General features: G+C 39.3%; 3 protein-coding genes across 3 annotated transcripts; all 3 read right to left on the reverse strand.

Moving 5' to 3' along the window:
- Nucleotides 1-367,588: 367,588 nt before the first annotated feature.
- ABCA13 (ATP binding cassette subfamily A member 13) lies at nucleotides 367,589-940,464 on the reverse strand. The gene is given in 71 exon segments (XM_064290236.1): nucleotides 367,589-367,709; nucleotides 368,315-368,452; nucleotides 369,829-369,934; nucleotides 399,934-400,026; nucleotides 403,930-404,033; nucleotides 406,644-406,778; nucleotides 418,390-418,540; nucleotides 455,248-455,357; nucleotides 458,165-458,357; nucleotides 463,043-463,296; nucleotides 469,597-469,753; nucleotides 475,290-475,405; nucleotides 486,283-486,460; nucleotides 488,027-488,081; nucleotides 512,411-512,519; nucleotides 516,574-516,661; nucleotides 518,451-518,569; nucleotides 524,305-524,374; nucleotides 529,106-529,195; nucleotides 553,654-553,887; nucleotides 602,603-602,724; nucleotides 629,622-629,852; nucleotides 632,775-632,932; nucleotides 638,535-638,731; nucleotides 649,852-650,070; nucleotides 654,976-655,156; nucleotides 656,259-656,390; nucleotides 676,937-677,068; nucleotides 678,619-678,688; nucleotides 680,571-680,900; nucleotides 693,346-693,460; nucleotides 707,885-708,191; nucleotides 710,012-710,188; nucleotides 725,640-725,730; nucleotides 728,121-728,234; nucleotides 765,699-765,838; nucleotides 769,355-769,532; nucleotides 770,497-770,661; nucleotides 774,493-774,687; nucleotides 781,021-781,142; nucleotides 781,883-781,962; nucleotides 784,105-784,268; nucleotides 790,238-790,356; nucleotides 794,859-794,968; nucleotides 800,479-800,826; nucleotides 800,874-800,995; nucleotides 800,997-801,335; nucleotides 802,351-802,664; nucleotides 802,667-802,783; nucleotides 802,786-802,863; nucleotides 802,866-802,968; nucleotides 802,970-803,295; nucleotides 803,298-803,356; nucleotides 807,662-812,428; nucleotides 817,924-818,038; nucleotides 837,172-837,311; nucleotides 837,936-838,141; nucleotides 840,510-840,686; nucleotides 840,930-841,030; nucleotides 841,869-841,996; nucleotides 849,460-849,659; nucleotides 851,346-851,510; nucleotides 853,108-853,241; nucleotides 861,337-861,467; nucleotides 876,105-876,268; nucleotides 879,883-879,911; nucleotides 885,452-885,597; nucleotides 893,059-893,067; nucleotides 901,938-902,061; nucleotides 902,881-902,974; nucleotides 940,396-940,464. Coding segments are annotated over 71 exon segments (15,150 nt in total). The 3' UTR covers nucleotides 367,589-367,613.
- Nucleotides 940,465-976,914: 36,450 nt separating this feature from the next.
- On the reverse strand, nucleotides 976,915-1,018,929 carry UPP1 (uridine phosphorylase 1). The gene is made up of 9 exons (XM_003407084.4): nucleotides 1,018,631-1,018,929; nucleotides 1,006,914-1,007,020; nucleotides 1,005,933-1,005,999; nucleotides 996,134-996,251; nucleotides 994,630-994,788; nucleotides 992,578-992,692; nucleotides 983,060-983,269; nucleotides 982,638-982,784; nucleotides 976,915-980,887 (listed from the first exon to the last, which is right to left on the reverse strand). The coding sequence occupies exons 3-9, from the start codon at nucleotides 1,005,977-1,005,979 to the stop codon at nucleotides 980,748-980,750; spliced, it is 936 nt and encodes a 311-aa protein (XP_003407132.2). The 5' UTR covers nucleotides 1,005,980-1,005,999; nucleotides 1,006,914-1,007,020; nucleotides 1,018,631-1,018,929; the 3' UTR covers nucleotides 976,915-980,747.
- Nucleotides 1,018,930-1,043,127: 24,198 nt separating this feature from the next.
- Nucleotides 1,043,128-1,070,452, reverse strand: C8H7orf57 (chromosome 8 C7orf57 homolog). The gene is made up of 9 exons (XM_023544205.2): nucleotides 1,070,251-1,070,452; nucleotides 1,069,805-1,069,877; nucleotides 1,064,612-1,064,797; nucleotides 1,059,527-1,059,635; nucleotides 1,055,904-1,056,060; nucleotides 1,050,007-1,050,104; nucleotides 1,047,100-1,047,317; nucleotides 1,046,428-1,046,442; nucleotides 1,043,128-1,044,301 (listed from the first exon to the last, which is right to left on the reverse strand). Exons 2-9 carry the CDS (start codon nucleotides 1,069,857-1,069,859, stop codon nucleotides 1,044,255-1,044,257), a joined length of 885 nt encoding a protein of 294 aa, XP_023399973.2. The 5' UTR covers nucleotides 1,069,860-1,069,877; nucleotides 1,070,251-1,070,452; the 3' UTR covers nucleotides 1,043,128-1,044,254.
- Nucleotides 1,070,453-1,124,372: the final 53,920 nt, after the last annotated feature.

The raw sequence follows: 1,124,372 nt of genomic DNA on the forward strand, positions 1-1,124,372 counted from the left end.
TTAATTAGGTTGTTTGTTTACTTATTGTTGAGTTTGAGTGTTTTTTCTATATGCAAATCATTTGTTAGATATGTGATTGATTGCCGTATGTTCTTCCAGTTTGTAGATTATCTTTTTATTTTCTTAACAGTGCTGTTGACAGAACAGTTTTTTTTTTTTTTTTTTTTTAATGACATCTAATTTATGTATGTTTTCTTTCATGGATTGTGCTTGTTATATGTATATAAGAAATCTTTGCCTAACCTAGCTCACATAGACTGCCTCCCATGCTTTCTTTTAAAATTTATAGTTTCACATTTTGCATATGAAATTAAATTCTAGAATCCTGTTTGAATTAATTTCTTGAAAAGTTTGAGGTATAGATCAAGATTTGTGTATTTGCTTATAAATGACTAATTGTTCTAGCAAACATTTGTTAGAAAGATAATACTTTCTTCATCAAATTGTCTTTGCATCTCTTTCAAAAATCAATTCCTTTTCAACTTCACTTCATCCCAAAGGAATCGGAAGGAATTAGAATTCCCAAAGGAATTTGCACGCAACAAAGAGCAGTGACACTTTAATAAGCCCAAGTCCCAAGAGGCAGTTTTATTGGCTAGGATCTAAAAACCTCCTACATTGGAGTGTCAGCCTGCGATTGCTGCACTTTCAATCCAAAGGGAGTGGCCTAGGAGAGAAAGGACCAGATAGACTCCAGCTCTTGGCTCTCTCTCAGTCTGACAAGATAAGTTGGCTCAAGAGCTTTATCCAAGAGAGCTTCAATTGAATAATTACCAAACCAAACCAAACTGGTTGCCATGAACTCAATTCCAGCCCACATTGACAGAGAAGAACTTCCCCATAGGGCTTCCAAAGAGTAGGTGGTAGATTTGAACTGTCAAACCTCTCTAATACAGCTCACAGACCTCTGGTGGCACAGTGGTCATAAGAACCACTGGTGGCACGGTGGTTAAGCTCCTGGCTGCTACCCAAGGTCTTTGGTTTGAATCCACCAGCTGCTCTGCAGGAGAAAGATATGGCAGTCTGCTTCTGTAAAGATTCCAAAACAAACCAAACCTGTCGCCATACAGTCGATTTCGATTCATAGTGGCCTTATGGAACAGAATAGAATTGCCCCATAGGGGTCACTATGAGTCGAAATTGACTTGAAGGCAACTAACAACAATAGCAACAATCTAGGCTTTAAGGAAAAATAATTTCTGTTTTGTTTTGCCTCTTGATTTTAGTTTAGATAAGAAGCTTTCTATGTGGTGCAGTCAAGCTCACCAGGGTTTTATACTTGGCTTCTTCATCAGTCAGTCATTATATCCTGGGCATATATTTCCTTCAGGTACCTGATAGGGAGGATTAGCTAGTCTAGAGGAGGATCCCTGTTTTAGATCACTTGCCCAATCTGTCTACCTCATTTCAATACCATTGCAGTAGTTGCTCCAACTATCTGCTGTTTTCTGTATTCCTCTATACGACACTGATGGGACCTAGTCATCCTGGTCATCCTGGAGTTTATACACTGCCTCTAAGCTGCTCAGAGCCCTCCTTTAGTCTGCAAAGAAGATGCATTGTTACTGTCACATTAGGGATGTAATACACAGACTTTGATTCAAATCACAGCTCTGCTGACCTTGAGTATGCCACTTAAATAAACTCTTTGAGCTTTTATCCCCACATCTATAAGGAAAATACAATTCTCTATATCACCTAGTAGTGTAGATCAAATAAACAAATGAATTTAAAAGCATCTAATGCCTATTCTGTGAAATAGGGGACAAGGAGGTGGGGTGGGGGGGCAAATGTTCTGAGATCAGATGAGGCCGGGCCTGCTAGACATTCTAGCCTGTAGTTGAAAACTCATGATGCTTATTGACTTACTGGAAGCTCTGAAGATTTCTCAGGTAACTAAATACCAATAGTTTTATTTAAACAGAGAACACCAACTAACTGGGAGTTGGGACCATTTTTCTTATTTACCCAGACCCAGTGCCATTGAGTCGATTCTATTTTTCTTTAATGTCTGATAAAGCCAGTGTCCCACGTTTTCTCTTTTGAGCAACTCTTTGCAGGGCTATAGGGTCAATTTTAGCACCCCTCTACTAGCTCATAGATACACAATGGCTCACACAGATCCTCCTGAGCAATAAGCCAAAATGTTTTGCCTTCTCTTCCTTTACCAGCCTGTCCACCGGGAAGCTTAGAGTCCTCTGGGGGCTCTTAAAAATGCAGTCTTTGAGTCAGTCTGCCTCCTCGCTCCTCCAGCCCATTGCTAATCTCCACTAATCTGCAAGGTGTTGGTGATTAGCACAGTAATTATCTTAGCAACAGGATGGCAGCTGGGAAAGCATCTGAGCTTCCAAGCTGTTTTTATGAAAATTCTGCCCGAGAAGGTGTTGAGAGAGAAGGCAGGAAAAACATGATTGGGCCAAAAGTTGAACACGTGCCTTCCCAAATGCCATATGGCTTTGTTGAGTCATTCATTATACAGTGTTGGATGATTCACCATGGATCAGCTTTTCTGGTTAACAAGCCATTTCCTTACATTTCCTTCCTTCCCACTTGTGTCTCCGGATATTTTTACCCAATTTCCCAAAATTAACAAATATTTATTGAGTCCTAGATGAGGACATTTTGGAGGATAGAGAGCAAGGGTAGTATTTATCTTGCCCCTCAGAACTAAAATTTTAACAGCTCTCACGATAGACTTATAAATTTTGTTGTTGTTAGTTGCCGTTGAGTTAGTTGTGACTCATAGCGACCCTGTGCACAACAGAATGAAACACCGCCTGGTCCTGTGCCATCCTTACAATCACGGTTATGCTTGAGCCCATTGTTGCAGCCACTGTGTCAATCCACCTCCTTGAGGGTCTTCCTCTTTTCCCCTGATCCCTGACTTTGGGAAGCACGATGTCCTTCTCCAAGGACTGATCTCTCCTGACAACGTCCAAAGTATGTAAGATGCCGTCTCGCCATCCTTGCTTCTAGGGAGCATTCTGGTTGTACTTCTTCCAAGGCAGATTTGTTCCTTTTTTGGCAGTTCATTTATACTTATAAATAGGTATAATCAAATGATAACATTAATGAATATCCTGACAGAGGCTCAGGGAAACAGCTAGGAAGGTGAGGGAAAGACAGGTATTATTTCTTCATGGAAAAATGTGAAAAGCTTCATAGAAAGTGTGGGCTTGGACCATGGCCGCGGGAATTCTCTATTAGACTGAGCGTGGCACATGAATTTCTCACTGGAGCTTCTCCAGCATGTAGCACAGCACCTGGGACCACTGCAGATGTCTAAAAAGTTTTGGGCTTTGTTTTTAAATGTCCAGAATCTTGAACAGTAAGTTTCCCAACATGGAGAGGAAGGCCTTTGAGGTAGAAAAAAAATCCTTAAAAAAAAAAAAGAGCGTAAAGCGCATAGCCCTTAAAGTGGCCTTAGGGCTCTAGACCTGGGTCTGACTCCCTACTATAAAACCTTCTAACTTTGTAACCATGGTTGAGACATATGATCTCTTTATGTATCAGTGCCCTCAATTAGAAGATAGAGACAATAAAATTAACTTATAGTTTCTACTAGCCATGCCCTAAACCCCAAACTCTGTGAAAACCACCCCAGGTGTGGAGGTGGCTTTGTAACAAAACATACGCATGTTTGATTCCAACTTTACAATTTACTTTTCATGTGACATCAGTGAAGTTATTTAATCTTTCTGAGATATACTTTATCTTAGCCATAAAACAAACAAACAAATAAAAAAAACAGGTATAACAATATCTGGTTTGCTGATTAAACTTGATGAGAAACATAAGAATCTAGTAGGGCATGAAGTATTAGGCTTGTAACCAAAGTTAGTTCCTTCCTGGCTAGGCTTTTCCCCAGTTGCACTCAGTTAGTGGTATGCTTTTCTTGTTTTCTGGTGTTGCCTTTGGGGGAGGGGTAATGGGTTGTTAAATTTTGGATGAGAATGAGATATAGAGAAGTTCTTCAGGATTAAACTTGTATTCTAAACCTAGTTCTATATATATATGTGTGTGTGTGTGTGTGTGTGTGTGTATGTAGTTATGTGATCTGGGGCATGTATTCTACGTGATTCAGTTCCTAAGTAGAACTGTTACAGTTATCAAATGCATGTTGAGAAAGCTTGAAGAAATCTTCAGGCATATATGGAGATGAGGGGTCCATAAGTATGGGCTTTCTTCTCTGCATCATCCTTTCCTTGAGGAACACTTTCTTTCAGGATGTCATCTGCCTGAGCTCCAGGAAACTGAATTGGCAAGTGAAGTTCCCTTCATTTGTATAGAGATATGGTTTTTCTCTGAATGTTTAACTGGGACAAAAGTAAATATCTCCTAATTTGGTTCAAAAAGTAAATTGGAACATTCCAATGGCCATCTGAAGCACAGCATAAGGGAGATTGGAGCTCTTGCTGTGGATTCCACCCTGTGCCCCTGCTATAGTATTGTCTACCAGTTAAGTGAAATCATATTAAGTCCTTTTCTTTGTTTCTGTAGAATAGTTTCAGAATTGCATCTCTACTTCACAGACAAGAATAATTGGTGGCCATTTTTTTTAACATGAAAAAGATGATCTTAATAAAACAATAAAAAGTATTCTACTACACAAATCTATATACACATATCTTTATATGTTTAATTCATTCACATAAAGCAGATGTGAACATATCTTCCTTAAGATGTGGGAAGTTTTTCTCATGAGAACCAAAAATAGAAAGGGGAATTTTAAATTGAAAACTGGGACATGAGCTCCAAATTAGATAATGGCAAGTAAGAATCATAGGACGTGAGGGCTAAAAGAGTCGTTAGTGGGTATCTATCCAATTTCTGCACTTTGAGGGCACTGAAATTCAACGAGTTAAGATTTTGATCTGAGGTTATAAAGCAATGCAATAACACAACAAGGACAAGAATCTAGGTCCTTTGCTCATCAGCCTCTGGTGCCCAATTAACCCTTCATTAAAGTGACCTTGAATGTCCTCCACTGTCACCTCATAAAAGCCTATGCCCAATTCACTTTCCCAGCCAGAGCTCCCAAGAGAGAAGTTTGGTTATAAAATATTCATTATATATATATTTTTTTTAACTGACAAGAAACACTGAAGGAATTCCATTATTCAACAGTGTAAGTATTAACAACAATTGGCTATGATTTTGCTTGCTCATGGCTAAATTTACATGTGGTTATTTAAGTCCAAATTCCCACCCCATGTGGGACACCCTTTGACTTTCCTTCTTTGACAAGGTTAATCTAATCCTTTCTGTCTCTGCCAGTGACAGATTCCTGTCACTCTAACTCCACTCTTGTATTGCTGCAGCCTTCTCACTGACCTCCCTGTCACAATCTGTTTTTTGTTTGTTTGTTTATTTGTTTTTATATTAGTCCATACTGGTGGCATAGTGGTTAAGAGCTTGAATGCTAACCAAAGGGTCAGCAATTCAAATCTACCAGCTGCTCCTTGGAAACTCTATGGGGCAGTTCTCCTCCGTTCTATAGGGTCGCTATGAATTGGAATCGACTTGACGGCAATGAGTTTATACTCAAAACCATCACCAGAGAAACATTTTGCTACAATAATGCATCTGCTTTTCCCATCCCTGCTCAATGGTAGAATAATGTCCATCAACAGATGAATTGATAAACAAAATGTGGATTATCTATACAATGGACTATTACTCAGCCATAAAGAGAAACAAAGTCCTGAAACACACTACGACATAAATAAAACTTGAAAACATTACGCTGAGTGAAATAAGGCAGTCACAAAACATCAAATATTGTGTGATCCTGCTTGTATGAAATATCCAGAATAGGCAAATGTATGGAGACCAAAGTTAATTAGTGGTTACCAGGGGAGGGGAAGGGGAGGGAGAGGAGAGTCATTGCTTAGGGGGCACTGAGTTTCTGTTAAGAGTGATGAAGACTTCGAAAATGGATCATGGAGATGGTTGTACAACGTGATGACTGTAATTAATGTCTCTGAGTTTTACATGTAAAAACATGTTGAAATGGCAAACATTTTGTTACATACATATTTACCACAATAAACAAAGGCGGTATCTTTTTCAGGATTAAACACAAAATGTTTTGGCTAGGCTGACGTAGCTTAAGTCCTTTAAGATACAGTGCCTAACTCACATTCTACCTTTTTTCTTGACACTTCTCCCATTGCAACTGAACAAGTAGCCACTAAAGAAAATGTCATCTCTAAATACGCTCATTCAAGTCTCTGGGCTTTGGTCTGTCAAAACTGACTTCTCCTCCTTTAAACCAGTTGCCTTCCAGTCGATTCTCATATGAGCCTGGTGACTCCATGTGTCAGAGCATGACTATGCTCCACCAGATTTTCAATGGCTGATTTTTTTTTAGAAGTAGATTGCCAGGCCGTTTTTAGGATCAAACTGCTGATTAACAGCTGAGATTACTGGCCATTTTTGCCACCCAAGGACTCCTATCCACCTTTATCACCTGACAAATCCCCACTTATTATTCAAAATCTTTCTGAGATGTCATTTTTCAGAAACTACTCTTGGTGTTCCTTTGCAGAAGAGCCATTCCTGGGCTCGGTGCTCAGGCTGGGTCCAAGAATCAGCAAGAACCCTTTTATAGAGCAGTCTGTGAGGCCAGAGATTGCAGACCACCTAGCCGTGGTAGACAAGGGAATGCTTAAGGAAGGAAGGAGGGAAGAAAGGAAGGAATAAATCTTTTTTTAAAAATAATATTTTATTGTGTTTTCAGTGAAGGTTTACACAGCAGTTTAGGTTCCCATTAAACAATTTCCACACAAGTTGTTCAGTAACATTGGTTACATTCTTCACAATGTGTGAACACTCTCATTATTTCCGTTCTGGTTGTTCTGTTAAGGAACAAATCTTTTATTTTGGCGTTGGTGTGGGAAACGGTTGGGACACCTCTGGTAAGGTTGATACCGGAATATTCTTTCTGCTCACACTTTGGAGGAAAAAAAAAATCCTGTTGTGTAATGCCAGTTTGATCTCTTCCACTGCAATAGTTTTTCTAGAGATGCATCATTTTTTAAAGTGGGTTATTCCATGCCAAAAATAAAACATGAAATGGTCATAGGCCTAAAGCTTTCATGTTTAACAACCTCTAAAATATCTCAGAAGGGCAGAGCTAAGAGCCTAAAGTCCTCTTCAGAAAAGCTTGTGAAGAAGGTAGTGCTAGAGTTCTGGCTGACGTGGGTAAACTGCTACCTTGAGATTTATTACTAAGCCCTTGTGAAACAGAAAACCAGATAGAATAAGTAAATGAATTGTGAAGAAATAGATCGGTAACAGCCTCATTTGTAGAACACACGTTTGTTTTTAAATTGTACTAAAATCTCATTTTTGTCAGAAGGCTTATGCTACCGTAAGGGCAAATACAAAATCTAAAAAGGAAAAGTAATAATTTTCATGATAAAAAAAAAGTAAGTAAAGAAATCCCTCCCCTCTTTTCTTAGAGAATTTTCTTTTGGAAATTTTTGTTGTAATTTTTTTTCTCTGTCCTGTCCCTATGAAATGTATGCAAATCTTTTTAAAAGCTAAATGAGCCTCTTGACAGTTTTACAGTCCAGGATTCTGTTTTTCTTAAGAACAGGGGAGCCATCTCTTTGAAATGTAAACATCAAGAAAGGTGTCCTTTGTTGCCTTCAATCAGCTCCAACTCACTGACCCTATGTACAACAGAACAAAACATTGCTTGGTCCTGAGTCATCTTCACAATTGTTGATACGCTTAAGCCGTTGTTGCAGCCACTGTGTATTTTGAGTGCCTTCCCATCTAGAAGGCTAACAGTACTATATTGGGCAATAGTCTATTGTGAGCTATAGGGTTTTCATTGGCTAATTTTGGTAAGCAAATGGCCAGACCTTTCTTCCTAGTCTGCCTTAGTTTGGACACTGCTGCAACCTGTCCACCATGGATTACCCTGATGGTATTTGAAATTAAATATCAGTGACATAGCTTCCAACATCACAGCAACATGCAAGCCACCACAGTATGACAAACAGAGATGACAGAAGGGGTGGTGGAGAAAGAAGGTAACTCTCCTATTCCCCCTTCTCAGTGAGAGGGTGAGAGTTTAACCTAGGTACCTGGCTCCAAGTGGTAAAACTACCTGCTTGTCATAGAGATGAGAAGTTCTCTGGATAAAGACAATCAGGTAACACAGGTGCCACTCCAATTACCAAAGGAATGTAGAAGAACTCTGTGTGACAGATGGTACTGTCCAATCCTCTTGTTGAGGACTACATACAGTTTATCTTGAGGACATTTATGTAAGGGTTATACCCAGCTTGGCTATATAAAAGGGTGAGATTTCCTTCTGTATTTACAATCTCTTTAGCAGAGTACCTGTGATGCACATCACAAAAAAAACAGTCTGGTTTAATTCCTACTCTATAACAAAACCTTTTTTCCCCCTCTACCTTTGTGGAGAGGTTTTCTGGGTTAGCAGGAGATAATTTTTTTTTTAAACTATTTTCTGAAAACAACATGCAAACTCCTACTCCTATATTTTAATAGTCTAGGAGATTATAAAAATATTATCTCTAAGTTTATTATACAATTAAAAAAATGCATTGATGTTACATGCTATCTTTCACAATATTTCAAAAAGGATGGGCCTTAGAATTCCCATGGTGCTGTAGGTATTTGTTTGCATGCTTGTTTTCCATAAAAATAGAATATATTTCAGCAAATCAATTGTATCAGGCATGTGGAGTGTGACTTTGCATGAAATTTATAAGAAAGATAATTAAAAAGTATTTTCTATTCATCCAACAAAATTCTGGAGTATCTATTATGTGCCAAAGATTGTGCTAGAAAATATCTCTTATTCTTTCTTACAGCAAATGTAAATATTTTACAAGTAAATATTGTTAAGATATTTAAATTTCCAATTTTTTAATAACAATAAGAATGGTCAAAGTCAAAATTCTAGTTACCTATTTACTTATTACTATAAATATATATATATATAATCCTGATTCCTTTTCTTACAAAGAATAATTTTCCTTGAAGTTTAGGACCGAGGCTTTTCAAGTGTATCAACTATTTCATTTGTCTACATCAAGAAGCTTTCGGAACTACAGTGAATTTTCAGGCTTCCATGACATCATTTAACTAATGGATAAACCAGTGTGTTACATGATGCTGTGATGAAACGATTTAATCAATGAGCCTATTATAATAACATTACAAAGCTTAGATGATGGAACACAAAGGGTCAGATTGTCAAATCAAATCAAATGAATCAGAAATCTTATCCAGGGTCAAACTTTACTGATAGTTTCAAGGATGCAAACATTCAAGAGGCACAGACAAAGCACAGAGAGGTTCTAGAACATCCTGCATGGCTACCAGGCACTTCCTTCCCATATTGGATATAGGCTTTAAATAGATTCCTGAACCACCTCACAACCATAGTAAGTGCTTCCATTATGAAATATCTTTGTTTTATAGATTCAGAGAGTTGTATGGCTTAGATGATTTTCCTTGGAGAATCAGGCCACAAAAATCCATAAATTGATGAACTTTTTCTCATGAACAACCCTAATCCAGGAGTACTCGACTGTTACTGTTCCAGAGAAAAGGATTCTTCTTCTATCAAGTATCATTAGTCTATTTGCTAAGAGGTCAAATTACCAAACTGTCTCTATGGCAAGATACCAAAAGAGACCTACATAAATGGAAAAACATACAATGATCATTGATAGGAAGACTCAACATCGTGAAAATGTCAGTTCTACCCAAAGTGATCTACAGATGCAATGCAATTTTGATCCAAATACCAATAGCATTCTTTAATGAAATGGAAAAACTAATCACCAACTTCATATGGAAAGGAAAGAGGCCCTAGATAAGCTGAGCATTATTGAAGAAAAAGAACAGAGTAGAAGGCCTCACACTACCTGATCTCAGAATCTACTATACAGCCACTGTAGTCAAAACAGCCTGGAACTGGTACAAAGACTGGGACATAGACCAAGGGAACAGAATAGAGAACCCAGATGTAAATCCATCCACCTTTGATCAGCTAATCTTTGACAAAGGATCAAAGTCCATTAAATGGGTAAAAGACAATCTTTTTAACAAATGGTGATGGCAAAGCTGGTGCCCACCTATCAAAAAAAAAAAAAAAGAGGACCCATACATCACACCACACACAAAAACTGACTCAAAATACATCAAAGGCCTAAATATAAAACCTAAAATGATAAAGATCTTGGAAGAAAAAATAGGGACAACACTAGGGGCCCTAATACATGACATAAATAGGATACAAACCATAACTAACGATGCACAAACACCACAAGGTAAGCCAGGTAACCAGGAGCAACTAAATGCTCATCAAAAGACTTCACCAAAAGAATAAAAGGTGAACTGACAAACTGGGAAATTTTTTGGCTAGAACACTTCAGTCGATGTTCTAATCTCTAAAATCTATAGAGTACGTCAACATCTCAATAACAAAGACAAATAACCCAATTAAAAAATGGGCAAAGTTGATGAACAGGCACTTCCCCAAAGAAGATATTCAGGCAGCTAACAGACACCTGAGGAAATGCTTGAGATCATTAGCCATTGGAGAAATGCAGATCAAAAGTACAGTGAGATACCATCTCACCCCAATGTCAGAGGCACTAATCAAAAAAACAGGAAACAAATATTGGAAACCTTATGGGGAGATTAGAACTCTTATGCACTACTGGCGGGTATGTAAGATGGTATGAACGCTATGGAAAACTACGTGGCACCTCCATAAAAAGCTAAAAATAGAAATACCATATGATCCATCAATCCCACTACTAGGAATATATCCTAGAGAAATAAGAACTGTCATCACATGAACAGACATATGCACAGCCATATTCATTGCAGCATTATCCACAATAGTAAACAGATGGAAACAACCTAAGTGCCCATCAACAGATGAATGGATAAACAAATTATGGTATATACACACAATGGAATACTACAAAATGATAAAGAACAACGATGAATCCGTGAAACATCTCACAACATGGATGAATCTGGAGGGCATTATGCTGGGTGAAATAAGTCAAACACAAAATGACAAATATTGTATGAGACCACTATTATAAAAACCCAAGAAAAGACTTGTATACAGAAAAAAAACCAAAAAACAATCTTTGATGGTTATGGGTGGGGAGAGGTGGAGAGAAGGAATCACTAGACAGCAAACAAGTGTTAACTTTATGGAAGGGAAAGGCATTGGTCTGTTTTCATTGTGGAAAGGATAGCGTTTCATTCTTACTGGGATAGACACTCTGGATACAGATTTGCCTTCCCTTCATGCAATGCTCCTGAAAAAACTACCATCCATGGACTTTCAGGATGCCTTTTCCACTGTCATGATATCTACCTCACACAGCATTACCTTGGATCAAGAGACTCAACTTAACAGCAAATGAAGTGTAGCAATGGACCTACACTCATGCAATTCACTGGTCTTACCCATGTTCCTCATTATCCTGAAACAGTTGACTTGATAGAATGATGGAATGGCCTACTAAAGCCACAATTCCAGTGCCAGCTACGTGACAGTACTTTGCATGGTTGAAGCAATGTTCTCCAGGTGCCTGTATATGCTCTAACCCAGCATCTCTCCCCTAGCCAGGATTCACCATACCAGAAATCAAAGGGTGAAATATGGGAGTGGCTTGACTCTCAAAATTTTTGCTTCTTGTCCCCATGACCCTATTCTCTGTGAGTCTACAGGTCTTAGTTTCAAAGTAGGAATGCTTTCATCTGGAAAAACAGCATGGATTCCATTGAACTGAAAGTTAATAATGCCAGCTGGGCACCTTGGGCTTCTCAAGTCTCTGGATCAACAGACAAAAAAGGGAGTTACCGTATTGGCTGGTGTGATTGATCCTGACTACCAAAGGAAGCACTGGTGGCATAGTGGTTAAGAGCTCGGCTGCTAACCAAAAAGTCAGCAGTTTGAATTCTTGAGGCGCTCCTTGGAAGCTCAATGGGGCAGTTCTACTCTGTCTTATAGGGTCACTATGAGTAGGAATCGACTTGACTTTTTTTTTTTTTTTGGAACCAAGGGGAAGTTGGACTGATGTTGCATAATGGAGGTAAAGAAGAATGTCTGGAATACAGAGGATCTCCCCAGCCCTCAGCCCCAGTAACTCAGTCCTTCAAGGTGTTTGGATGTGCCTAGGAAACTTCTATAACATAACATTGGTTAAGTTGTGCTGACTTCCCCTAGATTGATATCTATTCCAATTAGGCATTCTGGAACCCACTATAGGATGGGTTCAGGGACCCACTGGACTCATCGTGAGATGAACCTGAGCTAAGACTCCATTAATAACCTGACCTTCATATGCTTCCACTCTGAATGGTGGGCCACAATGACGTCTTGAGTCTCCTGGAATTAGTGTCTGTTCAGTCAGTATCCAGTAATCCCTGAAAAGTCTGGTTATTTTCTTTCCTCCAATGAACAGTCACTCTCATAAAGGGCAATACATCCCTTTGGGGAAGGCTTGGGGAAAAATTTACAGTATAAATTTTTGGCAGTGTAGTGGGATCCTTCCTCAGGGGAGTCTGGCCCCCCCTTCATTCAAGGAATTGTGGGTCTTTAAACTCGCTCAAATCTGGGAATTGATTGAGGCTGCGTTAGTCTCTATTCTGGCAATTCAAGTAAGACTTCCATTCACTTGACCTAGAATTCATCTGCTTGTACAGATCAAGTAAATATTTAGTAGATTTCCTTCTATTTCACTCCTAGCGACAACAGGACTAAGGAGCCAACACCACAAGCCCACACAACTCACACTATTCTGGTTATTGCTTTTACTCCACTGTGCATTATGGTAACCATGCCCACCTTGTCTTTGTCAATTGAGTGCCACCAATTTGTCCCTACTGCCATGAGATCCAATAGGCCCCATTGTTGTTAGGGGTCTTAATTCAGTTAGGGCAGTCCCCACTGTCAAATCTGACTTACATAGCAATCGCAGCATTTTCCAAGGACATTGGGGCTCCCTTCACAAGTTTGTTCCTCACCATTGTAGTGAAAGGTATGTCCTCTGACCACTCCACGTGTGGGTTGGTGGGACTAACCTGCTAAGTCCACTCTCACATGTTAATTTCCCTAAGCCTTTGGATACCTTCTTCTACCATAAAACAATGCAAGTGTGACACTTTGACTTGATTTAGTGTAAAAAACACAAAGTAGGCCACCACTTAATCTATGCTTCAGTGAACCAACTAGATAAAGTATTACATCCTTTTTGAACCTCTCTAGCTGAAACATTGAATGAAGGATCGGTATTAGTGGACCCACATCAATAAACTCAGACTGACCCAACTTTATGTTCCTGGCACCATTATCCCACACTGTTAGTAGCCATTCCCACACATATTCCTGAGGTTTTTGTTTGTACATATTAGACAAGTCAAGCAGTTCTTTTAGAATGATTTTGTGGCTTTAGTGGTATAGCCTGCTGTTCTGGAATTTTGCCTCCAGAGTTTCTAGAGTTTTGCCTAAGGACATTTATCAAATTAATACTTAATTTAATGCTTTAACATTATCTACTGATGATTTAGTAATTTGAAAGCTTTTCTGCGTATCATAAAATCTCTGCTGAAACATATTTTGTTTTTGAAAAGAAATGCATTCTTCACATTTATTAATATTTTATTTTTAGTATTTTAAAAGAGCTTCACTTCCAATTTCTTGAACTGTTGATTTTTAAACAGCTAATTCCATTCGGATAAATTTATTAGTGATCAATGTTAAATGGTGCAATTGATTTAAAAATATGATGCAAAAACTACATGGAGATATATTTTTAATCATTTGATTTTTGCCAAAGATACCAAAACAATTCAATGGGTAAAGGGTAGGTTTATCAACAAATGATGCTGAAATAATCAGATATCTACAAGCAAAGTAAAGAATTTAGAGCTTTACCTCTCATCATGCACAAAATTTAACTCAAAATGGATCATAGATCTAAAGTAAGTTAAAATTATAAATTTTTAGGGGAAAATCTTTGTGATCTTGGTTTGGGCAAAAAGTTCTTATAAATTACTCCAAAAGCATGATCCATAAAAGAATAAATTAATAAATTTGACTTCATAAAAAATAGAAAACTTTGTACTTCAAAAAACACCATTAAGAAAATAATAAAACAAGTCACAAAGTGGGAGAAAACATTTGTAAGTCATGTGTTTGATAAAGGGCTTATATCCAGAATATATAAAGAGCTCTTATTTTTCAATAATAACAAAACAAATAATTCAATTAAAAAATGGACAAAATGTTTCAAAAGACATTTCACCAAAGAAGTTATGTGAACAATAAATGAATATATAAAAAATAATTGTCTGTTCCGTCATTTCCTTAGACTCAGGCAGACATGGCTCCAGCAGCATGCTTGTCCACTTCCCACTTTTGCTTTTTTGAATATATGCCAAACAAAACTTTCTGCTTAAAAAAAAAACAAAAAAAACTCAAAATCATTAATCATTAGGGAAGTTCAAAGTAAATCAGAACGATATACCACTATACATCCATTAGAATCACTATAATAAAACAGACAAAGCCAAGTGTTGAAAAAGATGCAGAGAAATAAGAACCTTGTGCATGGCTGGTGGAAATATAAAATGATATAGCCACTTTGAAAGCAGTCTGGCATTAAAAAAAAAGGTAAACATAAACTTGTCATCCTTTTTCCGTTATTGTGACCCTACAGGACAGAGTAGAATTGCCCTATAGGGCTTCCAAGGCTGTAATCATTATAGAATTAGACTGCTACATTTTTCTCCAGTGGGGCAGCTGGTGGGTTCTAAGGGATGATCTTTCAGTTAGCAGCTGAGTGCTTAACCACTGGGCCAGCAGGATACTTTAATCATACAGCCTAGCAATTCTCCTCCCAGGAATCTATTGAAGGGAAATGGTAACACAGGTCCACAGGAAAGTATGTATGTAAATACTCATAGCAGTACTATTCATAATTGCCAAAAAATGCCAAACAAACCAAACATTCATTAACTGGTGAATTAATAAACTAAAACGTTATAAATCCATTTCATTGAGTGCTATTCGGTAATTAAAGGGCTATATACTACAACATGGATGAACCACAAAAACATATTGCTGAGTCAAAGAAGCCAGATACAACTACTACATAATTGTATGAATCCATTCATATAAAATGTCTAGAAAAGACAAAATGTTAAGGACAGAAAACAGATCTGTGCATGCCTAGGGCTGTAGGTGGGAGCAAGGATTTACTGTACATGGGCACAAGCAAATTTTCTGAGATTATGAAAATGTTCACAACTGGATTTTAGAGATGGTTTCACAACTCTATAAACTTACTGAAAGTTATTGAATTGTATACTGAAAATCAGAAAATTTTTTGATTAATTATACTCAAAACTTTAAAAAAAAAATACTGTATGTTTATCTTAGTAGAATTCTACTTTCTCTTCTCTCCCAGGCTTTCAGTGTCTCCATTTCTACCAGATTCTTCTCACTGGTGGTATTCAAACATTCTCCAATCTCTTGATCTTCAAAAATACCCTTCCCTTCCCATGCCTGTCTACTCTCTCTCACCTGACCTCTGAACTTTGTAGTCAAACCACCCTTTCTCATCTTTACTCTCATGCACCCCTGAATATATGCCTGTCTGGCTTCCGCCTCTACCATTTCACTATTTTTGTTTGTTTAGTTTTTAAACCACCAATGACTTTCTTGTCATCGAATTAAATGGATCTCCTAAGCCTTTAACTTTTGTAAACTCAGCGTACTTTCTGACACTGTTGACCCTTCTTTCTCCAAAACCTCCTTCTCACTTGGGTTCCTTTACACCAGATGTTTTTTTCTTGTACATTTCCAGCAAGTATATTGGAATCATTGAATGTTCCTCTGTGGCTCATGATTTTAATAGTAGTGGAGTCTGTGTCTGAGGCTGCTCCTATTCTCTTTCTCACTCTCCATGTATGACATCATCCCTGACGCCTACTCTGCCTCTTTATTGCCCTTTCCCATTTTCATGAATGGCCTCACTCTCTAGTCAGGTGCCCAAATCGGAAACCTGACGTCATCCTGAATTTCCCCTCTTCCTTGTTGCTCCACAGCAAGACAATCACTAAATCTGGCTACTCTATCTTCTAAATATTTATTTCGTGATCACAGTTCTCTCTTGTCTTAACTACCTCTCCGTTCCCAGTTTTGGAGTTTCCTTCCTCTTGTCTCTACCTCCAATCATTCGTCACATCAGCATAACTGGTCCATCACATTTGGGACAAAACCCCCCTCTTTGTGACCCCAAAGCTCGATGTGCTGTTCCTGTTATTGCGTGTCTCATACAATCACATACTTTTCAGTTTTGGTGCCTTTTTTTTACCCCTTAGACTGTAAGATCTGTGAGAGCAGAGAGTACCACCCAGTTGTCATCAAATTCCAACTCAATCATAGCAACCCTATGTGTATGAAGTAGAACTGTAATCCATAGTGTTTTCTAGGTTGTGAACTTTAGGAAGCAGATCACTAGATCTTTCTTCTGAGGTACCTCTGGGAAGGTTGGACCTTCTACCTTTTGGTGAATCGTTCCATTATTACCCCATGTGGCAGTATTTCAGGGAATGAATAAATGCATTTTTTAAAAATAAGGGTCTTAATTTTAAGCTCAACGTTAGTCAACAGAGTGATTTGATCAAAAACAAAAAGTTTTACTGAGAATAGAGGCTGAACAGAAAACATACCTGCAGAATAAGTCAACAGTTCTAGCCTTGCCAGATAACTTCAAGCCTGGTCTAATCGAGAGTCCTCACAACAACACAAACAAACCCATTTAGGGGACAGTGATGTGTGTTCTCCACACCACATTAAATGAGGGAAATACAATGGAGGTATGGAAACATTCCAAAATATTTTTAAGGCTCTCATATGGATAAAATATAATTTCTTTTATTTTCCACAAGGTCTCTGAAAAAAGCAATCTGGGGATGTTAATGGCATATTGGTTTTTAAGAAGTTCTTTATGTCAGAGAAAGATCCCTAAAGATGGAATAGCATTATATTGACTTTAGTAACTACAAGTGTTCAAGGTTACAACTTGGTAAAATACTGACAAAAGTTTTAAACATTGTATTGAAGTGTTAAACATTATATTGAATTGAAGTTTCATACATTATATTAAAGAAGCCCTGGTGGTGCGGTGGTTAAGAGCTATGGTGATCTACAGCTGCTGGCCAAAAGATCGGCAGTTTGAACCCACCAGCTGCTCCTTGGAAATTCGATGGGGGCAGTCCTACTCTGTCCTATAGGGTTGCTATGAGTCGGAGTCAACTCAACGGCAATGGGTTGGGTATTGAAGTGTTGACCTAGGTGACTCAAACTTTCTTTAGGTCAAGAAAGCCTATGACAAAGCAGGAAAATATAATTAAGTACAGATCAATAGTTAAGTAATGAAGCAACCAGAAATATGAACTATTAACATAATCCCAATTTGCCTTAAAAAATTAAACTTAGATTTTATGGTTAGCAAACAATAAACTTTGTAATGCCAATACATGAAGCTTGCATATGTGATTTATAATTTAGCGGAAACCTAAGAAGAATTCCTCATTACCTCAGAGAATCAACCCAATTAAAATAAATATGGATTTTAACAAGAGCTACACAGTCAGTTAGACATAAGAAGGCCTGTTCTAACTAATAAAAAATAAATGAGGAAACTAACAAAATGTACTTTGGAATTAACTGCTGTCAAAGTGGTCCCCAATTCCTGGCAACCTCACGTATTACAGAGTAGAACTGCTTCATAGGATTTTCTTGGCTGTACTTTTTATGAGAGTGGTTTGCCAGGTTTTTGTTGTTGTTGTTTTTTGCAGAACCCCTGGGTGGGTTTGAATGCTAAAATTTTGGTCTGCAGCCTGTTGCAAACCATTTTTGCCACACAGACTCCTTTCCTGACCATAGAGATAAATAATATGGAAAAAGAGAAATACTTAATAATACTATACCATGAACAAAATAATTCATGGATGATGCCAAAAGAGATTAGTATGCACAGATCTTTTCATAGGGGTGCTTAGTGTTGAGTAGGGAAGGAGCTTGTAGCTAAAGTGACATCGATGTAGAGTATAACACAAGACAAAAAGTGCTTAGAGTCAAACAGGTGGGGTGCTTTGGGAATGCTGAAGAGAGAGAAAATGCTTCCCTTTAAAGAGAACCGGGACTGACATCTAGTAGGGATTCTACTTCCTAACCCTCTTCCGGGACTCTCGAATACTGGCAGTCCACTTGCATGTGGATGAGAACTAAGGCTTTAGAGCCTGAGTCTTAAACCAAGAAAGATCCTAAATTTTCCATTCAGATTCTCTATTGTTCCTCAGTGTTGAAGATAGGAAGAAAAGAAAGGAAGAAATGAGAGTTAATCATTTTTATGTGAAGTAGGGGTTGCTTGGGCTCCCACAGGCTTTGAGTAGGAGATTATCCCAGAAAATGAACAGTCACGGCTCTTGCAGTTTCTATTTTAATAAGGATTTGGTCAATTACTGTTGACAAGCTCATGAATATGACAATAGGCTCAGTCTCCTGTTGCCTCCAACTCCGCAGATATGCAATAGTCTTCAGTGTGCATTTATCTCCAGGGTTCTCTATTCCAAGACCCTGAACCATCTTCCTGCAACATAAGTTAAATTCCCAAGGTATCCATATTAAACCCCTGTTGCTTGTATTTCCTTTCTATTACCCTTCAACACTTGGTCATTTTTATCTGATGAGCATACTCACCACTGGGTTTGCAAGTACAAAATTGACGTTATTCATTTCTACCCACAATTTATTAACTCTGCTACAGTCTCTGATATAAAGGGCTTGTGTGTGTTTCCTGAATTTGCTGGTCCCTTTGAGATTTATTTCGAGGCACTTTGTGACCCTGTAACTTTGAAAAGCCTTGTAGAAAACAGGGTTTATTATTAGAGCTACAACCAGCAGGGTGGCTTTAGTTATGGGCTTGGAAGCATTTCTATGACAGATTCCTTTTTTTTACTTATTTTTGTGAACTAGACCTCAGCTTAAAATTTAACAAGCAAGCAGAGAGTTTGTGTTAACAAAATATCATTCCATGAGATTGTCTTTTCTGAGGTAAAGTAACAACAGACCTTTTAAAAAACACCAACAGAGACCTGATAGGTTCATCATTCCTTAACATATTAAAAAAATAATTATAATTTCCTAAGGATCAGTGTAAGGAAATGATGGCAAAGAATGATGATGACAAGGGCTTCTTGACAATGACAGTCTGGAGTCTTAATTTTTGCAGGTGTGCTGTCATTTCCTTTCCTTCTATAATGTCATCTTTGGAGTTATTTTAGACATGCAGCAGTTAAATTGAAAATCAGCTCTTGCTGATGCCTATGAGCTGTTTACCTAGGAAGTGCACACACATTGTTCATTAAGCCAACAGGCAACGCTTTAACTGTTCATTAATGTTCAGATCCTATGAGGTTGGCCAGCTTGGACAAAGACATCATAAGGCCGTTGCATCGCAATCAGTATAATGCTATTTTAAGAGTTCCTGGGTGGTGCAAACTGTTAAGCTCTTTACTTCTAGCCAAAAGGTTGGCAGTTCGAACCCACCCAGATGTACCTCAGAATACAGTCCTAGGGATCTGCTTCTGAAATGTCACTGCACTGAAAAACCTATGAAGGAGTTCTAGTCTACTCTGCACACAAGGGATCACCATTGGTCAGAATGGACTTGTCAGCAACTGACAACAATAAATGCTATTTTATCAATGCTGGGGATATGTACCATTTTCCCAGTTAGTATGGAAATATAGCTTTCTTTTGCTCATCCAATAGCACTGATATCTAATGGTGAATTATTTGACGACAACGGAATGAAATAAAACAAGAAAAAAATTGACTTCTTCCTTTAATTTTATAGAAGAAATGTATTGGCATAGACATTTATGATTATGAGTCAGAAGTCCTAGACCCCAGTCTCAGCAATTAGTCAAATTATTAAGTGCACTGAATTCATCTATTGAGCAGGGGAGTGACTTTGCACTCAGTTGATCCCATTAAGACATTGGAGGAGAAAATGTTCTGCTGCTCAGGTCAGGACTCTCAAGGAATCAGGAGTTCCCAGAGTCACCACTGGCCTTAAAGTCCTGCATCCAGAAACTCATTTAATCATGCATCCAGAGCTGACTAATACAACAGTTGCCCAGTATGTTAAAAAATAACTGAAAGCCATAGATATGCTCCTAGTATCTGAGAGTTCCCAATGAGAATTATTTATTTTGTGCCTTCATTCTCATGATAATGATAAAAGATTTAAAAGCATATAAAGCCACCATACAATGTAATTAAAAAAAAAAAAATCCATTGCTATTGAGTCGGTTCTGGTGAACGTATAGGACAGAGTAGAACTGGCCCATGGGGTTTCCAAGGCCGCAGATCTTTATGAAAGCAGACTACCACATCTTTCTCCCATGGAGTGGCTGGTGGGTTTGAACTGCTGACCTTTCAATTAGCAGCCAAGAGCTTAACCACTGAGCCACAAGGGCTCCTATACAATGTAGTACCGTTGAATAATTACATTCCTTATATTTGATGTGTGTTTCTGATCAAATCTGTTAAAAATTATTTTAATCGTAAGGTACTAAGGAATAAAGAACTAAGGTTGACTTAATACATAAATAGCATTTTTCTGTTACAGATTGAATTGTGCCCCCCCAAAATATTTGTCAACTCGGCTAGGCCATGATTCCCAGTATTGCATGATTGTCCACCGTTTTGTCACCTGATGTGATTTTCCTATGTGTTGTAAGTCCTACCTCTATAATGTTAACCGGAGCCTTGGCAGCGCAGTAGTTAAGAGATCTGCTCCTAACAAAAAGGTTGGCTGTAGGAATCCACCAGTCACTCCTTGGAAACCTTATGGAGCAGTTCTACTCTGTCTTATAGGGTCACTATGAGTCAGAATTACTCTATGGTGACAGGTTTATGATGTTAATGAGGTGGGATTAGTGGCAGTTATGTTAATGATGCAGGACTCAATCTAAAAGATTATATTGTGTTTTAAAAGAGAGAGATGAGCAAAGACACAGGGGGACCTCATACTACCCAGAAACAAGAGCCAGGAGAATAGTGCATCCTTTGGACCTGGGGTACCTGCACTGAGAAGGTCCTTTACCAGGGAAGACTTATGACAAGGACCTTTCCCCAGAGCTGACAAAGAAAGCCTTCCCCTGGAGCTAGCGCATTGAATTTGGACTTCTAGCCTTCTAGGCTATGAGAGAATAAACTTCTTTTTGTTGAAGCCACCCACTTGTGATATTTCTGTTATAGTAACCCTAGATAACAAGACATGTACCAAATAATGTATGCTGCTCAAATAAATGTTTCACATCTCTTAATCCAACAAATATTTTTAGAGTGTTTTCTCTGTATCAGGCGTTCCTCTGTACCTCACACTAGAGAAAGAGAGTTGAATGAGAAAGACATGGTTCCTGCACACAGGGAATATAAATCCTCATGAACCAGAAAAAGAGGTACCAAATGAACTAATGCATTGATAAATTGATTAATTAATTAAAAATAAAACCCTAAAACCAAACCCAGTGCCGTCGAGTCGACTCCAACTCATAGCGACCCTATAGGACGGAGTAGAACCGCCCCACAGAGTTTCCAAGGAGCACCTGGTGGATTTGAACTGCTGACCCTTTGGTTAGCAGCTGTAGCACTTAACCATTACGCCACCAAGGTTTCCAAAAATAAAAATAGAAGATAATTATATGAGCTAAGCAGCAAATTAAAATACTGTTGTTGTGAGGAAGAGAGGGACTGGACAGCTAGTTGAGATTGTATGGTTAGGAAAATTGACTCTAATATCTAGATGGTAAGAAGGAATTGTAGCAGTGTGAAGTCAATGTCATGGGAAAGAGTATGCCAAGTTGGGAACACCTCCTAGGGTGAACCCCTTACAGCAGAAACACAAAACTCACACCACAAATATGCTGTGGCTACAGTATTGATGGCTAGCCCATGCCTGGTATGGAAAGAAATCGGGGCAATAGCTAAGCCCAGAACATGCAGAACTATGTAAATTCATGGCCAGGAGATGGGATTTTGTGCTAAATTCAATGGGAATCCCTCCAATAGTTTTAAATGTGGAAAAGGTATGGATTGATATTCATGTGTGAATGATAATCCAGGCTATTATGAAGATTAAGTATGTAGAGAGTCAAATGAACCAGTTAGGCTGCTGTTGCTGTGATCTAGGTGAATTAGGATGAAGACAAACTACTACAACAAAAGAAGTGGAAGTAGTGATTTGGAAGTAGGGTTGATGAATTTCTAAGAGATTGGAAATGGAAGCTATAGAAAAGATAGGGATCAAGGTTAATATCAGGTGGTTGATGTGAACAGCTAGGCAGATGGCAGTGCTCATTATTGAGATGAGGAAAGAGAAAGAGGGATCAAGAAATCAAGAGTTCTGTTTTGACCATGGATAATTTTAAGATGGAAACCCTGGTGGTATAATAGTTAAGAGTTTGGTTGCTAACCAAAAGGTCAGGAGTTCGAATCCACCAGGAACTCCTTGGAAACCCTATGAGGCAGTTCTACTCTGTTCTATAGGGTCGCTATGAGTCAGAATCAACTCAAGAGCAACAAATTTTTTATTAGGTCTGCAAGTAGAAATAACAAGTAAATGAGAGTATTTCAGTCTGAAGATGTAGAGTTAAACATATACAGATTGTGTGAGGCTCCTTGGGATTCAGTAAGATAATATAAGGAGAGAAAGAATGAAAAATGGCCTAAGACTAAATGGTCCTGTAGCACTCTCACTGTTTCAGTCAAGCTGAGTGGCTTAGGTAAGATACCTAATACTACTGAGAAGGAGAGGCCTATGACGTGGGAAGAAAATTAGTCAAGTATGACACCACTGAAGACAAGAATAGAAAGTGCTTTAAGAAATAGAAAGAAGGTCTAGGGTGATAAGAATAGAGAAGTAAACATTGAGTTTGTCAATGTGGATATCACTCACCACCTTGATGAGAACAGTGTCATAAGAGTATGCTGAAAAGCAAAGGTTAAGTGAGTAAGCAGAGACAGCAAAAATAGAATCATGGTTTTAAGAAGTTTTTTCTATGGGAAAGTAAAATAAGGCAATAAATAGAGATGGAGAGTTGTGGATTTAAGAAGGATCTCTTTCTTTTGTTCATTTGTTTGTTTTAACACTGAGATATAAAGCAAGTTATGTATGCAGAAGAGAATGATCCAGAGGAGAGGGAAAAATATGTGCTGCATGATGAATCAAGCCCAAGTCCCTTGCCTTCGAGTCTATTCCAACTCATGCAACCCCACAGGAAAGAGTAGAACTGCCCCATAGGGTTTCCAAGGAGCAGGTGCTGGATTCAAACTGCCACCTTTTAGGTTAGCGTCGAACTCTTAACCACTGTGCCACCAGAGCTTCCCATGATGAAGAGAGGGAAATTGAAGAAGCAATGTCTTGATAAGACCAAAGGATTAGAAACCCAGGCAAAAGCAGAAGGGTTGACATTGGATAGGAACTGGGACACTTCAGAGCTACAGTGAGCTATGGCTACTAAGCAAAAGTTGGACGGTCGGAATCCACCAGCCTCTGCTTCTAAACCCTTTGGGGCAGTTCTGTTCTGTCCTATAGGGTAGCTATGAGTCAGAACAGACTCAGCAGCACTGGGTTTCGTTTGGTTTTTAGTTTGGGACACTTTATCCAGATTATCTAGGATGAAAAAGCAGAGAATATGGAAACAGATGCAGGTGAGTTGATAGTTACTGTGCCTGGAAGGCTTTATCCTGGTTGTTTCCAATTTCTCAATTTAGTCTGCTCATAATAATTGTGAATATTGATGTGTACAAGTGTGTGTGTTTGGTAGTGGCTGTTGATGGCAGTGTGTAGAAGGGTTGAGAAGATAGCATGAATTAGACGTTCTAAAGAATGGAATTGTGGTGTTGGCGAATAGTATTGAATATACCATGGACTGCCAAAAGAACTAACAAATTTGTCTTGAAAGAAGTACAACCAGAATGCTCCTTAGAAGCAAGGATGGAGAGACTGCATCTTATATACTTTGTACATGTCGCCAGGAGGGATCAGTCCCTGGAGAAGGACATCATGCTTGGTAAAGTACAGGGTCAGTGGAAAAGAGGAAGACCCTCAATGAGGTGGCTTGACACATGGCTGCAACAATGGGCTCAAGCATAACAACAATTGTAGGGATGGTGCAGGACCAGGCAGTGGTTTGTTCTGTTGTGCGTAGGGTCGTTATGAGTCAGAATCGACTCAACGACACCTAAAAACAACAATAAAGAATGGAAAAGCTACCAAAAGAATATGGTAGGATTGTTGAGCAGCATCGGAAGCCTTTTTGAGATTTGTGAGCACGAATTTATAGCGAAATAAGATAGCAAGTTGTTTATGTATTTTCTTCTGGTGGTATTCAGGAGAATTAGAGAAAAACTGAGTGGCTGAGTTTCACTGAAGATTGAACCTTGCTAGTCAAGTATGTCAGAGAAAAAGAGTGGCTGAAATTCAACGTGAGAAAACAGGTGTGAGAATTGATTTACACTACACACATGGCAAACACAGAAAACTCAAAAAGCCCACAGTAGAGAAGGTTCACATTCGCATTGCAAATAGGAATTTAGTTTCTGAAAATCATACCACACTGTATTTAATTGAAGTGAATTAAAATTTAAATTTAGTTTGTAAATACATCTGACTTTGTAGATTTAATATGGCTATAAACATGAGTGGTTTATACACAGGTTTACATCTAAATATGTTGAGGCAGTTCTCTCAGCTATGAAAGAATTCATCCATTTCTTAAGTTTGAGAAAATTGCTGTAAGATGATGGCTCGTGCCAACCAGACTAACAAAAATCCCAGTATTTTTATGAAAGGTACACAGCATAATTGTTAATTAAAGTGCCTGGGACTAATGTGTTCTCCGTAGCTAGAAACATTACAGGAGAAGATCAATTAAAAGCAGGTGTTTCCGTTAAGGACATGGACTCAGAGTGAGGGGAGTCTATTGCTCTTACTGGACAGTCATTAGGCCTGTTGGGGCATCTCCACAAAAAGAGGCTGACCATCCAAGTGCCATAATACTCTTTTTCAACTGGTCTGAATATTTTCTCTTTTATTTTTAGAGACATTGTGGCCTATTTTTGTTCTTTAAGTCATATCTTCTTCCCCTTAGATTACAAGAAAACTCATGGTGATTAAGGAGGGTTAAGAGATTTTTCCAAATTTACCATTTCCTAAGTGTTAAAACTGGGATCCCACCTTATGACTATTTATAATTACAAAATGTGTCCCTTTTCTTTCATATACGTACCCCACAGCAACACAGAAGTACATCATTAAATGCGAAGAGATGAGATCTTATCCCTGTTTGGGAAGCATTTGTCCTTAGGGAGGTGAAGGAGAAAATGGTTTCATTACATGATCTAATCTTCATCTTTGTGCTCTTACAAGAGATGCACAAAGTTCATCACTAACAGTGAGAAACCATCCAAGATAAACCTGGACCCTCCTGATTTCCTGATTCAAGGGATCTTGTTAAGCTCTATATCGTCTGCTCCCTCATATCTGACAAACACCCAGATTTCATAAACATTTCACCTCCAAAAGTCTAATTATACCCCACTTACCAAAGGAGATTTTAAAATTTCTCAGATTAAGAGTAGAAAAAAATCTCAAAGAAAATGTTACAGACACGAAGTGTCCTTCCTTTGTAAGATCCTCAACACTTTAGTGCTGGTGGATTGGATTTGAAGTCAGACAGATCAATCAACCACTTTCTGGTTTTGCAACTCTGGTTGATATTCCCTAATTTTCTCATCCCTAACATGCAGACAATAAGAGGTAAAGAGCTTAGCATAGTACCTGATACCTTTAACCCCAGAATCTCAGAAAATATTAAAGACTACTTATTTAAATAATTCTCCAGTAATTATAATCATAAACACATAGCTAAAAAAACCTTGGGAGTTTTATAGTCAAGATTCGTGTTTCCAGATGAGGAAAGTGAAAGAATGTTCCTAAGCCTATGTATTGAAACTTTGGGGTAGAACGGGGACTAGAAAGAAGCAGGGTGTGCTAGAATCAAGGCCATGGTCTTCCCTACCTTCCAAAGCAAAGCCCTGCCTCCCCTACTGATAACCCAAAGCTTCTGGGGAAAAGTACGCTTGTCAGATCGTTCCTGATGCCACCAGAGCACCCATCAAAGGGCAATGACTCAGCCCATTCCTGAGAGCTAAGTGCTCACCACAACAGAAGGAAGGCAAAGAGCAGTAGAGAAAGAAGATTAGACCCACCCAACATCCACTGGCGGTGATGCAGCGCTGCACACCGGTTCAGTGATCTCAGTGATGTCCTCATCAGACGCCTGTCCTCCCAGCTTGTCCTCCAAGCAAGCATCACCTTTGGTCATCAAGTTTCCCTTCTATTGAAAGACTAAGGTAGAATTTATGTATCTGGGTCCATGATCACAGCAGATTTTTTTTTCTTTCAGTTGGGTTACTCCATAAATAAGGCTACATCCGCTGATTTCAGCCTCTAAATAGAAGTCTTGTGTTTAGACTAAAAATAGTTAATTCACACGCAGTGCAAAAAAATCCTGGATCCTGGCATTTATTTTGAAATTATCCTTTTCTGAGTTGGCTGGGCTTTAATTTGATTATTGTTCTGTAGGGAAATGTAGAAGAAAACATTCTTCATATCTAATGGAACTGTCATCGAAATGAAACTTGCATTGTTTTAAAAATGTAAAGAAAATGTATTGCATATATTCAGAATGAACTCTAGCAAGAAGAATCAGAAAATTCACCCGAGTATTGATTGGGTTTTACCGATTTACAGGTTGATTGTTCAGAGCAATTTTCTGCCAAGTTAGCGTTTACCTGCTTCTATGGCCAGAGTTGTTAAATGGGAAAAGATTTGATGATTCTGGCCCACTGGAGTGAAACATAAATAAAAATTGCAGTTTAGAGATCGTTTATATCTTTGAAGGTCTCCTGGAAAAACACCCTTTGGGGGTACCAGGATCCTTCAAGCAGATGTTACCTTGAAAGGAAGCTCTTTTCCCTTTGGACGCCAACCACACTGCTGCTAAATTTGTGGCAATCTCTAGTCCCTGAGTCATAAGCAGTGTGATCTAACTTTGTTCAAGTGCAGCAATTTTAATTTAGAAACAAATGCTATCCGTGTATTAAAAAAGTGTGATGGTCTTTTGGTGATACATGTTAAAAGAGTGGGTCAATTACTTATGAGTTAAGTCAAGCCCCCACCCACTCAACCCCATATGAATTCTAAATTCTCTTGAGGCATTTTGATATATCAGGTCATGCAAGCAAGCCATGTCATTGTTGCCACATCTGCAAGGACCATTTTTCCACCACTGACCTCGTGAGGTAGACCCAGCCCGCCTTAGGATACCACAGGTACCAAGGGCATTGCTCATTAAGCTCCATGTCAAGAGCTAGAACGATGCATCACCCTTCTTCACACTGAGCAGGAGTCTGGAGGTCAGCAGTAGGGAACATTGACATTTAGAGCTCGGCTTCTAACCAAAGCAGTTTGAATCCACCAGCCACTCCTTGGAAACCTTATGGCAGAGTTCTCCTCTGTCCTACAGGGTCTCTGTGAGTCAGAATTGACTTGATGGCAATGTGTTTGGGTTTTTTTGTTTTTTATTATTTGGTTTTGGGTAGTTTATGTTCTCTGTGTAAGGTCTATCAGTAAGAGAAGAAGAAACACTTGAAACCAGGAATTCAGTCCTAAGTCAGAAGAAAGCCATGATCAATCTACACTTCCTGCATTTTTATTTTGAGTAAAGTAAACCACACGAGGGCAAGAGGTCCTGGTTCGGATTGGCCTAAAATTTTGCCTACAGACCTTTGTCTCAACCTAACACAGCTGCAATGGAGCTTCTGGAACAAAAGGCAGGAGCATCATTACCCTTCAGTTGATTTTGCCTTGATTTACTGTAACAAACTGAGCTAGTTTACTGGGTCTTTGTCACTCAAAGCCATGTGCCACTCAGATCCGTGCCTTAATATTTAGGCTGTACAAGTAGTTAACTTATCAGCCATATAAAATCATGACTATTTGGACTTCTATATTCCCTTTTATTTCTGTTTACAAATGAGTCATTCTTCTTAGCGTCACTTTCCTTCTCTGTTTCCCTCACTCAATCTGTAACACTTTGGCAAATAGAGGCATAGCAATCATTACACAGTAAGAATATATATATATTTTTATCCAATACCCTACACCAGAGCCTCAATTTCAGCTGGCAATTTCCCAGCTATTTCAGGTGACAGCTTTGCCAAGTATCTCTTCAAGGCACAGCATGAATTGCAATTGTTTAAGCCTTGAATCACTTTTGCACTGCCTGCCACCCGGATGTGAACCCAGTGATTTCATTTCTATTTATTTATTTTGTGTGTGTGTGTGTGTGTGTGTGCATGTGTGCATGTGTGTATGGGTGGGAAGAGATTTGGAGAGATATGGCTGTTTAAACACAGAGTAAGATCTCTGGAGTGAGTTTCCCTGAGCTGGAACGCCAATTCTGCCCTTTATTTATTTTTTTAAACTGGGATAACATTGGAAATGTTACTTAAAGTTCTTTTCCTCATCTCAAAAAATGGATTGTCTTCTGGAGTAAATGATTGGTTGTTTCTTTCCAAAGCCCTTAGAACAATGCCTAGGACACAATGCACATTATAATAATCCTTGTCAAATAAATGTGCCACCACAGCTGTAACCTAGCCATTGACAGGTCATGTGCAGCTTATGTCAAATACAAACATGCACTGGGCAATGACAAACAGGCAAGGGCAATGGGGGAGTGGGACCAGAACTAAGTCTGAACTCAACTCCACTGAAGCAGAGATTGCAGCAAAGTACTGGGAAAGCACTGGAGGAGGTTAAGAGGGTTGATCAATGGGATGGCAGAGTGACTTACTAAGTGTGCAGTTAGGACCATTTGGATGCATTCTTTTCCTGAGATTAGGCCACCTGCATCCAATAAGGACCTAAGGAAGGGAGAGGGAGGTAAAAAATGCCCTGGTTAAATACCTGTATAATGTAAAGGTCAGGGTGAGAGGGCAGTCAGGGGCCTAGAGTTAGGGAGAAGCTCTTCTAGAGTTTAGTCAAGTTAAACAACATAACCCAGGATATCCCCAACCTGGAACAGAACCCTAACTTGCACATGCTCCTTGGAGCCTGCACAGCATATGCAAGTTGTCTCAGAGGTGGTCCTGAGGTCCCAAGCAGCCACAAGACTACCCGGATGAGGCCCACCCACCAGTAGCATCAACCCCTCTACAGATGCTGCGTCCATCTAATCTGAGAAAGCCACACACACACAAGACACTTACAAAGTGTTGGCAAATCGCTCACAGATAACAGCAAACACAGTAACAGTTCCAAGGTGAAGGGTCCATCCTGGCTTGGAAAGCTGTCTGGACCGAAATGAAGACTCTCCTACACACACCTCCACTTTGCACTGTAGGCGAGGGACCCCAAAGTCCCTCCCATAACCAGCCTTATACTCCAGGGGCTACATGACTCACTGCACAGTTTTTGGACTACCTGAGGAAGAGGTATGATTAGACATATACGTAGCAGTCAGAATGTTCTCTCTTTAGCCCTGCTAGTTATCTGGACAGCACATCAGGCTTGCGGGGTGGGGGCTAGGGAGAGGGATTGCTTGTTCCCCAAGCCTAGAGATGCAAGCCAGGGTGGGGGTGGGGGTGGGCGAACAGGGGGCACTAAAGCCGGTGGGCTGTCCAAAGGACTGCCTCCTCCCAGAGCCTGTCCATTATGTTATATGACACTCAGAAAATGGCTTCTATGAATTTCTGTAATCAAAATGAATAAAATCCAAATCGGAGCTCCTTTTTTATTTTAAAATATAATCTCTTCATTTTCAAATAGCTCTCTGCAAAACGTATTCTTAATTTCGAAAGTACTACAAGCACAAAACCTCACATAGAATAAAATGACAAGGGAAAACTCCGGCCCATCAGCACCCAGTTCCATTTTGCAGAGGGAACCACTGTCGACATAATTTCCCAGGTAGTTTCTGTGTCTAGTAAACATGCTTTGTTGTGTTCTGTTTTTAAAGAAGAGGGATCATACTGTACTGAATGTTCTACAAAATTTTTCACCTTCAAGCACTAGATAAAAGCCGAAGGGAAATCAGGAGAAAGACATGTAATCTTCACAACAAAGAAATATGGCTGAGGCTGCCAATCTCACGGCAATCAGGCAGAAAGTAGGGGTCTGGGAGAGAGAGAGTCCAGAGAAATACCTACTGTGCGTTTTTAACAAGCCTGAAATCACCAGTTCTGGGTAGGAGTTTTTGTTAAATTGGTAAAAGCTGAAATCAAAAGTTAAACGACTGTTAGGGGAATTACAGTCTGTGTGTGATCCCACGAAAGCTGATTTTGTTTTGAGTTGTTTTTCTTTGCCTCTTTCTTTGCTCAGACTCCTGCATGGATAGAACCCTGCTGGTGCACTGTAGGATGGTAGCATGTTTAAGTAACTGACTTTGAGTTCCTCATCTGACAGAGAGCAGTTTCTGGGTTCACTTCAGGGTCACTGATTTGGAGGCCTATCCCTCTTCCCTGGCACTGACTCTGAACCCCCAGAGAGCCTCCCCCATTTCCCCTGTGCTCACCCTCTAGCCCTCCTCACAGAGACCTTCTGCCTGAGAATTGGCCAAAATTAGAAACTTTGAGAATGGAGAATTTGCCTATTCCGACATTTCTCACGACTCAGTTACTATAGTTTACAAGGCCTCAAAAGTGCACTGGGAGTCCCCAAGGGCAGTGACTTAGAAGACACGAATCCAAATTGGAGATCTGCTATTTACCAGCTACATGGGCTTGAAAATTTGCTCATCCTCCCCCTGCCTTGCCTCTGTTTCATCAGCTGTAAAATGGTGATAATACTGCCTGCTTGAAGTTCAACAGTGTTTTGAGCTTCAGATGACTAAAATGTATTAACATGTTATTAATCCTTACTGTAGTAACAGACTTAGAGGGAGTTATTTACAGCCTCAAAGTATTGCCCCCCAAATGCTTATTCACCTTTTCTCCTGGGCTGACAGGTGGAACGGGACGCATCTGTGGTCCCTTGGCCTCAGCCTCAAGCTGTTTCCTCTGCACGGCTTGCTGCCTCATGAAATGTGCCGGGTGAATAGCGCAGCGCCTCTGGTCTGCACCAAGACTTCAAAGGCCACAAGATCCCGTCTTACAAACTGTGTCCTGAGGCTTTACCACCCCCAATATTTTATATCATCCACCCACATTCTTCACTCCTTATTCCTTCCAATATTTAGTGCCTACAGTGTCCTTTGCAAGTTGCAAGCAAATGGAAAGTAATGGACTCTCTTCCATGTGATTCGACAAGATTTGATGATATTCGATGCAACTCGAGGCAATTCAACACAATTCATCTCTATTCTCTTCTTCTACTGTCTCTATTCCACCCTTCGCTCCCCTACCCTATGCTACCCCACATTACCCTACTCTTGTCTACTCATCTAGGCTACTAGCCTAGGGGAATAGTCTAGACTACTAGTCTAGTTTACTCTAGTCTACTATAGTCCACCGTAGTCTACCCTACCCAAACTTACCCTACCTTACTCCATTTTTTACTCCATTCTAATCTAGTCCACTGCTTCCGATTCAAAGCCATTCAATGTGATTGGACGGCATTTGATGGGAATCGACGGGATTCGACAGGTATCGAAGCGATTCCACACGATTTGACACGATTAGAGGCAATCCGACAGGATTCAACGTGATTCGACAAGATTCCACGGGATTCCATGCCATTCGACTTGATTCGACCCAATTTGACGGCACTCGACTTTGTTTGAAGGGATTCAATGCAACATGACGCAGATTGACACGATTCAACCAATTTAATGAGATGCGATGGGATGTGACAGGAATCGACCCGATCAGACGCCAGTCGAAGCCATTTGACGTGATTCAATGGAATTCAACAGGTTTGGAACCAACTTGAAGTGATTCGATGCCATGGATGCGATTTGACAGGAATCGAAGCATTTCGACGTGTTGTGATGGAACTCCATACGATTTGACACGATTCAACAGGATTCGACAAGAATCGACAGGGTTCAACGGGGTTTGAAGAGATTCGTCGTGATTTGATGGAATTCAATGCGATTCAAAGGGGTGTGATGGGATTCGACGCGATTGGATGGAATTCGATGGGATTCGATGCGATTTGTTGGAATTTGTTGGGATTCAATGGCATTCAAGGAGATTCGTTCGAGCTGATTCGATCCGGTTGGAATCGGATGGAAGCAGTTAGATTCACTTGGAATAGGAGGGATGAGGTTGGATCAGGTTGGATCCAGATGGAACCGATAGCAACCGGTTGGAACTGGATGGAACGGGATGGATCCAGTTGGAACCGGATGGAACCAACTGGAACGTGTTGGATCTGGTTGGAAGTGTTTGGAGACAGATGGATACGGTTGGAGCTGGATGGATCCGGTTGGAAGCGTGTGGATCCGGATGGAAATGGTTGGAACCAGGTAGTTCCAGAATGAACCGGTTGGAACCAGATGGATCCAGTTGGAACCGGTTGGATCCAGCTGGAACCAGTTGAAACCTGATGGATCCGGCTCGATTACGAATGGACCCGGTTGGAAGCTCATTGATCTGGAAGGAGCGGGTTGGACCCGAACGGATCCAGTTGGATCCGGATAGTTCCGGAAGAAACCTGTTGGAACCAGATAGATCCAGTTGGAACCGGCTGGAACCAGTTGGATTCTGCTACAACCAGTTGGAACCTGATGGATCCAGCTGGGTCCACATGGAACCAGTTGGAATCGGGTGGATCCGTTTGGATCCAGGTGAAACCAGTTGAAAGTTGATTGATCTGGCTGGATCCGGATGGATCCGGTTGAAAGCTGATTGATCCGGATGGAACCAGTTGGAACCAGATCGATCCGGTTGGATCCAGCTGGAACCAGTTGAAACCTGATGGATCTGGCTCGATACGGATGGATCCGGTTGGAAGCTCATTGATCTGGAAGGAGCGGGTTGGACCCGAATGGATCCAGTTGGATCCGGATAGTTCCAGAAGAAACCTGTTGGAACCAGATAGATCCAGTTGGAACCGGCTGGAACCAGTTGGATTCTGCTACAACCAGTTGAAACCTGATGGATCCAGCTGGGTCCACATGGAACCAGTTGGAAATGGGTGGATCCGTTTGGATCCAGCTGGAACCAGTTGAAAGCTGATTGATCCAGCTGGATCCGGTTGGAAGCTGATTGATCCAGATGGAACCGGCTGGAACCAGATCGATCTGGATGGAACCGGTTGGAACTGGATAGTTTCGGAAGGAACGGGTGGAACCTGATGGGTCCAGTTCAAACCAGCTGGAACCGGTTGGATTCTGCTAGAACCAGTTCAAACCTGATGGATCTGGCTGGGTCCACATGGAACCAGTTGGAACCGGACGGATCCGGTTCCAATCTGTTGGATCCGGTTGGAACCAGATGGGAAAGTTTGGAACCTGATGGATCCGGTTGGAACCGATTGGGACTGGTTGGATCCAGGTGTATCTGTTTAGAACTGGTTGAATCCATTCGGATGTGACTGGAACCTTTTATGTCTGGCTGGATCCGGTTCTATTCGGCTAGATCTGCTTCTATCCACCTGGATTCGATTGGATCCACTTGGATAGAGTTAGGCCCGGTTGGCTCTGGCTTGATCCGCTTGGGTCTAGTTAGATCTGGTTTGATCTGGTTATGCCCCGCTTGATCTGGTCATATCCAGCTTGGTCTGACTGGGTCCCATTTGATCCTTGCCTTGCCTTGCTCCAGTCAGGTCCTTTCGGCTCCATTCGGCTCGAATCGTGTGGATTCAGCTTGATTAGGCTCGATTCGGCTGGATTCGGCTCCATTCAGGTTGATTCAGCTCAGTTAGGCTCCATTCGACTCACGTTGGCTCTATTAAGGGAGGGCTGGGCGGAAGCATTAGAGATTTGTTTTACAACAAGGATACCAGTCATACGGATGTGGCGTTCAGTTTGCTTGGAGGTTACCTTCCAGAGCACCTGACCTTGGCTCCCACAGTGTGAGGCCAGCAAATCACAGGTGGGCATACCTGTGCACAGGGCAAAGGGTTTGATACAATGAGGTGCTTATCCTGAAGAGGGAAAGGCTTTTACCACTCCCAGGGAGAAAGGATCAGCCACAAACAAGTCTGGAGAAAAACAGTTTTTGGAGGAACTTAGGAATCACTCAGTACGGTTTGTCTGAAGGTGGGCAATGCCTGCCTTCAGATCCATCTAAGGATCACTATGGTTATTCTGGTGGCTGTTCGTCTATTTTCAAATTACAAACGCCTCATTTTGACTGGGCTTTCCTGCAATCCCTACTCCGTTGAGTGTGCCCCATCCAGCAAGTGGCCTAAGGTGAAGAAAACAAAAGATTGCCCCGGGGGAGCTGAGAGCCCAAGACGTTTCACCAGTCCGAGGTTGGGGTTTTGTCAGCATGAAGCTCCTGACGGGTATATTTCCTCTCTTGCCTCCTAGCTCCCCGCACTGCTGTCATTATTTCTAATTTCAATGGCTAGACACCTTGCCAAATCCCAAATTAACCCTCCTGCTGGTAAATCACCATCCCTCTCTCCGTATACCCAGGGCAGGCCCACTGAAGAATATCCCTTGGTTCTCCCTGAAAACAGCATTCCTTTCTGTTTGTGCCCACCTGTGCTCTCTCTTCCATCTGTTCTTCTTTCATTCTGCAGGGAGATTTTACTCACCTTCAGTGAACGTGTCAGTGAACATCCAGTAATAACCAATTGCTCTGGAACCGATTCTGACTCCCAGTAACCCAGTGTGTGTCAGAGCAGAACTATGTCCCGTAGGGTTTCCAATGGCTGATTTTTCCATAGATAACCAGGACTTTCTTCTGAGGTACCACTAGGTGGACTCAAACCTCCAACCTTTCCAGTAGTACCTGAATGTGTTAATGGTTTGCACCACCTACAAACTCCTATGCCATAATTGCTTCCCCTGTTTAGCTTTCCTGGATACTATTTCCCTCCTTCAGGATCCCCATTAAGCCCACAGTCCCAAAGATATTGCTCTGTGACAGCACTTAGGACAAGTTTGTCAGTGTTATCATTTCAGTACCTCCCACTCACTCATTCATCTGCCGGTTTCCCTTCACAGCCACATGTGGGTCGGGAACAGTCCCTGTAACACACAAGAAATGTTGAATGAGAGTATGAAAGCCTGAAGACGTGCATCAGTGAGTTGTCATAGCCCCTTCTGCTCTGTGAAGTCATTGGCCACAAGGAACAGTTGTCTCAGTGCCCAGCAGAGTAACTGCCCGTAATAAGTTCTCTATCCCTGTCTTCTGAAAGAGTGACAGAAATGAGAGAGTTGTTGTTTGTAACTGCAACAAGGGGCTTCCCAGCCTTGTGCGTATCTCAAATCCAATAGTCAAATGAGACAATCAATTGCTTCTTCTATGGCGTGTTACACCTGATCGACTTGTCTGTCCCATCCATCGTGAGGGCTCGCCTCAGGCTAGATCGTCTGTGCTGCTTTTGTTTTATGATTTAGCCCAGAAAATCTAACATTTATTCTTTTAAAGATGAATTTGTTAAATGGCATTCTGTACAACTTAGCAAATACTTTAAATATCTGCATTGGTGGATAAAGTGGCTAATGTCAGTTTGGAGTATTAATCAATAGTTCCCTTGGATAATATAAAAATATACACAAAAGTAACCAGATAGCCCCCTCCCTCCCCAGGGCTTAATTACTATCCTTGCATAATTAAATAATCACGGGTCAAAGGCTTGAACACTCAAATGTTCTTGAAAATGAAAAAATATACTTAAACTGATGTTTATTTACAATAAATATTTGGGCACTGTTTTACAAAGTTACAGGAGTTCAAGGTATGTATTATTTTGAAATTGAACAGCAGGTTTCTAATTAAAGGGAAATAAAAATACAATGTAAATCTAATTTCTGGACCAAAAGAAGTCACTTATTCTTCTATCAATCATTTAAAATTATTTATTCAAAGTTTTGGTTTATGTATTTTAAGAATAATACCATTTAGTAAATAATAGAATGTGAATTTAAAATAACTTAAATACAATGAGGCTTCCAATATTTGAGGGATTTGTTTTTTCATGAATAACATTTTCAAAATATTGATCAAATATAAAAGTTACAATGTTATATAACATATAAGGATGAACCAAAAGGAAATGGTGTTTTTTGAGACCAAACGTGATTGAATATTAAAAGTAGCAGATAGTACAACCTGAAAGTATATGAATTCAAATAGTCTACAAGCTATTATAATGTGCTAGACATGTGTAAAGAGCTAGATATAGAAAACCAAAAGGGAAGAAGATGCTTGGCATTCCTCAAGCTGAAAGAACTGGAGAAAAAATTCAAGCCTCGAGTTGTAATAGTGAAGGATTCAATCAGGAAAATACTAAACAAAACAGGAAGCATCAAAAGAAGATGCAAGGAATACATACAGTCATTATACTAAAAATAATTGGTCAATGTTCAACCTTTTCAAGAGGTAGCATATGGTCAGAAACCAATGCTACTGAAGGAAGAAATCCAAGCTGCACTGAAGGCATTAATGAAAAACAAGGCCCCAGGAATTGATGGAATATCAATTGAGATGTTTCAAGAAAGGTGATCCAACCAAATGTGGAAATTATCAAACAATATCATTAATATCACAAGCAAAATTTTGTTGAAGATCATTGAAAAGTGGCTGCAGCAGTCCACCGACAGGGAAGTGCAGGAAATTCAGGCCAGATTCAGAAGAGGACTCGAAACTAGGGATACTGTTGCTGATGTCAGATGGATCCTGGCTGAAAGCAGAGAATACCTGAAAGGTGTTTATCTGTGTTTTATTGGCTATGCAAAGGGATTCCACTGTATGGCTCATAATAAATTATGGATAGCATTGCAAATAATGAGAATTCTCGAACACTCAATTGTGCTCCTGAGGAACCTGTACATAGATCAAGAGGCAGTTGTTCAGATGGAGTAAGGGGACACTAAGTGCTTTAAAGTCAGGAAAGGTGTGCATCAGGGTTGCATCCTTTTACCATAATTACTCAAACTGTACGCTGAGCAAATAGAATCTGAGACCACAGCTTTCAGTATGGACTACACCTCAACATAAAGAAAACAGAAATCCTCACAACTGGACCAGTGAGCAACATCATGATAAACAGAGAAAGGACTGAAGTTGTCAAAGATTTCTTTTACTTGGATCGAAATCAACACCACGGAAGCAGCAGTCAAGAAGCCAGAAGACACATTGCATTTGGCAAATCTGTTACAAAGGACCTCCTTAAAGTGTTGGAAGGCAAAGATGTCACCTTGAAAACTAAGGTGTGCGTGACCCAAACCATGGTATTTTTAATCACATCACAGGCATGCTAAAGCTAGAATGAATAAGGAAGATCAAAGAGGAATTGACGACTTTAAACTGTGGTGTTGGTAGAGAATACTGAATATACCATGGACTGCCAAAAGAAGGAACGAGTCTGTCTTAGATGAAGTACAACCAGAATGCTCCTTCGAAGCAAGGATGGCGAGACTATGTCTGACATACTTTGAACATGTTGTCAGAAGGGATCAGTCCCTGGAGAAGGACATCATGCTTGATAAAGAACAGGGTCAGCGGAAAAGAAGAAGACCCTCAATGAGATGGATTGGCACAGTGGCTGCAACAGTGGGCTCAGGCACAGCAACAATTGTGAGGGTGGTACAGAACCGGGCACTGTTTTGTTCTGTGGTACATAGGGTCACTATGAGTTGGAACCAACTCAATGGCACCTAACAAAAACAAGTTGTTAACACTAAGGACAGTAAATTATTTCATTACAACGTTGTTGTTGTTAGTTGTTGTTGAGTTGATTCTGACTCACGGCAGCATTATATTAGGAATCAGGAGAATTACAATTATGCTAAACACTATGACTGTGATCATGGGCAAGTTACATTTTTCCTTGACCTCAGCTTTCCCATTTAGAAAATTTGGAAAAGCAAATATAAAATATCTTATTTCTGTCTCAATTTTGAAATTCTTTAATTAGATTTGGAAAATTTTTCTTGCTATTAAAAATATTTGCCCTAGGATGTGAGTAAACAATTACCAAGGAGTCAATTCCAACTCATGGTGACACCATGTGTGTCAGAGTACAACTGTGCGCCTTAGGGTTTTCAGTGGCTAATTTTTCAGAAGTATATCTCCAGGCCTTTCCTCCAAGGCACCTCTGGGTGAACTGGCACTTCCAATCTTTTGGTTAGTAACTGTTATGGGTTGAATTGTGTCCCCCAAAAGGGTGTGTCAACTTGTCTAGGCCATGATTTCCAGTATTGTGTTGTTGTCCACCGTTTTGCCACCTGATGTGATTATCATATGTGTTATAAATCCTAATTTCTATGTCAATGGGAGCCCTGGTGGTGCAGTGGTTAAGAGTTCAGCTGCTAAACAAAAAAAATGCAGTTTGAATCCACCATCTGCTCCTTGGAAATTCTATGGGGCAGTTCTACTTTGTCATGCAGGGTAGCTATGAGTAGGAATTGACCCAATGGCCACAAGGTTTATCCTGTTAATGTTACGATGTTAGAGCCAGTTGTGTTAATGAGGCAGGGTTAGAGACAGTTATGGTAATGAGGCAGGACTCAATCTACAGGATTAGGTTGTATATTGAGTCAATTTCTTTTGAGACATAAAAGAGAGAATTGAGGAGAGAGGAGGGGGAAACCTCATACCACCAAAAAAGAAGAGCATAGAGTGGAGCGTGCATTTTGAATCTGTGGTCCCTATGCTGAGAAGCTTCTAGACCTGGGGAAGATTGATAACAAGGACCTTCCCCCAGAGCCAACGGAGAGACAAAGCCTTCCCCTGGAGCTGGTGCATTGAATTCAGACGTCTAGCCTCCTAAACTGTGAGGGAATAAATATCTGTTTGTTAAGCCATCGCTCACAGTATTTCTACTACAGCAGCAGTGGATAACTAAGACAGTAACCTAGCACGTTAGGTATTTGTGCCACCCAGGGATTCCAAGAAGTCAGTAGAACTCTTGATTTTTGCTATAAACGTTTATCAATGTAATTAATAAAGCATATTCAATCATTAATTCAGCAAATATTTACTGAGTACCTACTATGTTCCTGGCACTTTCCAGTCACTGAGGGTATATAAAACAGACAATGGTACTGCACTCCTGAAGCTGACAGTGAGTGAGGCAGATAATAAAAAAACAAGGAAAATATACAGTATACTATAGAAGTGAGGGGAGCCCTGCTAACCAAAATGTCAGCAGTTTGACTCTACCAGCTGCTCCTTGGCAACCCTATGGGGCAGTTCTACTCTGTCTTACAGGGTTGCTCTGAGTCGAAATCAACTGTACACAATAAGTTTGGTTTTTTTTTTTTGTTTCATAGAAGTAAGGGGGAGAAAGAGTAGTGAAGGGGAGAAGGAGCCCTTGGGTGGGGCAGGGTGCCAGGTTAAATAGGATGAATATTAAAATCTCATTGAAATGTTGCCATTACAATATCAGATGGGAATGTCTATATCTAAAAGCCCCCTCCGACAGTGACTTAAACAAACAGGGGGTTATTTTTGTAACATAATAAGCAACAAAGAAATAAGTACTCCCTGACATTGACTCAGCTGCACAAAGATACCATTAAGTACTCAGACTTTCCATCTTTCCCTGTCCTATGTTTAGAAGATTTACTTTTCCTCCTAATATTTATGACCTCATGGTCATGAAAAAGCTGCTGCTCTGCTAGACATCATAAATAGGGAGCAGCAACGGTAAACTCTCTTCTCCTTTCTGAACCACCCCACCACTCTACAGTTGACTTTTTCTTACATGACATTGATCAGAACAATCACAGGCTAACCTTGTCTTCAAGAGCACTGGAGAAAAAAGGAATATTTGGAGTAAGGTTATTGTAACTGGTCTCATACAATCAATTCAGTTTTTGATGTTAGTTATGTTGCAACCTTAAATAAAAAATTCTGTTAAGAAAGAAAAAAAGAGGAGCGACTGCTGGATCTCACCCACAAATCCCTCATATTTTCTTTGGTCTAGGAGAAGAGCAGCCCTATGATATCTCTAAGCTAAAAGAGGACTACAGAGAGTCTCCTTCCATTAAATATTCCATACTCTTCTCCCTTCCTTTTCTCACGTATCTAGCGATTTTGTTGTTGTTGCTGTTCCTAGTTCCTAAATTCACAGAAGCTCCCTGACTGTGAAATCCCAGCTAGAGACATCCTCCTCAAAGACTCAACGGGTCTTTATTTTTGATCTGCAAAGAATTTTCTTGTTTACGAGTACAAATTATTATTTTGTATCTTTTTGCACATTTCTACGTGCTCTGATTTGAAAAGAGAATCTTTGGTATGCTCAAGCCATAATTTTGAACCAAAGTCTCCTGAGGATGTATTTTATTTCTATCAGAACTCCTCCTCTTCGTGGAAGAAGGGAGCTTTTATTAAAGGTATGGGGCCAATAAGAGTCACCATGTTATTATAACATGTTCCGGAGAAGGCTCTGAGTAGAACTTTCTGGGAGGAAGGAACTGTTCATCCATGTCATCCAGTACAGCAGACACCAGCCATGTGTGGCTTCTGGGTACTTGAAATTACTTTTTGGTGGGTAAAGCACTGGACAGCACAGTTATAGGGTTTCAAATGTCTCTTTAATGTTGAGAATGAAAAATGTGTTTGGAGTTTAATACTCAGCATGTTTATCCAATGATTAGCTTTTTTCCATTCCCCTTGCTGCTGGAGCACAAGGGTAAAGAAGTTTGGAGGATAATGGTTCTGTGAATGCTTACCTCCTGTAAGTTTTAACCAGAGACTCCCTTTTGGTGCATCTACTTGCCAAATCCCACCCAATTTAAAAGACACTCTAAAAAAGGGAATGAGTGATCAGTCACCGTTCCCCACTGATAGGTGTTAAATTGTGTCCACCTCAAATACATGTTGAATTCCTAATCCCTTCCCTGACGGCTCCATGGTTAAGACTTTGGCTGTTAAAAAAAAAGACCGGCAGTTCAAATTCACCTGCTGCTCCTTAGAAACCCTATAGGGCAGTTCTACTCTCCTGTGGGGTCTTTATGAGTCGGAATCAATGGGACAGCAATGGGTACTTGTGAACGAGATTTTGTTTGGAAATAGTGTCTTTAAAGATGTTATCAGTTAACATGAAGTCATACTGGGATCAAACCAGAAAAACGAACCCATCGCCATTGAGTCAATTCCAACTCATTATTTCTCAGAGTCCTCAGAAGGAGTCAGCAGAGCCCATACCCTGATTCCAGCCTCCAGAACTGTGAAACAACAAATTTCTGTTCTTATAAGTCACCCAACTTGTGGCACTTTGTTATGTCAGCCATGGGAAGTCAGAATTGAGGTGCCCCATGCTGAGAGCTGAGAAGACTTCTCAGCACATGCAGGCCTCTGGTGCCTCAGGCTTTTCTGGTACATCTGCCCGATATAATCAGTGTATTTGAGAATTCTTTTTCTGTTTTTTGGTAATAATATGCCTTCAAAGAATGATTCTTGACTTCAAACCTCAGCCACTTAGTTGGGTTTCCATCTGCTTACGTCCCACTGGCTCTCTTTTGGGGGACCTGAAACAGCACTCTGGGCTGGTACCACTCAGCCAGTTACCAGACAGAATAGCCAAACTGCTTGTCAATTATTAAAATACTTGCCAATAAATTGCCTCTGTCTCAAACCCCATCGCATGCTCCTTAGCTGCCCTGACTGTTCCAGTTGAAACCCCAGGCGTGCCTCCACCCACCATCAATCAATCAATCAATGGCTGATATCTGTTGTGATTGATTGGTGCCCTTTCAGCCCCTGCTGCTTGGGGAAAACACCTTCCGCCAGCTTGGGGAGCCTTCCCCCTCCCTGCCTTCTCCTCTTCCCCAATGACTCAAATTATTAACAGCTTTGAATACCTCAGGGTTTATCCTGCCTTGGTTATGAAAGTTTTCTCTGAAAGGCATTTATTTTCTTAAGAAATCATGTTACACTTCCAATTCTTCTGATAACTTTCTTGAAAACATTCCAATAGCACTGTAGCTATTTTCCAAGAACGGAAATGAGCCTGCAGGCACATTTGCTTCTCTGTTCCCTGTCTACCCACATTTGTCTATAATTTAGAATAGAATGAGAGCTACTAGCTAATATTCACTGCCAGTGGCAGAGTAAATATGCACAAACTTTGTGGAAGATTTGCCAATAATTATCAGGTCCTTGAAAATGATTATGCCTTTCAAACCATTAATTTGACCTTACTAATTCTTAGAAATTAAGTATATCTATCTAAAAGGCTTTTTTACAGTCACGATATCAGGAAACAACCTAGATGTTCAACAGTAGGAAAACGCTTATGTAAACTATAGTTAATCCTTGCCATTGGATAATATTTTTTTCAGTAAAATGCATTTTAACATATTTTAATGTCATGGGAAAAATACATATAATGAGGTAAATTCAGAATAAATTGGAGGAATTTAAAAGAGAGATGGCAAAAACACTTAATAGACAATAGATAAGTGGTAACTTTAGTGAAGGGGAAGCCAGCACAACTGTACAAGGCAAGCCCATGGTAGCTCCATAGAAACTTGGACCTGAGGGACTGAATTGCTGGGCTGAGGGCTATGGGGACCATGGTCTCAGGGAACCTCTAGCTCAATTGGCATACAGAGTTCATGAGGACTATGTTCTATATTCTACTTCGATGAGTCGCATCTGGGGTCTTAAAAGCCTATAAGTGGTCTCACCCCTTCGGGAGCAAGGAAGAATGCAGAAAACTAAAGACGTAAGGGAAAGATTAGTCCAAAGGACTAATGGACCACATCTACCACAGCCTCCACCAGACTGAGTCCAGTACAACTAGATGGTGCCCCATTACCGCCACTGACTGCTCTGACAGGTATAACAATACAGGGTCCCAGACAGAGGTGGAGAAAAATGTAGAGCAAAATTCCAACTCAAAAAGAAAGACCAGACTTGCTGGCCCAACATAGACTGGAGAAACCTGAGCGTATGGCCCCCGGACACCCTTTCAGCTCAGTAATGAGGCCACTCCTGAGGTTCACTCTTCAGCCAAACATTAAACAGTCCCATGGAACAAAACAAGACTAAAGGGGTGCAGCAGCCCTGAGGCAAGGACTGGAAGGTAGGACGGAACAGGACAGCTGGTAATAGGGAACCCAGGGTTAAGAAAGTAGAGTGTTGACATGTTGTGGGATTGTTAACCAATGTCATACAACAATGCGTGTACTGTTTGATAAAAAATTAGTCTGTTCTGTAAGTCTTCATCTAAAGTTCAATTAAAAAAAAGTTAAAAAAATAAAAATCAATATAAAAGATGGCAAATTAATGTCAAAAATATTAATAGTGATTTCTAGTAGAACATGAGATCAAGGACTTTTTCTTTTCTGTATGTTTTCATTCTTTACAAATTTCATAGTATACACACATCACTTTTTGAATCAGAAAACATGTTTAATACATACGTAGGTGTATGTGCGCATGTGTGTGTGTGTGTACACACATACAATAATCAACAGGCATGAAGAAGCTAATGAGATAAGCTGAACAGGCCATTAGGTAACTACTGAAAATGACCCTTTTGAAAAATTTGTGAAAATGTTCATAAAGTTATCCCAAATGAGTAGTCAGAATATGAAATTGTAACTAGGATGTCCTCTCACCTTTATTCAATTTAGCAAAGGATCTGAAATTTCAACAAAGAAAAATATGTTAAGAAAACAAAAGATGACCGACATTACATTATTGAAGGCTAAATAGAGGGGGTTAAGTTCTTCTTTCTACTTTGTCAGTGTTTTCCACATTGTTTTAAATAAATGTACACTTGTTTTAGAACTAAACATGACTGTCACAAGGCAGGCAGGACCCTTTCCTTACAGTATGGCGATAGCTCTAATCCTGTGGATGTCCACGTTCTCTCAGTGATGGGTGAAGAATAGTGTATACTACTGCCTGCTTTTTCAATAAACAAAAAAAACCAAACCCATTGCCATCAAGTAGATTCTGACTCATAGTGACTTTATAGGCCAGAGTAGAACTGTCTCATACGGTTTCTAAGGAGCAACTTAATCAATAAGCTCTCCAACACACTTTCCAATATGCTAGGCAGACTGTACAAACTCTTGCTTTCTCTGGTTAGTTTGAAATTAGGGCAAAAGAGTCTTAAAATATAAATGTGTCTATTTCGATGGTTTGGAATTTTCATCAATATTGAATATTTAAACAAACCGTTTTTACAAGGTTGTACGCATGAGGCTTCCTTTTCCCTTAGTCAAATGTATTTTTCAGAACACAAAATGAGTTTGCTAACATGGTTGTAGAATCTGACTTTTTCACTTTATTGCTTCTGAAGAGCAAAAAAGAATAGAAGCACTCTTGGGGGCACGTATATCTCCTAAAATAAGCCTTATCGGGCAAAATCTACTAAATAATAAAACGTGTCCATGTAAACTTTTTCTCCCTTTTTCCCTAATGGTCTTCTTCAGTGTTCCACTTTCTCAGCTTGAAAGAAGCTTTAAAAAAATCCTGAGTTTAATGTTTCCCTCCCCTATTTGGAGAAAAGAAACAGTTTTGTTTTGTATTTTTTAGATTAGCCTCTCAATCCCTGACAGCTAGCTGTTTCTGGGCGAAAACACCATCATCTCACACATGGATGTTCTGATCTCTTACATGTTCAGAATTCTCACAAACTCTGCTGTGATTCTTCACATCAATGGGAATACAGATTGCCAGTGAGGAGGCTGAAGTCCTTTGAAGCAATCAACCCAGGCCTTCTCTTCATGTGAGAAAACAGCAATTCCACAGAGCAGATAATACCAAGGCTAGAAAATGTAAATGTCTTCAGAGGATGGGCAGGAAGTCTGCAGGGACTGACCTGTGACTGGCGTAAAACACAGAGGTGGTTGACGTTGCTGGGAGCTGGGGCTCACAGGGAGGACAGATTCCCCTGAAGGCATTCACATTCTCCTTAGAGACTTCTCATCCTTCACTCTGAAATATAAAATTCAATGAAAAAAGGGACCAACCATTTGACTTAGAGTCAAGGCTGACTCATGGGGACCCCATGTGTGTCAGAGTAGAACTGTGCTCCATAGTGATTTCAGTGGCGGATGTTTCAGAAGAAGATTACCAGGCCTTTCTTATGAGGCAACTCTGGGTGGACTCGAACATCCAACCTTTCTGTTAGCAATGAGCACATTAACTGTTTACACTACCTAGGGACTCACGAGAGTAGAGGTATACAGGGCTCTATGATGGAGACCTGTGTCCAACAGATACATTGGATTTTAAACAGAAATTATATGTATTTTTAGACAGGGTTTATCTCTGGAGATATCCTAATTATATTATTTTGAGGCAAAAAAAAAAAAAGAAGACAACTGTTCTCTCACGAAGGTAAGTTTTCTTGTAGCTGTTGTTATTCTTATAAATAACTGAATCGTCATTGAAGGAAACCACCCACAAAATAATATTCAGATTATCATTGCAAACTCATCCTCTAAGAACATTTCTAATGGTTTTCTTCTGTCTATCCAAATCAGATTTCAACAGATTGGAGGCATTCATGTTAATTCCTAAATCTCACTTTCTGGAAATCTCTGGGGCAAGAGTTTGGGAGGGAAATAAACCCAGATAAAAAGTAAGCGCAAGTAGTGCTCGAAAGGGGTAAAAAAAGCTTTAAATTTTAAGTGACAAGATGGAGAGAACATAATAAGAAAGAAGAGAGACAAAATTTATTTCCTTGTACATAATACCAAAGAGCTATTTGCAAAGGAAAGCGTCTTGGCATATAGGAAGTCACATTCGTTTACAGTCAGGGGTGATTTAAACCCTTTGTCGGGGTGAGGCCTATGGCCTCTTATAAGGTAAAAAGGAAAAGCGTAGCCAAACAAAGGTGCCAAAGGTTTGCCTCAGTGAAGCCTGGAAGGGGGAATGACAAGGAAGGAGATAAGCACGTGATAGCAAAATCAAATGGACAGACATCACGTTCATATTTACCACACTCAGAAGCACCACACTTCAAGTAAAAATGAGATCGTGGTGGGGACTGCAGCTAAAAAGCATTTGATAATTGGTGACTAAGTCAGTAAGTTAGACCTTATGCATTTTATTAAGCGGATTTTCCTTGTACAAGCACTTTTGTTTAAAAGATGGAAACTAGGTACCTAACAGAAAAAGAGAGATTGTATTTTTCATAGTGATTATGCTGCCCGTGAATGATATGATTGTCCTCTGTGGCTCTTTTGACTTCAATCTCATCCACCTTGTAAATATAAAAAACACACCCTTTTCTATCTCATTAGGAACGATTACAGATGTTTGTTTTACCACTATGCAGGCTGTAGTAAAGAGGGAAAAAACAAAGAGAAAGGAGTGCTCTGGACAGATGACCCTAGACAGCACAAGGTGTCAATTACACAGATGTCTACCTGGCTGTGCCATCTCACAGTAGAGTAGGCCTCAGTGCCATGCTAGCCTACAAAATAAAGCTTAAACAAAACAAACAAAAAACCCATTGCCATTAAGTCGATTCCGACTCATAGCGACCCTATAGAACAGACTAGAACTTCCCCATAGAGTTTCCAAGGAGCAGCTGGTGAATTTGAACTGCCAACCTTTTGGTTAGCAGTTAAGCTCTTAACTACCGTGCCACCAGAGCTTCAAATTTAGGGTGAAAAAAAGAGGTCCCATAGTGACAACAGCTTAATGTCTATGTAAAGACATGCAATGAATTAACCAATCATTTACTCAGTCACCAAATATTCATTGTGTACCTAGTATACTCTTGGCTTGCACTAGGGATTAAGAAAAAACCTCAAAAATGAAACAGTTGGTGTTGAGTTGATTCCAACTCATGGCAACCCCATGTGTCAGAGTAGAGCTGTGCTTCACAGAGTTTTCAACGCTGTGACCTTTCAGAAGCAAAAGGCCAGGTCTTTTGTCCAAGGAGCCTTTGGGTAGGTTCAAACTACCAACCTTTTAGTTAGTATTCCAGTTCTTAACTGTTTGTGCCACCCAGGGGCTCCTCCACTAAAGATAGAAATATGAAAACCAATCTCTCTCTCACACACATTCGGAATCTTTTATGTGCCAGGCGTTAGAAGAGGTACTGGAAAAAAAAAATCTACTTTCAGGGCACTCATGGTCTTGTGTGGCAACTTCCCAGGGCAGCCATCTCTCCTCACCCTAAAATGGTTGCAACCTCCCATGCATCTGGGCCATTCTGATCCCACATAAGGCGGTGTCTTCACTGGGAAGTGGTGCCTAACCAGCTTCCCACTCCAGAGACTGGGTTGGTGTTCCTTGCCTGGGATCCAAGAGCAAATGCCATATTTTATTAAGATTTTGTTTGTATTGTCTGTTCCTTACACAAGACCATAGGAGCCTTTTTGTTGGTACCCAAAATACCTCTCTTAGTGCCTGGCACACAAGAGGCTCTCAATACGAGTTAAATCTTGGGCACTGGTTAGGGCATTACCTCAACTGTGCACAGCCCCCACTGAGCATGGACAAGGCAAGAAATAACCATCATCTATCAAAACGACCACACCCAAGTCATTTGGATTTGAACTGCCCACATTGCACAATACCAAGGGAGCACTTATATTTAATGGGGTGATGTATACATTTAATTCTCCTCCTACTCAGTATACTTCTTGGTCACTTCTTTCTACCTTAGCTGAAATATATTTCAAGAAGAAAAATTCATTTTTATCTTCATACCAGAAAACAAAGTAAGGAAAAGAAATAGACCTTTGCACGTCTAAGGCAGCATGACAGAGCAGAAAGAACACAGACTTCAAGTTCAGATGGACAGGGTTACAACTCCCAACTCCACCCTGAATGGTATGTGACTTGCAGCATGTTACTCAATCAGTGAGCTCCAGTGTCCTAATCTGGGAAGCAGGGGACCATAGTGCCTTTTTTTCAGGGTCATTGTAAAGATTTAATAAAATAATAGGAGGTTGGTTAGTGGCATGTTGCAGACACTAAATCAGTAAGAGTGGCCATGGTGACTCTTGAAAAATTAGGTTCATGGGGATATGGGACCACCTCTTAGAGAAAATCATTATAGTTTAAGAAATCTAGCCCACTGGTTGGAGAGCTGTAGTTGGAGAGACCTCCAGAGCAGGGACAAAGTGAGGCTATGCCTGTTTTTATACTAACCTAGCCTCCCTGAAATGATAGTTAAACAAAGGGGGTACACTTCTTTACTGTTAGAGCCCTTTCTGAAAGAGCTGCTCTCAAGGAGTAAAATGAGTTCTCTTGCTGGACCCAGAGGAAGAAAAACACTGGCATTCACAGTTTGTAGTCTGGCGTTCAGAGGTCAGCCATACCCAGTTGGGTTGTCAGCATCATGGGCACTGGTGCTGTTAACTACCAGGAAAGAGCACAGTTCCTACATTCAGGGACCAAGAGAGAACCAACCTCAGAGCTGAGAGCCTTGAGAGCTGATGGCCTCTATCTCAGTGGCCCTGAAAGATAGCTTGGAGGTATATCTCAAGGGGTGGAGGTCGTGAGATCTTAGATCATTGACAGGAGCTTAAGAATGCTTCCAAGGAGTTGTATGCTACTAGAGGATAGATAACCAACCAAACAAGTAAACAGACAAACAAAATATGTAATATAATACAAAGTTCATGAAGAATAAGTGAACGGGGGGTGTTATTTTAGATCAGGTGGTTAGGGAAGCCATTGTTAAAGCAGAGACCTTGACTAACCTGACAGCCTGGACTTAAAGTCTTTTTTTAATAGGTTCATATAATATATTTACACTTGGAGTAAACCTAGAATAAATTTACACCTCTTTTGTTTGTTTGTTTTTTTGAAAAAGTTGTTGTTAGCTGCCCTCAAGCCTCTTGTCCTAGTCCATGTTAGTCTGGGAGCCCTGCTGAAACCTGTTCAGCATCACTGTAACATTCAAACCACCACTGACAGATGGTGGCTGCATGTGAAGTGCACTGACTGGAAATCAAACTCAGGTCCCTTTTCATGGAAAGCAAGAATTCAACCAATGAACCTCCAGTGTTGTTGCTGTTAGGTGCCATTGAGTCGGTTCTGAGTAGAGCAACACAGTGAAATGCTGCCAGGTCCTGCACCATCCTCACAATCATTGTTATGCTTGAGCCCATTGTTGCAGCCACTGTGTCAATCCATCTTGTTGAGGGTCCTCCTCTTTTTCACTGACCCTGTACTTTACCAAGCATGATGTCCTTCTCCAGGGACTAGTCTTTCCTGATTGATAACCTGTCTAAAATATGTGAGATAAATTCTCACCATCCTTGCTTTTATGGAGCATTCTATGGCTGCATTTCTTCCAAAACAGATTTGTTCATTCTCCGGGTAGTCCATGGTATATTCAATATTCCTTACCAACACCATAATTCAAAGTCATCAATTTTTTGGTCTTCCTTATTCGTTATCTAGTTTTCACACTCATAGGAGGTGATTGAAAAGATTATGGTTTGGGTCAGGTGCACCTTTGTTCTCAAAGTAATGTCTTTGCTTTTCTGCTCCACGTGTCTGTCAGTTTGTCATACTGTGGTGGCTTATGTGTTGCTGTGATCCTGGAAGCTATGCCACCAGTATTTCAAATACCAGCAGGGTCAACTATGGAGAACAGGTTTCAGTGGAACTTCCAGACTAAGGCTAGGAAGAAGGACCTGAAAAAAAAATGGCCAGTGAAAACCTTATGAGTAGTAGTGAAACCACCAATATTCCCTTGAAAATGTTAGTGTTACAGTATTAAGGTATTGGTGAAAAACAAGGCTCCAGGAACTGATGGAGTACTGACTGAGATGCTTCAACAAATAGATGCAACACTGGAAGTGTGGACTCATCTATGCCAAGAAAGTTTGAAGATAGCTACCTGGCCAAATGACTGGAAGATATCTATATTCATGCCATTCCAAAGATAAATGGTGATTCAACAGAGTGCAGAAATTATCAAAAAATATAATAAATACTACATGGGTACTGTGTGGTTTAAAAGTGGAAAGGGTGTGAGCCAGGGCTGTATTCTTTCATTCTGCTTATTCAATCTGTATGCTGAGCAAATAATCCAAGAAATTGGGCCATATGAAGAATACAGCATCAGAATTGGAGGAAGACTCACTAACAACCTGTGATATGCAGATGACACAAACTTGCCTTGCCAAAAATGAAGACAATTTGAAGCACTTACAGATGAAGATCAAAGAATACAGTCTTCAGTATGGATTATACGTCAACCTAAAGAAAACAAAAATATTCACAACTGAATCAATGAGCAACATCACGATAAATGGAGAAAATACCAAAGTTGCCAATGATTTCATTTCACTTGGGTCCACAATCAACACCCATGAAAGCAACAGTCAAAAAAATCAAATGACATATTGCATAGGGCATGAGCTGAAAAAGATCTCTTTAAAACCTTAAAAAGCAAAGAGGTCACTTTGATGACTAAGGTATGCCTGACCCAAGCCATGGTATTTTCAGTCTCCTCCTATATGCATGCCAAAACTGGACAATGAAAAAGGAAGACTAATGAAGAATTGACACATTTGAATTATGGTGCTGGTGAAGAATATTGAATACACCATGGACTGCCCGAAGAAGGAACAAACCTGTCTTGGAAGATATACAGCCAGAATGCTCCTTAGAAGAGAGGATGGTGAGACTTTGTTTCACTTACTTTGGAAATGTTAACAGGAAGGACCAATCTCTGGAGAAGAATTGCATGCTTGGTAGAGTGGAGGGTCAGTGAAAAAGAGGAAGGCCCTCAGTGTGATGTACTGACACAATGGCTACATCAGTGGGCTCAAATATACCTACTCTTGTGAGGATGGCGTAGGACCAGGCAACATTTTGTTCTATTATATATATACTAGGAGGGGGTTGCTGCTCAAGGATGTGTGGGTGTTCAGCTTTAGTGGATGCTACCAAAGAGTTTTCTGAAGGGTTTTGATCTGCTTGCTCTCCCATCACCCACATATGAGAACGCCTGTTGTTTACCATCCTTACCAATTTTTAGAATTGTGAGGCTTTCTGATTTGTACCAATAAGGTGATTTTCAGCGTGCTTTTAATATTCTCCTTCTTTTACATCTTCCCTTCTCCATGGTTATAGCTACTCTTATACCTTTCTTTCTGCCCTAGGCCACACCCCTTACTCTTCTCCCTATCCATAACTGTCCCCAACTCTGTCTGATCAGAGAAGGATCTGATGAACAAATATTGCTATAATATTCACAACTGAAAATTGCTTAATGAGCTGTTTTCTCTCCAGGTGTTGGGTAGAACAACTATGCTGCCCATCTAGTACAGATAAAGTCAGGTGCTAGGCTGCTGAATGTGGATGCAAAATTACCCATATTCCATTTATATAAACTCTTTGTCTTTTATTTTCCATATTGTATGCATTAAGTGCCTCATTCCTTTTATTTTTCTCTGTGATAATTAGATTATTGTTGTTACCCTTGACGTCACAATCCTTCTAAATGCTGGTGACAAAAAATATTCAGTGAATAATAAGAAGAAAAGTGTTTTTATTTTCCTGCAACAACAGAAAGCATACGCTCTTCCTTTTTGCATCCTAAAACTGAACTTGCAAATATTATTTTACCAAAGGAGTCTTACAGCAACCTGTGAGTCAGGGATTGAATTATGTCCCCCCAAAAATGTGTGTATCAATTTGGCTGGGCCATGATTCCCAGTATTGTATGATTTTCTTACATGTTGTAAATCCAGTCTCTATGATGTTAATGAGGGAGGATGGGCAGGAGCTGTGTTAGTGAGGCAGGAATCAGTCTGCACAACTGGATTGTGTCTTGAGACAATCTCTTGGGATACAAAAGAAAGAAGTGAGCAGAGAGACAGGGGACCTCATACCACCAAGAAAGCAGGGCCAGGAGCAGAGCATGTTCTTTGGATCTGTGGTCCCTGTGCAGAGAAGCTTCTAGTCTGGAGGAAGATTGATGAGAAGGCTGACAGAGAGAGAAAGCCTTCCCCTGGAGCTGACGCCCTGAATTTGGACTTTTAGCCTACTTTACTGTGAGAAAATAAACTTCTCTTTATTAAAGCCATACACTTGTGGTATTTCTGTTATAGCAGCATTAGTTATCTAAGACACTGTACAACAGATATGGCTGCTAAGTTCTGTGAAAATAAATTTTATCTCCAAAATTTTTGCCATTTTTTGAATAATTTATGACCCATGAAACTATGTGAATTTTTATTGCTGTGCTCTAAATATAAAAATAGGTTTTGCTGTTGTTGTTCTTTATCATTTCTCTTATCTCCCATATGGCTCTGCTGGATTTCTTAAAGAAACAGTTTAAGACTTTTACCGCTTAATTGACCATCAGTGACTTCCTGTGATAAATAACCGTATATAAAACACTGTAAAAATAGAAGTCATAAAATATTACTAAAAAAGTTGAAAACGAGCACTGTTTAGAATAAAATATTTGAACTATATTACAAATGATTAAAAGTCATTGATTTATGAAGCTCTCTTAGAGCTCAATTAAAATAATCTTATAGTAAGAAAAAAATTGGCAAAGGACTTGAAAAGGCAATTTACAAAAAAATAAATAGCCAATATGAAAAATCCTTTAACCATAACAGTAAACAAAGAAACTCAAATTAAAAATGACTGAGCACCAATTTTAAGAATTCATCATATCAGAAAATATTAGAAAAAATGAAGTAGGATTAGCAAAAGAGCAGATAATCAGATATTCATAAAGTAAATATTCACAAACAACTGATAACAGATTAAAATCTCCCTTACTGACAAGGCAGAAGAGCACTGAATTTTCACCTCTGGAATTATTAACAGATGACAAACTCTTTGCCCTGATTTATTTCCCCAGTGGGCAGTTGCATACTTTGTCCCTCTTTTGGGGAAGGTTTGACTCCAACTCTCACTAATCCTTCAGGGCAGAAATACTTGAAGAAGGAAAGTTATGTCAACCACCCCTTGACTAATTTTTTACAACAGCTTTACTGAGACATAATTCATGTGCCATAAAATTCACCCTTTTAAATCGTACAATTTAGTGGCTTTTAATACAATCATCTGTCAGTTTGTTGTCCTGTGGTGGCTTGCATGTTGCTATGATGCTGGAAGCTATATCAATGGTATTCTAAATACCAGCAGGGTCACCCATGGATGGTAGACAGGTTTAAATGGAGTTTCCAGACTAAGGCAGACTAGGAAGAAAATCCTGGTGATCTACTTTCAAAAATTAGTCAATGAAAACCCTATGCATCACAAAATACTGTCTGAGATTTTGACTTACTTTGGAGCAATTGTTGGAGAAGGACATCGTGTTTGGTAAAGTGAGGTAAACTCTCAATGAGATGGACTGACAAAATGGCCACAGTAAGAGACTCAAATATAACAACGATCATGAAGATGGTGCAGGACCAGACAAAGTTGCGTTCTGTTATACATAAAGCCACCATGAGTCAGAGCCAACTGGATGGCAATTCACAATAACAGTGTGTTCACATTTGAGAAACCAACACCACTATCTAATTTTGGAAAATTTAAATTCACCCAAAATGAACCTCTACCATTACTCCCTAGGTTTCTCATGATTCCCAAAGATTTAGATCATTAAAAAATAATTCAAAAATTAAAAGCAAACAAAGCAAAACTTATTCTCCTAATAGGGAGAATAATCAGAAACAACAAACAATATTTTCAGACCCCCATGACTTCAGATATCAGACTTATCAGAAACAGAATAGAAAATGAATATGCCTGACATGTTCAAAATATAAAATAAATAACTGAAAACTACAGGAAGCAATAAGAGACTATTATCAGTTGCTTTGAGCTTTGCAAATGTCTTTTCTGGAGTGTCTCTTAAATCTGTCTAGATCCAGGGAGAGACCACCTACATCGACTCTTGTCTGGATGCCCTCAGTAGGTGAGCCAGCCCCAGGCATCCCTACAGCAGACATAAATGATTCCTTTACCCTACGATGGCGTTCCATACTCTTTATTTGTCAGCTCACATGCCTATCATAAAGGTATGAAGGCTGCTTTAGAACATTACTCGAAAGTTAATGAATAGGTACATAGTAGTCTACCCTATTGATGTACCATGTTTGAGGTTGTCTTCAGTTTTTCATCATTAGAAATAAAAACAGAAGAGTTTTATGAATATGTATTGGCTATTCACAACTTTCCAGAATAAAGTCTTAATATTGGAATTATCAAATCAAAAGAGGTAAAACTTTTTGAGACTCCTAACACCAAATTTCTTCTAGAATGGCAATACCAATTTATATATCCTCTCATGGGAGTATTTGAGACTGCTGATTTTTCCACACCTTTCCTAGCACTGACAAATAACATTAAAAAACGTTCTTAATATGATTGTTTCCATTTGCTATTTTTAACTCCTAAGCCAAAAATAAAACAACAACAATAACAAAACTTTCATATGTTTATTATTTATTTGAATTTGCTCTTTTGTAGACTATTTCTAGGTCTTATTTGTCTGTTTTATTTCCGGGAATTTGTATTTTCTTATTAATGCACATGAACTCTTAATATTTTCAGCATATTCCCCCACAAAATGCATTTGTTCTCATCATCATACAAATTTTAATTTTTGTTGTTTTCTTCATGTACAAGTATATTTTTTCAAAATGTTTTGTTTTAATCTATCCACTTAGCTTTGTCATTTCTTTTATATGGATTTTTTAAAGAATATTTTGACCCATCTGAAAAGTATTAGTTTCAGTTTCCTCTTAATTCTTTTGTGACATCCATTTTTTTTTTAATTTGACTTTTATTTCAGCATGTATTTATTTTGGTGGCAAAATAGTAAAATTTTCTTGATAAAAAAAATTCCCCCAACACCATTTATTAAATCTTTTGCTCTTTCACCATTGATTTAAAATGCTCATTTATCAGTCATTAATTTTTATGCACACTAGGTTATTTTTCTGTGCTTTATATTCTTACTATTGATCTTGCGAAATGATCTCATTGTTTCAGGTACTGATGCGACTTAAATACATTTGATTACAGTAAAGGCTGTGAAAGACAGGACCTGTGTAGGGCAGAAACCTATCAGAGAAGGAAAACTCAATGTTTTCCACTAACAGAGTGATAGAAAAATGGCAAGACTGCACCCTGCGGAGGCAGAAAATGCATCTTGTAAGTCAAGATCCCTCATCACTTTCCTATATCAAGTATTTCCTAGTTATGTTTGGTTCTTTTTTCGTAAGGATTACAAATAAACAGAGAACAAAGAAGCAGATATTTGGAAAACAGGACAAGAAGTTGTTAGAATATTAAAAAAGATATAATATATAGCGCACTCCGAACTTCCATACGGCCATTTGCTGACCTACTTCCAATCAGTGCTTAGGCAAGTGAGATCCATTATAATTCCGGGGCTGTCAAGGAGCACCTTCTGCTCTGATTTGTAGCTGAAGCTCAAAGCTGCCTTTCATCTCTGCCACCTCACTCCGTGCATGCAAAAGAGGAAGATTGCTCCAGAGAATCGGCAACTCACCCAAGGGCAAAGAAAGGCTTTGTAGAAGTTTCCAACCCCCATGCAAATCCTGCAATTACAGCTGAACTCAAGATAGCAGATAGATTTTCATCTTCCAAATTTTACTTAGAGAGCTATGCGATACTATGCAAATTGTTTAGGATGAAAAACAATTTGAAGGCCGGTGGACTGGGAAGGGCCCAGCCATAGAGACTGCAGGCATTAGAGAGAGTTATTGACCAGGGCCAAGGCCTCTGAAGTGTTCTAAGGCAGCCCAAATCAACTTTTTACCTTTTGACAGTTTTAACTATCCAATCACTATATCTCAACTTTTTAGATGTTTTCAAATGCTTACCATGGAAGCGTATGTTCTGTTCAAAAGGCCACCAAGAAAAAAAAAAAAAATTTTTCATTTGTTCATACAGCAAATGTTTTAAGATCCACAAACAAAAATGATAATTCAATATAAAATAATATAAGTGAACGGTAGCTTTCATTGTGATATAATGGTACTAAAAGTTTGCTTATATAAGTCAGGTAGAAACACTTGGATGTTAATGAAAACTGACAGGAACAACACAGTGCCTGAAGGCACATCAGGTGAAAAAGCATGGGGTGTTTGACACTTTTCTAGACCAAAGGAAACCCTGAGTGATTCTGGGAAGAGAAGTAGCAGAATCAGGAGAGCCAGTTAAAAGACTACTCTGGCAGATTTGCATCAAATGAATTGGAGCAGGGGAGGTCAGAGGCAAGACAGTTAAAAGGCTGTGGGAATGAATCCACAGTGATAGCCGTGGATGTGCTCCAGAGCCCAACCTCTCAGACCCTATTAGGACATTGGCTACTCAGTTAGGCTGAACATCAGTGTCCGGAGCATCCTGAGGTTTGTATAAGTACCAATACTTGGTTTTTGCCCTCAGCCTTCTAATTCAAAAAGTCTAGGATATGGCCCTAAGTGGTGCAAACAGTTATGTCCTTGACAACTATCTGAATGGTTGGTAGTTAGAACACACCCAGAGACACCTTGGAAGACAGGCCTGGTGAGCTGCTTCTGAAAGGTCACAGCCTTGGAAACCCTATGGAGCAGTTCTATTCTGCATGCATGGGGTCGCCATGAGTAGAGATTAACTAAATGACAACAAACAACAACAGGATATGGCCCAAGGACCGACACTTCAAAGATCAGCTTCTCCATGAAATTCTGAAGTTCGGCCATGTTGTGACAGGCTGGTCTGGAACAATTTGGTCCTTCCTGAAAGTATATTATCAATCACATTAAATGCATTTTGTATTATTTTCATGTACACAAAGTTTGCCATTTTAACATATCAGGTTGTGATGGTAGTAAGTTACCTCAATAAACACTGTTGGAAAAGCCTGAGGGGAAAATTAAAGAGATACTTAACTGATAAAAACCAGTTGCTGTCGAATTGATTCCAACTTATGGCGACCCAATGTGTGTCACAGTAGAACTGTGCTCCATGGGGTTTTCAATGGCTAATTTGTCAGAAGTAGACCTCCAGGCCTTTTTCCCAAGATGCCTCTGGGTAGACTCCAACCACCAAACTTTCAGTTAGCAGCCAAGCTCATTAACCATTTACAACACTCACCCACCCAACCACACACACACACACACACACACTACTTTGATGCACATCTTTGAGAGCCTTCTTCTCAACCCGCCACATAAACACACATATCAGATTGTAGTTAGTAATTGGGACTCATTTTTCTGGGTTTTTCTAGAACTGAATGCCCTACTTGATGCATGGAAACATTTTAGACAATCAAAAGGATTTTATCACTTGAGTGATAAAATGGCAATACATGAGCAAGGTAGTAAAATTTAGTGTTAGTTCTTTATGTAATTCACCATAGTTTTTTTGGAAATAGAGAGGTTGTGATTGCATGGGGAAGCTGTTTTTTTTTTTTTTTTTTCCTCCCTCTCAAATGAAAATCACTCTGCACCTTGGAGTATTTTGTACTAAAACCATGTTTAGCTCTCTATCTATAATCCACAGAATTTAGGGTTACCCCTAGATATCCAGGGAAATCTAAGTGGCCTGGCTTACAGTCTTCCACATGACTTCATCTCCTGCATCCACGTCACCTAATACTGGGACTTAAAGTCCCTTGTCTTTCTCTGTTCTCACAGTCTTTAGAAGATGGATCTTTGGTACTGTGTCCCTGAAAATGCTTGACCATCAAAGTCTTAAACTAATTCTAGAATCTGATTCCTTTCCTGACAATTTAAGTTTCCTTTTCTCTCATGTCCTTGTTCCCTTCACATATATTCTTTTTTAAACATCGTCATTATCTCTAGTTTTAGCCTTCCCTGGTGTGCTACCAGGCCTCAAGTGTCCTTCTGATTTCATGTTCTTGTCCAACCAGTCCAGATGAAACTCCCAAAAAAAGTTTGTTAACTCCAATTCCCTCTTCCTCTTACCCTTTGCCAAAGGCACCCTACAGATTTTTACCCTTGGTTAAATCTCTTTTTCATATTCCCACTTCCACACAAGGAAACTGGTCCTGCCTTGTGAAGCACTATTTTTCATATTCCAAGTACATTGTTGATATATATCAAAGAATCAGTTGATGGAGTACACAGTGATTTCATTACTAGTATAGCTTCTGATCATTTTTATATAGCTTCTGATCATATTGGGTCCACACATCATTAGTCCTGATATTAGCACAACTAGAATCATTTATTTCCAAGATGAATGAAAGTCCCTACCTAGAGCAATGAAAGATTAAATCATGCATATTCATGAGGAAAACTGACTACTCCCAAATACTTAACTGGTTTCCTTTATGCTTCTATAATAAAAATAACAAAAAGTTCAGGGAATAAGGTCAAGCCCAGGTTTACTATCATTATCGGGTGTGAACACAGATCTTTGCTATCTATATGGTCTGAGAATATGGCTTAGCTGCATCTGAAATTGGGAATATTAATATTTATATAACTACATAAAGCCCTGATGGCCCAGTGGTTAAAAGCTCAGCTGCTAACGAAAAGGCTGGCAGTTCAAAGCCACCGACTGCTCCTTGGAAATTCTATGGGGCAGTTCTACTCTGTCCTATAGGGTCACTATGAGTTGGAATCGACTTGATGGCTATGGGTTTTTTATATAACATCATTGTGAAGACAAGATAATGTCACATGTATATAATTCTACATTATGATGCACAGCATTACATATGGCATATAAAAAAAACCAAACCTGTTGCAGTCAAGTCAGTTCCCACTCATAGCGGCCCTATAGGACACAGTAGAAATGCCCCACAGAGTTTCCAAGGAGCAAGTCGTGGATTTGAACTGCTGACCTCTTGGTTAGCAGTCTTAGCACTTAACCACTATGCCACCAGGATTTCCATATGGCATATGGTAGGTGCTTAATACACAATTTCCTTCCCTTCCTCTGAGATAAGCAGTTGCCATTAAGTGAATTCCAACTCATGATGATCCATGTGTGTTAAGATAGAGCTGTGCTCCACAGAGTTTTCAATGGCTGATTTTTTTGGAAGTAGATCAGCAGGTCTTTCTTCAGAGGCATGTCTGGATGGACTCAAACCTCCAACCTTTCAGTTATCAGCCAAGTGTGTTACCCATTTGCACCACTGGGGGACTCCTCCCCTAAGGTAGTTCTTTTCAAATGATTCTTGTTTCATAAAGTTGGAGAAATGAATTTATTCTTAGGCATATTATTTTTTTGTAGATGAATATAGAATTCTGGATTAGCATTTTGTTGTTGTTGTTTTTTTTCTTTTTTTTCTTTTAACATTGTAATTTTTGGCTTTATTCCTCTATAACTAGTATTTTTTTTCCCTCTGTCTATAATATTTTCTTTTGTCCTTGATTTCAATAGTTTGAACATGATGTTGCCAAATGTCTGTGTATGTGTGTGTATGTGCGTGTGTGTGTATGCGTGTGGTGTTAATATTGCTTGCTGTCTCTTAGGTCTGTGGTTGGTGGTTTAGAAAAGTTATCAGTCATTATTTCTTCAAGTATTTTTTTTCTTCCCCTTTCTTTTTTGACTTTCTGGGATTTCAATTATGCATATGTTCTACCATTTGATATTGTCGCACATTTCTTGAATGTTCTGTTTGTTTTTTCATTCTTTTTATTCCAGTTTCAGAAGTTTTTCTAACACTGTTTTCAAATTCAGATTCTTCCCTCACGTATGTTGACTCTACTGATGAGTCAATCAAAGGCATTCTACATTTCTGTTATGTTTTGTGTTTTGTTTTGGTTATTTTTTGTTTTCTGGCATTTCTCGTTGATTCTTTCTTATAATTTCCATCATTATTGAAATTACCTGTTGGCTTTTCATGCTGTCTACATTTTTCCATTTGTTGTTGTTAGGTGCCATTGAGTTGGTTCTGACTCATAGTGACCCCGTGTATGCTAGAATGAAATACTGCCCGGTCCTGTGCCATCCTCACAATTGTTAGGCTCGAGTCCATTCTTGCAACCACTGTTTCAGTCCATCTCATTGAGGGTCTTCTTCTTTTTCGCTGACCTTCTAGTTTACCAAGCATGACGCCCTTCTCCAGGGACTGGTCCCTCCTGATAACGTGCTCAAATTATGTGAGACATAGTCTCACCATCCTTGTTTCTCATGAACATTCTGGCTGTACTTCTTCCAAGACAGATTTGTTCCTTCTTTTGACAGTCCACAGTATATTCAATATTCTTTGCCAATGCCGCAATTCAAAGGAGTCAATTCTGCTTCAGTTTTCCTTATTCATCCTACAGCTTTCCCATGCATATGAGAGGATTGAAAACACCATGGCTTGGGTCAAGCATACCTGAGTCTTCAAGGTGACGTCTTTGTTTTTTTTAACATTTTAAAGATGTCTTTAGCAGCAGATTTGCCCAGTGCAATGGATCTTTTGATTTCTTGACTGCTGCTTCCATGGGTATTGATTGTGGATCCAAGTAGGATGAAATCCTTGACAACTGCAATCTGTTCTCTGTTTATCATGATGTTGCTCATTGGCTCAGTTGTGAGGATTTTGTCTCCTTTATGTTGAAGTTTAATCCATACTGAAGGTTGTGGTCTTTGATCTTCATCAACAAGTGCTTCAAGTCCTCTTCACTTTCAGCAAGCAAGTTTGTGTCATCTGCATAACGCAGGCTGTTGATGAATCTTCCTCCAATCCTGATGTCCTGTTCTCCTTCATATATTCCAGCTTCTTGGATTATTTGCTCAGCATACATACTGAATAAGTGTAGTGAAAGGACACAACCCTGATGCATACCTTTCCTGATTATAAACCATGCAGTATCCCATTGTTCCACTAGAACAACTGCCTCTTGATCTAGGTACAGGTTCCTCATGAGCACAGTTAAGTGTTTTGGAATTCTCATTCTTCTCAATGCTATCCATAATTAGGTATGATCCACAGAGTTGAATGCCTTTGCATAGTCAATAATACACAGGTAAACGTCTTTCTGATATTCTCTGCTTTCAGCCAGGATCCATCTTACATCAGCAACAATATCCCTGGTTTCACGTCCTCTTCTGAATCTGGCTTGAACTTCTTGCAGTATCCTGTCGCTGTACTGCTGCAGCCACTTTTGAGAGCTCTCCAGCAAAATTTTACTTGTATAGGATATTAATGATATTGTTCAGTAATTTCTGCATTTGGTTGGATCACCTTTTTTGGGACTAGGCATAAACATGAATATCTTCCAGTCAGCTGGCCAGGCAGCTGTCTTCCAAATTTCTTGGCATAGAGAGGTGAGCACTCCCAGCACTGCATCCATTTGTTAAAACATCTCAGTTGGTATTCCATCAATTCCTGGACCCTTGTTTTTTGCCAATGCCTTCAGTGTAGCTTCAACTTCTTCCTTCAGTACCATCAGATCCTGATCATATGCTACTTCCTGAAATGGTGAATGTTTACCAATTCTTTTTGGTATCTTTGGATGCTTCCTGCTTTGTTGAAGATTTTCCCTGTAGAACCCTTCACCATTGAAACTCTAGGCTTGAATATTTTCTTCAGATCTTTCAACTTGAGAAACGCCAAGGGAGATCTTCCCTTTTAGCTTTCTATCTCCAGATCTTTGCACATTTCATTGTAATATTTTACTTTGTCTTCCCCTGTTGCCCCTTCAAATCTTCTGTTCAGCTCTTTTGCTTCATCATTTCTTCCGTTCCCTTTAGCTACTCGACGTTCAAGAGCAAGTTTTAGAGTCTCTTCTGATATCCATTTTGGTCTTCTCTTTCTTTCCTGTCTTTTTAATGACCTCTTGCTTTCTCCAGGTATGATGTCCTCGATATCATTCCACAACATCTTTGGTCTTCAGTCATTAGTGTTCAACACGTCAAATCTATTCTTGAGATGGTCTCTAAATTCAGGTAGGATATACTCAAGGTCGTACTTTGGCTCTCGTGGACCTGTTCTAATTTTTTTCAGTTTCAGCTTGAACCTGCATATGAGCAATTGATGGTGTGTTCTGCAGTCGGCCCCTGGCCTTGTCCTGACTGATGATATTGAGCTTTCCATTGTCTCTTTTCACAGATGTAGTTGATTTGATTCCTGTGTGTTCCATCTGGCAAGGTCCACATGTATACTTGCCATTTATGTTAGTAAAAAAAGGTATTTGCAATGGAGAAGTAGTTAGTCTTGCAAATGTCTATCACGTGATCTCTAGCATTGTTTCTATCACCAAGACCATATTTTCCAACTACTGATTCTTTTTCTTTGTTTCCAACTTTCACATTCTAACAACCAGTAATTGTCAATGCATTCTGATTGCATGTTTGATCAATCTCAGACTGCAGAAGTTGGTAAAAATCTTCAATTTCTTCCTTTTTGGTGTTAGTGGTTGGTGCTTAAATTTGAATAATAATGGTATTAACTGGTCTGTCTTGTAGGCATATGGATATTATCCTATCACTGACAACAGTGTACTTCAGGATAGATCTTGAAGTGTTCTTTTTGACAATGATTCCAACACCATTCCTCTTCAAGTTGTCATACCCTTTGTAGTAGACCATATGATTGTTCAATTCGAAATGGCCCATACCAGTCCATTTCAGCTCACTAATGCCTAGGATATTGATCTTTATGTGTTCTATTTCAATTTGATGGTTTCCAATTTTCCTAGATTCATACTTCATATATTCCATGTTTCAATTACTAATGGATGTTTGCAGCTGTTTCTTCTCATTTTGAGTCTTGCCACATCAGCAAATGAAGGTCCCAAGAGCTTGACTCCATTGATGTCGTTAAGGTAGACTCCACTTTGAGGAGGCAACTCTTCCCCAGTCGCCTTTTGAGTGCCTTCCAACCTGAGGAGCTCATCTTCCAGCACTATGTAAGACAGTGTTCTGCTGCTATTCATGAGGTTTTCACTGGCTAATTAAAATATTGAGTATATAGTTATTTTAAATTTCATTCAATAATTCCAAAATCTGTATCATATCTGAGTCTGCTTTTGATGATTGCTTTGTCATTTTGGAGTTTTTTTTCCCCCTCTTTGATATGCTTCATAATATTTTGGTGCAGGCCAGACATGTTGTGCAGAACAGGTGATGAGGAGCTAAATTTTTTGATGGTAGGAGAAAAACACAAGCTCTCTTATGTGAGGCTTTAAAAATGGAGACATGCTGATCTAGTCAGAAGCTGAGCTGTGTTTGAAGTTTGCTTACACTGTACGCAACAGAAATTCCTGACTGATCTATTGTTACCTTCTTTTTAAATCCCCATGCTGTGGGAAAATATGAGCTTCTGCCCAAAATTGGGACTCCTTAGGCCTTCCTTAGGCTCCTCTTTTTCCTGATGTCTGCAGTGCCCATGTATGGCTATTCAAGATACCCTCAGGCATGGAATGCTGAAGGCTGTTTCTTGCTGGAATTCAGATCAATTTCAGAAATGCATTCACTAGAGTAACTTCCAAATAATAAAACATTTTGACATTTGAAAGGAAAATTTCAAGTATTTGGGTATGTGTGTGTGTGCACATTGAGATTGAGGGAATATTTGTCATAACCTAGTAATTAAGTCTCTTCAATTATTTTCACTGAAAATGGAAGTCTCATCCCTACAATTTTTACCAGTCTGTCATCCCTAGCTTCTAATCTAAACTCTTCGTCTACTTGGCTCCCCCCTCATTAATGAATGTCAGCTAACTAAATGACATCAAAGCAAATCTAACAGACTTTTAAAGTGAACTATATACCATGCATACTTGCCATGCATGATCTAAAGTGTCTATTACATGCACGCTGTTCCAAGAGAGGGGGACTGGTATATGCCATGTTATAGCTTGTATAGAGGTTCATCTTCATAAATATTTATCTTGATAGTTCTTCCATGGCTCTGAGTATGTCTAATTTTGTGACAAAGTACATAAACTAACATTCAACCTTTGTCAGTATCTGTTTTTCACTTTTTTAAAACAAACAAGTGTGTTCACAAATATTAATTGTGAAGACATCTATTGACCCATGAGTAAATTTCTGAAAGGCTGAAAGAGAACCTTGACATTATACTATCCAAGCTTTAGAATCTTCTTGTTTGCAAAGAACTGAATTTTGGCAGTTCACACTGTCTATTTTAATACAGTCACGTAAAATAAGGGAAAGTCAGATCAGAAGTAACAGTGTTAGGTACTGTCATTTATTGCTCAGTGTAACTATCACTTTAAAAAAAAAAATTCTAATTTCAAAATCAGGAGGCAATTTCAATTAGACGAAACACATTGAAGCCACACAAGTCAAGAGTAGATGATGTGTGGTTAAATGAAGGGCTGTTGACCCCAGAGCCTATGCAGGTGAGGTGCCATTTATATCCTATTAAAACTTTAAATACTCACCCATAAAGAGAAATGAAGTCCCAATACATGCCTTAACATGTATGAACCTCGAAAATCTTATGTTGAATGAAGTAAGTCATTCACAAAAGGATAAGTATTGTATGATCTCACGTAAAATGAAAAGGATAGGCAAATATATAGAGACTAAAGTTTACTAGTGGTTACCAGGTACAGGAAGGAGAGGGAAAGGGGAACCCATTGTTTGGGAAGCAGTAAGTTTTGTTTTTTTATGGTGATGAAAAATTTGTCAACCATCATAAGGTGATAGTCACACAACATGGTTGATATAATTGATATCACTAAATTCTAACACCTGAAAAATGTTGCATTAGCAAACAAGTTATATATATTTTTGCAGTGATTATAAAAAAATAAAACTTTAAAGAGGTTTACCATAACTACCAAGAAAAATGGAGGGGAACAACTATTCATAACGCATCCTATTTTCATGGATAGAACATCTGAGTTTCATTTGCAAGACCTACCCATGGTCATGGGCAAGTCAGAGGCAAAGGAGTCAGGCACAGTGAGGCCATACACCCCTTTCAGAACCATCCCTTACTTCTATCTTCCTCATCTCCTTTCTGTAGCCTTATTTAACTGTTCACACATCCCCAAGAACCCAACCTCTTTCAGTTTCATGCATTTAGAAATACTGTTGTTTTCCCAGAAAATTTTCTACCTTTCTCTTTCTAAAGAATTCCTACTCAAACATACTACCTTGCTAAAGTGCCATCTTTTTTCTAAAGACAAACAGTGGCTATTTACGTTTTCACCAGGGCTTCTTACAAGTTCTTTCTGGTTTAACCCCTGCTGACAATTTGCCTTTATAACAGTTTCCCAGGTGATGCTAATGATGCTGGTTAGGGACCAAATCTGAGAAGCATTAGTAGAGTAAAAAACAAAACCAAATCCATTGCTGTTATGTCAATTCCAACACATAGCAGACCGTGTAGGACGGAGTATTCGCTTTGGTGCCCCATAGGGTTTCCAAGAAGCAGCTGGTAGATTTGAACGGCCAACCTTTTTGGTTAGCAGCCATAGCTCTTAACCACTGCACCACCAGGGCTCCATTAGTAGTGTAGCAGTTCTCGATATTTATTATACATAAGAATTCCTGGGGATCTTGTTAAACTGTAGATTTTAATTCAGTATATCTGGGTGGAAATGCAAATTCTCTGCAGGGGTTCAAACTGGAACAAACCGGTTCAAAGCCCTGGCTCTCACAGAGGCAATTTCTTCTTTCCAAGTGTTTTCCTGTTTTGTTCAACCATACCTACTTGAAGTCAGTGTTATGACTATTCATTGTACATGTCTGCACTCCCAGCTCACAGCCCAGAACACAAAAGGAGCTTGAAAAGTATTTGGATGGGAGGAAAATTAGATGCTAATCACAGTAGGCATTGACAAGAGTATCCATGTGCCGAGACATTTATCAACAATTCATTTTACTATTATTTTCTTCTTTAAATCCCCCATGTGTTAATGAGAAGCACTTCGGTTAAGTACTTAATAAACAAGCAATTACTCAATAAGCACTTAAGGGGTCGCTCTGTTATTGTCTCTAACATAAAGTGATGTAGGGAAAGGTACAAATCAGACCTCACCATTTATAGATCATGCATGACAAGCTGCTAGAGATTATTTCAAAATATAGACATCATTAAGTCCTGACCTGTTTTAATTAATTGCTAACCTGTTTAGCAATTGTGTACTTCACTAAATGACTTGGAAGTTACAAATGAAATATTAATATAAATAACTCCTCCTTAAAAAAAAAAAGTTAACACCTATGATGACGCCACACAGAGTTGGATTGACAAATGTCCTCTTGGTTTGTTTATGCACAAGTTTTTCAACTTGTTCACACTAAAATGCATGTCTGGAAGAGGCTAAGGCTCTGCTGCAAGCAAACCTGCCGTGGTCTATCATAATACATTCACTTTTCTCACAGCTGAACATCCTTAATCCTACTCAGATCATCAGTTAATCTGATGGACGTCCTGGATCCTCTGCAAATCAGTTCTCCCATCCAGTGGGACTTGCAGCAAATCAGAATCTAGTGGTTCACCACAGCTGTTAGTCTCCAGGACCTCTTCCTCCATCTCTGAATATGACATTGTAAAGAGATTAGACCTAGAAGTCAGACATATAGGGGCTCAAGCTCTGGCTCCATGATTCAGCACCTGGGGATATGGTGCTGTTTTCTCATCTTCTCTGGGACTAGGTTTCTTTCTTATAGAATTGGTGTAGCAGTACCTTATAATATTGCCAAGCTTTTATTTTTATTTGTTTATACTGAGAATATCCTCAGCAAAACACTTAATTTAATATTTTGGTTTAGTCATTTTCTTTTTTAATATTTTGTTTTTATCAAAATAACATGTATGAATTTTAAAGGTAAAACAAGGCAGATGAAGTAAAAAGCATTTCCTCATTCCAGTTCCTCCCACTGCCAATTCCCATTGCTGTGGGCAACGGCTTTAATCTTTAGCCTTTTCTTCTGGCTATTATGTATACTCATATTTCTAAACAATAGGCTTATACAATGCCTTCTCATTTTTCAGTTTTAAGAATTGCTTATTGACTTGCTACTATAGAAAATGAGGATTTAACTGTTGGACACCAGGTACACCACACACACAAACACATTTCATCTCCTGCTGTCTTCCCAGTAGTGTAGTTTTGAATTAGACTGATATTCTGTTACATTTCTATGATTAAATGAATATGATTCACATAGTAATGCAGTATATCTTGAGTGCAATTGCTTCTTATACACATTTTTATCTCTGCTTCCCACATTTTTTTTTTTTGGCGTAGTGGTTAAGTGCTATGGCTGCTAACCAAAGGGTCGGCAGTTTGAATCTGCCAGGTGCTCCTCGGAAACTCTGTGGGGCAGTTCTACCCTGTCCTATAGAGTCGCTACAAGATTGCTATGCATCGGAATCAACTCGACTGCACTGGGTTTTTTTTTTCCCCACATTTTCAGTTTTTTTTTTTTTTTTTTCTTTATTCTTAGCCTCTATATTGCTTTATTGATGAGTCACAGTCTAAATTTTAGCTTCCTTGAAGACTGACCAGTGTCTTTTCCTTGGGATGTCAGTGGGCAAGGTCGGGAGTGAGTCCCAGGAAATGTAGCCAGGATACTCGGCAGGACCATGGTATGAGCCAGGTACAGGGTTTCCACTAGGTGTATGGTCAGGAAGAGTGGGCTTCTCTCTATGTCTAGCTTCATATCTCACCATTGCCTCCAAGTTATCTTCCCTCCAAACCCTTTGTTGAGTTTTTCGTTTCTGCTCTTCTACTTTCAATTTTTCAGCCTGTTTTTTGCTCTTCAAAACAAAGGAGCTGGAAACCATAGCCTGTGGGGGGAATCTAACCCATTACCTGATCTGAAAATAAAATTTTGTTGGAACACAGCTACCTGTACTCATTAAGTATTACGCAAAGCTGTTTTCTCACTTCAACAGCAGAGTTGAGGAGTTGCACCAGAGAATGTATGACCTGAAAATTTTAAATATTTACTATCTGGCTCTTTAAGCCAAAAGTTTAAACACTTCTCTATGGATATCAGTAATATTTTTAGCACATTGTTCTCTCTGAAAAGTCTCTGTTTACTCCAAGTTACTTTTTTTTTTTTTTTGGTAATTGTTGCTATATTGCATGTCAGATAGTTTTTCTCAGATATCTGCTAATCCTTGTTAGTAAACACCATCTTTCTGCTCATACTTCAGAAAATGGACTGGAAGCAGGTAAAACTGCAACAACCAAGAGTCACATCCCTCTTTCCCCTTCCTTCTACTCTTCCTTTGCCTGGCACTACCACAGTAAAAAAAAAATTTGCATTTTTTCAGAGAGAATGACATCACTTTCAATCGATTGACAATGAAGTTGCTAAAAGTATGAAGTTAGTTAAATAAATTTGCATAAAAGTGAGACAGAAAAATCTGATCAATCAAGATATCACATTAACAAATTCTAACTATTTTTGTATTAATAAAATTAGGACACAAAAATATTCCTTTTTGTCATTTGTAAAGTGTGTGTTCTTACTCATGTGTTACTCCTACCCAATTATGTTTTGTATGTAATAAAATATTTTTAAAGGAAAAAGCTTTATATTTTAGCTGTCTTCCCTCTTCCCTTCCACTGCTTTTTGAATGAGGGATCCACATTTTCACTTTGCACTGGGTCTTGAAAATTATATAGCCAGCCGTTGTAGCACATATAGAAAATTTATTTTTCAGAAAAGTTTTCCTTTATAAAGAAAAGTGAAGACTTTCACTTCCCAGAAAGCAGAGCAGATATGCTTTTCCCTATTCCTCCTAATAAGTACAAGTAAAAGCAAACATAAGAAGACTCTGAAAGGTGGTGAGGAGAAGGTGAGGAACAAAAAGCTGGTGAGTTCCCTGGCATCTCAGCTATCTACTGCTGCTATGAAAGAGATACCACAAGTGGGTGGCTTTAACAAACAGATATTTATTATGTCACAGTTTAGGAGGCTAGAAGTCTGAATTCAGGGGACCTAGGGAGTCTTTCCCTTTCTATCAGTTCAGGAGGAAGGTCCTTGTCTCTTTTCAGCTTCTGTTCCTCAGTTCCTTGGCAAGCTCCTTGTGACATGGCACCTGTCTTCCCCCATCTCTGTTTCCTTCCTTCTGAGCTTGATCTGCTCCTTTTATATGTCAAAAATGATTACCATAAGACACACCCTATACTGGTGTGGCCTCATTAACAAAACAATAACAAAAAAAAATCCTACTCCCAAATGGGATTATATCCACAGGTATAACCAAAACTGTTGCCATCGAGTAGAATCCAACTCATAAGAACCCTATAGGACAGAGTAGAACTGCCCCACAGGGTTTTCAAGGAGCAGATGGTGGATTTGAACTTCCGACCTGTTGGTTAGCAGGCTGAGGTCTTAACCACCATGCTGCCAGGGCTCCAGCCACTAGGTTATGATTTACAACACATATTTTGGGGAGACACAATTTAATCCATGATACCTGGGTTTTCTTTTTGCCTCATATAGCCTAGACTTGGAACTGAAGGAGCCAGTAACTCAAAATCCCAGGAGGTGCAGACAAAAAAAAAAAAAAAACCTACAAAAGCCTACTCTCTCTAACCAAAGTACAAGGAAACGGGCAGTCTAGGAAAACAAAAATCTTCAAGAAAATACTCTAGAAAGAATGAAGAAAGAGAATGGAGGTTTAAAAAAAAGTACTGTAAAGAAATAACGTTAGAAAACTTCTTAAATTTGGTAAGAGATGTCGACTTACAGATTCAAGAATCTGAGTGAATCTGAAACAGAAAAGAAAGAAATTGATGCCAAGACACATCACAGTGAAATGTAGAATACTACTTAGAATGTACTCAGCAATAAAATTGATTAGTAATACACTCAACAGCCAGTGCTGATTTTTAAAAAATCCCAAAAGTTTACATATTTTATGATTCCATTTATATAACATTCTTAAAAAGACAGCATTATAAAAATGGAGAACAGATTATGGGTTTTCAAAATTTGAGGAGGGGCTACTGATGGGAGGGAAGTGGGAAGAGAATAGGAGATATCATTATGGGATGGAAATTTCCTGTATCTTCACAGTATAAAAATTAGTATCTCACTTGTAATATTGTTCTACACTTTTTTAAAAATAATTTTTATTGTGCTTTAAGTGAAAGTTTTCAAATCAAGTCAGTTTGTCACATATAAGCTTATATACACCTTACTCCATACTCCCACTTACTCTCGCCCTAATGAGTCAGCCACTCCCTCCTCCCAGTCTCTCTTTTCATGACCGTTTTGCCAGCTTCTAACACTCTCAACCCTCCCATCTTGCCTCCAGACAGGAGATGCCAACACAGTCTCAAGTGTCCACCTGATACAAGTAGCTCACTCTTCATCAACATCTCTCTCCAACCCATTGTCCAGTCCCTTCCATGTCTGATGAGTTGTCTTTGGGAATGGTTCCTGTCCTGGGCCAACAGAAGGTTTGGGGACCATGACCGCTGGTCTCAGTCAGACCATTAAGTCTGGCCTTTTTATGAGAATTTGGAGTCTGCATCCCACATTTCTTCTGCACCCTCAGGGGTTCTCTGTCGTGCTCCCTGTCAGGGAAGTCGTTGGTTGTGGCCGGGCACCATCTAGTTCTTCTGGTCTCAGGATGATGTAAGTCTCTGGTTCTTGTGGCCCTTTCTGTCTCTTGGGCTCATAGTTATCGTGTGACCTTGGTGTTCTTCATTCTCCTTTGATCCAGGTGGGTTGAGACCAATTCATGCATCTTAGACGGCCGCTTGTTAGCATTTAAGACACCAGATGCCACACTTCAAAGTGGGATGCAGAATGTTTTCATAATAGAATTATTTTGCCAATTAGCTTAGAAGTCACCTTAAGCCATAGTCCCCAAACCCCCGCCCTTGCTCTGCTGACGTTCGAAGCATTCAGTTTATCCCAGAAACTTCTTTGCTTTTTGTCCAGTCCAATTGAACTGACCTTCCATGTATTGAGTATTGTCTTTCCCTTCACCTAAAGTAGTTCTTATCTACTAACTAATCAGTAAGTAACCCTCTCCCACCCTCCCTCCCTCCCCCCTCTCATAACCACAAAAGAATGTGTTCTTCTCAGTTTATACTATTTCTCAAGATCTTATAATAGTGGTCTTATACAGTATTTGTGCTTTTGCATCTCACTGATTTCACTCAGCATAATGCCTTTCGGGTTCCTCCATGTTATGAAATGTTTCACAGATTCCTCACTATTCTTTATCGATGCGTAGTATTTCATTGTGTGAATATACCATAATTCATTTAACCATTCATCCATTGATGGACTCCTTGGTTGCTTCCAGCTTTTTGCTATTGTAAACAATGCTGCATTAAACATGGGTGTGCATATATCTGTTCGTGTAAAGGCTCTTATTTCTCTAGGGTATATTCCGAGGAGTGGGATTTCTGGGTTGTATGGTAGTTCTATTTCTAACTTTTTAAGAAAACGCCAGATAGATTTCCAAAGTGGTTGTACCATTTGACATTCCCACCAGCAGTGTATAAGAGTTCCAATCTCTCCACAGCCTTTCCAACATTTATTATTTTGTGTTTTTTGGGTTAATGCCAGCCTTGTTGGAGTGAGATGAAATCTCATCGTAGTTTTAATTTGCATTCCTCTAATGGCTAATGATCGAGAGCATTTTCTCATGTATCTGTTAGCTGCCTGAATATCTTCTTTAGTGAAGTGCATGTTCATGTCCTTTGCCCACTTTTTGATTGGGTTGTTTGTCTTTTTGTGGTTGAGTTTTAACAGAATCATATAGATTTTAGAGATCAGGAGCTGGTTGGAAATCCATAGCTGAAAATTTTTTCCCAATCCGTAGGGGGTCTTTTTACTCTTTTGGTGAAGTCTTTAGATGAGCATAGGTGTTTGATTTTTAGGAGCTCCCAGTTATCTGGTTTCTCTTTGTCATTTTTGGTAATGTTTTGTATTCTGTTTATGCCTAGTATTAGGGCTCCTAAGGTTGTCCCTATTTTTCCTTCCATGATCTTTATCGTTTTAGTCTTTATGTTTAGGTCTTTGATCCACTCGGAGTTAGTTTTTGTGCATGGTGTGAGGTATGGGTCCTGTTTCATTTTTTTGCAAATGGATATCCAGTTATGCCAGCACCATTTGTTAAAAAGACTGTCTTTTCCCCAATTAACTGACATTGGGCCTTTGTCAAATATCAGCTGCTCATATGTGAGTGGATTTATATCTGGGTTCTCAATTCTGTTCCATTGGTCTGTGTGCCTGTTGTTGTTCTGTTTTGACTACTGTGGCTGTATAATATGTTCTAAAATCAGGTAGAGTGAGGCTTCCCACTTTCTTCTTTTTCAGTAATGCTTTACTTACCTGAGGCTTCTTTCCCTTCCATATGAAGTTGGTGATTTGTTTCTCCATCACATTAAAAAATGTCATTGGAATTTGGATCGGAAGTGCATTGTATGTATAGATGGCTTTTGGTAGAATAGACATTTTTACTGTGTTAAGTCTTTCTATCCATGAGCAAGGCATGTTTTTCCACTTATATAGGTCCTTTTTAGTTTCTTGCACTAGTACTTTGTAGTTTTCTTTGTATAGGTCTTTTACATCTTTGGTAAGATTTATTCCTAAGTATTTTATCTTCTTGGGGCCTACTGTGAATGGTATTGATTTGGTGATTTCCTCTTCAGTGTTCTTTTTGTTGATGTAGAGGAATCCAAGTGATTTTTGTATGTTTATCTTGTAACCTGAGACTCTGCCGAACTCTTCTATTAGCTTCAGTAGTTTTCTGGAGGATTCCTTAGGGTTTTCTGTGTATAAGATCATGTCATCTGCAAATAGAGATAATTGTACTTTTTCCTTGCCAGTCTGGATGCCCTTTATTTCTTTGTCTAGCCTAATTTCTCTGGCTAGGACCTCTAGCATAATGTTGAATAATAGTAGTGATAAAGGGCATCCTTGTCTGGTTCCTGATCTCAAGGGAAATGCTTTCAGGCTCTCTCCATTTAGAATGATGTTTGCTGTGAGCTTTGTATAGGTGCCCTTTGTTATGTTGAGGAATTTTCCTTCAATTCCTATTTTGCTGAGAGTTTTTATCATGAATGGGTGTTGGACTTCATCAAATGCCTTTTCTGCATCAATCGATAAGATCATGTGGTTTTTGTCTTTTGTTTTATTTATATGGTGGATTACATTAATGGTTTTTCTAATATTGAACCAACCTTGCATACCTGGTATAAATCCCACTTGGTCATGGTGGATTATTTTTTTGATATGTTGTTGAATTCTACTGGCTAGAATTTAGTTGAGGATTTTTGCATCTATGTTCATGAGGGATATAGGTCTGTAATTTTCTTTTTTAGTGATGTCTTTACCTGGTTTTGGTATCAGGGATATGGTGGCTTCATGGAATGAGTTAGGTAGTATTCCATCATTTTCTGTGCTTTGAAATACCCTTAATAGTAGTGGTGTTAACTCTTCTCTGAAAGTTTGATAGAACTCTGCAGTGAAGCCGTCCGGGCCAGGGCTTTATTTTGTTGGGTGTTTTTTGATTACCTTTTTAATCTCTTTTTTTTGTTATGGGTCTATTTAGTTGTTCTATTTCTGATTGTGTTAGTTTAGGTAGGTAGTGTTTTTCTGGGAATTCATCCATTTCTTCTAGGTTTGCAAATTTGTTAGAGTACAATTTTTCATAATAATCTGATATGATTCTTTTAATTTCAGCTGGGTCTGTTGTGATATGGCCCATCCCATTTCTTATTCGGGTTATTTGTTTCCTTTCCTGTATTTCTTTAGTCAGTCTGGCCAATAGTTTATCAACTTTGTTAATTTTTTCAAAGAACCAGCTTTTGGCTTTGTTAATTCTTTCAATTGTTTTTCTGTTCTCTAATTCATTTATTTCTGCTCTAATTTTTATGATTCGTTTTCTTCTGGTGCCTGATGGATTCTTTTGTTGCTCACTTTCTATTTGTTCAAGTTGTAGGGACAGTGCTCTGATTTTTGCCCTTTCATCTTTATATATGTGTTCATTTATTGATATAAATTGACCTCTGAGCACTGCTTTTGCTGTGTCCCAGAGGTTTTGATAGGAAGTGTTTTCATTCTCGTTGCATTCTATTAATTTCTTTCTTGCCTCCTTAATGTCTTCTATAACCCAGTCTTTTTTGAGCAGGGTATTGTTCAGTTTCCAAGTATTTAATTTATTTTCCCTGATTTTTCTGTTATTGATTTCCACTTTTATGGCCTTGTGGTCTGAGAAGATGCTTTGTAATATTTCGATGTTTTGGATTCTGCAAAGGTTTGTTTTATGACCTAATATGTGATCTATTCTAGAGAATGTTCCATGTGTGCTAGAAAAAAAAGTATACTTTGCAGCTGTTGGGTGGAGTGTTCTGTATAAGTCTATGAGGTCAAGTTGGTTGATTGTAGCAATTAGGTCTTCCGTGTCTCTATTGAGCTTCTTACTGGAAGTCCTGTCCTTCTCCGAAAGTGGTGTGTTGAAGTCTCCGACCATAGTTGTGGAGGTGTCTATCTCACTTTTCAGTTCTGTTAAAGTTTGTTTTATGTATCTTGCAGCCCTGTCACTGGTGCATAAATATTTAATATGGGTACATCTTCCTCGTCAATTGTCTCTTTAATCATTATGTAGTGTCCTTCTTTATCGTTTGTGGTGGATTTAACTTTAAAGTCTATTTTGTCAGAATTTAATATTGCTATTCCTGCTCTTTTTTGCTTGTTATTTGCTTGGTATATTTTTTTCCATCCTTTGAGTTTTAGTTTGTTTGTGTCTCTAATCTAAGGTGTGTCTCTTGTAGGCAGCATATGGATGGATCGTGTTTCTTTATCCAGTCTGAGACTCTCTGTCTGTCTATTGGTGCATTTAGTCCATTTTCATTCAGCGTAATTATAGATAAGTATGTGTTTTTGTTTTTTTTTTTTATGTGTTTAGTGCTGTCATTTTGATGCCTTTTTGTGTGCACTGCAGGCTCCAAAACCAGTCGCTGCCTCCCAGTGACTTCTCCTCCTGTCAGCTGCATCACTGCACTGCCTGAGTGCACTGGCTGGGCTTCCCCCAAGGTCACTTCTGGGGCCTAGGGCTGCATCCTGTGTTTGTGCTGTCTCAGGATGCCATGCTTAGCTCCCCTGCACCCAGTCCAAAGCCCGGCGCCAAGGTTTTCTGACTGGGACGCTGGCTCCAGGCTCTGAAAACAGTCGTTGCTTCCCCGTGGTTGATTGTTCTCAGTCTCTGTCACTCAGGTCAACTCTTTAGATCTGTGTTTGATGGTCAGGGTTCATAGATTGTCATGTATGTGATCGATTCACTTGTTTTTCCAAGTCTTCATTGCAAGAGGGATCCGAGGTAGCTTCTACCTAGGCAGCCATCTTTGCCCCCCTCTACACTTTTTCAATATGTTACCATTAGGGTGAATTGTATAAAGGTCTATGGGACATTCTCTGTATTTTTCTTAGAGCTGCATAGAACTCTACAATTATCTCAAAAATGTTTAATTAAAAAATAAATAAAGTGGTGCAGAGAGCAGTTTCAGAAATATACTTAGCATTTTCACCCCAAATATAAATCAAGTTCAAGTGAATTCAGTAAAAATTTTAGCAAAGTTTAACTAGTAGAGAAATACACAAAGAATTTTACCTTAATGTTGAGTAGATAGTCAGTTTCAGAGCTGTTCAAAGATGGAATGGACCACATATAAAGAATGTGGTTTCCGGGCCAGGGACGGTTCAGGTGCAGACTGAGGAACAGTATGCCAGATTTGTTGAAGAGAGTGATATTCATGTTTCAGATAAGGGTCTAGATTAAATTGCCCTTAAAGTCCCTTACAAGTTCTTTTGTTTTGATCTTAACCAACATGGCCATGGTGGTCTTGTCACAGTAAAGTCACCTCAGTTGAGCATGTTGTGGATGAGGGAATCACTTTAAAGGCTCCAAGGCCAGCTTTGTGAATTTACAGAACAAAGGTGATAGAATAACTAGTAGCGAAGAAAAGACCTGGTCACCAAAGGGAAAGAGAAGGATAAGCCAAAGTAGCATAATATTGAGAACATATTTGGAAAATATTGAGAGAAAAAGGAAGAGAAATTGGGGACAGATGATACACTTTGATGAACAGAGTTTTGATAAAATAGGTGATACAAAAGAATTTTAATGAAGTTTTGCTTTATGGTCTAAATGGATCACACATTCGTCATGACATTTAGCACTTACAGGGACATTCCGATTGTTTCTCTGTTATTTTTGGGTGAGTGAATGAGGGTTTCTTCTGGCTGTGGAAAGAGGCACAGTGAGTCACGAGGCTTCTCCAGCACAAATGGACATTTAAGGAGATAGATACAGAGCTATAGCTCCTCCCGTTCTACCTCCATCTTTCTAAAAGAGTGGTACTGAAAATTAAAAGCAATTGTCAGCGTGTGATCAAACCACTGAATAGTTCAAGGATCTTCAAACACTTTTATTCTAGATATAAAATCTCCTTTAAAAGATATATTTATTTGTATTTTTTCTTATCAGATAAAAGATGTCATTAATAATGAACCAAATTAAGAAAATAACCCATATGTTGAGCACCTACTATTTTATCTATCATTTCCCCTCCCCTATCCCATCTCCTAGCTGCTCCCATAGAAATGAGGCCAGTTAGAAGCTTCACAGTGCACTGACCATCAACTCATATTAAATTAATAAACATGTTTCTAGGCAATAGTCACAGGATCAGCTATCAGAAAAAAAATGTAAAAAGCAAAAACAGCAACATACTTGTAAGTGTTGTATATACTGACTTTGCGTGTTCTAAAGGTGTTTTCTAATTAGCTGAACATTTTCAGACTACGTCTGTAACACAAATGTTTTTAAACTTCAAGTTCAACATTTTTATTATAATTGGACCTCACGAAGGCAAGCAGAAATGTATTTGGAAGAGGTGGATACCACTGCAGACCTTGTTAGGCTATTATATTTTATTAGACTAGAAAATGCACAAGTAATGCTAAAGCCTAAGCAGAGGAAGTGGAATGTTTACTGAGCACTGTGACCTTACTTGGAAACCCTGGTGGTGCAGAGGTTAAGAGTTTGGCTGCTAACCAAAAGGTTGGCAGTTCAAATCTGCCTGGTGCTCCTTGGAAACCCTATGGGGCAGTTCTACTCTGTCATATAGTGTCACTATGAGTCGGAATCCACTCGACAGCAACGGGTAACAGGTGATCTTACATAGTTTTTTTTTGTGATTATTCTAGCAGCTTCTACATTGTTTTCTGAATACTCTAATTTTCACCACAGGACTATTTTATTTGAAGTTAGCTGTACAATATCTGTTTTCTCAATGGTTTCTAATATTTGTTATGCATCACTTGTCATTGGCATGAAGGGCATGCAGCTTAGTAAAGCTGTTCACAAGTCTTAAAGAGCTTAGTTTTTGATTATTATGCTGGATTAAAAAATATAAATCTGGTGTTTTAAAATTGCCTCAATGCAAAGGCCCCTAGGACATTATGCATTTAGTTAAGTGTCATAACTGGTTAATAAGCCTTAACCTCCTAAATTAACCCAATGGAATTGAAGAAGATGGAAGAATCACACGGGTGAAACCTTCACATTACTTCACATTTTATGACAGATATCATGCTGGGATTTGTCTATTTTCTCTATATGATGAATTATTTCTTGTGTAACAATTATTAGAAACCATATGGCCATCTAACGTTATATTATTTCAATTAAATTCACTCATAACTCTTGTAATTTTCGGAGTCAATATTCCTTATTCTTTGATTTAAAAGTATTTTTATGTCACATCCATTCAAAAGGAAAAGGATATATAAAAAGATGAGATGGTAAATTAAATTTATTACCATAACATCTCTTTTTATATGGAACTATACAAGGCAAATGCTCCAGTGACCAAAAAAAAAAAAAAACGCAAGTGCTCTGGAAGTCATCAAAATCAATGGTGCAGATACAATATTATATTAGAGAGAGGATGGTCCTGCTCTGCTTATGTAAGGCTACATTTGCGTGCTGTGTTTAGTTCTTGATGTCACACTGGCAATGAGTACAGACAAAATGCTGAGTTTTCAGAAAAACATAGCCCTGGAACTAAAAGAACTAATACTATTCATCCAGTTGATTCACTGAACAAATATATATTAAATGTATCCTCTGTACCAGGTACCAGGCAAGGTGTTCAGCATATAACAGTAAGACAAGGTCTCTGTGCTCAGGTGTGCCCTTATCCAATGGGAGAGATGCACGTGTGAACAGATAATTACAATAAAGTGGTCCCACAGACAGTGCTATTAGTTTGTGCCAAGGAAGGAGCGCAAAGAAAGGAGACCAAACCCAGACTTTTGAAGTCATGAAATGTTTCCTAGAACTGGTGACATTTGGGTAAAGGCTGGAAGGATGATTGTGGGCCATAGCAGAATATGTGGGGAGAATATTTATTCCAGGCAGAGGGAACAGAATGAGTATAGACCCCAAGGAAAGTGTATCTTTTGGGGGTAAGCTCATGGTTGAAGCTCAGATGAAAAGGAATGGAGAAAGAAAGGCTGTAGAGGTAATACCATGGTTGATGCTGTCCTATTTCTCTCCTCAGCAGCAGAAACAGGGAGTGATGGTACTGCTGGTAGGGAGCAGGGGATGGCAGGCAGCTTTACCATAAAAATTCAGAGGAGAAATGGGACTTAATATATTTTTAGGGTAGAGAATCTCTTCTTGTTAGTTACATTGAGTTGGCTCCAACTCATGGAAAACTTAGGTTTAACAGGATGAAACTTTGCCCAGTAATGGACCATACTCATGTTCTTTGGTATGTTTGAGCCCATTGGCATAGTCACCATGTCAACTCATCTCATAAAAAATTTCCCTTATATTTGCTTATCCTCTACTTTACCACACATGATGTCCTTTTCTAGTGATTGTTTTTTCCTGAACCCTGGGGGCATAGTGGTTAAGAGCTATGGCTGCTAACCAAAAGGTCTACAATTCAAAATCTGCCAGGCACTCCTTGGAAACTGTATGGAGTAGTTCTGGTCTATCCTATACGGTCTCTATGAGTTGGAGTCAACTTGATGGCAAAGGGTTTGTTTGTTTGTTTGTTTTTGGTGTCCAAAGTAAGCAAGACAAAGTATTAACATCCTAACTTCTAAGGAGCATTCTGGCTGTACTTTCTCCAAAATGGATTTGTTCATCCTTCTGGTAGTCCGTGGACTATTCAATATTCCTTCATCACTGCCACAATTTGAATGTGTCAATTCTTACTCAATCTTTCTTTTTCATTGTCCATATTTTCCATGAATATGAGGTGATTGAAAAGACTATGGTTTGGGTGAGGCGCACATTAGTCATCAAAGTGAAATTTCTGGTTTTTAGCACTTTAAAGAGGTCTTTTGCAGCAGAGTTCCCCAATGGAATACATTCTTTGATTTTTTTACTGTTGCTTCCATGGGCATTGATTGTTGATCCAAGCAGAAAGAAATACTTTACAATTTGAATTTCTTCACCATTTATCATGATTTTTCTTATTGGTCCAGTTGTGATGGGGTAAAAAAAGATGAAGCTTAGGGCTTAGGAAAGCAGAAAGAACTAAACAAATTGAAGAATAAAGAACTTATGGGGAGAAAGGAGAATCGTATCAAATGGGACATTTGGTGGCCTAAAGAATATCCACCTGGAGCTCACATAAGTAAGGGCAGTGGGAGCTTCCACATTTGTGTGAATCAAGCATATAGAATAGTTTTGTTTTCTACTGCTCCTTGATTTGTTAAACTTTGGTTGACCCTGAAGACACTTAGTAGATTGTTATTTAAGCCTTCTTCCATTTGTCTGTGGATATTGCCTTCAGCTCAAATGGTTGTCAAAGTGGTAACTAGTTTGAAGTGGGGAATAAAACTTTCTCTATACCCAACACTCTCCATGTAGATATAAAAAAAAAAAAAACCTGTTGCCATCTAGTCAATTCCAACTCATAGCAACCCTATAGGACAGAGTAGAACTCCCTCATAGGGTTTCCAAGGAGCGGCTGGTGGATTCAAACTGCCGACCTTTTGGTTATCAGCCAAACTCTTAATCACTATACTGCCAGGGTTCCATGTAGACTAGAGTTAAAAAATAAAGATAGCAGGTGAGAAAAAGGTATTCAACAACAGAAAAGGAATAACCTGGCTAAGACAAATAAAGCCCTTTGATCTTCTCTCACTAGAGAAGTAGCCATAGATACACTTAGGGATCAAAAGGGCCTATTCCATGGCTTACCTAAATGATTAAGAGCCAGTCAGATCATTGTGTTGCAAAATACAGAGAAATCTCAGACTAGGCAAAAAATAAAAGGGCATTTGGAAAGGAAATGATAGAATAGTCTCCCACAGAACTCAAGGATGGGAAGATCTCTTGAGAAGCAGATGCCAGTAACTAGAAGTCAGGATAAAAATATAGATCAATGTCCCCATTTCCATCATTTGGTACCACATGACCATTCATTGTTGTTTCTCTTTGGGCTTCTGTTTTATGCTTTTATTTTTCTTGGAAGCCTGGCTTTCTCTGCTCACTTTACACCTGTATCAACTAAATCTGCCCCAGATCAAATTTTACATGAACATTCCACCCAAGGGTCCAACAGAGAAGAACTAAGGGCTCTCAGACCGTGCCTCCTTCATATGAAAGAGGATTTGATTGGCCCTACCTGGATGAGGTGCCCACATCTTATCCAATCAACTATATTTAGGAAGGTTTTTAATTGAAAAGATGGCTACAAAGGGCCAGCAGTAGAGAAGGAAGACAACTTCAGAAAGTTGGATGAACTCATGTTGAATTTTATATCCTTCAGCAACAAACAAGTATAAACAGCAGATTTGCAATCATTTGTTCCTAGATCAATTAGTAAAGAATAAAGAAATGCAGCAAAAATGAAACTTTCCATTATATATCTTCAGAGGCAGTGTGTTTGCGCCCCACCAAAGATTGTTATTGAAACAAAAACTGTAAAAATAAAATACAGCACACGCATTTGATAGAGATATTGTTGGAGAGAGGCAAGCATTGGAACAATGGTGAAAGAGATGACTTTTAAGGTTCCCCTCAACCTGAATATTTATGATATGCCAGAAGCTTGAAATTTTTAAAGCCAAACATGAATCCTTACTATTGCCTTTTTCTTTTTTGGTCTTCCCTTCTCCTGATCAATTCCTGATGCATTTATTTTTAGCAATTTCATGAACTCTATCTAAGAACCTAGGAATCTAACCTGGGAATTTAGGTAGACACTACCACAGTAGAAAATCTTTGGAACAATTTCACCAAAAAGGAAGAGCAGAAAGAAACTATTTTAATGCATAGTCCCCTCGGGAGTAATTCATCTGTCCTATTCTCTATGCTCTGTTTTGGAAGAAGTGCAGCTGGAATGCTCCTTGGAGGTGAGGATGGCAAGACTTTGTCTTATGTACTTTGAACATGTCATCAAGAGGGTCCAATCCCTGAAGAAGGGCATTGTACCTGGTAAAGTAGAGTGTCAGAGAAAAAGAGGAAGACCTTCAAGGAGATGTGTTGCCACAGTGGCTGCAACAATGGGCTCAAGCATAACAACATTGTAAGAATGGCACAGGACTGGGCAGTGTTTCATTCTGTTGTGCATAAAGTCACTATGAGTTGGAACCGACTCAACAACTCCTAACAACAACATTCTCTATTCTTTCCTCTGCCGTTCAGAAGTTAAGGACATGGCTCTGTACAGCTCTCTTGGGTTATGAAGGGGCCTTGTCTGATTCGGTATGAAAGGAGAGCTGCATATTGGCCTTGGAGTGACACTGATGTGGCTGTAAAATCCCTCACCTGCCACTTATCCATGTGTGACCATCTACAACATACTACTTAGCTTCTCCAAGCCTTTGCTTTGGAAAATTAACCTGGAATAGAAAAAAAAAGGAAATGCCATTTATTTAGTTCTGCGTTCCCATTTTTTAATGTTTCTAAGTTTGAGGTATTTGGGAAAGTTAGTAAAAGGGCAATATTTCAACATCAACTTATCCCCAAGCAGAAGTGAGTTTCAGCACTAAATGGTTACAGTCTCCAATCTCTAAATGCATTCTAAATGGATGTCTCAAAAAGAGTTTCACTTGGTAATAAAATCTCACTCGAAGTCGCACCTGCTGTTCGGTTTTATTTTCCAGGGACTGAGAAAAGTTTAAGGTCCAGGCGGTTGCTATGAGAAGAGTGGCATGATTTATTTATCTCAGTCTTTGGGCTTGAAGAAGTAAAAGGAGCAGCAGAAAAGCGGGTACCAGAAAAGGCTTTGAAAATGCACTTGCAAGTGAGATCACAGGAAGGTTGGAAGATACATCCATCATACTTAGTATTTTTGAAATACACACAGGAGGCACCTGCCTCAACATTCAGCTTCTCCACAACAAATGATATCAGTCATGAGGCTTCTTGAATTCAGGCTACTACGTACATGACACCAGCAATAGGAATGCTATGTGGATTCAGATGCATGGATGTGACATGGAAATAAACACGTTGGAAGAATTGACAAGATTAAAAGGGTAATGAGTACCTAACTCATCACTTGTTAAATAGCATGTGCTCAATAGACATATGTTAAGTGGGTGAAAAATAATTAACCAATTCATCCTGTTCTGCTTCTATGAAAACATTTAAGTAAAAGTGTTGGAAAAAATTAAAACATGGGTTTCCATTTTTCAAGTCCAGTAGAGAAGAAAATGGTATAAAATGGAATTGAAATCAATTAAAAACGCACTTGGTTACAAGTAACAGAAAAGCTGGCTAAAAGTGGCCTAAACAATATGGGATTATTCTTTCCCATAACAAGAATTCTGTAGGGAAGCAACTGCTCTGAGTTGGCATTTCTATGATTTGGGGCATTTATGGTCAGCAAAGTCCTGTTGAAACTCCAGGCACCACAGTCAAAGAGAAGATACCAGAAGTGGTACACAGGGCAGGAGCATTCTTCCTATAGCTTCTCTTGATTACAGAAAAGCAGTGGGTGTCTGTATATCCTCACTCAATACTCATTCTGTCCTCTACATTTGGACCTGAATGATATTTCTAAAGTATAAAAACTGTGCTAGCAATTAATCTGATATATATTAACTGACTTTTCTCTTGCTCAGAGTGTAAGGCCTATGAAATATGTGGGTGGAATGTCGATGCTGTTGCATGAAGGGTGAGGAGGGGGAGAAAAAGAGATCCAAATTGATTGAAGAAGAGATTCAAAAGGGGTAAATATCCCATTTGATTAAAAATAAATGAATTAACATACTTTTTAATTTAAATAGTAAAAAACCAAGAATATGGTGGCCTATAGCAGAAGAAAAAAAATTTAAGGAAAGATGCCAGTTTATCCCAATATTTTACATTGATGAGGTAAGGTGTCAACAACAGAGACAAGTACATATTTGAGGGCAGTTCGGAGAGTGCAGAATTGTAGAAAGAAGAAAACCAAAGAATTCGTTGCCATCGAGTCAATTCCAACTCATAGCAACCCTACAGGACAGAATAGAACTGCCCCACAGGATATCCAAGGAGGGGATGGTGGATTCGAACTGCTGACCTTTTCGTTAACAGACAAGCTCATAATCAATGTGCCACCAGGGGTTCATAGAAAGAATAAAAACAAATCAAACCAAACCCATCACCATCAAGTCAATTCTGACTCATAGTGACCCTATAAGACAGAGTAGAACTTCCCCATAGGGTTTCCAAGGAGCAGCTGGTGAATTTGAACTGCCGACCTTTTGGTTAGCAGCCATAGCTCTTAACCCCTACTCCACCAGGATTTCCATAGAAAGGATAGATGAGCTAAACTGAGATCCTGAAGAAAATAAAAATTCAACTGCACTAGATTAGTGAGTAAGCAAACACTGCCAGTAGAAAAGAAGACCATAAAAGACTTTCTATCCATTCAGTCATCCTCAGAGAAGCAAAGGATGTACACAGAGATACTGGCACAGGAAAATTCGGCTTCCCCATATACTTTATTTAGTGACTCCACGATTATCATATCTTATTTCCTATTACTTAGGCTTTTACTTGGTTTACTTTTTTGTAAGAGTTTTGGCAAGATGTTTGCCAGATGTAGCTTACCTGCATTTTAACCTGTTTCCAAAAACATTGAATTTGCCAACAAAGGAAAACTGCAATAATGACTCTTTTATCCGAGAATCTGTGGAAAGTTGCCCCAAGTGCAGCTGAACACATCAAATGCTGCACAGAATTCTTCATGCGATTCCTACAATTCAAATACATGCCAAATTGTGTTGTTCATTTTTTTCCTGATCATGAAAAAAGAATATTCTTGTAGAAGAACTGGAAAATACAGTAATATCAAAAGAAGAACGTAAAATTAATCTCAACACCCAAAGTTGTGATTGTATATCCTTGTTTTTACTTAAATATATGCCATGAAACCCTGGTGACATAGTGGTTAAGTGCTACAGCTGCTAACCAAGAGGTCCGCAGTTCGAATCCGCCAGGCACTCCTTGGAAACTCTATCGGGCAATTCTACTCTGTCCTATAGGGTCGCTATGAGTTGGAACCGACTTGACAGCAATGGGTTTTATATGCCATGAATATTTCCTATGTCATAGTTTTTTTTTTTTTTTTTGGAACAGCTTTATTAAAATATAATTCACCCATTGAAGTGAACACTTCAATGACTTTTAGAATATTCACGAATTTGTACAACCATCACCACAATTGATTTTAGAATATTTTCATCATCTCAAAAAGAAACCCCTTGCCTTTTAGCTATCACCTCCCAAACCCCTCATTTACCCCACCGTTAACAAAGCACTAATCTTTCTGTCTCTACAAATTTGTCTATTCTGGACATTTCATATAACAAAACCAAACCCATTACATCTCAATTCCAACTCATAGCAACACTACAGGGCAGAGTAGAACTGCCCTATAGGGTTTCCAAGGAGCAGCTGATGATTCGAACTGCTGACATTTTGGTTAGCAGCCCAGCTCATAACCACTATGCCACCAGGGCCCCATTCTGGACATTTCATATAAATGAAATTATATTATATGTGGTCTTTGTGACTGGGTTCTTCATTTAGCATAATATTTTCAGGGTCCATTCCTGCTGTAGCACATATTAATACTTGATTCTTTTTAATGGCTGAATAAGATTCCATTTTATGTATATACAATATTTTGTCCTTCCAGTCATTAAATGATGGAAATAATAGCCTTTGGCTATTATGAATAATGCAGCTATGAACACTTGTGTACAAGTTTTTATGTCATCATATGTTTTCATTTCTGTTTGATATGCATCTAGGAGTACAATGGCTGTGCCAAATGGTAATTCTGTTTTTAACTTTTTGTGAGTTACTGGATTGTTTTCCATAGTGGTTGCATCATTTCACATTCACACCAACAGTGTATAAGTGTTCCGATTTCTCCACATCTTCATGCGCACTAGTTATCTAAATTTTTGATTCTACCAATGCTAGTGGGTATGCAGTAGTATCTCATTGAGGTTATGATTTGCATAACCCTGATGGCTAATGGTGTAGAACATCTTTTTCATCCATATGTTTTGATTGATGATTTGTGTATATTCATTGGAGAAATACCTATTCAGATCCTTTGCCCATTTTTAATTGGGATATTTGTCCCTTTATTACTGAACTTCATGAGTTCTTTGTATATTCCATACACAAATTCCTTAGTAGATTTTTTTTTTTTTGCAATTTTTCTCATTCCATCTTTTCTCTTAATAATGTTCTTTGAAGCATAGAGGTTTTTAATTTCAATGAAGTCTAAGTTTTATATGTGTGTGTGTGTGTATCCCTAAGATGCCAGTGCCGAATCTGAGGTTTATCTCTGCTTTTGTTATCACTGTTGTTTTAAAGCCTTTATAGTTTTAGCTCTTACATTTGGCTCTTCCAACCACTTTGTGTTAATTTTTGTATACAGTGTGATGAAGTGAGGGTCCAATTTCATTATTTTGCAATTAGCTATCCAGTTGTCCCAGCACCATCTATTTTACACAGTCTATTTTCTCATTTAAATACCTTGACAGACAAGTCAAAAATCAGTTGATCATAAATATAAAGGTTTATTTTTGGACTCTTAATTGTATTCTACTGATCTATATTACTATCCTTATGTTAGTACTACAATATCTTGATAATTATTGTATTGTATTAAATTTTGAAATTGAGAACAGTAAGTCATTCAGCTTTGTTCTTCTCTTTCAAGATTGCTTTAGTTATTTCATCATGAGTAGAACTGGCTCGACAGCAACTAACAACAAGTACAACAAAGTTCCATATGAATTTTAGAATTAATTTACAGAGTTCTAAATTTCTCTCAAAGGATTGCTTTAGATTTATCCTATACCTTTGCTATGCTGTGTCTTCATTTTTATTCACTTGAAAATATTTTCTAATTTGCCTGTGAGTTATTCTTGTAACTATTTGCTACATAGGGTGTGCTTTTTAATTTCTATGTAGATGAACTTTCCAAATTTATTTTTATTATCAATTTCTAAGGCTTTCCCATTATATTCAGAGAACATACTTCATATTTTTTAAATACTTTAAAACACATTGACATTTGTTTCACGGCCTGGCATATGGTCTATCTTGGAAAATGTCAGATGAGTTCTTGACCAGTTGCCATGAAGTCAATTCCTACTTACGGTGATCACAGGTATGTCAGAGTAGAACTGTGCTCCACACTGTTTTCAGTGGCTGAATTTTCAGAAGAAGATCACCAGGACTTCCTTCTGACGCTCCTCTGGGTGGACTGGAACTTGCAGCTTTTCAGTTAACAGTAGAGTGCATTAACTGTTTGTACTACCCAGGAGCTCCATGTGCACTTTAGTAGAGTGTATATTCTGCTGTTGTTGGGTGGACTGTTCTACAGATATATGTTGGGTCTACTTGGTGTATAGTGCTGTTCAAGTCTTCTATTTCCCTGTTTACTTTCTACCTAATTGTCTCCCATTATTAAAAAGGAATACTGATAACACGTGTGAGGAACGTGCTTCTTTGTTCAATCAATTATACAAGACTAAATGGGCAACACCTGTACAAAAGCAAAGGCCAAGACAGGAAAGGTTAGAAAAATTGGACAAATGGACACAGGGAACCCGGAGTGGAAAGGGAAAGGGAAGAGGGCAGACACAATTTGGGAATTGCAAGCAATGTCACAAAACAATTTCTGTATAAATTTTTGAGTGAAAAACTAATTTGTGCTGTAAACTTTCACCTAAAGCACAATAAAATTAAAAAAGGGGGGGTATTGATGTCACCAATATTATTGTAGAACTAGCTATTTTCCCTTCATTTCTTTTAATTTTACTTATATTTTGGGGCTCAGTTGTTATGTGCATATATGTTTAAAATTGTTATATAAGTTTACTGAACTGACCCTTTTATCAATACATAATGTCTTTCTTTGTCTCTTGGAACAATTTTGGCTTAAAGACTATTTTGTCTTATATAAGTACAGCTGTTTCAGCTTTCTCATGCTTGCTATTGCATGATATACCTTTTTGTGCACTTTTACTTTCAATATGGAGCCCTGGTGGCACAGTGGTCAAGAGTTCAGGCTGCTAATCAAAATGTTGGCAGTTCTTATCCAATAGCCGTTCCTTGGAAACTCCATGAGGCAGTTCTTCTCTGTCCTACAGGGTCACTATGAGGTAGAATGAACTCAATGGCAATGAGTCTGGTTTTTGGTTTATTTTCAATATATTTACAGCTTTGAATCTAAAGTGTGCTTCCTATAGACAGCATGTAGCTGGATTCTTATTTTAGCAAATATGACAATCTGTCTTTTTTTTTAATTTTATTGTGTTTTAGGTGAAATTTTACAGCACATATTAGTTTTTATTCAAAAAATGTATACACGAATTGCTTTGTGACATTTGTTTCAATCCCCACAATGTGTCACCACTCTCCCCCTTTCCCTTTCCACCGAGTTTTCCGTGTTCATTTGTCCGATGCTCCTGTCCCTTCCTGCCTTCTTCTCTTAGTTTTGGGGGAGGTGTTGCTCATTTGGTCTAGTATATTTGGTTGAACTAAGAAGTATGTCCCTCACATGTGTTACTGTTTATTTCACAGGCCTATTTAATCTTTGGTTGAAAGGTAGGCTATGGGAGTGGAATTAATTCTGAGTTAGTAGGGTGTCCAGGGACCATATTCTCAGGGGTTCCTTTAGTCACTGTCAGACCAGTAGTCTGGTCTTTTTTTGTGAATTTGAATTTTGTTCTAAATTTTTCTCCCACTCTGTTCTGTACCTTCTGCTGTGATCCCTGTCAGCGTGGTCAGTGGTGGTAGCCGGGCACCATCTAATTGTTCTGGGCTCAGGCTGATGGAGGCTGTGCTTTATGTAATCCATTAGTCCTTTGAACTAATATTTTTCTTGTGTCTTTGGTTTTCTTCATTCTCTTTTGCTCTGTTCATAATGGGACCAGTAGATGTATGTTAGATGGCTGCTCACAAGCTTTTAAGATCCCAGATTCTACTTACCAAAGTAGAGTGTAGAACATTCTCTTTATGAACTAAGTTATGCCAATTGACCTAGATGTCCCCCACAAATCCACGATCCCCAGCCATCAGCCCCAGTCTCTCAAACACCTCAATCTCTCAAGATGTTTGAATGTATCTAGGAAGCTTATTTGACTTTGCGTTGGTCAAATTGTGCTGACTTGCCCTGTATCATGTGTTGTCTTTCCCTATACCAACGTTAAAACTTTGTTTTAAAATTTTTATCTCATTGATATTCTCTTTTTTTGTGATATCAGCATATCTTCCTTTACTTCTTTATTCATGGATGCTTTAGATCTTTGGACATATTTATAATGGCTACTTTGAAGTCTTTGTCTATCAAATCCAACATCTGATCACTCTCAAAAGTAGCTTCTGTTGCCTACATTTTTTCTAATATATGGGTTGTTGTACTTACCTTTGTTCTCATAACTTTTTGTCAGCAACCGGGCATTTTAAATGATATCTTGTAGCAATTCTGGGTACTCTGCCCCTTCCTCTGGGGTTTGTTGTTTTTCTTCACTTGTTTACTTTTGTTGTGACTGTTAGAATATTTAGTGATGTCTATCTCCCTCGCACAGTGTGAAGCCTCTGTTGTTGCTCCTCAGAGGATTCAGCCTTAGGAAAGAGCCAGTTCTTTTTCTTGTCTGTTTGTTTGCTTTTGTAAAGGAAGGTTTTTTTGTTTCTTTGTTTTTGTTTTTTAAATTGTGCTTCAAGTGAAACTTTGCAGCTCAAGTTAGTTTCTCAACAAAAATTCATACACACGGACTTCTGCCCAACATCTTGCCATAGACAGAAGCACCACACTGTTGCTCTACAGCAAAGACCCAAAAAACTAAGTAAAACAGAGACAAACATTCCTGGAACCTGAAATGTCAAATGAAGAGATAACTCAGCCAAGCACCAAATGGAATAAGAAATTGACAGAGAACAGACAGTGAGGAGAGATATGTGTGGAAGGCCCCACCAGCTAACATAGCACAGATACGCCATCTCGGGCTCCTGTCAGGGATCAGTAGACAGAGAGCACAGGGAAGCAGCTTTGTGGAACTCCCAGCAGGAGACAGAGCACCCAGTAACCAGTGATACATGTTTCCCCACCCCTCATTCTCTCCCCACTGTTCTACCTCTGAATTTCCTGGCTGGCTGCGGTGGCTCAGAAGGTCGGGAAGTGCAGCGTCCATGCTACTTGGATTCACCCCACCACATCAGAGATCAGTGGCAGGGAGTATGGGAAAGCACTTTCATAAAGTTCCCAGCAGGAGACAGAGCATCTAGTAATAAGTGATATAAGCTTTCTTAACCTCCCCTCCTTCTTCCTCCCTCCTTCAGTCTCCTCTGCTTCCTGCCAACAGCAATTTCTTGGCCAGGAGACAACCGTTTTAGCCTCAGGCTGCTTGGATTTGCCCTGCCCACACTGGCCAGGCCCCTGAGCTGGTGTTGGTTCTTTCTGTCTCTTTTGGTTTCTTCTATGCTTCCTACCACATCCCCTTCCTTTCTCTGGAACACCTGGCTCCATGTGCCATTTTTGTTTCTTTTTGAAAGGCTGTAAAGCCATGCTTGACTGGGATCCCTGAGGTTTTTTTTTTTTTTTTTTTTGCCTTCTTTTACTTTTTTCTGTTTTGTTTGTTTTCCTTTTCTTTTCACAGCTTGGGATCCCCTTCTAGCTGCACTGCACTACCCAGCTTAGGAGCCACTCCCCCAATCTGCACAGCCATGTAGGTGGGATCCCTAGGGGCATTTCTTTTCTTTTCTTTCTTTCTTTTCTCTTCTCCTCCCTTTTTTCTTCTCTGTCTGTCTTCATTTCTCAATTTTCATCTCTCTATACTTATCTTCTTTTCCTGTCTCCTGAATACCTGGTGCTGTGGGACAGCTATACTCACTTTAGCCAGACTATGCTGTGCAGCCTGGGAGCCACTTCCCCAGTCTTAGCAGCCCACCAGTGGGACTCTGGGACTCCTGGAGGCTTTTCTTTTTTTCTTCTCCAAATTTCTATCTAGATTTTTCTTTCTTTCTTTTTTCTCTCCCCCCCCCAACCTTCTTGCTTTTCTCCATTTGTCGGTTTCTCATCTCTCCACTCTTAGAACTCTTTTTTTTCTCTTTCTTTGCTTGTTTGCTTTTGACTCCTGTTTCTCTCTCCTCTCTCCCCTCTTTCCCATATCCCTATTAGCTCCACACATCACAACCTTCCCCTCTTTCCTGCCTACCTGTACTATGTACTGAACATCACACCTGTAAGCAAGACAAATACAGCCTGCTGGAACCTGCCCAGCACTGATTCCTGGACTGCCCTTTTGGCCCTAGTATGTGCCACAAACAATCCATCCCATCCCCTCTCCTTCAGCTAGACCTTTCCTGCTGCACCAAAGCTGATTGACTGGCCCTGCCCATTGGACAAGGAGATGGAAAGTATCTTGGCTACAGACAGCCAAACAACAAAGAACACAGAGCCATCCTGCTCATACATAACCAAATAAAACAAAAAAAAGGAAGATGAAACAAACAAATCTACAATCAAGAAACAAAGAAAATAACTACTGAAGGTCCCAAAGACAGCAGACAATATCAAAACATAAAAAAACAGGACAGGATGGTTCCAGTAGGTGTCCAAAATAAAACACCAGATGACTTTCCAGTAGAAAAAAAAGGCACTAGAACTATCTGACAGGGAATTCAAATATCTATTATTCAGGGTAATGCAAAAGTTGAAACAAAAAAGCAGAAAAAATGAGGAAAAAATAGAGAAATTTATAGAAGAGGCAGACAAATTCATGGAAAATCCAGACCCAAAAAATGAAATAATTCAGGAAAGTAATACAGGAACAAAATCCCAAAATAAATTCACAACTAGAAATCATACAAAAACAACAATTAGAAATCTAAAAGGTAAACAACAAAATTTCAGAAACGGACAGTGTCATAGAAGGGCTGAGGAGCAGGTTCGAAATGATGGAAGACAGAATCAGAGAAATTGAAGACAAACAGTTGGATACCATTCCGTTTGAGGAAAAATCAGAAAAAAGAACAAAGAAAAATGAAGAAACCCTGATAATCATGTGGGGTACAATTAAAAGCAAAAATTTGTGAGTGATCAGAGTTCCAGAACAGGGAGAGAAAACAGAAAACACAGAGAGGATCATTGAAGAATTACTGGCAGAAAACTTCCCTAATATGATGAATGAAGAAAAGCTGACCATCTGAGAAGCTCAAAGAATGCCATATAGGATAGACCCCAAAAGGAATACACTAAGGCATATCATAATCACACTTGCTAAAACCAAAGGCAAAGAAAAAGTCCTGCGAGCAGCTTGAGAAAAACAAAAAGTCACATACAGAGGAGAAACATTAAAAAAAAGACTAAGCTCTGATTATTTGGCAGAAAACATACGGGGAAGAAGGCAATGGGATGGCATACATAAAACCCTGGAAAAAAAAAATTGCCAACCAAGAATAATATATTCTGCAAAACTTTCATTCAAATATGATGGTGAAATTAGGACATTTCCAGATAAACAGAAATTAAGGGAATATACAGAAACCAAACTAAACCTACAAGAATTATTAAAGGGAGTCCTATGGTCTGAGAACAGCCAGCAGCCTGAATCTAGGATGCAAGGTTGTACCAGGCACATACCAACATAGGAAATGAGCTCTCAAGGACTATGCAAAATCAAAACAGCTGCACCAGGGAACCAGAGAGGTTAATCTGTAAATGACAATAACGTCGGAACAATAAAAGAGGGAATAAGCAGTATAGGTATAGAACTTTCTAATGGAGAGGAAGACAAGGTGATACAAAGTAATAAAAGACTGGTTCAAACCCAGGAAGATAAGAGTAAATTTCAAGGTAACCACAAAGAAAGTTAACAAACCTACTCACCAAAATAAAGAAAAACATAAAGTCTCAATAAGAACAAAATCTACAAAAACAAACAAATGAAAAAGAAATCCACAAACAAAAGGAACTCAGCATGGGAGAATAAGAGGAACAAAGAAAATTTTAGCACCACAAAAAAAAAGCACTATAAAATGACAGCAATAAACTCACACCTGTGTCAATAACTATACTAACTGTAAATGGCCTAAATGTACCTGTAAAGAGACAGAGAATGACAGAATGGATAAAAAAAAAAAAAAAAGGATCCATCCATATGCTGTCTATGAGAGACACACCTTAAAAAAAAACATGTAAATGTATTAAAAATCAAAGGATGGAAAAAAAATTCAAAGCAAATAACTATCAAAAAAGAGCAGGAGTCAGGATACAAATGTCAGATAAGACAGATTTTAAAACAAAATCCACCATAAAAGACAAAGAATGGCATTACATAATGATTAAAGGAATGATCCAACATGAAGACTTAAACATAATAAACAACTGTGGACCCAATGACAGCATTCCAAAATACATAAAACAAACTCTAACAGCACTGAAAACAGAAATCGACAATTTCACAATAACAGTAGGAGACTTCAACACAACACTGTCAGTAAAGGATGGAACATCTGGAAAGAAAATCAGCAAAGATACAGAAGAGCTAAAGAGCATAATCAGCCAACTTGATCTCATAGACATATATAGAACTCTCCACCCAAAAGCTGCAAAGTGCACATTCTTTTCCAAAGCACATGGAATGTTCTCCAGAATAGACCACAGAGCAACCCTCAACAAAATCTAAAACACTGATAATAAAAAGTATCTTCTCTGACCACAACTCCATCAAAGTAGAAATTAACAACAGGAAGAGTAGGTGAAAAAAATCAATTACATGGAACCTGAATAACACCCTGCTTAAAAAAAATAAATAAAAATAAAGTGCAATAGAAGAAATCAAAGATGGAATCAAAAATTTCCTAGAATCAAATGAAAATGAAAACACATCATACCAAAACCTTTGGGACACATCAAAGGCAGCCCTCAGAAGCCAATTTATAGCAGTAGATGCATATAGAAAAAAGAAAAAAGGGACAAAATCAAAACATTAGTTACACAACTTGAACAAATAGAAAGAGAACAGCAAAAGAAGCCCACAGCCACCAGAAGGAAGGAAATAATAAAGATCACAGCAGAAATAAATGAAATAGAGAATAGAAAAACAATAGAAAGAATCAACAAAACCAAAAGTTGTTTCTTTGAAAGAATCAACAAAATCGACAAACCACTGGTGAAACTGACAAAACGAAAACAGGAGAGAACACAGATAACCCAAATAAGAAATGAAATGTGGGACATTACAACAGACCCAACTGAAATAAAAAGTATCATAACGGAGTGTTACGAAGAACTTCACTCCAAAAACTTTGAAAACCTAGAGGAAATGGACAAATTTCTAGAGACACACTACTTACCCAGACTAACACAAAATGAGGTTGAAAATCTGAACAGACCCATAGCAAGAGATTGAAAGGGTAAAAAAAAAAAAACAAAAAAAACTCCCAACCAAAAAAAGCCCTGGCCCTGATGGCTTCACTGGAGAATTCTACCAAGTATTCAGAGAAGAGCTTACACCACTTCTACTCAAACTATTTCAGAACATAGAAAAGGAAGTGATACTTCTAAATTCATCCTATGAAGCCAGCATAACCGTGATACCAAAACCAGGCAAAGACTCCACAAAAAAAAGAAAATTACAGACCAATATCTCTCATGAATATAGATGAAAAAATTTTCAAAAAAATTCTAGCCAAGGGAGGTGGGGCCAAGAAGGCTGACTAGGTAGACGCTACCGCAGATCCCTCTGGCAACAAAGACTTGAAAAAACAAGTGAATCGATCACATACATAACAATCTACGAACCCTAACCATCAAACACAGAACTAAAGAGTTCCCCTGAGTGACAAGAGAGCAGAAAGTCGTGCCCTGAAGCACCAACCGCTTCTGGAACCAGCTTCCTGCACCACAGCCTTGAGCCCTCACGGTTCTCTGATGCCAGAGAGGTGGGGCTGATTGAGACTTACTGAGACCGGGCAAGAACAGGACACAGCCTTAACCCCTAACCCCCTGGAGTAACCTCGGCAGAGACTCAGCCAGCACAAGCAGGCTGCACACTGACGAGGCTGACGAGAACGAGCAACCACGGGGAAGCAATGACTATTTTCAGAGCCTGGAGTCTGGGTCCCAGTCAGAAAACCTTGATGCCAGGCTTTGGACTAAGCGCAGAGGAGCTGAGCACGGCTTCCTGAGATGGCACAAGCACGGGACACAGCTCTAGCCCCCTGAAGTAACCTTGGGGGAAACCCAGCCAGCGCACGCAGGCTGCACAATGATGTGGCTGACAGGAGGAGAAATCATCAGGAAACAGCGACTGCTTTTGGAGCCTGGAGTGCATTGTCCCAGCCAGAAAACCTTGGCGCTGGGCTTTGGACTAAGAGCAGAGGAGTTGATCACGGCTTCCTGAGATGGCACAAGCATGGGACACAGGTCTGACCCTTGTGGGCAATCTCTACCCAGCCAGCCCACACAGGCTACACGCCCCTCAGGAATCTCAGATAAAACAGTCATCACCAAGCAAAATAAGTAACTTTTTCTATATTGCGCTGGTGTGCTACTCTCGCCTATCTATCTGATCCCTCCCTTCCCTGCCCCAGGCAGCTTCATTAACATTGGAATTTCCTAGGCCAGAGAGTGAAGTGCTCTCTGGGTTTTGTTTTTTTTTCCCCCAACCCATTCTCCTGGCCTGAGATAAGCAGCAACTAACAACCCAGGGTGAAAAAAATCCTTCTCTGACTTCCCTAAACAGGAATAAAAATACAGAACTAGCTCAAGCCAAGCATATGAGATTCAGTCTTTGGCTTTCAGCCCTACAGGGAACAGGGTGGCTATTATAATGCAAAGGTAATTCTGATAGAGATCTGACTGTAATTGTTTTAGCAGAGCAGTGAAAAGGCAAGTTTTCGAGGTCTAATTCCTCTCTACCTTTTAAACAGAGCCCTCACTGATCCACAGCAGGGAACTGAGGGCTGAAGCTCCACCCAAACCACCTAGCCACCTGCTAAAGGGGTCTGAGGATAGTGGCGCCTACGAATCTTTAGAGGTACAAACATTGGGTGCATAATGTACAGCTGCAGAGCCCACCCACCAAAGTGCTCTAGAAATAGAGACACACCTACCTTACTGGCACGTGGGGGAAGGCTGTCACCATCCTGCCCTCATTGGACTGTGACCCCCCCTGCCGCTACTAGAATGTGGTGCACACAACAATTACAACTACTCCTCTAAGTTAATAGGTGACAGTCTACATCACACACTTGGTGACCCAAAATCAGAACACCTAAGCTGATTCTATTCAAGAATAGTGAATAGACTCTTAGGCTTCTATATCTTGTAACAGCTCAAACCAGCTGATAATAGGACATAAGTGATTCAAAGGCTACAACAATAAAGACAGCACAATCTAGTAGCCCATCTGGGTATGCTGAAACAAAACAAAAGAAGAAGATAAGACTCAGTGAGCAAATACAAAATAAATCATTACAATATCTTATAGACGGCTTGGAGGCAGCAGTCGATATCAAATCACATAAAGAAGCAGACCTTGATGCTTCTACAACTCCCCAAATTAAAGAATCAAAATCTTTCCCAAACGAAGATACAATCCTGGAATTGTCAGATGCAGAACATAAAAAACTAATACACAGAAAGCTTCAAGACATGAGGGATGACCTCAGAAATGAAATGAGGCAATCGACAGAAAAAGCCAAGGAACACACTGATAAAGCAGTTAAAGAAATCAAAAAGATTATTCAAGAACATAGTGGAAAAATTAATAACCTGCAAGAATCCATAGAAAGACAGCATTCAGAAGTCCAAAAGATTAACAGTAAAATTGCAGAATTAGACACCACAATAGGAAGCCAGAGGAGGAGATTCAAGGAATTGGAATGCAGAGTGGGAGAGTTGGAAAAAAGGGAATTGACACCAATATAGTTGAAGAAAAATCAGATAAAAGAATTTTTAAAAAAGGAGAAAACCTAAGAATCATGTGGGACTCTATCAAGAATAACTTGCGCATGATTGGAGTTTCAGAACAGGGAAGGAGAACAGAAAATGCAGAGAGGATAGTCGAAGATCTGTTGGCAGAAAACTTCCCTGGCGTCATGAAAGACAAAAGTATATCTATCCAAGATGCTCATCTAACCCCATAAAAGATTGATCCAAAAAGAAAATCACCAAGGTATATTATCACCAAATGTGCAAAGATATAGAGAAAATTTTAAAAGCAGCCAGGGGTAAAGAATAGTCACCTAAAAAGAAAAATCAATAAGTTCAGACTACTTGGCGGAAACCATGCAGGCAAGAAGGCAATGGGATGACATATATAGAACACTGAAGGAGAAAAACTGCCAGCCAAGAATCACGTATCCAACAAAACTCTATCTCAAATATGAAGGTGAAATTAAAGCATTTACAGATAAACACAAGCTTAGAGAATTTGCAAAAACCAAAACAAAGCTACAAGAATTACTAAATGAAATTCTTCAGTCAGAAAATCAATAATATCAGATACCAACAAAACACAAGGTCACAGAACAGAACATCCTAATATCAGCTCAAACAGGGAAATCAAAAAACATAAGATTAATCTAAAAAAGAAAAAAATGCTTAAAACAGGGAATCATTGAAGTCATTATGTAAAAGATTTCAATAATCAAAAAAGAGGGACTAAATACAGGAGGCATAGATCTTCCATAAGGAGAGGAAAACAAGGCAATACAGGATGATACAAGTTAAGTTTTCACTTAGAAAACTAAGGGTAAATATTAAGGTAACCACAAAGAGGTCTAACAATTTCATACTTCAAAATAAAAACCAAGAAAAACATAATGACTCAGCAAAAATAAATTCAACTACCATTGAAACGAGGAACACACAATTTACAAAGAAAAACTTCTCAGCACAAAACAGTAAATGGAAAAATGAAATTGTCAACAACACACACAAAAAGGCATCAAAATAAGAGCACTAAACTCATACTTATCTATAATTACACTAAATGTAAATGGACTAAATGCACCAATAAAGAGACAGAGAGTCTCAGATTGGATAAAAAAAACACGATCCTTCTATATGCTGCCTACGAGAGACACACCTTAGATTTAGAGACACAAACTAAAACTCAAAGGATGGAAAAAAAATATATCAAGCAAACAACAGTCAAAAAAGAGCAGGAGTGGCAATATTAATTTCTGACAAAATAGACTTCAAAGTTAAATCCACCACAAAGGATAAAGAAGGACACTACTTAATGATTAAAGGAACAATTTGCCAGGAAGATATAACCATGTTAAATATTTATGCACCCAATGACAGGGCTGCAAGATACATAAAACGAAGTTCAACAGAATTGAAAACTGAGATAGACACCTCCACAATTATAGCAGGAGGCTTCAGCACACCACTTTTGGAGAAGGATAGGACTTCCAGTAAGAAGCTCAATAGAGACACAGAACACCTAATTACAGCAATCAACCAACTTGACCTCACAGACTTATACAGAGCACTCCACCCAACAGCTGTAAAGTATACTATTTTTTTCTAGTGCGCATGGAACATTCTTTAGAATAGATCACATATTAGGGCAGAAAACAAACCTTTGCAAAATCCAATACATCAAAATATTACAAAGCACCTTCTCAGACCATAAGGCCATAAAAGTAGAAATCAATAACAGAAAAATTGGGGAAATGAAATCAAATACTTGGAAATTGAACAATACCCTGCTCAAAAAAGACTGAGTTATAGAAGACATTAAGGAGGGAATAAAGAAATTCATAGAATGCAACGACACTGAAAACACTCCCAATCAAAACCTCTGGGACACAGCAAAATCAGTGCTCAGGGGTCAATTTATACTGAAAAATGCACACATACATAAAGAAGAAAGAGCCAAAATCAGAGAACTGTCCCTACAACATGAACAAATAGAAAGCGAGCAACAAAAGAATCTGCAAGGAACCAGAAGAAAACAAATAATAAAAATTAGAGCAGAATTAAATGAATTAGAGAACAGAAAAACAATTGAAAGAATTAGCAAAGCCAAAAGATGGTTCTTTGAAAAATTTAACAAAATTGATAAACCATTGGCCAGGCTGACTAAAGAAATACAGGAAAGGAAACGAATAACCTGAATAAGAAACGAGATGGCCCATATCACAACAAACCCAACTGAAAATAAAAGAATCCTATCAGATTACTACAAAAAATTGTACTCTAACAAATTTGCAAACCTAGAAGAAATGGATGAATTCCTAGAAACACACTACCTCCCCTAAACTAACACAATCAAAAGTAGAACAACTAAATAGACCCATAACAAAAAAAGAGATTGAAAAGGTAATCAAAAAACTCCCAACAACAACAACAACAAAAAACCTTTGCCCAGACGGCTTCACTGTGGAGTTCTACCAAACTTTCAGAGAAGAGTTAACACCACTACTACTAAAGGTATTTCAAAGCATAGAAAAGGTTGGAATACTACCTAACTCATTCTATGAAGCCAGCATATCCCTGATAACAAAACCAGGTAAAGACACCACAAAAAAAGAAAACTACAGGCCTATATCCTTCATGAACATAGATGCAAAAATCCTCAACAAGTTCTAGCCAATAGAATTCAACAACATATCAAAAAAATAATCCACCACAACCAAGTGGGATTTATACCAGGTATGCAAGGTTGGTTCAATATTAGAAAAACAATTAAATTTTTTTTTAATCCACAATATAAATAAAACAAAAGACAAAAACCACATGATCTTATCAATTGATGCAGAAAAGAAATTTGACAAAGTCTAACACCCACTGATGATAAAAACTCTCAGCAAAATAGGAATACAAGGAAAATTCCTCAACATAATAAAGGGCTTCTTATACAAAGACAATGGCCAACATTGTTCTAAATGGAGAGAGCCTGAAAGCATTTCCCTTAAGAACGGGAACCAGACAAGGATGCCGTTTATCATCACTCTTATTCAACATTGTGCTGGAGGTCCTAGCCAGAGCAATTAGGCTAGACAAAGAAATAAAGGGCATCCAGATTGGCAAGGAAGAAGTAAAATTATCTCTATTTGCAGATGACATGATCTTATACACAGAAAACCCTAAGGAGTTCTCAAGAAAACTACTGAAACTAATGGAAGAGTTCGGCATTATTTCAGGTTACAAGATAAACATACAAAAATCAGTTAGATTCCTCTACATCAGCAAAAATAAGACGGAAGAGAAAATCACCAAATCAATACCATTCACAGTAGCCCCCAAGAAGATAAAATAATTAGGAATAAGTCTTACCAATATGTAAAAGACCTATACAAAGAAAATTAGAAAGTACTACTACAAGAAACTGAAAGGGACCTACAAAAGTGGAAAACATACCTTGCTCACGGATAGGAACACTTAACATAGTGAAAATGTCTATTTTACCAAAAGCCTTCTATACATACAATGCACTTCCGATCCAAATTCCAATAACATTTTTTAATGTGATGGAGAAACAAATCACCAACTTCATATGGAAGGGAAAGAAGCCTTGGATAAGTAAAGCATTACTGAAAAAGAAGAACAAACTGGGAGGCTTCACTCTACCTGATTTTAGAATATATTATACAGCCACAGTAGTCAAAACAGCCTGGTACTGGTACAACAACAGGCACATAGACCAATGGAACAGAATTGAGAACCCAGATATAAACCCATCCACATATGAAAAAAAATTTTTTTTTTTTAATCCACATATGAGCAGCTGATATTTGACAAAGGCCCAATGTCAGTTAATTGGGGAAAAGGTAGTCTTTTTAGCAAATGGTGCTGGCATAACTGGATACCCATTTGCAAAAAAATGAAACAAGACCCATACCTCACACCATGCACAAAAACTAACTCCAAGTGGATCAAAGACTAAAACGATAAAGATCATGGAAGAAAAAATAGGGACAACCCTAGGAGCCCTAATACAAGGCATAAACAGAATACAAAACGTTACCAAAAATGACGAAGAGAAACCAGATAACTGGGAGCTCCTAAAAATCAAACACCTATGCTCATCTAAAGACTTCACCAAAAGAGTAAAAAGACCTCCTACAGACTGGGAAAAAATTTTCAGCTATGACATCTCCGACCAGCTCCTGATCTCTCAAATCTATATGATTCTGTTAAAACTCAACCACAAAAAGTCACACAACCCAATTAAAAATTGGGCAAAGGATATGAACATGCAGTTCGCTAAAGAAGACATTTAGGCAGCTAACAGATACATGAGAAAATGCTCTTAATCATTAGCCATTAGAGAAATGCAGATTAAAACTACGATGAGGGGGGCGGGGCCAAGATGGCGGACTAGGTGGACGCTACCGCGGATCCCTCTTGCAACAAAGACTTGGAAAAACAAGTGAATCGATCACATACATAACAATCAACGAACCCTGAACAACAAACACAGATTTAGAGACGGAGAACGAACAAATAAGGTGAGGCAGCGATTGTTTTCAGAGCCTGGAGCCAGCATACCAGTCAGGTTACCTTCGGCGCCCGATTTGGGGCAGAGCCCAGGGGGGCAGATGGCACAAACAAGGGGCCCATCCCTAACCCCCGAACTCACTCCGGGAGGGGGCCCAGCCTGTTCGCGCCGGCAGCGTGGAGGGGCAGCCGGTAGGAAAAGTCCCCGGGAGGCAGTGACAGGTCTTGGAGCGGGGAGAGCAGTGTCCCAGCCGGGGAGCCGTCCCGCTGGGATTTTGGCGGGGCGCGGGCGCAGGGAGCAGCTCCATCTCCCTGAACTGACCCCGGGGGGGGGCCCAGCCGGTTCGCATGGGCGGCGTGGCAAAGCATCTGGTGGGAGAAGTCCCCGGGAGACAGCGACTGGTCTTGGAGTGGGGAGAGCTGCGTCCCAGTCGGGACGCGCAGTCGCGGTGCAGACGCAGGGAGCTGCTCCGCTCTCCGGAGTTGACACCGGGGGGGAGCCCAACCGGTTCGCGAGGGTGGCATGGTGACGCGGCTGGCAGGACAGGGAGTCCCCAGGAGGCAGCGACTGATTTTGGAGTCGGGAGTGCACCGTCCCAGTAGGGGAACCTTAATCTTGGGCGTGGGGCTGATAGCGGAGGATCTGACTGTGACTCTAGTGGGCCAGACCCCCCGGGGGCAAACTCCATACAGCCAGCACACATAGGCGATGCCCCCAACGGAAATCTCAGATATAATAGTCATTCCAAGGAAGACTCGACAGCCAACTCTGGCTATAGTCTGAGGTGCTACTCTCCTATCTCTCTGATCCCTCCCCCACCCTCCCCAGGCGGCTTCATTAACATCCGAATAGCCTGAGCCAGAGGGAGAACTCTGATAGGGATCTGAATGCATTTTTTTTTAGTGGATTTTCTGGAAAAACTAGTTTCCCAGTGATGGCTCGGAGACAGCAGTCCATATCAAACCACATAAAGCAGCAGACCATGACAGCTTCTCCAACCCCACAAACAAAAGAATCAAGATCTTTCCCAAATGAAGATACAATCCTGGAATTATCAGATACAGAATATAAAAAACTAATTTACAGAATGCTTCAAGACATCACAAATGAAATAAGGCAAACTGCAGAAAAAGCCAAGGAACACACTGATAAAACTGTTGAAGAACTCAAAAAGATTATTCAAGAACATACTGGAAAAATTAATAAGTTGCAAGAAGCCATAGAGTGACAGCATGTAGAAATCCAAAAGATTAACAATAAAATAACAGAATTAGACAGCGCAATAGAAAGTCAGAGGAGCAGACTCGAGCAATTAGAATGCAGACTGGGACATCTGGAGGACCAGGGAATCAACACCAACATAGCTGAAAAAAAAATCAGATAAAAGAATTTAAAAAAATGAAGAAACCCTAAGAATCATGTGGGACTCTATCAAGAAGGATAACTTGCAGGTGATTGGAGTCCCAGAATAGGGAGGGGGGACAGAAAACACGGAGAAAATAGTTGAAGAACTCCTGACACAAAACTTCCCTGACATCATGAAAGATGAAAGGATATCTATCCAAGATGCTCATCGAACCCCATTTAAGATTGATCCAAAAAGAAAAACACCAAGACATATTATCATCAAACTCGCCAAAACCAAAGATAAACAGAAAATTTTAAAAGCAGCCAGGGAGAAAAGAAAGGTTTCCTTCAAGGGAGAATCAATAAGAATATGTTCTGACTACTCAGCAGAAACCATGCAGGCAAGAAGGGTTTGGGACAACATATACAGAGCACTGAAGGAGAAAAACTGCCAGCCAAGGATCATATATCCAGCAAAACTCTCTGTGAAATATGAAGGCGAAATTAAGATATTTACAGACAAACACAAGTTTAGAGAATTTGCAAAAACCAAACCAAAGCTACAAGAAATACTAAAGGATATTGTTTGGTCAGAAAACCAATAATATCAGGTACCAGCACAATACAAGGTCACAAAACAGAATGTCCTGATATCAACTCAAATAGGGAAATCACAAAAACAAACAAATTAAGATTCATTAAATAAATAAATAAATAAAATAATACACATAACAGGGAATCATGGAAGTCAATAGGTAAAAGATCACAATAATCAAAAAGAGGGACTAAATACAGGAGGAATTGAACTGCCAGATGGAGAGTGATACAAGGCGATATAGAACAATACAAGTTAGGTTTTTACTTAGAAAAATAGGGGTAAATAATAAGGTAACCACAAAAAGGTATAACAGCTCCATAACTCAAGATAAGAGCCAAGAAAAACGTAACGACTCAACTAACATAAAGTCAAACATTATGAAAATGAGGATCTCACAATTTACTAAGAAAAACACCTCAGCACAAAAAAGTATGTGGAAAAATGAAATTGTCAACAACACACATGAAAAGGCATCAAAATGACAGCACTAAAAACTTATTTATCTATAATTACGCTGAATGTAAATGGACTAAATACACCAATAAACAGACAGAGAATCACGGACTGGATAAAGAAACATGATCCATCTATATGCTGCCTACAAGAGACACACCTTAGACTTAGAGACACAAACAAACTAAAACTCAAAGGATGGAAAAAAATATATCAAGCAAACAATAAGCAAAAAAGAAGAGGAGTAGCAATATTAATTTCTGACAAAATAGACTTTAGACTTAAATCCACCACAAAGGATAAAGAAGGACACTATATAATGATAAAAGGGACAATTGATCAGGAAGACATAACCATATTAAATATTTATGCACCCAATGACAGGGCTGCAAGATACATAAACCAAATTTTAATAGAATTGAAAAGTGAGATAGACACCTCCACAATTATAGTAGGAAGACTTCAACACACCACTTTCGGAGAAGGACAGGACATCCGGTAAGAAGCTCAATAGAGACATGGAAGACCTACTTACAACAATCAACCAACTTGACCTCATTGACTTATACAGAAAACTCCACCCAACTGCTGCAAAATATACTTTTTTTTCTAGCGCACATGGAACATTCTCTAGAAGAGACCACATATTAGGTCATAAAACAAACCTTTGCAGAGTCCAAAACATCGAAATATTACAAAGCATCTTCTCAGACCACAAGGCAATAAAACTAGAAATCAATAACAGAAAAACTAGGGAAAAGAAATCAAATACTTGGAAAATGAACAATACCCTCCTGAAAAAAGACTGGGTTATAGAAGAGATCAAGGAGGGAATAAGAAAATTCATAGAATGCAACGAGAATGAAAATACTTCCTATCAAAACCTCTGGGACACAGCAAAAGCAGTACTCAGAGGCCAATTTATATCAATAAATGCACACATACAAAAAGAAGAAAGAGCCAAAATCAGAGAACTGTCCCGACAACTTGAACAAATAGAAAGTGAGCAAAAAAAGAACCCATCAGGCACCAGAAGAAAACAAAAAATAAAAATTAGAGCTGAGGAGGCGGAGCCAAGATGGCGGACTAGGCAGACGCTACCTCGGATCCCTCTTACAACAAAGACATGGAAAAACAAGTGAATCCATCACATACATAACAATCTACGAACCCTGAACAACAAACACAGATTTAGAGACGGAGAACGAACTAATACGGGGAAGCAGCGATCGTTTCCACAGCCTGGAGCCAGCATACCAGTCAGGTACGAAACAAGCACAGAGAGCTGCTCCACCCCCCTGAATTAACCCCGGGAGGGGGACCAGCCAGTTCCACGGGCGGCGTGGGACGCAGCCGGTAGGAGAAGTCCCCGGGAGGCAGTGACTGGTCTTGGAGCAGAAAGAGCAGTGTCCAAGCCGGGGAACCGTCCCGCAGGGATTTGGACTGGACGCAAGTACAGCATAAACACGGAGAGTTGCTCCACCCCCCTGAACTAACCCCGGGAAGAGGACCAGCTGGGTCGCGCGGGCAACGTGGGACTCAGCCGGTAGGAGAAGTCCCTGGGAGGCAGCGACTGATTTTGGAGTCGAGAGTGCACCGTCCCAGTAGGGGAGCCTTGACGCTGGGCGTGGGGCTGGAAGCGGAGGATCTGACCGTGACTCCAGCGGGCCAAACCCCCCGGGGGCAATCTCCACACAGCCAGCACACATAGTCGACGCGCCCGCGGGAATCTCAGATATAATAGTCATTCCAAGCAAGACAAGCAACTCTGGCTATACTCTGAGGTGCTATTCTCCTATCTCTCTGTTCCCTTCCCCACCCTCCCCAGGCGGCTTCATTAACATCTGAATAGCCTGAGCCAGAGGGAGAACTCTGATAGGGATCTGACTGCATTTTTTTTTTAGCGGATTTTCCGGAAAAACTAGTTTCCCAGTGATGGCTCAGAGACAACAATCCATATCAAACCACTTAAAGAAGCAGACCGTGACAGCTTCTCCAACCCCCCAAACAAAAGAATCAAAATCTTTCCCAAATGAAGATACAATCTTGGAATTATCAGATACAGAATATAAAAAACTAATTTACAGAATGCTTAATGATATCACGAATGAAATTAGGATAACTGCAGAAAAAGCCAAGGAACACACTGATAAAACTGTTGAAGAACTCAAAAAGATTATTCAAGAACATACTGGAAAAATTAATAAGTTGCAAGAATCCATAGAGAGACAGCATGTAGAAATCCAAAAGATTAACAATAAAATAACAGAATTAGACAACGCACTAGGAAGTCAGAGGAGCAGACTCGAGCAATTAGAATGCAGACTGGGACATCTGGAGGACCAGGGAATCAACACCAACATAGCTGAAAAAAAATCAGATAAAAGAATTTAAAAAAATGAAGAAACCCTAAGAATTATGTGGGACTCTATCAAGAAGGATAACCTGCGGGTGATTGGAGTCCCAGAACAGGGAGGGGGGACAGAAAACACGGAGAAAATAGTTGAAGAACTCCTGACACAAAACTTCCCTGACATCATGAAAGACGAAAGGATATCTATCCAAGATGCTCATCGAACCCCATTTAAGATTGATCCAAAAAGAAAAACACCAAGACATATTATCATCAAACTCGCCAAAACCAAAGATAAACAGAAAATTTTAAAAGCAGCCAGGGAGAAAAGAAAGGTTTCCTTCAAGGGAGAATCAATAAGAATATGTTCTGACTACTCAGCAGAAACCATGCAGGCAAGAAGGGAATGGGACGACATATACAGAGCACTGAAGGAGAAAAACTGCCAGCCAAGGATCATATATCCAGCAAAACTCTCTCTGAAATATGAAGGCGAAATTAAGATATTTACAGACAAACACAAGTTTAGAGAATTTGCAAAAACCAAACCAAAGCTACAAGAAATACTAAAGGATATTGTTTGGTCAGAGAACCAATAATATCAGATATCAGCACAACACAAGGTCACAAAATAGAACGTCCTGATATCAACTCAAATAGGGAAATCACAAAAACAAACAAATTAAGATTAATTAAAAAAAATACACATAACGGGGAATCATGGAAGTCAATAGGTAAAAGATCACAATAATCAAAAAGAGGGACTAAATACAGGAGGCATTGAACTGCCATATGGAGAGTGATACAAGGCGATATAGAACAATACAAGTTAGGTTTTTACTTAGAAAAATAGGGGTAAATAATAAGGTAACCACAAAAAGGTATAACAACTCTATAACTCAAGATAAAAACCAAGAAAAACGTAACGACTCAACTAACATAAAGTCAAGCACTATGAAAATGAGGATCTCACAATTTACTAAGAAAAACGCCTCAGCACAAAAAAGTATGTGGAAAAATGAAATTGTCAACAACACACATAAAAAGGCATCAAAATGACAGCACTAAAAACTTATTTATCTATAATTACCCTGAATGTAAATGGACTAAATACACCAATAAAGAGACAGAGAGTCACAGACTGGATAAAGAAATATGATCCATCTATATGCTGCCTACAAGAGACACACCTTAGACTTAGAGACACAAACAAACTAAAACTCAAAGGATGGAAAAAAGTATATCAAGCAAACAACAAGCAAAAAAGAAGAGGAGTAGCAATATTAATTTCTAACAAAATAGACTTTAGACTTAAATCCACCACAAAGGATAAAGAAGGACACTATATAATGATAAAAGGGACAATTGATCAGGAAGACATAACCATATTAAATATTTATGCACCCAATGACAGGGCTGCAACATTCATAAATCAAATTTTAACAGAATTGAAAAGCGAGATAGATACCTCCACAATTATAGTAGGAGACTTCAACACACCACTTTTGGAGAAGGACAGGACATCCAGTAAGAAGCTCAACAGAGACACGGAAGATCTAATTACAGCAATCAACCAACTTGACCTCATTGACTTATACAGAACTCTCCACCCAACTGCTGCAAAATATACTTTTTTTTCTAGCGCACATGGAACATTCTCTAGAAGAGACCACATATTAGGTCATAAAACAAACCTTTGCAGAGTCCAAAACATCGAAATATTACAAAGCATCTTCTCAGACCACAAGGCAATAAAACTAGAGATCAATAACAGAAAAACGAGGGAAAAGAAATCAAATACTTGGAAAATGAACAATACCCTCCTGAAAAAAGTCTGGGTTATAGAAGACATCAAGGAGGGAATAAGGAAATTCATAGAAAGCAACGAGAATGAAAATACTTCCTGTGAAAACCTCTGGGACACAGTAAAAGCAGTACTCAGAGGTCAATTTATATCAATAAATGCACACATACAAAAAGAAGAAAGAGCCAAAATCAGAGAACTGTCCCTACAACTTGAACAAATAGAAACTGAGCAACAAAAGAATCCATCAGGCACCAGAAGAAAACAAATAATAAAAATTAGAGCTGAACTAAATGAATTAGAGAACAGAAAAACAATTGAAAGAATTAACAAAGCCAAAAGCTGGTTCTTTGAAAAAAATAACAAAATTAATAAACCACTGGCTAGACTGACTAAAGAAATACAGGAAAGGAAACAAATAACCCGAATAAGAAATGAGAAGGACCACATCACAACAGAACCAAATGAAATTAAAAGAATCATTTCAGATTATTACGAAAAATTGTACTCTAACAAATTTGAAAACCTAGAAGAAATGGATGAATTCCTGGAAAAACACTACCTACCTAAAGTAACACATTCAGAAGTAGAACAACTAAATAGACCCATAACAAAAAAAGAGATTGAAACGGTAATCAAAAAACTCCCAACAAAAAAAAGCCCTGGCCCCGACGGCTTCACTGCAGAGTTCTACCAAACTTTCAGAGAAGAGTTAACACCACTACTACTGAAGGTATTCCAAAGCATAGAAAATGATGGAATACTACCCAACTCATACTATGAAGCCACCATCTCCCTGATACCAAAACCAGGTAAAGACATTACAAAAAAAGAAAATTATAGACCTATATCCCTCATGAACATAGATGCAAAAATCCTCAACAAAATTCTAGCCAATAGAATCCAACAACACATCAAAAAAAATAATTCATCATGATCAAGTGGGATTTATACCAGGTATGCAAGGCTGGTTTAATATCAGAAAAACCATTAATGTAATCCATCACATAAATAAAACAAAAGACAAAAACCACATGATCTTATCAATTGATGCAGAAAAGGCATTTGACAAAGTCCAACACCCATTCATGATAAAAACTCTTACCAAAATAGGAATTGAAGGAAAATTCCTCAACATAATAAAGGTCATCTATGCAAAGCCAACAGCCAATATCACTCTAAATGGAGAGAACCTGAAAGCATTTCCCTTGAGAACGGGAACCAGACAAGGATGCCCTTTATCACCGCTCTTATTCAACATCGTGTTGGAATTCTTAGCCAGGGCAATTAGGCTAGACAAAGAAATAAAAGGTATCCGGATTGACAAGGAAGAAGTAAAGTTATCACTATTTGCAGATGACAAGATTATATACACAGAAAACCCTAAGGAATCCTCCAGAAAACTACTGAAACTAATAGAAGAGTTTGGCAGAGTCTCAGGTTATAAAATAAACATACAAAAATCACTTGGATTCCTCTACATCAACAAAAAGAACACCGAAGAGGAAATCACCAAATCAATACCATTCACAGTAGCCCCCAAGAAGATAAAATACTTAGGAATAAATCTTACCAAGGATGTAAAAGACCTATACAAAGAAAACTACAAAGCTCTACTACAAGAAATTCAAAAGGACATGCTTAAGTGGAAAAACATACCCTGCTCATGGATAGGAAGACTTAACATAGTAAAAATGTCTATTCTACCAAAAGCCATCTATACATTTAACGCACTTCCGATCCAAATTCCAATGCCATATTTTAAGGAGATAGAGAAACAAATCACCAATTTCATATGGAAGGGAAAGAAGCCCCAGATAAGCAAATCATTACTGAAAAAGAAGAAGAAAGTGGGAGGCCTCACCTTACCTGACTTTAGAACCTATTATACAGCCACAGTAGTCAAAACAGCCTGGTATTGGTACAACAACAGACACATAGACCAATGGAACAGAATTGAGAACACAGACATAGATCCATCCACATATGAGCAGCTGATATTTGACAAAGGACCAGTGTCAATTAATTGGGGAAAAGATAGCCTTTTTAACAAATGGTGCTGGCATAACTGGATATCCATTTGCAAAAAAATGAAACAGGACCCATACCTCACACCATGCACAAAAACTAACTCCAAGTGGATCAAAGACCTAAACATAAAGACTAAAACGATAAAGATCATGGAAGAAAAAATAGGGACAACACTAGGAGCCCTAGTACAAGGTATAAACAGAATACAAAACATTACCAAAAATGATGAAGAGAAACCCGATAACTGGGAGCTCCTAAAAATCAAACACCTATGCTCATCTAAAGACTTCTCCAAAAGAGTAAAAAGACCACCTACAGATTGGGAAAGAATTTTCAGCTATGACATCTCCGACCGGTGCCTGATCTCTAAAATCTACATGATTCTGTCAAAACTCAACCACAAAAAGACAAACAACCCAATCAAGAAGTGGGCAAAGGATATGAACACACATTTCACTAAAGAAGATATTCAGGCAGCCAACAGATACATGAGAAAATGCTCCTGATCATTAGCCATTAGAGAAATGCAAATTAAAACTACGATGAGATTCCATCTCACACCAGCAAGGCTGTCATTAATCCAAAAAACACAAAATAATAAATGTTGGAGAGGCTGCGGAGAGATTGGAACTCTCATACACTGCTGGTGGGAATGTAAAATGGTACAACCACTTTGGAAATCTACCTGGCGTTATCTTAAACAGTTAAAAATAGAACTACCATACAACCCAGAAATCCCACTCCTAGGAATATACCCTAGAGATACAAGAGCCTTCATACAAACAGATATATGCACATCCATGTTTATTGCAGCTCTGTTTACAATAGCAAAAAGTTGGAAGCAACCAAGGTGTTGAATGAATGGGTAAATAAATTGTGGTATATTCACACAATGGAATACTACACATCGATAAAGAACAGTGACGAATCTGTGAAACATTTCATAACATGGAGGAACCTGGAAGGCATTATGCTGAGCGAAATTAGTCAGAGGCAAAAGGACAAATACTGTATAAGACCACTATTATAAGATCTTGAGAAATAGTAAACCTGAGAAGAACACATACTTTTGTGGTTACGAGGGGGGGAGGGAGGGAGGGTGGGAGAGGGTTTTTTATTGATTAATCAGTAGATAAGAACTGCTTTAGGTGAAGGGAAAGACAACACTCAATACATGGAAGGTCAGCTCAATTGGACTGGACCAAAAGCAAAGAAGTTTCCAGGATAAAATGAATGCTTCAAAGGTCAGCGGAGCAAGTGTGGGGGTCTGGGGAACATGGTTTGCGGGGACTTCTAAGTCAATTGGCAAAATAGTTGTATTATGAAATCATTCTGCATCCCACTTTGAAAAGTGGCGTCTGGGGTCTTAAATGCTAACAAGCAGCCATCTAAGATACATCAATTGGTCTCAACCCACCTGGAGCAAAGGAAAATGAAGAACACCAAGGCCACACGACACCTAAGAGCCCAAGAGACAGAAAGGGCCACATGAACCAGAGACCTACATCATCCTGAGACCAGAAGAACTAGTTGGTGCCCGGCCACAATCGATGACTGCCCTGACAGGGAGCACAGCAGAAGACCCCTGAGGGAGCAGGAGATCAGTGGGATACAGACACCAAATTCTCATAAAAAGACCAAACTTAATGGTCTGACTGAGACTGGAGGAATCCCGGCGGCCATGCTCCCCAGACCTTCTGTCGGCACAGGACAGGAACCATCCCCAAAGACAACTCATCAGAAATGAAAGGGACTGGTCAGCGGGTGGGAGAGAGACGCTGATGAAGACTGAGCTAATTATATCAGGTGGACACTTGAGATTGTGTTGGCAACTCTTGTCTGGAGGGGGGATGGGAGGATAGAGAGAGAGGCAAGCAGGCAAAATTGTCAAGAAAGGAGAGACTGAAAGGGCTGACTCAAGAGGGGGAGAGCAAGTGGGAGTAGGGAGTGAGATGTATGTAAACTTATATGTGACAGACTGATTGGATTTGTACACGTTCACTTGAAGGTTAATAAAAGTTAAAAAAGAAAAAATTAGAGCTGAACTAAATGAATTAGAGAACAGAAAAACCATTGAAAGAATTAACAAAGCCAAAAGCTGGTTCTTCGAAAAAATTAACAAAATTGATAAACCATTGGCTAGACTGACTAAAGAAATACAGGAAAGGAAACAAATAACCTGAGTAAGAAACGAGAAGGACCACATCACAACAGAACCAAATGAAATTAAAAGAATCATTTCAGATTATTACGAAAAATTGTACTCTAACAAATTTGAAAACCTAGAAGAAATGGATGAATTCCTGGAAAAACACTACCTACCTAAACTAACACATTCAGAAGTAGAACAACTAAATAGACCCATAACGAAAAAAGAGATTGAAATGGTAATCAAAAAAACTTCCAACAAAAAAAAGCCCTGGCCCCGACGGCTTCACTGCAGAGTTCTACCAAACTTTCAGAGAAGAGTTAACACCACTACTACTAAAGGTATTTCAAAGCATAGAAAATGACGGAATACTACCCAACTCATACTATGAAGCCACCATCTCCCTGATACCAAAACCAGGTAAAGACATTACAAAAAGAGAAAATTATAGACCTATATCCCTCATGAACATAGATGCAAAAATCCTCAACAAAATTCTAGCCAATAGAATCGAAAATAAACATCAAAAAAATAATTCACCATGATCAAGTGGGATTTATACCAGGTATGCAAGGCTGGTTTAATATCAGAAAAACCATTAATGTAATCCATCACATAAATAAAACAAAAGATAAAAACCACATGATCTTATCAATTGATGCACAAAAGGCATTTGACAATGTCCAACACCCATTTATGATGAAAACTCTTACCAAAATAGGAATTGAAGGAAAATTCCTCAACATAATAAAGGGCATCTATGCAAAGCCAACAGCCAACATCACTCTAAATGGAGAGAACCTGAAAGCATTTCCCTTGAGAACGGGAACCAGACAAGGATGCCCTTTATCACCGCTCTTATTCAACATCGTGTTGGAATTCTTAGCCAGGGCAATTAGGCTAGACAAAGAAATAAAAGGTATCCGGATTGGCAAGGAGGAAGTAAAGTTATCACTATTTGCAGATGACATGAGCTTATACACAGAAAACCCTAAGGAATCCTCCAGAAAACTACTGAAACTAATAGAAGAGTTTGGCAGAGTCTCAGGTTATAAAATAAACATACAAAAATCACTTGGATTCCTCTACATCAACAAAAAGAACACCGAAGAGGAAATCACCAAATCAATACCATTCACAGTAGCCCCCAAGAAGATAAAATACTTAGGAATAAATCTTACCAAGGATGTAAAAGACCTATACAAAGAAAACTACAAAGCACTACTACAAGAAACTCAAAAGGACATACTTAAGTGGAAAAACATACCTTGCTCATGGATAGGAAGACTTAACATAGTAAAAATGTCTATTCTACCAAAAGCCATCTATACATATAACGCACTTCCGATCCAAATTCCAATGTCATATTTTAAGGGGATAGAGAAACAAATCACCAATTTCATATGCAAGGAAAAGAAGCCCCGGATAAGCAAAGCATTACTGAAAAAGAAGAAGAAAGTGGGAGGCCTCACTCTACCTGATTTCAGAAGCTATTATACAGCCACAGTAGTCAAAACAGCCTGGTACTGGTACAACAACAGGCACACAGACCAATGGAACAGAATTGAGAACCCAGATATAAATCCATCCACATATGAGCAGCTGATATTTGACAAAGGCCCAGTGTCAGTTAATTGGGGAAAAGATAGTCTTTTTAACAAATGGTGCTGGCATAACTGGATATCCATTTGCAAAAAAATGAAAGAGGACCCATACCTCACACCATGCGCAAAAACTAACTCCAAGTGGATTAAAGACCTAAACATAAAGACTAAAACAATAAAGATCATGGAAGAAAAAATACGGACAACACTAGGAGTCCTAATACAAGGCATAAACAGAATACAAAACATTACCAAAAATGATGAAGAGAAACCCGATAACTGGGAGCTCCTAAAAATCAAACACCTATGCTCATCTAAAGACTTCTCCAAAAGAGTAAAAAGACCACCTACAGACTGGGAAAGAATTTTCAGCTATGACATCTCATTCCAGCGCCTGATCTCTAAAATCTACATGATTCTGTCAAAACTCAACCACAAAAAGACAAACAACCCAATCAAAAAGTGGGCAAAGGATATGAACACACATTTCACTAAAGAAGATATTCAGGCAGCCAACAGATACATGAGAAAATGCTCTCGATCATTAGCCATTAGAGAAATGCAAATTAAAACTACAATGAGATTCCATCTCACACCAACAAGGCTGGCATTAATCCAAAAAACACAAAATAATAAATGTTGGAGAGGCTGCGGAGAGATTGGAACTCTTACACACTGCTGGTGGGAATGTAAAATGGTACAACCACTTTGGAAATCTATCTGGCGTTATCTTAAACAGTTAGAAATAGAACTACCATAAAACCCAGAAATCCCACTCCTAGGAATATACCCCAGAGATACAAGAGCCTTCATACAAACAGATATATGCACACCCATGTTTATTGCAGCTCTGTTTATAATAGCAAAAAGCTAGAAGCAACCAAGGTGTCCATCAACGGATGAATGGGTAAATAAATTGTGGTATATTCACACAATGGAATACTACGCATCGATAAAGAACAGTGACGAATCTCTGAAACATTTCATAAGATGGAGGAACCTGGAAGGCATTATGCTGAGTGAAATTAGAGGCAAAAAGACAAATATTGTATAAGACCACTATTATAAGATCTTGAGAAATAGTAAAAAATGAGAAGAACACATACTTTTGCGGTTACGAAGCGGGGAGGGAGGGAGGGAGGGAGAGGGTTTTTTATTGATTAATCAGTAGATAAGAACTGCTTTGGGTGAAGGGAAAGACAACACTCAATACATGGAAGGTCAGCTCAATTGGACTGGACCAAAAGCAAAGAAGTTTCCAGGATAAAATGAATGCTTCAAAGGTCAGCGGAGCAGGGGCTGGGGTCTGGGGAACATGGTTTAAGGGGACTTCTAAGTCAATGGGCAAAATAATTCTATTATGAAAACATTCTGCATCCCACTTTGAAATGTGGCATCTGGGGTCTTAAATGCTAACAAGCGGCCATCTAAGATGCAACAATTGGTCTCAACCCACCTGGAGCAAAGGAGAATGAAGAACACCAAGGTCACACGACAACTAAGAGCCCAAGAGACAGAAAGGGCCACATGAACCAGAGACCTACATCATCCTGAGACCAGAAGAACTAGTTGGTGCCCGGCCACAATCGATGACTGCCCTGACAGGGAGCACAACAGAGAACTCCTGAGGGAGCAGGAGATCGTGGGATGCAGGCCCCAAATTCTCATAAAAAGACCATACTTGATGGTCTGACTGAGACTAGAGGAATCCCGGCGGCAATGCTCCCCAGACCTTCTGTCGGCACAGGACAGGAACCATCCCCGAAGACAACTCATCAGACATGAAAGGGACTGGTCAGCGGGTGGGAGAGAGATGCTGATGAAGAGTGAGCTAATTAAATCAGGTGGACACTTAAGAGTGTGTTGACAACTCTTGTCTGGAGGGGGGATGGGAGGATAGAGAGAGAGGGAAGCTGGTAAAATTGTCATGAAAGGAGAGACTGAAAGGACTGACTCAATAGGGGGAGAGCAAGTGGGAGTAGGGAGTTAGATGTATGTAAACTTATATGTGACGGACTGATTGGATTTGTAAACGTTCACTTGAAGCTTAATAAAAGTTAATTAAAAAAAAAAAAAAACTAAGATGAGATTCCATCTCACTCCAACAAGGCTGGCATTAATTCAAAAAACACAAAATAATAAATGTTGGAGAGGCTGTGAAGAGATTGGAATACTTATACACTGCTGGTGGGAATGCCAAATGGTACAACCACTTTAGAAATCGATTTGATGCTTCCTTAAAAAGCTAGAAATAGAACTACCATACGACCCAGAAATCCCATTCCTCGGAATATATCTAGAGAAATAAGAGCCTTTGCACAAACAGATACATGCATACCCATGTTTATTGCAGCACTGTTTACAATAGCAAAAAGCTGGAAGCAACCAAAGTGTCCATCAACAGATGAATGGATAAATGAACTATGGTATATTCACACAATGGAATACTACGCATCGATAAAGAACAATGATGAATCTGTGAAACATTTCATTACATGGAGGAACCTGGAAGGCATTATGCTGAGTGAAATTAGTCAGATGCAAAAGGACAAATACTGTATAAGACCAATATTATAAGAACTTGAGAAATAGTTTAAACTGAGAGAACACATTCTTTTTTGGTTACAAAAGGGTGGAGGGAGGGAGGGTGGGACAGGGTTATTTACTGATTAAATAGTAGATAAGAACTACTTTAGGTGAAGGGAAGGACAACACTTAATACAGGGGAGGTCAGCACAACTGGGCTGGACCAAAAGCAAACAAGTTTCCTGAACAAAATGAATACTTCGAAGGTCAGCAGAGCAAGGCAGGGATTTGGGGACTCTGGCTTCAGGGGACATCTAAGACAATTGGCAAAATAAACTGTATTAAGAAAACATTCTGTATCCCACTATGAAGTATGGCATCTGGGGTCTTAAATGCTAACAAGCGGCCATCTAAGATGCATCAATTGGTCTCAACCCACCTGGAGCAAAGGGGAATGAAGAACACCAAGGTCACAAGATAATTATGAGCCCAAGAGACAGACAGGGCCACATGAACCAGAGACTACATTATCCTGAGATCAGAAGAACTAGATGGTGCCCGGCCACCACCAATGACTGCCCTGAAAGGGAACACAACAGAGAACCCCCGAGGGAGCAGGAGAACAGTGGGATGCGGACCCCAAATTCTCATAAAAAGACCAGACTTAATGATCTGACTAAGACTAGAAGAATCCTGGTGGTCATGGTCCCCAAGCCTTTGTTGGCCCAGGACAGGAACCATTTCCGAAGCCAGCTCAGCAGACATGAATTGGACTGGACAGTTGGTTGGAGAGAGATGCTGATGAGGAGTGAGCTACTTGCATCAGGTGGACACATTGAGACTATGTTGGAATCTCCTGTCTGGAGGGGAGATGGGAGGGTAGAGGGGGTTAGAAACTGGCAAAACAGTCATGAAAGGAGAGACTGGAAAGAGGGAGATGGCTGACTCATTAGGAGGAGAGTAAGTGGGAGTATGTAGTAAGGTGTATATAAGTTTATATGTGAGAGACTGACTTGATTTGCAAACTTTCACTTAAAGCACAATAAAAATTATTTAAAAAAAAGTTCTAGCCAATAGACATCATATAAAAAAAATAATATACATGACTAAGTAGGATTCATACCAGATATGCAAGGATGGTTCAACACTAGAAAATCAATCAATGTAATCCACCACATAAATTAAAGGATTGAAAAAAATCACATGATCATCTCAACCAATGCAGGAAAGGCATTCCACAAAGTCCAACACCCTTACTGATAAAAACCCTTAATAAAATAGGTATAGAAGGTAAATTTCTCAACCTAATAAAGGGCATCTATGCAAAGGCAGTGGCCAACATCGTTCTCAATAAAGAGAGGCTGAAAACATTCCCCTTGAGAACAGGAACAAGGCAAGGATGCCCTTTATTACCACTTCTATTTAACATTGTGTTGGAAGTCTTAGATAGAGCAATAAGGCAAGAAACAGAACTAAAGGCATCCGAATTGGTAATGAAGTGGTTAAACTGTCCCTCTTTGTGGATGATATGATACTATACTTAGAAAATCCGGAAGACTCAATGAGAAAACTACTAGAACTAATAGAAAGATTCAGCAGACTAGCAGGATACAAGATAAACATACAAAAATCGGTTGGATTCCTATATACCAATAAAGAGAATGATGAAAAGGAAATCAGGAAAACAATACCATTTATAATAGCCTCTAAAAAAATAAAATACTTGGGAATAAATCTAACCAGGGGCGTAAAAGAGCTATACAAAGAAAACTACAAAACGGTACCGCAAGAAACCAAAAGAAATCTACATAAATAGAAAAACATAACCATGCTTATAGAGAGGTAGACATGACATTGTGAGAATGACAATTGTACCCAAAGTGATTTACAAATACAATGCAATACCGATCCAAATACCCACAACATTCTTTAAAAAAATGGAAAAACTTGTCATTAACTTTATGTGGAAAGGGAAGAGGCCCCAGATAAGTAAAGCACTACTGAAGAAGGATAAAGAAGGAAGACCTGCACTACCTGATCTCAGAACCTACTACAAGGCTACGGTAGTCAAACCAGCCTGGTACTAGTACAATGACAGATACATTGACCAATGGAACAGAACTGAGAACTCAGATGTAAATCCATCCTTCAATGGTCACCTGATCTTTGACAAGGGCCCACAGTCCATCAAATTGAGAAAAGGTAGTCTTTTTAACAAATGGTGCTGGCAAAACTGATTGTCCATCAGCAAAAAAGTGAAATAGGACCCATACCTCACACCATATATAAAAACTAACTCAAAATGGATCAAAGATCTAAATATAAAGGCAAAAACTATAAAGTTCATAGAAGAAAAAATAGAATCAATGCTAGAGGCCCTAATACACAGCATTAACAGGATACAAACCACAGCCAACAACACACAAACCTCAGGAGATAAGCTAGATAACTGGGATCTTCTAAAAATTAAACACTTACGCTCATCAAAAGACTTCACCAAAAGAATAAAGAGAACCTACAGACTGGGGAAAAAATTTGGCTATTACGGATCAGACAAAGGTCTAATCTCTAAAAGATACTAGAAAATCCAACACCTCTACAACAAAAAGGCAAATAATCCAGTTAAAAAATGGGCAAAGGAAATGAACAGACACTTCACCAAAGAAGACATTTAAGCGGCCAACAGACACATGAGGAAATGCTCACGCTCTCTAGCTGTCAGAGAAATGCGAATCAAAACCACAATGAGATACCATCTCACCCCGGCATTGCTGGCACAAATCAAAATACCAGAAAGTAACAAATGTTGGAGAGGCTGCGGGGAGATAGGAACTCTTATGCACTGCTGGTGGGAATGCAAAATGATACAACCATTTTGGAACACAATATGGCACTTCCTTAGAAAGCTAGAAATAGAAATACTGTATGATCCAGCAAATCCCACTCCTGGGAATATATCCTAGAGAAATAAGAGTGGTCATGAACACCCATGTTCACTGCAGCATTGTCACAATAGCAAAAAGATGGAAACAACCTAGACGCCCATCAACAGATGAATGGATAAACAAACTATGGTACATAAACACAATGGTGTATTATGCAACACTAAAGAACAATGATGAATCTATGAATGGATGCATCTGGAGGGCATTAATGCTGAGTGAAATAAGTTAATCACAAAAGGACAAGTATTGTATGAGATCACTACTCTAAAAACTCATGAAAAGGTTTACATACAAAAAGAACCAATCTTTGATGGTTATGAGGGAGGAGAAGGGTAGATATGGAAAAACACTTAATAGACAAGAGATAAGCTTTAACTTTGGTGAAGGGTAAGACAGTGCACAATACTGGTGAAGCCAGAACAGCCTGTACAAGGCAGCACCATGGTAGCCCTGTAGACTCATCCAAACTCCCTGAGGGACCAAATTGCTGGGCTGAGGGCTATGGGGACCATGGTCTCAGGGAACACCTAGCTCAATTGGCATAACAGAGTTTATGAACAAAATTTCCTACATTCTACTTTGGTGAGTAGCGTCTGGGGTCTTAAAAGCCTGTGAGTGGGCATCTAGGATACTCCACTGATCTCACCCCTTTGGGAGCAAGGAAGAACAAAGAAAACTAAAGATACAAGGGAAAGATTTGTCCAAAGGACTAATGGACCACATCTAACACAGCATCCACCATACTGAGTCCAGTACAACTAGATGGTGCCCAGCTACCACCGCTGACTGCTCTGACAGGGATCACAATAGAGGGCCCTGAACAGAGCTGAAGAAAAACGTAGAACAAAATTCTAACTCCAAAAGAAAGACCGTGCTTGCTGTCCTGAAAGAGACTGGGAAAACCCAGAGAGTGTGGCCCCCACACACCCTTTCAGCTCAGTAATGAGGCCACTCCTGTGGTTTACCCCTTAGCCAAAGACCGAACAGACCCATGAAACAAAACAAGACTAAAGGGGCACATCAGCCCTGGGGCGGGGACTGGAAGGTAGGAGGAACAGGAAAGCCTGTAATAGTGAACCCAGGATTGAGAAAGGAGAGTGTAAACATGTTGTGGAGTTGTTAACCAATGTCATAGAACAATGTGTGTACTAACTCTTTGATGAGAAAATAGTTTGTTCTGTAAACCTTCATCTAAAAAAAAGTTCAATAAAAATAAGTAAAAAAAAGAAAAGAAAAAAACTATACTCTGCAGGATCAACAGAAAAAAAAAATGTACACACATTGTTAGGTGACCCTAGTTGCTCTCCCTATAATGTGACAGCACAGTCCTCCTTTCCACCCTGTGCTTCCCACATCCATTCAACCAGGTCCTGTCTCTTTCTGCCTTCTTTATCTTGCCTCCGGGCTGGAGCTAAGAAGCACGCTTTTCACAAGTATCATTTTGTCTTATAGTGCAGTCCAATCTTTGTCTGAAGAGTTGGCTTCGGGAATGGTTTTAGTTTAGGGTTAACAGATAGTCTGGCGGCCATGTCTTCCGGGGTCCCTCCGGTCTCAATCAGACCATTAAGTCTGGTCTTTTTACTAGAATTTGAGTTCTGTACCCCACTTTTCTTCTGCTCCATTAGGGACTCTCTGTTGTGTTCCCTGTCAGGGTGGTCATTGGTTGTACCTGGGCACCATCTATTTCTGGTCTCAGGCTGATGGAGCCTCTGGTTTATGTGGCCTTTTCTGTCTCTTGGGCTAATATTTTCCTTGTGTCTTTGGTGTTCATTCTCCTTTTCTCCAGTGGGTTGGAACCAATTGATGCAACTTAGACAGCCACTTGCAAGCTTTTAAGACCCCAGATGCCACTCACCAAAGCGGGGTGCAGAACATTTTCTTAATAAAGTTTGTTATGCCAATTGACCTAGAAGTCACATGAAATCATGGTCTCCAGACACCCGCCCCTGCTACTCTGTCCCACGAACTATTTGCTTGTATTCAGGAAACTTCTTAGCTTTTGGTTTAGTCCAGTGTGCCGATTTCCCCTGTATTGTGTGTTGTCCTTCCCTTCACCAAAGATAATTCTTGTCTACTTTTTTTATGTAGTTAGTGAATAGCCTTCTCCCTTCCTTCCCACCTTTGTAACCATCAAAGAATGTTTTCTTCTGTGTTTAAATCTTTGTTTGAGTTCCTATCATAGTGGCCTCATCCAATATTTGTCCTTTTGCGACTTACTAATTTTACTCAGCATAATACCTTCCAGATTCATCCATGCCATGAGAGGTTTTGTGGATTCATTGCTGTTCTTTATCATTGTGTATATTGCATTGTGTGACCATACCATAATTTATCAATTCGTCCATTGATGGGCATCTAAATTGTTTCCATCTTTTTGCTGTTGTGAACAGTATAAGCCTGTTCTGAACTGTACAAATCTGGAGTAGAGTTTCCATCTCTAACGTGAGATGGGAGAGTAAGAGATGGTTTTTGGCACAATTACCATAGACTTGCAGTTGTTACCAAATTTTAATAGATTTTCTTGGATAAATGTGTCTTCGTTTGCTGTATGCCCTTAAAGCCATTCCTAGGAATGTTAAAAAAAAATTGTTTTTATTAATAATTTTCACAAGTTTCACTTGTGAGTGGCTCCACAGAGCTCCTCACGTCGTCACGCCAGAAGTGGAACTCTGTTGTAATTTTCAATAGCTGTGAACATCTTCTCTGTATGGATGTATCATATATTAAGTAACCACTACACTGCTTTTAAACACTTTTCACTAGTGCAAATATTCTTTAATGATTATCACTTTTTTTTTTTTTGGTGTAATTTATTTCCCCACAAGAAACTCATAGCAGTTAAATCAATGGCAAAAATGTATGTTTAATGCATATTGAAATTTACGTCTAGTAAAGACATTGAACCACATCTTGGCCAATAGTAGGTATGTATTTTTAGAAACTCCAAATACTTGAAAAAGGGTATTATGCATGTAACTTTTGACATTTGAGTATTAATGGTATTGGATTTTTATATGCCTATTGATCACTTTTCTTTTATATGTTGCTTTTGGTATATAGTGCTTTCCTTGAGCTATAAGGGCATGCATGTTATTTTTACAAATTCATATTAATGTTGATATAATTACTAATTTATCATGCACCATATATAAAAACACATTTCCTACTTTTTCGTTTATCTTTCAAGCAAAGGCTTTTACATTTGGAAGTATTTTTTATTACTCAAATCTATACATTTTATTTATTGTGTGTGTTTTTTAGGCTGTGATACATTTTCTTATCCAACTTTAGAGCAATTGTTTTCCTATGCTTTCTTCTAGTTGTTTTATTATTTATTTTTTAACATTTAATCAATTTCAAACATATTATCTTAACATTCACCACTTATTACGAACATGTTGTTGCTGCTGTTAGGTGACGTCAAATCAATTTCAACTCACAGCAAACCCATGTGACAGAGTAGAACTGCCCCAAAGGGTTTTCTAGGCTGTTATCTGTATGGGAAAAGATCACGTAGAATTAACTAACAACAGTAATATTAACTTATCAAAAATTAAATAAAATAAAATACTTTCAGATGCATCTGATTTTCTCTCAAATTGAGTGACAGTGTTATCTTTTATTTTCTTTAATTTTTGCTTTCTTCTTTATCTTTACCTCCATAGAGAGGGATGTTAACATAATAATGCAAAGTGGCTTTGCTATCATGATGAATGTTTTTTATAGAAAGCACTGCACTCTGAGCAGGGTAGTATTTGGCATCTCAGGCTTCAACCTCAAAAGGCAAGTACAGTTATATCTTCTCAGTCTTAGTTCCAAGGGCTAACATATCTCATGAGCCTTGGCTGTAAGAGAGCTTGCCAAGACAGGTTAGACCCTAGGGTGAGTGTGTGGTTGCTAATTGCCATCAAATTGATACCAATTCATGAAGACCCCATGTGTGCAAAATAGAACTTACTCCATAGGGTTTTCAAGGGTGTGATATTTTAGAAGTAGATTGCCAGGTCTGTCTTCCAAGGTGCTACTGGATGTGTTCAAACTGCCAAACTTATGGCTAGTAGTCAAGCACTTAACCATATATGCCACTCAGAGACTTCTAGGTGAGTGTAGGAGTGTCTAAAAGAATGGAAAGCATTAGGGAAGAGTTTTAGGCATCCATCTACAGCAAATGCTTTCTGGACAAATAAGGAAACAGATCTGGACTCCAAGGGTTTCCTGGTTGACCATAAATAAGATTGCGTTGTTAGGTAGTGAACTATGGTGGCACATTCTTACTGATGTTCAAGAGTAAAGGGGTAGGGATTAGACATACTGTGATGGACATTCCTGTTTTTGACCAAAATCTAGTTCCTCTTGAATTTTTGCTCACTGACACTTCCTCTTTTGCTCATTTACTTGATGTTAATGTAGACATGCGACTTGTTTTAACCAGTGAAACATGAACACGAGCGATATGTCTCCCTTCTGAGTGGAGGCATTTCAATTCTGGCACTCATGTCTTTGGCCTGATTTACTCCTACAGGAAAAATGTGTTAGTGAGGAGTTACCATAGACAGAGGCTGGCTTGCTGAGTTAGCAATCAGAGCACAGCTGCACAGCACCCTTGCCCATATCCACTGGTCTTTTCTAGAGCACTAAATCAATGTCTGTGCACTACACTACTGAGATTTGAGGTTGTTACTACAACATGTACAAATATTCCTAGATACCACTTTTTTCCAAAGATATGGGAAGTAGCTAAAATAATTTTCTACTATTCATGTGCTAGAAAGCAAAATTGCTACCAACGTGTATTACCAATCACAAGACTCCGAAAACAGATTTTGAGCTGGTTTCCATGCTTATTCACACAGTCCCTTTCATCTGCTTGTGGAGTAGGTGCTCCAGTGAAACATTTTGAGAGGCATTGATATACAGATCCCTGTGAGGGCTACAGGACAAGAATTACTGCTCCTAATTTACAGACAAGGAAACTAAGACTCAAAAAGTTTAAGCGACTGACCCAAAATTATAAAATCAATACATGGTGGAGCACAGATTTTACTGAGGCTTGAGGCACGAGTACATCAGGACGAAAAAATGATGTATCTTGATTTCTATTACCTGGTCATCAGTTTCATTATGATAAAAAATAGATAAAAAATATCCTTGTTTCAGAGGTTTATGATCCTGTGGTAACTCAAAAATATTTAAAGAAAAATTAGGTTACCTTTGAACATAAGAATACTTGTCTTGCTGCACTTTTCTTCTGAATCATGTAGTGAGCAGTCCTCAGTGGATACCAAGCAAATCTGACACTTTGTAGCTGAAATCCTGCTTGACCAACAGGTTTCACAGCATCTCAGGACCAGGAATAGGCCATTTATCTCTAAAGTCATGACCCTGAATTTCAAAACCCAAAACCAACCCAATATTAGGAAGCTATTTTATATGCATGGTACAGAGAGCATCCTTTCCCAAAAGATTCAAACGCTGGGAGAGATCCAGTTTATTATTCGGGAAGTGGATTCAAGCAGAGAGGAATGAGGCCAAGCCAGGATTTATTGTCCCAGGAAATGTCTGCAGGTGTTCTCTTTACAAGGCTATTCTCTTCATGTCTCATGCAGTACAAGGCTTGAGCTGCCTGGCTATTGCCCATTTCTTAAGAATTTGGAAGCTTCCATTCAATTTCAAATGACTGTCTCCTATATTATGCAGAAAAAAAATTATCTTTGACCTTTAAATTGACATGCCATCACCCATTATGGCTCTTATAAATAAAATAAAATAAAAAAACCTGTTGCTGTAGAGTCAATTCTGACTCATAACGACCCTACAGGACAGAGTAGAACTGCCCCACACGGTTTCCAAGGAGCACCTGGTGGATTCGAACTGCCGACCTTTTGGTCAGCATCCATAGCCATTAACCACTATGTCACCAGGCTTTCCAATAACAATAAAAGGAAAGTAAAAATAGGAAAGCATGCAGTAGAAAGACCTAAGACACTTGTGTGGTTGGAAGAATGTTTTTAATAATATATTTTTCTCTTACACTTGCATTTGAATTACTTCTATAATTAATGCCATCGCCCCTCTGTCAGTTTGTTGTACTGTGGTAGCTTGTGTGTTGCTGTGATGCTGAAGCTATGCTATCAGCAGGGTCACTAATAGTAGGCAGGTTTCAATAGAGCTTTGAGACTAAGACTAGGAAAGAAGGCCTAGTGATCTACTCCCAAAAATCATCCAATGAAGACCCTATGCATCACACCAGAACATTCTGTGATACAGTACTGGAACAGAACCCCTTATGTTGGAAAACACTCAAAATATACACTGTCTGTAGTAATGAACTTGAGCATGCCAACAATCGCAAAGATAACACAGAACTGGGCAATGTTTTGTTCTGTTGTACATAGGGTCACCATGCATTGGAGCCAACTTGACAGCCCCTACCAAAAACAACAACAACAAAAAAATAATAGAGTTAATCCTCTATTATTGGTTAATTTAATCAAATGGCAGATCTAGATTTCTGATTTTATAAATTTTATTCCTTAATTGCTATAATCATTATTAAAATTAATAGACTTAAAATTTTCATAATGGACACAATTTTTTAAATGAAGTATTGTTCCTCAAATTTCTCTTTTCCTTTGGCCTTCATGACAACCACTCTTTTAGTTCTTATAACTTTTGGTCATTGCTTGTCAGCTTCTTTTGCAGATTCCTTTTTCTTGACATAGTACATAAATATCAGTATTTCCAGTACCAAATTTCTTTTCACTTTATGCACTATCCTTTGTTTTTCTTATTTAAGAATATGGATTGAATTACTATCTTTATGATGATAATTCCCAAATATTTAACTCATTCAGATTTCTCTTCTGAGTTTCATAGCGTATGACCAACTTCCTCCTGGGAAGCTGCAATTTGTGTTTTAGAGGCACCTCAAACCCTACATATGTCTAAAGCTAAACTCATTTCATTTTCTTTAGGAATTCTTGTCCACCAACAGCCATCAAGAACCCTAAGACATAAATGTGGAACTCATCCTTTTTGTCTCCTTTTACTTACCAACCAAAAAACCAAATCCATTGCCATAGAGTCAATTCCAAACTGTAGCAACCCTGTAAGACAGAGTAGAACTGCCCTATATAGTTTCTAAGGAGTGGCTGGTGGATTCGAACTGTCAAGCTCTTGATTAACAGCTGAATGCTTAACCACTGTGCTACCAGGGCTCCTTTGACCTACTACCACCCCCAAACTAAGGAGCCTTGGAGGTACAATGGTTAAGAGCTTGGCTGCTAATGCACCAGCAGCTCCACAAGAAGGAAGACCTGGCAATCTGCTTCCATAAAAAATACAGTCTAGGAAAACTTACAAGGGAGTTCTACTCTGTCTTACAGGATCACTATGAGTTGGAATTGACTCAACAACAACAACCCCCAACTGGACACTAAACCTTGAAAATTTTGCCTCCTAAGTTTCCCTTGATTCTATCCTCATTGCAAATGTCCACAGTCTAGGACATCATCATGTCTCAGTGGACTACAAGCTAACAGCTTGCTATCTTATCTCCATAATTATCCTATTTCCAGGAATTCTACACAGTGAATCAGAGTATTTTTTAAAAACCAAATCTGAATATGCCAACATCCTATTTTAAATCCCTTGTAAATTCCCATTAGAGAACAAAATTCAAACTCCTTCCTATATCCTTCAAAGAGCTTCATGATCTATTGCCAACTCAGCTTTCCAGCCTTATCTGTCATTACTGTATCCCTAACATTTTATGGCCCAGACATATCAAACTCTTCAGTGTCCTCAAATGTGTCATGTACTCTCTCATCTTTGGGCATTTGCATAAGATACTCAGTTTCCTTTCCTGGCTAATTCTAGCTCAACCTTCATATATCAGCTTAAATATCACCTTTTCAGGTAGATCTTTCTTAACCAATAAAGACAGGAGAGAAAAAAAAGACCGAAGTGGATGTCAGAAGAGACTCTGAAACTTGCTCTTGAACATAGGGTAGCAAAGGAAAAGGAAGAAATGATGAAGTAAAGCAGCTGAATAGAAGATTTCAATGGGTGGCCTGAGAAGACAAGGTAAAGTATAATGACAAATGCAAAGACCTGGAGCTATAAAACCAAAAGAGAAGGACACACACCGCATTTCTGAAGTTGAAAGAACTGAAGAAAAAATTCGAGCCTAAAGTTGCAATACTGAAGGATTCTACTGGGAAAATATTAAATGACACAGAAAGTATCAAAAGAAGATGGAAGCAAACCACTAAATCGTGGTACCAGAAAGAAATGGTCAACATTCAACCATCTCAGGAGTTGGCATATAATCAAAAACCAATGGTACTGAAGGAAGAAATCCAAGCTTTACTGAGGAAAAAAAAAAAAAAAAGCATTGGCAAAAAAACAAGGCCCAGGAATTGAAAAACTACCGATTAAGATGTTTCGACAAACAAATGCAGCTATGGAAGTACTCACTCATCTATGCCAAGAAATTTAGAAGACAGTGACCTAGCCAAATGATTGGCAGAGATCCATATTCCAAAGTCAGGTGATTCAGCAGAATGTGGGAATTATTGAACAATATCAATAATATCACTCACAAGTAAAATTTTGCTGGAGATCGTTTAAAAGCAGGTAGTAGCATCAGTACATTGACAGGGAAGTGCCAGAAATTCAAGTCACATTCAGAAGATGACATGGAACCAGGGATATCATTGCTGATGTCAGATGGATCATGGCTGAAAGCGGAGAATAGCAGAAGGATGTTTACCTGTGTTTTATTGACTATGCAAAGGCATTTGACAAATTATGGATAACATTGTGAAAAACGAGAATTTCATAGCACTTAACTGTGCTTATGCAGAATATGTACTTGGACCATCGGCAGTTGTTCAAACACAATGAGGGGATACTGCGTGGTTTAAAGTGAGGAAAGGTGTATGTCAGGGTTGTATCCTTTCACCATACTTATTTAACCTGTTGCCTACATGTCTGTCAGTTTGTCGTACTGTGGGGCTTGCATGTTGCTGTGATGCTGGAAGCTATGCCACCAGTATTCAGATACCAGCAGGGACACCCATGGAGGACAGGTTTCAGCTGAGCTCCCAGACTAAGACAGATTAGGAAGAAGGACTCAGTAGTCTTCTCCTGAAAAGAATTAGCCAGCGAAAACCTTATGAATAGCAGCAGAACATTGTCTGATATAGTACCAGAAGATGAGCCCTCCATGTTGAAAGGCACTGAAAAGACGACTGGGGAAGAGAGACCTCCTCAATGTAGAGTCAACCTTAATGATATGGATGGAGTAAAGCTTTTGGGACCCTCATTTGCTGATGTGGCATGACTCAAAATGAGAAGAAACAGCTGCAAACATCTGTTAGTAACCAGAACAAGGAATGAATGAAGTATGAATCTATGAATATTGGAAATCCTCAAAAATGAAATGGAATATATAAACATCGATATCCTAGGCATTACTGAACTGAAATGCACTGGTATTGACCATTTTGAATTGGACAATCATATAGTCTACTATGCTGGGAATGACAACTTGAAGAGGAACGGTGTTGCATGCATCATCAAAAAGAACATTTCAAGATTCTGAAGTACAATGCTGTCAGAAAAAAAAAATTGGATAATATCCATATGCTTACAAGTACGACCAGTTAATACAACTATTATTCAAATTTATGCACCAACCACTAAGGCCAAAGATGAAGTAACTGAAAATATTTACCAGCTTTTGCAGTCTGAAATTGATTGAACATGCAATCAGGATGCATTGATAATTACTGGTGATTGTAATGAGAAAGACGGAAACAAAGAAGAATCTGTAGTTGGAAAATACGGCCTTGGTGATAGAAATGATGCCAGAAATCATGATTGACTTTTGCAAGACCAATGACTTCTTCATTGCAATACCCTTTTTTTAACCAGCATAAATGGCAACTATACACATGCACCACACCAGGTGGAATACACAGGAATTAAACTGACTACATCTGTGGAAAGAGATGATGGAAAAGCTCAATACCATTAGTCAGAACAAGGCAAGGGGTCGACTGTGGAACAGACCATCAATTGCTCATATGCAAGTTCAAGCTGAAACTGAAGAAAATCAGAGCAAGTCCACGAGAGCCAAATTATGACCTTGACTACATCCCACCTGAATTTGGAAAGTATCTGAAGAATAGATTTGACACATTGAACACTAGTGACCGAAGACCAGACAAGTAGTGGAATGACATCAAGGACATCATACATGAAGAAAGCAAGAGGTCATTGAAAAGACAGGAAAGAAAGAAAAGACCTAGGTAGATGTCTGAAACTTGCTCTTGAGCATCAAGCAGCTAAAGCAAAAGGAAGACAAGAACTGAAAAGAAGATTTCAAAAGGTGGCTGGAAAAGACAAAGTGAAGTATTATAATGACATGTGCGAAGAGCTGGAGATAGAAAACCAAAGGGGAGAACACACTTGGTGTTTCTCAATCTGAAAGAACTAAAGAAAAATTCAAGCCTCGAGTTGCAGTAGTGAAGGATTCTATGGGAAAAATATTAAACGACCGAGGAAGCATCAAAAGAAGATGGAAGGAATACACAAACTCATTATACCAAAAAGAATTAGTTAATTTTCAAACATTTCAAGAGGTAGCATACAATCAGGAACTGATGATATTGAAGGAAGAAATCCAAGCTGCTCTGAAGACATTGGCAAAAAACAAGGCTCCAGGAATCAACAGAATATCATTTGAGATGTTTCAACAAACGGATGCAGTGCCGGAAGTGCTCACTCATCTGCGCCAAGAAATTTGGAAGACAGCTACCTGATCAACCTATTGGAAAAGATCCATCTTTATGCCTATTCCCAAGAAAGGTGATCCAACCAAATGCTGAAATTATCGAACAATATCATTAATATCACATGCAAACAAAATTTTGCTGAAGATCATTCAAAAGTGGCTGCAGCAGCATATCAACAGGGAACTGCCAGAAATTCAGTCCAAATTCAGAAGAGGACATGGAACCAGGGTTATCATTGCTGATGTTAGATGGATCCTGGCTAAAGCAGGAATACCAGAAGGATGTTTATCTGTGTTTCATTGACTACACAAAGGTATTCGACTGTGTGAACCATGACAAATTATGAATAACATTGCAAAGAATAGGAATTCTAGAACACTTAATTGTGCTCATGAGGAACCTGTACACAGACCAAGATGCAGTTGATTGGACAAAACAAGTGGATACTGAGTGGTTTAAAGTCACAAAAAGTGTGCATCAAGGTTGTGTCCTTTCACCATACCTATTCAATCTGTATGCTGAGCAAATAATACAAGAAGCTGGATTATATGAAGAAGAACGGGGCATCAGGATTGGAGGAAGACTCATTAACAACCTGTGTTATGCAGATGACACAACCTTGATTGCTGCAAGTGAAGAGGACTTGAAGCACTTACTGATGATGATCAAAGACCACAGCCTTCAGTATGGATTGCACCTCAACATAAAGAAAACAAAAATCCTCACAACTGGACCAATGAGCAACATCATGATAAATGGAGAAAAGATTGAAGTGGTCAAGGATTTCATTTTACTTGTATCCATAATCAACACCCATGCAAGCAGCAGTCAAGAAATCAAAAGACGCGTTGCACTGAGCAAATCTGCTGCAAAATATCTCTATCTTTGAAGACTAAGGTGTACCTGACCCAAGTCATGGTGTTTTCAATTGCCTCATATGCATGTGAAAGCTGGACAATGAATAAGCAAGACCGAAGAAGAATTAACACCTTTGAATTGTGATGTTGGCAAAGAATATTGAATACACATGGACTGCCAAAAGAACGAACAAATCTGTCTTGGAAGAAGCACACCCAGAATACTCCTTAGAAGCAAGGGTGGTGAGACTGGGTCTTACACACTTTAGACATGTTGTCAGGAGGAATCAGTCACTGGAGAAGGATGTCATGCTTGGTAAAGTAGAGGGTCAGTGAAAAAGAGGAAGCACCTCAACCAGATGGATTGACACAGTGGCTGCAACAGTGGGCTCAAGCATAACAAGGATTGTAAGGATAGTGCAGGACCAGGCAGTATTTTGTTCTGTGGTATAAAGGGTTGCTATGAGTTGGAACCGACTTGGCAGCACCTAACAACAACAACAACACATTCAATCTGTATGCTGAGCAAATAATTTGAGAAGCTAGACTATAGAAAGAACGTGGCATCAGGATTGGAGAAAAACTCATTAACAACCTGCCATATGCAGATGACACAGCCTTGTTTACAGAAAGTGAAGAGTACCTGAAGCTTAGCCTTCAGTATGGGCTATACTTCAACATAAAGAAAACAAAAGTCCTCACTACTGGACCAATAATCAACATCATTATAAACTGATAAAAGATTGAGGTTGTCAAGGATTTCATTTTACTTGTTTCCACGATCAACACCCACGGAAGCAGCAGTCAAGAAATAAAAGAGGCATTGCATTGGAAAAATCTACTGCAGAAGATCTCTTTAGTGTGAAAAAGGAAAAATGTCACCTTAAGAACTAAGATGCACCAGACCTAAGCCATGACATTTTCAATTACCTCATATGCATGCGAAAGCTGGACGATGAATGAGGAAGGCCAGAGAAGAATTAATGCCTTTAAATTATAGTGTTGTGGAAGAATATTGAATATACCATGGACTGTGAGAAGAAGGAACAGATCTGTCTTGGAAGAAGTATGACCAGAGTGTTTCTTGGAAGCAATGACAGCAAGACTTTGTCTCATATATTTTAGACAGGTTATCAAGAGGGACCAGTCCCTGGAGAAGGACATCATGCTTGTTAAAGTGGAGGATCAGAGAAAAAGAGGAAGACCCTCAATGAGACGAACTGACAAGATGGCTGCAATAATGAGCTCTAGCATAACAAGGATTGTGAGGATGGCATAGGACTGGGTAGTGTTTCGTTCTATTGTAAGTAGTGTCATTTAGGGTCTGAAGCAACTAGATGGCACCTAACTAAAACACATCTTGATTATTGTCATTTGCTTATACTTATCACATGCTATTGTAATTACCAGCTTAACTGTTGAATTTTCTGTTAATATATAAAATATATGAGAGGAGGAGTCACTTCTCACACTTTCATGTACCACATGGTACATAAAGCCAAAACCCATTGCCGTGGAGTCGATTCTGACACATAGCAACCCAATAGGACAGAGTAGAACTGCCTATTAGGGTTTCCAAGGAGTGGCTGGTGGATTCAAACTACCAACCTTTTGGTTAGCAGCTGAGCTCTTAATCAGTATGCCGCCAAGGCTCCATAGTCAACTCATTTTTTGTTGAAAGAATAAATGGGTAAAATTACTAATCCTTGAATTTATGAGATACATTTAGCTGTCATGAGGAATTAAAGTTAATTTATGGTAGTGCTATTCACCTATCTCTATGTAACAAACATCCCAAAACTTTGTTCCTTAAAACAAACCAAAAAACCAAACCAAATCCATTGTCTTTGAGTTGATTTCTACTAATAGCCACCGTTCAGGGCAGAGTATAATCGCCCCATAGTGTTTCCAAGGAGCGGCTGGTAGATTCAAACTGCTGACTTTTTGGTTAGCAGGGGAGTTCTTAAGCGCTGTGCCACCAAGGCTCCATCTTTAAACAACAAACATTTATTGTCTCACTGTTTCTGTGGCTCAGGATTCTAGGAGTACATTAGCTGGATAGTTCGGTCTCAGAGTCTCTTACAAGGCTGCAATGAAGATGTCAGCAGGTACTGCGGTCTCATCTGAAGGTCCTAATGGGGAAGATCTGCTTCTAAGCTCACACAAGTGATTGTAGGCAGAATTTGGTTACTCAGGGGTTGTCGGTTAGAGGTCACCCCTATTCCTTGCCTTGTTAGCATCTCTGGGGCAAATCACAATATGGCAGCTGGTTTCCCTCAAATTGAGTGAGCAAGAGAGTAAGAGGTATTCCAAGAAAAAAGCTGGAGTCTTTTTGTAACCTGATCATGAAAGTGGCATCCCATAATTTCTACTGTATTCTATCCCTTAGAAGTGAGTCCCTAAATTCAGCCCACACTGAAGAGGAGGACATTACATACAAGTGTTAACAGTAGAAAGTGGAGCCATCTTTGAGGCTGTTTATCTCAGCTACCATTGCATTCTGTTCATCATTTTCTTATGTAGGGTCTTCACTTGTAAATTTTAAGTATGCTTGATTTCTCTTTTTTTTCTCTTCTCTCTTTTCCAGTTTTTGCTATTATTATAAAGTCATTAAGTTTTCTTTTTTCCTTCCTTCCTTCCTTCCTTCCTTCCTTCCTTCCTTCCTTCCTTCCTTCCTTCCTTCCTTCCTTCCTTCCTTCCTTCCTTCCTTCCTTCCTTCCTCCCTCCCTCCCTCCCTCCCTCCCTCCCTTCCTTCCTTCTTCTTTCCTTCCTTCTTTTCTCCCTTTCTTCCTTTTTGTATTGCCTTATTTTTTAGCTTCCCTAATGCTTTTTTTAATGCTAGTATAAATGGAAGAATTGGTAGTTTAAAAAAATTGAAACACATAATTGTGTTTTCCTTGTTGGTATCATACTTCCAGACTTCATTACATGAGCCCAGGCTTTTCTGAACTTCTAAAGTTTTTAGATGTGGTGGATGAGAGTTTCCAGCATAACACAGCCCAAAATTTACTTAATACTATTACCCTAGTGTGTCTGGTAGGGTCACTTAGATCTAAAAGCACCCTTGAATTTTTCTAATCATAAAGAGGCAAGAGGAGAATGTTTTAGTGCACATCAGACTGATGATGAGTTGATTAGTTTGGATCAGTACCCAGGTACCCCAGATCAGGTAGCGGTATAACGGTATTACACACAGCAGGTGCTCTAGCATTGAAGTTTCAGACCCCTTGGGAATCCCTTCTCAAGCCACACTCCAATCAGAAATAAAGCATTTTTCATTTCACCACACTTGCACAGGAAGCTACACTTTAAACTAGAGCTCAGAATTCTCAGACTAGAGAAAATACAAGTTTAAACAAACAGAAAGCATAAGAATAGTGGGTATTTTCGGAGGCTATTTGGTGGAAGCAGGAATCTTCTAATAAGAATTGATAAAGAAGATAATTAAGAGGAGGATTGGCTAAGTCCTTATGCAACAACTTAAGTAAGGTCCCTAACACGCACAAGCGCACGCGCGCACACACACACACACACACACACACACCCTGAGCAGACATTATGGGCATAAGAACAATGTAGATCACTGGGATAAGAAACTGCAGAATTTCAAACATGTGGAAGGAAAGGGAGTCTTCAATTAGAATCTGGGACTTTGCCTACAGCCTGCCCTGAAGAGTGCATTTTCACCAGCTCCTATATGAAGAACTGTAACTGATAAAAGGAGTGACTCCACTTCATGTTCTTCGTAGTTGAATGTAAATATTTATGCTTAAGATAACGGTTTAATAAAATGAATGTCACTAACAGCCTGGTGCGAGATTATTCACTTCTGAGACTTCCACCAGTCGCTTACTTATATGTTAACGGCACACTTCCAGTTTTGTTTTATATACACAAATGAGAAAATGAGGCAAGTAGACTCACTCCGGCACTTGTGGCCAAAGTTTTTGATTTCAGAAGGTAAAATGAATAAGCATCCCTTTTTGTAGAATGCCTTCTGTCCTAGGTGTAATTTTGTCCACATGAGCTGGTCATTACAGATGCACACTCACAAATTCCATTACTTGCTGACTGAATCTCCAGTACATTTTAAAATTTAATTTTATGCATACCCATTGGTTAAAATGACCATAGTATATTCTTAGAATTAATAAAATACCAGAGAAAAACACTTGCGTTTTAAATAAATACTGTTAAGGTGATGTGGTTACAGATAATTTAATTTCAATTGTATCTCTGATGTGTGGTATGACACAGCATGGGATGAAATGAAGCAAAATTGCTTGAAAGCTGGCCAGGTCCCCTGGTTAGATAAATAAACTGACTCAAGTCTGATGGTTTCATTTCAGGTTCTTAACAAAATTTTGATTAAAACACCATGCAAAGAAAATTTTATTTTGATGGAAAAATAGTGCTCTTAAAGTGTTTTTGTAGTATTTCTACTTCTTATTTTGTTAAAGGTTATCCCATCTCTTATTCCCACACCTCAGTTTCTAGCTATGTCATTCTTCTGAAAATCCAAGCAGAGGTTTAAAACAGCAGTGTTGCATTTTTATCACTTGTGTTTGCACACTTTTCTTGATTCAAGAAGTTTTGATGCTGGAGAGGATGTGTCTTAGTTATAAATTCTGCCCTCTCATATTGTAAATGAGGCAATTAAGGCCAAGGGGTTAAAAACTAAATAAAAAAAAAAAAAAACTTACCCAAAGTCTTATACCATTGTTATGGATTGAATTGTGATCCCCAAAAAATGTGTATCAATTTGGCTAGGCCATGATTCCCAGTATTGTGTTATTGTCTACCATTTTGTCATTTGAGTTGACTTTTCTACGAATTGTAAAATCATACCTTTATGATGTTAATGAGACAGGATTAGAGCGAGTTATGTTAATGAGGCAGGACTCAATCTACAAGATTAGGTTTTGTTTTAAATCAATATGTTTGAAATATAAAAGAGAGAAGTAAGCGGAAAGACTATCAGAAAGACAGGAGGACCTCATATCACCAAGAAAGAAGCACCAGAAGCATAGTGCATCCTTTGAACCGGGGGTCCCTGTGCTGAGAAGCTCCTTGACCAGTGAAAGATTGATGACAAGGACCTTCCTCCAGAGCTGACAGAGAGAAAAAGCCTTCCTCTGGAGGTAGTTCCCTGAATTTGGACTTCTAGTCTACTAGACTATGAGAGACTACATTTCTCTTTGCTAAAGCCATCTATTTGTAATATTTCTCTTACAGCAGCACTAGATAACTAAGACAAACATCTTGCTTCTGAGGCAGTATGCTAGGGTCTTCCCAGTACAAAAGGGGAGGCCTAAGGCAGCATCTTCCAATTTATATTTATTCATATGACAGCAGCACAAGAACCTATTTTCCCCAAAATTCTTTGTCTTGTGCCTCCTAGAGTACTTGACCCTCCAAAGACCTCTGTGGATTTGGCCAAGAGTTTAGCCATCATTCAGCAGTGCTTTTTTGAGAAAACAAATCCCCAGCAGGGGCTCACCCTCAGTCACAAGGAGTGCTGATATAAAACAGAACACAGAATATGAACAGAATGAACAAGTAGGACTTCATAGAAGGAGTAAATTGTGTTGGCTCACCAAACTGCTCACTCTCTAGGCTATTGTCCAAAACATTGGATTTTTAAATAATTATGCAATTAGGTCATCACTTGGGGTAATTGTGTTTTGGGGGAGGGTAATTAGAGAACAATCTCATCTTTATGATTAGTGTTCACAAGGAAATTCAACCCTTTCATTTCTTAATAGAGCGATAAAGAATCGTTGGTTATATTATGCAAGATTGGTGTCAGTACAAGGGCCCATCAGATGGGGAAAACATTAGGGAAAGCATTGGAAATTATTCTGACCTGAGAGGTTTTGACCTCAATACCTTGCCCTGTATGATTCTGACAGGAATAGAGTGAGCAAAGCATTCTAGCAGCAAGTCACACGCTGCCAGGCTGACAAAGAATGTCCTCTCCCTGGAGTATAAGAGGGAGACAGGAATGGTGTTTTATCTCAGCCTTTTTCTTTTTCTTCATCCCATATTTCAAGGCTTCACCCCTCTGGGTGAAAATCTTCTTTATTCATCTTATGTTCAGAAAACTGTTCAAAGTAATTTGAAGTATCTGCCTCTGTGAAGCCCAGTAGCATAAACAGTCGTAGTATGAAACACACTGTGTTTCATAGAATTGGGATCAGATAGTCAAATTCTCTCGTTTAGTCTTGAATTCATTCTACAGCACTTCCTAAGGGAATATCTGGGGAATCCTGGAATCTCTTCAATAATGGAGCAAAAATGGACTCATTCTATCATTTCAGTGCAATCTATTTCTCTGTAGCTTCTCCCAGGTGGGACTAGTTCTGGTTCTTAGGTATGCATCAGATATGAATCAATTCATCAGAGATTTGAGAAAATTATTTGGTCTCCCACCAGTCTTCTCCAACCTAAGGACTCCCTAGCTTTAAGGACTGAGATTGTTAACTAACCTCCTTAACTACATTCTGTTTTGTGTCATAAACTATTTTTATGGTATTGACTTTTGGAAAGAGGACCTAGAGTGGGGTGGGGATGAGGATTTGATTTTTAATTTTGTATCTTTGTGTATTGTTTGCATTTTCTAATTTTAATCATTTATTTAGTTTGTCTTAAATGTGTGTATTATTCAGAAAGTGGGATTAAGGACTGTATATTGTTTTGTGACCCTGTGTGTGTGTGTTTTGTGTATCAAAAACATCTACTGAAAGGCATATTAAATAAATGATTTTCCTCTGGAATAAACTGGCAATTGACTTGATTTTAGTGATCTCTGTGATTATAATTTAATGTCACCATATTAAGGAAACATTGCAAAAGGGTATTTGGAAGGCACCATACCGGCATCCAGTAACTGATTCATATTTGACAGCCATAGTTAAAGGATATGTAGCTGTATTCTTGGCCTTAACTTGAAAGAATAACTTAAGCCCTGGTGGTGCAGTGGTTAAGAGCTTGGCTGCCAACCAAAAGGTCAGCAGTTCAAATCCACAAGTCGCTCCTTGGAAACCCTATAGGGAAGTTATACTCTGTCCTATAGGGTTGCTATGAGTCAGAATCAACTCAACAGCAACGTTTTTTTGTGTTTTTTATACTGTTTTGGGATCTGGATTTCAAATATGAATTCCTCTTTGTGACTCTATAACTTCATTTATAAAGTGAGATAATCCATATGCTTGTTTTGAGCCCAGAAATTTAAAGATTTTATAAATTATAAGGAACCCATCAGCTCAATTTGTCATAGTCTTTATTAAAGATGATTAATAAATTAATCAGATTTCCAGACAATGCTAGAGTAGATGAGGTAATTAACATTTGAGATGATAACAACATAGTTAAAATGAGTTTTCTAATCAGAAAAATAAAATGGTCTCCTAAGAATTGAAGAAAATTTAACAAGGGAAACAAGAATGCGAGAAAAAGGGCACTACACCAGAAGCCTGGTGATACTGCTGTTTGCAATCTGAATTCTTCCACTGAGTTCTCAATGTGAACTTGGCCCAGTCACGCACCATCTTTGGGTCTCATTTTTCTTATTTTACAATGAGAATTATAAGAATTACACAAGATTAAAATATGGCAAAATGATTGGCTAGATAAAAGCAAAGAAAAAGTTGTATAGATAGTAGAATAGTTATAGGTGATGGAAAATTTCATACGAGTCAATATTTTTGTTGATTTAAGAAAGAAAACAAGTTATTTCAGGAATTATTCAAAAGGAGGTTACTGGGAGGGTGGAGAAAGGTGGTTAAGTGAGTGGACATTCCCATTTACTCCTCCAGCAACTAACCCACTGAACAATGAACAAGAACAAGCACAGAGTGAGATCTCAGAACTATGGACGGAAGCAGAGGCATTGGAGAGTTAGAATGAGTCCAGAAGAGGAGGAGAGGAAGAGAGGATAGTGTACAAGCTGTGAGAACCTACCCACTAACATCAGGAGAACTTGCTCATTACAGCCATTTTGACATGGGACTGGGCAACACCCCAAACAGGGAACAGAAAAAGGGAGTTAACCTGAGGAAGCTGTAGACTGACTTTTTTGAGATGGTGCAAATTGACCTTGGGAGTTCATAGACCACACAATAGGGAAGAGGAGAAGGAAGATGGTGGTGCTGCCAGAGACTCCTGTTGAATTTCGTTGAGGCTTGAGATGGACAGGCACTAGAACCAGGAGGAACAACTGTAAGGGCAACAGAGTGAGGAGAATGCTTCAGATTGAAAATTGACACAGAGGGAAATTTCTGGCTCCCTTCACACAACAGGGCACCATGGGAAAGCCTATGCAGGGGCACCCTTGAGGAAAGGACATAGAGAGCCCCCCACCTTTGTCACAGGAAAACCAAACCCTGCCACTTACATCAGCATCTGCAACCAGGTAAAAGCCCCTCCCATGCATGCATATTGAATTTCAGAGATAAAGTACCCAGAACTCCTGAATCAGCAATAAAAAAAAAAAAAAAAGGAAAGAATGAAAACCTAAGGATAAGAGTGTCCTATAGTGATTCTCAGGAGAAGCCCATTGCTGCTGGGTCGATTCTGACTCATAGTGGCCCTGTGGGGAGGAGTTGCACTGCCCTCGGTGTTCCCAGGACTGTGAGTCTTTACAGAGGCAGACTGCCACATCTTTCTTTCACAGAGTCGCTGGTGGGTACTATCCCCAGCCTTTCATTTGGCAGTCAGGTGCTTGAACACTGAGCCACCAGGGCACCCAGTCAAATAATTTTCCTACAAAAACCAGAATACAAAATTTAAAGTAAAAAAAAATAATAAGAAGAAAATGGCCCAAGTTCTACAAAAATTAATGAAAAACACAAAAAATAATAAGACAAGAAGGAAAACTCAAATGCAAAACATGAAGAAGAGAAAGTTTCTCCTATGGAGGTCAGGCTAAAGCGAATAATTGATAATTTTCCTATCATGCTAAATATGTTTAAAGAAAGCAAAAAGTACACAGAAATCAAGCTAACAGAGATTAGGAAACAAATGGAGAAACACAATGAAAGACTCAACAAGGAAATTGAAAACATAAAAAAAAAGAGAGAGAAAACACTATTGGAACTGAGGAATAAAACAACTGAATCAGAAAAGGCAAAAGAAACATTCAACAATAGAGTTGAACAGACAGAGATAGAGTAAATGAACCAGAAGACAAAATAACTGAACTTACCAAGTTTCAAAAGAAACAAGAAAAATGAACAAACCAAAAGGAAATATGGGATTTAATTAAGAAATCTAACATTAGAATTATTGGAATCCCCAGGAACCATGACAAAAATAAAGGCACAGAAACAAGTTTCCAAGAGATAATTTCCCAGACCAGAGCAGAGAACCAAGCCAGTAAATACAGGAAGCTACATGAACTCCAATTAAAAGAGAAACAAAATGATCAACTCAGCAAAACATCCTAATAAAATTCTTGAAAACCAAAGACGAGAGAAGTCTGAAAGCAGCAAGAAAAAAATGCAATATGATATACCAAAGGCCTTTCATAAGAATCAGGTGGATTTCTCCCCAGAAACTCTAGAGGCCAGAAGACAATGGAGAGACATATATGAAATACTGAACAAAAACAACTGCCAACCAAGAATTTTTTTACCCAGAAAAATTGTCATTCAAAAACATGGGGGAAATATTTTCCCCATTGCTGTCTTATTTCAGACTTTTCAAAATTATTTGGATTATAGTTAGCATCTAGTTGTTTTTCCCATTTTGATGTTTTTCCAATTTACTAATTGTGATGGACAAGACTGTGTGTCAGCTTGGCTGAGCCATGATTCTCAGTGTTTTGGCAGTTGTAATCACTTCCCTGTTGAGACTCGATACATTATCACCCCCACAATAGGATCTTCTGTGAGTGGTACCAGTGGGCGGCAAGGCCTGTAGCTGCTAAACCACCCCCTCAGCCTCCTTCTCTTCACCCTCTGTCACCTAGCTCCTTCCTGCTCACCTTGCCAGGGCTTTTGCATGTTCTAGATCCTGCAGCTGGCTCCTGTTCTTCTGACCTCCAGTTCTTGGCACTTGAGGTGGCAGCTTGCCGAACAATCTTGAGATCCATCCATCTTCACTGCCTGCTACAGTGCTGCTCTCCAGCCTACCAATCTTGGGTTCGCCAGCCCTTGCGGCTACATGAATAAGGAGAATCCTCTTTCCTGTTCCACAGACTTGGGACTTGGTACATTACAGCCTCTAAAAACTGCATGAGCCATTTCCTTTACATAAATCTCTCTCTCTCTCTTTATGTGTGTGTATATATATATATATATACACCCTTTACTGGTTTTGCTTCTCTAGAGAACAGAATCTAAGACACTAATAAAAATGTATCAAACATGAAAAAAAAGTGGGGGAAATCAAGACATTCCTAAACAAATAGAAGCTCTGGAATTTGACCAGACCAGCTTTGCAAGTATTACTCAAGGGAGTACTCCATATGGAAAGGCAAGAACACTAAATAAGTATTTATATCTACACCAAACCAAAACCAAACCCAGTGCCGTCGAGTCAATTCCAACTCATAGCAGCCCTGTATCTATAAAAAAAATTTTTTTTTCCCCATAGGGAAAAAAAGAAAAAGAAAAACTCAGAGAGAGACATCTCAAAAAAAAACCTCAATAACACAGGCAATCATAAGGACCAAATACATGATATTTTCAGGGAATAACCTCAATAATTAAATCCTGCAAACAATAAAACATCAAGTTGGTAAGAAATAAGCAAAAAGTAAACTTTCCAAATGTAGGTTGTATATTGATATTAAAGGGGACACACCAACAAATATGAGAGAGGGAGAAGCATTTCAGAAATACATTTATTATGTTATTATGTTAAGGTTGTGTACTAACTACTGTTCATATGTTAAACATCATTGCAATTGTAAGTTGTGTAATGTAATATATGTAGTAATCACTAAGAAACCACAAAGAGACCTAAAAATAATGACACTAAAAGACATATGCACAGCTATGTTCATTGCTGCTTTATTCACAATAGCAAATAAATGGAAACAACCGAAATGTCCATCAAAGGATGGATAAGCAAATTTTAGTACACACATACAATGGAATACTATGAAATCATAAGAACAATGATGAGTCTGTGAAACATATAGTAACATGGATGGCCCTTGAGAACATAATGCTAAGTGAAGTAAGTCAAGCATATAAGGACAAATATTGTGTGAGCCTTCATTTATAAGCAAACAAGAATAGATATATACACATAGAGAGAGAGAGACCAGCGTTCATTGATGATTATCAGGGAGAGGAAGGGGGAAGTGGAAAGTATGCTTTAGATCATAGAGACTTGTTATTATTTTGTTTTATTTTGATGATGGGAAAAATGGCACTAAACGTGGATGTAGGGAGCACAGCACAACCAAAGTAAAAATGGATATAGACAAACTGGTATATGGGTAGGTACATTTGTGTACACAGGTGAGAGTGGATAGAAGTATCTATACTCATTGTCGTAGAGTTGATAATGGCCCATAGGGACCCTATAGGACAGAGTAGAACTCCGCATAGGGCTTCCAAGGAGCAGCTGGTGGATTTGAACTGCTGATGTTTTGATTAGCAGCCGAGCTCTTAACCACTGCCACCGGGGCTACTAGGTATGAAAATACAAATATATAGGTGCAGGCATATATATTCATTGAAGACACAAATACAAGTACACAGATATAACCAAACACCTTCTAAGATTGGTTTTCTAAGTTTGAAAGCTTAGGGCCATAATTTCATGGGACAACTCAGTCAATTGCCATAAGTAAAGTGAGTAGCATCTGGAGTCTTAAAAGAAGCTTGCAAGCAGCCATCTAAGACATAACTACGGGTCTCTATTCACCATGAGCAAAACAGTAAGTAGGCAACCAAAAGCTCAGAGAAGAAACAAGTCTACAGGAGCCACAACCTCATCTACCCTGAGACCAAAAAAACTAGATGGTGCCTGGCTACCTTTCTCACTGGGATCACAATAGATGGTTCCAAATAGACTGGGAGAAAAATGTGGAACAGAACTCAAATCCTTACTAAAAATTAAACAAACAAACAAAAAAATACAGACAAATGGGAACAGTAGAAAACAGAGGACTCCCTGAGACTATTGCCCTGAGATGCTCTTTAAACCTAGAACCAAGTCTATTCCCTGAGATCACCCTTTCGTGAAATAACAGAGTGTCACACAAAATAAAGGATATTACACATAAGATCAGTGCCCTACTTAAAAACCATCAGTATGATATAAAAGGTCAACAATTACTCAAAAGCAAAGATGAGATGATTAGGGGTCAGGGAAACTAGAGTAGTGAAATTGAAAAAAACAGAACACAATTGTCTTAGTCATCTCGGCTGCTGTAACAGAAATAACACAAATGAATGGCTTCAACCAACAGAAGTTAATTCTCTCACGGTCTAGCAGGCTAGAAGTCCAAATTCAGGGTGTCAGCTCCAGGGGGAGGTTTCTCTCTCTGTCAACTCTGGAGGAAGGTCCTTGTTATCAATCTTCCCAGGTAGAGGAGCTTCTCAGCGAAGGAACACCAGGTCCAATGAAGTGCTATTTTCCTGGCTTTTGTTTCTTTGTGGTACGAGGGCCCTATGTCTCTCCGCTGGCTTCTTTCTTTTATATCTCAAAAGAAATTGACTTAAGACACGACCTAATCTTGCAGATTGAGTGCCGCCTTAACATAACTGCTGCTAAACCGACCTCATTGACATCAACACATACGGAAATCACATCAGCTGACAGAATGGTGAACGTTCACACAATATCGGGAATCCATGTCAACAATTACAGAGAATATTGACATATTTTTATAAATGTAACTAATTTTACTGACCAATTTATGTAAAAATTATCATACGGGAACCTAACTTGCTGTGTAAACTGTCACCGAGTTTCAATAAGATAAAAAAAATAGATGATTGATTCATTTTCTCTCAGCTAAATTTTAGAATTTCTAGATATATCAAATTCTTTTTTCTTCAAGTATCTCAAATTCCACTTACCTAAAATCAAATCCAGCATGTCCCTAACCTAAATTTTCTTCTCTACCGTAATTCTCTTTTTAGCATTTGGCATTAAAAGTCACTCTGGAGAGAAACCTGGTAGTAATTCACCATTCTTAAAGTTCTTTGCACTTCCTAAATCATCTGAGTTTTTCTGCCTAAGCATGTCTATAACCTATCCCCATCTCAACAGCCGTATTGCTATCCTCTCATTTCTGATCTTCATCTTCTACTTACCTTAGAAATACTAATTTATTCTCTTTTCTCTTCTCCATTCTACCAATTAATGTATCCTCCACCTTATCATCCATAGATATAGATAGCTACACAATGACTTTGCTAAAATGTCCATTGTTTTAGAGTAATTCCAAACAATATGCCATTCCAAGATCCTTCTCAAAGAAAATTGTTTCATTTATCTCTTCCATTTCAGTGTCTAATAAATGTTAGGTGCTCAACAAATACTTTTTTTAACTATCAGACTCAATAACATGATCCTACTATACCTCTTGAAGTTTTCCTGGTGGCACAGTGGTTAAAGCATTCGGCTGCTAGCCGAAAGGTTGGTGGTTTGAACCCACCAGCTGCTACGAAGGAGAAAAATGTGGCAGTCGGCTTCCTAGAGATTTATACTTGGAAAGCCTGAGGTACATTTTATTCTGTCTTATAGGGTTGCTTTGAGTTAGAACTGACTCGACTGCGATGGATGTACTATACCTCTTTGGTCTCATATCTGACATGCTAAAACCAGCACTAAAACCAATTGCCGTCATGTGGACTCTGACTTATGGCGACCCCATGTTTGTCGGAATAGAACTGTGCTCCATAGAGTTTTCAATGGATGATTTTTGGGAAGTAAATTGCCAGGAAAAATTTTTTTTTTTTTCCAATGCACCTCTCTCTGGACTAGAAACTTCAACCTTTCACAGTTAGCAACTGAGCAAGTTAGTAGTTTGCATCACCCAGAAAATTTCCTCATATGCTAAAAAGGCAAAGTAAATTCCTCACTTCCCTTTATCTCATTACATTGTACCAGGTCTGGGGACATTCAAACTTGGAAGAAATGTTTGTGGCCTAAGAAGAAATCTACTTTAGATTGTAACAAGTTGAAGGAAGGAGAATTGCTTGTTTGTTTCATTAATGAAACAATAATGAGAATTATGAAAAAGAAAAAAAAAAAAACTACCATAAAGAGATTGAGGAAAGAAAAGTAAATTTCAAATTTACTAGTATAAATTTGGCCAAAATATTCTCTTACCTTTTTAATATCTACCCATAGTGAAGCCCCTATTATTTTTCATAATATTATCTCTTGTCTTTCTCTTTTTCTTTACTCAACCTCTTTGTTGTGGGTTTTTTTTTTTTTTCATTATTTCTTTCTATTGTGTTATTTCCTTTCTTTTGCTTCTTTTGTGTTCATTAAAATATTTTCCTTCCTTCTTTAGATGGAAGACCTTCAACCTTTGATCTTTTCTAATATATGTGTTTATGGTTGTAATTGTTCTACTTATGGTTTTAGCTGGGATAAAGGGAAAAATCCAAAAGGTGGGCTCTTGGACTAGGCCACACTCTTCTCAAGGGAGCAAGAGTGACTCCATCTTGACCCATATATGCCTAAAATTCTAATTCTGCTTTACTGTATGACGAAGTAGAAATTTTTGAGAGACACCACTACTCTCTTTTTTCTGAAATTGTGGTTTTGCTTGCCTTGCCTGTACAGCTGTCTCAGGAACAGAACAAATTGTGATTAAGCTTAAGTATGTAGAGACATTTGCTCATGGTTAGAGTAAGATGATGTTAAATAGAGACATAAACCCCAAAACAAAACCAAAACCAAAAAATAAAAGCGCACCCAGTGCAGTCGAGTCGATTCCGACTCATAGCAACCCTGGAGGACAGAGTAGAACTGCCTCATAGCGTTTCCAAGGAGTGCCTGGTGGATTTGAATTGCCAGCCTTTTGGTTAGTAGCCGTAGCACTTAACCACTAGGCCACCAGGGTTTCCAAAATAGAGACATACTTAGGGCTTTTCTGTATCAAAGCCCTTTTCCTCCCCTTGGGCATTCTAGTATGTGGTATTTTCACCTGTAATCGTTCTATTCCTTTAACAAATTCTTTGCTTTTATATTTCAACAGAGTCTGCCAGTATAATGCAGACCATCTCTGTAAATTAACCTAGTTTAACACAGGATGCAAGTGTCTAGATTATCTAATGTTTTAGGAAACATGTGACTTTAGTGGTTCACCGATTTTCAGAAGATATCCCTTACCATGCTTATAACTTTTCATACCTTTGTTCCAGCCAACCCAAATGTCAACCAATCAGAAGTATTTTAGCTGTACCTCTAGCTACCTACAGCAATGCCTGCCAATGAAGTTAGCGTTAGCTGTACTTCAGCTGTCTCTGGTTTTTGTCTTCATAAACCCTTGTTGTTCTGTGCCTCAGTAGAGCAGTCTATCTTACCCAGTAGGTTTCACTGCCTCTCCAACTTAAGCTGTTTGTACTCTCAATAAATCTCACTTTAATTTGAAGATTTTTCAGTGTGCGTTTTACTCTTGGACAGCTGTATCTCACGTTTGGTTTTTAATATTTGCATCGTTATTCAAATATTTTCTAATTTCTACTACTTTTATCATTTGATGCATGAGTTATCACAAGTGAATATTTTAATTTCTTAATTTATGCCATAAAACATTTTGTGCATTTATTAAAAGAAGTATATGTGCTCCTTTAAAAAAATCACCTATATGAGAAGAAACAGTTAACATTTATTTAAAACAAAAATGAGAATATGGGGGCGCAGGCAAACAAGATTAATGGAAATGGAGCTACCAGAACAGAAATAATGAGAATGTTCATGCATTGTGAAGAATGTAACCAATGTCACCAAATAACTTGTGTAGAAATTGTTGAATGGGCACCTAAACTGCTGTGTAACCCTTCACAATAAAATATTAAAAAAAAAAAGTACCCTGAAGCTGGTTAGTGCGGTATTCAGTGCACATTAATGACATGAAATACGTTAAAGTTTGTTAATGATGTTGTTGTTAACTGTTGCTAAAGAAATCTGTCCTTGATTATATCAGTTACTGAAAAATATGTGTTGAAAATCTCTCACAGTAATTCGAACGTTTTTGTTCCTTTTTTATTTCAGCCAAATTTGTCTTCATGTATTATGTGTTATACAGTGAATAAAAATCTAGAAATGTCATGATGAGATTAAACTTTTTTATTATAAAATATTCCTTTTATAGCTAGCTTTTTTTTAAATTTGATGTTTCTTCTGTGTGATATTAAAATACTTATAATTGTTTTGTTAGAGTTTGCATTTTATGGTTGTTCCCATCTTTTTCCTTTCAGCCCTTTTATATCCTCATATTCACGTGTATCTCCTATAAGAAACATGTAACTGGACTTTGTTTTAACTTTATCCTATTTGAGGAATTATGTCTTTGAGTATTAAATCTATTCATATTTAATGTAATTCCTGATATATTTGGGTTTAATCTATTGTTTTAATATTTATTTCAATTTGTCCTTCCTATTCTATGTTCTTTTTAACGTATGCTCTTGTGTGTGCTTTTTATTCTAATAATTGTAATTTTGAATTATTTTCTTTCCCCTCTATTAGCTTGATAGATAGGCATTCCCTTATTTATTTTTTTGTGATTTCCCTGAAAAATACTACACATCCTTGCTTTTTTTAATGTTAATATATATTACTATTTGTCTTAGCATCTTAGGGCTGCTGAAGTGTAATGCCACAAAGAACAGAAATTTATTATCTCAAAGTTCTGGAGGCAAGGAGTCCAAATCAGGTCATTGGCCATGTTGATTCTTCCTGTAGGCTCCACCCCTCCATCCCAGCTTCTGGTAGCTCCTGGCAATCCTTGGTTTGTAGATGCGTCTTTGCATGGTGTCTTAACCCTGTATTTTCTCTGTGTCTGTTCTCTGCTTTTATAAAACACTTCTCAGAAAAGATTAGGGCCCACTCTACTCTGATATGACCTCATGTGAACCTAACTGATAACATCTTCGAAGAAAGATCCTATATCCAAACAAAGTCACATTCACAGGTAGAGTGGTTAGAGATTCAACTTATCTTTTTGGGAGACACAATTCAATTCTTAGCGCTATTTTATCAGTTTCTCAAACACTGTAAGGATCTTAGAATATTAACTCTATTTACCCTCTCTCTCTCAATGCTATACTCGATATTTTGTTTTATGCGTTATCTGTGTATTTTAACCATGTAAGTCTTTATTTTTAATTGTAGTATATATGAATGCATGTTACATAAATATTAGCGTACACAAATGATATATTCAATCCATAAGATGAATGCTGATTTACTCACACATGTAATACTTCATTATTTAATGAAATCTGAGATCATTTCCATATGAATGAAGGAAATCTTTAGTTTCTCTACTGAGGGTCTATTTGTGATGAAATTTCTCAATTTTTGTCTCTCTGAAAATGTATTTATTTTGATTTCATTGTCAGCATATATCTTTGCCTGAATATTCATTTTTCAGTTTGATGTTCCTTCCTCTACCTCCTACATGAATTTTGAGATATCATTCCATTGTCTCCTGTTTATCATTGATCTTGGGGATGAATCAACTACGTCTTATTTTTGCTCTTTGGAAAGTTATCTCATTTTCTCTAGCTGCGTTAAGGATAGTCTTTTAGTCTCTTGTTTTCAACTTTTTTTTTTTTTTATTTCTGCCTATGTGTTTTCTTTGTATGTATCTTTCCAAAACTTCTTAGTGATTCTCAAATATGTAACTTGACAACTTTAAGCAGTTTTAGAAAATTCTCAACCAGTATCTCTTCAACGGCTGTTTTGGTCTCATTACCATTATTCTGGGTTGCTTCAGGGATCCTAATTATACTTAATAACATTCACTATCTATGACATACTTCTTATGATTATTTCTGAATCTTTTATCATTTTTATTCTTTATGTATTGGTCTGAATATTTTCTTCTGACTCATCTTGTAGCTCACTGATTTTTTGGTTATTTATTTATAATCTGTGTCTTATATCTCCATTATCAGGCTCCCCATGTATATATGTTTTATTGTAGTTTCTCTTGTTTTCTGTCATATGGTTTTGTCTTCTCATATAACTATTTTTATTAAGTGCTAGATATTATATATGGCATCTTGTACAGGTGATGCAAGACTTTGGATGATGTCTTCTTCTTCTAGGGACGTTTAGGATCCAGATAACCTTAATTCAATAATGGATAAAAGCTATCCCAAGCTGAGTTTCAGCTCTTCTGAGGCCTAGCATTTAATGTTCACCCTAACTCTAAGGTTGTCATTTTGTGGAGCCAAACACAAAACTAAGGGCTAACCAAGATTCATCCTCCTTTGTGGTCCTTGAACTCCAGCTTTTGTCCACCTATGTCTGTGACTCTGTTGAAATCTCTGTCTGCTTGACTTCTCAACATCTCAGTCAAACTTTGCAAATCAGAAAACATTCTAGTTTTAAAGAGGCCCCAAATGCCATGGAAAACAAAACTTGGTGTTTTAAAATCGATTCCAACTCACAAAGACCCTGTAGTAGAATTGCCTCATATGGTTTCCAAGGCTGTAACCTTTACACGTAATTTTTTCATGAATTGTCTTGATGCAGGGTATCTTAGTTTTGTAGTGCTTCTGTATCAACAGCAACAACAACAACAAAATGCCACAAGTAGGCAGCTTTATAGAACAGACCTTTATTTTCTCACAGTTTTGGAAGCTAGAAGTCCAAATCAAGATATTTGCTGTAGGGAATGGTCCTTCCTTGTTGGTAGACCTTGGCAATCATTGACATTCTCGGGCTTCTGAACAGTACCTTATACAGTTTCTACCCCTTACGTGTGTGTGTGTGTGTGTCTATATTCTGCTCTGTTTATAAGACACAACTCTGAAAGGATTAGGCTTAGGACTCATCCTACTTCAATATGGCCTTATTAACATAGCATAAGGAGATCCCTGTTTCCAAACAGGGACATATTTATAGATATAAGGTTTAGGACTCCAACGTATATTTTCAGGGGACACAATTGAATCCGTAACACAAGGGCAATACCATAGAACTGTTACAGCTTACACTTTCGGAATAATGGGCTGACAATTCCAAGGTTAGTGTGGGAGGGAAAGAGAAATCACATAGGTTAGAGAGGTGCTAGGAGCCAAATTCTTTCAGTAATCCTCTAAGGAAATTACTATTTTACATTTTTAAAGACAAGGACCCAAGGTTCAGAGAGACTGTGCAAATTGTGTTAAGTTTACCCAGGTAAATATGGTAGAATTGAAACTAACATCTGTGCTTCCATGAGACCAAGCACATATTCTTTCACTATGCCAGTTTTCTTCCACCACATTCCCTCGGACTGTAGTTTTAGCACCAATGTATAACACTAAAGTTGTTCAAGTGCTCCTGTGCCCATTGTTGTTGTTGTTGTTGTTAGGTGCCATAGAGTTGGTTCCAGCTCATAGTGACCCTATGCACAACAGAACGAAACACGGCCCAGTCCTGTGCCATCCTTACAATTGTTGTTATGCTTGAGCTCATTGTTGCAGCCACTGTGTCAATTCACCTTGTTGAGGGTCTTCCTCTTTTCCACTGACCCTGTACTCTGCCAAGCATGATGTCTTTCTCCAGGGACTGATCCCACCTGACAACACATCCAAAGTATATAAGACACAGTCTCACCATCCTTGCCTCTAAGGAGCATTCTGGCCACACTTCTTCCAAGACAGATTTGTTCGTTCTTTTGGCAGTACATAATATATTCAATATTCTTCGCCAACACCACAATTCAAATGTGTCAATTCTTCTTCAGTCTTCCTTATTCATTGTCCAGCTTTCACATGCAGATCACAAGATTGAAAATACCATGGCTTGGGTCAGGCACACCTTAGTCTTCAGGGTGATATCTTTGCTCTTCAACACTTTGAAGAGGTCCTTTGCGGCAGATTTGCCCAACGCAATGCATGTTTTGATTTCTTGACTGCTGCTTCCATGGCTGTTGATTGTCCATCCAAGTAAAATGAAATCCTTGACAACTTCTATCTTTTTTCTGTTTATCGTGATGTTGCTCATTGGTCCAGTTGTGGGGATTTTTGTTTTCTTTATGTTGAAAAAAAAAAAATTTTTTTTTTTTTTTTTATGTTGAGGTGTAATCCATACTGAAGGCTGTGGTCTTTGATCTTTATTAGTAAGTGCTTCAAGTCCTGTTCCCTTTCAGCAAGCAAGGTTATGTCATCTGAATAACACAGGTTGTTAATGAGTCTTCCTCCAATGCTGATGCACCATTCTTCTTCATATAGTCCAGTTTCTTGGATTATTTGTTCAGCATACAGATTAAATAGTTATGGTGAAAGAATACAACCCTGACACACACCTTTCCTGACTTTAAACCAATCAGTATCCCTTTGTTCTGTCCAAACAACTGCCTCTTGATCTACGTAAAGGTACCTCATGAGCACAATTAAGTGTTTTGGAGTTCCCATTCTTTGCAGTGTTGTCCATAGTTTGTTATGATCCACACAGTCCAATGCCTTTGCACAGTCAATAAAACACAGGTAAACATCCTTCTGGTATCCTCTGCTTTCAGCCAGGATCCATCTGACATCAGCAATGATATCCCTGGTTCCACATTCTCTTCTAAAACTGGCCTGAATTTCTGGCAGTTCCCTGTCAATATACTGCTGCAGCCATTTTTGTATGATCTTCAGCAAAATTTTGCTTGCGTGTGATATTAATGATATTGTTCTATAATTTCCACATTTGATTGGATCACCTTTCTTGGGAATAGGCATAAATATGGATCTCTTCCAGTCAGTTGGACAGGAAGCCGTCTTCCATATTTCTTGGCATAGACGAGTGAGCACCTCCAGTGCTGCATCTCTTTGTTGAAACATCTCAATTGATATTCCATTAATTCCTGGAGCCTTGTTTTTTGTCAATGCCTTCAGAGCAGCTTGGACTTCTTCCTTCAGTACCATCAGTTCCTGATCATATGTCACCTCTTGAAATGGTTAAATATCAATTAATTCTTTTTAGTATAATGACTCCGTGTATTCCTTTCATCTTCTTTTGATGCTTCCTGCATCATTTAATATTTTCCCCATGGAATCCTTCACTATTGCAACTCGAGGCTTGAATTTTTTCTCCAGTTCTTTCAGCTTGAGAAATGCCAAATGTGTTCTTCCCTTTTGGTTTTCCATCTCCAGCTCTTTGCACATGTCATTATAATACTTTACTTTGTCTTCTGGAGAGGCCCTTTGAAATCTTCTGTTCAGTTCTTTTACTTCATCAGTTCTTCCTTTTGCTTTAGCTGCTCAATGCTCAAGCGCAAGCTTCAGAGTCTCCTCTGACATCCATCTTGGTCTTTTCTTTCTTTCCTGTCTTTTCAGTGATCTCTTGCATTCTTCATGGATGATGTCCTTAATGTCATTCCACAACTCGTCTGGTCTGCAGTCACTAGTGTTCAATGCATCAAATCTATTCTTGAAATGGTCTCAAATTCAGGTGGGATATACTCAAGGTCATATTTTGGCTCTCGTGGACTTGCTCTGATTTTCTTCAGTTTCAGCTTGAACTTGCATATGAGCAATTGATGGTCTGTTCCACAGTCGGCCCAGGCCTCATTCTGACTGATGAGATCGAGCTTTTCCATCGTCTCTTTCCACAGATGTAGTCAATTTGATTTCTGTGTGTTCCATCTGGCGAGGTCCATGCGTATAGTCACCGTTTATGTTGGTGAAAGAAGGTATTTGCAATGAAGTCATCGGTCTTGCAAAATTCTATCATTCGATCTCCAGCATTGTTTCTATCACCAAGGCCATATTTTCCGACTACTGATCCTTCTTCTTTGTTTCCAACTTTCGCATTCCAATCGCCAGTAATTATCAATGCATGTTGATTGCACGTTCAATCAATTTCAGAGTGTAGCAGCTGATAAAAATCTTCTATTTCTTCATCTTTGGCCCTAGTGGTTGGTGTGTAAATTTGAATAATAGTTATATTAACTGGTCTTGCCTGTAGGCATATGGATATTTTCTTATCAGTGACAGCGTTGTACTTCAGGATAGATCTTGAAACGTCCTTTTTGACAATGAATGCAACACCATTCCTCTTCGAGTTGCCATTCCCAGCATAGTAGGTAATATGATTGTCGGATCCAAAACGGCCAATACCAGTCTATTTCAGCTCACTAATGCCTGGGATATTGATGTTTATGTGTTCCATTTCATTTTTGATGATTTCCAATTTTCCTAGATTCATACTTTGTACATTCCAGGTTCCGATTATTAATGGATGTTTGCAGCTGTTTCTTCTCATTTTAAGTCATCCCACATCAGCAAATGAAAGTCCCAAAAGCTTTACTCCATCCACATCATTAAGGTCGGCTCTACTTTGAGGAGACAGCTCTTCCCCAGTCATCTTTTGAGTGCCTTCCAACCTGGGGCTCATCTTCCAGCCCTATATCAGACAATGTTCCTCTGCTATTCATAAGGTTTTCACTGGCTAATGCTTTTCAGAAGTAGGCTGCCAGGACCTTCTTCCTAGTCTGTCTTGGTCTGGAAGCTCAGCTGAAACCCATCCTCCATGGGTGACCCTGCTGGTATCTGAATACTGGTGGCATAGCTTCCAGCATCACAGCAACACAGAAGCCCCCACAGTACGACAAACTGACAGACATGTGGGGGCCTGTGCCCATACCCAATAGCAATGACCCTCTGCAGTTCTCTGTGATTTCATCATTTCTATAATCCTTCTGTAAATGTCTATGATTTTAAAACTTACCACAAATGATTGATGGCATTATACAGCAGCACAGTACTTGCATCTCCCTCTCAAAATAAGAGTGTGTTTGTTTATGGAATAATGTAAGCTATTGACGAGGATCATTAATCAATCAGAATTGAGATACAGTCCCTGCAAGAAAGGATCTTTTCCTCTGTTGTTCTCCTAGGTAATGTGTTTAGGAAGGCAATTCTTTCCCTTATATCTGCATACTGTTTTATATTAGAAGAAGCTTAACAAGTCATTTCCTTGAAAAGGAGTTTCTTGATGAATTCATATTTAGGTGAACATTTAAAAATATTCCTTTCGTCTATATAGTGTTTCTGTAACTTAAACTATGATATGAGGGTATTGGATAATTGAAAAGGCATTTTACAATGGAAAGTATTGTATTTCAGTTTCAAATGCTAAGAACCCAGATATATGTAGGATTTTTGCTACCTCACTGGTAATACTATATAGATCATCAGTTCAAAAAAAATCGCCAGTAAGCAAAATGGCCAAAATGAGATAATTGAAGTCAAACTTTCAAAACTGAGGGCTAAGAACATATTTCCAGACTTACTACTTTTAGTTCTTCTGATTATTACCCCAGTCCATGTTCTGCTATATGGATTGTCAAAATAATGGAAGGGCCTGAAAATATCTTGTGAGCTAGGAATGAAATTCATAATTCTACGAGGCAAACCGGTTTTACCTTATCTGTTAACAATTCATTAGTTTAGAAGATATTTATTGAGCACCAACACTACACTGGGCTCCCTGGGCGGTGCAAATGGTTAAGCAGTTGATTACTAGCTGAAGGCTTGGCATTTGAACTTACCCACAGGTGCCTCAAAGGACAGGCCTGGCAATCTGCTTCTGAAAGGTCACAGCCTTGAGAATTCTATGGAGCAGTTCACCATGAGTTAAAAATGACTCAACAATAACTAACAATTATAACAACAAAAGCAAACTTTATGCTGGTAATTTGTCTAGGCATTGGTAGCAGTAGTGAAAGGAGCCCTGGTGGTGCACTGATTGAGTGCTTGGCTACTAACTGAAAGGTCAGCAGTTGAAACTCACCAGTGCTATGTGGAAGAAGAATGTGGCAATCTGCTTCTATAAAGATTACAGCTTAGGAAACCCTATGAGGCAGTTCTACTCTGTCCTATAGGGTCACTATGAGTCAGAATCAATTCAACAGCAGACAACAACAAGAAGTAGTAATGAAGTAATGAAAAAAACAAGCAGACAAAATTTCTGACATTATGAAGATTGTAATGTAGTGTGAGGAAACAGACAATAACATGTGAGCAAACAAATGAAGTAATTTTAGATAGTGACACAGAGTTTGAAGAGAATAAAATTGTTCCCTATAGGATAAAGAGTGATCAAGAGTGTTTAGTTGGGAAGTTCATGAAAACACCCTCTGAGAAGATGACATTGACAGTATTACTTTGGGATAGCAATTGGTCATGGTTGCAAAAACAGTGAGTTCCTTATAGTAATAGTGGTGCCAAGTATTTTCAGAGAGTGCTTTTTTGTGTGGGAAATGAACAATAGAAAGGATTATAAATCATTTCTCTTAGCACATCTAGGACATTTATATTGTGTAGGCATGACATTCCATTCCATTTAATATTTGTGGGTTAACCCAAAAGTTGGGTAAACGATTTTAAATCACAATTTTTTTTTTTTTGGTAGAGTATTTAAGACTGAGCTTGGATTTATTTTGTTAAGAGAGCTGCAGGTTCCATTCCGTAGCGGTCATTATTATGTCAACGCACCTGCTGTTAGAATATGCTATGATAGCACCATTGCCACCAAAGTTCTAGTCTATCCTCTCCCCTCATATAAATCAGTGTCAGACTAATGAGTACTATTCATTTGATAAATAAACTCATAATCACTACTCCCTCCAGAATCACTCTGACGTTAAATTGGTATTTGTACTGACAAAAGAAAAGGTTCATTTTTCACAAAAGCATAACATTACTACAGAATGTATTCAACAAACCAGGAGAATCACTCAGCTGAGGCTGGGAGAAAAGGTCAAGGCAATAAAATAAATTTGAGGAGAATCTGGAGGTACTCATCAAGCTGCACTTGGGATGTCTTCTTGACCTTTATATGCAAGACCTTGTTGTTTCTAAGACTGTGGCCTATTGTGCGTAATGTTTTGAATGTGAGGTCAAGAAATTAGGAATGTAACATGCGTATGCACTGCCAATTTCTATATTTCCCTCTGCCTCTTTAAAATATTAGTAAAAATAGCTAACATGCATTGACTTCTGTGCTAGACACTATTTAAGAGATCACTCTCTCTTTCTCAATAGATACAGATGATGATGTGGACACACACCCACACATTCACTTCTTAACCCATTTTAAAGAAAAGGAAATACAGGAAAGGAAATTAAATCATAGATAACCTTTATGGATCATCAGTAATAATAATTATGTTGTCATACATTAAATGATAAATAGCATCTAATAAATTATGCTAGAACTATCATGTTAGGGGGCTGACCATGTGAAGTTAGCTTAAGAGTGCTAAATAATTTTCCTCCATATTGGAAGCACATTGACAATAACTTAAATGTGCATAACAAGAAATAGTGATACAGGATGTTGTTTAATAATAATCAAAATGAATGTAAGAAGAGATAGCTACCAAAGTTGGTTTTGGGAGGAAGACTCCAGAGTGGGACAGTTTGGAATGTGAATTTTAGTTAATATTTTAGCACAGCTGTGATAGTAATAGTTGACGATGTATACCATTTGAATGCATTACTTTCATAAAAATAAAACTGAATTAACAAAATACCTTCCTACCTGAGTCCCTACTCTTATGTGTCTGCACCCACACTCATATTCTTTCCTGCTGCTTCAGTGGCACAGCTGTGTCTTATAACCATCTACTTACCTCCTCAGGAGCTGCATCTTCTTCCTCTTTGGGGCTCTCAAAATGCTCCCACTCAGTGGTTCACATATTTTAGCACACGAATCCATACAAGTTTTTTCTATGAACAAAATTCTTCCCCATCTCTACATTCTCATTTAGCCAATACCCTGTCTATTCTATTCCCTTCACAGCCACAGTAGAGTACACCACCTTTCTCTGCACTTCCTCATCTTCCATCTTCTTACTCTACTCTTCATCAGTGTCCTTCTTTCTATTCCCTCCCATGCTTGCTGAGTCATCCAGGTTAGTGTACTGGATGAGCAACTGAGCTGTAGTATTAGAGGCCTGGGGTTCAGCCCTTTTTTTTTTTTTTTTTCAGTCACGTAGGCGAAGTACTTAAACTTCCCAGGAATCAGGGTATGTATGAGTTTGTATTTGGCTTCCTTACTCAACGGATGTTTGCGAGGTTTATCTCCTTACTGTTTCTGGCAGCATTCCTTTCCCCTATTAGGTGACATTTCATTGAATATTGCACAATTTATTTATTTATTTATACTCCTGCCCATGCATCTTTGGTTTGGGATAGCTTTATTGATATATTTTTCTTAATACCAATGTTGCTGCTCTAACCCTCTTGTACATTTTCCAAGGGTAAATACGCTAATATTTCTATAGGGTAATATGCTATGCCTGGAAACGTTACACCTTAGATCATGTACATTTTAGACTCAGATAATGCCAAAAAGACTCTAGAGTGATTGTAACAAATTTCTCTCCCAAGAATTCCTCTTGCCAACATCTAATATGTCAGAATTATTAATTTCTCCCAAACATGTGTGTGTCAGTCTTAACTAATTTATATATGTAAATCCCTAATTAAAAATGAGGAAAACGTTATTTCATATGGTTTTTATCATCATAACATTTGTTACATCAACTTTGTTTCTTGGAATCCCTGTGCTCATCTGGTCCAGGTAGGGATGACCATAAAAGAAAGTTGGAAAGTGGAAATGAAGCAGTAGAATCAGACCATTCAATTATACTGTTTACTAGTCATCCGTTGGTCAGAAAAGCAGTGAGATACTGTCAAAACCGTCACATACTGTAAAAAATGTGAAAGTGAAAAGTGAAGTGTCATTTTTCTCTCCTGGATGAAAATTCTTCAGGAACATACATCACAGCTGGAGGCCAAATGAGAGTGATAACAGTGTTTACCAAGAATAAAGGAGGGAAAATATGATGTGTTTGTGGATTTCACTTAACATATGGGTGGATTATTTTGTAACTTTAGTTATGTCAGTCTTCTTAATGACTGCTGAGTTAGGTGATAAATGGCACATAGGCAATAAATGTGAAAATTAAATGGATATGAACATGTTCACAGTTATTATTACATGAAAGAAAACAGGTTATAAACAGCATGGACAGCATGATCCCAATTTTGTGAAAATATACTTAAGTATAATAATAAGTTTTATAATTGTAATAACATTATAATTATAACATTTATAAATATATATAATAACATATTAATAAATTTCTAGAAATAAATGTCAAGAATTTTTGGTAGATAAATGTACTCTGAATTTTGTTATGTTATGAGTTTTATTTGCTTCTTTATGCAAAATTTCCCAGAATGAACATTTATGGCTCCTTAATAAGATAAATAGCCAACAAAGTGAAATTCTAAGGCCGATAAAGGAGCCATTGCCCTCTTGCCAGCTGCAGGGGTAACTTCTTCAGGTCCGGTTCTAGATTTAGGATGTCGGGAAGAATTCTGAAGGAGGGGAGGGAGAGTATTTAGGAATAATGTGATCAAAACAGAGCACTTGCAATTATGTTGTGTTGTGTGTGTGTGCATACACGTGGGTGTATACATAAAAATGGCAATAGTAGTTATCTAAGGAGGTGCGTTTGTGAGTGGTTTTTTTTGCATTATTTTCATGTTCCTTTTTTTTTTTTTAAGAATTATCTTCCATAAATTTGATCAGCTGTTAATGTATATGTGCTGGGATATTTGTGTTGTTGGTGTCCGTATAATCACGGACACTATCTCTGCAGCACGGACTTAGGAGCGTTTCATGTCTTCAGTAGCATCCTTAGCAAATGCATCCATCACAGGGCAACATAAGCCAATCATTAAAATCACTAGGATGATTTAATCGGTTATGGAAAAATCTGGTTAATTTACAGATTTAAAGCAGTAAAGAGCTTTCCAATATTCAAGGAAGTAAGTGTAATAGTTGAAGTTTATGATAATTTTTTAAAAAATGTAGGTGTATAGGAGACAATAAAAGATTATTGTGTAAGGATTCATTCATTCATTCATTAAGCAAATAATGAGTACTTACTGTGTGCCAGGCACTAGTCTCGACTTGAGGATGCAGCAAAGAATACAATAAACAAAATGACAGCCTTCTGAATGTTTTATCTTTTGAGAGGGAAACAATAAACAAAAATAGTATACTAACCAGTTGCCATTGAGTCAACTTTGAGTCATGGCAACCTCACTGTGTCAGAGCAGAACTGTGCTCCACAGGATTTTGAAAGGCTGATTTTTTTTCGGAAGTAGATCTCAAGGCCTTTCTTCGAAGACACCTCTGGGTGGATTCAAACCTCCAACGTTTTGGATAGCAACTAAGTACGTTAATCGTTTATACCACCCAGGAACTCCTAGAAGGTGATGAATGCTAGGAAAAAAATGCTATACAAAAATAAAGACTGGACAGAGTAACAGTATTTGGGGACAGAGGTTTGCAATTTTAGACATGTTTTTTTTTTTTTTAATGAGGCAAGGCATTATATAGAAAGTTATATTTTATCAAAGAAGTGAAGGAGGAGAAGAAATGAGCCATACAGATATTTGAGAGAAGAACATTAAAGGCAGAGGGAAGAGCGAGTATAAAGACCTTGAGGCAGAAACATGTCTAGCCTGTTAACAAGAGAGCAAGGGGGGTTGGGACAGCGGACTGTTAGAGAACTCTGTAGGACCTTATAGTATCCTGTTAAGACTTTGAATCTTGAGTTAAATGGAGAAGAAAAACACAAAATGTGGTGTATTTTATGTGCTTCATGTTATGCTAAAATATATACAAAATCTAGGCTTTTATTTTTTTCCTTCTTAGAAGGAGGAAGTAGAGAGTTTGGGACCTCATATTTATGTTTTATGTAGTATTGGTCAACTTCAGTGTCCACGTGAAACACATCAATTAAAATTTCAGTCTTCTTTACCAGCTTCATATGGAAGGGAAAGAAGCCTTGGATAAGTAAAACATTACTGAAAAAGAAGAAGAAAGTGGGAGGCCTCACTCTACCTGATTTTAGAACATATTGTACATCCACAGTAGTCAAAACAGCCTGGTACTGGTACAACAACAGGCACATAGACCAATGGAACAGAATTGAGAACCCAGATATAAATCCATCCACATATGAGCACCTGATATTTGACAAAGGCCCAGTGTCAGTTAATTGTGGAAAAAATAGCCTTTTTAACAAATGGTGCTGGCATAACTGGATATCCATTTGCAAAAAAAAATGAAAGAGGACCCATACCTCACAGCATGCACAAAAACTAACTCCAAGTGGATCAAAGACCTAAACATAAAGACTAAAATGATAAAAATCATAGAGGAAAAAATAGGGACAATGTTAGAAGCCCTAATACAAGGCATAAACAGAATACAAAACATTACCAAAAATGACGAAGAGAAACCAGATAACCGGGAGCTCCTAAAAATCAAACACCTATGCTCATCTAAAGACTTCACCAAAAGAGTAAAAACACCACCTACAGATTGGGAAAGAATTTTCAGCTATGACATCTCCGACAAGCACCTGATTTCTAAATCTATAAGATTCTGCTAAAACTCAACCACAAAAAGACAAACAACCCAATCAAAAAGTGGGCAAAGGATATGAACACACATTTCACTAAAGAAGATATTCAGGCAGCTAACAGATACATGAGAAAATGCTCTCGATCATTAGCCATTAGAGAAATGGAAATTAAAAGTACAATGAGATTCCATCTCACTTCAACACGGCTGGCATTAATCCAAAAACACAAAATAATAAAATTTGGAGAGGCTGTGGAGAGATTGGAACTCTTATACACTGCTGGTGGGAATGTAAAATGGTACAACCACTTTGAAAATCTATCTGGCATTTTCTTAAAAAGTTAGAAGTAGACCATACAACCCAGAAATCCCACTCCTCGGAATATACCCTAGAGAAAAAAGAGGCTCTACACGAACAGATATATGCACACCCATGTTTATTGCAGCACTGTTTACAATCGCAAAAAGCTGGAAGCAACCAAGGTGTCCATCAACAGATGAACGGTTAAATAAATTATGGTGTATTCACATAATGAAATACCACACATAGATAAAGAACAGTCATGAATCTGTGAAACACTTCATAACATGGAGGAACCTGGAAGGCATTATGCTGAGTGAAATTAGTCAGAAGCAAAAGGACAAATATTGTATAAGACCACTATTATAAGATCTTGAGAAATAGTATAAACTGAGAAGAACACATACTTTTGTGGTTACGAGAGGGGGGAAGGAGGGAGGGTGGGAGAGGGTTATTTACTGATTAGTTAGTAGATAAGAACTACTTTAGGTGAAGGGAAGGACAATACTCGATACACAGAAGGTCAGCTCAACTGCACTGGACCAAAAGCAAAGAAGTTTCTGGGATAAACTGAATGCTTCGAAGGTCAGCAGAACAAGGGCGGGGGTTTAGGGACTATGGCTTAAGGGGACTTCTAAGTCAATTGGCAAAATAAATGCTATTATGAAAACATTCTGTATCCCACTTTGAAGTGTGGTGTCTGAAGTCTTAAATGCTAACAAGCGGCCATCTAAGATGCATCAATTGGTCTCAACCCACCCGGATCAAAGGAGAATGAAGAACACCAAGGACACAAGGTGATTACGAGCCCAAGAGATACAAAGGGCCACATGAACTAGAGACTTACATCATCCTGAGACCAGAAGAACTAGATGGTGCCCGGCCACAACCAATGACTGCCCTGACAGGGAGCACAACAGAGAACCCATGAGGGAGCAGAACAGTGGGATGCAGACCCCAAATTCTCATAAAAAGACCAGACTTAATGGTCTGACTGAGACTAGAAGAATCCCAGCGGTCATGGTCCCCAAACTTCTGTTGGCCCAGGACAGGAACCATTCCCGAAGACAACTCATCAGACACGGAAGGGACTGGACAATGGGTTGGAGAGAGATGCTGATGAAGAGTGAGCTATTTCTATCAGGTGGACACTTGAGACTGTGTTGGCATCTCCTGTCTGGAGGGGAGATGGGAGAGTAGAGAGGATTAGAAACTGGCAAAAAGGTCATGAAAAGAGAGACTGGAGGGAGGGAGCGGGCTGACTCATTAGGGGGAGAGTAAATGGGAGTGTGTAGTAAGGTGTGTATAGGCTTATGTGTGACAGACTGACTTGATTTGTAAACTTTCACCTAAAGCACAATAAAAATTATTTAAAAAAAATTTCAGTCTGCTAATATTCTTGTCCTTCTCAAATACAATAACTTTCACCTATGAATTATTTCAACGTCTTACTCTTGGGTCACAGCCTTTGAATTCAGGAAGGTTTGGGTTTTAGTATTGATTCCTCCACTTACTAGATTGTGACCTTTTCTAGATGCTGTCTTCCCATCTGTAAAATTAAGATAATAATAGCATCTTGTTGTTGTTACATGCTGTCAAGTTGGTTCTGACTCATAGTCACCCTATGTACAACAAAATAAAACACTGTCTGGCCCTGCATTATTCTCACAATTGTTGCTATGCTCAAGCCCATTGTTGCAGCCACTGTGTCAATCCATCTCTTTGAAGGTCTTCTTTTTCACTGACCCTCTACTTTACCAAACATGATGTCCTTCTCCAGGGACTGATTCCTCCTGACAACATGTCCAATGTTCCTTGCTTCCAAGGAGCATTCTGGTTGTACTTCTTCCAAGACAGATTTGTTCTTTCTTTTGGCATTCCATGGTATATTTAATATTCTTTGCCAACACCACAATTCAAAGGTGTCAATTCTTCTTTGATCTTCCTTATTCATTATCCAGCTTTCGTATGCACATGAGGTGATTGAAAACACCATGGCTTGAGTCAGGCACACCTTAGTCCTCAAGGTGACATCTTTGCTTTTTAATACTTTAAAGAGATCCCTTGCAGTCGATTTGCCCAGTGCAATGCATCTTTTTGATTTCTTGACTGCTGCTTCCATGGGTGTTGGGTGTTGATTGTGGACCCAAGTAAAATGAAATCCTCCATAACCTCAATCTTTTCTCCGTTTGTCATGATGCTGCTTATTGGTCCAGTTGTGAGGATTTTTGTTTTCTTTATTTTGCAGTGTAATGCATACTGAAGGCTGTGGTCTTTGATCTTCATCAGTAAGTGTTTCAAATCCTCATCACTTTCAGCAAACAAGGCTGTATCATCCGCATAACGCCGGTGGTTAGTAAGGCTTCCTCCAATCCTGATGCCCCACTCTTCTTGATGTAATGCAGCTTCCTGGGTTATTTGCTCAACATGCAGATTGAATAGGTGTGGTGAAAAGATACAATCCTGACACACACCTTTCCTGACTTTAAACCACACAGTATCCCTTTGTTCTGTTTGAACAACTGCCTCTTGAGCTATGTACAGATTCTTCATGAGATTCCCTTTATCTGCAATGTTATCCATAATTTGTTATGATCCACACAGTTGAATGCCTTAGCATAGTCAATAAAACACAGGCAAATATCCCTGGTTCTGTGTCCTCTTCTAAATCTGGCTTGAATTACTGGGAGTTCCCTGTCGATATACTGCTGCAGCCACTTTTGAATGATCTTCAGCAAAATTTTGCTTGAGTGTGGTATTGATACTGTTCTATAATTTCCACATTCGGTTGGATCATCTTTCTTTGGAATAGGCATAAATATAGATCTCCTTCAGCTGGTTGGTCAGGTAACTCTCTTCCAAATTTCTTGGCATAGGCAAGTGAGCACTTTCAGTGCTGCATCCATTTGTTGAAATATCTCAATTGGTATTCCATCAGTTTCTGGAGCTTTGTTTTTTGCCAATGACTTCAGTGCAGCTTAGACGTCGTCCTTCAGTATCATTGGTTCCTGATCATATGTTACCTCCTGAAATGGTTGAACGCTGACCAATTCTTTCTGGTATAGTGACTCTGTGTATTTTTTCCATCCTCTTTTGATGCTTCCTGTATTATTTAATATTTTCCCCATAGAGCCCTTCAGTATTGCAACTCGAGGCTTGAAATTTTTCTTCAGTTCTTTCAGCTTGAGAAATACCAAGTGTGTTCTTCCCTTTTGGTTTTCTATTTCCATGTCTTTGCACATGTCATTATAACACATTACTTTTTCTTCTTGAGCCACTGTTTGAAATCTTCTGTTCAGCTCTTTTATTTCATCATTTTTCCTTTTGCTTTAGCTACTTGACATTCAAAAGCAAGCTTCAGAGTCTCTTCTGGCATCCATTGAGGTCTTTTCTTTCTCCCCTGTCTTTTTAATGGCATCTTGCTTTCTTCGTGTGTGATGCCCTTGATTTCATTCCACAACTCATCTGGTCTTCAGTCTTTAGTGTTCAACACATCAGATCTATGGGTGAGGTGAATACAATGTGGTTTAAAGTCAGGAAAGGTGTGCATCAGGATTATATCCTTTCACCATGCTTATTCAATCTGTATGCTGAGCAAGTAATCCAAGAAGCTGGACTATATGAAAAAGAACATTGCATCAGGATTGGAGGAAGACTCATTAACAACCTGCATTATGTAGATGACACAACCTTGCTTGCTGAAAGTGAAGAGGACTTGAGGCACTTACTGACGAAAATCAAAGACTACATCCTTCAGTATGGATTATACCTCAACATAAAGCAAAGAAAAATCCTCACAGCTGAACCAATAGGCAACATCATGATAAATGGAAAACATACTGAAGTTGTCAAGGATTTCATTTTATTTGGATCCACAGTCAACACCACGGAAGCAGCAGTCAAGAAATCAAAAGACACATTGCACTGGGCAAATCTGCTTCAAAAGACCTCCTTAAAGTGTTGAAAAGCAAAGATGTCACCTTGAAGACTAAGGTGTGCCTGACCCAAGCCATGGTGTTTTCAATCACCTCCTATGCATGTGAAAGCTGGGCAATGAATAAAGAGGACTGAAGAAGAATTGACATCTATTAATTGTGGTTTTAATGAAAAATATTGAACATACCATGGACTGCAAAAGAAAGAACAAATCTGTCTTGGAAGAAATACAGCCAGAATTCTCCTTAGAAACAAAGATGGTGAGACTTCATCACACACGCTTTGGACATGACATCACATCAGTTCATGGAGAAGGATATCATGCTTGGTAAAGTACAGGGTCAGCAAAAGAGAGGAAAACCCTCATGAGATGGATTGACACAGTGGTGCAAGAATGGGCTCAAGCATAGCAATAGTTTTGAGGAAGGTGCAGGACTGGGCAGTGTTGCATTCTGTTGTACATTAAAAAAAAAGTACACAGTGTTGCTATTAGTTGGAACAGACTGGAAGGCACCTAACAACAACAACATCATAAAGCATCCATATTTTATCTCACTCTGTCCTTTAAATTCACTTTACGGTACTAGTCCTGCCCCTGGTTTGGGTAAAACTTTGGGCAGGCAGCATAGATTTCCGCTCCTTCTTTGGTAACACTTACAGTTCTCTGATAACTTTACGTGAATGTTCAGTGTCTTGTAATGCTCAAAACTTCATTCTTGTTTTAATGTAAATACTTCTCAACATCCCACAATAGAAGTTTGCTTTTGTTGGGATAGGGGAATTGTAGTCAATGAGGAGGGTGCAGTCAGCTTCTCTTTTTCTCAACTAGTGCCCTATTCTTCTTCCACAAGTGTGTTAACCTTGTTAAAAATTAAAAAAAAAAAAAAAAAAGAAAACCTCAGGTATTTTGTTTAGGTGTTATTCTGGGGTCAGAATTCGTCATATCTCAGTTCATTTCTCTTGATCTGTTTTTTGTTTTAGCTAATTTACAGAAAGGGATAATTACTCTGGAGAAAGAATTAGGCATTTCTATATCCCCCAAATAATACTCCATCAAAATAACCAGTAAAACCAGCTAGTTGTTTTTCTTGATTAGTACAGGCAGTCTCTGGATTACAAAGGAGATCAGTTCCTAAGTCTGTCTTTAAGTCTAATTTGTAGGTAAACTGGAACAGGTACATATGGTTCTTATTTCGTGTCAGTTAGTTAAATGTTGGAGCCATGGTGGCATGCTGGCTAAGAGCTCAGCTGCTAACCAAAAGGTCTACAATTCAAATCCACCAGTCACTCCTTAGAAACCCTATGGAGCAGTTAGTTCTACTCTGTCCTATAGAGTAGCTATGAGTCAGAATCGACTCAACGGTGTTTGTGGTTTTTCTTTTTTTTTGGTTTATGTGTATAAAACACTTAAGAAACATGTCCAAAACGCACATTGTTTTCATAAGCATCACAAAGTAGTGTATGTGTGTCCATTATTATGAACCACTATATGTATTTAACTCAAATTTTTAATGTAACAGGCTTTATGCCAGTCTGTTCTTAAGTACAAATTGTCCATAAGTCAGATGTTAAGAACCCGGGACTGTGTGTATCATGGCATTGATCAAACATCAGGAATCCCTGGACTTGGCAGGTATTTGAACCAAGCTCTTTACCTTGCAAGTTCCAAAGATATCTCCTTTGTAGTTCCCTTGACATGAGTGAACTTCACCCATATTTCAGCTTGTCGTTTACATATTGTTCCAGTGCATTCAGTGGCCCACCCCGATCTTATTTATGCCGAGAGAGTAAACAGCCTTGTATTTCTCCTCATATTAGGGGAAGCAGTTTTTCAGCATTATGTATGATATTAGCCATAGAATTTTTGTAAATGCCTTTTATCTGGTTGAAGGTGTTCCTTCGTATTAATATTTTGCTGAGTTTTTCAAGAATAGACGTTGAATTTTATCAATATATAATCATACGTTTTTTCTCTTTTTTAGTTTGTTTATATTGTGAATTATATGTATATATATTTTAATATCAAACCCAAAATTCATTTCTGTAATCAACCCCACCTTGGTCATGATAAATTATCCTCTTACAATATTGCTGCGTTCGATTTGCTAAAGTTTGGTTTCAAATTTTGCATCTACTTTCAGGCGATATGTTGATCTGTGGTAGTCATTTCTTGAGATGTCTTTTTTTCTGATTTTGGTATCAACATAATGCTAGCCTCATAGAATGAGTTGGAGAATGTTTTATATTCTTTAATTTTCTGACAGATTTTACATGGAATTGGAAGTATTTCTTCTTTAACTGTTTGATGGAATTCACCATTAAAGTCACTTGGCCTGCAATTTTATTAGTAAGAAAGTTTTTAACTACAAACTCAATTTGTTCAATGCATAGGACTACTCAGGTTATCTACCCTTGAATGAGCTTTTGTAGGTGCTTTCAAAGAATTTGTATATTTCATCTAAATTTTGAAAATTATTGGTACAAAGTTTTTCACAATATTCTGTTATCATCCTCTTAATATCTATACAATCTCTAACAATGCCACACTTTAATGCCTGATATTAGTAATTTGTATTTATTTTTTTCCTGATAAGTCTGATTTGAGGTTTGTCAGTTTTACCGTTCTTATCAAATAACTAATATTTGATTTTATTGATTCTTTCTGTTGTTTTCCATTTTTTTTAAATTTTTCTAGCGACTATTTTGTTTTTAAATCACTCTTCTCTTTTGAGTTTCTGTGGTCATTGGCTGAGACATTTAGTATTTTCCAGCATAGGTGTTTACTGCTATAAAATTCCCTTTATGTACCGATTTTAGTGATATCACACGAATTATTATAAGTTGTGTATTAATTTTCATTCATTCCAAAATACTTTCTAATTTCTGCTTTGATTTATTATTTGATCCCTGGGTTATTTGGAGAAGTGTTACGTAGTTTTCAAATATTTGGGAATTTTCCAGGGATTTTTCTATTATTGATACTAATTTAATTCCGCTGTGGTCAGAAGACAAGCTTTCTATGACTTGAATCCTTTTGTATTTATTGAGATTTGTTTAGAAAGCAAATTATTGTCTATCATGGTAAGTGTTCCTATGCATTGAGATGAATGCGTATTCTGCTGTTCTGGGGTAGAATATTATATAGGTGACAGGTCAGGTCAGGTCAAGTTCGCTAATGTTACTCAAGTCTACCACATATTTGTTGAGTTTTTGTCTAATTTTTCTACAAATTATTGACAGAGGGTATTGAAAACTCTGACTATACTGTGGATTTGTCTATTTCTCCTTGAAGCTGTATTAGATTTTGGTTATATATTTTGAAGATTTGTTATCAGGGACATAAATGTTTAATATTCCTATGTCTTCTTGATTAATTAATCCCTTTATTATGAAATGGACTTCTTTATCCAAGATAATGTTCTAAACTCTGAAATATACTACTAAAAAAGCCATTTTACCTTTCCTTTTACTGATGTTAGTATATCTTTTTCATTTTTTTATTTTTACTTTTTAGTCTATTTAACATCACATTTTTTAATTATACATTTTCTGTTTCATTTTGGATAGCTTCTTTTGCTATGCTTTCAAGTTTCTAATCGACTTTTAAACTCACGCACTTTTTTTGTTTTTGTTTTTCTATTTACAATCTGGAAATATAATTAATTTCTGTCTCTACTTAACTTTTTAAGAATATGTAATATAGTTATAACAACTATTTTTATATTTTTTTCTGCAAATTATAATATTTGTGTCAGTTTTGGGTCTGTTCCATTTGATTGATTATTCTCCTTTTTATGGGTTATGATTTTTTCCATGCCTGATCATCTTTGATTGGATACTAGTCATTGTAAATTTTATCTTGTTGGAAGCATGGTATTTTTGTATGATAGAATTTCACATTGGATGCAGTTAAATGACTTGGAAAAAATTGATTCTTTTGAGTGTTTCTTATCTTGCTTGTTAGCTGGTCTAGAGAAATGTTGAATCTAGGGCTAGTTATTCCTCACTTCTGAGGCAAGACTTTCCTGAATTTTCTACCCAACACACTGAGAATTATGGATTTTTTCAGTCAGGCTGATACGAACAGACATTTTTCCCAGCCCTCCTTGTGTGCTGTTATCCCTAAACCGTTAGCTTTGTTGTTGTTTTTGTTTCCTTGATCTTGGGTAGTTTCCTTATAAAAAAATTTTTTTATAGGCAGGCACTAATCAGTGCTCTACTGAATACTTAGAGAATCTTCTGAAGATTTCTGGGGGTTTCTCTCTGTGAAACTCTTTCTTCTCAGAGGTTATTTTCTGTGAACTCTAGCCATTTTGCTCTCCCAAGACTATCAGACTCATGTCTTGAGTTCAGCTTTGAATCGACATCTAGCTGCTATCAATATCCATTATTTATGAAGCCCTTGGTGGATGTGTGACTGTGTGTGAGGGAGAAAATGTGTCCATCTGAACGGTTACATTTCTCAGCTTACTCTATAGCTAGATGTGGTTAATAAGATGAAGGTCTAAGCTATTGGTCACACTCTTTAGAAAGCTCCAGATAACTACTCAGAGAAAGCCTCCTGCTCTCAGTGCTGGTCTCCACCTAGTGACCCCTTATACACTGAAGACAAAAAACTTTATCCTAGCAGGAAGCTAGAGATTTCCAAAGAGTGAAACCAATGATCTTCATCTTATTAACCATGTCTAGCTATAAGGTAAGCTAAGAAATGTAATCTTCAGATGGGCACGTTCTCGCTCTCTGTCACACACACACACACACACACACACAAACAAGCACACATACACACATACATCCACCATGGGTTCCATAAATAATGGATATTGTGTAGTAACTAGCTGTCATTTCAAAACTTATATATAATTTTTGAAAACTTTTATATAAGACACTGGCATATAAATAACATCATTGAGGTTATTTTTAATTAAACTTTTATGCTAAAATGGTATATCTCAGAACATTAAAACTGTGGGACTTTGAAAGAGAGAGCCTGTTTAGTTCTGAATTGATGTGCCTAGCTCAGGGTTAGCTATTCAACAGATCCTTAGTAAATGGTGAGTGAAGACCTAACAATCACCCTGTGCTTTACACCAAACCTCTTACAGTAGTCATAATTCAAATGTTGTAAGAATTAGATAAGGTCAGGATGACTACCTGGTAACTGCCATCAAATTTCACCACAAACCTAACTTTGGTTTGGAGCAAGATCCATAAAAACTATGAAAGATTTAATTAAGATAATAAAAAAAGAAAAGATATTTAACTTCTCATATTCTCATAAATTTGTTGCAATACCTGAAGGCAAGCTGGTCTCTTTTTCCACCAGGTATGATCCTTTGAATGGAATTTAAAAAAATAAAGAGATTGTTTTCCTAGAAAAAGAACAAAACGTACAGGTGTAAGACAGAGTTGGGGCTTAAGTTTCTGGATAAAGTTTTAGAAATTCATACAAGATTTAATCAATATGAGTGAGGAGGAAAAAATTTTCTCTATCTTTATCTGGTAGGTGATCTGAGTGTTTTACAGGTTGCCTTTCAACAATCTCACAAACCTGAATCTTAGCACACAAATGCTTTACATTGTAGTCCTTTATGTGAACTAAGAGTGAAGAAATGAATGACACATATATTATTTCCTTATTTGAAATCTGTGTATATGTGCACAATATCACACATGCACACACATACTCCAACAAACCAGTTAGTTATGAGATACTGCACTTTACGTAAAATGAGTATCTCAATGACTGCAATTTCAAAATGACCCTTTTTATATGCTGTTAATCTTTTGCTCGTTAACATGCACAAAGATACTCTTCATCTTTTCTCCAATGGTGATATCATATATTTATATAATTATGTCTTATCCATGTAATTATGTCATATCTATATGATTTGAGACTAGAAAGGACATGGCCCATCAACATCTCAATTAAAGAACATACTTCCCAAAGCATAGACAGATGTGTGTATAATAAGTAGAAGTGTATGCACACACAGAATCAGTTAATACGTGCTACAACTATTATATTCCCACCTTAACAAAACACATTTTAGGCCCTCCTGATATTGAAATATCCCTTATAAATGTTGTTCAGACATTTGCATACATGGATGTCTCTGCCTGCAGGTTTGTTTACCCGGAGATGAGCTAATGTCTGTAGCAATCCATCACTCAGAGTCCCAACAGGAAATAGGTACACAAATGTGGAGAACTGGAGAGCTGGTGAGTAGCTGAAGGGGATATAAGGGTCAAGAAGTATTTCAGTGTTCTTGTTTATAGGGAGATAAGTAAGCCCATGTGTGATTGCTCAGTTGTACGTCAAAAAGATAAGACAAGATCATTAGCTGAGAGTGAAGTGGTAAGAAGAAATTTAAGAACTTTGAGGAAAGAAGATAAAATATGAAATAAAGATCTCAGAGAGCAGATGAGCAAGTAACTAAGTTTATAGCAGTTCTTATAACAATAAACTCAAATTAAAAAATCTCAAAATAACTTCCCCGTAGTGTAAGAAAATTTAACTGAAATGTATTATTCTGTATGAAAGCAAGACAACATTTAAGAGTTTTCTCAAAATACATTTCCAAGGTGACTTTGATGAAATCTAGCCATTAATATCATTGTGAAATTTTTGTTTTTTTATTTGAAGTTAATTTATTCACTCAGGAAGTTTACATTGGGCCATGTTCTGCTGCTAGAAGTGCACTAGTTATAGACAACAAGACCAACTCTTCCCTTTCATGGAGCTTTGTTGATTGCCATGAAGGGTTTGAAACCTGAGTGGGAGTTGAGGTTTGGGTCAGGTAGGAGCTATGCAAGGTTTTGTGAGTCATCATTATGAGTAAACAGAGACGAAAGATCAATAAGTTTGGTCTGTTTATTCACTGAAAAAGTATTATTTTCAGCATGTGTCCTTTCATGTGTTGGCTAGAAACTAGGGAGAAGTCAGGCTAGACCCTGGGAACACAAGACCAGAATAAGACAAGTCCAAGGTCCAATAAATACAGTCACCATAAAGTTAAGCACAGGGTTTGATGACAGCACAGATAACTGGCGTAGAGGTGATCCAGGAAGGCTTCTGAATGGAGTGATATTGAGCTGAGTTGTAACAACTAGCTATAACCATGCAGAAGGAGAGTGATGGTATTGAGGGTTGAGGGTCTAGCATATGCAGTCGCTCAGAGGCATCACAGAAGCTGCAGAGAAGGATGCCTCTATGTGCGTGCGTGTGTGTGTGTGTGTGTGTGTGTGTGTGTAGAAGATGATGCAGAAACTTCTCACCCTGTTCATAAACAGTTCTAATCCTTATATTGTGTTTCTTCCTACCATGTGCCCTTCTTTAGATTCCAGAGCCACACACACACACAAATTCTAAGCCCTCTCTGAATATTGTTGTTAGGTGCCATCGAGTCAGTTTCAACTCTTAGTGACCCTATGTACAACAAAATGAAACACTGCCCAGTCCTGCGACACCCTCAAAATTGTTTTTTTGTGTGAGCCCATTGTTTCAGCCACTGTATCAGTCCACCTCATTGAGGGTTTTCCTCTTTTTCCCTGACCCTCTGCTTTACCAAGCACGATGTCTTTTTCCAGGGACTGGTCCCTTCTGATAATGTGTCCAAAGTTTGTGAGATGAAGTTTCACCATTTTTGCTTCTAAGGCATATTCCGGATGTACTTCCTACAAGACAGATTTGTTCATTCTTTTGGCCGTCCATGGTATATGCAAAATTCTTCACCAACACCATAACTCAAAGATGTCAATTCTTCTTCCATCCTTGTCCAGCTTTCACAGGCGTATGAATAGCTCTTTCGTAATGCAAAAAAAAAAAAAAAAAAGTGTCAAAGAACTGTAGCCAAGAGACAGTTGCACTCAAGCATGTGGTCTCTGGATCCAGCCTGTTGGGATTTGAAACTCATTTTTTCACTAACTGTGTGGAATCAGGCAAGTCATTTCACCTTTCTGAGTCTCAGGTTTCCCCTTCTGTAAACATGGATAAGAAAGATAACTATTTTATAGGTTCTGAGGATTAAATATGATAATCACTATTCCTGGCACATAGTAAGATTTAACAAGCATTAGGTCTTGTGTTATTAAGACCCAAAGTTTTGACTTCATACCATACAAATTGAATAAATACATGTTCATAAATTTGAACTGACTTCCTCAAGGTCACAAGTTTCCCCCAGTCCAAGTTCACAACAGTTCTATAGTGTCATTGTATGCCCCAAGAGTTTAAGCCAAATATCTTCTGCTCCTTCAAATATTCTCTCTGTGAGTAAACGAAAGTCCCCTTAATCCTCTGGTTCTCCCCAGGATGTGGTACTGCTTGTCAAAGTTGTCCTTAACAAGTTTCCAGGGTGGAGACCTATATCACAGAAGCCACCAGCCAAGGCAGTATAAAGTGTCCCAGTATCTGATATCCCCTCCTGTAATGACACTGCACCCCAGTACATCTTCCAAATGGAACTTCCCTGCATGATCAAGCAGGTTGGAAATAAAAGATGAGGAGAAGATGGATCCAAATAACTTAACTATTAAGAGGTGATGGAAGAAAAAATGTATTATTTTTAGGAATAAAATATTTCTTTAATGGACTAGTGGGAAAGAATAATATATTGGAATTTGCCACTCTGTAAAATAGATTTCAGAGCAGTTATTAAAAAATAGATTGTTTGGAATATAGGCACAAACTAGCTTGTAACTAAGAGAAAAGTTTGAATAATAACAAATATCCAATTAAAAATATGGCCTTGCAAATATTACAAAAACATGTAACCTTGTAAACTGATTGCTAGAGCCCCTCCCATGACCTCGGAAGGGCCTGTAGAATTGTAGTTCAAGCTTCATTAACTTCAGAGTAAATCCTAGTTTGGTTATACGTATTTGCTAATGAATTCATTGACTCTACTCTTAACTGTGTAGTGTAGCTCCTTGAACACTATAATTTCTCATTCCTGTCCTAGTTCCTTAATGCTGCTGTAACAAAAATATCTCAAGTGGGTGTTTTAAAGAACAGAAAGTCATTTTCTCACAGTTTAAGAGGCTAGAAGTCCAAATTCAGTGAACCAGCTCTAGAAGGCTCCCTGTCGTCTCTGGAGGGAGATCTCTTTCGGTTTCTGTAGACCCATGTTCCTGGATTCCTTAGTGATCTTCACGTGGCATGCATCTTGCTTGCTTTCCAGTGCCTAATCTACACTGATATGGCCTATTAACATAACAAAGAAAATCCTGTTCCCAAATGGGATTACATCCTTCCGTATAGTGGTTAGGACCTCAACACACACACACACAGACACACACAGACACACACATACACGCACACACACGTATACTTTTTTTTTTTTTGAGGGGGTACAATTCAACCCATAACAATTTCTAATTAAAAAAAATTTTTTTTTAATTTTTACTGTGCTTTAAGTGAAAGTTTACAAATCAAGTCAGTCTCTCACACAAAAACTTATATATACCATGTTACATACTCCCAATTGTTCTCCCTCTAGTGAGACAGTCTGCTCCCTCCCTCCACTCTCTCTTTTCATGTCCATTTGGCCAGCTTCTAATCCCTTCTACCCTCTCATCTTCCCTCCAGACGGGAGATGCCAACATAGTCTCAAGTGTCCGCCTGATCCAAGGAGCTCACTCCTCACCAGTATCCCTCTCCATCCCATTGTCCAGTCCAATCCCTGTCTGAAGAGTTGGCCTTGGAATTGTTCCTGTCCTGGGAATCAAATGGTTTTGAATGGAATGTCTTACATCTTCATCATGGTACAGCCACAATCTATCAACTTTGGATCTTGGCATATTCCCTTTTCATACGCCTGTTGTCCTTAGTTACTATGGAGTTGGCTCTGACTCATAGAGACCTTATTTATAACAGGATAAAATGTTTCCTGGTCCTGCACCATCTTCATGATTTTTGGTATGTTTGAGTCCATTGTTTGCTTCCAATCTAGGAGGCTCAACTTTTAGCACTATATTGGATAGTATTCTATTGTGACCCATAAGGTTTTAGTTGGATAATTTTTGGAAGTAGATATCCAGGCCTTTTTTCCTAGCCTGTGTTAGTCCAGAAGCACCACTGAAATCTTCCCACCATGGATGCCCCAGCTGGTATTTGAAATACCAGTGGCACAGCTTCTAGCATCATAGCAACACACAAGTCCCCACAGAATGGCAGACTGACAGACTGGTAGTGGTTCATATGCCTGGGCCTGCATTTTGCTTTGATCCAAGCAAGGGTGCTGACTCTGGTCAGGTTTCTTATCTCGTTGTCTAGAAGCTCTTCTAGTCTCAAGCAGTCAAGGTTATCAACCCCACTCCCATCCCCTTTAGTGCCTTGTTATCTATGTTTGGGTCTTGGGTTTATTTTTTCTACTTGAGTTTTCTATACACTGCCTGGCACCAGCAGAGGACACTAGCAATAATACAGTCAGTTAATTGATAAATAAATAAAAAGAAATGTCTACACTGCTTAAAATTTTGGTGAGCAAGCTTCTTAACAACCAGATTTTAAGGCATATAAGAAAGCTGAGAAGAGAGCCAACTCATTAACTTAGGAAGTATTTATTGAGAATATATGAAGTACGTTAATTTGTGATAAGTTCCTGGAACACATAGCTGCATAAGATGATATGGTTCTGCTATCTTGAAATATAAAGTCCAGTAGACAAAGCAGATAATAATGAAAGCAGTAATTAATTACAATTATTAATACCTGCCATGAACAAAATAAAGGCAGAGCATTCTGTAAATAGGGTAGTCAGAGAGAGAGAACTAATACTTGTTGAATCACTGCTACAATTTTGGCAAGCTAAATACATTTAAGTATCATTCTACCCAAAGAGTTAGGTATTGCTATCTCCATTTTATATGGAAAATAAAAAGGTGCATGTAATTCATCCCATAGTAAAAAAAACTACTTAGTTTTAGAGCCCCAAATGGAAAAGGACTTGTCCTAAAATAAAGCATTAGATCTCAAAAGAGCAAGCACAGAGTAGAAGAGTTTTGATCTATCATAGGGTACTTTATTTGCTCTTCTGGCAGCCACAATTAGAACTTTTGACAGTCATCCAATATGGCAGTCATGGTCACACTGAAATAGTCCCGTGAGGCTTAAAAATGTCCCTTAATGAGAGCTGAAAGACGTGACTAATTAGACCATAGGATTCTGCTGGGGCATTTCTTGCCAAGGGGGGGACTTGACCTTCTGAAACACTGTAGAGTATGACCTGTTTTTAATCTCTCACGGGGTGGAGAGAGCAATGGTTCTCAGGTACTTTGGGAACATAAAGTGTAAAGCGCAGGGGTCAGGATTTTTCTGGGAAACCCAGATATTTGTTCTATCTAATGAAATTTTCAATTGGATACAACAACACATTTGTTTTTTGTACCTGAAGAAATTAAGTTGTTACCTTCTGAAAGCTGATATTAAATATCAGCTTACTGATGCATATGGTCCCAGTGTATCAGCCCAAACCTTTTGTCAAGTATTGCACCCTAGGTTTTAACCCCTAGCTTTAGAGCTCTAATAAACCAGCATTAAAATTCTTAGTTCTAGAACACACGTGGTCCCAAGATTTGGATAAGTGATTGTGGACCTGAATTAATGACACCAGAAGATTGAGGTTCTTTCCTGAAGCACATGCTGACTTTGTTTTGAAACTCTCTACATTTACACAGTTTAAAATATCACAGATTTTGGTTATAGTGGGAAAGGTAGGATTTCAAAACGTAAACTTAACATTGTCTGAATTTCCTCCTGTAGATCCACCTTATAAAATATTTCTTCTGCTACTTTAGGTAATGCACCCTGCTGCTAACAGAGAAGTTGGAAATTTAAGTCCACTCAGAGGTCCCTTGGACAAAAGGACTGGCAACTTCCTTCTGAAAGATCAGCCATTGAAGACCCTATGGCGCACAGTTCTACTCTGTTCCTACATGAGGTTGCCATGAGTTGGTGTCAACTTGATGGCAACTGTTTTCTTAGGGGTCAGTGACAGTGCAGTGAAAGAGTTTTCACCTTTAATTTGGGAGACCTGGGTTCAATTCCCAGCCAATGTACCTCATGTACGGTCACCACCAGTCTGTGAGTGTTTATTTGTGGGTTGTTATGATGTTGATCAGGTTTTAGCAGAGCTTCCAGACTAAGACAGGCTAGAAAGAAAGGTCTGGTACTCCCAAAAATCAACCAATGAAAGCTCTATGGATAGTAGTGGCCTGATTCCCAAAAGATCCTGGTGGTGGTGCAGGACTATGCAACATTTTGTTCTGTTGTGCATGGGGTCACCATGAGTCAAGGCTGCCTCCATGGCTGCTAAGAACATAACAACCGATACGTTTAAGTTTTTAAACTGTATGTATGTCCTCTTCCTAATTTCTGGGACCTGTTAATGTGCTACCTTACATGGCAAACGAGAGTTTGCAGATGTGATTACGATAAAACCTGGGAGTGAGAAGATTATCCTGGATTATACAGTGGGTCCAGTGTAATCTCATTGGTCCTTAAAATCACAAAACCTATGTCAGCAAAGTTATAAGATATGACTACAAAAGAAGCATCAGAGAGACACAATGTTGCTGCTTTGAAGATAGAGGAAAGGGGCCATGGGCCAAGGAAAGTGAGCAGCTTCCGGGTACTAGAAAAGGCAAAAAAAAAAAAAAAAGAAAGAAAAAGCAGATTCTCCTATAAAGCCATGTTATGGACTAAACTTTGTCCACCCAAAATGTGTGTCAACTTGGCTAGGCCATGATTCCCAGTATTGTATGCTTATCCACCGTTTTGTGATCTGATGTGATTATCCTATTGTTATAAATCCTAACTTCTATGATGTTAAAGAGACAGGATTAGAGGCAGTTATGTTAATGCGGCAGGAGTCAATCTACAGGATTAGGTTTCATCTTCAGTCAATCTCTTCTGAGATATGAAAGAGGGAAGTTAGCAGAGAGACGGAGAGACCTCCTACCACCAAAAGAGTAGTGCCAGGAGCAGAAGGTATACTTTTGATGGAGGTTCCCTATGCTGAGAAGCTTATAGACCAGGGGAAGATTTTTTACAAGGACCCTCCCCCCAGAACCAACACAGAGAAAGAATTCTCCTGGAGCTGGCACCCCGAATTCAGAATTCTAGCCTCCTAGACTGTGAGAGAATAAATGTCCTTTTATTAAAGCCATCCGCTTGTGGCGTTTCTGTTATGACAGCACTAGATATCTAAGACAAGCTACCAGAAAAAACCCAGCTGGGCCGATACCTTGATTTTACCCCAGTCAGACCTATTTTGAAAATCTGAACTACAGAACTGTGTTGTGAGGTGCCATCCAGTTGGTTCCAACTCATAGCAACCCTATGTACAACAGAACAAAACACTGCCCTTTCTGGTGCCATCCTCACAATAGTTATGCTTCAGCCCATGATTGCAGCCACCGTGTCAATCCATCTCATTGAAGGTCTTCCACCTTTTGCACTGACTGTGTACCAAGCATGATGTCCTTCTCCAGGGACTGGTCCCTCCTGATAACATGTCCAAATTATGTGAGACGAAGTCTCTCCATCCTTGCTTCCAAGAAGCACTCTGGCTGTACTTCTTCTAAGACAGACTTGTTCATTCTTCTGCCAGTTCATGGTATATTCAATCTTCTTGCCCAAAGCCATAATTCAAAGGGGTCAATTCTTCCGTGCCCTTCCATATTCATTGTCCAGCTTTTGCATGCATATGAGGCAATTGAAAACACCATGGCTTGGGTCAGGTGCACCTTAGTCTTCAAAATGACATCCTTGCTTTTCAACATGTTAAAGAGGTCTTTTGCAGCAGATTTGCCCAATGCAATGCATCATTTGATTTCTTGACTGCTGCTTCCAGGGTCATTGTGGATCCAAGTAAAATGAATTCCTTCATAATTTCAATATTTTTTTCATTTATCCTGATGTTGCTATTGGTCCAGCTGTGAGGATTTTTGTTTTCTTTATGTTTTTGGGTATCATCCATACTGACAGCTGTAGTCTTTGATCTTCATCAGTAAGTGCTTCAAGTCTTCTTCGCTTTCAGTAAGCAATGTTTTATCATCTGCGTGTGGAAGTTAATGAGCCTTCCTCCAATCCTGATGCTGAGTTCTTCTTCATATACTCCAGCTTCTCTGATTATTTGCTCAGCATACAGACTGAATAAATACGGTAAAAGGATACAACCTGGATGTACAACTTTCCTGGCTTTAAACCACACAGTATCTATGTGTCTCTTGATCTACGTATAGGTTCCTCATGAGCACAATTAAGTGCTCTGGAATTCTTATTCTTCACAATGTTATCCATAATTTGTTATGATCCACTCAGTCAAATGCCTTTGCATAGTCAATAAAACACGGGTAAACATCTTTCTGGTATTCTCTCCTTTCAACCAGGATCCATCTGACACCAACAATGACAGCTCCCATTCCACTTCCTCTTCTGAATCCGGCTTGAATTTCCGGCAGTTCCCAGTTGATGTGCTGCTGCAACCCCTTTTAAATAACCGTCAACAGAATTTTACTTGTGATGATATTAATGGTATTGTTTGATAATTTCCACATTCTTTTGGATCATCTTTCTTTGGAATGGCTACAAATAAGGATCTCTTCCAGTTTGTTGGCCAGGTAGATAATAAATTTGTATTATGTCACTAAATTTGTAGTACTTGGTTAAATCAATAATAGAAAACTAGTGCAATGGAGTTTTTTTATTTTGTGGCCAACAGTAAGCTCATTTCTATTCATCTTCCTTTTTCAAAATAAGTAAGTCCAATAATGAGAAATTTCAGTTAACAGCATTTCATACCATACTTCAAAATCCATATCTCACCGTAATCTATGAAAAATTATACTTATTCTAAGAAGATTAACTAATGATTTTTAGCATGTAGCCAGTTAATTGCAAGAGTGAAGAGAAAGTAACAGGCAATAAATACAGTTTCCAACGTTTTGTTTTGTTTCTGAAAAGATGAGGAAATTAGCAATCAACTGGCAGACTGGAAAGTGGAGTGAATCCTGTACATATTTTGAGTTAATGTGTTAATTTTTTCTTTTTTCAGTTAGCTTGATCCAGGAATTCTTAGGGGAAATATAAAATGTATACTTAATGATCAATATAGGTTACTGTATAGATCAAATGGAAAGAGTGCTCACTCATTTTTTCAGATGTTCTCAACAATCCCGGGGGAAGTCACTACATGAGAATTTAGCATAGCTTTGCCTTGTTTTCTATTCTACATGAAACATCATTTAAGAGCCTAGTAAAATATGATAGATGATACTTGAAAGAAGAAGTAGGGTGCAAAATTGTCTGTATATGTGCTGCCATTTATAAAAAAAATACAAATAAAAATACTGGTAGAAAAAAGTACCCAAATATTAACAATGACAATTCATGGTAATGTTATTATATTCTACTTTTTTCTTTTAAGATTTTGCCTCTCTTTGATCTCATATATTTCCCAGTTGTCTACAATTAAATATAAAACTACAAAGTAGAAACTGGAGGAGGGAAGACCAGGAGTATTTTTTCCAGAAATCTAACGTCAGCTCCACAGTAGAAAAACTAATGATGTAGATCAAAATATTGAAGGAGAATGACAATATGATTACACTCAGATAGCTCATTATCTAGCATATATTAAACGACTTAATATTCACAGAAGTTCTATGATGTATGCACTCTTAATATCATTATTTTACACATAGTGAGACTGAAACACAGGTTGTTTAAGTAACTTACCTGAGTTCCCCCATCTAGTTGTTGTATCAAGGTTGAAATTCAAACTCAGGGAAAGTAGCTCCAGATGTCTGTGTATGACAAAATACTGCATATGTTCAAAAAAATGAAAATAACTGTATTGAAATATAAGAGTGAACATCTTTAATCTAATGTAATATTTTTAATATGTAAATGTATATATATATACACATCTGTATCTATATTTAGATCTAAGGAGTAAAATAGCAGACATCATAATCAATGAAGAACTCTGAAAACTGATATAAAAATGCTGATATCACCATACTTCTGTTCAACAATGGATGTGTACAGAGGGGTCTCAGAGAGTGCAATGAGAAAAAAATTAAAATATTCTAAAGAAAGGTAGGATTATAAGTAGAGGGACAATTCTGTCATGTTGGAGTTAAAAACCAATAAGCAAACATTAATTGCCTTTCTGAACTCTAGCGATGAACAAAAGTCATTTTTGAAAATAACTATAATTACAACAGTAAAAAAAATTAAAGACATCTAGAGGTCAATCTAACAAGATCTTTAAATGGTTTTTTAAAGGTGATTTAAGTATATAGTAGAGAGACGTATTCATGGAAAGGAAATCTGAGGATGATAAAAGTGTCAATTGTGTGTGTATGTGTGTGTATGTGCAGAGCTTGAACACAGGATTCCACCATTCATGTGGTAGAAAAGCAGAGATAATCCTAATGAAAAAAAGGCCATAAGACAGTGGTGTTTTGGCACACAAATAGACATATAGATCAAAAGAAAGAATATAATTCCCTAGAACAGATTTACGTATTGAAATCAGTTGTAATGTGTAAGTAAGTTAGGATTGCAGATTTGTGGGAAAAGGATTGGCAAGTCAGTAACTGGCACTGGAATAACTGCTTTTCCATATGCAACAAATAAAATTAACAATCTACAGGTGAATGCATCAACATAACTGAATAAAAAAATACTTAGTTTAAAATCTATTTACAGAAGAATCCAGAGTACAATGCTATTTATACAAAGTTTAAAACAAGATGAAAGTTGAAGGAAGTTTATTATTGTCAGAAAAGATGCTATTAGTAAACAAGAAGAAAAAGCTAGAATGGACACAGTGTTGCTGGATTAGAGTCTAAGATATCAGTATGGATTTCTGTTTGTTTTAAAATACATACAGATACAGAGGTAAATCGTATATGCATACACAAAATTTCTGTACCCTGTTCACTGAAAGGAATCAGAAATGTGACATTCCGGTAGCCAGGTACACAGCCAGCACCCAGGTCTTGGTTCCTGTATACCATTCTTCAATAAAAGGAACCAGGGATCCTTGGAAAAATGATTGATTTTAGGATTCAGTCAGAGAAGGAAATACAAGATGAACCTGGAGCACGTTTTGGTGCCAAAAAGTTAAGAATACAAAAAAAAAAAAAGAGTGTCAAAAAGACACAGGAGCCAATATGGAAGAGAGCCTCCAGGGGCCAAAGCTGGAGCAATTTCAGTAAAAAAATAAGTAAAAATAGTATTGAATTGTAACCCCAAAACTGAAAAAAAATTCACGATTCATATCGATACTGATAAATAATTAACTATATAATAAATGGGGAAGAAGAGCATATCTTCATTAGAGATTTCCAAATAATACATATAGATGGAATGAGAGAACAAAAACATCATTTTTATAACAACAGAGCAATAATTGCTTTGGGAAATATCCACCAGTGAATGGTAAAAATCAGTGGGCAAAACTCTAAGCAGAAACAGATTATTCACACAGCCTCAAAGTATCTCCCCCCAAAATATTTATTAATGAGGTGATTGCTGTAGGGTCATTATGAGTAGGAATTGACTAGATGGCAACTTTTTTTTTTTTTTGGTGTAGATAACTTTTGTCCACAAATTGTGATATTCTTCCCTCCAGTAGGTGTAGCTGAATTCCCCTGCCTTTGAGTATGAGCTAGACTTAACGGCTTGGGTCTAACAACAAAAATTTAGCATGGGAAAAGCAGAAACTTTTACTGGGGAAAAAAACTCTTAAGTGAACAAGGTTAATATTACAGAGTATAAAGTTATGCTGATATCATGTATTCATGTAACGAGAAAATGTTCTGGATTGAATTGTTTCCCCCAAAATATATGCTATAAAACCTAACCACGTGCTCTGGTGAAGAAGTGGTTAAGTGCTCAGCTGCTAACCAAAAGGCCAATGGGTTGAACCCACCAGCCGCACCATGGGAGAAAGATGCGGCAGTCTGCTTCTTTAAAGATTCTCATTTCTGTCGAGTTTGTAAAGATCGCAGCCTTGGAAACCCTATGGGGCAGTCAACTTAATGGCAATTTGTGTTTGATTTTGTACGTGTGGTTATAATCCCACTTGGGAATGGGTTTTCTTCATTGTTTTAATGAGGCAGCATTAGTATAAGGTGTGTCTTAAATTAATCTCTTTTAAGATGTAAATGCAAAGATGGGGGAAGATAGAAGCCAAGCCACATGAAGATTGCTGAGGAACAAAGACCTTCCTCTAGAACCAACAGAGAGAGAAAGACTTCCCCTAGAGTTGGCACTCTAAATTTGTACTTCTAGCCTCCTAAACAATGAGAAAATAAATTTCCATGTGTTAAAGCCACCCACTTGTGGTATTTCTGTTATAGCAGCACTAGACAACAAAGACGGAAAGATACCTCATCTCTGTAATATTTTCCCCCAAATCCATAACCGCAGTTGAACTGAGGAACCATCAGCCAAACCCAAATTGAGGAACATTTTACAAATTTGCTGACTAGCACTCTTAAAACACTTCAAGGTCATTAAAAACAAGGAAAAACCGAGAAATTTTCACAGATTGGTAAAGAATAGAAAACATGACCATGAAACACAACATGGCCTTTGAGATTGGACAATAGTGTAAAAACTGGTGAAATTCAAATTAAGTCTGTATTTTAGTTAGTAGTATTGTACCAACGTTAATTTTCTTAGTTTTGATAAACGAATGCACTATGTTTATAGAATCTAAAATTTGAAGAAGGTTGGGTCAGATAGCTCAGTTTCTCCTGAAGGAACTAGAGTCTTCAGCTGAGAGGCATGATGCAAGAGCAAAGTGTATAAAGAGTAGGGAAGTTTGTGACACTTGAACAGGTTAGTGAACACGAGCTATGTTCTGCATGCATTAGTAAGGACAGTCATGTTACTAGTGCTGATAGGAAGATATGAGGATAACTGCAGAGCTAATAAGAATGAATTTGTAAATATTAAAAGTTTAGGGGTTGGGCGTGGAGATTAGAATGTTAATGTCTAAAGTTTTAGAGATTTTGGCAAATAAATACTTTAATAATTGTTTTAGTCATCTAGTGCTGGTATAACAGAAATACCACACATGGATGGTTTTCAACAAAGTGAAATCTATTCTCTCACAGCCTAAGAGGCTAGAAGTCTGAATTCAGGGTGTCAGCTCCAGGGGAAGGAAACTCTGGAGGAAGGTCCTTGTCATCAATCTTTCTCTGGTTGAGGACCTTCTCAGCATAGTGTTCTTGGGTCCAAAGGGCTCACTATGCTCCCGGTGCTTCTTTCTTGGTGGTATGAGGTCCCCACCTCTCTCTGCTTGCTTCTCTCTTTTATATCTCAAAAGAGATTGACTTAAAATACAACCCAATCTTGTAGATTGAGTTCTGCCTCATTAATATAACTGCCTTTAATTCTGCCTCATTAACATCATAGAGAAAATCATATCAGATGACAAAATGGTAGACAATCACACAATACTGGGAATCATGCCTTGCCAAGTTGACATACATTTTGGGGGGACACGATTCAACCCATAACAATAATCAAAGAAAATTTTAAGTAAATCTTTAAGGAAATATTTTCATTTGATGAACATTTAAAAAAAAATGTATGATACTCAAGATTTGAAATATTATGGGAATTAGGTGATCTTATGCCAGAAACAAGAGGATTTTTTTCTTATTGCCTCTACACCATGAGAACCTGTAGGGTTCCTGGAGGTAAAACTCACAGAATCTGGAGGTCTCCAACAATGCAGTCCCCAGATGTTTCTCACTCTCACATTAGTCTACACTCAGTCTCAAGCAATCCATCAAAATTACTGTTTAAGTGTCTCTACCAGTTTATGTCTCCAGTGGCTTCTGCTCTGGTTGAACTCATCTAGTATTTGATTCCCTGGACTTGCCTGTGAGTCCAGACTGTGGAATGGTGGTTTCTTCTTTGACCTCAATTTTCAGACGGGTCCAAGAAAAGTTATTGATTTTCTTGTTTTAATAATGAGTGTGACTTCCAAATTCCTTACCTGTCAGAGACGAAACTGAAAGTTCTTGTAACCACCTTTTAACAGCAAGAAAAATAGAACTCACTGAAACACTGTTCAGCCTTTAAGTGATGAACAGAATTATCATTGCTGACTTGGAAAGATGTCTACAACATATGGTTAAATGCACTGTATCACATGATTTCATAATATAAATGCATAAGCGAAGGAATATGGGGCGAAACGGAAAACTGTGGTAGTTAGTGGTCAGATAATAAAGAGGGAAGTACTTATTTATTTATTCTTTCAACTAGTATTTATGCTTGGGGCAAAAAAAAAATGGGAATTTGCTAATTCCAAGAATTCTCAAATTTTGCTGTCATTAAGCATAACCCATTGCGTTTTGGAGGCCTAAATATTCACCCAAAACCCTGGAAAATGTGTATGGTAAAAAGAAATAAACCAGCTCGGTGTCCATTACTCAGTTCAATATATGCTACCATTCTTATGTCTAAAAATCTTCAGACCAATTTACAAAGAAAGGTAAAAAAAAAAAAGGAACAAAAAACAGAAGACCTAATACACGTTGCCATTGAATCAATTCCGACTCACAGCGACCCTATGAGGCAAGAAAGAAATGCCTCATGAAGTTTCCAAGGAATGCCTGGTTAGCAGCTGTAGCTCTTAACCGCTACGCCACAAGGGTTTCCAAAGACCTAATAGGAAATTAAAATGTATTCAGCTACCATGTGCCCCGTTGAGTATTTCTTCTGAAATTTAATCAAGGATATATCATTTATCCAAGATAAAGAAGCTCAAGCATTTCAAACAGATCCAGATACACATTGATTTTCCATTAATATTGGTGGTGGTGGTCGTTAACTGCCATCAATTTGGGTCAGACTTGTGGTGACCCCAAGTACAACACAATGAAAAGTTATCTGGTCCTGTGCCATCTTCACAATTCTTGCTATGCTTAAGTCCGTTGTGACCACTTTGTATTTTGAGTGCCTTCTAAGCTACTGGGCTCATCTCCCAGCACTATAAGACAAGAAATAGCAAATCCTTGGTGGTACAAAGGAGCTACAATATCATCAATAAACACCCTAAGTTTCCATATATCTCTTTGTCTGTCTGTTTGTGTATACTTTTGGGATGATGGGGTACATATGGTACTTATTTGTTTAGAAACTCAAATAATTACCCCAACCTATTCCCATATGTAAGTTATTACAGTTATTAAGCTATTGCCTCTAAGCTCCAAACATACCCCACTAAACTATGTTTTGTGATGTTGGGGTTGGGCTCTGCAAACCACATTTCTGCTTTCCAGCTCTGTCCCTGTTGAGTTCTGCAAAGAAAACACTAGAAGGGGCTGTAAGGCTAGGTGAGGGAGAAGTGAAAGGCCCCTTCCTACTTTATTCCATTTGTAATCCCCATTGCATCTGTAACCCATCTTCACCCAGGAGCTTCAGTTCCTTTTGGTTCTTGCTGTTGTTAGGTGCCGCCGAGTCAGTTCTAACTCATAGCAACGCTATGTACAACATCTCATTGAGGGTCTTCCTCTTTTTTACTGACCTTCTACTTTACCAAGCGTGAAGTTCTTCTCCAGGGACTAGTCTCTCCTGATAACGTGTCCAAAGTATGTGAGATGAAGTCTCACAGTCCTCACTTTTGGTAGCAGCAGACAAATAGTATTGAAGATTTTTTCAACATTTGTAGAACCAGCTTTCTCACACCCTCCTCAGAGATACCAGTAATGGCCAGGTTAATGCCCTTTCCTCAGAAGTCAGGTTCCTAGGCTCATGGGGCACCTCTTATGGGTTCAGAGGTAGTTTCTCCTCAGAAGGGCATTTTTGCTTGTCTGTGGTACCCTACCTCTACACTTCTAAGGTTTCTTTTTGTCCTTATTTTGCTTAGCCCTAGGTGTAATAATGGTTTCCTGAAGTTTCAACCTCCCTGATACCTTATAGTTCATTCTTTTTATTTTTTCCTGAAATGGATGCAAATTTTATAAGTATTGTGTATTTCTAGTAAAAGGAGCTGAATATTTCATCCAATTTTTTAAAAATAATATTTTATTGCATTTTTAGTGAAAGTGTACACGACAAGTTAGGTTTCCATTTAAAAATTACTAAACATATTGTTCAGAGACATTGGTTACATTTTTCACAAAGTGTTAACATTCTCATTAATTCCTTTCTGGGTGTTTCACTTCCAGTAATCTGGCTTCCCTGTCCCCTTATACATTCATCTTTGCTCTACAGTAATTGTTGACCATTTGATCTCATATAGATGATTTTTTTAAAGGTGAGTAGTACTCACTGGTGATATTCTTTATTTTATGAGCCAATCTGTTACTTAGCTAAAAGTGCCTTTGGAGGATATTTTCCATTCAAGGTTTAAAGGGTATCTCAGGACAATAGTTTTGGGAAGTTCTCTAGTCTCAACCAGTCCAGTAAATCTGGACTTTTTAAGAATTTGAGTTCTGTTCCACATTTTTCTCCCTTTCTGTCAGGATCCCTCCGTAGTGTCCTTGATCAGAATGATCATTAGTGGTAGCCAGGCACCTTCTAGTTCTTCTGGTTTCAGGGTAAATGAGGCTGTGGTTCCCATAGACTGTTAGTTAGTCCGGTAGACCAATTTCTTATCTAAGTCATTGGTTTCCTTCTTTCTCTTTTGCTCCATCTGAGATGAGGCTGTTAGCTATATCTTAGATGGCTACTTGAAAATTTTTAAGACCCCAGATGCTGCTTACCAAACTGAAATGTAGAATGCAAACTTTGTGAACTATGTCAGTTTACCAAGTTGTCTCATGAGACTGTGATCCTAAGGCTTCAAACCCAGAAATCCAGTCCCATGGATGTTTGGTTATATCTTAGAAGTATCTGTGACTGTGCCCCCTATATGCTTTATTATATATATGAACATACATGCATGCAGTCACACATATAAATGCATATAGATATATAAAAATATATATATATATAAAAATATACACCCTTGTATACACACTATACACACATATGCATACATATGTAACTGCACATATATTTTTGGTTGTTGTTGATGTAAAATTATACATTTTCTAGCATTTAACAAAAACTTCCGTGTGTGTGTGTGTGTATGTGTGTACTTTTTTAGGGTTCATCCTTTATTCATTCAGTAGTCAGCATCTTTATACCTAATTAAAAATTCTAAATATTAAATTCTGTTCAAATTACTGAGAGGTTATCCTTCTTCTCACTGATAGACCAAAAATCAATAAATATATTCAATGATATTAAATGATTAATTTTCTATATAATTAAAAGAAGAATATCTCTAATAGAATTTGAATCCAGATGGCTGAACCAACTTATATGTAACAGAATGTCAAGAGTCCAAGAGATAGTGGGCATAAAGAAACATATTACCTACTGTTAATAACTGCAATAACAGATACCTTTAAGAAACAGGAAATAAAGGTTTAAACCCAGTAGTATTAAAATTAAGTTGCATTTCCCATCTATTCTATAAACAAAATCTTGATAATTAAGATTACTGTATTTTTATGCAAATGACCCACGCCTTCTACATTTCTTTGCCATCTGCTCCCTCTCTGAAAGGTATTGTTGTAAGCACCACTACGCCAATTTTTTTTTACATGCTGCTGTTAAAAAAAAAAAAAAAAATTAGCATACATCGCTTCAAAAAATACGTCATCGGGGGAGCGAGTGGTTGGCAAACAAATGCATAATAGAAAGGTAATGACAGACATGTTCTAATACATAGCTGGGGGTTATAAATTGGCACACGTTTCTTAGAAGAGATATGTGACATAGATTTCAAGAGCCACAAAAGTTCTCAAAGCCAGCATTCTCACTTCTGGAAATTCACCTTAAGAGTATTTTGCCAAAAAAAAGAATAAAATTTATTGTTATAGCATTTTGTGTAAACGAAAAGTTGGAAATAAGGCAAAACATCAACAATAACATGCAATGAATTTATAAAAAGTAAAGTGTTTTTCATTGGCCTAGTAAAATATTATGTGTTTGTTGAAATAAATGATTTTAAAAACTATGTATAAACATGAGAAAATATTTATGTTATTATAGAGTAATTGAAAAAGAATACAAAATGATAACCCTGCTATGGTTATAAATATGTAAAACTTACATATGCATTTATAAAAAGATACAGAATAAAAAAGAAAAACAAAAAGAAAGAAGAGGATTATGAAGTAAATCTTTTATTTTTTTTTAATTGGAATTATATTGTTTTTAATGTTGATGTAATAAAGTATAAAATTTTATTATAATTTTACAGTTTTATTTTTCTTCAAGTGACTTTGTAAGGGCTAATTTTGGTGCATAATGCAGTTTGAATTTTGGAAAAATTACACAAGAAATACTCAGAGTTAGTCCGTGTTAGCATGAAAAAAATAATTGACAAATACAGGATTTCTGGGGTTTTTTGGAAAGAGTCAAGGAAAAGCTTTAGTAAGGGTCAGGAAATAAGTAGCTACTTTCAGCATATGTACCCATTGTGAAATTTACCCTGACTAGTCATTAAATAAGGAGTCCTCGTGGTGCAATGGCTTGGCTAGCTTAAAGTTCAGCATTTTGAACCTATCAGCTGGTTTAAACCCACCAGGAGAAAAGACCTGGTGATCTGCTCCCATAAAAATTAAACCAGAACAAACAAAACTATGGCCATTGAGGCAGTTCTAACTCATAGAGACCCTGTAGACAGGGTAGAACTGGCATAGGATTTCCAAGGAGCAGCTGATAGATTGAAATGGCTGACCTTTTGGTTTGCAGCTATAGCTCTTAGAGCCACTAAGCCACCAGGGCTGCCCCATGAAGATTACAGCCTAGGAAATCCTGTGGGACAGTTCCACCCTGTCCTTTAGGGTTGCTGTGAGTTGAAATTGACTGGAGGGCACAGAACAACAACAATTCATCAAATAAGGAGCCCTGCTGGTATAAACAGTTAAGCGCTTGTTTGCCGACAAAAAGGTTGTCAGTTTGAATCCATTCAGTGGCTCCACTAAAGAAAGACCTGGCAATCTGCCAAGAAAACTCTATGGGGCACTTTGACTTGCTAGCATCTAGCAACAATATTCTTCAAATATAGCCAAGTTTTGAGTGAGGCACATACAGCCCTGAAAATACTATTTTCCTGTCAATTTTTGTATAATTTCTGTGCACCATTTGTTCGACTTTATAAATGGTTAATTTAGAAACAGTGATATTTTTCCAAGATTGCCTAAAGCAAGGAAGGGTTAAGTCATCAAATAATGAGTTACGTTTTTGGTGGTAAGTAGAGAAGCAAGAACTGAATACTAAAGCGAAAGGTGATATAGACGCATAAAAGCACCACAGAAATTCCACTTTCTGTGACTCTGTTTACACCCTGACTCCTCCATGCTCTGGACGTGGTTTTAGCTGTATCTACTTTAGCTGTTGGATTGACACAGTGACTGCAGCAATGAACTCAAGCATAACAACGATTGTAAGGATGGCTCAGGACCGGGCAGTGTTTCATTCTGTTGTGCATAGGGTCACTGTGAGTCGGAACCGATTCGACGGCACCTAACAACAACAACAAACTGCAGCTGTAAAAATAGTAAAAACCAAACCCGTTGCCATCGAGTCTATTGCAACTTATAACAACGCTATAAGAGAGGGTAGAACTGCTCCACAGGGTTTCCAAGGACTGGCTGGTGGATTTGAACTGCCAATCTTGTGGCTAGCAGTCGAGCTCTTAACCACTATACCACCAGAGCTCCATAAAATTAATAGATCCTTAAAAAAGCTCCTCTTGTGGTACTAGGTTTTTCTGAATTATGTCTAGGCCTAGAACAGTATACTTGTTATTATCTAAGTAGCTGGCATAATTCACTAGAAACATTGAACATTAAAGATGAAATGATGACATCATTTATATAGAGGTTTTAGCTAAGGAATTGTGACGTGAGAAAGGAAAGAAGACAAATCATACAAAAAATGTAATTTGGCATTCAGTACCACTTGTCATCAAGTTATTTCTGATTCATGGCGACCCAATGTATGTCAGAGTAGAACTGTGCTCCATCAGGTTTCAGTGGCTGGTTTTTTGGAAGCCCCAGACCTTTTTTCTATGGTGCCTGCAGGTGGATTCCAACCTCCAAGCTTTTGGTTTGCAGGCAAGAATGTTAACTGTTTGCACCCCCCCCCCGGGACTCTGGACATTGAATACTCCCTTAAAATGTAGTAGATTATATCTCAAAAGAGCAGTAGAACATAGTGGTTGTAGTGGATTGTATTATCGTTCAAGTAATTTCCTTCTGCCCTTGAGGGTGGATTTTACTTCCTGACTCAGTGACTTCAGGCTCGTATCTGAATTGCTCTGCTCAATGAAATGTGAGGGGTATTTATGTGAGCCACTACCGAGCAGAACCTCTCAGAGACATGGAGCCTTTTGTTTCCTCTGCTATGAGACAAACTGTGTCCCAGATCAGGGCTGCTCATTCAGTCAGAGTCCCCCAGTGAAAGACACGCGGAGAGCTATAGATGGCCCACGGTGGACATGCAGCAGGAGTGAGGAACGGAATTTGTTCTGTGAGCCAGAGATTTGCGGGTGTTTTATTATGGCAGCATTACTTACCCTAAACTGACGCATGAGGTCCTGAAGAACATACACTCTGACAGAGACTCCCTGTCACCAACTAGCTTGAAGAAGAAACCATATTTTGAGGCCTTAGTTTCCTCATTAAGAAGACATGATAAGAGGCGGGGCCAAGACGGTGGACTAGGTAGACGCTACCTCGGATCCCTCTTGCAACAAAGACTCGGAAAAACAAGTGAATCGATCACATACATAACAATCTACGAACCCTGAACAACAAACACAGATTTAGAGATGGAGAACGAACAAATACGGGGAAGCAGCAATTGTTTTCAGAGCCTGGAGCCAGCGTACCAGTCAGGTAAACTTTGGCGCCCGATTTGGGGCAGAGCCCAGGGGAGCAGACGGCACAAACAAGGGGCCCATCCCTAGCCCCCGAGCTCACTCCGGAAGGGGGCCCAGACAGTTCGCATGGGTGGCGTGGCGACGCAGCCAGTGGGAGAAGTCCCCGGGAGGCAGTGATGGGTCTTGGAGTGGGGAGAGCAGTGTCCCAGCCAGGGAACCGTCCCGCCGGAATTTTGACTGGGCAAAGGCACGGCATAGGCATGGAGAGCTGCTCCACCTCCCTGAACTAACCCTGGGAGGGGGCCCAGCCGGTTCGCGTGGGCTGTGTGGCGATGCAGCCGGTGGGAGAAGTCCCCAGGAGGCAGCAACTGGTCTTGGAGCGGAGAGAGCAGCGTCCCAGCCGGGACACGCGGTCATGGCACAAGCACGGGGAGCTGCTCCACTCACCTGAACTAACCCCGGGAGGGGGCCCAGCTGGTTCGCAGGGGCAGCATGGCGACGCGACTGGCAGGAGGAGAAGGCTCCGGGAGGCAGCAACTGATTTTGGAGTCGAGAGTGCACCGTCCCAGCAGGGGAACCTTAATGTCGGGAGTGGGGCTGGCATCGGAGGATCTGACCGTGACTCCAGCGGGCCAGACCCCCCAGGGGCAATCTCCACACAGCCAGCACACATAGGCGACACGCCCCGCGGGAATCTCAGATATAATAGTCATTCCAAGCAAGACAAGCAACTCTGGCTATATTCTGAGGTGCTACTCTCCTATCTCTCTGATCCCTCCCCCACCCTCACCAGGTGGCTCTATTAACATCCGAATAGCCTGAGCCAGAGGGAGAACTCTGATAGGGATCTGAATGCATTTTTTTTTTTAGCGGATTTTCTGGAAAAACTAGTTTCCCAGTGATGGCTCGAAGACAGCAGTCCATATCAAACCACATAAAGAAGCAGACCATGACAGCTTCTTCAACCCCCCAAACAAAAGAATCAAAATCTTTCCCAAATGAAGGTACAATCCTGGAATTATCAGATACAGAATATAAAAAACTAATTTACAGAATGCTTCTAGACATCACAAATGAAATAAGGCAAACTGCAGAAAAACCCAAGGAACACACTGATAAAACTGTTGAAGAACTCAAAAAGATTATTCAAGAACATAGTGGAAAAATTAATAAGTTGCAAGGATCCATACAGAGACAGCATGTAGAAATCCAAAAGATTAACAATAAAATTACAGAATTAGACAACGCAATAGGAAGTCAGAGGAGCAGACTCCAGCAATTAGAATGCAGACTGGGACATCTAGAGGACCAGGGAATCAACACCAACATAGCTGAAAAAAAATCAGATAAAAGAATTAAAAAAAATGAAGAAACCCTAAGAATCATGTGGGACTCTATCAAGAAGGATAACCTGCGGGTGATTGGAGTCCCAGAACAGGGAGGGGGGACAGAAAACACAGAGAAAATAGTTGAAGAACTCCTGACACAAAACTTCCCTGACATCATGAAAGACGAAACGATATCTATCCAAGATGCTCATCGAACCCCATTTAAGATTGATCCAAAAAGAAAAACACCAAGACATATTATCATCAAACTCGCCAAAACCAAAGATAAAGAGAAAATTTTAAAAGCAGCCAGGGAGAAAAGAAAGGTTTCCTTCAAGGGAGAATCAATAAGAATAAGTTCAGACTACTCAGCAGAAACCATGCAGGCAAGAAGGGAATGGGACGACATATACAGAGCACTGAAGGAGAAAAACTGCCAGCCAAGGATCATATATCCAGCAAAACTCTCTCTGAAATATGAAGGCGAAATTAAGATATTTACAGATAAACGAAATTTAGAGAATTTGCAAAAACCAAACCAAAGCTACAAGAAATACTAAAGGATATTGTTTGGTCAGAAAACCAATAATATCAGGTACCAGCACAACACAAGGTCCTGATATCAACTCAAATAGGGAAATCACAAAAACAAACAAATTAAGATTAATTAAAAAAAAAAAATAATACACATAACAGGGAATCATGGAAGTCAATAGGTAAAAGATCACAATAATCAAAAAGAGGGACTAAATACAGGAGGCATTGAACTGCCATATGGAGAGTGATACAAGGCGATATAGAACGACACAAGTTAGGTTTTTACTTAGAAAAATAGGGGTAAATAATAAGGTAACCACAAAAAGGTATAACAACTCCGTAACTCAAGATAAAAGCCAAGAAAAACGTAACGACTCAACTAACATAAAGTCAAACACTATGAAAATGAGGATCTCACAATTTACTAAGAAAAACGTCTCAGCACAAAAAAGTATGTAGAAAAATGAAATTGCCAACAACACACATGAAAAGGCATCAAAATGACAGCACTAAAAACTTACTTATCTATAATTACGCTGAATGTAAATGGACTAAATGCACCAATAAAGAGACAGAGAGTCACGGACTGGATAAAGAAACACGATCCATCTATATGCTGCCTACAAGAGACACACCTTAGACTTAGAGACACCTTAGACTTAGAGACACAAACAAACTAAAACTCAAAGGATGGAAAAAAGTATATCAAGCAAACAATAAGCAAAAAAGAAGAGGAGTAGCAATATTAATTTCTGACAAAATAGACTTTAGACTTAAATCCACCACAAAGGATAAAGAAGGACACTATATAATGATAAAAGGGACAATTGATCAGGAAGACATAACCATATTAAATATTTACGCACCCAATGACAGGGCTGCAAGATACATAAATCAAATTTTAACAGAATTGAAAAGTGAGATAGACACCTCCACAATTATAGTAGGAGACTTCAACACACCACTTTCGGAGAAGGACAGGACATCCAGTAAGAAGCTCAATAGAGACACGGAAGACCTACTTACAACAATCAACCAACTTGACCTCATTGACTTATACAGAACTCTCCACCCAACTGCTGCAAAGTATACTTTTTTTTCTAGCGCACATGGAACATTCTCTAGAATAGACCACATATTAGGTCATAAAACAAACCTTTGCAGAGTCCAAAACATCGAAATATTACAAAGCATCTTCTCAGACCACAAGGCAATAAAACTAGAAATCAATAACAGAAAACTAGGGAAAAGACATCAAATACTTGGAAAATGAACAATACCCTCCTGAAAAAAGACTGGGTTATAGAAGACATCAAGGAGGGAATAAGGAAATTCATAGAATGCAACGAGAATGAAAATACTTCCTATCAAAACCTCTGGGACACAGCAAAAGCAGTGCTCAGAGGCCAATTTATATCGATAAATGCACACATACAAAAAGAAGAAAGAGCCAAAAGCAGAGAACTGTCCCTACAACTTGAACAAATAGAAAGTGAGCCACAAAAGAATCCATCAGGTACCAGAAGAAAACAAATAATAAAAATTAGAGCTGAACTAAATGAATTAGAGAACAGAAAAACAATTGAAAGAATTAACAAAGCCAAAAGCTGGTTCTTTGAAAAAATTAACAAAATTGATAAACCATTGGCTAGACTGACTAAAGAAAAACAGGAAAGGAAACAAATAACCCGAATAAGAAACGAGAAGGACCACATCACAACAGAACCAAATGAAATTAAAAGAATCATTTCAGATTACTACGAAAAATTGTACTCTAACAAATTTGAAAACCTAGAAGAAATGGATGAATTCCTGGAAAAACACTACCTACCTAAACTAACACATTCAGAAGTAGAACAACTAAATAGACCCATGAAAAAAAAGAGATTGAAACGGTAATCAAAAAACTTCCAAGAAAAAAAGTCCTGGCCCAGATGGCTTCACTGCAGAGTTCTACCAAACTTTCAGAGAAGAGTTAACATTTCAAAGCATAGAAAATGACGGAATACTACCCAGCTCATTCTATGAAGCCACCATCTCCCTGATACCAAAACCAGGTAAAGACATTACAAAAAAAGAAAATTACAGACCTATATCCCTCATGAACATAGATGCCAAAATCCTCAACAAAATTCTAGCCAATAGAATCCAACAACACATCAAAAAAATAATTCACCATGATTAAGTGGGATTTATACCAGGTATGGCTGGTTTTTTTATGGCTGGTTTAATATCAGAAAAACCATTAACGTAATCCATCACATAAATAAAACAAAAGACAAAAACCACATGATCCTATCAATTGATGCAGAAAAGGCATTTGACAAAGTCCAACACCCATTTATGATAAAAACTCTTACCAAAATAGGAATTGAAGGAAAATTCCTCAACATAATAAAGGGCATCTATGCAAAGCCAACAGCCAATATCACTCTAAATGGAGAGAACCTGAAAGCATTTCCCTTGAGAACGGGAACCAGACAAGGATGCCCTTTATCACCGCTCTTATTCAACATTGTACTTGAAGTCCTAGCCAGGGCAATTAGGCTAGACAAAGAAATAAAGGGTATCCGGATTGGCAAGGAGGAAGTAAAGTTATCACTATTTGCAGATGACATGATCTTATACACAGAAAACCCCAAGGAATCCTCCAGAAAACTACTGAAAGTAATAGAAGAGTTTGGCAGAGTCTCAGGTTATAAGATAAACATACAAAAATCAGTTGGATTCCTCTACATCAACAAAAAGAACACCGAAGAGGAAATAACCAAATCAATACCATTCATAGTAGCCCCCAAGAAGATAAGATACTTAGGAATAAATCTTACCAAGGATGTAAAAGACCTATACAAAGAAAACTACAAAGCTCTACTACAAGAAATTCAAAAGGACATACTTAAGTGGAAAAACATACCTTGCTCATGGATAGGAAGACTTAACATAGTAAAAATGTCTATTCTACCAAAAGCCATCTATACATATAACGCACTTCCGATCCCAATTCCAATGTCATATTTTAAGGGGATAGAAAAACAAATCACCAATTTCATATGGAAGGGAAAGAAGCCCCGGATAAGCAAGGCATTACTGAAAAAGAAGAAGAAAGTGGGAGGCCTCACTCTACCTGATTTCAGAAGCTATTATACAGCCACAGTAGTCAAAACAGCCTGGTACTGGTACAACAACAGGCACATCGACCAATGGAACAGAATTGAGAACCCAGATATAAATCCATACACGTATGAGCAGCTGATATTTGACAAAGGACCAGTGTCAGTTAATTGGGGAAAAGATAGTCTTTTTAACAAATGGTGCTGGCATAACTGGATATCCATTTGCAAAAAAATGAAACAGGACCCATACCTCACACCATGCACAAAAACTAACTCCAAGTGGATCAAAGACCTAAACATAAAGACTAAAACGATAAAGATTATGGAAGAAAAAATAGGGACAACCCTAGGAGCCCTAATACAAGGCATAAACAGAATACAAAACATTACCAAAAATGATGAAGAAAAACCCGATATCTGGGAGCTCCTAAAAATCAAACACCTATGCTCATCTAAAGACTTCACCAAAAGAGTAAAAAGACCACCTACAGACTGGGAAAGAATTTTCAGCTATGACATCTCAGACCAGCGCCTGATCTCTAAAATCTACATGATTCTGTCAAAACTCAACCACAAAAAGACCAACAACCCAATCAAGAAGTGGGCAAAGGATATGAACACACATTTCACTAAAGAAGATATTCAGGCAGCCAAGAGATACATGAGAAAATGCTCTCGATCATTAGCCATTAGAGAAATGCAAATTAAAACTATGATGAGATTCCATCTCACACCAACAAGGCTGGTATTAATCCAAAAAACACAAAATAATAAATGTTGGAGAGGCTGCGGAGAGATTGGGACTCTTATACACTGCTGGTGGGAATGTAAAATGGTACAACCACTTTGGAAATCTATCTGGCGTTATCTTAAACAGTTAGAAATAGAACTACCATACAACCCAGAAATCCCACTCCTCGGAATATACCCTAGAGATACAAGAGCCTTCACAGAAATAGATATATGCACACCCATGTTTATTGCAGCTCTGTTTACAATAGCAAAAAGCTGGAAGCAACCAAGGTGTCCATCAACGGATGAATGGGTAAATAAATTGTGGTATATTCACACAATGGAATACTACGCATCGATAAAGAACAGTGACGAATCTGTGAAACATTTCATAACATGGAGGAACCTGGAAGGCATTATGCTGAGCGAAAATAGTCAGAGGCAAAAGGACAAATATTGTATAAGACCTCTATTATAAGATCTTGAGAAACAGTAAAACCTGAGAAGAACACATACTTTTGTGGTTACGAAGGGGGGAGGGAGGGAGGGAGGGAGAGGGTTTTTTATTGATTAATCAGTAGATAAGAACTGCTTTGGCTGAAGGGAAAGACAACACTCAATACATGGAAGGTCAGCTCAATTGGACTGGACCAAAAGCAAAGAAGTTTCCGGGATAAAATGAATGCTTCAAAGGTCAGCGGAGCAAGGGCGGGGGTCTGGGGAACATGGTTTGAGGGGACTTCTAAGTCAATTGGCAAAATAATTCTATTATGAAAACATTCTGCATCCCACTTTGAAATGTGGCGTCTGGGGTCTTAAATGCTAACAAGCAGCCATCTAAGATGCATCAATTGGTCTCAACCCACCTGGAGCAAAGGAAAATGAAGAACACCAAGGTCACACGACAACTAAGAGCCCAAGAGACAGAAAGGGCCGCATGAACCAGAGACCTACATCATCCTGAGACCAGAAGAACTAGTTGGTGCCCGGCCACAATCGACGACTGCCCTGACAGGGAGCACAACAGAGAACTCCTGAGGGAACAGGAGATCAGTGGGATGCAGACCCCAAATTCTCATAAAAAGACCAGACTTAATGGTCTGAGTGAGACTAGAGGAATCCTGGCGGCCATGGTCCCCAGACCTTCTGTTGGCACAGGACAGGAACCATCCCCGAAGACAACTCATCAGACATGAAAGGGACTGGTCAGCGGGTGGGAGAGAGATGCTGATGAAGAGTGAGCTAATTATATCAGGTGGTCACTTGAGAGTGTGTTGGCAACTCTTGTCTGGAGGGGGGATGGGAGGATAGAGAGAGAGGGAAGCTGACAAAATTGTCACGAAAGGAGAGACTGAAAGGGCTGACTCAATAGTGGGAGAGCAAGTGGGAGTACGGAGAAAGATGTATGTAAACTTATATGTGACAGACTGATTGGATTTGTAAACGTTCACTTGAAGCTTAATAAAAGTTAATAAAAAAAAAAAAAGAAGACATGATAAAAATAATAGTATCTACCTCATAGTGTTCTCGAAAGGAATAGTACCCAGAACATCATAAGCACTATCCTTTGCATCATTTTTAATTTCATTTTTTGCATCCATGCCCTGCCTAATTATTTTATTGATTGAATGAAGAAATAAATGTTTTTCTTTTAGTATACATCTTTGACACCACCAGACATCATCGGTTGGTTGTACCATGGGGACTTTGAGGGTATTTTGATCTAGGAAGCTATACCAACAGTATTTCCAATACCAGCAGGGTTACCCACGGTGGACATGTTTCAGCAGAGCTTTTAGACTAAGACAGACTAGGAAGAAAGGCCTGGCAATCTACTTGCAAAAATTAGCCAATAAAAACTCCATAGGTCACAAAAGAATATTATCCTGTATAATAGCGCTGGAAGATGAGCCCCTTAGGTTGGAAGGCATTGAAAGTACACAATGGCCACAACAGTGGACTTCAAAGGACTTCAGTCTTCAACAATTGAAAGATGGTGAAGAACTAGACAATGTTTTGTTCTGTTGTGCAACTCAGTGGCAACTATCGACAACAATAATGTCTTTGATATACACATATTTCATCACTTTTTATTGCAGTTATTTCTGTGATATAAAACTAATGTGTTTTCTGATAAGGTGACAAGGTACAAGGAATTTTTGCTGTGAGAAATTCTTATGTTTGTATAAATTCACAGGTATTTTTTAAAAATGTGAATTAACATAATATGCTTTAATATTCATCTAGAAGATATCCTTTAAAAGGCAGATAGAAATTTTTTAAACCTTGCAAATAAAGTGTACGTATAGAAATCAGCTAATGATCAAAATATTAGAGGATAAAAAGTACACCAAAAACTGTGCTTCCAAAACAAATCTATGCAATAAAATTCCATATGATCCATCAAAACTGTGTATTTGTTCTGAGGGACAATTGTTATGGTAGCTTTAAAGGGCATGTAGGACACTTTCTGATGCCTCAGTATTTTGGAACATGGCCCAAGTTTAGTGATCAGCCATGTTACTGAAAACCCGTGGAAGTAAGTTGTTAACTGTCCATAGCCACATAAAACCTGATGAAACACTGGTTCATTAACAATCCTACAATGGCATCTCTTATCGTCTGAAAATCTGTAACTGTGCCTGTCATTTGGTCTTCATTATTTCCAGATGTGATAGGCAAAATAATGACTCCCCCCCAAAGATGCCCATGTCATTCCTGTACCTGTGAATATACTACCTTGCATAGCAAAAGGGGGTTTGCTGACATAATGAAGGTCAAGGATTTGAGATGGAGAGATTATATTATCCTGGATTATCCAGGTGGGCCTAACCTAATCAAACATGTCTACAGAAGAACTTTCCCAGCTGAGGTCATGATCGGAGAGGGAGGTGTGCCTATAGAATAGTGCCTAAAGAGATGTAGTACTGTTGAATGTGAAGATAGAGGAAAGGGCCATCAGCCAAGGAATGTGGGCAGCCTCTAAGGTCTAGAAAAGGCAAAGTCATGGAACTTCTCTTACAGCCCTCAGAAAGGAACATAGCCTTGCTGGCACCTTGGCTTTAGCCCAATGACACCAATATCAGACTTCTAGCGTACAGATTGCAAAATAATGAATTTGTATTGTTTTAACTCGTAAGTTTCGATAATTTGTTACAGCAACAATAGAAAACTAACACACCCAGTACCAATCTTTAACACTACTTAAGTGGTTGTTTCCATTTTGGATTTGATACACACACACACAAACACATTATTTGAGGATAATTGGGCCTCACCTAAGCACCAATTCTAAGCATTATCTTTGTGATTAATTTTTTGAAACGTGCAACCACATGCTATCAGTGTGGTTCTGATGCCACGTTCCAATTCTCCTTCACTAGAGATTGGTGAAAAGCCTAAAAGTAGGAAGTTCAGCTTAAGAGGAGGCCTGATAGACATTTGTCTCAAAATTCATTTGCAGGTAGAACTTGCTCTGCTGAGCAACTAGTTAACTCATATGTTATAAACAGTCATATTTTGATAACAGTACCCTGAGGTAATCCAAATACCTCCCCGAAAAGATCTCTCTTTTATAAAGATATTTTCTTCATTTTGTCATCATATTATCCTCTGAAGTCAGTGAAGTCTTAGATGCAAACCTGGATAAATCAATGTGATTAAGGTAGAGTGGCGAGTGCTATGTATGAAGTTTAGGTGGGACTTTTAGTTTTAAAAAAAGGGTTGGTCATTGACTTGTACTTGGGCAACTGGGATCTTGAATACCTGGTGGCCCTCAGTGACCCTAGCCCCTCAATAAGAGACAAGGCTGTCTCCAACTGGTCCCATGAGAAGGAAGGACTCCGAGGCTGCCTAAAGCAATGGAACGTGCCTAGGTTGCTACCATGGGGGCTTACTGGTAAAAGTGAGCTTGCTCTTTCCAGCCTGTGAGGGGTTTGGGGATGTCAGAGCCACTCCATTCTCTGTTCTCCAGTTTCCACTATCAACTGTCAATGTGCATGGCATCCTGCCTACTGTATTGACAAACTTCCTGATCCCACTTCTCGAACTGGAAAATCCATCCTAAGTTAGATCCTATATTCTGTGAGGGATTGCATTGCCCATTTCCTCAGGCGTGTTCAGAAGTAAATCTGTGCTCTCACTCCAGCAGCTGCACTGTATTTGATGGTAAAATTTTGTAGGTTGACTTTATTTATGTTTCATAATTTTTTAAAAACATCTATTGAATTATAATACATATGCAGAAAAAGTCCAGCTTTCATGATGGCACAGCTCAATGAATTTTCATGAATTCATCCTTTTTTATCTGTCCTTTATTTTTTCCCCTTATTAAAATAGTTTTGTATTGTATGCATCTCTCTTGCGTGCTCCAAAATTTTTTTTTTTGGAGAAATAGAGGTGAATGTGTGCATGCCAGCCTATACCCTTGCCAGGGAAGGACCAAAGGACAAGCCTCAGATTGATGATCCAAGGTTATATTCCTTTCCTATCCTATGTCTATTTTTTATCTTTCTTCCTCTGAATCTGTTAAACGAATGAATTACTTTCCAATTTCTTCCACAATGGGCACTTTTTTTCTATTAAAAAGAATGTGAATATTCATGGGTCATGGAAACCTTTCTCCCTCCCTCCTTTCCTCTCTCCCTTATCCTTACCTCTTATGTTTTCTCATAATTTGTGTTCCCACTTAACTGTGTCTTGCACTGGATCTAATTTTATGGTTCCCCACAGAATCATCTTGTAGCCTTTGCTATTGAATTTCTTGAGAGAAAGCGAATCTGGCTAAGAACATTCTCCCCTGTGCATAGGAACATAGTCCTTTGGTCACCGGCTAACCTTCAGATTGTTCAGCCTTAAGACAAGAAACAAACCCTGCTATAATCATCTGGGGTTGGGGGAAATATAGTATGCACGGACGAAGTACGCTCACTGTCCATCAGTAATTTCTCTTGGAACAGGATGAGGGCAGTGTAGACACATTGGCATCTCCGTCTTACCTCTTTGGCGATGTAGACAATAGCTGGGTTCCTCTAGTCTGTGAGTTCATGAATGGAATCATACACGCTACATCTGATATTCCACTCTGTCTTGTCCCTTGGCGTCAGGTCTCTGAAATATGTAGCCTCCTGACTTCAGTGTACTATATTTGATGAGTCAAACAATATGTGTTCAAGTTGTGCTCCATATTTGCCAGGATCTGTAAAGGGTCAAAAGGTAAGTTCCAGGTGTTTTGCCTGAGATTGCACTGATTGATGGTCACTGGTACAACCAGAATTAAAAATTCTTGATGCTTTGCCTTTTTTATGATTTTTCCACTCTTCCATATTCTCTACCACGCTCCATAATCTTATTGTTATATTTTCATCTGAAAATTACCTAAAACTTCAGAGCAATGTGGATAACTACTTTTATTCTCTCGTATTTACAGTGACCTCGATAGAAAAGTAAGGCATTTATAGTAATTCAACATATAACTTTAGTTGGAATGTACTGTTTCATGCCATATAATTCAGTTCTAATTAATATCTATGCTAGTTTACTATGGAGACTTGGTGGCACAGTGGTTAAGAGCTCGGCTGCTAACCAAAAGGTCAACGGTTCAAACCCACCACCTGCTCCTTGGAAACTCTATGGGGCAGCTCTACTTTGTCCAGTACAGTTTTTTATGAGTTGGAATTGACTAAACAGCAACAGTTTTGGTTTGGTTTTTAGTTTAGTCTCACATGTTTTAACCTTTTCTCCCCTAAGCTAGTAAGTTCATGGGAAGCCTGATGTAATCATATAACAAGTTCCCATTCAATATTTTGATTTAATGATTGATAAAAGAAATATGAATATCAACAATAATGTAATAATATAATAATAACAGTGATATAATTATTATTTTTATGAGAAATACGGAATAAAAATATTAATCACTAAGATAAAGGAGACAGAGAGAGAGCAATTAAATGGTGAATAGAGGTAAACAATCAAACGTAACATTTCGCTAACAAGGGCTATTCCCATAGGCATCTTCTTTAATTAAAAATATACTTACAAATTAACCCATTTACAATATTTAATATGTGTTATAGGCGTTCCTCTATGGGGCAGTTCTACTCTGTCCTATAGGGTTGCTATGAGTCAGAATCGACTCGACGGCACTGGGTTTTGGTTATAATTAATAAATTAATATTTCTCCAAAAATGACTTTAGTCAAGATACTTACATTATCTTTTTGCATACAGTGTGTGAATATGTGTCTATTTAACGTATATATAAGTGTGTTTCAACAAACAGATGCAGCTCTGGAGGTACTCACTCATCTATGCAAATAAATTTGAAAGACAGCTATTGAGCCAACTGACTAGAAGAGATCTATGTTTGTGCCCGTTCCAAAGAAAGGTGATTCAACAGAATGCACAAATTATCAAACAATATCATTAATATCACACGCAAGTAAAATTTTATCAAAGATAATTCAAAAATAGCTGTAGAAGTACATCAACAGGGAACTGCCTAAAATTCAAGCCAGATTCAGAGGAAGATGTGGAATGAGGGATATCATTGCTGATGTCAGATGGATTTTGTCTGAGAGCAGAGAATACCAGAAAGATGTTTACCTGTGTTTTATCCATCATGCAAAGGTATTCAACTGTTTGGGTCATAACAAATTATGAACAACATTGTGAAGAACTGGAATTCCAGAACACTTAATTGTGTTCATGAGAAACCTGTACATAGACCAAGAGGCAGTCTTTAGAACAGAACAAGGGGATACTGCATGGTTTAAAATCAGGAAAGGTACGCCTCAAGGTTGTGTACTTTCACCATATTCAATTGTATGCTGAGCAAATAATTGGGGAAGCTGGACTATATGAAGAAGAACTTTGGCATCAGGATTGGTGGAAGACTCATTAGCAATCTGTGATATGCAAATGACACAATCTTGCCTGCTGAAAATGAAGAGTACTTGAAGCGCTGATGAAGATCAAAGACCACAGCCTGCAGTATGGATTATACTTCAATATAAAGAAAATGAAGTTCCTCATAACTGGATCAATAAACCATGTCATAATAATGGAGAAAAGATTGATTGTCAAGGGTTTCATTTTACTTGGATCCACAGTCAACACTCATGGAAGCAGCAGTCAAGAAATCAAATGACATATTGCACCGGGCAAATGTGGTGCAAAAGACCTCTTTAAAGTGTTGAAAAGCAAAGACGTCACTTTGAGGACTAAGGTGCACCTGACTCAAGCCATGGGGTTTTCAATCGTCTCATAGGCATATGAAAGCTGGACAATGAATAAAGATGACCAAAGAAGAGATGGTGCCTTTGAATATGGTGTTGGTGATGAATGTTGAATATACCATGGACTGCGAGAAGAACGAACAAGTCTGTCTTGAAAGAAGTATAGCCAGAGTGCTTCTTAGAAGCGAGGATGGCAAGACTTCCTCTCAGGTACTTTGAATGTGTTATGAGGAGGGACCAGCCCCTGGAGAAGGATATCATAATTGGTAACTTAGAAGGTCAGTGAAAAAGAGGAAGAACCTCAACAAGATCGGTTGGCACAGTGGCTACAACAAGGGCCTCAAACATAGCAACGATTATAAAGATGGTCCAGGACCCAGCAGTGTTTCATTCTGTTGTATATGAGGTCAGTAGAAGTTGGAACAGACTCAATGGAACCTAACCACAACAACATAAATGTGTTTATGAATAAGAATATAATATCAGTATTTATACATTTATATTTGTCTGTTATCTATTATAATAGGCTTAATCTGCACAATATTGAAGTATTCAAGACAGATAGTCATCAGCTTCAAACGAATGCCAAAAATAATAATAAGATAAATGCTTATTAGAAACATTTGATCTTTATCGATTGAAGTTTAAGCAAGTATTGGCAATCAATCTCTTATTGGGAGAGAATTTCTCCCAGCAATAAGTAAGGGAAATGGCCTAGTCTGGGTTCTCTAGAAGATTGAAACCAGTGAAGCACATATAAATATACATAGAGAGAAATTTACTTCAAGGGAATGGCTCACTCAATTGTGGAGGCTGGCAAGTCCCAATTCCATGCATCAGGTGACAGGCTGAACATCTCTGCTTACTGATGTGCTTGCAGGTGCTGACTCCAACGTTTGCAGGTCAGACAGCAGACTTTGGCTTCAGACACACTTGTGCTGGAGTTTTACCTCTAACAACTCGCTCAAGTTACTTATCCTCCCTGATCTTCAGCTGTAAACCCAGACTGCTGTGTCAGTTTAATGAATTAATGCACTCAGCAGGACCTAGCATTAAATGTGCCATGTTATAGGTGGTTAAGAGCATTGAGTCCGCGCTCTATCCCGGAGGGGATAAAGAGAATAAAGGGAAGTAAATGGGTGGATATAATGAAGCAACCATTTGTCGTCTCTCCCAAACAATGCCTTTTCCACCCCAAAACGAAAAAATCCACTGCCGTCGAGTCGATTCTGACTCATAGTGACCCTATAGGACAGAGTAGAACTGCCCCATAAAGTCTCTAAAGAGCGCCTGGCAGATTGGAACTGCCAACCTCTTGGTTAGCAGCTGTAACACTTAATGACTTCAACACCAGCATTTCCCCTTGAAACAATCATGTAGGTAGGCCCTTTAAGACTCTTCCTCTCACAAACACCTCCCATGGCTCCCCTCTAGGCACCTCAGAGCTTGAGTAAGCTCCTTCCCGGCTCACCTGATTTCAAGTTTCAGCTTCTATTTTGGCTGGGTGTCTTGATTTGTAGCACTGAGTTTACTTCCTTTCTTGAAAAAGAAAAACTTCTCATCAGTTCTTCTAGTACATAGCTTCCAGGATTGTCTTCCATTTTAAGATAGGTACTCGCCTATTATCTCTTGTCAGAAGAGGAAAATGTACAAACCTGAAGCACAAATTTTAAATCAAACTGAGTCCAGGCATTTGCAAAAGGTAGACTTGTACTTCATTGGATTATCTGCCACTTTATCTCATGCATGCTGTGGAAATAATTAATATGCATTTTTGTTGGAAAAGGAGTTGAGAGAATATAACTATATATTCATTTTTGCATCTTTTGTAATTTTAATAATTTCTATATTCATCATATCTGTGAAAATGTCCAGCTGCCTATCTCCTACTAAATGTATTTCACCATCCCATCTCTTACATAATTTACTGTTTGATTTGGTATAAGGCATTATATTTATGAAGCAAAACATTGAAGACAATGTTGCATGCATCATGTAATGAAACAACTGGAAAATTATTAGTTATCATTTTATACCCTAACAAGGAGCAAACATGTTTAAAAATGACCAAATTTAACACTGACAAAGTTACAGAAAAACAAAATATTTCTTTATTTCACCATCATTATAAAGCCTCCTACTAGCAAGGGGAGGCAATTTAGAAGCTGTAAGAATATTAATGACCTTGGAATCCATAATCCCATTCAAGGACATTTGTAGAAAGAATTTCATGACAAAGGAAACCGAATAGACCAAGAGGAGCATAGCAACATCATATTGAACATGAAACGGAAGCTGGAAGTAATCTTAGCACTCATAGAACAGTCAAGGAAATTATCATATATTGAGCCATTAAAATTATTTTAAGGAAGATACATGAAAACATATTTAATAAAGAATATTGTGTAATAAAAATGAAACCCAAAATTGAAAAAGCAAAAACTACCATTATGTGAAATGATTAAATTTGTTTATGGCTTGGAATGAAAGCTAAAAATAGAGGAGCTGTGGCACATTTTACTTTTTTCTTAAAATTCTACTTAAATAAAGGAAATATATCTTTAAGATTACAACATATGCAATGTCATTCCCCAATAATTATTAACACACCATACCACACACACACACACACACACCTAATATATTTACAGAGACTTTTGATACTGCTGGAGATTCTCCTAAGTTAAGAATACATTTCCATTGTCTTCCATACCTACTTTGTTTAAAAGACCTCTCGGACAGAGACTATTAACATTGAACCAGAAACGTTAGAAAAGCTGCACTGAACAACATGTACCAATAGAACTGTAAATTAAACAGTGTGCTACCCTTGCTTCCCACCCAGACACATTAGAAGTGTGAACCCAGCCTATGGATTAGAGAAAGAAGGAAAAGGTATCCACACAGTCCTGCTCATACTGCAGCAGCTGAAGAACAGCAGGCCACATGCTGCTCTTTCTCAAATGTTTGTTCAAATAGAGCCCACATTTCTGTTCTAACTGTTCCCCATGTCAGACCTCTCGAATGTTTTCAGAAGATCTTTGTCTTGGAGTCATAATATTTAATTGATGGAAAAGGGACTCTATTATAACCATTTGTAGTAAAGCCAGAGTTAGTCAAAGAGTTTGTCTAAATGATTTGCATTGCTAAGCGCCATGTATGCATTTTAATGCATTTAAATAAGAAAATAATCTCCATACTGCTTTCTTGGTTTGACATAATGCATGGCAATTACTGCACTTAAAGGAGACCACTGTAAAACAGGCAGCTAAAGGACAACTTATTTATGCACTCAGAGATCAAGTCACTTAAAAACAGCCTATTGTTTAATATTTAAAAGAACAGAAAGCCAAACAGTCCCTACACCACACCATATCCCCTTTATGAGGCCCCATGGAATAAACGTTTCAGTTCTCTGCTTCAGGGAAGTGATGCTTTTACACAACAGTTTGTTCCTAGAGGTAGGAAGCTCCACTAACTGGCCATGTTTTCCCCTTTATGTCGACTGTTAAGGAGCTTAGAAATAGAGTGATAACTGAATTCTAGAAATGCTACGTGACTTTTATGCTATGCATTTTGTGTGTCACTGTGACCCTGCCATTTCTTTTTGTTTTCGTCTTCATCTGGATTTCCTCCAGTTTTGCCTTGATTCCATTATTCTCTATGCATTTCTTTTTTTTTTTTCTGCTTTTAAAAATTTTGTTGTTGTTGAGGATATACACAGCAGAACATACACCAATTCAACAGTTCCTACATGTACAATTCAGTGACATTGATTACGTTCATCGAATTGTGCAACCATTCTCGCCCTCCTTTTCTGAGTTGTTCCTCTCTTATTAACATAAGCTCACTGCCCCCTTAGGTTTCTATGCATCTTTTAAGTTGCTGTCGTTACTTTGATCCCATATAGATAGCTCTTCAAAGAGTATAATGCTCAAGGCAGCCTTTTTTGTTTACTGGTTAAGCTAGACAATTGTTTGGTTTTAAGGAGACTTCAGGGGATATTTTTGATTTAAGATTTAAAAATTATCTCATGACAACAGTTTTAGGTGTTTATCCAGCCTTCATGGCTCCAAAGGGTCTGGATTACATGAGAATTTGAAATTATGTTCTGCATTTTACCCCTTTTGATCAGTATTATTCTGCAGAATCTTTGATCAAAATGTTCAGTAATGGTAGCCAGACAACATTCAGTTGTTCTGGTCTCATGGCAAAGGAAGCAGTTGTTCAAGGAGGCAATTCGCCACACATTCCATCTCCTCATTTCTTTTAACCATCTCAATCATGTCCGTCTTCCCGCACTTGACCCTGATCAGATTCAAACCTCTTCCAAGTATAAATTGAGCCTCTAAAGACCACAGCTTGGAAGATGTTGGGAGCTACCTCATGACTCATGGAGGCAACAAGAGATTGTGTTTTCTCATTTGCTTTCTGCCGAGCATGCCAGGGACATAACTTTCCTGATCCAGCTCCAATCATAATCATTTCGGTTACATGCTTTTATTCTCAAAGCTATTACTGTTCTGAAGGCTCCACAGTTATTTTTTCCTTTCTTAGTCAGTAAAATTCTCTCTCAGGGAAAAAAAAAAAAATTTGTCAGCATTTTATGGAGATGATTCTTATCATTACAATTTAATTATTCAACGGTGGCATTCTCAAGAACTAGCGAAGTGTCAACCATGGAAATATGGGCTGTAAGGTGTCTGCTGTCTCAACCTGCCTCCCTCACCTTTAGCTTCTCACCTGTGACCTTGCTCTGGTTGCCTCCCTTGTGGCTGGGGCTATGGATTGGCTACAGGCCTGTTGCCTTCCTCTGGCCAGATGGTTATGCTTGTCATGAGGCCTCAAACTTGGTGCTTTATAGCATAAAACTGGGTCTCCAATATGTAGATTTAATTGCCTTTTATCATGCCCTTAAAGAAGACTAAAACTGGAATGCCCTGCCAAGTTCTACTGTCTCAGGAATCTAAACTGGTTTGGATCCTGGGCAGTATATCTTTGCTTCCTTCCCATCCTTGGCAATACTCCCAGACAGAAATGACATGCAAACATAATAGCAGGAGTGAAGTGTGACCACACAATGCCTGTCCCTTCCTACTCTGTCCCTTGCTTCTCAACGACCGTGACTATATAGCAAAAGCAATAAGACCTGACTTCTCCCCAAAATATGGTCACATGCCTACAAATACCCAAAGTACAATAATTCTAAGCCCTCATCTATCAAAAAACTACAAATTCTGTTTCTGGGGGTCTCAACCTCAACTATTTCTGAGAATTATTTCCTAGATGATGCTACAGAAAGGTGGTCTAGGACTCATACTCAACAAATTACTGGTTATAGGTCCATACCTGGACAAATGCAAAAAGGGGGACGAAGTTTTTTAGTAACTTTTATATTCATTGTACAGGGTAATTGTATGTATGTTGAATCTAATTATAAATAGTCAGGGTTAGTATTATGTATTTTTGTCTTCTTAATTATTTTCTAGTACTTTACTGTATTTTTTTTTTAATATTAATCCACCATATGTTAAGGGGAAAAATAAAGGTAAAAGGTTTCTCACCACAGATCATTTGCGGAACACTATGGTGCCCTTGTGGCACAGTGGTTAAGAACTCGACTGCTAACCAAAATGTCAGCAGTTCAAATCCACAAGCCACTCCTTGGAAACCCTGTGGAACAGTTCTACTCTGTCCTATAGGGTCACTATGAGTTGTAATAGACTTGTCAGCAATGGGTTTACCTTAGGGTGATTGCCTTTTTATCAGGAAATCAGTCTTCTTTCTCACCTGTTCTCTGCTGGGATACTGGGAATTCAGGCGATGCCTTGAGGCCAGACATCAGTGTACTCCAGAGAGCCCCACCTACCCTAACCATAGTGGCCACAGGTTTGATGAGAGCTATGTGAAAACCTTGCAGTCTCTATTTCTGGGAGGGCAGCAGGTGATATGTTAGTGCTACTCCTCCCACCTCAGGGAAAGCATCTAGTTCTGATCTCTTTTATCACTAAAGGCTTCTCTTCACCTGTGTAAGTATTTACATTTATAAATGTGAAGAAATCCAAGTTTCATCTGTAATATCCACTAGAGGATGAAGAGCATAACCAGTAACACTGTCCTAGACCCTTACCTTCATTAGGCCAAACAATCTCATATACAGATAATTAGCATATCTATGTTTTTTTTTTGTTTTTAGTTTTTTGCTAAAACATGCACAATTGCAATATGTTGTCTCAAAATTATGTGACATAGATGTTATTTTTTTCTCAAATATTTATGAAGGAAGTAGAATAAAAAAGTCTAAGTAGTCAGTTAACGTTCAATAAATTGGCAAAGCCAAGACATAAATATATGGTACCGAATGTAAAATGCCATGCTCTTTCCAAAACCTCTGGGTGCCGTTATTTATGTTCAATCTGTGTGCAACTGCTCATTTGATAACTCCACTCAGATGTGGAATGATTGACATTTCAAACTCAACATGTTTTTAATATTTCCCTCACCTCCAATGCCACCATCTGCTTTCTCTGCCTTTCGCCTCATCACAGGAAATGACACCCACACCATTGACTTTTCATTTGTTCAAGCCCAAATTTAGAAACCAAGCTTGCTTTCGGCTTTTTCCCATTCTCCTGTGGCCCTCTTCCCTGCATGTCCTCTTTTTTTTTAATGTAAGTGAGATCCTGGATTTTAAAATTTCATCAGCTTCCTATTGCTCTTATAATAAGATTTGGGTTTCTTTCCCATGGCCTACAAGGTCCTTCTAGTCCATCAAGCTCATCTCCCATTCCTTCTCACTGTGTTCTAGCCACACCATTTTCTCTCTGTGCCTACGACTTGTCCAACTTGCTGCTGAGTCTGTGCCTTTGTGTTTCTCTCTCTAGTCCTTTATGTCACTTACTCTACTGTGTCTTTTAGGTCTCAGCTCAACTGTCACCACCTCCAAGAGACTTTTTATAGCTCTTTTGTCTATTATTTCAAGCTTCTTTGTTTCCTGGGTCACTCACTGTATTAGATGATAATTTCCATGAGAGCAGGAATTACAACTAATTTTTCCATGAGCTCAGGGTAAAATCTGCTGCTATTGAGTCAATTCTGACTCCTAATGACCCATAGGGTTTCCAAGGCTGTAATATTATGGACACATACTGCCGCATTCTTCTCCCACAGAGCAGTCTGTAGGTTAGAACCACCAACCTTTCTGTTAGCATCTGAGTGAGTAACTACTGCTCCACGAGGACTCTTGGGCCTCAGAGTAGATAGTCAATAAACACTTGTTGTAATGGGTTCTGATATTTGTCAGTGTATTATTTGTATGGGTCTGGATCCTAACAGGGTAATGAGAGTGGGAGGAAACAGTTAAACTCCTCTCTCCTCTGCCTGCAACATTCTGAAGCAGTCGTTTTTCATGCATACCTGGCAGAGTTAAGGGAGGGAAATCTGATGGCCAGGAGTGAGTTAGGTACCAAATGGGTACTTGAAATGTAGAAACCTATCAGTCAAAGTATGCTGGAGGCTCCTCTTGATTCCAGAAAATGAAAAGTTTATGAGTTCCATGTCTTAAAACCTTTAAAAACCTTAGGGTATTTTTTGAATTATGGTTTTAAAATAACAGGGTAATTTTAACTCACTGATTAAGTCAGAAATGTTGCACAAGTAACCATGTTAGCTGTGGCCTCTGTATTGAATGAAACATGAATTTAAACCCTATTTCAGCAACTCAACCTGTAGACATTTAACTGCTGCTGCTATCAAGTAAACTTTGCTTTGCCACAGGGCATTATGAACACTCCTAAGTTTTGAAGGGGAAATGACACCATAAACCAGAAAAGGTAAATCACAGAATACTTATGAGATAGGAGTTTAACAGCTCCTAAACAGAGAACAGGAAAATTATGACATTTTAATGAAAAAAGCAGTCAGATTTTTTTCCTCTCACCTATAAAGTAAAATATAATAAAGGATACCTATTTAATTTTCACACTTGTACCACAAAGACAGATCATATGTCAATAATGTTTATTCACTTCATTCCATTTTTAAAGGCTTATAAAAATATTATTAACATCTTCTAAGCACAGAATCATGTGAAAATGAATGATATTTTCAGGTTTTAGATTTTTTGTTTGTTATACAGGACTTACTGTAAATCTAGAATAAATCTGACACCCCAGACCCTCGATTTGATTGACAACTAAGTAAACTGTGAGGATCAGAGAGGTTTCCAAATATGGACATAGAGGTAGTGACTTCTGCACCTGGGTGGCAAGGAAGGACGTGCTTCAGGGGCAGAGTTAGGCAGGCCTAGGCCTGGAATTACAGGAAAAAGAACTACGTTTATTTTAGATTAGTCAGGGAACAGCAATTTCCTACAAAAAGTTTGATGGCCTTCCTTTCCTCTTTTCATGAACATTTGTGGAACGCCCACAAAGCCCCAGGATTTGTGCTAGACACTGAAAATAAACATGATAGGACATGCTGTCTGCTTGAAAGAGCACACATTCAGATGGGCAACTAAACACACAGATTTCAATTACACATGTTCTGGTAAGCAGACCAGGTTATTTGGAGCAACGCTTCTGATGAGAACTTCCAAAATGGTTGTCAAAATATGTTTCAAAATGCTTACTGAAGGCATTGGAGTGCTAGTAAAATATTAAAGAGTTAACCAGACAACATCCAGAAGAAGCCAAAGGCTCAGGAAACTACCACCAGCATTTGGAGTTACTTTTCCCTGTGGCACTGGATGTCTGAGAGACAAGCAGCTGAATGGTGATTTCATACCTCGGAAGTTCAGGGGGACAGAATTTGAGGTAATTCAGAATCTCAACGGAAAGGTGCCTGGTGACCCTCCCACACTTACAGTTTAAACTCTCAAAAGAACTACATTCTAGATGTAAGGGTAAACCAGAAAAAAGAGCCCCTCAGAGGGAGAGAAACTTAGCTTCAAATTATCTTACCTCCTGGAAGCTGACTGCAGTGATTGTTGTTAGGAGCCATTGAGTTGGCTCTGACTCATGGTGACCTTATGTATAACAAAATAAAACACTGTCTGGTCCTGCACCATCCTCACAATCATTGGTATGTTTGAGCCTATCATTGCAGCCATGGTGTCAATCCATCTCATGGAGGGTTTCCCTCATTTCCATTTACCCTACACTTTACCAAACATGATGTCCTTTTCTAGCTGTTGTTCTTTCCTGAAAAAGTCTTGCAATCCTCACTTCTAAGGAACATTGTGGCTATACTTCTGAGATTGATTTGCTTATTGTTCTGCCAGTCCATAAAATATTCAATATTCTTCTCCAATACCACAATTCAAATGTGTCAATATTCCTTTGACATTCTTTTTTCATTCAGATTGCAATTTCTCCCAGGTGACTGACAAAATAAAAGTAAATCCTCTCTGGCAAAAGCTAGCATCAATCTAGGCTTGAAAGTATTCTTTACAAACAATATTGCAAATATGCAGATTATGGAATTTGATTAGAAATAACAAGACAACTTGAATTAAACCTAAGGAAAAAAAACTATAAGAAGACATATATTGGAGGTCATAAATAAGAGCTATTAGATAACAACCTTAAGATAACCATATTACCATTTTTAATAAGATCAAAGAAAAGAGTGTTAATTTTAGCAGAGAACTGGAAATTATATAAAGGAAGCAGATAACAAATTATAGAACTAATAAAAATTATAAGTTCATTAAATGAAGTTAGTTCATTTAATGAATTTAGCAACAGATTAAATGCAAGTAAAGAGAAAAGCAGTGAACTAGATGATTGGTCAAAAGAAATTATTTGTAATGAATCATGGAGAGACAAAAGTAGGAAAAATACAGAAGAGAAAGTAAGAGATACAAAGGATTCAGTGAGAAGGGCTAACCTGCATGTATTCTAAGTTCCAGAAGTAAAAGAAAGAGAGAATTGGATGAAAATAATATTAGAAAAACTAATGACTTTCTAGAAATATACCAAGCCACTGTTTCAAATAGACTTAAGGAAGCAGGATAAAATGAGAAAAAACAAACAGACAAAAAAAAAAAAAAAAAAACTTACCTAGGTTTATTACATTAAAAACACTGAAAAGCAAAGACAAAAATATATTATAAAAGTAAGCAAAACAACAAAAAGACAAACAACCCAATCAAAAAATGGGCAAAAAACTTGAACAGATAGTTCACAAAGTAAGATATCCAAACGGTCAAGGAGCACTTTAAAGGATGTACAATGGCATTAGTCATTAAAAAAGTACAAATCATAACTACCATGAGAAACCACCTCAGCCCTATTAGAATGGTAATGATAAAGAAAGGTTGGGGGTGGTGGTGGGAACAATAGATGTTGTTGAGGTTGTAGAGAAACTGGAAACTTCATTGACTGCTAATGGGGATACAAGATGATACAGCCACTGTGAAAAACTTTGGTAGTTTCTCAAAAAGTTGAACATAGAACTACCATATGACCGAGCAATCCTGATTGATCCTAGGTATATATACCCAGAAGAAAAGAAAGCAGAAATGCACACACAAGCCTGTAGATTAATGTTCACTGCAGCATTGTAGCTATTGTTCATTCACAATAGCCAAAAAGAGGAAACAACCAAAATGTCCATCAACAGATGAATGGATAAACAAAATGTGGCATATACACACAATGTAATGCTATTTAGCCATAACAGAAATAAAGTCCTGTGCCATGGGTGAACCTTGAAAACATGCTGAGCAAAATAAGTCAGTCATAAAAGGACAAATCCTGTATGATCTCAATTATCTGAAATATATAGAAACTAAAGATTATTTGTGGCTACCAGGGGTGGGAAAGAGGGGGGAAAGTGGGTTGCTTAGGGGACATTGAGTTTATGTTAATGGTGGTGTAATTATTTGAAAAGGATGGCAGGAATGGTTGTATAACTTGAAGAATGTAATCAATATCACTGAACTGTACACATAGAAATTGCTGAGGTGGCATTTGTTTTATTGTCTATATTTTACCACAATTTAAAAAATGTACACAAAAAAAAGGTAACCAGAAAAAAACAGCAAAATTTGGACTGGCAGTTGCAGAAACAATGGAATGTAGGAAAAAATAAAATGACATTTTCAAGTGCTGAAATAAAGTAACTTCAACTTAGAATTCTATACGTAGTGAAAATGACTTTATAAATTAAATGAAATAAAATACTTCCAGAGACAAATGTAATTTGTCACCAGAGACCTACGCTAAAATAATTAATAAAGGGTAGAATATTTTAAAGGCAGAAGAGAATGATCATGGATGAAAATTAAGATGCAGGAAAGAATGAGGCCAACAAAAGTGTCAATATATAGAACAATATAAATGAACATTTGTAAAGCAAGAATACTAGTGTCATGTTGTATTTGCTTTATTTATTATTATTGTGATTTAATATATATTATACTACATTATGGAGTCCTGGTTGTACAGTAGTTAAGAGCTCAGTTGCTAACCAAAATGTTGGCAGTTCCAACCCACCAGCCACTCTTTGGAAATCCTATGGGGCAGTTCTACTTTGTCCTATCAGGTCGCTGTGAGGTGGAATAGACTTGATGGCAATGAGTTTCCTTTTTTTTTTTTTAGCAACACTATGGATTCTTGGTGGTGCAGTGGTTAAGAGCTCAACTGACAACCAAAAGGTCAGCAGATCGAACCTACCAGCTGCTCCTTGGAACGCTATGAGGCAGTTCTACTCTGTCCCATAGGGTCGTTATGAGTCAGACTCGACAGCAACAGTTTTTTGTTTTATGCTATATTATATAAAATTACACTAGAGTAAAAAGAATTACTGCAGGAAAAAGATTAAAGAACCAATTAATACAGAGCCTGATGAATGTAAGGTACATATTCTATCTCACAGTAACTACTAAAGAATAGTGAAAGAGTATAAGGAGCTTAGCTAATAGAGTGAAAAACAGAATAATTAAAACCATAAACCAAAAGAAAGCAAGAAAGGAGGTGGAAAGGAAGATAGAAGAGGCAGGACATTAATATAAATATATCATTTAGAAGATTAAAGATATATTTAAACTCCAAACTTTCAATGATTCTAATTTAATAAATGTACTAAATGCTGTAGTTAAAAGACAATGACTTCCAAACTGAGATTTAAAAAGTTCTAATTTTTTAAGAAAGACTTATAAAACATAAGAATATAAAAAAAAAGAATATGGAGATACTAAAAAACAAACAAACAAACAAACAAAAAGTATAGAAAAAAAATACCACTCAAACTTTGGCCAAAAAAACTACTGAAAGAGAATTCAACTAAGTTATCAGAAATTTAAAATAATGCTAAACTACACTTAAAAACACATCCTAAAAATACATAAGACAAAAAATGACAGAACTAAAATGAGAAATAGACAAATTCACAATCTATTGTCATTTTAATATACATACCTGCAGGCTTACATCTTTCCTTTCTAACTTAGAACATGAGATCTCAACATACAGAAGTAATGCAAAGTTTCAAGGAGGCTCTATTACAATTCTAGCACAAGTAGATGACTTTTACTAAGAAATAATACTAAGTTATAAAATGCTGGTGTTTTCTTGCTGACAGTGTTAAGAGAAGCCCTTTTATGAAGGGTGAAATGGTTTCTCCCCTTTTCCTGGGATTCTTTAGGAGGCAATTTCCTCTCAACAATGGTATCTTCTTTTAACTCCTTACTCTCTTCTCCCAGAAAGAGCAGGTTCTTGCCTTATTGGTGAGCTCAGGAGAGAAGCTGAGCATGCACGGATTTGCTGCTTCCTCTTTTTTTTTCCTTTGGAGTCTGCTCCTCCTAAGTATCCTGCACTCTGGCTACTTGTGCAGGTCAGACATTTTTCAAGGGCAAGGCTCCATCTACTTGTTGAGGTCATTGTTAAGAAACCACACACCTACACTGTATGTTCCAAAGTCAGCTTTATATGTAATAGATTTTCTTGGTTCATCAATGGCCTACTCTTTTATGAGCTAGCCTAGATCAAATACACCTGCAATGTTCACCTATCTTTCTTAGGTCTGGAATGACCAAGCTTTTCTCTCACAGATATTCAAATAAAGTTTTCTGAATAACACCAATAAAAAATAAACAATCAAATTTAACTGATTCAAAGTCGCAGGGTAGGTGGAGCATGGAAGAAAAAGAGCAGAATCAGTACAATGAATGGGGGCAGTAACAGCTTTTAATTACAGTCTAATCAAAATTCCCTTAAAGTTTTTCCAATTTTATGAAACCCGGAGACCAGGTCAGGATGAAGGAATAGCCAGACACTTCTGGAGATCCTTCTTACAAGAAAGAACAGAAAAAAAAGTGAAACGATTATATTTATGAAATTCTAGGAGCCCTGAACATCAAAGGCAAAATTAGAAAATGGACTGAGTGACAGGGGGAGGGAGAGACAGTTCAGAAATGGAGAGGAGTTACCAAAGCTGAATTGCTGGGATCCCTCAGGCACCATTCCCAGGAGCAATTACAGAGGGCTGGTAGTAGCATTCAGCCACAGTTTCCTGAGGAGAAGCAGCCAGCCTCACAGCCGACTCATACCTCCAGAACCAGAGAAGAACGGCGCTCGCAGCAAAAGCTAAGTATTTGTGTATATTTTACCACACCCCCTGCACCCAAGCCAGCTTCAGTGGCTGTCAATTTCCCTGGCCCTGTTGAGCTCCTGGAGCCATTCTCCTGGCCTTGGAGAAGGAATAATAATAAATTCACAATTAGGGGAAAAGACAATTTGCAAGCTCCACTAATCTGGGGAGCTCAGGACAGAAACAGGTCTTGTCCAGGCATAAATGGTCCATGGACTTTGAATACCTTTCCCCTCTGCATAGACCTGTGTGGGCCTATTGCAGGAGAATAGGCCCTTGTCAGCAGATGGCAACCATTTCAGCTGTGTGGTGGAGAGGTGCTTGTTTGATATTTGACACTGCTTTGCCTATTAAACAGGGTCCTCTCCTACCCACATCAGGGACTGAAGGACTGGTGGCTCCACTCAAATCACTGAGCCACCCACAAGAGGGGTCCAAGGATAACTGGTACCTCCCAGCCCTTACAAACAAAAACATTAAGAGTTCATGGTCTGTCTTCAGAACCCACCTGCCTGTATGCTGTAGGGAACAGGGATGCACTTTCCTCAAAGACACTCAGGGGAAGGTTGTCAGCCCCCTGCCTACTTCAGAGTGTGACCCCCTGCTGCAACCAGATACCAGTACCTACACCAATCACCCCTGCCCCTCTAAGACTGTAGGACAGAGCCTGTAGCACACACAGGATGACCAACCACTTGGACACCTGAGCTGAATTCATACAAAAAAATTGAATGGACTGCTAGACTAATATACCTGATAACAGCTCTAACCATTTGGTGACAGGTTGTCAGCTTCAAAGGTGAAAATAATCAAAATAGCTCACTCAAGCAACACATTTAGGCATATCAAAACAAAACAAAGCAAGAAGGTAGGGTAAAGTAAGCAAAGAAAAAATAAACTAATACAATAACCTATAGACTGCTCAGAGACTACAGTTAATATCAAGTCACATAAACAAAGAGACCATGATCACCTCAATAAGCTCTCAAAAAAAAGAATCAAGGGATCTTCTGGATGAAGGTGCCTCCCTGGAATTATCAGATGCAGAATTCAAAAGATTAATATACAGAACTGTTCAGGACATCAGGAATGGAGATTAGGAAGGAGATCAGGCAATACACAGAACAAGCCAAGGAACACACAGATAAAGTAGATGAAGAAATTAAAAAGGTTATTTAAGAACATAATGAAAAATTTAATAAGCTGCAAGAATCCATAGAGAGACAGCAATCAGAAATTCAGATTAATGATAAAATTACAAAATTACACAACTCAATAGAAAGAGGACCAGAATTAAGCAAGTGGAAGGCTGAATTGAGACTGAAGATAAAGCACTTGGCACCAATATATTTGAAGAAAAATCAGATTAAAAAAATTAAAAAAAAAGAAAAGAAAACTTAAGAATCATGTGGGACTCTATCAAGAGAAATAACCTACCAGTGATTGGAGTACCAGAACACAGAGGGATAACAGAAAATACAGAGAGAATTGTTGAAGATTTGTTGGTAGAAAACTTCCCCAATATTGTGAAAGATGAGAAGATATCTATCTAAGATGATCATCAAACTCCACATAAGGTAGATTTTAAAAGAAAGTCACCAAGGCATATTATAATCAAACTTGCCAAAACCAAAGATATAGAGAGAATGTTAAAAACAGCTAGAGAGAAATGAAAAGACACTTAACAAAAAAGAGTCAAAAAGAATAAGCTTGGACTACCCAGCAGAAACCATGCAGGCAAGAAGGATATGAAAAGATTTATGTAAAGCCTTGGAGGAAAAAAATTGCCAGCCAAGAATCATATATCCAGCAAAACTGTCTCTCAAATATGAAGGTGAAATTAGAACATTTCCAGATAAACAGAAGTTTAGGGAATTCTTAAAAACCAAACCAAAACTACAAGAAATACTACAGGGAGTTCTTTGTTTGGAAAATCAATAATATCAGGTATAAGCCCAAGACTAGAACATGGGACAGAGCAATCAGATGTTAACCCAGACAGAGAAATCACAAAAATAAATCAAGATAAAAAAGATGCTCAAAAAAGGGAAACAGCGATGTTTTTATGTAAGAGAAAACAACATTAAAACAATAAAGAGGGACTAAAAAATGTAGTCATAGATCTTTCATATGGAGAGGAAGACAAGCCAATATAAAGAAATAAAAGTTATATTTAAATTTAGAAAAATAGAGGTAAATATTAAGGTAACCACAAAGCAGACTAACTATCCTACACAACAAAATAAAATACAAGAAAGAAATAGAGACTCAGCAGAAACAAAATCAACAATGAAGAAGAGGAAGAGACAATATATAAAGGTAAACTACTCAGTACAAAAAATTAAGTGGGAAAAAGAAACTATCAACAACACACAAAAAAGACATCAAAATGATAGCACTACACTCATAAAAAGCTGAAAGTAAATGGACTAAATGCACCAATAGAGAGACAGAGAGTGGCAGAATGGATTAAAAAAAACAAGATCCGTCTACATACTGCGAACAAGAGACACACCTAAGACTTAGAGACACAAACAAACAAACTCAAAGGATGGGAAAAAATACATCAAGCAAACAACAATCAGAAAGGGCAGGAGTGGCAATATTAATTTCTGACAAAATAGACTTTAAAGTTAAATCCACCACATAGAATAAGGAAGGACACTATGTAATGATTAAAGGGACAGTACACCAGGAATATATAGCCATATTAAATGTTTATGCAACAAATGACAGGACTGCAAGATACATAAAACAAACTCTAACAGCATTGAAATATGACATAGACAGCAGCACAGTTGTAGTAGGAGAATTCAATACACCACTTTTGGCGAAGGTCAGGACACGTAGTAAGAAGCTCAATAAAGACACGGAACATCTAAATGCCACAATCAACCAACTTCACCTCATAGACATATAGAGAGCACTGCACCCAACAGCAGCCAAGTATTTCTAGTGCACATGGTACACTGTCTAGAATAGACCACATATTAGGTCATAAAGCAAACCTTAGCAGAATCCAAAATATCAAAATATTACAAAGCATTTTCTCTGACCATAAGGCCATAAAAGTGGAAATCAATAACAAAAAAAGCAGAGAAAAGAAATCAAACACTTGGAAACTGAACAATTCCCTGCTCAAAAATGACTGGCTTATAGAAGACATTAAGGATGGGATAAAGAAATTCATAGAATCCAATGAGAATGAAAACACTTCCTATCAGAACCTTTGGGACACAGCAAAAGCAGTGCACAGAGGTCAATTTATATCAATAAATGTACATGTACAAAAAGAAGAAAGGGCCAAAATCAAAGAATTATCCCTACAACTTGAACAAATAGAAAGAGACCAACAAAAGAAACCCTCAGGCATCAGAAGAAAGCAAATAATAAAAATTAGAGCAGAATTAAATGAAATAGAAAACAGAAAAACAATTGAAAGAGTTAACAAGATCAAAAGCTGGTTCTTTGAAAAAATTAACAAAATTGATAAACCTTTTGCCAAACTGACAAAAGAAAAACAGGAGAGGAAGAAAATAATCCGAACAAGAAATAAGATGAGCAATATTACAATAGGCCCAACTGTAATTAAAAGAATCCTATCAGATTATTATGAAAAATTGTACACTAACAAATTTGAAAACCTAGAAGAAATGGATGAATTCCTAGAAACACACTACCTATCTAACTTAACACAGAGTTAGAACAACTAAATAGACACATAACAAAAGAAGAGATTGAAAAGGTAATCAAAAAACTCCCAACAACGAAAAGACCTGGCCCAGATGGATTCACTGCAGAGTTCTACCAAATTTTCAGAGAAGAGTAAACTCCACTACTACTAAAGGTATATCTGAGCATAGAATAGTATGGAATACTTCCAAACTCATTCTATGAAGCCAGCATATCCCTGATACGAAAACCAGGTAAAGACACCACAAAAAAAGAAAATTACAGGCCTATATCCTTCATGACCTTAGATGAAAAAATCCTCAACAAAATTCTAGCCAATAGAATTCAACAACATATAAAAAAAAAAAAAAAAAATTCACCATGACCAAGTGGAATTCATTTATGCAGGGATGGTTCAGCATTAAAAAAAAAAAAAAAAATTCAGCATTAGGAAAACAATATTGGGATGGGATCATATAAATAAAACAAAAGTCAAAAATCACATGATTTTATCAATTGATGCAGAAAATGCATTTGACAAAGTTCAATGCCCATTCATGATAAAAGCTGTTCAGCAAAATAGGAATGGAAGAAAAATTCCTCAGTATACAAAAAGGAATTTATACAAAGCCAATAGACCAACATCATCCTAAATGGAGACAGTCTGAAAGCATTCCCCTTGAGTTTGGGAACCAGACAAGAATGCCCTTTATCACTACTCTTCTTCAATATTGTTTTGGAGGTCCCAGCCAGAGCAATTAGGCTAGATAAAGAAATAAAGAGCTTCCAGATTGATAAGGAAGAAGTAATAGTATCTCTATTTGCAGATGACATGATCTTATACACAGAAAACCCTAAAGAATCCTCAAGAAAACTACTGGAACTGATAGAGGAGTTCAGAAGACTATCAGGGTGCAAGATAAACATATGAAGATCAGTTGGATTCATCTACACCAACAAAAAGAACATCGAGGAGGAAATCACCAAATCAATGCCATTTACAATAGCCCCCAAGAAGATAAAATACTTAGGAATAAACCTTACCAGAGATGTACAAAGAGAACTATAAGACACTACTGCGAGAAACCAAAAGAGACCTACATAAGTGGAAGAACATACCTTGCTCATGGATAGGAAGACTCAAAATTATAAAAATGTCTATTCTACTAAAAGTGATCTAAAGATACAAGACAATTCCTATCTAAATTCCAAGGACACTTTTTAATGAGATGGAGAAACAAATCACCAACTTCATATGGAAGGGAAAGAGGCCCTGGATAAGTAAAGCATTACTGAAAAAGAAGAAGAAAGTGGGAGGCCTCACTCTACCTGATTTTAGAACTGATTCTACTGCCACAGTAGTCGAAACAGCCTGGAACTGGTACAACAGATACATGGACCAATGGAACAGAATTGAGAACCCAGACATAAATCCATCCACATACAAACAGCTGATATTTGGCAAAGGCCCAAAGTCAGTTAACAGGGGAAAAGATGCCTCTTTAACAAATGGTGCTGGCATAACTGGATATCCATCTGCATAAAAATGAAACAAGACCCATACCTCACACCATGCACAAAAATGAACTCAAAATGGATCAAAGACCTAAACATAAAATCTAAAATGATAAAGATCATGGAAGAAAAACAGGGACAACATTAGGAGTTCTAATACGTGGCATAAAGGGTACACAAAACAGTACTAACAATGCAGAAGAAAAACTAGATAACTGGGAGCTCCTAAAAACCAAATATGCTCATCCAAAAGATTACCTACAGACTGGGAAAAAGTTTTTTAGCTATGACATTTCCAATCAGCGTCTGATCTCTAAAATCTACATGAGACTGCAAAAACTCAGGTACAAAAAGACAACTCAATTAAAAAATGGGCAAAGGATATGAACAGGCAGTTCACTAAAGAAGACATTTAGGTAGCTAACAGATACATGAGGAAATGCTCATGATCATTTGCCATTAGAGAAATGCAAATCAAAACTACAATGAGATTCCATCTCACTCCAGCAAGGCTGGCATTAATCCAAAAAACACAAAATAATAAATGTTGGAGAGGTTGTAGAGAGACTGGAACACTTATACACTGCCGGTGGGAATGTAAAATGGTACTAGCACTTTGGAAATTGATTTGGCACTCCCTTAAAAAACTAGAAACACAACTACCATACGTTCCTGCAATCCCACTCCTTGGAATATATCCTAGAGAAATAAGAGCCTTTACATGAACAGATACATGCACACCTATGTTCACTGCAGCACTGTTTACAAAGCAAAAAGATGGAAGCAACCAAGGTGCCCATCGATGGATGACTGGATTAATAAATTATGGTATAGTCATACAATGGAATACTATGCATCAGTAAAGAAGAATGATGAATCCATGAAACACTACATAACATGAAGGAATCTGGAAGTCATTATGCTGAGTGAAATTAGTCAGTTGTAAAAGAGCATATTTTGTATGAGATCACTATTATAAGAACTCAAGAAATAGTTTAAACAGAAGAAAATATTCTTTTGTGGTTACAATAGAGGGGAGGGAGAGAAGGAGAAGGGTTTTCACTAATTAGATAGTAGATAAGAACTATTTTAGGTGAAGGGAAAGACAACACACAATATAGGATAGGTCAGCACAACTGGATTAAACCAAAAGCAGTTTCCTGAGTAAACTAAACGCTTTGAAGGCCAGAGTAGCAGGGGTGGGGGTTTGAGGACCACGGTTTCAGGGGACATCTAAGTCAATTGGCATAAAAAAATCTGTTAAGAAAACATTCTGCATCCCACTTTGGAGAGTTGATTCTGGGATCAAAAATGTTAACAAGCAGCCATCTAAGATGCATCAGTGGGTCTCAACCCACCTACAGCAAAGGAGAATGAAGAACACCAAAGGCAGAAGGTAATTATGAGCCTAAGAGACAGAAAGGACCACATAAACCAGAGACTACATCAGCCTGAGAGCAGAAGAACTAGATGGTGTCCGGCTATAACTGATGACCGCCATGACAGGGGACACAACAGAGAACCCCTGAGGGAGCAGTAGAGCAATGGGATGCAGACCCCAAAATCTCGTAGAAAGACCAGACTTAATGGTCTGACTGAGACTGGAAGGACCCCAGAGGTCACTGTCCCAAGACCTTCTTTTAGCCCAAGACTCGAAACATTCCTAAAGACAACTCTTCAGACAGGGATTGGACTGGACTATGGGATAAAAAAAATGATTCTGGTGAAGAATGAGCTTCTTGGATCAAGTAGACACATGAGACTATGTTGGCATCTCCTGTCTGGAACAGAGATGAGAGGGTAGAGGGGGTCCGAAGCTGGTCGAATGGACACGAAAATAGAGAGTGGTGGGAAGGAGTGTGCTGTCTCATTAGGGGGAGAGCAATTTGTATATAACCAGGTGTATATAAGTTTTTGTGAGAGACACTGACTTGACTTGTAAACTTTCACTTAAAGCACAATAAAAATTAAAAAAAAAAAAGAAAGAAAGAAATCCTTGTACGGTTAGATGTCATCCCCCATACCAAACTGTTTTTAAGACAACATTAAAGGAGAAAATGTAGCTAGTTGTCAAAATTAACTAAAGCTTGACCTTCTGGAACATATGCCTCCTTTGGTCACTTTTCAGCCTCTGATAAAAATATCACCCACATTTCCTAGGACACAGCTGGTATCAGGAATTTGAAGCCAAGTTTAAAGCCCATTTTCCCTTAAATGTTCCCTTTAAGAAGTCCTCCCCTTTGATCCTTGAGTTTGTTTCTCTTGCTCTGGATTGTGCATCTGGCTCATCATCCGCTGACCCCCCGTTCTTGTGACTTGAGTCAGCACCCTGCCATATTTCCTGCTGATCTTGGGATTTGTTGGTGCCTGCAGCTATGTGAGTCAGCAGCTTGCCATCTGACCTTCCAATCTTGGACTTCTCAGCCCCTGCAGCTGCATGAGTCAGCAGAAGCCTGCAGCCTGACACCTGACCCACGGACTTAGGACTTGCCAGCTTCTACAACTGTATGAGCCATTTCCTTGAGATAAATATCTCTCTTTATATATTCATATACATACCCTTCACTGGTTTTGCTTCTCTAGAGAACCCAGCCTAAAACATACAGCCAGATTAGTTTCCCTGTCACCATGTTCAGCCTGGTCTTAGGTCCAGTTTTTGTTCCCTTGTTGACTATTTGTCTCAATTTGTTGAAACCATCTACAGTATCTAATTCCTGAAAATCAGGGTAGGGCTCAGGTCAAACTCTCAAACATGGATATAGCACAAAGCTATTTCTTGGGAAAGTCAAACTCACATATCTAACTCACGTGTTTAAATTCTCCTTGCCTTTTTTTAGAAGTATGAAATTTTTTTAATGCAAAATCATCTCCTGAACTTCCCAGAGTAGATACATCTGCAGAGAGTGATTGGTTTTTAATCTGTCAACGGTATGGAATGTTAAATTGTTGGTTCCATGCAGGCCAGGATTCTGTCTACAATCTTTCTGCACAGTAAATAGTATTGCTCTAGTATATTAAGGTTTGCTTGTGGTAAATTTGAACAGTATGTCAGATAATTGGAAACCCTGGTGGCATAGTGGTTAAGTTCTATGGCTGCTAACCCTGAGGTCGGCAGTTCAAATCCGCCAGGCGCTCCTTGGAAACTCTATGGGGCAGTTCTACTCTGTCCTATAGGGTCTCTATGAGTCGGAATCAACTCGGCGGCAGTGAGTTTGGTTTTGGTGGGTCAGATAACTCAGGGAGATGTTAAGTGAAGAGTGGGACTGAGACTGAATCTTAAAATAGAACTGTGAATTTTAGGAATTGTTTGCATAATGCATGTATACTAACAATGGAAGTTAATACATCATCATAGAAATAAATGTAGACCAAGGCAAAAAGTGAGTGAGGAAAGACCCCTTGTAATAGATCCATTTAGAAGCCCCAAGGAAGAAGACGACTAGAAAATGGTGTTAAAGAGATAAAAGGAGAAACTGAGTGGTGTAAAAAAAAAGGAAACACAGGGAAGCTTGCAAGAAGAGTCACAATTTATGAAATATTTTCTCTTTGTCAGGATTGTACTAAAGGCTCTACATACACGATCCCCTGGGATCCTCACAGGAATATATCTATATATTTGTTTACCCTCTCTCTTTTTAAAAAAAAATTTAATTTACTTTGCTGTTGTTATTGAGAATATACATAGCAAAACCATACACCAACTCAACAGTTTCTACGTGTACAATTCAGTAACATTGGTTACATCCTTCAAGTTGTGCAACCATTCTCACCCTCCTTTCCTGAATTGTTTCTCCCCATTAACATAAACTCACTCTCCCCTAAAGTTTCTATCTAATCTTTAGAGTTGCTGTTGTCAGTTTGATCCCATATAGATAGTTCTTAACAGAGCATAATGCTGAAGGTAGACAAGGTGGGGATTGGTAATACCATTGTACGATGAGGACAGCTGAGGCTTATGAAGCCTAAATAACTTGTCTAATTTCATGAAGCTAAAAGTGGTGAAGCCAAAGCTTCAATCCAGATTCAAAACATAATGCTTAAATGACTACCCAAAACAATGTTTCAGGAGAAGCTTTTCCTTCCCTGCCCAATGGTATAGAAAGAGAACATTAAGGAGCAGTCCATTAACTGTGAAATGTTGGTGACCTTGATGACCCATAGGTGTATAGTTTCGGCAGGCAGAAAGCTAATCTCTATAAAATGAGGAGTAAATGTAAGGTGATTATAAGAAATGAGAAAAATGGATTGCTTAACTTATTCTGGTGAGCAAGAGTTTAAGAAAGACAGTAGGGTAACTAGAGGATTTACAACCTTTTGTGCGTAGAGAAGCTTTGAGTGTGTTTTCAGGCTGTTATGTATTGAATTTTGTCCCTGAAAAATCTGTACCTGCATATGTGACCCTGTTTGTAAACTGAGTTTTCTTGTTATATTAATGAGGTCAAAAAAGTATAGGGTGGGAAGTAAACCTAATCATTCTGACTTATTAAAATAGCAGAATAGACATGTACAGGGGGAAGGCAGGTGTTAAGGAGCAAAAAGGAATATATAAGAAAGCTAAAGAACATCATAAAAATGCCAACTACCAGAGTTAACAGCAAGGCAGAACCTCCCCCTATAGCCACACCTTAAATTTGGACTTCTAACCTCCTGTTTTTTAATCTCCTGAACTGTGAGAAAATAAATTTATGTTCTTTAAAGCCACTCATTTGTGGGGTTTTTGTTGTTCTTAAAGCAGCACTAAGTAACTAAGACAGAATTTGTTGCCAAGAGTGGGGTGCTGCTTTAACAAATATCTAAAATGTGAAAGGAGCTTTGCAATTGAGTAACAGGTAGAGACAGGAGGAATCTTGCTTGACCTAAGAGCCTAGGTTGCCTTTAAGAGACTGTCAGTACAGTTATGAACAATAAGAGCAATTCTGGGGAGGGCGTTGAAAGAATTGAGAGCTGTGGGGAAAGCTTGTATTGTCATGAACGGAATGTTGCTAGAAATTTGGATGTTAAATATGTTTCTGGGAGGCTTTAAAAGGAAATTAATATGCTGTTGGACATTGATGATCCTTGATATAAAGTGGCAAAAAAACTTGCCTGAATTAAGTTTGAATGTTTTGTGGAAGATAGAGCTTGTAAATGATGAACTCTGATATTTAGCTGAGAATATTTCTAAGCAAAATTTTGAAGATGCAGCATGGTTTCTCATTGTTGCTTATAGTAAAATGTGGGAAGAAAGAAATTGAGAAATAAATTGTACCAAAAAAAAAGCAGAACTAAATATTTGGAAAATTTTATTGTAAAAGCTAAGTGGGCATGCCCTGGAAAGGACACCAAGACTGTGAGTACACAACCATTTGTTAAAAGCAATAGGCCTTTGATTGACGGATCTAATCAACTATCTCAGCAAACACCCTGTCAGCTTAGACTGAAAGGGACAGGGAAGTGAAGAAATAAAGAAAGCTGTATGCCTACTAGAAATCTACTGGCAGGAAACAGCCCAAAGGATCTACTTGGTTGCAAACATCTGTTTTCCTCAAAAAAAAAAAGGGACCATCCTGGGAGCAGGTCAGAGACCAGCAGAACTACTGGAAGGGGAGCAGGGGGCAGGAACGCCTCTTCCTTGATTTCAAAGTGTGGAACTACCACCTAGGTTTCAAAGAATGGTGTGGATGCCACATTGATTTGAGAGGGTGGGGATGCCATTATGGTATTCCAGAAGAATGGGACCTTGACACAAAGGTGAGGGGGTGGGGCTGCTTTGTTTGTGGGCTGGAAGCATGGGACCTCCAGGGTTGAGGGGATGGAATCAACGTTCCAGCTGACTAGGAGAATATGATGGCTTAAATTCTGAGGGCATAGGGCTAAGATTCCAGTCAACTTGGCTAGGCCATTATTCCCAGTATTGTGTGATTGTCCACCATTCTGTCACCTGATATGATTTTCTTATGTCTTGTGGATCCCACCTCTATGAAGCAGGATTAGGGTCAGTTATGTTAATGAGGTAGGGCTCAATCTACAAGATTAGGTTGTGTTTTAAGCTAATCTCTTTTGAAATATAAAAGAGAGACATGAGCAGAGAGACATGGGAACCTCATACTACCAAGAAAGCAACACCGGGAGCACAGCACACTCTTTGGACCCAAGATTCCTGTGCCGAGAAGCTACTATACCAGGGTAAGACTGATGACAAGGACCTTCTCCAAGAACTGACAGAGACAGAAAGCCTTCCCCTAAAACTGGCACCTTGAATTTGGACTTCTAGCTTCCTAAACTATGACAGAATAAATTTCTGTTTGTTAAAGCCATCCACTTGTGATATAGTGGCACTAGACGACTAAGAAAATGACCAATGCTCAGAGTCTGAAGGGTGGGGCCATTGCCCAGATGTGCTTGGAAAACAGGGTTTTTTAAAGCCTTGAGGGCTAATGAGATTTTTCTTACTGGGTTTTGTACTTGCTTGGTGTTCATGACTCCTTTTTTCCTTCTTATTTCTCCCTTCTGGAATGGGAAGGTCTACCCCATTCCTGTTTCATCATTGTATTTTGGAAGCAGTTAACTTGTATTTTATGTTTCACAGGTCCATAGATGGAAGCTAATTTTGTCCTAGGATGGAATACATACTGAGTCTCAAACATTACTGATTTAAATGAATCAGATGATGCAATTTTGAACTTAGAGTTGATATTAGAATGGGTTAATACTTTTGGGATGATGTGATAGAATAAATGTTTTGCACGTGGGAAGGACAAGAATTCTGGGGAGCCAATAGATGAAATGTTATGGATTGAATTGTGTCCCTGAAAACATGTATTAAAGTCCTGACCATCTGTATCTGTGAGTAGGGTTTTTATTTTGTTATGTTAATGAGGCCATACCAGTGTAGGGTGGCTCCTAAACCTAATCACTTCTGACCTATAAAAAGAGCAGAACAGACACAGGGACACACACACAAAAAAGAGAGATGCTAAGGAATGTCAAGGAAAGCCAAGGTATTCCTGGCACTACCAACAAGGAAGGAATGCCTGGCTTCCTGAACGGTGAGAAAAAAAGTTTCTGTTCTTTAAAGCCAGCCACCCACTTGCATTTTTTGTTACACCGGCAGTAGGTAACTAAGACACAGACTGAGGGAAAGAACCTACGAAGAAAGAGTATAAGTGAAAGAAACTCTGATAGCAGGTACAATTTAGGAGGAGGTCAGGTCTTTTAAAGGAAGACGAGCATCATAAATTTGGCAACAGGAGAAAAAGTGGATGGATGCTTTTTTTTTTCTCACAAACCCCCTTTCATCATCAAAGAAAACCAATGATGGATTCGATCAGAAGAGCAAGTATTTTTCAGTGTAGGCAGGGTACTGAAATAGAATGACTTGGTCAAAGCACTTATTTACCTCTAAGGTAACCCTATTGCATCCAACAGCAGTTAGCAAGAAAGCCCAGGTCCACGCTCTTCAGTCTGCAGAAGCAAGCAAGGGACAAGCCACAGGTTTCAGGGTCATGATAGAAGGCGATCCTTCGTACAAGAGCATTCAAGTTACGGTGCCTGATTGATTTCATGTAGAACTGAAATTATCAAGCCATTCTGAGTTGGAGAGAAGTAAATCTGAAAAAGACTAAGTCATAAGATTTTAGTCTTCTCTCTACAGCTGGAGGTGAGGAGGGTGGGAATCAATCTTCATGTTAAGAAAACGTGCTTTGATCAGGCACTGCGAAGCTCTCTCTTCTCCCTCCTTCTGAATAGCTATTATGCTGGCAAGTTACCAATTTTCAGGAACTTTAGTAAAACTTGACAAGCCCTTTGTGACATTTGTTGTAACCACCTAGTTGTGTTTCCAGTACAATCTTTGAGAAAATTCAATATGATACTCGAGATTAGAAGGCTTTCATTTTGTCAAGTTGTTCAATATTTCCAGTGCACAGTTGGGAAATCATTCAGGAGATGGCATACATAAAAGGACTTCGCATGTCCTTTGAAGTGAGTGCATTCCAGGCAACTTTATTTCATCCCCCACTCCCCCACTGCTTTGTAATCTTCGCTCTCGACATTTCCTTCACTTCATTCTTTATTTCAATTTTCTTTCTTCACCGCAATATCCTCTGGTGATGTGAGCAAAATAGCATGCACTTATGCCTATAGGTTCCACTTAAAAACTTCCTTTACTGCTTAGAATATTCTTCTTCTTTCATCCAGAATTTTTCCTGTCACTTTCAATCTTTGGTTTTTCCTCTAAACTACCACCACTCTGCTTAGGAAAGGCTGTTCTGTTACTGCAGAAAATGAAGCTTAGCCTTTTATATTATATGCATTATAAAATAGATATTAATTGTTATGGATTGAATTGTGCCCCCAAAAAATATCTGTCAACTTGGCTAGGTCATGATTCCCAGTATTGTATGATTGTCTACCATTTTGTCATTTGATGTAATTTCCCTGTGTGTTGTAAATCCTATCACTATGATGTAATGAATGGATTAGTGGTAGTTACATTGGTGAGATCTACAAGATTAGATAGTGTCTTAGGCCAATCTCTTTTGAGATATAAAAGAGAGAATTGAGGCGGGGGCCAAGATGGCGGACTAGGTGGACGCTACCGCGGATCCCTCTTGCAACAAAGACTCAGAAAAACAAGGGAATCGATCACATACATAACAATCTACGAACTCTGAACAACAAGCACAGACTTAGAGACGGAAAACGAACAAATACGGGCAGACAGCGACTGTTTTCAGAACTAGGAGCCAGCGCACCAGGCAGGTGACCTTCGGAGCTCGATCTGGGGCACAGCCCAGGGGGGCAGATGGCACAGAAAGGGGGCCCACCCCTTCCCCACCGAACCCATCCCGGGAGGAAGTCTAGCAGGTTGGCGCGGGCGGCGTAGGGGCGCAGCCGGAGGGAGAAGCACCCGGGAGGCAGTGACTGATCTGGGAGGGGGGAGAACAGCGTCCCAGCTGGGGTGCCGTCCCGCCGGGAGTCAGGCGAGAAGCCGACGGGGCGCGAGCGGGGGGGGTCAACTATAGTTCCCTAAAGTGACCCCAGGGCGGGGCCCACACGTTCGTGCGGGAGGACGCACACCCAGTCCGCGCGTGTGGCACGGCACACCAGAGGGAGAAATCCCCGGAAGTGTCTGGTCTCAAAACAGGGAAAGCAGCATCCTAGACGGGGAGCCATTCCGCTGGGATCTGGGCGCGCGCACGCGCGGGCGGGGCATGAGCGCGGGGTCCATTTTTATTACCCTGAATTGACCCAGGGGGCGGGACCACCTGGTCGTGCGAGTGACGCCCTCCCAGTTTGCACGAGAGGTGTGGCACACCGGAAGGAGAAGTCCCCGGGAGGAACTGATTGGTCCCGAAGCGCAGAAAGTAGCGTCCCAGACGGGGTGCCGTCCTGCCGGGGCTTGGGCGCACGCACGAGCGGGGCGTGAGCGCAGAGTCCATTTTTATTGCCCTGAATTGACCCAGGGGGCGGGCCCACCTGGCCGTGCAGGTGACGCCAAACCAGTTCGCACGAGAGGTGTGGCGCTCCGGAAGGAGAAGTCCCGGGGAGGAAGTGACTGGTTCCCGAACAGGGAAAGCAGCGTCTCAACCCGGAAGTCATCCCGCTGGGATTTGGGTGCGCGCACAGGTGGGGCGTGACCGCGGGACCTAATTATAATCGCCTGAATAGACCCCGGGGGCGGGCCCACCCGTTCGTGTGGGAAACGTCCACCCAGTGCCCACTAGCGGTGCCGCGCACCGGAGGAAGTCCCCAGGAGGAAGTGACTGGTTTCCGAGCAAGGAAAGCAGTGTCCTAGCCAGGGACCCGTCCAGCCCGGATTTTGGCGAACGGGGGGGGGGAGCGTGAACGTGGTGTTCAGCTCTATATTCTGTGGTGCTACACTCCTAGCTCTCAGATCCCTCCCCCACCCTCCCCAGGCGACCCCATTAACATCGGAATACCCGGAGCCAGAGAGAGAATTCAGATAGGGATCTGACTGCATTTTTTTTTAGCTGACTACTTGGAAAATCTAGTTTCCCAGTGATGGCTTGGAGACAACAGTCCATATCAAACCACATAAAGAAACAGACGATGACAGCTTCCCCAACCCCACAAACAAAAGAATCAAAATCTTTCCCAAATGAAGATACAATCCTGGAATTATCAGATACAGAATATAAAAAACTAATTTACAGAATGCTTAAAGATATCACAAATGAAATTAGGATAAATGCAGAAAAAGCCAAGGAACACACTGATAAAACTGTTGAAGAACTCAAAAAGATTATTCAAGAACATAGTGGAAAAATTAACAAGTTGTAAGAATCCATGGAGAGACAGCATGTAGAAATCCAAAAGATTAACAATAAAATTACAGAATTTGACAACGCAATAGAAAGTCAGAGGAGCAGACTCGAACAATTAGAATGCAGACTGGGACATCTGGAGGACCAGGGAATCAACACCAACATAGCTGAAAAAAATCAGATAAAAGAATTAAAAAAAATGAAGAAACCCTAAGAATCATGTGGGACTCTATCAAGAAGGATAACTTGCGAGTGATTGGAGTCCCAGAACAGGGAGGGGGGACAGAAAACACAGAGAAAATAGTTGAAGAACTCCTGACACAAAACTTCCCTGACATCATGAAAGAAGAAAGGATATCTATCCAAGATGCTCATCGAACCCCATTTAAGATTGATCCAAAAAGAAAAACACCAAGACATATCATCATCAAACTTGCCAAAACCAAAGACAAACAGAAAATTTTAAAAGCAGCCAGGGAGAAAAGAAAGGTTTCCTTCAAGGGAGAATCAATAAGAATAAGTTCAGACTACTCAGCAGAAACCATGCAGGCAAGAAGGGAATGGGACGACATATACAGAGCACTAAACGAGAAAAACTGCCAACCAAGGATCATATATCCAGCAAAACTCTCTCTGAAATATGAAGGAGAAATTAAGATATTTACAGATAAACACAAGTTTAGAGAATTTGCAAAAACTAAACCAAGACTGCAAGAAATGCTAAAGGAGATTGTTTGGCTGGATGACCAATAATATCAGGTACCAGCACAATACAAGGTCACAAAACAGAACGTCCTGATATCAACGCAACTCAAACAGGGAAAGCACAAAAACAAACAAATTAAGACTAATTCTAAAAAATAAATAAATAAACAAAATAATACACACAATAGGAAATCATGGAAATCAATAGATAAACGATCAAAATAATCAAAAAGAGGGACTAAATATAGGAGGCATTGAACTGCCAGATGGAGAGTGATACAAGGCGAAATAGAAGGGTACAAGTTAGGTTTTTACTTAGAAAAATAGGGGTAAATAAAAAGGTAACCACAAAAAGGAATATCAATTCCATAACTCAAGAAAAAAGCCAAGAAAAACGTAACGACTCAATAAACACAAAGGTAAAGATTTTGAAAATGAGGATCTCACAAGCTACTAAGAAAAACGTCTCAGCACAAAAAAGCATGTGGAAAAATGAAATGGCCAACAACACACATGAAAAGGCATCAAAATGACAGCACTAAAAACTTACTTATCTATAATTACGCTGAATGTAAATGGACTAAATGCACCAATAAAGAGACAGAGAGTCACGGACTGGATAAAAAAACACGATCCATCTATATGCTGCCTACAAGAGACACACCTTAGACTTAGAGACACAAACAAACTAAAACTCAAAGGATGGAAAAAAAATATATCAAGCAAACAATAAGCAAAAAAGAAGAGGCGTAGCAATATTAATTTCTGACAAAATAGACTTTAGACTTAAACACGCCACAAAGGATAAAGAAGGACACTATATAATGATAAAAGGGACAATTGATCAGGAAGACATAACCATATTAAATATTTATGCACCCAATGACAGGGCTGCAAGATACATAAATCAAATTTTAACAGAATTGAAAAGTGAGATAGACACCTCCACATATATAGTAGGAGACTTCAACACACCACTTTCGGAGAAGAACAGGACATCCAGTAAGAAGCTCAATAGAGACACGGAAGACCTACTTACAACAATCAACCAACTTGACCTCATTGACTTATACAGAACTCTCCACCCAACTGCTGCAAAATATACTTTTTTTTCTAGCGCACATGGAACATTCTCTAGAAGAGACCACATATTAGGTGATAAAACAAATCTTTGCAAAATCCAAAACATCGAAATATTACAAAGCATCTTCTCAGACCACAAGGCAATGAAGCTAGAAATCAATAACAGAAAAACTAGGGAAAAGAAATCAAATACTTGGAAAATGAACAATACCCTCCTGAAAAAAGACTGGGTTATAGAAGACATCAAGGAGGGAATAAGGAAATTCTTAGAAAGCAACGAGAATGAAAATACTTCCTATCAAAACCTCTGGGACACAGCAAAAGCAGTGCTCAGAGGCCAGTTTATGTCGATAAATGCACACATACAAAAAGAAGAAAGAGCCAAAATCAGAGAACTGTCCCGACAACTTGAACAAATAGAAAGTGAGCAACAAAAGAATCCATCAGGCACCCGAATAAAACAAATAATAAAAATTAGAGCTGAACTAAATGAATTAGAGAACAGAAAAACAATTGAAAGAATTAACAAAGCCAAAAGCTGGTTCTTTGAAAAAATTAACAAAATTGATAAACCATTGGCTAGACTGACTAAAGAAAAACAGGAAAGGAAACAAATAACCCGAATAAGAAACGAGAAGGACCACATCACAACAGAACCAAATGAAATCAAAAGAATCATATCAGATTACTACATAAAATTGTACTCTAACAAATTTGAAAACCTAGAAGAAATGGATAAATTCTTGGAACAATACTACTTACCTAAACTAACACATTCAGAAGTAGAACAACTAAATAGACCCATAACAAAAAAAGAGATTGAAACGGTAATCAAAAAACTCCCAACAAAAAAAAGTCCTGGCCCAGATGGCTTCACTGCAGAGTTCTACCAAACCTTCAGAGAAGACTTAACACCATTACTATTGAAGGTATTTCAAAGTATAGAAAAAGACGGAATACTACCCAACTCATTCTATGAAGCTACCATCTCCCTGATACCAAAACCAGGTAAAGACATTACAAAAAAAGAAAATTTTAGACCTATATCCCTCATGAACATAGATGCAAAAATCCTTAACAAAATTCTAGCCAATAGAATCCAACAACACATCAAAAAAATAATTCACCCTGATCAAGTGGGATTTGTACCAGGTATGCAAGGCTGATTTAATATCAGAAAAACCATTAATGTAATCCATCACATAAATAAAACAAAAGACAAAAACCACATGATCTTATCAATTGATGCAGAAAAGGCATTTGACAAAGTCCAACACCCATTCATGATAAAAACTCTCACCAAAATAGGAATTGAAGGAAAATTCCTCAACATAATAAAGGGCATATATGCAAAGCCAACGGTCAATATCACTCTAAATGGAGAGAACCTGAAAGCATTTCCCTTGAGAACGGGAACCAGACAAGGATGCCCTTTATCACCGCTCTTATTCAACATCGTACTTGAAGTCCTAGCCAGGGCAATTAGGCTAGACAAAGAAATAAAGGGTATCCAGATTGGTAAGGAGGAAGTAAAGCTATCACTATTTGCAGATGACATGATCGTATACATGGAAAACCCTAAGAAATCCTCCAGAAAACTACTGAAACTAATAGAAGAGTTTGGAAGAGTCTCAGGATATAAAATAAACATACAAAAATCACTTGGATTCCTCTACACCAACAAAAAGAACACCGAAGAGGAAATAACCAAATCAATACCATTCACAGTAGCCCCCAAGAAGATAAAATACTTAGGAATAAATCTTACCAAGGATGTAAAAGACCTGTACAAAGAAAACTATAAAACTCTGCTACAAGAAATTCAAAAGGACACACTTAAATGGAAAAACATACCCTGCTCATGGATAGGAAGACTTAACATAGTAAAAATGTCTATTCTACCAAAAGCCATTTATACATACAATGCACTTCCAATCCAAATACCAATGTCATACTTTAAGGGAATAGAGAAACAAATCACTAATTTCATATGGAAAGGAAAGTACCCCCGGATAAGCAAAACATTACTGAAAAAGAAGAAGAAAGTGGGAGGCCTCACCCTACCTGATTTCAGAACCTATTATATAGCTACAGTAGTCGAAACAGCCTGGTACTGGTACAACAACAGGCACATAGACCAATGGAACAGAATTGAGAATCCAGATATAAATCCATCCATTTATGAGCAGCTGATATTTGACAAAGGACCAGTGTCAGTCAATTGGGGAAATAATAGTCTTTTTAACAAATGGTGCTGGCATACCTGGATATCCATTTGCAAAAGAATGAAACAGGACCCATACCTCACACCATGCACAAAAACTAACTCCAAGTGGATCAAAGACCTAAACATAAAGACTAAAACGATAAAAATCATGGAAGAAAAAATAGGATCTACCCTAGGAGCCCTAATACAGGGCATAAACAGAATACAAAACATTACCAAAAATGATGAAGAGAAACCAGATAACTGGGAGCTCCTAAAAATCAAACACCTATGCTCATCTAAAGACTTCACCAAAAGAGTAAAAAGACCACCTACAGACTGGGAAAGAATATTCAGCTATGACATCTCAGACCAGCGCCTGATCTCTAAAATCTACATGATTCTGTCAAAAATCAACCACAAAAAGACAAACAACCCAATCAAGAAGTGGGCAAAGGATATGAACACACATTTCACTAAGGAAGATATTCAGGCAGCCAAGAGATACATGAGAAAATGCTCTCGATCATTAGCCATTAGAGAAATGCAAATTAAAACTACGATGAGATTCCATCTCACACCAACTAGACTGGCATTAATTCAAAAAACACAAAATAATAAATGTTGGAGAGGCTGCGGAGAGACTGGAACTCTCATACACTGCTGGTGGGATTGTAAAATGGTACAACCACTTTGGAAATCCATCTGGCGTTATCTTAAACAGTTAGAAATAGAACTACCATACAACCCAGAAATCCCACTCCTCGGAATATACCCTAAAAATACAAGACCCTTCACACAAACAGATATATGCACACCCATGTTTATTGCAGCTCTGTTTACAATAGCAAAAAGCTGGAAGCTACCAAGATGTCCATCAACGGACGAATGGGTAAATAAATTGTGGTATATTCACACAATGGAATACTACGCATCGATAAAGAACAGTGACGAATCTCTGAAACATTTCATAACATGGAGGAATCTGGAAGGCATTATGCTGAGCGAAATGAGTCAGTTGCAAAAGGACAAATATTGTATAAGACCACTATTATAAGATCTTGAGAAATAGAAAAAACGGAAAAGAACACATACTTTTGTGGTTACAAAGGGGGGAGGGAGGGAGGGAGGGAGAGGGCTTTTTATTGATCAATCTGTAGATGGGAACTGCTTTGGGTGAAGGGAAAGACAACACTCAAAACAAGGAAGGTCAGCCTAATTGGACAGGATTAAAAGTAAAGAGGTTTCCGAGATAAAATGAAAGCTTCAAAGGATAGCGAAGCAGGGGCTGGGGTCTGGGGAACTTGGTTTGAGAGGACTTCTAAATCAATGGGCAAAACAATTCTATTATGAAAACACTCTGCATCCCACTTTGAACTGTGGCACCTGGGGTCCTAAATGCCAACAAGCAGCCATCTAAAATACATTAATTGATCTCAACCCACCAGGAGCAAAGGCAAAGGAAGAGCACCAAGGTCACACGACAACTAAGAACCCAAGAGACAGAAAGGGCCACTTGAACCAGAGACCTACAATATCCTGAGACCAGAAGAACTAGTTGGTGCCCGGCCACAATCGATGTCTGCCCTGTCAAGGAACACAACAGACAACTCCTGAGGGAGCAGGAGACCAATGGGACGCAGACCCCAAATTCTCATTAAAAGACCACACCTAATGGTATGATTGCGACTAGAGGAATCCCAGAGACAATGCTCCCCAGAACTTCTGATGGCACAGGACAGGAACCATCCCCGAAGACAAATCATCAGGCATGAAAAGGACTGGTCAGTGGGGGGGAGAGAGATACTGATGAAGAGTGAGCTAATTAAATCAGGTGGACACGGGAGAGTGTGTTGGCAACTCTTGACTGGAGGGGGGATGGGAAGATAGAGAGAGAGGGAAGAAAGTAAAATTGGCACGAAACGAGAGACTGTAAGGGCTGACTCAATAGGGGGAGAGCAAGTGGGAGAAGGGAGTAAGATGTATGTAAACCTACATGTGACAGACTGATTGGAATGGTAAATGTTCACTTGAAGCTTAATAAAAATTTAAAAAAAAAAAAAAAAGAGAGAATTGAGCAGGGAAACAGTGGAGCCTCATATCATCAAGAAAGCAGTGTCGGGAGCAGAGCATGTCCTTTGGACCCATGGCTCCTGCACTGAGAAGCTCCTATTCCAGGGGAAGATTAATGACAAGTACCTTCATCTGGAGCTGACAGAGAGAGAAAGGCTTCCCCTGGAGCTGATGCCCTGAATTTGGATTTCTGGCCTACTGGACTGTGAGAAAATAAAATTTCTCTTTGTTAAAGCCATCTCTTTGTGGTATTTCTGTTACAGTAGCACTAGATGACTAAGATAATTATAAATTTACTTTTAATGGATGTGACCTTGAACAAGGTACTTAAATTCTCTGAGACCAAATTGTCTTATCAATCAAATAGATGGAATATTATCTACTCACACAGATGTTTTAAGAATTATGTGATAACATGTAAATCACTGTCTGGAATACAGTAAGCAGGAAACAGTTGTTGAATATTGTCTTCCTTCATTTTCTTTCTTACAATATGCTCTCAATTCAGTAGAAAATAGCCTTATTCTGTCATATCAAATATAAGTAATATCTTAGTCATCTAGTGCTGCTTTAACAGAAATACCACAAGTAGATGGCTTTAACAAACAGAAATTTATTCTCTCATAGTTTAGGAGGCTAGAAGTCTGAATTCAGGGCTCCAGCTCTAGGGGAAGAATTTTTCTGTCTGTCAGCTCTGAGGGAAAATTCTTAATCTTCTTTCAACATCTGCCAGCTTGGCATTCCTTGGACACCTCCATGTGTCTTGGTGTCAATCTTCTCCTGGGTCTAGGAGGTTCTCAGCACAAGGACCCCAGGTCCAAAGGACGTGCTCCACTCCCAGTTCTTCTTTCTTGGTGATACTGAGGTCTATCTCCCTATGCTTGCTTCTGTCTTCTTTTATCTCTTGTAAGATAAAAGGTGATACAGACCACATCACAAGGGAATTCCCTTTCCATCAGGACTGTGACTTGAGTAAGGGTGATGCATCTCACCCTAATCTCCTTACAACTGATTGGCTGATCACATCATAGGGAATGATTACATCATTACACAACTGCCAAGTTACATCATTACATAAATGCCAAACCACTGAGAATCATGGCCCAGCCAAGTTGGCACGTATTTTTTGGGGACACAATACAATCCATGGCAAGTAGTGAATTCCGTGGAGTATTAAATATCTAGAGAAAAATAAATGACTAGTAAGAACTGAATCCAAATCCTTGGTATCCTTTACTTGGGCTTCTTGGTACTAATATATAATTTTGTGCTTACGTGTGTCTTCCATTCTGAATAGTACCTTTGTATCTGTAGCACACTTGATGCAGTGGCTAAAACATTTGTGCTCATTCAATGCCTGTTGAATGAGTTAGTGAATAAATGTGTGACTAATTGAATAAACAGGTAAATATATTACCGATGTGCTGTGAAGTTTTTTCAGTGTATAAAACAAACCAAAAAAACCCCACTGTTGTCCAACCCTGTGGTACAGAGTAGAGCTGTCCCATAGGATTTCCAAGACAGAAGCAGGAGGCCACATCTTTCTCTTCAAAGCAGTTGGTAGGTTCAAACCACCGGCCTTTCGGTTAACAACTAAGTGCTTTAATCGCTGCACCACCTGGGTTCCTTTCATTGTACAACCCACTAAAAAACAGTATACCCCACCCCAATCCTGCCTATACTCCGAAGTATTTTTCTACCCACTTGGAGTCTTTGTAGATTTAAAATTCTAAAATCCGAGCCCTGAGCTTTGGACTCTGAATACATGGAGATAGTTCTAAGAGGCCTTGGTTCCTCTTCAGTTGCATTATGATGGGCAAGGCACCCACTCTCTCTTAGCACTGGTTTCTTTACAGATAAAATCTGTGTCTCTCAGTGGGACTGGAAAGAACAAATTAGGTAACAGTTATGGAAGCATTTTTAGAACCTCAAAGCACTTTAGCACTTTAAGTGCTTTTTCCATTTCTTCATCAGGATACCTCAAACTCAGCATGTGTAAACCTGAACTCATGGTGTTTCTCATGAATATTCTTCACTTCCATGTCCCCTACAGTTACCAGCAGTACCACTTACGGAGTCTCCCATGCCAGAGTGTCAGAGTGGCCATAGACTCTCCCTCTTTCTGGAGCTCTGCATCAAGCCAATAAGCAAAGTCTGTTGATTTTATTTGTTTAAGACTCAATCTTATCCTTTCCTTGTTTTTGTTTTTATTTTATGTTCGTAGCTTCATGACCAAGTATAGAGCTTGTCACGTGAATGTATGAATATATTTCATATCTATTATTTGTTTGTTTTGTGGTACTTCTACTTTGTTTTGGAAAAAAAAAAGGATTTTGGAATTTACATACAATAGAGTAGAATGAATAGGTAAGGACTTTACATCAAAGATAAAAATGAGGGTAAAATTACATAAAAATATATATTATACATATAATATATAAGCATATATACATATACACACACACACACATATACACACAGGCTAGGAATAACAGAAATTTAAAATGTACTTATCAACCATTTCCCCTACTTTGCTAATAGAACACTCTGTTTTTTTCATTTACCTCCTCCACTAAGCCACGTATGTAGGAGACAGACCTAGACCTCCAGTTTCAGGAGTGATGAATTCTAATAAGTCTAGGTCAGTCTTGGTAATCCCATTCCTCTTTGCTGGCTGTTGGGTTGGGAAAAGACATATGACACAATTTGGCCACAGGCATGAGAAGCCTGATGTCAGTCTACTCTTTTTCTCTTCTTCCACTCAACATTATCATGTCTTCTTGTGACAGATATACCTTTAGAAACCATCTCACATCCTTGAGGAGAAAGCCAATGATAAAGTCAACATTCTGAAGAGGAAAATAAACAGATGGAAACAACTTGGTTCTTTGCAAGCCACTGAATTAACCAGCACTAGAATTAATCGTGGAGCCCTTGTGGCGCAGTGGCTAAGAGCTCAACTGCTGACCAAAATGTCAGTGGCAGTTCTACCAGCCACTCCTTGGAAACCCTGTGGGCCAGTTCTACTCTGTCCTATAGAGTTGCTATGAGTCAAAATCAACTTGATGGCAATGGTGTGGCGTTTTTTTTTTTTTTTTTTTTGGTTTAGAATTAAAGGTGAGGCATTGGTTGTTAAGTGGTAGAATTATCTCCTTCCCTAAAATAGGTTTGGGTTTGATTCCTGGCCAGTGCCCTTCATGTTCACTCACCACCCATCTGTTACTGAAAGCTTGTGTGTTGCTATGATGCTGAACAGGTTTCAATGGAGGTTCTAGGCTAAGATGGTCTAGGAAGAAAGGCTTGGTGATCTATTTCCAAAAAATCAATTAATGAAGACCCTATGGATTACAATGGCTCATAACCAGGCAGCATTTCATTCCCTTGTACGTGGGATCACCATGAGTCAGTCTGACTCAACAACAGCTAACAACAGCAACAGAATTAATGAACACATAGCTCTGCACTGCTTTTGTAAGATAACACTTTTCCCTTATTTTTTTATTATTTTTTCATATCAGTTGAGTAGGAGTTTTCCAGGGGCTAATTCTGTTATCTAAAGTTAATAACCAAAAATACATATGATAATACCCTGAACTATTAAGGATATTAATCACAAGCCTGGCTAAAACAAAGATGGGAATTCAATGTCCATAAGACGAAAACAGGCCATTTGTTAAGAAAAATAACAGCTTTTTGGTGCTAAGACAAAGAAACCAACAAACTGAAAAAGAAGTTCTTCCTGTGGGCCCTTATGAAGGGAACTGTTGTTATAAATTGAATTGTGTCCCCAAAAATATAGGTTGTAAATCCTGGCCTCTGCCTGTGGCTACGATCCCATTTGTGAATGGGTTGTTATGTTAATGACACAGGATTAGAATATACCTTGAGTCAGTTTCTTCTGAGACGTAAAAGAGATTAAACAAGTAAGCCAGAGAAGCAGAGATGAGGGAAGAGAGATACCAAGCCACATGAAGACTGCCCAGGAGCAGAAGCTCGAAGAGACAAGGACTTTACTCGAGAGCTGACAGAGAAAATCTTCCTCTAGAGCCAGCACCCTGAATTCAGGCTTCTAGGGAGCTCTTGTGGCACAGTGGTTAAGAGCTCCGGCTGCTAACCAAAAGGTTGGCAGTTTGAGTCCACCAGCCACTCCTTGGAAACCCTATGGGGCATTTCTACTCTGTGCCATAGGGTCACTATGAGTCGAAACCATCTGTTTGGAGCCAGAATTGACTCTACGGGACCTAACACCAACAACGACAGCCACCTAAACTCCGAGAAAATAAATTTCTGTTTGTTAAAGCCACCCACTTGTGGTATTTCTGTTATAGCAGCACTAGATAACTAAGACAGGAACAAAAAGTTTTATATACCTGTGTTTATTAAAGTCCCTAAATTGGAGCCAGTGACACCATTTAGCAACATCACTTCAACAAAGGCCTATAACCCTGTTATGAGGATTGTCTTAGCTGTCTGGTGAAGTGGATAGCTCCAGGGATAATTAATATTCAGGACACTTGGATTCTAGCGGAATGAACAGGATGTATATCTCGCAGTACCTGAATAAGGTTTTTACTGTAGGCAAGTTATTTACTAGCAAATGGCTAGCTACGAGTTTGAGGCTACATTTCCTGGCCAGAATTCATGTATCATTTACTTATTCTGTATTGTCCCCAGAGTCTGGCACTTAACAGGTACTTAACATATTTCTTGAAATTTTAATTGTGAAGATTAGACACTAGTTTGAATAATTAACTTTTTCTCATCCTTCTTATCTCAACACAAATGTCACTTCCTTTACCCTACTCCTCTAAATGAGGTCAAGTCCATAGTTGAAAGACTCTAGAGCACTTTTCTAGAACCTGTCTTCATAGATCTTTCTCTGTTTGCAATGCTTAGTTAATTGATCTCTGTCCTCCCCACATCCCACCCCCCCAGCAGCCCCAGCACTGACCAGTGTCCTTACATTGCCTCCAGATCCAGCCCATTGCCCTGGCTCTGTGGTTTTCAATAAATATTTTTTTGAGATAATCTGAGAAAATTTTTAAGGAGTAATAATAAAAACAGTTGCTGTCCAGTCACTTCTAACTCATGATGACCCCATGTGTGTCAGAGTAGAACTGCAATCCATAGGGTTTTCAAGACAGATTGCTAGGCTTTTCTTCATAGATACATCTGGGTGGTTCAAACTGCCAATTTTTCAGTTAGTAGTCGAGCACTTAACAGTAGTCACCATCCAGGGACTCCTTTGTTAAGGAACAGATGTGTATAATGCAGGTGCAAAATGGCTAAGAGTGGAGGTAAGAGTGGGGGCTGGAAGCCTGAGTAGGCCAGAAGACAGAACTTAGCAGTTTCCTTTTCCTAGCACTAACTGTGGCTGGGCTCAACATCTACAGAGATTTTCGTTAGGCAAGACTTGGGCTCTCGTAGGTTTATTCTTTTCCCTAAAATAGCGTGATAGTCCATTTTCCCTAAGTGAATACTTGTGATATTTCTTTTCCAGTTTCCACACCTAACTGGAGTCAAAGACTCATTGTACTTTCAGCTTTATCACTCGTTTTTCACGTTGACATCAATGACAGTAGAAATAGCTACCACCATTTGCATATGTTCCTGGTGCGCAGACACTCCATACTCCTGCATCTCATTCCTACACCAGCATCGTAAGGCAGCTGTTACTTTCTTCACTTCTCAGTGAAGAAGCCGAGGCACCAGTGGAACTGGTCAAGATCACACAGGTACTAAAGGTGGAGCCATGATTTCAATCCAAATGTCTTTGATCCAAAGTTTGTGTTCATCTACTATTGGTTTCATTCATGATAGCATCTCTATCTTATTTTTGAGTCAACAGTTTTAAATGCATTTCTTTTATAATAATTATTTCCATTTTATTCCTTCTATTCCTTTCCTTCCTCCTATAACTATTCCAAGGACGTTATGTTAGCCCAATTATCAGGGTTTCCTAATTTTAGCTGCTTCTCCAATATTTGTGTCATGGGTTTTGGTGCACTGTTAATGCCAGCCTAAACTCACATGAGGCAGCCCTGACCCTGAGCAATTTGCTCAGCTCTGTCCACACCAACGTCCCGACTGTAACATTTGCTCAAAAGAGGTGAACACTACAAAGGGCAAACGTTTCAGTTCCTCCTAGAAGACTGTCAGTTGCTTATGAACGTTAGTCACCAGATCAAAATGTTCATGGTTTCTTTCTATAATGAAAATGGGGGGGAAAAAACCCATAGAAAATGAATCTTTCTGAAATCGACCTCCTGAAACACTGCAGCTTATAAGGTTATCGTGCCATGTGGCATTGCATGATCTGAAGTAGAGAAAGGAATGATGACTGCAATTAGGCCTGGACTTTCTCATACCAATTTTAACAAAAACATCTCAGAGGTAACTATAAATTTTCTGTTTAATATCTGTAACTATTGCAGTGAAATCTCCTGTGTTGGCTGGGGAACAATTGAATACCCAGACAATGCTCGTTACATGAATTTAGCACTCACCTTAATTGGGCAATCCAGTATTGCAGTAATTCCAAAGTGGCACTAATTATCCAATATGGGTAATTAGGATACACAAATATTGCTGTCTTTATTGTTGTTTTGTAACATTTGTGAAACTTGGGCTCTTAAAAATCCCTGTGAAAACACAGGATTGAACTAATATTAATAATACCTTGAATTATCATAATAATGAAATAAACATATCAAGTATTTTATAAAATAAAACATTTCTATATACTGTTTCTGAATCAAATGTCACAGCATTCCTGTGTGAAATGTGTAGGGCCGTTATACAATTGTCTCATTTTATAAGGAGGAAACAAAAGGAGAATCTACTGTTTTAAGAAGTATGGTCAGGTGAGTGACACAAACTCTGTTGTTTTGGTTTACCTGTTAGTTTTGTATCACTCCGTGCCTTTTTCCCAATTTAGAAACCTCCTTTTTTATAGTATGGTAAAAGGTACAAAGTCTTCCTTTGCAGAATAGCAATGCATTCTGAGACCCTGTCTTCAAGAAAGGCAATCTCCGAAAGGCCATTTCTAGTATTTCTGAGCAGGTCGTAAGGGAAGGAGACTAACGTAAATATAGTGTATTAGTTTCATTACTGTTTGACAAATTACCACAAACTTAGTGGCTTAAATAACACAAATTTATTATCTCACAGTTTTGGAGGTTAGAAGTCTAAAATATGTTTCCCTGGGTTCCATTTTTTAAAGTTAGCAGCACAGAATCTTCAAATCTCTCTCTGATTCTTTTGTCTCCCTCTTTCACTTATAAAGGTCCAACGGAATATTCTACGATAGTCACTTCATCTCGGGATCCTTGACCACATCTGCAGAGTTCCTTTTGCAAAGTTTTCGGAATTAAGATACAGACATTATTCAGGGACCATTATGGAGCCCTGGTGGCTCTGTGGCTAAGAGCTCTGCTGCTGATCAAAAACTTGGCAGTTCAAATCTACCAGCTGCTCCTTGGAAACTCTATGGGGCAGTTCTACTCTGTCTATAGGGTTGCTGTGAGTTGGAATCAACTCGATGACAACAGGATTTTATTATTATTATTACTGATATTCTGTATAGTAACTCAAAACTATATTAAATTTACTGGTGTATAAACATCATTTATCACTAGAAAGTGATATCTCTATGTGATTACATACTTCTTAGATTTGGATGGCTATATGTGTAAATCAGAATCCAAAATAATGAGAGCAAGCTTTGAGCTGGGGCGGGGGTGGAAAGGGCAGCCAGCATTATCTCTGACCTTATTCAATTTACATCATCATTTTGAACAAGGCAACAGAAAACCATCTTCAAATTTGTAGTTACAGCGAAGCTTGGAAAGATCACAAACCCTGCTAATATGTGGATTTTGAAAGTTCTCCAAAGGCTTAACTAATGGGTTTAATCTAGTAGGATAACATTCAATATGCATTAATGTAAAATCCCACACCTGGGTCCAAAAAGGAAATGATGTATAAGTACAGGCTGAGGGAGATGTAATTCTGTATCAATGTCTAAATACAACAAGCAAACAAACAAACAGAACGCCTTAGGGTTTTCTCTTTTTTTTTTTAACAATCAGCTCAGTGTGATTCAAGATAGAAAACAACCAATCAGGTTTTGATAGTTGGATATATGACTCTTCCGGTTGTTTTTACACATTTATTCAATTCTCACAATAACTTGCTGTGTTAAGCTTTGTTCTCTCCACTTGACAGATAAATCTGGGGCTCAGAAATGTAAAGACATGAGCCATGTATCTAATCAATCACTCAGTGCCCTCGATCCTCCCACAGAGGCAGCAGAATCAGTTTCGTCTCCTGCCATATACTTGACCTTTACACCAAAACTGTACTGAAGGAATGTACCCTAGGGGAGTAGACTCCTTCTTCTAGTGCCTTAGACTTGAGGTCTCTTAGTGCCTTAGTGGTAAGGCATATGATTAACTATATAACTGCATGTTGGCAAGATCTAATCTTAGATTCCAGAAGGGGGTAAGGGAAGGGGGTAAGGGAGAATGTTTTTCCTTTGACACCATTAAAGCTGAGGATAATGACCCCTATATAGTGAAGCACCATGAACCCAGGCTGCATCAAGAACCATTTTCTTGTTTCTCCTCTTCCCCTTTCCCTGTGCACCCAAGCATGTAAAACCGTTCAGTCCAAAGTATATATAAACCCTGGGTCCCTTTGCTTTGATACCTCACACACAATGCACCCAGGGTGTGTGTTTAGGCGACTAAACGTCTCTTGCTTGCACAGGAGGGAGCCTTTTGGGGGAATCTGGCTCATGATAAACCCTACTGTGTTTATCGTCATTCTGATTTCTAACTAAGTAATACAGACCCGTGACCACACCAGTAAGCAGTGTAATTACATGTTGTGATCTAAAGAACCTTACACTGTCTGATTTATTTTCCCAGTACATTACACTTCCCAATGCATTTGCTCTGAGAAGTGATTGCTAAAATACCTATTTCAAATTTTTATTAAAGCAATAGACATATGGAAGCATTCAATTATAGGGAAGAAAACCACCTTCTGGTAATTCAATAAAGAATAGTTTACAGCATCACTGTCCAGTAAAATGTTCCATTGTAATGCAAATATTCTATATCTTTGCTGTCCAATATAACACCCACTGTAGGAGCCCACTGGGTTTTCTTTGTAGGATCCCTGGAGCCTAGTGTTGTAGTGGTTAAGAGCTATGGCTGCTAATCAAAAGGCAGCAGTTCGAATCCACCAACTGCTTCTTGGAAGCCCTATGGGACTGCTCTACTCTGTCCAGTAGGGTCTCTGTGAGTCAGAATCAACTCCATGGCAATGGGTTTGGTTTGGTTAGGTAGGGGCCCTGGTGGCACAATGGTTAAGTGCTCAGCTTCTAACAGAAAGGTTGGCGGTTCAAACCCCATAGCCGCTCCATAGGAGAAAGATGTGTCAGTCTGCTCCAGTAAAGATTACAGTCTTGGAAACCTAATGGGGCAGTTGTACTCAGTCAAATATGGTTGTTACGTGTAGGAATTCATCTTGATGGAGATGGATTTTTTCGGTTTAGCCACATGTAGCTACTGAGTCCTTGAAATGTGCTATAATTTATTACATTGGACAGTACAGTTCTAGAGTAAGATATTCTAGTGTAAGTTTGGACTAAAAGTCTATTTTTCGATCTCCAATATTCTAAGTTCTACAAGTTCAAGAAACTTAAGGGTGATGGTTCTGGGCAGAACAATTTTTACTAGGGTCGCCTTAACCACAAGGCAATCAAACAAAAATTAGAAGAAGTTAGAAGGATGATTATTCTACTAAATTACAATAACAAAAAATCTCTTCATCTCTGAGTTAAAATGAGGCAGTAGAGAGACATGACAGGTCTAGAAAATGCAGCATTTGAACTATGAGAGAACTCCTCACTTCTTTCTGGGGTAATCTCTTACATTCATCATTTAAGTGGAGGGATTCACCTGCAGGTTAACTGTGGAAATAAATTGGCTCCAAACCATTCCAAATCCCAAGTAATTGGAACTATCCATCCAATTTTAGCTTGGGCAAATATAAGTAGATTTAATTCATTTCTGGTTTTTACTACTATAAAATTATAACTAGGCAGTTTCAGATTTGGCCAAGATACAGTGAGCACACTCCACTATACTTCTTCCACTAACTGCAACTAAGGACCCTGGATAAAACACATAAAGCCACTATGAGAAGAGTCTGAAAGATGTGGGTGGGTGTGAGAGAGGAGGACTGGCTAGGGACCTCAGGATTTGAGGAAGAGCCTGGCAGTAAGGTCTGGGGAGTTTTTGTTTGCATTTTTTTTCTTTCCTTTTTTGCTTTCTATATATCCCAGTCTATGTGCCAGAGCACTCCACAGCCCAGAGGAAAAAATGAAAGCAAATACAGAGAATAAAAATGCCCAAATAAAAGCCTATTCTTGCCAGAATATCCACTATATTCAAGATAAAAGCCATGAAAGAAGTGCTGTCCCCTTGTCTCTGATTCAGCAACAAAGGATACAGTTGAAGGGAATAAGGCTGTCAGCTATCCCCACCAGCACTTAGCAAAGATAAGCAGAGGTGCTGTCCCCACTCCTCCTCATCTACACAGTAGCCAGAGAGACTCTGTGGCAGGATGATTCTTACTATTCCTGCCCTGCCTTAGGCAAATGCCAGCAAGTAAGCAGTGTCTCTTTTTCACCCAAGTGAAGAGTAGGGGAGGACAGAAAAGGAATCCAGATAGAGGAATTTCTTAACTTTGTATATGAAGTTCATCCTAAATGCTCAGAATCAAGAAACACATTGAAAGTTTAAAGAACTGAACTGCAGTGTGGCACGCAGCCTAAGTTTCAGCTTTATCTTTGGGTAGTACTAAGTGAACACAACAAAATAATACTGCAAAGGTTTTGAAAACTAAATTGACATTCAAATCTCAGTCCACAAAAGTGGACAACAGTGTTCTATCTAAACTACATGTATCAGTGGCCTGATAAAATAAAAGATTAAAATAGGGTTTTCTTTTCTTATGTTAATGAGGTCATGCTAGAGTAGGGTGGGTCCTAAACCTAATTATTTCTAAGTGGTGTCTCATAAAAAGAGCAGCATAGATTCAGAAGCACACACACAGAGGGAAGACACATGCCAAGAATGCCAAGGACCTTTCAGGGCTACTGGCAAGGAATTACCTCCCCACTCCCTCACCCTCCCAAACCTAGAGCCATGAATCAGAATCAACTCGACACCAATGGGTTTGGTTTGGAAACAGGCTATGATTTCAGGCTTTTAATTTCCTTAAATGTGAGAAAATAAATTTATGCTTTTTAATGCCAGCCAGTTGTGATATTTTTTGTTACTGTAACACTAGGTAACTAAAAGTGCAACTCTGAAACAAAAAATACATATATATGCATATATATATATATATAGATGAAGAAATTACAGCTGAAAATTTCCCAAATTTAGCAAAAGAGCAATACCTAAAGATTCAAGAAGCTGAGCAAACCCGAAACAGGATAAATCCAAAGAAATCAATGCCCAAGACAGCATAATAAATTTCCAGAAATTAAAAACAAACAAAAAATCTGGAGGGAGCCTTGACTTGAATTTCTCATAGTATACAAAAATTAACTCAAAAAGAATCATATATCTACACACAAAATACAAAACCTTTGGGAGAAAACATAAGACCTAGGATTAGATAAGGAGTTTTTAGATAAAGCACTAAAGCATCATATATAAAAGAATAAAAAGTTGATAAATTGGACTTTATCAAAATTAAAAATGTTAGCTCTATGAAAGGAATTGTTAAGTAAATTAAAAAATCACAAAATGGAAGAAAATATTTGTAATATACATATCAGACAGAGGACTTTTTTCCAGAAAATATGAAGAATTCTCTGAACTCAATCATAAAGGAACATATTTTCAATTAGATAGTGGGCAAAAGGTTTAAATAGACACCTCACCAGAAAGAACATAAGGATGGCAAATGAACTCATGAAAAGATGTTTAGCATCATTAACCATTAGAGAAATGCAAACTAAAACCACCATAATATACTTCTACACATCTACTAAATGACTAAAATAAAATTACTGACAATAACAAGTGCTGACAAAGATGTGGAACAACTAGATTTCTCATACGATATTTTTTGGGAATGTAAAACTTTACAACCATATGAAATACAGTTTAGCAGTTTTTAATAAAGTTAAACATCCACTTGCCGTATGACTCCTGAGTCATATGCCACTCAGGGCTATTTATACTAGAGAAATGAAAACATGTTCACACAAAAACCTGTACATGAATGTAGCTTTATTTGCAATAACCAAAGCTGAAGACAAACTAAATGTTCTTCAATGGACGAAGGATAAAAAAAACCTATGGTACATTCATACAATTAAACGCTACTCTGCAATAAATAAAAGAATGAACTATTGATCTATGCAGCAAATTGAATGGCTCTTAAGGATATCATTCTGAGTAAAACAGATTTAATCTCAAAAGTTCACATACTGTATGATTTTATGTATATAACCGTCTTAGTTATCTATTTCTGTTATAACAGAAACACCACAAGTGGAAGGCTTTTAACAAAGAGAAATTTATTTTCTCACGGTCTAATAGGACAGAAGTCCAAATTCAGGGTGTCAGCTCCAGAGGAATCTTTCTTTCTGGGTTGGCTTTGGAGGGAGAACCTTGTCATCAATATTTCCCCAGACTAGGAGCTTCTCTACACAGGGAACCTGGGTCCAAAGGACATGCTCCTAGTGCTTCTTTCTTGGTGTATGAGGTCCCCCTGTCTAATCGCTTCTCTCTTTTACATCTCGAAAGAGATTGGCTTAAAATACAATCTAATCTTGAGGTTGTCATCAGCATAACTGCCAATAATCCATCTGACGAAGATCATAGTGACAGGATTTACAACACATAGGAAAATCACATCAGATGACAAAATAGTGGGCAATCACACAGTACTGGGAATCATAGCCTAGACAAAGTGATACACATATTTTTGGGCAACACAATTCAGCCCATGACAACGACATTATTGAATGACAAAATTATAGCAGTGGCAAACATTAGCGGCTGCCAGGGGTTAGAATTGGGCAGAGGATAATTATAACATTTTTATAGTCCCATCAACATTTATGAGGAAAAGTACAGGAGTTTTTTGGGGGGAGGGGGCTTGGGAATGTTCTATAAAATGATCATGTTGACAGTTACATAAATCTATACATGTGATAAAATTCATAGAACTATACACCAAATTAAAAAAAAAAATGAGTATATATAAAAAATTGGTAGAATTTGAATAAGGTCTGTAGTTTACCTAATAGCACTATTCCAATTTCACTACCTTGTCTTTAGTAGTTGTGTTGCAATTATACACAACATTATTTGGGGAAGGTTGAGTGAAAGGTGCATAGAACTCAATGTTATTTTGTGAGTCTTTGTAAGTCTGAAAGTATTTCAAAAGAAAAAACCTAAATGTTATACTAGGCAATTGATGTTTAGAAAAAAATGATGAAGTACATAACAACTGAGTAAATGAGAAATGCCTCACACCAATAAAAACACTTAAATAATTTGGGAAACATTTTTGTTTTGTTATCTTCACCAAGTAGGTAGGGAAATAACTCATCAAAATAAACCAACACCTTTGCATGTAGGTGGACATAATTTTCAGTAGACTCTGGAATATTTTTTCAAATATTTTTCTATGAAAATTTTCAAACACACAGAAAAATTGAAACAATTGGATAGCAAACACTTAGCCACCACCTAGATTCTATAAAACCTACAATGTTTTCATTTTACTATTACATATATCTACCACACCTTTATCTGACTAATATTCCATCTCGTTTTTTTTTTTTTAATAGGTGGTGACATCAAATCTTTCACTCAGCACAATGTTTTTGAGATCTATCTTTTTTTTTTTTTTTTTCTATATCATTGTATGGATTTATCACCGTTGGTTTAGCCAGTCCTGGGCTGCTTCTAGTTCTTTAGTGTTAAGAATAAGGTTACTAAGAACATCTTCGGGAAAGTCTTTGTTTGGATTTATACTTTCATTTCTTTTGGATAAACATCTTGAATTGGAATTGCTAGGCTGTACATTAGGCATATATTTAGTTTTATAAGAATCAGCCCGTCATTTTTTGAAGTGGTTGTTCATTTTTGTACTACTATGAACATTAATGAAATTTCTAGCGTCTCTACGTCCTAGCCAGCATTTAGTGCTGTCATCTTTTTTAATTTTAGCTATTCTGGTGGTTTGTAATGGTAACTCACTGTGGTTTTAATTTGGATATGACTGATAACTAATTAAGTTGAGCCTTTTTTTTTTTAATAATTTTTATTGTGCTTTAAGTGAAAGTTTACAAATCAAGTCAGTCTCTCACACAAAAACCCATATACATCTTGATACACACTCCCAATTACTTTCCCTCTAAAAAAAAAGAAAAAAAAATTTTATGAGACAGCCGGCTCTCTCCCTCCACTCTTTCTTTTCGTGTCCATTTCGCCAGCTTCTACCCTGCTCCACCCTCTCATCTCCCCTCCAGGCAGGAGATGCCAACATAGTCTCAAGTGTCCACCTGATCCAAGACGCTCACTCCTCACCAGCATCCCTCTCCAACCCATTGTAAGTTGAGCCTTTTTTACGTGTTTATTTGCCATTTGTATAACTTCGTGAAATGTCTGTTCAGCTATTTTGCCCATTTTTACTGAGGTTGTTTACTGTTCTATCATTGACTTTTAGGGCATATTTTTTTTGTATTATGTATGACAAAAGCCAATTTCTCTTCTTTTTTTTTAAAAAAGAGCCATATGACAATATGAGATGTTTTTGAGATGCTATAAGGCACTGGGTTGGGATAAGGCTTTTTACCAACTAGGGAGTCTATCTTGTAAAGTCTCCTTAAGGATCTTCTAAGGCTTCGAGGAATGTTAACAGTGTTAAAAATAGATTACATTAAATTTATAATTAGATTTTTTTTCAATTGCAGAAACTAAAGGATACAAAAAATGACAACACTCACACAAAACAAAGATACAACTCAGGAGAAAATAAGAGAGGCATCTCAGAGCTTTAGATTCAAACAAAACTAAGGAGCGAAAAACAACTTATATGATGTGAGATGAAAGCAACAATGAGGCAAAGGACTGGACTGTGTATTCCTGAGTTAACAATCAGGTATGCAATGTGATGTTCTATTCACTGTGTTGGGTGCTTTTATGCATTACCTCATGTAACCTTCACACAATATTGTGAGGTAAAAGAGTTTTTTAGTGGAAGAAAAAACTGAGGCATAGAGAAGTTAATGGTTCAAATTTAAATAATTAGAAAGTTGCAAAGTCAGGAATTGGTCCCTGATGGATTTCAGTTTCCACGGTCTGACTGTGAAACTTATAGTGTATATAAAAACAAAAAAACCAAACCTGTTGCCATCGAGTCGATTCCAACTCATAGTGACCCTATACAACGGAGTAGAACTGCCTCACAGAGTTTCCAAGGAGCGCCTGGTGGATTTGAATGGCCAACCTTTTGGTTAACAGCCATAGCTGCCGTAGTGTGTATGTGTGTGTGTGTGTGTGTGTGTGTGTGTGTGTGTGTGTATAATTATTTTTTCCATAGCTATTCCCTTTTTCTGGTAACAATACCCAGATTTTTCTCTATGGATTGACCCTTCCCTCTACTTTCAAAGAAGGTTGTGCTGCTGGGATGTCCCAGGGGTAGACATGTGATCCAAGCTTGACCAATCAGTACATTTAATCTTCCTGACCACTGTGATTTGTTCGACAATGAATGAATGACCCAAGCTAGCAATTAAGGGCCAGTAAGACTCTGCAGACTTCGTTGAATCTACAGAGGAGGAAGCTCACTCCTTTCCCTAGGATTGTAACAGTGATGATGCAAGGGTGGAGTTGCTGGGAACAATCAAGAAGGAATAACCTAACTGAAAACAAAACCAGCACAGAGGAAAGCAGAAATATAGAATGAAAGTGTTTATGTGATGGTTAATTTTATGTGTCAACTTGACTAGACTCTTGCGCCAAGTTGTTTCATCAAAGCTAATCTAGGTGTTGCTGTGAGGTATTTAAATATAATTAGTATTTAAGTTAGTTGACTTGAAGTAAAGGAGATTACTCTCCATAATGTGGGTGGGCCTGATCCACTGAGTTGAAGGTCTTAAAGAGCAGGAATTGAGGCTTCTCAGAAACAAGTAATTCTACCTTAAGACAAACATAGCCTTTCTACCAGTGTTTCTAGTCTTCCTTCTGACCTATGGATTTTGGACATGCCAGCACCCACAATCATGGGAACCAGTTCCGTAAAATGAATCTTTCTCTCAATCTGTATCTCTATCTCTCCCCCCATCTCCCTCCATCTCTCTTTCCCTCCCCTCTCTCTGTTTCTCTCTCTCTTCCCCCATCCTCTCTGTCTCTCTCTCACATATATACATGTTTATATATACCTACCCATTGCCGTGGAGTTGATCCAAACTTATGCAGCCCTATAGGAGGAAATAGAACTGCCTCATAGGGTTTCCAGGAAGAGGCTGATAGATGCAAATTGCCAAACTTTTGGTTAGCAGCAGCTCTCTTAAGTACTGCATCACTCGGGCTTCATGTATATACGTATATATGTAGCCTTATTGGCACAGTGATTAAGAGTTACAGTGACCAGGGCTGCTAACCACAAGGTTGGCAGTTCTTTGGACCTTCAACACACCCTCTGCAATAATGGACAGAATTCCTTTAAACTTTTCTCACTTACATCAAGCACAACATTAAGCTTTCTCAGTAGGGGTCTCTGATGGGCTTTTGCAGGAGGAACGGCTCTCTGCTCTTTTTAAGCCCCCATGGTTTGTCAGTGGTGTAGTGCGAGGACCCTATTTCAGCCATATGTGCAGAATATGTAGTTCTCGGTGATCTTGTAGCTCCAGCCTGGACAGGCAATCACCTTCTCGTGGCTTTTTCAACATAGACGCTGTGCATTCCAGACCTCTTTGCTACATGGGTGTCCCGCACTATCTGTATACCCACACATCTACCCCGTGCCCTGGAGGGCTCCTTCCTGCTTGCTCAGTGACTGTGAACCAACTCTGGGCCGAGGAAACCAGTGAACTTCTTTGCCATTCAGTGGGCTGCAATTATACTTTTGCAAGTTAGGTCAGACCCCCGCTCCTTGGGGAAAGCTGTCTTTCAATTTTGTTCTCCCTCGGGTACTCTCCTTCAGTCCTAGGGTGCCATAGGAGAGTTTTCTTTTATCTTATAGTTACTCTTCTATCAAAATTTTATAATTAACTTCAACTGTTTTCATCACTCTGTGTTTTCTGTCTCTTGATTGGAACAAGAGAAACATATAGAGGAGAGATTTGAGGTCAGCGCATTGGTGCAGGGCTGCTCCCAGGAGATGTGTGCTCTCCAGCGCTTCTGGCCCACCCTGCATTCAGGCTGAGTGTATAGGTGCGTCCAGTTAGGAGTCATTGGGTGGAATGGCGATTGCCAGGGGCATAAAGGAGGGAGAGTGACAGAGGTCTGCTCTATCCAGCCCTTAACTGGACCCTTAGCTATTGTTAGGAGTACTTCAGCGTGTGATTGGTGAGGGATGATGGTGGAGGCCAGAAGGGCTAGGGAGGCCAAGTGTGAAGAAAGCCATGCTAAGACCTGTCCAGTAACACAGAGTCCAGATGAGGACCAGACACACCAAGGCAAAGTCCCAAAGGAAGGTGACAAAATCATGTCTTTTGAAACCCTAGTGCACCTCTGCAGTGGAGCGGAAGAGGAGAAAACACAGCCTCTGGCAGCTGATCTGGGTTAAGACTGTGGCTTGGCCATTTACAAGCTTTATGATTTAAGCTGTTCTTAACTTCTCTGTGTCTCCTTCTCTGTACAATGAGGATAAAATGCCCTGGCTCACAAGGCTAAATTAGATTACACAACAGATAGTTGTGCTATATACACACACCTGGGTAATGGCTCTCTACACTCAAGGTGTCTTCACATGCCTGTATGGTGTTTATGGCTAACGGGAAAAATGTATTTAAGACAGTGACTGCTGCAAAGACAGAGTGCTAAAGTTAGCTAGAGAAGTGGTGAGGCCAAGTTCATTCTCACAGGAAGCTAGTAGAGGCGTAGGCAAGCACAGTATGAATTTCCAGGGTGTCATTCGGGTACAGGAAGCTGCAGCTAAAGGGGCAATTTAGCCTTTGGAAATAATAATTACCAAACGCATGTTTCTTAAGTGTGCAAGTACAGTCTAGAAACCTTCTACAATTAACTATAAGGATCCTCAAGAAGGAAGTGAGTATCCCAGAGCCTTGAATTGGGGCATAATTGGCAGAGGATCAGCGGGACCCAGGAGAAAAGGAACTGGATAAATATAAAGACCATCTCCTTTGCCACAAGGGTCACTCCTAGTTCTACAGCAAGGAGAGGCTGGAAGTGGACAAAGACAGCCACTGTCGAATGTTCGTTGTGGTCTGGGGCTCTGTTTAAACTCAACGACTTTTCAACTGCATAGGATTTTATTGGAGATTGTGACCTCAGTCAAGTATGAATATCCTTTTGCCCTCTTTATAAAAGTGCACATTACAGGACTCCTCCAGTATGGCCCTGGTAATCAGAGACAGTTTCTGAATTGAGTGGATCACGCCAGAGTCTTAGAGTCTATATATTAATGCCAAAAAGAGGAAGCTAAGAAAACGTCTCTGTCCTTCAGAATGCTCAGTTAAACAGGCTTATTTCTATTCGGTAGTCCTATACATTAATTTTCAAGTGAGTTTGATATATCAAGGCTGTGCTGGTTTGCATTCAACAAGCATTTATGGTGTGCCTGCTCTGTGCCATGCATGGTGCTCAGCCCCAAGGATGCACAAATGAGTAAGACTCAGTGTCTGAACTTAGCCTAGCTGAGGAAACAGACACTTAACTAATTACAGTAGCAATGTGGTGCACATTTGCATTGAAACAGTTCATAAAATATCAAAAACGAGGACACAGAGGACTAAAGGGAAACTTCAGAGAAGTGCCACATTAGTCAACTACATTGGCAGAAAATTAACATTAGGCATTTCAAAAATTCGAATTTCTGCTATTGTACAAATACACAATGAGACAGTAGCATGGACGCCCATCCCATTTGGATGGTGTGAATGTGGGTGATAGTCATGCACAGCACAGATAGGAGACATGGAACCTCAACAGGCTGAGACATGAGACAGAGAGTTTGAGCCCACAATATGGAAGTTTCCAGAAACCAAGTTTGCTTGTGTCCTCACTACTCTGTCAAAGGCTGTTATTCAACTATGTATAATTGGAGTTTTTATCACTGAGGTAATTTTCCTAGCAATATGGATTAATCACCCATTTAGTTGGAAATGGGTGATTCCACTACTAATCAATTTTTTAATTGTTCATTTTCAGAGCGGATTGTGTAAATGACGCCTGTAGGAAAGAATTTCAAAACCAAGTTGAATAAAAAACCAAGTTACAGAATAATGAACACAGCATGCCTCCTTTGGATAAAGCCCAAAACCTGCTAAAACCTGACAATATATTTCTGAGAGATGCATACACTGGTGGAGTGGAAGGAGAAAAGAGAGAAACCGGGGAATCATTAAGGCAAAATGTATGATGGTGGCTCTGTCTGCGGGAGGAAGAGGGAGAGGTGAACAGGGAGAGCAGCCTGGAGGTTTCAGCAGCAAGGTGATGTTCCATTTGTTTCTGATGTTCATTTTAGTATAATTTCTTACAACGTGTGTGAGATGCGTGTGCACGCACATACTCAAGGCTCTTTCTCATACATCTCTCTCTCTGTATATATACATAGACACATACATACATATATACATGTGCCTATGTATGTGTTCACTTTCTGTACACGCAAACAAGAAGAATAAGAATGCATTATAATAAATGTATTTCTTTGTGATTTTCTGATCTGGAAAAAAATTAAGGTCTGCTACAGCAATGCAGAAAGAAAAAATATATATATATATATGTATATATTCTCAATGCATTCAAACAGTAGCTGCCCAAATGCATTGGTGTAATGTTTACTTTGTTAAAGACAACATCCAGCCTTTGTCTGCAAACACAAATTATTACAATTCGATCTCTGGCAATGTATCGTGAATAAATGGTGAGCTACAAGCAGAAAGCAAGTGACATTAAAAAAAAAGGCATATCTTACAGGGTAGTTCATTCTAATGAACTACATCTTAAAAGGTTGTTTTTCTAGGAAATTTAAAATTATTAGACTTGGGATGGTCTTTTCAAAACAGAAACACAGTAAGCATTTGAAAGGCTACAGATCCAGGGAGCACAGCCTTGTAACAATTTTGCCTAGCACCTTTTCATTTTCCATTGGCTGCCAAACACAGAGAGCCCAGTTGAGAATCTGGAAATGCGGGCTTCTGCCCCTGCTCTGCCAACTGCCATCTCTAGATGTGACCTGGGGTAATTTACTTCACCTCTATTCACCACAAGGGATGCTAAATGCTTGGTTATGAGTTTTAAGAGAATTAAATCTGAAACTACTTCAAAATTATGATGTAAAGTAAAAAGAGTCATGTGAAAGTTACTTTTCAGTATTTAGAGATATGTTCTAAGGTCCAAAAACTTGTGAATAGAAGATGAGTAAAGATTATAGTAGAAAGGAATGCAGTAGGCAGGAATCCCTGAGTGGTGCAAATGGATAACTCACTTAGCTGCTAACCAAAAAGTTGGTGGTTTGGGTTCATCGAAAGGTGCCCCAGAAGAAAGTCCTGGCAATTTACTGCCGAAAGACCGCTGCCATTGAAAACCCTATGGAGCCGAGTTCTGCTCTGACACAAACAGGGTCGTCATAAGTTGGAATTACGGCAGCTCATAGCCTAGTAGGCTAATGCTTGAGACATAAGAACTGTCTAGGGTGTTTTGAAAGCTACTTACCCTCAGCACCAGCAAAGCTTCATTCCGTTTTCTGATGATCTTTTTTGTTCACTTCTCTCACTCTCCTCTCCCTTTGTTCATTTAGATGACACTCAACACTTCTGAGTGTTCCCGTCTAGGTTCTCTCACATCCTGGCCAGAGAACCTAAGACAAGTCCCTGAGTCTCGGTTGTTTCATCTGGGAGAAATTTCTGTGCAAAAGGGTTGTTTTGAGAGCCAAAGGAAAAGTGTAACATGAAGGGTGTTTTGAAAACCATAGACTACAACACAGATGTAATGATACTGTGATAGAAGTTAAAGACAAGTAAAATCTTAGCATATTAAATAAATGAAAGCACCGTTTAAATAACACACAAGTAAAACTTAACCTGTATTTGAATCAAGCTTTTGAATTGTCTGTCATCCTGTGATGAGTGATGCTAATATGTAAACAGAATGAATTTACCACAATGAGTAAACTATAGTTATATTAACAACACGACAAACTTTGTCACTGAGCAAACAAATCATTCAATGAAGTAAATTACCACTATGGTATTATTTTTTTTTTTGTACCTCTGAATTAATCCATAATGTAGATAGTAAAGAGTGAATTTTGCTTTTAGAAGAATCTGTTTCAGTCTACTGATGAAGAAGCCCCATTTTAGACAGATTGATTAAATATTTATAGCACGTGTAACAAGGACGGCATCAAATCGGCACACTGCATGGTCATTGCTCCGCCCCAACACACACCAGCTGAATACAGCTCCAGTGTGCAGGGTGGGGTGGGGTAGGGCGACAACTTAGTACTCTGGGGTTTCAAACTATTTTTTCTTCTTTCAAATTAGAAGCAGATCTCCTATTAAAGATGAGACCTGGTGGCACAGTGGTTAAGAGCTACAGCTGCTAACCAAAAGGTTGGCAGTTTGAATCTACCAGCTGCTACTTGGAAACCCTATGGGTCAGTTCTACTCTGTCCTATAGGGTCTCTATGAGTCAGAATTGACTCACATAGGTTTGGCTTTTTTTTTTTTTGGTCAAGATTGGTACTCACCCTCTTACTCTCCCCCGACTCCCAGTCCTCCCAGTGTTCCTCAAGTCACCTTCAACACATCTGTGGCTCCAGAGCCCTGGTGTGAAGCCCCTGCTGGAGGCCTGTCAAGATGCCTGGGGAGGCACAGATGAAAGGGCAGCCTGGAGTTGAGGTTGTGGTTTACTCAGTGTAGTTATGGAGGCCTTGGTAGCTGCAGCAGGCATGGAGGTGACTAAGAGTTAGTAAACACTAACTCCACAACTCCATACAGGGCAGTGCAGAGCACCTACAGGTACCACCTTGAATAGTCTCCACAGAAATTGCATGAAACAGTTACTATTATTTTCCTTAAACCTGAGGAAGCACAGACGCTCATTTATTAAGTGGGGCATCTGGGATTCGTACCCATATCTGTCTAGTTCCAGAGCCTGTGCTTTGACCCCACTCCTCCTCAGGATGGAGCCCATTGGTCACATGGCAGTAATTGTTTCTACCTTATGGCAGAAGATTTGGCTAAAATCTCTGGAAGTGCTTGGGTCTATTATTTCGGCTTTACAAGGGAAGATTTATTTTTCTTCCCACATTAGCCTGGAGAATCTTTTTTGAAATGAAGTCTGCACTACAGCTCTTGTTGGGGCTACTTCCCAAGGCTCTGCTCTAGAGGTCATGTGGTTTAGATATACCACATACTGACTATGAGCCAGACACTGTGCTTCATGTGAATAATTCTCATTTGATTCTCACGCCTATTCATAGGCACTGTTTGCAACTCCGTTTTTAAGACAAGGGAATTGAGGCTTCTATGAGGCTTATGCCCAAAGTACTTAGTACAAGTAAGTGTCTGACCAGGACTGAAACCCAAGTCCTGTCTTTCTCTAGAGCTCATGCCCTTACCCCTGTGCCTGGAGAGAGAGAGACACTAGGAGAGGAGTCACCTTTGTGAGCTCTAGATAAAAGGGGAGCTCCCACCAAGATCTTTTCAGTTTTTCTCCAGAACTGCCATGAGGAAAGAGTTCATTCTGCTGGGAAGTCTGTGGCAGGCTGCCAACATTACTAACTTGGGCCATTGGGATCATCCAATGCACACTCTGTGCTTCCAGCCTAGGCCCATGTGGTCATCTCCGATTTCAGTTGTAAGACCATTTAGATACACTCACAGGAGAAGAGCCTGTGGCCCAGAGACAGTGATATAATTTAAAGTTCTATTTCTCACTACCTACTAATACATTCACACTGTTCAGCATCAACCCCTGTGATTTGCTCAGTGGGAGTCAGTTCCAAGGGCCTGATAAACTCTAGTTGCCCTGGCCAAGCCTGATTCTCAACCATGGTGACCTCTCAGAAAGCTTCCCCCCATCCTCTTTCTGCTGTATCCTGCTCTCCCTAATCTAATTTTAAGCAGAAATTGGGCCACACCACTGAAACACTTGCTCTTTTTTCAGATTCTGCATCAAGTGAGAGAATATGGAGGTCAAATGGGAATAAAAATATCATTGTTTTCAATGATGCAAATGGACTGCAAAATGAGACTTAAGATTGAGGCCAAAATAGAGTCCTCCCTTCAGCTAACTGCATGAGGACCATGAACTGTCTTAGTTCTGCTCAAACAGACCAAAGAGAACCAGAGGAATGTTCTCTAGACCCATGTTGCTGGAGAGGGACTAAGTCAGAGAGGAGGCCACACATTCAAACTGACCTTTACCTCAGCCTCTTCACCCCTTTGCCTTTGTGGGGAAAAAAGTGAGGGGATAGAGGGAATGGAAGATCCTTCCCTTTGATCCCTTTCCCATGAGGCAAATGTGTTGGCAGAAGCCCATCAGAATTTCCAAGAAGACAGAAATGCTTGAGAAAGTTCCTAAATTAAGAATTGACATAGAAACATTAGTAGAGGAAAGGACTGATTCTGGGCTTTGGAATTCCACTGGACACCCCCTTATAAATATTCTCTCAGACAGGGCCAGGTACAACTTTTCCTACCTCCAAATTGCCAGTGGAACTCTTTGAGCTATAGACTGGCTATGAGCCACAGGACCTCTCGAATGTTTCAACCCCATTTTATCCTACTGGTTTGTGAAGATACCACTCCAGACATATGTATGACCTCTCCTCATCTCCGTATGGTTGCATATTAAATAAAGCTTATAAGAATCTTCAAATCTTACATTTTCTCTTCTCTTGTTACCAGTCCTGTGGTGTTCCTGTCAGAGGGTTGTAATGACATTGGGTGATGAAACACCCAAACTGAAGGTAAAGCAAATATGCTTTTAATTTGCATTTTTGGAAGATCATATGCAATGTACCCAGAGTCTGTGCATCACCCAAGTCATCACTGATAGTCTGAATGTCCCAATAATTTATTACCTGAACTGCCTCACTGCAAAATCTATATGGGAAATAGAAAATGTACTTTTCTGCTCTAGCAGCAAGAAAATCAATCTGTGGCTGCTTGAGAGATTCTGATCTTGTGATTTAGGTATCCTTAATCAGAGGCATCTCATAGAAGCTGTTATGGATTGAACTGTGACCCCCCCAAAATTTGTGTCGTAAATCCTATTCCCTATATCTGTGGTTATAATCTTATTTGGGAATGGATTGTCTTGTTATGTTAATGAGACAGGATTAGTGTAAGCTGTATCTTGAGTCAATCTCTTTGAGATGTAAAAGAGACTAAATGCAAACTAGCAAGTAGAGATGAGGTAAGAAACATGCCTAGGCACCTGAAGACCATCCAAGAGCAAAAGCTCAGAAGACACAAGGACCTTCTTCCAGAGCCCACAGAGTGAAAAAGAATTCCCTTAGAGCTCACACTCTGAATTCGGACTTCTAGCCTCTGTTTGTTAAAGGCACCAACTTGTGGTATTTCTGTTACAGAAGCCCTTGATAACTAAGAGAGAGGCAGAGCAGAAGTGCATTGGAATAATAAAGAAGAAACTTGCAGAAGTAGGAAAATTGATGCAAGCAAAACACAGCCCGGTGGCATCTGTGACAACTGGGAAAGAGGGAGGAGAAAGACCATGTGATTTTTAACCTTAAGAGTCTGAGATCCAGTCTCCCTTGGCCATTTATTCGGCGTCTAACTGTGGGTACATTAACCACGCAGAGTTTCAGTTTTGTTTTGTTTTTAATGTATAAACACTTGCTATTAATTTCTACCTCCTAAGGTGTTCTGATGCTGACATGAAACTTCATAAATGATTCAAAGAGATAACATATTCAAGGTGGCCAGCACAATGGTCTCAAGCATACCAATGACCATGAAGATGGAACAGCACTGGGCAGTGTTTTGTTCTATGTGCCAACTTTTAGTAACTGACATCAACAACAACAATTTGATCTGTGATGAAAATATACGAGCAATGTATGGAAATGAAATTGAGCAACCAGAATTTTCTCCACCCTCAAAAGCCAGACAGGAAGCTTAAATCAGTGAAGGGGTCAGATATAAATGCATAGGTTACATCGTTTGAGAAGCGTGAACTTTGGCCGATACCAGGGACACATGCTCATCTAAAGTGGCCACTGCCGGTACGGGATCCAAGGGTGGCCAGAGCTGACTTTCTCTTTCTAAGAAAAGCTGGAGGCCTTGGAAACTAATATTTAAATGCTGGCTTAAACTTAAATAGACAAACAAAATATTTGAATATTAGTATAATCTTTGCAAAGAAAATCTGAGAACGAAACATATTCACGTATGTGAGAGCTATTTATGTGTCTATACATATATTTTTGCTTAAGGTAATTAATTAGTTGGCGTTACATTTAGTTAGTAGCTATTTCACACTGTGTATGGCTCTTTCTGAAGGAATCCATCTGGCACAGTGGTTTCAGTGTTCAGCTGCTAACCAGAAGGTCGGCGGTAATGTGATTCTGTAAAGATTTACAGCCTTGGAAACCCTATGGGACAGTTCTATTCTGTCCTATAAGGCCTCTATGAGTCAGAATCAACTCCACAGCAGTGGGTTTGGTTTTGGTTATGGTTATTCCCAATTTTTAATTTGTTGGCTATTTTTAAAAGTAAGAGTTATTCAGCCTCTTCAGGCTGTTAGAAAAGGGAACCTTACGACCACCTCTTAGAATTAAGAATTGTGTGACCTATTTGAGCAGCCCAATTAAGCTGCATACCTTAGTGCCTGAATCAGGCAAATTGGTACTACTTAACCACAGAATATTAAAAGTATAGAATGGAATGACATCTGCCCTCTCATGCTTCTGGATCTCCTGGTGCTAAGAGCCATATCCATGTCCACAGTAAAAAGAACCATGGACTCACCCTTTATGCACAGAGACACTGCAGTGGTGTTTTCCACATCATACGGGTATTGCAGGTGCAATAATTTAGGACTGTGCTCTCCCATATGGTGGCCACTAGCTACAGCGGGCTATTGAGTGTTTTAAATGTGATTCATCCAAATTATGATTTGCTATATAGTATAAAGTACATACAGCATTTCAAAATCTTATTATTAAAAAATATAAAATAGCTCAATAATACATTTATATTAATTACATTAAAATTATAGTATTTTGGGTATATTGGGTTAAATAAAATATGGTTTCACTGGTTTTTTTTTTGTTTGTTTTTTTCTTTTTAGATGAGGCTGCTAGAAATTTAAAATTACCTTAATGACTCATCTTACATTTATATTGAACTGTGCTGGCTTAGATCAAAGACTAGGAACGTAATGAAATTGTAATATTACAATTACAGTAGCAAGTCACAGAGTAGAACTGCCCCACAGAGTTTCCAACGAGTGCCTGGTGAATTCAAACTGCTGACTTTTTGGTTAGCAGCTGTAGCACTTAACCACTGTACCACCAGAGTTTCCTGTGAACTAATGTACCTTAATAAATAAAGACTCAGTGAAAACAACCCAATCAAACTACCCAATTTTTACTGATTTTTTTAAGATACATTTGGCTGCAGGTAACAAAAGAATCCCAATTCAATTTTGTTTCAATAATAAAGATATGACTTCTCTCCAGTAGAAGAAGTCTAGATGACTACTTATATCAACAACCTAACAACAGTTCTTTGTGAATCTCTGGGCTCTGTTTTATTCAGTCTAGTAGCAAGTTGGCATCTGATCCTCCCACAATCAATTCAGTCTTGAAAGATCCCTGCTCATAGCTCACTGTCCAGGTTGGGTTCAGGCCCAGTCCTAAACCAAATATTTAGACTGAGAATGGGGTTTTTTGACTGGCTTACACCAGTTGTATTACAGGCAATAGATTGGGGAGTCAAACACCATTGCCACTTTAGCCACCAAACTGAGAAAATAAGCTGTGTGAAAAATACTTACTACATTCTACTAAGACCACGAGTGCTCTGCAGAGACCAGATGTAGAACAGATAAGGAAACACAGTCGCTGAGTGAGTGAGAAGACACAAAATGTAAACTTCTTGGATGTAGTATGTGACCCATAAAAGTGCAGCTTGCCATTGAAACTAAATCTAGAAGTTCTATAAGCAGCACCTCAGGACTGATGGTTCTAAGTGAGCTATAGAGCAGGCATGAGTAAAGGAAGAGAGAGAGAAAAAGTTGCACAGATAGATATTTGCATAAGAAACTTTTTAATAATTTGTATTCTAAAAAAAATCCCCACACATCTGTCACTTTGTCTTACTGTGGGGGCTTGTGTCTTGTTGTGATGCTGGAAGCTATGCCACTGCTATTCAAATACCAGTAGGGTCACCCATGGTGGACAGGTTTCAGCTTAGCTTTCTAGACTAAGACAGACTAGGAAGAAGGACCTGGCGGTCTACTTCTGAAAAGAATTCACCAATGAAAACCTTATGAATAACAGAAGAACACTGACTGATATAGTATCAGAAGATGAGCCCCTCAGGTTGGAAGACACTCAAAATACGACTGGGGAAGAGCTGCCTCCTAAAAGTAGAGTCGACCTCAATGACATGGATGGAGTCAAGCTTTCCAGACCTTCATTTGCTGATGTGGCATAACTCAAAATGAGATGAAACAGCTGCAAACAACCATTCATAATTGGAACCAGGAATGTACAAAGTATGAATCTAGGAAAATTGGAAATAATCAAAAGTGAAATAGAATACATAAAGATCAATATCCTAGGCATTAGTGAGCTGAAATGGACTGGAATTATTCATTTTGAATCGGTCTGCCATGCTGGGAATGACAACTTAAAGAGGAACGGCGTTGCATTCTTCATCAAAAAGAACATTTCAAGATCTATCCTGAAGTACAACGTTGTCAGTGATAGGATAATATCCACACACCTACAAGGAAGACCAGTTAATACAACTATTATTCAAATTTACGCACCAACCACTGAGCCCAAAGGTGAAGGAAATGAAGATTGTTATCAACTTCTGCAGTCTGAAATTGATCAAACATGCAATCAGGTTGCACTGATAATTATCGGTGATTGGAATGCAAAAGTTGGAAACAAAGAAGGGTCGGTAGTTGGAAAATATGGACTTGGTAATAGAAAGGATGCCAGAGATAGCATGAGAGAGTTTTGCAACACTAACTACTTCTTCATTGTAAATACATTTTTTCAGCAACATAAAGAGCAACTATACACATGGACCTCACCAAGTGGAATACACATAAATCAAATTGATTACATTTGTAGAAAGAAATAATGGAAAAGCTCAATATCATCAGTCAGAACAAGGCCAGGGTCTGACTGAGGATCAGACCATCAGTTACTCATGTGCAAGTTCAAGTTGAAACTGAAGAAAATTAGAACAAATCTACGAGCACCAAAGTATGACCTTGAATATATCCCACATGAATTTAGAGACCATCTGAAGAATAGATTTGATGCGTTGAACACTAATGACCAAAGACTAGCAAATGTGGGATGAAGAAAGCTAGCAGTCATTAAAAAGACAGAAGAGGAAGAAAAAGACCTAAACAGTTGTCAGAAGAGACTCTGAAACTTGCTTTTGAATGTCAAGTAGCTAAAAACGAAAAGGAAGAAATGATGAAGTAAAAGAGCTGAACTGAAAATATTAAAGGGTCGCTGGAGAAGACAAAGTAAAGTATCACGATAACATGTGTGATGACCTGGAGATAGCATTTCTCAAGTTAAAAGAACTGAAGGAAAAATTGAAGCCTCCAGTTACAATACTGAATAATTCTATGAGGAAAATATTAAATGACACAGGGAGCATCAAAAGAAAATGGAAGGAATACACAGGGTCACTATACCAAAAAGAATTGATCGATGTTCAAACATTTCAGGAGGTAACCTACGATGAGGAACTGATGGTACTAAAGGAAGAAGTCCAAGCTGCACTGAGGGCATTGGTGAAAAACAAGGCTCCGGGAATTGACGAAGTACCAATTGAGATGTTTCAACAAACGGATGCACCACTGGAAGTACTCACTGGCCTATGCCAAGAAATTTGGAAGACAGCTACCTGGCCAACCGACTGGAAAATATCCATATTTATGCTTATTCCTAAGAAAGGTGATCCAACCTAATGCAGAAATTATTGAACAATATCAATCATGTCACATGCAAACAAAATTTTGCTGAAGATCATCCAAGAGCAGCTGCAGTAGTATATTGACAGGGAACTGTGAGAAAGTCAAGCCAGATTTAGAAGAGGACATGGAACCAGAGACATCATTGCTGATGTCAGATGGATCTCGGCTAAAACACAGAAGACCAGAAGGATGTTTACTTGTGTTTTATTGACTATGTAAAGGCATTGGACTGTGTGGAGCATAACAAATTATGGATAACATTACAAAGAATGAGAATTCTGAAACACTAAATTGTGCTCATGAGGAATCTGTACATGGATCAAGAGGCAGTCTTTCGAACAGAACAAGGGGATACTTCACAGTTTAAAGTCAGGAAAGGTATGTGTCAGGATTGTATCCCTTCATCATACTTATTCATTCTGTATGCTGAGCAAATACTCCAAGAACCTGGACTATATAAAGAAGAAAGGGGCATCAGGATTGGAGGACGACTCATTAACAACCTTCACTATGCAGATGATATGACCTTCTTGCTGAAAGTGAAGAGAACTTGAAGCACTTACTGATGAAGAGCAAAGACCACAGCTTTCAGTATGGATTACACCTCAACATACAAAAAAAAACAAAAATCCTCACAACTGGGCCAATGTTTACCTGTGTTTTATTGGCTATGTGAAGGCATTGGGCTGTGTGGATCATAAACGTGATAAACAGAGAAAAGATTGAAGTTGTCAAGGATTTCATTTTACTTGGATCAATAATCAACGCCCATGGAAGCAGCAGTCAAGAAATCAAAGGACGCATTGCATTGGGCAAATTGCTGCAAAAGACCTCTTTAAAGTGTTGGAAAGCAAAGATGTCACCTTGAGGGCTAAGGTGCACCTGACCCAAACTATGGTGTTTTCAATTGTCTTATTTGCACGCAAAAGCCAGACAATGAGTAAGGAAGACCAAAGAAGAGTTGACACCTTTCAATTGTGGTATTGGAGAAGAATATTGAATATACCACAGACTGACAAAAGAATGAACAAATCTGTCTTGGAAGAAATACAATCAGAATGCTCCTTAGAAGCAAAGACGGCAAGACTAGGTCTCACGTATTTTGGACTTGTTATCAGGAGGGATCAGTCCCTGGAGAAGGACATCATGCTTGATAAAATAGACGGTCAGCAAAAAAGAGGAAGACCTTAAATGAGATGGGTTGACACAGTGGCTGCAACAAGAGGCTCAAGCATAGCAACGATAGTGAGGACGGCCCAGGACGGTGTTTTGTTCTGTTGTCATATGGTTGCTATGAGTCAGAACCAACCTGATGGCGCCTAACAACATTCTAAAATTTGGAATTATATAGCTTTTGGTGGTTTGCATTAATCTACCTTCCCCAGGAGTATTATTTCAACATATACCACTTACATTTATTTTATGAAACATAAATTTTCTGTTGACATTTTGTCATGTAAATCCTTACCTGGACACAACTCTTGGAATCACAATCATAGATAGAAACACATATTTGAAACTAGGGGCCCTAATGGCACACTTGGCTGCTAACTAGAAGGTTGGCGGTTCGAACCCACTCAGCAGCTCCATGGGATAAAGACCCGGAGATCTGCTCCTATGAAGATTACAGCCTAGAAAACCCTGTGGGGCAGTTCTACTCTGTCACATGGGGTTGCTGTAAATGGAAGTTGACTCGATGGCACTTAACAAAAACATGTTTGAAACTATTTTTACTCTTTCTTATTTCTGTATATATAGTAATTCTGCTGAATCTGAAAATGTAAAGATTTGAGATTCAAGATGGACTTTTTTTTTTAGGTAACTTATATGGCAAAAATATAAACCTTTGTACACAGGAAATGCTTAAATTTTAAATGAAAAAGTGATAAATGAAATCAAAACTAGAATTTTAAAGAATAAATGTAAACAAAGTAGAAAAAAAACTAAAATGATGTTAATGAAAAAAATTAATAAACAGAGAAATGTAAAATATAGGATTCAGATAAACTCTACTACAAAAAGCATCACAGTACATGCATGGTCATGCTTAATTTACCTCTGCTACTCAGACCTCTCAGAGCCCTGGTGGTGCAGTAGTTAAGAGCTTGACCGCTAACAAAAAGGTCTGTAGTTCAAATCCACCAACTACTTCTTGGAAACCCCATGGGGCAGTTCCTTGTCCTACAGGGTTGCTATGATTCAGAATTGACTCAAAAACAACATATTTGGTTTGATTTTGGTACTCAGACCTCTCAGGAACAAAGCCTCCTATTATTTATTGAAAACTAGTTTCCCACTTTTTTGTCCTTTCAAAGGAGATTCATTCAAGGTATCCCCAGACAGTGTAAACCAGTGGCAGACACTCAGGGTTTTCTAATCTGGGACTTGATCCCATCTCCATTCATGTATGCACATGTTTTTTAACTGAGTGGTAATAAAGGCTCCAATCAACATCAAATATAATTGGAAAAATTCCAGTAAAATAGCATATGTATGATAAACATATAAAAATCAATGTCATCACAACGAACCCAAAACAACCAGCCAGGAAATAGGATTGAGATCTCATAAACTATAAGAAATGCACATGAACTATAAAAAAGAACATTACAAAAGTTCATGGGCAGACATAAAAGATGATTTGAATAACTGGAAAGACAGTATTTTCCTGCATTAGGAAAACAAACATCAATATTTCCAAGTCAATTTTTATATTTTAATGAAATACAAGTCAAAATTACAAAGGAAAAACTTTTGCAATCTAACAAATTGATTCCAAAATTCAGGTGGTGGAGTAGTGGTATTATCAAAGATTATTGCTAATATTTAGAATATTTAGGGTAACTAATCCAATTATATTATTGGCTATATATTCAGTGTTGTTACCCGTGTGAGAGGATCTTAACATTATTAATAAAATGTTAAGTACATCTTATATTCCTACATTTAGTTAACAATCATATGCAACTGAGACAAATCAGTAAATGAATCCAGTGGTGATATCTTGAGAAAACAACAAATATCTGCCTCACAAGAATTGATTTAGACTCAGAATTCACAAATAGAAACAATATTGGCTCCTGCATATAATCTGAGTAGATTTTGCTTCAACTGGCTTCCCTGTAATTAGGTTTAGTAATAATCTTAAACACTAAATTGAGTTAAATCTTTCCAATGTGACAGCACTTAGGTTGTTTGTTCAGTATGTTTAATTCCAGTCTCGAATATTATATGCTGAAGTGCTCACAATTTTAACCAATCGTGTCTTGTTTTCTGCTTGTTCCCATGATTACAAGTGACTTAAGACCAGTCATTTTGCATGCAACCATTGAGTGTTGCCTTCTTTCACACATATTAAGTCTTACAAAGGATGTACTAAAGACATAGTGTTGAGTATTAAGGATTCTGTGGAATTCCACTCTTCTCATCTCTAACTTTCTTCTTTTTTTTGTGTGGTGTATTCCTCCCTCACCTTCTACTGAGTGTCATGGCCTCTCGAACCCCCTCTAAATTGTCCAATAGCAAGTCTACATCCTTACAGTTCAGCCATTCTTAACAACTTATATTTTTAACCATATATGAAGGAAAAACATACTATTTAAACACATGCAATTTCATGTGAGTGTATAACACCTGGTTATTTGAAACAATGGGATAAAATTAAAAGAATGACAAATGACATACATCAAACCCTAAATATGCTTCAAAATATTAATGAATAAAAGTTGCACAATTTAAAGTGAACTAAAAAGTCTATGATACAAAAAACTATACATACAGTATGATATCACAAACGTTTAAAAATTACAAAAACACACTCAGAGATTTAATTATTTCAACATTAAAGAGTTCTGTTTAATAAAGACTTTAGGGAAACTGCTGAAAAGTATGTGTTGTAGAAATTCCAAGTTCATTTAAAAAACATTGCATAAATTACTGCCAAAAAGCACATCTTATAATTAATCAATAAGGACTTCTCCCGTCCCAATAAAACATCTATTAATCAGTACAGTGTGGTATTTATGTAGCCACAATATACTGCACAATTACTGACTGAATTATGGTCATCTGAAGATCACAACCAGATGACATTAGGAAGACATACCTAGGCCTGATCATCAGAAAGCAATAATAATTAAAAGTATGGTGGTTGCATTATACCTATATATTTAAACCAATGGAAAGGAATTCAATGAATGAAAGTTGATATTTTATACATGAAATACTAAATATACTTCCAAAGATTAAGGCAGAAAATTTACACAAGTATGCATGTTTAATTTCTAGGGTAATCATCAGAAGAACAATCATGTTCTAGATGTTATTTTAGATATTGATGCACAGGGTTTTTTTTTTTTTATATTGTAGATATGATAGGAGACTATAGAATATCTTTCTCAACCCAACTATTATCAATATCAAATTATATATGATGAGAGAAAATTTTAAAGTAAATTGACAGAAGAAAATATGGCTTGCTATCCATATGCTATCCTTCTGTCAATTTACTTTAAAATTTTCTCTCATCCCACCAGGCGCTCCTTAGAAACTCTATGGGGGCAGTTCTACTCTGTCCTATAGGGTCGCTATGAGTCGGAATCGACTCGACGGCAGTGGGTTTATGCAACATATATTTTAAAACTAGTATCATGATGTGTAAAAATGGACACCTTCTACTGATAAAAGCTTAATTTGTTAGAAATATATAGCATAGTAGTTGTTTTTAAAACACCCTTCTGAAGAAGCAGTAGAACAAGAGATATTAAGGATTATGAAGATTTGAACAAACTGAAATTTGGAATAAGAAGAGGAAGCTCACTATCATCAATTCTAAAGGATATTGTGCTAGACTTCCTGGACAATGCAGTAGGGTCATGAAAAATAGACAAATGACATAAGTGCTGAAAAGAAAAGAAAAAAACATTAGTTACAGATACATGATTGCAGAATTGGAAAATGAAATAATCTATAGAAAATTTGTCATAATTATTAAGAGTGTTTAGCAAGTTCGTCAAATAAAAATTCAGTATAGAAAATCAAAAGTATTTCTATATACTATAGGGTCACATGGGGCAGTTCTACCCTGTTCTATAGGGTCGCTATGAGTTGGAATTGACTCAATGGCAGGGGGTTAGTGGGTATGAAAATACTTAGAAAGATTATAATTAGTATCAAAAAAAATGGAGTATAAATACCATAATAAAAATATTGAGAAATTTCTAAAGACATATAAATGGAGAGATAAACCACATTAACAGATTGGAGAACCAATATTATAAAATTGTGAAGTTTCTCTGTCTTAGCCTATAGATTCAAACATGGCTTCAGACCAGTTCTTCTCATTTCAGTCATGGCCAAGGAAGGAAAACTGAAACAGACCTAAATTTTTAAAATTTGGATGAATTGACATGATAACCAGAACCGGGAAAATTATAAATCACAGCTATGCTAGAAATCTAGTCTCCTTTTAGAAAACAAGGACATAGTATGTGTTGTTGCACAGCAGGCAAATGTCTTGCCTGAAGGATTTTGAGTAGAGTTAGAAACAGCAGTGTCCCACTCAAAGATGGCAGACGACCTTGCAGCTTTGAATCTTGCTCTCCACAATTCTGGCAATAATCCGGTCTCATAAATCAGGGTCCTGAAAGGGCTCACAAAGCCTCTTCCAAATCTCCCGTTCCAGGGCTTTGACCTGTCATTTTTTTCCCATCCTGGTTATTGTTCTAAAAAAAAAAATTTTTTTTTTTTTTTATTGTTCTAATTATAAAAATTCAGGTCTGTTCCAGTTTTGCTTCCTCAGCCATGACAGAGGCTATAACTTTGGACAGGTCAGACAGCAGGAGCCTTGCTCACAGCCTGTGAAAATCAAAGAAATCCCAGATTGGCAAGCAAGATGGCAAGTTTGCTGCTAGCTCAAGTCCCAAGAACCAGAGGTCATGCAAACAGGATCAAGCTACAGGATGCAGTGCAAGCAAAACCCATGAGCTGTGCAAGAATGTCCACTTATATTCCATGCAGGTCACACCTCCAAGGAGACTCCATTTCAACTGATTGACTACTCACAGTGGTTCCCATCATGGAGGTGATCACACAATTACATAATTGCCAAACTACATTATAACTGACAAACCACTGAGAATCATGGCCCAGCCAAGTTAATACACAACCTTAACAATCACAGCAACTAACAACAGTTGTACATTAACATAACAAAATCAAATTAAAAATTTGATTAAAACTATAAGGAGAGTTCAAAATTTCTGAGTTTAACAGTAATTGGAGTCTACAGGTGTTACGGACTGAATTGTGTCCCCCAAAAATGTGTGTCAACTCGGCTAGACCATGATTCCCAGTATTATGTTATTGTCCACCATTTTGTGATTTGATGGGATTTTCCTTTGTGTTGTAAATCCTACCCCCATGATGTTAATGAGGTGGGATTATCAGCAATTACGTTAAGGAGGCAGAACTCAATCTACAAGATTAGATTGTGTTTCAAGTCAATCTGTTTTGAGGTATAAAAGAGAGAATCAAGCAGAGAGGCATGGAGACCTCATACCATCAAGAAACAAGAGCCAAGAGAATAGCTTGTCCATTGGACTTGAGGTCTCTGTGTCGAGAAGCCCCTAGACCGGGGGGAAATTGTGACAAAGACCTTCTCCAGAGCCAACAGAAAGAGAAAGCCTTCCCCTGGAGCTGGTGCCCTGACTTCAGATTTCGAGCCTACAAGACTGTGAGAGAATAAATTTCTGTTTGTTAAAACCATCCACTTGCCGTATTTCTGTTACAGCAGCACTAGATAACTAAGACAACAGGATACCATGGAAAGTGAACAACTTGTTTTTTTGCAAAATATGGGTCTTAGAAGCATGCTATTATCAGACATACTTGGACACAAACTAACTGGTGTTGGTGTTTTCACAAAGGAAAAGTTGCCACAAACCCCTGTTAGAGACATCTGATTATTTTAGGCAAGAAGTAGGTAAGACCATAGTACCTTCTATAGGGTGGCACCAGTAGGAAACCTTAAGAGAGTAAAAAGAGGAAACCAAAATTGATGATTAATTTGTTTTTTTATGTACTTAATATGTGAATCTAAGCCTGTGTTTCTTGTGTTCCTAAGACCGTCTGGGCTTACTGAAGGTCTCTCATTTCCTGTAGTTTCTCAGAATGAATTAGTGTCAGCTTTTTGCTCTTTCTTTACTTCCTCTACCAAGTGGTTTAAACTTAAGGATCGGCTCTTAAACTGGGCAACAGAGTCATTCTCCTCTTCCCTTGTCTGTGTGTTTCACTTCGACTAGGATTGTGGCAGAGAAGGGGAATGCCTGCTCAGAAAGGGACTGTTGTTGCCGTGGACTGCTGAGTCAATTCCAACTCATAGCGACTAGGGGGGCACAATTAGGCACTGAAGATATGTTGTCTATTGTTATTTTTGCTATTTAAAAAAAAAAAAAAAAGCCATCGAGTCGATTCCAGCTCATAGCAATCCTATAGGACAGAGTAGAACTGCCCTGTAGGGTTTCCAAGAGTGGCTGCTAGATTTGAACTGCTGGTCTTTTTGGTTGGCAGCCAGACATTTAATTGTGGTTAAGACAGGGGGCCTTATATAGGTAAACCCAACTATATGTTAATAGTTATGTCCATAGCAACGGGAGGAGGTAAGGGCACTATTTACAAAATAGAGTTTGGTCAAATGTTGCATGTCATTAAGACAAATCTACTCTTACAGGCATTATTTCATTTGAACTTTAAAATGGCCTTATGCCTCAAAGGTTATTATTTCCAATACAAAGAAAAGGAAGCTGAAGCCTGGATCTCCTAGGTCATTTTTCATAGTTCACACAATTATTAAATGGCAGAAGAAGTTACTCATGTTTTCTGATTCTAGCTCCATATAATAAGCGCCTGCAGGCAGAGAAACTGTCACAGTTATCCATAGACACACACACACTTATAAACACAGTCCTCAGAGCTATAGAAAAAATATCAAACATTATTTCTGGTATATTTATTGACATAGAGATACAGCTATGTTTTTGAAAACAGACCTTCTCTTTATAGTACTGTCTAAAGCTCTTGGAAACAGGACATCAGTGTTTATATTATACTTCATTTTATTAGTCCTTCTTCACAGCAGCCTTGTCAGTAGGATTACCATTTTCCTCTGTGCTGTGTCAATACCCTCAACTACAAGTGTTGAATTGTAAAAAAAAAAAAAAAGCAACTGAAGTTAATCCATTCCCCACTTTTGCTTCCATTATTAGTCCGCTTTCATAGAAATAGTGATTTGGATGCAAATGTGTGTAATAGTGCCTGGAATTCTCCATTTTGTACTTAGTCCATGGCCTCCTTTAAGGATCACTTCTTATCTTGTATTATAGTGATCTAGGCCTTAGACTTTGAATCTCTTAAGAGCAAGAAGCTATTTTCTGTACTCGCAGGATCTGCACAGGCTCTGGCACATAGTAGATGCTCAATGAGTAGTCATACGAAAGAATAAGTAATGAGGATGACTTGAAGTAAAATTTCGGAGAGGGGGAAATTGTTCTGAAAGGAGCTGACATTACTAGCTTGTGTTCCCTTGGGGCATTTGCTGACTCTGTCACAGTGAGGTTCACATTTGGCCTCAGCAGAGAGCCCATACTGGGGAAATAGAAACCAACAAAGCTTTTAATAGTCACCTAGGTTTTTTTTAGGGTTGGGGTAGACCATTAGGAATTTGAAGGGTCTTAAACACTAAAACCAAAAAACACCTGTTGCCCACCGGGTCGATTCCAACTTAGAGTAGAACCACCACATAGGGTTTCCAAGAGGCAGCCAGTAGATTCGAACTGCTCATCTTCTGGTTAGCAGAAGAATGTTCCCTTAAACACTGCACCACCAGGGCTCCAAACAGTAGTTTTTTTTTTTTTTTAAAGGATATTTGCTGATTCTCAGATTGCTTTTAAGGTGGGGAGGTAATCAAAAACGGAAAATGAAATCTTTGGAAAACTTTTTGTGCTTAGGAAACAAAAACCCATCAGTGTAAGAGAACGGTTGCCAACACTTGGACAGTTGCACCCTCGAAACACTTGACAAATTTCTCAAAGGAAATTTGAACAACAACATTAGAGAAATATATATATGTTTGTTTATCATGGTATTTTTATGATATAGAAAACTTGGATAATATTCCAAACGGCCAACAATAAAGTACTGGCTACATTATGATGTGTTTATATAGCTTTAGATAATACAAAAAGTATTGAGCATATAGTATATTGTGAAACAATAAATAATATTAAAGAGTAGTAGAAATATAAGATCTGATTTTCAGAAAATAAAAAAAAAACCTTTAAACATAAAGTAGAAACTAAACATTCAATTCTAGAAAACAAAAAATGAACAGCCCAAATATATGCATTCAAGGTTTTAAAAAGAGAAAAAAATGTATAAGTTGGAAAACTGAAAAATAAATCTAAGAGCTGGTACTTATAAAGGTACAATAACTGTGATGGCTAAGATTGTGTGTCAGCTTGGCTGGGCCATGATTCTCAGTGTTTATATGTGATCACCTGCATGATGGGATCTGCTGTGAGTTGCCAATCAGTTGAAAGGGAGTTTCCCTGGGCGTGTGACCTGCATCTAAATATAAGTGGACATTCTGGCTTTTGCCTGCTCTGGATCCTGCAGCTGCCTCCTGTTCGTCTGACCTCTGGTTCTTGGGACTTCAGCTAGCAGCTTATTTGCTGATCTTGGGATTCACGGATCTTCACAGCCCGTGAACATGAGCCCTGCTCTCCGGGCTGCTCTCTGATCTTGGGTTCGCCAGCCCCTGCAGCTACGAGAATATAAAGAAGCCTCTATCCTGATCCACAGACTTGGGACATTCTAGCCTCTACAATCGTGTGAGTGGTTTCCTTGATAATAAATCTCTCTATATACATATTTATATGCTTTATTGGTTTTGCTTCTCTAGAGAACCCAGCCTAAGATAATAACAAATAAGCTTTTCTACACACAGTGTAGAAAAGAGAAGAGAGAGGACACAGTATTAGGAAACATAGGCACAGAGGAGATTTTAAAAGAAAAACTGATAACATTCTGTGCAATGCTATGCATTTTAATATGAAAATCCTTATGTAAATGATCTAGTAAAATATGCTTCCAGAACATTCACAAGAAGAAAGATAAATTTTAATAGGTAATAACTATTGGAAATACATTTTTTTAACTTAAAAAAATAATTTTTTTAATTTTAAGAAGTTTCAAAGAATTGTCCATCTCTTTTGGTTTCATGGGCAATTTTTCCCACATTTTTAAGAAATGATCATTCTTTAGCTATATAAAAAGTTTTAGATCAAAGGAGGGGGGAGAAATCTTCTCAATTAATTTGACTATCCTGATACCAATATTAAAAAAACACACAAAACATCTTCCTGCGAAAGTTGGACATTGAATAAGGAAGACCAAAGGAGAATTGCTGCTTTTGAATTACGGTGTTGACGAAGAATGCTAAATATGCCATGGACTGCCAGGGAAATGAATAAACCCGTCTTGGAAGAAGCACAGCCAGAATGTTCCCTAGAAATGGGGGCGGGGAGACTTTGTCTCACTAACTTTGGACATGTTACTAGGAAAGTTCAGTCCCTGGACAAGGACATCATGCTTGGTAGAGGGTCAGTGAAAAAGAGGAGGACCCTCAACGAGATGTGTTGATGCAGTGGCTGCAACAATGGGCTCAAACATTGCAACAGTTGTGAGGATGGTGCAGAAGCAGACAATGTTTTGTTCTGTTGTACACAGGGTCACTATGAGTCATAAGTAACTCTATGACACCCAACAACCTAACAACAACACAAATAGTAAATCAAACACAAACATACATACATACACACACAACCATTATCGATCAATATCACTTATGGCTGTACACAATGTTGTTAGGTGCCAGCCAGTTGCTGCCCACTGTACAACAGAACAAAACACTGCCCAGTCCTGTGCCATCCTCACAATCATTGCTGCACTTGAGCTCATCATTGTAGCCACTGTATCAATCCATCTTGTTGAGGGTCTTCCTCTCATTAGCTGCCTGTCTACCTTGCCAAACATGATGTCCTTCTCCAGGGACTGGTCCCTCCTGATAACATGTACAAAGTACGTGAAACAAAGTCTTGCTAACCTGCTGTCTAAGGAGCATCCTGGCTGTTATTCTTCCTCTACAGATTTGTTTGTTCTTCTGGCAGTCCATGGTATATTCAATATTCTTCACCAATACATAATTCAAAGTCATCAATTCTTCTTTGGTCTTCCTTATTCATTTTCCAGCTTTCATAGGCATATGTAGTGATAGAAAATACTGTGGCTTGGGTGAGGCACACCTTAGTCCTCAAAGTGACATATTTCCTTTTTAACACTTGAAAGAGGTCTTTTACAGCAGGTTTGCTCAATGCAATATGGTATTTGATTTCTTGACTGGTGCTTCTGTGGGCGTTGATTGTGAATCCAAGTAAAATGAAGTCCTCGACAACTTCAATCTTTTCTCCGTTTATCATGACGTTGCTGATTGGTCCAGTTGCGAGGATTTTTGTTTTCTTTATGTTGGGCTGTAATCCATACAGAAGGCTGCAGTTTTTGATCTTCATCAGTAAGTATTTCAAGTCCTTTTCACTCTAGCAAGCAAAGTTCTGTCATCTGCATATCACAGATTGTTAATGAGTCTTCCTCCAACCCTGATGCCTTGTTCTTCTTCTTATAGTCCAGATTTTCAGATTATCTGCTCAGCATACACGTTGAATAAGTATGGCAAAAAGGACACAACCATGACACACAACTGTCCTGACTTTAAACCACGGAGTATCCTCCCTGTTCAGTTTGAATGACTGCCTCTTGATCTATGTACAGTTTTCTCAAGAGGACAATTAAGTGTTTTGGAATTCCCATTCTTTGCAATGTTATCCATAATTTGTTATATCCACACAGTCAAATAAATTCATATAGTCAATAAAACACAGGCAAACTTCTTTCTGGTATCCTCTGTTTTCAGCCAAGATTCATCTGACATCAGCAATGATATCTCTCATTCCAGTCCTCTTCTGAGTCCAGCTTGAACTTTTGGCAGTTCCCTGTCGATGTACTGCTGCAAGCACTTTTGAATGATCTTCAGCAAAAGTACATGATATAGTACAAAGAATAAGGGCCTTCTCAAAAAGTTCCACATTCTAATCCCCAGGATCTCTGAGTACTACCTTCCATGGCAAAACAGATTTTTTGGATATAATTGAGTTAAGGATCTCCAGATGAAAAGATTACCCTGGATTATCTCAGTGGGCCCAATGTAATCACAAAAGTCCTTTTATGGAAAAGAGAGAAGCAGAAAAGATGTGAGAATGAAAACACAGGTTGGACTGATGCCCTTTGAAGATGGAGGGAGGGGCCAGCAGTCAAGGAATGAAGTGGGCTCTAGAAGCTAAAAAAAGCAAAGAAGCTAATCCTCCCCCAGAGCTTCCAGAGGGAACACAGCCTTACTTTTTAGAATTCTGACTTCAAGAAGTGCAAGAGAATACATTTATGTTTGCTTTAACCCACTAATTTTTGGTTATTTATTATAGCACCAAAAGGAAATTAATATAGAGGCCACAATCAAATTTTAATGTCAGCAAATAAAATCTAGTAGCATACTTTTTGAAGTCAATTCCCCAGAAGTGATGATAAGACAAAAGTACCTAGGCAAGTGATTTCTTCAGAAAGTGCACCTAGGAGAAATGTACAAAAGGGCGCAGAAAAGAGAAGGGGGTGCCAGCCCAGTGTGCAATTTCAGGCAGAGTCCCAAAGTGCACGTGACATCTCAGAGTTTGTCCCAGCTCCAAGCAAGGCGTTGGCTTTTCATGCACTGGCCTTATACTGTGATCATTTAGGGCATAAGACTGGAGTTTGCCAATAGTTTTAAATTAAGAAATCTATTAATATAATCCAGTAAGTGAATAGGCAAAAGGAAACAACATGATCACTTTATGGGTATAGGCAGTACCCAGGTTACAAATGTTGTCCAACTTACGGACAACTCAGACTTGCCCTTTCAAAATTTGCCCTCACTTTGAAAAAGATTGAACCAACCCCTCCTGACAAATTACTTCACCACAGTCACCTTCTCTTTCTGCATGTGCAGTTTTTAAATCACGGAAAAGGCTTTGAGCCTTTTCTTGCATTAGTAGTTTTTTTTTTAGTAAGTCTAAATAAGAACCATACGCACCTGTTACCAACTTACAAATGGATCTTGTTCGTAACCTGGGGGCTGCCTGTACTGTAAAAGCATACATCCATTCCTGCTGAAATTGGTTAATAAGTAAAGTACATTCAGCTCGAAACTCTCTTGCGACCCCATGTGTGCAGGTTAGCACAGCTCCATAGGGTTTTTTTATGGCTGTGACCTTCCGGAAGCAGAGCACCAGGCCTGTCTTCCAAGGTGCAGTCTGGGTGGGTTCAAACTATCAACCTTTCAGCTAGTAATTGAGCGCTTAAACATTTGTGCCACCCAGGGACTGAAGCAAATACCAACAACATTTCAAAACTCATCTTCAAGTTTAATCTTTATGTTTTCATCCCACAGACCTTTCTACCCATTACTCCAGACCGCATGCACATGCTTCTTTACAGTGATAGAATATTTTTAGGCGTGGGGTCAGAATTTTAAAATAATAACAACAGAAATTTCTTTGTTATTTTTGCACTGAAATAAATGCCAGAAAATCTTTTAGGCAAACCTAAAAGAAACAAACTAATTTATACTACATTCTTAATGGTAGCATTATACATACTTTTAAAACCAAAGCAAAAGTCCACTGTATAAAATGAATATCCATAGTGCATGGGAAAGAATGTTGTATACAAAGTCAGAACATCTGGATTCAATGCTTGTCTTAACTAGCTCCCAGCTGTATGACATTAAAGGAGTTGCTTAGTTCTTATGGGTCTTAGTTTCTTCACTGGCATAGTTATTTTGTAAATTAATTAGTTAAACAAATGTATTATTGCATGCCTACCTGACACAGGGGTGAGGATCCACAAAGATGTACAAGGCAGATAATCTCAAAGATCTGTAGTAGGCCTAACACCAATCATTTTCATGAGACACGCTGTCATAGAGCAGCAATTTATTATTTTTGTAGCATGGCTGCTTCCTTGACATCAACACCCCAGTGTTGAATCGTTTCTAGTTCTACACCATAAAAGAAGTGCCCTTATTTCTTGATAATGTCCAGCACCTGTGAACAGAGCAGCACCGTTGCAATGACCACTTATGCAAATAGTTTCAAAGCAGATGTGTGTATGTGTGTGTGTGTGTGTGTGTGTCCGTGTGTGTCTGATCGAAGGGTTTGTGAGAAAAATCTTGGGAAACCTCTCTGGAATTTTGCCCTCCCATTAAATGCAAATAGAAGAAAATTTGGAAAGTGTACTTTCTGTTTTCTATAACAGTTTGTGATTTAGATTACCAATATTTCTTTCAAAGCAGCATTGAGGAAAGATTTCCCATTTTACTGAAGAAAAAGGAGCACTGGTGGCACAGTGGTTAATGTGCTTAGCTGCTAACGGAAAGGTCAGCCATCCCACCCACCAACCACTCCACAAAAGAAAGATGTGGCAGTCAGCTTCAAGATTTACAGCCTTGGAAACCCTATGGGGCAGTTCTCTTCTGTCCTTTAGGGTCACTATAAGTTGGAATCAACTTGGCGGCAGTGGGTATTGGAGAAAAAGTCCTTCAAAAGTAATTGCCCATCATCAAGTTATGTTATCTCAAAACAGCCTCTTCATTTTGTTATAAAAGCCATTTGTTTTGAATTTAAGAGTTCTTTCTGTGTGCAAACTAAAGAGAGCCCAAATGATGGGCTGGTCCCAGGGGTTTCCTCTAGAGCTCTCTTGTCTGCGATATTGCTAAAGATTGAAACGAGAATCCCTGCATTGATGTGAAAGCAATTACTTTCAGTTGAACATCCAATAACTTTTTTTTTTTTTTTTTTTTTGCTGTCTTTAAAGATGTTTTGCTACACAGGGCCCTTAAAAAGGCAAAAAAAAAAAAAAAAAAAATACACTACATTGGTCCTAAGATATGCGAGACTGCCTGAACCCATAATCCACACAAGAGAATTACTAAAAACCTTTGTGCCTCAATTTCCTCTCTTGTAAAGTGGAGTTAATAATAGCAATTACCTCATAGCAATAACAGCAATTACCTGTTGTGAGGATTAAATTAGTGTTTATGCGGTGCTTAGAATAATGCAGGCACATATTAAGTGCTATATATGTGTTTGTTAAATTAAAATGTAATAAATAATTATCATGGATCCTGTTTTTTAAAGTTTTGTGTATTATTGGAAGCCGGTGGGTTACTGGGAAGGGAAGGAATGCATTTATATGACCTCTGGCATACTTAAATGGAGGGTAGACTATAATATATCCAGTCAGTTAGCTATGTAAGCCAAAATCAATACAATAAGTTCACTGGCATCAAGGGACTGCGGTCCATCCAGTAAACACAACCACAGAACTGGCAACGATGCCGTGGTTACAATAGACACAGAGCAGAGTGCTCTATAGCTGAGAGAAGTAGAGAATAGTTCACGGATGAGGAGACTCTGTGCTTGGGCCTTAAAAGAGAAGCAGTTTGTCAGACTAATATTTTTCAGTCAGAATCAAGAGTCAGGGCAGGTACACAAAGGCCTGGGAGAACAGGACAGATCTGAAAATTATGAAGTGAGCTGGGGGTTCTTATTCTTCCACAGGAAGCAGCAAGACTATGAAAGTTCTCAAAGCCATACTGAGGAGTTTTGACTTTATCACATGAAAATAAGTGGGGTTATTTCTGTTACAACTGAGTTAATGGAGATTTTACCTTTGTGTTCTTATTCTTTCTTTCTTTTCTCTATTTCCAGCCGACAGTTCCCTACCCACTTGAAATTCCTCCCTTTTTAAATAAAAATCAAGGATTCTGAGCTCTGGGCAGCCAAAATAGCATCTCTACAACCCATTTTTTAGAGAGGTAGGATGTTACAGTTTCAGATTTTTTAATTGATCAATATCAATCCCTCACCTACTACATAATCTCTCATAACAATGGTTACTTCTCAGGGCGGGTTTGAAATTGAATGAGGTCACTGAAGACCTTATCATAGTGTTCTATGACAAGTCCCTTTCTCTAGATCTTGGTTATGATATTTTTGCCCCTAGACCTGGACCCCACACATAAACCAACTATTCTGGGTCTCTGGTCACCATCCTACCTTCATGGAGGGGGAACATGCTGTCTGCATCTACAAGTGCTGGCTGAAGTCCTTCTTTACAGCTAACAGACCATCACGTATGGAGGGTCAAAGCAATAGCATTTCTGAGACTAGGAGAACCTCAGTGTCAGAAACCCAACTGCTGGGAGACCCTGGAATAGACAGGATCCCTTGGTCCACTGAGTCCATGACCAGGACACCCATTCAGACTTCCTGATCTAGACAGAGCAAAAAAGGAAGCTTCCTCAGACCTTGGACTCCAGCCCTGTGGCTGGGTTGGCTCCCCTAACCAAAACTGGCTTATTCCTAGCCTCATTTCCAGCCCTTGATAATCTCCCTGAAGTGTCCCCTTTTGCAGTAGAAGCCATTTGGATTAAATTTAAGATCCAAGCAGTGTTTATGTGGTAATATCAGCCTCCAGGGATCCTCTGTGGAGGCCCTCCCTTGTAGAACAAATCTGTGGGACACTTTGGATAACTGAACGCCACTGCAGCCCAGAGTCTCTGTTTGCTTATATATATCAGGATTCACACAGGCAAACATGTAAAAACCAGCCTTCTTGTAAGCAGTGGACATTTACTCCCCAGCCAGGAAGAGGTGCAAAGGTGGACCATATCTGAATGTCCAAGGCTTAGAGAGACACCTGCAACTATGCTTGCATAGAATAATCTTTAAAGGAAGTACATGAATAACAGATCTGGAAAAATTCAATAAATAGCTCTTTCCCCTTCTAATTTTAAGAGTTGGGTTATTCATTTTCCCCAAAACTTTCATTAGCCTTAGCAAACACGCTCTGCTCAAACCTCAATTCTTCTCATAAGTGCTATTCAGAGAACATCTGTGTGTAGTGGTTCTTTCTCCGTTTCAAGGGGAGCTGTGAGGCTTGCTGAAAGGAGCTGCACAGTATGCCATTCTCGAGGCCCAATCAGGCTGCCTCTCTCAGATGTTAGAATCGCATGTTTTCTGTACAGCGCAGATGTTTCCATCCAATAAATCATATAAGACTAAATTATCCTAAGAGGTTGAGAGAAGGGTCTTAGAATGAGCCAAAACAGGAAGCTTCACTGTAGTTTTCAAATGCCTCTAAAATCCAGCATTTGTTCATGTCGAAAAGAATACAAGGAGAGAATGAGACAGATGAGAAAAAGCATTAAATTCCATCCAAAGCTGAGAAAAAAATTCACTCATAGCTAGGTTTTCCATTGAATGACACTGTGTGAGTGAGCCAGCATGGGTGCTGGGAATTGGCAACTCACAAGGAATAACTAAAGGGAAGAACCCAGGGAGCAGAGCCTGTGGGATAGAATGTAATAGAGGTCCACCTGACCTGGCAATCTACTTTTGAAAAATCAGCCATTGAAAACCCTGTGGAGTACAGTTCTCTGACTCTAACACACATGGGGTTGCTGTGAATTAGAATCAGCTCCAGGGGAAATGGTTTACTGGTTGACCTGACTAGAGCGCTCTGGGCTGGGATGACCTTTTCGAAGACTGACCATACACCCAGGGAAGGATGTAATATGGTTCTCCACACAAGTAGCCCAGGTTGACGTGGTGAACAGATTCAGTTTATTATTATTTTAATTTGATTTGATTTTTTACAGTTTTCTAGACACTGTAGTAGGTACTGAGCATAGCTTGATGAACAAAACAGACCTGGTCTCTGCCCTCAAAGAAATTGCAATACAGCTTTCAATAAAATTAGACAATAGCATTGTGGGTGAAAGGCTAGTGTAACACAGCTGATTTAAGTTAGGCGTTCAAAAGTAGTACCTATTGTGATTATTGCTGTTTTCATTTCTATTTATAAACTTGGGAGTGGCCACATTTATTCATGACCCGTGCCCAGCAATGTTGTTATTATTACGTGGTATTGAGAGACCCCTTACTCATGGTGACCTCAGTGTTTGCAGAAAGGAATGATAAACTCCCTGGTCTTGTGCCATTCCGAGATTGTGGGTCAGATCATTGTGATCCACAGGATTTTCAATGGCTGATTTTTGAAAAGTAGATCTTCCTGGTCCATTTTCATCTGGAAGCCCTGTTGAAATCTGTACAGCATCAGAGCAACACGTAAGCCTCCACTGGCAGATACGTGGCTGCTGTGGCTGCTATCCGTGATGTGCACTGGCTGGGATTCGAACCTGGACTTCCTGCGTGGAAAGCAAGAATTCTACCACTGAACCACCAATGCCCAGTATTGTTTCCCTCCTTTTTGATCCCCTTAAATTGTTCCTCTTTCTGGCTGTTTCCTCCACTAGACAGTAAGCACAGTTTAATGGCAGGGATAGTCTGCCAAAATTGCTCATCAGCCCTTAGGCCAGAGAACTGTGCATTACACCCAAAACCCAGCCCAGTGCCTTTACACCAGCATTCATTAAATACACCCTTCAAAGCAGGTTATGCCCCGTATATTTTAGAAGACTCTGAAGTGTATAACTTGTTTTCATGATTAACAGCAGCAGATTTAGCTCTAAACTAATTTGGAGAGCCCTGGTGGTGCAATGATTAAGCACTCAACTTCTAACTGAAAGCTTGGCAGTTTGAACCCAACAGCGGCTCCATGGGAGAAAAGGTCTGGCAATCTGCTCCCATAAAGGGAACAGCCTAGAAAATCCTATGAGGCAGTTTTTTGTTTTGTTTTTATAATTTCGTTTATTTTGTTGTTGTTGAGAATATACACAGGAAAAGATACATCAATTCAACAGTTCCTACATATATCACGTAGTGACACTGAGAGCATTCTTTGAGTTGTGGAACTATCCTCACCCTACTTTTCTGAGTTGTTCCTCTCGCATTAACCCACTGCCCCCTAAGGTTCCTATCTAATCTTTTGAGCTGCTGTTGTCAATTTGATCTCTTACAGATAGTTCTTAAAAGAGCATAATTCTCAAGGCACACATTTTTATTAGTTAAGCTAAATTATTTTTTGGTTTTAAGAAGACTTCAGGAGACATTTTTGGCTTAAGGTTTACAGATTGTCTCAGGGCAATAGTTTCAGACGTTCACACAGCCTCCATGGTTCCAGGAAATCTGGAGATATTCTGTCACATAGGTTTGTTATGAGTCAGAATCAACTCAATGGCACAACGATGCTCAATGGAACAACATCAACAACAACAATGCTTAAATTGGTTTGCTTTTCCTGGGCCCTGGTGGCATAGTGGTTAAGTGCTATGCTGCTAACCAAAGCATTGGCAGTTCGAATCTGCCAGGCACTCCTTGGAAGCTCTATGGGGCAGTTCTACTCTGTCCTATAGTGTCGCTATGAGTTGGAATTGACTCGACGGCACTGGGTTTGGTTTCTGGGTTGTTTTTCTTGGGAACAAGCTGACTTGGAAGAAGAACGTGATAGCTCAAGCATTCGCTTTGTGGGAGAGGAAGTCCTGGAGAAGAGAGGTTCAGAGAACAGTTACTGAGAACAGTGTACATGTTAAGCGCTCAGGAAAACCCTAAGCTCCAAGTCAACTCCAAACCCAAATACCTCATTCCTCTCTTCTCTGGCTCCAGAGATTCAACCTACCTCCTTTCCATTTTTATACTTATAACCACCCTATCTCCCCCTTGAGGAGGTTCTTCCCATGCAAAGCCAAGCAACATCCTGCCACTGGATGTAAACACCAAAGGTTTTCTATATATGATATCTGATTTCTTTAAGAACACAGAACGTCCAAAAAAAGGCTTTCATTCAAAGGTTCCAGAAATACTACAGTTTCCCTATTTGTAGTTTCTTGGCTTTGGTTCTTAACTCCCTTACCTCTCAGTGTCCAGAGAACCCCATCTCTCTGTTTTCTTTGTATCTGCAGAGTAGAGCTCAGCAAACTGATCTTTGCCCTCCTCAGGCCTCAGTGTCCTCTTCTTGACAAAAACCCAGCATGAGAGCCACTCAAGATGATGATATAAGTAGGAATTATGGCTGCTTCTTCAAAAGGAGCCCTGGTGGTACAGCAGTTAAACACTAGGCTGCTAATTAAAAGGAAATGTTGGAGATTAGAACCCACCAGCCGCTCCACTCAGGAGTCTGCTTCCATAAATATTACAGCCTTAGAAACCCTATGGGGCAGTTTGACTCCGTCCTATAGAGTTACTAAGAGTCAGAATTGACTTGATGACAACGGGATTGGTTTCTTGGTTTTATGGCTGCTTCAAGAATCCTCTTCTAGAAATTAAACATTTGCATTTTAATATTCCTTACTTGATGAATTCTTTTCTTTGTAGACAGAAATATGCACCTTGGGTTGGGGTGGGTCACTATAACACTCAGTATCACTTCATGCCCATGGGAGGTAAAGTCCTTCCACCAACTACCCTGACCAACATAAGGCTTGTTCCTACCAATCAGACTTCCCATCGTTGTTGTGTGCCATCAAGTCAGAAGCCCTATATGGCAGAGTAGAACTGTCGCATAGGTTTCCTAGGCTGTAATGTTACAGGAGCAGGTTGCCAAGTCTTTTCTCCTAGTGAGTCGCTGGTGGGTTCCAACCACCCATCTTTGGGTAAGCAGCGTAGAGCTTTACCATTGCTCAACCAGGGTTTCTTCCGACTTTCCATAGCCTGGTTAAAAATATATATATGATTTAATTTTACCTACCTTTGAGCCTTATAAAATTATTTCATTCTGTGTACACACAACACACATGTACACACAAGTGCATGTAGAAATGGTGAAAAACTGATCAAAGTTTGTGGTCTAGTTTGTAGACTTGTCTAGTGTCAATTTTCTGGTTTGGTATCATACTAGATTCATATAATATACCAATAGAGTCTTAAGAATTGCCTCTAATCTCAATGGCAGTGCTTTCTTTAATTATGTAATAACGGATATCCTAGGACTACTTCATGGCTATAGATTAGAAAATTTCTCCCAATTCAATGTAAGTCAAGAAATACGTTGAACCACCAGGTGGGATCTGCTTCGAACTCACCGATATAACTTAGATCTTGTCTATTTAGACAAGTAAAAGTCTAGAAAAGTATTTGTAAAATCATGGCAGCCTTCTTTATTTTTTAGCAAATTACAAGAAGAGTCATAAAATTCACACAGTTCATAAGTGGAATGATACCTCAATTGAAATGAAATTCTTAATTATTTACAAGAAGAAATTTTAAAAGTATTTAAGGACTTCCCCATTTATAATTATGTTCCTTTATGTCCTTAATATTGTTTACGTGATATTTTTATACTTCAGCAATCTTTCTAGATATTTATCTATTTCATTAGCATTTGGAATAATCATCATTTAGCTTTCTTAATCCTTTCTATGATGTTGTTTTTTATTTCACTAATTTTTACTATCTTCATTATGATTTCCTTGTTTCTATTTACTTTGAAATGATTTTGCTGTATTTTTACTACTTTTTAATATGGATACTTAACCCATTAATTTTCAGCCTTTTTTTTTTTTCGTAAATACGCCTCAATCTTCCCTTCACTGTATGTTCTAAGTTTCTATATATAATATTTTCATTACCTTTCAGCTGCAAGTCTTTAACTTTTCATGGTAGCTTTATCTTTGATGCATGAGTTACTTAGAGCTGTGTCTTTTTTTTTTTATGTACAAGGCTTAAAACAAAAAATAAGAACTTTGTTAATACAATTTAGTTGGATGATATTACAACATGAGATTATAAGCAGTATGGCACAGATTCCTTCAGTGTGCTGCAGCTGCCCAATTTCTAATTGCCAGCAGTTGCATTTCTTTGCCTGAATTTCCCAAATTACCAAACCCAAACCTGTTGGCTTTGAGTCAATTCCAACTCATAGCGACCCTAGAGGACAGAGTAGAACTGCCCCATACAGCTTCCAAGGAGTGCCTGGTGGATTCCAGTGGCCAACATTTTGGTTAGCACCATAAACTTAACCACTAGGCCACCAGGGTTTCCAGGTGGTACATTAGATGTGTCAAATAATTAACACCTCCCAAGGAACAACACTCAACCAGTGTGTGATAGGAGTTGGTAATACCCCAGCACCCTTGTCCCTTCCTTGTGTGGGATAACTGCAAGGTTTATGTTGGATACTGGTTCACACCATTTCCCAGCAGGAGTAATCTCCATTTACCCCTACTGGTAATGAAGTTGAAAATGTTCCCCTTGATTTTTCTCCTTTTGGTCTCAGTCCTCGATTCCCTGTCATTGTTTCCTTCCCCTCATAAGTAAACTACCAGTACCAGTTACTGTCCAGTTGATGCCAACTCATGATGACTCCATGTGTGTCAGGGTAGAACTGTACTCCATAGGGTTTCCAATGGCTGGTTTTTCTAAAACGGATCAGTAGGCCTTTCTTCCTAGGCACCCCATAGTATCCTCAAACCTCCAACTTTTCTGTTAATTGCTGAGCATGTTAACCATTTGCACCACCCAGGGACTCCTCATAAGTAAACAACTCACACTAAAATATTAGTCTCATGTTCTGTTTCAGAAGAAATGCAATGTAAAGCAACAGTGAATTGGATGTTCTATATGTTCTTGAGACAAATCCTCTGTAGTCTCTCTTTTGGGTATCTACACATTTCAAAAGTGCAATACATGTCATGTAAATTCCTTATTTAAATGTCTTTACCAACTTATCATCTGTTTGACCTCTGGAAGAGTTGAAATTGCAATCTCCATATTTAATAATGTGTATCTGTTTTTCTTTGTAATTTTATCAATTTTCCTTTATATATTATGATTTAATTTTATTACATTCAATCCAGATAATTATTGTTTTGATTTTCTCCTTATTTGAACCTTTTATCATATGTTATATTCTCCGTATGCCTAAAAACACTTTTGTTATTAAAGCCTATTTTGTCTGATAACATTATATCTCATGGCTTTCTCTTGGCTACTATTTTCTAGGTATATCTCTTTACTTTCAACTTTAAGTGTATTACTTTTTCACAGATTATAACTGGAAATTTCTAAGGGAAAAGGGAAGAGCTGTGTCAATTTTCTTTCTTAAATGGCGAATTAGGTCATTAATACTTATTTATCTTTGTTATAGCCCACCTTTTTTCCACCAGAATTCATTTACTTCTTTGTTTGTTTGCTTGTTTTCCTTCCTTGCCTTTTTTGGAGGAGGAGGGGCTGTCTGAATGTGAGTGTTTGTTTCCTCTCTTTTCCCCTATTTTGGAATGTGTACATTCTACTTCTATTCTGTTAATGATTACTTTTGCACTTTCACTACGCTTATTTAAAGGTTAAAATTAAATTAACCCCTTCTTGAACACCGTAAGAGTCTATCTCCTTTGTCTACGGCATTCTCCTTGTTCTGCTATTACGGCTTCCTTGCTTCTGTGCCTATCAATTTATCCTCTTTTTTGTAAGAATCTGTGGAAGGTATACCACAGAGAACACATCTGAAGGAAATTTTTGGAAACAAAACCAATTTGGTGAAAAACATAACTTGTTGAGTTTGTTTGAGTACATCCTGGCAAATTTTTCTGGTAGTACATTGTAAAGATAGGACAGAATCCCAGTAGAGATGTTGAAACAAAAGATGTAGCGTTAGGTGGTACTGGCATATTGGTGACATCTGAAATTAAGTAATGAGTGGTGTGGCCCAGGGAGAAAAGAAAAGCAATCTGGAGATAGAATCCCTGGAAAACTCTAATATACATTTGAATCATTGTGATAGTTAATGTTATGTGTCAATTTGGCTAGGCCCTGATTCTCAAGACAGTATAATCACCTCCATGATGTAATCTGATATGATCAATCAATCAGTTGTAAGAGGAGTGTGAGGCTTATGTTGTGACCTGCATCCAATACATACCATGGGCTATTGGCAAAGCTTACTTGCTTGTCCTATAGCCTGTTTCTAGCTCATCATCATTAGACTTCTAGTTTTTGGGAGTTGACCCAGCAGCCTGTTGTCTAATTTGCCAGCTTTGGGTTCACCAGCTCTGAAGCCCTGTGAGCCAGCAGCCGGTCATCTGATTTGTCAACTTTGGGATTCACCAGCTTCTGCAGCCCTGTGAGCCAGCAGCCTGCCATCGGACCTGATGATTCTGGATTGGTCAGCCCCTGCTACCACCTGAGTCAGGAGAAACCTCCAGCTGATGCCTGACCCATGGACTTTGGGACTTGCCAGCCTGAGCTGTATCCTTGAAATAAATCCCTGTCTATTTATGTATGGTTTTGCATCTCTAGAGAACCCAGTCTGAGATATTTGGTATTGAAAGCAGTTCTAGAGACACAGAATCATAAGGATGAGTTTTCCAAATTGGTTCTCAAGTATGAATAGTATTAAAGGCACTGATTAGTCTTCCTTTAGTAGTAAAGAGGATGCCTTTAATCCATGGAATGAGGTGGTAATATTAATACACAAAATAATGATACAAATAGATCATATATTAGTGAGAGGTGAGGACCTGGTTGATCACATGTTTGATTCTTTTCTACAATTCTGTCAGAATGAGAGGTGTAGGGAAGTTGGTTGGTTGGCTCTATTTTCCTAGGCAAAGTGGTGAAAGATAGAGATGAGTTCAGGGTTTTAAAGTCATAGCTCAAGTGCCATATAAAAGACATCAAATTTGCCATTTGAGCCCTGAAAAAAAAGTCTTACGTCTTGTAGTGACAGAGCTGATATTGCCAAAAACCAAACCCAGATCTTTATCATAAGAGTGGCTGAATTACAATTCCAATTAAATTCTCAAACTTTAATGGTGTCTCAAGTTAAAGGAATGACATTTATTGGGAACAAACGGGATCCTGAAACTTGGAATGGGGACATATAGGCAGATAATCAGGCAACTGGGGATATCGAGCCCCTAAATTCTGTTGAATCACATCTGCCAACAGAACTAGACCTCCCGTCTGAAAATATTACTGCATCTTTGTCTGTTTCAGCCACCCTCTCCAACAAAACCATTATGCCTTCTATCCCCATCTGATGAAATTAACCCTGCTGTGTCTGAAGAGCCTTTGTCTGAGATACCACCTGGGGTGGCATTTGAGTAGTTGTCTGGGGTATTGTCTGGGGCAGATGCTTTACAACAAAGACAAGGTGGGTGTGGTTACTGTCATGGACAGAGAAGTCAAAGCAGTGATCAGAATAGTCTGACTTGTATGGACTTACTGTGTTGGCTACTTAGTCATGGTGTCCCTAGGAGTGAAATAGACAGGAAACCTACTAAATATTCACTTAATCTGTACAAGCAGAAGAATTCCAGGTCAACTGAATGGCAGTGTAACTTGAATTACCAGAATAGAGAGTCACAGCCCCTCAATCAATTCCCAGACTTGAGTCAGTTTATAGACCCAAAGCCCTTGAATGAATGGGAAGCCAATTCCCCTTGAGGAAGGACCCCAAAAATTTACACTGTGAATCTTCTACCAGCCTTTCCCAAAGGTATCTTCAGCTTTTTAAGAGAGTGGCTCTTCATTAATAAAAGCAAATAATCAGATTTTTTGGAGATTAGTGAACGTTGGCTTTAAAATGAAACTAAATCCAAGAGATACAAAGCATCACAGACCCACCAGTCAGAGTGGAGCATATGGAAGTCGGGTTACTAATGGAGTCTTAGCTCAAGTTCATCTCACAGTGGGTCCAGTGGAACCCCAAACCCATCCTGTAGTAATTTTCCCAGTTCTAGAACACGTAATTGCAACAGACATACTAGGCAATTGGCAGAGCTCACATATTGGATCCATGACATGTGGATTAAGGGCTATGATGGTAGGGAAAGCCAAGTGGAAGCCATTGGAACTGTCTCTACCTACAAAAATAGTAAACCAAAATCAATATCACATTCCTGGAGGAACTGTAGAGATTAGTGCCACCATTAGGGACTTGAAGGATGCAGAGGCGGTGATTCCCAACACATCCCCATTTAACTCACCTATTTGGCCTGTTCAGAAAACAGATATACCTTGAAGAATGACAGTGGATAACCATAAACTTAGCATGGTGGTGACTACAATTGCTGCTGCTGTTCCAAATGTGGTTTCATCGAATGAGAACATTAATATATCTCCTGGTACCTCGTACGCAGCTATTGAACTAACCAATGCTTTTTTCTCAATTCTGGCTTCTAAAGATCACCATGAGTGGTTTGCCTTGAGTTGACAAGGCCAGCATTACCCCTTCACTCTCCTACCCCTGAAGCATACCAACTTTCCAGCCCTATGTCATAATTTAGTCTGCAGGAAACTTGACCGCCTTTCCTTGCCAGAGGCTGTCACACTAGTCTATTACATTGATGACATTATGCTGAGTGGACCCAGTAAAGAATAAATATCAATGACTCAGGACTTATTGGTAAGATATTTGCATGCTAGAGAATAGCAAATTAATCCAACAAAAATTCAGTTACCTTTCACCTCAGTGAAATTGCTAGGAATCTGCTGATGTGGGCCTATTGAGATATTCCTTCTAAAGTGAAGGATAAATTGTTATATCTGGCCCCTTCTACAACAAAAAAGGAAGCACAATGCCTAGTGGGCTTCTTTGGATTTTGGAAGCAATATATTCCTCATTGAATAGATTTGACGCATTGAACTCTAGTGACCGAAGACCAGACAAGTTGTGGAATGACATCAAGGACATCATCCACGAAGAAAGCAAGAGGTCACTGAAAAGACAGGAAAGAAAGGAAAGACCAAGATGGATGTCAGAGGAGACCCTGAAACTTGCTCTTGAGCGTCAAGCAGCTAAAGCAAAAAGAAGAATTGATGAAGTAAAAGAACTGAACAGAAGATTTCAAAGGGCCAGCCTATTTATCAAGTGACTTAAAAAGCTGCTAGTATTGATGAGTCACACCAGAGACCCTTAGGACTTTGGAGCAAAGACCTGCCATCCACTGCGGATAACTACTCTCTTTTTGAGAAATACCTTTTGGCTTATCACTGGACCTTTGTAGAGGCTGAATTCCTAACCATGAACAGGACCAGAAGGCATAAGTAAGTTCCATGAGAAAGTGATCAGATGCCCATTGTCTCCAGTCCTGTGACATTGCCTTCCTTTTCCCAGTCTGCACATATGCATGTGGAGTTCCCTGTGATCAGCTGACTAAGGAAGAGAAAAATTGTGCCTGTTTTACAGATGTTTCAGTGTGAAATGCTGGCACCGCTCAATAGTGGACAGTGGTAGTACTGCAGCTTTTTTCTGGGACTTCCTTAAGGACTCATCACTAGGACAGTGGTGAAAGGAAATCCTCTAAATGGGCAGAACTTCCAGCAATGCACCTGGTTGTTCACTTTGCTTGGAAGGAGAAATGGCCGAATGTGAAACTGTACACTGAATCATTTGCTGTGGCTAATGGTTTGGCTGGATAGTCAGGGACTTGGAAGGAACATGATTGACTAATTGGTGACAAGGAGGTACAGGGAAGTGCTATATGCATGAATCTCTTTGAATGAGCCAAATAAATGAAAGTATTTGTGTCTCAGGTAAACGTTCATTGTCTTAGTCATCTAGTGCTACTATAACAGAAATACCACAAGTGGATGGCTTTAATAAACGGAAATTTATTCTCTCACAGTCTAGGAGGCTAGGAGCCTGAATTCAGAGTGCCAGCTCCGGGAGAAAGAAGGCTTTCTCTCTCAGTCGGCTCTGGGGGAAGTTCCTTGTCATCAATCTTCCCTTGATCTAGGAGCTTCTTAGTGAACCCACCCTGGGTCCAAAGGATGTGCTCCCTCTTTGGTTCTTCATTCTTGGTAGCATGAGGTCCCTCTGTCTCTCTGGTCACTTCTCTCTTTTATATCTCAAAAAAGATTGACTCAAGATACAACCTAATTTTGTAGATTGAGTTCTGCCTCATTAACATCACTTCCCCTAATCCTGCCTCACTAATATCATAGAGGTAGTATTTACAACACAAAGAAAAATCATATCAGATGACAGAATGGTGAACAATCACAGAATACTGGGAATCATGGCCTAGCCAAGCTGACACACATTTTTGGAGAGTACAATTCAATCCATAACACTCACCAAAGGTGACCTTGGCAGAGGTGGACTTTAACAATCGAGTGGATAGGATGGCATGTTCTGTGGAAACCAGTCAACCTCTTTCCCCAGCCACTCCTGTCATTGACCAATGGGATCATAAACAAAATGGCCATGGTGGCAGGAGTAGAGGGATGAGCTCAGTAACATGGACTTCCACTCTCCAAGGCCGATTTGGCTACAGCCACTGCTAAGTGCCCAATCTGCCAACAGCAGAAACCAAAACTGAGTCCCCATTATGGCATCATTCCTCAAAGTCTCAGCCAGCAACCTCGTGGCGGGTTGATGACATTGGACTTTTTTCATCATGGAATGCAATGTTTCTGCCAAAACTACCATCCATGAACTCACAGAATGCCTTATCCACCATCATGGTATCCCATACAACATTGCCTTGGATCAAGGGACCCCCTTCGCAGCAAATGAAGTGTCATAGGCCCAGTCTAGAAGCAAATATGCACAACATCTTCAGGACAGGCATTCTCTCACATGTGCCTTAAATGGGTCCTTAGTACATCTGTATCTGAGAGCTTTATCTGTGACGAAACTCAGAGCTATAGCTTCACAATTTCAAAATCAATGGTTATGAAGTATAATATTTATTCAAGCCCTTTTTGAGAGTTTACTGGTGGAAAAAACATTAATTGTTCACTTGGAACTAGATATTTTCTGAACTACATGCTTCTCTTTATGTATAAATATAACAAAGGACTTACTAATAAAAAAAAAAAAACCTCATAATATAACCTCATAAATAAAGCTAGATATTTTAAAAAACCTGTTTTGATATTTTATGCTTGTTTTTTTAAAAGAGTTGTAAAAAGAAACATTTTTCTTTTCAATTTCATTTATTTTATTTTTATTGAGAATACACACAGCAAAACATGTAGCAATTCAACAGTTTCTACATGTACAATTCAGTGGCATTGACTACATTCTCCAAGTTATACAAGCATTCACACTCTTTTTTTTTTAATTTTTCCTCCCTCATTAACATAAACACACTGCACCCTAAGTTTCCTGTTTGATCTTTTGAGTTGCTGTTGTCAATTTGATCCCATATAAGAATAAAAACCAAACCCATTGCTGTCAAGTTGATTTGATCCCATATAGATAGTTCTTAAAAGAGCATAATGATCAAGGCAGACAATTTTTACTGATTAAGCTAAACTATTGTTTTTTTTTTTTTTAATATTGTTTAATTTTAAGAAGACTTCAGGGATATTTTTGGTTTAAGGTTTAAAGATTATCTCAGAGGAGTAGTTTCAGGGGTTCATCCATTCTTCATGGCTCCAGGAAGTCTAGAGTTTATGAGAATTTGAAATTCTATTCTCCATTTTCCCTCTTTTGATCAGAATTCTTCTATGGAATCTTTGATCAAAATGTTCAGTAGTGGTAGCCGGCACCATCCAACTCTTCAGGTCTCATGGAGAGGAGGAAGTTGTTCATTAGGCAATTAGCCACATATTGCATACCCTCCTCCTATTCCTGACTCTCCTTCTTTCTCTGTTGTTCCAGGTAAATAGAGGCCTATTGCCATGCCTTGGATGGCTACTTGAAAGCTTTTAAGACTCCAGGCACTACGCAACAAACTAAATAGCAATATTTTTAATGATATATTTCATGGTCTAGTTTATTTATCAACTAGCTGTTTTTCTTAAAATGTAATTGAGAGATTGATTTATATCCTGCATCTTTCCTTGAAGGATTTGAGACAAGAAATACACCCAATAACAAATAAAACCAAAAGACATGGGAACAAAAGTAGGAAATTAAGCTTTATTCAAAAGAAAGATATGTCGTAAAGTGCATACCATAAAACCTTATACGTTTGCTAAATATGGAACACTGATATGGGCCTGGGATTATTAGCAGCCAGAGAAAGAAGGGAAGATCTTCTCAAACAATATTCATAAAGACCCTGTGCTAAGACAAACTAAGTGCATAGTTTTGTTGTTAACAATGTCCAGTACAGTTTTCCCAACAAATACAGTCCTAGTGTCTTCATTTTCCACCCTTGCCCCTGGAGTATATGGGGCTGCCTTTTCACTCTTTAAAGGAGACAAGGGCTGTTTTTATCTGTCATTAATAACAGGATACCCTAGCCTTTCTGGTCGTCGTGATTAGCATCTGGGATAAGAACTTCCTTTCCCCAAGTTTTCACCTTTCTGTCACCATTTCCCCAATCAACATCTCAATTACTGTGGCTTTAAATTACAAGCAATAAAAAGATCTGGTGGGAAGAGGAATTGCCCCTCTAAGGTGCATTTTACAACATCTGCTAGGAGAAGGCAAAGTAGCTGTTTATCAAGTCAAAGCCTTTCACTCCATCACACCTGCATGACAGGCTGCTTCTGGGTAGTGCATCAGTATTACCCACTAGCTACTCCTCAGCCACTTTTAACATCTCCAAGTTGATTTTGCAGGAAGTACAATCATTTAATTTGGAAAAAATAAATAAATTGCTTAAGGAAGGCAACTCTCTGGATGAATCATCACAGTGACAAGGAGATGTAATAGGGATTCGCAAGGAAGATAAAGATCTTTTATTGCTGCCATTACATTTCAAATAATTCTTAGAAACAATCAGAGTATGACTCTTTTAAGGAACACTGAATTTCTTGAAAATGAACAAATAATGACAAAAAATCTGTGCATATGATGGGTAAATGTATATTTTTTAAAAATCCTTTTTGTTTTGGGGTACAAATTCAAATTCCCCTTTTTAATGTTGTCTCATTTGTTTTCCTTTCTAAATGGTCTATTAATATCCAAATCAAGTTCTTCCTCTCAAAAATATTATGAGTGAAATTATAAATTGTTGGCATCAATAAGAACCTTCTGCGTTTCAGGCTTAGTGTTAAGCACTGTAGATGTAGTTGTGCTACAAAAAGGAACATAACATTCCCTCTCTTTAATCCCTATATATCCACCAAATATACAGCCAGGGGATGGCAAAAAGCCCTGGATTTACGTGTATATGACTTTGAATCTTTGCTCTATAACTCATTATAATGATGAACCCGGACAAGTTACTGAATCTCTCTCAGCTTTTCTCAGTTATAACAATGGAGTCCCTGGGTGGTGCAAACAATTAAGCACTGGGCTCCTAACTGAAAAGTTGATTGTCTCAATCCACTCAGAGGCACCTCAGAAGAAAGGCCTGGTAGCCTAGTGCTGAAAGATCACAGCTATTGAAAACCCTATGGAGTGCAGTTCTACTCTGAAACACAGGGCTCACTATGAGTTCTTCTGTTGTTGTTGTTTGTTTTTTATTACTTATCTTACTAGATCATTATCAGAATTAATTGAGATAAGGTTGATGATGTTGGCAGCTGTCCATGTCGTCTCCACATAGGTTACGTCTGACAGTTCTCAGTCTTGCCAATGGCTTTCAGCATCTTTCTACCTGAGAGTACTCCCTGGCTGTGCGGAGTGCTCAGTCCACAGAGGACTGACTGGAAATGCGAGGGTAACACCCAGGACCTACCTCAACCAGTAAGGATGACAGTTAGTGCAAAAGAACCCAGCTTCCTCTGATTTCAGTGACAGGGTTCTGATTGTGTTCCACATAGCCTCTGAGAGGACCCCCAGTGGGATCAAGTCCCAGTTCCCCACAGAGGCAACCTACTCCTTACTGTGCTCCTTGTTGGTTTCCTTCCCTCCCTGGACCCTTCCTAGGATTGTCTGCCAAAAATACTAATAGTACCAGTTACTGTCAAGTCAATTCCAGTTCACAGCGACCCCACGTGGGTCAGAGTAGAACTGTGCTCCACAGGGTTTTCAATGGCTGATTGTTCAGTAGATCACCAGGCTTTTCTTCCAAGGTACCTCTGGGTGGACTCCAACAACCAGCTTTCTGTTAGCAAACAAGGACGTTTACCATACGAGCACTACACACAGACTCCTACTGTCATCCAAATCCTTGTCTCAGGGTCTGCCCATGGGAGAACTTTAACCTAAAATTGTCTGTGAAATACTTGTTGTTGTACCTCTTCCTCTCTAACCAGCATGTGGTTGAAAGAAATTCCTAAGTTTCTTTAAATAAGTTTATACATCAAAACCCAAGCGAACTTTGTTACTGTTCTACTAAACATTTACTAAAAAATGAACAAAGAATCCCGCAGTAACCTTACAAATGATTTTTGTCATTTCTGCTTGTCCAAATATGGTAATGTCTCAGTTGTCCCCATGGTTGGAGGCAGGCTCCCATAACTAATTTCTTGAGTTCTATTTATCTCAGAAGGGAATTTCTAATCTGTGGCTCTTGACACTTGAATTAGTCTTAGGTCATAGCTTTCTCTATAGAAAGAAAACATTGCTGTTGAGATTTAAGTCATTCTGGAGAAAGGTAAAAGAGCCTAGCTAGCTCATGGAATACCTGATTTTCAGATCCATTGTATACTCTATTGTTGTTAATTCCCTTTCTAATTCCACTAGACACTAGACAAATGAAACACATATATTTCTTGTCACTCACAACAGAGGTATAAACAGATAAGCAGAATGCAAGGCTATTTGTGCTGTGGTTAGGTCGATGCAGAGCACTATGGGAATGGTTGTATCAGCAGACAGGTTAGGTCCTGGATGTACCTTCTCAGTCAACTTGGGCTTCCCTTTCATGAAATTAATCCCTTAATGTCTGTGTTCCCTACTAGAATTAAACTGTTCTTAATGCAGGAAGCCAAACTGCCTTCATCTCCATCCTTAATGGAATTTAGTAGTAAATTATTTATTATTTATTAAATGAACAGGTGACATTTTGTGGGAGTATTTTTGACCTAGGAAATATTTTGACTTACACAGGTGCTCAATAGATCTTAATAGATATAGGCCTGTTCAAAAATGGACTAGAAATGTGTTAAGTGGCAACCATTTATATCACACCAGCCTTAAATATATATACTTTTTTTTTAAGCTCTACTTTAGGAGCTTTGTATAGCTTTTGCTCCTGTGTAATTGATAAAGATATTGTACAAATCCATATTCTTTTTTATGAGCTGAATATATTCCAGGTAGGTAACTAAACATGTGATTAAAATGCCATTGTTGTAACATGTGTATAGTGATATTTTGAGGACCTCAACAAAATCTGCTCATCATATAGCATCTGCCCATTAAATTTAATTGGTAACCTTTAGAAAATAGAAGTCAGAACAAGTCTCTTTTGTGGTGCTGTATGACACCTACAATGCACAAGGACTCTTAGAGATAGTAATTGATGGTGATGTTTGCTTCCAAATATATGTCTGCAATTGTGACTTCCAAGACAGCACAAAGTGCAAAAGGAGTCAGCCAAGCAAAGCATAATCAGTTCTGATGACACATTTATCCAATGTTATTATATTATCAGAATATGAAATAATGCATTATGCATTTTCAATAAAATAATGTGATCTGTTCTCCTTAATGTTTTTGTGTTTGCTCTGGGTTTTTTTTCCAGATTTGTGTGTGCCTCTTCAAACTCTTTTTATCAGTTACTAGGATAGAAATGTAAGCAAGCAAAAGGCAAAACAACAAAATAAAACGATAACTATGAATTACACATGTGTGAAAGATTTCCCTTATCATGAAAACGTATTTTAATCTGGATTTTTTTTTTTTTTTTTTTTTGCTATTTTCCTCAATTTTTTATAGGATTTGAGAATCATCCACAATGATAATTTCTTTGATTTATGTTACATGTAAGTTAAATTTCCTCAGGAAAAATTATTTTCATTAAATGTTAAGCTTCCTTAAAGGTCATTTAGCCGATGAAATCTCATTCATTTTTCTTCTTCTAAAACAAGAGGCGTGGGTAAGGGGTAGAAGGAGAACCCATGATCAGAGAGCTTAATCAATTTATTTAAGAACAAAATTTACTTAGGATCCCAAGTAAGAGGAAGCTTCTGTTCCAAAATGTCTTCGTAGCATACAGCTCCTTCCGTTCCTCTCATCTTCCATACACCACTGTTATTCAAAATGAATCCAAACAAAGCCCAGACAGTGCCACTGATAATTTTCCTAGAGGATATAATATTCCTAAAATACGGGCAAAAGAATTTATTTCTTGTCCAGGCTGCCTTGGAAGAAAACCTTGGAGACACCATGAAATACTGGACAAGGGTTTGTGGTCAGGGAGAATTCAGGTTAAATTCTCTGTTGACTAAGTAAGTACCTGAGTGACCTTCAGGAATTTACTGAGGTCTCTGAAGCTAGGTTTTTTTGCTATGGTTTACTGGATTCTGTCTATTATTATGTTGAATCATTAAAGAAAAAAAGCAAAATTTAAGAATGAGTATGAAGCTTATCACGATAAATGGAGAAAAGACTGAAGTTGTCAAGGTTTCCATTTCACTTGGACCCACATTCAGCATCCATGGAAGAAGCAGTCAAGAAATCAAAAGACGCACTACACTGGGCAAATCTGCCTCAGAGAACCTCTTTAAAGTGTTGAAAAGCAAAGATGTCAGGTGCACCTGACCCAAGCCATGATATTTTCAGTTGCATCATATGCATCTGAAAGCTGGACAATGAAAAAGGAAGACTGAAGAATTGACACCTTTGAATTGTGGCGTCGACAAAGAATATTGAATATACCATGGACTGCTAAAGGAACGAACAAATCTGTCTTGGAAGAAGTACAACCAGAATGCTTCTTGGAAGCAAGGATGGCGAGACTGCATCTTACATACTTTGGACATGTTGTCAGGAGGGATCAGTCTCTGGAGAAGGACATTATACTTGGTAAAGTACAGGGTCAGTGGAAAAGAGGAAGTCCCTCAATTAGATGGACTGACACCAAGGCTGCAACAATGGACTCAAGCATAACAACATTTGCAAGAATGGTGCAGGACCGGGCAGTGTTTCATTCTATGGTTCATAGGGTTGCTATGAGTCGAAACTGACTTGACGGCACATAACAACAACAACATGAAGCTTAATAGGACATAAGAATGTATATCTAATATGTAAAGCCAAACAGCATAGTGGTCAAGAAAATGAAATTGGGAGACACATAAACATTTTCCATCGAGTCAACTCTGGCTCATGCTGACCCTATGTGTGTCAGAATAGAACTATGCTCCATACGGCTTTCAATGGCTGATTTTCAGAAGTAGGTTGCCAGGTCTTTCTTCTGAGGCATATCTAGGTGGACTCAAAACTCCAGTATATTGGTTGGTAGCTGATAGCTTCAACCATTTACACCACCCAGGAAGACACATAGACATGGGCAAATTTAGACTGTGCAACAACCAGCTGTGGCAGCTCTCCTTTCTGAGCCTCAGTTTTCTCAACAATAAAATGGGGGAATTTGTGTCTTTCTAGCAGGGTTGTTGTAAACAGGAAATTTAGTAATATACATGAAAAACCCCCCATGTGTCTGTCTCTTTGTCCTACTGTGGGGGCTTGTGTGTTGCTGTGATGCTGGAAGCTATGCCACCAGTATTCAGACACCAGCAGGGTCCCCCACGGAGAACAGGTTTCAGCTGAGCTTTCAGACTAAGACAGACAGCTGCTGCAGTCTGAAATTGATCGAACATGCAATCAAGATGCATTGATAATTATTGGCGATTGGAATGCGAAAGTTGGAAGCAAAGAAGGATCAGTAGTTGGAAAATATGGCCTTGGTGATAGAAACAATGCCAGATATCAAATGATAGAATTTTGCAAGACCAACAACTTCTTCATTGCAAATACTTTCTTTCACCAACATAAATGGTGACTATATACATGGACCTCGCCAGATGGAACACACAGAAATCAAATTGACTACATCTGTGGAAAGACACGATGGAAAAGCTCAATATCATCAGTCAGAACAAGGCCAGGGGCCAACTGTGGGACAGACCATCAATTGCTCGTATGCAAGTTCAAGCTGAAACTGAAGAAAATCAGAGCAAGTCCCCGGGAGCCAAAATATGACCTTGAGTATATCCCACCTGAATTTAGAGACCAACTGAAGAATAGATTTGACACACTGAACACTAGTGACCAAAGACCAGATGAGTTGTGGAATGACATCAAGGACATCATCCATGAAGAAAGCAAGAGGTCATTGAAAAAGCAGGAAAGAAAGAAAAGACCAAGATGGATATCAGAGGAGACTCTGAAACTTGCTCTTGAGCGTCAAGCAGCTAAAGCAAAAGGAAGAATTGATGAAGTAAAAGAACTGAACAGGAGATTTCAAAGGGCGGCTTGGGAAGACAAAGTAAAGTATAATGACATGTGCAAAGAGTTGGAGATGGAAAACCAAAAGAGAAGAACATGCTCGACATTTCTCAAGCTGAAAGAACTGAAGAAAAAATTCAAGCCTAAAGTTGCAATAGTGAAGGATTCCATGGAGAAAATATTAAATGATGTGGAAGCATCAAAAGAAGTTGGAAGGAATACACAAAGTCATTATACCAAAATAAATTAGTCAATATTCAACCATTTCAAGAGGTGGCATACGATCAGGAACCGATGGTACTGAAGGAAGAAGTCCAAGCTGCTCTGAAGGCATTGGCAAAAAACAAGGCTCCAGGAATTCATGGAATATCATTTGAGATGTTTCAACAAACAGATGCATTGCTGGAGGTGCTCACTCGTCTATGCCAAGAAATATAGAAGGCAGCTTCCTGGCCAACTGACTGGAAGAGATCCATATTTATGCCTATTCCCAAGAAAGGTGATCCAACTGAATGTGGAAATTATAGAACAATATCATTAATATCTCACACAGGCAAAATTTTGCTGAAGATCATTGAAAAACGGCTACGGCAGTATATAGACAGGGAAGAGGCAGAAATTCAGGCCGGTTTCAGAAGAGGACATGAAACCAGGGATATTATTGCTGATGTCAGATGGATCCTGGCTGAAAGCAGAGAATACCAACCAGAAGGATGTTTACCTGTGTTTTATTGGCTATGAAAAGGCATTCGACTATGTGGATCATAACAAACTATGGATAACATTGCAAACAATGGGAGTTCCAGAACACTTAATTGTGCTCACAAGGAATCTTTACATAGATCAAGAGGCAGTTATTCAGACAGAACAAGGGGATCCTGACTGGTTTAAAGTCAGGAAAGGGTTGTATTCTTTCACCATACCTATTCAATCTGTATGCCGAGCAAATAATCCGAGAAGCTGGACTATATGAAGAAGAACGGGGCATCAGGATTGGAGGAAGGCTCATTAACAACCTGCGTTATGCAGATGACAACCTTGCTTGCTGAAAGTGAAGAGGACTTGAAGCACTTACTAATGAAGATCAAAGACCACAGCCTTCAGTATGGATTGCACCTTAACATAAAGAAAACAAAAATCCTCACAATTGGACCAATGAGTAACATCATGATAAACACAAAAAAATATTGAAGCTGTCAAGGATTTCATTTTACTTGGATCCACAATCAACAGCCATGGAAGCAGCAGTCAAGGAATCAAAAGATGCATTGCACTGGGTAAATTTGCTGCAAAGAACCTCCTTAAAGTGTTGAAGAACAAAGATGTCACCTTGAAGACTAAGGTGCACCTGACCCAAGCCATGGTATTTTCGATCGCATCATATGCATGCGAAAGCTGGACAATGAATAAGAAGGGCCGAAGAAAAATTGGCACCTTCGAATTGTGGTGTTGGCGAAGAATATTGAATATACCGTGGACTGCCAAAAGAACGAACAAATCTGTCTTAGAAGTACAACCAGAATGCTCCTTAGAAGTGAGGATGGTGAGACTGTGTCTTACATACTTTGGACATGTTGTCAGGAGGGATCAGTCCCTGGAAACTGATTGGCAGAGTACAGGGTCAGCAGAAAAGAGGAAGACCCTCATCGAGGTGGACTGACACAGTGGTTGCAACAACGATCTCAAGCATAACAACAATTGTAAGGATGGCGCAGGACCGGGCAGTGTTTCATTTTGTTGTGCATAGGGTCACTATGAGTCAGAACCGACTCAAAGGCACCTAACAACAACAACAACACAAGATGTGAACAGCAAGCATTCACTAAATGATTCTAATTATGTGGTTTTTATAATATTTTGTAATAATTTCAGTTCCCAAAAAATGGAATCTCTTTCTAATGTATATGCCTACATTTCAACTTTTGCACACTGTTAAAACAAAAATTGTATTAAGCCAATAATAGAAATTTATTGATGTTTATTAAAAATAAAATTTGAAATTGGGTATTATTTTGACTAGGGAGTCAAAGATGTTCTGAAGATGAGAGAACCTCTGAAGACTTTTCTTCCCAATCTTACTGGTATTGCCATGGAAGAGAGCCAGGACAAAACTGATAAACAATTTGTGGTCAGGAAGGATTGCATACAGCATTGTCTTGAAGGACAATTAATTACGGATTAACCCTAAAATGTAGATCGCCTGACCTTCGGACTCTTATTTCCTTGAAGCTGAACAAATTCTTAAATTCTTTTTAAAATTCTTTAAAAAAGTGAAATTCCAGAAGCTTTCTATCTGGACCACTGTTTGACTCAAAAGTGACTTTTGGAAATCAGTTTTTTTAAGGCTCAAATTTCAAAAGGACATCTAAGGGCAAATGGCTTGGGGGGTGCTGGGGCCAGGAGAATTAAAATGGTTTCTCAACACTGACTTTTATGTAGGTAGGTAAACCACACCAAACTCATTGCTGTGGAGTCGATTCAGACTCATAGCCACCCTAGAGTGTAGCTGCCATCAAGTCAGCTTTGTCTCATGACACCTTTATTGCACAACGTTGCCCAGTCCTGAGTCATCCTCACAATTGCTGGAATGTTCAAGCCCATCATTCTGGCTACTGTGCCAACCCATCTCGCCTAGGGTCTCCCAAGACCCTGATGGCCCCAGTGCTTCACCAAACATGAGGTCCTCCTCCAGAGACTGATCCCTCCTGATGACGTCCAAAGCAAGTGAGTCAAACAATGTCCTGTTGTGATCCATAAGGTTTTCATTGGCTAATTTTTAGTAGATCACCAGGTCTCTCTTCCTAGCCTGTCTTAGTCTATAAGCTCCTCTGAAACCTGGCCACCAGTGGTGACCCTGTTAGTATTTGAAATACCATGGCATAGCTTCCAGTATGACAGCAACAAGCCACCAACAAGCTGATAGACAACTGGTGGGACTTTTACGTATATCTTCATTAGTACATTCTATATAAGGATCAGGGGCTCAGTAGTAAGGGCAGCCCCCTTGTCCCAAACTAATGTCATTCCTCGGTGATTGATACACCACTTTTGGTGATACACATGTGAAGCATTGTTTGAATACTTGCTCGCACCTTACTGGTCATGTCAGACCAGTCACAGCCTCCATTTCCTCCTTTCACACACAGAGCTCTACCTGCTCCCAGAACACCAAGGCCATGGAGTCAGAAACAAGCTGTGCAGAGTCTCACACCAGAGAGAGTCCATTCAGAGTTCAGGAGGAAGGTCAAAAATGATCATTTTCTGAGGTTTGGACTCAACCTCTCCCCAATCAAAAACATTCAGAAAAAATATATATTTACCATTATAAACAGATGGGGTTCTTTAAACCACTAAGTGTTCACATAAAAACCTGACAATAGTACCAGCTGTAGGAGAGCACAGAACTTCAATCATCAAACATTCAGGAAGAACTAAGCTGATCAAACACAGTATATACGTATACATATTCTTTCTTGCCACCTTCACATAAAAGGCTGAACAAGATCGATGGAAAGAAAAATAACTTTAAGTGGATTTTATTATGGAGACATCATTATTTTTGTGGTAAAACTATAAAAAATCTTTCTTAGACAAACTCCAACATATGTAAACATGGCCAATCTGTTCATTTCAATAAGAGGCAAAATGTATTAAAGGCCTGCTCCAAAGATTAGCATCTAAATAAGTTCTATATCTATATATAATATATAGATATCGATATGCTCATACATTCACATATATTTGTGTATATATACTTGTACACACATACATATCTATCCATAATAGAGTAGAATGAATTTTCTTTTTATCAAATAACAACACCGCTAAACTCAGTGGATTAAACATCAACCTTATATTTAGTTTGTGACTCTGCAGCTTAGCGATTTGCTCAGGACTCAGATGAGCCCTCTGCTCTGGACCAGGCTTGTCTGCTCTCAGTTTGGCATGCTTACGCATCTCTGGTCAGCTGGTAGGTCGCCTAGAGCTGGCTGGTTTTTGACGGCCTCCGCTGAGCCAGCTGAAATGATGGGAGCCTTACTGAATGGTCCCTTATTCTCCAGAAGACATTTTCATAAAACTGAGGGTTCTTAGGACAGCAAACAAGCCTAATACACAAGCCATTTCAAGTCTCTGTGTCATGTTTGCAACTGTTCCATTAGCCAAAGTAAGTTAAATGGCCTAGCAGAGACCAAAGAGTGTGGACAAAGTGAGGCATGAAAAAATCGGGCCAGTGTCCTTAATCAGATGACCATAGTCAAAAAATTCCATGAAATATCCAGGTTATGAAGATTACATAGCATTTGTTCAGCCCATCAATTAGTAAGTTTTCATCACATGCCTACTGTAGTAAGATAAATAATTGTCCCTCAAAAATCCAAGTCCCCCTGGAATGTCAATATATGACTGGGTTAGTCATCTAGTGCTGTCATAACAGAAATACCACAAGTGGATGGCTTTAACAAATAGAAATTTATTTTCTTACAGTCTAGTTGGTTACAAGTCCAAATTCAGGGTGTTGGCTCCAGGGGAAGGCTTTCTCTCTCTCTGTTGACTCTGGAGGAAAGTCCTTGACGTCAAACTTCCCATGGTAGAGAAGCTTCTCAGGCACCAGGATCCCGTGTCCAAAGGACGCACTCTGTTTCTGTGCTGCTTTCTTGGTGGTATGAGGTCCCCAACTCTTGGATTGCTTCTCTTTCGTTTTATCTCTTGAGAGATAAAAGGTGGTGCAGGCCACACCCCAAGGAAACTCCCTTTACCTTGGATCAGGGAGGTGACCTGAGTAAGGCTGGTGTTACAATCCCACCCTAATCCTCTCAACATAAAATTACAATCACAAAAAGGAGGACAAAGACACAATACTGGGAACCATGGCCTAACCAAGTTGACACATATTTTTGGGGGACACAATTCAATCCATGACAGTGACCTTCTTTGAAAATAGGTGTAATTCATTAAGATGAGGGCACACTCAATTAGACTGAGCTCTAAATCCAATGGCTAGTGTCAAGGGCTGATTATTCCAACAAGCAAGTTAAGCACGGTGTTTACCTTGCTTACCAGATCATGAGCAATTTCACATTTTTTCACCAAATCAAAGATTCTGCATCTAGGTATGGCTGACATCTGTCTCTCCCCCAACCCCACAGCATCTTCCTGCAGAATTAAAGCCTCTTTTCAAATTTACAATCCCTCACAGGGACCGATGACTCAGTAAGCAAGGTAAGCATGGGCTTACTTGTGCTTACTTACTAATCTGTAGTGAACCATTTCACATGGGTTTTATAACTTCTTTAATTGTTCACTACAGGATAGTAAGTAATCACAAATAAGTCCATGCTTACCTTGCTTATTGAATAATCCACCCCTCAATAATGTACTTATAAAGAAAAGAAGAGGCATAGAGAAACAGAAGATAAGAGGTCACCTGAAGATGGAACCAGATTGGAGTGACACCATTACAAGCCAAGGAACACAAAGGATTTCTGACAGCTGGAAAAGCCAAGGAAGAATCCTCCTTTAGAGACTTCGGAGAGAGCATGACACTGCCAACACCTTGATTTCAAACTTCCAGTCTCCAGAACTGTGAGGGAATACATTTCTGCTGTTTTCAGCCACCCAAATTGTGGTAATTTGTTATGGGAGCCCTAAGAAACTAATATACCTACTAAGCACCATGTGCTATTTTAAGAGCTGAGATTATATCATTGAACAAAATACTTGCTCTCATAGAATTTATTTTCTAGTTGGATAAGATACAATAAAAATAAGAACGTCACTTATAGACAGTGTATTAAAAGGTGATAAGTGCAATGGAATAATAAAGCTCGGAGGGATGATGAGGAAGGCTGAAGTGAGAAGTGGGCTACAGTTTGTATAGTGTACTTAAGGAAGGATACCTTGAAGAGGTGGCTTAAATAAAGACTTGTAGCAGGTAGGGGTGAAAGCCATATGGCTATCTAGGGAAATAGACTCCCAGGCAGAAAGGACAAATGCAAAGTCTAACATGAGACTGTGCTTGGAGTAATCCAGGAAGTCAGTGTGACTTGAGCCTGTGAACAAGTGAGCAAAGGTATTCTCGATTTGTGGGGAGTTGAAAGTGGCAGCAACAGCAACACTATGTCCTAGAACAGGCACACTTCAATGGGGCCTTGCAGGATGCACTCCATACAGACAGAGCATGAGGACAGCAGATAGGATAAATGTTACGCCTTTCCATATTTGTCCCTTGGTTTCTTTTTGAACATGTCTAAGATATTAATTTAGGAGAGCAATATTCAAAAAGAGGCAATAACTTCACTGTGGATGTGATCATTAAGGTTGTGTGTCAAAATGGCTGGGTCATCATTCTCAGTGGTTTGGCTGTTATAATGTAGTTTGGCAATCAGATATTGATGTGATCACCTCCATGATGGAATCTGCTATGAGTAGCCAATCAGTTGAAAGGAAGTTTCCTTGGGCGTATGGCCTCATCCAATATAGGTGGGCTTTCTGGCAAAGCTCATGGGTATTTGCTGTCACTGGATCCTGCAGCTGGTTCCTGTTTGTCTGACCTCCAGTTCTTGCAACTTGAGCTAGCAGCTTACCTGCTGTCTTGCTTGCTGATCTTGGGATTCATCAGTCTTCACAGTCGGTGAGCCAGAGCCCTGCTGTCTGACTTGCCGATCTTGAGTTTGCCAGCCTCTATAGCTACGTGAATCAGGAGAAGCCTCCGGCCTGACCCACAGACCTGGGACATTCCAGCCTCTACAACTGCATGAGCCAATTCCCTAATCTAAATTTCTCTCTCTATAGATAGATAGATAGGTAAATATAGATAGTTATATTATACGCTTTACTGGTTTTGCTTCTCTAGAGAATCCAGCCTAAGACAATGGAAATAAAGTCATTTTAGAGATAGCTATACCTTGATTTGAATTGCAACTCTAAAATGGGCATGATTACCTCCTCTGTAAATTGGACATAATAACACTTTCTGGACAATGTTGTCAGGAAGAGTAAATGAGTTAAGGCATACAACAATGCCAGTTACAGAGCAAACACTTAACAAAAGAGACCTTTATTATAATTGGTTATTTGTGATCAGTTTTAACTCCCTCAGTAGACTCCTTATGAGTCAGATTCATGTCTGATTTATATTTATACTCTCACACTCTACATTACCCAGCTCTTACCTGGTACACATCAGCACAGTACTTTTTTTTTTTTAATTATGGAATGAATGAATGAATATCTAGTTGTCTCTCCTGGTCCCCAGTCTGATTATGAGTCCTGTCTCACTTACAACAGCTTCACTTACAAATTTATTATGTTGTCTTTCTTATCTGCTAGATTGTCCTTATACTCCCCTGAAAATAGTGTCTGTAATCGAATTTAATCCAGTAGACAAGACAAATAACACCAGCTATAACAGTTGAGTTCTGCTATAATTCTCTTAGGACCCCTGGTGACACAATTGTTAAGTGCTCAGTTCGAAAAGTCAGTTGTTCAAATCCACCAACCACTCCACAGGAGGAAAGACCAAGGGACCTGTTCCAATAAAGATCACAGCCTAAAAAACCCTGTGGCAGTTCTACTCTGTCATATAATGTCATTACGAGTCAGAATCGACTCAAGGGAAAACAACAACAGACTTCCTGTATTTTGTGGAAATAGGGAACTCTTCCTTCCTCAGTTCATGAGATGTCATAATACTGGTGGATGATTTCTTAAAATTGCTTAAAGTTAAAAAAGAAGAAGGAACTGGTGTTAGCACAGTACAAATTGGGAGTCTCTAAAAGCAGTCGGGCACATAATTGAAAACTAATTGAATGTTCTAATCCATATGCATGAAAAACAATTTGCATTGCTTCATTATTTAAAAGCAGCATAAAGATGAAGATGGTGTGGGAATTTACTTCAGCAATGTTCTGAGAATATTCATACAAAATTGTTTAACTCTTTAATTTTTGGAAACATATTTTGGAAGTAACTAAACATTGTAAATAAATGGTGTTTTGGTAAATATTCTGAATCAATAAAAATTATATTGAGACTACAGTATTTTTACACAAATAATGTTTTTTTTTTTTTTGCCAATCACACCTTTCACACCTTCCCCATGAGGTATTTTCATAAATGTACTACAATAATTTTTTACAACAATATGGATAATACATCAGGAATATTCTTGGGTTTTTTCCAAGAATGTAAGGGTGGTTCAGCAATCAAAAGCCAAACAATGGAATTCACTATGTTAGCAGAATAAAGAAAATAAAAACATATGATCATTTCAATAAATGTGGAAAACAAAATTTAACATTCGTTAATCAAAAAAAAAAATATTATTAACAAACAGGAAGTAGAAGCAAACTTTCTCAATCTGATATCTACAAAAAACCTAAAGCTAGCATCATACTTAAAGGTGAAAGACTAAATGCTATTCTCAAGATTAAGAACAAGGCAATAACGTCCATTCTTATTACTCCTATTCAACAAACTGGAGGTCCCAGCCAGTGTAATTGGCTAGAATAACAATAAAAAAGCACACATTTTTGGAATAGAAGAAATGAAACTATCTCTATTTGCAGACTTCATTATTGTTTATATAAAATCTAAAAGATTCTATGAAAAAGCTAGTAAGTGAGTTTAGTAATTTTGTAAGATACAAGGTTAATATACAAAAATTAATCACATTTTTATAAACTAGAAATGAATAACTGGAAACTAAATTTTTTTACAAGTACAATTTAAATAATCCCCCAAAATATTTATACTTAGTTATAAAATATGTACAAGATCTAGATGCTGAAAACTATACAACACAGATGTAGGAAATTAAAGGGCTAAATACATGGAGAAATATACCATAGTAATAGATCAGATAGATCTTTATTTTGAAGATGTTAATTGTCCCCAAACTGATCAAAAGATTCGACAACATTCCAATCCAAGTCACAGAAGAATTTTTTTTGTAGAAATTGACAAAGTGATTCTACAACTTATATGGAAATACAAATGAATTAGAATAGTCAAAATGGTTTTGTAAAGAACAAAGCTGGAGAATCAACACCACCTGATATTAAGACTTAATATAAAGCTACAGTAATCAAAAGAGTTTAGTATTGGTGAAAGGATAAAAACCAAGAAAACAAACCCTTTGCTGTCAAGCCAGTTCAACTTATAATGACGCTACATAGTAGAACTGCCTTTTTTTTAAATCTTTATGGAAGCAGAAAGCCACATCTTTGTCCTGAGGGGAAACTGGTGGATTCAAACCACCGACCTTTCACTTAGCAGTCGAGCACATAACCACTGTGCCATCGGTGCTCCTTCGAGAAAGGATGGACATAGATAGGTAGAATAGAGTCCAGATATAAACCCATACATATATGGTCATGTGATTTTCAATTTAAAGAAAAAAAGATAGCCTACTTAGCAAATGACGCTATAACACTCAGATATCTATATGCAAAATAATAATAATCATTTTGAAATAAGTTCAATTCACATGTTGTTTCATATGTAAAATTTACCCAGAACTCTAAAACTTCTAGAAGTAAATTGGAGAAAATCTCAAGGAAAACCTTGGGCTAGGTTAAAATTTCTTAGATATGCTACCAAAAATATGATTCATAAAGCGGAAAAATAAGTGAATTGAATTCCCTTCAAAATTAAGAACTGCTCTTCAAAAGATTCTATTAAGGGAACATGTAAGAGGGTAACAGAGGCATTAAGATGAAGAATATGAGAAAGCTCTCTGTTTTAATTTTGCAATTTTTCTGAAGTTTAAAATTACTTCAAAAAATAATAATCGTAATAAAAACAACAAAAGAAAAAAGCAACTACAGATAGGGAGGATTTTTTTTTTTTTTTAAATGAGGAAATATGATTTAATTCCCATTATTTTTTTTAATAATATTTTATTGTTTTCAGTGAAAGTTCACACAGAAAATTAGGTTCCCATTTAACAATTTCTATACAAATTGTTCAGTGATGTTTGTTACATTTTTCACAATGTGTCAACATTCTCATTATTTCCATTCTGGTTGTTCCATTTAGGAAGAAAATATTTGCAAATCACATATCTAATAAAGGGTATGTATATATATATTTTTTATATATATGTACATATGTAGAGATCCTGGGTGGTGAAAACAGTTTGCACTTCACTACTAACCTAAAGGCTGCCAGTTCAAACTTGCCCCGTTGCACTGTGGAAGAAAGCTTTGGTGATCTACTTTCATAAAGACTTTGGTCATGAAAACTGTGGAGAAGTTCTATTCTGTAACTAATGGGTCATCATGACTTGGAATTGACTCAACGGCAATGGATTTATATATATACATAAAAGTGTACAGATGGCAATTAAATGCAAGAAACAGTGCTCAATATCATTGGTAATTGGAGAAATGCAAATTGAAACCACAAAAAGATACCACTATACTCCCATTAGAATTACTAAAATAATAATTGACAATACCAAGGGAAGGATGTAAAGCAGCTGAGATTCTCATACTTTGCTTGCAGGAGTATAAAATGCTAGAGAAACTTTGCAGAACAGTTTGATGGTTTCTTGTAAAGTTAAACAAGAATGTACCATAATTACCCAGGAATCACATTCTTAGTATTTTTGCAAATGAAATGAAAACTTATATTCACACAAAAACCTGTGCACAATGTTAATAGCTGACAAAAACTATCAGAAAACCCAAATGCTCTTAACCAGGTAAATATATAAACAACAGAGAAACCATGGCAGCAGAAACAGAAGATCTGCACAAGGCAGTGCTGGAGCTGACCCACAGAGCAGGAGGCTTCCTGGCAGAGTGGGGTGCTTCTGGGCACTGATCAGTAGAGCTAGGTTTGCTGATCCATGGAGCAAGAAAGCTGAGTACCTTCCAGCTGAGGTTTACTGGTGGAGTGTCATGCTTCCAGACACTTATTGGTAGAGCTAAAGAGCTCTGGAACACTTGTCCAAGCAGGGTAGAGTCAGGGTTGGCCTAAGAGGCCCAAGGGGCTAAGAGGCCAAGGAACGAAGAAACAGAAACCAAAGAGACAAGGAACACAGGAAACAGAGCTGCCTCCGTCTCATAGGGTAGGGCCACAATCTCTGGGGTCTCAAAATGTGGAACCACAGCCTGTTGAGTCTCAAAGGGTGGGACTACAGCCTCCAAGTTTGCAGAGTCAGATCTTTACCAACTTGATTCTGGAGTATGGGGCTGCCATTCATGAGTGCCAGGAGGATGGGGCTAGATCTCCTGCCCAAAGTTAAGGGGTTGGGGCTGCCATGCCCAAGGGGCAGAAGAACGGGGTCTGCCAGGCCAATGGGGTAGGGTCGCCACTCAGACGGACTAGGAGAATGGGGCAGCCCAAATCTGAAGGAGCAGAGTTTCTGTCCCAGTGGGCCTGGAAGGCAGAGCTAAAGTCCAGGGCCAAGGGGCCTCCACCCAGAACTGTCGAGTGGGGCCAAAATTTTCACAGTCTGGAGGGCATGACCTTTGCCTGAATGGACTCAGAGAACAGAGGATTATTCTCAAGCCTTAAGAGCTAATGTAATGTGTTCTGCTGACTTGCTTGGTGCTTGTCATTATGGATTGTATTGTGTGCCCCCAAAATATTTGTCAACTTGGCTAGGCCATGATTCCCAGCATGTGTGGTTGTCCACCATTTTGTGATCTGATACAATTACTGTATGTGTTGTAAATCCTAATCTCTATGATGTTAATGAGGCAGGATTAGAGGTAGTTATGTTAATGAGACAGGACTCTATCTACAAGAATAGATTGTATCTTGAATTAATCTCTTCTGAGATATAAAAGAGAGAATTGAGCAGAGAGAAGAGGGATCTCTTACCATGAAGAAAGCAAACCTGGGAGCAGACAGCATCCTTTGGACTGGAGTCCGTCCCCTGGAGCTGGCACTCAAATTTGGACTTCTAGCTTCCTAAACTGTGAGAGAATAAATTTGTTTGTTAAAGCCATCCACTTGTGGTATTTCTGTTATAGCGGCACTAGATAAGTAAGGCACCCATGAATCATGTCTCAGGGAGAAATAGCACCGCATATTGGACGCTAGTTTAGAGCATGTGCAGCCTCCTAGAAGATATCGCCCCAACTAAGCAGAGTGTTGCCACTTAGCTGGCAATATTAATGTGTCTTTGGGAGACAGTTTCATCATTCTATGAAGCCACCTATTTCAGGATGTTGGGGAACATGGTAGGAATAGTGAATTCCATGAGCATGCGCTCATTGCCACCCTTCATTTGCTGTGAAGGGAATCCATTGATCCAAGGCAACGCTGTGTGTGGGATACCCCTGATGGTGGATAAGGCATTCTGTAATGTCCATGGATGGTAGTTGTGGAAGAAGCACTGCACACAAGGAAGGCAAATCAGTATGCAGTTTAAGTGTCTGTCTAACCCAAGAAGGAAGAAACTCTGCCCCTTCCATGATGAAAGTGGTCTAATCAGCCTGCCACCTGGGTGGTCGCCTCAAGGATTGGTGCCATAACGGGGACTCAGTGTTGGTCTCTGTTACCGGCAGATTGGGCACTCAGCAGAAGCTGTAGCTAAATCAGCCTTAGTGAGTGGAAGTCCATGTTGCTGAGCCCACACATAACCTCCATCCCTGCCACCGTGATCATTTTGTTTATGAGTCCTTTGGGCAATGACGGAAGTGACTAAGGAAAGAGGATAACTGGTTTCCACAAAACATGTCATCCTATCTGCTTGATTGTTAAAGCCCCCTTCTGCCAAGGTCACCCTTTAGTTAGCACTCACACGAGACTCAAATATTTTCACTTCTTTGGCCTATTCATAGAGGTCTATCCACATACCTCCTCCCAATACCTCTTCCCCATACCTCCTTTTCACCTATTTTCCAATCTTGTTCCTTCCAAGTGCCTGACAATCCAGTGAAATCATTGTTCAGACCATAAATCAGTATACAATCACATACCTGGCCATTTCTCCTTCAATCAGTGAACCATCAGATGCTCTGCTCAGGGTTCTGTGCATTGGAAGGATTTCCCTTCACTATTGTCCTTCAGGAAGGTCCCAGAATGGAGCTGGAGTGCTGCCACTGTCCACTTTAGAATGGTTCCTGCATATCGCACAGAGCCACCTATAAACCAGACATGAGTTTTCTCTTTCTCAGTCAGCTGATAATAAGGAACTGCCCGTGAGTCCATAGGTACAGACTGGGAATGGGAAGGTAATACGAGAGGAGTGGAGACCATGGGCATTTGAACCACTTCCTCATGCAACTTAATTGTGACTTCAGGTCCTGCTTGAGCCCAATTTGGTATACACCACTTTCATTTAACAATGGAGTGCTGTTGTACACGCCAGACTTTATGTCTTTGTGGGTCAGACAACATCTGAGACCACATGGTGACTTGGTGTCCCATGGTTAGGTGTTCAGTCTCTACTAAGGCCCAGTAACAAGCCAAAAGCTGTTTCTTAAAAGGAGAGCAATTATCAGCAGAGGATGGCAGGGGTTTGCTCCAAAATACTAAGGGTCTGCACTGTGATCCATCAATAGAGGCCTGCCAAAGACTACAAAATGCATTTCTATCTGCCACAGACACATCATACATCATTGGATCAGCCAGGTCATATGTCCCAAGTGGCAGAGTGGCTTGCATGCAGCCTGAGCTTGTTATTAAGCCTTCTCTTGTTCTAGTCCCCACTTAAAATTAACAACTTTTTGAGTCACTTGACAAATAGGCCAGTGCAGCACACTCAGATGAGGGATGCATTGCCTCCAAGATCCAAAAAGACCCACCAGGCATTGTGCCTTCTTTTTAGTTGTAGAAGGGGCCAGATGTAACAACTTATTCTTCACTTTAGAAGGACTATCTTGACATGTACACCACCACTGGACTCGTAGAAATATCACTGAGGTGGAAGTTACCTGAATCTTTGTTGGATTAATTTTCCACCCTCTAGCACTCATATTTCTTACCATTATGAAGTCAATGATATGTCTTCTTCTCTAGGTCCAAACTGCTTAAAGTCATCAATGTAATGGACCAATGTGATGTCTTGGGAAGGGAAAGGCAACCGAGTTCCCTGTGGGCTAAATTATGACATAGGGCTAGAGAGTTGATATACACTGAGGAAGGACACTAAAAGTGTACTGTTGACCTTGCCAGCTGAAGGCAAACTCTTTATGGTGATTCTTCTAAACTAGAATTGAGAAAAAAATCATTGGCCTGATCAATAGCTGCATACCGCTTACCTGGAGATGTATTAATTTGCTCAAGCAATGAAACCACTTATGGAACAGCAGCTGCAATTGGAGTCACTGCCTGGTTAAGTTTCTGATAATTCACTGTCATTCTCTAAGATCCATCTGCTTTTTGCACAGGCCAGCTAGGTGAGCTGAATGAGATCCATCCCTGCAACCTTCAAGTCCTTGATGGTGGTGCTAATCTCTGCAATTCCTCCAGGAATACAATGTTGCTTTTGGTTTACTATTTTCCTAAGTAGAGGCGGTTCTAATGGCTTCAACATGTCAGGGGTGCACATGGGGGTTCTAACAGTTGCTGAGTATGTCTATTCCAGTTATGTATTCTGGAACTGGAGAAATCACTACAGGATGGGTTCAGAGACCCAGTGAACCCAGTGTAAGATGGACCTCAGCTAAGGCTCCATTAATAACTTGACCTTCATATGCCCCACTCTGACTAGTGGGCCACAGTAATGCTTTGGGTCTCCTGGAATTTGTGTCTGTTTAGAGTCAGTGTCCAGTAATCTCCAAAAAGTCTAATGATTTCCTTTTCCACAATGAACACTAACTCTCATAAAAGACCATAGATCCCTTTGGAGAAGGCTGGAAGAAAGATCAAAAGTAAAAATTTTTGTAGTGCAGTGGGGTCCTTTCTCAAGGGGTCCTGGCCTCCCCTTCATTCAAGGGGTCGTGAATCTGTAAACTGGCTCAAGTCTGGGAACTGATTGAAGGGCCATGACTCTCTATTCTGGTGATTCAAGTTTGACTGCTGTTCACTTGACCTAGAAGTCTTCTGCACGTACAGATCAAGGAAATATTTAGTAGGTTTCCCATTTATTTCACTCCTAGGGATACCATGACTGAGTAGCAAACCCAATAAGTCCATACAAGTCAGACTATTCTGATTATTACTTTGACTGATGTAACCACGCCCATCTTGTCTTCATCAATTAAGTGCTGCCACTTGGCCCCTACCAGCACAGAGTGCAATCAGCCCCATTGTAGTTGTTGTGGTGGTGGTGGTGGTGGTTGTTAGGGTTGTCAAGTCAGTTCTGACTCATGGCGACCCTATGTGTTGCTGTCATTAAGTGCCATCCAGTCAGTTTCAACTCATAGCGACCCTATGTACCACAGAATGAAACACTACCCAGTCCTGCACCATCTTTACCATCATTGTTATGCTTGAGCCCATTGTTGCAGTCACTGTGTCAATCCATCTTGTTAAGGGTCTTCCTCTTTTCTGCTGATCTTGTATTTTACCAAGCATGATGTCCTTCCCCAGGGACTGATCCCTCCTGACAACATGTCCAAAGTATGTAAGAGGCAGTCTCAGAATCCTTGCTTCCAAAGAGCGTTCTGGTTGTACTTCCTCCAAGACAGATTTGTTCGTTCTTTTGGCAGTCCTTGGTACATTCAATATTCTTCTCCAATACCATAATTCAAAAGTACCAGTTCTTCTTTGGTCTTCTTCATTCATTGTCCAGCTTTCACATGCATACGAGGTGATTGAAAATATCATGGCTTGGATCAGTCTTGTCTTAGTCCTCAAAGTGACATCTTTGCTTTTCAGTGCTTTAAAGAGGTCTTTGCAGCAGTTTTGCTCAATGGAACGTGCCTTTTGATTCCTTGACTGCTGCTTCCATGGGCTTTGATTTTGGATCCAAGCAAAATGAAATCCTTGAAAACTTCAGTCTTTTCTCCATTTATCATGATGTTGCTTATTGGTCCAGTTATGAGGATTTTTGTTTTCTTTATGTTTAGGTATAATCCATACTGAAGGCTGTGGTCTTTGATCTTCATCAGAAAGTGCTTCAAGTTTTTTTTTTGGTTTCAGCAAGCAAGGTTGTGTCATCCACATAATACAGGTTATTAATGAGTCTTCCTCCAATCCTGATGCCCAGTTCTTCTTCATATAGTCCAGCTTTTCAGATTATTTGCTCAGCATACAGATGGAATAGGTATGGTGAAAGGATACAAACCTGATGCACACCTTTCCTGACTTTAAACTACTCAGTATCCCCTTGTTCTGTCTGAACAACTGCCTCTTGATCTATGTACAGATTCCTGATGAGCACAATTAAGTGTTCTGAAATTCCCATTCTTCACAATCTTATCCGTAATTTTGTATGATCCACATAGTCAAGTACCTTTCCATAGTCCATAAAACACAGATAAATATCTTTCTGGTATTCTGTGCTTTCAGCCAAGATTCAGCTAACATCAGCAATGATATCCCTTGTTCCTCATACTCTTCTGAATCCAGCCTGAATTTCTGGCAGTTCCCTGTCTGTATACTGCTGCAACCATTTTTTAATTATCTTCGGCAAAATTTATACTAGCAAGTGATATTAATGATATTGTCTGATAATTTCAGCATTTGGTTGTATTACCTTTCTTTGAAATGGGCACAAATATGGATCTTTTCCAGTCATTTGGCCAGGTAGCCATCTTCCAAATTTCTTGGCATAGACAAGTGAGCACTTCCAGCACTGCATCCATTTGTTGAAACATTGCATTTGGTATTCTGACAATTCCTGAAACCTTGTTTTTCACCAATGCCTTCATGTAGCTTGGACTTCTTCCTTGAATACCATTGGTTCTTGATCATATGCTACCTCCTGAAATTGTTGAACATCGACCAGTTCTTTTTGGTATAGTGACTCTGTGTATTCCTTCTTCTTGTCTTGATGCTTCTTGCATCATTCAATATATTACCCGTAGAATCCTTCAATATTGAAACTTGAGGCTTGAATTTTTTCATCAGTTCTTTCAGCTTGAGAAATACTAAGCATGTTCTTCCCTCTTGGTTTTTTAACTCCAGGTCTTTGCACATTTCATTACAATACTTTTTTTTTTTTTTTTCTCAAGGAGTCCTTTGAAATCTTCTGTTCAGCTCTTTTACTTCATCATTTCTTCCTTTTGCTTTAGCTACTCTACGTTCAAAAGCAAGTGTCAGAGTCTCTTCTGACATCCATTTTTGTCTTCTTTCTTTTTCTTTCTTTCTTTCTTTCTTTCTCTCTTTCTCTCTTTCTCTCTTTCTCTCTTTCTCTCTTTCTCTCTTTCTCTCTTTCTCTCTCTCTCTCTCTCTTTCTTTCTTTCTTTCTTTCTTGTCTTTTTTATGACCTTTTGCTTTCTTCACATATGATGTCCTTGATGCCATTCCACAACTTATCTGGTCTTCAGTCATTAGTTTAATGCATCAGATCTATTCTTGAGATGATCTCCAAATTCATAGGGGATATACTTAAAATTGTGTTTTGGTTCTTATAGACTTGTTTTAATTTTCTTCAGTTTCAGCTTGAAATTGCATATGACCAATTAAGGGTCCATTCCAAAGTCAGCCCTTGGCCTTGTTCTGACTGAGGATATTGAGTTTTTCCATTGTCTCTTTCCACAGATATAGTCGATTTGATTACTGCGTTTTCAGTCTGGTAAAGTCCACAAGTATAATTGCCGTTAATCTTGTTGAAAAAAGATATTTGCAATGAATAAGTCTTTGGCCTTGCAAAGCTCTATCATGTGATCTCTGGCATTGTTTCTATCACCAAGGCCATATTTTCCAACTACTAATTCTTCTTTGTTTCCAACTTTCGCATTCCAATCACCAGTAATTATCGATGCATCTTGATTGCGTGTTTGATCAATTTCAGACTGCAGAAGTTGGTAAAAATCTTCTATTTCCACATCTTTGGCATTAGTGGTTGGTGTGTAAATTTGAATAATAGTTGTATTAACTGGTCATCCTTGTAAGAATGTGGATATTATCCAAACCCTGACAGTGCTGCAGTTTGGAATGGATCTTGAAATGTTGTTTTAGACAATGACTGCAATGCCATTTCTCTTCAATCTGTCATTCTCAGTATAGTAGACAATATGATAGTCTGATTCAAAATGGCCGGTACTAGTCCCTTTCAGCTCACTAATGCCTAAACCCACTGCCTTCGAGTTGATACTGACTCATAGCGACCTTAGAGAACAGAGTAGAACTGCCCCATAGAGTTTCCAAGAAGTGTCTGGCGGATTTGAACTGCCACCTAGGATATCAATATTTATGCCTTCTATCACATTTTTGACGACTTCCAGTTTTCCAAGATTCATACTTTGCACATTCCACATTCCAGTTATTAATGGAGGTTTCCAGCTGATTCTTCTCGTTTTGACTGGTACCACATCAGCAAGTGAAGGTCCTGAAAGTTTGACTCCATCTATGTCATTAAGGTCGCCTCTGCAATGAAGACTCTACATTGTAGTTAGGCGTCTTAATTCAATTAGGGCAGTTCCAACTGTCCAATGTAACTTACTTGAAATAGCAATCACAGTAGTCTTCAAGGATATTGGAGGGCTTTTTTCATAAATTTATCCCTCACTGCTGTGGTAAAAGTTGTGTGCTCTGGCTCCATGAGTGGGTCTGTGGGACTAACCTGATAAATCCACTCTGACATGCTAATTTCTCTAAGCCTTTGGATACCTTCTTCTATCATATACCAATGCAGGTCTGGCACTTCAGCTTGATTTAATGTAGGCCACCGCTTAATCCATACTTCAGTGAATCGTCTAAATAAAGTATTAGATCCTTTTTGAACTTCTTGAGCTGAAACATTGAATGAAGGATTTGTACTTAGTGGGCTCGTATCAATAAACTCAGACTGATCCATCTTTATGTTCATTGTACCATTTTACCACAACCTTAGTAGCCATTCCCACACATTACATCAGGTCACAAAATGGAGGATAATTACATAATACTGAGAATCTTGGCCTGGCTATGTTGACACGTACCATTAACTACCACACTACTCATCAACTTAAAAATAAATAAACAAATAAAAACTAGTGATATACTAAACAACAAAGATGAATCTCAAATGCATTAGACTAAGTGAAAGAAGCCAAATTAAAAAGTGACGTGCTGTATCATTCAGTTTATATTACATTATGTAAGAGACAAATCTATGTAGATCAGTGCTTACCAGAGGCTGAAGTAGGAGAAAACATTGATTACAAAGGGGCACGGGTGAATTTGGGGGGCTCTGGGTGTACATTTTGATTTTGGTAGTAGTTACACAACTGTATACTTTTGCTAAAAGTTGCAGAACTTTTAATCAAAAAGGATGAATTCCGTACGAATTTTACCTTAATAAAAAAAAGAAAAAAAGTCATCAGAGCACACAAATAAATAAATATGGTCTCATATCCGTTACAGATAAATAAATTGGTTGAACTTTACTTTTGTGACCAGAATCATAGACAACGAGCATGCTCATATCCTCACTTTACCATCAGCAGAGCTGTGTCTGGCCAGGAACTCTGACAGGGACCCCCTGTGTTGCAGATGCTGCCCATACCACTTTACAGAGAATGTCCCTATGTGCAGCCTCTTACCTCTTGCTTAATTCTTCCCTCAGACCTCTCTCACTCCTGATCTTGAGTCTTTGCTCAGATTCTGTGTGTTCTGTTCTCCCAGCAGTTTTTCAAGACTTGATGACTTTCTGAGGTCTGCTTTCTGACTACATCAAAAATGTGGTGAAACTCACGTGAAATTGTGCACTACAAATTAGTTTTAAGTAAACACAATTCAGCCCTTGCTTACTGTAAGCTGATGTGTACTGTGCTTCCTGGTTAATCCACCCCTGTTCCTGAGCCACATTTGTCCAAAGTCTGGTTCTCCACTTAAACACCCAACTGCACCTTCCTGGCTCCTGTACTTGCCCTCAGGTAGAGCCTTGCTGGCAGTTTCCCAACTACCCTGTCAGCCCTGCTGGGGCTCATCTTTTTGCACTCTGAAGATCTACCCCATCATGCTGTTGTTGTTTTTGTTAGGTACCATCAGGTCGGTTCCAACTCATAGTGAAACTAGGTACAACAGAACGAAACAGTGCCCGGCCCTGCACCATCGTTACATCACGCTAGCATCTTAGAAATTCTGCTCTTTGTACTGGACCATTATGCATTACCTGAAACTTGAGTTCCTTGAAATTTAACATTTAACGATATTATCCTATGTTACCCTTTGCATATTTTTAGAACCTCTCTGTGACTACTCATCAACTTATTTGTCTTACAGATATTCCTTATAACCACAACTACTTGGTGGAGGAGCAGACCCACACATCTGAGGCTTATTATAGGAAGATCAAGTTCCCCATCTCAAACCGCTGAGCTAAGAAGTCTCCTTGGCTACAGCCTAGGATTTTGTTTATTCATTTTGGTCTCTTTAATGAAATGACCATTTAAAGCCAGAATAACAAAGTACTTGATTATGAGCACACTAACAGAGAAGCAGAGGTCAGCTATCAAACAGAGGAAGACAATTAAACATATATAGGGGGACAGAAAAGGAGATGCAATATGGAGCTGCCCATCAGGAGAGATGGATCACATAGCTTTGGCATCTGATTTTTCAGGTCCAAGTCTCTTCTTCCTTATCATTGAATACTGATGAGATTGCCTGTTATGTCCTTACAATAAACCTCCCTTTGCCTAAGCGAGCTAGAGTGATTTTTTTCTCCTTTTATCTAAATATGTCCTAAATAAAAACAAGCTCCAAGCAGATAATATTGGAATTAAGTTAACACCACTCACTCACCTGCAATTTTTGGTTTCTTAGAAAGAGTTCCAGAACATGACCACCAAGTAAAAATTGGCTCCATGGCAATAAAGAAGGTATGAAAAAATTCCTGCGGACACCTATGCCAACTCCTCATTTTACGCTTGAGGGCAATGAGGCCCACTGCAAGGAAATGCACTGCCCCAGGTAACCCAGGTAGTTTCCAGCCACTAGCTTGTCACTTGGGCAAGTCTATTTAGAATTAAATAACCGAATAAACTAGTGACATGGAACTTGCTACCACAAGAGGGAAACTATTCCAATTTCAGGCAACATTAATTGTTGAAAAACTTCTTTCCAACGTTAACCCAGAATCCACATAAGTTCTAGCCACTGAAAGGGCCATTGCTTTCTACAGTCACATAAAATGAGTATCATATCACTTCCCTATGAATGTATTTATTCTATCTTTCTTTTGGCAAAGTTGCATTGGTGTTTATTGTGTGTCACGTACTTTGATTATCATCAGGAATGTCCAAGCGCCGATAACTTAAATCTTTCTAGTAAAGAATGTATGTTGTAATTGCATATACATAATTAACACAACCTTCTAGGCAAGGAGAGCATTTCTGGGGAGTGAGGGAAGGCTTAAAAAATAAGGTGACATTTATGTTGAACCTTGAAAAATAACAATAATACTAATAATATTATAATAATGGTTTATTGCAATAAAACTCATTGCCATCAAGTCAATTCTGACTCATTACAGAGCTACAGAGTAGGGTATTCTTTGGTGTAATTCTTACAGAAGCTGATTGCCAGGCCTTTCTTCCATGGCACTGATGGGTGGGTTCGAACAGCCAGCCTTTACATTTGGGTCACCCAGCGACCTCCAATAATGATAATGATAATAATAAAAGCCAAACCCTTTACCATTGAGTAAATTCCAACTCACAGCAATCCTATAGGACAGAGTAGAACTGCCCCATAGGGTTTCCAAGGAGTGGCTAGTGGATTTGAACAGCTGACCTTTATGGTTAGCTGCTAAATTCCTAACGATTCTGCCCCTAGAGCTCACCCTTAATGTCTGGATATCCTAGGGAAAAGAACCAAATCACAGAGAGTTTAAATGTACTCTCTCAGGCCACAGAGCTAGTTCATGGCAGCCAGAGACCAGACTCTTAATGACAAAACAATCCTGCTTCAGGATAGATAATAGCAATAACAATATCGAAACTGATACTCATTAAACATTTACTACACGCTGGACACTTGGGATAAGAACATTACATTAATTAAATAACTTGACTGAAAACAACCCTTTAAGTTACAGACAGTCTCCATATCTGTTATAAAGCAGAGGAACCCAAGGTTTAGACAGCTTAAGTAACACCTGCAGCGGTCATAGTAGTCTCAGCTAGAAGAGGCAAGATTTGAAAACAGGTCTTTCTGACTACAGAGTCCACCCTCCTCACAACTCCCTAAATTTTATAGCATCTCTTTCAGCAGCAAGCGGGGAGAAAAACTTTTCAAACAGAGGAAAGGGAAGGGAATGGAAGGGAGGGGAGGGGAAGGGAGGAGAAGGAAAGGAAGGGAAGGGAAGGGAAGGAGAAGAAGGAATGAAAAAAAGAAGCACTCTCTGATTTTAAACCTGCAATTGCACCAATTTAGCTACAAATGTGGTTATTTCAAGTATGTCTCCAGCTATTTGTAGAGTGTGCATTTGATTCTACTACTTCATTTTCTCAAAGGAATCTGTCAGAGTGCAAGACCAAAGATGAAACTGTGGCAATATCACAGACTAGAGGAAGTGCAAGGTTTCATGGCTAGCTCAACTCAAAGTGTATTTCTTAACAGGGCTCCTGTGATATCCTAGCTAGAGGGTGGCACATGCCCAGAGAGCTCATGGTCATTTATCATCCAGGTCATATCAGCTCTCCATCTGTGATGCCCACACATAGAGGAATTATTTGTTCGATTTTTAGTGGGAACTTTGATTTATCTCTTAACAGGTTTTATGATGGTAGAGTTTGCTTCTGAGCTTCTTAACAATTAACCAAGGATCTAGAATTCAAAGCCCTCCTAAATATTAACAACACTTGTACATACAGAAGGGAAAGGGAAGAATCTTAGTGGCTTAAGACTTCTCCAGCACAATCTATGACAGACCCAACTTTTCTTTCTGGGAAAATATCAGATTCTACTCAACTACAAAAAAAAAAAACCTTAGTCAACTTAGCTCTGAGTACAAGGTCTGGCACATGGCAAGCATTCATTAAATCCGTGTTGAAAAATGAAGGCAACCTGGATGGTAGTACCAGTCTAGAGGCAGAAGCAGTGGCAAATGTCTAACTTCCCTGGGTAGTCTTAGCTTGACTTGTACCTCTTTTTCTAGTTCCATGAACAATTTCAAATGCAAGAAGAGCAATTTCAAATGCATTACCTTTGAATGCATAACATTTTCAAGTTGGCAGCCAGGATAGCAACATGAAATATAGCAGCCTCGATGGAGTCAATACAATGCCCTCATTCATTCAATTTCTAGCTGTTGTATTTCTCTCCTAGCACTGGGGGTAAAATAGGAGTATGAATTTGTGACTCAACCAATTTCATATTGCAAGGATCTTCTCAGGTTTCAGTGTGTCCCAGACTACAGTCTCAATCAGAAGCTACAGAGTTCAACCCTAGCCTTACCTCTTGCAGTCATTGTTTTAAAAGTAATAACCTTATTTAAGTTTCTCAAATGAGCACACTCACTGTTCTCCTGTTCGAAATAGTCCCCTTTCCACTGACCCTCCCACCTCCACCACTCTCTTCTATTGCTAGCCTCTCAACCTTCAAGTTGATTTATTGCCCTTCCCCCAGGGCACCTTGCCTGATCACCCACACTAGGTTAAGTCTTGCTTCCCTTATAGCACCTACAACTTGTTCTTCAAAACTATCATATGGTCATAATCACTTTTTAACTTATGAGTGGTTCTTTCTGGAATATAAACTCCATTAAGATAGGGACCTTTTCTGCACTTGTGTACATTTCATGCCAACTGTCAAAAGATGAAATCAGATTTTTTCATCACATATCATAGTGCCTAACATACAGTGAAAAAAAAAAAAAAAAACCCACTGCCATACAGTAGGATCCAGGAAATACTTACTGAATTATTCAAATAGTTATCAAAACAGACCATGGAGATAGTATTATCAAAGTCATTCTCAAAGTTTAAGATTCAATTTCCATTTCCTGAGACAGAGAATCTGAAGTAGCTTGGCTTGGTCCCATTTTCTTAGCTTTGACAATGAGTCTCACATCCAGCTTGGAAGATGGGTGGTTGTAGGGACGTGGCTACAGAGAGTGAAGTGTTTGTACTTCATTAACTATGGATCCACTGAGATTCCTAATACCATTGTTGTTGTTGTTGCCTACTATTGAGTCAGACCCCTACTCATGGGAGCCCCATGCACAACAGAAACAAACGTTGCTCAGTCCTGGGCTCTCTCCATGACTGGGTGCAGATCGAATCATTGTAATCCATAAAAAAATAAAACAAACCAAGCTTTTTGCCACTGAGTCCATTCAGACTCATAGGGACCCTATATGACAGAGTAGGACTGCCCCATAGCGTTTCCCATGTCGTAAGTATTTATGGAAGCATATTGCCACATCTTTCTCCTGCGGAGCAGCTGGTGGGTTAGAATCACCGACCTTTTGCTTAGCAGCCAAGAACTTAACCACTGTACCACCAGGACTCCTTTTATTGCAATCCTTTTTTTTTTTAATTATGGAGAAAATATGTATAACAAAACATACCATCTTAACAATTTCTGCATGCACAATTCAATGACATTGTTTATATTCTTCAAGTTATACAATCATTCTTGCTATTCTTTTCAAAATCATTCCACCACCATTAACATACATGCAATGCCCACCCATCAAAACCTCCCCTTTTTGCCCTCCCTCTCACACCTTGCTTATGACCACTAATGATCCTTGATTTCTATATATTAGTTTATTTCATGTCAGTGAGATCATAAAGCATTTGTCCTTTCGCAACTGACTTATTTCACTCAGCATAATGTTTTCAAGGTTCATTAGTGTCACAGGACTTTATCTTTACGGCTGAGTAGTATTCCATTGTGTGTATATACCACATTTTGTTTATCCATTCATCTGTTGATGGGCATTTAGGTTCTTTTCTCCTTTTTGCTAATGTGAAAAGCTGCAAAGAACATTGATGTACAGGTTTGTTTGCATTCCTGCCTTAATTTCTTTTGGATACATATGGAGGACTGGGATTACTGAGTCATATGGTAGTTCTATGCTTAACTGTTTGAGGAACCAGCAAACTATTTTCCACAGTGATTGTACCATTTTACACTCCCACTAGCATTGGATGAGGGTTTCAGTTTCTCCACAACTTTGTGAACATCTCTTGTTTTCTTTTTCTTTTTTTATAAATCACCTCCATTCTAATGGGGTGAGGTGGCATCTTATCATAGTAGTTTTGATTTGCATCTCTCTAATGGCTAATGACATTGAGCATCTTTTCATCTGTGTGTTAGCCATTTGAATATCCCCTTTGATGAAATGTATATTCAAGTCCTTTGCCCTTTTTTTTTTAATTTTTGGATTGTTTGTCTTCTTGCTGTTAAGTTGAATTCATATGGTTTTCATGGCAGATTTTTGGAAGTAGACAGCAAGGCCTTTCTTCCTACTTCATCTTAGCCTGGAAGCTCCTCCAAAACCTGTTCAGCATCATAGCAAAACACAAGCCTCCATTCACAGGTAAGCAGTGGCTATGCATAAGGTACATTGGCTGGGAATTGAAGCCAGTTCTACTGCTGGACCACCCATGCTTTCTATACAATTATTATAACTGTGTAATTAAAATTTTAGTATAAATATTAATGATGATAATTAGCTTCAATTGAGCACTTTTTTATAACCTAGGCACTGATTCTAAGTGTTTCATTTAGAAACACCAAGACCCCTAAAAACATATCTCTTTATATGAAGGGACTTCTGCTCTAAAGAATTAAGTAACTTACCTAAGGAAGGTCACAAAGCTGATTAATACTTGACCAATGATCCAAGGTAAATGTGTCTGATGCCAGAGCCAGTTTTATTAATATCAGTGCTTCACTGTTTCACTTTGCTTTTAGGAAAGCAGTTGACATAGCTAACAATGCATTTTCTGAGTAAGTGTGGAAACATTCTGGCTTTTTCTGTTTTTTAGACATTTTGCTTTTGACAGATAACCTTGGAAAAATACAGCACGCATCAAAACATAAATTATAGTTGACTGATACCATACTCCCAAATAAAGTCTTTCAGTGGCTCCCATTCTGGTAGAATGCTATCAGGTCACCTTACCCTGGTGCTTAAGGTCTTCGGAGTCTTCCAACATCTTCCCCTGCAGAATTAGCTTCTTCCTTCTTCCCTCCATGCATCACCTCCTATCACTCAGTTGCTGCACTGCACTGAGCCAGTTTCCAGGCACTCAAAGCTCTCCCTGTTTCCTTGCCTCTGTACAGATGTCTTCTCTGGATGGAATCTAGAATGGCTTTTTGTACTACTGTAAGGTTGTATTTAGGTTAACAAATTATAGATAGCCTATTGCAAACGTATTTTTCCCAGATGTATATTTGGGTATTTCTACAACATTTCTACAATATTTGTCTCTTTCTTGGTTCAGGCACTAAAAATGATCTATATGTTGGGTGAGTAAAGAAAATGGAAATGACACCAGTGGCACTAGCTCTGCTCCCTTTTGTCTTCAAGCATTTTGGACCCAGGAAATAAAGTTTTCTTGGTCACTAATATTAATGACCACTGCTCTCCAAATTTTTTGTTATTTCATTTCAACTCGGGAAATTAAAAGAGGACAAGTTAAGCAGCATGGATAGGACTTAGTTTTCTATCGTTGTTGTCGTTAGGTGCCATCAAGTTGGTTCTGACTCAAAGCACCCTTAAGCTACAACAGAATGAAATGCTGCCTGGTCCCACACTATCCTCGCAAAAATTGCTGTGTTCAAGCTCGTTGTTATAGCCACTGCGTCAGTGCATCTTGATGAGAGTCTTCCTCTTTTTCACTGACCCTCTACTTTACCAAACATGATATCTTTGTCCATCTTCTTTTCCAGCAAGACTTATGTGTTAAGGCTGAATTCGTCTTTCTCCAAAAGAAGGGAGGGGTTATCTATCATTCATTGTATTCTTTATTAATTCTAAGTCCCTATCAGAGAAATGGCAGTCCAATTATTTTTAATGTCGCAACTATTTTGTCTCGGTTATCTAGAAAGATCCGGTTTGGCCAAAGCAGTGTTATTCTGAATTTGGCCCTTTTAATCTATTCTTTGTTCTCCTTTGTCTTGCTCTTTTTTGTTGAAGGATGATCCTTGCCAACTATATCATCCAAGTTCCTTTGGGGTCAACTAATGGAAGGTCAAAACGGAGACTAGAGGTTGGGAAGTGAGAAAAGTCAGAGAATTTCTTTATTCCCTTTATGGTTTGGCATCACATCTCCATAGTTAGTTTTCTCCAACTCTCTGACTACTGCTTTCAACAGGCAGTGCCATTCTCCCCACCTCATCTCTTAGAAGTGTTTGACAAAATGGAAAAATAATAGCTATGCACTGGTAGTGTAAATAAAGAAGATTTAAAACAGTCTCTGAGGTAGCTTCTGGAAAGTTTAAGACTAACAGATAAATAAACTTTCCCAGTAGGTTCTATATTTTTAAATGATGGATCTTTGAATGGTGCAGTGTTCCAACATGATGATGGACAAAGAATATCCAGAGAATTAACAAGTGCCCCTCAGAACAAGTGTGTGGCAGGGTGTGTTTTTTAAGAAGCTCTAAGCTGCAGTGAGACTCAAGAGTATGCTCTAGATTCACAATTTATTTACTAACTTTGCAAGGGGTGAGTGTCTATGGTCCAGTGATCACAAAATTATTAATTTTCTGATGCTTTCAATGATATGGGCAAATAATAAGATAAGAAACTCCTGACCTTTAAAGAAATCATTTGAGAGAATTTTAAAATAATCCAGGAGAAATACAAAATAATCTGCTGCTGCCCAGATAAACTTGCTGGAGAAACAAAAAGACGAGTTTGCTGGGAAAGAGTGAAGGGGCCGGGGATTGCAAAAAGCACATGTTCTCCCATCTAATGCAGAGCTTTCACAGTGATGACCAACAGTGCATTTGGAAAAAAGAAAAAGAAAGAAAAAAGAAACACTTCCAAAGTGAAAAGTGGGGAGAGGAGATTATATACATACTTTTTAGAAAGGTGAAATTTGAGAATTCAGCGTTTGGCAATATGTATGTGCGTTTTTTCCCTATTAGACTGAGCTGCTCACCCTTCCTCATGATGCCCCTCAGTGGACTGCTTTGGCACCTTTTCCTTGGGTTCCATGGTTCATGCCTGTCACAGCAGCTTCCTGTTCTAAACTGTTAATTATCTCCAAGACCCCAGGAAATGGTTCTTCCTGTAGAAGTATTTCCCTGAGTTTCATCTGGAAGCAATTTGTCCTACTTCTTGACTCCCAGACGATGTTGTCTCTGCTTTTCTTATTAACAAAATCCCTTTCCCAACACACACACACAAGGACCAGGCGGCCAGCAGTTGACAATCAGATGAGGAATTCAGAGTGTGACCAAGTCAAAGGAGGGTAAAGTTAAATGCCAAAGTCTGGGAAAGGAGACAGTATCTGGAAACAAAAAGTATGAAAGCCAGCAAGTGAGGAGCATTGAAAGTGGAAGGGGTAGAGGAGTAGAGATCTGAAAGGGTCACCTTCACATCACCTATCTTCCCATTCACTGTTTCCTTCACTGCATGGTTGGCCAAGTGCTGCATAAACTGCTAATTGTAAGGAATAAGATCAAAAATACTTCCTTGGTACACCTGCTGGCAAGCCTTGATGCATTTTTGAACATTGCTATGGTGGGAGTCAGACTCTCATGTCTATTTTAATTGGTTCATCATTATTATTGGATCGAGTACTAGAGTTGCCCCTAGCCTTTACCGGAACCAACCTTGCTCAGCATATTGACATGGGCAAAGGTATATTACAGGTTCTCTTAGAAGTCTGTTACTCCTACTAATACTGCCAGAAGCTGAGGTAGTGGAACTGGTCAGTGGCACAGAAAGTCAGAAACAGGGGAAGCCACAGTTGCAATGAAACAGTGTGTTTTGTGTGGATAAGGCAAATTTACATTGATGAAATGGATGCACCAGCTAGTTCATTTTTAGAATGGGTAGCAACAGAGCTATTCTGCTAAGATTCAATGAACATGTTCTATAAAGTGGTACCCTGTAAATGTTGTATAGTAGCAGATATATCTAGTTATGAACAGCTTTGCATATCTAGAAAATGTCTACTTTATTGATTATGGCCCAGAGCCATGGAAGTATATCATATTTGAGAAAACATCTTTTGTTGTCCAGGTGTTTGTCCCCAAGGGCAGGGAACTGGTCTATAATAAAGATGCCCTTGACTACATTCCATGGGGAGCTGAAGAGTAGAAGCAGGGACATTAGTCTATCTAAGGACTAAGAGCGGACATTACAAATACAGGTGTATTGGAAAATGGCATGTCAGACATAAGGGCACCAGGAGATTCTTAGAAGCCACATTCAGGGATTGCAAAGGTATTAGAACATTTGGAGGGGAAATTAGCTCCACTATAATCAAGAAAACTTCATGTCACATACACAAATATGTTATAAATCTCAACTAAATAATAGATCTTTAGTGATTTACTACTCAAGATAAATGCTGTGGCAACTTTACAGATCCTAAATATTTAATTAAATAAATAACGTGATCTCTTTCAAAAGTATACTACTTGAATCATTTTCAAACAGCCATTGCTGAAAGAGGAAATCCATTGTAGTCTCAAAGCTTCCCTGCAAGTTCTTGCTGAGAGTGCCAAAAATAGAAGGCCCTGACATTGCCCCTTTCTCAGGATTTTTTGAACCACAGTCACTAAGAGCCACTTCTTGACACCACCATGCACTGTGGCAGGACTAGTAAAACAAGTTTCATATGATAGCAGGAGGCCCACATTGTAACTTTGAGGGATGAGGAGACAGCTCCCTACCAAAGAACAGTCTTGCTTACCTTCACTACAAGAGCAATCAATTCCCCAGGTGTCCCACTCTTGCCATACCACCCATCATCTAGGCCCACCTGTGTTGGCTTATGAAACTTGAGAAGAATAGGGAACTGGAACAAACCAAAATAAAGCTCATGCTGCTTACTAAGTCCAGAGCAATAAAGTCCTTTGTCTCTGATTCAGGTGTCTTGTGCCGTCTGTCAGCAATCATGAAACTATAATCAGCTATTACTAGCTTGCAATTAGAATAAAGTCCCTGGCATGTCACAGACCCCGACACCCATTTTGAAGTTTGAAACCTAGATCACAAGTTCTACTTTTCCTCCTCCAACTGAGTGTCCAGAAATTATTAACAACAAAACTTCACTTTAAATTCTGATACTGTGTTGGTTTTTTGTATTTGTTTGTTTGCACACTTGTTTGCTTCCACACAACACTCTCCAGGTATTATAATCATGAGTAATAGACATTCAGTGCTAACTGAGGAATATAGCCTGCCATATATAGAGAAACACCTTCAACTTTTTTGCATCTTATACATTTGGGGACAATTTCAGATCTTAGCTATGATAGATTAAAAAAAAAAAAAAAGTGCCAGATATGAGATTAGAATGCTTTTTACCCACTTGCTTATGCTTACCACAGTATAGAACTAGTTTCCCCATTTGGTGTTGATCCTGTTCTGCCTGTTACAACTGAATAAATTGTTGGCTGCAAGAAGCATGGGCTTCCTACTCCATCCTGCCTTTAAGGAGACTATCAGCAGATCAGAGAATGAAAAGCAGATTCTCAAGCAAAAGATGTGGGCCTGAGAGCCTGAAAGGCTGACTTTCCATGAATCATGCTTGCAAAGTTCATTTGCTCCACTCTAGCTGCCAAGTAGTCTCAGTGAACTTTTTCCCTGAAGGAATGTGAAAACTACCATGTATGCCACAGCCTGACAAACAGAGCTCCACACTCTAATCTGTGTTAGCTTCCTAGGGCTGCCTTCTGTATTAGTCAGGGCTCTCCAGATAAACAGAGCCAATAAGACTTGGATAAAATATGAATATAGATATAGATAGATAGTGGATAGACAGATAGATAAACAGGTACAGAGAGAGAGACAGACAGGCTAGGCAACAGGCTAGAAACTCCAGCAGGATGTCTATCCTGAAGTTGTGAAACAAAATCCTTCTTTTTTAAGAAACCTCAGTTTTTGCTCTTAAGGCTTTTAACTGATAAGATGAGGCCCTCCTACATTATGGAGGGTAATTTGCTTTACTTAAGGTCAGTTGATTTAAATGTTAACCACATGTAAATACCCTGGAAGTAAAATCTAAACCAGTGATAGAAAAAAAAAAAAAAACTGGGCATTATAGCCTAGCCAAGTTAACACATAAAATTAGCCATCACAGTCCACCCCTTGTCAACTTGGCTTTCAGCAACAGAATTTCCATGTAGGAAGGGTGCAGAGTCTAAAATCTGTTTGGAAAGGCAGCTAGATTTTATCCAATGCTGCATTTGCACAGTAAACATAATGTTTTTTACTCATATTATACGTATGGATTTGGGTCCTGCCAATATGATTCAAGATAATCTCATACAGTGCATATGTTGTGTTATTTGGCATCTGATGGAGATAATGGGTTAGCGCTATACTCACTCAGAGCAATTTCTTGACACTGCTATGACAGGACTCAAAACAACTTTCATGTGATAACCAGAAGACTCACATTACATCCAAGAGGGGTCAGTCTAGATATGTAGAGGGCTTTTCCACCTTCATTTTGTAGATAATTGGGAAGAATATAAAAAATGACTCATTTAGGGTTCCTTGAAAACTTCAGTTCCTTGACATTGACATATACTTGCAGGTGCAGCATAAAACTTAGGAGTTTTTTCACATGTGTCTTCAATTTACACAGGTCAGGGAGTGGGACCATGCCCCTAGTACCTGCCAGCCTGCCTCTGAGCAGTCCACTGGGCAGTTAGTGTGGTCATCTCTCCTCTGAGTAATAGTGACTGCATTTCTTTCTTTAGAAAGGTGTTTTTAGATACAGAGATGACTGAGACAGAGACGGTTGAGACAAGACCCATTGAGTAAATGACTGGTGTCCTCAAAATAATGCACTTTATCTGTCCTATATATTGGCTGCAAAGATGGGGGAGATAGAGTGAGGATTCTGGTGATGTATAGAAATTGGAATAGAAATGTTCACCCAAAGCAAGAGCTAAAAGGAGCAGGCCTTGTCAGTCCCATATCTAAGGACTGAGCTACTAAAGGCCAGGAGACACCAACCAAGACTCCCAAGACAGGGACCTGGGCACCGAAGGGAGAAGAAAGTGGAGGTAGAAATTAGGATGGTGAGGAGTTGGGCCTGGAGGAGGAGCTTGTTCCAGTGGGCTGGTCACAGTGCATGGTAGTGAGTTGAGCTTAAAGGGTCAGAAGAGGGAAGACTTTCTATTGCATTTTGCTATCACCCTTCTTTGTGAAACACTTTTCCTATCATTACTTCCGATCAGAGACAGGTTAACCAACAAATAAGGTATGCACAGGCTTACAGTAAGCAAGGTATGCATGGGTTTAATTGTGTTTACTTACTAATCTGCAATACACGATTTCACATCTTGTGGTGGGAAAAAAAAAAAAAAAACTTGTTGCCATCGAGTTGCATGTGAAGTTGTATCTACAGATTAGTCAGTACGTCCAAGTAAGCCCACGTGTAATGCTTATTGGGTAATCCTTCTCTGCTTCTGATTCTCTACTCTTCTGATTTTCTTCCACCTCTTCTCAGTCTCCATTTTTTGACAAGGGCTGTTTTTCCTTTGTCATTTTTTAAAGCTTTGCTCCCCTCGGGGTTTGTATCTGTTTTTTTCTTTTCTCCACATATACTTCCTGATCAGTGTCAAACTCTCCATGGTTCGGATTTTGCAGCTCCCGTATCTGTCAAACCTTTTTTCTCCAGTTCAATTCTCTCTGCTGATGACCAGTCTACATATCCAGTTCTCTGCTGGACCTCTTTCAGTTTTGCTTTCTAAATATCTCCCAATATGATCACGTGCCCACTTCTAGCTAAGACCCTCTGGCATTGTCACTCAGACTGTGGTTTAGTCAACTATATGATTTTCCTCTGGCTGTGTTTGTCACCACAAACTGGGTGGCTTCAACAACAGAAATATATCCCTCATGGCTCTGGAGGCCAGAAGTCTGAAGTCAAAATATGAGCAGAACAGTGCTCCCTCCAGAAGCTCCTTTTCCAGCTTCTGATGACACTAGTGGATTTAGATCCTATGAGTTGGAATCAACTCGATGGCAAGGGGTTTGGTTCGGTTTGTTAAGCTGACCCCAGGATGATCTCATTTTGAGATTTTTAACTTACTTTTGAAAAGAATCTTTTCCCAAAAAAGGTGACCGTTGGTAGGTTCTTCGGTTTATGCATGGACATATATTTTTGGGGACTGCCATTTAGTCCACTACATCAACCAAGTAAAGTTGGAGCTTTAGACTCATTCCTAATTCCATTTGAGCCCTGCTGGATACCAGAGTTGTATTTCTAAAATAGAGCTTTTTACCCCACTGTTAAACCTCTTTAACGGTCTGTCTGCAGTGATTCTTAAACAGTGATATGCCTCAGATTATCCAGAAAGAGGTTGTATAAAAAACATTTACTCTGGAACCATGAAGAAAACCTCCCTGGTTGAGTGAAGTACAAATTTGTAAGTATGGCCTGGAAGATCGTCATGATCAAGTTCCCACCAACCTATCCAGCTCTAAACTTCACCAGGCAGTGTCTCTGTCTCTGCTCCAGAAACACTAATGCAATAAACTTCTGGCATTCTCAGATTTGGCCTGGCAGGGCACGCCTCTATCTTTCCACGCTCTTCTTGTTCCCAGGATGTACCACCTTGGTCCAACTGGAAAGTTTCTAATTGTCCCAAGAGTAGAAACAAAGATTCACTTTTCCTGTGAAACACTCTGTGACTTCCTCAAGAATAGCTAGCAGCTCCTTCACTAATGCCCCACTTCTATCTTTTTCCTGTCACAACGGTGGCCACTATTGCAATTTAACTCCTAGGTTTGTGTCTTTTCCACTATACTGCAACTTCTTAGAAAATCTTTATACCTATGGATCCAAGCAGGTAGCACATTACTGATAGTAAACAATCATTTTTGGATGGATGAATGAATGAACAGCAGAGAAATATTTTGGTTCAAAGTATAAGATATGTGAAGTAGAAATCACGATATCAACACAATGATGCTACTACTACTAATTATAAAATTATTATTTGCATTTTTGTAACAATTTACTGTTCATACTCCACTTAACTTGTAGTTTGTTATATGCTAATGTTTATGTGCATGGGTGCCCTGGTGGTGAAGTGGTTAAGAGCTTGGCTACTAACCAAAAGATTGGCAGTTTGAATCCCCCAGCCACTCCTTAGAAACCACATGGGCAGTTCTACTCTATCCTGTCACTATGAGTTGGAATCGACTCAAACGTAATGAGATGTTTTTTTGTTTGTTTTGTTTTAATGTTTATATGCAGAACAAATTTAATAAGATTTTTCCCCTTTGAGGAACTATAGCCCTTAGTAGCTTGGGCAGCCTTGGTCAAACCTGAATCATAAGTAGTGATAGACTTCCCAAGTCCTTCTCTCCATTCCCACAGCCCCTTAAGGGTACAGAATGAGGGACTTCCATAGTCCCATCTGTCCACTGAGCCCACACTGGTTCTCAAGGCAGCAGTCCAGGAATTTGAGGTCAGAACCCTAGGGAAGGTACTGGCTTTCCTGGTTGCTTACAAATTCAGCATTGTTCTGTATGACAACATAAGAAATATTCCCAGATGCCTGAACAAGGATATAAATTCTACTATCTACATCATCGAATCCCTCCTTCAGTCAGCTCCCCAGAGTCAGAAAACCAGTCCTGCAAGCCTTAGTGAGAGAGTCTGTCTGCTCCAACATCTGCTGCCCAGATGCCATCAGAGCCCAGGGCTGTACAGTGAGGGGTCCTCCTGGCACTGAGGAGGAGGGTGGATGAATGCAAACTGTTTGGATATTCATTTGACTGTGTGTAGAAAGAGCCTTAGAAGGATCATACTTTCTCACCTAAAAATCTACATAGAATTCATTCTAAAGAGATAATCCAAAATGCACACAAGCATTTTATGCATAAGGATACTGATCATAGCAATATTCATACTGCCGATGAATACAAAATAGCACGTGTACGTGTGCGCATGTGGGTACGCTTGGGATCATACTCTGGTTGTCATTTACTTATTTAAATGGAAACTGTAATAGTACCTCCCTTTCACTGGGGTGTTTGAGGATTTCATATGTATACATAAAAAATCTCTGTAAGTCAGAATTGACTGGACGGCAACAGCTTTGGTTTCTGTTTTATATAAAAAATCGTCATGATATGAAAACACCCACACGCAAACACATACATAAACATGTCTGAGTATATATATATGTACATATGAGTGTGTATATATATATATATATATATATATATATATATATATATATATATCCCTGGTGGCCTAGTGTTTAAGAGCTACAGCTGTTAACCAAAATGTCACCAGTTCGAATCCACCAGGCACTCCTTGGAAACCTTATGGGGCAGTTCTACTTTGTCTTAAAGGGTGTCTATGAGTCAGAATGGACTCAGAGGCAATGGGTTTGGCTTTTTTTTTGTTTTACACATATATATGCTCAAATTTGACAGTCTTATTTCCTTGGTTTACTGTTTATTGGTTTCACCTATAATGTGAAAATTTATTTTTTTTTTCTTCTGTGTAATCTGCCTATGAGGCAAAGGCTCTGTGTCTCTGAGTTTATGTCAACTTTTATGCCCTTGACAAAGAAACCAAGCCACCTGGCTTTGAAAAGGTTTTTTACCTTTAAAATTTTTGGTTCAATGACTATTATTTCTAGGTGACCTGTGACAACATTAAAACTTTGTGAAAAGCTACAAAGGATTTATTTCTGCTTTTTGGGGTTTGCAATGAAAAAGCTTTAGAAAAGGAATAAGGCTTGTTTAATTTGTTGAGATACATGAAACATATGGTCTAATCGTGAGAAATGTCTAATTTTCTCTGGATTAAAAATATATCCAGTGGATATTGAGGAAGGCAGAGCCAAGATGGCGGAGTAGACAGATGCTTCCGGCGAACCCTCTTCACAACAAAGATCCAAAAAAACAAGTGAAACGAGTATATTTGTGAAAAGCTTGGAGCCCTGAGCTTCAAAGGCAAGCTTAGAAAATGAACTGAGGGGAAGGAGGAGGAAGAGACCGCTCAGAAGCAGAGAGGAGTTACTGGACTTGAATTGCAGGGAGCCCTCAGGCACTATTCCCGGAGCAGTGGCGGTGGGCTGGAACTAGCGTTCAGCTGCAGTTTCCTCAGGGAGAAGCAGCCAGCCACACAGCCTGCTCACGCCTCTAGAACCAGAGAAGAACAGAGGTCTCGGAAAAAGCTAAGTACTTGCATATATTTTAACTCGTTCCCCCGGCTGCAAGCTGGCTTCAGTGGCTGAATTCCCTGGGCCCAAGATAGGCTCTGTTGAGCACCTAGAGTGATCCTCCCAGCCATGAGGAAGGAAAAAATTTATAATTTGGGGAAAAGATAATTTGCTAGCTTCACTAACAGGGGGAGCTCAGGACAGTAGTGGCTCCTGTCCAGGCATAAACTGTCCGTGGACTTTGAGGACGTTTCCCCTCTGCATTGACTTGTGTGGGCCTATTTCGGGAGAATAGGCCCTTGTTGGCAGACTCCAAACATTTCAACTGTGCAGTGGAGAGGTGCGTGTTCATGTCTGACATTGCTTTGCCTATTAAACAAGGTCCTCACCTACCCACATCAGGGACCTAAGGACTAGTAGCTCCACTCAGGTCACCCAGCCACCCACAACATGGGTCTAAGGACAACTGGTACCTCCCAGTCCTTACAACCAAAAACTTTGGGTGCCCATGGTCTGTCTGCAGAACCCAACCACCTGAATACTCTAGGAAACAGGGATGTACTTTCCTCAGAGACACTTGGGGGTGGGTTCTCAGCCCCTGCCTTGTTTAGAGTGTGACCCCCTGCTACAATCAGATGCTGGTATATATGCCAATCACCTCTGCCCCTCTAAGACTATAGGACAGAACCTGTACCACACAATTGATGATCAGCTACCTGAAAACCTAAGTTGAATTCATACAAGAAAAGTGAATGGACTTCTAGCCTGATATACCTGAAAACAGGTCTAGCCATCTGGGGACAGTACGTCAGAGCTCCAAAGGCAAAAATAATCAAGCTAGCTCACTTAAGCAACCCATCTGGGTATATCAAAACAAAACAAAGCAAGAAGCTACAACAGAGTAAGCAAGCATAAACTAATACAATTACTTATAGATGGCTCAGAGACAACAGTCGATATCAAGTCACATAAAGAAACAGGCTGTGATCACCTCAACAAGCCCGCATAACAAAGAATCCAGGGATCTTCTAGATGAAAGTGCATTCCTGGAATTATCAGAGCCAGAATATAGAAGTTTAATATACAGAACCACTCAAGACATCAGGAAGGAAATGAGGCAATACGCAGAACAAGCCAAGGAACCCACAGATAAAGCAACTGAAGAAATTAGAAAGATTATTCAGGAACGTGATGAAAAGTTTACTAAGCTGGAAAAATCCATAGATAGACAGCAATCAGAAATTCAGAAGATTAACAATAAAATTACAGAAGTAGACAACACAGTAGAAAGTCAGAGGAGCAGAATTGAGCAAGTAGAAGCTAGAATTTCTGAACTCAAAGATAAATCACTTGGCACTAATATATTTGAAGAAAAATTAGATAAAACAATTAAAAAAAAATGAAGAAACCTTAAGAATCATGAAGGATCCTATCAAGAGGAATAACCTACATGTGATTGGAGTACCAGAACAGGGAGGGATAACAGAAAATACAGAGAAAATTGTTGAAGATCTGTTGGCAGAAAACTTCCTTGATATCGTGAATGATGAGAAGATATCTATCCAAGATGCTCATCGAACTCCACGTAAGGTAGATGTTAAAAGAAAATCACCAAGACGTATTATAATCAAACTTGCCAAAACCAAAGATAAAGAGAGAATTATAAGAGCAGTGAGGGATAAACAAAAAGTCACCTACAAAGGAGAACCAACAATAAGAATATGCTCAGATTACTCGGCAGAAACCATTCAGGCAAGAAGGCAATGGGATGACATATTTAAAAAATTGAAGTAAAAAAATTGCCTGCCAAGAATCATATATCCAGCAAAACTGTCTCTTAAATATGAAGGTGAAATTAAGACATTTCCAGATAAACACAAGTTGAGGGAATTTGTAAAAACCAAACCAAAACTACAAGAAACACTAAAGGGAGTTCTTTGGTTAGAAAGACAATAATATCAGGTATCAACCCAAGACTAGAACACTGGGTAGAGCAACCAGTAGTCAAACCAGAGAGGGAAATCAAAAAAAACAATGCAAGATTACTTAAAAAAAAAAAAAAGCTCAAAACAGGGCAACAGCGATGTTATTATATAAAAGAAGACAACATTAAAATAATAAACATTGACTAAGAAAAGTAATCATAGACCTTCCATATAGAGAGGAAGATACGGTGATACAAAGAAATAAAAGTTAGTTTTAAATATAGAAAAATAGGGTAAATAATAACGTAACCACAGAGGAGACAAACTATCCTATTCATCAAAATAAAATACAAGAAAAAAATGGAGACTCAGCAGAAACAAAATCAACAACAAATGTGAGGAAAGGACAATATATAAAGATAATCTTTTTTTACTCAGCACATAAAATTAAGTGGGAAAAAGAAACTGTCAACAACATACATAAAAAGACATCAAAATGATAGCACTAAATTCATGGAAAAAAAAAATTCGTACCTACCCATAATTGCGCTGAATGTCAATGGACTAAGTGCACCAATAAAGAGACAGAAAGTGGCAGAATGGATTAAAAAACAAGATCCATCTATATGCTGCCTTCAAGAGACACACCGTAGACTTAAAGACACAAGCAAACTAAAACTCAAAGGATGGAAAAAAATATATCAAGCAAACAAAAATTAAAAAAGAGCAGAAGTGGCCATATTAATTTCTGACAAAATGGACTTTAAAGTAAAATCCATCATAAAAGATAAGGAAGGATACTACATAACGATTAAAGGGACAATACACCAAGAAGATATAACCATATTAAATATTTATGCACCCAATGACAGGGCTGCAAGATACATAAAACAAACTCTATCAGCATTGAAAAGTGAGATAGATAACTCCACAATAATAGTAGGAGACTTCAACACACCACTTTCAGAGAAGGACAGGACATCCAGAAAGAAGCTCAATAAAGACACGGAAGATCTACATGCCAAAATCAACCAACTTGACCTTGTAGACATACACAGAACACTCCAACCAACAGCAAACAACTATACTTTCTTTTCTAGTGCACACGGAACATTCTCTAGAATAGACCACATTTTAGGTCATAAATACTAGGTCTGCAAGCCTTAGCAGAAGCCAAAACATTGAAATATTACAAAGCATCTTCTCTGACCATAAGGCCATAAAAGTGGAAATCAATAACAGGAAAAGCAGGGAAAAGAAATCAAACACTTGGAAACTGAACAACACCTTGCTCAAAAAAGACTGGATTATAGAAGACATTAAGGATGGAATAAAGAAATTCAGAGAACCCAATGAGAATGAAAACACTTCCTATCAGAACCTTTGGGAAACAGCAAAAGTGGTGCTCAGAGGCCAATTTATGTCAATAAATACACACATCCAAAAAGAAGAAAGGGCCAAAATCAAAGAATTATCCCTCCAACTTGAACTAATAGAAAGACAGCAACAAAAGAAAACCCCAGGCACCAGAAGAAAACAAATAATAAAAATTAGAGCTGAACTAAATGAAATAGAAAACAGAAAAACAATTGAAAGAATTAACAAGACCAAAAGCTGGCTCTGAAAAAATCAACAAAATTGCTAAACCACTGGCCAAACTGACAAAAGAAAAACAGGAGAGGAAGCAAATAACCCAAATAAGAACTGAGATGGGCAACAGTAGAACAGACCCAACTGAAATTAAAAGAAGCATATCAGATTACTAGGAAAAAATTGTACTCTAACAAATTTGAAAACCTAGAAGAAATGGATGAACTCCTAGAAATACACTACCTTCCTAAACTAACACAAACAAGGGTAGAACAACTAAATAGACCCATAACAAAAGAGGAGATTTAAAAGGCAATCAAAAAACTCCCAACAAAAAAAAAGCCCTGATCTGGACACCTTCACTGCACAGTTCTACCAAACTTTCAGAGAACCGTTAACAACACTACTACTAAAGGTATTTCAGAGCATACAAAAGGATGGAATACTACCAAACTCATTCTATGAAGCCACCATATCCCTGATACCAAAACCAGGTAAAGTCACCACAAAAAAAAGGAAATTAAAAACCTATGTCCCTCATGAATGTAGATGCAAAAATCCTCAACAAAATTCTAACCAATAGAATTCAATAACATATCAAAAAAGTAATTCACCATGACCAAGTGAGATTCATACCAGGTATGCAGGGATAGTTCAACATTAGAAAAACAATTAAAGAAATCCACCATACAAATAAAACAAAAGACAAGAATAACATGATATTATCAATTGATGCACAAAAGGCATTTGACAAAGTTCCACACCAATTTATGATAAAAACTCTCAGCAAAATAGGAATAGAAGGAAAATTTCTCAACATAATAAAGGGCATTTATACAAAGCCAACAGCCAACACACCCTAAATGAAGAGAGCCTGAAAACGTTCCCACTGAGATCGGGAACCAGACAAAGATGCCCTTATCACCACTCTTATTCAACATTGTGCTGGAAGTCCTAGCCAGAATAATTAGGCTAGATGAAGAAATAAAGGGCATCCAGATTGGCGAGGAAGAAGTAACAGTATCTCTATTTGCAGATGACATGACCTTAGACACAGAAAACCCTAAGGAATCCTCCAGAAAACTACTGAAACTAATAGAAGAGTTCAGCAGAGCATTGGGATACAAGGTAAACATACAAAACTTAGTTGGATTCCTCTACACCAACAAAAAGGACATCAAAGAGGAAATCACCAAATCAATGCCACTTATAGTAGCCCCCAAGAAGATAAAATACTTAGGAATAAATCTTACCAGAGATGTAAAAGACTTATACAATGAAGACTACAATACACTTCTGTAAGAAACCAGAAGGGACTTACATAAGTAGAAGAACATTCCTTGCTCGTGGATAAGAAGACTTAACATTATAAAAACTTTTGTTCTTTCAAAAGCGATCTATACATTTAATGCAATTCCGATCCAAATCCCAAAGACACTCTTTAATGAGACAGAGAAACAAATCACCAGCTTCACAGGGAAGGGAAAGAGGCCCCGGATAAACAAGGCGTTACTGAAAGAGAACAAAGTGGGAGGCCTTATTTTACCTGATTTTAGCACCTATTATACCGCCACAGTAGTCAAAACAGCCTGGTACTGGTACAACAACAGATACAAAGACCAATGGACAGAATTGAGAATCCATTCACATATGAGCAGCTGATATTTGACAAAGGGCCCAAAACAGTTAAATGGGGAAAAGACAGTCTTTTTAACAAATGGTGCTGGCATAACTGGATATCCATCTGCAAAAAAATGAAACAAGACCCATACCTCACTCCATGCACAAAAACTAACTCAAAATGGATCAAAGACCTAAATATAAAATCTAAAACTATAAAGATCATTGAAGAAAAAATACAAAGTTAAGAGCCCTAATACATGGCATAAACAGTACACAAAACATTACTAACAAGGCAGAAGAAAAACTAGATAACTGGGAGCGCCTAAAAATCAAACACCTATGCTCATCCAAAGACTTCTCCAAAAGAGTAAAAAGACTACCTACAGACTGGGAAAAAGTTTTTAGCTATGACACTTCCGATCAGCGCTTGATCTCTGAAATCTACATGGTATGGCAAAAACTCTACTACAGAAAGACAAATAACCCAATTAAAAAATGGGCAAAAGATATGAAAAGACATTTCACTAAAGAAGACATTCAGGTAGCTAACAGATACCTGAAGAAATGCTCATGATCATTAGCCATTAGAGAAATGCAAATCAAAACTGCAATGAGATTTCATCTCACTCCAACAAGGCTGGCATTAACCCAAAAAACACAAAATAATAAATGTTGGAAAGGCTGTGGAGAGATTGGAACACTTCTACACTGCTGGTGGGAACGTCAAATGGTACAACCACTTCGGAAATTGATTTGGCACTTCCTTAGAAAGCTAGAAATAGAACTGCCATACGACCCAGCAATCCCACTCCTCGGAATATATCCTAGAGAAATAAGAGTCTTTACACAAACAGATGTATGCACACCCATGTTTATTGCAGCACTGTTTACAATAGCAAAAAGATGGAAGCAACCAAGGTGCCCATCAACGGATGAATGGATAAATAAATTATCGTATATCCACACAATGGAATACTAAGCATCGATAAAGAACGGTGAGGAGTCTGTGAAACATTTTGTAACATAGAGGAACCTGGAAGGCATTATGCTGAGTGAAATTAGTCAGTTTCAAAAGGATAAATATTGTATAAGACCACTATTATAAGACTTGAGAAATAGTTTAAACTGAGAAGAAAACACTCTTTTGTGGTTACGAGAAGGGGGAGGGAGGGAGGGTGGGAAAAGGGATTCACTAATTAGGTGGTAGATAAGAACCACTTTAGGTGAAGGGAAAGACAACACACAATACAGGGGAAGTGAGCACAATGGGACTAAACCAAAAGCAAAGAAGTTGCCTGAATAAATTGAATGCTTTGAAGGCCAGCGTGGCTGGGACAGGGGTTTGGGGGCCATGGTTTCAAGAGACATCTAAGTCAGTTGGCATAATAAAATCTATTAAGAAAACATTCTGCATCCCACTTTGAAGAGTGGCATCTGGGCTCTTAAACGCTAGCAAGCGGTCATCTAAGATTCATCAATGAGTCTCAACCCACGTGGATCAAAGGAGAATGAAGAACACCAAGGACAGAATGTAATTACGAGCCCAAGAGACAGAAAGGGCCACATAAACCAGAGACTACATCATCCTGAGACCAGAAGAACTAGATTGTGCCCGGCTACAACTGATGACTGCCCTGACAGGGAACACAGCAGAGAACCCCTGAGGGAGCAGAAGAGCAGTGGGATGCAGACCCCAAATTCTCATAAAAAGAGCAGACTTATTGGCCTGACTGAGACTAGAAGAACCCTGGTGGTCACGGCCCCCAGACCTTCTGATGGCCCAGGACAGGAACCATTCCCGAAGCCAACTACTCAGACATGGATTGGACAGGACAATGGGATGGAGAGGGATGCTGGTGAGGAGTGAGCTTCTTGAATCAGGTGGACACTTGAGACTCTGTTGGCATCTCCTGCCTGGAGGGGAGATGAGAGGGTGGAGGGGGTTAGAAGCTGGTGAAATGGACACGAAAAGAGAGAGAGGAGGGAGGGCGCGGGCTGTATCATTAGGGAGAGAGTAACTGGGAGTATGTAGCAAGGTGTATATAAGGTTTTGTGTGAGAGGCTGACTTAATTTGTAAACTTTCACTTAAAGCATAATAAAAATTATTTTTAAAAAAGTACATATTGAAATTAAATGAATATATATCCAGTGGCTCTTATATTTTGGCTAGTGTTAGACAACAAGAGAATAATATCATTTTACTTTTTTTTGCTAACTTGGTTGCAGCTTTATTCTAATTTCAGTCCAGAAAGCATCAAAGTCAAGGGGATTCAACTAAGGGTTTACTCTGCTTACTTCTAAGAGTTTTATTAATATTCAAAGGTTTAGAAACTTGATAATATTAGTATATTCTTGATATATCCTAAATATATGCTTTATATTTATATTTTGATAAATCTCAGGATTAGTATATATCTAAAAAGTTTTTTTTGTTGTTTGTTTTTTTCTCGCTAAAGATTATGGTCACTCATTTTCAAAAATTAGAAAATAAAATGAATCACTGTTTTGAGATTTTGCCTGAAGTTTTATTTTGGGTTGAATTTTGTTCTGCTTTGCATTACTTTTTAATGAATTTTCATCAGGCCTTTCACTTGTTTTTCGCTTGTATGAATTATTATCAGTAATAAATTAACAATCTGCAGATTGTTCTTACTTTGGTGTCCCAAAGGTGCCTACAATAAACCACAGGCCCGAGTTTTTGTTTTTCTTTTCTTCATCAAAAGGCATCCATAAAAATGATTATGCCAGATATTTGGCCACAAACTTCTCAATACTTATACTACTGGACGGAATCAAGATTTCCAGAATTCTTGTGGAGAAGTTGATGGGTTCACGACTGTTGACCCATGATAAATGTGACAAAAATTAATTACAGAACTGAGAGGACTAAAAGATCGTTATGAGTTTTACATGGGGGTATATGTTCTGTTTTCTGGATATAAGAAATCATTTTCTCTTTTCTCTTAAGCTATCTGTAACTTATAATAATTTAGTGGACTATGTTTATATAAAAATGAAACGTCATTTTTCTTTCCCTAATCCAAAAAAAAAAAAAAATTTTTTTTAATCCTTCGGGAATTGGAAAACCACTAATATTTTCTTATTTTTATGGTAATATAGTTATTCGCATAAGTTCAATAAGAATATGTCTCCTTTGTTAAACAAACATAATTGGAAATCTTGGTTATACAGCCTGGCTTTGACTAGAACGTCGTATTTGAGAATGGTGCTCAAAAAATCAGGTATGACTAGAACTTTCATCAAGGCCATAATACGCTTCGTTACTGAAACTGGTTTAAACTATGTAAAAAAAAAAAAAAAGAAAAAAACCCATATATTTAAGGCAACAAATGATATTAGACAAGGTGGCTCTCTTCGTAATTTAGAACATTCTATACACACTGTCTGTCTGAAAAAGTACAGATAAAGATAATCACTGTACAAAATAGATGGACTCTTATTTACCTGCCTCCCAAGGAGGAGTTTACACTTTGGTAAAAGCAAATTGTTTTGTATATATGTCAATGACATCTAAGTGAAAGCATATTGAGACACAGTTTTGAGACAGGTCTGGGGTCCTAAGGTAAAATTTACCCTCTTGTGAACAGAGGCCGTAAAAAACTCCAAAGCAAACAAGATATGATGTAGGCCGTATATGAGGAAACCAGTATCTCAATCTGAGGCTAGATTTTAAGATAAGCAACAAGTTTTCCCCTAACGCCTCCTCTTAGTGTCGTTTATTAGGCAAACCAACTAAAATCAGAATCTTTCACAGGCACGGAAATGATTTGGTTGACTGCTGGATGTCCCCATCCCATAATGAGTACTGCCTAGGAAACAAGAAACTCGTGTCAAGGAACTAAAAACGCACATACATCACCAGATAAAAGCCTGACCCAATTTAGAAGCGAGAGGTCCAACATCCACTTCTCTATTAAGTCTCAGCCCAGCCCTTCTTTTAATATGCTTGCTGTTTCCCAGGAGCTTAATGAATATGTATAACTTCCCTTTTACTTCATAGTTTAAAACTTCTCCCAGCCCTTTGTTCTGGGAGGCAGTGCTTTGAGAATGATCTCCCTGTCTCCTACTCAGTGCAAGTATTAAACTATGTCTGCTTTAAAATCCACTTGATTCCAGATATTCTTAACGAGAGTACAAGTGGTGAACCCATTATGTTCAGTAACAGTTTAAGCAGAAGTTCATGTTAGAGTCACAATGCACAATGCAGGTACTCCTCATGCATCTTCTTGTGATTTGTTTCATGGTTAGGAAATTTAGGTTCATGGACCAGACAAGCCTTTCAGACTACTGGCTTATGCATTCTCATTTTGACCTTTTATATTAAGCTACTAAGCTACTTGGCATCTGGGGTCTTAAAAGCTTTTTAACCGGCCATCTAAGGTATAGCAAATGGTTTCATTCTGACTAGAGGAACAAAGAGAAGAACCTAAGGAACCAACAAAAATAACCTGTGTTTCACAAACTTGTTGCCATCGAGTTGATTCTGACTCATAGCAACCCTGTAAGACAGAGTAGAACTGTCCCATAGGGTTTCCAATAAGTGCCTGGTAGATTCGAGCTGCTGGCCTTTTGGTTAGCAGCCAAATTCTTAACCACTAAGCCACCAGGGTTTCCTGTTTCACAAAAAGGTACCCCAATAAAACAGTAGACTTAAAAAAAAAAAAAAAAAAGTTTTTTTTTTTTTTTTTTTATGAGACTTGAAGAACCTAGATTGGTGCCTGGCCAACACTTAGTGAACAAAGATTTCTAATCGAATCCTGATTAGAAAGGGGGAAAGTTGAATAGCAAAATTAATAACAGACATCTTACATTGATTTTAAGGTTTTTCTTATATAGGAAACCAAATATTAACCATAAAAAGCCTTACCCAAACTTCAAAAGCCTACCTGAAACTGCTCTATAAAAAAAGCTCTATAGTAATGTAAATTTGTTTTATCCTGCTTTAGAAAGGATAGTCATCAAACCATTACCTCCTAATTTAAGTCTCAAAAAGTCTTATGGCTAAGGAGGGATGGAGGGCCAAATTATTAGCAGCCAGGCCAGAAATAACCTGGTATCAGTTCATCTCAGTTAAGGGGGAAGACAGGATTCAATCAATCATGTTAAGATTGGCCAGTGGTTGACCTTCTGTATTTCGTCCTCCTCTTTATAAGCTTTATTATACCTATGTTCTTTGAGCCTCTTGGTTTTTCTGGAATCAAAATGGTCTCCCTCTATGCATACAGAATAACTGCTCAGACTAAACTTTATGTTCTAATTTCAGTGAGTTTTGATTATTTATAACAATATGTATAAATATATACACATACATACATACAGCCTTTAGAACAGTGCTTGATATATAACAAGTGTACCTAATAAATATTTATTATTCTCATTTTAATTTGATTTCATTTTTTTGTCAAAATAAAATTACAGTGTAAAGAAAATTTTGTAACTTATTTTACTCACTTAATTTGTGAACAATTTTATATATCAATAGATATTTTGTGCCATTAGTTTTTAACTATTGCATAATACTTCATGCTTGTTTGATGCACCCATTTATTACTAAACCAGTATTATAAAAAATAAACCAGTATTAGGTTAATCAAATTAATCAATCCCCTATTACTGGAACTTGAAGTTGTTTTTAATGCTTTTCTATATAAAAAGTGGAGCCCTGGTGGCACAATGGTTAAGAGCTGGGCTGCTAAAGAAAGGGTCAGCAGTTCAAATCCACCAGCTGCTCCTTGGAAACCCTATGGAGCAGTTCTACTCTGTCCTATAAGAAGTGTGACAATAAACATCTTTGTAACGAAATTTCATTGCATATTATTAATTAGTTGAATTAAATTTATTTAAATATTGGCATACATTGGCTAAATTAGAGAGTAAATGAAATTCGAAAATTTCTGAGCCCGCATCCCAGAATTGAGCTGTAAGAATTGTGATTCCTGCCCAGAAACCTGTTAGGGGTGGAAAAAAAAAACAAACCAGCTGCCATCCAGTCAATTCCAACCCATCATGACTATATGAAACAGATAGAACTCCTCCATAGAATTTCCAAGGAGTGGCTAGTAGATTGAAACTGCCAACCTTTTGGTTAGCAGCCAGGCTCTTAATTACTGCACCACAGGGCTCCTGCTTTTCAACCACAGTGGTCCAGTTAGAGCGTGACCTCTTTGAAAGTTTGGTATAAATGCTTGAGTTCTAATCTCACTTATGGTCATTTTTAGTTTCAGAAATGAAATTTTTTCCATCATAACCTAAATGTAATAAAAATTGGCATTGATGAGGTGGAGAAAAGATGCAGAACAAGAAAAAACACAAGTAATCCCAAAGGGACAGAGTTCATTTCTCAGAGCACAAAGCCAGACCAGACTACCTGGCCCTCCTGTTGTATCTCACAGGAGTTCACCAAGAAGCAAGTGACTTGCTTGATTCCTCCAAAACCCATCCATGGAGGGGAAAACACTCTCATTGCATTACACATCGGTGTTAAAGACCTTTAGCCCATTTCTTTCATCTCTGAGAGTCTAAGGGTCAGAATCACAGCTCCTCCCCTGCAGCTCCTAAATACAGTCCTTCCCAATCTTAAAGGAGTCTCACTCTGGCCCCTGCATCCAGACCTGCACATTAAGCGCAGCTGCTGCTTAGACAGCATACTTTATTCCTTGGGTGGGTTCACTCCTTCTTGATGAACTGCTTTTTTATCCTCTCAAAATACTGAATTAAAAGAACTCCTGCAGGTACACAACTGGACCTCCGTAAAGTCAAGGCATGAGACAGCAAGCAATCAAAGCCATGCACCTCCCGCTTCCTCACACAAGGTGTGCTCTTGCCCCTCCCTCTGTCCTGCTCTCTGAACCTTGTCTACTCTCAGGTTTCCTTCATCCCCAGCATGATGGCCTTTGTCTTCTGTCTCCATTCAATGGAAGATTTGGTTCAGATTCTACTACTAAAGGGCTTTGATTCAGCCCCTCTCCAAGGCATTTCTTCTAATACCCCACTGTACTCCAACCAGCTTCTTCTCCATAGCCTGAGGCCCAGGAATGCCTTCTTGGAGGAGTCCTAGTTTCTGGAAGCATACTTTGGACAGTGTGTCAGTCTCCCAACCCTGCCTCCTTCCTTCACTAGAAAGAGAAATCTAATCTGTTGAGTTCTCAGAGTGAGGAGAGTTTCATAACGGCCTGAACCAGACTTAGTCTTGTGGGAAAAACCTGTCTCCCAGATATCTGTGACCTGTAAAGGCATAGAATTCTTCTAAGAAATTAGAAGTACCATGGTCATTTTAGATAATCTAGTATTTTTGAAACAGAAAATGTGTTTTGAATCAATTCTTTAGGCTTCCTGGGTTGTTGCTATTCCATCTGTCTTCTAAGTGAAAGAAAGTTAAAATTACTTCTATGCTTTAATTCACATCTGATTAGAAACTCTTTGTAATCTCTTTGATTTTTCTTGCTTTATATGCCTGCATTAATTTACTTTCCTGAAACATAAAGGTTTAGAACACAGCATTGGGAGATGTTAAACTACAGGAAAAAATAATAATAAAACTCTGACATGGTCTTAAAGTTTGGACTTATCACTGCCTATGCTAACTCACCAATAACTTCAGCCCCTCAAAACACCCTGACACTCTAGCAGTGATAACCCTGTAAGAGATACCTTTCCTTCACATATGAAATGATGGGGCAAGTGAACCCTTTATTTTATTGGGTAGAAGCCATATAAATGGAGAATAATTTCCAAATAGTCAAGTATGCCTCAAGGCTACAAATCCTGACAATATAGGCAGGAATGCAAGCATGTTCAAGATTGGGTATTGTTGGAATTCTTCAGACATTCTTTAGTTTAACTCATAAGCACCTACTAAGATACATGCACTGTGCTGGATGTTGAGGATACAATGGCATGGAGGAAGAGGAAGGAGAAAGAGGAGGAGGAAGAGAAAAGACACTCACTAGGTTTGTGAAGAAGGAAACTAAAAGACCGGGGGGAGCGGGGGAAGGGCACAAATCAAAGAATCATGAAAAGAAATGTAAAATAACAGTTCTGGCATGTGCTAAAGAAAGATACATGGTACGAAGAGAATATTATAAAGAGTGATGATGGGGACAGGTCAGATGTTCTGAGGCTAGGGTACAATGTGAGCTAATGCCTTGTGGCAGGAAGGAGCATGGAAAAGTCAAGGATCTGAATGATCAGGGCAACAAGAATCTGGAGAGTGAGGACTGAGGAAGGGCTTGGTGCTGGACAAGGCTGTGAGACAAGTGCAGGCTGGGGTATGTAATGGCTTGGTAGGGAGTGTTGTCTATGTCTTAGTTTCAAAGACGAATTAGAGATAACTAGAGTGAAGAGCTACTGCTTCTACCAAAAGGATGACAGTTCAAAACCACCAGCCACTCCTTGGAAACACTATGGGACAGTTCTACTCCATCCTGTGAAGTCGCTATGAGTCGGAATTGACTCAAGGGCAACGGGTTTGGTTTTATAGGGTGATTTAGGAATGTTTGGAGGGGGGAGGAGACGTGACATAATCAGACTTGAGCCTGAGAAATGTTATTCTTGTGCCTGTGTCAAGAATGCATAGGAACGACTAATGGACCACAACTACCATGGCCTCCACCAGTCTGAGTCGAGTACAGCTAGATAGTGTCCAGCTACCACAACTGACTGCTCTGACAGGGATCACAATAGAGGGTCGTGGCCAGAGCTGGAGAAAAATATAGAAGAAAATTCCAACTCAAAAGCAAGACCAGACTTGCTGGCCTAACAGAGACTAGAGAAACCCTGAAAGTATGGCCCCCGGAAACCATTTTTAGCTCAGTAATGAAGTCACTCCTCAGGTTCACCCTTCAGCCAAAGATTAGACAGGCCCATGAAACATGATGAGGTTAAAGGGGCGCACCAGCCCAGGAGCAAGCACTAGAAGGCAGGAGGGCACAGGAAAGCTGGTAATATGGAACCCAAGGTTGAGAAGGGAGGGTATTGACATGTCATGAAGTTGTTAACTGATGTCATAAGACAATATGTATACTAACTGTTTTATGAGAAGCTAGTTTGTTTTGTAAACCTTCATCTAAAGTAAACAGATCTAGAACTCCAAAGAAGTTTGGCCGAGATGTAAATTTGAGACATGGGTCATAGAACCGTCATCTGTGCTACATGTAGTAGCAAAGATAATTGGATAAATGAGAGAGACTGGGCAGGAAATGACTGTACCCCTTGTGTGTATGTGGGGTTAGAGAGATCAAAGGAGGTGATGACATTAATACAATACTAGTCAGTCATCACTAATAATATATCAGTCAGCTGTCATTCTAGTACTTTTCATTTCACTCCCATTTGATTTCACTGAAACACTGTGAGGTCAGCATTATTATCCTCAGTTTAGTAAAATGGAAATTTAAAATGTTGCAGTGACAGACGAGTAGAAGCAAGATATATGATCCTGCCTGACTTGAATATTCTTTCTGTTGTACCATTCCACTTCTAAACAGGGTATTCTGGTGGCATTTTTCTGTAAATAATTTTGTACAGCTACTACTGCTAAAGGCATATTGGACTCATTAAAGAAAGACCTTTCCAATGACCAAGGCCTGGAGAATCCAAACTGAAGGCAGCTTTCTGGCTGCTGTTGGAAAAAGGACTATCACACATAACAAACTGAGAATTTTCTCATTATTTCAGGTCACTGTATTTCAAGGTTAAGAGGGCAGAGTAAGATAAGAACAAAAAAAATTGTTGCTGCAGTGGTTAAGCACTTGGCTGCTAACCAAAAGGTCGGCAGTTCAAATCTACCAGCTGTTCCTTGGAAACCCTATGGGGCAGTTCTACTCTGTCCTATAGGGTTGCTATGAGTCAGAATCGACTCCATGGCAATTTGTTTGTTTGTTTGTTTGGTTTTTTTTGGTTTTATATTAAAAGACCGGAGAGAAGATAAAGGGGTAAGTTGGAGAATTAAAAAGGAATTGTATAAGAATCTGGAGGCAGATGGCAGAGCAGAGGGAAAATAATTGGAGATTTAAAAAAAAAAAAAAACCACAAAATTTGTCCTAGTAGAATCTGTCAAGTTCCCAGTTTCTGCCTCACTCCTTTGCCGTCGTCATAAATCCCATGCTCTTGTAGGTTCTCTTCAGGATCCAGACCCTTGTTCCCCCATGCCAGGCCTTACCCAATGGCCCAGCCAGGTAGTTTGAAGATGAGGGTTCCTGTGATGTGAGCTACTGTGCCTCCTCTTGCTGCCGGGTGCTGTTATTGCTCTTTGCTTCCACTATGCTGGCCACATGCCTTGACACACTGCCTGTTGCCACCAACTCCAGGTACCACACTCCAAATCTTGGGAGGAAATTTCTCCTGGAAGGTGCCTAGGTCCCAGTTCTAGCTCCATCAGTGACGTGAATATTTTTAGATACCAGCACTGCCTGCCTCCCTCCTCCTTACAATCAAATACAGAACATAAAATTGTCATCTGTAAAAATGATATTTTCTGCCTCTATTTAGCAGATAGCGTATGGCTTTCCTGAGAGGGCCCAAGTTCCTATTAAGGTCTAGCTTAGCACTTACTTGAGGGAAACGAATAAGTTGGTCTGTCATGAATGTGTCGTAATGACTCCATTAATCATCCCAGAAGTCTGTGCATTTTCTTCTCCTCGTGGGCATTACAATTACATGGGGGATAATTCCACATGTGTTGCTTTGAATACATCGGAAAAAAAAAAGGATATATTTTTCATGCCTCTAAAAAATATGTAAGTGCTGCTCTACAAAGCAGTTAAAAAGTGGGCTTCACAGAAGGTAAAAGAATAATTCAGGCTGCCTTGCTAACTCTAGAGGATCAGAGTTATCCAAGGCCAAGGGCTCCACGATTATAGAATGTGGGCTTTGTGCTGAGATATTTATAAATGGGGTGCACAACTTTCCCATGAGAGAAGCTTTCCTAGGAGAGGCAAGTGACCTGCCCTGTAGGCAATGTGCGCTGTCGCCGTGCCAATCAACACGAACTGCAAGTGTTGTACAGGGGTCTAAGGTGAGAGCCAGCACATCCTGACAAGAAATTAAGGAATTCCTTAATATAAATAGTTCCTGGGTGGTGCAGTTAATGTGCTCAGCTGCTTACTGAAAAGTTGGAGGTTCAAATCCACCCAGAGGCTCCTCGCAAGAAAAGCCTGGTGATCTACATTCAAAATACCAGCCATTGAAAGTACTGTGAGACACAGTTCTACTCTGATACACATGGGGTCACCATGAGTCAGGGTCCCCTCAATGGCAACAGGTAGTTGGTTACTTTGAAAAAACTATTCCCTTAGTAATGCTATGCAATTGCTAAGGTGAAAACAGCTGTGTTGCTCCCACCTTCCATGTTGTTCTCATTCATTCATTCAGCAAATATTCATTGCTAAGTCTAGTATCAGGCTCTGGGGATATAACGATAGTCCGATTCTGAAATTATTTTTGACAAATTCACTATATACAAGACAAAATTGTGAAAAAAAATTTTTTTCCAACAATTAAGGCATATATAGGCATCCAGACATTCAGAAGAATGCACTATTAACTCTGGGTGTGGGGTGTTCAAAGAAGAATTAAGAGAGGAAATAGCACTGTAGCTTGAAGAATAAGTGCTGACACAACCTTGCTTGCTGAAAGTGAAAAGGACTTGAAGCACTTACTGATGAAGATCAAAGACCAAAGCCTTCAGTATGGATTGTACTTCAACATAAAGAAAACAAAAATTCTCACAGTTGGACCAATGAGCAACATCAAGATAAATGGAGAAAAGATTGAAGTTGTCAAGGATTTCATTTTACTTGGATCCACAATCAACAGCCATGGAAGCAGCAGTCAAGAAATCAAAAGACATATTGCATTGGGTAAATCTGCTTCAAAGGACCTTTTCAAAGTATTGAAGAGCAAAGATGTCACCTTGAAGACTAAGGTGCGCCTGACCCAAGCCATGGTATTTTCAATTGCATCATATGCATGTGAAAGCTGGTCAATGAATAATTAAGGCCAAAGAATAATTGACGCCTTTGAATTGTGGTGTTAGCGAAGAATATTGAATATTCCATGGGCTGCCAAAAGAAGGAACAAATCCGTCTTAGAGGAAGCACAACCAGAATGCTCCTTAGAGGCAAGGATGCAGAGACTGCGTCTTACATACCTTGGAAATGTTGTTAGGAGGGATCAGTCCCTGGAGAAGGATATCATGCTTGGCAAAGTACAGTGTCAGCGGAAAAGAGGAAGACTCTCAATGTGGTGGATTGACATAGTGGCTGCAACATTGAGCTCAAGCACAACAACGATTGTAAGGATGGCATAGGACTGGGCAGTGTTTCGTTCTGTTGTGCACCGGGTTGCTATGAGTTGGAACCGACTCGATGGCACCTAACAACAACAACAGGTAGGAGAAGAGAACTAATGGCAGACAGATAACACAGCGTGTGACAAGGTGCAGAATCGTACAGAGCAAGGCATGTAGTCATAGCTATAGCGGGAATAGAGGGCCTATGGAAAAGGGTGATGTTACCAAATGCAAGGGGTCCAATGCTTGGACTCTCATTACGAATAACTGAGAGTCAAGAGGATTTAAAACAGGCATAGTTTAATACTCGCAGAGAATAGGAGACAGGGAGATCACTCTCAAAGCACTGTCTCTGAGAACAAAGGGCTCGGACAAGTTTTATACTATGCAGTAAAAGGGAAGTTATACATATTCATTAAACTTCTGGGAAATAGCATGCATATTTAAAAGAAGAGCTGGGCCAGGCTTTTAGCAGCAAGCGGCTGGTGGACCTCTCACTTCTGAAATGGGTCTGAGTAGTATACCAAAAAACAAAACCAAACCCTGTGCCATCAAGTCGATTCCAACTCATAGTGACCCTATAGGACAGAGTACAACTGCCCCACAGAGTTTCCAAAGAATGCCTGGCGGATTCGACCTGCAGACCCTTTGATTAGCAGCCGTAGCACTTAACCACTATTCCACCAGGATTTCCCGGAGCACTGTGCCAAAAAAAAAAAAAAAAAAAAAAAACCCAGTGCCGTCCAGTTGATTCTGACTCATAGCGACCCTATAGGTGACATAAATTCAGTGATTTTAGTTCCTTGGCATGAGTCTTTTGGTTCCTAGGCAGGACTCATTGTGGGATGGGGACATCCAGCAGTCAACCAAATCATTTCTGCGCCTGCGCGGGATTCTTGTTTTAGTTGGTTTGCCTGAAAAACAATCCTAAGAGGAAACGTTAAGTGAAATCTGGTTGCTTATCATTTAGGGTTGAATCTCAGGTTAGATACTGGTTTTCTCGTGTCCAGCTTATTCCATATCTTGTTCGCTTTGGATTTTTTTTTTTTTTTTACAGCCTCTCTTCACAAGAGGCTTAATTTTACCTCAGGACCCCAAACCTACCTCAGGACCCCAGACCTGTCTCTGTGACTGGAGATGAACAGCAAGCTCGGTGCAGAGCCTTTATGATTTTGACTTTCAAAAGCCAGTCTTGGCAGCAGCATGGAGGATTGTGTAGAAGGTTTCAGGACTACTATCAGAGTCTAGCCAGGGGCTGCTTCAATAAAGGAAGCAAGAGAAAAATAATAAGGGCGGGTTCCCTTCCTCAAGGACACATCTCTTCACAGCATGCTCTTGCTTTAAATGCTGTTTCTACTCCTGAGGGTCTAGGCATAACTCAGGTTTCAGCAGGGCAGGTAGGGCCATCTGTGAGCTCACCCTGACCTACCTTCCCTTTCTTACCCCTGATGCTCCTATGCCCTCACTCTAAGCTTCCACCGGGAAGAATTCTCTGCAGATCATCAGACACTTTCGGCTGTTTCTCACCTCTGCTTCTTCAGGACTAAATCCTCTGCTTTGACTGGGGTTATTTGCTACTGATCAGTTCTCACAACAGCTCAAATGTCATGTTTGCTGTCCAGCTCTTTTTATTTTCTCTGTGCTTGGACTGCATTGTATGTTGGTGACGTTGCCTCCCTACAAGACACTGCCGTGGAGGCCCAGGACAACCCAGATTATTCTGACAGGAATATTAACACTCACTCACAGATTTTTTTGCTCAGCAAATATTTACTGAGCACTGTTCAGTGCCAGGCACCAGGACTAAACTGGAGAAAGGAAGAAAAAAAAATTAAATAAAACATTGTCATTGACTGATGGAATTTAAAATTTACTGTATTTTAATGCAAATAACTTGCACTTTCTGCATTCTTTTACCAGTCTTGTCCTGCTCCCAAGAGGTATTTTCCTAACTGCACTATGCTAATTTTTTTAATAGCAACATGTGGAAGAGGGTTGGCATCCTGGTACTTGTGAGGGTGCCTGGGGGCAGGGAGCAGGGTTATTTGCATAAAAATACAGTAGTGGGAGAGATAAAAATTAGTCATATAAATTGCACAAAAGTATTATTATAACCATGGTACTTGTTATGAAGGAGATGTACAGGGTAAAATGAAATGGATAAATAGGGAGAAGGCACCTGTATTGTGTTCAGGGGAAGCTTCCATGAAGAGTGACCTGTTTACTGGTATGAGAAACGTGAGCATAAATTAACCAGGTAAATAGGAGGCAGAGAAGAGAGAACAGCAAAGGAAATGACGTGTACAAATCCGCTATAGCAAGAGCAAATCGCAATTGATTTCAAAAACTGAAAGAAGGTTGATGTAGCTCAAAGACAAGAAAGGAATACAGAATAGCCAGGGCCTTCCAAGCATAGCTAAAAATGTTTGTTTATATCCTGAGAGCATTGAGAAGGCACTGGGTTTTAAACTAAGGAATGACATTTCTGGCTTTAAATTTGAGAACAAAAATCACCCTGCCAGAATTACAGAAAGCAGATGGTAGGGAGGAAAAATTAGATAAAGGAAAACCAGTTAAGATACTATTACTATTGCCCAACTGAGGAATAATGGAAGCTTTCATTAGAATGACAACAGTAAAGGTACAATAATAATTGACAATTTCAAGAGATCTTTAGGAGGAAAATCACCAGGAGTTCAGAAGGACTCAGTGGGGGAGACGAAGGGCAGGAGGTGTCGACGACAAACTTCCAAATTGTAAGTAGATTGGTGGTTATGTTCCGTGGTGTATTGAATAATGGAGGATAATGACTGGGGTGGCTGGTAGAGATATGCTTTCTCCTGTTGAGGCATCTGAGTGGAGATTCCAAGTAGGCATTGGTGCTGAAGCTCAGCAGAGAAGGCTAATATTAAGATACTAATATGTGAGTCATCAGCTTATCGTTATGATTGGTAAGTAAGACGTTACCTAGGAGATGGTAGAGAGTGAGAACAGTGGTCCATGTGAAAGAGGATTTGCCTGAAAAAAGGGACGGAGAAAAGGAAGCAAAAACCAAGAAAGTGCAGCAGAGTCGTGGCAGTCAAGAGATAAAAAGCATTTTAACAAAGAGGTCAAATTGGGGTGGCTGGATGAATAATGATGTGAAACTGACAAAATACTGTATAAAATGGGAGAGATCAAAGCATCTTGGAGCACTGGTGGTGCAGTGGTTAAGAGCATCTTGAATGTTGATAGAAAGGACCTGGCTCTAAGGGGGGGTGAAAACGGGTATACAAGAGAGAAAAGGAATGATCAATAGAAGAAGGATTCCTGAGAAGGTGTGTTATATTCAAAGAGTGTAACACAGTTCAGCTTCCAAAGTTTCATGAGTAAGTATGATTAGATATATTGTATCACATTATGGACATGCCTTTCTAATCCTAATTTTTAAAACATATTTTATCATATATTTTATGAATTTTTTTCTTTATCTGTGACAATTCATATTCTCATCTTTGAATGCAATGGATTAAATTAACAGAATTTCTAATTTTGAACCATCCTTATATTCCCTATATAAATCATATTTGATTATGAGCCATAATATATGCATTACTAAATTCTATTTACCAACATTTACTGTTATGCTTTGTATCCATGTCCATACTCATGAAGTTGCTCTGTATTTGTCTTCTACTGTTGGTCAACTTTTTGTGCCAAGGTTGTACTGGCCTCATAAAAGGAGACAGATATAATTCCTTTTATTTTATTTCCTAAAACAATTTATATGACATAGGAATTATCTCCTTTAATTTGACTCTCATCTGTAAAACCATCTGTGTCTGCTGTCTTGGGGTGGGGTATGGATATTTGACTACCAATTCATTTCCTGTGGGATTGTTGTTCTCTTGAGACAATTTGATCACTAATATTTTCTTAAAACTATTATCCTTTTCCTCTGTTTTCAAATATTTTGCAAATAGCTTTTCATATTACTCTCTTATAACTTCTCATTTCTAACTGTAGTCATTCTCCCTTTTCTTTTCTGAATCTCTTTAGAGATTTGCTGATACAACTTAAAAAAACCCAAAACTTGTTAGATATCTTGTGATGATTGCAACAGGGGAAAACTAAAGTCTAAGAAAGCAAAGTGACTTGTTCAAGGTCATATCTCTAGTGAGTGGTAGCACCCATATCTCCTCATGCTCAATCCAGTGAACCTTCCCATGGACTAGATGCCTTGTCCTAGCTTATGACCCTAACTCAGTTCAATTTATGCTGAGGTAAACAAAGTTCCAGGTGATTATGTTTGGGCAAAGCAAGTCCCATATGACACAGTACACGTGTGACTAGGTGCGAATCTGTGACTCATCAGCAATCATAGTACCTTACGAAGGGGCTTATCTGAAGCAAGGTCCACAGTGATTCATGAACAAAATCAAAAACCATGCACACTACCACAATGTGGTAACAGATGAAATTTATTAACAAAAGCCATGCCCATGGGACATAAACGCCAGTAGCTTTTATTTGAAAGAAGGGTATGCTCATGAATTTCTAGGTATGCTTTAATAACCAGCGAATTTTGCTAGGTTTGAGACATGCATTTAACTCAGTAGACCCCGTTTTCCCTTAAAAAAACCAAACCAAACCCATTGCTATAGAGTCGATTCTGTCTCATAGTGACCCTACAGGACAGAGTAGAACTGCCTCATAGAGTTTCCAAGGAGCACCTGGTGGATTCTAACTGCTGACCTTTTGGTTAGCAGCCGTAGCACTTAACCATTATACCACCAGGGTTTCTTCCTTAGAACAGTTTGAAGAAAAATGTGATGGATTCATTGATAAGCTAGGGAAATGTCTTCTTTGTGATGACAAACAATAGCAAATAATTAAGAAAAATGCTTCTGACTTCTTTCAGCAATTCGAGACCCTTTCCAGCAGGAGAAATTTATCCGTTAAGTATTTTAATAGCAATCCTCACTGTGAGAAAATGACAATGCTATTTATTTAGCCAAATGGAAAATATCCATAAAATTCTTTCCTTTCCTTATCTTTTGCATTCAACTTGATAATAATGCTTATAAATACAAATGGCATCTGCTGTACAGATCTCAATATAACACTTTAATTCTGAAAATTGTAATACTCTTAGGACTTAGATTGCCCAAAGAGAGCTGTATAATTTGACATTACCTAGTTTATTTGACATGTCCAAAATTGAATTCATCCTGTTCCCAAGAAAGATGGCCACACAATTCCTGTTATGTGTTCCTATAAAGGAGATTGCTGGCTACTTACACAGTATCTAGTCTATTCTTCATACATTGAGCCAGAACCCTGAGTTCATTTTAGGATGGCCAAGGGCCCCACTAGACTGTTTTGCTCAAATATCCTCGTAGCTAGCTAAGGCCAAGTGGCAATTTCTGAGCAAAGAAATGTACACTAAGTATTCTGTTTAGACAGCCAGCAAAACCCTTTAAAGGGATGTGCTTTTGTCTCCTTCATAAAATTTCTCTTTATTGCTGCTTTGAATATTGTGATAACTAGAGCTTCAGCAGCCATCTTGGAATATAAGGGAAATTTTAAAGATGGCACATATGGTCTCTTCATGAGTATAAACACTGTATCAACTAGGCACAGAGCCATAGGCCAATAGCCATTGCTCGTTAAATATTGTTGATTTGCTCCTAATAGTCTCATAACCTCAGATGCCCTTTTCCTTTTCTCTGCCCAGATGGTCCTATCCCATGAAGCCTTTTCTCACAGCCACAGATAGAATGAACTACTCTTTGGCTCCACAGCATATAGTGCTCACTGCTTACGCGTAGCTCAGCTTGCTAAGTCCGCCTGAATGTGTGCTCCTCGAGGAGAAAGAGTGTATCTTTTTTTTTTTACCCATTACCTCAGGTTTAGAGTGTCCAACATCTACTTATGTAGATAAAATGGGCTCAATCAATATTAGTTGAATGAATGAATGAAGATGTAAACGGAAGGGCTTGGAATTTTTGAAGTGTGTGAAAATGAATTGTAACATAACATTCAAAAATATTCACAGACCAAAGTAAAAGTCAAAGATGAAAACGGTCAACCCTGTCTGAAAATTTAAAATGTCTGTATCCCCATTGGTGGCCCTGGGTAGCAGAAACGGTTAAACACTCAGCTGCTAACCAAAACGTTGGAGGTTCGAGTCTACCCAGAGCTACCTTGGAAGGAAGGCCTGGTGATCTATTTTGAAAATTAGTCACTGAAAACCCTGTACAGCACAGTTCTATTCCAATACACATGGGGTCACCATAAGTCAGACTTGACTCAACAATAACTGGTTTGGTTTTTGTTTATATCCCAAAAATATGGGTAGAAAATTGACAAATTTGTGATCAAACTAAAGTATTCATGCTGTAGTCATGAACACTAAATTGTGTGTGTGTGTGTGTGGTGCATATTTTGTAAAAAATTCTAGATTGGTCATGTTGAGCTATTTTTCAATTCAGTATCCATTAAACCAAGCTAACTATAACCTTTAGCCTCTCCATCCTCCTCTCTATACTTCTAAAAATATACTTCCCGTTTGATTTTTACAATCTTGATTTCACATGAAAGCTTTAACACATCATCTGTTTAAATATCTAGGTAAAGATAAACTATATAATAAAAGCTAGACTACTGGAACTGGAATAATCACCGTTGCCTTCGCTTTATAAAGTACTCTACTCAAATGCTTTCAAAGAAGGTGGTTTGTTTAAAAGCCTCAGTTGTGTGACCTTAAGCCCAAAGGTCTTAAGACAAATGTTTAACTCCAAAATACCTGCATGACTTATAAATGCAATGACATTTTCCACATTAACATAAGATTTGACCTTTTGGGTCCAGTCTCCTGGGATGTGGTTTTTTAGCATGTTGAGTTTTGTTTTTTTTTTCCTTTTCTGTTTATTTTCCAAAGGCATACCTTGAAGCATAAACTTTAAGAACACAGCAGTTCAAAGACTAGAAAAAATACCCTTAAGAGCAGAATACAGAAGAGTAAAACTCAATTAAATTTTAACCTTCCTTTTCAAACTTAAGAGATTGGGAGTAGTTTCACTTCCTTCTTTCCTAAATTAAATTGGATCCTGTGTGACTCAAATAAATGTACAAGAAAATACATGGGCAAAAACACTATTACATCAAAAAAAAAAAAAAAGAACCCAGGTTAAATTAAAGCACAACTCATTTATTCACTGCAGTATAAACATGTTCACGCTTCACAAATTGGTATTCATTGATTCCACAGAAAAAAAGATTTGTATCTTCCATTTTGACAATGACACTATGTTAGAGCTGGAAAAAACTCATAGGATCTTAATTTTCAACTTCTTTGTTGTTGTCGTTGGTTAAGAAAGCATAATTCATGTGATACATGTGGATTAAAATCATTCACACCAAAACTGTCCATGATTAGCTCAGCCATTACAGATTTAAAAACATTTCTGGTATACACCGGTATTCAGAAAACATAGATTTTAATGAAATCTTGCTTTAGCAAAGAAATGTCACAAGAGAGTGCTTTCCTTTGATCACAAACTAGTATTACTCAATAGCTATAATTGAACAAGATCAAGTTTCCAAGTGAAGTCAGTATGGTTTTAGCAAAACATTAGAAGAAAAATGTTGAGAAACATCTGAACCCAAAATGACTGCAAACTATTACCAGTACCAAACACATTGTTTGTATGTCAGTAGAAAGTAACTTAACTATTTCTTTAGCTCTGTGGTTCTCCAACTGGAATGTGCATTAGAATCCCTTGGAGGGCTTATTTAAACCCAGATTGCGCGGCTCCGCCCAGAATTTGACTGGTAGGTCTGAGATGGGCCTGAGAATTTGCATTTCTAACAAGCTCCCAGGTGCTGCTGGTGCTGCTAATATGGGGATTACCACACTCACAACCACTGGCTGAGAATGAAAAACTACAACTTATTAATGCAAATTAAGAAAAAGAAAATACATGAACATAATATCTCCTTCTATGCCTCCTGATTTTGTCTGATTCTGGTAAAACTCTATTATTAATGATACAGAACACCTTGTCCAATTTATTTAATTTTGCTAGAGGGTTGACTACAAAGCTCCTTAACTCCTATTAGGAAAAAAAAAAGAATCTGTGAATCTGTTGAGCAAAAAAAAAAAAAAAAAGGCTATTTTTTAAAGTCATAGCATGTAACTTCATTCAGTATTAGGAAAAGTTTGCAATTCCATCATTGACTTTTTATTTTAAAAATATGTAAGCATATCCAGTGAAAAGATTATAAATGAGGAAATAAGAGTTATTTGTACACAAAATACTATTTCCTGTACAAATAAGTTGGGAAAAAATTTTAACCTTGGGGTGGGGAGGGCTGGGTTTCTGTAAAAAAAATGAAAATATTTGGACTTGATGCTCTGTGACAACCTTTCCAGCCCTAAAGAATGTCTTCAGTTGGGCTGTGTTAATTCATACATGGTCTGTGTCACAAAGAAGTTGGTGCCCATTTGGCAAAGAAAATAAATTTGTTCAAGGAACTTCACAGAATCTACAGAAAAAATGACCTTTCTGTTTTTTAGTTATTAATTAACAAAGAGTTTCAAAATAGAAATTGAAGAGAGTAGATAATTAGACTGTCTGGAATGCATCCTCTAACTCATTAGATGTGTACTTGCTTGTTTCACCCTTGAGTATAAATTTTAATGAGAGACAAGGTTTTATTCCCAATAAAAGCTTCTTTAGTGTTTAGATAGGCAGATGCTGAGGGTGGTAACTGTCAGTTGATGGCTCTAGAGTAGCTTGCGGAGTTTGCTGCTGCTCAGTAGCAAAATTAATAAATACCTGAAAGAAATAATGAAATGTTAACTCGTAAGTACATTCAACATTTTGGTCTCAACTTTCATAAGGAGGGACTTTCTCTGAAAGTACTACTCAACCATTCCTAAAGCTACAAATTGTCAGTTCACACCACCCCCTCCTAAATGGCCACAAACATGAAAATCCATTGAGGACACAATGGATTTCCGGAAAAGTAATAAATCATCTGAGAATTCTCAATAGCATATACGTGGTTTTAGAAAGAAGTTGTGATTTAGTTTAACATTTCTGGTACTCTTAATAAACCAAACACTTTCTCTTCCAAAGCTCGTTATCATTGAATTAAAGTAGTCTTTGGGGAGATGGGTAAGGTAGAGAAAGGACATGATTTAACCTACTGATTGTGATCCTTAATAAACTGTAGCCCTGTTGATAATGCACCTGGACTGAAAAACATATAAAAAACCTCCTAAAACTCACCATCTTTATCACAATTTTCTTTTTAAATCAAGCAGTGATTCATTAAAAGAAATGGTCAAAAAACAATTTGGTTAATTTTAAAAATGGACAAAACTAAGTTTCATGAACATACCAAAATTAAAGCTACTGAATTATTCAAGGTACCCTACCTGTTCCAAAGTGGTTTGGTTAATGGAGTAGTGTTTGATATTCAAGAAGGTCTTATTTTTCTCTAGAACTTTGAACAAATCAGCTAAGCATCCCCATCTTTTTGGTAAATGATATTCCAATAAATTAAGACGTTGTCCCTAAAAACAAAAAATAAATATATATACATATATTATGTAGAGATTATTGATTAGCAATCATCAAACAAAATTAATCAAAATATATTTATTTCTCACATAATTTTTTTCTAACCATAGATACCAACTAGGCTTGTGAGTCCATTTTGAATATCTCCAATAAATGCTTATTGATGACAATTTATCACAAGGGATATTTTGTAAGTGACAGTCACCTGGGTTGAGTTAATGTTTTGCCTCCTTATATGCCCCTACACTGCCATGAGCATGAAAAAGACATTTTTAAGGGGGTAATATGTCCTGGGGGTGCAGTGGTTAAGAGCTCAGATGCTAAACAAAAGGTCGGGAGTTCGAATCCACCAGCTGCTCCTTAGGAACCCTGTGGGGCAGTTTACTCTGTCCTATAGGGTCTCTATGAGCAGGAGCCGACTTGAAGGCAATGGGTTTGGTTTGGGAATTACATGCCTAGAGATATTCGAGTAGAAAGTTAAAGTGGTATAAGAGAGATGTTGTGGAGGACTGAAATTCACACTGGGATTTGCGTTTGGCTCTCACCATTAGCTGAGCCACTCTGGGTAAGACATTTAACTGCTATGAGCCTCATTTTCATATATGCAAAATGAGGATAGCAATGTCTGTTTTATGTTTGTTTAGAACGGTACTCAAGTATGAATGACAGAGTGTTTTGCACAGAGTACCTCTTATATGGTAGTATTTTGCTAAATGTTTGTTCAAATAGATTAAAAACTAGTTACCTTATGGACGACAACCTATTAGAAGTTATGATAATCTAGCATCAATCACACCGCTATCCAAAAGAAGTGTATACCGCGCCTCTCCAACTGTCACGTGCATAAGTTTGCCTTGCGACCTTACTAAAATGCAGATTCTGGTTCAGTAGGTTGCAGCCTGCATGTCTAACAAGCTCCCAGGTGACACAGATGCTGGTGGTTCAAGGACCACACTTTATTTGCATCAAGGTTGTAGAAGATTCTGATCCCAAGCCTAGAGCTCTTTCTGTGAAATAATGCCACAACCTGTAAACCTGGCAGCAAATACCCCTGAGAAAGTAACTTTTGCAATTTTCCATCCTGAAAAAAATGTGCTATGCTATGGAGATGTGCCACAGGCAAGGGGGTTGATGCCTAATCACATTTTATATCTGGGTAATCCAACAAGTGGCCTAGCAGGTTCGTCATCCTCAAGAACTGTCAAGCAACATCAGCTGTTCGTGATATTTGTGGTAGGGAGGCATGGCCTATACGTTGCTATGAGGCCAATAAAATAGGCACTATTTATGATAGCATAGATTTAAAACAAGATTATACAAGTGACTTCATAGATGAAAACAAAGAAGTAATGCTGAACATTAGCATTACCTTAAACTGAATTCCTGGGAAATGGAGCTTCAAGCAGTCAGAAATAGTGTGATGTTGATGTCCTCTTTTACAGAGCCAAACCTTGACTGTATAACCATCACCAAACCTGAGAGGTGAATGAAATAAAAATATGGTTACTACTACATTGATCTAAGAAGGGTAAGTTCCAAGTCTAATCATTTTCATGTGAAGAAAAAAATAATAATAATTATTATTCCAAATCATAGAGAGATTTCAAATTTTTACAATATGATACTCAGAAATCCATCATAACCCGATTATGCAGTTTGCTATGATTTAATTTATATTGACACAGACACTGATTTATTATTATTATTTTTTTAATTAGCAAATCTGGGAATTAAGATCAATTCAATAAAAGAACAAAGGCAAAAATGCAAACTGCATATAAAGCAGTGAGTTAAAGGATGTGAGAAGCTGGACTGGAAACTAGTCTTGAAAATTAAACCCTCATCTTACTACTTCAAGGTCCATAAGTATTAGAATGTGTCTGGGGAAAGTGATAAAAAAAATGTATAAAGAATTGAGGCAGGCACTTGTTTGTCATGTAAAACAACTCTTCCCACTGTGCTGCACCTGGACAGTCCCGTGACTGGAAGAGAAGTTGGCCTGAGAGACATCATTCCTAGAGTTGTGGAGTTGTAGATTGTACTGGTGTCCAAATGACTACACATGAGGTTATATTCATAGTGTACAATAATCTCAGACATCAGTCTCCAAAGATTTATGGGACTCCCAGAAATATGTACACCTTTCCACTGCTTTATCTTAGGTGCCTAGCATGCTGTTTGTTACATAATAGTGTCCCACTAATGTGTCAATTCAATTGTGTTGAATAAAGCACAAATATGTGAACGTATCGTGACAGCATCTTTCTGTTTTGTTCACCGATGCATCTGTCCCAATGCCTAGTAGAGTGCCTGGCATATCGTAGTGAATACATTAATTAATGACACAGCAAAGTCTTACAGTCGTACTTCATTCACAAAACTTTGCCAGAGGAAAAATTGTTACACTTAAGTTAATGTTCTACAAGTAAGGTGGCTCTAATACCTTTATGGCTAAATAATTTTTTCATGTAAATCCTTCCATTGAAGACAGAAAGTACAAGATAATGTGACTTTGTTTCGATGACATGGATCACTTTTGTGAATACCCACAGAGTTCCTTCCTAGTCCCAAGTTCCATTACCCTGTCTCCTGCCTTGATGTCAAGTTGTTAGTGATCATTTCCCCTGAGGTCTGTGGTGGTCCCCACAACAGCCTGTCATCATTTTGAGTGGGCTGGCAGGTTGTTGAGAATACTGGTAAGATGTAAATGAAAGCATACAGAGGAGCACCTCCTTAAACCCTCTATTTAGCTATCTGTAAGAATTTCTGAAGACCAACAAACTAGGTTTGCACAGGAGGTGTGTATTTAGCTGTCATTCCTTTTCTGCCCATTGGTATGTTAGACGCTGTGCCGCTGATTAATATGTGTTATCTTACTCCATCTTCACCTAATGCACCAAGGTGGTTATGTATTTGCTTTACAAGTAGGTAAGAAATTGAGGCACAGATAGTTCAAGAGGTTTCTGAAATGGGAGGGGGTACAATGTTATAGGAACTTTGTAATTAGTCCCCAGAGTTCTCAGCTGTGCCTGAGCACAAAGTTGTGTCCTAGGGGTATATTTGCTAGAGATGAGCTCCTTATCTGGTGGTTATGAATGATTTGGAAGACCTGGTATAATGTAGTGTTTACACTGGAAACTGATGCCCTGAGTTTGAATTCACCGCCTCCATGTACTAGACACATGACCTGGGTGAGTCGGTTAAATTTTCTAATCTCATTTGGCACATCTAGAAAATGAGGCTAATAATAGTTTTTTCCTGATAAAGTTTTGGAGTCCCTGGGTGGTGAAAGTAGTTAATGTGTCTAGCTGCTAACCAAAAAGTTGAAGGTTCGAGTCCACTCAGAGACACCTTCTAGAAAAAGCCCAGTCTACTTCTGAAAAATCGGTACTGAAAATCCTAGAAGCAGAGTTGCCATGAGTCAGAATCAACTCTTTTTTTGTTTTTTAGTAGGTTTTTAGAGGATTAAATGAATGAATCTTTAAAAATCACTTGTTACTGCACCTGACCCTGTATGAAGGAGGGAGGGAGTGAAGAAGTGAGTAGATAGATAGACGATAGATAGATAGATAGATAGATAGATAGATAGATAGATAGATAGATAGATAGATAGATAGACAGACAGACAGACAGATAGATAGATAGATGATAGATACATAGATACAGATACATAGATAGATGATAGATAGATAGATAGATAGATAAATGATAGATAGATAGATAGATAGATAGATAGATAGATAGATAGATAGATAGATGATAGATAGATAGATGATAGATGATAGATAGATAGATAGATAGATAGATAGATAGATAGATAGATAGATAGTTAGATGATAGATAGATACATAGATAGATAGATAGATAGATAGATAGATAGATAGATAGATAGATAGATAGATAGATGATAGATGATAGATGATAGATAGATAGATACATAGATAGATAGATAGATAGATAGTTAGATGATAGATAGATAGATACATAGATAGATAGATAGATAGATAGTTAGATGATACATAGATAGATAGATAGATAGATAGATAGATGATAGATACATAGATAGAATTTAGGTTCTGCATAGGATATTGCCAAAATGGAAGAAACACTCTCTTTAGTATGAAGAAGCTCACAATTCATTGGGGGAATTAGATAAAAGTAGAAGCAGTTAGAAATTGACCTGAAGTTCTACGTGAAAAGCACCACGTCGTGCATGGACAGTGAATGGATAGCTGAGCTCACGCTTCTGTGTACGCCAGGATTCACTTTCACTACTTGCAGAAATTGGAGTCCTATGGGCATATTTTGCTTAAGGATTTTGAAAAACATCATGCCAGATTCCAATAATTGTCTAGTAAATTCTCACTCTAAGCAGGTATGCACATATTACTATATTATTTTCAAAATAAATGTTCATTGGAACTAAGACGCTAGTCCCTAGAGAAGGATATCATGCTTGGTGAGATGGAGGGGTCACAGCGAAAAAGAGGAAGACTCTTGACGAGATGCATTGGCACAGTGGCTGCAACAATGGGCTCAAACCTAAAAACGTTGTGAGGATGGTGCAGGACTGGGCAGTGTTTCATCCTATCATACATAGGGTCGCTACCAGTCGGAACTGACTTGACAGCACCTAACAACAACAAGAGATTTTCACCTTTACTTTAGAGACCCTGAAATATACACAGAAGGGAAGAGAAAATATTTTTTCAAATAGACTGGTACATGTCTCAAGGTCTCTAGAATAATCAACAAGGAATCTGGACATAAAATTTTAAGACCATGACACTTCGATTATTAAAAGAATTATTCTAGATTGTTACATCCATTTATGATGCAAGTACCTAGTTTATACCAGCTTTCCTTTCTTGTTTTTGCCTATAACCCACCCACTTAATTCAATTATCTAAATTTCCTGAAGGATTTGTTTTATTCAAGTACTTCCTATAGTCTGAAAGCTTTCAAACTAGCCAAAGAGTCATTCAATTATATATTCACTCATTGATCTAGCATTTCTTGATAATCCATTATGTTCATATCATTTGCATAGAAGGTGATTAAATAAATATAAACAACAGTATTATTTCCCATTTAAGGTGTCTATATATCTCCACCTTATGTTCTGTGAAATAGGATGTTATGTGATATCTCCGCAGGGCTTGGGGCTTCTGAGTGCTGGGGGCTGCTGTGCAGCATGTAGCCCAGGTAGCTCCTGCTGCAGATGCCTCAAGTGAGCACTGGGCCGGGTCTTGCCCAGCATGTGGCCCCAAAGCCCCTTGAGGTCATGGTAGGGAGGCTGTGTTGTTGATATTTGGCACTGGGGAACAGGATTAAGTGCCCACTCTTCCCACCAGCATGGTGGCCTGTTCTCATTGGTGGGGATTAACAGGGTGGGCTCACTGCCAAGTTGGGCTGTGGGCATCCCCCAGGGGGCACACACCTGCCCAAAGACATATACCTGGCCAGGCATTGTCCAAAGAGACACGGTGCATGACTGTACTACATTTTGTTATCACAAACATTAAATGCAATAGATGTAATAAACACTAAAATAGAAGCATGAACAAGGTACTAATGGAACAATAAATACACATTTTTGAAGAATCAGACAGTGAGAGAGTACTCTGAGAGAGCTGGAAATGGCATCTAAAACAACATTTCTGAAAATTCAATTGTGAGTAATATCAAAAGCCTTCTAAAGGTTTACATTCTTTAACATAATTATTTCACTTCTAAAAAAAAATCCTTCCAAAAACATTCAGAGTCAAAGTTTTATGACAAATATGTTGTTGCTGCTGGGTGCCATTGAATTGATTCTGACCCACATAGATCCCACGTGACAGAGCGGAACTGCTCCATTGGGTTTCCTAGACTGTAATCTTTACAGAAGCAGATTGCCAGGTCTCTCTCCTGCAGGACCGCTGGGTGAGTTCAATCTCTCAGCCTTTCAGTTAGCAGCTGAGTGCTTAACTGTTGCACCACCCAAGGCTTCTTCTACAAAGGATTTTTAATTTGAGCACAATGTCCATGTTATAATATTAAGTATAAAATGCAAAACAGGAAATTATATACTCAGAGCATGTGATGTCAACTATACAAATATACATCAAAAATGCCACTCTAAATCCATCAAAATAAAATTCTAGAATATAATCTGATCACAGGAATTAGTACAACTAGCATCTTTTTTCTTTTTCCTCTCCTATTCTTCAAAATTACAAGCATATACCACTTTTATTGTCAAAGAAAAAACTGCATGTTTTCTAAAAGAATACAAGCTCTAGTGCTAGTGTCCCATGCGGTAATTCAGTTTCTGATTTTAAAATCATTTTGGGAAGCTTTTAGTTACCTCTAAAATTAAATGCATAACACTCTTCTTGTTATCGACGCTAATCTTGGATCTCGGAATACAAAATAATTTTTTAAAATGTGTGATACTTTTGTTAAGTGTCTGCTGCAAATGGTTAATGTGCTCGGCTGCTAACTGAAAGGCTGAAGGTTTGAGTATACCCAGAGATACTGTGGAAGAAAGGCCTGGGGAACAACTTTTGGAAAATTAGCCACTGATAATCCTATGGAGCACAGTTCTCCTTTGACACGCATGGAGTCACCATGAGTCTAAGTCAACTCCATGGCAACTGATGATTGACACGTAGACCCATTTATTCCCATCCTCTGCTTCATAAGCAATGTATTTATACAGACATACACATCTACATGCCCCTCCCTAGAAATATCTGAGGATGAAATTATCTTTAAATAACCTTTGTCCTGGACCCGTTACAGAGTGAGAGCAGAAAGAAAGCTCGTGAGTAAAGCTGTCCTCAAGCATTCGTTAAAAAGCATCAGTGGCAGGATTTGGGCCGTCACTGCTTCAGGCCATATCAGTCTCTGACTCGCCTTCTGGCTTCTCCACATGCATGCCCGACTCCTCATGGGTCTGCGCCTCCACAATATACTGAATTTCAGTAAGGAAGGATGCAACCCCAGAGCTCTAAAAAGTGGGGACCAGTCCTCAGTAACTGAATTGCAAGCTTTTGTCTTTGGGATGTGTGGATGTAGTGCAGAAGGAGACAGTGGCACTGTGGGAGAGTTAGCTGACAACAGAAAGCAAACATTTACGTGAGCACTTGATGTGTGTGCTTGATGCCACTGTACTAAAAACTTTCTCACTGACACTTCAGTCCTCAAGGAGACCCAACCCTGCTAGGCAGAGGAGAAAACAAGGAGAGAGAGAGAGAACGACGGATATTAAGTCCTGTCATGGGTCCACTCTGAATGAGGCACTCAGCATGAATTATCCAATTTAATCCCCTCAACATTTTGAGATAATTTGCTCAAGATCACACAACTCAAAAGAAGTGGAGGGAGTAGCGTTGAAACACTGGTCAGTTAAATTTGAAACTCTAGTTTCAACATATCTTGCTAAACTGTGGCTTCTCAAGGTATTCTTTATATTATAAAACACTTTCACACCAATTAATTCATTTTACACTTATAATAACTTTGTGTGCTAAATAGAACAGATGACTTTTTTTTTTTTCTCCATAAAATGCAAAATTTTGAGTTACAAAGAAGTTGGGAGATTTACCCATTGTCACTAGTTTATTAACTGCAAAGTTGGGACTAACAGGAGCTTCCTACTCCAAAACCAAATTTCTTCACAGCAGGTGCCTTTATCATTCCAACTTTAGCTAAATTCAGATCAGAAAACTTTTAATCACTGCGTATGCAAATCAGAATGGTCTTAAGGATTATAGGTCCAAAGCATTAACATAAAAAGATCCTCTGACACACAACAAATGAAAAACAATGTTTGGCAGCTGGCACCAGCATTACTCCTGGGAAGGAAATTGACTTTGAAAAAAACCTTCAAAAAGCTTCCAAGTGTTAAGGCAGAATCTCAGTGGATAGGTGGCAAGGCTTTAAAATAAAAGAAAGCATGAGACACATTAGCACACATCTGTCCAAGAAGATTCCTCTCTGTGGCTAGAGGTGTCACTTTCCTAAATGACAACACCAGCCATAGATTCAGGAATTCAGACCTTAGATCAAAGTTGGCACCAGGAAAAATCAACAGAGACATCTCAGAACACAGAATGTCTGTCAGCTTCAAGATTTGCAAGTCTTTGACTCAAAAGTCAAACTCCACTTGGTCTACAAGGCATTCCATGATGCCTTTCTCTCTGGCTTCTCATCCAAGACTATCCTTCATCTAGCCACACTAGACCTTCCCTACATTTATTCCACATGTTCATTTAGTGCTCATTTGTGCAAGGCCCTATTCTGGGAGTGGAGGGCCTTGCCTCGTGAGGTTCCCTTGACCCCTCGTGTGATTTGGGTGCCCTTTCTTGTGCACCCAAGTGTGAGGTGCAGTCTTCATCAAGACAGCTGTTATGTAAGTGCTCCTTGAGGGCCAGACCCATAGGCAGCTCTACCACTGACCCTCATATCCCTGCAAGTGCCCAGTTCATCTTTGATGAGTTAATGAATGGACTATATTCCTTGGTAAGTTTTAATGTAATAGGAACAATACTTCCTTATTAATGGAACAGAAAAATATACCGAATATTTCTAAAGTTTTTCCATCATTTTTTGAATAATTAGAAGGAATCATTTTTAATCATGGGGCTATAGCCGAGTCAGTAGGATGGGAAAACAAGTGCCCTAAATGCCCTCAAAGGCATCCTGGTGGTGCAGTGGTTAAAGTGACCAACTGCTAACCAAAAAGTCAGTGGTTCAAAACCACCAGCAGCTCCTCAGGAGAAAGATGTGGCAGTCTGCTTCTGTAAAGATTTATAGTCTCGGAAACCCTATGGGGTCGCTATGAATTGGAATCAACTCTACAGCAATGGGTTTGGTTTCGGAAGTGCCCTCATCTCTATCATTACACCATTTTCACCTGCCAAACAAGCACAGGAGGCTATTTTGTTTTCACGGTGGTAAGATGATAGCTATAAAACCAGGGCTTCCAACTGGTTCATTCCGACCCCGAACTCCTGCTGAAAATTGCATTTCTAACAAATTCCCTGATGAGAATCTTCATTCGTATTATCGCATTGTCGAAGAATACTGAGTATGCTATGGACTGCCAGAACACCAGACAAATCTGTCTTGGAAGAAGAGCAGCCAGAATGCTCCTTAGAAGATGCTACTTAGAAGATGGTGAGACTACGTACCACATACTTTGGACGTGTTATTAGGAGGAATCAATCCCTAGAGAAGGACATTATGTTTGGTAAAATAGAGGATCAGCAAAAAAGAGGAAGACCTTCAACAAGATGGATTGACACAGTGGTTGCAACAAAGGGCTCAAGCATAACAACGATTGTGAGGATGGCACAGGATCAGGCAGTGTTTTGTTCTGTTGTACGTAGGGTCGCTAAGTGTCAGGACCGACTCAAAGTCACCAACCAACAACAAGTTCCCAAGAAGTTATACATAAGAATCACCTGGGGCTCTTGTTAAACTGTAGCTCTGATTCAGTATACCTGGGGTGGAAGTGCAAATTCTCAGCAGGCATCTCATTAGAAATGAAAATTCGCATCAGGGGTTCGAACCCCTCATTCTGCCTCCTGCATTTTTTCAATGTCGTTAGTACTACTGTCTCTTAACATTTTCTTTTATTTAAAAAAATAAACCTAGAATCTAGATACCTTTAAAAGCTGACAATATTACAAGAGTAATTTTCTATATTTTCCAATCTTGACAAGTAAGCATTTCTCTTTTCTTTCTTTTTTTCATTTTTAAGCAGAAAGTTGGGATATAAATGTATTTTCCATGATGTTGAAATCCTGACACCATTATTTCCACTCCAAGTAAGAGAAGGCAATGTTTGTGTGAAGCATGGAGGAATTCTCAAAAGTTCTTTATCGTTGGCATAAATTATTTACGTGATTTTCAGATTAACAGATGCATAACAAAAGCCCAGAAATGTGCAATATTTCTCCCGCATGAAAGTAAGGGTCCATAAGATACTACACAAGTAATTTTAATGAGCAAGGTGGTTGAATTTAGTTCAAACCCCACACAAACTATCTAAAAACAAAACAGAAGCAGAAACGAGTTCACTGAGTCTTATCATCCTTTACAATCCATGCACAGCCCCCACAGAATCCCAGCAAGAGAACACAGGCGCTAAAATGAAAATGCTATAGAATGGCACGTTTTCCTAATGCAAATGAACCAGAAGCCTGATAATCAAAGACTTGAGTGTCAGTCCATCCGGGTGACATATGTGCCCAAGGGGAAAGGCTTTCAGAAAGGAAAATATTTCTAGTTAGCTAAATTAATGCCCTATCACATCAGACGTCATATAGTGGCAAACGCTGGGGTTCTAACTGTTACGGTGAGTCACCAAGCTGACCCCACAGCACAGTCACCATGAGAGAAAACAGGGACAAAAATAGTCATCCTCTTCCTGATTTCTGTCCCTGAGCAGACCAGGGTAATTAAGTGAACACCATGTGGCAGAATGTCACACCAATCTACTTTCTGGCTTGATGAGTGCTGGGTAAGACCTGAGGAGGAGACACCATCATTACCACAGAGAACCTTCAGAGCCAGCACACCTGCTCAGCTGCCATCTGTGCAAAGATCACAGTTTTGTAAAGCGTTTCCATGGACGGGAGTTTTGCTATAGACGCTAAAGCAAATGCACTTTATTCTGTTTGGCCATGGTTTTAAGCTTTTTAGGGTCATGATCCTTTTGGAAGATCTGATTAAAACTCTTTTTCATTCCATTTCAGAGGGCTTACACATAAACTCTATGGACTCCAGTCATATCGCATGTATTATAGCCTTTAAAAAAAATAGTGTAATACTAAGAAAAATGAATGATTTTCTTAGCAAAGGTGAGCAATTGCTTTAAGAAGCCATCCCTCTCCCCTTGTTGAGAAAAGGCTTTGGAAAGGCAGACTCAGGGCAAAAGTCGCTGTGGCCCATTTGTGGCCAGAACTGTCCTGCTGGATACCAAGGTGAGTTATGTGTTAGCAGCTAGGGAGAGGATAGAGAAAGCAGTAGAAGAGAATGAAGGAAGGAGCCAGGAGAACAAAAAGTCTAGAGCTTTGTGATGACTTCTGCCTTTGTCCTCGCCTTTAACAAACATTAGGAAAATTACTAAATTCAAAGAACGCTTGAGACAAATCCATTTGGGAGGTATCAAAAGCAGCTGCACATCTGGACTAATCTGGCTTCCGAGACCAGAGAGCAAGTACTAGGTAGAGAAATGTAGATGAGAAGACAGGGCAGGGCTTGTGAAGGCATAATCCACCAGAAATTCACAGAATGCTTGAAACGAGGGTCTCTGAAATCTCACTAGCTTGAAATCAAACAGCTCTCCCTAAGTCTTCATGGACAGGGAAAACCCTAGTGATACCTGGGTTATGGAATTAAATTGTCAAGATGGTGAATGTTTTCTAAATATTACTCTAAATCCCTTTACCTGAATTGGTTGGAGAGACCCACCCAGTAACCAACCTTTATTTGGACTGGCCAGGGACCCCACCCAGTAACCACCTTTTACCCACATTGGCAGGAGAGCTCCAACCAGTCTAAACTTTACCTGGATTTGCTCTGGAGCCCTGCCCAATACTTAACCTTTACATGGACTAGCTGATGGGAGGCAGCTCACTCAGTAGTTAACCTTTACATGGATTGGCTCTGGGCTGCTGGTGACTGATAAAAATACCAGAACACAGAGACTTTAGATCAGGGTTCCTGATGAGGTGCTTTGGACACAAGATCCTGTACTAGAACCTTCCCAGATCAAGTAAACTTGCAATGGTGAGAGAGGCAGAAGCTGCCACAGTACCAGAAGAAGCAGGGACACAAACAGACCCAGAGACTGGCAGCAGAATGTAAAGACTGAACCTGGACCAAAAGCTGATAGGACCACCAATGATCGAAGTGATATCATTGAGTTTCCTGTTTGAAAGTTTCCTGGTAGGAGAGAACGAACATTGGTTTTTGGGTAGGGTAAGAAGATCCCCTTTCAGACATATAAGGATCTCCTTTTACACACCGAGGCCCTGTGGTGAGAACCCTCCTGAACCTCACCATTTGCATACCTTTGTTTCTGTTTATGTCCTTTATTTATCCTTCCCTGTTAATAAAGTTGTTATTGAGTTATATTGTTTCCATGAATTCTCTGTGATCATTCCAATGCATTATCAAACCTGATAGAGAAAGACTGCCATGGGGGAATGGCTAGTGTCAGAAATGGTGGAGAAGTTGGAGAAGAAGGGTATACTTGATCTCTGCCTCATAGAACCACCTGGTTCTTCGAGGTATCATTTCAGCTGACATCGAAGAAAGATTTACATATTTTACCATCTAAACACTAAGTAAAAACTAGATGACTATAACTTGATTAGCTGTAAATAATAATAATAATAATTAGGTCAGCTCTTCCGAAATACAGTGTGCTGATATGTATACTTAAGGTTACTTCCTCAGTCTAAACATTTATTTGGGATGATATCAAAAAGTCCAATCAAAAGAATGTCACTTGCCCTTATGTAATGTTATTTAATAATTCAAATATAATTTTATAAGCAATAAAATTAAAAGTATAAATGCTTACAATATTGGCCAGAGAGTGGAAGCCATAGGAGATCAGCTATAATACAAAGCTTCATAAGTAACGGACCCAGAACCTCTATATATATATGGAGCCCTGGTGGTGCAGTGGTTAAGAGCTCAGTTGCTAACCAAAAGGTTGACAGTTCAAATCTATCAGCTGCTCCTCAGAAACCCTATGGGGCAGTTCTACTCTGTCCTATAGGGTTGCTATATGTCAGAATCGACTCAATGGTACCAGTTTTTAGTGTATATATACATATGTTCAGAAATGGTTGTTAGGATGTACAGCCTATGAAGAAACATTTAAAAGAGCCTACTAAAATTAAGTAAGAACAACGAGATCCTCCAGTATTTAAAATCAGATCTGTTCCTTCATCTACCTCAGCTCATTGAGATGGAAAATCCACCCCAAACTGGTACATCTAGCTTCCAATGGGGTTTTGGGGGAGATGGGGCTTTCTTCTTGGCAGATAAAAGACATCAGTATTTTCCGTCCTGTTCCAGCTACCTATTGCTGAGGCTATGTACCAGGCAAGTGTGGCCAAGAGGTGGGGGCTCCTTTCTTCTGCCCAACACCAATTTGTGAGATAGAAGCTCTGCCATGGACACAAGCCCACTGAGATTACTGGGGTTCCAATCACCCTTTCTGCAGCTTGTAAAGCAGGTCTCATGCTGGAAAGGCTATGGCCACCTCCACTCCACTGAGTATTCGATTCCTAAAGCAGGGGTGCCATTCAGACAGAAGTGCACCATTGTTTCCATTCTTAGCTCCAGAGTTGTAGCTCAGAGACTTTGCCTAGACAGAGAAGCAGGTCGTAAGACAAATAACACAAAAGAATTGACTTCATTTGCAGCAGAGTGTGAAGTTCAAGCTTAAGGGAACTCTCAAAAAGAGTGGAGATTGTGGTAAAAGAAATCTGGGAGGACCATACATGGATCTAGTGAGGATATCTAGACTGTATGCCTAATCATTTTCAGGAGAGAACAGGGGAAATAGGTAGCTGGGTGGAGACCCCTTGGGATCAGAACACATCTCAAACACTGAACTCAGGAAGTATCATTTTGAAGGAGCCAGAATTTGACTGGATTTGTCTGTGGAGCAATTTGTGCCCTAGGGCATTGCTGAAAACCATAGAGCAATCAGCTGGCAGTTAGTGAAGTTTAACAGCTTCATTGGTCAAGGAAAAAGATAGTCAAAGAAAGTCTTGCCAAAACCACTATCATCCTAGGGTGACTACGGGCATACCCAAGGCTATGTCCCCTGAGGAGTAATATCCGAAACTTAACATTGTGAGGGGTGAGAGAAAATATATTTCACTATCATTCAACCAGTCACTAAACAAATAAAGAAGCAAATAAAAATAAGCCCTGGAGGAGGGAGGGAGGAGGGGTACCATTACCCAGTGTTGCTACAATATATTATCAAAATGGCAAGTTTCCAAAAAAAAAATTATGAGACATGCAAAGTATGTCATGGACATGGAAAGTATGACCATTACTGTGGGTGGAAAAAATTTAAAAAAACAGGCAACATGAATTGCTTGTGAGAGCAACCAGATATTGAATTTAACAAAGACTTCAAAGTAGCCATTATAAATATGTTCAAAGAAGGAAACCATTATTAAAAAAGTAAAGGAAAGTATGATGACAGTGTCACATCAAATAAAGAATATCAACAAAGAAATAGAAATTTTGAAAAAGAACCAAATGAAAAATCTGGAGTTGAAAAGTTCAATAACTGAGTTTAAAAGTAACAATTCCTGAATACTGAGTCAAAGAAGAAATAAACGTGGAAATTAGAAAATATTTTAAAGATAAATGAAAATGAAGACACAACATACCAAAACTTATGAAATGCAGATAAAGCAGAGTTTAGAGGAAAATATTTAGCTACAAATGCCTATATTAAAAATAAGAATTTCTCAGAACAAAACTATACACCTTAAAAAAAAAACAAAACCCAGTGCTGTCAAGTCCGACTCATAGGGACCCTGTAGGACAGAGTAGAACTGCCCTATAGGGTTTCCAAGAAGCGCCTGGCGGATTCGAACTGCCAACCCTTTGGTTAGCAGCCGTAGCACTTAACCACTATGCAACCAGGGTTTCCGAGCTATGTTTTACAAGAAGTATTAGGGTTTATTAAATCAAAGTTGCCACAGTGAAGCATAATAAGAATTCCTCAAAACAAAACTATATACCTTAAGACATTGGAAAAAGAAGAGCAGACTAAACACGAAAAGAAGAAAATAATATGGATTAGAGTAGATGTTGATGGAATGGTGAATAGAAAACAATAGAGAAATTCAATGAAACCAAAATCTGGTTCTTGAAAACGATCAACAAAATTGGCAAACTTTCAACTAGATTTTGACATACATATATATAGAGAGAGAGAGAGAGAAGATTCAAATTACTTGAATCAAAAGTGAAACAAAGGATATTACTACTGACCTTACAAAACTATAAATGATTTTAAGTGTCGCTATGAGTCGGAATCAACTCTAGGGCAACAGGTTTGGTTTTTGGTTTATAAGGGAATACTATGAACAAGTATATGCCAATAAATTATGTAACTTAGGCAAAATTCCTAGAGACACGTACGATGAAAACTGACTCAAGAAGGTGTTAAGAAAAAAAAAAAAAAAACTGCCATCAAGTCAATTCTGACTAATAGCAATTCTATAGGATGAAGTAGAACTTCCCCGTAGTGTTTCCAAGGAGCAGCTGGTGGATTCGAACTGATGACCTTTTCTTTAGCAGCCACCAGGGCTTCCAAGAAGATATAGACAACCTAAATAGACCAACAACAAGTAAAGAGATGAAACTAGTAGAAATTGACAAGCTGATTCTAAAATCCATATAAAATTGCAAAGGACCCACAATAGCCAAAATAATTTTGCAAAAGAAGTAGGTTAGAAGACTCAAACACTTCTTGATTATAAAACTTACTACAGAGCAACAGTGATCAAGATAGTGTGGTACTGGCATAAAGATAGACATACAGATCAATGGAATAGAATTGACAGTCTGGAAATAATCCCATACACATATGGCCAAATGATTTTCAATAAGAGTGATAGACACGGAAAGAATAGTCATTTTAACAAATGGTATTGGAACAACTAAATAATCACATGCAAAAGAATGAAGTTGGACCTCCACCTCACACACAGTCAATGTAAAAGTTTACTTAAAATGGGTCAAATGCCTAAATGTAAGAGCTAAAACTATAAAATTTTTAGAATAAAACATAGTGGTAAATCTTCATGACCTCAGATTTGGCAGTAAAGTCTTGGATATGACGCTAAAAGCATGGTCAACAAAGGAAAAAACAAGCAAATTAGACTTCATTTAAATTAAAAAACTTTTCTGCTTCAAAGAACACTCAAGTGAAGGGACATACTGGAAAAAAGTCTGGCAGTTCCTCAAATGGTTAAACATAGAGGTACCACGTGACCCAGCAAGGCCGCTTATAGGTATCTATATACTGAAAAGAAATAAAAACATACGTTCACCCAAACACTTGTACGTAACTGTTTACAGAAGCATTATTCACAATAGTCAAAACATAGAAACAACCCAAATATCCACCAAGAGATGAATGAATAAACAAAATTAGGAACATTATTTGGCCATACAAAGGAATGAAGTACTGATACACGCTACAACATGGAAGAACCTTGGAACATTATACTAAGTGAAAGCAGTCATTCCAAAAGACTTTACGTATGATTTCATTTCTAAGAAATATCACCAATGTATAAATAGATTAATGGCTGCTTATGGTTGGGGAGGCGGGATGGGAAGAGGATAAATGGGAGGGTCCAAAAACCAAACCCGTTGCCATCGAGTCGAATCCGACTCATAGTGACCCTATAGGACTGAACAGAACTGCCCTATAGAGGTTCCAAGGAGCGCCTGGTGGATTTGAACTGCTGAACTTTTGGTTAGCAGCCATGGCACTTAACCACTACACCACCAGGGTTTCCAAAAGGGTGTTTGCCTCCCTGTCAGTGAATCGAACCCTGGTCTCCTGCATGACAAGCGGGGATACTCACCACTATACTAATGAGGACTGCAAATGGGAGGGTAGAACGCTAATAATTACAGGGTACAGAGTTTCTTCTTGAGGTGACGTAAATGTTGTAAAGTTAACTGTGGAGATGGTTGCACGTATCTGTTAACTATACTAAAAATCATTGAATTTTACATTTTATTTATTTTTTTATTGGTCCTTAGGTGATAGTTTACAGCTCAAGTTAATTTCTCATTCAAAATTTTATATACATATTGTTTTGTGACATTACTTGCAATCCCCACAATGTGACAGCACATCCCCCGCCTTCCACCTCAGGTTCCCTGGGTCCATTCGACCAGTTCCTGTCCCTTCCTGCCTTCTCATCCTGCTATTGAACACAAGCTGCCCATTTGGTCTCATATATCTGATTGAACTAAGAAGCACATTCCTCACACATAATATTTTTTGTTTAATACTCCTGTCTAATTTTTGTCTAAAGAGAGGGATTCAGGAATGGTTTCAGTCCAAGGTTAACAAACTTCCAGGGACCATAGTTTTGGGGGTTCCTCCAGTCTCTTTCAGACCATTAAATCTGGCCTTCTTATGTGAATTTGAGCTCTGTTCTATGTTTTTCTCCTGCTTTGTCCAGGACTCACTGTTGCATTCTCTGTCAGGAGTCATTGGAATGGGTGAATTATATGGTATACAGATTATGTCTCAATAAAGTTATTAAGAAGCAAACCGAGATGATGGCCAAGTTTAAAGAAAAAAAAATTGTAAAATGTGCCGGGAATTGTAGTAGGTGGTAAGTGCGGCCCCAATTCTTGCTCCTGCCGGCATCCATGCAGTGTGGCCTGTAATTCTGCAGGCTCTTCCACTATGGGTGAAACTGCCGTTCTACCTTTTTTCTCTGGACTTAACCATGTGACTTGATTTGGCCAAAGGGACGTTAGCAGGTTGACCTGACCAGAGGCTTGAATCATACTTGTGCATTTGAGCCTGCTTACTGTTGTGGTCCCACCATCCGGACAGACATTTATCCCAGAAGGAGAGTGAGAGCCACACGGACCAGAGCCAGCCAACCAAGCCCCACCTAGACCACCAGATTCTACCCTGCATATTCTCAAGGATGAATGATTGTTGTTTTAAGTCAATGAGTTTTTACAAATTTGCTTTTGCAGCATTTTTGTAACCAAATTAAACTAATGCTTTTTTTATGTTTTTGATAAAATGGAACCAAAAATAAAATTTGAAACATGCTTTTTAAACATAAAACAAAGAAATGTTGAGGGTCCATACATTTTCTTTGAACACACACACACATATACACACGTATTATACACACACATACACATAATTTTAGGCTGATTGTATCCAGTGTAAAAAAGTCTTCCCCTAAACCTTAAGCTTGATTGATTTAATACCCGAAATGTCTTTCTGATCTAACAGAAATCCATTACCTTGGCTAGGCTGTGTTTTCTTGTGCTTAGGTTGTATTTACAAGCAGAATTCATAATCCCCTGGTGCACAGTTGAGTTTTAGAACGCCACACCTTTGCTGTCTGTCTTGCACATTAATTCCTGGCAGACCAGTGGGCATCACTGCTGAGTCTGGCTATCCAGCACACAAGGTGACAGGAAAATATTGCCAAGGCTGCGGCAGCAATTAGGCCTGAATCAGACACCTGATAGTTTCTGTTAATAGAGATGCCAATTATAGACAGAGTGCCGTTTCAAACAGTGGCAGAATAATGGTGAGTGATACAGACTGTTTTGAGAGAAAGCAGGCTTCTCCCTGTCTAGAGAGAAATGAGATACAGATAAAAGGCTTTATTAAAGAGGTCGATTATTGTTATTAGTGGCTGTTTATTAAACTAGACAGCCTGAATGCTCCCATGGCCTCACCTGATTCCTCTCATAGAGTTCAGTCTTAGCAACTGGGAAGATAACTATCATTAAGGAAAAGCCTACTATGTGATAGGGACTTCACATTTGCTCATTAATTCATACATTCATTTGTTTAACAAATACTTTGAACACTTGTCATATACCAGATACTCTCCCAAATGTAGGGAGACAGAAGTAAACAAAGAACAAAGGTCTATCCTCACAGAGACTACATGGTATTAGGCAGAGATAGGCACTAATCAGGTACACAAATGCTGTATTTACTCTGTCAGAGGGAGTATTAGCTTGTTTCGGTTCAGCTGTGAGTAACAGAAAACCCTAAACAACAGGGACATTAGAAAGTTTAAAGTTGGGAATCAGGCAGCCTGGAGCTTGTAAAGGCCTTCCTTCAGCTCATCCTGTCTTATCATTCTGGTCTATATGAATGTGCTTCATGAGCCAAGAGGGCTGCTTCATCTCCCTCCAACACATCTGCATTCAAGTTTAAGGAAAGAAGAAAAGAGGAGAAAAAGTGCATAACCTTCCCTGCAACTTTACATCCCAGAAGTCGCAGACATCTCTTCTTATATCTCTTTACGATGACCACATGCAGATAGTGATAGCTGGGAAATGCAGCCTTATCTCCAGGTGGCCATGCTGCCCACTAATATCCAGGGCCTCTTCTTCTGTGAATGGGGAGAATGGATACTGGATACCTCTCTGAAGAGGTGCCAGTTTAACAGAGGACTGAGGGAATGAGCCATGATTTTATCTTGGAGAAGACCTTTCAAGCAGAGGAAGGAGAAAGTTCAAAGTCCTCAGGTGGGAACACGATTGATATACACCTCCATTTCTTTTCATAATACTTTATAGCAGTCCCCTTTAGTAAAGCAAGGCTTTAGGTTGCATCCCTCATGATCTAAATACCCAGGACCAGAGGCATCCAACCTAAGTGCCCAGCAGGAGGTCTTGTGGATTAGAAATTCCCCCAGAAAATTAAATTAGAGCATCATTAATGGTGGTCATAGAACATGATGTAGAAACAAACGCAATAAAAATTACACATTGTTGGAGTGAAAACAGGCTGAGAGTATGCAGGTGCGCACATTCTCTCTCTTAATAAAATCATCTATAGCAAAGACAATTAATTCAGCGGTTAGTAGTACCCGTTGGATTATAGGATCTTTGAAACCAAAGTAAGATGCTGAAAAAATAATTCCACAGCACATCATTCCATAATTTTCCATCATGGCAGAAATCACTATATGTGCTCATGTACAAACTTCTTTCCCCATTGGTGAAGATGACACAGAATTATCTATTTAATTTTTATTATTTGGTAATGGAATCTTAATCTAAACTCTTCTGTTTATAGCTATGTTTTAAACCCAAAAAACCAAACCCAGTGCTGTCAAGTCAATTCTGACTCACAGCAACCCTACAGGACAGAGTAGACCTGCCCCATTGAGTTTCCAAGGAGTACCTGGTGGATTCGAACTGCCGACCCTTTGCTTAGCAGCAGTAACGCTTAACCACTATGCCATCAGGGTTTCCTAGCTATGTTTTACAGAAGTATTACATCAAAGTTGCCACTGTGAAGCACGAGGTGTCATAAAAGATGATACATTCATTTTCAGCTATCCACAGAGTTATAGCTGGGGAACTCAAACACTATTATAACTTCTTTCTTATTTTAGAAGACAATCTACAAAAAATCCTCCAAACTACACTTTATATTTTAAGAAAAATGGCCTTATAACATATCTATGATGACATTCTTTGAATTTGATTCCTCTTTTATTCTTGATTCCTAAAGTTTTCATGTTTTCGACTCAAGGAAAGGAAGATTCTCAGAATCTTAAGGAGTTTTCTTTACATCATTTAAAGCTTTGTTTTGTGTATAAATAAACAGCCTTTATCCTCTCTCCCCACCCAAATAACACATTAGCCTGGTGTATTTCAAATTGTAAACTTTGTACTTAAGAAGCATGCTTTATTTTCCCTCCCTGCAAGACTGTTTTTAACACTTGGACTTAAGCCTCCTGCTTACGTCCTTTCCCTAGAGAGGTGAAAAGAAAACAGGTGCAGCTCACAGCTGTTACTTCTTCCCTCCAGGTGGGTCATGAATGTGTCCATAGTATGCTGGTGAGAAAGCAGTTTCCAAGGCAATTATGATGTGCTCCAGTTGAGGCATGCAGAGGACTTGAGCATGCATTCCTAATTACTGGGATAACACACCAGTGCCCAAAGAGTTTGGTCTCGTCCATTACTGGCTATCAGGTACCTGCAAAAGTCATCTATGGTCATTTCCACTCCAACTCTCCTTTGGTCACTCAGTTTCCTTCTCTCTCTCTCACATACACAAAAAAATCACACATCACACGCAAGCTTATAAATATTTATTACATATAGGGCTATTCTATATCATGAGTGTCTTGAAATGGAAGATTAGAGGCTCTAGAATCCCTAGAGCACAGACTGCTCAAGCTAATGATATATTCTCGGCTGAGGAGGGAATTTGGTCAGAAGAATGAGCCAGAGTGCAAGTAGCTCCCCCAATATTCACTTCCCTCTGTTCCTTAGAAACATACACCTAACTTTATTTAAGTGGTGAGGTGCCCAGCTAAATAACACATTTCATAGAATTCCTAGTATCCAGAAGGGGCAATGAAACATAAGTAGAAGTTGCTGGATGAGACTTTCAGAAAACTCCTTTATGAGAGTGCAGACACTTGACATGTGCTCTTTTTGCTTTTCTCTTATTCCTCTTTGTCATTGCCCAAAAGATGTATATGATGGGTGGAACTATGGCACCCATTTTAGTACCAAGCAAATTGTAGAAACCCGAGCCACTGAACCAAAGCCAATAATCAGTTACCTCTGGATTTCTTATTACACACAAAAAATAAATATGCTTAAATCAATAGACAAAGAGCTCATAATTGATCCAGAGGAAGAGCTCAAAGGTATAAAGAAGAAAATCTGAAGGATAGGAGATCGTGCTATAATCATACAGGTAGAAGAAAGACACTTGATAAGAGGGCTATTTCTTTTTCAGAGACAGGAACAAAGGAAGAGAAGGATGATGAATAAATAGAGGTTTTGTGAGACCATATCTTGGAGCTGATAGTTAATGTCTCTGTGCTTACTCATTAGAAATTATGTGTTAAATGAGTAAGGTGTTGGAGTCTCAGTAAGAATGGAGATGTGGAGAGTGAGCAAGATGGCAGCGTAGCTGGTTATACAATCACTTTCCCTTGCAGCAAAGTCAGATGTAGAAAATTAAGAAGTGATGTAACCAAAGATCTTAGACCCTCAGACAGCAACTGAAGAATTGGAGAAGCAAAGGGAAAGCTGAATCAAGAGGAAGGTATAATACACACATCGTGGGGAAGCAGAGTTTGACAGAACGTATGCACACAACTTGGCAACCTGACTCAATGCGGTCATCTCGTGATGGAGACAAAAGCCATCTCCAAGTAGACAGCACATGGAGGAAAAATAGGAAAAAAATAGTTCTTCAATAATAGTAGGAAACTTTAACACACCACTTTTGATGATGGATAGAACAACTAGAAAAAAATCAGTAAAGAAACAGAAGACTTGAATAACATTATTAACTAATTGGACCTAACAGACATATAGAACACACCACACAACAGTAGCACAATATACATTCTTCTCCAATGCACATGGGTCATTCTTCCAAACAGACCGAATTTTAGGACACAAAAGAAATACTGATAAATTTTAAAAATACAGAAATCATACAAAGCATCTTCTCTGACCATAATGAAATTAAGCTAGAAATCAAAAACAATATGAGAAAAAAAATAATAAATACATGGAAATTAAATAACCAGTGGGTCATATAAAAAAATCAAGAGAGAAATTAAAAAAAAAAAAAGCAAAAACCTGAGAATCAAATGTAAATGAAAATATAGCATGCCAAAACCTGCAGGAGCATTATTTACGATAGTCAGAAGACCTGGATGGTGCCTGGCTATCAGGAGAATCCTGATCAAAAGGAGGAAGACTGGAACCGAACTTCAAGCTCATATGGAAACCAGATGCACTAGACCCATTGAGACTGGGAGAACCCTCAAATCTAATGCCCAGAAATAATCTTTAAACCTTGAACCAAAACTATCTCACGAAACCATCATTAAACTATAGTTTAGCCTACTTAATAAAGAATGTCTGCCTTGTGCATAGTGCTCTTATAATTATCTGTATGAGTCTAAACTGGCAACAGCTAATCTAAAATACAAATGAGAACTTTAAGCATCAGAGAGTCTAAATTAATGGTGATGAAACAATATGGGTAGAGATAGTGAGAATGGTGACACAATGCAAAATACATAGCCAATGTTATTCAACTGTTCATGTAGAAACTGTAAATGATGTATTTTGGGAAGTGTAAGTTGACACCAAAAATAATTAAAATATTAAAAAAAAAAACACCTTATGGATCACACTCAGACATGCAAAAAAAAAGGATGGAGAAGATATAGAAACAATGCCAAGAGGAAGAATGAACAAGAAAGAGTTATTGGGGCAGACGTGGATGAAGATGGACAGCAAGTAGTGGTCTACATCTATATGGCTCAGGGATGTGCTCTAGCAGGAAGGAGGCAGATGTATTGAAATCAAGCCAGTAGGGTTAAACTGGAATCAAACCGGCTCACATTTGAACCCAGCTCCTCCACATGTGTAAGGATCACTTTCTTCATTTGTTAAATGGGGAAAATCATGAGACTATACATCATACATCAATGTAGAATGAGAAAGCTTTGGTTCAAACCCCAGCTCCTCCACTTCCTAGCTGGTGCCCCTGGGAAAGTTACTAACTTTTTAAGGCTCATTTTCTGTATCTGTAAAACAGGGGATAATAATAGTTCCTCCATAGGGCTGTCATGAAGAATAAATGAATTAATATGTATAATGAACTTAGAACTGACATATAGTAAATGCCATTGAAGAGTTAGCTCTTAATATGATTACTCACCATACTAGATATACAGTGCTTATAGTACAGTATGGAAGAGAAAAAATGTTTAACAAATGGTAACCATATAAGAGGTTAGTACTGAAAGGAAAACAAGCTTTGCAAGGCCCAACACGAGCACCCTCATGTAGTCCACGAGTTCACTAACATTTGCTGAGTCATTCTTATGTAAGCCCCTGGCTTGTAGCCACTGTTATCTACTATCACTATAAAACCTTTGCCCTCTCGCTATGGAGCAAGGAGATCTGCTTTAGTTCTGCGGCTGCCCAGGCCTCCCCGTCTGTAAGTCTCCCCAGTAAACCCGTTTGCTGCCACCCTGGAGTTGCCTGTCTCTTTCTTCAGTTTTTTGGCACCCTCCAATTTTGGAGGTAAACTTCAAGTTACTGGTTCATCCCCAGATAACTGGTGAGCCAGCTAGGAGACTGAGGAAACAGTGAGTGAGAGTGAGGCCTCTGTGGGGGAAATCTCAGGTTGGCCGGCAACATCCATGTGGGGAGGTCTGGCCCACATGCTCAATGCGTGTGGACCACCGAGTTAGTATGGGGACATCTCAAAAACTCCAAGCAGCATGGCCCAAGTGTGGGCAGGCATGCACCTTCATAAATGTGGAAAAGAAGCTAGGAGAACAGTATCAGCCAGGGGATGGCTGCTGCTCTGGGCTGTTCAGCTGGTCACCAAAGCCCAGCTAGCTGCTGAAGCATGCTTAAGAGCCTGCAGAAACAGTTACAGTTAGAAAAAAGATGTGTAGCAGTAGTGTGTGGCCATGACTGACATACTGAGTAGCCATGTCCATGAGCAGAATGAGCAACTAGAAATGTTTGCCTGAAGGTCTGTAAAGATAGAGGATTCAAGAGCTAGGCGAACAATCCCCTAGCCACTGCTCAAAGCCCTCCAACAATGGGACTTGGAGGGGCTAAACAGGTCTCTGGTGCTGAGAACACCCTATAACACCCAGCACAAAGCAAGAGTTAAAACAGCAGGAAAAAAAAAAAAGATTAAAAAGCCTTTCAAGATAGCTTGTGCTGAGTAGCCTTGAAGAGACCTTAGAGGCCCTCTCTGGAATTCTCTGATCACTGTTCCCACCAAGATAACTGAGCAGCAACATAGTCGAAGCTGAAATAGTAAAGGGAAAACTAAAACAGGAGGGCCCGCCTCCATGTTACCAGGCAACTGGCTGAACCCATGCTTGTGCTTGGTATGGTAGAGGCGTGGCTCCACAAATGACTGAGAACTTTGCTAACTTTGCCCGGATCTTCTGACTTTCAGAATAATTAAGACCGAGGATTCAGCCTAGGTCCCTCTGTCATCAGGGCAGACCAAAGGACTTATGTTACAATTAAAGTTCAATGAGGAAGTGAAAAGCATTCTATGTCTTGGATTTTTAGATACCATTGCACAGGTGACTGTGATCTCTATAACACCTGGCACAAAAATGGGGAAAATTTTGGGGTCTGAGAGGACCATCATTGAGATCCTTGCCAAAGCTTGAAATATGGATAAATCCTTTCACAGACCCTACAGACCCCTATTGTATGTACTGATGATGTCAGTGTATCAATGTACACTTATGTAAGCTTTTGCTTCCAAGTCCTGATGAGAATTGCTGCAGTTAAGGCCAATTCAGTGAGACACATGGAAACTGTGACATAGCCTATAGCTAATTGCCTGGCCATTCAATCTTACCACTGATAATCCTCAGACTGACATATAAAGCAAGTCCCTATGGGGATGAGACATCTGGACCAAAAAAAAAAAAAAAAAGCTCTGCCCCTGATAAACTTTTGTTACTTGTACAGATGGCCACCAGAAAGGCCCCTATCCTGAGAGGGGAAAACAACCAACGTGCAGACCACTCTTGCCAACTGACTACAAAGGCTGAAGCATCTTCTCCTCCAGAGCAAAGAGATGTGCAACCAACCACCTCCTGAGTTTAAGAGGATGGCTCATGTTGATGCACACACCACCCTAGACTGGGCCTACACACATGGTCTGCCACTGTCATCAGAAAATGCTCGACAGCATAGAAAAGCTGACCTGCCTATGAGACCGTGGCCAAGGCTAAAACCTACCCAGGGACAGATTCCCAAGCCAACATGCCAGGGTGTTCTCAGGAGGTAAATCATATTGGGGTCTCTTATCCTACACAAAGGCTTCCACTGGATCTGGAATGAACTCTTCACAATCTATATCACCCTCAAGCCATAGGGGCAATTGAGCACTTCAATGGATAGGCTTAAACAGCTGATAGGAGAGGACAAGACAACCCCAGCCTGAACTATGCTTCTCAGACAGTCTGGAGTCTCAATGTGGCAGTTCTCTGAAAGGGCATTTCTATTTGCACAGCATGTTTGATCAAGCTCTCTAGTCCTTAAAATGTGTTTCTTCTGACAAAAAATCTGGGTTCCCACAGAGGACACTGCCTCAAGACTAGGACAGGCTGCCTGGGTGGCTATACCTAGGGAACCCTCACCTCAAGTCCCATGGGAGATAGGGGCAGGGGGGGAATTGTTAATGTCTCTTTTTCTTCCCAGATTATCTCACAATGATGAACAGGTCCCTGGTCCATGGGCTCCAATGATACAAGCTTTTGTTTGGGCTACCAATCAGACCAACTGTTGACTGTCAACATTTGAACTGAGACGATGAGTTACCTCCCCACATTGTTCCAGCTGATCTGTCAACAAGGAGGACACCTAGTAGACCAACTGCATGTATAACCTGGTGTACTGAGGAGATCATATGGTAAATGAATACTGTCAGCTCCACTATTCATGGAAAACATCTTTTGAAGTATGAAAGCTGCCTGTGGGTAGTGCTCCAACTTTAGAAGGAAATTTCTCTTTGTATATTAAAATGTAAATGGCATGGGACTGGATGGTTTGACTCTGAGAATGGTAATTTTAAGACTGACATTAGTCTGGACATGGAGAACTTGCAAAATATGACTAGGTGGTCCAATGTACATTGACTGACTACACCAAGTCTAAATTATCCTGTTCTGACAATGTTAATACCTTGTTCAATCAAGCTGAGAAAGGGAGTTTTTGTATTACTAGTGCTGAAATGTGTACTGTTCATATAATGTTCCACGTTGGGAGAAATACGCTATTTTTACATACATTAATCAGGACATATTATACATACGTAAGATTGGAAAATGCAGCTCTTTGATCTATTCAGTTAGCTTGGATTAAGCCAAAGCTTGGGTGACTGGTTGGGATCTCTCCTCCAAGCAGGTCTGGTCAATCTTCTGGGAATAGACCTACCAGTAACCCTCATTAAATGTTGCCTCAAATGATGCGCAGATATAACATCCACCAGGGCTATGCACCAAACCAGGGTCATGCAGCTCACATCCAAATGGGTGATGGGCATTCCAGGACTTGGTGCTGCTTTGCTTCTTTTTCTGGTACCCTGATGAGGGTTGGATTGTTGGGGGAATTTTCTGCCTCTTATGCTTCCTATCCAGGCTGCCTAGGCCTTGGTCCCAGAGCATTCTCTGATAAGGAGTCTGGGAGTTGGGTTGCCTTGTCTCTTCTGGTTCCTTCTTATCATAGAAGCCTTTCCCCCGTTCTGGGTACACAGTAACTTTCTCCATCTCTTGCACATGCGCAGGCACCACACAGCACCTGGCCAACCCCACATCTGTATCTGTTCCTGGCAGGGAGGGACCAGGCTCTCTCTTGCCACGGCATAAGAGGGTGGGCATGCCGAATTGTACGAGCTGGCCTTGAAGGGTGGACAGAAGGGAAAACAGACTTTGAAAGGCCAAACATGAGTGTTCTTACATAGTCCACTAGTTCATTACCATTTGCTGAGTCATTCTTATGTAAGCCCCTGGCTTGTAGCCTCTGTTGTCCACTATCACTGTAAAATCTCTGCCCTCCCACTGTGGGGCACAGAGATTTACTTTGGTCCTGCAGCCATCCAGAATTGCTTCATATGTGAGTCACCCTAATAAACTCCTTTGCTGCCACACTGGAGTTGCCCATCTCTTTCTTCAGTCTCTTGGCACCCTTCAATTTTGGAAGCAAGTTTCACATTACTGGTTCATGCCAGGATAGTACTAAGACACATTAGGGTAGGGGTACATTTCATAGGCTATAGAATCAAAAAGAAGGAAAATCTGGGGTGAATGCAAGGGAAGGGGTCTCATCATTACTGAGAAATTATTTGGGAATGCAGGTTTTAGGGGACACTCTTCAAATTTCATAAGATGTAGCTTTCCCTTAGCCAGAGAACAGCAGAAGGCCAAAAGAGAAAGAGGTAATTCTTCCATGGTTTGTAGAATCTGGAAGGAGGACATCCAGTAGCATTCTAATCAACCCTGCTCTGAGGAAAAACATGGCAAAAAGGCCAAAGGTAACAAGTCATGGGGGTTATAAAGGGTCTAGGGCAACTGGATTGACAGAGAGGAAGGTGAGTGCTGACTAGCAGCCCAACTGTGGGCCTAGGGACAGCCCTGGAAAAACTGGTGAGGAGAGACTGGGTTAGGGGAAGGGAGGTTATTCAGGAAGAATAAAATAACTTGTGTGGATGTGCACGTTTTAGCAATGGAGAGGAAGGAAGAAAAGATGAAGAAAAGTAACTAAGGAGATTTGTCTAGAGATCTTATAGGCTTGGCAAGACGCATGCAGGCTAGAATGGGGGATGGAATGCCTCAATGACTTTTCAAGTTTGAGACAGGAGCCAGAAGGGCACAGGGGTAGAAGGAAAAGAAAAGAGGCACAGCGATGAAATCAATTTGTCTGGGAGAGGTGGGGAGGAATGCCGCCTTCCCCTATGAGATCTGGCCTCTAAAATTTTTTACACCAGATTTTGCTTGTCCTATCATTTGCACTAGTTTTTTTTTTTTTTTATCATTTGCACTAGAGGCAGGATTGGGGATAGCTTCTGCTGACTAAAGCCCGGAAGAGCTTGATGAGGTCCTAAGCTAGAGTTAGGAAAACCCCTTTAGGTAAGCCTCGTTAAGAGAAATCAAGTGTTTATTTTATAGAACTTGAACATGACTGACTCTTAGCTTATGAGAACAAACAACATTTCAAACATATATTAGAATACCAACTCTAACACAGAAAGCCTCATTTAGCTACTTAGAAGTATTATATAAGATACATTAAGAAGTTAGAACTAGAGGGTCCAGAACTGAAGAAGAAAATACAACTTGGTAAATTAGTGAATTTAGAGTCTGGAAATATTAAACAAAGATTCTTAGTGGGTAAAATCTGAACATTTCAGGACCACATATATCCTCTTTGGTATGGCTCTACTAGGTTTTTCCATGCCAAGACCTCCAGGACTGTTGTCATTGCCCTGAAATTGTATCCCTGAAGTAATACGTGAAACTTGTGAGAGCTGGAACTTGACAAGACTGCTTTGTTCTTCCTGGTCTCACAAGTTTTCTGCTTTTGAGAGGGTGCAGCCTTACCACTTTTCTATTGCTCTCCATTAGTGGAAAATATTTTAATTTTCCTTCTCTGACAGGTTTCTGTCTTACACAGCTTCCATGTTTCACAGGTTTTACCGTACATGGATACATGAAGCATAAAGGGATTCAGGGACTGCTAAGAGACAATATGTGTGCTCTCCAGAAGAAAATACCAAGGACTGGGAAGGCCAGAGGAGTCTCAATGAGGGAGGAAGAACTGTCCTGTCATTGTGAGTGGAAAACACTGTACAATCAGTGTTGGGAAGATGTTCCCTACAAGGTGAGCAAGCAAGGAAAGACCTGAAGGCTGGAAGGGGACAGTGTTTAGAGGAGCATGGGAAGAACACCCAAGCAAGTCTAATCTGAAGATCTCTTAGCTTCAGTTCATCGGTTCTCAGGTATCATTTCTTAAATTCTGCTCTGGGAATGGACTGAGGGCAAAAGAAGGGAGTCCTCTTCTCACAGGGACTTTGGACCTTCAGCAGAATGAGGTCACTCCAGAGCCACACAGGAAGTAACCCATGGAAAGAAAAGATCTAGTGTGCGATGCCCACCCCATCCTTGAGCCTATTCCCTGATATGCCCTTGCTCTTGCTCACAGACCATCCTCCTCTCAGTCACTGGCCAAGCTGCATTCTAGGAGATCTGGTCCACTGCCTTATTTGGAAATCTTTCTAAGTCCCTATCCTTGTGATTAAGTGTCCCCTCCATCTGTAAGCTCCCTAAGGACAGGAACAAAACACCAGTTAAGACTAGTTCTCATCCAGAATGATCTTGGCCCCACTCCCACCCCCGGTGACATGTGGCAATGTCCATAGGTATCTTTGGTCATCACAATTCAGAAAAATCTAGTTTTGATTGCCATCTGTTTCCTAATTAACACATTATTTTTTATCTCTAAAATTACGGAAACATAGTCTGTGTGTTATAGGAAATCACAAACTATACAAATTATTCAAGAAAGTTTATCAAGTCATTTGTTGTAGAAAGTAGTCCAATGGTTCATATTTACCAACAATTCATCCTCCACAATTAGTAAAAATTATCACAACTGAAACTCAAAAGTGGCCAGAGATGGGAAATAATCAGCTACATGGCACTTCCTCCCACATGCTCGGTTCTGGGGCTCTTCCAGCCACTTTCATCAACCTTATGACAGGCAAGTAGCTAAACTCAACCATAATTCACCTCAGCAATCAGGAACAGGGCTGTAAAATTTTATTTAAGCATTCATAAAGGTTAGAGGAGTGTGAAATATTATTCTTCTTTTGATGATACTTATCAAAGATGAACAGAGTACATACCAAGAACTACTTCCAGTAAGTTCATCTGACAAGTGATTGACCCCAAGTAGCAAGTGGCAGAGAGAGAGTTTGACCCTCCCAGCACGGTCCAAATCTAAGCTTATGGAAAAGTTAACCTTCGTTCTCAAAACAGGTCATCTAGATCCATACCATTAAATATTTATTTTCATCACAGAATAAAACCATGTAAACCTAATATATACGAGGAGCCCTGGTGGTGCATTGGTTTAAACACTCAATTGCTAACCAAAATGTTGATGGTTCGAACCCATCAGACACTCCATAGGAGAAAGATGTGTCAGTCTGCTTCTGTGAAGATCTGCAGCCTTGGAAACCCTATGAGACAGCTCTACTCTGTCCTATAGGTCACTATGAGTCAGAATCAACTCTACAGCTGTGGGTTTGGTTTATTTTATTTTATTTTTAATATATATGAATACTTACTATGTCTTTTTTTTTTGCTTTGCTTTAGAATTATAATCTTAAAAACATTGAATATGTGAAAATGAAAAAAGAGATGAATCTAAAATGATGAATTACTGTATATCAAAAATTACAGATTAAACAACAAATTAAAAGGAAATTAGAAATTAAAACTGGTTTAGGCAACTCGGGGTAGGGGGGAAGATACACCAGGACATAAAAATTCTCAAATTGACAATAAAATCATTAAGTTTCCAGAAGTAAATGGTAAATTGGGAGAAATCTAAGGGACAAATGAGCACAGAAAAAAAATCTTTAGTCTTTCATTAGTTTTTATGAAATTCAAATGTAAAACAATGACCAATAAGTCACCTTCGCAGATTAATAGAGATATTTTAAAAAGTTTAGCCTTTGGTGGAGTAAAACAGGCACTCTGATTCACTGTGGATGAGGGAGGAATCGGTGCAATCTTTTGATAAAATATTTGTATGTAACAAGAACCTTTTTTTTTTTCCTTCATCTTGACTCTGCAATGATTCCCAACCCTTACCAGTGTTGTTACAATAAGGATACAATGATGTCCTGGGAAGAAGAAAGCAAAATTTTATGGGAAAAATCCTGGACTCTGTAAGGGAGCTGCTGTGTCTTTAACTTACTAGTATTGGTATCTTAAAACACACTCTTCGATTCTCAGGGCCTTCATCTCCCATTCTCTGAAAAGAGTTAACTGGACCATATTGTGTCTAGAGCATCTCCAGCTATAGCACTGTGTTATGAGATTGATTTTAGAGTGAAAATTTAAAGGAAAGGAGAAATGCAGCATACCTATTTTTAATATGCTGAGGAGAACCAAGACACTTGAAGCTGCCGTTGACCATTATGGCGAGTCTTGTGCAGAGGGCCTCACATTCCTCCATGCTGAAGAGAAGGGAAAGAAAAATATAAAACAAGCCATGTCCAAGGCAGATACAGCTTGAATCAAGCTTTAAAAATGAAAAGTAGAAAAAAATCCCACCTTTTTCAAATTATTTAATTTTCTATATAGAAACCTCAGGAAAACCAAACAGATGCTTTTAGAATTGATAAAGTTTCAGTTACGTGGCCAATTATACAATCAACAAAAAGTTATTAACATTTCCATATAACAGAAAGAAGAGTTATAGAAGATATGAGAGAGAACGTTTTAACAATAGTACAAAAATGCAAAATAGAAAATAAGCAAAAGTGCGAAAGGCTTATGAAAAGAAACAGGAAAGCTTTATTGATGGGCATAAGTGAAGTCCTGATGTATTAAAGACCTGAAAAGAAAGAATGGATATTTGAAAAATTTGGAAAATTATTAAATTATAATATGAAAATTATATAAAATAGTATTAGTATAAATATAAAATATAAATAAATTAAATATCAAATATAAAGGCAATGTATATTCTAATACAAAATATAATATGATCTATAATTATAATTTATATTATAATATGGTTTACTATTATAATACAAAATATAATGTTATAAATATTTATAATTTATTATTACATGATTGTAATTAAAGAAAAATTATAAATTGTAGTATGGATATAGTACAATGCAAATCAAAATTTATTTCCTAGCCCCCATGGGAAAATTGACAGTGATTATAAAATATATCTTTATGTAGATAGATTACTCAAGAAGAATAATGAAAGAAGCCTTGCTCCAGTAAACATTAATATTTTATACATCTAGAATAACTAAAATGAAATGAGACTCTGAAGAATTACAAGGCAGATCAAGGCAACAAAATACAATACGCCCAGAACCAAACATTAATACCTTACATGTGATCTGAGGATAGAAACAGGCTTTCTAAGCGCTACAACAATGGGAGAAATTATGAAGGAAATGCTCGATATACTTAACAATGTAAAGCTTTAAAACTTCCAATAAGTGTCTCAAAATAAAGCGAACTAACATTTAAAAAATCAATTGCAACAAATATTTTGGGTAGGGGTTGATACACATAGTAGAAAAAAACTTATACATGTTAGTTTAAAAAAAAATCCAATAAGGGAAAAAAATAAAAGAGCAAATAACGTGGAGACTATTCAAAGTCTGTTAATGACTAATAAAACCCAAACCAAACTCATTGTTGTCCAGTCAATTTCGACTCTTAGCGACCCTATAGGACAAAGCAGAACTGCCCCGTAGCCTCACAAGGTTTTCAAAGGTGTAAATCTTTTACAGAAGCAGATTGCCACTTCTTTCTCCCACAGAGCAGCTGGTAAGTTTGAACCGCTGACCTTTTGGTTAGCAGAAGAGAACTTAACCAATGTTCCACCAGGGCTTGTCAGCAAATCACAAACTTAATCAGAAATAAGTTGATTTTAAAAGAAAAGCATTAATGACATGTGCTTTTGTATATTGCAAAGAAAAAGGGTTTTATTCCCATCTACAGTGAAAAAAAAAAACAAAAACAACACTGAATTCTAAGATCAAGCAATACCCAAATTCTAAGGTCAAAATACCTAATGATATTTTCCCAGTGATTCTAGATGGGTCATCTCACATATTGTTGGTAGAGCAAAAACGGCATAACTTTCCAAAAATCAATTTAGCAGTAATTCTTCTTTTAGGAATTTGCCCTAAGAGAACGCACAGAAAAGATGAATATGTAAAGTTTCATATAATGGCTTATTTATAATAATAAAAATCTGGAAATATGTAAATTTCCACAGTAGTGTAATAAATGAGATTCCATGTCTAAGTCAGCCACTAAAATGATGTTTCCTAACATCAATTAACTGCATGGGGAAAAGGTAATGATACAGCAATGGTAAAATAACAACACATGTAAGAAACCAGGTTTAAATAAGAAAACAAAATTTAAAAAAAAAAGAGCAGAGGCATCAACAGCCACCCACTGCAAGGGAGAGAGATTTCACAGATGTAGCCCAGGTGGTGGCATGTGGAGGGGGGACACATAAGCACACAAAATGAACAAACAAAAAAGAGCCCATAGATGCTGGATTTAGCAGAAAAATTCCTCAAAGCAGCTGTTATAAATATGCTCAAAGATCTAAAGGAGCTAGGTTTAAAGAGTTAAAGAAAATGATAACTATAATGAATTAACTATAGAGATTTTTCAGGAGATGGAAAGCATATAAAAAAGAAACAAATGGAGATTTTGTAGTTGAAAAGTATAATAAATGAAATGAAAGTTTCACTAGAGGGGTTCAACAGAAGATCTGAAACAGATGAAGAAAGAATCCAAGTGCTTGAAGGTATATCAATAGAAATTATTCAATACGAGAAGACAGAAAAATAAGAAACATGAACCAGAAATTTATAGACCTGTGTGGGACACCAGCAAAAGTTCCAACATACATGCAATGGAAGCAACAGAAGGATAGAAGAGATAGAAAGAGACAGAAAAAAATATGTGAGGAAATAGTGACCAAAATTTTCCACAACTACTAAAACCCATGAATCTACACATCCAAAAAGGTCAATGAAACCCAGGTAGAATAAATATACCTAGATATATGGAGCCCTGGTGATGCAGTGGTTAAGAGCTTGGCTGCCATCCAAAAGGTTGGCAATTTGAATCCACCAGCTGCTCCTTGAAAACCCTATGGGGCAATTCTACTCTGTCCTATAGGGTAACAATGAGTCAGAATCAACTTGACAGCAGCAAGTTTAGTTTGGTTTTATATTAAAGTTAAATTGTTAAAAGCAAAGACAAAGAGAAAATCTTAAGATCAGAAAGACAAAATGATTCATCATATGCAAGGCGACATCAATATGATTAATGTTTGACTTCTTATAAGAAACAATGGAGGTAAGAAGGCAGAGGGATCACATATTTAAATTACTAAATGAAGAGATAATAAATAAATGATTATGCAAAGATGTTGTATCCAACAAGAGAGCCCTTCAAAAACAAAGGTGATATAATGACATTCCCATATAAACAAAGACTGAGAGGATTAATTGTTAGCAAACTTGACTTGATGCTAAAGATAGTCCTTCAGGCTGACAGGAAATGATGGTCACTAAAATCCCCATGGACAAATGGGCACCCAAAGTGCAGTTACATCGGTTAATATATAAAACTCTACCGATGGGCTTTTATTTCTTTTCTCACCTTCTTTAAAAGATAAAAGACTGTACAAAGTGATCACCATAAAACTGTTTTATAGGCTTTATAACATATAAAAATGTAATATGTATGATAATAATAACACAAAGAAGGGGTAAAAAAAATGGATCCATATTTTCCTGGAATTAAGTTAGCATTCCTCTGATAACTTAAGATACATACTGTAAACTCTAGACCAACCATCAGAAAACAACTTAAGAATGTATAGCTAAAATATCAAAAATGGTACACTTAGGACTATTGATTTAGAAGAAAGCAGGCAGTCAAGGAGGAACCAGTTTATAACACAGACATAAGACACATAGAAACAAAAGGTAAAATGGCAACTGTAAATTCGATCAAACATTACTTCAGGAGGACCTGAGGAAGAGAGTCTAGCACACTGTCTTGAGAAGTTACAATGCACTAGACAAGGGTGTGGTCTCTGGATCCAGAACACTAAGTTCAAATTCCCTGCTCTTCCTCCTGCTTGCTGCAAGGTCTTGGTTATGCTACTTAAACCTCTCTCTGCTTCAGAGTCCTAATCTATAAAATGGGACTTGTACTTATGTCACCATCGTAGTGTTGCATAAAGATGAAGTACCAAGCACTTGGCACTGTGCCGGGCCCCTGGATGCATTCAATGCTGCTGACTGCTGTTTGGTCTTGCTTGGGAAATGGCCAGGAGAGAGGGCATAACACACCTGTGGGAGGTCAGCACTGCAGCACAGCCTTCCCGAACATCTTTCATTATTGCTTCCCACAGGTACTGCTTAGAGCAGGGATCCATCCCAGAGCTGGGCTCATCCTGTAGAGAAAACACACACATGGCTGTGACATTGGGAGAACACACATAGGAATATAAACACTGCCATGAGAAGTCATACATATCCTGGCCGAGACAAAATTTCTGCTCTGGCTCTATTAGGCAGCCTTCCATTGAGTGTCATGTACTACCCTCAACAAATTACAGATACATCTTAACATCAGGTGAGTTGCCTGTTATTATCTAGTTAGACAGGCCAATTTTGATGCCTTTAAAATGTATCCTTAACCTACATAAAATTTTTAAATTATATACCCTAGAAAAACATGACAGCAGAAAAATGTTTCACTTATTCAGCAACATCAAATAAACTGAAATTTCTTAGAAACTGAAACTTTCTCCTTCAATAGCCACCAAAACACTTTTTTATGTGATCCACTTTTGATAGAAATCTTTCTAAACCGTATGACGCATTTCTGTGCTTTTTGTAAGGAGGGAGTACTAAACACATTTTTCTTCAGAGCTTAGGGTCATCAACTTCCCCAAAGAAAGAAGCAGAAGGGAAGTGAAAAAAGAAATGGTACTGAACAGGAAAACAAACATTTGGCATTTTCTGCAAGCCAAGTGACATACATATTTGTGAGATTTTATATATATATATATACATATATATATATATATATACATACACATACACTTAGTGGGAGAAAGATGTTCCAATTGCAGTCTGCTCCTGTAAAGATTACAGCCTTGGAAACAATATGGGGCAGCTCTACTCTGTCCTATAGAGTCACTAGTAGCCAGAATCAACAAGGCAATGGTTTAATTGGTACATATATATATGTACAGATTTTGCATTGTTCAGTAAGAAACTTGGATGCACAATCTTAAATTTTCCTGATTCTTGCTTGGGTGTCATCTGTGACAGCCATTTCTTTTCTCTCCATGGAGAAAGGCTCTTCAATGCATCCCTTTAGCCAGATGCTTTGAACAGTCATCATCAGAGTCACTAATGGTTACTGAAGGGTTAACATGCACCAAGTACTGGGCTTTGTGCTCAATGTGGATTATGTCATTTACTGTTTTCATTGGCTCCATTAGACAAATACTACCCTCAGGACCACTTTCAGACAAGGAGAAAATATGCATAGGAAATTAAGGCCATCTGTCAGGGAGTTGGAAACCCTGGTGGCATAGTGGTTAAGTGCTGTGGCTGCTAACCAAGGGGTCGGCAGTTTGAATCCACCAGGCGTTCCTTGGAAACTCTGTGGGGCAGTTCTACTCTGTCCTATAGGGTCGCTATAAGTCAGAATTGACTCAACGGCACTGGGTTTGGTTTGGTTTTTGGTCAGGGAGTTGCAGAAGCAGAATTTGTACTCTGTGAGTCTCAGTCTGACTTCAGAGTTCCACCTTAACCACTGGGGCAGAGTTTCAGGCAACCAAGAGAAGCTGAGAGCAAGCATATAGGTAAAAGGAGAGTGTGAGGGGCTGGTGGAAGCCAGAGGCAGAGGTCCATCATTCCGACCTACGATATGGAATCTAAGGCTGAGCATGGAAGATTCTGCTGAAGGTAATAAATGAGCATGGCTGTTAACTCTTCACACACACCTGCTTCATCTTGTCGGAAAAGACATGCAGTTTGTAAAAGGCATAATTGTGCAAACTTCAGCTTTTATTATCAGATTCCACAATGTAAAATTATGGAATAGTCTTGAATCTTGCAAGAAGCAAACTTAGATCAAGGAAAAGGAATACTCAAGCCAGATTTCAGAAGACGACCAGTAAATACTGGGACTTTTTTTCTTTTTTCCAACACAGGCCTTCTGGATCCCAATTAACTCTCCCACTTCCATGCTGCTTTCATATAATGAACATGAATAGGGAAAAAAAATCTATTCTATTTCCAATACTTTTCCAATGTCCCTGAGACTTTCTTCAAGTGTGAAGCTCTGGATTGCACTCTAGGGCTCTGGTGACTAGAATCCAGTCTATGGCACATGAAGAATGATTTTATTTACTGTTGGAATGCCCTTATTTATAGTTACAGTCATTTTTGGAAAAAAACAATTGGCTCTATTTTGGCAACTGCTACCTCCAATTAATGCTTTGATCAAGCCAACCTGAATTAATTGAAGTCCCCAAAAAGGCTGCAGACTGCCTTGTCTCAGGGCGTTACACACACTCTGGAATGGCCTGCCCTCTTTGCTATAACTGTCCTGCTCTCCCAACACCAGTTGTCAGGGTTCACCCCAGATGTATACTGTCACTATGATGTACATATATACATGCAGGGGGAAAACCTCTTAAAAGCAAATACTAGAGGAGAATCATATTAATTTTTAGGTCACCAATGAATTGATATCCTTCTGAACTATTGTTTTTAATGTTAAAATTTTATTGAATTTTCAATTTGGTATGTTAAAAGAATTTATCAAAATATAAATTCTATAAAATTCTAATGATATTTTACATTCTGCTTGGGAAATGTTGGCTAATATAAAAACAGTTTATTAGTTCAGAGAACCAAAGTTATAAGTTTTAAAGTTATGGCCTAGAAGAACTCTGATAAGTTAAAAATAAGTTTACAAACACACACTCAGTGTTTATCTTATTTGAAGACATAGACATATTACTGATATTCCCTCTACTCACCAGTAGAAGAATATCAGGTTTGCCCACCAAAGCCAGTGCTGTAGAGAGTTTCCTCTTGGTTCCCCCACTGTAGGTGCGAACAGGTTGGTTCACATGGGCTTCCAGGTGCAAGCGCCTCACAAGGTCTTCAGCAACCTGAAAAAGAGGAGGTCTCCATGAAGGTACAACCATTCACCAAGGTGCCCAATGATACCTACTGCCTCTCAGCCGTGAATCCTGCTCCTTCTACCTCTACCACTGTCAGCCCAACCCCAGCCCATATGCAGTCAAGAGTATCTCTGAAACAGCTCCCATCATGAATGGAGTCCAGCCTTTCAAAGGCTGTGAGGCATCTAAGCGGTGGTCACAATACACAGATGTAGCACTCAGGCAGGCAGTATGGGCACGAATGCTGCATGAAGATTGGGCCCAGATGAACGTCAACATTAAAGTGAACAGAAAAAGGTGATTCACAAAGAAGACTGAGAAGGAACAGAATAGGAATAAAACCAAGAGAGAGAGGTCTCAACACTTCAAAGGAGGAAAGAGTGCAAGGAGGGAAGTTTCAGTATTAACACAAGGAAAGTAATATTTCATTTATATTAAGAAGCCACTGTTAGAAATTGTCCATTCGTAGAGTGGTTTATAAAGTAACTGGAGGTTGGGGTGGGGGGAAGAGAGAGGTGGATTTTTCTTACTTGCAACTTCTGGGAGCTATCTTATGAAGTCATGGGCATGTTGATTAAAAAAAAAAAATTTTTTTTTTTTTTTTTTTTTTACATATTACTAAATGTAATACCCTCCAAGCACAGGGAAATTCTTAGAATTCCCCAAGTACATCAAGCATGTTCACAACTTCTATTTTCTCTAATACCTTTCAATCTGCCAATTTTTCATGCATACTTTAAGGCTTAGCTAATTTCCTTATCCCCCCTCAGTATAAATAATTGTTCCGTCTTCTGTACATTCTATATATTTTGTCTTTTTTCAGACTGTCTCCTATGCTGGGTTCATTCTTCCTGGGGCCAAGATTAAGCAAATTCTTTGTTTCCAACTACATAGCTTTAAAATTTCACAAACAGTTTTATTTAACCTTTGAGATTATACAGGTGTTAACTTGGATGCACTCTTCAGATATCATCATATAATCCAACTGGCCAAGATCATACCTTAATTTAAATTTAGAAGAGGAAAAAGCATAGTACTATGAAGATGGATTAATAATTGTGTGTGCCAAATAGCTAAATAACAAAATATAACTTGGAACGATTACTCTTTGGAAACTAATGCAAAATGTTGGAATAAGTATAATAATAATGACAATAGTGATCTGATAAAATATTAAGAGTCTCTAAACATATTAAAATAAATAAGGAAAAAGATAAAACAATTAGGATATGCATGATGAGAAATAACTAAGTGAACAGGAAACTAGCAGCACCAGTTGACATCAAGCTGACGCCAACTCACAGTGACCCATGTGTGTCAGAGTAGAACTGTTCTCCATAGGGTTTCTAATGGCTGACTTTTTGGAAGTAGATCACCGGGCCTTTCTTCCGAGGTATCTCTGGGCGTACTCAGACTTTCAACTTTTTGGTTAGCATCTGAGCATGTTAACTATTTGTACCACCCAGGGACTAAATCCTGTTTACCGGGAAAGTAAATCCTATTTATTTAGTTTATGGACTGGGACAAATAACTAAACTTCGAGGTGACAATTCGGCAACTTCAACAACACAGGGCGAGAAGAGACTGAGTGCATTTGCAACAGAAGCCTCTTTCTCTCAGACAGATAGCTGGTTAGCAGGAAGATCAATAAAAGTAAAGAAGTACATATTAAAAAATAATAATAATAAGGGTATTTACTTACCTTCAACACTTTAACTTAAAATATATAAACATACTTGCATCTCTTTGGATGCAGTCCTAGCGAGGACTTATCCTTGAATGTGGATCTGCTGACGGAGTTGGTCACTGTCCCCTTGCCTAAACCACACCCTTAATTCATCACCTAAGATACCCAGTTTGCACGTCTTTCAGTGGAGCAAAAACTTTTTAGTGGAAGCAATTTTGTGAGAGCAAAATCTGTCAAGATCTTTATGATTTATTTCTAATTTCTCACAGTTTCTGGCCCACATGCAATTCAAAAGCAAGTTTCAAAACACCTCATCTCTATGAAATCATTTTTTAAACCAGTTTTCAAAGAAACACTCTCTTCCTTTTCACACATGGATTTCATCAATTTTGCAATATTTAATAAAAATTCTCTGTAACTAAAAGTAGCAAGTATGACTGAAATAAATGGGTTTGGTGATAAAGAATGGACTCTCCCTAAACGATAGGCTTGAGTGGTTGGAATAGGAATGCCAGGTACACCAGCTGCCAACCTGGGTTCTGAGTGCACAGTCAGCACAGGGCGGGAGGAAGGACAGATGCAGGGAGCGGGCCAGGGGTAGGAGGGAGACTAATGAGCTCCCACTGCTTCTCACTAAACTTGTATCAACTGATACAGTAATCATGCCTCCCAACAAAACTCTTAATACAAACTGCTCGGTGGCTTTATTTGTGCAGCTATAGTGGACTGTGGCCATTGTTTTCATCAGATAGAGTCTATCAAGAAGTATAAGATTAGCATACATATGACTATTCACATGAGAGGTGAAAGAAAAGGATGAGAGTAGCTTCTTGAAAGAGGAGGCAGGGGTCCACATGGATAAGGAGGAGCCTAAAAGAACAGCAGACACTGCTAGAAAGCTTTCTGAACAGATAAGTATTCATGTTGGCAAGGCCAGCAGAAATGACGTATTAGAAAGATGACATTTTCGGGTTTTATAATTTTGGGGTTTTATTAGAGCCATAGAAATACAAAAAATGAAAATGTACTGTGTGTGTGTGTCATAAAGAACTTTTCATTTTACTTTCATCCACTTTTTTCAAACACTAGCAATGTGTAAACCCTTAAAAAAAAATCCATTGCCTTCGAGTCAAGTCTGACTCATAGTGACCCCAAAGGGCAGAATAGCATTGCCCCATAGGGTTTCCTAGGCTGTATCTCTTTACTAAAGCTGACTGCCACATCTTTCTCCCACTTCTCCTGCAGAGTGGCTGGTGGGTTTGAACAGCCAGCCTTTCAGTTAGCAACTGAGAGCTTAACCACTGTACCACCAGTGTGCCTAGTATGCAACTATGTAAACAGATGCTGCTAAACGAAAACAACAACAAAATGACATAAAATATCATAAAAGCCCCTGGTTCTGTTGAAATATACCTAAGAATGATAAGAGAGCTTTAGATCAATCTCGCCAAAGGATTGTTGCTTATTTTTATGAATAATATGTCATGTTTTTCCAATTTCATGAAAGGTTAAATGTTGGTGTCTGTAAGTCTGAGACTGGTTAACCATAAGAAATATTCCAGAATATACAGGAATAAATGTATTGGTTTGATCTCATGCTTTCTGAATGTCATATTTTCAGAAAATCACTAAAAATTTTCTAATAAAAAGTATTTTGCTGCAGTGTTCCTTGCACTCAGCACTCCCATCAAAATAATGGCAAATGTAATACCTCAGCAATCATAGCTAGAAAAATAATATTAAACCCCAAAATGTCATAAGTTAATGGGATCTTTCTCTGCTATTTCGTATGTTTCCCACATAAAGCTCTAGAAATGATATTGTACTTAAGGCAAGGCACAGAGATTCATTCATCTTTATATCCCCAGTGCCTAATCATGTCTGGCACATGGTAGGACTTCTATAAATATCATCTGAGCCAAAATAAATTGGCCAAAGATTCACATATACATCTGTTTGATTCCAAAGCCAACATTTTCCACTTGCACACATGATAGCCACAACAAAATTTGCCATGGGATTAAAGATCAAAATGAGTCAGTAAGGAGGAAAAAAGAACCAAAGACATAAAGTGAAAGTACCTTTCTTTTCACTCTCCCTCCGACTTTTATCCCCTGGCCCCTGCTCCTCCTGTCTTACAATTTCTAACTCCTTAGGATATGAGGAGCAAAACTGACTGTGACTGGAAGAAGACTTCAGGATAAAAGTCATGTCCAAAGAGAAAATAACGATTTCTGTTTAAGGTGACAGAAAATTGTCATTGATTAAGGGTAATATTTGCACAACTGATTAATCTAATTGATGTCATTAAAATTTACACCTGTAAAAAATTGAACTGGCAAACATTGTGTGACATATATTTTTACAAAAGAAAAAAAAAAAGAGCAGCTGATGATGCTGTTTATGTATAGCCAGACACCTCATGGGATTTGTTTTCTTGGTGTAGAAGTTTCGGGTCATGGTTTCATAGGACATCCCAGTTAATTGGCCTAATAGCATGTCTAGTGTTTCTATTCTACCTCCTAGTTTGTTGTGTAGTGCCTGATGTCTGAAAAGTTTGCAAGCGGTCATCAAAGGTACAATTGAATGAGGAGGAATTGGTCTCTATTTGCCTGGAGCAACAGAGGAAGAAGGAGAGTTAGGAATAGAAGGAGGAAAGGGAATATGTGGCTAATTGCCTCCCTGAAGAACTACCTCCTTTGCCATGAGACCAGAAGAACTGGATGTTGCCTGGCTACCATTACCGAAAGTTTTGATTAAAAATTCTTATAAGAATTCTGAACAAAAGTAAGAAAGATGGGGAACAGAATTTCAAATTCTCATAGGATTGACACTTTCTGAAGCAATAAGAACTGGAAGAACCCCTGAAACTATTGCCCTGACATAATCTTTAAACCTTAAACCCAAAATATCCCCTGAAGTCTTCCTTAAACCAACCAGTAGTTTAGCTAAATTAGTAAAGGCTGCCTGCCTTGAGAATTGTGCTTTTTTAAAGAACTATCTATATGGGATCAAACTGACAACAGCGACTCGAAAGGTTAGAGAAGAAACTTAGGGGGTAATGAGTTCGTTTTAACAGTGAAAGAATAATTCAGAAATGATTGCAACATTTTTGAGAATGGTTGCACAACTTGAATGTAATCAATGTTACTGAATTGAACAAGTAGAAATTGTTGAACTGGTGTTTGTTTTGCCACATACATTGTCAACAACCATGGCAAAAAATAAAAGACATTATTTTTAAAAATAAAATGAAGAGAAGATAATGGGAAGCAAGGCACAGTAGAGTTTTACTTCTAGGAATGTGCAGTTAGTAACTAAAAATATCACCCCCCCATCTGTAAGTTTGTTGTACTGTAGTGGTTTTGTGTTGCTATGATGCTGGAAGCTATGCCACCACCAGTGTTTCAAATACCAACAGGGTTACCCATGGTAGGCAGGTTTAACAGAGCTTCTAGACTAAGACAGAATCAGGAAGAAAGGCCTGTTGATCTACATCCAAAAATTATCCAATGAAAACCCTGTGGATCACAACGAAATATTTTCTGATACGGTGCTAGAAGATAAGCCCCCAGTTTAGAATGTACTCAAAATACTTAGTGGTCTCCATAATAGATTCAAGCATACTGCTGTTTGTGAAGATGGTGCAGAACCAAGCAAAATTTCATTGTCTTATACATGGAGTCACCATGAGTTGGAGCCAATCTAGACCACAACTAACAACAGCAGCCACAACTAAAAATAAGATGGCTGAGGGTTTTACCTCAATACAAGGGAAAACTAAAAATACCAAAATCACCAGCCCTCATCCCAGTGAGTATGTTGCTTGGTTGTTTAGGCATGGCATTAACCCTTAAATATCTACTGTCATTGAATTCTCTTACACATGTTTGCTAGCATCCAGAGCGTGTCCTCTGTCTCCTGAATCATTTTCTTATAACTTGATATAAAACTGTTTACCAGGTTAATTTAATCCAGGCTCAGTTATAAATTTTTCTAGACTGTACAAAGTGTATAGCGTGGACAATAATAAAAAAAATTAAAAATCATTACATCAAACATAAATTCCAGCACAATGAAGAGGCATTCATTTTGTTTGGGTTGAATAAAACTTAGATATGTTGAGGGAGTAAGTAACATGACTAGAACAAAAATGACAAGCAATCTGTGATCACAGGTGAGCTGTGGGTCTGGAACGGCAAATGGGTTAAGTGTGAGGTCTGGGCTGTAAGTTCATCGAGGAGGGAGGAAGGACAGGTGCTGTGATGGTGAAAAAGGAAGGAGCTTCCCAGCAGGCACAAGAATCATACATCTCCATCTAGAATGCCGGTGGAGGCAACAACGGCTGTACAGTGGAAGCAGATGGCAAGATGGAAAAAAGAACCTACGTAAGCAGCAGATATTCCAGAAAGAATGAAAACCATGTGTACAAGTCCTGAAGGACTGGAGGTGAAGTGCTAACTTCAGGCCCCAGCTCTAGCCCAAAAGAAAATAAATGAGAGGAGCTCCATATCAGGGGAGAGACCAAATAAACCCAATTGGCTCTCCACTTTTTTAGCCCCATCAAACTCCCAAAAAACCCATTGCTGTCGAGTCTATTTTGACTCATAGGACCCTATAGGACAGACTAGAACTGCCCCCATAGAGTTTCCAAGGAGTGCCTGGTGGATTTGAACTGCCGACCTTTTGGTTAGCAGCTGTAGCACTTAACCACTACACCACCAGGGTGTAGTGGTTAAGCCTTTCAGCCCCACAGGGGCGTAAAAAAATAAGATTGGGCTGTTAATGGCACTAGGAATTATGTCTTATACAACTAGCAATCTCAATATATTAAGCAATCAGGATATTTTCTTAATCAAGAACATGTACCCTTGAGCTGGATTATCTAGTTTTAAAAGAAACCCCACTACATATTCGTTGTATGACTTGGGTAGGTTACCTAAACACTCTGTGCCTTCACTTCCACACTTGTAAAATGGGAATAATAATATTATTTACCTCATATGGTTTTTGTAAAATATTTAGTGTGATGCCTGGCACAGAATAAATACTTACACATTAGCTAAAACTGTTGTTCCCTGTTATTTTCTAACAATCCCTTTTGGTCACCTTCCAAGGAGTTCTGGTGGCACAGTGATAAAAGCTATCGGCTGCTAACTGAAAGATTGGCAGTTTGAAACCATCAGTGGCTCCACGGAAGAAAGATGTGGCTGTCTGCTTCCATAGAGATATACAACCTTGAAAACCCTATGGGGTCCTATGAGTCAGAATCAACTCATTGGCAGTGAGTTTGGTTTTGGGTCACCTTTGTGATAATAATATCAGAATGGATAAGCCCGTTCCATATTTTGAATATTCTCAAGGCTTACAGGAGAGGGAAATTTGCCAGAAAGGGAGCTAATTCCTTTGGGAATGCATAGAAGAAGTATGCCGTTGTTGTCAGGTGCCATTGAGTCAATTCCAACTCATACCAACCCTAAGTACAACAGATTGAAGCACTGCCCAGTCCTGCCTCATCCCCATAATCATTGTTATGCTTAAACCCATTGTTGCAGCCACTGTGTCAATCCATCTCGTTGAGGGTCTTCCTCTTTCTCAATGACCTGCTACTTTACCAAGTATGATGTCCTTTTCAAGGGCTGGTCCCTCCTGACAACATGTCCAATGTATCTGAGACGAACACTCACCATACTTGCTTCTAAGGATCATTCTGGGTGTACTTCTTCCAAGACAGATTTGTCCTTTCTTCTGGCAGTTCACGGTGTATTCGCTATTTTTCACCAGCACCATAACTCAAAGGCATCAATTCTTCTCCAGCCTTCCTTTTTCATTGTCCAGCTGTTGCATGAGTATGAGGCAATTGAAAATATCCTGGCTTGGGTCAGGCACACCTTAGTCTATAAAGTGACATCTTTGCTTTTTAACACCTTAAAGAAGTCTCTTGCAGCAGATTTGCCCAACACAATGTGTCATTTGATTTCTTGACTGCTGATTCCATGGGTGTTCATTGTAGATCCAAGTAAAATGAAATCCTTGACAACTTCAATTTTTTCTCCATTTATCATGATGCTTCTATTGGTCCAGTTGTGAGCATTTTTGTTTTCTTTGTGTTGAGGTATAATCCATACTGAAGGCTGTAGTCATTGACCTTCATCAGTAAGTCCTTCAGGTCCTCTTCATGTTCAGCAAGCAATGTCGTGTCATCTGCATAATGCAGATTGTTAATGAGTCTTCCTCCGATTCCAATGCCCTGTTCTTCTTCATATAGTCCAGCATCTGGGACTACTTGCTCAGCATACAGATTGAATAAGTAGAGTGAAACGATACAACCCTGACGTACAGCTTTTCTGATTTTAAACCATGCAGTGTCCTCTTCTTTTGTTTGAATGACTGTCTCTTGGGCTATGCACAGGCTCCTCATGAGCACAATTAAATTTCTAGAATTCCCATTCTTTGCAATGTTGCCTATAATTTGTTATGATCCACAGAGTCAAATGCCTTTGCATAGTCAATAAAACACAAGTAAGCATCTTTCTGGTATTCTTTGCTTTCAGAAAGGATCCATCTGACATTCACAGTGATACCCTTCATTTCAAGTCCTCTTCTGAATCCAGTTTGAATTTCTGGCAGTTCCCTGTCCATGTACTGTTGCTTTTGTATGTTCTTCAGCAAAATTTTACTTGTGTATGATATTAATGATATTGTTTGATAACTTCCACATTCTATTGAATAACCTTTCCTTCTAATAGGCATAAATATGGATCTCCTTCAGTCAGTTGGCCAGAAAGCTGTCTTCCACATTCCTTGGCATAGATGAGTGAGCACTTCCAATACTGCATCTGTTTGTTGGAACATCTTATTTGGTATTCCATCAGTTCCTGAAGCCTTGTTTTTCACCAGTGCCTTCAGTACAGTTTGGACTTTTTCCTTCAGTAGCGTCAGTTCTTGGTCATTTGCTACCTCCTGAAATGATTGAATGTCAACCAATTCTTTTTGGCACAGTGGCTCTGTATATTCTTTCCATCTTCTTTTGATTCTTCCTGTGTCGTTCAGTGTTTTGCCCACAGAATCCTTCACTATCGCAACTCCAGCCTTGAATTTTTTCTTCAGTTCTTTTAGCTTAAGAAATGCTGAGTGTATTCTTCCCTTTTGGTTTTCTAACTCCAGGTCTTTGCACATGTCATTATAATACTTTACCTTGTTTTCTCGAGCTGACCTTTGAAATCTTCTGTTCAGCTCTTTTACTTCATCATTCCTTTTTTGCTTTAGATACTCGATGTTCCAGAGCAAGTTTCAGAGTCTCCTCTGACATCCATTTTCATCTTTTCTTTCTTTTCTGTCTTTTTAATGACCTCTTGCTTTCTTCATGTATGATGTCCTTGATGTTGTTCCACAACTCCTCTGGTCTTTGATCATTAGTGTTCAATGCATCAAATCTATTCATCAGATGGTCTCTAAATTCAGGTGGGATATACTTAAGGTTCTACTTTGGCTCTCATGGACTTACTCTAATTTTCTTCAGCTTCAACTTGAACTTGCGTATGAGGAATTGATGGTCTGTTCCACAGTTGGCCCCTGGCCTTATTCTGACTGATGATACTGAGCTTTTCCATTGTCTCTTTTTACAGATGCAGTCAAATTGATTCCTGTGCCCTTTTATCCAGTGAGGTCCGTGTGTATAGTCACCGTTTATGTTGTTGAAAAAAGGTATTTGCAATGAAGAAATCAGAGGTCTTGCAAAATTCTATCATGTCATCTCTGGCATCGTTTCTATCACCAAGGCCACATTTTCCAATGACTGCTCCTACTTCTTTGTTTCCAACTTTCACATTTCAATCCCCAGTAATTATCAATGAATCTGAGTTGCACAGTTGATCCATGTCAAATTGCAGAAGTTGGTACAAATCTTCAACATCTTCACCTTTGCCCTTAGTGGTTGGTGTGTAAATTTGAAATAACAGACGTATTAACTGGTCATGTTGTAGGCATATGCATATTATCCTACACTGACAGTGTTGTACTTCAGGAGAGGTCTTGAAACGTTCTTTTTGACAATAAATGCAACACCGTTCTTCTTCAATTTGTCATTCCTGCCATAGTAGACCATATGCTTGTCTGATTCAAAATGGCCAATACCAGTCCATTTCAGCTCATTAATGCCTAGGATATTGATGCTTGTGTGTTCCATTTCATTTTTGAAGATTTCCAATTTTCCTAAATTCATACTTCATACATTCCACGTTCTTATTATTAATGGATGTGTGCAGTTGTTTCTTCTTATTTTGAGCCATGCCACATCAGCAAATGAAGGCCCTGAAAGCTTGACTCCATCCATATCATTAAGATTGACTCTTCTTTGAGGAGGAAGAAGAGCTGCCTTTGCTGGAAGAGTTCAGAAAAATGAGGCTGTAGGAGAGTTGAGGATCAGAAGGCAATTGTCTTGATCACAGAATGCACGAAGCCTTACTGGATTAACAAGAACCTTTTCATACAGCGCATTTCTCTCATACAATAATGGGGCCAGCTTAGAGTATCTGACAAGCATCTACCTCTTTAATCAAAATCTAACAAGGTGGACCTGACAGAGATAAATACCTATTAACAATGGAGTCAGCAATTAATCTTGGACTCCCAATAGCTGTTCAGCACTGAAATAAGTGGGTCTCCTGTGTGGTGGTTAGCTACCTTTGTTTAATAAAGCGGGAGGTGGGTATAATGACCAGGACCTTGCAACACTGTGAAAAGGCTGTTTCTGTTTCATTTAAAGTTGCAAAGCATAAATAAGATGTGAAGGGTGAAGCATTACAAAACCAGCCCACTGAATGAATTTTCATGGACCAGTTAAGGTGATGGCTATTAGTTTCATCTCCTGTGAGTACTAATATGTACCAGCTTCTTTAGAGTCTAATTGAAAATGCATCACATAAGCCATGATTCATGGTCTGTAGTTCAGACTCTAGAAATCCTAGGAGCACCCCAGACTCTTTATAATGAGGTGCAGAAAAGGTAAAAAATTTCCTTAAGCATCTGCCACTCCAATGGCTCCCTGTTTGGACTATGTCTGTGCAGTCAGGCAATGCTGTCTGCTCAGCAATGGGGAAGAATGGCAGCTGTTTCTGGCCTGCTCGCTGTTCTACCCACCATCTCCCTTCTTTCATAAGTGAAGGGATGGGCAACAGGGAAATTCTGCAGCTTCTGCTACTCTGGCATTTTCCTGAGGCCATTCAGAAAGAACCCAGGCAGGAAGCCATCAACCCACTTATCAGGAAGCCATCCATTCAAATAATCCAACAAACTCCACAATACTCTATGCTCACTTCTCTGTCAGATCCTGGGGGTACAAAGTTTATGCTATTTGTTCCTGTCTTGACAAATTAATAATTGAAAAAAGAAAAAAAAAAAAAACACTGCCATTGAGTTGATTCTGACTCACAGCGACCCCATAGGGTTTTTGAGGTATAAACATCTACAGAAGCAGACTGCCACATCTTTCTCCTGTGGAGCCACTGGTGGTTTTGAACCGCCAACCGTTATTGGCAATCAATCATTTTAACTGCACCACCAGGGCTTCTTAACAAATTAAATAGTAGAGTAAAAATAGAAGGCATTTAAAGGAAAAAAAAAAGGCAAAGGGGAATATAAAGTTACAAGTGAGTTTATTTCTGCTTTAACTCCTACCACATCACTTCCTCACACAGATATATTTTAAATATATACTATAAATTAATATAAATACAACTGAAATATATTTCGTTTCCTTCAGCATAATCATATTGGAAAATATCTTCCATGTAAATTGATCTGATACTAATGGTTCTCCTGCAAGTGTAAGAGAGTTGTTTTGAGAGTGGGAGGTGGTCACCATGCATGACTGAGTAGTTTCCTTTTTGTGGAAACCTCCAAAGACGTCACCTCAGGGATGTGCTGCTTTGGAATCCCACGCAGACTGCAGTAATAATGGAGATGTTCCCAACCAGTCAGGAGGTCATCAAGGGCATCTTGCTGGGGACAGTAGCCAATGAGAACACCCGCCACACCAGCTGAGGAGAGGGCCACTTCATCTCTGCTTGGAGAAGAAACACAGCTTAGAAAAACTTGATTTCCTGAACAAACCTCAGCCCATTTCTCACATTTGACTCATCTTTAAGAAGTTAATTGCATAGTTTGATTAATACAATAAATTTAATAAGCAGCAACCCATGTCTCAAGTGACTGAACAGGCTTGCCTCTGGAATCAGAGGCCAGGGTGTTAATTAAGGTAAGTCTATGATTGCTATGGGTGTTAAAGAAAAGAATATATAAAGTACCAAGCTTTGTATTTGGCATATGACAAGTTCTCTATTAATGACTATCCTATTTGTTATCTATTTTCTCTTCCCAAACAATTTATATTAACATTTAATAAATCAAGGACCAAACTATAATTTTGATTTTTTTGAAAGTTAAATCTTTATTTTAAGAATTCTATATAATCTCTCATTGAACATATGGAAAAGTAGAGAGAAAAGGAGGAAAATTATTATTCATAGTCCCAACCTTCAGTTATTCTCACCATTAATATTTTGGTGTTAATCTTTCAATTGTAAGGGTGAGAATTATACAAAATTGTATCTACTTATTAGAAACAAAACTTTTATTTCTAATTTTATCATTAATATATACTTATCATAGAATATGTGGAACTGCCCAAATGATACCACAATTCATATTTTGATTATTTTCTTGCTGACTTGTTTCTATGCATTTTTATGCAGATGAAATTTTATGGAATATAAAGATTCTTGAGAACACTTTAGTAGAGATAATCCCTAGCTTCTAAATGGAAGATAATATAAAGACTTGCTAACAAATCATGGCAGCTAAAGGGGCAATTATTAGCATTTCTCAATTATAGGAGAAAAAAACTGAATCTAGTCATTAACAGGACTGCTACTTTTTAAAATTTCTGCCAAAGCAATATATGCACCTGGTAGCAAATAATAAAATAAAGCTTGATTTTGTGTAAAACTTTAAGTTCTCAACATCATTTTGCTTCGGTCTCCTAAATTCTGTAACAGTAACTCCCTCATACTTTTTTTGTTTTCTAAATTTAGCATAGCAAAATGTTATTTCAGCTTGATTTTTCCTATTCTATAAGTTTTTTTTTTTTTTCCTGCTTGGTCACTCTTAGAACTTTTCTTTATCAATTTATTTCAAGAGTTTTTTTTTTAATATAAAATTTATATAGCCGTGGGTCTTTTTTCAAAGACTTTAACTGATATAAGAATTATCTGTGAATTAATAATAATATCACACTTTTTTTCAATATCTGCCTCTTGAAAATTTTACTCAATAACAGTTTCCATTAGTGTTTTTGTTTTATTTTCTCATGTTCCTCATCCCTGTCCTGTACAAAGAGCTGTAGATTTTAAATTTGTCTCTCCATTATCTATATTATCTACCAATCTGTTACCATCAATTCAATGGTGTTTTCATTTATATTCTGGAAGGATTTCTCAAGTGCATTCTTGATATCACTAATGTAATACCCAGCATTTTTAATTCTGTTCTTGTTAGTTTCCTTATATTAGTTCCTGCCTCACCTATATTCCCTTGTCTTTCAAATTTAGGTGGGACATTTCTCATGACACTTTCTACATCTGTGTCCTAATACTTTGCCTTTTTATATCCTGAGAATGCCAAATTATTTTCTAATATTTTCTTATATTTTAATAAGTACATCAGCTTATTATTTTCACAACTCTACTATTTCTCTATTGCTTCAATCAGTTTTTGTACAATAGTTTTCATTACTTGTATGTTTAGTTGCTTACTCAACCTTGTATGTGATTAAAGTTGCCAGATAAAATATAGGTTGTCCATTTAAATTTGAATTTCAGAGAAACTGTAAATAAATTTTAAACATAAATATATCTCATGCAATACGTGTATGTCTCATGGAAAAAATATTTGTTATTTATCTGAAATTCAAATTGTGTGTCTTGAATTTTTATTTGCTAACTCTAGCAACCTTAACAGAATATTTCTGAAGGATAAGTGTGCACGCTGTGTTCCAAACATTCCCTGCATGTGTTATTTTAGATCCACTCTCAAAACTGTAGCTAAACTGGGTGCTATTTTCAGTCATGATGGAATAGTTTGCAGTAGCCCCATCCTGTCCTTTAAAACAATAAAAAAAAAAAAAAAAGCTAGATAAAATACAGGAAACAATATATTTAAAAGCTAGCAACTGAATATTCAAATCACAAAAAGAAGGGAAACTCATTGAGGTGAGACATTCGTTCCAATTTTTTTTTTTTTTAATCCCTTGAGGTCTTGACCCCTCCTATCAAATGAAGGAGGAGAGGTGGTAAAGCCATGTAAAAAGTGACATCTATGAGTAGAGAAACTGAACAAGGCTTTTATCAAATTTTTTTTTTGAGGAGACAAAAATTGGGGTTCATAGCTGCCAATGCAGACAGGATTTAAGGGGCCGAGATCCCAGAAAGGAGGAAGTGAAGAGAAATCTAATACTGCAAGATGCTCTTTCACTTGAAACATTAATCAATTCATAATCAATTCAAGTATAGAATTGAAGAGGGCAAGCATTAATGCTAAAAAGCTCAAAAATGAAACATAACTATTAAGTGTATCACAGTTGTGGGAAAATAAAAACAAGTTCATTAAAGAGTCAGGTGTTGGAACTCTGGTAAATTTAACCATGGCTTTCAACTGGAACCACTAAAAGGTGACACATTGTGCAATATGGAAATGGATAAGTCCTTAAAATGACCGAATTTCAGCCTTAAATAAAATCATACCCCTTTCTAATTGTGTTAAAATGATCTTCCCTATTCTTTTGCCTTTCAAAAGCTAAAGAGAATTGTCTTTGGCAGAAAAACACAATCACCCAGAGGTTTTAAACTTTTCTTATTCTTTCAAACCTTACCTGGCATACCATTAAAAAAAACAAGAGGAAAAACACAGATAATAGAAATAGGCCAGTAGATGATGCAGATATTGGAGTTTTCCGACACAGACTTTAAAATATTTTAGTAAATAAATACACAAAAAAAGATGAAAAGATGACGAATCACACCAGAAAACTTAATCTATATAAAAAAAGAATCAAATGGATATTCTAGAATTGAAAATGTATAATAACCAATTTAAGGCAATAGAGATACTTTGGACATATAAATAAATTTTAATATTAATATAACAACACAAAAAACAATACAACAAATGACTTCACTACAGTGCTTACAGAAACTAAAAATAAAATATATTATGAACCAATTACTTGAATATAAATATGACAATTTAAATGAAATGGACTAATTCTTCAAAATTCAATATACTAAAATAGAATAAATAGAAAATCTGAAAAGCCTTACATCTAGAAAATTGAATGATTAATTGAAACTCTTCCTATAAACCAGGCCTAGATTGACCTACTTGGAAACATTTAAGAAAAAAAATTACAAAAACAACCAGCCAGTTGTAAACTATTCTAGAAAATAGAAAGACTGGGAACAATTTCCTAAGTTATTTTATGAGGGCACTGTTACCTGGATACTTAAATCTGAAAAGAATATTACAAAAAAAGTAAAGTCACAGGCCAATGTCTCTCATAAAAATAGAAATATTCCATCAAAATATTACCAAACTGATCCAGTGATATAAAAAAAAAAAAAAAAAAATTTAAATCCTGACCAAGTCAGCTTTATTTCAGGCATGAAGTAATTCTTTAAAAACAACACAAAATCAGTAAGTATTTAACACTACATTGACAAGCTAAAGAAGAAATATCATATTCTCATCTTAAGACCTGAGAAAAGCATTCAATAAGATGTTAAAAACATTCCCTACAAAGTAAATAAATTGTGAATATTTTTTAAATTAGTAAGCTAAGAATCAAAATAAATTAAATATCTTGATCTAAAAAAAAGAATATCTAAACAAATCCTATAGCAAATATGTAATAAGTAACAGTGAGATACTCAAAGTCTTCTCTCTGATATCAGGAACAAAACAAGGTTGACCACTATCACCACTGCTATTTAACATTGTACTTATAGTCCTAGTCAGTGCAATAAGACAAGACAAAAAAAAATAAAAGGATTGAAAGAAATGGAAAAAAACTGTGTTTGAAAATGAGATGATTGGGTACATAAAAGATACAAAATAATCTACAAAATTTGCTAGCAATTTACTTGTTCAAGGCATTTAAGGAAACCTCTATCAAGTCATTAGCTGGCCATGAAGCTAATCAAGCAGAGACTTTCAATGAAAATAAGACTTTTCAGACTGTCTTTCCACACATAACAAAGAATATAGACATTATAAAGTCAGCTCAAGAAAGTCACTAAACAAACAAGGCAGTGATGATGACAACAACAAGCAACAACAGCAGTTCCTGGGAGAATGGAGGAATCTAAGTTACCAAACCAAAAAACCAAACCCTTTGCCATCAAGTCAATTCTGACGCATAGTGACCCTATAGGACAGAGTAGAACTGCCCCATGGAGTTACCAAGGAGCACCTGGTAGATTCAAACTGCTGACCTTTTGGTTAGCAGCCATAGCTCTTAAACACTACACTACCAGGGTTTCCATCTGATTTATGGATTCTCATTTCTTATACCTTTTCATGTATCAATTATATATATATGTGTGTGTGTGTATTTTATTGAACACTGGACATATGAAATAATATAATTTAGAAATTCTGCAAATTGGACTTACACAATTTCTAAATTATATTATTTCATACATCCAGTGTTCAATTTTATATATATATATATATCTTGGTGGCACAGTGGTTAAGTGCTACAGCTGTTAACCAAAGTGTTGACAGTTCTAACCCGCCAGGGGCTCCTTGGAAACTCTATGGGGCAGTTCTACTCTGTCCTACAGGGTCGCTATGAGTCAGAATCAACTTGGTGGCACTGGGTTTTGTTTTGTTTTGTTTTGTTTTTATATAATTGATACATGAAAAGGAATAAGAAATAAGGATCCATATACAGAAAAATAAAAGCAGTCAATAAAAATTGTCCTTGAGGAATTCCAGATGTTGGACCTGCTAGACAAAGACCCTAATTCAACTATTTTAAATATTTTCAAAGAAATTAAAGAAATCATGTCTAAAGTACTAAAGGAACACTGTAAAGCCAAATACAAAATGTCGATAAAAATATAGAAATTACTAAAAATTATCAATAGAAAATCTGAAGTTGAAAAGTACAATAGCTGAATTAAAAAAAAAAAAAAGCACTAGCAGGGATAACAGCTGATTGAGCTGGCAAAAGAAAGAATTAGCAGACTCAAAAAAAGGTCAATTGAGGTTTTCCAATCTGAAGATCCGAAAGAAAAAAGAATGAATAAACATGAACAAAGAATCAGAGACTTGTGCAACATCATCAAGCATACCAGTATACTCATAATAGGGAGCCAAGAAGGAAAGAAAAGAGAGAAAGTGGCATAAAGAATATTTAAAGAAATAATGGCAAAAAAATTCCAAACATGATGAAAAACATTAATTGACACATCCAAGGAGCACAAAATCCTCTGAGGATAAATTCAAAGAGATCTACACTTAGATACACCATAATCAAAATGTCAAAGCCAAAGGCAAAGAGAGAATTATAAAAGCAACAAATGAGAAGTGACTCATCATGTACGAATGATTATCAATAAAGTTAACAGTTGATTTCTCAACAAAAACCATGGCAACAAGAAGGCACTAGGATGGCACATACAATGTGCTAAAAGACAAAGAAAGAAACAAAACAAAAACAAGAAATTGTCAACCAAGAATTCTATATCCAACAAAGCTATTTTTTAAAACCAAAGGAGAAATTAAGACATTAAAAAAAAAAAAAAAAACAAAAAACTGAGAGAATTTATCACTAGTAGATCTGCGTTACAAGAAGTACTAAGTCAATTTTCAGGCTGAAGTGAAAGGACACTAGAAAGTAACTTGAATCTACATAATGAAATAAAGAGTTACCAGTGAGGTAACTACACAGGTAAATATACATGACAGGATAAATGCATTTTGTTTGCAATATCTTTTTTCCCCTAACTTATTTAAATACAACTATGTAAGGCAATAATTATAAATGCATGCTGAGGGGTATTTGTTGATATATGAGGACATAATTTGCAATAATAACAGGATAAAAGAAGGAGGAAATGAAGCTATATAGAAACAAAGTTTTTGTATACTGTTGATATTAATAAAAACTAGTGTTGTAGTTGTAATCCCCAAGGTAAGCATGAAGAAAACAATTGAAAAAATGTATAATAAAATACCAACTAAAAAACCAAACCTGCTGTCATTGAGCCTATTGCAACTCCTAGTGACCCTATAGGAGAGAGTAGAACTGCTCCATAGGTTTACAAGAAGCACGTAATGTATAGAACTGCAGATCTTTTGGTTAGCAACCGAACTCTTAGCCACTTTGCCACTAAATCCATTGCATTCGAATCGACTCCAACTCATTGTGACCCTATAGGGCAGAGTAGAACTGCCCCATAGGGTTTCTAAGGAGCACCTGGTGGATTTGAACTGCTGACCACTACGCCACCAGGGTTTCCTAAAATACCAACAAGAGAATTAAAATGGTACTCTAGGAAATATGTATTTAACACAGGGGTCAATGATGAAAGAGTAAAAGAACAACAACAACAAAAAAAAAAACAGAATCAAAATGGTAGAAATAAATCCTATCTTATCAGTAAAAAAACATTAAAAATGAAATTAATTAAACACACCAAACAAAAGGCAGAGATTTTCAGGATGGATGGGAAAACAGCAAAAAACATGACCCAATAATATGCTGTCTATAAAAGACACACATTAGAGTCAAACTCACAAATAGGTTGAAATCAAAAGGATGGAAAAGATGTACCATGCAAACAGCAACCACAAGAAAGCTAGAGTGCCTATATCTATTCAAAGCTTGACAACCTTTCCCCAACCTGGCAAGCTTGCTGTGAATTGCTGCAGAAGGCCCCTGCAGGGAAGTCTGCTCCCATAGCCAGCACTCTACCTGCCTCCCTGTACACACCATAGTACAGGCCTCTGAAACCAACAGAATCAGCTTCCCTGGGGGTCAATTTGGATTAGTCTGTCCTCACTTCTGGTGCTGAGGGCTGATGACTGAGGTTGCTGCATGCTAGGAAGCAGACATATTGAGTGGAGGTTATACTCACAGCCAACATTCTATTAGGGGAGCTCTGAAAGTAACAAGGCAGACCTCAGTGGGGATCTGACCAGAGTTGATACCCACTCCTTCATGTGATAACTGTTGCTTGCAAGGCTGTTGCAAACTGCTACGGAAGGCCTTTGTAGTAGAGTCTGCTCCTATAGTCAACAATCTACCTGCCTCCTTGTGTACCTCATAACTCAGGCCTCTGAAACCAATAGGACTGAGCTCCTTGGGGTCAGTTTAGGTATGTCTGCTCCCCATTCTGGTCAGTGCTGAGGGCTGCTGACTAAGAATGCTATGTTCTAGGAAGCAGGCATCTCGAGTGCAGGCTATAGCCACAGTCAACATAATATGAGGTGGGCTCTGATACAAGACAGAGTTCCCTGGTGGTCTGTCTGAGGGTGAAAACCCCTCTCCTACCCAGTAACTGTAGGCTGCTTGACTGATATGAACTCCTGCAGAAGGTTCCCTACAGTGGAGCAAAGAGGAGGGTCACATAAGTGGAGACTGCTACCCCAACCACCACAGGGCCACTGGGACTCTAAAACCAACAAAACAGATCTCCGGAAGGTCCTTCTAGGGAGTGCCAGCCCCTCCTTCTCCTGAAACAGAGGAAAGTCTTCCTTCACTTCTCCTGAATGCCAGCTCAGATATAAGCAATCTCCACAGAGCAGAGAAAAAGCCTTGGGCAAAACTGGAGGGCAAAACCCAGCTCCCAAGGGGCCTCACTGGGTGTGGGTTTTCCAAATGAAAATGCGGCTGCAGAAACAGAGAAGGGAAGAGAGTGATAACCAGAGGGAGAAGACTGTGCTCCCTGGTAGACAGATTGATTAGTACACAATATCTCAGTTGAATGGTGATGTCCACTTGTGGACAGACTGATTACCGTGTGTTCTCTTATGTGTTTGGGAGACGCTGAAAGTTGAAAACCAAGATCTGGAACACTCAAATCCTAATTAGACCAGAGAGGAGAAGGAACTATCACAGAGAGGTGGAGGAAAAGGTAGCAAAGACTAAATGCTCTGGCTCACGTAAGAGTTTTCTGCAAAAAGTAGTGTGGACAAAAACACCAAACACTGGGGAGAACTGAGAAAATTAACACCCTTAAAAATTCCAGTGCCCCAACAAAAAATCACAAGACACACAAAGAGCAGAGAAATGATGGCCAATCCAAACGAATCTGACAGGGAATAAAATTTCGTATACGAATGAGTGAATAGTGAAAAAAATGGAAGAATATAATCCAACAATGTTAAACATAATTAATGACCTAAGTGAAAACATAGAAAAAGACTTGAAATAAAGAAAGCAATGCAGGGACAAAAAAAGGATCTAAGAAAACAAATTCTGCAAGTAAAAGGGGCAATAACTAAAATGAGAAACACAATAGAAGGATTTACTAACAGATTTAATCACAGAGAAGAAAGACTCAGCAAATTAAAGAACAAGATACTTAAAATTACAGAGGCTGAGGCTGGGCCAAGATGGCGGACAAGGTAGACGCTACCTTGGATCACTCTTGCAACAAAGACTCGGAAAAACAAGTGAATCAATTACGTACATAACAATCTACAAACCCTGAACAACAAACACAAATTTAGAGACGGAAAATGAACAAATATGGGGGAGCAGTGATTGTTTTCAGAGCCTGGAGCCAGCGACCCAGTCAGGTAACCTTTGGCGCCTGATTTAGGGCAGAGCCCAGGGGAGCTGACGGCACAAAAAAGGGGCCCGGCCCTACCCCCCGAACTCACCCCGGGAGGGGGCCCAGCCAGTTGGCGCAGGCAGCGTGGCGACGCAGCCGGTGGGAGAAGTCCCCAGAAGGCAGTGACTGGTCTTGGAGCAGGGAGAGCAGCATCCCAGCCGGGGAATCATGCCGCCGGGATTTTGACTGGGCGCTGGCACGGCGCAAGCACGGGGAGCTGCTCCACTCCCCTGAACTAACCCCGGGAGGGGGCTCAGGAGGTTCGCGGAGGTGGCGTGGCGACGCAGCTGGCAGGACGAGAAGTCCCCAGGAGGCAGCGACTGATTTTGGAGCCGGGAGTAAAGCGTCCCAGCAGGGAAACCTTGATGCTAGGATTTGGATACGCAGCGGGTGGCTTCAGAGGGCCAGACCCCCAGGGGCAATCTCCACACAGCCAGCACACACAGGCAACACATCCCGTGGGAATCTCAGATATAATAGTCACTCCAAGCAAGACAAGCAACTCTGGCTATATTCTGAGGTGCTACTCTCCTATCTCTCTGATCCCTCTCCCACCCTTCCCAGGCGGCTTCATTAACATTGGAATTGCCTCAGCCAGAGGGAGAACGGCTCCGGCTCCGTGGCGGCTTTGCTTCCCCCCCACCTTTTATTTTCTTTTGGTCTTTTCCTAACCCACTCTTTCGGCCTGAGAGAAGGAACAACAACAACAAAAAAAAAACCCAGGGACCAAAAATCCACGCCTAATTTTTTTTTTAATTGGACTAAAAACACAGAACCAGCTACAGCCAAGCATACATGATCCAAATCTCAGACTTTCATCCTTACAAGGAACAAGGTGGCAGTTATAATCCAAAGGCAATTCTGATAGGGATCTGACTGCATTTTTTTTAGCAGATTTTCTGGAAAAACTAGTTTCCCAGTGTTGGCTAGGAGACAGCAGTCCATATCAAACCACATAAAGAAGCAGACCGTGACAGCTTCTCCAACCAATCAAATAAAAGAATCAAAATCTTTCCCAAATGAAGATACAATCCTGGAATTATCAGATACAGAATACGAAAAACTAATTTACAGAATGCTTCAAGACATCACAAACGAAATAAGGCAAACTGCAGAAAAAGCCAAAGAATACACTGATAAAACTGTTGAAGAACTCAAAAAGATTATTCAAGAACATAGTGGAAAAATTAATAAGTTGCAAGAATCCATAGAGAGACAGCATGTAGAAATCCAAAAGATTAACAATAAAATTACAGAATTAGACAACGCAATAGGAAGTCAGAGGAGTAGACTCGAACAATTAGAATGCAGACTCGAACAATTAGAATGCAGACTGGGACATCTGGAGGACCAGGGAATCAACACCAACATAGCTGAAAAAAAATCAGATAAAAGAATTAAAAAAAATGAAGAAACCCTAAGAATCATGTGGGACTCTATCAAGAAGGATAACTTGTGAGTGATTGGAGTCCCAGAACGGGGGGTAGGGGGGAAGAAAACACAGAGAAAATAGTTGAAGAACTCCTGACACAAAACTTCCCTGACATCATGAAAGACGAAAGGATATCTATCCAAGATGCTCATCGAACCCCATTTAAGATTGATCCAAAAAGAAAAACACCAAGACATATTATCATCAAACTCGCCAAAACCAAAGATAAACAGAAAATTTTAAAAGCAGCCAGGGAGAAAAGAAAGGTTTCCTTCAAGGGAGAATCAATAACAATAAGTTCAGACTACTCAGCAGAAACCATGCAGGCAAGAAGGGAATGGGACGACATATACAGAACACTGAAGGAGAAAAACTGCCAGCCAAGGATCATATATCCAGCAAAACTCTCTCTGAAATATGAAGGTGAAATTAACATATTTACAGATAAACACAAGTTTAGAGAATTTGCAAAAACCAAACCAAGGCTACAAGAAATACTAAAGGATATTGTTTGGTCAGAAAACCAATAATATCAGATACCAGCACAATACAAGGTCACAAAACAGAACATCCTGATATCAACTCAAATAGGGAAATCACAAAAACAAATTAAGACTAATTAAAAAAAAAAAATACTCATAACAGGGAATCATGGAAGTCAATAGGTAAAAGATCACAATAATCAAAAAGAGGGACTAAATACAGGAGGCATAGAACTGCCGTATGGAGAGTGATACAAGGCGATATAGAACAATACAAGTTCGGGTTTTACTTAGAAAAATAGGGGTAAATATTAAGGTAACCACAAAGAGGTATAACAACTCCATAACTCAAGACAAAAGCCAAGAAAAACATAACGACTCAACAAACATAAAGTCAAACTCTACAAAAATGAGGATCTCACAATTAACTAAGAACAACGTATCAACACAAAAAAGTATGTGGAAAAATGAAATTGTCAACAACACACAAAAAAAGGCATCAAAATGACAACACTAAACACTTATCTATAATTACGCTGAATGTAAATGGACTAAATGCACCAATAAAGAGACAGAGAGTCTCAGACTGGATAAAGAAACACGATCCGTCTATATGCTGCCTACAAGAGACACACCTTAGACTTAGAGACACAAACAAACTAAAACTCAAAGGATGGAAAAAAATATATCAAGCAAACAATAAGCAAAAAAGAAGAGGAGTAGCAATATTAATTTCTGACAAAATAGACTTTAGACTTAAATTCACCACAAAGGATAAAGAAGGACACTACATAATGATAAAAGGGACAACAGATCAGGAAGACATAACCATATTAAATATTTATGCACCCAATGACAAGGCTGCAAGATACATAAATCAAATTTTAACAGAATTGAAAAGTGAGACAGACACCTCCACATTTATAGTAGGAGACTTCAACACACCACTTTCGGAGAAGGACAGGACATCCAGTAAGAAGCTCAATAGAGACACGGAAGACCTACTTACAACAATCAACCAACTTGACCTCATTGACTTATACAGAACTCTCCACCCAACTGCTACAAAGTATACTTTTTTTTCTAGTGCACATGGAACATTCTGTAGAATAGACCACATATTAGGTCATAAAACAAACCTTTGCAGAGTCCAAAACATCGAAATATTACAAAGCATCTTCTCAGACCACAAGGCAATAAAACTAGAAATCAATAACAGAAAAACTAGGGAAAAGAAATCAAATACTTGGAAAATGAACAATACCCTCCTGAAAAAAGACTGGGTTATAGAAGACATCAAGGAGGGAATAAGGAAATTCATAGAATGCAACGAGAATGAAAATAGTTCCTATCAAAACCTCTGGGACACAGCAAAAGCAGTGCTCAGAGGCCAATTTATAGCGATAAATGCACACATACAAAAAGAACAAAGAGCCAAAAGCAGAGAACTGTCCCTAAAACGTGAACAAATAGAAAGTGAGCAACAAAAGAATCAGGCACCAGAAGAAAACAAATAATAAAAATTAGAGCTGAACTAAATGAATTAGAGAACAGAAAAACAATTGAAAGAATTGACAAAGCCAAAAGCTGGTTCTTTGAAAAAATTAACAAAATTGATAAACCATTGGCTAGACTGACTAAAGAAATACAGGAAAGGAAACAAATAACCCGAATAAGAAACGAGAAGGACCACATCACAACAGACCCAACTGAAATTAAAAGAATCATATCAGATTATTACGAAAAATTGTACTCTAACAAATTTGCAAACCTAGAAGAAATGGATGAATTCCTGGAAAAACACTACCTACCTAAACTAACACATTCAGAAGTAGAACAACTAAATAGACCCATAACAAAAAAAGAGATTGAAACGGTAATCAAAAAACTCCCAACAAAAAAAAACCCTGGCCCGGACGGCTTCACTGCAGAGTTCTACCAAACTTTCAGAGAAGAGTTAACACCACTACTTCTGAAGGTATTCCAAAGCATAGAAAATGACGGAGTACTACCCAACTCATTCTATGAAGCCACCATCTCCCTGATACCAAAACCAGGTAAAGACATTACAAAAAAAGAAAATTATAGACCTATATCCCTCATGAACATAGATGCAAAAATCCTCAACAAAATTCTAGCCAATAGAATCCAACAACACATCAAAAAAATAATTCACCACGATCACGTGGGATTTATACCAGGTATGCAAGGCTGGTTTAATATCAGAAAAACCGTTAATGTAATCCATCACATAAATAAAACAAAAGGCAAAAACCACATGATCTTATCAATTGATGCAGAAAAGGCATTTGACAAAGTCCAACACCCATTTATCATAAAAACTCTCACCAAAATAGGAATTGAAGGAAAATTCCTCAACATAATAAAGGGCATCTATGCAAAGCCAACAGCCAATATCACTCTAAATGGAGACAACCTGAAAGCATTTGCCTTGAGAACGGGAACCAGACAAGGATGCCCTTTATCACCGCTCTTATTCAACATCGTGCTTGAAGCCCTAGCCAGGGCAATTAGGCTAGACAAAGAAATAAAAGGCATCCGGATTGGCAAGGAGGAAGTAAAATGATCTCTATTTGCAGATGACATGATCTTATACACAAAAAACCCTAAGGAATCCTCCAGAAAACTACTGAAACTAATAGAAGAGTTTGGCAGAGTCTCAGGTTATAAAATAAACATACAAAAATCACTTGGATTCCTCTACATCAACAAAAAGAACACTGAAGAGGAAATCACCAAATCAATACCATTCACAGTAGCCCCCAAGAAGATAAAATACTTAGGAATAAATCTTACCAAGGATGTAAAAGACCTATACAAAGAAAACTACAAAGCTCTACTACAAGAAATTAAAAAGGACATACTTAAGTGGAAAAACATACCTTGCTCATGGATAGGAAGACTTAACATAGTAAAAATGTCTATTCTACCAAAAGCCATCTATACATATAACGCACTTCCGATCCAAATTCCAACGTCATTTTTTAAGGTGATAGAGAAACAAATCACCAATTTCATATGGAAGGGAAAGAAGCCCCGGATAAGCAAAGCATTACTGAAAAAGAAGAAGAAAGTGGGAGGCCTCACTCTACCTGATTTCAGAAGCTATTATACAGCCACAGTAGTCAAAACAGCCTGGTACTGGTACAACAACAGGCACATAGACCAATGGAACAGAATTGAGAACCCAGATATAAACCCATCCATGTATGAGCAGCTGATATTTGACAAAGGCCAGTGTCCGTTAATTGGGGAAAAGATAGTCTTTTTAACAAATGGTGCTGGCATAACTGGATATCCATTTGCAAAAAAATGAAACAGGACCCATACCTCGCACCATGCACAAAAACTAACTCCAAGTGGATCAAAGACCTAAACATAAAGACTAAAACGATAGATTATGGAAGAAAAAATAGGGACAACCCTAGGAGCCCTCATACAAGGCATAAACAGAATACAAAACATTACCAAAAATGATGAAGAGAAACCCGATAACTGGGAGCTCCTAAAAATCAAACACCTATGCTCATCTAAAGACTTCACCAAAAGAGTAAAAAGACCACCTACAGACTGGGAAAGAATATTCAGCTATGACATCTCAGACCAGCTCCTGATCTCTAAAATCTACATGATTCTGTCAAAACTCAACCACAAAAAGACAAACAACCCAATCAAGAAGTGGGCAAAGGATATGAACACACACTTCACTAAAGAAGATGTTCAGGCAGCCAACAGATACATGAGAAAATGCTCTCGATCATTAGCCATTAGAGAAATGCAAATTAAAACTATGATGAGATTCCATCTCACACCAACAAGGCTGGCATTAATCCAAAAAACACAAAAGAGTAAATGTTGGAGAGGCTGCGGAGAGATTGGAACTCTTATGCACTGCTGGTGGGAATGTAAAGTGGTACAACCACTTTGGAAATCTATCTGGCATTATCTTAAACAGTTAGAAATAGAACTACCATACAACCCAGAAATCCCACTCCTCGGAATATACCCTAGAGAAACAAGAGCCTTCACACAAACAGATATATGCACACCCATGTTTATTGCAGCTCTGTTTACAATAGCAAAAAGCTGGAAGCAACCAAGGTGTCCATCAACGGATGAATGGGTAAATAAATTGTGGTATATTCACACAATGGAATACTACACATTAATAAAGAACAGTGACGAATCTGTGAAACATTTCATAACATGGAGGAACCTGGAAGGCATTATGCTGAGCGAAATTAGTCAGAGGCAAAAGGACAAGTATTGTATAAGACCACTATTATAAGATCTTGAGAAATAGTAAAAACTGAGAAGAACACACACTTTTGTGGTTACGAGGGGGGGAGGGAGAGAGGGAGGGAGAGGTTTTTTTATTGATTAATCAGTAGATAAGAACTGCTTTAGGTGAAGGGAAGGACAATACTCAATACATGGAAGGTCAGCTCAATTGGACTGGACCAAAAGCAAAGAAGTTTCCGGGATAAAATGAATGCTTTTAAGGTCAGCGGAGCAAGGGCGGGGGTTTGGGGACCATGGTTTAAAGGGACTTCTAAGTCAATTGGCAAAATAACTCTATTATGAAAACATTCTGCATCCCACTTTGAAATGTGGCGTCTGGGGTCTTAAATGCTAACAAGCAGCCATCTAAGATGCATCAATTGGTCTCAACCCACCTGGAGCAAAGGAAAATGAAGAACACCAAGGTCACACGACAACTAAGAGCCCAAGAGACAGAAAGGGCCACATGAACCAGAGACCTACATCATCCTGAGACCAGAAGAACTAGTTGGTGCCCGGCCACAATCGATGACTGCCCTGACAGAGAGCACAACAGAGAACCCCTGAGGGAGCAGGAGATCGGTGGGATGCAGACCCCAAATTCTCATAAAAAGACCATACTTAATGGTCTGACTGAGACTAGAGGAATCCCGGCGGCCATGGTCCCAAGACCTTCTGTTGGCACAGGACAGGAACCATCCCTGAAGACAACTCATCAGACATGAAAGGGACTAGACAGTGGATGGGAGAGAGATGCTGATGAAGAGTGAGCTAATTATATCAGGTGGACACTAGAGATTGTGTTGGCATCTCCTGTCTGGAGGGGGGATGGGAGGATAGAGAGAGTTGGAAGCTGGCAAAATTGTCACGAAAGGAGAGACTGGAAGGGCTGACTCATTAGGGGGAGAGCAAGTGGGAGTACGGAGTAAGATGTATGTAAACTTATATGTGACAGACTGACTGGATTTGTAAACGTTCACTTGAAGCTCAATAAAAGTTAATAAAAAAAAAAATTACAGAGGCTGAAGACAAATAGGAACAGAGTCTCAAGAAGGCTGAGCACAGTTCAATGAAACTAAGGGACAACAAGAGTCCTAATATAAGCATCATGGGAATTCCAGCAGGAGATGAGAATGAAAAGCAGGAATGAAAGGATATTTGAAGAAATAATGACAGAAAATTTCCCTAATCTAATGAAGGACATGAATCTGCAAATCTAAGAAGCTCAAAAACCGCAAGCAAAAGAAACCTAACGAGATCCACACAAAGACACTTCTTTTTTATCTTTACTCAAAAAGTAAAGACAAAGAGATAATCCTCAAAGCAGTGAAAGAGAAGTAAACAGTCACATACAAAGGATTCTCAGTAAAATTAAGTAATGACTTCACCTCAGAAACATTGGGGGCTGTGTAAGGTGGAACCCTGTCAGAGAAGGAAAACTCAAATATTTGCCACTAAAATGAACTATAGAAAAGTGACTTCATTCTGTCAAAGGTGGAAAACTTGTGTGACCTAGAAAAACAAGATAGTCCAGGAAGGGGAAGGGGAAATTACTAACAACAAAAAAAAGAAGTTAAAAAGAAAAAAGGCAGTCCTGTGGAGTTCCAGTTCTCACAGGTTTCACTGTATATATTTTGAAATCTTAACCCATGTGCCTGTAAATGTAATCCTTTTAAGAATAGTTTTTTCCTTGTATTATGTTAACAAGGTCATACTGCAGTAGAGTGCATCCTAAACCTAATTCCTTCAGAGTGATATCTTATAAAGAGGAATACAGACACAGAGAGACAGAAATACACAAAAAGACAGATGTTATATGACAAGATTCATCTACAAGATCAGGAATGCCAAGAATTTCTCGCAGCTACTAGACGCTCAAAGAAACAAAGAAGGACTGTCCCTTAGAGCCCACACCCTCAATTTAGACTTTTAGCCTCCAGAACTGTGAAAAAATAAATTCCTGTTCCTTAAAGACATCTACCTTGTGGTATTGCATTATGGCTGCCCCAGGCAACTAAGACAACTGCCTAATTTTTATTTATACAGGTGTTGTATTTTTTAATTAAGGTCATGATTTCTCAGTTGGGTGAAATAAAGAGCCATTCCCTCTTGTTTCAGAGCAGGGCATCTTTGGTTTGCTGTGCAATTAAAATATTTACTTTTGCTTTGTAGTTAGCATAAATCACCTCTTTGCTCAAATCTTATAGGATATCTATTAATTCTATAGTTTTTATCATAAATTGGCACCTATCATTGGAGGTAGTTTAGTAGAATGTTTGCAGAAACAATCCAGGAACTACTGAACCATAGTAGAACTAGATAATCAACTAGTATTAAAGACACGATTCAAACTATATTGTAATTTCCCTTGTCCTACATCGTTAGCTAAAATACCTGCTTTCCTGTGAATTGCTAAATTACTTTATCAAAATGTGGGGAGAAAAAGAATCTAGAAACACCAACCTGACAACTCAAGGTTTAGTTGATCATGACTTATTTTCCAAGGCGTTATATTATAATCAAGATGAGACTAAGTAGGCATGGCCCTGTGCAAATTTGCATACAGAAGGAATTTATTCAATAATGAAATTCTGGAGTAAGGCAAGAGCTTAATATCTAGCCAGAGTTCATTCTACTGACCTAGAAGATGAGCTTGCTGATATAAATATCCTAAGTTATCCCTGAATGGTGCTAACCAAACACCTCCTAAATCAAATCACTGTCAATAACATTTACGTGTTATGAGAAAATGCTCACATCAATTTTGAATTTTCTACACACTTACATTTCAGTTACCTCAACCTAATAGAGAAGGTCATATAACACTCTGCATGGTTTATGTTTCAGCATTACTTGTAAAGGCAAACAATTTTTCAGCCAAGGGCCTGACATAAAAATGTATTTCCAGTGGCTTTTATCATGATGCCTGCTGACTAGAATTTTTTTTTTTTAATATAACAGGCCAAGAAACTCTGGAAATTCAGTAAAATGTTGATAGCACTCTAAGAAGCTTCTCACTCTAGACCTTTAATTTCCTCTATATCTTTAGTAGGCTGTAAACTTCTAAAGCAGATCAATAAGAGCTGAGAAAAAAATATCTGGTGGTCCTAACTTAATCTTTTTCCAGGTAGTATCATAAACCTCTTTGTCTTCAGATTGCTTGATTCATTGCTGCTAATGCCTATCACTCCACATCCTACTATCAGGTGAGCTTAAAAAAAGGGCTACCTTTATGAATGGATTCTGAATACCTGCATAGTTTACGTGTGCCCACATGAACCCTGCAGTCACCTGGAAGCTGGTCTCATTGGCTCATTGGATGTGAGCCATGTGTCAGAAGAAATCCCTTACCTCATGGGGAAAAAAAAAAGAACTGGAACCCAATAACTGCATTTCAGGACGTTGCACCTCCATAGGAGTTCCTGGGTGGCAAAAACTATTAAGTGCTTGACTACTAACCAAGAAGTTGGTGGTTCAAACCCATTCAGAGGCAACTCAGAAGAAAAAACTGTTGATCTGCTTCCAAAAGGTCACAGCCTTGAAGACCCTATGAAGCAGTACTACCCTGCAACACGTGGGGTCATCGTGAGTCAGAATTTACTTGATGGCAACTGCTTTGGTTTGCACACTCCGTAATATCTTGGCATTGTTTTAGAGAGAATGAGACATGGTCATGTTATTTCTTAAGTATAGATCAAAAAGATGTTTTTAAGTTTTCTTTGAAGTGTAGAATAAGTTCATGCCCCATGTGAAAAATTACACACACAAACACATCACCTATTCTATCACCTAATACAACTGGAGATTCCTCTAGTACTACATATTGGTATTTAAACACTAGTACACTTGTAACATAAAATAGCGTAGTCATTCTGTAGGTGGTACTTAAGCAATGATTTTAATTCACTGAAAAATTAAGGTGAACCTCCTTTGTCCCTGACTAAGAGAGAAGCTAAAAATTTAATTATGTAATGCTCTTTTAAAACAGTTAAAATTACACATAATTATACTTTTGTTTTGCTGAGTTTTTTTTATTCTTGTCCAACAAGATAATGTTATGAATTTCTGGCACAAAATGGCTCATTAAATCACATTTATGCTCTGATATTACATAATGGAAAGAAAGGAGAGTATGTATGGGATACAAGAGATCTCTTAGGGCATCTCTTAGTGCTACTGTGCCCTGTGATTAAAGTCAATGGAAAACTACTGCAACCCAATTCCAACATGACTACTAATGGCCCAGACCCTTCAGAAATGAAGGTTTGGATCACCCCACCAGGCAAAGAACCACGACCAGCTGAGGTGCTTGCTGAGGGCAAAGGGAATACGGAATGGGTGGTGAAAGAAGGTAGTTCTAAATACCAGCTACGGCCATGTGACCAGTTGCAGAAATGGGGACTGAAATTGTTATGAGTATTTCATCCTTGTTTTGTTATATGTGTATAACAAAATAAGGAAGAAAAATAAGTATCTTTGTTACCGTGGTGGCATAGTGGATAAGTGCTATGGCTGCTAACCAAAGGGTTGGCAGTTCTAATCTGCCAGGTGCTCCTTGGAAACTCTATGGGCAGTTCTACTCTGTCCTATAGGGTTGCTATGAGTCGGAATTGACTCGACAGCACTAGGTTTATCCTATTATTTATTATAAAACACAAGATGTAAATGGGGCTAGTGTGTTTTTGATTGTATGTATGTCAGCTGTACATGTTACGTGCAAGTATGAGTTTATAATTGTATTTAGAGATTATGTATGGCACTAATGACTCTGTTTCCAGTAGTAAAAAGGGCACTGTTTAATACATGGCCTGATGTGGCAATAGAAATACACAAAATATCACTACCACTGGATTAAATATTTGCGAGAGACAAGGCTCTGAGTGATTGTGTATTTGATACCTTTCAACATTTCTGTCAAACTGAGAAGTATAATGAAGCTGGCTGGTTGATCCTACCTTCACTAGACAAAGTAGAGAAAGAAAAGGATGACCTCAAGGCTTCAGAGTCCCAGCTCAGCACTGCATAAAAAACTTGCAAATTGCTATTTGTGCCCTTAAAGAAAGCCTTATCCCTTGTAGCAACAGAGCTGATATTGTTGAAAACCCAACTCAGAGTCTCATCTTTGAAGTGGCTGAGTTACGACACCAATTGAATCTCCAACCTCAAATGTTGTCTGAAGTTAGAGTATTGATTAGGAAGAAATGGGATCCTAAAAATTGGGAAGGGGCATATGGGAAGATAATCTTTAAGCTGAGAACCTGGAGCCCCTAAATTCTGCTGATTCACCCCTGCCTACAGAACCAGCCTTCTCACTCCCATCTGAAGAGTTAACTCCAGCTTTGCCTGCTAAGCCACCCTCCACAGTAAAACCATCCCTCCCACCCCCATCTGAAGAGATGTGTCTAAAGAGTCCTTGTCTGAGGCATCACCTGGGACACTGCTTGAGACAGATGCCTTGCAAGACATTGATAAATGTCCCCAGGACACACTTCCACCACCTATTTTTGCTTCTATACCTGTAACTAGACTTAAGTCGTAAAAGTAGAAATCAACAACAGAAAAAGTAGAAAAATAAATCAAACACTTGGAAACTGAAAAGTACCCTGCTCAACAACAACTGGGTTATAGAAGACATTAAGTATGGAATAAAGAAATTCATAGATTCCAATGAGAATGAAAACACTTCCTATCACAACCTTTGGGACACAGCTAAAGCAGTGCTCAGAGGTCAATTTATGTCACAAATACACACGTATGAAAAGAAGAAAGGGCCAAAGTCAAGGAATTATCCCTACAACCTGAATGAATAGAGAAAGAGAGCAACAAAAGAAACCCATGGGCACCAGAAGAAAGCAAACAATAAAAATTAGAGCAGAATTAAATGAAACAGAGAACAGGAAAAGAAGACCAAAAGCTGGTTTTTTGAAAAATTTAACAAAATTGAAAAAACATTGGCCAAACTGACAAAAGAAGAACAGGAGAGGAAGAAAATAGCCCAAATAAGAAATGAGGTGGGTGATATCACAACAGACCCAAAAGAAATTAAAAGAATCACACCAGATTACTACAAAAAATTGTACTCTAAAAAATTTGAAAACCTAGAAGAAATGGATGAATTTCTAGAAACACACTACCTACCTAAACTAACACAAACAGAGGTAGAACAACTAAATAAACCCATAACAAACGAAGAGATTGAAAAGGTAAATAAAAAACTCCTAACCAAAAAATGCCCTGGCCTGGATGGCTTCACTGGAGAGTTCTACCAAACTTTCAGAAAAAAGTTAACACCACTAGTACTAAAGGTATTTCAGGGCGTAGAAAAGGTTGGAATGCTCCCAAACTCATTGTATGAAGCCAGCATATCCCTGATACCAAAATCAGGTAAAGACACCACAAAAAAAGAAAATTACACACCTATATCCTTCATGAGCTTAGACACAAAAATCCTCAACAAAATTCTAGCCAATAGAATTCAACAACAAATAAAAAAAAAATAATACAAAATGATGAAGTGGGATTCATACCAGCTATCCAGGGATGGTTTAACATTAGAAAAACAACCAAAGTAATCCATCATACAAATAAAACAAAAGACAGGAACCACATGATCTTATCGGCTGATGCAGAAAAGGCATTTGAAAAAGTCTAACATCCATTCATGACAAAAACTCTCAGCAAAATAGGAATATGAGGAAAATTCCTCAACATGATACAGGGCATTTATACAAAGCCAGCAGCCAACATCATACTAAATGGATAGTCTTAAAGCACTTCCCTTGAGAAGGGGAACCAGACATGCATGTCCTTTATCACCGCTCTTATTCAACATTGTGCTGGAGGTCCTAGCCAGAGCAATTAGGCTAGATAAAGAAATAAAGGGCATCCAGATTGGTCAGGAAGAAGTAAAAGTATTTTTGTATGCAGATGACAGGATCTTATACACAGAAAATGCTAAAGTATCCTCAAGGAAACTGCTGAAACTGATAGAGGACTTCAGCAGAGTATCAAGATGAAAGATAAACATACAAAAATCAGTTGGATTCCTATACACCAACAAAGAAAACGTCAAAGAGGAAATCACCAAATCAATACCATTTATAGCAGCCCCCAAGAAGATAAAAATATTTAGGAATAAATCGAACTAAAGATATAAAATACCTATACAAAGAAAACTACAAGACGCTGCTGCAAGAAACCAAAACAGACATACATAAGTGGAAAAATATACCTTGCTCATGGATAGGAAGGCTTAACATTGTAAAAATATCTATTCTAACAAAACGTCTATAAATATAATGCAATTCTGATACAAATTCCAACAACATATTTTAATGAGAAAGAGAAACAAATCACCAAATTTATATGGAAGGGAAAGAGGCCCCAGATAAGTAAAGCATTACTGAAAAAGAACAAAATGGGAGGCATCACTCTTCCTGATTTTAGAACCTATTTTTCTGCCACAGTAGTCAAAACAGCCGGTCGGTACTGGTCAAACAACAGACACATAGACCAATGGAACAGAATTGAGAACCCAGACATAAATCCATCCACATATGAACAGCTGATATTTGACAAAGGCCCAAAGTCAGTTAAATAATACAGGCATAACTAGATAGCCATCTACAAAAAAAATGAACTAGACCCATACCTCACTCCATGCACAAAAACTGACTCAGAATGGATCAAAGACCTAAATATAAAATCTAAAAAGATAAAGATCATGGAAGAAAATAGGGACATTGCTAGGAGCACTAATACATGGCATAAACAGTATACAAAACATTACTAACAATGCACAAAACACCAGAAAAGAACCTAGATAACTGGGAGATCCTAAATATCAGATACCTATGCTCATCCAAAGACTTCACCAAAAAAGTAAAAAGACTACTTACAGACTAAGAAAGAGTTTTTACTTATTACATTTCTGATCAGCATGTGATCTCTAAAATCTACTATACTGCAAAACCTCAACAACAAAAGACAAATAACCCAACTAAAAAATGGGCAGAGGATATGAACAGACACTTCACTAAAGAAGACATTTAGGTAGCTAACAGATAATGCTCATGATCATTAGCCATTAGAGAAATGCAAATCAAAACTACCATGAGATTCCATCTCCCTCCAACAAGGCTGGCATTAATCCAAAAAACACAAAATAATAAAGGTTGGAGAGGTTGTGGAGACACTGGAACACTTCTACACTGCTGGTGGGAAGATACAACCACTTTGGAAATCGATTTGGCACGTCCTTAAAAAGCTAGAAATAAAACTACCATATAATCCAGCAATCCCACTCCTTGGAATACATCCTAGGGAAATAACAGCTTTTACAGAAACAGATATAACGCACACCCATGTTCATTGCAGTACTGTTTACAATAGCAAAAAAGATGCAAGCAACCAAGGTGCCCATCAACAGATGAATGGATAAATAAATTATGGTATATTCACACAATGGAATACTACACATCCATAACAAACAATGATGAATCTGTGAAACATTTCATAACATGGAGGAATCTGGAAGGCATTATGCTGAGTGAAATTAGTTAGTTGCAAAAGGACAAATATTGTATGAGACCACAATTATAAGAACTCAAGAAACAGTTTAAACTGAGAAGAAAATATTCTTTGATGGTTATGAGGGTGGGGAAGGATGGAGGGAGAGGGGTATTCACTAATTAGATAGTAGAGAAGAACTATTTTAGGTGAAGGGAAAGACAACACACAATACAGGAGAGGTCAGAACAACTGGACTGAACCAAAAGCAAAGAAGTTTCCTGAATAAACTGAACACTTCGAAGGCCAGAGTAGCAGGTTCGGGGGTTTGGGAACCATGGTTTCAGGGGACGTCTAGGTCAACTGGCATAAAAAAAAAAATCAATTAAGAAAACATTCTGCATCCCATTTTGGTGGTGAGTAGCATCTGGGGTCTTAAACGCTAGCAAGCAGCCATCTAAGATGCATCAATTGGTCTCAAGCCACCTGGAGCAAAGGAGAATGAAGAACAAAGACACAAGGTAATTATAAGCCGAAGAGACAGAAAAGACCACATGAACCAGAGACTACATCAGCCTGAGACCAGAAGAACTAGATGGTGCCAGGCTACAACCGATGACTGCCCTGACAGGGAACACAACAGATAATCCCTAAAGGGACAGACAGGAGAGCAGCGGGATGCGACCCCAAATTCTCATAAAAAGACCAGACTTAATGGTCCGACTTAAGGACCCGCAAGGTCGTGGTCCCCAAACCTTCTGTTAGCCCAAAACTGGAATCATTCTCAAAACCAATTCTTCAGACAGGGATTGGACTGGACTATGGGATAGAAAGTGACACTGGTGAAGAGTGAGCGTCTCGGCTCAAAAAATGATACTGGTAAAGAGTGAGCTTCTTGGCTCGAGTAGACACATGAGTCTATGTGGGCAGCTCCTGTCTGAAGGGGAAATAAGAAGCCTGAGGTAGACAGAGTCTGGCTGACTGGACACAGGAATACAGGTTAGAGAAGGAGTAATCTTTCCCATTAGGGGAGAGCAACTAGTTGTATATAGCAAGATGTATATAAATTTTTGTATGAGAGACTGACTTGATTCGTAAACTTTCACTTAAAGCACAAAAAAAAATTTTTTTAATTAAAAAAAAAAACCACTAATGACCAAAGACCAGACAAGCTGTGGAATTACATCAAAGATACCATACAAGAAGAAACCAAAAGGTCATTAAAGAGACAGGAAGGAAAGAAAAAAAACAAAATGGATGTCAGAAGAGACTTTGAAACTTGATATTGAATGTAATGTAGTTAAAGTGAACTACTTTAGTTAGAAGAAATGATGAAGTAAAAGAGCTGAACAGAACATTTCAAAAGGCAGCTCGAAAAGACAAGGTAAATTATCATGATCAAATGTGCAAAGACTTGGAGCTAGGAAACCAAAAGTGAAGAACACGCTTGACATTTCTCAAGCTGAAAGAACCAAATTAAAAATTCAAGCCTCAAGCTGCAATATTGAAGGATTGTACAGGAAAAATACTGAACAAGGCAGGAAGTATCAAAAGAAGATGGAAAGAATACAGAGTCACTGTACCAAAAAGAATCAGTCAAAGTTCAACCATTTCAGGAGGCAGCATATGATCAAGAATTGATAGTATTGAAGGAAGAAATCCAAGTTGCAGTGAAGGGAATGGCAAAAGACGAGGCTCCAGGAACTGACAGAATACCAATTGCATGTTTCAACAAACAGATGCAGCACTGGGTGCTCACTCATCTATGTCAAGAAATTTGGAATACAGATTGCTGGCTAACTGATTGGGAGAGATCTATATATGTGCCCAATCCAAATAAAGGTGATCCAACAGGACACATAAATTATCAAACAATATCATTATTATCTCACACAAGCAAAATTTTGCTGATGATCATTCGAAAGTGGTTGCAGTAGTACATCAACAGGGAACTGCCAGAAGTTCCTTGGATATAATTGCTGATGTCAGATGGATCTTGGCTGAAAGGAGGGAATATCAGAAAGATGTTTACCTGTGTTTTATTGACTACACAAAGACCTACGACTGCATGGATCAAGTCAAATTGTGGATAACATTATGAAGAAAGGGAATTCTAGAACACTTAATTGTGTTCGTGAGGAACCTGTACATAGACCAAGATGTAGTTGTTGGAGCGATACAGGTGATACAGTGTGATTTAAAGTCAAGAATGGTGTGCTTCAGGGTTGTATTCTTTTACCATGCTTATTCAATCTGTACGCCAAGCAGATAATCTGAGAGCCTGGACTACGTAAAGAAGAACAGGGCACCAAGACCAGAGGAAGACTCATTAACAACCTGCAATATGCAGGTGACACAACCTTGTCTGCTAAAAGTGAAGAGAACTTGAAGCATTTACTGATGAAGATTAAAGGCTACAGCCTTCAGCATGAATTATACCTCAGCACAAAGAAAAACCAAAATCCTCACAGCTGGACCAATAAGCAATGTCATCATAAACAGAAAAGATTGAAGATGTCAAGAATTTCATTTTATTTGGATCCACAATCAATACCCATGGCAGCACCAGTCAAGAAATCAAAGGACATATTGTGTTGGGCAAATCTGCTGCAAAAGACCTCTCTGAAGTGTTGAAAAGTGAGAATGTCATTTTGATGACTAAGGTACTCCTGACCTAAGCCATGATATTTTCAATCTCCCCATATACATGCAAAAGCTAGACAATAAGTAAGGAAGACTGAAAAAGGACTCATGCCTTTGAAATATGGTGTTCGTGAAGAATATCAAATATAGCATGGACTGCCAGAAGAAGGAACAAATTTGCCTTGGAAGATGTGCAGCCAGAATGCTCTTTAGAAGCAAAGATGGTGAGACTTCATCTCATGTACTTTGGATGTTATCAGGATGGACCAGTCCCTGGAGAAGGACATGATGCCTTGCAAAGTGGAGGGTTGTCGAAAAAGAGGAAGACCCACAACAAAAAAGATTGACACTGGCCGCGACAATGGGCTCAAACATAACAACGATTGTGAGGATGATGCAGAACCGGGAGTAGTGTTTTGTTCTGTTGTACATAGCATCGTTATGAGTCAGAACTGACTCTACGGCACCTAACAACCTAATAATTAACCCAATGGAAACTTGAGGCAAGAAGCACAGCATATTATCAGGAAATAACATCAATGTTCAGTAAAAATCTACATTGTTCCCACGGAAGTCAATGTTTATGGCTAAACAAAAATGCCTTCTGCTGGTGTGCACCCTCTATCGTAAATTAGCCATGCCAGGGAAGAGGCACAACTTTCTTTCATAGAATAAGGGTTTTATATCTAGAAGGTACTTTGCTCCAGAAAAGGAAAATTTAAAACAAGAATCTGAATAGCAAATAGAGCAATTACACAGGACACGTTGGCATAGACATTCAGGCCAATTTTAGGCAGGCTTTAACGTGAATACTGTGCAGTAACACTGAGAATATAATGTAATTGATATAATGTAAATTGAAAAACTGAGTGAAATGAATGAAAAATTATATTATTGCAACTACATAAGCATAATGATGCCTATGAGAATGACCCAGGACCAGGCAGCATTTTGTTCTGTTGTACATAGGGTGTCTTAGTCATCTAGTGCTGCCATAACAGAAATACCACAAGTAGATGGCTTTAAAAAAGAGAAATTTATTTTCTCACAGTCTAGTAGGCTAGAAGTCAAAATTCAGGGTGTCGGCTCCAGTGGAAGGCTTTCTCTCTCTGTCAGGTCTGGAGGATGGTCCTTGTCTTCAATCTTCCCTAGTTGAGGAGCTTCTCAGGCTTGGGGACCCTGTGTCCAAAGGCCACGCTCTCCTCCTGGTGCTGCTTTCTTGGTGGTATAAGGTCCCCAACTCTCTGCTTGCTTCCCTTTCCTTTTATCTCCTGAGAGACAAAAGGTTTTATCTCTTGAGAGATTAAACCTGGTGCAGGTCACACACCAGGGAATCTCCCTTTACCTTGGATCAGGAAGGTGACCTGAGTAAGGGTGGTATTACAATCCCACCCTAATCGTCTTGACATAAAATTATAATCACAAAATGGAGGACAACCACACAATATTGGGAATCATGGCCTAACCAAGTTGGCACATATTTTTGGTAGGACACAATTCAGTCCATGACATAGGGTCTCTACAAGTCTGAGCCAACTCAATGGCATCTAACAACAATATAAGAGTGTATGTATGCTTATATGTGTGTGTGGAGTGTGGATAGACAGATTAGATAGGTTGATAGACGGATGAATGGACAGATGGATGGAGGGAAGGACAGATTTTTTTTTTTCTAAATAGGGCCCACATAAATAAAAATCGCTTTGATATAAGATTAAGGAGGATATTCCTTCATTGTTTCCCTAACCCTACACTAGTGTTGTTGATTTTTCATGTAATTTAAAATAAGAAGAAAAAAACAGTTAAGTAGTTTCTAGTTGGTGAAGTTATGATTTAAATTGCTGTAATTCCGATTAATATTAGCCAAAAAGGAAAATAAGACCTTTATAAGCAATAAATGAGTCCTAAGTCTTTTTTATATTGGTATTGCACTGGCTTAATATGAAGCAGAGTAATCTGTACATAAATTTTTGAGTTCTCTACCAACTATAATTAGCATTTTGATGGTGTTATAGCACTTAATAGTTATTTTTCATATGAATTTTATGGTAGTGAGCATTCAAAAGAGGAGAAAACTAGGGCAAAAAAGGAAAAAAAAAGGCCTATCCCCGTTTCATACATTAAAATGAAACATGCTACAAAAGTGCTGGTTTGAAATATGAAGAGAAAGCTTTGTGTTAAAGCAGTTTGAGCATTGCTTATTATTTAATCGTCTCACTGTTTAACATATGACCATGGTACAAGACTTGGAAAACCTAGGAAAAAATAAGAAGGAAAATTAAAATTACCTGTAATTCTCTATACACAATAACTGTTGAATTGTCAATTCTTCCAGTATTTTGTGTACCTATTATAAATTATTAGTATATATGTATTTTATATATATATACACATACATATACTATTATAAGTAATAGTTGAATGGATTTTTTTTTTTTTATTTAAACATTCATCTAAGTTTGTATTATTTTCCTGGGCATAAATTCCTAGACTGAAAATTACCAGTTCAACCATTTTTTTATATATATATTGCCAAAATTGAACTCCAGGAAAATTATAATTATTTATATTTCCAAGAGAAGCATATAACAGTGCCCATTTTACTATATCTTCATAGAACTGTGTACTACTTCTTAAATCATTTCTAATGATAGATAAAAATACATTTCTCTGTCTTTTGGTTTACCTTTTTTATATTACTGACAGCAGCTGTTACTTAAATGTTTGCTAGTCATTTGTTTTTATATTCTGTTAAATAAATTCTGGCCCCCTCAGTTGAAATTATTTACTTTCTTATGTATTTTAATCATATCATGTGAAAAAAAATAATAGTTGTAGTCACGATATACTCTTATATTGTTTCTAACTGTTTTTTACAGCAGGAACTTCAATCCAAGAAGAATGCTAAATAACAATGTTGACAGAGTTATTCTCTGCTTCTTGTTTTAATGGGAATTACTGAAGTATTTCACAAATAAATATGAGGCATTTTATTTAGTGCCTTGCACCAATATGCTAATCTAATTAGTTGCCTTCAAGTTGATTTTGACTCATGGCGACCCCATAGGTGTTAGAGTAGACCTGCATTTCATAGAATTTTCACTGGCTGATTTTTCAGAAGTGGATTATCAGGCCTTTCTCCTGTGGTGCCTCTGCGTGGACTTGAATTTAAAACCTTTTGGTTAGCAGCCATGGGCATTAACTGCACAACCCCAGACTCCTTGCACTGATGTAGAGCCTTGTTATACGTGATGATGATGTTATTCACATTCTGCATATACATTACGCTTCCTCAATCATCAGATGATGAGCATGAAAAGTTAAAAGTCTCTTAATTCAAACACTGTATATTCCTGTCATTCTCTTTCTGGTCTTCCAGCAGAGTTTGTTTGTTTTGCACATATTCATCGTATGTATTTCACACACAGAACTTTTCACTGTAATGATTTCCTGTTGAATAACACATTTTATTAACGTAAAATATTTTGCCTCAAATATGCCTTTTTCTTGAATTCTGTTTATTGAATGTTAATATATTCACCCATTGTTGCTTCCTTTATATTTGCCTAATTGCCATTCTTTTATTTTTAATTTTCATCATGATTTTGTGTTAAGTGTGTCATAGAAAAGACATAATTTCTCAACGTAGTTTTGTTTTGTTTTTTAAGAAAAGCTAAACCCAATAACACTTATTAAAATTGTGTATGCTTGTTCTGGTATCTGTCAACTTGCCAATTTTAAAATTTATCTCTTGCTACTCCTTTTTTTCATATTTTATGCCCTATAGATTGTGGTTTCTTTCCTTCTCTCCCTCTCCAACCCCCAATAATTTATGTAGGTGGGGGAGAAAGAATATGAGATTGAGAATTGGGCAAGTGTAGATTCAAATCCTCCTCCACTTTGTAGAAGGTTCACTTCTGGCAAGCCACTTAGTGAATCTGATTCCTTGTCAGTAAAATTAGGATAATATCCTCTTTTCAAGGTTGTCACAGTCATCAGAAGAGATTCAGAATGTAATCAGGATTAAGAATGTTATCAGGAGAGAACAGTCCCTGGAGAAGGACATCATGCTTAGTAAAGTGGAGGTCAGTGAAAAAGGGGAAGGCTCTCAATGAGATGGATTGCAACAATGGGCTCAAGCACAACAACTGTGAGGATGGAGCAGGACTGGGCAGTGTTTCCTTCTGTTGTACATAAGGTGGCTATGAGTTGGAACCAACTCAAAGACACCTAACAACAAGAATGTAAAACCCCTAACAGTGCTTGATGAATAGTAGAGCTACAATAAATTATGACTATTTTCACTGGCCATTACTTTTGTTCAGAGACTGCAAACAAATATTTTCATAATCCAGTCAAGTCAAATATCTGATGGTACCAATAGTGAGGCAATATGGAGTAGTGGGAGTTGTGACAAATTGGCGAGTATAGGACCAAGGGCAATCAAATTCAAGGATTCAAACACCGTGCTAGCTAAATAAAAATGCACGTAATTTTTGGTGTGCAGTCTCAGTTTGTGACCACTGTCATATCAGAAGCCCAAGAAGTACTTTAAAAAGAATTAAAATGGTCAGTTTGGAAACAAGTTCTTTGTACACATATCTTATTCTCAGGTTTGCGGTTATGCAGTCATGAAAATTAATAAATTAAACAAGGGAGAGAAAAAAGCACTGTTTCTGATATTATACAACTTCATTGGAGAGGCAAAATAAACCTTAATCTACGGAATAAGTGAATCAACGTGTTTCAATTAGGTAGCGATAAGTTATGAGCTTTATGGACAGGAAGGTATATTCTAACTCTCTAAGTAGTTAAAAATTCCTTTGTGTTGCTAATTACTCAATTAATTCCTTGAATACCAATGCTCGATTAACATTACAAATAAGGTTAAAAATAAAATTAATGCAAGTGTGAATAAAATTAATGCAAGTGTGATTTAGTTGTAATTACACTAATTACACAGATATGTAGTATAATAAGGAACTTTCAGACCATTATGGGGATGTAAATTTATTCTTCCTTTCAAGAGCAGCTATTTGAATTTCATTTTCCAATTATTTTACAAATGATGGAATGGAATGATAGAAAGGACACAGTCAAGTCTTCTGGGAAGGAAAAAAATAAACCACACGTTTTTGTTTCCATTTGAAGTTCTGATTTCCTTTGTCCATTTGTACTTGTAAATAGAGAAGCTTCAAAAAATAAAAAACATTGCCGTTGAGTCCATTCCGATTCATAGTAATTCTATAGGACAGAGTAGAACTTCCCCCATAGGATTTCCAAGACTGTAATCTTTGTGGAAGCAGACTGCCATATCTTGCTTCTAGGAAGCAGCTGGTAAGTTCAAATCACCTACCTTTACAACTAGCAGCCAAGCGTTTTAACCACTGCACCACCAGGCTCTTCAAAAAAAAGAATAGCACCTCAGACAAACACACCTTGCTTCTTACTCATATAACTGCAGGCAAAAATTAACAACATGACACAGGAGAGCTTTAATTCCATACGGCATGACTTCCTTCCAGAATGTTAAAAGTATATATGACTCTCTTTATACCTATAAAGGAACCCTGGTGGTTTTGTAGTTAAACACTTGGCTGCTAACCAAAAGGTCAGAGATTCAAGCCCACCAACCATTCAAGGGGAAAAAGGTGCAGCAGTTTGCTTCCATAAAGATTACAAAAACAAAACAAAACAAAACCAAACCCACAGCCTTAGAAACCCTGTGGGGCAGTTCTACTCTAACCTATAGTGTCACTATGAGTCAGAATTGCCTTTTTTTTTTACATATAGAAACCTCAAACACTTACTCAGCTAATTAACTCACTCCATTTTCTATCCCTGAACATAATTAGTTCCTAATGTTAGGTTTTCATCTCTTAACATAGACTAACCAAAGTATAATTGCATTCTTTGCCCTCAGACAGCAATAGTTATAACAGTTAAGAGCCAATATAGACAGCACAGTGATTAAAACTTTAGCATCTGGAGTCAGATAGCTAAGCTTTCAAGTTTCCAACTTTTCTCATTTAAGTTAGGAAAGGAAATATTTCTTAAATGGCAACCATATGCCTGTTACTGGACATGGTGACTTTTATACAGTATATCACTGAAGCCCTCATTCAAATATTTGAGTTATTATTATTCCCAATATATGAAGGAGAAAACTAGACTGCAGGGAACAGAGAGAGGAAGAGAAAAGGAGATCCTAAAACATAAAAAGAATGTTGTTGTTTGTTGTTGAAAACAGTACAGACCAAATAGTGTGCACCTCTTGGTGAAAGAAAACAATACAACCTTACGCTTAGTCACGCCAAAAAATTGAACCTAAGCCTGATCAAGCCTCTGGATTAAGCTGCAACTTGTAAGAAATAGAGAGGACAGAGAAACATGTTAGATTTCTCAGTATACAATCAGCAAAGTCTGCAGGCAACTCTCCAAGTCCAGTTGATTCTTCAGCTGATAAAGTGTAAATGAAAGAAAGGAATGGAGGGGGGAATCTGTAGATTGAGAGACTTGAAAGTTATATCAAGTTTTACAAATGAGCAAGATTAAACTTCAGGGCATAGAAATACAGTCTTGAGTGATAAAATCATAAGAAGCCTTTTGGAGAGAGGGGGATGTTACTGGGATAGGGCACATAGAGGCACTTCTGGGTTAGCTGTCAATGTTCTAAATCTTGGCCTGGATCTGAGATACAAAAAATTTGCTTGCAATAATACACTAAGCTACAAGAAAATAAATCAGGGTTGTAGTTACCCTTAAGAGGGAGAAGTGATTAGAAATATTTAAGGGTTGCTGGACTGGGTCAGAATCAACTTTAGGGGAATGGGTTTGATTGGTCTTGTTCTAGAGCCCTGACAGACAGTGGTTAAGAGCTACAGTGAGCTACAGGTGCTAACTGAAAGGTCAACAGTTTGAATCCATCAGCTGCTCCTTGGCAAACCCTATGGGGCAGTTCTCCTCTGTCCTATAGGGTCTCCATGATTTGGAATCAACTCAACACAACGGGTTACAGGTCTTGTTCTGTTTCTTGAGCTAGCTACTGATCATAAAAATGTATCCACTTTGTGAAAATTCATTGAGATGTTCTCTTCTATATGAAAATTATACTTCAATAAAACATTTTTAAAAAGAAAGTTTAAGAAAATGAAACCAAGAAACAGCATTTTGAAGATCTGAAAATACTCTTCTAAGTAGTTTTTATGAGAAAGATTAAATAAAAATACATGCCATTTAGAAAAGAATGACAGCAATAATAGCATGCTAAATTTCTGGAATCAAGGTAAAACTGTATAAAAATCATATTTGTAGTTTTAAATGACTTGATTATTAACAAAGAAATAAAAATTTAAAAATCATTCAAATCAAGAAGTTTTGGTTAATATCTCATGTCAAAAGAAAAAAGCTATAAAATACGCTCTTCTGCAAGAATGGTAATAAGATAAATTTAAGATATTTCCTAAGAGAACTCTCAATAAAATTACAAAATAATGCTTGAGATAATAAATTATATATATACATATATATTTGTTGTTATTGTTGTTATGTGACGTTGAGTCACTTCCAACTCATAGTGAACCTATAGGATAGAGTAAAACTGCCCCATAGGGTTTCCAAGGAGTGGTTGGTGGATTCAAACTGCTGACCTTTTGGTTAGCAGCCAAGTTCTTAACCACTGCTCCACCAGGGCTCCATACATGTATGTATGGAAATTATACATATGTATAAAAGTAAAAAAAAAAAAAAAATTTTTTTACTTTTATATATGTACAGAAATTATACATATGTATGTATGGAAGTTATACATATGCATATATGTACAGAAATTATACATACGTATATATGTATGGAAATTACACATATGGATAATTTCCAAGCTAATATTATATTTAATAAAATAGAAAAACTACCATTTCTGTAAGACATAGGATGCATACTATTTTCATTTAACATTGCTTTGATAATTCTAAGGAAAACAGTAAAAAGAATTGGAATCAGAGGTACTACAATAGGGGAAAAAAAAGACAAATGTTTCATTGCTTACTGATAAGAGTTTTATATTCTATATACAACATGAGGATCAATTAAATGCTTTTATAAATGAATTAGATTTTGATATACAAGGTTTGTGGAAGAGAAGACAGAGTATAGTCAAAATATAAGTGCAACATAAAGTCAATTAAAATTCCAATGGATGAACCCCTGAAACTATTGCCCTGAGATAATCTTTAAACCTTAAACCAAAAATATCCCCTGAAGTTTTCTTAAAACCAGATAGTTTAGCTTAACTAGTTAAAAATATATGTCTTGAGCATTATGTTCTTCTGTCTATATGAGATCAAAGGGACAACAGCAACTCAAAAGATTAGCTAGGAATATTACAGGGCAGTGAATTTATGTTAATGGGGGAGGGACAACTCAGAAAAGGAGGGTGAGAAGGGTTGTACTACTTGAAAAATGTAATCAATGTCACTAAGTGATGCATATAGAAAGCATTGAATTGGTGTATGTTTTATTGTGTGTATTCCCAACAACAACAAAATAAGCAAATTATATTTTTTAAAAAATTCCAGTGAGAAATTGTAGGCACTATGCCTTACATTTCTTTCTAAACATGCAAAAAATGATTAATAATTTTTTTGCTTTACTCATTGCCATATAGCCAGTGTATAAAATAGTAGTAGTAACTCAAACTAATGATAGATAAATATACTATTTGATTAATGAGATATGACCACATTCAAAAATAAACATTTCTGTGGGTCAGGAACAGAACAGAAACAAAAAGCAGGAGGCCAGCTCTAAAACCACCAGCCCACTGGCTCCTGTGTATGAATTTTATAAAGATAGTTAGGAATCTGACTTATGTACAGTAAAGCGAACCTAATGTACTTCATGTATGGGGGTGGAAGCAAAATCAAGTTCAATACCTGGGTCTAGAGCACAGCCCTGCCTCTCATGAAAAAGGGCTGAAAAGGCATCAGTGCACCTGAAGTGCAGCCACCATCCCTCTGTCTGTCAGTGGAGGCTTGCGTGTTGCTATGATGCTGAACAGGCTTCAGCAGAGCTTCCAGACTAAGATGGACCAGCAAGAAAGGTTTGAAGATCTACTTCTGAAAATCAGCCAGTGAAAGCTCTATGGATCACAATGGTCCATTCTGCAACTGATCATGGGGATAGCCCCGGACTGGTCAACACTTCGTCCCATTGTATATGAGATCATCATGAGTCAGAGCCGCTACAACAACAATCCTCTTGGCTGAGTCAGCAGTGGCGGGGCCAGTTACTCAGTATCGGAAATGGAGTATACTTTATATTGCTGCAAGATGGGACCCCAAAGCTGTCAATGTAAGACCAGGTTCCAGATTAGAGATCTAGGGAAGGAGCCACAAAACAGCTAGACAGGGGCGGCACACAGAGACAGCAAAAGCAAAAGCACATGAGCAAACTCACTTGCAAGGTGAGCCAGCAAAATGCCAAGGGCCATGAGAACATCGAACAAAAAGAACACGAACAAAATAAATAATTAAGAGATGAATCAACTCCTAATGAAGACAAATTCATCTGGATGAATAAATCTAAAAGAAGATATGCCATAACTTTATTAAAAAATGGAAAAACAGAATTAAATAATATTTCACCAACAGTCTGAATAAATGGCAATATATATCATAGTCCAGGAAAAGGCAGACAAGAATCATAGAGGTGTCAAATTATAGTACCAAGTTGATGCAATTCCAAACAACATTCAAGTACTGGAACATTTTTAAAGCATTTTATAAAATGATTATAAAATTAATATGTATTAATAAGGGACCAGAATAGTGCAAACAATTCTTAAAACGAAAAACAAGGAAAAGACACAGGCAGTGCCACCTGTTATGGTGAATCACAGAACCAGAGATGAAGGCGGAGTTCCCAGCACATATGACAACCTGTGTATGGGAAGAGGCACTTCCAGTCAACGGGCGGAGGGTATTTTACTGAGAAAATCATATCATAGGCAAAGCAGAATTCCAGATAGAAAAAAATCTAATTGTATTTCTGCTACACAGTGTATTCTAATATAAATGCCACATAAACTAGACATGAAAGTAGGAAAAAAAGAAAAAGCTTTGAAATGAAAATCAGAGAATAGCTTTGTGACCTCAGAAAGGGAAGAATTTCTTAAACGAGATTCAAAAAGCAAGAAACACAAAGGAAAAACCTGATAAAACTGACACCACAAAAACTGAGAATTTATATATATATATATTTATATTTATATATATATATATATATTTTTTGCAGGTGAATGTATAAAAAACTTCAACACTAATGATAACGAATACATTCCAATTTGGAGGGGCTATTCCCCCTTCGGAGAATTAGTAACTGGACAGCAAATTTGGAAGAAAATGGCATTTCAGACTTTAGCACACAGGGCTAAGGGAATGCTAAGAGTGATGGGGACTTGATTGTTATCTCTTCAGGCAGCAAAAATGGTGAAATCGGATCTCACCCCATGGGAGTCCTGATGACAGCACGTCCTGACGTCGGAGCAATGTCACCATTCAGCATTTTGAACGTGGTGCTCTTTCCAGCTCCATTCACTCCTAGAAGCCCAAAGCACTAAGAGGAGACAAAAGTTAAAAAATTAAATAAAAATTAGGTAAGAGCCAGCATATGTTTTCAATCAGCTGAGTTGATACTGTCGGTTTGTGTTCATTGTAGACTTTTAAAATAATACCACTGTATAAAACACTTCAAGGATTATGAAGTACTTTCAAAACCATCATTGCATTTCAATGGTATAAAATTTCCAGCATGAATTTATAGATATTGCTGTAGGAAACTCAAGCAAATGAGAAGTAAATGTCAACTACCCCAAACTATGCTGATATTTCCCATGTCACATATATTTTAAAAGTACTTTCTAAAGATAGTCCATTTTCCATTTTCCCCATACCCTACTATATATATACTAACTATATATACATAAAAAAAATATGTATATAGATATATGGAAACCCTGGTGGCATAGTGGTTAAGAACTATGGCTGCTAACCAAGAGCTCAGCAGTTCGAATCCTGACTCTATGACGGCAGGGTTTCTTGTTGCTTTTGAGATATATATATATATAACCGATTGCCATTTTTTTTTGTTATATATGTGTGTATTTGTCTGTGTGTGTGTGTGTGTGTGTGTGTGTAAAACCCGTTGCCATCGAGTCAATGCCAACTCATAGCAACCCTATAGGGCAGAGTAGAATTGTCCCATAGGGTTTCCAAGGAGCTTCTGGTAGATTCGAACTGCTCACCTTTTGGTCAACAGCTGTAGCTCTTAACCACTACACCACCAGTGTTTCCCATATTATATATACAGTTAGTATATAACTATATATAGATAGTTATTCCAATTTGATTTCCACCCTTCTCGTACACCTTGTTTTTCCATTGAACAGGATATTTAATTGTCATTTGTAAATTTAATCCTAACCTAGGATCTGGGCTAGTGCTGACCTTAATTAAGAAGGCAATATTTAATGACTTCTAGTTCCATGCTCAACGCACAGCATCAAGTTAGCTTATTTCTTGATTCAATCCTGTATTACATTCTATGTTAGAGATCGCCTTTTTGCTTTCTTTTCTAGACCTAGTCTCTATCTTGTACCTCAGTATATTCTTTGCCTAAGATTCTACCTTGCAGATGGAGTCTCACTGGTTCTTGCTGACTTCCTTCCACCATATTTGTTTCCTGATGGTTGCTGTGCCCTAATGTGCTGCTACCTGCTGACAGACTGATAGACTGCCTATGTAAACTGACTTCCTGGAAAACTGAAGCTCTACTACCCCTGACACCATGATTCACCTAACTAGCTCATACCCTATGTTTTACCCCTGGATGCCAGCTGCTTTCCTGAACTGCCACCTGCTTCAATTACCATCTTTCTTCTAATTAAACTGGATATCTCCCCCATCTGAAAAATGACCCATCTTGCTCCAGGGCTGTGCCATGTCACTATTGTCAGTCAGACCACAACTGAGCTGGATGTGCCAAGGTAAAACTCCACCAGCCTATCTAAACTATACCTATCCTTCAAAGCTTAAAGCAAAACCTATATTTTTATACAGTGCTCCCTCCCTTCCCTAAGAGCCCAGGCCTGCCCTGCTGTCCTTCCCTGAACTTATAGCACTTAAGACAATATCCCCTGTTTACTTTTAATCTTGTTTTACTTCAGGACAACACTTAAGCTGTTATATAATACTGAATATGTTTTTGATCTTTTACTTCTTACTCAATTATTAATTCCTAGAGTGTGAAGGGCAGTCCTTAGTCATCTCTGTATCTTCCACAGGCCCTGGCATAGAAGTTAGATCTAGGTAATTAAATGGTGATACCCATAAAAGCTTGTTGTTGTTGCTGTTCTGTGCCGTTGAGTTGATTCCTACTCACAGCGACCCTACAGGACAGAGTAGAACTGCCCCATATGGTTTCCAAGGGGTGGCTGGTGAAGTTGAACTGCTGACCTTTTGGTTAGTAGACAAGCTCTTTACCACTGAACCACCAGGGCTCCTCAGTCAATAAGATGCCTAAGACGGCGTAGCTAGTCTTAGAAAAGTAGCAAACAACATCAACTACAAAATGTTTCCTTAACATTTTGTTCTACTACAAATCATAGCCCAGATTCTAAGGCTACTGCTGAATTGCTATAGATGGGTCACTTGACTCTTCCTGCCTCGGAATACTCATATCTGAAACACCTACTCTCAGCTCTTAGCTCACAAACAGGGCACAGATGCTAATCAGATAACGATATAACCTACTTTGAATTTCTTAGGAGTTTGGAACAATATAAATCCAAGGCGCTCTTTTATTTTTAACAGTTAATTAAAGGTAATCATTTCCGGAACTAATTTCTCTTACACATCAAGCACAAATCAAGAGCAATTTATATGGCTTCTGTCAGTTCCGATTAAACATTTCTTCTCTTATTAGCACCATATTCATGAAAAAATTTATGAGCTACTACTATGGTGTGTGAGTTTTCTTTATCTTGGCAGAGTAGCATTTTACTAGATGGGTCTAATTGGCCACTTAAAGAATATTAAAGTCCAAGCTGGAAGTGCTTCCCTTGATTAACTGGATTCACAAAATATTTCCACTGAGTAAAAAGTCATCCCACAACCCAAACAATAGTTAAAACTCCCCATTCACATGAATTTTTAAAAAATTATGAAACAAACTCTATCAATCAGCAAAGTTTTCACTATGGAAAAAACCAAAACTACAGGTCTTCTGTTTCTGTTGATTTTACAGCAGTTCCTGAAACTGGAAGGTTCCTTTTAGGTTTTATTTCAGATATTCTGAAAATAACAATTAACAATTAGAATTCTACAGGATTGCAGCAGGAAGGAGTCAAATAGAAGCTTCTTTACCTCTCCTCTTGGTATGCCCAAACTAATATCTTGCACAGCAGTGGTCTTCTTGAAAAAGCTTTGATAACTTTTACTAAGATTGTGTAACACAAGAATATCTCCACTGGTTCTTCCTTCAAACACCCTCATTTGCTCTTTTTCAACATCTATATCCTTAGAAGTTTTTACTGTGTCTCTGAGGGCAGAATGACCCCTGGGAAGATAAAGTTAGAGATAATTCACACATGAGAGATTATACTGGAATAGTCCACAAAGACAGAGAGGTCAGAAATCTATAAAAACAAAAGACACGATCTTCACACCGCTGGGAGTGGCGGGGAGGGGGGGGGAACCCTGCTGCTGTAGAGTCAACTCCAATTCCTGGCAAACCCATGTATTACGGAGTAGAAATGATCCATAGGGTTTTCTTGGCTAATCTTCACAGAAACAGATCACCAGGCTTTTCTTCTGTGGAGATACTGGGTAGGTTCAAACCTCCAGCCTTCAGGTAAGCAGACAACTGTAAACTGCTTACATGACCCAGGCTCCTCTAGATATCCGCAGTATCATCCTTTTCCTGCCATCTGATTACATATTACCAGCAACAGTCAGTTTTCGGTCATTCATCTAAAGGAGACACTTACATTCCTATAAGACACTAAAAAGGAACAACACTTACCTAGTGCTACTTTTCAATTTTATGAATTAAAAAGTTATGCCAGACTTGTGCAATAAAGAAGGTATAACAAATTTATAAGGAGCCAACTTGTCTAAGTACTTTTAGAAAAGTAATTAAACAGGTTATTTAATAGAGTAGATTGCATATGTTGTTGTTGTCGTGTGCCATCATACCATTCACTCAGTGACAGTGTATGACAAAGTAGAACCGTCTCACAGGGTTTCCCACCGGTGGTATATAAAAGTTCTCAAATGTCATATAGTACTTATTGAATTATGTAAAAGGATAGGATGGCAAACACATTGCATAATGCCTTCAGCATTATATTCAATAGTATTTCTCCGATGAGTGAAAAATTTATACTGGATTGCTCATTTTTCAATCTTCTGCATGATTTTCAATCTGCTGCATTTTAACTTGCAAATAAATTTTCAATTTCCCCGTAAAGTGCAATATGCCAGCGTTTTAATGATTGAAAAGGTACAGACCATTGAGTTAGCATTGAATCAACATCCGTTCTCTGATTTTGACAATGTATTATGGTTATACCATGTATATCATATTATCATTGGAGAAGTGGGCAAGAGGTACATAGGAACTCACCATACCAATTTTGCTACTTCTTGAAATCTTAAACTATTTCAAAATAAAGTAAAATATTCACTGCCAATGCCTAGCACCCCAGTGCTTTTCCCTATATTATTTTCCATACCTGAAATCACCATTTGACAAATATATAGTTTATTCCACATACAACGTAGATGATGAGAAACTATAGCTAGATACATGGGAGTATTTGTTGTATAACTCCATTTATATAAGACTTAAAAGGCTGAACAATGAAATCAATGGATTTAAAAATAAGAATAGTGGTTGGCTATAGGGTGGTTATGAAATGGGAGAGGTCTATGAGGGGGCTTCTGAGGTGCTCTTATTTTTCAATTTATTAATCTGAGAGGGGGTGATACGGGTGTATGCAACTTTGAAAATGCAACTGAGTTTTAGATTTTCCTGTATGAATGCTACTTCAGAAAAGCAATTTACTTAATGTAAAAGGAGGGAAAAATATGAACTGGACCCCTCTCCTCCCTTTCTAGTTGAAGGTACTTTTCTTCTCTTTTTTTTTCCCTCCTGGAGAAAATGTTGCTTTATTTTGAATGAAATTCTAATTCTCCATGAAGCCTGGTATATAGTTTACTTTGCTTCCTCAGCCCTAGAAGGTATATTTCCTGGCACTTACCCTATCTTGGCCTTCCAAAGATCATTTTCTCACTCCGCCTGTGTTCTTTCCTATATCTTCTGTCCACCCCACTGTCACCCAGATCAGTGGTTCTCCTGTCCTCATTAGTTACCTGGGAAGTTTTACCAATACAACGTGTTTCCCACCCCCAGAGCCTGTCCTTTTATGGTTCTAATGTCGGGTCTAGGCATGTACATTTATTTAAACCTAAAGCTACTCTAATGGATGGAGGACCCTTGACCCTGGTCTCATCACAACAATCCAACATGAGAATACATTTATCAAACTGTGCTCACATACGTGTTACTCAGTAATCTTCCAATTAATAGTCACCAATGACATCTATATTAAAGAGGAAGAATCCAGATGGGCACTAGGTATAGCAGTACTTTCTAGATCTTCAGTATACCTAACCCCAGAAGAGAAATGCTGTACTGGATCCATGTGACTGTTCTGACTCAGCTAGGACTTCGGGTGCAGAGAACAAATGACAGCTCCAGATGGGAGAGAGAGGAGTCAAGAACTCTCAGAAGCCCACCCATCTGTCTGGGGTCTAGGCAGGGCTCAGGTTCTACAGGAGATCTGGATTTCTCAGCATAAAACCAAAGGCCAGCAGCATGACCTGCAGGACCAGAGCCTGTGTAATGAGTCTGGGAAGAACAGCAACACAGTGGGCTCAGAGCATCCAGTGCTCACATCCCCAACACATGCTATTCATGGATAGACTGCATAGGTCCAAGGAAGGCAAGAGATCTGTTCCTCTGATACAGGGCAGGGATTTTATATTTTCTTCCATGATTCAACTACAAGAAGTATAAATTTAGTTAGCATCTAGCAAAAATACAGTAAAGTCTGTAAAAGCCGGTGCCTATGTAAGATGGAAACCTGGCAGAGGAGGAAAACTCAAATATTTTCCACTAAAATGAGCAATACTAAAGTGGTAAGACTGCACCCTGTCAAAGGTAGAAAATTTGCAAGACCAGGAAAAACAAGGCAGTCCCATTGAGTTCCGGCTCACACAGTTTTCACTGCATTTTGCACATGAAGGAACTTAGGCTCAAGCAGAGGAGATTAAGATATAAAGCCTATAAAACAACGTGGATGTGCCTTGATAGTGAGCAATAGGATGCAGTGGAAATACTGAGGGAGGCAGGGAAGAGGCTGGGAGGAGGTGCTGGAAGTCAGAGAGGTCAATCTTGGCAGAGGACACAGACTTAGCATGGGTCCAAGACCAGTGTACATCTATGTGGAGGCTGAGGAAAGATTCCAGTAGTTTGACAAAGTATGAGACGCTAGGCTTGCAGAGATGCAGCTCACCAAAGACTATGTTAAGAATCTCGGACTTTATCTTTTAGGCAATGATTAGTGGTCTGGTTATATCTCAATGTTAAAAACAAATTGGCTTAGTCATTGTGACAGTCATCCATAAGAGAGTAGTAGGCCAGTAACATGAACATTAAATTAAATTTCTTTGTCCTTACCCCTTCACTTTGAGAAAGAACAATAAATATTGACTATTTACATAAAAAATTATATTACTGTAAATACAGTTTTAATTTATATTTATACCATATCAAAGGCAATACAGAAAGGCTTCTCCTTAAAGAAAAACCTTCTCTTAAAAAAAAAATGTTAAAGAACTAAGCACCCGAAATCTTGCAAAGGGGTTTCTACATTATAGGTTTTAAAAGGGATTAAATATATAAGGGTCAATCACAAAACCAATTATGTTTGAAAGGCACTCTGAATTTTATTCCAAATTTCAGTCAGATATCGGAAGTCTGCATATGCCAGAGTTATTGTGACCAACTCAAAAGAACTTTTACATTTGTATTCAAAATGGTTGCCTACTTCAGTAGCTGAAAAGGGGTGATGGAAGGAAATACGTCATGAAAAGACTGAAGGGGAAAAAAATTCTATAAGAAGTTTACCATAAAATTTTAAATAATTTGCCTTTACAATTTTTAATAGGCTCTCCAGTGACATGGTCCTAATTAGTAATTTCTCCATGACAGATCCCTCTCATAAGAACAAGTCAGAGGGAAACATGTACCACTTGGAAAGAACAGGCCAATCGAGGCCACATGGGTCATGGATAGGGGAGACATGGCATTGTGGACCCTACACGAGAGAGCACATTTCTTTCTTATCTCTTTCAAACGTGTTATCTGACAATATTTTCAACATCCTTGAAAAAAAAAAAAAGCCACCTTAAATCCTATGTAGAGTATTGGTGAGATACCTAGATACAGACATATAGATACAGAGATATAAATATACACATAAGCACAAAAATATATATACACCATATTATATATCCACATATAGATATCTCCCTTGTGCTACTGAATTTTATCCTCACCTAACAAAGATAGGAAGCCCTTGTGGCATAGCGGTTAAAAGCTACCTCTGCTAACCAAAATGCCGGCACTTCACATCTACCGGGCGCTCCTTAGAAACTCTATGGGGCAGTTCTACTGTGTCCTATAGAGTTGCTATGAATCGGAATTGACTCAACAGCGACGGGTTTAGCAAAGATAAGTACACAGCAAGAGAAGCAACAGTATCTGGAAAAGGTTATGTGGTTACCGTCGCTGAATTTCCATACATACCTGCTTCCAGGAGCTAATACTTTGAGCCATAAAAATGAAACTATGCTATAAAAAAATTCACCTTACATGGTACAATCAAAGTAATGGGGAAACTGAGCAATTTCAACATAGAAAATACATTGATATAATTAAATAATTGGAAAGGTCACCTCACAGGGTGGCACCTTATCTTTTGACATTCTCTTCTTAGTGCTGGTGACTGACGCTAATCAAAAAAAGAGAAGTTTATGAAATATTAACACATTAGAACTGTGTGTAATAATGATCAGACATGTTTCTTATCTTGCAACTTCCAGAGTGAATTTTTTACTCCCTCCGTTCATCTAAGAGAATCTGTGCAACCCAAGCGTGTGTACTGCAGGACACACCTCCACTGCTGCAGAAGGTCCCAGTGCAACAGAAGCCTCAGGAGAAGAAGAACTGTGCCCTGGAAGGCCAACTCCATGAAGATCCAGCCCAGGAAGTTCATCTCAAAAGGACTCACATAGGAATCAACGCTGAAGTTGTGGGTCAGGTCATATTTGATCTGATTATAACAGAGTTCTATCAGTCCTTGACCCAGGCAGAATTGAGGAAAGAGAGTAAAAACCCACTTGAGGACATCATAAATATTCTGTAAATTCTGTACAGGGAAAGAAAGAGAAAAGAAATCAAAGTTTGAAATGTCTACCTTTAACAACGCATACCACTAACTTGCATTTCTCCTTGGCCAATCTCATGTTCCAGGTCCTCCCTATCCCAGGCACTCAATGACATCCTTGGAACAAACTAGAACTTTCACCCCGTCCACAGCCTTCCTTCCCCCTGATCTTGTTGAGTGCTACCAATCAAAATCATCAACCTTGGCTGCTGCTGCTAAAAACACATGGTTTCCACCATTGAGGATTCAGATTTCTCCGTGTGGCATTAGTCTTTGTTCTCTCCTAGTCTCAACCTGAGTTATTTCAAAGTTTCTACTCTTTTATTAAATCACCTCAATCTCAGAAGAAATCTTATAATTTTCAAGTACCTTCAATCTCCTAATATTCAAAGAAAATAGAACCTACTAGAAGGGTTTTCTTCAATGTCATCCTTTTCCCTCTACTAACTCAGTTTATCTATATCAGGTCTTCTTGCCAGAAGGAGTTTTTACTGGGCTCTGGGTCCTTCTCTAGGCCTTCAGATTGCCAATTATGTCCTCTCTCCTACATCATCATCATCTCTACTTGCTTCTTTCCATTAGTGATTTTTCATACTCAAGTCTGTCCCATCCTAAAAGCTCTAGCCAATGCTCCCTCATGCCCACATCCTCTCTGCCTACCATAACCTCTCTCTTGTGTGACTCCCAAGCTTACTGAAAATGTCAACTGTTTACTCATTCATCACACCATCACCTCCTTTACTTCTTAACCAACTGCCATTTCCTCTGAAACTGATTTCATCAGGTCATCAAAGCTCTTCTTGTTGGAAAATGCAACGAGCACTTCTTGAGGACTGCCAATGGAACTCTTGAAAGTACGTGCCACCAACAACCCCCTTCTTCCCAAAATGCTCTTTTCCCTTGAATATATTCTTCCAGCCTTACTGGCCAGTGCCTTTCAGATTCTCAGAGACTCTGTATTCTTTACTTCTCCCAAATATTAGTCCTCAGGCTTTCTCTTTTATTTGTGGTTTTCTCACATTTCACCCTCTACCTTCTCTGGGCTGATGACTTCCAAATCTTTAGTTTGAAATCAGATATCTACACTGAGTACCAAACTGGATAACCAGCTTCTTAGTAGACATCTCCTCGTGGGTCCCATATACATCTCAAATTCAACATGTCCACAATAAAAGCCATCCAAGGACTACCATTACAGAGTGCTCAGATAGTTGGCAAGTATTTACTGAGCCTCAAACACATTCCATGCTCTGTTCCAGGTTCTGGGGTACAGCATTAAGAGCAGAAAACATCCCTTACACAGTCTCCTTCTTGAGCCTGCTCATTGAATGGAACCAGCATTCAGTCTTTCCTTCCTCTCTTTCACGTTCCACATTGAGTCAATTCTTCCTCCAAAATAACTTCAAATCTACTTCTTTCAATTCCTGTTGCTGTTACCTTAATTCAAGCTATAAAACTCTCTCTCCTAGGTTGTTGTAACAGCTTTCTTTCTAACCAGTTCCTCCCCTCCAATCATTATCCCCTCCAATTGTCTTTACACTGCATCTTTCTCAAGTGAAAACTTTTTCCTTGATTAAAGCCACCTAAAGCCATTTTCTATTTCCTTTAGATGAAGCCCAAGCACTTAAGCAAGGCATGGGATGCCCTCTCTATGTTTAAGTACTTCTTCAGCCTTCTATTTCGTCCTTCACATTTTACTCTCCAGCCTTACTCAGCCAATTATAGTTACTGGAAAGCATACTGGGCCTTGCCTTATGCTCTTTCCTATGACTGTAATGCCTCCCACTTTCCGCCTTCAGATAATTAGCTTAGAGCTCACCTCTGAGCACTCCCAGACTTGGTTAGGAGCTACTCTTCTGATCTCAAAGGACACTCTGAATTCATCACTAGTGTACTTCCAATCACACGGTTCACCTCTCTATTTGATCTACTGGACTTTAAACTCTTTTAGGGCAATGCATGAGTATGTTCATCACTATATGCCCAAAACCAAATATAATGTGTAGGATACAGCAGGCGATTGATAAATAAGGTCTTAATGAGTGAATGGACAAACATTTGCAGCATCAGAATATTTTCTTCTAGAGAATAGACACAGGCATGTTTTATATAAATCATATGTCCTAGTGCATAAATAGTTAATTCATTCAGTTCAAGAAAATATCAAGAAGAGTATTCTTCCAGTCATTCATCTACTTAGCAATAAAGCAAAATATTTAAGACTTTGGAATACGCAAGTGATCAAATTTGAGTTCAAGAACTGGCTTTGCCACTTTTTAGAAACACTTGGTTTGTGGCATTGTGGGAAGTTAATTAACTTCTCTAAGCCTTAGTTGGAAGCCCTGGTGGCATAGTGGTTAAGAGCTATGGCTGCTAATCAAAAGGTTGGCAGTTCGAATCTACTAGGCACTCCTTGGAAAATCTATGCGGCAGTTCTACTCTGTCCTATAGGGTCGCTATGAGTAGGAATCGACTCAACGGCAGTGTTTTTTTTTTTTTTTTGAGTTAAGCCTTAGTTTAACATGCTTTAATGTTGATAACATGAGTAGTCACAAAGTGACATGCATGTATAAATAAATGGATAACATTAGTAGATATTTTACCAAGTAACTCTGAGCATTTAAATAACACGGAAAATTCCTAGCTCATACTTGTTGTTAGTAGCCATCCAGTCAACTCCAACTCACCATAATCTTGTGTAAAACAGAACAAAATGTTCCCCAGTCCTGTGCCTTCTTCAAGATCTTTGGTATGTTTAAAACCATTGTTGTGACTACTGTGTCAAACCATCTCACTGAGGGTTTCCTTCATTTTCACCGACCCTCTACTTTATGAAACTTTATGTTCTTGTCTGGCATTTATCTTTCCTGATGATGTGTCCAAAGTAAGTGAGCCAAGTCTCTCCATCTTTGCTTCTAAGGAGCATTCTGATATATTTCTTCTAAGGCTGATTTGTTCATTCTTTTGGCAAAGGCTCTACCACAGTGTGTTGAACTTGACCTTTCTGGTCCAAGGACTAAGATCTTCCCAGCAGAAAACACAACCTTTTGGTACAATACACTGAAATGGTGGGCTATTGAGTTGACCTTCAGATTTAAAGTAGCTACTTTAAAGTATTTAACCCAGAAAGATCATATGACTACAATTACCAAAGCTATGCAAACAGAATGGAGAATTAGACTTGCATGTTTACAGTCTTTCCTTACATTCAAATTTAATAACTGATCCAAAAAGAAGCAATAATTTTTTATAAGGGAGCAAAATTAGCATAATATGTATATATAATATACAATGGTGTATGTTTCATATAAATATTAAACAATTAACTTATAGAATTGTCACTTACACATTTCATACTAGATAAAAACTAAAAACACATTGCCGTTCAGTCAATTCTGACTCATAGTAACCCTATAGGACAGAGCAGAACTGCCCCATAGGGTTTCCAAGGAGCACCTGGTAGATTCGAACTGCTGACATTTTGGTTAGCAGCCAAATGCTTAACCACTATGCCACCAGGGTTTCCTCATACTAGATAATTCCCGGTTTTTCCTTATAACACAAATTTATAACCCACTAGTATAAATTGCAGTCTTAAATAATGTGATTTGGAGGCAGTAGAAAATTCGATAAAGACTTTTAGAGGCATTTTTTTTTTTATTGTTATAGTTTTTGCATGTAGACAAGTAAATATTAAAGTGTCATTTAATTTTCCCTTAGCTCTTAAATTGACTGACTGCCACTATTTATAGATTTCAACCAGTCCTGAAGGGGCTTATTAATGCTACTTTCCATAAAACCATGTCCTTGGATAAATTAACATGCCACATGAAAGGATTTTCTACTACTGGTTATAGTGTAGAAACAACAGAGTATTCCAGCTTTTGACTCAGGAGCTGATAATTAAGGAAAAATGACATACTGACAGTGATGGCTTTATATCTGACTTTAAAGAATTCACAATTGTCTCTATGAAAATATGAGCAAATGTGTCCAGCATGTATGAACACTGAATGAGAAAACAATCAGCACATGTGAGGGAGGGTGTAGTTGTACAGATTCATGGGGATAATGATCCACCAGTGTCCATTCTAGGATATGTGCAGATGGAGTGTAGTGACAGTATACGGAGAAATGAATCGCTGAAGCCCATGAGGTTTTACACCAGCCCCATCCTATCAGGAAGCCTCACGAGCTCGCGAGATAGACGTTTCAGATCTTGAGTTAGGACCCAAAGTGCATTGTCTATAGAAATCAACTTATAGATTGCGATTTTATAAAAAATTAAAATGATCATTTTGACTCTATAGTTTATATACACAATGGTTAATACTGTTTTTTAAGAATGATCTGAGAGTCTTTCATTGATTTTATAAGAATATACTGCAAGCTACACAACTTATAAATAAATGCTTAGAATCATCCATTTATAATGTTGTTTTATCAACAATATCAAAATAAAGAGCAAAGGAAATGAATGACCTTATAAAACGCAATAAAATGCCTTTAGAGATTTGTTACAAATGGATTTTGATCCACTTTTCCGCAGACAATCTATTCTGTGGATGTTTTTTCCCTAGGTAAGTAATATTATTTATAATTTGAGGGTAGCAATGCCTTTCTCTCTTCCGTACTATTAGAACCACGAAGATGGAAAGGCTCCTGCCTAGTTTCCTCTTTGGCTCTAGAAAAACCTTTCTCTATCCTTCCTTTTTGTTTTGGAGCTAAACCCACCTTATATGATTCTGTCCCCTAGAGCAGACCTCTGCTTTCGAGTTTCTCACCATAGAGGTTATCTACCTTGATCTGTGTTCCTCCCACCTTAATTCATTACTGACATCCCTAGTGGTCCCTGTCGTATTAGAGATCTGATGAAGGAGAATGGAAAATTGTATAACTGCTTCTGCTGATTTCAATTTTCTCTTCAAGCTAAAGCCAATTAATGGCTCCATAGTTTTCTGTTTAAAGGCTAGGCATATTAATACAGATTAGTGTCAACAGTAGAGCTCTAAAAATCACCAAAATAGATTGTTGCCTCCATCGAATGCGTAATAAATGTTTGCATACATCACTCCTTCTATACAAGTATGATACACAGCAATAAAAAGTAACAATGAAAAATAACACCACCCATTCCCTTGAAAGTCAGCTGAGTTCTGGAAGTCCAGCCATGTAGAAGTGAGCCTGTGCCACAGAACCACATATTCATCCCCTTTTCATTTTAAATAAGAACAGAGTGCATCCTTCAGACCTGGGGCCTCTGTGTCTTTCCTAGATTATTTTCTCTGCCTTGGAGTCAGCGGAACATCTAGGCCCCTAGGAACTTCTGAGAGATCAGACTTCATGCCAACAGCAGGGAGTCAGGAGATGGAAGCTTGATCAGAGTCAAGAACAGCAGGAATGAAAAGGATTGGCATATGGGGCAGAGAGGAGTGCAAACCAAAGTCCATTCCCATAGGCAACACAGGGGGTGATGTGAAGCGGAAGGATGGATTAAGGCAGAGGCCACTGCAAGGCGTGTTACATTGAGGGGGCAGATGGGGTGAAAGAGCATGGCCAGGAATGAAGAGATATGTCAGCAGAATGGGATTCAGTCTGACCTAGAGGCCTGCTAGGGATGACACCCACAAAAGCAACTTGCTAATGAGAATGGCCTGTTGGAGAGGGGTGTTCTTAGGAAAAGGTATTCCCCTCACAGGGAGAAATGCTCTGTAACCACAGAGTCAGTCTTCAGGGCAGCCTACTGCTCCAACACTTTGAAAGTAGCAAAACCAAATTTGTGCCAGGGATCACGAGTATCACCTCAGATAATACTCCAGACATGATCTAGTCTGAGAGCGCAGTCAGCCACTGTGGCCAACCCTACCCCATAGGGTCTGAACCCAAAGGTAGGAATGTCTGCCCTTCCTATTGCATCACTTTGACAAGATACATTTTCATTCATGCATTCATTCATCCAACCATCAATTCTATAATTCATCAACAAAGAGTCACTGACTAAGATGCTAGGGAGGCAGCCATGACCATCTTAGTCAGTGTACCCTCACTAATGGAGCAACAGAGACTGCGGCTTTCTGTCACTTATTGCTAAGGCTGGGCCTGGCTCTACCACAGTGGCATAATTATTTTTGTTAATTAGTCAGTTTTACTTTCTGGAGTTCAAAGACAGTGGATACTAGCACATTTCCATTTAATGCCAGTTGGGAATGCAACAAAATAGGCCTGAGTGAACATTCTGTCCTTAAGAGTGCCCTTGAAGAAGTGATGCTGATATTCACTGACCTGAGCTTTGGAGATGATGGCCAACAGACGTGGCATGATGGTAATGAGCATGGTGCAAAGGCCACAGATAAAGTTTAAAGAGATGTAGGAAATGAAAGCTACATCTGAACTTGAGAAGATCCTGGACAAGAGATACATCCATGGAAGGGTTGCATATCTGACAAGCAAAGAGAAAAAAATAATGTTTAGTTTACTGTAATGTGTATTTCTACGAAGGCTGAATTATAGATGAAATGGTATTGGCTTGGTCATTTTTCTCACAAAGTAAACAGAAATACACTTTTCTTAATAAATCTTAGTCTTTTCTAAAGATAATATTATTTCTAGGGCCAAAGACACTGTACTATAATGGAAAGAACATTGGATGGGGTCAAAACACATGGCTCACATGTGTGCCTGGACTTGCAAGCTCTGTGACCTGGGGCAAGTCAGTTGACTGTTCCTATCGTTGCCTCCTTTCCAAGCCTGGACCTGGTCCTTTGGTTTGACTCTCTTCAGTAAAGCGAGGATAAAACTTACTTTGTTGCAGTGGAAATTAAATGATATCAAGACTATGGAGAGATATAGAGCTCCATTTGATTACAAGGCATTAAAATAAGAACTGAAAGCTCCTTTTCTGCGTCCTTGTGTCATATGTTTCCACACTGTTCTCTCATAAGGATGGGTGTTATAATCACGAGTTCATAGAGAGGGAAATACGAGTTAAGAAAGCTAAAATACCCTGACTGAGGTTCCACAGCTATTAAGCAGTGATGCTGAAAATGGGATTCAGATTGGTTTGCCTCCAAAACAGGGTAGTAAGTGGCATCAATGAATATTAAATCCTAGAAACCATCCTGAGAATCAGATGACATCAAGATCTAAGAAGTCACCCATTGATCTTTCTTTCTTTTCCCTTCATCTTTGAATCAGGTTTCATTCATGGCCAACTTCCTTCATCTTCTTTCTGTCAGTACCCTGTACCCCATTAAGGGAAATTGGCACTTTGAGTTATGGTACAAAATACCAGTAGAGAATGCATAATAAATGTTTATTTTTAAGTCATAGCCTTTCTCATAAGACTCACATACATATGGGGTCCTCACATGTTCTCTGTACACTCCTGATAAACTTGTCAGTATTGTCATAATGGTTTATTGGTGTTACCTGTAATCCCTCAGTGCCTTCTAAATGACTGAGGTTTCCCTGATGTGTCAATTAGTTTTTAATTTATGAGACTTTAAAATGAAGAGAGATGGTAAACCCCAGCTTTTTTTTTTTTTTAAGTGTAGTTCCTTTTTCATGTGAAATCTATGACATTGGAATGTGTCCCTGGGTCAAACAGATAAATTCTCGTGTTTCAGAAAATGGAACACAGTAAAACCTACAAAAGCCAGAAACTGTGTGAGGCAAAAACCAGTTGGAGAAGAAAAACTCACATATTTTCCACCAAAACAAGCAATGGGAAAGCGGTAAGACTACTTCCTGTCGAAGGTAGAAAATTGATGAGACCCGGAAAAAGAAGGCAGTTCAGGCTCTCACAGCTTTCACTGCATACATAAAATAATGTTATACAAAAATCACATAGTCTTTCAGAAACTTTACTCAAAGGTAATCTACCTCATAATTTAGGTGTGAAGAAAATGATTTTACAGTACACAGACTGATGTGAGAGCTTTAAACAACTGCTCTAAAAGAGGCACTGTATCAAATAATTAAATTAAAACAATTATCAACAAGGTAAATGTCTTAGTTACCTAGTTTCACTATAACAGAAACATCATACCAAAAACAACCCATTCCCACATGGGATTGTAACCCCAGGTATAGAGGTTAGGATTTACAACACATATTTTGGGGTGGACACAATTCAATCCATAACAGTAAGTCATAACTTTTTCGTGCTAGGTATAAAATAAAACACTACAGAAAGAAATCAAATCCCCCAGGCATGCCCCCTCCCACCGCACTCCCTGGCCCGTTTTGAGTATAAATCAAGTGCTACTCATATGGCTGCTTGGAGAAGAAATGAAACAATAGCATTGAAAGTGTTTTTGAAACAGAAATATAAGTATTAATAGCAGATTGGGAGTCTATTTTGGGGCTCTAATTACTGTAAAGCCAGGCGCTTCTTGGAAACACTATGGGGCAGTTCTACTCTGTCCTATAGGGTTGCTATGAGTCAGAATTGACTCGATGGCAATGGGTTTAATTACTGTAAAATTCATCCTTAACTTGAAACTAATGATTCAAACTCTATATTCTATAACAACAGGTGACAACTTGGTTTTCTTTTCCTTGTAACAGCCCTTTAAATAGCCAAAGGTAACCATTGTGGTCCCCCGATGGCTCCACTACAAAAGACCAAACATAGCCAGTCTTTTCACTGCTCCTTGTATGTCAACATATACAACCAATTCTCTCTATTAAACGCTGCAATGTGGGGCCAGGGGAGTTTGGGTAGCAGTATTTACGCAGCATCTGATGAGATCTGCCTGGTACAAAGCACAGCACGATTACCACCTCCTGTGATCAGAACCTCTGTATCCAATAACGCAATCCAAGAATAAAGTGACCTCACTATCCTGCTACAAGTCTGGAATCCCCAATCTGTGCTAGAGGGACCAATTAACACCTCGACCCTGGGCCCTACTCAGTTTGAGATAATTCAGAATCTGTACTTTGTGACTCATTACATATCTAGTCCATACTGGGCTATGCCATTTAAATATTTAACAAGTAGATCAAAGCGTTATTTAAGAAAAAAAAAAAAAAAGAATCAGAGATAAAGACCTAGTCTTAAATGATGCTACCAGAGAGTTCTCATTGGTACATGAAAGAAACATCTTTCAGTGTATCTTTCCATCAACTATGAATCCATCCATCATCTTCTTTTAATACATTTTATTAGTTACCTTTTCAAATACTTGTTCAAATAATTTGTTAATACCAGCATATCAGAACTGGTAGTCTTCCATTTTTATTTTTATTTTTATTAGAAAGAAATTAAAGTGGTTTATATGGTATATTTTTGGTGAAATTTATGGTTTTTGATAATCTCCATGCTTTCATTAAAATATAATACGATGTTACTACAGAATTTGCTGGAAATTGACATACTGTTCACAAGTATTCTAGACTTTGTGGGAGGATTTCCCCCTTTTGCCAAGTGGCCTTTCCTCCACACTGCATAGATTTTCCAAGACCCCAAACACGATTCAGTGACCTCATCCTTACAATCTTTTAGCACCAAATACGCAATTTCTCTGAGTCTCAAAGATTCACTTTGTTTAAATTACCTAGACTCTCTTTTCTTTCTGATATTTTTAGACTTATTTTCCTCATTTTGGTACTAATTCTTCAACTTTTCAGCTTAAATATACAGTTTTTCTTGATAAAGAAAAAAAAATTGTTAGCGGGTATTTCTTTTTTAATCTCTTCCAAGAAGAGATTAAAGGCACTGATAAGGCATTTGATTCACTTATCCTACCCCTTATTTGTCCTTATCCCAAACTGTTAAATGACTCCATTTTATGTCTGAACCTGTCTTAGGTTCCAGCTCATTCTGGGATTCCAGCCTTCTGATACCAGTGGTTCTTATGGGGGCAGAGGGGTGAGCCCGCTCTGATATCGTCACTCAGAGATGGCCAACACACCCTCAGAGATTGCACACCCTCCACCAGGCCTGGAAACTCCTCCACTCTGTCAAAGACCACAACTCATAAAGGAGAATCATCATTTTCAGAGTTATGTGTGTAGCTGAGCTCCCATGAAGAACAACAACCTTTTAAAATTTGAATTCCCCCATGATGCTCCTGTAGACTCTTTTACATGGGATCAGCATACATCCACATACAGTCTGAATGAGATTTTTAGTGCCCCTTGGTTTCTCTAAGCTACCTGAAGTGTGTAACACCTGTTGGTGTACAAATACACTTCAACAGACTGATGAATCTCCTGAAACTCTTTGAAAAATGTTAGAATCATGCTTGTGGGGAAAATTCTTAGCTGAATTCAGATTTGTAAAGGGGTTCACAACCAAAGGTTAATATAAAAATTTCTGAAAACATGTTTGCTTTTTTTAAGAGTCTCCAACCATTTTATTTTATCTAAGTTTTTCCTTAATATTGGAAACCTGCTCTTCTAAAGTTCAAAAATGATTGTATAGCAAAGTCTATTTTACTCACACTATTGAGGCATGATAACATCATTCAACTGGATCAATAAACTGAAATCATACTATTTTCTCAGAACTGGGAATATGTAAATAGTTATAAACAGGTACCTAAACTTCCAACTGAGAATAATAAATGTGTTTACTATGAGCACACTTTATAGCTAAAGACATAATATCATCTAAATATTAAAATAATTCTAATAGTGACAATAATGGCTAAAGTTAATTTAGTGGAAACTCTGTATTAGTCATTAAACTTGGTTTTCCTATGGACTACCTAATTTAATCTTCACAGCAACAGAATTGGAGTTTTACAAGCAAGAAATGGAGGACTAAAGAGAGTAATTGATTTTTCCAAGGTCACAGAGTTAGCAAGTGACAATATCCATATTCCCAAGCAGGTCTGTCTACCTACCTTGCTTATCATCTATCTATCTATCTGCCTGCATGTCTGTGTGTCTATCTATCATTTATATATTTTCTATCTCTGTCTATTATCTATCTGCTTATCTTTTATGTATTTTCTACCTTTCTATTATCATCTATCATCTATCTGCCTGTCTGCCTATCATTTATGTATTTTCTATCTTTCTGTCTATTATCTATCAATCATTTATGTATTTCTATCTTTCTTTCTGTTTATTATTATCTACCTACCTACTTACCTACCTATATATCTGTCTGATCTATCCATCCATTTATCTAATAACAATATAAACTTGTTTAAGAAAAATTCTGTCCCCTAATTAGATGTTCTAAATAACTGTGAATAGCGTACAAATCAGAACCTAGAGGTCCTCACAGTCATTTTATTTATCTTTGGCTTAAAAAAATGGCAGAACACTTTGTTTCAAAAATTAACCTTAAATTGTAATAAATCATATGTTAGTTATTTTACCACCATGTGTATTAGCAAGTATCTTTCACATCCTTAGCCTGGATATAGACACACATACACGGCACATAATTATACATTCCTGCAACTGGGTGGTATCACTGTGGAACCACTAACAATGATTCTTATTAGTGAGCATAAATGAGGTTTGTATAAAACAACTCTTCTACTTTTGCTCTTTTTCCTCTAAGAGAAAAAAAAAAAAAACAGAATTTGGACAAACCATGTCCAAACTACTCATATCACAGAAGAGGAAAAAATTATGCCACAGAGCTTCATGAGAGAAAGTGCCCAAATGCAGTTGCAGAGCTAACTGGATTACAAGCTTGAGCCCTCAGATTAACGTCAAAGTGAGAATAACAGAGAATCCATTTCAAGCTGCACACATTTGTCAAGCAGCTTAAAGGGCTTTCGGAGACAGGGCCAGCGCCATCTTCATTATGATCCTATCAGCCCTCCCTGCCTCCATGGAACATTCATCATCTTGCCCGAGCTTGTTTCCTTGCCGTCCCTTGTAGAAGCAACATAATTGCTTGAAAGGGGAGAAAATCATGAAGTCGACAGCAGGTTCAAAGCCGTCCTCAGGGTTTTCACTTCCAGAAAACAAACCATAATTCTGCAGCAGTGTCTTTCATCACATACCCGAAAAGTGCCAGCAGGAGGGCTGTGGCTGCCAAGTTCTCCCGGAAAGTAAAAGCTGATAACTGGAAGGCAAAGATAATGGCAACACACAGGCAGACTGAAACCAAGTAAAAGAGCTGAGAAAAGAAAAAGAAAAAAGGGGACCTGTTAGATCAAAGGAACATATTTATCGTCATCTACATATCCGGAAGTTTTAGTTTCACCTTCCACTTGAATGTATTCCCTTCGCAATTATTTTGCAGATTAGAAATTTTGTAGCAGTGGGATTAGCCCTGGGAGTCCCACACTCATCATCTTAGGGAAGGATCTTGTAGGAACCACCCCGCTGCAGCCATGGAGTTTATTCTTACTCATTGCCGCCACATGTGTTACCAGTAGAACTCAGCTCCACAGGATTTTCTTAGCTGTAATCTTTATGGAAACAGATTGCCAGGCCTTTTTTCCACGGCACTGCTACATGAGTTCAAACTGCCAACCTTTTTGCACTACCTCGGGACTTTATAGGAATCCAGACACCTACAACGAAGCCAGACTTCCTCCACACTTAGAATGAGAACAGATTCCTTACCCTGGTCTACAAACCCCTGTGTGGCACTCTCTGCCTCCCTGTCCAACCCCACCTGTGGAGTTCCCAGACAAGGACGACCATGGCCTCCCTTGGATGGCTCCAGCACACCAATCTTGCTCTTCCCTTGGTGCCTCCGGCTGCACCTATTGGTACACAATATCATCCATGTGGTTGGCCCCTTCTTATTTTTCATTTTTCAGCTTAATGTCACCTCCTTGGAATCCTTCTTTGAGAACCTGATTTAAAGTTACCTTCCACCACATTATCCTCTTTTGTCACTAATCACTAGCCAGTTATATCTTGTGTGTGTAATTTGTTTTTGTTTCACGTCTGCTTCCTTTCATAAGTTCCATGAAGAAAGAGACCTTCTCTACTGTGTTCATTGCTTCGTGCTCAATGTCTCAGACACACCCTGGCCCATAACAGAGCCTCAAAAATATTTGTTAAATGAGAGATTGAAAGGAATAAGCAGGAGGTGACTGAATAAAAGTGAAACAACAGTCACTCAAGAACCAAGTGGTTCACCCTGTCCTTAAGGCAAGCAACACATGGTGAACAAGAGGTGGGTTTGGAGGGAGGGATAAGGGGATAATAAACTGAGAATTGTAGAAAAGACAGGAGACTCTGGTATTTGGAGGTTTTGGATGCCCCCTGGTGTCCTGGAAATGTGGGCCCCTGATGTGTACTCATTCTCCTGGTACCTCCTTCTCCCCTTTTCTCTTAAAAGACCTTGTTCATTAGACATCATTAAATGGAAGACATGGGAGAATAGAGAGGCCAGTGGTCATGTGTGGCCTCGGGAACAGAATTGAGCCCGGAGTCAGAAGTTGACACCACAAGAGATATGACCCTGGACAAACCACACCCTCTCTTCAGCCTTCAAGAGTATTCCTCTGTAAAGACGAAGGGCCTATGAAGATGAGGGGTCAGTATTTCTCAGTCTTCTTTTTTTTTTCCCCTTTGGCTTGGAAGAATATAAATTTATTTCTTAGAGTTCTGGAGGCTAGAAGTCCAAAATAGGGTATCAGCCATGTTGATTCCTTCTGAGTGTTCTGAGAGAGGAGCTGTTCCATGCCTCCCTCCTGGCTTCTAGTGGCTGCTAGCAAACCTTGGTGTTCCCTTGCTGCTTGTAGATATATCTTCATGTGGCATCTTTTCTCTGTGTATGGGACTCTGTTCTTCTGCGTATCCTCTTACTTTTAAGGAAACACCACCCAGAATGTATTATGATTAGGGCCTACTCTACTCCAGCATGGCCTCATTTAACTTAAGTGATAACATCTACAAAGAAAAAACCTATTTCCCCAAACAAGGTCACATTCACAGATAACAGGGGTTAAAATGTCAAACCATTTTTTGGGGAGACACAATTCAATCCATAAAAGACTAAGATTCGAGAATGTGTACATTACACTGAATTTTTTTATTCAATAGAATTCATCATACTTTTTTTTCTTTTAATTAGAAAACAACAGAAATTTATTCTCACAGTTTTGGAGGCTGGAAGTCCAAAATCAAGATGTCAGCAGAGTTATGCTCTCTCTGAAGGTTCTAGGGGAGAAATCCTTCCTTGTTTTTCTAGCTGCTGATGATCTCAGGTTTTCTTTGTCTCATACATGCATCACGCCAATCCTTACCTCTGCCTGTGTGAGGTTCTTTCCTCTATTTTTTCCCTATTTTTAGAATTTTATTTTGTTGTTGCTGTTGAGAATACACACCGTGAAATATACACCAACCACTTCTACATGTGCAATTCAGTGATACATTACATTTTTCAAGTTGCACAACGCTTCTCACCCTTCTTTTCTGAGTTATTCCTCCATCGACATAATCTCACTGCCCCCAAAGGTTCTCATCTAATCTTCTGAGTTGTTGCTCTCACTTTGATCTCATATAGATAGTTCTTAAAAGAGCATAATGCTCAATGCAGACACTTTTTACTAGCTAAGCTAAACTATTTTTTAACTTGATTTTGTGTTTATTGTGGAGAATACTCACAACGAAACATACACTGATTCAACCATTTCTACATGTACAATTCAGTGACATTGATTACATTCTCCCAGTTAGGTAACCATTCTCACTTTTCTTTTCTGAGTTGTTCCTCTCTCATTAAGATAAACTCACTGCCCCCTAAAATTCCTGTCTAATGTTTCGAGTTGCTGTTGTCAGTTTGATCCCATATAGATAGATCTTAAGAGTATAATGCTCAAGGAAGACCTTTTTTACTTAGTTAGGCTAAACTATTGTTTGGTTTTAAGAAGACTTCAGGGGATATTTTTGGATCAAGGTTTAAAGATTATCTCAGGGCAATAGTTTCAAAGGTTCATCCCCCTTTTGTTCATGATTCTTCCATGGTATCTTTAATCAAAATTCTCAGTAATGGCAGCAGGGCACCATCCAGTTCTTCTGGTCTCATGGCAAAGGAGGCAGTTGTTCATGGAGGCAACTAGCCACACATTCCATATCCTCCTCTTATTTCTGACTCTCCTTCTTCCTCTGTTGCTCCAGCAAATACAAACAAATAGTTGTGCCTTGGATGGACACTTGCAAGATTTAACACCCCAGGTACCGCGCAGTAAACTAGGAGGTAGAACAGAAGCACTAGACTCATTGATAGGCCATTTAACTAGGATGTACCATGAAACCAAGACCTTAAACCTCCAAACCAAGGAACCAAATCCCATGAGGTGTTACACATAAGCAGTCTTAGCTGCTACTCTTTTTCTCTTTTATTTTTTGTCACTGTTATAAATATATACTATAGCTGCTAACCAAAATGCCGGCAGTTTGAATCCACCAGGTGTCCCTTGGCAACTCTATGGAGGAGTTCTACTCTGTCCTGTAGAGTCATTATGAGTTGGAATCTATACTCGACAGCAATAAGTTTGGTTTTGGGTATCACACAACTTTTGCCATTCAGCTTTTTACAGATGTACAACTTATTGGCAGCAATTATGATAATTGGGTGTGTAACCCTACCCTTAATCAATGTGATTTTTCCTCCACTGTTAATCTTCCCTTTACCCCTCCCTCCTGTCCCTGGTAACTAATAAACTTTGATCTCTATATTTCTACCTTTTCTTGTCTTTTGATATAAGTGAGGTTATAAAATATACGCCCTTTTTTGACTGACATTTCACTCAACATGTCATCAAGCCCCATCCACATTTTACATTTTAGCATGTATCAGAATTTCTTTCTCTTACCAGCTGAGTAGTATTCTTTTGCATGTATGTACTACATTTTGCTTATCCATTCGTCTGTTGATGGACATTTAGGTTGTTTTCACTTTGTTGGCTATTGTAAATACTACTGCAATGAACATTGCTGTACAAGTCTCTGAGTCTCTGCTTTCAAGTCTTTGGTCTATACCTAGGAGTAGAATTGCTGGGTAATATAATAGTTCTATTTTTAGTTTTTCAGAAACTGCAATACTGTTTTCTACAGCAGCTGTACCATTTTTCATTCCCACCAGCAATGGATAAGAGTTTGAAAATCCTTGCCAACATTTGTTATTTTCTGTTTTTCTTTTTTTAAATCTTAGCCACCTTAAAAAAAAGAAAAAACACTCACTGCCATGGAGTTGATTCAGGCTCATAGCCACCCCAGTGGGGATTAAATGATACCTCCTTGTGCTTTTGATTTGCATCTCTCTGATGGCTAATAACACTGAGCATCTTTTAATGTGTTTGGTGGCATTTGAATGTCCTCTTTGGTGAAATGTCTTTTGCTCATTTTATTTTTGGGTTGTCTTTTTGTCGTTATGTTGTAGGAGTTTTATGAATAATTTGCTTATTGTATTCTTATTGAATATATGGTTTCTGAAGATATTTTTCCAGTTTGGCAGCTTGTCTTTACTTTTTTTGTGAATTTTTTGATGAACAAAAGTTTTTCATTTTTATGAGGCCCCATGGAAACCCTGTTGACATAGTGGTTAAGTGCTACAGCTTCTAACCAAGAGGACAGCAGTTCGAATCCACCAGGCACTCCTTGGAAACTCTATGGGGCAGTTCTTCTCTGTCGTATAGGGTCGCTATGAGTCAGAATCAACTCGACAGCAGTGGGTTTGGTTTGATTTGGATGAGGCCCCATTTATTTATTTTGTCATTTGCTGTTTGTGCTTTTGTTATTGTATTAGATAATACATTGTTAAAAACTAGGCCTGACAACATTGCCCCTGCATTTTTGTCAAAGTATTTTGTAGTTTTAGGTTGTACATTTAGGTCCTTAATCCATTTTGTCTTTGTTTTTTGTGTATGGTGTGAGGCATGGATCCTGTTTCATTTTTCTGGATGTGAAAATCCAATTTTCCCAGCACCATTTATTGAAGAGACTCTTCTTTCCCTCATCAAATGATATGGCACCTTTGTCAAAATCAGTTGACCACAGATGTGAGGGTTTTATTTCTGGACTCTCAATTCCATCCCATTGGTCTATGTGTCTATTGTTATAACAGTACTAGGCTGCTTTGATTACTCTAGCTGTGTAATATGTTTTAAAATCAGGAAGTGTGAGTCTTCCTACTTTGTTCTTGTTTTTCAACATTGTTTTAGCTATTTGGAGATGCTTTCCACTCCACATAAAGTTGAGGACTGGTTTTTCCATTTCTGTAAAGAATGCTATTAGAATTTTTTTTGAATATATTGATCACTTTGGGTAGTTTTGACATCTTAGCAATATTAAGTTTTTTAATCCATAAACATGGAACATCTTTCCATTTATTTGTCTTCTCTAATCTCCTTCAGCAGTGTTCTATAATTTTCATTGTATAAGTCCTTCATGTCCCTGATTAGGTTTATTTCTAGGTATTTAACTTTCTTAGATGCTCTTGTAAATGGAATTGTTTTCCTAATTTCCATTTCAGATTTCTCATTGCTGGTATACAGAAACTGAGCTGACTTTTGTTTGTTGACCTTGCTCCCTAACTTTGCTAAAATCTATTAGCTCCAGAAGTTTTCTTGTAGACTCTTTGGGATTTTCTACATATAGGATCATATCGTTAGCAAATAGAGATAATTTTACTTCTTCTTTTCTAGCCTGGATACTTTTTATTTATTTTTCTTCGCTTATTGCTTTGGCTAGGACTTCTAATACAATATTGAATATAAATGGTAAGAGCAGGCACCCTTGTCTTGTTCCCAGTTCCAAGCGTAAAACTCAGTCTTTCTCCATTAAGTATAATGTTGGCTTTTCATATATGCCCTGAATTGTATAAAGGAATTTACCTTCTATTCCAATCTTCTTTAGGGTTTTTATCAAGAAAGGGTGTTGGATTTTATTATGCTTTTTCTGCATCTACAGAGACAATCATGTGGTTCTTTTCCTTTGTTCGTTTGTTGTGGTGTATGTATTACGTAGATTGATTTTATAATGTTGAATCATCCCTGCATTCCTGGACTAAATCCCACTTGGCCGTGGTGTATGACTCTTTTAATAAGTTGTTGGATTCTGTTTGCTAGTGTTTTGTTAGAGATTTTTGCTTCTATATTCATAAGAGATATTGGCCTATATAGTTTTCTTTTCTTCTGATGTCTTCATCTAGTTTTGGTATCAGAGTTATGTTTCTTCATAGAATGAATTAGGGAGTATTCCTTCCTTCTCTATCTTTTGGAAGAGTTTAAATAGTAATGATATCAATTCTTCTCTAAATATTTGGTAGAAATCCCTAGTGAAGCCATGTGCTCCTGGTCTTTTATTGTTGGGAAGTTTTTGATCACTGATTCTATCTCTTCACCTGTTATGGGTCTGTTGAGACTTTATATTTCCTCTTAAGTGCATTTTGGAAGTCTGTGTAGTTCTAAGAATTGGTCCACTTCATCTAAATTATACATTTTGTTGCCATAAAGTTGTTAATAATATCCTATCATAATTTTCTTTATAGTTCTGCTGTAATGTTCCCTTTCATTTCTTATTTTGGTTATTTGCAACTTTTCTCTTTGTCTGTCTAGCTAAAGGTTTGTCAATTTTAATGATCTTTTCAAAAACCCGACTTCTAGTTTTATTGATTCTCTCTAGTGTTTTTCTGTTTTCAATTTTATTTATTTTTCCTCTGATGGACTTGATGGCAACAGGTTTGGGTTTTTTTGTTGTTGTTGTTTAATTACTGAAGTGACTTGCTTCTGCCATTTTGTTATTTCTTTTTATATGTCTCAAGCCTTCTTTGTCTTTGTCCTTTACTATAGCTTGCTTTTGTGTTTTGTTTGTTTTTGTTGGGGGGGGGTTATTGCAGTAAACCATTTTGGTTCCTTTCTCTTTTCCTTTGGATTTTTTTTTTTTTAAGATATTTTCTTATTGGTTACCATGAATATTATATTTAACAGCTTGTATTATAACATCCTTGGATAAACTGGTACCAATATAACTACCAACCCATTGTCATCGAGTCGATTCTGACTCAGGGACCATATAGGACGAAATTGAACTGCCCCATAGAGTTTCCAAGAAGTGGCTGGTGGATTTGAACTGCTGACCTTTTGGTTGGCAGCCATAGCTCTTAACCATGCCTCCAGGGCTCCAATGTAACTACAGTAACATGCAAAAACTTCTTTATCTATACCATTCCTCTACCTCCGTTTTGTTTTTGTTATCCTTAATTGTGTCTTTTATGTCATGTGCTCTGTAACATGATTTTATCATTGCTTTTTATATATTTGTTATTAAAAAACAGGAAGGACAAAACAATTGAAATTATCAAGCATGAATACATTATTATCAGACCTTATACTTGTCCATGCAGTTCCCTTTATTAGGGATCTTTCTTTTTATGTATAGCTTTTCCCTTCCATCTACAGAACTCCCATTGGTTTTTTGTTTTTTGTTTTAGGGCAGTCTGATGGATATGAACTATCCTGGTTTCTCTTTGCCTGGGGATGTTTCCATTTACCCTCATTCTTGAAGGACAGTTTCACTGGGCATAGTATTCTTGGTTGACATTTATTTTTCCTTTTAGCCCTTTAAATATATCATTTGGCTGCCTTCTGGCCTCCAATGTGTCTTAGGAGAGATCATCACTTAATCTTATTGGGGATCCTTTGTATGTGACTGTTTGCTTCTCTCTCACTGCTTTGAGGATTCTCTTTATGTTTACTTTTTGAGAGCCTAACTATGATGTGTCTTGGTGTAGGTCTCTTTGGGTTTGGGCTCTTTGAGCTTTTTGGATTTGCAGATTCATGTTCTTTGTTATGCTGGGAAAATTTTCTGTCATTATTTCTTCAAACATTCTTTCTGAACTTTTCTCTCTCATCTCCTTCTGGAACTCCCATGATATGACTATTAGGTCTCTTGTTGTCCCATAATTCTATTAAACTTTGCTCAGTCTTCTTGAGCCTCTGTTCTTGTCGCTCTTCAGCTTCTCTAATTTTAACTATAATATCTTCTAATTCACTGATTCTTTCTTCTGCCTGATTAAATCTGTTGATAAGTTCTCTTACTGTGTTTCTCATCCCAGTTATCGTTGCTTTCAATCGCAATATCTCTTTTTTAGATCTTCATTTTGTTCTTGCATTGTTCTCCTTATTTCTTTTAGATTTTTGTCTGTGTTTTCCTCTAGGTCTTTAATTATGTTTAACATTGTTAATATTTTTTTTAATTATTAAATTATTTTAAAATATATATTTTTTAAATTATTCTGTCTTCCCTAGATCTGTTTTCACTCTCTTCATCATACGCATTTGGATGGACCATCATTTATCTGTTCATTGAGTGTTTTGTGATTTTCTGTTGGATCATTGGGCTTTTTGAGGGTGTTGTCTTTCTCAGTTCTTGCCCACACTACTTTCTGCAGAAAAAAACTCCTAGATGAGCAGAGCCTTTGACCTTGACTTACCATTTCCTCTCCCCCTCCTTGATAGCCTTCTTCCTCCCTAGTTTAATTAGTATTCAAAAGTTCCAGATTTTGGTTTTCAGCTTTTAATATTTTCTAAACACACCACAGAACACATTATGGTTGATCTGTCCACCAGCAGGCACTGCCACTCAGGTAAGATATCATGCCGTAATCAATCTCTCCAACAGGGAGCTCAGTATACCCTCTCTGGTTATTACTCACTTCTCTTCACCGTTTCTGAAACCATGTTTTCAGTCAGAAAACCCACACCCAGGAAGCCCTTTTCAGGGCTGGGTGGTACCCTCCAGTTTTGACTGAGGCTTCCTTCCCTGCTCCGTGTGGTCTGCTTATATCTGAGCTGGCATTCAGTGGAAATACAGGCAGACTTTCCTTCATCTCAGGAGGAGGAGTAATTGGCAGTCCCCAGAACAAGAGATTGGTCTTGTTTGTATCAGAGTTCCAGTGGTCTTGTGGTGGTTGGGGGAGCAATTTCTACTCAAGTGCTTCTCCTCCTGGCTCCACTATAGGGAACCTTTTGTAGGAGTTCATATTAGTCCAGCATCCTACAGTTACCAGGTGAGAAAGGAGTTAACATGCTCCAAATGGACTCCCAGGGAGGTCTGCCTTGTTGCTATCAGAGCCCATCCCACAGTATGTTAGCTGTGTGTGTAGTCTCCACTCAAGATGCCTGCTTTCTAACACAGCAGCCTCAGTCAGCAGCCCTCAGCACTGACCAAAAGGGGGAGCAGACAGACTGGGACTGACTCCCTAGGAGGTCTGTCAGAAGCCTGATTTCAGAAGCCTGAGCTATGGTTGGTTTCAGAGGGTGCACAGGGAAGAAGGTAAAGTGTTGACTATAAGGGGCCTTATAGACTCCATGACAGGGGCCTTCTGTAGCAATTCACAGTAGGCTTGCAGTGACAGTGTCTGGGTTGGGGGAGGTGCTGGCACACTCCATTGGACCCCCCAGGAAGGTCTGCCTTGTTGATTTTAGAGCAGAAGCTTGGGGTCCTGTCTCTTTGTTCAGGCAGGTGGTGTGGTGGTTAGGAAAGCAGGCCCTTTCACTGAGGCCATTCCCTCAATTCACAGCAGAAATTCACCTGCATTGCTGGGGGAATGGGAAAGGGAAGTGATTTTCCTAGTGTGGGACTCATTGTTGATTCACTGATTCTGGCTTGTCTGCATTTTCCAGCTATGTTTCTCTGCTCCCTGATTCAGAATCTTTAAAGTTGAGCACCATTTCCTTTTTGTATTTCTTGTTGTATTTGTGGGGGAGGGTCAGAATGACGGCCTGTTTATACAGTCAGCTTTCCAGAATTCCAGCATTTCTCAGTCTTACCTGAGATTCATAAATTGTCTTGGTGCCTACAAAAAGGCATATTTCTAAGTCCCATCCAGTTCTATTGAATTAGAATCTTGACGAAGAGGCCCTGGGGAGTTATTATTGTTAATAAGTGTCCAAGTAATTACTATGCCTGTGCTAGCTCATAGAGAAACCTGATTAGACTAAATGATCTACTCAAATGTTGAGGCAAGTTAGGTATGACCCTTGTAAATTGTATTATGGAAAGATACAGGTTATATGTTCAAAAAGAAATAAATCAGTTAAATTCTAAGCTATTGCAAAAGAACAAGCATTATATAAGACCAGTGTTTAGTATTCCAGGTCCTGTCGGGCAGATGCTACAGGCAGAAAGTAAGGCAGGTAACGTAGGACCTGCACAGGGCAGGTCTTCTATGAATGCCAGGCCCTTTCTCTCTTTCACTAGAGCATGGGATGAAGAATGCTTATGAGGACAAAAATATGACTTACCAATGGAAATCACATTTGTAACCTCTGAGAGTAGACACTGATCATTGATAACAGCACTCTATCATGTTAGATGCGTTTTTTGATTCAAGATTAATGGCTTGGACCATAGGAAACAGCACAACAATACATCCGTTATTGCCCTGTTAAGGACTGAAGAAAATGGCCTGAAAGGTTTCCACCGGAAAACTGAATATATAAAGGAAAATTCCTTATGCACAAATTTGTAAATAAGGCAAAGGCCTCACTAAAGTTGGCTTTATGCAAGCAGGTGATGTATCATTTCCAATTATTTTTATCATCTCATATTCCACCCCTCAACAAGAGCGTGTCAAAGGTGATTACTTTCTCATGAACCCAATAAGAAACTCTGCGTTTCTGAGCAGGCCCCTTATTTTCAAGATCTCTCTCTGTGGTTAGTCAATCTTTCCTCTTATGGAGTAATCCTAAATGGTTGATGGTGATAAGAAAAAGGTGCAACCTGAAATGGTCTTACCATAAGCACTTGGTTGTTTCTGAAATGTGGGCAGGTCGAACTCACCAGCCCCTCCATGGGAGAAAGATGTAGTGATCTGCTTCCATAAAATTTACAGCCTTGGAAACTCCACGGGGCAGTTCTACTCTGTCTATACAGATACTATGATTGGAATTGACTCAATGACAATAGATTTTGGGGGGGGTTCTCTTGTGGATTGGTCTGAGGTAGACAGAGCCACCCCCTCCCCTACCCACACACTTAAATAGTTAACCAGGTAAAGGCACACAAGTTCTCATTCCAAAATCCTACCATGTCATACAGGAAGTTAGTGAACCAGTACATCCTGTAGCCAAGGCCACTGATGTGCTGTAACCTTTTGGCTCCGGTCACCCTGTCCTTCACCACGGAGCTTCCAATTGATGCAGTCAAGATGGAGAAGCCCAAGACAATGCAGAGGGCAACACCACACTGACGGATGCTCTCCAGGCTGTAGGCCAACAAAATAGCTCATCAGATGATAGATAAATAACTCTTTGTATTAACAATCAGTAATAGTAATAACAGTGATAAAACTCATTCATCAAGAACATATGTCTGAGCAGCCATATTGGCTAAGGTCATGTATACTCTCAAAAATCCTCTCAACAACATTTTGAATACATATTATTATTTCCAGTTTACAGAAGACAGAATCAAGGATCCAAAAGTTGAAGGAACTTTCAGTCTTATCTCAACATCTATCCTTAAACAGTAAGCTAGACTCCCAATTAAAATAAAAAGAAATTCCCAGGGTGTCATCCATGGAAAATTGCAGCCTTTAGCCATACAAGACCACTTGGTTCTGTAACAATATTGCCACAGGGAAGCAGTCTACAGCTTCACCCATCATTGATCCATCTCTGAATTCAGTCATTCAAAATACCAAAAAAGATTTTATAATAAATCAAGGGGTTTTTGTAATAATGTACACTGTATACTTTATGGGTTTTTTTTACCTAGAGCATTCTATTCTCAAGTCACTTAGCAGCCTCCTCTACAATCAGGTCAAAGTTGAGGGATATGATGAAACTTCACGTCAAACACAGTCTACTATCACCTGCCTTTTTGTTTTATAACAGACATTAGTTAGTCTTTACCTAGAATTCTGGGCATGCATCAGAGATCATTAGTGGGAGAATCTGGAAATCGGTATATGAACTTGAGGACAGACTTGAGGTGAGAATGCCCATTTTAGCACACTTGTGTTTTTCAATTCAATTTGGCAGGTGATATGAAGTACACAGAGTTCCAGGGTTGTGAAATGGTTAATATGTTTGGCTGCTAAACAAAGCATTGGAAGTTTGTGTTCACCGGAAAGACCTGGTAATCTATTTCTGAAAACTCGGCCATTGGAAATCCTATGGACCACAGTTCTATTCTCACGCACATGGGGTCACCAAGTGTTGGCAACTGGTTTTATAAAGTATATAAATAATACTTTATTTTATTATCAGTTTTTAAATTAAAATCTGTCAACAACATGATAGAAGAGGCAAAAAGAGAAGACAAGGTATAAGCACTGTCCCTTTACCAAGAAAATGAGGCTGACACTTGATTCTGCCCATAAAGAGCACTGACTTCATTTCTGCCTGTGACCCTCTCTGGACAGCAAGGAAAGTCTTACCTGAGGAATTGTCAAGGTGGCATTACTATGTTTACCTGTTTAATATTTCAACCCAAAATAATGTTCTGGAAAATGTTGGTTGGATCCCATAATCTTGAAGAACTCATTCCCTTAGGAAAATTTCTACTTAGAAATACACTTGAATGATATGTTCACCATTTTAAGCTCAGTCAGCTGGTGTGTTTTCTCTTTTAATAATAATTTCCCTCACGTTTTGCAAAGAAATGCCCAAGTTCTGTGTCATTAACTATATATGCCAAAACCTTTCAGGACAGGCTAAAAGGTAGACAAGAGATCAGAATTACTCCTAAGCAACCTAATGATTTTACTCCATAGTCTGGTCATTTTTAGTGAGCTTTCCCGCCCTCCCCCAGAATTCTTTCAACTCACATCTTGTCCTCGTTCAGTAAGGCTCCTCCATATGGGTGGCTATAGAGTGTTATTCCTGTGAAAGACAATTGAAAAGTGAGTGTCAAACATGCTGAACAGACAGCCCACAGCCAAGCCACATAGAACCTCTGTGTCCATGAGATATTTTTGTGCTTTGTTCAGGCCCTGGTCCATAGCACCAAGGAATAGCAAATTACCTCATTGACTTTGGCTGGTTCAGGTTGGAATTTTTGTTGTTGCTGTTGTTATCAAGCATAACAAGTATGTATTGAATATGCATCATATGATAGGCACCACACTAACATGTTACCATATTTTATTGCCTAATGCTTATAAGTATTCTATGGCCTGGGTAATATATTATCCATATCTTACAGCTGAGGGAACAGATTCAAAAGGCTAAATAACGATATACTAAGAGAGATCACTTGATGGAACAGAGGTCAATATCCAAAAATCCACCTCTATAAAGCCAGGTCTAGATGGATAGATAACCAGACCACTTCACTGGCTTAATTTTGTTTTCTTTTGGTTTGTTTTGATTTGTTTATTTTGTTTGTGCATGTGTTGTTGTTGTTGTTGATAGGTACCATACAGTCAGTTCCAACTCATAGAGATCCTATGGAAAACAGAAAGAAACACTGCCCGGTCCTGTACCATCCTCACATTCATTGTTATACTTAAGCCCATTGTTGCAGCCACTGTGTCAACCCATCTCTCTGAGGGTCTTCCTCTTTTTCACTGACCCTCTACTCTACCAAGCATGATGTCCTTCTCCAGGGATTGGTACCTCCTGATGACATGGCCTTCCTTGAGTGTATAGGCTTTGTGTGTTAGTGTAATACCAACAGCCAATATGGAGAAATTGCCATCAACTTACAAATTAAAAGCATTTTATCACAAAGGCTGTTCATATTGCACATGTCCTCTTCCAGAGATACTCCTCCCCAGCACATTGCAATCACTGTTGTATCAAGAAGAGCTCCATAGCTTCAGGAAAATAACTTACGTTTCATCTTAAAGATATTATGACTCATGTGACTGGTCAAGTTTCCCTTTTCTATTGGTTGCTTGACATATTTGAAGCAATCAAGCTAAATAAGTGACTTGCATATGGAGATCATTACAGGATACACAGGTATCTACCACTATTTCATGTTCCCACTCCAATATTTTTCTTCTTCTTCTTTCAACTCACTGTTAATTTATCTTATCATTGTATTTTTGTTTCCTTATAATGAAGCATTGAAACTTTACTTAATACATGCTAAAAGATGGATGGAGCTCAAAGACATTATGCTGAGTGAAATAAGTCAGTCACAAAAAGACAAATATTGTATGACCTCATCTATATAAAAAGACAAGAAAAGGCAAATGTATAGAGACCAAAGTTTGCTTAGTGGTTACTAGAAGTGGGAGGAAGGGGGATAAGGAAGAGTTAACAGTGATGGAAAAATAGCACTGATTAAGGGTAGGGTTGCACAGCTAATTATTATAATTGCTATCAATAAGTTGCACACCTCTAAAAAGTCGAACCGGCAAAAGTTGTGTGATAGATATATTTACAGCAATGACAAAAACAAAACAAAACAAAAAGCTGCTGAAGTTGCTTATGTACAATCAAAACCTCACGGGATTTAGTTCCTTGGTTTGGGGGTTCAGGGTCATGGCTCCATGGGACATCCAGTTAATTGGCCTAATAACATGATTAGTGTTTCTGTTTACCTCCTATTTCATTGCGTAGTACCTGGGATCTTAACAGCTTTCAAGGGGCCAGCCAAGTCACGACATTGGTCTTCATTTGCCTGGAGCAACAGAGGATAAGGAGAGACAGGAAGAGGAAGAGGAAATGGAATGTTTGGCTAATTGCCTCCATGAACAACTGCATCCTTTGTCTTGAGGTCAGAAGAATAGGATGGTGCCTGGTTACCATTACTGAACATTTTGATCAGAGATTCTATAGAAGAATCCTGATCAAATGGGGGAAAAGAAAAAGCAGAACAGGTTTAAAATTCTCATGGACTCCAGACTTTTTGGAGCCAATAGGGCTGGATGAACCTCAGAAACTATTGCCCCGAGATAATCTCTAAAGTTTAGAAGAAAAATATCCCCTAAAGTCTTGCTAAAACCAAACAGTAGTTTAGCTGAACTCATAAAAAATGTCTGCCTTGAGCATTATGCTTTTTTAAGAACTATCTATATGGGATCAAAGCAACAACAGAAACTCGAATGGCTAGCAAGGAACCTTAGAAAGCAGTGGCTTTATGTTAATTGGGGAGTAACAACTCAGAAAATGTGGGTGAGTATGGTTGCACAATTGAAATGTAATCAATGTAACTGAATTGTACATGTAGAAATGGTTCAATTGATGTACGTTTTGCTTTGTATATTCTCAACAACAACAACAAAAGAGACACTAGAAGACAAGGCTGCAAACGTGCTTCTGAAAAGTCACAGACTTGAAAACCCTGTGGAGCAGTTCCCTCTGTTCACATGGGGTTGCTGTAAGTTGAAATCAAATCAATAGCAGCAAACAAAAACAACATGCTTGAAAAATAGTTTTCTGGGGTGAAGACTTCTTTCTTCCTGTCTATATCACACTAAGGATGTTTAATATCACCCACTAGATGATTGCTAACCGGGCTTACCAGAAGAATGACTAAATTAGTCTTTGAATAAATTCAGCTGGGATGGTCCTTAAAAGTGAGATGGTGAGACTTTGGTTTGCTTACTTTGGACACAACATCAGGAAAGACCAATCATTAGGGAAGTGGTTGGTGACGTGGAGGGTCAGCAAAAACGAGAGAAGCTTTTCATAAGATGAATTGACACATACAACAATTTTGCAACAACAGGCTCACACATATATACAATTGTGGGGATGGCACAGGACCGGAAAATGTTTTGTTCTATTACACATAAGGTCGCCATGAGTTGGAGCCAACAAGATGGCAACTAACAACAACAATAATAATAAAGCGTACATGAGAGATGTCCACTCTACGACATGGAGGACCACCTGCACAAAAGTGTCATTCTGTGCTGTCAGAAGAGGGGGCATGGAAGTGAAGCACTGTAGATGGAAGCAGAAGGCTCAGATTCATAGAGTGATTTGTCCATCCATCAGCAATGTGACCTCAGCTAAATCACTAAGCTGCTCTGCACATCAGTTGGCCTCTTTATAAATAGAACGTCAAATAAAATTATGATACTCTATGTGATTGATGAGATAAATATAAGTGGGAAAGTTTACATCTATGGGCATCCATACAACTATGACAGGCAATCACCACCATCTACTTACAGCCTGAGATGCCATTGGTTGTGATCTCAGTTGGCAGACTCACTGGCAGTTGACTGCACACCTAAAACTATTTCTGGAGAATAATTATCGAAATTACCTCTCATCTCTAGACACATGGCATTGTTGATCTCTGGCTGAAAATTTAAACTCTGAACTTCTACTCATCCTTCCTGTCTGTCTGGCTCCTGTCTACTGATCCTTAATCCAAAGGTCATCCTGCAGTTCACTGCTTATTTTGACAAAATTTCTTCCAATGTGTGGACAGTCATAACCTATCAATAGAGTAATTCATCAAAGAGACCCATGAGGGCCTTTGCAGGCATATGTTGCCCAATAGATCTGATGATCATTGCATGGTACAAAGGTCAGCAAACTTTTCCTGAAAAGGCCCAGATAGTAAGTATTTTAGCCTTTGAACAGTCTCTGTTGCAACTACTCAATTCTGTCATTATTGTACAAAAATAGCCAAAGATAATATATAAGCAAATGTGCATGGCTGTGTTCCAACAAAACTTTATTTACGAAAAACAGGTTTCAGGTAGGATCTGACTCACAGATCGTAGTTTTCCAATCCCTGACATAGTATATTAAAAAGGAGACGTAAACATAACATTACAGGACTAAACCTAGAGTGCAAAGCAAGTGAGCCATCCATCCTAGACAGGCCCTCCCCACTTTAGCTTGCCCATGCACCCTCCCTAGCAGGATTGTTTCCCCCATCTAGCAGAAACACAAGCATAGCTAGAACCTAGCTCTGGGCTCTCTTCCGTCCATGTCCTCATGCTCTTCTTGGGCCATCTCCCTTGAATGTAGTGTATATATCCTTGACATCTCCCCCTGAGCACCCTACGGTGTATTAAATCCAAACAAAGTCATCATCAGCCCAATCGATGTCCTGCCCCTTTAGCTTTTCCAATACTGTTAATGTCCTCATCATCCTCCCACTCACCTAGACAGAAAGTGAATCATCCCCTTCTCCCCCCTCTTCTTTATCCCACATATCCAAGAAGCTGCCAAGTTCCATCACTTCACCTCCATTGCCATTGCTCCGTACAGTCCTCATGCTTTCCCTGGACCAGCACCACACACAACACTTCTCAGCTCGCCTCTCCCCCCAGCTCATCTATCATCACTCTAGCAGCTCTAGAGAATTCTCGAAAGGAAACAGAAAAAAAAAGAAAGAGTCTGTATTCTTTAACTATATGTAGATGCCTGTTAGAATAAAGTCCAAAGCTCTCATTTTGTCGTATTCTCCCACTGTTCCCACTTAAAAAGCTGGATGACTATCATTTTTCCAATCTCTGTACCTGCAGCTTGTTTCACCTTTTCCTCATGCCTCTTTGTCCAAACCCTCCTGCCACTCCTACTGCCATCTTATGCCTGATGAATGATTTCCTGCAGGACCACAGAGAGGCCTCAAGAGGACGGAGAGGCAGTTCTCAGATACTGAATCCTTACGTACCTGGGAACAGACAGAAGAGGCTGAAATCCAGAATAAATGAAAATAAACCTGGCAGTCACGTGCTGTCTGCTGTTTGTGACATTAGGGTTGTTGTATAAATCATTGTGGAGCAACTCCATTATTTGGGTGTTATTATAAGGAAGCCCCTGAAGAGCAGCGCTTCCCAGCTGTGGCTGGTGGCGTAGATGGGATTCAGACTTTGGTCTGTAGCCTCCCCACCTAACTTCTTCCCAGCATAGCAGGCAGCCTCCTCTCATCACATACATTCTGATTTTCCAAGAAATATATCCACATGGTGGAAAGGAGATTGGGCCTGGAACAAATGTCACTGCCCTGCTCATTCTGAAGCTAAAAGCTGCACAGACATTTTTTGTGGAATGTTTAATAGTAAAACATTAAGCTACCAAGGTTGGGTCTTTATTCGATCAGGTTGTTTTAGTATCTTCCCTTACCCATTAACGTCACTGCTGGAAAGTTAAAAGCACTGCTCTAATATTTGTTTTCTGTATCCTCTTTCCTCTGTTATAAATTTATTGCCTATCATTTGAGCACACAGCCTAAATTCATGTAGTTCTTTTAGGGTTTTAGTCTAGGAGGCAGGAGAGTACATCTGGTCTCCCATCTCACCGTGAAATGATTGACTGCTTTTGTGGTTAGGAATTCCACCGTGTGTCAAACCTTATTCTGGATGCTTTCATTATACATTTTTTCTTTCGTTACTTTGATGATGCAATTCTGCATTAAACAAGCCAGTAAAATGTGTATGCATTTCTCTGTGAGTCAGCTTACAGCATTTTAGAATTGTAGATTTTTACAGGGTAAAGGAGCCCATAGAAGATCTAGCTTGGTCACACCCTCATCTTCCAGGTGCAGAAACACAGGTCCAGGGGAATGTGTCCACTTTCCTGGAGCCATGCAACCTGTTGCTGACGTGGGCAGAACTCCTGGCTCTGGAATCCTAGAATCGCACCTCTGTCATTGACTGTCATGTACACAGCACTGAAAATCCTGCCTCTGCATTAAAAGTCACAGTAGTGCAATGACGTGTGTAATGCAGACATAAAAGCCTCAGATACAGCAGCAGAAGAAAGAGATGGTACGTTTCATGCAACAAGCTTTAGGAGGGAGCCTTTCCACACTGTGGCACTTGAACCATAGCCTCCTGGGCTTTGTCTCCACCCTGGGTCTGAGAAGCACAGAAGCCCTGGTGCAAATGCTTGGAGCCTACAACGTGCACAGCTTGCCTTTCCCTCCCAAGGCCCTGCACTCATCAACAATTCAGAGGGGCCACAGCTTTTCATTTGCAGCTGGCGTTAGAGTCCTATAATTTAAATATTTCACACTGCGTAAATATTTAAATAGAATATTTTGAAGGAGCGAGCATGTTCTGTATTTTCTCTCACAAAGCCCTGTGAGGAACCATAACGGCCGTGGAACACAGCCTTCTTGTTCGGTTCAGCAGAAAGATATGCCCAGGCATTTTGGTCAAAATGTACCACTTAGGTGAATCTCACTTCACAGCCATTCTCACATTTTCACCACAAAATTAAGAAATTCTCTTTAAAAAGTAAGATACAGAGAGATGAAGGAGAGAAAGTCATCACATAATTAGGGAAAGCCTTGAGTTGAGTCCCCACCTGTGCATGGCCACCAATTTTTGTGAGACAACGGAGGGCCCCTGTTGCACCAGAAGTCAGGTGACCTGCTCTGGTTTTGTGTGGCGGAAATATGGACATTGGATGTCAAATGAGATTCACCAAGTGACAGCTAGATATTTGATAGCCCCCTTACAGGACTGGGAAACCCTGGTGGCGTAGTGGTTAAGTGCTACGGCTGCTAACCAAAAGATCAGCAGTTCGAGTCTACTAGGCGCTTCTTGGAAATTCTATGGGTCAGTTCTACTCGGTTCTACAGGGTCGCGATGAGTCGGAATCTACTCAACGGTGACAGGTTTGGTTTGGTTTGGTTTTACAGGATTGAGAATGTATTCAATAAACATCTCTGGTGCACCCACTGAGTAGCAGCGTGCTGATGGGGGTGAGACGGGCAGGCTCCGCCCTGAGTAGTTTACTGTCTGCTGGGAGATAGGAGCACTCACAGAATTATAAATAAGGTCGAAGGACAACTGTGCCCCTTAAGGTCGCCAAGGAGGGGTGCAGTGCCAATGGAGCACAGTTCTCCAAGCTGCTCAGTAACTGAGAAAAGGGGTAGGAGAGCAAGTATGCATCTGTGGAAACTGTGCATGCTTTTGGCTTACAAACATTGGGTGAGGTGTAATTTTTATATTGCAATTTGGCTATTATACACTAGATATTTTCAGAATCATAGCTATTCTTTAGAAGCAGTGCTGTAGGACTAAATGGGTGGCCATCGAGTCAACTCTGACTCATGGTGACCCCAGGGGTGTCAGAGTGAATTAGTTCCATAGGATTTTCAGTGACTGCTTTTTCCAATGTAGATCTCCAGGCTTGCCTTCTGAGGCACCTCTGAGTGGACTCAAATCTTCAGCCTTTCAGTTAGCAGCTCAGCAGTTAACTGTTTGCAGGGACTCCTCTGCAGGGTTAAACATCTTTTTAAAGCAATATTTTATTTAATACTTAATATTAATATGTTAATATTATATATTGTTTATATATTAATATAGTAAATACTAATATTTACTATTTATTTAAATCAGTGCTTGTTATTCTTTTATGTGCCGTCCAGTTGGTTCCAACTGATAGCGCCCCTTTGTACAATAGAATGAAACACTACCCAGTCCTGTGCCATCCTCACAATTGTTGTTATGCTGGAGCCCACTGTTGAAGCCACTGTAGTGCTTAGAAGGTTTTATTTGTATTTTGCAAAAAGGGAGAGGAACTTAGAATTATTTCAATAAGTGATATTGGTGCTTACTTTCTAAAAGATAAAAGTAATGAGAGAAAAAGAAAGAAAACACTATCTTCCCTGAGAGTCTCTGGGTTTCCCTGCATCTCAACAAGAAGCAATGTGTAGGATATATTTACCTGCAGAGGCCCGCACACACTCTCACAAGTACTTTCTCAAAACAGTCTCTTGCTTCTCGAAATAGTAAAATTTTAGGAATCAGAGCCCCTTCCACAGATCCAAACGAAAAGAAGAAGGCTTAGGGTTATGTCCCATAGGTCAGGAATCCTGCCAAACACATCTACTTCTGGAACAGGGCATAGTATAAAGTAAGGGCAGACAGAAGTTCCAGTAACTTCTGTAAGGCCAAGAATAATTGATAGCAGAGTGAGATATACAACCCAGATTTTCAAGATTCTAACTCAATGTATTTTCTGTGAGATGAGGAAATGCTTTAAGAATCTTAGATGTTCCCACTGTAAAATCACATTTTTGCAATGGACAATCTATATAACTGGGTTGTTGTTTCCATTGTATTATGTGTGCTCAGAACTATATTTAAGTGGCAATCATACTGTGATAGAATCATGGTGCTGAATGGTGTTGGTCAAATGTCAAGGCTCTGAAGAAAAGGGCTCTATATGGTTGAAGGGGCCAGGCTTCACCATTACCACTGAATAACGAGTGACTCGCTCCCATCTATCCCTCTCATCACTTCAAAGGTCTTCAGAAGTACCAACTCAAAATGTACATTTTGAGTACATTTGAATAATTTTTCTTTGCTTTATTATTCTTATTTATACTCTTCTTTTTCTTTCCAAGAATTGGCCCATGGCAATGTATAAATGTATAAAAATTAGTTTTGTCATTTAGTATTCTCATTATAGCTAACATCTGCTGTGCTTTCCAGACTCTGTGTATTTGTCATTTGTAAAAGGCATATCAGTGCTTTTGTCCAATATCCATTACAATAGCAAGATACTTAACATGTATCCCATTTGAGTAGTCATTTTCAGGTTCATTACTCCTATAAAATGTGTATCTTTGGAAGTATTAATGCTCAGATGTCTGTAAGCACCTACCTCAAAAAGAAATGACGTGCTTCAACGTCAATACATGTGAAAAAAGACTGTGTTCTTTGAGTTAATTCATTACGATTCATCAATGTGATATGGAAGAGTAAAAAAGTTAATTCAATCAAACACAGTATTCAGAAAAATGTAGGAACTTCTCTGACCAGAAGGCATTTTGATGGCTTTCTCTCTCTATCTCTCCTCCTATTAATCTCTCCTGGAAAAAGGGTTTTTTTATTTGTTTTCTCATGTTAAGATTATTACTCTTATTGAGTAATAGATGCCATGTGTACAAAATTTTTAAATAAGAAATTGGGTAAAGAATAAAATTGAAATAAATCACAATGCAATCCAAACCCAGCCAGAGATAATCATTGTTTACATCCGGGTATCATTTTTCCAGGCTTTTCTATATACATACAGATTATTTATCATTGAATAGGCTTTACATTGTATTTAATGGGTCATTCTTGACCTTGCAATTAATATTTTACCACATGCATGCAAACATTTGCATAATCCATGTTTCACTAGTACCAGTATTTACCCAAATCCTTTTATTCTGTGGATTCTATATTTTTGTAATCTTACTTTTGATTATTCTTGCAAATTACTAATATATTTCTTTGAGCCTTCACTTTTAGTAAAAATATATCTACAGTATATATATTTGAGCCATATCATAGATGAGGCTGTCTTCTGCAGTCTGTTTATTTTATGAGCAATACTTCACTACATCGAGAATTTGGGGATCACAACATTTTTTTTTTTCAATAATCCATAGGCAGCATTCCATTACCTTCCGACTTTTGTGGTTATGGTTAAAAACTCAAGACCAAATTCTGGTTCCAGTCGAGATGGACTGGCCCCATTCCTCTCAGGTCCTGCCTCTTACACTTAAAAACTCTGGATCTAACACAACAAAAACCCACAGGGAGACTCTGAAAGGTGGAAAGAAGGCAGGCTGCCTTGGGACATGGGGACTTGAGGGACAACATGGCAGTGATCCCCTAATTTTCCTATTGCCTCCTGTATATCCTAGACAGGGCACTGCAGAAGCCTCCTACTTGGAGCCACCAAGAGGTTCAGAAGAAAAAACTTCAAGAAAAGCATGCTCCCTCTAGCCTTTGGTGTTTGACTGGAGTATGACCAGTATTGCCAAAAAGATTTTCTGTTCTGTTAGTCCACCATTTTTCAAAGAGTAATGGAAAAACTACACCCCTTCCCTGACCCACTGTTTCAGTGGGCCATGTGGGCTGCCGGTCTTCCATATTCTGCCCGACAGAAGCAGACGGTGCTCTAATTCCCATCTTAGGGTGATGTCAGTGTGGTCCAGAGGCAGCTGGGCCTCCACTCCTACCCTGCAACAAGGCTAAACATGGCAGGTGAGACAGCCAGAGGGAAATGGTGCATTACTTATAAGGCAACATCAATTCAAGTGACAGTGGGTTTCTCATCTGGAATCATGGAGGCCAGGAGGAATGGTACAATGTTTTTCAAATGCTGAAAGAAAAGAACTGTCAACCACAAATTCTATATTTGATGAAACTACCTTTCAAGAATGAAGAAGAAATAAAAACATCCTTGGATGAAAGAAAACTAAGGCAATTTTTTCATTAGCAGACCTACCCTTAAATTATAGTTAAAGGATATTCTCTAAACACAAAGGAAATAATAACAGAAGGCTTGGAACTTCAAAAAGAGAAGAAGAACATCAGGATGTGTAAAATAGGAGTAAATATAATAGACTATCCTTCATCTTATGGGAAACCCTGGTGATGCAGTGATTAAGAGCTATGGCTACTAACCAAAAGCTTGGCAGTTCAAATCCACCAGGCACTCCTTGGAAACTCTATGGGGCAGTTCTGCTTTGTCCTGTAGGGTCATTATGAGTTGGAATCAACTCAACAGCAACAGGTGCATGGGTTCATCTCATGAGTTTAAGTCATATTTGACAATAAAAACAAACATAATACCATCTTATGTGGTGCTCAATGTGTGTAGAGGAAACACTAAAGACAATTATATTTAAAAGCGAAGCTGGTAAAGGGACCTAAATTGAAGTAAGGTTTTTGCACTTTGCTCAAAGTGGTAAATATCAGCACCAGTAGACTGTGGTAAGTCATGTTTGTATATTTTAATACCTAGAACAACCAATAAGAAAACAATACAAAGTGATATACTCAAAATCACTACAAATAAAGACAGAATCCTAAAAAAATGTTTAAGTAACTCATAGGAAGGCAAGAAAAGAGAAACAGAGGAACAAAAACAGAGGAAGCAGACAGAAAACAATAAAGTGGCAGATTTAAGATATCTCAATAATTATCTTAAATATAAATAGCCGCAATACAGAAATTTAAAAGCAGATTAGAGTGGATTAAAAAACATTATCCAACAATATGTTGTCTACATGAAACTCACTGCAAACACAACAATATAGATTGGAAGAAAAATGATGGAAAAAATATACCATGCAAACTATAATAAAAAATAAAGCAGGAAAGGCTATATTGATATCAGATAAAGTAGCTTCACAGAAACTAAAATTATTAAGACAAGAAGGGACATTACATAATGATAAAAGGGTCACCAGAAAGATTTAATCATTCTAAATGTGTGTGCACCAACCATCAGAGCCTCAAAGTGCAGGAAGCAAAAACTGATACAACTGAAAGGAGAAATAGGCAAATCCACCATCGTGTTCAGGAATTCAACACACCCTTCTCAGCAAACAATATAGCTGTTGTCGTTAGGCGCTGTGGAGTCTGTTCTGACTCATAGCAACCCTATGTACAACAGAAAGAAGAGTTGTTAAGTCCTGCGCCATCCTCACAACCATCGTTATGCTTGAGCCCATTGTCGTAGCTATTATGTCAGTTCATCTCACTGAGGGGCTTTCTCTTTTTTGCAGACCCTCTACTTTTTTTTTTTTTTTTTCCAAGCGAGATGTCCTTCTCCTGATATTGATCCCTCTTGATAACACATCCAAAGTAAGCAAGACATGGCACTTCTAAGGAACATTCTGGCTGTACTTCTTCCAAGACAGATTTGTTTGTTCCTCTGGCAAACCATGGCATATTCAATATTCTTTGCCAACACCATAATTTAAATATGTCAATTCTTCTGTGGTCCTCCTTTTTCATTGTCCAGCTTTTGCATGCTTATGAGACAATTGAAAAGACCATGGCTTGGGTCAGGTGCACCTTAGCCATAAAAGTAACATGTTTGCTTTTTAAGATTTTAAAGAAGTCTTTTGCAGCAGATTTGCCCAATGCAGTAAGTCATTGTATTTTTTGACTGCTCCTTCTGTGGGCATTGATTCTTGATCCAAGTAGAATGAAATTCTTGACAGCTTCAATATTTTCTCCACTTATCACGCTTATTGGTCCAGTCGTGAGAATTTTTGTTTCCTTTATGCTGAGGTGTAATCCATACTGAAAATAGGACTACTAGACAGAGAATCAGCAAGGATTGAAATGGAACAACACAATCAGCCCACAGGAACTAATTGGTATATACAGAACACTCCTACCAACAATAGCAGAGAACACATTCTCTTGAAGTGTAAGTATGAAACCTTCAGCAAGATAAATTGTCTCCTGGGCCATAAAACAAACCTCAATAAGTTTAAAATAATTGAAGTCATACTGAGTATGTTCTCTGATCATAACGAATCTAACTAAAAGTCAACAAATCAAACTAGAAAGACAACAAGAAAATCTCTAAACACGTGGATATTAAACAACCCTTCTAAATAACCCCTGGGTCGAAGAGGAAATCTCAAAAGAAATTTCAAAAACAAAAAAAGTCCGAGACCAGTCTTATTTGTATTGCCTTGAAAGCAACTGTGTTTTTGCTATTTATATTTTTGTAATTTTTTTTTGTTTTATCCTTGAACTTTAGAAAAGTTACCAGACTTTTTTTTATCTATTATTTTTATTTGCACAATTCCCGGTTCAAAAATCTTTCCTGCAACATGGCAAACTCTTTGAATCCATTGGCCCAGAGTTTGTTTTATTGTTGTTGTGCTTTGTTTTACTTTATTATTATTGATACAAGTTTTCTTTTACATCATTCCTTGCCACTTCCATGATTATTCTTCTGGTTTCTTTTGCTACCTAATTCCTCTAGCTCTTTTCTCTGGTCAGTTTTATCTTGTCATTTTTTCCCACTGTTTCTAAGAGAATATTGCATGCTTGTTCTTTACATCATTAATTCTGGATTGGAGAGAGAAACTGCAATGTTATTCACTGCATTTAATAAAAATTTATATTACTCTCTGCACCTTAGTCAGTGCAACTCAGCCTGGCATTTTCTTCTCATGTTTATTTTCTGTTTCATAGAGCTGACACGTTTCTCTACGTTATATGGGTATGTACTCACAGCAAGCATCTTCCCATGATAACAGCTTTTCAACATGTGCAATGTTCTTCTCTGAAGCTATGGGTTCTTTCCTTTGCTCCACGCTAAGTTTGACAGCTGGTTTGTTTCACTTGTGTCTTGCTCAGCCCTGATATGGGCACGGGCAACCTTGTCCTGATGCTTCTCAATGTTCAAAGTCCTTGCATCCATGGTATCCCTCACCTTCACTAGGGTGCTGCCAGATTCTGTCTCTGAAGTATCTCCGAACCTCTTAAGGGCAGTAATAACTAGTCACTGACTAGTGATATCTAGCCATTTGTTGGCTCTGTTGAACAGATCAGAGATATTCTCCTATCTCACTCTTGGGTTCTCTCATTATGAATGGGGGATTTATTCCTGAAGAGTTTATCTTATGTCACTAAAAATGATATGTGAAAAACTACAATTCATGTTATTTATCACTTGTGTTCCCAGGTACATCCCATCTCTCTCCCAGCTATGGCCACATTCTCACCCCAGTAGGCAAAGTACACATTCCTCCGTAGGGCTTACATCATCCTAATGAATTGTGGCCTTCAAGGGTATTCAGAAAGAGAAGCACTCATGCGGAAGAGCAGCAAGTGTAAAAAAAAGACAAGGGCTCTTTCTGGCTCTAGATGTGGTAGCCATCACACCAGTAGCAAGAAGTCTGTTAGGTTCCTGGTAAATCGTGGTCCTAAAGTCTGTGAGTGTGCTGAGGAAGTCGGTGTGAACCTCTTTACCTGATTCCTAACTTTTCCTGTTGTTCTGTTTGCACTACTTCAATCACCAAAATGTGAATCAGCTGTGAAATTTCTCATTTAGTCCAAAAAAACCCAAACCAAACCCACTGTCAAGTCGATTCCAACTTACAGCAACCCGGTAGGACAGAGTAGAACTGATCCATAGGGTTTCCAAGGTTGTAAATATTTACGGAAGCAGACTGCTACATCTTTGTCCCTCGGAGTGGCTGGTGGGTTCGAACTGTTGACCCTTCGGTTAGCAGCCAAGCACTTAACCACTGTGCCAGCAGGACTCCTTTATTGCAATCCATTTTTTTAAATTGTGGTGAAAATATACATAACAAAACATACATCATCTTAATAATTTCATTCTGCCTTGGGGAAATCATTTTACAAACCACTTCCATAGAATCTAGGCCAGCACCAGCCTTTCAATATTCTAGAAACTCACTCCATTAATGTTACTGAATTGTACACTTAAAAATGGTTAAAATTGCAAATGTTTGTTATATATGTTGTTAGTTGCCACCAAGTCAATTTCAACTCATGATGACCTTGTGCGTAACATAATGAAACATTGCCTGGTCCTGCACCATATTCATGATCATTGGTGTGCCTGAGTCCATTGCTGAGGCTACTGTGCCAATTCATCTCATTGAGGGTGCCCCTCATTTTGCTGACCCTTGGCTTTACCAAATAAATGAATATTTCTTTTATAAGCATCAGCACAAAGTTGGTCCCTATGAGGCAGAGGATAAAGATGTGCCAAATGTCTGATGTTTCCAAATTTCCGTAGCACTCCGTCATCTCTAACATCAGGTACTCCTCCTCCTCACAGCATTCTCCCTCCCATTCTTGGGTTCTGTAATTTGTTGCAACATCTCACAGAATTCACGAAGTATATCAAGGGAACAGCTCACGTGGTTGTGGAAGCTGGGAAGTCCCAAATTCATAGGTCAGGTATAGGCTTCCCCTGACTCACATAGAAGCCAAAGCTGATAAACCCAAACCGGCAGGCCAGACAACATATCGCTGGCTCACAAGGCTGCAGAAGCTGAGGAACCAGCTCAGATGATAGACCGCTGACCCATGGGGCTGCGGAAGCTGGTGAGTCTCAGAATCGGCAGATCAGATGGCAGGCTGCTGGATCAAGTCCCAAGAATCAAAGGTCAGACAATGAAGCAAGATTCAGGGGCAGACAGAGAGAGAGCCCCATCAGAACACCCACATATATACATTGGATGCAGGTCAAACCCCAGGAAAAGGCATACCTTGACTAAGGGTGGAACTTGAGTCACACCCTCCTTCAAGACTGAGACTCAAGATACACATCACACACATCCTGATTCATTAAGATATGGAGGTTAGGATTTACAACATATAAAATGGAGGATAATTAGAACAATTGCATCAGATCACGAAACGGAGGACAACCATACAATATTGGTAATCATGGCCTAGCCAAGTTGACACACAACGCCAACCATCACAGGTTCCATATACCTTATTTGCATAGTCCCACTCAATCATTGTGCATAAGTCGCAAAGCCCATGGCTAGAAGGGCCATATTAAGTAATTCATTGCACTATACCAAACATGATGTTTTCCCCGGGACTGGCTTTTCCTAAAACATCTCCAAAGTAAGCAAGACAAAGTCTCCCCATCCTTACACCTACGGAGTATTCTGGTTCTATTTCTTCTAAGACCAATTTTTCTCTTCTTCTGCCAGTCCATGGGATATTCGCTATTCTTTGCCAACACCACAGTTGGAATGTACAGGGTTCTATCTTCCTTTTTACATTTTCCTTTTTCATCATCCAGCTATCACGTGTATATGAGGTGACTGAAACAGCCACCACCTGCCTGTCAGTGTGTCCTACTGTGGTGATTTGTGTGTTGCTTATAAAAATAAAAATAATTTTTTTTTTTTTTTTTATGAAGCTAGAAGCTATGCCACCAGTATTTCAAATATCGTCAGGGTCACCCACCATGGACAAGTTTCAGAAGAGCTTTCAAACAAAGACAGACTTGGAAGAAAGGCTTGACAATCTTCTTCTGAAAATTAGCCAATGAGCACCTGATACATGACCTTTGTTGTATATATTTAACCACAATTAAAAAAAAAAAATACCAGGGGACCTGACAAGCTACAAGCCTACCGGGGCGTAGAAAGTTGGCTAGACCTGGGTCCTCTTACCAGGTGTCCTCAACCAGGGTTCAGAAAGTCTCTTCATCTCTACAATGAGATGTCCATATCTTCAGAGCCTTCCACAGAACTTCAGTGCTGAGAGTATAATGCGTGTCTGTGTGCACCAGTGATCTATGCATTCTGCCATTACTGACTGGATACCACTCTGAGCCTGAGCTGTGCTGCTGCTAGGCTAAAACAGAGAGCAAAATACACAGTCTCTGCTGTCCAAGGGTTTACCAAATCCCATGTCAGGGTGTGTGTTTGTTTCATTATGATCAATAAGCTACTGGTTTTGACTCTGTCCATTTCCCATAAGAATAAGCGTCAAGGGAAGTGAGAAATATTTCTATTCAGAGCCCTGCTGACAGGAACGTTCCATCAATATTTTGATAATAACCTACAACACACAGTTTTGCTGTGCTGTGTTTTGTGTGTGTGTTTATTTTATTTTTTTTAATAATAAAAATCATTACACATACAAGAGATGTGGCACGTAGATGGAGCAAACACAACCTTTAAAAAGTAAGATAAAAAAACCAGGTAGGCCTGTGTTTGAATTGCTGCTCTCTCTCCCACTAAGCTGGGTGGTCTTGGGCAACTCACTAAGCATCCCTAAGCCTGTTTCCTTATCTGCCAAGTAAGAACAAAAACAGTCCTCATCCTGACAAACTGCTGCATAAAGTAGATGAGATAAAGTATATGAAGTACCCTGCATTGGACCTGACATACACCACAGGCTTTTTAAGTTCATTGTTGCCCTGCCCTTTCAATCCCTGGTCTCTGACAAACCAGTTGCCATGGAGTCGACTCTGACTCACGGCGACCCCACGTGTGTCAGAGTAGGCTCTGATGTGCTTTGTATGTTCCCATTTATTGCACAATTCTTCTTTTTCCATGATTATGTCATAAACAAGTCAAATTAGAACTGATATCTTGATATAAACAAATAAAAATACCTCTAACAAAATTTCTAATTACTAAAATTAAACAGATCTTTCACATCAACACTACTGTTCAACAAAGCAAAGAGCACCGTCTCTTCCGTAGATGTTTCTGAAATGAGCCTGGTCAGGAACACCCAGGGAGCACAGTATAGAGGACAGAATTGATTTATAATTGCAGTTTATTTGGCATTATTCCAATGCCCCCAGACCAAGAGTCACTATCCAGTGATCCAAGCTATTACAAGACTTGGTTCATATCTGGAGTCAAATTTAAGGTTTAGATTGTTTAAATCAACCTCACATGAGCTGGGATATGTTTTAAGAGGAACAATATTCTGTCTTTGCTGTTGTTGTTATTAGGTGCCATCAAGTTGGTTCCGGCTCATGGCGACCCTATGTACAACCAAATGAAACACTGCCCCGTCCTGTGCCATCCTCATAATGGTTGTTAAGCTCAAGCCCATTGTTGCAGCCACTGTGTCAATCCATCTCATTGAGGCTCTCCCTCTTTTTCACTGACCCTCTGCTTTACCAAGCATGGTGTCTTTCTCCAGGGATTGATCCCTCCTGATAACATGTCCAAAGTACATGAGACGAAGTTTTACAATCCTTGCTTCTAAGGAGCATTCTGGCTGTACTTCTTCCAAGACATTAAAATTCAAACCTGTTGCCATTGAGTCAGTTCCAATCCATACCGACCCTACAGGATAGGGTACAACTGCCCCACAGGGTTTCAAAGGAGCGACTGGTGGATTTGAACTGCCAACCTTTGGTTAGCAGCTGAATGCTTAACCACTGCACCACCAGGGCTCATTAGGGAGGTGAAATTTTTTTTTGGATCATTGGTTTTCATCCCACAGGTTTCTTCCACCTCATAGGCTCTGCCTTACATGGTTTTCATTCTCTTTCTGCTCTTCTCATTTTGCTCAAGTGCATACCCAGCCAGGACACTTGCTGGCTCCTTAAAACCCTTCTTAACCCTCTTCCTTTGCAATGAAGTCTCTGTGGCATCTCAGCCCACACCCCCAGCTCTCCTGGCACTTCTCTGCTGGACCATTTGACAGAAATTGTGGTGGGTTCCTACACCTCTGGGCCCAGCCTTTTCATGGCGTTCTTTCTGCCGGAAATTCTCTTCTACATGCCCTATCTTTCCATCCATTCTTTTCCAGTCCCCACTCCATTCACCTCCAACTACCCTTGGGGTCTCACTTGACATAGCCTGTTCTGCAGAACACACTGTATGTCTCAGGTTTGGACACGCATCCAGTTTGGGTTGATTTTAAAGCCCACCTTCTCTCAGGAGCCAGTGTCTTTAATAGGATCAGGAGCAGTTGTGGAAAACAAGCACATTAACAGAAAGTTCTGTGACAGTATGGTCTGGTTCATCTAACATCCATTGAGTGGAGGGCACTGCTGCCTCTGTAATCACAGAAAAAATCCAGCCTTTCCAGGAAACCGATGGAAGCAAAAACCAGGAAAGGTGCAAATGGAGGAAGCAGAGGATATGACAGCTACCACTCTTTCAGGACATGTCTCCACTAAAGAAAGCATGAGTCCATCATCTTAATCATCTTATTGATTACAGGAGGCTGACCATCTTATGGTTTCTATTAAAATTCTTAAGACTATTTCCTGCCATTGCAAGTTCACATGAAATTGTGTTCCAAAACCTTATATCTTATACCCTATGCATTGCTACATTTTTATAAGATTTACTTTTCTTATTTTTCAATAGTACATATTTATTTGTTGTTGTTGAGTGCCATTGAGTCAGTTCTGACTCATAACGACCCTGTGTAAAACAGAACAAAACACTGCCTAGTCCCACACCATCTTCACTGTCATTGCTATTTATTTATTTAGCTTCTAATGTTACTTGTGTAGAAGAGGTATCCACCACCCTCCTAGTCTGTCAGCTTGTCATACTGTAGCAACTTGTGTGTTGCTATGGTGCTGGAAGCTATGGCACCAATATTTTAAATATCTGTGGCAGACAGTTTTCAGCAGAGCTTCCAGACTAAGACTAACTAGGAAGAAAGGCCTGAAAAATCTACTTCCAAAAATTAGCCACTGAAAACCCTACAGATCACAACAGAATATTGTCCATTATAGTGCTGGAAGATGAGATCCCTTGGTTGGAAGGTGCTCAAAATTCACAGGTGGCCACAACAATGGACTTGAGCTTACCAACAATTGGGAAGATGGTAACAAACCAGGCAATATTTCAACCTGTTGTATCTGTGGTCACCATGAGTTGGAGGTGACTCATGGCAACTAACAACATGACACAGGAAGAACAGAGTCTAATTTAAAAATAAAGTTCAAATTTTTAAAATATTGGATTAGCTATATATTTATTTTTCCTTATTAAAATACTTAAATATGTAAATACATCTGAGCTGCTGTTTGATTTTACTTTTCTGCTCCAGTTAGTGGTTCATCAAATTTGGTGTGACCCACAGAAGCGGCCCCCATGTAACCACTGTCTGTCTGTCAGGTGTATGCTATGTGACAAAGCAGCTCAGAACCACTGCCTGCCAGTTTTTGCTCTTCTTACTGAATGACTGGATGGCCTCCATTCTCAGTACCTCCATTTCCCATTGTGACTGTCAGTGATGCCTGTGTCCATGGCAGTATTTCCTCAAACACTCCACTTCAGCACCCTGCTCGATCAGTGAGCTGCAGATTTTGTATTTTTCTGATCTCAAATTCTGATCTTTCTTTCCCTTACCACATTGTCACCATCTTCTCCTCTCTCCTACTCCATCAGCTCATCATCCACATCACGACATCTGGCCCCCTTTACTCCCTCATCAGCCAGAAGCTCCTAATCTTATTTGCCTTCCTCTCTGGTCTGGAGCATGTGATGAAGCATTTCAATTTTTGTCTGTCTGCTTCTTTGAGACTTCATCCATTCTTATTCATGTTAATTCCAAATCACTATGAAAAATTCATGGCTTCATGCTGACTATAAGACAAAAACCAAACTCACTCATAGCAATCCTATAGGACACAGTAGAACTGGCCCTTAGGTTTTCCAAAGAGCATCTGATGGATTCAAACTGCTGACCTTTCCTTGAAAATTTATGGTTTGTTCAACTGAGCCTCTCTATAACCTTCAGTCATAATTCCACATATCTCTACTCTTTCCCTAGCATAATCTCCATATCAGATGTACCCAAAGTGTTCTGTATTTCTTTAATTGTCCAGGTCCACCTCTGTCCCCTTAGCTTCAGCAGACAACCTTGCCTCCATTTAATTTTTTTTTAATAGAATTCAAAGCCAGCAGGCATGAAGTTCCACAGCTCCCATCCACGTTTCACAAGTTTCATCCATATGTTTATCTTCATTCCTCCTCTATCACATGAAGAGGTGCCCACCTTTTCCAGAGATAACCCCTTCATCTGAGTTCTTTCTCTGCCTCTTTCCACATCTTGATCTATCAATTTTCCTTTCTCCCTTAAACATTAAATATACCCCTTTTCATTCCCTCAGCCTACGAAAACCTTCAATTATTCCTCATTCACACACACACACACACAGAGTTTCTCTCCTCTCTCCTTTTCACAGCCAAGATTCCAAAAAGCAGAGTTTATCTGTTTAGTATCTAATTCCTTTACAGCCTCTCTCTAATTTATTCCCTTCACTCTGATTTCCACCCTTATGAGTCTGCTGAAGTATCTCTCTGGAAAGTCACCAACCAAGTTCCTGCAATTCTTACTCTTCCTGATGACTAGAATATTTGAAAATTTTTCCTGCTCCTTCCTTCTTGAAATTCTTCGTTTTCTGGGTCTCTGCGTCGTTATCTTCCTGCTTTGTGGCCATGATATCTCTGTCTCCTTCCCACGGTTCTGTCTTTAGTGCTCGTCTTTTCTACATCTTTGTCAGGTCCATGCAAGATCTCACTCACTGACTAGCTTTACCTATCATTTTTATCAAGGTTTGGGCTAATTCTTGGTTTTTACTCATGACCACTCTAAGGAATTCATCTCTCCAGTTTTCTGAACCTTACTGCAATTCCATTTTTTTTGTGTGACTCAAGCTCAGCATATCTGAAGTGGTACAAATCACCTTGCCCTTCCTTGAAAATGACTGTTCCTCCTAGTTTATTTCTTACAGCGTCGTCGGTACTGACCAGTAAGTCATTCATTCTAAAAATTTCAGATTGATATTTTAGATCCTTTACAGTCTTCCTCTACCTGTTTAGTTGTCAAGTTATTTAAATTCTTTCCTATCCCTTTCTTGAATCCCACCCTCTCAACCTTTTCTCCCATCTCTCTGAAATAAAAAAAAAAAAAAAAAATTTTTTTCTCTGAAATTTATTATTTCTTTCTCCAGATTCATCCTCGGCTGTGGCCGGATTCCCTTTAAATTGTTAGTAACAGCTTTCTGACAGGTTACATGATTGCTGCCTGACCTCCCCACTTTAATACATGGCTTCCAGATGAATCTATCTAACACATTACTTTGATAATATTATTCTCATTTCCAAATATACAAAAAGGCTGTTCGTTGTCTATTGGATAAAGTCCATACTTCTTATCCTGCTAGTCAAGACCAAGCAGAATTTGGCACCAGAAGATCTTCTCAGAGAAATCTACAATTATCCCTCTATATTCACCTTTATGATGTGGCCAAACTGGACTCCTCAATATAACCGAGCACACACTGTGATTCTCTTGCATTGCTAATACCTAGAGTGGTAGGTATCCTGACCTCAGCCAAACTTCTGTCCATTGTTGAAGGTCCAATGTTAATGACTCCCTTCATGAAGCATGTTCCATCCATGCCTGCCATAAATGGCCTCCCAGTTTGATATAGTAGAAATGGAAAGACTTTGTTGTCAACTAGACCTAGAGCCAAACCATGGCTCCACTGCTGAACTTTCTTAGAGCCGTAGCTGGTAGGTGATTTCTCCTCAGTTTCCTGATCAGTGAAGTGGGCAAATCCTGCCATGTTACGAAATGGATATGTAACTTAAATGAGAACATGGATGTTAAATATCTAACGTGCTCTAATACATTTCAGACCCTTAATCAATGTCCCTCTGCTGTCCCTCCTCTGAATGACTTTCTACTTCATTTGCATTCTTTCTAGGCATATACATCTTTTATTTTTATGTTACCCATTACCCAGTGCCATCGAGTCGATTCCGACTCATAGCAACCCTATAGGACAGAGTAGAACCACCCCATAGAATTTCCAAGAAGCCCCTGGCGGATTTGAACTGCCGACGCTTTGGTTCGCAGCCGTAGCACTTAACCACTACACCACCGGGGTTTCCTACTATTATTATTTCCTAATGTTACCCATTAGCATTCCAAAATAATCACAGTGCCACGAATAATTAAATTAATTTTATATAAAAGAATTGGTAGAAAAGGGAAAATAAATGTGGAAAAATGAGATAAGGTTGTGAAAAAGTGATAACATATTATTTAGCATTTATTTCCATGTGAATTAATGTTTCAACAAAGATATTTTGTAAATAAACTATGACGGATATGGCCTGTTGTCTCCTCATATGCCTGTTTTCTTTCTTCTCTTTTTAAGAAACTGAATGAATTTACTAACTTAGCACTTATCCTACCTAAGTGTCTTAGTTATCTAGTGCTGCTATAACAGAAATACCACAAGTGGCTGGCTTGAACAAAAAGACATCTATTCTCTCACAGCCTAGGAGGCTAGAAGTCTGAATTCAGGGCACCAGCTCCAGGAAAAGGCTTTTTCTCTGTTGGCTCTGGAGGAAGGTCCTTGTCATCTATCTTCCCGTGGTCTTGGAGTCTCTCAGTGCAGGAACCCCAGGTTCAGAAGACATGCTCTGCTCCTGGCAGTGCTTTCTTGGTGGTATGAGGTCCCCTATCTGTGCCCCTTTGTCTCTTCAGCTTCTGCTTCCTGGTTCCTTGGCCTCTTGATCCCTTAGGCCTCACTGCCTGTGTCTGCCCTGCTGGGGCAAGTATTCCAAAGCTGTTTAGCTTCATTGATAAGTGCCTGGAGGCACCCTACTCCACCTGTAAACTTCAGTCAGAAGACACTCAGCTCTCTTGTTCCATGGGTCAGCAAGACTAGCTCCACCCATAAGTGCCTGGAGGCACTACACTCCTCCAGGAAGCCTCCTGAGAAAAGGCACTCAGCTTTCTTGCTCTGTGAGTGGGCTCCAGTGCTGTCTTGCACTGATCTCCTGGTTCTGCTGTTGCCATTTCTCTTCAACTGTTTCTTGCTCTCTGTGCTGCCTCCAGTGTAACAGCTGTCTTCAATTCCTTCTGAGTCCTCACTAGAATTGTCTTTGATATCCATAATTCCACTAACAGTCTCTTCTAGGGAATTTTAGTTTTTACTATTAGGCACTTTAAAATTCTTCCACCCTCTACCCATTCACATTTTCAAAACTATTTACACATTTTAGGTATATATTAGAACAGCACCCCACTCCTGGTACCAAATTCTTCCTCGGTTATCTAATGCTGCTATAACAGAAATACTACAAGTGGATGCCTTAAACAAATAGAGATTTATTCTCTCACAGTCTAGGAGGCTAGAAGTCTGAATTCAGCATGTCAGCTCCAGGGGAAATCTTTTACTTTCTATCAGCTCTGCAGAAGGTCCTTGTCATCAATCTTCCCCTGGTCTAGGAGCAGTTCAGGGACCTCATTACCACTAAGTAAGAAGAGCCAGGAGCACATGTCCTTTGGACCTGGGATCCCCATGCTGAGAAGCTCCTAGACCAAGTGAAGAGCTGACAGAAAGTGGAAGACTTCCCCTGGAGCTGGCATCCTGAATTCGGACTTCTAGCCTCCTAGATTGTGAGAGAATAAATCCCTATTTGTTTAAGCCATTCACTTGTATTTCTGTTATAGCAGCACTAGATAACTAAGACACCAAGCAAAATATATAAACATTCCTGTAACCAACAAACAACTCTAGATTTCAGAAATGGACTTGTATCATTATCAAAGTAAGAAAGCATAGTGAATCAACAATCATTACAGATAATTGATGAGTTGGGTGTCCAGCATAAATCAAATCATGGTGTTCACCTTCACAATAATAATGCAGGCAGGTAGTCTGTATTTTCCATAACATTCCGTATAATAATGTCTTCTAAAAGTGAAATCACTTCTAAAATATTAAAGTCATGGAATAAAATAATTTTGAGAAAAAACACTCAGGTCACCTTTTATTCTGGTCATTTTATGAATGAGGTCAGAGTTGCAAGAAGGTGAAGACCTCTAATGGCACACAAATAGAGGAAAATTGAGCCTACAACATTATAAGTATTTATCTATGAATTGAATGCCCAAATAGAAACCTTCCCACCATTCTTCACATTCTTATTCAGAGTCTTGTCTGTTTCTTTCACTTTTAAAAGCTATGTTTTATAGAAGTAATGAATTATAATGCATGAAAAATAACATTACCATATTGTCTCCAGTCCGCAGAAGGGGGTAAGTGTCTCCACAAAATAAGGTTGTTTAGATGATTTAAGTAGGAAGGTAGAGAATGAAAACCCTTCTGATTATACCACACCTAAAAAAGAAAGATAATTTAATGCCTCTCATAAAATTAGCTCTTCAGCCCATTTGTCAGCTATTCTTGGACAAATGGAATGCATATGCCAATTACGTTCATCAGCACCTGAATGAGGGACTCAAAATAATGTGCCTTCCTGGCTGGCGGTGAGCAGTAAATTCCAGTCTACTAATTTTATATTTATCTCAAGCATATAATTTACAGTTAAAAATAGATTAATTTTCCCCAGAACCAATGTGAATGTTGCTGTATAATTATATTCTCACAGGGAAAAAGGAACCCAAGCCTATCATTTTTTTTTTTCTTTCTCAGTTGGTAAGCTAATGAAATTTGACCTGCAAATTAAAAGCATGGAAGGCCATCAGAAAAAAAAAAAAAAAATTACATTCAAATTAATAACTGAACATGGAACATTATTTCTCAAAAATAAATTGAACTGAACATTTGCTGAGCACATAGAATAAAGTAGTATGCCTGTCATACAGGAGAAAATAGGAGAAAGACAATGTTATTAAAGTTGGGATAATGTTATTAAAGTTGGGATAATAGGTACCATAAAAAATACTAATTGAGCCATTATATCTATATTTCAAAATATCAATATTTTAATGAAAAATAGCAGAAAAGCATTCAGTTTGGAAAGCTGGTCAAGAAACATAATCAACTGACAGATTTTCATCTTAATTCAGTTGCTAGGAGAGTTCATTTCTCTAGACAGTGTTGTCTACTGTGATTGATAATTTCTTTTATGGAATTAGAGCTACTACACCGAAAGTGAATGCCTGAAGAAAGCTATTTTGAGAATGTCAATGTGCTGAGAATCAACACCCTTTGGAGTCTCTTGAAGCCCTTTTGTCCATTTGAGAGTGTCACTTAACACTACCAGTATTCTTTCAGTAATCTAACAAAGGGTCTTACAGCCACAACACTTGACTTGATCTTCATTCTGTGGCCATGTCTTTCAACATTTTGCCTAGAGTTATCCATGTCCTAGTTAGAAAGTTTACTGGACACAATTTCTGTCTCTAAAGGTACCAGCAGTAACAATTTTAGCAAAGTGTTTTGAGTCACCCATAGCTGTTTTCTTGCCATTTTTCCAGCTTCCATAAGAGTTTTCTTATATATTTCCAGCACCCCCTAATTGCCTCATTGTCATCCATTGCTGATCTCCAAACCAAGGTCACATATTTTCAGTTTTTGTTACAGTAACACCTCATTCCAGTACTGATTTCTGTATCACGTATCTATTGACACAATAATGCTGTATGACAAATAATTACAAACCTCAGTGGCATCAGCAATAAACATTCACTCAGCTCGCGAATCTGCTGGGTTCCACTACTATAGGCCAGGCTGGGCAGATCTTGGATGGATGTGCTCACATGTCTGGTTGACAGCTTGCCTCAGCTGGGATGATGGGGTTGGGGGCTTCAAACAGCTCTTTTTTTTTTTCTCCCAAAAATGGCTTTCTAAAACACTGGATTGTGTTCTGGAAATAAGTTAGGGGATTTCTTTCCCTGCCAACCCATCAGTTAGGAAGCAATAAATACCAACAAATGAAAGAGGAAGTTAATCTCCTTTTAAGAAAGTATTATGACACGTCAAAACATACCTTATATATCAGAAGGCGTAAGTAATAGCACAAAATTCTAACTGAAAACAGTACCACTGAGGGTTACAACGTGCCATCCTCTGTACTGTGGCACCAACTCTGCTCAGTAGGCAGTGGTTGAACAAACAAAACCAGGAAGGGGAATGTGGTCAGTGGCTCCATCGGAAGGGCATATGTTCTAAAAGATGTTTTGATTAAATAAACTAAACACTCAAAATGTGAATGATATAACTCATAAAAGTTCAATGAAAGATTTTTTACAATATGATGAATCATACATTAAGCATATTTGTATGCAAGTTTTCCATTTTCCCTTCAGAATCACTGTGCAAATTATACAGGATATGTCTTGAGAAAAGTACCCTAAAGGCTAAAATAAAAGGCTCATCATTAATTACTGGAAGTTTAATGCAATAACTTAACCTGACATCAGCCACAGGTAGCTTCCAGTAGGTATTTCAGATAAGAGATTGCCCTTTATACCCTACTGCCATACTGTGATGACTCGGCCTTCTGGAAAGAAGTTCATTCCAACTCCCCAAAGGCCCAGATAGAATTCATTTGCCCTCATGTGCCTGGCACAGTATATGTCAAACAACATTAAAAGCTTCAATAATCACTGTTCAAAGATGTTAAGATAGAAGACATGTCTAAACAAAGACAAAATGAGACAGGTGTCAGAGAAACACAGGAATCATTGCCAACCCTCATTACTGAACCAGAGATCTGGGGAAGCCTTCACTGCCATGTCCTAGACACAATAAAACCACTGTAAATAAGAAGGTTTGGGATTTAGATTAAGAAGGTAAATATCCTTAGAGGAAATGAATATATTCCTTCTACAAATTAACAATTTAATAATGGCCTCACAGTATGTTTAATAAACCTCATTGTCACAATGGTTAAGAGCTTGGCTGCTAACCAAAAGGTCAGCAGTTCAAATCCACCAGCTGCTCCTTGGAAACCCTATGGGGCAGTTCTACTTTGTTCTATAGGATAGCTATGAGTCTGAGATGACTCAATGGCACCTAACAATACAACGGTTATGTTTAAAAATCCAGCAAATGTATTTTAGGTTATTTCCCTATCAAACTATGAATCTTGATGTTTTCGTCTCAAGCTATAAATCTCATATTCACTACCTATAACGGAAAACACATTTGAAGAAACGTCAACTGAAGGAGCGCTTTCTGAATAGGCCACACAATGACTGGAAAAACTTCGTGAAGGAACACACTGTGAAATACCTTTTCAAGAACCTGTATTCTGCAGAGTGAATATGCAACAGGCACAAGTCCTAACCCCCATAAACTTTGCCAGGTTTACATAAACCATAAGAAGTCCATACTACTGAGCAGGGAGGGTGCCTTCCTGAACTCACACAGATCGTCTTTATTTCATTAGTTACATGATAGGTTTACCAGTAGATGCAACACCAACACTATATAGAAAGAAATCATTTATGGCACTTTCTATATTGATGTCCTTCCTAATGAACAAGTGGCCTTGGTGGCACAATAGTTAAGCGCTCAGCTACTGACTAAAAGATCAGTGGTTTGAACCCACTAGCCACTCTGGGGGAGAAACATGTGGCAGTCTGCTTTGGTAAAGATTACAGCCTTGGAAACCCTATGGGGCAGTTCTACTCTGTCCTTTAGGGTGTCTATGAGTCAAAATTGACTAGACAGCAAGGTTTTTGTTTGTTTGCTTGCTTTTCGTTTTTAACAAACTAACAATTAATATCCAGCAATAAACTGATCTTCCTCCCACAATCTCCTCTTTTCCAGTTTCTCTCTCAATCAGATGCCATCTTGTTTTCCCATTCATCCTTCCTCATCTTAAGGTTTTATTGACTTTTATCCTTAGAAAGTCTCTGGTATTCACTACTTCTCCATTTCTACTGGTGGATTAGGCATTGTAATCCTCAGTCCTCTTTCTTCATCTCTGAATAAACCTCGCTGTGATTTCTCATTCCTATGGGATAATGCTGGCAGGGCTGGAAAAGTCAGGGGCCATAAGGGTAGACCTGCATAACACTGCTTTCATCATGTAAGTTATGGATCCATCTGCCACTGGAGGATGAGGAGTTTAACTTTGTGTATGGAAGAACTCCTTTGCTGCAAAGGAAACATGATGTTTCCAGTTATCCCGAGTATAGATGTCTTTAAAAACAGAATATCCCCTCATTTGGTTTAGATTCTTAGGTGAGTTTCTGTCTTAACACTAAGCAATGACCTATTTGCTATATTTCTTTACAGTCTAAGGGAAAATTTTTTTTTTTCTTTTTCAAGGGAATATTTCTATACAACTATTCTTATTTCACGGTAATAAACCCTGGGATTTGATGTAGTTCTTCCCATGCCCCAAATAGATCTTTGAATGTTGAGTTTTCTTCAAGACTTTTGAAAACAGAAGGAAAAAAAAAAAAAAATCTGTTACCTTTGCCAGGGTTTTTGGTTTTGATATATTTGAATTGGCGTCTTCAACTTGATCAGAGATTCGCACTCCAAAAGACCAACCTCCAAGCCTATTAATATTAAACACTGTGTTAGTTCTTCAATTAGAGAGATTCAAAACATCTAATCAGAGTGTGTTTCATTACCAGTCACAATAGTTACAATAGTCTTAGGTGAACGTTCATCATCTGTGAGCTGATGGAGAGTGCCAGGCATGCAGGCATCCAGTAAGGTCATTGCTTATGTAAAAAGTATTGATGAGGCTCTCCCTATCAGTAAATACTCCTCCAAACTTACCATGTTAGCAAACACTTGCCATGTAAAGGATATGATCTTAATCATCAGTGCTATATTTTAATTAAGATCATTCCCCTATAAACCAGCCACTCCGAATTTCTTACACTTTAGTCATGATCTTTTAAGCCACCAAGTCATTGTGATATTTTGTCTTCCTTAGATTTGCTTCTTTAATACTCAACTCAAGTATTGCCTTGTTCAGGAAGGCATCTCAGAATACTTCACTTGGGTTAGATGTTCCTTCTCTTTTGAGTTCTCATCATGCCCTACATTTCCATTGTATCATTTACCACACTGGCTATAAATTGTCTACTTGCTAGTTTATGAAGCTTCATTTCTCCTGGGTAGAAATTGTATCTTTTATTTCCATATCCCATGGGCTGTGCAGTTCCTGGCACATATTCAGCTAGCAACAGATATTTGACTTTAGAAATATGGGCACATATTGAACTTCATTTTCTACTTTCTAGATAAATGGAGAATGAAGAGCAGTCTTCTGTCATAGGGTCCCTACCCTAGTAAAGGCCAGTAGAAGATGGTTCTCTGAAAAAGTTGAGGTAAAGGGATAATGGTGCATTCTCACTTGGCTGAATTTAATTCATTCATTCATTCAACAAACACTGATTGAGCACCTCTTGTGTGCCACGTACCATTCTAAATTCTAAGTGCCAAGTTACCCACCTTCAAAAGCTAACCATATAGGATAGAAAAGAAAACCAATGATTCTAGGGCACTGTTAAAGGCATTAAGATGTGGAGCAGCAGAAGAGGGGCCTGCAAATTACCTATGGTAGGGCAGGTGTCCCCATCACATACCAGCAATCATGAAGATGACACAGGACCAGGCAACATTTTGTTCTATTATACATAAGGTCACCATGCATCAGAGCCAACTCTGTGGTAACTAACAACAAGGCAGGTGTTCAGGAAGGCTGTTGACTTCCTGGGATGTCAAAGCTAAAGAGTGGACATATAAAGGGCAGGGTGGGTTATCCCAGACAATGTAAACAGCCTATGGTATGCGTTTAATGTGAAGCACTGCTGTGTGTTTGGGATATATGAAATTTCATTGTGTGGAGAATGTTACTCTGGTTTAAAGCAATAAGAAACACTCATTGCTAGCTCCTTTATCTAGATTCACTCCCTTAGACTTGAAGAAAAATTCAGCACAAAAGTTTTTCTAAAAATTACCTTAGAGGGATTGTAAGACACCAAGGTGTTACTCAGGTTCCATTTTAGATGCTGCATGGTAGAGGGAATTCTAAAAGGGCATCATTATTTCATTATGCTTAACTTATCTGCTCTTATACACAAAAGCAATAAAATGCTTCTGGCTCCCCTTTCTTCCATCATTGACTGAATCTCAATTGACATGATTTCTGTCCTCCATCCCGAGAGTAAAAGTCAGCAGTCAGGAATTTTAAGGCCAGCAGTATTTCTTCAGAATTTGTATGAGCACCAAGTTAGTAGTAGAATTTTGAGTTTTTAAGAACACTAGAATTTGAAACAATAGGTTTTCCAAAGCAATTCGAATAGAAAAAAACAGCAACTGCTTTGAACACACCTGGGTTTTTCAGAAGCCACCAGCAAATACTCCTCCACACTGAAGGCAGAAAGGTTCAGCAGAGTGTGGCCCAGGCTGTTCTTCAGGTAGGGAGCTCCAGGGGTTCCATTTGGACACTTCTGTCATTTTTTTCAAAGATATAAAACAGAAACTTATTTATAAACGACAAAGAGGTTTACCGACATGACTTTAAACTAAATTTAACTTTTCCTAAGTTTCGATTTTCAAAAACAAATTGTCTATGGCCTTTTATATGTTCCAGTTTCTAAACTTTCTACAAGAGATACTTATATTTAAAGATTCTATCAGAATTACTCTGTGACCTTAGCAGTCGATTATTTGAAGACTTCGAAACCTTTTCTGTATGTATGTTTGGGCTGATTGGTAAGGACTAAAAAGAGAAAATAATTTTTTCACTGGTGTGATCTTGAATTTGATAAACCTGAGAGCCAGAGGCAACTAGTGGGAGGATGAGAAGAAGGGGAATTGAAAGTGTTTTTTTCATGAACACCTAAAGTATAAATCAAACAGCTCTTCTCCAGTTGCTCACTGGAGAAGAAATAATTTATGTCTGAATCATGAAATAATTACCAAAGTATAAGGCAGTGCTCCCCAGAACACTAAAATCCTGTGAGATTGGAGGTTACACATGGCGTGTGCCCAGCCACAGACAAGGATCAGACTCCTAATGCTGTGTTTCCATCTGTCAGAACAATTTAGGAAAGATAATGTACTGAAATCGTTACAAGTCAAGGAAATGACTCTGTCTCTGGACTTTTCACTTCAGCTTTCAGAGCTTGTTTTCTCACTTGTAAATGGAAATAAAAATAGCCTTATTTAACTCAAGGGCTTGTTGTAGGCTCAGATACGTATTAAAGAATTATGGCAAAGTAAGAAGTATATAAATTTAAGGTATTACTTTTAGGTTCTTGATGGAAAGGCTTGGGGAAGATGCTAAAAGGAATAATAATAGTTGTCAATTATAATTCAGCCAAAATTAATTATCTCACCCACAGATTAATATAACAACTGTTATATTTTGCATACCTCTAGGTTTTCTCCAATTTACCTTATTACTGCATCAAAACACATCTTTTAAAAATATTGTTTTCATTAGATGATGTCTTTGCTGAAAAATTCAAACTCTTATAAAGAATTCAAGTCCACTACAAATTGCCCTCAGTCACTTCTAATCTCATCTATTTCATTCTCTCTAAACATACCTTCTATGGTAGGCTGAATAATGACCCCTAAAGCAATCATATCCTAATCTGCTGAATCTGTAAATTTTACTTTATATAGCAAAGAATTCGCAGATAATTAAGTTAAGGATCTTGAGATGGGAAGATTATCCTAGATTGTAATGTTGGGCCCTAAATACAATCTTAGGTACCCTTATAAAACAGAGGCAAAGGGAGATTAGACAGGAAGACAGAAGAGGAAGATGCAAGAAAGAGAGTCTTTGGAGGAAGTGTGGTCATGCTGACTCCTTGGTATTGATTTTGTATTTCTGGCTCCAGAACTGCAAGAGAAAAAATTTCTATTTTTTTTAAGCCACATAGTTTGTGGTAATCTGTTACAGCAGCCCCGGGAAACAAATGCAGAGTTTGGTACCAGAAGTGGGATGCTATAACAAATACCTAAAATTGTAGATGTGGCTTTGGAATAGGATAATAGGTAGAGGCTGGAAGAATTTTGATAGCATGCTAGAAAAGGCTCTTGGTAGAGATATGAATGTTAAAGGTCTATTGAGGGCTCAGAAGGAAGTGAGAAACATGGTAAAGAAAGCCTATCTCATCTTAGAGAATCCATATATCATCATGAATAGAGCACTGATAGAAATGTGAATGCTAAAAGGGACTTCTAGGGAGGGGTAGGAAGAAATGAGGAACATGCTACTGGAAATGAGAAGAAAGATGATCCTTGTTCTATAATAGCAGCAAACCTAGCTAAATTGCATACTACAGTTGTGTGGAGACAGCTAGTAAATGATGAATTTGTATATTTAGCTGAGAAGATTTCCAAGAAAATATTGAAGGTGTGGCCTAGTTTCTTCTTGATGCTTACAGTAAAACAAGGCAGGAAAGAACTTTTGAGGGTAAAACATTTAAGCACAAAAGTACCAGGTCAATGATACAGAAAATTCTCAGCCTATGCAGATTGTAAGGAAAACACTAATACCAGGAGATTCACTTAAGAAAATGTGTTCTGGAAAGAAGGCCAAGAGTGTAGCTAAATAATTTTTGCTAGTGCCAAAGAGATTAGTTTTGTAACTCATGAATTCCCTCAACTATCTTATCTGAAGCCAGGAATAGAGATGGTATTATCCAGAAAAGATATGTTAAGGTGCCTGTTGTCTAATGGTGTGAATTCCCATGACACACACAGGAGAGCCACAAAATTTTTGAGAATGTTTTATCAGCCAAAATACTGCCAGCTGGGACTGAAAGGAACAGAGACAGGAAGAAACAAGATAAAACTGTTGTTAGACTCCCAAAATTCTGCAGGCAGGAAACAGCATGATAAAACTACTCAGCTGCAAACATGTGCTATTCTTAAAGAAAAAGGAAGGATTACCTGAAGGGCAGAGCTGCAGGTGCAGCGGCTAGAGTGTGGGAGCAGAGGCAGAGGCCTAAGCCATAGGCTTAGAGGGCAGAGCTTCAGGCCACAGAGAATTACTTCCAGGTCTTGAAGCTTAATTAAATTTGCTTTGATGGGTTTTAAAATTGATTGAAACCAAGGACACTTTTCTTCCATTTTCTCTCTTTTGGAACAGGAATGTATATATCTATTATAAGGAGCCCTGGTGGTGCAGTGGTTAAGTGCTTGGCTGCTAATCAAAAGGTCAGCAGTTTGAGCACACCAGATGCTCCAGGGGAAAGTGGCAGTTTGCTTCCATAAAGATTACAGCCTTGGAAACCCTATGTGGCAGTTCTACGCTGTCCTACAAAGTCATTATGAGTCAGAATTGACTCGACAGCAATGAGTTTGGTTTTTTGGTGTTTTCATAGCTGTTATACTATGCCTATCCCATCATTGTATTTTTGAAGCAGATTTCTAGTTTCACAAGTTCCCAGATGGAGAGGAATTTCGCCTCAGGGTGGCTCATATGCAGCATCTCATCCATATGTGATTTAGCTTATTTAGATGAGGAGGTTTGGGGCTTTTGGGCTGATAGATGAGATTTTGGTTTTTGATTTGATATCCTAATATGTTGGGACTTTTAGAGATGCATGGATTGAATACAGTTGTGTGTGGGATGGATGTGTATCTTTAGGGGTCAAATGATAGATTATAGCAGGATGAATAATGGTCCCTATAGGCATCAAATCATAATCCCTAGAACTTCTAAATGTTACTTCCTAGAGGGAACACCTTGATTTTGGTCCAGTAACACTGATTCCAGACTTCTGGACCCCAGAACTGTAAAAGAATAAAGTTATATATATATTTTAGTCCAGGCAGTTTGCTTTCATTTGGAAATAAATACACCCTTGAACAATTCTGTATAAGGCCACACTTGTGCCTCATTTTAAGTTTTTGGTCATATTGTTGCTATTATCCACAAGAGTTTAAACCCTAAAAAATCCTGTTTGTCCTTCAGAGACAGTTCAATTCCAGGTCCTCTTGAAGTCTTCTCTAATGGTATATATTAAAAATAATGTCTTCTCCCTCAGAAGTAGAACTAACTTTTTTGTAGGCTTGGTGAGAAAAACAGTGTAATTGATAAATATACAAGGAAATAGGCATATCCTGGCACATTCAGGATCTGAATAGCAAATATACATTTAAGGTGAAAGAAATATTTCACTTTTGGTAAAAAACAGAGTTAACTGGGGTTCAATGAAATTACTAAAGACCAATAAACTGGTTTTGGTATTGGCCATCCTTCCACGCACCCTTGTATGTGTCTCCTTCAAGCCAGCCCTGATTAGCAATACCCATTCCTTGGGACTTTTATCAGTTCCCCCTCAATTCTCTTTCCTGATATCCTTTGACTCCTAATGCGTGTACTAGTATTCCACAAAATGTTTCCTGGACAATACAGGTGCCACACACAAAAAGTCTTCTTTAGTCAAATGATTTGCCAAAAATGCTCATATTTTTCACCACCTATCAACTCAACTATACATTATCATATTATAGCATCTTAGAAGCATTGTAGCAACGGGCCCCACCTAATACTACTTTATACAGCTTTGTTATAAAACATATTTGACCATGGAATTTTTTCATGTGAATATTTTTTTTTTTTCTGGCATACACACTTAGAAACATAAAAATCAAAAATTCCAATATTTCTTCATCAATTTATTATTGGCACCCAATCTGATTCCAATAAACCTTAGGAAGCTTCTACTTAGTGCTATCCTATGGTCCACTAAATAGAAATGCTCTGAAGAGTTTAACAGATTGTGTTTAAGAACAGATACATGAAAGGGTGAAAACACATTCTTCATGTGGCCATTTAATTTACAAATAATCAGTGGATTAAATTAAGATGTTTGTTTGCTTATTTGTTTTCCTTTTTTCTGTAAATCAGGAATGTTGTATTTTCTTGTTGATTGTGGCTACTAGGCCATGTCTTTTGTTAATTAGCTTTTGAGAGATGAATAGCAATGAGTTTTCCAAATACATTTCAGTTCATTCTCCTTCACAAAGTAGATGGCTGTGCCTTCACTTAAATAGTGGAATACTGTGGACTAAAGGGTTACCTCAAGAGCCCAGGTTGCTCAAGCCCTGTACATGCCAAAGAAAGGCCTGTTTACCAGACGACTGGCTTTTGATTCATTTCAGGGAAATAGCTTCTGAGCATTTGGAATATCCGGCCTAATAAGAGTCTTTTTGCATGCCTGAGGCTTTGGGCTATGCTGTACCAGTTTCACAAGAGAGGTTATGCTAACAATGTGACTTACAGTGAATGCCAATTTTTGCATGTTAGATGCCCTGAGCTATGCTGTATCACTTTGGATTCTAAGACTGAGTAGCTAAGATCAGTCACTCAGGCGCTGCATGCCACTGACTGACCCCCAATAAAACCGTTGGGCACCAAGGCTCAGGTGGCGACATTTTGCATGTGTTCTCACACATCATTGCTGGGAGAAGTAAGCTTATCCCCCTGTGACTCTACTGGATGGAAGCAGACAGCTGGAAGCTTGCCTCTAGTCACTCGTGGACTTCATCTATATGCCTTTTCCTTTTGCTGATTCAGTCTAAATCCATTATGGTTGTAATAAACCATAACTGTGAGTATAACAGTTTTCTCAGTCTTATGAGGACTTCTAAGGAATCGTCGAGCCAGAAAGTGGTCTTAGGGACCCCGACACAAATACCTACATCTACATGTTTTCGTATAATCGACCATAATTAAAGGGCCAAGTGGTCTTAATACCTAGCTCTAGGAACTCATATAAAAATCTGACAGTAAACTCAAGATCACCCTGCCTTGAAATTTCAGAAAATCCACCCCCCTCCCACCCCCAGAGCAATTCTAGCTCCCTCATTATTAATTGAAGAAGATTCCTTTCCCTAATAAATACCACTGGTGATGGTAATGATAACAAACAGTGTTGCTGTTGTTAGGTGCTGTGGAGTCGATTTCAACGCACAGCGACCCCTTGTGTAGGTAATGAATCAGAGAGACCCTGTGGAGTCTATATAACATCTGTATGGAATAAATGTTCATTTCATGTGATGAAAACTTTCCCCCAAAACAGCTCATCAAGTAAACCAAAAATCTTGGGGAATCATTTAATAAACAAAAAAATGAACATTTTATAGATGGAATAAACTTCTTTTTCTTGCTTGATGTTGATTGACCTTAAGAAGGGCAAAAACAGTACAAAAGACCTACTCGGCAGCCACACGCATCCTGGAGTTCTGAGGAAGAAAAGGGATCCGTGTGCCAGCATGAAGAATTCGTCCTAACAAAAAAAAAAAAGGAAAAAACCAGAGTGATTTCTCAGATTACAAAGCTGTCGTGTTTCCACATAAAAGAGAAGCCCATCTCACTAGAACACAATTCACAAGACAACCGTCTCCGACTGCCTCAGAGGCAGCACTCTAACATTTGTTTTCACAGCTTGAGCTGTTAATCTGACAATGTTTTATTACAATGACAGTATTTCCATTATATTAAATGTTGTTCACTCAGTTCGTTGTGCTACATATAGACTGAGGTTCCCTGTGCCGTTCACTGGGGGACTGTGGGGTTTATTGTGAACCCTGAGGCTCCAAGTCTCAAAGCCAGGTATCTTCAACCCCAAGAAGCAACAAATAATCACAATGAGCTGCTAATTCCTTTTCATGACATGACACAGTAATCTCCATTAAAAAAAAAAGCACACAATAAATTTCCATCTTAAAGAAAGGCTGAGCAACAAAACTGTTTGGAAACAATTTGTAGTAATATTTCCAAACCCACTTTTACTCCAAAGTCCCTGTATATTTTTTTTTCCCCCTCTTGGGCCCATGCTTTGATTTTTTTTGCAAATCTAAAGTTGCTTTAATAATGATAATTATTCTCAGTTACTCCAAAATTGGGAAAAAAGGAAAGAAACTGGCATTTCCTGAATTATAAGCACTCAGATATTTTTATCAAAATCCCCAAATAGTCCCATTGCAGAGGAATAAATAGAGTTTCTGAAAAGTGAAGTAGTCGCCTGAGATCACACTGTGTAAAAATGGGTCAGCCACGACCTCCAAGCCCTCTCTTTGCCCTTCACAGTGTTACTTCAATATGAGATGTAGTTGTTTGGTGCTATTGAGTTGATTCCAACTCATAGTGAGCTCATGTGACAGAGCTGAACTACCCAAGATTTTCTTGGCTATAGTATTTATGGAAGCCAACTGTCAGGCATTTTTCCCACAGAGCTGCTCGGTGGGTTTGAACTGCCAACTTCTTGGTTAGCAGCCGAGCTAGATCACCAGTTACAACACCCAGTTGAAAAAAGAACAGTCCAAAGAAAAATTTGCCATTTCTATTAACCAGACTAGCAAAGTACAATTCCTAACTAATTTTTTGAAATATCAAAAAATAATCTAAAGCTTCCCCAGTAATACTTTCTAGGCTAATTAGCTTATGCGGACTCCAATTTGGGACTTAGAAGTTAACATGTAAATAAAACCTAAGAGAGTTATATATTTTAAGCAGATGACCATACCTGATAATTATTTTTAAATAAATGACTCTGCTTATGCTTCTTAAAATCAGCAGACCCTTTTTTCTTCAGATACGTGCCTTAGACGACTTTTAGCAAGTGCTTATAACTTAATGGATAACCTTAAAAATTATTTTTCGTCTTCCGAATTCTTCATTATTCTCACCCTAGCTTCCTTTTATAAGTAAAAATGTTTGAGCATCAGAGTGATGGTATTTAACAGATTTTTTACATTTTTGAAGATCTCCCAGCCTCCAGCAGTTTTTGTGTTCAAACAAAATATTTACTATGAGTATTCATAAAAGGGACAGAAAGAAAAGATGACATGTTAGCAACTCAGATGTTTCTACTTAGAACATGCCTTCAGATTTTAGGAACCTAAACATATATGCCTTTGATTTCCCTAAAAGTCTTCAGTGGGACTCTATAGTTTCAGAAAAAATATGCCTTAAAAGAGGTCACTTGGTTCTTTGGGTTTGGAAAGACTGGATTAAACAGGTTTCTTCAGTGAAAGGTTGCCTGGGATTTTTAATAGTCTAATGTGCATTTCAAGTCTGGAGGAGAGAGAGAGAGAGATGCTACTAGGAGCTATTCTCTTGGGAGTAGTGTTCCAAGACACACAGACTTTCCTAGAGAGAACAAGAGCTCTCCACAGGGGCTACCCTGTTGTTTGCAGTAGACCAGTACTCTTTCTATAGAACTGGGGGCACATTGTTGTAAACAGAAACAGAGAAAGGATAAGTCACATAGGCTGTAGGGGGCAGAGCTGAGATTTGGAGTGCGATAGCCTGGTTCCAGAACCTGTCTTCTAAACCACTTTAATGTGATACCAGATGTAAGACATTCTCCACACTTTTGACCCTTGGCCTCAACTCTCATCTTTTCAGTCCCCTCAGAGGGAACCTGTCACCAGTCATGCCAGGCTCCCACATCATGAGAGTCCATAAGGCTGGTGAGTTTTCCAATGTTTCCCAAGAACTAGAAACATGAGATCGCTGAGAATATCCATCATCACATTTCTGCCACCTAATCATGATAGTGATTCTCTTGAAATTATGAAAATGAACTTTCAACTTTTCTCCACGTGCCTTTCTAACTTAAATAGAAATATATGGAGCCCTGGTGGTACAGTGGTTAAGAGCTCGGCTGCTAACCAAAAGGCCGGCAGTTCAAGTCCACCAGCCGCTCCTTGGAAACCCTTGACAGCACCTAACAACAACTATCACTTTTGCTCTGTATTAAAACATTAACAAGAGTGGGATGGTGGAGTGGCCATGTGCTTCAGAAATAACAAGCAAAATTGTCAGTGGAGTTGTCACCTTCTAAAACGAAGCTAAATAACATTTAAATCTACCAGTCTGCTTCTAAAACTTGGCAACTTTAGCACATTTTAAAATTTAAATTTCATACCATCTACTGTTATGAGAAAGCTTATATTTTCAGTCAGATTTATACTACAATAGATTTTTTTGGAGCTCTTTGTTGCCTTCTGTATGAAAATGAGATAAAAGTCAGAAGTTCAACATAGAATCCTTGTGTGTGATGCTTAGAGTTGACTATCTCAACCTAAAAACAACCTATAAGCAAAATCAAATCTATTATTTGAAAATGTTTCCTGTAATTAATAATCAAGCAATTGCTAAAGTCCACCAAGCCTAAGCCAGGCTCAATGCCGTAGAGTCGGTTCCTACTCATAGCGACCCTACGGGAAAGAGTAGAACTTCCCCACAGGGTTTCCAAGGAACAGCCAGTGGATTCGAACGGCTGACTTTTTGGTTAGCAGCCCTATGTAGGCCTTAAGCACTGCTGCACCATCAGGGCTCCAAAGTCCACCAGGAAGAGAAAATTTAGATATTATTGAATCAATAATGTTTTACACTTACAGAGGGAAATGTACTTGTTATAGGTAGAACTTTTGCTTTAATTTGGGACCTTAGTAAATTAAACCCTGTTTGTGTTACATGGACAGAAATTGTTCCAAATGTAAGTATTCACAACCTCTTTGTATGCAGCACCCCATTCCCGCAGGCCTTTTGCTATGCTGACCAGGAAAAAAGGGTAGAAATAGGTACAAAATGGGAAGGAGTTAAGGATAGACTCCCTGGATTTCACAAAGAAAAGAGGGAGGAAGATGAAAAAAAACACAGATCCAGGAAGGCAGAAGAAAGGGCAGAGGTGACAAACAAGGAAGGCTGCCTGCAGACTGGACTGAAGAGAAGGAACAATGGGGAACAGAGAGAAACCGGAAGCCATTGCTGCACTTGTAAAAGTAGTAGAAAGTAAAATAGTTATCTAAAGAGAATTTTTAATATGTTCTGCTGTCTTTTACACGTTTATTCTACTTCTTGTTCTTCTGGAGAAATGAGATAAAAGAAATATCTCTTTCTGCCAGCTCTTCTTTCTTTCATGCAACTCTGAGCCCAGGCTGGACCACTAGGGGCCCTGGGTTACACTTCAATTTCTGAGATGGAAGTGTATTTTAAATTTTGTATGTTTCATTAGAAGAGAGGAAAATAAAAACGTCACTAGGAGAGCCTGTACTTGGTTAAATCAATTTTTTTTTTTTAGTTGTTGTTTTGCAACAGAAGACTAAAGTGAAATGACATAGTTTTCTGTTAATTCTTCCTTACTGAGACCATTAGTACTTACACTGTCTCTACATAATTACCAACATGACAACTGGGCAAAATGTACCATACAAATTAGAAAACATATTGCCAATATTGCATTACTATCTGGTTTTTATATGCATTACTTTAAAATATACACCTTTAGCACTGAAAACATCATTATGGTTTTTGGTCACTTGTATCGCTTGTCCTACCTGACATTGTAAATTCCCTGAGACCAGGGACATTTTCTTTAGGAATTCTGCTTCCCACCACAGCACTTTATTTATACTGGACCCTCAGTAAATAACAGTCAAGCAAAAATAGACAGTAAGAACTATTTATGAAGAAAGGCATGTTTTATAAAAGTTTCATGAAAAAGTTATCCCTATATTATCATACTTTCAAATCGTAGAAAAATAATATTCAGTCATTCACCCCAAATGGATGGTATTCACCTTTTCAGTTCCTTCAGTCAAAAACAAATTATTATTATAAAATTATAATCTTTTCATAGGAACAAGTTTTCCCTAAAAGTAAACAAGTCACTACATAATTGGTACTTAATTGCTACTTTATTCTTTTTAGTTTTGTCTTCTATTAAGAAACTTAAACAATATTAATTATTAATCACTTCTTTGCAACATTACAAAGTGTGGGTTTATGAAGAAAGGGAAGGGACAATTATGTAGCTTATTTTAGGTCATCTTATATGGCAACACCTATTAGCCCCATTCAATAATCACCTGTGTATTAGATTAAAGTCCATGTCATGTTGTGTACATTTGTGTCATAGAATAACCAGTCATGGAGGGAAATAGTCCTCCCCAGTCTACATGTTATGTGTTCAATGTCTGTGCTTTTGCATAGGGCACTGCATACTTACAGGTCTGGGTTTAACTTGGCACAGAGCAGATCCTGATCTCCGAACTTCCTCAAAAGCATGGGGGCCAGGGCCAGGTCATCATTCTTGCTGCTGAGCATGGAAAGACAAAGGAGTTAAAGAGGAGGTTGTTAGTATATGTTAGTATATATACTGTTATCTAGTGCTGCTGTAACAGAAATACCATAAGTGGATGGCTTTAACAAAGAGAAATTTATTCTCTCACAGTCTAGGAAGCTAGAAGTTCAGAGTGTCAGCTCCAGGGGAAGGCCTTCTCTGTCAGTTCTGGGAGAAGGTCCTTGTCACCAATCTTCCTCTGGTCTAGGAGCTTCTCAGTGCAAGGACCCTGGGTGCAAAAGATATGCTTCACTCCCAGCACTCCTTTCTTGGTGGCTAGAGGTCTCTCTCTTCTCTGTTCAATTCTCTTTTGTCTCTCAAATGAGATTGACTCAAGATATAGCCTAATCCTGTAGATAGAGTCCCGCCTCATTAACATAACCATCTCTAATTCTGCCTCATTAACATCATACAGGTTAGGATTTACAACACATAGAACAATCACATTCGATGACAAAATTGTGGACAACCGTGCAATACTGGAAATCATAGCCTAGCCAAGTTGACACATATTTTGGGGGGACACAATTGAGTCCATAACATTCCACCCTTTGCTATTGTTGTTAGGTGCTGTCGAGTCAGTACCAATTAATAGCGACCCTATGTACAACGGAAGGAAACACTCCTCAGCCCTGCACCATCCTCACAATCATTGTTATGCTTGAGCCCATTGTTGTAGTTACTGTGTCAATCCACCTTGAGGGTGTTCCTCTTGTTCCCTGGTGCTCTACTTTACCAAACATGATGTCCTTCTCCAAGGACTGGTCCCTCCTGTTAACATGTCCAAAGTACATGAGACAAAGTTTCACCATACTTGTTTCTAAGGAGTATTCTGGCTGTACTTCTTCCAAGACAGGTTTGTTCATTCTTCTGGTATATTTAAAATTCTTCACCAACACCATAATTCATCTTTGTTCTTCCTTACTGTCCAGCTTTCACATGATATGAGGCAATCAAAAACACCATGCCTTGGGTCAGGCGCACTGTAGTCCTTAAGTGACATCTCTGTTTTTCAACATTTTAAAGAAGTCTTTTGCAGCAAATGTGCTCAATGCATCATGTTGCTTGATTCCCTGACCGCTGCTTCCATGGGCATTGATTGTGGATCCAAGTAAAATGAAATCCTTAACAACTTCAATCTTTTCTCTGCTTATCACAATGTTGCTTATCGGTCCAGTTGTGAGGATTTTTGTTTTCTTTATGTTGAAGTGTAATCCATATTAAGGTTGTACTCTTTGACCTTCATCAGTAAGTGGTTCAAGTCCTCTTCACTTTCAGCAAGCAAGGTTGTGTTATCTGCATATCTAGAGTTGTTAATTAGTCTTCCTTCAATCCTGATGCCACATTCAAAAGTGCTTCCACATTTTATGTGTCTGTTAGAGCAGCACCCTATTCTCCAGGTACCAAGCCTGTCTCAGTTATCTAGTGCTACTATAACAGAAATATCACAAGTGGATGGCTCTAACAAAAAGAAGTTTATTCTTTCACAGGTTAGGTGGCTAAAAGTCCAAATTCAGGGTATCAGCTCCAGGAGAAGTCTTCCTCTCTCTGTTGGCTCTGGGGGAAGGTCCTTGTCATCAATCTTCCTCTGGCCTAGAAGCTTCTTGGCCCAGGGACCCCAGGTCCAAAGGACACACTCTGTTCCTGGCTTTTCTTTCCTGTCCTTCTCCTCTCTGCTCAATTTTTTCTTTTCTCTCTCAAAAGAGATTGCCTCAAGATACAACCTAATCTGGTACATTGAGTCTCACTTCGTTAATATAATGGTCTCTAATTCTGCCTCGACGTCATAGAGGTCAGGATTTACAACACATAGGATAGTCACATCAGATCACAAAATGGTGGATGATAACACAATACTGGCGATCATAGTGTAGCCAAGTTGACATACATTTAGTGGGGACACAATTCAATCCATAACAGTATACTTCCACTTCCAATCTCGCCATATGCTCTTACTAAGCTGATTCACGCAAATGATTCCTATTAAGTGAGATAAAGCTAATTTTTCAATTTTTATGGTAAAGTCAAATCAGCAATAGTATTAAGAAATTTCTTAAAGACACATTTTGTCACCATGATATGTATACTTCATATATTTGCATTTTCAGTGTAAATATTATTTGCTCGTTTCACTTAATACACTGTCATAACCATCTTCACTCATAGTATATTTTTTTAAAAAAATGAGTTTTGAAGGCTGCATAATACCGTGTTAATATGTTACAATCTATGAAAAAATATTTTCTTAATGTTGGGGATCTGGATTGGTTTGAATATTTTTTTTTCTATTACATCACCCTGCAATAAGACAGCTTCTTATATTTATATATTGTTGCTTCTTTATGTGACCTATATTAAACTTCATCTTCTTAGGATGAAATCCTCGGTACGGAATCCTACGTGAGCTTTAAGTACACATTGAATGATAGTATTTATTTTACTGGCAAAAGTCTAAGAAGTCAATTAATAGCTCAGCATTATTGAGAAGGAAGGTCATAGATGCTGAATTTTGTTATTTGAAGATATCATCAGAGGTTAGACACTCTATCCATCTAGGTTTGGGAGAAGTAGTCAAACAAACTCTACGTAAATCTATACATGAATTGCAAGAATTGTGATTTGAGAAACTATAGGGGGAAAAGATGTTTTAAGCTTTTCTAAATTGGCTTGATTGGAAAAGGGGCTCATTCCAATTAATTCAAATTCTGAATGATAGTATTTACTAAAGAACATAGATTTACTACTTTCTACAACTTACACTGTATCATTTACAAAGTACTTTCTAGTAGACATCTTTGGGAGAACCTATACCCAAAATAAAGAAGAGTGATGTGTAATCAGCATTATTGATTACTTGTGTACAAATGACTTGGCAGCAGAGTCTGACCTCCTCTATCTTCACAAAGAGGAAGCAGAATCAAGATCAACAGCATAAGGCTGATTCCTATGAGGCAGAGGTCAGAAAAGCCTGCTCTCTCTGCCATCTTTACCAATTCTGACAACAACTGTCCTTCCCACAGCACTGTCTACTTCTCTACTGGGTTTGCTAACTCATTGCAATGGCCACACAGAACTCACAGGAAATACTCACGATTATGGGGTTTATTAGAGAAGTAACAGGCTACAGTTTAGGTTCAGGAATGCTCAGGATATAGTCCTTCCTTCAGGACAGCCACTTCTCAGCAGTGCTGGCAGGCAGGCCGCTCTCTGGCCCTTGGCCTCTGCTTTGCTCGGACAAGTGTTACAAAGCTCTTTAAGCTCTGCCAATAAGTACTCCAAGGTACCCCACTCCACCAGTAAGCCTCAGCTGGAATTCACTCAGCTCTAGCTCAGTGGGTCAGCAAATCTAGCTCTACAAAGTACCCAGAGGCACCCTACTCTGCCAGCAAACCTCCTGCCTGAAGGCACTCAGCTTTCTCACTCCATCGACTAGGAAGCCCACAACACCATCTCCTGCCAGTCTCTCCTGCCACCATTTTTGTGCCATCAATTCTCACTGTCTTTGATATTACAGCTTTCTCTCTCCCTCTATGTCTTGGTTCTTGGAGCTTCTCTGTGCAGGGATCCTGGGTCCAACAGGTGTGCTCCACGCCTGGCTGTTCTTCCTTGGTATTGGTGAGATGCTGTCTTTCCTGACTCTGGGATGGCTCAGGTTAAGCCTATCAGGGTGGTAAAACTGACCAATTTCTTTGTTGGGCCACAATGACCTAACTAGAAACATCTCACTCAATCACTTGGGTGGAAGTTACAAGACCATGCAAAAAAACCCAAATGAAAGCAATCCATTACACTGCAACTTGGATATAAATGGTGATCTCAAATTGTCTTGGAAAGAAGTAGTACATAAATTAACAAATGTATGTAAATGGTTTCTTTTAAAGAACTCAAAACATTATCTTCTCAGAGGTGGGGCAAGATGATGGAGTAGTCAGACTCTTCCAGTGAACCCTCTTACAGCAAAGACCAAAAAAAAAAAAAAAAGTGAAATGATTATATTTATGACAAGCTAGGTGTCCTGAACATCAAAGGCAAAGTTAGAAAATGGGCTGAGCAGCTGGGGGAGGGAGAGACAGTTCAGAAGTGGAGAGGAGTTGCCAGGCCTGAATTGCTAGAAGCCCTCAGGCACCATTCCTGGGAGTGACAGCAGTGGGCTGGTGGTAGAGTTTGGCCACAGTTTCCTCAGGGAGAAACTGCTGGCCACACAGCCTACTCACACCTCTGGAACCAGAGAATGGCACTTTCAGCAAAATCTAAGTACTTGCATGTTCTAACCACACCTCCAGCCCCCAAGCCAGCTTCAGTGGCTGTAGATTTCCCTGGCCTGAGATATCCTGAGCATCCTGAGCCATTCTCTCAGCCTTGGAGAAGGGATAAATTCACAATCGAGGGAAAAGATAATCTGCCAGCTCCACTAACCTGGGGAACTCAGGACAGAAGCGGCTCCTGTCCAGGCATAAATGGTCCATGGACTTTGCGTACCTTTCCCTCCTGCATGGATCTGTGCTGGCCTATTTCAGGAGACTAGGCCCTTCTTGGCAGACTGCTACTGCTATAGGTGTGCAGTAGAGAGGTGCGTATTTGATGTTTGACACCATGTTGCCTATTAAAAAGGGTCTTCACCTACCCACATCAGGGGCCTAAGGACTGGTGGCTCCACTGAGGTCATCCAGCCACCTGTGACAGGGGTCCAAGGATAACTGGTACCTCCCAGTCCTTACAACCAAAAGTATTGGGCACCCATAGTGTATCCACAGAACTCACCCACCTGTGTGCTCTAGAGGACAGGGACGCACTTTCCTCACAGACATACAGGGAATGGTTGTCAGCCCCCTGCCTTGTTCAGGGCATGACCCCCTGTGGCAGCCAGATACAGGTACCTATACCAATCACTCCTGCCCCTCTAAAACTGTAGGACAGAGACTGTACCACACACTTGATGACTACCTGGACACCTCAGCTGAATCTATGCAAGAAAAGTGAATGGACTCCTAGGCTTATATACCCAATAATGGCTCTAGCCATCTGGTGACAGGACATTAGAGCTTCAAATGTGAAAATAAATAATCAAGCTAGCTCACTCAAGGAAACTATTTGGGCAGATCAAAACAAAACAAAGCAAGAAGCTAGGATATAGTAAGCAAACATCAAATCACATAAAGAAGCAGACTGTGATTGCTTCAACAAGCTCTCAAAACAAAGAATCAAGGTATCTTCTGGATTAAAGGTGCATTCCTGAAATTACTGGATGCAGAATACAAAAGATTAATATACACAATTCTTCATACAACAGGAATGAGATCAGGAAGGAGACCAGGCAATATGCAGAACAAGCCAAGGAGCACACAGGAAAGCAGCTAAACAAATTAAAAAGGTTATTCAAGAACATAATGAAAAATTTAGTAAGCTGAGAGAATTCATATTGAGAGAGCAATCAGAAATTCAGAAGATTAACAATAAAATTACATAATTAGACAACTCAATACAAAGTCAGAGGAGCAGAATTGAGGAAGTGGAAGGCAAAATTTGTGAAACTGAAGATAAAGAATTTGGCACCAATATATTTGAAGAAAAATCAGACAAAAGAATTTTTAAAAAAGAAGACACCCTAAGAATCACGTGGGACTGTATCAAGAGAAATAACCTTCGAGTGACTGGAGTACTGGAGCAGTGAGGGATAACAGAAAATACAGAGAGATTTGTTGAAGATTTATTGGCAAAAAACTCCCCTGATAACGTGAAAGATGAGAACATATCATTACAAGATGCTCATCGAACCCCACATAAGGTACATATTAAAAGAAACTCACCAAGACGTATTATACTCAAACTTGCCAAAACCAAAGCCAAAAGAGAGAATTTTAAGAGTAGCTTCAGATAAACGAAAAGTCACCTACAAAGGAGAGTCAACAAGAATAAACTCGGACTACTTGGCAGAAAACATGAAGGCAAGAAGGCAATGGGATGACTTATATAAAGCATTGAAGGAAAAAAACTGCCAGCCAAGAACCATATATCCAGCATAACTGTCTCTCAAATCTGAAGGTGAAATTAGGACATTTCCAGATAAATAGAAGTGTAGGGAATTTGTAAAAACCAAACCCAAACTACAAAAAATACCAAAGGGAGTTCTCTGGTAAGAAAATTAATAATACCAGATATCAATCCAAGACTAAAATACTGGACAGAACAATCAGATGTCAACCCAGATAGGGAAATCACAAAAATAAATCAAGATTAAAAAAATGCTCCAAACAGGGAAAAAGTGATGCCATTATGTAAAAGAAGACAACTTTAAAACAATAAAGAGGGACTATGAAATGTAGTAATAGATCTTTCATATTGAGAAACAGAGAAGGCGAAATAAAGAAATAAAAGTTATGTTTAAGCCTAGGAAAATTGGGGTAAATATTAAGGTAACCACAAAGGAAACCAACAAGCCTACTCATCAAACTAAAATACAAGAAAAAAAAATAGAGACTCAGCAGGAAAAAAATGAACAACAACTAATAAAATGAAAAGAAAATATATAAACTACTCAGCACAAAAAAAAATTAAGTGGGAAAAAGAAACTGTCAACAACACACAAAAAAAGACATAAAAATGACAGCACTAAACTCATACCTATCCATAATTACGCTGAATGCAAATGGACTAAATGCACCAATAAAAAGACAGAGAACGGCAGAATGGATTAAAAAACACAATCTGGCTATATGCTGCCTACAAGAGAAACACCTTAGACTTAGAGACACAAACTAAAACTCGAAAAATGGAAAAAATATATCAAACAAACAGCAATCAAAAAAGAGCAGGAGTGGCAAAATTAATCTCTGACAAAATAGACTTTAAAGTTAAATCCACCACAAAGGATGAAAAGGACACTATATAACGATTAAAGGGACAACATACCAGGGGGTTATAACCATATTAAATATTTATGCACCCAATGACAGTGTTGCAAGGTGCATAAAACAAACTCTAACAGCATTGAAAAGCAAGATAGCTCCACAATTGTAGTAGAAGACTTTAATACACCACTTTTAGGTACAGGACAGGACACCCAGAAAGAAGCTCAATAAAGACACAGAAGATCGAAATGTCACAATCAACCAACTTGACTTCATAGACATATACAGAACAATCCACTCAACAGCAGCCAAGTATACTTTCTTTTCTAGTGCACATGGAACATTCTCTAGAATACGCCGTAATTTAGGTCATAAAGCAAGCCTTAGCAGAATCCAAAGCACTGAAATATTACAAAGCATCTTCTCTGACTACAAGGATATAAAAGTGGAAATCAGTAACAGGAAAAGTAGGGAAAAGAAATCAAACACTTGGAAACCGAACAATACCCTGCTCAAAAAAGACAGGAGTATAGAAGACATGAAGGATGGAATAAAGAAATTCATAGACTCCAATGAGAATGAAAACACTTCCTATCAGAACCTCTGGGACAGAGCTAAAGCAGTCCTCAGAGGTCAATTTATAGCAATAAATGCACACATACAAAAATAAGAAAGGGCTCAAATCAAAGAATTAGCCCTACAACTTGAACTAATAGGAACAAAAGAAATGTTCAGGCACTAGAAGAAAGCAAATAATAAATACTAGAGCAGAATTAAATGAAATAGAGAACAGAAAAACAATAGAAAGAGTTAACGAGACCAAAAGTTGCTTCTTTAAAAAAATTAACAAAATTGATAAACCATTGCCCAAACTAACAAAAGAAAAACTGGAGAGGAAGCAAATAACATAAATAAGAAATGAGATGGGCAATATGGCAGCACACACAACTGAAATTAAAAAAATCATATCAGATTACTATGAAAAATTGTACTCTAACAAATTTGAAATACTGAAGAAATGGATGGATTTCTAGAAAAACACTACCTACTTAAACTAACACAAACAGAGGTAGAACAACTAAATAGACCCATGACAAAAGAAGAGGTTAAAAAGGTAATCAAAAAACTCCCAACAAAAATAAACCCTGGCCCGGACAGTTTCATTGCACATTTCTACCAAACATTCAGAGAAGAGTTAACACCACCACTACTATAGGTATTTCAGAGCATAGACAAGGACAGAATACTCCCAAACTCATTCTATGAAACTGGCATAACCCTGATACCAAAAAGACACCAGGAAAAAAGAAAATTATAGACCTATATCCCTCATGAACTTAGATGCAAAAATCCTCAATAAAATTCTAGCCAATAGAATTCAACAACATATCAAAAAAATAATTCACTATGACCAATGGGATTCATACCAGGTATGCAGGGGTGGTTCAATGTTAGAAAAACAAATAATGTAATCCATCATATAAATAAAACAAAAGACAAGAACCACATGATCTTATCAATTGATTCAGAAAAGGCATTTGATGAAGCTGAACACCCATTCATGATAAAAACTCTCAGCAAAGTAGGAAGAGACAGAAAACTCCTCAACATAATAAAGGGCATTTATACAAAGCCAACAGCCAACATCATCCTAAATGGAGAGAGTCTGAAAGCATTCCCCTTGAGAATGGGAACCAGAAAAGGATGCCCTTTATTGCCACTCTTATTCAACATTATGCTGGAGGTCCTAGCCAGAGCAATTAAGCTGGATTAAGAAAAAAAGGGCATCCAGATTTGCAAGGAAGAAGTAAAAGCATATCTATTTGCAGATGACATGATCTTATACACAGAAAACCCTAAAGAATCCTCCAGAAAACTACTGAAACTAATAGAAGAGTTCAGCAGAGTATCAGGAAACAAGATAAACATAAAAAAATCAGTTGGATTCCTCTACACCAACAAAAAGAACATTAAGGAGGAAAACACTAAATCGATACCATTTACAGGAACCCCCAAGAAGATAAAATATTTAGGAATAAATCTTACCAGAGATGTAAAAGACTTATACAAAGAAAACTACAAGACAGTACTGCAAGAAACCAAAAGAGATCTACATAAATGGAAAAACATATTTTGCTCATGGATAGGAAGACTTAACATTGTAAAAATGTCTATTCTACCAAAACAGATCTATAGATAAAATGCAATTCTGATCTAATTTTAACAACATTTTTTAATGAGATGGAGAAACAAATCACCAACTTCATATGGAAAGGAAAGAGGCCCCAGATAAGTAAAATATTACTAAAAAAGAAGAACAAAGTGGGAGGCGTCACTCTACCTGATTTTTGAAACTACTATACCACCACGATAGTCAAAACAGCCTGGTACTGGTACAACAACAGACACTTAGAACAACGGGACAGAATGGAGAATCCAGACATAAATCCATCCACAAATGAGCAGCTGATATTTGACAAAGGCCCAAGTTAGTTAAATGGGGAAAAGACAGTCTAACAAAAGGTGTTGGCATAACTGGATATCCATCTGCAAAAAAATGAAACAAGACCCATGGTTCATACCATGCACAAAAACTAACTCAAAATGGATCGAAGACCTAAATATAAAACCTAAAATGATAAAGATCATGGAGGAAAAAATAGGGACAATGCTAGGAACCCTAATACATGGCATAAACAGTATACAAAACATTACTAACAACACAGAAGAGAAACCAGATAATTGAGAGCTCCTAAAAATCAAACACCTATGCTCATCCAAATACTTCACCAAAAGAGTAAAAAGATTACCTACAGACTGGGAAAAAGTTTTTAGCTATGATATTTCCAATCAGCATCTGATTTCCGAAATCTACATAATACTGCAAAAACTCAACTACAAAAAGACAAATACCCAATTAAAAAATGGGCAAAGGATATGAAAAGGCACTTTACTAAAGAAGACATCAGGTAGCTAACAGATACATGAGAAAATACTCAGGATCATTAGCCATTAGAGAAGTGCAAATCAAAACTACAATGAGATTCCATCTCACACCAACAAGGCTGGCCTTAATCCAAAAAACAGAATAATAAATGTTGGAGAGGCTGTGGAGAGACTGGAACACCTATACACTGCTGGTGGGAATGTAAAATGGTACAATCACTTTGGAAATCGATTTGGCACTTCTTTAAAAAGTTAGTAATAGAACTACAATACAATCCAGCAATCCCACTTCTTGGAACATATTCTAGAGAAGTAAGGTCCATGACAGGAACAGATATATGCACACCCATGTCCACTGAAGCACTGTTTACAATGTCAAAAAGATAGAAGCAACCAAAGTGCTCATCAACAGATGAATGGATAAATAAATTATGGTATATTCACACAATGGAATGCTATGCATTCATAAATAACAATGATGAATCCGTGAACCATTTCATAACATGGAGGAATCTGGAAGGCATTATGCTGAGTGAAATTACTTGGTTTCAAAAGGACAAATATTGTATGAGACCACTGCTATAAGAACTTGAGAAATAGTTTAAACAGAGAAGAAAATATTCTTTGATGGTTATGAGAGGGGGGAGGGAGAAAGGAGAGGGGCTTTCACTAATTAGATAGTAGATAAGAACTATTTTAGGTGAATGGAAAGACAACACACAATACAGAAGAGGTCAGCACAACTGGACTAAACCAAAAGCAGTTTCCTCAATAAACTAAATGCTTCAAAGGTCAGAGTAGTAGGGGCAGGGTTTGGGGGACTATGGTTTCAGGGTCATCTAAGTCAATTGGCATAATAAAATCTATTAAGAAAACATTCTGCATACCACTTTGGAGAGTGGCTTCTGGGGTCTTAAACGCTAGCAAGCGGCCGTCTAAGATGCATCAATAGGTTTCAACCCACCTGGAATGAAGGAGAATGAAGAACACAAAAAAAACAAGGTAATTATAAGCCCAAGAGACAGAAAGGGCCACATAAACCAGAGACTACATCAGCCCAAGACCAGAAGAACTAGATGGTGCCCAGCTACAACTGATGACTGCCCAGACAAGGAACATAACAAAGAACCCCTGAGGGAGCAGGAGAGCAGTGGGATGCAGACCTCAAATTCTTGTAAAAAGAGCAGACTTAATGGTCTGACTAAGACTAGAGGGACCCTGGAGGTCATGGTCCCTAGGCCTTCTGTTAGCCCAGGACAGAAACCATTCATGAAGCCAACTTTTCAGACAGGGATTGAACTGAACTATGGGATAGAAAATGATACTGGTGAGGAGTGAGCTTCTTGGATCAAGTAGACACATGAGACTATGTGGGCAGCTCCTGTCTGGAGGGAGGATGAGAGGACAGAGGGGGTCAGAAGCAGGCTGAATGGACACAAAAATAGAGAGTGGAGGGAAGGAGTGTGCTGTCTCATTAAATAAGAGTATATAGCAAGGTGTATATAAATTTTTATATGAAAGACTGACTTGATTTGTAAACTTTCACTTAAAGCACAATAAAAATTAAGAAAAAAAATTATCTTCTAAGAAATGTAAGCAATCCCAATGTAATCTTCAACTGGTAATTTTTCTAATTGATTTCTTTGTCCATAAACAGTGAAAACCTGACTCTTAAATACTTTTCTCAATTAACATCAATATTTAAATATAGGGTAATCTGAACTGGTTACATTTACTGTGCCCTCATATCCTAAATGTTCAAAAGTAAGACCAGAATGAGAAGAATGAGCTCCATATCTCTGCAGTGTGGCCCTAAATATAGAGACTTTACAAATCAATTCCTAATTTCCTACTTCTCTCAGTGAGCTTTCTAACATACCAATCTGATATTTTCTCTTCTCAAAATTTATCAAGAGCTCCTTGTTACCTAAAACTAGCTGCCTTCAAGTTAACACGGACTCACCTTGACCCCACGTGTGTCAGAGTAGAACTGTGCTCTATGGGGTTTTCAATGGCTGAGTTTTTGAAAGTAGTTAGCCAAGTCTTTCTTCCAAGGTGCCTCTAGGTGGATTTGAACTGCCAGTCTTTCGGTTAGCAACCAAGCGTGTTAACCTTTTGCACCACCAAGAGACTCCCTTGCTACCTACTTACCTTGAAAAAGTATTTAAATACATCTCTAAATAACCTCTGCTGGTATCTTCAGCCTTGTAGCCCAACATTTTCTTCCAGAACACCACAGTCAGCAGAGCAGAACCACTTTCTGAGGTGCTGACCTTTCTGAAATGTCATCCCTAGAGATGCTTCCCTGGTGGCACTAGCTTCTCTGCAGGAGAAAGATGGGACAGTCTGCGTCCACGGAGATTTACAGCCTTGGAAACCCAATGGGGTCACTGTGAGTTGAAACGACTCCATGGCAGTGTTTTTTCTGGAGGGGGGCGTGGAGTGGGTATAGATGCTTCCCAGGCACTTCCAGCCTTTAAGTCCCAGCTCTAATGCCCTGTGAGACCTCCCCTGCTTCACCGCCTCCTCTCTCTGCCCAGCAGCCCTGATGTCCACCTCCACTGGTTCCACCTGTGAGTTTCTTCTCAGTCTCATTACTGGAACAAAACAGTCCTTGAGCGAAAGGACACCACAGCTGGGACAGTGGTTGGAACTCATTTGGTCCTAAAAAATAATATGTGGGACAAAATATGGTATTACTAATGCCCTGAATAATAGACCTAATCTTTCACTTCTGCCCATTTATTCCACTTCCCTAAATCTGGTGTTCCCTGAGCTCTTGCCATTCAAAGAGGAACAAAAGTTAGTGGAAAAGAAAGTAAAGTTTATTACACCAAATTTGTTTTGTATTTCTGCAGAGTCAGAGTCGACTAGAGGGCAACTGGTTAATGTGTATAAATGTGTAATGTGTGTAAATTTAGAACAGAAACACACCAGTAACACCCAAAGCCAGAAAGAAATAATTGTTTAAAGGAAAACATCATCTTTCCCCTACTGCATATAATATAATAAAGATTTTTTAAATATTCAGGTGGTTTACAACTGACCTAATATAATTCTCTACAGCTATGGCCAGAAATACACAGTGATGAAACATACTGAAATTCACAGCAAAGTTGATTCTCATAAGGTGGCACTGTGACCTTTGTATAAACAGCCTTAAACTTTCTAACAAATGAGAAAATGCTTTTACAAGGAAAGGGACATGTTTTCCACTGAAATGTTGCCTATATAAAAGGAAAACATTATATGTGGCATCTTGGGATATACTCTGGATTGCTCTCCTATGACTCACTAGTCCAAGAACAAATACGAAACTTTAAAATATTTTTCTGAAAAATTATTGATCCATAAAATTCACAAATAATAATCTTTAAGAACAAATTTAAAAGTTATGGTTTACTTTTTACTATTTTTTTTCCCCAGGTATAGAGGTCACTGATTAAAAAAAAAAAACTGGTTTTAAAGTGTTACAGTTGCCATAAAATTCAAATGTTTATTCCTAAACTGTCTTTGGTTGCTTTCAAACTCTTGGCTATAGTTTAAAGTAGATTTCAACGTTAGCAGCATTTGAAGCCCGTCCTCACCAGCCTCTAACTCGGTGCGGTCGAGTCGATTCCAACTCAAAGCAACTCTATAGGACAGAGTAGAGATGCCCCATAGAGTTTCCAAGGAGCGCCTGGCAGATTCGAACTGCCGACCCTTTGGTTAGCAGCTGTAGCACTTAGCCAGTATGCCACCAGGACTCTAGGAATAGAAAATAAGCACTTAGTGGTGATTGTTGAAGCAGTTCCTAATTAGGGGCTCTGCTCCTCTCTTCAAATCAATACCCAGGGAAGTTGTTTGAAGAAATGTGTATTCCTAAGCACCACCCTAAAGGGCCTTCATGCTTAACAAGTGCCTCCAGGTGATACTGATGCATTTGGCCTTAAACTAACTTTGAGAGATACTGGGGCTTCTGGGAAGAGACTAGCCTACACTCCTATTCTTCCCTTCCACACTCAACTCCAATCTCTCTCTACTTCTCTTGAGCCAAGCAGCTTCTGATGCTCATAAACATCTGGTTTCAGGTGAGGTCTTAGACTCTGTGGGAGTTACCACCTGTAGAGCTGATTGAAGACCATCTACCTTGTAAGCCAACCCACATATTAAGGTAATGTGGAGATCAGGAAAGAGAGCCCAGTGGCCAGGACCAGAAAGGATCCATCTTGGAGAGGGAGGCCCAGGTGAGGTTGGCCTCAACCTCCAAGTACTCAGGAAAAAGCTGCATTGGAGTTGCTGATGTCTTCCTACTCCTGAGTCTGGAAGGGCATAGGAGGCAGAAGTATTTCTCCTAGACTGGAGAAAGCACTGGCAGTGCGCCTGATACTACACAGAGTTAGGTTGTGCTTTTAGGCTCCTGTCACACTCTGAACTGCCTTCAGGCTACACCCCATTCTGAGCTGCCAAAACAGTGATAATGACAAGCATGTAGCACAGGTATCCAGCAACCAGGGAGAAAAACTCTAACACTGCAGACATTTATTTATAAATAAATAGATAAATAAAGCCACCAGAGGAATAGATACCTTAAACCAAAAACAAATGAATAAAATTAAGTAATAGTAATGGAGACTCACATCCATGCATCAGGATTTTCTGAACCCAAGAAATGTGGCTTCCTTAAAGATCATATCAAGTATTGAGTAGGAGCAAATAAACCAAGGCACTTGACTAAAGTTACTCCTTTAGAGTTTGAGGTCCTACTCCATCTTGCCTTTCTTTTACTGTATAATTATATATATATATATATATAACTTGCTTCATAGGAGCTATCAAGGAAGCTTCTCGGGAAGACGACCTTGATGTTGACTCTTAACTAGGTCTCCTAAGCAACTGCTGACAAGAAAAACATGTCTTGAGCAAGCTGTTTCTAAGAAAGAAATGTCCTGTAACCTTCCGCCTCCTAGCCCCACTTCCAGTAACCTGCCTTGTATTAATCTAAGTTTGTAACGTCCAGTCAAAATTCTACAGCTCAGTCCCTTGTTCTCACCCTTTAAAAGGCCTCCACAGCTTCGCCATTTTGGAAGTGTTTGTCCTTTCTCTAAAATTAGACGTTTTCCCCAGTCTGGCCTTTTCTCGAACCTACAATAAATCCTCTTGCTTTACTTTAATAGAGAGTTTATTACTCTTAGATAGTACATAAATTGAGTAACTGTGGTCTCTGGCTACAAATAGTGACACAGAAGAAAAATCACAAACAGAAGAAAAAAAAAAGAAGGAAAAGTTAAACCTACAAAAAAAAAAAAAAAAGGACAAGGAACTTAAGAAATGAGTCCAAGACAGGATAACCTGAATGTAATCAAAGTTCCAAACCAAAACCAAACCCAAACCTGTTCCCATCCAGTCAATTCCAATTTGTAGCGATCCAATAGGACAGAGCAGAATTTCCCCCTAGGGTTTCCAAAAAGCAGCCAGTGAATTCGAACTGCCGACCTTTTGGTTAGCAGCCAAGCTCTTAACCACTGCACTACCAGGGCTCCAACAGAAGTTCCAGAAGGAGGTAAAAGAAAAATGGATGTGAGAAAATGATTAGAACAATACTGGAAAATAATTACCTTCAACTGAAAAAAGACCCAAATCTACAGATTTGACTGGGAGGAGATAAAGAAGAAGAAGAAAAAAAAAAAAAGCCCCCACTCCAAGGATAAAAAGAAATCTTACAAGATTCTAGATAGAAAAATTACCTATAAGGGAAAAAGAATCAAATGAACAGATCCAGATCAGACTTAATGCGTGAAAACTAAAAGACTAAAAAACTTGAAGACTAAAAGGACTACCATCTATCAATAGCTATGTGAAAAGGATTACACCCAGAGGAAGTGGTAACAAGCAAGAAAGCATTCCCCGAGCAGGACAGGAGAGAAAGACAGATATTTGCTCCTTTGCCAGGATCACTGTATCTTGATATGAGGAAGACACTCAAAAAAAAAAAAAAAAAGACTCACAAATTCCAAACGAACTTAGAAACTAAAACCTCAAGACAGTTTGGGGAAACTTAAGAGGAAAGGAGACTGGTGGGAAGCAAAAAAACTTTCTATACGCTGGAACTTATGTCTAAGCATTTATTATGTAGTCCCCAGTTTAACTCTCTAATGTATATTAGTGGGAGGAGCCCTGGTGTCACAGTGGTTAAGTGCTCTGCTGCTAACCAAAAGGTCAGCAGTTCAAACCCACCAGACTTTCTGCAGCATAAAGATGTGGCAGTCTACGTCCCTAAAGATTTACAGCCTTTGAAACCCTGTGGGGCAGTTATACTCTGTCCTCTAGGGTCTCTGAGTTGGATTTGAATGGATGGCGATGGGTCTAAGGTATACAGTTATATGTAGCAGGCAACATGAATACACACACATGCACACAGATTTAGACAAGGAGTTCAATATGAAAACATGAAAAAAAAGATTCTTAGACTAAAAGAGAAATGATGCATGGAATAGGTAGCAGCTCAGATCAGGGGAAAATGGGGAACTATTCAGTAAATGAAGCATAAAATACGGTGATCCATATGGAAAAAATAAATAAATTTAAATACTTATCACATATTAGGAGCCCTGGTGGTGCAGTGATTAGGAGCTATGACTGCTAACCAAAAGGTCGGCAACTCAATTTACCAGCTGCTCCTTGAAAACCCTAGGGGGCATGAGTAGGAATTGACTCAACGGCAATGGGTTTGGTTTTTGGTTTATCACATATTAACTTAAAAAAAATTAACTCCAGATTATTTTTGAGTTTAAATATTTAAAACAAAACTTTGATAATAGAAAAATATGATATGGAAAAAATGCTTCCTTAACAAGACACAAAGGATTGAAATAGAGATAATTAATATACAATGTGTCCGAAAGTCTGGAAATAGGCAAATACACATAATGCCATCAAAGATAGTTCAACAAAAATAAAAATAAAAAAGTATTCAATAAAACAATATTAATAATATTATCCATTTGTCCAAACCTATAAGCGGCCTGTATTTGACTATCTTTCCATTTCTTTTAAGAAAGTGAAGAGACATATTAAACACTAGCAGAAGGTATTCATAAACAAAAAAAATTACATATAAAGAAACATATGTGAACACATAAAACACACATTTTAAAAAAAGCAAAACACAATATTTAAAAGTGGACATTTAAAAAAGGCATTTCACAAAAGAGAAAAAACAAAAGATCAATAAATACATGAAAAGATGTTCATCATCACTAGGGGTTGGGGAAATTCAAATTAAGACCATAACGAGATACTCTGTTTTTACAACCATTTCAGTAGCAAAAATTAAAAATCCTCACAATATCAAGCATTGAAGAAGGTGCAGATTCCCAAGATCCCTTTCACATGCCTAGCAGCAACCACTTTGAAAAACAGCCTGGCATTATCAACTAAAAGGGAATATTCACATGCCCTACAACCTATCAATTACACTCCTCAGGATACACCAAGGAGAAACTCTTAGGAATGTTCAACAAGAGATGTTTTTTACTAGAATTTTCCCTATCAGGACTATTCAGGGTGGCAAGAACTAGGAAACACTTCCTAATGCCCATCATTAAGAGAAGAGAAGAATACATGTGGTATGTTCACACAGCAGACTATCGTGCAATTGTCAAAATAAGCGAACTACTGTGACATCCAACAACATGGATAAACCTTGGCAACACAATGTTAAGTGATAAAGGTCAGTCTCAAAATTATGATACTCTTTTGCAAACCTTGTTGTTGTTACGTGCCGCAGTGTCGATTCTAACTCATAACCCTATAGGACACAGTAGAGCTGCCCACAGGATTTCCTAGGGAGTAATGTGGTGCAGTGGTTAAGGGCTATGGCACGCTACCACTGCTAACCAAAAGGCTGGCAGTTCGAATCCACCAGCCACTCCTCAGAAATCCTATGTGGGCAGTTCTACGAGTTGGAATCGACTCAACAGCAATGGGTTTGGTTTTTGGTTTTTAACGTTTATGACGGCAGATTGCCAGGTCTTTTCTCCCACAGACTGGCTGGTGGGTTCCAATTGCCCATCCAACCTTTCAGCTGACAGCCGAGCACTTAAGCATTGTGTAACCTGGGCTCTTTTTCATAAACTTAACAACTAAATAATTGGAACGCGTTTAGACCAGAGGCAGACGTACGGGACATCAAGGTACAGTAGTGTTTCAGTAGCAGAATTCTTGCCTTCCATGTGGGAGATCTGGGTTCGATTCCTAGCCAATGAACCTCATGCACAGCTACCTGTGAGCGGAGACTTGTGTGTTGCTGTGATACTAAACAGGTTTCAGCAGAGTGTCCAGACTAAGATGGATTAGGAAGAAAGGCCTAGTGATCTGCTTCCAAAAATCAGCTAATTAAAACTCTATGGATCACAAAAGTCCAACCCAAAAGTGATCATGGTGCAGGACAAGGCAGCATTTCCTTCTGTTGTGAATGGGGTTGCCATGGATAGGGGGCCAGCTTGACAGTAGATAACAACATCAAATATAAGATATTGCTACAATTTTATATTCCATATGTTTCATGATGCTCAGAATATTATTAAAACCAAGTAAAACAACAGACAAAAGCAGACTTTCTGGCCCAATGTGCATATCCTAAACCTGAGGCCAAACAAAACAAAAAAACTTCTATATTTTCTTTTTGGATATTCATAATGCAATTCAGCATACTAAAAACTCTGTAAAGTTTGCAGAAAAGAGACCCATTTAACTTTGTTTAGCAGCCTAATTAATCTCAACATGAACATGGAATCATTTTTTGTGACACACAGATTGGCGTCCTATCAACCATATGGGAATTGTCCTTCTAAAACGAAACCCAATTTGTCATGCCGCATATTTAAAAAACTGGATATGGTATGTGTTCTGTCATAAATAGCATATTTATACCATCTTCTATTAATTCCACTGGCAGAGTAGAGGCTATTCTACTTAGAACGTCTTCTAGCACCTGACAGAAAACATAAAGGCTTTTCCTGGATTGCCCACATTCCTCTTCACTCACGCTTCTTAGTCTACAGGGAGAAACCTTCTCTCCTACATGCCTAAAAGACACCTATTTATTATTTGAGAATCAATTTGGGTGCCATATCACCTATCCTTGTCACATTCAGATAGGTCTAACCATACATAGAGGTTGGGTGCAAACCCTTTCACCATGTGCCTACTTCTACCATAGCATTTATAAGACTTTCTTGTCCCGATCTGTGGGTAGGTTTACTCTACCTACTGAATGTAAACCTTCTGGGGTAGGGCTTATGTCTTGTATATGTTTGTGGAATGAAGAATAACAGCCAGAAAACCTGAATTTTATTCACAGTCCCACTTCTATGAGGTTGTGTCATGCTGAGTACATCACGTAACATTTCTGACCTCAGTGTCTCCATGAAGGGATATCACCATCAGTGATTCTCTCTTTTTTCTTTCTTTTTTTAATCTCACCCTCCAAGAAGGAAGGCAAGAATCTCAATAAATTCAACCACAGTGAGATCCATCCTCCTACAGCAGCAGATACAGAGGAAAGTGTGCGGTTGAGGATGCCCAGAGGAGCTGACACCTGAGCCAGGTCTTGAAAAGGTTATTTTGCTGAGCAAATTAGTATGTATGAGTGGGAGTGGTCTAGAGAGCCAGGGAGTAAGGAAAAGAAGGTAATTTCTGCATTCCCTCAAACAAGGAGAGATGCACCCACACAGTGGATGACCATGTGCTTTGGAAGTGTAGAGAACTGGGTAAATGGCAGCAGCTGAGGCTGCAGAGGCACCTAGAAGACCCAATAAGCCACAGCGAGATGTTCAGATATCACTCCTTGAGCAATGGGATGCTGTTCAGGGATTTTCAGCAGGGCTTTCAGAGTTTTACAACCATCAGATTTTGTGTAGGGAAAAAAGGTATATCTGTGTTTAAACTGTTTAACTCATAGTTGGGAGAGCTTCCACGTTGCCTGACTCAGCCCTGTCCACTTTCTGTTTCACAATTCTTTGTGACAAGGGAGAACTTCTGGAATCTTTTGAAAACAGCAATCAAAAATCAAGTTGATTCAGAACAAAAGTGAGAGGCAATAACAGGGTTCACAAATTGGCTGGTCAGAGTAAAAAAATAGCCAGATATGCTCCATTTGGCTTTTCCAGCTTACAGTTGTATAAAAGGCCATGGGATGAGGCTACTGTTAAGGACATTGCGTCACAAACCAAGCATCTGAGTGTGTCACGATGCCCTTGCTCCCCACCTAGCCCCCACAACATTTGAGTGGAGGTCACTGGGCTAATGACTGAGTCATCACAGCCCCAGATTTCTCCGGGCTCCCAGAGGACACAGTCCTCTCTGTGGCTGAAGATGTTGTCTGCTCACATCATTCATGAAAAGATTCAACCCGAAGAGAATCTATCCAATTTATTGCCATTGGTTTTTGTTTTCATAAAAATTTGTATTCTTCAAGAAACTTTAAATGAATTCAATCCAGGTACATAATTTCATTTTCTCAACTCTAAAATTTTAGGAGCACGAGACTGTTTTGAGAGTTGTCAGTACACTAAAAAGGTAAAATTTGTATGTATGGGCCAGGTCAATGCAAAGCTAAGAACCTAATTATTTTTTGAAAACTACATGTAGGTATGAATTATACATCCATTAGCCAGGGTGACTCTAAGGAGAAAGTAGAGAGGAACCGCAGTGGGAATACTATACGTCAGCTTGTAAGAATTGCTCACATGTATTATGAAATGGGATTTGCCCACACTTGAAGCAGCAAAGACAGGAGTGTGGTGAGCCACGGACAGTGTTTTTGGGGTGGGAATCATGAGAGGTAAAGGGCTTTGTTACCTTGGGAATCATTCTTGTGCTAAGATTTAGACCATAATGCTCAGACTCAGTATAGGGGGGGATGACCATGTAATTTATCACCCATACCAGCACATTTTTGAGAGTGAAAAGGGTCATGCTTAAGGTGTGAGTCAAGGCAATAGGAGTTGTCTTCTGAGAAATCTAAGACATGTGGTCATCCTAAATAGAGAGGATCCTGTATACAGAAGAAAGGCAATGAGTTCCTAACAAGAGGAGTTATATCAGTCAGAATAGGGAGATAGCCATCCTTGTCCCCCACTAATTTTTGTCTGTCACAACAAACATGAAAAATAGCTAAGAAAGCAAATTTTTTTTTTCTCAATATGGATGCAATGTGATAGCTTCTTGCCTGTTTCCTCATAACTAACGAAACTATCATTCTGCTAAAATAAAAGCTAAGAAAATGTAAACGTGTTTCTTTCTACTTAGTCTAGAACTAAAATCCTAGAAGAGGGACATACACTATTTATGGCAGAACACATACCATATCCTGTCACGGACGGAATTCCATCTGTATGGATGAGAAAAGGAAGGACCAGATATGTAGATTCTTCAGTTTCATAATTTGGGTAACATTATGAGAAATGAGAACAAGCAAATAAAGAGTGACTTTCAAGAGTGACTGGGAAACAGAAGAAAATATTAAGAGATCTCTAGTTCTAAGATTCAAAATAACTTTGGAACTCATTACTTCTATGAAAAGCAAATACTCTGAAAGCAGGAAAAAAAATGCTTTCCAATCCACAAAATTTTATTTTTCCACTACACCCAGAGATCTCATCTATGAAAAAATTATTATTAAAACTATATGGCAATATATTAAAATATTAAAGTAACCAAAAAAAAAAAAAAACCAGTGCCATCGAGTCAATAGTTACCAAAATATGCTTGCAGATTAAAAACATAATTACCAAAATAAATGTGTGGTAGAGAAAGTGAGTGTCTGTTTGGAATTAACAGAAGATGGTATCCGTGAAATAAACAGCATGCAGAGAAATTCTCACCAGCCTCCGAAGAAAAAGATAAACAGATGACGATGGGGTTGGGAGGAGGGAGGGCAAAGCGGAAATTGGAAGCAAGCAACAATGTGGGACAGATATTTATAATACATACGGCACTTAATATGTTTGCTATATAAAGTAAATTTTAAACAGCCAAAAAATAATTGAGTATATTCAACCTCAATAAAAATCCAAACGCTGCCTAACGAAGCAACGAATACTAGGTCTGAACTCTATAAAGTAAAAGTGAGGGTTTGGGGAAATGTGCTTTTTCTCTCCCACCAGAATGAGTAGGGGTTTTGGTTTGCCTTGTATGTGTAACGACTACCTAGAACAGTATCTGGCATATAGTATGTGCATAATAAATATTTATTGAATAGAAGAACAAATGACTTTATGGGATTATAAATTGGTATACACTTATAAGGATAATTAGCAATCAGTCTTAGAAGAAATACAGTCAGAATCTTCATTTTGAGGATGACGAGACTTCAATTCACTTACCTGGGAAAGACCAATCCCTAGAAAAGAACACCATATTTGGAAAAGTAGAGGGTCAGCAAAAACGAGGATAACCCTTAATGAGATGGGTTAATACAATAGCCACAACAATGGATACAAACATACCAACAATTATAATGATGGCACAGGACCGGGCAAGGTTTTGCTCTGTTATATTCAAGGTCGCCATGAGGTGGAGCTGACTCGATGGCAACTAACAAAAACAACAGGAACAACCTTGAAAATACTGCTGTCTTTTGACTGGTTAACTTCTACTGTATGATAATGAAAAACTTTGGACAGTTACGTTATCATAAACAAAAGAATTCATAAAGAATTGCATATGACAGTGAAAAACACTAAATAAATAAACTTTTGTGTACCCAAAAAGAGAGATTGTTAAATAAATTATGATACCTCAGTACAATGTACTACCGTGCAGCATTCAAAAGGGATGATGTTGTACTGATTCACAAGAACAGATATACAAATATATTACTGAGTGAAAAAGCCCGTGAAGAAAAGTATTATAGTGTAACCTCATTTTTAAAAAACCAAAAATCCATGAAATTCGATGGATTATACATACGGTGTGGAAGATTATGCATCAGTATATTTACAGTGTATATTTCTAGTAAGATTATATGTGATTTTTTTTTTGATTACCTGAATTTTGTATTATTTTCTTTCAAGAAACATTTTATAATTAAAAAGCTCAAGATAGTTGCAGCCCTTTCATACTTGAGGACTGTAACAGAGATCTGAACATCTGGCCAGAATAAAAGCATTAGTGGAAAGTCTTATGCAACTGTGTTAAACATTTCATAGAGGAAGGATGAGAGAAAATTAATAAAAATGCTGCCAGAGAAGACAGAAAAATCCAGCTAAGGACAGAATACTTGGGTGGAACTTGCACGCATTTCTGCAAACAAGGCTGTCATAAGGGATTTTCTTAAACCTAGACTCCGTGGAACACAAAGACATGCCCTCACCTATTGCCATTGAGTCAATTCTGACTCATAGTGACCTTATAAGACAGAGCAGAACTGCCTTGTAGGGTTTCCAAGGAGCGGCTGATGGATTCAAACTGCTGACCTTTCGGTTAGCAGCCAAGCTCTTAGCCATCGTGCCACCAGGGTCCCTAAAGGCATGCAGAGGATGAAAATATATTTAATGAAAAGTAAAAGAAACAAACTGAATAGTTTATTTTTTTTTGCCTGTATTTGTTTAATTCCAAATTATATACCATTTTGAGTTATATGAATATTAGTATTTACTTAATTAAGCTGATTAGTTTAATAAAAATATATTTCTGACAAAGCAGAACAGATACTGTCCTCCTAGTTGTGCATGCCATTGGAAAGCCCAACCCATGTGTCTGCAGTCATAAATCACTGGGTCCTATAATTGTAGGATAAGCGTGCATGGTCACAGCAGCGGCATCTGCTATCAGAGCCATGGCAATGCCCGGCACAGAGCAACCCTAAAGGAAAGAGTATAACTACTCCATTGGGTTTCCAAAGAGTGGCTGGTGGATTCGAACTGTCAACCTTTTGGTTAGTAGCCTGAGCTCTTAACTACTTTACCATGAGGGCACCTTGAATCTGAATAGGAACAAGCCAAACTGACGGAAAGCAATGTAGGAGATGGGGTAACTGTCTGAGGTCTCCAAGCCCATATCTGTGAACCTAAAACCAATACAGCTTTGAGAACTTCTTTTGTAAATTTGGTGGCAAATCTGGACTGGTCAGAATTTAATAGCAGCAAAACCTGACCTAAGCTGACGTAGAAATGTTTTATAGCCTTGACTATGAGCTGCTGCCTCAGACACAGTTGTAGATGATATCGTGAAATATCCAACTTACATACTTTTCCCAAATCCTAAAAAGTCTGAATTCTGGAAAACATGTGGCCCTACTAGTTCATACCAAAGGATTGTGCCCCTGGGCAGGGTGGGTCCTTTGTATGTCAGCTCATGGTACAGTGTCACTTTTACAGAAAGGGACCCTGAGGTCTGAGGAGGGAGCAGTGTGCCCAGGGACCCACAGTCATGAGACCAGGCCAACACCTTCTGTCCTAAGCCTCCGAATGGAGCAAGAGCTTCTCGAAGGTTACCCTTGTTACCTTAGACTTCTAAAATGAGGAAAACCGCATTTATATTTTAGATCTTTCATTTGAAATTTTAGTGCAAAATCCTTAAAAGCATCAAGGTGACTGCTACTCATAATCTATCCCAACATCGTGTCAAAATGTAAAGGGAAAAAAAGGCTCTTACCTGAAAAAATAAGTTTCTGCCCTCTCATAATGGCCGGGTGCCATTTTAAGGGGAGGGTAGTTGATGGCCAAAGGCCTCACCATGAATAAGCCCATGGCCAAGGCCACAAAGAGGACGGGTAGCAGCAGGTCTGAGAGCGTGCCTTTCCAGGCCCTGAGAGTGTGGCGAAGCCTCTTCGTCAAGACGGCAGCCATCTGTGAGAGGAGCAGCTGGCCGCTCTGGGCAGGCGGGACCCTCTTGGGAGCCTTGTCTGCAGCAAGAGGAAGATTCAGCAATGCTGAGGAAACTTACCCTTTAAGCTGTTAGCCATAGTAATGCTGCAGGTTCTAACTAAACCCAAACCAAACCCATTGCCATCAAGTCGATTCCAACTAATCGCAACCCTATAGGACAGAGTAGAACCACCCCATAGGGTTTCCAAGGAGCACCTGGCAGATTCAAACTGCCAGCCTTTCGGTTAGCAGCCATAGTTCTTAACCACTACTTCACCAGCAGGTTCTAACACTCCCCAGAAAATAAAAGCATTCCTGTTTATTAAAAGGACCAAACCTGGGCCTCTATGTGCCTGTTCTAGAAGGGTAAAGTGTGTGATTATAAAATCAAACATCAAGAGCAAAAGTGTCCCACTATGGATTCCACTCCGGTCTTGCATCTGAAGGTAAAGGGACACAAGTGAAAGGATGAGGAGAAAGAGCCTTTTGTTTATCTTTGTTGGTTAAAATAATGTCTGATGAATTAGCATCAATTCTAACACACCAAAGCCCAAAAAATATCAGCAAGATTTTCTGTTTTCCCCCAAGCAGATCTTCGGAACAGGGCAGTCCTTCCCCGGGTCCTGCCTCTGTTTCTCTCCTTTTCTCCTCCCTTCTTTCCTCTATGTTTTTAACCTGAGGACCTTCCTGAGATAGCCCAAGGTTACATCTGGGTGAGGATTTGGAGAAGTGGCATGGCAGGTACCTTCCCTCACTTCTACCCACCCTTTAGTCCCTCCTGCACCTTGCAACCTTCTCTTCTAAGTTGAGGGTGCCATGGGTAACATGAACCCCTGGCACAGCCTTCACCTGACCTTGGGATGTCTCTGGTGTTACAGTCTGTCCCTTAGGGTACCAATCCTCAGCTCTTCACTTCTTCCCTTCCCTACTCCTGTGGGCACACAGCAATTCTGAAAACTGCCCTCAGCCATCAGAGAGAGTAAAAAGTTAAATTCAAAAGTATAAGTTGTGGAGCATCGATCTATTGATTATTATAAGTGACCATTTGGAGGCTCCATAAAAAATCTCTCTAAACCTGTTCAAGTTTAAGCCAGCTGCGGCAAAGAAAGCCGTTGAAAACAACCTTTACAGACAATGCGATGAAGAGAAGTTAGGAGCGGAAAGGGAGGCAGACCCAATGAGTACAACCTTAAGCTGTATCTAAAGAGAAGGACATAAGCTTGACTGCTCAGCTATCTCAATAGCTTTTCCCAGGGTGTCTCTTTAAAGTAGTCCACAAAATCCAATATAAAATGTATTAAAAGAAAAGTGGTCTTAGAAAAGAACAGATGTACTAAATTGATTTTACAGTTCACAAATACCAAATTGAAATACAATTAGTAGAAGAGCAGTATCCAAGTTCGAGGAATCAAAGGAAAACATTTTTAAAGAAACTGTCCCATTTTGAAAGACAAATTATTTGTAATAGCATCACAAACAGAGCTTTAGAAGCAGAGTCGGGAGTAAAAATGTGTATCTGAAATAACTCCATTTATCAGATATTTAGTGAGTACTCAGTATGTGGCAGGCACTGGGCTACATGGTTTCTGTCCTTGAAAAATAATCTAAGGGGTAGCCCTAAAAATATAAACAAATAAGCTGATACAGTGTACCCAAAAGTCTACTAAAGGTGGGCATGGCTTAAAACATTGGTAAGAAGGAGTGAGTCCTTGGGATGTTCAGGAGAGAAATCAGAAAGCAGTCACAGTGATGGGAGGATTAAAGTAAAACCCACAAGATTCAATAGGAGTTTGCAGGTAAACAAGACAATGTGGATGTTTAAAGGACAAACCACAAGATGTAAGTAAGCATGGCTTATTCTGTGAATTATTCTCTGCGGAAGAGGGTAGAATACATGTGGTGAGTGGCAGGAGATGAAAGTTAAACGTGGTTCAGAAACCAAGCCATGAAGTGCCTGGACACCCATGGTAAGGATTACAGATTCTATACCAGGTTAAAGAGTTTTAAGCCAGGAGTCATGCGACTAGACGCAAGTGTTATAATGCAAAGTCATCGTTTACTGCATGACTGGATCTCTAATGAGGGTGGGTGGGATGTTATATGATTAAAACTAAAACCTGTTGCTGTCGAGTCGATTCCGACTCATAGCAACCCTAAAGGACAGAATAGAACTGGCCCCACAGGGTTTTCAAGGAGTACCTGGTGGATTCAAACTGCTGACCTTTTGGTTAGCAACTGAGCTCTTAACCATTGTGCCACCAGGGCTCCAATGTGATTAAAACAGTGGTTTATAAATCAGGCTACATAACAGATTCATCTAGGGTACTTTTAAAAAATGCAGATTTCCAGGTCTCACCTCAGGCAGAATCAAAACTGCCAGGGCCACAAGGCTAAAAGTGTGCACTTTTTTTAACTTGTTATTATTTTATTATTGTAAAAATATAGATAATACAGCAACTGGCAATTCAATTCAGTGACATGTATAATTCAGTGACATCAATTATATTTGATGTGTACAATTCAGTGACATCAATTATATCAATCATGTTGTACAACCATCACCAATATCTGTAAATTTTCCATCACCATAAACAGAAACTCGATGATTCCTAAACAATAAACCAAAAAAAAAAAAAAAACTGTTGCCATTGAGTCGATTCCAACTCATAGAGACCCTATAGGACAGAGTAGAACTGCCCCATAGAGTTCCCAAGGAGCACCTGGTAGATTTGATCTGCTGACCCTTTGGTTAGCAGCCGTAGCACTTAACCACCATACCACCAGGGTTTCCTCTAAACAATATGTCCCCCATTCTCCCTCCCTCTTACCCCTGGTCAACCACAAAACCCATTGCTGTCAAGTTGATTCCAATTCACAGTGACCATATAGGACAGGGTAGAACTGCCACATAGGGTTTCCAAGGAGTGGCTAACCTTTTGGTTAGCAGCCCAGTTCTTAACCACTGTGCCATCAGGGCTCCCCACCCCTGGTAACCACTATTAAAGTTAGATCTCTAAGCATTTTTCTATTCTAGGTATTTCATATCAGTGAGATCATACAATATTTGTCCTTTAGTGATTGATTTATTTCACTCAGCGTAATGTTTTCAAGGTTCATTCACATTGTAGCATACATTTTTAATAACTTTGTAGGAGATTCTGATGCTCAGCTGAGTTATGAGGTCACTGAATTAATGCCATTACCAATGGTAATTTATGTAGGACTCTCACAAAGCAATTATTAAATCAGCATATACAGAGATTTGAGTGCTAGAAAGGATTTATTATTGAATTACATTATATTTAAATGTATGTATACATATACACACACAATCGTATATGTATGTGTGTGTATATATGTATATGCATATGCACTCATATATATATGTACATAGATGTGCATGGTATATATATACATACACTTCTTGATAATTTTGTGAGTTTATAATAATGCAGTTTATATGATTATGCATTCAGATCTATTAGGATAATTAGGGGAATTATCTAACTCAAGGTAAAATAATTGAGATGTTGGTTTTCACCTCCTTGATTTTCATAAATAATTATTGAGGTAATTACTTGATTTCTTCACTAGCGTTTGGCCATGGTGCTCTTTCCCTAGTAGAGTAGATTGCCTTGTTGTCCTTAGGTTCAAGAGGAATTGAAAAGGTCATTTGTAGGTCCCATGGCTTATGATCTCACCATGCCTCTTCTTACTGCCTACCAGAAGGCACAAGATGGATTGACACAGTGAACAATAAGCTCAAGCATAACAGCAATTGTGAGGATGACTCAGGACTGGGCAGTGTTTCATTCTGTTGCACACAGAGTTAGTATGAGTCAGAACCAACTTCACAGCACCTAACAATAACAACAACCAGAAGCCACAGACCACAAATTAGCCTTTAAGTAGCATCTTTTGGCATTCATATTTAGCTACCCACACTTAGATGTCTGTCAAACTATGCACCTTCTCATATATGTGTACAGTAAGCAAATTGTTGTAAATACCTGTTCATGTAAAAAAAATAGGTTTTTTCCTATGTAGCCAAACGATACAAAATGGAAATAGGACATGGCAACATGGTTGTTGGATGTCTACTTAGTAAATTTGCCCTGGTGATGGAGTGGGATTGGGAGCAGTGTCAGAGGGTGGCAGTTTATGTGCCCCTGGTTTTGCTCACACAGACTCATCATGAGAGTCACTGTGGGATAAGGGAAGTTCAACCAAATACACTTAGATTTGAATCCAGTTTTGACCACAAACATACTGTGTGACTTCTGGAAAATTACTTAACCTATCTGGATGTCATTTCCTTAGTTGTAAAATGGAAACATAATATTTTCCTTCTAGGTAATGAGAATTATTATTACCACACTTATTGAACTACCAGAACAGATATAACTTTGACCTCCAGTCATAGAAGATCACAATCAAACAGCCCCACTAAGTCTATGGGGAAAGGTGTTTCTCATATTAAGAAGAAAAAAATTTTCTCCACCTTAATTGAACGTAAATGAGAAAAATAAAGGGCTAATATAGTATATGGTTATGACTCACCCACCAATCAAATATTCATGGTTAAACTCATAAAACTATTCACATGAATAATTCAACAGACAAAATTAAATTTCTGGACCAAATTGTTATGAATTATCTTATCTGACTTGGGAACGCAATTATATTCAAGGACTTCAATTACATCCATGATTATACATTCCTATGTACCCTCACCATCACATTGCTTAGGGAAATGTCCAAAGATTCATTTTTCAGGTAGCTTAAATTCTTCAACATCAACACCTATTGAGGAACAACTTCAAAGGTCAAAGTCTCAGCACGTACCTCAGAATATGATCTGCCCATTTCTGAACCCATCCAAATGTTCTAGAAATAAACCATTGCAAATGTAATGCTTTCAAATCAGTAAAAAAAAAAAAAGAGAAACATCCCCAAAGAAAAATAGGCAAACAGCATGCAAGAATATGCAATTCATTAAAGAAAGACTACAGAATTGCCAATATATTAATATTGCAAAATGAAACAATGATAAGACTTGTTTTTTACCTCACGGATATGATAAAGACTAAAAACTGTGTTAATACCTAACATTATTGAAATTTTCAAGAAAATAGACTTTCTCATACCCTGCTGATGGGAGAAAAGATCAGCACAGTCTTTCTGTGGGAAACAAATAGGGATAATCCTTGATTCACTAAATCCAATTCAAGAGTCATATGTAGAAATTCATCAAATATATCAAACAAGGTGGCTTGCTACACTTAGTTTAAAGAAAATAGCAGCAAGAAGTTAGAAGCAATTTAAATGTTTAACAAGTGGGAATTGTTGTTAGGTGCCGTCAGGTTGGTTCCAACTCACAGCAACACTTTGTACCACGGAATGAAACATTGCCCGGTCCTGCGCCATCCTTACAATCAACATTATGCTTGACCCCTTTGTTGCAGCCACCGTGTCAATCCATCTCTTTGAGGGTCTTCCTCTTTTCCACTGACCCTGTACTTTAACAAGCATGATGTCCTTCTCTGAGGCCTGATCCCTCCTGACAACATGTCCAAAGTATGTAAGACGCAGTCTCGCCATCCTTGTTTCTAAGGGGTATTCTGGTTGTATTTCTTCCAAGGCAGATTTGTTCATTCTTTTGGCAGTCCATGTTATATTCAGTATTCCTCTCCAACACCACAATTCAAAGGTGTCAATTCTTCTTAGGGCTTCCTTATTCATTGTCCAGCTTTCACATGCATATGATGCGATTGAAAATACCATGGCTTGGGTCAGGCACATCTTGGTCTTCAAGGTGACATTTTTGCTTTTCAAAACTTTAAAGAGGTCCTTTGCAGCAGATTTGCCCAACGCAATCAATGCAGCTTCTGATTTCTTGACTGCTGTTTCCATGGCTGTTGATTGTGGATCCAAGTAAAATGAAATCCTTGACAAATTCAATCTTTTCTCCATTTATCATGATGTTGCTTATTGGTCCAGTTGTGAGGATTTTTGTTTTCTTTATGTTAAGATGTAATCCATAGTGAAAGCTGTGGTCTTTGATCTTCATTAGTAAGTGCTTCAAGTCCTCTTTACTTGCAGCCAGAAAGGCTGTGTTATCTGCATAATGCAGGTTGTTAATGAGTCTTCTGCCAATCCTAATGCCCCATTCTTCTTCATATAGTCCAGCTTCTTGGATTGTTTGTTCACGATATAGATTGAATAGGTATGGCGAAAGGATACAACCCCAACACAGACCTTTCCTATCTTTAAACAACTCAGTATCCCCTTGTTCTGTTCAAACAACTTCCTCATTAACACAATTAAGTGTTCTGGAATTTCCATTCTCTGCAATGTTATCCATAATTTGTTATGATCCACACAGTCCAATGCCTTTGCATAGTCAATAAAACACAGGCAAACATCTTTCCCGTGTTCCCTGCTTTCAGCCAGGATCCATCTGACATCAGCAATGATATCCCTGGTTCCACATCCTCTTCTGAAACCGGCCTGAATTTCTGGCAGTTCCCTGTCGATATACTGCTGCAGTCATTTTTGAATGATCTTCAGCAAAATTTTGCTTGCATGTAATATTAATGATATTGTTCTATAATTTCCACATTCGGCTGAATTGCCTTTCTTGGGAATAGGCACAAATATAAATGCCTTCCAGTCGGTTGGCCAGGTAGCTGTCTTCCAAATTTCTTGGCATAGACGAGTGTGAGCACTTCCAGTACTGCATCCGTTTGTTGAAACATCTCAATTGATACTCCATCAATTCCTGTAGACTTGTCTTTTGCCAATGCTTTCAGCGCAGCTTGGACTTCTTCCTTCAGTACCATCAGTTCCTGATCATATGCTACCTCTTGAAATGGTTGAACACTGACTAATTCTTTTTGGTATAATGACTGTGTATTCTTTCCATCTTCTTTTGAAGCTTCCTGCGTTGTTTAGTATTTTCCCCATAGAACCTTTCACTATTGCAAATTGAGGCTTGAATTTTTATTTCAGCTCTTTCAGCTTGAGAAATCCCGAGCGTGTTCTTCTCTTTTGGTTTCCTATCTCCAGCTCTTTGCACATGTTATTATATACTTTACTCTGTCTTCTCCAGCTACCCTTTGAAATCTTCTGTTCAGTTCTTTTACTTCATCATTTCTTCCTTTTGCTTTAGGTGCTCAAAGTTCAAAAGCATTTTAGAGTCTCCTCTGACATCCATCTTGGTCTTTTCTTTCTTTCCTGTCTTTTCAATGACCTCTTGCTTTCTTCACGTATTATGTCCTTGATGTCATTCCACAATTTGTCTGGTCTTCAGTTATTAGTGTTCAATGGGTCAAATCTATTCTTGAGATGGTCTCCAAATTCAGGTGGGATCTACTCAAGGTTGTACTTTGGCTCTCAGGGACTTGTTCTAATTTTCTTCGACTTCAACTTGAACTTACATAGCAGCAGTTGATGACCTGTTCCGATGACAGTCCCTGGTCTTGTTCTGACTGACGATATTGAGCTTTTCCATCATCTCTTTCCACAGATGCAGTTAATTTGATTCCTGTGTATTCCATCTGGTGAGGTCCATGTGTATAGTCACTGTTTATGTTGGTAAAAAAAAGGTATTTGCAGTGAAGAAGTCCTTGGTCTTGCAAAATTCTACCGTTCAATCTCCAGCATTGTTTCTATCACCAAGGCCATATTTTCCAACTACCAATCCATCTTCTTTGTTGCCAACTTTCACATTCCAATCACCAGTAATTATCCATGCATCTTGATTACATATTCCATCAATTTCAGACGGCGGAAGCTGGTAAAAATCTTCAGTTTTCTTCCTCTTTTGCCTTAGTGGTTGGTGCATAAATTGAATGATCATCATGTCTGTCAGTTTGTCGTTCTTTGGTGGCTGGCACGTTGCTGTGATGCTGGAAGCTATGCCATGGGTATTCTGATAGCAGCAGGGTCACCCATGGAGGACAGGTTTCAGCTGAGCTTCAGACTAAGACAGACTAGGAAGAAGGACCCGGCAGGGAAAACCTTATGAATACAGTGGAACATTGTGTGATATGGTGCTGGAAGATGAGCCCCCCAGGTTGGAAGGCACTCAAAAGATGACTCGGGAAGAGCTGCCTCCTCAAAGTAGAGTCGACCTTGATGTAGATGGAGTAAAGCTTTCAAGACCTTCATTTGCTGATGTGACACAACTCATAATGAGAAGAAACAGCTGCAAACATCCATCAATAATCAGAACCTGGAACGTACGGAGTATGAATCTAGGAAAATTGGAAATCATCAAAAATGGAATGGAATACACAAACATCAATATCCTAGGTATTAATGAGCTGAAATGGACTGGTATTGGCCATTTTTAGTTGGACAATCATATGATCTGTTATGCTGGGAATGACAACTTGAAGAGGAATGGTGTTGTTTTCATTGTCAAAAAGAACATTTCAAGATCTATCCTGAAGTACAGCACTGTCAGTGATAGGATAATATCCATAAGTGAGAGTTAGTTGAACAAATTATAATTCAACCATACAGTGGACTGTACTGATCTATTTAAGGTAATAAAATGAATTAACACTCATTGATGTGAAGAATGTTTACTACAGCTTGGAAGTGAATAAAGCAATTTAAAATGGAAAAATAAAAAAAAAGAACAAAGGGTGGTTCAGTCAAATGGTTCAGGGAGAGAACATGGTCCAAATATTAACAACACATATTAACCAAAAATAAAAGGAAGCCTTAAAACATTAATATGTAATGGTGGGAAAATATTGATATCAGATTTTAAAAGTCTGTTACAAAATAACACATAGAGAATGAACTTCATTTACTAAATAATACTCACATTAAACTGGAAAAATAATATTTTTGTATAAATTTAATTACAGCTTTCCATTATGAAATGATTTCTAGACTATATGCTATTTTGCAGTGTGTTCTTTCTAATCCAAAAAGTTAAGATAGTATAAGCATTTTCAACCTATTTAAAGGTTTATATTTTATTTGGATAGTGGGATCATGGCTATTTTAATTCCTTTCATAATTTACTGGGTTTCCTGCAATGAATATTTATTCATCTTGGAAGCAATAACTATTTTGTAAAGACTGCATATTTATTCAAGAAACAAAACACCATTTCATGAAATAGAAACACTGTAATTCTGTGTTCATTAAGTTACAGAATTTTAGGGCTAAAGTGGGTCTTAAAAATAGTACAGTTTGAACCTTTCACTTATGAATAAAGAAATCAAGTTCAGAAGAGGTTGTGCAATAAGTTAAATTTGGGAGAATGAAATAATTTATGCATTGACTATGTGCAAGTACTATGCTAGGCCCTTGAGATACCCATTTGGATAAAATCCTCAAGGAACTATTGGTCTTTATAATAGTCAAACATGTAAACAAACATGCTAATCAAACATGATTAACAGAAGAATGTATAAAATGGTGGGTTAGAGGACACTTCCCCAAGGAGGTCACTAATGCCCAGAGAGTCAAAAAATAAAAAGTCACTCACAGACATGTTGTGAGGGTGACTGGTAACTTTCCCAGGTGGTGTAAGTTGTTAGTGTCAATGCTGGGGCTGCATCCCTAGTTCCTTGAATGCCACGTCACTGCCTTTTCAAGGAAGGTTAATCAAAGAAGTTTCAGCAACCTTTAAATTATTCAAAAAATGTGTCTGCATGGAAGGGATGACCCTATTCTAAAGTGAAATCCTAATTTGATGCTTTTAACATTTTGGCTATTACAATCATAGTGCTTTTCAAAGAACCAAATCAATGAAACATCAGTTATACAGCAGTTGGAAACTTAGGTGGCATGACATGTAGAAATGACCAAACAGAACTGTGATTTTGTCCTGTGGTCTTAAGAGAGATAAATACAACTGCTCACAACATTAACTGGTATCTCTATTTAAGAGGAGGAAATGAAATTTTTGGGATTGAGGAGGAGGAGGCAGTTGAGGTAGCCAGTTCAGGCTGTCATACTCAAATCTCCTTGGCTCCAGCAGAGGTGTATGTCGAGGAAAGATTGAAGAAGTCCTCAAGAGCACATGTGAAGGTTTATCTTTAGCTTTCTGAAGATATATATGCTAATAAAGGTTGCTCAGAGATACTCTGGTCTGAGTTATACAGGTTGTTCCATTACTACCTTTGAGGCAAGGACTACACTTAACACGAGTGAAGCACATCCTTCTCAAGTATTTCACATGAAAATGATATTCCAGTTCAAGAGATGAGGATTAGAACTGTTTCTCACCAGCTTCAAGAGCTTTCTCTGGCAACCCCGACTTGCATGGCTGCAAGAATTATGGCTCCACACACTTCCCAGACTTCCCACTGCCCCTGGCAGAAGTTGCTGCTCTCTGGCACCTGCCACCAGCATTTATCTGCCCCAGTCTAGTCCAGTACACTTTGCTTTGTCAGGCTGTTTTCTGAAAAGCTCCCTGCTGGTATCTCTCTGCTAGTGTTAGCTAACGTAGAAAACAAACCTTCTTTGGCATGTATAATTGGCAGCAGTCATGTTCCCTCCCCACCTTGCTTTCAGGGAAAGCAGTTTTTGAAGTTCAAGGAAATGAAAACGAAGACAGCACTCTGGGTTTAACACCCTGGTTAAACCTGGTAGACATGTACAGAATTTGGAACAGGTCTTTGAAAAGGCAGAGAGTTATGGCAGCCCAGCATAGGAGGGGCTGTGCAAACAAGATTGTCTTAAGGAGTAAGTGAGTGGCTGCAGACCCTTCAAATTAGTTACTACTGAAATTACTTTCCATCATCAGAATAAGTAGCAATTAGGAGTGAAATACAGAGGATACATTGTGGCAGAAAAAAAAAAGTATTTCATATAAAGTGGTACTGACAAACCATAGAGCTGAGAATTTAAATGCAATCTCTGATCTCACATGGGGCTGAAAAGTCTTATTAAAAAGGGGGAAGACATAGTATGGCCAAGTGTTATACAAAGGAAACAACAAACTTTCCCAGGTTTACTCAGAATTAAGTATTTGTGTAAGGATTTGTGATCTTTCACATGAACTTTGAACTTGAAGAGACTCTAATATGGTGTTTTTCATCATGACCACAATCACTTAGATCAAAGGTACCTGGGTACTTGTTAAAAAATGCCAATACCTAGGTCTTCTGAATCAAAATTAGAAGTTGGCCCTAAGAATCTGCCATTTAATAAGTATCAAATAAACAAACAAACCTGATGCTCTCGAGTCGATTCTGACTCAAAGTGACCCTATAAGGACAGAGTAGAACCATCCCACAGGATTTCCAAGGAGTGGGTGGTGGATTTGAGTTGCCAGGCTTTTGGTGAGCAGCCAAGCTCTTACCTACTGTACCACCAGGGCTTCATAAAAGTACCCAGGCAATTTTAAGTCTTTTTTGAAAAGATCCCTCTTGAAACAGCAGCCAGGGCCTGACAGTTCAGTGTAACGGGTGCTGTGAGGCTGAGAATTCTATAAGTGGGATGGGGCATATGGCGTGCTCCTCCACAGGCCAGATCTGTGCCAATGGCCTGTGGACACTGGAAGTCATAGAGGTGAACCCAGGTGAGGTCATATGGTCACAACCTGCTACCTCATGCAGGGCCACAGGTACACTTACATCTAGTCAGTTGGGCAAGAAATATGCATTGGATGCTTACTAAGAAAAGGCACTGCATTAGGTACTAGGAATATGGCAATAAATACATAAAATAGGCACAAGCCCTGCCATTTGGGACTTACCGTATTTTAATGGGTACAGATGTTAAACAAGTACAATGAATTCTGTAAATACAATCTGTCATAGATGCTGTGAAGGAAGAGAGGGCAGTACCATGAGCACAGATAGGGTGTCCAACTTTGTATGTGGAGTCGGTGAAGACTTCTTTGCAGAACTCCTCCATACACTAAGGAATGAATAGGGATGAGCTCAGAGAAGCAGGAAAGGGAGAGGGCACTAGAGGCAGGGTGAGAGCTGTTGTGAAGGCTCTCGGTCAAGAAGGAGCTTAGTGTGCTCAGAAACCAAAATGAGTCAGTTTGGCTGTAGCACAGAGAAAGTAGACAGGACCCAGACCATATATCATCTTACAGGTCCATGGCGGGGGGAGGGGGGATTTGGGCCTTTATCCTAAGAAAAATCAAAGACCAAAAACCATTAAATGTTTTTTAAGTGGAAGAAGATGATCAAATATACGTATCTTTAAAAGAAACTGTCTTGTCAGCAGGTGGGAGAGGGTTGACCTGGGAGACACAGATTTCTGGGCAGCATTGAGGGCACTGTGACTGCAAATCTAACATACATCCTCCAAACACTAGATGATTAAAATGCTGAACCTGTTGAAAGAAAACAACATCTGTGCAAATAAGTCATTGAAATCAGCATTGTCAAGCCTATAAAAGAAGCACCTATTAAGAGTTGGAGGAACATGGAGAAGAGGGTAAGTAACACTGCTCAGGAAAGCTAAGAGTGGCTTCCAGAGAGGTAATGTCTGAACCAAGGTTAGAAGAATGCTCTGGATGGTACTAGTACCCACGTGGGCCAGCTTTTATCCTAGTTCCAATAGAGTCCCATAGACATACAGAGTGCTAGAACTACTAAGTGCTTAGATATCAGCCTCTGACTCTTAGGTTCAGCGGGGAAATGACTTACCCAGTACACTGCTGGAAAGCAATGAAGAGAGAGAACAGACCAGAATTTCTGATTCTAAATAGATCCCCCTTCTACCGCCACACCAAAGCAGTGGTTCTCAAAGTATAGTCCCTGGACCAGCAGCATCAGCATCACCTGGGCGCTTGTTAGAAATACAAGTTCTCAGGTCTCATCCTAGACCTGACAAACCAACAATTTTGGGGTGCCCAGCATCTGGGTTTTAACAAACTCCAGGTCATTCTTACATGAGATCTCTAAATTCTGCAAGAAGCCAACTAGTTAATCCAGTCATGTATGCATATTGCAAATATGATCGTAAACACTAGCTATGGGGTCTTGGAAAAGACTTTGTCAAAAAGAAAGAATCCAAACAGACTGAAAGAGCAAGTTTTGTGCCTGGATAGCAGCCTCTAAACCTCAGTCTCTTCATCCAAATAATAGAAATGGGAACGCCTGCTTCCAAACTGGCTGTCAGAAGTGAGTGAGAAAATGCACATAAAGTCCCCGTCACAGGGTCCGATACATCCAGGCATCTAATAAATAGATTGTTCCTTGCCCCATGAAGCAGTGGCCTCCACATACGGCATCACAAGGATGAATGTACAGTTCAGAGTTTAGTCTTCACAAACCATTTCTATGGAACTGCTACAGTCCTGATAATTAAAAAGCATACACATTATATTTTTTTTTACCTGCATCCATCCATGCAAGAAGTAACTTATTTAAGAGCTAGCCCCTTGGAAGGTAGTTTCTGAAGACGCACAGTTATACAGAAAGGAGTGCTTACAGGTAGGCACAACAGGGAGGAGGAATCACTAACAAAAGAGCCCTCATTGAGGACACCAATAGAAGGAAGCTTTTTGTAAATGATTATTTTAAGAAATTACATTTCTCTAGTGTAGATCACTCAAAAACAGGAAAAAAAGGAATGACGGAAAACACTTTTCGTAGAAGACATGAATATGCCCCCTCTCCGAAATTCTGAACTAGCATTTTGATGAAGTTATCTACTAAGGAATATAAATTTGACTCTGGTAGAGGCTTTACATGGAGTTTTACGTGAGGATTTTGCAGAATGTAATAAAACCGGCAAATGCAGCAATCTCATACCAAATTTGTTTTAACACATCCTGGACTCAGTTCTTATTTAATAATGAAATGTTGAGAGAGATTCTTAAATGATGTATTTTCCAGTCCCATAATTTGAATGATAAATAAAATTACATTTTCATATCATATTTTACAGTGGTAATGGGAAACATAATTTTCCTTTCCTTGGTGTTTTTCTTAAATTAAAAACACCACTCTTTTTCACATAACATTAGTTTTTATTGCACATGTTTCATTTGTAACATATTTACATGAATTTCCATAATGTTCCCCAAATTCAGCCCATGAAATTATCATTTTTCAAAGCAGATGTATGGTCAATAATGAAGAGAATATATACAGACAATACAGCTTTGGTGGAAACTGCATAAACTCTCAGTGATGACAAAATGTTTATGTGAAGCTAACAGTCATATCTTCTTTAACTTCACTCGTACCTATGAAAACATTAATTAATTTATCTTAAAAGAAATGAAAGATCAGGAATTAAAACTTTTGGTACAATGCCAACAGCTAAAATAGAAAATAATACATATGTCCTTTTAAAATAAAAGTATTCTATAAAAAGGAACATAGAGTACTGCCTTTGCTGCATCCTATAAGTTTTGATATGTTGTGATTTCATTTTCATTTGACTCTGTGAAATTTGCCATTTCGCTTTTCATTTCTTCCTTGACCCATTCGTAGTTTAATAGTGTTTTGTTTAATTTGCATATGTTTGTGTATTTTCCAGGGGTTTTTTTTCCCCCCGTTACTGATTTCTAGCTTCACTCCACTGTGGCCAGAGAAAATGCTTTGTACAATTTCAATCTTTTTACATTTATTAAGACTTGCTTTGTGACCTAACATGTGGTCTACCGTGGAGAATGACCCATGTGCTCTGGAGTAGAATGTATATTGTGTTGTTGTTGGGTGAAGTGTCTGTTAATAGTGTCATTCAAGTGTCTGTTTCCTTGTTGATCTCTTTTCTAGATGCCGTGTCTAATATTTCTAGTGGTATATTGAAGTCTACAGCTATTATTGTTGTTGTTAGGTACAGTTGAGCTGGTTCTGATTCATAGTGACCCTATGTACAACAGAATGAAACGGTGCTCAGTCCTGTGCCATCCTTACAATCATTGATATGCTTAAATCCATCCTTGCAGCCACCGTGCCAATCCATCTTCTTGAAGGCCTTCCTCTCTATTGCTGACCCTCTACCTTACCAAGCATGATGCCCTTCTCCTGGTTCCTCCTGATAACATGTACAAAATATGTGAGGCCAAGCCTCAACATCCTTGCTTCTAAGGAGCATTCTGGCTGTACTTCTTCCAAGACACTTATTAATTTTTCTGGGAGTCCATGGTATACTAAATATTCTTCGTCAACACTATAATTCAAAGGCATCAGTTCTTCTTCAATCTTCCTTATTCATTGTCCAGCTTTTGCAATGTATATGAGGCGATTGAAAATACCATGGCTTGGGACAGGCACACTTTAGTCCTCAAAGTGACATCTTTGCTTTAAAACACTTTAAAGAGGTCTTTCGCAGCAGATTTGTTCAATACAATATGCCATTTGATTTCTGGACTGCTGCTTCTATGCGCGTTGATTATGGATTCAAGTAAAATGAAATCTTTGACAACTTCTGTATTTTCTCCACTTATCAAGATGTTGCTTATTGGTCCAGTTGTGAGGATTTTTGTTTTATGTTGAGGTGTAATCCATACTGAAGGGTGTGATCTTTAATCTTCATCAGTAAGTACTTCAAGCCCTCTTCACTTTCAGCAAGCAAGGTTGTGTCATCTGCATATTACAGGTTATTAATAAGTATTCCTCCAATCCTGATGACCCATTCTTCTACATATCGTCCAGCTTTTCAAATTATTTGTTCAGCATACATATTGAGTAAGTATAGTGAAAGCATACAACCTTGATGCACACCTTTCCTGATCTTAAACCACAAATTATCTCTTTGTTCTGTTTGAACAACTGCTTCTTGGTCTATGTACGGGTTCCTCATGAGCACAATTCAGTGTTCTGGAATTCCTAATCTTCACAATGTTATCTATAATTTGTTGTGATCCACTCAGTTGAATGCCTTTGCACAGTCAATAAAACACAGGTAAACATCTTTCTGCTATTTTCTACTTTCAGCCAAAATCCATCTGACATCAGCAATGATATCCCTCATTCCATGTTCTCTTCTGAATCTGGCTTGAATTTCTGGCACTTCTCTGTTGATGTACTTCTGCAACCATTTTTGAATTAGCTTCAGCAAAATGTTACTTTGCCTGATATTAACTAGTGACTCTGTGTATTCCTTCCATCTTCCTTTCAATATTTTGCCCATAGAATCCTTCAATATTGGAATTCGAGGCTTAAATGTTTTCTTTAGTTTTTTCAGTTTTTGAGAAATGCTGAGCATTTTCTTTCCTTTTGGTTTTCTAACTCCTGATCTTTGCACATTTCATTATCATATTTTTTCTTCTTCAGCTGCCCTTTGAAGTCTTCTGTCTAGGTCTTTTACATCATCATTTCTTCCATTCGCTTTACCCACTCTACATTCAAAAGCAAGTATCAGTGTCCTCTGACATCCATTTTGTTCTTTTCTTTCTTTCCTGTCTTCTTAATGATCTTTTGCTTTCTTCATGTATAATGTCCTTGATGTCATCGTACATCTCATCTGGTATTCAGTCATTAGTGTCCAGTGTGTCAAGTCTGTTCTTGAGATGGCCTCTAAATTAAGGTAGGATATACTCAAGGTCATATTCTGGTTCTCATGGATTTGTTTTAATTTTCTTCAACTTCAACTTTAACATATATATGAGCAATTGATTGTCTGTTCCACAATTGGTTCCTGGCCTTGTTCTAAGTGATACTGAGCTTCTCTGTTGTCTCTTTCCATAGATGTAGTTGATTTGATTCCTGTGTATTCTATCCGGGGAGGTCCATTGTATAGTCACTGTTTATGTTGGTGAAAAAAGTATTTAAAATGAAGAAGTCAAATGTAGAACAAAAGTCTAACTCAAAAAGAAAAACGAGACTTGCTGGCCTGACAGAGACTGGAGAAACTCTGAAAGTATGGCTCCCAGACATCGTTTCAGCTCAGTAATGAGGTCACTCCTGAGGTTCACCCTTCAGCCAAAGATTGACCAGGCCCATGGAACGAAACAAGACTAAAGGGGCACACCAGCCCTGGGGAAGGGACTGGAAGGCAGGAGGGAACAAGAAAGCTGGTAATAGGGAACACAGGGTTGAGAAGGGAAAGTGTTGACATGTCGTGGGGTTGATAACCAATGTCATAAAACAATGTGTGTACTAACTGTTTGATGAGAAACTAGTTTATTCTATAAACAAACAAAAAAAAAAGAGACCTGGTGGTGCAGTGGTTAAGAGCTCAACTGTTAGCCAAAAGGTCAGCAGATCAAATCCACCAGCCTCTCCTTGGAAACCCTATGGGGCAGTTCTACTCTGTAGAATTGGGTCACTGAGTCAGAATTGACTGTGTGTGTATTTTTTTTTTTAACCCTGTCCCTGAGGAGCCCTGGTGGTACAGCGGTTAAAACACTTGGTTGTTAACCAAAAGGTCAGCAGTTGAAACCCACCAGCTGTTCCAGAGGAGAAAGATATGACAGTCTGCTTCCATAAAGATTACAGCCTTGGAAATCCTATGGAGCTGTTCTGCTCTATCCTATACAGACGCTATGAGTCAAAATCGACTCGATGATGGTGGGTTTGGTTTGGTTTACCCTGGCCCTAATACTAGCTTGTTACTGTCAAGGTACACAAGTGAAAGTGTTTACGGTTGAGTTCACAATTTCTCTGGATTCACAGTTTTGTTCCATTAGACATGTCGTAATTCTGTTTCATTTATCAATAAACCTAACATTGTTGACAGAGAAAAATAAAATAAAATGAACAAGTCGTTGGTCTTGCAACATTTACCATAAGATAGTCTACATCATTTCTATCACCAAGTCCATATTTTCCAACTACTGATTCTTCTTTTTTGTCTCCAGCTTTTACGTTCCAATCACCAGTAGTTATCAATGCATCTTGATTAAATGTTTCATCAATTCCAGACTGCAGAAGTTGGTAAAAATCTTCAATTTCTTCATCTTTGGCATTAGTGGTTGGTTCATAAATATGAATAACACTTGTATTAACTTGTCTTCCATATCTCTAGGCATGTGGATATTATCCTATCACTGACAGTGTTGTACTTCAGGATAGATCTGGAAATATTCTTTTGATGATGAATGCAACACCATTCCTCTTCAATTTGTCATTCCCAGCATAACAGATCATATAATTGTCCAATTCCAAATGGCCAATACCAGTCCATTTCAGCTTACTAATGCCTAGGATATTGATCTTCATCTGTTCCATTTCATTTTTGAGGATTTTGAATTTTTCTAGATTCATACTTCATGCATTCCACATTCTGATTAGTAATGGATATTTGCAGCTGCTTATGCCCACTTTGAGTCATGCCACAGCAGCTAATGAAGGTCCTGAAAGCTTTACGCCATCCACGTCATTAAAGTCAACTCTACTTTGAGAAGGCAGCTCTTCCTCAGTCCACCTGTGCACCACGGGTGGCCCTGATGGTGTTTGAAATACTGGTGGCACAGCTGCCAGCAACACAGCAATACGCAAGCCACCACAGTATGATAAACTGACAGACAAGTGGTGGCTATTATTGTAGTGTTATCTATTTCTCCCTTCAATTCTATCAGTATTTCATATATTTTCATGGTCTGATGTTGGGTACATACATATTTATGATTGTTAAAACTTCTTGACTGATTCACTCTTTTATCACTATATAATGTCCAACTTCATCTCTTCTAACAGAGTTTGTCTTAAAGTCTACTTCGTCTAATATTAAGATTGTCACCGCTGCTCTCTTTTGGTTATCATTTGCATAAAATATTTTTTCCGTTCATTCACTTTCAACCTATTTGTGTCCTTCAGTCTAGGCTTATAGTTGAATCATTTTGGCTGTTGTTGTTGTTCCATTTTGCCACTCTTTGCCTTTTGATTGCAGCATTTATTCCATTTATATTCAGTATAATTATTGATAAGAAGTGATTTACTTCTGCCATTTTGTTATTTGTCTTTTCTGTGTCTTAAACCTTCTTTATTTTTGTCTTTTACTATTGCTCACTTTTGTATTTTGTTGGTTTATTGTAGTGAGACATTTTGGTTCCCTTCTCCTTTCCTATTGTGCATGTTTGCATGTTTTTAGGATATTTTTCTTAGTGGTTACTATGAATATTACATTTAACAGCATGTATGAATAACATTCATGGGGAAGTTAGTACCAACATAAATTCAGAAACATAAAAGAAGTTCTATAAATGCCTACATGAAAAGAGAAGAAAGACCTCAGATCAACATCCTAACTCAACAATTGCAGGAACTAGAAAGAGAAAAACAAAAATCTTAAATCTAACAAAAGAAAAGAAATAACAAAGGCCAGAGCAGAAATTAATACACTCAAAATCAGAAAAACAATAGAATCAATAAAACCAAAAGCTGGTTCTTCAGGAAGTAAATAAATAAATAGGTAAAATGAACAATGCTTTAGCTAGACAGACAAAGAAATAAAATGAAAAGGTACAAATAGCCAAATTAAGAAATGAAAGAGGGTACATTACAACTGACCTGACAAAAATAAAGAGAATTATGACAGAATATTATTAAAAATTGTGTGGCCACTAGGTGACTGACAATCAGGACGCCTGAACTTAATCTATACAAGAACAGTGAATAGACTCCTAGGCTCATATACCTGGTAACAGCTCTAGCCATCTGGTATCAGGACATTAGTGCTTCAAAGGCTCCAATTAAAAAGTTAGCTCCCTTTAGTAGCCATTTGGCTATGTCAAAACAAAACAAAGCAAGAAACTAGGACACAGTGAGCAAACATAAAATAAGTTAACACAATAACTTATATACGGCTCAGAGACAGCAGTTCATATTAAATCACAGGAAGAAGCAGGTCATGATGGCTTCAACAAACTCCCAAAACAGAGAATCAAGGACTTTCCCAGATGAAGATGTATTCCTGGAATCACCAGGTGTAGAATACAAAAGATTAATATACAGAACGCTTCATGACATCAGGAATGACATCAGGAACAAAATCAGGCAGCAAACAGAAAAAGCCAAGGAATACACAGAAAAAGCAGTTGAAAAAATTAAAAAGATTATTCAAGAACATAATGAAAAATTTTAACACACTGCAAGAATCCATAGAGAGACAGTGTTCAGAAATTCAGAAGATGTACAATAAAATTACAGAATTAGGAAACTAAACAGAAAGTCAGAGGAGCAGAATTGATGAATTGGAATGCAAAATTTGTGAGACTGAAGTTAAATCACTTGGCACCAATATATTTGAAGAAACATCAGATAAAAGAATTTTTTTTTTTTTTTAATGCAGAAACCCTAAGGATCACGTGGGACTCTATCAAGAAGAATAACTTGTGAGCAATTAGAATATCAGAACAGGGAACGGTAACAGAAAATAGAGACAACTGTTGAAGATGTGTTGGCAGAAAACTTCCCTGATATCATGAAAGATGAAAGGATATCTATCCAAGATTCTCACCAGACCCCATACAAGATAGATCCCAAAAGAAAGTCACAAAGACATATTATCATCAAACTTGCCAAAACCAAAGATAAAGAGAAAATTTTAAGAGCAGCTAGGAATAGATGAAAAGCCACCTAGAAAGGAGGATTAATAAGTTTGGACCACTCAGCAGAAACCATGCAGGCAAGAAGCCAATGCGATGACATATAGAGAGCATTGAAGGAGAAAAATTGCCAGCCAAGAATCACATATCCAGCAAAACTATCTCTCAAATATGAAGGTGAAATAAAGACATTTACAGATAAACACAAGCATAGGGAATTTGCAAAAACTAAACCAAAACTAAAAAAAAATACTAAAGGGAATTCCCTGTATAGAAAATCAATAATATCAGATATCAACCCAATGCAAGAAAACAGAACAGAGCAACCAGATATCGACTCAGATAGGGAAATCATTAAAATAAATCAAGATTTTTTTTAAAAAATGCTCAAAACAGGGAATCAGTGACATCATTATGTAAAAGATGACAACATTAAATCAATAAAAAGGGACTAAATAAAGTAGCACAGATCTTTCATATGCAGAGGAAATCAAGGTGATATAGGGAGATACAAGTTAGGTTTAAACTTAGAAAAATAGGGGTAAACATCGAGGTAACCACAGAGAAAACTAACAATCCTACACTTCAAAATAAAAAAAACAAGATAAACATAAAGATTCAGCAAAAACAAATTCAACCACGATGAAAAAGAGGAACGTGCCATTCACAAAGAAAACCTTCTCATCACAAAAAAGTAAGTAGAAAAATGAAACTGTCAACGACACACAAAAAGAGACAGCAAAATGACAGCACCAAACTCGTACCTATCTATAACCACGCTGAATGTAAATGGACAAAATGCACCAAAAAAGAGACAGGGAGTTGCAGAATGGATTAAAAAAAAAACACATACACACACAATCTGGCTATATGCTGCTTACATGAGACGTATCTTAGACTCAAAGACACAAACAAACTGAAATTCAAAGGATAGAAAAAAAGTATATCAAGCAAACAACAATCAAAAAACAGCAGGAGTGGTTATATTAATTTCTGAAAAAACAGACTTCAAACTTAAATCGACCACAAAGGATAAGGAAGGGCACTATACAATAATTAAAGGGACAATATGCCAGGAGGATATTACCATACTAAATATTTATGCACCCAATGACAGGGCTTCAAGATACAAAAAAACAAACTCTAGCAGCACTGAAAAGTGAGACAGACAGCTCCACAATAATAGTAGGAAACTTCAACAGACCACTTTCAGTGAAGGACAGAACATCCAGAAAGAAGCTCAATAAAGACAAGGAAGAGCTAAATGCCACAATTAACCAGCTTGATCTCATAGACATATACAGAACACTCCACCAACAGCAGCCAAGTATACTTTCTTTTCCAATGCACATGGAACATTCTCTAGAAGAGACCACATATTAGGCCATAAAGTAAGCCTCAACAGAATCCAAAACATCAAAATATTACAAAGCATCTTCTAAGGCCATAAAAGTAGAAGTCAATAACAGAAAAAGTAGAGAAAAGAAATCAAACACTTGGAAACTGAACAATACCCTGCTCAAAAATGACTGAGTTATAGAAGACATCAAGGATGGAATAGAGAATTTAATAGAATCCAAAGATAATGAAAACACTTCCTATCAGAACCTTTGAGACACAGCTAAAGCAGTGCTCAGGGGTCAATTTATATCAATAAAGGCACACATACAAAAAGAAGAAATGGTCAAAATCAAAGAATTATCCCTACAACTAGAACAGCAGAAAGAGAACAACAAAAGAAACCTTCAGGCGACAGAAGAAAGCAAATAATAAAAATTAAAGCAGAATTAAACAAAATTAAATGAAATAGAAAACAGAAAAACAATGGAAAGAGTGAACAAGACCAAAAGCTGGTTCTTTGAAAAGATTAAAAAAATTGATAAACCATTGGCCAGACTGACAAAAGAAAAACAGGAGAGGAAGTAAATAACCCAAATAAGAAATGAGATGGGCAATATCACACAGACCAACTGAAATTAAAAGAATCATAACAGAATACTATGAAAAACTGTACTCTAATGAAATTGAAAACCTAGAGGAAATGGACAAATTTCTAGAAACACACTACCTACCTAAACTAACACAGAGACAGAACAACTAAATAAACCTATAACAAAAGAAGAGATTGAAAAAGTAATCAAAAAACTCCCAACATCCCGGCGGTCATGGTCCCCAAACCTTCTGTTGGCCCAGGACAGGAACCATTCCTTAGACAACTCATGAGACATGGAAGGGACTGGACAATGGGTTGGAGAGAGATGCTGATGAAGAGTGAGCTACTTGTATCAGGTGGACACTTGAGACTGTGTTGGCATTTCCTGTCTGGAGGGGAGATGGGAGGGTAGAGAGGGTTAGAAGCTGGCAAAATTATCATGAAAGTAGAGACTGGAAGGACTGACTCATTAGGGGGAGATTAAGTGGGAGTATGGAGTAAGGTGTATATAAGCTTATATGTGACAGACTGACTTGATTTGTAAACATTCACTTAAAGCTCAATAAAAATTATTAAAAAAAAAAAAACTCCCAACAAAGAAAAGCCCTGGCCCTGAGGGCTTCACTGGAGAATTCTACTAAACTTGCAGAGAAGAGTTAACACTACTACTACTAAAGGTATTTCAGAGCTTAGAAAAGGATGGAATACACTGAAACTCATTCTATGAAGCCAGCAGAACCCTGACATCAAAACCAGGTAAAGACTCCACAAAAAAAGAAAATTACAGACCAATATCCCTCATGAACTTAGACGCAAAAATCCTCAACAAAATTTTAGCCAATGAAATTTAACAACGTATCAAAATAATAATAATAATTCAGCACGACCAAGTGGGATTCATACCAGGTATGCAGGGATAGTTCAACATTAGAAAAACAGTCAATGTAATCCATCACATAAATAAAACAAAAGACAAGAATCACATAATCTTATCAATTGATGAAGAAAATGCATTTGAAAAAGTCCAACAGCATTCATGATAAAAACTCTCAGCAAAATAGGAATAGAAGGAAAATTCCTAAACATTATAAAAGGGCACTTATTCAAAGCCAACAGCCAACATCATCCTGAATGGAGCGAGATTGAAACCATTCCCATTGAGAACAGGAACCAGACAAGGATGCCCTTTATCACCACTCTTGTTCAACATTGTGTTGGAGGTCCTATCCAGAGTATAAGGCTAGATGAAGAAGTAAAGGGCATCCTAATTGACAAAGAAGAAATAAAAGTATCTCTGTTTGAGAAGACATGATCTTATACAAAGAAAAACCTAAAGAATCCCTAAGAAAACTACTGAAACTAACAGAAGAGTTCAGCAGAGTTTCGGGATACAAGACAAGCATGTATAAATGAGTTGGATTCCTCTACATCAACAAAGAGAGCAATGAAGAGGAAATCACCAAATCAATAACATTTACAATAGCCCATAAGAAGATAAAGAACTTAGGAATAAATCTAACCAGAGACGTAAAAGACCTATACAAAGAAAACTACAAGATGCTACTGCAAGAAACCAAAAGAGACCTACATAAATGGAAAAAGCATACCCTGCTCATGGAGAGGAAGGCTCAACATTGTAAAAAATGTCTATTCTGCCCAAAGCGATCTATAGATACAATGCAATCCTGATCCAAATACCAGTGACATTTTTTAATGAGATGGAGATACAAATCACCAACTTCATATGGAAGGGCAAGAGGCCCTGGATAAGTAAAGCATTACTGAAAATGAAGCACAAAGTGAGAGGTTTCACACTACCTGACTTTAGAGCATATTATACTGCCACGATAGTCAAAACAGCCTGGTACTGGTACAAAAACAGATACATTAACCAATAGAACAGAACTGAGAATCCAGACATAAATTAATTCACATATGAGCAACTGATATTTGACAAAGGACCAAAGTCTATTAAATGGGGAAAGGACAGTCTGTTTAACAAATGGTGCTAGCATAACTGGATATCCATATGCAAAAAAACGAAACAAGACCCACACCTTACATCATGCACAAAAACCAACTCAAAATGGATCAAAATCTAAATACAAAATCTAAAACAATCAAGTTCATGGAAGAAAAAATATGAACAATGCTAAACCCAGTGCCGTCGAGTCAATTCCAACTCATAGCGACCCTATAGGACGGAGTAGAACTGCCCCATAGAGTTTCCAAGGAGCTCCTGGCGGATTCAAACTGCCAACCCTTTGGTTAGCAGCCGTAGCACTTAACCACTACGCCATCAGGATGAACAATGCTAGGAGCCCTAATGCATGTCATAAGCAACACACAAAACATTACTAGAACTGCAAAAACAGCAAAAGAGAAATTAGATAACTGGGAGCTCCTAAAAGCCAAACGCCTATGCTCATCCAAAGACTTCACCAAAAGAGTAAAAATATTACCTACAGACTGGGAAAAAGTTTTTAGCTATGACATCTCCGATCAGTGGCTGATCTATCAAATCTACATGTTACTGCAAAAACTCAACAACAAAAAGACAAATAACAAAATTAAAAAATGGACAAAGGATATGAACAAGCACTTCACTAAAGAAGACATTCAGTTAGCTAACAGATACATGAGGAAGTGCTCACATTCATTAGCCATTAGAGAAATGCAAATCAAAACCACACTAAGATTCTGTCTCACTCCAACAAAGCTGGCATTAATCCAAAAAACAGAATAATAAATGTTGGAGAGGTTGTGGAGAGACTGGAAAACTTACACACTGCTTGTGGCAATGTAAAATGGTATAACCAGTTTGGAAATTGATTTGGTGCTTCCTTAAAAATCAAGAAATAGAACTACCATATGATCCAGCAATCCCACTCCTTGGAATATATCCTAGAGAAATAAGAGCCTTTGCATGAACAGATATATGCACACCCATGTTCATTGCAGCATTGTCTACAATAGCAAAAAGATGGATGACACAACCAAGGTGCCCATCAATGGATGAATGAATAAATACTTTATGGTATATTCACACAGTGGAACACTATGCATCAATAAAGAACAAGGATCGATCTGTGAAACATCTCATAACATGGAGGAATCTGGAAGGTATTATGCTGAGTGAAATCAGTCAGTTGCAAAAGGACAAATATTGTATGAGACCATTATTATAAGAACTCCAGAAATAGTTTAAACAGAGAAGGAAATATTCTTTGATGCTTATAAGAGGGGGGAGGGAGAGGGGAATTCACTAATTAGATAGTAGACAAGAACTAATTTAGTTGAAGGGATAGACAACACACAGTACAGGAGAGGTCAGCACAACTGGACTAAACCAAAAGCAAAGAAGTTTCCTGAATAAACTGAATGCTTTGAAGGCCAGAGCAGCAGGGGCAAGGGCTTGGGGACCATGGTTTCAGGGGACAACTAGGTTAATTGGCATAATAAAAACTATTAAGAAAACATTGTGCTTCCTATTTTGGAGAGTGGCGTCTGGGGTCTTAAACACTAGCAAGAGTCCATCTAAGATGCAACAGTTGGTCTCATCTCACCTGGATCGAAGGAGAATGAAAAACACCAAAGACACATGGTAAGTACGAGCCCACAAGTCAGAATGGGCCACATAAATCAAAGACCACATCAGCCTGAGACCAGAAGAACTAAATGGTGCCCAGCTACAATCGATGACTGCCATGACAGGGAGCACAACAGAGAATCCCCGAAGGAGCAGAAGAGCAGTGGGATGCAGATCCTAAATTCTACTAAAAAGACCAGACTTAGTGGTCTGACTAAGATGAGAGGGACCCCGGAGGTCATGGTCTCCAGACCTTCTGTTAGCTCAAGACAGGAACCATTCTTGAAGCCAACTCTTCAGACAGGGATTAGACTGGACTCCAAGACAGAAAATGATACTGGTGAGGACCGGGCCTTTTGGATCAAGTAGACACGTGAGACTATCTGGGCAGCTCCTGTCTGGAGGGGAGATGTAAAGTCCGAGGGGGACAGAAGCTGGCTGACTGGGCACAGAAACACAGGGTGGAGAGAAGGAATGTGCTATCTCGTTATGGGGAGAGGAACTAGGAGTATATAGCAAGGTATATATAAGGTTTTATATGAGAGACTGACTTGATTTGTAAACTTTCACTTAAAGCACAATAAAAATTTTTTAAAAGTAAAATATTTATTAATTACAAAAGGAAAAATAGTAATTTTGTGATGGAGAAACCCAGCAGACACAAACTTAACCAAATGAGCTAACATTGCCACTAGTAAGATATATTGATGTTGTGTTCCTCCAATACGATTATACACTCTTTTGTCATTTTTGTATAAATTTAACACAACCTCGCAAATGCATAACCTCAATCTGGTTTTGAAAAAACATCAGACATACACAAATTGAAGGACATTCTACAAATTAACAGATCCGCACTGTTCAAAAGCGTCAAGGTTATGAGAGACAAGGAGACATGACCACGAAATGCCTGAGATCCTGGACTGGATCCTGGAACAGGAAATGGACATTCATGAAAAAACTGGGGAAATGCAAATATGATAGTTAATAGTGTTGTATTGGCGTTAACTTCCTGGTTTTGGGAGTATGTAGCAAGGTGTATATAAGTTTTTGTATGAGAAACTGACTTGATTTGTAAGCTTTCACTTAAAGCACAATAAAAATTTAAAAAAGAAGAAGAAAGAAAGAAAATTACAAACGTTGGCAAGGATGTGGGCACATTGGAACCCTTATCCACTGCTGATAAGAATGCAAAATGGTACAGCTGTTATAGAGAACCATGTGGCTGTTCCTCAAAAAACTAAAACTAGAACTACTATAAACCAAAAGCCTGTTGCCGTTGAGTCGATTCCGACTCATAGCAACCCTATAGGACAGAGTAGAACCACCCTGTAGAGTTTCCAGAGAGCACCTGGTGGATTTGAACTGCCAACCTTTTGGTTAGCAGCTGTAGCTCTTAACCACTACACCACCAGGGTTTCCAGAACTACCATATGACCCAGCAATTCCACTCCTATGTATACACCCAAAAGACTTGAAAGCAGAAACTTAAAAGAGGCTTGTACACCAGTGTTTATTGCAGCACTATTCACAATAGCCAGAAGTTGGAAGTAGCCTAAGTGCCCACTGACAGACAAATGGATAAACAAATTGTGGTACATACATACAATGCAGTACTACTCAGCCAGTCGGAGAAATGAAGTCTTGAAAAATGCTACGCTATGGATGGAGCTTGAAGACATTATGCTGAGTGAAATAAGTCAATCACAAAAGGAGAGCGCCATAGCATCACTTAAATGAAAAGACCAAAAAAAAAAGGAAATGTACAAAGTTTATTAGTGGTTACCAGTGGAAAGCGCTGGCAAAAGAGGGTCAACTGTTATGGAAAAATCGCATTGATTACGGGTAATGTTGCACAGCTGATTATTGTAATTGCCGTCAATAAGTTGCACGCCTCTGAAAAGTTGAATTGGCAAAAAATGTGTGATACATATATTTACAAAATTGACAAAAAAAAAAAAAGGAGTAGCTATTGAAGCTGCTTATGTACAACCAATACCCTCAAGGGATTTGATTCCTTGCTTTGGAGGTATAGGCTCATGGTTTCATGAGATATCCCAGTTACTTGGCCTAATAATGTGTTTAGTGCTTATGTTCTACTTTGTAGTTCATTGCATAGTGCCCAGGGTCTTAAAAACCTGCAAGTGGCCATCCAAGGCATATCAATTGGTCTCTATTAACTTGGAGTAACAGAGGAAAAAGGAGAATTGGGAATAGGAGGAGGATATGGAATGCGTGGCTAATTGCCTCCATGAACAACTGCCTCCTTTGCCATGAGACCAGAACTAGATGGTGCCCGGCTACCATCACTGAACATTTTGATTAAAGATTCCATGGTGGCCGAACCTCTGAAAAAATTGCCCTGAGATAATCTTTGAACTTTGATCCAAAAATATCCCCTGAAGTCTTCTTAAAATGAAAATAGTTTAGCTTAACTAGTAAAAAAACATCTTTCTTGAGCATCATGCTCTTTTAAGATCTGTCTATACGGGATCAAATTGACAACAGCAGCTTGAAAGATTAGATAGGAACCTCAGGGGGAAGCGAGTTTATATTAATCATGGAGGAACAACTCAGAAAAGAAGAGTGAGAACGGTTGCACAACTTGAAGAATATAATCAATGTCATTGAATTCTACATGCAGAAACAGTTGAACTGGTGTATGTTTTGCTGTGTATATTCTCAACAATAAAAACAAAATAAAGTTAAAAAAAAGTTTAGCCTAACTAGTAAAAAGGGTCTGCCTTGAGCATTATGCTCTTTTAAAAACTGTCTATATGAGACCAAAGTGACAACACAGACTCAAAGATTAAATGGAAATTTGGGGAGCATTGAGGTTTTTTTCTTTTGAGTTTATATTAATGGGAGAGGAATGCAGAAAAACAGAGAATGGTTGCACACCTCAAAGAATGTAATCAATATCGCTAAACTGTAAATGTAGAAACTGTTGAATTGGTGTATCTTTTGCTGTGTGTACTCTCAACAACAAAAAAAAATTTAGAAAAAATAATATAGAGGTAAATTATGATATATATAGCAGAATATAGAACATATAAATGATACAACCATAGGTGATTTTGGAGACAAAGTGTATATAGAGAAAAAGCACAGACTCTTCTACAGATTGTATCATTCCATTTACATAAAGTTCAAACTAAAAGAAACAAACCCGTTGCCATCGAGTCGATTCCAACTCATAACAGCCCTATAGGACAAAGTAGAACTGCCCCATAGAGTTTTCAAGGAGCACCTGGTAGATTTGAACTGCTGACCTTTTGGTTAGAGCCATAGCACTTAACCACTACACCACCGCCAGAGTTTCCATATAAAGTTCAACAACAGGCAAGTGATAGAATATCTTTTGTAGGATTAGGATGGGGTCGAGTTGGAATGAACACAAAGGTTCCTGTTGAGAGGTTGGAAATAATCTACCTTAATCTGGGCGGTCGTTACACAGGTATGTACTTTATAAAAATTCATCTAGCTGTACAATTAAGATCTATGCCATTTACTGTAAAATTTATGTACTTTAAGTTAGAAAAATAAATGTAAAACACTATTCTTAAAAAGCAATATGAAATTCATGAGCAAAGTGTAACAGCACCATAGTTACAAAAGGGGAAACTCAAGTGGCTTATAATTATGAAGAGAGGCTCAAACTCATTAGTAGTCATGAAAATTTAATTTAACATTTTATACTACTGCTTGTAGTAGGCAGAAATGTAAAATGACCCAAAATAACTCACACCCCTGTGTAATCTCTTCTCTTTGAGTGTGGGTGGGACCTGTTTATATGATGGTTTCCAGTCCCACAATTAGACTAAGTCATATGGCAAAAGTGAGTGGATTTCGCAGATGTAATTAAAGTCAGTTGACTTTAAATTAATCGAAACAGGGATTGTCCTGAATAGGTAATCAGCCATGTTGTGACAGGGTCATGTGGCTAGGGCCTGTAGGTGGCCTGTAGGAACCGAGAGCTACTCCTCCACCCGCTGACAAACAGTAAGAAAATGAGAACCTCAGTGCTATAACTACAAGGAACTGTATCTGCCAACAATCTGAATGAGCTCAGAAGTGGACCTGAGCTCTCGAAGAGAATGCAGTCTGGAGAATACCTTTATTTCAGCCTTGTGAGAACCTGAGCAGAGGACCCAGCTAAGCTGTGGCCAGACATCTGACCTACACAACTGTGGGATAATAAATGGCTATTGTTTTAAGTACTAAAAAGGTAGTAATTTGTTAGACGCAATAGAAAACTACTACATATTTTGGTACCAGGAAATGAGGTGTTTCCATAACAAATACCTAAAAATGTGTGAGTGGTTTGAAATCAGGCAGTGGCAAAGACTGAAAGAATTTTCTTTTTTCATTGTACTTCAGATGAAGGTTTACAGAACAAACTTACTTCTCATTAAACAGTTAGTACACACATTGTTTTGTGACATTGGTTACCAACCCCACAATATGTCAACACTCTACCTTCTTGACCTTGGGTTCCCTATTAGCAGCTTTCCTGCCCCCTTCTGCCTTCTCATCCTTGCCCCTGGGCTGGTGTGCCCCCTTTAGTCTTGTTTTGTTTTATGGGCCTAATCTTTGGCTGAAGGGTGAACCCCAGGAGTGACTTCATTACTGAACTAAAAGGGCACTTGAGGGCCATACTTTTGGGGTTTCTTTAGTCTCTATCAGGCCAGTAAGTCTGATCTTTTGTTGTGAGTTAGAATTTTGCTCTACATTTTTCTCCAGCTCTGTACCAGACCTTATTGTGATCTCTGTCAGAGCAGTTGGTGATGGCAGCCAGGAACCATCTAGTTGTACTGGACTCAGTCTGGTGGAGGCTGTGGTAGTTGTGGCCATTAGTCCTTTGGATTAATCTTTCCCTTGTGTCCTTAGTTTTTTTTCATTTACCCTTGCTTCTGATGGCATAAGACCTGTGGAGTATCTTAGATGGCCACTCACAAGCTTTTAAGACCCCAGACACTACTCACCAAAGTAGGATGTACAGCATTTTCTTTATAAACTATGTTACACCAATTGAACTAGATATCTCCTGAGACCATGATCCCCACAGCCCTCAGTCCAGTAATTTGGTCCCTTGGAGAGTTTAGATGTGTCTGTGGAGCTTACATGACCTTAAAGGCTGAAAGAATTTTGAGGAACATGATGGAAAAAAATCAAAATTGTCTTGAACAGACAGTTAGTAGAAACATGATCATTAAAGATGGTGCTGCAAGGGCTCAAAAAATGTCAAAGTCATCAAAAATATGAAAAGTCTAAAAACTGTTATAGCCAAGAGAGCTATGTATTCTGTTGCATTCAGTGATGTGTTCTATTTGTCTATTATGTCTAGTTTGTGTACAGTGATGTCTAAATCCTATATCTCCTTGTTGATAGCCTTCTAAATTATTTTATCTGTTTCAGCAGATGGAGTGCCAGATCTTAATATCAGAAAGAAATCTGGGAAATTCATAAACATGAGAAAATTAAAAAAACGTAATCCTAAATAACCATTAGGTTAAAGAAGAAATCAAAAGGGAAATTAGAAAATATTTTTAAGATTAACACAAATGAAGACATAACTTAACAAAACCTATGGAATATAGCTAAACCAGTGCGTAGAGGGACATCTATACTGCAAATACTCATATTTTTTAAAAAGAAGAACACAAATCTCAGATCAGTAACCTAAACTTCCACTTTAAGACATTGGGAAAAGAACTAAATCTAAAGCAAGCAGAAAGAAGGAAATAATAAAGATTAGAGCTGATTTAATGAACTAGTGAAGAAAAAAACAATAGAGAAAATAAACAAAATTGAAAGCTTATTCTTTGAATAGTTTAAACAGAGAAGAGAATATTCTTTGATGGCTACAAGAGAGGGGAGGGAGGGAGGAAGGGAGAAGGATTTTCACTAACTAGACAGTAGATAAGAACTATTTTAGGTGACAGGAAGGACAACACACAATACGGGAGAGGTCAGCACAACTGGACTAAACCAAAAGCAAAGAAGTTTCCTGAATTAACTGAATGAGTTGAAGGCCAGCAGAGCTGGGGTGGGGTTTTGGGGACCATGGTTTCAGGGGACATCAAAGTCAATTGGCATAATAAAATCTATTAAGAAAACATTCTGCAACTCACTTTGGAGAGTGGCCTCTGGGGTCTTAAATGCTACCAAGAGGCCATCTAAGATGCATCAATTGGTCTCAACCCACCTATACAAAGGAGAATGAAAACACCAAAGACACAGGGTAATTATGAGCTCAAGAGATAGAAAGGACGACATAAACTAGAGACTACATCATCCTGAGACCACAATAACTAGATGGTGCCAGCCACAACTGATGACTGCCCTGACAGGGAACACAACAAAGAACCCCTGAGGGAGCAGGAGAGCAGTGGGATGCAGACCACAAATTCTCATAAAAAGACCAGACTTAATGGTCTGACTGAGACTAGAATGACCCTGGAGATCATGGTCCCACACCTTCTGTTAGCCCAAGACAGGAACCATTCCTAAAGGTAACTCTTTAGACAGGGATTGGACTGGACTATGGGATAGACAATGATACTGGTGAAGAATGAGCTTCTTGGATGAAGTAGACACATGAGACTATGCTGGGATCTCCTGTCTGAAGGGGAGAGGAGAGGGTGGAGAGGGTCAGAAGCTGGCCGAATAGACATGAAAAGAGAAAGTGGAGGGAAGGAGTGTGCTGTCTTATTAGGAGGAGAGCAATTAGGAGTATATAGCAAGGTGCTTACAAATTTTTGTGTGAGAGACTGACTTAATTTGTAAATTTTCACTTAAAGCACAATAAAAATTAAAAACAAAACAAAACAAAAAAAGCTTACTCTTTGGAAAGGTTAACAAAATTGACATTTAGCTAGACTGACCAAGAAAACAAAAAACCCATTGAAACTCATTGCAGTCGAATTGATTCCAACTCATAGTGACCCCATAGGACATAGTAGAATTGCCCCATAGCATTTCTAAGGCTGTGATCTCTATAGGAGCCAACTGCCTCATCTCTCTCCCATGGAGCAGCTGGTTGGTTTGAACCTCTGACCTTTTGGTTAGCAGTCTATCACTTAACCACTCCGCCATCAGGTCTCCTTACAGAAAAAAAGAAAAAGGACTCAAGTTACCAGAATCAGAAATAAAAGAGAGGATATTACTACCTATTTTAGAGAAATAAAAAGGATTCTGAAGGACTACTATGAATAAATTACACATATGACATGACATGGACAAACTCTTAGAAAGACATGAAACACTGAAACTTATTCTAGAAAAAATAGGCAATCTGAATAGACCCAAAACAAATAAAAAGATTGAAGCAGTAATCACAAACCTCCCAACAAAGAAAAGTCCAGATACAGGTGGCTTTACTGGTGAATTCTAGCTAACAATGAAGGAAGTTATTGTTGTTGTTAGGTGCCGTCAAGTCGGTTCCAACTCATAGTGACCCTATGCTCAACAGGACCAAACACAGCCCAGTCCTGCACCATCCTTAAAATAGTTGTTATGCTTGAGCTCATTGTTACAGCCACTGTGTCAATCCACCTCATTGAGAATCTTCCTCTTTTCCGCTGACTGTGTACTTTACCAAGCATGATGTCCTTCTCCAGGGACTGATCCCTCCCAACAACATGTCCAAAGCATGTAAGACGCAGTCTTGCCATACTTGCTTCTAAGGAACATTCTGGTTGCACTTCCTCCAAGACAAATTTGTTCGTTCTTTTGGCAGTCCATGGTATACTCAATATTCTTCGCCAACACCACAATTCAAAGGCGTCAGTTCTTTGGTCTTCCTTATTCATTGTCCAGCTTTCACATGCATATGATGCGATTAAAAATACCATGGCTTGAGTCACATGCCCTTAGTCTTCAAGGTGACATCTTTGCTTTTTAACACTTTAAAGAGATCCTTTGCAGCAGGTTTACACAATGCAATGAGACATTTGATTTCTTGACTGCTGCTTCCATGGCTATTGATTGTAGACCCAAGTAAAATGAAATCCTTGACAACAATCTTTTCTCCATTTATCATGATGTTGCTCATTGGTCCATTTGTGAAGATTTTTGTTTTCTTTATGTTGAGGTGCAATCCATACTGAAGGCTGTGGTCTCTGATCTTCATTAGTAAGTGCTTAAAGTCCTCTTCAGTTTCAGCAAGCAAGGTTGTGTCATCTGCATAACATAGGTTGTTAATGAGTCTTCCTCCAATCCTGATATCTCATTCTTCTTCATATAGTCCAGCTTCTCAGATTATTTGCTCGGCATACAGATTGAATAGGTATGGTGAAAGGATACAACCTTGACGCACACCTTTCCTGACTTTAAGCCATTCAGTATCCTCTTGTTCTGTCTGAACAACTGCCTCTTAACCTATGTAAAGGTTCCTCATGAGCACAATTAATTGTTCTGGAATTCCCACTCTTCACAATGTTATCCATAATTTGTTACGATCCACACAATTGAATGCCATTGCATAGTCCATAAAACACAGTTAAACATCCTTCTGGTATTCTCTGCTTTCAACCAGGATCCAACTGTTAATAATTGGAACCTGGAATGTACGAAGTTTGAATCTAGGAAAACTGGAAATCGTCAAAAACGAAATGGAATGCATAAACATCGATATCCTAGGCATTAGTGAACAGAAATGGACTGGTAGAGGCCATTTTGAATCAGACAATCATACAGTCTGCTATGCTGGGAATGACAGATTGAAGAGGAATTGTGTTCCATTCATTGCCAAAAAGAACATTTCAAGATCTATTCTGAAGTACAACACTGTCAGTGATAGGCTAATGAAGGAAGAATTAATACCAATTCTTCCCAAGTGCTTCCAAAAAATGGAAGAGGAGGAAATACTTTTGAACACATCCTAGGGGCCTGTATTATTATGATACAAACAAAAAAGACATCACAAGAAAAGAAAACTATAGGTCACTACCTCTCATGAATATTGTTATTGTTGTTGTTAACCCAACCACCCAGTGCTGTTGAGTCGATTCCGACTCATAGCGACACTATAGAATAGAGTAGAGCTGCCCCATGGAGTTTCCAAGGAGCGCCTGGCGGATTCAAACTGCCAACTCTTTGGTTAGCAGACGTAGCACTTAACCACTATGCCACCAGGGTTTCCAGATTGTTGTTGTTAGGTATTGCCAAATCGGTTTTGATTCACAGTGATCCTATGTACAACAGAAGGAAACACTGCCCAGTCCTGCACCATCCTCACAATTGTTCCCATGTTTGAGCCCATTGTTTCAGCCACTGTGTCAATCCATCTCATTGAGGTTCTTCCTTTTTTTCATTGACCTTCTACTTCACCAAACATGATGCCCTTCTCCATGGACTGGTCCCTCCTGATAACATGTCCAAAGTATGTGAGATGAAGTCTCGCCATTCTCACTTTTAAGGAACATTCTGGCTCTACTTCTTCCAAAACAGATTTGTTCTCTCCTCTGCCAGTCCATGGTATATCTGATATTTTTTGCCAATACTATAATTCAAAAACATTAATTCTTCTTTGGTCCTCCTTATTCACTGTCCAGCTTTCACATTCATATGAGGCAATTGGTCAGCAGTTCAAATCCACCAGTTGCTCCTTAGAAATGCTATGGGGCAGTTCTACTCTATCCTATAGGGGCACTATAAGTTGGAATCAACTGGTCAGCAACAGGTATACAAACCCAACAGCCAACATCGCTCTTAATGGAGAAAGTCTGAAAACATTCCCCCTTAGAAGTGAACAAGGCAAGGATGCCCTTTATCACCTCTCCTATTTAACATTGTGCTAGAAGTCATAGCTGGAGCAGGGAGGCAAGAAAAAGAAATAAAGGGCATGCAAATAGGTAAGGAAGAAGTAAAACTACCCCTAATTGTGAAAGATATTGATACTATACATTGAAGGCCCTAAAGACTCCACAAGAAATCTATTGGAACTAATAGAAATACTCAGCAGAGTAGCAGGATAAAAGGTAAACACAAAAATCAGTTGGATTCCTATACACCAATAAAGAAAACAACAGAAAGCAAATCAAGTAAACAGTACCATTTATAATAGCCCCTAAAAAAAATTAATACTTAGGAATAAATCTAACCAGGGATGCAAAAGACTTACACAAAGAAAGCTATAAAATATTACTACAAGAAACCAAAAGAGACTTACATAAACATACGAAGCCCATGGATAAGGAGATTCAACACTGTGAAAATGTCAGTTCTACCAAAATAGCCTACGAATACAATGCAGTCGCAATCCAAATACCAACAGCATTCTTTAACAAGACAGAAAAACTAATCATTAAGTTTACATGGGAAGGAAAGAGGGCCAGGATAAGTAAAGCATTACTGAAGAAGAACAAAGTAGGAGGCCTACCACTACCTGACTTTAGAACCTACTATATAGCTACAATAGTCAAAAGAGGCTGGTACTGGTACAATGACAGATGCATTGACCAACGGGGCAGAATAGAGAACCCAGAGGTAAATCCATCTACCTACAGCCATCTGACCTTAAACAAAGGCCCAAAGTATATTATATAGAGAAAAGACAGTCTTTTTTAACAAATTATGCTGGCAAAGCTGGATGTCCATCTGTTAAAAAATGAAACAGCACCCATACCTTATAACATACACAAAAAACAATTCAAAATGGATGAAAGACCTAAATATAAAACCAAAAACTATAAAGATCATACAAGAAAAAATAAGGTCAACACTAAACCCATTGTCATCGAGTCGATTCTGATTCATAGTGACCCTATAGGGTCAGCACTAGGGGGCCTAATATACAGCATAAACAGGATACATACCATTAGTAACAATACACAAACACCAGGTGATAAGCTAGATAAATGGGATCTTCTAAAAATTAAACAGTTATGCTCATCAAAAGACTTCACCAAAAGAGTAAAATGAGAACCTACAGGCTGGGAAAAAGATTATCGCTATGACATATCCAACAAAAGTCTAATCTCTAAACTCTATAGGAAAATTCAACACCTCTACAACAAAAAGACAAATAATACAATTTAAAAATGGGCAAAGAATATTAACAGACACTTCATCAAAGAAGACATTCAGGCAACTAATAGACACACGAGGAATTGCTCGTGAGTCCTAACCATTATGTATATATACTCATTGCCGTTGAGTCAATTCCAACTCAAATCCCTAGTGACACACTGGTTAAGAGCTACAGTGAACTACGGCTGCTGACCAAAAGGTCAGCAGTTAGAATCCACCAACCTCTCCTTGGAAAACCTATAAAGCAGTTCTACTCTGTCCTATAGAGTCTCTACGAGTATAAGCCATTTAGTAATGCAAATTAAAACTACAATGAGATACCATCTCACCCCAACATTACTGGCACGAATCAAAAAAACAGAAAATAACAAATGTTGGAGAGGTTGCAGGAATATTGGAATCCTTATGCACTGCTAATGGGAATGCAAAATGCTACAACTATTTTGGAAAACGATATGGTGCTTCCTTAAAAAGCTAGAAATAGAAATACCATACGATCTAGCAATCCCACTCCTAGGAATATATTCTAAAGAAATAAGAGCTGTCACACTAATAGGCATGTGCACAACCTTGTTCACTGCAGCACGGTTCACAATAGCTATAAGATGGAAACAATCTAGATGCCCATCAACAGACGAATGCATAGACAAACTATGGGTACATACACAAAATGGAATGCTATGCACCAGTAAAGAACAATGATAAATCTGCGAAACACCTCATGACATGGATGAATCTTGGGAGCATTTTTCTGAGTGAAATAAGTCAATCATGAAAGGACAAACACTGTATGAGATCACTATTATAAAAACTCATGAAAAGTTTTACACTTAGAAAGAAATAATCTTTGATGGTTACAAGGGAGGGGAAGCGTGGAGAAGGAAAAACACTAACTAGACAATAGATGAGTGGTGAATTTGGTGAAGGGTAAGACAGTACACAATACTGGAGAAGGCAGCACAACCTGACCAAGACAAAGTCAGAGAAGCTTCATAGACACATCAAACTACCTGAGGGACCGAACTACTGGGCTAAGGGCTAAGGACCATGGTCTCAGGGGACATCTAACTCAATTGGCATAACATACTTCATAAAGAAAATGTTCTACATCTTACTTTAAAGCATCTGGGGTCTTAAAAGTTTGTGGTCAGCCATCTAAGATACTCCACGTCCCACCCCATTTGGAGCAAGGGAGAATGAAGAAAACTAAACACAAGAGGTCCAAAGTACTAAAGAACCACAACTCCACAGCCTCCACCAGACTGAGTTCAGCACAACTAGACGGTGCCTAGCTTCCAACTGCTCTGACGGGGATCACAATAGAGAGTCCCAGACAGAGGTGGAAAAAAATGTGGAACAAAATTCAAACTCACACACACACAAAAAAGAAATCAGACTTATTGGTCTGACAGAGACAGGAGAAACCCTGAGAGTATGGCCCCCTGACACTTTTAACTCAGTCTGAAGTAATTTCTGATATTCACCCTTCAGCCCAAGATTAAACAGCCCAATAAAACAAACAACAATATACATAGCTCAACAATGTATATGAGATTAAATGGGCGCACCAGCCCAGGGGCAAGTATGAGAAGCCAGGAGGAGAAAGAAAATCTGGACAAATGGAAATGGGGAGAGTGTTGATATGTCACAGGGTTGGCAACCAATATCATAAAGCAATACATGTATTGTTTAATGAGAAACTAATTTGCTCTGTAAATTTTTCATCTAAAGCACAATAAAAAAAAATAATAATTAAATAAAAAATATTAACAAGCTGATCCTAAAACTTAATGGATACTCTAAGGACCCAGAATAGCCAAAACAATCTCGAGAAAGAACAAAGGTCTACACTTCCTTGTTCTAAAACCTACTACAAAGCAGCGGTCATCAAGACAGTGTGGCACTGGCATAAGAATAGACATATAGATCAATGGAATGGAATTGAGAGTTCAGAAATAAGCCTTTACATTTATAGTCAACTGATTTCCAACAAGATTGTCACAATAATTAAACAGTAAAAGAATAGTTTTTTCAACAAACCGTACTAGGACAACTGGATATCCACATACAAAAAGAATGTAGTTGGACCACTACCTCACACCATATACCAAAATTAACTCAAAATGGATCAAACACCTAATTGTAGGAGATAAAAATTAAAACCCTTGGAAGAAAAGATAGGTGTACATCTTCATGATCTTGGACTAGGAAATGATTTCTAGATATGATGCCAAAAGCACAAACAACAAAAGAAATGACAAATTGGATGTTCTCAAAATTAAAAACTTTTATGCTTCAAAGAACAACACCAAGAAAGTAATGGGAGAAAATGTTTGCAAATCATGTACCTGATAATGGACTTATATCTAGAATACATGAAAAACTCTTACAACTCAATAACAAAAGAAAAACACAAGTAACCCAATTAAAATTGGGTAAGGGATCTGAATAAGCATTTCTCAAAAAAAGATATACAAATGGCCATTAAGCATATGAAAAAAAGACACTCAATATTATTACCCTTCAGTAAAATGCAAATTAAAACTTAATGAGACACCACTTCATACCCAGTAGATTGTCTATAATGAAAAGGAAAGAGAGCAACCAGTGTTAGCGAGGTTGTAGAGTAATTGCAACCCTCATACACTACTGGCAGGAATCTAAAACGGTGCCACTGCTTTGGAAAACAGTCTGGTAGTTCCTCAAATGGCTAAACATAGAGTTACCATATGATCCAGCAATATCACTCCTAGGTATATACCCAAGAGAAAATATATGTCCACACCAAAACCTGTATATAAGTGTTCATAGTGGCATTATTCATAGTGGCCAAAAATTGGAAACAACCCAAATGTTCATCAACTGAAGAATGAATAAATGTGGTATATACACACAGCAGAGTACTACTGGTAATTAAAAAGAAATGAAATACTGCTACATGCTACAAAATAGATGAACCTTGAAAGTGTTATGCCAAACAAAAGAAACCAGTCACAAAGAACCCCATATTTTACTACTTCATATATATGAAATATCTAGAATAGCAAATCTATAGAGACAAAAGGTAGATTACAGGTTGCCTAAAGCTGTAAGGGAAACCCTGGTGGCATAGGTTGGGCACTGGAGAGAAGGACTGATGGCCATGGTGTTATTTTGGGGGAGGTAATAAAATAGTTTAAAATCAATTGTGGTGATGCGTGCAAAACCCTGAATAAACTAAACGCTGTTGAACTGTGCACTTTAAACGGGTAAATTGTATGGTATTGGAATTAAATCTCAATAAAGCTATTAAAAGAAAAGGATGAGAGGCAGAGCCAAGATGGTGGAATAGGCAGACACTTCCGTTGAGCCCTCTTTACAACAAAGACCCAAAAAGCCAAGTGAAATGAGTATAGTTGTGACAAGCTGGGAGCCCTGAGCATCAACGGCAAGCTTAGACAACGAACTGAGGGGCAGGGGGAGGAAGAAGCCGTCCAGAAGCAGAGAGGAGTTACCAGACCTGAATTGCGGGGAGCCCTCAGGCACCATTCCCAGAGCGGCAGCTGCTGTAGCGGGCTGGTCCTAGCGTTCAGCCGCAGTTTCCTCAGGGAGAAGCAGCCAGCCACACAGCCCACTCACATCTCCGGGACCTGAGGAGAAGGCTGCTCTCGGCAAAAGCTAAGTACTTGCGTATATTTTACTGTGCCCCCCCCACCCCCGCCCCCAAGCCGGCTTCAGCGGCTGAATCCCTGGGCTTGAGATAGACCCTGGTGAGCACCTAGAGCCATCCTCCTGGCCTTGGGGAAGGAAAAAATTTGCAACTGGGGGGAAAACATAATTTGCTAGCTCCATTAACAGGGGGAGCTCAGCATAGAACCGGCTCCTGTCCAGGCATAAACCATCCGTGGACCTTGAAGCACCTTTCCCTTCTGCATGGGCCTGTATGGGCCTATTTCAGAAGAACAGGCCCTTGTTGACAAACTCCAACCATTTCAGCTGTGCAGCAGAGAGGTGGATGTTTGACATTTGACATTGCTTTGCCTATTAAACAAGGTCCTCACCTACCCACATCAGGGATCTAGGGACTGGTAGCTTCACTCAGGTCACCCAGCCATCTGTGACAGGGGTCCAAATATAAATGGTACCTCCCAGTCCTTACAACCAAAAACGTTGGGTGCCCATGGTCCCTTTGCAGAACCCACCCACCAGCACTCTTTAGGGAACAGAGACACGATTTCCTCAGAGACATTTGGGGGTCGGTTCTCAGCCCCCTGCCTTGTTCAGAGCGTGACCCCCTGCTGCAATCAGATACCGGTATATACACCAATCACCCCTGCCCCTCTAAGACTGTAGGACCAAGCCTATACCACACACTTGATGATCAGCTACCTGGACACCTGAGCTGAATTCACACAAGAAAAGTGAATGGATTCCTAGACTGATATATCTGATAACAGCTCTAGCCAGCTGGGGACAGGACACCAGAGCTCCAAACATGAAAATAATCAAGGTAGCTCACTCAAGCAACCCATAGGGATATACCAAAACAAAACAAAGCAAGCAGCTATGACACAGTGAGCAAGCATAAACTAATACAATAACATATACATGGCTCGGAGACAACAGTCAATATCAAGTCACATAAAGAAACAGACCATGATCACCTCAAAAGGCTCTCAAAACAGAGAATCCAGGGATCTTCTAGATGAAAGTACATTCCCGGAACTACCAGATGCAGAATACAAAAGTTTAATATACAGAACCCTTCAAGACATCAGGAAGGAAACGAGGCAATACACGGAACAAGCCAAAGAACACACAGATAAAGCAACTGAAGAAATTAGAAAGATTATTCAGGAACATAATGAAAAGTTTAATAAGCTTGAAAAATCCATACACAGACAGAAATCAGAAATTCAGAAGATTAACAATAAAATTACAGAATTAGATAACTCAATAGAAAGTCAGAGGAGCAGAACTGAGCAAATAGAAGCTAGAATTTCTGAACTCAAAGATAAATCACTTGGCACTAATATATTTGAAGAAAAATCAGATAAAAGAATTAAAAAGAATGAAGAAACCTTAAGAATCATGTGGGACTCTATCAAACAAAATAACCTACGAGTGACTGGAGTACCAGAACAGGGAAGGATAACTGAAAATACAGAGAAAATTGTTGAGGATTTGTTGGCAGAAAACTTCCCTGATATTGTAAAAGATGAGAAGATATCTATCCAAGATGCTCATCGAACTCCACATAAGGTAGATGTTAAAAGAAAGTCACCAAGACGTATTATAATCAAACTTGCCAAAACCAAAGATAAAGAGAGAATTATAAGAGCAGCAAGGGATAAAAGAAAAGTCACCTACAAATGAGAGCCAATAAGAATAAGCTCTGATCACTCGGCAGAAACCATGCTGGCAAGAAGGCAATGGGATGACATATTTAAAAAATTGAAGGAAAAAAATTGCTTGCCAAGAGTCATATATCCAGCAAAACTGTGTCTTAAATATGACTGTGAAATTAAGACATTTCCAGATAAACACAAGTCGAGGGAATTCGTAAAAACCAAACCAAAACTACGAGAAATACTAAAAGGAGCTCTTTGCTTAGAAAATCAATATCAGGAATCAACCCAAGACTAGAACACTGGGCAGAGCAACCAGAAGTAAACCCAGACAGGGAAATCCAAAAAAACAAAGAAAGTTTTAAAAAAAAAAAAAAATCCAACACAGGGTAATGGCGATGTTATTATATAAAAGAAGACAATATTAAAATAATAAAGAGGGACTAAGAAATATAATCATACACGTCCCATATGGAGAGGAAGATATGGAGATACAAAGAAATAAAAGTTGGTTTTAAATTTAGAAAAATAGGGGTAAATAATAAGGTAACCGCAAAGGAGACAAACTATCCTACTCATCAAAATAAAATACAAGAAAAAAATAGAGACTCAGCAGAAACAAAATCAACAACAACAAATATGAGGAAAGGACAATATATAAAGAAAATCTACTCAGCATATGAAATCGTGTGGGAAAAAGAAACTGTCAACACACAAAAAAAGACACCAAAATGATAGCACTAAAGTCATACCTATCCATAATTACACTGAAAGTAAATGGACTAAATGCACCAATAAAGAGACAGAGAGTGGCAGAATGGATGAAAAAACACGATCCGTCTATATGCTGCCTACAAGAGACACACCTTAGACTTAAAGACACAAACAAACAAACTCAAAGGATGGAAAAAAATATATCAAGCAAACAACAATCAAAAAAGATCAGGAGTAGAAATATTAATTTCTGACAAAATAGACTTTAAAGTTAAATCCATCAGAAAGGATAAGGAAGGACACTATAAAATGATTAAAGGGACAATATACCAAGAAGATATAACCATATTAAATATTTACGTACCCAATGACACGGCTGCAAGATACATAAAACAAACTCTAACAGCATTGAAAAGTGAGATACACAGCTCCACAATAATAGCAGGAGACTTCAACACACCACTTTCGGTGAAGGACAGGACATCCAGAAAGAAGCTCAATAAAGACACGGCAGATCTAAATGCCACAGTCAACCAACATAACCTCGTAGGCATATACAGAACACTCCACTGAACAGCAACCAACTATGCTTTCTTTTCTAGTGCACATCGAACATTCTCTAGAATAGACCACATATTAGGTCATAAAGCAAGCCTTAGCAGAATCCAAAACACTGAAATAATACTAAGTATCTTCTCTGACCATAAGGCCATAAAAGTGGAAATCAATCACAGGAAAAGCAGGGAAAAGAAATCAAACACTTGGAAACTGAACAATACCTTGCTCGAAAAAGAGTGGATTATAGAAGACATTAAGGATGGAATAAAGAAATTCATAGGATCCAATGAGAAAGAAAACACTTCCTATCAGAACCTTTGGGACAGAGCAAAAGCGGTGCTCAGAGGCCAATTTATATCAATAAATGCACACATCCAAAAAGAAGAAAGGGACAAAATCAAAGAATTATCCCGACAACTTGAACAAATAGAAAGAGAGCAACAAAAGAAACCCACAAGCACCAGAAGAAAACAAATAATAAAAATTAGAGCTGAACTAAATGAAACAGAAAAACAATTGAAAGAATTAACAAGACCAAAAGCTGGTTTTTTGAAAAAATCAACAAAATTGATAAACCACTGGCCAAACTGACAAAAGAAAAACAGGAGAGGTAACAAATAAGCCTAATAAGAAATGAGATGGGTGATATTACAACAGACCCAACTGAAATTAAAAGAGTCATATCAGATTATTATGAAAAACTATACTCAAATTGGAAAACTTAGAAGAAATGGATGAATTCCTAGAAACACACTACCTACCTAAACTAACACAAATAGATGTAAAACAACTAAATAGACCCATAACAAAAGAAGAGATTGAAAAGTAATCGAAAAACTCCCAACAAAAAAAAAGCCCTGGTCCAGAGGGCTTCACTGCAGAGTTCTACCAAACTTTCAGAGAAGAGTTAACACCACTACTGCTAAAGGTATTTCAGAGCATAGAAAAGGACAGAATACTACCAAACTCATTCTATGAAGCCACCATATCCCTGATACCAAAATCAGGTAATGACACCACAAGAAAGGAATATTATAGACCTATATCCCTCATGAATGTAGATGCAAAAATCCTCAACAAAATTCTAGCCAATAGAATTCAGCAACATATCAAAAAATAATTTGCCGTGACCAAGTGGGATTCATACCAGGTATGCAGGGATAGTTCAACATTAGAAAAACATTTAATGTAATCCACCACATAAATAAAACAAAAGACAAGAATCACATGACTTTATCAATTGATGCAGAAAAGGCATTTGACAAAGTTCAACACCAATTCATGATAAAAACTCTCAGCAAAATAGGAATAGAAGGAAAATTTCTCAACATAATAAAGGGCATTTATACAAAGCCAACAGCCAACATCACCCTAAATGGAGAGAGCCTGAAAACATTCCCACTGAGATCGGGAACCAGACAAGGATGCCCTTTACCACCACTCTTATTCGACATTGTGTTGGAAGTCCTAGGCAGAGCAATTAGGCTAGATAAAGAAATAAAGGGAATCCAGATTGCCAAGCAAGAAGTCGAAGTATCTCTATTTGCACATGACATGATCGTATACACAGAAAACCCTAAGGAATACTCACAAAAACTACTAAAACTAATAGAAGAGTTCAGCAGAGTATCAGGAAATAAGATAAACATACAAAAATCAGTTGGATTCCTCTACACCAACAAAAAGAACATCAAAGAGGAAATCACCAAATCAATGCCATTTACAGTAGCCCCCCAGAAAATAAAATACTTAGGAATAAATCTTACCAGAGATGTGAAAGATTTATACAAAGAAAACTACGGTACACTTCTGCAAGAAACCAAGAGAGACTTACATAAGTGGAAGAACATACCTGGCTTGTGGATAGGAAGACATTATAAAAATGTCTATTCTACCAAAAGCAATCTATATATTTAATGCAATTCCAATGCAAATCCCAAGGACATTCTTTAATGAGATGGAGAAACAAATCACCAATTTCATATGGAAGGGAAACAGGCCCCGGATAAATAAGGCATTACTGAAAAAGAAGAACAAAGTGGGAAGCCTTACTTTATGTGATTTTAGAACCTATTACACTGCCACAGTAGTCAAAACAGCCTGGTACTGGTACAACAACAGAAACATGGACCAAGGGAAAAGAATTGAGAATCCAGACATAAATCCATCCACATCGGAGCAGTTGATATTTGACAAAGGCCCCAAAACAGTTAAATAGGGAAAAGACAGTCTTTTTAACAAATGGTGCTGACGTAACTGGATATCCATCTGCGAAAAAATGAAACAAGACCCATACCTCACTCCATGCACAAAAACTAACTCAAAATGGATCAAAGACCTAAATATAACATCTAAAATGATAAAGATCATGGAAGAAAAAATAGGGACAACATTAATAGCCCTAATACATGGCATAAACAGTATACAAAATATCATAAAGAATGGAGAAGAAAAACTAGATAACTGGGAGCTCCTAAAAATCAAACACCTATGTTCATCCAAAAACTTCACTAAAAGAGTAAAAAGACTACCTACAGACTGGGAAACAGTTTTTAGCTATGACATTTCTGATCAGCACCTGATCTCTAAAATCTACATGATACTGCAAAAACTCAACTGCAAAAAGACAAATAATCCAATTAAAAAATGGGCAATAGATATGAATAGACACTTCACTAAAGAAGACATTCAGGTAGCTAACAGATATATGAGGAAATGTTCACAATCATTAGCCATTAGAGAAATGCAGATCAAAACTACAATGAGATTTCATCTCACTCCAACGAGGCTGGAATTAATCAAAAAAACACTAAAGAATAAATGTTGGAGAGGCTGTGGAGAGATTGGAACACTTATACACTGCTAGTGGGAATGTAAAATGGTGCAACCACTTTGGAAATCGATTTGGCGCTTCCTTAAAAAGCTAGAAATAGAACTACCATACGATCCAGCAATCCCACTCCTTGGAATATATCCTAGAGAAATAAGAGCCTTTACACGAACAGATATATGCACACCCATGTTTACTGCAGCACTGTTTACAATAGCAAAAAGATGGAAGCAACCAAGGGGCCCATCAATGGATGAATGGATAAATAAATTATGGTATATTCACACAATGGAATACTACTCATCGATAAAGAATCGTGAGGAATCTGTGAAACATTTCATAACATGGAGGAACCTGGAAGGCATTATGCTGAGTGAAATTAGTCAGTTGCAAAAGGACAAATATTGTATAAGACCACTCTTATAAAAATTCAAAAAATAGTTTAAACTGAGAAGAGAACATTCTTTCGTGGTTATGAGAGGGGGAGTGAGGAAGGGTGGGAGGGGGCATTCACTAATTAGATAGTAGATAAGAACTACTTTAGGTTCAGGGAAAGACAGCACACAATACAGGGGAGGTCAGCACAATTGGACTAAACCAAAAGCAAAGAAGTTTCCTGAATAAACTGAATGCTTTGAAGGCCAGCATAGCAGGGGCAGGGGTCTGGGGACCATGGTTTCAGGGGACATCTAAGTCAATTGGCATGATAAAATCTATTAAGAAAACATTCTGCATCCCACTTTGAAGAGTGGCGTCTGGGGTCTTAAATGCTAGCAAGCAGCCATCTAAGATGCATCAATTGGTCTCAACCCACCTGGAGCAAAGGAGAATGAAGAACACCAAGGACACAAGGCAATTACGAGCCCAAGAGACAGAAAGGTCCACATGAACCAGCGACTACATCATCCTGAGACCAGAAGAACTAGATGGTGCCCGGCTACACCCAATGACTTCCCTGACAGGGAACACAACAGAGAACTCCTGAGGGAGCAGGAGACCAGTGGGATGCAGACCCCAAATTCTCATAAGACCAGACTTAATGGTCTGACTGAGACTAAAACGATCCCAGTGGTCATGGCCCTCAGGCCTTCTGTTGGCCCAGGATAGGAACCATTTCCAAAGACAACTCTTCAGACATGGATTGGACTGGACAATGGGTTGGAGAGGGATGCTGGTGAGGTGGACACTTGAGAGTATGTTGGCATCTCCTGCCTGGAGGGGAGATGAGAGGGTGGAGGGGGTTAGAAGCTGGCAAAATGGACCCGAAAAGAGAGAGTGGAGGGAGAGAGCAGGTTGTCTCATTAGGGGGAGAGTAATTTGGCGTGTGTGGCTGGGTGTATATGGGTTTTTGTGTGAGAAACTGACTTGATTTGTAAACTTTCACTTAAAGCACAATAAAAATTATTTAAAAAAACAGAAAAGGATGCTATGCTCTACATAATTAATTATTAGGGAAATGCAAATTTAAACTACAAGGAGAAAACACTACATACTTATTATAATGGCTACATATATATAATGGCTACATATATATAATGGCTACATATATATACTGTTTAACTGGAGAGAAACTGGAGCAATTGAGCCCTCACACATTGGTGGTGAGAATACAGTTTGGCAAACACCTGTTATAAACATTATAACATATTTATTTTAGTTTTTTATTCATGAGTCTGTGTACCTGATAGACTGACATTTCTGAAGGAAAGCAATGAGATCTATTACACTCCACACCCCCAGAGCCAACTCAGTGCTCCTTGGTGAGTCTTTGCTCATAAATATGCAAGGAATTAGATGGAACTGGAGCTGCAGTCGTACAGCTAGAGCTAAATCTGGATTCTGCCCACTTGTTACTGTCTACTTGTGGCGGTCCGCAAGCGAATTCCAGGATCACATTTGGTCTTAATGGACCAAAGCTCTGTGAAGGCAAGCCCTACGTCTAGCTTTTCACCAGGTAAACCTGTCACCAGGAAAGTACCTGCACATAGTAGGCATGCAATGAATGTAGGCTGGATTAGTTTGTTTGTGGTGAAGGAAAATGAATAGGAACTGTTTTCATTACCCTAATATTATATACTAAGAAATCTCTTGTATAATCAGAAATTACGTTCTGAGGAGTACATAAAGCTGGCCTGTAAATACACATTTGTTTCATTCAAGCCACAGTAAAATTCTAAGCTTTCTGCACCTGAGCAGTAACCTTTCTGTCAACTTAAAACCCCTCCCTATCTTCAGTCTCTTTCTATTCAATTTTTAAAACACAGGGTTTTTGAATGAGCAATGTGGCATTCATTCTCCTGCCAGCAGAAATGCCAAACCTTACTCTGTACTTACAGTGGCCAGGCAGCTGTCCCGGAGACCTCTGGTGGTGTGGCTCCAACGTGGCCTTGGAGGCAAGGTGGGGTTTCTTTTTGGAATCTTGCAAAAGCATCAGAAATACCTTTTTGCAAGTAAAAAAGAGCTTAGTATTAGTTTGTTCCTTTCCACATCACATTTCTGTCCTTATGCCTCATTAACCAACTAGGTCACTACGGTAATGGACGCTGAATACCACACACTTCATTTACTCATTCATTTAACTGACATAACTCCAACGCCACCTTATACTTGACAAGCTGCTTGTCAGGCAGCTCACAGGATACAAAGGTGAATCCCACTTGGTCATGACTCCCAGGTTACCTACACTCTGAGACATGATAACGGTTATATCCACAGCCAGGATCAGGCAAGAGGAGGTGTCAATAATAGGCGTGACCAATTCAAGTTCATGATTCACAGTCCCCACACCTTAGAAATTCAAAGACAATAAACTTGCGATGCTTATAGTTTATTTAGGGTGGGTGGGACCTCATATGTGAAAACCCCATTGAGTGTACACTCTATACGTGCTATAATGCACCACGTTATCATAAGCACTCAGTTTAAATAACTTGCTTGAAGTCACCATTTAATTAGTGCTGGAAGCAGAAATCTAATCTCAATTTGTTAAATTCCAAATATAGCAAGAGTGAGGTGAAGAAGAGGAGCCAGCAGAGACAAAGGGAGAGGAGGTTGGCTAGAGATATGGAGGCCCTGAACTGCACCTGGAGCTTTGATGGGGTTTCTTGTGGACTGATAGGGACTGCATCAGTAATGTAAACATTGAGCAGAGCAAGAAGAAGGGTAATTTAGATCACATATAGAAATCAAAAGAGCCCAGACCCTGACACAGCACGGCACCATGTTTAAGGGTTCAGGCACTGGGCTTTGAGAGCTGAAGCTCCACTCTCTCCAACCCTTGGAGCCAGTTCTGTGCCACAGGTACATGACCTAACCCCTCCCAAGTTTGGGCTGCCTCATCTGTAAAACAGGGTAACACATGGTGGCCATAAGTCACAGGCTGATGCAAACACAGCTAACACAACAACAACGTTAATAGTTGTTAGTTGCTGTCAAATCGACTCTGACTCACGGTGACTTTATATTTAACAGAAAGAAATTTTGCCTGATCCTGGGCCATTTTCATGATCCTTGGTATGCTGGAAACCATTGTTGAGGCTGTTGTGTCAATCCATGTCATGGATGGTTTCTTTTGTTTTTGCTGACCCTCCACTTTACTAACCATGATGTTCTTCTCTAGCTGTTGAAGTTTCCTGATAATGTGTCCAAAGTTAAGGAGATGCTGGCTACAAAGTGGCTAAGGAACCCTGGTAGTACAATGGTTAAGCCCTCAGTTGCTGACCGAAAGAGCTGCACTTCCAATTCACCAGCTGCTCTGTGGGAGAAAGATGTGGCAGACTGCTTCTGTAAAGAGTTACAGCTCTGGAAATTCTATAGGGCAGTTCTATTCTGTCCTATAGGGTCACTATGAGTTGGAATCAACACTACAGCAATGGGTTTTATAAAGTGGTTAGCACAGAGTCTGGAAGCATTCAATGACTCTCATTGAATCATTGCATGAGCTGAGATTTACTGAATGTCCACCCTCTCCTTTCACACTTTCATCCACACTTCCCCTCCCACCCACTCCTCCTCTCAGACATCTCCAAAATCTGGCCCTGGCCCTGGCCTCTCTCCAAGTACCTCCCACAGGACCTGCCCACTTGCTTATAAGGCTGATGCTTCAAATTCAACATGTCAAAACTGAGCACCCCAAGTCAGCTACCTCCTTGACTTCCGAGTTCTGTAAGCAGCATCTATCCCCATTTTGTGATTTCCTTAAATAAGCAAAAAGGTATTGTCTGTATCTAAGTGTTCTTGAGGAGCCCCCAGCAACAGGGGAAGTCAGGAAGAGTGCAGCAGGAGAATATGCAAGGAACAGGCAAGCCTGAGGGGAGAGGCACACAATCACACCCCTCCTCTCCGCGTGTACTTAATTAGTTTGGGATGGAATGCTACTGGGAAAAATTTGCATCCTCAGCACAATGAAGGGTCACAGTGTTTCACTTTTCCTCAGATGTGAAAAACCTTTATTTGAAAGATATCCGTTGCTGATTCTCAGCAAGACTCCAGGAAAGAACTTCAAACCTCACTACTACTCCAGCAAATAATGATAAAAAGAACTAGTAACAACCTCTCTGAGTATGAGCCAGCTCTATGACCTTGGACCAACTATTTTACCTATCTGTGACTTAGTTTCCTCATGTGTTAAGTGGTAATAATAACAGAACCCATAGGATTGTTGCAAGTATGAAATGCAACGATATATATCAAGTGAAGAGAACAGTGCCTGCCACTTAAAAAAAAAAAAAAATTTTTTTAGGAAACTAATAATGCTTAGTTCCAGGAGTAGCCAGAGGAAGAGCAGTAAGTGTAGCAATATGCATAACATGTTACATCATTTAACTCTCAAAACAATCCAATGAGATTAGTACCGGCCTATAGTAATATGTATTTCCCTAGTGCATTTATAAAGAATGAAATTAGAAACAGTAGAAATAGTGTCAGTCAAGAATTATTGAGTGAAGAATTCCATTTGTATATAATACTAAATGGATTTTCATTTAATATTCAAAAGTAATTGTGAATTATGTAAACTATACCTTGATTGAAGATTTTTACCAACTTCTGCAGCCTGAAATGGATCAAACATGCAACCCAGATACATTGATAATTACTGGTGGTTAGAATGCAAAAGTCAGAAACAAAGAAGAAGTGGTAGTTGGAAAACATGGCTTCAGTGATAGAAACAACTATATCACATGATAAACTTTTGCAAGACCAATGACTTATTTGTTGCCAATATCTTTTTCAAAAACATAAACAGTGGCTATCCACATGGACTACGCCCGATAGAATTCACAGGAATCAAATTGAGTACATCTCGGAAAGAGACTCAATGGAGAAGCTCAATATTATCAGTCAGAACAAGACCAAGGGCTGACTGAGAAATAGATCATCAATTGCTCCTATGCAAGTTCAAGTTGAAGCTGAAGAAAATTAGAATAAGTCCATGAGTGCCAAAGTACAACCTTGAGTAGATCCCACCTGAATTTAGAGACCATCTCAAAATAGATTTGACACATTGAACACTGAGGACTGAAGATCAGATGAGCTATGAGATGACATCAAGGACATCACACCTGAAGAAAGCAAAAGGTGATTAAAGAGACGAGAAAGAAAGAAAAGACCAAAATGGATGTCAGAAGACACTGCGAAACTTGCTCTTGAAAGTAGAGTAGCTAAAGCAAAAGGAAGAAATGATGACGTAAAAGAACCAAACAGATTTCAAAGGGCAGCTTGAGAAGACAAAGTATTATAATGAAATGTACAAAGGCCCAGAAATAGAAAACCAAAAGATAAGAAAATACTTCTCATTTCTCCAAGCTGATAGAACTGAAGAAAAAATTCAAGCCTGAAGTTAGAACATTGAAGGATTCTATGGACAAAATATTGAATGACAAAGAAAATATCAAAAGCAGATGGAAGATATACACAGAGTCACTGTACCAAAAAGAATTGGTAATGTTCAACCATTTCAGAAGGTTGCATATGATCAAGAACTCATGGTATTAAAGAAAGAAGGTCAAGCTGCACTGAAGGCATTGGCAAAAAACAAGGCTCCAGGGAATTGACAGAATACCAATTGAGATATTTCAACAAACGGATGCAGCACTGGAAGGGCTCACTTGTCTATGCCAAGAAATTTGGAAGACAGCTTCCTGGCCAACCGAGTGGAAGAGATCAATATTTGTGCCCATTCCAAAGAAAGGTGATCCAACAGAATGCGGAATCTATCAAACAATCTCATTAATATCACACACAAGTAAAATTTTGCTGAAGATAATTCAAAAGTGGTTGCAGCAGTGTATCGACAGAGAAATGTTGGAAATTCAAGCTGAATTCCGAAGAAGAAACGGAATGAGGGATATCATTGCTGATGTCAGATGGATCTTGGCTGAAAGCAGAGAATAACAGAAAAGTGTTTATCTGTGTTTTATTGACTAGGCAAAGGCATTTGACTGTGTGGATCCTAACAAATTATGGATAACATTGTGAAGAATAGGAATTCCAGAGCACTGAATTATGCTCTTGAGGAACCTGTACATAGACCAAGAAGAAATCATTCGAACAGAATAAGGGATACCTCATGGTTTAAAACCAGGAAGGGTGTGCATCAGAATTGTAGCCTTTCACCATACTTATCCAACCTGTATGCTGAGTAAATAATCCAGGAGACTGGATGATATGAAGAAGAACGCTGCATCAGGATTGGAGGAAGACTCATTCACTTACTTTGATATGCATATGACACAACCTTTCTTCCTAAAAGTAAAGAGTACTTGAAGAACTTACTGATGAATATCAAAGACTACAGCTTTCAGTATGGATTACATCTCAACATAAAGAAAACAGAAATTCTGTCAACTGGACCAATAAACAATGTCATGATAAACGGAGAAAAAGTTGAAGTTCTCAAGGATTTTATTTTACTAGAATCCACAATCAACAGCCATGGAAGCAGCAGTCAAGAGATCAAATGACATATTGCATTGGGCAATGCTACTTCAAAAGACCTCTTTAAAGTGTTAAAAAGCAACGATATCATTCTGAGGACTAAGGTGTGCCTGACCCAAGCCATGGTATTTTCAATTGCCTCATATGTATGGGAAATCTGGAAAATGAATAAGGAAGACTGAAGAATTGATCCCTTGGAATTATGGTGTAGGCAAAGAATACTGAATAAACCATAGACTGGAGGAAGAACAAATAGATCTGTCTTGGAAGAACTGCAGCCATAAAGATCCTTGGAGACAAGGATAGGGAGACTTCATCTCCTGTACTTTAGACATGTTATCAAGAGGGGGACAGTCCCTGGAGAAGGACAGCATGCTTGGTAAAGTAGAGGGTCAGTGAAAAAGAGGAAGACCCTCAATTAGTTAGACTGACACAGTGGCTGAAACAATGGGCTCTAAAACAATGAGGATGCTCCAGGACCGTGCAGTGTTTTGTTCTGTTGTGCATAAGGTCTCCATGAGTCAGAAACAACTCAATGACACCTAAAAACAATGGTAACATATCTTGATAATAAAGAGTGCATTCTTGATAGTAGTCTTCATTACATCTATCCTTTTAAAATTTTTCTTCTTTTCCTCCTTTCATAACGAGGCTATGTGTGTGCGTGAATGTGTGTACGTGTGTGTGTGTATGTGTTGGCAGAGAAAACAGGGAATAAGGGCAGAGTTTTTCCCAGAAGAATCTCACAGATCAGTGTGGGGTTTGATCAATTACAGTACATACTAAATACTGGGGTACGATGTGTCAGAATTCTCCATCTTCACACGTCAAAAGTGAAAGGCAAGTCTAAGGCAGTAAAGATGTTTCTGAGTGCCATCTAGTGTCAGCTCACCCTAACTGCAGGCACACAGTCCTGGATGCTCTGAGCATATGAGATGGTTTCATTGTAGCCCAATGAACAGAAAGGACAGATAAAGGTCATGTTTTTCAAAAACAATATGACAACGATAAGGAAAAATCAAACAAACAAACTGTACAAATTACCACCAACTTAGTGGTTTTCAACAAAACATATTTGTTCTCCGATAGTTCTGGGGATCAGAAGTCCAAAATCAGTTTCATTGGGCTCAAGTCAAGGTGTGGCAGAGCCTGTTCTTTCTGGAGGCCCTAGGGTGCATCTGCTTCCTTGCCGTCTTCAGCTCCTAGGAGCTGCCCAGATTCCTTGGCTTGTGACTCCTTCCTTCATCTTCAAAGCAAATCACTCCAACCTCTGCTTCTGTCATACATCACTGTCTGTCATTCCCCCATCCTTCTGCTAAGGGCCTTTGTGATTATGTCAGGCCCACCTGGATAATCTCCTCATCACAAGGTCCATATAAGGTAACATTTACAGGTTCTCTGGATTAGGTTGTGGGCACCTTTGGGGGCTGTTACACCGTCAGTACATCTCTGAAATAAGGACAGTCAATTTGATGTGTACATGGACACTACTAAGACAGAGAAAGTCAAAAGGTAGAGTGGGGAAGCTTGCAGTCTGACCAAGTTAAATTCCAATTCCTGACTTTGGGTAATTCATTTACCTCTCTCATATTCAGCGTTTCAGACCCCGTGTCTATACAATGGAGATAATTATATCAACTTCACAGAGCTTCTGCGAATATTAAATAAAGTCGGAATCGACTCGACGGCTGGTGGGTATTAAAAGCTTAACTGTAGGTCAAGGTTGACTCTGTCCTATCCTAAATGCCTTTAAAAAAAAAAAAAAAGACCAACAACAAAAAGATGGGCCATTGCCCTCCAGGCTGAGGGACTGATGGTACACTCAATATTGAGATGCCACCAGACTGTCATAAATGTTTAGACCCTAAAGCTGTTTTAAATTGGGAAGACATAAGCCCCAAAACGAAGAATTCATGAACTACTGAATTTCTTGTTCCTTGAAAAGAAAGAGTGGGAATGTCACAGGCATCACATTTAAATCCATCTCTGAGGGAGAACAGGCTCTCAAAAAATTTAGTACCTGCTTTCTTCCTTCCCTTCCTCCCTGTTTTCTTTCTTCATTCATTTATTCCGGTAAGCAAGCTCATGTGGAACAGGAAGCCAGCTTGTTGACACCAGAACCCATGTGAGAAAAGCATCAGATTAGGATTCGGGGCCAGTGTGAAGTAAGGGCTGGAGTACAGCAGCAATCCTGTGGAGTGAGGGTTTACACAAGGGGAACATCTGATTGGAGAGGTGGCCTGGAGGCCTTGGGAGATCAGCTACACACAGGAAGAATAGCAAGCAAGTCTACGTATTGAAGATAGTGGAAGTCGAGTTTCTCAGTATCACAGAATGAAGGTGCAAATAAGAGAAAAGGAAAAGCTAGATGAATCTTGTGTTATTGAACTGGAATTGAAGGTTCTATTTGGGGGTGAGGTCCTGGTTTCCAACATATATATACATAGGTAAATAAATATAATGGTAAATCTCAAGCTCTGTCCATGAAAGGGACTGAGAGCAGCAACAGCCAAGAATTAAAAGCATATCTAGTGAACAAGGCTTCTTGGAGAGAAGACTGACTCCAGGGCTGGGGCTGGAGAAGCACAAGATGAACTTGTCATCGGAAAGTAGAAGATGGAGGGACTTCCGGCCAACCTGGCACCATAGAGAGAAGCACCATGCCGTCTCTCCACAGCAAGGACCTGAAAAACTAAGTAAAACAGAGACAAATGTCATTCCTAGAACCTGAAGTGTCAAATGAAGAGATAAAGAACTCAGCCAAGCACCGAATAGAATAAGAAACTGACAGAGGATAGAGAGCGAGGAGAGATATGTGCTGAAGGGTCCACCAGCTAACACAGCATGGATCTTCCATCTTGTACTCTTGTCGGGGATCAACAGACAGGGAGCACGGGAAAGTAGCTTTGTGGAACTCCCAGCAGGAGTTAGAGCACCTGGTAACAAGTGATACATGCTTTCCCATCCCCCATTCTCTCCCTGCTGCTCTACCTCTGAACTTCCTGGCCAGCTGCAGTGGCTCAGCTAGCCAGGAAGTGCAGCATGCATGCTGTTTGCATTCACCCCACCATGGTGGACAGGGAATACGGGAAAGCAGCTTCACGAAGTTCTCAACAGGAGACAGAGCACCTGGTAATGCTTTCCTAACCCAATTCTTCCTCCCTGCCCCCTTGGCCTCTTCTGCTTCCCACCAACCACAGTCTCTTGGCCAGGAGGCAACTGCTTTGGTCTCAGGCTGCTTGGATTTGCCATGCCCCACTGGCTGAGCCCCTGAGCTGATGTTGGTTCTTTCCATCTCTTTTGGTTTCTTCTGTACCTCCTCCCACATCCACCTCCTTTCTCTGGAACACCTGGCTCCATGTGCCATCTTTGCTTCTTCTTGAAAGGCTATGCAGCCACATTCAACTGGGAAACTACTCCCCCGGCCTGTGACACCACGCTGGTAGGAGCTCTGAGGCTTTTTTTCCCCTTGTTTTGCTTTGTTCTGTTTTGTTTTGCTTTATTTCTTTGTTATATTTTTCTTTTTGCAGCTTGGAAGCCCCTTCTCACTAGGCTGTACTGCATGGCTTAGGAGCCACTCCCCCAATCTTTGCTGCCGCGTAGGTGGGATCCCCGGGGGCATTTCTTTCTCTTTTTTTTCCCCCCTTTCTTTTATTTTCTCCTTTCTCTCTCTTCTTCACTTTCTATCTTTCTCCACTTCTCAGTTCTCATCTCTCTACACTTATCTTCTTTTCCTGTCACCTGAATACTTGTCGCTATGTGACATCTATATCCCATCTAGCCAGGCTACACTGCACGGCTAGGGAGCCACTTCTCCAGTCTTAGCAGTACCACCAGTGGAACTCTGGGACTCCAGGGGGTTTTCTTTTCTTTTCCAAATTTTTACCTAGTTTTCTTTTTTTTTCCTGCTTTTTTTTTCCTTTTTACTTTTCTCCATTTCTCATCTATCTACTCCAATGGCAAGCTCCCTTAGCACTTCTTTTTTCTTTGTTTGCTTGCTTGTTTTTGGCTCCTGTTTCTCTCTCCTCTCTCTCTTTTTCTCATGCCTCTATTAGCTCCACACATCACAACCTCCTTCCCTCTTTCCTGCCTACATGCAGCATTCACTGAGCATCATACCCCCGAGAAGCCCAGGTATGGCCTACTGGAACCTGCCCAGCACTGATTCCTGGCCCGCCCTATTGGCCCTAGTATGTGCCATAAACAACCCATCCCAGCCCCTCCCCTTCAGTTGGATCTGCCCTGCCACACCATAGCTGAAAGACTGGCCCTGCCTGTTGGACAAGGAGGTTAAAAGTACTGTGATTACACACAAGGAAACAACAAAGAATGCATACCCTGCCTACTCAGACATAACCAAATAAAATGAAAAAGTAGGATGAAACAAACAAATCTACAATCAAGAAATGAAGAAAATAACTACTGAATGTCCTGAAGACGGCAGACAATATCAAAACAGAAAAACAGGATAGGATGGTTCCAGTAGGTGTTCAAAATAAAACACCAGATGACCTTCCAGTAGAAGAAAAGCCAGTAGAACTACCTGATTGGGAATTCAAATCTCTAATATTTAGAGTAACATAAGAATTGAAGCAAAAAGCAGACAAAAATGAGAAAAAAATCAACAAATGTATGGAAAAGGCAGACAAATTCATGGAAAATACAGACAAAAAAAAATGGAACAATTCAGGAAAATAATACAGGAACAAAACACCAAAACAAATTCACAACTAGAAATCATTCAAAAACAACAATTAGAAATCCAAAAGATAAGCAACAAGATTTCAGAAACGAACAGTGTCATAGAAGGGCTAAGGAGCAGGTGTGAAATGATGGAAGACAGAATCAGCAAAATTGAAGACAATTGCTTGGATACAACTCTGAGGAAAAACCAGAAAAAAGAATGAAGAAACCCTGAAAATTGTGTGGGATACAATCAAAAGCAAAAATTAGTAAGTGATCAGAGTTCCAGAACAGGGAGAGAAAATGGAAAACACAGAGAGGATCACTGAAGAATTGCTGACAGAAAATTTCCATAATACCATGAATGATGAAAAGCTGACCATCCAAGAAGCTCAACGAATTCAATATAGGATAGACCCCAAAAGAAAAACACCAAGGCATATCATCATCACACTCGCTAAAACCAAAGACAAAGAAAAAATCCTGCAAGCAGCTCAAGAAAAAAAAACGTCACGTACAGAGGAGAAACAATAAGACTAAGCTCTGATTATTCAGCAGAAACCATGCAGGCAAGAAAGCAATGGGACGACAAACATAAAACCTTGGAAGAAAAAAATTGCCAACCAAGAATAATATATCCTGCAAAACTTTTGTTCCAACATGATGGTGAAATTAGGACATTTTTGGTTTTTACATATTCCCTTAATTTCTGTTTATCTAAAAAAAAAATTAAAAAAATAAGATAAAAAAGATAAACAGAAATTAAGGAAATATGTAAAAACCAAACCAAATTTACAAGAATTATTAAAGGGAGTCCGAATTGGTCTGAGAACAAACAACATAAGACCACAGCCTAAATCTAGGATGCAAGATTGTACCAGCCAGATACCAACCTAGGAAATGAACTCTCAAGGCCTATCCAAAACCAAAACAACTGCAACAGGGAACCAGAAAGGTTAATCTTAAATGATAACAATGTCAGAAAATAAAAAAAGGGAAAAAATAGTATAGATATGGAACTTTCTAATAGAGAGGAAGGCAAGGCGATATCAAGTAATAATAGACTGGTTCAAACCAAGGAAGATAAGGGTAAATTTCAAGGTAACCACAAAGAAAGTTAACAAACCTAGTCATCAAAATAAAGAAGAAAAACATAAAGTCTCAATAAAAATAAAATCTACAGAAACAAAAGAAATCCACAAACAAAAGGAACTCTGCACAGGAGAGTAAAAGGAACAAAGAAAATGTTAGCATCACAAAAAAAAATCACTACAAAATGACAGCAATAAACTCACACTTATCAATAATTACACTGAATGTAAATGGACTAAATACATCCAGAGTGACAGAATGGATTTAAAAAACAGGATCCATCAATATGCTGTCTACAAGAGACATACCTTAGAAACAAAGACGTAAATTTATTAAAAATCAAAGGATGGAAAAAAAAATCAAGCAAATAACTACCAAAAAAGAGCAGGATTGGCAATGCTAATACTGTTTGATTCAGCAACCCCGCTCCTAGGAATACATCCTAGAGAAATAAGAGTCATCACACGAATAGATGTATGCACACCCATGTTCAATGCAACATCGTTTAGAACAGCAAAAGGATGGAAACAAACTAGATGCCCATTAACAGATGAATGGATAAACAAGCTATGGTACATATGCACAATGGAGTACTACACAATAATAAAGAGCAATGACGCATCTGTCAAGAATCTCATGACATTAACGAATCTGGAGGGCATTATGCTGAGTTCATAAGTCAATCACAAAAGGGCAAATATTGTATGAGCTCAGTACTATAAAACTCATGAAAAAGTTTACACACAAAAAGAAACAATCTTTGATGTTTATGAGGGGGGGTGGGGATGGAAAAACTAAATAGATAATAGATAAGTGGTAGCTTTGGTGAAGGGTAGGACAGTACACAATACTGGGCGAGCCAGCACAACTTGTCCAAGGCAAGGTCATATAAGCTCCACAGACACATTCAAACTCCCTGAGGGACTGAATTACTGGGCCAAGGGCAGTGGAGACCATGGTCTTGGGGAACATCTAACTCAATTGGCACAACATATTTCTAAAGAAAATGTTCTATTCTACTTTGGTGAGTAGTGTCTGGGGTCTTAAAAGCCTGAAAGTGCCCATCTAGGATATTCCACTGGTGTCACCCCTTCAGAAACAAGGAATAATGAAGAAAACTAAAGATACAAGGGAAAGATTAGTCCAAAGAACTAATGGGCCATATCTACCACGCCTCCACCAGACAGAGTCCAGTACAACTAGATGGTGCCTGGCTACCGCTACTGACTACTCAGACAAGGATCACAATAAAGGGTCCCAGACAGATTTGGAGAAAATTGTAGAACAAAATTCTAACTCAAAAAGAAAGACCAGACTTGCTGGCCTGACAGAGACTGTAGAAACCCCGAGAGTATGGCCCCCGGACACCCTTTCAGCTTAGTAATGAGGTCACTCCTGAGGTTCACACTTCAGCAAAGATTGAACAGTCCCATGGAACAAAACAAGACTAATGGGGCACACCAGCCTGCCCTGGGGCAGGGACTGGAAGGTAGGCGGGAACGGGAAAGTTGGTAATAGAGAACCCAGGGTTGAGAAGGGAGAGTGTTGACATGTTACAAGGTTGTTAACCAATGTCATACACCAACATGTGTACTGTTTTGATGATAAACTAGTTTATTCTCTAAACCTTCATCTAAAGTTCAATTAAAAAAAAAGTACAAGATGGAACATCTTGTTACAGAAAGTAAGAAAATGCTCAAAGAATGATGGGTGCATGTTAAAAGACACAGAAGTCAGCTTGAAGGAGTTCTCACTGGCTAAATCTGGTAAAATTCAAGGATCAAAATAAATAATGATTGTAATAGATTATAACTCCTTGAATGAAATAGGAAGCACAAGTCACTGTGATACAAAAAGTAAACGGTTGAACAGTAGGTTCTTCCTTACTGCAGAATTCCAAATAAAAAAGAATGAATGATGGAATTAGAAAATGTACCATTTTGCAATCATTTTGGTTTTTGTTAGTTGCCATTGTGTTGGCTCTGATTCATAAAGATCTTATACGTAACAGAACAAAATGTTGCCAAGTCCTGCACCATCTTCCTGACCACTGGTATGCTTGAGCCCATTGTTATGACTATTCTGTAATCCATCTCACTGAGGGTTTCCCTTATTCTCGTTGACCCTCTACTTTACCAAACATGATTAGTCTTTCCTGGTGATGTGTCCAAAGTAAGCAAACATCATAGTAATAATAAGTACAGGCAAGAAACATCAAAGGGTGCTGAAACTACTGGGCAAAAGTGGGATGAGGGCTGGGAATTTGCAGAGTATCAAAGTATGCCTTCAGAAAATCTTTAATAATAATGAGAAAAGTAAACTTTAGAGTAGGAAAACCCGGCAGATACCACTTCAACTGAGTGATCAAAGTCATCACCACCAGTAATGAGATAATCAGCATCTGTGCCACCTGGTAGGAAGCAATGAGTAGAACACAGTGACCCATCTATAATATTCCAGCCACAAATGTATAACCTGGTCTTCTCTTGAGGAAACATTTATCATGAGGACAAATACACATGTGGGTTAATGGTACAAAAAGACTGTTCTGTAGTCTTCAAAAATATCCAGGTCACGAAAGTCAAGGAAAGACTGAGGAATTCTTTTGACCAGAGAATCATACAACTGAGTGCAACTCATAACTGTGGGTTGGATCATTTTACTATTAAGGACATAATTGGGGCAATGGTTGAAAACTGAATGAACAAAGACTATGCAGGAATTCTTAGGAAAAAAATTTTTTTTTTTTCTCTAAGAAAGCCCGGCCCTTATCTTCTTATTCTGGACTTGATTTTTTTTTTTTTTTCATTTGATGTCCATGTTTTACCTGTTCTGCTATGTAGGATGGGGGAACCTGCATTCATGTACCCAGTGAACTGGTATCCAAGGCATTCCTCAGAGAGGGACAAAGGAAATCCACCACACAGAACTCAACAAACTGGATGGGAAGAAAATGACCACCTCACATTCCAGAACATTACCAGAAAGTTCAAAACTGTTAAAAATACTCAACTAAAATTCATTCATTTTCTTTAGGTCCAAATATTGGAGTAAATAGTGTAAACTCAAAAACTCTTTCCTGTCAAGTCAATTCTGACTCACAGCGACCCTATAGTATAGAGTAAAAGTGCCCCATAGGGTTTCCAAGGCTGTAATCTTTATGGGCGCATGTTGCCACATCTTCCTCTGAGGAATGTATTGCAGTTTAAAATGAAATCTGTTTTCTAGCCACAGAGCCAGAAAGTTAATTGGCAGGCCCGCCTCACCTACTGTAAAATCATCAGGCATAACACAGAGGAACAAAGAAAGAAGCACTCGTGGTGCTATAACAGCCAAGTTAAGCTTGAATCAATAGAAGACACAAGAAAACAAAATCAATACTTGCCAAGTTTGAAGAGACAAAACTGGTTAAGACAGACATTTTATAGATTATAGCACATGAAAGTTTTTTAAAAGCACTTAATCTTTTTCCATTTTCATGTATCTTTCTCGAGCATATCCAAATATACTACAGTACAATGCTTTGTTAAATCCTATACCTGAAACAGAAAATATAGTTCAAATATTTTGCCTAGGGCAGACAACTTCCTTTTTTGTATCTGTGTATGTGAGGCAAAGAGTGAGAAAGAGAGAGATAAATGAGAACTAATTAATCAATACTTATCTAGCACCTATTGTGTCCAAAGCATGTACTAAAACTATGATGTGGGGATTATTGCAAGAAATTGGAGAACTATGTATAAAATTCATACTTTTCAGACATGTGAAAGAGCATTATATCTCAGAAAAAGTAACAAACCAGGTTGGGGGGAGACCTGGTGGCACAGTGGTTAAAAGTGTGACTGCTAAACAAAAGGTCAGCAGTTTGAATCCACCAACCGATCCTCGGAACCCCTATGGGACAGTTCTACTGTGTTCTATAGAGTTGCTATGAGTTGGAATTGACTTGACAGCAACGGGTTTGGTTTTTCTTGTTTTGAGATTGGGGGAAACCAGTTTTTATATGAAACCATAATTTTAAAAAATTAAAGGATAAAGTGAAGATGGTAAACTAATAACACATTATGTAACAAATCTAAACACCAGTTCAAGAAATTCTCCACAACACAAAGGGTAAAGATCAAGAGTCAGACCTTTTGAATGGAAATATAAGACACAAGTGTGTGGCTACAGCATCCCCTTCAGTCCAAGCTCCAGGAGGGAAACAGGAAAGAAAAGAGGGACACAGGAGGGAGAAAAGAACGGCAGGCAGGAAGGAAGGAAAATTAGTAAGAAGAATACTGAAAATTCTTATTTGCATACACTATGTTGTTATAGGGTCGCTGTGAGTTGAAATCGACTCGATGGCAATGGGTTTTTTTGTTTGTTTGTTTATGCTGTTGTTCAGTGTGGTTAAGTCAGCTCATAGCAACCCCAGAACTAACTAAACACTACCCAGTCATGCGCCATCCTCACAATCATTGCTACTGGTACATTAGTTTGGCAAACACCTGGCTCAACAGGTCTGAGTGATGAACAGTAGAAAGGTAAAAGCTGGTGATTCCTAAAGGCACACCCTTTCCTTGACCAGGAAGCTCCCTGTAATGTTGCCCCCCAGATGCTGTTGTTGTTGTTGCTAGGTGCCATCAAGATGGTTCCGACTCAGCAACCCTATGTACAACAGAACAAAACAATGCCCGGTCGTAGACAATCCTCATGATCATTGCTATGTTTGAGCCCATTGTTGCAGCCTCTGTGTCCATCCATCTTGTTGAGGATCTCCCACTTTTTCACTGACTGTCTAATTTACCATACATGATGTCCTTTTCGAGGGACTGACCCCTCCTAATAACACACTCAAAGTACTTGAGACAAAGTCTCACAATCTTTGCTTCTAAAGAGCAACCTGGCTGTACTTTTTCCAAAACAGATGTGTTCCTTTTTCTGGCAGTCCAGGGTATATTCAATATTCTTTGCCAACACCATAATTCGAATTCTTCTTTGGTCTTCCTTATGCATTGTCCAGATTTCACATGCATATGAGGCAATTGGAAATACCATGGGAAAAAATGGGCAAAGGATATGAACATACACTTCACCGGAGAAGACATTCAGACAGCTAACAGATGCATGAAGATATGCTCAGGATCATTAGCCATTAAAAAAAAAAAACCCGCTGCCATTAGAGAAATGCAAATCAAACTACAATGAGATACCATCTCACCCCAACAAGGCTGCCACTAATCCAAAAAACACAAAACAATAAATGTTGAAGAGGTTGTGGAGAGGCTGGAACACTTACACACTGCTGGTGGGAATGTAAAATGGCACAACCACTTTGGAAATCAATTTGGCACTTCCTTAAAAATCTAGAAAGAGAAGTACCATATGATACAGCAATCCCACTCCCTGAAATATATCCTAGAGAAATAAGAGCCATCACACAAATAGATACATGCACACATGTGTTCATTGCACCACTGTTAACAATAGCAAAAAGATGGAAATAACCTAGGTGCCCATCAACAGACGAATGGATAAACAAATTATGGTATATACACACAACGGACTACTATGCAACGATAAAGAACAATGATGAATCCATGAAATATCTCACAACATGAATGAATCTGGAGGGCATTATGCTGAGTGAAATTAGTTGCAAAAGGAAAATATTGTACGAGACCACTATTATAAGACCTCAAGAAAAGTTTTAAACACAGAAGAAAACATTCTCTGATGGTTATGCGGGTGAGGAGAGGAATTCACTAACTAGATAGTAGACAAGAATCGTCTTAGGTGAACGGAATGACAACATGCAATACAGAGGAAGTGAGCACAACTGCACTAAACCAAAAGCTAAGAAGTTCCCTGAACACAACCAAACACTTTGAAGGGCAGAATAGCTGGGACTGGGATCTGGGGACCACGGTTTCAGGGGACATCGAGGCCAATTGACACAACAAAGTTTATTAAGAAAATGTTCTGCATCCCACTTTGGTGAGTGGTGTCTGGGGTCTTAAAAACTTCCGAGCAGCTATCTAAAACGCATCATCTGATCTCAACCCACTTGGAGAAAAGGAGAACTGAGAACACCAAAGACACAAGTAAAATATTAGCCCAAGAGAAAAAAGGACCACATAAACCAGAGATTCCATCAGCCTGAGACCAGTAGATCTAGATGGTGCCTGGCTACCACCAATGACCACCTTGACAGGGAACACAGCAGAGAGTCCCTAACAGAGTGGGAGAAAAGTGTGGAGCAGAGCTCAAATTCATATAAAAAGACCAGAATTAATGGTCTGAATGAGACTGGAGGAACCCCCAAAGCCATAGCCCCTGGACACTCTTGTTAACCCAGAACTAAAATCATTCCGGAAGCCCACTCTTCAGGCATAGATTAGACTGGACTATAAAACATAAAATAATACTCGTGAAGAGTGTGCTTCTTAGTCCAAGCACATACACAAGACCAAATGGCAGCTCCTGTCCAGAGGCAGGATGAGAAGGCAGAAAGGGACAGGAGCTGGTTGGATGGACACGGGAAACCCATGTATGTAGGGATTGCAACCACTGTCACATAAAAATTTTTTTTTAAAGTGTATAAATTTTGTATGAGAAATTAACTTGAGCTGTAAACTTTCCCCTAAAAGACAATAAAAAAAGAAGAAAATACCATGGCTTGGGTCAGATGCACCTTAGACCTCAAAGTGACATCTTTGCTATTTAACACTTTAAAGAGGTCTTTTGCAGCAGCTTTGCCCAATGCAACACTCATTTGATTTCTTGACTGCTGCTTCCATGTGCGTTCATTGTGAATTCAAGTAAAATGATATCCTTGACAACTTCAATGCTTTCTCAGTTTACTGAAGTTTTACCCCATGTTTATTTCTAAGAGTTTTAATATTTTAGTTTTTATATTTTGATCATTGATGTCTGTTTGAGTTATTTTTTGTATATGGTGTGAGGTATGGGTCCAACTTCTTTCTTTTGCATGTGGAGGTCCAGTTATCCTGGTACCATTTGCTGAAGAGACTATTCTTTTCCCTCATTGAATAAACTTGAAGCCCTTGTTCAAAGCAATTAATTTTTAATAGAAGTTTTTTTTTTTTCCCTTTTATCATTTTTATGGTTAGTCTAAAAAATACCTGGCAATTTTTCTGTGTTAGTGAAAAGCTAAGGCCAACAAATAGAAATTTCTTATACCTAGATCAAAATCTATCAAACATTGGTTGGATAACCTCTTTCCATAGATATTTTACAAGAGATTTATCAAATGGTTAGAATTTGAATTAACTGATGGATTTCTAACTGTGCTTCTCAGGGGCCTTTATTACCTGAGATTCCTTTTCCTGCCACAAGACAGACTATAGAATGGGATCCAGTCTCTCCAGCTTCTCTTTCAATAGCTTACCCTGAATGTAAGAATATGATGTCTTCACTTTGGGACTTTGTTGAAAACTGCTGGTGAGAAGCAAGTCAGGGAAACCAAGAGTAAAAGTGTGTTGGAGACAAAGACTCTGAAATCCCATAAAGTAATTATAGCTATTATTGCTGGTCTGAAGTTTTTTTTTTTTTTTTTTTTTTTTTTTTTAATAGACCTAAAGAACATCCCAAGGAATTCCTGTTCTCTTTATTTCCTTGGAAACCCTGGTGGTGTAGAGGTTAAGTGCTACGGCTGCTAACCAAAGAGTTGGCAGTTCAAATTCCCCAGGTGCTCCTTGGAAACTCTGTGTGGCAGTTCTACTCTGTCCTAGAGGTTCACCACGAGTCGGAATCAACTCAACGACACTGGGTTTGGTTTTTTTGGTTTCTATTTCCTTAGATTGAAATTTCTTATACTTTGCCTCTTCTTCAGATCTCAGTCAGTTCTAATATAGGTTCCAAAAGCCACTTCATTCTTGCAGACTCTCCATGCAAACACCTGACTTCAAGCAAAGCTGGACAAGAAACGTAGAGGGACTGTCAGCCCCTGTACACCCCTACTCCCAGCAAGGCAGTTCACCTCCAGATATTTCCTCTTTGGCCTGATAACAGGGAGCAGTACTATGAGTTATCCAAATGAGCTATCTCAGGAGAATGATTTCTGCCTTTTGATATGAAAGCTTTAAGAAATAATTCTAATTCAATAAGAATTTACTTGTCTTGCCTGTTAACTAATAAGTAAAAATTTGCAAAAACTGTAATAGGAACTGAAGTCACATTGCTTTATGTTTCTTACTGATTCCTGTAGCTCTTATGCTGAAAATGCATATCCCAGAGTTAGTTGTTAGTTGCCGCTGAAATTGCTCTGACTCATGGTCACCTCATGTATCACAGAACAGAGTGTTGCCTGGTCCTGAATCATCTTTTTGTTGGTGTTTTTGAGTCCATTTTTGTGGCTACTGTGTCAATCCATATCACTGAGAGTTTTCCTCGACTTTGTTGGCCCTCTACTTTATCCAAAATCATATCCTTTCCAGTGATTGGTCACTCCTTATAACATGTCCAAAGTAAGTAAGTTGAAGTCTCAGACAGTATTCTCTTATCTCTAGAGTTTTTATTGGCTAATTTTTGGAATTCAATCTCCAGGCCTTTCTTGCTAATTTGCCTTAGTCTGGAAGCTCCACTGAAACTTGTCCACCATGGGTGACCCTGCTGGTATTTGAAATACTGGTGGCATAGCTTCTAGCACCATAGCAACATGCAAGCCACTGCAGTATGACAAACTGACATACCGGTAGTGGAACTTCATAACATGTTGCAAGAATAAACAGTGTTTTTGGAAAGGAGTTTTACTGTCAGTTTATCAAGGAAGCTTTGTTATTATTTCATGTTGGATTTACTTGCTGACAACTATTACTTCATTTTCAAAGAGTTCTCTAATTTGTAAAATAAAGGAATTAAGTTAAAAAAAATCAAAGCATTCAATACTTTCTAATCAGAAAAAAAATTCTCCCAATTTTACCTTTTTCTTCCCCCTCTTGGATATGCTGAATTTAATTGGACACAGTCACTCTAACAAGCTTTCAGCAACTTTTAATATGATTTCTTGTTTTATATTAAGTTACAGTAGTAGTTTCTTACTGATAAAAAATAAATTTCCACTGAATTTAAATTAGTGGTACACAAGGTAAGCAGTCTGATTTCAAAGGTCATGAGAATTTTCTCTGGTGTACTAGTAAAAAAAAAAAATTTTTTTTCCACATACATGGTATATAATTAAATTTAAGAAAAATATAATGATTTTATCATCTTTCCCCAAATAGATTTATATAGCCTAGTCTGTTATTATCATTTTTTTTTTCCCCTCACCACTAGGTGAGTCTTTGGTTCATCTCTATGAGAATCTTAAGAGGTGTGGGTTAAAGTCTAGATTCTTGGGCCAGTCACTCGACGAAGTGAATGAGAATCTACAGAAAGTAGCACCCAGGATTCTGAATTTTTAGTAAGCTTCCTGGATAGTCCTTCAGCACACCAATCACCAATGTGGAATTCAATCTACAGGACCCTAATTTTAAAGGATAAAGAATATTCTTTCAAAAACATACATTGTTATTTATTTAACAGCTCTCCTACAATTGAACATTTATATTGTTTGTAGTATTTTTCCATCTTAGCTTATTGATTTGATGGACATTATTGTTTATATACATATTACGTCTATTATCTCCAAAAGTATACTCAAAACTAAAATTAATCAAAAGCAAATGAAAACAAACAACAAATATTTCTCACAAGTGTGATGAATGGATAATATATTTAATACATAAATGGTTCGTACAAATAAAGAAAACCATAAACATCCCAATGGAAAATCAGACAAAAAGCTTGAATATCCAGTATACTGAAGACCTCCCTCCTGAATCCTGGATTCATTTGACATCTCTTCGTGTCTAATGAGCATCTCAAACTTCAGTCTTATCTACTAACTCTAACTTCCACCCTCTCATGAGGTGGAAGCTCAACCATCATCCACTGTTTACTCCTACATGTTCTCTGAAAGTCCTCCTTAATTCCCTTTTCTCTAATACTGATCATTTAATTTATTAAAACACCCTCTGAGTCCACTTCCAAAGTCAATTTTGAATCTGTCAGCTTTCTTCTTTCTCCAGTGTCACCAGTAGTCTTTAACTGTTTACCACTTTTCCACCTTGTGCTCTTTGAATCCTTCCTCCGCTCCACAGCCAGAGTGCTCTTTCTAAAATTTATATCAGAGCATGTCATCCTCGGGGGAAACTGTCCCACCTCCTCCCCATAGTTCTTGGAGAAGGGAAAGAGTCCTCATCAGGACTGACAGCACTTGGTGTCACCTGGCCCCATCACCTTCACCCTTCCACTTCCCCACTCCCTCCAAGACATGAATGTCTTCTCTTTTTCTTAGGCACTTTAAGCACTGTCTACATCTGAGCCTTTGTACCTGCTCCCTCTGACCGTCACCCACTCTACCCAGTTCTCCCCATTGCTGGATGCTTCCATTTTCAGGTTTCAACTTCAGATGATCTCCTCTGAGAGACCTACTGTGAGCACTCTCCTTCTACATCCAACTTGTCTAGTCACTCCCTCCCTCTTCAGTGGTTAATTTTCCTCATGGCATTTACCTCAGCCTACAATTAGTAGGCAAACCTGTTTAATTCCACCACTCATCTCTCAGTTTGTCATACTGTGGTGGCTTGCATTTTGCTGTGATGCTGGAAGCTATGCCAATGGTATTTCAAATACCAGCAGGGTCGCCTAGGGTGGACAGATTTCAGCAGAGCTTCTAGACTAAGACAGACTGGGAAGAAGAACCTGGCAATCTACTTCTGAATAAAATGCCCAGTGAAAACCTTATGAATAGCAGCAGAACATTGCCTGATATAGTGCCAAAAGATGAGACTTATGTTGGAAGGCACTCAAAATACTGCTAGGGAAGAGCTGCCTTCTCAAAATAGAATCAGCGTTATTGACGTGGATGGAGTCAAGCTTTCAGAGCCTTCATTTGCTGATATGGCGGGACTCAATATTAGAAGAAACAGCTGCGAACATATATTAATAATTGGAATGAGGAATATATGAAGTATGAATCAAGGAAAATTGGATGTTGTCCAAAATGAAATGCAAGGCTTGAAGATTGATATCCTAGGCATTACTGAGCTGAAGTGAGCTGGTATTGGCCATTTTGAACTGGAGAATAATATGGCCCATGATGCCAGAAACAACAAATTGAAGAGGAACAGGATCATATTCATTGTCAAAAAGAACATTTCAAGATCTATCCTGAAATACAACCCTGTCAGTGATAAAATAATATCTGTACGCCTACAAAGAAGACTTAATTGAGCTCAAGAGGAACCAGTATATGGGTCAAGAGACAATCGTTGGGACAGAACAACGGGATACTGCATGGTTTAAAGTCAAGAAAGGTGTGTGTCATGGTTGTATCCTTTCACCATACCTATTCAATCTGTATGTTGAGCAAATAATGTGAAAAGCTGGACTATATGAAGAACAATGGGGCATCAAGATGAGAGGAAGACTCATTAACAACCTGCGTTACGCAGATGACACAACTTTGCTTGCTGAATGTGAAGAGGACTTGAAGCACTTACTAATGAAGATCAAAGACCACAGCCTTCAGTATGGATTGCACCTCAACATAAAGAAAACAAAAATCCTCACAACTGGACCAATAAGCAACATCATGATAAGCGGAGAAAAGATTGACGTTGTCAAGGATTTCATTTTACTTGGATCCACAATCAACACCCACAGAAGCAGCAGTCAAGAAATAAAAAGACACATTGTATTGGGCAAATCTGCTGCAAAGGACCTCTTTAAAGTGTTGAAAAGCAAAGACGTCACCTTGAAGACTAAGGTGCGCCTGACCCCAGCCATGGTATTTTCAATCACATCATATGCGTGTGAAAACTGGACAAAGAAAAAAAGACTGAGGAATTGATGCCTTTGAATTGTGGCATTAGCAAAGAACACTGACTATACCAGAGTCTGCCAAAAGAATGAACAAATCTGTCTTAGAAGAAGTACAACTAGAATGCTCCTTAGACCAAGGATGGCGAGATTACATCTCACATACTTTGTCAGAAGGGCTCAGTCCCTGGAGAAGGACATGATGCTTGGTAAAGTACAGAGCCAGTGGAAAAGAGGAAGACCTTCAACGAGATGGACTGACACAGTGGCTACAACAATGGGCTCAAGCATAACAACAATTGTAAGGATGGCGCAGGACCAGGGCAGTGTTTCATTCTGTGGTACATAGGGTCGCTATGAGTTGGAACCAACTCAACAGCACTTAACAACAAGAAGAAGGAAGACCAGTTAATATAATATTATTCAAATTTATGCACCAAACACTATTGCCAAAGACAAAGAAATTGAAGATGTTTACCCACTTCTGCAGTCTGAAATTGATCAAACATGCAATGACTGATAATTACTGGTGACTGGAATGCAAGAGTTGTAAGCAAAGAAAAAGGACCAGTAGTCGGAAAATATGGCCTTGGTGATAGAAACAACACGGGAGATCGCATGGCAGAATTTTGCGACACCAACAACTTATTCATTGGAAGTGCTTTTTTCAACAATATAAACAATGACTATACATGCAGACCTTGCTGGATGGAATACACAGGGATCAAATCGACTGCATGTGTGGAAAGAGAAGACAGAGAAACTCAATATCATCAGTCTGAACAAGGCCAGGGGCCGCTGCCCAAAAAGACCATCAATTGCTCATATGTAAGTTCAAAATGAAGCTGAAGAAAATTTAAACAAGCCCATGAGAGCCAAAGTACAACCTTGAATATATCCCAATTGAATTTAGAGACCATTTGAAAAATAGATTTGATACATTGAACACTAATGACCGAAGACAAGACAAGTTGTGGGATGATGCCGAGGACATCATACATGAAGAAAGCAAAAGATCATTAAAAAAAGAGAAAAGAAAAAGACCAAAATGAATGTCAGAAGAGACTCTGAAACTTGCTTTTGAATGTAGAGTAGCTAAAGCTAAAGGAAAAAATCATGAAGTAAAAGAGCTGAACAGAAGATTTCAAATGGTAGCTCAAGAAGACAAAGCAAAGTATTGTAATGAAATGTGCAAAGATCAGGAGTTAAAAAACCAAAAGAGAAGAACACAGCTGACCTCTTTCAAGCTGATACAACTGAAGAAAAAATTCAAGACTTCAAGTCATAATACTGAAGAATTTTATGGGCAAAAAATTGAACAACTCAAAAAGTATTAAAAGCAGATGGAAAGAATACACGGAGTCACTGTACCAAAAAGAATTGGCTGACATTCAACCATTTCAAGAGGTAGCATACGACCAAGAACCAATGGTGCTGAAGGAAGAAATCCAAGCTGCACTGAAGGTGCGCTTAACTGTGTACTTGTTGAACATAGAATAAGAGGCAGTTGTTTGAAATGAACAAGTGGATACAAAAAAAGTGGATACAGCATGGTTTAAAATCAGAAAAGGTGCGTATCAGGGTTGTATCCTTTCTCCATACTTATTCTATTTTTATGCTGAGCAAACAATTTGAGAAGCTGAGCTATATGAAAAGAAAGCAGCATCAGGATTGGAGGGAGATTCATTAACAACTTTTGATATGCAGATGACACAAACTTGTTTGCTGAAAGCAAAGAGGATTTGATGCACTTACTGATGAATGTCAAAGACTATAGTCTTCAGGATGGATTACGCCTTAACATAAAGAAAATAAAAATCCTCACAAATGTACCGATAAGCAACATCACAACAAATGTAGAAGTTGTCAAGGTTTTCATTTTACTTATATCTACAGTCAATGACCATGGGAACAGCAGTCAAGAAATCAAATGACATTGCTTTTGTGGAAGACTTCTTGAAAGTGTTAAAAAGCAAAGATGTCACCTTGAGGACTAAGTGGCGCCTGTCTCAAGCTATAGTATTTTCAACTCCCCGCATGTGAAAGCTGGATAAAGAATAAGGAAATGAATAAAGAAGACATACACTATAGTAAACCTCTCCCTAAGTGTGCATTTTTCCTTGAGGTAATATTTATTGGACATATAAAGCATTATGTTTGACAAAACATTTAAAAGCTAAACATCCATCCAGGAAATAAAGACCCACCTCACCTTTTTTTTTTTTCTGTGATGTCTAAATTCATAACACACACAAGCCAAGCATTCTACAAAATTTCACTATACCCGATGATGAAAATTAAAAGGATTCCTGAAGTTTCTTACTTTATTAGCAACAGAAAAAATGCCACTTGCATAAAAGTAGCACTTGTTCTTTCTGCCAAAAATATATTTAATTATAAATAAATATGTGTGTGTGTGTGTGTGTGTGTGTAAACACTCATTTCTATTTTGACTCATAGATTCCACAGGGTCTTCTCCACCACTCTGAAAGCCCAATGAGCTGATGAACATGTTCAGTTTATCCATACATGACATCATATAACTAGTAAATGACCTGATTAGCCTGATTAACAATTAAAGAGAGACACTAAAATAACAAGCCTGTATTTTGTTGGCAATAACCTCTCCTTTCAATCCAAAGGAAATTATTTTATTTTTCCTTTCCAAGTGGCTCAGGATGGTGAAATAACTCTCAAAAGAAACACCTCTTTACACCTGCAGGGAAATTGTGATTCGTCCCAGCTGGAAGCTCCCAACTATCCAAACTACTAGACTTCAGGCTAATATTTCGACTCGTTATCCACACTTCAGAAGACAGTGACAACTGGTGTCTGACAAATCTGCATGCAACACAGCACTTTAATTTGCTGCAGGCACTGTGACCCCACATCCCTAGAGAATTACAAAGCTTTCTTCGCTCTCACAACCAAGGGAGGTAGGGCATGGGGAATTCACTGTGGCATCTACGTTGGCACAAGGAAGATGTTACTTGACAAAAGTCCCTGGAGGAAAGGTGCCTTTTGCTGGAGCACAGATGTTACCAAAGTTATTACAACAATTTTAGCACACCTGACTTAATAAGAGTCACTACCATTTTTGACTGCTTTGTTCTAGGCATTTGTCTATTATTAAGTGATTTATCCAAATTCTTAGAGCTTGTGAAGGACAAAGAAAGATTTGAATCTAGAGAAGCCTGGGACAAAAGTTCATGCCCTTTCCACTATAATGTGCTATTCCCATAAGCTAGACACATCTTTGGAAATGACCTGCAGAGCATTTAGGAAACATTTATTAAACACTAGGGCCAAGAAGGTGCTTGGTGCTACCAAGTAGAGGTAAGTGGAGGTGAATGGAGAACAGATGGACTAACGGTACTCAGCTTCTGTGGAAGAGGCACAGATGACACACAGTAGCAGTTTTAAGAAGTGTCAGGAAGGAAACCTACCCAGTGCAGCGAGAGAGGATGGGGGACTGAACTGAATCGAGACAGGAGAATCAGGGACTGCCTTTCTACGGAGAGGACATTCATGCCAAGACTTGAAGAATGAAAGTAGAAAATAGGAAGCCAAAGCAGAAGATACCTGCAACCCTGCATTCTTTGGCTCTAGACAAAGCTCATATCCATTGTTTATGCATATTAGGTAGTTCTTTGTTCGTCTCTGTGCACCCCAACTTGCACTATTAAAAAGGATGGGGCAAAAAAAAAAAAAAAAGGATGGGGCAAGGGTTGTGGGAATTGGTGTATTCCCTCTGTCCATGGTGGTTGATGGAAAACAGAGCATCATCCATAAGGCACAGTCACATTTACAGAACTCAGCTCACTCTCAGAAAACTAGGTTCAAACTCTGTCGTTGATAAGCTATGCAATTTTGGGTTAAAAGGTAGTTTATTTGAGCCTCAGTTTTTGAAACCTTAAGATAGAAATAATGATAAGTTATAGAGTTGTGGGAATCAAAAAAATTACATATTAAAGTGTTGTATAATGTTATAATTTTTTTTTAATGTTTTACAACATTTTATGACCATTTACTCCTGACAAAAGTTGTAATGGCAGCTATCTACTGTGGTACTACACTGATTTACCACACAAGTTTGGCTTTCCTCTCTCCTATCATTAAATCAGTGATATGCATTCAGCCCCAAATCTATTCCAAAAAAAAGGTAAATGTTCAGATTCTTAATTCTTTAAAGTTTGTACATATCAACCTTTTAATATTATTGTTTCAGATGTTTGGTGTCAACTATTAATTTAAAAAATGATCAGGCACTATTAAGTTATTGTTAGCTGCCACTGAGACAATTCTGACTCATGATGCCCCATACATGTCAGAGTAGAACCGCTCCATAGGGTTTTCACGGCGGTGATTTTGGAAGCAGATCGCCCGACATGTCTTCTGAGACACCTCTGGGTGGGTTTAAACCACAAAACTTTCAGCTAGTAGTCAAGTTCTTCCACTTGCAACAGCCAGGGACTATACACAACACATGCGCACACACATGCACACACACACACTTGCACACACATATATGTAGACATATACATATTTTTTTCTTTGAAGAACAATAGTCACCTGTCAAGCATATTAAATTCAGTTATTGGCTTACTCTGTGCCTGACACCAAGCAGAACTTGAAAACAAATAAAACCGTACTCTTCCTTATTTCCCCTTCCACATTGTCTTTAGCCACATCTCTTAATTAATGTAAAATGGCAGAGAAACCATATATCATGAAAGAATGCTGAAGTAACCCCATTACCTCCTCTAATGTGGTGTCTGAAATCCCATAGCCCGTCAGATGAAGATGGTGTAGATTCTGGTCCAGAGCCTGAAAGAGCCCTTTGAAGCTGGCCTTGTCTGCGTCATTTGGAAGAGCATATGCAAGCTCATTCCCACTGCTTGCTTTGAGAGCTGCCTGGGGAATATAGATCTGTATCAAAGATGTAACACGGGCTATGTCCTTCAGATCGTGGATCTCCAGAACAGAAGGCTATAAAAAAAGAGAGAGAAAAAAAAAAAAAAGTAAGGAATATAAATCCAAATATGCATCAGTTGATTTCATATATATCCATAAGCAAATTATTTTTGAAATTTCATTTCAAAGCAGAAAAATCAGGAAATATCATTTAAGTGACAGGTATTTCAATGATACATTGTATTTCTTCCTTTTTTAGTATAAATTTATGGTGATAAACCTGTTGAGTCCAAATCCACATCCCCTCTGTGGTTACTGGGCATATTATGCCTGGGAGCTCTAGAATCCTGAGGTGCTGAGGACCCCTGCAAGAGTCATGAGAAGACTCTGTGCCTAATACCTGGACCACCAGGATACGGGACTGATACTTTCTGAAAGGGAGGCAGGGATTCCCAACCACGGAAGAACTATTATGGATTGAATTGTGCCCCCAAAATATGTGGTGAAATCCTAACTCCTGTACCTGTAAGCAAGACCCTGTTGAGAAATAAGGGTTTTCTTTTGTTATGTTAATGATATCATAGCAGAGTAGGGTGGGTCCTAAATCGAATCACTTCTGAGTTATAAAAAGAGGAGAATGCACACAGAGACACACACAGGAGTACCAGGAAGACAGATGATGGAGACAGATGCACTTATGAGGACCTCTGGCAGCTCCAAGAAGCTGAAATAGACAAGGAAGGACCTGCCCCTACAGCCACACTGTGAATTTGGACTTCTAGCCTCCTGAACTGTGAGAAAATAAATTCCTTTTTTTTAAGTCACTTAGCTACAGTATCTTTTGTTATGGCAACATTAAGTAAGTGCGACAGAAGCCATCTCAAGAAGGCAAGATAAACTCACCCTAAATTAGAGAGGAAACAAATAGGAGCCTCTGCTCTGGACTCAAGCATAGGCTTGGCAAGGGCCAGCAGGGGTCAGATACACAGAGGTGTCCCATAAACCCGTCCCACAAATTCCTTGACAAAAGAGGGCTGCTGTTAAGACCATCGAGAATGGAGTGATTTTTCCATGTCCACACCCACTGAGATCCAAATCAAGAACCACCACTGTCTTTCCCCAGTTGACACAGGCAATGCTAACTATAATTGGGGCCTAGATTTCATCCTCCAGGTCCCAGCTCCATTTGCTCTAGCCCTTCACTGCTTTGCTTCTGGATTACGGTAATTTTGTTGTAGTTGTTTGTTTTGTTTATTGTGATAAGTATGTGTGTGTACATATATATATATACGTAAATATATACACATATATGGAAATCCTGGTAGCATAGTGGTTAAGAGCTATGTCTCTCTCTCTCTCTATATATATATAAATATATTTTTTTATATATATAGAAACTCTGGTGGTGTAGTGGTTAAGAGCTATGGCTGTTAACCAAAAGGTCAGCAGTTTGAATCCACCAGGCCCTCCTTGGAAACCCTATGGGGCAGTTGTACTCTGTCCTCTAGAGTCACTATGAGTCAGGATCGACTAGACAGCAACAGGTTTTTATATATTTATATATATATACAAATATATATTTGCCATTTCAACAGTTTTGCAGGTACAACTTAGTATCATTAATTATATTCATCATATTGTATAACCATCACTAATATCTGTTTCCAAGTTTTCCCATCACTCTTAACAGAAGCTCAGTGTCCTAAGCAATGACTTAGGACACTAGTAAACTGTGGTCTCTATACATTTGCCTATTCTAGGTATTACATCTAAGTGTGATAATACATTTGTCCTTTTGTGACTGACTTATTTCACTCCCCATAATGTTTTCAAGGTGCATCCACATCACAGCATGTATCAAGACTTCGCTTCTCTTTATGATAGACTACTACTCCATCGTATTATGTAACACATTTCGTTTATGTTTGGTAAAGTTTTTATACAGGCTTTGCCTATCCTGAGTATCATTGCCAAAAAAAAATATTTCTAGAATATCTAAGTCATGAAACTTCCTAGCCCAGACACTCACAGAAGTTCCTATTACCTTTCTGACATTCAAAATGCCTCCTTGGTTTCCCAAAGGCTACTTCATCCTGCCCAGCACTGTCTGGGGCTTATTTTGGCATGTAGCCTTTTGTGTGAAGGGGATGTGGTAGTTCATTGGCAGGATGCTCACCTTCCAGGGAGGAGATGGAGGTTCGATTCCCACCCAATGTACCTCATGCCTAGTTACCATGCATCTGTCAGTGGAGGTTTGTATGCTGCTATGACGTTAAACAAGGTTCAGTGTAGCTCCCGGACCGAGATGGACTAGGAAGAAAGGCCAGTGGACGTACTTCTGAAAATCAGTCAACGGAAACCCTATGGATTGTAATGGTCTGATCTGCAACCAATCACGGAAATGGCGAAGGACCAGACAGAGTTTTGTTCTATTGTGCGTGGGGTAGCTGTGAGTTGGGATGGACTCAACAGCAGCTAACAACAACAACAATAGGCCTTCACACATAGAAGGGCTCTTCGTAGATTAGGAGTCCTTTTCCATCCACCCATGACACTTCAAGCCCTGTGTTCAGGGCCCCCCACAAAACTCTAAAGACCATTACACTGCTCTTCCTTCCCTGGCCACCCAAAAACATTTGCAAAGAGTCCTCCACCTTTCTGGAACTTGACTCCATTCCACTTACACTACAGTCATCATACTTTGTTTGTTGGTATCTTGGGTACTTCTTTGCCTCCACTTGTATTGAGATTACAAGCACTTGTGTGCAGAAACCATGTGTCCCTTTCTTTTTTTTTTTTTTTACTTTTCCAGAGACTCATTGCAGTGCGAGGTACATGGAAAATTCAGAATAAATATTTGTTAAATTTATTTGAATTTGATTTAATATGTAAAACACTATTATTGCATAATGATCACAACCTAGTCCTTATGTCACAAACAGGAAGGGGACTTTCCAAATGTAACTAAGTCTTGCTTGAAATCCCTGCATTTCGTACCTGCCTGGTGAGTGTCAGGCTGAGCCCCTGGCCATAAGCCTCCTTCAGGCAGAAGGCAGGGTGGCAGCACCTGAGCTGCCCGTGCTGCAGGATGGCCACTTGGTCGCTGAGCACTTCCGCCTCATCCAGGTGGTGCGTTGTGAAGATGATGGTGCGACCTGCGTCTCAACAAAAGGGAGCATCAGAACCAACACAACAAAGGCCCCAGGAACAGCACGGTGGTTCTTTCTTAGAAAAAATTGAAATGACCCTTTGAGAACTGACTTGGTCAAGGCCACTCAGCAAATCAAAAGCCCTGAAACTCTTCTGTTATTACCCCCTTGCCTTCACTACTGGAGCCCTGGCAGTGGTGTAAACCGTTAAGCGCTCGACTACTAACTGAAAGGTTGGTGGTTCCGACTTTACCCAGAGGTGCTTCCGAAGAAAGGCCTGGTGATCTACTTCCACAAAATTAAAAACCAACCAAACCCGTTGCCGTCGAGTCAATTCTGACCCATAGTGACCCTACAAGACAGGGTAGAACTGCCCCCATAGAAATTCCGAGGAGCACCTGGTAGATTCGAACTGCTGACCTTTTGGTTAGCAGCCATGGAACTTACCCACTACACCATCAGGGTTTCCTCCATGAGATCACAGCCAGGAAAATCTCATGAAACACAGTTCTGCTCTGCACACAAAGGGTCGCCACGAGTCAGAACCAGCTCAATGGCCAACGACTTTCATTACTGTCATTTGTTTCATTTCACTATTGTTTTCTACAAATCCTCCACCCTCCTCACAAACCAAAGGGGGAACTCTGACATGCACGAAGGCAGCAACTGAGGCAGAAAACACTGAATTACTGATCCTGACTGACTTCGTCTTTAAGACTCAAAGGTAGACCATTAAGTAGATGTACAGAATTTTTTTTTTTAATGTTGCTTTAGGTGAAAGCTTACAGCTGAAGTTAAATTTCTCACACAAAAATTTATACACATATTCTTTTGTGACATTATTTGCCATCCCCACAATGTGACAGCACACTCCCCCTCTCCAGCCCGGGTTCCCTGTTTCCATTCAACCAGTTCCTGTCCCTTCCTGCCTTCTCATCCTGCTTTTGGACAGGAGCTGCTGATTTGGCTCATATATCTAATTATACTAAGAAGCACATTCCTCACATGTTCTGTTTGTTTGTTTATTTTTTAAAGAAATAATGGACAGTACGTCTTTCTCTCTACTATGATACTCAAGTCTTCTGATTCCTCTGCTTGCGTACTTCAGGAGAAGGCTATATTCTGTGCATGTAGCTACTACGTAAGAAAATCAAATAACCATCTTAAAGCAGAGGTTAATTATAGAAAAGATCTCTGAAAATGGTCATTGGAAGAGCAGAGGCCAGAGAAGGTTAAAGATATTTGCATAAGGTTTATTTTAGTTATGTAATAGGAAGATATTACTACTTTTAGCATCTACACTCACTGTTCGCTTAAATTGAGCCCAAGCCTAACAACAGGATAGAAATAAACACGACTGATTGATTCTTATCTCAAAAGAAAATTGCCAAAGAGAAGAAGTTGAACACATATGTAACTGTACTCCATTTTAATATTCTTTTATTGTACTTCAGATGAAGGTTTACAAAACAAACTAGTTTCTCATTAAACAGTTAGTGCACATATTGTTTTATGATATTGGTTAACAACCCCACAACATGTCAACACTCCCTTCTCAACCTTGTGTTCCCTATTACCAACTTTCCTGTCCCCTCTTGCCCTCTAGTCCTTGCCACTGGGCTGGTGTGCCCCTTTAGTCTCGTTTTGTTTTATGGGCCTGTCTAATATTTTTGATAAAGGAGAAAGATTCAAAGACTTGGACTGTTCAATCCGTAAGAAAAAAAAAAAAAGATGCATCCAGAAAGAAACCATAAAATATAGACCTAAAAGCAACAGTCAGGTTCACAGCTACTAGATCTTGCAAAAGATGTGCCCCAAGACCAAAGCATCCTCCTTTGAGGCTAAAACAATACACTTAGTCCCTAAACTGGGATTAGAGAAGTTTAGGTATAGTGACTACTGCATCCTGCAATTCAGTTGATACATCCCCCTACAATAACGTAGTCTAAAAAAATAAATAAATAAAAGCCAACCGAAATTGAAATCCTTATTTAGACTAGCTCTACAGATTCATAATGGTTTATTACTGCACATAAGGAAACTCAGGACACACCCCAAACCTCAAAGGGCAAATACTGCTTTGTTCTGCCCCAAACGTTGCTTTACTGTTTCTTCTCTCCATTCAGATAGTGTTATTCTACCCCTCTTCCTCCACAAGCTGTGCTTCCCTCCTTCACTTTTTCTTGTCTATAATAATAACAACAATGGTGATGATGATTATAACAATGAGCTGTAACTGACTGAGAACCTCAATGGGATATTGAGCTATAGACTTTCATATATTTGTTGTTTTTGTGTGCCATTGAGTTGATTCCGACTCATAGCACCTCTAAAGGACAGAGTAAAACTGCCCCAGAGTGCTTCCAAGGCTGTAATCTTTAGGGAAGCAGGTTGCCACATCTTCCTCCCACAGAGTGGCTGATGGGTTTGAATCACCTACCTTTTGGTTAGCAGTCAAGCCTTTAACCACCGCACTACCAGGGGTTGCTCTTTCTCTCTCTATATATCTATATACACGTACATACATATACACATACATATGTATGTATACACACACATTTACTCCTTGCAAAATCCGATGAGATGATAAAATTGTCTCCATTTTTCAAGTGAGAAAACTGAAGCTCAGAGAAATGTGATAATTTCTTCTGGGTTACACAGGAAGGGCTAGAGCAAGAGTATACGAAGCAGTGCGTCAATTCATTTGCTATGTGCTAATTTCCTCTGGTAGCTTCTGCTCCCTTATTTATCCTTAAAAGGGAGGCATAAAATTACCAGTATCCGTGCCCTATTAAGAGCTCAGCACTGCACACCACCAAGCTAGCAACACGCAGATGAAGTTCCGGGTAGATGGATTCCCCAGTGCACTGGTCTTCAGAGGGAAGAATCTCTTTCTACTCAGCGGGGAACATTTGTTTTTGCACAGCCTTTAGATCTATTTTACAAAGATCTTTCACAGTTACCTGGAGGTTTGGGGATGTTTCCAAAAATGGCTATATGTTTTGATTCTTGAAGACACTTTTTTCTTTTAACAGTACCTAGCTAATCTGCTTACATCCTATTGATTTTGTTCTTCACTCAGTGCAGGGACTATTCCAAAGAAGTCTTTCAAAAAAAAAAAAATCATTTCTAAATGATGACAGGCAGTGAGAAAATATTTAATTTATGGGGACAGATTTTGAAGAAAGCTGTCTATTTCTGAGACTTTTATTGTATCTTGTTTTTCTGTCTAAAGTTGCCCTTAAAAGATTAGTCCAAAGGACTAATGGGACAGATCTACCATGGCCTCCACCAGTCTGAGTCCAGTACAACTAGATGGTGCCTGGCTACCACCACTGACTGCTCTGACAGGGATCACGATAAAGGGTCCCGGACAGAGCTGCAGAAAAATGTAGAACAAAATTCTAACTCACAAAAAAGACCAGATTTACTGGCCTGACAGACACTGGAGAAACCCTGACAGTATGGCCCCCAGACACCCTTTTAGCTCAGTAATGAAGTCACTCCTGAGGTCTACCCTTCATCCAAAGATTAGGCAGGCCCATAAAACAAAACAAGACTAAACAGGCACACCAGCCCATGGGCAAGGACTAGAATGCAGGAAGAAACAGGAAAGCTGGTAATAGGGAACCCAGGTTGAGAAGGGAGAGTGCTGACATGTTGTGGGGTTGTTAACGGATGTCATAAAACAATATGTGTACTGTTTAATGAGAAGCTAGTTTGTTCTGTAAGCCTTCATCTAAAGTACAATAAAAAAAAAGAACTCTGAAAAAAAACAAAGTTGCCTTTAAGCTGATTACTCAAATGTTCTGTCAGCTAAACTTTTAAAACCCCATCTCCGAGTTTTTGAGATAAATAAGCATAGCGAGCAGGCTTGCAACATTTAATCCATGCTACAATTCACATGTTCATGTGCTAGGAAAATGTAACCTGTTTTGTCTATATCTCGTCTGTCTTCCTCATCAGCATCAGGGTAGCAGGGAAGTTTAAATTAGTTTTATCTCAAAATATGATCAGTCCTTTTAAGCAGTGTTTAGTGTCTCTTGCCAAGAAAGCTTGTTTCTTCTAATTTCTCTTCCCTTCACCTATTTTCCCAAAAGAGAAAGAAGGGCCTATGTGATCTCACAGCAATGGGAGGAGTTAGGACCTTCAGGTGCACTGTGGCCTGCCTTCTTTGGTGTCTGGGTGATGACTGAGAGCACCTGGTCCTGTCCCCAACCTCCACTGTAATTCCTTGGCGTGAATAGCTAGGGCAATGACTCTCAAAGGGGTCAGGGGGGAGTGTGCTCCCTGGCTGTCTCACCTGGGCTCAGGTCTTACCGACTCCAGACCCAGAATCTCTGACCTAGCTTGGAAGCAGCTTCAAGGGGCCACCTCATTCTGTCTAGCAGCCTCCCTTCTCAGAGTCAAAGTGCATGGGCCGTGAGGGAGCACAAGCATACCAGCCTTCAGGCCTCTCTGGACCTCCACCCTCTGCTCTATTTCATGGACACTGGTATGGCTGCACCACCAGACAAGCAAGTGCTGTCAACATGAGCTTAATTTCTGGTACAATTTGCCAAGGCCTAGAAAGGAAGAGAAGCCCACATATGGGTGCTCTGTTTTCTGCCCCCTCCTTCTACAACTCCTCAAAGACTGGGGGACAGAAGGAGCAGGATTGTTCTGCTATGCTCCTTTTGAATCACCCTCCTCCTTTCTGACAGACTGGAAAACCTTTTCTACTCTAAAGAAAGAATTTGATGAGCTGGGTCTTCTGGGCTCAGCCCTCTGTATGCCAAAGCAAGGGAGGGCTTCTTTTTTGTTCTTTCTCCTTGCCTTTCTTACTGACAATCCTAATCTCCCTCAAGGAGATGTGTTTCAGGTCAAGTAAGAAGTTCTTATCCTCAACAGGCAAAAGAGAAAAGTAAAATAACACTTTCTAAGATTCCATATTGACACTGCCACTTAAGCTTCTACACTTGCTTAGCAGTACCAAGTTTTTGTTGTTTTTTTTTACCCTTCCTGATGTTCTTTCAAAATGAGGCTGTTTCTGTTACAAAAGACCTATAGCAACACTTCCCAGCTGTCAAGAATGCAGGAAGTTGTAAAGTACTAACTGCTCGTCAAATGTCCTACACTGCACATTTGTACCAAGATGGTGTGGGGCCAGGTAGCCAATGGCTGAGTTCCAAGCGGTTCAGTGAATTTGAACCTCATCTGTGGTTGTGGGCAAATCCCACACCCATCTCTCTGTGCCTAGGTTTCCTCACATGAGAAAAAGGAGGGCTTGTTCTGGATAATCCCTGGGATGCCTCCTCTGATACTTTATGATTTCAGAATGGAACACGGTGAGGATGAATACAAGGTCAATTGAAATTCCTTTATAACCTGCAGTGATAAGGTCATTGCTAATATTATGTTAAATATCAAACATAAAGTAAGAAATTTTTAGAATGATAGAGATGTTATATAATGAATATGTCTCTGTAAAGCTTCACGCAAAAACATTTTCATTCTGAAGAGGATAATGTATCCTTACTGAGATATGACTTGGTTCTTCTCACATGATAGCATTCATTTGTGGGACAGCATTATGGGAAGAGAAAGGGGAATGATGCTTAGTATCTACCTTCTCGGTACCTGAGGAGAATATCCCAGATGTTGCGACGGGAGCAAGGGTCCACACCACTGGTGGGCTCATCCAGAACCACAGTCCGGGATACACCAATGAAAGCAATGCCGATGGAGAGCTTCCTCTTCATGCCTCCAGAGAGGGCTTGGGTTGGTTTGTGCTGGTGCTCGCTTAACCCCACAGCCTGAAGAGTTCTGAAACAAGACAAGAGCTCTCACTCCTCTCCATGAACACCTTAAAGCTGTGCTTCAAATTTCACTCCATGTGCAATGAGTTACAGTGACCAAGGTCTTTATAAATTATGGATACAAAGGAGCCCTAGACTACACACACACAGCACTGCCCTTTCTGATGCTTGGTTTGGAATGACATCCATGGGTTAAGTTTGATGCCTGGTCAGCAGTCACTGCCAAGTATTTTCTTGGAAAATACGTAGTTCTCTCCTTTCTGGAGAAAGACTTCTTTTCTTTGACTCATACCACTTGCCAAAGAACCCACATCCTGTCAAGATAGCATATAGTACAGTGGAATGGCTATGAACTAGTGCAGTCAGGGGAAACAGAAGCCTGAGGATCAGGTCCCCTCTACTGCTCACTATAGGGTGAATCTGGAGAAGTCCTTCAACTTTCCGGGCCACCATGCACTAAACTTGTATTACCCCATTGTGCCGACTGAGTAAATGGGAAGTTCCAGTGAAGTGCTGTGTGCAAAGTGTTTGTAAATTACCATATACCATTCATGAAAGAATAGCCCTCTTACTCTCTCTTGGTAACCTTTCAGTGTAAGATTTCCAGTTTTCAAATACCTAACACCATGTGGCCCACTCTTCCTTATGTGAGCCTTCACTTCCTTTCTGTGGATCTTTTCTCACACACATGCATTCCACTCTTTAGCCTCATTCCCATGTCGACTGGCATGAAACACTTACCCATGTCATCACCTACTCAAACCTTATTCATTGTTGAAGATCAATCCAAGTTTTCCAGAAAGCTTCCCCTGTCCACCCAAACCCAAGTGGATTTCATTCTTGCTAAGCAAAGGCATTTTTATAGCTCATTGATAGTCAACAATTGAAGTGATACCAACCATTTATAGTCAGGGAGAAGGAGGCAAGGCAGATGGGGAGGAATTATAAGGGTTCCACACAGTTGAGCTTCCAGAACAAATGGACCCTGGAAAGTTTGGGGATCCTAAGCAAAGAATTTAGAGAAATCCCAAGGAATTGCTTGTCTCAACCCTAAGTGACTTTTTCATGTCTGTTTCATTAATTTGCATACTTCCCATCCTGACCCAGAAAAGGTTCAAGCTACCTTCTCAGTATCACATTTTCAGTCTATCTACTTATGGTTAGTCCAAGTGTTATATTGGGTTTATATTGGCCTCAGTGACTTATGCCCCTGTTTTCCAGGTATTGTCATTGTTAATGACAGCCCTGCTGGAAGGAGGAAGACTAACGGTTCAGTTTCATAAAGATACTACCTTGGCCCCACAATCCCTGCCAGATGTGGTTACCAACACTTTCCTGCCTGGGATGTTTCCAACAGAGCAGAGAAGGTAAATCTATTCATCATAATTTAGTCACATTAACCTGATTTCAGTCAGCAGAAGAAACAAACAGACACAAAACAAATCTGTAAGACGTCAGATGTTTTCACGCATGCATGTTCTAATTACCTTTTTATCCTTATCAAAAACCCTTCCCTTCTTTGCTTCTTCTGTTGACACTACTTGGGACATCTATCAACACTTTCGTGGGAGGCCCCACATTGCTGGTGGATAATAGTGATGGTGGTGGAAGGAGTAAGGGACAAGTCTATTTCATTCATATGCCAAGTACTCTTTTAAATACTCTTTAGGTATAAATTGACATAATGCACACAGCCTCCCAATGAGGGTCTAAACAGTTATGAGGACCACATTATATCTGGGAAACCCAAGGTAGATACAGTATATATTATAAAAAGCTTTTTAAGCAAATGGTAGAGATGGATCCAAACACTAGCAGTCTGATGCCACAATACACCTTTACCCTTACAATATACTAAAAACAATATATTAGCACCCATTAAGTCACCGTGACACTGATTGGATATGCCTATTAATGTGTCTCCCTCCCCAGATGGATTGGAACTTTCTTGAGGACAGTCTTTGACTTATGTCTATTTCCCCAGAACCATGCATAGAACCCAATTATAATTAGTGCTCATAGCATTTTACTTAATGATTAGAATGCCCACTAAAGTCACATGAAGTTTAAAAAACTTGATGTTTTTCTCTCCATGGAACGATGCATTCCTAGTACTCTGAGCCACTTGGCTATAAGGCTATGGCAGCATGACTGGAGTTCTAATCTTAGGGAAGGAATAAGATTGCAAAATCTGGTCATTTTCTTCCTTTCTTTGCTTTCACACTTTGAAGATAAAAGAAGAAAACACTTTGCAGACACTGACCAGATGTTTTTATTTGTTGATTTTTTTTAAGTTCAAAGTAACCTAGGAGCTAATATTTTTCTAGTTACTTATCTTCAACATACTAAAAGGAAGAATATAATTTCTGCAAAATTAAGTTTCTTAATTCTTTCTCAAAAGTACAAGCTAACCCTTTAATTAAGAATATTTCTGGGCAGGAGGAAAGAAACATTTCCTATATTAAACCCTAATTATGTGACAAAGAATGTGTTTTAGGTGATGCTTTTCCATTATCCTTTTATTTATTCAACAAATATTTATTGAGCTCCTACAATATGCATGGCCTCTGCCACCTGCTAGGGCTAAAAAAATTAATCAAATATTTTCTCTCATTCAAGAAATGCAGAGTTTGGTGAAGAAGGCACACAAAAAAAAAAATTATAATAAAATAGGATGAAGCAATAATAAAGCCCCAAGAGCTATGGGCAGCTCCTCCAACTCCAGAGGAAGTGATGTAAGAAGTCAACCAGAGGGATTGTGCCAGTTCACCAACTGACACTTGAGCAGTGCGATTCAAGAAGGTGGAAAAAGCATTGCCAAGACATGGTGGGAGACAGAAGAGCATAGGCAAAGAACTAAAAGAGTCTGTTCCTAAAATAAGGAGGAAAACCAGCCAGTAACCCTGGATGAGACTGGAGAAAGGGGCAAGAGCCAGATCATGCAGGCATCATAAACCCTCTCATATGGCGGCTGGTTCTTTCTCCCACTGGGTCTAGACATGCAACAGGGGGCTCGTTGCTGTTCATTATAACTTTCAGTCCATCCTCCCCATACTCCCTCTGAGGCCTGAGGTTTAAATCCACTGTCATCAGAGTATGTTACCCACTACCCTTATTGCTGCTGTCCTCCTCCAGTCCTTGAGTCATGTCTTCTCATTTCTGGAAGATGCTGCCTCTTGGTGCTGTCCTTTTCTCCAGTTCTACTCTTATTTTTACTCTTGGATATTTTAATATTCATGTGGCTTATCCTCCTCGCACCCTAGCCCCTTAGTTCCTTTCTCTTTTCTTTCCTATTTCATTTGACCTCAATCCAATCTCATCCACTCATGACTAAGATACTCCCTAGGCCCTGTCATTTCCAAAAATCACAGCCCAGAGTCACAATTTCAGGCATTCTCTCTCTAACCACCAAATCCCATTTTTCCAGTTAATCCGTTTCCAACAATCACTCCGTCCTACAAATCTCAAATCTTCACTGTTTCTTAATATCCTTAATATCCTCCCAACTCTCCTCTTTGAATTTAAAGCCTGTGGTCATCAATATCATCATTCCTTTGCACACACTCTAGACTCCAAAGAATTGACCCTGACTTGAAGTGCCCACATACTTTTCCTTCCCTCCTCTATCTTTAATTGACCTGCTGTGCTCTTGGACGAGTCAACCCCCCACCTTGTGCACTGGATTCCAGTCCCTGTCCCTTATAGGACAAAGCTTCGGCAAGTCACTCCTCCCTCACCTTTACATCAATTGTCCCCTCTCTACTGATTCTTTTTTATCAGTATACAAATCTGCTGCTATTGTTCCTATCTTTGAAACATTCTTCTTGATCTCACTTACCCATGTCAGCACCATCCCATGTCTTTGCTCCCTTTTGTGACAAAATTCCTGGAAAGAGGGGCTATTTCCCATCCTCTCCTCCCAGTGACTCTTAATCCCACTCCAATAAGACCTTCATCCCCCATCATGCTACTAAAACTTCTCTCTTATCTCAGGCAGTCACCAATGACCTCTTCATACGAAATCCAGATGTCATTTCTGGGTCTTCATTTTACTTGAGGCTCAACTGCATTGGGTATACTGGATCACTCCCTCCTCCTTACTAGGCTGATTCACTCCTTTGTCTTCTTCCTACCCCACAGGTCTCTCATTCTTGCCTCCTTGGCTGCTTCCTCTTCACCTTTCCATATTCATCGTGTTGAAGCACCCCAGGATGCAAATCCTCTGTCCTCGCCTCTTCTCTACCTCCTCTCAAGCCTGTGATGGCCTCATTGCTATGAAACAAATCTGCCTCAAATCCCCCTTGAGTTCCCTCTTGTACACCAGAATTCTAAGTGTTAATACTAACTGCATAACCTCTCATTGACTTAAAGGTTTGATAAAGTTCCTTCTGTCTACTCTTATCTTCTCTAGGTCAAATAAAGGGCAAAATAGTAAGGACCTGACTCTTGACAAATGTTCACTCTAAAGCTTCTACCAGGCACACTACCTCCATTGAACTCACATTTTAATGAAGCTACACATTAAGGAAGCCAAGTGGTACTACCCAAGACTAATAAGAACAGTGGCTCTAAATCAGTTGTTTTCAGTTTTCCCTGGCTCTAATTGAGAACTACTCTCCTAAAACATGATCTCATTCTGACTGCTTTTGTGAAAATTGGCTTTGTTGCTAGGTAACATGCTGTGAACTGATAACTATTAAGCTTGCCTTGTACCCGAAAAAGAAGATGAAACCTATGTGGTATTGTTAGGTGTTTGATTTAAGTCCCAAACACAATCACAACAGAGTTTACTGTGGCCCGAGGTAAATACAGTTTTTTTTAATTATAATAGGTGACCTATAACTTTAAAAAGAATGAATTATACATACCCAATTTGTTATTTAGTAACATACAATCCGTATAAAACCTAGACATTTCTCATTAAATACTCACTGTAATGTAAAATAGATTTAAATACTACAAAGTAAACATTTCTCCTATACACACAAGTTTCCACTCCCATTGACATCATTATTATTATCAACCACTCTGAAGACATTATGAGATGTGAACCAGCTCACCTTGAACAGAGACTATCATCAGTGCCCACTTAATATGCCACCATTGTGAACTTTGAAAGAGGGTAAAGGAAGAACCTTTTGACACAATGGCCTTATGTCTCTTGAGTTCTTTTCCATTTATTCAGACCATTTTTATATGACCCTCATAGTGTGAGCATCTAACCAGAGAGAGATTTAATTTGCTCTATACACCCATTTGTCATACAGCTGGTCCCTAAACACAAGCCATCCATTTCACCTTGAGATCATCCAAAGAAATGGTGATCCCTGACAATGCGGGGAAATAAAGCTGGCTGCAGTGCATTTATTGAAAAGCAGTATGTCACTGTCCAAAGTCACTCCTGACTAAGAGATTTCCAAGAGGAACTGACAGCATGCTGTTCCCCTGTTGTGCTGCTCTCAGAACCTGAACCTGAGGAATAGGAGCCTACACCATATTTGGGGTTTGCTGCCACATTTTCTTCTGTTTCTTATCTCAACGAGTTTTCTTTGAAAGGTTTACAAAGCCCCCAGGATCTGGCCCAGGTTTCCCCCTGCAGCCTTATCTCCATCCTGCCCTGCCTGGCCTTTGCCTGCTGGTTGATTTGCCCAGGCTCTGTGCTTTCACGGGCTTTGGTTCTGTGGGTTCTTGCCACCTACAATGTCTTCCACTCTAGCCCATCCCACAATCCCAGGAAGACTCTACTCATCCTGCACCTCTCTGCTCAACCATTGCCATCATATCACCCCTTCCCTCAATGACACTGAGTCACTAATTGTCCTGTGGCTGCATTGCATCTGGTTTATCCACACTCCAAAACCAAAATCCTACCCATTGACATCAAGTCAATTCTGACTCATAGTGATCCTATGGGACTGAGTAAAACTGCCCCATAGGGCTTCCAAGGAGTGGCTGGTGGATTCAAACTCCTGATCTTTTGGTTAGCAGCTGAACACTTAACCACTACACCACCAGGGCTCCTATCCACACTTAAAAACCAAAAAACCAAACCCAGTGCTGTCGAGTGGATTCCAACTCATAAATCCACACTTACACACATATAATTTACTCTATTTTCATTGATTACATATATGTCTTCTTTCTGGTCTCAAGAACAGGGACAGCTGTACCTTTGTTTCTCAGAGCCCAACTACATATTGTTGAATATTTGTTTAATAAATAAAATTTGTGGAGTGAGTGAATGAGGAGTAGCAGAATATAAGACTAGGAAGTTAGGATGAGAAAAGATGGTGAAGTACTTTGCACACCCAAGCTAAAGTAATGAACATGACTCTATAGGAAATGAGATGATATTGAGGATTTTTTTTCCTTTTTTTTTAAATTGCACTTTAGGTAAAGGTTTACAGAACAAACTAGCTTCTCATTAAACAGTCAGTACATATACTGTTTCATGACCTAGCCTAGAAACCTAGTGCCGTCGAGTCGATTCCGACTTACGTTTTATGACATTGGTTAATAACCCCATAACATGTCCGTACTCTCCCTTCTAGACCTTGGGTTCCCTATTAGCAGCTTTTCTATCCCCTCCTACTTTCTAGACCTTGCCCCGGGGCTGGTGTGCCCCTTTAGTCTCATTTTGTGGAGGCAGGGCCAAGATGGCAGAGTAGTCAACTGCTTCCAGTGAACCCTCTTACAACAAAGACCCGAAAAAAAAAAGTGAAACGATTATATTTATGACAAGCTTGGAGCCCTGGACATCAAAGGCAAAGTTAGAAAACAGACCGAGTGGCAGGGAGAGGGACAGACAGTTCGGAAGCAGAAGGGAATTGCCAGACCTGAATCTCAGAGGACCCTCAGGCTGCAGCGGGCTGGTGGTAGCATTCGGCCTCAGTTTCCTCAGGGAGAAACAGCCAGCTACTCCACCTACTCACACCTTTGGAACCAGAGAAGAACGACACTCTTGGCCAAAGCTAACTACTTGCATGTATTTTACCGCAACCCTCCAGCCCCCAAGCCAGCTTCAGTGGCTGTCGATTTCCCTGGGCCTGAGATAGGTCCTGCTGTGCACTCTGAGCCATCCTCCTGGCCTTGAAATAGGAATAAATTCACAATTGGGGAAAAGACAATCTGCCAGCTCCACTGACCTGGGGAGCTCAGGACAGAAGCAGCTCCTGTCCAGGCATAAATGGTCTGTGGACTTTGAATGACTTTCTCCCTTGCATGGACCTGTGTGGGCCTGTTTCAGGAGAATAGGCCCTTGCTGGCAGACTGTAACTGTTTCAGCTGTGCGGTGGAGAGGCGGGTGTTTGATGTTTGACACCACTTTGCCTGTTAAACAGGGTCTTCACCTACCCACATCAGGGGCTGAAGGACTGGTGGCTCCACCCAGGTCACCCAGCCACCCATGACAGGGGTCCAAGGATAATTGGTACCTCCCAGTCCTTACAACCAAAAGCATTTGGTGCCCATGGTCCATCTGCAGAACCCACCCACCTGTGTGCTCTAGGGAAGAGGGACATGCTTTCCTCTGAGACACTCAGGGGATGGTTGTTAGCCCCCTGCCTTGTTCAGAACATGACCCCTGCTGCAACCAGATACCGGTACCTACACCAATCACCCCTGCCCCTCTAAGACTACAGGACAGAGCCTGTACCACACACTTGATGACCAAGTACCTGGACACCTGAGCTGAATCCATACAAGACAAGTGAATGGACTTCTAGGCTCATATACCTGATAACAGCTCTAACCATCTGGTGACAGGACATTAGGGTTCAAAGACAAAAATAATCAAGCTAGCTCACTCAATCAACCTATTTGGGCACATCAAAACAAAACAAAGCAAGAAGCTAGCATACAGTAAGCAAACATAAAATAAACTAATACAATAACTTATAGATGGTTCAGAGACAACAGTCTATATCAAATCACATAAAGAAGCAGACCATGACCACTTCAACAAGCACTTACAACAAAGAAACAAGGGATCTTCTGGATGAAGGTGCCTTTCTGGAATTACTGGATGTAGAATACAAAATGTTAACATACAGAACTCTTCGAGACATCAGGAAGAAGATCAGGCAATACACAGAACAAGCCAAGGAACACACTGATAAAGCAGTTGAAGAAATTAAAAAGGTTATTCAAGAACATAATGAAAAATTTAATAAGCTGCAAGAATCCATAGAGAGACAGCAATCAGAAATTCAGAAGATTAACAATAAAATTACAGAATTAGTCTCATTTTGTTCTATGGATTTGTCTAATATTTGGCTAGAAGGTGTGCCTTCATTACTGAGCTAAAAGGGTGTCCGGGGGCCGTACTCTCAGGGTTTCTCCAGTGACAGAGGATTTTTTTAGTAGGAAAACTGAATTATTCATTTACTCAGTTATTCAATTCAAAAGAATATTTATTATATTCGATGAACTAAACAGACTGTTTCTGCACTCAAGGGGTTTGCAATCTGGTGGCAGAACACAAAAGATAAACAAACATAGGATGTCACATGCTAATAAATAAATCAAAAACCTAAACCTGTTGCTGTTGAGTCAATACAGACTCATAGTGACTCCATAGCACAGAATAGAACTGCCCCACAGGGTTTCCAAGGAGCGCCTGGTGGATTTGAGCTGCCAACCTTTTGGTTAGCAGCCATAGCTCTTAGCCACTATGCCACCAGGGTTTCCAATAAATAAATCAAGGTAAGAAAAATAGGGAAGACTCTCAAGGAGTAGTAGAAAGTAGTAGTATTTTAGAGAGGATGGTCAAAAAGTCTTCTCTGATTAGCATTTCAGCAAAGACCTGAAAGAGTTGAGGCAGCATGCCAAGCAGATAATAGCAACAAGACCAGTCAGGTGGAGAGAGCAGCAACTGCAAAGTCCCTGAGGCAGAGACACGCTTGGTGTGTTCAGGGAGCAGCAACAAGACCAGCATTAGTGGCACAGTGTGATGATGGACAAGAGAAGCAGGAGGTGAAGAAAGAGAAGTTGGCCAGGGTCAAGAATGGTACGGTCTAATATATGAGTGGCATTATAGTCTATTGTTCAAACCAGGACTATTTTGAGGCAAAAGGGGGTATTAATAATAAATCTGGGACAAAAGGTGTAAAGACAGGCTATCCTGGGACCACAAGGACATACAATCACTATGTCAGCTTTGGATTTTATTCTGAGTAAGATGGGAAGCCCTCAAAGGGTGCTGGGGAGAGACATCACATGACCTGGCTTGTATGGTTGAAGGATCACTGGCTGCCATGTGGAGAATGATCTGATGCAGGCATAAGAAGACTGCTGGAGGATAGGGTGAAAAGAGGGGGAATTTAGGAACCTACCTCAGTAACCCAAGGGAGAGTGGGCAGTGGATTTAGGTGAAGATTCTTCTTAAAGAAGTGAGCAAAATGAACTTGGGGAAGGGGGGAAAAAAGCCAACTTGAGTCAGGAAGGCCAGCTGAAGCTCAAGGTATCTCTGTGGAATGAACCAACGAAGATGTTAGCTTGGCTGGTGGTTATGGAAATGAAGGTAAAGAGGGTGGAGAAGCAATGTGAAAGGAAGTGCTAAATGTCAAATAATCATTTCAAATGTTTAATATGGTTTCTAATAATATCACCAAAGGTAAATAAAATATATCAACTTTAAGACTCATTCTTCTTTTCCTCACCTCTGTGGAGATTGAAACATCAAGGTAGAATTTTAGAACCATGAAGGATGTACCTGAATAAGTGATAGTTAAATAAAATCACACAGAACAAAACACCACCAAAAACCCCATACGTTTTCATCTTCATTAAATGCAGACTATAAATATTTATTTTAAAAATAAAGCTTGCAAAAATATTTTAAAATAATAAGCAATAAAATGTTCACTAAAATTCACATGTTCTTCTCAGATGTATTTATCAGGTATATAGCTAATTACCATTTGTATTGACTCGCTTGCCTCAAGGCAGCTTCTTCCACCTTCATGTTCATGCTCTGCTGATGCTCTGGTTTGCAAAGGTAGTCAGTTGTGAATACCAAGAAAGAAGCACTAGCCCCACATGCCCACAAGGCATACATCTCCCTGAGAGAGCAGAGTTCAGCATGGACCAGATGGACTTCACACTCCACTACCATTATTTTCTGAATCAATGGTGCCACCACTGGATTACTGTTTTCAACCCCAACATTTGACCTTGAGTTATTTGCACACCCTCTCCCCTCCAATCCATCCTTCAGAGCTCATCTCCTCTGCACACTACTTAGCTCCTAACCAGGAGCCTACAGTTACTTCTTCCATCTGGTCTAAACTTCTGTTAGTCTCCAGTAATAGGAGAATATTCCGTTTGCTTCGCTGACCTGTCCTGGATACTCCACTTCTTTTCCACCTCTCCCCATACACATGTCCTCTACTCTGGATCTTCTTCATGTTATTCCTTTTTGAAATTATTTCAGTCCTCCATTTGGACTGATTAATATCCTACCCATTCTTCAAGGCCCTACTTGGACTCCTCCTCTCCCCACCTTGTGCATCCAGTTGGTGAACATGACCTGTTTGTTCTAACTTCGAAAGTCTTCAAATCTGGGCCTTCCTCTCCATCCCCACTGTCTCTGCCATAAAAATATTTGCTTGCAGAAGCCTCTCTGCCTCTAGTCTCTTCCATTGCTATGGCATCACAGGATATATCTTAGAAATCTAAAGCTGATCACAATCCAATGCTCATAAATGCCTACTTGCACAACAAAGCTCAAACACCTTAGCGTGACTAGTTAGGCTCTTTACAATCATTTTTCTAGCCTACCTTTCCAATCTTTTCATTTCAGGACACCAGTGGTTTTGAGTGGGTTATATGAATCCTATGTTCCAAAAACACACCAGCTTCCTCCAACCACTTATGCCACACTTTCCTTCTTTATTCATTCTCTTCCCAAATTCAAGGACAAACCAAATCCAATCCAATCACAAGCTCCCTTTTTGTTCCCAGTGTTAGTGGAGGTGTCATAATTCCATGGTTAAGGACCATTTGCCAAATTTTTCTTCTCATAAATTTAACTACAGATGATGGTTTTAAAGTACCTCTTCCTATATTCTTCACTTATTTAAACAAGGGGCAAAGAGTAAGAGGTGGAGAGAGATGAATGTTACTAACTTATTGACTTGCTGGCATAACTCCTTCTTGGTCCACTGTGGCGCCTTTATGGAAGCAAAGAGCAGCAGATGCTCCAGAACAGTGAGGTTGTTGAAAAGGACATCATGCTGAAGGCACACCCCCAGCTCCATTCTGATCGTGGCCAGGTCTGTCTGCAGGTTCTTGCCATTGATGATGATGGATCCAGAAGTAGGAGGGTAGAGTCCTGTCAACATGGATCTGCCAGAGAAAACAACTTCAGCATAGAAACACACATTGCTCTGCACATCAGCACCTCAGTCAACTCCAATGCCATGAGTACATCTTGAGAAGAGCATACACCATCTGATGACCTGTTTTCTGTACTCCCCATGTGAAATGCTGCAATTATAGACCTCTATAGTTTTTTTTATAGTTGTATGGGATACTAAAATTATAAAATCCAACTTTGTTTTTACAAATGAGGAAACAGGCTAAATAAATGACCTATTTATCTACAGCCTCATAGTTAGACAAAGACAGAGCAAAACCTCAAACCTAGACTCCAAACTCTGAAGCTAGGCTCCTTTCTGCTACCCCATGCTATCTGTCCATGTCAACATCATAACAGCTCAAATACACATCACCAGAAGCTCACTCACCCAACATTACCAAAGGGAGCCTCAGGATTGCCTAATTCTGTTTCCTTGTTTTCAGGAAGTTTATTACATATGATTGAATACCGTTTTCTTATTTCTAAAAAAATTATATTAAACAAGGAGCCCTGGTGGCATAGGGGTTAAGATCTTGGCTGCTAACCAAAAGGTCAGCAGTGCAAATCCACCAGCCACTCCTTGGAAACCCTATGGGGCAGTTCTACTCTCCTATAGGGACACTGTGAGTCAGAATCAACTCGACAGCAACAGAATATTAAACAAACAGAGCCCTAGTGGCAAAACAAAACAAAAAAACACTCAGATCCATTGCTAGAGAGTTGATTCTAACTTGTGGAGACTGCATGTGTTACACAGTAAAACTGTCTACAGGGTTTTCTTGGCTGTAATCTTTACAGAAACAGAATGCCAAGTCTTTCTTTTGCAGCACCACTAGGAGGGTTGGAACCACCAACCTTTAGATTAGTAATCAAGCATAATAATCAAGGGCAAACTAATTGCTCCACCCAGGACTTTATGCCTACTACAGGACCTAGCAATCTCATTCTCAAGTACTCAAGAAAAATGAAAATATATATCCATACAAAGGTATGTACACAAATGGTCATTGCATCTTTATTCATAATCATCAAAAACTGGAACCAACATCAACTGTCACCAACAGATGAATGGATAAACAAATTGTAGTACACACATGTGATTAAATACTACTCAAAAATAATAAGGATCAAAGTATGTAACACCACCATAAATGAATCTCAAAATCCCTATGCTGCGTGAAGGAAGCCTGTCACAATTCCATATATATGAAATGCTAGAAAATGCAAATTAATAGTGAGAAATAGCAGACTATTGATTACCTAGGGGCCAGTGGTCAAAGAAAAGGCAAACTGAGACTTTGAGAAATGGTAGAAATTGTTCTGAATCATCGTGATGCTAGTGATTCAGCATTAACCAAACTCCTGTCAAAACTCACCAAATTGTGCACTTAAAATTGATACTGTTTATTGCATAATTATGCCTAGATAAACTTGATTAAATATTGTTTGCTACATTATTTTTAAAATGTGTTTGGGGGTACTATAGTTTAAACATATTCCGTGTGAGTCCAGAGATTTTTGTTTTAAAAAGGGAAGACCTATCAAGTTGATCCATTAATTGACCTCTCAGTCTTTCATATAAAAGCTCCTAGGAAGATACAACCATCTAAAATGTCTCAAAATGCACTTCAAAAGTGCAACAAGAGCCGTGTAGTTAGTGAACCTTGAAACTTAGAGAAACACCAAATTTAATTCTCCTTGTTACGCTAAACTAAAACTTGAGACTTCGAAAGGCACAATGTAGAGGGGAGCCAAGATGGTGGGATAGACAGATGCTTCTGGCGAGCCCTCTTTGCAACAAAGTCCAAAAAAACAAGTGAAATGAGTACATCTGTGACAAGCTGGGAGCCCTGAACTTCAAAGGCAAGCTTAGAAAATGAACAGAGGGGCAGGGGGAGGAAGAGACAATTCAGAAGCGGAGAGGAGTTACTGGACCTGAATCGCAGGGAGCCCTCAGGCACCATTCCCGGAGCTGCAGGAGCGGCCAGCTTGTACTAGCATCTGGCTGCAGTTTCCCTAGGGAGAAGCAGCCAGCCACACAGCCTACTCACACCTTCGGAACCTGAGAAGAATGGTGCTCTCGGCAAAAGCTAAGTACTTGCTTATATTTTACTGCGCCCCGCCCCCACCCCAAAGCCAGCTTCAGCAGCTGAATTCCCTGGGCCTGAGATAGACCCTGGTGAGCACCTAGAGCCATCCTCCCGGCCTTGAAGAAGGAAAAATTTGCATTTGGGGAAAAAAGAAAATTTGCCAGCTCCACTAAGTGGGGGAGCTCAGGACAGAAGCGGCTCCTGTCTGGCATAAACGGTCCGTGGACTTTGAGCACCTTTCCCCTCTGCATGGACATGTGTGGGCCTATTTCAGAATAGGCCCCTGCTGGCAGACTCCAACCATTTCAGCTGTGCGGTTGAGAGGTGGGAGTTTGATGTTTGACATTGCTTTGCCTATTAAACAAGGTCCTCACCTATCAGGGACCTAAGAACATGTAGCTCCACTCTGGTCACCCAGCCACCTGCGACAGGGGTCCGAGGATAACTGGTACCTCCCAGTCCTTACAACTAAAAACTTTGGGTGCCCATGGACCATCTGCAGAACCCACCCACCAGCATGCTCTAGGGAACAGAGGTGCGCATTCCTCAGAGACACTCAGGGGTCAGTTCTCAGCCCCCTGCCTTGTTCAGAGCGTGACCCCCTGCTGCAATCAAATGCCAGTACATACACCAATCACCCCGCCCCTCTAAGACTGTAGGACAGAGCCTGTACCACACACTTGATGATCAGCTACCTAGACACCTGAGCTGAATTCATACAAGAAAAGTGAATGGACTCCTAGACTGATACGACTGAAAACAGCTCTAGCCATCTGGGGACAGGACATCAGAGCTTCAAAGGCAAAAATAATCAAGCTAGCTCACTCAAGCAACCTATTTGGGTATATCAAAATAAAACAAGAAGCTACGGCACAGTAAGCAAGCATAAACTAATACAATAACTTATAGATGGCCCAGAGACAACAGTCAATATCAAGTCACATAAAAAAACAGACCATCACGAGAATTAAGAGCCCAAGAGACAGAAAGGGCCACATGAACCAGAGACCTACATCATCCTGAGACCAGAAGAACTAGATGGTGCCCAGCCACAATCGATGACTGCCCTGACAGGGAGCACAACAGAGAACCCCTGAGGGAGCAGGAGATCAGTGGGATGCAGACCCCAAATTCTCATAAAAAGACCATACTTGGGGGTCTGACTGCAACTGGAGGAATCCCGGCGGTCATGGTCCCCAAACCTTCTGTTGGCCCAGGACAGGAACCATTCCCGAAGACAACTCATCAGACATGAAAGGGACTGGACAGTGGGGAGGAGAGAGATGCTGATGAAGAGTGAGCTAATTACATCAGGTGGACACTTGAGACTGTGTTGGCATCTCCTGTCTGGAGGGGGGATGGCAGGATAGAGAGAGTTGGAAGCTGGCAAAATTGTCACGAAAGGAGAGACTGGAAGGGCTGACTCATTAGGGGGAGAGCAAGTGGGAGTACGGAGTAAGGTGTATATAAACTTATATGTGACAGTCTGACTTGATTTGTAAACTTTCACTTGAAGCTCAATAAAAGTTAATAATAATAATAATAATAATAATAAAAGACCATGACCACCCCAACAAGCTCTTAAAACAAAGAATCCAGGGATCTTCTAGATGAAAGTTCATTCCTGGAACTACCAGAGCCAGAATACAAAAGATTAATATACAGAACCCTTCAAGACATTAGGAAGGAAATGAGGCAATAGGCAGAACAAGCCAAGGAACAGATAAAGCAATTGAAGAGATTAGAAAGATTATTCAGGAGCATAATGAAAAATGCAATAAGCTGGAATAATTCATAAGCAGACAGCAATCAGAAATTCTGAAGATTAACAATAAAATTACAGAAGGAGACAACTCAATAGAAAGGTACAATGTAAAATGTCAGGTTTCTGAATCATTATTTGTGCAGCTTATATGTTAACAATCTGCAAACACTGAACAACTAACTCAGAGAGTCCCTCACTTCTACTTCAGCATTCAAGAAAAGACCAAAAAACTTTCCATATTGTTTCTTTCAATTTATTTTCATATATAAGACTTAAGAAGCTTTATATGTTATTTTTCTACTTCTCTTAACAAGTCTGAGGCAAAAAGCCCTTTTCATTGCTTCACCTAATCATAGTTTAGTTCTGAATGTTTAGTGAGAAAAAGAGCAAAAAGAGAGTAATTTGTTCAAAAGAGAAATTAAAGAATTTTGGCGACTTAGCCTTAAACAAACCATCATTTCCACAGTCGGTACAGGGTTGCTCTGTGGGCAACCACAGACAAGCAGTTGATGAACGTTTGAACTCATGGGTTCTCTGGTATCACATGATTTTATTCTTTAATCAAATTTGGAGCCATGTGATTCTAAACCAAGAATTAAGCCTTAGCAATAAAAAAATAACCTCGCAAAAAGTAGAAAGTGAAGAAAAAAGAGACAGGTATTTAAAATATTGTCAAATATTAGACTGGATTTCATCTTTCTGTAGCTATACCAGCAAAATTAAATTTAGGAGGAGGAAACACGAAATTGTCATAGAACATTTAAAAACTAACACAAAACCATGGTGAATTTTTGTAGGGAATAAAGAAGACAAAAATCCACCCACCCTACCTAAAGCAAAGGACTCTCTACTCAAGATCTAAAAATCAAATGTGTGATTGAGGACACCAAGCAGGTCTGGTAACAAGGCTTTGTTTTTCTTCTATGTCTCAAAACTCTGCATTGAGACTATAGAAATCAAACCTCCAGGCTCACAGATAAACTAATATTTTTAAAAATCAAACGCCTAGTATTTCCTTAAGGTAAAATGGGACCTACATAACTGTGGTCTTTCCTGCGCCGTTTGTGCCCAGCAGGGCAGTGATCTGGTCCTTGTGGAAGGTGACAGTGAGGTCTTTGATGGCCACTTTGTTGGGCTCGTATTCCTTGGTCACGGATACCAGGGTGACTCCAGAGGAGCCTCCTTCAAGGTTTTCTTCCCTGTGTTGTGGAGATGACCCTGTGAGGAAGACGTTAATTTATCATATGAGCACCTCAAGGACCCCAGAAATAATTCTCGCCCTTAGTCATAAGTCCATGAGCTGCCTTAGACTTGAATTCCAGCTTTGTGAAGCATACAGAGCAATTTAAAAAAAGTCTGTTTACCAAAATCAAGAGGTAAATTATATAATGATAGAAATTAACTGAAATAGCTGATTACAAAGTTTTGAACCATATGGCACACATTTTGTAAAAAAAGTAAAATAAAATAAAAACCCATGCTTGTACATGTATACACGTACAGAGAAAAAACAATGGGCACGTTAGTTTCACAGCAAAATGTTCGTGAGAGAGAGCCTCCCTAAAAGATGAGAGGTAACAGATGCTTGTTGATATGTTCCAAATTTTCTGATTCATGTTTTACTTCTGTAATTAGAAAAAAAAAAACTTCACAATGTTGACTTATAAAACAATTGTGACGAGAGTTTATTTATGTGTCACACATCTATACTTACATATGATTTATATAAACATATATACATATTCTCTCTGAAGTGGTCCTTTTGTGGAGAGTACCTGTATTTTTTTTTTTTTTTTTTTACCTGTATATCTACAGTTCACCCTGAGCTGGGTGGCATCTGGAGTGAACTGGGATGGTATCAGTCCTACCCCTTTTATTTCTGAGAAGCAACTTCCTCATTTGCAAGTGGCAGAAATATTAAAAAAAAAAAGCTAGCATGTGTGAAAATGCTTAGAAAATTATGAAATGTATTACACATGGTAGCTGCCCAATTTTGCTTTTATTTTTGAAAATATTCACTTTGGAACTAAAGCTTCAATTGTACTAAATTATTGTACATACACAGATATACATAATACATAGACATGAGCACTATAAATAACAAGCAGCATCAACATTCTAGGTTCTGGGGCTCTCTGGGGCTACACAGGGTAAACATTATCAGGAGACACTGACTTCCCACTCAGCCCTATCGCTCTGTTTCCAAGCCCAAGACAGCCTGGCAATGAGCCTGTAGGTAATGTACTTACACAGTGACAAAGGCTTCACCAGAAACGAACAACAAAAGCAAAACTGACCAATAGTGTTGCTTTTTACACACCTTTACTGCCGAAGTTCTCATTGAAGAATAGATCAGAACTTTTGTAGCACTTTTTCTCCACCAAGCCAAATACAGTCTTCCAATATGATGCAGTAAAGGGAAAATACCATGGCTGCCTTAAACCAAAAGTTCCTAAAAGATTAGATACAATTAAAATGAGTTTAATTATTTTTCTTATTTGGACAAATATTCTGTAATAGAAGTCTTAACGCGTTAATATGCAATGTTATTCCATTTTAGTATTTTCAATACACATTTCACATTCAAACCAGTGACACAGAAGACGTGGGGATAGAGTAATTCAGGCTTGCAGCAGGGACCTAACTTTCTCTCCAACTGTGAGATACAGGGCCGTCAACTAAGACCCCACCCCCATCACATCACTTCCCACAGAGGCCATTCAAGTAAGTGTTCAATAAGCATTGTTTGAACAATTGCTGAACACTTCCGAGATACAGGTTTGCCCCTGTCCTCATGCCCGTCCCCTTTTTCTTGGCTCTTTTTTAGTCTATCATTGATGTTGTCATGAATTACTAGAAAAGAAGAAAAGCGTGAACATGAGGTGACTACATGGAGAAATTAATTAACTAAACCTCTTAGAAGAATAATTCATAATGCCAATATTGCCATATGAAACATATCTACAGTCTTCAAACATGTTCTTCAAATTCATTTCAGTCCATTTAGTAGTTTCTTTCCTCTCACTATATGCTAAAATGAAAGGAGATTTAATGATTAACACTTCCCAAGTTTCTTTCATAAATCCATTCTAGCTTAACTTTGATGGATGCAATTTACCTAATGGTCTAAATTCTGCAGGTAGCTGAAGCGATAAAGGCCTAAGTGAAGAATATTTTAGCAAGCTGGCCACCAAACAAAGGAGAGAGATGCAAGTTTCACATACTGTAATCGGAAGGTTCAGGGAGATGATCACATACTGAAAGTTAATTGGCGGTCCCATCACAGGCACCTGGTCTAGTACTTGCCATTCCTTTGTGGGATGATGGCAAGAAGGACACAAATAGTTATATCATGTCACAGCCAGCATTTGACACACTCTCTGTTCAAAGCACTCTTCAGGGTCTTCATTTGTATTAACTTATATAATCTTGTGACCACCTAATGTGGTTGGTACCATTATCACTGCTTCCTTACCAATCCCAAAGGGAGGTACTGAACAGCTTCTTCAAGGTTACATAGCTGGTGAACTCTAGTAGCCACACAATGAACCACTGGCTACCCCCACACAATTAGGAAGAAACCCCTGGCTATCTAATTCCAAAAAAGAGCCAACGAAAACCCTTTGGATCAGAGCTGTCTGACCTGCAACTGATCATGGAGATGATGCAGGACTGGGCAGAGCTTCAGTCTGTTGCATGGGGTTGCCTTGAGTGGGGGCAGACTCAAAGGCAACTAATGACAACAACCCTCTCACATTACCTGCCTATGTGACACACACAGACAACAGGTAAATACTTTCACTTGCCCTTTCAAACAAGTGGTAAATCCACAGATTAACACCCTACTGCTATGGGTTCCCAGCCTGGATCAGCATAGCAGAGGAGGAACCTCACCTGTCTCCTCACATCCCAGTTCCTTCAACTACCAAATAGAAAGAGTAAAATGAGCCCCTGTGTGCACACGTATGAACATTGAGTTTGTAAAAAAAAAAGGGATATAATAAACAATTACATAAGAAAAACTATTCTACAAACACTAGTCATTTCCTTTGTTCTATCTTCTGCTCCTTAGGTGACCCCAGTCAGTGACCATCCTCAGTCCATGCCATAGATGGGGTTAGTCACCTTTGGGAGAGCAAGTCAGTGATGTAATTCAGATGTCTTAGAAATGTTTATAGGTTTTGAATTAGCAATTAAATCTGTTCTAGAGAAATAACAAAATGCAGACTTAAATTTGGGCATGGTCATATTCACTCTATTGTTACTTATAATCAGAAAAAGACAGAGATGATTTAAACGTGCAAAGTAAGGGAAGGGTGCAGGAAATTATTACTTTCATTTAATGAGATGTTGAACAGCTTTAAAAGTATTTTCAAAGACATGGATTAAAACTTATGATAAAAATAATGTCTTTGATGCAGAATAAAGTTTATATATACAGTATGAATCCAACTATGTACAAAAAGGTATCCGGAAAAAGACTAGGAAAGAAATACATTGTTACTTCTGGTTAACGAGATTAGAAATAATTAATTTTTTTTGCTTCTTCATAAATGTAAGTACTTTACAAATATTTTTATAATAAACACATGTTTAGCTGACATGCTACATTTCCGGTTTTCAGAGTCATTGCAGAGAAAAGAATAGTTCATAAGTACAGATCGTAGACACTTTTGCCTCTTCCAATGGAATCAATGAAATATCTTCACATATTGAATATGCCAAAATGAAGTCCTGACACAAAATCTTAATTCTGCTCCATTTCAATAGAAGTGGAAGTGACTGCCCTGACAGGGAACACAACAGAGAACCCCTGAGGTGCAGGAGATCGGTGGGATGCAAATTCCAAATTCTCATAAAAAGACCACGCTTAATGGTCTGACTGAGACTAGAAGGACTCTGGCGGTCATGGCCCCCCAGATCTTCTGTTGGCCCAGGACAGGAACCATTCCCAAAGCCAACTCTTCACATATGGATTGGACTGGACAAAGGGTTGGAAAGGGATGCTGGTGAGGAGTGAGCTTCTTGGATCAGGTGGATAGTTGAGGCTATGTTGGCATCTCCTCCCTGGAGGAGAGATGAGAGGGTAGAGGGGGTTAGAAGCTGGTGAAATGGACATGAAAAGAGAGAGTGGGGAGGGGGGGAGCGGATTGCCTTATTAAGGGGAGAGCAATTGGCAGTATGTGTTATTTTAGCCAGGTATATATAAGTTTCTGTGTGAGATACTGACTTGATTTGTAAACTTTCACTTAAATCACAATAAAAATTAAGAAAAAAAAAAAAGCACTATCGCAGGAAACCAGATGATCCCTACATTAATATAAAAACATACCATGCTCACAGATAGGAAGATTCAACATTGTGAAAATGTCAATTCTAGCCAAAGTAATCTATGGATACAATGCAATCTCAATACAAATACCAACAAAATTCTTTAACAAGATGGAACAACTAACCACAGACTTTATATGGAAAAGAAAGAGGCCCCAAATAAGCAAAGCATTATTGAAAAAAGAAAACGAAGTAGGAGGACTCTGTTATACAGCCACAGTAGTCAAAACAGCCTGGTGCTGGTACAACTACAAACACATAGACCAATGGAACAGACTCAAGAACCCAGACGTAAATCCATCCACCTACGGCCAATTAATCTTTGACAACGGACCAAAGTCCATTAAATGGGGAAAAGACAGTCTTTTTAACAAATGCTGCTGGCAAACTGGTTGTCCGTCTGTAAAAATGTGAAACAGCACCCATATCTCACACCAAACATAAAAACTAACTCAAAATGGATCAAAGACCTAAACATAAAACCTAATACAATAAAGACCATGGAAGAAAAAATAGGGACAATCCTGGGGGCCTAACGCATGGCATAAACACAATGCAAGCCATAAATAACAATGTACAAACACCAGAAGATAAACTAGGTAACCAGCAGCTCCTAAAACCTAAACACTTAGGCTTATCAAAAGACTCACCAGATGAGTAAAAAGAGGACTTACAGGCTGGAAAAATGTTTGGGGCTACAACATTTTTGACAGGGGTCTGATCTCTAAAATCAAAAGAATACATCAACACCTCAAAAACAAAATGACAAATAATACAATTAAAAAATGGGCAAAGGATAAGAACAAACACTTCACCAAAGAAGACATTCAGGTAGCTAACAGACACATGAGGAAATGTCATGATCATTAGCCATCAGAGAAATGCAAATCAAAACTACAATGAGATACCATCTCACCCCAACATTGCTAGCATTAATTAAAATATATATATATATATATATATCAAATACTGGAGAGGTTAGAAATCTTATGCACTACTAGTGGAAATGTAAATTGGTACAACCACTATGGAAAATGATATGGCGCCGCCTTAAAAAGCTAGAAATAGAAATACCATACAATCTAGCAATCCCACTCCTAGAAAAATATCCTAGAGATGTAAGAGCCATCACACAAATAGACATATGCACACCCATGTTCATTGCAGCATTGTTCACAAATGCAGCATTGTTCAACTTCAGTGCCCATCTACAGATGAATGGATTAAAAAATTATGGTACATATACTCTTGGAATACTATGCAATGAAAAAGAACGATGATGAATCTGCGAAACATCTCACAACAAGGATGAATCTGGAGGACATTATGCTGAGTGAAATAAGTCAAGCAGAAAAGGATAAATATAGTACAGTCTCATTTTTATTAAAAGTTACCATTCTTTGATGGGTAACAGGGATGGCAGAGAGAGGGAGGGGGGAGCACTTTCCAGATAGTAGACACTTGTTATTTTTGGTGATGGGAAAGGCAATACCCAATAAGGGTGAAGGCTGCACAACCTGTCCAAGGTAAATGAAGACACTGAGAAGTACGCAAGAATAAGGGACAATGTCGGTAAATGCTGTAACGTACAATTTTTCAACAACAATAACAACGAAAAAATATGTGTGTGGTTACGTAGGTAGATATGTATGCATATACGTGTATAGGAAGACACGTGCGAGTGTATGTGTGTGCATTTATAGGTGTATCTGTAGGCATATGTACGTACATGTTTATGGATGCTCATATATATTCATATAGATAATCAACCACATGGAGGACACAGTTATGGACACTTTCTACACATAGCCAAACACCTTGCAGGATTGGTTTACCGAGTTTGAAGGCTTGGGACTATAGTCTCGTCGGACAACTCAGTCAAATGGCATAAAATAGTTCATAATGATAATGTTCTATATCCTAGTTTGGAGAGTAGCATCTGCGGTCTTTTAAGTTTGCAAGCGGCCATCTAAGATACAACTATTGGTTTCTACTTGTCTGGAACAAAAGAGAATGAAGGAAACCAAAGACTCAAAGAAGAAACTAGTCCACAGGACTAATAGCCCACATGAACCACAGTCTCATCTAGCCTGAGACCAGAAGAACTACGTGGTGTTCGGCTACCACTACAAGGACACAATAGAAGGTCCCAGAAAGAAATAAAAAAAAACCGTAGAACACAACTCAAATTCCAGACTTACTGGACCAATAGAGATTAGAGCAGCTTCTGAAATTATCACCCTAAGATTCCCTTTGAACTTGGAACTGAAGCCATTCCTGGTGGTCACCTTTCAGCCAAGTAATAGATTGGCTTATAAAATAAACAATACCACCCATGAATATTATGCTCCCTTAAATAATCAACAATATGATACCAAACAGTCGACATTAACTCTAAAACATACATGAGAAGCTAAGGAGGGGCAGGGAAGCCAGATCAATGGAAACAGAACAAACAGACTGGAAATAATGAGAATATTGGCACATTGTGAAAAATGTTACCAAGGTCATAGAACAATTTATACAAAAATCATTAAATGGGAACTGAATTTGCTATGTAAACTTTCACTTAAAACACAATAAAATACTAAAAAAAGATGCTGCTCCTTGTTGATAGCATCCTCACTTGAGTCTTAGGAAATTCTGTCTCACTCAATCCCTGCCTCCCTGTGGGGGATTCTTGGCTGAGAAATAAATAAGCAGTTTATACCGAGGTGCAAGAAAAGAGGCTGGTTTATCTCAGAGAGGTCACAGTTCTTAGGTGAAACCTAAGAACACGAAGGGCATGTGAGGACTCAGCATGGCGACAAGGACACTGAAGAAGCCTCCTGTGTCCGTTATGACCTCAGCCCTTGTCTTGCTGTTCCCAAGTGTGCACCTTCCTATTGCAGAGACTTCAGTCATTGAACAAAAATGAATGAATCACACACTCCTCAGCCCTTGTCTTGCTGTTCCCAAGTGTGCACCTTCCTATTGCAGAGACTTCAGTCATTGAACAAAAATGAATGAATCACACACTCTTGTAACACTAGGGGTACACAAATGAACCAGACACAGACTTCACCTCGTATGACTCTCATTCGAGCGGAGAAGACAAGCAAAGTATTTAAATATCATGCAGGTGATAAAATATTGTAATAGCAGAATTTCCACTGCCATGGAATAGGCCATTTGAGCAGAGAAAATGATGTGAGAAAGCAAAGAGAGAGAGATTAGGGGTAGGTTCCTACATAAAAATACAGGATGCCCAGTAAAAAATAAACAACAAATAATTTTTTAGCATATCTCAAAATAGTATTTGTTGTTTATCTGAAATCAGGTTTAACTGGGCAAGCTGTTTTATGTGGCAACCCTATTAGGGACTGCCCCCAGACCAGTGTGACTCGAACAGAGAGAGACACATGAAAGAGCAGCAGGCTAGTTAGGGGTGGGTTGTCAGCCGCTGATAATATTAAATTTCATTCTGTGGACATCATGGATTCAGAGGAGATCATCACATGGTCATCTAGTCACCATGCAGGATAGATTGCGGAGGCCAAGGCAGAGGTGGAGCCCCTAGAGGCGTGGAAAGAAACTACAGGGCATTGAGTGCTCCAGCTCAGGAATGATGAGACCTGAAGTAGGGCGTTGGCTGTAGGGATAGGAAGGAGGGGCAAGATATGAAAGCCTTTTCTAGGATGGAAAAAAAGAAATTACAGACAAATTGAATATTAAGGGTTGATTTGCTAATTAAACCATCTCAGCCCTAACCTGCCTAGACTTTTAAAACCCTTCTAAACAATCTATTAATCTAAATGAATGAGGGAGCTGCCACATCCACATTAGCCTGGTTGCCACTCAGCTCCTTGGCTCTCTCTTGTAGTTTGCTATTAATTCACACTGGTTGTGTGTGCAAACTCCAAAGGCACATGTGTCCCGCTCACATTACAAAATGTAATTGGACACATTAATACGTGCAGAGGCCCTCAGCTTATTTGGAGCTTTTCTCCTCAAGGGGAATTGCCTGCTGGCACGTGCAGGCCAGGGAACTAATTAACATTGCCCCCCAGAACTGACAGTGATAACAGAAGAAGTAATGAAAGTAGGCAGATCAAGCAGAATCAAAAAATTTAATTGGAAGTACGTGAAGGAGAGGTTATGAAATGAAAACTCTCTGAGGTTACTGAATGTTTGCTGGTGACCTCTGAGTCTAGCATGGGGACCTGCAGTTGAAACTGAGCCTGTAGGCCAAAGGGGATTGGCACTGGATGGATAGAGGTCGAGAACATTGGGCTCAGTGTATATACACTAGCTGGATAAAAAAGAAAGAAGGAAGGAAGTCCAGGGAAAAGTATTACCAAGATGTTTTGGGGACAATGATAGTTAGCTCTGTTTTGTGAGTGTGTGAGAGTGTATGTGTGTGTGCATGGTGTGGATGTGTTAGAAAGAGACAGAGATGGAGAGACAGAGACAAAGTTTTCACCCATCCTTCACCTGGGGACACTCTTCTAACCACAGAGGACTTTAGAACAGTGACACACGATTTGGTGAGACTCTTCTAGAGACATTTTGGACAGGTGGGAAGGCACACTTGGTTGGCACAATGAACGGGGACAGTACAAATGGCCTTTAGTGGCAGGCACCCAGGATGATAGATGTCCTTTACAAGGCAGAACAGTCCAGAACTGGGCAAAATAATTGTTCTTGACTTGCAATCTGCAGGACTTATCCACATTCAAGCAAGCAAAAAAAAAAAAAAAACATGAATAGTTATTTGAGCCTGGGACATATAAACCAGAAGTGTTTGTGCAGTTTTGTTACACACTGAATTTTCCAGAAACACAACTACCGTGCAAATCAGTGGAAGATTACTATTTGATGTAGAATGCATTCACCATTTCAGAAAACCACTCACTGTTTTTGAGTTTCTAATACAGCATGGCTCTATCAGTTTTCACGTGGCCCGTTACATGCAAATACGCAACAAAAGAGATTGCAGACTTCTTTTAACAAACCAATACTTTCTAAATTAGCAGAGATGCATAAATTTTATTAATAAAAGTAGTTTTAAAATTATTTCAAATTATTATTGTTGTTGTTAGGTGCTGTCGAGTTGGTTCCGATTCATAGTGACCCTATGTACAACAACAGAATAAAACAGTGCCCAGTTCTACGCCATCCTTACAATGTTTGTTATGCTTGAGCCCACCGTTGCAGCCACTGTGTCAATCCATCTTGTCGATGGTCATCCACTTTTTCACTGGCCCTCTACTTTACCAATTATGTTGTCCTTCTCCAGGAACTAATCCCTCCTGAAAACATGTCCAAAGTACGTGAGATGTAGTTTTCTCATCTATGTATAGGTTCCTCATGAGCACAATTAAGTTTTCTGGAATTCCCATTCTTCTCAATGTTATTCATAATTTGTTGATTCACACAGTCAAATGCCTTAGCATAGTCAATAAAACACAGGTAAACATCTTTCTGGTATTTGGTTTTAGCCAGGATCCATCTGGTATCAGCAATGATATCCCTGATTCCGTGTCCTCTTCCGAATCCAGCTTGAATTTCCCACAGCTCGCTGTTGATATACTACTGCAGCTGCTTTTGAATAATCTTCAGAAAAATTGTACTTGTGTGTGATATTAATGATGATGTTCAATAATTTCCACATTCCGCCAGATCACCTTTCTTGGGACTAGGCATAAATATGGATCTCTTCCAGTCAGCTGGCCAGGTAGCTGTCTTCCAAATTTCTTGGTATAGATGAGTGAGCACTTCCAGTGCTTCATCCATTTGTTGAAACATCTCAGTTGATATTCCGTCAATTTTACTGTCAATATCATTGTAATTCTATGTATTTTTTTTTAATTTTATAGAACAAGAGTAAGGAATCTATTTTATAAAAATTACACATTGAAATGATTAATATGGAGGTTCCTTGTTATTTTCCAGAGCTATTCTGATGCTGTTTCCCAGGTATTTACCCCTAGGTTCGTCTACAAACCCTCTGATATCAGTGCTTCTTTGTCCAATCCATCCTTTATTTCCTGTCACCTACTAAATATGATCTCCGAAGTCTTTAAGAAACTAGAGACTGAATGTATGCTTGGACATGGGATGGAATTACAAGACAGGAGACATATGTTCTGTTATACTTCATCACTAACTACCCATATCATAACCAAAAACCAAAACCAAACCCAGTGCCGTCAAGTCGATTCCGACTCAGAGCAACCCTATAAGACAGAGTAGAACTGCCCCATAGAGTTTCCAAGGAGCGCCTGGTGGATTTGAACTGCCAACCCTTTGGTTAGCAGCCGTAGCACTTAACCACTACACCACCAGGGTTTCCACATGTGATAACATAAGGAATTATTTGGCAGTTGGTCCCCAACTCATGGCCATCCCATCCACAATGGAACATGTTGCCCAGTCCTGTGACGTTCCCATGATTAACTGCAGATCAGACTGTTGTGATCCCTAGGGTTTTCTTTGGCTGATTTTCAGAAGTAGATTGCCAAGCCTTTCTTCCTATTCTATAAGTTCTACCAAAACCTGTTCAACATGATAGCATCACATAACCCCCCACTAACTGAGGGGTGGTGGCTGTGCATGAGGTTCACTGGCTGGGCATTAAACCTGGGCCTCCGGCGTGGAAGGCAAGAATTCTATCATTAATCCACCAATGTTCACTATGTGGTAGTAGCCTTTTCAATAAGACCCAGTGCATTTACAAAAATACCATTCTTTTGTCCACTTCATTAGTGTCTAATTTTTACTTGCATATTTTTCCTATTTAACTAAGATAATTTCCATCTTTGCATCATATACAAATTAGTCTACCTGTTGTCACTGACCTTAACATTAGCTTTTACTCTCATGTAAAAGCGTTTTACATCTGTCTTGACTCTGACATTTCCTTTACTTCTAGTACCAGATGGCTTCTGATCATTTTCCTTTTCTTAAATCCACACTCACTCCTTACAGGTAAGCACAAGCGTCTGAGTACCTCACTTTGCATTCCAATGAAACCAAACTTGGGCATTGAGCATTCATGCAGTATTTTATTTAAAACTACTTTCTTTTTATTTCTCTTTCATATCACAGAAATACATTAAATTATTTTTTTTAATCATGCCTATAGAGTTGCTATGAGTCGTAATCGACTCGACGGCACTGGGTCATAAAAAAAAAAAATTTTTTTTTTTTTTTTTTGGTCATAGGTAGGTTTTATTACCTATGAATTTCGCTTCAAGAGAGCAAACAGAATGTTATGACATATTTGTTTCTAAAAAGAAGGCACTGGCTCTGAGAGGTCCTGGAGATGGCGATCCCAATTATAGATCTGAAAGCCCATCAATGTTTTCTAGCAATTTTATATTTTGTTACGGGAAGACTTTGTCAAGTTGGAGGTAAATATTTTGTTTTCTTTAAGGACATGTATAATGCCAACTCCAATTTTTCTTTTAACTATTGAAATGGAAGACTCATCAATTTCATTAAAATATAGGGAAAATATGCAATGTCATCTTTCACCAGTTCTATAATTTTTATTTTTAAATTATTTTAAATTTTTAAATAATTTTAAAATTATGATGAAGAGCACAGAGATTTAATGCCTTATTCTGGCCTAGATTCTGGGCTTCCTTCCTAAGTAGCCAGTAGCTAGAATTGGTGGTACAAATACAAGGTGAAATATAAAACCTCACCACTTTAATGAGAAAATGTTTAGGTATTAAACATAGGTGCGTATAGCTCGAAGACTGCTTCCAGGTCCTCCTGTTTTTACTTCCGTGTATCCAAAGGTTTAGAATCCAAACCAGCTGGAATCTAGACAGGGCAAAGTTTTGTAACCTCATTAGGGGTTATGGAATACTTTGTAAGACCTCATGAAAAGAGACTTTCCTTGAAGGAAAAGCACATCCATTGGCTTTAAGAGATATTCAGGAAGTAAAATCACAGATCTTTGTTCCTGATTGGATGTAGTAGGGTATAAGTTGATTTTAAATTAGCTAAAAACTCACATTTAGTTTACCAGATAGAAGTTAATCAGTATAAGTTAACTAGGAGAAATATAGCAAGATAAATAGCATGGGTGCATGGGAGATAATAAGCTGATTTTTTAACATTTCACCTAACAAAGGGGAAGGTACAGAAAAAGGAATGTTAAGAAGTTTAAGTACAGGAAATTAACGAAAGTAGGAACAGGAGGCGTGGTTTCCTCAACTGAATGTAGACAAGCTCCAAACATGACTACTTCAAAAGATACAATGTGGCCCAGATGGCCCAGGTCTTTCCAAAGGTTACCAAATTTGGCATGTAGGTCTTTTGGTTCCCTAAGAAAGAAGGCACTTCTTTTTTTATCTGAGCCCCAAGTTGACTTCAATTACCTTTCAGAAAGAAATAAAATGCTCTCCGAAAAGTCACCAGCTTGGCTGATACTCTTCTGACTCACACGGTAAGGAATGAGTTAAAATTTTCTCCTCAGGAAGGGCATCCCTGCCATCACTCAGCCTTTCTGAGTCAGTTGCTTTCTCCATGAGCTCACACCCAGTTCTTTCTCCTTTCCTTCAAACACCATCTAGAAAGTGGGCAGGTCTGCATACCAGACCCTGCCTCAAGGACTCAGTCTTCCAGTGCCCTTGAAAAAAGCCTCTTCTGGCGAAAGTATTTCTCTGGTTTGTCCCTGTGAATGAGCTCGTTCCAAGCTCTTCAGCAACACTCAGAGCCCACTCTAGAACATTCTCTGGAAAGTCTATGAACATTTATACCTCTCCACTCCATAGCACTGTTTGTCAAATCTTCTCTTTCCTCAGGTAATGTTTTGGAAAGCTTGGCAGGACATTTGTCCAGGTTATTAATCCCTAGTGCCCAGAGGCAGAAAGAATGAGGAAATAAGCAAAAACTTTGTCCTAAGGGGACCTGGGGACCCAAACCAAAGGAGCCACATCTATCTACAAGCCCAGGCAGCAAACTCATCATCAGAAACGAGAAACAGAGCCAAGGAAAGTGGCAGCCCGACAGATAGGCATAGATCAAGGAAGGAGGAGAGAACCCAGAGCGGTTATCAGAAGGTGCAGACACTCACGTTCACTGTCCAGCCTAGAGCTGAAGGCTGATAGGGAAAGACTGGGATCAGGGTAGACAGGAATCAGAGGAGTCGTCTTCAGACTTTAGAACTCCAGAGGACCTCATAAACCTCTTTCGCTCACCTACAATCTATTTCACCTGCAGGGCACACCGTTATTTTTTAAAGAAACTGCCTCCTACCCACTTAAAAACATATCTGCATTTTACTTAGGCTCCAGTTCCTCAGCAACGTCACTAGGGTTGATGTCACCCAGTGTGGTAAACCATGGTGTGTCACCACACCCCCAGCCCAGGGTGGGCTGGATGGCTGGTGGAAAACCCCTCCCAGCCCCTCTCCCCCACCACCCCCCACAGAGCCGAGGGCTATACCACACAGCCCACCACCCACCCCCCCACCTCCTAGTAGCTCCTCCCCTCTCCCATTGGCCAAGGTAGAGACCCTCCTCTCTGGCCAATGGAGGGTTCTGCAGTCCAGCTGCCCGCAGCGTGACTGGAGAGGGGGGTAGCGACAAGTTATTGCATTGGGTAACACCAACCCTAGTGACTGGTAGGTGAGGAGGAGGGAGGACGACAAGTTACTGCACTGGCTGATGGGTGATACCAACTCTAGTGACACCACTGCCTTAGAGGGCCCTCCCCTTGCAGTGCTGTCCCAGATGCCACCATCACTGCCACAGACCCTGGAGTCATTTGGTGTCACCCCTCTAACAGTGTCAGGGAGTGCAATCTGCACCACAACCCCCCCTCCCCCACCGCAGCCCCCTAGTGATGCCACTGCCATTCGTTGAGTTTCTTCCAGGAAGACCATGTCCCAAATCTCACACATCTTTCTTAAGGAAGAGTGGGGAGAAAGGGTTAGTCTTCACTGAAACTACTGAATTAAACTATTTCAGCCAACATCACATTAGTTTGTTCCCCAAACATTTCTCTCTGCTATGTAGTTGGAGGAAACCCTGGTGGCATAGTGGTTAAGAGCTTTGACTCCTAACCAAAAGGTCAACAGTTCAATCTACCAGGCGTCCCTTGGAAAGCCTGTGGGGGCAGTTCTACTCTGTCCAATAGGGTTGCTATGAGTCAGAATCCACTCAACAACAGTGGGTTTGGGTTTATGTAGTTGGATGGCCCGCAAATATTTTTCTTACCTTTCCTTTTATTAAAATACATTGCATTGATTCAAGGTAAAAAAAATTTTTAAATGAAGCATATGGTCAATTTATAGAGAAATGCACAGAAAACAAGTCACATATGTTTTAAATAAACTTCAACAATTTGGCATGTGTACCAAATTGTGTATGTTTTAAAATTTTTTTTAATTAGATGTTCCTATAATTTATGCCTTGTTTCGTAGCCTGCTTTCGACCCATAGCAGCAGATGATCTATGTTATCTCACAACCATATCCACTTCTCTAAAACAAAACTCAGGAGGCCTGATAGCACAGTGATTAAGCACTCGCCTGCTAACTGGAAGGTCTGCAGTTTAAACCCACCAGCCATTCTACGGGAGAAAGATATGGCAGCCTGCTTCCTTAAAGGTTACAGCCTTGGAAACCCTATGGGGCAGTTATATTCTAGGGTTGCTATGAGTTGGAATTCACTCCATAGTGGGTTTTCTGGTTAAAATAGAACTCAATGTTGTTGTTGTTAGGTGCTGTCGAGTTGATTTTGATTCATAGCAACCCCATGTACATACAACACAACAAAACACTGCCCAGTCCTGTGCCATCCTCACAATCCTTGCTATGTTTAAGCCCATTGTTGCAGCCAGTGAGTCGATCTAACTCATTGAGGGTCTTCTTCTTTTTCACTGACCCTCTACTTTACCAAGTATTATGTCCTTCTCCAGGCACTTGTCCCTCCTGTTAACATGTCCAAAGCAAGTAAGTTGGATGGAGTCTCACAATTCTCACTTTGAAGGAGCATTATGGCTGTACTTCTAAGACAGATTTGTTTTTTTCTTCTGATGGTCCATGGTATTTTCAATATTCTTTGCCAGCACCATAATTCAAATACATCAGTTCTTCTTTGCTCTTCCTTATTCAACATCCAACTTCTGCATGCATATAAGGTGATTGAAAATACCATGGCTTGGATCAGGCATACCTTACTTAGTCCTCACAGTGACATCTTTGCTTTTTAACACTGAAGAGGTCTTTTGCAGCAGATTTGCCCAATACAATAAGTTATTTATTTCTTGACTCTACTTCCATGGGTGCTGATTATGGATCCAAGTAAAATGAAATCCTTGACAACTTCGATATTTTCTCAATTTATCATGATGTTGCTTGTTGGTCCAGTTATGAGGAATTTTGTTTTCTTCATGATGAGGTGTAATCCATACTGAAAGCTATAGTCTTTGATCTTCATCAATAAGTGCTCCAAATCCTCTTCACTTTCAGCCAGCAATATTGTCTTCGGCATACCACAGGTTGTTCATGAGTCTTCCTCCAATCCTGACACCTCATTCTTCATATACTCCAACTTCTTGGATTATTTGCTCATCACACACATTGAATAAGTATGGGGAAAGAATACAACTCTGGCGCACACCTTTTCTGATTTTAAGCCACACACTATCCCCTTGTTTTGTTCGAATGACTGCTTCTCAGTCTATATATAGTTTCTGCATGAGCACAGTTGTTTTGAAATTCCCATTCTTCCTAATGTTATCCATAAATTATTATGATCCACACAGTCGAATGTATTTGCATAGTCAATAAAACACAGGTAAACATCTTTCCGGTATTCTCTGCTTTCAGCCAAGATCCATCTGACATCAACAATAACATCCCTCGTTTCCTGTCCTCTTCTGAATCTGGCTTGGATTTCTGGCAGTTCCCTATCAATGTACCGCAGCAACCATTTTTGAATTACCTTCAGCAAAATTTTCCTTGTCTATGATATTAATGATATTGTTTGATTATTTCCACATTCCATTGGATCACCCTTCTTTGGAATGGGCATAATTATGGACCTCTTCCAGTTGGTTGTTCAAGTAGCTCTGTTGCAAACATCTTGGCATAGAAGAGTGAGTGCTTCTAGCATTGACCTAATCCATCCTCTATTTGTGAAAATGTAGGCTTGCTCCAGATTTTTGCTTTCATAAATAATGTAAAGGAAACATCTGTGTGCATATACATTTTGCATTTCCCTGGTAGTTTCTTTAAATTTTTGAGTCAAAGGGAATAACATGTAAAGATTTTTTATACATACTGCACATGTGGCAGCCTGTGATGTTTGTCAATTAACATTATCATCAGTTGTTTCATTTTCCCCTACACATTCCTACTCTAGCTTTTATTATTTGTATCATATTTGCTAGAGAAGGAAAAAGTTGTCTTGCATGTATTTACAATTCTACACTTAGGTGTGACATTAAACTTTTTTTAGTATTTTACTCAACATACAGTTTTCTTTTTTCATGAATGGTTTATTCAAGCTATTTGCTAATATTTCTGTTGCAATGTGTCTTTTTTTATTTTATTTGAGAATTTTAACTTTTTTTCATAAAGTAAAATAGTTTTTGTAAGGTTATAAATTGTCCTATAATTTTCTTTATTTAGGTATTTTGAAATATTGATTTAGATTCTTATAAAGGAAACTATTAATTTTCATAACCAGTGTATCTGGTGTTATGTTTAAAAAGGCCTTCTCTATCTCTGTTATGGATTAAATTGTGTCTCTCAAAATTATGCATTATAAATCCTAATCCCTATAACTGTGGTTATAATTCCATTTGGGAATGGGTTTTCTTTGTTATGTTAACGATATTTTATGAAAGTATCAGCCACCTCCCTCATTATTTTCAAAAATTTTAAGCCATTATCATTAACCTGTATTTCTAACTATCTTTTTAAAAACATTTTGTCAGTAAGAACAAAATCCTTTTCATTTTTTTTACTATTTTTAATTTAAATAATTCATGTAAGTTTCATTACATTACAGGGGGCAGCGGTGATTCAGTGATAGAACTCTCACTTTTCATGTGGGCGACTCAGGTTCAATTCTCAATGTACCTCAAGCACAGCCACCATTCATCTGTCAGTGGAGGTTTGCATGTTGCTATGATGGTTGTGATGGTTAAGATTGGGTGTCAACTTGGCTGGGCCATGATTCTCAGTGTTTTGGCAGTAGTATAATGTTGCAATCTCTTCCCTGTTGAGATTGGATGGCGATCATCCCCATGTTGGGATCTGCTGTGGTACCGGCGGGGGCGGGGCCTGTGGTAGCTCACCACCCTACTCAGCCTGTATCTCTCCGCCCTCCTCCTCCTGGCTTTTCCTGCTCGCCTTGCCGGGGCTTTTGCTTGTTCCAGATCCTGCACCTGTCTCCTGTTCCTCTGACCTCCAGTTCTTGGGACTTGAGCTGGCAGCTCGCCTGTGGCCTTGCCTGCCAATCTTGAGATTCCTCAATCTTCACAGCCTGTAAGCAGCAGCCCTGCTCTCCCTCCAGCCTGTTGATCTGGGGCTCGCCAGCCCCTGCAGCTACATGAGTCAGGAGAAACCTTTTTTTCCCCCATAGACTTGGGAAGCTACAGCCTCTAAAAACCCTGCGAGCCACTTCTTTGAAATAAATCTCTCTACATATGTGTATATAATATTTATATGCTTTACTGGTTTTGCTTCTCTAGAGAACTCAGCCTAAGACAATGATGAACAGGTTTCAGAGAAGCTTCCAGGCTAAGATGGACTAGGAAGAAAGGTCTGGTGATCTACTTCTGAAAATTAGCCAGTGAAATCCTTACAGGTCATAATGGTCTGATCCCTTTGTGCAAGGGGTTGCCATGAATTGGGGCCAACTCAATGGCAGCTAACAATAACGGTAACAATTACATTTACATAACATTACTTATCAAATTATATATACTTTAAGATTATATAGCCTTTACACACAAAATGTTAGATCAACATATGTATAAATTAAGTACATATAAATTAAGAATAAATTATTAAATCGACATCCTTAAAATAATAAATATTCCCATTCAGGAATATGGCACTCCTCACCAATTTTTCAAATCTATTTTATGTTTGTCAAAATACTTTTCTTTTTATTTGAAATATATCTGATATACATGCTCTTTTAAGTATATACTAGGGTATTTTATTTTCATTACTGTTAAGACTGAAACGTTTTCCCTGTTTACTATTTATGACTAACACATAGGAATGCCATTTTTTGTGTGTTTATGTTTATGATCAATCATGTCATTATCTGTATCCTTTTTTAAGTTTATTTTCTCATATAAGCAAGGAATAATGATTTCGTCACCTGTTTTTGATATCTATACCTGTTATTCCTCCTCCTGAAGGATATCTTTCAGCAATCCCCCCTTGCTCCGACAGTATCAGTGCTTCCTTTGCTACTGGATCATTCTCAGCACCACACAAGCATGTAGTATGTCACCAAGCTTTAAATAATAAATAATTATAATAAACAGACAAAAAAAAAACACTTTCCTCATTCTCCTGCCAGTTAAGGCTACTGCCTGTTTCGTTCAGATTTCACTGTCACACTTCACAAACCTGCAGTTACAGCCAGGACTGTTTTCTCTTCTCCCTCCCTTTCTCTCTCCCTCTCTCTTTCACCTCTCTTTCTCTCTCTCGCTATCTCTCATCTACCCCTTTTTCTTTTTCTTGAAGCTTGCTTCTACCTGGATAAGTGAGGCAGGCCAGGGGCTCACTCACTGGAAAGACCCAGAGTATCGCAGCCAGCTCCTCTGTGACCTGAAGAAGATTCCCCTTTGACTCGTCTCTCTTATCCCTCCAGCCCGGACAAAAGAACTTGGCCACACATAAATGCTGGTCTCAATGGCATTTAGGAGGAAAGCCCAGCTGACTACCCAGGGTGCCTTTAACACACTGTAATATCTGAAAGTACTGCTCCAGGAATCCTCATGAGGAAGACAAGTCCTGATGGCTGAGGAAAATTCAGGTGATTCTGGGTTCCTGGCCAAATTTGATCTTAATCTTGACTCGAATTTGCCGAGGGGAACCTGTTTTTGTTGATCTGGATAGTTGGAGGAGTCTTTTCTTTGTCCTTGCAGTCCAAGACATTCACCAGCATATATCTAGATGTTGTTGCTATGTTGTGAGGTGCTGTCAAGTCGATTTTTGACTCATAGCACCCCCATGTGACAAAGTAGAACTGCCCTATAGGGTTTCTAGGCTGTGATCTTTACAGGTGCAGATTGCCAGGCTTTTCTTCTGTGGAGCAGAGGGTTGAGTTTGAACCATCAATCATTTGGTTAGCAGCCTTGTGCTTAATGATTACACTTTGTTATAGAGGTTCGTTTTTATTAACTTTGTAAGTGACTCCGTGAACCCTACCACTGCAAATCCAGGTCTTCCTTCTTCTTGGTACATGATTCATCCATTTTGCCTTTTGCTCCACTTGAAGCTGGTCTCCTCCTCAGGAAGAGCAATGGTCTGTGTGGCCCACCTCTGTTGATCCACCTTTCATTCCTTCACTGTTATCTTTGATGACTTACCTTGCCTATCCCGCAGAGCACTGCACTGATTTTCTGAAGAATTTCTCTCACTTATTAAAATTTCCTCATGCATTTTAAAACTGATGTCACACACTTATTTTATAATATTCCTTTCCTGTGTTTATCTAGTGTCTTTTTTAATATCCAACTTCTTCTGATCCAGTTTCCTTTTCATCTTGGCCTCATCAACTCATTTTTTTTTTAATCTTTTATCTTTTTTTTTTTTTGTCTTATAAAATCTACCTTTTCTTAAATTTTATCAAAATAACAAGATAATGCAATCTAAACTTTTCCAAAATAAATCTCATGTCAACTTTATGTTCTTCCTGTACCTTTGGAGAGCTATATTTCCCTACTCGATACAAAGTTATCTTTTCAGTGAGCCATATTATTTTTTTTACACGTCCTTAAGTGAGGCCTGGTTTCTACAAGTCTGGAATGTGTTTTACAAGCAGAATAATTTTTTTTGTATTTCTCTGTCTTTGATTTGTATATGATTAGAATCTCTTTTTTTGGTTAATTCTTAATTTTATAGATTAGATGCCAAGTCACTTATTCAGTAGTTTTGAAAAGTACAGAGCCAGAGTCACAGCTAATTTCAATAAGAAAAGTATAATACCATCAAAATGGTATTTCTAAAGAATAAAACAAAATTTAAAAAATTTAAAGTGCTATTTCTATTCTTTTTGGATAGCCTCCTTCCCTACTAACACTTCAGGAAAAGCTGTTACCATTGCTGGCCTTCCTTATGCTTGCTATAATCATCCCCTGAGCCTGCCACACCAAGGAAGAAACATACCGAGTGTTTAAAAATTCCATACAAGAGACACCACTGACAACTCTGTCAGAGGTGGCACCTGACCCCCAGCCACCCCACACAGTGCCCCTGCAGGTTCTGCCGCCTGCTGACCTGGCTAAGAGCTTGGTCATATCCCTTATGCTCAGTGCAGCTCTCTGCCCACGTGTTATATAAATAAGCCATAGATGGCATCTGTGTATTGGCCCCAGGTTGTGTATTTCTTCATACCAAGCTGGGGCCCCTTAGCCCAAAAAGCCCACCAGAGCCAAACTCAAATTTTTACATATCCAGTAGTTTCCAAAAATAGCTCAAAGAAACAGATTTTTAGCCATTTAGAGCCTGCCTGCTTTATATACTTTGTGAAGCTGCGTCCAACATCTGCTAGCCATAGGTGAAATAAACCCTGTGGTTAATAAGGACCTAAAGCTGTTGCTGCTCTTCAGAGCTCTCTGACCCAGAGATCCCATCTTGCTGCTGAGGGACATTGTTAGGCACATGTAAGCCCCCTCTCCTAAAACCCTCTACCCTGGGAGTGCCCTTGATCAGTTCCCCTTCTGGTGGCCCCTGTGCCACACACCTTAGGGAAGGTCTCCTGCTCTGAGGGACTTCCTCCCACTGCCACCACCAAGCAGCTCCTTGTCCATGCATCTGCCCCAATAAATAGCTTGTTGTTCGACACTGCCATCTCGTGGTCAAACCCTAACTCTGAAACCTATGGCCCCATGGTACTATGAAACTCTGGCCCAACCTCTGCATTTTCAAGAGGCTAATAATGGCACAATAGGCACCTAAGACTCCCACCCTGACTCCTTCATCTCCCGCCCTCCTTAAATGCATGTGCTTGAGAACCAGCATCTTTTCTACGTAGTTGGCAGAAGCCTTATTTTTGGACGCTACTTGTTTTTTTTTTTTGGTCTTGGTGGTTTTTAAACTGGCTCACCCTCACATATCCTTCACCATTTCACCATCTTTTCCTCCAAACTTCATATTTCCTTTTGAAATATATTCCATGGGTTCCCTCTCCAATATTTCTTTTAATAAATAAATTAATCTTCATACAAAGCCCTGGTGGCACTGTGGTTAAGCATTTGGCTGCTAACCAAATGTCAGCAGTTTGAATCCACCAGCCGCTCCTTGGGAACCTGTGGGGCAGTTCTCTATCCTATAGAGTCACTATGAGTCAGAATTGACTCAATGGCAACGGGTTCAGTTTTGGTTTTTGTTTGTTTGTTTTTGAAATGTTCATATATAATGCTTTAACATGTTTTTTAACTTTATTTTATTATCTTATAAAGTACAAATTCTTACCAGGAATCAAGTTGCTAAAGTACCATCCACATAAAAAATAAAGGCTTGAATCAAACAGAATCATCCAGCAAATCCAGCCAAATGTCATGTTCCCTTGTTCCGGAGACTGGTACATATTATTCCACTGGATCCCTGGCAGTAAGGAAAAGGTCAGAGTTAGAACTAAGCATCCTCTCTTAGTGTAGGTCTTGGTAAGATGAGTCCATTCATTCTGGAAGCTCAAGTAAAGCAGAACACAGCAAAACCAAACAAACAAAAAAGTCAGTAACATTGGTCACAATTTTTCAAATGAAATGTTACCTGTCTTAATCCTGCATTTATTTTAATACCATGTGGAGTGACCATTAACAACATTTTAATATCTAACATTTGAAATGTTTTAAAAGGTTGTTTTACTTATAGCTAGTTTTATTTTCTCGACTAGGAAAAAAAAATCTATACTTAGGGAAATAAGCATGTGTTAATAAAAAAAGAAGAGTTCCTTGAGAATCCAAGCACCAAATCATATTACTATTATTGCTTTTAGAATAGAGAGAAAGAGAGAGAGAGAAACAGATAAACAGGAGATGAACAGAGTGTATAAGATCTGGGGTAGGAAAGAATCACTATTTTCTTACAATGTGTTTGATATTTACAACTGCATTAAAATATAATTTTTTAAAGAAAAATTTTCCCCTTCCTCAAATTTCCTATGGTATCAGACTAGAACTCAATTCAAAAAATTAAAAAGTTTTAATTATTATGTACTTTTTAGAAATGTAACCAAAAAATTTAAATGTTCTAACAGTGACCATTTTTCTTCTATAGCCTCATGATTCAGTTTTAGTTTAAGAATATCATTTCAAGAAATTCAGAAGAAATCATTTAGGATTACTCATCTATTAATGAACATTTCGACATGTTTTACTGAAAAACATGAGAACCCCAAGGCTAGGCTAGCACCAAATTAATTGGCTAATGTAACAATTGCTGGAGTTGAGTTTTCCTTAGGGCATATATTTCAAATGTAAGCACTTAGAGAACACACACACAAGGCATTTAAAAATCTAAAAAATATATGTTCTGGCTTAGGGTTTCAACTGTTAAGCTCTTTAATATAAGTGAAAAATGCTGCCATCAAATTTTAAGAAATTATTTTAGGCTGAATCCACTATAGAAAAGTGAAGGGATAACTGTGCCCTAGTCTATGTTGGTTATATCTATTTTTGGATTCTGCCCTTCAGGCAAGATCCAGAAAAATTGGGAGTAAAGAAGAAAGTTGACAAATACATGGGTGGCTGTCATGTGAAAGAGGGAACTGAACTAGGAAAACTGGGTGGGAGATCTAATTCAGTGACACTAACAGATGGGACATACAGGAGCACACCACTCTTGGAAGAATTCAGGTCACTAAATGGACCATATGTCAGGGCTGTTGTAAGAATAACCAAATATTAGGTGGGTAGTTGATATGGATAGTTGCTGAAGCACTGAGATGCCATAATTATTCTTGATTGTTCTTAAACTGGGAGAACTAGATTGTGGGAGAGTGTTTACATCAGCTAAACCAAGTACTAGGACTGCCATTCAAATGTTCCACAATTGTAATGAAGGCTTTTTCCTGTATCACTTGTACCAGAATAACCATAAATACCCAAAACCTGTATCACTGAAAGTCACTTTTTAAAAACATGTCCTCTTACCTGCCTCTTGCTCTTCTAAGAATGTAATGAAAAATACTCCTTGCCCAAAGGCGGTTGTTGAGAGGAAGCACTGTTGGTAATTGATGGAGAAAAGACAAAAACAGCCCATTAGTGTTTGTTTGGAACCACAGAAAATCCACAATACTAAATTCAAATAGAGAAGCCATAACAATGCCAACCCATGGCTTCAGGCTGTGATTTAAATATCTGAACTTGAAAGCCTTCACAGAATGTCAGCCTATTCCAAAAAGCATGATAACAAGCTCGTTCTTAATATTAAAAGGAATTATTTCTTTTTACTACAATGCTTGAAGTGTCATAAATCTAACACACTGTGTACAGAAATGTGTAACACAAAAACAGTGGAAAATGGAACAGAGCAATTTATTATTTTTTATTATTAAGTGAATGCCCTAGAGCACACTGCAGGCAAGCTGATGGAATGGGTATATACACTGCTGTACACTAGAAAGAAAGTAGATTGAAGGAAAATATTATTTTATTTTTAATCGAGAGTCCTATGTCAGGAAAAAAGCCCAATGAAAAACTGTCTTTTATTTTAAACATATAATGTACCAGAGTTATGTTTTTTATCATCTAGAAAACATTTGAATATATAAAAATGGAAATCAAACTTTGAATGCAAAGATCCCTTAAGTATAAAAATTGAACAGAAAACAAATAAAATAACAGTTGCAATTTAGGTCAGGAATGTCAACGACTCCTTTTCTACATGTATGTGTGGAGACAGGCACTAAAAGGTCCCAGGTGAGTTTGTTTGTTTTATTATTCTAAAAATATCTAATCAACATTAACACAAAATTATTGGTGAGGAAATATTACAGGTGTGACATATGCTAATCAAAACTAATGAACACATATCAATGGACAAAATGTTCATTAAACATAACCACTTTTTTCATTGTACATACAAATACATGTTGTATGCACATGGGCTAGTAGAAACCAGGGAGGATTGACAAGTTTATTGAAGTTGGAGAAAAATAATTTCATCTTTACAGAAGTAATTTACTCTAAGGCCCTAAATGTACAGAGAAGGCCTCTACTCCCCATCAGTGATAGTTATACTAGGGTTATTATGAGCAGTGGACTGGACTTAATGAATTGTAAAGGCCTTTATATACCCTCTAACAGCCCTTCAGCCCTGAGTCTCCTTGATAGCTCCTCAAATTCTTTCATACTGTCTCCAGTCACACCTCCCAACACATGCCATCTAAAGAATTAGCCTGACTTGCTGGAGAAGTAAAACCCGGAGCAAATGTAGATGTTTACAGTTATGACACAAGTTCTGTGAAATAGAACATTTTAATAGTAATTCTTTCTTCCTTTCCACATTAATTGCATTCCTACTACATGTCAGGCACTGTGTTTGCCAAGCAAGAGTCATAAAAGAATGGAGAAGATAAGTTTCTGTCCTCCATGTACTTTATAGTAAAAACCTGAAAGTATTCTACTACTTTCTCGAGAAATACATTTTAAATGGATGGGCGACTCTGACATTGCTAACGGAGAGATCTTCCCACTTAATATGCTCTAATTCATGATGCTTCAAGAAAAATGCTTGTTTTTTACTTGTAAAATAGCTTTTAAAAATGTATTTCTTTCCATCCTTGAAACAAAGAGAAACTAAAGTCATATGCCTCCTTTAGGAAGTTGCTGATTTCCCAAAGAGTCGAGAGGAAAGACCCTGTGTTACAAGAACAATGACAATTCTTAACGGGCTGCCATCCAGCAAAACCACCGCAATTTCAGTGTACTGTGACTGCAAGGTTTGCAGCTGTGGGTAGAATGAAGAATAGCAGATATCTGGAAGCCTATGTAGATCTGAAAATGATGAACCGGAAACTCAAACTCGAGGATGGAGGTTTTATTTTGTTGGGTGGGTGCCAGCTTTGTCTTCATTTTGTATCTTTAAAAAACAATTCACTTACCAGCAATGTCTGAATGACAAAACTTAGTTGGTTATGCAAGACCAGCAGGACTATATAGGGCAGAAAACTGATCATATACACCAGGCTGGTGCAAAGAGCAGCTGTGTTCGCTTGACTGAAAAATGCACTCAGGAAATAACTCAGCATGACGACTGACACTCCAAAATCCAGGAGAAAGAGAAAGATAATCAAGGCGTTGCTGTATGTGAAGATGCTGCTTGTTTTCAAAATAATGGCCAGGGCAGCACTGCTGAGGGTCAGCATAGCCGTGTTCTCCAGGAACCAGGCCAGAAAGTGCGTCGTTGGATGCACTCCCATCATCCTCAAGTACTGCCGAAAGAAGGGAAATCCAAAGTCAACTCAGCAGTGAAGACTCGAGAAAGAGCAGACCAGTTCACGGGAAACAGAACACCCACCCCCGAAAAGGTAACCAGCATTTGTACTCCCACACTGCTGTTGGCTTGGAAATCCATGTTCTCTGATGGCTGGCACAGAGAAAGGCACTGTGCTAGGCACTTCTTCCTAGAGATGGCATTGAAATTTCACCAACACCTTACAAAGCAGGCCATTCACCAGAGACTAGGAGACTTAAAACAATCTCACCTGCTATGCAATGGTTGAAAAGTCGGGGAGCTGACCTTGGATATCAGGCTGGGTGGGCTACAGTCTCAGTTTGTTTCTTTATTTGGGTTTCATGATTTCTTTTTGTCTTCATTTTGTTTGTTTTTGTTTCATTTAATAAAGAAAAGGAGGAAATGGAGAGGGAAAGTAACAGTCCCTAAGCTTTTCAGATTTGCAGTTGGAGTGGAGATCATTGCATTGGTTTTAGAAGGCATTTTGCTCAAAGAAAAAAAATTAATCCATCCACCAAAAAACCCATTGTCGTTAAGTCAATTCCAACTCATAGTGACCCTATAAGATAGAGTAGAACTACCCCATGGAGTTTCCAAGGAGTGACTGGTGGATCCAAACTGCTGACCTTTTGGTTAGCAGCCTAACTCTTAACCACTGTGCCAAGCACCTTCTATTTGCTCATGTATAACATTGTGATATCTTTGAGTTGGGGTTGATTACTTGGAAATGAGACAATTAACTCTGAAGCATGCCCTCTACACTGAAGCTGGCCAGCTGCAGGAGGAGAGCCCAGCAATTCTCCCGTTCCCTATGCTCTGGAGCTACGTTAGATAAAGGAGGATCCCTGAAAGGCAGAAATAAATAAATTGCGATACAAAATGTAAATAATGCACAAAACAGTATGGCAACTCCTATGCAGTGCTTGTAAATGTGAATGGAAAGTCCATTTTACTTTACCGCAGGCTTTATTTCTTTTTAAAAAATTTCTTTTCAGCAAGTATTAAATAAGCAACTAATATGCACCCATTGTCTCAGGGCAGCAACCATCTGGAGGGCTAAATGGTGAGTCAGGCCTTGCCAAACACTTTACGAACTTTCATTCTTTTTTTTAATTTTTTTGTAGCAAAATACATACAACAAAAAAAAAAAATTGCCATTTTAACTATTGTTAAATGTACAATTCAGTGACATGAATTACATTCACCATGTTGTGCCACCATCACCACTATCCATTTCCAAAAGATTTTCATTATTCTAAACAGAAACTGACAAACTTTCATTCTTTAAAACAATTTCAGCATCTTCAATTTTTGACAATATTAAGACATAAAATTACAAGTCTTTACATAAAAAAATTTTTATCACGAATTAGGGCATAAAGTCTGCCCTCCTGTTTTGTATAAATTACTGAATAAGATACATTGGTTTTCATCTTGCAATCTCATGTACCTGTCATACTCAGCTTTCTTTCATCACAGTAGGAAGTATCTGTTCAACTCTGGAAGGGCTTCAGATTTCAATTTAAAATGATTTTTCACAATTTACAGTGAATAACATCTAAGAGAATAAAATACTTAAGAATAAATCTCAGAGGTGGGGCCAAGAGGTGGAGTAGTGAGACGCTTTTCGAGGTCCCGCTTACAACAAAGGACTAAAAAAACAAGTGAATGGATTATGTATGACAATCTAGGAGCCCTGAACATCAAAGGCAAAGCTGAGGAATCGGACTGAGCTGCAGGGGAGGGAGAGACGGTTCAGAAGCAGTGAAGTGTTGCCAGACCTGACCTGGCAGGAACTGGCACCCACAGGCTGGATCTGCTGGCATTAGCACAGTAAGACAGGCAGTGGCATTTGAAATGTGTTTTCCATATTGGGAGACACCAAACAAAGAGTCTACTCACACCTCCAGACTTAGTAAAAAGCAACACACAATTGGCAAAAGATCTGTATCTGCATCTAATCTACCCCATGGAGGATAAAACACCCCTTTGGGAAAATACTCTCTCCCATTTACCTGACTCCTCCCTGCTCTGCACATGGTCCTGAGTCAGCTTCAGTGATAGCTGCTTTCCCTAGGCCGGAAGTAAGACCTGAGCCATTCTCCCAGTCTTAGAGAAGGAGCAAATTAACAAACAGGGAAAAAATAATCTGCCAGCTCCCCTAAGCTAGGAACTCAGTGCAGAAACAGTTCCTCTGCCTAGGCTCAGGCACAAGGGGTCCACAGACTTTGAATGCCTTTCACCCCTTCATAGACCTGCATGGGCTTATTTCAAACTTATGCCCTCATTAGCACAGTACAACAGGGTAACTTAAACTGTTTCAGGTATGTGGTGAAGAGGCAGGTTTGTGACATTTGACACCACTCTGCCTATTAGGCAGGGTCCTCACCTACCCACATCAAGGGCCTGAGGACTGGTGGCTCCATCCGTGCTAGCTAGCCACCCACAAAAGGAGTCCAAAGATAAGTGGTGCCTCCTAGTCCTTACAACCAACAGCACTGGGTATCCACAGTCCAGCTGCAAAACCCACCCACTTACATGCTCTAGGGAACAAGGACACACTTTCCTCACATACTCTCAGAGGCAGTTGTTAGCCCCCTGCCTTTCTCAGGGCATGACCCCTTAATTCAGCCAGATACCTGTGCCTACACCAATCACCACTGCTCATCTAAGACTATGGGTAAGAGCCTGCACCATACACTTGGTGACCAACTACCTGGATGCCTGAGCTGATTCCATATAAGGAAAGTGGACAGACTCCCAGGCTCATATACCTACGAACAGTTCTAACCACCTGGTGACAAGATGCTAAAGCTTCAAAGGCACTAATAACCAAACTAGCTTGCTTGAGGAGTTTATCTGGGCATATCAAAACAAAGAAAGAAGCTAGGACACAGTAAGCAGACATAAAATAAATAAATACAATAACATTGATGGCTCAGAGACAAGAGTCAATATCAAATCACATAGAGGCAGACCATCATGGCCTCAGCAAGCTCCCAAAACAAAGAGTTAAGAAATCTTCCAGATGAAGATAACTTCCTGAGGTTACCAGAGGTAGAATACAAAAGATTAATATACAGAACTCTTCAAGAGATCAGGAAGAAGATCAGGCAGAACATAGAATAAGTTAAGCAGGACACAGACAAAGCATTAGAGGAACTTAAGAAGATTAGAGAAGAGCATAATGACAAATATAATAGGTTAAAAGAATCCATAGAGAGATAGCATGCAGAACTCCAGAAGATTAACAATGAAATTTCAAAATTACACAACTCAATACAAAGTCATAGGAGAAGAATTGAGGAAATTGAAGGCAGAATTACTGAGATTGAAGATAGACCACTTGAAACCAACACATTTGAGGAAAAATCAGATAAAAGAGTTTTAAAAAATGAAGAAACCCTAAGAATCATGTGGGACTGTATCAAGAGAAATAACCTACAAGCAATTGGAGTACCAGAACAGGGGGAATAACAGAAAAGGCAGAATTGTTGAAGATTTGTTGATAGAAAATGTCCCTGATATTGTGAAAGATCCAAAAGATATCTATCCAAGACGGTCACCGAACCCCACACAAGACAGATCCCAAAAGAAAGTCACCAAGACATATTATAATCAAACACCAAAACCAAAGATAAAGAGAGAATTTTAAGAGTGCCTAGGGATAAACTAGAAGTTACCTAAAAAGGGGAGTCAATAAGCATAGGTTCAGACTACTCAGAAGAAACCACGCAGGCAAGATGGCAATGGAATGACATATACAAAGCCTTGAAGGAAAAAAGTTGCAAGCCAAGAATCATATATCCAGCAAAGCTGTCTCTCAAATATGAAGGCAAAATTAGGACATTTCCAGATAAACAGAAGTTTAGGGAATGTGCAAAAACAAAAACTACAAGAAATACTAACAGGAGTCCTCTGATTAGAAAATCAATAACATCAGATAACGCCCAAGACTAGAACAGAGGACAGAGCAACTAGATATCACCCCAGGCAGGGAAATCACACAAATAAATCAAGATAAAAAACACTCAAAATAGGGAAACAGTGATGACATTACACAAAAGATGACAACATTAAATCAATAAACAGAGATCAAAAAATTTGGTCATAGATCTTTCATATGGAGAGGAAGTCAAGGTGATATAAAGAGACAAAAGTTTGGTATTAACTTAGAAAAATAGGCGTAAATATTAAGGAAACCACAACGGAGACTAACAATCCTACACATCAAAATAAAATACAAGAAGAAAAATAAGAATCAGCAAAAACAAAATCAACAACAATGAAAAAGACGAAAAGACACTATATAAAGAAAAACTACTCAGCACAAACTATGAAGTGGAAAAAAGAAACTGTGAACAACACACAAAAAAAGGCATTAAAATGAAAGTACTGAACACATACTTAGCCAGTACACTGAATTTAAATGAACTAAATGCACCAATAAAGAGACAGAGAGTGGCAGAATGGATTATAAAACATGGTCCATCTATATGCTGCCTACAAGAGACACATCTGAGGTTTAAAGGCCTAAACAAACTAAAACTCAAAGGATAGAAAAAATATATATTGAGCAAACAAGAATCAAAAAAGAGCAGGAGGGGTAATATTAATTTCTGGCAAAATAGGCTTTAAAGTAAAATTCACCACAAATGATAGGGAAGGACTCTGTATAATGATTAAAGTGTCAATATACCAGGATGATATAATCATAATAAATATTTATGCACTCAACAACAGGGCCCCAAAATACATTAAAAAAAAAAAAAAACCCTACAGCATTGAAAAGAGAGATAGCTCCACAATAATACTAGGAGACTTCAACACACTACTTTTGGTGAAGGACACAAAATCCAGAAAGAAGCTCAATAAAGACATGGAAGATCTAAATGCCACAATCAACCAACTTGACCTCATAGACATATACAGAACACTCCACCCAACAGCATCCAAGTATATTTTCTTTTCCAACGCATGTGGAACTTTCTCCAGAATAGACCACATATTAGGCCATAAAGTAAGCCTCAAGAGAATCCAAAACTTTGAAATATTACATAACATCTTTTTTGACCATAATGCCATAAAAGTAGAAATCAATAACAGAAAAAGCAAGAAAAAAAAATCAAACACATGGAAAATGAAAAGCACCTTGCTAAAAAAAATACTGGGATACACAAGAAATTCACAAAGAAATTCATAGACTCCAATGAGAATGAAAACACATCCTACTAGAACCTTTGGGACACAGCAAAAGCAATGCTCAGAGGTCAATTTACAGCAACAAAACACACACCCAAAAAGAAGAAAGGGCCAAAATCAAAGAATTATCCTTACAACCCAAACAAATAGACAGAGAGCAGCAAAAGGAGCCCTTGGGCACCAGAAGAAAGCAAATAATAAAAATTAGAGCAGAATTAAATGAAGTAAAAAGCAGAAAAACAATTGAAAGAGTTAACAAGACCAAAAGCTCATTCTTCGAAAAGATCAACAAAATCGATAAACAATTGGCCAAACTGACAAAAGAAAAACTGGAGAGGAAGCAAATAATTGGAATAAGAAATGATATTGGAAATATCACAACAGAACCAACTGAAATTAAAAGAATATAACAGAAATGCTATGAAAACTTGTACAATAACAAATTTGAAAACGTAGAGGAAATGGACAGATTTCTAGAAACTCACTACCTACCTGAACTAACATGGAGGGAGAACAACTAAATAAACCTATAATAAAAGAAGAGATTGAAAAGGTAATTTAAAAACTCCCAACAACAACAACAAAAGGCTTGGCCCTGACGGCTTCACTGGAGAATTCTACCAAACTTAAAGAGAAGAGTTAACACCACTACTAATAAAAGTATTTCAGAGCATAGACAAGGATGGAATGCTCCCAAACGCATTCTATGAAGCCAGCACAACCCTAATACCAAAACCAGGTAAAGACGCCACAAAAAAAGAAAAGAAAATTAAAGACCAATATCCCTCATGAACTTAGACACAAAAATCCTCAACAAAATTCTAGCCAATAGAATTCAACAACATATCAAAAAAAACTATTCACCATGACCAAGTGGGATTCTTACCAGGTATGTAGGGATGGTTCGACATTAGAAAAACAATCAATGTAATCCAACACATAAAAAAAACAAAAGATAGGAACCACATGATCTTATCAATTGATGCAGAAAAGGCCTTTGACAAAGTCTAACACCCATTCATGATAAAAACTCTCAGAAAAATAGGAATAGAAGAGAAATTCCTCAACATAATAAAGGACATTTATACAAAGCTAACAGCCAACATCATGCTAAATGGAGAGAGTCTGAAAGCATTCCCCTTGAGAATGGGAACCAGACAAGGATGCCCTTTATCATCACTCTTATTTAACATTTTGCTGGAGATCCCAGCCAGGGTAATTAGGCTAGAAAAAGAAACAAAGGACAACCAAATGGGTAAGGAAGAAGTAAATGTATCTCTATTTGCAGATGATATGATCTTATACACAGAAAACCCTAAAGAAAACTATTGGAACTAATAGAAGATTTCAGCAAAGTATCAGGATACAAGATAAACATACAAAAATGAGTTGAATTCCTCTACAACAACAAAGAGAATGTCGAAGAGGAAATCACCAAATCAATACCATTTACAATATCCCCCAAGAAGATAAAATATTTAGGAATAAATCTAACCAGAGACATAAAAGACCTATACAAAGGAAACTACAATACACTACTTCAAGAAACCAAAAGAGACCTACATAAGTGGAAAAACATACCTTGCTCATGGAAAGGAAGACTCAATGTTGTGAAGATGTTTATTCTACCTAAAGGGATCTATAGATACAATGCAATCCTAATCCAAATTCCAATGGTATTTTTTAATGAGATGGAGAAAAAAACTGCCAATTTCATATGGAAAGGGAAGAGGCCCCAGATAAGTAAAGCATTACTGAAAAAGAAGAACAAAGCAGGAGGCCTCACACTACCTGATTTTAGAACCTATTAATACCTCCATGGTATTCAAAACAGCTTGGTACTGGTACAACAACAGATACATAGACCAATGGAACAGAATCCAGATGTAAATTCATCCACTTATGAGCACCTGATATTTGACAAAGGCCCAAAGTCATTTAAAAGGGGAAAAGAGAGTCTCTTTGACAAATGGTGCTGGCATAACTGGATATCCATCTGCAAAAAAAATGAAACAAGACCCATACCTCACACCATGTACAAAAACTAAACCAAAATGAATCAAAGACCTAAATATAAACTATAAAATGATAAGGATCATGGAAGAAAAAAATAGAGACATTAGGGGCCTTAATACATGGCATAAACAGTATACAAAACATTACTAACAATGCACAAACACCAGGAGAGAAACTAGATAACTGGTAGGTCCTAAAAAGGAAATACTTATGCTCATCAAAAGAGTAAAAAGGAACCTACAGACTGGGAAAGAAAAAAACTGGCTATGACAAATCCGATCAACATCTAATTTCTAAAATCTGCAAAATCTCAACAACAAAATGACAACCCAATGAAAAAACGGGCCAAAGATATGAACAGGCACTTCACAAAAGAAGACATTCAGGTGATTAACAGATACATGAGGAAATGCTCATGATCATTAGCCATTAGAGAAATGCAAATCAAAACTACAATGAGATACCATCTCACCCCAACAAGGCTAGCATTAAGCCAAAAAACACAAAATAATAAATGTTGGAGAGGTTGTGGAGAGACTGGAACACTTATACACTGCTGGTGGAAATGTAAAATGGTACAATCACTTTGGAAATTGATTTGGTGCTTCCTTAGAAAGCTAGAAATAGAACTACCATATGATCCATCAGTCCTACTCCTTGGAATATATCCTAGAGAAATAAAAGCCCTCACACAAATAGATATATTGACACACATGTTCGTTGCAGCACTGTTTACAACAGCAAAAAGATGGAAACAACCAATGTGCCCATCAACAGGTGAATGCATAATCAAATTACGGTATATTTGCACAATGGAATACTATGCAATGATAAAGAACAATGGTGAATCCATGAAACATCTCATAACATGGAGAAATCTGGAAGGCATTATGCTGAGTTAAATAAGTCAGTTGCAAAAGGACAAATATTGAATGAGACCACTATCATAAGAACTTAAGAAAAGGTTTAAACACAGAAGAAAACATTCTTTGATGGTTACAAGAGTGGGGAGGGAGGGAGAGGGGCATTAGCTAATTAGATAGTAGACAAGAATTATTTTAGGTGAAGGGAAGGTCAACGCATAATACAGGGGAAGTCAGCACAACTGAACTAAACCAAAAGCTAAGTAGTTTCCTGAATACTACCAAACACTTTGAGGGACAGAGTAGCAGGAGCAGAGGTTTGGGGACCATGGTTTTAGGAAACATCTAGGTCAGCTGGCATAGCGAAGTCTATTAAGAAAACATCCTGCATCTCACTTTGGTGAGTGGCAACTGGGGTCTTAAAAGCTAGCAAGTAGCCATCTAAGATGCATCAATTGGTCTCAACCCAAGGGGAGTAAAGAAGAATGAAGAACACCATAGACACAAGGAAAATAAGACCCCAAGAGACAGAAAGGACCACACAAACTAGAGATTCCATCAGCCTGAGACCAGAAGAACTAGATGGTACCTGGCTACCACCAATGACTGCCCTGACAGGGAACACAACAGAGGATCCCTGATGGAGCAGGAGAAAAGTAGGATGCAGAGCTCAAATTCTAGTTAAAAGGCTAGACTTAAAGGCCTGACCAAGACTGGAGGGACCCAGGAGACGTGGGCCCCAGACTCTCTGTTAGCCCCAAACTAAAACCATTCCTGAAGCCAACTTTTCAGACAAAGATTAGACTGTACTATAAGACATAAAATGATACTGGTGAGGAGTTTGCTCTTTAGTGCAAGTAGACACTTGAGAATATGTGGGCAGCTCCCGTCCGGAGGCAAGATGAGAAGGCAGAGAGGGACAGGAGCTGGTAGAATGGACAAGGGAAACGCAGGGTGGAGAGGAGGAGTGTGCTGTCACACTATAGGGAGAGCAATTAGGGTCACGTAGCAATGTGTGTACAAGTTTTTGTATGAGAAACTGACTTGAACTGTAAACTTTCACTTAAAGCACAATAAAAAAAAGGGAAAAAAAATAAAAAGAATAAATCTAACCAGGGACTTGAAGGACTTATACAATGAAAAGTATAAAACACTGTTGAAAGAGATTAAAGAAGACTTAAATAAATGGAAAGGTGTTCCATGTTCATGGATTGGAAGACTTAATATTTTTAAGATGTCAATACTACCCAAAGTGATCTATAGATTCAACACAATCTCAGTTAAAATTCCAACAGCCTTCTTTACAGAAATGGAAAAACCAATCCTCAACTTTATATGGAATGACAAGAAGCATCGAATTGCCATATTGAAAAAGAGGAACAACATGGAAGGACTCACCAAAAAAAAAAAATGTAAAACATATTATACAGTACAATAATCAAAACAGCCTGTTACTGCTATAACAACAGACACATAGACCAGTGGAATAGAATTGAGAGTCCAGACACATCTACGGTGAACTTATTTCTGGCAAGGGTACTAAGTCCATTCAATGGGGAAAAAAGATTCTCTTCAATAAAACTGTTGGGAAAAATTGGATTTCCGCATGCAAAAAATAAAACAGCATCATGCCTCACATCACACACAAATCAAATTCAAAATGGATTAAGGGACCAATGTGAAAATTAAAACCAAAAAATTAAAAGAAAACGCAGGAACAATGCTGTAGGGCCTAGCTTTTTAAAAATTAATTAGCTAATATAAAAGCGAAAGCACAAACAGTAAAAGACAAAATAAACGGGACCTTATAAAAATTTAAAACTTTTGTTCATCCAAAGACTTTACCAAAAAAAATGAAAAGACAAGCTACTGACAAGAATATCTTCAGAAACCATTCATCCAGTAAGAATCAATAGCCAAAATATATACAAAACTTAGACAATTTAACAACAAAAAGACAACCTAATCATAAAATGGGCAAAGGACTTAAATAGACCAAAGAGGACATTCAAATGGTTACCACACAAATGAAAAGATGCTCAACGTCATTAGCCATCAATGAAATATGATTTCACTCCCACTTTTTTTTTTTTAGGATGGCTAGAAGCCCAAGTGGAGCGGTGGTTAAGAGTTTGGCTGCAAACCAAGAGGTCAGCAGTTTGAATCCACCAGCCATTCCTGGGAAATTCTATGGGGAAATTCTACTCTGTCCTAGAGGATCTCTATGAGTTAGAATCGACTCAATGGCAACATGTTTGGTTTTCTGGTGGAATGGCTAAGATCAAAAAAAAAGCAAGAAAGAAAAAAACAGAAAATAACAAATGTTGGTGAGAATGTGGGGAAATTGGGACACTTATCCATTGCTAATGGGAATAAAAAATGGTACAGCCATTGTGGAAAACACTGTGGCTGTTCCTGAAAACACTAAAAATAGAACTACCATATGATCCAGCAATTCCACTCCTAGTTATATACCCAAAAGATTTGAAAGCATGGACTCAAACAGAGACTAGGATATCACTGTTCATTGCAGCACTATTCTCAATAGCCAAAAGGTGCAAACAACCTAAATGCCCATCAATAGATGAATGGATAAACAAAATGTGGTATATATACATGTAATGGATTACTACTCAGCCAGTAGGAGAAATGCAGTCTTGATACATGCTACAAGATGGATGGCACTTGAAGATAATATGCTGAGTGAAATAAGTCAATCACAAAAGGACAAATATTGTATGACCTTACTTACATAAAAAGACAAGAAAACGCAATGTATAGAGACGACAGTTTATTAGTAGTTACCAGGGGCAAGAAGAAGGACAGCCAGAAAGCTCCTTAGAAGCAAGAATGGCAAACTTCATCTCACATACATTGGACATGTCATCAGGAAAGACCAGTCCCTGGAGAAAGACATCATGTTTGGTAAGGAAGAGGGTCATTGAAAAAGAGGAAGGCTGTCAATGAGATGGACTGACACCGTGGCTACAACAATGGGCTCAAGCAGAATGGCAATTGTGGGGATGGCGAAGGACCAGGTGGCGTTTTGTTCTGTTGTACATTGGGTCACTGTGAGTTGGAATTGACTTGACAGCACCTAACAGGGGCAGAAGAAAGGGGGAAAGGGTTATTGCTTATAGAATATTGAGTTTTGGCTTACAGGGATGGAGAAATTGTGTTAAGGGTAGGGTTGCATAGCCAATTAATGTAATTTCTGTCAATAAGTTATACAAAAGTTGAATTGGTATAAGTTTTGTGATTGATATATTTAAACAACAACAACAAAAAAGAATAAGAAAAAAAAACTAGTAGCTGCTGAGGCTACTTATATACAACCAAACACTTCATGGGATTTTATTGGAGGCTTAGGGTAATGATTTCATGGAATATTCCAGTTAATCGGCCTAATATCAAGTTTAGTGCTTCTGTTTTACCTCCTAATTGCATAGTGCCTGGGGTTTTAAAAGCTTGCAAGCAACCATCTAATGCACAACAACTGGTCCTTATTCAGCTGAAGCAAGAGTAAGAAGGAGAGTCAGGAATAGGAAAGAGATATGCAATGTGTGGCTAACTGCCTCCAAGAACAACTTGCTCCTTGAGACCAGAAGAACCGAGTCCAGAAGAACTGAATGGTGCGTAGCTGCCATTACTGAACATTTTGGAGAATCCTGATCAAAAGGGGTAAAATGCAGAACAGAATTTAAAATTCTTATGGACTCCAGACTCTGGTGCCATGGAGGCTGGATGAACCCATGAAACTATTGCTCTCAGATAATCCTTAAACCTTAAACCAGAAATATCCCCTTAAGTCTTCTTAAAGCCAAACAATAATTAAAAAACAATTTTAAACCAAACAATAAGAAAAAAAAAAAAATAGTCTAGATTAACTAGTAAAGAATGTTTGCCTTAGGCACTATGCTCTTTAAAAATCTATCTACATGGGACAAAATTGACAACAGCAACTCAAAAGATTAGATAGGAAACTTAGGAGGCAGTGCGTTTATGCTAGCAGGGAAGGAACAACTCAGAAAAGGAAGGTAAGAATAGTTGCACAAATCTAAGAATATAATCGAAGTCAATGAATTATAAATGTAGAAACTTGAATTGGTGTATTTTTTGCTGTATATATATTCTCAATAACAACAAAAAATAAATAATTAAAAAAATAATAAAATAAAATTATTTTTCCTGGGACGGGAACTCAGCTGGACCACTCACAGAACCCCAGCAGAGGAGAGGGAAAGCAAAACAGAGAGATGTCTGCCAGTTAGGCAACAGGATTCATTTCCAAGTTCCCAGGCTACCCCTCCTTGCTTTCAGGGCAAGGTTAAGGTCATTTACCTCTTCAATCTGGATCTCCCGCTCATAAACCAGCTTTCGAACCATACTGGCCACAGACACCATCCAGGTCAGCATCATTATGAGTGGAAAAAAGAAGCCAACGTTGTTCAAGAATCTGTAAGGGCATAATTTCAGTCAGCATCCTAGGGCCAAGTGATTTGACTCATAGTCGTATTCATGACAAATACTGTACTTGTATATGCTATTTAATAATTTTCTTACAAGTAACAAAGCAATTTTGATAGCCCTATGATGAGCTAGGCAGAATGGGTGTATTGGAGTCCTGATTCTACAGATGTGCAAACTCGTAAAGGAGATACAGGAGGGAACACAACTGGTCAAGGTCCCTCAAGCAGTCATAGCCCCACCCAAATTCTCTTGGACACGTGCCATAGGCAGGAGCAGGGAGGAGGAAGAAAACAGGTAATTAATTCATGACTACAATTTTCCCCCATTTAATTGGGATTATTTTGATTCTCAATCAATGATATCGATTGACCATAGATAATCATCTATATAATATGTGAATATATGGCAAGTCACAGTCTCATTTTTTCTATTTCCCTGCACATTTATGTTCAACCCACTCTAACTGGGTTTCTGTTTCTAATACACATTTGAAATAACTCTTATCTAGGACCACAATGACATTCATGCCTCTAAATTCAATGAGAATTTTTCAGTCGTTATCCTTCTTGACTTCTCAGCTGTGTCTGACAACACTGACCATTTCCTCATTGTCTTCCTTTCTTTAGCTTCCAAAGCAACTCTTGGCTTTCCACCAGCTGCTCTGGCAACTTCTCGGTCTCCTCCACTTCTCCTTAACTATCCTTTAATCCGGATATTCCACCCAGTCCTGAGCTCTCAATCTTCTCACCCCGTATTCTCTGAGCTCTAAATCCAAATATTAATCATTTTATCGTCACTGGACCAACCAAGAAAACCTTGGTGGCGTAGTGGTTAAGTGCTATGGCTGCTAACCAAAGGGTCGGCAGTTCGAATCCACCAGGCGCTCCTTGAAAACTCTATGGGGCAGTTCTACTCTATCCTATAGGGTCGTTATGAGTTGGAATCAACTCGACGGCACTGGGTTTGTTTTTTTTTGTTTTGGACCAACCAAAGGTACAAGCTATATTATAGAAACTGTGATACATGAATGGATCAAACAGAAAAGGACCCTCTTATTAAGGATCCTACTTTATACTGAGGGGGAGGCGAGGGGACATAAAATAAGTCAATTAAAAAAAAAGATATACAATACAATGTCAGATAGCGATAAGTGCTAGTAGGAAAAATGAAGCTCCTTCAGGGATAGTGAGATGGGTGGTTAGTCAAAATATCATGAAAGAAATATTGGAGCAGAAAATGGAATGAAGTGAAGAAATGGATGTACAGATATCAGAAGGAAGACAGCTCCAGGCAGAAAAACAGAAATGTAAGGACCTGAGGCAGGAACAGCACTTTCAGGAGTAGCCCCGGGCCTCATGTACTAAGTAGCAAATAGAGAGTTAGCTGGACACCAGACCATGTAAGGATATTGTATGACCAGTTAAGTACTAGATTTATGCAAAGAACAAGGAGATACAAGGAAAGGACTTGCAAAGGAGGGAGAAGAAATCAGAGAGGTGACATGATCAGGTATGCATCTGTTAAAAAAAACACTGAATGTGATATAGACAGTGGAGTGGAGGTGGGGAAGGCTGTGAGGAGAGTCAGAGGCTTCTGCAGAATTGCAGAGGTCTAGATAAGAGAAAACAGCGACCCCTAAAAATGGCGGGCCTGGAGACAGAGAAGTGAAATAGCCTCCCATGGCCCCTCTAAGACTTCTTCGTAGCATTAACCACAGGTTGGAATATGTTCACGACTACTAATGGCTTCCTTTCCCACTGGAACATAAGCTGTGTGAGGGCAGTTCTCACCACTGCAGCTCCTCTGCTTGGCAAAGGCCTACCACATACTAGGACATGAATATTTGTTAATAAATATATGAATGAGTAAAAAGGAAAAGGGATTTAACCTCTTAGCTTTTATTTACTTTCCTGCTCAAGACAACAACAATGAGCCATCAGCATGGTAAATCACATTTAAAGTTGATTTGATTAACTTACATGGTAAACAGTGATTATTTGCAGAGTGTTTTAGATTTTCAGAGTTTTGTGACTTTCTGGAGTTTTTTATTTTTATCATTTACTTTCTTATGTCCAGAGCAGGTAGAAAATATGAGCAAGAAATACCCTAGATGATATCTACTTGTAAATTCAAACAAATTCCATCTGTTCTCCCAGAGTAATACAATTTACCAAAGAGATAAAGCTTAAATCACCGGCAAAGTTAAAAACAACTAATCTTGTATTCATTTGGGGGGTTAAAAAAGTTTCTCGATTCGTTCATGCAATTCCCTTTGTTACTTAATGGCAACGAAAATGATGGTTACTGAATTCTATTTGTGGAATAACTTAAATCTTACCAAAGAGCAAAAAAGTATCATGTACAAATATTATCTAAGCCTCTACTCTAAGCCATTGCCTCCGAAGTCAGATTGGGTCAGAGTTCAGTGACTGTGTGTCTGAGGTCATGATATGTGTGTGTGTGTTCTGCATCCCTGAGTCTCTATAAGGAAGAAAGTCATGGGGCACTTGACATTGGATAAACCCAACTCTGGAGTTCTAGGGGGAACTAGCCCAGGTCTGAGAGAATGACCAGAATATATGCACATAACTGACTGAGACTGTCCGGTAGAACGAATAGAATAATAAATTGGGCATAAGAAATTACAATATATGGCTACATAACTTGGTATGCTCCTCATCTGCTCCTGGGAATCAGTCAATATCAACAAGAGAATAGAAAAAAATGTACATTTCAATTTTGATCAATGTTTGGAAGAGTGCCAAGTATTTAAAAAGGCTACTAAATATAACCAAATTCATGCAGGAGTCAGAGTCCCCAGGTGGCACAAACAGTTAAGTGCTTGGCTAGTAACTAAAATGTTGGTGGTTCAAACACACGAAGAGGTACCTCGGAAAGGCCTGGCAATCTACTTCTGAAAGATCATAGCACTGAAAACCCTATGGAGCACAGCTCTACTCTTACACATATGGGGTCACCATGATTCAGAATTGACTCCATGCCAACTGGTTTTGTTTTTGGTTTTCACTCAAGAGTTACATGAAAAAGTAGGTAAGAGAGATCACCGTAGCAAAAATCTACCCTCTGCAGATCTCAGAATGAGTCATCAAAAAATATACTTCTTGAAGGCTAGGGGCATACTCTGAGTTCCACTGCAGTGTCAGAAGCCACCCATATCCCTAAACCTACTTTCAGGGAAACAGGAGGGAAGGCTATGCAAAGAACCCACATACTTACAGAAAACACTCTGTTTCTGCAGCAATGGAAAAGAGAGCCTTTGAGCTGTATAACTATTAGTGTCACCTGGCCTTCACCACTGACAGACTCATTGCAAATAACTGGTCAGTAATACTCAATTCATTCAAAATAAGTAGAAAAAAACAAATAATTTTAGCACATCAGTAAAGGAGGTTAAGAGCCACACAACTATTTAACAAATGAAGAGTACATTCCAAAAAGATGATAACATGGAGGAGATGAAAGCTGTAAATAATTTTTTGCCACTAACTAAAAATATTTAATAAGTCAATCACTCTATAAGGAAGATCATACAACAGAAATGTTAGAATTTGGGGAAGAGACAGCAAGATAGAAAGAACATATTTTTGTACTTCATACTATTAAAGAGCTAACCTCATCTATATAAAGAAGCTATATGATGCATGCAACAGACATACCTGAAACAAAATGCTTCAGAAAAGTTTAAAATAGAAGGACAAATAAAGGCATATCAAGCAAACAGAAACTAAAAATAAAGAAGATGATGATGAATGAAAATGGTAAGAAAAAATAAGAGGTCACCATTTTAATATTATACAAGATAGAACACAAAGATGGCTGAAATCATCACATAAACATCATGATAAATAGAGAAAAAATTGAAGTTGCCAACAATATCATTCTACTTGAATCAACAATCAACATCCATAGAGGCACAGCAGTCAAGAAAAACCAAATGATACATTGCATTGGGCAAATCTGTTATACAATAACTTTAAGTTTTAAAAAGCATAGATGTCATTTTGATGACTAAGATGCCTCTGACTCAAGCCATAATCTTGTCAATCACCTCATATGCATGAGAAACTGAGTAATGAAAAAGGAAGATAGAAGAATTGTATTTGAACTATGATGCTGACAATGAATATTGAATATTTCATGGACTGCTAAAAAACAAACAGATCAGTCTTAGAAGAAATAAAACCAAAATATTTCTTAGAAGCACAGATGGCATGTCTTCAACTCATTCATTTTGCACGTCATTAGGAAAGACCAATTGCTAAAAAAGAACACCAAGTTTCATAAAGCTGAGTGCCAGTGAAAAAGAGGAAAACCATCAATGAGATGGATGGGCACAATAGCTGAAGCAATAGATTCAAAAAAAAAAAAAAAAGATTCAAACATACCAATAATTATGAAGATGATAAAGACCCAGGCAACGTTTCAGTCCGTTATACCTAACAGATGGCATGTAACTAACAAAAAAATACATGTGCCAAGTAACATAGCACCAACATGCAAAAGGCAAACAGGAAAAAGAGACAGAGACAACCAATAAGTAGTAAACTATAATTTACCAATGACAGAGCAAGAGGGCAAGAATTATGGATACAGAGGTCCTAATAACAAAATTAACAAAATTCTCCAATAATAAAAAAAAATAGGGAATTAGAAATTCTTTCCAAGTACCCATAAAGCATTCACACAAGTAGATTATACATTAGTTGATGGATAAAAAATCCCATAAATTCAAAAAGCAAAAGGTAAACAGATACTGTTTTCTGTTTGCAATATAAATATTAGAATTTATCACCAAAATTTGCCAATTTAGTGTTTGATCCAATTTTTGTATTTTATCAGTCTGATAGTGCTATGGATTGAATTGTGTTCCCCAAAATATGAGTTCAAATCCTTACACCTTTACTAGTATATGTAATTCTGTTTGGGAATAGAATTTTCTTTGTTGTGATAATGAGGCCATATCAGTATAAGGTATGTCCTAAATCTAGTAACTTCTGAGATAAAAAAAAAAAAAAGAGCAGATCAAACACAGGAGTGAGCATAAAAGGGAGAAGATAGATGCCACTTGAAGATTGCCAAGGAACCAAGGAAGAGAAGCTGAAAGACACAACGATCTTCCCCCAAAGCTGATAGTGAGACAGCCTTCCCCTTTAGTTGGTACCCTGAATACAGACTTCTAGCCTCCTAAGCTATTAGAAACTATATTTCTGTTCTTTGGAGCCACCCACTGGCAGTAGTTATGTTATAACAGCACTAGCTAAAACAGGTTTTAAAAAATGCTGTCTCAAAGTAGTTTTCATTTGAATTTCTCTTATTATATATAAGTTAGCTGAATAACATTACATATCCTTAAAATTCCTGAGAATTTCCCCTTGGAAATTAAAAGAAGTTTACTTAAACAACTCTTGGGTCAAAGAGAAAGTAGAAACTTATATCACGAGTATCTAGAAAGCAATGAATTTTTAACTGCATAGCACACTCAGTAGGACTGGAAGTTGGGTGGTTGGTAGAAAAGCCATAGTCTTAAAAAGTCTTTAAAAAAACCAAAGCATGGTCATCAAATCAATTCCAACTCATAATGACCCTATAGGACAGAGTAGAAGTGCCCTAGAGTTTCCAAGGAGTGCCTGGTGGATTTGAACTGCTGACCTTTTGGTTAGCAGCCATAGCATTTAACTACTACGCCTATGTAATTTTAAATTAAAAAAAAAAACCTAAAAATAAATGAATTAAACATTGACCTCAAGTTATAAAAGAAACATTGCAATATATTGAAGGTGTGTAAAAATAAGTAATAAAGATAAAAACAGAAGCAACAAATACATTAGAAAAGACAAAAAAGAGAATTGATAACTAAAGTCCATATCTGGCTCACTGGAAAAATAATAATGAAACAAGAAAATAATGAAACTATACTGAACCTTACCATACAAACAGGAAGAAGAAAGCATGTTAAAGGGGCAGTAATCACAGAGACAAGGGAATGAAGAAGGAGAAGGTGGGGGAAGGGGCAAGTGATTTCATTTTTTGACTGCAATTCTTCCTAGGATCTGAATAATTTTTGGAGGTTCATATTTGAAATTGAAGCACTAAATGTCTCTAACCACTTCTGCATTGGAGCATCAGATCCTAAAGAGGTCCTCTGATTCTCATCCCTAGGGAATCTCTAGCAGATGAGGGGTTACTAGAAGAGCAGATTTCTGCATTTTCTAGTTCTCTGATCCACAAGCTTCCTGAAGGCATATCACTATCACATATTTAGTAACCCCAGTGCATTACATGTATCAAGTGCTCAATAAGTATTTTTCCAAACAAATAAATAGCACAAAAACTGTCACTTTAACACTTACCAATATTTCATGATTTTAAGTATGTAAACTGTGCATCACAAGGACGAAGACAGAAGGGATGATCCCACAACCAAAAAATAACCATTGCTTTAGAAGAGGATGTTAAGTGTGATTTTGTTTCTCCATTTTCTAAACTCTTGACAATCATTTGTTTATAAAAACCAAAACCAAAAACCAAACCTAATGCCATCGAGTTGATTCTGACTCATAGCGACCCTACAGGACAGAGTAGAGCTGCCCCATAGAGTTTCCAAGGAGCACCTGGCGGATTTGAACTGCCAACCTCTTGGTTAGCAGCTGTAGCACTTAACCACTATGCCACCAGGGTTTCCACTTGTTTATAAAATGAACATTAAAATATATATGTTGTTAAAATTCCCTGTGGTCAAGTCAGCTCCAATGCATGGTGACACTAAATACAACAGAATGAAACAGTGCCTGGTCCTGTGCCATCTTCATGATCTTTGGTTTGCTAGAGTCCATTTTTGGGACCACTGTGTATTTTCAGTGCCTTCCAACCTAGGGTGCTCATCTTCCAACATCATAGCAGACAATATTCTGTTGTGATCCGCAGAGATTTCTCTGGCCAATTTTCAGAAGTAGATCAATAGGCCTTTCTTCCCAGCCTGTCTTAGTCTGGAAGCTCCACTGAAGCCTGTCCACCATGGATGGTCATGTTGATACTTGAAATACTAGTATAGTTTCCAGCAACACAACAGCATGAAAGCCACCACAATATGACAAACTAACAGACTAGTGGTGGTAAAACACACACACACACATATATACCCACACACTTCTGTCAGTTTGTCATACTGTGGGAGCTTGTGTGTTGCTGTGATGCTGGAAGCTATGCCATTGATATTTAAATACCAGCAGGGTCATCCATGGTGGACAGGTTTCAGGTGAGCTTCCAGACTAAGATAGACCAGGAAGAAGGACCTGGCGGTCTACTTTTGAAAGGAATTAGCCAGTGAAAACCTTACAAATAGCAGCTGAACATTGTCTGATATAGTGCCAGAAGATGAGCCCCTCAGGTTGGAAGGTATTCAAAAGCTTGGTAAAGTAGAGGGTCAGTAAAAAAGGGGAAGATCCTCAATGAGATGGATGGACACAGTAGCTGCAACAATGGGCTCAAGCATAACAACAATTGTGAGAATGGTGCAGGACCAGACAGTATTTCATTCTGTTGTACATAAGGTCGCTATGAGTGGGAACTGACTCAAGGGTACCTGGCAACAACAACAAATATATACGTATGTATCAGCGATGTCTAAGTGATCTCAAGAGATAATATTATCCTTTCCCCTCCCTATTGTCAGGAGAGCATAAATCAAACTAATATGTTCCAGATTCTTCTCTTCATTTATCCCTATTCTGGAACCCAAATAAAAGCATTATCACTAAACTTCCTAATTAGAAAATGAAATTCGCTTATTTATTTAGGCTTTTTTAAAAGGATACTCTGATCTTCATAAGCATTTATTTTAATTGTCACCATTTCTTTTTCTGAAGGGCTGCAAATCCTTGATCTACATTTTAATAACCCTTTTATTAACAGTGTTTAATCTGTGGCTTACCTCTGTTAGCACTATCAAGTGAGTTCAAAGGAAGAAAACTGATAAGCATGGTCAGCTACACAGGTGGATCAAAACTGCACATAATAGGAAGAACCATAGAGAGAAATTGTTTTTGTTGCTTTTGCTTCGCTGCAAGTTTTTGATTCAAGTACTTGGTGGTGACAAATTTCCAGCCCCAACTCCCCACATTAGACTCTGCTCATTCTCTTCCTACCTGCCATTCCCTAGCCTGCTGTCTTCACCACTACCACCCAGGAGCAGTCCTTGTTAATCTTAGGCAGAGCCCAGAACACTGCCTGGGGGCAGCTACTAAAGAGAAGGACCCATGGTAGTGGCTTGTTAGACCTGAGCCCCAGCCATTTGGCCTCTTGGTCTCTTGCTTTCTCACTCTCTTCCTTTTTCTTCCCCTTCAGGACACTGGGTGAGCAACTTGATTTTGTTCCTGCTCCTGGTCAGTTTTTTCTTTTTAGTAGGGCTGCTATAGACGGAACCTACTACAGCAGTGAATTTTTGGTTTGGTTTGCTAGTTTTCAGTCTTCAGTAGCCTTTGTCAACATAATTGGCTGGAGTCCATTAAGGAGCGAATGGCATAAGATCATATAGCCCTTGGGGGAAACAGCTTGAACCTATCTGAGTGCCAATTTCTTCAACTGTACTTATAAGGTTCTTAGAGTATCAATGAGACAATGTCTTTGAAAATGATATAGAAATTTAAGAGAAGCATTATTATTGCTGCTTTTGAGGGAGAAGGATGGAGAGAAATCAAATAAATGATTACCTGGGGTTTTAACAAAACTCCATCCTTCCCCACCCTACAGGGAACTGAGACCATAAGAGGTTTGTGTGGCAGGAAAAAGTGAAAGATTTTAAGTTCATAAAATGGAATTAATATATTTCTTTTACCCACCAGAGTGGGTTCATCAACCAATCACGTGAGTTTCAGTCCCACTCAATGGCCCAGGACAGGATGGTGGGATTGGGGTAGGAGGCAACTTCCAACAGCTTACAGCTTTGAGGATTATGGGGAGCATGAAATTCTGCTGAAAACAATGACTAATAATTACAAGATCAAGAGAGATGTTTAATAAAGTTACACTAAATAAATCCCAAGGAAAAGAAACAAAAATGCATAAAATGAGAAGTTGTCTCACTGGTTTGTTGTGGATCGAGCTGACATTTTTTGAAAGCAGGAATTCAACATTTTATGCATGAGTTCCTGTCAACTCTTCACTCTCAGCTTCTCCCAAGACAAATCAAAGTACAGATGCAATGATTCCTGGGAGCCATCAATCAGCCAGACCCAACAAGCTCGCCTTCTCCTTCTCTTGGACCCAACTCCAGGGTCCTGTGAATTGATGGAGTATGAAAGCGCTCAAAAAAATAATAGGCACCCTTCCAAAGAAACATTCTTTTTGCATAGAAAACAATTCTAGAGTACTGTTGCATTTTTCATTTTCTGAAAACTTTTTTATTAAGTTGGCTTGACATCTGAAATTCTTTATATTCATGAAGTATACTATGTTTTCAATCATAAAATTGTGCTTATGATAACTGCCAGCGAATCATAGGCCTGAAAGGGATGTTAAATTTCACATAGTCCAGCTCTTGATTCAACTCTGCAATCTTAAAATAACATTTCAAACTGCATGTCCACCAGTACATTAGCTCCTTCAGCTTCTAATGGATATCACATGATAAAATAGAGACCTGTGTTCAAAGAAGACGGAAAATGCTTAGTTAAGTAAAATTAAGCAAGTTTTGTTACTATGGATGAATTGCCATGTTTCCACCTATAGTCAGTTGCTCTACTTATAAAGAAGGTCTCTGGATCCTGAACTATTCAAGTACATTGCTTTCCTCTTTCTTTTATATGGAAACCCTGGTGGTATAGTGGTTAAGTGCTACAGCTGCTAATGAAGAGGTCAGCAGTTCGAATCCGCCAGGTGCTCACTGGAAACTCTATGGGGCAGTTCTACTCTGTCTTGTAGGGTCGCTATGAGTTGGAATAGACTCGACGGCAGCGGGTTTGGTTTGGTTTTTTTGGTTCTTTTATACACTATCAGATTTTCCCTCTTTCTAGAGTATTTGCATTCCTGGGTGGTGTAAATGGTTAACACACTCAGCTGCTAACCGAAAGGTTGAAAGTTAGAGTCCACCCAGAGGTGCCTTGAAAGAAAGCCCAGGCTATCTACTTCCAAAAAATCAGTCACTAAAAACCCTATGGAGCATAGTTCTACTATGATACAAATGGGGTTTCCATGACTCAGAATGGACTCGACTGCAAGTGCTTTTGTTATTTGAGTATTCTCATTAGCATCCTCTCCTAAAAAAAAAAAAAAAAACCTCTGTACAAATTCCCCTCCAGCCACTACTCATGTCTGTTTCCATTTGTAGCAAATCTGAGAGTTGTCTGAACTCACAGTCTTACAATCTACTCTTCCCAGTCTTTCTCTGTCCACTTTAATCTCTCACCGCTACATGGAAACTGATCTTAATGGGATCCCTACTGACCTTTGCATTGCTAAATCCAAAGCTGTCTTCATCTTATTTTATGGACGGGCCACATGTGACACCCTTAAACACTTCCCCTTTATGGAGTCACCTGTTCCACTTGGCCTCCAGGACTCCATACTCTCTTGGTTTTCCTTCTACCTCTCTGATGCTGTCTCCCGGTCTTTCTTGCCTAGTCTTCCTCTTTTCTCTGACCACACACCATCTGTTCTCTTTGCTTTCTATCTATATTCCCCTCCAGGGTAATAGCATCCAATCTCAGGTTTCTAAATACCATCAATACCTGGTGGTGCATGCATCCTGACTCCATGGGACAGAACAATAGAAGCTTCAAGTTTGGAACCTTCTCAAACTCTGCTGTATGTGTCTCTTCGTATGGTTGATTCTAATCTGTATCCTTCCCACATAATAACCCACAACAATGCGTATAATAGCTTTGAGTGAGTTTTGTGAGTGCTTCCAGAGAATTATTAAATCTGAGGGTGATTTGGGCACCCCTGAACTTGCAACTGGTATCAGAGTGAGTATAGTTTTGAGGTTTGTGGTGCCCTCACGCTTACCAGTTTGATTAACTCCAGGTATCCCCACAGACTGTTCTCCACACAACAGTCAGAGCAAACCTTTTACAAGTTAGATGATATCACTCCTGCTTAAAATCCACCAGTGACCTCCTACATCACTCAGCTCTCCCGCACCACACAGTCTGTGTTACCACTTTGACTTAATCTCTTACACTCTTGCCCTTGTGCACTCTGCTTCAGTGATCTTTCCACACCAGGCTGCTTCCACCATAAGGCCTTTGTGAATGTGTTCCTCTGTCCTGGAACACTTTTTATCCATGTGCCTGTATGCCCTTCACGTCTTTGCTCAAATGTTACCTCCTCTACAAGATCTATTCTAATCACATTAATAATTCCAGGTCCTCCTTGGTTCTTCTGGTCCCCCCCTCACACTACTCCTTATTACCTTGTGTCACTGACCATGTTCAAACATTCAATACAATATTTTTCTTTATTGTGTATGTGATGTCTCTTCTTCACTGGACTATAAGTGCCACATGAGCAGGGATTTTTACCTGATTCCTTCACTGATATACTCTAAGCCTAAACAAAAAAAAACCCAGCACCGTCGAGTCGATTTCCAACTCTAAGCCTAGAGACTGACAAATATTAAGTAAATGTAGTTGAATAAATTAATGAATATGTAACTTGTTCAGAAAGCAGTAGGATCACTGAAAATGTGTGGCATGTGATGCAAACTGCACATTAGAATTAACTCAGGGGACTGAGTGTTGAATGCTTGTAAGACCTCAGACTATATATCTCAATCACTCACTCGCAGATATACTAACCCCTCAAAAAATATTTACTTTCTAAAATTGGAAATAAAGGAGAATATAAGACAACTAGAGATTTCAAAGTTTGAAATGTAAGCATAAAATAATATTTCTGTGGTGGTTTCCCAGTAAGTAGACAAAGAGAAGGGATTTCATGACACCAGAATCATACCTCAATAACCAAACCCATGGTCATAGAGTCGATTACGACTCATAGTGACCCTATAGGACAGAGTAGAGCTGCCTCATAGAGTTTCCAAAGAGTGGCTGGTGGATTCAAACTGCTGACCTTTTGGTTAGCAGCCAAGCTCTTAACCACTGCACAACCAGGGCTCCACCTCGATATCCAGCTAACCCCAATTTGCCAGGCACAAGTATTTCTCATGCACAAGAATTTATCTTCAAGTGGTGAAAACACACATCTTCATCCATCTTACTCAAAGGCTCCTTTCAAATCTCACATTACTGTTCAATAAGAATAATTAACCATTCATCCAGATCTTCTCTAATCTTCCTGTTAAGATACTTTCAGAGCATATGTTGTTCTTTCCAACATCACTTCCTGGGAACCATTCTGTTTTAGTGCAAAAGAAGTAAAATCCCCTGCCTTCCCCTGTTAAAAAGGTGCAGTGGGAATTTACACCTTTCCACCACATAAGTACAATCCTCTCTTCCATAGGTGGAGATTGTAGCATACTTTAGAGACAGAAGGAAGCTATCAGAATGGGAATATTTTGGAGAGCCACCTAAAAGAATAGCATCATAAAAAGTCAATTTCTCCAAATATCTAAAAAAAAAAAAAAAATTTTTTTTTTTAAAGCAAGTCATTATTTCCTATACCACCTGGGTATTTGAGTTGGTAGAAACAGGGGCAGGTTATCCAATAAGCAGGGTAAGCACGAGATTACTTGTGTTTGCTTACTAATTTGTAGTGGACAATTTCACATGTGTTTCAGTTTGATGTGTTGTGGTGAAACCCATGTGAAATTGTTCACTACAGATTAGTAAGTAAGCACATGTAAGACCATGCTTTCCTTGCTTATTGGATAATCTGTCCCTGGATATAAATTATTTTTGCATGACACCTGGCCAAGAACAGTTTTCCGATTTCTGCTCTTGGTGCTATCAGTTCCAAGAAAAATGCTTTAAGGGTAGAAAATCACTGGTAGAAATTTTTCAAAGCCAAAAATATTATCGTTTTGGGGAAAAAAAAAAAAGCTTTCATTTTACAAAGAAGGAGGTTAACAGCCTTACTCAAGATTTGCATGAGTCATTCCTGGATCAAAATAACACCTTGATCTCTTTATTCCTGACCTTTTGTTCTCTCTACTGCACTCCAAGATAAGCACAGTCAGGATGTCCTCAGCTTATCACAGCAAGAAGGTTCTTCCATAGCACCATCTTCTTCATCAAAAATGTATTACTCAATACATTTATTTATAAGGTACATCAATAAACAGGGAGAAAGGGGTAAAAAATCAAATTTTCTGGTCTTTCACTCATTTGCCTTGGCCCCAAATCTTCAGGCAGGCAGTCCAGACTTCTGTACCGTGATCAACTGGCCTGTGTCAATCAGGGGTGTTAAATCTGCAACATCTCACTGAAGGATGGCTGTCACCTGTTCTCATAACCAATAGCTGATTCAAGGTTGTCTCTTTAACAGCATCGCCTCCAGGCACTTGCTTGCTAGTGTGCTTGAGAGAGAGTGAGAAAGTGGTGCCATCATAGCCAGTACTGCAGGGACTCAAAAACCTGCAGCCTATGTTATCAAGGTCCAGGATTGAGAGTAGAGTGCTTGTGAGAACAGTAGCCACCATGTGGAAACAAAACAAAGTGGAACCCACAGCCCACAGCAGTATGGCTCAACTCCTTTCATGGGCTTTGAAGGGCTTTCATCATCTGACCCATATGTCCAAGCACATTCTTTTCTGGCCCCCAATATGGTCACAGAGCACTGGTCAGATCCACCCCTCCACACAGCAAGCACTCCTCTGCCTAGCCTGTCCCCCATGTGCCTTCTCTAATGCCAGCGTGATTTCTCCTTCAAGTCACCTTGCCCAGATGCACCAGCCCTTATCTGAACTTCTTCTTCTCTCTGATCATACAGATGTCCCCAGCCAAATCACACAATTTAATACTTAAATGTCCTCTGCTTACTTCACACCTACAAGGTCACTGTGGGATTTCTCACAGCCCCTACCTGGTACACGGCACACAGTTGAGACACAATGCACATTTCTTAAAGATTTGCACTGAAGAATAACTACTTGTTTACACAGGTAGAATCTGGAGTCAAGTATGCAAAGTCCCATAAATATTCTTTGTCAAATTTATTCTGAAGTGCGTTTGAAACTATAGGTGACTAATGTAAAATTTAAAGCTCCGTGTCTTCACATCTCTTAACAATTTTTTTTACATTAATATTTCAGGCATATAAAATAATGAACCTCAAGAAATTAGAAGAAGGGAAGAATTTTTTTTTTTTTTTATTCTTCCTTGGAATGACTACAGAAAACCCCAAGGATTTTCTCTTTCAAGTTTTGCAAGTGCAAACCCTTTCCCACTGTAAATGGACACTTGAAGGAAGTTCACCTCTACTCCCAGGTACTCACAGGTCGCTGGTATGGCAGGGATATGGAATTGCCTGCACCTGTGCTGCTGGCTCCGGAGCATCCTGCCCTGTCTGCACCGAGATGATGGCCCTCTCAATCATGTCTTGCAAAGGGACAAAGATATAGTTATATTTGAACCCATCGGCTGGTAGACTTTGTGGATGGAACTTCCAAAAGGGGTTTTTTACCAAATCTGTTCTTGTGCTGTATAAGATACTGGTCCGAATTGTATATGTGACATGGGGTGGCAGTTTGAGAGACTCCGACTGGAAGTTTTTGTTGACAAAGGAATTGTTGAATATAATACCTGGTGGCAGAAAAGAAAAAGTAAAGATTTACAATGCAGGGAGGGGCTCACACAGTGCCAGCATCAAGTCAGAATTGGGAAACTGAAAGGACCATTAAAAGCATCATCACTGCCCTCTTCTTTGCAGAAGGAGACCCTGAGACCCAGGGCAGTAAAACTGATAGGTTTTAGGCAAGCAATTAGTGGTAAGTCAAAACCAAAAAGTCCTCATTCTCGGTCCAATGTCCTTTGTTTTTTTAAATAAACCATAATGCAGTGTCATCAATACCAAGAAGTTATTTGTTTTGCATTTTTTTGCAGGACTTGTAAAATTGCGCTAAAAAACCAAACCAAACCAAAACCATTGCCGTTGAGTCAATTCCAACTCATAGCACTCCTACAGGATAGGGTAGAACTGCCCCATAGGGTTTCCAAAGAGAGGCTGGTGGATTTGAACTGCTGACCTTTTGGTTAGCAGCTAAGCTCTTAACCGTTGTGCCACCAGGGCTCCAAAACTGCACTAGGCTACTCAAGTATCAGACTTTGAGATTATCGATCATTCAAAACTTAAGCATAGATTCCGTATTCAGTGGCACGAATTCCTCAAAATTCATGTACAAAGCCTAAATAAAAAAAAAATAAACATGACTGAAAAAGAACATAAAAGAAAACATCACAGTAAAAAAAAGAACACATAAATATCTTGAATAGGTGAACCATTAATAGATGGAGATAAATTGTCCCCTTTCTTTTTCCGAAGATATCAAGATACAATGATAAAAATAATGATGAGAGGAAATTATTTTCCTTCTGAGTCATTATAATAGATTTTAGGGAGAAATATGCAGTATGAAAGCCTATTTGTGCTCATGCCTTTGTGGGCATAATTTTCAATGAACATTTGTTGTTGTTGTTGTTGTTGTTAGGCACCGTAGAGTCTGTTCTGACTCACGGCGACCCTATGCACAACAGAACGAAACACCGCCCAGCCCTGAGCCACCCTTACAATCGTTTTTATGCTTAAGCTCATTGTTCCAGCCACTGTGTTAATCCACCTCGTTGAGGGTCTTCCTCTTTTCCACTGACCCTGTACTCTGCCAAGCCTGATGTACTTCTCCAGGGACTGATCCCTCCTGACAACATGTCCAAAGTATGTAAGACACAGTCTCACCATCCTTGCCTTCTAAGGAGCATTCTGGCCGCACTTCTAAGATTTGTTCGTTCTTTTGGCAGTCCACAGTATATTCAATATTCTTCGCCAATGCCACAATTCCAAGACGTCAATTCTTCTTCAGTCTTCCTTATTCATTGTCCAGCTTTCACATGGATATGATGTGATTGGAAATACCATGGCTTGGGTCAGGCATGCCTTAGTCTTCAAGGTGACATCTTTGCTCTTCAACACTTTAAAGAGGTCCTTTGCAGCACATTTGCCCAATGCAATGCATCTTTTGATTTCTTGACTGCTGCTTCCATGGCTGTTGATTGTGGATCCAAGTAAAATGAAATCCTTGACAACTTCAATCTTTTCTCCATTTATCATGATGTTGCTCATTGGTCCGGTTGTGAGGATTTTTGTTTTCTTTATGTTGAGATGCAATCCATACTGAAGGCTGTGGTCTTTGATCTTCCGTAGTAAGTGCTTCAAGTCTTCTTTACTTTCAGCTAGCAAGGTTGTGTCATCTGCATAACACAGGTTGTTAATGCATCTTCCTCCAATCCTGATGCCCCATCCTTCTTCATATAGTCCAGCTTCTCGGAAGAAGGACCCAGCAGTCTACTTCTGAAAAGCATTAGCCCGTGAAGACCTTATGAATAGCAGCGGAACACTGAACACTTACTGGCCAAGAAATCATTCCGTTGCATGAGTTCATGTGCTTTAGTCTCCAGGAGGTCGACAGATTCGTGTGCCTGGAAGCGGTTCAGCTCCACACAGGAGGAGAGATTTACCAAGATGTGGCCCAGGAACTGCAGGTGTCCAGCCTCTGCATGGTTAAACATCTTGTCCAGCATTCCTCCTGAGGGAAGCGAAATTACAACAAGTTAACTTTGGTTTCAGCCCAGTGCTTACTGCTGGAGGTTGTACAAATGAACTTGAAAATGAATACAAATTCCTTCATTAAAAATTACTCAAAAGAGTCCAATTTTGTCCATATGCAAAGTTTGCTACTTATTTGCCGAGTGTAAACTTTTTAAATAGATTCTCTGGAATGCTGGTATTATATGTAGATGAGGAGAATACAGTTAAGATATGAGGGTGAGGTCTCAGGACAGTTACCTGGACCAAAGGAACCTCTGGTAGTGGAGGTGGATAGAAAAAACACAGAGGAGAAAGTCTATGAGGGGTAGGAAGACCCTTTCAGAGATAACTCAGAAGGAAAAAAAAAAGCTAATGCTCCAACCTGGAGTCAAGTACGTCTAAAAAAATTCCTTAACTGCAGCAGCAGCAGGCATTTTATGAAACTCATTTTATAAAATTAATTTTGTAAAAACAATTATCAAGGAATATTCACAATGAGGAAATAAAATCTTCCTGTGGTATCTGTTTTGAATTTGCATATTTGCAATGGAAATACAGTGATAAACGTAAACTTGGCAACATCTTTGCTGTTGAGGCTGAACTTCAAACATTTTTCAAGCAAAAACACTTGAGGACATCTTGGTATTCTAGCTCTGGTTTCAGAAGGGAGGTAGGACACAGTAGGTACAGACATGAAAAGACAAATGATCTAGAAGTAAGGCAGTGTGGGGAAAATGCCCAGACCCAACCAGGACCAACTAACCCATCTAGAGAGGTCAAGCAACTTATGAAAGATAACAGAATTCATTAAGCAGCTCCTTCAGGTCTTTTTTTTTTTTTTAATAGACTACGTTTTAGAGCAGTTTCAGGTTTAAAGAAAAATTGCACAAAAACTACAGAGTTCCTATTTACCGCCTCCACACTGCACATAATTTCTCCTATTATTAATGTCTTACAATGATGTAGTACACTTGTTACAATTGATGGACTAATGTTGATACATTATTATAACTAAAGTCCATAGTTTATATCAATGTTCTCTATGTTGTACAGTCCTATAGGATTTGACAAATGCATAAAATCATGTGTCGAGTATCACAGTATCTTACAACGTAGCTTCATTGCCCTAAAAATGCCCTGTATTCCACCTAATTGCCCCCTACTTGCATCCCAGGTTTCTCCCTCTTCACATATCCATCCCTTCAGTAGGAGATGTTGCCAAACTTCCCAAGCACCCCACCCCATTACTGTCACTAAATGAGAGGGGCAAATGTGCTTCCACTATGAGTGTGTGAAAGGCAGCAGCCCCACTAGGCTCATTCTGTGGGAAAACCTGCCCATCATGTGGGCGATATTCACAGCAGAGTAGTTTCTATTTGACTGCAGTCACCCGCCCAGCTCAGGCTCTGCTCCTTATTGAGATCCCAAGAGAGTCTTTTACTCAGAATTTTATAAAGAAAATACAAGAATTAATCCATCAGGGGACATCTAGGTCAACTGGCCTAACGAAATGTATAAAGAAAACGTGCTGCATTCCACTTTGGTGAGAGGTGTCTGGGGTCTTAAACACTGGCAAGCAGCCATCTAAGATGCATAAATTGATCTCAACCCACCTGGAGCAAAGGAGAATGAAGAACACAAAGACACGAGGTAAATATGAGCCTGAGAGAAAGAAAGGGCCACATAAACCAGAGATTCCATCAGGCTGAGACCAGAAGAACTAGATGGTGCCCGGCTACCACAGATAACCAGGCTTAATGGTCTGACTAAGATTGGAGGGACCCTGATGGTCATCGTCCTAGACCCTTTGATAGCCCAAGATTGGAACCATCCCCAAAACCAACTCTACAGACAGGGATTGCCCTGGACTGGAAGATAGACAATGATGACAGTGAGGAGTGAACATTGTGGCTCAAGTAGACACATGAGACTATGTGGGTAACTCCTAGCTAAAGGCGAGATGAGAAGGAAGAGAGGGACAGGAGCTGGTTGAATGGACACTGGGAATACAGGGCGGAGAGGAGGGATGTGCTGTCTCATTAAGGGGAGAGCAGCTGGGAGTGTACAGCAGGGTGTGTATGGCTTTTCATATGAGACTGACATGATTTGTAAATTTTCACATAAAGTGCAATAAAAAAAAAATTAAAAAAAAGAATCCAGAGTAATTGGAACGTGCATGAAACATACTGACATATTTTTATACACACACCACACAGGCAAAAAAGCATAGCAAACCACAGAAACTATTCAGTCAAAATCATAACGTAAAACAGTTGCTAATTGCCAATGCCCACTCATTCAGCTTACTCTAATCTCAGGGAGTGGGAGACATCAGCTTCTAGCCACAGCTTCCACCCAAACAATACTGGTAAAAGAGCTAGGTTACAGTTAGCTTTCTCATCAAAAAATAATTAAAAAATCTATTGGATTAAACACAACAACCAACTATGAGAAATGCCCTGGCAAAGAAATGAAAGCATGATTAGAATCTTCTGAGAAAGACCTGACGAGTATACATGATGCTTAATCTTTGCAACAACACATTCTGATATTAGCCTTGTTAGGTGCCATCGAGTCAGTTCTGACTCAAAGCAATACTATGTATTCTGATATTACTGAAGTATGTTATATACTTTTTGGCAAGTGTTCTAGATGTATATTATTTTGCTTTTAAATATATGAAGTTGTTTCTCTGTCCAATATAACCTTGTTATTGGGCATTGCCAGAAATACCATAATCAGGCAAAAGCACTGAGAAACAGCAATTCTTTTGCAACCTTCCTGGACAGGTGCCATACTACTTCTTCGCTGCCCAGGAAGTGCACGTAACGGGGGACACAGGCTTATTACCGCTGTCTCCTCACAAACCTGCTCTCACATGCACACAAGAAACTTCCAGCATGCACATACTGGGGTCTGCACAGAAATATCCCAGGGAATTAAAGCTCCTTAGGGTTATGACTTCAGTGTCAACCCTTAATTTTTCATTCTCCTCCATGGTTCGGGTAATTTTTAGGGTTATGTCTTCAGTGTCAACTCTTAATTTTTCATTCTCCTCCATGGTTCGGGGCAGCTTCAGGCCCTGTTTTTTACCCTCCTTTTGTGTGTGAGCTTTCCAGGTCCCATAGTCATGGACTCAGTTCCAACTCATGGTGACCCCATTTGTCAATGAGTAGAATCATGCTCCACAGGGTTTTCAATGGCTGATTTTTTAGAAGTAGATCATGACGGCTTTTTCCCAAGGTGTCTCTGTGTGGACTTTAACCTCTGACCTGTTAGTTAGCAGTGGAGTGCATTAGCCTTTTTCACTACACAGGGGTACTCGCTGCTGACCCTTCCCATATCTCACTGATGTTCTGAATGCTCCAAGCTCTGCAAGCAAGAGTCAGAGTCTCTGTGAGTCCACCTCATGTCCCGTCCCTAGCTTGGGGCCTGCCTGCCCTTCTCCCTGGGTGCTTGATCCAGGATGCGACACCAATAACCCCCACGGAGAGCTGCCTCTGTGTCACACTGCTGCCTCTCTCACTCCATGTTTCCCTCTTTAAATAGTTTTCTCCCTGCTCCCATATCTTACTGACCTCATAGGTTTCAGGGTCAAGTCTGGCCTTGCCTTGTTTGGCCCTCTGTCTCTGTTGGAAAGGCAGCTTGGAGCAGTGCACAGGGACTAGACCTGAATGAGAAATTACTTCAAGACACATCTCTGTCATACTAAGGTGTGTAGAAAAATCAGTTAATGTGGCTGGGCCTCAACTTCTTCACTGGTAAGGAAAGAATCATTTCCATCCATCAAATCCAGGTGTCCAAAAAAAGTAAGCTCTCAGACAAGATCAATCTGCTCTCAGGATCCTCCAGTGGCCCAATTCCTCTCAACCTTTATTACTCACTGTTCCTCAAGTAAGGGGGTGTCCTTCATCATTGCTACTCTTACTGTTGTTATCAGGTTTCAGTAATTTCCAGAACTCATGCCAACACAGAAGTGTTAGGCTTTGGGAAGGCTGAATTTTAGAAAATTAAGCTTTTGCTTAATAAGTACAATAATAATGGGGGTATTGCTTTTGTCGTTGTTATCACTGTCGTTGTTAGTTGCCATCAAGTCGATTCCGATCATGAGTGTAGAATAGAACTAACTGCTCCATAGGGTTTTCAAGGCTGTGATCTTTCAGAAGCAGATCACCAGGCCTGTCTTCCAAGGTGCCTCTGGGTGGATTGGAACCACCAACTTTTCAGCTAGTAGTCAAGTACTTAACCTTTTTTACCACCCAAGGGCTCCAATAATGGGGAGGGGCACATTTTCTTAGTGTTAATTGTTTGTGTTAAATCTTACTGCTATCCTGAACACTTCAAATGTATTTTCTTGTTTAATCCTTCTCTATAGAGAAGTGAGATGGGTATGTCCATTTTGAAGTGCAGGAATTAGGGCACAAAGAGGATAAGTAACAAGTAAAGTTCAAAGCCAGGGGGTAGTAGTGGTTCAGTGGTAGAATTTTCCATGCGGGAGACCTAGGTTCAATTCCTGGCCAGCGTACCTCATGTGTGACCAACACCTGTCTGTCAGTTGAGGTTTGCACATTGCTATGATGCTGAAAGTTTTCAGTGAAGCTTCCAGACTAGGAAAAACAAGGAAGAAAGGTCTGACGATTTACTTCCAAAAAATCAGCCAATGCAAACCCTGTGGATCACAATCTGATCTACAACTGATCGTGTGGATGGCGCAGGACTGGGCAGCTTTTCATTTCATTGTGCACGGGATTGCTATGAGTTGAGGGCAGGCTCAGTGGCAGCTAACATCAACAAAGTTTCAAAACCATGATTCAAACACAGGTCTTCTAGCTTTGGAGACCACCCTCTTAAAGCTACTGCAGGCTGTGCTTATATTCAGTGGAACAGTATGAAAATGCTATTTAACGTGTATAAAAAACAAAAAGAGCTACAATTTCACACAGTTCTACCTAACACAAAGTAGAAAGACTATACAATCTGGAGTCCAAGATTTGGTTTCCTGGTTCCATCAATTATTGTAGGGTCCTGAAAGAGTCACTCTCTAAGCCTCGGCTTCATCATCTCTATTTTAGAAATAATAATAATCCCTGTGTCTATCTCCCAAGTAGGAGTTTTGTGACGCTCAAAAGAAAAAAGAGGCCATTTAGTAAATTATTAAACTGTAGACCAATAAACTATTACCATTGGAATATACACACATTCTCATAGAAACACCACCTTAATTCACCTTTTGGTCACCCCTAGTTAAGTGGTGGCTCAGTAGTTAAGAGCTCAGCTGCTAACCAAAAAGTTGGCAGTTTGAGTCCACCAGCCACTCCTTGGAAACCCTATGGGGCAGTTCTACACTGTCCTATAGGGTTGCTATGAGTCAGAATCAACGGGTTTGGTTTTTTTTTGTTTCTTTTAGTTAAGTGAGGATAGCTCCAGCTGAATTCACAGAAGAAAACAAATTCCTCTGATCAGTTCAGTGAGAAGAATATATATATATATATATATATACACACACATATACATATATACATATATATGTATGTATGTGTATAAACCAAAAAAAAAAAAAAAAACCCATTGCCATCGAATTGATTCTAACTCATAGTGGCACTACAGGACAGAATAGAACTGCCCCATTTGGTTTCCAACGAGTGCCCGGTGGATTAGAACTGCTGACCTTTTGGTTAGCACCTGTAGCTCTTAACTAATGCACCACCAGGGCTCCATCAAAAAGCATGACACATGAGAGACCCAAGTGGATTTGCCCAATTTGGGAGGTGTAGGAGTGACACCATTCCCTGCCTTGACTGCCAAAGGAAGCATGTGAGGGTGGAAAGTTATTTAATCTCTCCAAGTTTCAATTTCCTCATCTGTAAAGTGAGAAAAGCAAAATTACCTATGGGGTTGTTCTGCGTTAATAAAGTTGTGTGTGTGCGTGTACATAACCTGATATTATCACGAGTACTTACTGAATGCTATTGTCATATTTGTAATTGCTAAAGATGAGAGTTGGATTCCAACTAATTATCTTAATTTCATTCCCCTGGATAAAACTAAAAAGAACAAGTAGAATATGGGAGACCAAAATTTACAATGTGAATTATGGGGGACTTTATTTTTGTAAAGATTTGGAGAGTGTTAAATTTTATAGGATGGGGAAAATGGGGACATTTGTATATTGCTAACCATTTATTATTTGGAATATGCTGCTCTACAAACTTGTCTAATAAGTTTGGTTAGACAAACTAACAATATAATTCTAGAAGTTAAATTCAATAAGGAGTGACTTGGCCTCAGTAAAATGTGGCTTTAATTATCTTCTAGGGGCAGAAACAAAGCTGCTCTAAAAAAGGTCTTGAGGAGCTGAATTGTTCATATAATTGGGAGATTTTATACATATAAGCCCTTGTGGTGCAGTGGCTAAGAGCTTGCCTGTTACAATCTACAGGCCACTCCTTCAAAACCCTAAGGGGCAGTTTTACTGTCTTATAGGGTTGCTATGAATAGGATTGACTCAATGGCAACAGGTTTGGTTTTGGTTTTAGATAGACAGATAGATGATAGATGGATAGATAGATATCTATATATATTCTATATACAGATATATGAAAAACCAAACCCGTTGCCATCGAGTCAATTCCGACTCATAGCGACTCTATAGGACAGAGTAGAACTGCCCTATAGCGTTTCCAAGGAGTGTCTGGTGGATTCAAACTGCTGACCTTTTGGTTAGCAGCCCTAGCTCTTAACCACTACGCCACCAGGGTTTCTGATTTTTATATATATATTTTTTATATGTATATATATATGTATATATTCATATTCCAATATATACATATATATTCCAATATATACATTGTGATATATATATACACATATATATACACACACATATATATCTTAGTTATCTAGTACTGCTATAACAAAACACCACAAGTGCATGACTTTAACAAACAGAAATTTATTTCTCACAGTTTAGGAGGCTAGAAGTCCAAATTCAGGGTGCTGGCTCTAGGGGAAAGCATTCTTTCTGTTGCCTCTGAGGGAAGGTCCTTATTCCTTGGCTCCCTGGTGATCTTCACGTGGCTTCTCTTCTCTCCTCCCCATCTTTCCTCTGCTGACTTGTTTAATCTCTTTTATATCTCAAACGAGATTGACTTAAAGCTTACCGACAACTAATCCTGTCTCATTAACATAACAAAGACAACCCATTTCCAAATAGGCATAGAGGTTAGCATTTACAACACATATTTGAGGGGAACACAATTCAATCCAAAACAGATGGTTTAAAAAAAAAATCTTTTTGAAGTTTTCAGAAATCTGCTAAGGCAGCAAAGACTTCAGAGGATCTAAAATCCAAGAGAAAAAGCAACCAAAGAAAGCATGATATAAAAAAAATATGGTACCCAAAAGAATTCTTTCCTTCCATGTGGGAGACCCAGGTTCAATTTTAGGCCAGTACACCTCATGCACAGCCACCATCTGTCTGTCATTGGAGACTTGCATGTTGCTATGATGCTAAACAGGCTTCAGTGGAGTTTCCAGACTAAGACAAACTAGGAAGAAATGGTGATCTATTTCCAAAATCAGCCAGCAGTGAAAACTCTGGGTCAGAACAATTCAATCTGCAACCAGTCATAGGAATGCTGCAGGACTAGGCAGTGTTTTATTCCATTGTGCATGGGGTCAGCATGAGTCAGGGGCTGACTTGACAGTAGTTAGCAACAACAACAACAAAAACTGAGAAGCTGAGCCTCTAGCAGGCTGTCAGTTCACAGCCTACCAAGGAAAAAGTGTCCTAATAAACACCCAGTTTTTTAGTTTTTGACCCCTCCCCAATGGAACATCCCTACTCCTCAATGATAGAGAGAAGATGAAAACTTCTCTGGTAAGATGAAAGTCCTGCTCTGGTGATTGTTCAAGCCCTTACTGGATTAAGGGACTGTGGCCCCACCATAGCTACTTTCCAGAAGTATGAAAATAACATTACCTGGAGGAAGGTAATACCATCAATGGACTCAAATTTATTTCTGTAAATTTTCATACACTATAACTAATATTCGCTGAAAAATTGCTCCATATTTCCAGAAACAAGACAAAATAAACAAAAAGCAAGAGAAAAATAGATAATAGAAAAAGATCAAATATTATAGTTATCAACATGCACTTCAAAACTGTGATTAATGTGTTGGTAAATTAGATGAAAATAGAAGAACATTCAACAGAGAAATGAAAACTATAAAAAAAAAAAAAGCCGAATTACTGTAGAATGAAAAATGCAATAACTGAAATGAAGAACTCAGTTGGTGGGTTTGAATGCAGATTAGACCTGGCTGAAGGGAGAATTAGTGAATTTGAAAATCAATAAGAAAAAAATCCCCCAAAATTTCCAAACTGAAAAAAAAAAAAAAGCAGAGAGAAAAAAATAGGCTAAAAAAAAAAAAAAGGAAGAAGAAGAAGACTATAAAAGGCTATTGGACACAGTGAGAATTTTTAATCATGTTTAATTGAACTTACAGAGAATAATTTTCAGAATCAATATTTCAAGATATAATTGTCAATTGTCGTTGTTAGCTGCCATCAAATTGGCGCCCAACTCATGGTGACCCCATGCACAATGGGATTAGACTGTTGTGATATATAGGATTTTCATTGGCTTATTTTTCAGGTGTAGATTTCCAGGCCTTTCTTCCCCAACTATCTCAGTCTGGAAGCTCCACTGAAAGCTGTTCAGCATTATAGCAACACACAAGTCTTCACCCGCAGATGGCTGCACTTGAGGTACAGTGGCTGGGAATTGAACCTGAGTCTCCCACATAGAAAGCAAATATTCTACTACTACTTTCCCAAAATGTAAGATATCAAGTCCTTGATTTAATAAGTGCTACAAAACTAAAACAGAATACTCATAAAGAAAACCATACTTAGATGAGTCATATAGTAAAACTGACCAAAGAAAAAAAAATTTAAACAGATAAAGTAACATACAGCTTCAAAAAACATAAAACCTAAAACATCAGAACTACAAGGAGACTAGACAAATCTACAACCACAATGGAAAATTTTAACACACTTCTCTTAATAACTGATGAAATAAGCAGATAAAAAAAATCAGTAAGGATACAGATGACTACATCCAACAATCACAGGACCATTGTAGGTAGGAATGAAAATTGGCCCTGTGTAGGGGCATTAAGCAAGTCTAAACAAATTTCAAATAAATTGAAATCATATTGACAGAGTACATTTCTGACAACTGTGAAATAAAGCTAGAAATCAGCAACAAAACAATCAAAAGAAAATCTCAAATATTTAAAAATTAAGCTAAAACCTTCAAAATAACCCAAGGGCCAAAAAAGAAATTACAATAGATATTACCAAATATTTTAATTGAATGATAATGAAACATATCAAAACTTGTGATATGCAGTTAAGGCAATGCTCAGAAGAGAACGTATATCCATGAATATATATGTTTGTATGTGTATGTGTATATATACGTATATATATATACATATACATATATACACATGTACATGCATACATACATTGGAAAATAAGAAAATGTTACAAATCAATGATCTAAGTATCTATCTCAAGAAGTTACAAAAGTAACAGTGATTTAAAACAAAGAGTAAAAGGATGGAACCATAAAGAGGAGAAATCAATTAAATAAAAACAAATAGACAAACATATAGCAGAAAGAATCAATAAAACCAAACACTGGTTCCTGGGAAAGGCTAATAAAACTGATGACTCTCTGATAAGACTAATCAAAGAGAAATAGAGAGAGAACAAAATTATCAGGAATAAAATAGGGGATATTTCTATATATTCTCCAGATTATTAAAAAGAATTTACTGAGTAAAATTACTCAGGAAATTTTTCTCTCATGCACTGTTTTTCAAGACAACTTTTATGAAACAAACCAGCAAAATATGGTCATAAAACAAAAATAGGGAGGCCATACATGGTTCCAGCTTCAAAGAGCAAAGAAGAGAATTCCTAGGAAAACAGTTGGGTCAGTCACCTAGATCGGAGCATGACTGGATGGCCCTAGAGGTGTGTCCACACAAACAAAAAGACTCAACAGCAAAGAAGACATGTTGGTGCATTGGAGGCTGGAGGTGGATAATGAGTGTTACATGTAAAAACGAGAGAATATGAAACTCTAGGAAAAGAGAAATATTATAATGAACAGAGATTTTATTACAACACACCACCTGGCTGTGCAATGAACAGCATTTATCTAGTCATCATGTTTTATGGCTTAACCAAACTAGTTACATAACTATAGTGGGGAGTAATGGGGCAGGGAAAATGATGTTGTTCCAGAGAACTAAATCTTCGTCTTTCATGACAGGAAGCCATTTGATAATTCCTAAAATTAATGCATCAAGAAATACTAGGATGATCACATTCTTTAAAGATACAATGACCAATCCAGAAGGAGCAGCTAAATAAGTTTAAAATAATCCACACTAGGGAGTGGAAATGGAAAAAGGGTTGGGGCAGGGGGACTCTTTCCTGGTAATAGAGTCAACATTGAATGATGTGAAAAGCCTTTGTAAGGGAGTTATTTTTTTACAAACAAGACAGAAACTGATAGAGGTATGATCCATTTTTATGAAAATGCATAAACCTATGTTCATATAAGTGTATAAACCCATCTTGCAAACCCATTTTACAAGACCTATCGGTGATGATGAGATTATGGAGGGATTTTTTTTTTACTAGCTTGTTTGTATTTTCCACTGTTTCTCACCAGCTATATCTTTGGTTTGTAAGAAGCAAAAAGTTATTTTTAAAAGTAAAATAATGAATAAAAACAACAGTATTGTTGGATAAATGTTCTTAGGAATTGCAACAATAGAACTTCAAATAGTACTGTCACCTCAGTGTTTTCATCCTACTGGTTATAAGACGAAGAAAATATATGAAACGGGTTTAAATTTTAAAAAGGGTACACGTAGTAAGGTGAGCTAATTCTTTAATTAGAAAGCTTCAGAAGGAGATTTGTATCTAGCCAGTTAAACCACCATCACACCTGTGCAGTAGAGAACATCTGACTTCACGGTGAACCCATCGTCACTATTCTCACCACTGATGAGGGGAACTCCAGTCACCAACTTTGGGGTAGGAGCAAGAAGAAGGGAGGAATCGCATTTCATCAGTCTTAAAATTCCATGGGAACTCCGTGCTCTGGGTTCAGATACACTTGTAGGAAAAGTTCAGGGTCTGAAGTTCTGTTGCAATTGTTTTCCTTAATTTTATATATGGAAGTTGATATGTGGAAAAACCTATTTTAAAGTGTTTTTGGCTCTCAACAATGTTTTGAACTGAATTACTTACATTTTTAAAACCATATTTTCATTACCTGGAAAAAATATTTATAGATTTAGGGTATTAAAAATTAATTTAAAATAGTATTAATCTTTTCAAAATAGCAAATGTTTCAAAAAAGTGAACTATTGTGGCAGGGTACAAGATCAACACACAAAAATCAGCTGGGTTCCTTTATACTAACAAAGAGAACTCCGAAAAAGGAAATCAAGAAAACAATGCCATTTACAATAACCCCCAATGATAAAATACCTAGAAGTAAACCTAACCAGGGATGTGAAAGACCTAAACAATGAAGACTACAAAGCACTACTGCAGGAAAGTAAAAGAGGCCTACATGAATGAAAGAACATTCCATGCTTATGGATTGGAAGAGATAACACTGTAAAAATATTAATACTATCTGAATAATCTATAGATACAATGCAATCCCAATCTAAATTCCAACAACATTCTTTACTGAAATCGAAAAACTAATCATCAACTTTATACAGAAGGAAAAAGGCCCCAAATCACCAAAGCACTACTGAAGAAGAACAACAAAGTAGGAGGCCTCACAATTCCTGACCTGAAAACATACTATACAGCCACAGTAATCAAAATGGCCTGGTACTGGTTCAATAAGAGGCACGTAGACCAGTGGAATAGAATTGAAAACCCAGAAATAAATCTGTCCATCTATGGAAAGCTGATCTCTTTAACAAACTGGGTTGGCAAAACTGGATGTCCATATGCAGAAAAATGAAACAGAATCCATATATACACAAAAACTAACTCAAAAAGGATCAAAGACCTAAAAGTTAAAGCTAAAATTATAAGGTTCCTGGAAGATAACAAAAGGATAAAATTATGGAAACTTTTTTTTTTTTTTTCGAAAATAGATTATCAAGCATAACTACGAGTGAATGAACAACAGAAGACAAGTTAGAAATTGGGACCTCCTCAAAATTAAATTCTTATGCTCAACAAAAGACTATCAAAAGATTAATAAGACAACCTACAGACTGGGAAAAAATCTTCAGGAATGGCATATCTGACAAGGGTCCAATCTCTAAAATACATAGAAAATTTAAAGAACTCAACAACAAAAAGGCAATTCAATTTAAAAAATGGGCAAAAGACATGAGCAGACACTTCACCAAAGAGGTCATTTAGGTGGCCAACAAACACATGAAAAGAATCTCGTGATCATTAGCCATTCGAGAGATGCAAATCAAAACTACAATGAAAAACCATCTCACCCTGCAGAAATGGCACTGATCAAAAAAACAGAAAACAAATGCTGGCAAGGTTGTGAGGAGATTTATAATACCACTGCTGGTGGGATTGTAAAATGGTACAACTAGTATGGAAAGCAGTATGACACTTCCTCAAAAAGCTAGAAATAGAAATATCTTATAATGTAGCAATCCCACTTCTAAGTATTTACCCTAAATCTCCAATAGCAGTGTCACAAATAGACATACGCACATCTATGTTCATTGCAGCATTATTTACAATAGCAAAAACATGGAAACCACCTTAAGTCTCCACCAACAGATGAATGGATAATCAAAGTGTCTTACATACATACAATGGAATACTACGCAGCCATAAAGAATAATGATGAGTCCTCAAAACATCTTATAATATGGATGAATCTGAAAGACATTATGCTGAATGCAATAAGCCAATCACAAAATGACAAATATTGTATGATCACACTTTTATAAGAAGACAAGACTAAGCATACATACAGAGAACAACACTCATTGGCAGTTACCAGGGATGGGTGGAGGGAGGTAGTGGGGGAAGCAGTCTGGAAGTAGTAGACACTCATTCATTTTGATGATGGGAAAGATAGTATTGAATGTGGGTGAAGTGCACACAGCCTGACCAAGGTAAAGGATGTCACTAAGAACTGCACAAGAGAAAAGGATGTTTTGGTAAAGGATATGACAAATATAATTTAGCAGCAACAACCAAAAATATGTGTGTGGTTACACAAATATGTATATAGGCTAATATATGTATGAGTATGAATATGTGGGTACATATGTGGAAACAGATAGATGTATCTATAGGCATATTGGAAACCCTGGTGGTGTAGTGGTTAAGTGCTACGGCTGCTAACCAAAGGGTCAGCAGTTCGAATCCGCCAGGCGCTCCTTGGAAACTCTATGGGGCAGTTCTACTCTGTCCTATAGGGTCGCTATGAGTCAGAATCGACTCGACGGCACTGGGTTTTATAGGCATATGTACATACAGGTATGTGTGTGCATGCGTGTATATCCATATATATAATAAGCCGCATAAAGAACAGTTACAGATACTTCTTATACACAGCCAAATACCTCACAAGATAGGTTTTCTGGATTTGAAGGCTTAGGACCTTGGCATAATATAGTTCATAAAGTATATGTTCTTTATCCCAGTGTGGTGAGCAGTGTCTGGGGTCTTAAAAGCTTATGGATGACCATCTAAGATACAACTATTGATCTCTATTCACCTGGAACAAAGAGAAAGAAGGAAACTGAGGGCTTAGAAAAGAAAGCCGTCTACAGGACTAATAGTCCACCCTGAGACCAGGAGAACTAGACGGTACCTGGCTACTTCTACCCACTGTTTAGATGAGGACCACAATAATGGATTCTGATGGAATAGGAGAATAATGTGGAACAGAATTTAAATTCTTAAAAAGTCCAGACTTACTGGATCAGCTGAGACTAGAGGACTTCCTGAGACAATTGCCCTGAAATACTTTGTAAACCTTGAACTGAAATTATTTCCTGAGGTCACCTTTTAGCTAAACAACAGATTGGCTCACAAAATAAAGGTTATCAACTGTGAGTAATGAGTTCCTTTAAAAAACCACCTATCAGAGATTAAATGGTCAAAAATTCCTGTAAAGCAAAGATGATAAGGCAAGGGGGCAGTAACTAGAGTACTGGAAATGGTACAACCAGAACAGAACGAATGAGAATGATGACACATTGGTGAGAACTGTAGACAATATCACCGAATAATTTGTGCAGAAATTGTTAAATAGGAGCCTAATTTGCTGTGTAAACTTTCACCTTAAACACAATATTTTTTATTGAAAAGTGAGCTGTTGTGCTTAATAAAATGCCTTTTCTTCCACTATGTGCTGAAAATGGTTAACGCGCTCATCCGCTAACCGAAGGGTTAACGGTTCAGGTCCGTGCCCAGACATCTTGGAAGAAAGGCCTGGGAATCTAGTTCTGATAAATCAGCCATTGGAAACCCTATGGAGCACAGCTCTACTCTGACACACATGGGGTCAGCATGAGTTGGAATCAACTCCATAACAAATGTTTGTATTTTGGTCACTTCCTCTCAACCTATGCTCCAGGCAAATCCTCGCCTCTTTTCTCTGAACAGGCTGTGACAGTGACCTAAAGTAACCTGATACCTTCCCCTCAGTAGTTTCCAGGACTGAGCTCAGTGATTTCCCTCTCAGGCAAGCCTTTCTTTATTCATGGCTCCCTTCCAGCCCAGGAAGACTCCTTAGAGCATCTCTGTCTGCTCCTGACAGAACCCTCACCTCCCCAAATTGTCACTGCTTCTGAGTGTGCTCATCTTCCACGCTGGACTCTGCAGCAAGAACAGGAACCCCGGCTTGCGTGCCCCTCTCTCCACACCCTTGCCCAGAACCTGGCTTCCTGTGTCCTGTAAGTGTTCGTCAAATACCTAAATGATTCATGAATTAAGAAATTCCAGTGATTCAAGAAATGTCTGTAGATTGATAGATTTTCATCTGAGATCCACATTTTAAAATCAATGTAACTGTTTTCAATTTGCTATTAACTCAATAACAGTATTTCTTTTGTAAACTTGCTTTGTAACTCACAATTCTTGAATTTGAATCAGAAGGTTTTCTTTAGTAACTAGGTTCTTTACTGTTCAAACCCTGGATCAGCAAATCAGAAAATTTCAGGTATGAAAGTCCTTAGAGCTGATTTAGTTAAGCCCATCATTTTAGAGATAAGAAACCAGAAACTGGGAGAGGAAAGTGATTTGTCAGTGTCACCAGCAACTTAGTGGCCAACATTTTAGGGCCCTAGTGTCAGAGCCACTAGGTAGATGAACCATAGCATACCCACCAGCATGCTTACCGTAAGTCCGGAGCTTCTCAGTCAGTGTGTCTACATCAATGTGCAACTGGTTTTCTACAAAGTTTCTTATAAATTTGTTTCTCAGGGCTTCCTAAAAGCAAATAATATAGTTTTTTTTTTTTTTTAAGAATTACATCATTTCCTCTTACCGAATATTTTGTAGTTATCCAAAGTTTCACTACAGAAAAAAGGGCACATAAAATAAATCCACTTAAAACATCACAATAAATTGTGGGGCAAAATTTGTAGGACTTTTTCTTGGAAAAAAAAATAACAATTATAATATCTTAAGTTGTACTTAGAATTTACACCAATACTGAAAAAAAATGAACCAAGTATTGACTTTTTGGCAGACTGTCCTAATGAAGCTATATGTTGATATTACATAACATCCTTTGCTTCACATTACATTTTCCACAGCCTAGCTATTAAAGAAGGGGTCATAATTGCAAAAACTCTGAAGAAGGGTTTCATCATTTTCCCAAAACCTGCTCTGGATCTTTCATATTCAAATCATTCTCTTTGGAAGCATCTTTTATTTCCTCATCTGCATGATTTTTATCTCATTGTTAATGGTACTAACTCTGCCTCATCCGTCAAATATTTTTCTATGGAAGCTCTCTAAAATCATTGTCATAGCCTTACTGAAATTTGGTATCTTTGGCTTGTGATTGGTGTGCATTTATTTGGATTGTACTGCCACATATTTACAACATCCAACAATCAGGAAGAGACTGAGAGTGGAAAATGTTGACACAGTGAGGCTGAACCCCAGGATTAAACAAGGAGGGACTGATTTTGGAGTTTGTCAGTTCATTAGAGAATATTTATATGTTGCCATGACTTCTTTTCACCACACAACCTTCTAACTTGGTAAGCTTCAGATAAGGAACTGACAAATAACTAGCACCTTCAGTATTTAGTCATTTATTTCTTACATTTGCCTCATTACATATGACATTTGTATCTAATGCTGTCTCAGGATGGCAAGACTATTAGGAAACTTGCCTTTAACTTTTGAGAACCTTATTTATCTTCTTTCACTGAGCATCAGCTACTTGCCAGACAATGTACTGGGTAATTTATTATGGATTATCTCATTTAATCTCCACAACATTGCCATCTGGAAATTACTATTGCCTTAGGAAAATGCGATAACTACTCTAGTGGCAAAACTGGGCAGCGAATTCAGGTCTCTTGACTCTTACAAATATAAAGACATAAACTAAACCTGATCCCAGTGCTAAAAAATAGAGTAACAACTTAACACACTTTATACTGTGCAAGATAAAAAGTCATTCAAGTGATGGAATATGTGACTTTAATTTCTAAAATGACTAGTAATGTACTTATTAAACAGTACTCAGATAAGCTATAAACTTCTCCAGGAAACTTTGCCTAACACTTGATACAAAGTTGTTGTTCGGTGCTGTGGAGTTGATTTCCACTCATAGCGACCCCATGTACAGAGTAGAACCACCTCATATGGTTTTCTGGGCTGTAATCTTTATTGGAGCAGATCGCCAGGTCTTTCTCCTGCAAAATCACTGGGTGGGTTTGAACTGCCAACCTTTCAGTTAGCAGCCAAATGCTTAACCATTGTGCCACTAGGGCTCCTTGAGACAGGGTTAGGAACTTATTTATGTTCTCATAGTACTTTGTACATACTCAATTTTTCACTTATATTGCATGTAATTATGGGTAGTTGCAGCAGAGACCTCATCAGAGCCTAAAATATTTGCTGTGTGGCCAGTAACAGAAAAAGCTTGCTTGTCCCTGGACTAACAAATTAGTCAATGAGCAAACAGGTTAAAGAATAATAATAGGTAATAAATAGCTAACATTTATATACCTGTGGAAGCAATGAGGATAAACATTGAAGACCTCAACTACAATGAACATAATCCAGCAGGCCCAGGTATGATGCTTAGAAATTCACCTCCCTGAAATCCAATTCCCTTGTGTACTGAGGCCATACCTCCCACAGGCTACCCCCCAGCAAATGTCAGGGTACAGTAGGCATATCAAGTCAGGCCCATTCCTAGGAGACACAGTACTCCTTTAATAGCTAACATCAGGTCAATGACTCCATGGCAGTCTAGCCCAACATTCATTAAACTGAAAGGTGGTCTAGCATGCTTCCTACAAAGTTCTTTGTTTCTCCTTCACTCAGGGTCACATTTATATCACAGTCTGACAGCTCTCCCAGCCTTCCCCACCCCCTCCTCTTTTTCTCTAGCAGGTGTTTCCATAGTAAAATCCTTACACATGTAAAAGCACCTTGCCATTTGCTTCTTGGAGGACCCAGATTAACACAGTAGCATTTCCTATGTGAAAAACACTATGCTAAGTGCTTTGCTCATCCTAGCTCATTTATGCCAGATATGATTTTGTAGAATTTTCTAAAGGACCACTCTGATTTCTCATGTGTACACTGCAGGTAGCTCCACCAACCCACAGCGAGAACAATTCATCACTCACCTGGAACTGGTTAAGCATCTGGCCATTTCCGCTTCTCTGAAAAAGGCTGGACATGTTCAGTAGTGTTTTTGACAAAGTCTTTATCTTGTCCACAAAATAGAATGTATAATTGGCCTGCAAAATCAAGCATATTTGGATATGGCTCTACTTCAATTAAAAATTATATTCAGGGGACTTTTTTGTGCTAAAGCAACTACATTGGGGCAGTAAGCACTGTGAACAGCTGGGCCATCTGGCCAAAGATCCACAATTGCCACCTGCAGGCCAAGTGGCTGACATCTATGTATACAATGTGAGAAGTTCCAAGGCCCTCATAGCTAAGGTGCAACCTCAGGGACCTCTCCTCCTTGTCTTTCTCCAACCAGGCACCACCTCCCTGTGTCTTCAAGGTTTAGCTCAGTACTGGGTGCAGCATTCATCCCCAATACATATTGGTTAAATAAAACAATGTTTGCCCACCTTTCCTTCTAAAAAATATGTTCTCAATGTCTATTTATTTGTATTGTAATACTCAGTATTATTGGGTATTGTAATAAAGTAATACTTGAGTAAAACTGGTTTACTTATTAACTTATCACTACAGGCAGAGTAAATGGAAGTAAGACTTATAAAACAACTTAGCATCATAAAAATATTCCTTCACTGACTGTCTTAGTCATCTAGTGCTGCTATAACAGAAATACCACAAGTGGGTGGATTTAACAAAGAGAAATTTATTTTATCACAGTCTGATAGACTGGAAGTCCAAATTCAGGGTGTCAGCTCCAGGGGAAGGCTTTCTGTGTCAGCTATGGAGTAAGGTCCTTGTCATCAATCTTCCCCTAGACTAGGAGCTTCTCTGTGCAGGAACTCCAGGTCCAAAGGATGAGCTCTGCTCCCAGTGCTGCTTTCTTGGTGGTATGAGGTCCCCCAGTCTCTGCTTGCTTTCTTTTCCTTTTCTCTTGTAAGATAAAAGGTGGTGCAGGCCATACCCCAGGGAAACTCCCTTTACAGTGGATCAGGGATGTGACCTGAGCAAGGATGTTATATCCCGCACTAATCCTCTTTAACATAATCTAATCTTGCCTTATTAACCACAGGCAGGGATTAGGATTTACAACACATAGAAAAATTATATCAGTCACAAAATGGAATACTGGAAATCATGGCTTAACCAAGTTGACACATATTTTGGGGGGACACAGTTCAATCCATGACCCTTACCCATAAAAATCTCATACTTTTTTTTTTATTCAAGGTAAAAGAACTCTATCATAATGAATTAATTTAAATAAAACATAAAGGTATTTCCATGAAGATGTCTATTGCACCATTATTACTGTTTCAATGCTAAGAATAGTCTAAATGTCAAATACAATGATTAAGAGGGTTTGGAAGTCCAACCACATCTCTCAGGTGTTATTAGGATACACTTGAAGTGGCACAGGTCACACCAAGATGGGAACTGAAGAGCAGCTGTCACAGCAAAGACAGGACCCTCCCTGGGTGATTCCTGCCACCACCCAAACTTCAGCACAAAGCAGAAGTTCATTGACACTGTTGCTCCTTCCCTCTGCATCTCTCCCCATTCTCCTTGGAGGATGGACATCGGAAACAGGAAAAGAAAGCTGGAGTTCTTGGGCGGTGCAAACAGTTAATGTGCTCAGCTTCTAACTGAACGGGTGGTGGCCCAAGTCTACTCAGAGACACCTTGGAACAAAGGACTGGTGATTTAATTCTGAAAAATCAGCCACTGAAAATGCTATGGAGATGGCTCTACTCTGACACACATGGGGTCACCATGAGATGGTTCAACTTCCCTTCAACTGGTTTTAAAGGAAAGCTGCAGCAAGCATAAACTTCTCCTTTCTGATTTCAGAGGAACTAGAAAGATATGAACACAACTCATACAATTTCTGTGATATTTGCCAACACTAGGTAAAAATAATCCTGTTTCTAACAATGAGCAATCCAAAAGAAAAATATCAGTAGGCATATTGAGAAAATCCTTCTCTTCAAAAGACGAAGCCAATTTATGAATCAGAATAAACTTCTTGAAAGGAGAAAATGATTGAAATACCTACTTTGTAGGTCCAACAGATTCCAAGAGACTGGAGATGGCAATCATGAAGATGGAACAGTCTGATGTGAAGAAATGCAATATGGGAATGAAGGGCATGGCTGCTGAACTTAAGAAAACAGTGGAAACAGACCGGAAAGTATTCTGAAAAGGATGGTAAAACAAATGACTGTAAAACAGGAACTTGCGATATGGTCCCAACACTCAGAGGAGAGCCACGAGATAAAAAAAGAAAAATCCAAGACACCTAGGACAGATGCAAGAGATCTAATCTAAATAGGATTCAAATCCCAAAACAAGAGAATGGTCCAGAGAGTAGAGTAAGCAATCACAGAAGAGAACTTGTAATCATTGCAAAAAAATCCACAAGTATGCAACCCTTTCCTGTAACATGAGTCAGAATCAACTCGACCGAAATGGGTCAGGTTTTTTTTTTTTTTCTATAATAGGCACAATTATGAAAAAGAGACCAGCACCTAACATATCTTGTAAAATTCAGAATTTTAATTTAAAGAATAAATACTATAACATCAAGGAGTGAGCAAGAAGATTCTTAAGAAGGAACAAAAATTAAGCTCATTTCAGATATCTTCTCTGCAACATTAAATGTCAGTAGACAATGAAATAGGACGTACAGAGTTTGAGGGGGAAATATCATAGATGAAGAATTTCTGTGTCCAGACAAGTTATGGTGCAAGATAAGACCCACAGAAAGCAATCATCAGACATCCAAGAAGAAAGAAATTACACTACCTATGTGCCCTCCCTGAAAAAAAGTTACTTGAAGAGATCATTTAGTTGTCACTGTTAGGTGCCTTGAAGTCAGTTCCAACTCATAGCCACCCTATGTACAACAGAATGGAACACTGCCCAGTCTTATGCTATCCTCACAATCACTGTCATGCTTGAGCTCACTGTTGCAGTCACTGTGTCAATGCATCTTCTTGGTGGTCTTCATCTTTTTTGCTGACCCTCTACTTTACCAAAAATAATGTCCTTCTCCAGGAACTGGTCTCTCCTGATAACATGTCCAAAGTATGTGAGATGTAGTCTCACCATTCTTGCTTCTAAGGAACATTCTGGTTGTACTTCTTCCAAAACAGATTTGTTTGTTCTTTTGGCAGCCCATGGTATATTCAGTATTCTTTGCCAACACCATAATTCAAGGACATCAATTCTTCTTCAGTCTTCCTTATTCATTGCTCAGCTTTCACATGCATATGAGGTGACTGAAAACACTATGACTTGGGTTAATCAGAGTAAAAATTAAATCAATATAAATAATAATAATAATAAACCTTTGCCATTGAGTCAATTCCAACTCATAATAACCCTATAGGACAGAGTAGAATTGTTCCATAGGGTTTCCAAGGTGCAGCTGGTGGATTCAAACTGCTGACCATTTGAGTAGCAGCTGAGCTCTTAACCACTGAACAGAAAGGATGACGGGTAATGAAACTGTTCAAACAAATTATTAATTTTAAATAATAGTTAACATGGTTCTAAATTAAATATAAATTCCAATAATTATTGAAAAAAATATATAAGCACGACTTGTTTACTATTATGATGATGACTGTTAATATAATACCATATTTTTCATGAATAACATGCCGACACATATAATGCGCATAGCACCCAGGAAAATAATGTTTGAGGGGGCTGTGAGGGTGGCAAGAAAATATACAATGTGCACATCATTTTCATAAAAATATGGCACTAAGCTATGTGTAAAATTACAAGCTCTATCAAATAAAGTTTGGAAGGGTAAAAGGGGAGGAGAGAAGGTAAAAGCATGTAAAATTTCTCATCTATCATTAGAAGGAATTAACTTGCAGCATTGATAACTGGGGAGAGGATAAACATGGTAAACAGAAGATAGAATACAAAGGAGAAAAATAGGTCCTAGAAAAGAAGTTCCTTTGGCAAAAGAAAGGAAAAGCAATAACAAGAAAAATATAAAATTTTAAAGCACAAAGTAATAAAGGAAGATGACAAAATAAGGTTAAACTTGACAGTTCTGACAATAATTATGAATATTTTAAAGTAGCCTAATTATAAGATTTCCAAATCCATTTAATTCTTTCTTTCAACAAATACTTATAAAGGGGCTATGAGCAGGCACAGGTATGTTGTTGTTGTTAGGTGCCATTGAGTTGGTTCTGACTCATAGCAACACTATGTACTGCAGAACGATACACTCCCTGTTCCTTCATCTTGCTCACAATTGTTGTTATGAGTACAGATGCTAAAAAGACAGCTCCAAATAAAATGAAAATCAATTGCAGTCATTAATTAGGGTAAATTAAGATATTTTAACCTATTCGAGTTAATGTTACATTAATAATTAAGATTATGATCTATAGTGGGGACAAAACTGTCAAAGCCTACTGTACATTTATAACAAATCAAAACAAAAAATTTTTACAAATCAGTGAAAAACAAAATACTGGTAAGTATTAATAGCATATAAAGTCAAATTCATGGCAGAAAAATAAATGGAACAAGGAAGACCATTTTATTCAAAAAAAATTAATAATTCATTCTCAACAAAATTCTAGCCAATAGAATTCAGCATCATATCAAAAAAAATAATAGACCACAACCAAGTGGGATTCATACCGGGTATGCAGGGATGGTTCAACATTAGAAAATCAAACAATGTAATCTACCACATAATTAAAATAAGAACATGATCATCTCAATCAACCCAGAAAAGGCATTTGACGAAGTCCAACACCCATTCCTGATAAAAACTCTCAACAAAATAGGTATAGGAGGGAAATTCCTCAATATAATAAAGGGCATCTATACAAAACCAACAGCCAACATCATTCTTAATGAAGAGAGGCTGGAAACATTACCCTTGAGAACAGGAACAAGACAAGGATGCCCTTTATCACCACTCCTATTGAACATTGTGCTGGATGTCCTAGCTAGAGCAATAAGGCAAGAAACAGAAATAAAAGATTCAGCAGAGTAGCAGGATACAAAACAAACATACAAAAATCAGTTGGATTCCTATACATCAATAAAGAGAACGATGAAAAGGAAATCAGAAAAACAATACCATTTATAATAGCCCCTAAAAAAATAAAATACTTGGGAATAAATCTAACCAGAGATGTAAAAGACCTATACAAAGAAAACTACAAAACACTACTACGAGAAACCAAAAGAGATCTACACAAATGGAAAAACATATCATGCTCATGGATAGGTAGACTCAACATTGTGAAAATGACAATTCTACCCAAAGCAATCTACAAATACAATGCAATCCCAACCCAACTACCAACAGCATTCTTTAAAGAGATAGAAAAACTAATCATTAACTTTGTAGGGAAAGGGAAGAGGCCCCCAATAAATAAAACACTATTGAAGAAGAAGAATAAAGTAGGAGGACTTGCACTACCTGACCTCAAAACCTACTATCAGTTACAGTAGTCAAAACAGCCTGGTACTGCTATAACAACAGATACATTGACCAATAGAATAGAATTGAGAACCCAGATGTAAATCCATCCACCTATGGTCACTTGATCTTCAACAAGTACCCAAAGTCCATCAAATGGGGAAAAGATAGTCTTTTTAATAACTGGTGCTGGCAAAACTGGATGTCCATCTGTAAAAAAAAATGAAACAGGATCCATAGCTCATATCATACACAAAAACTAATTCAAAATGGATCAAAGACCTAAATATAAAGCCAAACACTACAAAGATCATAGAAGAAAAAATAGGATTAATGCTACTGGCCATAATACATGGCATTAACAGGATACAAACCATAACTAATAACACACAAACTCTAGAAAAGAAGGTAGATAACTAGGATCTTCTAAAAATTAAACACTTATGCTCATCAAAAGACTTCACCAAAAGAATAAAAAGAGAATCTACAGACTGCGGGAAAAAAAAAAAATTGGCTATGACAAATCTGCCAAAAATCTAATCTTTAAAATTTACAGGAAAATTCAACACCTCTATAACAAAAAAGACAAATAATCAAATTAAAAATGGGCAAAGGAAATGAACAGATACTTCACCAAAGAAGACATTCAAGCAGCTAACAGACACATGTGGAAATGTTCACATCCCTAGCCATTAAAGAAATGCAAATCAAAACCACAATGAGATACCATTTCACCTCTGCATTACTGGCACAAATCAAAAAAACACAGAATAACAAATGTTGGAGAGGCTGCAGAGAGATTGGAACTCTTATGCACTGCTGGTGGGAATGCAAAATGGTACAACAATTTTGGAAAATGATATGGCACTTCCTTAGAAAGCTAGAAATAGAAACACCACATGGTCCAGCCATTCCACTCCTAAGAATATATCCTAAAGAAATAAGAGTCATCACATGAATAGACTTGTGCATATCCATGTACACTGCAGCATTGTTCACAATAGCAAAAAGATGGGAACAATCTAGATGCCCATCAACAGATGAATGGATAAACAACCTACGGTACATACACACAAAGGAATATTATGCAATGATAAACAATGATGAATCTGTGAAGCATCTCATAACATGGATGAATCTGGGGGGCGTTATGCTGAGTGAAATAAGTCAATCACAAAAACACAAATATCGTATGAGACCTCTACTATAAAAACTCTAATATAAAAACTATAAAACTCTACTACAAAAACTCATGAAAAGGTTTACACACAAAAAGAAACAATCTTTCATGATTATGAGGGAGGGGAAGAGTGAGGATGGAAAAATGTAAAATAGACAATAGATAAGTGGTAACTTCGGTGAAATGTAAGATAGTACACAATACTAGGAAGCCAGCACAACTTGGCCAATAAAAAGAAATGTAAAAAAATAAAACTAAAATAAATAAATAAATAATTCACTGTTTGCAATATTTGACCTTTATGCACCTAGTAACATCATCAAAATACATGAAATGTATGCTGCTAGAAATAAGGAAATCATTTGATAAGAACTGAGTCGTAGTAGAAGATCAGGTAGAGAACACCCAAAAAATCAAGTAGTACACAGAAGCCCTTCTTTGGGGTTAAAACTCTGGCTCTCCCACTTACTTGCTATATATTCTTGATTCAAGCTACTTAACCTCTCAGAGCCGGACTCATCAAAAAAAGTGTGGGTGTAATCATTAGCCATTAGAGAAATGCAGATCAAAACTACAATGAGATTTCATCTCACTCCAACAAGACTGGCATTAATCCAAAAAACACAAAATAATAAATGTTGGAGAGGTTGTGGAGAGACTGGAACACTTCTACACTGCTGGTGGGAATGTCAAATGGTACAACCACTTTGGAAATCGATTTGGCCCTTCCTTAAAAAGCTGGAAATAGAACTACCACACAATCCAGCAATCCCACTCCTTGGAATATATCCTAGAGGAATAAGAGCCGTTACACGAACAGATATATGCACACCCATGTTTACTGCAGCACTGTTTACAATAGCAAAAAGATAGAAGTAACCAAGGGGCCCATCGATGGATGAATGGATAAATAAATTATGGTATATTCACACAATGGAATACTATGCATCGATAAAGAACCGTGAGGAATCTGTGAAACATTTCATGACATGGAGGAACCTGGAAGGCATTATACTGAGTGAAATTAGTCAGTTGCAAAAGGACAAATATTGTATAAGACCAGTATTATAAGAACTTGAGAAATAGTTTAAACTGAGAAGAAAACATTCCTTTGTGGTTACGAGAGGGGGGAGGTAGGGTGGGAGAGGGGCATTCACTAATTAGATAGTGGATAAGAACTACTTTAGGTGAAGGGAAAGACAGCACACAATACAGGGGAGGTCAGCACAATTGGACTAAACCAAAAGTAAAGAAGTTTCCTGAATAAACTGAATGCTTTGAAGGCCAGCGCAGCAGGGGCAGGGGTCTAGGGACCATGGTTTCAGGGGACGTCTAAGTCAATTGGCATAATAAAATCTGTTAAGAAAACATCTGCATTCCACTTTGAAGAGTGGCGTCTGGGGTTTTAAATGCTAGCAAGCGGTCATCTAAGATGCATCAATTGGTCTCAACCCACCTGGATCAAAGGAGAATGAAGAACACCAAGGACACAAGGCAATTACGAGCCCAAGAGACAGAAAGGGCCACATGAACCAGAGACTACATCATCCTGAGACCAGAAGAACTAGATGGTGCCTGGCTACAGCCGATGACTGCCCTGACAGGGAACACAACAGAGAACCCCTGAGGGAGCAGGAAAGCCGTGGGATGCAGACCCCAAATTCTCATAAGACCAGACTTAATGGTCTGGCTGAGACTAGAAGGACCCCAGTGTTCATAGCCCCCAGAACTTCTGTTGGCCCAGGACAGGAACCATTCCCAAATCCAACTCTTCAGACATGGATTGGACTGGACAATGGGTTGGACAGGGATGCTGGTGAGGAGTGAGCTTCTTGGATCAGGTGGACACTTGAGAGTATGTTGGCATCTCCTGCCTGGAGGGGAGATGAGAGAGTGGAGGGAGTTAGAAGCTGGCCAAATGGTCACGAAAAGAGAGAGCGGAGGGAGAGAGCGGGCTGTCTCATTAGGTGGAGAGTAATTGGAATTGTGTAGCAAGGTGTATATAGGTTTTTGTGTGAGAGACTGACTTGATTTGTAAACTTCCACTTAAAGCACAATAAAAGTTATATAAAAAAAAAAGACTACAGAAGAATGGAAAAAAAAAGTGTGGGTGGAATTTGTAAGTATTAAGATAAATTAATAGTCAAATGCTTTGGCACCATGCCAGATGCTCAGTAAACGCAAGCTGCATTGGTAAAAAATATATAGAGATTTAGAGAGTTTCAGTAACATTATTAATGCAATCATTTTAAAAGTTCAGTAACAAATTTTATGTTTATGTTTATAATCTATTTATAAATAAAATTTTTAATACATATTAAATTTTAATATGTATAGGTATATGTGTAAACCATGATGGCAAAGTGGTTAAGTTCTATGGCTGCTAACCAAAAGGTCGGCAGTTCAGATCCACCAGGCACTCCTTGGAAACTCTATGGGGCAGTTCTACTCTCTCCTATAGGGTCGCTATAAGTAGGAATTAACTCCACGGGCAATGGATTAGCAATGGGTATGCATATGTAAACTCCAATTATTTTAACAAACTTGAATAAGTTAAAATATCTTTTTGAAGTGCTAAAACAACAAATTAAAAAAACATAATATGCTATACCTCTGCCATTGTGTCATTTGTAACTTACTATGAGGGACTTTTTAAGAAGAGTAGAACTGCCCCCCATAGGGTTTCCAAGGCTGTAAATCTTTATGGAGGCAGATTGCCATCTTTCTCCCACAGAGTGGTTGGAGGGTTCTAACCACTGACCTTTTGGTTAGCATTTTAGCACTTTAATCACTGGGCCAATAATATGGTAGGTCACAAAAAATTTCCAGTAAAACCTATAAAAACATAAAGTGTGAATTTATTTGTGTTATGAAATTAGAAATTCTTAACAAAATTTTATATAAACACTTGAAATCTAATAAGCTAAATTTTTTTTAATTATTATAATTTACTCTGGAATTTTAGGAAATATTCAGGAAATGATTATTTAGGAAATAATAATAAAATGACACTAGACAACAAAATACATTGGATAGAACCAAAATTCAGTATGTTTGTTATTAAATAAAAAAGTAAAAATTAACCAGGAATCCACCAAATATATCAATATAATGACAATAGAGCATATCAAAGGAAAGCAGAAAGAAAGTAATAAAGAGAAATTTAAAAGTAAATATTTTGGAATCCACACATCTATGGTCAACTGACTTTTTACAAAGGTGCTAAGTCCATTCAATGGGGAAAGAAGAGTCTCTTCAATAAATACCAAAAACCAAACCCATCTGCCGTCAAGTCAATTCCAACTCATAGCAACCCTGTAAGACAGAGTAGAACTGCCCCACAGGGTTTCCAACGAGCAGCTGGTAGATTCAAACTGCCGACCTTTCAGTTAGCAGCCGTAGCTCTTAATCACTACACCACCAGGGCTCCCTTCAATAAATACTGTTGGGAAAACTGGATTTCCACACGCAGAAAAATGAAATAGAATCCTTGGGTCACACAATACACAAAAACAAATTCAAAATGGATTAAGGACCTAAATGTGCAAACTAAAACCATGAAATTCTTAGAAGAAAATGCAGGGTCAATGCTATTGGGTCTTGCTTTCAACAATAGATTATCTAATACAATAACAAAAACACAAATAAACCAACAAACCCAGTGTAGCAAATGACAAATAAATAGGACCTCATAAAAATTAAAGACTTGTTCGTTAAAAGACTTTGCCAAAAAAGTGAAAAGACAAGCTACAGACTGGGAAAATACCTTCAGAAATCATATATCTGATAATAATGTAGTAACCAAAATATATATAAAACTTAGACAATTCAACAATAAAAAGACAAATAACCCAATCATAAAATAGGCAAAGGACTTTAATAGACATTTCATTAAAGAGGACACTCAAATGGCCACCAAACACATGAAAAAAACAGAGAGACACAAATCAAAACCTAAATGAGACATCATTTCACTCCAAGTAAAATAGCTAAGATTAAAAAAAAAAAACACAGATGATAACAAATTTTGGCAAGATGTGAGGATGCGGAACCCTTATTCATTGCTGGTAGGAATGCAAAATGATACAACCATTGTGAAAAACATCTTGGCAGTTCCTCAAAATAAGTAAAAATAGAACTACCATAAACCTACTAAATATGACCCAACGATTCCATTCCTAGATATAGACCAAAAAGACTTGAAAGCAAAGACTCAAACTGAGACTTGTACACCAATGTTCCTTGCAGTACTATTCACAATAGATGAAAGTTGGAAACAACCTAAATGCCTATCAACAGAGAAATGGATAAACAAAACATGGAAAATAGATACAAGGGAATACTACTCAGCCAGTAGGAGAAATGAAGTCTTGATACATGCTACAATGTGGATAGGGCTTGAAGACATGCTTAGTGAAATAAGTCAATCACAAAAGGACAAATATTATGTGACATCACTTATATAAAAAGACAAGAAAAAGCAAATGTACAGAGAACAAAGTTTATTAGTGGTTACCAGAGGTGGGACAGATGGGGAAAGGTGGGTTATTGCTATGGAGTATTAAGTTTCGGCTTGCATTGATGGAAAAATTGCAACGATTAAAAGTAGGGTCACACAGCCAATTATTGAAGTGCTGTCAATAAGTTATACACTTGTAAAAAGCTGAATTAGAAAAGTTGTATAATAGATATATTTACAACAACCAAAAAAAAAAAAAAAAAAGGAAAAAAACAAGTAGCTGCTGAGTCTGCTTAAGTAAAACCAAACACCTCATGGGATTTTGTTCCTTGGTTTGCAGGTTTAGAGTCATCGTTTCATGGGATAGCCAAGATAACTGACTTACTAACATGTTTAGTGCTCCTGTTCTACCTTCCAGTTCATTGCACAGTACCTGGGGTTTTAAAACCTTGCAAGCAGCCATACAAGGCACAATTGGTCTCTGTTCACCTGGAGCAACAAAGGAAGAAAGAGAGTCAGGAACAGGAGGCAGAAATGGAATGTGTGGCTAATTGCCTCCAGGAACAACAGTCTCCTTTGCCATGAGACCAGAACTGGATGGTGCCCAGCTACCACTAGAGAATATTTTGATAAAAGATTCTGTAGACGAATTCTGATCAAAAGGGGAAAAATGTAGAACATAATTTCAAATTCTTATGGAATCCAGGTTTTCTGGAGCAATGGAGGCTGGATGAACTCCTAAAACTTTTGCCCTGATATAACCTTTAAACCTTAAACCAAAAATATCCCTTGAAGTTTTTTAAAACCAAACAATAGCTTAGCTTAATTGGTAAAGAATGTCTGCCTTAAGCATTTTGTCCTTTTAAGATCTATCTACATGGGATAAAATTGACAACCGTAACTCAAAAGATTAGATACGAATGATAGGGGCAGTGAATTTATGTCTATGGGGAAGGAACAACTCAGAAAAAGGAGGGTGAGAATGGTTGTATGACTCAGAGAATGTAATCAGTATCATTGAATTGTACATGTAGAAACTATTGAATTGGTGTATGTTTTGCTGTGTATATTCTCAACAATGACAACAAAATAAATCATATTAATAAATAAAATAATTTGGAAGAAAATTAAAAACTGATTAATAAATACATGAGCAATTTGTTCTTTAATATAAACAACAAAATATGCAAACCTGCTAAATTTAATTTTAAAAGCATTTAATATTTACTAAAATATTAGGAAACATTTAAGTATTATTCAATAATTGATATTAATTAAATATGTGAAATAATATTAGACCGTTAGACCATTAATAATAATAAATTAAGCATTCTTTAATAATATTAGGAGACCAAGCTAGGAGATGTGAAAATCCCTATAACACGTCCAGAGCAATGTTCTTCAGTAAGAAAATTTTATCTCTATCATCTTAGATTTTTAAATCTCAATGAAATGGATTTTTTAAGAGAAAATTAAAAGTAGTGGTTAAGTACTTACGGCTGCTAACCAAGAGGTCGGCAGTTCAAATTTGCCAGGTGCTTCTTGGAAACTCTATGGGGCAGTTCTACTCTGTCCTATAGGGTCGCTATGAGTCGGAATTGACTCTACGGCAGTGGGTTTGGTTTTGGTTTTGGTTATCAAGATGTAAAAAACTCAAATACATTAAAAAAGTTTTTTGTCCATCTACTAAAAAGGTACAGAAACAAAAAACAATAGCAATGAGCCTCCCTAGCATCAAGATTGTGATCTTTAAATACTACTTTCCATTAAAAGAAACCTGAACTTTTTGGAAAAGTAGCTGATTCCAGGCTTGAAATAAGAAACATACAATATGAGCCAAGAGAATCTCCACTTGACAACCAGAGCTATGTCAAAAGGACATAGAAAAGAAAACTTGTCTGGACAAGATATCATAAGGTAATTTCTCCCTGCTTTTCCCCACTTGATACACCCAAAATACCTAGAAATAATATGAGAGGCCTACCAAAGATAACTCCGAAAGATGAAGGAGAGCAAACTGGTTAGGGACCCAGGACTGCAGGACCAACATAGCAGCAGGGTGCCATACAACCCCCCCTCAAAAGAAGAGGGTCACCCAGGCTCAGCATTTCTCAATCAACAAACGACAGCGACAGAAGGCAACAGAAGGTAACCCAGGTAGGCTCAACACCCCCCACCCCACCCCAATAGAACACCAGGTATAATGGTTAAGATTGTGTGTCAACTTGGCTGGGCCATGATTCTCAGTGTTTTGGCAGTTGTATAATGTGATGACTTCTCTGCTGAAATTTGTTATGTGATCACCCCCAAGATGGAATCTGCTGAATGGTACCAGCTGGGGCGGGGCGTGTGGTAGTTCACTGCCCCCGCAGTCTTCATCTCTCCACCCTCCGCTGCCTACTTCCTTGCTGCTCACCTTGCAAAAGTTTTTTGGCTTGTTCTGGACCCTGCAGCTGCCTCTTGTTTGCCTGACCGCCAGTTCTTGGGACTTGAGCTAGCAGCTTGCCTGCAGATCTTGGGTTTGCCAGCTCCTGCAGCTACATGAATCAAGAGAAGTCTTGTGGTCTTGCCAGCCAATCTTGGGATTCATCAACCTTCACAGCTTGTGAGCAAGAGCCCTGCTCTCTGACCTGTCAATCTTGGATTCGTCAGCCCCTGCGGCTACGTGAGTCAGGAGAAACCTCTATACTGATTCATGGACTTGGGACGTTCCAGCCTCTACAATCATGTGAGCTGTTTCCTTGATGTAAATCTCTCTCTCTCTCATATTCTCTGTGTGTGTGTGTATATATATATATATATATACACTTTACTGGTTTTGCTTCTCTAGAGAACTCAGCCTAAGACACCAGGCAAGCCTGGCAACACCAGCAAGGGGGATTAATTGGGAAATTTGCTGATAAGATGCAGCCAGGGTTTCCCTCCCTCACCTAGAGATCCTGCCAGCCCAGACAGGACCAGCAAGGGAGATTCCACCACAAGCTAAACACCCAGCCCAGTAAGTCTCTTTATCTCAGTGGGCTTGCCACTCTTCTCCCCCACCCAGATATACTCAACAGCACTAGCAAAGGGGGTCCTACCACAACAAGGGACCCAGACTGGGAAGTTTCTATGTCCCTGTGGGCCTGACTGGCTCCTCCCTTACCCAGAGACACCAGATGGTCAGGAGCACTGGCAAGGGGTATTCCATCATAACAAGTGACCTGGCCAAAGAAACACTCCTGGTTCTGCCTTGTCATGGATAACCCTGCTACAACAATGCAAGGCTGGGAAGCCTTTCCCTTCTCCACTGTGCCTGATGCTCATCTCCCTGACACAGAGGCAGCAGGCAGGAGGCTGCAGAAAATCCATCCATCCCCTCAGGCAACACCAAAGGGACCGGCGGGAGCCCATGCTGAACCAGATAACCAAGCTGACCAAAATAACACTACAAAGGCTCTAAATATTAAACTGTCAGTGGAACCACAGCTCACAAAAGTAGACCAAAAACATGTGCTAAACCTAGCCAGGGTGACTGCCTGCTAAAATAAAGGATTTAAATTGGACGTAGAGTCTCTTAACATAATAAACAGAATTCCCAGGATATAACTGGAAATCACCCAGCATGCAAAGAACCATAAAAGTTCTTATCACAACTTGAAAAAGAGGTAATCGACTGATGCCAATACAGAGATAAATCAGATGCTGGAATTATCTGGTAAGGATTTTAAAGTAGATATCATAAAAATGCTTTAACAAGCAATTACAAATTCTCTTGAAACGAATAAAGAAAAAGATAAACTCAATAAAGAAACAGAAGTTAAAAAAAAAGAAACAAATGAAACTCTAGAACTGAAAAACATAACAGAAAATTGAAAAAGCTCTCTGAATGGGATCAATAGAGGAATGGAGATGACAGGGGATAGAATCAATGAACTTGAGGACAGATGAACAGAATTAACCCAATGTGAATAACAGAAAGTAAATTGAAAGGAAAAAAAGTGAACAGAGTCTCAGGGATCTGTAGAACAACATTAAAAGAATCAACATTTGTATCATTGAGTACCAGCGGAGAGGAGAAAAAAAGTAGAGCTGAGAGAGTATTTAAAGTATTTAAAGAAATTTTGTTGTTAGGTGCTGTCCCCCCCAAAATATCTGTCAACTTGGCTAGGTCATGATTCCCAGTATTGTATGATTGTCTACCATTTTGTCATCTGATGTGATTTCCCTCTGTGTTATAAATCCTATCACTGTGATTTAATGAGATGGATTAGTGGCAGTTATATTGATGAGATCCACCAGACGGTGTCTTAAGCCAATCTCTTTTGAGATATAAAAGAAAGAAGTGAGCAGACAGACATGGGGACCTCATACCACCAAAAACGCAGTGCCAGGAGCAGAGCATGTCCTTTAGACCTGAGACCTGAGATTCCTGTGCAGAGAAGCTCCTAGGCCAAGGGAAGATTGATGACATGGACCTTCCTCCAGGCCTGACAGAGAAAGCCTTCCCCTGGAGCTGACGCCCTGAATTTGGACTTGTGAGAGAATAAATTTCTCTTTGTTAAAGCCATCCACTCATGGTATTTCTGTTATAGCAGCGACAGACAACCAAGACATGTGCCATAGTGTCGGTTCTGACTCAAGTGACATTATATATAACTGAATGAAATATCTCTCAGCCAGGAAGGAACAAAACTCAAAAAGGGAATATCCACCTCTCCCCATAGGAAATGACAAGGTCAAAGACTTCCTGAGTTTTTATTATAATATATATTTGTTGTTGTTTTGCTCCATGTACCAAATTTCAAGTGTGCTAAGCGATTTTTTAAAAAGGGCTCTACTTTTTCTACTCTTTCCCTCAGGCAGCCAGTTCTAAGCCCAGAGGAAATAGCTGGTGTTGCATGAAAGGACATGGATTTGAGTTCTGGCATAGCTGCTAACTTGCTGGGAGACCTTGAGCAAGTGCACTTGGCTCTCTGAGCTTTAGGAGTCTTACGTGTAAGGCAGGTATGACAAAACCGTCCTCTTACAGTTGTTGAGAGTGATTGTTTATTTATTTTGTGCATCCTGTGTTGTGGCTGTTAACGTTAACCTGTAGACTTGAATCTGAAAGAAAGAATAATGGGAATACACAGACATCCGAAGTTTATAAAAGAATAAGATCCATGCCCACTTCAGGTGCTAGGTTTCAGGTTTCAGAGAACAAGTATATTCATGATCCTACTGATACTGCTTTCTGAGGGAAATGCTGTTTTACAGGGGATTATATCAAACAAGTCTATTCATAAAATGTAATTACTTCTTGTCTGGGCAAGTTACTGAGTTTTGTAAAATGTACTATGTCGGACATTTTCACCTAGCTGAGACCCTTGTCCAAGCTGAACTGCTGAAGCCCTACTCTCCAATTACTGATCAGATGCCTACCTTTAGAAAGCTGATTGCTATGAATTCCATTCCTCCTACAGGGCTGGCTCCCTGGCAGGACCTCTTCCTGCTTGAAGATCTTGTACAGACTCTATTAAACACTGGTTTGTACAAATTAACCAGTCCAAAGCCTCTACCCTGCCAGGAAGCATCAGCTACGTACATAGACTTGGATCTTGGGCAGCAACCACTTCGCAGATATTTTTGTCATCTTTGATAAGTACCATAGTGCCAAGCATTTTCATTTCTATTCAAGTTATTTAATCATCAGGCTTTACGTACTAATCTTCATTCCATTTAATGATAAAAATAACAATAGCTTTGTGTTCAGTATGACTTAATTTTCATCCTTCTCAAAGTGGCCCGTTGAAGGCAATCAGAATTCTGAGGGTGGGTGAAAATAGCAAGCCATTGCTACACAAAGCTGTAAGAAATATGGCAAACTGTGTTTAATTAGGTACACAAGTATTCTGGCCTCATAAGATGGAAAGGAACTACAGAGTACAGAATCCTTACTATTTAGTAACCTAGCACTATAAATATGTCCCATTGAAAGAACCCTGATTGTAGAGCCAAACAAACTCTGATTAGAACCATAGGCTTCCTTTTATCAGCTCATGAATTTGGGAACATAAATCTCCCCAGTCCTTGCAATTTTTTCATCTCTAAAATGAGCCTAATAATCTCTATTCAACTGGGTTCTCATGAGAAGTAAATGAGAGGACATATGAGAAAGTACCCATGATGGTGCCTCGAACTCACTAAGTGGTAATTCAATCTGCATTTGAGACAATGAAATTGCTAATTTAAGCGCAAGTTCCAAAACTATGATCACTTGAAAAACTCCCCATCTGGCCTCCTCTCTTGATCCCAGATCCAATCAAATCCACTAACCTGAGAGGTGAAATTGAAGGCCGGTATCTCTCCATCAGAATCTGATATTCCAGTTCCAAAGCTTGAGGCCAGTCCCTTTTGTAGGGAAGCAGTGTTTCCCTATCCACTCTACCACTGAGTCTCTGTGTATTCTTCACACCATGATAAGTTCCTTTTGGGGGCAGACACCGACTTTTATTCACATGTGGCTCCCCACTTCAGGAATAGGGTGAAATGTAACAGACAAAGTAAATAAATAAATAAAACATCAGGTTCAGCAGACATGGGTCCAAATGCCATCTCTGCCACCTGCTGAGGGACCCAGGCAAGGTCACTCACCACTAAGACTCAGTTTCTGCACCTGCAAATTAGAATGACAATTCTCAATTCCTATGGTGGATGAGAGGCACAGATGAGGCTCCTAGCTTAAATGATCTCTTAGCAGTGTCAGGATCAGAGTAATTCTTTCCCCAATATCTCTCCTTTGGTCTCTACATATGTTTGATAAATTAAAACCTACATTTAAGTATTGAGAGCTTTAAATCTCAGTAGCCTCATTTCTCTAAAATGAAGAAACTAACACAGACTGTCTGTGACAGTTATCACATCTTAAGCCCAAATTCACCTTTTATAGCCTGCTCTGCAGTAGTGGAGCTGGACTCTACAATTTCTGTTGCCAGTTGGCACAATGGTAAGCTTTGCCAGTAGGGAGCACTGGAGTGAGACTGGAGAAGGAAGGTTTTATCTTTCTGATTCCAGGGTCCAGGGTACTGCTTCCTACACAGCAAGATCCTGGCTTCCACAGCACCCAGCTTCTCTAATGCTTGTCCTGCGCAGTGCACATAGCACCTTTTCAGGAAAATTTCTCCCAGCTTCTCAGAGAGCAGTATCCCAGGAAGTGCTGCTGACATGGCACCTCTCCGTGGGTGGCTTCCTCAGACATGCCTTTGTGCAACTTTACAAAGAGTTGTGAAGTGCAGAACTTCTCCTGGCACCCTGGCACAGAACTCAGACACCTCGGCTAAGGACCTGGGCATATAGAAACTTCTGGATCCCTTCCACACCATGAAGGAGATAAGGGGAGCTCAGACTCACTAATTCAGATGCTCTCCCTTCCCTAACCACTCTGATGGGGCTACCACATTGACTCAGGGCTGGCATGCACAGTGACTGCCTCCCAGAGACACACACACAGAAGAGGAGGCCAAGTTCCCTCGGCCCAGCCCTACTTCTTGTCAGCGAAAAATTTCTTTACACCAGGGTTTTGCAACCTTGAAATTTGGGAGCACATAATTCCTGGTTGTGGGGACTGTCCTGTGCTACAAAGTTGAGCAACATCGCTAACTTCTACCCACTAAATGCCAGGAGTGCCCACCCAGTTGTTATAACCAAAAATGTCTCCAGGTATTGCTACATGTCCCCTGATGGCCGAAATCACCCCCCTAACCCTAAGGATTGAGTATCATTGATCTCTACCACCTCTTCCTCCTCACTTCCCTGAGGCAACAATGGCAGAATGCCTTTCTAGAGATAGCCTTTATAGGGGAGAGGATTCAAAAGGACATTAGTTTACTACTTTCTAAATATTATCCTTAATATTTTTTTTTTCCAAATCTCCAAACAGCACTACAAGACAGCTATGATTAGCCCAGTTTTATAAACTAGGAATCAGAACATGACAGTTTAAACAACTTGCCCAAAGGGAGAGACCAGGGTTAAAATGAGATAGGTCTGGTTTCAATAGGCTTGCACCTTCCATGTAGAACTAAAACTAAACTACTTTATGCAGTAGGTTAATAGAACATGGGCAAGGTAATTGTCTGATGATTCTTCCTATAATACCATTTCTGGGGTGCTATTTATTCTTGGGAATACACTTTAATTCTTTTGCCTGTTTTTACTTTATAATCTCTCTGAAAGCTCCTATTATTCTCATTTTTGCATCATCCTGGGCCCAAAACCAAAATCAATTTTTGCCTATAAAATAAAAAGAGCATACTCATTTATTGGAATCTCTTGAATAATAGTATGGTAATATCACCAACTACTTCACAAATATTGATTCTGACACCCTTCGAGTCTGAATTAAGTTACTTCCTAGAAATTTTAGTCATCACTTCTTTCGGGTAATGGAAGCACTCCATCAAGTGCCATCTTTGCAGCTGATAGACGTGAGCACAGCTCCATGGAATGTGAATGTGAGAATTCTTTGCTTCAGTGACTGTCAACTCAGGGGTGTAAGGTCATATCCTCCTGGGGAAGGTGTACAGCAGAGCCTAGTTGGGGGAAGAACTTGATAAGGGCTCCCAAGTGCTTCTAATATATTTCTCAGGAAGAGCAGTCCCTCAAATGATGGAAAATTATGAATCTATGTTAAACACAGTCCTATTTTAACATACTCAGTGGGGTCTCCATGAGTTGAAATCAGTTCATGAGTAACAACTGGGTTTTTTTGGTTTTGTTTTTGTTTTATGCCAAACCTTTCATTTAACTGATAGAGGAAAAAGAGTCCCTTAAAGGAAAAGTATTATGCCCAAGGTCACACAAATAGTTAGAAAAGAAGACCAAAATCCAGCTCTTCCAACATATACTTATGGTACCTACCACAACATCATGTTTCCTGCTACCACCCTCCGTGTTATGGGTTGGACTATATAAAATTGCCAATTTTTAACCCACAAAAATGACCATTTCATATGGTGGTCCCAACTTACAGGAAGTAATGAAGGGAATAAGGCTAAGTAGTAAATAGTTTATAACACTGGTCATTCTACCATTGCAGAAGATACTGTTTTAGATCACACACTGGGGAAGTTTCAAGTGTCCCGAGCTGTATGGGACATTCATTCATGCACCTAATGACTAGAACCAATTTTTGTAAAACTAAATACCCATGGCTGACTGCTGGAATAACTCATATCCACTAAAATATCATAAAGTAAGCTTTGTAAGTACAAAATCAGGACACCTACATGAAAAGTCATTAGCCATATCAAATAAGTAAAAAAAAGATACCAACACATATTACTAGCCAAAATACCTAAAAAAAGGTCTAAGTAAGAACCAGTAAAATCTTTGGTGACTCTTCCAAATTCTCATCATTCCTGGAAGGCCCAGCTGGCTCCTTCCTTCCCCTCTGTCCAGGCTGACCTCCTGCCCACATTTTCCTGACAGAGGCCCACATACCATCTCCTTCCTAATACTTTTTCCAAGTCCTTCTTTCCAGAAAGACTAGCTCCCAACTCTCTGTGGCCCTGCCACAGCTGAGCTTATCTCTTGTCATATTATATTTAATTCTTTTTTACAGATGTCTATCTTCTCTTCCCCCACTGGTGGATGAGCTCTCCCAAAGCAGACTGTCATGCTTCTTTTTATATCATAGAATACAGCACAACATGTAACAACGAAAAACAATGCATTGTCTATTTAAGAACCTGAATTTAAAAATAAAAATAAAATATACAGCTGTTTTCCATAAAATTTCAAAAATACTTGTTGCCTCTAAAAGCTTAATACTTTAAGAGAATCTGAGTAACATTGGATTTGGGGACAAAGCTTGGTGATCCAGGGCCTGATCAAGTGCTTCTGCCAAGCACAACCCTGCAAGCATAGCAATAAAAAAAATGGGACCAAAAATTCCACCCAAACAGAACAGCTAAGTCCTCGCATATACCTAGATCAATATTACTTCACTAGGAGAGTCCAAACTTTTGGCAAATACTCCTCCAAAATAACACTTTCAAAATATTTAAAAAAAAAAAGAGGTGGGGCCAAGATGGCAGAGTAGTAAGAAACTTCCGGTGAACCCTCTTACAGCAAAGAAGGACAACAACAAAAAAGACGATTACATTTGTGACACGCTAGGAGTGCTGAAGATCAAAGGCAAAGCTAGAAAATGAACTGAGTGGCAGGGGAGGGAGAGACAGTTCAGAATCAGAGAGGAGTTGCCGGACCTGGATCACTGGGATACCTGAGGCACCACTCCCAAGAGCAGCTGCAGCAGGATGGTGGTAGCATTCGGCCGCAGTTTCTTCAGGGAGAAACAGCAAGTCTCACAGCCTACTCACACCTCTGGAACCAGAGAATAACTGTGCTCTCAGCAAAAACTAAGTACTTCCATATATTTTACTGTGCCCCCAGCCCAGAAGCCGGCGTCAGTGACTGTCGATTTCCCTGGGCCTGAGATAGGGCCTGTTGCATATCCTGAGCCATTCTCCCAGCCTTGAAGAAGGAATAAATTCACAAATGGGGAAAAGATAACCTGCCAGCTCCACTAAACTGGGAAGCTCAGGACAGAAGCAGCTCCTCTCCAGGCATAAATGGTCTGTGGACTTTGAATACCTTTCCCCTCTGCATGGACATGTATGGGCCTATTTCACGAGAATAGGCCCTTGATGGCAGACTGCAACTGTTTCAGCTGTGCAGTGGAGAGGTGGGTGTTTGATATTTGACATCGCTTTGCCTATTAAACAGGATCCTTACCCACCCACATCAGGGGCCTAAGGACTGGTGGCTCCACTCAGGTCACCCAGCCACCCATGACAGGGGTCCAAGCATAATTGGTACCTGCCAGCTATTACAACCAAAATCATTGCATGCCCAACGTCTGTCTGAAGAACCCACCCACCTGTGCACACAGGGAACAGGGACACACTTTCCTCATAGACACTGTGGGGGTGGTTGTCAGCCCCCTACCTTGTTCAGAGTGTGACCCCCGCTGCAACCAGATACCAGAACCTACATCAATCACCCTTGCCCCTCTAAGACTGTAGGACAGAGCCTGTACCACACAGTTGATGACTAAATACCTAGACACCTAAGCTGAATCCATACAAAACAAGTGAATGGACTACTAGGCTCGTATACCTGGTAACAGCTCTAGCCATCTGGTGACAGGACATAAGAACTTGAAAGGCAAAAAATAATCAAGCTAGCTCAAAAGAAACCTATTTGGACCTATCAAAACAAAACAAAGCAAGAAGCTAGGATACAGCAAGCAAACATAAAATAAACTAATCCAATAACTTATAGATGGCACTGAGACAACAGTAAATATAAAATCACATAAGGAAGCAGACCATGATCACTTCAACAAGATCTCTAAAGAAAGAATCAAGGGATCTGTGGCATGAAAATGCCTTCAATGAATTACTGGATGCAGAATAAAAAAGATTAATATACAGAACCCTTCAAAACATCAGGAAGGAGATCAGGCAATACAAAGAACAAGCCAAGGAACACACAGATAAAGCAATTGAAGAAATTAAAAATGTTATTCAAGAACACAATGACAAATTTAATAAGCTCCAAGAATCCATAGAGAGACAGCAATCAGAAATCCAGAAGATTAATAATAAAATCACAGAAGTAGACAACTCAATAGAAAGTCAGAGGAGCAGAATTGAGCAAGTGGAAGGCAAAACTGGTGAGACTGAGGATAAAGCACTTGGCACCAACATATTTGAAGAAAAATCAGATAAAAGAATTTTTAAAAAATGAAGAAACTTTACAAATCATGTGGGCCTCTATCAAGAGAAATAACCTACGAGTCATTGGAGTACCAGAACAGGGAGGGATAACAGAAAATACAAAGAATTGTTGAAGGTTTGTTGGCATAAAACTTCCCTGAAACCGCGAAAGATGAGAAGATATCTACCCAAGATGCTCATCGAACTCCACATAAGGTAGATCTTAAAAGAAAGTCACCAAGACATATTATAATCAATCTTGCCAAAACCAAAGATAAAGAGAGAATTTTAAGAGCAGCTAAGGATAAATGAAAAGTCACCTACGAAGGAGAGACAATAAGAAGAAGCTTGGACGACTCAGCAGACACCATGCAGGGAAGAAGGCAGTGTGATGACTTATCTAAAGCACTGAAGGAAAAAAATCCCCAGCCCAGAAACATATATCCAGCAATTCTGTCTCTCGAATACGAAGGCAAAATCAGGGCATTTCCAGATAACGAAAGTTTAGGAAATTTGTAAAAACCAAAACAAAACTATAAGAAATACCAAACAGAGTTTTCTGATTAAAAAGTCAATACTATCAGATATCAATGCAAGATTAAAACACTGACAAGAGCAATCAGATGTCAACCCAGATAGGTAAACTACAAAAATAAATCAAGATAAAAAAAGCTCAAAACAGGGAAACAGTGATGTCATTATGTAAAAGACCAAAAACCAAACCCAGTGCCATCGAGTCGATTCTGACTCATAGTGATCCTATAGGACACAGTAGAACTGCCCCATAGAGTTTCCAAGGAGCACCTGGCACATTTGAACTGCCGTCCCTTTGGTGAGCAGCCATAGCACTTAACCACTACGCCGCCAGGGTTTCCTTTTGTAAAAGAAGAAAACATTAAAACAAAAAAGAGGCACTAAAAAATGGAGTGATAGATCTTTCATATGGAGAGGAAGACAAGGGGATACAAAGAAATAAAAATTAGGTTTAAACTTAGGAAAATAGGGTTAAATATTAAGGTAACCACAAAAGAGACTAATAATCCTACTCATCAAAACAAAATACAAGAAAAAATGAGAGACTCAGCAGAAACAAAATAAGCTACAATTAAAAAGAGGAAAAGACAATATATAAACTACTCAGCACAAAAAATGAAGTGGGAAAAAGAAACTGTCAACAACACACAAAAAAAGACATCATAATGACAGCAATAAACTCATACCTATCCATAATTACGCTGAATGTAAATGAACTAAATGCACAAATAGAGAGACAGAGAGGGGCAGAATGGACTTAAAAACAGGATCCGTTTATATGCTGCCTACAAGAGACATGCCTTAGACTTAGAGACACAAACAAACTAAAACTCAAAGGATGGAAAAAATATATAGCAAACAACAAGCAAAAAAGAGCAGGAGTGGCAATATCAATTTCTGACAAAATAGATATTAAAGCTAAATCCTCCACAAAGGGTAAGGAAGGGCACTATATAATGATTAAAGAGACAATATACCAGGAGGATATAACCATATTAAATATTTATGCACCCAATGGCAGTGCTGCAAGATACATAAAACAAACTTTATCAGCATTGAAGAGTGAGATAGACAGCTCCACAATTATAGCAGGAGACTTCAACACACCACTTTCGGTGAAGGACAGAACATCCAGAAAGAAGCTCAGTAAAGACACGGAAGATCTAAATGTCACAATCAACCAACTTGACTTCATAGATGTATACAGAACACTCCACCCAACAGCAACCAAGTATACTTCCTTTTCTAGCGCACATGGAACATTCTCTAGAATAGATCACATATTAGGTCATAAAGCAAGCCTTAGCAGAATCCAAAACACTGAAATATTACAAAGCATCTTCTCTGACCATTAGGCCATAAAAGTAGAAGTCAATAACAGAAAAAGCAGGGAAAAGAAATCAAACACTTGGAAACTGAACAATACCCTGCTCAAAAACGACCAGGTTAGAGAAGACATCAAGGATAGAATAAAGAAATTCAGAGAATCCAATGGGAATGAAAACACTTCCTACCAGAACCTTTGGGACACAGAGAAAGCGATGCTCAGAGGTCAATTTATATCAATAAATGCACACATCCAAAAAGAAGAAAGCGCCCAGATCAAAGAAGTATCACTACAACTTGAACAAATAGAAAGAGAGCAACAAAAGAAACCCTCAGGCACCAGAAGAAAACAAATAATAAAAATTAGAGCAGAAATGAATGAAATAGAGAACAGAAAAACAATTGAAAGAATTAACAAGGGCAAAAGCTGGTTCTTTAAAAAATTAACAAAATTGAGAAACCATTGGCCAAACTGGCAAAAGAAAAACAGGAGAGGAAGCAAAGAACCTGAATGAAAAATGAGACCAGTGATATTACAACAGACCCAACTGAAGTTAAAAGAATCATATCAGATTACTATGAAAAACTGTACTCTAAAAAGTTGAAAATCCAGAAGCAATGGATGAATTCCTAGAAACACACTACCTACCTAAACTAACACAAACAGAGGTAGAACAACTAAATAGACCCATAACAAAAGAAGAGATTGAAAAGGTAACCAAAAAACTCCCAACAAAAAAAAAAAAAAGCCCTGGCCCAGGTGGCTTCACTGCAGAGTTCTACCAAACTTTCAGAGAAGAGTTAATACCACTAGTACTAAGGGTATTTCAGAGAACAGAAAGTACGGAATACTCTCAAACTCATTCTATGAAGCCACCATATCCCTGATACCAAAACTAGGTAAAGACACCACAAAAAAACAAAATTAACGACCTATATCCCTCATGAACTTAGATGCAAAAAACTTCAACTAAATTCTAGCCAATATAATTCAACAACACATCAAAAAAATAATTCACCATGATCAAGTGGGATTCATACCAGGTGTGCAGGGATGGTTCAACATTAGAAAAATAATTCATGTAATCCATCATATAAAATAAAACAAAAGACAAGAACCACATGATCTTATCAACTGATGCAGAAAAGGCATTTGAAAAGTCCAACATCCATTCATGATAAAAACTGTCAACAAAATAGGAATAGAAGGAAAATTCCTCAACATAATAAAGAGCATTTATACAAAGCCAACAGCCAACATCATCCTAAATGGAGATAGTATAAAAGTGTTCCCCTTGAGATCGGGAACCAGACAAGGATGCCCTTTATCACCACTCTCATTCAATATTGTGCTGAAGGTCCTAGCCAGAGCAATTAGGCTAGTTAAAGAAATAAAGTGCATTCAAATGGGTAAGGAAGAAATAAAAGTATCTCTATTTGCAGATGACATGATCTTATACACAGAAAACCCTAAGGAATCCTCAAGAAAGCTACTGAAACTAATAGGAGAGTTCAGCAGAGTATCGGGATACAAGATAAACATACAAAAATCAGTTGGATTCTTCTACACCAACAAAAAGAACATCGAAGAGGAAATCACCAAATCAATACCATTTACAGTAGCCCCCAAGAAGATACAATAAATCTTACCGGAGACCTAAAAGACCTATACAAAGAAAACTACAAGACAGTACTGGAAGACACCAAAAGGAGCCTACGTAAGTGGAAAAACATACCTAGCTCATGGATAGGAAGAGTTAACATTGTAAAAGGAAACCCTGGTGGTGTCATGGTTAAAAGCTACAGCTGCTAACTAAAAGGTCAGCAGTTCGAATTCACAAGGCGCTCCTTGGAAACCCAATGGGGCTGTTTTACTCTGTCCTTTAGGGTCACTATGAGTCAGAATCGACTCGAAAGCAATAGGTATTTAGCACTGTAAAGATGTCTATTCTACCAAAAGCCATATGTGGATATAACGCAATTCCGATCCAAATTCCAACAACATTTTTTAATGAGGTGCAGAAACAAATCAACAACTTCACATTGAAAGGAAAGAGGCCCCAGATAAGTAATGCATTACTGAAAAAGAAGAACAAAGTGGGAGGCCTCACTGTATCTGATTTTAGAACCTATTATACCACCACAGTAGTCAAAACAGTCTGGTACTGGTACAACAACAGATACATAGACCATAGGGACAGAATGGAGAACCCAGACAGAAATCCATCTACAAATGAGCAGCTGATATTTGACAAAGGCCCAAAGTCAGTTAAGTGGAGAAAAGACAGCCTGTTTAACGAATGGTGCTGGCATAACTGGATATCCATGTGCAAAAAAATGAAACAAGACCCATACTTCACACCATGCAGCAAAAATGAACTCTAAGTGGATCAAAGACCTAAAAATAAAATCTAAAACAATAAAGATCATGGAAAAAAAATAGGAACAACGCTAGGAACCCTAATACATGACATAAACAGTATATAAACCATTACTAACCATCCAGAAGAGAAACTAGAAACTGTGAGCTCCTAAAAATCAAACACCTAGCTCATCCAAAGACTTCACCAAAAGAGTAAAAAGATTACCTACAGACTGGGAAAAAATTTTTAGCTATGACATTTCTGATCAGCGTCTGATCTCTAAAATCTACGTGATACTGTGAAAACTCAACTACAAAAAGATGAATAAACCAATTAAAAAATGGACAGAGGATACGAACAGGCACTCACTAAAGATACATGAGGAAATGCTCACAATCCTTAGCCATTGGAGAAATGCGAATCAAAACTACAAGAGACGGAGCCAAGATGGCGGAATAGACAGACGCTTCCGTCAAGCCCTCTTTACAACAAAGACCCAAAAAAGCAAGTGAAACAAGTATATTTGTGACAAACTGGGAGCCCTGAGCAACAAAGGCAAGCTTAGGCAACGAACTGAGGAGCAGAGGAAGGAAGAGATTGTTCAGAAGTGGAGAGGAGTTACCAGACCTGAATCTCGGGGAACCCTCGGGCACCATTCCCGGAGCAGCGGCGGCGGTGGCAGGCTGGTCCTAGCGCTGCGCCGCAGTTTCCTCAGGGAGAAGCAGCCAGCCACACACCCCACTCACACCTCCGGAACCTGAGGAGAACGGCGCTCTTGGCAAAAGCTAAGTACTTGCGTATATTTTAATGTGCCCCCCCCCCCAACCCACAAGCCGGCTTCAGTGGCTGAATCCCTGCGCCTGAGATACATCCTGGTGAGCACCTAGAGCCATCCTCCCGGCCTTGGGGAAGTAAAAAATTTGCAACTGGGGGAAAGAGATAATTTGCCAGCTCCATTAACCGGGGGAGCTCAGGACAGAAGTGGTCCCTGTCCAGGCATAAACGGTCCGTGGACTTTGAACACCTTTCCCTTCTGCATGGACCTGTGTGGGCCTATTTCAGGAGAATAGGCCCTTGTTGGTAGACTACAACAGTTTCAGCTATGTGGTGGAGAGCTGGGGGTTTGACGTTTGACACTGCTTTGCCTATTAAATGGGGTCCTCACCTACCCACATCAGGGACCTAAGGACTGAGAGCTCCACTCAGGTTACCTCGCAACCCACGATAGAGGTCCAAAGATAACTGGTACCTCCCAGTCCTTACAGCCAAAAACTATGGGTGCCCATGGTCCCTTTGAAGAACCCACCCACCAGCACACTCTAGGGAACAGAGATGCATTTTCCTCAGAGACACCTGGGGGTCAGTTCTCAGCACCCTGCCATGTTCACAGCATGACCCCCTGCTGCAATCAGATACGAGTATATACGCCAATCACCCCTGCCCCTCTAAGACTGTAGGACAGAGCCTATACTACACACTTGATATCAGCTACCTGGAAACCTGAGCTGAATTCATACAATAAAACTGAATGGACTCCTAGACTGATATACCTGATAACAGCTCTAGCCTGCTGGGGACAGGACACCAGAGCTCCAAAGGCAAAAATAATCACGCTAGCTCACTCAAGCAACCCATAGGGGTATACCAAAACAAAACAAAGCAAACAGCTACGACACAGTAAACAAGCATAAACTAATACAATAACTTATAGATGGCTCAGAGACAATATCAAATTACATAAAGAAACAGACCATGAGCACCTAAACAGGCTCTCAAAACAAAGAATCCAGGTACCTTCTAGATGAAAGTGCATTCCTGGAATTACCAGATGCAGAATACAAACGTTTAACATACAGAACCCTTCAAGACATCAGGAAGGAAATGAGGCAATATGCAGAACGAGCCAAGGAACACACAGATAAAGCAACTGAAGAAATTAGAAACATTATTCAGGAACATAATGAAAAGTTTAATAAGCTGGAAAAATCCATAGACAGACACTAGTGAGACATTCAGAAGATTAACAATAAAATTACAGAATTAGACAACTCGATAGAAAGTCAGAGGAGCAGAATTGAGCAAGTAGAAGCTAGAATTTCTGAACTCGAAGATAAATCACTTGACACTAATATGTTTGAAGAAAAATCAGATAAAAGAATTTAAAAAAATGAAGAAATCTTAAGAATCATGTGGGACTCTATCAAGAAAATAACATATGAGTGATTCGAGTACCAGAACAGGGAGGGATAACAGAAAATACAGAGAAAATTGTTGAAGAGTTATTGGCAAAAAACTTCCCTGATATTGTGAAAGATGAGAAGATATCTATCCAAGATGCTCATCGAACTCCACATAGGTAGATCTTAAAAGAAAATCACCAAGACATGTTATAATCAAACTTGACAAAACCAAAGATAAAGAGACAATGATAAGAGCAACAAGGGATCAAAGAAAAGTCACCTACAAAGGAGAGCCAATAAGAATATGTTCAGACTACTCAGCAGAAACCATGCAGGCACGAAGGCAATGGGAAGACATATTTAAAAAAATTGAAGGAAAAAAATTGCTTGCCAAGAGTCATATATCCAGCAAAACTGTCTCTTAAATATGAAGGTGAAATTAAGACATTTCCAGATAGACACAAGTTTAGGGAATTCTTTAAAAACCAAACCAAAACTATAAGAAATACTAAAGGGAGTACTTTGGTTAGAAAATCAATGATACAGGTATCAACCCAAGACTAGAACACTGGGCAGAGCAACCAGAAGTCAACCCAGACACGGAAATCCAAAAAAACAAAGCAAGATTATATATATATATATATACATAAAAGCCCAAAACAGGGTAACAGCGATATTATTATATAAAAGAAGACGACATTAAAATAATAAAGAGGGACTAAGAAATGTAATCATCCATCTTCCATATAGATAGGAAGATACAGCGATACAAAGAAATAAAAGTTAGTTTTAAATTTAGAAAAATAGGGGTAAATAAAGAGGTAACCACAAAGGAGACAAACTATCCTACTCATTAAAATAAAATACAAGAGAAAAATACAGACGCAGCAGAAACAAAATCAACAACAACAAATACGAGGAAAGGATAATACATAAAGAAAATCTACTCAGCACATAAAATCAAGTGGGAAAAAGAAACTGTCAACACACAAAAAAAGACATCAAAATGATAGCGCTAAATTCATATCTATCCATAATTACCATGAATGTAAATGGACTAAAGGCACCAATACAGAGACAGAGAGTGGCACAATGGATTAAAAAACAAGATCCATCTATATGCTGCCTACAAGAGACACGCCTTAGAGAAACAAACTAAAACTCAAAGGATGGAAAAAAATATATCAAGCAAACAACAAAAAAGAGCAGGATTGGCAATATTAATTTCTGACAAAATAGACTTTAAAGTTAAATCCATCAGAAAGGATAAGGAAGGACACTATATAATGATTAAATGGACAATACGCCAAGAAGATATAACTATATTAAATATTTATGCACCCAATGACAGGGCTGCAAGATACATAAAACAAACTTTATCAGCACTGAAAAGTGAGATAGACAGCTCCACAATAATAGTAGGAGATTTCAACACACCACTTTTGGTGAAGGACAGGACATCCAGAAAGGAGCTCAATAAAGACATGGAAGATCTAAATGCCACAATCAACCAACCTGACCTCGTAGACATATACAGAACACTCCACCCAACAGCAACCAAGTATACTTCCTTTTCTAGTGCACATGGAACATTCTCTAGAACAGACCATATATTCGGTCATAAAGCAAGCCTTAGCAGAATCCAAAACACTGAAATATTACAAAGCATCTTCTCTGACCATAAGGCCATAAAAGTGGAAATCAATAACAGGAAAAGCAGAGAAAAGAAATCAAACACTTGGAAACTGAACAACACCTTGCTCAAAAAAGACTGGATTATAGAAGACATTAAAGATGGCATAAAGAAATTCAGAGAACCCAGTGAGAATTAAAACACTTCCTATCAGGACCTTTGGGACACAGCAAAAGCGGTGCTAGGAGGCCAATTTATATCAATAAATGCACACATCCAAAAAGAAGAAAGGACCAAAAACAAAGAATGATCACTACAACTTGAACAAATAGAGAGCAACAAAAGAAACCCACAGGCACCAGAAGAAAACAAATAATAAAAATTAGAACTGAACTAAATGAAATAGAAGACAGAAAATCAATTGAAGGAATTAACAAGACCAAAAGCTGGTTTTTTGAAAAAATCAACAAAATTGATAAACCATTGGCCAAGCTGACAAAAAAAAAGAAAAAGGAGAGGAAGCAAATAACCCAAATGAGAAGGGCGGTATTACAACATACCCAACTGAAATTAAAAGAATCATATCAGATTACTATGAAAACCTATACTCAAACAAATTTGCAAACCTAGAAGAAATGGATGAATTCCTAGAAACACACTACCTACCTAAACACAAACAGAGGTAGAACAACTAAATAGACCCATAACAAAAGAAGAGATTGAAAAGGCAATAAAAAAAACTCCCAACAAAAAAAAGCCCTGGTCCGGATGGGTTCACTGCAGAGTTCTTTCAGAGAAGAGTTAACACCACTACTACTAAAGGTATTTCAGAGCATAGAAAATGACGGAATAGTCCAAAACTCATTCTATGAAGCCACCATATCCCTGATACCAAAACCAGGTAAAGACACCACAAGAAAAGAAAATTATAGACCTATATCGCTCCTGAACGTAAATGCAAAAATCCTCAAAAAAAATTCTAGGCAATAGAATTCAACAACGTACCAAAAAAATAATTCACCATGACCAAGTGGGATTCACACCAGGTATGCAGGGATGGTTCAACATTAGAAAAACAATTAATGCAATCCACCACATAAATAAAACAAAAGACAAGAATCACATGATTTTATCAATTGATGCAGAAAAGGCATTTGACAAAGTTCAACACTCATTCATGATAAAAACTCTCAGCAAAATAGGAATAGAAGGAAAATTCCTCAACATAATAAAGGGCATTTACACAAAGCCAACAGCCAATATCACCCTAAATGGAGAGAGTCTGAAAACTTTCCCATTGAGATCAGGAGCCAGATGAGGATGCCCTTTATCACCACTCTAATTCAACATTGTGCTGGAAGCACAATAGCCAGGGCAATTAGGCTAGATAAAGATATAAAGGGCATCCAGTTTGGCAAGGAAGAAGTAAAAGTATCTCTATTTGCAGATGACATGATCTTATACACAGAAAACCCTAAAGAATCCTCCAGAAAACTACTGAAACTAATAGAAGAGTTCAGCAGAGTATCGGGATACAAGATAAACATACAAAAATCAGTTGGATTCCTCTACACCAACAAAAAGAACATCGAAGAGGAAATCACCAAATCAATGCCATTTACAGTAGCCCCCAAGAAGATAAAATACTTAGGAATAAATCTTACCAGAGATGTAAAAGACTTATACAAGGAAAACTATGGTACACTTCTGCAAGAAACCAAAAGAGACTTACATAAGTGGAAGAACATACCTTGCTCGTGGATAGGAAGGCTTAACATTACAAAAATGTCTATTCTGCCAAAAGTGATCTATACATTTAATGCAATTCCGATCCAAATCCCAAGGACATTCTTTAATGAGATGGAGAAACAAATCTCCAACTTCATACGGAAAGGAAAGAGGCCCCGGATAAATAAGGCATTACTGAAAAAGAACAAAGTGGGTGGCCTTTATCTGATTTTAGAACCTATTATACTGTCACAGTAGTCAAAACAGGCTGGTACTGGTACAACAACAGATACATAGACCAATGGAATAGAATTGAGAATCCAGACATAAATCCATCCACATATGAGCAGTTGATATTTGACAAAGGCCTCAAAACAGTTAAAATGGGGAAAAGACAGTCTTTTTAACAAATGGTGCTGGCATAACTGGATATCCATCTGCAAAAAAATGAAACAAGACCCATACCTTACTCCATGCACAAAAACTAACTCAAAATGAATCAAAGACCTAAATATAAAATCTAAAACGATAAAGATCATGGAAGAAAAAATACGGACAATGTTAGGAGCCCTAATACGTGGCATATACAGTATACAAAACATTACAAACAATATAGAAGAAAAACTAGATAACTGGGAGCTCCTAAAAATCAAACACCTATGCGCATCCAAAGACTTCACCGAAAGAGTAAAAAGGCTACATACAGACTGGGAAAAAGTTTTTAACTATGACATTTCTGATCAGCACCTGATCTCTAAAATCTACATGATACTGCAAAAACTTAACTGCAAAAAGACAACCCAATTAAAAAATGGGCAAAAGATATGAATAGACACTTCACTAAAGAAGACATTCAGGTAGCTAACAGATATACGAGGAAATGTTCACAATCATTAGCCATTAGAGAAATGCAGATCAAAACTACAATGAGATTTCATCTCACTCCAACAAGGCGGGCTTTAATTCAAAAAACACAAAATAATAAATGTTGGAGAGGCTGTGGAGAGATTGGAACACTTATACAATGCTGGTGGGAATGAAAAATGGTACAACCACTTTGGAATTCGATTTGGCGCTTTTTAAAAAGCTAGAAATAGAACTACCATATGATCCAGCAATCCTATTCCTTGGAATACATCCTAGAGAGATAAGAGCCTTTACACGAACAGATATACGCACACCCATGTTTATTGCAGCATTGCTTACAATAGCAAAAAGATGGAAGCAACCAAGGTGTCCATCAACAGATGAATGGATAAATAAATTATGGTATATTCACACAACGGAATACTATGCATCGATAAAGAACAGTGAGGAATCTGTAAAACATTTCATAACATGGAGGAACCTGGAAGGCATTATGCTGAGTGAAATTAGTCAGTTGCAAAAGGACAAATATTTTATGAGACCACTACTATAAGGACTCAAAAAATAGTTGTAACACAGAAGAAAATATTCTTTGACAAGTACGAGAGTGGGGAAGGCGGGAGGGAGAGAGGTTTGCAGTGATTAGATAGTAGACAAGAACTATTTTAGGTGAAGGGGAAGACAACACACAATACAGGAAAGGTCAGCACAACTGGACTAAACCAAAAGCAAAGAAGTTTCCTTAATAAACTGAACGCTTCAAAGGCCAGCATAGCAGGGACAGGGGTTTGGGGACCATGGTTTCAGGGGACATCTAAGTCAATTGGCATAATAAAATCTATTAAGAAAACATTCTGCATCCCACTTTGGAGAGTGGCATCTGGGTTATTAAACGCTAGCAAGCAGCCATCTAAGATGCGTCAATTGGTCTCAACCCACCAGGATCAAAGGAGAATGAAGAACACCAAAGACACAAGGTAATTACAAGCCCAAGAGACAGAAGGAGCCACATGAACCAGAGACTACATCAGCCTGAGACCAGAAGAACTAGACGATATCCCGCCACAACCGATGACTGCTCTGACAGGGAACACAACAGAGAACCCCTGAGGCAGCAGGAGACCAGTAGGATGCAGACCCTATATTCGTGTAAAAAGACCAGACTTAATGGTCTGACTGAGACTAGAAGGACCCCAGAGGTTATTGCCCCCAGACCTTCTGTTAGCCCAAGACAGGAACCATTCCCAAAGCCAGCTCTTCAGACAGGGATTAGACTGGACTATGGGATAGAAAATGATACTGCTGAAGAGCGAGCATCTTGGTTCAAGTAGACACATGAGTCTATGTGGGCAGCTCCATCTGGAGGGGAGATGAGAGGGCAAAGAGGGTCAGAAACTGTCTGAATGGACACAAAAAGAGAGAGTGGAGGGAAGGAGTATGCTGTCTCATCAGAGGGAGAGCAACTAGGAGTATATAGCAAGGTGTATGTAAGTTTTTGTATGAGAGATTGGCTTGGTTTGTAAACTTTCACCTAAAGCACAATAAATGAATAAATAAAAAAAGTTATTAAATACCATTGAAAATACACGGGTAAAGGCAGCACCCAAATTCTGTTACAAGGGGGGAAAGCAAGCCCAGGGAAGGCATAGCATGTAAGAGCTAGTTTGATCCAAAATTCTTTAGTCAGAAAGTTAAAGGTAAAATTATCACTGTGTCACCATGGTTCTTAAAATTACCACATGACTCAGCAATTCCACTGTTAAGTATATAGGTGTATACTGAAAAGAACTGAAAGCAGGAATACAAACAGAAGCCTGTACAGCAATGTTCACTGCAGCAGTATTCACAACAGTCAAAAGATGGAAACGACCCAAATGTCTATCAGCTTATGAATGGATAAAAAATGTACAAGGGAATATTACTTGGCCATACAGAGAAATGAAGTCCTAATACATGCTACCACATGGATGGACCTGGAAAATACTATGCTGAACAAAATAAGTCAGTCACAAATGGACAAATATTCTATAATCCCACTAATATGAAATATCTTGAATAGGCAAATGTACAGAAACAGAAAGTAGATTACTGATTACCAGGTGTGGGAGGGAGGGGAAAAAAGGAGTCATTGATTAGCGGGTATTGAGTTTCTTTTGGGTGTGATAGAAAGTTCTGGAAGTAGATAGTAGTGATGGTTGCACAATATGGTGAATGTCATTAGTGTCACTAAATTGTAAATTTAAAAGTGGTAAAATGGAATTTTTTTGTTTTATCTGTTTTATCACAATAACTTGTTTAATGCTTTAACCAATGGCATGCCCACATGCCACTTTAACTTTTAATCTCTTCAGTTGCAAATGCTATTTAAAGCTTAGAAGTTGATCATTAATAGAACTTCCTCTCTCCTTTTCTGAGTTTGACAGTAAAAGTCACATCTTCCCTTTTAAGGTGGGTAAAGTGTCACCTTTACAGGTAACCTACAAGCAAGAGAAGAGTATAAGCTACTGTCAGACAAGAAAACAAAGACCTCCCCCAAATATACAACACAATTATTTGAAAAGAAAATGCAAATATTAATAATACATACTGTAGTAACTAATACTAGAAGTTGAAAAACAAGATAGAACAAGGGAAGAACAAGCAGAGCCATAACCTCTGTCTTGGCCTCTTCATCTCAGCTTATTCTCAGTTGAGTCAAGTAGATAAATCCTCTCAGACTATTCAGGAAATAGCACTTTCCAAAACACCATTAATTCAGTGTTTGGGTGTGCCATGCCTGATTTTTTTTTTTTTTACTATGTGCACCAAGCAAAAAATGGTTAGCATCGGTTTTCTAAAAGTTTTTCTGGAACTTCTTCTCTTTGGATAGCCTAAGACAGTCTTCTTTTCTGTGTAATTGTCCTCAACTTTAAATATGTTTAAAAAAAAAAAAAAAGCATTGCTGTCATGGATAGATAGAATTGCGTCCCCAAAAAATATCTGTCAGCTTGTCGAGGTCATGATTCCTTTGTGTGATTATATGATGTCTACCATTTTATCATCTGATGTGATTTCCCTGTATGTTGTAAATCCTATCACTATGATGTAATAAAATGGATTAGCGGTAGTTAAACTGATGAGGTTTACAAGATTAGTGTCTTAAGCCAATCTCTTTTGAGATATAAAAGCGAGAAGTGAGCAGAGAGACATGAGGACCTCATACCACCAAGAAAGCAGTGCTGGGAGCAAAGCGTGTCCTTTGGACCTGAGGTTCCTGCACTGAGATCCTCCTAGAACAAGGGAAGACTGATGACAAGGACCTTCCTCCAGAGCCGACAGAGACAGAAAGCCTTTCCCTGGAGCTGACGCCCTAAATTTGGACTTGAAGCCTACTAGTCAGTGACAGAATAAATTTTTCTTTGTTAAAGCCATCCCCTTGAGGTATTTCTGTTATTGCAGCACTAGATGACTAAGACAATTCCCATCAAATCGATTCCAACTCATGGTGACCCCGTGTGTTACAGAGTAGAACTGCTCTGTAGGATTTTCTTGGCTGTGATCTTTACAGGAGCAGATCGCCAGATCCTTCTTCTGTGACACCATTGGGTGGGTTCAAACAGCTAACCTTCTGGTTAGCTACCAAGTTCAAACCATCTGCAACACACAGGGACCTCAACTTTCAATATCAGAGTTTCATAATTTTAATGCACTAGTTGTTCTTAGGAAATAACTAGTTGTTCTTAGGAAACCCTGGTGACATAATGGTTAAATGTTACCAAAAGGTCAGCAGTTCTAATCTATCAGGTGCTCCTTGGAAACTCTGTGGGGCAGTTCTACTCTGTCCTATAGGGTCCCTATGAGTCGGAATCGACTCGATGGCAACATTTGTTCTTAAACAATGCCCCTACCTCGGAAGTGCCCTCTAAAAGAATGACTCAGCAAATCTAATTTTAACAACAGGAAAAAAAACCAGGCCAAGAAAAATGCTAACTCACATAAGAACAATGTATGTAATCCAATGCCTATAATAATTAACCATAAGCATTTTAAAAGATTTCCTCCCAGTGTAGTGCTTGTATGGTCTGTAAGATTTTCATTCATTTAAACTTACCTTTTGAATAACTTTATTGATCTCCGGAGTGTTTGGTGTGTACAGTATTTTTCCGTGTAATATAGGTTTTAGGAAGGCCCACACCAAAGCACCATTTGGAAACTGTAGAATTTCTTGATAAAGCTTCAAACAAAATGGTGCTGTCATAATTTAAAAAAAAATACAAATGTTTATATGGCTATATATATTACTTATGATACAGAATTCCCGAGATAATAGGAAAATTCACTTACATAACCACAATGTTATATTTCTCAAGGAATGTTTGAGACATATCTTTCATGACCCAACTCTGAACTTGGGCACTGAATTCAGAATATTTTTTCTTGTCTCAACCTTAATAGCTCTTGTCTCACATGCAATTTCCAGTTACTGTGCCTACTTCAATCATTTGAAAGAAAGGAAAGCATGACCCTCACATTTTCAAACTAAGTTAGCAAGAAGAGCAATGAGTGACAACCTAGACATCTCGACATGAAAATGGTAATGAAAAAATTAATCTGGTTTTTAATTTAGAAAATCCTCAATTCAGCAGTCACAATACAAAGACTATATGCAGGTTTTTCTCATGCAGTTAGCTGTGCGTGGTGCTACTGAATTTTCTTTGCTGCACCTATGCAGAACTATTAAACTTACTACTTTTAATAGATGAAATCCCTTGTTTTCACTCAAACAATCCATTCCTTGTGGTGGCTGCCATCATTGTTGTGGGGCTGTTTGGTTTCAAGTGAACATTTGTTTGACTAAATTGTCTAAATCAATAGGTTTCTGATGAAGGTAGAGACTTCATCATCATAATGATGAATAATAAAATATCTTAAGGTTTTAAGTTTGTATGGCTCGCTTAGTATAACTAGTTTTTTTAACCCCAAAGAGAACATTTAATATGAAAATATTACCTTAGCTTTGATAGCATGACATTTAATACACAAGGTATAAAGAGTACTGTTGTAGTGATTTTAACTGTTAATTTCTACCTCATTCTCCATTTCAAAAGAAAAAACAATTACTTTTATTCAGCAATTACAATAAAATTTACAGAAATAGTCCCTTCAGATATAAATTAAGAGCATGATTATATAACGAATTTTAAAGCATTGAGTTATAAAGGCTGTTCTTACTGATATTTTAGCAACTTACTCTTTAAATTATCAGCTTCATATAGGTAGTGGCAATTTTGATTTCAGAAAAGACATACTAATACATGTGTACAGAATAAAGAATTTGAAACCAGGAATCCTAACATCTGCCACCTGTAAGCCATGTCATTCAACCTTTTCTGAGCTTCCACCATGTCATCTGGAAAATGAGTATACTAATAATTTCCCAATGGTTAGTGTGATAATCATTTGAAATAAAATGAGTGAGAGGACCTACAATGTCAGATCCTCAATGTTAGCTGAATGATTGGATGGATGGGTGGATGGGTAGATGGATGGATGCGTGGGTGGGTGGATGAATGGATGGATGGACTGATGGATGGATAATGTATAACCCTCAAGAATTGCAAATGCAAAAAATGAGAGAAAATAAGAAATTTTTTTTATTTTTTAAGGATTAAGGAAAGATACAACAAAAATTATTAATATGGCAATAGCCTTAATGTCTGTCTATGCTCTCAAATTGCCCAGAGTATTTGACAGCTTTCTTAATTATACATCAGTTGATGAACATGTTGACATGATATCTCTAAGGTAACCCTGAGGGCCTTTTTAATCTGGCTTTTCATCCTACACCTCCAACTCTAGATAGTCTCATGCTCCTCATCTTCCTCAGTCCCACCAACACCTCTGTCCTTAGTTCTATCACAGGCAAAAAGTATATAAAGACATATCTTGGGTGTGGTAGGAGGAATTCTAAAATGGCCCCCGGTGTTCACATTTTATTTAATCTCCTGTATGTTGACAGAATCTCTGAATAGGTTGGATGCCGCTCTTATGATTAAGTTACATGTCAATGATGAAGGACTTTTGAAGATGTAATTAAGGCTCCTAATGAGTTGACTTGGAGTTAATTAAAATGGAAATTATCTTGGGTGGGTCTGACCTAAACAAATGAGCTCTTTAAAAAAGACTGAAAGTATCAGAGAGATGCTCCTGCTGCGCTTGAATATGGTGCCACCATGAGTTCTACAGCTGCAAGGAAATAAATTCTGCCAACCTCATGAACTTAGAAGAGGATGCTACCTCTGGCCAACAGCATGAATGCAGCCTTGGGAGACCCTGAGCAGAGGACCAAGCTAACCAGTACCCAGACTCTGGATCCATGAAAACTATGAGATAATAAATTTGTGTTGTTATTAGCCACTAAATTGGTATTAATTCGTTATGCAGCATAGTAAACTAATATGCTAGGATAGATTTCTACCAAGCAATTAATATGCATCATCTCCTTTATGCCTAATAACAACTTTTTTTCTGGTATAACAACTCGTTTTGAGTTGTGCCACATCAGCAAATGAAGGTCTCAAAAGCTTGACTCCAACCACATCATTAAGGTCAACTCTATTTTGAGGAGGCAGCTCTTCCTCAGTCATCATTTGAGTGCCTTCCAACCCAGAGGGCTCATCTTCCAGCACTATATCATGCAATGTTCCACTGCTATGAATAGGTTTTCACTGGCTAATTCTTTTCAGAAGTAAACTCCTGGGTCCTTCTTCCTAGTCTGTTTTAGTCTGAAAGCTCTGCTGAAACCTGTCCACCATGGGCGACCCTGCTGGTTTCTGAATACTAGTGGCATAGCTTCCAGCATCACAGCAACACGCAAGCCCCCACAGTATAACGAGCTGACAGACACATGGGGGATAACAACTTTATGAAGTAGCTATTATTGTTTCCACTTTATGGAGGGGACTAACATGACTCAGAGAGATAAAATAATGTGACCAAAGACATACAACTTGTAATTAGAGGGGCTGAATGACCTAAGCTTAAAAACTCTTACTCTTAACCAGCGTGTTTAATCTGCCTTTCTAATTAAAATGTATTCACTTAAAATGTACTCAACTACTAACCTGAAGGTTGGTGATTCTAACCCATTCAGCAGAGCCACAGAAAAAAGCCACTGGTGATCTGCTTTCATAAGATTATAGCCAAAAAAAGAAAAAAACCCTATGGAGCAGTTCTATTCTGTAACACATGGAGTCACCATGAGTTGGAATTGACTCAACAGTATCGGGTTAAAGTGGGGCAGAGAAATCACACATCAATCACCTTTCAGCTGCAATTGAGCTGTATGGACAGCAGACTTGTAAGAGGTTGCACATGGCTTCTCTTTGTTATAGGATATAGCCACTTTGCCAGGGCCAAGATGGTTCTCTGGGTCTCCCTGCCTAGATCTCTAACCCTTGCTGGTTAGCCAGAGGTTACAAAGAGGCTAGGTTTTCAGGTGTGTTATGTGTTTCACACCCAATTCCTTGACGTCACGGATGAGAGAACTCGTGTGTGCTCAGGGCACTGGGGTTTTCAAAGTCAACAGTCCCTCCAGCTTTTGGTGGCCTTTATAAAAACGAGGGATAAAGGTAAAAGTGGTGGAGGTGGAAAATTCTTTGCCAGTGTGTACGAGGCTTCTACACAGATAAATTATTCAGTGTAAAGTAGGGTTAATAATCAACATACAAATTAATCGAAATCCAATATGGATTGCTATTGTCTTACTAGAGTCTTCAGGAATGTTGAATTTTTCCTTGTCACCTTCCAAGAGATCATTAACTCTGGGCAAATCAATAAATGTGTTGGAGTTGCTAAGGAAAGATGCTTGCTCTTTGCAAACCATCTTCATCACAGACTGGAAAGAACCAAAGGGTGAACTTCTGGGTTGGCCTTTTTGTGAAACCTGAAAACATAAGAAAAAAATGCAATTAATTAGTAACTTAATATAATTCCCTCACCACCTTCTGAAAGTGTGGTCCCTCATTTGACTAAATATACAAGATGTTCAGTCAAATTTCTGTATTAGTCTTTTCTGTCCTTGGTATAATATTCAGATAGGTGCAAAGACCTTGCTGGCCGATATACCTGGTAGAAAAATGTCACACACACACACAACACACACACCCCAGAATTCTTGTTGTTTGGCTTGCAACTATTAATTCATAATGTATCACTAACTCAGACTCATTAAGAACCTTAATGTGTGTCTGTACTGCCAAATTGCCCAGATAAGTGACATCTATTCAAATTATGCATCCAATGATAAACATGCTGACGCACTGCCTCAAAAGTAGCTCAAGGACACTGTGATCTGGCCCCTCATCCTAGACCTTTAACTCCAGATAAACCCATGCTCCTACTCTTCCCCTGTCAGTTCCAGCCCAGGCAAAAAAGATTTCAAGCAAAAACTAATATCAAGCCACTAACCTAATCCAAATTCATATTTGTATTTTCAGTGAATGATCTGGAATTTGTCAGCCAATTATTTACGTATAAATAACTGTTGTGGTTTTTTTTTTTTTTTTTTGAAAAATTTATGAAAGCAGTTAAGCACCCCCTTGAAATCTCATTTATACTAATAGTTGATTTGGTGATTTCTTACTTTATAGACAGTACATGAGCTATCACAACCTCATAGTCAGTAGGATGTAGATGAACAAAATCTACTTCACCTAGCTAATTAGGGAGATATGAGGCCTTGCTCTTTGTCTGTTGCCCCCAGAGCCTTTAAAAGATATTTTGGTTCTTAGGTTTTGCTGTCTAATGCAAATTTTAGATGTTAGAAGAGAAATACAGGCAAAGAAGGAGCAAATACAAAGAAAGAGCAAATTTGAATATTTCCCCAAGGGCAAAGATCAAACACATACCTGTTGTAAGGCAGGCATATCTAGCAAGGCTGTAATTTTAAATGCTTGAAGAAATTCAGGAAGGTATTCAAGGACACGCTGGGCTTTGGCAAGGAGAGAGCTGATACTGGAAACCACATCCAACAGGGAGATGAGCAAGCTTTTTGCTTCAGAAGGTATCAGAGTCTCAAAGGGGACAAAAAAAAAAAACAATAATCAACATCTTTTGAGCCATGAAAACATGATTATTTGATTCTCTTGAACCTGAGAGATATTCATGTACTAATATACAAAAATCTTCTTTATTAGAGTATATGTAGCTCAGTGCTTTAGAACACACTAAAATTTACCAATACTGCTAAAATGTAAACCAAGAACCAATGTGATCTGCTGTTGAAATTCAAATCTTTTTCAAAATATTTCTTCATAACTTTGAAGTATCTGAAGTAGGCATTGGAGAAGAATGCAAAATAAAGCAGCTCTTTCATGTAAGACAATTTACATTTATCTACCGCTTCACTATATACAAAGCTTTCACACATCATTTCAAACCTCCTAATGCCTTTGGACAGCTAACCAAAAGGTCAGCAGTTCGAAACCACCGCCGTTCCTTGGAAACTGTATGGGGCAGTTCTACTCTGTCCTGTTGGAGGCACTATGAGTCGGAATCAACTCGATGGCAATGGGTTTGGTTTTTTTATTACCTCTGAGGTGTGCATTATAATGCTCATTTTATGGATGGGAAAACCGAGGTTCCAAAAGATTGAAGGGCTTCCTCAAGTCTCACAGTGAGAAAGGTCCAGAGCTGTGCATTTAATCCAGGTATTTAAAAAATATCCGTGCCCTTTGAAACCTTTATGGTGCTATCATAACCTGGCACAATGTATATTTTACTATTTGTATATTCTTTGTTCTAGAATGTAAATTCTGTGAAAGCAGCGACTATCACCTATTTTGATCATTTATGCAGCCACAAAGAACAGAAGACTGTCTGGCAGTATTAGTTGCTCAATAAGTGTTTGTTGAATGAATGGGTAAATCACCAAAAGCTCTTCCCACAAAACAGAGAGGGAAAAATCCCAGCAAATCTCCTCACTTCGCATGACATTCGCATATTGAATTTTCAGTGTTTCAGACTCAGGCCAAAGACCTAGCTTATCATTGCTTCATATTCTTGCTCATTAAAGTTCTGCGACTGCCCCTTAGCTGCTGGCTCTGTGGCTGACCCACGAGGCCCCTGAGATTACAGCTCAATCTTTCTCAGATGTGTGCAACTAATAATAATGTGGTCTGTCAGTTAAGACAATGGCTACAGCTCAAGCAATAGAAATGTTATGGAGGCTTTCGTCACTGTCTACTTCCCTTTCTAATTACAGCCCCACTCTAGAAGTAGCACATACAGACCCCTGACTTACGGTGGGGAATGACTGGAATTGAGTCACATCACTGACAGAGCAGATGAAAACATCGGATTCGCACAGCAAATAATGTTCTGCAAAAGACTTCCAAATCCATGGTTGTGGCAGAGAGCCAGCCGAGTGGGACAGAAAGCACACGCACTTTGGAGTGAGATGAAGCTGCGGTTGAGTCCTGGCTGCAGTAGCTAGCGGTGTATGGATTTTGAAATGCTCTCCTTTCCCTGAGCAATATCATGGATTAATCAACCTTCACAGAGCCATGCATATAGAAGGAATCTAAGAAGTCGGATTTGTTATTATTAATGGTGGTGTCACTTTTATTGAGGCTGGGAGATTGAATCCAGCCCAATATCTCATCCTGGAGAGAAATCTTGGCGAGGATGATGGCCTTTAGCAAAGCAATCACTTGGGCCCTTAGAAGCATGGATTTCAAATGTCTGGCCAGGACTTTGTGCACATAATAGAATGAGCACTATACATGACTCATCAGTGGACGTGCATCTGATTCCTAGCGGGCCTCAAAGGGCATATTGTAAAGTTGGAAAGCAGGGGTGGGGTGATGAAAGCATGCAAAACTAACATTGTTCTGTGCATGAGCTTTAAATATTAATTCTACTGAGATAGAGGTGGCCTTGCAAATTATGGGTGGACATTTAGGGAATGTTTATCCTCTTTACAGGCTTACAATGTACTAGTTCTTAAAATTAATATTTCTTTCTGGAGTGTGTGTGTGTATGTGTGTGTGTGCACGTATGTGTTTAACCCAGCATTTATCCACTAAATTTTTGGAGTAATAGGAAGGAAGATCATGAAGGAAATTAGACTTAGAATACATATGTTCACCCTGGACTGTTTGGAAGACTTGGAGTGGCAAATCTCCTCTTCCCTAAACTCCATGACTATTCTGGACAAAGTGAGACAGACAGCCTCAGAGCCCATTGCTTCTAAGAGACACCTGCTCTAGCTTACCCAGAATAAGCTGCACATTCTTCTAAAATTGTCTTTGACAAGATAACCACAGACCAGGTCACAGATGGCCTCAAGGTGGAGACTTAACAGACTAATGGGGGGGAAAAAAAAAACCTTCCTCCATCCCAGAGAATTGAACCATTTTCTGGAGAAAATGCATAGTCATCCCCAAACCCTGAGCACCTGCATAGAGGTCAATCCTGAATATTCATGATGAATTTGCATTTCCTTGTCTGCTCTATAAAAGCCCACCTCCCCAAGCCGCCTTCAAACAGTCTTGGAGGTAACAGCCTCAACTGCTCCTTTCCTTGCTCAACAAAATAAAGCTGCCTTTCTGATTTCCCACCTCAGCCTCTTGTTTATTGGCTGTAACAAGTCATGCTGAGCAGAACCTGGGGTTTCCACCTGCAACACTGGGGTACCTAAAGCCACTTTGTCATACTGCAATCCCCAAGGCATCTTTAATTAACCTGAATTTTGTGACACACATCCTTTGGGGGAGAACAACAGAAATTGGTAGGAGACTCCAAGGGTAAGGGTGAAATCTGTGGAAAGATAAGTAAAGATTCAATCACTGTAGGCCAGAAAAAAGAGGAACTTCAGAGAGGGGTCCAGCTGGGAGCAGGAGAGCTAGGTCGAGACTAGTTGCCTCTAGTGATGTCTTCTGGCCTTACCTTTGGGATAGCTATATTTGCCTTCCATTTTCAACTCTTTCCTGCATACACCATGATCCTTAGATTTCATGCCCCTTCAGTGCCATAGGGCAGGCAGAGAGCAGATAGATACACACAGGGCTTTGAGGTCTACCATTTGCCTCCCTGCCCCACCACCGCGCCCTTCCCAAGCACAGGCCTTGGTTCGAGGCTAGTAGGAGGGAGTGCCACACCCACACCGAGGGCACAGTAGGGAGTGGAGAAGGCCACAGCCCAGGGTGCAGAGAGAGAGGGGTGGCGCAAAGTGGGGGCACTGGCCCCTAGGCACAAGTCCAAGTGTCCAGAAGAGAATGGTAAGTGGGCCACAAATGTGAAAGGCGCCTGACTGAGGCAGCGGAACAGGAGAAGAAGGGGGCGAGGTGGGGGGAGGTGTTTCTGCTGACGCATAGCAGGTATCAACGACTACTCATCTTGAAATTGGGGGGGCGGTGAAGGGGACATAGAGATGCCCCTGGGCGCTGGTTACTCTCCCTATGCCCCTGGAAGGAGCCGCTGTCCCGCTTTCCCGGATAAACTCCCAGAAAAAAAAAAAAAAAAAAAACTCCCAGAAGGCACCCATAAAGAGGACGGGAGGCTGACAACCCCAGCAACAACGTTGCTGGTCCTTCCAAGTTAAGCAGTTAACCGTGTAGACGACCACCACCAACCCTAGGTCAAACGTCCCATGGGCCTGACCCCCAAGGACCTCCCTGAAGGTTTCCTGAGCGCCCCTTTATTCCCACAAGCCTCCTGGACTACACACCCGAAGTCAGCAGACAAGTGGCCCCAGGTGCGGCCAAGGCTGAGCGAGGCCTTCCCACGGCCCTCCTGCTGAAGCACCTGCGGACTGTCTTCAACTCAGAGCAAGTCCGCAGCTCCACACAGAACAGAAAGTGCCCTCTCAGACCAAGCCCCCACCGTTGTCGCTTTCTCCTTACTTTGTAGATGAAACTCCGCAGGTTCAGGTTTCTACTCATCAACACAATCAGAGAATACGCTTCTGACCCGGGCAGGGCACACAGTTCCTTCATAGCAAAAACAGATGCTTCATCCTCATGGAATGTCAGCAGGGGCCGAAGGATGTCTTGATCGCATCTTCCAGACAAAGCTGCTGTAAGGGCACTGGACAGAACCTGTTTCAAAGCATAAGGATCAGAATTGAATATGCCTGCAGCACAAAAATATCTCAAACGCAGAGCTTCCTGGAGGATGAATTCTCTGAGAGCCCATTTTCCTAAAGCCCAGAGAATTTACTGGTAGAGACATGGAACCCAAACCTCTGTTCTGCTGTGAATGTTCTATTTTGAATAGAACTGCTCCTAAAATGTGTACATAATTCTCTCCTTTTTAAGCAACATGCCCTTTGTGATACCTCGGGTGCACTATTAGAAGACCTTTCATCCTCCTGTTCTCTCCAGTGTGCCTCTCAAAATGTCCCCCCACCCTGCACTCTCACCGCCCCAGCTGCTCTCAGAGTTTGTGATTGGGTCCTTTTTCCCTGCGTTTATGTCTGACCCTTTAAGTTTATCAGCTCTCACTTCTCACTGTTATCAGTCTGAAACTATTTTTTTTCCTCCCCCATTTCCAGTCTAAAAACCAGGTTTGCAACCTTGCTGTAAGTTTTAAAAAAGGAAAAACAAATAAATTCAGAAAGAAGGGCTGTGGACCACTTTTATTAGTACCTATTTCATTTTTTTTATTTATTTCATTAGTAACACACATCACAATATAATGAGCTGAGGCAGGTCTTCATTTATGCATACGTTTTACTTAAAAACCTTTCTAATGTGCCAAATTATAAGATAAAACAAAAACGTTACTTCGTGTTTCATGCCTGTATTTTTGATGGATATGATTACACGATGGCACTGGGGTGGGGTTATGATTACCCTGAAAGGGTCAGACCAGGGACGCCTAAAACGTAGCACTTTGTGAAACTCAACTATTGTTCATTTATCAGGAGCCTCGAGATGGGACGTTTTCGGATGCTTTAATATTATGTAATAAAATGTCAAAAAAAACATTATGAAATAGAATGGCTAGAATGCTGTAATATGCTGATGTGTATTTGGAATCTTTCCGAGAGGTACAATAAGTACTTTCACATCTAATGACTCAAGAGGACCTTTTTCCCATGAGACCTGCATTGTGCACATCTTGGGAAAGCTTTCGTTAATACTTCTGTTTTCAAATTTATTCTCTGTAGAGAGGGTAGATTCCTCCTGTGGGATTTTAAGGAGGAGGCTCAGGGGTGGGATATGGACTTCTACCATGTGCTTTGCTTAGGGGCAACCCCTTTCTTATCTGTTCCACAAAATGAGCTTCTCATGAAATTTTTCTTGAAAGGATTCATCTCCTTAAACCCACTACTCTAGAGGCATGCTTTGGTGAGCATCAATCAGAAATACTCACTTGAGGGTTTCCTCTGCATAAGCTGTCGGTCCTAGTCTTATTTATTTATTGGTTTGTATATTACTCAACAGTCCCTGATAAATGTCTTAGAATTTATCCCCAGGGAAAAGAAGTTTGTGTTAAAAATTTTGTGTGTCTTTGTTTATCAAGTAGGGAGGAGCCTACACCCCATCGTGTTTCTTCTTTTGCCCTGGCTACTAGGAAGCACTGCAGTTACATCTAATCAAGAGCAATAGCTCCATCAGCATATTTTCCGTCACTCCTTTCCTTTGGTTTTCCAATTTTTACCACTTATGTTTAAAAAATCATATTATTTCTATTTTTCCTGTTTGAAAGGCACCAAGATTCATCTGGAAGCCAGCGGAGATTAACAAACAGAGATAGTTAGTACTTTTGATTAATTTGAAATATCCTGTGTGATTCCTTTTCAGAATAAAAGCAGGCGTTTTCAACTTATTTTTCGCCTAGGCTAACACAGAAAATTATCTGAAACACGAACGCCAAGTCACTGATGCTTTTCCTATCCCACCTGCCTGGCTTAAAAAGCTCCAAAAAGACAAGGGATCCAGAGTAGAGATCTCTTCCCCACTTGGAGCCCAGCACACACATACACACAAATACACACTCAGCCAATTAGAGATTTGTTTGGGTTCACAAACTCCCTTTAAAAGTGAAAATGACCCCTAGGAGAGTAATTTGCATTTTTAGAAGGAGCTTGTTTACTGGACATCTGCCGGGGCTGTAATTGTGTTCAGAGCAGAGGCTGGGAGATAGTCTCCAAGTGGCTCGGCTGATAATTTTATACGCAGAGGTGCAGGGAAAGCACTGGAAGCGACTACTGTTCTCAGCCTAATTACGCCTAAACAGGAAACACTGGCAGTGAGGTAAAAGAACAGAAATACAGGAGAAAGTGATGAGGCCATACCAGAGTTTATTAGAACCTTAAACCAGGACAGGTATATACATACATACATACATATATATACATACATACATACATATATATACATACACACACACACACAAGCATGTACATATAAATATATATAGATGTATATGTATGTATATGGAAATCCTGGTGGCATAGTGGTTAAGAGTTACAGCTACCAACCAAAAGGTCAGCAGCACTTCCAATCCACCAGGAGCTCCTTGGAAACCCTATGGGGCAGTTCTACTCTGTCCTATAGGGTCACTATGAGTCAGAATCAACTCAGCAGCAATGGGTTCTGTTCAGTTTCATTATATACATACATGGAGCCCTGGTGGCACAGTGGTTTTGCAAACCGAAAGGTCAGAAAAATTGGGCATAATCTGACACTACACTATGATAGTGGCTTATTGTAAAACCAAATGAGTAGTAACAAGCTGTGTCATCTCCAAGGTGGTTAGGAAGCACCGATTAAGGCAACTACAAGAAAAACTATGAAACTATTAAAGAATTTGGTGCCATGTTATCTCTCTGAAGTGTCTATACTGATTTGGTGTGAAGCTGGGCCAGATAATTTTGTCTCAGAAGAGTGTGATATTTAGGTGTCCTGGTGGCACAGTGATTAAACAGCTTGGCAACTAACCAAAAGGTCAACAGTTCAAATCTACCAGCCTCTCCTTGGAAACCCTATGGGGTAATTCTACTGTGTCCTATAGGGTCCCTATAAGTAGGAATTGGCTCGACGGCAATGGGTTTGGTTTTTGGTTTTTATATACTCATACACTTCAGAGAGGAGTAGTATGGCTCTCTGCTCTCCTGGTCCCATTAGAGCTACACTCAGAGGATGACAGTGTCCGTATGAGAGACGACTGCCAGGGCATAGGAGAGCTATGAGAACCATGCTCAGGACTGAAGCCACATAGTAGGAAGATGGGGTTAGGAGGCTAGAGGAAGGCCCACTTTAATTAAATCCCAATTCCATCTTACTTTGTGATTTCCTAAAAATTACTTAATACCTATAAGTTTCAGTTTCTTTGTCTATAAAACGGAGGTGATAATAAGACAGGGGCATGGAGAAGGGGATGCAAGCTCAAAAGAGCAGGCCAGGAGATGGGCTCCATCAGCCCATGAGTCTGTGATTTTAGGTTTTCACTGGAGGTTGCTAATTTTAAAGAATGGAGCACTGTAAGAGATAGAAACTTCCCATAGGGGTCCACAGCAGGTCCTCTGGAGCTGGGGTGGGGGGTGCGAAAAAAAGACCAAACCCATTGCCATTGACTTGACTCATAGTGACCCTATAGGACAGAGTAAACCAAACCCCTTGCCATTGAGTTGACTCATAGCTACCCTATAGGACAGAGTAGAACTACCCCGAATAGTTTCCGAGGAGTGCCTGGTGGATTCGAACTACCAACCTTTTGGTTAGAAGACGTAGCTCTTAACCACTACACCACCAGGGAGCCGGGGAAGGAGGGCAGGAAAGGAAATCACATGAGATCAAAGTAAAACATTGCCTGCCTTTGCCTCCTTTTACTCATCTCTGCTTTTGCCCTTTGTTGTGAGGTCTTCACTTCTGCAGCTCTCTCACGTGGCTCTTCACACAGCTCACTGTTTCTTATCACGCCCAACAGACCCTGTTAAATGTGCTTCTTGTTGGTTTATGCAGTGTATCTTCCCTCATAGAACGTTATCTCCCTTAGAGCAGGGACTTTGAGCCCCAATTCATACAACTACACTGGCTGTGCAGAAAGATCTTGGGTGAATAAATGTTTCTGCAATTTTGCCAGGGCCTCATTGCCTCTGAAAATGTATTCCTTGCAGGCCAACAACAGCTGGAGTAAGAATATGATGTGATTACTTTTGCAAACTGCTAAAAGTAGGGTAGAAGAGCCCAAGGAGAAAGAGCTCGAAAAGTTACTGCACATAATATGGCGCTGCCATCAACTTGACCATCTAGAAAGTGTCATCTACTCATTTGACAGGACTTCGTTACCTAGGATCTGTGTACACGAGTGGGTTCACGGATACACTTAGCTATCGAAATGAACATGATTTAGTTGAATAGGAAGAAAGTGACTTTTTTAATGCCCTTCCTGATAACCTAACTTTTCAGCTATTTAGGCGACCATATGGATTCACACTGCCAATGAGGTAGAGAAAGACACACAAATCACCCTTATTTTAAAAAATCACTGTGAAACCATTTCAGCAACAATTTCACTTTATTACAGTGCAAGCTTTCTACCAGCAGAGCCCTCTCAACATAGAACATCAGTGACATCCAGTGGCTGCTTGCTGAATCTGGCAGTGACAGTAAAAATAGTTGAGTCCAAACCCCCTAAAAACCATAAGACCTTGATTTTGAAAGGGCCCCAGATATTACCTTATCTGACCCTTCTCTTAAAGCGTTCCTTGTCAGCTACCTAGATTAATTCAGTCTCCATGTCATTCCCCTTTTACAAGTTCCAGTAAATGAAGACTTCAAACCAAAGCTCATGATTCTTTGTATATAAAGCAGGATGAGACTCTTTCCCAGCAGACGGGGCGAGTAAAGAAAATTTCAGTGCTGCTTTCTGCTGTCTCCACTCCTACCTCCATTCCCAACACCTCCGTTCACAGGTCGTTTTTAAAAACTCACTTCAGACAGTTTTCCTTGGAGACAGATACTGTGTGACTTGCTATAAGTTACTTGGTGATGCTGTATTTTGAATTTTGGATTCCTAGTTTCTACTCTATTCCTGTCTTAATTCAGATTAATTCCTAATTAATTAATCTGCCTGCCAAGGCTTGCATTTAACCACAATTAGCCAGTACTGCTGGATATAGAATCGATGTGAAATTAAATATCCATTGGGGCCCAGTTAATTGCCAATAAAAATGCCCATTTGAGAGCCATCTTAATGGTTACTACTTCCAGAAAGTACTCTGTACAGGAAAGTAAGACCCCAAATAGAAGTGCTGAAAAGTGTCTCGGAAAAGTACCTGCAAAGGATAAATGACTATCTGCTGGGCAAATATAAAATTCACTTATTCACTGCCTCAAGAGACAAACTGTAGCCCAATACCATCAGCATGTTTTACTCATACCCTTAATTTGTTGCAGTAGAATCAATAGGTAGACAGTAGAGTTCAAGTCCCCATCAAATCAGCTCCAGCTAAGGGCAACCCCATGTGTGTCAGAGAAGAATTGTGCTTCATAGGGTTTTCAACAGCTGATGTTTTGAAAGTAGAAAGCCAGGCCTTTCTTCTGAGGCAACACTGGGTAGACTCAAACCTCCAACATTTCAGTTAGCAGTCAAGTACCGACCATTGCGCCAACCAGGGAGTAAAAACCAAACCAGACCCATTGTTGTCAAGTTGATTCTAACTCATAGTGACCATATAGGACAGAGTAGTTCTATCCCATAGGGTTTCCAGGGAGCGGCTGGTGGATTTGAACTATCGACCTTTTGGCTAGCTGCCAAGCTCTTTAACCACTGTGCCACCAGGGTACCTAAAAATCACTTTCTTCTGAGACAAAATTATCTGGCTCAACTTCACACCAGATCAGTATAGGCAGTCCAGAGAGAGAACATGGCACCAAATTCTTTAATAGTTTTTATTGTAGTTGCCTTAATCAGTGCTTCTCAGCCACCTTGGAGATGACACAGCTTGGCACTACTCGCTTTTACAATAAGCCACTATCACAGTATAGTGTCAGATTATGCCCAGTTATTCTCTAAGTAAAAGAAATTCTAATTGATTTTTAGAACTAAAAAGATGTATGTTTGTTTTAGGATATTTTTGAGAATTTTGCAATACCCTCTGAACAAAGGAGTGATACCCCAGATTGTGGTACTTCAGGGTTGAGAATCACATGAATAAATGCCATCACCAACGTTATTCTTTCCAGCCCTGATTGAAGGCAACATTATGAAATTAAGGCCCTCAAGCTTTTGGCATCAGATAATGACAGCCTTTGGTTCTTTGCTTGACCTCTCATTTCCTTTCTGCCTTCAGTAATATCATTTGCACAGTGACCCATCCCTCCAGCCCTGGAAGGAGGGAAAGAAGAACACAATATCACAGCTTCAGGTTGGCTGGGTGCTTATTAAGTGATCACAGTGGAGAAGAAGCAGCACTGTACCTTTGAAAGGGAAATATTTGTTTCTAAAATAAAACTGATCGTTTCGTCTGAGAGCTGGATAGAAGATTGAAGTTCTTCTGTTAATTTGGTGACATTTTTCATTAAATCTTTAACTTTTACACCTGAAACATAAACAAGTGGAAAGAAATTGTATACTAATAACTGTTTAAATTATTACTGACTGTGAAAACACAATTTGATTTTAAAAACTGGCAAGGATAATTTCCTTCACTGTGTCCAGCCCATAATAGGTGCCTAATAAAGCCTTACTCTCCTAGAAGTAATTAAGTTAATTTAAACTAAAAGTGAAACAAAACTCCAGGTTATGTGGTATTTTCTGTTTACCAGTTTGTATACTCCCTAAGCCCTGTAAATATTTTAAGAAGATTAACTTTAGAAAGAGCTTTTTCTTAGTGAATAGTATGATCAAGTAGTGTATAAGAAACTCATTTCTCTACATATATGTAGTTATCTCACTTTTTTGACAAGAAAAATATCAGTTAAGGATTTTTCAGAGTTCTTCACACTTGGCACATTGATGCTACAAGGAGCTCTATGAATTACATAAGTTACGCAAATGAAGAAACAAGAGATTCATGGCTATCAATCGACTTGTCCAAGGAGACGGGCTGGACAAAACCCAGACCACAGAAGCTCCTCTTCATTCCTCCTCTTGATTTCAGAACTCCAGAATTTGAGAACTTTCCTAATTAATTCCAAATACATCAAGCCAGCCAACTTCTAAATTGGTATTTTCCACATTTAGCATAACTTCTTTATATGTTTTATTTTAATAACATATTTGGATGAGAAACTAAATTTAACTTTTAATCAAGTAGACATGGAGAAACCACACACTTACCATCAGTTACTCTGAAATTACTAAGAAAAGTCATAATGGAATTCCCTGATGACAAAGTCTCCTCGAGGTTTTTGGCCAACCTAAAATGGCAGCAAATTAAAGTTAAATTAGACAAGATAAAACATCAGAAACGATGTTGGAGTGAATAATACTGCCTCAGTTCCCAGGAGATGAGCTGGATAACAAGATCGCATTTCCATAAAATTCCTCAGATGATCAAATACAAAACGTCTCCTGACATAGTGTGTGTGTGTGTGTGTGTGTGTGTGTGTGAATATCCATTAATATCACAACTCTAATATTTTCTTCTCAGAGTCCCTGCCAAGCAAGACGAATCAGGGGAATAAGGATGAATAATAAATGGTTTTTCAAAAGTGTGAAAAGAATAGATAGAATAAATCACGGAGTGTATGAAAAATTAGTATAGCAAGAAGTCAGGTGAACATCATTCTTTCTGTGAATGAATCATCTGTGGAATACAAAGTGCCTGATTTCCTTTGCTGGTGGTTTACACTTCTAGAACTCTGGGCAAAATTAATCAAATATGAAGGTAATTTGAAAAATACTTGACTGTTCTTGCAGACCGTACTTAATACTGTATTGTAATCTCAGATCATGATATTTTAGTCTAATATATTGATCCCAACAAAGCTAGCCTTATGCCCAAACCTGCTCTTACATTTTATAAATTAAAAGTGTAAAGTCATGGAAAATATTGATGCTGTTTAGGAAAGGTATATATATTAAGCAGAGAAGTAGTATGTAGCGCATACTGTTGTCTGAAAACAACACTTAAAAATACTAGACCTATTCTTGAGTCAGCCCTTTCAGTCTCTCCGTTCTTGACAATTTTGCCGGCTTCCCTCTCTCTCTATCCTCCCATCCCCCCTCCAGACAAGAGTTGCCAACACAATCTCAAGTGTCCACCTGATATAATTAGCTCACTCTTCATCAGCGTCTCTCTCCCACCCGCTGACCAGTCCCTTTCATGTCTGATGAGTTGTCTTCGGGGATGGTTCCTGCCCTGTGCCAACAGAAGGCCTGGGGAACATGGCCTCCGGGATTCCTCTAGTCTCAGTCAGACCATTAAGTTTGGTTTTTTATGAGAATTTGGGGTCTGTATCCCACTGATCTCCTGCTCCTTCAGGGGTCCTCTGCTGTGCTCCCTGTCAGGGCAGTCATCGATTGTGGCCGGGCACCAACTAGTTCTTCTGGTCTCAGGATGATGTAGGTCTCTGGTTCATGTGGCCCTTTCTGTCTCTTGGGCTCTTAGTTGTCGTGTGGCCTTGGTGTTCTTCATTTTCATTTGCTCCAGGTGGGTTGAGACCAATTGATGCATCTTAGATGGCCGCTTGTTAGCATTTAAGACCCCAGACGCCACATTTCAAAGTGGGATGCAGAATGATTTCATAATAGAATTATTTTGCCAATTGACTTAGAAGTCCCCGCAAACCATGTTCCCCAGACCCCTGCGCTTGCTCCGCTGACCTTTGAAGCATTCATTTTATCCCGGAAACTTCTCTGCTTTTGGTCCAGTCCAATTGAGCTGACCTTCCATGTATTGAGTGTTGTCTTTCTCTTCACCTAAAGCAGCTCTTATCTACTGATTAATCAATTAAAAAACCCTCTTCCACCCTCCCTCCCTCCCCCCCCTCGTAACCACAAAAGTATGTGTTCTTCTCAGGTTTACTATTTCTCAAGATCTTATAATAGTGGTCTTATACAATATTTGTCCTTTTGCCTCTGACTAATTTCGCTCAGCATAATGCCTTCCAGGTTCCTCCATGTTATGAAATGTTTCAGAGATTCGTCACTGTTCTTTATCGATGCGTAGTATTCCATTGTGTGAATATACCACAATTTATTTACCCATTCATCCGTTGATGGACACCTGACTCAAGAGGGGGAGAGCAAGTGGGAGTAGGGAGTGAGATGTATGTAAACTTATATGTGACAGACTGATTGGATTTGTAAACGTTCACTTGAAGCTTAATAAAAGTTATTAAAAAATATATATATACCTAAGATTTTGTAAAATGCAAATGCTCTGTGTTCGTTCTTTCTGAGAGTCATCAAATGAACCCTGAAACTTACTGTATGAATATCATAATAGCAAATAAATCTTATGACTTCATACACAAAAAAAAAAAAAAATACTAGACCTATTCTTTATAAATGAAAATACTGAAAAAGGACATGAACCCCAAATCAGACATTATTACATGTGTGTGTGCCACTGGACTGTTTCTAGTGCTGGCTGACATTGGCAGTCCGTCTCAGCAGCATTCTCCAAGTTGCTCTTGAAGCTTTCCAAGGATCTAGAAAGATTCCTGTTAAGACTTTCACAATTTAGCTGCATGGGTGACGACCATATCTGTTTAATTTCCTGTAAAACATAGAAATGATATAGATTAGACACATGCATATTTATTTATATATGCTCAAATATGGTTTCCAGTTCAAGACATGCTCTCACTAAGAATTATATGCACTGTAAGTTTTTTGTTTATTTTCTTTGGTCTCCAGAAACCCAACACTGGAGACTGAGAACATCCAGTCATTTTCAATTGTTTCTGTATGTTACAGAGTAGTAGAAACAGAACAGAGATGTCATACATGACTGCCTGACACAGGGTACGACACACAGCCGTCCAATGCATGGCAGAGAACACACACCACTCAGCTGTAAGACCTGGGCCCCTCTCCTCAGGAGCTCAGTTCCTTGTTTGACAACTGAGGCTTTCAAAATTGATAGCCACAAAACCTATGATTGAAAAGAAATCCTGTGTGACTGCCCGTATGTCAGGTGAATGAAACCTGCAGTGCCTTGAAGGTCTATAGCAAACCTGGAAGGCTCCTGTCCCTCCCTCTGCAAGCAGAGGGTCTCCCAGGACTCTGCAGAACACAGGTAGAAACCACTGGTCTAGATCTTAGGCTCTAGGGCATCTCTAAGCCCACTCTAAGTTCCATGAACATCTCAACAATATCTTCGAAGCATTCAACTAGCTTTATCTAAAAAAAATTAATTAATCATTTTGCAAAATAACACCTATAAATTGATAAACTGCAAAACATTTATTTTATGTGAAATTAAGTGACAAATATAGACAACAAAACGTAAAGCAACCTGGAAACACCCACACATGTGTGTATGTCTGTGTACAGACATACATACAAATCCATATATATTCCCTGGACACAGGAATTTTGCCATATATAATTTATTTACTTCATCAGAATTTATTTGTATCATTGTATTTTTATTTTGTATTTTATTTGTATCACCAGATTCTTACTGATATTGGAGGCACAGACCTTGGTTATGCAGTTTATGGGAAGGTATTTAATCCCAGTGGACACATACATAGTATTTCCATTTAAATAAAACTTCTAACATATTCTTCTCAAAACCACAATTGGTTTCATTAAAAAATAATAATCATGAATCATTCAGGTTACCAGAGAGGGCTAACAAATGCATGTTCCAAGAGAAGCTAAAGACAAAGAATGCTGGAATGTCAACAGAGCAGGACCCTAAGCTTTAGAGTCTCTGCCGCCATAGTTCAGCGGAAGCTGTGAAAGAAGAACTGGCTGAAGAGCAAAGGAGTGATATGATCTCACAGTTGTTTTAGAAGGATCACTCTGGCTACTAAACTCACAATAGAGCTGAGGAGAGGAGAAGCAGAGAGATCAATTAAGATTGTAACAATCCAGGTGAGATGTGATGGGGGCTTAGACACCTGGAAGGTACTGGTGGAGGGTCAATGGTGGGTCAACAGAAGTTGTGAATGAGGAGATGGCTGAAAAGCAGAGGCGTTACTCAAGAATAGATGTGTTTTGAAGAGTTTCCTGAGCATCCAGCCTCATACCACCCTCAGCACCACTACAGAGCCTTCGAATTCACACCATATGGGTAACAGACCCAACAAGTGCATTGCTTACATGGGATGGGACGTCTTGTCCATAATTATGGTTTACTTTCTAACTCCACTTTATTTCCAATAATTTAGGGTGAAGCTTGAGCAGAAATCCTACAGGACTATTCTTTCATTCATTCAAAAAATGTTTACTGAGCACCAGCAAAGGCCAGGCACATGGCATAGAGTTGTAAACAAAGGGCACCAAAACCTAGAGGAGTAGTATTATCCAATGGATGCTTTAGAAGGATCACTCTGGCTACTGACCTGACAATAGAGGTGACGGGAGGAGAAGCAGAGAGACCAGTTAAGATTGTAAAAATCCACGTGAAATGTGATAGGGGCTTAGACCCCAGGGAGGTACTGGTGGAGGTGGTAGAAGGTGGCCAGATTCTGGATTCATTCTTGAAGGTAGAACTGACAGAATGTGCTAACAGAGAAACCAAAAAGGGCCAATGATGACGTCCAAGTGTTTGACTCAAACAACTAAGGAAAAGAACACACCTGGAGGGAAACATTGGGTGGAAAAATCAGGACTTCTTTGTTAGATATGTTGGGTTTGAGAGTTCTATTCGACATCTAAGTGGAAATGTCAAGAAGGTGTCCCAATATACAAGCCTGAAGTACAGGGGAGGTCTGGGTTGGAGAAGTAAAGGTGAAAGTTGTCAGGATATAAACGAGTAAAGATAAAGATGTGGCTAAAGACAGAGAATAAGAATGGCCTAAAGACCGAGACTAGGACAGTATGACATGGCGAGGGACCAGAAAGGAAATGGAGAAAGTGAAGCCAAAAACATAAGAGGAGCTCAGGGCAGAGTGAGGTCTCAGAAGCCAAGTGAAAAAGTGATTTAAGAAGGGAGCACTTGCCTGTGTTGGATACCATAGATAGATCGAGTGAGAATTGATCACTGGACTCAGCAACATGAAGGTCACCAGGGACTTTGGCAAGAGCAGCAGTAATGCAGCGGTGTCTCCTGCCTGGAGGGGCCCAAGAATGGCAGGCATAGGCCAGTCTCTTCATTTTCTATTTTGCGGAGGACTCAGGGTCACAGACTTCTTTTCCTTTCCTCTCTTAATATCCCATTGCTTACTCAGTCCTGGGACGTCTGTAACTCCTGGGAGACATAGCCTCCCCCAGCCTCCCCATCTACTTCCCTAAAGATAAGCACACAGACCTCATCCATTGTAAGAAATGACTACAGGAATGCAGACAGGAAACAGAATAGTAATAAACACAGGCAAGGCAGATGGATAGATCCAGTCCCAAGGCTCAGTTCCATGAGTACATTTCTAATAGCATACAAAGAAGCCCCATAGGATTTTGCACTCTGCTCTTATTCCTAACTGTAGAGCTCTCTAACCCTTCTCCAGTTCTCTACCCCAAACATTTCACAGGCACTATATTCTCCTTCCTCCAGAAAGGCCCATCTTCATAGCACATGGGCACACAGATATCATCAGGTCAGAACAATAGGTATAAATTAGTGTCCTCTTAGGAAGTAACTCATTTCTGAGAACATCTAGGTTTAATAAAATCTATTACATGGGTCCCTTCCAGTAGAGAATTTTCTCAAAGAAAAGTACTTCTAGTTCAAAATTTGTAACCATATGCAATTTAAATTTAATTCAAGGCATTTATAATAGTCTGTCACCTATAAGGTATACGAGTTGCCATTGAGCTGATTCCAACTCATATGACCCCACGTGTGCAGTGAAGAGCAATACTTCACAGGATTTTCACGGCCATGAGCTTTTGGAAGCAAATCACAAGGCCTTTCTTCCCAGGCACCTCTGGGTGGATTTGAACTGCCAATCTTTCAGTTAGTAGTCAAGCGCTTAACCATTTGTACCACATAGGGACTTCACAGGATCCCAAAGTATAGAAGATCAATATGTCTGAACTTCATTCTTGAATTTAACAAAATATATTTGATGTATAGGGAGCTATAGAGAAGGAAACTTCACCTTCCTCTGTAATAGCAGAAATTACTGGAAGAAAAGATCCAACTTCTTTCATCACGGCGTACTGCACTCCACGTATAGAATAGTGTCTATTATGGAGGTTCAGAGACTGACATTCATTAGCCTCTGCTTTAGGATGGGGTAAGACCATCACGTGGAAAAGGCAGCACAAGTTGGCCTCTCATCCCCTAGTGAGGAGAAGAGGTCTGTAATCATCCAGGCATTAGTCAGGCATGTCCACAGGTAAGTCCAAGGGTCTAGATTTGGGGAAGTATCAGGAAGACTCAGTTTAACCTGGAGTTCCGGCCACATTTTCTGATTCCTCTTATCCCAGGAGTGTTGATACCTGTTGGGCACTTGTCATTTTTGAAGTTTAATTTCTGATCCCCATTTAGCTCCTTATTCTTCCTTTCTACTGTTTAGAACAATAAGTGAACAAGAGTAATGATCTAACATCCCTGAACTTGCATCATATTGATTCAATACTTGAGACTTTCATTTCCAACGAGAATTTCATGTTGCTATTGAGAAAACTATGTTACAATATTTATTTAGGTATTGAAAAAACTAAAACTGGCATGGTGCCCTTTGCTTACCTCTGTTGAGCACAGGACATTTCATATTCCACAGCCTGGAAAAGGTTTCTATTTCTAAAAGCCAGGCACATTTATAGGCCTTGAAACATAGGAAAAAAAAGACACATCCTAAAAGCTTTGCATTCTGAGATGAGCAATATTTTATTTCTGTCATCATTGATGAGAAGTTCTGTTCTTTGTCTAAAATGACCTAACCAACCAGCCCAAGAGACTGGAAGGTAGGACAGAACAGGACAACTGGTAATAGGGAACCCAGGGTTGAGAAGGAAGAGTGTTGACATGCCGTGGGGTTGTTAATCAATGTCATACAACAATGTGTGTACTGACTGCTTAATGAGAAACTAGTTTGTTCTGTAAACCTTCATCTAAAGTTCAATAAAAAATAAAATAATAAACAGAATAAAATGACCTAACCATTATCTAGACTACTGACAATCATACATAAATTTGAACTCTAAACACAGTCTTGCCTCCTTACTCTGTGAGCCAATTATTATGAAATCTGGAGTCCCTTGCATGTTTTATTATCACAAATTTCACTCAGCACTCAAAAACTGAGTTTTTTTTTCTTTGTAAATATTTGTTCACATTTAGTATCTGACAAAGATCCGCACAACCTGGAAATAAGAATTTGGTGATCTAAATAAATCGGTGTAACCATGACGAAGTACTGGGGCTGCAGGAGCAATGATCTCCACAGACTCAGCCAGAGCGTCCTGCTCCTGTACACCACTCCTCCCGTGGTCCGAGAAAACGGTTAAGAATTAACAGCTGTTCATCTCACCTCACAGCCCCATAGAAGTGAGGCCTCTTACGCCCTCACCATGGTGTGGGAGCTCAGCGTGACTATCTCTGGTCCCTCTCTGTGCCATCTTTCAGTCTACTCACTGTGATAAATCAACATACCCTGCACGTATGAATAGGTGGAGTTACTATGCCTCAAAAGCAATAAATATTCACAACTGGATCTAGAAGAAAAGCAGATCTTTACCCTGTGGGCCCAGCGGTTAAGAGAGTAGGGGCCCAGATGAAAGCCACATTCCCCAATCCAGCTGCATGGGAGCTTTTGGGGCACTTGTCCAAATTAACAAAAAGAAAACTGCTGTGCTGGCTCCCATGGGGCTGTCAGTTCTTGGTATTTACCAGGGTATTCAACTAGTCAGAATCAGTGTTGGTCTGCTAAACATTTGACAACTGGCTCCCTGCGAGAAATGAACTGATTTATAGCATTTGTCAATGTTCACAGTGTAAATGCTACCACAGTGATTTCAAGCTACCAACTTGACATCACCGAACATAAAACTATATATACTGTATACACTGTTATTTTGTATTTCATTTCTACCATGCAGATACAGGAGTATGGCACAATGGTTAAGTGCTCGGCTGCTAACCAAAAGGCCAGAAACCCTATGGGACAGCTCTACTCTGTCCTATAGGGTCACTACGAATCGGAATCAACTCGACGGAAACGGGTTTGGTTTTTGGTTTAAATATTCTCAAGAACATACATACTAGTAAAACATGATAAAATTAGTAGGAAGTAAAAAGTTGAGTATTTATTATCTTTAATAGAATTTACTTGATCATGTTTATATAATTTGATGTTAAATAATTAACAACCAGCTTGGAAAATTCCTAAAAATTTAAAACAATCAGCTCTTGCAAGTGAATGCTAGTTATCACCAGCCACCACTGGGAAAACCCAAGAGGGAGGAAGGTGAGCAATCTCTCTGCAGGCCTAACTTCCAGTATAACCCTGTATAACACAGTTGCTTTGGTTATAAGGACAAAGCCAACAAGCTTAGAATAGCTTGACTATAATGCATGGGCCAATAGAAATGATGATGAAGTTTTCTGAAACAGAAAAGACAACAAACCTGGTAATGGTCATGCAGCAAAGCGAGTCCTTGCATAACAGGTAAAATGAGAGGCCTTATCCCACCTTGCTTGCAACTCAGAGTAGCACACAGAACATCCTTAATCAAGGAAGGGTTTTCTGCCAGAGGAAACACAGAGAGCAGAAATTAGTAAACAACTCACTCCCAAAGTAGCCACTCTCAAAATTATTTTTTCAAAGATTCAAAATAATATAAATTCACAAAGCCTTCCTAAATCATCAAGATAAATATTCAGATGGTGAGGGAAATCCTGTGCTTTTGAGTTCTAAACGTAGTACATTAAATATTTTGTGGTTTTTCTGGGCCTAAAAAAATGTCTAGAAATTAATTTCCTTCCTCTATTTGGCCCCTTTTCCCGTACCTCCTTCAGGTAGGGTAGCAATTTTACCCAGTTTACCTAGGACAGTCCTGTTTTGCACCTATTGCCCTGGTGTAATTATGAACAGTGCCTCCTTTCATTCTCAAAGGAGTCCCAGTTTGCGTGATGACAGTCATTATATTGACGGTCTGTTTTAGGGCTTTACAATCTATCTGACTTTTCAAGACAAATCCTAAAGGTCATTTAGGACTCTCCCTCTACTTTACTCCTCACAGTCAGCCAATCTTCCCAGCTGCTCAATTTTACCCCCAATAGCTCTGGATTCTGTGCTGTCCTCTCTATTGGTGTTCTACCTTGGTTCAGCACCCCACCAGTTCACGCCCAGGAGGCTACCAGGCTCCTAGCTGTTCCTGTGCCCCATCTCATATGCCAATTCCCCTTCAACTCTACCAGAGGGTCTTCCTAAAGGGAGAGCTCATCATTGGTTCTCACCCCATTAGCTCTAGGACTTTGACCAAAGGTCGCATGTTGCCCTCACCCCACCTCTGTGCTCATTCCCCATGTTCCTTCCCTTCTTCCCAGTGCCATCTGGCACCTCCTTCACTGCACTGCTGCTTCCTTTGCCTGAATCTATTTTTCAGTTGCCACCCCAGGTAACTGACTGTCTTCCCCAGGGTTTACCACTAACCCTCCTGCTCCCCAGCTGTACATAGCTTTGCTGTAGAACTCATCTTACTTCTTGTATCTATTTAAATTCAGTGTCTCCTACTGGTCCACAAATACTGTAAGCAAAAAATGTGGTGGGACTTTTTTCACGTTTTTGTTCCTAACATTTCTAGCCTATACCACATGACTTTGTACATAGTAGATGCTTGAAAAACATTTTCATGTTGTTCATTATAGAAGATCTAATATATTTTTATGAGTAACTAAACCTCTTATTTTTCTTCAATTAAAGAAAAATTTTAGTCCTGACTCTTACATTATTGCATTGTGTCTCAAAAAACAAACAAACAAACAAACCCACTGCTGTCAAGTCGATTCCAACTCATAGCAACCCTATAGGACAGACTAGAACTGCCCCATAGTTTCCAAGGAACGCCTGGTGGATTCAAACTGCCAATCTTTTGGTTAGCAGACTTAGCTCTTAACCACTACACCCAGTTTTGGGGCCATGTATAGTGTAGCACCAATATGATGTACCCAAAGCCATCCTTTTCAGAAACATGCCACTTGGATGCCTCTTTTGGTTTTATTTTCTTCTTGTTATGTTACTGATTTGGGAAACAGGTCTCCTTATTTTAGAAAATGTAAAATGTGCCTCTTAGGTAATCTGTTATTAAAATGTGAAACAAAAGAAATAAAGCTCTGTTAAGCATCACAGCATTTATCATAAACAGACTCCTTTTTTAGAGGAAGGCATAAAAAAATGTGTTTAGGAATTAGGTCACTCAAGACTAGAAGGGCATAGAATGCACCATATAAAAGCTACCTTGATGTGTGAACTTGGACAAGTCATCAACTCTTTTGATTCTTGTTTCCTCAACTATAAATTGAGGATGTTGACCAGATGGACACTGTCATGAATTGAATTGCACCCCCACAAAAATGCATGTCAACTTGGCTAGTCCATGATTTCAAATATTGTGTGATTGTCCACCATTTTGTCTTCTGATGTGATTTTCTTTTGTGTTGTAAATCCTACCTCTATGATGTTAATGAGGTGGGATTATTGGCAGTTATGTTGAGTCAAGACTCGATTTACAAAATTAGGTTGTGTCTTAAGTCAATCTCTTTTGAGATATAAAAAAGAGAAATGAGCAGAGAGACATGGGAACCTCACACCACCAAGAAACAAGAGCCAGGAGAATAGTGCATCCTTTGGACCCAGAGGTTCCTGTGCTGAGAAGCTCCTTGACTGGGGAAGATTGATGACAATGACCTTCCCCCAGAGCAGACAGAGAAAGAGCCTTCTCCTGAAGCTGGAGCCCTGATTTCAGACCTCTAACCTTCTAGACTATGAGAGATTAAATTTCTCTTTGTTAAAGACATCCACTTGTGGTATTTCCATTACAGCAGCACTAGATGACTAAGACAGAGACTATGGCCTACTGGGCCATTTCTACAGTGTTATATTGGGATGACAAGGTTAAGGGAAGAAGTGCTAGGTTATCAGGCCATCTGGTCTCCATCAGCCCCTGGATTCGACGTTTTTGTACAACCAGCCCTCAGAGGTGCCATTCCTTAACCACAGAAAAATGCAAGCCTCTGGCAGAGTCCCATCTCAAGCTTTTGTTCCTTGACTTATGTGCCCCACTCCCCTTCTCCACCTTCCACTGTTTCTTCAAACCCCTGGCTCTGTGTCTTGTCTATTTCCATCTGCTACTGTCCCTCGTCTTTGTTTTGAGGACACATTTACGCACCCATCTCAGGATTTCCAAGCCTACCACTTGCTCTGGGCCCTCTTCGGCTCTCTGTTGCACCTACAGCCAGGGGGAGCCCTGCTCCCTTCTTCCCTAACTGATGCCCACAGGACTTCTCAACAGGAGAGGGGGGCCTGACTTCTTAACTCTGAAAACCTGGACGACTCATTCCCCATCTCTGGGCCTTAATTGCCAACTTACGAAGTTAGGAGTTTAAAATGGGGTGACTACTGAAGTTTCTTCTGGCTATATGCGGCTACCATGCTATATGCCTTGTTCAAGCATGCAGTCGTTTTCAACCTATTTAAAATATTAGATCAAGAGGAGGGAAATGGCAGCTTTCCTAGAGACATTGAACTTAACTGTGACATGCAATAATGACTTTGTTCTCAGTAGTAACGGTAACCTAACTGACAGCTCTCCCTTCACATGACAGAAGAGGACCATTTGCCTAGGTTGTTCCAGTCCACTCCCATCTTTATTGTTCACTGCTTATGTACCTTTTCCAGACCACATAATGGCCTGTCGCTGGCCTCCAATTCTATAGACTGGAGTGACATTTTAATAAGGAAAGTGGAGTGACAATTTAAATGTTAGTCATGGTTGAGTAGGGCACGCTTAAGTTTTCTAGAAATGCAATATAAAAATTAATTTTCTATTACAAATGTAATTTTAAATATGCTACATTAATTTAGCAGCTGCAGCACAGAGCTGAAAAATAAATACAAATCCAGGTATTAATGAATGTTTAATTTATTTAAAAGCCCTGATATTACCTAGGAAACCCTGGTGGCATAGTGCTTAAGTGCTATGGCCGCTAACCAAAGGGTCAGCAATTTGAATCTGCCAGGTGCTCCTTGGAAACTCTGTGGGACAGCTCTACTCTGCCCTATAGGGTCACTATGAGCCAGAATCAACTCAACGTCACTGGGTTTTTGGGGGGGGGTTTTAATATATACCTATGAAATGTCAAAATAATTATGTCTGCAGATATGGCTGGATTCAATAGGTCAGATAAGCACTCAGGATCCAGAAAGAAGTTGTATTTGAATTTTTATCGGAGAATGCATCCACATGCTGATACCATTTAGTGTGTCTACATATATAATGCTTTTTATCTTACAGCATCTCTTACAGGAAGTAGAGATTAAATAAAAAAACATTACAAGCTTTCATTTCTGTGGAGACAGAGATTGCATGGGAGACTGATCTTGCTCTCAGTGGGGTTACAGACTATTGAGGGAAAAGGGTACTAAAAACAAAAATGCAATCGATAAGTGCAAAGGCTATAAAGAAAGTGTCCTGGGAATTCAGGAAACCTAATGCATCCACTTAGCACACATTCTTGGAGTGCATCTTCTGTGTCAGACACTGGGCATGCACAGGAGATAAGACATGGCTGCTGCCTTTTTTTTTTTTTTTTTTGCTGCTTTCAAGAAACTTTGACTCTAGCAGAAGAGGGAGAAGTAAGAAATGAGAGCATCAAGTATTGCATTTGATAGAAATCAAGGTCACTTCCAGCAAAGGAGACAGAGGCAGCCCTCCTGGGAAAAATGCCTTCTACTTGGGACAAAGAGTATAGAGGTGGAGTCCAGGTCAAGGCAATGGGGGAAAGCACACTCCATGAGCAAAGACATACAGAGTCCAGAAAGCCTCAATTGGACTGCTGCCGTATCCTGGAGTGTGGAAAGGAGGCTAGAATGGGCCTACCAGGTCCCTCAGGATCTGAGAAGCAAGGCTGAGAAGGCTGCACTTCATTCTAAAAGAAACTCCCAGTAATCTCCCAGTCTCCCTGACAGTGGAGCTCTGAGAATTAGCACAGAACAATTAGCAAGCACTTCTTACAAATGCAACCCACCTGCAAAGATGATGAAGATGTGCACAGCCAGCATCTTCACTTTCTGCAGAGTCAGGATGGCTCTGGAGGGCTGTGTGGGCTGCTGGAAAACTTGACACATTTCTAAAACACTTAGGGAAAAATGAAACAGAGCATCAAAGGGCAAAATCTGTAACAGAAGTGCCTCTCTACTGGGTTCAAAGCTAACTCATAACAGGTGTAATAATTATCCTCCCTGCTCAGTCATACAGGGACACAAGGAAAACACAATTAGCACAGTCCAGATCTGTAAAAAAAACTTTGGTTTTCCTGTTTTAGTTCAGGGCATCAATTTTATTGCTCATAAACTGATATTCACTTTCTCTTCTCGTCTTCGCCATTCTCTTGAAACGAACAAAAAGCATCAAAAAAGAGAAACAAAGGAGAAATCTGATGTAAAAAAAATCATATGGTTTGCTATTTATGTAGGGAAAATTAACAGATGAACTGATCTATAAATAAATGTTTTCTCTTTCTTTTTTTATATAATTATTTATTTTGTTTTGCTGTTGAAAATATACACAGCAGAACATACACCGATTCAACAGTTCCTAACAACTCAGTGACATTGACTACATTCTTCAAGTTGTGTAACAATTTCACCTCCCTTTAACTTCCTTGAAAACCCTAGTGGTGTCGTGGTTAAGTACTACAGCTGCTAACCAAGAAGTCAGCAGTTCGAATCTGCCAGGCACTCCTTGGAAACTCTATGGGGCAGTTCTACTCTGTCCTATAGGGTTGCTATGAGTCAGGCTCAACTTGACAGCAGTGGGTTTAACCTTTCAAGTTGCCATTGTCAGTTTGATCCCATATAGATGGTTCTTTAAAAAAGCACAATGCTCAAGACAGACATTCTTTACTGATTAAACTATTGTTTGGTTTAAAGAAGACTCCAGGGGATACATTTTTTTTTATTTACTTCAGATGAATGTTTACAGAGCAAACTAGTTTCTCATTAAACAATTAATGCACATATTGTTTTGTGACATTTTGTGACAACCCCATGACAGGTCAACTCTTCTCTTCTCGACCTTAGGTTCCCCATTACCGGCTTTCCTGTCTCCTCCTGCCTTCTTGTCCTTGCTCCTGGGCTAGTGTACTCATTTAGTCTCCTAGTGTTTTATGAACCTGTCTAATCTTTGGCTGAAGGGTGAACCTCAGCAGTGATTTCATTACTGAGCTAAAAGGGTGTCCAGGAGTCATACTTTCAGGGTTTCTCCAGTCTCTCTCAGATCAGTAAGTCTGGTCTTTTTTTACACAGATGAATAAAAATATTTTGACTCATGGACATATCAACTGATTAAGAGTACAGTTGCACAATGAAACTCCCTGAAAGGGAGAAACTTTGTTAGGGCTTGTGGTTAATTAAAAGGAAAAAAAAGAAAAAATTCAGTCTCTTGGCTTCTCAAAAAAGTCCATCCCCTTTAAAACTTGAGCTTCTGTTAAGGACAATGAAAAAATTTGGAAACCAATAATGGTGATGGTTGAACAACATGGCGAACTTAATCATCGTCCCTGAATTGTAAGTGTAAAAAATGTTAAAATGTTTTGTTACATAGACATTCACCAACAATTAAAAAAAAAAACTCAGAATGTTGAGTTATGCACTTCCCAAGGGAGCGGGGACAGGCCCAGGCATGTCATGTGTCTCTCTGAGACAGTGCCATACCATGGTCCTCAGAAAGCTCAGGGAAGCAGCACGACAATACAAGGCTCATCTTTCTGAGACCACAACGAGGGTCTACTTTTCCATGCAATTCAATATTTTTTCAACATGTTTTAAGTTTAGTTTCCCCCAAAGAAGAATGAAACTTAAAAAAAAAAAAAGATTAACTTCTAGTTCTGCTGTGGTGGCAAAGTGACTAAAACACAGCAGTAAAGCAATCCTGCTTAGTTAAGCATCACTATTGGACTGGTGGTGCAGTGGTTAAGTGCTCAGCTGCTAAGCAAAATGTTGGCAGCTCATATCCACCAGCTGCTCCTTGGAAATCCTATGGGACAGTTCTACTCTGTCCTATAGGGTCACTATGAGTCAGGATCTACTCTAGGGCAATATGTACAGGTTAGGGAATTGGACTTAGTACAGCCACCTCCCCAGGCATTGTTGATCTTCTCCCATTGGAATATTATTTTTCTGTTGTTGAGGTTCCGACTAGTCCTGAAAGAATGCAATTGTCATATGTTAACATGTAAATTTCAGCTTGGGGTCAATGTGTGTATGTATCAGGATAAAAGTAAGTTTAACAAAAAAAAAAAAAAAACTTTTTTTTTTTTAACATTTAAATACGTTTACGAGCCAGGGCACTCTAATCCCTGAGGTGACGAAAACTGTTGTTTCTTTATACTTAACACTGGTTAATTGTAGATTAAGGAGATTGAAAAAACATGCAATACTTTTGACCATAAAGCAGAACTACACAACATATTAAAAGGGACAGCTCAACAGATCCTAGAGATCAGAGCATAGAATAGCTATAAACTAAACAATAAGCAGGATAAAGTTATTTTTAAGCTATAATGAAAATATAGTTGACTCAGAAAGTAGTTTGGGGAATAATTCTTGGTGAATTGCCTTTTAGTGATATACAAAGATAAACTTATACATCACGGTATGATAGCATATAAAAAAACAAAAACAAATATAGAGTTATTTATTAATCACCAACTAAAAAACCACCAAACCTACTGCCGTTGAGTTGATTCCGACTCATAGTGACCCTATAAGACAGAGTAGAAATGCCCCATAGAGTTTCCAAGAAGCACCTGGCAGATTCGAACTGCCGACCTCTTGGTTAGCAGCCACAGCACTTAACCACTAGACCACCATGGTTTCCTAATCACCAACAGGTAATATAAATTTTGGTAAATTGTCGAGTTTCAATGACTACACTTTTAATTGTGCCTAAATAATCACTGACTTGGGAGCAAAAGAGAGGTTATTTCAGACTCTCCCTACACAACCACCAATGGTTTCTGGTTTCTCAAACTATAAAATGAGGAGCTTGGTCCAGTTCAGCATTTCTCTAACTATAGTGTATTTAAGGCTCTCCTGGGGATCTTGTTAAGGTGATAATTTGATGGGAAGATCTGGGGCAGGCCTGGGATTCGTATGTCTAACAAGCTCTCAGGAGAAGTTGACATTGAGGAGCACGATGTCTTCCAGCTGGAATATTGCATGTTCCTAACCTCCCATCCCCAGCTCAGGTGGACTTCAAGGTCCACTTGTCAGTGACCTACACAATGTTGTCAAAGTTTTCAGATAAGAAAAAAGACACATGTAGGTAACTGCGTTTTTCTCCAGCCTTTCATTTCTTTTTTAGTCTGTTCGTCTTATTTTTATGATAGATTTGTTGTTGTTGTTGTTGTTGTTGTTAGCTGCCATTGAGTCTGCCTTACTCATGGCAACCCCATGCACAATGGGATCAGATCGCTGTGATCCATAAGGTTTTCACTGGCTGAATCTTGAAAGCAGATCTCCAGGCTTTTCTTCCTAGCCCATCTTAGTCTGGAAGCCCCACTGAAATCTGTGCAGCATCATAGCCACATACGAGCCTCTACTGACAGGTAGTGGCTGCACGTGAGGTGCCTTGGCTGGGAATCAAATCCAGGTCTCCCACATGGGAAGCAGGAATTCTACCATGAATAACCAATGTCCTCATGAGAAAAAAAAAAAAATTACAGATTTAGGGATTGGTAAATAGCTTAACTGCAGCATTTGCTTTGAGCTGGAATGTGATTCTAATTGGAGGTAGTGTAGAATGATGCATAAGTAACACAAGGAGCTGATGAAGAAAACCTAATCTGGTGCAAAGAAAAGTCATGCAGGGCCCAGAGGGTTTGTTGGGATACAAAAAAACAAAGGACTTGGGTCTGAGGCTACCTATCTTCTCTTCCCTGTACAAGCACAGGTACTGCAGCACATAGCAGGAAAAATGGAGTCTGCTCAAGGCTGCTTCAGGTCTCTGACCTCTGCTACCAGGGGGTCTCAACTCTAGGAACTTCCTTGCAGTAAGCTTTCAGAATATCTAGGGAACATTCTGCTTTTTGGGGTCTTTGTTGTTGTTTTTGTTATTTTCAATTTTAAACAGATCTTTTCACCCAGATGTCTGTGGTTGTCATTTTGTTATTGTTATTATTATTTTTTATTTTTTAAATGCATATTAATGTGCATATTAAATGCATACGTAAAGTTTACGTTACAGAAAGTACTACTATTATCCCCATTTTACAAATAAACATTGGCTCAGAATGTTTAAATGGCTTGCTCAAATTTGGAAAATTAGTGAATAGTAGAGCCAACCTCATACCAGTCAGCCAATCTGACCACAAACCCATGATCAAGGATATTTTGAGTTTTGGACATTGTATACTTTCCACACTAAAGAAGTTGACGAGAAAGGACACTGAAAACATGTAGAGAGAATGAGAACAAGTAATCATAAAGTAGAGTTAAAATGGAAAGTAAACTTGGTGATTTTAGGGTCTGAGTGTGGTAATCATGTCCTAGCTGGGGAATATTTGAAAAGGTTCCAGTTTAGAAGCATAGTATAAATTCCCTCCACGAAAAATGAAAGAATTGGATTGAAAATTGGAATTGCTGGAGAGCAGGGGTTGCTGGGACCACTCCAGTTCAAAAGAAAATTCAGAGTGTTGAAGTCAAGTACAGTATGGCTTGAGTTTAGTGAATGTAAGTAGATAAGTCAGGGAAGCTCCGAAAGCCAGTATTCAAAATCTGAAGCAGAGGTAGTTCTGTATGCCAAAGGACATCAGTTTCAATAACCAAGGAAATTATTCCAAGGCATAAAAAATGATTGGTTTCAAGGTGTTGCCATGTAATAAGAGAACTAACAGAAAGGAGGTCAGATTCTTTGGCAAATGAGCCAGAGTTAAGACAACGCCTCCAATCCCCATGTGAGGACTATGATAAAAGTGGGGACCATGGGCCATTTAAATGGTACCATCACACACTCAGAAAGGAGGGACTGAGGTGGAAGCAGTATCTCTGGTACTCTGCACACCAAGATCTGCACACAACGCTTCCCATCTAAAGCAGCTGCCTATGCCTAGAGCACAATAATTGTCAGAATTGGAGCTTTCAAGAACAGGTTTCCCTTGGCCTAGCATTTAGAGAAGGCAGGGAGGGGGAAGGGCGGTGCTTACAGGTAGAATCAACCATGTATAGTTGGGCCATATCTAAAGAAGGCAGAAGCCAATAGCTACCTGGACCTTCCCAGTTGTGAGCTACAACTGAAAACACAATTTCTCATATTCTTACCTGCATATCAAATAGTAGGACACTTGGCTACCAAAGAATATGAATAGAAAAATTGTTTATATATATAGTCTTCAGATGAGTGAATGAAATAGTATGTATTTTTTTTAATAAAATCAAGATATATTTTAATTCCAAATAATGAGCTAAGTAGTGAGAGGAAAAGACTGAATCTCAAACAATCTATGTTGAAGTTGACTTGAGTGTAATAGAAGTTAAAGTCCAGAAGAATTATTTTCCCTGTTTTAGTGTAACTTCTGCATGGTTCTATTTGATAGTTTTTGCAGTAAAAAAAAAAAAAAAACTTAAGAGAATTAGGTGTTTCATTACCTTTGATCTGTCAGTGGGACTTCTTTTTGCCAGAATTCAGTCAATACAAATATTCTATTCATGTATTTTTTGAAACATGGTAATGGGTTGAATATGTAAGGAGAATCAATCATTGCTGTCTTGGCCCTTTCTTCTTTTTCTGACAAGGCATTCTTTCCTGTAGTTGTATCAATAAACAACTCCAAAACTCGCAGAAGCAAAGTTTTTATGGAATTCATCCACTGAGAGGTATTTAGATGAAGCTACTTTCTCAAAAGAGCTACTCTACTGAACTCAATTTCGATTGTTTTTTCAAGTTGTTGCTGAGTTATATTCTGAATCAAAGAAGTATTGAAAAATAAAACTTTACTCTAAGCACCTACATAAAAAAAAAAAAACTTTTCCTACATAGTCACTGTTAATTCCCCCCCAATTTCTCTGCAACGGTTCCTATGATTTCCAGAAGATTATTTAGATGCCAAGCAAATGTTAACAACAGACTAAAAATGTCATCTTTCTTTAAGTTATCCCAAAGAGCTCCTTAAGGTAAGTTCAGTCACCATTTTCAAGTAAGTCCCTATTTTGGTTCTGTTTTGTTTTGTGACATTACAGCCAAAAGAAAGGATCACTTCATGAATTCTTTTCCATTTTGTATCTTGAGGGCAACTACGACTGGAAATTGGATTAGGGTGTAAAATGTCCATTTGGTTGGTGACATCTTTTACTGCAACTAAACAGTCCAGAATTTCTTCCCATAAGTTGAGAGAATCTATAGAAAATATTTGAGTCCCATTATTAAACATTACCACAAGATGATCCAGATCTCCCAAATGGATTTTCATAGAAGTTAAAAATTTAACAATTTCTTAGAAAATATTCTTTGATGGTTAAGAGAGTAGGGGAAGGAGGGAGGCAGAGGGGTATTCACTAGTTAGAAAGTAGATAAGAACTATTTTAGGTGAAGGGAAAGACAACACACAATACAGGAGTGGGCAGCACAACTGGACTAAACCAAAAGCAAAGAAGTTTCCTTAATAAACTGAACGCTTCAAAGCCCAGCATAGCAGGGCAGGGATTTGGGGACCACGGTTTCAGGGGACATCTAAGTCAATCGGCATAATAAAATTTATTAAGAAAACATTCTGCATCCCACTTTGGAGAGTGGCGTCTGGGGTCTTAAATGCTAGCAAGCAGCCATCTAAGAGGCATCAATTGGTCTCAACCCACCTGGAGCAAAGAAGAATGAAGAACACCAAGGACACAAGGTAATTATGAGCCCAAGAGACAGAAAGGGCCACATAAACCAGAGACTATATCAGCCTGAGACCAGAAGAACTAGATGGTGCCCAGCTACAACCAATGACTGCCCTTACAGGGAACACAACAGAGAACCCCTGAGGGAACAGAAGAGCAGTGGAATGCAGACCCCAAATTCTCATAAAAAGACCAGACTTAATGGTCAGACTGAGACTAGAAGGACCCCAGTGGTCATGGCCCCCAACACTGAGACTAGAAGGATCCCAGTGGTCATGGCCCCCAGACCTTCTGTTAGCCCAGGACAGGAAACATTCCCAAAGCCAACTTTTCAAACAGGGATTGCACTGGACTATGGGATAGAAAATGATACTGGTGAGGAGTGAGCTTCTTAGACCAAGTGAACACATAAGACTATGTGGGCATCTCCTGTCTGGAGTGGAGATGAGAGGGCAGAGAGGGTCAGAGGCTGGCCAAATGGACATGAAAATAGAGACTGGAGAGAAGCAGTGTGCTGTCTTATTAGAGGGACAGCAACTAGGAGTATATAGCAAGCTATATACAAATTTTTATATGACAGACTGACTTGATTTGTAAATATTTACTTAAAGAACAATAAAATTTTTTTTTTTAATTAACAGTTTCTTCCAAAATATCAGAAAAGTCCTTGGACTGGTTCACAGATGAACGTATAGTTGAAGAAATATTGAAAAGATGAGAGTCTTGTGAAATATTAGGTTCAGCTGTAATTACTTCAAAGGCCAAGTCAAGAAATGGCTTCAAGTCTTTTATCTTTCCGTATATTAAATGATCTTTTTTTAAAGTAGCTATTTCAGTCACAGTACTTTGAATAGTTTGTTGCAAAGTGGAATAGAGAGTGTCAAAGAATTTCAAAGTGTAATTGGTATTGGAGATGAAATGAGTTTCAAAAATATTGGTCACCTTCTCAGAAACTTCTTGCCCAGCTTAAGAAGTTTCACAGTGGAGTCCACTGATGTAGCAAGATGTCCCAGTTCAGCACTGTCTTGCACCAGCATGCTCAGAGGTCTAGACAATTCTAAGAGGGGTTCTGGACATGACTTTCTCCACCAGCTCTTGAAACACCACCACGTAATCTCTTAGTAACTTCTTATGTTGTTCTGTTTCTAGATGAAATAAATTCTTTATAAAGGAAAATAAATCAGTTAAATTAGGAAGTATAACTTCTTGGAGTATGGGATACAAGTACCAAAATTCTTACTAGGAAAGCTTTAAAGTAAGTATCCATGATACTCGCTATTTCTACTGAAGTTTTTCTCACAAGCTGAAGAGCTGATCTAAGATTTTGATCGAGTTTGAGGAGGTATTCAGAGCAATTCATACTGAAAAGCAACTGATTCACCATGGTAAGAAGCTCCAAATTATCCTCAGTCTTACTTTTCGTTGAGGTTTCACTTAAGAGAGCATTAAGTAGATCTTGCATGAACTTCAGTCCTCAGTAGTTACCAAAATAAAATTCTCCATTGTCTAATATAAATGAGCTTTTGATTGGATGATAGATGGTCTCCTTTAGACTTGAAAAAATGCTCATGGGTTTGTCTTCTTGACCGAGGTAAGAAGGTGATCCAACTTCAGAATTTCTAGAGTTTAATCTTTTGAGAAAAAACTGTATTTTTTATTACATGTTTAATATATTAGCTATAAAATATATAGGGATATTTATGTAATTTTTGTTTTATAGTCACATCATGGGAGGATAATAATGACTGAAAGATGACATGCTAAAATATAGTCAAGACAAAAAACATTTTGTTGCCAAATAATGAAAACAGTGAAAGAATTTCATGGATAATTCAAATATAATCCACTAATCTAACAACTCAAAAAGCCACATCCTTTTGCTTTTAGAAAAGAAGGTAAACTGAGCAAATTATCCGAGAAGCTGGGCTATATGAAGAAGAATGTGGCATCAGGATTACAGGAAGACTCATTAACTACCTGTGATATGCAGAGAACACAACTTTGCTAGCTGAAAACAAAGAAGACTTGAAGCACTTACTGATGAAGATGAAAGACTACAGCCTTCAGTATGGATTACACTTCAACATAAAGAAAACAAAAATCCTCACAACTATCTAATTAGTGAATTAGTGAATACTAAAAAAAAATTTTTTTTTTTTTTTAATTAGATAGTAGATAAGTTTTATTTTAGGTGAAGGGAAAGACAATACACAATACAGGAGAGGTCAACACAACTGGACTAAACAAAAACCAAAGAAGTTTCCTAAATAAACTGAATACTTCAAAGGCCAGCTAGCAGGCTTGGGGGTTTGAGAACCATGGTTTCAGGGGACAACTAAGTCAATTGGTATAATAAAATCTATTAAGAAAACATTCTGCATCCCACTTTGGAGAGTGGCATCTGGGGTCTTAAACACTAGCAAACGGCCATCTAAGATGTATCAATTGGTCTCGACCCACCTGGAGCAAGGCAGAATGAAGAAAACCAAAGACCCAAGGCAATTATGAGCCTAAAAGACAGAAAGAACCACATAAACCAAAGACTACATCACCCTGAGACCAGAAGAACTAGTTGGTGCCCGGCCACAACTGATGACTGCCCTGATAGGGAACACAACAGAGAACCCCTGAGGGAGTAGGAGAGCAGTGGGATGCAGACTCCAAATTCTTGTAAAAAGACCAGACTTAATGGTAAGACTGGGACTAGAAGGACCCCAGAGGCCATGGTCCCCAGACCTTCTGTTAGCCCAAGACAGGAACCGTTCACAAAGCCAACTCTTCAGACAGGGATTGGACTGGAATATGGGATGAAAAACGATACTGGTGAAGAACGAGCTTCTTGGATCAAGTAGACACATGAGACTATATTGGCATCTCCTGTCTGGAGGGAAGATGAGAGGGCAGAGGGGGCCAGAAGCTACCCAAATGGACACGAGGAGAGACAGTGGAGGGAAGAACTGTGCTGTCTCATTAGAGGGAGAGCAATTAGGAGTGTATAGCAAGGTGTATGTAAATTTTTGTATGAGTAACTGACCTGATTTGCAAACTTTCACTTAAAGCACAATAAAAATTAATTAGAAAAAAAACTCCTCACAACTAGACCAATAAGCAACATCACAATAAACAGAGAGAATATTGAAGCTGTCAAGGATTTCGTTTTACTTGGATCCACAATCAACACCCATGCAAGCAGCAGTCAAGAAATCAAACGACTGGGCAAATCTGCTGCAAAAGCCTTCTTTAAAGTGTTAAAAAGCAAATATGTCACTTTAAGGACTAAGGTGTGCCTGACCCAAGCCAAGGTGTTTTCAATCACCTCATATGAATGTGAAAGCTGGACAATGAATAAAGAGGAATTGATGCCTTTGAATTATGATATTGGTGAAGAATATTGAATATACCATGGACTGCCAGAAGAACGAACAAATCTGTCTCTGTCTTGGAAGAAGTACAGCCAGAATGCTCCTTAGAAGCAAGGATGGCCAGGCTTCATCTCACATTCTTTGAACATGTTATCAGGGGGGACAAGCACAGTAAAATAGAGGGTCAGCGAAAAAGAGAGAGACCCTCAATGAGATGGACTGACACAGTGACTGCAACAACGGGCTCAAACATAACAACAATTGTGAGGATGGCACAAGACCAGACAATGTTCCATTCTGTTGTACATTGGGTCTCTATGAGCTGGAAGTGACTTGACAGCACCTAACAACAACAACAAATCTGATATGATCGTAGCCATTGCTGAGTTGTAACAAGATTAAGTATATAAAGAACTTAGCATAGGACCTAACATAAAGAAAATGCTTATTAATAAGTGAGAGCTATTGCTTTTCTTCCTTTTAAAAATTTAGTTTATTAGATCGATGTTGTTGGAAGCTAGCACTTTTGTGGTTTTGATCAGAACCCACCATCTTAGAAGGTGATTCTGGTTTTTGGTCTAGTTCCCACTGAGAAAGTCCCTAAGAGGGTTTTGAAATTTTGCCTTGGCCTCACTCTTTAGGGCATGATGCGTTTGTCCCCTACATTACAAGAAAAAAGTAAAACGACTAAAAAGTGATTCTAAATGTAGAAGGTAAATCTCTGAAAGGGTAGTAAGCAGTTCTATTTTCCTGAAATTTAAAAGTACTAGCAACCCCTGAGGGAGCAGGAGAGCAGTGGGATGCAGACCCCAAATTCTAGTAAAAAGACCAGATTTAATGGTCTGACTGAGACTAGAAGGACCCCGGTGGCTATGGCCCCCAGACCTTCTGTTAGCTCAGGACAGGAGCCATTCCCAGACAGGGAATGGACTGGACAATGGGGTAGAAAAAGATGCTGGTGAAGAATGAGCTTCTTGGATCAAGTAGATGCTTGAGACTATGTTGGTATCTCCTATCTGGAGGGGAGATGAGAGGGAAGAGGGGGTTAGAAGCTGGAGGAATGGACACAAAAAGAGAGAGTAGAGGCAAGGAGCAAGCTGTCTCATTAGGGGGAGAGCAATTAGGAGTATTTAGCAAGGTGTATATAAATTTTTATATGAGAGACTGACTTGATTTGTAAACTTTCACTTAAAGCACAGTAAAATTTTTTTTTAAAAAAGTACTAGCAAATCACTTAGACACTGTGATGGCTTTGTGATACGTCACCTTAAAAAAATAAAAAATTTATTTAGCTAGACTGAATTCCAGCCCCAGAACTGCCTCTCTACTATCCTTCTGGTTAGGATGAGCTACAAAGAAGATCTGTCTTTTCATGAGAACTGGGGGACAGAAGGGAGGCAGCAGCCATTTTACAGCGCGCACGCGCACACACACACACACACACACACACACACTACCCCCTCTCCTAGTTATTCAATCAAATACTCATCTAGGTGCTACTGCAGATGGAATTAAAGTCACTAATCAGTTGGCTTTCAGTTAACCAGAGGGATATTGCCTTGGGTAAGCCTGACTTAATCATTTGGAAGGCCTTTAAAGCAGGGTTTAGAACTTCCCAGAGCTAGAGATTCCAAACAGCAGATGGGTCTACCGTTGCTCTCCCTTCCCTGCGGATATTCCTTCCTGACCAACACCTGTGGACAACAAGCTCATGCCCAGGGGGTTCCTGCTGTGATCTTCTCTTCCTGGCTGCCTGCCCTGCTGACTTGAAACTTGTTTAACCAGCCCCTAAAATTGTATAAGTCAATTCCTTGTATTAAATCTTTGTTCTGGTTCTGCTTCTCTGGTTGAGCCTTGGCTAATACAGATATCATGGAATAAATTGGAATTTCCTTCCAGTGTTTTCTCTGGCAACCATCAAAAGAGATGAAAAAGATAACATGTTTCTAAATGTAAAAGTCACAGTAAATGGAACCCTCTCATTTGTGATTAGACAATTAATACATCAATTCAAATTATGACCATGATATTATGCATAAAACTAAATTTTCAGTTTCACATAAAATTGAACTTCATCATTATTTTTCAAGATCCAAAAATGCAAGAATACATAATATGCAACTAATTGCCAGGGGCTGGGTTTATATGGGAGCCCTGGTGGCACAGTGGTTAAGCCCTTGGCTGCTAAGCAAAAGATCAGCAGTTCAAACCCACCAGCTGCTCTGCAGGAGAAAGACGGGGCAGTCTGCTTCCATAAAGATTTACAGCCTTGGAAACTCCATGGGGCAGTTCTACTCTGTCCTACAGGGTCACTACGAGGCAGAATCAACTCGACAGCAAGAGATTTGGTGTTAGTTTTGGTTAAGTTTGTATGTTTACTAGTTAGAAGGTAGTCATCAAAATTAACTTATGTCTATATTTTAACAAAATGTTCATTAAAACAAAATTCACTTCAAAGATCATGCAACTTAGGTATTAAGTCCAATAACAGTCCAAGTACTGTTTTTGATGTTTATATTCTCCACAAAATAAAGTGGATTGAAATGTATAAAAACTATATGAACTGTACAAAACAAAACTAGACTCACCTCATTTCTGCAATGACATCTTTGTGGAAGTCTTTTAGAAGAAGAGATATTTTGTTCTCAAAATTTTCCTTTGGCAAAAAGGAAGAGAATGCTTTCGTAAGCTGTTCCATGAAATTCACTATGCTTTGTGGAGGGAAAATTATTTGCCCACCATTTTCTGACTGTATATGGTTCAAGGTGAAGTTAATGAAGTCCACTATTTGAAGGCCAGTATCACTTAAATTCAGGGCTGCTTCTTGAGAATTCCCAACTAAGTTATTGATTGAATTAATTATGATGCTTTCCAAAAGCAACTGAATGATGGAGAAATTAGTTAGCTGTTGTTGGTTTAGCAGATGGGTAAGAAGGACAAAATCAAAATTACTTTCCTTAGAAATATTTTTGAGGTAGTCCAAAAAGGTAGTAATATCTTTAGCCAAGGAAACTACATCATCAGTTGAACTCTCATTGGCCATAACAGGAAATAATGTTTGTATCATTCTGATGTAGTTTTTATTTGCATATTTATGAAGCCAGTTTCTCCTGCTCATTAGAAAATCTTCAATAATTTCTAATGTCTTCAATGATGATGAATTCAAGCTTTCCAAAATATGGGAAAATTGCAAAGTTGTGTTTTGAAGAGCCACTGAATTTATCATTTTAATTTCTTTGTTAATTTCAGAGATCAGGTGGCTGATATTACGTTTTACGTCTTTCGCGGTTTGTTCAAACTCAAGCCACAGTTCTTCAAAGTTGTAAGGCGCTTCGTTTTTTTTAGTAAGATTTGATAATGCTTCTAAACTACCCCCTGTAAGGTTTACATTCAGAAACAGCTTGAATGGAGAGACTAGAGAATTAGAACTATTTTCTGGGATCAGACCACCAGAAATTAATTTTTCTATTATTTCCAAATTTAAGGAATTATTATTTGGAAGAGACACCTCTGTACCTTCATTTATGTTAATGGTCTTGTTTAAACTACTTGCTCTATCAAAAGATTTTTCACCTGATGTAACTTTTGTGAAGTTAACATTTTTAAACACTTTTATGATTTGCAAAGCAATTTGCTTTATGGAGCCACCAGTACAAAGTTCAGAGATGCTGCCAATACTTTGATTTCCAGAAAACAAGACATACAGTAACACCTTATTCCAAAATTTTTGTATAGCTTTCACAAGAGGAGTTTTAATGTGGAAGACTTCTGACATTTCTAGAAGGATGGAATTCCAGTCCACTAATTCATGAATTACACAGACCACTTTCCTAGTCAGTTTCATCCTTGAACTTTTATTTGAACATTGTAAATTTTCATCTGGGAGAGACAGGTGGAGGTGGTCAAGTATACCAGCTACTTTTCTATAAAAGGGAGAAAAAATGAGCTTACAGGCCTCTAACTTTGGATTCTGCTGAAATTCCGATGTTGTGTGATTCCAGCACCGAATCTCAGGAAGGCAAGCTAAAGCCTCTGCAACAATAGCTGGTTTATCGGATACTAATTCAGTTATGTCTAAAAGAGTTTTTACTGCAATAGCAAAGTCTTCCTTGCTGATGCTTGAAATGGTTATGCCATGAAAGAGAGTGAAGTTAAAGACATCCTTGATGGCCTCAGTGATGTTTTTGTCGGCTAACCTCTGTAGGAGCCTGACAGCATGAGGAAGCACATAGTACATATCTACCACGACATTAACATCATCTTGAGGAAACAGGCGTGAGAGCTTCAGCAGATGGTTAATGTTCCAAGAATGGGAGCTCTCTACAAATTTTTCCATCAAGCCAACAAGCAAGTTGATCCCCAAATTGCCAGTGTCTAATCTACTGATATTCTTAAAGAAACCCATTAGGCTTTCCCTAAGCTGTTCCAGTTGATCTACTAAAAGATCTATGTCTGTCTTCTTGAGACTCTGCATGAGAGAAGACACCTTCTTTAAAACTTGAATATTGCTCGTATTTTCTTGAATGTCATGATGAATTGTGGGCATTAAGGAATTGAACACATCCCTAACCAGTTGAATACCAAGAACCACAGTTTCCATGATTTCGTGTGGAATTGTTTTTGATGAATTTTGAAGATTATGCAATAAGTTGAAGGCAAGGTAACTAGCAAAATGATAAATTGAGTTTCCTAAACTGTTCAAGTCTCTTTCCTTTGGACTGGTGGCAAACATACTTAAAAACTTTTCACTTTTGTAAGAGAAAGTATTTTCCGGGATGTTAGGAGAGATATCTTTCAGAATTTTCTGAATTTCCTTTCCCAGAAGTATTAAATGTAGCCAAATATTTTGGAATTGGTTAGGAATTTCATTTGACATTTTTGTGGGTCTTAGAAGCGATTCAGCAAAACATTTCCAGTTAGGTTGAGATGGAAGATCAAAATCTCGTGTTAAGTTGTTGATAACCATCCTTACTGGATTTGTGGAATCATTTAAAAGAGTTAAAAAAATCTCAAATTTTGGTACCTTCTCTTTTTCAAAGACTTCAATAAGTATAACATTTAGAAAGTCAGTTACATTTTTCAGGTAAATATTCACACAATTTATATTTGACTTATTCAATGAACAAAGAGGTTCCTTCATATTTAACAACCAAGAAACAAGTTTCATTGCAGTGCTTATTTTGTTTTCCATATCTTTGAAACTCCCCCAAAAGCCCCGAAGTTGGCCTTGTGAAATACTGGAGTTATACTTAGCATACAAATGGTTCATAACGTCTACCAATACAATACATCCTTCGAGTCTGCGAGTTATGTTCTCAGAGGAAAATGTTGAGTTTAACATGGCGATAATATGGAATGCCCTCTGGGAAGTATTTACATATAAGAAGTCATCTTCAAAAATAAGCTTAGTAACATTGTGGAGTACCTCAGCGCAGGACAACAAATCTCGGTCATGAGATACATTTCTAAGAAATAATATTGTCTCTCTTAGCTCAGTGATGACACCTTGAAACTTTGCTTCATAATCTGTTAGATTGTTTAAAAGAAAGTGCCTTGGCAAATGTATACCTCTACCTGTATATTCTGAGCCCTTGCTTAACTCGATAAAAACTTCCAGTAAAGAATATAAAAACTCTCTGCTTATATTTGTATTCAGTGGAAATATCTTTAGCTGATATAGTGAGGTTTCCATGGTGGAAAGGGACTTCTCTACTTTGTCGGGATGAAGCGATTTTACTATAACGAATGCATCGTCTAGTGCTACCCAAAGACCACTGACATCCAGAGAATCATTCCAATCATGGAAGCCAACAGAATGAGTTACAGTTTTAAACAAATTTAACAGCAGTCTAGTAGGGCGATTAGTGAAAAATACTCCCTGGCAACTTTTAGAAAACTTCACATCACTTTCCAATTCATCCAAAAGCTGATTGAGAACAACATGAAGAGAAGTGAAAACATTTGTGTCAAACTGAAATACTTGAGATACACTTCCCCAGATTTCAGTCCACATTTGAAGCCATGAAATGGTACAGTGAGTGGCCATCAACTCATTGAATGTCCTGCCATTTGCTGAAAGGTTTGAAAGAATTTGTGCCCATGGAAGGATAAATGAAGATCTCCCATCTGTTGAATAATTTAGAGAAGAAACACTTTTATTATCCAAAGCAAAGCATTCATTACCTAACAGAGCTTCTACTGAACCATTGAAGAGTTGGCTCATATACTGAAATAAAGAAATACGAAAATCTCCATCTACTATGAACAGTTGTTCAAGGCCCGTCAAAATAGCATGGATCATTTCCAAGTCCTGACCCTCTATGGACCTCAGGGACTGGGCCTGAAGCTTCAAAAAGTGAAAAAATGAGAGCAATTGCTGACAATAAGGTAATTCAGAAATTCTACCAAGAACGCTTGTTGTCTCAGATAAAAGTGAAAATGCTTTGCTGATGCTTTGGAAATTAAATTGTTTTATAATATCCAAAATGTGTTTTGTGATTTGGGTGAGGAAAGTTAGCAACAACTCTCTGTTCTGATCGCTTAAGAAGAACTTATATATGCGCTGGTATAAAGAAAAAGAGATCTGCAGAAGGAAAGCTGAATCCTTGTCCTTGAAGACATTTCGATACATAAGAGTCAACATTTTATCAACTTCCTCTTTTTGAGATTCAGAAAGGGTTGAGAAAAGATCAGATGCATTCCTTATAGCATAGACTGTGTCCAGAGCTTCTGAAACCTGTTCCTGCCTCACAAATCCAAATTCATAGAGACTGCTTATTATTGTTTCACTTAAATCCACAAAATCCATGTTCGCAGCTAGTGTTTTAGGGCCCTCTGAATGGACCAACTGAGAAGAGTTAAAGCTTTTACTACAAACCCTTCCGTCATCTGGAGCAGAAAAATTTAAAAGTGTGGACAGGTTTTCCAACTTAGCTCTTTCTCCTTCTGAAACACCATACATCCACAATTCCCATAGCTTGGGATTAAGTTGAAAAAGTATTAATTCTAAGTATCTGGACATATTTCCTGATTCCATCCTTATCCAGTGACTTTCAAGAGCTTGTATTTTTTCTATCACCTCTTTGCCAAATTTCAAAAGTTTCTGAGCATCAACAGCAGGTGGGTCTCTCTCTAAACTTTTTAAATGATTTATCCACAAAAGGCTTATATTCAGAAGCGTTTCAGTGAGAGATGAGAGGTTATGGAATTTGGGAATACTGGATGAGTTGAAAGGATTAGGCAATAATAATTTCTCCAAAAATTCCACAAATGCTAAAAGAGAGTTCATTTGTCCATCTTTGAGGGTATGTAACTTGTCTTCCATTATTAGAAGATCCTTTGTGGAATTTAAGATCCTGCAATATTAACAGAATTGCTTTAGTATTAGTAGGAAAACAATAAATTCAAGATAAACTTAAATAAATTTCCAAGATAATACACAGATTTATTTACAGTAAGACATAAATATTTACTGGACAATATATTTCTCAACAAAAAATTAAACAAATGTGAGTGTTTGAAAGTATTTTTTTTAATTGCGACTCAGGTGAAAGTTTACAGAGCAAAGTAGTTTCTCATTAAACACTTAATACACAAATTGTTTTGTGACATTAGTTGCCAACCCCGCAATGTCTCAACGCTCTCCCTTTCTCCACCCCAGTTTTCCTGTTTCCATTTGTTTAGTTTTCTGTCCCTTCCTGCCTTCTCGTCTTTGCTTTTGGGCTGATGTACCCATTAGTCTCATATACATATTTGAACAGTGACACACATCCCTCACATGTGTTATTGTTGGCCCTATAGATTTGTCTAATCTTTTTTTTATTATTATTTTAATAGATTTGTCTGATCTTTAGCTGAAGGGTGAACCTCAGGAGTGACTTCAGTACTGAGTTAAAAGGGTGTCTGGAGGCCATACTCTCAGGGTTTCTTGTTTGAAAGTATTTTAGAAATCCACAATGCAGTTGCATATATTTAGCTTAAAATGTGTTTTCTACAACTTAAAAGCAATGCATTTTAAACTATTTTACCTCATGCATTCCCATGTTTGATTATTAAAAATAACTTTGCTATTTATGGCAGAGGAATCTTAGGATTCAATTCTACATTACACCTTAAAATGTTTTGAGCTGTAGAGATGCTCCACATGGTGGGACACATCAAAAACTGTGCCTATACAATTTAAGGAAAACTGTTGGGATTGCCCATCCCAGAAGGCAATTCCAGTGGTCTTTCCACAATGCTATAAATCTCGCCACTAGGTACTCTTTATTTTAGATTGTTCTCTATAGGCACTTATGTTCAAAAGACAAAAAAGGTTCTTAGAAGAATAATTCACAAGTTACCACAATTTCACCCCATAGTAGAAATGCACACTTGTATAAGTTACTAACTCTCTTTAAAAAAAAAAATCCTTTGCCATCGAGTCGACTCCAACTATAGTGACCCTATAGAACACAGTAGAACTCCCCCATAAGGTTTCCGAGGAGTGGCTGGTGGATTCGAACTGCCAGCCTTTTGGTTAGAAGCCCTAGCTCTTAACTGCTGTACCACCAGGGCTCCCCTAACTCTAGTAGTTCAGAATTTACAAATCCATTTTTGAAGTCCTTGGTGCCCTGTTTGTTTTGGAATTCAGAGTGTTCAGACATTAGAAAGCTAGCAGCACATGTAACAGATATAAATTAATGTCCCCTGTGGAGCACTGGACCAACCAATCATCAACACGTTAATGCTTCCAATGAAATGCGTGAATGGCCTCACTAAGTGCGGTCAACAGTCTCAAATAGCTTCACCTTGGTTCTGGTCAAGTTTCTGCCAAATTAGTTTCCATGCCAACCTTAAGAAAAACTTCAATTTTCAGAGTTTTTAAAATTTCAGAATTATGGATAAGGGATTTTGACTTGTGTTGCTTATTGTATGGACAAAGAATTCATTTTGGCCTTTGTCTCTAGTTTCTGAAAAATATTCCTTGGAATTTCTTGAGCAAGGAAGTTGTCTTTGTTTTTCTAAAACAGCCAGGCAACACTTAAATATGTTCAAATGAGTAGAAGCTAATCAGGCACCACCCTGCCAACAGGCCTTAGGAAGGGAACAGGGCATGAGGCAGTCAAGTCTTGCATATTCGTTGATTCATGCATATACATTAAGGTCCCAATGACTACTATAAGGGACCCTGGACCTATAGGGTCGCTATGAGTCGGGATTGACTTGACGGCACTAGGTTTGGGTTTGGACCTTAGAGCTTTCTTTTAGGAGCTTCCTGATTGGTGAGAACAACCACCCACTGGAGAGGGTGGTACATCCCTGGGGATAGTGGAAGCCCTGTGCTAGGATTTCTCCCAGACCTTGCATCTCTTTGCATGTATCTTTTCTGGTTATAATAAATGAGTAACTGTAAGTACAGGTAATCATCTCTATGAATTTTGTGAGCCATTATAGATAATTAACAAATCCACAGAGGGCAATGAACCAGCAGGGACTGGCAGGACAGAAGCCTAACTTGTGAAGACCCAGCTCTGGGAAAGGCTGTACAAGCAGTCAATGAAGAAGGGTAGAATACTTCTAAGCTTGTGACCTAGCCTCAGGGGATTGGGGGGCGGTGGAGGGGTGGGGGGAGCAGTGCGGCTGGTGTTAAGTGCAGGGAGTTGCACAGGCTCCTAAGCCTACAGCCGGTACCCAATGACCTGGCCCCAGGTGGCCCAGGATGTATTGACATGGTCCCAGGTAGTCAGGGATGAAGTCTGACCTAACTGTGGGTGGTTAGGGTCAGAAAGGAAGTGCCACAGATGTGGTTGGTGAAGAGGATCATGGAGATGTGGGAAGGTGAAACCTGGATCCACTTCCAGGTGGGAATTGAATTCAGAGTGATCCTTACTATGCAGTTAGTGACAAAGGTGGAAGTTTTCCCACCTTGCCCCCTTTTCAGTGCAGTTTGCAGCACAACTATTAATGCGTTAAGGGTGAATGACTTTCTAAATGTTTTTAACCCTTTATCCCTGCTGTGTAACTTACTCTCTGGCTTATGATAGATCAAATGCAGGAATATTATTTTCCTGTCTAATAGTTGAGATCTGAGCACAGAAAAAATATAAGCTTAATTTAATTTAATTGTTATTTGTAGGATGGGAAGTAGCTACTTTGAAGCATGGGACATTGAAAACACTACCTAAGAAAAATTCCCATCAGGAGAGAGAAAGCTATGCCATTAGAAATCCAATATAAGCCTTGCCTCATTCCCATTCTTGCCTAAACCCAGTCCTGCTTAGAAATATACGCACAACTACAATGCAAGTGGCTATGCAATAATAGAGAACACAAAACTTTATTTTTTTTTAATATGAGGAGCTGACAGGATGATGAAGTAGTAATAGTAGTAACTAGTACCAGTAGTAGTAATATTGCTACATGTTTTTACATCGCTTTGCAGTTTATCGGTCTCTGGGTGCTATAAATGACGTATGCTCACCTACTAGCCTAGTTTGAACCCACGCAGTGGCACTGGAGAAGAAAGGCCTCAAGATCTACTTCCTTAAAGATTACCACCAAGAAAACTCTATGAAGCATGGTGCCTCTGTCATGAATTGAATTGTGTCCCCCCAAAATATGTGTCAACTTGTTTAGACCATGATTCCCAGTATTGTGTGGTTGTCCTCCATTTTGTGATTGATGTAATTTTCCTATGTGTGGTAAATTCCAGTCTCTGCCTATGGTTAATGAGACAAGATTAGGTTATGTTAAAGAGGATTAGGGTGGGATGTAATACCCTTACTCAGGTTACACCCCTGATCCAATGTAAAGGGAGTTTTCCTGGGGTGTGATATGCATCACCTTTTGTCTTATGAGAGACAAAAGAGAGAAGCAAGCAGAGAGACAGAAGGATCTCATAAGACAAGAAAGCAACGTCAGGAGCAGAGCCTATCCTTTGGACTCGAGGTTCCTGAGTTGAGAAGCTCCTAGAGCAGAGGAAGATTGATGACAAGGACCTTCCCTGAGAGCTGACAGAGAGAGAAAGCCTTCCCCTGGAGTTGGTACACTGAATTTGGATTTCTAGCCTCCTAGACCGTGAGAGAATAAATTTCTCTTTGTTAAAGCCATCCACTTGTGGTATTTCTGTTATAGAACCCCTATATGACTAAGACAGTCTCCATGAGTCAGAATCAACTTGACGGCAATGGCTTTATACACTTACACAACTACAATCTTGATTTCTCCAACAGCGTTTTAAGGTAGAAATCATTAATTCCATTTTATGGAAAAGGAAACTTTTTGAATTTTTTAGTTAACATATTCACACTATTATGTGACAGAAATCAGACATGACTCGGGTTTTTTTTCCATTTCAAGTTCAGATTTCTTCATTTAAATTGTACTTGATGCAAATTTGTATTTACTTAATGATTTCCTTTTGCATTCATTAAATCAGTAACTAGTTATCTAGAATCTGTCACGAAGGACATTGTGCCAGTTGCTAGGACTTCTGTATTATAGATAGACATCAGTACTATAGACAGAGGATTAAACAGGACAGTGGACACATGTAGTTTAGTTTTTTGGTTGTCTTGCTAGGGCTATTAGATATTTGAGAATTTCAAGAAAGTGAGGAATTATGCATCAGACATGAGCGAAAGGCTCCTTCTCCAGAGAGTCTATCCCATTGTCATTTCTCCTGTGACTATTAAAAAAAATAAAACAGCTGGTGTCGAATCTGTTCTGACTCATGGAGATCCCAAGTGTTACAGAGTAGAACCACTCCATAGGGTTTTCTTGGCTGTAATATTTGCATAAGCATGTCACCAGGCCTTTCTTTCATGGTGGCTCCGGATAGGTTCGAATTGCCAACCTCTATAGCTGGGCTTAAAAAGTTTCCCCAGGAGTGATGATTCCCAGGTTTAGACAGAGGCAGCAGAATGGTTCTCCACTTTTGGTGTGCACCAGAACCACCTGTAGGGTTTGTTAAATATACTAAAACATAGGTGGTGCACACACAGGGGAAGATTTAGTATGCCTGGAAAAAGGCCCAGGCATTTGCACATTTAGCAAACTTCACAGGAAAGTCTGATTCATTCCCAATTTTGAAAGCTACTGTTGTAATGCACAACTTCTGCCCCATTGCCAACCCTATATACCCTGCAAAAATAAAGTGTGCCTTTAAACTATATACAATACCCATTATTATACAGAAAAATATCCATTTCAACACATATGCCGAAACAGCAGAGCAATAAATAATCTGGCATATTTTGTTCCAAAGATCACTTCTGTCCCAAAAGTCTCCAAAACTACCAGAATCTAAATCTTAGATCCTATGTATAAACCCTAAGAAATAGATACGATTATTTTTGAAATGGCCATTTTATTTTCGGAATATTTATTACAAATTGCATTAACTATTTTTGATCCAAGATTCTATAGCAGAATCCTGATCAAAAGGGAGGCACAAAGCCATGACCCTAGATCTTCCGATGGAGGTAAAGTCTTACTACTATAAACTGTATTTCCACTACAAATCAAGGAAAATGTGCCTATGTGTCACTAAAAAAAAACATTGCCATCGATTCTGACTGATAGTGACCCTATAGAACAGCAAAGAACTGCCCCATAGAGTTTCCAAAGAGCACCTGGTGGATTTGAACTGCCAGCCTTTTGGTTAGCGGCTGTAGCACTTAACCACTACGCTACCAGGGTTTCCCTATGTGTCATACATTCTATTAAACAAATATTTATTGAGCACTTAGTATGAAACACTGTGTTAATATCTAAGTCAATATCTTAAGGTTTATAGCATGCCTATGCTAAAATTAGGTTTTGCTTATCTTCAGAGGATACTTTAGGAGTTTGAATTCTGAAAACTTACCTAGATATTGAAGCTATTGGTGACTTGAGTAAGTTATTCAGAAATAAAAAATAATTATCACTGATGATTTTCCAATCCATGTTTTCTTCATAACAAGGAGATTCCTCAGAGAAAGCTGAATAATGAAAGCATTTCATATATGTATTGCAAGTTGGATAAACAGACAAATCTAGTAACACAAAAAATTCTATGATAGTTCAGTGAATATGGTTGAAATTTTTAAAAAGGAAGATTTGAAATCCTTCTAATTTTACTTCTGCTTCAGGCAAGGTGAAGTAACAGGAACTGGGTTTACCCTCTCACTTGAAATAATTGAAAAATGGACAAAAAACATGAAATAATGATTTTCAAGACATTGAACATCAAGCAGTGAAGGATGGTGATCCCTGAGAGACAAAACAAACAAGGTAAGACTTCCAATTATCCCAGCTTACTGCCTTTTTTTTTTTTTTTTTTTTTTTACTGCCTTAAGAGAGTGTCCAGGTCACAGCACAGGAAGGAGGAACCTACAGATGTCCTGAGTTGAGGAGACACTGCTTAGAGTCTGGAAAGACCGAGGCAGCTTGAGGTCTCAGACCTAGCACTAGAAAGGAGAGAGCTCCACAAAGGGAGAACCACGGAGATGTGCAGAGTGCCTCTTTTGTGTATTCACCTGAGAACTGATCAACCTATGCTTGCAAGGAAACTACCTAAGACTGGGAAAAGAACTTCCCAAAAGAATAAGTGTCCCACAATCACACAGGGCCAGAAGCAACATTTATTTCTATTAGCCAGACTAGAAATTCTCATGATTCATTAGATATTGAATTGAGTATGCAGAATAGTCTTGCTGCAGTAGAGGGGAATATTTACAAGTAAAACGAGCACAGCTCTAGTCCTGCCTAACAAATATTAAAAGGAAGACATGAAGGATCAAACTATTTTCAAATCATTTAACTGTATCCCAAAATAAAGCCAAGAATATTTACAGGACTGCAAAGCTAACCAGAACAAAACAAGGTAAAATTCATAACTTCTGCCATTCAATCAAGAATTACCATGCATGCAAAGAGGTACGAAAATTTGACTCATAATTAGGAGAAAATTTATTCAATCAAAATTCACCCAAAGCTGACATAAAGGTTAGAATTAGCAAAGAACATAAAACATATTAAATGGGAATAGCATAATATCAATTTAGACTCATACTGACCCTACAGGACAGAGTAGAACTGCCCCACAGGGTTTCCAAGGAATGGCTTGTAGATTACAGCTGCCAACCCTTTGTTGAACAGCCGAGCTCTTAACCACCAAGGCTCCAAATGTCCCCAGAAGAAGGTAGAACGCTTCAAAATGAATTTGAAAAAAAAGAAAGAGCATAACTTCATGATACTATAAATGCACTCAAAATGTGAAGATATAAATAGGTTAAAAGTAAAAGGATGGAAAAAGACATCTTAACACTACTGAAAATGAAGCTGAAGTGACTATATTACTAATAAACAAAGTAGATTTCAGAGCAAAGAATATTATCAGGGACAAAGAAGTTTATTTCATAACATAAAGTTATCGATTAATCAAGAAAAAGACATAACAATTCTAAACGCTTATACACCTTGTAACAGAGTTTTAAAATACATGAAACAAAAACTGATAGAACTACAAAGAGAAATAGACAAATCCACAATTGTACTTGGAGATTTTAATACCCTTTTCTTAATATTTGAAAGAATAAGATGACAAAATATTTGAACATAAACAACTTCATTTGATTAATGTTTATAGAACATTCCATCCAACAAAAACACAACATATATTTTTCCCAAGTGGACATGGAATACTTACCAAGAGAGATCATATTTTGGGCCATAAAAGAAGTCTCAAGAAATTTAAAAAGATCAAAACCACACGTGGTATGTTTAATGACAAAGATTGAATTAAGTTAGAAATCAGTAACAGGCATATATCTGGAAAGTCCCAAATTATTTGGAAACTAAATTACATACTTCTAAATAACTCATGGATCAAAGAAGTCAGGAGGGAAATTAGAGAGTACTTTGAACTGAATGAAAATGAAAGCACAACATGCCAACGTAAGTGGGATACCACTAAAAAATTACTTAGAGGAGAAATGTATAGTACTAAATACCCATATAAGAAAGCAATTAAGATCTCAAAGACTTCAGCTTCCATGTTAGCAAACTAGAAATGAAGAATCAATTAAACCAAAAGTAAGTAGAAGAAAGAAAATAATAAAGATCAGAGTGAAAATTAAGGAAATAGAAATCAGAAAACAACACAGAAAATTAATAAAACCAAAGGCTGGTTCTTTGAAAAGATCAATAACATTTGATAAGTGTCTAGGCAGACTAATCAATAAAAAGACAGAAGACACAAAATACCAATATCAAGTCTGAGGGGGTGATATTACTACAGATTCTATAGATAGTAGCCCAGCGCAGTGCCATCTATAGATAGGAAGAGGATGATAAAGAAATTCTATGAAAAAAAAATTTTGTGATGAAATAGATAAATTCCTTAAAAGACACAAACTATGAAAGCTCACTCAAAATGAAATAGATAACATGAATAGTCCTACATCTAATAAAGAAACTGAATTTTAATTAATAAATCTTCCCACGAAGAAAACTAATGGCTCAGATGGCTTCACTGGTGAATTCTACCAAACATTCAAGGGAGAAATAATACAATTTAACACAAACTGTTTCAGAAAACTGAAAGGAAAGGCTACTTGACGGTTCATTTTATAGTCAAGATTACCCAGATACTAAAATAACACAAAGATATTACAAGGAAACTACAGACCATTATCCCTCATAGCATAGATGCAAAATGTTAGGCAAAATTTTAGCCAATTGAATTCAGCAACATATAAAGAGGTAAAATACATTGACCAAGTAGAGTTTATTCCAGGTAGCAATGTTGTCCTAACATTGACAAATCAATTAATGTGGTCTGTGCAATCAGCTCAATAGATGTAGAAATAGCATTTGACAAAGTCTGGCATTCATTCCTGATAAGAACTGCCAACAAACTAGTAATAGAAAGAAACGCACTCTACCTAGTTAAGGGCATCTAATAAAAACCTATAATTAACATGCTCAGTGGTGAAATACTGAGTCTTTCCCTGCTAGAATCAGAAATATGACTAGGATGACTTTTCTTACCAACTCTATTGAAAATTTTACTAGAAGTTATAGCCATTGTAACAAGGCAATCAAAATAGAAAAAGGCGTACAGATTTGAAAAGATGGCATGATCTTGTATTTAGAAATCCAGTGGAATTCACCAAAAAAAAAGCAAAACACTAAAACTAAAAGAGTTTACCAATTTTGCAGAATGCAAGATCAATATACAAAAATCAAATGTATGTTTATATACTAGTAACAAAGATTGAAATTTTTAAAAACAATACTATTTACAAAATAGCATAAAAACTATTGAATTCTTACGAGATAAATCTGGCAAAATGTCTGAAGGACATTCACAATGAAAACTACAATAAATTGCTAAGAGAAATTAAAAAGACATAAGTAAATGGAGAAATATACCATGTTTGTGGGTTGGAAGACTCAATGTGGTAAAGAAGTCAATTCTCCCCAAATTGATCTATAGATTCAAGGCAATCATGGTTAAAATCTCAGTTAACTTTTGAGAAATTTACAGATTCTAAAATTTATATGGGAATGCAAATGACCTAAAATAGCTAAAACAATTTTGAAAAAGGAACAAAGTTTAAGGCTAACACTACGTGACTTCAAGACTTACTATAAAGCTGTGGTAATCAAGACCATATATTTACACAAATTTTAGTGTAAAGATAGACAAGGAGATCACTGGAACATAATAAAGCTCAGAAAAAGATCCACACATATTTGGACAACTATTTTTTTTACAGAAATACAAAAGTAGTTTAATTGATAAAAGATAGTCTTCTCGACAAATTTTTTGAAGCAATTGGATATTTGTATGAAAAAAAGTAAACTTTAATATATACTTAGACCATACATATAAATTAACTAAAAATGGGTCATAGACCTAAATTTCAAACCTAAATCTATTAAACTTCTTGAAAAAAACATAGGAGAAAACATTTGTGACTGTGAGTTAGGTGAAGATTTCTTAGTTAAGATACCAAAACCATGATCCATTAAAAAAATTAAAAATATGATTTCATCAAAATTTTAAAATCTAAAAGAATTTTGACACTGTTAAGGAGAATGAAAAGACAAGCCACAGACTAAGAGGAACTATTGGCAAAGCCTAAACCTTATAAGAGACTTATACCCTGAATAAATAAGCATCTCTCAAATATAACCATAAGAAAACAAAGAATCCCATTTAATAAGTAGGAAAAATAACAGTAAATAGAGAAAAAATGATATGCAGATGGCCCCCATATGAAAATATATTCAACATTATTAATCACTAGGGAAATGCGAATTAAATCCATAATGAAATACCATTGCACACTCATTAAAATGGCTAAAACTGAAAAGCTGACCATGCCAGTGTCAATTGGTACTGAGGATGCGGAGCAATTGGGATTCTTATAGTATTCGGTGGGAATGTGAAATGCTACAACCACTTCTGAAAACAATTTGTCAGCTCCTTAAAAATTAAATATATTTATCAGACCACCTAACCATTTTACTCACTCCTAGAGAAACAAAACCAGAGCTTTTTTTGTGTGTGATGATATACACATACGCAAGATTTATCAAACTGTACACTTTAAATATGTGCAATTCATTGTATGTCAAATATATCTCAGTAAAGCTGTTGAAAAGGAAGAGAAAAATCCTTCTAATTTGAGATAAATTATTCAACCTCTCTAGCACCTATTTCATAAACAAAATTTCATTTTAAAAACTTGCACCCATTATACTTCAGTGAGTTTCCACTGAAATAGACTGGCTTATACGCATATAATTTTACAATAATTTTGGAGAATAAAAAGGCGAGAGTAATCTTGAAAATTAGCACAGGTATGTACAATTAACATCACACACACACACAAAAAAAGGCTAGCAAACTGCCACACCTTTCTCGCTTGAAGCAGCTCGTGGGTTTGAACTGCCTACCTTTCTGTTAGCATTCTAGTGCTTTAATCACTGCACCACCAGGGATCCTATTTAATCTACATAAGGACCTAGCACATCAATTCTATTCTACCAAGGAGAAAACTGATGAAATTCAGTTTGCCAAGTTGCTTGCCCAATAAAACCTGTGTCGGAAGCAATGTTTGTTCCCAAGTCCATCTGCCTCATGTCAAAATACCACATTGAGTCAATGTTTTGTCTATGGGATAAAACTGCATACAACAGATTTAAATAATTGTATTTTATCTTTATAATGTCCCTAGGTAGCACAAATGGCTAAGCACTCTCTGGGAACCAGAAGGTTGGAGGTTTGAGTCCACCCAGAGGTGCCTCGAAGAAAGGGCTGGTGGTCTACTTCTAAAAAATCAGCATTGGAGCACAGTTCTGCTCTGAAACACATGGGGGTCACCAAGAGTCAGAGTTAACACTGTGGCCAATTGTTTGGTTTTTTTGTTTGTTTGTGTTCCTATGATAAAATTACACTCCATAATTTTTTTTTTTTAATTCTACTGTAGATGAAGGTTTACAGAACAAACTACCTTCGCATTAAACAGTACACATATTGTTTTGTGACACTGGTTACCAACCCCAAGACATGTCAATAATCTCCCTTCTCAAACTCGAGTTCTCTATTACCAGCTTTTCCTGTCCCCCCGTCTTCTTGTCCTTGCCCCTGGGCTGGTGTGCTCCTTTAGTCTCATTTTGTTTTATGGGCCCGTCTAATCATTGGCTAAAGGGTGAACCTCAGGAGTGACTTCAATACTGAGCTAAAAGGGTGTCAGGAGCCCATACTCTCCAGGTTTCTCCAGCCTTTGTCAGGCCAGCAAGTCTCATCTTACTTTTTGAGTTAGAATTTTGTTCTACATTTTTCTCCAGCTCTGTCCAGAACCCTCTATTGTGATCCCTGTCAGAGCAGTTGGTGGTAGCAGCCAGGCACCATCTGATTATACTAGACTCAGTCTGGTAGAGGCTCTGGTAGTTGTGCTCCATTAGCCCTTTGGACTGAACTTTCTCTTGTGTCTTTAGTTCTCCTCATTCTCCCTTGCTCCCAATGGGCTGAGACCAGTGGAGTATCTTAGATGGCCACTCAAAACCTTTTTTTTTTTTTAAGATTTTATTTGTGCTTTAAGAGAAAGTTTATAAATCAAGTCAGTCTCTCACACAGAACTTGCTACATACTCCCAATTTCTCTCCCCTTAATGAGACAGCCCACTCCCTTCCTCCACTCTCTCTTTTCGTGTCCATTTTGCCAGCTTCCAACTGCCTCTGCCCTCTCCTGTCCCCTCCAGGCAGGAGATGCCAACATACTCTCATGTCCACCTGATCCAAGAAGCTCACTCCTCACCAGCATCCCTCTCCAACCCATTGTCCAGTCCAATCCCTGTCTGAAGAGTTGGCTTTGGGAATGGTTCCTGTCTAGGACCAACAAGAGGTCTGGGGGCCATGACCACCAGGGTCCTTCTAGCCTCAGTCTGACCATTAAGTCTGGTCTTTTTATGAGAATTTGGGGTCTGCACCCCACGGCTTTCCTGCTCCCTCAGGGGTTCTCTATAGTGTTCCCTCTCAGGGCAGTCATCCATTGTACCCAGGCAGCATCTAGTCTTCTGGTCTCAGGCTGATATAGTCTCTGGTTTATGTGGCCCTTTCTATCTCTTGGGCTCATAATTACCTCATGTCCTTGGTGTTCTTCATTCTTCTTTGATCCAGGTGGATTGAGACTAATTTGATGCATCTTAGATGGCTGCTTGCTACCATTTAAGACCCCAGACGCCACTCTCCAAAGTGGGATGCAGAATGTTTTCTTAATAGATTTTATTATGCCAATTGACTTAGATGTCCCCTGAAACCATGGTCCCCAAACCCCTGCCTTTGCTATGCTGGCCTTCAAAGCATTCAGCTTATTCAGGAAACTTCTTTCCTTTTGGTTTAGTCCAGTTGTGCTGACCTCCCCTGTATTGTGTGCTGTCTTTCCTGTCACCTGAAGTAGTTCTTATCTGCTAATTAGTGAATATCCCTCTTCCACTCTCCCCTCCTCCCCCCTCTCCTAACCATCAAAGAATATTTTCTTCTCTGTTTAAACTATTTCTCTATTTCTTATAATAGTGGTCTTATACAATATTTGCCCTTTTGCAACTGACTAATTTCACTCAGCATAATGCCTTCCAGGTTCTTCCACGTTATGAAATGTGTCAGAGATTCCTCACTTTTCTTTATCGATGCATAGTATTCCTTTGTGTGAATATACCGTAATTTCTTTATCCATTCAACCGTTGATGGGCACCTTGGTTGCTTCCATGTTTTTGCTATTGTAAACAGTGCTGCAGTGACCATGGGTGTGCATATACCTGTTTGTGTAAAGGCTCTTATTTCTCTAGGATATTTTCCAAGGAGTGGGATTGCTGGATCATATGGTAGTTCTATTTCTAGCTTTTTAAGGAAGTAACAAATCGATTTCCAAAGTGGTCGTACCATTGCACATTCCCACCAGCAGTATATAAGTGTTCCAGTCTCTCCACAACCTCTCTAACATTTATTGTTTTGTGTTTTTTGGACTAATGCCAGCCTTGTTGGAGTGAGATGGAATCTCGTAGTTTTGATCTGCATTTCTCTAATGGCTAACGATCGTGAGCATTTCGCTCATGTATCTGTTAGCTACCTGAACGCCTTGTTTAGTGAATTGTCTGTTCAAATCTTTTGCCCATTTTTAATTGGGTTGTCTTTTAGTAGGTCAGTTTTTGCAGTATCATGTAGATTTTAGAGATGGGGCACTGATAGGAAATGTCATAGCTAAAAACCTTTTGCCAGTATGTAGGTAATCCTTTTACTCTTTTGGTGGAGTCTTTAGATGAGCATAGGTGTTTCATTTTTAGGAGCTCCCAGTTATCTAGTTTCTCTTCTGGCATTTGTGCATTGTTAGTAATGTTTGCATACTGCTTATGCCATGTGTTAGGGCTTATAGCATTGTTCCTATTTTTTCTTCCATGATCTTTATTATTTTAGATTTTATATTTTGGCCTTTGATCCATTTTGAGTGTGTTTTTGTGAATGGTGTGAGGTACGGGTCTTGTTTCATTTTTTTGCAGATGAATATCCAGTTAGGCCTGCACTACTTGTTAAAAAGACTGTCTTTTTGCCATTTAACTGACTTTGGGCCTTTGTCAAATATCAGCTGTTCATACGTGGATGGATTTATGTCTGGATTCACAATTCTGTTCCATTGGTCTGTGTGCCTGTTGTTGTACCAGTACCAGGCTGTTTTGACTACTTTGGCTGTATAATATGTTCTAAAATCAGGTAGAGTGAGGCCTCCCACTTTGTTCTTCTTTTTCAGTAATGCTTTACTTATCCGGGGCCTCTTTCCCTTCCATATGAAGTTAGTGATTTGTTTCTCCATCTCATTAAAGAACGTCATTGGAATTTGGATCGGAATTGCATTAAATCTATAGCTCGCTTTTGGTACAATAGACATTTTTATAATGTTAAGTCTTCCTATCAATGAGCAGAGTATGTTGCTCCACTTATGTAGGTCTCTTTTGGTTTCTTGCAGAAGTATTTTGTAGTTTTCTTTGTATAAGTCTTTTACATCTCTGGTAAGATTTATTCCTAAGTATTTTATCTTCTTGGGGGCTACTGTAAATGGTATTGATTCAGCAATTTTTTCTTCGATGTTCTTTTTGTTGGTGTAGAGGAATCCAAGTGATTTTTGTATGTTTTTCTTCTATCCCGATACTCTGCTGAACTCTTCTATTAGATTCAGTAGTTTTCTGGAGGATTCTTTAGGGTTTTCTATGTATAAGACCAAGTCATCTGCAAATAGAGATACTTTTACTTCTTCCTTGCCAATCTGGATGCCCTTTATTTCTTTGTCTAGCCTAATTGCTCTGGCTAGGACCTCCAGCACAATGTTGAATAAGAGCGGTGATAAAGGGCATCCTTGTCTGGTTCCCGATCTCAAGGGGAATGCTTTCAGGCTCCCTCCATTTAGGATGATGTTGGCTACTGGCTTTGTATAAATGTCCGTTATTATGTTGAGGAATTTTCCTTCTATTCCTATTTTTCTGAGAGTTTTTATCATGAATGGGTGTTGGATTTTGTCAGATGCCTTTTCTGTATCAATTGATAAAATCTTCTGATTCTTGTCTTTTGTTTTATTTATATGATGGATTACATGAACCGTTTTTATAATGTTCAACCATCCCTGCATACCTGGTATGAATCCCGCTTGGTCATGGTGATTTTTTTTTTATATATATGTTGTTGAATTCTACTGGCAAAAAATTTTTTGAGGATTTTTGCATCTAGTTCATGAGGAAAATAGGTCTGTAATTTTCTTTTTCTGTGGTGTCTTTACCTGGTTTTGGTATCAGGGATGTGGTGGCATCATAGAAAGAGTTTTGGACTATTCCGTCCTTTTCTGTGCTCTGAAATACCTTCAGTAGTAGTGGTGTTAACTCTTCTCTGAATGTTTGGTAGAACTCTGCAGTGAAGCCATCCGGGCCAGGGCTTTTTTTTTTGTTGGGAGTTTTTCGATTACCTTTTCAATCTCTTCTTTTGTTGTGGGTCTATTTAGTTCTTCTACCTCTGGTCCTGTTAGTTTAGGAATGTGGTGTGTTTCTAGGAATTCATCCATTTCTTCTAGGTTTGCAAATTTGTTAGAGTACAATTTTTCATAGGAATCTGATATGATTCTTTTAATTTCAGTTGGCTCTGTTGTAATATCACCCATCTCATTTCTTGTTCGGGTTATTTGCTTCCTCTCCTGTTTTTCTTTTGTCACTTTGGCCAATGTTTTCTCAATTTTGTTGATTTTTTCCAAGAACCAGCTTTTGATATTGTTAATTCTTTCAATTGTTTTTCTGTTTTCTATTTCATTTACTTCTGCTCTAATTTTTATTATTTGTTTTCTTCTAGTGCCTGAGGGTTTCTTTTGCTGCTCTCTTTCTATTTGTTCAAGTTGTAGGGATAAGTCTTTGATTTTGGCCCTCTCTTCTTTTTGTGTGTGTGCATTTATTGATATAAATTGACCTCTGAGCACTACTTTCACTGTGTCCCAAAGGTTCTGATAGGAAGTGTTTTCATTTTTATTGCATTCAATGAATTTCTTTTTTCCATCCTTAATGTCTTCCATAATCCAGTCTTTTTTGAGCAGGGTATTGTTCAGTTTCCAAGTGTTTGATTTCTTTTCCCTGCTTCTTCTGTTATTGATTTATGGCCTTATGGTCAGAGAAGATGCTTTATAATATTTCAATGTTTTGGATTCTGCTAAGGCTTGCTTTATGCCCTAATATGTGGTCTATTCTAGAGAATGTTCCATGTGCACTAGAAAAGAAAGTCTACTTGGTTGCTGTTGGGTGGTATCATCTATATATGTCTATGAGGTCAAGTTGGTTTATTGTGGCATTTAGATCTTCCGTGTCTTTATTGAGCTTCTTTCTGGATGTCCTGTCCTTCACAGAAAGTGGTGTGTTGAAGTCTCCTACTATTATTGTGGAGCTGTCTATCTCACTTTTCAATTTTGATAGAGTTTGTTTTATGTATCTTGCAGCCCTGTCATTGGGTGCATAAATATTTAATATAGTTATATCTTCTTGGTATATTGTCCCTTTAATCATTATATAGTGTCCTTCCTTATTCCTTATGATGGATTTAGCTTTAAAGTCTATTTTGTCAGAAATTAATATTGCCACTCCTGCTTTTTTTTGATTGTTGTTTGTTTGATATACTTCTTTCCATCCTTTGAGTTTTAGTTTGTTTGTGTCTCTAAGTCTAAGATGTGTTTCTTTTAGGCAGCATATAGAAGGATCTTGTTTTTTAATTCATTCTGCCACTCTCTGTCTCTTTATTGGTGCATTTAGTCCATTTACATTCAGCGTAATTATGGATAGGTATGAATTTAGTGCTATCATTTTGATGCCTTTTTTTGTGTGTTGTTGACAGTTTCTTTTTCCCACTTAATTTTATGTGCTGAGTAGATTATCTTTATATATTGTCCTTTCCTCATATTCATTGTTGTTGATTTTGTTTCTGCTGAGTCTCTTTTTTCCTTGTATTTTATTTTGATGTGTAGGATAGTTTGTCTCCTTTGTGTTTACCTTATTATTTACCCCTATTTTTTAAGTTTAAACCTAACTTTTATTTCTTTGTATCACCTTATCTTCCTATCCATATGGAAGACCTATGACTACATTTCTTAGTCCTTCTTTATTGTTTTAATGTTGTTTTCTTTTACATAATAACATTGCTGTTTCCCTGTTTTGAGCCTTTTTTTACTTATTTTTTTATTTCCCTGTCTGGGTTGACTTCTGATTGCTCTGCCCAGTGTTCTAGCCTTGGGTTGATAACCTGATATTACTGGTTTTCTAACCAAAGAACTCCCTTTAGTATTTCTTGTAGTATCTTCCTCTCCATATGGAAGGTGTATGATTACATTTCTTAGTCCCTCTTTATTATTTTAATGTTGCCATTTTTCATATAATAACATCGCTGTTACCCTGTTTGGGGTTTTTTTTTTTTAATTATCTTGCTTCTTTTTTTTGGATTTCCCTGTCTGGGTTGACTTCTGGTTGCTCTGCCCACTGTTCCAGTCTTGGGTTGATACCTAATATTATTGATTTTCTAACCAAAGAACTCCCTTTAGTATTTTTTGTAGTTTGGGTTTGGTTTTTACAAATTCCCTAAACTTGTGTTTATCTGGAAATGTCTTAATTTCACCTTCGTATTTAAGAGACAGTTTTGCTGGATATACTATTCTTGGCAGGCAATTTTTTTCCTTCAATTTTTTAAATATGTCATCCCATTGCCTTCTTGCCTGCATGGTTTCTGCCAAGTAGTCTGAGCTTATTCTTATTGGCTCTCCTTTGTAGGTGACTTTTAGTTTATCCCTCGTTGCTCTTATAATTCTCTCTTTATCTTTGGTTTTGGCAAGTTTGATTATAACACGTCTTGGTGACTTTCTTTTAACATCTACCTTATGTGGAGTTTGATGAATATCTTGGATAGATATCTTCTCATCTTTCACAATATCAGGGAAGTTTTCTGCCAACAAATCTTCAACAATTCTTTCTGTATTTTCTATTATCCCTCCCTGTTCTGGTACTCCAATCACTCCTAGGTTATTTCTCTTGATGGAGTCTCACGTGATTCTTAAGGTTTCTTCATTTTTTTTAATTCTTTTATCTGTCTTTTCTTCAAATATATTAGTGCCAAGTGATTTATCTTCAAGTTCAGAAATTCTAGCTTCTACTTGCTCAATTCTGCTCCTCTGACTTTCTATTGAGTTGTCTAATTCTGTAATTTTATTAATCTTCTGAATTTCTCACTGGTGTCTGTCTATGGATTTTTCCAGCTTATTAAACTTTTCATTATGTTTCAGAATAATCTTTCTAATTTCTTCAGTTGCTTTATCTGTGTGTTCCTTGGCTTGTTCTGCATATTGCCTAATTTCCTTCCTGATGTCTTGAAGGGTTCTGTATATTAAACTTTTGTATTCTGCATCTGGTAATTCTAGGAGTGCAATTTCATCTTGAAGATCCCTGGATTCTTTGTTTTGAGGGTCTGTTGAGGTGATCACGGCCTGTTTCTTTATTTGACTTGATATTGACTGTTGTCTCCGAGCCATCTATAAGTTATTGTATTAGTTTATGCTTGATTACTGTGTCATAGCTGCTTGCTTTGTTTTGTTTTGGTATACCCTATGGGTTGCTTGAGAGAGCTAGCTTGATTATTTTCACCTTTGGAGCTCTGACATCCTGTCCCCAGCTGGCTAGAGCTGTTATCAGGTATATCAGTCTAGGAGTCCATTCAGTTTTCTTGTATGAATTCAGCTCAGGTGTTCAGGTAGCTGATTATCAAGTGTTTGGTACAGGCTTTGTCCTGCAGTCTTAGAGGGGAATGGGGGATTGGAGTATATACTGGTATCTGATTGCAGAAGGGGGTCAAGCTCTGAACAAGGCAGGGGGCTGAGAATCAACCCCCAAGTGTCTCTGAGGAAAATGAGTCTCTGTTCCCTAGAGCATACAGGTGGGTGCATTCTGCAGATGGACCATGGGCACTCAACGTTTTTGGTTGTAAGGACTGGGAGGTACCAGTTATCCCTGGAACCCTGTCATGGGTGGCTGTGTGACCTGAATGGAGCTACCAGTCTTTAGGCCCCTGATGTGTGTAGGTGAGGACCCTGTTTAATAGGCAAGCAATGTCAAATATCAAACACTCACCTCTCCACTGCATAGGTGAAACAGTTGGAGTCTGCCAACAAAGGTACATGCAGAGGGGAAAGGTACTCAAAGTCCATGGACCATTTATGCCTGGACAGGAGCTGCTTCTGTCCTGAGCATCCCCAGTTAGTGGAGCTGGCGAATTATCTTTTCCCCCCATTGTGAATTTATTCCTTCTCCAAGGCCAGAAGGATGGCTCTAGGCACTTGACGGGGCCTATCTCAGGCCCAGTGAACTCAGCCGCTGAAGCCGGCTTCAGATTGGGGGGACATGGTAAAATATACGCAAGTACTTAGCTTTTGCTGACAGCACCGTTCTTCTCTGGTTCCGGAGGTGTGAGTAGGCTGTGTGGCTGGCTGCTTCTCCCTGAGGGAACTGCAGCCAAATGTTAGTACCAGCCCACCTCTGCCACTCCCAGGAATGATGCATGAGGGCTGCCTGTGATTCAGGTCCGGTAACTCCTCTCTGCTTCTGAACCATCTCTTCCTCCCCGTGCCCCTCAGTTTGTCTTCTAAGCTTGCCTTTGATGCTCAGGGCTTCTAGTTTGTCATAAATATTCTCATTTCACTTGTTTTTTCAGGTCTTTGCTGTAAAGAGGGCTCACCAGAAGCATCTGTCTATTCCGCCAACTTGGCTCCACCTCTATGCTTACAAGCTTTTAAGAATCCAGACTCTACTCACGAAGGTAGAATAGAACATTTTCTTTATAAATACGTTATGCCAAATTGAGTTAGATGTTCCCCAAGACCATGGTCTCCACAGCCCTAGGCCCAGTAATTCAGTCCCTCAAGGAGTTTGGATGCGTCTGTGGAGCTTATATGGACAAGTTGTGCTGACTTCCCTGCTATTTTGTACTGTCTTACCCTTCACCAAAGTTACCACTTATCTTTGGTCTATTTAGTTTTTTCATCCCCAACACCCCCCGCCCCGTAAACATCAAAGATTGTTTCTTTTTGTGTGTAAACTTTTTCATGAGTTTTATAGTACTGGACTCATACAATATTTGTCCTTTTGTGATTGAAGTATTTAACTAAGCATAATGTCCTCCAGATTCATTCACATTGTGAGATGCTTGACAGATTCATCACTGCTCTTTATTACTGTGTAGTACTCCATTGTGCATATGTACCATAGTTTGTTTACCCATTTATCTGTTGATGGGCATCTAGGTTGTTTCCATCTTTTTGCTGTTCTAAACAATGGTGCAATGAACACGGGTGTGCATGTGTCCATTCACATGATGACTCATTTCTCTAGGATATATTCCTAGGAGGAAGGCCTGGTGGTGTAGTGGTTACGTGCTACAGCTGCTAACCAAAAGATCAGCAGTTCAAATCCACCAGGCGCTCCTTGGAAACTCTATGAGGCAGTTCCATTCTGTCCTATAGGGTCACTCTTGAGTCGTAATCAAGTCGATGGCAATGGGTTTTTTTTTTTTTTTTCGGTATATTCCCAAGAGTGGGATTGCTGGATCATATGGTATTTCTATTTCCAGCTTTCTAAAAAAGTACTATATCATTTTCCAAATGGTTGTATCATTTTGCATTCCTGCCAGCTGTGCATAAGAGTTCCAATTGCCCCTTAGCCTCTCCAACGTTTTTTCTTTTTTTTTAATTCATGCAAGTAATGCTGGGGTGAGATGGCATCTCATTATGGTTTTGATTTGCATTTCTCTAATGGCTTGTACTCCGTAAATTTAAATAATTATAGGAAATCCCTCTATTATAAAATTTAATTAGTGACTGTGTTATACCATGGAAACCCTGGTGGCATAGTAGTTAAGAGCTACAGCTGCTAACCAAAATGTCAGCAGTTGATTCTACCAGGTGCTCCTTGGAAACCCTATGGGGCAGTTCTACTCTGTCCTATAGGGTCACTATGAATCAGAATCAACTGAGGGCAATGGGTTTTTTGTTGTTGTTGTTGTTTGTTTGTTTTTGGGTTTTCTAGTATGTTATACCACATTCTTGCCATGTTCAATTATTTTTGTTTTGTTTTTTTAATGGGCGAGGGGGGGAAGGAATGGATAACCTAAAGCTGAATATGCAACAACAGGGTTATTCCATTGATATTTGTGTAAGCCAGTGTTTCTCAAGCTTTCATGTGCCTGCAAATCATCTGAGGATCTTTTTAAAATGCAGATTCTGATTCAGTAGATCTGAGATGGGAACAAGATCCTGTATATCTAACAAGCTCCCAGATAATGCTTACTCTGCTGCTGCTGCTGCTGGCCCAAAGATCACACTCCAAATAGCAAAAACCAAAAACAAAAACAAACAAAAAAAAGCATCAAAAAGCTGTCAAGTCGATTCTGACTCATAGTGACCCTGTAGGAGTGGCTCGTGGATTCGAACTGTCAACCTTTTGGTTAGCAGCCATAGCTCTTAAACACTGCACCATCAGGGCTCCTTGAACAGCAAGGATGAAGCAAATTGGAGTTACAAGTGTGTACAATACAGGTCACACAAGCCCAAAAAAAGCCATAGTTTACTAAGTTACTTCAGTTGTTATTCATCTCACCTTGTGTTAACCTTCCCTTAATTGAAAGAGTCCAGACACGTGTGACCACATATTATGTTATTCTATTTATGTGAGATATCCAGAAAAGGTAAATCTACAGAGACAGAAAGTAGATCAGTAGTTACCTAGAGCTGAATGTGGGAATGGGGGAATGACTACAAATGGACAAGGAATCTTTTGGAATGATGAAAATTTTTTAAAAACCAGATTGTGGTAATGGTTGCACAACTTCGGACACTTAATAAAAATCATTGAATTGTACACTTAAAATGAATGAGTTGTAAGGTATATAAATTACAGCTTGATAAAACTGTTAAAAGATATTGGTAACCTCTGAGAACTAAAAAATGAAAACAAATACCAAGAGAATTTGTGAGTAGCTGATTCAAGCTAAATGAAAGAGTAGAGAAAGTTGTTCAGTATGAAAAAAATATTCTAGATGGACATTTAGAGCTCCAGAAAGTATTGAAGAACAATAAAAGAAGGTAAATAAGTGGACAAATATTACTCTATAAAATACTGATAATAATATCTTTTGAGATTTAAGATATGGAAAAAGAATAAAAATATAAACAACAAAATAGCACTTAAGGAATAAACAGGTACATGGAGTTAATATAATAAGGCCCTTACATTCTCTAAAAGCGGTAAAATTACTAATTGTTAATTTTCTGGGCATTATTATGTCAAGTATGTATGTTGTATTGTCTAGGAATATCACTGATAGTTTAAAAATGCAAAACAAATAAATTTTTAGAAGGAATAAGTGAAATTAAAAAAAAACCCTTGTGACCCAATGTATGGGGAAAAAAAGAAGAGAAAAAGGAACACAGAACAAGTGGATCAAAAGTGGAATAGAAAACAAGTGATATATCTAAGTCAAATATAGCAGCAAGTACATTAAATATAAATGGACTAAACAATCCAATTGAAAACAAGATTGCCAAACTGAATAAATAAAAGCAACAACCATCATTGGAAGCTTAAAAGAAAAGCATCTTAAATATAAGGATACTAAAAGGTAGATAATAAAATGATAGGGGAACATATTCCCTGTAAACACTAACCAAAATAATGCTAGTGTAATGATACTAATACCAGGCAATGTAGGTTCTTAAAGCAAAAATTATGCTACAGATAAAGACTATCATTTCAAAAATTCATAAGCTACTAATGATATAATCTCAAATTATATAGAGAAAAAAATTGAAAAATTAAAGGAAAAATAGACAAACCTACCACCATAGTGGAAAATTTTAACTCACGTATGTCAGTTAACAAACAGATAAGAAACTTGTAATCTTCGGATGATTTGAACAATACAACATACTTGACGTAATTTTATGTGTATGTATATATACACACACACACATACATATGTATGGGAAACCCTGGTGGTGCAGTGGTTAAGAATTCATCTGCTAACCTAGAGGTCGGCAGTTCAAATCCACCAGGTGCTCCTTGGAAACCCTATGGGGCACTTCTACTCTCTCCTATAGGGTCACTGTGAGTCAGAATAGACTCAACGGCAATGGGGGAATACATGTATGTGTATACATAGAACACTGCAGCCAACAATACCAGAATTCACACTATTTCAAAGACCACATACATCTACCACAATTAACCATGTGCTGGGACATAAAGTATACCCTAACAAATTCAAAGGATTGAAATATTCAGAGTACAATCTCTCACTATAGTGGAATTAAGCTGGAAATCAATTTACAAAAAATAATAATAATTATAGACTTCTCCAAATGTTCGAAAATTAAGCAATATTCTTTTAAATAACCATGTTCAAAGAAGAAATCACAATGAAAATTAGAAAAATTGTTGAGCTGATTAATAATAAAAAGATGACATATCAAAATGTGTGGACTGTAGCTACAGCTGGCTTAAAGGAAATTTTATAGCCTTAAAACATAAAAGAAAAATATCTGAAAATCAAGCTAGAAAAAGAACAACAATCAAAACTAGTTAGTAGAAGGAAGGGAATCATGAAAATAAAAGGAAAATTAGTGAAATAGGAAAATAGGAAGCAGATGTAAATTTGAATCAACAAAACTCAGTCCTTTGACAATACGAGTGATAAAAAATGGAGCAAGTTTTTGAGCTGAGCTAAATCTCTAGCAAGGACGGGTCCCAAGGGAAGCAAGCATGTAGCCATTAGAGAGAGACATTCTGGATTTCTATTCTTGACTTTAACGCTCAGTAGTTATATGAGGTTCGATCGCAGAAAACGAGGTAGTAATGTTACCTAACTCACTTGCTGACATGAGGATTGAATTAGATGATTCATATAAAACACAACAAACATTTGTTACCAATATTATTGAGACGCCAAACCCCAGGCCTGTCACTAATATTCAGTGTCACTCTTTGTAGTCTATGTTTCTGGAAACAGAAGTGGGCACGGATAAGGGATAAAAAGAAGAAAAAGAGAAGAAAAGAAAGTGCAGGGCTGAACACCCCACAGCTGATTCTTTGGAGAAGCTACAGGGACCCACAGCACTGCTGTACACAAGTGTCAAGCTTCATAAGGTAACCTGTGGCAAACTCACTAAGCCTGTCTTGTGAAAGGCAGTTTTGATACTGAGAGTCACAGAAAGGGGAATTTTCTGGCAGCCTCTAAAAGCAGCAGTTTGACATTTTGTTGTTATCGTTATCTCTGTTAGGAAGAAAAAGAAAGAAAGAAGGCCAGGTGGGCATTACCACAAAAAGGAATGAGAAGCTTTCTTTCTCAATCCAAGATACAGGTGTTCTAAGGAGAAGTTGATAAGTCCACTACAAGGGAGTGATGCCAGGATATATGAGGGCTGAGCCTGATCCCCGAGGAGAGATGGAAAGACACACCAGCTCTGGGCTAGGAAGAGGACAGAGAGTCAGAAACGCAAGTACCACTCTGCCATCATCGTCTCAAAAAATGGTCCTTAGGGGAACAGGGTAACTCCTGTGAATCATACAGTTGCAGATTTATAAAATTCCCATTTCGTGAAATTTTTGGTTTTTGGAGGCTGGCAAGGCCAGGGGGGAGCATACACTACATGGAACGTCTTCCCAGTGTACAGAGTGGAGCTAAGTGAAGTGACAGGGCCCCACATGCAGTAAATCTGGACTCTTGTAGCTAGGATCATGATTTGACTACCCATACAATTATTTATCACCCAAACCAGGACAAATTTGATAGTGAAAGAGGTCATTCATTGTTAGAAACTGTGCTGGGACAACCTGGCCTTATCAAAGCAGGACTTTTGGTCTTATAATTGCTGGGAGTAAATTGGGTGCAGTAGTCACAATGGCCAATTGTACTGTGAGAGCTCCCCATTTTAAACTACTCTTTATTAAATAGGCTGGTCTCTTATGAAGAGAGAGAAACACCCACATGCCTATAGTTAAGACTACTGACTTACCGAACCGGCTGCTGTGGAAACTTTCTTGCATATTCACGTTTCTAGCCACTTCACAAGTCTTCCTGATAAATCCTATGAAGGCTTTCCAGTAGTCTGTTTGTTCCAGAGACAACTGTATTTTTTCAAGTGTACAAAATAGCCTACAGTCAAAAAGAATCCACAGGAAACTACAATTGAATAATGGTTTTCCAGATGACAGACCATTCATCAAAATACAAATATATGAAAATGCTGGGGAGTCCAGTTATGCAGGAATTTAGAATCTTTGAAAGTGTTTTCTTAATATTCATTTGTTTATGAATACCCCAACCTGATATGAAAAATGAAGTAAAACTATTTATGAGAATACATAAAATATAAGTCAAGGAAAATGGAAATTGATCACACATACAATTCACAGCACCATGAAATAGAAGCAAGCCAAATTTTCTGAAAAGCCTCCCATTGGTAGTTAACACCAGTGTGTAGTGAATAAGAACTTCAGTCATGTTCTCGCCTTAGACAAAAACAGAAATCCTACATTTCTTGTGAAAATTAAGCCAATGGTTAAGCTTTTTAAAAAACTGTTTAATGTTTAAAAGTTTGTAGATGTTTTGCAATAGTACCAAAGAGGTTAATCGTTTTAAAAAGAAAAAAAAATTAAACAATCCTCTATTCATTAGAAATAGAATATACTTCTTTGATCTATCATTTCAGTAGAAGGGTAGCTGAAATCATTCTGATTTCCACCTGTTTGTAAGTTTTTTCATCAAGCACATACTCACACTGTGGAAATAAGCTGGTCCTTACAATCAGCAGAATAGACCTCACTCCCAGGCAAGGCATCAGCTCCCAGTGGCTGAAAGACCCGAGTACAGGAAAGGCTCACTCCTGAGAACTGCGCCTGGACTTCTGGCCAGCCCAGAAAGTCTTCAGTCATTGAAACTGGCATGTCTGTGTGTCCAATAATGACCTCTTGTAAAATACGATCCTTAACAGTAAAAGAGAGCAAGGCTTGTAACAAATAAAAAAAATTAAATTGTGATGGCTAGAGTCTTCATCTACCTCACTTAAGAGAATTTCACTTAAACTACACAGCAAAGGCCATGCCCTGTGCGATTGTAATCATCTAAGTCACAGTTCTAGTCTCAAATTTTTATTCCCTAAGACATTATCCAATAATAAAGTAGAATGGGACCCAAATGTCATACCCATCTGAGTTAGCTAGTCTCCCCAAATGGCCCACAATGAATTACATTCACACTCTTGGTAATCCCCTCCCACAATTAGTCTAGGCTGGACTATGACTCACATTAATCCATGAAATGCATCAGCAGTGACATGTGCTAGTCACAGTCCTAGTTTTCTGAGGGCTAGCAGCTCCCACTTTCTTCCTTTTGCTTGTTTTTGGGATTCCCGAACTTCCATGGAAGAAGTCTAGCTACTCTGCTAGAGAGGACTAGATGGAAAGAAAGCGGCCCAGTCATCCCAGTGCCTCAGATGAGCATCCAGAGACTCCAGCACACCTTCCATCTGATTAGAACTACACTAGAGATGCCAGGTCAGACCACCAGAAGAGTGGTCCAGTGGAGCCCAGTCAACCCACAGAGTCATGAGAGAGAATAAAATGATTTTGTTTAAGCCACTGAGGTTTGGTGGGGTCTGTTAGGCAGTGATAAATAACCTAAACAGCATCAGTGAGTTTATCTCATTTATGTGAAGTCTGTAAATATTCTCATCACCAGAGACAGATACTGCTGAGTTCCTTCTCTGTCTGGGCACAACGTGTTAGGTTCATAGATACAAAGACATTTGCAACGGCCTCTCTACCAGAAAAGAGTTTATAGCTCAATAGCAGAAAAGCAAATATGCAAACAGGTACTAGTTTTTCAAGGCTGCTTGCCCGTGGTCACATACACTTTTTCCTCTGCCTAGAGTTCTTCTCCAAGTTGCCCTTCCCTCCAAATCTTAAGCTAGTAATAGAGATAGCTAGCTGCCATTAAGTCAGCTCCAACTCATGGTGACATCAAGCACAACAGAACAAAACATTGCATGGTCCTGGGCTATCCTCATGATTGCCAGCATGTTCAAGACCACCATTGTGGCTACTGTGCCAATTCATCTCACTGAAGGTCTCCCTCACCCTCATTGGTTCTCTACTTCACCAAACATGATGTCCGTCTCCAGCATTTGATCCCTCCTGATGCTGTGTTCAAAGCAAGCCAGGAGGAAAAGTTCTGTTGTGATCCATAGGGTTTTCACTGGCAAATTTTCAGAAGCAGATCATTAGGTTTTCTTCCTAGTCTGTCTTAGTCTGAAAGCTTCACTGAAACCTGCCCACCCTGGGTGACCCTGCTGGTATTTGAAATACTGGTTGCATAGCTTCCAGCATCACAGCAACACTCAAGCTACCACCATATGAGAAACTGAGAGACAGGTGGTGGATCCAAATCTTACAGCTCTTTTAAGTCTCATCAACTCATTTCCAGATGCTAAGCCCCCATGCACTCGTGGGTATCTGCCATTCTCTGGCAGAACAGTGTCCTCCTTCTGTTGATATCCCTTTTATCACACCACGTACCCAACACAAAGTAGGTGCTAAGAAATGGTTGACTGTATTAAATTATGTATGCATTACTGCCTTGATTTTTTTTCCTTTTTGCCATGGCAGAGTTTTTATGTCACTGGTTTTATTACATCACTGGTTTTGGTTTTATTTCATGTATATTCTTTTTCTGGAGTAACATGATTTATAAGGAAAAAGACAAAAATGAAAGAGATAATTCTGAAAGAAATAATGAATTACAAAAAAAGTGTATGTTGCTGTTTTTAGTGCTCAGTAAGAAAAGATGGGCTCAACTTGACATAATAATGCTTACTAACAAATTGCTCAACATCCCGCAGGGCTACCTGAGTGCTCAGCAAGGGTGGCCATGTGTTCTGAGCAACGACACTCGAGGAACATGGCTTTTAGGTCTATTACCACCAAAAGCCATAGTTTTGCTACAAGTTGATTGATCTTCAAAGATATTCCTCCACTTTTTCTAGTGCACACATTAGACATGGAGCAGGACAGGGAAGCATAGTGACCTCCCATGCTTCTTAAGTTTGAGGTGCTTTTAGGGACATCGGTTTTATGTCAACGCAGATGTGGGTAGGTTGGAAGGCACACAACCTTCCATAGCAGCTAAACAAAAGGGATGGGACTGAAGGGCAGACAGGATTCCATCCACCATTTTTAAGTGTATGACTGATGTCAATACTTCCCTTATCAAAATTCAAGGTTAAATATTGGCATATTAACCTTAAAAATGAGCCCATTGGTACTCTTGGAAGAGATTAAGTGGAGTAATACTTACAGCATCCTCTACCGAACTAATTAGCTTGTTTAAAATATTGGTCACATTGGAGGAGTTCTGTTGGCACAGCAGTCCCACTAGGCTCTCCCAAACTCTGGCATTCTGAGGACGAAGAAGGGCTTCCTGCTCAGACAAGTGTCCATTTAGGCACATATTAGTTGCATTATTCTTCAAAATCTAAAGGGTTAATGTGGGCAGGAAGGAGGTAACATTGAGAGAGATTTAGATATGCTACCCAAGGAATATAGAGATAAACAACAGTAAAAATTTAAAAACAAAACACGAATTTCTTCAAAACCTTGCCTATCGTTCCCTTTATTTTGTTAGCACAATTCACAACAGGAGCAAAACTGAATATTGCATGAGTTTCTTCAACATTTTATAAAAATTGTTTATTTATGATCTTTGGCTGTCGTTTACCTGCTTTAACTTCCAAAAGACCATGTCCATTTCCAGTTTCAATTGGTCAGATTTATCCAGTTTAGAAGAGTTAGCTGGCATCTCCAGGTGAATGAGGACTTCTGTAAGATTGACAAATAGATGTGCTATTCGCCTAATGTAAGGTGTTCCAAGCTTGACTGCCACACCTGGCTGCGAATCGATCAACTGAATTCTAAAAATGTATTGTAGCACACTTGAACTGTTTTCATATAGCTTATTATCTTTCTTAGAGAGGAAAACTCAAAAAGACATTTTAATACCATTTTATCCTTTCCAAAGACTCCTGAGTATGGAGTCTTAGTTGCTGGAGAGGTTTAGTTCAAAACCAGCATCCCTCTCATTTATTCTCTTTTTATTTGGAGAAGATGGAAAGCACCTGTTCACTTGGGCTAAAGTACAAACTTGCTAGTGACCACTTTGGAGGAGGACAGAAAGAAAAACACAACAGTCAATGGAAGCTTAAAGAAGAGCATTCTGCAAACCAAGGAGAAAAGCACCCTTCCCTCCAGATGCCAAGGAGCAAAGAGGGGGAAACTAGAATCAGGATGATTCCAAGCAATGCTTGCTGGTCCCTTCCCAGCCTGAGAACCATGGATGATGGTATGAATGTACAACTGAGACCCCAGTCCTTGGAAGTCCCCTGCTATTCCCATACTAAAGGGTCACATAGCACAGAAGAACACATCCTTCACTGTGGCAGCATTCTTTATTGACCCTTGCTGTGGCATATCTGAAATATCCCAGAAAGTCTCAGATTAGAGCATACATATATATATATATATATATATATATATATATTACCAGCATAATTTATCTCCAAACTTCACAAAGCTATCAGGCGGCTTCAGGTCAGTTTCCCCATAAATTTCTTGCTTGCTCTCAGTGAGTCAGTGACAAATAACGCTAGAGCCAGGTTACCTTGGACGAAACGTAAATTCTGGGTGATGGCTTTCCGGAGGGCGCTGTCCAGCTGGAGCAACCACTGCAGAGTGGGCCACCGGGGCAACATTTGCAGCAAGCTCTGCAGTCTCAGCAAATGCGGGAATCTGGGGCAAAGACAGACAAACAAACCGAGGGGGAGAGCAGTCCAACGTGCCACCCGGGGAAATGGAAATTCTGCTCCTAAGAAGAGATCTCATTGCTTTTGGAAGTGTGCTCAGAGGCTGACAGTTCCGCTTCATCGCATGCTTATAATCAGGTACTAGACAAATTGCACTGTTTGAATTGGCTGATTTTGGGGTATTTTTAGGTCCTGAGTATGGATTAAACTTTCTCCTTTACCCCAAAACAGGGAAGTATATTCTTAGTAGTGTGTAAAAGAAGTGAGTGTTAGGAGAAAGTTCAAGGTTAGATTTAAAAACATATGCCTTGCAGCCTCCAGTTATCAGGCACAGAAAAATAATTTGAGTAAAGTTTCCGAATGTGAGCCACTGTGTGGCAGAGTGCAGTGCAAACTGAGGAGGGCGAATTAGCAACTTCTATAAGATTCTCAAAGGCCAAATAGCCAGGCAATCCACACGTCTTTCACATGCAGAAGGAGCTTCCAACCTAGTGCCATTTTCCAAGACTATATTTTCAAGTTTTTCACCTTGAAAGCCAGTCAGAAAGGTCACCAGGAATCTATCTCAAGGACTGCCATTGTGGGAGCCGTATCTACCTCCCTGCCTGAATGTCTGTTGGGGAGAAAGAGGCGAAGGGCTTGAGGGACTCCTTCTCTAGGCTCCAGCCTATTCAGGAAGATGATGTGTTCCTGGACAGGGTGAGGAAACAACCAGGAGATTATCTGAGAATGTAATGACTCTGGGAAAGAGAAGGTACTGAACTGAGAATTAAATGTTGGAGTCTTGAAGATAAAGATGCAGCGCACACTGTCGGCAGAATTGCTCCAGAGTAAGAAGTCTGGAATCTCTAAGTCTTTGTGGCAAGTGCATAGAATCTTCAACCCAGGAAAAAGAAGTTAAAGGTAAAGAAAAACAGAAAGTTGTTGCTACAGGGGCCCAACCAAAATGCCTGACTGAAGGAGTCATGTCACAGAATTTGAGCTCCTGGTTCCACTGAGACCTTTCTGCCACCTTGATAGGTCTCTTTACAGCATCTCAATAGTCCTGGGTTAAAGGCAGGCTGGATCAATAGCTGCTGCTGTTCTGTAGCTGGTGTGCTTATGGGTCTGACCACTTGAAAAATAAGTGAACAATTAGCTGTTGAGATAGGGTAGGAAAAAAAGGAGCTGTGATTTCCTGGACCAGAGCTGATGTTAAAAGATTTACAGTCTCCTGCTGAGGGTGACTATGAGCCTTATAAAGATGAGAAGAAGGCTTAAGGCAGATGCCTGATGGATTTAATGGAAGGTTTAAGATGAAGAGGAGACACAAGAATACAAGCTTGGAAAAGATGTAATAGAAATGGCGGCAGGTAACAGAAACAGCAACAATGAAAAACGCGAAGGTGGAGAAGGAAGCACTCAAGACAAAACAGGGGAGACAGCTGTGAGCCTTACCTTTGCTGACAAAGTAGATGGCATGGAGAACAAGGAAACCTCACACACACACAAATAAGGATTACGCCTGCTGGAAGGGGACTCACGGCTCCATACAAAAGGAAAATAAAAAGCCTATACACCAAAAATAATATCAACAAAACAAATGGCAGCATGTTAGAGGTATGTATGAAGGGACACCTGTGTATGAAAACCAGTGAACTTGTAAAAAGAAGGTTGGAGGGGGGAGAGTTTCAAAAGCGAGATAAACCGATGTCAGTGAAATATTTATCAGCCAAATTTATGAGTGTCTACAAAATGTGGGACACTCTCGACACAAGGATTCTCACTGATAACCCATGTAACAACCTAACGAAGTGAGCAGAATCATCTCTTCTTTACAGATGAAGAACAGGGCCATTGAATTCTGCACCAGGGCTCCAGCAGACAAAGAGGTTTCTAACTAGAAAGCAAGCACCTTAGAAGCCATGTAGTGATGTCATCACTAATAAGGAGGCCTAGGAAGATGAACCGAGGGCCCAAGAGTGGCACAGTTGACACAGTTGCTTGTTACCCAGATAGCCACAGGGAGGCAGTTTTGCTATTATCTAAAACGAAAGGCCCTGGAAGGAGAAATGGGGGCTCAAAAGCTCGATCATACACCCCACACATACCAGAAGGGTCACAAAGCTATGTTTGGGCCATCTTTGTGACCCTGAAGTGTGTGTGAAAATTTTGTATGGGATCAGGGAAGAGTTAGGGTACTCAAGCCTGAGTTCTTAAAAAAAAAAATTTTTTTTTTTTTTTAGGGTGGGTTTAATATTTCACTTTCTTAATCCCTCTATGAGGAGCCCTAGTTGCACAATGGTTATGAGCTCTGCTGCTGACTAAGAGGTTTGCGGTTGGGACCCATGCAGCAGCTCTGTGGAAGAAAGGTCTGGTGATCTGTCCCTGTAAAAATTTGTGGTTGTTGTATTATATGCCGTCAAGTCAGTTGCAACTCCTGTACTCTGTCTCATCCTATAGGACAGAGTAGAACTGCCTTATAGGATTTCTTAGGCTGTATTTTTTTTTTTTTTTAATCTTTATGAGAGTAGAACACCAGGTCTTGTCTCCCGTGGAGCGGCTGGTGGGTTCAAACCGTCAACTTTCAGTTAGCAGCCAGGCACTTTTAATGTCTAGAAAACACTATGGGGCAGCTCTACTCAGTCGTGAGATCACTAGGAGTCAAAATCAACTTGATGATGCCTAACATTCCCTTTATGAAACAAGAGCCACGCAGGATTTCCTAGTATCCTCTCACCTCTTATCTGTCAGGGAGCAGGCACAGGACCCTGGACAAAATGGGAGGGTGCATTTGAGGGTTTGGGGAAAATTAAGGTGACATAACATGACGTTTCTATTAAAATGCATTAAAGAGGCAGAGACTTAATTTTATGTTTTAAAACAGTAACCCAAGCAGACCAGCAAGGAAGTCTAGCTAACTGTTTCTCCAAAAGCCAGATACTGTTTTCTAACTTGATTCCAGAAAATTTGGAAGAGTTACAAATGTTTAGAGTTGCTCTTGTTATGTATATCATAAAAAAAAAAGCTGCCGCATAAAATTTTGACATCACAATGCTCTCTTCAATGTACAGGACAAAGAAGAGTTTCTGTGATCTGTGGGTTTGAGAAATCTTACTGCTCTCTTCCAGGGAGTTCCTTAACTTCACGGGGGCAATAAAGTTTACCAACTTACAACAAACTCCCAGACATACTGGAGAAAAAAATTCCAGTGTTGTGACAGCATCAGCCATTTTGGTGAATAAATTTTGGTTATCTTAAAATATAAAAAATATATATATAATTTTATGTTTTCAAAAATGAACAAGATTCACTTTTTCCCACTTCTAAAATATTTCTGGACCTCATGTAAAAATAGCATCTATGCCAATTTTAAAATAAATATGAAAACAGGTAGTGTCTTATATAAAAGTACATCTAAAATATGATTGTTCACTTCAGAACAAATACCAACTCTCAGCAAAATAGGAATTGAAGGAAAATTCCTCAACATAATAAAGGGCATTTACACAAAGCCAATAGCCAACATCACTCTAAATGGAGAGAGCCTGAAAGCATTTCCCTTGAGAACGGGAACCAGACAAGGATGCCGTTTATCACCGCTCTTATTCAGCATTGTGCTAGAAGTCCTAGCCAGAGCAATTAGGCTAGACAAAGAAATAAAGGGCATCCAGATTGTCAAGGAAAAAGTAAAATTATCTCTATTTGCAGGTGACATGATCTTATACACAGAAAACCCTAAGGAATCCTCCAGAAAACTACTGAAACTAATAGAAGAGTTTGGTAGAGTCTCAGGTTATAAGATAAACATACAAAAATCACTTGGATTCCTCTACATCAACAAAAACAACATTGAAGAGGAAATCACCAAATCAATACCATTCACAGTAGCCCCCAAGAAGATAAAATACTTAGGAATAAATCTTACCAAAGATGTAAAAGACCTATACAAATAAAAGTACTAGTGCAAGAAACTAAAAAGGACCTACATAAGTGGAAAAACATACCTTGCTCATGGATAAGAAGACTTAACATAGTAAAAATGTCTATTCTACCAAAAGCCATCTATACATACAATGCACTTCCGATCCAAATTCCAATGACATTTTTTAATGTGATGGAGAAACAAATCACCAACTTCATATGGAAGGGAAAGAAGCCCCGGATAAGTAAAGCATTACTGAAAGAGAAGAAGAAAGTGGGAGGCCTCGTTCTACCTGATATTAGAACATATTGTACAGCCACAGTAGTCAAAACAGCCTGGTACTGGTACAACAACAGGCACATAGACCAATGGAACAGAATTGAGAACCCAGATATAAATCCATCCACATATGAGCAGCTGATATTTGACAAAGGCCCAGTGTCAGTTAATTGGGGAAAAGATAGTCTTTCTCTTGAGACTGTGTTGTCATCTCCTGTCTGGAGGGGGGATGGGAGGATAGAGAGTTGGAAGCTGGCAAAATTGTCACGAAAGGAGAGACTGGAAGGGCTGACTCATTAGGGGGAGAGCAAGTGGGAGTACGGAGCAAGGTGTATATAAACTTATATGTGACAGTTTGACTTGATTTGTAAACGTTCACTTGAAGCTCAATAAAAGTTAATAAAAAAAAAAGATAGTCTTTGTAACAAATGGTGCTGGCATAACTGGATGTCCATTTGCAAAAAAATGAAACAGGACCCATACCTCACACCATGCACAAAAACTAACTCCAAGTGGATCAAAGACCTAAACATAAAGACTAAAATAATAAAGATCATGGAAGAAAAAATAGGGACAATGTTAGGAGCCCTAATACAAGGCATAAACAGAATACAAAATATTACCAAAAATGACGAAGAGGAACCAGATAACTGGGAGCTTCTAAAAATCAAACACCTATGCTCATCTAAAGACTTCACCAAAAGAGTAAAAAGACCACCTACAGATTGGGAAAAAATTTTCAGCTATGACATCTCTGACCAGCGCCTAACCTCTAAAATCTATATGATTCTGTTAAAACTCAACCACAAAAAGACAAACAACCCTATCAAAAAGTGGGCAAAGGATATGAACATACACTTCACTAAAGAAGATATTCAGGCAGCTAACAGATACATGAGAAAATGCTCTCCATCATTAGCCATTAGAGAAATGCAAATTAAAACTACGATGAGATTCCATCTCACGCCAACAAGGCTGGCATTAATCCAAAAAACACAAAATAATAAATGTTGGAGAGGCTGCAGAGAGATTGGAACTCTTATACACTGCTGGTGGGAATGTAAAATGGTACAACCACTTTGGAAATCTATCTGGCATTTTCTTAAAAAGTTAGAAATAGAACTACCATACAACCCAGAAATCCTACTCCTCGGAATATACCCTAGAGAAATAAGAGCCTTTACACGAACAGATATATGCACACCCATGTTTACTGCAGCATTGTTTATAATAGCAAAAAGCTGGAAGCAACCAAGGTGTCCATCAATGGATGAATGGTTAAATAAATAATGGTATATTCACACAGTGGAATACTATGCATCGATAAAGAACAGCAAGGCATCTGTGAAACATTTCATAACATGGAGGAACCTGGAAGGCATTATGCTGAGTGAAATTAGTCAGAGGCAAAAGGACAAATATTGTATAAGACCACTATTATAAGATCTGGAGAAATAGTATAAAGTGAGAAGAACACATACTTTTGTGGTTATGAGGGGGGGAGGGAGGGAGGGTGGGAGAGGGTTATTTACTGATTAGTTAGTAGATAAGAACTACTTTAGGCAAAGGGAAGGACAATACTCAATACACGGAAGGTCAGCTCAATTGGACTGGACCAAAAGCAAAGAAGTTTCTGGGATAAAATGAATGCTTCAAAGGTCAGCGGAGCAAGGGCGGGGGTTTGGGGACTATGGCTTAAGGGGACCTCTAAGGCAATTGGCAAAATAATTCTATTATGAAAACATTCTGCATCCCACTTTGAACTGTGGCATTTGGGGTCTTAAATGCTAACAAGCGGCCATCTAAGATGCATCAATTGGTCTCAACCCACCTGGATCAAAGGAGAATGAAGGACACCAAGGTCACACGATAACTCTGAGCCCAAGTGACAGAAAGGACCACATGAACCAGAGGCTTACATCATCCTGAGACCAGAAGAACTAGATGGTGCCCGGTCACAAGCAACGACTGCCCTGACAGGGAGCACAACAGAGAACCCCTGAGGCAGCAGGAGAACAGTGGGATGCAGACCCCAAATTCTCATAAAAAGACCAGACTTAATGGTCTGACTGAGACTAGAAGACTCCCGGCGGTCATGGTCCCCAAACCTTCTGTTGGCCCAGGACAGGAATCATTCCCGAAGACAACTCATCAGACATGGAAGGGACTGGACAATGGGTAGGAGAGAGATGGTGATGAAGAGTGAGCTACTTGTATCAGGTGAACAATTGAGACTGTGTTGGCATCTCCTGTCTGGAGGGGAGATGGGAGGGTAGAGAGGGTTAGAAACTGGCAAAATCATCATGAAAGAAGAGACTGGAAGGAGGGAGCGGGCTGACTCATTAGGGGGAGAGTAAGTGGGAGTATGGAGTAAGGTGTATATAAGCTTATATGTGACAGACTGACTTGATTTGTAAACATTCACTTAAAGCACAATAAAAATTATTTAAGAAAAAACAATAGCAAAGGTATGCAACCTAAAATCCAGGAAGTTGGCAACTTCTCAACTATTATTGCCCTTTTGGATTGTTTTTAGCATCTAAAAAGGCATCAGGATTCCTGAAAATAGTTACCATCATGGTGATGGCCCACAATGAAATTACTGGATTTTCTACTTGCTAACTAGGAATTAAATGTCTAGGTGTCATTTTACAGAATTCATTTCTAAGCAGTATCATCATGTATTCTTTAGAATTTAGCGTCATTAGTCTAATACATTGCATTGGGCAAATCTGCTGCAAAAGACCTGTTTAAATTGTTAAAAAGCAAAGGCGTCACTTTAAGGACTAAGGTGCACCTGACCCAAGCTGTAGTGTTTTCAATTGCCTCATATGCATGTGAAAGCTGGACAATGAATAAGGAAGACGAAAGAAGAATTGACGCCTTTGAATTACTGTACTAGCAAAGAATATTGAATATTCCATGGACCGCCAGAAGAACAAACAAATCTGTTTTGGAAGAAGTACAGCCAGGATGCTGCTTAGAAGTGAGGATGGCGAGACACTTTCTCAAATAATTTGGAATTGTTATCTGGAGAAGGACATCATGCTTGGTAAAGCAGAGGGGCAGCAGAAAAGAGGAAGACCCTCAATGAAATGGATTGACACAGTGGCTGCAACAATGGGCTCAAGCATAACAATGATTATGAGGATGGCACAGGACTGGGCAGGCAGTGTTCCGTCCTGTCGAACGCTATGAGTTGGAACCAACTCAATGGCACCTAACAACAAGTCTAATAAATAATAAAACAGGAAAATGTGATTTACATCTTTGGAGATTTATGGCTGCCTTTTGTGCCATCTGCTGCCAAGCTGTCATTCAACAGGAGAAGCAGAGAGTGCAAAGCTTCTGCCACCTTCCATGGCTTGCTCTCCACCTCAAACTGATCCCTGAGGGTCTCCAGGCATTGCCCAGTCCCCGTGAGCATCTTCTCAAGGAGGTCACCCTTTTGCCCCTGATCAAGCACCTGCAAATTCAAAAACAAAAATATTATCACTAATAAAAATAAATTAAAAAGCATAGTAATTGGTTAGGAAATTCATGCTAGACCACATTCAATTTTTATTTTGCTGGCACATTGAAATTCTGTTCTAATTGTGTTATGAGTTAGCTTCTATTCAGAAGTTAATGATTTTAAATTGCAACAATGTATGCATGTAACTTTTAAAATTTGTCCGTATTTCCCTCTTTCATTCCCTAATTACTATTCCCAAAACAGAAGGCAACAACACAAACTCCTTAAGAAATAAAATACTATCTAAAAACTAAGCAAGTAGAACATGCTGACATGCTTAAAAAAAAAAAAGGAGAACATAAATACATTAATATACTTTGAATATATAAAAATATATATACATTAATTAATACATCATTATTAAATACCACTTTTGGTCAAGGACTTGAGGATGATGACAGTAAAGGCAATTAGTATTGCAGTTTATCATCAATATTTACACCAAAATAGATCAGTAATGCCCAAACAATATATCACAGTGAAATGCTTGATGGGCATTTACACGTGCTAAATAATCCTCAATTAACCATGAATGTAAGTTATTTAGCTAATATACAAAGCACACAGGCTTTTTGCTGCTGGTCACATTAATGCCATCACTTGATCATTTTACTGCCAGATAGATTTAAGTGCTACCAAGTTTATAACATTGCTGTTGTGCGCTGTTGGCCAATTCCAACTCATAGCGACCCTATATGAAAGAGTAGAACTGCCCCATAGGGTTTCCTAGGATGAAATCTTTACCGGAGTAGATCACCAGGTCTTTTTCTTTGTGGAGCAGCTGTTGGATTCAAACCATAGATGTTTTGGTTAGCAACCAAGCGCTTAACCACTGTTCTACCAGGGCTCCTAGTTTACAATGACACCTATATTTTTTTAACAATGTTTTCTCCACTGTTTGAGATTATGACCTTTACCAGCGATACATATTAGGAAAGAAAAGTTGGTGAGGTATGTTCTTTGCAATGGGAAATATAATGCTTGATAAAGCAAATGGAAAGTAATTGTCATGTGGGCCTCTGCTTCGCTCCTTCTCCAGATCCTCCCCCAAAACTGAAAGTTTTGAACTAGCCATGGCCATCGTGGGCTTCTGAGGTCATCAATAATAATCACTGTAGTATCTGCAGGTGCTTAGCAGGCACTGTGCAACAGAAAGCACTTCTGACAAAAGCTAACTGTAGCCACCTGGCTATTTACTTTTAAGTCATAGTCACTGGTGGTTCCCTGTGCTTCTTGTTAACACTGAAGTGAGGAAAAGTCAGATAAGTACTCAAAATGATGCACGGATGCTAAAATACCAGCAATCAAAATAGCCCTGGTGAAAATCTCACATATCAATAATACATTGTGGTTTTAGGAACCTCTGAGCAGCCAGATTATTTTTGTAAACCAAAGTCTTCCAGCAGGCCAAGATGGAATTTTTGGTCAAGTGAATACGGAGGGCCTTATGAGTTGTGACCTGGTGTTGTGTACACAGTATAAGTTGTACATAACCAGGATGTTGGAATCCTTAGGACTTTCTGGGAAGGACATATAAGCCAACAGTTGAAAGATGTGGGAAAACATGAGTGGATTTGAGCATTCTTCGTATTTTTATAATAGCACATATTAGGAAAGAATGGCTTTCATATTGAATACCTGTTTGTAGACTTGGAGCCAGCTAACTGCATGGACAAGATAGTCTTTGGCTTCTGACCACTTGGAATCACAGTCTCCAGGGTGACCCTCTCCACCAGTTTCATCCTCTGATGTGCTGAACAAGGCTGAACACACCATCCACTCTAACAACCTGTCTGTGGGAATCTGGCAAGGGTATGGAAAATATGTACAAGTGAAGCCTTTTTCTAGAACAGTTCTCTCCTAAGAATAATACCATAATCTTACAAAAGTAAATTTTGCTTGGTTGAAGAAGTAATAGGGATCAGGATTGTTGCTTATGAGGTCTATGTAAAGTTACCTTGAAGAGAGGAGGAAAATTAATTACATTTTTCAGGATAATCTAGAATCAATAGGAGCAGCTACTTCTCAAGATCAATGACTAGGGCAGGATATCCTCACACTTGTGCCAAAAGCAAACATGGGCTGACTCGGTTTAACTGATATTTTGTGTTAACAAATTCGCTTTGCTTGGAACAAGGAACAATTTCTTTTCTAAATATCAAAAAAAGATGGAATTGAGAGCTTTCAAATGGAGTTTCTGGGTCACAATTTTAAGCCCTACAGGAGGTGGGTGGTTAATAAAATTGTGTGACGGCAGGCGGGTATGAGATAAGAAGCAAGAAACTGCTTGTATCGCATCCAAGTATGACCCCTGCCCAGTGGACCAGATTCTCCAATGCCACGCCAGCATGTAAGTCAGCAGGCTGTGTGTGGATGGCAGGCCAGCAGCCCACACCCCAGACTAAGACCACAAATTCAGTGGGAGGGGTCAGCATAGCCTCAGACAGGGAAAATGAGACTCCCAGGACACTGAAATACAGAGAGGACAGGAGAGAAGGGGACGTGCAAATCCAAGGGTCAAAAGCAGCTGTATGCACAAAAAACAGTGACAGCATTTAGATGGAAAAGTGCTACCAGAAACTCTTGGGTGTAGGAATGCACAGAGGCCCCAAAGGGAAATAGGTATTTACCCTGCTATATGCCATTCATGTGGGGTGAGTCCCCTAAAAGGAGAAGGTTGCTCTTCTCCAAACATTCAGTAGCTCAAGCCTGACCAAAAAGCTGCAGCAGAAAAACTCTCACCTTGGAGGTGGGGTTTCGAAAAGGGGTCAGTGGACTAAAGGGAGACAGACGTGTAGCTCTTGGATTCTGTGCCATCCAAGGCAAAAGTGCTCACTCATGAGCTGATGTGAAGAAAGGAAACTGCAGATAATATCCCTCCCAGAGCTTCAGGGATATCAGGGGGCCAACTCCTGAGAAGTTGTCTTGGCCAACCTCCACACTGTGCACAGTTTGGAAAGTGTGGTTCAAACCTGGTAAGTCTAGCTGTGGTCCAGAACTTTCACCTCCTAAAGATAATCATCTGTCTGCCTGGAGAAACATGTCATGGGCCACCCCACGCTCCTGCTGCTGCCCCATCTTCCTGTCCAGAAGATGTCTAGTCTTCCTATGCTTCAGACGCTAGTCTTCAGATGATCACCACCCCCCCCCAACCTGACCTGGCCGGTTCCCATTTGTTCCGAGAGCAGTGAAGTGCCCTATTACTTCCAAACTGCCTTTGAGTGCTGGGAAAAATACATAAGGTAGGGGAAAAGTGATAGCAGGGTTCCACTATGTCCAAAGAGCTCAGATTTTAATGGAGAACTCTCCTATCCTCCACTGTCTCCCATTGCCACCACCCGCCCTGTCCTGTACCATATCATTCTACATTCACTGTCGGTGACAAATCAAACATGGGTACCTCCTTTAGTTCAGCTGAATAATTCAGGATTCGTTCTGAGTGAAGTTCATCAAAACCAAATCGGGATTTCAGATCAGACTGGACCAGCTGTGGATTCCACACCATATCCTTCAAGGATAGGTTGTATCCTGACTCTATGAAATAAGAGGATGTTTTATACAGTCAGTTGTTTTAACATTTTGACATGTTCAATGTAATTCAGAAAAACTGCCATCTTTGTTTCAAAAAGCAAAGCAATTGAAGACAAAATACCATTTGGGCTATCAAATAGGAAAAGAGAACAGAAGCTAGTACTCGATACTATTGAAAGTGTGGTGAGATGGCCCATGCTCCCTCGCATAAATGATTGCAAAATTTCTAGATCATAATTTGATAATATATTTCAAAAGCCTTATAAAATTCAAATTAATGAAACCAGTAATTTCATATGTACAAATCTATCTCAGAAACTTATTAAGATACATGAACAAAAATTAATATTTTTTTATTGATAGGTGCCATCGAGTCATTTCCAACTCATAGCAACCTTATGTATAAAAGAATGAAACATTGCCCTATCCTGTGCCATTTTAACAATCATTGCTATGTTTGAGCTCATTGTTGCAGCCACTGTGTCAATCCATCTCTTTGAAGGTCTTCCTCTTTTTCACTAACTGCATACTTTACTAAGCATGATGTCCTTCCCCAGGCACTGGTCCCTGTTAATAACAGGTCCAAAGTACTTAACACCAAGTTACACCATCCTTCTAAGGAGCATTTTGGCTGTACTTCTTCCAAGACAGATTTGTTCGTTCTTCTGGCAGTCCATGGTATATTCAGTGTTTCTTTGCCAACACCATAATTCAAAGGCGTCAATTCTTCTTCAGTCTTCCTTATTCATTGTCCAGCTTTTGCATGCATACAAAGGTGATTGAAAATACTATGGCTTGGGTCAGGCATACATACCTTAGTCCTCAAGGTGGTATCTTTGCTTTTTAACAATTTAAAAGTCTTTTGCAGCAGATTTGCCCAATGCAATACGTCCTTTGATTTCATGACTGCTGCTTACATAGTTGTTGATTGTAGGTTCAAATAAAATAAAATCCTTAACAACTTCAATGTTTCTTCCATTTATCATGATGTTTCTTGTTGGTCCAATTGTGAGGATTTTTTGCTTTCTATATGTTAAAATGTAATCTATACTGAAGGTTGTAGCCTTTGAGCTTCATCAGTAAGTGCTTCAAGTCCTCTTCACTTTCAGCAAGCAAGGTTGTGTCATCTGCATGTCACGGGTTGTTTATGAGTCTTCCTCCAATCCCAATGCCAGGTTCTTTATCATATAGTCCAGCTTCTCAGATTGTTTGCTCAACATACAGATTGAATAAGTATGGTGAAAGGATACCACCTGGTCGCAAGATTTTCCTGACTCTAAACCAGTTGTTCCATTCAAACAACTGTCTCTTGGTCTATGTACAGGTTCCACTTGAGCACAGTTAAATGTCCTGGAATTCTTGTTCTTCACAATGCTATCCATAATTTGTTATGATCCATGCAGTTGAATCCTTTGCATAGTCAATAAAACACAGGTAAACACCTTCCTGGTAGTTCCCGCTTTCAGCCAAGGTCCATCTGACATCAGCAATGATGTCCCTCGTTCCACATCCTCTTCTGAATCCAGCTTGAATTTCTGGCAGTTTCCTTTCAAAGTAATGCTTTAACCTTTTTAAAATTATCTTCAGCAAAATCTTAATTGCAAGTGATATTAATGATATTGTTCAATAATTTCTGCATTCTGTTAGATCACCTTTCTTTGGAATGGGCACAAATATGCATGTCTTCCAGTTGGTTGGCCAGGTAGCTATCTTCAAAACTTCATGGCATAGACAAGTGGGCACTTCCAGGGTTACATCTGTTGGCTGGAACATCTTAACTCCTGGAGCCATGTTTTTTTGCCGATGTCTTCGGTGCAGCTGGATTTCTTCCATCAGTACAATGGGTTCTTAATGATATACTACCTCCTACTCTACTCTGTCCTGTAGGGTCACTATGAGTTGGAATTGACTCGACAGCACTGGGTTTTTTTTGGGTAAAATGGTTGAACATTGACCGATTATTTTTGACAGAGTGATTGTATGTATTCCTCCTACCTTTTTTTGATGCTTCCTGCATCATTCAATATTTTACCCACAGAATTGTCAGCATTGCAACTCAAGTCTTGAATTTTTCCTTCAGTTCTTTCAGCTTGAGAAATGCCAAGCATGTTCTTCTCTTTTGGTCTTCTATCTCCAGGTCTTTGCACATTTCATTATAATACTTCACTTAGTCTTATCAAGCCTTTGAAATCTTCTGTTCAACTCTTTTACTTCATTATTTCTTCCATTCGTTTTAGCTAACCTATGTTCAAGAACAATTTTCAGAGTCTCTTCTGACATCCATTTGGGTCCTTTCTTTCTTTCTTGTCTTTTTAATGACCTCTTGTTTTCTCCATGTATGATGTCCTTGATGTCATCCGACAACTTGCCTGATCTTCAGTCATTAGTGTTCAGTGTGCCAAATCTGTTCTTAAGATGGACTCTAAGTTCAGGTGGGATATACTCAAGGTCATACTTTGGCTCTCTTGGGTTTGGTTTAATTTCCTTCAGCTTCAGCTTGAACTTGCACATAAGCAGTTGATGGTCTGTTCCGCAGTTGGCTCCTGGCCTTGTTCTGACTGATGAATTGAGTATCTCCATCATCTTTCTCCACAGATGTATTTGATTTGATTCCTATGTATTTCATCTGACAAAGTCCATGTGTATAGTCACCATTAATGTTGCTGAAAAAAGGAATTTCTAATGAATAGGTCATTGGTCTTGCAAAATTCTGTCAGGAAATCTCCAGCATTGTTTCTATCACCAAGATCCTATTTTCCAACTACTGATCCTTCTTCTTTGCTTTGAACTTTCATATTCCAATCAACATTAATTACCAATGCATCTTGATTGCATGTTTTATCAATTTCAGACTGCAGAAGTTGATAAAATCTTCAATTTCTTTTTCTTTGGCCTTAGTGTTTAGTGCATAAATTTGAATAATAGTCATATTAACTAGTCTTCCTTGTAAGAGTATGGATGTTTTCCTATCACTGACAGTGTTGTATTTTAGGATAGATCTTGAAATGTTCTTTTTGACAATGAATGTGACACCATTCCTCTTCAATTTGTCATTCCTGTCATAGTAAACCATATGATTGTCTGATTCAAGATGGCCAATACCAGTCTATTTCAGCTCACTAATGCCTAGGACATTGACCTTCAAGCATTTCATTTCATTTTTAACAATTTCCAATTTTTCTAGACCATTCTACTTACATTGCCTGTTTCATTTATTGATGGCTGCTTGCAGCTGTTTGCTCTCATTTTGAGTTGTGCCACATCAACAAATGAAGGTTCCAAAAGCTTGACTCCATCATCACCATTAAGGTCGACTCAATTTTGAGGAGGCAGTTCTTACCCGGTCATATTTTGAGTGACTTCCAACCTGAGGCACTCGTCTTCCGGCACTATATCAGACAACGTTCTACTGCCATTAATAAGGTTTTTACTGGTCAATTTTTTTTTTTTTTTGGAAGTAGATCACCAGGTCCTTCTTCCTATTCTGTGAGTGGAAGCTCCACTGAAACCTGTCCACTATAGGTGACACTGCTGGTATTTGAAATATCGGTGGCATAGCCTCTAGCAAAATAGCAACATGCAAGCCACCACAGTAAGATAATCTGACAAACAAGTGGTGGAAAAATTGATATACAATGATGTTATTCCATTAGCTTTAAAATGATTAAATATTGAAAACCCTCTAAGCATCTAGCGACAGGGAAAAGGATAAATTATGGTGTATTCAAAACAAAATACTGTGGAGTCTTTAAAACTGTGTTTCCAGAGATGATTTAAAGTCATAGGAAAATGTCCCCCTAAGAGAAGGACAGCAGGGGTGGGTTTTAAGAGAAGGAATCATGATATAAAACTCACAATCTACCCAATCAACTCAACAACATCAGCTAAAAGTGGCACAGCCTAAATAAAAGCCCAAGACTCCCAAGGTTTGACAAAATCTCTCGGGAATATAACCTAGCAATTGAAACATAAATTCCAAGGTGAAACTTTATCTAAAACTCAGCAACTAGATAGTTTAACAGTGTGATTCACAATCATCTCCTAAGTGCCTGCACTTGCCTAGCGATGTAAAACCATTTTCACATACATGGTCTCATGTAATCCTTAAATGTCTGAAATCTATAGAAAAGGTATAATCATACCATTTACAAAGAATAACTAAGTCAAAGAGGGTTTCAGGAATTTACTAAAGATAGGACAGAAACCAGACTCTTAGTTTACAGTCTTATTTTCTTTGCATGGCATCCTGGGAAAGAAAAAGATTGATTCTAATGTTTAAACTATCATTTATTTTATGTTGAAGATGTACCAGGACCTAGGCTACATTTCCCATGTGAGGCCTGTTCTCTAGAAACGCTATAAGTCAGGTACTGTTGTTATCCCCTTTTTAGAGAGAAGGAAGCTAACATTTAAAGTCATTAAGGTGACACCCTGAATTTAGTCATTTAGGGTCCCATTCACTTGAATGTAAAGAAAACAATAGTCTTCACAACTGGACCAATAAGCAACATCATGATAAATGGAGAAGAAATTGAAATTGTCAATTACTTCATTCTACTTGGATCAACAATCAACATCAGTGGAAGAAGCAGTCAAGAAATCAAATGATGTATTTCATTGGGCAAATTTGCTGCAAAAAAAAAAAAAAAAACAACTCTTTAAAGTTTTAAGGAGTAAAGGTGTCATTTTGATGAATAAGGTGTGCTTGACCCAAGCCATGGTCTTTTCAATCACCTCATATGCATAAGAAAGTTGGATAATGAAAAAGGAATACAGAATTGATGCATTTGAACTGTAGCATTGGCAAAGAATATTGAATATACTGTGGACTGCCAGAAGAGCAAAAAAATACATATATATATATGTATATGTATATAGTCTTAGAAGAAATACAACCAGAATCTTCCTTAGAAGTGAATATTGAGAGACAACTTGCTTACTTTAAACGTGTCATTGGGAAAGACCACTTGCTAGAAAAGGACATCATGTTTGCTAGAGGGCCAATGAAAATGAGGGAAACCCTCAATAAGATGGATTGACACAATAGCCATGATACTAGACTCAAACATACCAATGATCGTGAAGATGACACAGAACAGGTCGATGTTTCTTTCTATTATACATAAGGTTGCCATGAGTCAGAGTAGACTCGATGGCAAGTAACAACAACAAGGTATTATTTCTAGCTTAAACTATGATTCAAACTCAGACAATCTAATTCCAAAACTTGACTTCTGACCACTAATCTTTCCTGCTCTCAGAATGGGCTGGAATTATCCAAAGGTTTCCAAAAAGAAGAGAAAAAAAAAATAGTAACATCAAGTCTATGAATGGGTATATAACTATAAAGTAATTGTTAATATATGAAAGAAAACTTAGATTCTGAAATTCATTGTTTAATAACAGAGTCAAGAATATGCTGATTAACAATTTCAATGAATATAATGTGACTTGGCTCACTGACATGATCCATTCCTTTCCCTTGACACTGCAATCTGCTCTTTTGGCAAAAGAATTTTTTTCTCAGAAACAAGAGAAACGAAGGCCATTTTGAGTTGCCTTGAGAACTGTGTTTCGTAATAGTATTCATTCTCTGACTTACTGACAAGTTGGTAGAAAATAGCTTATTTTAATGACATTCTTAGCTGTAATTACATTTGCAATTGTAAAGTAAATAAATTGTTTAATTTGGATGATATACAAAAATTTACCAACCAACCAACCCGCTGCCATAGAGTCAATTCCAACTCATAGCAACTCCATAGGGTTTTCAAGGCTGTAAATCTCTATGGAATAGACTGCAACATCTTTATCCCACAGAGCTGCTAGTGGTTTCGAACTGCAGAGCTTTTAGTTAGCAGTCAATTGCTTTAACCACTCCTTGTACAAAAACTTAGGCTTCCAAATAAGTTTATATAACCTGAGGTCATTAGGCAGATATCAATGAACTCTTTTTTGTGTTTCTCACCCCACTTCTGGATTTTAAGATTTCTAAGCAATTAATCTAAGGTGAAAAACAAGTTAAATATTAATGACCTACATGCTGGCTTCTCTCTAACAGAATGAACAGAGAAAGCTTTTCTCACTATGGGGGTCTTCCCTATACGGGAACAAAAAGAAACTGGGGCTGGGTGGAAGGTGAAGTGGGGTTGGTATCATGTTAGGTTATTCCTTAGAGAAAAAAAAATCTGAGAATCTAAAAACATTAGGGCTGGAATGGGCTAAAAAAGATATTTCTGTAAGTAACTCTTTCATTATAAATGTTAGGAAACTGAAACCTGGAAAGTAGTTAAGAGATCTCATAATAAAGTAAGTAAATAGCCAAGTAAGGATTTGATCCCTGGGCTCATGACCTACAGGCTTGCCTGCCTCCATTCCACCCTTCACACCTTCCCAGGAGTATCAATATCTTTCTATAAAAAGAAAAAAAAATCCTCTTGTCACCGAGTTGATTCTGACTCATAGTGACCCTATAGGACAGAGCAAAACCACCCCATATGGTTTCTAAGGAGCAGGTGGTGGATTTGAACTGCCAACCATTTGGTTAGCAGCTGATCTCTTAACCACTGTGCCACCAGAGCACTATAATACAGCTCTAATTGTATTGCTGTAATAGTCTTTGTGATCTGGACCAGGCTCCCTTCCCAGGCTCTCTCCTGCCATCACCCACTGTACTCCACCCACACTGAAGGTCAAACACCCAGAGCTCCCTCTTACCTCCTGGTACTGACACATAGGCATTGGTGCCCTGTTCTCTTTGGTGAAGTCTAACTCATCCTTCAAAACTCCTCCTTGAAGCTTTTCCTGAGAAAGATACCAGATCCCTACTCCATGGCCTCTGTTTTTTTCTTTATTGGCACGTTTCTCCCCTAACTAAACATGAGTTCCCTGAAAGCAGGAAGCATGTCTTATTCAGATTTTTATTCCCGCTGTCTGGGACAGTGTTTGGTTTATAGAAAGTGCTCAGTAAGTGTTTACTGAATGAGAAAATGAATAAATGGATGGATGGAAGGATGAATGGATGGATGAATTCTAGTTCCAAATGTTTTCTCCCTGTATTTCCCTCAGAGAAAGAGATGGAGAAAAGGAAAAAGAGAAAGAGGGAATTAAAAGTAAAAGGTTCCAGTCAAGTTGATAGTTTGGGAAATAATATACTGATTTGAGAAAAGAGCTAGATAATTCCATTCCTTCTCCCATGGAAGAGCTTCTTATTCAAGTCCACATCAACCTGCCTCCTCTCATTAGCTTTACTGTCTGTTAATATTTCCTCCTATTAAGGGTTCAGGAGAGAGAAAAGATTAAAATCACAGAACCAGTGATATGTCTAATCTTAGAAAATATCAAGTTAGAGAATGTTTAAATCCGTTTGTTTATTAAAACTCATTTTTACTAGCAATGACTGCAGAATTTCAACCATGGTAGAAAATAAGCCAAAATCAATTTTAATTTAACCATTTTGATCTAGTCCTATCTACTCTTAACACAAATAATTGATTCTTCTTTGTATTTGATATTTTTTCCACAGTATTTTTATTGACAAAATTCAATTGAATACATTTTTTTTGTAGTACAGGTCTGCTAGTGAGAAGACTGGAATTCTTTTGGAGGGGAATAACATTTCTCTTAATTGGGGTTCAAAGTTAGTGTTTCCTATCATCAAATTGATCACAAATGTTTATCTGTAAAAACCATTTTTAACTCATGAAGTCTTATAAAAATAGTTACGTAGTTTGCCAGCCACAGATCCATTTGTTTAACTCTTTGTCTGTACTACATTTTGAGATCTGAGACCTGTCGTGGAACTTATTCATCTTTGAATTCTTTAGCAGCACATTACCTGGCACACCGTAAACGTTTAGCAACTATTTTTTTTAACTATGGTACAAATATATATGGCAAAACATTTGTCATTTCAACATTTTTATAGGGACAATTCGGTGACATTAAGAACATGCATTATGTTGTGCAGCCATCACCATAGCATTTGATATTTTAATTAGTTCCCTCTTTTGAACAGCATTTTAGCTATATGTGGATTGTCAAACAATTTAAATAATGAATCATTTAAAAATTGGCAATAGCTATACAGTTCCCTTACCAGTGACTGCTACTCCATGTTCCTGCAGAAATGTCAGTGTGGAAATGGTCACGTTTAGTATAGACTCAAAAACCTTGGAGAGTGTGTGGTTGAATGGCAGCCAATCTAAATCTTCTAGGGATGTTAAGGAACTAGGGAAAAAAAAAAGCAGAATGAATTAGTGGTTAGCAAAACAATTTAGCATCAATTCCACGTTTATTTACATCCTACCTATTGGGCTCCCATTCCTGTATGAGGAGTAGCTGGACCATTTATACCTCCGTGGTGATTATGGCTTTAAATGCAACCCAAAACCCCTGGACAAGGGCCTAACTGTAAGAGTTAGAACCCTCCCTTGGAACACTTGAGAACTTTGGCCAACTCCCTTTTTTTTTTTTTGATAGAAGACTCGACTGGGGTTTGCTCACCCATAGATCTTTCTTAGGCTCCAGCTGGGTTTTTCCTGTCCCAGACAGGCAGCCTATGAGGCCAGCCAGGTTGTGAAGTGTTGTTTTCCCAGAAAACAAATGAACAATCAGACTTGCTGCTTCAAAATTCAGATAATCAGTGTAATGCTTGGAGGGCAATGTCTTGAAATGCCATGTACACCAATCACTCCATTCTCTCTTAACCCATGGATCCAAATATGGGTAGGTTCAATTAGTGATTTCTAAGCTGCATTTCATAGAGCAAGAGGCTTCAGGGGATCTACATGTATGTGGTTTTATCATTTTTTTTAACATATGTCCATTTTATAAATAATTTTGCTAAAAATTATAAATTAGAAAAATACATTCAAAGTTGGTATATAACTCAATTTTAGCAATATGAGACCAACTATACATAAGTTGTACTTCCAAATAGATTGTTTCCTTGTATCTTCTTATTAAATAAACTCTGTCAAGTCATTTTTGTGTAACTGAAAAATTTCCCATGAGTACAAGATGTACCATTGAAAACTGGTGCCACTTGCAAATACTTATCTCTATAAATGCAGATCTGATGTCTTGTCAATAAAATTGATGCTAAAGCGATATGGGACAATTAACACATTACTTTCTGATTTCACATTGTTTCTCTCTCAAAATGGCTGTATTCTCATTGTCCACCCTAATATCTCCAAGAATACAAATGAGGCAACTAGCTATGTTCAAAGATATGAGTTATGACTTAAGCTAACAAACTGCCAATACTGTTTCACTTGCCTACATTGACAAATACACCTTTAGAACAACTTGAAGACTGGCTTCAAAGTTAGAATTTGTGGTGGTTCAAAGAGCACCAACCCCAGCCCTCAGCCCATCCCTCCCCTCACTCCCACCTACCTATTGTATTCTTCCTTAAGCCCTTGACACAACCCTGTACCTCAGGGGATTCATTTGCACATATGTGGGCTTTCCAGCTTGCACAGTCAAGTACCAATCTCATCCCCCTACTTCTTCCTTCTGCCAACAGCTGCAGCTGACTCTCAATCATCCCTCAGGTCTAGCTATGCACATACTAGAGATAAGATCTACAAGGAAAGAGGTCTGCACAAGCTCTGGAAGTAGACTCAGGGTCACTGGGGCAGGGAATTCCAAGGTGAAGGGAAGTCAGAGGAGGCAGGAGCTCTGTGGACACATCATCTTAGCCCCATGGACAACTCCCTGATCCATGAGCAAAGGGCTCCCTTACCCTGGTCTAACGGCAGAGCTGATTGGTCTCAGTGACAGCAGTTATAGTAACAGATATAATCTGAAAACAATATCAACTTTTACTAATAAAATGAAATAGATTTACACAAAAGTATTCAATTAGGGGGGGAAAATACCTTGCTGCTGAAAATGTGTGAAAGTCACCTTGGGAAGGCATCCTCACAAAGGTGATTTCCATGTGATATGTATTATTCAAGACCACTGTTTAACTTACTGAATTGTAAAACGGAAACAACTGAACTGATCTATTCCAGCTGATATTTTGGGCAACTACACACAGTTTATTAAGAAAACAGTTTAAATTCTTATATCCATGTCATGTCCCTAATAGTGAAAAATTTAGAAACCATCAAAGGTTCAACACTAGAACTATTAACTAAATGATAGCATACAGTACTTTACCATCTGGAATACTTTGTACCCATTAAAAAAAGATCATGCGAAGACTACAGGAGCATATGAAATGTTAATGCTATCCTGTTAAATTTTGGAAATAAAGGGAAATATGCTCTGGACAATGTTACTGCACTATGTAAAATACTTATATAGATAGATGAGGAATGATGTTGTTTGTAAAATTCCAGTCATTTCAGGGAGACCATACCATGAGTGTTTTTCTTCTTTCGTCAAACATTTCCTTAGAGCCTGTACCACACACTTGATGACCACCTACCTGGACACACGAGCTGAATCCATACAAGAAAAGTGAATGAACTCCTAGGCTTATATGCCTGATAACAGCTCTAGCCATCTGGTGACAGGATGTTAGAGCTTCAAAGGCAAAAATAATCAAGCTAGCTCACTCAAGCAACCTATTTGGGCATATTAAAACAAAACAAAGCAAGAAGCTAAGATACAGTAAGCAAACATAAAATAAACTAATACAATAACTTATAGATGGCATGGAAACAACAGTCAATATCAAATCACATAAAAAAGCAGACCATGATTGCTTCAACAAGCACTCAACAAAGAAACAAGGGATCTTCTGAATAAAGGTGCCTTCCTGAAATTACCAGATGCAGAATACAAAAAGATCAATACACAGAACTCTTGAAGACATCAGGAAGGAGATCAGGCAATACGCAGAACAAGCCAAGGAACACACACATAAAGCAGTTCAAGAAATTAAAAAGTTTATTCAAGAACATAATGAAAAATTTAACAAGCTGCAAGAATCCATAGAGAGACAGCAATCAGAATTCAGAAGATTAACAATAAAACTACAGAATAAGACAACTCAATAGAAACTAAGAGGAGAAGAATTGAAGACGTGGAAGGAAGAATTAGTGAGACAGAACATAAAACACTTGGCACAAATGTACTTGAAGAAAAATCAGACAAAAGAATTTAAAAAAATGAAGAAACCCTAAGAATCATGTGGGACTCTATCAAGAGAAATAGCCTAGGAGAGATAGGAGTACCAGCACAGGGAGGGATAACTGGAAATACAGAGAAAATGTTTGAAGATTTGTTGGCAAAAATCTTCCCTGATATCGTGAAAGATGAGAAGATATTTACTCAAGATGCTCACTGAACTTCACATAAGGTAGATCTCAAAAGAAAGTCATCAATGAATATTATAGTCAAACTTGCCAAGACAAAAGATAAAGAGAGAATTTTAAGAGCAGCTAGGGATAAACAAAAACTCACCTACAAAGGAGAGTCAATAAGAATAAGCTCAGACTACTTGGTAGAAATGACACAGGCAAGAAGGCAAGACGATCATGTGTATAAAGCACAGGAGGAAAAAAAATTGCCAGCCAAGGATCATATATCCAGTAAAACTGTCTCTCAAATGTGAGGTGAAATTAGGACATTTCCAGATAAACAGAAGTTTAGGGAATTCGTAAAAACCAAACCAAAACTACAAGAAGTACTAAAGGGAGTTCTCTGGTTAGAAAGTCACTAATATCAGATATCAACTCAAGACTAGAACACAAGACAGAGGAACCAGATGTTAACCCAGATAGGGAAATCACAAAAATAAATCAAGATAAAAAAAATGCTCAAAACAGAGAAACAGGGATGTCATTACGTAAAACAAGACAACATTAAAACAATAAAGAGGGACTAAGAAACATAGTCATAGATCATTCACATGGACAGGAAGACAAGGCGATATAAAGAAATAAAAGTTAGGTTTAAACTTAGAAAAATAGGGGTAAATATTGAGGTAACCACAAAGGAGACTATCTTACTCACCAAAATAAAATACAAGAAAAAAATAGAGACTCAGCAGAAACTAAATCAACAACAACAAATAAGAGGAAAAGCTAATACATAAACTACTCAGCACAAAAAATTAAGTGGGAAAAAGAAACTGTCAACAGCACATAAATAAAGACATCAAAATGACAGTACTAAACTCATACCTATCCATAATTATAAAAAATATATATATATTATGCTGAATGTAAATGGACTATGGACTAAAGGCACCAATAGACAGAGAGTGACAGAATGGATTAAGAAACACGATCCATCTATATGCTACCTAAAAGGGACACACATTAGACTTAGAGACACAAACAAACTAAAACTCAAAGGGTGGAAAAAAATATATCAAGCAAACAACAATCAAAAAAGAGCAGTAGTGGCAATATTAATTTCTGACAAAATAAAGTTTAAAGTTAAATACTCCACAAAGGATAAGGAAGGACAGTATGTAATGATTAAAGGGGCAATATACCAAGAAGATATAACCGTATTAAATATTTATGCACCCAGTGACAGAGCTGCAAGATACATAAAACAAACTCTAACAGCACTAAAAAGTGAGATAGACGGCTCCACAGTTATAGGAGGAGACTTCAACACACCACTTTCGGTGAAGGATAGGACTTCCAGAAAGAAGCTCAATAAAGACACAGAAGATCTAAATGCCACAATCAACCAACCTGACCTCATAGACATATATAGAACAGTCCATCAAACAGCAGCCAAGTATACATTCTTTTCTAGTGCACATGGAACATTCTCTAGATTAGACCACATATTAGGTCATAAAGCAAGCCTTAGTAGAATCCCAAACATCGAAATATTACAAAGCATCTTCTCTGACCATAAGGCCATAAAAGTGGAAATCAATAACAGGAAAAGCAGGAAAAAGAAATCAAACACTTGGAAACTGAACGATACTCTGCTCAAAAACGACTAGATTATAGAAGACATTAAGTATTGAATAAAGATATTCATAGAATTCAATGACAGTGAAAACACTTCCTATCAGAACTTTTGGGACTCAGCTAAAACAGTGCTCAGTGGTTAATTTAAATCAATAAGCGCACACATACAAAAAGAAGAAAGGGCCAAAATCAAAGAATTATCCCTACAACTTAAACAAGTAGGAAGAGAGCAACAAAAGGAACCCTCAGTCAACAGAAGAAAGCAAATAATAAAAATTAGACCAGAAATAAATGAAATAGAGAACAGAAAAACAACTGAAAGAGTTAACAAGAACAAAAGCTGGTTCTTGGAAAAAATTAACAAAATTGATAAACCATTGGCCAAACTTACAAAAGAAAAACAGGACAGGAAGCAAATAACCTAAATAAGAAAAGAGATAGGTGATATTACAACAGACCCAAATGAAATTAAAAGCATCGTATCAGATTACTACGAAAACCTGTACTCCAAAAAAAAATTGAAAACCTAGAAGAAATGGATGAATTTCTAGAAACACACTACCTACCTAAACTAACACAGAGGCACAAGAACTAAATAGACTCATAACAGAGGAAGAGATTGAAAAAGTAATCAAAATCTCCCAACATATAAAAAGCCCTTGCCCAGACAGCTTCACTGGACAGTTCTACCATACTTTCAGAGAAGAGGTAACACCATTACTACTAAAGGTATTTCAGAGCATAGAATAGGATGGAATACTCCCATTCTGTGGAGCCAGCATATCTCTGATATCAAAACAAGGTAAAGACATCATAAAAAAAGAAAATTACAGACCAATATCCCTCATGAACTTAGATGCAAAAATCCTCAACAAAATTCTAGCCAATAGAATTCAACAACACATCAAAAAAATAATTCACCATAACCAAGTGGGATTCATACAGGTATGCAGGGATGGTTCAATATTAGAAAAACCATTCATGTAATCCATCATACAAATAAAAGATAAGAACCACATGATCTTATCAATTCATGCAGAAAAGGCATTTAACAAAGTCCAACACCCATTCATGATAAAAATTCTCAGCAAAATAGGAATAGAAGGAAAATTCCTCAACATAATAAAGGGCATTTATACAACAGCAAGGGCCAACATCATCCTAAATGAAGAGAATCTGAAAGCATTCCAATTGAGAATGGTAACCAGACACAGATGCCCTTTATCGCTGCTCTTATTCAACATTGTGCTGGAGGTCCTAGCCAGAGCAAATAGGCTAGATGAAGAAATAAGGTCATCCAGATTGGTAAGCAAGAAATAAAAGTATCTCTATTTGCAGATGACATGATCTTATACACAGAAAACCCTAAGGAATCCTCCAGAAAACTACTGAAGCTAATAGAAGAGTTCAGCAGAGTATCGGGATACAAGATAAACATACAAAAATCAGTTGGATTCCTCTACACCAACAAAAAGAACATCGAAGAGGAAATCACCGAATCAATACCATTTACAGTAGCCCCCAAGAAGATAAAATACTTAGGAATAAATCTTACCAGAGACATAAAAGACCTATACAAAGAAAACTGCAAGACACTACTGCAAGAAAACAAAAGAGACCTACATAAGAGGAAAAACATACCTTGCTCATGGATAGGAAGACTTAACATTGTAAAAATACCTGTTCTACCAAAAGCGATCTATACATACAATGCAATTCCTATCCAAATTCCAATGACATATTTTAATAAGATGGAGAAACAAATCACCAACTTCATATGGAAAGAAAAAAAGGCCTCCGATATTAAAGCATTACTGAAAAAGAAGAAAAAAGTGGGAGGACTTACTCTACCTAATTTTAGAACCTGTTATCCTGCCACAGTAGTCAAAAGAGCCTGGTACTGGTACAACAACAGATACATAGACCAATGGAACAGAATTGAGAATCCAGATAAATCCATCTACACATGAGCAGCTGATACTTGACAAAGGCCCAAAGTCTGTTAAAGGGCGAAAAGACAGTCTCTTTAACAAACGGTGCTGGCATAACTGGATATCCATCTGCAAAAAATGAAACAAGACCCATACCTCACACCATGCACAAAAATGAACTCAAAATGGATCAAATACCTAAATATAAAATCTAAATCGATAAAGATCATGGAAGAAAAAATAGGGGCAATGCTAGGATCCCTAATACATGGCATTAACAGAATACAAAACATTATTAACAATGCAGAAACACCAGAAGAGAAACTAGGTAACCGGGAGCTCCAAAAAAATCAAACACCTATGCTCATCTAAACACTTCACAAAAAGAGTAAAAAGATTACCTAAAGATTTGGAAAAAGTTTTTAGCTATGACATTTCAGATCAGAACCTGATCTCTAAAATCTGCATGATACTGCCAAAACTCAACTATAAAAAGATAAAAACCCCAATTAAAATAATGGGCAAATGATATGAACAAGCACTTCACTAAAGAAGACATTCAGGTAGCTAACAGATACATGAGGAAATGTTCACGATCATTAGCTATTAGAGACATGCAAATCAAACTACAATGAGATTCCATCTCACACCAACAAGGCTTGCATTAATCCAAAAAACACAAAATAATAAACCTTGGAGAGGTTGTGGAGAGACTGGAACACTCATGCACTGCTGGTGGGAATGTCAAATGGTACAACTACTTTGGAAATCGATTTGGCACTTCCTTAAAAAGCTAGAAATAGAACTACCATATGATCCAGGAATCCCACTCCTTGGAATATATCCTAGAGAAATAAGAGCCTTTACATGAACAAATACATGCACATCCATGTTCATTGCCGCACTGTTTACAATAGCAAAAAGATGGAAGCAACCAAGGTGCCCATCAATGGATGAATGGATAAATGAATTATGGTATATTCACACAATGGAATACTATGCATGCATAAAGAACAATGATGAATCTGTGAAACACTTCATAACATGGAGGAATCTGGAAGGCATTATGCTGAGTGAAATTAGTAGCAAAAGGACAAATACTGCATTAGACCACTATTATAAGAACTTAAGAAATAGTTTAAACGGAGAAGAAAATATTCTTTCATGATTACGAGAGTGGGGAGGGAGAGAGGCAGAGGGTTATTCATTAATTAGGTAGTAGACAAGAACTATTTTAAGGGAAAGACAACACACAATGCAAGGAGATGTCAGCACAACTGGACTCAACCAAAAGCAAAGAAGTCTCCTGAATAAACTTAACCCTTCGAAGGCCAGCATAGCAGGGGCGGGGTTTGGGGACCATGGTTTCAGGGGACATCTAAGTCAATTGTCATAATAAAATCTGTTAAGAAAACATTCTGCATCCCACTTTGGAGAGTGGCATCGGGGGTCTTTAATGCATGCAAGAGGCCTTCTATGATGCATCAATTGGTCTCAACCAACCTGGAGCAAAGGAAAATGAAGAACACCAAGGACACAAGGTAATTATGAGCCCAAGAGACAGAAATGGCCACATAAACCAGAGACTATATCAGCCTGAGACCAGAAAAACTAGATGGTGCCCGGCTACAACCAATGACTGCCTTGGCAGGGAACACAACAGAGAACCCCTGAGGGAGCAGGAGAGCAGTGGGGTACAGACCCCAAATTCTCATAAAAAGACCAGACTTAATGGTCTGACTGAGACTGAAAGGACCCCAGAGGTCATGGTCCCCAGACCTTCTGTTAGCCTAAGACAAGAACCATTCTCAAAGCCAACTCTTCAGACAAGGATTGGACTGGACTATGGAATATAAAATGATACTGGTGAGGAGTGAGCTTCTTGGCTCAAGTAGACACATGAGACTATGTGGACAGTGCCTGTCTGGAGGGGAAATGAGAGGGCAGAGGGGGTCAGAAGCTGGTTGAATGGACACTAAAATAGAGAGTGGAGAGAAGGAGTGTGCTGTCTCATTAAGGCGAGAGCAACTAGGAGTATATAGCAAGGTGTATATAAATTTTTGTAGGAGAGACTGACTTGATTTGTAAACTTTCACTTAAAGCACAATCAAAATCAAAAAAAAAAAAAGTTAGGAGGGGAAGGCCAAGCCAATACAATGCCATAGACAGACACATCATGTCAACCCTCTGCAGCGAAGACCCGGAAAACTAAGTGTTATGGATTGGATTGTGTCCCCAAAAAACGTGTGTCAACTTGACTAGGCTATGATTCCCAGTATTATACAGTTGTCTGCCATTTTGCAATCTGATGTGACTGTTCTCTGTGATTAGTCTATGTGTTGTAAATCCTAATTCCCTATGATGGAGCCCTGGAGGCACAGTGGTTAAGAACTAACTAGAAGCTTGGCAGTCTGAATCCTCCTGCTGCTCTTTGGAAACTGTATGGGACAGTTCTATTTTTTTCCTTTAGGGTTGCTATAAGTCAACTTCATAGACATATGCAGAACACTCCACTCAACAGCAGCAAAGTATACATTCTTTTCCAAAGCCCATGTAACATTCTCCAGAAAAGACCAATTTTAGGCCACAAAGAAAGCCTTAACTAGATCCAAAACATCAACATTATACAAAGGATCTTCTCTTATCACTATGCCATAAAAGTGGAAATCAGTAACAGAAACAGCAAGGGAAAAAAATCAAATACATGGAAACTGAACAACACCTTGATTAAAGATGGAATAAAAAAATTCAGAGTCTAATGACAATGAAAACACATCTTACCAAAACTCTTCAAACACAGCAAAAGCAGTGCTTAGAGGTCAATTTATAGCAATAAATGCACACATCAAAAAAGAAGAAAGGGCCAAAATAAAGTCATTAACACTACAACTTGAACAAATAGAAAGAGAACAGCTCTTGGGCACCAGAAGAAAGGAAATAATAAAGTTAGAGGAGAAATAAATGAAATAGAGAATAGAAAAACAATTGATAGAATCAACAAAACCAAAAATTAGTTCTTTGAAAAAGATCAACAAAATCGACAACCCATTGGCCAAACTGACAAAAGAAAAACAGGAGAGGAAGCAAATAACCTGAATAACAAATGAGACGGGTGATATCACAACATACCCAACTGAAATAAAAAGGATCATAATAGATACTGTGAAAAACTGTACTCCAACAAATTTGAAAAGCTAGAGGAAATGGATAAATTTCTTGAAACATACTACCTACTTAAACTAACACAAACTGAGGCAGAAAAAATAAACAGACCCTTAACAAAAGAAGATATGAAGAGGTAATTAAGAAGAACTCCCAACAAAAAATATGCCCTGACCCGATGGTTTCACTGCAGAATTCCATGAAACTTTCAGAGAAAATCTAACGCCAACACTACTCAAGTTTTTTGGAGGACAGAAAATGAAGGGATACCCCAAAACTCATTCTATGAAGCCAACATAAATAACACTGATAGCAAAGCCAGGCAACAACATCACAAAAAAGGAAAACTACAAGCCAATATCCCTCATGGACATAGACGCAAAAATTCTTAACAAAATTCAAGCCAATAGCATGTAAAAAAAATAATACAGCACAACCAAGTGGAATTCATAGTAGGTACACAGGTATGACTCAATATTAGAAAATCAATAAATCCATCACATAAATAAAACAAGAGAACAACATGATCTTATCAATCGACACAGAAAAGTCATTTGACAATGTCCAACACCCATTGCTGATAAAAAGTCTCAGCAAAATAGGAATAGAAAGGAACTCCTCAATATAGTAAAAGGGATTTATACAAAACCAATAGCCAGCATCATTCTAAATGGAGAGAGACTGAAAGCATTCCCCTTGAGAAGAGGAACCAGACAAGGATGCTCTTTATCACAACTCATATTTCAACATTGTGATGGGTGTCCTAGCTAGAGCAATAAGGCAGCAAAAGTAATAAAGGACCTCCAGATTGGTAAGGAAGAGATAAAACTATCCCTATCCACAGATTATGATTTTATACACAGAAAATTCCAAAGAATCTATAAGAAAGCTACTGGAAGTAATACAAGATTTCAGGAAAGCAGAAGGATACAAGATTAATATACAAAAAATCAGTTTGATTCCTCTATATCAACAAAGAGAACTTTGAAAAGGAAAAGTCGCCAAATCGATGCCATTTACAATAGCTCCTAAGAAGACAAAGTGCTTAGGAATAAATCTAACCAGGGGTGTAAAAGACCTATACAAAGAAAACTACAAAACACTACTGAAAAAACCAAAAGATACCTAAATAAGTGGGAAAACATACCATGGTCATGGATAGGAAGACTCAACGTTGTGAAAGTGTCAATTCTACTCAAAACAATCTGCAGAAACAATGCAATCCCTATTGAAATTCCAACAGCACTATTTAATGAGATGGAGAAAAAAATCACCAACTTTATATGAAAAGAAAAGAGGCCCTGGATTAGTAAAGCATTACTGAAGAAGAAGAATAAAGTGGGAGGCCTTACACTACCTGATTTTAGAACCTGTTATACAGCCATGGTAGTCAAAACAGCCTGGTACTGGTACAACAACAGATACATAGACCAACGGAACAGAATTGGGAACTCAGATGTAAATCCATCCGTCTCTGAGCAGTTGATATTTGACAAAGGGCCAAAGTCCATTAAATAGGGAAAAGACAGTCTCTTTAACAAATGGTGATGGTATAACTGGATGTCCATCTGTTAAAAAATGAAACAAGATCTATACCTCACACCATACACAAAAACTAACTCAAAATGGATGAAAGACCTAAATGTAAAACCTAAAAAGATAAACATCATAGAAGAAAAAATAGGGACAACACAAAGAGCCCTAATACATGGCATTGATACAATACAAACCATAACTAACAATGCTCAAACACCTGAAAATAAACTAGATAAATGGGAGTTCCTAAAAATTAAACACTTACGCTCATCAAAAGACTTCACCAAAAGAGTAAAACAGAAACCTACAGACTAGGAAAAAAATTTTAAGCCACAACATATCCAACAAGTCTAATCTCTAAAATCTGCAAAATACTTCACCTCAATAAAAAAAGACAAATACAACTGGCATAATAAAATCTATTAAGAAAATATTCTACATCCCACTTTGGAGAGTGGTGTTTGGGGTCTTAAATACTAGCAAGCGGTCATCTAAGATGCATCAATTGGTCTCAACCCACCTGGAGCAAAGGAGAATGAAGTACACGAAAGCCACAAGGTAATTATGAGCCTAAGAGACAGTAAGGGCCACATAAGCCAGAGACTACATCAGCCTGAGACCAGAAGAACTAGACAGTGCCTGGCTACTACCGATGGCTGCCCTGACAGGGAACACAACAGAGAACCCCTGAGGGAGCAGGAGAACAGTGGGATGCAGACCCCAAATTCTTATAAAAAGATCAGACTTAATGGTCTGACTGAGACTAGAAGGACCCCAGAGGTCATGGTCCCCAGACCATCTGTTAGCCTAAGACAAGAACCATTCTCAAAGCCAACTTTTCAGTCAGGGATTGGACTGGACTTTTTGGGATAGAAAATGATACTGGTGAAGAGTGAGCTCCTTGATCAAGTAGACACATGAGACTATGTGGGGAGCTCCTGTGTGGAGAAGAGATGAGAGGGCAGAGGGGGTCAGAAGCTGGCCAAATGGACACTAAAATAAAGAGTGGAGGGAAGGAGTGTGCTGTCTCATTAGGGGGAGAGCAAACTGTATATAACTTTTTGTATGAGAGGCTGACTTGGGTTGTAAACTTTCACTTACAGCACAATAAAAAAAAAAAAAAGACAAATAATCCAATTAAAAAATGTGCAAAGGAAAAGAACAGACACTTTTCCAAAGAAGACATTCAGGCAACCAACAGACACATGGAGAAATGACATGACCATTAGTCATTCAAAAAATCAAAAACCCACTGCCGTTGAGTCGATTCCGACTCATAGTGACCCTATAGGACAGAGTAGAACTGCCCCACAGAGTTTCCAAGGAGCGCCTGGCAGATTTGAACTGCCGGCCTCTTAGTTAGCAGGCATAGCACTTAACCACTACACCACCAGGGTTATAGAGAAATGCAGATCAAAACTGCAATGAGATACCATGTCACGCCAACAATACTGGCACTAATCCAAAAGATACAAAATGTTAAAGGTTGGAGAGGTTACAGGGAGATTGGAACTGTTATGCACTGCTGGTGGGAATGCAAAATGGTACAACCACTTTGGAAAACAATACGGCGCTTCCTTAAAAAGCTCAAAATATAAATACCATATGATCCAGCAACCCCACTCCTAGAAATATACCCTAGAGAAGTAAGAGCCATCACACAAACAGACATATGCACACCCATGTTCACTTTGGCACTATTTAACTAAAAAGATGGAAATAACCTAAATGCCCATCAACACATGAATGGGTAAACAAACTATGGTACATACACAGGATGGAATACTATGCAATGATAAAGAACAACGATGAATCAGCAAAACATCTCATGACATGGGTGAATCTGGAGGGCATTAGGCTGAGTGAAATTAGTCAGTCACAGAAGGAAAAACATTATGTAAGACCACTATTATAAGAACTCAAGGAAAGGTTTACACACACACGAAAAAAACTATCCTTTGATAGTTAAGAGGGCAGGGAAAGAGGAGGAGGGGAAATCACTAACTAGTTGGTAGACAAGTGAAGGGAAGGACAACACACAATTTAGAGGAAGTCAGCACACCTGGACCAAAGCAAAAGCATAGGAGTTTCCTAGACACATCCAAACATTTTGAGGGACCAAGTAGCTGAGGCTGAGACCTGGGGACCATAGTCTTGGGGAACATCTAGGTCAATTGGCATAACATAGTTCATAAAGAAAATGTTCTACACCCCACTTTGTTGGATAGTGTCTAGAGTCTTAAAAGCTTGTGAGCAGCCGTCTAAGATACATCTATTGGTCCCATTCCATCCGGACCAAAGGAGACTGAAGAAACCAAAGACACAGGGGAAATATTAGCCCAAAGGACTAAATGACCACATGAACCAGAGGCCCCACCAGCCTGAGACCAGAAGAAGTAGGTGATGACCAGCTACCACTACCGACCACTCTGACAGGGATCGCAGTAGAGGCTCCCAGACAGGGTGGGAGAAAAATGTAGAACAAAATTCAAATCCACAAAAAAGATCAGACTTACTGGTCTGACAGAGAATGGAGGAGCCCTGAAACTGTGGTCCCCCAACACCCTGCTAACTCAGAAATGAAGCCACTGCCCAAGTCTACCTTTCAGCCAAATATTAGACAAGTCTAGAAAACAAACATGAGGAATGTGCTTCTTAGTTCCATCAAGTATATGAGACCAAAAGCAAAGATGAGAATGCAGGAAGGGACAGGAAAGCTGAATGAACGGACACAGAGAACCAGGGGTAGAAAGGGGGAGAGTGATGATACATTGCAGGGGTTGCAACCAATGTCACAAAACTATTTGTGTATAAATTTTGCGCTATAAACTTTCACCTAAAACACAATTAAAAAAAAAAAGAAATGTTAAAGAATGCTCCTCAAGCTGAAGCAAAACCAGGTAAAAACTTGGATGTATAAGAATAAATGATACCACACAATAACTTTAATCAATAAGATTTATATAAATGTAGCAATAAAAAAAAACTAAATTGCTATTTTATTTTTACTGGAATTAAGTTAGTACTAGTTTGAAGAATGGAAAAGATGCACAGGTGTGAAAGAAATCACAATGGAAATCAGAAAATTTCTTGAATTGAGTAGACAGAAAAAAAGAACAAACCCACACAATATAGCAACATATGCGGAAAGCAGCTAGAGCTGTGACCTGGCCCTTCACATCATCCTGTGGCAACTGGGACTCAAGGAACAGGTGTCAGAAAATTACGCAATTATGGATACTGCTGGTGCTGTGAACACTAAACTTTTGCTTGTGTCTGAAAAAAAAAAACAGAGCGAAAAACCTAACACACCTCTGATTACTTTCCTTTTAACTTACTTCAAAACTGCCTGGAGAAACTGTGCTGCAGCCCATATGCTGTCTTCAGCGTGAACATTTTTTGCATACAGTCGTGGCAGTGAAAGGAGAAAATCCCAAATAGGAGGCTGCTGGTGAAGGCTTTCCAATTTCAATATCATATCTTCAGTCTTATTGAGGTCCATCTGATGGAAAAAAAAAAAAAAGTAGCACAAAAATTCCCCTCTTTATTTTTATTAATCAGTGAAAGGAGAGAGAAAGAGAGCTAGACACTGCTGTAAGAGATGGGCAACATAGAACCTATCTATGGTGGTAGAGGGCCATACCTTATATGTCACTATGCTGAACAGACAAGTTTTAAAATAGTTAGATGTTTCTAAAAAGTATTTTGAAGGTCTGAACAGAGAAAGGGAAGCAGAGAAGACCTGTTTTTGTAACAGATTGTAGCAATTTTTGAGATTTTTTTCTTTAACATATGCTCTCCTTGGGAAACCCTGGTGGCTTAGGTGGTTAAGTGCTATGGGTGCTAACCTAAAGGTTGGCAGTTCAAATCCACCAGGCACTCCTTGGAAACTCTATGGGGCAGTTCTACTCTGTCGTATAGGGTCGCTATGAGTCGGAATTGACTCGACGCCAATGGCTTACGGGTATGCTTTCCTTGAGATAGATCTTGAATGAGAACATATTAATCTAGTCTTTACAAATAAATGGTAAAAATGTATAATTCAAATACTAATAAATGTGGAACATCTACTGTGATGTTGGGTTTTTTCTTTGTTATTTCACCTGAGCCCAATCATAACTGATACAGTATAAATATTTAAATACTACAATTCCTCCGTACAAAAAAATATGTAACTCCTCCCCACTGCCGCCACTACTGCCACCTAGAAAGAGCTGATTTTGATGGTACGATTGATGCAATCTTAGTCTGGACAAAGGTAAATGAAAAATTTTGGCAAAAAACCTCTCAGGTGCTATAGGATGTGGCCCAAATTTGACCCACTGCTGGGGGAAAGGTAACCAATCTTCCCAGTTTACCAAGGATTGAGGTGTTTTCTAGGACAAGGGGCATTCAGTGCTAAAACTGGGGTGATTTTAGCTAGTTGCCTGGCAGTTGCCTGGGAAGGTAACCACGGATGGTTGGTCACCCTAGTAGACCAACTAGAGGTGCTAATTCCCCTGCCCTCTTGGACTGAGTTTGCTTCAGTGAAGGAACAAACACAGAAAGCAAAAATACCCTCAGCACGTTCTTGTGTGGGATACTGTGACCCAGAGTCTAGGCTCCCAAGAAACTGTCCACCTCAGCTGCGGATGGAACTAGAGGCCAAAAGGAGGTTAAACAGGCAGACAAAGCCCCAGTAAACCTCCCTACAACTATTCCTCCCCCTATTCCTTTGCTCCCTTTTGTAGTATAAACTTTGAGTCATGTACACACATGGTCCAGATCCTCTCCATATTCTCTCTTCAACCCACTTCAGTCAGGTTTTTGGCCTCACCAAAGCTTCTCTTGTCAACAAGACCAATGACATCCAGGCTGCTACCTCCAATGGCCACAACTTCATCCTCATCTGACCTGAGCAGCATTTGAGACAGCAGATCATTCCCATCCCCTTGAAAGTAGATTCTCTCGTCTTCTACAACACCATGCTCTCTTAGTTTTCCCCCTACTTGCCTGACACCCCTCCCAACCTCCACTGCTGTTTCTCTTTATCCCTCTCAATTCTCAAATGCCTGTGCTCCAGGGCTCTGCCCACTGACCTTTTCTGTTCTTCGTTGCCACTCTCTCCCTTGATGACCTCAACCAGTTTCAAGGCTTCAAATATCATCTGTGCATAAACACACTCCAAATGTACATATCAAGCTAAGATTATTTACCTCAACTCTAAACTGGTATCACCCACAGCCCCTTTACAGTACCACTTGGACATCTAATCATATGCCCCAAACCAACCTTCTGATTTTCCCTCCCCCAACACAAAGCCGTTCCAATCTTCACCCACTTCAGCAAATAGCCACTCCAGACTTTCAACTGCTAAGGTCAAAACACGTAGAGTTGCCTTGGACTCTTCTTTTTCTCTTATAACCTAAGTAGTATTCATCAATCCTATTGGCTCTACCTTCCAAATGTATCAAGAATTCCATAGGTTCTCACTACCTCTGTCACTGGTCCAGGTCACCATCATTTGCTGCCTAGATGAGTGCATAGATTTCATACTGGTCTCCCAGCCACACTCTTGCTCAGCACAACAGCCAAAGAGATCCTTTCAAAACAACTCAAGTCTTGTCATTTCTCTACCCAGGATATTCCAATGACCAGATCGCTCTGAATAAAAGCCAAAGAGTATGCCATCATTTTCAGAGTTCTAAACATAGAAAAATTACCTAGAAATCTTTCATCATAACAAAGAAAACAGCTTTCATGCAGCCATATTTCTTCAGCTCATGGTACATATGCCTAAATATTTTTCCGTCACAAACGTATTAATGATATGCTTTTGTGCTCTTGCTTTGTACTTGACATATCATAATCATTTTCCATGTGTCATGTTTACCATCAAGGGACTTATTAACTTAGGCTATCAAAATTTATTTAACCTATTTTTGGATGTTAAAATTTTCCACCATTATAAATTAATATCTTTATGCCTGTAGTTTTATATTTCTTTTGTGTTATGAATAAGATAAATTATCAGAACGATTACTGGGACAAAAGCTATCAAGACACCTTTTGGGAAGTTATTGTATCACTTTTTATTTCAACAATGTCTGGTTATATCAGTGGACTGCAATATCACAAGCATGGGATATCATAACTTTCTTTTTTAAAATTTAGCTGATTTAATCATTGAAATGGTGTGCTTTCCTGTTTTTTAATAGGTTCTTTGCAAAACTCTGAATATATGTGACCCATAATATTTTCCTTTAGACCAAATATATCAGAAAGGTCAAAGTTAAGAGAGTGTACTGTCTCAGTCACCTTTGTGACTCTACTTTGCTACTATAATTATCCAACCAATACATTGACAGTCCTACTCCATTTGAATTCATAGGTTCTCCCTTATTCTTTTACTTTTCTTCTAATGGTTTTACTGCATACACATTTTTTGTTTGTTTTTAACTATCTAAATGCTTCTTAGAATTAGGTATGGGGAGAATATGTTACAATGTTCCTGAGATGCCCAAGCACTCAGCGTCAGCTGCTGCAAAACAAGCAAGGAGGAATTTCCAGTGTTGCCAGGATTTGCATTTTAATAAGAGGTTTCTCAACCTTGGTATATATGGATACTTTGAGCCAGATAATTCCTTGTTGTGGGGGTTGGGGGAGGTGTTCTGTACATAGTAGGACGCTTGTAAGCCATGACACTGAAAAAATGTCTCCAGACATTGTCAAAAACAGCGCCCTGTTAATAACCAATGCCTTAAAGGAAGGCTAAATGCCTAAAGTGAGCCCAAAACCATGTGCCAAACACACAAATCTCAAACTGAACTTGAGATCAGTACAGGTAAGAATCCTGTCTTAACAGAGCAACTGTATGGATTATACACAACCCAGAGATCTCAGCTTTCACCTTCTGCTATCCATAGTCCTAACTTCTGGCCATAAAGGCCCAGAGCCTTGTTTGAGAAATTTAAACTCATCTTTCAATCCATCTCTTCAGTGAATCTGACTCTTTCAAATTCAGATTTTACATAATTGCACCTAAAAATCAGTGTTTGAGAAAATGAATTAAATTAAAAAACAGTTAACCATTATGTTTCTGATGGCTAAATTTCAAACTTTTGCTAAGGTACTTACTGTTAAAAAACTGGAGCCATAAGAAGAATCTACAACAAAGCATATTTAAGAGATATTAGTTCAATCGGCAATCAAAAGAACATTTTGATGAGCACCTATTTTAGTTCTAAAATCAAAGGAAGTATCACAGACTCCTGGCTGAAAACTAGATTACACCCCAACTGAAGAATCAATTTGAAGTGAATAGTCCCCGTGAATTTCGAAACACTTTGCTTTTTTTTTTTTATTATGACTGTTAAGGTAGATCCAACATACACCAATTCCACACTTTGGACATGTTCAATTCAGTGTCATCGATTGCACTCTTCAAGTTGTGCAACCATTTTCACCATCCTTTTTCTAATTGTTTATTCCCCTTTGACGTAAACACATTGCCCCCTAAGCTTCCTGTCTGACCTTTCGAGTTGCTGTTGTCAGTTTGATCCCATACAGATAGTTCTTCAAAAAAGCATGATGTTCAAGGCAAACATTTTTTCCTAGATGAGCTAACGTATTGTTTGGTTTAAAGAAAACTTCAGGGGGATATCTTTGGTTAAAGGTTTAAGGTTTAAATATTTTCTCAGGGCAACAGTTTCAGGGGTTCACCCAGCCTCAATGCCTCCAGAAAGTCTGGATTCCATGAAAATTTGGGATTCTGTTCCACATTTTCCCCCTTTTGCAAAACAGATTGCTCTTAATTAAATCCCTGGAGAATGACTTCGCTGGCAAAACAAATTTCAACAATTTGCGAGAGTATTATATTACTTTATCAATCTCCAATTCCAGCAGGCATCATGAGCATTCAGAACAGGAAAGAGAGCAGAAAGTGAAAATAAAGGAAAATACAAAAATAATAAGTTGACAAGGGAAAGAAAAGTGGAATTATGATTTTACATGTCATTTTTTAATCACGTATACCATGGGGAATGGCTCAAATGGTAACAAATTGAAAAGAAAGTAAAGGCTTTAAATTAAAAAAAAAATTTTTTTTTTGTTTCCCTTTTAATAGCATTTTGAAACGCATTTGAAAAACAAGCTTTATTAAAGTAGAAAGACCTTATAATACAACCTAAAACCAGAACTTCAGCATTCTGTGTTTGTCACTACTCTGGTCATTTGCTGATGCAGTTTGTCTATTGGGAAATCAGCCGTCAGAAAGGGCAAGGCGCAGTCCGACCAGACTAGGCAAAGGTGCTGTTTTCACTCCTAGAAATAGCACGTGAGATCACCTCCTGTGAGGAACTCATTCTTCATTTTTATATACACCATGGAAAGAAAAAAATTATATAAAAAGAAAAACTTAAGTTGGGTTTCCAGATTTAGCAAATAAAAATACAGGCTGTTCAGTTAAATTTCAATTTTTGATAAAAACAAATATTTTTTGGTATAAATATGCAATATTTGGGAAATACTTACACTAAAGCAATTAGCTGTTGTTTATCTAAAGTTTGAATTTAACTGAATATCCTGTGTTTTATCTGGCAGCCCTTGTTGGGGTAGTATTAAAATAAATAAATAAATAAAAGGCAGGCCCTTGTCTATTGAACAAGCTGGCAGTAAGCAATGGCCTGGCTCCGTGAAGGCAGACCGTTAGCTTTCCCAGTCTGAGATTCAAGCTGCCCCATCTACAAACTGAGCTCTCTACAAGCTATTGCCATTCTAACTTTTGCTGTGGTAAATTTAGAAATAAGAATCGGAGCCGCTCAGAATGTGGACATTCCTTATGGGAACAGAAATTACTTTTGTTTAGAGAATAATCAGCCCCAATGATATAAAAGTAATCAAAGGAAGCTCCTCATTGAAGACCAATGTGAAGTGTTATTAGCATAAAAAGACCAATTAAGGCCAATAAGGAGAGAAGGAATCACTGTGTGTGTGTGTGTGTGTGTGTGTGTGTGTGTATGTGTGTGTATTTAAGGGGTAAGGGAAAGACTTAAAAATCATGGGAAGAGTAAGAAAGGAAGACACCAGTAGCAGGGAGGAAAGGAAACAGGGAGAGTGGAAAGTGAGTAGCTCAGCAGATAGGGCAAGGACAGATTACACACCCATCTTAAAGCTTGTAGTCTGTGCATTGCACAAGTTACCTTCCCAGGGACCAGGAAGGAATGGAAACCCAGCGCCACCCTCCACAGCTAGGCCTGGTACTGCCTCCTATCCACTAGAGGGTGCATCTTTTTATATTGTTGTTGTTGTTAGGTGCCCTGGAGTCATTCTGACTCATAGCGACCCTATGCACAACAGAACGAAACACTGCCCGGTCCTGCACCACCCTTGCAATCAAGGTTATGCTTGAGCTCATTGTTGCAGCCACTATGTCAATCCACCTCACTGAGGGTCTTGCTCTTTTCCACTGACCCTGTACTCTGCCAAGCATCATGATGTCCTTCTCCAGGGACTGATCCCTCCTGACAACATGTCCAAAGTATGTAAGATGCAGTCTCGCTATCCTTGCCTCTAAGGAGCATTCTGGCCGCACTTCTTCCAAGACACTTTTGTTCTTTCTTTTGGCAGTCCGTGGTATATTCAATATTCTTCAACGAAACCACAATACAATGGCATCAACACTTCTTCAGTCTTCCTTATTCATTGTCCAGCTTTCACATGCATATGATGTGATTGAAAATACCATGGCTTGGGTCAGGTGCACCTTAGTCTTCAGGGTGACATCTTTGCTCTTCAACACTTTGAAGAGGTCCTTTGCAGCAGATTTGCCCAATCCAATGCGTCTTTTGATTTCTTGACTGCTGCTTCCATGGCTGTTGATTGTGGATCAAGTAAAATGAAATTCTTGACAATTTTAATCTTTTCTCCATTTATCATGATGTCGCTCATTGGTCCAGTTGTGAGGGTTTTTGTTTTCTTTATGTTGAGGTGTAATCCACACTGAAGGCTGTGGTCTTTGATCTTCATTAGTAAGTGCTTCAAGTCCTCTTCACTTTCAGCAAGCAAGGTTGTGTCATCTGCATAACGCAGGTTGTTAATGTGTCTTCCTCCAATCCTGATGCCCTGTTCTTCTTCATATAGTCCAGCTTCTCGGATTATTTGTTCAGCATACAGATTAAATAGGTATGGTGAAAGAATACAACCCTGACCCACACCTTTCCTGACTTTAAACCAATCAGTATCCCCTTGTTCTGTCCGAACAACTGTCTCTTGATCTATGTAAAGGTTCCTCATGAGCACAATTAAGTGTTCTGGAATTCCTATTCTTCAGTGTTATCCATAGTTTGTTATGATCCACACAGTCGAATGCCTTTTCATAATCAATAAAACACAGGTAATCATCCTTCTGGTATTCTCTGCTTTCAGCCAGGATCCATCTGACATCAGCAATGATATCCCAGGTTCCACATCCTCTTCTGAAACTGGCCTGAATTTCTGGCAGTTGCCTGTCGATAAACTGCTGCAGCCATTTTTGAATGCTCTTCAACAAAATTTTGCTTGCATGTGATATTAATGATATCGTTCTATAATTTCCACATTCAGTTGGATCATCTTTCTTGGGAATAGGCATAAATATGGATCTCTTCCAGTCAGTTGGCCAGGAAGTTGTCTTCCATATTTCTTGGCATAGATGAGTGAGCACTTCCAGCGCTGCATCTGTTTGTTGAAACATCTCAATTGATATTCCATCAATTCCTGGAGCCTTGTTTTTTGCCAGTGCCTTCAGAGCAGCTTGGACTTCTTCCTTCAGTACCATCGGTTCCTAATCATATGCCACCTCTTGAAATGGTTGGATATCAACTAATTTTTTTTGGTATAATGACTCTGTGTATTCCTTGCATTTTCTTTTGATGCTTCCTGCGTCGTTTAATGTTTTCCCCATGGAATCCATCACTATTGCAACTCAAGGCTTGAATTTTTTCTCCAGTTCTTTCAGCTTGAGAAATGCCGAGCGTGTTCTTCCCTTTTGGTTTTCCATCTCCAGCTCTTTGCACATGTCATTATAATACTTTATTTTGTCTTCTTGAGAGGCCCTTTGAAATCTTCTGTTCGGTTCTTTTACTGCATCAATTCTTCCTTTTGCTTTAGCTGCTCGACACTCAAGAGCAAGTTTCAGATTCTCCTCTGACATCCATCTTGATCTTTTCTTTCTTTTCTGCCTTTTCAGTGACTTCTTGCTTTCTTCATGGATGATGTCCTTGATGTCATTCCACAACTCGTCTGGTCTTCGGTCACTAGTGTTCAATGCGTCAAATCTATTCTTCAGATGGTCTCTAAATTCAGGTGGGATATACTCATGGTCATATTTTGGCTCTCTGGACTTGCTCTGATTTTCTTCAGTTTCAGCTTGAACTTGCACATGAGCAATTGATGGTCTGTTCCACAGTCAGCCCCTGGCATTGTTCTGACTGGTGACATTGAGCTTTTCCATCATCTCTTTCCACAGATGCAGTCAATTTGATTTCTGCGTGTTCCATCTGGCAAGGCCTATATGTATAGTCACCATTTGTGTGGGTGAAGGAAGGTATTTGCAATGAAGAAGTCATTGGTCTTGCAAAATTCTATCATTCCATCTCCAGCATTGTTTCTATCACCAAGGCCATATTTTCCAACTACTGATCCTTCTTCTTTGTTTCCAACTTTCACATTCCAATTGCCAGTAATTATCAATGCATGTTGACAGCATGTTTGATTAATTTCAGACTGCAGCATGTGTTTGTCAGTTTGTCATACTGTGGGGGCTTGTGTGTTGCTGTGATGCTGGAAACTATGCCACCGGTATTCAGATACCAGCAGGGTCACCCATGGAGAACAGGTTTCAGCTGAGCTTCCAGACTAAGACAGACTAGGAAGAAGGACCTGGCAGTCCACTTCTGAAAAGCATTAGCCATTGAAAACCTTATGAATAGCAGCAGAACATTGTCCGATATAGTGCTGGAAGATGAGTCCCCCAGGTTGGAAGGCACTCAAAAGATGACTGGGGAAGAGCTGCCTCCTCAAAGTAGAGTTGACCTTAATGACGTGGATGGAGTAAAGCTTTCGAGACCTTCATTTGCTGATGTGACACAACTCAAAATGAGAAGAAACAGCTGTAAACATCCATTAATAATCAGAGCCTGGAATGTACAAAGAGTGAATCTAGGAAAATTGGAAATCATCAAAAATGAAATGGAATGCATAAACATTGATATCCTAGGCATTAGTGAGCTGAAATGGACTGGTATTGGCCATTTTGAATCAGACAATCATATAGTCTACTATGCTGGGAATGACAACTCAAAGAGGAATGGTGTTGCATTCATCGTCAAAAAGAACATTTCAAGATCTATCCTGAAGTGCAACACTGTCAGTGATAGGATAATATCCATACGCCTACGAGGAAGACCAGTTAATACGACTATTATTCAAATTTATGCACCAAGCACTAGGGCCAAAGATGAAGAAATAGAAGATTTTTATCAGCTGCTGAAGTCTGAAATTGAAAGTCATCTTTTCACAAGACGCATAAAAAGAACAGCCTAGTGCGTTAATGGGAACTAAACCAAAAACAAAGATTTTAAAACATTCTTATTCTCACAGCTTCCCCGGGGTCTTTGCTTAAGTTTTTGTCCATATGACTAGCATCAATTATGAGAAATTTACTTGCCTGGCACCTTGGGTCTTTTTACCCAAAGTTTTTGTAAGTTTTTTGCCTTTTCCATTGTTTCATAAACTTCCTCCAAAAACTCCTGCATCTCTCTTAAAAAAGCCAGGTGGTTAACCTTCTTCATGTTGTCAGCTGCAGTTTGGAACCTAGACGAACATTAAAAAAAAAGAACATTAGATAAATAAAATAAATATCACAAATGGAACCCTATTAAAGGAATAAATTGCCTCAGCATCTTTAAGGCTCTTGATTCTCAAGACCAAATCATTTTCAACTAACTTGTACCAGTTACACTTCACCAACTGTCCATGAGAGCCCATTTTACTTGACTCACACACAAAATGGAAATTGTAATTAAAAAAAAAAAAAACTCTGCCTATTTAAAACTAGAAAATTATACTCATTCTTTTTTTGCCTGTAAAGTCTAACCATTTTAGACTTTTGTTATGGATTGAATTGTGTCCCCCCAAAATACCTGTCAAATTGGCTAGGTCATGATTCTCAGTATTGTATGATGATCTACCATTTTATCTTCTGATGTGATTTCCCTGTGTGTTGTAAATTCTAGCACTATGATGTAATAAGATGAATTAAAAAGATGATTAGTGGAAGTTACATTAATGAGATCTACAAGAATAGATAATGTCTTAAGCCAATCTCTTTTGAGAGATAAAAGAGAGAAATGAGCAGAGAGACGTGGGACCTCATACCACCAAGAAAGCAGTGCCAGGAGTAGAGCACATCCTTTGGACCTGAGGTTCCTGCTCTGAGATGCTCCCAGACCAAGGGAAGACTGGTGCATCGCAAGGACCTTCCTCCAGAGCCAACAGAGAGAGAAAGCTTTCCCTGGAGCCCATGTCCTGAATTCGAACTTCTAGCCTACTAGACTGTAAGAGAGTAAACTTCTCATTGTTAAAGCCATCCAGTTGTGGTATTTCCGCTATAGCAGCACTAGGTGACTAAGACAATGTTTATTAATCATTCGTTTTTGTTTTTGTTTTTCATTTATTCAACATATATTACACATTATGTACAGTACAAGGTGAGTCCCTGGGTGGTGCAAATGGTTAACATGTTCAGCTAACAGAAAAGTTGGTGGTACAAGTCCACCTAGAGGGTCCTCGGAACAAAGGCGATCTATTTCTGAAAGATCACAGCCATTGAAAACCCTATGGAGAAAAACAATTCTACTCAGAAACACATGAGGTCACCATAAGTCAGAATCAGCTCAATAGCAACCAATTGATTAACTGTGCAAGTTATTTGGACTAAATACATCCATGAACAGAACAGACAGAATGAGAAGGAGACAGAAAATAAACAGATGCTGTTTTTTTGTTATTGTTCTTAGGTGCTAGAGAGTCAGTTTTGACTCATAGCAGCCCTATATACAACAGAAGGAAACAATGCCTGGTCCTGTGTCATCCTCACAATCGTTGCTGCTTGAGCCCATTATAGCAGCTACCGTGTCAATCCGTTTCTTTGAGGGTCTTCCTCTTTATTGCTAACGATCTACTTTATCAAGCATGATGTTCTTGTCCAGGGACTGGTCCCTCCTGATAACATATGCAAAGTTCTTAAGACCAAGTCTCGCCATCCTCCCTTCTAAGGAGCATTCTGGCTGTACTTCTTCCAAAACAGATTTGTTTGTGCTTCTGGCAGTCCATGGTATATTCAATTCTTCACCAACACCATAATTAAAAGGCATCATTCGTCTTCCTTATTCATTGTCCAGCTTTCTTATACATATGAGGCAATTGAAAATACCATGGCATGGATCAGGCACACGTTATTCCTCAAAATGACATCTTCGTTTTTTAACACTTTAAAGAGGTCTTTTGTAGCAGATTTGCCCAATGCAACATGTTGTTTGATTTCCTGACCACTGCTCCCATGGGTGTTGACTGTGGATCCAGGTTAAATGAAATCCTTGACAACTTCAATGTTTTTCCGTTTATCACAATGTTGTTTATTGGTCCAGTTGTACAGATTTTTGTTTCTTTATGTTAAGGTGTAATCCATACCAAAGGCAGTGGTCTTTAATCTTCATTAGTAAGTGCTTCAAGTCCTCTTCATTTTCACCAAGCAAGGTCGTGTCACTCACATATTGAAGGTTGTTAATGCGTCTTCCTCCAATCCTGATGCCTTGTTTTCTTTCATATAGTCCAGCTTCTCAGATTATTTCCTCAGCATACAGATTGAATAGGTATGGCGAAAGGATAAAACCCTGACATCTTTTCTGATTTTAAACCATGCCATATCACCTTGTTCTGTTGAAAGGACTCCCTCTTGGTCTGTGTACAGGTTCCACATCAGCACAATTAAGTGTTCTGAAATTCCCATTCTTTATAACATTACACATAATATGTTATGATCCACAGAGTTGAATGCATTTGCATGATCAATAAAACACAGTTAAACATTTTACTGGTATTCTCTGCTTTCAACCAAGATCCATCTGACATAACAATGATATCCCTCGTTCCACATTCTTTTCTGACTTTAGCTTGAATTTTTGACAGTTCTTTGTTGATGTAATTCTGCAACCGTTTTTTAAATTATCTTCAGAATAATTTTAATTCCATTTGATATAATGATATTGTTTGATAATGCCCTCATTCCATTAGATCACCTTTCTTTGGTATGGGGATGAGTACGAACTTCTTCCAGTGGGTTGGCCAGGTAGCTATCTTTCAAATTTTTTGGCATAGTCAAGCGAGGGCTTCCAGCATTGCATTCATTTGTTGAAACATCTCAGTTGGTATTCCACAAATTCCTGGAACCTTATTTCACCAAAGGCTTCAGTGCATATTGGATTTCTTCCTTCAATAGCATTGGTTATTGAACATCAGCTACCTCCCAGGAGCTGATTAGCCAGTGAGCAAGGTACACACTAATTTAGAGTAAGTAAAGTATGTACAGGCTTAACTGTGCTTACTTACTTATTTATAGTGCACAATTTCACCTGGATTTCACTACATCTTTGATCTTTGATATGTTGAAATCCAGGTGAAATTGTGCACGACAGATTAGTAAGTACAATTAAGCCCATGAATACTTTACTTACTGGGTAACCCATCCTTGCTATGGCCTGAAATGGTAGAACTTAGACCAATTCTTTTTGATACAGTGAACCTGTGTGTTCCTTCTATCTTCTTTTGATGTTTTCCACATCATTCAATTTTTGGCACATAGAATCCTTCTATTGCAAATTGAGGCTTGGATTTTTTTCTTCAGTTTTTTCAGCTTCATGAATGCCGAGTGTGTTCTTCCTTTTTGGTTTTCAAACTCCAGGTCTTTGCATATTTCATTATAATAATTTACTCTGTCTTTTCAAGACACCCTTTGAAATATTGTGGTCAGTTTTTCTACTTCATCATTTCTTCCATCCACTTTAGCTACTCTATTTCAAGATCAAGTTTCACAGTCTCTTCTGACATCCAATTTGTTATTTTTTTTTCCTGTCCTGTCTTTTTAATGACCTTGTGTTTTCTTCATGTATGATGTTCTTGACATCATCCCACAACTCATCTGGTCTTCAGTCATTAGTTCTTGATGGGTCAAATACATTCTTGATATGGTCTCTAAATTCAAGTGAGATATACTCAAGGTAATATCTCGACTCTTGTAAACTCATGTTCATTTTCTTCATTTTCAGCTTACTTACATACTTGATGGTCTGTTCCTCAGTCATCCTGTGAACTTGTTCTCACTGATGATATTGAGCTTTTCCATCATCTCTTTCCACACATGTAGTCTATTTGAGTCCTGTGTATTTCATCCAGCAAGGTCCATGTGTATGGTCACCGCTTATGTTATGTTGTTGAAAAAGATATTTCCAATGAATCAGTCATTGGTCTTTCAAAATTCTACCATGTCATCTCCCTTATTGTTCCTATCACCAAGGCCATATTTTCCAAATACTCATCCTTCTTCTTTGTTTCCAAGTCTCACATTCCAATCACCAGTAATTATCAATGCATCTAGATTGTATGCTTGATCAATTTCAGACTGCAGAAGTTGGGGAAAATCTTCACTTTCTCTATCTTACACATTAATGGTTGGTGTGTAAATATGAATAATAGATTAACTGGTGTTCTTTGTGGATGTATGGATATTTTCATATCACTGACAACGTTGTGCTTCAGGATTGATCTTAAAATATTCTTATTGACAACAAATGTGATGCCGTCCCTCTTCAATTGGTCATTCCCAATATAGTATATCATATGATTGTCTGATTCAAAATGTCTAATAGCAGTCCATTCCAGCTCACTAACCCCTAGGATATCAATCTTCAAGTGGTCTATTTTATTTTTGACAAGTTCCAATTTTCCTTGATTCATACTTTGGACATTCCACGTTCTGATTATGGATATTTGCAGCTGTTTCTTCTCATTTTGAGTCATGGCACATCAGCAAATGTAAGTCCCAAAAGCTTTACTCCATCCACGTCATTAAAGTTAACTCTATTTTGAGGAAGCACCCCTTCCCTAGTCATTTTTTGAGTGCCTTCCAACCTGAGGGGCTCATCTTTTGGCACTCTATCCATGTTCCACTGCTATCCGTAACGATTTTACTGGGCAATTTTTTCAAAAGTAGATCAGCAACTCCTTCTTCCTAGTCTATCTTAGTCTGGAAATTCCACTGAAACCTGTCTGCCACGGGTGACCCTGCTGTTATCTGAAATACTGGTAGCATAGCTTCCAGCATCACACCAAAAGGCATCCTTTCGTCACACTGCAGTAAAACAAACTGATAGGTGAGTAGCCTTAAAATTGTAGGTTGAGGTAAATGTTATGAGGAAAATTAACTGCCAAAGAGGTGGGGAGTGACTGGATAAGTTGGCTGTAGAGGGAGAGTGCTCACGGCAGGTCTCTCAGAGGAGGCCATCTGAAGCTGAAACCTTAAAATGAAAGATCCAGCAAAAGGGAGAACTGAGGGAAGTGGTTGCTGGTCTGAGGAAGCAGGTGCAAAGGCCCAGAGATGTGACAGTGCTTAAAGTATTAAAGAAAAAGAGAAGAGATGAGTGTCTTGGAGGGAGGAGTAAGGGTGAAGGTGATGGACCTGGTGACACCAAGTGGTGTTAGTCCTGGTGAGGACGCTGTTCCTTCCCCAAGACCTGTGGTTAGGCTGGGCAGTTTTCACTAAGGACAACATGATCTGATTTAAATTTTAAAACAACACTCTGGCTGCTTGGTGGAGAAAGGATTCAAAGAGCACAAGGTGGAAAAGGGATGACAAATTAAGAGACTACTGGTGACACTGGAGAAAAGGGAAAGTTAACAGATTCAAAATTGACTTTGGAAGTGAAATGAGACCTTTAAATAAATTGAATGATGGGCATTAGAGAAGAGGGAATTAAGGTGAACTTTCAAGGCACAAGTAGGAGAAAACAGTGGATGATCAAGCCTTCTCCTCATGAGAGGAGGACATTAGACAAGGGTGGAAGTTAGAGACAATAGATAAGACTGAAGTTTGAGATGCCCATTAGACATCCAAGAATGGACCCAAAATTCGGGAGAGAAGGCTTCAGTATATCAGATATTAAAGATTTTTGTCTCATTTTCCACTGGAAATTTTATAATCTTCTTTATCTATATGAACCATTTATGTATTAGATATATTATCCCTTCATCAAACTTGTGAGAAATATTTTCCTGAATTTTTTTTATTTGCCTTTAATTTTACTTTAGTTTTGAGTAATTTTACTTCTAGGAGATAATAGATATACTATATATAAACAATATGCTCATCAAATCAATGATCTAAAATAGAAAAATACTACAAACAATATCTCCTACAATTGTAAGAGGGCAGTAAAATAAATAACAGCATATGTTTCTGAAAGATATTCTTCAGCCTTGAAAATTTGGCCTCCTGTATATTAATTTCCACATTGGTGATCAGTGCGCTGAAGGACCACCAAGGAAGCTTGCTAAAAATCCAGAATCCCGGGTGCCACTTTCCATGGATTCTCATTCACTTGGTCTGGAGGTTGGCCCAGGAATCTATATTTTAACCCATACGTCCTAGAGAGTCTCATACAGACGATCCGCAGACAAGCCTAGTGGTGTGAAAAAAGATGTGGACTATATCATTTTATTTGGAAACATATGATAAAATTGTAATAATTCCCTTAACTTTAGTTTTATACCATGTATGTGGGAAAAAGGAGATTTTGTTTTTACTAGTACATGAAAGAAAACATTCTCACGATCTTTGAAATCAGACTGTTCACCTTGTCTACCTCTAATTTTAATTCAGTGGAAATTTACTTTTAATCAGTGAGAAACTACTAATTTAAAACAAAGCAAGAAATCATTTTAAAAGTTGCTGGAATTTTGTTAGAGTAACTAAGTGTCCACTTAAATTTAGTATTTCCAAGCAGGTAAAATAATAAAATAGGGAGAAAGTTTTTTTCTGATCAGAAATTATTGAATGCTTTGATTTTTCTAATACACGGTTTCTTTATTCTACAAATTAGAGAATTCTGTGAAAACGAAGTAACAGTTTTCAACACGTAAATCCAACAAAATAATAACAAAGCTTCCCAGATAAACTGTGACAGTAAAAGCTCTTTCCACAAACATTGTCATTTAGTTTTCACAACCTATTATGAAGTCCCACCACCTGTATGATGGTTTGTCATACTGTGGTGGCTTACATGGTGCTATGGTGCTAGAAGCTATGCCACCAGTATTCCAAATACCAGCAGGGTCACCCATGGTGGACAAGTTTCAGTGGAACTTCCAAACTAAGACAGACTAGCAAGAAAAGCCCAGAAATCTAATTCCAAAAATTAGCTAATAAAAACTTGATGGATAATAGAATATCGTCTGAGACTTCAATTTACTTACATTGGATGCATTATCAGGAGGGACCCATCACTGGAAAGGACATTAAAGAAAAAAACAAAAAACCATTGCCATCAAGTCAATTTCAATTCATAGTGACATTATAGGACACAGTAGAACTGCCCCATAGAGTTTCCAAGGAGCACCTGGTAGATTCAAACTTCCGACCTTTTGGTTAGCAGCTGTAGCACTTAACCACTACACCACCAGGGTTTCTGAAAAGGACATAATGTTTGGTAAAGTAGAGGGCCAACAAAGGTGAGGAAAACCCTCGATGAGATGGATGAACTCAGTAGCCACATAAGTGAACTCAAAAACACCAACAATCATAAAGATGGCTCAGGACCAGGCATCATTGTATTGTACTATACATAAGGTCACCATGAGTCAGAGCCATCTTAATGGCAACTAACAACATAATGAAGTGAAAACAGGTTCAACAAACATTTATTGATGAACGAAATGAATTCAATGCTTTCAGATCCCAGTCTATTTAAAAATGAGGCTGAGGGAATTTAAGTGAATTTTCTAAAAGCTGGTGGACTGATAACAGCAGATGTCAACATAGAGCACAAATGGCTGAGCTCTGGTCCAGGTCATTTTCTACTACACACAACTCTCATACTTGACTGAAATCTCACCTTTTAAAGTACGGGCTTCAACTCAAATGAGTCGGGATCCCAAAAGCACAACAAGAAACCATTTATTATTTCTCTGTCAAGGCTTCACCTATTAAAGATTAAAAATAACCTCTGCAGCCTGTGAACATGATTCAAGCTCTCCAGCTCACCCAAACATGACAATTTCTAGGGGATCCATGAAATTCTCAGATTATGCAGATTGATGTGATTCACGATGAGTTTCCCCTGTAGTAATAAACTGATTTTATGTTCTCCTTTTAGTTATTATTTCAATACAATCTCAATTTGTTTTTAACTGTATTATGAACTATTATTAACATATGATATGTTTATAGCAGAAAACTAAATAGAAAAACACCTGATTAAATATTGATTCATGTCTGTGTGAGAGGGAGAGAACAAAAAGGAAATTCCAGCACACCTGGTAAATCCCAGCATTGTTATAGAATTTGGGTGGAGAGCAATTTCCTCCTGTCTGAATCCAGTTCATTCTTTAGGCTTTTACCATGTAATGCTTGACTTTGCCCTTGTGGGAGAGGAGTTGTGAAGGAAAGGGAGACACAGAAGATTAGAATGAGGTAGGACAAGAGAAGTTCACTTGGCAGAGATAGCCCAACTTCCTTCTCAGCCCAGAGATCCACAACAAGAACAACTTCACCAAGGGGCCAGGGATCAAATGCTGCACCTAGAGACGGCCATGGCATTCCCGTGAAGGCCTTGAGGATGCCAGATGTGGAAGGGGTTTGGAAAGGACTCAGGCATATACCTTAAATTTGCAGATGAGGAAACTCAGACTCAATGAGAAGTACCTTGAATCATAACACTTTTGAAGTTGTGTCTCCCTGGGAAAATCATCTTCTAAATGAGATTATAATATTATTCACATAATAAAGTTGATGTAAAAATTAATCAAGACAGTTCATGTAAAATGCTCAGCACAGATTGCAGCATCTACCTCTCTGTAAATAAAAACTGACAGTAGTAGAAATAGTAAGGCTAACTCTAGGATATCCATTTTCAGTATAAGAGCTACAGGAATCAGTAAGCAACATAAAGCAATGTAACTTCGGTTTCTATTACAATTTTTGCTAATTTTCATTTATTGATTAACAAGTAAGACACGTTCTTATTGCATTAGAATTATTTCTTAAGGCAGCCACATCAAAAGGCAGAAATCATTCTCCAAAGATAGCTATTCTGGATAACTCATAGCACTGCTCCTGGTTACCAGGCCAAAGAGGGAATATCTGGAGGTGAACTGCCTTGAAGAGAGTAGAGGCTGACAGTTCCACTACCCTTCTCATCCATCTTTGCTTGAGGTCAGGTGTTTGCAATGAGGCGCTGCAAGTGAGACAGCCCCCACAGTACTATGTTAAAAATCCCTATTTTCTTTGCTTGGCTTCTTCTCCCTCAGCTTTGCATTTGAATTCTGCTTTTATGTAAACCCCATTGCACCTGCGAAGCATGATTAAGAATGTTGCTGAAGCAACTTGTATGAACTCCCTACTTGTAAACCCCTTTTAAAGTAGGTAGCTTGCCTGCCCTTGGGGAGCAGTCTTGGCAGGAGCAGCTCGGAATGAATCCTTTTCCTTGTACAACTAAATAAAGATACCTTTCCTGTTCTCCCACCTCAGCCTCTCATTTATTGGCCAATATGAGTCATGCCGAGCAAGGACCTGGTGTTTCCACCTGGTAACACAAGGATGAAGTGGCCTTTGGAACCTCTATGAGAACTGACTGAGATCTGAAGGAGAAGCGAAATATGAGAAATTCTTATTTAACAAATAAGAAAGAGAATAGGAATTCTTTGAGACTTTCTTTAGGCATATTAAAAAAAAAAAACTTCAGATCAGCAATAATAGCTATAATTACTTAATGAGATTTCAGGATCTTTGTCTCCAACACACTTCTACTCTTGGTTTTCCCAGCTTGCTTCTCAGCAGGGATTTTCAACCAAGTCCCAAAATGAAGAGATTACGCGATTATTTTCAGGGTAAGCTATTGAAAGAGGAGCTGGAGAGAGTAGATCCCACTCCACAGTCTGTCTTGTGGTAGAAGGAATCTCAAGTATTAGAGTGAGGGACCCTGACAAGCACAGTTAGATACCATCAGTTAATTCAAATTCTAACCATTTGATAAATCTAAAATATCAACTGAAGAGGTCTCCTAACATATTTGATGGCTTTTGATCTAGGTATAAAAAATTTCTGTTTGCTGGCCTTAGTTTTTCATTAACACAGAAAAACTTCCAGATTTTTTTTTAAACTAACAATAAAAATGATAAAAGAAAAAAATTATTAAAAAATTAATTGGTTTGAACAAGGGTACCAAGCCTATTCAATGGGGACAGAATGAAAGAATAATATCTTCAACAAATGGTACTGGGATAACTGGAGCTTCACAAGCAAAAGAAGTGGGGCCCATACCTCACACCATATATAAAACTTAACCCCAAATAGTCCAATGCCATAAATATAAAAACAAAAATAATGAAATTTTTAGAAATAAATATAGCGGTAAAATTTCAAGACATTGTTTTTGACAACGGATTCTTAGATATGGCATCAAAAGCACAAGCCACTGAAGAAAAAAATAGATAAACTGGACTTCATCAAATTAAAAAACAACTTGTGCATCAAAGGATTTTATCAAAAAAGTGAAGAGATAACCCGTAAAATGAGAGAAAATACTTGGGAAACATGTAACTGATAAGGGTTTAATATCCAGAATATACAAAGGAGCTCCAACTCAACAACAAAAAAGGACAAAAATTAAAAATTAGGTAAAGAATTCAGATAGGCATTTATTTACAGAAGGTATACAAATGGCAAACAGGCACATTAAAAGATGTCCAAAGTCCTTAGTCATCAAAGAAATCAAATCAAAGCCACAATGAGATAACATCTTGCACTCACTAGGATGGTTATTGTTATAGATTGAATTGTGTCTCTCAAAAATACATATTGTAAGTCCTTATCCCTACAAACCCCTTAAAAAACCCAGTGCCCCTATAGTTGTAGTTATAATTCCATTTGGAAATGGGTTTTCTTTGTTGGTGCTCTGTGGCATGTTGGCTAAGTGCCACAGCTGCTAACCAAAAGGTTGGCAATTGGAATCCACCAGCCCCTCCTTGGAAACCCTAAGTGTCAGTTCTACTCTATGAGTTGGGATTAACTCCATGGCTACAAGTTTGGGGTTTTTTTGTTTTGCTTTGTTATGTTAATGCGGCAGTATTTGTGTAGGGTGCGTCTTAAGTCAGTCTCTTTTAAGCTATAAAAGAGCAGATTGAACAAGCAACAAGCAAGGGGGGGCGGAGACAGATGCCACACCACTTGAGACCATCAAGGAATCAAGAAACAGAATCTGAAAAGAGACAAGGACCTTCCCCGCGAGCCAACAGAGAGAGAAAGCCTCTCCCCAAGAGCCAGCGCCTTGAATCCAGACTGCTAGCCTCATAAACTGTGAGAAAATAAATTTCTCTTTGTTAAAGCCGCCCACTTGTGGTATTTCTGCTATAGCAGCACTAGATAACTGAGACAGTTATTATCAGAAAAAAACAGAAACTAACAGGTGTTGGCAAGGATGTGGAGAAGTTAGAACTCCATCCACTGCTGGTGAGAATGTAAAATGATGTAGCCGCTGTGGAAAAGAGTTTGACAGTTCCTCCAAAAATTTAAATATACAATTATGTTTAATTCCTAGGTGTATACCCAAAAGACTTGAAAGCAGGGACTCAAATAAGCACCTTTATGCCAATGTTCATTGCAGCATGATTCACGAAAGTGAAAAGGTAGAAACAGCCTAAATGTCCATGAGCATAAAAATGTATAAATAAAATGTGCTGTATCTATACAAGGGAACGTTACTCAGCCATAAAGAGAAACGAAGTTCTAATACACACTGCGAATGGATGAAACCTGAAGACATTATGCTGAGTGAAATTAGTCAGACACAAAAGGACGTATATTGTATGATTCCACTTATATGAAATATCTAGAACAGACAAATGCATATAGACAAAAGTTTATTAGTATTTATCAGGGGATAGGTGGAGGGGAGAATGGGAGTTATTGCTTAAAATATGAACACATAATAAAAAGCAAAGAAAAAAAGACAAATGACAAGCTCAAGAAAGAATAATCATAACTCATATCTAGACAGTTTGACTTCTTAGTATGTAAAGACTCCCTAGAAATAGAAGAAAAATAACTACTCAAAAGAAAAATAAATATTTCACAGGAAAAAAGTATAAATTGCACATAATCAATCCATTTCTGTTAACTCAATTCTTACTCACTTCGACCTCATGTGTGTCAGAGTAGAAAAAATGCAATTAAAACTGCACTGAGGGACTGGCCTAAGAGGATTGGACAATTTGTTAAATATGATCAGCACAGGGACAGGATACTCACTGGCCCAAGGACCAGTGACCCAGACATGATACAAACAAGAGTCAGAAGGAGAGGCAGAGGCCAAGAGAGAGGAATATTGAGGAAACAGTTCAGAAGTATTTCTATCAGAGACAGAAAGACGAGGCAGGAAGGACACCAAAAATGGAAGGGCTAGAATACTGAAGAACAAGGGACATGTTTCCTGGCTGTGAGTCACAAGGTCACAATTATTTCAACGCTAATTTTCAATATGTATGATTAATGTGTACATACTTAGAAACTCCATGGGGCAGTTCTACTCTGTCCTATAGGGTCTTTATGAGTCAGAATCGACTCGATGGCACTGGGTTTTTTAAGGCACCTGAACTCAATTATGGCTACACAAGTGAGTGAAAATTTTATAAACTTGAGGATGTACATTAAAAAGAAAGAAACAAAGGGTCATATATGAGAGATAACAGTCCTCTCCATAGAGGGGAACTTGGAAAAGACCATGAAAATCAAAGATGTATTTGCTCTTCACCCAGCAATCCTTCTTCCAGGAGTCTCTATTACAGATAAGTATACATCTGTACGAAACTGCAGGAACCATTGGAAAAATACAACAAAATGGTATCGTTAATAAGTCAACAGTAGATAGAAAATGGAATAATAAGAAACAATTTATTTATAAAGTCAAGAAAGAGAAAAATCAGAGTAAAGAAGAGCTAGCAAAAGCAGAAAACAAGCTGCAATATTTAAACCCAATACAGTAAAAGTTAGACGGCAGTCGTGGTTCAGTGATAAAAGTCACGCCTTCTGTGTGGGTGGCCCAGGTTCAATTCCAGCCAGTGCAGCTCACGCACAGCCACCACCTGTCAGTGGAAACTCGTGTGTTGCTATGATGTTGAACAGGTTCCAGCAGATGTTCCAAACTAAGACATACTAAGAAGAAAAAAAAAAAGAAGAAAGGCCTGGTGATATACTTCTGAATATCAGCCAGAGAAAATTCTATGGATCACAGCAATCCAATCCCCAACTAATCATGGGAAGGGTCTGGACAGAATTTTATTCAGTTGCATACAGGGTCATCATGAGTTGGAGGCTGATTCAACAGCAACTAACAACTACCATTTAAAGGCAGAGATTGTCATCCCACCTGAACTTAGAGGCCATCTCAAGAATAGATTTGATGTACTGAATAACAATGACTGAAGATCAGACAAGTTGTGGGATGACACCAAGGTGATCATATATGAAGAAAGCAAATGGTCATTTAAAAAACAGTGAAGAAATGAAAAATCAAAATGAATGTCAGAAGACACTCTGAAACTTGCTCTTGAACATAGAGTAGCTAAAGCAGATGAAGATATGATGAAGTAAAAGAGCTGAATAGAAGATTTCAAAGGGTGACTTGAGAAGACAAAGTAAATTATAATGAAATGTATGAAGAACTGTTGATACTTCTAGATGCCAGAAAAGCCTTTTCAAGAAACAGGAACCAAATCCCTAGTTGCTTTTGATGGCAGCTACTTTTGAGAGACAAAGAGAATTCAGCTGCTCTGAAAGGAGCCTGGAATAGAGAGAATTATAAAATAGAGACTATAAAGCATAGAAGATACTCCAAAGAGTGTCCAAAGAGTGAAAATCAAGTACACAGCTGGAAGGTGAGGCCGCAGCAGGCTGTTACCAAACGCTACAGAGAACATGGCAGTCATGGAGAAAGAGATGGTAAAATGATACTCAAAAGATCTAGGTGTACTTGGGAATGGACAAAATAAATAAAAATATTAATGATAATGAAGTGAGAAAAGCAGGAAATCAATGGGAACAGCTATAAGGAGAATGTTTTCAGGGGTTGAAAGTCTAAATCTATACCCAACACACAAAGTATCAGATATTGTAGGGAAAGAGTAAAGAATGTTCTCGAACAGGCCCTGTCAATTAGCCTCCTGACAACTGCTGACAGTGAAAAGAGAAGCGAGGGGCATATTTGGATGGCACATTAGGATGATTTGCTGTCATGTCAGCTCCAACTCACTGTAACCTTATCTGCAACAGACCAGTACATTGCTTGGTTCTGCACCACCCCCTTGATCGTTGGTATGTTTGAGCCCATTGTTGTGGCTACTGTGCCAATCTCTATCACTGAGAATTTCCATTGTTTTCATTGATCTTCTACTTTACCAAACATGTTGTCCTTTTCTGGTGATCTTTCCTGTTGACATGTCCAAAAAAAGAGAGCCAAAGTCCCACCATTCTCACTTCTAAGGAGTGTTCTACTTGTGTTTCTTCTCAGACTGCTAAGTCTCACTTTAAACAAAGTAAGAGTGATTCCTTATGCTGTGTATGAATACCCACATAATCTGCAGTCAGTAATGACTCATATTTTTACCCTGAAATTCTTTTGTTAAAGGTTAAGGGGAAGCCCTCTAACAAAGCTAGGAATAAGGAAGTTGATTTTTATAACCTAGATCAGATGAAATTTAGGATTTCTACCCAAAATGAACTTTTCTCAAGGAACTGTAAAGGTCATGGTAATTCACAAGCTAAATTAACCATGAAAATGTTTAAATAGACTTGAAACGGAAACTTTTATCTTCAGATATTTTTGAATTGGGGCAATTACCACAACATAATCAAAAGTGATTCATGTTTATGGCTTTTAGGTTCAAATGAATTCATACTTGAATTAATATGAAAGATGGAAAACGACAGGTGGAGTGTCCTGGATGAGAAACCAGGAACAAGCTTGACAGGGTTGCTTGGCTCTTGTTTCCTCATTCTCACTCTTCCTTCTTTTCTTATTTCTTCCAAATGCCTTTCTTTCTTCATTTTGCATTTCTGGGCCCTAATCAACACAAGCACTTTGTGATGCTGACTGTAATTGCACAGACCAGCCTTCTCAGAATGTGGTCTGAAGACCTGCAAAAGGCTCAAGTTGTGATCCCTGAATTCCACCACGCTGCTGTGGCAGAAATGGAGAAACACAGAGAAAAAAGAACAGTTACTTTCTGACACTGAAGAATATTTTTGTTATAGCCATAGTAATTAGGATTTGTTATTAGCTTCCTTGACTGAATGCCTCTGTGCCAGGCACTGCGCTAGATTGTTTTTAAGTATTGCATCTTTGCTAGTCGCAGCTCTTGAAGTAGGTAAGTGAGGTAACCAAAATTCAGAGAAGTGATTTGCCAGAGTCCCTGGGTGATACAAACAGTTAATGTTGTCCTCTACTAACCAAGAGTCTGGAAGATCGAGTCCACACAGAGGTGCCTTGGAAGAAACAACTGGAGACCTACTTCTGAAAAATCAGCCATTGAAAACTCTAAGGAGTGCATTTCCACACTGACAGACATTAGGGTCGCCATGAGTCAGAATCTACTTGACCACAATAGGTTAGTTAAGTATTTTGCACAAAATCACAAAACTAAAAGGTAGCAGAGCCGGAATTGTTTGGCTCCAAAGCCCAACTCTTTCTACTCCAACATCATTTAAATTTCCCATTTCAGGTAAGGGAGAGACATAAGAAAGGCCTGAAATCAAAATGTCATTGAGACTCAAGTTCTCTAATGCTTCCCAGGAATACATAATATTATATACTTTCTCTTTCCGCGCACACACACACACACACACACACACACACACAAAGATCATTAAACTTTTCATGGTTATTATTTTACAGTATTTCCAAATGGTTATTTTAATATCAGACTTTTATACTGCACATCTCAAAACAAACCTAAGCACCATTACAAATATTGTACCAGATGTATGCAAAATTATTTGGAACATTTAAATTTCTTCTTGTAGCTTAAAGTTGAAAGATAAGTCATATATTAAGATGTTTTATATTTAAGTTAAATATCTTAGGTTGTTCAATACTAGTAAGAGTAGGTAAAACAGTCACATGCCCTCATTCCTAACTCCACTTGAGAAAGTTTCCAGAGCATTCAAGATCCTTCAAGTTAACCCCCCTTCTCTTTGACACTCTTGCTCAAATTACCTCCTGCTCTTTCTCTGTTTTGTCTTCAAAGTCAATTAGGGCCTTAGCAACCACAAGTATAGTTTAGTGTTGAAAGAATCAGAGCAGGAAATTTACGTGTCATCTAGTTCATTTAGGGATTATATAGAGAGTTAAGAGGTGGCTGACCACTGTTTTTATTTAATCTCACCTGGAAAGAGGATCCTGGCCAATTAATAGCCTACTAGGAAAAAAAAAAAAAAAAAAAAACCACGGCACTGGTTTTTTTTAGGGAGGGAAAACGCAGTAGAAGGCTCAATAAGTACTTGTTTAGGGGGTATCACCACCAATGAAATGTTGGTTAAGCAAGTAATTTTGAGTCAGACTTTTAACCTACAGAAAACAAACTATAATATGCAAATGGTTTTGCTAGTCTGCACTTTCTCTGTGATTCTTAGAGCAGTAGACCTCCTACTGGAAAATATCCATTAGTTGGAGCCATTACTATGTGAGTCTGAAAAATTGTTTTCTTTTAGTTCTAAATTCTGTACTTCTCAGAATTTCTGACCTGTCACAAACTATCAAGGTTTTACTAAAAGCACCTCGCCTGGCCTATGCACCAGCTTCCCACGTATTCTGAGAGGGTGTTTCTCTTACCGAAAACGGTACTCATCGGACCGTTCATAGCTGATGTTCCTGCACTGTGACCCAGTGTTGCAAAGAAGGCCTTGGACAAAAGGGAAAACACCCCTGCTTGGCAGGTCCCGGGCTTGCAAGTAACCTGGAAGAAGAAATGAGTCCATGAAACTTGTACCAAAACGTATACAGGTAGTCCCCTACGTATTCGAGTTACGGCCAGCTGCACTTACAACCATTGGTTTTGTTTTGTTCTGTTTTGTACATCCTATGGTAAAAAAAAACAATTTTTTTTTTTATGGTTAGTAATATGCACTACATACAATGTTGTAGTGCATAATTTGCTGATGTTATAATTCTCAGATTTTCACTGGTAGATGTTCAATGTTATGATTTACTGTTCAAAACACTGCCATATAACAGGCTATGAAAACTAAAAAAAAAAAGGTATCTGACTTATGTCAGAACCGACTTATGATGACATAATGGGAATGGAACCCCATCCTAAGTAAGGGACTACTTGTGTTTATGATGGCCTATATTCTTATGCCTCAAATCAAGTCCATTTAGTTGGAAAATTTTATCTATTTGCTAGGTCTAGCATATATATGTGAATACCATTCTTAAAAGAAAAACTCTAAAATGACGCTTGTGGGCACATACCCCAAAAATATTACTATTGTGTTTAAAAAAAAAAAAACTGTTATCGTGAAGTTGATTGCGACTCATAGTGACCATATAGGACAGGGTAGAACTGCGCCCAAGGGTTTCTAAGGAGCAGCCAGTGGATTCAAACTGCCGACCTTTTGGTTAGCAGCCAAGCTCTTAACCACTGTGCCACAAGGTCTCCGTGATAATACAAGGAACTCAGAGTTCACAGTTTATAAAGAGCAAATGAGAAAAAAACTGCATTTTTTATTCTGAGGTTTGTAATTTGAAAAGTATAATTAAAAGTGAAACTTACAACTCTCTCTGTGTCTAGGAGGTTCTTGAAAACGAAGTACTGTCAGAATCGTGAACAGGATACACGGCCAGAGAAATTCAGCCAGGAAAAGGACCTGGGGAATTTTACAAAGAAGGCAGCGCTTTAATGAATTGCAAAGCATTACGGTATCTCGTCTCTTGAAGGCAAACACTCCCTTGTAAAGAAGGACATTGTCATCCCTACTGTGTACTAGGTAAGGATGAGAGGGTCCCTACTTAAGATAAATCATTCATAACAAGAGCTTACAGAGAAGGCCCCAGTTCATTTGTACAGTGTCCACATCTGTGACTCTGTCAGCTCTTTCTCCTTCTCCCACCAGACCCAGCATCTATTCCTTTCCCCTTTCCTCCACATTTTTGTTTATTGCCCTCATAATTGTAAAGAAATTAAATAACTTTCCCACTGCAATAAATCAACTTGTCTTCTCTTTTTAATTTATTTCACATTCCTCACCCTTCCATCCAAATAAACATTTTGCCAGAGTTGGTGGTGGCATACGCTTCTTCTCACTTCTGTACCTTCATCTTAAGGATGTTTCCCAGTGCTGCCACATGAGGTTGCTAACTATTATTTCACTAGTTGTATAACATTCTTACCAAATGGATGTACCATAATTCATATACCCATTCTGTCAATGAATATTTTTATATATAAGTAGTTTTTCTCTTGAACTACTTCCTTGAGATTGAAATAAACTCCCAACACCAAGAAAATTGGCATAAAATCTCTTGATACACACTATGAAATAGCTACCTAAAAGGACTGCAGTAATTTACACAACCCTGAATGTTCAAAGTCAAAAGAGAAAAAAAAAAAAAAAAAAAACCATTAGTACATGAAATTTATTTATCTGGGAAACAAACACCATCTGCGAGGTATAGCCAAATTAAAAATTAGTTTATCAGAAATTCTCAATTATCCTAAGGTTATTTTTACTGTTATCATTCTGCCCTTGTTTTTGTGCTTGATAATCTTCAAATGATCTCGGCTCATATACAAATACAATTCTTTTATAGCAAGACACAAATGCACAAACTCCTAAAACCCTGTAAGTTAAGAATTCAAGAGTCTTCAAACACCAGTGAGGATGCCGCACTGTTTCAGATTTCAAGTTATAATGCTTTGAACGAAAGTAAACTTCCACTTGCTTTAGTCCCTTTGGTCTTTAAATTAGCATGAGCCTCTGTCACCTGTCCCAGCCCTTCCCTCTAAAGTCCAGCAAACAGATTTAAATGTGATCTGATGAGTCATGTGGCCTGAACTCATGAAGACAAAACAGGCAGAATAGGATATTTGAACCCCTGGTGTAATTAAAGAAGAAAAAAAAATTACCCACTTTGAAATCTTTCATGAGGAAGTATTCCTTGTTCCGAAAGTGCATCGTTATGAAAAGTCCTCTGACAAAGTGCTGAAACCCAATATCACACATTCTGATAGCAGAGAAAAAGTCTGCAGGAGATTACCTTCTGGTTCAATGAATCATAAATAAAACCAGAAAGAAAGGTCAAAAACACTCAGGAGACCAAAATTCGTTTAAGTCATTTTGTTCATTCTCTGAAACAAATTAATTCATTAGCATATGAAAGTAGGGGCTGAAAGGAGGGATTCCAGAATTAATTCTGGCTGAATACAAATGTACAGATTAGGAAATGTATCTCATATTAACCAATAACTTGACATCACTAAGAAGGATGAACACACAATTCATCTGCGGTAACAAATGAATGACAGGTTTTGTTTTTCTTTTTTTCAAAATAGAGAGGTTTAAAATAAATAGAAAATGATGTATAGGCCCAAAACCAGGTAATGATTTCTGGTATCAAAAACAAACAAACAAATAAATACGTGTATAGTTAGGAAAAAGGTCTCTGGGAGGCACAAATGGTTTGCACTTGGCTATTAACCTGAAGGAAATCCTGGTGGCTTAGTGGTGAAGAAATACGGCTGTGAGACAGATAGGGTTAACTGTGCTGGCGCAACAAAAGAGCTGTTAAAAGGTTACCATCTAGAAGTTGGGAAAAAAGGAATCATACCCTGTCAACATGAGATAAGGTTAAAACAACCCATGAATTACCACCTCCTTCTTAGTGTTTTTATAGTCTCTTCCCCTTTTAAAGGCTCCACATTCTCAGAAGAACAAAGTGTGACCACTGTTTAACCTTCTTTACCTGCTGAAAATGGAGAAATGGAGATATAGTGCCGAAGATCAGTGCACCTGTGATATATCCCAAATTAGTGATGCCAAGTGCTGCCGAGAGGACGCCATCTTGAATATCAGCAGGGTCTGTCTTGGATTCCGGGCGCTTGTGCAACCTAATTAGTACGCACCGCTATTCTGAGAAGCACCCACCCCTTGAAAGAAACCCACTAAAGATTCATTACTCTATTGTCTCCACCAAACTCATATAAGCCCTAACCTTGCTTCCCTTTTTGAGTCAGTCTTTTAGAGCAGCATAAACCCTCACTGGCTCCTTTTACTTGTCACAAGTAAAACAAACCTGTTAGAGTTGAATCCAAAATTGTCTCCTCTATGTATTCTTACAAGAGAAAGACAAGGACCCATTGAGTCTGGAGGGCCTCCATGCCCTAGCTGGTAACAGCTGCTAACCAAAATGTTGGCAGTTTGAGTCCACCAGGCACTCCTTGGAAACCATATGGGGCAGTTCTACTCTGTCCTATAGAGTCACTATGAGTTGGAATCAACTTGAAGGCAACGGGTTTGGTTTTTTGGTTTTTATTAACCTGAAGGTTGGCTGTTCGAACTCACCCAGAGATCCACAGCATAAGATCCTGGGATCTGACTCTGTGAAGATTACAGCCAAGAAAATCCTATGGACCAGTTCTACTCTGTAACACATGGGGTGGCCAAGAGTCAGAATAGACTCAAGTCCAATGGGTTTTCTTTCTTTTTTTATTTTTTTTCTTTTATAGTTAGGAAATTTTAAAGGTATAGAAAGAATATAACCTCCTTCCAAAAGGATAAATTATCTTAACAATCATCTTAATTCATTAAAAAAAAAATTAAACATATATAAGCATAACTAGTGCTTTTAGAAATCAGCACTTATAAATCTACCTTATTCTTTTTAAAGACATTCCACTGTAAAATTTAATTTATTTAAACAATCCCCTAACAATGAAAATTTCTGTGATTTTCTGTTTGAGACCAGTGGTATCCAAACTTTACTTATACACTTGGCTGATTTTTGTAAGTATATCTATGAGATAAAATTGCTAAACAGGATTACTGAGTCAAAGTGCATATCATTTTTAATTTGGATAGATGCAAACAAAATGTGCTCAGTAAAAGCAGAACCAATCTTTATTCACTTTAAGCATATTTTCCATTGCTGTTGTTGTGTGCCTTCTAGTGAATTCCGACTTGTAGCAAACTTATATGACAGAGTAGAGCTGACCCACAGGGTTTCCTAGGCTGTAAACTTTATGGGAGCAGATTGTCACGTTTTTTTCTGCTGAGGAGTGGCTGGTGGGTTCAAACCTCCAACCTTTCAGTTAGCAACCCAGCGTTTTAAATGTTGCTCAGCCAGGGTTCCTTTACATTCTCCATAGCACTTGGGATTAAACTTTCAAATTTTTTTCAAAATTTTGTCAAGTTTATGTGCAAAATGCTAACATTTCTTTAATTTTTTAAGGTCAAGTATTTTATGTAAGTTAAATACATAATAATTCTTGGTCAATTAACTGCCTGTTCTTCCCTGTACCCATTTTTCTATTAAACTGTTGTGTGTGTGTGTGTGTGTGTTTAAACTGGCTTGTAAATAATTGTTTCCTGTTCTTTTAATTAAAGAATTCAGCCCTTTGTTGGCTTTACGTATTGCAAATATTTTCTCCAATATTTTGTCTTTTTATTTTCTAAATAACTTAGGCAATCAATTTATCAAACTTTTTCATTTATAGCATTTGATTTTTTTCCCCTATATATAAAGATCTCATAATTTTCAAAGGAACCTGTCAAGGCCAAATGAAAATAATCAGTGGCATCTCTGAAATTACAAGTGTTTTTATTTAATAGTCCAGTCAAAATCTCTAGATCAATGGCAAATCTCTAGAGCAAAGAGAAATAACATTGTTAAAAAATAATAAAATGATATATCTTATATTGAGAAGTTACTCTGAGAATCTTAAAATAAAAACAGATGTTCAATTAAACCTAAAAATCAAAAACATGAAACAAATCTGATGTTTACAACCCATTCAGTCATTGCCCCTTTTGGAAAGCACAAGTAGGTTAAAACTTCCACTGTTTTGAATTTGAGACTATTCTATTCAAGAGAAAAGTATGGAAAACGCAGTTCTGCTCTGTCATTGCCCATTGTGAGTGAGTGAATCAACTCCTTTCATGAGAGGACGTCTCAGCAGGGGTGCAAAAGCTGCCCTTTCTCGTCACATTTTTGTATCATGTTTTTCTTCTCATATGTCATTGAATCTTGCTTAACATTATTAATCTTATCCCTGTTCAATGGGGATGTCTTCTGGTTAATTTCAGCAGTTGGCTTTGTCTGCCACACTCCAGGCACTTTGGTGCCCAAGGCAAGCCCACTGCCATCGAGTTGATTCCGACTCATAGCGACCCTATAGGACAGAGTAGACCTGCCGCATATGGTTTCCAAGAAGCAGCTGGTAGATTTGAACTGCTGACCTTTTGATTAGCAGCTGTAGCTCTTAACCACTTCACCACCAGGGCTTTGGTAGTGGTTTCTTAACACTAGGAATCATCCAGAACAAATATGGCATCAGTTCCACCCTAAAGCAGTTGGGAAGAGATACTGCTGGAGGCCCTGCTCTTAAAAAACTAATCACCTGGTAAACTGATTTCTGCTTACAAAACAGCAGCCATCCTCCCAACAACCACAAAGCCACCCATTCTTCCAGCAGAGTCCCTGGAGGATGCTAGTACAGGAGAGGGTGAGAGTGCCCAGCTTAACAGCCTGAGTTTCACATCCCCAGGAGGCCTCTCATCATGGTTTCCACAGATGTCCAGATCCCTGCCCCACTCCCCACCCCCTTACTCTCTAGCCGAAGCAGAAATTAAAACTTCTCCTGAGTTTCTTCAGCACAGCTGAAATAAGTTGGCAGTTTTTGAGATTTTAGTAATATGTACATATAAACATATAGACATAAGGGGCTCCTGGATAAAAATGGCATACTGAAACTTCCACACAGACTTTTTCTTCTATAAAATGCAGGGTAAAAAAAAAAGAAGTTAAAGGAGAAATGGAGAGAGAAAAAAGAGAAGGATGGAGAGAGAACTATCAAATAACTTGTCTTTATCTAACCATTAGCTAACAAGTCAACTAAATTAATTAACAATTAACTTCAAAAATGTCAAGAAACAGGTTTATAGAGTTCAGCCCAATAGACAAGCTCAGAATTTCCAAAGTACCTGCATATTCCTGGTGATTCTCCCCAACACCCTCATCTATAGAGACAAGCACCCTCAGTGTATCTCCTCATCTCCTTCCCCTGCTGGGAACAATCAGATAAAACAAGGAAAATGAACAATGAGGCTAAATCTGGTGGAGAAGCCTCCAGGGCTACACAGAAATGTGAAAAGAATCCAAAGTTTCGGAGTAATTTCCCCAACTAGATGGAATGAATACGATATAAAACATTTAACTGCACTTCAAAGGGAGCACAGAGCCCAACTAGTCTAATAAAGATTCCACTCCATCTCAGGTGCATACCCCTACTCATCTCCACTACCACCCCAACCATTGCCTATGCCTATAGAAAACTGAATTACACAGGATATACTCAGAGATCATACAAGAGTTAGAAGGAAAAATCGAATTGGTCTCAGATTACGTATGGGTCAAATTAAAAGACAGAGCATGACAGCCATCTAAACATACTGAGGAAATTCTCCAAGAATCTGCAAGAAAACTACTACAGCTAATAGGGGAATTCAGCAAAGTTGTAGGGTACAATGTTAAACAAATCAGTTGAGTTTCTATACACCAGCACTGAGAATCTGAAAGAGAAATTAAGAAAGCAATTCCATTTATAATAGTGTCAAAGAGACTAAAATATCAAGCATTAAGTATAAATTCATTCCTTCCTTCATTATGAAATGTATTCCATGCGTCAGGCCCTGTTACAGGAACTGGGGAAACAGAGGTGAACAAAAGGGCAAAGTTCCTGCCTGTAAGGAGGGAATGAATGTACTTGTGAAAACAAATGATCCAGTACACCTGTACCCCTCACATGAATGTGGTCCTTCTGGGGGTGCAAATGTGAATAAGACGCAAGCTTTGTGCTCAAGTAGCTCATATGTATGTTGTTGTTGTTGTTACTGCTAGGTGCCTTCAAGTCTGTTCCAACTCATAGCAACTTTGTGTACAACAGAATGAAACACTGCTTGGTCCTGCATCATCCTCACAATCATTGTTATGCTTGAGCCCATTGTTTCGGCCACTGTGTCAGTCTGTCTTATTGAGGGCCTTCCTCTTTTTCTCTGGCCCTCTACTTTACCAAGCATGATGTCCGTCTTCAGGGACTGATCCCTCCTGATAACATGTCCAAAATACGTGAGACATCGTCTTGCCATCCTTGCTTCTAAGGAGCTTTCTGGTTACACTTCTTACGAGACAGATTTGTTCATTCTTTTGGCAGTCCATGGTCTATTCAACATTCTTCGTCAACATCACAATTCAATGGTTTCAATTCTTCAGTCTTCCTTATTCAATGTCCAGTTTTTGCACGCATATGAGCCAAGGGAAAACACCATGTCTTGGGCAAGGCACGCCTTAGTTTTCAAGGTGATATCTTTGTTTTTCAACATTTTAAAGAGGTCTTTTGTAGCAGATTTGCCCAATACGATGGGCCTTTTGATTTCTTGGCTGCTGTTTCCATGAGTGTTGATTGCGAATTCAAGTAAAATGAAATCCTTGACAATTTCAGTCTTTTCTCCATTTATCATTACATGGCTTATTGGTCCAGTTATAAGGATTTTTATTTTCTTTATTTTGAGGTATAATCCATACTGAAGGCTGTGATCTTTGATCTTCATCAGTACATGCTTCAAGTCATCTTCACTTTCAGCAAGCAAAGTTGTGTCATCCGCATATTGAAAGTTGTTAATGAGTCTTCCTCCAATCCTGATCCCCTGTTCTTCTTCATATAGCCCAGCTTCTCAGATGATTTGCTCAGCACACAGATTGAGTTGGTATGGTGAAAGGATACAACCCTGACACACACCTTTCCTGACTTGAAATCATGCAGCATCCCCTTGTTCTATTCAAATGACTGCCTCTTGATCTAAGTACAGGTTTCTCATTAGCACAATTAAGTGTTCTGGAATTCACATTCTCCAGAATGTCATCCACAACTTTTTAGGATCCACACAATGGAATGCCTTTGCATAGTCAATAAAACACAGCTAAACATCTTTCTGGTATTCTCTGCTTTAGCCAAGATCCATCTGACATTAGTTATGATAACCTTCGTTCCACATCCTCTTCTGAATCTGGCTTCAATTTCTAGCAGTTCCCTGTTGATATACTACTACAGCCGCTTTTGAATAATTTTCAGCAACATTTTATTTGAGTGTGATATTAACAATATTATTCTATAATTTCTGCATTTGGTTGGATCACCTTTCCTGGAAATACGCATAAATATGGATCTCTTCCAGCTGGTTGGTCTTCCAAATTTCTTGGCATAGACGAGTGAGCACTTCCAGTGGTGAATCTGTTTATTGAAACATCAATTCCTGGAGCCTTGTTTTTTGCCAATGCCTTCAGTGCAGCTTGGACTTTTTCCTTCTTTACCATAGGTTCCTGATCCTATTCTACCTCCTGAAATGGTTGAATGTCAAACAATTATTTTCCGTATAGTGACTCTGTGTATTCTTTCCATCTTCTTTTGATGCTTCCTGCACCATTCAATATTTTACCCATAGAATCCTTTAATATTGCAACTCAAGGCTTGAATTTTTTCTTCAGTTCTTTCAACTTGAGAAATGCTAAGCGTGTTCTTCCCTTTTGGTTTTCTACCTCCAGGTCTTTGCACATGTCATATTCTTCATTTTATCTTCTCAAGCCTCCCTTCGAAATCCTCTTTTCAGCTATTTTACTTCATTATTTCTTCCTTTGCTTTAGCTGCTCGACGTTCAAGAGCAAGTTTCAGAGTCTGTTCTGACATCCATTTTGGCCTTTTCTTTGTTTTCTGTCTTTTTAATGACCTCTTACTTTCTTCATGTATGATGTCCTTGACATCATTCCACAACTCCTCTGGTCTTCAGTCATTAGTGTTCAACGCATCAAATCTGTTCTTGGGCTGGTCTCTAAATTCAGGGGGAATATGCACAAGGTTGTACTCTGGTGGACTTTTTCTAATTTTCTTCAGTTTCAACTTGAACTTGCATATGAGTGTCTGTTCCACAGTCGGCCCCTGGCCTTGTTCTGACTGATGATATTGAGCTTTTCCGTCATCTCTTTCCACAAATGTAGTCGATTTGATTCCTGTGTATTTCATCCAGCAAGGACCACATGTACAGTCTCTGTTTATATTGGTGAAAAAAAGTATTTGCAATGAGGAAGTCATTGATCTTGCAACATTCTATCTTGCAATCTCTGGCATCCTTTTTATCAGCAACTACAAATCCTTCTTCGTCTCCAACTTTTACACCCCAATCATGAGTAAATATCAATGCATCCTGATTGCATGTTTGATCAATTTCAGACTGCAAAAGTTGAAAAAACTTTAATTTCTTCATCTTTGGCCTTAGTAGTTGGTGCATGAATTTGAATAATAGTCATATTAACTCGTCTTCCTTGTAGGCCTATGGATATTATCCTACCACTGACAGCGTCGTACTTCAGGATAGATCTTGAAATGGTTTTTTTTGACAATGAATGCAACACCATTCCTTTTCAAGTTGTTATTCCCGGCCTAGTAGACCATATGATTGTCTGATTCGAAACAGCCAATACCAGTCCATTTCAGCTCACTGATGCCTAGGATATTGATGTTTATGAGTTCCATTTCATTTTTGATGATTTCCAATTTTCCTAGATTCATACTTTTTGCTCTTCATTTTCCAATTATTTATAGATGTTTGCAGCTGTTTCTTCTCATTTTCAGTCATGCCACATCAACAAATGAAGGTCCCAAAAGCTTGACTATAAGGTCGCTATGAGTTGGAATGAAATCGATGGCACTGAGCTTGGTTTTTTTTTTTTTTTTGGTTACTTTGAGGAGGCAGGCTCTTCCCCAGTCATATTTTGAGTGCCTTCCAACCTAAGGGGCTAATCTTCCAGTGCTATATCAGACAATGTTTCACTGCTATTCATAATGTTTTCACTGGCTAATTCTTTTCAGAAGTAGACCACTGGGTCTTTCTTCCTAGTCTGTCAGTTTGTCTTACTGTGGATCCTTGGGCGTTTCCATGATGCTGGAAGCTATGCCAGTATTCAAATACCAGCAGGATCACCCATGGTGGACAGGTTTCAGCTGAGCTTTCACACTAAGATTAAGACTAGCTCATTTGTATAGCTGTTACGTAAATGAATCAAAGATGGCCTCTGTGCATTGGCCCTTTGTTGTTTATTCTTCATAGCAAGCTGAGGCCCTTAGCCCAAAGAAGCCCACTGGCACCAATCTCTAATTTGTACACATCCAATTGTTTTAAAAATATCCCAAATAAGCAGATTTTTAGACACTTAGAACCTGCCTGTCTTACATACCCTGTGAAACTGGGCCCATCATTTGGTAGCCCTAGATAAGATAAAACCCTGTATGTATAAGGACTCTACCTTGCTGCTGTCTTTCAGAGCGCTCTGACCCAGAAACTCCCCACCTTGGTGCAAGAGAACATAAACTAGGAACACATAAGCTTTTCCCTGTTCTTTTCTTCCCTTCACTAGAGTTTTTCATGCAGTTGTCTTCTTGTGACTCCCTGTTCCTCTTGCCTCTGGGAGACCTCCTGATGTGAGGGACTACCCCCTTGCATGTAGCTGTTGATGCCCCAATGAATAGCTTGTTGTGAAATGCTACCTTGTGGTCAAATCTTTTCTTGATCATTCCTGAATTCCCTAGAACTCACTACCAATAAGGTAGGTATTATTGTGCCACTTTTACACACACATAAGGTAATTATTTTGTCCAGTATCATTGAACTACTTTGTAACAGAAACTGGACTGAATCTCAAGCTTGTAGACTCCAAATCTAGAGACCTCTCTTCTAAACTGTCTTAAATAAGTAATATTTAACCTCAATTAATGGACAAACCATCTTCCAGATTTGAGTTTAAAACCATTTTTAAATCCTTTAAATTATTTGTAAGGAGCCCTGGTGGTGCAGTGGTTAAACACTCAGGTGCTAACCAAAAGGTTGTTGGTTCAAACCCTCAGCCACTCCATAGAGGAAGATGTGGCAGTCTGCTTCCATTAAGATGTACAGCCTTGGAAGCCCTGTGAGGCAGTTCTATTCTGTCCTATTGGGTCCCTATGAGTCAGAATCAACTTGATGGCAACAGGTTTGCTTTCAGTTTTTTGGTTTGGTTTGGTTTTGAAGTTGTTTATGCATCATATGGTTTTAGTTGCAACTGAAAACCGCAAAGAATAAAATACTTTGGTACAAAAAAATGCAAATGCATTAAAAAGAAAGAGAGGAGGAGCTAGTCACAGGATCTTATTGACTCAGAGGGAAGGAAAACACAATAATAGGTTTAGAATATCAAGGAAGATAAAGGAAAACATATAATTAGTCACTTTGCCCTTTTCCTTGGAAACAAAGAGCTTGAAATTCTATTGTGTTTCCTTGGGGCACTCAGGACCTCTAGGTACCAACATCTCAAATGAGGGGACTTTCCCAGAGGTATTATAAGGTCCTTGTTGTTAAATTCTTCAAGAAGAGACAGTAGCTCATACAATGGGTTCAAAGCATGAATGAAAGCTGGCAGAGTCAAATACCAAATAGCAACTCCAATCAAAATTAGAGCTGAGGCTTCCAAAGACCTCTCCCTCAGGTAATCTTTTGTTATGTTCACTGAGAAAAAGAAATGGACAAAACTCTTTTTCTCCTTTCCTTTATTTTTGTTTTGTTTTTTAGCTTTGTATTGGAAAACAATTGCTTTTCTTTCAACATTCATTCATTTAAACTGTATTTAATACTTACTCCGTTGAGCATTGTACTAGAGACTTTGGAGTTATAAAGATGAATGAGGCATAATTTCATCCCTTGAGGACTGAAGGGGGACAAGCAAACAAATAATCAAAGTTGAGTATGAACACTGTAAGGTGATGCATATTGATACAACCTTGTTGGAAGGCTTGTTGTTGTTGGGTGCTGTTGAGTTAATTCTGACTCATAGCAACCCCATGTGACAGAGTAGAACTGTCCCTTACGGTTTTCTTCCTGTTATCTTTACGGAAGCAGATTGCCAGGTTTTTTTCCCACAGAGCCTCTGGGTGCATTCAAACTGCCAAATCTTTTGGTTAGTAGCCAAGGGCTTAACTATCGTACAACCAGAGCTCCTTTCCTGGAAGGCAATTGAGCAAAATGGTTTCAAATTGTAAATGCACCAGTTCTCCACCCCAAAGATTCCAATTCAGTGAATTTTTCATAAGCAAACAATTGGGAAAGTGTCTAAAATATATACATTAAAAAGTTTTTTATTTTAACGTTGTTTTAATTCCAAAAAAAAAAAAAAGGAACTAAACAGGAATCAATAAGGTATTGGGATATCATATTTGGAGCCCTAGTGGCACAGTATTCAGTGAAAGACTTCACAGTTGTTAAAGAAAAAAGGAGATAAATATACATTTATTGACATTAAAAAAAAACTCAAAATATTGTGGTCAGAGTAGAAAGTTGAATTAGAAGGATAACTAAGTCCAATGAGTATATATGGAAGTCCACAGCTGAAAGGAGGATAAGGTCACAGGACATAAGAAGGGTAGGAATGTGAGAATTCCAGGTGTTGAGTGCCCAGTCCACAAAGACACTGAAGTCATTCAAGCGTAATGCAGGGAGTGAGTCAGATATGGTGAGAGAGAACACTCTTTTCACAAGTTACCTTTACATTGAATGTAGTTCGAATCAAAATACCAAATGGAATAATTCTCTAACTCAAAATGATTCAAAATATAATTGGTGAGTACATATATTCCAAAGCCATCTCATCTCTCAGCTGCAAAATAATCACTATGGATTCCTTCCGGCAACAAGACTAACTTTGAGCTTCACATTGTCATGTGTGTTCAGCCTGCTGACTACGTTCTGACATTTACTCCCATAACACACCTCGGATGTAGGCCAGGTGGATACTGAAGCACCCAACAAAAGAGACAATCTAGGAAGACTAATTTGGCTCTGGTGCACCATGGGGACCAAGAGGAGAGAGGCACAAGCAGTGGAGGAAGTAGTTATTGTGAGCAGAATTTGGTGAAAACTTGGAAGTCACAGACCTAAGGAGAGTCAAAGATAATTTGAAGGAGGACATGCGTAGGATCAGGAAATCAATGGTGCTATGAATGATGAAGGAAATTGGGAAGAATGGAGCAGGAATAACTCTGTAGGCAAAACTAGATACTAAACGTAGAGAGAATAAATTGTAGAAAAGTTATTATATGTATTATATATAATAATATATATACTGAATATATATGCTATATATATTCATCTCAAGAATAGATTTCATGGGATGAAAACTAATGACCGAAGACCAGACGAATTTTGGAATGACATCAAGGGCATCATACGTGAAGAAAGCAAGAGGTCATTAAAAAGCAGGAAAGAAAGAAAACAACAAAATGGATATCAGAAGAGCCTCTGAAACTTGCTCTTGAACATCAAGTAGCTAAAGCAAAAGGAAACAATGATGAACTAAAACAGCTGAATAGAAGATTTTAAAGGGCAGCTAAAGAAGACAAAAAAAAATTTTTTTTTTTTTTAAAGAAGACAAAGTAAAGTATTATAATGACATGTGCAAAGACCTGGAGGTAGAAAACCAAAAGGAAAGAACCCACTCTGCATTTCTCAAGCTAAAAGAACTGAAAAAAATTCAAACCTTGGGTGGCAAAATTGAAAGAGTCTATGGGTAAAATATTAAATGATGCAGGAAGATGGAAGGGTACACGAGTCACTATACCAAAAAGAACTGGTCGATGTTCAACCATTTCAGGAGGTAGCATACGATCAGGAACCTATGGTACTGAGGGAAGAAGTCCAAGCTGCTCTGAAGGCATTGGCAAAAAACAAGGCTCCAGGAATTGACAGAATACCAATCGAGATGTTTCAACAAACAGATTCACCACTGGAAGTGCTCACTCGTCTATGCCAGGAAATTTGGAAGACAGCTACCTGACCAACCAATTGGAAGAGATCCGTATTTATGCCTGTTCCCAAGAAAAGTAATCCAACTGAACACAGACATTATCAAATAATATCATTACTATCACAAGTAAGTAAAACATCACGGAAGATCATTCAAAAGTGGCTGCAGCAGTATATCGACAGGAAACTGCCAGAAATTCAAGCCAGATTCAGAAGAGGACTTGAAACCAGGGATATCATTGCTGATGTCAGATGGATCCCGGTTGAAAGCAGAGAATACCAGAAATATGTTTAGCTGAGTTTTTTGACTATGCAAAGACAATCAACTGTGTGGATCATAATAAATTAGGGATAACATTTGAAAAATGGGAATTCTGTATGTAAATCAAGAGACAATCATTCAAACAGAACAAGGGGATTCTGCATGGCTTAATGTCAAGAAAGGTATGCTTAGGGTTGTATTCTTTCTCCATACCTATTCAGTCTGTATGCAGAGCAATAATCTGAGAAGCTGGACTATATGAGGAAGAACAGAGCATCGGGATTGGAGGAATACTCATCAACAACCTGAGATATTCAGATGACACAACTTTGCTTGCTGAAAATGAAGAGGACTTGAAGCACTTACTGATGAAGATCAGTGACCATAGCCTTTAGTATGGATTACACCTCAACATAAAGAAAACAAAAATTCTCACAACTGGACCAAGAAGCAACATCATGATGAATAGAGAAAAGATTGAAAGTTGTTAAGGATTTCAATTTCCTTGGATCCACAATCAACACCCATGGAAACAGCAGTCAAGAAATCAAAAAACAAATTGTATAGGGCAAATCTGCTACAAAAGACCTCTTTAAAATGTTGAAAAGCAAAGATTTCACCTTGAAGACTAAGGTGCACCTGACCTAAGCCATGGTGTTTTCAAGCTCCTCATACGCATTGAAAAGCTGGAAGGCTGAAGAAGAATTGACACCTTTGAATTGTGGTATTGGCAAAGAATATTGAATATACCATGGACTGCCAAAAGAACCAACAAGTCTGTCTTGGAAGAAGTATAACCAGAATGCTCCTTAGAGTCAAGGATGGTGAGACCATGTCTCACATATTCTGAAATATGATCAGGAGAGATCAGTCCCTGGAGAAGGCCGTCATCCTTGGTAAAGTAGAGGCCCAGCAAAAAAGAGGAAGACCTTCAACAAGATGTATTGACACAGTGACTGCAACAATGGTCTCAAGCATAACAACGATTGTGAGGATGGTACAGGACCAGGCAGTGTTTCATTCTGTTGTACAAGGGGTCACTATGGGCCGGAACTGACTCGACAGCACCTAACAACAACAAAAACTATATATATATATACATATATTTCAAAGCAAAGAAAATTCTGAAGGAAAAAGAAGAGCTATAAGAGACTCTAATCCTAAAAATATTAGAACATATTATAAAGTATAAACTCTTTTTAAGAAGTGAAATTGGTATAAAAACAGAAATGCAGATCAATGAAGTAGTTTGTGAAGTCCAAAATCAGATTCTACTCAGTTTCCAAATATATGTTAAAATAACTCTTCAGTACAACAAGGTAAAGAAATGTCATTCAACAATCTGTTAGGCTATCTGAATGATAATTTGGATTTGTGTTTAAAAAGATAAACTATAGCCTTCTACAATACTCAAGAATACCCTGTAAGTAGATTAGAGTCTAAAATAGAGTAAACTCAATTCTAGAAAAACTAAGAGAGTAGAATATTGATCAAATCTATGGATAAATTAATTCTCGCAGTTTTAAAATTACGAAAGAAATCTCAAAGGGAAAGGTGATATTTTAATATGCACAAATTAAATCTGAACAATAAAGTAAACAAACAAACAAAAAGATAGCAACTAACTGGGAAAATACATGTAATACATTTGGTAAAGTTTTAGTAACCAAAATAAAAAGAAAATTACTAGGTCACTAATTATAAAATTGAAAAAGAATTTGATGGATAATTTATATAAGGAAAAATACATATAAAAAAAATGTTCACTCTTACACTAATCCCACAAAATTGAAAAGTAAATAAACTTTAATATGTCATCCTACACCTACTAATTTGCAAGCACAGACCACTTCCCTACCCACCACCATTAAGGCACAAGGTAAGGCAACCACGGGGCCAGTGAGAATATAATAACCTCAAGAACATTGTTGAAGTCACTTTGAATTGTATACCCCTTTGAAAAGAAGCCCACCGTTGGCTCAACCATAGAGATGGAGAACAATTTGCTTACACTTTTGACTCACCCATATTACTATTTAGAATTTATTCTAAGATATTTTTAAATAGGCCAGTATGTCCAGCACTAAGGAAATAGTTTAGTATGGCACAATATATCAAAATACTGGCATGGTAGGATAGTCTGGAAGTCACTGGAAATGAGGACGGCTCTTGCAACAGCAGCAGTAAGAGCTGATGTCTTGATCCACCTGGTATTTGGGACGTCTAGTCCCCACACTTTGTGTGCTACAGACACACTGTTCACTATCATGCTAGAGGAGGCCTCCGGAATCATCTGACAATGCTCACAGGGTCCACACTTCCTGACTAGGCAGTAGCATGGGCAAAGTAGAGTTCCCTAATGTTCATTGTCTGGTAGCATTTTGTCTTAATTCACTTACTCTGATCTTCAGCAAATAAGTTCAATGCTCCCTCGAAGGAACTGGAAGAGACAACCAGGAAGTTCTGAAAAGGGTGTGGGTTTAGGAATTCAACACAATTGTTTAAGTGCAGGTGCTGCTACTGTTGCTTTTTGAATGGACTCACTCACCCTCCCTGGTCTCAGTTTCTTTCACTGTGGAATGAGAATAATAAATCCTGTCCAGGTGAGGAGACTCAACAAGATTAGGATTCTGGTCTAAAGGTTATGATCTACTTGGAAAGCGAGGACACAATTACATCACATTGCTTGGCTGATGCCACTAAAGAATGAATGGAGACAGGGGTAGAGACTCTGTGCTCCCAAGGTCCATAGAGATCAGAGAAAAACACCTATTTTAACCTCCATCTTTGACTTTTGCAGGAGCACCTCTTCCTGGGATTCCATAAACCTGCAACAGGGCACCAGATGGGTCCGAGGCACCATGCCTCCCACCTCTTCCAGCTCGCTTATCCATAAGGAGCCATTATTTTCCTCATAACAAGTCTTTAAAACCCTGTAGAGGTGAAACGAAGGTGTGGTCCCTAGGACACACAGGTTAGACTCTCTCTAGAGCTCCGGCCTCGTAAATGAAGGATGACAAGAGCTGCTGAGGTTTGTGGGGACCAGCCAGAGCACTAGACACCTGGGTAAGTGCCTGACTGCCTGGCTCTGGGACAGCTTCTGAGGACCAGGGAGAGGAGTGAATGAGTGATATCCCTCAGTGAGCCCTCTGACTTATCTAGTAGCAGGTAACAAGAGGACACGTCCCCCAGAAATTTGAAGCAGGGATACAGGATTGGCATACTAGAGTGAAAAGGGCAGAGCTGACCTCAGAGTCCCAGGGGGACAAAATCAATGGACACTTCCATAAACCTGGTCCCCTAACCAACAGCAGCCACTGCCAACACAATCTCATAAGTCAAGGCCCAAGGTTGTCTTTGTCCCAGTCTCTGAGTTAATGTTGCTACAATTTTTTGTTGTTGTTGTTAAATCTTTCTGGTAATTGAAAAACTCAGGCCTCTCTGGGACAAAGTAAATAACTAGACTGGGAACTCCAGGCAAACCCCAGGCATTTCCAATGAGACCTACATTCACAGGTAAGAAGGAAAGACTCTCATGAAAAAAAAAAGATCATTTTATTATTTATTTGTTTTCCCAGAAGCCACACAAATCCACTATCTTGAATAGAATCTTCCAGATCTAACCTTCTGATGATTTGGCAAATTTTCCTTCAAGTACTGATAACAATTTCAAGAAAAGAGCCATTTAAAGAGATTTTTTTTTTCTTCTCACTCTGTCAAACATTCAAATTGGGAAACAAGAAACCGAATGCCTTGCTTTTGAAATGAAGTAAGTTTTCCATACCTGTAAAAGGTTTGATAGTCTTAAGCTCTTAAACCCAGGCAATTATGCAAGACAAAAAGGATGCTTAGAGCTGAACAAAACTGAAGGAGACACTTTGTACACGAGTCCCAACCTCCCTACCGTCGTCCCCCCTCCACCCTCACTGCCCTACAAAGCTGTTTTTGTGTTTGGTTGTTTATTACTCATTAGTCCTTTGAGAGAGAGCCTAGAAGGAAAAATGGATCTAACCTTAAAAGCTTTGAAGCAAATTGAAATCAATCAAAATTAAAGAAAACGCCATGGTAACACCATGATTATGAATGAAAAAAAAGCAAACAAACCAAAAACAACTTGGTGTATGCCACTCCCCTTCTTTAAAGATACAAAAGGGTGCTTTCTTTCCGTAATTAAACTTCAGAGCTGTGAGTGAATGGAGCCACACCTGTGTGGCCTTTCTGGAACTTACCTGCCCAAGCCCGTTTCCTCCCAGGGCCCAGGCAGGTCAGCCCAGAGAGCTTGGCAGCCTCCCTCAGGTCTGACCCAAACCTCCAACGCAGCCAACAAGAACCCTACGGACCCAAGATTTAATAACAAGGTGGAAAATTATCAGCTGAATTATCTTACAGTTTTGTTAAAGATCAACCAGGTCAGAGCTTCTGGTTAACAAGAGCCAACCAGCAACAATGCTGAGATGTGATTCCAGCCCAGCGTAGAGAAGACAGTTATTTAGCTCTGCGTGACACCTTATCACATGAACTACATCATCTCTACTTACAACTAGAAATACTGAAAACAGTCCCAGGACTCACACATCTTCCCTGAGGCCCCCTCCCACCTCTCACTTTCTGCCTCATTCAACAATATGAGGTTATATGGATTTGAGTGCGGAGGTTTCCAAGGGGCTCAACTCACAGCTCTCAGTTTACTACTACGGATGCCCCACAGCTCCACTTCTGACCCCCTGGTGAGACTGCCCTGACCCCCAGAGCTACTAGTGATCTCTACGTTCCTATACCAGAGGACATTTTCAGCTTCTGTGAAGAACAAGTTCATAGGTGGTAGAAATTATTAACATGCTTAGCCACTAAATGAAAGGCTGGAGGTTTGAGTCCATTCAGGCCCCTCAGAAGAAAGGCCTGGAGATCTGCTTCTGGAAAATAAGCCATTCAGACCCCTATGAAGCACATTTCTACTCTGATATGCATGAGATCACCATGAGTCAGAATCAACTCAACAGCAACTGGTTTGGTTTGTTTTGGTAGTTGGTAAAGAACAACCACATCCAAGGGGAGAGGGAGTGATGTCAGCTGCCATGACTGCACCCTGGGACTGAGTAGAGGCCAGTAGGCTCCACCCAAAGTCACAGCCAAATTCTGCAATCTGTGCTGGAAATGTGCCTCAGAGGGGCCTGAGCAGGGCTTGGCTACCAACCATGTACCTGGGTCATGTGGCCTCAAGGCCACAGGCGCTTCCATGAGAGTGCCCCTGAGGCCCTGGAACTCTGTGACATTGACAGGAAGACTTTTCACTTCAATGTGCCAATCCTGTATCCCTGTTCAGAATATGAGGACTCCATCAGCTGCACTGGGCACACTTATTTGTGCCCAGAAAATTCAGCACCATTCTGCAGGTCTATGCACTGAGAAGGACTGCACACATTCTAAAAAACTGCAAGCTTTTGGGGAATGCAAAGTGGTACATCCACTTTGGAAGACAGGGTGGCAGTTTCTTACCAGAGAACCCAGCAATCACACTCTTAAGTGTTAGGTGTGTCCACACAAAAACCTGCACATGAATGTTTATAACAGCTTTACTAAAAATTGCCAGAACTTGGAAATAACCAAGATTTCCTTCACTAGGTGAATGGTGTGAAGGAGCTCAAAAATCTAGGTGCTTGGCATAAGGAAAGGCTTCTGACAAAGAGTAGACTAGACTCCATTTTTATTGTTTCCTGTTCATTCTGATCTGACTCTCAAAAGTCAGCTAGCCAGAATAAATACCTCAGGAAGCCTGTGAGCTCCCCTCCCCTTCCTTCCTCTCATAGCATGCTCCCAGGGAGGATACTTACTCAGGCTGGCCACAAAAATATCCATAGAATAACAAGACTATTAACAAAACAATTCTTAAGGAATCTTGTAATTGCCTGGTGTCTTTTAAGTCATGATTTTATAAATGTAAACCAATCAGAATTTTTTCCTTGTAAGATCCTGGATTTTCTGTATTTAAAATCCGTAAAAAATTCCTTTGCCAGAGTACTTCTGTGAACCCTCACAAAGTGCTGCCCAATCCAGATTGTTCTGTTCCTTCAAAATCTCTTTGCTTTAATTTTAACGGAAACTCCAGTTTGCTGTTCGACATTTTGTGGTGTCAAAAGTGGAATTTGAAGGTTCATTGCCTCCAGCAACCCCCGAGGACTTGAGGACCAGGCTTCAATACCAAGCAGGGCTGTTTGGGCTCACCACTCCGTGAATTTCTCAGGAGTTGCCACCAGGTAAAGAACCTCTTGAATTTCAAGCTCCACCTTCTTGTGTTGTGCTCTTCAAGACTTACTGAAGAATTCTTGTTTCATTTTGTTCTTGTCTGTCTCATTTTGTCTTGTCTGTTTGATTCTGGCTTTGCAAGCATTTTTGCCAAATTCTGCCTCCAGAGGTGGCAGTAGTGTGAGGTCCAGGCAATTTACTGTCCTAGAAGGTTTTGGAATCTCAGGCTTCATAAACCACAAAGAAAACCAAGGGCACACATGATCTGTAAAAGCTGATAGGGCAGTCACCTGCAGAAGACACAGTTAAAGTCTCCTGTGATAGGATAAGCCACGTTTTGAAACAGACCAGCATTTTTTTGAGTCCGAGAATTCTAAATTTTGAACAAACTCGAACCTTCTTTAAAAATGGGGAATGCTGTATCTAGGGACAATGTGTAATTCCCTTCTGGGACTCCTGCCCAATATATACACAAGCACTATGGTTCTGTTACCTGCTTGTACCTAGCTGCTTGGCATACTTTCACTAAGGACAGTCTGGAAAATATGTGACCACTTTTTACTTCTTTTGAATTATTTAAATTTCATTTTCTGGGCAGTAAATTAGAAAAGAAAGGCTCCCAATTTAAGCAGAAACAATGGGACACTTATTATAATTGGTATTTTGAAGTCTCAAGAAGACATGATAGAGTAAAATTGTTTCCATCAGGATAATTTTTTAAATTAACTAAACATAATAAGGAATTGCAATGCCAGATTTCTGCCCCAGCTATCCAAGTTGTCCCAGTACCATCTGCTCCTTTACTGACTGTCTCTCTTTTGTATTTGCCTCTGTCTTCTTACTTCTCTGATATTGCAAAAGGTTCCTCTGATAACACTAACATTTTGCCTGAACTTCCCCCTTTTCCCTAAGGAAACTATTGGGAACATAAAGTCTATTCCAGAAATGCCTTTAAAAAATTTATCCCAGTGTGGATATTGAGGACCCTCCCCAAATTACTTCTACACCTTGAATGTGCTCAGAAGTACATGAAATTGCTAAATGCTTCCCAAAACTGCAGGAGAATTCTGACAAGTTTACTAAGGAATTTATAACCCTTGTTAAGACTTACCAGGCTGAACGCTCAGATTTGTATCAACTAGTACACATGATAACTGGGTGGGCCAGGGGAGCCCCAGTTGTGGTTAGAACAATAGTTTAATTCTAGACATAAATAGAACAGTCACTCAACTGATGGAAGACCCTCGGGCTATCAGTAAAAGATTACTAGAGGCCATTCCAAAGGCTTTTCTGCCAATAATAGATCAGACAAAAATTCACTCATGCATACAAAATAAAGATGAGTATGTGTACAATTACCAGACTGGACTATTTCAAAAGTTTGCTGAGAATTCCAGGATTGATTCTTCATCCCCTGGGGCTATAGGATCTTTCAATGCAGTATTCATATCTAGCCTCAAACCTGAACTTTCAGCCTTAGTAAAAAGGACTCAGCTAGATTGGAAAGTAGCCCCCATTACTAAGCCAGCAAATTTAGCTAATGAACTTTCTCAGACGTTGAAGACTAAACAAACCTTCAAGGCAAATAATTTAATGGCCTTACTATTATAACAATTGAAATCTTCTAATCAGTAAGATAAGTCCAAGTCCTTTGGAGGCACTAAGCCTGGAACTTACAATTATTTCAAGAAACCTACCCACCTACTTCTCTCAAATTCTCCATGCTGATTTACAGCCCTTACATTCATAAGTGAATCTAAATTACTGCAATATGCTGATGACTTAATAATATGCTCAAACTCCCGCAAGCATATATTGATAACAGCATAATCTTATTAAAACATCTGGCCTCTGGAGGGCATAAAATTTCTAAAGAACTACAATTGGCCCACCCTTCTGTTAAGTATTTAAGTCACTTGATTTCTGCAGAAGGCATTTCTATTGATCCTAAATGAAAAGAAGCTATTTTTGCTTCTCCTATCCCCAAAACTAAGAAACAATTATGTGGGTTTCTGGGACTTTGCAGCTACTGTAGAACTTGGATTCCTAATTTCTCCTTGCTAACTTAACCCCTATATAAATATTTGAAAGCCCCTGAACTGAATTCTTTCCAAATTGCACTGGAGAATCAGGAAGCTGTAATTAAATTAAAAGGAGCTCTAGCAAACACACCTGCACAGGCTTTTGTAACTATCACCTAGATTTTTGCCTGTTTATTTATGAAGCCTGTAAAACATGTTAGACATTTTACCCCAGAAGCCTGGAGAATATCAGAGGCCAGTAGTTTGCTACAGTCTGCAGCTTGGCCCTATAGCTAAAGGGTACTCTCTTTCTCTCAGAGTTGTTGCTGCCACAGCCAAATAGTTGAAAGCATGGCAGATATAGTGCTGAGAAATTTTCTGAATGTTTATGTTCCCCATGCAGAATCTACTATCCTTAACTTTGCTTTGACCCAACATATTTCTACCAGTCAACTCACTTCCTATGAAGTGTTCCTCCTGGTTGCACCTAATATTAGACTACATTTTGTGGCTTGCTTAAATCTCGTCATTCTGTTTCCAGAAATTGACCAAAAGGACTACCAAATTCACGATGACTTAAATCTAACTGAATAGCTTTTAACTACCCAAAAAGATTTAAGAAAAACTCCTTTGGCTAATCCTGATTTAATTATATTTGTTGATGGCTCCTATTTGAACCCTGATCCTACTAGTTCTCACTATCAGGCTGGATATGCCATCATGACCTCTACTCAGGTTCTTGAAAGTCAAGCTCTTCTTGAAGGTACTTCAGCCCAACAAGCTGAATTAACTGCTCTTACTTAAAAAAAAAAAAAAAAAACCCTTTGCTGTTAAGTCTATTCCAACTCATAGCGACCCTATAGGGCAGAGTAGAACTGCCGCATAGGGTTTCTAAGGAGCACCTGATAGATTCAAACTCTCGACCTTTTGGTTAATAGCTAAGCTCTTAACCACTGCACCACCAGAGCTCCAATAATTGCTCTTACTAGAGCCTGCAAACTTGCTAAAGGAAGGTACATGATTATTTACACAGATTTTAAATAAGACTTTGGAGAGACTCATGATTTTGGGAGGTTATGGAAACAGACATAGTTGCTGCAACAGTGGACTCAAAAGGCAATGATTGTGAGGATGGCACAGGACCAGGCAGTATTTCACTCTGTTGTACATAGGGTTTCTATAAGTCATAACCAACTTGACGGCACCTAACAACAGCAACAACATGGAAACAGAGACGATTTCTAACCTTTTCTGCAACTGCCATAAAAAATTAAACTTTAGTAGCAGAATTTTAAGCTCTTTACTACTCCCCTCGAAGACTGCTGTAATAAAAACCCAGGCTTATTAACCTAAAAGAGTGCCTCAGACTGCAGAGATAAGAGGGAACAATCTTGCTGAGAAAGCAGCCAAACAAGCCATCTCTCAAGTTATCTTAGCGATAAGGAAAACAGAAAAAGGATATTACCCTGATTTGTTCATAAATAATCATAACTTTAACAAAGTAATTTTAGAAAAATTAATGAAAAATCAACAGCTAAAACTGAGGAAATTGAAAAATGAAAGAAAGCAGATTGTTCTCTGGATCCCATAACCAAATTACAGTTAGGGCTTGATCAGAACCTTGTCTTACCTAAGTACTTTCATGTCCCTGTGTTGAAAGCTCTTCATGAAAGATCAGTCACATTTAGGATCAGATAAAATGATTGAAATTTTAAATATATGCTGGTGGGTACATTTTTTGAGGCTACCAAGCATGTTGCCTCTCACTGTTCTATTTGTTCTTGCTATAACTCAGGCAAACCTTTTAAAGCTTCACCTGGGAAATACCCAAAACCTTCAGGACCTATGCTTGAATGTCAATTAGATTTTATCCAACTCCTACCTTTAAATGGTTACAATATGTATTAGTGATGATTTGCAGATTTTCACATTAGGTAGAAGCTTTTCCTAGTAGCCATGCCACTGTAACCTTTGTAGCTAAGAAACTTCTTGAAAACATAATCCCCACTTGGGGAGCGCCAGCAATTCTTTGCAGTGACAGGGAGATCCATTTTCCAGGACAAAGAATTAAAGAAATATGTAAAACTTTCCCTATTTATCAAAAACTTCATTGCCCTTACCATCCACAACCTTCTGGGTTAGTAGAAAGAACTAATGGTATAGTAAAAACCCAATTAGCCAAGCTTTCTGAGTCTCTAAGTTTATCCTGGACTAAGGTCCTTCCTTAGTCCTTCTAAATTTGAGGTCTACTCTGTTAAAATTTTTTTCTTTTTTGGGGGGTCACATAAATTGACCCCCATGAAATTATTACTGGAAGGCATATGGCCCTTCCTTATTTCTCAACCTATACTGATTCTAATATAGTTCAACCTGAGTTATTGAAGTATTGTTAGTCTTTGATTCATTACTCTAAAGAGCACCTTTCACAAGTCAAAGAAGCTTTTGACAGGAAAAATTTAGAAATACAAAAATTACCTTCTATTGAACCAAGTGACCATGCATGTTGGAAGAGGTACCAATTAAAAGATTCCCTAGAAAGGGATACATTTGGGTCCTTCTCACTAACCCTTGTGCCGCTAAATTACAGGGAGTTAAAATTTGGATCCACCTATCCCAACTTAAGAAGGCTAAAGCCCCGTCTAGACTATTAATCCTATTGAAGGAAATAAATTGAAGTTCGAATGCCCTTGTGGCCAGAAGTAGGCGATGTTGAAGTAGACAGCTCCTCCCAAGATCATGGAACAATATTTCATGTAACCTACTGTAATTTTGGGGCTTTGTTTCCTGATTACTGATATTTTTATGATAGTCACTTTATTACACTCTTGTGATATTATTCCATGTTTTAATATTCTCTTTTTACATGCAAATAGCTAAGGAGGAGTTAGATTTAGCATATTTTTATTTGCGGTATCCCTTTCATTGCTCCAATTTTTTTCTGCTTTGAATTCCTTGTTGATACCATGTGTTTTCATTAATGAGAGCATGCTGAATTATTGAGTGTGTCTGAATTTTTGGTAGGTAGCATGAAATTTTTTTTTTGTTCCCTCTCCCCCCCAACAAGCCAACCCTGAGTGTTTAATGGTACATATGAAGTACCACTAATTGTACCTACCAGGTCTATTGGTACATATATGTAACAAATAAAACATTTCAAAATTTCTATTTTTCCTATCCAAAATTCAGTCACCTCATACAATACCCTGTAAAAATACTAGTTTGTGGCACACGGCCATTTCTTTGGTTTTGAACATAAAGACTTCTGCTTTGTGGCAGGCAGCATGGACTGTCAGTGGTGTAGCACCTTCCCAATAAACCTTCAGAGACAGAAAAAGTACTTCATCCCTAGAGGGACCTGAGAGCATAAAAGGGTTATTGTTTTATTTTAGTAAATATTCTTAGACTATAAAGTCTTTCTTAAGCATTCTTTTACTGTATAACGTGAATCTCGCTAATGCCTGGCATTATAATGTTAAATTAGTTCAACTAGTAGCTAGTGCCAGTAGTTTGAATCATTGTTGGATTTGCCATCAGATCTCAAAATCTGGACTTACTAATTCAGACCCCTTAGCTATGCCTGTATTTAGCTATAGCTCTGTGCCTGACTCTATTGTTAATCCTAATATTTCTTTCAAAGAAGCTATACATGTCAGGGAAACCCTGATGGCGTAGTGGTTAAGTGCTACAGCTGCTAACCTAAAGGTCGGCAGTTCAAATCCGCCAGGTGCTCCTTGGAAACTCTATGGGGCAGTTCTACTTTCTCCTATAGGGTCACTATCAGTAGGAATCGACTCAACAGCACGGGGTTTGGTTTTTTGTTTTTTTATATGTGTCAGGTTGGGTCACCCTCCAGAATTATTAACATGTCCCCAGGTGCCATGTTTCAATTTAACTCAACACATTCAAGTAAATGATACAGAGGAACGCTTGAAAAACTATACCAATAATACAGAAAATCTTTACGCATGTACGGTCACTCATACGCCCAAGGAATCCCAGGAATGTTCAAATTCTTATATAAGGACTTTGCAGTAGCATCAAAGGAAAGCCACCCTTTCATCGTAGCATTTACCACTCTACATATTGGGGGCTCTTGTCTATTTGTAATAACTCTTTGATTGAATAATGGCTCAAAAAAGTCAACCAAATTATTCACAAAATGATACTGGAATAATATGATCTGTGCTTCTCGTGGATATATATTTTTACACGTGGGATCAAAATACTCCACTAAGAAAAGCCCAAAAGAGAATAATGAACCGTATGCTTGGGCATTACCATGCATAGATGGTTTAAAAATGATAGATCAATGTACACTTGTCTTTTTTTGGAATTCCTCTAAGTCTCAGATACTTTGGACGTATGGTCAGGAGGGATCAATCCCTGGAGAAGGACATCATGCTTGGTAAAGTGGAGGTTCGGTGAAAAAGAAGTTCCTCAAAGCTATGGATTGACACAGTGGCTGCAAGAATGGGCTCATGAGAGTGGCTCAGGACTGTGCAGTGTTTTGTTCTGTTGTACATAGGGTCGTTATGAATCAGAATTGGCTCGACAGGACCTAACAACAACAACTAAGTCTCCACTCTTGTAATGAAAGTGTACTCTAGACCAATGATCTGAAACTCTTTCCGACACAAAAGAAATTATGAAAAACCTATAATGGACAGTTCAGGGAATGGAGAAGTATTTCCCCAGGGCTTTTTTCCATAAGTGAACATCCCCAAACTTGAAAAATCTACGCTGCAAATAACGAATTAACTAGCTGAAAACATAGAAACCCCAAAAAAACCTTTAAAATCTTGCCAAATATGCGTTGGATAGCAGAATTTTCCTTTATTTTCTTCTAGCACAACAAGCACAAGTTTGTGCATTGCTAGTACCATTTGTTGTACTTGGATAAATACATCTGGAGAATTAGAACAAGATCTTAAACAGGTCTACCAGAAATCTACATGCTTAAGCTACCTCCTGTGTCCAACTCCCCTTTCCTTGCTATTTTTAGATGGCTATTGTCATGGGATTGAATTGTGTCCCCAAAAATATGTGTCAGCTTGGTTAGGCCATGATTCCCAGTACTGTGTGGTTGTCCTCTATTTTGAGATTGTAACTTTATGGTAAAGAGGATTAGGGTGGCATTGTAACACCCTTACTAAGGTCACATCCCTGGTCCAATGTAATGAAAATTTCCCTGGAGTGTGGCCTGCACCAACTTTTATCTTACAAGAGATAAAAGGAAAGGGAAGCAAACAGAGAGTGGGAGCCTCATACTACCAAGAAAGCAGTGCCAGGAGCAGAGCACATCCCTTGAACCCAGGGTTCCTGCATGGAGAAGCTCCTAGTCCAGGGGAAGATTGATGAGAAAGACTTTCCTCCAGAGCCGACAGAGAGAGAAAGCCTTCCCCTGGAGCTGGCACCCTGAATTTGGACTTCTAGCCTACTAGACTGTGAGAGAATAAATTTCTCTTTGTTAAAACCTCCCACTTGTGTTATTTCTGTTATAGTAGCACTGAATAACTAAGACAGCTACCTACTGAAATTGTCTCTTGGCTATGTTCAATTTTATAAACTGGATTAATTCTCTTAATCATTATAATAATTATTATAGGATCAATCAAATGTTTTATGAAATGTTTTTAAAATTCTTGTACTCACAATGCAACAGTACTTGCTATGCAAAACATCATGTATTTTGAAGAATCAGCAATTCCTTAGAGAACAGTTTGGTACTTCACCTTTGCTGATGCTCTCTCTGCCAAGTGTTCCTATTAATTCTGCCCTGCTCTTACACACCCCTCCTTAAAAGGTCACAGAAGCAGAGATCCAAACTATGGCACGGCAAAGATGGAATAGATGATGCCTGGCATCTGGGGTCTTAAAATCCTATTTTAAATGGGCCGCCATCTAAATAATTCAGTGAAAATAAGTCCATGCAGAAGAAGACACTCTTACACTAAAAAAAAAAAAAAAAAAAAAAAAAAAAACCAGTGCTGTTGAGTCCATTCCAACTCAGAGCGACCCTATAGGACAGAGTAGAACTTCCCCATAGAGTTTCCAAGGAGCTCCTGGCAGATTCGAACTGCCGACCCTTTGGCTAGCAGCCATAGCACTTAACCACTAAGCCACCAGGTTTCCACTCAGCAAATTTCTATATAAATCCTTGATCAAAAGGGAGGGGTGTGAAGGATCCCCCAAAATCTACACGCTTGGCAGAAGAAGAGGTTTCTGACAAAGATGTAGTCTGGAATCCATTTTTATTATTTACTACTCATTCTGAGCTAATTCTCAAAAGTCAGCTAGCCAGAATACCTCAGGAAGCCTGTGGTCTCCCCTTCCTTCCCTTCCTCTCACAGCATGGTCCCAGAAAGAATATTTATCAGGCTGACCCCCAAAATATCCATAGGTTAACAAGGCTATTAACAAAAAAATTCTTAAGTGATCTTATAATTGCCTGGTATCTGTTAAATTATGGTTTTGTAAATGCCAACCAATCAGAATTTTTTCCTTGTAAGTTCCTGGATTTTCTGTACTTAAACTCTGTAAAGAATTCCTTCACCCAAGTACTTTTGTGAATTCTCATGAAGCGCTGCCTGGTCCGGATCGCTCTGTTCCTTCAATAAATCTCTTTGCTTTAATTTTAACAGAAATTCTAGTTAAACAAACTATGGTACATTCAGACATGGAGTATTATTCAGCAATAAAATGAAATGAGCTACCAAGCCACAAAAAGACTGGAGGGAACTTAAGTAAATATTGCAAAGTGAAAACAGCTGGTCAGAAAAGGCTACATACTGTATGATTCCAACTATATGACATTTTGGAAAAGACAAAACTGTAAAAAAGATCAGTGGTTGCCAGAGTGTCACGGGGAGGGAGGAAAGGTGAATAGGTGGAGAACAGGGATTTCTAGGGAAGTGAAACTATTCTTCATAATACTGTAGAGGTAAACACATGACATTATGCATTTGTCAAAATGGATGAAACTGCAACACAAAGAGCGAATCTTCATGTAAACTATGGACTTTAGTTAATAATAGTGTATCAATATTAGTTCATCAATAGTAATAAATATACTACATCAGTTCAAGTTATTCATAATAGAAGAAACAGTGTGTAGGGGAACTGGGGGGCAAGGTGGGAATTCTCTGTACTTTCTGCACAATTTCACTTCTACCTAACACTACTCTAAAAAATAAAGTCTATTAAAAAAAAAAAAGAAGAAGAAGTACACACTGCTTGCCTTAGAAGAATCCTTACTGTATACCTGGGGTGAGTTTCAGCGGGTGTTAGCAAGGCCTGGTAGCAGAGGTTGCACCTAGGGCCACGTGGCCACCCTGTCCCCTTTGGGCAGCACATCTTCAGAGCCCTGAAGAACAGGCCAGGAGCTGCAGCGTTAGCCTCAGAACCAGGATGGGAAGGATGAATGCGTCACTCTGTAATTCACACCAGTGCTGGGGAGAGAACTTAAGCTTGTTATTAGCAGGCCTTGTTCTGGAGAATTTCTTGTAAATGGCATTAAGTGGCGGCACTTGAGGTCTGTCTTAATCATCTAGTGTTGCTGTCACAGAAATACCACAAGTGGGTGGCTTTAACAAAGAGAATTTTATTCTCCCACAGTCTAGTAGGCTACGAGTTGAAATTCAGGGCATCAGCTCCAGGGGAAGGCTTTTTCTATCTGTCAGCTCTGGAGGAAGGTCCTTCTCATCAATCTTTCCCTGGTCGAGAAGCTTCTCTACACAGGAACCCCAGGTCCAAAGGATGTGCTCTGCTCCTGTTGCTTCTTTCTTGGTGGTATGAGGTCCCTCCTCTCTGCTTACTTCTCTTTTCTTTTATCTCTTATAAGATAAAAGATGGTGCCGGCCACACATCGGGGAGACTCCCTTTACACTGGAACAGGAATGTGACCTTAGGAAGGGTATTATAATTCTACCCTAGTCCTCTTTAACATAAAATTACAGTCACAAAATGGAGAACAACCACACAATACTGGGAATCATGGGCTAACCAAGTTGACACATATTTTGGGGGGACACAATTCAATCCATGGCAGGGTCCCAGCCACCAGGTTAAAAGTCCAAGCAACCCAAGGTGCAGGTGCAGGTGTGCCTCCTGAAGCTGGAATTGGGTTAGCATAGAGGTGATGGAGCTATGCCAGCAGTTGGGGCTCCATGGGAGGGCTGCTCATGTACGTCAATGGCCCTGCAGGCATGAGAACACTCTCATCCTGATCTAATGGTGAGAAAACTCTTATCAACAATGGGGGCAGGGTGGGACTCCAAATTATAGAATATCAGTGAATGACTCTTAGACACCACTTTCAGTTAGGGTTCCACTCTACTGACTTTGTAAACTTTATTAATAAAACCACTTACAGGTCGTTGTAACTACAACCCCTTTAATAACAATTTCAACATCCATCTGTGAATGGCTGATATTTGAACATTTGAACTTCCTGTTTTTTTCTAATGTAAACCTATTCTGCTGTTTTAAAATATCCACAGCAATTATGGTATCTTCGCAGAAACTATTTTTCTAGCTTTTTCCACATTGCCTTTCAGACAGGTCAGACACCCGACCTCTGACCTCCTGATTCCTGACGACACCCTTAATAGACCTTTATAACAAATTTGACCACAAACAATTGATGAGCTATAACTTGTAAGTATATAAAACCACAAAACATCAATCTCTGAGGCTGAAGTATTTTCCAAGAGAAATGAAAATTATTTTATTTCTGGAGCTTAACCTGACTCAAAAACCTGGTGTCATCGAGTAGATTTCAACTCATAGCAACCCTATAGGACAGAGTAGAACTGCTCCACAGGGTTTCCAAGGAGCAGCTGATGGATTTGAACTGCAGACTTTTGCTTAGCAGCCAAGGTCTTAACCACTGAGCCACCAGGGCCCCTCTAGAGCTCAGTATCTACAGTTTTCTCAATTTCAGAAAAATGCAGAAATTCTGGCTAGAATGTTAATTGTTTCCAAAAAGAGATGATTCTCTAACGTTAAGTTAGACTTTCAACATCTGAACTCAGTGGCAAGCAAATGCCTCAAAGTGTGACATTTTTTGTTTTTTAAAAGGAAAAGACACAAACATATGCACAAAAACTCTGAAGTCTGAAGTAGTTAAAGCTCAACTTGAGAATTTGTTTCTCTGGATGTTAAAGAAAAAAAAAGTGCTTTCCAAGACTCGTATTTTCAAGGACAAGGCCCTCGGGTAGACTGCTAGGAGGTAGATATGCAAAGAGGGATGCATCCTATATATATCAGACAAGAATCTAATAATCAAAGTATCTATAAAACTTCGACAACAACAAAAAGACAAATAATCCAATCATGAAATGGGCAAAGGACTTGTATAGACATTTCACCAAAGACGGCATTCGAATGGCCACCAAACACATGACAGATTCTCAGCATCACTAGCCATCAGAGAGATACAAATTGAAACAATGAGATGCCAGCTCACTCCCACTGGGATGCCTAAGATTAAAAAAAAAAATTCAGAACGTTAATAATTTTGGCTATACTACCACCAACCGCTCTGACAGGGATCACAATAGAGGGTTCCAGACAGAGCAGCAGAAAAATGTGGAACAAAACTCAAATTCACAAAAAAAGAAAAGAAAGAAAGAAAAAAGACCAGACTTGCTGGTCTAACAGAAACTGGAGGAACTCCCAAAACTATGGCTTCCGGACACCATGCTAACTCAGAACTGAAGATGCTCCCCAAGTCTACCTTTCAACCAAAGATTAGACGGGCCTAGAAAACAAACAATAACACTTGAGGAAAGTGTTTCTTATTTCAGTCACGTATAGGAGATTAAATAGGCAACACCTGCCCAAAAGCAAAGACGAGTAGGCAGGAAGGGACAAGAAAACTGGACGAATGGATACAGAGAACCCAGGGTGGAAAGGGAAACATGGATAGTACTGACAAAATGTGGGGATTGCAACCAATGTCCCAAAACAATTTATGTATAAATTTTTGAATGAGAAACTGATTTGCACTGTAAACTTTCACCTAAAGTACAATAAAATTAAAAACAAAACAAACAAGTGCTGGCAAGGATGTGGGGAAATTGGAACTCTTATCCATTGTTGATGGGAATGCAAATAGTGCAACCATTGTGGAAAGCAATGTGAAGATTCCCCAAAAACCTAAAAACAGAATTAGCCTATCACCCAGCAATTCCATTCCTAGGTATATACCCACAAGACTTGAAAGCAGAGACCCAGAGACTCGTACACCAATGTTCATTGCAGCACTATCACAATAGCCAAAAGGTAGAAACAACCTAAATGCTCACCAGCAGATGAATGGATAAACAAAATGTGGTACATACATACAATGGACTACTACTCAGCCAGTAGGAGAAATGAAGTCCTGCTTCCTACAATATGGATGGAACTGGAAGACATTATGCTAATAAAATAAATCAATCACAAAAGGACAAATATTGTATAACCTCACTTCTATGAAAAGACAAAAAAAGGCAAATGTATAGAGGACAAAGTTTATTAGTGGTTACTTGCAGGAAAAAGGGGAAGGGGGAGTCGTTAACAGTGATGGAAAAATTGCACTGATTATTATAATGCTTTCAACAAGTTTTATACCTGAAAAAGTTGAATTGACAAAAGTTGTGTGATACACATATTTACAACAATGACAAAAAAAGAGTAGCTGCTGAGGCTGCTTATATACAACCAAAAACCTCATGCGATTTGGTTCATTGGTTTGGAGGTTTAGGGTCATGTTTTCATGGGACATCCCAGTTAATCGGCGTAATAAAGTGTTTAGTTCTACCTCCTCGTTCCTAGCATAGTACCTGGAGTCTTAAAAACTTGCAAGTGGCCATCTAACTTCCAACAATTGATCTCTATTCATCTGGAGCAACAGAGGAAGAAGGAGAGTCAGGAATAGAAGGAGGAAATGGAACATGTGGCTAATTGCCTCCATGAACAACTGCCTTCTTTGCCAAGGGACCAGAAGAACTGGATGGTGCCACACTACCATTACGGAACATTTGATTAAAGACTCTATAGAAAAATCCGATCAAAAAGGGGAAAATACAGAATTTCAAATTCTCATGGACTCCAGACTTCCTAGAACCATGAAGGTTGGATGAACCCCTGAAACTATTCCCCTGAGATAATCTTTAAACCAAAAATATCCCCTGGAGTCTTCTTAAAACCAAAGAGTAGTTTAGTTTAACCAGTAAAAAAGGCCTGCCTTGAGCATTATGCTCTTTTAAGAGCCATCTATATGGGATAAAACTGATATCCAAAAAAAACCAAACCCATTGTGACCCTATAGGACAGAGTAGAACTGCCCCATAGGGTTTCCAAGGAGCGGCTGGTGGATTCGAACTGCTGACCTTTTGGTTAGCAGCCAAGCTTTTAACCACTAAGCCAACAGCACTCCCAAACTAGTAACAGCAACTGGAAAGATTAGCTAGGAATCTTATTGGGCAGTGAATTTATGTGAATGGGGAGGAACAACTCAGAAAAGGAGGGTGAGAATAGTTGCACAATTTGAAGAATGTAATCGATGTCACTGAATTGTACATGTAGAAACTGTTGAACTGGTGGATCTTTTCCTGTGCATATTCTCAACAACAACAACAAAATAAATAAAAAGAAAGAAAGAAAAAAGAGGAGGGCAGTGCCAGAAGGTGAGACAGGGAACAGATTTCCACAGATGCAGAAGAGTGGAGGCAACAGTGATGGGGCTTCCTGCTTGAATAGGGTTGGGGCATCTGTGCTGTCCACGGTACATGAGATGTGGGCTCAGCCATTCTATTTCAATATCTGAACACAGGGAAAGCCCAGAAAGACTGCAGGACTAGGAAGGCCAAGGAGCAGACATTTGATGTCCATTAGTTTTTTTTTTCTTTCTTTATTATTGTTCCTGAATTTTTTAAATCAGAAGCCATACATCAGATTGATTTACAGTTAGACTGTAGTATAAAAATTAGCATACAAATTCATGTGGAAAAGTCTGCTCATGATCAGTGGGTGTTTCCCAAAGCTAATGAAGTTGCTCAGAAACTGTTGGACTGGACTGGGTTCTTGAAAGCTTTTAGACCTGCTGAAAGGGAACATGTCCTTTAACTTTTGACCCAGAGAATTTATTCAACAGAAATAATCCAGTTAAAGACACATCTTTTATGCATAAAAATGTTATTCATAATGGTAAGAAATGGAAAAACCTAGTGCCCAATATAAGAAAATGACTGGATAAATTATGCGTACCCAACAATAAGTTATTATACAAAAAATTATTAAATATAAAGACTAAACAGCAACATTTAAAATGATTGGGATCAATGTTAAGTGAAAAATAGAGCAAAAAGCTATGATTTCAATTATGTAAAAATATTGCATTATATGTGCCTCATGACAACACAACCTGTTGCCATCCAGCTGATTTCGATTCATAGAAACCCTATAGGACAGAGTAGAACTGCCCCACAGGGTTTTCAAGGAGTGGCAGGTGGATTCAAACTGCCAACCTTTTGGTTAGCAGCCAAATGCTTAACCACTGCACCACCAGGGCTCCAGTGACAACATGAAACCACAGAAATAGTATATGCGTTAGAATAATGGAATGTTAGATGATTTTTAAAGTTTCCCTTAGTGCTGTTTGTGCAATAAATAAAAATCAAGAGAAAAAAGTAAGTGGCATTGAAATAGTTATAAAAAATCCTGTATTTAAATAAATTGTATCCAGGAATAATAGAATTTTGATAATTTATGAAGCTGTATGATTAACACTACTCACTACACTGTTATTTTGATTTTTCTCTGAAATTTCCATCATAAAATGCTTTTTAACTGAAATAATAAATATAATAAAGCAAACGTTTTTAAAATAAACATTAAAAACAGACAAACTTCCTTCAATAGTATACCCATCTTATAAATAACATCTGGTTCTTAGTCACTAAATAAAAATTTATTTGAGGCTTCTCAATCACTGAGTCAGGTTGTTTATCCACAGATGACGCTGTAGAAAAACTAAGAATTTACAGATTACCATTTTTTTTTTATAGGAGAACAGGTGGAGCCTGTGAAAAATAGGTCAGTTTAGAGACATTCTCCCAGAGGGGTCTGGCCTCAGTATTTCCAATGCAATAGCTTTAACCGATGCCAACATAGTTACATCTGAGTCCCCTGGGGTTTCTATTCTAACCCAATCATGCAAGCCAGAAACCTAGTGTATCCTTGAGATTCCCACAGGCTGCTGACTGTACCTCCTACATGTCAGGCTATCCATTTCTACCTGTCTTTAGATGGCACCACCACTTAGTGCTATCACCAGGTAAGAAAATAGCTCCCACTCACACACAGGTCGCTATGAGTTAGCATTGACTCACAGCGGCTAATGACAACATATGCAGAGCACTCTTGGAACCACAGTGCATATGCTAACTCGTTTAATCCCCAAACAATGTCAATTTATAGAGAGGAAAACCGAGTTAAGAAATTTGCCTGTTTAGTAAACCAGTAAGTGGCAGAGCAGAGATGTGAAAACAAGCAGACCGGCTCCAAGTTACACACACGGAAAAACTTGTGTTGTTTCTGCTCTTTTACTATCGTAAGACTGCAATCAATAACCTGGATTCCCACCTGTGCAGATACTTCTGTAGAATAAACCCAGAAGTGGGTTTATTAGATATTTAATTGTATATATTACTGCCTTTCTCTGTCTCTTGAGTGCAGAGCACACGTTTTTCCTGTATACACAGAAGAAACACAATAAATATTTTGTTCCTCCCTTTACTCATTCAGCAAATATTTGTTGACCACATATTGTGTGCCAGATACTGTCCCGGTCCTGGGGGATACATTAGTGAACAAAACCAAAAAATTGCCTGGTCTCATGGATCTTACATACTCAGGGTTCAGAGACAATTAACAAATAAGTTCATCTATGGTATGTTAAAACATGTTAGAAAGGGATAAATACTAAAGAGAAAAATGAGACAAAGAAGGAATGGGATGCAGGAGTTACAATTTAAAATGAAACAAAAAACCCATTGCCATGGAGTCAATTCCAATTCACAGCGACCTTGTAGGACAGAGTAGAACTGCCCCATTGGATTTCCAAGGAGCAGCTGGTGGATTCGGACTGCCGATCTTTTGATTAGCAGCCTGAGCTCTTAAACACTGTACCGTCAGGGCTCCACAATTTAAAATAAGTGGTCATCAAATAAATAAATGAATAAAAGATTTTTTATGAGGATGCTTGTCTTAGCAGCATTAAGAATCATAAAAAATTTTGGACAACTCAAAACCAAACACGAACCTGTTGCCTTCCACTGGATTCCAACTCCTGGAGACCCTGTAGAACAGAGTAGAACTGCCCCGTACTGTTTCCCACAGCAGCAATGTTTATGTCCTCAAAGGCAATGGGGATCTTTATGGAAGCAGACTGCCACATCTTTCTCCCATAGAGTAGCCAGTGGGTTCAAAACTTCGACCTTTTGATTAGCAGCTGAGCACTTAACCACTGAGCCACAAGGACTTCTAAGGCTCAAGTGTCTAATAATAATAAGTAGATAGTCATGGGACCTCCCTCAAGGAGCTGTTTTGAGGTTTAAATGGGTAGATGTACGTAAAACCGAAAGAGTAGCTCCTGGGAAACTAGCTTCCACATATTACACACTCTTATGGGAAAACAGGCCTAGTTTCCCAAAACAAACTTATAAGTCAATGAAATACACTGTTCATAAAAGGAAAAACGCCTACACAGACAGCAATACACTAACAGTTTGTGAAGACTACATGTCTCACTTGTTAGTCCTTGATTTCTTTTTTTAAAAAAGTTAGATTTTTCTTCTGATCCTGAAGAGGGTCTTTTTTTAGAAAAAAAAAAAAAAGGACAAAGTATTTTTGTTAAAGTCCATTTTATCTTGACGAAGAGAGAATATTCTGGATATGAGAATTCAGCAAAGTTAAGTTCAATGTCAATCACTGAACATCTTTAAACAGAAGAGTTTGTCAGTATGACCCCATAATGAGCGTGAACCTTCAAATCAGAAATAACACAAATATTACTGTAGATCTCCTTCCAATAAAAATGACATTTACCGGAGTCCATTTTCATCTAACAGCATTAGGCATAAAAGATAGTTCATCTTAATAGCAAGTGATTCTCTACTTTGTTCACATGTACGCTTACATGACAATTTATGTAGCATTAGCACAAATTCTGGTCTGCTTAGAAAAGCTTTGGTTCGTTTTCTTTTGTTTCAACGTAGCTTGGAAACAGTTCCAAAAAGATGTGAATTACCACTAAAGATTTGACTTCAAAGAATAATACTGAATAGATACGACACTCCCAAACTTTGGATATCTGCATTGTACATTAATTGCGTTTGATGTCTTGTCCCTTAAACCAGAGAAACAGCAGTTCTGTTTTTACAAAAAATGTCCAAAATGCCAATTATATCTCAAAATCTACTTCTTGTATTTTTTTAGAAATGTGTTTTGTTCTGTCAGCTAGCTCTTTCTGACAAAATTTCATTCCAGCGTCTACAAATTCCTTGAAGTGGGGACAGACACCTGTACCTGCCGGAAGACAGAGGCAGGCAGACCAGAACAGATCCTGGTCTCTCTCCACGTACCTCACCACAGGCCCTGGGAACACCAGGTCAAGCACTCACCGGGTGCCTTAGGCGGCAGAGCCAATTCTTCCAGAGAAGAGCTTGGAACTGGCGCCCTGCATGCGCCATGCCGACTGCGTCCTGTCCCCGACCTTATCCAGGAAGTCAGCACACAGGACAGCACTTATAACTGCTGGGCTCAAGCGATGGTATGTTGCGCTCTTAGTCAAGCTAACAAAAGTGAGTGATGCAAGAGAGATTACTGGTAACTGAATAATGCAGGAATCAAATGTCCTCTCTTGTTTGCAGCTGCTGAGAAATCATACGTTTTCTCTAGCTGCTCAGTGTGTGAGATGGGCATGGGCTATAGGATGCTGCCTTTGGGACTTTCCGTTCCTTGGAATCACACAGAGCTCACTCTTCAAGAACACGTACAACCAATGCCTGTTCCAAAAAATGATGCTGAAGTTGATATTGACCTCCTTCTCCCTTGATGCTAATTGGATGGACTTCCTCCTCCCTCCTGAAACATCAGCAATCACACGAATTTACCAAGACGTTTTCCATTTCAGCGGTCACATAGAAGAGAATGGGAAGGAAAGAAGAGGGAAGCAGAACTGGTCTCTGGGGTGATCAGGGCAGGAAGAGGGGAGGATGGTTCATGATCCACTCTGCTGGATGCATTTCCCTCAAAGGTCTTGGGCTCCATGTTGCCTGTTTCAGAGAGCAGGGCAAATTGGTGTAAACAGAGCAGGAAGTCTGATCTTCTGTGACTTCAATCCTGCTTCTGTGAGTAAAGCTTGGAAGGACGAAAGGAAGGACCAGCAATGGCCACAGGCAATTCCCATTACTTTCTCTTTTGCAGGTGATTGCTGCTGCCCCCAGGGACTCTAAACTGAGGGAAGAAAGAGAGGTCCTCAATAGTCGTAGCATCACGTCAGCCATGGTGTGGGCTTTCTAGAGTTTTCTCTTGAGTGTGGCAGGTACCATGTGATTCCCAGGGAAGGAGAAGTCCTGGCTGAGCCCATCTGATTCTCGTATCTTTTTTTTAAACAGACATGATGGGCTCAGCTATCAGCTGGTTGTTCCCTCCTCCCACGACCTTCCTCAGTTCCTATTGCCCCCCTTGTGGTCAGAGTTGAGGCATCTTGACCCTGTGGTCTTTCATTTCATAAAGCAATTTCCCCAAGCTAGATCTGTTCTTATAAGTGGCTCCTGCAAAAGGAAACAGGAATTGACTTCATTATTCTGGAAAGTCATTTTTTTAAAAAAGAGCACCAATTTTTTAAATTTTGTTTGTTACATATATTGCAGCAATAGATTGAAGACCATTACTTGGTGCGGCAGGGCCCAGCACACACATGTGGTTTGCCTGATCCAAACACAGCACCTTCCCTTGGCTTTTACCTCCTCAAAAGCTTGGCACTGCCAGCCAAGTATTGAGACCCTGGTTCCCTTTATAGATAACGTTAGTAACACCTAGCATCACAAGTGGTGTAGTGTTTAAGAGCTTGGCTGCTAACCAAAATGTCAGCAGTTCCTTGTAAACTCCACCAGCCACTCCTTGTAAACTCTACGGGGAGGTTCTACTTCCTCCTATAGGGTCACTAGGAGTCGGAATCGACTCAACAGTAACGGGTTACGGGCTAGTGTCATAAGAGGTTATCACTATTTCAAAATGCTCCAGTATAAGGAAAAGCTCCAACCATGGTTATTTTCCAATTGCATTTCATGTTGTTAGCTAGCAAAGAGTCAGCCCCCTACTTATGGCAGCCCCATGTACAATAAAACTAAATGTTGGCCAGGCCTGTGCCATCCCCATGATTAGTTGTGAAAGAGACCATTGTGACCCATAAAGTTTTCATTGGGTGATTTTTGGAAATAGATTGCCAGGCCTTTCTTCCTAGTCCATCTTAGTCTGGAAGCTCTGTTGAAACCTGTTCAACATCATAGCAACACGAAAGCCTCCAATAACAGACCGGTGCTTGTTGCACATGAGGTGCATTGGCCAGGATCAAACCTGGGTCTCCCTCTTGGAAGGCGAGAATTTTTCCGCTGAACCACCACTGCCGCCAGTTTTTGAGCCTTCTTTTATGCCAGGGCTGGATATGATGCTTTCTCTTATTTCATTCATGGCTTTCACTGAACAATTCCATGAGTTTAGTATTCATATCACAGTTGTACCGATTAGGATGGGATTAACACCCTTAGCGGTTTTCCGAGATTCAAGTAAGTGAATTTTTTTTTTTTTCAAGTTTGTTTCCTTTTAATTGTGGTAAATATATAAGTAACAAATCGTTTGTCATTTCAAGATTCTTCGGGTGTACAATTCACTGACATTAGTTAGGTTTATCATGTTGCTCAAACATTACCGTTATCGGTTTCCCGATAATCCACTTTTGGGTCCTTTAAAGGAAAACAATACACTTCTGATGCACTTCAGATGCAGGCTTTGCATTTCCTTGCCCTGGCTTTTTAGTCTGCTCGATATGTGACAGTTCTTCAGTTTTTCCCTGATTTTCATGACTTTGATGTTTTTGAAGTTTGCCAGTTGCTTTCAAGTCGATTCAAACTCATGGTGACCCTGAGTGTGTCAGAGTAGAACTGTGCTCCGTAAGGTTTTCAGTGGCTAATATTTCTGAAGCACATCACTAGGCCTTTCTTCCAAGGTGCCTCTGGGTGGACTTGAACCTCCAACCTTTTGGTTAGCAGCTGACTGTGTTAACTATTGGCACTACCCAGGCACTCCTTTTGAAGGATATAAGTAAGTGAGTTTTCCCACTCATCTCCTCTCCGCCATTTAGCCAAGCTCAGAACAACCCGAGCATACAGTGCTGCCAAATGAGCCTCCTTTCTCAAACCTGACAATCCTGCCCATGCTTGTGCTTTATGCTGTCTTATCCTCTTTGTAAATTGCCATGCTAACATGCTCGTGGAAACTCAACAGTGGCGGCTAACTTCCCATGTAGAAGAGCCAGAGCAACGGTCTCTCCCCAACGGTCACACACTTTTCTTGCATGCCTATCTCTGATCAATGGGAAAGCTTCTGTTCCCCAAGTACTGCCAGAGTACTTACCATGGTGTCCTGCTTACCGACATGCTATAATCACCCTTCCCAGCAAGCTACCTGATGAGTTCACCTCTCTCTTCTTCTCCCAGCTGCCTAGCTGGTAGATCACTTCTTACATGTCTCTCTATTCAGTGGACAACACGTACAGAGGGAAGCTTTAAAAACCCAAGTGTAGTCATGGCAATTATGGTATTGGCGAAGAACACTGGGTATAGTGTGGGCTGCCAAAAGAATGAACAAATCTATCTTAGAAGAAGTACAGCCAGAGTACTTCTTAGAAGCAAGGATGGTGAGATTATGCCTCACGTACTTCGGGCACGTTATCAGGAGGGATCAGTTCCTGGAGAAGGACATAATGCTTGGTAAAGCAGAGGGTCAGGGAAAAAGAGGAAGACCTCAGTGAGATGGATTGACACAGTGGCTGCAGCAATAGACTCAAGCATAGCAACTATTGTGAGGATGACATAGGAATGGGCACTGTTTTTGTTCTGCTGTACACAGAGTCGTTATGAGTCAGAACCAACAGGATGGCACCTAACAACAACAACAAACCATGGCAATTAGAGAAAAAAATCCTCAGGTCCAGCCTCCTCAGTCCCTCTTCCATTAGGTATGCATAAAGCAAAGGTTTGCTGGTTCAATGGGGATCAGAAAAAGGGAAATTTACCATTAAAATCATACCACAAAGAGAACCAAGGAAGAAAAGGAAGATTTACAAAGGAGGCCTGGAGACTTAAATTTGCATTTGTCTACCCCCAAAGAAGAGTCTGGCTAAGGAATTTAGGGCTGATCCTTGCACCTCACCTACATCTGAAATTTTGAAGATAAAGGGAGTTTCTTTGGCCTTGTAAGACATTGAGTGAGAAAATAGTGGAGTTAGCAGAAGACCCTTTGAGTAAAAGGATCCTGAGAATGAAGACTCAGAGATCATCTCTAAAGCTGAAGATCCTTTAAGGACAACTGGTGACTCTATATTTGTTATCAGTAAAGCAGTTGTCATCCAGTCAACTCTGACTCATGGTGACCCCAAGGGTGTCAGAGGATAACTGTGCTCCATAGGGTTTTCAGTGGTTGATTTTCGGGGAGAACATTACCAAGCTTTTCTTCTGAGGTGCCTCTGGGTGAACTAGAACCTCCAACCTTTTGGTTAACAGCTGAGCATGTTAAGCATTTGCACCATCCAGGGCCTCCCTATGTTCATTATGTTGTGATGAATTCCCTGTGTAGGAAGGATTGCATGCCTCAGGCATCAATCATCACAAGTCAGGATTCCGTGTCTGCTGGTCCTTTGTCAGAAGACATCTCATATGAGTTTATAAAAACAATATTTGGCTTTATAATTGATAACAGGATGTTCTCCCAGGGTCTGCTTTCTGTTAACTCTCCCACCCCCACCTCATCCTTTACCCTACTGGCAATCTACTTCACTGGATGGCTGACCTTTGGCAAACTATCTCCCATCTCTGCTCTCACTTCGTCTTCTAGAAAGTGGTCATGCCCACTGTGATGGTTAATGCTATGTGTCAACTTGGCAAGGCCATGGTTATAACTATCCTCCATTTTGTGATCTTATATAATTATCCTCCATTTTGTGATATTATGTAATTATCCTCCATTTTATGTGTTGTAAATCCTAACCTCTATATGTTAATGAGACAGGATTAGTGTAGGGTGTACCATGAGTCACCACCCTTACTCAAGTATCTGATATCAGGGGATTTTCCTTGGTGTGTGACCTGTATCCAATATATACATGGACGACCTGGCAAAGTTCGCTCTCATTGGGTTCTGAATCCAGCAAGCCATCATCTAACCTCCAGTTCTTGGGACTTGAGCCAGCAACCTGCCTGCTAATTTTGGGATTTGCCAGCTTCTGATCTTCGACCTTGGGATCATGAACCACTGCAACCATGTGAGTCAGGAGAAGCTTCCAGCCTGACGCCTGACCCACAAACTGTGGGACTTGCCCATCTCCACAACCTCGTGAACCATTTCCTTAAAACCTCTCTTTGTATATGTACATATGCATATTTGTACACCTATATACATGCACATATATGTATATATACATATATATACACACTTCAATGGTTTTGTTTCTCTAGAGAACCCAGCCTAAGACACCCACTCAAAGGATTGTGATAAGGATTCAATGAAATAATGTGGGCAAAGAACTTAGCCCAGTGGCTGGCACATAAGCCTCAACATATTTTAGTTAGTACTATTATTTTTTCAGCCCATAAAAATACAGACAACCCTGAATAAAAAACAAATTGATGTGATATCTGTCATTTGTACTATGGTGGGAATGTCTCTATTTATTCCTCACGGCCGTTGGATGGGAAGAGAAGTAAAGTGCATGAAGCCAGGACTCACGTAGAGAAAGAAAGGAGGAAGGGAAAGCTGCATCCAGACCAGAAAAGAATGAAAATGCCGGCACTCAGAGGGCAGAAGACCAACTTCATCTTCTTCCCAGCTACACTTGAGTCTAGTGCAGCCTGGAAGGAGTAAGTTTCAAACATAAATTGCTCTGGTCAGAGCTGAATAGTTCCCAAAGAGCCAATCAAACTGCCGGATGAGCATGCAATGAACTCAAATGTAGGAGATTATCATACACACACTTGACTGGTTCTTTTGAAAGGTTATGGTAATGTAGTTTAAAAGCTATAATGTGAATTATTCAGGATTTTCAGGTAAAATGGTCTCTTTGTCTCTGTTAAAGAGGTTTATTAAAATAAGGCACAATAAGCAATTAGAAGTTTCATAGTTTAAATAACTTTCCTGACCCAAATGTTTCTTATTTCATTGTGATTTATAAATCTTAAAAAATACTTCAGGTGTGATTTAAATAATTTACTTTTCTCTGATACTGAAATTCTATCTTGCTAATTTCAATAAATTCTCATGAGCCTGAATTCGTTTCTCTTCCTGCACTAATAAAAAAAATAGAAAAATATAATTCCAACTTGTGTCTAAAAGATATTTGTTTAAAACAAAATTAATTGATAGGAACAAGTGGTTTTCGTATTCTAACGCTGTCTGGTGTCTGTTGAGCTAAGGAAATTAAAAAAGAAATCCTCAAAAATCTGCTAACAATATTGAGAGAAAAGTTGCTTAAACCCATGACTTCCATTTAAGCATTGAGCAGAAGTCTCGTAATCCCCTTTGGACAAGCTGGGGCCTAAATTCTGCTATTTGCATCTTCCACTTGAGTTGAACTGTATTTCATCAGCCTGAAAGCATGAAATGCAATGTCTGTTTACTCCAGGGCCACAGAGTCTACGCATAATTTGGAAGCATAGGGCTGCAGGATAAAAATGCGAAATCTAACATTCAATTTAGCTAAGACTCTTAAGGATTACCATTGGTCTCTTGTCAGGGAGAGGGAAGTGAATTTTCCCTGGGGGGAGATGTTGTCAGGCTAGGGTGGTGAGGGGCTGATGACTCCCAAATCAACATTCCAGAATCTTGAGGACCTCAGGAATGAAATACTTATTTCTAAAGAGAGGGAATGACTTTTCTAGAGTCTATAAGAACAATCATATCTGTACAATGTCTGGCAATTTTTGAAACCCGTAAATGCATCCCCTGTGATGCTCACAAAAACAGTGAAGTAGGTGGATGTTGTTAGTTCCATTTACAGATGTGAAAACTGAAGCTTAGTATTTCAATGGGGAAATAGAGGTAGTCAGAAGAAAGCTTTCACACACTCCCTCCACCAAATCGATCAACATGCCTCATCTTTATTCAGTTACCCTCCTGATACAATGAACTAACCCACTCTGTTCTTTCCCAAGAGCAGCCCTCTGTGTGTGTACAGACTGCATCTCATGACCTCTGGAGTACTACCAGTTTTCTACTTTCTAGTGGGTCAGATTTCAGCGGAGTTTCCAGACTAAGACAGACTAGGAAGAAAGGCCTGGTGACCTGCTTCTGAAAATCAGCCAGTGAAAACCCTGTGGGTCACAATGGTCAGATACCCAGCTGATCTTGGGGATGGCGCAGAACGGGGCAGCTTTTTGTTCTGTTATGCACAGGGCCACCATGAGTCAGGAGCCAACTAGATAGCAACTAACAACAATGACAGCAACGGATCATCCACATCACCATACAAACATGTTTGGGTAGCTGCTGTAGAATAAAAACTAGTTCCTTCAGCTATTGCCCCATATCATGGATTGAATTATGTGCCCCCAAAAATGTGTTTATCAACTCGGTTAGGCCATGAGTCCCAGTATTCCGTGGTTGTCCTCCATTTTGTGAGGACAACTGTTATCTCTTAAGATATAAAAGTAAAGAGATAAAAGTAAAGGGAAGCAAGCAGAGAGTTGGGGACCTCATACCACCAAAAAAGCAGCACTAGGAGCAGAGCATGTCCTTTGGGCCTGGGGTCCCAGCGCCTGAGAAGCTCCTTCACCAGGGGAAGATTGAGGATAAGGGCTTTCATCCAGAGCCTAAAAAGAGAGAAAGCCTTCCCCTGGAGCTGACACCCTGAATTTGGACTTGTAACCTACTAAACTGTGAGAGAATAAATTTCTGTTTATTAAAGCACCCACTCGTGGTATTTCTGTTATAAAAGTTCTAGGCAACTAAGACTCCCCATATCTTTATTTATATCAAAACTCAATAACCAGTTTTTCCTCCCATTCTGTCTTAAATCCATTGCAATCAAGTTTTTGTCCCCGTGATTAACTCTCTCGGCTGCTACCCAAAAGGCTGGCAGTTCGAATCCACCGAAAGATGCCTCAGAAGAAAGGCCTAATGATCTACTTCCAAAAAATCAGCCATTGTAAACCTCATGCAGCAGTTCTACTGTGACACACATTGGGTCACTATGAGTTGAAATTAGCTCGACAGCAACTGGTAAAGTGAAAAAAAAAAAAAAAAAACTCCATTGAAATTCATTTGTGAAGGTCATCAGTGACCTTTATGCTCTGTCTTTCCAAATCTAATGGCCGGACCAAGAAAGTCTCTTCCTACATGACGTGACCTTAGCAGCAGTACCTCACTTCTTTCTCATCATACCCTCTTGCTTCTCCTCCCACCTCACTGTCCTTCCTTTTCAGTCTCCAGGTGCCATCTGCTAAACACCAGAGTACCCCAAGGCTCAGTCTTGACCTGCTTCTCATCTGTACGTAGATCCACTTCCTAGATGATCTCAGTCAGGCTCAAGGCTGAAAATATATTTGTGAGCTTATAGCTCCTAAATTTGTGCCAGAGGTCTGATGTCTTTCCACATCCACATTCATGGTGATGAAGAATTCATGCCTTTCTGCTGGAATCTGTTGTTAAAATGCCTGCATTTAAATTTGGTACCCTGTCCCTAAGCCCATGCACCCTCTGCTACTATGTCCTCTCATCCCGACCATGAGACTTGTCTCTCTTTTAACTTCCAGGTCCTTCTCCGGGGACAGAGAATATTCAGCTATCCTCTCATTGGAGCTGTCCCCAGCCCTCTCTGCCTCAGTGCTCCCACAGCCATCTCTACACTCCCACTCTCATCCATGAGAGTGCACACTCCCTGGAAGACTTTCTCCTCCCAGGGCTGCAGATGAAAGTGGATCACTAGCCTCCTCTTCACTCAGATCTCAGTTGCTCTTTTGAGCTTCTGTTGTCCCAGCCCCACCTTGGTGATAGCATGTCAGGGGAAGAAGGATGGGGGAATCTCCCTATTCCATTTTCCCCAATAATCCCACCCACTCTCATCAGACAACTTAATCTAGTCTCCTAGAAGAGGGAACAGCAAAAACAACAACAATAAAAATCAATGAAATATTCCTCCAAATTATTGTATCATATATTTGGACCATGGCTTTTCTATTTAAAAGCCAAGATGTAGGGTTCTGGTTCCAGTTAAGATGGATTAAGCATATCTTACCCACTAATTACAACTAACTCTAGAGGGAAGATATAAAGCAACTACCAGAGATCTCTGAAAAGCAAATAAGAGCAGGCAGACTCATCACATGAATAGACATATGCACATGTTCATTGCAGCATTTTTCACAATAGCAAAAAGACGGAAACAACCTAGACATCCATCCACAGATGACATGGATAAACAAACTATAGTACATACACACAATGGAGTATTACGCAACAATAAAGAACAACGATGAATCTGTGAAGCATCTCATAACATGAATGAATCTGGAGGGCTTTATGCTGAGTGAAATAAGTCATTCACAAAAGGACAAATATTGTATGAGGCCACTACTGTAAAAACTCATGAAAAGGTTTACACACAAAAGGAAACAATCTTTGATGGTTAGGAGGGAGGGGAAGGGTGGGGATGGAAAAACACTAAATAGATAAGTGGTAATTTTGGTAAAGGGTAAGGCAGTACACAATACTGGGGAAGCCAGCACAACTTATACAAGTCAAGGTCATGGGAGGGAGGGGAAGGGTGGGGATGGAAAAACACTAAATAGATAAGTGGTAATTTTGATAAAGGGTAAGGCAGTACACAATACTGGGGAAGCCAGCACAACTTATACAAGTCAAGGTCATGGACGTTCCATAGACACATCCAAACTCCCTGAGAGACCAAATTGCTGGGCTGAGGGCTGTGGGGACCATGGTCTCGGGGAATGTCTAGCTCAATCGGTACAACATAATTTATAAAGAAAATGTTCTACATTCTACTTTGGTGAGTAGTGTCTGGGGTCTTAAAAGCCTGTGAGCAGTTATCTAGGATTCTCCACTGGTCTCACCCTTTCAGGAGCAAGGAAGAATAAGAAAACTAAAGACACAAGGGAAAGATTAGTCCAAAGGACTAATGGACCACATCTACCATGGCCTCCACCAGACTGAGTCCAGTGGCTAAGGGCTACCACCACGGACTGCTCTGACAGGGATCACAGTAGAGGGTCCTGGACAGAGCTGGAGAAAAATGTAGAACAAAATTCTAACTTAAAAGGAAGGACCAGAGTTGCTGGCCTAACAGAGACTGGAGAAACCCTGAGAATATGGCCCCTGGACACCCTTTCAGCTCAGTAAGGAAGTCATTCCTGAGGTTCACTCTTCAACCAAAGATTGTACAGACCCATAAAACAAAATGAGACTTAAGCGGCACACCAGCCCAGGGGCAAGGACTAGAAGGCAGGAGGGAACAGGAAAGCTGGTGATAGGGAACCCAAGTTTGAGAAGGGAGGATGTTGACATTTTGTGGGGTTGTTAACCAATGTCATAAAACAATGTACGTACTAACTGTTTAATGAGAAACAAGCTCGTTCTGTAAACCTTCACCTAAAGTACAACAAAAAAAGAAAAAAAAAAAAGGAGCAGGCAGACTGGGTTAGGAAAGCAAACTCAAAGAATGGCCTATATGGTGGTGAGTTTCCCTTGTTGTTGATGTTGTTGTTATTCCTTCCATATGGCCAGGCTTAGATTGTAGGGCAGCCCAAATCCTGAAATTGTGAACCGACACCGGCAGAAAAGCTCCAAGAAGAAAACTTCTCACTCTAACCGGAGGACACAGAAAAGAACCCCCGCAGGATGGAGCTGTTTTGACCCTCTGCACCCTAACTCACGGTGTATCTGGCCCTGCAGTGGTGACAGTGGCACTGGGGCAGTGGCAGCATCGCACTACAGGCTCTTTTCTCTTGTCCATTTTGCCCTCAAGTGGTGGACCCAGTTGTAGGAAACGCACAACAGTGTAGAAAGGCTAAAGCCCAGCCTTACAGCTAGAGTGCCAGGAAGGGGAGGAACTGGGAACTGGTGAATGCAGGGAACATCACAGAGCAGAGGCAGCTAGAGAAAGACATCTATTAGATCAGTTATAAAGTCCAGGGAGTACTCCTGTGCATGGAATGGACAAGAGTCAACACAGCAAAGGCTTTGAGAACTGAACCACAATGTACCACTGCCTGGAGCCCAGTCTGGTCCCTGGCGGCACACATATGAAGAAGAGAAAAATAACACTGCAAAGACTTTGAAAACTAAATTAACATTGGTTGCACAACCCACAGAAAATGAGTCAGGGCTTTAAAGTGAACCTAACTGGGTTGGCTGCCTATTAAAATAAAACAAAACAAAAATAACATTCTCCAGAAGATTTTAATAGGACCCAAACTCATATTAAAGACATATTCAAAATGTCCAAGATAGACTCAATTATTCATCATACATAAGAAGCTAAAAAACCTAAACAAAACAAACAAAAAAACACTTAAGGGAAAAGGCAATCAACAAATGCCAACCCTGAGATTATTCAGTTGTTGGAATTATTAGATAACGACTTCAATGCAGTTGTTGTAACAGTGCTCCATTAAGTAAGGGCAAATATTCTTGAAACAACTAAAAGGCAAATGTTCTCATTAAAGAATTATAAGCTATGAAAAGAACCAAATGGGAACTTTAGGACTGTAATATAAAGTAATGGAAATAAAAAATGTGCTGGAGAGGCTCAAAAGCAGAATGGATACGAAAAAGAAAAGTGTCAGTGAACTTGAACATAGATCAGTAGAAGTTATCCAATCTGAATACCAGAGGGAAAAGATTGAAAAAAAATAAACAAACAGAACCTCATGGACCTGTGGGAGCCCTGGTAGTGCAGTGGTTAACAGTTTAGCTGCTGACCGAAAGGCCGGCAGTTCAAATCTACCAACTGCTCCTTGGAAACCCTATGAAGCAGTTCTAGTCTGTCCTATAGGAACAGTATAAAATGGTCTGACTTCACATTAGCAGTGTGCCAGAAAGAGAGAAGAAAGAGATTGGTATAGAAATACATATATATATCTGAAGAATACGAAGATACAACACAAAAAGGATAATCCATAAAAGAAAAAAATTACAATTAGACTTTATCAAAATTAAAAACTTTTTCTCTATGATAGACACTGTTATAAGAACAAAAAGCCTGGAAGAAAAATATTTGCAAAACACATATCTGGCAAAGAAGTCATATTTAGAATATATGAAGAATTCTCCACACTGAAGAGGAAAGGAACAATCCAATTAGGAGGTGGGCAGAAGTCAGGAGGAGACATTTCACTGATGAGGATATAGAAATAGCAAATAAGCCCATGAAAATATGTTCAACATCACTAGCCATCAAGAAAATGAAAATTAAGGCCATGATGGGTTATAACTACACCCATTAAAAAAAAAAAAGCCCATTGCCGTCGAGTCAAACTCTGAGTCATAGTGACCCTATACGACAGAGTAGAACTGCCACAGAAGGTTTCCAAGGAGTGACAGGTGGATTTGAATTGCCAGCTTTTTGATTAACAGCCAAGATCTTAACCAGGGCTCCATACACCTATTACAATAGCTAAAATTAAAAAAAAAAAAAAAATAGAGACCATACCAAGTGCTTGCAAGATTGCAGAGATAATTAGATCTCCCATACATTGCTGGTGGGAAGGCAAAATGATATGGCCACTCTAGAAAATAGTTTGATAACTTCTTACAAAGCTAAACCTATACCTACTATATAGCCCAGCAATCTCTCTCCTTGGCATTTTCCCACAAGAAATGAAAACTTATTTTCAAATAAAAATGTGTATACAAATGCTCATAGCAGCTTTATTTGTAATATCCCCAAACTGTAAACAACTAAAATGTCCTCAGTAGGTGAATGTTTAAACAATGTGTTGTGCTTCTGTACTGTGGAATACTACTCAGCAATGAAAAAGAACGGACTATTGACAGATGCAACAAACTGGATTAATCTCAAGGATGTTATGTTGAGTGAAAAACGCCAATCTCAAAAAGCCACTCACTATATGATTCCGTGTATACGTTTTTATACAAGTTTATTGAAATGATAAAATTATAGAGCTGGAGACTAGTGGTTCTTAGGGGTTTAAGGATGGTGGAGAAGCAGAGTCTGGGTATAACTATAAAGGGGCAGTATGAGAGAAGTCTTTGTGGTGATAGAATAGTTCTGTATTCTGTTTGCAATAATATGAATTTGCACATGGAACAAAATAAAATAGAACCACATATAAGCATTCTATCAATGTCATTTTGCTGATTTTGGTATTATACTATAATTACATAAGCTGTAACCATTGGGGAAAACTGGGCTAAAGATTACATGAGTTCTTTCTGTACTGTTAATGCAACTTCCTGTCTATAAATATTTCAAAATAAAAAGTCTTCTAAAATCATCAAAGTATACGTCAAAAAAGTAAACGTAAATTTCTCCATATGTAAAGGAGTAAATGTAGACCAATACCTCACACCATATATGAAAATTAACTCAAAATGGATCAATAATCTAAACATAGGAGCTAAAGTCATCAAACTCTTAGAATAAATCACAGGGATAAAATTACAAGACCTTGTTTTTTTATGAAGCCCTGGTGGCTTAGTGGTTAAGATCTTGGCTGCTAACCAAAAGGTCAGCGGCTCAAATGCACCGGCCGCTCCCCGGAAACCCTATGAGGCAGTTCTACTATGGCCTATAGAGTCACTATGAGTTGGAATCGACTCAATGACAATGGGTTTTTGGGCTTTGTTTTTGACAACGGTTTTAGACATGGAACCAAAAGCACAAGCAACAAAAGAAAAAGTAGATAAGTTGTATTTCATCAAAATAATTTTTTTTAATTGTGTATCAAAGGATTCTACCAAGAAAGTGAAAAAACAACCTACAGAATGAGAGAAAATATTTGGGTAGCATATATCTGATAAAGGTTTCATATCCAGAATATATAAAGGACTCCTATAACTCAACAACAAAAAGACAGGAAACTCAATTTTAAAATGAGTAAAAGACTTGATTAAACATATATCCACAGAAGATACACACATAGCTATGAAGTACATGAAAAGATGCTCAACATCATAGTCATCAAGGAAATGCAAATTACAATGCAAATCACCTCACACCCACTAAGATTGCTTGGTATCAGAAAACTGGAAACTAGCAAGTGTTGGAGAGGAGGCAGAGAAATTGGAACTGAACCCTTACACATTGCTAGTGGGAGTGTAAAATGGTGCAGCCATTGTGAAAAACAATTTGGCCATTCCTCAAAAATTAAACATAGAATTTCCATATGATCTAGCAATTTCACTCCTAGATATATATCCAAGAGACTTGAAAGCAGGAATATAAACATATTTGTACACCAGTACTCATTGCATCATTATTCACAATAGCCAAAAGGTGGAAAAAACACAAGTATCCATTAACAGACGAATGGATAAACAAAATGTGGTATATCCATACAATGGAATATTACTCAGACATAAAGATAAAAAGAGTTCTGATATATGCCACAACAAGGGTGAGCCTTAACGACACAATGCTGAGTGAAATAAGTGAGACACAAAAAGACACATATTGTATAATTAGACTTACATGAAATAGCTAGAATAGGCAAATGCATGGGAAAAAAGTTGGTAAATGGTATCCAGGAGCCGGGAGTAGGAGGAAAAGGGAGTTAATGCTCTAATGCTGAAGGCATACAGAGTTGCTATTTGAGGTGATATAAAACTTTTGGAAATGGATGGTGGTGATGGTAGCACAACATGATAAAGGTAATTAATATCACTGAGTTTATACTTAAAATATTTAAAAGGCAAAATTTTTGTTATATGTGTGTGTGTGAGCCTCCACAATAAGACTAAAATTGAAAAAAAAAAAAGGAGCAGCTGCTTATGCACAACCAAAAACCTCATGGGATTTGATTCCTTGGTTTGGAGGTTTACGGTCCTGGTTTCATGGGACATCCAAGTTAACTGGCCTAATAAAACATTTAATGCTTGTGTTCTACCTCCTAGTTCATTGTGTAGTGCCTGGAAATGTAAAACCTCGCAAGTGGTCACCCAAAGGGCAATTGGTCTCTATTTGCCTAGAACAACAGAGGAAAAAGGACAGTCAGGAATAGGAGGAGGCTGTGGAATGTGTGGCTAATTGCCTCCATAAGTAACTGCCTCTTTTTCCATGAGACCAGAAGAACTGGATGGTGCCAGGCTACCATTACTGAATATTTTGATCAAAGATTCTATAGAAGAATCTTGATCAAAACGGGGAAAATGTAGAACAGAACTTAAATTCTCATGGATCCCAGGCTTTCTGAATTCAGGGAGGCTGAATGAACTCCTAAAACTTTTGCCCTGAGATAATCTTTAAGCATTAAACCAAAAATATCCCTTGAAGTATTCTTAAAACCAAACAATATTTTAGTTTAACTAGTAAAAAATGTCTGCCTTAAGTATTATGCTCTTTTAAGAATTATCAATAAGGAATCAAAATGATAATAGCAACTTGAAAGATTAGATACTAAACTTAGGGGCAGTGACTTTATGTTAATGGGGGAGGAACAACTCAGAAAAGGACGGTAAGAATAGTTGCACAAGTTGAGATTGTAATCATGTACGTAAAGAAACTGTTAAATTGATGTATGTTTTGCTGTGTATATTCTCAACAGCAACAAAATTTTTTAAAAAAAGAACTCTAAGAACATGTAGCTTCACTATGTCTAGGACATTTAGTCATTAATAATATTGTTGTTGTTGTTTGGTGGCATTGAGTTGGTTCTGACTTCTAGTGACTCTAGGTACAACAGAATGAAATGCTGCCTGGTCCTGTGCCATCCTTACACCCGTTGCTATGCTTAAGCCCATTGTTGCAGCCACTGTGTCCATCCATCTCGTTGAGAGTTTTCCTCTTCTTTGCTGACCCTCTACTTTACCAAGCGTGATGTCCTTCTCCAGGGACTGGTCCCTCTTGATAACATGTCCAAAGTACATTAGATGAGAAAGTAGACGCTATTTTTGGTGACAAGAAAGGTAGCATTGAATGTGGATGAAATGCACACAGCTTGACAAACTAAATGATGTCACTATGAAGTGCACAAGAGAAAGGGTGTTTTTGGTAAAGGATATGACAAATGTAATTTTGCAACAACAAAAATACGTGTGTGGTTACACAAACATGTATATAGGCTTATACATGTATGAGTATGAATATGTGGGTACTTATGTGAGAACAGATAGATGTATCTTTGGGCATATGTACATACAGGTGTATGTGTGTGCATGCTTGTATATCCATATAATAAACCACATTGAGGACACAGTTACAGATACTTCGTAGACATAGTCAAATACCTCATGAGATTGGTTTTCTGGGTTTGAAGCCTTAGGACCATAGTCTCATGGAACAACTCAGTTAATTGGCATAATATAGTTCACAAAGTGTATGTTCTACATCCCAATATGGTGAGTAGTGTCTGGGGTCTTAAAAGCTTGCAAACAGCCATCTAAGATACAATTAATGGTATCTACTCACCTGGAACAAAAGAAAAAGAAGAAAACCATAAACTCAGAGAAGAAAGTAGCCTACAGGACTAATAGGCAACATGAACCATAACCTACCTGAGACCAGAAGAACTAGATGGTGCCTGGCTACTACTACTCACTGTTCAGATCAGAGCAACAATAGATGGATCCTTACAGAACTGGAGAATAATGTGGAACAGAACTCAAATTCTTTAAAAGTCCGGGCTTACAAAATATCTTCTCTGATCACAACACCATAAAAGTAGAAATTAACAACAGGAAGAGCAAGGAAAAAAAAAAATCAAATACATGAAAACAGAATAACATCCTGCTTAAAAACCACTGGGTAATAGAAAAAATCAGAGATGGAATTAAAAAATTCCTAAAATCAAATGAGAATGAAAACACATCATACCAAAACCTTTGGGACACAGCAAAGGCAGTGCTCAGAGGTCAATTTATAGCAATAGATGCACACATCAAAAAAAGAGAAAGGGACAAAATCAAAAACATTAGCTGCACAACTCAAACAAATAGAAAGAGAACAGCAAGAGAAGCCCACAGCCACAAGAAGAAAGGAAATCAGAGATGAAATAAATGAAATAGAGAATACGAAAACAATACAAAGAATCAACAAAACTAAAAGCTGGTTCGTTGAAAGGGTCAACAAAATCGACAAACCACTGGCCAAATTGCCAAAAGAAAAACAGGACAGGACGCAAATAATCCAAATAAGAAATGAAATGAGGGACATTACAACAGATTCAACTGAAATAAAAAGGATCATAACAGAGTACTAAGAAAAAACTACACTCTAACAAATTTGAAAACCTAAAGGAAATGGACAAATTTCCAGAAATACACTACTTACCCAAACTAACACAAAATGATGTTGAAAATCTGAACAGACACATAACAAGAGATTGAAAGGTAATTTTAAAAACTCCCAAGAAAATAAAGGCCTGGCTCAGATGGCTTTACTGGAAAATTCTACCAAACATTCAGAGAAGAGCTTATGCCAGTGCTACTCAAACTATTTCAGAACATAAAAAAGGAAGGGATACTTTCAAATTCATTCTACAAAGCCAGGGTAACCCTGATACCAAAACCAGGCAAAGGCACCACAAAAAAAGAAAATTACACACCAATATCTCTGATGAATGTTAATGCAAAAATTCTTGCCAAAATTCTAGCCAATAGAATTCAGCATCATCATATCAAAAAAAAAAATACACTACAACCAAGTGGGATCCATACCAGGTGTGCAGGGATGGTTCAACATTAGAAAATCAATCAACATAATCCACCACATAAATAAAATAAAAGAATCACATGATCATCTCAATCAACACAGAAAAGGCATTTGACAAAGTCCAACACCCACCCCTGATAAAACTCTCAATAAAATAGGTATAGAAGGAAATTTCCTCAACGTAATAAAGGACATCTATACAAAACCAACAGCCAACATCATTCTTAACGGAGAGAGGCTGAAAACATTCCCCTTGAGAACAGGAACAAGACAGGATGCCCTTTAACACCATTCCTATTTAACATTGTGCTGAAAGTCCTAGCTAAAGCATTAAGGCAAGAAAAAGAAATAAAGGACATCCAAGTTGGTAAGAAAGAAGTAAAACTGTTCCTATTTGCAGATGATGTGAAACTAAACATAGAAAACCCAAAAGATCCCATGAGAAAACTACTGGAACTAAAAGAAAGATTCAGCAGAGAAGCAGGATACAAGATAAACATACAAAAATCAGTTGGATTTCTATACACCAATAAAGAGAACAATGAAAACAATACCATTCCCCCTCAAAAATAAAATACTTAGGAATAAATCTAACCAGGGATATATAAGACCTATACAAAGAAGACTACAAAACACTACTGCAAGAAACCAAGAGAGATCTACATAAATGGAAAAATATACCATGCTCATAGATAGGTAGACTCAACATTGTGAAAATGTCAATTCTACCCAAAGCAATCTACAAACGCAACGTAATCCCAGTGCAAATACCAACAGCATTCTTTAAAGAGATGGAAAAACCCATCATCAACTTTATATAGAAAGGGAAGAGGACCTGGCTAAGTAAAGCACTACTGAAGAAGAAAAACAAAGTAGAAGGACTCGCAGTACATGACTTCAGAACATATTATACAGCTACAGCAGTCAAAAGAGCTTGGTGCTGGTACAATGACAGATACATTAACCAATGGAACAGAACTCAGCACCCAGATGTAAATCCATCCACCTACAGTCACCTGATCTTTGACAAGGGCCAAAATCCATCAAATAGGGAAAAGACGGTCTTTTTAATAAATGGTCCTAGGAAAACTGGATGTTCATCTGCAAAGCAAACAAGACCCATACCCCACACCACACACAAAAACTAATTCAAAATGGATCAAAGACCTAAATATGAAACCAAAAACTATAAAGATCATAGAAGAAAAAATAGGATCAATGCTAGAGGCCCAAATACATGGCATTAACAGGATACAAGCCATAACTAACAACACACAAACTCCAGAAGATAAGCTAGATAACCAAGATCTTCTAAAAATTAAACACTTATGCTCATCAAAAGATTTCACGAAAAGAGTAAAAAGAGAACCTACAGACGGGGAAAAATTTTTTGGCTACGATGAATCTGACAAAGGTCTAATCTCTAAAATCTACAGGAAAATCCAACACCTCTACAGCAAGAAGACAAATAATCCAATTAAAAAATGGGCAAAGAAAACGAACAGACACTTCAGCAAAGAAGACATTCAAATGGCCAACAGACCAATGAGGAAATGCTCACGATCACTAGCCATTAAAAATTAGAGAAATGCAAATCAAAACCACGATGACATACCATCTCATCCCGGCATTACTGGCACTAATCAAGAAAATAACAAATGTTGGAGGGGCTGCGAGGAGATTGGAACTCTTACGCACTGCTGGTAGGAATGCAAAATGGTACAACCATTTGGGAAAACCATATGCCACTTTCTTAGAAAGCTGTAAATCAAAATACCATATGATCCAGCAATCCCACTCCTAGGAAAATATCCTAGAGAAATAAGAGCCATCACACGAATAGACATACGCACACCCATGTTCGCTGCAGCATTGTTCACAATAGCAAAAAGATGGAAACAGCCTAGATGCCTATCAACAAATGAATGGATAAACGAGCTATGGTACATACATATGATGGAATCCTACTCAACGATAAAGAACAACAATGAATCTGTGGAGCATCTTACAACATGGATGAATCTGGAGAGCATTATGCTGAGTGAAATAAGTCAATCACAAAAGGACAAATATTGTATGAGACCACTACTACAGAAACTCATGAAAAGGTTTACACACAAAAAGAAACAAGCTTTGATGATTAGGAGGGAGAGGAAGGGTGGGTATGGAAAAACACTAACTGGACAATAGATAAGTGGTAATTTTGGTGAAGAGTAAGACAGTACACATTAATGGGGAAACCAGCACAACTGGTCCAAGACAAGGTCATGAAAGCTCCATAGACACATCCAAGCTGCCTGAGGGACCAAATTACTGGGCTGAGGGCTGTGAGGATCATGGTCTCAGGGAATATATAGCTTAACTGTCATAATACAGTTTATAAAGAAAATGTTCCACATTCTACTTTGGTAAGTAGTGTCTGGGGTCTTAAAAGCTTCTGAGCAGCCACCTAAGATATTCCACTGGTCTCACCCCATCTGGAGCAAGGGAGAATGAAGAAAACCAAAGACATAAGGGAAAGATTAGTCCAAATGACTGATGGACCACAAGTACTACAGCCTCCCCCAGACTGAGTCCAGCACAACTAGATGGTGCCTGGCTACCATCATCAAATGTGCTCAGAGGGATCACAATAGAGAGTCCTGAACAGAGCTGGAGAAAAATGTAGATCAAAATTCTAACTCACCAAAAAAGAAAATCAGACTTACTGATCTGACAGAGACTAGAGAAAACCCAAGAATATGGCCCCAGAACACCCTTTTAGCTCAGTAATGAAGTCATCCCTGAAGTTCACCCTTCAGCCAAAGATTAGACAGGCTCATAAAACAAAATGAGACTAAAGGGGCACAACAGCCCAGGGGCAATGACGAGAAGGCAGGAGGGGACAGAAAAGCTGGTAACGGGGAACCCAAGGTCGAGATGGGGAGAGTGTTGACATGTCATGGGGTTGATAACCAATGTTACAGAACAACACGTGTACTAGTTGTTTAATGAGAAGTTCGTTTGTCCTGTAAACCTTCATCTAAAGTACAATAATTTTTTTTTTTTTTACAAAAAGAAAAAGAAATAAAAGTCCAGACTTACTGGCCCATTTGGGACTATAAGACTCTCTAAGAAAATTACCCAGAGATACTTTAATAAACCTTGAACTGAAGTTATTCCCTGATGTAACCTTTCAGCTAAACAGATTGGCTTATAGAATAAATAATATCACCCATGAGTAATGAATTTTTTTAAAAAAATCATTTATAGGAAACCAAATGGTCAAAAATTACACTAAAGCAAAGATGAGAAGGTAAGTGGGTAGGGAAACTAGAGTACTGGAAATGGTACAACTGAACAAAATGAACAAGAATGATGATGAAGCATTGTGAAAAATGTAAGCAATATCACGGAATAATTTGTGTAGAAATTGTTAAATGGGAACCTAATTTGCTATGTAAACTTTCACCATAAACACAATGAAATATTAAAAACTAATAATAATAAAAAAATAAAGTTCTACCCTGAGTCCAAAGCTGCTAGGTTCCATCCCATTTCCGCTTTAAAACCTGCAAAAGCCTATCTCCTTCTCCTTCCATTTGCTGGCCCCTCAGTTTGCTGAAGGAAGTCACCTTGTGCCTTGGTTTTCATTTCATACACTGGAGCTTCCCAGCTCCTTCAGGCTTTCCCCTGTACCTCTGACCATTGCACTATGTTTACGTTTGAAACGTGATTTCCCCACCCACTGACACCCGGCTTCTGCGAACATAAGCTAAGGCTGCATTCACTTTTTAACAGCTTTGACATTGAATGAGCCTGACCCTAAAACATCAGACTTTTTCACTCCAAGTCCATACCAAGTTACTTAAATACAACTGTTAATTAGGTCGGGCACAGTAGATCCCAATTTCAATGCACTTAGATGCAAAATCGGTGGCATAGTGGTTAAGGGCTATGGCTGCTAACCAAAACGTTGGCAGTTCAAATCCACCAGGCGCTCCTTGGAAACACTACGGGGCAGTTATACTCTGCCCTGCAGGGTTGCTATGAGTTGGAATCGACTCCATGGCAACAGGTTTGGGTTTTTTTTGGTATAGTAGACAAACCTGTTTACATTGTTCAAGAGTTTCCCAAACAGCCATGGTGTTTGGCATTTCTTAGAAGGCAAAGATCTAAGTCTGGGAAGAGGCTAGACAGGATCTTCTTTCTCCTCACTTCCTTGTGGAATAGTTGAAGCTTGACCTGTGGAGATGGAAGCTTGGGGATGTGGCAGAAAGAATCAAGCGGACTAATACAGTTACACATAAGCAATTTTTAAAAAAGAAAAACACTTTCAAATCCAACCACAAGCAATCATTACGAAAGATATTTTAAGTGGCTGTGCTTTGAAACGTTTATTTCCATTAAATGAAGGCCACAGGACCTCAGCAAAGGTTCCACATTGAGATCATTGTAGAATTCAAACCCTGAAAAAGCTCTGCCTTGCCTTTATCAATTCCTTCCAGCTATAGGTTTCCTGCAGAGGGAGGCTCTGCTGGCCATCATCAAGGCCCTCATATATTAGCCCTTTTAGACCCTGTTTTCCAAATGGCCTTTGTTCCAGCAGGTTAGTCTCTAGCACATCTACTCCAGCTGTGTCTGTTTTGAGACTGTGATATTCTCCACATTCTTGTCTGCATCTCTTCCTGCTCCCTTCCATCCAATGTCCTACATGGGTTCCTGCTGTGCTTTGTGACATTTCATTGAATAAATAGTCACAGACATGAGTCAGGAGGCCCAACCATGAGTCTTCTTCAGGCTATACCACATAACTGCAAAAAAAGGGTATTCAATCCACAAGTGCTTTCTGGGTGAGAGGCTGGTGGTTTAGACCCGGAAGACTAAAGTGCGACATGCAAATACAATGCCCCTTAGCTCTTTCAGTCTTCCCTGGGTGACACACACAGTTACACCCACTTTGGCTACGAGCTGAAAGTTGGCGGTTTGAACCCACCCAGAGACGCCTCAGAAGACAGGCCTAGAGATCGACTTCTGAAAGGTCACTGCCTTGAAAACCCTATGGACCAGTTCTACCCTGCTCTGTGAATTGGAATTGATTTGACGGCAAGTAACAGCAACAACGCTGAGCCAAAATGTCAATGAAACTCCTAGGACCTAGCAGCTTATTAGTCAACAAAACTAACACCCAGTAGGTAAACTCACGGCAATGACGTGGTCAACGTTATAAGTAATTAACATTTACTCTGCCATATATGTTTGTTTCAAGATATAAAATATGTGTCCCAAAATGGCATGACTTTAAAGTGTTGCTACAGGGACAGCTTAAACTATGTAACATTTTTCACAAAATGTTATCAGTTTCTCTAGAAAGTATTTCTAACGCCCAAGTCCACATTGTTGCAGTGTTTACTGCCATGTCTGCTCTCAGCTTTCTGCATAGTGGGGCCAGTGGCTACGTTCAGAAATTGCATTTACCAAGTCTTTTTGTTACGTGTCAAATGGAGGCAGCTTGTCAACACCAGGTTTCATCTGAGTTTCAAAACAATTCTGAAGTACAGATACAGACTAATGTGACCTTTCAATAGGTGGTAATCACACCTGCAATGACCATGTTCTCCCATGAGCTTTCACTTACCAATCAGCAAGCACCGTCCTAGCCACGGCTGCTGCTTCAGCCACCAGGGGTCTAAGTTCAGCTTGGAAACACAGCTATAGCAGGAACGCTGATGCTTTGCTTTGTCTCTGGCTTACATTGTGACGTACCACATTGAGATCTTTCAAACTCCCTTTTGTAGGGACTGTTTTAAGTGTATTTGCATGTTATTTGCATGTTAAGCAGCCTAATTCCAGAAGAGGGCCAGGTAGAAGGGGTGAGGACACACGTGCTGCAAAGAAAACCTTAATAATGTATAGAGTGTGTTGTGTTGTTAGGTGCCATTGAGTCAGCTCCGACTCATGGTGACCCCATGTACAACAAGATAAAACATTGCCTGGTCCTGGGCCATCTTCACAATCATTGGTATGCTCGAATCCATTGTTATAGCCACTGTGTGTTTTGAGCGTCTCCAACCTAGGGGGCTCATCTTCCAGCACTATATTAGACAACATTCTGTTGTGAGTCATAAGGTTTTCACTGGCTAATTTTCAGAAGTAGATCTCCAGGCCTTTCTTCCTAGTCTGGAAGCTCCACTGAAACCTGTCCCTCATGGGTAACCCTGCTGGGATTTGAAATACCAGTGGCATAGCTTCTAGCATCGGAGCAACAGGAATGCCATCACGGTATAACAAACTGAGAGACGGGTGGTGGGATTAGTGTGTGGAGCCCCTTGATTACCAAAGTGTTTTCCTGCGTACAGATAAAAATAATGCAACACTATCTTGTTACTGTTGTTAGTTGCCACAAAGTCAATTCCAAATCATGGCAACCCCATGTACGCAGAGTAGAACTGCTCCGTAGGGTTTTCAAGGCTATGACCTTTCAGAAACAGATCACCAGGCCAGTCTTCCAAGGTGCCGCTGGGTGGGTAGCTCCCACTTATCAGGAGTCAACTCTGTATCACTTGCTACTCTATTGACATCCACTTTATACAGGAGGTTAGTGAGGCTCTGAGAGAGCAAGTGACCTGCCCAAGGTCTCACTGCTAGGAAGTGGCAAGTGGTAAAGTTAAGAAGGAAAACGCCTTTGTCCAATCCCAAAGCCTTAGTCTTCCTGCACTTGGCCGCATTTCTCACTCAATGGACAATTAACAAATTTTCTTCTGTAGAAAAAAATTTGTTTCGATGCATCACCTATAGCACACCCATCTGGGTTCTCTATTTATTGTTACTGAGTTATTTCACAATCCTTTTAGGTAACTCTTAGGCATATATACTCTGCCCTGTCTGCTAGAGATTCGCTTTCTTCTCCACCTTCTCTTTGTGGAAAAATCAGCAAGGCCTTCACTTGGTATTCATTTCACCATTCCACAACTCTCCATGTAAATTTGTGCTTTCTCAATTTTCTCTTGAACCAGCAAAACACCTGCTAGTTCAAAGCTGAATTGCTCTGCTTTTATCCAGTGCTGCCCTGGGGTGCTTATAAAATAAAATCTTGAACATATATTTACTTATGTGTCTGTATGACAGTCATACTATCTTTTTCTGAAAATTATCTTTTGACACTTCCCATTTCACAGTGAGGACATTGTAGTTAGAGAGACTGCGAGAGGAGACTGCTCGCCTGTTAAAGCAGAACCAAGCTGAGACTCAGTCTTTTGGCTTCCGGTGGGCTCTGATGACACGATGCTGTCTCTAAGGACGGGTTACATGAATTCACGGCTAAAGCAGTGGTGATTTGGTAGCAGAACTCTTACTTTCCAAGCTAGAGACCTGAGTTCAATTCCTGACAAACAGATCTCACGCACGGTCACCACCCATCTGTCAGTGGATGCTCGCGTGTTGCTGTGATGCTGAACAGTTTCAGCCAAGCTTCCAAACTGTGACAGACTAGAAAGAAAGGCCTAGCAATCTACTTCTGAAAATCAGCCCGTGAAAACCCAATGGATCAAAACAGTCCAGTCCTCAACTGATCATGGGGATGGCGCAGGGCCAGGCAGCGTCCCTTACGTATGGGGTTGCCATGAGTTGGGGCAGAGTCTACAGCAGCTAACAACAACAATTGTTCGTCACACGATGAACAATTACTGTCTCAGACATACAATCGATAGCACATTTTTCAGAAATATGGCTTTCCCATAATTTTTGTCTTGGGTTCAGTCTGTAAAGGTCAGACTAAAACATCTTTAGATTTGAACCTTGTATGAAGCCATTTTACCTGGTTTAACACCTTTGAAACGATGGAGAGATTAAAATACCGGTCCCTAAACTAAGTGATTCTTAGCAAGAAAAGATAAGCTGTCTTTGAATCCCTTAGGAGGCAGCCTCTCAGAGGGGAATGCACAAGAGGGAATGCGGGAAAACCTGCACCCTAGTCTCATCCATGCTTTACAAGCTTGGGTAAATCCCAATGGTGGGCCTCAGTTTCATCATCTATAAAATGGGCATAACATCTACAGCACATGGTTTTGAGAGAAGGAAGTGAAATTAAAAGAGATCTTAAAATTCACAATCAGTACCTGGTGCTTAATAGATTCGAATTAATGTTTATATAATATTGTTTCTACTTTCCCTCACCCAGGTCTAGAAATTTGTTACTATTTAACCTACTATGCACCAGGCGACATATACTTTTTTTTTTCTAAGTCTTTTGTGTCCTGGGTAAAGAAATAGAAAACGTGAACCATCACTTTTCTCTCCTTTGAGGAGGGGTCAAGAGAAAGGTTGAAGGAGGTGTCAGAGAAACAGTAGGGGGCATAAAGAGGGAGTAGGGAGCGGGAACAGAGGAAGACGGGACAAGAAGGTGACCTGGTTGGAAGAATATGGGCAGAAGTAGCTGCATGATTGGCGGGACCCGGTGCAAAATTAAAATATAAGGCCCCCAGTTAAAAAATTATTGAGAATTTCAGTCAGTGAGGGCAGAGCATTATACCAAGAGTGCGGCCCTTTCGGGGACAGGGCCATGTGCGACTGCCCAGTGGCACACCCAGGAAAGGGCCTGGCTGGGGGGTTTATACCAGAAGGACACACTGGGCCAGGGCTGCTGCACCACAAACTACTGAGGCGCTGGGAAAGTCCCGTCAACCTTCTGGACCCCGGATCCTCCTCTGCAAAGACGGTATGCCAACATCTTCCAGACAGGATCGGGGTTCGCGAAACAGTGGCCCCCCCAAGGTCAGGGGATAGTGGCAGCAGGCGTCTTTCGGAGAACCCCGGCAGCGAGGACCTCATGGTAAAGCAGCACCGATCCCCGCCGACCGCCCGCCTGCCTGCCTGCTGCGCGACTAGAGGACCCCTCTTCGCATCGTCCCAACGAGCCCTCCGGTGACCCGGCCGATCTGGGAGAGGCCCCGGGATGGGACCTGGCCAAGCGGGCCGCCCCTCCGTCCTCGCGCTGCCCTTTCCAGGCGGAACTGCTCTGCTTTTTATCCGGCCCTGCCCTGGGCGCTTATTAAGAACTCTCTCCCGCTAATACACACAGAAATTGGGGTGCCCGGCGCTCCCGGAATCCCTCTACTCATCCTAGAGGCGGGTAGCTCTCGGACCCGCGCTGGCGTCCTGGGAGGGAGCCGCGCACCAGCCCAGCCGCAGCCCGCCGGCCTCGGGGCGCCACCTCGTGGCGGGGAGTGGCAGCGAGGCCAGCCGGGGTCACCTCTGTGTGAGGGCCCCACAACAACCTGGTGGACAGTCTGTTCCATCCTGGCTCCGAAGATGGAAGGTGGTGCAGGGTCCGCCTGATGAAGACGCTTCCCCGCAAAGTGGCTGTAAGAATTAAATTATGTACGCAAAGGGTTTGGAGCTGAAGATGGTAAAGACAGAGTAGGTATTAGCCATTATATTATCAATGGATTTGAAAATCGACATTTACTTAGCACTCTGTGTGCTAAGAATTTTCATTTTCCCACTTGTCTTTTTCTGTATAATTCCAGGAAGTCATCGACATTTCTTGGTAGGAGTAGCGAAGGTGCTCATTTTGGAGGTCACAGATTAACCAGGTAGTGATTGGGTTTTTATTCTTTAACTCTGTCAATTGCAAACTAGGACCTGATTACACTCATAAAAGAACCAGCTGACTCTGGTTAGGGGGTCAGAGGTCCCTGAAAATGGTGACACAGATCTTCGCAGATTGTGTGGGGTTATGGAAGAGGCACTGGCTTGGAAATTTAAAGGGCTGGATTCTGTTAAAAATAATCAGAACTCTCTGAAATTTGAACGTAAGGTGTATTCTGAGCCGTGGTGTAGGGTAAAAACATCACAAAGTTTAGTAAAGCAAAAAAAAAATTTATTCGGCATATATTCAAAAAGGCAAAAGTGGGAAATGGAAAAGTATGCTGCCAGTGCCATGTCTGCCCAAATCCAAGGACATATTACGGACCAGACAAAAGTGAGAAAACGGGTAAGCACGCTCCTAGAGCCATGTCTGCCTGAGTTCAAGAATTATCACAGAATAAGCAAGAATGGGAAAATGGAAGAATGCTGCCACAGCCATGTCTGCCCGAGTCCAGGGAATATTACACAATCATCCGTATACGTTGACATTACAAATGAACAAAAGTATTGAAAGCTTTACCTTTTCACAGATTGGCCAGAAAACTGTGATCCTACATTTTGAATTATCGTTCTTAACAATCATTGGTACAGGTTTCAGTCATGACAGTCAGGAGGGTCTTCATTGGTCCAACAGATTTTCTATTCACTAAATACTAATAGAAAAAGATACTGATACTAATAGAAAAAGATTGGCTCCTGTGAACGCTGCCCTAAAAGACATTTTCCAAGATTATCCTAGCTATTGTCTTTATCTCAGGGCTCAGTCGATGTGTCCTTATGAGTCCTTGTGAGCCCAGCTCCAACTAAGTCACTTTCTCTATGCTCAAGGACAGGGAATAATGACTCCAATATTATTTCCTAAATCAGCAGTTATTCTACTTGCATGTAGGAAAGCCATTTCGGTTCCAGAAAAAGGAAATGGCTAAAAGAAACTACATACAATGGGGCTTACAAAGTAAAGAGGAGGGAGAAATACAGATCAACCATTGGCCAATCTTAATGTGATTGACTGAACCCCACTTTCCTCCTTTACTGAGATCAACTGAAACCAGGTTATTTCTGGCCTGACTGCTAATAACTGGCCCTCCATTCCCCTGTAGCCAAAATACTTTTTGAGATTTAAATTAGGAGGTAATGGTTTGTTGACTATCCTTTTCTTGCAGAATAAGACAAACTTACAAAGCTATAGAGCAGTTTTGAGATGGACTGACACAGTGGCTGCAACAGGGGACTCAAGCATAACAATGACTGTGAGGTTGGCGCAGGACTGGGCAGTGTTTTGTTCTGTCATACATAGGGTCTCTATAAATAGTAAGGACTAACTCGACAGCATCTAACAACAGGAGCAGTTTCTAAGGAGTCCTGGCAGTGCAGTGGTTAAGGGCTTGGATGCTAACCAAAAAGGTCTGTGGTTCTAATCCACCAGCCACTCCTCAGGAGAAAGATGTGGCCGTCTGCTTCCATAAAGTTTCTGTGCTATAGGGTCACTATGAGTTGGAATCGATTTGACAGCAATAGGTCAATGGGTTAGAGCAGTTTCTGGTAGGCTTTTTATGGTTAATATTTGGTTTCATGGATAAGAAAAACCTTAAAATAAGGGTTCTGTTATTAAATTTCCTCTTCAACAGTTCCAACCACAGCTTTGCCTCTAATTTTTTTTTTTTTTTTTTTTTTGAACATTTGCTTTTAGGCAGGTCGCATCACCTTTCTGAGTCTGTGAAGGCTGGAAAGCCCTTAGGACCTAGAAGAGCTCCTGGCACCCATCTAAGTCCTCCCACTCCTGACCATCCACACTCCCTAGATCCCAGGACCCTGGGAAGGTGGGGGTGGGTGGAGGAGAGGGCTGTTCCACTACACTGCCTCCAGGAGTCCAGCAGAAAGGAGCCTGAGTGAAAGCTATTGGCAGCCACAGCAACCCTCCTAGAAAGGCAATAGAGCGAAACTAACTCATGACCCCTGTAGAATAACAAAGGCTACCACCTAAGAAGGGAAAGGCCCCACCCACTTGTTTCTATACTTGAAACTGTTTTGTAAACCAAACCAGTTGCTGAGTCAATTCCAATGATGCCATAGGGTCGCTATGAGCAGGTGTTTTGTAAGAAGCTGTAAAAGCGCTGGAGAAGCAGAAGAGAAGCCAACATTTACGGAGCACATCCTTTGTGGAGCCACGACGAAAGGCTCTTTGACATGTTGCTCCTGGTAATCCTCACAGAAATCATGTGAGGAAGCCCTTGTAATTCTCATTTTCTAGATGAGTGATTTGAGGTTCATTAAAGCCTTTGGACCACATCTGTCCGATCACGGGGATGGCGCGGGACCGGGCGATTTTTTATTCAGTTGTCCATCAGGTCACCATGAGTTGGAGCTGACTGGACAGCAGATAACAACAGTTTAATAATCTACCCAAGGTCACCACAGAGCCCTCCCTCCACACATGTACACATTTTAAATCAGGCCTTGAATGGGCGCATAAGAAATGCTGACACCAACTCTGAGCAAAAGCACAGGACTGTCTCCCCAGAGGCAAAAAGAATTAAAGAGGCTTCTGCAAAATCCCTGTGATTTTCCCATGTTGCTTTTGTGTTAACTGGTTTGGAGGTTTGTTCCTTCATTTGAAGCTTTTTCAGTTGTTGTATTTTATAAGAGACTACTCTTGGTGAGTTGGGGCTGTAGAAATTTGGAATGGGTAAGAGTTGTGCAAGTCTATTGAGCCGACATCCCTCTGCAGCTGGAATAAAACCCACAGCCAACTGTGGTGCACAAGGACCTACCTGTGTGGTCATGAAGCCTCCACCAAGATTGCTCGACCACGCTGCAGCCCTAACCAATCTTTTGAATTTGGTGCCAGAATCCTGCACATGCACGAACCAAGATTTTGGCTCGCTCAGGACCCGAAGAGCTGTGTCCTCCATCTGTCCTTTAACATCACCAACACCGTTCAGTAACTGGACCTCCAAATGTGGACATGGGAGGGCTAAGAGTAGAGAGTTCCAGGCACGAAACCCAACCCCCAGACGCCATTGGAAATGAAAAGCTCCCACTCCCTCAGACAGAGAGCATGTGGCCTTATAGTCTCTGGACCCTGTGTTGCTTGTCTGCGCAGACAATAAATTTCCACTTTCTGTTTCCCTTGTGACTGGGGGTGTCGTGCCCATCTTATTTTGATCAGCTAATAGGACAGGAGGAAACCCTGGTGACGTAGCGGTTAAGTGCTACTGCTGCTAGCCAAGAGGTTGGCAGTTCGAATCCACCAGGCGTTCCTTGGAAACTCTACGGGGCAGTTCTACTCTGTCCTGTAGGGTTACTATGAGTAGGAATCGACTCGACGGCAGTGGGTTTGGTGTTTTGGTTTAATAGGACAGGACAAGAACCCTTGTTCGGTTACAGTCGGGCCCCCACAGCTGGGCCCACTGGAGACTGCTTGCCCCACGAGCGCATGTCCTGGTCTTCTCAACTGTCTAGGTCCTTTCTCTAGCATTTTTTCCTACCCTTTCCTGGCCTGAAACCCAGGCACTTCCAATCCTCCCCACCCCAATCCCTGTCCTCCTCACCAGCTCAAATGTCAACCTTCAGGAATGTCTTACCTGAACACCCCAGCTGAAGTAGCCACCCCTGAAAAAAAGTCTTCTCTAGTTATATCCCTTGTTTTGTTTTCTTCATGGCATGCACCATGATCTGAAGCCACCTGTGTATTCTGTTCACTCGGTGATTGCCCCTCTCCAGCTAGGAGCACAGAGTTTCCTGATGGGAGGATGGAGGCCTCCAGTGCCCAGCATGGTGAGTGGCCCACTTGGGGGCCCAGCTAGTGATGGCAGCACTGGGACCACCCTGAGTGCTCACAGTGGAAAATGCTCATTTTATTCAAACAGAAAAGCAAAGTATGTGGAAATAATTTTTAAGAACCCTAATTGTAAGCAACCCACTTTTACACTTGGGTTGCACCCATAGAAATGTACGCTGAAAAAAGTTACCTTCTAACTGAAGATCGTATGTATTTATTTTATGATCAGGACTAGGTGTGTTTCTATGATACAATAGCTTCAAAGACAGCCAGACCCACACTATTTGGGGGTCTTTATTGTAACTCGGGGCGGGGACTGGCGGCTCAGTGATTGAGAGCTCAGCTGCGTTCCAAAAGATAGGCAGTTCAAATCCACCAACCGTTCCTTGGAAACCCTATGGGGCAGTTAGTTCTACTCTGTCCTATAGGGTTGCTATAAGTAGGAATCAACTTGATGGCAATGGGATTGGTTTGGGAAATGTGATGGTTAATTTTATTGGTTAACATGGCTCAGCTATGGTGCCCAGTTGTTTGGTCAAACACTAGTCTAGATGATGCTGTGAAGGTATTTTGCAGATGTGGTTAATATCTACAATCAGTTGACTGTAAGAAAGAGATTACCCTTTATAATACGAGTGGGGCTCATCCAGTCAGTCGAAGGCTTTAAGAGCAAAAACTGAGCTTTCCCAGAAAAGAAGGAAGTCTGCCTCAAGACTATAACATAGAAACCATGGCAGTTTCCAGACTACTGGACTGCCCTGTGGATTTTGAACTTGCCAGCCCCTACAATCATGTGAGAAGTCTATAATGAGGGAAAAAGGGAAAAACCAGCCATCCTGTCCGAAGGAACGCATAGTTTCACCATCTTCTTTTCCGGCACCAACACAGCCTCCACATACAGGTGCTCATACAGGTGTGCGTCATTTGCCCCATCTCTTCCAGAATGAAGCCTGAACACTGTGGCCCTTCTGTCATTCCGGACCCAGCTTGTCCCCATTATAGCAGTTAGGAATGACCACACACCATCCTGCAGATACCTAGCCCTTCCTGGAGCTGAGAGGCCAAGGGCAGGTGCCATCAGCCCCTCCCACCCAGATCCCCTCCCACCCACAGGTCTTGCATCACCTGCCATTTGGACAGTGTCCTTACTGGAGCCAATCCCACATATCTCCCCATTGAGTGGACCCTCAACGGGGATACCAAACCAACTGCATCTGTGTGTCTTCTTCTTTTATTTTCCTTCTTTATTATATAATTTGTTTTCTGGTTATAGAAACAAGTGCTTAGAAGAGAAACAAAACTTTCCCATCCACATACAACAATAGACAACAGAACAGTTAAATGAAAAAAAATTTAAATCTTACAGCTTTAAAATATTAACATCTGATACAATTAGAAATCACATTCAAAGCTCAAAGCTTTTTTTTTTTAATAATTTTTATTGTGCTTTAAGTGAATGTTTACAAATCAAGTCAGTCTGTCACATATAAGCTTATATACACCTTACTCCATACTCCCACTTACTCTCCCCCTAATGAGTCAGCCCTTCCAGTCTCTCCTTTCGTGACGATTTTGCCAGAGTTTCTAACCCTCTCTATCCTCCTATCTCCCCTCCAGACAGGAGATGCCAACACAGTCTCAAGTGTCCACCTGATACAAATAGCTCACTCTTCATCAGCATCTCTCTCCAACCCATTGTCCAGTCCCTTCCATGTCTGATGAGTTGTCTTCGGGAATCGTTCCTGTCCTGAGCCAACAGAAGGTTTGGGGACCATGACCGCTGGGATTCTTCTAGTCTCAGTCAGACCAATAAGACTGGTCTTTTTATGAGAATTTGGGGTCTGCATCCCACTTCTCTCCTGCTCCCTCAGGTGTTCTCTGTTGTGCTCCCTGTCAGGGGCGTCATCGGTTGTGGCCGGGCACCATCTAGTTCTTCTGGTCCCAGGATGATGTAAGTCTCTGGTTCATGGGGCCCTTTCTGTCTCTTGGGCTCAGAGTTATCGTGTGACCTTGGTGTTCTTCATTCTCCTTTGATCCAGGTGGGTTGAGACCAATTGATGCATCTTAGATGGTCGCCTGTTAGCATTTAAGACCCCAGACACCACGTTTCGAAGTGGGATGCAGAATGTTTTCATAATAGAATTATTTTGCCAATTGACTTAGAAGTCCCCTTAAGCCATAGTCCCCAAACCCTCGCCCTTGCTCCGCTGACCTTTGAAGCATTCAGTTTATCCCGGAAACTTCTTTGTTTTTGGTCCAGTCCAGTTGAGCTGACCTTCTGTGTACTAAGTAGTTCTTATCTACTAGTAGTTCTTATCTAAAGTAGTTCTTATCTACTAACTAATCAGTAAATAACCCTCTCCCACCCTCCCTCCCTCCCCCCCTCGTAACCACAAGAGTATGTGTTCTTCTCAGTTTATACTATTTCTCAAGATCCTATAATAGTGGTCTTATACAATATTTGTCCTTTTGCATCTCACTAATTTCACTCAGCATAATGCCTTCCAGGTTCCTCCATGTTATGAAATGTTTCACAGACTCCTCACTGTTCTTTATCGATGCGTAGTATTCCATTGTGTGAATATACCACAATTTATTTAACCATTCGTCTGTTGTTGGACACCTTGGTTGCTTCCAGCTTTTTGCTATTGTAAACAGAGCTGCAATAAACATGGGTGTGCATGTATCTGTTCATGTAAAGGCTCTTATTTCTCTAGGGTATATTTCAAGGAGTGGGATTTCTGGGTTGTATGGTAGTTCTATTTCTAACTTTTTAAGAAAACGCCAGATAGATTTCCAAAGTGGTTGTACCATTTTACATTCCCACCAGCAGTGTATAAGAGTTCCAATCTCTCCACAGCCTCTCCAACATTTATTATTTTGTGTTTTTTGGATTAATGCCAGCCTTGTTGGAGTGAGATGGAATCTCATCGTAGTTTTAATTTGCATTTCTCTAATGGCTAATGATCGAGAGCATTTTCTCATGTATCTGTTAGCTGCCTGAATATCTTCTTTAGTGAAGTGTGTGTTCATATCCTTTGCCCACTTTTTGATTGGGTTATTTGTCTTTTTGTGGTTGAGTTTTAACAGAATCATATAGATTTTAGAGATCAGGCACTGGTCGGAGATGTCATAGCTGAAAATTCTTTCCCAGTCTGTAGGTGGTCTTTTTTACTCTTTTGGTGACGTTCAAAGCTTTTTTAAAAAACAATTTTTTTTTTTTTTTAAATGGCTCCTTATTTTAAAAACACTGCAGCCCATTTGAAAACGAAGCACACACTGGCCAAGGCCTCCATGTGGTCTCTGCCTTCTGACTGAGCCGCGGCTCCTCCCATGTCACTGCCTTGTGGGGCTCCGCCCTGGGCTTCTCACACTTACCTCCACACTCTGAGTTTTCACTCACAGATGGTGAATTTGACATGACCTAAAATTTACATCCTGTGCTTGACATACCATTGGTCCTGTCCTGTCTCCCACCCAGCACCTCCTCCTCTCCTTCCCAGCCCTCCAGTGCCTCCTGGGTCAAGCTGTCTGTCTCCTGTTCCCAGTAGATGCTGACACTGCCAGAGGCCAGCCTCAGGACAGGAAAGCCAAGTCCACAGCTGGGGCACTGTGAATTGACCTACCACCACCAACAACAAAAAAAACCAAACCCACTGCTGTCAAGTCGATTGGACTCACAGTGACCATATAGGAGAGAGTAGAACTGCCCCATATGATTTCCAAGGAGTTCCTGGTGGATTTCAATTGCTGACCAAAAAGCTGTAGCTCTTAACCACTGTATCACTAGGGTTTCTGACTGAACTACAGGAGAGGTAAAAGAGAACACCCATCCATCCCTGCAGATTGAAGAGCGGAGACTAGGGACCCACCCTCAGAGACAGATGATGGTGGCAACCGGTCAGGCACTGGGCTGAGGTGAGAAGGCCCATGAGGTACTCCTGCCCAAGAAGAAAAACATAAGCCAGTGACAGGTCCCAAAGAAAGCAGTTATTGAAAGCTCAGCTCTTTGTGGGATGAATTCAAAACTATTAATGAGACCTTCCCACACACAGGCCGTATATACCTGACACCATTTTTCTTCACAAGGACCCTGTGAAGTAAATAGTATGTTACAGAAGAGGAAACTGAGGCAGTGGGAAGCAAGTGTGTTGCCAACGCAAGACTGGCTAACCTGCAGTCTGAAGCCATGAGTCCTCACAGCTCTGCACCCCTTGGCATTGCAGGGACATCTGCACTTCAGTGGGAAACCACGCTCGGTCTACACTCTGGGACCCTCTTTGGGCATTTGACTTTACAGGAGCGATTTTTCAACCCTAGAGACTGCGGGTAACCGAGAGCACTGATAACTAATGCCTGTCTACAGACGTGTGCCTCCCCGCAGAGGTTCAGTGGGCACCCCCACTACCACCACTGAGGAGGAAGCCGGTTCTGCCCCCATTTGCACATTTGTTTTCACAGTCCGTCACAACACGTGAAGTTGTGCTTTTCTGGCTTCTCCTTCGAACAGCTATATCTGCCTTGTTTCCTCACTGTGAGTAAAACGAACAAGTGTACAAGTGAAATGACGAACGTTTCCCCAACATGCACATTCTTGTACATCTTTATAACAGTCATTCACCTTGTTTTTTTGAAGCAACACACCCCCTGAACTAGACTCTGAAATGACAATGCACACTCTGCCTCCTGCAGCACTGCCTGCGCCAGAGTGACCCTGATGCCTGGCTGATGGCCAGCTTCTTCTGTCCCTGTGAAGTCAGGTGAGCTGATGGCTATTTCTTTCCTACTAAATACGCACGAGGAGCCCTGGTGGTGCAGTAGTTAAGAGCTATGTCTGCTAACCAGTGTCAGCAGTTCAAATCTAACAGGTGCTCCTTGGAAACCCTATGGGGCAGTTCTACTCTGTCCTATAGGGTCGCTATGAGTTGGAATGGACTCAATGGCAAACGGTCAAAAGTGCTTAAGGAACCCTGGCAGTGCAGTGGTTAAGAACTAAGCTGCAAACTTAAAGGTCAGCTGTCCAAACCCACCCGTGGCTCCATGGGAGAAAGATGGGGCAGTCTGCTCCGTAAAGATTACAGCCTTGGAAACTCCATAGGGCAGTTCTACGCTGCCTACTGGGTCACTATGAAGTCGGAATCGACTCTTTGACAGCAGACAGTAGTAGCAGTAAAGGTCGGTAGGGAGAGGTTAAGCAATGGGATGTGTTGGTCACATGGAGTTATCACCCGAGTTTACTGCGAAGGGTAGATGGATGTACCTGTTCCAACTGGATTCTGGAAGGACCAGGGAGACAGGGAGGTCAGAGGTCTCCCTCGAGACAGGAGGAAGCCTGTCTAGCATTTAGTCAAGCTGGGGACTATTAAGTCCGTCATTCTTTTTGTTTCTGGTCAGAGGCAACATTATCATTTGTGCTGAGACTGGCCAAGGGATTGGAGGAAGGGGCCACAGAGGAGGCAGTGGGTCCAGGCGAGTCAGCAGGGCCAGGCAAGCTGCTGCTTGAAGAATTCTACATCAAAACCATCTCACTAGAAAATGAGCTATTTAAATGAGAGTGTTACAGGCTTCCTGTAGCAAACTCTTGAATAACTCATTACTTATTTCCCATTTACAAAATACTCAACAATGATCAGAGTAATGTTTAATTTTAACACCAGTGGAAGCCATTCTGAGGACATGATTTAAAATTACACTAGAAGAAATTTAGGGAAGTAGCTGACAACACTTTCTGAAATTCAGAGTAATTAGTTCCATCAGAACAAACCTAATTATGTTTCTAATTCTTTCTGACTTGCTGAAAGTACTACAAGTGAAGCATGCTGGCGTCATTATTCCTGCTCGGAGGAATCATGGGTCTCAGTGCTGAGACGGGAGGAGGGGGCAAAGGTAGAGGCAGGAGCACCGGATAGCAGAAAGAGGGCAAAGGAAACGAGGCCAAGGGCACGTGGTATGAGTGACGGGCCAGAAAGCTATGGAGGCCAGCGTGGACGAGGGTTGGGGACCAGGTCTTTGGTGATATCTTGAGGAATTCAAGTAACATATGTTTGAGGATGTGTGTACTTTCAAGCTCCAAAGAGGTCATGGTAATCAAACTAAAACTACAAGTTCGGCTGTCATTGAAAAAAGTTGCCGTTGACTTCAACTCCCAGCCACCCCAGGCACGCCAGAGTAGAACTGCGCTCCACAGGGTTCTGAATGGCTAATTTTTCAGAAATAGATCATCAAACCTTTCTTCCGAGGCACATGTAGATGGACTCTAACTGCCAACCTTTCAGTTAGTGGCCAAGTATGAGTTTGCATCACCCAGGGACTCCTCAGCTGTCATACTTACAAGTCATTACTATGATCAAATCAAAACGAGAGACTTGTTTCAGCCGGTATTTGCTGTGCACTGTGCTCTGACCAGCCCTCTCTCAGTGCTTGGCCACACAACCCTGGGAGGTAGGTATTATTACCCTCAGTGAATCCACAAGCCCTGGTTCAGATGGGTTAAGTGACTTGCCTTACCACACTTTGCCAATAGAGGGCAGTGCAGTTTCCATTGCCTGGTGGCCCGAAGGAAATGCCTGAGGAAGTTACCTCCCAAACCTGTACAATCCGTTAGTGCTAGGCAGTCCTGTCAGAAAGTATTTTACCTTCTGCCTCGGCCCTCACTCTGGGTGTTGGTCACCAGGCTGCTCTCCAGCAGTAGACTTTCCGACACTGCAGAGTGAAACACCCACAGGAGGAAGAAACCCTTCTCTTGCTAATGAAGCTTGTTAAACTTAAATCCTGTCTAGTAACATGCCGGCAGTTCTCTGCCTTACCAAAAAAAAAAATGGAAACCCTGGTGGCATAGTGGTTAAGTGCTACGGCTGATAACCAAAGGGTCAGCAGTTCGAACCCACCAGGCGCTCCTTGGAAACTCTATGGGGCAGCTCTACTCTGTCTATAGAGTTGCTGAGTCGGAATCGACTCAACGGCACGGGTTCTGGGTTACCAAAAATGTCCTCCAGGATGTCAGTGGACCCCATCTCACTACACTTGCATAGGGTGGGGTGATTGCCTTTCTCTGTATCTTCAGTCCAGCCCAGGGCTGATCAAACACACAAAGGAACCGGCTGCATCTCCATGGCACACCAGCATCCCAGCCCAGGACTTTTGGGTCTCACAAATACTCCAATGGCCTGGTCTGGGCCCGCTCAGTGTAATCTGAGGTGGTGGGAAACGGATCCCTTCTAGGTCTTGGCAAGGTTTGTGTGAACAGCAGACATGTGTTCTAAGGGGCATGACACCACCTAGTTGAGGTCAAACAACTGTCAGGAATGTGGGGACAGAAGGGAGCAGTGACAGTGGTCTGAGGACAGACACAGTCCTGCTCCTGCAGCTTGGCTGGGTCACGGCCCATGTGCACCCAGGTCTGGGAGCACTGCCTAAGGCACCTCAGAGTACAGAAGTCTGTGTCTCTGCTCATCTCCCAGGGGTGCCGGCTGGACCGCCACCCATGACTCATCTTTACCCCCGGGCAGACTCAAATAACCATTCGAGGGGACCAAGAGAGACATTTGAGACTCATTTTCCACCTTGAACAAGCCTACACTAGCCTCCACAGCATAAAAATGAACTCAGAAAGATGCTTTGGGGAGCACAGGGGTGGGGGTCTGTTTTGTTCCTTATATGCTTAACACCTAGGAGGGCACCTGGTGCTCACACATGGTGAATCACCTAACTTCAAAAACCCATTGCCGTCAAGTCAATTCCGACTCATAGCGACCCTATAAGACAGAGTAGAACTGCCCCATAAGGTTTCCCAAGGAGCGGCTGGTAGATTCAAGCTACTCACCTTTTGGTTAGCAGCCCTGGCTCTTAACCACTGTGCCACCAGGGCCCCTCAGCTTGGGACAAAACTCAGAATTATAGGGAAGGAGCTTTCTGAAAAGTGCACGGACCACACATTTACGTCAATACAAAGGTTCTGGTACCCCTCCCTGCACCCCTGGAGAGGCTAAATATACAAACGGGCCAAGGCTAGACTACTTTTGAAAAACAGAATCTGACCCACAACCTGCAGCAACCAGTCCAGGAAGTTAAACCATCATCTGCAGCTGCCAGTCTAGGAAGCCAGATGACAGCCATTTGACAATGGGCCCAAAATGGCCAGGACCAACAGCTCCTTAATTTTCACCTGTTTCTAACTTGGGACCAACAACCAATCACAGATAAAGTCCTACCTCTAGTTAGCCCACCTCCATCTTCCCCATGCAAACAGAGCCTAATCCAGGCATACCTTTTTTTTTCTACCACAAATCTTTTCCACTCATCTGCCTGTCTGAATCTGCCAAACACAAGTGAAGGTAGCTAACTCCTTTGCTACTCCAAGTTCTGAATACACAGCCTGTCCATTCATATTTGGTTGCTGCTTGTCTACTTCCGCACCATCAACATCATGTCTCACACTGCCAGGGTATCTGAGCAGTGTGGGTGCAAGCGTAGCTGTGCAATCAGGAAACAAACCCCATCTGGAGCGTTTCAAACATACCAGACGTTGGTCCCATGAGGTAAAGAGTTGAGAAGTGGGGTGTGGGGCAACCCGGGAGCCAGAGGCTCACCGGGAACCAACCACCCTAGGCTGGAGGGACAAAGAGAGGCAGCTAGGGCTAGAGTCCCCTAGGTCTCCCCACAAAGAGGGAGCTGTACCAGAGACATCACCAAGACCAAGAGTGGACCACCTGGATTCCCCCTGCATCCCACTCTCATTTCCTGGGCAGGACCTCCCAATGGCTAAACCCAAATGGAAGCAAAAGAATATGGAAACTGGAGTGCAGCCTGCATTGTCTGTGGAGGCCAGGGGTGGATCAGAGACCAGCGAGGCGGGGGTCTATACTGGACCCAGAATTGTATTATCTAACCCACAGCGATTTCGATCAAGCCCAGTCCAGTACTAGCAGTATGGAGAATGGATGGGATAACTACCATAGTGTAACAGTGATGCAGAAGTTTCCACAAATTTAGCTGACTGTAATTTGGAAACTATATATACATAGTTATGTATGCATTTATTTTTTAAACTCCTGATATCTGCTCCTTTGGTTTTCCATAGTGTCTCATTATAAGTGGTATAGAGATTCTTAAAAATGTATATATTGTCAGGAAATACATTTTCTGACAATATTAGTAGATTTCTTATTTTCTGACATTAAATCTGACAAGAATTTAAGGTCTAAAAAGTTTCCCTAGGACTATTTCAACTATTCAGAGGGATGTTCTTGAAGAAAACTTAGATCATGCTAACGCAGTTGAAAATACTCTAATGAAGCTTAACTGTAGTCAAACCACGATTCCTTGCCTCCGAAATGCAATCAAATTCTTATACATAAAATGTGCTCAAAGTCATACAAAAGGAAATTCTGGACACTTATTTTATTAGCACAGCAGTTGGTCTTCAGAGAATCAGGTAGGCGAGGACATCAGGCTTTCGTGAGGCATTTCTTTATGAAATAGCCCACTAGCCTCTGTGGCCGCTGCTGGTACTCCATGAGCACCTCATGTGGGCTGTTGATCTGGTCTCCATCCAGTCGGTTGAGGAGGGTGACACACACCACGGCCGCTGCACCAGGAGAGAGGACCACATCGGGTCAAAGACATGTGGACTTCTAACTTAGCTCACTGAGAGGGTAATCAAGTAACAGCTAACATTGTGGAGCAGCACCCACTTTTCCCCTCAGGAAAGCAGGCAGACAGTTCAGACACTGACAAAGTTCTAACATCAGACAATGATATACAAGGCAGTGTTGGAAGATACAGAGTAAGGAAAGGCACTGGGTCCCAGGCATTTGGAAGTCTCTTTCCTCTCTTTCACCATGCTGCCCTATTATTCTTATTCTCCCCTTGCAGTGGTTAAGCACTCAGCTGCTAACTGAAAGATCAGTGGTTCGAACCCACCACCTAGTCACTCCACAGGAGAAAGATGTGGCAGTCTGCTTCTGTAAAGATTACAGCCTTGGAAATCCCATAGGGCAGTTCTACTCTGTCCTACTGGATCACTATGAAGTCAGAATCAACTCGATGACAACAGATAGCAATAATAGTAAAGGTCCTTAAGAAAAGGTTAAGCCATGGGGTATGTTGGTCAAATGGAGTTATCTCCTGAGTTTACTGTGAAGGGTAGATCTACTTGTTCCAACTGATTCTGGAAGGCCCATGGAGAGAGGGAGATCCGGAGCCTCCGTTGAGACAGGAAGAAGCCTGTCTAGCATTTAGTCAAACTGAGGAATATTAAGTCCACCATTATTTTAGTTTCCGGTCAGAGGCAGCATTATTACTGGTGCTGAGATTGGCCAAGGGATTGGAGGAAGGGGCCACAGAGGAGGCAATGCACCCAGGTGAGTCAGCAGGGTGAGGCAAGCTGCCGCCTGAAGAATTCTACTTCAGAACCATCTCATTAGAAAATGAGCTATTTAAATGAGAATGCTACAGGCCTCCAAATGAAATTAACCAAGCATATTCCAGGACCAACTCAAGGCCGCCCTCCCCAACTTAAGAAAAGCAAATTTGGGCCAAGGTTTATATGGAAGGCAGAGTTGAACTTTGAAGGAGGAATAGGAACTTGGGGGAACAACAAACGACAATTCAGAAATCCAAAGAAATCTGAAAGCCAAGCTCATTGGAGGGTTGGTGGCAATCTCTCTTTGTAGGAAAGCCTAATCTGAGCTGAGGTGGATTTTTCTGCAATCTTTCCTTATTCCACTCAGTGGTGTGGACAGTCATTGCAGAGATGCTGAGAATCCTGCATTTTATCGTTTCACAATAACCACAGGATGTTTGAGCACGGGGGTGTTGTAACCCTACCTCTTTCAGAAACGTGACATTATAGACTGAATTGTGTCCTCAAAAATATGTGTTGGAATCCTAATTCTATATTTGTGGAATAGGTTTCTCTGTTATTTAATGAGGTCCTATCAGTATAGGGTGTGTCTTAAACCTACTCACTTTTGCCATATAAAAAGAGCAAATTAGGCACAAAGAAGAAAGCACAAATGGAGGGAACAATATATGCCACACAGAGATAGCCAAGAAATCAAGGAATGCTGGGTGTACACAAACTGAAAGACATTGCCCCCCAGAAATGACAGAAAGAGAGCCTCTCCCTAGAGCTGATGCCCTGAATTTGGACTTCTAGTCTCCTAAGACACATGACCTGAGGGGTTGTAGGGCAGAAGTCAGAAAATGGGTGTGGGAGGCCCAGAAGGGAGGCCTTGGCAATCACACTGGTGAAGAACAACACCCAGACTGGAGTCAGCACAGTGGAGACAAAGAGAAGAGGATAGAGCTCTGAAGCCAAGAAAATGCCTGCCTACCTTGGAGGCCACAAGCACCACACATGGCTGCAAAGACTGAGGATTCCATCTCAATGTTCCGGATTCCAGCAGCATAGGCTGCCCTCAAGTACTCCTGCTTGTCCTTTTCTGTGTAGGTGCAGACAGCACCGTCCAGGCGGCCTTGCCCTGCAGTGCACATAAAGACACGGAACTTGTGATCTGGGCACCTTGAGCACACACATGACATGAGTGCCTACCTCATGCCACACTCTGGGGAGAGGCAGACGAGGTCCATCCAGTCCCTGTCAACTTGTGAGCAAACTTAAGACCAACCATCACGACTGAAGGCAGGAGCACAATATGGAAACACCAAAGCAGGAAGGCCAACCCATGATTGGGAGGATTGGTGAAGGCGCCCTGGATGAGCAGTGCCTCCTTAAACACTCCTCCAACCATCTCACCTTCATAGAAATCCAAGGTGCACATGGTGTTCCCCACAACTGTAGGGAACTCGTCCAGCTCTTTGGAACACCGCATCAACTCCTGTGCTAGCTGGTCATCGAGCTGTGTGCTCCGAACAACCCGCTTCCCCAGGACAATCTGCTCAAACTCGGGCTTGAAGCAGGCATCCACTGCTTGTTGGGTGATGACCACAGAGCCGGGCTCCAGACCTGAAGCAAGATGCAGGCATTGTGGCCATCAGGGTGTACCTGAGGCCACAGCGGGATCAGGGGAGATCTACAAACTAAAATACCAGACACATTTAGCATGGCTCTAAAAGGAAATATTTAATGACCCATTTTCCCCATTGAAGTATTTTTTCTTATTTATAAATATAAGTAATACATAATCATTGTCGGAAATATGGAAGGGAAAAGCACAAAGAAGAAAATAAAAACATCCAGGAACCTCACTTTGCTTTATTAAATGTTTTTGTGTCTTTCCAGTCATCATTTTTAATTGTTGCTGGTACTCCACCATACAAGTCACCATCATTTGTTTACTTGATCTCTTTTTTGTGTTATTTGTATAATTATTATTATTTAAGACTTCAAGCAAATATAAAAGTAGACAAGAATAGTATAGTGAACCCCTCCCTACCTACCCCCAAATTCAGCATCAACCATTTCCCACTCCTGCCCAGCCTGGTTTTCCTCTGATTTATGTAATATTGGGTTCCAGTTTGCATCTGTTTTCTGGGCATACCTTTCTGAAGTATGTTTGTGAGACATTATTCTGCTCCTTATTCTTTTTCTTATAATAACTTTATACGAGATTTGACCATGATCCTTTCCTGATACTTATTTAGTATGAAATCAATTTCCTAAACATGCAGGAACAAGGAGTAGGTCAGGACAGCTTTTCTAGAGCTCCCTTGTGTCAGTTGTTTTCATGAAACACTAAAAAATGTGGCCAAGTGCTCAGTTCTTCTGGCTCTGTTCTGCTTCCCCATATATGTTTATCTGGACCTTCTCTTCCTTTTCATGCTCTGGTCCTTGTTCTGCTCAAAGGAGATTCTACTCTCAGCAGTTACTCCCAAGTTTCAGGTTTGCCTTGGAAGAGAGTGTCAGCTGATTGCTTTCAGAAATTCATAGGGTCAAGAAGGTTCAAGCTGTCCCTGGGTAGTACAAACAGTTAATGCTCTGGGCTGCTAACCAAAAGGTTGGAGGTTGGAATCCACCCAGATGCACCTCAGAAAAAAGGCCTGGTGGTCTACTTTCCAAAAATCAGCCACTGAAAACCACACTGACCACAGTTCTACTCTGACACACATGTCGTCACCATGAGTTGGAGTCAATTTGACGACAACTGGTTTTTTGAATTTTAGCAGATTCAAATCCCTTCAAAACATGGTGTAGCCCGTGCAGCCACCCTCAAACTGAGATGCACAAAAGTTCCTCCCCGCTTCAGCTGCTGTTCTCAAACTGTTGCCTCTATAGCCTGCTAGGAGGCCCTGTTGGCTACTGTGGGATTCTTCTGTTCTCAGGCCTCACAGACGCCCAGAGCTGCCCTGTGCTTCCTCCTATGTAAACCATGTAGCTATTTGGCCTCACCACTCATATGTTGGGATTTGTGGGGATACAATGTCATGTTCTGTCAGCAATGTTGTCCAGGGGTTTGGAGATTTGCTATTTAGTTGTTCTGTCCATTTATATTGGACAATTTAGGAAGATTCAAATCAACACTACCACCTCCAGAATTCATTCTGATCGATTTTTAAAAATGATTTATTTTACTTCTGTTGTTGTTGAGACTATACACAGCAGAACATACACCAATTCAACAATTTCTACATGTACAGTTCTGTGTCACTGATTACATTCTTTAAGTTGTGCACTCATTCTCCCCCTCCTTTTGTGAGTTGTTCCTCCTCCGTTAACATAAACTCACTGCCCCCTAAGCTTCCTATCTAACCTTTAGAGTTGCTGTTGTCAATTTGATACAACATAGATAAGATCTGAAAAGAGCACAATGTTCAAGGTAGGTATTCTTAACTAGTTAAGCTAAACTATTATTTGGTTTTAAAAAGACCTCAGGGGATATTTTTGGTTTTAGGATTAAAGATTACTTTAGGGCAATAGCTTTGGGGATTCATCTAGCCTCCATGACTCCGGAAAATTTGGATTCCACAAGATTTTGAAATTTTGTTCTGTATCTTCCCTCCTTTGATCAGGACTCTTACATAGAATCTTTGATCAACATGATCAGTAATGGTAGCTAGGCGCCATCCAGTTCTGGTCTCCTGGCCAAGGGAGCCATTTTTCATGGAGGCAATTAGCCACACATTCCATTTTCTCCTCCTATTACTGACTCTCCTTCCTCCTCTGTTGCTTCAGGTGAATACAGGCAAATTGTTGTCCTTAGATGGCCTCTTGGCAAGCTTTTAAGACCCCAGGCACCACACAACAAAAATCCCTCCAAAATAAGAACTCAAGAATCATTTGCTAGAGTTGTTGGCAGAAGCTGGTATGATGTGCACAGTTGTGAGTGCCTGGTCAGAAACTACATATGAGTGACTGAGAGAGCTCCTAGTCACTGCTGTTGTGGTGCAGTGAGTTGCTATTACGTGGCCTTTCTAGCCATGGTCTTGTAACTCCCAAAAAATGATTGGGTAGGACCATGCAAATGAGGTGCATGGAACCCTAGTAGGGGATTGATCAGTTTTACCATCCCAGTAGGCTTAAAAGGAGCCAGCCCCAGAGGTTGGAAGGAGACCTCACTATCATCCAGAAGAAGAGCCAGGACTGGAGTGTATCCTTTGGACCCAGGGTCCCTGCATTGAGAAGCCCCTAGACCCAAGAGACAGAAAGAGCTGTCGAACTGAAGACAGCACAAGACAGCAGTGGTGTCAGGCTAGGCTTACTGACCCATGGAACAAGAGAGTTGAGCCTTCGGGCAGGAGGCTTCCTGGCAGAGTGGGGTGCATCCAGGCACTTATCAGCACAACTAAAGAGCTTTGTAACACTTGCCTGAACAGAGCAGAGACCAGGCCAACAACAAGGTCCAAAGGCTGAGAGCTAGGTAAGCTGTCCTGATTGAAGAACTGTATCCTGAGTTGTTCCTGCTACTTCCAAGTTGATGCTGATCCTGAATTGTAAACTGTTACTTCCCTAAAAAACAACATAATCATTGAGTATGGCCTGTGAGTTCTGTGTGGCCATCACAATGAATTATGGAACCCAGAAGAGAAGTAGAGTGTCACGGGAAGGATGGCTGGTGTCAGAATTAGTAAAAAGGTTGGAGAGTGGAGGTATGTCTGACTTCTACCCCATAAGAATCAGCTTTGGACTGATGATGATGGTGATTCTCTCTCCTCCTCCCTCGTGAAGTTAGATGAGGAACTCTGACACCACTGCCTATTTTACAGCTATGTTTGCATGAGGAATGATTTCTCTAAACATTGAAAAATATCATATAAACATAGATTTTATATGCCAATCTTTCTATATGATGAAAAGAAAAAAATGAGATAATGTGGGGTCTAAAGCAACAGCAAGACCTCTTTTTTCCCCTTCTGTAGTCAGAAATTCTAAATTGTAGAATTGTCATGAATCTAGAAGAGATCATGCCTAGACAGTCAAGAACAGGCCAGGCCAACAACAGCAAGGCTAAAACTGCTCTGTAGATAACACAGACTCCTTCCACTAGGCTCTGAGCTCCCTGGAGAGGCCAGAATTGCTAGAACCCACTTCCTAGCAGAAAGACTGGCATAAAGTTGATACCTAAAAGAGTAGAACAACTTATTTAAAACAAACTTGACTGACAGAATTTTGCTTACAATTAACACAATTCTTAACGTTTTAATTTCTACCTGCATCCTACTTTTTCTTTGCCATCTTTGTGGCTTTAAAAACATGAAATCAAAAATGAAACATGCGCAAGACTGGGGACATTTTGGCCAATTTATTTAAGGTCACTTATTTTAATTTTGTATTCCACATCTCCCCCACCCCACCACCTCACCCTTTTATTTTCCAGTAGGTTTCTCTTAAAATACTTCAAATCCTTGAAGGAATAGGGTGGAGGGAACATGAGCAAAGGAAAGGAGAAAAGTAGAGGAGAAAAGGGGGTTAAAAAAGAATAAAGACTCAAATAAACAAGAAATCAAAGTGTGTAACCCAGGGAGAGTTCCAGTTAGGCTGGCGGCTTAGACAGATGTACCATAATACCCCCAAGAACAAAGACTTGGAAAACTAAGTAAAACTGACACAAATAATGATCTCAGATCCCAGAACATCAAATGCAGAGTTGAAGAAACAGACTGAGCACTGACTGGAAAGAGAGATGGAAGGAGACCAGAGGAAACACAGAGATACATGGACTGGTCTTGCCCTGCCAGCCCTCACAGTGCAGCATAGATATCTTGGGACAGCATCAAGCAACAATTCAGAGGGAGGAACCCAGGAAAGCAACCTCAAGGAGAACACAGCTGGTAGCAGAGATTCTGTGTAAACATCCCTGGAAAGAAATGACTAGGTGAACAGGATGCATCCTAGAACAGGGCACCACTGAGAGGGTGCAGCATGGGAGTGATGGAGTTTCTAAGCCAGAAAAGCACAGGAAAGTGCTCTTAGAGCAAAGTAAGGCAAAATGGAACGGGAGCCTAAGGATAAGAGACGGAATAGACAGAGGGTACACATTTGTGGAGGAGTAAAGGGGCAGTACAGAAAGATGGGTGTGAGCTCCAATACCTCTTCCAAGTTCAAGAAGGTGGGGAGCTAGGAATTAGTGCAGGGACTGCTTGTCAGTGGAGGCACCTGGCCATTAGATGAGGCGACATCCAGCAAAAAGTCAACATGCAGAGTAACAACTAGAATCCCCCCTCCCAGAACGAGCCCTGTGCAAACTGTCACCCCCTTCTGTTCCTGCAGACTTCCTCTCACTTCCCTCCACTCAGTGAGGCATAGGCCATCTGTGCTAAAGTGCACAGGACTCACTCTGCCCCACCTCCTCTTCCTGAGGCACAGGCCACAGGTGCAAACTGGGGCAGGCTCTACTTCACCCCTCCCCCCATCTCAGAGGGGCAGGCTTCTGCCCCCTCCCTCTCCTGCCCACAGACTCCTCCTGGCTGAGCTGGATTCAGCACTTGCCCTACCAGCTCCTCCCTGGCCAATCAGGTCTTTGCTTTCCTCTAGTCCCTCCTGGCCAAGAGGAACTCCACTGCCTGCCCTGCAAAACCCCTACAAGTTGAGCAGGACTTCACACCCCATCTGGCCCATTCTTTCTCCCTGCAACCCATCCTGTACTTCGGGGGTCGCCTTAACTGCTCATGCTAATGCAGAAAGAATGCATTATTCCTCAAGAGCTGTGAAAGGATCCAGACCACCCAAAATCTGGTGCCTCACACTGGGGAGAGAACTTGTCCACGCATCACCACACAATCCTCTAAGAGAAGTCATACATCAGTTAGAAGAGAGCATACCTCGCCAACAGGCAGAACCAAACCCATACATAGACCAACCAACCAGCAGCATCATAGTCATATACAGAGCAATACTACAAAACCACATGAATTAAAACACTACAAAGGAAAGCAGACAATGTAAAGAGAAAGGGAAGAAGCTAAGCTCCAAATACATCAAAGATAAGCAAAACAATACAAAAGAGACAAGTAAACATACAATCAATAAAGAAATATATAAACAAATAAAATATAACCTTAATGCCTCAAAGACAGCAGTCAATTATAAATCACAGAAAAAAAATATACAATGGCTCAAGCAAATGAACAAAAGAAAGGATGGAAAACCTTTCTGAGAAAAAACTGATAATAGAACTACTTGACAAAGAATTCAAAAGATTAATATTTAGGCTCCTCAGAGAGATTAAGGAAACACAGGGGAAAAAAAAAAAAAAACTGGAAGAATTCTTGAAAACAATGCAAGAACAAAATGACAAACTCAATAGAGAAATAGAAACCATACAAAAACAACCAGAAATTCAGAAGTTTAATAATATCAGGAATATACAGCTCAATGGAAGGGGAGAGAAGTAGAATTAAATCAATGGAAGAAAGAACCCGTGAAATAAAGGACAAATCCTTTGATACTAATTTGTTTGAGGAATAAGTAGAAAAAATATTGAAGAAAAATGAAGACAGCCTAAGGATTATGTTGGGCATCATCAAGAGGAATAATATATGCATGAGGAGCCCAAGAGAGGGGAGAGAGAAAAGAGTACAGAATTTTTGAAGACACAATGACAGAAAGCTTCCCAAATATCATGAAAGATAAGATTTTCATCCAAGAAGCTCAATAAAGCCCATGCAGGATAGACACAAAAAGAATTTCACCAAGACATATCATAATGAAACTTTCCAGAACCAAAGACAAAGAATTTTGAGAGCAAGGGGATGACATATACAAACGCCTGAGAGAACTGCCAAAACTCGCCACTGTCAAGTAGATTCCAACTCATAGAGACCCTATAGGACAGAGTAGAACTCCCCCACAGGGTTTCCAAGGAGCTGCTGCGTGATTTGAACTGTTGACATTTTGATTAGCAGTTGAGCTCTCAACCACTGTGCCACCAGGGCTCCAAGAATGACATATCCAGCAAAATTGTCTTTCACAAATGAAGGTGAAATTTGGACATTCCCAGATAAGCAGATATTAAGGGAATTTGTAACAACCGGACTAGCCCTACAAGAAATATAAAAGAGAATTCTTCGGATAGAAAACTAACTACATTAGACAACAACCTGAGATAAAGACAGCATCACTCAGATACCAAGCCAGGTAAAAACTTCACAAAAGTAAAATAAAGATACAAAACTGATTAAAGAAAACAAGAGATATAAAGATGTAAACAATGACAGCTTCAAAACAAAAGGGGGAATGAACGATTTAGTTATAGAACTTCCTTATGGCGAAGTCAAGGTGATCTTAAGATACAACAGACTGTTTTAAGTATAGGATATTAAATGTAAAACTTGAGGCTAATCACAAATAAAAGTAACAAATCTACTCACCAAAACAAGAAGAAAATCAAAAAGACTCAGAAAACACAAAAGCAACAATAACGAATGAAATGAAAAGGAAATCCATATACAAAAAGAATTCAACACAGAAATAAAGAACGAAGAAACCATTAATGCTACAAAAAGTGTTAACAAAATGGCACAGTAAATACATAACTATCGATAATCACACTGAATATAAATGTCTTAAATGCACCAGTCAAGAGGCAGAAAGTGGCAGAATGGATAAAAATCATGATCCATCAATATGTTGTCTACAAGAGACACATCTTAGGTACAAAGACAAAAACAGTATAAAAAACAAAGGATGGAAAAAAATATACCAAGCAAAAAGTAACCAAAGGAGAGTGAGAGTGGCAATATTAATATTTCACAATATAGACTTTAAGTCGAAATTCATTATAAGACACAAAGAAAAACATTACATAATGATTAAAGGGTCAATTCACCAAGAAGACATAACAATAATAAATATCTGTGTACCCAAAGACAGGGCTCCAAGATTTATAAAACAAACATTCAAGCAGCCAACCCTCACATCAGCCAATAGAGAGATGCAAATCAAAACTACAATGAGATACCGTCTCACCCCTCCAAACATGTCACTGATCAGAAAACAACAAATGCTGATGAGGCTGTGAGGAGATCGCAAGTTTTACCAACTGCTGCTGGGACTATAAAATGGTACAACTACTTACTATGGAAACTATTATGATGCTTTCTGAAAAAGCTAGAAATTGAAATACCTTATGATCCTACAATTCCACTCCTAGGTATATACCCTAGACATCTAACAGCAGTAATACGAATAGACAAATGCACAACTATGTTCATTGTAGCATTATTCACAATAGGAAAAAGATGGAATCAACCTAAATGTCCCTCAACAGCTGAATAGATAAACACAATGTGGTATATATACAATGGAATACGAGGCAGCTATAAAGAATAACGCTAAGTTCACAAAACATATCATGGATAAATCTCGAAGACATTATCCTGAGTGAAAAAAGTGCAAAAGGACAAATAGTGTATGATTTCACTTTTATCAAAAGACAAAAACAGTTCTTTGGTAGTTACCAAAGATGGGAAGGGAGGGAGGGGGAGTCGCTCTCTAGACAGTAGAAGCTTGTTATTTTTGATGATGGGAGAAGCAATATCAAATGTGGGTGAAGTGTGCAGAACTTGACCAAAGTCAATGATGAGACTAATAAATGCTATAACATATACAATTCTGCAACAACAGCAGTAACAACCAAAAAGTAAGTGAGTGGTTACATCGGTAGATTTGTATGCATATATGTGTATAGGAAAGCAGATGTATGTATACACCTGCGCATGTATAGGTGTATCTGTAGGCACATGTCTATACATATTTGTATGGCTGCACATATATTTATATATATAATAAAGCACGTAGGGGGCACAGTCACAGATACTTCACAGATATAACCAAATACCTCACAGGACTGATTCACTGAATTTGAAGGCTTAGTACCATAGTCTCGTAAGACGACTCGGTCAATTGGCACAATCGAGTCCATAAAGTTTATGTTCTACATTCTAGTCTGGTAAGTAGTCCCTGGGGTCTTCCTAAAAGCTTGTGAGCAGCCACGTAAGATACAACTGTTGGTTTCTACTTGTCAGGCGCAAAAGAGAAAGAAGAAAAGGACTAAAAGAAGAAAACTAGTCTACGGGACGAACCACAACCTCAGCTATCCTGAGGCCAGAAGATCTAGAGGGTACCACTAAGGGCTGTTCTGACCAGAGACACAACAAATGGTCCCAGATAGAATGGGGGGAAATTATAGAACAAAACCCAAATTCTTAGAAGAGGCCAGGCTTACTGGACTAGTTGAGACTAGAAGAACCCCCGAGACTATTGCCCTGAGATACTCTTTAAACTTTGAACTGAAACCACTCCCGGAAGTCACCTTTCAGCTAAATAACAAAATGGCTCATAAAAAATATCACCTGTGCTCCTTTAAAAAAAAAAACTATGAGACCAACAGTCAACGTTTACCCTAAAGCAAAGGTTAGAAGGGTGGGTGGGAGGGGAGCTAGCTTCATGGGAACGGAAACAATGAGAACGTTGACACAATGTGGAAAATATAACCAATGTCACTGAACAACATATATAGAAATTGTTAAATGGGAACCTAATTTACCATTTAAACTTTCACCAAAAACACAATAACATTAAAAAAAAAAGTGTATAACCCAAAATGGGAGTTTCCAGAGGTTCAAGGCCTAGCACCTTTCTATTCCCAGTCCTGGGGCCCAGGGTGGGAAAAGGGTTGGACAACAACAAAAAAAACAAAAACCAGCTTCTTTTCGTGCTTCCTGTCAGTAAGCTTTCTGAAACAAAGCCAAGGCAGAAACACTGTGCTAAATTCCACAGCACATTGGAGTTGCTGAAGGGAGGGTGCCCTCCTGCTGGGAGCCGTCCTTCTCCATTCTGGGCTCTGCCAGGGGAAGAGAATGCTCTGCAGACCTTACCTATGCCGCCAGAAGTGCCGATACGGATGATGGTGACGTTGCAGCACCCGGCGTGGTACAGCAGCTTGATGAGCTCATGTAGCATGATCGCAATGGAAGGGATGCCCATGCCATGCTAAAACGAAGGAGACAGGAAGTGTTGTTACACTTAGATCTTGCCTTTGTGCGTGTCCTCATTGGCTTTTCATGTGGTGTACACCGGTTGCAGTCGAGACGATTCCAACTACGATTCCAACTCATGGCAACCCCATGTGTGTCAAGAGTAGAACTATGCTCCATTGGATTTTCAATGGCTAGTTTTGGGGAAGTAAATTGCCAGTCCTTTCTTCCAGGGTGCCTCTGGGTGGACTCCAACCTCCAACCATTCAGTTAGCAGCTGAGCCCCACCCAGGAACGCCTTAGGTGGTGTATTTCAGTCTAATTATGCCCATCACCCTAGAAATGGAAGATGGACTTTGAAATGTAAATTTAAAAACTTATTAACACTTTAGGAGACTGAAAAGTTTACACAGAGCTGTTATATATTATCCCCTAGATCCACACAGCCTGTGAGATGGTAAGCAGCCAAGAAGATTAAAGTACAGCAAGGAAGCAATTTTACAATGTAACAAACTCCTTCTGGTGTTTAAAAGTTGCGGTCAGTGGAATCTCTCTCATAGAGACCGTGCAAGACAGAGTAGAACTGCCCCATAGGGTTTCCAAGGCTGACTTTACAGAAGAAGCCCTGGTGGTATCATGGTTGGAGAGCTGGACTGCTAACTGAAGGGCTAGTGGTTTGAAACCACCAGCAGCTCTGTGAGAGAAAGATGTAGCCGTCTGCTTCCACAGAGATTTACAGCCTTGGACATCCTATGGGGTTGCTAAGGGTCTGAATCAACTCAACGGCAGTGGGTGGGTAAGTTTTACAAAACCCAACTGCCACCATCTTTCTCCCACGGAGAGGCCGATGGGTTCAAACTGCCTACCTTCCAGATAACAGCTGAGCACTTAACCACTGCACCACCAGGGCTCCTTCTGGTGTTGAAAGCCCTGCACAAATGCCCACCCCATGCCCTCATGTTCCCCCCATCTGCTACAACTTTTCTCCCCATACTCTGTTCTGCAGCCAAACTAAGTCACCTGCTGGTCCTTCAGCTCATCTAGTGCCTTCCTGGTGCTGAACTGCTATGTCAGCCCCTCCCGAGTCTCCCCAGCCCACCCTCCTCCCACCCTTCTCTAAAGGCCTTCTCAGCCCCACACCGTCCACCAAGTCCCTCCCTGGATCCTTGTCTCCACCTTCCAGGTGCCATTTATGGCACTTCTCTTGTGTATGTAAGTAGAGTTGTGCGGGTTGGAGAATGTGTTTGCCACCATGTCTCGCACTTTGGAAATGCTTACATGGATTATCTGTCACCAAATGTCCTGGCTCACTAATGTATTCCAGATAGCTGATATTGACTGATAGAAGCTTCTGAAGAAGAGAGAGACAGGGATACACATCTCAATAGGTGGGAAATCTTTCTTCACTTTGTGTAGCGCATCACTGATATGTTTATGGTGGAAATCAAAATTAGAGAGTAAGATTTCTTTGCTAAAATACTAGAGACTGCTGTCCTCACTCGTTGCTAAATCAAAACTGTATGAAATAATTCGCTGTGAGGGGCAGAAGGAATTGGAAGGCCTGACGCCTGGGGGAGGCTCTTCTGCAGGGTCCAAGTAGGGTCCCTAAGCCCTGTGCAGGCCCTTTCCCTGCATCCACAGCCCTCACACTGTGTAGACCATTGCGTGTATTTGCTATGTTTGTCTCTCCTGGAGACTGAGCCCCAAAGGCAAAGAGCCTGTGTCTCATTTATCTTTGCATTCCAGCAGCTAGCTCACCTTTCCCCCAACCTGATACAATGAACAGGTGTGATGGGATGGATGGCTCTTCCCTACTGGAGAGAGAAAAAGAGGGAGAGAGAGTGAGTGAGTGAGTGTGTGTGTGTGTGTGAGTGTGTGTGTGTGTGTGTGTGTGCACGTAGGAGCTTACAGAGCCCGAATCTTGGGCCCAGCCATGAGGAGAAGGGTACTCACACTGACACACAGCACTGGTCCTACTTTATACATGGCGTAGCGGTCAGTTCCAGCACAGATGTTGGGGTGATCCACACCTGGTCGTTCAAGGCCAAGCTCCTGAGCCACATAGCTGGAGAAGGCTTTCATGCGTCTGGGGCTTCCACCAACACACACAAACTGCCAGACAGAGACTTCATCAGCACAGGTGCAGCCCACCTAGGAAATTGCTAGAAGTGCAAGCTCCCCAGCCCCACTCCAGGGGTCTAGCCAACTGTGTAAGAGACCCATCTGGTGATTCTAATGCACACTCAGGCTTGAGAATTTTGCCTGTTGGACTCACTGCTCAGTACAGGGGCTTGGGCAGTGCAAGGCATTCAACCGGAAGGCCAGGCTCTCGTTTTCTCTTTGAGAAAATAAATCGAGGTTCCATGCATGCACAGCCACCCTTCATCACTAAGAAAAAGAGCCTGGATTTTGAATGAAGTGTTGTGGGCTCCACCCCAGTCCTACCCCGCCACTAGCCATCCAACCAGGGCCTGACAGCCCATCTGCAAAATGGAGGTAATAACTGCCACTTCTCAACCTTTGTGTTTCAGAGTCAAATAATAGTAATTGCGGGCTAAAATGAATGGGCTGAAATCAGAATTAAAGAATTAAGAGCACATGCACGGAGATTTGCCCACACTTTGAAACCAGTACAGTCAAAGGCGACAAAGGCTAATGGGACATGCCTCTATTGTTACGTTATGATCCCGCGTAACACCAATGGATTCTAGTGTCCCTGATTCGTTCTGATTTTTAACACTAAATGTTAGCCCATCTTTGCTCACTGGGATTAGACTTAAAAGAAAAAATGGGAGGGGGGGGCAGTAAAATATCTGTAACATTTGCCAATTTTTAAGTGTACAATTCAGTGACATTCATGTACATTCACCATATTATACAACCATCACCAATATCCAGTTCCAAAACATCACCCCAAACAGAAGCTGAGTGGTCATGAAGTAATAACCCCCAGGGATTAGAGAGATGGAGAGTTGTGTGTTAGGATAAATCAGAACTGGGGAATTTAAGACCTTACAGGAAATACAGACTTGAAGCTAGATTCAGAAAATTAAGGCATTAAAGACAATTAACAGAGTGTATCAGTACACATAATAAATTACAAGCAACAGGCACAATGCAATTACTCTTACATCCCTAGCTCCCCTAGAATACACTTCACCTCTCTCTCCTCTATCCTATCAAGTGAAGCACTAGGAAATTTATTTTATATCGTTTCAGTTATACGTTAAATTTGTAATGGATTTAATTCACAATCAATATGGCAGTACTTACAATAGTTTTCTTTTGCTCACGAGTTCTTCAAAAGCAGCAATTTTCAAAAAGTTGATAAACGTATAACTTTTCATTAACTTGTAACCTGTCATCTCTCAACTGAAGGTTGAAATGAGGTCTACTTGTATCACAAACGGGGTTGATCTTAAGACAAATTCCTAGCATTAAAAGCCTTGCTTTTTACCTTCACTTCTCCAAACATAGCTGGGAAATCATGGGTACCGGTGCTGAGACTGAAATGGTATAAAACATCTTCTTTCATTGTTGCTATGTTTGGATTTAAAAGCCGAATGGAGCAGTCACTGTTGCAAAACAAAAAAAAAAGCAGAAGTTTATAGAACGCTGGTGTGTCCAATGGCCGACGTTAACCATTCCAGAAATGTCCTCCATCGGCGAGACACATGAGGTACAAAAGTAGGGCCAGAGGCACTGCTAGACCCTGGGGACAAGATAATTCTACTTGGCCAGTGTGCCTCCTTCACTAGTCTTGTCTCCATTCTTACCCCTTCTCCTTTGTCTTAGCCCCTCTTGACTCCCTGGGCACCTATTCTGAGGGCATTCGGGAAGAACTTGGAACAGTGCACAAAAGTACAAAGATCGAAATGTTAAATCGCCCAGTCACTACTCAAATCAAGTTCATTCAAGACACAAACTTGACTTTACTGTTTTAAAAGTAATGTATTTATCATCAAGAATATGAACAGAAATAGGAAGAAAACAAAAATCACCTCTAATTCTGTCACCCAGAGACAAGCACTGTCAGTGTTTGAAATACTCACCCAGGCTTGTCCTATCCCCACATACATGAACATATCCCCATGTCACTAACATGGCAGCATGATATTCTGTTACTGTAGGACGTAGTATAATTTATTTAACAACTTCCTTATGTATGACATTTATCGTTTTATCATTATCAGCAATATATACATTAATAATTGAATAAAAACCTGTGTCTACATTAGTAATGACTGCCCTGAGGGAAACGCTTATAGTAGGAATAATTGAACCAAACAGTATTAACATTTTTAAGGCTATTAAGGCCAAATTGATTTCTGCCTGATGTTTTACTTAAAAAGAGGATGATCGCTTTAATCTTTGACAATGGTAGGCAAAGGGAAAATTTTTATAAGCAAATAAAACAAAATTAGGCAATAAAATGTACAGTAAAATTTCATCAGGGGATATTGGCCGTTCAGTGGTAGAATCTATTTCCTCATCTCTCACCTTGCATGCAGGAGACCCTGGTTCGATTTCCGGCCAACGCACTTCACATGCACAGCCGCCACCTGTCTGTCAGGGGAGGCTTGCGTGTTGCTATGATGCTTGTACTGATGGCTAAGGTTTTCTCTCAACTTGGCAAGGTCATGATGGTCAATGGTTTGACAGATATTATGTAATCATCCTCCATTATGTGATCTGATGTGAGCAGTCGTTCAGTTGAAAGAGGAGTTTCCTTGGAGGTGTGGCCTGCACCCAATACATATGTGCAGTGTGGTGGGTCACTTTTATATGGCCTTTTTCTCCACGGTCTTGTATCTCCCACCCAAATGACTGGGTGGGACTATGCAAATAGGCTAATTGTGGCCCATCAAGGGGATTGGTCAATTTTGCCATTCTGCTAGGCTTAAAAAGAGCCATCCAGAGGCAGGAAAGAGAGGATCTCACCACCACCAAGGAAGAAGAGCTAGAAGCAGAGCACATCCTTTAGACCTGGCATCCCTGGGTTGAGAAGCTTCTGGAACCAGGAGACTTGGGGGGGTGGGGAGAGAGAGCCGTAACACTGAAGATAGTGAGAAATCGTGGCAGAGAAATAGCAGCAGAAGAGACTTGCGGGAGAGGCCTGCAAGAGACGGCACAGTGGGCTTCCTGGCCCATGGAGAGAGAAAGCTGAGTGCTTTCAGGCAGGAAGCTTGCTGGGGAAGTAGGGAGACTCCAGGCACTTGGCAGAGATAGGCTTGCTTCCTCATGGAGCTACAGCTGAGTGCCTTCAGGCCGAGGCTAACTGGTGGACTAGGGTGCCTCTCTGAGCACTTACAAGTGGAGCTAAAGGAGCTTTGTAATACTTGTCTTAGCAGCGCAGAGGCCAAGGGCCAGAGAGGCTGTCTGCTGGCACAGCTGAGAAGAGGCTGTCCTGAATTGTATCCTAGGTGTTCCTGAACCTGAGTTGTAACCTGGTACTATTGTTCATCAAAAAGGCAGGCAAAGGCCCTCTTTCCTATAAAGAGGAGACATCGAGGGGAAGCACAGGACAAAGCCCCACAGTAGGGGAAGATACAAAACACTAAATCCAGCCCAGCCTCAAAATCTGCCTCTCCAACAGCATTACATCTAAAACCATGTAAACAACATTTTTTCTTCCAATGAGAACAGCAATCTGTAGCATAATTTATGCCCCTTGAAAGATTCCTGTGCCCTCTTAAAAGCTTTGGTTCCTCTGGACAAAGACATTTCCTTGAGCTGGCCAGTCATTCATTGTCAGAGTGACCCTTGCCCTCTTCTTGCCTGAGGAAGACACCTGAGTGCCAACAATACACTCTCCTCAGGACAAGTTGCAGGGATATGACCCTTCCTGGACTCTACTCTGGCTTGTCACCACTCTTCTCTACCCCATTAGACTTTTCCTCCCACACCTTGTTCCTGGATGGCTTCAGTTTTTCCTACAGGATCATAAAGAGCCCTAGGCCTTCTGCCACTCCTCTTCATCTTTAGCTTAATATCACCAGCTTATGGTATTCAGCAAGCAGGTACAGAAAACACGTATGAAGCTGGATTACCAAGTGACCTATAAAGGAGGGAGGTCTAGGTGGAATCCTGCAGAGACTGACATCATCATTATGACAATAACACTGAGATCCCATCAGGTGAGATTGCTGTTCACCTGTGGTCTGATTCAGCACTCTCCTCCAGCCCTACCTTTATCAAAACTGACATTTCTAGCTGCCTCCCAACACAAGTGCAAAACTCAGTCTAGACCTTTACTGCCAAATATGGTAGCCACTAGCCACATGCAGCTACTTAGCACTTGAAGTGTGGCTAGTCTGAATTGACGTGCGATATGAGTGTAAAATCCACCACTTGTCTGTCAGTTTGCCATACTGTGGTGGCTTGTGTGTTGCCGTAATGCTGGAAGCCATGCCATCAGTATTTCAAATACCAGCAGGGTCACCCACGGTAGACAGGTTTCAGCAGAGCGTCCAGACTAAGACAGACTAGGAAGAGGGACCTGGTGATCTACTGACCAGTGAAACCCTTATGAATAGCAATGGAACATTATCTGATATAGTGCCAGAAAATGAGTTCCTCAGGTTGGAAGGCACTCAAAATACAAAGAAAGAAGAGCTGCCTCCTCAAAGTAGAGTTGATCTTAATGACGTGGATGGACCAAAGCTTTCAGGACCTTCATTTGCTGATGTGGCATGACTCAAAATGAGAAGAAACAGCTACAAATATTCATTAATAACCAGAATGTGGAATGTAGGAAGTGTGAATCTAGGAAAATTGGAAGTCATCAGAAATGAAATCAAGTGCATAAAGGTTGATATCCTAGGCATTAACAAGCTGAAATAGACTGGTGTTGGCCATTTTGAATCAGACAATCATACAGTCTACTACACCAGCAATGACAAATTGAAGAGGAACAGCATCACATTCATTGTCAAAAAGAACATGTCAAGACCTATCCTGAAAGAAAAATGCTGTCAGTGATAGGATAATATCCATGTGTCTACAAGGAAGACCAGTTAATATGACTATTTTTCAAATTATGTACCAATAACTAATGCCAAAGATGAAGAAATTGAAGATTTTTACCAACTTCTGCAGTCTGAAATTGATCATCCATGCAATCAAGATGCAATGATAATTACTGGTGATTGGAATGCACAAGTTAGAAATGAAGAAGGACCAGTAGTTGGAAAATATGGCCTTGGTGATAGAAATGATGCCAGAGATCTCATGATAGAATTTTCCAAGACCAAAGACTTATTCATTGGAAATGCCTTTTTTCAACAACGTACACAGTGACTATACACATGGACCTTGCTAGGTGAAATACACAGGAATCAAATTGACTACATCTGTGGAAGGAGATGATGGAAAAGCTCAATATTATCAGTCAGAAAAAGGTCAGGGACTGACTGCTGAACAGACCATCAATTGCTCATATGCTCATCAGATGCCCAGGCAGTGTCAGTCCTCCAACTTTGTTCATCTTTTCAGTACTGTGTTGTATAGTCTAGGTCTTTTGCCTTTCCAAATAAGCTTGAAAATCAGTTTGCCAATATCTTTAAAATAGCTTGCTGAGGTTTGCTGGGATTGCATTCAATCTATAGATCAAGTTGAAAAGATATCTTAACAATAGTGAGTTTTCTAATCGATGAACACAGACTATGTCTCCATTTACATAGATCTTCATTGATCTCTTTCAGCAATGTTTCTCAGTTTTATGAATCTGAAGCTGAGTACAGATCTTGGTGTCACTACCACTGGGTGACAGCTAAAAGCCTGGGAGAAAATGTGAGGGCCTATGGAGGGGCCGTGCCATGAAGAAAAATACTAAAAACAAAGCTAGAAGTCACCAACTAAGAAATGGACAAGAACACTCTTTGTGACACATCACCAATGGTTTTTAAAGAGTGTGGGTTTGTCTAACAATTAGCCTAGGTCACTGGCCATGAAACTTTTAGAAAATAAAATCTACATATCCAGGTCTCTAGCCATCCTTTCCACGATTTTCAAATTCTTGACAGTGAATACTGTTATGCACCAAGTGGACATCAAGACTGTTAAAATACTCCACCTCCATTTCTTCACCATTCACACTCCTTACCCCAATCATGACCATTGGAATATGCGGTTTCCCGTCAACATTTTCTGCCTCTCACGTTTGTTGAGAAGCTGCTTTCCCAATGACAATGCCTGCTGCCACAAGGTAGGGGCCTTTATAACAATTTGAAAATGAAAAAAAACAGGCAAGTGCTTCAAGTTGTTGTCTTTATAGGGTATTGTATGAAGTATGGGCATTTTTGGTGGGAAAAACAGAAATTACGAAAAAATTTTTGAAATTTTTATTTTGGGGCACACATGTCCTAGTGGACTTGAGTGACTCTGGGGGTATAATTTGTGGGACAAGCCTATGTGCCTAGGGACTCTAAGGGTATGCTTGTGGGAGTGGGCAAGAAAAACAACAAGCCATACTACCTACCAAAAATTCTGGCACACTCAGTGATTCAACATGCTTCCATTAATGAAAACACATGGTATCAACAAAAAATTCAAAGCAGAAAATAGTTGGGTCTCAAAAGGGTTACATATCCCACCAACTATACTGAAACTCTTCTCTCCAATGTCACCAATAACTAAACGTTTCATTTCTCAGTCCTCATTCTCCTGCATCAGTCTATAACATTCAGCACTTCTAATTAGTTTTAACTTTTCTTGAAACTCTGTGTTCTCCTGGCAACGCTGTCCCAGGTCACTCCTCTGCCCACCAGCTGGCTGGTCCTCCTTACCTCCTCTTGTCTCTATTGAGGAGTCAGTTATGACCACAGCCCTCTGCTTTCTCCATCAGAAAGCTCATCCATTCTCCATGTCTCTCTAGATGATTCTCATGATACCTTGTCTATATTTTAATATAATAATTAGTCATGTAGCTAAAAAACAAAGCAAATCCACTGCCGTCGAGCCGATTCTGGCTTATAGCAACCCTATAGGACAGAATAGAACTGCCCCATAGAGTTTCCAAGGAGCGCCTGGTGGACTTGAACTGCAGACCTATTAGTTAGCAGCCAAAGCACTTAACCACTACACCACCAGGGCTTCCAACTAATAGAGCTGTAATTAACTCCAGTATCAAAATCTCCCAGAGCCAATGACCGGGTCTTTCTCTCTGAATTCCCACAACGCACGGCTGACATACAGAGTTAATGTCACTTCCCTGTTTTTGTCTGGCATTTAGCATCAACAGCACAGAAGTCCAGGCTCCAGAAACCGATGGCTCTCTCTCCTCACTTTTTCTATATCCAATTGCTTTGTCCTTTCTAATGTTCCTCCAGTTTCCCCTCTATTCCCGTAAAACGGGGTCCAAATTAACTCACACTTAAATATTGTAAAAAGACTGATATAGAAAAGATATGTTAAAAAAAGATTAAAGAGGGAGGGAGAAAGGGATGGAGGTGGGAAAAGAGAGAGAAGGCAGATTGGCTATTATGTGGGCAAGTTTTGGGAGACTACCAGAGACCCCTGGGATTATGAGTCTCCACCAGCACTCCCACTGCACGCAGGCACTGCGTGGCAACTCACTCACATTGCTGCACCTGAGCAGGGATGTTATAAATCTCACTCAAGAAAGCCAGGTAACCTATCCCAAGCACAGGAAGGACCCCATCTGCCTGGCCCTGAACACCACATCCTCCCCACTGGATTACCAATCTAGACCAATCTAAAATCCTGACAATCATAACACAGATACAGCTTCTTAACCCTTTTATGGATAAAATTTTTAAGTTTTTTGGTGATGCCAAGCTTTTTCACTAATGGAATTGATGCTGAATCATTGTTGGAATTTTTATTATTACTATTATTTGAGAAAAAAAAAAATGTGGTGCCAATTGTCAGCAGGACATGTCAGTCTCATAATGCATCACACTTCCTGGTTACATTTTAGCCATAAAATATTTTATTCAACTTTCCAAAAATAATGCACAGGAAATACTAAATAAATGTTGCATTTGCTGCACATAATTGTTATATCAGTTTGATTTAGAGTGGGCCATATCGGTACCATGTTCTGTGAAGCACACCACACACATGGGACATATCGGTCCCATGGCCCAGGAAGTGCATCACAAACTATTTTCACTCCAAAAATAACTCATTTCCTTGAATATTTCTGAATGCCAGTAACTGTAACTTCCCAATAAGACCAATGAAATAGTAAACATAATCGCAAGACTTCTTCTCGCTGTACAGAAGCCAAAAGACATAAAGGTTTCACACAATCACTCTTCTGGGAAGCATCCCCTCATACAAATGGCTCTCAACACTCATATGTGTTGTTTTTTAGGCAGTTGCACCAGCATCCGCCATGAGGTCAGAATGTACTAAAGTGGCTCAAATGCCTGACGATAAACCTCCAGGGGTCGAAAATATAACACTGGCATATATATCCCAGGGTTCATGAAAAGGTTAAGCTCCCTCAATGACAATTATTGTTACTGTAATTATGGTTCCTCCTCTTCCTCAGAATGTCGTGAGTACACACATGTACATCAGAGAAGGGCTGAGGGGCAGGCGTCAACAGGATGTGATTAAGACAACAGGATGTGATTAAGACAACAGGATGGTGACAAAACAGGATGTGATCCGGACAACTTTGCTGCCATTTCAAAATAGAAAACTTGTCTTTTCTCTTTGACTCCAGGATGAGACAGAGAAGGAAACAAGGTGTAGCTGAAAAGCAGGAATGATATGTAAATTTGACATGTACCGTAGCACACAGCGCCCTGGAACATGTTCTAACTTACTTTCTTTTTAAAGGATCTTAAAATAAAGAGTCAAAGACACATTACTTGAAAAAAATGCTTCTCTAGTCTACACACAATTTCAAGTGCTTTTCACCTTGCTTCAGTCTGTCATTTTATTCATTTAGCATACATTCATTGAGTACTACTATGTAAAAGAAATGCGTGAAAGGCAAAATGAATGGGAATTGATCCCAGGGGTTCATCAGCAGGGAGAAGAAAACACTACCGACCATTATATAAACTGCCCCACATGTCTTCATTACTGTTAGCTGCTGTCAAGTTGGCTCCTGACTCACAGCGACCCCACGCACAACAGAACAAAATACTGCCTGGTCCAGCACCATCTCCATGATTGGCTGTGGATCGGACCGTCGTGACCCATAGGGTTTTCACTGGCTGATTTTTGAAAGTACACTGCCAGGCCTTTCTTCCTAGTCTGTCTCAGTCTAGGACCTCTGCTGAAAACTGTTCTGCATCGTAGCAACATGCAAGCCTCCAGTGAGGCGGGTGGTGGCTGCACATGAGGTGGACGGGCCGGGACTCAAACCTGGGTCTCCCCACGGAAGGTGAGAATTTTACCACTGAACCACCACCAGCCCCTTGCCTTACCCTCAGACCCTGTAATTCCATGCCTATGTATTTACTGAAAGAAATGAAATTATGTATCTTCAGAGAGGTACTTATGAATAGAGAGCCAACCAGTGCCAGGCCCTGCCCTGGGTGTGAGAAGGCTTTGACTTTGGGGTAGAAATGATATTAACAGCTTGTTGTTAAGTGCCATCAACTCGCTTTCAACCCATAGCGATCCCATGTGAACAGAGTAGAACTGACAGAGTAGAACTTTCCCTATGGGGTTTTTTGGTTGTAATCTTTACGAAATCGTCAGGTCTTTCTCCCATGGATCCACTGCGTGCGTTCAAACTGCTAACCTGTTGGTTAGCAGCCAAGTGCTTAGCTGTTTGCCCCACCAGGGTCTATAGGTATTAATTCATTTAATGCTCACAACAACCATATACACTAGATACTGTACTACTACCCCCATTTTAAAGGTTCAAAGTCACATCCCTAATCAGAGGTCAGTGCAGGGCTATGTCCGTAAGTTAGACTTCAGAGCTCTTAACCATTTAATTGGCCCTTTATGAAGGCAGAATATGACAAGTGAATTGTTGACGATATAGAAAGACAAGATAAAACAATCACTAAACAAAGGGAAGGAGTAACTCTCAGCCAAGCCCCAGCCCTCCCCCTACTACTCTAGCCTTCATCTTGTACACAAGCTTCCCCCGGCTCTCGCCTCAACCTGGCCAGCACCAGTGTGGTGGGGAGGGAACTGGGTAGGTTTGGAAATTGAAGAGTGGGCACTTTTGGCTGTCAATGACTGGACAGCATCAAGGATAATGAGTTCAATAAAAAAGTTTTCTAATCAGGTAATGTCTAAAAGGCAGCCAGAAATGCTGGAAGGGACATCAGATCCAAGAGGGAAAAAAGGAGATAGGGTGTTGTCCATGTGGATATTGTGGCCTGGATATGCGGGTACACCTGAGAGGTCAAAGAGGTGTCAGAGCGGTCAAAGAGAATTCCTGAGAATTTCTCAGGAGAGAAGTAATAAGAGACAGAAGGTACAGACAGGTCAGCGTCATAGAGCCCAAAATGCAGGTTCACAGCAGGGTCACGCACAATAGTAGAGGCAAAGGCAGAGGTGATCAGGCCTGGGGAAAGGCCACAGGAGGACCTCCCGGGTAACCCCAGCATATGGGTGGACAATTGGGTGGTGAGGAAGGCTGGATCCCCCAGCCTCAGCATTTACAGTGAAATTAGAAAATCAGTGGATTGAGAAGAAAGTATATGGAAGAATCAGGATTAAGACAAGACATTTCTGTTTTCTAGCAACGCGCAAGTATAAAAGAGGGGTTATGAGAGGGAAAAACTAGAATTATGAAAAACTGCAAAGAAATAAAGATATAAGATTCAGAACCAAGAAAGAACTGGGAAATAAACAGGAGATTATATTTATTTATAAGACTGGTCACATATAAAAATAAAACACTCCTTGACCTAGATTTGGAGCCCTGTGGCACATTGGTTAAGAGCTACACTGCTAACCTAGTGGTCGGCAGTTCGAATCCACCAGCCACTCCTTGGAAGCATTACGGGGCAGTTCTACTCTGTCCTATAGGGTCGTTATGAGTCGGAATCGACTTGATGGCGACTTGATGGTAAGTAAGACCCATATTTGAATGTTGACCTGCCTGGTTTTGTGAAAGAAAACATATCAATAGAGAGAGGGGCAGAGACTCTAGCCACTGGACACTGAGGATTTTAATGATCCTGATTATAAGCCCTTAGTCTCTGTCATGAGAATCAGGTGTTAACACGTGTCAGTTCTCAGAAAAATGCTCACACAAAGTAAGCACAATAAATACCATCCAGCCAGGCAGCAGTTGGAGCCTTACTTACTCGTGGTGATTTTCAGCTTCCTTTGTTTCAGTTCCCATAGCAGCCATGCTCTTCACTGCACAGGACTCTAAGGGAAAAACATAGCACAGAACAAAGTGAACCCACTCAATAGGGTCCAAGATCACAGGGGTAGTCAGCGAGGCCACCCTAACAGATGGAAAGGTCCGTGCAACGGTGACAGTCTTTACGTATTTGCATTGTTGTTGTTAGTTGCCATCGAGTCAGTCTGGACTCATAGTGACCCCATGTGTGCAGAGTAGAACTGTGCCCCACAGGGTTTTTACAAGGCTATGACCTTTCAGCAGCAGATCACCTGGCCTGAGTAAAGGTTTAAACCACCTGCCTCTCAGGTAGTACTTGAGCACTTCAGCATTTGCAGCTTACATTTTGAACTTGGATAAAATTGGCAAGGATTCCCTGAGTGCCTTGCCCCTGCCATTATACGTTTGCATTGTGTGTGTGTGTACATGTCTCTGTGTGTGTACAACTCTATGGAAACAGGTGTTTTTTTGGTTTGAGACCCCAGTTTGGGTGTCTAGCCTCCAAAACTTTTAAGACAATAAATTCCAATTCTTTAAAGCCACCCCCTTTTTGGTATTTTGTTACTGCAGCCTTAAGAAACTCAGATAGTTGCTCATTTCAGAAAGGAGGGAGAAAAAATACACCAAAGATGAACGGGCCTGGCACCTCACACTTTTGTAGAAAACGTACCCCACTTCCTTGTTTCCCAGCATAGCAAGAAAACTTAAAAAAATTAAAAAAACACTAACCCCGTTGCTATCAAGTCAATTCCAACTCATAGCAACCCTGTAGGACAGGGTAGAACTGCCCCACAGGGCTTCCGAGGAGTGCCTGGTGGATTTGAACTGCCAACCTTTTAGTTAGCAGCTGTAGCTCTTAATCACTACTCCACCAGAGTTTCCAGCATAGCAAGAGTCACCCTTTATTTACCTGACAGACCACACACAGGGCGGTACATACCAGTCTTCTTAACTGTCCTTTTCAGCTTTCAAGGGCAGCTCAGGGTAGAGGGCACAGTCAGGCAAAGGCAGGCAAAGGAACCAGCCCCAGGGAGTGGCTCAGAGGATCTGTGAGGAAAGAAGAGAAGGACTGAGGCTGATAGAAAGGCCAAAACCTAGTGAAAGAAAAATTATATACACATACTTGCACAGTTAGTTGATTTACTGGGGCTCAGTAATAGGAATCTCCCTTAAAACTATTTCTCTGTCTGTGTGGAGCAGGCCAGAGCTTCGCAAGACCACTCTGGAGGATGCAGCTCACATTTTCAACTTGGATAAAATTGGCAAGGATTCCCTGAGTGCCTTGCCCTTGCCAGGCTCTCAACCCCCCATAGCCTGGCGGGATGAGTGTGATCCCACTTTAGAGATAAAGAAAACGAAGCAGAGTGTTTAAGGGAGTATCCAAGGGTCATAAAGAAAGTCAAGAGAAGAATGCGAATTCAAGCCATTTTTCCCAACCCCAATCCCATTACCTCCACTGCCTGATTTTCAACCTCGTATCTCACCAATCATTTACCAACACACTGGAGTTCCATCAAGCAAAAACCAAAAAGCTTCCTTTTTGGAGAAAAAGATTTATGAGCATACTATAATAGTGTACTGATCATCTTCAGTATATTTTGAAGGGCAGAGAAAATTAGAATGGTTGGGTGCAGTGCAAATTTTACTGCAATTGCTGCCTCATTCCTCCTCACTTGGCTTTTATTCTCCTTCAGCACTTATAAAATGCTTCTTTGAAAATGCCAGCTAAGGGAGCTAAAGAAGGGAATCAGTTTTAAAGAGGTCCACTCCCTACCCGGTATCACCAAGAAGGCCAATGGCCAAGCATAATGTAGGGAAGGACATCTGTGCGGGGTAGAGGCAAAGAAGGGGCCACCTCTCCCTATGTGTGTATGGTGGGAAGGAAGGAGAGAGAAGCTGGTGGGTTGTAATGGAAGTGGATCCTCTATAAGGCCTTATGGGAGGGTCCTAGGCATAAAAAAAAAAAAAAAAAAAAAACTCCTGTTAATAATTTGAGGTCTTTTACAGCATTGAATCTTCCACCCATCTGTCAGTTTGATGTACTCTAGTGGTTTGCATGTTGCTACAATGCTGGAAGCTATACCACCAATATTTCAAATAACAGCAGGATCACTCATAATGGACAGGTTTCAACGGAGCTTCCGAAGATGGGTTAGGAAGGGCCTGGTGATCTACTTCCAGAAATTAGGCAATGAAAACCCTCTGGATCACAAGTGAATATTGTCTGACTCCCTTGGTTTAGATACACCATCAGGAAGGATTAATCCCTGGAGGAGGACATCATATTTGGTGAAGTAGAAGGCCAACAAGAGTGAGGGAGACCTTGGTGAGATGTATAAGCCCAATAGTTATAACAGTGGACTTAAACATGTCTGAAACCTGAGAACAATGTAGAACCAGTGTACTGGAATGAATTGTGTCTCAAAAATTATGTGTCAACTTGGTTAGCCATATGTGGTTGTGATTTTCCTATGTGTGATAAATCATAGTCTCTGCCTGTGGTTAAAGAGGATTAGGGTGGGATGTAACACCCTTGCTCAGGCCACATCCCTAATCCAGTGTAAAGGGAGTTTCCCTGTAATGTGGCCTGCATTACCTTTTATCTTACAAAAGATAAAAGGAAAGGGAAGCAAACAGAGAGTTGGGGACCTCATTATCACCAACAAAGAAGCACCAGGAGCAGAGCACATCCTTTGGACCCAGGGTTCCTGTGCAGAGAAGCTCCTACTCCGGGGAAGACTGACAAGAAGGACCTTCCTCCAGAGCTGACAGAGACAAAACCTTCCCCTGGAGCTGACACCCTGGATTTGGACTTCTAGCATACTAGACTGTGAGAAAATAAATTTCTCTTTGTTAAAGCCATCTACTTGTGGTATTTCTGTTATAGCAGCACTAGATGACTAAAACAATCAGGCAACATTTCGTTCTATGATACATAAAGTCTCCATGAGTTGAAGTCGACTCCGCAGCAGCCATCTATCCACCTATCTATTGGGTCCAGTAAGCAGATTTATACACAGTTGCTTTGCAGAAGTCAGGCTTCCAGGAAGTAAACCATTACTGGCAGGCTCCCAGCCCCATCCCCCATCCCCAGCACCCTGAAGTCAGGTGACCCTGGGTTCACTTTCTGGGGTTCTCTCACTCACAGCCATGTCATCCTCCCCCGGAGTAGGCAGCATGTTCTACACACAGAAACACCTTCCTGGCCACACCACAGACCTGCTCAACTAGCTGTCATTTCTCCACTGAAGAGAAGTAGGACTCTTCGTCACACAGAGTCAGTCTCCAAGGCCAGTTTCTGTCAGGCAGGCAGTGTTCCCCTATGACAGCAACCTCTCCCGGAACTCTTCCCCCTCCTAGTTTTCCTTTAGGGGTAAGGAACGGTGGAGAGGGTACAGCTCTAGGACCTCTGGCAGGGGGAGACCTAGAGGTAACTTCCCGCAGGGCAGCAGCTGAGAGGGCATCCTGAGTCCGAGCATGCCGAGTGCTCCTGGGAAGGCCCCTCGGAGAAAACTTTTTTTTTTTTTTGCAGAAAAGAACAGGAAGCCTAGAGGAAGTGCCTATCTGGCTGTATATTGTAAAGGTGTTTTCTCTTGACGCTTGGTTGGTTTTCTTTCATCTGAACCAGACAAACTTCAGATATCAGTTGAGAAAACATTTCTCTTGTCCAGTCCTTGCCTTTTGCTGCTGTAGCTGAGCTCCTTCCTCTGAGTCACTGCTCCTGCCCATTTCCGTTGCACCCTTAGTACGTGTACCTTCTCTCTTCTCCTTCCCAAAGATTACTCATCCCCATTCCCAGCCTTAGGCTCTGAATTGGTTTGCAGAGCAAATGCGAGACTCACCAAAACTCTAACTGGAGAGAAACCAAATCAAATCTGTTGTTGTTGAGTTAATTCCAGCTCATAACTGCAGAGTTCTCTGCTAAATACTTTAGGACGGGTGACCATGAATGCTGACATGTGATCATCAAACCTAATATCTATCTATTATATCAGTCTGTCCCACTTTTCTGACACCAGCTGAGTACATCAGTGCTTGTTCTCTGGCCCTCACCACCAGAGCTGGGTCAGACTGCACCACTGAAAGGGCCGTCCTCCAGACTGCCAAGTCTCCCCAGAACTTCAGATGCCAGCTGCAAATTTGGAAGTCTTCATGACACACTCGCTTCTGACCTGCTGGCTATAAATCTGGGGATTCTTTCTACCTCAGGATTCCAGCCATAAGTTCAGGAGTCTCCAAGGCCCCCCTCATTCTTGACCTTCCAGCTCCCATTACTTCCTGGGGTTCAATAGTTTGCTAGATGGAACTCAGAAAACCACTCTACTTATGACTAGTTTTTTTATAGCAAAAGAATATTTATTTTGTATCATAAAATAGTGTATTTTATAATAACTAAAATTATATTAGAAAATTATACTGCAGCAAAAATATATTGTATCAAAAAGAATACAAATGGTGAGATACACTGGGTGAGGTGTGGGAGGGTTCCCAATGTGAAGTTTCCATATCCCAAAAAAGAACGCACTATGAGTCGGAATCGATTCGACAGCACTGGGGGGTGGGGGGGACGCTCTCATGTGCATGGATATCTACCACCAACCAGGAAGCTATGGAACTTCCATGTCCAGAGCCTTTATTCAATCATCATTATGTAGGCATAATTGATTGAATCATAACTCCTTCCCCTTAGGTTGGCCTTAGGTAGTTTTCCTGGTCTGTTCAGCCTCCATCTGAGAAGCCTCATTAGCATAAACCCTCAGGTGGTCAGGAAGCCCCAAAGACACATCAATCACTGGGGAAATGCCAAAGTTTTAGAGGTTGTTTCTCTGCGACCAAGTGTAAAGACCAAATTCTTTGAGTAAAGTTAAATTCTTTACCCCACAGCTGACTTGCCTGGGACATCATGTTTGCCTGAGGAGTTATGGCTTAATTATTTCTTTTCAGTTTCAAAATAATCTGGACTAGGAGGATGAATTATAGGGCCACCCTCCTTATGTGACAGGCCAGCCTTCTCACTGAAGAGACAAAAAGAAGGAGGAGGTGAAGGAAGAAAGCCCAGTTTCATGTAATGTATTTCCCCTTAGACTAGTTGAGGTACAGGATGGGAACCAAGAGTCATCAATCTCTACTGGCAAGAGCTGTTCCTCGCCATGGACTCTTTCCTGGAGGTCAGTGGGTGAGGGGTGGGTGGAGAAAAGGTATTCACCATCTTATAAAAGGAGACCCTTTGGATGAGTAAGAATGAGAAGATAACAATTTTTATGTTTGGATCTCAAGAACTTAAGTTAAAAAAAAGAAACAATGACTAAAGGTACATTCCTTTTACCTACCTTCAAAGGAGTCAAGAAATGGGATCTACTGAATGTTCAGTTTCCTTTAATATTAAGGCCAACATATGACCCGGTAGGTTTTAGTTTAGAAAAGGGAAGGAAGAGGGGATTATGGGACCCACTGTCAGCTAAGGTAGATTCAATTCCAGATCACAGCTAACTCATCAGAAAAAAGGACCGCTTGTTATCCTTTTCATCCCAGAAAACACCTTGGGGCGTGCCCTCTCCTCCCTGCTCTCAGGGCTAGAAAGGACATGATGAAGATTTTCAAGCATTACCTTTTATTCAGCTTACCTCTGCAACTCTTTTTTAATCTAGGAGAGGTTATCATAGAAATTTAGGGAATACTCCTGATGATTGATATTTAAAATCAATTCACTGAATTAAAATGATTGTGCATTTTGGACATTTTTTATTCAACAGAAAATATATTTATAATTTCTTTCCTAATGAAATATATTTGATTTTGTAAAATAGACTTTCAGCTTCATCCTTATCTTAGAGCTAACCCCATTGCCGCCTTCTATTTCCTGTTTACTGGTTGGCTGAGGAAAGCCAACTTGCCAAACCTCCTCACTGAATTTGTCTACTGCAACCACTGTCCTTCCCCAGGAAAACCACGTTTTGGTTTCTGCCCTCTCTCTCCTCACTTTGCCAAGACGTATAGCTATTCAACATCACAATGAGTTTTGGTGCTTGCCAGGGTACTTTTGTTCACTGGGGTGAAATCCTTTGTCTTTTTAGTAACACACAATTATATAAGGCACAGTGTCTTTAAGATATCAGACAGCGCTCATCACTTCCTACATTAACCATTTAAGAAATTTAAGTAAATTAACAACCTGCGATACGCAGATGATATAACCTTGCTTGCTGAAAGTGAAGCGGACTTACTGATGAAGATCAAAGACCACAGCCTTTAGTATGAATTACACCTCCCACATAAAGAAAACAAAAACCCTTACAACTGGACCAATAAGCAACATCATGATAAATGGAGAAAATATTGACGTTGTCAAAGATTTCATTTTACTTGGATCCACAATCAACACCCAGGGAAGCAGCAGTCAAATCAAATGACATATTACTTGTTCTTGTTCTCTCACTCCCCATGCTGCAAAAGACCTGTTTCAAGTGTTGAAAAGCTAAGATGTCACACTTTGAGGACTAAGACGCACCTGACCCAAGCCGTGGTGTTTTCAATCACCTCATATGCATGCAAAGGCTGGACAGTGAATAAGGAAGACTGAAGGAGAGTAGCTGCATTTGAATTATGGTGTTGGTGAAGAATATTGAATATATCATGGGCTACAAGAAGAACAAACAAATCTGTCTTGGAAGAAGTGCAGCCAGAATGCTCCTTAGAAGCAAGGATGGCGAGACTTCATCTCAGGTACCTTCAGCATGTTATTAGGAGGGGCCCGTCCCTGGAGAAGGACATCATGCTTGGTAAAGCAGAGGGTCAGTGAAAAAGAGGAAACCCACAACAAGATGGGTTGACATGGTGGCTGCAACAATGGGCTCAAACATTATAATGACTGTGAGGATGGGACAGGACAGGGAGGGCATTGTTTCATTCTGTTGCACATAGCCTTGCTATGAGTCAGAACCAATTCAACAGCCCCTAACAACAATATCAATGAGTAAGTTGTGAATTAACCTGTGGAATAAATGAAGCCAAAAAGTCACAGTCCTCTGGATCCTAATTGAGTACCTCTTCAATTTGGGATCTGTTAGAATAAAGCAATGGGATATGATCTGGAGGTAGAGGATGGAGACCTGGGACTCTAAGAAGCTAGAGCTCAATGTGTGTAGCAAATCAGTTACCCCAGCAAAGCATGGGGGAGTGAGAGAACAAGAACAAGGTGCAAAACAGGACCCAGGATGTTATATAGTCCAGCCATGAAGAAGGGATCAGAAAAGAATAAAAGGTAAACCCAGCATCATAAGAGGAGGTAGCCTAAAAAACACTAGGAATCAGCCAGGTAAAGATGCGTGGAGAGAGGACATCCTAGATAGAAATAATACCAGAAATAAAGGCAAGAACATGTGGGGAAGAAGCACTTCCGTAGAGAGCTAAAAAGCAAGGCTCTGGGTGCGATGAAACTAGGGAGGTGGTTGAGCACCATCCTGTAGGTGATTGGGGGCCTTGGAAGGTTTTAAACAGGAACGGCAGTTAGAGATTACATGCTAGACCCATGACTCCGGCATAACAGGGAAAGCAGATTTGAGGGGGATAAAATGTGCATGAACATCAGTGTGACCAAAAGGTGGAGAAGGGAGAAGCCCAAGTAGGGTCAGGGTTCTGAGAACAGCAAGGTGGGGTACATTCCAGGATGAGGAGGCAAAATCCAAAAGACTGGTGGAAATGTGGCATTAGGAAGAGGCAGTCAGGGATGCCTCAATTCTAGCTAAGATAGGAAAAGACACGGTGTCATTACTAGGCAAGGAGGTGTGGTTGGGAGTTTCAGTTGTGGTCCCATTGTTCCTACTTGAAGTACCTGTGGGAGCATCCCCCCTGCAGTAAGATGAGGGGGAAAATGAAGCCTGGGAGTTACCACCAAACAGCTTTGAAGTGTGGGGGATGAGGCTGGCTGTGGAAAAAACTAGGCATGTGGGAAATTAGGGGCCAAGGGCAAAACTGGGAGAATCAAAAATAAGAGAATCCCAGGGCTAAAACCAAAGAGGAACAACAAGGGAAGGAGGAAGATTGCCAGGGCAGTATCCTGTCACACATTTATTTTAAAACTCTGTCTTTCAAAAATAGTATCTGATTAAAGAGCAATATTGGAATATGTAAATAAAGGTTTTGACAATATTTGTGCCCTTTGCCCTGACAGGCAAAGCTTTCATTGAGAGTTGATTGCTTTTCCAAACCCCCAGTCAACTCCAAAGCAGATGAATTTTGCTCCTGGCACCTAGGAAGTCACCGTCTCCCCTAGGTATTAAGATTTCATGAAACATTTCTTCTGACATACTACATCTGTAAAATGTAAGTGTAAAAAAAGTTTACATTTTATATTCTGACATTTCACAATGACATTCTCTCAAACTTCATACCTGGGGAAGGACAATTCCCATTTCTTGAAGTTAAGTCTTACTCTACCTGGCTCTGAGCCTTTCTATGAGTATCCGGGGCCCTCCAGCTTGTTGCCAGAACCAATTTCTTTTCTTTTAGTTTTAACCCGTCAAACACAAATTAGACAGGTAGGTCACTTATTGTGTAACCATTCATATATTTTTTGAATGGACATATTTCAAAAGCAAATTTGTGGGAGAGAATTTTTCAGTGTTTACCTTAGGGAGTAGGAAAACCAAAATGTTTCACTTTCTATTTTATATATTTGTCAAGTCAGCTCCAACTGGGGGGAGGGGTCAGCAGGAAATTGAGTTTATGAAAATGTAGATTAAAATGTTCTTTCCCTTCAAGAAATAAGAAAGCTTTTTTTAAAAAAAAAAAAAACCATTACAGCAAATGAAAGCACCCAGAGGTGTTTTTTATAAGCCAAGGAGAGGCAGGCTAAAGCAGGCAACCCTGGAAGAAACCAAAGGACAGAGAAGTTAAGAGCAAGACAGGAGCACAACAGGAGAGGTCATTAAGATACCGTTGGAAAATTGCCTCAATTGCCTTCACAGGAAATGTTGCCCTTTTACTTTGAATTTCTGACAGTATTCCTCTGTAACTCACTATCTGGGGACAGAAGCTTGGTGTGGGACAGGAACCTTGAGGTAGAAGGCATAAGACAGGCCAGTGTTCGGTGGAGGAGAGGAAGGTCACCTCAGGTCACTCGGCCAAGCACTGAATTGAAAGGGGAGAAAATGAAATAATGCTGACAGCTGGTGAGGCAGGTGAGCCCCTTCTTCTCTTAGGGCCCTTCAGATCTAAATACAAGTAGTCTTATAGAAGAATTGGAAGAGGACCTAATCCCCCATGTAAATTAGTGCTTGCATCAACTAACACTTATGTCATGGATTGAACTGTGTCCCCCAAAAATATGTGTCAACTTGGCTAGGCCATGGTTCCCAGTATTGTGTGGTTATCCTCCATTTTGTGATTTGATGAAATTGTCCTATGCTCTGTAAATTCTAATCTCTGCCTGTGGTTAATGACGTAAGATTAGGTTATGTTAAAGAGGATTAGGGTGGGATGCAATACCATCACATCCCTGATCCAATGTAAGGAAAGTATACCTGGGGTGTGGCCTGCATCACCTTTTATCTTACACGAGATAAAAGGAGAGAGAAGCCAGCACAGAGTCAGGGACCTCAGACCACCAAGAAAGAAAAGCCAGGAGCAGAGCGCATCCTTTGGACCTGGGGTCCCCTCACTGAGAAACTCCTAGACCTGGGGATGACTGATGACAAGAACCTTTACCCAGAGGCTAGAGAGAGCCCAGAGAGAAAGAGCCTTTCTCTGGATCCACTTGTGCTATTTCTGTTCTAGCAGCACTAGATAAGCAAGACAGAATTTGGTCCTGGGAGAGTGGGGTGCTGGTCTAACAGATACCTATAATGTGGAAGCAATTTTGAAACTGAATGGGTAGAGGCTGGAAGAGTTTTAAGGCAACCTTATATTGCCTTTAAAAGGACACTATGGACATCAAAGACAATTCTGAGGAGGATTCAAAAGGAAGAGAGATCTTTAACACCAGAGAGGCTTAGACAGCGAGAAGCAGCAGCAGAGAAACGGCAGCAGCAGAACCAGAAGACTGGTACTAGATGGCACATGAGCTGACCCACAGAGCGAAAGAGCTGAGTGCCTTTGGGCAGGAGGCTTCCTGGCATAATGGGGTGCCTCCGGACACTTGTCGGTGATGGTGACGCTAGGCTTGCCCACCTACCAATCAAGAGAGCTGAGTGCCTTCTTGCCTAGGTTTACTGGCAGAGTGTGGTGCCCTCCAGGCACTTACCAGTAAAGCTAAAGAGTTTTGGAACACATATACAAGCAAGGGGGGAATCCAGGCCAGCCCAAGCAGCTGAGGGCCCAGAGGCCAAGGAACCAGGTAGCCGAAGCTGAAGAGACAAGAAACACCAGATATAGAGCTGTCTCAGTCTCAAAGGGTAGGGCTATGACCTCAGGGGTTTCAAAGAGTGGGGCCACAGCCTCCTAGGTTTCAAAGACTCAGATCTTCACCAGCTCAGTTCTGGAGTGTGGGGCTGCCTTTCACGAGTGCCAGTGGGATGAGCACAGATTCGCCACCCAAAGTTGAGGGGTGGGGCTGCCACGCCCAAGGGGCAAAAGAGGCCAAGGGAGTAGGGTCACCACTTAAGACAAACTAGGACAATGGGGCCACCCAAATCTGAGGAAGCAGAGTTGTTGTCTCAGTGGGCCTAGAACTTGGAGCTGAAGCTCAGGTCCAAGGGGCCTCCACCCAGAATCTGGAGAGTGTGGCCAATACCCAGAGCCTGGAGCACAAGGCCATTGCCTAAATGATATTAGAGAACAGAGAATTATTTTTAAGCCTTGAGAGCAAATGTAACGTGTTGGGCTGACTTGTTGTATGCCTGTTATCCCTTCTTTCCCTCCAATTTCTTCCATTTGTAATGGAAATATCTACCTTGTGCCTGTTTCACCATTGTATTTTGGAAGCGGATAAACTTGTAGATTTCACAGATGAAGAGGAATTTTGCCCCAGGAGATTTTGGACTTGGAGTTGATTTAAGACTTTTGGGATGATATGATGGGGTGAATATGTTTTGCATACAGCAGGGACATGAATTTTGGGGGGCCAAAAGGTGGAATGTCATGGATTGAATTATGTCTCCCAAAAATACGTGTCAACCTAGCTAGGCCATTGTGTGGTTGGCCTCCATTTTGTGATTTGATGTAATTGCCCTATGTGTTGTACATCTTACTCTCTGCCTGTGATTCATAACACAAGATTAAAACAAAAACCTGTTGCTGTCAAGTCAATTCTGACTCATAGTGACCCTATAGGACAGAGTAGAACTGCCCATAGAGTTTCCAAGGAGCTCCTGTTGGATTAGAAATGCCGACCCTTTGGTTAGCAGCTGTAACACTTAACCACTATACCACCAGGGTTTCGGTACACAAGATTAGGTTATGTTAAAGAGGGTTAGGGTGGCCTGCATCACCCTTTATCTAACAAGAGATAAAAGGAGAGCAAAGGGAGCAGAGAGGAAGGGACCTCATGCTACCAAGAAAGAAAGGAGCAGTCCTTTGGTCCAGGGGTCCCTGTGATGAGAAACTCCTAGAACCGGGGGATGATTGATGACAGAGCCAACAGAGAGAGAAAGCCTTCCCCTGGAGCTGTCACCCCGAATTCGGACTTCTAGACTGTGAGAGAATAAATCTGTCTGTTAAAACCACCCACTTGTGATATTTCTGTTACAGCAGCACTAGATAACTAAGACAACTTAAAAACTTACGACAGCAAAATTTCTTTTCTGAGCTGCCAGACAATTCCATGGCAATATTTTAAGCTGTAACATTTTGTTAAGTGTTGAAATTAATGTGTGGTCCAATCCATGTAACACTCTTCAAAATGTAACTTTACTCTCTCTCCCATAAAAGGAGGAAGGGGGCGTTCACTTCACCACTGACTTTACCAGTTCTTCCCTGCTTTTCTGTGGGCGCCAGGTAAGTTTCACAGGGCTCTCACACGCACCTTCCAGCGGCACAGCACTGCTCTCAGCCGGAGCTGAACCTGCCCTGGCCCTGCCCTCCTTCCTCACTGCCTCCACCTAGTGGGATCCGCACCTGGGGACTGAGAGGGCTGCGCGCGGCAGGCTGCAGGGGTCGCCGGAGAGAAGCCGGCTGTGAGAGAACGGGAGGAACTACATTCTCCTGGGGCCTGTTCCCGCGCGCCTTCCGAGCCCAGCGTCCTTGGGGCTGCTTCCCTCCCGCGCTCCCTTCCCGACCCCACGGCCCGCGTACCCTCGCCCTTCCTCGCTGTTCACCCTTCCCTTCCCGGCCCCGCGCACCCTCCCCGCGCGTCCTTCCTGTTCACCCTCCCCTTCCCGGCTCCGCGCGCCCTCCTCGCGCGTCCTCCCGGTTCACCCTTCCCTTCCCGACTCCGCGCACCCCCCTTGCGCGTCCTCCGGTTCACCCTTCCCTGCGCGGCCCCGCGCGCCCTCCCTGTGCGTCCTCTCTGTTCCCCCTTCCCTACCCGGTGCCGCTCCCAGCGAACTCTCCGCGCACGTTGTCCGGCCCCGAAGCAGGCGCATCCTTCCCAGCTAACGGCCCAGATAAGCGTGCTGGCTAAATGGGGGCATTGCTAAGGCACCACACCTCAAAGTGGGAATCCCAGACAGAGCCACGAACTCCCGCAAGGGCCGGGAGCCGCCGCACTCACGCCGTACTCACCAGTCAGTCCCGATCTGCAGCACCGAGCGCGGGGACCTCTTAGACCCGCTTCGCCATCTTCTCACACCGACGCCAGCGACAAAGACCCAGGGGCCGAGGAAACGGCAGCTCTGGGAAGAATCGCGGACCAAGCGGCAAGCGGTTGAGCGCGGGATGGTCTACGTCCCTCCGGAAGATTTAAATAAAGTGACGAGCGGCGTAAGTTCCAGGTTAAAAACGGTGGGCCCCGCCCAGACCGCGGTCACCAGCTGGGCCCCCGCCCCGGAGGTCAGTGTCCCGCTCCAGCCCCGCCATCCCTTGTCCCCGGCGGGGGTGTGCAGACTTGGCAGACCGCGCCCCGGGTTGTGCCTCCCGCGGCGGGATACGCCCCGCACCGGCATTGGTGACACCTTTCTGGGAGATCCCGGAAGATTGCCTGAGCCTCCACCCGCTCTTGTCTTCCTCCTTTGAAAAACCTGCCAAACCCAACCCGGTCGAGTCCATAACGACTCCTAGGGACGCTATAGGACTGAGTAGAAGGGCCCCAATAGAGTTTCCTAGGAGCGGCTGCTGGATTCGAACTGCCGACCTTTAGCACCCATAGCACTTAATCACTACGCCACCAGGGTTTCCTCTTTGGAAGCTGTGGGCAATTGCGAAAGCCCCGAAGACTTCCCAGGTATTCATTAAACCAATGGCTAAAAAAAAAAAAAAAAAAAAAAACCATTAAAGCTTTGGCTAAAAAAAAGACTACAGATTAAATCTGTGAGCTGTTTTTCTACCCGTTTCACAGCTGAGTCCAGCAGATCAATGACCAGCCTAGGGTCACAAAGCTAGTGCAGGAGCCCATGTCTGTCAGTCTGGATGTAAGTCACCCCAACCCCTTGCTGAGAGCAGCTGGGAGCAGCTGAGAGAAAGTACCAGAGAGAAATGAAAAAGTGGATGGGTGACCAGAAATGTGGGGCTGGGCTGTGGTCTGCTATGTGTTCCCTTGGTCTCTCTGGGCCTCGTTTTCCATTTTGGGAAGTTTTTTGGCACCTCCCTGATCCAGGGAGCTCCCCAGTAGCTGGCGGAAAGCCTGAGGGCTCACCTCAGGTACTTAGGACAACGGAGCACAGAAAGGAAAAGTGACTCGTTTGATCACTCAGCTAAGACAACAGGACTGTGCCTCAAACCTGGGGCTACAGACTTTGGGTCCAGAGCCCCAGCCCGATCAAGCTGACCAGGCACCACCTGCCAGCTTTGCTCTGCTCCTTCTCACACACCAGGTCCTGCCACAGGTTTCCCTCTCTCTGCTTCCCTGCAGAAACTCTTGACAGGAGGACAAAAGCCCCAGAGGAAGACAGCAGTGCCAGCCCGGGAGCAGGCCAGCTCAACCAATGTTTGCTTCCCAGATGGGAGATATGCTCATGGGAATCTCGGTGGCTGTCAACAGAGATTGACACAACATGGGTTGTGACCTTGTGGAAATAAGGACTCGTGTCCCTTCTCTTTCAAGGGGCAGTACGTGAACCAGGAAATCAAACGCCAAATACTTTTAGGTAAAATGAAAGCCTTGTAAATATGACACACTGGAAACAAAATTCTCAGGCTGTTTCTAATCCGTGCCTGAAAAACACTGTATCATCAGTGTTGGCAAACAGGAGCAAACACAGCCCACCAGGTGCCTGGCGCTCTAGCTGTAGGTACTAGAAGAGCCTCCAAGGGACCAAGGGTGTGCTGGCTTTGGCCATTGGCCAGGCCACTTCTCTGCAATCGGGTGGACTCCTTGGAGAGGGGCAATGGGTGCCCAGAGGAGGAGAAGGCTGCAGGGGAAGAGGGTACCTCTGAGAGCCCTTACACAGACCAAAGAATGCTATCCTATTGCCTGTCAGGCTCTGTCCCCAGTAATGATAAATGACTTGATATTCCCCCAGAGGGTGTGGCTGATAATATTTTGAGATATTAACTAAGGTTTCTTCTCTCCTGCCTTCGCCCTGCTCCCTATTGCTTTGTACCAGTTGCTCTTCCCTTTCCATTCTGGCAGCAGCTACATCTTTCTAGAACACAATTCAGAGAGAGAACAGAAAGCCAGAGAAACAGGGGTTTCCAGAACACTATTCAGAAGGCGAAACTGCAAAGGAGACTGTTTTTCATAGTCAGCAGGACCCACTACAAAAAAAAAAACATTGCCACCTAGTCGATTCCAACTCAGAGACTCTATGTGACAGGGTAGAACTGCCCCGTAGGGTTTCCAGGGAACAGCTGATGGATTTGAACTGCCAACCTTTTGGTTAGCAGCTGAGCTCTTAACCACTTCGTCACCAGGGCTCCCCAGGGCCCATTACCAAAACCAAAACCAAACCTGCTGCTGTCAAGTCGATTCTGGCACATAGCAACCCATTAGGTCCTAAAACCAATGCAAAACTCTGGTAATGTGTGATTAAGAGCTATTGCTACTAACCAAAAGGCCGGCAGTTTGAATCTACCAGGCGCTTCTTGGAAACTCTGTGGGGCAGCTCTACTCTGTCCTATAGGGTCGCTATGAGTTGGAATCGACTTGATGGGAATGGGTTTGGTTTTTTTGGCTTTTACAACCAATGCAATAGGTCAAAAGCAGCGTTTTCGTTGTTGATGAAAAACCTCCTCCTGCCTTAAGGGTGCGTGTGGGTGTGGGTGTGGGTGTGTGCACCCCCAGACTCCGCACTCTGTCAGAAAGTCTCAATTTTTCATGATCAGTAGCAAGTCCAATGAGGTCTTCACTCTCCCAGTTGGCCTTTCCCAGCATACATCCAGAACTGCAGTGAAGGGGAAGATTTCTGTGTGACTGGGCCTGTCCATTTGAACTTGAAAGTGCAGAAACTGCCACAGGCATTCTCATGTTTATGAAAAGGAACAGACATGAAATAGTCACATGAAATAGGTGTATGTAACTCCTAGCAACCAGATGTATGCCACGAGCCGACTGGTTCCTGTCCTTTCAGTCTTATTCTGCAGGAGAAGACGGTAATGGCAGAAGGAAGGCATTTCTCACACAGTGAAGATCTTCTCAGAACAAAATGCAGGACCTCTGTGAATACACAATCCAGGAAACCAAATGCCCAAGACAGTCAAGTGCTTCCACACAGCTTTGTCTGCATTCATATTTTCCAGGAACACTTTTACCTGTTTAGTTTCTTTCTAAACCATTACCTCAGACTGAAGTTCTTCACATATTCCACAGTGGAGTGCCAGTGAGTCGACCCTAACTCATGGCAACTCCATGTGTGTCAGAGTAGAACTGTGCTCCATAGAATTTTCAATGACTGATTTTTAGAAGTAGATCACCAGGCCTTTTCTTTCAGTGTACCTCAGGTAGACTCAAACCTCCAATCTTTTGGCTAGCCGCTGTTATGGATTGAATTATGTTCCCCCAAAACATGTATTCTAAATCCTAACCTCTGTGCCTGTGGTTACAATCTGATTTGGAAGCTAATATTGGAGCCATTATTCCCTGTCCATGAATGTAACCCAGCTGGAGCTGGAATCACAAGGATGAAATGTTACCCGGTGGAAATCCCAGGTGCTTACTTGGCATGACTCCTGTTGGCCAATAAAGAAGGACTGAGGTGGGAGAACAAGTCACCTTTATTTCATTGTATAAGGAAAACAGAGACAGTCGGAGCTGCTGCTGCCAAGACTGCTCACCAAGGGTGGGCAGGCAGGTTACTTTTAGAGAAGTTTACGTGTAGGGAGCTCAAAAAAGTTTCTCAGCAACATTCACAATCATACTACCCAGGCTCAGTGGGGTTTACATCTAATCTCCAAGCAAAAGCGGGATTCAGTTGCAAAACTGAGCAGGATTCAAACACAAAGCCGAGGTGGGGAGCCCTGCAAACACTTTTGCAATACATCACTGTAGGGGAGGAAGCCAGGTAAAGAATAGAGCCCTGTGGGGGTTCTATCTCAGCACAAGGACACATCAACTGGGCCCTCAGGTATGAAGACAACAGTTAGGACAATCTTGGAAAACACCTTTTAGGGAAAATTCACAGAAACGAATCATAAAACACAGCATAAAAGACCCACAGACTTTCGACTCTTATCTTTTTCCATTAGCATTTAGTGAATAGTAAGATTTGTTTGGCCAGTGAAGACCCTCCTGACTGTCGTTACTGAAACCTGTACCAATGATTGTCAAGAAGGAGGATTCAAAATGTACGATCACATTTCTAACGAAACTGTGAAAAAGATGAAGCTTTCAATAGTTTTGCCCATTTGTAATGCTAACATATACTGATGACTCTGTAACATTCCTTGACTCGGACAGACACGGGTCTAGCAGCATGCTTGTCTGTTTTCCCATTCTCGCTTATTCTGTAATATTCCCTGGACTTGGGCAGACATGGCTGGGGCAGCACGCTTGTCCGTTTTCCACTCTTGCCTATTCGGTAATAGTCTTTGGACTCGGGCAAACATGGCTCTAGCAGCATGTTTGGCCGTTTTCCCGTTCTTGCCCAATTTGTAATTTTTCTTTGGACTTGGGTAGACATGGCCGTGGCAGCATGCTTGTCCACTTCCCACTTTTGCGCTTTTGAATATATGCCGAATAAAACTTCCTTTTTGCTTTACTAAACTTTGTGATTTTTTACCCTAGAACAAATCCCATTTGGGAATAGGTTGTCTTTGTTAGGTTAACGAGGCAGGATTTGCATAAGGTATATCTTCAGTCCATCTCGTTAGAGAAAGAGATTAAACAAGCAAGCAGAGAAAGGGATGGGGTAAAACAGGTGCCAAGACACGTGGAGATTGCCAAGAAACCAGGAAGCAGAAGCTGAAAAGGACCTTCCTCCAGAGCCAACAGACAGGAAATCCTCCCCCTTGAACTGGCCTTCTGAATTCAGACTACTAGCTTCCTAAACTGAGAATAAATTTCTATTTGTTAAAGCCATCCACTTGGCTAAACACTAGATGACTAAGACAGCAGCCAATTGCGTTAATGGTTTGCACCACCCAGAGACTCCTCAGAGGAATAAACAAAAACTAAAAACTCTTTGCTATTGAGTTGATTCCAACTCATAAAAAAAATAGCGACCCGTAAAACCGCCCCACAGGGTTTCCAAGGAGAGACTGGTGGATTCAAACTGCCAACTGTTTTTTTGGTTAGCACCACAGTGGTTTTTCCCTCCCTGAGTTACAGGCAGTGTCTTGCTGGCTGCATTTTAGCTGACAACTCGGGGCAAGTTACTGAACCTGTAGTTCAGCCTCCTCTTTTAGCAAATGGGAGCCGTGCCCATTCTTCAGAATGGCTAAACGGTTAGAAAAGACAAAAAATGCATCATCATTGGAAGTCCTTTCCAAATTGCAGATTCACTCCAGCTCTCAGGCATCTTATAAACCCATTCAGTACCCTGAGATACCTCTCTTATTGCTGCTTTTTTCTATTATTATTCAGAATAGTGAGATCTTATATCTATGGTGTGGTGTAGGGTAAAACAAAAAGAAACTTTTATTCAGCATATATTCAAAAAGGCAAAAGTGGGAAGCGGACAAGCATGCTGCTACAGCCATGTCTGCCAGAGTCCAGAGAATGTCATAGAGTTATCAGTATATATTAACATTACAAATGGACAAAGCCATTGAAAGCTTCACGTTTTCGCAGATTGGCTAGAAACTGTGATACTGCATTTTGAATTGCCTTTCTTAACAATCATTGGGACAGTTTTTAGTAAGGACAGTCAGGAGGGTTTTCATTGGTCCAGCAAATTTCTATTCACTAAATGTTAATAGAAAAAGCTAAGAGTGGGAAGTCTTTTGTGTTCTGGCGGATTCTTAAAGGTTCCCTAAAAGGTATTTTTCTTCCCTAAAAGATAATTTCCAAGACTGTCTCATCTATTGTCTCTTTCTCAGGGCCCAGTTGATGTGTCCTTGTGAGTCCTGTGGGCCCAGCTCCAGCTGGGTCACCTTCTCTATGCTCAAGGACAGGAAATAATGATTCCAATATTATTTTCTAAATCGGTTGTCATAAATAATTCTCAAAAGTTAATTCTCATAAACTAAGAAATTTACTGATTGTTTTCTGGAAGTGGAGAAGGAAACCAGCTTAGGAAATGGCAGAAAAACTCTAGGCAACTGGGGTTAAATCCTACACAGATTACCTCAGGCACCTTCCTGCCCCACCGCCCTCCATCTTGATTCAGTTCTCAGAACATACCACGTTCATTCTCAAGGCCTTTCCACTTGATGTTGGCTTACTCTTCCAGAAGTATTCTCTCCCTTCCTCATTTAGCTCTCCACTTAAAGGTCATCTCAGAAAGGCTTTCCCTGATCCCCAGTGCCCCACCCCAATAATTCTAGCCCCTTGGCTTAGAGAGATTTTTCAACTGAAATTTTATAGGGAATTGTAAAATTTTACAATTTTATAACCATAAAGTTACAAGGAATAATGTAGGGAGATCCCTGAGAGCTTGTTCCTGGTTTTTTCCCAAGGGTAACATTTTGCAAATTATAGCTCAATATCACAACCAGAATATTGGCATTGATACAACCCACCAATCTTATTCAGATTTCCCAAGTTTTACATGTACTCACTTGTGTATGTGTACTTAGTCCTGTAGAGTTTTAACACGTGTGATGCCACTGCAGTCAGGATATAGAACATCAATCACCACAAGGATCCCTTGTGTTGCCCTTTTTATATCCCAAGCCCACTTCCCAACTCCCCATAATCCTGCCCTGTTCTCTCCCCAAACCCTAGCAACCATTAATCTGTCCTGCATTTCTATAATTTCATCATTTCACAATGTTATATATATGGACATATAAGTTATATAACCTTTTGCATAATTCCCTGGAGATTCATCCAAGTTATTGTGTCTATCTATAGTTCTTTTTATTCCTAGGTAGTATTCCGTGATATAGATGTACCACAGTTTGTTTAGCCATTCACCTGTTGAACGACATCTGGACTTTCCACTTGTTTGGCAATTACTATTATGAATAAAGCTAAGAACTTTCATGTATAGGTTTTTGTGTGAACCCAAGTTTTCATTTCCCTGGCATAAATGTCTGATTGCTAGGTTCTATGGTAAGTTCTACCGTAAGTGCATGTTTAGTTTTACTACTCCACGTTTTCACCAGCAATGCATGAGAGATCCAGTTTCTCTGCATCCTCGCCAGCATTTGATGTAGTCACTATTTTTTTTTTTTTTTTTTTTAATTTCAGCCCTTCTGCTAAATGTATAGTGATTTCTCATGTGGCTTTAATTTGCACTTCCCTGATGGCTAATGACGCTGACGATCTTTTCATGTGCTTATGGACATGTTGAAATACCTGCTCACTTATTTTACCCTTTTCCTAACTGGGTGTTTGTTTGTTTGTTTGTTGTTATTCTTGTTGAGATTTGAGATTTATATATCCTGGTATAAGTTCTTCGTCAGATATGTAATCTACAAATATTTTCTCCCAGCTTGGAGCTTGTCTTTTCATTCTCTCCATATGAGCTTTCACAGAGCAAAAATATTTTAATTTTGATGAGATCCATTTATCAGTTTCTCTTTTTATGTGTTGTGCTTTTAGTGTCAAAACTAAGAATTCTTTGCCTAGCCTGGAATCTCCAGAATTTTCTACAGTGTTTGTTTTTCTAAAAGTTTTATAGTATTACATTTAACATATAAGTTCATGATCCATGTTGAGTTAGTTTTTGTAAAGGTCTAAGATTTTTTTTTTTAAGATTTAGGTGAAGATTATTTTTTTTTTCTTTGCCTATAGAAGTCCAATAGCTCCAGCTTCGTGGTCAGGTCAGGAAGGAGCACACAGGGGGCACCGTTCTATTTTGGGGCCTTGGCTGTGATTACAAGAGTTTGGAGCCCTGGTGGTACAGTGGTTAAGTGCTTGGCTGCTAACCAAAAGATTGGCATTTCAAACCTACCAACCGCTCTGCAAGATAGTGATGTGGCAGTCTGCTTCTATAAAGATTACAGCCTACAAAACACTATGGGGCAGTTCTACTCCATGCTATAGGGTCGCTATGAGGCAGAATCCACTCGATGGCAACAGATTTGGTTTTGGTTTGTTTTAAACGATTTATTAGATTATACATTTATGGTTTGGTTCTCTTCTATATGTGTTGTTATTTTTATTATTATTATTTATGTAAAAATTGAAAACAAATCCTCAAACATTTGTTGAACACTTAACATGTGTGATGATGGCTTTTATGAATCACCTTGGGAATTGCTTTGAAGACGTTTTGTACGCTTGAGCAATGTCTACAATCAGTTGACTTTAACAGAGTATCCTGGTAAGGGGAGGGAGATGGGGCTAATTCATTCAGTCAACAGGCCTTCAGGACAGAACTGAGGCTTTCCTGAGCAAGAAGAACTTCTGTGGCCTGAGCTATCTGGCCTGCCCTTTCCGCCCTTCCCCTAGCCCTGCCTGCTGGCCCACCCTACGGATTTCAGACCTGCCTAGCCAGTTCCCACAATCACATAAACCAGTAGTGATAAGTCGCTCAACATACCTAGCCCGCTCCTATTGTTTTCCTGCTGAAATCTGAATGGTACATTATGTGCTGTGCAAAGCGCCAGGTATACGAAGGAAAATAGTACAGGGGAATAAATGTAGGGGTTTTTACTTTCAGGGTCAGATATCGTAGGTCGGCAGTTCTAATTTCTCTTCTCTCACAGGCACGTGCTTGTGCACACACACATATTCTCACGCACACATCCACGCACCCAGCTCCACTGTCCTTCATTTCAGCAGTCACCGGCCATCTCTGAGTTCTGTGCAAAGCAGGAAGAGCACGCAGCCTCAAGGTGCATACTGATTTGTTTCTGGAACCCTGACAGCCCACAAATACATTTGGCTCTTTTGAGTTTTTGGATTATGCACAGTTTCTTGCATTTGTGAATAAGAAGCTACAAAAAGTCTCTCACATATCAGGAGCTGTCCTGACTGAGGCCTTCTGCTGGTGGTCCCCCTTCCTCCCCCTCCTGTGCAGTCGGCTTCCCTGAGAGGGTCTAACCAATCAGTTGGCCTATGGGATCTTGCCCTGCCCTGGTGATTCCCACCCTCCTTACAGTCCCCAAATCTTCCTGGGATAGAAGCCATGGCTCCTGACAGATTCTGGGCCTCCCCTTCTGTCTTAGTCATCTAGTGCTGCTAAAACAGAAATACCACAAGTGGATGGCTTTAACAAGGAGAAATTTATTCTCTCACAGTCTAGTAGGCTACAAGTCCAAATTCAAGGCATCAGCTCCAGGGGAAGGCTTTCTCTCTCTGTTGGCTCTAGAGAAAGATCCTTGTCATCAATCTTTCCTTTATCTAGGAGCATCTCAGTGCAGGAACCGCAGGTCCAAAGGACACACTCTGCTGCCGGCACTGCTTTCTTGGTGGTATGAGGTCCCCATGTCTCTCTGCTTGATTCTTTCTTTTATATCCCAAAAGAGACTGGCTTAAGACATTTCATCAATATAACTGCCACTATTCCATCTCATTACATCATAGTGATAGGATTTACAACACATACGGAAATCACATCGGATGACAAAGTGGTAGACAATCACACAATATGGGAATCATGACCTAGCCAAGTTGACAGATATTTTGGGGGGACACAATTCAATCCATGACAACTTCTTTGTGCATCTAGATCTAATTTCTGTCTGTTCTCACTTCCTCTCCTTATGTTCCAGAACCACAGGACAGTTCGGGAGATACAGAAAGAGTGTAGACCCCAACACCTTCCGTTCCTCACTCCTGATTTAGAAAGTAATATTGGAATCATTATTCCCTGTCCTTGAGCATAGACAATGTGACCCAGCTGGAACTGGGCTCACAAGGACTCACAAGGACACATCAACTGGGCCCTGAGATAAAGACAATAGCTAGGACGATCTTGGAAAATATCTTTTAGGGAAACTTTCACATAAACCAATCAAATAGAACACAAGAGAGCTTCCACTCTTTTTCTATTAGCATTTAGTGAATGGAAAATTTGTTGGACCAATGAACACCCTCCTGACTGAAACCTGTCCCAAAGATTGTTAAGAAAGGCAATTCTGTGAAAAGGAGAAGCTTTCAGTGGTTTTGCCCATTTGTAATGTTAATGTAAACTGATGATTGTGTAATATTTCCTCAGACTCAGGTAGACATGCCTGTGGCAGCATGCTTGTCCGGTTTCCCATTCTTGCTAATTCTGTAACATTTCTTGGACTCAGGCAGACATGGCTCTATAGCATGCTTGTCTGTTTTCCCACTTTCATCTATTCTGTAATATTTCCTTGGATTAGGGAAGACGTTAGCTCTGGCAGCATGCTTGTCCACTTCCCACTTTTGCCTTTTTGAATATATGCCGAAAAAAATTTTCAATTTGCTTTACTAAACTTCGTGATGTTTTTTCCCTACAACACCCCTGAAGAGCAGAGCTTCAGGCCAGACCCATCATAAGATTATGTTCCAGACATCAGTTTGGAGGAACATGGTGCTAAACCCACAGTCACGGGACCCCTGTGAGCCAGAAAAACCCAAGGTCGGAGTGGGGTTAAGACTGACTCCAAACGGAAAAGCACAAATATTCACCCCAACTCAGCATGCCCAGTGGAATGACAAGAGATGCAGAGATTACAGATGATCAGGAGATTTACCGTGAGAGAAAAGGCAACTCCAGAGAGAATGAGACTTTTTTTTTTGCTATCAGCATTGTAGACAATGCTTCTAGTTTCACCTGGAGATGGGTGAAAAATCCTGTGAAGCACTTCTAATGAACTCCCTGCTTTTCCCTCACATAACAGCAATCAGGATAACGGAAAACGATTTCATATTTAATTCTGAGTTTAATGATTATTATCGTATCATGTTAGGAGAAAGTGTGTGTATTTGGAAATGTTATCAGTTTACTCCACAAATACATATAATTACTTATGTTAGGCTGCTCTCTAAGATGGAGGTGGGTTTTTTTTAAATATTATTGTGTGTGTGTGTGTGTGTGTTTAAGCATTTTAAGATGTAAAAAAAAGAGAGAGATGCTGTCATAGTATTGTTTGGCAAAGAATATTGAATATACCGTGGACTGACAAAAGAACAAACAAATCTGTCTTGGAAGAAGTACAACCAGAATGCTCCTTAGAAGCAAAGATGGTGAGACTACGTCTTATATACTTTGGACGTGTTATCAGGAGGGTCAGTCCCTGGAGAAGGAGATCATGCGTGGTAAAGTAGGGTGTCGTCGGAGAAAAAAGAGGAAGACACTCAACAAGATGGATTGACACAGAGGCTGCAACAATGGGCTCAAGCGTAACAATGATTGTGAGGATGGCTCAGGACTGGGCAGTGTTTCCCTCTATTATACATAGGGTTGCCATGAGTAGGAACTGACTTGACAACACCTAACAATAACAACAACAGTTTATTCCTGATTTACAGTATAGTGAGACAGGCAGCTACTGAATGGCAGCTGGGAGGAGCTAAGCCACCATTTTCCCTGTGGCAGCCCTAGTGCCACTGCGCAGACCTGATGACATCGGCATCTTCACAGGAGCTGCCCACCAACCCTGATGGACCACACTCCTGAACACTTCCTGAAGAAGGACCCACCCCTGCTCTGTTTCCTCCCCATATAAACCCCTGTGCCTGCGGATGGGGGAGCCATCTTGGCAATGCAAGTCTCAAGTGTGCATCTTTGCTTGGCCAACCAAATAAAGTTTTCTTCTTTCACTTTCACCTGTCTTTTGTCCCAGTGTCCTGCAGAGCGAAACCTGGAGGATCAGTAACAATATGTTGATTTAAGTGGCCTTTTGTGGACTGGCCTAAAAAATATAATAACAAAGTAAAATCATTTTTCTAAAGGGAAACGCATGGGGCTTCCAAGCAACCAGCTGATAATCCTTTAAAACACAACCTATTCATAGATAAGGATTACTAGAATATTTAATGTACTAAACCTTATATTGTTTCTCAAAGATACTGTCTCAGTCTGGGGTGGACATACAACCTTAATGATCACAGACACAGTATCCATCTGTTCGTTATTTAGGAACTAAGTATGAGGATAAAAATAATATACCTGGACTCAACTAGGTGAAAAGTTAAGGAACCAGATTATTTTACAGAATCAGAAGTTCAAACATAAGGTGGCCCCAACACAAAACCAAACCAAACCCACTGCCGTCCAGTCGATTCCAACTCATAGTCAGACTCGTAGTGACCCTATAGGACAGAGTAGAACTGCCCCATAGAGTTTCCAAGGAGCACCTGGTGGATATGAACTGCCAACCTCTTGGTTAGCAGCGCAGCACTTAACCACTACGCCACCAGGGTTTCCAAGGTGGCCCCAGTGCTGGTTAAATCAGCAATTCAAGGTAGTTTTCAAAGGCCCGTATCCTTTTCATCCTTGTATCTCTACTGTCTCCAGTGTGTGAAGTTTGTCCTTGCTCATTCTCCCTCATAGCTGCAAGATGACTGCAGACATTCCAGGCATCGCATGTGGATGTCCTGGAAAATCATTAGAGGAAGAAAGGACTATCTCTTCCTACAAGTTTCTCCAAGAGCAAAGAAACATGACATAAAACACCCTGACCCTCCTGCAGAATTACTCTGCCATTCCAATCCCCGAATTGCATGACCTTCCAAAAGTCAAACCAATCACCCAAGGGGGAAATTGGTTCACCATGATAGGCTAGATCAGTCAGTACTCACCTACTGGATAGTGTCTCTTCCTCTGATGGAGGAGAGATCAGAATTGAACAAAATTGGGGCTCTGGTTAGACAGAAGATGGGAAGGATGGTGAGTAGGTAGCCCCTGGTCTGCTAAAACCAGTTGCCACTGAGTCAATTCTGACTCATAGCGACCTCATGTGTCTCGGAGTAGAAACTTGCTCCATAGGGTTTTCAATGACTGTATTCTTAGATCACCAGGATTTCTTCTGTGGTGTCTCTGGGCAGATTCCGACCATCAACCTTTTGGATAGTAGCCAAGCACAAACCATTTCCCTCACCCAGTGACCTTTACATCATGGCCAAATAGGATTTATTCCAGGAATGCAAGGTTGATTCAGTATTAGGAAATCCATATATATCATATAACAAACATATTAATAGCTCTAAGGGAAAAAAAAATCATATGATTATCTCTGTGGGGACAACTTTTCCCAAAGAGTTTGGTCTTCGTCCTTGGTTCAGGAGAGATAATATCTAACACCTTGGAATTTCCCCAGTAATTGAAGGTTTTTTTTTTTTTTTTTTTTAATCTATAAAAGCTCCAGATCAAACCTGACAGTTTATACTAATCAGGTGACTCAGATGGTGGCTGGCCATACCAGAAAGGCCCACCTTATGATATCACCAACCTAAAGGGAGGTTAATTGTGCTCATGAGGAACCTTTACATAGATCAAGAGGCAGTTGTTTGGACAGAACAAGGGGATACTGATTGGTTTCAAGTCAGGAAAGGTGTGGGTCAGGGTTGTATTCTTTCACCATACCTATTCAATCTGTAAGCTGAGCAAATAATCTGAGAAGCTGGACTATATGAAGAAGGATGGGGCATCAGGATTGGAGGAAGATGCATTAATAACCTGCGTTATGCAGATGACACAACCTTGCTTGCTGAAAGTAAAGAAGACTTAAAGCACTTACTACTGAAGATCAAAGACCAGAGCCTTCAGTATGGATTGCATCTCAACATAAAGAAAACAAAAATCCTCACAACCGGACCAATGAGCAACATCGTGATAAATGGAGAAAAGATTGAAGTTGTCAAGGATTTCATTTTACTTGGATCCACAATCAACAGCCATGGAAGCAGCAGTCAAAAAAATCAAAAGACACATTGCATTGGGTTAATCTGCTGCAAAGGACCTCTTTAAAGTATTGAAGAGCAAAGATGTCACCTTGAAGACTAAGGTGCACCTGACCCAACCCATATGCATGTGAAAGCTGGACAATAAATAAGGAAGACCAAAGAAGAATTGATGCCTTTGAATTGCAGAGTTTGCAAAGAATATTGAATATACCATGGACTGCCAAAAGAACAAACAAATCTGTCTTGGAGGAAGTGCAACCAGAATGCTCCTTAGAAGTAAGAATGGCGAGACTGCGTCCTATATACTTTGGACATGCTGTCAGGAGGGATCAGTCCCTGGAGGACATCGTTCTTGGCAAAGTACAGGGTCAGAGAAAAAAGAGGAAGACACTCAATGAGATGGATTGACACAGTGGCTACAACAATGAGTTCAAGCATAACAATGATTGTAAGGATGGCACAGGACTGGGCAGTGTTTTGTTCTGTTGTGCATAGGGTAGCTATGAGTCAGAACTGACTTGACAGCACCTAACAACAACAACAACAGATGAAAATATACAGAACAAACTAGTTTCTCATTAAACGGTACATATATTGTTTTATGACATTGGTTAACAATCCCATGACTTGTCAACACTCTCCCTTTTCAACCTTGGGTTCCCTATTGCCAGCTTTCCTGTCCCCTCCGGCCATCTAGTCCTTGCCCTTAGGCTGGCGTACCCCTTTAGTCTGGTTTTGTTTTATGGGCCTATCTAATCTTTGGCTGAAGGGTGAATCTTGGGAGTGACTTCATTACTGAACTAAAAGGGTGTCCAGGGGCTATGCACTTGGGATTTCTCCAGTCTCTGTCAGGCCAATAAGCCTGGTCTTTTTTATGAGTTACAATTCCGTTCTACGTTTTTCTCCACCTCTGTCCAGGATGTTCTATTGTGATCCCTGTCAGAGCAGTCAGTGGTCGTAGCCGGGCACCATCTAGTTATACTGGACTCAGTCTGGTGGAAGTCATGGTAGTTGTGGTCCATAGTCCTTAGGACTAATCTTTCTCTTGTGTCTTTAGTTTTCTTCATTATCCCTTGCTCCCGATGGGGTGAGACCAGTGGAGTATCTTAGATGGCCCCTCACAGGCTGTTAAGACCCCAAATGCTGCTCACCAAAGTAGAATGTAGAACATTTTCTTTATAAACTATGTTATGCCAGTTGAACTAGATGTTCCCCCAGATCATGGTCGCCACAACCGACAGCCAAACAATTCGGTACCTAAAGGAGTTTGAATGTGTCTATGGAACTTCAATGATCTTGCCTTGTACAGGTTGTGCTGGCTTCCCCAGTACTGTGTACTGTCTTACTCTTCACCAAAGTTACCACTTATGTATTGTTTATTTAGTGTCTTTCCATCCCCACCACTCCCTTCCCTCATAACCATCAAAGATTGTTTCTTATTGTGTATAAACCTTTTCATGAGTTTTTAGAGTAGTGGTCTCCTAAAGTATTTGTCTTTTTGTGATTGACTTATTTTACTCAGTCTAATGCCCTCCAGAATCATCCATGTTATAAAATGCTTCATAGATTCATCATCGTTTTTTATCGTTGCATAATACTTCATTGTGTGTATACACCATAGTTTATCCATTCATCTTTGATGGGCATCTAGGTTGTTTCCATCTTTTCGCTATTGCGAACAATGCTGTAATGGACATGGGTGTGCATATGTCTATTCGTGTGATGACTTATTGCTCTAGGATATATTTCTGGAAGTGGGATTGCTGGATCATATGGTATGTCTATTTCTAGCTTTCTAAGGAAGAACCATATCATTTTCCAATGGTTGTATCATTTTGCATTTCCACCAGCAGTGCGTAAGAGTTTCGATCTCCCAGAAGCCCTTCCAACATTTATTTCCTGTTTTTTTTTGTGTGTGTGTGTGCCAGTAATACGGAGTGAGATGGTATCTCATTGTGGTTTTGATTTGCATTTCTCTAATGGCTAGTGATGCAAGCATTTCCTCATGTGTCTCTTAGCTGCTTTAATATCTTCTTTGGTAAGGTGTCTATTCATTTCCTTTGCCTATTTTTTTAATTGGATTATTTGTCTTTTCGCTGTAGAGGTGTTGGATTTTCCTGTAGATTTTAGAGATTGGACCTTTTTCTGATTTGTCATAGCTAAAAAATTTTCCCAGTCTGTAGGTTCTCTTTTAACTCTTTTGGTAAATTCTTTTGATGAGCTTAAGTGTTTAATTTCTAGAAGATCCCAGTTATCTAGCTTATCTTTTGGAGTTTGTTGTTAGTTATGGTTTGTATCCTGTTAATGCCTCTAGCGTTGATCCTATTTTTTCTTCTATGAACTTTATAGTTTTTGGCTTTATATTTAAATCTGTGATCCATTTTGAATAGGTTTTTGTGTATGGTATGAGGTATGGGTCTTGTTTCATTTTTTTTTTTTTTCTTTTTTTTGCAGATGGACATCCAGTTTTGCCAGCACCATTTTTTAAAAAGACTTTTCCCCATTTGATGGACTGTGGGCCCTTGTAAAAGATCAGGTGACCACAGGTGGATGGATTTACATCTGGGTTCTCAATTCTGTTCCATTGGTCAATGTTTCTGTCATTGTGCCATTACCAGGCTGTTTTGACTACCGTAGCTGTATAGTAAATTCTGAGGTCAGGTAGTGCGAGTCCTTCTACTTTATTCTCCCTCAACATGCTTTACCTCTCCCGGGCCTCTTCCCTTTCCATACAAAGTTAATGATTAGTTTTTCCATCTCTTTAAAGAATGTTGTTGCTATTTGGATCAGTATTGCAATGTATTTGTAAATTGCTTTGGGTAGAATTGAGATTTTGAAAATGTTGAGTCTACCTATTCATGAGCATGGTATGTTTTTCCATTTATGTAGATCTCTTTTGTCTTCTTGCAGTAGTGTTTTGTAGTTTTCTTTGTATAGGTTTTTACATCTTTGATTAAATTTATTCCTAAGGGTTTTTTTTAGGGGCTATTATAAATGGTATTGCTTTCCTGATTTCCTTTTCATCATTTTCTTTATTAGCGTATAGGAATCCAACTGATTTTTGTATGTTTATCTTGTATCCTGCTTCTCTGCTGAATCTTTCTATTAGTTCCAGGAGTTTTCTCGCGGAGTCTTTTGGGTTTTCTATGCGTAGTATCATATCATCCACAGATAGGGACAGTTTTACTTCTTCATTACCAATTTGGATCCCCTTTATTTCTTTTTCTTGCCTTATTGCTCTAGCTAGGACTTCCAGCACAATATTAAATAGGAGTGGTGATAAAGCACATCCTTGTTTTGTTCCTATTCTCAGGGGCAATGTTTTCATCCTCTCTCCATTAAGAGTGATGTTGGCTGCTGGTTTTACATAGATGCCATTTATTTTGTTGAGAGATTTCCCTTCTGTACCTATTTTATTGAGAGTTTTTATTAGGAATAGGTGTTGGACTTTGTCGAATGCCTTTTCTGCATTGATTTAGATGATCATGTGATTATTTCCTTTCCTTTTATTTATGTGGTGGATTGTGTTGATTGATTTTCTAATGTTGAGCCATCCTTGCATACCTGAGATGAATTCTATTTGGTCATGGTGTATTATTTTTTTGATATGATGTTGAATTCTATTGGTTAGAATTTTTTTTGAGAATTTTTGTATCTATAGTCATGAGAGATATTGGTCTATAATTTTCTTTTTTGTCATGTCTTTGCCTGGTTTTGGTATCAGGGTTATGCTAGCTTCATAGAATAAATTTGGAAGTATCCCTTCTTTTCTATGTTCTGAAATAGTTTGAGTAGTACTGGTGTAAGCTCTTTTCTGAATGTTTGGTAGAGTTCTTCAGTGAAGCCGTGCAGGCCAGGGCTTTTTTTGTTCAGAGTTTTGTTTTTTTTTTTAATTACCTTTTCAATCTCTTCTCTTGTTATGGGTTTCTTCAGATTTTCAACATCATTTTGTATTGGTTTGGGTAGGTAGTGAGTTTCTAGAAATTTGTCCATTTCTTCTAGGGTTTCAAAAGTGTTGGAGTATAGTTTTTCATAATACTCTATTATGGTCCTTTTTATTTCAGCAGAGTCTGTTGTGATGTCCCCCATTTCATTTCTTATATGGGTTATTTGCATCCTCTCTCATTTTTCTTTTGTCAGTTTGACTAGTGGTTTGTTGATTTCGTTGATCCTTTCAAAGAACCAACTTTTGGTTTTGCTGATTCTTTCTATGGTTTTTCTATCTTCTATTTCATTTATTTCTGCTCTGATCTTTATTATTTCCTTTCCTCCAGTGCCTGTGGGCTTCTCTTAATGTTCTCTATTTGTTTGAATTGTGTAGCTAACACTTTAAGTTTGTCCCCTTCTCCTTTTTTGATGTGTATATCTAATGCTATGAATTGACCTCTGAGGACTGCCTTTGCTATGTCCCAAAAGTTTTGGTATGATGTGTTTTTATTCTTGTTTGATTTTAGGAATTTTTGATTCCATCTCCGATTTCTTCTTTTACTCAGTGGCTTTTAAGCAGGGTGTTATTCAGTTTCCTTTTTTTTTTTTTTTTACTTTTCCTGTTTATTTCTACCTTGGTGGCATTGTGGTCAGAGAATATACTTTGTATTATGTCAATATTTTGGATTTTGTTGAAGGTTGCTCTGTGGCCTAAGATGTGGTCTATTCTGGAGAACATTCCATGTGTGTTGGAAAGGAATGCGCATTTCGCATCTCTTGGGTGGAGTGTTCTACGTATGTCTATGAGGTCAAGTTGGCTGATAGTGCTCGTTAGCTCTTCTGTATCTTTGTTAAGTTTCTTTCTAGATGGTCTGTCCTTTACCAAGAGTAGTGTTTTGAAGACTCCTACTCTAATTGTGGAACTGTCAATTTTCCTTTTCAGGAAAATTTGGAGCCCTGTCATTGGGTGTGTAAATGTTTATCATGGTTATGTCTTCATGATGGATTGTCCCTTTAATCACTATATAGTGCCCTTCTTTGTCTTTTATGGTGGATTTTGTTTTAAAGTCTATTTTATCTGAGATTAGTATTGGCACTCCTGCTTTTTTTTTTTTTTGGTAGTTGTTTGCTTGGTATTTTTCCATCCTTTGATTTTTAATAAATGTACATCTTTGTTTCTAATGCGTGTCTCTTGTAGACAGCATTTTGACGGATCCTCCTTTTTTATCCTTTCTGTCACTTTCTGTCTCTTTATGGGTGCATTTAGGCCATTTATACTCAGTGTAATTATTGATAGGCATGAATTTATTGCTGTCTTTTTGTAATTTTTTTTTTTTTGTGGTGCTGAGATTTTCTTTGTTCTTCTTACTCTCCTGTGCTGAATTCCTTTTGCTTGTGGATTTTTTTTTTTCCATTTCTTTTGTTTTTGTACATTTTGTTTTTACTGAGACTTTGTTTTTCTTCTTTACTTTGATGAGTAGGTTTCTTAACTTTGTGGTTACCTTGAAATTTGCCCTTATCTTCCTAGATTTGAACCTGTCTGTTTTTACTTGGTATTGCCTTGCCTTCCTCTCCATTACAAAGTTCTATACCTACACAGTTTATTCCCTCTTTTATTGTTCTGACATTGCTGTTGTTTACAGATTAACCTCTCTGGTTCCCTGTTGTTATTCTTTTGGTTTTGGATAGTCCTTGAGAGCTTATATCCTAGGTCTGGCTGGTAGGATCTTGAGTCCTAGATTTAGGCTGTGATCTGATGTTGTTTGCTTTCAAATTGAAGGACTCCCTTTAATAATGCTTGTGCATTTGCTTTGGTTTTTACATATTCCCTTAATTTCTGTTTATCTGGTGCTCTGTCCCCAGCTGGGAGCTCCGTGAAGCTGTTTTCCTGTACTCCCTGTCCACTGATCTGCGACAGGAGTCCAATGTGGCAAATCTGTGCTGCATTGGCTGATAGGGGACCTCTACCCGTATTTCTCCTTGCTCTCTCTTCTCCGACAGTTTCTTTTTCCATTCAGTGCTTGGCTGAGTTCTTTATATCTTCATTTGACACTTAGGGTTCCAGAATTGACATTTGTCTTTGTTTTACTTAGTTTTTCAGGTCTATGCTGTGAAGAGACAGTGTGGTGACTCTGTCTATAGCGCCATGTCGGTTTCACCTCCTTGGTCAGTTCTTGATGAAATTCCTTGACTCCCACCTAGTACCTACCCATCAAAGAATTTAATCTGCACCCTCTCCCTTCTATTCTCATTTTTTTAGTTGCATTATTTCTAATTTGTCAGAAAATATAACATTCACATATTATTCTTCCACCTTTTTCTGTTTTGTTTTAGTTTTATATCTTTAATAAACTATGCTAAGTGCTGTCAGAAAGACAAGTTAAACAATATAAGGAAGTATGAAGAAATTTATCAGAGCTGATCAACAATTTATGAATCAGGAAGCAACTTACCCAAATGGAAAGTGCTCCATTGAATTGAGGAATCCAGGGTGCTTATATACAAATTTATCAGGACCTTTGAACAGATATTTTCGATTGATTGACATTTACGTAAGACTTACAAGAGTGAAGGATGTCCTCAAAAATAATTTAAAGTTAAAACAGAAACTTTGACAAACACAAGCCAACCACAAGATCGGAGAGCTATGGCCATAGAAGTCTGGAATCTTGGAAACAAGAAATTTTCATTAGCCTTGGATATATCCTAAAAGGATAGGTTTTGAATGAGTGTACAGAGTTAGCAATCAAAGGAACTAGCCTCCTTGGTTTCAGTAAGTCTGAATTTTAAGTTCTCTCTCTTCAGTAGTCCTATCACTGAAGTTTCCTCAGTTATTTTTTGGTTGGATCAGCCTTATCCTCTAGCAAATGCTTCACAAAGGGCTCATTCTTACTTGTTTAAAACTGTTTCTCTATAACCTTGATACTTGAAGGACAGTTTGGCTCTATATAAACTCCTTGGTTCACATATTCTTTCCTTGAGTTTTTTTTTTTTTTTTTTGAAAATTCTGTCCCATTGTTGTCTTTCTTATTTCTTTTGAGAAGTCTTAAGCTGGTCTATTTTTCTTGACCTCGTAAGTTATTAGATCTTTTTGCCTACAGGTACTGAGGATTTATATATATATATAATAAAAAATAATTTTATATTTTTTTATGTATATAAATCTAACAGTTTTCTTAGGATTTTTTTAATTTTTTCCATGTTTTAAAAAAATATTTTTGTGTGTGTTTAAAGTGAAAGTTTACACAGCATATTGAGTTCCCATTTAACAATTTCTACACGAATAATTCAGTGATATTGGTTACCTTTTTCACAATGTGTCATCATTCTCATTCATTCTGTTCCAGTTGTATCATTTCCAGTACTCTAACTCCTTATGTTTGCTTCAGAGGAATTTTTGACCATTTTGTTTCATATAGATGATTTTTTTAAAGGAGCTTATTACTCAAGGGTGATGTTTTTTGTTTTATGAGTCTCTGCTATTTAGCTAAAAGGTGACCTCAAAGGATAATTTCAGTTTAAGGTTTAAAGAGTATCTCAAGGTGATATTCTCGGGGAGTCCTCTAGTCTCAACTGGCCCAGTAAGTCTGAATTTTTAAAAAACTTATGTTCTGTTCCATTTCTTTCTCCTGTTCTATCAGGATTCATCAATTATGGCTCTGATCAGAATAGTTGGTAGTGGTAACCAACACCATCTTGTTCTTCTTTTCTCAGGGTAGACAAGGCTATGGTTCCTGTAGATTATTAGTCCTGTAAACTGCTTTCTTCTCTGAGTTTTTGGTTTCCTTCTTTCTCTATTGTTCCAGACAAGTAGATGGCGAATCACAAGCTCTTAATTTCCCAGACACTACTCACCACATTGGAATGTAGATAATATATTTTATGAACTATATTATGCTAATTAACAGACTTGTCCCACAAGACTATGGTCCTAAACCTTCGAATCCAGGAAACTGATCTCAAAATGTGTTTGGTTATTCTATGAAGTATCTGTAACAGTGTCCGCTTTGTGGATTATTATACAGATGAATATACATGCATGCATACATACCTGTATGTACATATGCCTATAGATATATCTGCCTGTGCACACATATGTACCCACATATTCATACCCACACACATACAAGCCTCTTTATACATTTGTGTAATTACATATTTTTGGTTATTGATTTTGCTGCTAAATTATATTTGTTATATCTTTTACCAAAAATATTCTTCTCCCTTGTGCACTTCTTAGTGACATCATTTACCTTGGTCAAGCTATGTGCACTTCACTCACATTCAATGATACCTTTCCCATCACCAAATATAATAAGCATCTGTTATCTCAACAGCACTCCTGCCTCTGCTCTCCCACCTCCCACATTCCCGGTAACCACGAATGAGCATTGGTCCTTGTATATATATTTTTGTCTTCTTATAAAAGTGCAATCATACACTATTTATCCTTTTGTGATTGACTTGTCTCACTCAGCATAATGTCCTCCAGATTCATCCATGTTATGTTTCAAGGACTTATCATTATTCTTCATGGTTGTGTGGTATTCCATAGTATTATGTACCACATTTTGTTGATCCATTCATTCGTTGTTGGGCACTTGGGTTGTTTCCATCTTCATGCCATTGCGAAAAATACTACAATGAACATAGGTATGCATATGTCTCTCTATGTCTCTTTTATTAGATCTTCAGGGTATATATACTTAGGAGTGAGACTGCTGGATCATAAGTTATTTCTATTTCTAGCTTTTTCAGGAAGCACCATGCCGTTTTCCATAGTGGTTGTACCATTTACAATTCCACCAACATTAGATAAGTGTTCTAATCTCCCCACAACCTCACCAGAATTTGTTTTTTTCTGTTTTATTTATTTTTTAATCAGTGTTATTTTTGCAGGAGTGAGATGGTATTTCACAGCAATTTTGATTTCCATCTTTCTAATGCCTAATGATTGTGAATACCTTTTTATGTGATGGTTGGCCACTTGGATGCCTTCTTTGGTGGAGTGTCTGTTCATGTCCTTTGCCCATTTTTAATTGGTCTTTTTGTTGTTGAATAGTTGAAGTTTCCTATATATTTTAGAGATTAAACTCTTATCAGATGTCTTTTCTGAAGATTTTTTCCCAGTCTGTGTTGTTGTTGTTGTTAGGTGCCATCAAATTGGTTGACTCATAGCAACCCTTTGTACAACAGAACAAAACACTGCTCAGTCCTGAACCACATTGTTATCCTTAAGCCCATTGTTGCAGTCACTTTGTCAATCCATCTTGTTGAGGGTCTTCCTTTTTTTTGCTGACGCTCTACTTTACGAAGCATCAGTCCTTCTCCAGGGACTGATTCTTTCTGATAACATGTCCAAAGTATGCGAGATGTAGTCTCACCATCTTTGCTTCCAAGTAGCGCTCTGCTTGTACTTCTTCTAAGACAGATTTGTTCATTCTTTTGGTAGTCCATGGTATACTCAATATTCTTTGCCAACACCATAATTTAAAGGCATCCATTTTTTGGTCTCATTCATTGTCCAGCTATCACAAGCACATGATGCAATTGAAAATATCATGACTTGGATCAGGCACACCTTACTCTTCAAGGTGACATCTTTGCTTCTCAACACTATGAAGAGGTCTTTTGCAGCAGGTTTGCCCAATGCAATGCATCTTTTGATTTCTTGACTGCTGCTTCCATGGGTGTTGATTGTGGATCCAAATAAAATGAAGTCCTTGACAACTTCAATCTTTTCTCCATTTATCATGATGTGGCTTATTGGTCCAGTTGTGAGGATTTTTATTTTCTTTATGTTTGTTTTCAATCCATTCTAAAGGCTGTGGTCTTTGATCTTCACCAGTGAGTGTTTTTACTTTTAACCTTTAAGTCTAAGAAATGTGGAATAACCACCCATACGTATCATGCTTTGGCATTTAAGGCAGCATGCCCAACCTTTTTCTGCTGATTTTCAGTGCACAACTTAGCCAATTTCAGAAGATGCCTCATAGGACCCTGTTAAGTCCACCATAAGGGTATGGAGTACCTCGTTCTCTTCCATCATTATAGCTGCTCTAGTTCCTGATACCTGTTTCTGCCTTCTTTTTACATCAGAATTGTGTTGTGTTACTCTACATTGTCTTTCTTCCTTAAAGCTATTTCCTTGTCTACCTTCCCCTACTTTCCACTAACTTCTACACTAATTTTCACAGGGCCTTGTCTAGTTTCAGACCCAGCTTTTCTAAATAATGCTGGCTCGCCATGACATGGGCAAGTTGAACCCTTGAATTGAGCCTTGGTTTCTGAGAGCCAAGTGAAAGGATTAATTATTGAATATTATGTATTTGCCAGGCATTGTGTCAGGAATGTTATTGAACCTTACTTTAATCCTCACAACAAACCATGGGGGATAGAAAGCATTATCTCCATTTAATATGGTAGGAAAATGAGGCTCAAAGAAGTCAAGAAACTTGCCCAAGCTCTTTAAAGGGAACTAAGGTTGCGATGAGCTGAGGTTAATAGATGCCCTCCACAGAATGTCTGACCACTGTGAGAATACTGTTGGCGGGTGTGTGTGAGTGTGTGTGTGAGCATGTGTATGAGTACGTGTGAGTGTGTGTGTATATGAATGCGTGTGTGTGTATAAGTGCATGTGTGTGTGTGTGTAGCCAAGGATTTGATCCCAGGTCTTTCTTATTCCAGATTTTGCCCTCTACTTCCCTATAGCACAAATTTCAGTTCCTATAATAACCTACAAAAAAGGGAGGAGATCTAAGCAATCTATTCCTGGTGATTTTTCACTAATCTAGGGGGTATTGGGAATTGGGGTGGAGAAAGGAAGAAAATGGGAAAAGAGAAAAGAGGAAGAAAATAAATGCCTTACTTTAATGGTATAATTCTTTTTATTCAATAGTAATTCTTTTTATTCAATATATACAGCCTTGCAGATTTCTTACATTCTCCCACAGCAATATTTGCTTACTCTAATAATATAGATATTATTATAGATTATATAATATATGCAGAATTAAGTATCTCATTTAAAGAATTTAAAAATTTTAAATTTTAGGTGAGCGAGTCCATGATAAGTTTATTCTAGGAAAGAAGCTAAAATATCTATGATTTTATCTGGCTTTCTGAAAATCTTCCTGCAGAAAACTTATTTTACTAATGAATTAAATATACAAAATATAAACTACATTCTAATACTAATTACTTATATATAAATAGTAACAAAATTTACAAAACAAGATAATTCAGTCTGATTACTAAGAATGTTTGTAAGTCTACTAAATGATATATTAAAATTAAACACTTGTTGCTTAAAGAATACAAAATAAATGTTTAACATCTGGGATTTCAGTTTATGCAAAAGGTATTAGCAAAATTTTAAAGTGAGCAAAGCCTACAATATTCTTATATTAAGTGTTTAAAACTTCAAGGCATAATACGTTAAAATCTATTTTTCTTAATATAGACTGTATCACAGTATTTTGGAATTAAACATTTCTCATAACAGAAAAATTCCTAAAAACATTACAGGATCAAATAATGGAAAAGACTCAAAGCTTGTTCTCTGAGTTTCTTCTAGTTAAAGAGTCTAAAGAATTGGTTTCAATAGAAATACCACCAAACAGTGGTCCAGCAGGAAGAGGTGCTATCAGATAATGATACACCAGGGAGGAAATGATTGGTTCTAAGATTCTGGGAATTCCTCATGTCAGCAAGGCAAAAGGTAGCAATGGTCTTAGTTGTGTTTGTTGACCACATGTTACCTTCCAGAAAAATTCAAGGTATAAACTCTACATGTGTACAGTCTATGCTACAAGGATGTCAAATCTACTGCAAGATGAATTATATCATAAGAATCTATATTACTAAAATATAACAAGAACCTTATAAACATAGCTGTAACACAGTCATATCAGATTTATGCATTAAAATAACTATCCTAAACACATAGAATATTAGGGTTCATTTGAGTTCCTCAGGTGTTGATGCAGATGGAGATGTTGCCGCACCTGTAATGCGAAGTCAACACATGAGCAGACAGATAATGAGACAAAGATGGCATTTTTAAAAAACATATTTATTAACTTTAAATAAAAGAAAAACATACATTTCTCTACCCATATATAAAGATTACTCCTGAAGTCTACATAAAAATTTAATATACAGTCCGACCACCAGGCACAGTCATACATCTGTAACATCAGACTCGAACTTGCACACTGGGGGACAAGAACAAAGTGTCCAGTTGGAGACATTTAAAATGCCAGTGCGTGCTGAAATGGCTTTGCCAACATAAATGTGGTGAGCTGAATTAAATAGTATGAGCAGAGCCAGGGTGAGGTGAGTGGGCAGGAGTCTGTACGAAGCCTGTCAGTCTGTAAGCCCCACCAGCACCTTGGAGGGGGCTCTGTATGACATCTATCCTCATACAAGTCCCACCCATCCACACTAATTCCAGCCCCTTTCAAAGTATAATACCACACCAGTTACGGAAAGCCCTACTTTCTGGCAGGTCAAAAACATCTAGAATGGCTGCAAAAATTGCACTAAGAAAAAGAAAATAATCCTGTCTCTGGTGGAGGGAGAGAACCATCATAAGAAGTCTTGATAAGCAGAGGTTCAGAAAGTTACAGCAACAGGCTCTAAGTGGAGGTTTTTCCAACCCGAGGGAAAAGGGCAAGTTCTGGACTAGTTATTGTTGTTTATAAAAATTAAAAACCAAGAAGGATAGCAGAAGAAAAGGAGACAGAAGAGGCAAGGAAAGAAAAATGACACCAAAATGAAAGAGGATTGAGTGAGGTCTTCACTAGCAATAGTCTAGAGATTTGACACACTGAGGAGCGGAAGCAGCAATCACTTCCGGAGTGACACCATCGGCTATTCAGGAAACACCCGGAAGCAGAGCTGCTCAGCCATGTTTGTCATTCCAGGTTGACAAACTGTAATGGGGCTTCACTGCTGATTTAGCCTTTAATTTTCAATGGCTAAAATGTTTCTCAAATTAATGATGTCTTATTGCTAATCTAAATATACAGATTATATCATATATGCAACAATTTATTCACAGATAGAAAGTTTATAAATCTATGGTAATGTCAAATGATAGCCCCTTGATTAGATCATGCATCTTGTTGTTGGTGAAATAAATTCTATCTACTTAAGACCATGTTGGAAATTAATACTAAAATCCCCTATCCAGGTAAGCTTCTGCCCTTGATGCTTTTTTATGTTTGAGTTTCTCCCACTGCTTTTTGCTTCTCTTTGCCATTATTTAAACCCATGTCTCTCTTGCATGATGAGTAATAAAATGTATGTCTATGAACTAAACTCAAGCATGTTTTTTCTTTTGGAATACACATAAAATAATAATTTTGTTGTAATAACGAAAGTGGTCCTTCTTTAGCTGTTCTCGAATTGTGTTTCTAGAGCTCTGACTGATTTTTTTTAAAGGATATATAATGATTTAGGAAATAATATTGGAGCCACTACTCCTTGTCCTAGAATGTGGCCCAGCTGTAGCTGGACTCACAAGGACACATCAACTGGGTTCTGAGGCATAAAGACAACAGCTAGGACAATCTTGGAAAATATCTTTTAGGGAAACTTTCATAGAAACCAATCAAACAGAAGACAAAATAGTTTCCACTCTTATCTTTTTTTATTAGCATTCAGAGAACACAAACTTTGTTGGACCAATGAAGACCTTCCTATCAGTGACTGAAACCTGTAACGATGATTGTTAAGAAAGGCAATTCCAAACGTAGGGTCACAGTTTATAGCCAATCTTTGAAAAGGTGAAGCTTTCAATGGTTTTGCCCATTTTTAATGTTAATATATACTGATGACTCTGTAATATTTCCTTGGATTCAGGCAGACATTAGCTCTGGCAGCATGCCTATCCGCTTCCCACTTTCCCCTTTTTGAATATATGTCGAATAAAACTTTCTTTTTGCTTTACTAAACTTTTGTGATGTTTTTTCCCTACAACAATGAATACATGCAGTTTGGAGGACATCACAGGGTGCTGAGACTTCAGTTTCATAATTGAGAACTATATTATATCAGTGTTTTTGTTTGTTGTTGGTAAGGCACTTTTTATTTTTCAATGCAGTTCAGTTTCTCTACAAACACTTACTTGGAGGAGAAGACTCTGTAATAAAGAACAAGTACATCAATCATTTAACTTAATGAAACAGGCCAGTATTAAAAAGAAGTCATAATTACTTAGAGAATTAGTAAAAAGGCTGTATTACTTAAACAACAACAAAATTGGTCATAGACCATAGCTGATACTGCAAAGTTCAACAGTACACTCTTTATAACAATATCTAGTCTGGTCTGCTCACCTATTCCATCCATCAAGATGATGGAGGAAATGGTATGTAACTAACAAAACTGCATGGAGCAGGCAGGGTACTCCATACAGAAAGAAAGAAGACGTCAAGAATAAAAGCAAGTTGCCCAAAGGCACATGGTCAATAATTGACAGAGCTATGGAACAGCTCTAAAAAACAAATTATAATTACGATAGAGGTTTAACAAGTACATGTCCAAAAACCAAGAGTAATTTTATCTACAACTGTGAAAAATAGACACTAATATATAGTATTTTGAACATTTGATCAGAGGGAACGTTTAAAATGATGTATTCTTTGTAACCTCAATACCTCTATTGACTTTTTAACATGGTTTCTGGATCACTCACTTTAGGTTACTCATTACCATAATGAGGAAAGAAAAAGTCAGTTGCTGTCATCACAATTAACCAAAACCCCAGGGGGTAAATGGGCTGCTGGTTGAGCTTTACCTTCATTTTCCTGAGAGTCCTCAGGGACGTCTGGGTCTGGGAGCCCCTCTGGGTCTTGATGTCCTGCAGGGTTCTCTGTGGACCCAGATGATATGGATGTTCTCGATGTCTGTGGGGCCCTCTTCTCTGAATCTGCTTGCTGCTGTAACCACTCATCCTTATAACCATTGCTAATAAGTTTGGAAAAGTTTGTTGGTGAACTGGTTTTTTGACCAGGCCTCAAAAAGAGAAAAATTAATGTCAAACTTAAGTATAAAGGTTAATAACAAATCAGAAGCAGTTTTCAGTGAATGTATGGATAATAACCTAGATAAGTTACTATCCCTTAAAACATAATGGAGGCCTCTCTCTCTCTTTCCATTTTAAAGCATAAGGAAGTACATAAAGCATCCCTTATGCAAGGGTGAGATCAAGACAGGGCTAGAGCCACAGAGCCATTTTTCTTAGCCTCAAGGCAGCCCCTCATCCAACCCACTTCCCAGAGTTCTTTTCTTCCTTACAACCTCGTTAAAGACAAACAGCCTCCAGCTAGCCAGAATCTGCTGAAACAGGTCCTGCCCTCCATCCTGGCATTCCAGACGACCCTTAGCTCATTAACTGCGTTATGCATGGTAAATTTTCCACCCCAGGGTGGAGAGCTGACATGCTAAGGAACAAAAATGACTAAGTTCCTTCTGCACGGGGAATTGAACCCGGGTCTTAGAAAATGCTTACTCATTCTAAATCAATCTGTACCTGTGCACGTGCAATTTTGTATTTTGAAACTGATTCTGCTTACATAAACCAGCCTTAACAAGCTGCCTGTGAGGCAGTCTTGGATGGCACACAATCCGACTGTCAACTTGCTCGGCCAACCGATAAAGCTGCCTTCTGGTCACCCCAACTCGGTCTCTGTCTTTTGGGCCCTGATGGAGTTACGCTGAGCAGAACCCAAAGTTCCCAGAAACAAGAGCATGCTTACTCTGGTTTCCAAAACCTTTCTTCATAATATCCAGTTAAAAAAAAAAAAAAATTCTAGCAGTTCACTGGGAAGCTATCTTCAGAAAACACCATGCTTTCCTTAGGTAGTGATGAGCTGCTTAGAGCATATCATTTTTTAGAAGTTGTTAAACTTTCTTCTTCCTTCTACATGTTCATATTAAAGGTTATCTGCCAGCTCTCTGCTCCCTTACACTGCTTTGTCCTCTTTCTGTCATTGATCTTCGTTAGCTCAGCATTGCACCACTTGCTTCATCTTTATGGAAGATACACACCAGGGAGTGACAAGGAAGTTGGACTTGGTGGAAATCACATGAGCTTTGAAGTTAAACAGATGACACACATCACTTATTCTCTCTGAGCCTCAGGTTTCTTACTTATTTTTAAAATACTCTTAATGGTTCTTCCTCTATTTCCTTTTTCTCCCTCCCAGTCTGAGGTTGGTGTTATCTGCATGTATGTCACGCTGTAATATAAGTGATTATTTTTCCCTTCCCTGGACTAGAAGCTGCTTGAGGAATGAGTCGGACAATTAATAGCATTTACTCTAGCACTGAAGTAGGATTCTAGGAAAGTAAGAGACAAACAAAAGCCCAGAGGGCTTTCACTTTCCAGCTGGGGGATAAACAAAATGTAAGAGCAGCTGATGTATTATTTATTTTATTATTGTACTTTAGATGAAGGTTTACAAAACAAACTAGCTTCTCATTAACAATCAGTACACATATTGTTTTGTGACATTGGTTACCAACCCCAGGACATGTCAACACTCTCCCCTTCTCAACCTTGGATTCCCTATTACCAGCTTTCCTGTCTCTTCCTGCCTTCTCATCCTTGCCCCTGGGCTGCTGTGCCCCTTTAGTCTCATTTTGTCTTATGGGCCTGTCTAATCTTTGGCTGAAGGTTGAACCTCAGGAGTGACTTCCTTGCTGAGCTAAAACGGTGTCCAGGGACCATACTCTCAGGGGTTCTCCAGTCTCTGTCAGGCCAGTAAGTCTGGTCTTATTTTGTGAGTTAGAATTTTGTTCTACATTTTTCTCCAGCTCTGTCCAGGACCCTCTTTTGTGATCCCTGTCAGAGCAGTTGGTACTGGTAGCTGGGCGCCATCTGGTTGTGCTGGACTCAGTCTGGTGGAGGCTGTGGTAGTTGTGGTCCATTAGTCCTCTGGACTAATCTTTTCCTTGTGTCTTTGGTTTTCTTCATTCTCCCTTGCCCCGGATGGGGTGAGACTGATGGAGTATCTTCGATGGCCGCTCTCAGGCTTTTAAGACCCCAGATGCTACTCACCAAAGTAGAATGTGTAATATTGTCTTTATAAACTATGTTATGCCAATTGAACGAGATGTCCCCTGAGACCATGGTCCTCGTATCCCTCAGCCCAGTAATTTGGTCCCTCAGGGTGATATACTTTTTAAATAACTGTAAAGAAAGAGCACTTAAAGGGAGTCAACACCAAGGTTCAGGCCTCTGTGACACAGAACATAACAAAATTAGGCAACACATAGAGGTAAGAAGTGGCCCAGCTTTTGTAAAGGGCAGGATGATGGAGGAGGGTTTAAGGCAGAACACTGGCTGATGAAGAAGAGTTCAATGGAGAAGTGCAGCATCCATACGTGGAAACCGGCACAGAAAACCAGGTGCGGAGGAGGGATGGGCTGTGCTCAACGGGAACAGAAAGAGATGTTGAGAAGGAACGAAAGATGGTATTAGGAAGCAAGGAGATGCAATACCAGGCCAGGGTTTTGTACGCTAGGCTATGGGAAGCTGTGATAGTCAAAGTCACAAAAAGCATTGTCCAAAAAGCGTGGTCCGAAAGCAAAGGTTATTGGGCCAATATCAGCACAGTATGTGGATGCCATCACTTGTATAAAGATAACAGACCAAACCCAAAGCTAAGTCAGACAGCCTCTGTGTTGCTCATCCACTTACATCGGAGGAAAGGAGATTCTACTCCCAGAAGTCTCTCTGGAGGTGACAGGGGTGCCCACTTTGCTTGCATGCTTTGAAGTAATAGCTGGCAGCCTGACCTGTGCCGAGAAGCATATAGAACCCCGATTTAGTGAAGAGTGTTCAAGGCTCAGACACAAAAGGAGAAGAGTCAGAAAACACAAACAGTAGCAAAAACACAAAATACATACGACTGGACATTCAGCATGGTAGTTATTTTCTTTGTAAATAGTCACAACAAAATATAAGTCAACAATAACCTCATTCAACAAAAGTTATCAATACCTACTATGTAGAAGGGACTCTCAGTGATTCAAAAGCAGTTGCTGAATTCAAGTAAAGATCTCGTCTACTCAGGGAGAAAGAACACAAACCACGAACAATGTGAGATATTAAAGGGCCCTAAGGTAGGTACCAGGGTTTCCACCTAGGAAACCCTGGTGGTGTAGTGGTAAAGTGCTACAGCTGCTAACCTAAAGGTAAGCAGTTCGAATCTGCCAGGCACTCCTTGAAAACTCTATGGGGCAGCTCTACTCTGTCCTATAGGGTCACTATGAGTCTGAATCGACTCAATGGCAACAGGTTTTTTTTTTTTCCAAGGGAGGGACCCAGTTCTCAAGGGACTTCCTAGAGGCAGGGGGTTACCACCCCCATGGCTGGCAGTTCCTCTTACCACACACCCTGGGGAAAAGCCCAGCTGGGCTGGATAAAGGAGTGGGCAGGCAGAATCATCCATAGGGGAGCAGAAAGAACATTCTCTGAAGAATCTTTTGGATTCCTCCAATCTGACCATTCCAGTAAGAATCAGAGCGGAGCAAAAGGGAAAAGGCACCCAGGACAGGACATTTAAACTTGCTTTTATCTAATTCCTAAAGAGGGAAAACATGTGCTCTCCGCTCTCACTGCCAGGTGACTCTTCGTTCTGTTCTGTGCGCATGGTAGAGAAGGGAGTTGCTACTGTCATGAGGACAGGTGGACCACATTGTCTTTGTAACAGTTCAGCCAGGTGCAATTCCACAACAGGTAGTCTCTGACTTACAATGTATTCGAATTACAATGACTCGCACTCATGACTGTCTTTTTTTTTTTTTGTCATTAGTAATATGTACTACATACAATGCTGCAGCATGTAATTTGCTGATGTTATTCTCAGATATGTGCTCACAGGTGTTCAATTTTATGATTTACTCTTCAAAACACTGACGGATCAATTTAGTTTTCTAAACTAAATCAAAGACTTCAGTTAATTGAAAACATGGACCCAAACAGTGATCATTCTGCTGAAGTCAATAAACGTATTCAGGAGGCAGTGAGATGTTACCATGAGATATATGAAGAAAAAAAGGAAAAGGACCATACAGACTATTCCAATTTTCTGACTAGAGAGGTCATCCCCATTCCCAAGGACAATCTGGATGATCCAGAACCTTCCACAAGTGGGGTTATTAGCATAACTGATAAAATGCCAATATTGTCCAACTCTTCATCATCAGAGTAAATTTTTATGATTTGCATATTTTTCATGTATATATGCATTTATTCAAATACATTTGTAAGTTTGTATGTAATGTTTCCAACCCCCAAAGACGAAGACCAAATTTATAAATATACTGGTAACAAAAGACAATCATAAAGAAAACTAAGAAAAAAAAAGGTATTCGATTTATGTCAGAACCAACTTAGGACAGAGTCACTGGAACAGAGCCCTGTCATAAGTCAGGGACTATCTGCAGAGACAGCCAAATATATGTTATATTCATGAAGGGTTTATTTAGAGAATCTCATCCAGGCTAAAAGTCCAAAGTAGGGAGGAAATCAGAGAAGAGGGAGGTGGTATTGAGATGCGTCTTGTCTGTATGGTAGGACATTGCTGTTGGAGGGAAAATGGGTAAAGGTGTCAAGCAGAAGTTGGGTTGTTCCAGGAAAGAATGAGGAGGCCTCCCGAGGTAAAAAGAGGCAGGAGGGTCAGTAAAGACAGCTCCTGCATTAACTGGGCAACAGGTAATTAGGCCCTGAACCAGAGGGTAACAACTGAAAGAGGAGGGAGGGGCAGGTGTTGAAAAGTAGACTCAAGGGGCCTGGCAAATGATGAACATAAGGCACGAGGGAGAGGGAGAATTCAAATGTGAGCATATTGTTGGAAATAGGAGCATCAGGAGGAAAGTGCTCACGTGGAGTTATGAGGGAGAAGAGGCTGGAACAGACGAACATGCAACTGCCTATGATACTGAAATCTGATTTCAAATGTCAGGCCAATATGCATGCTGTTATTTTACATTTTTAAATTCTAGATGGTAGCACTTTCCTTTAAGGAAAGACTCTAAGAATAATAATTTTTAAATATATATAATAATGTTAATCTCTCTTATTACTCTACTAAAGAAATTGAATAAGCTAATTTTTTAAATTATAAAGCATTTATACACATGGTTCAGAATCCAAAAGCACAAAATAGTATACGGTGAAAAGAAAACTGATAAGCAATTTAAACAGATCAAAAATAATGTTTCACTTCAGGCTGGCTGGGTGTCTCTAGACTAAGGATGAACAGTTCTTTAGGCCCAGGTGCTTTCCTGGCCGAAGGACTGCCACAGAGATTGGAGAAGGCAGGAGTGCAAAAGAGTCCAAAGGGAAGAGGTTCACCCAGGGGAGTGAAAGGAGACCGCACCAAGAGGCTAAGTCAGGATCCACATGCTAACAGGCCCCAAATCCAAGTGTTGCTTACCTTATGAAATAACGAATTTAAACAGGAAAAAGCACTCATTCAGCAGCACAATATTAGTTTATATTCTGCCTCATCCTGCACAGAATCTGAAGCAGGAAGCATCAGTTGTGTTAACTTAATATTATAGCCGGAACTCCCATTTTAAAAATAGCTTTATAATGGCTCAGAAATGAAAAGAGCAGAATACAAAATACTATTAACCCATCTATGTCAGAAACAGCATGGGGGGAGAAAAGAAACAAACAAACAAACAAAAAAAACCTGGTATAAATTCTACTCATACCTGACATCGAGAGTATATAAAGGACTCTCAAAACTCATTAATAAGAAAACAAACAGCTCAATTAAAAATGGGCAAACATCTGAACAGATGCTTCACCAAGGAAAATATATGGCTGACAAAAATAGACACGAAAAGAGGCTCAAAGCATCACTAGTCATTGGGAAAATATAAATGAAAACCACAGCGAGATATGATTACACATCTATTAAACTGGTTTAAAAAAAACAAACAAACTGACAAAACCAAGAGCTGGTGCGGATGTGGTACAGCGGCACCACAGGTAGGAACTTAAAATGATAGAGTCACTCTGCAAAAAACCTCGGCGGTGTCTTATGAAATTAAACATACACATACCAGGTGACCCAGCAGTACAACTTCCAGGTATTTACCAAATAAAATAAACACTTATGTTCACACAAAAACCTGTACCCAAAGGTTTACAGTAGCTTTATTAATAATAACAAAAAATGGAAACCCAAGTGTTCCATCAACAGATGAATGGTTAAACAAATTGTACAATGATCACTCAATCGGATACTACTTAGCAATGAAAAGGAATGAACTACTGATAAGTCACAACACTATGAATGAATCTCGAATGCCTTACGCCACATGGGTAAAGTCGAGCATTCGGAATACATAGAGTATGATCCATTTATTTGATATTCTGGCAAAGGAGAAGCCATAAAGACTGAACACAGATCGCCTTTGTAGGGGGTGGGTATGGGGAGGGGTTGACTACAAAGCAGCCAGGGGAAATTTGGGTGGATGGAATTGCTCTATGCCTTGATCATTGTGGTGGTTACACAATGTCAAAACTCACAGAACAGTACTCTATAAAGGGTGGATTTTACTGCATGTAAATTGTATCTTATTTTTAAAAAAGTGCTATGAAAAAACAGGAAAATAAAACAAAACCCATGGAGGTATTACAAGCATTTGAGGAAGAAAAGATGGCTATTCAGAAAAGGAAAACAAGATCCACCCTAATCCCCCTGTAGGTGAGCTCTTAAGATCCCATTAATGCTGATAAAGAATGGGATAAAAAATTTGCCTTCAAATATTATTTCATGTCCACACCAAATGTCCCATTAGGAGGCCAAAGCACGGCTGAGGAAACACACACCCACAGGCCCAGTCCCAGGTTCCACACAGGTCGATGGTGAACATCAATTGCAGCCACAAGAGGCAGAGGGCAGGGGGCCAGGCTGTATGAGAGGCTGAGGAATGATGCCTACCAAATTCCAACATGCCTCACTAGCTTAAAACTGTGATATATTTTTATGTTGATATTCTTAGTATATTTGTGCCCAAAGTGTTGCAAGATATAGGGAGAAAGTTTTTAACAAAGACCTCCCTTGGGTTCTGTGCAAGAGACATTCCCAGGTGAGTGATATAGCAAAGTGGGATGTTTATAAAAATATGTTATTAGGGAAATCTGGGCCTTTCCTGATGGTGACATTACCTTGGATGTTACCTTTAACTCTTCAATACCTACAGTGTTTTCTTTAGCCATAGCTCGTTTTGATCCAGGCTCCTTACACACAGGTAGAGGACAGGCATGTTCCATGTGCTTTGTTCAGCATCCCGCACAGCATTTGCAAATAGTTACTAAACAGTCCCACTTGGTTTGGGGTGATATAGCATTTTACTTTTTAGAATTTCTCTAGCTATGCATTCTAACAGTGGCTAACATCCAAAGGTTCCATTTATTATTCTGTGCTTCACACAGCATAACTGACCACTTCTATTTGGTGAAGAAACAGTCAAGAGCCTTAAAATAGCTTGCTTTGATCATCCAAGTGGCCCAAGCCAGAGATTGGGGATGTTCTTGCAGAACAAAAAGATGGCTAATTTGAGCCAACTGATACATCACGTGGCATCCAACTAGACCAGCCCCCATATAAATTGCTGGAGTTTCTCTTCAAACCAGGATGCTGAGCAGCAAAGCCAAGAGTCAGGAGTATATATAGTTCAAGACACTAACTACGAAGTCTGCTCACTTGTACACATCTGATCTGTTCACAACTTGAAATGATCGCTTTTCAAGTGAAGATGGTGGTTCGTCATATTCCCATTATCAAGATACTGTACTATTGTTATTTTTAATATGAATTTCATCGTTTTACTCACAAAGCAGGATGTCCCAACAACTACAACGAATTTCAGAGTTTCAGTTCTAGAGCCCCTGGAGACAATGCTGAGCAGGGCTCTCCTCCAGCCACGAACAGTGGGGAAGGGGTAAGGGTGGCTCATGGGAGCTCTTGGGTAACAGTGCTGGCATCCTGAATTTTATCCCCTCCGCACACCAAGAGGCCGTGGGACTGGTGAAGAGTACGCAAGATGATGGGAAGGTCTTCTAATCAAGACGTCACCACAGAAATCTACTGATGAGAGATGGCTCCTGAGTTTCCCATTGGTACATACCCTCCTGGGAGTTTGCACAGAGGAAAAGAATCCGTCTTCTCTCCCTTTGTAATAAATAAACAGTACTCCAGGGAAAATTTCAACTTAAACACTTCAATATAATATAAATATTTATAAACTGGATAATGAATAAATATAAAATTTCCTTTCTATATGTGCCACTTGAGAGGTGGTATGCCAATTTTCCCCTTGATACACAGTAACAAGTTAAAAACCACTGAGTAAAAATTAATCTTACTACATAAAATAAATATTCATAAGAAGAAAAAGAATGACAATGTTAACAGCTATTCACCTCTAGTATATCCAAGTTTAAAATAAAGAACACGGGGCTGATGTCAGGGGCAACATAAGAAAGCCACCAGCTATCACTAAATTATCATGTGATTATGCAGGGAGTTGCAGAAGCAAGGCACATGCCATCTATTTATAGGCTCGTGTCACCTTTTTCTTGTCCTTTTCCATTTCCTCGGCCTCTCTCTGCCAAACTGTTTTCATGTCAAAGTCAAAGGGCCCTCTTCTGGACTCGTAGTTCCCATTGGCCTGATTGGGGTTAAATTCTTCATACACCATGTAATCCGGCATAGAGGTAACAGGGACTCTGTGGGAAAGATCCAACAATTACGGCTGAGGGACAGCACCACCCTCTCCCTCTGCATCGGCTTGGGACCACCATCCCTCTCTTCTTTCACCCTAGAGCTCGAAGAGACAGGTGGCCCGCCCTGCTGTCCTGCTGAATCAATGCACACCCCCTTCCCAGGAACAAGCCGTCAACTTTAGTGAAATGAGGTAAGTCAAAGTATGATAAAAGCAGATAAAATACAATGATTTATATTGTCTACTGCTTTGTCCCCCTTCAAATAGCTAAACATCCCTAAAAGTTTACCATTTAATACAATAGTTTAAAATCCTACAGGATCGTTACCCACAGGCATTGAAATCTATTTAGCTTTAGATTCCTGGAGTCCTGCACCATCTGTCTATATTAAAAAAAACAAAAACATTGCCATCGAGTGGATTCCGATTTATAGCGACCCTATAGGACAGAGTAGAACTGCCCCATTGAGTTTCCAAGGAGTGCCTCATGGATTCAAACTGCTGACCTTTTGATTAGCAGCGGTAGCTCTTAATCACTATGCCACCAGATGTTTTAATAGGACAAAGCATCTGGGTTCAACCTTGAGTTGGCAGAACATCCTCCCCGTGGAATGTTAGGATAGCTGAAGTACGAAGCCCCCATCCTGCTCCCAGTTTGCTGGTTGCTCAGCACTGAGAGCAGTGACACCCCAGCTCTAGACCCTGAAGGGGCTCCGTGGCTTTGAGCAAAGGGTCCAGAGATGGGGCAGAGGAGCAGAGCCATGAGAATCATGACGGCTCTCCTCTGCTCGCCTCCTCAGCTTCCTATTGCACCACTGCCCTTCACATTTGATGATTAATACAGGCGTTATAAACCAGGGCAAAGGTGTGGACGTCATCCTAACAACAATGACCAGGTAAAAACCCGTTGCTGTTGAGCCGACTCCGGCTCATGGTGATCCCGTGTGTCAGAGCAGAACTATGCTCCACAGAGCTTTCCGTGGCTGATTTTTTCAGTAGATCACCAGGTCTTTCCTCTGAGGTGCCTCTGGATGGACTCTGACTGCCAACCACTGAGTTAACATCTGAGCACATTAATATGTGCACCACCCAGGGACTCCTAACAGCAATGAGGTGCCACTAAAAACTGAAAGTGTGGAGGGAGGCTTGAGGAACAGAAGCAGATTTCCAATTTAGTAGGAGAACTGAAGTTGGCTAGATGTGGAGTAAGGAGGGGGCAGGGGCCAGAAAAGGTTATAAAGCCAGAGCAGGAGAGGAGGTAGGAGGCAGGTACAGTCATCCAAGCAGGCAATGATTAGGGTGGCAGATTGGTCAGTGCAAGGGGACAGAGAGAAGCTGACCAAATCAGCAGAACATCAGACAGTGCAGTGAGAGGAAAGGAAGGGCAGGCAAGGCTCCCAGGCACCCACCCCTCACTGAGACCAAGGGGTCCGAAGGAGAGGCCTGCGGGGGCCTCTGTGATTTGCAGGTGGAGAGACCAGGAAGCAGTGGTCTATACAGAGCTGACGCTCTGAAGAGAGACCCCACCTGGGAGTAGAGATCCGGGAGCTAACAGCAAAGCCACAGCAAGAGGAGACACCAGTGTGTGCAGGCTGCTCCGGGAGGGCACAGGTGTGAAGGTGGGCAGCAGGGTCAGACCCTAAACACCACCGACTTCAACAGACAGTAGAGTGAGAGGCACCTCTCTGCAGCCCTCCTGTCTCCAAGATTCTCTACAGGCAGGAAAAGCCCACCAAGGCAGAAACAGGACCAAAATAACAAAGAAAAGGGCAGTTAAAAAAAATAAATTAAAGCATCGTTAAGGTATGGCTCCTGGGTTCCACATGTTCAACAGAGGAAAGAACACTCCTATACTTCTTACCCTCCACCTCCTCTGACTGTCCTGTGATCTAAAGCCAGAGTTGGGAAGAGGAAGGAAGAAACTAAAGATCTCAGAAAGTAGATCATTTCTATGAGTCTTGGGGGATTAATAAAGACACAAGGGATGGGAGAAGACAAAATGCTCCTTTTCTCCCAACCAGGACAGGGAACATGATCAGACTTCGGGTGTTGTGGTAATGACAGGTCTGCTGGAAAATAAAGCAGAAAGAAAGGAAGGAAAGTTCCTTGGGTGGTGGAGGCAAAAGAGGCAGGGCCTTTCATATACCCTCACCTTCCACGAGGTCCAGAAAGAGCCAACACAGACACTACTCTTGAAGAACACACCATTTAAAGTCAAATCAACCAGTTTTCCAGCGGCTCATGGCACCCAGCCTAAGCAGGTTCTGCCCTCAGCTGCAGGAAGACCTGTGCATCCTCATAGCAGCCACAGGACAATAGGTGTGCTTACTATACCTGGGCCATTTTCAGCCATTTCCAGGTAATGCCAGAGAAGTCACAGAGTCAAGGAATAGTTCAGAAACCCAAAACTGCTCAATCTCCCTCTAACACTGGGATTCCACTGTGAGGCTACTTGCAAAGGTCTCTTTCTATAAGCTTCATGCTTTATAAGTACCTTCAGATTCTCTTGGTTTTCCTTTCTAAAGTTCTCTACCTCATTTCCTTTATTTATGGTATAACACTGGAGGTAGGCTATATTAACCCAAATTATTAGTTTTAAAAAACAGGGGACACAAGAACCCTGAAGACAAAACCACATTATGAACAGAGGCAGGGTGTTCAAATGCACTAGATGACAGCTTGGAAACATATCTCTGGCAGCCATATTTTCCAAATAAAAGGTTGGAAAAGCTATTCGAAATAATGGTACTTCACAGTTCAAGGGAGGTGGTTCGGAAGATAGAGTCCGGCTGTCCAAACACAGGAATTTCTTAGACATTCAAAAGTGAAGGGAGACAATTGGCCCCCATAGATTTGTAATTACAGAAATTTGGCATTTTCTATATTCCTAGCTTTACATGGTGCCTTTAATCTTTAATGAGAAGAAAGCTTTGGGATAAGCTGTTGTTTATATAAATAAATCAGGCAGGCATAATCAGGTCCCATAGCAGAGAGAACAAGAACTGGAAATGATTTGCCAACAATTAGCCTGCAGACAGACGTACAGCTCTGTGGGCAGAACACTGCTACAGATTTCCAGAACTCCGAGTTTCTAACAATTTATGCTGCTTCCCCCCAAACTGTACTGTAAAATAGTACCAAAACCCAAAACCAAACCCACTGCCATCAAGTCGATTCCAACTCATAGCGACCCTGTAGGACAGAGTAGAACTGCCCCATAGAGTTTCCAAGGAGCACCTGGCAGATTTGAACTGCCAACCTCTTGGTTAACAGCTGTAGCACTTAACCACTACACCACCAGGGTTTCCAAAATAGTACCAGAAGTCATAATATCACAATATTGGTACCAGAATTAGATATTCACATTTTTAAGATTCAAAATGGTTTCTCTCTCTATACACACTCACACACTTTTTTTTTTCCCCCACCTTGAAAAGATAAACAAAAACACGGGTGCTTCAAATACTCACTCTCTCTGGTTAGTCGTTGGGGGTTTGCTATGGTGGATGTACCAGTCTGGCACTGAGTACGTCACTGGGGAGGATTTCCTGGTTCCAGGGCCAAAGTGCTTCAGCAGGTCTCAAAGGGAAAAAGATTGGACGGTGAGTGGTTTCCTGCTGCTCACACACGGCACACAGACACAGGCTACGGTTCACGAAAGGGTTACTGCTGAGCCCTCGTGGGCCTCCAAGGCCAACCACAGTCATCACCCGTCACTCCTAAGAAATAAGGAACTGGACTAATATTTCTACCATTAGTTGGAACTGGAGGAAGAAAAGTTTCTTTCGCCTTTGGCTTCTTGAGAAAAATCATGGTCTAAGGTATAAATCACAGGATGTTAGAGGAAGAGAGTCTACAGTGGAGTCTGGGCAGGACCTGCAGCACTGAGGTAACCCACACTCTCCGTGGCCCTGGAGCTTCCCAGGACAGATCTGGTGTAGGGCCCAAGACGACTGATGTAGCCTGGTGCTCCGTCTTCTTAATTTTTAAAATCACGATATAGATAGCATACCAAGCACATCAAATCATAGTAGGCCCAAAAGAATATGACAAACTACATCTGAATAATGTTTTGCTTTCAATAAAAGTAAAGTAATTTTGGAATGTGACTTTTTTTTTTAATTGTGCTTTAAGTGAAAGTTTACAAATCAAGTCAGTCTCTCATATAAAAATTTATATGCATCTTGCTATTACTTCTAGTTTATCTCCCCCTAATGAGACATCACACTCCTTCTCTCCACCCTGTATTCCCCGTGTCCATTCAGCCAGGTTCTGACCCCCTCTGCCCTCTTATCTCCACTCCGGATAGGAGCTGCCCACATAGTCTTATGCGTCTACTTGAGCCAAGAAGCTCACTCCTCACCAGTATCATTTTCTATCTTATAGTCCAGTCCAATCCCTGTCTAGGGATGTGACATTTAATAGTCTATCCTGTACACATTTTACTTACATTTCTTATTTTTATGTGATGGTTTTGGGCTGCAATTAAAATATGAACAGGGTTTTGAAAATTCTTAGAAATAAATATCATTTCTTAACAAAACTATATTTTTATTTCGTTCACAAAATATCTGTAGATTCTCAGCTATCAATGCTCAAAACACACCAATCCAAATACTAAACACCAACAAGAAAGAAACAAAAACTGGGATCTGTTTTTAAAAAAGGAGAAAGGGGACTGTACTAGAAATTTCAACTAAAGCATACAGATAATTTCTCAATTATCTATACAAATATCAAGTTTCCATATTTATAATTTGCTTCAGATTAAGTTGCTATGACAATATATTTCTTGTTGACATTTCTGCTAAGGGTTGGAAGCATTTAAATCTTAAGTAGAAGAACAGTAATACACTCTATTTTAAATGAAAACATACCAGAGCAAAGAACATATCTATTTAGGATAATAAATATTCCCAGCTAAACAGAAAGATTACATATAATTCTTAAGGCTATTTATTGATAAAATTATAACAGCAAAGTCTCCTATATTGTCGAAGATAATTATCCAAAATCAGAGCAGGGTTTAGGGTATGGGGACTAAATAGCGTAGCATTTTATTTGCACAAAAATTCCAGTAAGGACAACATGAAGAAGCTATTATTATTCTCTGTGTTTACCTAAGGCTTAAATAATTACATCTATAATAAACTAAGGAAACCCTGGTGGTGTAGTGGTTAAGTGCTACGGCTGCTAACCAAAGGATCGGCAGTTTGAATCCGCCAGGCGCACCTTAGAAACTCTGTGGGACAGTTCTACTCTGCCCTATAGGGTCGCTATGAGTCGGAATCGACTCGATAGCGCTGGGTTTAAAAAATTCCTACCTACGTTAGGTTATGAAAGGTGTCAATTGATTACAAAGGCCAAAATGTGGGAATAAAAACTGGGCAGAGGAGTTTGGTAAAGTTAACATGGGGAAACGCTCTTATATTAAATAAATTAATAAAATCAATAGCATGGCAATGTGTATTAACAGCCATAAAATGAGAGTAAGAACAAGGTCTGCCTATCTGTAAAACAATTTCAAAAACACTTTTTACCCCACTGTGACATTGGACCAAGTAAACCTGCACGGACACCAACAATTACCTGACACCAACAATTACGCAGTTTGTCCAGACAAAGACCAAGGGATGGCAGAGCGAGGGAGGGAGCCTGAGCCCGATCAGACTTCCAAGATGGTCTCTTGGATAATGTCTCCCACCACTTGGAAGAATACAGCAGATTCAAGAACTGGGCTTATCACCAGCAGTCACAGATGTGCCGAACCCATCCAGGATCCCTCGAAAGTTGACAGTGACTGTAGAATAAATCCTCAGCACCAGCCTAGCACTTGTTTTTGCCATGAAACTTGAACAGTAAAAGAACAACACAGATGCTGAGTTCTGTGGGTGAGCTGCAAGAACCCTGATATTTGGGGCCTGGGTTTGGGCAGCATCTGCAGATTTTGTGGTTTGGAGAGCCCTGGTTTGTTCCATGTTTCACAGCTGTTTCAGGATGGACAACGTGTATCTGAATTTACGTGAAACAATATATTTTGCTTAGCAAAAACCTGACACATTAAAAATATCAAAATATATTAATAACGAGGACTGATTATAGTTTTAAAAAAGACACACTGATTTGTTTTACTGATTACAAATATTTGATTTACATACAGCTTTTTAAGGAATACAAAGAAACCAAACCTGTTGCCGTCAATTCCAACTCACAGTGACCCTATGGGACAGAGTAGAACTGCCCCATAGGGTTTCCAAGAAGCAGCTGGGTGGATTTGAACTGCAGCCAAGCTCTTAACTACTGTGGCACCAGGGAACACATCAAGTGCACAAAAATAAACCTGGTTTTCAGTTCATTTATCTCAAATGTGCAAGAATGTAACTTACTTATTGTTTTATAAGGCAACACAATCTCTGTCTTAATTCCCTTTCCTGCCTAGTGGCAGAAAATTCCAGAAAAGTTTAGTCATTTCCAGATTGTTCTCAGTTGAGCCAGGGTAACTCAATCAGCCCAGGTGTTTTTCCCTCAACCTTCCTCTCTGAGCTTAAGCCTGAGCTTTGAGCTAACAGAACAGCAGGGTCGGTAGAGGCAGTTTTTGTCCACACCTGCCTCCCCACTGGCACCTGCTGGGGTGTGCACAGTCTGCAGGGGCACTCCTCCCCCGCCCCACCCCACCCCATCTCTCCTCTAGGGCTCTGGAGAAAGCATCTGGCCCTGAGATGAAACCTATATATGCCATATCCACCAACTCCTAGGGTGGGGCTCATTCTTCTATGCTGACATCTGCAAAACTCAGGTCTTCAGGGGCCTATGCTTGCTGGCTCTCTCCCTTTTTCTTAGGTTTCCCCAAGTCCTTCTTGCAAGCATAGGAGAATCTTAACTTCACTCTTTTACCATTAGGGTTGTCAGAACCTCAGGGACGGCACTCAGGCCCCCTTGGCCCCTGGGCCCTGCACAAGGCTGCCCCCGCCCCCAGGTTTTCAAGTAGGGAGTGGGGCGCAGACTCTGGAAGGCGGTAGACTTATGGCAGGGATTTATCAGTGCCACCCCACCCCTTGGAGCCAACCCTGAGAGGTACAGAATACAAGCCTCTTTCTCAGAGACTATGCCAGTTTCTAACCTACCACCTTGCCCCTCTGGCTCACATCCCTCCCTCCCCTGGCCCTAAGGATTTTTTCATAGTTGAGGGTGCAGGTGGTAGCATCAGAGGGCAGAGACCTGGCAGTACTGGGTTTTGCCTGACAGTAATGACAGCAAAATGATGACAACAATTAAGGGCAGCAGCACCTAATATTTACCGAATTCTTACTATGTGCCAGGTACCATTCTTTGTTCCTAACTTTTTATTTTTAAGTATCTCAGACTTACAGAAAAGTGTCAGGAGTAGTACAAATTCCCCTATGCCCTTCACCAACGCTCCTCAAATGTTCCCACTTTATCACACCTGCTTTATCTTTCTCCCTCTCACGTCATTATCATTGCTGTCAGTGTAGTTTCCAGAAAACTCTTGGATGCACACTGCAGACATGATGCCCCTTCACCCCTATCCCTATACACCTCAGTGGGCATTTCCTGGGGACATTCTTTCACATAATCATAGCACAACTGTCAAAATCAGCTAAATAGTGACACAATACTTTCACCCCATTTTCAGACCTTACTTAGATTTTGCCAGTCATTCCACTAACATTTTTTTCAGCCAATGGTTGGAGGTGAATCTAAGAAAGACTTTCTAGGTCCTATTCTATGCACTTACAAGTAGTAAACCAAATTGTTTGATCTTGGTCTTTTAATATTAAAGCAAAGGTATTTGCCATTCTGTTTCCCATTTCCCCCATAATAATCTCCTTAAAGGTAATGGCAACCAGGGGAAAAATAGGTTAGTATCTCTTCAGGTCATTTACCACAAGGCTAACTCTGAGACATTTTAGACGTGTTCCCTAGCCCTCGTATCAGTGATTTCCATCAAACTCTGCCTTAGCACGATCCAGCAGGACTTTCTCAATTAAAAAGCCTATATAAAACTTTGATCTCCATCAACAGCACCACTGAAATACTGTACAGTAGCTCTTATATAATCTTTATCATTAAATATTTTAGATGCCAAGGCAGTGAGAATGAGAATAAACAACAGGAAAAGAAAACTTTTCCCAAATTAGTCAGGAAGCAGTTGCAGCAAGCAAGGACATTAAAGTCAACATATTCTCTGTTAAAGTAGGCAAATTCCTGAGTTTCTTTTTGTAATTGGGAAATAAAATGGGGTCAGTCATTGTAAAGGTATCATTCAGGGGGAAAAAAAATCCTACAAAGCTAACTCCTTGAATTCAAAGTCTATCTGACTCAACTTCTCATAAATACTAGCAAATGACTAAAGATTATAAACATTCCAAACTCTAGGATTAACCTAAATCTCTAAAGGCCTTGGGCAAAACTTAGACATTAGAGTAATATTTTTATACTGGAGACATTAAATTATTAAAGGAACTACCCTATCATTCCTCGTCACAGACTGAATTGCCAAGTGAAAATTAACTAAAGCAATGGAATATCCTTACCGGGCCTGCCGCCTTGTTTCGCGAGCTTGATGTACTCTGAGTCTGTTTCTTTTATCCAGTATCTACGAGTCCCAAACGCATTCCCATTTTCTGTGTCTCCAAGGTCACTAAGCCCTGGGATCTGTGACACTGGTGGGGTGTCCACGGCCTTCTCAGATCGCTTCACTGGAAGATGGTAATACCAATCTAGAAGAGTGCGAACCCAAAGGTAATATTGTCATTTATGCATTGCTTTCACAGTTTGGGTTGTTCCACAGCCTAGAACATGTCTGTGTTAGTGGGCATGTCTGAAACACTTTACAGTTGTCTTTTTGCAGACAGCACAATCGGGGGGAATGCAGGCCACAAAGTACATTAACAAGGGAAGAAACATTCCTCTTTTGAACACTGTTTAGTGACTGGCAACACTGCTGGTCATTAAATTAAAAGTCTCTAAAATCTACTAGTATGTCACCTGCTAACCCCCCAAAAATAAAGAAAAGCACCTTCCACTAGCCCTTCTTGCTCTTTTCTCTCTGCTGATTCCAGCCCTCTGCTCTGAAGTGGTGAAATCAGAGCCTCTTCTGTGATGTTTTAGCTTCCTAGTTAGGTTTCCAAACCTCTTTGCATGTATGTGCATGTGTGTGTCTATTTCTCTCTTCTTAATCCTCCATGAAAGTGGGACTTAACTGCATTTTTAGTTATTTAGGGGAATGTACATTCCTGAAGGAACCCCTGGGTGGTGCAAACAGTTAACATGCTCAGCTACTTGAGGTTTTCCAGGAAAGCCAGACTCAGTCACCTTATGAATCTATGGCCTAAGATGTTTTCCCATAGCATGTGGCTGCTCTCACAAAGCTAGCTTGCCCTCCCCTCCCCTGTTTCTTTTCAGTAACCACCTACAGCTTTGGTAGCTTTTCACTTTTGACCTCATGGTGTAACCGAAAGGTTGCAGATTCAAACTCAGACATGCCTTGGAAGAAAAGCCTGTCAATCTACTTCCAAAAGATCAGCCATTTGAAAATCCTGTGGGGAACAGTTCTACTCTGACATGCATGGGGTTGCCATGAGTCAGCATCGACTCGACAGTAACTGGAGGCGGTGCCAGTATGTTCCTAAAAAATCCGAAATAATTAAAAAAATTTTATGGGTAAGTCTACGGAATACTTGGCTAAGGTCTAATAAACTTTGTTGTTATTGTTAATTGTTGTTATTGTTAGTTACTATCAAATCAGCTCCAACTCATAGTGACGTTATATACAACAAAACGAAACATTGTCCGGTCCTGTGCCATCCTCGCAATTGTTGATACGTATGTTTTCTTTTTTTTTTATTATGTTTGAGCCCACAGTTCAGCTATTATATCAATCCATCTTGCTGTGAGTTTCCCTCATTTTCACTGACCCTCTACTTTACCAAACATGATGTTCTTCTCTAGCGATTGGTCTTTCCCGAAGACGAATGCAAAGTAAGCAAGAGGAAGTCTTGCCATTCTCACTTCTTGGTGAACTTAGTACATTAAAAATATTGAAATAAAAATTTGTTCCAGAAATAGCCATATTGATCACTTTTACCAACTTCGCAGGAGCAAGAAAGAGATAGGACTGGAGCACTCTCAGAGAAACGTCATCTACTTAACAATTTTCTTTGAAGCCCACCTGTCTCTCCATCACCTCACTGTTCCAGAGGTTGGCAGGAAGGCAAACCCTTAGGTGTCTTCTCTCCAAACAAGTCCTCCCCCCACCATATTTATTTGTCCTTGAGGCGAGGGGAGGACACCATGAGGTTAAAAGTGAAAAGCTACCAAAGCTGTAGGTGGTTACTGAAAAGAGACAGGGGAGGGGAGGGCAAGCTAGCTTTGTGAGAGCAGCCATATGCTATGGGAAAACATCTTAGGCCATAGATTCATAAGGTGACTGAGTCTGGCTTTCCTGGAAAACCTCAAGTAGGATCCCAGCAAATTGAAACCCTGGGAAGGTGTCCCATGAAGAGGAAGTTTGGCACTCCATTATGAGAGAAGGTTGGGGAGAGGAAAACAAGGAATGCTTGCTCCCTGTGCTCCCTGACAACACTGACATGAGACCAGTGCAGAGAGGAGCCACAGGTGGGATAAGCTGACCATGGGCCTGGCAAGATGATGCCATTCCCTAAGTGGCCTTGTCAGCTCCGGGCATCCAGGACAGATCATGCCCAACTGAAGTGGGACTTCCCATGAGGCTTCCTGGAGACTGTCAGGGGAGCTACTATCAGGAATTACAGTGTTGGCAAAACCCCAGAAGTCTGGAGTTGCTAGTGTTTACTTTGGAGCCCTGGTAGTATAGTGGTTAAGAGCTCAGCTGCTAACCAAAAGGTTGGCATTTCAAATCCACCTGCCACTCCTTGGAAACCCTATGGGGCAGAGTTCTACTCTGTTCTGCAGAGTCACTATGAGTTGGGACCAACTCGATGGCTCCTAACAACAACAATGAAAGTGTTTACTTATAGCCACGCAGAGAAAAGATATCTGGGGGCATTCAGTCTACAGATGTCTTAGGTAACTTTTTGTATCACACATTGATTAACCAGATATCCAAGTATTTAAACACACACACACACATATACACAAACACACACGCTTGCTTGAAAACTTTGGAAACAAAATCCAGGAAAAATGTAAAATACAAAAAATGCAATTAATGTGGCACAAGTGACTTGGTATATTTAGCAACACTTATTAAAATTTACTGTCACAAATTCATGAAGTTCAGATTCTAGCACCATACCCTGCTCACGGTAGGTGTACAGGAAAACAGTGTTGAATAAATTAATTCATGTAAGCACACAGTAAGAACGTTCCTTAGAAGCAAGGATGGCAAGACTTGGTCTCACATACTTTGGACATGTGATCAGGAGGGACCAATCCCTGGAGAAGGACATCATACTTGGTAAAGTAGAGAGTCTGTGAAAAAGAGGAAGACCCTCAAGGAGATAGATTGACTCAGTGGCTGCAACAATGGGCTCAAACACAGCAAAGCTTGTGAGGATGGCACAGGGCCAGGCAGTGTTTCATTCTGTTGTACATAGGGATCACTATGACCTGGAACTGACTTGATGGCACCCAACAACACAACACAGTTGTTCCATAAACAAGCAGTAACCATACTCTAAGCTAAAGGCTTAGACATCCAATCTCTATTTAGGACTATAACTGTGTTCACTACATAAAAAGGAATTCTGTTTAGCATGGCAAACTCTTAAATACCTAAAAAAAAAAAAAAAAAAAAAACCCACTGCCGTCGAGTCAATTCTGACTCATAGCGACCCTATGGACAGAGTAGAACTGCCCCCATAGAGTTCCCAAGGAGCGCCTGGCGGATTTGAACTGCTGACTTCTTGATTAGCAGCTGTGTAGCACTTAACCACTATGCCACCAGGGTTTCTCTTAAATACCTAGTGGACATTAATTAACTAAATCTACATTAAGCCATTTTGTAAAAGAAATAAAAAGCATTGCAAAAAGTTTAAAGAATTGTGCAGAAAACCACAAGGAATCAACTTAAGAATTAGAAGTAGTTGAGCAGCTTCATATTCTGATCATATTCAACTCAAACATTTTCTCTTATGGAGCAAAGGCATTAGATTCTTGCTTTACTTTTCCTCTCCATGTTTTGATTACTAATTAACCCACAGGGAACTGTGTATCTTCTACCTTCTTCTCATTACTGGAAGCTCCAGGCACACACTGAACTCTGATTTGGCTGGCCATTTTATAAATGCACATGCCAAACGAGCTCAGAGAGCAAGGGCAGGAGTCAGTGAGAATCAACCCCCACCATCTAAAACACACACACACACACACACACACACACACACAGAGAGAGAGAGAGAGAGAGCTAAAGGGACAGATAAAAATTATCTTTTGGTTTTCATCACTCAAAATTAGAAGTCCTTGTATGGCACCGGATCATTTACAATCATACAGATTTTCTTTATTCATCCTTCTTTGCGTTCTCATATGCTGGGTATTAGTACCTTTATTTTATTAATGAGGAAACAGAGGCTGCGAGAGACTAGGAGATCAACCCTCTCCTCTGGGCCACTGTGCAGTGTTTTGTAAACTGTTGGGGCTTAGGCAGACAGGTACAGGCTCCTGCATCAGAGAAAAGGCACTAGGACACGGGCTGTGGAGCAACACTGCCACTTGTTAAGGGTGTGACCTTGGGCAAGTTACTTAAAACCCTATGTGCCTCCATTTCCTCACCCATAAAACAGTGTTGATGATACCTCATAGGGTAGTTATGAGGTTAAATGAGCTAGTACATATAAAGTGCTTGGAACGGGTTAGCTTTTGTTAGTATTCCTACAGATGAGGCCAATAAACCAGTTACAGAAGTCACCTAAAAGCTTGAGAGCATGCAGTGGGAGAAGGGGGACAGGCCAGGTCTCTGGTTAGGGCTCTTCAGTGCTGTTCTGTCCTCCCCCTTCAGTCCCCAGCATGGCCAAGGGTCATCAACAGTGGTTCTCAATCAGCTCTGAGCTCCAAAACCCTCTTCTCTACTCTCTTTCTCCTGCCCTTCACCAGACAGAGAGGAGCAAAAGCAAAATCAGATAACAGCATCCCAAGTCTTCCCCCTTCCCTTGTCCCCAGCCTCAACCCTGGTAAATTAGCCCACTGCTGCATGAATTGTAGGAAGGAGAAATGGCTACTGAATTCTTGTTTCCGGTTATCCTGCCACTTAACACGGTAAACAGATTTCACCTGGTTGGGTTCTAAATGAGAAGCAAGAGATAATCAATGAAATAGGTTGGGATGCATCTGAAAAAGAAAAAAGTCAACATGGTGGGCGGGGCGTGGGGGAGCTGAATAGAATATAGAATATATTCAATTATATATTGAATTCAATTATATCGAATAAAGAAAATTTCAAAGAAATTCTATTCCAACATCTGAGGCAACAATAGGTGGCACTGGTTTTCTCCTGCTGAAGATAAAAAAAGACTAATTTTTCCTCTTTTTTAAATTACTCCCTTTATGTTTTGCTTTAATGCAGGGCACAGGGGCAATTTTGCAGGTTGCTTTCAGAGTGTAACTTTTTTTTTTTTTTTAATTTTATCCCCCGACTCGGCCCTCTCCACACACGCACAGAACGCTGGATTCCTGACGAGTCCGGCAGCAAAGCCAGTGAACGCAGCTACTTTCGCGCTCCCGCACGCACTCCCAGGGAAGGCACTCACCGCAGGGCGCATAGCGGTTCGTGGCGCCGTGCAGCTCCTTGCTGGTGTTCCTCATGGCTGGGGTCTGCGAGCCCTGTCCGGAGGGAAAGCACACAGAGCTGGGTGATCCCTATTAAGCTTTTTTTTTGGGGGGGGGGGCTGGTTACGTGAGTAACTAACTGCAGGTGCGAACCCACCTCCGGGCGCCACAGCTGTAAAGGTGAACGCCACACTCCGCTGTTCGCCGTTTCCTGCTCTACTTGCAAGGCGCTTTACAACTGACAACGTGGTTTGCACATCGTGTTGTGTATACAACAAGTGGGCAATAAATAATTGAGGAACGGGTGAACTTCCACCCATCTCGGAAGCCTGGTCTCCGGGGTACCCAAGCTTACGTCAAGCACCCCCACCTTCGGCTTACACTTTGGTCCAGAAACAGAAGATCCAGAACTGCCGCCCCGGCTTACCCGCTCGCCGAGGGGTCTCCGTGATTCCCGCCCGCGGCGCCCAGAGACTGGAGTTAGTAGGGGCTGGGCACCCAGTGAACCCAGTGCCGACGAGTCGATTCCGACAGGCAGAGGCAAAACTACTAGCGCTCCGGGGGCCGAACCACAACACGCGTTGCCTCGGCAACGTTAGTCGGCAAAGGAGGAGGGCGCGGTGGGAGCGCCGGGAGCCAATCCAGGAAGACTGCTACGCAGCATTCAGCCAATCAGAGTCGGAGGCGGGGCGTGGGCACCGCCCATAAACTGCTTGGGGCTAGGGCACCGAGGACGAAGGGACATGGCCGCCCTGCTGCCGGTGGGCGGGGGCGGGGGCGGAGTGGGCGCTGGGCGGGGTAGGGAGGGGCCAGGCCTTTGAATCCCCTTGGAGCCCTCCTTTCCTCGCCAACAAACCAAATCAAACACTGCTGTGGAGTGGGTTCCGGCTCTTAGCGACCTGCAAAGCGATTCAGAACAGGCTGCATCTATCATATTGTCCAACCTTAAAACCGTCCCACCTTACGATAATAAGTGCCAGGATATATATTATACATATCCCCACCCACTGCCCTCGAGGGGATGCCGAGTGATAGAGACCCTATAGGACAGAGTAGAACTACCCAGTAGAGTTTCCAAGGAGCGCCTGGTGGTTTCGAACTGCCAACCTCTTGGTCAGCAGCTGTAGCACTTAACCACTAGCCACCAGGGTGTCCCTTTACATATATATATATATAATATTATATATATTAGACTTCAAAGTGACATCTTTACTTTTCAACACTTTAAAGGGGTCTTTTGCAGCAGATTTGCCCAATTCAAGATATTGCTTCATTTCTTAACTACTGCTTCTGTGGGCATTGATTGCGGGTCCAACTAAAATGAAATCGTTGACAACTTCAATATTTTCTCTTTTATCATGGTGTTGCTTATTGGTCCAGCTGTGAGGATTTCTGTTTTCTTTGTGTTGTGGTGAAATTCATATTGAAGGCTGTAGTCTTTCATCTTCATCAGTAAATGCTTCAAGGCCTCTCTAAGCAAGCAAGGTTGTGTCATCTGCACATTGCAGGTTGTTAGTGACTCTTCCACCAATCCTGATGCCACCTTCTTCTTCATATAATCCAGCTTCTTGGATCATTTCCTCAGCATACAGATTGAATAAGTATGTTGAAAGGATACAACCCTGACACACACCTTTCCCGATTTTAAAACATGCAGCATCTCCTTGTTCTGTTCATATAACTGCCTCTTGGGCTATGTACAGGTTCCACATGAACATGATTAAGTGTTCTGGAATTCCCATTCTTCACAATGTTAGCCACAATTTGTCATGATCCACAGAGCCAAATGCCTTTGCGTAGTCAATAAAACACAGGTAAACATCTTTCTGGTATTCTCTGCTTTCAGCCAAGATCCATCTTACATCAGCAATGATATCCCTTGTTCCATGTCCTCTTCTGAATTCGGCTTGAATTTCTGGCAGTTCCCTGTGGATGTACTGCTACAACCATTTTTTAATTATCTTGAGCAAAATTTTATTTCTGTACATTATTAATGACATTGTTCCATAATTTCCCCATCTTGTTGAATCACCTTTCTTTGGAATGGGCACAAATATGGATCTCTTCCAGTCAGGTGGCCAGGTAACTGTCTTCCAAATCTCTTGGCATAGATGAGTAGTGCTCTCCAATGCTGCATCCATTTTTTGAAACATCTCGCTTAGCATTCTATCAGTTCCTGGAGGCTTGTTTTTTGCCAATGCCTTCAGTGCAGCTCAGACTTCTTCCTTCAATACCACTGGTTCTTGATCATAAGCTACCATCTGAAATGGTATAGTCACTCTGTGTATTCCTTGCATCTTCTTTTGATGGTTCCTGTGTCATTCAATATTTTGCCCATAGAATCCTTCAAAATTGCAACTTGAGGCTTGAATTTTTCTTCAGTTGTTTCAGCTTGAGAAATTTCGAGCATGTTCGTCGTTTTTGGTTTTCTAACTCCAGGTGTTTGCATATTTTATTATGATACTTTGTCTTCTCAAGCCGCACTTAGAAATCTTCTGTTCAGCTTTTTTAGTTCATCATTTTTTCATTTGCTTTAGCTACTCTGCTTTTAAGAGCAAGTTTCAGAGTCTCTTCTGGCACCCATTTTGGTCTTTTCTTTCTTTCTTGTCTTTTTGACGACCTTTTGCTTTCTTCACGTATGATGTCCTTGATTGCATCCTGGCACTCATTTGGTCTCCATCATTAGTGTTCAATGAGTCAAATCTATTCTTGAAAGATCTCTAAATTCAGGCAGGATATACCCAAGGTCATATTTTGGCCCTCGTGTCTTGTTTTTGCATATGAACGATTGATGATCTTTCCCGAAGTTGGCCCCTGGCCTTGTTCTGACCGATGATATTGAACTTTTCCATTGTCTCTTTCCACATATGTAGTCTATCTGAATCCTGTGTTTTCCATCCAGTGAGGCCCACAAGTATTGCCACACTTTATGTTGTTGAAAAAAAGGTATCTGCAATGAATAAGTCATTGGTCTTGCAACATCGTATCATGTCATCTCTGGCATCATTTCTATCACCAAGGCCATATTTTCCAACTATAGGCCTTCTTTGTTTCCAACTTTCACATTCCAATCATGAGTAATTATCAATGATTCTCGATTGCATGTTTAATCAATTTCGGACTGCAGAAGTTTGTAAAATCTACTTCCTCACCTTTGGCATTAGTAGCTGGTGCATAAAATCGAATAATAGTTGTATTAACTGGTCTCCCTTGTAGGCATATGGATGTTATGCTATCACTGACAGCATTGTATTTCAAGATAGATTTTGAAATATTCTTTTTGACGATGAATGTGACACCATTCCTCTGCAATTTGTCATTCCCTGTATAGTAGACCATATAATTGTCTGATGCAAAATGGCCAGTGCCAGTCCATGTCAGCCCACTAATGCCTAGGATATTTATGCATCCATTTCATATGTGATGATTTCCAGTTTTCCTAGATTCATATTTGTACATTCCACATTCTGATTATTAATGAATGTTTACAGCTGTTTGTTCTCATTTTGAGTTATGCCACATCAGCAAGTAAAGTTCCAGGAAAACTTTACTCCATTCACATCGAGGTTGACTCTACTTTGAGTCAGCAGCTGCCTTAGCTGGGTTCTCTAGAGAAGCAAAACCAATATAGCTTATAATTATATATATAGATTCATATAAAGGTAATGGCTCACATAGTTGTTGTGCCTGAAAAGTCCCAAGTTCATGGGTTATGCTGGAGGCTTCTGGCTCACAGGATGTGGCATGCAGCTGCTGGTGAATCACAGATCAGGTCAGGTAGAGGCTTCTGGCTCATAGGCTGTGGAGGCCAAAGGACCCCAAGATCAGCAGGTATGACCGCAGGTAAGCTGCTAGCTCAAGCCCCAAGAACCGGAGTTCAGATGAACAGGAGCCAGCCGCTGAATTCAGATCGAGCAAAAGCCATCGGGCCTTACCAGAAAGTCCTTCTATACTGGTTGCAGTCCATACCCCTAGGGAGACTCCCTTGCAACTGATTGGCTGCTCACAACAGATCTCATCATGGAAGTGATCACGTTATTTCTGATCTCATTATGGAAGTGATTACATCATTAAAAAGCTTCCGAACTACATCATAACTGCAAAACCTCTGAGAATCATGGCCCAACCAAGTTGACTCACAACTTTAACCATCACAGCAGCTCTTCTCCAGTCATATTTTGAGTGCCTTCCAACCTGAGGGACTCATCTTCCAGCACTATATCAGACAGTGCTCCACTGATATTCCTAAGTTTTTCACTGGCCAATTTTTTCAGACATAGACCACCAGGTACTTCTTCCTAGTCTTTCTTAGTCTGGAAGCTCCACTGAAACCTGTCCACCACGGGTGACCCTGCTGGTATTTGAAATATTGATGGCATAGCTTTCAGCATCACTGCAACTCACAAGCCACCACAGTACAACAAACTGACAGATGCTTGATGGTATAATTTATTATGTATACATATGTATGTATATAATATTATACATATATATTATATGTGTTATACATATGTATTTATATATAAAATATATACTACATGTATGCAGTAGCATATAAATGTATATAATAATATACATATATGATATATAACACCCAAAAACCCTAATATGTCTATATAAATACATAGTTTGGAAATCCTGGTGGTGTAGTGGTTAAAAGTTTGGATGCTAACCAAAAGGTTGGCAGTTCGAATCCACAAGGTGGTCCTTGGAAACCCCATGGGGTAGTTCTAGTCTGTCCTATAGGGTCACTAGGAGTAGGAACTGACTCAATGGCAACAGGTTTTATATAAACTCATATTTTTATATTATATACATTGTGGGAGAAATACACAGAATTATTGTACCAAGAAGGATTGGTTGACCTTCAACCATTTCAGATGGTAGCATATGACCTAGAACCAATGATATTTAAAGAAGTACAAGCTGTACTGAAGCCATTGGCAGAAATACAAGGCTCCAGAAATTGATGGAATGCCAATTAAGATGTTTCAACAACGGATGCCATGCTGGAAGCACTCACTCATCTATGCCAAGGAATTTAAAAGACAGCTATCTCACCAACCGACTAGAAGAGATCCATATTTATGCCCATTCCAAAGAAAGGTAGTCCAACAGAATGTGGAAATTATCGAACAATATCATTAATATCTTACGCAAATAAAATTTTCTAAAGATAATTAAAAAATGGTTGTAACAGTACATCCACAGGGAACTTCCAGAAATTCAAACCAAATTTGGAAGAGAACACAGAACTAGGGATATCATTGCTGATGTCAGATGGATCTTGGCTGAAAGCAGAGAATACCGGAAAGATATTTACCTGTGTCTTATTGACTACACAAAGGCATTTAATCCTGTGGATTATAAATTATGGATAGCATTGTGAAGAATGGGAATTTCAAAACACTTAATTATGTTCATGTGGAACCTGTACATAGACCAAGAGATAGTAATATGAACAGAATAAGGGGACGCTGCATTGTTTAAAATCAGGAAAGGTGTGTGTCAGGGTTGTATCCTTTCAACATACTTATTCAATCTGTATCCTGAGGAAATAATCCAAGAAGCTGGACTATATGAAGAAGAAGGTAGCATCAGGATTGGTGGAAGAGTCACTAACAACCTGCAATGTGCAGATGACACAACCTTACTTTCTGAAAGTGAAAAGGGCTCGAAATAGTTACCGATGAAGATTAAAGACTACAGCGTTCAGTATGGATTACAGCTCAACATAAAGAAAACAAAAATCCTCACAACTGGACCAGTAAGGAACATCATGATAAACGGAGAAAATAATGAAGTTATCAAACATTTAATTTTACTTGGATCCACAATCAATGCCCATGGAGACAGCGGTCAAGAAATCAAAGAATGTATTGCATTGGGCAAATCTGCCACAAAAGGACTCTTTAAAATGTTGAAAAGCAATGTCATTTTGAGGACTAAGGTGAGCCTAATCCAAGCCATGGTATTTTCAATTGGTATATATGCATACTAAAGCTGGACAATGAATAAGGAAGACCAAAGAAGAATTGATGCCTTTGAATTATGGTGCTGGTGAAGAATATTGAATATACCATGGAGTGCCAGAAGAATGAACAAGTATGTTTTGGAAGAAGTATGGCCAGAATGCTCCTTAGCAGCAAGGATAGTGAGACTTCATCTCATGTACTTTGGGCGTGTGATCAGGTTGGACCAGTCCCTGGAGAAGGACACCATGCTTCATAAAGTAGAGGGTTAGTGAAAAAGACGAAAGCCTTCAATGAGATGGACTGACACAGTGGCTGCAACAATGGGCTTAAACATAGCAATCACTGTTATGATGGAGCAGTACTGGGCAGAGTTTTGCTCTGTTGTACATAGGGTCTCTCTGAGTTGGAATTGACTTGACGGCACCTAACAACAACAGCATTATATGTGTGTTGCTGACAAATATATATTTTATTATATATACATATTTTTGTTTAAAGAGTCTTATATCAAGCAGATGAGGCTGAAGTAGAAAAAATACATTTTCTCTAGTGTTTTAATATTAAAGCAGAGGGAATATATTTTCTAGTTTGTTTTAGTATAGCTGTATAAGCTGTGATTAATCTCTAGTTTTTGGAAAATGGTGCAGGTTCCGTTCAAGATATATCTGGGCAGCCTGTTCCACTCTTAAACATAACAAACACCCTAATACCTTATGACATGTTTTCTCCTATTCAAAATGGGTAATTGAGAGCTTGACATGACTAATGCCATAATGATGCTCTAAGTAATCTCTAAACATTTTTTTATTGCACCAGCTGCACCAGTCTCTTCCAAAGGGGTGTTGAGCTCTCTTAGCTCCTGTGGACCTGGTCTCTCCTTTCTTTTTTGTTCTCTTGAGAAATGGCCTTCAGTCTGCAAAATGGCAGAAAGGCTGCCTGACATTTTTAATCTGCAACTTTCTTGCTCCCTATCTCAGCCAGAGCGGACTTGGCAGAACAGTTCCACTAGCCAAGGGATTCTTATGTGAGTTTTTTCAGCCTGTTACAAACATACTGATTAGAGTCCAGATGTCTGATGTGCATATCTTTAGTTTAATGAAGACTTTCATATAGTTGTTTTGTGATGTATAAGTGTGGACTACTTGCTCAAAACATTGGGTAACCCTGACCTTCCCCATATAAAACCCTCCTGTCAACTCTTTAGGGTAGACAGAATTTGGGAGAAACTTAACCCCCGCCCCCCCCACCCCCGTCTCTTGAATACCAAAATTCAATAAAGCCCTCTTGCTGCTTACCTCCTCCTCTCTTGGTATTGGCTTTGCAGCAGGCGGCTCAAATCCGGGATTCGCGGTAACAAGGGAGTGATTACTAACCTAGGAAAAGGATGTTTAATATTAGACAAATATTTGCTTCATTCTCCTTCAACCTATTGAGAAAAAAGACTAATAAGCACTTTGAAAAACTCAGCAAAGACTTAAGCATTTCTGCCAATTGTTTTTGAACCCAGCAGCTACTCCATGGGAGAAAAGACATGGCAACCTGCTCCTGTAAAGATTTCAGTCTCAGAAACCCTATGAAGCAGTTCTACTCTATCATATATGGCCACTATGAGTCAGAATTGACTCAGTGGCACACAACAACAGCCAGTGTGTATCAATAATAAAATTAACCTGTTATGTCCTTTTCCATACCTTATTTTTTTCTGAAATAGTTTTGTATTTTACATTGAGAGATAGTTTTAAAAAGCCCTTAACAATATTTATACAGAATAACATCCTGAGTTCCAAACACCTTAGCCTGCCTGCATTTGGGGTATACAAAAAGTGCAATGATTATGTTGTGAATTGTGCTTCACAAGAATGGAGATTATCTGGCATATTACTTGGGGAATCCAATAATGCGACAACAGCTATGTGAACAGTAGGAGCTTGAAAGCTCCATGCCACTCTGGCCAAATAATAGAGATAGTTACCCAGTATTAATGATGGTGAGAATTATACAGAGTATTACAGAGAAAAAATCAAAGAAATAATGTTGTTCCAACATCTGAGACAATAATAGGTAGCTTTGGTTTTCTCTTGTTGAAAATTTTCAAAAACTAATACAATTTTTTAATGGTGGTGTCTTAGTTATCTAGTGACACCATAATAAAATACCACAAATTAGGTGGCTTTAAAGAACAGAAATTTAATGTCTTACAGTTTGGGGTGCTTACAGTCCAAATCAGGGTATTATCACCTGTGTCAATTCCTCCTGAGGATCCTGTTGTTGATATTTATGTGAACTGTTCTATGCTCTTTTCTAGCTTTTGGTGGCTCCTGGCAATTCTTGCCATTCCTTTGCTGCTTGTGGGTGTGTCTTCATATTGTGTCTTCCCTCTGTGTAACTTTCCATGTCTCTTCTCCCCTTTTATAAGACATCACTCAGAAGGAATTAGGACCCTGGTATGACATTCTTAAGTGATAACATCTGCAAAGAAAAGCCCTATTTCCCCCAACAAGGCCACATTCACAGGTACAGGGGTTAGGGTATCAACATATCTTTTTGGAGGACAAATTCAATCTATAGAAGGTGGTCATCATAAGAAGATGAGTAATAGAAGAATTGGGTAATGAGAAGATCATTGTTGGGACAGGAATTAACCCTAACTCTGTGATTTATCCAGCTCTTAACATAAGATTTTGAGTGAGTTTTTAAGGGTCTCCAGATGGCCTCATCTGTAATCCAAGACTACATGTTATTAGTCAAATGTTTGTTCCACTATACATGCAGAAGCACTTAGATTATCACCAAGTTTAACAGCTGCTTCTTTTTTTGTAAGTTACAGCATCTTCATCTGCCTAGGGTTGTGTGTCATCAAGGGAAGGCCATAATAGATCACAATAAATAGAGCTGTGATGACAAAAAAGTATTTTTTTTCTCTCTATTTCTCAGCAGGATTAATAGAAGAGTGCAGAATTTACCCAAGCTGGCATCTCGCTTACTAATTGTCCTAGTCTGAGTTCTCTAGAGAAGCAAACCCAGTGAAATGTATATATAAATATATAGAGATTTACTTCAAGCAAATGGCTCATGCAATTATGAGGCCTGGCAAGTCCATGGGTCCAGCAGCAGACTGGAGACCTCTACTGGCTCACAGGGTAGCAGGGACTGGCAAATCCAAAATCTGCAGGTCAGGCAGCAGGCTGGAGACTTCAGCAGGCTTACTTGTTCCAAGAACCTTAGGTCAGGTGACAAGAAAAGTGCAGGGTCAAGACAGAACAGCTTTGCCAGAACATCCATTTGTATAACTGGAGGCAGATCACACCCTCAGGGAAACTTCCCTTCCAACTGATTGACTGCTCATATCAGATCATGAAATGGAAAGTGATTACATTATAGAAGAGCATCTGCCAAACCACTGAGACTCATAGGCCAGCCATGTTGACTCGTAACATTAACTATTACACTAATTGAAATCATAATTTGGGTCATCATGAAAAGTGACAATTCCTTAGAATAATGTTCTTACTTTTGGAGTGTGGTTGAAATTAAAGTATTTGCGGATGCCAGATCAAAGAAGGCTCTATATAAAGGTGCCATACAAATGAAAATGTGACACAAGAATGATATATTTCTTATTAGAATATCTCGAGGTCTTTATTTTCTAAAATTTAGCACATAATGGTCTCTCTAGTGTAGCTCCTCAGTGTTCACAAGGATCCAGAACCTTCTTGTATATAATCTCATTTTGTGTACATTATCCAGCTTTATTTGTACATGTTTAGATAATATATATATATCTGTATCTCCTGTTTACAACTATTATGAGAACAGCGAAAAATGTTTTTGAGCACAAATTCTGATTTTTCAAAGCATTGCTCCTTCCTGCCTTTGTTTTATCTAAAACCTCAGAACACTTCTTCACTTTATGCTTCATCTGTGCATTTTTGCCTATCCTTGCTACTATCCATTCAAGTAGAAAGTAGCTAAAAAGCCCTGATGGAATCCCTTCCCTCACCGTCACCCAGCAGTGGGCTTCAGCTCTCCTCCTTCACCCAACTCCCTGTGATTATGCAGTATGCTCTTTAGACCAGGGTTTTGCAAATTGGAGGAATTTTTAAAGTTTGTGTTTTCTTTCTGATGATAATTTAAAATATTTTAAATACAAACCCTTCCTATTTGAGCAAATACTTATGTATTTCAATATTATGTAGCAGTTTGGGTTTTCAACCTAGTTGTGGAAACAAGATCATCATCTCTCCAGCAGAGAGGGAGCCTAGTATTTCTCTGTGTTCCTATCAACACCTTCTACAATTTCTTGCATTATGTTAAAAAAAACAATAATCACCCTTTTCTTTGTTAAAAATGTTGTACTTGAGAAAGTCTTAACTCCAAGTCCAAAATCCAAAAATTCCTCTTCATCTGTGACAATTTACCTGCTTCCAAATTACAATGGCAGAACAGGTACAAGCCAGACATTTCCATTACAAATAGGAGAAATTGTAGGGGAAGAAGGCATAACAGGCACCAAGCAAGTCAGCAGACCACAGTACATTAGCCCTCAAGGCTTTGAAAATAATCCTCTGTTCTCTGACACAGTTTACACAATGGCCATGCCGTCCAGACTCTAGGTATCAGCCACACACTCTGGGTTCTGAGTGGAGGCCCTTCTGCTCTGGGCTTCAGCTCTGCTTTCCAGGCCCACTGGGGCAGCAACTCTCCTCCCCCGACTTTAGGCACACCTTTCTCCTAGTCCATCTGAGTGGCAACTCCAACCTTAGAAACACTAGAGGCCATGGCTTCATCCTTTGAAACCCCTGAAGTCATGGTCATACGTTCTGAGACTGAGGCAGCTCGGCTTCTTGTGTTCCTTGTCTCTTTAGCTTGTTTCCTGGTTTCTTGACCTCTCTACTCCCCGGGCCTCTCTGGCATCTGCCTTGCTGGGGCAAGTGTTTCAAAGCTGTGTAGCTTCACTGATAAGTGCCTGGAGGCATCCCACTCCGCCAGGAAGCTTCCTGCGCACAGACACTCGGCTCTCTTGCTCCATGGGTTGACTCCAGTGCCATCTCACACTGGTCTCCTTGTTCTGTTGCTGCTGGTTCTCTGCTGCTGCTAGTCCTGTGCCACTACCAGTCCTCTATCCATAATCATGACCTAGCCAAGTTGACAGATATTTTGGGGGGACACAATTCAATCCATGACACCATGTTAGAATCACCAAGAAACCAAGGACACCAGGGACTACCGGTAAGGAAAGAATCAATGTTACTGAGAACTTAATCTAGAGTTTTAGCCTCCAGAACTGTGAAAAAATTAATTTCTATTCTTAAAAGTCATCCACTTCTGGTATTTCTGTTACAACTTTCAGAGATTAAGATATATCCAGAAATAAGATGAGTTTTTTTTTTTAATTAATGTAATATTCTACTTCTTTCCCTCATCCCATGGAGTATAATGAATCCTGAACATTGTAAGAAATAAGTCACTTTTACTCCTCTGCTTACCATAGATTTGCAGGGAATCTGCTTGAGATGAGCAGCTAGTTCCTAGATGGTGTCGAAAACCTAAATGCTTAGAGAAATGCCCCCAAATTAGTGTAACAATATATTTATTATTGGTAGGTATGATTCAAATCAAGCAGTGTCACCCAAAAATGTTGAGAAGGCACTCTGAAGAGGGCATAGTGAAAGTGGGCTATATAGGTTATTATTATGTTAATTCCTCAGGAGATAACATCAAAGAACAAGTAGGATTTCAGGGTCCATGGTTACATAAATAGAATCACCAAGGACATGCAGTGTATCCTAAAATACAGGCTCTAGTCAACCCCGGAGTTCCTGCTTTTCGAAGCTGGGTGCACGTAGACAGTTATGCAAAAGAACCCAATGGCTAAGGGAAAATGCTCTTTACTAAGTTGCTTACTATATTGTTTGACCTGAAGGTGACCCCAGGGAACCAGTTCCTTCAAGATTCAAAAGGATACCCAAGGGCGGATGACTTGGGTGAGTCACCCCAATTCCATGAACCCAGACATATGGATTCCAGGGGAATCAAAATGAGTTTGTCATTTCCTCTTTCTCATCATGATTCTGCTATGGAATATTTGCTCACAAATGCTCAATAACTGTAGCTGGGCACCATTCAATTCTTCCGACCTCATGGCAAAGGAGACAGCTGTTAATGGGGGTAATTCAACACGGAGTCTAGTTCCTCCTCTGCCTGATCTCCTTTCTTCTGCTTCTCCAGATGAAGAGATCAATTGTTACACCTTGGATAGCTGCTTGCAAGCCTTCAAATCCCCAGACGCTACATAATGAACTACATAAGGAAACAGAACAATATTACGCCAATTGACTTATATGACCTACAAAACCATGACCCTAAGTCTTTGAACCAAGGATAATAAGTTCCACGAGGTGTTTGTTTATACGTAAGCAGCATCAGTAACTGCTTTTCCTGTGCCTCAGCAGCAGCTACATTCTGCAAAACCTCAGATTGTATATTATTAACATAAACTCAGCAACATTTCTCTATTAAGGAACAAACTCCTCCCTAGGAGGCTAACAGGAAATCTAATGTTATTTTATTTTGTAAAGTCACAGCTCAAACTTCAGATACTTCTCTAGTTATGGTCTCCACAACTTTGCTAAGTTTATCAACAGAAACTTCCAATTTGACAGTTACAATTTCTAAACCCATTTCAAGTCTCATGATTTCCTTTAAGGCAAAAATTAGCTATTTCTGTAACTAATAGCACTATGCTGGCTACCGAATATCCTATGGTAAGGGTTTTTCTCATCTCCTGATTCTTCTCTTAATCTTTTTAAAGTTTCTTTTCTGGTCTTAACTTTTTGCTCCTCTCATATTTCTTATTTTTACTTTTGGTTAATTGATGATATAAACACTAGAAACAATGTAACAAGAACCAGTCCAGATATACAGAGGGGAAAAACTCATTAGTTAAATAATTTAGGACAAGGGAGGAAAATGGTTTCTTATACCCAGGAAATAAAACATTAAAACACCAGCGACTTTCCCACATAAAACCAGTACTAATCATTTAGCCCACTCAGTCCTATGTAGTCTACGTAGTTAACTTCTGTTTCACTTGGTGCTGGATCAGCCACAGTCTGTGAACCTATCAGCTTCTACACAAGAGTTCTAGAAATGTTGATTCATTCTAGTTGTATCCATGCTCAAAATATCACAGTCCTTTTCATAAGTATGGTATAGTCCATCTCTTGCTGAAATATTTTGGTCAAGAGTTTTCAACAAGTCGGCAAAATAAAAACTTATCTGCAGATGACAAAACTTAAAATGGCGATTATTAATGTATAATAATTCTTAAAAGTGAAAGACGTGATGAGAATTAATTACAAAAGTAATGCAAAGCCAAATAAAATCAATTCAAAAAAACTTTAGACAAAGATATGTAAACAATTAACCTTATTTTCAAAGAGCTTCAGATATAACACATGATAATGTTGAGGTGTAATAGCAAATAGTCAGGATATACCAAGAATACACCAAAATTATCAAGTCTGTAAACATCTGAATACTAATTAAGGTCTATAGGTAAGTGGAGATATATTCCCAGTTAAACCCTTTGCCTTTTATGCTGCTAGATTCAAAAGAAACAAAGTTGCAACCAAGTTAGAAATTGAAATAACTAAAACTATGACTGATAATATTATGCTCTTGTTGTCTGACATCAGGCAAAAGCATAGAGAAAACACTAACACATAAATTTTTATTCCAAAGAAAATCAGGCACTTCTTTTGATTTGACGACCTATTTCATGTAATTCATAACACATTAAATAAACCTTTTTCTTTTATCACTTTTTCATTTATAAAGCAGGCACAAATCTTTTGTGACTTTCCATGAAGTTTCAAAGTTTGAGAATTTGTCATAGTTCACTGAGAAACAACACTTGTGGCTTGGTTTTCAGAATGAACTCAGAAATTTATTCTAGAGAGACACTGAGCCCTTGCCTTTGAGGCAGTTTTCACAAAGGATAAAATTAACTCTTCAACCCAGTAATTAAAGCTCTTTTTTTTTTTTTTTTTTGCTATTTTAACAGTGGGAAATCCAATTTTTTGTTTTATATACTATTTGACACTAAAAGCTCTTAAAAAAGAAATTAACCCAAAACTGACCATATTAAACAAATTCCTTTTTAAATAAACCTTTTAAACTTTGTCTTTGTTGCATACCTCTTACACTACAACTCTTTAAGTGATAAAAATTAACACATTCATTAGCAGACCCAAATATATATGTATGTGCATATATATATACATACACATATATATATGTATGGAAACCCTGGTGGCATAGGGGTTAAGTGCTACGACTGCTAACCAAGAGGTAGGCAGTTCAAATCTGCCAGGTGCTCCTTGAAAACTCTATGGGGCAGTTCTACTCTGTCATATAGGGTCGCTATGAGTCAGAATCAACTCAACGGCAGAGGGTTTATATACATGTATATATATACATAAAAGATATATATAAATATCCTTTCTCTGTGGCATAAAAAGCAAAAGTGTATAAACTTAAATTATTATGAATATCTATTAACTCAATTTATATCAGTAAGCTATCTAAAGATCTTGGAAATTATTTTAAGCCAATATACCACAAAACATAATTGCTCTTGAAATAAACTTCATTTAAATACACAATATTTTCATTCAAACCTTTACCTATTTCCATATTTTTCTTCATCTAACCTTAGATTTTATGCACTACATATTTTTTTTTAATCAAAATGTCTTCATTCCTCTTAACCTTAAATTTCTGGCTGAGATGGAAACATTTTCCCAGACAATTTCATATGTGTTTCATTGTGATCTCTGTCTTTTGGCTTCTGGTCAAATCATTGATCCCAATTCATTTATATGTGTTTAAATTGGCCTAGGTTCTTTTGAAAGGCAAAAGATAACCAAATTCTTTCCCTTTTATTCTTTACTATTCTCTTGGTAAGAAATTTTGCCTTCTTTTTTTAATCATAACCTGTTATTACCCTTTAATAAAAGCCATCTAGTAAATATGAAAAAGCTCTTTGTAAATGAACCCATCAATTCTTGGCAAGCCATTTTTTTCTTCTTCTCTCTTTTTTTCTAAACAGTTTGTCCTATGTTTTTTTCCTCTCATTCTGGAACTAATAAAGCATTACTCCCTTTTCCTTAAGTAAAACACATTTTATATAATATCTAGCTTAAGTTACTTAAAAAAGTTTTCCTTTTAAGATTGACATATTACAGAATATAAAAATCTTTGTCATAATAAATTCACTTTCATTAATTCCTGAAAATATTTAGATCATTAGGTTTAAATGAGTTTATCACTAAACTGATCAGATTAATTTTTTTGAAGGGATATTATAATCTAATTTAACAATAACATTCGGAGGTATAAATTATTACAATGGCATGACACTATACTCTGTGGCTTAGAGATTTCTTTACAGAAGCAATTTAGAATAATTTGTCCTTTTTAAGGCTGTGTTATATCAATCAAAATAAACAATCCATTCTTTTTCAGTGAGTTTTTCAAATAGACCAATTTGCATCAGAGTTTTTCAAAGTAGCTATTAAAAGCCCGAATCATAATACTGGTTCAAGAGAAATGTTTTTTTGTGTGTGTGATGAGAAAAGAACTTAGATTAGAACAACACCTGTCAGTCATGGCCTCCAACCTGATACAAGACGGAAACTCAGACACAGTACTCTAGACCAGAGGTGAACTCTCAGAACAAAATGAGGCAGAAAACCCATAAAGACACATCGATTATTTATATCTCTGAGAAACTAAAAAGAACCTAGGTATACATCTACAGAAGATGGATAAATAAATCATGATGTATATATAAACCCAAAAAGCCCGTAACCATCAATTCTGACTCATAGTGACCCTATAGGACAGAGTACAACTGCCTCACGGGATTTCCAAAGAGTGGCTAGTGGATTCGAACTGCTGACCTTTTGGTTAGCAGCCTTAGCTGTTAGCCACTGTGCCACCAGTATTGCTGATGTGTATGTAATAGAATACTATTTACTGGTTAAAATGAATGAGTTGGCATTAACATGTTTCAAGATAATATTGTACAAAAAATGAGAGCGATATATCACTTACTTCAAGTTTGAAGTATGAAAAAGACAGCTTCATGAATAAACACCACCTGCCAGTCACAGCCTCCAGCCTGATAAAAGACAGAAACTCAGATACAATAGGTCAGAGGCAAGCTCTCAGAACAAAATGAGACAGAAAAGCCACATAAACTTTCTGGTCTATGAGACCAGCTGAAAAAACCAGATTTATACTAACCAACAAAGCATAAAGTAAATTGGGAACCCAATTTCTTTCTTTCTCTTTTTAATTTTTATTGTGCTTTAATTGAAAGTTTACAAATCAAGTCAGTCTCTCAGACAAAAATTTATACACATCTTGCTATACACTCCTGATTGCTTTTCCCCTAATGAGACAGTACACCCATTCCCTCCACTCTCTCTTTTCTAGTCTATTCGGCCAGCTTCAGACCCCCTCCGATCTCCCATCTCCCCTCCAGACAGGAGATGCCAACATAGGCTCTTGTGTCTACTTATCCAAGAAACTCACTCTTCACCAGTATCATTTTCTATCCCATTGTCTAGTCTAATCTCTGTCTGAAGAGTGGCTTTGGGAATGGTTCCTGTCTTGGGCTAACAGAAGGTCCAGAGTCCTTCTAGTCTCACTTAGACCATTAAGTCTGGTCTTTTTATAAGAATTTGAGGTCTGCATCCCACTGCTCTCCTGCTCCCTCAGGGGTTCTCTGTTGTGTTCCCTGTCAGAGCAGTAATCAGTTGTAGCTGAGCACCATCTAGTTCTTCTGGTCTCAGGCTGATGTAGTCTCTGATTTACATGGCCCTTTCTGTCTCTTAGGCTCATAATTACCTTGTGTCTTTGGTGTTCTTCACTCTCCTTTGTTCCAGGTGTGTTGAGACCAATTGATGCAACTTAGGTGGCCACTTGCTTGTGTTTAAGATTCCAGATGCCACTTATCAAATTGGGATGCAGAATGTTTTTTAATAGATTTTATTATGCCAATTGACTTAGATGCCCCTTGAAACCCCTGCCCCTGCTACACTGGCCTTCGAAGAATTCAGTTTATTCAGGAGACTTCTTTGCTTTTGGTTTAGTCCAGGTGTGCTGATCTCGCCTATATTGTGTGTTGGCTTTCCCTTCACCTAAAATATTTCTTATCTGCTATCTAGTTAGTGAAAACCCCTCTCCCTCCCTCCCCACTCTCGTAGCCATCAAAGAATATTTTCTTCTCTGTTTAAACTATTTCTTGAGTTCTTATAATAGTGGTCTCGTACAATATTTGTCCTTTCGCAACTCGCTAATTTCACTCAACATAATAGCTTCCAGATTCCTCCATGTTAGGAAATGTTTCATGGATTCATCATTGTTCTTCATCAAAGCATAGTATTCCATTGTGTGAATGTACCAGAATTTCTTTCTCCATTCATCTGTTGATGGGCACCTTGGTTGCTTCCATCATTTGGCTATTTTAAACAGTGCTGCAATGAACATGAGTGTGCATTTATCTGTTTGTATAAAGGCTATTATTTCTCTAGGATATGTTCCAAGGACTGGGATTGCTGGATCATATGGTAGTTCTATTTCTAGCCATTTAAGGAAGTGCCAAATCGATTTCCAAAGTGATTGTACCGTTTTACATTCCCACCAGTACCACAGAAGTGTTCCAGTCTCTCCACAACCTCTCCAACATTTATTATTTTGTGTTTTTTGGATTAATACCAGCCTTGTTGGAGTGAGATGGAATTTCATTGTAGTTTTGATTTGCATTTCTCTAATGGCTAATATCATCAGTCAAAACAAGGCCAGGGGCCAACTGTGGAACAGACCATCAATTGCTCATATCCAAGTTCAAGCTGAAGCTGAAGAAAATCAGAGCTAGTCCATGAGAACCAAAATATGACCTTGAATATATCCCACCTGAATTTAGACACCATCTCAAGAATAGATTTGACTCATTGAACACTAGTGACTGAAGATCAGACAAGTTGTGGAATGACATCAAGGACATCATCCATGAAGAAAGCAAAACGTCACTGAACAGACAGGAAAGAAAGGAAAGACCAAGATGGATGTCAGAGGAGACTCTGAAACTTACTCTTGAGCATCGAGCAGCTAAAGCAAAAGGAAGACTTGATGAAGTAAAAGAACTGAAGATTTCAAAGCGCCTCTTGAGAAGACAAAGTAAAGCATTATAATGACATGTGCAAAGAGCTGGAGATGGAAAACCAAAAGGGAAGAACACGCTTGGCGTTTCTCAAGCTGAAAGAACTAAAGAAAAAATTCAAGCCTCAAGTTGCAATAGTGAAGGATTCCATGGGGAAAATATTAAATGACGCAGGAAGCATCAAAAGAAGATGAAAGGAATACACAGAGTCATTATACCAAAAAGAATTAGTTGATATTCAGCGATTTCAAGAGGTGGCATATGATCAGGAACTGATGGTACTGAAGGAAGAAGTCCAAGCTGCTCTGAAGGCATTGGTGAAAAACGAGGCTCCAGGAATTGATGGAATATCAATTGAGATGTTTCAACAAACAGATGCAACGCTGGAGGTGCTCGCTCATCTATGCCAAGAAATATGGGAGACAGCTTCCTGTCCAACTGACTGAAGAGATCCATATTTATGCCTATTCTGTGAGCCAACTGAATATGGAAATTATAGAACAATATCCTTAATATCACACACAAGCAAAATTTTGCTGAAGATCATTCAAAAACGGCTACAGCAGCATATTGACAGGGAACTGCCAGAAATTCAGGCCGGTTTCAGAAGAGGACGTGGAACCTGGGATATCATTGCTGATGTCAGATGGATCCTGGCTGAAAGCAGAGAATACCAGAAGGATGTTTACCTGTATTTTATTGACTATGCAAAGGCATTCAACTGTGTGGATCATAAGAAACTAGGGATAACACTGTGAAGAATGGGAATTCCAGAACACTTAATTGTGCTCATGAGGAACCTTTACATAGATCAAGAGGCAATTGTTCTGGCAGAACAAGCGGATACTGATTGGTTTAAAGTCAGGAAAGGTGTGGGTCAGGGTTGTATTCTTTCACCTTACCTATTTAATCTGTATGCTGAAAAAATAATACGAGAAGCTCGACTATATGAAGAAGAACAGGGCATCAGGATTGGAGGAACACTCATTAGCAACCTGCGTTATGCAGATGACACAACCTTGCTTGCTGAAAGTGAAGAAGGCTCGAAGCACTTACTAATGAAGATCAAAGACCACAGCCTTCAGTACGGATTAGACCTCAACATAAAGAAAACAAAAATCCTCACAACTGGGCCAATGAGCAACATCATGATAAACGGAGAAAAGATTGAAGTTGTCAGGATTTCATTTTACTTGGATCCACAATCAACAGCCATGGAAGCAGCAGTCAAGAAATCAAAAGACTCATTGCATTGGGCAAATCTGCTGCAAAGGACCTGTTCAAAGTGTTGAAGAGCAAAGATGTCACCCTGAAGACTAAGGTGCCCCTGACCCAAGCCATGGTATTTTCAATCACATCATATGCATGTGAAAGCTGGACAATGAATAAGGAAGACCTAAGAAGAGTTGACGCCTTTGAATTGCTGTGTTGGTGAAGAGTATTGAATATACCACGGACTGCCAAAAGAACAAACAAATCTGTCTTGGAGGAAGTGTGGCCAGAATGCTCCTTAGAGGCAAGGATGGTGAGACTGCATCTTACATACTTTGGACATGTTGTCAGGAGGGATTAGTCCCTGGAGAAGGACATCATGCTTAGGAGAGTACAGAGTCAGCGGAAAAGAGAGAGACCCTCAACAAGCTGGATTGACACAGTGGCTGCAACAATGAGCTCAAGCATATCGATTTTAAGGATGGCACAGGACCGGGCAGTGTTTTGGTCTGTTGTGCATAGGGTCACTATGAGTTGGAACTGACTCGACGGCGTCTAACGACAACAACAATGGCTAATGATTGTGAGAATTTCCTTATGTACCTGTTCCCAGTCTGAATGTCTTCTTTAGTGAGGTGCCTGTTCACATCCTTCGTCCATTTTTTAACTGGGTTATTTGTCTTTTTGTAGTTGAGTTTTTGCATTATCATGTAGATTTTAGAGATCAGGTGCTGATCGGAAATGTCATAGCTAAAAACATTTTCCCAGTCTGTAGGTGATCTTTTTACTCTTTTGGTGAGGTCTTTGGATGAGCATAGGTGTTTGGTTTTTAGGGGCTCCCAGTTACCAATTTTTCTCTTCTGTATTGTTAGTAATGTTTTGCACACTCTTTATGCCAGGTATTAGGGTTCCTAGCATTGTCCCTATTTTTTCTTCCATGATCTTCATTGTTTTAAATTTTATATTTAGGTCCTTGATCCATTTTGAGTTCTTTTTTGTGCATGGTGTAAGTTATGGCTCTTGTTTCATTTTTTTTTTTGCAGGTGGATATCCAGTTATGCCAGCATCATTTGTTAAAGATACTGTCTTTTACCCATTTAACTGACTTTTGGCCTTTGTCAAATATCAGCTGCTCATACGTGAATGGATTTATGTCTTGATGCTCAGTTTCGTTCCATTGGTCTATGTATCTGTTGTTGTACCAGTACCAGGCTGTTTTGACTATTGCGGCAGTACAATAGGTTCTAAAATCAGGTACAGTGAGGTCTCCCACTTTGCTCTTTTTCAGTAATGTTATACCTATTCGGGGCCTCTTTCCCTTCCATATGAATTTGGTGGTTTGTTTCTCCGTCTCATTAAAATATGTCATTGGAATTTGGATTGGAATTGCATTGTATCTATTGATCGTTTTTGGTAGAATAGACATTTTTACAATGTTAAGTCTTCCTATCCACGAGCAAGGTTTGTTTTTCCACTTATATAGGTCTCTTTTGGTTTCTTGCAGTAGTGTCTTATAGTTTTGTACGTATACGTCTTTTATATCTCTGGTAGGATTTATTCCTAAGTATATTATCTTCTTGGGGGCTACTGTGAATGGTGTTGATTTGGTGATTTCCTCTTCTATGTTCTTTTTGTTGGTGTAGAAGAATCCAACTGATTTTTGTATGTTTATTTTGTATCCTGATAATCTGCTGAACTCTTCAGTTAGTTTCAGTAGTTTTCTTGAGGATTCTTTAGGGTTTTCTATCATGTCATCTGCAAATAGAGATAATTTTACTTCTTCCTTACCAATCTGGATGTACTTTATTCTTTTATCTAGCCTAATTGCTCTGGCTAGGACCCCCAGCACAATGTTGAATAAGAGTGGTGATAAAGGGCATCCTTGTTTGGTTCCCTATCTCAATATCTCAAGGGGAATGATTTCAGACTCTTTCCTTTTAGGATGATGTTGGGTGTTGGCTTTGTGTAAATGCCCTTTATTATGTTGAGGAATTTTCCTTCTATCCCTTTATTGCTGAGAGTTTTTTTTTTTTTGTCTTGAATGGGTGTTGAACTTTGTCGATGCCTTTGAATGATGTCTTTTCTGCATCGATTGATAAAATCTTGTCGTTCTTGTCTTTTGTTTTATTTGTATGATGGATTACATGAATTGTTTTTCTAATGTTGAACCATCCCTGCATACCTGATAGGAATCCCACTTGGTTATGGTGATTTTTTTTTTTTTATATGCTGTTGAATTCTATTGGCTAGAATTTTGTTGAGAATTTTTGCATCTAAGTTCATGAGGGATATAAGTCTGTAGTTTTCTTTTTTTGTGGTGTCTTTACCTGGCTTTGGTATCAGGGATATGCTGGCTTCATAGAATGAGTTTGGGGGTATTCTGTCCTTTTCTGTGTTCTGAAATACCTTTAATAGTAGTGGTGTTAATTCTTCTCTGAAAGTTTGGTATAACTCTGCAGTGAAGCCGTCTGGGCCAGGGCTTTTTTTTTGCTGTTGGGAGTTTTTGATTACCTTTTCAATTTCTTCTTTAGTTATACATCTATTTAGTTCTACCTCTGTTTGTGTTAGTTTAGATAGTCAGTGTGTTTCTAGGAATTCATCCATTTCTTCTAGGTTTTCAAATTTGTTAGAGTACTATTTTTTGTAGTAATCTGATAGGATTCTTTTAATTTCAGTTGGGTCTGTTGTAATATCGTTCATCTCATTTCTTATTTGGGTTATTTGCTCCCTCTCCTGTTTTTTTTTTTGTCAGCTTGGCCAATGATTTATCAATTTTGTTGATTTTTTCAAAGAACTAGCTTTTGATCTTGTTAACTCTTTAAATTGTTTTTCTGTTTTCTATTTCACTTAGTTCTGCTCTAATTTTTATTATTTCCTTTCTTCTAGTGCCTAAAAGGTTTCTTTTGTGGCTCTCTTTCTATTTGTTCAAGCTGTAAGGATAATTCTCTGATTTTGACCCCTTCTTCTTTTTGTATGTGTGCACTTATTTATATAAATTGACCTCTGAGCACTGCTTTTGCTGTGTCCCAAAGGTTCTGATAGGAAGTGTTTTCATTCTCATTGTATTATATGAATTTCTTTATTCTATCCTTAATGTTTTCTATAACCCAGTCTTTTTTAAGTAGGGTATTGTTCAGTTTCCATGTGTTTGATTTCTTTTCCCTGCTTTTTCTGTTATTAATTTCTGTTTTTATGGCCTTATGGTGAGAGAAGATGCTTTGTAATATTCCGATGTTTTTGGTTCTGCTAAGGCTTGCTTTATGACCTAGTATATGGTCTATTCTAGGGAATGTTCCATGTGCAGTAGAAAAGAGAGTATACTTGGCTGCAGTTGGGTGGAGTGTACTGTATGTCTATAAGGTCGAGCTGGTTTATTGTGGAATTTAGATCTTCCATGTCTTTATTGAGCTTCTTTTTGGATGTCCTGTCCTTTACCAAAAGAAGTGTGTTGAAGTCTCCTACTATAATTGTGGAACTATCTCACTTTTCAATGCTGTTAGAGTTTGTTTTATGTATCTTGAAGCCCTGTCATTGGGTGCATAAATATTTAATATCGTTATAGCCTCCTGGTATGTTGACCCTTTAATCATCATTTAGTGTCCTTCCTTATCCTTTGTGGTGGTTTTAACTTTAAAGCCTATTTTGTCAGAAATTAGTATTGCCACTTCTGCTCTTTTTTGTTATTTGCTTGATATATTTTTTCCATCTTTGAGTTTTAGTTTGTGTTTCTAAGACTAAGATGTGTCTCTTGTAGGCAGCACATAGGTGGAGAGTGTTTTTTTTAATCCATCCTGCCACTCTCTGTCTCTTTATCGATGTATCTTATCCATTAGCCTTTAGTGTAATCATGGATAGGTATGGGTTTTAGTGGTGTCATTTTGATGTCTTTTTTTGTGTGTTGTTGACAGATTCTATTTCCCACTTAATTTTTTGTGGTGAGTAGTTTACCTTTATTTACTGTCTTTTCCTCTTCTTCATTGTTGTTGGGTTTGTTTCTGCTGAGTCTCTATTTTTTCCCTGAATTTTATTTTAATGAGTAGGATAGTTAATCTCCTTTATGTTTACCTTAATATTTATCCTTATTTTTCTAAGTTTAAACCTAACTTTTATTTCTTTATATCACCTTGTCTTCCTCTCCATATGAAAGATCTATGACTACATTTCTCAGTCCTTCTTGATTAGTTTAATGTTGTCTTCTTTTACAAAATGACACCACTTTTTCCCTGTTTTGAGCATTCTTTTATCTTGATTTATTTTTGTGATTTCCCCATCTGGGTTGACATCTGATTGCTATGTCCAGTGTTCTAGTCTTTGGTTGATACCTGATATTACTTATTTTCTAACCAAAGAAATCCCTTTGGTATTTCCTGTAGTTTTGGTTTGGTTTTTACAAACTCCCTAGACTTCTGTTTATCTGGAAATGTCCTAATTTCACCTTCATATTTGAGAGACAGTTTTGCTGGATATATGACTCTTAGCTGGCAATTTTTTTCCTTCAACACTTTATATAAATCATCCCATTGCCTTTTTGCCTGCACAATTTTCTGCCAAGTAGTTCGAGTTTATTCTTATTGACTCCTTTTTAGGTGACTTTTTGTTTATCCCTAGGTGCTCTTAAAATTCCCCCTTTATATTCGGTTTTGGCAAGCTTGATTATAATATGTCGTAGTGACTTTTTTTTTACAATCTATCTTATGTGGAGTTCGATGAGCATGTTGGATTGATATCTTCTCATCTTTCACGATATCAGGGAAGTTTTCTGCCAACAAATCTTCAACAATTCACTCTATATTTTTTGTTATTCCTCCCTGTTCTGGCACTCCGATTGCTCGTAGGTCATTTCTCTTGATAGAGTCCCACATGATTCTTTAATTTTTAAATTTCTTTTATCTGATTTTTCTTCAAATACATTGGTGCCAAGTGCTATATCTTCAGGGTCACCAATTCTGCCTTTCATTTGCTCAATTCTGCTTCTCTGACTTTGTATTGAGCTATCTGATTCTGTAATTTTATTGTTAATCTTCTGAATTTCTGATGGCTGTTTCTGTATGGATTCTTGTAGCTTATTTAAATTTTCATTATGTTCTTGAATAACCTTTTTGATTTCTTCAACTGTTTTATCTGTGTGTTCCTTGGCTAGTTCTGCATATTGCTTAATCTCCTTTCTGATCTCTTGAAGAGCTCTGTATATTAATCTTTTGATTTCTGCTTCTGGTAATTCCAAGAAGTCTCCTTCATCCAGAAGATTCTTTGATTCTTTGTTTTGAGAGCTTGTTATGGTGATCATGGTCTGTTTCTTTATGTGGCTTGATATTGACTGTTTTCTCTGAGTCATCTATAAGATATTGTATTAGTTTATTTTATGTTTGCTTAGTGTGTCCTGGTGTCTTGCTTTGTTTTGTTTTGATATGCCCAAATGGGTTGCTTGAGTGAGCTAGCTTGATTATTTTCACCTTTGGAGCTCCGACTTCCTGTCACCAGATGGTTAGAGCTGTTTTCAGGTATATAAGGTTATGAGTCCATTCACTTTTCTTGTGTGGATTCTGCTCAGGTGTCCAGGTAGCTGGTCATCAAGTATGTGGTACATAGGTCCTACAGCCTTAGAGGAACAGGGATGTTTGGTGTTTGTACTGGTATCTGGTTGCTGCAGGGGGTCAGGCAGGGGGCTGAGAACCATCCCCTGAGTATCTCTGAGGAAGGCACATCCCTCTTCCCTAGAGAGTACAGGTGTTGGGTTCTGCAGATGGACCATGGGCACCCAATGTTTTCGGTTGTAAGGACTGGGAGGTACCAGTTATCCTTGGACCCCTGTCATGGGTGGCTGTGTGACCTAAGTGGAGCCACTAGTCCTTAGGTCCCAATGTGGGTAGGTGAGGACTCTGTTTAATAGGCAAAGCGGTATTAAATATCAAGCACCCAGCTCTCCATCACACAGCTGAAACAGTTGCAGTCTGCCAGTAAGGGCCTATTCTCCTGAAATAGGCCCGCACAGGCCCATGCAGGCAGAAAGGTATTCAAACTCCATGGACCGTTTATGCCTGGACAGGAGCCGCCTCTGTTCTGAGCTCCCCAGTTTAGTGAAGCTGGCAAATTTTCTCTTTCTCCTGTTGTGAATTTATTCCTTCTCCAAGACCAGGAGCATGGCTCAGGGCACTCACATGGGCCTATTTCAGGCCCAGGGAAAAGAACAGCCACTGAAGCCAGCTTGGATGTGGGGGGCATGGTAAAATATATGCAAGTACTTGGCTTTTCCCAAGAGCGCCGTTCTTCTCTGGTTCCAGAGGTGTGAGTAGGCTGTGCTGCTGGCTGCGTCTCCCTGAGGAAACTGCAGCTGAACACTACCAACAGCCCACCGTAGCTACTCCTGGGAATGGTGCCTGAGGGCTCTCAGTGATTCTGGTTCAGCTACTCCTCTCTGCTTCTGAACCATCTCTTTCTCTCCCTTCCACTCAGTCCTTTTCTAACTTTGCCTTTGATGTTCAGGGCTTCTTGTCATAAATATAATCACTTCACTTGATTTTTCAGGTCTTTTTTGTAAGAGAGATCACCGGAAGCATCTGGCTATTCCGCCATCTTGGTTTTGCCTTCCTAATACCAGGAACCCAATTTCTTAAAACGTCTACAGCAATTCTTTGGTAAGATTGACCCAATTCAACAGAAAAACTGGTTATAGATAAAGCTTATGAACTTGCCAGACTCCCAGATGGAGGGATCTCAGACCCTCTGACAAAACTGAGCATCAAATAGAAGTTCCCCAAAGAGGAAAGAAAAGACAATGCATATAGGAACTCATTTTCCCAAATGGGAAGGACAAAGAGCAGATGTGAATTCATTTTCCCAAAGTGATCACAGAAATTCCAAATTAATTCTAGTATATGCAGCTTATAACATTTTTGAACATGAATACAAGATCAGTGTCTGGGGGAATGGGTGAGCTCCAGGTTCACTTCTTTTAGATGTCAAGAATCCTATTTCCTTAGGTTGAAACTTAGGTTTCCCAGAGTCAAATAAATTCCTAGCAGGGAGTCTGCTAGATGATAACATTTATGAGTTTACTGTCAAATCAGCATAGAGTAAAAAAGAGAAAAAGAGAACAAATATGAGGATTCAGTTTACATACATGAAGGATGAATTAAAAAAGAATATACAATGTGAATAAGTTGGCCATTATAAGAAAATATAGGCAATGACAGAGAAGCAGTATTTGAAGAACTGATGGCTGAAGAATATTCCAAAATTGGAGATGTATGATGTATTCAAATTGACAGGCCCTCTGATTATAAAGTAGGGAAAAGAAAACAAAAATCACACCTAGGTGTAATGAAGTTAAACTGAGTTTTTTAGGCTGCAAAAATGTGTGGGCAAGGGTTTGAACACCTTAAAAGCCTCTAGGTTCCTCACCACCAACAGAAAGACAGTGATGAAAGAAAGGATAAGCAGGACCATGAGATGGGCCAGAGCACTAGGCTGCTCACCAGCCACAAGAACACGCTTATCCAATGAAAGTACACTGTTAAAATGAAACACTGACCAAACCCCACAGCAGACTCGCTGCTAGGAATTTATTTGACTCTAAGAAACCTAAGTTTCAACCCAAGGGAATAGAATTCTTGCCGTCTAAGAGAAGTGAGCCTGAAAAGGTATTGTTTCTGGATACACATTTATGTAGTAAAAGGTAACAAAACTTTACACAGGAATGACATGCATCAATTTCAGAGGCATAGTAAGGGTAAGGAGGACCCAGGGACAATCACTAAGTTATGCCTCCTCCAATTTGAGTGCCCAGGGACAATCTCTAAGTCATACCTCCTCCAATCTGAGGGCCCAGGGGCAATCTCTAAGTTTCGCAGCCTCCCCTCCCCCTGCCCCATTTCAAAATTAATAGACATTAAAAGCAGCGACTCCTCAGCAGTAACGCCTTCTCCATCTTTTCCAGCTGCCTCAGTCAGGCGCCATTTATATTTGTGGTGCCTTAGAATGTCATCCTGCACCTCACCTGTTGCCCCTTTGGGCTTTCGCCCTGGGGCCAGTGCCTCCCTTTGCCCCGCCCTCCCATGCCTCTGATCAATTTTCAGATTGTAGTTACCTGTGGAAAATAAAAGGGTGGAGTGAGACTGGGATTAGCCAAGTCAAAAAAAAACATTGATATCTGAGGGCCTACAATTGTCTTTGTAATATATGTGTTTTTAACTTTGTGATATTGGAAGAAAAAAAAAAGAACTGAGAAAACACAGCTGAACATTCAGATTTGTAATTGCAGAATTGTTCTTAGTTGCTGTCAAGTCGGGTCTGACTCCCCATGTATACCACACGTACAACGTAACAAAATATTGCCCAATTCTTTGCCCCCTCCGCCATCATTGGTATCCTCATACCCATTGCTGTGGTCACTGTGTATTTTGAGTGTCTCCCAACCTACGGGGCTCATCCTCCAGCCCTATATAAGACAATATTCTGTCGTGATCCTGTAAAATGGTAGTAGCAGTAGTAGCGTCAGAACCTGTCCAGTTTTCAGGGGGGGTGATGATATGGATCAGCCCAAAGTGATTTCCACGAAGTCAGACAACTTTTTTTTTTAACCAGTTCTGACACCCTCCCACGGCACGCACTACTTCTCCTCGATAATTCGTCACAGTGGGCACACAGAACTGACAGACCATACATGCAGTTAAGTTGTTTATTAAGAAAGTAACAGGGTACAACCTGGGATCAGGATCAACAGGCTACAGCTAAGGATCAGGATCAGAAAGCATGTAGGACAGGCTCCTCTTGGCCCCCTGAGGACAGGCTTCTCTTTGCCCTGCTGTCTGTCACTACTGACTCTGCTGCGGGGCCCCTTCTAGGCCTGAAGCCTCTGGCTCTGCCTTTGGGCCCCTTCCGAGCCTCTTGCTGTCCTTAGTGTTGCAGCTCTTCTAGGAAGTTCTTTGTCTCCTCTCTCTGTTTCTCTCTTCTTTTTTCCTTCTGTTTCTTCCTGCTGCTTCTTTTCCTGCTTCTTTTTGTATGAAAAACCTCTATAGGGCTGGCTGCATATACAACACAACTCCTTGTCAATTTCAAGGCATGGACCCCTCCCAGCGGGGGCCACAAACTGATCAATCCACTCTCAGTAGGCCATAGATACTTCATTTGCATGGTCTATTGACCAGTTTCTGCCAGATGCATACCAACCATAGGGCAGGATGCAGCCCAGGACCAGACAAAAAGTATCAAACTACAAATCATTTACCCTTTACCCAAGAAATGTCAATCAGCCTGGATAAAAGTAACAAACCATTTAGGGTAGAAAACTAGGGTAAATGTAACTCTTCAGGGTTTAGGAGAAAAATTTCTCAAGGTTTTCACAAAGAACCCAAGCAAAAGGCCACATAAAGGAACTAATTTCACCACAGATCCAAAGAATTTTCATTGGTTGATTTTTGGAAGTGGATCACCAGGCCTTTCTCCTTAAACCAAAACCAAAACCAAAACAAAAATAAAGTTGTTGCCATTGGGTCAATTCCAACTTGTAGTGAAATTGCCCCATAGTGTTTCCAAAGAGAGGCTGGTGGATTCGGACTGACAATCTTTTGGCTAGCAGCCGAGCTCTTAACTACTGCGCCATCTGGAAGCTCTGCTAAAGCCTATTCGCTACAGGTGACCACACTGATATTTGAAATGCCAGTGGCTTAGTTTCCAGCATCATAGCAACACACAAGCCACCACAGCACAACAAGCTGACAGAAGGGTGGTAGTTAACAGAATACAAAAACAAAAAAACCATTGCTTTCAAATCCATTCTGACTCATAGCCACTCTACAGGACAGAGTAGAACTGCCCCATAGAGTTTCCAAGGAGCACCTGGTGGATTCAAACTGCTGACCTTTTGGTTAGCAGTCATAGCTCTTAATCACTATGCCACCAGGGTTCCCAGTTAACAGAGTAGTGGATACTTATTTAGTATGTTTTAAATATGTTACAATAAAGCATTTTAAGCAGACACTGAGGAGGTGTGCTGTCAGTTGGGCAGGTGATGTGTGTACCCCACCTCTGCAGGCATGGGGGCCGATAGAGCCATTATGATGTGTCACAGAAGATTGATGCAATAAAGGAGACAGGGGCATTTCAAGACTGGCTCACTCACAGTTTCCCCCTTGAAGGCGAAACCCTTGTGAAGTTAAAACAAAAACAAATTCATTACGTATAGCTTCATGGTTTCCGTAAAAATATAAAACAGAACATGAATGATAGTCTTCTTTCTGCCAGCTGCCTGTTACTCAGTTGAGGAAAATGAGTGGAAGACTCAAGACAAGAAGGGGTGCGAGGGCTTTTCGAGCTTATTCTGAAGAAGCCAACAGTGGCACGAGCATGATTGCTCTGCTGTCAGAGCACGAAAGCCCTGACTCAAACTGGTATGCAACTTTGCAGAATTGTTTCTATACAATCTTATTCATGTTATGAATGATATATGTTATATATGCCCATAGGTGGAAAATAGCCCAGTCAATGCTTTCTTCCTTTTTAGAGAAAATGATTTTCAAGTTGTTTCCTCTGAAGTTTTCTCTCAATCACTGTGCTTTCTGTGGTACACTGTGTTCTATGTAAATTAGATTAATTCCAGTAGAATGGGGACAAAGACAGTTAAAGGAAAACCAAAAAACCAAACCTACTGCCACTGAGTCAATTCTGACTCATGATGACCCCATATGTTACAGGAAAGAACTGCTTCATAGGATTTTCTTGGCTATAATGTTTATGGCCAAGATTGACAGGCCTTTCTTCTGTGGCACCACAGGGTGTATTCAAGCCACTGATCTTTAGGTTAGCAGTTGAGCTCAAACTATTTGTGCCATCTAGGGTCCTTATGAAAGGGAAGCTCTGCTTTTTAAAAGGATGAACTTTAGCAGCAAGATTACTATTTTAACTTCAGACTTTTCAGATTATTTAATTTTTTTTTTCAATGAATCTCAGCTTAGCACAGTAGTTTAGGATTCTAGGCAAAAAGTTGTTGCTGTTACTTGCCACCAAGTCGATTTTGACTCATGGTAACCAGTAAAAAGCCAAAACCAAACCCTTTGCCACCCAGTAGATTCCAACTCATAGCTACCCTATAGGATAAAATAGAATTGCCCCATAGAGTTTCCAAGGAGCACCTGATGGATTTGAACTGCTGGTGGATTTGAACCTCTGACCTTTTGTTTAGCAGCCATAGCACTTAACCACTAGGCAACCAGTTGTTGTTGTTGTTGTTAGGTGCCATCGAGTTGGCTCCAACTCATAGCGACCCTATGCACAACAGAACGAAACACTTGCCCTGTCCTGCGCCATCCTTATAATCATTGTTATGCTTGAGCTCATTGTTGCAACCACTGTGTCAATCCACCTCGTTGAGGGTCTTCCTCTTTTCCGCTGACCCTGTACTCTGCCAAGCATGATGTCCTTCTCCAGGGACTCATCCCTGCTGACAACATGTCCAAAGTATGTAAGAGGCACTCTCGCCATCCTTGCCTCTAAGGAGCATTCTGGCTGTACTTCTTGCAAGGCAGATTTGCTAGTTCTTTTGGCAGTCCATGGTATATTCAATATTCTTCGCCAACACCACAATTCAAAGGCATCAACTCTTCTTCCGTCTTCCTTACTCACTGTCCAGCTTTCACATGCATATGATGTGATTGAAAATACCATGGCTTGGGTCAGGTGCACCTTAGTCTTCAGGGTGACATCTTTGCTCTTCATCCCTTTGAAGAGGTCCTTTGCAGCAGATTTGCCCAATGCAATGTGTCTTTTGATTTCTTGACTGCTGCTTCCATGGCTGTAAATTGTGGATCCAAGTAAAATGAAATCCTTGACAACTTCAATCTTTTCTCCGTTTATCATGCTGTTACTCATTGGTCCACTTGTAAGGATTTTTGTTTTCTTTATGTTGAGGTGTAACCCATACTGAAGGTTGTGGTCTTTGATGTTCATTTGTAAGTGCTTCAAGTCCTTTTCACTTTCAGCAAGCAAGGTTGTGTCATCTGCATAACGCAGGTTGTTAATGAGTGTTCCTCCAATCCTGATGCCCCATTCTTCTTCATATAGTCCAGCTTCTTGGATTATTTGTTCAGCATACAGATTAAATAGGTATGGTGAAAGAATACAACCCTGACCCACACTTTTCTTGACTTTCAACCAATCAGTATCCCTTTGTTCTGTCCGAACAACTGCCTCTTGATCTATGCAAAGGTTCCTCATGAGCACAATTAAGTGTTCTGGAATTCCCATTCTTCACAGTGTTATCCATAGTTTGTTATGATCCACACAGTCGAATGCCTTTGCACAGTCAATAAAACACAGGTAAACATCCTTCTTGTATTCTGTGCTTTCAGCCAGGATCCATCTGACATCAGCAATGATATCCCAGATTCCACATCCTCTTCTGAAACCAGCCTGAATTTCTGGCAGTTCCCTGTAAATATGCTGCTGTAGCCGTTTTTGAATGATCTTCAGCAAAATTTTGCTTGTGTGTGATATTAATGATATTGTTCTATAATTTCCACATTAGGTTAGATCACCTTTCTTGGCAATAGGCATAAATATGGATCTCTTCCAGTCAGTTGGCCAGGAAGCTCTTTTTCCATATTTCTTGGCATAGACGAGTGAGCACCTCTAGCGCTGCATCTGTTTGTTGAAACATCTCAATTGATATTCCATCAATTCCTGGAGCCTTGTTTTTTGCCAATGCCTTCAGAGCAGCTTGGACTTCTTCCTTCAGTACCATCGGTTCCTGATCATATGCCACCTCTTGAAATGGTTGAATATTGACTAATTCTTTTTAGTATAATGACTCTGTGTATTCCTTCCATCTTCTTTTGATGCTTCCTGTGTCATTTAATATTTTCCCCATGGAATCCTTCACTATTCCAACTCGAGGCTTGAATTTTTTCTTCAGTTCTCTCAGCTTGAGAAATGCCGAGCATGTTCTTCCCTTTTGGTTTTCCATCTCCAGCTCTTTGCACATGTCATTATAATACTTTACTTTGTCTTATTGAGAGGCCCTTTGAAATCTTCTGTTCGGTCCTTTTACTTCAACAAGTCTTCCTTTTGCTTTAGCTGCTCGATGCTCAAGAGCAAGTTTCAGAGTCTCCTCTGACATCCATCTTGGTCTTTTCTTTCCTGTCTTTTCAGTGACCTCTTGCTTTCTTCATGGATGATGTCCTCGATGTCATTCCACAACTTGCCTGGTCTTCGGTCACTAGTGTTCAATACATCAAATCTATTCTTCAGATGGTGTCTAAATTCAGGTAGGATATACTCAAGGTCATATTTTGGTTCTCGTGGACTTGCTCTGATTTTCTTCAGTTTCAGCTTGAACTTCCATATGTGCAATTGATGGTCTGTTCCGAAGGCGGCCCCTGGCCTTGTTCTGACTGATGATATTGAGCTTTTCCATTGTCTCTTTCCACAGATGTAGTCAATTTGATTTCTGGGTGTTCCATCTGGTGAGGTCCATATGTATAGTCACCATTTATGTTGGTGAAAGAAGGTATTTGCAATGAAGAAGTCGTTGGCCTTGCAAAATTCTATCATTCGATCTCCGGCATTTTTTCTATCCCCAAGGCCATATTTTCCAACTACTGATCCTTCTTCTTTGTTTCCAACTTTTGCAGTCCAATCACCAGTAATTAACAATGCATCTTGATTGCATATTCAATCACTTTCAGACTGTAGCAGCTGATAAAAATCTTCTATATCTTCATCTTTGGCCCTACTGGTTGGTGTGTAAATTTGAATAATAGTCATATTAACTGGTCTTCCTTGTAGGCGTATGGATATAATCCTATGACTGACAGCGTTGTACTTCAGGATAGATCTTGAAACATTCTTTTCGTCTATTGGATATTATAATGGCAACACCATTCCTCTTTGAGTTGTCATTCCCAGCATAGTAGACTATATGATTGTCTGATTCAAAATGGCCAACACCAGTCCATTTCAGCTCACTAATGCCTGGGATATCGATGTTTATGCATTCCATTTCATTTTTGATGATTTCCAATTTTCCTAGATTCGTACTTCATACATTCCAGTTTCTGATTATTAATTGCAGCTGTTTCTTCTCATTTTGAGTCATGCCACATCAGCAAATGAAGGTCCCAAAAGCTTTACTCCATCCAGGTCATTAAGGCCAACTCTACTTTGAGGAGGCAGCTCTTTCCCAGTCATCTTTTGAGTGCCTTCCACCCTGGGTGGGGTTCATCTTCCAGCATTATATCAGGCAATGTTCCGCTGCTATTCATGAGGTTTTCACTGGCTAATGCTTTTCAGAAGTAGACTGTCGGGTCCTTCTTCCTAGTCTGTCTCAGCCTGGAAGCTCAGCTGAAACCTGTCCTCCATGGGTGACCCTGCTGGTATCTGAATACCGGTGGCATAGCTTCCAGCATCACAGCAACATACAAGCCCCCACAGTATGAGAAACTGACAGACACGATGGGGAGGCAACCAGCAGCATTCATTAAATTCCTGGTTGAGAATTGACTAAACAGTCTATGTTAATAGATAAAATTTTTTTGAGATAATAAATACATACGTCCTTCAATTAGAACACAAGAGTCCCAGGGTGGCACAAATGGTTAAGTGCTGGACTACTTACTGAAAGGTTGACTATTCAAACCCGCCTAGGGGTGACTTAGAAGACAGTCCTGGTGATCTGCTTCTGAAAGGTCACAGCTTTGAAAACCCTATGGAGCAGTTCTACTCTACACTCATTGGGTCGCCAGGAGTCAGAATCAACTCATTGGTAACTAATAACAACAACAATTAGAACATATGTAGGTATAGCTTTTAAGAATACAGTAAGCATATGACTCAGCAATCTCAATCCTAGGTACACACTCAAAAGAATTGAAAGCGGGCACACAAACAGAGAAATGCGCACCAATGTGCATTGCAGCACTTTTCACAATAGCCAAAAATGTGGGAGCAACTGAAATGTCCATCAACAGATGAATGAATAAACAAAATGTGGCACATCCATACAATGAATACTACTCAGCCAGTAAGAGAAATGAAGTCCTGATACGTGCTATGATGTGGATGAACCTTGAAAATATTATGCTGAGTGAAATAAGCCAGTCACAAAAGGATAAATATTGTATGTTCCTGCTTTTATGAAATATCTAAAACAGACAAATGTATAGAGACCAAAGTAATATCAGTGGTTACCAGGGTTGGAAGGGAGGAGGAAAGGAGGAGCCCTAGCTTAGGAGTACTGAGTTTCTGTTAATGGTAATGGAATAATTTAGAAATGGATACCAGTGATGGTTGCACAACATGATGAATACAATCAACGTCAGTAAATTGTACATCTAAAAAATGCTAAATTTGCAATTTTTTATTATATGTGTTTTTACCACAATCACACAATCAAGAAGAAGAAGAAGACTATGACAACTACAACTGCAGCAAGGAAGTCCCACCACTTGTGTGGGGCCAGCACTATAAAGCCTATTTACTTCTCCCATGTGCACACCCTGTTGGGAAATCCAGACTGAAATGTAACTTGATCACCATTCCAACAGCAGCAAACAAGCACTTGCACAAGAAATAGAAGTATAAATGAAAATAAAAGGAATGCCGCTAATCTCATAGTACAGGGCAGCATTTGAAAATCATGACCAGTAGTCACGAGGCATGTTCCCCCCCAATGGCAAGATCCCACAGGCTGGGCAAAGGCATGGTAGGAGTTTTACAGCTTTGCAAAAGGTTGTGTATTGGGGGAAACTGAGTGGCTTGCTGTACGTCTGGTCTACCCTAGTGTTGTCCTGATTCTAGAACTGTGGTTCTACACTGCCATCTGACAATACAACTCAAGAGTAGACAGCTAAGAGTAAATTTGTGCATCACTTGGTCAATTAACTTAAACAAATTAATACAGGTAATCTGTTTACTGATATTTGTACGCGTTTTAAAAGAAGGAAGTAGCCTAGAGCAAAATTTGAGGAAATACACAAATCTAAATTGTTGTTAGCTACTGTCAAGTCATCCCTGACTCACGGTGACCCCATGCACAATGGAAGGAAAAGGTGCCTGGTCCTGCACATTCCCATGACTGATTGCAGACTGGACGATTATGATCCACAGGGTTTTCATTGGCTGAGTTTTGGAAACAGATCACTAGACCTTCCTTCTTAGTTTGTCTTAGTCTTAGGGGGCAGTGGTGGTTCAGTGGTAGGATTCTCACCTTCCACTCAGGAAACCTGGGTTCAAATCCAAGCCAATGCATAATTTAGTTCCACTGTGTATGGGGGCCAGTTTGGGGCAGCTAACAATAAATATAAATTAAATAGCTTCCAGGTCCCTGGGTGGGGAAAGTAGTTTGAGCTTCGTTACTAAAATAAAGGTGGTTGGTTTGAACCTAGCCAATGGTGCCACAGAAGAAAGGCCTGGTGATCTGTTTCTGTAAAGATTACAACCAAGGACACTTTCTGGAGCACAATTCTACTGTGTAATACATGGGGTCACCATGAGTCAGAATCGACTTGGCAGCAATGGGTTTTTCTTTTCTGGTAAGAAGCTTTCACACAAGGCCACTTTCATGGCCATTTTTCCTAAACCTAAAGCAGTAACTTGTGTCTTAGAATGATGGAGACTAGTTCAGAACTGTCAGATAATAAACAAATGTAGACTTTGATAGGAAGAAGCTTTCAAAAAAGGGGGAAGGAGACCATTACCACAGGGAGAGGGGCCTATTGTAACAGGAGGACATTCCGACCATAAGATCTGCAAGTGATTTAAGGAAAAAGTATTTTTCTTTTATAGAGACTCAGAGTAAACAAGGCTAAAAGAAACCCAGGTGTGGAGAAGTGGGATGAAAGGGTGACATTATTGGATAGTAAATGAGAATGTTTTATGCTAAAGTTAGCCTATTCTCCATGAAGGGCTTTTCAAGACGAGTGATAGATTGACTAGAATCGTTATCAACAATTTTATTCTACTTGAGTCACCAATCAGTGTCCAGAAATGTCAAAAAATCAAATGGCATATTACATTGGCAAATCTGCTGCAAAAGACCTCACTGAAGTATTGAAACACAGAGATGTCACTTTGATGACTAAGGTGAGTCTGATTCAAGTCACGGTATTTTCAGTTATCTCATAGGCATGCAAAAGTTGGATAATGAATAATGCAGAAGGAAGAAAAATTGATGCATTCAAACTGTGGCATTGGTGAAGAATAGTGAATATACCATGGACTGTCAAAGAACAAACAAGACTTAAAAAAAATACAAGAATACTCTTTAGAAGGGAGGATGGCAGAGACTTCAACTCACTTACTTTGAACACATCATCAAGAAAGACCAATTACTAGAAAAGAACATCATGTTTGGAAAAAGGGAGGTTCAGCAAAGTTGAAGGAAACCATCAATGAAATGGATTGACACAATAGCCACAGCAATGAACTCAAATACACCAACAATTATGATGATGGCACAGCGCTGCACGACTTTTTACTCTGTTATATGTGGGGTTTCCATGAGTCAAAGCTACTTCTACGGCAGCTGGCAGAAGCAAAATGTTGGCTCAGGCTTAAAAACCAAACCAAACCAAACCCAGGGCTGTCAAGTCGATTCCGACTCATAGGGACCCTATAGGACAGAGTGGAACTGGTCCATAGAGTTTCCAAGGAGCACCTGGCGGATTCGAACTGCTGACCCTTTGATTAGCAGCTGTGGCACTTAACCACTATGCCATCAGGCTTAGGGTAGGTCAAAATTCAGGGATCTGGGGGAAGGAGTCATCTCGTAGCAACGCTGTAGGGTCACTATGAGTCAGAATTGACTCTACGGCAGTGGGTTTGATTTTGGGTTTGGGGGAAGGAGAGAAACTTAATCAGAGTTTAGTTAACAAGTACTTTATTTCTGATTGATTAGTGGGCACAAGCAATTCAACTACTCATTCATGAGGCAAGGAAGGGAATTTGGAGGTTCTGTATTTGGCTTGTTGTAGGTAAATAAGGGGGCATCTGTGAGTATTATCTAAGTCCATATGGGAAGAGGGGTTATTTGCAGTATTCAATATAAAGTGTGAGGTTTCTTTAACCATTAACATATAGTGTGGGGTTTCTTAAACCATCAGCATAAAGTGTGGGATTTCTTGAACCATAACTATTTTCTGGGATCATAAAGTTTAGGAAAAATTCAACATTATCAGAGCCAACAGGTGAAAAACTGAAGCCTGAATTGCTGAGGTGGCGTGCTGAACTCAGGGCCAGATCACCCCTCCTCACCTGTCATCCAATGCTTCTCCTGCCATGTCAAGTTTTCTTTTGCATTAACGAATGATCCATCTTAATCTGAAGTTCCATGTGTTTTAAGTAGATATTTTTAGTTTGCCAAGTTGAAATCCTTTGTTTGTAGAATCTCTCAGCCTTCTGCCTTAGCTTGATCAACTGTTTGAGACTTTTCTCCCTGCCCCTACTTTGAGCTTATAGAAACGTTGGGTGTGAAAAGGTTATAACTGCAACCACTTTGGAGAACTGTTTGGTAGAATCTACTGAAGCTGAACATAATTATACCCTATGGTCCAGCAATTTTTCTGTTCGGAATATATCTAAATGAAATATATACACATGTCCATCAAAAGCCACAATGTATGAGATTGTTCCTAGCAGCATTGTGTATATGAATATAACAGCATTATTTATCATACCCCTGAACTGGAAAATACCCAAATGCCCATCACCACTAGGATGGATGCCCATGTGGTGTATTCCTACACGGGAATACTACAGAGCACAAGAATGAATGAACTACAACCACACACAGCAGCATGACTGACTTGCACAGATATGCTGAGTGGAAGAAGCCAGAGATGGAATGCATGCATGCATGATGCCATTATATATGGTTCAAAACAGCAAGTCTAATGGATGAGATGGAGCTCAGGAGAGCAGCCACCTTCAGGGTTTGGAAGGTGTAGGGTCTGATGGGAGCATGAGTGGGGCTTCTGATGGGCTGAGGATGTTCCTTGTCTTCTCCTGGGTCAGGTTACATTGATATGTTCATTCTGTGAAGATACATGGAACTCGATAATTATGATTTGTGCTCTGTCCAGCATGTATGTTGTGCTGCAATAAAAAGTGAGGGGAAAGGTGATGACTGCTTTAAAGAATTCTATTAGACAGCTATTAATTGTTAGAGTTCTTTAGCTTAATACCTAATTTCTACAAAATCAGACTGATCTTTCTTTTTTAAGCTCATGCCCCATCCCAGATCTCTAGGACAATCTCCTTAATTTTCTTCTTATACACATTTAAAGACATAGAAATAGGCATAAACAGCATAACAGCTATGTTTGTGTAGGTGGTGGGAGAGATTACACACACACACCATCCTGAAAACTATTTTCTCTTAATTTCAAAGGACGAAGGATGCTGGGCTAGGAAGTTAATTAAATCGCAGACTCCACCTAGAGTAACCAATAAGACGTTAGTTGACTTGGTTGTAGTGGTTAGATTGAAGCCCATATTTAAGGTAATGGTGTATATCGCATTGATCATTTTTTTTTTTTTAACTCTTTTTAGGGTAATTCGCTCATGGAAGATTTTCATAAGTATAATGTTTATACTGATTTTTCTTCTTGTAGGTAAGTCTTACCAAACAATTATCTTTAAAGCCATTTCACAGGGTATTTTGGGGGGTTAGAAAGATTTCAATGCAATGACTCACATTTGTAAATAAATACCACAGAAGGTGCTGGAAGTTACCGGCACAGTCTTGAAGCATACTTTTTTTTGTTTGTTTGTTTTTGTCTTTTATTTATGTTTGTAAAAGTAATACAGGCTTCTTTATAGAAAATTTAGAAACTGCTTTTTTTCTATTAAAATGATAATTTAGGATTACAAAAGTTGTTTTAGAGTTAGGAATCCTTAATATTGTTATAGCAAACATTTCACACGTTTTCTGAGTTGGGTCAATCAGCTTTGGTAGACTGTGACAACCAAAGCCTCTTTCTCAGCATACGGTTCCTGAAGAAATTACTACTGAACATGTGGTTTGGAGTTCTCCAGTACCACAAATCACAAACCCCTAGTACACTGGAAAATTTCCCTTTAATATATTAACAATTTGAAGCACAAAAGCTTCCATTAAGATAAAAATTGCCACCCAGTTATCACTATGATAGAGTATTTTATAAAATGGCAGTAGGCTGGGTGGCTTTTTTTATGATGACAAGTATACACTGGCATTGCTGATTATCCCAGCTCTGTGCCTGCCTAAGGTCAGTGGGCCTCAGTCCACCAGCAACATCTGAATGGACCAGGAGTACCTCTCTGGTCTAAGTGGGCCACAAGCCCCTGGATATTGTGGTTTCTAATGAGAACTGCACACTGCTCAGCTCCTCTCTGCATCCTGGCTGTATGGTCTTCATTTCTGTTACCATCGGCGCTTCCCTCTTGCCTGCTACCTGGCCTTACTCTCTCAGCTGAAACGTCCTCTCTGTGCTACGCAAGACCTGTGCACAGGTATTTAAGTGACTCTTTTGAGTCTCCACTTCAGTGCCTGTGTGGAGACAAACAGTGGAATTATTGATATCTGGAATTTTACTCATTTTGAAAATTAAGCTCTAAATACCCTTGACATCTTTTAAGATTGAAATATGCATATATTTACAATGGATGCGAACTCTTTCTTTGTATTTCCCAGGTGTAAGCTCACCAACTGGCCATTCAATGTGCCAGACTGCTTGAGACACCATTGACGTGGACATGATTTCAGTGGAATTAAACAGGGCTCTGGTGTTTTTTGTTTGTTTTTAAGATTGTATATATCCTCCATGCTTAGAAATAATTCCTGTTGAATACATACAGTATATTTTAGAAATATGTCTCCAGATGACAGATAAACTCTAACTCAGAGTTCGTCTTTTCTTTAACAGGACTTCGAAACTATGACTGGATTAAAGACACAGATTTTCCTCAAAAATCCAGACAATTATATGCTGTAATTGCAGAATATGGCTCAAGGCTTTACAGTTACCAGGTGACCTGTTTTGTTAAATCATTTTGTATGTCACTCGTTTAAAAATTAATATACTATAATGCTAGATCAACTCGCATGATGTTATCTTTGTTTTGCATGGGAATATTTACTAAAAATAATGTGCTTTCATGGCTAAATAAACCAAATCAGTTGCTGTTGAGTTGACCCAATTCATGGTGACCCCATGTGTGTCAGATTAGAACTGTGTTCTACATTGTTTTCAATCGCTGATTTTTCAGAAGTAGATCACTAGTCCTTTCTTCCCAAGAGCCTCTGGGTGGACCTGAACTGCCAACTCTTTGGTCATCATCTGAACGCATTAACCGTTTGCACCCCTCTGGCTCCCTGCAGGCTCCTCATGTGCGGTGCTAGCACAAAGAAAGGTGGCAAACGACACTTTATTGTTAACTTCTGACTACATGCTGGACATCGTGGCTATTCCTTTGCCCTGAAGCTTGTTAGTTCTAGATGGGTTTAGGCTGAGGCAGACTGGTAGAGGTTGCCTTTCTTGTTCACCTCCACCCCCGTCTCTGTCTCCCTGCATACTAGCCTATACATGTCCATTCTACATTCTGACCTCCAAAGACTAAAGAGAGGAGGGGTGACAGGAGCTGCGTCCAGTCACCTGCTGCTCCGTGGAAGAAGGGACTAACAGACCCACACCTACAGTGCACTGATTCTCAGCACAGTGAATCCACTCCAGTCACTAACCTTGAATCTGATATGTAACAATTGCCGTTTTCCACCAAGGCTTCGGAAATCCCCTCTTCCCAGCTTATTAGGCTCATTCCAACATGTCTTGCCCCATGGAGTTCTTGGAGGGAAGATTGCACTGCTCCAGTCCCTCCCAGGATTGCAGTCCAATAAGAAAACTTCCCCTTGGATGTCCATAGACTGATACTTACAATCACTATCAATCTCTTGTAGGTGGGTCTCAAAGCCACTGCTTACTCTGTATGTACAGAAAATCTGTGAGCACCAGGTCCTGGACAGGATAGCTGTGCAGTGACAACACAGGGGTCAGCCTGAGAGAACTCCCATACCACAGGGTGCTCAATCCAAGATGAGGATCCAGACCCAGGGGAGCTGGGGCCAGATGGGTTAGGTCATCATGAGAGGAGATGAGAACTCAAGTGAATAATGGTGAACTCCAACGATTGCCATCTTATGCACTCTCATAAAAATTACTGGCAGGTTCTGCTAGAGTTTGTATCCTGGGTGCCCTTTCCTTACAATATTTTGTTCCAAACCTATTCTGGCATGGTTCCTTTTTGACATTCCATCCCAGCTCAAGTGTCACCTCCTCAGATAGAGCTTCTGTGACCACGCAGGCTACTCAGACAATATCCTCTACTTTATCTTAGCCACTTCCCCATTGACTCATTTACCAGTTGTCTTCCTGCCCTTATCCCCCACTGAAATGTAAAGAGGAGGAAGCCTGTCTGGAACCTAAAAGTGTCCAGGCACTTGGGGCTCAATTAATGTTGATATGAATAAATAAGTGAGTGATCTGAGAGCATTGTCTCTCTGTAGTCAAAAGTCATCCCACCCCTTCACCTCCCAATTTTAGATCAATTAACACACGACAGAGTGCTTTCTCCTTAAAAATATCTAAGGCTAGTATTTTTCACAAGGATGAGGCTTAGCTGCAGTCATTTCATTACTGGCCAGCATTAACACGGTTTTTCCTGTGGAAGAGAGCTCTGCTACAAACTACTTGAGACCGTGCCTTATGTTGTGTGAGCTCATTATAGGTCCCAAGGTTCATGCAACGGAAGCTGTTTGTGGTTTGGTCTTATTCGTTTAGCAATAGATTTTAAACATCTTCCCTTGTCCTTAAATATTATTTTATAGCAGCATTTTATGGTAGACAAATATTCCATTGACTACTGTAGTCAATAAATACTTATTTCTGAACAATTAAATTGTTTCCAATTTTTTAATATTGTACACATAGACATCCTTGCTGCTAAATCCTTTCATAAATCATTGGCTATTAGAATGAACCCTTATGAGAAGGAAAAACAAATAATATTATAATTCTTAGGTCACCTTCACTTTTATATTGGATCTTTCGGCTGATACTGCTTTTCAAAAAGCTCAATACATATTCCTCCACCATCTTCTCCCAAGGGAGAACAGGACAACCAGATTATTGATGCCCCAGAAAGGACTCCAACCACATTAAATACATATTTCACTTAACCTTCACAGTGATCCTTTTATATGAGACTAAATCCATTAAAAAAAAAAAAAAAAGCTTCTTGCTATCAAGTTGATTCTGACTCATGGCAACCACATGTGTCTCAGAGTAGAACTGTGCTCCATAAGGTTTTCTTTTTCTTTTAATAATTTTTATTGAGCTTTAAGTGAACATTTACAAATCAAGTCAGTCTGTCACATATAAGCTTATATACACCTTACTCCAAACTCCCACTTTTTTTTTTTTTTTACTCTCCCCCTAATGAGTCAGCCCTTCCAGTCTCTCCTTTCGTGACAATTTTGCCAGTTTCTAACCCTCACTACCCTCCTATCTCCTCTCCAGACAAGAGATGCCAACACAGTCTCAATTGTCCACCTGATACAAGTAGCTCACTCTTCATCAGCATCTCTCTCCTACCCATTGTCCAGTCCCTTCCATGTCTGATGAGTTGTCTTCGGGAATGGTTCCTGTTCTGGGCCAACAGAAGGTTTGGGGACCATGACCGCTGGGATTCTTCTAGTCTCAGTCAGACCATTAAGTCTGGTCTTTTTATGAGAATTTGGGGTCTGCATCGCACTGATCTCCTGCTCCCTCAGGGGTTCTCTGTTGTGCTCCCTGTCAGGGCAGTCATCAGTTGTGGCCAGGCACCATCTAGTTCTTCTGGTCTCATGATGATGTAAGTCTCTGGTTCATGTGGCCCTTTCTGTCTCTTGGGCTCATAGTCATCGTTTGACCTTGGTGTTCTTCGTTTCCTTTGATCCAGGTGGGTTGAGACCAATTGATGCATCTTAGATGGCCGCTTGTTAGCATTTAAGACCCCAGACACTACATTTCAAAGTGGGATGCAGAATGTTTTCATAATAGAATTATTTTGCCAATTGACTTAGAAGTCCCCTTAAGCCATAGTCTCCAAACCCCCCGCCCTTGCTTCACTGATCTTTGAAGCATTCAGTTTATCCCGGAAACTTCTTTGCTTTTGGTCCAGTCCAGTTGAGCTGACCTTCCGTGTATTGAGTATTGTCCTTCCCTTCACCTAAAGTAGTTCTTATCTACTAACTAATCAGTAAACAACCCTCTCCCACCCTCCCTCCCTCCCCGCCTCGTAACCACAAAAGTATACGTTCTTCTCAGTTTATACTATTTCTCAATTTTTTCTAATAGTGGTCTTATACAATATTTGTCCTTTTGCCTCTGACTAATTTCACTCAGCATAATGCCTTCCAGGTTCCTCCATGTTATGAAATGTTTCACAGATTCATCACTGTTCTTCATTGATGCGTAGTATTCCATTGTGTGAATATACCGCAATTTATTTAACCATTCATCCGTTGATGGACACTTCAAGCTTTTTGCTATTGTAAACAGAGCTGCAATAAACATGGGTGTGCATATATCTGTTTGTGTCAAGGCTCTTGTTTCTCTAGGGTATATTCCAAGGAGTGGGATTTCTGGGTTGTATGGTAGTTCTATTTCTAACTTTTTAAGAAAACACCAGATAGATTTCCAAAGTGGTTGTACCATTTTACATTCCCACCAGCAGTGTATGAGAGTTCCAATCTCTCCGCAGCCTCTCCAACATTTATTATTTTGTGTTTTTTGGATTAATGCCAGCCTTGTTGGAGTGAGATGGAATCTCATCGTAGTTTTAATTTGCATTTCTCTAATGGCAAATGATCGAGAGCACTTTCTCATGTATCTGTTAGCTGCCTGAATATCTTCTTTAGTGAAGTGCGTGTTCATATCCTTTGCCCACTTCTTGATTGGGTTGTTTGTCTTTTTGTGGTTGAGTTTTAACAGAATCGTATAGATTTTAGAGATCAGGCGCTGGTTGGAGATGTCATAGGTGAAAATTTTTTCCCAATCTGTAGGTGGTCTTTTTACTCTTTTGGTGAAGTCTTTAGATGAGCATAGGTGTTTGATTTTTAGGAGCTCCCAGTTATCTGGTTTCTCTTCGTCATTTTTGGTAATGTTTTCTATTCTGTTTATGCCTTGTATTAGGGCTCCTAGGGTTGTCCCTGTTTTTTCTTCCATGATCTTTATCGTTTTAGTCTTTATGTTTAGGTCTTTGATCCACTTGGAGTTAGTTTTTGTGCATGGTGTGAGGTATGGGTGCTGTTTCATTTTTTTGCAAATGAATAGCCAGTTATGCCAGCACCACTTGTTAAAAAGACTATCTTTTCCCCAATTAACTGACACTGGGCCTTTGTCAGATATCAGCTGCTCATATGTGGATGGATTTATATCTGGGTTCTCAATTCTGTTCCATTGGTCTACGTGCCTGTTGTTGTACCAATACCAGGCTGTTTTGACTACTGTGGCTGTATAATAGGTTATAAAATCAGGTAGAGTGAGGCCTCCCACTTTCTTCTTCTTTTTCAGTAGTGCTTTACTTATCCGAGGCTTCTTCCCCTTTCATATGAAGTTGGTGATTTGTTTCTCCATCACATTAAAAAATGTCATTGGAATTTGGATGGGAAGTGCATTCTGTGTGTAGATGGCTTTTGGTAGAATAGACATTTTTACTATGTTAAGTCTTCCTATCCATGAGCAAGGTATGTTTTTCCACTTAAGTAGGTCATTTTTAGTTTCTTGCACTAGTACTTTGTAGTTTTCTTTGTATAGGTCTTTTACATCTTTGGTGAGATTTATTCCTAAGTATTTTATCTTCTTGGGGGCTACTGTGAATGGTATTGATTTGGTTATTTCCTCTTCGGTGTTCTTTTTGTTGATGTAGAGGAATCCAAGTGATTTTTGTATGTTTATCTTATAACCTGAGACTCTGCCAAACTCTTCTATTAAGTTTCAGTAGTTTTCTGGAGGATTCCTTAGGGTTTTCTGTGTATAAAATCATGTCATCTGCAAATAGAGATAATTTTACTTTCTCCTTGCCAATCCGGATGCCCTTTATTTCTTTGTCTAGCCTAATTGCTCTGGCTAGGACCTCTAGCACAATGTTGAATAAGAGCGGTGATAAAGGGCATCCTTGTCTGGTTCCCGTTCTCAAGGGAAGTGCTTTCAGGCTCTCTCCGTTTAGAGTGATGTTGGTTGTTGGCTTTGCATAAAAAAAAAAAAAAAATTTTTTTTTTTTTTTTTGTATAGATGCCCTTTATTATGTTGAGGAATTTTCCTTCAATTCCTATTTTGGTAAGAGTTTTTGTCATGAATGGGTGTTGGACTTTGTCAAATGCCTTTTCTGCATCAATTGATAAGATCATGTGGTTGGTGGATTACATTAATGGTTTTTCTAATACTAAACCAGCCTTGCGTACCTGGTATAAACCCCACTTGGTTGTGGTGAATTATTTTTTTGATATGTTGTTGAATTCTTTTGGCTAGAATTTTGTTGAGGATTTTTGCATCTATGTTCATGAGGGATATAGGTCTGTAACTTTCTTTTTTTGTGATGTCTTTACCTGGTTTTGGTATCAGGGAGATGGTGGCTTCATAGAATGAGTTAGGCAGAATTCCGTCATTTTCTATGCTTTGAAATACCTTTAGTAGTAGTGATGTTATCTCTTCTCTGAAAGTTTGGTAGAACTCTGCAGTAAAGCCATCCGGGCCAGGGCTTTTTTTTTGCTGGGAGTTTTTTGATTACTATTTCAATCTCTTTTTTTGTTATGTGTCTATTTATTTGTTCTACTTCTGATTGTGTTAGTTTAGGTAGGTACTGTTTTTCCAGGAATTCATCCATTTCTTCTAGGTTTGCAAATTTGTTAGAGTACAATTTTTCATAATAATCTGATATGATTCTTTTAATTTCAGTTGGGTCTGTTGTGATGTGGCCCATCTTGTTTCTTATTCGGGTTATTTGTTTCCTTTCCTGTATTTCTTTAGTCAGTCTGGCCAATGGTTTATCAATTTTGTTAATTTTTTCAAAGAACCAGCTTTTGGCTTTGTTAATTCTTTCAATTGTTTTTCTGTTCTCTAATTCATTTAGTTCAGCTCTAATTTTTATTATTTGTTTTCTTCTGGTGCCTGATGGATTCTTTCGTTGCTCACTTTCTATTTGTTCAAGTTGTAGGGACAGTTCTCTGATTTTGGCTCTTTCTTCTTTTTGTATGTGTGCATTTATCGATATAAATTGACCTCTGAGCATTGCTTTTGCTGTGTCCCAGAGGTTTTGATAGGAAGTATTTTCATTCTCGGTGCATTCTACGAATTTCTTTATTCCGTCCTAAATGTCTTCTATAACCCAGTCTTTTTTCAGGAGGGTATTGTTCATTTTCCAAGTATTTGATTTCTTTTCCCTAGTTTTTCTGTTATTGATTTCTAGTTTTATTGCCTTGTGGTCTGAGAAGATGCTTTGTAATATTTCGATGTTTTGGATTCTACAAAGGTTTGTTTTATGACCTAATATGCGGTCTATTCTAGAGAATGTTCCATGTGTGCTAGAAAAAAAAGTATACTTTGCAGCAGTTGGGTGGAGTGTTCTGTATAAGTCAATGAGGTCAAGTTGGTTGATTGTAGCAATTACGTCTTCCGTGTCTCTATTGAGCTTCTTACTGGATGTCCTGTCCTTCTCCGAAAGTGATGTGTTGAAGTCTCCTACTATAATTGTGGAGGTGTCTATCTCACTTTTCAGTTCTGTGAAAGTTTGTTTTATGTATCTTGCAGCCCTGTCATTGGGTGCATAAATATTTAATATGGTTATATCTTCCTGGTCAATTGTCCCTGTTATCATTATGTAGTGTCCTTCTTTATCCTTTGTGGTGAATTTAACTTTAAGGTCTATTTTGTCAGAAATTAATATTGCTACTCCTGCTCTTTTTTGCTTATTGTTTGCTTGATATATTTTTTTCCATCCTTTGAGTTTTAGTTTGTTTGTGTCTCTAAGTCTAAGGTGTGTCTCTTGTAGGCAGCATATAGACGGATCGTGTTTCTTTATCCAGTCTGAGACTCTCTGTCTCTTTATTGGTGCGTTTAGTGCATTTACATTCAGGGTAATTATAGATAAGTATGTGTTTAGTGCTGTCATTTTGATGCCTTTTTATGTGTGTTGTTGACAATTTAAATTTTCCACTTACTTTTTTGTGCTGAGACGTTTTTCTTTGTAAATTGTGAGATCCTCATTTTCATAGTATTTGACTTTATGTTTGCTGAGTCATTATGTTTTTCTTGGTTTTTATTTTGAGTTATGGAGTTGTTATACCTCTTTGTGGTTACCTTAATATTTACCCCTAATTTTCTAAGTAAAAACCTAACATGTAATGTCCTATATCTCCTTGCATCCCTCTCCATATGGCAGTTCTATGCCACCTGTTTTTAGTCCCTCTTTTTGATTATTGTAATCTTTTACATATTGACTTCAATGATTCCCTGTTTTGAGCATTTTTTTTTTTTTTTTAATTAATCTTAATTTGTTTTTGTGATTTCCCTATTTGAGTTGATATCAGGATGCTGTGTTCTGTGACCTTGTGTTGTGCTGGTATCTGATATTATTGGTTTTCTGACCAATTTCCTTTAGTATTTCTTGTAGCTTTGGTTTGGTTTTTGCAAATTCTCTAAGCTTGTGTTTATCTGTAAATGTCTTAATTTTGCCTTCATATTTCAGAGGGAGTTTTGCTGGATATATGATCCTCGGCTGGTAGTTTTTCTCCTTCAGTGCTCTATATATGTCATCCCATTGCCTTCTTGCCTGCATGGTTTCTGCTGAGCAGTCTGAACTTATTCTTACTGATTCTCCTTTGTGGGAGACCTTTCTTTTATCCCTGGCTGCTTTGAAAATTTTCTCTTTAATCTTTGGTTTTGGCAAGTTTGATGATAATATGTCTTGGTGATTTTCTTTTTGGATCAATCTTACATGGGGTTCGATGAGCGTCTTGGATAGATATCCTTTCGTCTTTCATGATGTCAGGGAAGTTTTCTGCCAACAGATCTTCAACGATTCTCTTTGTGTTTTGTGTTATCCCTCCCTGTTCTGGGACTCCAATCACACTCAAGTTATTCTTCTTAATAGAGTCCCACATGATTCTTAGGGTTTCTTCATTTTTTTAAATTCTTTTATCTGATTTTTTTTCAGCTATATTGGTGTCAATTCCCTGGTCCTCCAGATCTCCCACTCTGCATTCTAATTGCTCGAGTCTGCTCCTCTGACTTCCTATTGCGCTGTCTAATTCTGTAATTTTATTGTTAATCTTTTGGATTTCTGCATGCTGTCTCTCTATGGATTCTTGCAACTTATTAATTTTTCTACTATGTTCTTGAATAATCTTTTTGAGTTCTTCAACTGCTTTATTAGTGTGTTCCTTGGCTTTTTCTGTAGATTGCCTTATTTCATTTCTGAGGTCATCCCTGATGTCTTGAAGCATTCTGTAAATTAGTTTTTTGTATTCTGTATCTGGCAAGTCCAGGATTGTATCTTCATTTGGGAAAGATTTTGATTCTTTAGTTTGGGGAGTTGTGGAAGCAATCATGGTCTGCTTCTTTATGTGGTTTGATATCAACTGCTGTCTCCGAGCCATCTATAAGATATTGTAGTGGTTTATTCTATATTTGCTCACTGAGTCTTATCTTGTTTTGTTTTCTTTCAGTATATGTAGATGGGCTACTAGATTGCGCTGTCTAGATTGTTGTAGCCCTTGACTCACTTATGTCCTATTACCAGCTGGTTTGGGCTGTTACCAGATATATAAGCCTGAGTCCATTCACTGTTCTTGAGTAGAATCTGATATTGGGTCATCAAGTGTGTGGTGCAAACTGTCACCTATCCACCTAGAGAAGTAGTGGTGATAGTTGTGTGCACCAGATTCTAGTAGCAGCAGGGGTTCACACTCCAGGGGTGGCAGTATGCTGACAGGCTTCCCCCAAGTGCCAGTGAGGTCGGTGTGTCTCTATTCCTAAAGCACCTTGGTGGGTGGGCTCTGCAGCTGTACCTTAGGTCCCCAGTGCAAGTACCTCTACAGATTGGTAGATGTCACCCTCCTTAGACCCCTAAGGCAGGAGTGTAGGTGGTCTGGGAGGAGCTTCAGCCCTCATTTCCCTGTTGTGGGTCAGTGAGGGCTCTGTTGAATGTGTAGAGATATCAGACCTGGGAAACTTGTCTTTCCAGTAATCCGCTAAAACAATTACAGGCAGATCCCTATCAGAAATGCCTTTGCATTATTATAGCCACCTTGTTCCCTGTAGGGATGAAAGCCCAAGACTGTGGATCACATATGCTTGGCTGGAGCTGGTTCTGTGTTTTTAGTCCAATTAGGGAAGGTTTTTGGTCCCTGGGTTTTTTGTAGCTGCTTCTCTCAGGCCAGGAGAATGGGTTAGGAAAAGAACAAAAAAAAAAGAAGAAAAAAAAATAAATAAAAGAAAGAAAACCCACAGTGCAGTTCACTCTCTGGCTCAGGAAATTCCAATGTTAATGAAGGCGCCTGGGAATGGGAGGGGAGGGTTCAGATAAATAGGAGAGAGTAGCACCCGGAAATATAGATAAAGTTACTTATCTTGCTTGGGATGACTGTTTTATCTGAGATTCCTGAGGGGCGTGTCTACTGTGTGTGCTGGCTGGGTAGAGATTGCCCCTGAGGTTCAGGCCCGTGTCCCGTGCTTGCGCTGTCTCAGAAGCCACGCTTAGTTCCTCTGCTCCCAGTCCAAAGCCCAGTTCCAAGGTTCCCCGGATGGGACGCCACAGTCCTGGCTCCCAAACCAGTCGCTGCCTCCTGGTGACTTCTCCTCCTGTCAGTCGTGTCGCTGCGCTGCCTGCGTGCACTGGCTGGGCTTCCCCCAAGGTCAGTTCAGGGGGCTAGAGCTGCGTCCCGTGTTTGCACCATCACGGGATGCCGTGTTCAGCTCCCCTGCGCCCAGTCCAAAGCCCAGCGCCAAGGTTTCCTGACTAGGACGCTGGCTCCAGGCTCCGAAAACAGTCGCTGCTTCCCAGTGGTTGTTCGTTCTCAGTCTCTGTCACTCAGGTCAACTCTTTAGAGCTGTGTTTGATGGTCAGGGTTCGTAGACTGTCATGTATGTGATCGATTCACTTGTTTTTCCGGGTCTTTGTTGCAAGAGGGATCCGAGGTAGCGTCTACCTAGTCAGCCATCTTGGCCCCCTTCCCTCCATAAGGTTTTCAATGGCTGATTTTTCAGAAGTAGATCACCAGGCCTTTATTCTGGGGCACCTCTGTGAGGGTTTGAACTGCCAAACTTTTAGTTGGTAGTTGAGTGCTTAACAATTTGTGGCTCCCTTTTACAGATTAGAAAACTGAGCAACTAAAGAAAGCAGCCTATGGCAGAACAGCTGTAAATTCTGAAGCTGAAATTCAAACCCAGACTTAATTGAGCCTGGCCTGCATCTGTTCACTGGCTGTGCAGTGACAAGATTTTATTGTCGTAGATAGCCTAAGGATTGTATAATCACTGTCAGAACGAGGAGCTTAAAATCAGTTACTTTAAATTAATTGCTCCGACAATTATTTTATATCTTTAAAAACCTTATATTAAGCAGTAAGCTTAGTTATTTAACCAGGGGTACAGGCTTTTTTTTTTACAGGCTACAACATTATATCTAGAATTCACCTGGGAATTTATATGGTGTAAAATCAGATGTTTTACGGGAGTTTGGTTGAGAAAAAAAATTAATGGCCACGTGCGATATTGTTAACACTTGCATTGACTTTGTCTCAGCTAAAATTATCGAAGCCATGTTCTTAAATATAAATCTTTGAGTCTCATTCACTGTTATCTAAAAAATAAAAACAAAAACCTGTGGCTCTTCCCATTGTTGTTGCTGTCGATTTGGCTCTGATTCATAGAGACCTTAGGTATGATAGAATGCACCGTTGCCCAGTCTGCTGCCATCTTCATGATTTTTGGTATGTTTGAGCTCTTCTCATAGGTATGTTTTATGTGCTTACTTTTAGAGACTCCTTAATTCCTTGGGAGGTTGTCAATTCTAACTGCTCAACTGACTGCAAATGGAAACACTTCCTCTATTCATAGAAGTCTTTAGGACTGGGTAGTAGGCGCTTTATCAAGAGCTTTAATCCAAGAAATAATATTCCTGGAGACTGTTGCAATCTATTAAATTCCCTGGATATTCCAACATTGCATGAATCTCTACCTGTTTAGGCGTTTTCCCTGAGGCCATCAGCCTACACGGGGGTACGAGGCCATCAGCATACATGAAGGCTGTGAGGCCATCAGCCCACATGAGGGGTGTGAGGCCATCAGCCTACATGAAGGGTGTGAGGTCATCAGCCCACATGAGGAGTGTGAGGCCACCAGCCTACATGAGGGGTGGGGGGCCACCAGCCTACATGAGGGGTGTGAGGCCACCAGCCTACCTGAGTGATGCTCTATGAAGGTGCCTAGCAAACCAAATGCTGTTCTTACATGAGGAAGACTATGGAAGGAACCAAGAGCTTACACAAAGTGGCCTTTTGGACATCTTTGATTTTTTCTTATCACTGTGGTTGCTGTGAATTTTGGCCATCCTCATTCTCTCCTCCCCTACAGTTGGGTTGTTGTGATGCTCATGAAAAACACTTATATTCCACTGCTAACAACTCACAGGAATTTAAGGCATGCATTTGTTCCAGCCTGATCCTTCATGTGTTATCTTACTTTTCCAGTCCTTATTTTCTCTTCACTTGAATTGCCTTTTTTTTTGTCCTATGCATTTTTATACTCTGTATGCTCCAATAGTGGAAACCACCTGAAATCCTTTTGGGAATGAGGCAAAATAAAAAAGCTTTTAAAACCCCAGAAAATACATCTTCTTTTTCAAGGAGCTCTCAAATTCATTTATTAGCAAATGAATTAAGAGGTATTTTCTCCATGTTCTTTTAAGGCTAAACCTGGAACAAGAAACAGAAATTGAATGCACTGCCCCTACTGACAAGGAATTTACTCCAACAGAAACTGAAAAACTAAAAATAGGAATCTCCATTTCCCAAAAATAAGCTCCCAAAGCCAAGTCCCCATCAAAAGAAAAACCTTGAGTGGAGTTTATAAGAAATGAAATTGCTTAGCAGAAAAGAAAATGCAAGGTAAATTTTTCTACGTGCCAAGCTGTGCTCCATTTTGCCGCCATTATCGCATGTCACGTGACAGCATTTATAAAAGGTCCCTCTGTGTGTTGCACTATTTTTGGCAGAGCAAACGGACAGTCAGACTCTTTGGAACAGAAAAGCAGATTAATCAGTGAAGAAAGACAGGCATTATTTCCCAGGTAACATATTAGTGATCACTGTCATGGGTTGGATGGTGGCTCCTAAAAAGTTATGCCCATGTTCTCACTCCCAGAATCTGAATGTAACCTTTTTGGGGAAAAGGGTCTTTGCAGATATAATTAATGTAAAGCTCTTGAGCTCAGAAAATCCTTGATCATCAGGGTGGGCCTCACAAGTGTCTGTCCTTGTAAAAGACAAAAGAGGACGGAAGACACAGAGGGAAGACAGCCATGTGAAAATGGGGACAGAGATTGGAGTGATGCAGCCACAAGCCAAGGAATACCTGGAACCACCCAGAAGCTGGAAGAGGCAATGAAGGACTCTTCTCTAGAGCCTTCAGAGGGAGAAAAGCCCTGCTGACACCTTGGTTCTGGACTTCTGGCCTCCAGATCTGTGAGAGAATGGATTTCTGTTGTTGTAAGCCCCCTGGTTTGTGGTAATTTGTTATAGCAGCCCCAGGAAATAAATATTGGTCACTTTGATGTCTGTGTTTTGCTTTCTCTGTTGGGTGGCTACAGTGTGAGCTTTGTAGCAAAATGAAAATGGTCTGCAATTAGCTGAGCGTCTTCTTCCGATTCTGGCTGGGGAATACGAGGATAGGACAGAATTCCAGAAAGTCCTACTGGAATCCTTCTAGATGTTAAAGTAATAATTTAAGCCCAAGTGAATGTGTTGCTAGAAACCCTGGTGGGATAGTGGTGAAGAGCTACAGCTGCTAACCAAAAGGTCGGCAGTTCGAATCCACCAGGTGCTCCTTGGAAACCCTGTGGGGCAGTTCTACTCTGTCCTATAGGGTCGCTATGGGTTGGAATTGACTCAACGGCAGTTGGTTTGGTTTTTGGTGAATGTGTTACTCTACTCTGATCAGTGCCTTGAAATGTAGTCAGAGGTAACACATGCTTAACCTATCACCACCCTCAGTAAAACGTGTTAGGAAGGTGAGCTGCAGACAGGTAAAGCAAGGACATCAAAGGCCAGTTCCTCAGTGTGTGCTGCTGACCACTGCCTTTCTACTGGAGTGCACTTCCAAGGTAATCACCTCTATGCTTACTTACACTCTTCCCTGTCTGACCAGCCTGTTCACTCGATTGTTGGTTCCTGCACCCTTAAATGCTGGTGTCCCCCAGGGTTCTGTCATCTGCTCCCATTTTTTCTGGCTCTACACATTAGGTAATACTATTGACCTTCTCCAAGTGGGTGCCACAAGTGTGTATGCATGCATTTGTGCATGTGGATATGTATATACCTGTGTGCACGCAGGGCTTGTGTATGTGTGCCTACATGCATGTGTGCATGTATGACTGCAGGCCTGTGTGTGTGTGTGTGTGCACTTGTGTCAGCATGCATGTGTTGCATGTATGGCTACACACAGGTATGTGTGTGTGCTTATATGCATGTGTGTGTTGGGTCCAAAATGTGCACACGTAACCGTGTTCATTTGCGGAAGAGCATGGCGCAGACACAGCAGGACAAGCTGAGGAGGCACAGGTATAGGCCAGGCCTCTGCCCGGGCTTGTCTCAGTGGTCACTTGGAGGCAAGGCCTCTTCAGGCAGAGGACGCAGGGCACCTAGCACTGCAGTGCCAGAAACCAGAGTGCTGCCTCCAGTTTTTCATCCAGTGTCTTTACAGTATTTACGTCCTCACTGGTCACCCCCATACTGCGGCCTGCGGTCACACACTCAGGGTGTCTATCATGGAAACTTCATCTTCCCCCGGTTTTGGCTCAGGCACCGCCATTCAAACATGCTGTAGTCCATGCAAGCATCTCGTAGGC

The sequence above is a fragment of the Loxodonta africana genome, chromosome 8 (genome assembly GCF_030014295.1).
Source record: "Loxodonta africana isolate mLoxAfr1 chromosome 8, mLoxAfr1.hap2, whole genome shotgun sequence".
Classification (NCBI taxonomy): Eukaryota; Metazoa; Chordata; class Mammalia; order Proboscidea; family Elephantidae; genus Loxodonta; species Loxodonta africana.

Coding starts and splice junctions, on each gene's coding strand:
- UPP1 (XM_003407084.4), bottom strand. CDS start 1,005,979: ATGGCTGCTATGGGAACTGAAACAAAGGAAGCTGAAAATCACCACGA. Junction 992,693..994,629: donor GACCAGTGCTGTGTGTCAGT/GTGAGTACCCTT, acceptor CCTTCGTTTTAG/CATGGCATGGGCATCCCTTC. Junction 982,785..983,059: donor CACCTTGGATTTCTATGAAG/GTGAGATGGTTG, acceptor TGTGCACTGCAG/GGCAAGGCCGCCTGGACGGT.
- C8H7orf57 (XM_023544205.2), bottom strand. CDS start 1,069,859: ATGAGGAACACCAGCAAGGAGCTGCACGGCGCCACGAACCGCTATGCG. Junction 1,064,798..1,069,804: donor GAACCGCTATGCGCCCTGCG/GTGAGTGCCTTC, acceptor GCACTCTTCTAG/ATTGGTATTACCATCTTCCA. Junction 1,059,636..1,064,611: donor GAAACAAGGCGGCAGGCCCG/GTAAGGATATTC, acceptor TTTCCCTTTGAG/ACCTGCTGAAGCACTTTGGC.